We start from the raw sequence: 1,153,433 nt of genomic DNA on the forward strand, positions 1-1,153,433 counted from the left end.
CTACAAAGCCTCGTGAAGATTTTTTTTTTCGGACTGGAGAGACGGTCTTGTGTTTTAGTCATATAATGTCCCTAATTAGTTGACCACGACTGTATATCATCAATACCGGCTTGATATATATCGGATATATATCCGATATATATCTTGATATATATCCCTTGATATATATCCTCGAACCCTGAAATAGTATTGACTAAGTTTCTTTGTAAAAAGTGTTTTTTTTTTTGCAATTTCTTTTAGTTAAAAAAAGTAGAAAAATAATTACTAATTTCCTACCTATTAGGACGAATTAATATTTATGTAGGTATACCATGATTGATACTTCTGGAGTCGGTGCCAAGATTATGAAACATGTAAAGTTTGCCTGCACCGACTCCAAAAGTATCAATCATGGTATACCTACATAAATATTAATTCGTCCTAATAGGTAGGAAATTAGTAATTATTTTTCTACTTTTTAGTGTAGGTTTTTTGGAGTCGGTTTTTTTTTTTTATAAAATTTTACTTATTTCTTGCTTTTTAGTTAACTAATTATTACCTTGATGTTACCACTGAAGGTAGGCAGTATATTGACACAATATTCTTCATGTCTAGTGTAAATAATATTCCATACAAAATACAGGTTACCATATAGGAAACCTAAAAGACCTTAAACCGTCAGCCCACCTTAAAAACATTAAAGAATACAACTGTTGGTCTATTTGTACTTATAATATTTAAATAATTATCCTCCAACTCCTAAGCATTAAGGAGTTGTACCTACCATGACCAATTCATCATGATGAGATGATGAATATCTGATGTAAACACTTGAATAACTTTAGAAACTATACTTATCTATAAAATTAAAATAATTATCCTCCAACTCCTAAGCATTAAGGAGTTTTACCTTCTATCATCAGCTCATCAATATGAGATGATGATTTCCAGGAGCAAATACTTGAATNATTAATTATCATTGTTTAATTAAGTGAATTATTTAGTTTTGTTTTGTCTTTTGATTATGGTGGAAAGGTATATTGTGTATTTGGTTGACATTGACAGTTTCTAATATTGTATCTAATTGTGGGTATACAAATAATAAATCAGTTATGCTTTGACTTGAGTTGATGTTGTATCTTTTAGTAATAAATTTTAAAAGTTGATATACAGTCGTGGTCAACTAATTAGGGACAGACAGAATACTAAGCAATACTAAGTGTTCATATCCTATTATTGTGAGCTTCATTCGATATTACTGACTGTTACTTTGTAAAAATATTGACTATCAAGTACTCTATTTAACAGAATACAATAACAACAAAAAAAACTTACTAAATTAATAAAAAAATTTGATCAAATCACATGAATCGGTAATTATGGTACGGACGGTCTGGCCACCTAATTAGGGACGCTTAAGTTTTTCCTTCTAAATTAAAAAAAATAAAAAGTAATAACTTACTAAAACTAACTTTATTCTGTTCATTTGTAATTTCGGCATCAATTTGAAAAGCGATATTCTTATCTTCCGAGTTAAAAACTCATCAAATTATTAAAGGTAATGGGCTGAAAGAAAAGCAACAATGCGCTAAGTTATAATCAATCTTTATCAGTGTGGATGGCCATACCGGTAAATTGCAGATCATCTGAAATGTTCCAAAAACATGAATCTACGATGCAGTGGCTTATTTCAAAATCATGAAACCACAGAAAGTATGCTTAAAAGGAAGAGGCCAATAAAAACAACCATACAAGATGATCGCAGAATGGTCACTCTCGCAAAGAGAGACCCCTTTAAGGGTTCCGTTCTGATCAAGAGCGAGATTTTTGGACCAGAACCGACTGTTGGAGTATCTGCGAGGACCGTCAGAAGGCGACTGGTGGAGGCAAAGCTTGTAAGAAGAGTTCCTCGAAAAGTTCCACTACTGAAGATGGAACACAAAGAAGCAAGATTGGCGTTTGCAAGAAAGTATGGACATTAGGCTTTTGCTCAATGGATTAATGTGCTGTTTTCTGATGAGATCAAGATAAATCTTATTTCATCCGATGACNTACTTAAGAAAAAGATTGAAAAACGATATACGTGCCTATAAAATTTGAGGTTTGCCCTCGATTTCCCTAGGATCCCATCATCAGATCCTGACTTGGTGACAATGGGACCACCTCAGAAGTGTACCCTATCGAACAAAAAAAGAATTTTGAAAATCGGTCCACAATTGACGAAGTAATCGGTGAACATACATAGAAAAAAAAAATACATACAGTCGAACATATAACCTCCTCCTTTTTTGAAGTCGGTTAAAAAGAATGAAAATTTTGTTTTTGTGATTGTAATTTTTTTCTGATAAGTATAATTAAGAATGTTTTTTTGTTAATCAGGACCTCTTTACACAAGATGGGGTGCTGCTCAAATCAGCCTCAAACCGGCTGAGCCCAGACTTGAATTCGCCCGGAATGCTCTGTATTGTCCAGAACGGAGATGGCACAAAATGTATTGAGTGGCGACCAAACGACTTGATCACTATCGACTCCGACACACAAGACCAGGAATGGGCAGTGGTTAACACTATTGGTGAGCAATACTTAGTAAATATTCCCATTTTCAATTAATTTTATGAATAATAGTCAAAATAATTAAATAATTTTTCTGCATAACCCAAAGGTAAACTGGATGAGAATGCCTTATGGCATTAAGTTCGCCTAATGTTAATATTTTTGGCATTGAAGTATAAATAAATAAATAAATAAAATGTTCTTGAAACAAATGTTGTAGATTTTCTTTATTAAATGAAAAAATAAAATCCTGGACTTACTTAACAGAGCCAAATTCCATTCAAGCCCTGGTAGCTATGTAGAAGCAGTAAATATGACCCAAACCTTAGGCAAAACAGAGAAAGTATTAGTCTTCAGAACATTTATTTTGCAATCAGGCCGTCGTCAACGCACACTCAGCGGGAACATGACGTCAGACTACGCCACAGCTCGCGCCCGCATCATCAAGATCCCTCTTCAGGACCTAAAAACGTTCCGGATAACCCGCAACAGCCAGCAGATGCAGTTCTCCACGAAACCTGGCGTTTGGCAGACCACATTCTACTTCCAACACGGGAACGCGGAAATATTCGTCGCCTATCTAAAGAACCACGTCAAAACGGCGAAGACGAGGCACGATAGAAACACATACGTCGTCGTTGAACCTAACATTGAATCGCAAGTTCTTAACAGGTCCTTCGCAGAGTTGGATATTTTTACGGAGAATACAACAGATGTGGTGTGGAATTTGGTGTCGAATTTCAAGCAGAGGCCCTATGAGACTACTATGGAAGCCTTTTCCAAGCTCACTGATATTGGTAAGTGTGCATTATAGGCTGTTTGAAATTTATATAAAAACTTCTATTATTTTTAGAGCTCACAAGCATAATAATATTTTTTGCATTTCTTGAAATATTTGAAATGGCGGGTTTGTGATAATTCGTGATTGTATATTAAACTAGCGGCTGCCCGCGACTTAGTTCGCGTGGATCCCATTTAACCCCCATAGGGATTGAATTTTGCAAATCCCGTCTTATTGAGCACCTACGTTCTAAAAGGAACCCCCATGCAAAATTTGAGACTCCTAGCACTTGTAGTTTCTGAGATTTCGGGATGAGCGAGTCCAGTCAATCAGTGACCTTTCGCTTTTATAGATATAGATTTTTTATAGCTATCTAATCAACCTAATCCAATTTTAGTTTATTACGGCAACGAAGGTATGAACGGCAAGAGGGACGTCTCTGAAGAAGTGGCCGAGTTGCTGACCAAGAGTATGAGCGCGCTGGAAGACGCCACCACCGTCACGCGAGCCGAGGAGTACGAGGTCGTCAGCGTCAAGCCCACGCTGCCGCCGCGGCCCTCTATACCTAGGTAACACTTTAGCAGAGGTTCCCTCTATACCTAGGTAACACTCCAGCAAGGTTCCTAAGTTAGCTGCCACACTGGCGGTTTGCAAGCGTTTTCAAAGAGAAGCGACGACGCCGCGTTTCCGCGGCGAACACGCCACGGCTGTGCGAACACGTCGCGGATTCTTAATGTCTCCGCCTCGAGTTTACGCCCCGTGTCCGCGACGTTTCCGCGGCGAACACGCCGCGACATTATTGCAAGCATTTTGGCGACCGCGGCGGAAGGGCCTTGCCACACTGGCGGATTGTAAGCGGAGCGGCGGCGCCCACCCAGTAAACGCTTGCAATCCGCTAGTGTGGTGTGGCAGGGCCCTTCCGCCGCGGTCGCCAAAATGCTTGCAAAAATGCGAGACGGAGTCGTCCTAAGGCCTCAGCCTCGAACTTAGCGGGGAGCGGCGGCGGCGCTGGAGCGGGGCGGGCAACGCAGACCCGTTCTCGAAACAAGCGGGCAGCTCGCGCGGCGCTTTAGCGGCGAAGTGTTGTGTTCGGGGTTGTGTTGTCGAGATATTTGTTTTTATTCGCAAACGAAATGTCTGAACAACGGCGACAATTTTATTTCGATTCAAATTTATTCCTAACGCTCGATTAATTGTGGGCAAAAGAAGGAGTGCGCTGCCCGCTCGTTGCCCGCTCCCTCGCCGCTGCCCGCTCGTTGCCCGCGCCGCTGTTTTCGAGAACCGGTCTATTTGATTTTACGCATAAGATCCTGCCGCTCCCGCGCCGCCGCCGCCGCCGCCCCGCTGCCCGCTAAGTTCGAGGCTGAGGCCTAAGAGCTGCTGGTAGCTCACAAGAGTATGAACGCCCTATAGAACGCCACTATTGTCACGATACAGATTTTCCCATCTTCAACAGTGCTTACAGAATAAGAAAACTACCACACTCAAATTTATTTGTAAAAGAAATATCCCATCTTCTAACTCATTATCTCACTAAATTATCATTCTTGTTAATCAAAAATTAAAAACTCTACGGGGTGTCAAGAGTTCAACAAATCTCGTCCCCGTTAATCCGGGAGGGTTAAACTTTTCTTTCTTAAAAAAAAATGGGGGTTTATATTGTGGTGTTCGTTTGCAGAGGCGCTCCACTGTCGACTGAGAAGTGGGAGGGACTCCAGGACACAGAGGGCCGCGTCACGGAGGTGGAGGGCGTCAAACAGTTGATATTCCGAGGCGTGAGTGTTTATATTTCTTTATTTATTTTATTTATTTATTAAAGACGCAAAACAAATTGTATAGCACGTAAGCTTATGGATTAAATTGTAACCTAACAACATGCATCCTATAAAGTATAAGTTAATGATGAATGTTACAACAAAACTTCAAAAAATCAGTTTATATTTTACGATACTTCCTTTTAAAGTTTCCAATAACTAATGACTTGTTATCGTATTTCCTAGATATTATTCGAAGTCCTATTATCTTCTGATTGAATTCGCTGCTGGCTCTAAGACAGTTAGATATCCCCCAGGATTAATCAACCTTCATTGGTTGGGTTGAAAGCCGGGTATAGCCTACCCGGTAGATCCCTGGTATACAAGAATTGCAGTGACGGGATAAGTCCCGTTTAAAAGTTGTAACACTGAATACTAAAATCTCTTGAGGTATGGGAGCGGCACAGGAGGATGATTTTGTGACGGTCAAACGTCAGCGAGACTTCAAATTTGTATGCCCTGTTAAATTATAATGTCAATGTCACCCCTCCCGTGCCGCTTCCATACCTCAGGAACTGAGTTAAGGGCTGGATCAGCATCAGTTATTTATTTATTTTATTTTATTTTATTTTATTTGTTTAACAACTGTCTACCCGCAGGGCGTCGCGCACACAATCAGACAATCAGTTTGGAAATACCTCCTCGATTACTACCCCTGGAGAATGACACACTCTGAACTCCGCTCTCTACAGAAGAAGAAGACAGAAGAATACTTCTCCATGAAGCTGCAATGGCGATCCATGACCGAAGGGCAGGAGGCCCGGTTTTCAGAATACAGGGACAGAAAAAGTCTGGTGGAAAAGGATGTTAACAGAACAGACAGAACCCACCCGTTCTTTGCGGGAGATAATAACCCAAACTTGGTGGTCCTCCAGGATATACTCATGACGTATGTTATGTACAACTTTGACCTGGGCTATGTGCAAGGAATGAGTGACATATTGGCACCATTGTTGTTGTTGATGGGCAATGAAGTGGACAGCTTTTGGTGTTTCGTCGGGTTCATGGACAAAATTGTAAGTAGATCCCAGATGATAACTTTATCGTAGTAGGTACACACGGCCACACTGTTAACTATCCATTTCCGTTTTTGCTTTCGCTCTAATCAAATGGCGATTCTTTGCGATAGAACGAGATGACATGACTGGCAATGGGCAGTTAACACTGTTTATTTATTTATTTATTTATTTATTTATTGCACATAATGGATACACTGTATATTGTTAGGTACTAGGTACTAACATACAAATGCACACCCGGTTGGGCACAGCAATACAAAATAACAGTTATTAAATATTATTAACAATAATTAAATTTATAAATCTTATACGTCTACCTACTTATAACTTTTATAGGTAATATATAATACAATTTGCAAGTACCTAACTTAAAATATTATAATGTTAGACATTACAGTTAAAACAATATTTACTTATTTATCAACTTAACATAAAATACTATGTTTTTCTTCTTCGTTATTATGTTTTTCTTTCTTCTATGTTGCCGATGGTACATTAATTTTACAATTTCTGTATTCATGTTGTTATTAGGTGAGTTTAACTTAATTTTAGCTAGATTTACAGTAAGTATGACTAATCAAGCGCCTCATATTAATAGGCAGTAGCCCAAAGTTTTTAATCAAATGTGATTTACAGTAAGTATGACACGAATCAATTGCCTCATATTAATGGGCAGTAGCCCAAAGTTTTTAATCAAATGTGTAGCCTGTGTCATAAAATGAATCGATGGGAAAATCACGTTTTGGTAGATCAAAAAGTATGTCCAAAGCTGGGTCCACACCGGAATTGCGCGCCGTCCACGTAGGATCTTACGCCTAGTTTCTTGCGTACGATAGGAGCTCGGCGACTGGTGGTGTCAAATATCCTGTACCCTATAGTCAGGGTAAAATCACAAAATACATAGTAACAGAAGACCTGTATGTACTTTATTTTGAATACCCAGACGCGTCTCTATTCTATAGTAAAATGTGCAAAGGGTATCTATCAATCTAAAGTTCCCGTATCCTCAGGAGTCGAACTTCGACATGGACCAGGCCGCCATGAAGTAGCAACGGGCTCGCGAAAGTAAGGCTGCAGCAACTTCTTAACTGCTGCAGCCTTACTTTCGCGAGCCCGTCGCTGTCGGATCTGTGTGCCTACCATGAGTTTACGTTAGGTGAGCTCGCTAGCGAATACGTCAAAAAATTATATGAAGATTTTATTTCTTGAAAGTAGCCGCTAGGGGCGCTGAACAATATGTCATACATTTAAATGTCATTTTTTTACGCAGTCGCTAGCGAGCACACCTAACGTAAACTCATGGTAGGCACACAGATCCGACACCGCCACTATCGAACTGTTGTCGCTTCCATAGAGATCTAGAGAGATGCCAACTAATGCGCTGAGTTTCAGTGTCGCATTAGAAGTTCACACACACAAAGTAATCAAAATATGTGTTCATTATCCACTGCGGTATCAGTACTCAATGTTCGAATAATCTTTAGTACTACGTAAGCAATGTAAGCTGTTTACATTATGACGTCGCTGCTGTCATCATTGTTTTCACGAGCAATGTGTTCTGTTTTTGGGCATATTGCTGCGACATCGGCCACGCCCCCTTGTCACATCTCCCTTTAGTTTCTGTGATCTGTGGTCGCTTCATTTGATTTTGAACCGTATATTAACCTCCCCAGGAGTCGAACTTCGACATGGACCAGGCCGGCATGAAGCAGCAGCTGCAGCAGCTGCAAGCGCTGCTGTCGTTCGCGAGCCCGGCGCTGGCCCAGCACCTCGCGCAGAAAGACTCCGCTAACATGTACTTCTGCTTCCGCTGGCTGCTCGTCTGGTTCAAGCGGGAGTTCTCGCATGGAGACATTATGAGGTGAGATGGAGTTATAGTGTTCAGTTTCCCATTTACAGGCAGGCATCAAGCTGCAGCTGCAAGCGCTGCTGTTGTTCTTGTACTACAGAAAGACTCCGCCAACATGTAATTCTGCTTCCGCTGGCTGCTCGTCTGGTTCAAGCGGAAGTTCTCGCACGGAGACATCATGAGGTGAGCACATTGACGCGAAGCAAGCTAAAAGACGAATGGAAACGCTCAGCATGGACGAGGAACGTGCGTGCTAAAGGTTCGGCCAAACGGCCAAACAAACATAACGTGTACTAGCTGTACAGCTCTGCATTTAGTAGAGAAATGAGCGCGAACGATTCAACCCACCCGCCGCCGTCTACTCAAATGATTCGTCACGTGCTGAAGACCTAGCTCCGCCATCTAGCTACGATCCGTACTCCGTTTTCCCGTTCCACTTGCGCGCTTCACATTTATAGCCTGACCAGGAACATAAAAACCCTCGCCATGTTGCGGAAAACTAATGGTACTAATTTCTTTTAATGGCAACAGTAACTGAAAACTTCATTGACATGTCACCTTGCATGTCAGTCTATTGTTGTCAAAGTGTAAACAAACTTTATTTTAAATGTGTGCAATTGATTTTGTGAATTAAATTGCTAAAATATTTTTATAGTCGTGAAAGAAAAGTGGTTCACAATGTGTTAATGTATTTGTCGAAGAGAAATACTAAGGGTTCGGACAATATTTTCATTGAATAATGTTTCCGACAAAGGTTGTCAAATTGACTGACATGTTTATCGTATAGTACAGTCCACCATGAAAATTAGCTGTAGTCTGTTTCAACTACCTATTTTAAAGTTTTTTGTCACTTTCTAAGTTTTGAATTTTATGGAATTGGGAAAGAAGTACCGAGTTTGAAGCGTTCATGAGCAGACATTGCAGTTGAATATTCAAGTTCTGAATTTGATTATTGATGAATAATAAAAAAATCCTACTAGCTCGATTGATGGTTTCGTTTAATTTATTTAAACCAGGTTACCTATAATAATATTTTTTCGTTAATTTATGAAAAAATCAAATTAGCCCGTAATCCTGAATCCTGATAAATAAAGTTAGCCTATTAATTTAACACAGGTACGACTGTACTCAGTGTTGCACTATCAAATGCAATTGACGCGCCTCTATGCCAGGGTTTTTATGTTCCTGGTCAGGCTATAAAAGTATAATTTTTTAAGCAACTTTGCAAAACCCTGGTCTTTGCAGTGGAGCGGAGATTTTAAGCTCTCCTATTAGGCAATATAGCTAGCGACCAATCCTATTCTCTCCGCTCCACTGGTCAGGCAGTTCGTTTTTCGTTTCATACACAACTGCCATTTCTTGTAAATATTAATTGGATGGGTGTTTTTTTCTAATCCTGTGTAGGCCATTTTCAGGATACTCATACAGATTTTTTTATTTTTTCCAGGCTATGGGAGGTGCTTTGGACCGGGTTGCCATGTAGCAATTTCCATTTACTAGTTTGTGTTGCCATACTCGACGCCGAAAAGGACATTATCATGGGCAAAGACTACGGTTTTACGGAAATTTTGAAGGTAAGTTTATTTTTTATGAATATATTTCTTTCCTATATGTAAAAAAGTAGCATGAATAAATGGGTTTTCACAAAATCTATCCACGAATTAAACAGCTATAGTCTGGTCTGTGAGCACATAGAATATGTAAAAAAGTAGCATGAATAAATCGGTTTTCACAAAATCTATCCACGAATTAAACAGCTATAGTCTGGTCTGTGAGCACGTAGAAATTGTCCAATGACCCCAAGCTACCCATCCTTATCGCTCGCGCGTAATTATATTGCTGTCGCGACTGTGCGACGGGCGCCCACAGTGAGTGTGCGATTAGTCAATATTGCTGTAATATTTGAATATGTACTTGAATTCTTACTTTCTTTTTCCAGCACGTCAACGACCTATCAATGTGTCTCGACGTAGACAGAATACTGAGCACAGCAGAAGGCATATACCACCAAGTGGTGTCCGCGCCACACCTCACCGACCAAATCCGAGTCATCATCGGCCTAGCCCCCCTCAAGCTTGCCGCTTCCACCAGCTCGGAAGAAGCGACCACATCGAAATCGGCCCAGCAAGCCAACGGTACGGGTGACTGCACCGCGGAGAGAGATATGGAGGAAGTTATGTATCAAATAGGCTTAGATATGAATTTCTGAGGCACGGTGATTATTGTTGACTTGATAATGTAGTTTGTGCTAACAGCTATACCAGATAAATTATGTGGCATGTAATGCATATGGGTAAATACAGGGTGTTAGGTAAATGGGTATATGAGCCGACACTAGCCCATGTTAACATGGGCATATAAATGGTATGGTGAAGTCAGAAAATTTATTTTCATTTTAATTATTTTAATTTTCATACAAATCGGATTTTATAAAAATTTATTTGGTATGAAAATGAAAAAGAATAAAATGATGATATCAAATTTCTGACTTCACCATACCATTTATATGCCTATGTTAACATGGGCTAGTGTCGGCTTATATACCCATTTACCTAACACCCTGTATAATTGTGTGCCATAGCGCATGTTAAGTGTGAATCTTGATTAAATGACGCATCATATTAATCACACATTTTGAAATTATTTCTAGTAATTATAGCCCGACCAGGAACATAAAAACCCTCGCCATGTTGCGGAAAACTAATGGTACTAATTTCTTTTAATGGCAACAGTAACTGAAAACTTCATTGACATGTCACCTTGCATGTCAGTCTATTGCTGTCAAAGTGTAAACAAACTTTATTTTAAATATGCGCAATTGATTTTGTGAATTATATTGCTAAAATCTTTTTATAGTCGTGAAAGAAAAGTGGTTCACAATGTGTTAAAGTATTTGTCGAAGAGAAATACTAAAGGTTCGGACAGTATTTTCATTGAATAATGTTTTCGACAAAGGTTGTCAGTTTACTGACATGTTTATCGTATAGTACAGTCCACTATGAAAATTAGCTGTGGTTTGTTTCAACTACCTATTTGAAAGTTTTTGTTTTCTAAGTGTTGAATTATAATGAATTGGGAAAGAAGTACCGAGTTTGAAGCGTTCATGAGCAGACATTGCAGTTGAATATTCAAGTTCTGAATTTGATTATTAATGAATAATAAAATACATCCTACTAGCTCGATTGATGGTTTCATTTAATTTATTTAAACCAGGTTACCTATAATAATATTTTTTCGTTAATTTATGAAAATATCAAATTAGCCCGTAATCCTGAATCCTGATACATAAAGTTAGCCTATTAATTTAACAAAGGTACGACTGTACTCAGTGTTGCACTATCAAATGCAATTGACGCGCCTCTATGCCAGGGTTTTTATGTTCCTGGTCAGGCTATAGTTTAAATATCCTGGCAACACTTTCTTTTTTCGACGGTCCGTAGTTCACGTTGCAGACACCTGAGGTCGCTGATTCGATACCCGCACAACAAACATTTGTTAGCATTATTTTATGTTAACATTTAAAAAGTAGCATTAGTTAGTACATTTTGTATTTCCTACCATGGTATGAACTAATATTTATTTTTGAGTGTTCCACGTATCATGTAGATTAAGAAAAAGTAAGTAAGTTTGTTTATTCATTATCTGTTCACCATAGTACAAAGTTTGCTTAGATGTTAATAAGTTTGAACTGCATAATTTGGGCATTGTTATGGTTAGAAAGCATTATCTATGTGTTAAAGTAATTTAAAGACATTTTTGCCTATTGAGTTACATATCACATAATTTAAAAGCCTCTATTAGAGTAGAAAGCACATATCTGCATGCCTATAATGCATCTTCATCGAACATACTGTAGGATTGTATAAATTCGTGATTATTTGAGATTTTTCTCTCATTTTATTTATACAAAAATTTGGAAAGGGCGACAAGTTTCAACCGTGTATCCATAAGGCAACATGTAGCAAGACATTTTGCTTATCATATAGGACATTACAGGATATGGATGAACTTTCAACAACCTCGTGTACTGACTAAAGCACTGCGGTACTTTATTCACTTGTAACAGATGCTATTTTGCAGCAAATATGTTTAGAGTGGCGCACACAGTTGATTTTTCGTCGGCCGATAGTTTAGTCGAGCAGTTGATCAGTATGGGCATGTCTGGGAGTGCGCACACTACGCCGATTCGATTTGGCCGATTCTTCATACAATTTAAAATCGGGCACAACTATCGGCCAACTAAAAATCAACGGTGTGCGCCTACTCTTAGTGTGATGTACTGTGCCTGTACAGTCAACGTCAGATATTTCGTGACAGTCAAAGTAGCCAATAAGTTCGCAACACGTCTTTGTTACAATTGGAATAAGGTTGTGCTGACAACTTTTTGGCCACTTTGGGTGTCACAGGCTATTTGACGCTGTAAAAAAAACTGCCAACAGTCATATCAAATCATACAGCTTTGCCAAATAGGATCACGTGGTCGCGTCAGTTGCCTAGTGGATACACATTTACCTTCTAGCTAGTGTAAAAACTAGTTAATTTGCTTCTCACATGCACAACATACTAACAATTATATCGCTCCATCCAGTATCACACGTATCCAGTTATTCTTCGCACTTCAAATCCCATCATTAATTTTCTTTATTTAGCCCCTATTCTGCTAATTTTATTTGATCGAATTCATCAAGATAATTCAAGTGTAGTTGCATAAAAACTCGCGGAAATGGAAATGGCATTTTTGAATGAAAAGCTAAGCATTTTGAAAGTAAGCATTTAAATATTAAGACCTTGTTAATATTTTTGACTTGACGACTTCAAGAAGTAAAATGCCGTAGGTATCTAATGTATTATTTGAGTTCAAAAGCACAAGTGTACAAAAGGCGGACTTGCCAAATGAGAAGAAAATGAGGCATTGCTTGCCAGTCGACAATTATAAATAGGTGATTTGTTGATATTTTAAAGCTTTTTGTATGGCTTTCTTCTTATTTATATGATAGCACGAAACATTAATATGTAGGGTAGTTGTAATAGTAATAAGCATTACATAAAATAATGAAAGTAAGCCTTGTTGCATAATAATGAGAACTATTTTTCTTACTTAAATACATAGTCTACTTATCAAAAGCAATTATTTTATATAAATTAACTCATAAATAAACAATTTATTCATTCTCACATTGTAAATAAAATATCAAACGTAGGTGTAATATTTTATCGTTATTAAAAAAACTTTTTTCTATTTCAGGATACACTCGAATATGACGGATTACAAATTAATATTGTTACGAAAACTGTGTGGGCATTGCTCGCTTAGTCGACGAATACAAAGTAGCTACTTACAGCCCGACAAGGATCTGGATGAGCGTGGCGGGAATCGGAACTACAAAAGTTATTCTAATTTTTGACAGATTAGTTTGGAAGTGGCGCCGCCGCGCTGCGTTTGCCAGGATCGTGGTCGGACTGTAAAATGGAAGTTATATTTTTATACTTTTATAATATCCGCTGTATGAACATGCTTGCCTCCTATTTGATACATTCATCATATTATGGTACCTAACCATTTTCGAAACTAATATAAAATACACTACCCACCGATTCATTCATTGCCTGTGCCTTAATTTTGCCGCGAATTTTTTCTAATTCTCTTTTAAATATTTTTATATCCACATTTGGTTTATTTCTCTATAGGTTTTATAATATACAAACATACATTTCAATAAATCATTGTCAATTCATAATGTACCAAGGTGCTAACTACACAGTTTACAATCTCAAATAGGAGAATCAATATTAATACTAAAACCTTTGTTAGATCGACATAATTCACATAACAATTCCAATATTATATTACCCGTGTCTCTATTAGTATTTTATGTGCAATTTAAAATGCGTTATAACATAGTTTTCATAATTTTAGAAGTTTCAAATTGATATTAATGTGATTTTAGTAGGTATTATTCACAATTTCGATTTTCCAGTAATTATTGACACAACTGCAACTGTAATAGAAGTGGCCAAATATTATTATTTATTGTATCCTGTAACAATTTATGCATAAAATAATAAGTTTCAATAGTTATGCCAGCTTATCAATCTATGAAGAAATTCTCAATTGATTTTGAGTAATAAGGTAGGCCGCCACCAACCGGCCATTCTGGAAATCATTGGGGAAGGCCTATGTTCAGCAGTGGACGTCCTATGGCAAAAATGATGAATAAGCTAATGATATAAAAATAGCAAAATCTATTGCAGAAATTCGTCTCTTGAAAGTTGGCCTGCTGTTGTCGGTAATGAGATGATACAGTTTGTAATATCATTCAAAATATAGGTTCGTTTATTTGATTGACCTTTATGGTTTTTTAAGCCATCCCAAAAATTGGTTGTATAATGTTTTATTGATAAAATTGGAAAAGACTTCTTGTGATACACTTGGCTTTAGCATTGGAGGTGGATTTTGTAAGAAAAATTGAAATTTGTTTAGTTAAAAGAACCAGGAAAATTTAGTTTAATTTAATTTAAATTATAAATAATGTTTAATAATAACAGTTTCGCTTTCGTTTCGAAAAAGCTGTGCAATTCGATATGTTCGAAAAAAATAATTAATATAAAAGGTGTGAAGTTCTCGGCTGACAAGCTTGAGGTGCAGGGTCCAAATAAGAAGGCCAGGGTGTAGCAAAAAGTGTAATTTTACTTCGCAGTACCAGCGTATTATACAAAAATAGGTGCGTGCGTGCTCCGTCCGTCAACCAATTCCAATCAGGACGTTGGAGACAGACGCGGAGTCGTGGGGCAAATATTCGTAATGCGCCTTCGGAAGTCCCAATCTGCGATTCCCCTAAAGAACGTCACAGTCAGATGCAACCTCAGGTTATTACTTTACTTGCTACTTTCTTCTTACTTACAATATTCAACATAATCGTCGGAAGGTCTTTAAGGGAAAAAAAATCTGGACACCGCGGTGTAGAAATCGACTCTCAATGTGCTAGTGTCATCCAGCGGCGAGTGGCGTAAACACTTCCTAAACTGGATACATCTTGCAATAAGCACGGTGATCCGCGGAGGCTTGGTAATGCAGGCGAACACCACGAGATGGCGCTAGTAGTATTGATTGATAAATGCGATATTGTTACATTAATCAAATTTTTGCACAGCTAAATTAATCATAGGCCATAACAATTTGAATTGCACATTTATTATCACTTGTGATCATTGATTTCCTAAGTAGCTGTTATGTTTGTAAGATTTAACTACTTTAATTAAACTAGTGTCTATTCATTAAATGTATGTTTTCGTTTATTAAATTGTATTAAAGTTTCGTACCTGGTTTATTTGTGTTTTAATGGTGTAAGTTGGTGTCCTTCAATATTACTTTTTGTAAATGAAGAGAAATTTTGTTATGTTGTAAAATATTTACTTGATTCTCACTCATATTTTTCATAACAAATTAAACAATGTTAAACAATTTATTAATTAAAATACAAATACAAATTATTAATGTTTAACAATGTTGGTAGACCTAATAAATAAATAAATAAACTGAGAATTATTATGTATACGAAATGCGAATGAGCCCCTGTACTATAACTACGAAGGAGGCAAATGAAACAGAATAGGTGCCATTGACCACTGGGGAAAAGGGGACAGATGGGAATAAAGGAACAATTAAAATTGGATATTTTATGTTACACCACTCTCTACAGATTGGTTAATATTGAAACAAAGTAATGTTTGATAATATTGTATACTTATTTATTTGGTAAAATCAAATAAACAGGATGTTAGGTAAATGGGTATATGAGCCGACACTAGCCCATGTTAACATGGTCATATAAATGGTATGGTGAAGTCAGAAATTTAATATCATTTTAATTTTTTAAATTTTCATACAAAATAAATTTTATAAAATCCGATTTGTATGAAAATTAAAATAATTAAAATGAAGATATCAATTTTCTGACTTCACCATACCATTTATATGACCATGTTAACATGGGCTAGTGTCGGCTCATATACCCATTTACCTAACACCCTGTATTATGATACATTATTGCTTTGTTACATAACACTGGCCTACAGCCATTTTGGTGCCGGGGATTTAAGACCTGATTTTAAGTATGTCTTACATGGCGATATCGAAAATGTAATCAGTTTTTCTCTATCAGCTCTAGTTCCCGAGATAAGTGAAAAACAATTTTCACAATAAATATTTATTTTTATTAGCATTAAACATCAAGAAATTGTCTTTTGAGTGATTTTTTCGAATGAAACTTACTTGGGCAATCTCGCATGATTCCCCAACAGTAGTCGACCATCATTTAAGTGTCCCATCTTCCTTGGTATCTACTCTCCATTGTTTTTATATCTTGGTGAAAACGTTTTCCTTGTTCTTCGCTTAGTTCTCCTAAATTTTGTTGGAGTGGATCTGGGTTACTGTTGAGATAGTTTAATTTTATACCCATATAACAGCTTAAATCTTTGAATTGAACTAGCACATCCTATACTACTCTACATAGTTTTCAGCCTTATGCTTTCCGAGGAAATTTTGTAGAACTGGTACAAAAGATATCCACGCAAGCCGTTCCACATAATTCATAGAAATCTCAAATTTAGTGGTGTCTTTTATTAATAGACTTATTTGAAGTCCATCAAAACTACCTTCTTTTAGTTTTTCAGTACTTAAACCACGAAAATTCTGTGAAATTAACTGCAAAAATTGACTATTTTTGCCATATCATACGCACTCCAAGCTTCAAAAACTTACGTGTGCCTTTCTCCCATCGTCGCAGATGTTCAACGCATATTTTACATACAATATGAAGCAGCTACACTTAATTTTTGTGCCGAATTTCGATACCAAAGTGAGCAAAATACAAACGATTTTCCGTGTTTTTAATGGTTTGACGCTGATCTTTCAATAGTATTCACCACAAACTTATCAAAATTAATCAGGATCGTTAACACAACATCTGGACGTACTAGCCATATTAAAATAGTAACATAAAGTTTATCGATATTAATGTAATAATGACTATTTGCTAACAAGGCGGGAAAAAAATTAAAATGAGGGTAGTCGACAAACTAGAGCTGATGAGTTTAAATGAAGTATGTGAATATATTGTCCATTACCCATTTCATCGACCGCATAAACAAAAAGAGCTGCACCAAAAAAAAATTTTTTTTTTGCAGGCCTGTGTAATTTATTGCATTGCACTTATACATATAATACATACAAACAAAAACTTCAAATGAGATCATTAAATAAATTTTGTACTATCCAATAGTTATTGCCAACAACATTATCAACAAAATTTTTGATAATGTTACAAATTCATGACATTCATGGACATCTGTGAATGGGATTTAAGGTGTACATTTAAACCGTAACGTGTCTGGTATGACTTGTCACATAAATGGCAATGGAAGTTTTTGACCCCAGTGTGTGTTAAAGAGTGACGTTGCAATTCTGATTTTGAGAAGAACCGTTTGCCACAACTGTCACAACCATACTTCTTTTCTTTCAAGTGATTCTTACGTATATGAGAGCTTCGTGAGCTAGACGATATAAATGTTGCATTACACACTTCACATTTATGATTTCTTGTTCTCTTGTGATTCCAAAGTATGTGAGAATGAAGGCCTCCAGGCACTTTGAACCTCTTTGGGCAGTATTTACAGCTGTATGGACGATCATTGCTATGTGTAAGCATGTGTATTCTTATGTATCCTGGAGGATATGACTTGCCACATTGATCACATTGACGCAATATTCTCTCAGATCTATTCTTATCTTTATTGTCAACATTTGGCTGGCAAGAGTGGCAGTTTAGATCATTAACATCATAGAAGCCTTCCCAGCAGTTTTCACATAAATAAGGTTTTAAATGCAGCTTTCTGTGTCGAGCTAAAGACCGAAAGTCTTCAAACTTTTCATTGCAGTATTCACAGTCTCTTCCAACATCGGACTTTACAGGATGATTACTAGTGCAGTGTTCAGTAAGGGCCTTAATTGACGTAAATTCAGTTTTACATTCTACACAGAAAACAACGATCATTTCATTCTCAACAGGTGGTGGGGGAGGCAATTTTTTGTGTTTCTTCTTCTTTTCTTTGTAGCTTCTTGATTTCAGGTCCTGTTTGAGTTCGTCAGATTCATAGTTATATTCGCAATCATTGTCGCTGGTTGCTTCCAGCTGTTGTGAAGCATCGGCTAATGTTTTAGCACTGGCTTCAATAAGTGCTTTGAACGAGTATGTTATTGTAAGCTGGTGAACACAGTTGATGCAGATATTTTCTGGATAAGGGTCTTCAGATGATATCTGAAATGTTGAAGATAAAGTATGAGTTATTGCAATATCTGGTACAAAAAAGTCAAGGATCAATTTTATTCTTTCAGATAATAAAAGATGGTAACATTGATAGATGGAATAATCACTGCCAATAAATGAATAAGAATTAACATTATAAATAAAGTTACTAAATAAAGTATAGTAACCACTAACCACAAAGTGCAAACACTATGTTGTTGTACTGATACAAGTTGCTATAAATAACTGTGAAACCGTGGATTAGTTGTTCTGATTAAATATAATTGTTTTTTTGTAAGGAAATAATAAAACATACTTACCTTATAGTTGTAAAAGTTCTCTAAAATATCGGACAGTCTTACTTCGTCCCCGGTTATATTTACAAAGGCGTGTACATGTCTCATTTCCTTCTCCCTGCCCAAACATGTTCTGCATTGGTTTTTGAAACTCATTTCTATATAATTCACTACTTAATTATAGTTTTTATTTACAAATAGCAAAAATAAGCCCACCCAAATCGATAGCAGACCAAACGTCAACAAACAAATTGATTGGTGTCAAAAGTGTCAAAACTGGTCAAAACTGTCAAAAAAGTGAGTGATGTGTGAAAAAAAAATTCAAGAACGGTGTCACCAGTCAGACAGAAAATAACAGGTATAAATACTACATTATTTTCAAGATGTTAATGAATGTTTTGTTAATCATTGATCCAAAAACCAGTCAATAATATTATTTCGATAAAACTTGTAATTTTAAACTGAAAGTTCAATCACAGAGTCAAAATAGCAATTAACAATAATAACTAGACATCTGTGTATTGTAATCGTAGCTTTTATATCAGGTGGAATACCTCTTGCCTACCTATTTTCGTCTTCTGAGTCATTAACCGACACACACCTAAATTTCGGGTGAGTTGGCTAAGTATTTCTAAGCATTCTAAGGCTGAGTTGCACCACCTAACTTTGACAGTAACTACAACGATAACCGGTGTATTTTGTATGGTTTCACAGATTTTTGACGTTTGTCAAAGTTAAAGTAAGATGGTGCTGCTGCAACCCAGCATAAGGGTTTTTGTTAGTTTGAGTCTGTGGTTTGAGTAATGTAACATTTATTTGTTTTATTTTTTATCTAAGTTATTGAAATTATTTATCAGTAAGTACTAGTAAGCAGGCCCTTTTCAGGGCGTTATTATTATAGTCACCACGTCAACTCACGTCCCAAATATAGGTTCGCCTGCTACCACTAGATACTAGACTATTACATTACATAACTTCTACAACATCACTAGTTGTAGTCGCACACTGTCACATTGGGGGCGTTTGGCCAAAAATAGCGCTTGTTAGAAATTGTTTGCAAAATGGCGATCGCCATGGCAACCACCGAAAACATTAGCATTTTTTCGACAAGGACACGTTTGTTAACATCAAAAGTAATGTTTTTTTCCATAGATTTTTTTAGCAATGATAGCAACTTACCGCTAAAAGGACGCCGTTTTTCTTACTAGTGCTAGCTAGCTATTTTCGGTCAAACGCCCCCATTTTTGGACCGCAGTCGCTGGACTTGTCAGTTTGACATTTATCAAGAAAAATGTTTTGTCCACCAGCTGAAGAGGAATCTCAAAATCAAAATAATCACAGAGCTTCTCACAAAAGTAATCGAAAACGAAAAAAGAAGCCTGCCCGCAAAAATCTGCAGCAAGGATTTGGCAGGATCAAGAAAAAGCATTCCAAGCTAGCGCTAACCATGTCATCGTGGGCTGAGAATTTTACGTTTGCTGCGACTTGGCAGCTGAAGCACCAATTGGCTTATTGGAAAGCGCGTGCGAAGGCTTTGGAGTACGAGAATGGCGTTCTTCATGATATAATTCGTAAGAAAAACTACGTGGGTCCTTCCACAGCGTCGAATACTGTAACGGAATCTGATAGTATGCATGTGGAAACAGAGTCTGGAGACGACGAAGAATACGAAGAGAGCGGCGATGAAAATTTAGAAGTCAGTGAAGAGTTTATAGAGTTTCTGCAAGCGAATGCCAAGTTCAAAGAAGATGCTAGACTTGAAAGAGAGAGATTAAGAGAACAAAGCCAAAAAGAGGAACAACAACAAATTGCTCAATTGGAGGCAGGGCCTCCAGAAGCTCAAGAAAATAGAGAGGAGGTGCTTAAAGAATTGTACGGTGACGATTGGGAGAGAATAGCTGCTTTAGAAATGAGTTTACAGACTCAGTTTATCGAAGAAAGTGATAATAGTAAGCCGGATTACTGGCCTAATATACCATTTAACTTTAATTTTGGTTAAAACAATGAAATGCTTGGTAGTTTTTAATTAATTTTATTAAATAAGTGTCTAATGTATAAAGCCTACAACAAACAATGTTTTTGGTCTCCTAAATATGTGAGGTTTCCCATAGTTTGCTATTTGAAGAATTAATTAAATGGGACTTTTTACTATAATTTCTACAATGAATTTCTATTTTTGTAACAACTTCATATAAAGTACAAATAAACATCAACTTTTTATTGAAACATTGTGTTTTTTTGGATTCCGTTGAAAAGTTTTTTGTAATCGTCGGTCAGTCTGATGGCTGTAAGGAGTTGATAAATATTTACATTATTTACTCAATAATATAAAACTAGTTATTCAAGTCATAAATACTAATATGAAAATTAAAATCTTCATCAACTGTATCATTCAAGCAATGAATGTCCCATCAAATTGTGCTCACCACCAGTAGGCTCCCCTGATGAGTGATAGGACCTTAATATCAACAGTGGAGTTCACTGCTAAAAGGAAATTTCATTGTATTGTATTTTACATTAGTGTTAGTCCATTGTTTTATTAGAATTATTACTTTTATCAATGAAAAAAACATTTTTTTTGAATCAAGGAAATAAACTTTTTGTAATCTTTAAAACAATGTTTCTATTTTAATGAATTTTAATAGTAAGATAGAGTGTTCTATGTTGAAAATATTTTTTTAAATATACCTAATTAACTAGCTTCGCACAGGTACAATGTATTATATTTTTAAAAATATTCCTCTTGAATCACTATGTATTAAAAAAAACCACATGGAAATCCGTTGCGTACCTAGTTTTAAAGATCTAAGCATACACAAGGACGGACAGACAATAAAGCTTTATTTTTATGTAGTGATTTTATACCAACAATAGCAGAACTTTTCGAGAAAAAAACGTAAAAAAGTATTGTCTATGGCATAGATTTGATTTGATTGAAGTCAATAAAAAATTGTTGACAGCTGTTTAGTCTCGGATTTCTTAGATTTTGTCTCAATTCATTCTTTGAACATGAACTAGAATTTAAAAATGTTAATGGGACAACCACGACATATTATTTAAACATTGCAACAACAAACATCACTATAAAAAAAATTAGCACTAACAATATAAAAGTGACAACTGACAATTTGAGGGTAGTCGAAGATTTTCAAGCCCGCCCGAAAGATGACCGCGAACCATCAGCACAAAATAAGTTAGTATACATACAGCCATCAGTGTGTACGTGACCACGGCTGGTGACGGCTGTATTAATACGCCGAAACGTCAAGCTTTAAGTAATTTATTTTAGGACCATTTAGGACATAATAAATGCCGCGTTTGAAGTTTGAATCTCGGTGTTCTGTGTTGAATTACATAATGGAAAAGAAAAATTACTTCAGAAGAAAAAAAGAAAGAAGAAAACTATTGTGAGCGAGGTTTTTTCCACATCGAGAATATTCTAAGGTACGTACCTTCCTATACTTGATAAATATTTTATTCAGTTTTGACCAATATTTAGGCATGTGCTATGCTTAAAGCCGGGGGTCTCCAACGTGTTTTGTCCTACACAATCATCAAAAATACGTCAACATTCAAAATTTTTTGTAGGCAATTTTGTTGAATGTTGGCATGTTTTTGTTGATTGCACAATCAAAATCGATCACAATCAATCGACACACAACTTTAATCGATTGCGAGCAAGTTATAGAATCAGAAGTGTCGTCGACAAACGAACTTCGTTTTATGATAACGCGCACGTTCGCGATTTAAACAATTTTCACTCTTACGGCTTTAACATGCAAGTCTCTGATTTAAGTCTAATACCTAACTCAATATTTACCTACGTATCTTGTATTTTCAAATTCAATTTGTTGAAAACAAGCATCGATTATATCAAATCTAATAAATAAATAACTTCTGTAACTATCATTAACGCTAAAATAAGGAGAAAAGTGAAATAAGTTTAAAACAAGGCACATTAAAATCAGAACTTACGAACATATTTTGCATAAATCAACTAAATCTAGTCAATTGCTAATGTAATCCGAATTAAACCTACATTGTGAATGAGTATAACACTTACTTTAACATAAGCTTTCTTTGTAGCTTGTAAATAAATTACCCATACGCGTAAAAGCAAGAAGCTCAGTAAAAAGCTCGAAGAAGGTTCGACGCAGCGGCGTCCGCGCATAATTAAAGTTATCAGTCGTCATTTATTTACATATTTTATGTAACATTTTGAGCCGCTAAGTGCGCAGTGACACTTCGCTGTGAGATTTTAAATCCTACACTACTGTATAAATGAATACTTGATGTTCAGAGTTACGTAAAAGTTCGTAGATTCACATTCCAGTTACATATGGAATGGTACGTTTGATTCTGGCATTGTAAAGACATATCAATTCTGTAAAGTGCATGTCGAGAAGATAGCAGCTTAAAAGACAGATGCTAGACAAAATATGCAGATTCAAAATACGAGTAGGTTATTTATAATATTTGTTCTAAATATTTATTTATTTAGACACACACACACACATTTACTATTTTCACAGGTAGAACGGATGTTACAAAAACACCGGCTAAGTTTGAATCTGTTAATCCCTTAGTGACGAAATAGGTTTTAATTTTATTTGAAGAGGGTTGCAATAAATCTAAGAAAATCATTTCAATCTATCAAATGAAATTTTAAATACATATGATACGAATAAGAGGAGATGTACTGATCTTATGATTTCCTTTTAACTATACATACGAATGAAGTGATTTTTTTTGAAGAATTAGTACCTACCTAATATACAAATTAAAAAAAAACAAGTGAATTGAGAACCTCCTACTTTTATTGAAGTCGGTTAATTACTGTAGTCCCGTTAATCCCTCGTGGTAAGCTAAATATACCTGTATTACGAGTTAGACTAAGAGCTAGTGAACGCCAGACCTACGTCATTTTATAAAAGCTGAAAGTTTGTCAGCGTATGCTCCCAGTATAGGATATAATGTTGGTGAATTATGAAGTTTGGGTCATCGTGGCTTTGGGAGCTACCCTAAAAAAACTGTCTGCAAGAAGTTGGAACTGTCAATACTGTCTGGCTGTTGGGGAAAATACTTCTAAATATTGTCCAAATATTATACTTAAAAATCAGATTTAATGGTATAACGTTTGTAGAATTACAGTCTATTGAATATACAGAAAAAACCACCGTAAAAGTTAGTCTTACGTTATACCATAATATTTGATTTTTTATGTATAATATTTGGGCAATAATTAGTAGTATTTTCCCCAACAGCCAGAGTTTTGACATCCAGACATCATGACATCCAAACATCCAAACTTTCGCATTTATAATATTAGTAGGATATTGGGAACATACTCTGACAAACTTTCAGCTTTTATAAAATGACGTAGGTCTGGCGTTCACTAGCTCTTAGTCTAAGTGGGTTCACCTCAATAGTGCAGTGCTGGCGGAGTTCAAACCCATATTCCTCGGATCTCGATTCGGCAAGTCCGACACCGGGCTATTATAGCTTTTCTTTAATAAGGGGTTGTATCGGTTATGTTTGCGATTTTCATTTATTGATTTATTTATTAAAAATAGGTACACAAACAGATCACTGTACACAACATGTATAAAGCTACTTAAATAATATTAGATGAAATTCTGAAAAATAATACATTGGATAGGGTCGAGGACGTTTATTTATTTTTTAAAGATTTCTGTTACTAATTTCTAGTTTTAGTCTAACTCTAAAAAAAATAAAACCCGCCAGTGATTGACACTTCTGCAGCCTCAATAGCTAGAAAACAAGCTATTCATTGTAAAAAGCTGGACTTACAACAATAATGATTCTCGGCTATCTAGCGGTGATATCGGGACATAGTCTGAGATTACCCTCGTTGCAACATTGTTGGGATCGTAGAATTGTAAGGTCTATCTTGCGAAAGGGTCTGTTTTAACATAAGTGAAGTGAAACTAGCTGCTGTAAGGGAAATTTATAACTCGCTGCCACTCTTTACTTAAGTAAGCTGTTGTACTTTTAGTTCTTATAGCTGTATTAGTGACAAGATGCTTTGGTCCAGTTGTAGGATGTTTGTAAGCTGCTTTAGAATGGGAAAAATAACGTTGTTGTACTTTTAGTTTTTATAGCTGCATAACGTCAGTGATTAACGGATTAGCAAGCTGAAGTGGCAATGGACAGGGCACATAGTATGCAGAACTGACGGCCGATGGGGCAGCATGGTTCTGGAATGGAGGTCGCGTACCGGAAAACGCAGCGTGAGACCTGGTGAGACGTCCACCTACAAGGTGGACCGACGACATCGTAAAGGTAGCAGGGAAGCGCTGGACGCAGGTCGCTACCAAACTATCAATGATGAACGTTAGTGAAAATATTCTTGTCCAGTTGTAAGACATTTTCAAAGTATTAGATTCGAAGTGGATATAACTTGTGTGTGACCAGTGGATAGTGGTGTCAGACTTCAAGCCGCTATGGTGCCTGACAGACGGCTCAAAAGCTTTCTTGAACCACGAAATTGAACTGTCACAAGCCTACAATGTACCTACAAAACTGGGAACATAACCCAAAGTGATTGACATTTAGTCTGACTCAGAGCAGGCGCACACCGTTGATTTTTCGTCGGCCGATAGTTTAGTCGGGCAGTTGATCAGTATGGGCATGTATGGGAGTGCGCACGCTACGCCGATTCGATTTGGCCGATTCTTCATACAATTTAACATCGGGCACAACTATCGGCCAACTAAAAATCAACGGTGTGCGCCTACTCTAACAATCGAACCCAGAACTTTTGGACCAAAGAGTGCAACACTTTAAGCACTGGACCATGTCGTTTTCAGTGTGCCTACCATGAGTTTACGTTAGGTGTGCTCGCTAGCGACTGCGTAAAAAAATGACATTTAAATGTATGACATATTGTGCAGCGCCCCTAGCGGCTACTTTCAAGAAATAAAATCTTCATAGAATTTTTTGACGTATTCGCTAGCGAGCTCACCTAACGTAAACTCATGGTAGGCACACAGTTAAGAAGCGTGCAAGTAATTACGTATTATGACACATGTGAGGGTAAAGCAATTAGAAATGACAGTTTATTGTCAAACACAAAGCAAGTGTCGTGCGCGCGCCGTTCGTTGCGCTGATGTCTATTTAGGGAAGTGACGACGCTAACGATTTGTGAATATTTCCTCGGTATTCATTTAACGTGATTTTAGTATTTTAATGCACTTAATTAGCGACGTGTTTATGTAAAAAAAAAGATATTACCAGTTATGTGATATTATCTTTTATTTAAAAAGGTATCTTACATCTTTTTATTCACTTCGGAATTTTGGGTTGAATGAATTGTTTATTTCCATATGCCACCCCTGCTGTCTATGAGTCCTATGACACAAATTTGTCTTGGTACACGGCTTAGTACTCATAAATACTTAACACTCAAAAAAAAGAAAAATGTAATAAATCGTCAGTTAAGTTCTTACAGTGCGTAAGTCAAAATGTGCATTTTACAGGAGATTTCCGAAATAAGTACTTGGTCTTTCTTCATCCAATGCCATCAAAATGTTAAAAACCGACAAAAATGACGTATGCAATATCAGAAATTCACTGACAAAATACCATTATGGATCACATTTAATTTATCCATTACTTTTTCGATTTAGGGCTGATTTTTCAATCGTCGGATAACTTTTAACTAAAGAATAAGTTTGGCACTCTGATAGTTTTATTATGGGAAATATGTCAAAATGACAAGGTTATTCTTCAGTTAAAAGATATCTGATGATTGAAAAATCAGCCCTTAGGTATCTTTCATAAAATGTAATATTAAAAAAAATATTCACTATAAGTGGTCATAAATCACAAATCACTATACAAATATTATGAAATAAAAATAAAGAAAATGACAGATATAACTTTTAATACATTTCCCCGCGCTGACGCGTTGATGTCTTTTCAAGGGTGCCTTCCGGTCAGGCAATAATACGACGGTAGCACATTAACTTGAACACAGTAGCTTTAATACAGGGTGGAATTGTAATGCCATCTGAAGGGAAAGTACTCTTAATACTGTAGATAGAAAATTTTACTCAAAAATAATATTCTTTTATTTTTGAAAAGAAAGAGAACTGCATTTAAAGATTTTCGAAAATGACACCCTGTATTTTTATTGCATCGATCGTCAGGGTTAAATATAAGGATGAAATCTCTCAAACAAACTTGACAAGTCAAATGAAAGGAAAACCATGAAATCATAAATTATTGTAATTTATTTACAGAAAAATTTATGGTATGGTGGTGTTTTCGAAAAAAATTTCGAAAATCTTTGAATGCAGTTTTGTTTATATTCAAAAATAAAGGAATGTTTTCTTTGAGTAAAATTTTCTATCTACAGTATTAAGGGTACTTCCCTCCAGGTGGGATTACAAAATTCCACCCTGTATAGTTGTAATAGGGCCTATTTTGCAACAAATATGAGTAGTTTAATATGCAGTTAACACAGTACAAGAAAGTGTGAAAAGCACTATTGCTATGGAGCTTTATCACAACATACTAAACTTTGTAAGCTTTGCCCGTATCAAAATCAAAATCAAAATCAAAATCATTGCTTTATTAGTGTCATCATAATATTGATAGGAGTTTTCTTTGTAATCTCGGAGCTTAAAGCTGAAGCTTTGAGAAGCTCGGTAAGTTTATTTATCACTACCATCATAAACCGTGTAATGTACCAGCGTTTCCCGCAGTTTTACCCGAGTTTTTAGTGAATTTGATCACTTTTTCAATCTTAATTATTTTTCATTACTCCTTATAATATCAGGTGCATGACAGTGAAAGTTTCGTAGATAAGTCCAAACAGACGAAAATCAATTTTTTTTTGTTGTGGTTAAACTATTATTTTATTTATTTTATTTTATTTTGTTTATTCAGAAAACAAACAGCTTACAAATACATAAATTGCATAGATTATTGTAACATTATAAATAGAAAATAATAAGCTTGATGTAAATGTTTTATTGAAAGAACTACGACAAGGCGTTTTGGTTCGCGCCAACAACCCAAAGCATTACCTCAATGTTTACTTAGCTAAAGGACAATGACCAAAAGTGGTCCAAATGTCCACCACTAATGAGACCTATATTGGCTTATATTCCATTAAATAGAGATTAACTTTCAGTATGGGACGAAAAAAAAATAAGCTGTCAGTAAAAAGTTATGACCGTATGAAAAATTTAGTAGTTTACGCGCTAATCTCAGGAACTACTGGTCCGATTTGAAAAATTATTTTTGTTATAGATAGCCCATTTATCAAGGATGGTTTTAGGTTATATAACATCACCCTACAACCAATAGGGGCGGAGCAGCGACCACCCGACCATAATTCCAATATTGATGTCTTTCTTCTGAGCTTATTTTTTTTTCTTTTAGCGAGAATCTAACATGGCACACTAAGCGACATGACATAACATGCATAGATTAATCCAAAATGTGCGATAAATAGAATGATATCAAGAAAATTTTTCGGATGAAAAGGTAAAAAACATGACTTTTCATTCAGTCATAACTTTTTACTGACAGCTTATTTTTTTTTCGTCCCATACTGAAAGTTAATCTCTATTTAATGGACTATAAGCCAATATAGGTCTCATTAGTGGTGGACATTTGGACCACACTCCATACATTTTTGGTCATTGTCCTTTATCTTCCAAATAACGGTCGCCTGTAGCGTGGTGGTCAGCGAGCGCCAATGGTCGACGTTAATACGCTGACAAAGAATCTGTTATCACTGCGTTATCCGCGGATCAGTCTCCGGAGCATCCCCGTCCACACGGCCAAGAAATTGCTGTCCAACGGTATGCGGCCGCAACCTGTTCTGAGGGGCGCCCTCCCCCCACCCGCCCGGCAGCCTCCGCGCCAGTACCTCCGGACACTCGGCCGTGCACGCAGGCACGCGCGCGCGACGCACGCCAAAAAAACAACGCCAAATTTCAACCCCCCAGTGCTATGTGATAATCCCCATTTCGGATTGCAGTGTTGTGTGTAACATTAGTGTTTTTATATCCCTATAAAGAAACACGAATTGATTATGTTTGTGAAAGAAATTGTGTTGTGTTGAGGATTTTGGAGGTTGGTACCCATTTTGGATCGCTTTACGTGCTGAAAAAAGGGATAGCTCAGGATTACGGCGCGGGCGCAGCAGTTGTTTATGTTCGGTTACGATATTTGTGCGACGAGTCGTAGATACTGTTCTAGCGGCAACGTGGACAGGGCCCGTATTCAGTCCCTTTGCGAACGCAAATGTGTCCCCTTTTCAAAGGGAAATGTAGATAGAATACCGCTCGATGTATAAAAGCACTTGTAAGTTGGAGTGTGAGCGTGAAAGCGCGACTCTAGCTTTCAAAGTAAAGTTTCTATGAGATTTGTTTTATTAAAACCGCGTTAATGTTTAAAGCATCATAATCGTCAAAATATGAAATAACGTAAAAATCTTAAAGACACCTGTATTCTTACTGTAACTTTATTGCAAGTCCAAGCTGCGCCGACGCCGAGCGGCGAAACAAGAATTTAAAGTAGTGTTAAAATTTTATAGCTTACAAACTATAGTCTACACTCACGTTGAAAGACGAAGCACTCTTGAAATCTATACTTAATCCTTTCGTATGAATTAATAATATTCTTCGAACAATAGGAAATAAAATATTGAAACCACAGGTTCCTTGTATGATTATAATGAAACTCGTCTTTTAAGGCTGCTATAAAACGCGAGTTGCTCTCACTAAAAATATAATATTCCTATTGTCTTGCTCTATTAATGTTACTGTAATTTAATATTTTAAGTAGTAAGACGACCCGAGAAGCTAGAATTTAAGCTACAAATGGTGATAATCCAACCTCACTAAACATGTTTTAGTCTATAATATAGATCTAATACCTATAATAGAGTAGGCCCTTGATCCTTTTAAAGTAAACGCGAAGTTAATTACGTTTAGTTGCAATTCAAACACAGTGATAAATTAGAATAACATAGCCGGCACCAAATACACTGTGCTATGTCGAATATTATCACTAGCCTCCGGCAAAACCCACAACTGCCTGTCGGCAACACTGTTGTCGAAATCGACATTAATTTAATAAATGAATTAAACTTAAATTAATTGTTACGAAATGCAAAGCTGTATTTGATTTGTTGAGTTTTGAGGTTATAAATTCTTGTTGCAAGTCTCGAATATATGACGCTGAATTATTCGTTATTATAAAATAATTTATTAGGATTTGTGTTCGTTAGAACATTTGCTATTATGTTTTCATTAATTACAGTAAATTATGTATGTTGCTAGGACGCGCAAAAAATGGTGATTTATCAAAATAATAATCTAGAGAACAGGTCTTATTTTAAAATATATCGTAAGCTTTAAATTATGTATGTATTTGGGTTAAAAAGACAATAAATAAAATCAGATTACTTTTCATTCAAGAGGTTAACAAAAAAAAATTAAACTCAAATTCTGGTATGCGTTTCAGTGAATTTTAACTACCTACGTCAGAAAGTGACTGTTTCTTTAAATAAATAATAAAAACGATGATGTGTTTTAGTCGGTTTAAATCCAAGATGGCTCTTGCTTTTATGATCTTTCTTCAAGCAATAAGCTTGTATGATAAACGTTTTAAAATTTCGTGAAGCTATATTTTTATTTTTTATTGGACAAGTTCTAATTACGGAGAGCTTTTAAATTGCTGTGTTTAAATTTTACTTCAGATAAAGTTTTATAAGACCGTAGCTATAGCTTTATAACATCACGCAAACTTATATTTATTTCAAGCTTTATAACGATAATTAATAACCATCTCTTAAAATGCGATAATTTACTTTGAAACCTAGATATTTTCAAATTAAATCACTAACATTTCTTCATACAGAAGTATCACGTGTGTTACACATTGGTTAACTGTCGTGTCGTTTTAGTGAAGTTTACAAATAAAATATCTTTTGAAATTAATTGTTTACAGTGTGTTTACAATTTATTGATTCGGTAACAATTTCTTGACTTCTATTAATAACAAATTAATTTGTATGAAATAAAAATAAACGACAAATAAAGTATAAAAACAACGTTACTAATATCAAGCCATAATTTTGACAACAAATTAATAATAAATAGTGACTGAGTTTCTTGCGCTCTGCTTCTTTTCAGCACTGGCCCATTTATTGTCCCGAAGCAGTGGGAGGGTTAATATTAGGACGTGTAAAAGTGCTTTTTAAAAGCCTATTTGCTAATAAATGAGTTTTTAGTTTTAAATATCCTTGGACATTTTACACTACACTTCTAGTCCCAAACTAAGCAAAGCTTGTACTATAGGTACTAGACAACGGATATAAACAGCAAGCCTTTTCACTTCCACACAACTTGGACTTAACACTCAAATCATTACCATCCCTAAAACAATATCAATCAGTCATCGCCTCTTATCTGGGATCTCCCCCATCAAGCAGGGCAGGGCTCAATTGTGGCTCTGAATGGCCGCCATGGCTGCTATGGCCGCCATGCCATGGCGTGTTGATACAAAGCCCTGGCCGATTACTATCGCATTCAATGCAAAGCAGCTCTGGGATGGGATGTGGAATAGATACTGTATAACATATAAAGATAGGTCTTGTCCTTCAGGGATTAATGCTATTGTTCGCTAGGAACTGTTAGGATTGCCTTTAGAAGAGTAATATTAAATTTAACTCATCGTACGTTATCTATACTAATATTATAAAGAGGTAAAGTTTGTGTGTTTGTATATTTGTTAAATTGTACGGGGTAATCTCGAGATCTACTAAACCGATTTTAAAAATTCGTTCACCAATAGAAAGCCACATTATTGCTGAGTGTCATAGGTTATATAAAAAACCGAAAAATTCCGCGTGGGCGAAGCCGCGGGCGGAAAGCTAGTAGATAGATAATGATAGATATTATTTATAGGAAAACTGATAAAAAAATTCTGAAAGAAATATAAAATTTAAAATATAGGCGGTTAGTTCGAATTTAATTGGCTTTAGACCTGCATTTCAACTGATGTTATAATTAATTTATCTGTACTACTTGGTTTATAATAATATCTATAATAATAACCGTTATAAATCAAGGTACCAATGTTGTGCATTTGATACAAATGCAGCAACACGTTTCTTATTAATAATTCTTTAATTTATTTGTATCACTAATAATGCAATAACTTGTAATAAATTTAAGCGGTTATTATGTAGCCTACCTACTTTGTAATTTTCCAAAATTAATTACATTATTTATTGTCGGCTTATAATTGAATAAAAAAAACTGTACAACATGAATTTAGAACTATTTCATATTATATTAATACTTTTTATTGCATACCGTAAATAACTGAATATCAATACCTATTGGAACGGCAGAATTTACCTGTAGTATTGTGTCAAAATATGTAGAGTTGTTATTATACCAGGGGCTGGCTATTAAACCTTTTAAAATATGCCAAAGTACCTAGGTAATTGAAAGTCACAAAAGGTTTTTCTTTATTTGGCATACACAATAAAATAACAAGGTGATGATTGGCAGTGAGTGTGCCGTCCAAACAAATGCAAAGTGTGAAAAAGCATAGTGACAAAAAGGGACAAAAGCTTAATTAGTGATTCAAGGTAGGCACAGCCAGCTCGAAAAAAGTGAGGTATAATTTAAATTTCGCCATTTGACTGTAGACTCGCCGTCGTGGTAGAGTCGCCACGAGTTGTAGAATCGCAGGACATCATATAATATTAATTTCATTTCTTCTATTGTAGGTAGTTTTTAGTAGAAATAAATAAAGCTTTGTTAGAAGTTAAAAGTCTTGAGAAAATGTTGAGACAACTACTACAACAACGATTACAACGTTTTTTGTGAAGAATGATCATTATGGTCTTAAATGGTATGAGAAATATTTTCGGACCTCCAATGATAGGAATTGAAAAGTTATGTAAGAAAATGCGCACCCATACAACTATTCAATATAGGTATCAATATTGTAAAATTCATTTTTGTGGCACTATAAAGAGTACCTATCTATAACCACTTGTAGCAAAAAGTACATTTATAAGCTTTACTACAAGGTAGATATGTACTTACAAATTTCAAACAACTGATTTGCACCAATAAGGCATCTTTTGCCAACTCTCTAACTAATTTTCAACAATCACCCCTAAACCATTTGTTAAAAACGATGGAGTGGACTGTATTAGATGGATAGGCCTGCCGGTGGTGATATTAATATGCAAGAAGCAAGGAAACTCCAAAAAAGGGCCAAAACAGTAGGTATATTGCTCAAAACATTAACAGAACACAAGAGCAGAAAAGCAACTTCAAAAACTCTAAAAAACAATATTAAAAAAAGTAAAAAAACCATGAACAATTATCAAAAGAGGATTGCTGGCCAAACTGCCAGCAACACCATTACTATTGTCCACTTTCTTTCTCAACTTGCTATCCCCCAAAATGCCGGGCGGCTGGCCACGGCTCGCAATATAACTCATGCGCCCGCGCATAGCTCGGCTGACGTCCAAATTTTGGAATTTTTCATCGCGGCCGCCGCGCGCGAATGCCCAGCATTTTTCCCACTAATTCGTTAGAAGTCCCCCCCTTTTTCTCGCGTCCTCACACTCTTAGTACTGAAATTTACGCGTATCGTTTGTGAATTTTTTATTTATTTATAAGTGTTATTATAATTTGTCCTCGGGATTGCTTGAGCTTTAATAACCAAATGGAATTAAGTCTTTTAAAAGTTGAAGACCGTTTTGATTTGATTGAAGTGGGATTAGTGGAAGTGATTTGGCTTGTAAACAATATTTGGTTAAAAGTATCATTATATTGATAGTCAAAGTCAATAAATAAAAAAATAATGAAATTTTTAATACGCCCAAAATTTTGTTGTAATTATAGCTAAGAAAATAATAATATACCTAGTTACCTACATTAATTATGTTTAATTAAGTTAAAGGTGGCTCGTAAAAATATACTAATTAACCTTTGCACATGTCTTGATAAGCAAAAATACTTCAAAAGGAATAATGGGGCTTATAAAGCTTAAAAATACATGACATTCACAGTTATTTAACACTTGACGGCCCAGACCCGAACGAAACCAAATTTAATCTTCAAAAAGGATTCCCAATAAATTGTACACTTAAGAATTGACAGAGTATTTAATTCAATCAAAAATAAACATAACACCATGCGCGCATTCTTACATCCACGATTTCGTGAATTATCTTTAGTAAGACGGTATCTTTTCCTTAACCGGTTTAAGGAGTATTTACGAATCCTAATCTAGATTTAAAGTCGTGTCTTTGGACTAATAAAATGTTGTCTTTACGAGCGCGGGCGCAGCCGCGGGAACGCAGTTGTGACGCCGAATCTAGATGTCACGATAATTCAGGAATTATAATAATATTTATGTTACTTTAAGTTGAATATAAATCGTTATCAAAATGTTTCAAAATAGAACTCTAAATAGGACAACTTCTGATCGATCATAACTTAAAATGAGACATTCCCTTTTAAAAAAAATCCTGGAAGAATATAACTATAAGATACTTTACGAGTATACACAATACTATATTTATTGCAAAACGTTATCTGCCTATGTTAAAAAAAATTTAATCATAAATATGTAATACAAAATAAGTGAATTTGTATTTTATTAATTTATCAATTCATTCAAACATAATAAATAATGTTACTTATTGAATAGCCGATCCTGTTTCAATAAAACCCTCTATTAAGTTACTTCAAATCCAAGTCGAAGGTTAACAATAAAAAGACTTATGTGCAAAAACTAATAACTTTAATGCCAGAGTATTTTACTCATATTCAAATCTTACGTGAATGAACGCTGTTAATTGCCTTAAATAAATACAAGTGTATATTTCACATCCGTGCTACTCCCTAAACAGCTGATAACAGATAAGCTGAACATACAAAGTTCATCACAGAGTGCCTTTGTTCCATTCTCACGAGAAAAGAAAGTCCTCCTAAAAGATCCTTCTCATTCCACCCACAGGTTTGTTTTTTTAAAGATAAATTTTTACCTGCTCGGGTTTTGGGGTGCCCACAAAAGGTGCATTTGCCTAATGCCAAAACTATTGACAGTAAAAATGTTTATGTTGCCGCCAGAGGGCTCTATTTATTCGGTAGATTCAAAATCGTTGTCAAATGAAGAATTTTCTTCGAATAATATTTGTGGACACTTATATTTTGGGCAGGGACTATCAGGTTTCTGATGGATCGTTTTGCTCTCTATTTTTATATGACTTTATTGGCATATAGGTGCTACATATTAAATATTTATTGAGCTAAAGGTAAAAATTTCATGGAATAATAATGTAAGTCACCTAAAAAAACGTTATTTTCTGATTCAAAATTCAACGGGATTTTTTAAGTTTGCTTAAAATTTAAAATAAAACATGTGGTCAAGACAACGACACAAAATTTTGTCGTGGACATATCGATCCATGAAGGGTTCTCATGCCTAAAATAGTCAAGTTAGTAGGATAGTCACGGCTCTACAAATGTTAAAGTCAGTTTTGCAAAATTATCAATTGCCTCTACCATTATTATCAACTAGCGACCCGCCTCTGCTTCGCACAGGTACAATGTATTATACTTAACCCATATCTTCCTAGTGATCGATTAGTTGATCGGTTCACTTTTTATTTTTTTCTGAGTAAAACGGAACGTATTGATTTTTATTTTATATATGATAGTAAACTTGATGCCAATAGCTGTCAAAATATATTTTTGACGTTTAACAATTGGCGCCAATTTCAGTGTAGTTCGAGTGTAATTGCGGCAATTTTTAACCAAAAAAATGTCTCGTCGTAAAATGTAAGTATTTTTATCACATTATTTTATTATTCATGTATTGTTATTATTTCATACTTATTATAGTGTGTGTATCAATGTTATAATATGTCACAATGAATTTAAATTGAATATGGGTAGATATGCGGATGTTTTATGAAGTGATCGATTTTTCGATCAGTAGGATAATATGCCCGTGTACGGTTATGCTTTACGATTTTGCTTTTATTTAGATATTTTTATTTATTTTGTTACNTTTGTTTTAAAATTAATAAAAATATAAATAAAAACCGCTTCTAATTTCTCAATCACCTAACCTACACAATAGAACATTACATGCATATATATTCCTACTGATCGATTAGTCAATCGGTTTCAAAACTTCAAAAGTAATTAAAAAATTTTTTTTTTTTATTATTGATTTATGTTCACATACATAATAAGGTGCTATGATAAAATTTTCGTTAAAATTGATAAAGTCTATGTATGCTTGGGATGATATGGGTTAATCAAAAGTTCAAAAGTAATTAAAAAAAATTTTTTTTTAGTATTGATTTATGTTCACATACATAATAAGGTGCTATGATAAAATTTTCGTTAAAATCGATAAAGTCTATGTATACTTGGGATGATATGGGTTAAATTTCACCTACCAGATTGAGGTCAGAGCTTGCATGTTATAAAACAAGAACGGTCATGAATAACTACCCGCATTTTATAATATTCGTGTTTATCTTCAATGACTTTCAGTTTTCAAACAATTTATAACTGCCCGGAATTAAACAGTACTTGAGCGTATTAAGCGTGGCCACCGTTTAACCCTCCGACCGCAATGTGGGGTCTTAAAGACCCCGCGCTTAATATTCTATTGCAAATCTACTAAGCCTTTGATATGAGGAAATCTTCTTAAAATGGCAAATCTGTTAGGCTTTTTGATGTGTTTACAAAGTAGGTTTATGAAAATAAAACACTCGTGAAGTCTATGTATTTTATTTAAGGACGGGGCCATAATTTTTCTTCGTCACATTTTCATCATAATATTTGGAAAATAGGAAAAGCATAGTAAGATTTTTTCAAGAAATCTAATGTTTTTTTTTTAAATAACGGATGTCTAGAAACTAAAATATTATGATTGGACTGAACGGAACCTTAATTACTACAGCAATGTTATACTCTACTTATTCCGCGGAACTACTATATTATTATTTAGTAGCTATATTTGGGATGTGTATTAGTGCCATAGAAAGGGCATATGTACTGGATAAACTATGTATTTCATTTCATTCTAATTCATTTAATTTCACTTGTAAGTGGTCGCATGAGACCGCGTTAAAAATGATTTCTCTTGTCTCGATCCGTTGGTACTTGAAGGGCTACGACCGACTGTTTCCTAAACGAGTAGATGATGGCACTTCAAGGTAAACGCTGTTGCATCTTATGTAGCTATTGTTGAGAGGGGCTATGTGTGGTCAATTAAAGGCTGACTCCAAATTGCTGGCAGTNAAAAACCTTCCTCTTGAATCACTATATCTGTTAAAAAACCGTATCAAAATCCGTTGCATAGTTTTTAAGATCTAAGCATACATAGGGACAGACAGGACAGCTATTTTGTTTTATACTATGTAGTGATACCAAATATTGTAATCTCCACCTTTATGGTAATAATTTAGGTGAAAATACTAAAGCCACCGATGCTATAGTTAGAGCAAATCGGGATTACGCCGAGCACCGTTAAGGTCTCTTAAGTAGTCACTTATGTATGCGTATGCCAGACCAGTCCGCCGACCGATCCGGCGATCGCTCCGTAGATTAGCGATGACTGAACTTTGGATAGGAAAAAGTTGTTTGGCGTTATGTCAGCTCGGAATACTTTCGTTCAAGTCTGAAATTATTCATGACAGGGTTATGCGCTCAGTCTCACTTGAGTGTGATTTGCATTTGATATAATTTATTTTGATCTTCTTCTTTTTATTTCTGTCGTGTCAAGCGAATTTCATAACATATTATTTGTAGGCAAAGAACTCCTTCACTCGAATATAGTGGGTCCACATGTTTAATTTCTCTTAGTTACTTAATTAAAATATAGTTTTACGGCAAAAGTGGGATACCTACATATACAGATAACTTAGTAAAATACGAATAACATCTTTAACACACCATTTACTTATTTTTATTAATTTTAATTGATACAGAATGACATTAATCAATAGGCACCTTGTGTTTATACACTACCGATGAAATATTTAATAAACTTGACCAGTTTCAACACAGCCTTTAATAAATACAGAAACAAAGAGCACGTTCGCAAAAAGACTGTACGTTTCATTTTCAATATCATAGTGGGCACTGGATATAATTAAAAAAACTTGGACAATCGCTCGCCTAGCCCGCAAAACCTGCGGCAGGTTTATCAATATTAATGCTGCCTAGTTATGGAGGTCCAATGTACTCCAGTGTAGGTACAGAATGCTACAACTTAATTAACCACCAAAAACACAGGTTTCAGTATATTAAGCACACTTTTTGAGCTTTTAAAAGCTGCTTCCATATTCATCATGTGCGATTCTAGGATGCAGTCGTAATTTATTACTTAAATGCTGGGACATTAATCGTATTATTTTCGATGGTAGTCAGTCTACAACACAATTTGAAACCTGCCTATTTTATTAAGTTGTGGAGTCCAAAATTGTTTATTGGTTTTCGTCTTAAATACTTAATTCCTGATATTGATATTAGGTCCTAGATATTCGTTAAAAAGCCCTTTTAGACTTAGTTTGATCTGACAAATTGCTATTCTTACTAATTATCGTGATGCACCAAGATCTAATCTACTATATAAAAATAAGTCGGGTTTTCCTCCCTGACGCTAAAACTCCAGAACGCACGAACCGATTTCCACGGTTTTGCATTCGTTGGAAAGGTATCGGGCTCCGTGAGGTTTATAGCAAAGAAAATTCGGGAAAAGGGGGTAAAACAGGATCCACGCGTACGAAGTCGCGGGCGGCCGCTAGTCTACTATATAAAAATAAGTCGGGTTTTCCTCCCTGACGCTATACCTCCAGAACGCACGAACCGATTTCCACGGTTTTGCATTCGTTGGAAAGGTCTCGGGCTCCGTGAGGTTTATAGCAAAGAAAATTCGGGAAAAGGGGGTAAAACAGGATCCACGCGTACGAAGTCGCGGGCGGCCGCTAGTTTACTATACAGTTAGATGTCTTTCACCTGTGCCTTGCCCACGGCAAAAACAGTAGATACCTAGCTATAAGTTATTCAGATCTAAGATTCTGGTATTTCTTTAAAGGTGTATGTTACTATCTTACCTTACTTTACCTACTGTACCGTTTATAAAGTTTTGCTCCATTTTTTTATTTAAACATGGCTTGTATTCTAAATTGCGAATGGCCACAAATGGTCATGATCATCAGGACACTTGACAACAGGTGACCTGTTTCCTTGTTTGTCCACTTCTGTACACATATTTAAAGGTGTACTGGCATTTATTTTATCTGTATCTATCTTTAAAATCTTTATTTGTAGAAATATTTGTAAGGCAGAAACATTTCTGAGACGATAATCCTCATAGTTAATTATTATGTACGCATATTTGTAGCAGTTCTTACTTCTTATGTGGTCTTCCATACAAAAGTAACTGAAGAGATTTTAATAAAACTTTCCGCTAATTATTATTAAGTATATTAAAATTATTATTAACATGGAAAGCATTGGGGGAGGCCTATGTTCAGCAGTGGACGTCCTATGGATGAGATGATGATGATGATGATTGATTATATTATTAAGTTTAAAACGGACTATTTTTAACACAAACTTCCTAAGTTTCACACCACATTCTTCTACCATCTACAAGACTATTGAATGAGATGATTGCAACCAATTTTTTATTAATTTTTAATTCTTCATACATCAGTTAATTATGTTCTTAAAGTAATCTGTACTAGGGCAAGGACAAAAAGCTGCGCCCGCGTCGCGTACAAAAACTAGTTTCACAATGACAGTGATCCGAACGTTGCAGAATTTTTTACCTCTAGAACCATTTGTTTATTGTAAATTATACTTTTCAGTTGCTCCGTTCGTATTTATTATTTTATAATCGTAGCAAAGTCGTTTATGGTGCACTTAATTAAAGCGATGCGATTTCTTTTAATCCCTGAATCACTTTGCTAGAGTTGGATGTGAGCAATATGTGTAAATAATGGTATTAGCAATAGTTACACTGTCATCGCATTAAGTATTATTTATGGTTTATATTTCTTTTGCTATAGCCATGCCTTTATTGTAGAGTTCCAAGAGAAATGCTCCGTTGATCCTCTTTTATACAGTCTGTAACTTGAGATAATCCAAAACTGACGAAGGTGAATATGATATGTCCTTTCTCGGGACTTAAACTATCTCTATGCCAAATTTCATGAAAATCGGTTCAGTGGTTTTGGCGTGAAAGCAAGACAGACAGACAGAGTTACTTTCGCATTTATAAATTAGTATAGATTTTTATCCTGTAGATTTCATTTATACAGTAATAGGAATCTATGTCATTACTTGTTCAGATAAGTACTCATGTCATCGAAGCCAGTAGGTGCATTTTATGTACAGATTTCATAAAGAAGTGACCAGTTATTATTACTATAGATTCCTTATGGAACCTATGTCTATGTCTACCAACTCAAACTCCATTCCATTCCAGGTGCGAGTGACAATGTGCGTCCGGTGAAGTTGCCGCGATGTTCCGCGTGGTGGCGCTGCTCCTGGTGGCGGCCGCGCCCGCCGCCGAGCACGTGCGCGAGTTCGCCGTTCGCGAGGGCGCCGCCGCCGGCACGCTGGTCGGCCACCTGGGCGACGAGCTGCCCGACGCCGCGCCTCCTTACACCATCGTGCCCGTGCCCGGCAGCGCCGTCAACGACGACCTCCGCATCGACCCACACACCGGGGAAATACGCACCAAGGTCAAACTCGACCGCGAAACACGCGACCACTACGCCCTCGTAGCCATCCCCGCCAGCGGCGACAACGTCCGCGTCGTCGTCAAAGTGCTCGACGAAAACGACAACGCACCCACCTTCCCTACGCCCGTCATGAACGTTGAGTTCTCAGAAAACACGCCCAGAGACGTTAAGAGGAAACTCAACCCCGCTAAAGATAGAGACCTAGGTCTGTACAACACACAGAGGTATAATATCGTGTCGGGCAACACGGACAACGCCTTCAGGCTGTCCTCTCACAGGGAACGCGACGGAGTCCTGTACCTGGACCTCCAGATTAACGGGTTCCTCGATAGGGAGACGACGGACCATTACGAGTTAGTGATAGAAGCGCTGGACGGAGGAAACCCGCCCTTGAGAGGGACGATGACTGTAAATATCACGATATTAGACGTTAACGACAACCCACCGGTTTTCGCGGAGAGCGCCTACTCGGCAATGATCCCCGAAAATGCAACAGTCGGAACGACGGTATTGAAGGTTTCAGCCACTGATGCCGATGCGGGCGAAAACGGCCAGATAGAGTACTCGATAAACAGACGTCAGAGCGACAAAGAGAACATGTTCAAGATAGACCCCGAGACGGGAGAGATCACAGTGAACAAGGTTCTCGACTTTGAGACGAAGGAGCTGCACGAGTTGGTCGTGGTGGCGAGAGACAAGGGCGCTCAGCCACTGGAGACCACAGCCTTCGTATCCATCCGCGTGACCGACGTAAATGATAACCAACCCACCATAGACGTAATTTTCCTAAGTGACGATGCGACCCCGAAGATATCCGAGTCAGCTCAGCTAGACGAGTTCGTGGCTCGGATATCGGTTCACGACCCGGATTCCAAGACGGAGTATTCGAATGTGAACGTAACTTTGAGCGGTGGTGACGGACACTTCGATTTGCGGACGCACGACAACATAATATACTTGGTGGTGGTAGCGTTGCCATTGGACAGGGAATCTCAGTCTTCGTACACGTTGAACGTAGTAGCGACGGACAAGGGTTCTCCTCCTTTGCACGCGTCTCGCGAGATCAGTCTTCGAGTGACGGATGTGAATGACAACGCTCCGGTGTTCGTAGAGAGTGAATATAGGGCGAGCGTGCCTGAGGCGGCGGCTCCAGGCACGCCTGTAGTTCAGGTGTCAGCGACAGACGCTGACGAGGGTGAAAATTCCGAGATTCGGTATTCGTTGCTGCCGACTCCGCAGTCGGATTGGTTCGCGATTGACGAGCGTTCGGGGTTAGTGACGACGCGCGCGCGAGTGGATTGTGAGACGAACCCGATGCCGGTGCTGACGGTGGTGGCGCGCGACCGCGGCAGCCCGCCGCTGTCGTCCACGGCCACGCTGCTGGTCACCGTGCTGGACGTCAACGACAACGAGCCCATCTTCGACCAGTCCTTCTACAACGTCACCGTGCCCGAGAGCGAGGCCGTCGGCAACTGCATTCTAAAGGTAAGCATCTATTTCACTACATAGTTATACACTAGGTTCAGAGTTAGGCACGCTACATTCTTAGGCATCAATGTAATTTATTCCCCTCATGTAATCTATTGTATTTCCACACGTTCGCGCAAAGATTCAAAAACCAGTCCTGACTATTGAAGGCTAATCAAGTTCGTTTCGGAATTCGTGTACGATTACGATGCACGCTTTACAATAACCAGCAAATTATGATTACTTACCTACTGGCATACTTTAGACGACGTTTCCCACGGCTGGGTGCCACTGCGTTCCCTCGCGAATGGCGTTATTAACACCTAAATGTGTGTAATTTGATAAAACGTTTCCTGTCACGCCAAAATACTCGCAAATCATTTCACAAAAGCGTTATTGGCGGTGAAAGTGGGCGCGTGACTTCTGGTAATTCGCGCTATTTGATCGAACGCGCCGGCGCCCAACGCGCGGAAATGTCAGCTGACTGGCACAACAACACATTGTAACACTGATAATTCTATCCTATTACTCGCTATTGCAACTGTGTTGGCACGAATCAGTGGAAGAGTTTCTAAGTGGGCGCATAAAAACGTCGAACCTCGCCGATAACGGTGCTCCCGCGCCGCAGAAAATTAATCGGGCACCTTGTTACTGCGATGAAAAACCTAGGCAGTAACGTAAATATTCCCGGCTCTATCAAACGTAAGTAACGACCCGCCTCTGGAATGATCATGTTGCGCCAATTGCAAAAAGGGAGCCCGCCCCATAAATAGCGAGCAGTGACAATGTTTAATACATGCCGCGTTAGTACGGATAAATGCGTTCCGTCTCGCCCGCCGACCGAAGTGTTGTCTCCCATAAAATACGTAAAGATAATTTTATTTAATCACGTCAAAACAAGCGTAATATCGCGAAAACTCGGCACAGCAATTAGTTACGCGGACAGATCAATTCCGCTTATCTCCGCGCTCGCGGCCTCTTGACGAATTTGTTAAAAAAAGCCCAATTTTCATTAACTGTTATCGCGCGGATCCGGCGCGGGATCGTAAGTTACGCGAGTTAATTTCTTTTAATATATTCCAGCGGTATTGAGGTATAGTTATAAGTTGAGGGCATAAATCTATCGGGTGGAGTGATGCGAGTTTGGGCGTGTGGTGAGGCACATCGCAAATTGGGATCTAAATTGAAAATTAAACAGTGTTCGGGGAGCGTCGCGCCGGCGGCGGCGCGGCCAACGTGCGCCTATTTCAAAATGAGCGCGGCTGATACATAATACATCGAGGCGGAATTAAATGATTTAAGCCTTATCAGAGAGCTTTTTTATCTCTTAAACGCAGCTAAAGAGCTGTTAGTGAGGTCTGAACGTATAAATCACTAACGAAGTAGGTTACCTCCGATTGATAGACAATCATTCATAACTGATTTAAGTAGGTGCCCCTTCGATTGGCCAATTAAAACTTTAGAGTATTCCATAAATAAAACGGTGTGTGCAGTTGTATTAAAACAACAATTTGTAGTCTGGAGATCCGAAGCGATATAGATACGGATCAATCAGTCAATAGAGAGATCCATATCGTTGTTATAGCATCGGTTTGATAAGTGCGGCGGGCTGCGCGGAATGCTTGGTAGAAATCTTTGCGTCGGTGTAACAATTCAATCGTATAGTTTTCGTTGGAATGATTGTGTCACGACTGCACGACCCTGCCACAGGGCGGGGAGAACGGCAATCCGGGCGAAATGTCAAACATGGCATGTACAGTTAGGAAACATTTTAGCTATATATATGAGTATGGATAGAGTTTATCACTTGATACTGGAGGTTCGTACCTCCATTTAACCATTTATAGTCCTATGCAATCGTTTGCATAGGACTATAAATGGTTAAACAGTAAGAAATCGAAGCTTTTCTCTAATGTAAGATGGCTGAAAAATGTTTCTAACCAAACCAACCCGTTTTCCTTTGAAACTTACACTGTGGATTCATTATCGCCATTTTTATAACCCGATTAAAAAACTCTACTTCTAACCGATTGATGCTAGGACATAAAAATCAGAATTGTAAAAAGGTGGAAACAAAAGAATACAGTCATCAATTTTTGCACAATCGCTCCTTCTCTGTATAGAATGGGCTGCCTGATTACCCCAGGCTGTGTTACAGCTAGCGATTGGCTGCAAACGCCACAGATCCCAGATAATGGTACTCATACGCCATATTTACACCTTATATGCCACGGGATTCTTTGCGAAATCGAAATCTAATGTTGAGTTATTTCACTTTCACGGAAAGCTGTTTCTAAATTACTGGGCTGTGAAGCGATTTGTCGGGATTATGATTTTTCTGGGTAAAAGTAAAACGGAATTGAATTTTTTAGTAATGTTGGTATGTGTCTAATATATGTAGCAGTAAAAGTGTGGTCTATGGGCTCTGTATTATTGGGTCTATGGGAATTATTCATATTAATAGCATGCAAATGCCAGTCTTTTGACGTACTTTTTATGAGTTATCAAGAGCTAGACTCTTTATGTAGCAGTTGAAACTTGCATTGTCATTTGTTAGTCAATTCAGTTGATTTACTATTTATTTACTTTAAAGCAACTAAAAAACTAATATTATATTATTATGTATTTAATGTAGGTAATTAAGCTATTGCAAGCTTTACTTTGATTGTTAGAGTTAAAAAGTAATTACCGAAGTTAATAATTGTTTTTCTTAAATGTTCTGCTAGGAAATTAATTGTTCCCTTAACTACTCTATCGTTAAATTGAAATAGACATTTATAGTTATAGCATAATTTAATTATCGTAATACAATGTATAGTTTGGGATAATTAAGGTGACAGTTGAGATAAATTATTAAGATTATAGTAAATATTAAATACTTATTTAGCAATGCAATAGGCTTTTGTAACATTATTGCGATAAAAGTTCTTAACTAATCAAATACCGTGAGCGATTTGTCTTTGGCTTGAATGGTCACAAATAAAACTGCATTAGCACATTTTGCATTCTACTTTAGGCTTTAGCCAGACTCACTTTATATGCGACTTAATGGGGTTTATAGCTGATTTTGCCGAATTAATGGATGCTGGAAATACGTAAATTGCGGCTTTTGAATTTGTAGAATAAGAGCTGTCCGTGTGGGTAGTCGACTACTGATTGATTGCGTCATGAGTCAGCTTTGAATTGATTTTAATAATGAATTGATTGGATTATAATTAATTGCTGGTACAGATGCTTTTGTTTCTAAAAAGCTAATGTTTAATTTTGATATTTGACTAAGAAGTGTCTCATGCAAGTGAGACACATAATGTATATGCAATTTCAATTTATTGTTCCTTAATTGTGTGTAGGCTATCGAATCGAGTCAGATCAGATGCCTAAAGCTGCAAAATAAATTTAATAGGGGCTCTACCATATTTGGCAAAACAATTAATGTAACCTCGGGCTTCTAATATAGTGCCTGTTAAAAAATAAGTAATCAAAACCATATTATGTCACTTTTTAGCGAAATACCTAATCATTTAGAGCTTTGAAGACCTTTTCGCATCATTTACGACGTCAATAAAGCTCAATATCGGATAACAGCCTCATTATAGCTAACCAAATTACAGTTTTGAATTAGTGCAGTGATTGGACCGATTCGCTTCCGCCGTGTAGGTTTCACGGCTTTATCATCGATATGCATTGCGTAATCTACCTTATTGTCTTGGGATTAAGTTTGTATTGGGTTGTCGACGATGACATGTGATTGTAGGTCAATAAGACGTCGAGTAGGTGTTTGTCATTATGTGCATACAATGGCTGAGCCCCGCGGCTGTGATTATTACTATTAGTTACTTGTTTGGCATCGTAAATACGGAGTTTAGTTGTTACTTTTTGCTTTATGTTTAACCTAGAATCTGATTCAGAGTTTATGTTAAAGACCTCTTTATAACATTGCAGCTATAGATTACTCTTTAACTTTATTGTATAGGATTACTAAACTGTGAATCACAGAAAATGCATATCAGAGTAGATGGAAAGCTGGTTTTATGTTAGATATTTTATGGTAAAGTCTCAAAGCGAATCTTCATAATCATAAAAAAATATTAAGAGAATAATTAATAAGCAACGCTAAACAAAATTCAGTTAACTTTAGTATTTTTATTTTAATAAACCAAGTCAATCAAGAAATATAGACACAGTGCATACAAATAGACAAAAAACACATCCAAGTCGGCATCTCATATCCCATCCAAACTGGTTGAAATTAAAAAAGCGAGCTGTCATAAAAAGAAACAGATAATCTACTCGCCGTTTCTAATATGCCCATGCGCATAATCCAGGCCCGCGTTACCGCTTGTTCGGTAGCGGGACTCGCGACCATCTTCATAACCTGATAAGATACCGCCATCTTGGATTCCGCGCGTTGCCATGGTTACGGCTTCATCGCGTGCGTAGGCGCATCAAATTTTCGTTTTAGCGCTAAAACATAATGACAATACATAAATAGTAATTGAAGCTGAAGTGGATATATGAAGGCCATTTGTAATAATTTGTGTGGTTTTAGTCATATGTGTGGTAACGTCAGTGTGATTAATGTAAAGCATGTTAATTGCCCTATAAAATTATATTGTATATTATTATATTAGAAGCTTTGCTAGATATTGCTCAATATCCGATAATCTTAACACGTGATATCAGACACCGGGTATCGTTATACTAAACTTATCCAGCCACTGTCCAATAAATTGGACCAGGAAAACTTAAATAGTGGCTAAATACTTGAGGACAAGTTCTCTTATAGGTGGCAGTCACGCGATTCTAATGATGTAACGCGGTGGATTTATTGGCCAGTATGTGCGCGAATCCGACCGCTTTGCATGGCGAAAAAATTATGACCATGGCCATAGTTTTATTTTAAAAAAAGTAGACTTGTTGGCGGGAAAATAAAGCGTCACGTTAGACAGTTCTGTTTTGTTTCCTAAATTAGTTTGTAGTCAAATATTAATGTAAATTATTAGTAGGTACCATTATTTAAATTTAATATTGTGTTAACTTGAAATATGATGACCGTCAAGTAAATAACTTGACACTGGCTAAATGTGCAAACCGCACGTAGCGTATTGAAAAAAAAAACTTTGGCAGGTTGATTTTTTAAAATAAGGTACGCAAGGGCGCGCTTGATTACCGATTACGGATAAGGGCAAATAGGTAGTGTTTAAAAGCACTGGTTTTTGTAAATAAATAGCAGTATCGCGAACTTTATAATTCATTACAAACAACTCAATTAAAGTGCAATTTATTCATCAATTATTGACAGTCGCAGTAAATGCCTCGCATACTTCTTACTTTTTACTCCAAATATTATTTAATTATAACTAAGTATGTTACGAGTTTAGAAACTGTTTTCTTAGTATTCGGGTACATAATATGTAATTGAATGAACGTTAATTGTGCGTTCATGTTGCGTTTCAATTTCGTTTTCAATTATTTTCTCTTTCAAGATCACTATTAAGTAATGCTTAAGAAAAACGCAACACGCATGTCTATCTCGCATATTAATGCCATATCGTCCGTATAAAGCAAATAACTCATTAATTAACTTTTACCGCTTTTTATATGTGGTACTGCGTTTGTTTATAGCTTCTTTAGATGTTCACAACTGTGTAATGTGACGAGAATTTTAAGTAGACGATTGTTTTTAAAACATATCAGCTGTTTTTCTGCAAATTCTACATTCTTCTGTCAGATCTTGTAGGAAACTCAAGCACTAGAAATCATTAAGTGGGTATTATATGTAATATTGAAAAGATATAACTTATGTCCTTTAATGAATTAGCATACTGGCCACAAAAGTTGAAAATACTAACTTATAAGTAAGTTTATGTGAAGTTATGTAGTTTTTTATAAACAAAAAATGAGTATTGATTGGAAGTTGAACCACAGAATAATAATAAGTACTACGTACAGAAGTTTTACTTCGCGAAGGTATTTAAAAAAATGTATGCTCAATGTCATTAATAATATGGTGTAATTTAGCCTGTCTCAAGAGTCAAGCACCATTTTGTTGACAAACGTCAGTGATCGGCACTGCGCCGAAGCTATAGGGCTGACTTCGGTAAAATGATGTGACGTGAGGTGCCAAACTGCTGATAATGGCGGAGGAAATACATGATTTAGCATGAATTATCATGAATAATATTAACTACTTATTTACCTCTCAGTGTCTTGAGGCAACTTAAAAAAGTACATTCTGTGTTTTTATTATTATTTAGGCAGTTAAATACTGCACAGTATTTAGTACACCATTTTCTTCATTTTCTTCCATCATACACAAGAATACGCGTGCGTGAGTCAATGTTCGCTCGTATGTGAGGCCTTGTCGAATAGTATCCTGAAGGTGGGCCATCGTGCGTGTTTTGTTTTCGATGTAAACTTGCGGAGATGAACAGGCCTGGTTGAACTATAAAGTAGGTCATTGCGTGTGGCCGTTAAATATTTTTATTAGCAAGTTAAATATGGCGGTTAAGATTTTATTGGGCGTTTATGGTAGAGAATTAAATTAAAATACATTTTTATCTATGGCGCAGAGGAAGTCCAGCGGTGCAATTATACTTCTTTCGCGAAAGTCGACATAAAAGTGAGTGTTATTTTTATGATTATTTATTATGGCTATATAAATTTGTCATAATAAGTAGAGAGTTGTTAATTTTGATAGCTGTCAACAGTTAAAATTGTAATATAATATTTTATTTCAATAGGCTTTAAGTTTTTTTTAAACGAGACTAGTATGGTCCCTGAATATTGTAATTAACCCCAACACAAGGGAAGCTTGATTCTATTCTTGAGTTTGAATCAAGTTTCAAACGTCGTATCATCCTTATAAAGTTTAATGTTGATGAATTACTAATCTACTGTTATTTATATTTATTAAGATAGTATACTTAATAACCAAGTCAGCAATGACCAACTGAAATAATTTTCTCATTCCCACCCGTTATGAAGTTTTTAAATCGTAGCTGCAACTTTTTCGTTTCCCGCCAAAATTCCATCTCCGTAGACAATCCGCATAACTTTTTTTCACCTTATCGATGAGAGCAATCGAACTCATTGTTTCAAATCGAGTCTGACGGAGGCTACATAGATACTGGCTGCTATTTACAGATGTTTATCTCTGCGAGCGAATTTAAACTTTATCCTCGTAGTTATAAAGAATATAAATTGTAAAGGAACTAGATGCAACTTTTTTATCGGCCGAGTCACAATAATTAAGAGAATCTATGAATATTCGATTGTGTATTAAGCCTGCTAAAGGGACATGCTGTATTATGCGTGGTATGCGCCTCTATTTTTGTATGCAGTTGCCAAATAAAAGCCATTTTTTGTCGTTAAACTACGATCATTAAAAAAGGTTCGTTGCAGACGGTAGCCTCTTTCATAATTCATATTTTCGTCAAAGAACGTGACTGTTTTAATTCCTGCATTTATCTTGTGATGTTATTTATATTATTAATAAAAAGTAACATTCATTTACAGGAGATCTTTGCTAATAAGCAAAGAACTAAAATATTGCCCACCTGTTTGGTGCACAGACAATTTTAAGAAGGTATCTGGTAGAGACTGGATCGTTCTTTGTAGGACTTTACGTCGCATAGAGACTGAAACTTGATTTTGATTAATATGCCACAGTTTTTCAACATTATTTTTATCTAAATATGGCTGAATTATTTAATATAACTATTATAATAACACTATGTTATACTGTGTCGCATCCAATTAAGCTTGCCACACCGCCTGTGTGTGCAAAAAGCTCGACAATTATTATATGTTTGCATACTTCGGGCGTGCGTGTGCGTCGAGTAAAAAGTTGCTAATTTGAATTTCAAAATCTTGCAATGGACCTATCGGAGACATGTTTAAGGCTACCTGCACACGAACGGCTTGTCCTATCATTGTAACTATTTAGTTAAGCTGAAAATCTCTGAGTTCCTTTAACAAAATATTTTTTTTCAAATAGAGAGTTTAGTCTCGTAGTTCAAATACGAGTGTGTACTTTAATACTAGGTACTTATTTAAAATACTAAAGTTTTTGACAAGTAACTAAACTTGAAACTTAAATCAATTGTGAGCCTGTCATTTAAAGTAGAAATATTTCTGTTTTTTCTTAAATCATAACGTTTAGTTTACTAAAAGAGAGTTCAACATAGCTTTTAATAAAAGAAATATCATATGACGTGCTTCATAGTTTTTGAATCGAAAAGAAACGACCACATCGATTTTTTACCACATTGTAAAAATGTGCGTGTAATTTAGTATGATCATAGAGCCTCATTAAACTGCTAGTATCATTATATCCTTTGTTCAGCCGTGGACGTCTTTCGGCTGAAACGAACGAACGAACAAACGATCATTATATCATAAGACAACCGCCCGTGTGCGTCGGTCCTTACGTTTAAAGAAGGCGCGTGTTCAAGCGACGCACTGCGCGGATAGGGCTGCGCTAGTATATGACGCTTGCAGCTTAATTGCTTTGTGTTTTATGCATTACGAAAGGTAATCGAGCTTGTTCCGAGCCACGTACATATTGATGATGTCGCCCTAAACGCTGTGAGGTTGTCAAATCGCAATTTTAACAGAAGACATCATAGACCTACCTCCAGAGTAAATTATGTAACCATGGCAAAAGCATTTTGACAATAAAAAAGGTGTAGGTATGCAGCGGAAAAACGTATTGGCTATTGAAAAAAAAAACAGCAATGTGATATTTTAACAGGTATTTTCTTGTAGAACTACGAAGAATTTACCGTTCAATGAGTATTGTGACGTACTTTTACTACCTCTCTTGCTTCCCGTCATTTTAGTTACACTTCAAATTGATGCTTTGTAAGTTCATTAATAACTAAAAGCATTGTAAGCCATTCACCTTTAAGCGTTGGCCTTCCCCATGGTGGGCCACGGCATATGCTGAGTGGAGTCCCATTGCGATGGGCATCGCTGTTGCGACAGGGTAGCACTGCTCAGTACGGCTAGCACGAAAAACTTTCGAGTTCGAATCGTTTGCGTATTCGAATCGCCATCAAAAGATTTAGTACGAAAACTACAACAGCGCCTTTGTGCACGTGTCGTAAAGTGAACTTAGTATGAGAAATGGTTGCACGAAATTTATTTTGAGAATCAAAATTGTCACGTTGTCGTTTAATTCGAAAGTTGAGTATCGAATTTTGTCGAATACGCAAACGATTCCAAGACAAAAGTGGTTCATGCTCTTTATACCTTTATTATTTTTCTATTCTGTATACCTTCTCGGTCCTTAACTAGGTGATGTTCATCGTAATAAATGTTTCTTTCTAATTGCTGCATCTTATTGTCTACTAGCCAGCCCTTGTCAGAGGCGGGTAATACAGCAAAAAGATTACCCGATACATTCCCACAGTTGATTCGTGTTTTTGCTCTCAGGGCTGTGAGACTCGCTAGCTCACTAGTTAGTAAACTTAACTCACTTTTCTAGGAATGCCGCCATGAGGCGATTAATACAAATTCTTGAGGATGTTGACGTAATGTCTTCATTACTTTGATTAACTTGTCAAGTTGGTTGGCCAATTTTAGGGTTAGGTTCCACTAAAATTACGGTATTTGATTGAAGCTTGTATTCGCAAACAATGCTTGCTTAAGTGAAACAAATCGAACGCACAGCGTTGAATGGAGCTCTGTGATTGGTTCGTGTGTCACCCCATGCGTCCACGCACACTGTGACACCTAATAGTAATGTTAGTGAATAGGGGCGTTAAGGCGCGAGATTAAATATCATCGATGATAAATTAATAGTTTATGAAAAAACAGTAACGTTATTGGATACATTTAAATAGATTTAATTCGCGATCTAATTCTGAAACTTCACGAGAACTGAACCTTAAACTGTGAAGATTCGAGAGAGAGTAATTATAATAGAGTCGTTTGAGAAATGAAATGATTCCAAAGTCCGTTCAAAGTTGCATAGTCCACTCTACATATTTTGGTTGCAAAATAGCTCTTGATACAACTAAATAAGATTCCACAATATTAAACTAGATGAGCCGTCGCACGTATTCACATGTCACCATAAAGTCCTTATTTGAACGTGTAATGTTAAAAGTAAAACTTCACTTCAAGTTAGGTAATTATCCTCGGACTAGCTCGTGGCGGGAAAGCCGCCATCTTGAAAAAGTCGTTCCGTTTCACGTTAACTGTCCTCGGTCCGCGCATTTTCAATTAATTTGAGAAACTTTCTCCCGCTAAAGCTGTGCTTAGAGATAGATTGCAAATGTCTATCACGATTTAACTTTAATTTCTATAGAAACTTAATGTTAATGCACTCTATCATGCTACTTTAGTTTAGTATAGTGATATAGTTTACCCTAATTTTATTCTGTTTAAAAATTAAGGAATCATTGTCACCCATAAATGGTACTGGTAGGTATCTTTCCCCTTAAGTTAGTTTACAAAAAAGTTTACTGTGCTGTTTTGGGCTTAGTACTTTATACCTACAGAAAATTATTTGTAATACTAATATCCATCCAATTCCCTTTACAAATGCTCACTTTCTCAATGCACACTCAGTTGTCCCTAATGGGTTTCGAACCAAAACTACAACAGATGGCCGTTTAATTTATGTTGCTCAGTTTTTATTAAGATTTCAATCAAGCTCGATATCTCCATTAAAACGAGTCCCAAAACCAGTTAAATATGACAGTATTTAATGAAGAGTTTACTTCACTTTCAAATTTTTATTTGCATTCGGCTGACATATTGAAATTTTATTGAGATAGAGATCTTACATCGCGATAAGTAGACGCTCGTGAAAAGTGGGTTAATTTTATTGTTTCGGTTTATTGACGTATTTTCACATTTTATATTTCAACTTTGGGCAGAACCGATGGGAAAAATTAGTGAAATTCATGACCGTTTAAGAAAAACTTGTCTAAAGAAAAACTTGTCTAAAAAGATATCAAATTGGATAAACCAATTTGATATCTGTTAAGATATAAATAACTCTCTAGTTGTTTGATACAATGCCTCTACTTTTTATGAACTCATAACGTCAACTCTGTCAACTATTCTATTAGTTATCGAAGTATCTCTTTCTAAAATAGGAAATATTTCTGGGTGTTTTATTTATTTATTTATTTACACTTTTGCACATACAATTGTACAGTGGCGGACTTAATGCCAGGTGGCATTATCTGCCAGTCAACCACAGGTCGAGTAGAGAGACTAAGGCGGTGCAATAAATATGACGTTTAATTAATATACTTACATAGCATTAGATAAAATAAATAACATAAGAATACATATTAATATAATAGACATACACCTAGATACATAAACATAATAATAATATTGGCGTACACAAAACACATGTCAGAGATAAGAAAAAAGTTTTAGTCTTTAAAATAATTGCGCAGAGCCTTTTTAAATGTAAATTTGGAGGTTGCTTTTCGCAAATTCGCCGGAAGGCCGTTCCAGAGCCGTACTGCTGAGACTGAGAAGGAGTCAGACATGAAGCCGGAGGTGTGGCGAGGGGTGACAAGCTGAAGAGTCTGACTAGAGCGAAGATTTCTGTTGTGAGTAGAATTTTATATACACTTTGTGCGTGCAATTTAGTATCAGTATTTGTATCATGTTGTGACTAAAGTTCAAAGAAACAAAGACAAACACTTTATTTGTAAGTACACAAAAAACATCTCTTACAAGGGCATTATCTTGCCTTTCACATTACGTAGGACCATATTATGATTCGGTTATCCTTTAGATCGCCTCGTAATGTCAATGCATTTGCACAGAAGCTTACAAGTATGATTTCGTGAGTATTGGAATATAACATTTATTGTCCTATATCAGTTTTGAGGCAAAATGGCAATATCATTCGCAACTCGATATTTACTCGATATTTAGCAAATGCCAACTATGAATAAATTACAATCGATAAAAAGTGCTCATTGCATGCGAATAGTACTGAATTAATTCTGCATTGATTTTACAATTGTTGTTTGATCTTGATTATAATTATCCATAAAGTTCGTGAATAACTTATCTGAAATTGTTATAGTCACATTACTGTTATTTATTTACTGCATAAGTTATTTTCATGGTTTGTGAATGGTATAGCATTATGCAGTGATATTATTATTTAATGGGTGAATATCAACAAACTCGTTTTTTGCCTAATTCCGGTGGCGAATTTTAATTTCCACTTTCCAAAACTTTTTTGTGGCAGAAATATTAGTAAATAGCTTGTATTATTCAATGATATGGTAGAGATCAAAATATTATTAATAGTTCTCGAGATATGTCAATTTGAAATTATCAAGAGCCACCGAAATTGTATTTGAGCCACCGGAATTAAGAACCAATCCACCGAAATTTATTTATACAGCGGACTTCGGAATGTTACGGATGATTGTCTCAAATTACTTATTTATTTGTAATCAATTAAGTATTATTATCCAGTAAAGATGTTTATAATTAAAAACAATATTCAGGCCTGTGTTGTGACCCTAAAAAAGCATCAAATCTTCCCACGTGAGTCGTAATAGCCGACTAAGGAATCAAAATACTGGAGGGTGGGCTGCAGCATCTTTCCGGGTATTATACTACCATACTGGAACTACCAACCAGCCTGCTAAGCATGGTGATAACGGCAAAATCCCTCCATAGAGAACAAATCCAAAACTTTCTGGCTCTAGCCGCCAACAGCCCCGTTATTCTAGAGTCATCACAAAGACATCATACATGACCCTCAAACCCAGAAACCAACTCTAGTCCCGGGAGGGCGACCAACTGCCCCAGGTTGGTGTTAGGTTTATCTTCCATAAGTAAAAATATTGGTCCAGGCTAGCCAAGTTTTCATGATGGTATCATACCTATCCTATACTCAGAATTACGCAACTAATTATTCGCTAAAGACCATGCGAACTGGAGATTAAGTATGAAGATATTTCTAGATCTATACCAGCTACTGAACTAACACATTACATATTTGTGACAGGGTAATTTAACGGAAAACTATGCAAACCTAGCGACAATGAGCTAGATGAAAGTAGTACAATTAAGAAACGGAGGACTAAATCCAGCCAGCCTCATAGAGAGAGAAGGCCTAGCAAAAGATGCCAGAACTGTAAAAGCGTACTGAGCTGCACCCTAATAGTACTGCAAAAATCAAAATGTAGTAATCATTTTTAGACGAACAGGCAATTTAATCACATTTGCATTCTCCGATCACCACACAGCTTATGACCGCAGTCTATGAAGGAACACTATCTGCGGTTGCGATCCTCATCAGTGAGGGACCGAGGAAGAAGAAGAAGTCATCACCGAAATAGAAGAATGCCGAATAAAAGATGCTCAAAAGCTGTCGACTGATGAAGCCTAAGCCACGACCAGTGCCAATCCAGCTCCAAAGCCCCACGAATTTTCATCTCGAGTGGCAGAATAGATTGCAACCTACGAGACTAGGGAAATTTTAGCTGTTTCAGGACTATTCTCATCTGTTTTTAAGATTCTGCTTAGTATCGATGTATAAATAGCTATCCAAGTCCTCACGCTGATACAAAGTGTATTATAGAGACGATTTTTTTGTAATAAATCGAAAGTATGTATTTGCGAGGACCAAATTGAATATACCAACATGAATAACGAGGATAGCAGAACCATTTTGGTAAATGCCTAAGCTGCTAGGAGAGATTAAGAAGCACTACTAGTAATTCAAATTCAAATTCAAAATTTATTTATTGGAAACAAGAAAATTTGTACATGAAAAAGCGTGTACGATAATAGGCTGAAGCGATCGAGATTATTCCGACACTTTAGCGAAGATATCCTAGACTTTAGCTTGAGTGAGATTAGAATGCCCTATTAAAAACAACAAGGTATGTACCAGGAGATAATGAAATCACAACTGAGCTTATGAAATCAGATGGAATGCTAGTACTAAAGTTCTCTTAAATACCACCATGTTTATTGGTCGATAAACCAAAAAATAAGACATGGTGGTGGTGCTAGAGACTGGAATGGAATGGACGTTGGCGATGGTCCAGAGTCAGGTGAGGCAGCTTTTTCCTGAAACATCCAGTCTCCCAGACAACCTCATTTTCGAAAAGACGTTTGTAATACTACGTACATATTTAATGCTGCGTCAAATTATGCAGAAGACTGAGGACTATAATCAGTCATTATTATTGGCCTTTTTGTACCTTCTTCGATTCGGTCAAGACCTGGGCTGTGCTACAGTCTCTTTAATGGCGTCAAATTGACTGTCGATACATGCAACTTCTGAAGTATTTGTATGAAAACTTCATCATATCAGCCCTCCCCCAAGATCAGAACTCGAAACTTATCTGATTGCTGCGAGGGTTCAGAGTTGGAGACACCATAATCTCTTAAAGTCTTCACTACCTCCCACTTAGAGGTTTTCAAGCTTCTGAGCTAGACCGAGCTCAGTATCAAGATACGGCGAGTACATCACACAACTTCGATTCACTGACGATATTGTAGTTATGACTGAGACCTTAGTAGACCTAGGTACAATGCTCCAGAGCCAATAAGACCAATTCCGGCAATAGATTCGCCACCGGAGCCACCGAAATTGCGCCACCGGAATTGAAAAACTGTTACAAAATTCAAATTATAAAGAAAACTATAATTCTGATCAATAATTTCTGTATGCAGATACAACAAAACACCAAACTTTAATCATGTTAAAGAATCGTTTAGCATCTAAGTAAGTAGCTTTCACTCATACACTTGCCAGCGAAATTGAAAAATTTTGTATTCCTGTGCCGCTGATACAAATATTTACGGGTCTGCTGGAAAAACAATACCACAAGTCGCAAGTCTTTATAGCCCGATCAGGAGGACACAGTTGAGTGATGCAGGGAAGAAGAACTCTACGTCTCTCAAAGCTTCTTTGGAGAAGTAAGAGAGTGTCGAAATTGAGCCACTGTAATTGCTTTTTTTCGTGGGACAGTTTTGAAAGGCTATTTAAAACACTTAAAATATGAAATATCACATTTCTTTCATATCATTTGGAAGTCTTATTTAATGTATTTTATGGCTATACTATTTTTAAATTACTAGAATCCCCGAGAAAGAAGGAATAACACAATTTATGAGTAGAAATAGAGTTAGGACGCGCCACCGCTATTAGATTTTGGGTCTTTGAAAATTTTTTTAGTACATAAAATAACTACCTATTGTCCTGAAGACTTTGCTATCGTGTAAAACGCTGTATAAACTATATACAGAAAAAAAATCATCGCTCTAGTTACATTTCTCCCATCGATTCTCAGCTCCGCCGCGTAAAAAAACGTGTTTGGGATATTCACCCTAATAAGACCTTTAAGTATACTTACGATAACAAACTGGCTGTCAGACAAAAAAGAAAGATATACTAGGTAGAAAAATAATTGGGAAAAGTATTCTTTGAGTCTCTAGGGTTTCTTTTTTATTCCCTTAGGGGTGAAATGACCTCTAACGTAGATGAATTCGCAGGATCACATAAGTCTACGGATTCTATGGTCTATAGTGCATAAATTATACATTTAAATAAATACAATTCTGTGTGTTTATTGAACCAGCACTTCAGCTCTCGATTTCATCCGACTATTTCGAAATTATCACACGTCTATTGCTCGTTAGACTCGTGAATCGATGCAATCTCTACATCGATCTCTCGCATTGTGACGCATATCGATTATGCATTGTGAACGAACGAGTTCTCGATTTGCAACCATCGGGCTCTCCTCAATGTACAGTCGCGAACAAGTATAACAGGTTGAAGTGTACAATTGAATGGTAAGGGATACTGGTTATTGTTCGGCACTGTACATTGAACATGAAAATGTCTATTTTGCTCTTCATACTTCATATTGTATGTTTGCTGGTTGAATATAAAAGATACAATTATGTTCAGAGAGCTTTTCTGAGCTTGATACCATATAATTGAAGGCATTTAAAATAAAGTATAACCGGACTGAAAACAAAACAAATACTTTAAAATCTTAGATTTTCTGTTTCAATACAAATTGCGATGAAAGCACAACCGATCAATTTCTGACAAGTATCCTATCAATGACGACAACTTTAATTCCAACTATTATTATAATAACAGAGAAAAAACTACAGTCATGTATCCTTTTTGAATTTAACACTGATTAAATAAAACGAATACGAGTGCGTATCAGGTACGGCTGTCAACCGCATTGCAAAATCGCTTCTACGGCAAAGCCCGACCTCACCATATTAAAGCTTGGTCTATAAAAATATCGCTAGCATATCCCTGCTAAAGGATAGTCCACTTTAAATCAAAAGGATACGTCACGTTTCACTTTGATGCGGTTTAATGAATTGCGATGCACTAAAGCGGGGCGAGTAACCACCCAATCATATTACTGAAGATAGCGTTAATTTAAGTTAAGAACGTGCTTAATTCACCAGCGGATTTCGATGCGTTTACGAGCGGCTGAAACGAATACGCAAATTATTTTAATGCATTAAAACTCTGGCGATTATAAGATCCGTTATTAACTAAAGATGGCTCCGATAGGGTTGTCAAGTCACTAAATAGCCGGACAGACTAGCAGTTTGGCCGGACATTTGGGTAAACGCTCTATATTGTTGAGAATTTTGTGTGACAGTATTATTAGGTTTTAAAATCAAGCTTTTTTGATTATTACTTTAATTTTTTCTCGACGCTCGCTCATCTGTGTAAAAATCCGGAAAAGCGAGACAAAGTCTTGGCCGGACACGCAATCAAAAAGCCTATGTCCGGCTTTATCCGGACGTCTGGCAACCCTGGCTTGGAGAAGGAATGGTTTCGACGGACATTAAAATCGGACGGGTTATGGCGCAGTGTCGCGCGGGGCGGAAGACGAAGCTACTTTTTGATTGCTAATTTTGGACATTCATTTATGCATTCCTAAGTTATATCGACCAATCAGTATGCGTTTAAACTTAAAAGCATGTTGAGCAAAAACAACACACGTAAATAAATATAAATGGGAGCTTTATTAAAGCTAAAAGTTCAAAGCTTTCTTTGAATTTATCATTTGTGATTTTTTAGTGTGAATCTGTCAAATATGACATTGATTGTAGGCATATAAATTAATTTGGAAGTTTTATTAATGGTATAAAATAATAATAAAAAGCATAGTTTGTGTTTCCCTACTCTACCAATAATAATACATATTTACATAATTTATGCGTAAATCTTAATTAAAGATGTTATTACTAATATCCTGCTACGTTATTAAAAATGATACCTCTCGCCGATCGCATCACTATGCCATCATGACGTCACAAGCGAGTCGCTTAGCAGTAAGTAATCGAGTAATGGAGGCGTCCCGCGTCGAGCGGATAATCGATTCCTCCAACATCGATTATACAACTTGATGACAGGCGAGATGGACAATATGGGTGTTCGGAAGTACGAAAGGCAGGCACTGGCAAGACGGAAAAAAAAATGGTTGTCCGAAAAAAAAATAGCGTATTTGAATAACGAATTTTGGAACTCATTATATTTTGAAAAACAAAAGAGCACAAATTATTGACTTTAAATTAGTAAGTTACGTAATAAATGTCAGCATGTTTATGAAAGATATGATTTGTCTCATATGAGTAAAGGTGGAATTAAAGCGCTTAAAATTAATAGTATGTAGAGCGTTATGACAGAATTAAGAGTTTAATAGAATCTTTAAAAACGCACATCACACTTAAACACTGGTATAATTTGTTAAAAAATATGATTAATAGATCAAAAACATAACTTATCTCTATGTAATCCTACTAATATATCACTATTAAGCTCTAAATCATGTACGTACTGATGTCCAGGGATAGATCTCGGCGCGGTCTGATGAGATGTGGCGATACGAGATCGATACGGTGCCGATACGCAAACGATACGCAGCCGATACGGCGCGCTGCGTAAATATTGCGGGATATTGGCTATGGATGTCGTCAATTTATCACAGAAATGAATGGTCGCTAAGGGGGTTTACTATACTCTTACATGATGATGTTGTGTGATGGCATGGGATTTTATGAAACTTTCGACTTTAGATAGAAATACACTAAACTGTAACTTAACTGTAAGTACATATTATGTAAAAAAAACATGATGCTAATAATCGAACGCCCTATATGCCCCACGTTATAGAGACGAGTTTTATCTCCTTGAACAATTTGAACATACTCTTTCTCTAATCTGTGGTTTTACAACGCAAAAAATAATTTTTGAATTTCGGTTTGGAACGTTTCAGAATTTTTTTTTCTCTGACGGATATTTTTGGCCAGTTCCAGCCAGCTTCTACAAGTTCATTTTAATCTGTGGTTTTACAACGCAAAATTGGTTTTAGCACGTTTCAAAAAAAAATGTTTTCTCTATGATGGGCGTTTTTGACCAGTCCCAGCCAGCTTCTACAAGTTCAACGATCTGTTTCCCAACTATTGGATATCGTGGCCGATAGCAAACTTCCGTCCATTCATTTATGTCCAACAACACACGACAGCAGAGCAAATATGTTGATGAGCCTTGCAGTTTGAGGAAGCGGCACGTGGTTTGTAGTTTGTCTAGAATTACTATTTGCCTGATACTTTGTCAGGTTCTTTTTCGAAATACATACTTTTGTTATGCAGAACAAAGCAGGTATTTGACTTTATAAAAATTACTTTAAAGGTGGAGAATTTACAAGTATTTTGATTCTTAGGAACAAGTTCTAGCTAAAATGTGAAAAATTCATAGATAATTTTTAGTAATTTACACTTTGCGCTTTTTCGCACTATCCTTTGTCTTCGTTAGAGCCAATTAGATAGATGAAAATCCGTATACAAAATAAGCTTCTTCTTTTAATTTCAATCTTGTCTTACTTATTTTTGATTCAGTCAATTCTCAGATTTCTGCGACATACCACACAATACATGTCTGCTAGTAATTTAGAAATACAGACTTCACTGTCAAGGTGTTAATGTCAATCAAAGATGTCACATCTGATGCTGACCACTAGGCCACATCCCTTATGTATCCTACATTAAAACAAAAAATAATTTTAAACTTCAGTGTTGCATAATTTAATTAATTTAAGCAGGTTTAACGCGATACGCCATACTGAAACTGAAATGATACCTGTATTTGTAACGGGTTGTAGTTGACCGGATTAAAAAATTATCCGGCCAATCAAAATGGACACCGTTCCGAATTATGTTTAAAATTCATCACCTCATAACCCCTTTAGCCCAAACCAAACCGCTTATGAGTTTCAAATAATAACAATGTCTCCCATGTTTATCATTACAACCGTTTAAAGCCAAACTCCGCTAATACAAAATGCAGGCAGTTTTAAGAAACTCATTTGGTTCGGATCTGGTAGGGTTGCTAGAAACTTATCGAATCCGGGACAATTCTACTAGGACAAGTCGGGTTCTGGCCTTAGTTCTTGTTTTAATTTTCAAAAGATTATATTTTTATTTGAAAAGGAAAATCCTATTTATTTTCATAGATTATACGTATACGTACTTAGGACTTACGGGTAGGCCAGCCGTGTCATTATAGAATCTAACTAACTTTACTTATTAATTGTTACCTTATTTTGTCGCAAAACTAGTAGGAGTTCTTCAATCGGGAATTTGGGACAATAGGATCGAATTACCGTACACGGAACAAGACACAAAAATCCGGGACAATCCCAAATTCCCCGGTCATTTGCCAACCCTATCTGGACGTCTTCTTTTAATAAAGGCGGGCGTGAGAGGGGCGCGCGGGGGGCAAATTATAGGGGTGCGCGCGCGCCGCGTAATGATGGATGGAACGGGCTCGCTGTAATGAGATTGCCAACCCTGGCTTTTTAATTTCGCTATTTTGTGGCCAGTATTTTCAAGGATTAGATAATAGAGAAATCTAATAATACGTTTGAGTATGTAACTTTTTTTCATAGTCCTTGCATTTGTTTTTAATGTAGGTACGAAACGTACATTTATGTGTAAGAATATAAATAATGATGTGATATTTTTCAGCTAGGTATAGAATGATGTGTTAAATAATAGAGACTAATTTTAGTTTTATTAAGGTAGCAATTATTGACTTTGTAGGTAATAATTAAAATCAACTGTCATTTATTCGCTTCAACTTTACAGAACATTACTTTTAGTTGTTTTTCAAACCAAAATGGAATGCCATCGGAAGCGTTTAACGTTCAACACAAGCGCAGGTTCAATGACTCCTGGAACTAAAAACTGTTTAATAGCCTGTGCATAAACAACATAGTTTTGAGACAAAGCGGATTGCGCGTTTGTCATAGAGCTGCGTGCGCGCACGTTAATATTTTCGCCAGTTTACGGCCGCGCGCGCGGCAGGACCCGTCACTGCGTCCTTTTACAAGCCCCCAGATAATATAATACGCTTAAATATTGCGAAGTGACTAATATTGCTGACAATGCTACCCGGTTCTGCGTTAGACAATTTAATCCGGGTGTTTTAAGGGTTATTTGTACACCGGTTTAAAGGGAATATTGACTATTGTATTTTAAAGGACTTAAGAGCTGGTTGACTAGAAAAAATAAAAACAAGCTACAAAGCATCCAAATCCTAGATTAAGTCAGATAAGATATTCTCTACAGTGTTGCTAGAAGACTCTACTCGTAATATCATTTCAATAATTACATATCTAAATTGTAATCAAAGTAAGTAACAACGGTTGCAGTTCCATTTTATATATAAAATATAATACCCCGAAAAATACAGAGAAGGTAAGAGAGTTCACAAAATATTAATGGTAGAGTCCACAGTTCTATTCTCACGTTTATTCCGAGATTTTCCAGTTCCTGTTAAGCCATGAATATAGATTTTTCCAATTTGACACGTGAGAATCCGATCAGCTCAAAATTTCCGAGAAAATCTAACCATTTGTGATCGGATAAATTCTGTGTCGTAAACGGACCTATACCTCCACACTAGGAAACACTAAAATATATTGATTCAGGATATTGTCGTATCTCATGCAGATTTATAGTGAGTTTAACGTCTCATTCCATCTAGCAAACGTTTTATGACACTTTTTAGAATCGAGTTTGGATTATATTCGTAGTTCAACTCGATTATTTATCGAATAGCTTCGAGGAAGGTTCGAATAGATAGAATTGACGAGGTATATTGATTTGTTCGATTCTGGTAATCGTTATGTTTTGAATTTTGTAGTTCCTGTTAAGATTGAGAGTTTTCTAGTCTAACAAAACCAATTTATTTTACGTAATCATAAGTCTTATCTACTATATAATAATAATATGACAACTTTTTAATAGAAACAAAATATGAAAAAGATAATACCGGTATTTTCATACTTAGTCCAATCAACGAGGCGTTTGTAACCCGAATAATTCGTCCGTCAATGAAACTTGGCACATGGTGAAAGTAGGTAATATAGATCATAGATATGCAAAAATCCAACAACATTTTTTTTGGGAAGTTATGTTTTTTGACCTAAACATGATAATCGTTAATAACTCTCTATGTAAAAATTCTCAGCCTGAAATTCTTTCTGTATACGTACCTATGTACTACTTAGAATATGTATGTAAAAGAATCCAACACTTTTTCGATTTCAGAGATACCTGAAATTTAACTTTTAACATTTTGCACTATAACTTCTACTGAAAAATTGCTCTGCTGATTTTTATTTTTTAATACGCTTTTATATGTTCAAATACATAGCTTTTCACAGTAATCCAATAGATTTTCCTTTACTATGTTATAGTTCTTATTTTTACGTAATTACGTCGTGTGAATAATTGCTCCGTCCATTTTTATACATCTATTGGCCATTTGATAATATATTAAAACAGATTTATCAATAATCCAACAAATTTTCGAACGTTAACTATACTTTTAATGATATAATGCACGCGGGCAATGTAGTTCGCGGGCTAAAGTCAGCGATACGCTCTTATTACTACTCCCGTAAGGTTGACATTTCAAGTAACAGAAGGTAGACGCGTATCCATAGCGAGTTTTTCACCATACGCCAAATTTTGTTGGATTTTTGCATATCTCTGATCTATATTACCTACTTTCACCATGTGCCAAGTTTCATTGACGGACGAATTATTCGGATGTCTCCATACAACGAATCTCCTCGTTGATTGGACTAACTTCAGTGACAAATGTCATGACCATCCTTTGTCAGATTTCATGGGCTGTCACATGATGATATCACACAGATGGATGAAAAAAATACTGTAAAGTTTTATCTAGATCTGTTCAGTTGTTTTTGCACAAAAGAGTAACAAGTCGAACAAACATTCTTGCTTCAATTAATATTAGTAATTGAAGCGCGAGCTAAAGTCACTTACTCAATAAGTTGGGTTGTATAAAGTTTGATATTGCACGTCTCCATAAAAATTTTCATTGTTCATTAACTCTATTATTATTCAACATAAACCTCACCATGGCATCCTCGGGACAATAATATGGGCTTCTAAAAAGAAGCAGCGCAAGAGACTCGGTACTGATAAATATCATACCTACGTTCACAATAAAGATTTACTAGGGAATACATAAACCCTTATAGCCTTTCGTTTATGACGGCCTTAATATGAAAGTGTATTTATATTCATGGGCCAGTAATATGAAACGACGTTCATGTATGAATCTACACTCAAGAGGAGATTTAAGCCTGAGACCGACCTCAAAAAGTTTTAGCTATGACATTGCTGATGTAGCTTTAATATGAATACGAGTACTAATTCAGCTATTATTTGGATGATCTTTGTTTGCTTTCAAGAATTTACGTTCAATTATATTTTTTTAAGAATCCTCAAAAATAAGTTCCTCCTAAATGGCGTCCATTTTCGTGATAAAATAGGACCAATCTTTACATGTGGCAATTTTCAAAATATTCCACTACGTAACCTATAACGTTATTATCTCCATATACACATAAAATTTTATCAAGCTACTACTACTAATATCAATATTATATATGTCAAAATTTAAATTCGTTGTTAAGTAATTACACAAAGTTTAAAAAATCTATACAAGTTGTGAACTTTTCTGTTTCTAGCAACAAAATAAATCTATAAACCTGCACACAGATAGTTCATACACACGATAAGACGAAGATTTGATTCGTGGCGGGTAAAAACGCGGGGTTCACTCGCAATAAATTTATCGAGTCCAGCGCAGCCGTAACTCTCGATATTCGGTATCGACTCGATACTATTCGCTTTATCATTCCACTAGTGAGGGGCTAGTGCCGTAAACGCGTTTAGTTTTACGACTATTAACTAACCAATCTCGATTAAAATTGATAGAGTAAGGACTCTACTCAGCCAATCGATTTGAAATATCGATAACTTCATCTCTCTCACTCTAAAGGCATCAAATGGTGAATGTTCTGATAAGTTTAAGACTACATTTTAATTGCGATTTGATTGCATCGATAAAGCTATTTAAGTGTTCGGCTAATTAGTCATTTTCTCGATTGATCATAGAATAAAGGCAATTAAACAGTGCCTAATTACTTGATAAAAATATCATTGTTGTAACATATTGATATGTATGAGTTTATTATTTCACCCCGTTATTTATGAAAGTCACAAACATTAGAATCGTAGTTTAAAGTGACATTTTCACAATAAACGTCACTTAGGTTTCAACTCGCGTGTAACTTTTGTTTGTAGGATGTTAGAAGTTTCGTGATCAAAAGCCCCTAGCGCTTTGATAGCTGTAGATAAATAGGGTGAGTCTAGTTTAGTGTATAATGTGAAACATGTTTCATATTCTATGACGCCCAAAACAGCTAGCCCACCTTGCATAGCATCCCGCATTTTTTCTCATTACATGCTTGTTTGACACGGCCCAGTCTCAGGTCTTTACAGCCTCAAGCGTGCCAAATCGGGGTCTCTTCATGTCTCGCTAGACGCACCTGTGTTTAGAAACCTTTTGTGACGCTGCATTGTGTTGTTTAATTGAACAATCGAACGCCAGGGAATGTTGGTGGCTTCTTTTGTTGAGGTGTGATGCAAATAAGTAGTTCATGATGGCTCTTTTTCATGACACGCTTTAAATCATCTTTGAAAAGTTTGTACATTGAAAACACTTTGTACTACTATCAAATGGGCAAATTAGATGATTCTCATTTAAAGAACTGACCAAAAAGAAACCACGAAATGATTAAAATTTAATAGTAAGATCACGAATCGAGTTTATTTGGAATCAAATAAATCAATATTCGAGCATCATCGTTGTGATCACGACACTCAAATAAGACTAGATCTTGATGGTGCTTCGTTTTACTTTCAATTTCATTTTACTCTAAGGCTGGGTTGCACCTTTCTTACTTTAACTTTAACAAACGTCTGTGAAACTCCATACAAAAAACACCAATAAGGTGGTGCAATTCAGCCTAAGGCGTTATTTATGCTATGCTTACTAAAATTTTGCGATTTTAAATATTTTTTTTATAAGAATTGGTGCATTATTTTCGACTTCGTCCCCTCCCTACTACGTTCGCGAGCTATCGCCTTGATACGCGGTGTCCGTGCGTTATTCACTAGGCACGGGCTAATGCAGCGATAGTTTTTGAATTTTCCCGAGTTTATTGGTCGGGGCTTGAATCCTGATTAGCGATTGGTCGATACCCGGTCGTGCCACCCCTATCACCTCAACTGTGATTTACTATGAACTTGTAATGGTGTGAAAATGTTGAATGAAAATTGAAAATCAGTTAGAATTGGCATAAAACACTTTCTGTAGAGTTCTGTGTACACAAAGATAAAAAAAATGTTTCTATTCCTTTACCAAATAAAAAAAAGTGAATAAGGGCTAGGTTTTCAGCTTGAGCGTGCCCATATTCTACTTCTTCTTCTTCTTGTCGTGTCGACAACAAACCTACACAGCATCAGCCCAAACCTCCACCACAAGAGTGGCGTTGTCAGTAGCCTTCATTAAATCTTTCTGCGTGCAGTTGTATGGACACGCAGGGCACGACATCTTCTACTGAAGGATGATTATGAAAAGTTGATATCAGGCCAGGAAAAACAGGGCCTTAATAATTACAACATAGGCTTCGATATCCTTTTCTAATTTGAAATGTATTGAAAAGAAGTAGAGCCAAAAAGGATATGAAATTCAGTAACTCATTGTGACCACACAAAAAGGTGTTAACGTATCGAGTGCGGGAACAGAAAGCGCGACCGTCCGATTTGAAGCTCCAACGCCTCAACCACTAATCCAATTATGAGCCATCGTTCCCACGGGTCTTCTCATTTCGTCTATTGCACAGAATGTAGACTCAACACACGACGGGTTTGGCTACACGCCTGACTAGTGTTACCGAACATACGGCAATGTCAAAGGTGCGTCGACCCCAAAATGAGCACCCGGCAATTAAATCATAAATTCACATCGATCCGGCAACCAACAATCACACAACAGATAATGAAACAAAACGAATCGGCCAAAAATAAAAATCGAGTACTCGCCATCAATGTTGCATGCAATCGATTTCTTCGCTCTTACTCCGCTCGGAAATTAGCGGGATCTCTTTCTTTTTTTTTCGTCGATTACGTCCGAACGCATTGCCAGTTATAACTTATAACGGAGGCGTTTAAATAATACACCACAAATAAAACTGGACGCGAATTGATTTATATTTTAAACTATAAATTAAGAGCGTTATTTAATTAAAACAAAACGTTACTAATCGACATCGTAAAACCTTTTTAGAGTTAAATTAAGAATTGAATCGTTTTTATTCCACAAGTTTGAAAATGAAAAGTTTGTGGGTGTTTTTGAATGTAAATTAACGAACAATTCTTGCATTCTTCTTGTTGCACCGATTATAATCTATCAGGTCGATATCCTTTAACGTTTCATCGGCAAATATTTCACAAAATCGTTGCCCTACCCTCTTAGATTATGGCTTTGATAATATGCAAATGAAGGAGCCGATGATTTAAAAATAAAAGGATTAGCGGGATCGTTGCCCTGTTAAGTGACCCAAATAAGATAACTCTGAGCGACACACTGGAGGCCGCGGCTGTCAATAAGAATTAGGGATAATGTTGCTAGTTTGAAAAATACATTTGTGGTCGGCCATGTTTATTTTTGATGCGGATTTGGCGCTATTGTTGAAGAGTTTGTTTGTTTAGCACCTATATTGAAATCCGTTTTAAATGGCATTTAAGATTTTTGGGTAAAAACGTTTTTTGTAGGAAATTGGGTTTTAAAATTCATATATTAACTGACGACAGAACTTTAAGCTATTATGCATCCTATGTAGTTACTTTGCAATACGTGCTATTTTGTGACAAAAATGTACCGATAGTCTACTGTAACTTGTACTGTTGACTCTACAACTTGTACTACCACTTGTACTGGTAAACAAGAGTGACAATATGATAATTAAAGGTCATGGACCTGTCAATATTGCCAACCATGAACTAACGCAAACAATCAAAGAACACAACTCAATAATATTTTAAGTGGCAAGACTGATATAGTTATCAATTAGTGGCCAGACTAAACTCAAATTAATAACGTTATTTAAGTGCTAATATAAACAAAGTCATTAAGAGCGAGCTTTATCCCATCAATATACAGGCTGCAAATGGTCGCCAGCCTATAAAAACTGTTGTGAACTGACAGCTGCGTCACAATGTACATAGCAGTAGAAGGCTCACTTAATTTAATTCTTCATTATGCGCGTACGCATTTAATAGAACATTTAACTCAGTGCTTTAACCGCAAAGATGTTAAGCAAGTGAAATAAGCATCAATGCATGGAGACTTAAGTATAGAAAAGTTACGAAAATATGCTAAACTGCAAGTCGCCTTCAACCTTCATGCTATAAACAATAAAGCGTGATGTCGATTGATAGATTGCATGTGTGATCAAAGACATCTAAAATCGATGTTATTCTGCCCATGTGTCTCATCCACTCATCATAAAATAAGTGATAGGACTGACAAGGATAGAAGTAAAGATATTTCTACTTGAAAAAATCAGACCTACTGCGACTAGTCCTATTATGGCGTATCATCCTTCATCAAACTAGTTTCTCCAGGTCTATCTTTGTGCTATCTTAGATATTAATAGTTACTAATAATCTCGTACATTCCTTGAATTTTGCTAAGTGATCCTCGCGTTGTTCGGTTTTTGCTAACAATTAAACATAGGGTTGAGAAAGATTTAAAATATGACGACATGCATTGATATTCGTATAATGAGAAACGGCTTTATTAAACATACTTTATTCCAAGTACATTTATCACATTGCAAAGTTCAATCGATTTGATTGTATCGAACAAAGTGAATGATTCCGAGCTTCGGAGAATCGAGTATGTAAAGCTTTTTCCGACAAAGGCACGTCAGGCGCTTTTGGAAGCTTTTTGAAGTTTGACACTAAGGTTTTTTTAAAATTCCATGACCTCACGGTACGAGGAGTTTTGGCCGCCTACATAGACTTTAAGGATTCATAATTATTTAATAATTTATAAGCGATATGCAGATTTTCCTTTGACGTGGCTAAAGGAATAATTTAGAGTGATATATGCCTGGAGCTACTTGTAAGGTGGCTTCTGAGCGTGAATATGCTTTTGATAAGGCACGATAAGATCTGACAGTAAGGTACTGTCCCGTAGAGATTGAAGGTGCTTCAGCCATGAAATACAGGTCAAGTTTACAATAAAACATCACTAGTTTCTAGCCCAAAGTCATCTTACAGTGTGTCCTTTTTTCTGTGATGCGGATTTTGGCATGCGTGCAAATCAAAATCAAAAATATTTTATTCAATTTTGACCACTAGTGGCACTTATGAACGTCAAAATACATTAAAAAAAAAGTAGGCCCTTAAGGGACACTTTACATGTCTCCTTAATCTGGTCCGCATGCGTGTAGTCCGCGCAATAGGAAAAATATATAAGAAATAATGAAATGCCCGCATGCGGATTAAATCCGCACTAAAAAGGCACTTAAGAGTGAATAATTTTCTATAGAGTGGGCTTAAAAATAAGACTACATAATTCCTTCAAATCCACTAATAGCTAGTGCACTAATAATATTTTACTTTATCATCACAGTGAAACATATGTTACGAAACTACATACTACGTAGGCGGCCATATGTAGGCATGTGTTTATTATTGTTCATAAATTAAGTGCTGGTTTTTATCTGTTCTTTGATTTACGATGGCACAGGTCATTGGAACCGCATTAAAATGTAACTTTAGGGTTATGCGGCTTAAGTATTCAATATTTGGATTAGAATAGTTATTTGAATTTAAAAAATACGCTTGTAGAATAAAAAAACAAAGTGATTTTACGAGATTTGTGGCTGAAATTGTAAAGTGTAAAAGTCCTTTTCATATCAACACTTAAAAAACCATTCATTTATCAAATCAATATTTTGGCTGAAATTTTACTAACTCTATTATGAAAGTACAGTGTTGTAGTAAAACGATTGTGTTAATAATTTAGCTTGTTCTTAATATTTTATTTTAAAGCTGGCATCCAAATATTCTACTCTCTAAAAGCACTTGACATTGCTCATACACACCACTGCCTTACCAGTCTTGAGACATTATCTACTACAGCTATTACTGCTGAATAAATACAGACAAAGCCGCGGTCCCCAACTAGTGCACTAATAGCTACTAAACACCGCATTATGTCTGGCTACGTCATGGCTAACGAGCAACGGTAACCCGAATCTGGTTTGATGGCCACCGTATCATTAGTATGCAAAAATTCACTCAAAACTCATTCGTTATTCGATAAAAACAACCACACTTTTACCCCGCTTATTACCAAAGTAACAAGGTCGAAAATAAAACAAAAAAGTGGTAATTTGAAAGCTGCAAATATGGTTACTTTTGCCTAAAACCGCTTAAAGTTCACTTCGTTAGGGATCTTTAGTGGAATACAGAGTCCTCTAGCAAGCAGTGTTTTGTTTTTGATTTAAAACGTCAAACGGACGAAAAGTAAAACGAACCTTTCTTTTGTTTTTTAAAACATTTAGGGCTTATTTTTCAATCGTCGGATAACGTTTAAGAATAAACTTGTCATTTTGACATATTTTCCATACTGAAGCTGTCAATGTACCAAACTTATTCTTCAGTTAAAAGTTATCCAACGATTGAAAAATCGGCCCTTACTACAATAACCAGTGGAACAGGTTATTCTAATTCACTAAAATCGTAGTTACATTTATAATTTAGAAAAAGTAAAAGTACCTAATAGTAATAAATCTCAGCCAATTATACCATCTTTCTGCTCCTAATTTCTTTTTACTAAATTCAACCACGACAGCTTATCTAGCTTGACAAATGCGTTAAAGTAAATAGACTACTTCATTTGTTTCGCCTACTTAACACCGACCGACAGCGCGACTTTTAGTTTTTTCGGTCAATTTATTACTTTGACCTGAATTGGTCGCAATTTGTTAAGATTAGCTTTTTCCAAAATTTAGAGATAAGATTTGAGCTAGTTTGATAACAGTCATTAAATAAAGAAAGTCCACAAATACTCAATAAATTATTGCTTTCAAATATTTAGAGCAAAAAGCATTGCGAATTATCAAGCACTTTGTAAATGCACAGTTAACATTACTATTAGTATAACCTATATAGCTCATTGATTATGTGGTGTTATTATATTTATTGCATGTTATTTTAAAAATACAATGACATTTAATGTTTATGGAAATGTACTTTTGATACAAGCTCGTTTTTCGCACCTTTGTAGCCCAGCATATTAATAATACTCACGGACTTAATGTGGTGGTGAAGGGAAATTATGGTGAGAGATGTTTTTAAATTCGTGATGTACGGAATTTTTATATAAATGATCTCTAGCACCATCATCCAGCCCGTGTGAAGCTCCTTTTGGGCAGTGATACGCATAATTTTTTTTTGTGTTGGTAAAAAATACGATCAGACCTACAAAGGTGCATCCATATGTCCATGATATCTTATAGTATTTCGTTCGTTCGTTTCAGCCAAATGACGTCCACTGCTGGACAAAGGCCTCCCCCAAGGTTTTCCACAATGAACGGTCCTGCGCTGTCCGCATCCAGGCTCTTCCCGCGACCTTTACCAGATCGTCGGTCCACCTAGTAGGAGGCCTGCCCACGCTACGTCTTCCAGCCCGTAGTATTTGTTCCACCTGAATATTCATGGATTGCGTATCCTTATATGTGTTTGTAACAATGGTTTCTAGTACCCTAGACTACGAAGAGTTTTCTGTCTCTACTCAGTCTTATGACTTGATTTTAAGATACTGTCCAATCTTTCTGTATGGTTATGGGTCTAATACCACCTCGTAGTATCCTCTGCAAAACTATTATAGCCGGGATCTTGATCTTAGGACTTGAAACACAACCAATAAAGGTTTAGTTAATACTTTTAGGTAATTGTTGATAAACTTTAGGTTTTGAATGATATTCGTACTTATATCAAGCAAGATATTGTGTTGTTGTAATAAGACCGAACTCACCACAAAAATATGCAGTCTGATGTGCTGTTGACTGTCATAAATTGTAAAATATAAACGTTAATTTTAATAGCCCTACTAGTAGGAAGAAAACTGTTCTCGAGGTGTTAACATTAAGATATAACATAATGAAGTTGTTTTATAAGTAACGCCATACTTTTCCTACTTTCACCAGGCAAAAGTACACTGATATATTTTATATGTTTGTTATTGAGACGTTAATCTGCGGATGTTTTAGCTATATTTGGGCTATTAATTAATTATTTCCTACAGCCACTGGGTTAATAGCAGGAACAAGATATTTGCATACGTCAAATTGATAGAAAATCGTAAAAATTTGTCAGATTAAGAGTAAGATGACCATAAAGTGTGTAACGAATGAATATGAAAGTGCTAATTGGCGATTTGCTATGCAATTTGACCTGGGTTTGTCAAGTAAAAGGTATTAGAAGTGAAACATAAATTTATAGGCTTTCGCTCGGTTTTTCTTTCGCATTAAATTAATTTTTCATAGCTTGTTGTAATTGCCTTAGACGGCAAGCTGCCGTGTCGGGTGTTTGGATCGAGTCATAAATAAAGATAAAAATAATAATTTATAAAAACATGCTAGGCTACTTTTTGTAAACAAGATTCATCAGCCGCTGTTTATACATAGAAAAGGTCCGATATTTTGCTGTATTTTCCAATATATTTTTACTGTAGTTTGCCTTTTAATTAATCTTCATCTTGCAGTATTTAACATTTTTGTATGTAACGATAATATTGACAGGCTGAATTCTATTGTTCGTTCGTTTCAGCCGAAAGACGTCCACTGCTGGACAAAGGCCTCCCCCAAGGATTTCCACAAAGACCGGTCCTGCGCCGCTTGCATCCAGGTACTTCCCGCGACCTTCACCAATTATTTATTCTATTGTATATTTATATTTTATCAGTATTAATTAATAATCTTCCAAATCGATTTCCCTTATATGTTTACCTTGACAGAACAAGTAATATTTACACGCATCTTATTAAATTCGCATTAAGCTTCAATCTAAAATAGAATATTAGATAGAAAGCTCACGTGTTCTACTAAACTTGAACTTACTTATGTAAAACACAGTTTATTTGCACAGAGAAAGCCTCTAATGATAGCTAGTTATACTATGCGATGCGACATTATACGATTATCATAGTATAAGTATGATTATTATTTGTTATACAAGGCTAGTTGACCCAAGAGAAAACTAAGCCTGTAGTAAAAGCTTGCCAAACGATTTTCATCTTCATTCTATTGGGATAAGGACACGCGTGCAGAATTTAAATTAGTCGATTTAAATGCAAAATGTACATCAAGATCTTTCTTAACACCAGTTAAGAGGTAAATGATCAATGTGTGTGAATTATTAGTGGCATGGAATCTCAATAGACTTGGGTTATTTTTAGCAGATAATTTTCATGATCTTAGTATAAATACATACTGTATTATTGATGGATGGAAGCATTACGATGCACTTTTGCGTGTTTTTGTTAGTCTGCAATCTATTGTTCATTCGATTTTTTGCATCGATTCTAAAGTTTCTGTTTATCATTTGGAAATGAGTCTCATTTTGACCGCAATCTTGCCTGGTAGCAGTTGATGGAATAAGGTGGAAGATTCCTCAGTAAATACATATTTATTTATTTAATGCGAGTATTCTGGTGATAGAAGTATAAATATATTCAGTTAAATTTCTGCCCGGCCGTGAATCAAATCCGGGACCTCTCGGTATAGTAGTCCGTTTCCGAACCCCTACACCAAACGGTCTACAGTCTTATGGAGAGGAAATATTGCACAAACACCTGTTGGCTGCATGCAGCACCAAATCCGAAAGGTCGCAGGCTCGAAAGTGTAGCAAATCTGGTCTGGCGTTCTGTTCCAAGGATTATTTGTGTTTTGTTCCTAGTATCTGTTGAGCAAAGGTGAAAGGCTAAGTTATAGAAGGCGTTGAAAACCAATAACTTAGTTTTGTGCAACAAATTACAAATGTATTTACCTTGTAGACACGATTGATTTGTTGATTGCAACAAATAGAACTGTTTCCCCGAATCGGTAAATGCTACAATAATATCAATATTAATGGTATTATGAATTACTTAAGGTTATTCAAGTTATTATGCAAAACTGAATGATAGTTTTTTGAGTATATGGGCATGAAATTAATTGTTAAAGTTTTGTATAGTAGAGTCTTTAAAAGCAAGTAGGTAGTCCTAGTAACGATAGTAACGAGTTTTTAATAATTTCGAAACTTTCGTTTGCGCAATTCTTTTTACAATAGTGTTCTACAAAAATCAACCTACATCTAATATCGTGATGAGTCTTTTGTTTTTATGATAAAGTTATAAATGGTGACCATAAAAACAGCTACAATAGCTCATTACTGAAGACACAAGGTGCTCTACTCTGCCGCAGAACTAATACCTTCACACGTTCCGAATCCAAGTCGAAAATATTGTGACGTATTATTTCCAAAAAACACAACCTTAGCTCGATCTCCACGAACCGTCTCACACGCAGCGCATTCCGTTCGTCAGATCATTTTTTTAGAAAGCTTATTACCAACTTCTACACCTCCCACACGAAACACAACCTTATAAACTCACAAACACATCTCAAACTCCACTAGGATTGATGTATCTAGTTTGTAATTAAGGCCGTGTAGACATGATATTGTTTTTTATAGCTGAATAGTGGAGCTGGAGATTACTGCACTGTTGTAGATGTAGTTATGCCCTTAATTCGTGTTGTGGTGATGCGGTATGGAAATTTATTTAAATGCAAAGCGGTCGGCGTTGCCTGGATTCAATTTTGTGATGTTCTATACGTGTTAGGGCCCATACATTATTCAGTGCAGTTGGCAGTCACCGCCAATCAAGAGCGCCGAAACCATTCGAAGAATGATAGACTTTTTTTCAGCTGTGAAATATTTTTTTGGCAATTTACGGAAGAAGTACAGTTCCAAGATACGGAATTATTTTCGCCTTGCACGTGGAGTTTTGCAGTCAATATATTTTTCTGATGCGATCGGTTAAAGAATGTTAACTCCATACTTGTTATAAATGCCTTCCTGTATCATATCTATCTATGCTGAAGATCAAAAGTGTTAAGAAGTTATCTAAATTATAGAAAACCGCATCGAATTCCGTTAAGTAGTTGATAAGATGCTTACAGTTATGTGACTTAAAATAATGTATCTTTTAAGATATAAAAAGGAAAAATTCTCATAACAAGTAGGTAAAGCATATTTCATAATATATTTTTTATTACTGTCTTCTATTCAGTATGAATTGAATTATTATAAAATAATGAGAATACCAGTTGCATTCTCAGTATTTTCCAAAATATGTATCAAAAATTGATGAAAAAAGATTCAATGGAAATTAAACACTTTATTTGTTACTTCCTCGATACTTTACTTTCTAAGTTCAATGTAGAATCATCCATTCATCTGTATTCAAAGTACAAGTTTGATATATCTATATCAATTATTTAGAATGGACCGATAAAGTAGAGGTCTAACCTCGAGCTTAAATTACTCCAGTTTTGTCACTATGGAAAAGCTTTTCGGGCCCAGGAAGTTATTACTTAGGTTGATGGTGGCCCTTAACCCATTATAGACTGAGTTTTCTTAAAGTGTTAGATTTTTGTTTTTTTGAAATATGTTCTTATTTATGGTCTACATAATGCTATACAAGCATTAAAAAATTGATCCGACCTGTAACCTAGGAAAAAAATGCTGGTACCATATGGTACCGCTAGCCTCTTACCGTGTCAGTCGGTTAAAACATAACTTTATCATGGACTTTATAAAAATAGGGTAAATTATATATTTTATTATTATTATTATATGTATTAATATACAAGTAAATAACAGAAGTGATATTAAATGTAAAAAAAACTGTATATTGGGTAAGGAATATTAATTTTTATCTTTGAATATTCAAAAATTTGGAATCGAGCTTGGCATTGCACGCTGCACTTAGCCCTACGTAACATTTTCTATACTCTAATATTGTTCGAGAGTTGCAATTATCTCGAGTTCGTTCTATAAATATCTGCTTCGTCTTGGGACCTTCATCGTCCTCCAAAACTGACAATGTTTCGTGTAAGTTACATCTAAAATAAATAAAAACCCATGGTTTTGTAAAGTATATGAAACTATTTTACTTTATCTTTCTGTATACCTTATATACCACTGAATATATCACATGCTTCCCAATAAATACAGTAAAAACTAAAAATCATAAAATAATTAAAAATACACGGTAAGCGGCTAGCGGTACCGTACGGTACCAGTAATTTTGACATACAATATTTCCCATTATTATTATCTATCGACGTAATTTTACACCATTTCACAATAAGAGCACTTATGGAGAATACAAGATTGTAACAAAATCAGTATTTGACTATCACACAAAAAAAATATGATCACTTACTTGAATGGCGCGTCAATTTTTAAGAGAAAATTTTGATGCGCTCACTTCAATCATCAATTACACACAATTGAAAATAATAACTGTTTATTTTTATTCCTAGAAGCATAGACCATATCTATTGGCTACGACTTGCATCAATCAGAGCACTGCATCTTTTCACGTGTTAATGTATAGAGCCAAATTATAGCACACAAAAAAGTGGTACCATATGGGACCGCTAGTCTATAATGGGTTAATTATTTCGTTAATAAATAAGGCTGTTCTACTCTGTTATATAGTGACGTACTAGTATATGTATATCAAAGGAGGCAGGCAGTAGGTAAAGGCTATACTCGTAACATGTTAACATCAACCTAACCACATAAATAGGGTGGCATCTGTATCTGGAGTTGTATTTTTTTATCCATAACGAGGAAGCTCTTGGTCTGTATCTCACCTGATGGTAAGTGACGATCAGTCCGAAGGTGGAAGCGAACTTCACCCGGAATTCTCAATATGGGTACAATTTTGGTGCCAAATTAGTTAGATAATAAAAAACCATAACAGAAAAATGTCTCCTAATCTCGTAAAAAAAGCCTCGTATGCAATGACATCCCTTTTTTTATTAATATCCAAAAATTTACTAAGGAAACAACTTAGTTTCTCTTCCAACACATACCCACATGAACGGAAAATACGAGTAAGAATACTGTTTTAAACTTAGTAGTGTCATTAATTAAAAGTTTCCCCCGAATGCCTTAAATGTTCCCTACGTTTTAGTACTCCACACCGTAATACATCAAGCTGGCTGGTATTTTATGGGAATCCACTGGGATTGACACCGAAAATTAAACGAATATGAACCTTAATACGTTAGACGCTGAACTGTTAATTATGGTAATTTCATTAGGAAGGTATTTAGCTATTGGGGAAGTTAAACGGTAGAGTGCTTAAAGTTAAGAATTTTAGTTGGTGAGTTTTAGAACTAAACGTATAGCATATAACATATTAAAATAATATAGGATATTTTACACTACGTCATCTAATCCCAAAGGTACGACGGATATAAATATACTCGTACTTGAATACTTACTTATCTAAATATACATACAATAACTCAAAGGTGACTGACATAGTGATCTATCAATGCACAGCCCAAACCACTGGACGGATCGGGCTGAAATTTGACATGCAGGTAGGTGTTATGACGTAGGCATCCGCTAAGAAAGTATTTTACGAAACTCCACTCCTAAGGGGGTAAAACGGAATCCAAGCGTACGAAATCGCGGGCGGCCGCTAGTTATACATAAAAACACTCACAGATTATGACGATCATACACACAACGTTTGTGTTGTGCGGGAATCGAACCTGCGATTGCCAATAAATGCTTGGCTTTATAAGACCCAGCAATGAAAAACGAATGTCATATGTTCAATAAACTTGAATGAAAAATACCCAAGTCGTCTCCATTAAGCCGCTCTACCGCAAACCATAGAGTCAGGTGGCAGATCCATAGAGTAAAATTAATTATTGCATAGATAAGGCCAGCCTCCCGCCGATAGATGGCTATCGGGCGGCATCTGACCCGTGGCTCTGCTAGCAGCGGTTGCCAACATTCGGCAATATTAGATTATAATTAATTTTGACTTATTGTTCAATCACAATAACCCTTGTAAACCTGATTGCTGATAGCCAGGGCCAGTGGTCAAGCGTTTATTAAAAATAATTTTGAACATTCGTTGAATTATGTTTACGTAATGCAAACATGATCGCTATCTAGTCCTCACCTCTTGACTTGAAAACTGTAAACACATGCCCCGTAATTTGAAAGCAACCTTTGCAATAGTAGATTTAATGAATTAATTGGTTTTGGAATGGAAATTGTTAATATTCTTAGCCTCAGTCGATTGTCTGTTGATGAACAATTAACCGGGCAACAACTATTGTAGAAATATCGTGCAGTACGAAAGTGTAAATCCTTTTTTATGTAAATAAATATTTTACACTGCCTCATCTAATTCCAAACTAAGCTAAGATAGATATTCTCTCGCTACTCAGCAAAGTTACGAAAAATAGTGGCATTTAGACAAAAATAAATCTTAATAACATTCAACAATTTATTTCAAACTATCTGACCCGGCGAACTCTGTTCCGCCTTAAAGGAAATAAATAAGCCATCGCAATTTTTCCTTATTTGCTCACCGTTTAGACCTACCCTGGACTACGACAAACATTTTAAAACCAAAATCAGCTCAATCGGCCCAGCCGTTCTCGAGTTTTAATCAGATTAACGAACAGCAATTCATTTTTATTTATATAGATTTTAGACCGAAAGATTCTCAACCCCTGCCCATCGAATTGGGGTCAGCGATAGTGAGATTTGTATATCAGATCGCGATGGATTCGTGACTTCAAATATTCAGAGCTCACTTTGCGAAAGTGGACGACTTCCGTCTGTCCAAACAGTTGATAGATCGCTCGTCGGTGTGATAGTAAAGTTTATTTTAATTACAGTTACTTGATTGAGCTATCGGCTTTATGTAACTGGTCCGGGCAGGTATGTAGTTCGGTTCGTGACTATGAAACCTTGGCATATGAATTGCTTAAAAGTATTCATTTCCTACAGTGAAAATCTATTTGACATGGATAGACTTGACTTATGGTCCTGTGTCCCCTAGATGGGGCAGAGGGCGTCCACAACAGTCCTCCATCTCGTTCGGTCTTGAGCTTCTCGCTTGATCTCGCTCCAGGTTTTGCCGATCTTCTTCGCCTCGTCCGCTACAATGCGCCGCCAAGTTTGCCTGGGTCGACCACGTTTGCGTTTTCCTTGGGGATTCCAATCCAGAGCCTGCTTAGGGATGTGATCGGGGTCCCTTCGGAGAGTGTGGCCAATCCAGTTCCACTTGCGGCGCTTGATCTGCTGGTCGATCGGGATTTCGTGGCAGCGTTCCAATAGCTCGACGTTGGAGATTTTCTCGGGCCAGTATATGCCGAGAATTCGGCGAAGGCAGCGGTTGATGAAGACCTGCAGCTGGTGCGAGATAACCTGACATGGATAGACAGATAGAAAAATAGGATTATTGTACCCCAAACCCCAAGATTTTAGAGCATGCAATTATCTATTAAAGTTGTCTATACACTTTCTCCTAAGAGTCAGCGTTTCTGAGGTACAATGATCCAAATAGTTAAAAAAAGTGTTTCTCCATAACGATCTGACACATAAATACAATGTGATATCGCCTCGTGCTGCGACTCAGCATTGTATCATGATGCGTTGTCGACGTCGAATACCTCAATATCGTCTGTCATTTTTCTTTTTCAAATAAAGCCCTGCAGAAATTAAATAAAAATTATCAGAGATTACTCTTCTCATATACATAAACTTCTTAAAATATTAGTATACATTTACCTTGATGAACAGTGTACCTACCATGAGTTTACGTTAGGTGTGCTCGCTAGCGAAATCTCTATGAAGATTTTGTTTCTTAAAAGTAGCCGCTAGGGGCGCTGCACAATATGTCATACAATTAAATGTCATTTTTTTACGCAGTCGCTAGCGAGCACACCTAACGTAAACTCATGGTAAGCACACAGATTAGAATACTACTCAAGCTTAGCTGATGACAAGTCAACTTGCCAACATCAATACAGAGGCGTTGCTCATTTCCGACACTTGTCAATTGATTATAATATCATCGCCATCATCGGTCAGTCAAACGGTGGTCTTAATAACTATCGTAATAAATTAACGCAATGTAGGTCAGTCAGTCACTTCGATAAATTAATTAAGTGGAAGATGGTAGCCAATCGTCTTTTTATTTTGACACAAATACTATGTCACAATTTTTTTTGGCGAGTCAACTGAGCTTTAATTAGGCCCAGTAGTTTAAGTTAATTAAATTATATTGCTACCGATATGTATCAGAATCTTCAACACGAAGTACTTATCAACTTTAATTAAAGAAAAAATCTATACTTCTATACTGATATTATAAATGCGAAAGTAACTCTGTCTTGCTTTCACGTCTAAATTACTGAACCAATTTTGAATAAATTTGGCTTAGAGATACTTTGAGTCCTGGGAAAGGACATAGGATAGTTTTTATCCCGGTTTTTGAATCAGAGACGCGCGCAATAAAGTTTTTCTGTGACAGACAAAATTCCACGCGGGCGAAGCCGCCGGCGGAAAGCTAGTATTAAATGAATGAAGTTCTAACGCGTTGAAGTCTAAAGTATGAACTACTATTGGACACTGGACTTCCACTAGGTAAAGTTAATCTTTTATTAACCTTTTTAAAGTGTTTTTATCTGTGGTGAATAAAACACATAATTCTTCTGATGTTGCCATAATTATTTCATAAAAATTACGACGTAAAGTAACAATTAAATAATAAGTGTATATTTTAAAAAAAATTCCCAGCCCTACCCAATTCGCTTTATCTTTATTGCATTAGAAGGTTATTTCTCACGTTTTTAATAATTTACAGCTGTATTATAATATCATAGGTCGCACCAAATTGTACGGTAATAAGCTGAAACCCGCACGAGTTACAATGGCATTCCTTCGTCCCTGCCGTTGGATGCATCGTATATTTTGAACTTTATGTCTCAGATAATAAAGGCTGTTCTTAGCCGTCAACGCATTTGAATCAGGCCCGATCCTTGCCAAATAACTTTGCACCTTATTCGGTCGAAATAAGGACGATTGAAACCAGCTTTTGTGCGTAAGGACAGGAATGGTTAATCGCCACTAAATTCCGTTTAATCTCGGCGATTTCAATAAAGCGATTGTTCACGAGCAAATCGATAGTTATTCGATTACGGCGGTGTTCGGCGCGTTTATCGATATTTCGATTGACTTCTCGTTTTGCATACGACTTCTAAGTTGGGGATTATGAAGGCTTGCTTTCGTCATTTTTCATGAGTTGAAGCTTTGAATAAAGAATGTTGTGCCCGCCCTTCCTCTTAATAAGTTCGAATTAAGTTTGCTTTTTATCTCTTACTTGTTGTTTGGTACCGAATAAACGAGTTTTCTTTCTTTCTTTTTTTTGTAATACCATTTAGGTAGTTAAGTTTTGTGTAATAATTTTAAGCCATACTTGAATTTTCTTAAAATTTTCGTATTTTTTGTTACAGGTACTGTTTTTGCGTTTGTTAAACGAGTGTACTGGTCGTGAAATAGTACATTATGTAAGTTACATGCACACTTATCTGCTTTATTAAAAATATTATTTCAGTAGGTATTTTATTTATTTTTTACAGATACATAATGTATTTGAAACTTTTAGACAGTAGGTATATATAACCTAAAGTATTTCGGAAAGGACACTACACTGCACCCTTATTCCGGATAAATTTAAAATATTATACATTGTACAATTAATGAATGTCCTATCGTATCGCATATTCTTAGGCTGGGTTGCACCATCTTACTTTAACAACAAACGGCAAAATTCTGTCAAACTCCGTACAAAAACACCGGTTATCGTTATAAGTAGTTACGGTCAAAGTTAGGTGGTGCAACTCAGGAGGTTTCACTAGGACCGCGGTCCCAATAGCCGGATCCGTAAAAAGTAAATAATTTTCTTCCGGCGACTGGGACCAATCATAAATTTTATTTTAGTACTGTCCGATTTTGGCTTGAATAATATATTTTTTAAGTTATCTATGAGTGGTCCTAGTCGCTGGAAGAAAAATATTTTTTTATGGATCCAGCGATTGGGACCGCGGTCCCAGTTAATTGCGGTCCCAGTAGCCGGAAACCTCCAACTCAACTCAGTCTAAGACTTTACTTATACTTCTCATTAACTCAACCGTTGCAAAATGTTTAACAATAAATTGGAGTTGTCAATACTGTGGGTGCCGCAGTCTGGCAGGCCAAGGTCCTCAGAATAAATTACTTGTCAATTCTGCTATCGAAAGCAGGGATGTTATGGATATCCGTAACCGTAACCGAATCTTTCGGATATCCGAAATAAAAAAATATCCTAAACCGTAACCGATTCAAAAGTTTCGGATGTAGGCAGTTTAAATTGTTTTTTGTTTAGCATTATTTGTAAAGGCATAACGGCCTGATTTGCCTTTATAATGCCATCTAGTATCAATTTTTGTTTTTTTATTACTTTTTATTCGATGTAAAAAGTGTGTGGCCATAAATGAACCGTGTTGAACCACTATTGCAAATTGCATTCTAAAGCACAGATATCCGTAACCGTAACCGAAACTTTCTGATATCCGAAATAAAAAAATATCCGTAACCGAAACCGGTATAATATTAATCCTATATCCGTAACCGTATCCATAACCGAAACTACATACCCACAACATCCCTAGTCGAAAGCATATCAGATTATACATCAGTGTCACAAAATAGCTTCTATCACAACTGGTTAAGACCCCACAGTGTTTAGCTTGACGAGCCTCCATCTGTACAGGTGACAGCAAATCAGGCTGTAGATTTGTGTCAGAAAATAGCTCTTAATACAAAGGAATAAGATTCTGTAGTGGTAAGCTTGACGTCTGTACACAACCCTTGTAGTTCAGTGTACAAATTGCGTTTTGTTTGCACTATGCGTGTTGCTTCGCACACGTCTAGACCCACTGATGATATTAACTTGGCTTGATCTGAACTAAAAATCTTTAAGCATAAAGAAGGCTATACTGTATTTGCTTAATTAGAGTATTTAACCCAAAATGCCATAGTTAAATTGATACAAGTCTATAAACCTTAACTCACCAATCGTGCAAGCATTACACCGTAAACGGAAGATTATTTGGTGCGCTGCGTCTCGATGCTATTTACAATCGATTGTTTAACCATAATACAACCAATCGATGGAATTGAATCGATACTATTCGGATTAGTCGGTAATTGGGCACATATAATACGATGGTAATTGCTTTCTCATATGGGAAGTTCTGAATGCACTTGACGTTGCTTTAAAAGGGGTATTTATTTTGTTAATTAAGTAGAGCAATGAGTACCTTATGCTCTTTCTCTTACGATCAGGCAAGGAAAAGCTATCTTTATTTCAAAGGAGTAAAGTTTAAAGTCGTGTGAATGTTTAAATGAAGATTGTTAGCCCGCACTTCTTTTCCCATATCTCGTTTATTGGTCTTAGTATGTATACGAAGGCATGAAAAGCTCAATACTGCTGTATCCTATGCAGTTGTGTTAGGTGCGATTTTGCAACGACAATTGTATGGTATGATGTGCTGTAAAACTGGGCTAGTAATGTAAATACCTTTCCTAATATAATACGTCATTTTTTTTTTCAATAATAATGTTAAGTTTTAATTATGTTATTGATTACTTTTATCTTCCTAAAAACAACATACCTCCGGAAACTAAGCCGGAGTAATTGAAAGCCAATACTCAATAACTTTATTGCTTCCATAATAGTAATATATGTCCTGAATATCATGCGCAAGATTGCGCTCGAATTGTACTTTTCATTGTTGATAAAAAAATAGCAATTATCTCCTAAAACGTCGACGCACAAAATAATCAGACAATTGATAAACGCCAAGCCAAGCCGAGAAAAGACATAACAAAAACAAATGAGCATCAAAATTTACAAGCCTGTTCATAATGCGTGTTGACGCATTTATTCCAAAGTATGTAAGTTAGCACGAATCTTGCGCAGGCGCAGCGCAATGAAATAGCGAGATAAAGGAACCTTAAATCATTGTGTCTGCACTATAATACTCGGGAACTATAAAAAAGTATTTAGTAGTAACTTACAAGTTTAGCCATGCAAGTGATTTTATACTGTGTCTCTATTTAAATAAGGTTGTTTTTTGAGTGTGGTGGGCAGAGTATATTTGCCCGCCCAGATATGCCTACGCTAGATATGTAAATATGCGCAAGTAGGGTTGCCAGGTGTCCGACTTTAGCCGGACATGTTTGGCTTTTTACGGTGTTGTCCGGCCAAATATTGGCTTGTCCGGCTTTTGTTAGGCTTTTTATAAATGTGGCTGCCACGCCAGGCGAAAGTCGAGCTACAGAATAATATCAAGCCGCATGTTAGGCAACCGATGACGATATCCCCCCCGTGACATGTCCGGCTTTTAGGGTAAAATGTCCGGCCAAATGAAGCACTGAGTCCAGCTTTTGTGTTTTTGGACCTGGCAACCCTATGCGCAAGAGAGCGAAGATTTTTTGCAAACACAAATGAAATGGAAAGGTATGCTAATGTTGCCGATAGTTTAAGCTTTGTTCTGAAGCTCCTTTTGATAATTGTGATCGATGTTATGTAATGTACTGTGTCCATTGACATAATATTATTAAGCTGAGATAGTTTTTTAAAGGTTGAAATTTGAATACTTGACATTGATTTATTGATTTGCAATTACAATATGTATTTAAGATAAAGCTCCTCGTTTATAAAAACTAAAACTCTTACAACACAGTGTTAACAAATTACTGTTTTGTTTCTTTCTTCAAATTGAAATTAGCATACCAATCTACTTATGAAAGTGAAAAAGCATTAATTAGATACGGCAAAGACCTTGAAAATAATTTGGAAATTGGGGGTTGTTTAGTTGTACTTTTAATATATCGAGTTGGTTAAGTTATAAGAGAATTTATTTTAGGAGTATATATTTTATTCAAATGCAAATTCTTTTTTTGCTTATAAATAGGGTAAATACATAAGTGGTGATTTAAGATGTTTTGTGAAAGCTCATCAAGTTCACATAATACTCGTACTTTTATTGAAAATTTTATATCCAACTAATATTTGAAGAGACACCATCGTTTGATGTGAAAACCATTAGTCCTATTCATCCATCCTCAAAAACTTTCGGGTTCTTTTCTACAAACGATATAATAACCCATCGATGGAACACTGTACCACCTCCGCACTTAGTACACATAGGCTATACCGTGTATATTCTCGTATAAAACTACACATAGACCATGGTGTGTATTCTTGAATCCATAACACATCGAATGCGATGACCCGCCCGCAGCGCGCGCGATGACAGCCGGCGATAGTGTGAAATCATAAACTGCGCGCGCAGCTTTGTCTTTGGACTTTTTGTTTCGCGCGCAAATTGGTTTGTTAGCCCATGAACGTTTGTTCCGCTTAAAATAACTTGATCTAGGTTTGTACGTGAGGGTTTTGTTGAGTAGTGTGGCTGTGGGGGTTCCTTTTGGATAGTTATTAATGGCTACAGATTCGATTTGTATGGGATTTGCCATGTCGAGTCCAAATAACAAGTTTTACACAATAAGATTTAAGATCGATTCAGAACCCCGTTTAGAATGAGATGATTTTTTAAACTTTAGTTTGCGTTATTATAGAGTTTTTCATAACTTGTATTTTAAAGAAAAAAAGAGTTGAACTTTACTATTCTTTCATTTTTTGGTCGCTTTTATAATTTTTGTAATTATGTCCTTCTACGACTATTATTTCACTGACATAAAACTGTTCACGCCCGTATTCACAAACGATCGATGCTTGCTTATGTGAATCAGCAAACCGAACGCACAGCGTTGAATGGAGCTCTGTGATTGTTTCGTGTGTCACCCTGTGCGTCCACGAGCACTTGTGACCTCATGACCTCATAGTGATAGTATTGTTTGTGAATACGGGCGTCAGTCAACATTGTAGCATCCCTATATTTCTATTTTTCAAAAGAACATAACTCCCATGAGTCATAAAGGGCTTACATCCTCCTTGAACTGACCGATGCGCACGCGCCATAAGTCCACATTTGGCGCGTGTCATGGGCGGCCTGATCAGCTGATTTGTATTGTCTCTCGCACAGATTATGTAAAGGTAATTTATGGGAAAGAAGACGCGGCTTTGCAGTATTACAATTTATGGTGGACTTTGGCGTTTGCGAAAGGAAACCATGATTAGATATTTTTATCATAGAGCTGAAAGTTTATTTGAATAGAAAAGTCTGCAGTATTTGGCAATATACTGACTTGACTGTTTACTTATTTATTCTTAACTAGCTGATCCGGCGAACTCTGTTCCGCCTTAAAGGCAATAAATAAGCCATCGCAATTTTTCCTTATTTGCTCACCGTTTAGACCTACCCTGGACTACGACAAACATTTTAAAACCAAAATCAGCTCAATCGGCCCAGCCGTTCTCGAGTTTTAATCAGACTAACGAACAGCAATTCATTTTTATTTATATAGAACATGTCATTTTAATAAGTATACATAAGGTTAACTTAATGCCATAAGGCATTCTCTACCCGTTAACCATAACATAATTGTAGGCATCAGGCATCAAGCAATCATTCTCCAAGAATCAATTTGCAGTATAACCCCTTTTTTATATTTAATTTAAATAAATAACACGTATTGAAATTCACATCAAGTCAATGAATTACTTGCCTTGTTTAAAGTTGAAATAAACATCAATCTTTATTAGTTTTTATTCTACACGCCGAGTATTTATAGATTTTAGTGCACAATAAATTCAGAGATCTATATAACACGCAGCAAAAATAAAATACTGACACACACAGACATCAATCTGCGCTCGGATATAAATCTGAGGCCGGAATACCAAAGGCAGTAAGTGCAGATGCACTAGATTAGAACTGGAACTCTATCAGTGCCACAGACTACTGTTTCTGTAGACTACATAGAAGAATAAATAAATGAATTCACTAACACAATTACCTAAATTATTATTTTTTGTGTATTTTAAGTCAAGACTAAGCGACGCTTTTCATTTGGCAGATGTTTTTTTGTAAGTGGAGCTTCCAACTTGACTACATCCATGACAGATTGTCCGCAACATCCTCCGATTCGATATGCATACATATTAATAATTGACGATTTTTATATGTGGTTTCGCGGTCTTGCTTTTTTCGTTAAACTTTCTAACACAAGAAGTGATAGCTTACATTTCTTTTGCTCGCATAATTATTAGATATTCTTAGTATAAACTTTCTTGTCTAGTCTCCATCGTTTTTTATTATTCACTAGCTTTCTGCCCGCGGCTTCGCCCGCGTGGATTTTTGTCTGTCACAGAAAAACTTTATCGCGCGCGTCCCGGTTTCAAAAACCGGGATAAAAACTATCCTATGTTCTTTCCCGGGACTCAAACTATCTCTATGCCAAATTTCATCAAAATCGGTTGCGAGGTTTAAGCGGGAAAGCGTAACAGACAGACAGACAGACAGAGTTACTTTCGCATTTATAATATTAGTTGGGATTTTTTTAAATGTCAGTTATATCTCGCATATCAATGAAGTTTAAAAGTGGATTTATTTTCTTTTTTACTCATAGTAGGTACTTACTATCGAGACTATGCTCAGATCTGTGCTTGAATTTAAATATACTCTTTAGGGCGTAATAATAGCTAAACGGGACTATTCCCACCTGTCTTTCCCACCGCTGCAACTCCTGTGTAGCCAGGATCTACAGCTTGACCGCCATAAAAACCCAACTAGTGAAGGTCAAGTTTGTCCCGGGGGAAAGTTTAACTGTCATTGGACATTTCTCAGTTTAATATATTTTGTTATTTTTTTTAAACTTGTGCGTTCCATTTACACTAAATTAGAGAAACACGGGTCTTAATATGAGTTAACTTAACACAGTTTTTAATATGAGTTACATGTATTCACGGCTTGACTGCGAGACTTGAGAGTCTGCTTGTGACCACGGTTGTAGTACAGCCGAAACGTCAAGCCGTGAGTCCATCATGTAACTCATAAAAATGTCTGATGAGGTGTTTCTCTATTTTAGTAAAATCAAAACTGTAGTATTTTCTCTAAAGTTTCTTCTACACTCTGTGGTGCAGTGGTCCGGCGGGTCTCAGGTTTGTTGTTTTTGCTCAAGCCCCTCAATCAGGGCGCCCACATCTGTTAATTAAAATAAACTACTGCCGCTGATGACGCAGGCTGATCCGAGCTGAGTTGAGCGAATTTCGAAACAGATAGGTTTGCAGGCTTCGATTGGCTGATCTAGATGCTGGTTGTATACTTAGTGGTTATCCAAAATGTGACGCTACAAATAGTTAGTTATAATTTGTATTTTATTCGCAAGTATGTAGGTATAAAAAGACATTTTTCTTTTTAATTATTTGGCATCTTGTGAAGATCAAAAATTTTGAAATAAAATTGTTTATGTATTTTTGTGCAAGCTGTATTATCGGTATATGCCTATCTTTTAGTCAGATAGAAAAATGGCATGTTGATTAAAGAAAGAAGGGGAGGCCTTTGTCCAGCAGTGGACATCATTTGGCTGAAACGAAAGAAGGGTAACTGATCTTGATCTTGGCACTTGGCAGTAAAATGTCAACTGTCAAGATGATACTGAGTGGGTGACCTCTTTGGCAACATTTTTTTTTCGCCTCATTGTTTTTGTATTTTTTAGTTGTCAAATAAATAATTTTTCTTTCTTTCTTTCTTTCTATCTTTTGATGATCTAGTCTATCTAGTTGAAAGTGTGATAAAAAGAGGCTCTACATTTCAGCTCTCCTTAATACTCATACAACTCATACTAAGTTACTCTAGCTGAGTAGGGAAACAATTTGATTGATCGTATTCAAACAATTATGCAATTAACAATCATAAAACAATTGCGGAGCGTGGCCTAAGGCGTCACATGGTCTACATTGAACCGGATTGCAAACACTATAGCCACAAAGCGATTAAATACTTATCTCAGAACAAACTACTTGTATAATGTCGCCTATTGACATCATAATTTAGATTATCATATTTCACTTAAACTATGACAAATGACAAGTATACGCTATGGCAATGGAATAGGTGTCAGTTTTGAATGACAAAAGGATCGGAATTGGATTTAGTAAAACTAAGGTGCTAGTGTTTGGGCGGATAGGGTGACGTTGAATTTTTAGTTTTGTGAAACATTTCCATGAAGTTAAAGAAGGAATATAAAATTGCTTTTCTAGATATTTGGACTTTTGTTAATCATAATAGAAGTCAAAAGAAGACATATGATATTGGGATAAAGACTAAAGAAGAAGCTATTGTGTGAGAATTAGATGGAAAATTGGAGTTAGAGTAAGGCTGAGTTGCACCACCTAACTTTGACCGTAACTATCATGTTAACCGGTGTTTTTTGTATGGAGTTTGACAGATTTTTGACGTTTGACAAAGTTAAATTAAGATGGTGCAACCCAGATTTAGATTGACGGAAATAATTGACAATCATTTGATAACGTTCCTAGATCATCCAACAAAGAGAAGGCATTGTGTGTCAGTGACAAATATGAATACACTTTTCACAGACATTCGACTTCATCACCAGCAAATAAGATTCAAAATTCAATCGGAATATATTTGCAGGATAAACATATTAGAACCGAAACCATGGTCACCCCAGCTCGTATAAACAGTAGCACTGGGTACGGGAACAGTAACTCACCGGATCGCGATAAGCTCGGTAAACACAACGAACAAACATACTCGTACTGCTCGTATTAGCTGCCTGGTGGATGCAAGCGTTTATAATGTCTCCGCTCCTTCCGTGTGGATGTCTTGTCGTCTTTAAACATAAATTATATCATTGTATAAAAAACCTTTGTGGTTCAAAATATGAACGTTAACGTAGACTCGTATTTGAAAATAACATTTGAGTACGAACATTTGAGTTTTCAAGGCGAGAGTGAATAGGCACTTACAGGGCAGATATGTACCATCCTAGACTGCATCCCACTTAACATCAGGTGCGATTGTGGTCAAATACCTGCCTTGTTATGCATAAAAAAAAAGAATTTATACTCAAAAATACGGCTAAGATTATGACTAGTCTCAAAATTTGGAGTTGAATCAATCACATTTTGTAGGTTATTTCTTCTTTGCATGGTCTCCAAAACACAGAATCTCCCATGTGGTTGAAGATTCTGACGAACGCAAACGTAAATTTCCAAATCGCTTCGTTAAATTAGTTCCATAGCGGTTAACACCAAAGTTGAGTCTTTTTAAATAGCAGTAAAACTTATGTTAAGTATATTTGTGGCAAAACTTTAGACAAAGCAAGGGTCAAAGTTAGTTTAACTAGCAAAGGACGTGGTCGCCCCTGTCATTCAGACAGTAGCGGTGGGCGTTGAACCCGCGGATTTAGATAAGCCAAGTACCGACAGCAAAAAAGCTAATTTTAATTTAATTTCTACGAACACTGATTTCCAAAAAAATACTGTATGATAAGTAAGATAAGATACTGCATGCGTGTAAAGACTAAAGACAGTAACCTGAAATGGATTTTTCTTGGCTGAAGATGAATAAGGATAACTGAAAAGCTTTCAGCTTCCATCCATTTATTTAGACGTACTTATTCTCTTCTTCTTCTTTTCCCTAGCCCTTTTCCTATTATTTGAGGTCTGTTTTCCTTGTTCTGAGGCCCTTAAATAGCGCTGAGGTTTATTCAAACGTACAATTATGAAAAACTAGCGGCTGCCCGCGACTTCTTACGCGTACATCCTGCTTTACCCCCTTTGAGGTGGAGTTTTGCAAAATCTTAGTGAGCACCTACGTTCTAAAAGGAACCCTCATGCAAAATTTGAGACTCCTAGTAGTTTCTGATATTTTGTGATGAGTGAGTGAGTCAGTCAGTCAATTAGTCAGTGACCTTTCGCTTTTATAGATATAGATGTTATCTTTTGTAGGTACATTTTATTACTTAGCAATTATGTCACATAATAACAGCTATCGCTTCTCTCGATTTTACTCTAAACAACTCTAGCGATATCTGATTGTCCTTTTTTCCTATCCGTACGGGTATTTTCACGCTTGTTATAGCGGATTTGCCAGTACTACCCGAATGCCTACAATAGGTGGGCCTGCCAATGGACTGCCGTGGGTGAGACGATTCGACGTGGCTCGTAGGGCTTTGTTAAACGTTAACTAATATTTTGGTTCAGTTTTAACCTGTAGCAAAGTTTTTACAACGGACGATTCTTGCAACCGTTGTAGTCAACGGAAAAGTGTTTTTTCTGCTTGATAGAAATAAAGGAAGCTCTCACTTATCTTTAACTAGCTTTCCGCACTTTATCGCGCGCGTCCCTGTTTCATTAACCGGGATAAAAACTATCCTATGTCCTTTCCCGGAATTCAAACTATCTCTATGCTAAATTTAATTAAAATCGGTTCAGTAGTTTAGGCGTGAAAGCAAGACAGACAATTACTTTCGCATTTATAATATTAGTATAGATAAATATAACAATATTGTATGTATATCAGTTACACAGACAAAACCTGACAATAGTCGTATACTATACTTACAAATATGCAGCACCTAAGTATTTGACATCCAGCTTTCTATTGGTAAAAGTCACAGTATTTGTAGTTACACCAGTAAGGTCTGGAAACATAATATCATAATAAATACCTCTTTAAAATCTGAGCATAATTTAGTATATTATTTAAGAGCACCGTTAGTAGGTAATCCGCTAAGGGTTACCCATCTTTTACTCATTTTATTATACAGTTTGGTGTAAACGTCTGATACTAGAATGTAAGGAAGGGACACAACAGCTTGTAAATTATTGATATTTATTACATTACGTTTATCGAAAGTTTTCCAGTACTAATTGAAAATATACTCACTCAGCAGCTGAATAGGCACGTAGCGGCTTCGAACCTATGACCCTCAGATTATTATTTGATATATTGATATCATAGTTTGTATGAGCACGTATGATTTTAAATGTAGGTATTTACCTCTTTGTGCCAAAGAGTCAATTAGCAAGTAAGACTGTTTGCATACATAGATTTAACCAAGAAATAAGTTACACATCAACACTTATTTATAAGAAAATGAAGTATCGACGCGAGTGAAGCAAATGGTAGTAACACAATAAAATTGACTGAGTGTACCAGGAATGCATAAAATTGCACATGTGGCCACATTAGCCGCTCGATTAGCTTCTGTAGAACTTAGTTTAGGGCTGAGACATCCTACGTGTCGATACTTCAATTTTCTAATTCGGGCATTAGGCTAAGGCTTTTCACTGCGATTTTGCCTGATACTAAGTTTAGATGCTGTATGTATAGAATGGTGGTAGCCATTAATTAAAGTAAATTATAATAAACTGGGCTAGGATGCAATTTCTTTTCGGTCTCTCACCATGTATGTCACAGATAAATATAAAAGAAGTTCTTTAAAAAGACCTCAGGGTATGCATTATGAATTGCCATTAGCAATAAAAAAAACTTACATTCGGCTCTCGATGTTTTTGTTATTGGTAAGAGTAAAAATATTTACCACACTTAACAAAAGCTTATCTATCGACACTGCCCCATCACTATAATTACGAAATCAGCTGTCTTGGAGGTCACGTGATAGGCAGGCCAATAAAGCTGTAATATGACTGGATTGACAGACAATCGAGGCCGATTTACTACCAGCGTTGGATTCCTCAAGACCGGTGGGTCGTGGTGACAGTCGTAGAGTGTGAACTGGCATGGGAAAGGGCGTTGAAAGATGTGGTTTTGTAAGTTACTTAAAACTTGTATAAGTAGACAAATTACTTCCATAAAGTTCATATTCCTTTGAATATTTAGTTTAGAAAATGAGTATAGTAGTCCGATCAACGAGGAGATTCGTTGTATGTAGACTTCCTTTATTGGATACTTGATAGGTCGTACACATTCTACCACTGAATGTGCCGTTGGTACACTTTTATGAACATTCTGTGTTTCAACAGTTAAGAGAATAAAGCCTGCTTATTTGACGAAGGGCAGGTTAAATTGTGCTGTCGTCGTGCGACAACATGACGAAAAATATAATCGCATGTCCTAGTCGTCATTCGTCGACGATATTTACTACATAATTATGTATCTCTTATATCACACCTCAATGTAACATCGCATTATCAAATAACATCCTCAATCGGAGTTCTTAATATAGAAATAACAACACAACCGTCGGTCAAATTAAAATACACTCAAAAATTCAGACCAGTTTTTCTCACTGGCTTATGTGCATTTAATATCTAAGGAATTTTAACACAAACAGACACCAGCGCTAAGCTTAAAATAATGGCGTAGTTTTGGAACGAACTTAATCATTAATCACTGCTGCTTATAGAGCACAATGGTGGCCAAATTATATGTTATTTATTGACCCAAGTGGAGGGTTCCGGCGGGTTTGTAAGTTTATCCTACTAATATTATTTAGGAGGTTGTGAGGATGAATGTTTATTACTCTTTCATGCTTACACCACTGAACCGATTTAGACGAAAGGTAAGTAAATAATGTTTTGAGATTTAAGGAAGAACATAGGATAGTGTTTATCTCAGTTTTTGGAACTTTCTATTTGAAAGAAAGAAAGAAAGAAAGACACATTTATTACGATGAGAATCACTTAGTTAAGTTCAGAGGACATATACGGAAAAAAAGACAAAAAAAGTACAATATTTCTGATGGAAATTCACGAGAAAAGGCACAGAATTTATGAAACAACGTTAAACTTAAATAGTTGTGCTATCATACCATTTGGGTTGGACTTATTTTCCTGACGCAAAAGACTTCGAAACGCTTGGTTGAGACATTAAATACACAACTTACGTATGAACTCTATAAACTTGACTTACTTGACTTATGCTCCTATGTCCCCTAGATGGGGCAGAGGGCGTCCACAACAGTCCTCCATCTCGTTCGGTCTTGAGCTTCTCGCTTGATCTCGCTCCAGGTCTTGCCGATCTTCTTCGCCTCGTCCGCTACAGTGCGCTGCCAAGTTTGCCTGGGTCCACCACGTTTGCGCAACTCTATAAACGCAGAATGTTATATAAAATTCTGGAAACATCCAGATGTTCTGGAAATTCCAGAATGAAGCTCTCAAACCGAGTATAGTTAGGGGCACAATTTGCTCCCTGATCACGTTTATTCTTTCTAGAAGCTCACATTATACTATACTAAAGTTTCCAACAACTACAAAAAGCTGCCATAAAAGCATTCTCTGTCTTTTGACTACTAATAGAGCCTGTTAAACAAATTGAATAGTTTCGGTATGGAAACCCATTACACGTAATTGCATGAATTATCATGGAACTGGAAATTCGCTACGTTAAGTACTACTTAAATAGTCGTAAATATATCCTCTAAGTTTAAAGGTGTGGGTAAAGTATGCATTTTTAATGTAAAGACGACAGAATGTGAAGCTATTTTTGCGGTTTTTTATCCAATTGTAATAGGTGTTATTGACTGTTCTATATTTAGCAATACTTCAACAAGTTGCTAATCCATATATTTTGAATTTGTGTAATCTTAATTTCCTGATTAGCAGACTAACTTTACAGATTGTTCTAACTAAATTAAACTGAATAATACTGTTAAGATTCGTTCAGTAGTGATTGTGTGAAAGAGTAACAAACATCCATCCATCCTCAAAAACTATGTTTTTGTCCAGTACATGTACTTTCATAAATCCAGCTTTACTGAAAAATATGTTTAGCTACTGCTTACACAAAAAAGTTTTGTTCCTCATAACCAAAGTCTACTACTTTAGTCTTAGTAGTAACCTCCCGTTCGCAAGTCACTTTTTGTGTAAGCAGTAACAAAACCATTTTCTTCAGTGTTGGATACCAAAACGCTACCAGCTTATAGCTTGCATCATGCCCACGATAGAGTCCAGATTGTACTGACAAATTATTCATCATTTTCTGTTATTTCCCAACTCTATGAGTAATAACACCACTTTTTGTTCACAGGTACGTTCGGGTCCCTTTTACCGGCGTTCTGGACTTGGCCAGATTAATATGTGAGTGTTGTTATGTAAGAAAGTTTTGTGTGTTATAGGATTGATGTTTGAGCATTGTATGATGAAAACAAACTCTACGAATCAACAGCTATCCTTTTATTAGATTTTTTTTCTATATTAAGATCAACCAATAATGTTTCCGTAGACTGTTTATAGAGCAGAGTAACATCGGCCTATATGTGATGGTAAATGATATTAATTTTGGTAGCTCCAGAAGAGTTATCAGGAAAGACCCTATTGTAAGATAAGACTATAATGCAACCAATATGTATATTTGCATAGTTTACATATTAATGTAAAGTGAGGTGATGATATTTGTGTGAGACGTAGAGAGGCCAGTGGCCTAATTTACGTGAAACAGTCAAAATTTCGTTGACGTTTAGAAGTCGTCCTATTGAAAAACAGTCCTAAATCCCTATTCACGTGTCATTTCGATAGAACGATTACTCATTAGGATCGCAACTCAGCGATTTGTCACTCGACGTTTAATCACTGGCACCAAACTTCAAAATATGTAATAGGTGAAGAATGCACAATGCCGCGGAGGCACGATCGAATACGGATAAAAACGAAAAAATCGCTTGCATGTCGTTGAAGTTTTGATACGTGAATGAGGCCACAGGACAATACCGAACATGCATCAAATGACCAATATAGCCATGAGAATATACCCCAAGACCACAGTCTAATCTTCACTCATTCCCTTCTCTATCGCTCTGCGTGAAGATGATTTGTGTTCATCTGTATTATTATTAGGAAGGTCTGAGTGCCAGTGTCAAATCATGTCTACCTGACGATAATAATAGCAATTATTTTGGGTACAGTTTTGTTCACGGCACACTCGATTGTAGTCAGGCAGGGACAGCGGTTCTCAACATTTTGAATTTCGAGTAAATTTTTACACCAATTTTTTTGAGTTTAATTTCTTGCAAATGTCAATTTATATAAATAACTATAAACCAGACTAAATTAAGTGTGGTGTGCATGAAATAATCTATCTATTAAGAATACTAAGCTTCGTATAAGTTATTGCAAATAATTTTTCAAGTAGGTAGGGTAAATATCACAGGGCAGATTTATCTAAATAAAACGCATCCATCCGCATGATTCTGAATAACTACACAACATTTATCTTAAGTAACGTAAGCCATTCGCAAAAAAGCTAAGATATCTTAATGTCTTGTTGTTTGTCGCTCACAATAAATCAAACATGCAGTGTTTTTGTGGAGATTATAAATCGTGCTCATTTATAACATTCTTATTAATAAATTACTTATTAAGTAGTGTTAAACACTTATTTTTGATCGGCGTGAATGTGTCAGATAGTGGATAAAATATTGACGTTCGAGTTATTTTATAAACGGACAGGGAATATCTAGTATATTTCAAAGATGGTTTATCAGCCGCTAATATCCTAGAGCTAGACATAAAATTAGACGACTTGAATAATTTGCAACTGTCTTTTATTCCTTATCAGCCATCATTGCCCGAAACATCTCGGATAATTTATGTGCCTACATATAAATGGGTCCATTGTGGGCCATTAAGCGAATATATTAAAGTTTTATTGTACCTAACAGAAGCATTTGACACTAGTACATTATGATATCAGAAACGTGGTATAATGATTAAATATTCAATTTATAACGTTTGAAATACCTAACCTTATTAAATTGATATGACCAGGTAGCTTTTAATTCAGTGGTAAATAATAAAAGCTATAAAAGTGTCGTCGGGTTTTTGCTAGTAAAATATTAGCGGTCTTTTTATTGGTGACCATTACAGCGGCGAGTGCGTTTTAAAATAACCTCCTACGGATAAATCGTAAAGATGGTAGCGATTGTGGGATAATCTTGTATCCCGTTGGACGGTAAATAATCGCTAGGATTCTGCACTCTGATATTCTACGGCCAGAATTCTGCTTCTGTTGTGAGGATAGGACTTCTACTGGCTATTTTTACTGTTTTAGAACTGTCTTCATTACTGCTTTACTCGAAGAAAATGACAGCATTAAAAGGCCTAAGCCTTTATTTGTTCTTTACTTAAACCCTTGTTTGTTATCTGTCATCCGTTGCACTGGAGGAAAGTCGAACTTTTAATGCCTTCTAATATTATGTTTTTCTGATTAATTTCTTTATATTTCCCCCGGGATAAACTTGACCTTCATTGATGGGGTTTCCTGGCCACACAGGAGTTGCAGCGGTGGGAACGAGAGGTGGTAATAGTCCCGTTATTTCATTTTAATTTTTTCAAATGTACCTCTCAAACCCGTCTACCCAGCGTTTACAATGCGAATAGAATTTTTAAACTTTGAGAACCTATACCATTGACAGGTAAATTGTATGACGACACCAAGGCGCCGTCTGCCATTTTTTCACAGTATCATTGGACAAACTATTGTAAGGTGGACGATACACCTGAATAGGATCAGGGGTAAAAGATACTTGGCCAATTATGCGACGTCCCATCGTCCTTTGTGAGCAAACACATAATTTTGATTAAACTGCACAACGAATAAAACCTTTTTCAAAGCGCGACATATTTTGAGTCGTAACTATGATATGGGTACGTTCACTATCGATACTATCTATACTATCCCAACTAATATTATAAATGCGAAAGTAACTCTGTCTGTCTGTCTGTCTGTCTGTCTGTTACGCTTTCCCGCTTAAACCTCGCAACCGATTTTGATGACATTTGGCATAGAGATAGTTTGAGTCCCGGGAAAGAATATAGGATAGTTTTTATCCCGGTTTTTGAAACAGGGACGCGCGCGATAAAGTTTTTCTGTGACAGACAAAATTCCACGCGGGCGAAGCCGCGGGCGGAAAGCTAGTAATATTATAAATGCGAAAGTAACTCTGTCTGTCTTGCTTTCACGCCTAAACCACTAAACCGATTTTGATGAAAGGACATTGGGAACTTTAATATGAGAAAATGCCCCACGTCGGACAAAGATGAAACGTATTTTATTTCAAAGCTTTATACTTGTAGGTATATTCACTTAAAGCGCTATGTTGTGAGATATGGGAATTCTGAGATATGACGAGTCTAAGTTGAAAATATATTTGTCTAAAATGATTTGATATTTTTACATGTTATGTTGTTTGGCATTACAGAGTAACCAATAAAAGTAAATCATCAACAGCCCTTTACAGTCCACTGCTGGACTATGAGCCTCCTCCACTATAGTGGAGGGTTTTGCCATTATCTCCACGCTTGGCAGGCGGGTTGGAGATCGCAGTTTAAAAGATTGATGTTTTTCAGAGAGCGCTGCTGCCCATTCTCTGTTTGATGTGTAGTCCCTAAGTCGCCTCTTACGACACCCGCGGGAAGAGTAGGGGTTGGTGACAAATGTATTTTAAGCCGTGTGGTGACGGCAGAGTAGAATACAAAAGTAAATAAAATAATATAAATAAATAAAAAATATAAATAAATAAAATATTATAAATACTTAAATTAATATTAGACAACATCTCATATATTACTCCAACCCAAAATAAGTAGCTAAGGCATTTGTGTTATGGAAATCGGGAACGACGAACCACAAGACACCCAAACTAGAGACAATATGAAAAGATCGTTTTCTATATTGTCCCGGCCGGGAATCGAACCCAGGACCTCAGGATTGGCCCGGCACATCTTGAAAACCGGTGTGTGCGCCTCTCCGCCACGGAAGTCGTCAAAAATGTTACCTAAATGTAAAATAAAATAAAATATTAAAACTTCATTTTCTCAATATTCCCACATAAGAGAGAAAAAAAAAATGCACGGAAATTCATTGGATATTAGTAAGTATCATCTGTGATAGGTTTCGTTTGTGTCCGCTACTTTTCGAAAAGTGGGGCAAAAAGTTCCCAATGTCATTTGGCATAGAGATAGTTTAAGTCCCGGGAAAGGACATAGGATAGTTTTTATCCCGGTTTTTGAAACAGGGACGCGGGCGATAAAGTTTTTCTGTGACAGACAAAATTCCACGCGGGTGAAACCACGGGCGGAAAGCTAGTTTATAATATAGCTAGCGGCCGCCGGTGACTTCGTACGCATACATCCTGTTTTATAGAAGTTGAATTTTGCAAAATTCTGTCTTAATGAGCTCCTACGTTCTAAAAGGAACCCCTATGCAAAATTTGAGACTCCTAGCACTTGTAGTTTCTGAGATTTCGTGATGAGTGAGTCAGTCAATCAGTGACCTTTCGCTTCTTATCACTTCGCTTTTATAGATATATGTAGATAAAAATAGTTTATTTACTTTTCTGCCTGTCCTATTAATCTGACACAAAAAATGTGCCATGAAAACATGCCAAACCTCATGCAAAAAAAAACTAATGGAGTAACTCTCGCATAGTATTAGTATAGATCCTTCATAAGTAAACCATTCTCTTACAATTCCAATCCAAACTTTGGGTGGTATACGACCAGAATAAAGTCGCAAGGACCAGCAAACGACAATGTTGTCCAATTTACACAAGGCAATAAAGCGACCCCTATTGTAGAAAACCAACATCTTAAATTATGCGAACAACCACTTGGTCGCTGAAACGACTTACTTTGTAATAGGTTTATTAGTGTTAATGATGGTAGAGCCTTAAGGCACTGTATATTAACCATTGTAAAGCCATAAAGTGTTTATACATCGATTGTTGTAATGTAGCAAAAATTACAGGCAAATATTTATAATGTTTATTTAGACAGCGTAATGACTAGGGATGTGTTGACTATATTTTAAAAGGTCCAACGTTTTTGGAATCCAATTCAATCTATACTTAATATTATAAATGCGAAAGTAACTCTGTCTGTCTTGCTTTCACGTCTTAACCACTAAACCGATTTTGATGAAATTTGGCATAGAGATAGTTTGAGTCCCGGGACCTTTCCCGAGATTTTGAAACAGGGACGTGCGCGATAATGTTTTTCTGTGACAGACAAAATTCGACGCGGGCGAAGCCGCGGGCAGAAAGCTAGCTATTTAATATGGGCTACGCTTTTATAGAAGTCAATCAAGTATTTTGGTAAGAAATTAACTGTGTATGTAAATTAATGGGGACGAACTTTGGTATGCCGAGATTTATTAAGGCGATAGGTGAGGCAAAACTGCAAAATAGACCTCTCTTTGAATCCCTACTCCTCCTAAATGGATGGTCCAAACAAGAAAAAAAAATATGTGTGAGATGTAAAATATCTTAAACTAAAAAATTGTTGTTCGTTTTTTTTGTTACAACTATTAGTTTTGACAGAAAAAAATCTTAACTTTCTTCTAATTTCACCAAAGAAATTTCCTACTACTCCTAAACGGCTGAAGCGATTTTAATGATTCTTTCACCAAATGATAGAAAATTTAATTATCTAAAAAATTGTTGTTCATTTTTTTTCAAAAACAATGTATTACGTGTCATACATTCAAAATACCCTGTAATTTCCACACGCGGGCCGCGCGAATGCGGGAGCTCAGTCTTTCACTAGCGTTCGCACGGGGAGGCTGTGTCGCACATCGGCACGCTCCGCTTTTTTGTTTTTCTATAAAGAATTTATAGCGCAGATGGTACACTCTGTACTCATAGTAGTTCGGCGGCTGAATGAAAGTGATCTAAGTACTTACTACGTCATTTTAAATATGTATAGGTATTATAAAATGTTTAAGATAATTTAAATACATAGGTATACAAGATGCTGATTATATATTTTTTCTAGATTTATTTGTCTGATTATTTATTCTAGATTTATTATTATACTTCGAGATATACATAGGTATTTTTTTATTATGTATTAGTAGGTAATAATAATAAATCAACGCACTTAGGTATAGGAAATCACAAGACAACAAAAAATACCTACAAAGGATTATTTAAATTCTGTAATTAACAAAACCGTATTTTATTAATTTCTTGGAAACTATCACATCACTTTTGTGCATTTTGCGTTTCGATTGGTAATTAATCTACAGGGTACCCCGTTTGGTATATTGGTTTTGGTTGGTATGAGTTTTTTTTTATCTCATTGGTCTCCACAAAAACCCAGGGAATTTTCGATTCATCTAGCTCAATCATCTCGTCGCGAATAAGGTCAGGTAAATTGATAGGTACCACCTATTTTGATCCCTGATAATAATATATAAAATATACCTACAGGTGTTTGGTAGAACGTTAGACAAACTTCGTATATAAGGTTATTTTGAATAAAGGTTCGCCCATTTGACCCTAAGTAAGCTACTTTTTTTTATTGATATTTTTATAAAAAAAAAATTCCGAAATTTGACCTAAAACTGCTTCTTTTTTTGTCGCGTTTTCAACCGATTTTTTTTATTTGGTATGAAGATCCAATATGTCTTTACTCTAATAAAAACATTTTATATCCAGATAATGATTGGATAGCTAATTACGAGCAGCCAAAGTTTAACAAAAGTATAAAACACGATAAAAAACATAACTTGAAATTGATTAAAAAAATGAAAATATATGTGTTAGTAGATTGTTTATAAGATAATTAAAAACATCTAATTATCTCTTCTTTCCAACGATAATAACTAAATATCACTTGTAGTAATTAGATATTGGATTTCGACAAAAATTCAAAGTTTAGTGATGAAAATGTGAAAATAATACAAAAAATTATCCATCAAAAGTTTCTTTAAACATCTCCATCTTTTCTGATATACTGTTTTTCATAGCTTTTTTATATGATTTATTTCAAAATCAAATCAAAAATAATAACCGCATAGAAAAAGAAGTCTGTTTTTGTATGTGGCTTGATTTACCCTCATATTGTCATAATGTTACATTGTAGTGGCGTTACCTCGACACACAGTATTCGTATTCGTACTTGACATGTAACTCATATAAAAATGTCGCTCAATCCGTGTTTATCTATTTTAGTTGAAATGGAACGCAAAAATCTAAAATCTTATTTTTATCTCGATTTTACCAAAAAATAATAACGGTTCATGTTTCAATGTTGACCGATATTTGACCAATATTTTGAATACCTGCACAGACAGACATTTACATTTAGGTAGGTACTCGTACACACACTTTAGAAGCTCACTTAGACACACGAATATCGTCAGCCTAACTTTCAAACTGCTTAGGTATGTTCCTTTTTGCAAACTTTACAGGAGGAAATAACTGTTTATTTTTCATAGTTATGGTACTAATTAAAGTATAATGATGTCTAATTGAAATATAATCATTTATTTCAATTTTGTTTCAGTTTGAAAATATGCTGACGATAATTATTATTATTCTGAATAATGATTTATTTTCTTTTTTTAAATTCTGTTTTGAAACACAAAATAAGCATCGCCATTTTTTTCGATCTGCGTAAATTAAAATCGAGTTAACATTCCCGTAGGCAGTTATGTTAGTATTGGCAGCGCTTCGCATCTGTATTCTGAGCGTACTTTGGTATCGGGCAAGAAGCGCGGGCGCGCGGCGGGTGGCTCGTTGTCTCGCTCTAATGCTCAAGGTCGTTCGGCCATGTAATCGCCTTAAGGCGACAACAGCCTAAGCCAAGAAGTAGTTCGATCCTGTCGCCCTCTGAACTACTAGTATTGTTGCAAACCGAATACTGCATAATATTTAACCTATCTGTTCAAGTTAACGGGAATGTTTATTAACCTGGGAATTACATTACTAAGGCTGAGTTGTACCATCTTACTTAAACTTTGACAAACGTCAAAAATCTGTCAAATTATGGAGTTTGTTGTATGTTGTTTGTATAGTCACGGTCAAAGTTAGGTGATGCAACCCAGCCTAAAACTCTTAAAAAATCAATTTATTCGTATAACAAGCTGAATCTTCGGCATCAATATCTCAAATTCCATTTCTAAATATCCATGAAAGATTTCAAAAACATCTGATATTCTCACATAACCGTCGCAACTCCAAAAAACTCGCCACAAATTGGTATCGCGTCACGAATGAATACCACGAAACAATCTGTGCGCACGCACACCCAGCCTTATTCTCTATTAGGACGCGTTTCCATTGTAGAGCGGAGAATAGGGTGGTGGTGTTTGAGCGGAGCGGAGCGGAGAGCAGATAGCGGAATTGATTTTGATGCATTGTAATGTAATTTTTATATATGAAAATCAATTTGGTACAACCACAACTTTGCGTTGTGTTCGTGACTTTTTTGAAGGATATCGATTGTTAAATTGGCCATTGGCCCTCTAGGGCCCTTAATCAAAGATGACTCTATCAACAAAACTCGATGTGACACTAATGGCCGTTTTCACCATCAATCCCTAAGTTTAGTGACCCATTATGGTAACACTTAATAGGAATTTTGGTTTCAAAGGGTCAATTAAAAATTAGGGATTAATGGTGAAAACGGGCATAAGACTGACTGACTAAAGTAGTACAAGTACAACAACCAAAAGAAAGGATTATACGTTTAACAAATTAATTCACCCGCCTGAAAAATCAGGAAGTCAAGCGGGCACTAGATACATATTTCAAAGGCATGTTGCATATTTATATTTAATAGGTTAAATTTATTTATTTAATTTTATTATGCATAACAAGGCAATTATTTGACCACAATCGCACCTGATGTTAAGTGGGATGCAGTCTAGGATGGTACATATCTGCCCTGTAAGTGCCAATTCACTCTCGCCTTGAAAATTTGGCCTATTTATTGCATCCTGACGCAGCCCTGCTCACCAATGGAGACGCACCTTTAAAAAACTCCACCGCTCTATAAAAGTAATTAACTCGGACTGAAGATAATTGATGAAGCCTCGAGATTACTACCTTGGTCTCTGACCACACGGCCCATTCAAGAACTAACTCTCTCCCGTAAAACTTAAGGTCAAAACTCGATCGCTGGGGCGGGCATAGACGTAATAAACGTAGAGATGGGCGTAGGGACCAACGAATTGTAGTTTTTTTAGTAGTTACAGCGAAGCTTCCTCGGTGTTATTATAAAATCGTCAAGTCGGGGTCTGTTTTGGTCGTAGGGTTGGGGAATGTTGATATTAAATCATTTTATGAAATACACAACGCATTTATCTATACGAATCTCTAGGAACTTGTACTGTTTTCAATCTTTTAGATCAATCTTGCTGATATTTAGTTCGTAAATCTAAAAATGTATGTCGCAATCTATGTAATGCGATTGAAAAGGGACGAAAACTCCACCAATTAATTGATATACTTTTTTATGAGCTTCCAAAATGTCATATTTTAATGAGATGCTGAATTTAGTTTTCAGGAAGTTAAAAGAAGATTGATCTGAAATTAAAATTATGCTAGCCAATTATTTAGCACGGGTAACGTAAACTTTTTTTTAAACTTCATGTAGGTATCTATTATTTTTCTGATTTTATTGTATCTACATCCAAAGGCTGACTGACTTTCAGTTTGATAACTCACAGGTGTCGACTACCTAATAGTGAAAGTTTTGTAGTAAAACAAGTTAGCATTTCTATCTTAGGGCTAGTGGAATCTTGATTCCTTTAGGACTAAAATTTATAGGTATTTTTTGTGTCAGCCCTAACGTGTGTGACGGATGGCATTTTGATGTGTGTGTGCGGCCTAATTCGGCCTCCGCTCCGGGGCCTGCCCTAATGGCCCTGTTCTATGTATTAAGGGCTCGAGGTTTCCTGTCCACTGCCTTTGGTTTAGGGTGATTTGTTTAGAGTCTTGTGCCACGTAAGCTCTTATAAATGACTCTCAAAATTTGTGAGTTACGCCAAATGAGTCATGCTCAAAACAGCAACTGTTTATTACTTATCAGAAATATTTATTGCACATCAGCTCAGTGTTTAACTGTCATCGGTTCTAACGTAGCCAGTGCTGTACTGCGAACGTAATGAGAATACATAAATATTCATCTATGAGCTTTTTAATTATTTTTAAAGCTCTCCACATTAACTTATGTAGAATTGTCTGTCCGTTGTGTCCGTTGTTGTCAATCTCCAAAACACTGAACCAATTTTGATAAGACTTTAACTGTTAGACACAGGTTAGTGAGGTTAGCTTTTAGGGGAATCTTAGGTTGGGTTGAACCATCTTACTTTAGCTTTGACAAACGTCAAAAATCTGTCAAACTCCATACAAAAAACACCGGTTATCGTTATAGTTACGGTCAAAGTTTGGTGGTGCAACTCAGCCTTAGTGTCTACAACTCCAAGAATGCGGCAATATCTTTAAAACAAGCCAAAATGTTAGGACGGAGCCGCGGGCAATACATACATGCCCACCACTCGTTCCCACCACCGTGGTCGCAGGATCTAAGCGCGTCAAAGAAGCGACAACCGCTGTAGCATAATAAAAAATAAAAGTCCACGCAATCTATATTAAAATATGCGCCTAGACGACACCATCCGTTACAAACTACTCTCACCATTAAGAAATTATAATAATTTCCTCGCATTTTCATGAACAGAAAATCCCCCGTTTCATCGTATTATGATATGGTCATTAATCTCGGGTGTCGAATCTTTTTACATACTGGGGGATTTTAATGCACATCCTAATGAATTATTTTTCAATGAAATGATTAATTTTTGTATTGAACAAAAGTGGTTGTGTTCAGATGTTAATGTTCTGGGGTTAAACTCAAATTCATATACTTTTGTTAGTGAAGCTAATGGGAGTGAAAGGTGGTTAGACCATTGTTTAGTCACGGAATCTGCCAGTAAAACGATAAAAAAGGTATATATAAAGTATGATGTGTATTGGTCGGACCACTTTCCACTTGTACTTGAATGTGATTTATTTGAGGTAAAACCTAAAATTGTGTTGCCTGTGTGTAGTCACAAAGTTTTAAAAAGAGTAGTGTGGGGAGAAAGGCATAATTCCCAAATACAAAAATATAATGAGATCTGTCATTCTAAACTTAGGGATATTGACTTTCCGAAAGAACTGAGCCAATGTTGTGATGGATATTGTAATAATCTCAAACACAGAGCGATAATTGATAAAATGTATGAAGATGTAATACACGTATTATCTGACGCTGCGTCGTTGACGTATCGTGACAAATGCCCTAGGAGGAATGGTTATGTAGCGGGGTGGAATAGGTATGTCGCAGACTCACATAGGGAAGCGCGACTTAAATTTCAAATATGGGTAGAATGTGGAAAACCGTTTACAGGTACTATTTATGAAGAAATGTTAGAAAGTAGAAAATGTTTTAAAAATAAACTAAAGTGGTGTCAAAACAGACAAGATCAGATAAGAATGGATGCTCTAGCCTCGGACCTATCGGGAAAACATTTTGGAAAATTTTGGAAAAACACAAATAAATTAAACGTGAAACCAAGTGTCCCGGTGAGCGTAGAGAGTGAACATGATCTCAAGGCTATTGCAAACATCTTTAAAGATCATTTTACCGTGAAGTCACCGTTGGAATCTGCGCGGGGCTGTGGTGGGGGCGCTGAGGGCGTCGTGTCTCGGAGATCGGTTAAGTTTTCGGCGAGAGACATAGCCAAAGTTATTGCAAAAATGACAAAAGGGAAGTCTCCCGGACACGATGGCCTCAGTATAGAACATTTTAAATATGCTGGGGTACACCTACCACGTATACTCGCAATGATTTTTGGTTTTAGTCTGGGACATGCCTATTTGCCGGAAGCATTAATGCGTACAATTGTAGTACCCATAGTTAAAAATAAGACGGGGGACGCATCTGACAAGTGTAATTACCGGCCCATATCGCTTGCTACCACTGCTGCAAAGATACTTGACGGTTTGCTTAACGGCTGTCTCGCAAAGTATGTGGAACTTCGCGATGCGCAATTTGGTTTTAAACCAGGTGTGTCCACAGAAAGCGCCATTTTCAGCCTTAAGCACACTGTCAAGTACTATACAAAGAGGAAAACGCCGGTGTATGCGTGCTTCCTAGACTTATCTAAAGCCTTCGACCTGGTAGACTATGGCCTACTATGGGAGAAACTGGGGAGAGCTGGTATGCCGGCAGACTGTACTAAATTATTTAGATTTTGGTATAAACATCAAAAAAACCAGGTGAGGTGGGCTGGTGCACTCTCAGATGAGTATACCCTTCAATGCGGAGTGAGGCAGGGTGGGTTAAGCTCGCCTACCCTTTTTAACCTCTACATTGACCAGCTGATTGGGGAGCTCAGTGGCATCCATATTGGCTGTTACATAGACGGACAGTGTGTAAATAACCTAAGCTACGCTGATGACATGGTGCTGCTGAGCCCTTCTATTGGTGGGTTAAGAAAATTGGTTTCTATCTGTGAGACGTATGCGGCGGCCCATGGCTTGGTGTACAACGCCAAAAAAAGTGAAATCCTTGTATTTAAAGCGGGAAAGCGTGCGCCAGGTTATGTGCCGCCAATAACTCTGAATGGTTCGATATTGAAAAATGTTGAAAAATTTAAATATCTTGGGCATATAGTCACTGCAAATTTAAGTGATGATGAGGACATTGAGAGAGAGCGTAGGGCGCTGGCGGTAAGAAGCAATATGCTTGCACGCAGGTTCGCTCGATGTACGGGGGAGGTCAAGATTACCCTTTTCAAGGCTTTTTGTCAGTCCTTTTACTCGAGTGGTCTGTGGGTGAGTTATACGCGTCGAGCCTACAGCGCGCTACGCGTGCAGTACAACAACGCCTTCAGAATGCTGTTGAGGCTGCCGCGGTTCTGCAGCGCCTCGGGAATGTTCGCGGACGCACGGACAGACGGGTTCCATGCGATAATGCGTAAAAAAGCCTCGTCGCTGCTACGCCGCATAAGGGTCAGCAACAACAGCATTCTGAGGACAATTATTGCACGTCCTGACTGTCCTATCCAAACACATTGGATACAATTATCTATGGGCCAAATAAAATGAAAAGTAAAAGTAATGTGCACTAACTCAACTAACATAATATAAGGAAAAATTGTTACTAATCCCTACTAACAAACTATGGATGAAAGTCTGAAATAAATTATTTATTATTATTATTATTATTATTATTAATGTATTAATATATGAATTAAACATAGAGCTATTACCTAAGCAGCACAATTACATTTAAACTTGTTGAAGAGCGAAGCATATTTTAATGCGGGCGGGGCGCCGCGGGCGTGCGCTATATTAGCTAGGAATTAACATAATAATAATTGTGGCCAATAGGCGTTTTTTAGCATAAGCTCGCATTAGTTGGAGTTAGATAACTTTTTGCTATTTTTGAACTATCCACCACAGTTTTACTCTATAACTTGTTGTTGCTGTGACTGCTATTATGAAATTATAAGAAAATTTAAATTATATCTTTAGGATATCGCATCGTGTAATAAAACGTGTATCGCTTTTTTAATGAAAGAGTTATTATAATCTGTTGAATAATCATTTTAAAAGACACCCATATAATATTTATAGCAATAACTTACTCAATGCTGAGAACATTATCTTAGCTTATTGCAAAGCTTCAAGTGCTTTCTAATGACTTAAGAATCTATTACCAAGTTTGGTGAAAATCTCGAGCACTGTTATCAAGCAAGTGACGAATTTGTCATGTGCGTAAGACATCTACTGAATTCTGGCATACATTATCCCCGGGCATTGGAATGGACAATTTTGTTGGCCATACTTGTTTGTCCTCCGAATTACTTAATCATACCGAGTGTTCAAATCTGCAAAGTTAACCAGAGAGGTGCAACTTATGTGATTTGTTTTATATCCTCCTATGTATGTTCCTTCTGAGAACCGAATCCTGGACCTCAACAGAGTCAATTTCTCCGCCACTACACCACGGACGCGTCACGGAGTTTTGACAGCACTTTACTTGGATGGAATCTAATCCAAAAAGCAATATTCATGGTCCCACAATTTCGCGCGTATCCCACTTTTTACCTTTAGACACGGATCGGTCACGGGCTATAGAAGTCTTTTGTGCATGCGCAAGAGTGATTTTTTGTACCGAAACACAATAGTCGAGTGTGCGCGCTACGTAAGATTGTCAATTTTGATCAACGGCATTATAGTTTTTTGGTATTAATAACAATATTTTGAGGCATAAATCTAAAAATTTCTTTTTTTTCTATCTTATTACTATTAAAGTTGGGTTGCTGCATTAAGCCGTGTGGTGACGGCAGAGTAGAATACATTTGTCACCAACCCCTACTCTTCCCGCGGGTGTCATAAGAGGCGACTTAGGGACTACATATCAAACAGAGAACGGGCAGCAGCGCTCTCTGAAAAACATCAATCTTTTTAACTGCGATCTCCAACCCGCCTGCCAAGCGTGGGGATTATGGCAAAACCCTCCACTATAGTGGAGGAGGCACTTTGTCCAGCTGTGGACTGTAAAGGGCTGTTTATGATGATGATGAGATGGGTTGCTTAACTAGAGATGCTGTCGATGTCGACTCTACAATTTAGTAGTATTTCTGATGCAGGTGATATCGAAGCTTTCGAATATTAAGTTTTTTCGTATATTATGTTTATAAATTGGTAAAGGCTACATATTTGTTTATTATAGTGGAATTTCAAAACAGAAACTATTTGAAAATCAAGTCATGATTTTGGTATGTAGAAACATAAAAATCCAGCCCCTAAGGTCTTCCAATTCTAAGCCTTTATAGCTGAGCAAAAACTAAAATAATAGTAAGGGATGTGTTAATATGACGTATACAGGGTAGCATTGTGTTGGACCGATTATACATCGATTCAATTTCGACCTTATTCATTTTCTCTTAAGGTTTTTTAATGATTGTTCTTGGTTTGGTTCGCTTTATGCATTTATGACGGCTGACCGAAAAACCGACATAACCCATTATCAGCCTGTTTTTTTTAGATTTCTGTGTAATAGTGGTAGCCAGGTAGATGTATCATTGTCTTTGGACGCAAAGATTATTAGGGATTGAATAAAAAATAAATATTAACTCTGTCTAGACTGTTTTATCAGAAATTAGATCGTTATTACCTGTCAGTGGTCTATAATTTTGATTACAATTTTTAATTTAGTGATTTTCCAGATATTTATGCCACGTTAGTTCTTGTTTGTATTTTAACATTCATTTATGTTAATAAAAACAATATCTTCTTATATCGAGCGTAAATATACAAAGTTACGTCTTTTTGTAAGCCTAGAAGTCGATCCTACAACTTTTGAATTGAAGAGTCTACAAGTTCACGTACTCGTTTGTCTCAAGTAGGTATTCGTAACATACATATTTGTACATTGTTTATGTATAGATAAGGAATTATAAAAGGTCTTATATCTGTTTTGACGAATCAAAATTATTTATGCGTCTCACACAGCCAAACGTTTTGCGTGAGCAAAGTGCTGCCTTCCGACGAGTTACGCAAGTTCCAAATTATAACGTTGTAAGCGCTAATTTATCTTTTTTACTTGTCTTTTATTCGAAATTGATTGAAGACTAGCTGAAGTGAATATTAAGGCCAAATGAAAAAATAATAGCCGTTTTATAACAAGCTCTTATAAGCCTTGGAAATAATTAAGATTTAAAAAAGTTAGCTAAAGTAACCTTTATGTAAAAACAGTGTGTACTTGTAGATTTAAAAGAAAGAAGAAAAATATATTTTATTCAAAATTAATTAAAGAGTAATTAAGGTATTAAGTACTCCGATTATTAAATGCTCGTCTTTCAAAATAATGTATGCTCTCAGTGAGTACTGAACCCATGACTGATGGTCATTGTACGAGTAGTCCGATACCCGAACCACTAGGCCATTAGTTTTATTCGGTTGTGTACATCAATGTGGTATCGTAATGTATATGGTTTCTAAGTTTACGTAAACAACACGTTTCTTTCAAGTATTTATTTACAAAACTCGTTCCTTCACTGCACTCGCTAAAGAGCCTTACTATCAGTTTATTTTGCTTTACATCATTGGCCAATAGTCAAACAGGTTAATTGACTTTCACATGTCGAGAGAAAATTCTTAAGAAAACCCTTTAAAGGAGCTAAAGCAGCCGCTTGACACGTAAAGTGACAGCCACAGAGCAAGAAAAACCGCGGGTTTTCTTAGAGCTTTAGGCTCAGACCACACTATAGGATCTACTCATAGTTCACAGACATCAAATCAAGCAATCTTAAGCAGCTGTAACAAGTGCTAACTCAAATGAAATCAAATCAAAAGTATTTTATTCAATTTATACCAACTGGTGGCATTTATTAATGTAAAATACAGTAAAAAAAGGTGGGGCACAGTACATCTCTCCTTATCTTTTGGGCCCTTCCAGTTTACTGTTTATTCAGAGTTCGTTAGTTCAGAAAAGAGCAAACTATTTCTGTGACCTTAGGATAGCAGTTATCAGTGCACTGGGCGGGCAGCACGATAAGGGAATTGCAATAGCTCTTATTTCTATGGGGTAAGGGTAAGTTTCACTCAAGTTACGTCTGATATAAGAGTCATTTCTCTCTTCTCATCTCTTTTGCACTCTGAATTAGATTATCTTATTACCAGCGGCCGCCCGCGACGTGGTACGCGTGGATCCCGTTTTACTCCCTGTTGAATGTTGCAAAATCCCATCTTAGTGAGAACCTTCGTTCTAAAAGGAACCCCCATGCGAAAATTTGAGACTCCTAGCACTTGTAGTTTTTGAGATTTCGTGATGAGTGAGTGAGTCAGTGACCTTTTGCTTTTATAGATATACAAATGTATAGATAAAAAATATTTTTCAAAACGTATCTCATTTCTCAATGTACTGAAGTGTGGTTTTACCTTAAGTCAATAGATTATAAATGATTGTCAATATTATCTGTTTTTGCACTAAATGGCTTAGTTTTTGCAGCAAGGATATGAATTGAAGGGTGACTGAAAATTACGATGTTTAAAGTTTTTTCTCATTATCCTAATATGGAGCATGTTTGCTATTGTTTTGGCGGAATGATTCTGAGAAGTAGAAATATAGCTTAAAAACAAAATAGCTCCATATATAATTTGACTGTTTTCCTAAATACACAATCTTTTGTTTATCGCAATATCATGAACCTGGATGTTCTAAAAGACTGCATTCATATAAAATGTTTTCATCACAGGAAAGCTTTACGGTCTAACTTGGATTTATTTTCTTCTAGCGATGGTTATTGTTATGCATTCACTGTTGAAAGATAACTTAATTTTTCCCAATTTGGTTACATACAATATTAAGTTATATCAATCAAGTTGTCTAATTTATATGTTAGACACCAGTAGTAACTCAAGTCAAAGACCAGAGTGATTTCTTTCCTTGTAACTCACTATTTATAAGTTCACAAGATATACTCGTATCAAAATCTTCGTAAAACCAAGAGATCGTAATTAAATCTTCTCTTCCATAATAGGATTATAGATATTAAACTTTTCTTCATATAATGTCGACAAACGATTATCTCCCCCGTTATAGATCTACGTTTACCAATACAAATAACCTTACATAAAAGGTGAATTTCCAGCTCTCTCAATCGTACTGATAACTGGGTCGCATCGTAAGAAACTGCACATTAGAGTAGTGCCATATTAATTGCGCTAGTATGCGAGCTATGTGACGAAAGAAGCGACTTTCATAGTAAGTAGCATAGTTAGAAACGCTCGTAGCTGTGTAAGCTACATTGAAGTAGGTAGGCATTAAGAAATGGATCAGAATGTGTCTTCATACAAAATTAGATGAAAATAGAAAAGTTTTGTTGTTATTGAACAACTTCTTGTGTTCCAAGCCTTTTCTTCTGGCCAACTTCTTTTGTTCTGGCCAATTACTCAAGTGCCAACAGATAACTAAGAACATCGAAGCTTTAACATTTTTTTTCTACAAAGCAGTAAATTATATTCAACTTACACTGATGAAAACAATATTTTTACAATTAAAATGGATCAAATATGCATATTTCTAAAAACATTTACCTACACTATAAAAAGTTATAAAAATCTACCGCTTTTTGATAAATGTAAAGAGAGAAGATAGCGGAGAAACTGTCCATTTCACCTGATGGAAAATTATATTTATTTAGTATATGATTTAATTTTGATTGCAAAGTAGGTAGGTCTATTTCAAATACGACTCCACAGTGTTTACCAGGGTTTTTCTGTTCCATAATTGGCTCTTCTACAGTTAATACCTCCTTGACTAGTCAGCAGTGACATTAAGTTTCTCCACAATTAAGTGGAAGCCACTTGGTCTAAGCTTTGAAGTGCCACCGACTTTTTGCGGGTGGAGAAACTGGATTGAACACGTTTGGAAGATTTCCGCGTTGAAGGGAAGAGGGTAATTTGATTTGCGTCGTATTGAATGACGTTGAACATGACGGTATTTATTGAGAGGTGTTTAGTACGGCAAGACTCGTCAGTAAATAGCAACTTGGGTGTCTAATTTTATTTAAAATAAGGTACAATTTTGCAACAAAAATATACTCCAATGTGTTGTAAAAATTATCATCAGATAAAATATCATCGCAAACGTAGCGTGGGACGTCCACCTACAAGGTGGACCGACGACATCGTAAAGGTAGCAGGTAAGCGCTGGACGCAGGCCGCTACCAATCGATCAACATGGAAAGCATTGGGGGAGGCCTATGTTCAGCAGTGGACGTCCTATGGCTGAATTGATGATGATGATGATGATGATTAAAAATACTCACAGAATTGTTCATAGAGCTTTGTTAACTTTAACTTTTTCGTGTGTATGTCAAAGTAATTTTGGTCAGACTCTACCTTAGTTTTAATTTTAAACATTGGCATTATATGTAAGTAGGTATGTTATAGTCAAAAAGTTATATAGTCAAAAATATGCTAGTAAACGGAAGGTATTTTTTTATTACAGGCAAGAGACATTTCTCAGAACACATACCTACCTGCTAGAGAGCGAGAAAAAATGACAATTGTTATGGTTGTGCTCTATAGAGAAATTGCCCTAGTCCTCATAGTTGTCTTGTGTACTACAAGATATAACGCCACAGTTAATATTAATAACAGTAACGTTTGCTCACAATTATACTAAAAACTACCTGTAGCCTCCAAATCACAGTCAGCAATGTTCTGTACAGTGTGAGGTTGTATAATAAAATAAGTGAAACGTTTAGTTGCAGAAAGCATTATTAAGTAAAGGAACTATGGACCGATTCGACCAGACTTTTATCCGAGAATAACTCCTGGTATAACTTGCACATTGACAGTTTCAGCATGGGAAATATGTCAAAACTGACGATTTATTCGGAGATTAATATTTACTCTTGTTTGCTCGAATTCACCCTAAGGGAGCTTTTCCTTATAATAAGAGTAAGTATTAACGTATTTTGAGTACATTTCACACTATGATAACGATTACTTTTTGTATGAATCTTCTCTGATGTAATTAAGCTAATAAGTAAAAAGATTTGGGAAAGAGAAGAGGGAATATAAATGATGTGAAAATATACATTCTCTGTGTGATATCACAAACATTACAGACTGGTTATACTGCCCTGACCTTTATATCTACTGTGGCCCTACGCTACTGCCACAAGTATAAATCATGCGCAGGCGTCGATCGCTCTATCATAGTTTTTGCGATGAAAACTCGCCTTTACAACGTCATTACAGCTCGTGTGTATTCGGCCGTTTTTGCTAACGTCATTATTTATCGAAGTTCGAAAAAGTTAATGGACTGCCCTATTTTAGTTGACTGTGCAATTTTTTATAATTTTATTGGTTATTGCTTGTATGCCAAAGTCGGGCATAATACAATACTAGCAAGAAATATAATAGAAAGAAAGGTCAAAAGGCGAGTAGTCTGTTCACTGTCTACTTGGTACATTGAGTTATAATGTACTACGTACTAGAGAAGACATGTCAACTAGACTGTTTCTGGCACGTAAACAGGTCCATGGACCGAAATTCAATTAGTATGTGCTCAGCGGTTGCTGTGACAACACGCTTGAGTGCAGTTTTGTTTTTTGAAATATGCCATCCTATAGACGAAAATACTGTTCAAATAACTCCAGATACATATTAAGTAAAAATCAAGGAATGACTTTTTACCATTAAGTTGTACATTTATGCACTTTAAAACACTAATTTAATTTTAATTTGTTAATTACAAGGCTTCACCGCGGCGGCAGCCATTTTACGAAAATTTCAAAGAATAAAAATCGCAGACTTGACTCTGACGCATAAATTAGTATACGAAAGGAAGGTTAAATACAGCAATAAAAAGATTTTTTTAAAGATTATAAACACTTTGTATTGCACAAATTACTAATAGTCCCGTCCAGCCCCTTGTGTTAAGCTAAATAAGCTTGGGTTACGGGTGGGCTCACACAATAGTCGTGCGGCATCATGGATCAAACTTGTTTGAATCTCACTGCTGTTGTTCGTATGCGACTGGTTAGTTAGTAAATCACCCTAATTATTGACACCTAGCTCACGAGATAGGCTAAAATTATAATAATTGTACAGTGTGTCTGGTCACCAGTGTCCGACCCGTTAGGGCGCAGTAATATGATCAATTTAATCGACAAATCCAGTATTAAAAAATTACAGCTATTTTAATTTTTTTAGTTTCTGAGTCCGGATGGATTCATTTATTTACCAAATCTACCGATGTACAGGACCTATGAGTATAAAAGTGATTCGTTCGACAGCTGAAAAAGTAAGCAATACGTTGTCATCAAAAGCTTCCATTTAAATTTCTTAGAAACACTTGGTAAAAAAAATGATGCTTCTTTTTAGATTTTTCAATGTTACAAAAAACTAGAAAGTTTTACATTTTTAGATGCACTAAGTCATTACCTAAAAACTGATATACCTTGGCTTTAAATCAACTAGTCTAGGTGCTAGCTACACAGGAGATGCAGCGGTGAAAAGGAGAGGTGGGAATAGTCCCGTAACTTCTACCTCACAGCTATTATACGTGTACTCAACCACTGAGATAGTTAACAATAGAGACAATAAAATAACTGAAAGTTTCTGACTTTCAGTTATTTTATTGGTTCTGGAGTGAAGGCGTGGGTCATCCCTAGCTTTGTTCCTACCGTGACGAGTGGGAATTTTTCTAAAATCTCAAGATGGACTGACTGAAGATAGCAGGAAGACGCTGGGTGCAGGCCACTATCAACTGGGCGATGTGGAAATCATTAGAGGAGGCCTTTGTTCAGCAGTGGACGTCCAGTAGCTAAAATGATGATGACGATGTTTCCTTACAGTATCCAATTCAATAGGCAGAAACTAAACGTAAACGAAGTGTCGCCTCTGTAATGGTATCATTATCTATAACTCATAATATTTCGTGCGCTGTTGGATGACAGTTTTAAACTAGAGATGGGTAATTTTTTTATCGAATTAGAAAATACCAGTTAACGATTCTCAAGGCGATTATCGATTACATTAGATTTTAATCGGGAAGAAAAATAATTAATGGCTTAAGCATCAGTATGAAGCCCATACGCACTTGTAGCACAAGTAACACGATTAGCCTCAGTCCCCTCAGTTGTGAATTCGGAATCGCCAGTTGTAATTTTAAAATCGCATCACAGAGTGAAGTAACTAACACCAAAAAACGGCAGAGCGAAGTGATTTCGAATGTTTCAACTGCTACGTTTTGTCACTTGTCTAGGAGGGCTAATTTTAGTCTAAGGGAGGGGAGCTTAGATTACATCACAGGAAACGCACAATATAATAAAAGAAAATAATGTAAGTAGCTGAACCTTTTTGCTATTGAGCACCATGAAAATTTAACACAAAATTTAGCCGATTTGTTTATTTTCACAATCGTTTCACAATGTCTATGATGAGGCGACCGCAGGAACGTCACTATTCGTGCAATCCTATCAATGAAGTACGACATTTTCTGGTGCAGATTTTATCGCCATAAATTATGAAACTTGATAGTCATGGATTTGACTGACAGCTGTCCGTCAAATTCCCGCCCCGCACCCCGCACTGTACATATTTTGTTCGCGATGTCTGTTCTATACGTAGTAATATTACTTCAATGACTTGGTACACTTGGCATACCTATCAATCAAAATGTTTTGCTTAACAAAACACTAAGGCTGAGTTGCACCACTAAACTTTGACCGTAACTATAACGATAACCGGTGATTTTTGTATGGAGTTTGACAGATTTTTGACGTCTGTTACAGTCAAAGTGAGATGGTGCAACCCAGCCTTAGTATTGACTAGGGAAATGTGTGAAGCGATGATTTTCGGCGCACTCTTTTGAAATAATCCAAAACACTTTTATTTTGTTAGGAGTAGTTTAATAAGTACTGACGAATCGTCAATTAATCTTGCTCTTGTGGAGTCTTTAAATGACTCATTTAAAGGTACCATCGTTTTTCTGAATAACTTTGAACTTTGAAAACAGAAAAAAACTATTAATACAATATTTTTTAACTCTACGGTCATCCATAAACGCGATGTAATTGCGAAGTAATTACACTAAAAAAGGTTATTGACAAAAATTACCCGTAAATCTTAGAAACAATAGGCGATGTTCAGAAAAAGTCGAAAGCAATAATGACTTGACCAAAATGAACTTTACGCGATTGTGTTAAGAGTTATAAATTTCCAGACGTGACAACTCACTTTCAGGTTGCGAAGGGCATGGGAGATTGAGTGACTATTGTAACAACGCGACTTGTGCAGTTTTAATTAAAGTATGCAAGAAACGAAGAAAAAAGTAAGGGCACAGACACCAGTACCTATATACGGGTATTTTTGTTGAAAAATGTCACTTAATACAACTACATAGAATGCAACTGCGTTAAACTTGATGTAACGTAATTTGTAAACTTATATGAAACATTTGACATTTCTATTATTGACTGGGGTTCAATGCTAACCGAGCTTAAAATGTAGCAAAAGATTGAGTTATTATAAGCAACGTAGTAAGTGCAACAGAGCTAAATTACAGTGGCATGTCAACCTTCCACAATGTTTTCTCAATCGATTTTAAACCTTGCCTACACTATAAAGACTATGAAATCAATAAATATCTAGTCAATTGAGGATTGGAAAAGCGACTAGATGTCTTTGCATTCAAAATCTTTGTCAGAATCTTTTAAGCACAGCTCATTGGGATGAACTTTTGGAGAAAATCTTTTAACTATGTCCTGCAATTAATTAAAATGGGTTTCATAAACTTTCTTGAAACCCAGTTTCTATGCTAACATTGCGAACTATAATCAGTTTACGAACTGTAATTATAGCTCTAAGTAGAGAACCGGGGATGGGGCGGCTCGCATTAATTACTTTCGAAAATTGATTGTATGCTTATTAAGCCAATATTGTATGAAAGTGAGAGATCACTTGCTATCTATGCCTGAGTTATGAACGAAATTCAGCAGGTATGTAAGTACTCGTAGTTTATTTGTAGTAGAATCTGCACCATAGAAAAAAAGTAAAAAAGCTGTTTCAAAAGTAGAGAGACCTTACTACAACTTATAGGCTTGTTAGACTTATAAATAGAAATAACACGGCACATGTCATATGTTATACAAACTTTGAACTCAATTCACTCCTGAAATCAGAAAGTTATTTTCTAACGCTATTTATTTCAATTGCATATGTTAGTCTGAGGTCTCGTAATCCTCAAATGATTGAAATCAGCCAAAAAAGCTGAAATTTTCATCTTTCATTCAATAAGTGTTGTCCAAACTTCACGTCTGTATGTCCAGCCCAGATTGTAGCTCAGCCTGCGCCTGCGCCACGCGATGCGAGCCCAATAGCAGATAATTTACCAGTTTTCATTACCCAGCCCATTATAAGCTTATCTAGCAACTATCAGATAGCCTAGTTAATAGTTTTTTCCGTATAAACTGGTCACCATAAATCATTTTCTGCAATTAATTTTTAAAATTGCCTGCGTTTATGAACGTATTTGCATATTTTATTGCTGATTGTGTTTGATGGTTTTTAGGTTGCGTTCGTTTTGACTTTCTAATAAGGTAGAATTATAATGCTTTTCTCATGGATCGATCACAAATATTTTAATTATTTCAAAAAGGACTTTTATTATTTGCGTATAAAGACAGGGGTCTCTAGGGAACAAATGTTGAACAAAGAGTGTAAGTTATATCTGAACCCAGGGCTATTTACATACATGCATAGTATATTATAAAGGCAGATTATGAATGGTATCATAAATATCTATTTAAGAATCATAACCCTTACCTGTAATGAGCCAGTGATCATAGTAGGTACGGATGACAGGAAATCAAGTTATATTTTGTGGCATCATAAGTTACCGTAGTAGAAAGTGCTCTTCACTGTACAAGCTTTTCTTAGGCTGGGTTGCACCATCTTACTTTGACTTCAACAAACGTCAAAAAAACCGGTTATCGTTATAGTTTCGGTCAAAGTTAGGTGGTGCAATTCAGCCTTAGATTTTTTTAGTTTACCTTGTAGTTTTAGTTGGTGAAAGAGGTGAAATGTTCATGATTTGTGGCCAATAAGACTGCTATTGCAAATTAAATATGTATTTCAAATACAAAATAGACATCTCTTTTATAATTGGTAAACTAAACCACTTAATTTTGCGTTTAACGTACAAATTCATGTCAAGCGTGTTTCCCATGCTTTTGCATTGCTATAATGAAGAATGGACTATTAATAGTCTCTCACACCCGCGGTCCCGGGTTCGCTACCGGCTTAATGAAAGTGTAATATATTATGAACCATCGGAACACTTTGCTTCTAATCTTCCTATAAACGTACACAGATCACAATCGCTTTGTACCCATTCAAGTATGAGAATCATAATAGAAAACGCAATTACATTTTTAATTTTGCATTCATTTTAATTAGTTTTGTGTTTTTAAATTATACAACTAAATATGTTAAAGGTGAAAGTTTTAAATGTAATGTTTTGTTTAGTAGGAAACAAGATTTAATCGGTAGGACTTTCACAGACGATTTATTAAGTAATTAAGGAATTTATATTTAAGATTATGAATGGATAATTTTTAAATAGTTACACAAGACTATTCCCGCGGTCCTCACTATGAAAGTCATCGCATGTCTCACGTTTACAAAACGTTCTCTGAAATAGGTATCCTTTTCAATAAAATAAGGTTTTGTGGCTGTCATCATAGATTTGGATATCACAAGCACTAAAAGTCTACCTTTATGATAGTACTAAAACATACTTCTTACATGTTATTTAGGACTATTAGCAACAATGACAAACCTGACCCGAAAATTATCACTCGAACCTTCAAACGACATCGCCATCAAATATATTTATCTCCAAACGACAAGATGGCGGCATGCCTACGAACGCAATCTTCAGCCATCAGTTTACAATGTTGTTAAGCTCATTATGCTTTCAGCCATTGGGTTTACGACGGAGATATTTGTCTAGAGTGTCCAGGGTTTCCCAAATTTTTTATTGCTGTAAAGGTGACTATAGATTGGAGCATTTACTTGTAACTACACAACGAGCCGCTCTATATGTCTAGTGTATCACTCTGTCGTGAATTAAAGGTCATACGTTTTACCTATTATGTGTAACATTTTCAAGAACGATAGGGATACAACATAGAAATGCTCTCGTCTTTACTCACCTTAAGTTTACCCTTGGGAACTTGTCATCTTTTTGATTATATTTAAAAGAGATATTTATTTTACTTTGTTGATTGGCCTCTAACTCAACACTCAATCATTTATTGTATCCATAAATGTTACAGAGGTGGTATGGTAATGAGAATGATGCAAGGATGTACTTTTCTGAGCTGACCTTTTTAAAACGGGGGTCAAGTTTGACAATTGCCACTCTCATCTCTTTCTCTACTTTATTTTCGATCGCTCGTCACCCTTGGGATAGTGCCGTGACGCCCCTGGGTATCGCGACGCAGTTTGGGAACCCCTGGTCTAGACTATTAGGATGAAATGGGAAGCAATATTACGCAGCGCCTCGGGTGAAGAAAGTAGCTCTTAGTTGGCCACGATCAATGTTTATACAGTTATACTTAACCTCCTTATTTACAAAATCTAAATGGTAAAGCTAAGTTCCTTTGCGCTTCTATTCTTGCAAACGAAATCAGTTTTATTGCACCGTTATTACCGTCTATTTTCGAGTGTGTTAAAATAGTCGAGTGATAAGCTGAATTAGAGCTCCAGCTCAATTTGTTTATGAACTTGAACAGGTATTAATTTCATCGGTATGAAGTATCTTAAGCTCATAAACTTCAAGCTATGCTTCTTTCCAGACCATTTTAAAACCATAGTGACATTATTGTCGTCTCTATGTAATATCGCTTATAGAGTTAAACAAGAACTGGAAAAAAATGTTTTTTATTTTTATTGATTAAGAGCTGGGATAATTAATGAGTTCATTTCTTGTTTTTGTTCCCTTACTTGAATTTCTCCAGTTTCTACTTTGTGCTGTAATAATTCAGGTTGTTCTGTCGTCCTGCCTTTCGTTTTCAATTACATTTAATTGTACAGTTTATCAAATTAAAACTTAGTTCCATTGGCGGGTGGAGCGCAAATGAAACGTCATTGCGATCCGCCTCGGGCGTGGAAAGTGACTTTTCCCGCTCAAGTTATGGCCGCGGTACTGTCATGATTCTATTGAATCGCAGTAACTTACTGAAGTTCAAGTATATTTAGACGTGTACAGATTTGCTTTCAGTTCATAAAATGGAAAGAAAGAAAAAATAAATATAGTAGACCCTAATCTTTAAAACTCGCCTCTAATTTTAGCTGAAAATTGTTTTGAAGATCCTAATGTTGCGTATTGATTAAACAAAGAATTTGAATTTGAACTTTTACTCCATTAGATTTCATGAGGTTGAAGGTCAATGAAGACTCAGTTACATAAAAAAAACTTGAATTCCAGATTAGGTATTTCTTTTAAAAGAAATTTATACAAAAGCATTGAACTATTTGTAGGTATTGAAGAATACTTGATTCTTTATTTTATAAACACATTGACACAAATCTTCTTCATCTTGCAAGCCGACCTCACTACTTACGTAGTAAATTGATCGGTACTCCAGTTAGATACTAACAGGATTACTAATGTTTGGCCAAAAAACGTTTCCCAAATTATCACATCGCAAACAACGTTTCGCAAATTTTCATTTGGCAAATTCTCATTTGGCAAAACAACTTATAGCAAACTTTTAATTCGCAAATGCCGTTTTTGGCATATTATTGTTTAGCAAATTAATGTTTGGCAAAGTATGTTTTGGCAAATGTTTCATTTGGCAAAAATATTTCACGATACACTATTTACAAAATAATTTGATTGGTGCATAGAATGGAGTACAAATTAACAAGTGGTTATTATTTTGTTTAGTGGGTAGTTAAATTAAATTTGTTCTATATTAATTTTTCATATTTCATTCTTTTTATCGAAATTTCCAAATGATTCATTAACAATGGAGGTGATTCTAGCGCTCGGCGGCCGCTGCCGCGGCACGCTTCGCTCGCCTTCGCGCGTTAAGGGTCACTGTTCTAACCTAACCTAACCTACTATTTTCTGCAATACCTACTTTCTGCAACCATACTATTTTCTGCAATCTCTTTGTTTTACATAACATTCTTGTGAAAACCATGATCATCTGCCTCTGCCTTATGGTTTGATTTGTGGATAAGTATGTGAAGTGTCGATTTGACTAAACAAATTATTTGGGATATAATATTTGGCAAAATAAAACATTTGCTATATAAACATTTGCCAAGTAAAATTTGGCCAAATGATAATTTGTCCAAATGAATTAGTTGCGAAAAATACAATTGCTAAAAGTTCATTTGGGAAATGAAACTTTGGCGATAAGTTGTTTGCGAAGTGAAATTTGGCGAAAAGTAATTTGGCCAAACGGAAGGATACCATACTAACATAATCTGGCCTACACTTTACGTCTAAAATAAGCCTTTAAACCACCGTGTACTATCGACTCCTCGAGTTTAGTGCCCGCTCAGACAATGTGCCCCGATATTTAGTGCCCCATTGAGCCCTTTTTAATTATTTCCCCTGCCCAACGTCCCCTAGATAAATTAGATAGATAGTATTATGGGATTTTTGAAGGGAAGATTGCAGATTAGACTTTGTGCGTGTATGCGTCATGCTAGAACAGAGGTCAATTATGAAAAGGCGAGTAAATACTGCTGTAACAGAGCAGACATTGTTACAGTTATGGTTGTTCTAAAGATAGACAGGGTAACACATTGTTACAGATTAAATTTTTTTAGTTACAGTGGTAAGTGGAGGCGGTTAAAAATGTCAAGAACTTTCTTTCTCAAAATTAAGGCAAATGTTACTTGTTTTGTCTAAATTAAATGTCAAAATTTAGACACTTGGATTTCATTCAATGGAATCGCAAACTGAAATTCAACAGAGCTGCATAAGAAGATTTATAGGTACTAATGAATTTTAAAAGTATTTGGTCTATACGACATAAAAGTTATTTTAAGGTATATTCCCAAATAGTCCGGCATAGTCCAGGGTGCGCAGGCGCCTGCGCGAACGGCTCAAAGATGCGCGGCATGTGCCGATACTCATCCGGTGTGTTCCCGCATACCTTCATTTTGTTTTGGGAAAGTTACACTTTAATGGCTTTTTTTAACAATGAAAATTCTCTACAAGTCCAAAGTTTCAGGTGTTACTGTCAATCTGAAACGTGGATTAATATTGTGGATTTGAGCGAATACATTGTATATTCGCTACTATAAATTACTTTTATTTCTCGATAATTTATTCCATAAACTACAGTTTTGTAATAATACTAAAACATTATTAAAACACGTTTTTTAAGTGTAAGATAAATGCGAAATATTACCAATAAGTAATGTGTATCTTTTGTGAAAGTCATGAATACTTAAACTGTATAGCTGCTATTTGAATGATCCATGTGCAATGTGAATGATCTAAATAATGAAGATCGATCACGAACGATGACAATGTAAAATACGAGAGCACAATCACGAAATCGCACTTATTATTAGAAAGTGATAGACTGTTATCGAGATTCGTGTTACTTTTTTTCGTTTCAGTTGTAATTTGCGTTGTTAGATGTCGATTTCATTCTTGAAACGATATTAACATTGCTCATTAGTAGCAATTGTCATTTTTAATTAATTGACATGATTGTTTAACACTTTCCGCGACAGTGCAGCAGTCATAACAATTAAATTTCTATTGTGTCTGGGTTACTGTCCGGGAAAGTGTTAAGATACTTTGGTCTGGGCAGTTATGCATCACCTTAGTTTGCATCTAGTAAAAAAAAAACCAGTTTTGGTATCCAAGGTTCATAGTAGCTTAGATATTTTCCCAAATGAAATCATGCTGAACGGGAGCAGACCTAAGTACAGTTACGCGCGTCGTTAAGAGCGTTTACGTCTAGCGTGGCATGTCAAGTTTAGGTAATTTCGATGCTATTTTTATTCACACTAAAATAATTATGACTGTGTGCGTGTTCTCACGCTCTATAGTCAAACCAAAATACTTTGATCCACCATCGTAAAAGTGTGCCAGGCTGTCAAGTGACAGCCCAAAGAAACTATAAAATCTTCAAATCTTGCAACACCGACTCTATAATTATAAATAATGGTATACATTAGTCCTAATCAATAATAAATACGTAAATTCTTTATCAAATAGTAAATTATCAAAGGTTTTTTTTAATATTTTGAGAATATTTTATACAGCCTATGTTCAGCAGAAAAAAAAATGAATTTTAATGGTGAGAGATTTTTTCAAATCGGTTCTATTCAAAACAAACTTTTCCTGTTTACTATTCTTTTTTATCCGGAAAATGCATAACATTTCATACCCACCAGCTGCGGGGGCAGCTAGTGGGTTATGTGGGGTTCTTCCTACCAGAAGGTGGGTAGCCCCTACACCCACTAAAAACCTGACTGATTCTGCCATGATCCATATGAGTGATATGAGGGAACGCGGGACATAAAATCAGTGTTCGCGCGCAAAAGCTAAAAATCAGTGTTCTGCCCTTTTGAGGGTAGTGTTTATACTGAGCTCTTTGCTTTTTGCATCGCTGCGGCACACATCACTCTGACGCAGGGAACTATTTGAAACGCTAGTCATCTTTATCTTATGTTATTTTGTCACTTTTGTTATGTTGCAACTGTTGAAATTATTAATAACCTGTGTAACAAAATACCAGTGGTGTCACCTAGTGTGTTTCTTGACTAACTTTATTTCGATATTGAATTGAATTTCAATAGCAACTATACATAATGTGTGTGTTAAAAGCATTAAAAAAAGTGTGTTACAACAAATAAACAGTTTATCTATCTATCTCACGCCTCTTCCCGATTGGTAGGGAGAGGTCATTTCCAACCGCCGCTCGTTCGCTTAGGCTGGGCACTGTTGGAGCGTGTCAGTCTGCTGCGGTGACTCACGTGCCAAGACTGTAGTGTTAACTGACAACCATCTACAGGCTCTCGGCCTATACGGTGGAGGAATGGCCTGAAGCACCCATGACCCGGTAGAACCTGGGTCGCCCTTTGTGTGAGGCGATCATGCCGTCGCACCCACTCCTCTAATACAGGCAGAACTGCCTCTATGGTGCGACGTAAAATTTGGCTGACGGCCAGGCGTACCCTTCAGCACTCTGGGACCTAGATCCTCAAGCCTCTACCTTTTGGTTTCCACCTCTCGTGGTGCACGTACACGTACATTTCCCCTTGGGACCTATGGTCATCTCGCAACTGGCGTCTATTCTCGATTGTCGACACTAGCTTTGTCGCCACTGAGGATAAATGGCATAAATAATATCGATTGTCACCAGTGGTGACACATACTTTCCCAGTTGTAGCTACAGGCTTTCTCACAACTTAGGTATGACAAATTAGAATAATACATCCCAATTATGCCTAGTGGGGACGTACACAAATATTAACGCAAATGTCATCGTGCATGACATACGTAAAGTAAAAGTCAAGTGAGACCAGATGAATACAAATATTATTAATTTTATTTTGAACTAGCTTTTCGCCAGCGGCTTCGCCCGCGTGCACTCCGAAAACCCCAAATATTTTACGAAACCCTATTTTTTCCAAAATAAAATATAGCCTATGTTACTCGTGGATAATTTAGCTTTCGAATGGTGAAATAATTTTTAAAATCGGTCCAGTAGTTTTTGTGCCTATTCATTACAACCAAACAAACAAACAAAGTTTTCCTCTTTATAATATTAGTGTAGATAGTGTAGACTAGCGGCCGCCCGCGACTTCGTACGCGTGGACCTCGTTTTACTCCTTAGTTCGTAAAATCTGTTGTTTGATATCATGTTGATATATGGCGTTTCACGGCTTCNCTTAACGCTAGGGCTGGTTTGTAAAAATTACGATCCGTCTAACAGATGCCCTATCTCCGTGGCACTTTGTGTGCTATCTTCAATCTTGGATTATGTGTGAGGGCGAGTGTACTTTATGGGCCAGCTGGGCCTTTGTATTTTGTGGAGGGAATTATGTAGTCCATTTTAATAATTTTAACTTAGGCAGCCTATGGGTTTACTGGAACGTCACTTAAGCTGGATTTATTTTATATCAGATCATTCTTACCATAATCTAGTAGGTAGTTCAAAAACTCCATCAGGTAGCTGATAGATGCATTTTCCCATACATCTACGAGTATCTAAACACATAACTCAAAGGTGACTGACATAGTGATCTCTCAACGCACAGCCCAAACCACTGGACGGATCGGTCTGAAATTTGGCATGCAGGTAGATGTTATGACGTAGACATGCGCTAAGAAAGGATTTTACGAAACTCCACCCTTAAGGGGGTAAAACGGGTTCCACGCGAACGAAGTCGCGGGCGACCGCTAGTAGGTAAATTAAAAGTATTATAAGTAAACTCATCGCTTGAACTTAAAATGCCAACAAAATCTATCAAAAACTTCAACAGCTGTGGTCCTTACCACTTTGTGTTGATTAAACCACTTTCAGTCAAGCTCTAGTCCTTTACAAAGACGGCCTATGTGTAGCACTAAATTATATTATAACAAAGCTAGTCCCAGGATGTTGATTACAAAAGAATTCCTCGGTCTAAGCTCTAAGCTGCGCACGAGTGGCAGCAATGCGCCAGATCCCAGATACGCGTTTACAGTTAGTCTTGTATGTAGTACCTCGGGTTTGGTCCGACACTAGTACGTAGTTGGATATAAAACGTACCTTGTATAGCACAAGGAAACGGAGCAGTAGTGAAATAGCTTAATTAGACTGATACTGAAACTTTAATGGGATAGAAAACGAAGAAAGATAAAGATTATATCTTATTTTTAGTATTAAATTATGAGTTAAGTTTATGTTTTATGTACGGTAGCCGGTGTAAAGTGTATAATATGACGTAGTGATTTATGTAAACACGTGTAATTATAATTAATTGCAATATGAAGTAGTAAAGAATACTGAGTCAGTTAATCTCTGATTGAGTCCATTTATATTATAAGACATCGACATCGTAAAGGTAGCAGGGAAGTGCTGGACGCAGGCCGCTACCAATCTGATCAACGTGGAAAGCATTGGGGGAGGCCTATGTTCAGCAGTGGACGTCCTATGGCTGAAATGATGATGATGATGATGATATTTTAAGATATTAGCAAAATTGGCAGTAGACTTTTTTTTCTTTTTTTTTAATTTGGGCATTTTTTAATTTCAGAGAGAGCGCGGCGCTATCGGTTTACGCGTTGCTCTCTCTTACGTGATTTAGAATTTTAATTGTTGAAAGATTTTAGGTTGCTAACTATGTTTTCAATGTGGGTGGGTAACACTGGCAATTTTGGCATTGACTTAGATACTACAAATGTTATTGTTATGTATTGTAATTCGACGCCTATGTCAGTTTTTTTGTTGCAATCAGACCTAATGGCTAATGATGCGTGTGCGCCCTAAACTGCGCTCAGATTAAGGATTTGACACTTTTAGAAGTCTGTGTCTATGTCAGTGCACTGCGGGACAAAGTATTGTACAGATTTTTGGTTAGTTTGCCTAAATAAAAAAAGTTTGATCAGTTTTGATTGAAGCGAAGTTATTTTATAAAAACACATTTATTTTTAATTTTGATTTGGAGTAGGTTGTATGAGAGTAGAATTTTTTTTCAATCGATTTTTTTGATGCGGTTTCCATCAATAGATATAATGATTCAAGAGGAAGGTTTAAATATTACTTCGCTGCTTGCTACATACTTATCTCTGTGTTGTTTTATTTCAAAAAAGTTTGCTCTAAATCTGTCAATCTTATCAACCCATATTCATTAACTGAGACGTTTCTCAGTCTTGTGGTTTATGCAGTTTCTAACACACGACAGTGACCCAATTCCGTGGCCGCGAGTGTAGAAACGCAATACTATTCAAAAGTCGGCAGTAACCGAGACTTTGGGGTCCGTATTAATTTATCGCGCGCGTTGTTTCGAGAATTCACACTCGAGTGACTCCAAGATAGTATGGGTTCGGCGTGGCCACGCTTTTATTATGGAATTTTGGGGGTTTTTTTGCTACGAGCACCCGTGAAATTTGGCCGCTGGTTTATTTTTAAAGGTGGTTTGGGGTGGTATTCTGGAGTTGATTTTTGTGTAGTTTTTTTTAGTTTTATTCGGAGGAATAAAGTCTTTATGAGCTAGTTACAAAGTAGCAATACTCGTAGTTGTACTTTATACTTCCTACTAAAATTATAAATGCGAAAGTTTGTGTGCATGTTTGTTACTCTTTCACTACTGAACGGACTTTGATGTAACTTTACAGTATTATTGTTTATAACCCAGAATAACATATAGGCTATAGTTTATGATGATTTGTGACAAACTAAATTTCACGCAGGTGAAGCCGCGGGCAAAAGCTAGTTGATTATACAAGTCTCGAGATTCCGCTATCCCTTATTCTAAAGCTGCAATGATTTAAAAAATGTGTCATCCGATGGTTATTTAAGATCTACTTACAAGCGAAGAGATACGAGTAATAGTATTTTTGCTTTTTGGGGCTGCACTTTTACTTGTGAATTTGTAAAAGTGCTGTCAATATAAAATTACTAATATTCAATGTTATGCTAATGGTAGTTCACACCTAATGATATTTAGTAAGACAATTTAAATCAAAAATATCCTAGCTATGAAACTAAAGGAGTGGCAAAGCCTGACGTCGTCGAGAATTCAGATGTCAGATGTTGTTTAATGTCTGACATAAAAAAACAGATTGATTGGTTGGCGTTGAGAAATACTTTACCGTGGGAAACGTATCCTGTGTGCCTACCATGAGTTTACGTTAGGTGAGCTCACTAGCGAATACGTCAAAAAATACTATGAAGATTTTATTTCTTGAAAGTAGCCGCTAGGGGCACTGCACAATATGTCATACATTTAAATGTAATTTTTTTACGCAGTCGCTAGCGAGCACACCTAACGTAAACTCATGGTAGGCACACTGATATACATTTGCTATATTTTATGCTCATTTAAAGTCTTATCGTGTACAGTACTTAATTTAATAACGTTAATAAAACCAGGTTAGTACTAAATCAAAAGTGGATAGGTACTTAGATTTATAAGGCCTTTGTACCGACAATCTAATTGAAATCTTGAATGTGATTTCGTTCGTTGTATCTAAATGATTTATTCAGTATTATAAGTGAAGTGGTTGGGACTTATGTTATAAATTGAAGGAATGTTGGCAGGTTGAAGGGCTAGTCATTATATTGATACTTATTAGGTATTATGTAACGACGAAAGCACCTCATGCTCTACATTTCTGTTAGAAAATCTTCCAAACTGCTTCTACATATGATGCCACAGCGTAAAGCATGACGAGCCTGTATGTCAAGCCATCTCTAATTTGTTGTTCAAAATATTTCTCAAATCAATACTAATATTATAAAGCTGAATAGTTTGTTTGATTGAACGCGCTAATGTCAGGAACTACTGGTCCGTTTTGAAAAAATATTTTTGTATTGTCCATTTATCAAGGATGGTTTTAGGCTATAAAATATCATCCTACAGCCAATAGGGGCGGAGCAGTAAAGAAAAATGTTTCAAAAACAGGAAATATTATTTAAACTACATATTTTCACGCGTACGAAGTCGCGGGCACAGCTAATATATTGGTTTTGTTAATATCTTCCATCCGTTTTACCAATAACGTTTAATCCGAATAGTACCAAGTAACAGTTGAAGCAATTTATTTATTTATTTAGATTTAGGTATGTATTCTCTGCAGTGTCGTGATAGAATTGGAATTATTATTGGTTATTGCACTAGGCCACTTAAAATTATCTTTTAGTATCAACTGGGCGGGTACAGTTGGGTGTAAAGTAAGTAATATAAATTATAAGGTACACAGTGCAGACTTCATTTATTTGCTTTGTTGCTTTTTGTCTCTGTACCTTTTTAAATTCTTGGGCTATCCTTAAATTGTATAGAATCTTGTTGCGCTTTGTCAATCTTCATCAATATAAGATGTCCTCATCATCAAGCCATTTCGTCACCACTGTAGGAATAAGATCCTCTATAACGTCATCATCATTTCAGGCATAGGACGTCCACTGATGAACATAGGCCTCCCCCATAATAACCGGTTGGTAGCGGCCTGCATCAAGCGCCTTCCTGCTACCTTTTGGACCTTAATGTACCAGAGGAAACTTATATCCTATCTTATCTCTTGTCAATGACTCTCCAATAAACCTATAAAATGTTAAACATGTTGCAATCTACATTATAGATTTATATAGGTGTCTGCTAACTCCTTTTAGCGATATACAAGTTACAAGCATCGCTAAGCCCGGAAATCTTACAACGAATACTTCAATACAATTGTCAAGTTACGCCTGACTTAGAGCCCAGATAGCCCAGAAAACTGCACGCGTAGGCGGCGCGGTAAAATCAACCTGAATGACTGTTTATTTATTGTAAGTGCAGCTTAAATTATGTTATGCGAGCAATTGTGGGGAATGATGTCGGGCGATTAATTTGGCCAGAAGTGTAAAGTTACGGTTAGATTTTTTTTATTCATAACAAGGCAGATATTTGACCACAATCGCACCTGATGTTAAGTGGGAGGCAGTCTAGGATGGTACATATCTGCCCTGTAAGTGCCTATTCACTCTCGCCTTGAAAAGGCCCGGATTATAGTCTCCGGGAAAGACAGCAGCAGGCAACGAATTCCAGTCCCTAGGCTGTTCGCACATTGTAGCATTCTTCAAAAGAATCGAATCTGTAGTATGTCCTTATTAGTGACTGAGTTTCTTGCGCTGCTTCTTCTTAGCACTGGCCCATTTAATGTCCTGAAGCTGTGGCAGGGTTGAAGTAATACTGGGACATGTAAAAGAGCTTTTTAAAAGCCTACGTGCAAATTAAACTTAGATAAAAATATTAAACAAACTAAAATACAGATGATGCAACTGCTCAGATAAGTACATTCTAGCCACCTGTATTTTGTGAAATAGTTTAGCTAATCTGGTTTGTTATTAACTTGAAATAGCTGTAATTACGACTGGTAGATTATTGTCAATCTTGCTTACTTTAAATAACACGTGTTTTGGACATAATTACTATTAATAAATATTGAACTTAAAACATGTAAATACTAAACGAGTTTAACTAGTTGGTAAAGGTTTTTCTAGCTCAAATCTTAATAACAACTTATCTGTCTCTACCAATTACAACAACATTTCTAGTCAGCGAAAGAAGCAAATACAGTCAAATCTAACAGAACCGTATTTTATAGAAATTATTTAGGCTGGGTTGCACCATCTTACTTTAAGTTTGCCAAATGTCAAAAATCTGTCAAACTCCATAAAAACCACCGGTTATCGTTATAGTTACGGTCAAAGTTAGGTGGTGCAACTCAGCCTTAACATTTTACTTATAGCATAAGTTATTAAATACCCTTCCTCCTCACTTCTACAGTCGCCAATAAAATCGATCCGCTTTCTGCAAATCGCGAATTTACTTAATCGATAAATCGTCGATTACATATTCGAATGTAACCTACACTACGGCATTCCGGTGGTTTACATCGATAAATAGTAACGGGACGAGTGACTAATGTCCGTTGAGCTTAAGCTAGTTTTTGAAAGGTTGGTGCACATGGAGGAAGTGGCAACGAAAGAACGGGAAAGTTGAGTTGGAAGCTGAGATATTTCTTTATAATTGCCGTCTTATACTTGACGTAGAGTGCCTTAGATGGGCCGATGACAAAACAAAAATAATAATCTAAAAGTCGTTAATAATCAAGTAGGCTCTTTTTATCTAAAAAAAAACTCATTAAAAAAAACTCGTTAAAACTCATTTATTTCTGTAAATAGGCTTAAAAAAAGCACACGTCCACAAGTTACACGTCCCAGTATTAACCCTACCACTGCTTCAGGACAATAAATGGGCCAGTGCTGAGAAGAAGCAGCGCAAGAAACTCAATCACTATTGTCAGCCTCTTTTTCAAAGGTTTACATGCTTTAAAATGTACAAAGTTATAAATATTTATGCGAGCTAGGCAGTAACGTATCCCAAACATTTTTATCTTTTAAATCCCTCCTCTTGCCTTCTTTCTTGCCCTCCCATGAATGCTGCTGACAACGCCACACGATAAGAAGAAGAATCCTGCCCTAGCCTGGAGCCCCTTTAGCACTGGATCATTGACACAACTCATACAGCGGTATCTGTAACAAGGTGAACATGGAAAGTAACGATGAAACCAAAGGTGGACTCTTGCCTCCAACTTTCAAAATAAAAATTTAAGTCTACATTGTATTGTGATAATTTTAATATTAAATTCAATCGTTACATTTAGTCTGAACTAAGCTTTACCAGGAGTTCAATTGGTGATGCTTTTTGTACATTGAAGATAGAGGTGTATTTTAACTACTTCAGAATAAGGAAAACATTCTAATACAGACAGAAGATGGTATGTACATCAAGCTCTGACAGTGTGTTGGCAGTCTATTATGAACATAAAAACCTAAAATAAATAAGAACTATGCTATTTTTCTTTCGTAAATTTTTGTAGTTTAACTGGCCGAAGATAATGAATAACCCGTATTATTATAATGCAACTGAAGCTTCCATCCGTTGCCTATTTACCTGTAGCCCCGTTATATCTCATTGAAAGTGGTTAATTTACCAAACCCTGCACTGTTTAATATTGTCAAATTAAAAGATTACCACTAAGCTCGACTGAGTGTACAGCCGACGGCAAGTCAAGATAAGCACAGTGGCATCTTATGTACTAAGTAATACAGGCGATTTTGCAACAAACATGTATAGTATGATGCGCTGTCAACTGTACAGCATTATCAGCCAGACGGATGGTGTAATGAGTTTGCAGCGTGAGCATCTAGGAAGTGGAAAATAATTAAATAGGGTAGATATTTAGCGAGAATGTTTAGATCAGTTAGAACGTTCATATGAAGTACAAGTAATCAAAATCTGAGAAAGAAAATTATTATAATAATTAAGGCTGAGTGAGTTACACCAACTTATTTTAACCGTAACTGTAACAATGACCGGTTCTTTTTGGATAGAATTTGATAGATTTTTGACGTTTGTTAAAGTTAAAATAAGATGGTGTAAGCTCAGCCTAAGTATGGTACACTTTATTGTTTTTGACTTGTAACATACTGCACGAAATTAGGATTGTTATTTGCCAAATCCTTTACTTGTTACGTAGATGTTCCAACTCTCGACTTTCCTCACTTATTCAAGCATCTTGTGACCGACTTAGGTAGGCCGGAAACTGAATAGCGTGTAACTTAACCCAGGTGTGTGTGGGGTAAAGGCTTTAGCGCCTCGCCGTAACCCAACCCGTAACCAACACGCAGTAGGTTAATAGGGGAATCTGGGTGATTAGTAACCATGGGAAACGGAGAAAACGTGTGTGATAGAGTTTATTAAACCCTAGTCTATATCTATAAAATCGAAAGGTCACTGATTGACTGACTCACTCATCACGAAATCTCAGAAACTACAAGTGCTAGGAGTCTCAAATTTTGCATGGGGATTCCTTTTAGAACGTAGGTGCTCACTAAGACGGGATTTTGCAAAATTCAACCCCTAAGGGGGTAAAACGGGATCCACGCGTGATGTCTTGTTGACTGTACATATGACTTCTAAAGAAAAAAAGTTTGTCTGGATTGCTAATGTCCATGTCAGTGCGACGTTTTGGGATGACTGTAAGTAAACCTATTCCGTTTTCTTTAAAAATAAAAACTATTAGAATACTTGCTCGATGTGGAAAGTGAGTAAGATAGGCGACACAATATGTACTCGTAAATTCATAATGTATGCTCCTTTTACAAGTATTTCAACCCATTTAGTTCCAAAGAGTCTTTTATCCACGCCCTGCCTTCACAACAATTTGCTGGGAAAGCTCGTTTTCATTTCATTGATTAACATCATGTACCTACTCAAAACAAAGCCTGAATAATCCGTTACAGATCCAGTCCTAAAAGTTAAGCTAGAGCTAAGTTATGCATACGTTCCTATGAGGTATTGCAGCTCATTTATTTTGTCCGCCCTACGGTTTGTCTAAGTTCTGTTAGGCTACGTTCATTCATGCATACAGAACTTGCGGAGCTTAAAGCAAAACTAATACTTGTTTTACGAATATTTTGAGCTCATGCAGAAGCGTATGCGGAGCTGAGAGAATCGTTGCAAAGCCTGTATTAAATAATAGTTAGAGGGGTTTAGACTAATGTGTCAAGGAAAGCAAAAGTTTTGAAGGGATTGTATAATAAATTTTACCAACGAAAGACCTGACATACGTGTCGAAGTGTCTAATTGAATATTGGTCAAGTGTGATTGGAATAATCACAATTAACTGTCGCTTTGCTCTGATAAAATCAACGTAAAACACCGTTATTCATAAAAATATGCTTTTAAGCTTTTAATTTGTCTACCTACGACACCTACTGCCTTATCCAAAAAGCTTTGTATGACTGTCGCTCTACATAACACACTTTATACGTTTTATTATTTTATCTATCTGTGATACTACTACATCCAAAATAAGCTTCCTATCTTCTCTCTAGTTCTCAACTTCTTTTGTACTTAGCTCCGCAGCTCCGCTTACGTCCTACTAACCATCTAACGCTAAGCTCCGCTTGTGAACATCGCCTAACCCTCACTTAGCGCTCAGCATAGCACCTAACTCGGTGTAAGCAGTATACGCGTCGATATATCACTGCTACTGTATCTCGGGTTATTTTCTATACTATCTCTTAATGGAGCATATTCTTCTGTCGCGTTCCTATTTTCTGTATTTACGACCGGAATTTGAAGGGATTGCGGTGTTTGTGTGGTAATAGAGTATGTTGAAGGTACTACTTGGTAGTTCGTTCGTTCGTTTCAGCCAAAGTAGTGCTACAACATAATTAACTATCGTCTCACAAACATTACTATGAGGTCTCACAGTGCGCGTGGTCGCATAGGGTGACATACGAACCAATCGCAGAGCTCTATTCAACGCTATGCGTTCAATTTGCTGCTTCACTTAAGCAAGCGTCGTTTGTGAATACGAGCGTAAAGTTGTTTGTTAAGATCAATTGTATTACCATTGTAATCTATTAGATGCCCTTTGGTCTTAACTTTTTATAGCCTGGTTTTCATAAATTGATTTCAAATTTATTTATTTGAGAAGGTAGTCTCATCAACAGTCGATACTAGTGTTACCTAAATCGTCGAAGTTACTGTTATTGACATTTTGTGATAGCATAGCAAACCTGTCTTAATGAATTCTTAATTATTTTGATACTACATAAAAAAACTATTGAATTACACAAGATATAGGCCACTAAATCTCAAGGACGTTCGAACGAATCGAAAATTGAACCACGTTTCCGGTCAAAACAGAATCTAAGTCAAGAGTCTTCCACCAGGGCGCGCGCTAACCTGCCCGCGCAACCTTTTTTGACTTTTTACACCTGTCTATCAAAATCCGACTCTATCTCTAAAAGATAGGGTGCAAATTCCAAAGGGAGAAACGGCAAAACGTTCATCGAGCTCACTCTTATTTAAATAAGGTAGTCGGTGAGTGAAAGAGAGGTAGTGTTGGGCAAGTGAGAGGGGTAGATGGCGATGTTGCCGCGCTTTTGACTAGTGATATGGTTTGGTATGTCGATGTTTTGGTATTTTGTTACATAGTAATTGGTTTAGCTATGAAATTGGGGTGTTGAATGGAGATTCTAAAGAAAACTTAATTTTCACCATTTTTTTTTATTTTTGAACACAAAGCTAACAGACTGACGAGTAGTTTGATTGGGTTGGGTCAGCTATAAAACATAATGAATCTTATCATGGACGTGGGAATAAGAGGAACTATGTAGCAATAATAAAAGGAATGTGATGTTATAATCAAAACTAAACCAAATAAAAAATTTAGATTATGATTTCCAGTCTCGTTTTACAAAATATGTGAGCTACTTGCTATCAAGAAGATTATCGGTATAAAGGGCTTATACCGATGTAATTATATGCGGTCCACACAGCTTATGACCGCAGTCTGTGGAGGAACACTATCTGTGGTCGCGATTCTCTTTAGTGAGGGACCGAGGAAGAAGAAGAATAAAGGGATTGATTAGTTGAAAACTAAAGAGTAGGCTCTTAGAAATGATACATATTATTCTAATAGTATTTCCATTCAGGTACGCTAATTAGTTCAGCATTCATGCTTGTAATATTAATCAACTATAGCTAAATAAATAAATATCGATAATCCCACAAACCGTCGACACACCCCATCCCTAATTACCAGATGGCGTCGACAGCGCAGGCGCAGCCGACAAGGCGGATTGGGCCGTCCGGAATTCCACGCGTCGCCTCGCCTCGCGTGACGCATGCTCACCATGCGCGGGATTCGGACCCGGGACCCGGGATTTCGCGGGATTTGGGATGATTATCACTAGGTTTCAGACCTAGTGACTCACTGATGAGTATTTTAATTGGCATTTTATAAATAGTAGTTTCATGCAGCTTAACAGACAGATAAATGAAGAGTACCTGCTTTAAAATGTCGAGGAAATGAATTGAAAATGTTGTCAAATATTAATACTGCGTTAATATCTTTCTATGCATTGCTTAGGTACCACTATTAGTAACTGAAGATTGTTTATTCAATGAAGCGTAATTAACGGAATGTAAATAGATATTAGGTATTTTTAATATGGGGGCATTTACGTAGAGTAATCTTCTGAGAAAGAAATTAATTAGAATATTGGAGAACTCTACTTGAATATCCGAATAAATGTAAATTATTACACACCCAAACAAGAGTGAATGTTTCAAAACGTATCTCCAAATTAAAGCTCTGTCTCTAAACTTTCAAAAGCTCCAAACTAAACCACGTGTTAATTGCCTGCGCCGGCGCACTCTCGCGGCAGATTGCGGAACTAATTTGGGAGTTTAGAACCCTCTGGATAACGCAGCAGATTACAGTCTGTGGTAATTAAAAGAAAGGGTTACTTTTGATTGGCGGCTGCTTTGATGTTTGAGAGGATGTGAGGAGGGATAGGATATAGGAGTGTAGGTGTAACTTTTAGACTAGCATTTAGCTCTCAGCTTTATTCGTTTCAAAATATTTAGTTTTTAGTCAAAAGTTTTTATGCGGGAGGCCTTTGTCCAGCAGTGGACATCATTTGGCTAAAACAAATTAGTGAACGAAACTTTATCGCTATTTCAATAACTTAGTTACAAAATCTAACACATATTACATTAGGTCCGATTGCGGTCAAATACCTTGCCTTGTCTTGTCATGCATAAAAAAACTTTATTTTTCATTGGCATACGAGTAACCCACCAAAAATATATGTATAGGTATAGAATAAGAATAAGATATGTTCCTTATTCACCACACAAAACAGATAATCAGAAGAAACACAAATTCACCATAACTTATTTTACCTTACAATAACCACAGTGATAGTGATTCATTCTCAAAAACTCCACAATGGCTTTGTTGCTGTTGATACAATAAACTGTAAACCCCGTATCATACTTCACCCTTCATCGCGACTTCAAAAAGCCCGAGGTTTCGGTCAGCCGAATGTCGTATAAAACATAAAACGAATAAACAGTGGAAAAAAGATTCCAGAGCGCGGTCACACAATTTTTTTGGTCGGGAATCGAACGCGGGACGGCACGGTAGCGTGTTTGCGTTGCTATTAACACCGCAGGCTCAAACCGCCCATTGAGATATGGTAATAAAAAGTGTTTTAAAGACACTAAATCGTGAGTATTGTTTTGAAATGTTCAGTTACTCAGTTACTCTACATATAAACGAAAGAGTACTTCTATTCTTTATTTTAGTTTCTTCTATCTGCATATGCATATTAGGATTTATATCAGGTAGAGTTATGTTTCTACAGCGTAGTTTTGAAGCAGTAGAATTGCTTAAAATACTGTACTAGTACATGGCCTGGTTTCTGACTTGAGATTTTTGGCTTGAACGTGCTAATCGTTTCTTTTAATTTATCCTTGATCATAGAAGATTGGCACGCTTTAAGCTGAAAATCTCAAGTCAGAAACCGGGCCTAAGAGGCTACGAATTAGTAAGCGTCTAATATGACTAGAACTAAGTCTTGTATTTTAAAATTTGTTCTAAAAGTCTGCTTTTTTAATCGAATCTAGAAAAATAGTAATGTTTGCCTATCTTCCCCAGAAGATTGTTTCCCACGAGTTTAAATTTAAAGTATTAGAAGTAACATTAAATTAAACGTCTTTTTATTGTCATCATTACCGAATGAATTTAAATACAGTCCAGTGAATTCTTATGTAAAATCTTAAAAAGCATAGTTTTGGAGAAATCAAAAAATCGTCCCACGTATGTTTTTAGGTAAACACGTAGACGAGTTACGACCCTCGGCCGCATCTCGCTTCGTGTTGTGGCACTAAAATATTTTTATTATTAAAACAAAGGTTTGGCAGCCTCAAGACATAAGCGCGAGCGGGTTATCATTTGTCATTCTTATTTAATTCATTCCATTTATTTCATTCCATACTCTTAATTTCACTAAACTTATTTCTTTATCTCCATAGAAAAATTGCAAAACATATTCTTTAAGAGTTATTGTGATCTAAAAAATAATAAATTCTTTCGATTCTTTCTTACTTACTTCACATATTATCACATTGTTATATTAGATCGTTTAAAATACAACCAATTCTACTTTTTAAATACCTGCAATGCAATGCATTTCCCAAGGAGATCTATGTCAAAACCTTGCTCGTATTTGAGTAATGGAACCTTCACCCATTTGAAGTCTATCTACAATTTCCACATATAGGAAGTTACAGGATTTAGTCCAACTGGCATTGGGGGAGGCCTATGTTCATCAGTTTTAGGGTGAAATGATGATGATAATGATCTACAATCACTCAAACCATACATGTATAATGTAAAGACTGTAAACCCTTGAAAAACAGAGGAGCAGGAGGAAGAGGCTGACAATAGTGACTGAGTTTCTTACGCTGCTTCTCAGCACTGGCCCATTTTTGTCCTGAAACAATGGTAGGGTTAATATTGGGACGTGTAAAAGTGCTTTTTGTGAGCCTACTTAAAATAAAATGATTTTTCTAAGTTTTTTTTACCATTTCAAATCCCCGCTTCCTCTTTTCCCTTGTGTCCCTCGAAACAGTTCTCAGTACTCGGTATCAGGACAGCTATCAACACGTCCATCGCTCCGTGCGCATGCGTCCAGCTATGAGTATGGGAGGATCTACCGAGTCGGAATAAGTACTAGTCGAGAGCTGATTGTGTTCCGCATTGTCTTCAGCAAAATATAATGGGAGGATTAAAAGATGTAGAGGATATCTACTTATGTAGTAGGGTTAAGTATTTTACTGTATTTGATTCTTCTTCTTATTTGTTACGCTCTTGGCAGAGCGGTCGTGGTAACGTTGAGGCGTTGTTCACATCGGTTGTAGAGGCGGATAAAACTCTCCGCACGATCTCCCGCCATCTCTCTCTATTGGCAGACTGTCTGGTGCAGTCACATACGCCGTCTCCCGCTGGACTAGACTAGGACTAGGCTAGAGCGATTTGATAGTGACAGGCAATTGTTTTGGAGGTAGGTAGGTACCTACTTCCAAATGATCTTCATGAATTCAATCGTTTGCCAGGAAGGTCCATATGAATTATTCGCCCCTGCCAATGATATTGCAAAGCTAGAAGCTGACCTAAAATGAATTACTAATAAATGACCTACTTATAAATGTTTCTTTCCTGTGATTTCCATAATAATTTACTTGGTTTTGAAAGCAAACATCTCTCATACACCTATGTAAGCTGTTATTTTTTCTGAATATAATTAAATAAACTAAAATCTTTTGTAGCTATTTTTGGATTTTTTTATTTTAGTTGAGGTGAGTCTCTAACTTTGGCGATGCATATTAAGTCTGAGTTACACCATCTTACTTCAACTTTGACAATCGTTAAAAATCTGTCAAACTCCATACAAAAAGCACCGGTTATTGTTATTATTACGGTTAAAATAAGGTGGTACAACTCAGCGTAAGTTGCCCATTAGCATAGGTTCATCTGCTAGTGTATCAAAAATAAAGGCTTACAATAAAAAGTTTTTTCGTACAAACTTTGAACAGCCTCCCGAGAATGCCTAAACCTTTTTCCGAAACGGAACTGTTCTATTGTTATGAAATAAATTATACTAACGCGAAACTAATAAAACCTTTGTTCTTTTCCAGGTACGTGATAGCATCTTCCTGCGTGAGGTAAAATTTACGACATTTTTCTATTATCATATTTTTATAATGGCGGCTGGAGGTAGGTAAAAAGCTGTTATTAATGCAACGCACGCATCACGGTCAATAAACTGTGAGAAACTTTGACAGACAATACGTTATGACGGGGGTCAAAAACGCACTATAAATTCGGGAAAAGGTAGGTGATGATAACAGGTTAATGCGCACACATGACAGTACAGACAATAAGGCTGTTTTCACCATCTATCTTTAACTTTGACAAACGTTAAAAATCTGTCAAACTCCATACAAAAAACACCGGTTATCGTTATACTTAGTTAGGGTCAAAGTTAAGTGGTGCAACTCAGCCTAAATTAAGAGCATCTTATCTAGTTACTAATTTTGGAACAGAAATGTATATTATGTATGATGGTTATTCTGTACATTAAAACGATATCCAAATAAAGGTCTGAAAGCTTAGATATAATTTCTCAACTTCTGTAAAGTTTTAGGTAATAGAGTCTTAAAAAATAATGAACAGGTGCTACTCCTTGGTATTTCACCTTTCTTAGTAATTTACTTAAAACGAGACAAAACAGGCTGACAAACATCCGTTTGTGTTATAAAACGCGTACATTGTAGCAGTATAATCCTAGAATATATCCCCGTAATCCAAAACATTGCCTTCGAAGAGCGTTCAAACCTACACAATTACAGTTTAATTAACCCATATGATTGCAAAGCCTCTGCGTTATGCATGCAAACCTGAATCGGTAAAAACGAACTTTAGCCATAAGAGCCAAAGCGCACGACACTTTGCGGCGTCGCACCGCAAAAATTTCAAATTTCGAGTCTTGCAGCGACTTGGCCCACTTGGTCCGCGGGCCATTCCGCTGGATTGAATCTTTAAATACTTTTCTTCCAGCAACTAATGTTTTTAGAGTAGACTTTTGTTGATTTGATTTTTCATTTATTGTTATGCACATTGAAGGTGGGCCCAGTAGTGGGGAAAAAAAATATTAAAATTAAATTCAGTGACTTGTCCAGTGGACCAAGCTATAAGAGGGCTAAGTCTCTGGAAGACTCATAATTCGCCGTATCACGCGGCGCGGAGTCGCACCGAATGTGTGCCCGCTACAGATATTTTTAATGACGACGCAGCGACACCACTTCGGCGTCACACCATCGCCGCAACGCATCGTGTGCTTTGGCTCTCACTTGTAAAGGTGCAAACAATATTCAATCTAGAAGTATATTTTTGTTATCTTTATTATATTAGTAAAGACAAAATGGATATTCACATTGGTTCTCACGACTGTGACTGCTGCGCATCAAAGATTAGCCGCCAATAAAACGTGGAAGCAAGATAAAACTCTTATTTTACAAAAACCAGGTTGAAATGTTCGCTTAAAAATGTTGAAATATTTTTGAAGGCTTGTAGTGAAAAAGCCCTAAGAATAAAATATATTACTTAGGTTACTTTTATTTTTATGGTTTACAGTCTATTTCAATTTGTTTTTTTAAAAACGTATGATAATAATTGATTTGCCAACAGTCGTCAATTTGAGACATCCTAGAAGTTATTCTAGGTAGTTTTATGAGTCGGTGAATGCACTTTTAGTTCTACCTTTTATCAGGGAGCCTATTACAATAAATGGATGGCAGCCATCTTGATGTTTCCCCTTAATTCGAGCTTTGATAATCCCGCCGCTAATTTGCAAAGGATACGCATTAAAACCACACAGACGACAGTACTAAAGGGGCCAGTTTATTAAACTTATACGACTCGGTAAGTGATAGTCATTTTTATTTTTTTACGATGCTGAAATTAGTACGAGTACATATCCAACTGCGTACGTCCACTTTATGGCTTCCTAAGTAATAAACTGATCGACGAATTTTTAATTATACCGTCTCGGTGTAAACGTCAAAAATGAATTAGTAATTTCTGAAATTCAAATTTACGACACCTTAAAACCGTTGTAAGCTTTCCAACTAAATACTCTCGCCAATCAATCACTGCGACTTTTAAAAATTTATGGGCCCGCTTTCGCGAGCACACTACACGCTCATCGATTTGATTGCGAGATGCGAGCAGATAGAAAGATAAATCTAATTTACAAATCGACAAAGGATTTATTGCGAATACCAATATCGATAATCGATATCTAGCGAGCGTGACACCATTATGATGGATTCGATAGCAGTGGCCGCGGGCGGCGCGGCTGCTACTGGCACTGCGACGGCGCGTAGGCGAAGAGAAGTGGGGGCAGTAGACTCTGTGTGAAGGAAAAAGATTAAGCAAGAGTCAACGCTAGGATAAGTCCAAACTGAAGCCCTAATTTAGTCATCTATTAGGGCATATGTATAGGCAGAGCAATGGTTGAAACATTTCTTCTTTTTTCAATTGTCACACTGTTGGACGTAGACTTTATGATCAACCATAGGCTCCTAACATTCCTGCTTGGAAACTGCCTGCTAACTTTCGTCAATAGAACACCTTTCTGACACACAGCATGGCTTCTTCCCTAACTTTTCTACTTACGTGTAGTTTAACAATTTACCATTTCATAGTGATTTAAGTTTTTTAGCATTTAGGCTGAGTTGCACCACCTAAATTTAACGGTAACTATGTCGATGACCGGTCTTTTTGTATGAAGTCTGACAGATTTTTGACGTTTGTCAAAGTTAAAGCAGATGGTGCAACCCAGCCTAAGAGTTGCATCTCAAATTAAATTTGTCGTTTTCGCGTGGGTTCAATTCCCACCGTTAACATTTTTCTTAATTATTAAAAATTTTTCGTTTCATTCAATTGCTGCATGATCTTCATCTTTACATCTAGCCGCTGCCAAAAAATCTGAAGATTGTGAGTTCTGAAGATTGTGAGCTTACTACAGCCAACTGCGCTGTGGCTTTGTCTTCTTGCATCTTAACGACGCTTCTCTCCAGTCGCCAGTAATTAAAGGCTACAACCTACCGGATAACTGAAAGTTCTTTACGACAGTTTTAATAGATATGCGGAATCCAATGCCCTTAACATAAAACATCTATGGGTATAAAATTTTTGTAGCGCTATAAAGGTTTGCGGTTACTTATCATCGTCATTATGGGCAGGATCATATCGTTGACTTTAATTAATATTCCTAACCTATCTAAAAATGTTCTCAGGCTGAATTTATTAATTTAAAAGTTTATTGCACATAAAGGCAGTCTCTTCATACAGAAATTGGAGAAAAATAATTTTATCAATCATAAACTAACAACAGGGTAAGAAATTCTGAACTGATGAATATCATAATAATATTTAATACATAAATAAAAACAAAATGGATTTTGCTCGAACTTGAGTATTATACCGACTACTCAAAGCAGATTCAAAAGTCAATACCTTATAGGACACAAGCTTTCCGCCCGCGACTTCGCCCGCGTGGAATTTTGTCTGTCACAGAAAAACTTTATCGCGCGCGTCCCTGTTTCAAAAACCGGGATAAAAACTATTCTATGTCCTTTCCCGGGACTCAAACTATCTCTATGCCAAATTTCATCAAAATCGGTTCAGTGGTTTATGCGTGAAAGAGAGAGAGACAGACAGACAGAGTTACTTTCGCATTTATAATATGTATTAGTATCATAGATTCATGAAAACATATCCAAAATCTTGAGTTACATTCCGAAAGTAATTGTTTGCCCTCTTTTTATATTAGGCATAACATTGTCTGGGGCGTTGAGTCGGTGTTTGCTCAAAGTTTCCTATCCTATAGAACGGGAACCACTTGAGTACACAATCATTTTATTAGCTTTTAGTTGACACTTCTCTTCAATACACCGACCAGTATAAAAAGACCTCAACCGTCTTGTTGCTGCTTGAAATTCGTCATATCTCTAAAGAATTTACGTAACGCGTTAGAGACCTTTGAAATATGGTTAAGACTTTTCGGTCAGCGTCGCTTTAAATGAAACAAAAAAATAACTTTGTCTCAGTTTTTGAGAAGTTTACGCGATAGGAATAACAATTTATGTTTGTCTGTTTGTTTGCATCGTCAAGGTGTTAATGCGGAGTCTTAGCACGCATTAGAAATATGAATTATTGAATAGATAAATGTATTATGACACATACGGAATGTATATTGATGTCGAGGATTCGGCGCCGTTTCATAGAAACTCAAATAGAGCATGACTTGGTTTTCTATTAAATGTTAAAAGATAGGAGTGGTTTTTCTATTATATTTTAAAGATATTGTAGTTATAACATGTAAGAAAAACGTTTTTTTTTTTAAATTTATCTCCTAAAGATGATATAACACATACAGTTTCAGTATAAAAGAAGACATCGTGTATCGAGAGACTTGAAAAATCATTATGAGTTTACATATGTACATATGTATATCCTCCTAACTAGCCTGTCGAGATGGATTATGTCATAGATGTGTTTTACATATCAAGCTCTATTGTGTCACAACTAAAAATGATAGTCTATACAGGGTGTATGGAAAACTTTTTCCCTGCAAATAAAAGTCTAGGTAATTGTACGATTTAGGCATTAGAGACATACTGTTTCAGAGAGTGTCTGAGTGCTTAATAAAGTTATTTGTTTAAGTAATTTAAATAAATAAACATTCAGTATATTTTCACAAACAATATGATACTTTATAAAAAAGCTTCGAAGCTTATCCTCATTGAATGCTTAACTTTTTTTAATTTATTTATTAGGTACACCAACGATAGTCGGTTGGTGTAGCCTTGAATTTGGGTAGGGACATGAAATGCACGTCCAGGGGACCACTACATTTATTGTAGACCTTACCGATCCGACATTTAACTTTAGCAAAACACCCTGTATTTATCTACAGACTCTAACCCACATCGCGATATCTAGATCCGAGACAAATTCGGCGTGGGCGTCACATATTACTAACCTAATATCTACGAAATCTAGACTCATCGATCAAAATCCGTCCAGATATCACGTTTCAAAATATCAATGAATATTTATCGCTCTATTATGATCTTGCTACACGTTTTTGTAAACTGTTGACAGAGTATAACGAAGTGTTGTGATGGATATAAATAAATGTGCCTCCATGAATATTATATTGGACAATATTTATGTTTTAAGCGATGGACTGCATAACGTTGTTCTAGATTAATGTTTCTATTTTTGGGCTTGTAGTTTCGTATGAATATCTGGTTTTTATTATTACGATAGCATAGAGATGTCGTAGGAACGGTCGTCAAGACATGACTCTAAATTTTTGTTGAAAATTAATACTTATTACGACTGCACAAGGTGTCAGTCTCAGGTCATAGAAATAAAACATGTAGCACACAAGCATTTATGCTGGGCAACACTAAGACTGGGTTGCACCATCTTACTTTAACTTTAACAAACATCAAAAATCTGTCAAACTCCATACAAAAAGCACAGGTTATTGTTAAAGTTACGGGAAAAGTATGTTGGTGCAACTCAGCCTAAATAATGTTTGGACTAAACAAAAATGTTCTGATTAGTCAAACACATCAATATCAAGCGCATGTAATAAAATATCACAACAAAATTAACATAACCATAAAAGGACATCTATAACGGTTCTCATACCGGTACAGCAAATACCGATAAAAAAACCGATTCGGTATTACGCCGATGCCATTGTCTGGTCGGTTACATGGGTGATCCGCCCAAGATATTTGGGCTGGTTGACTGACAGTCAACGCCTTTTGTTGTGTTGCTCAACTTGCCCTAAATAGTTTTCATCGTTCATATTTCTGATCGTTGGTTACTTACCTTCAAGTACAGTCAGCGTCAAATATTTCGTGACACCCAAAGTAGCCAAAAACGCATGTGTTCGCAACACGTCTTTGTTACAATTGGAATAAGGTAGTGTTGTCAACTTTTTGGCCACATTGGTTGTCACAAACTATTTGACGGTGACTGTACGTTCTCAAAAGATGCTTAAAATAATTCCATCTCAAGCCAAAGCCCATAAAATCTTATTTGTACAAAACAATAGAGATGCTAATGAGTGGTTGAATTTCAATATTTAGAGCAATAACTGGACAAAGAATCTTGTTCACATAACAACCATATTTTATTATTTTTGAGCTTTTAATACTAAAGTGTGCTCCAATTACTTTTGATGTTATGTATTTCCAGTACTAAACTGCTTTCTAGCTTCCCTATGACTATTAAACCTTCAATGATTTCATTGATTAAAATTCAAATCTTTGTGCCAATCAAGCCCCATGCTATTTACTATCGTAATTATAACTGAATGTAGCCATTTTTTCTCCCAATTATTCAGCAGAGCCTACTTCGTGACTCTGTCATCAACAATCAGGCTCAAATTGAATAGTGCAATTAAAAAATCGCTCGCATCGGGCTGCTCGGTTTAATTAATACATTATAATTATGATGGCCCATAAAACTATCTTTTGGTATGATAATTACGAATTATTACAAGTTATTTTACGGGGGCCACTGTCAAGGCTGGCGTTAGTCAGCCAGTTTATTTCGTAGTTTGTTGGTGGTCTTGTTTAGAATATTTATTTATTTAAATCTTTATTGAACGTAAAACAGGGTATGAAAGGCGATCCTAAGTAATATATTATGGAATTCTTTGGTTAGCGTAATAAAGTTTAAATAGTAATTTATAAGATTTTTTGTATAATACATTTACGAATTACCCGTTACTACACAATTTGATCTGTTTCATGATGTTTTGTTTTGAGAGAAAATTACTCAAATGCTATAAAGGACTTTTTGGGATCTTAGAACTTTTTGGGATCAAATCAAAGAAACTTTTGGAATTTATTTTTGAGAAAAAATACTCAAAGTATAGGACTTTTTGGGACCTTAGAATTTTTGTTTGATATGGACTGGCTTTTCTAGGTGAACTATAGGTACCTTTTCTGGTTAGGATTCAGAGCGTGTGCAATAATTTTTATCTTAACGGATCTAGCATAATAATTCCTAGACAGAAAAAACGCGACAATGGGAGGCTTAATGCGGTCCTGCGTTAATAAACTTATTACTTTACACAGTCGGCTAGGACATGAAGAACAGGGTATATTCGATTGCTATCGGTTTGATGATATCGTGGTAATTAGCGGTTTCTTTTATAAAGATCAGAATTAAATTGCTAATAATCTGATAAGGGCGTTTACTGCAAAATTCTCAAGTTTAGGGATATTTTTAAGGGGATCTTTCCCTTTTCAATATCTTCTATAATAAGATCGCTATTTTAGTCAATTAATAGAGATAGTAATCTGTTTTAAACTATTAAAGGTGAAAATAATACACATAAAATATTTTTAAAAGATGCGTTATCTATGACGCATCACAGTAAAGATCTGACGTTAAGACTGGTCACTGACTGATTTGTACCCTAACCAACTGGCAATATGTCTTCAAATGATATGGTTCAGGCTTCAAAGGACTCTAATCCATCAATCTGATTGAATCTTGTCAGATGTCTATGGCATTTCATCAACTACCGACCCATACCATAGAAGAAGAACGTAGTGTGGCCCACAGTCCACCAGGCCTGATGGGGGACTGGAGTAAGACGTTTCACATTGAAATTAAGAACCTAATCAGGTTTATTTATCTTTTATTGTATTAACAGTTACATTTAATTTTACCCAGAAGTAAGACTACTATCGAACTTGCCATAATCATAAAGATACCAAATTATTACGAATAACTCACGTATAAAAGCCGCAAATACGTCGTAACCGCCATAGCTGCCCGTATTAAAACTCGGTAAACTAATCGACGTGATCTCCTACAGTTATTCGTATAAAATATCGAGTACAGTCGCCGGCAAAAGTGCAATTAACATCTTAACACGTCGATTGCCGGGTGCAGATACAGTGGCAAGCAAAATTTAACGTCATTTAGTTTATTCAATTGCATGAAGCTTAGGTAGCCATTTTTTGCATGATTTTGGTACGGAGTTAAAGTTTAAAGTATTTTTAAATTATTTGAGCGCAATATGCTTCAGCATTAGTAGAAACGCTAAAATTACATCGAATTTTGTAGAATTAAGAAAAAATCATAAATGTTCGGCTCAGGCTACAGGTGGGTGAAAATTAGCAATGAAAATATAATTATACACAAGAAAGGTAGACGTTTATAAATCAGTATCTACAAAAAACCTCACTGTACTGTTGATATCACTTTATTGCATCGTCATTATTGAAACAAGTACTTAGAGTGCTACAGTATTTACTTTGATATGCCGATATCTGTACTTCATAAATGCAACATTGTTAAAAGAAAAATAAAGGTATTTCTGTACGACTGTACAAAGGCCACTGCGCATTAAGAGAAATACAGGTCGGTGTCGTAAAAAGAGAATAATTATTGCAAAATGGCGGCTGTATGATATCCATTCGCGGTAATTATGACTCCGTATCATCTCGGCTTATTCTCGGAGGTATTCGTTTATAGATCCACTAGGTAATGCCCGTGGTTTTGCCTGCATGTATTTCGGTATAATAATATCAAAGACAGTCGTCTTGCAATCAATTCGTCTTTAATTCTCTATTTTTATTTTCAATGGCAGACTACTGCTGAACATTATGCCTACTCTACACATGTATTTATAAAAATTAAAAAACTTTTATTCAATTTAGACCAAGATTTTGCATTTTTGAACTAGCCCCTAAGTATGATTTAGCTTTCACAATGATTTAGTTTCTGCCATCGACTTTTCATGAGACATCACTATTAGTTGTAGGGCTTCCTATTATTTATAATTGTCGAGTTTATTGTCACTCTATATTTCTTACCCAAAGTAGCAGTACTATCAACTAAATTACAACTGTTAAATTAAATTGGTGGAAGAATTAGCGTCTGTCACACAGTTTAAATGTAACTAGTATAGACGTTAATGATCCCTATCTTAATACAGCTCCTATTATTAAATGTAATTTTTTCGTGAAGATACCATGAGCATTGTTAAAGACACAATAAAGTTATTTATTATTATTATTTATTATAAAGTGTAGATGTGAATGTTTAAATATGTATCACAACTAACGACTTCGTGTATTCTCATTGCTGCAAGCTCTATTTTCTTTGGGTCGTTTAATGGGAAGCTGGCATGTCCAGACATTGTAAATAAATGAAGCGACCTCTTAAGATAATATTTCGTAAAACATTTTTGTTTCAAACCCAAAACTGCTTCAGATTTTTTGGTTTACAAGATCCAAAGCGACTAATATCAAATTCCTTTTGCGGAGTAGACCCCCAGGAAAGGTTGGGTCTTGTGTTAGCATAAAAAACTGGTCGGATTACGATAATCGGAATGGATGGATTTATTGTAGAACTCCTTGCAGTGTTTTTTAATTTACTTTTGATCTTAAATGCAGGGTTGCCAGCAAAAGTCGTTTGTTAACACGAGTGGCGTTTTCTTAATGAATAAATAGTAAATGGAGTTATGTAAAGAGAAAGACCATCATTAATTTAGGTTAAGATGCTCAGATGTATTTTTTCACATGCGAAACATTTTGGTAAAGACTAGTATTTTGTTTTAAGATGGAGAGAGATGTATTTTTTCAGATGTGTTATGGTTATTGGCTGAAACGTATTGTATTATATTAGCTGAAAAATTAGATTTTTAAATGACTACTTTATAGGTTCAATAAACATCACCTTCGATTTAGGCTCTACGAAAGAGAAAAGATTTATTTCCCTAACGTTTCGCTCATCACAAATCCCCAACCATGCAACTTAACGCATTAAAACAAGCACAAATATTTAAATTGATTAATCAGCATTGCATGACAAACCTTTTGACGTCATTAAATTAATTCGAAAATTGATAAAAGCATTCAGAACTGCGGTGCCCCCAACCAACACACCCTTGACTATTTTTTTGCCGAAGACAGGTAACCTGACACTGCTGGAGGTCGCTAAAAAGGGAAACCCAGTAATGCTTTCACGGCAGTCGGCTCGCATTTGCCTCAATAATACCGGTATATTTTTTACCGGTATATCATCAGCACAACACTAGTAAGACTTTTAATTGGCGTTAGTCACTCGATGGTTTATCGTTATGGAGCAAGACCGAGCTACAATGATATCTAATGTCCCTTAAATAGTGAAGCGTAATTGGTAGGTATCGTTCTAATATACTTTTTATTACTCTCACATCTTTTTTACCAGGATATTTCAATGCGTTGAATGTTGAACTCAAACTGAAGTTGAAATGAAAATTGGTTTGTTGATAGGACATCGTTATTTCACTGCCCAAAGCCAATTTAGGGTTGTGCACAATAACTTGGGAAGCAAACATGCTTTTCAAATGTTTAAAATTCTCTATGTTATATATTTTTAAATTAAAGTTTGTGAGACTATCTTGAAAATGGCATTATAGGGACAATAATATTCACCTTTATAACTTATGACCTAAAACAATCTTGAAGTTTGATTTTAAGGCGCATGTATATCAAAAGCATGATTCAAGTTTGCGTAAATCAGGAAAAATCATCAATCGAGCTTTTATAACCCATAAAAATAGCCAATTTTATTGAATAATGATTACCAAATTCTAAATGACCTTACATAGCCATCCTTGGCACGTTACTCTTACATTGTAGTGACGTGATTTTTCACATCACTCGGGCCTAATATCGATGAATTGCAATCGATTCCGAAAGCAACAATGTTTCGGCGGGGAAACAATTTCGGCGGCATTAGCGGCGGGCGCATTATGCCGAATGATCGTTGCGATATCGGCCCTTATAGGATGCGGTTTGGATGTTTGGTACGAGTTATAGGGATTAGCGTTTTTGGGGTGCTCTTTGAGTTGAGTTTTTTTTAGTAATTTGTACCTATTGCACAAATTACTAATACCTAGTCCCGTTAACCCCTAGTACTAAGCTAGTTGAAACGCATTTTTTTTTCTGAACATCTTCTTACAACCGCCAAGCAAGAGTCGTATAGGTATCTCCCGAAACGTATCATTGACTGTATGAACGTTTCAGATAGCTTCTTCTTCTTCTTAGTCGGGCACTCTTGGCAGAGTGGTCGTGGTTGCGCTGATGAGGTACATGGTGGGGTGATGTCATCTCCGAGGGTAGCTCTCCTGGCGATGTGCTTCCATTTCTGATGGTTAGAGGCGTCGCGAGTACACTGGACTCAGTGACCTTGTGTGATTTTCAGATAGCTAGTTATGAGAAAAATGCTATGTAACAAGTAGTTGATGGACTTTAGTACCACGGTTATTCTTATTGGTGGTTAAAAACCATTGGTAGTTTATCAATAAAATCATAAATAACATATTCTGAATAAGCACTTTTGGTTACACTGTCTTAGTTTTTAAATTGTACCACACACGAACAATCATCGCATCCAGCGGTGCTCTCAAATGAAGGCTGCGATTCCTAAGCCGACGCATTTTAACGTGTACAATATCCGAAATATTACGCGTGGTTAATAATTTGATCACATCAGTTAGTTTTAATGCACATTTGCTCATAATCTTTATGAGAAATAGTGCTGTGAACTAAAATGACACCTAAACAGGCTATCGCGGAAATTGTCTTAAACATAAAATGTCACTTTACCATCATCGCATCCCATCTTTAAATATAAAGAAGACACTCGTTTACAGTCACACATAACATCGTAGTGGTTTACTACTTAGGTACTAATTCAACTAAATCATTATTGGGTTGGGAATGATAGTAGAATAGAATATTTAAGAATGTTACCATTAAGAAAGAATAATAACTCAAAGTCATAGCAGTTGTCTTACCAAGAGGAAAGTTACACTCAAATCCTCCCTGAGATAGTTAATTTTTATAGAGTGAGAAATCATGTTTCAAAAGATAGAGTAATAATAACTTCCGTACATTTATAACATATTGTAGAAGCTTCTTCTCGATGAGGAAACTCATTTAGTCCGTTAAAATTAACAATAGCACCTTCCTCTTTAATTTCTTTATCTCAAGTTCAATACAAAGAACACTCAACAACATTACGTTTTCACAAACCCCATACAAACGTCTCCAGCCAGAGCCCGTGCAAGGAAAGAGCGTAACTCAAATCCTTTATTTTTCAAGGTAGTAGCTTATTACTTTTTACGACTCTCTCCGCACTGGACCGTGAAAATTTGTGTCGTAACGTTATTTATGTGTACACTAGAATAGTTGTAATCTCCTTAAAATATCAGGAACTCCACTGAGCCAATGTGCAACAAATTTGCTTAACCACATATAATTAAGTTTGGTGAACCACAAATTAAGTCTTTAATATCACCCTTCAGCTCTAACTGCCTTTTGTTTTCGCGATTCTAAGAATAGCCCCAGTGGGAAGTTTTACAATGATTCTGTTAATTATTCATAATGATGACTTGCGGTGTGCTATCAGTGAGAGATGTCTGTCAAAACCGTTTTTCGTAAAAAGAGGTTTGGTGGGTTTTGCTATTGGGCATATTCGGTGTCGAATTAATGATAGGCTCGAGTCGTGGAACTGTGTTTTTTCATATGAGAAAAGATTTACTAAGAAAAACTCTTGAATTATTGTATCATTTTAGAGAAGTCATAATTTCATGAATGATCATGATGAAATAGGTGTACAGTCCTCAGCATATTAGAATAATTTTTTTCGTTGCAAAATTTCACCTACTGAATCTACCTACCTAGGTACTTACTGCAGTTTTCATCTCGTCCTTACATTTAAGCTTTTGAAACCAAAGCCCAAAAGTAAACCTCACAAAGTCCTAATGTGAACATGTCAGGTAATTCTCAAATACCAAACTTCCATGTCATTTTATTGTGTTTAAATGGCAAACTGCTTCAATATATGCCAATTACAAGCATTGCGCCGATTCCGATGCTATCCAGCAATCGGCCTTAAGCCCGTTTTCCACCGCTAGCGAAGAAAGTCCATGACTCCGTTTACCTCGCAATATAAAAATGCATATATTTCCACCAACAAAGAGTTGAGCGAAAATGACAAAGAGGGTAAAAAGGGAGAAAATATATCATTAAATCAATACGTACGATGGAAAAGCAATCTTATTCATGTACAGTCAGCGTCACATAGTTTGGGACACCCAAAGTTGTAGTAGAGAAAAAGATCGCAACACGTCTTTGTTACAATTAAAATAATGTTGTGTTATCCACTTTTTGGTCACTTTGGGTTTGTGCTTTGGGTGTCACAAACTATTTGACGCTGAATAGACATCCCTAGTTCATCCTTCTTTGGCGGTGGAAAACGGGCTTTACAACAAACCTAATAAAGGTGTAAGATTTAAGGTTAAGCTCTCCGAAGACGTATCTTCAAACCAATCTCGATATTCCTCTCTCCAAACAAAACTAAACCATATTCCAAAGACATAAACACCACAAAGATATCGCTTCCCGTAGAAGCAAATTGGTTGTTAGAATGGGTTTTGACTGAAATTTACCATGTTGGGCACAAGGATAAAGAGGATTTAAGAATTCTGTCTTACTGGATTGTAATTATAGAGTAGTGCAGTAATTGCTGCTTAAAGTCGTAGTTGATGGGCTACTATAGTCTTCACTTATAAGAACTAATATAGCTTAGCTGCTTGGATGACCTTTCGGAGAGTTAAACTGACTTTGTAGTCCAAATCACTATGGTTTTTTGATTATCTTTGCATCTCTATAGCTTTTTGTTAGTTTGAAATGTCATTACCATCATCAGGTCATTACCAAATTATGATGACTACTCCATTTTTTTTTATCCACAACGAGGAAGCTCTTGGCCTGTATCTCACCTGAAGCATGACCTGTACCATTGCAAAAGAACGACCTTCTTTAACGTGGCACTTCCAGAGGCAGTTTTCCATGATTTGGCTTAAATCCCCACCTGGCCAGACCAGTATGGAAGGCTTGATGTTCTCATTTTCATCTCTTTAATGGACGCCTCTTACGACATTCACACCCGTATTCACAAACAATACTTGCTTAAGTGAAGCAGAAAATCGAACGCACAGAATTAAATAGAGCTCTGTGATTGGTTCGGTGTGTCACCCTGTGCGTCAACGCGCGCTGTGAGACCTCATAGTAATGTTTGTGAATACGGGCGTCAGAGCAAGAGTGATCCTATTCTGCTATGCCGGAACCATAATTTTGAAATGTAATTCATCATCATCATCATCATTTCAGCCATAGGACGTCCACTGCTGAACATAGGTCTCCCCCAATGCTTTCCATGTTGATCGATTGGTAGCAGCCTGCGTCCAGCGCTTCCCTGCTACGTTTATGATGTCATCGGTCCACCTTGTAGGTGGACGTCTCACGCTGCGTTTTCCGATACGCGGCCTCCATTCCAGAACCTTGCTGCCCCATCGGCCGTCAGTTCTGCGTACTATGTGCCCTGCTCATTGCCACTTCAGCTTGCTAATCCGTCGGGCTATGTCAGCGACGTTAGTTCGTTTGTAGAAATGTAATTAGTTCCTAGTTATTATTTCTCTCCTTTAAAATAGTACTTTCGGCACGTACCTACCAATACTGGTGCGGTTGCGCTCGCGTCCCGTACGAGCGGGAGCGACGGTCGGCGCGCACGCACCAATTAGCGCTGCTCGTCGCGATGCAACGTCATAAATCGAATGGACCGTTAGTGTGGGGCCACGGAGGCAGCGGGAAGCGAGGAAAACGGAACCTCTTCGGATTAACTCGGGTTTGAAAAGATTCCTTTTTCAAAATTTTATCTTTTTGATGGAACAAAAAAAAAAATAGATATTTGAAATATTTCTAGCTCAAGATATGCAGTAGCTGTAATTGATTAATGAAGTTGCAATTCTTAAGCTTCAAAGTGTTACTTTAGTTTCTACTAGCTGACCCGGCGAACTTTGTTCCGCGCTAATGGCAATAAATAAGCAGACTTTTTTTTATTTCGAACGGGATAAAAAGTATCCTATGTCCTTCTCCTGGCTCTAAACTACCTCTCTGACAATTTTCAGCTAAATCGGTTCAGCCGTTCTTGAGTTATAAGTGGTGTAACTAACACGACTTTTTTTATATATATAAGACTAGCTGACCCGGCGAACTTTGTTCCGCCTTAATGGCAATAAATAACGGGATAAAAAGTATCCTATGTCCTTCTCCTGGCTCTAAACTACCTCCCTGACAATTTTCAGCTAAATCGGTTCAGCCGTTCTTGAGTTATAAGTGGAGTAACTAACACGACTTTCTTTTATATAATAGATTAAGTATCATTATCTAGCAACCTATAGCAATCCACGGATATACGCGCGATTTTACCCTGTCTTCGGCTTGTCACATTCAGATGTTGATTGTCAGAATAGATGTTAATGTTTAAAATTACAAGCCTTTAATATCACATGATCTGGATCGAGTCAACAAAAGAATGTAAACAAGGAAAGCGATAAGACAAAACAATTCGCATCGCGGTTCATCCCGCGTCAGTTATGTACAGTGCGCAGTTAGTCTGACATGGATTTAATGTTATTGTTACTGTGTGATGGGACGGACGCTCTCATGTTACAGAGAATCAACACTTATTTAATTACGAACGAATGGGATTACCTTTAAGGCTAGTGATTGCGTAATTGCGTATTGATAAAATGGTGCGAATGGGTTTTTGCTTTACAAATATAAGCTAATCGTTTTAGATCTTACGGGCTGAGTACAGTAAATATAAAGAAACTGAAAGAAATAGTATAAATCTGTTTAGTTATTTTATTCATGTTAGTAATTTAAAGTAGGATTTTCTCTTAAGAGTTTTCAGTAGGCATTAAATCAAACGTTTACATATAAAACCCAACTACGACAAAAAAACGACGCTAAAAAAGTATAAAACAAGATTTTCAGAATACTGAACTGAACAAAGTTGCTAATGTAGTTGCATAGTAATTTTCATGTTTCATGTGTTTGGAAAACCGCAGTCACACGTTGTCAAAGTGCTACGGTAGGTAGGCATATGTAACGTGTGACTACGCCTTTCCAAACATGAAAATTACTATGCAACTACATTAGCAACTTTGTTCAGTTCAGTATTCTGAAAATCTTGTTTTATACTTTTTTAGCGTCGTTTTTTGTCGTAGTTGGGTTTTAGTTTTTTTACTTTTTATTTATTATTTGTACCATTTTGGTGTTAAAGTGTATTTGTGGCGCATAATATTAACAAAAGTTAAATTGATGATGATAGTAAAGAAGCAATGAAAGAAAAGATGTGAATTATATGCAATCAGCCCATGAATACAGGTAAAGTCACAAGCAAATGCTAGTAATATATATATATTCAAAATGTACAAGTAAAGCCCTTTCAAATGATACCAAACACGGCATATTTATCTTAACTTTATTTTTTTACTCTGTATGTTATGTCCGCTAGAGGGCGCCACATTAGATTTTGTGAAACCCCATATAGCCTATAACCAGCGGACAATTAAGACGCTTCTAATGATATGTCATTTGTCAAATTCTGATAAGTAGTATAGAAGTTACGAGGGAACAGATGAACATACATACATACATACATAGCCTGTCAAAATCATAACCCTCCTTTGGCTTTGCCGTAGTCGGGTAAAAATTGGCACAATAGCATATAATTTCACGTCTTTAAACAAAAAAAAAAATTCAAGTTGTAATCGAGCCGCAGTATTTTATTTCTTTTACGCGAATAAATTACACTCAAAAATATGAAGTATCACATTTGCAACACAACCTAATCATTCACGTTTACCGCTATCATTACATGCGTTTCGTGGCCCCGCACTGAGGACCCCTGCTGCTACGGAATCTTCGTCGAGGATCTTCGCATCGAGAATTTGCTGTCAACCCTAGCTTTAAATACTGACTGATTTGAAATTCGAACGTTGTCTATGTTTGTTTACTTTTTTCATAGTGACATTTGGCTGCCAGTGTTTGTGACGTTTACGCAAATTAAAAAATAAGATTTTATGACTGGCCTAATCTATTCTATAAAAGCTAAAAGTCACTGATTGACTGACTCACTCATGATGAAATCTCAGAAATTACAAGGGTCTCAAATTTTGCATGGGGGTTCCTTTTAGAACTTAAGACGGGATTTACAAAATACAACCCGTAAGCTGGTAAAACAGGATCCACGCGTACAAAGTCGCGGGCGGCCGCTAGTAAATAGTATTTTTATAATTGAAAACACAATCCTAAGATTGCGGTATTGGGCAACATTTAATTATGCTTTGCTTTATCAAATAAAACGTACAAATCTTCAAAAATATCGCCCAATAACTTATATTCAGTTCACAGTTTGTCGTATTAAATAAATAAAATAAGTATGTGAGATGCGCATGCACACCCGACCGCGGCTTGTCACTTTAATGCAACGTTACGACCAAAAATTATATCTGTCCCTTTCCTCAGTATTGGAAAAGTACCTGACTCCCTCTTGCTCAATTTTACACTATGTCATTTGTATTTTAAAAATTTATGGAATTTCGTTATTTATAACATTATTACGATTTATTGCACTACGAAAATCGGAATGCAAAATTGCATTATGCCGAGTCAGTTTTAACTTGTAAAAAATCACGTTATTTTTAATAACAGCTCATCAATACTATGAAGTCATGTTATTATTTTCCTAGAGAAACATTGTATTGCTTGTAGCAATTTAGGTAACAATCGTCACAACTTTTTAAGCCATAGGTATCTGATATGGCTGACATCTTACAATATAACTGACTTACCGTGCCCTCTAAAGTAGGGAACAATTTAACATTTAGATTGATTCCAGCCAGCCACGACCTAGCTAATTTGAGAACACTATACAAATTGGTTTTTCAATTTTAGTTTTCCTACCTGGGAATTGAACCCAAGAAAACTTAATAATGCTTAATGACCTTAATAACACAATTTAATCTCCAGTAAAATTATGACTGTCTTATGAGACTTTGAAGGTGTATTATTAAAAAAAACTTTTAAAAGCTTCTGGAAATCAAGTTATTATAATGTAAATAAGCTTTAACAAGTAACATTGTAAGAATCAACATGAGCACTGGTTATGAATGGGTAGTGAAATGTAATTTCACAAATGAATCCAATTAATATTTATGTATGCAACGCGCACAAAATACAAGAAAAAATATTTCATAATAAAAAACTTTCTGGTTTTAATTTAGACAGCGGTCGGCTGGACAATTTATTGTGTGGGCCAAGACAAGAGCTGACTTAATGAAATATTGTTTTCTTTGTGTGCAATGTAATGCTTGGAAATTGTGCAGAGGACAGCAGATCGAGCTTAACACACTGGCATCCTATGGGAGTTGTAATAGTTGCTAGTTTGTAATAAAAACTTACTACTGATCCATATCAAGAAAGAGATATCTCTCTGTTTTCTTTTTCTCTTACTCTTTTGTTATTATTTAGTTAATCAGTTGAGTTTAGTTACAATTTTTGATGAAGCTTTCAAATTGCAATCACAAGCCAAAAATGCAAATCTCGTAACGGTGTTAGTGCTGCTGACGCGTTGATGTCTTTTCTAAGAACTCGCCAAATCAGTCAAATTATACACATAATAAAGACTTTTTAATATTAATGATAAACTTAAAATCTTGAAAAAATATAATATGGATGTTTGAAAATTACTAAAAAGAAAATTACAGATTTTGTGAAATTTCCGTCGCGGAAAATAAACTTCTGTCATCATTTCTTGTTTAAAAGATATTGCAAATTCTACCTCTTGGTCTACTGTCTACCTACCGATTGATTGTCCAAAAGAAAAGTAGACTATGATTCAGACAACGTTTTTAGCTCCTTCATGGTGCCCAAATGTATGGACAAAAGAAGGTTATGAAAATTATTTTATTGAAGATCCTTTAGTAACTCAAGTTTATTTTTGTACATTTCTTTGCCTAATCTAGTTATAAATCCACCATCTCGATTTTTTCATCTCTCTTTTATTTTGACATTCATAAGTGCCACCAGTGGTCTAAATTGAATATTTTTTTTTTATTTTGATTTTTTGTACAGAAACCGCTTTACACAGTTCTTCGTACCACACCCCCTGCAACAAAATTGGGTCCACGTGTCTTTTATGTTGACTTTTTAGAGTGGATCACGGAATGCCGGGACATGCCCAAAAACAACCTGCTTTGGGAAACTCAAATAATTCGCCTTCAGGATTCAATTTGTGACGTCACAATTTGGGAATTATTTGTGAAGTAATTGGTGACGCTTGTAAATGATAGAAATGCCGGGACATGCTCAAAAACAAACTGCTTCGGGAAACTCAAATAATTCGCCTTTGGCATTCAGTTTGTGACGTCACAATTTGGGAATTATTTGTGTTGTTATTGGTAATGCTTGTAAATGATAGTGTAAAATAAGTAATGGTTAGGAAATGCTTGTAAATGAAAGAACATGTAGATTTACCCAAGTTATGGAGGAAAAAGTTTTATGACTTTAACGGATTGAAAGTGATAACGAAGTATTTCTGAAGCTTCTATAAGACTCTGCAATATTAAAAGTAAAATTAGATAAGTATTTGAGTAAGCCGAACTTACAATTATATGTGTAGTCTGCACACCTATTGAGAAGTCTGAATGAACTTGATTCACGTTCTTAGTTCATCAGTCATTGATATCAGATTGTCAGCACAAAAATTGATATCTAAAACGAATCTATTTCTCATATTGTGACGTACTTTTCCGGCGTAATAAATCCGCTTTTACACTTTTGTCCTGCGCAATGACGAATAAACAAAACAAAAAAGCGTTTCTTATCCATTGCTCCCACAACTCACAACTCGTTCTCTCAGCGAATCTAAAAATAAATACGATCACTGCTTAATTAATTACAAAATTATTTACCGCGGACGTTTATTATTTACATTTAATAGTCACTAATAATATAGCATCATAAAAATTCTCATTTTTCATAAAACATCCGTCAAAGGAGCAGTAAAATGACTGGCATTGATGTTTTTATTGCGCTCATGTAAATATCGTTTATGGGAATCTTTTGTCAAAACTGTCATTTTGGGAGGGAACAGTGTTTGACTAAGTTTTTATAACCGCAGATCATACTTAAAGCCCTTCGGACACGGTACATGCCAACTTAAGGTATATTACATCTGTACTGATGAGAGAAAGTCTACTCTCATAGGAAATATTTATGACCATATTGTGTTGAAATTGAACTGGAAAACTAGAAAAGTACTTTTTGTTTAGGTGGACCGACGATCTGGTAAAGGTCGCGGGAAGAGCCTGGATGCGGGCAGCGCAGGACCGTGCATTGTGGAAAACCTTGGAGGAGGCCTTTGTCCAGCAGTGGACGTCATTTGGGTGAAACGAACGAACGAACTTTTTGTTACATTCATGAAAGAATACATATTAAGTACTCAACGGGACCATTTGCGTGTAATGTAGGTAACGTTACAGATTCGTGCATTACTCCCGTAAAGGTGGAGCCGATTTTATGGTGGATGAAAACCGAATAGAATGTGGTGTAATGTAATGCTCAAAATTTAATTTATAAGGTTACATTACAGTGAATACTCCCGGTGAGCACCTTCAATTATTATTTTACCTGACTGCGCCAGAAGGAGGGTTATGTTTTTTATTTGTCCAAATGAAAGAAAATCAATCCTTACCGTATGCGTTAACCTTTAAATTTGTCCCCAATAATTCCAGGCCCCAGTAAATCAATCTGAAAAATAATTAAAGCGTACTGTTAGCTCTGAACTTTAAATTGCGTTTAAGCCAACAAAGCCCTGATCCGTTTGGCGTGAGGTTTTACTGTATATTGGTGTTACATGATGATTTTAATGCCAAAATACGAATGTGTAGTTTGTCGTGCTTTATGGCTTGTACGATTTATGTAATGACATTAACGGTGGTGAAGGTAGTTGGACTCGTCTTTCAGAGGTGCTAAGTTTGAAGGGAGGGGAGATCCACCCACAAGGTCGACCGATGACATCATAAAGGTAGCAGGAAAGCGCTGGACGCAGGCCGCTACCAACCGGGTAACATGGAAAGCATTGGGGGAGGCCTATGTTCAGCAGTGGACGTCCTATGGCTGAGATGATGATGAAGTTCGATACCCTAACTAATGGATATCTTACACTTAATACAAGACAACGCTCAAAACTTGATTCAAAATCAGGCCTCAATAGAGTCTGTTACCAATTCAGCAATGTGAAAAGCTCAGTTTATAGTCCTGCTGTTTTTACCTATGCAAGAGAAGAAAAACAAATGTTAGATTGTTACCTTTTCACTCAAAAACTAATCTTACGGATTCTAATGAAACTTTGCTATGTAAGCTTAAAAGCTTAGCGCCGAAGATGACATTAGTTTAATTAACAAAATATTTGTGGATGAATCTGCATTCTCAATTTAGTAATCAATAACGATATTTGCTCAAAATAGCAAAGAAGTTAGAATCTCTAGTCTCGGCCGCGTGCAAAATCACAAAATTTATTCTAAAGCACGTCTAGTTCCTTATTAACCTTCAGGCTTTCACGCCGTAAAGTTTAATATATTTGCCAGCTCATCGTCATTTCTGACCTTTCAACTTCTCACTTAAATTTCTGACCGATACAGTTACGACCCAAAGTCGGTACATCATGTAGGAAGTAAGTTTTACGACCTAATTTGCTCGGCGCATTACTTGTCCGTGTGTTTACATGTTATAGGGACCTCCCGTAAAGGTGGAGCCGATTTTATGCCCGTACTAATTGGCAATACCAAATAAACGTGGAAATATGAAAGCATAAAACCTGGTGAGAAGTACAGTCGGCTTCGGAGATGGGTGTACATTCGGCCTTGGTCACTTGAAGCTTAGAGCCCAGTTTTGGTCTTGATTAGTAATTTTAGAAAGGTCTGGAAAGTCTTAAAAACTAGCATTTGTCTACTGAAAGCACCTTTATGACAATACAATACAATGGTTAAAATAAAACGAAAAAGACAAATGAATGTTAATAGGGCGCCCGCTCAGTTTTAGTTGGGACACCTTGTAGGATGTCCCAACACTGATTTTCAGCAGGAAGCCCTATAAGCTACTGCGCATCCCTACCGGCGAACCTGGTGTTAGAAGAAGAAGTAGAAAAATAAATTAATGTATTAATTTATATTTTAAAATTAGAACAGCACAGAAGGGATACGCAGCAACTATTAGTCGCGGGGTACGTGGACACGAATATAAACTACCAATAACCAATACATTAAAACACAGACGCAATACACACGAGACAGTTACAAGGAAGAAATTATTTAAAACATTTAACATAAATTTTTAGAATAAAACCCCACTTCTATTTAAGTACATAACAACTTAAATAAACTTTAAAGCACCTTATATACGAGAAATAATAATCTCATACCCACTGACTTCATTATCACCATCATGCCCATGAAATTGATTGTTTAAATCAATTGGGATGCTTACAATCGTACAGTGATTCGCTGAAAATTATTCAAAAGGTAGTCAACAAAAAATGATTCTAAGTCTTCATTTTACACATAATAACAACTGACTTGAAAGGTCATATTTTTAGGTTCGACTGTACATAGTCTTGAGCGAATCATAATGGATTTCGCGACATCAAGTTGTAAATGTTAAGGTTTCTCATTCGACCATTGATGATGATTGGGACCTACAAACAGTACGAGTACAGAGTACCTACTGCAAAACTGTTCATAAAGATAGCAGGAAGGCGCTGGATGCAGGCCGCCAACCGGTCATTATGAAAATCATTGGGGGAGGCCTATGTTCAAAAGTGGACGTAATATGGCTGAAATGATGAATGATGTTAATGACTGCAAAACTAAGCGAACTTATCGACTTCAATTTCATACAGTCCATTCGGTAACACAATGCACCACTACAATTCTCAATTTTTTACTGTGACACGTAATATTTTTTACTGCGACAGCCCTATCAACAAAATCGCCGTGTTCTGCGCCTACGCACAAGCGACCGTAAACTGTTCTTAGCGGAATTACATGTAGTCATTATTTTACGGATTGCGTATTAAATTAACTTTTGTTTAATATGTTACCGCATTTATTTTTTTAGTGTTTTTATTTTATTTTAATAACTTTGACGCACAATTTTTTTAAATAATGATGTAAGACAAAAAGACTCTGCAATATTTTTTTTCTTAAAAAACTTGCATTTTTATAGGGATAGGATATTTTAGAGTCTAAGGCTGGGTTGCACCATCTTACTTTAATTTTGACAAACGTCAAAAATCTGTCAAACTCCATACAAAAAACACCGATTATCGTTATAATGACGGTCAAAGTTAGGTGGTGCAACTCAGCCTAAACAATTTAAGAAATAGCTCTAAAAAGCTTCAAAATTATTTATGAAGCAGAAACTAAAAGCTCTTTCACTGAAGCTTTTATTCTAAAAGGTCATAACTTCTTATCTAAGCTCACATAGAATGTTGCCGGGAACTATGATAATAAGCCAACGAAATTACTTCGAAGGAAAAGTAAATTAACGGTTATCCGAGGTTTTAACGGTTTTAAGTCTTGTACGAGTAAGTTCATAGATTATTACATACACTACACAACAGTAGTAATGATTTGAATGTGCGGTTTTGTAGCACATGGAGTTATAGTGACAACATACGAGGTTATTAAAGATTCTAGTGTTTATAAAGTTTTCACAGTGACAGTAACAGTTGTTTAATTTGTTAACGTAACGTAGTTTTCTAAACATTTTAACAAAGGCGCTTTTCCATAGGCATAGAGTCATTTAAGAGTCATTTAATCTATGAGCTTTGTAATATTTTTTGTGACGAATGAACAAATGATAGCATTACCTGTAATTCTCAAATTAATATTTTTAAGTAACAATTTAACTAATGGCCACTTTCAATTGCAATTTGCATTATAAGAATATTACGAGTATAACTGTATCTCTACTTTTATCTCACCACAAAACCAAAACGTAAGTCAGCAACGGTGGAAGCGTAGACAATATTTTCGTTTCGCTTCAAACAATTCACCACTTGTTTGTCGCTGCTAAGTTCTAACAATGCCTTGTAAGTTAAATTTAACTATACCTACAGGGCATTAAAGTTAAACGATGTAGGAAAAGTACTTGCTATTTACGGGACGACTCGTAAGCTTCTAGGAAATGGAAAATTGTGGTGAAAGTTTTCTGGATTGAAGCCTGTGTTCACTTGGAATCGGCGGAAGGCGTTTGCTTTATTTTGTGGTAGGCAGTTGGTGCTTAAAAACTACAAGCTACTGTTTTTAGGACTCTTTATAGAAAAGTATTTCATTTATGTAAAAGTTAGAATTATACAGTTTTTGTCAAAAAGGTCAGTGTTATTATTCAGAAGTTTCTTTTCAGTGGGTTTTCATCTCTGGAACTAGCGATTGCGTGATTGAATGGCATTTACAACATAATTAATTTTAAAACATGTTAAAGGAAATATGAAAAAAGTTTTCGTGCCTCAATGGTCACAAAGACACAGATTTTCAGTGACTTTTAGGAAATTGCGTGCAACTAACAAGGTTAGAAATAAATAAATTTAAAATAGTTTACTTTTAATAATCTTACACATTATACAATATGTTACAGGAAATGTATGAATTCTAGGAATTGTATACAATTCCGAAGCTATTTAGGAAATGTATAAAATATTGCTTCAGAGAATTTTTAATACTCACATATCCTAGGACATGTATACTTTTCCTAGAAATTTTATAGAATTCCAATATTGTATTAGGAAATGTATAAAACTAAGCGGCACACGCGCGGTCGTGTGATCGGGTGCCCCTCAGTACGCCTAAAATTTCATTTAGCCAAACCACATTGGCCGATAGGTACTTTTAACTCACAACTATTATTGTTTAGCCTGAAAGTGGTTTTCGCACTATTATACTTTGGCTGAAAAAAATATTTGCCTATTGGCATACCTTTCTTTCGGTATTACGCTGAAGTATTGGAAAACCCTAATTTTAACATCTCTTTTATTAAACTATTATTGGCATGAAGGTTTTAGTACTCCCGTAGCTCGATAACAAAGTCTCGGTTAGGTTAGGTTAGACTTGCGACCTTACAAATAAACAGCGGCCGCGGCGCGGCAGCGCCATTTAAGTTTCGGAGAAAAAAGGAATCTTAATTACATTTCCGATTGATGTTTAGGAAATGTGTAAATTTCCTAGGAAATGTGTCTAATATAATTTACATCACACATTTCCGGGTGATTTTAGGACTTGTACACAAATCCTAGGAATTGTATACAATGACGGATTTCATACATTTCCTGTAACATATATAATACTTTAATGAATGCACAAGCCATGCGATTCCCACTCTCACGGTTCGTGATTTATTTCACGACATTTTCTCAAGAGTTACATCAAAAATATAACACAAAAACGCTCTAAATTAAAATGCGGCTTGTATTTCAATCGATTAGTTATTAATAACTTCGCTTATTATCGCATTAATAATCGCCTAAGGCATTAGTATACTTTTTTAATTCATTCCTTTTAAAGTATGTACTCTGTACTTTTAAATGTGAGAAATAATTGGCACGTTCGTCGGTAACAGTACCGTGTTGAGAATTGAAAAATGAGTCTTGCATCGTTTTGTCAGGATTTTTTATGCATTATCACTTTTTTGTTCACTGCACGTATTAGGGGTCTTACTAATTAGCGGTAATAAGAGGATAATGATTAGTAATAAGCGCGTAATTAAAAAGGGATAGTCAGTCAGAGTTCTGACATTGTACAGCTATAAGTAATGGTCATGCATTACTCATTTTTTCAGCGCGATTGGTAAAAAGTTTCTCGGTAAGATCCTTCGCGGTTGGGGTTGAATAGCTCGTTCCTTGTTTTGATCATAAGTCATAGCAAACTTAAAGAACATGAAATTCTTTAAAGGTCTTATGAAATTACGGAATTGTGGGTTTTCTCTTTTTATTTGTCGGTCATATCGGTATATGACCGTATCTATATTTTTTGGAAACTTTTTTTAAAAAGTAGTTTTTTAAATATACATTTTCATAATTTTACAAAGCCACCAGTGTGCCCGCCCCCTTATACGTTTGGATCGATAAATCGTTGTGATCGCGGATCGATGCGCGCTAATCACGCGCAGCTTCTGCAAGTTAATGTCTTTGTTACGATGCCGCTGTAGTGTTGTTTAATAATCGATTGTAGCTATCGATAGTGTTTAGAGAACTTTTTAATGCTTCTATTGTGCTGTCTACAGTTAAGTCTCCAATGGCGATTGAATATTTTACAATTACAGTAGACCAATTAATGTTATTATTCATTTGTCGTTACAGTAAAGTAGGTAGTTTGGTGTATATCATCATCTGAGCGAGGTCATATTTGCGTATTTTGAAATAAATCCTAACAATAATTTACCCTAGTTAGATCTTTATATTACTTTTATAAATATTAGGGACAAGTTACGATTTAAGCATGTGCAATTACTATATTAACTGACAGTCTTTATTTGATTTTCGACACCAAACGTTACTCGTAACATGTTACCGACAGCACTATAGACTCCGGCCAAGTCTATCGTTAAAATCGCAATTAATGTTTTATGAGACTCAATAGACCTTTTTGTAATGCAAGTATCGTGTATAAAGTTTTTATTTCCTGATAACAGATGGCGCCGATTGCGAATTTCAGGCATGTACAAAACTTTAATTAATCAAATCATAATTATCGCTACACTACCACGTCTGACGGACGTAACTATAACCAATGTTGATTTTAGGACACACCCAGAGCGCTTTCTCCTCAATCCCAAATCAACTTTAACACTTCGTATTACGGTTGGATTTGGATCTGTGTGAGCAACCGTCGCAGGCGCAGCTTGTTAGTTCACTGGAGCTGAGAATAATTCAAAACCGCCTAGTTACAGAGCCGGTGACAGATTTATTCGGGGAGAGAATGGGACGCATGTATAATGCGCGCCTCTACCGCCTTGTCTAGGGCAGCATAGATAAAGCATGCGTAGAAGCACCGCTGAAATTCGCCAATTCTAGGAAACGATCGGAAATAAACTCTTGTTACGCCAAAATCGTGTTTGATGCTGGCTTCGTGATCGTTATAGGTTCTCTTACTTGGGAATGCTTGTCTATCTGCTTGCATCATGGAGAGAATATCATTTATCGTAGAGCTGAGGATGGTGGTCCACCAAATACAGTTTGGGTTTCTAGGCTTAGAGATTCACGATTCTAATTCTTTCTATCATAGTGGAGTAGAGTGAGCGTCAAATAGTTCGTGACTGTGACAGTGGCCAAAATAGTTGATAACACGACCCTAATCCAAATGCTACAAAGACGTGTTGCGGACTTATTGGCCACTTTGGGTATAACGAACAATTTGACGTACGTAGTAAGTAGGTTTTCAGTAAAAACTTTTTGTCAGTAATTTGAGCTGCTTATAATTATGTATCATTGAAAGCCCTAGACTGAAACAAAAATCTAAGGCTCCGTTGCACCATCTTACTTTAACTTTGACAAAGGTCAAAAATCTGTGAAACTATACAAAAAACACTGGTTATTGTCATAGTTACGGTTAAAGTAAGCCTAATAGTTTTTGGGAGTACCAGAAAGATATTTGCAAATGAAGCTGTTTAGCAGAGATGCTCTAGTTATTGATTGTTACCTATCAAACCTTATTGCTGTTATAATGCACAATTCTAGCAATTTTTCACACAATTTGTGTGCCTAACATTCCGTGCGATGTCGCACGTTAGAACAAATGCATCGTTAATGCGGCCTGTACACGTATCCAGGCTTGTTGTCGGGCACATCCCTACGGACGGTGTATGGGACACACGGGAGTGGAGGTTGACGAGCGAGAGCATAGCTCTTAGCTCATGAGCTAGCTCACTATTCTCCTTTATTGAAAAAGTTGATGATATTTAAACTTCTAAGCCATCTCGTTTTTCCGGCTTTTCCTTGTATTCAAGCCGCTTCTTTTCGATTTCTCTACTTTGTACTGATGTAATTTTAAAATTAAACATATTCTATATTATATAAATATATTGATCCTGATGACTTTTGAAACTTATTTTCATGTAAGAACTAGTCTTTAATATTGTAACTGTGTTAGTAGGAACTGATACTGATGACATTTTTTTTAGCTTCGTTATTCTTGAGTATCGTTAACTTTCTGTGATAGACCAAAAGTCACGTGAATCAGCCACTAAAAACTAGTATTATAAAATCGAATCAACTAACGATAAGATAATGAAGACCTATCGTACAATGTAGCCCGTTATTCAACCCTGTAATTGAATATTTAAATACGACCCTGCGATAATGTATCGCCAGTTTATACGGCTGTGTGTCCGTTCCCGGCGTTCCCAGATAATCCCGAGATGCAGAAACAGTCAGATCCCATCGGATACCACGATATAGTTACAATGGTTGTCGTTTAAAGGACAAACCCTTGTTATTTGGACGCCTACGGCCACATTTTACACTGTACCAGGTCTCTGGATGGTTAAGTAGACCTGTTAATGGCTAGACATGGCAATTTTGATGCAGTTTGTGTGTTTTTAGCAATGAAATTGTTTTTGTTTTAATGTAAAATTGTGTATGTGTCTAAATAAATTTATCTAGATAGCTATAAATACAGCCTAATCAAAAAGAACTATTCAATGTCATAAAAATTTAATTCTTGTTAGAGCTTTAAGTTCACCTATTTTAATTTTACTCTCATGTATAAAATAATGAAATGCGATTAATGCTAAATTGCGACAACCAGAAAATTTGAAACGAAAAAACCAAGTTTTCCCAGGAAAAGAAAGTTGAGCATAAATAAGGCACAGCTCTATAAGCCGTTCATATTTTACCTCATTTAAAATTTTGATCAGCTGATTTAATCTCGTACAACTTGATCTAGTTTTTTCCTACAATAAATATTAAATGCTTTATTTTTCCAAGTCCTAGCGGGCCTTTTAAATGACATATTTAAACTGGGATTGGCGCCATATTTGGCTAGCTATGGCTCTATAGTTTGTCTGTGTCTGGCCTTTCTTGGCTCTACGTATATTTGATTAGTGTTCTTTAGCATTTTTATTACGCACTTTTGTAGATTGACTGATCTCTCCGCTTATGTGCGTTTGACTTATGTCTTTATTTAATTATCTTACTGATTTTTATGTTCTAAGTTGATCTTAAAGTTCTTGAGCGTAAAATGCAGACGTTTTGATTTGACAAACGTTGTCAAAACTTTGTTAAACTGACACATTTTATTTCTATTTATTAACAAAAATACGTGCGATTGGTAAACTTTTGTAACTCGGAATAAAGTTAACTTTACCAAAGTAGTGAAGTGTAATTAATGTCAGAAGCTGGAACTTTTGATTTACGTTACTGGCAAGATTTTCATCGCATTCCATGTTCAAATAAAAAACAATACAGTTATGAAATTGTCTCGTTAAAGTTCAGTGGAGCAGACAGTGGTGACTGAGTTTGTTGCGGCGCTTCTACTCAGCACTTGCCAAATGTTGGTCTCGAAGCGCTGGTAGGGCAAAAAGATTATGAGACATGTAGAGGCTCCATAAGAGCAAAATGACGATTTGTAAGAACTATTTATTAGTCTAAACAAATAAAGAAGTTTTGACTTTGACTTTGACTTTGAGCAAAGGCATAATCCTCAAATGCCGGCTCTAAATCTTCGCTCGGCTGAACGTTCGGCGTGTGTTCGCGGCTCGCCGCCGCACTATTTCACACTTATCAGCGCGTCCGCGCATAACTCAGCCGGGGTTGCCATGACTAACGGGAGAAGGTGCGCTAATAAGTGGTGTATTACTTAGTTAGCGATTGGGACTATTTACTTGTGGATATTGATGAAGTGTTTTTAAAAGAATAAAACGGAATTCATGTTTTTTTGTTTGACATGTTTGTTGTATTATTGGCAACACTATTACGTCATCTCCTAATTATTTGAAAACTCTCACATCTCAACATCTATCTAGGTTTAAGTACTTATCGACAGTCTTCATTTGTTTTCCAAAATATTAATCTCAGTTTGGATATGACATATTTAAGAATCGAATCGACTTTAAAAAGATGAAGACCGTATGTATTGGAACCTTCAGTTTACATAAAACAATACATAAATGTTTGATAAATACAGTCTCTTTATAAACTGAGAATAAATATGAGATTATACATTCGATGTATAAGATGAAGTGTCTATACTTTTCTATAACCCATAGAAATAATTCAACCAATAATTGCGAACGTGTAGCTTCAAATTTACAGCAAGCAACATTCGTTAATTCTTAAGCACTGTTTGATATAAAACAGCGGGAAACAAAGCATGTACGTATTGTACGTCTCTCTGCTATTGCGCCATTTGCAATCTTTATTAGCCTAATATGACCTTTATGCTCTTAGTAATAAAGAAGGCACGTTTAGAAAGTTGGGAAGAGGATTATGCCCGGGGAGGTGTAGAATCACTTCCTTTAGTTGTGGTGTATTTTCAGTTTAAAATCGCCATAATAAGAGGGGAGAATTATCTAATGTATTGTAACTCTTTTCGTTTGCCATTTGATTTTATGTTACGAGTTGTATGTGAATATTGTACATGGGAAACGTCATTTCTTGTGACGAAGTGTGGCTTCTTGTCAGCTGTGACACCTATCATTCGTTTTGTTTTCTGTACTTACTGTTATCAATGTCACTGTATAAATAAAGTTTAATAATAATAAACAACATTATAATAATTTTGGGGCTGTTATGCAGTTTCTCACTATGTTATATTTAGGAAACACTTTACGCTATTGAGTATCTTAGCACAGTTGCCTTAACGGTCAATATATGTAATACAAAATCCACGTAAATTGATAATTAATTAAATTAGAAGTAGCGTCGGCAGGCCTCCTACTAGGTGGACCGGCGATCTGGTAATGGTCGCGGGAAGAGCCTGGATGCGGGCAGCGCAGGACCGTTCATTGTGGAAAACCTTGGGGGAGGCCATGCCTTTGTCCAGCAGTGGACGTCATTTGGCTGAATCGAACGAACGAATTAAATTAGACAAAAACATTGTAGTAGAAGTACGAGTGTAGTATCGTATCAAATACAGATTATAATAATGACTTAGGAAAGTCATTATTATAATCTGTACTTGATACTACATTGAGTCAATGATTATTCTGATTGGACAAAAACCCCAAATCATAGTCACGGTTGAGTAAAAACTAAAAGCTTTTTCGTATTCCAAGAGATGTCACAATACGCTATGTCCTACGGCACCCATCCTGAGGGAACCCTTGGGGTCAGCTGCGGCTCGGCGCCTATTCAAATGAGTAACATGAATTTTGGAACAGGAAGCGATTAGGGAGAGAGCGGGAGCGATTTATGTAGCGTTTTGGGATATTTTAGGGAGCTTTCATGTTGGTATTACAGCTTTATTTGTATTGCCAATGTCATGGCATTGGGCATTCTTACATAGTTCTGCCTTTGTTTCAAACGCAAGTACAAAAATCTTTATGGTGAAGTATAGCCAAAATGGTAACATTTACAGTGGAATCACTATGTTCCGCTCAAAGAGCATTCTAATGTTTTTTGATATCGGATCTGGTTGCTTTTTATCAGCCTTCCTTTTAAATCTTCTTGTAGGGAGAAGTTGCTGCTGAAATGCTAAGACTTAGCCAAATAATACAAATGTAGCCGCATTTATTTGATTACCATGCCTTAGATTTAAGAAAACTTTTAACTATGTATTTCAATTTCAGTAACATGATACAGTTTCAATGAAAATCTGTGCCACTTAAAATTTGCTCTCCGTTTCTCTGCAATGATACATTTTTCCGCTCAACGCTGCTTCCCTGACTAAGCCCACACCCAACTCATCCCTTTTGTAACATATTATGCAAATATGACACCCGGGTATAAGCGTTTTCGGTTGCTAATGATGTTTTTACCCGCACGCTTCTCCCACAATCGCGCTGAACGCGGCCAAAAAAGGAACTACAGAAAACAGTAGCGTTTTGACAGATCAGTTTGGAAGTGGCGCCCTCTCAATGATCGTGGGCGTTTAGACGCTGCATCCGAAGGCGCATTCAGATTCGAGACAAGTAGTGTTGACATCATGGAACATGTTAAAATCTGGCGACGAGCATATCCTAAAAGTCCATTGTTGAAAAAGGATGAGCCTGTTCAAGTAAATGGAGGAAGTATGTAGCGAACAAGAATGTGCTTGAATGGTGTGAAGTTAATTATAAGTTTGCTTAATATTCATTGAGTAAAATGTACTTTCTTAGTTAATATGGAAGTTCATTTGAATTCTGTTCAAAAACAATATTAACAGGTTTAATAAGCCAAGAATAAGGTGCCAAGATTTGGTAGTAATTTCGTTCCTAATGAAAATTATTTTAATGAACTTTCTCTTGACAATCAGGAATCCTATAATTAATATTAATACAATATGACCATCAACCATCTTTTGTTTAATCTATCATACAATATGAAACCCCGAACCGGTCAACAAATACAAAAATAGCGAACTACGTAGCGCATACTAAATTATACAGGACGATGTAATACGAGATCTGATCTACAAACTATAATGGACAAGTTAAAACAAAACCATTTGACGAAAAACCTGTTGTCAAAAGCACAGATTATAAATAGTGGCATTTGATTCCGCCATTCAATAAGTAGCGGGTCAACGACATTGACCGGGGCGGGCAACATTTTTGTTTTAATTTCTGATTAATTTATTCCTTCGCTCACTAACGACACACTTAGTTATTTTTTATAAACAAACTTAGATTTATTTCATAATTTGAAGGCTGATTTAGGTAATGTTCTGGTGGATTTTGAATCGATTTTTGAATCATTGAAATGTTTAGCATGCCTGGTTAGAGTTCATTATACAACAGGTCGTCTTAATGAGTTGATTATGCAATTCGGTTCAAGGGCAAACATAGAGGCCATCGTTTAGAGAACTGGTTGCGAAAAATAGTGTATTAGAATCTTTTACCTCATGAAGAATTTGTAACAGATCATAAGATCTAACAGAGTTACGTACCGCTTAAATATCAGTCTACCTATTTTTTTAATGGTATGTAGAGAATGTTGGGGAGGTCATTGGGGGAGGCCTATGTTCAGCAGTGGACGTCCTATGGCTGAAATGATGAGTATGATGTAGAAAATATAACCAAAACAGCAATATAGGGTGCAAATGCTACATGGACTGAAAATTGCTTTCGTATCCTCTTTCTTTGAAAATAAGAACTGCGACCGGATAACGTGTCCTTCTTTCGAGAACGAGACTTGGCTTTACGATATTATATTTTTGTTTTTCTTTAATCTGTGTTTTCTAAAGCAAATTGAAAATAACTTATCGAATCAATATCGGGACTTTCGGCTTCAAGGTGCACTAGGTATACAGTTTCTTCTTCTTCTTCCTTCTTTTCAACCGACTTCAAAAAAAGGAGGAGGTTCTCAATTCGACCCATATGTTTTTTTTCTTTGATGAATTGCTATATCGTATAATTGTTCAGTTCCACTATACACTTTTGAGCTGTCACAGCAACCAAGCAAAAACGTTAAACTTTTTCAAATTCAATTTTCGGTACGCGAAAAAGGCTGCGAATCGATTTAATTGAAAAAGGTAGGTTCCGAACGCGCCAGGCATTCTTACCAGGGTCTATTGACTTGCCACTTCGGTTGCCAAGGCAATTACAACCGTATTGTGAATGGCATAAGAGTGTTTTATTTGTGGTCGGGATGCTGTTGACAGCCATTTGAGATCGTTTTTTCTGAAGCGGATTCAGAGAAATGTAAGGACTTTTGTGAGGTACGATTCGATTGCGATTCGACTTTCAAAAGAATTGTTTGTATTTGCTCTCACAGAGACATCCCGTTTTTTGCAGGATCCCGTTTAGTAGAATCCGTGTTTTTATACACGAACATCCCGTTTAAAGTGTGGGACACAAAAATCAATTCGTTCGAATTTGTAAACGCAAATATGTGTGTTCATACGACAGTCCAGTTTTGCGGGACCCTGAATAACTGAATCCCGCAAAAATGGATTGCCGTGGGAACGAGCCTTTAGTCGGAAGCAGTAACCAAGCTTCACGATATTACGCACCTAAATACTATGCGTTTTCTTCTTTTGTTAGGAAAAACTTTCTTATCAAGCCGAAACCTCACATTCTGCTGTTGAAAAATGAATTTTTACCTTCTAAACATTGTGTAAATATTGCTTTTTTCATGATTTAAATTCAATGCATTCACCTGACACTATAAGTAATAATATGTCGGCTTCCATATGTGTACCTATAGTTTTTGCTTCAAATCGTTATAGTAGGCATGTATCGATTACAAATAGCATCTTCTCGATAAGTCAGTACTAAGTCTTATAGTTGTGCAAAAACTACTACGAGGGAGATAAAAAATGTAGAGAGAAGTACATTCTGTACATTTCATTTGAGATTCCAACAACAACAATTTGTAAGAATAAATGCTGTGCTATGCTATTGCAGTTTGAATTTTATTTGTAAGGCAGTAAATAGTTGATTTTATGAATCTTTCTATTGTAGATTTTTTTTCAATTATACAATTTAAGGTCTTTTTTGTAGTATTTTCTGATTATTTTACTTAATTTAGGCATGTTTGATTTATTTGTCATTAATTTTTTGCGTTTATAACATGTACATTTTTGGATTATATTTTATGGAAGTCCATTTACCAATTCCAACATTATAGGTTGACTAGCGGCCGCCCGCGACTTCGTACGCGTGAATCCCGTTGTACCTCCTTCATCTATCTTACGCGGTTTAGATTTTTTCATACAAATGTTTTTTTCCGCTAACTCCCGTTCCCGTGGGAATTTTGCAATATCCTGTTGTAACTAAGCTTTAAGTTTACTAAGGTACCTGCATGCCGAATTTCAAGCGTCTAACTTAAGCGGTTCAGATTTTTCATACAAAACGATTTTCCCGCTAATTCCCATTCCCGTGGGAATTCCTAAGTATCCTATAACCTGCCCAGGAGTATGAAGAATAATTGTGCCAAGTTTCGTTAAAATCCGTCGAGTAGTTTTTGTTTCTATAAGGAACATACAGACAGACAGACAGACAGACAGACAGACAGACAGACAGACAGACAGACAGACAAAAATTTTACTGATTGCATTTTTGGCATCAGTATCGATCACTAATCACCCCCTGATAGTTATTTTGAAAATATATTTAATGTACAGAATTGACCTCTCTACAGATTTATTATAAGTATAGATTAATGATTGGACCAAAGTAAGCAGAATGAAATATTTCATCGCAAAATTTCTAAGCTACCGAATCTGAATTCTATGCAGATCATTCTAGAATCGTGTGTTTAAAAACCAGTAAAACCTATGTTTAGCTTTGAGAGCATATTGCATCAATAAATTGGTATTCCATTACTACTGTTTATTTTTATGGTCTTGATAACATCTTCTATTAAGCGTCGCTTCTGTCCAGACTATAAGGTATTTATTGGAATATTATTTAAATGTTGCTTCCTATCTGACGTTGACATTAGAAGATATCTACAATGTCCGCTTGCGACGATTGTTGCCGACTTTTAGTATCGAAACGCTGAGTTTTAAAATCTGTGGGTTGGTTTTCCACCTCTTAAAGCTAAGACTAAACATGTTTATTAGAAAATGGCACTTATTATTACTCCGAAAGATGCCAATCTGTAGAGCTTGATGTGTCGTCTTGTATTATATTAGATAGCTCGTCCAAGGTGACATAAAACGATGGTAGAGATTTCAAATGACATAAAAGTTATAGTCGTAGTCATTAGAAAATTCTCTTGCTTATTTATTTTTACATCCCTAGAAAACTTGGCAAGTACCAAAAGGAAATTGAAATGTTTAAAATAGTTTGGTACTTTGTAATGTTTATTTTTTTAAATAGACTTCTACAAGTCGTTGCGAACTTTAACGATTAGTCTATTTTCAGTTTCTGGATTATATTTAATAGCACAGATTAACTAATAAGTTACTATGTAACTAATACTGTTTAAGATATATACACATGGCTTGTTAATTGCCAGGTTAGTATATTTATCTGGCTAAGTTTGGGGCAATAAGACTAATAACCATAATGCGTGGCCATCAAGCTTGGTCATCATAAAATTGATGGACATTTTTAAGTAACTTCTCGTAATAAAACCTGATTTCATGTCTGTGATTTTTTTAATTAGCTTACGCTGGTATACTTAAAGTTAGATGAAGTAGGTCTGCTTCGGTTGTATGCGAAGTTAGTGGGCAATATAACCTGTAACACCATGAAAATATTTATTTACATACTAATGACTCCAATAAACTACCTTTTTGTCAATTTTACTCCAATTTTGGCTGAAATGAACGAACGAACTTTCTTTTGTAGAGACTAGGTGTATGTAGGTATTATGCCTACTGTTTTAAATTAGTCTCGATATTTTTTTATTGATCCTAGGATATTTGTGACTATTGACTGTCATTGGTAACCCATTTTATGTAGCAAATGACCGTATTCGGCACCGATTCGCCATAATTTTAGCCTAGACAGCCTAAAAATGCATGGCATAATAGAAACATGTGCTTGGTGGGCTTTCTGTGCTCTTCTCTACTGTGCCAAACGTAAGCCGACTGATTTAGCCCGAATGATAATAATGTTATGTTGTAAATTCGAGCTGTAACTCCGAGTGCAGTAGTTAAACGGAGACGGAATCGCTAAAAGACTACCCAATGACTCATGAACTATAATAAAAATGTGTTCGTATGTTCAAATCGATTTTTATGTAGTGCAGAACAGAATATATTGAGCTACGCTTGCGTGAATCGCAATGGTCCAATTTAAATTTATTATTGTCCTATTTATAGTCTACTCCAATAGACACTGTCATTTTTGCTACCAGCAAAGCTGAACAACATTGATACAGAGTTTTCTATGTACCTACATATATTTAATTACAAGTGATGTTAATTAGAATCAAAAAGTTCAATCTCTCTTTGAGTCGAATTTCTAATTATAATGTATTTACTAAATTGTCAGTCTCTGTTGGCGCAGACTATAAATGCATTAAAGCAACATTTTATTAATGTCAAAAGTTCATTGCCACTGGATTTCTTTATCGACGTATAATTTAGTAAACTTAAAGCTTATTATAAGATCATCAACTTCATTGACGTTTGCCTTACTCGTCTTAATGCACTTTTCTAAAATGACGACCTAAAAATAGAAACTGCCATCATAGATATTTATACCATGAACTGTTCCCCCATTAAAAGCACATCTTGTTAGATTACGACGAATCCCGACTCCACTCGTGTCTAACTACATTTTTAGTTGACAAATTGATTTTTTTTCCGAAGCGATATTTCTTCGCAGCGTTGGTTTTTTTATATTTATTTTTTTACGCGTAAGTACGCCAATTATCTTAATGAGTTTCTCACGAGTGACTCGTTTGGGTGAGATAAGAAAGCACAAAATGAACATGTTACTATATATCAAAGAAGTGACGTCCTATATCAGCGATTTGAAAGGCCCAAAGTGAATTTGTGGACGTTAGAATGACTAATTAAGACCTAATGGACAGGATTGGCCATACTTGATCGCTTCATTGGCTAATAGCCTTTCTTGGGACTTGTTTGCCGCCTGACTTGGTGGCTCTGCTGGATTATAATGTCTGATTCAGTTGCGAGTCCAAATTTTGCTTCAACACAATGTATATTTATCATTATAGCAACTATACCCCTTTACTTTAGTTACATGTATGTCATAAACCGAAACTAATTTATGTTTGTATTTTTACAGGTAATTTTGACAATCAAGCCAAACATCGCAGACATCTTCAGAGTTTATTGGTAAGAAATATAATTAAAATACTCTGTCTTTAGAAACTCTAAACACTCTACTAGACGTTAGAACACTATTTTTAGTTTTAATACTTTTTCTTAGCAATGAGGCTTTCGTCGCGCGTGAAAATACCTTTTTTGGGCTAAATCTTCATACTTTTGGTAAGAAAAGGAATAACAATATTTCTACTTTTATAAACTCTATCAGTCATTGTTGTTAGGGGAAGTATTCTTGGAGGTGGCACTTTTTGCAATTAGTGTCATTTTATCGAAAGCGTCAACTTTTTCAAGGTTTCGCCTCACGTAAAAAACTTTTTTGTACTAAAACTTACTTTTATTAATTGCTATAATCATTAAGTTTAACTTTCGTCAACACATGAGCATAATAACTTCGAGTATCACTTCGATCTTCAGGATATTAGGACACTTTATGTGATGTACCCTGCACTAATTGGAATTCTCATTTAAGGGCAGAGCGAAAGAGACGGCTGTCACGTAGTATAAGATGGAAAGAGAGGGAAGGTCCCAAGTTGCACAAGAACGTGTTGAAACATGGCACACGGATTAAAACTCGAATGTCTGATGGAGGGATAGCATGTGAAGGAGATCACTTTTTAATTATATACAGGTTACTTACTTTGTTGTCTTATCGCGATCTGTGAGTATGTGTTTATTTACAAAGCTGTAGTTTGGATGGATATGAATAACTCAGTGTAAAAACCACTATCCTTAGTAACGGTCACGATTGCAGAAAATACATAAGTCATGTTGTTTTTACATGTTTTAAAAATGGACTTGGTTTTATACCAAGCAAAGTCAATGAAGAGATGCCTAGGACAAGTGACACAGTTAAATTAATTAAACCATTAAAACAATATTCATCCAAAAGTAAAGATGATGAAGGACATTATCGCGGGTTGGTCTCTGCGTTGGTAGTAGATTAATTTAATGAAGAATGTAGATATTAATGAGAATTAATTTCAAGTAATCCCTACTAATATTATAAATGCGAAAGTAACTCTGTCTGCCTGTCACCCTTTTACGCTTAAACCACTGAACCGATTTTGATGAAAGGCATAGAGATATTTTGAGTCCTTTACATAGGATAGTTTTTATCTCGGTTTTTGCGCGTGCGATAAAGTTTTTCTGTGACAGACACGCGGGCGAAGCCGCTGGCGAAAGCTAGTTATGAATAAAAAGGACCATGTTAAGCTAATAACTTTGAAAGAAGCTATTCCCAATTATTTTTTCTAAAAGTGTAAGAGCACTTAATTTGCCTACCCTACATACTCTCATAGCTAAACTGTCACAATAGCTTGTATTTAACATCGGCTATCAGCGGCTCGGATAACGCCCGATAACTATGATGATCGATGACAGGCCCGCCTGACATGACAGAGGTGTTAAGAAAAAATGCTGAAGGTGACGTCATTTGAGGACCAATTGAAGTTTCGAATTGCTTGAAACTTACGACTATCAAAGACTGTAGTATCGAAATCTATTCTACTAAATAATAAGATACAATAAGACTGAAGACATTATGCAAATGTAATAATACAAAATGCTGCTTGAGATTTGTTCATTTGAGCAGGCATAGTTGGGATGAAGTATATCGACCTATGTGATGTTATTTTGGTTTTTACGATAAGGCTGCATTGGACAATGCACATAAATACAGTATGAAATGTTTTCAGAGGCGCTTTTATTAATTTCCTGATGATTGGTGATATATAGCGTTATGTTCTTTCACAAATTGCGTTGCATTAGATTTATGAATTCTACGGAAATAAGCTTCCTGTGTTATACGACATTTAATAATTTTCCTCTGCCTTATAGATCAATCACAATCAATAACGTGTATTTTGAGAAGGCAAGCGATATCCGTCCCATTAAAAAAGGCTTTACAATCCAACCTTTTTTCTTTCATTTCACTTAAATTCATTCACGGCACCAGACGTTTTAAAACGACCAAAAAGCGCAAAGGAATCGCTCCAAACATCCTATTCAAATCTCCAAAGCTGTGGCCCTATTCCGACTCGCTTCCCGTGCATTTGATCGAGCCCCTTAGAACAAAAGCGAGAAAAAATAAAAGGCGCCGCTAGCGACACCTCGCGGAGTGAGAACGAAACTCGATACTCTGGAAACCACCGCCGAGCCACAACCGATTTTAACTTTGAACACATAAATCTTAATTTTGCATAACTCGTTCCAACTCACCTTTCTTGTACACCACACGCCATTTTATATTCTATTTAGTTCCAATAAAGTCGCTTTCCGTGTAAACGTTGCGAATAGTATTAAAATTCAGTACGTACGTGATAAGGCCAGCCTTTCGCCGTGTAGTTTTGTATAGGAATAATTTTATAGTTATTACACATTATTAGAACACTATCGATGACTTGTTTAGGAAATAAAGCTTACACAAATATGGCGGTAAAGCTAACAATAAATTTACTTTTAAATGGAAATCTTTGATTATAATCTAATAAATAATAAGACATTCTGCTTATTGGTTTAATAATCCACAATGGATTTCTCGAGGCATTTATATTAAAATGTTTATTATATTACCAGTTGATAAAATAAATAGAGCCGGCATTGAAGTACACGAGCTTCATGAATTTTAATGCGATTTCTAAATATAGGAAAAAGGTGTTTCGTTTTGTAAACGCTGACAGCAGTCAAGTGTATTGTAAAATTTTAATGAACTTAATCAACCTGAGATCTATTCAGACTTTGTTTTAGATTCAATAACAAAGTGATAGCTTGGTGATGCGGATACTGGTAGTCCGTAAGCAGTGATTGTGGGTCTGAATCCAATTGGGGTCAAATATTACTGATGAGTATTTAGTACTAATTATACTACGTCGTTGCATCCTCGAGATTTATATAATTCACTATGTAGTCCGCTCTTCAATGTACCGGGCACCAAGCACAACTTTAGAGATATAAAATAAAATAAAGGATTCGTATTGACTAGTACCATTTTCTGCCGCTGCACGCGCTGGTGGCGCGCGCGCGCCGCTAGAACCGTCATTCGCTTGTTTTGTGCGGGCATCATAGCATCAAATCCATTAAAATATTTTCATTTCTTAGTATTTGTTGCTGTTTATTACCGAAAGTGAAAGTGATAGTGTCATGGGTAAACGTAAACGTAAGGATTCTCAAGATTACATTAGGAAGAAGATCCGTAAATTGGAGAAACGCCTGCGTCGTCGTTATAATTCAGATANTGATAGTGTCATGGGTAAACGTAAACGTAAGGATTCTCAAGATTACATTAGGAAGAAGATTCGTAAATTGGAGAAACGCCTGCGTCGTCGTTATAATTCAGATAGCAGTACGGATGATGACCGTAAGTTATTTATTTCAAGTTTTGTTCTCGAATATTCGTATATTAGATCATAAAGTGATAATTATCTAAACGTGATAACGTTCTATTTTCAATATTTCGACCAGATCGATAATTTCACAACTACCTTATTTTGATATTTTTTTCTTTGAAATAAGTGAAGAGTTGTTATTTTATTTACATCACACTTTGAATATTATTTTACGTTTATATGTATCTACGTATCAATAACCACTGCATTACCAATATGACTGTGACCGTACCTGGGTATGATTGCCGATTTAAAGTAAGATTTTTTTTGTGAACTTTTGCAACAATTGTGTCTTGTACTATGATGCGATCATAGTCGTACACATTTTAGTACTGCGATGCGATCGTAGTCATGTTGAGTCATTTAGTACCGTGATGCGATCACGGTCTGACTTAAATATTCTATGAAGCAATTTGGTGTTATGATGCGATCATGACCTTTGCTTGTTACACAGGCCGCAGCCAGAGTAACTGGTGCTCTGAGGACTCTCATCATGAGGAAGACAGTCCAAATTTGGTTGACATAGATTCTGATGAATTTAACTCTCAAACCCCTGTTAGATCATCTGTTCATAGGGTGGATGTGCACAATGAAGCCCCACCAACGGGACTTACATTACCAGAAACTACATCGATAACTGGGGGTGCCACTGTTACGCCGGGAGCNTATGAAGCAATTTGGTGTTATGATGCGATCATGACCTTTGCTTGTTACACAGGCCGCAGCCAGAGTAACTGGTGCTCTGAGGACTCTCATCATGAGGAAGACAGTCCAAATTTGGTTGACATAGATTCTGATGAATCTAATTCTCAAACCCCTGTTAGATCAACTGTTCATATGGTGGATGTGCACAATGAAGCCCCACCAACGGGACTTACATTACCAGAAACTACATCGATAGCGGCGGGTGCCACTGTTACACCGGGAGCTAGTAATACTGTTCCATCAGAAGGTATTAGTGATCCGAATCCATGTTTACCAGTTGATATATTGGAAGCACTGGGTAATCCCAAAGGAAAACAAGAGGTTTTCGGTCCGAAAATTCAAGAGGAAGTCTCTAAACGTTGGGGACGTATCATATGTGAAGGCCTGAATAAAGACCAAAAGAAAGAGCTCACGGAGAAGATTTTAGTGCCTGAAAACTTTCAGCTGGTCAAAGCGCCGAAGTTGAACCCTGAAATTGCGTCGGTATTGCCAGAATCGACCAGAAACCGTGACAAACGTCTAGAGAAAGCCCAAAACTACCTCGGACTTGGCATTTCCGCCTTGACTACTTTGACGTCATGCCTGATCGAGAAAGATATGGAGAAATTGGAAATCATTAGGAGATTATCGGAAACAAATCAGATTTTACTGGATTTACATTTCGAAAATACCCTCAATAGAAGGAAACTTATTACATACACTTTGGACAAGAAATTCCTCGATATCATCCATGACGTACAAAGAGATTCACTTCTTTTTGGAGAAAATCTTGCGGATAAAATAAAAGCATCTAAATCTGCCGAAAAATCTGGACTCCAGATAAAGAAGACTCCTACACCTGACACAGGAACAACTAAGAAGCCTACCGGTCAACAGGGAAACTGGAGAGGCCCACCTCGTCAGGCCCAACGTGGAAACCGACGGGGTGGGGCCAGGAGCCAACCAGCTTACCGATCGACGAAGAAATCTGTTCCAGCGACAGATCGCTACCAGGAGTCGTCGAAGTCCCGGTCGAGACCGCCGCCCAAAACCCAATAGAGGTATTACCTCACTCAGGTAGATTGAAATACTTCGTACCTAATTGGAAGTCTATAACAAATGATCCATTTATTTTAAATGTTATATCTGGGTATAAAATACCCTTAAACAAACCTGTTTTACAAACGGTTATACCAAGTAATTCGAATTTCTCGGATCTGGAAAAACAAAATTTACGTAAAGAAATAGAAAAATTATGCGAAATCGGCGCAGTGAAGCCATGCGATAATGAGCCAAATCAATTTTTGTCTAAAATATTTCTCATAAATAAATCAGATGGAAAATATAGATTTATCCTTAACCTTAAAAGCTTCAATAAATTTGTAGATACTCACCATTTTAAGATGGAAGATTATCGCACGGCCACTAAGCTGATGTCGCAAAACTGTTTTATGGCTAGTGTAGACCTCAAGGATGCATACTTTCTTATAAATATGCACGATTCGTCCAAAAAATATTTGAGGTTTAAATTTGACCAAAAAACGTTCGAGTTTCAGTGTCTACCGTTTGGACTCTCGTCAGCTCCATACATTTTTACTAAATTACTCAAACCAGTCGTTAGTTATCTCAGAAATAAAGGTTTCCTTATTGTAAACTATTTGGACGATTTTCTTTGCCTCGGAAATTCGTATACGGATTGCTTAAATTGCGTTACCGAAACAGTTAATTTATTGATCAATCTGGGATTCGTTATCAATCATGAAAAAAGTCGATTAGTCCCGAGTCAATGCCGACAGTTCCTAGGTTTTGATCTTGATTCTGTTAATATGACCATAGGTATTCCTATTGAAAAACGAAATAAAATATTAAATTTCACTTTGGACATTGTCAAGAAGGAGATTATCATCATTAGAGATTTTGCCAAATTTCTAGGGGTACTTACCGCTGCGTGTCCTGCTATAGCATATGGATGGATGTATACTAAAGTTCTTGAAAGAGAAAAGTATTTAGCATTAAAAAAATGTAATGACAATTACGATTGCAAAATGAAACTTCGAAACGTTGTAACTAGCGATCTTATTTGGTGGGAACAACACATAATGATGGCTACAAATTCAATTCGCAGCGGTAAATACTCACTAGAAATTTACTCTGATGCATCCTTAACCGGATGGGGTGTGATGTGCAATGGCGAAAGGTCAAACGGTTTCTGGGATTCAACCGAGTCCAAATACCATATTAACCTGTTGGAGTTAAAGGCAGCCTTCATAGGCCTGCAGTGTTTTGCAAATGATATGCGTGATTGCGAAATTTTATTAAGAATTGATAATACAGTTGCCATCTCTTATATTAACAGGATGGGTGGGATTCAATACACCCATTTAAATGAAATTTCACGTCGTATTTGGAAATGGTGTGAGGAGAGGCAATTGTATATCTTTGCGTCATATATTAAATCCAAAGATAATGTCGAGGCTGACGAAGAGTCCAGACGGACGAATATTGATACGGAATGGAGTTTATCATCTACAGCATTTCATAGTATTGTTGAGAAGTATGGAGAACCTGATATAGATCTTTTTGCAACTCGTTTAAATTCTAAATGCAAAAGATATATATCATGGAAAAGAGATCCATTAGCTTTTAATGTAGACGCTTTTACTGTTGACTGGAGCCCATATTTCTTTTACTCTTTTCCTCCCTTCTCTCTCATACTGAAATGCCTTCGAAAGATAATTAACGAAAGAGCGACTGGAATCATGGTAGTGCCTTACTGGATAAGTCAACCATGGTATCCCTTATTCCAATCCTTGATGTGTAGAGATCCGATATACCTTCATCCTGATCGTAATTTATTACTATCTCCTTACAGAGAACCTCACCCACGATGGAGAACTCTTACCCTGGTATCATGTCTGTTATCAGGTCAGCATTTTCACGACATTCACTGCACCCAGGAACAATAGACATCATGATCGGGTCTTTATCGAAAAACTCTCTTAAGCAATATAATGTTGCCTTAAAGAAATGGTGGCTTTATTGCCTATCTAGAAACGGTAATCCACTTCTTAATAATATACCAATGGTAATGGAGTTCCTAACAAACGAATATAATAACGGTGCCAGCTACTCTAGCTTAAATTCCTATCGTTCAGCGTTAGCTTTAATATTTGGAAATAATTTTGGTGAGAATGAAATAGTTACTCGATTTTTAAAGGGAGTTTTTCGATCCAGACCTAGTTTTCCTAAATATCAAACTACATGGGATCCAAATATAATATTAGATTTTGTCTCAAATCAGTTTCCGAATGAAGATTTGTTATTAGGTCAGATTACTAAAAAGCTGGCAGTGTTGCTCGCATTGTCATCAGGACAACGAGTTCAGACACTGTCACTCATTAGAGTTTCAAATATAAGAACGTATGACTCATACATCGAAATTGTTATCGATGATTTCATAAAAACATCAAAACCTGGACGCCCTATGCCTAGACTGATTGTTCCATTTTTTCCAAATAAGATACAAATCTGTCCGGCAAAGACGCTCTCTTCGTATTTGGAAGCTACGCGTAATTTACGTTCATCATTAAATTCAGACAGACTATTTTTGACAACCCGAAAACCTTTTCAAAACGCAAGTTCATCCACTATTAGCAGGTGGATTAAAGAAATCATGAATGAAAGTGGGGTCAATATAGAAGTGTTTTCAGCACACAGCACGCGACATGCGTCGACCTCGGCAGCTCATCGCCATGGAGTATCGATAGATCTCATTAAAAGATGTGCAGGTTGGTCTGGAAATAGTCTAGTCTTTGCCAAATTCTATAATCAGCCTTTAAATTCGCCCAATGAGAGCGGCTTTGCAGAAGCAGTATATGATTGTATGTAATGATTGTTAGCAAAACTAATTAGCCTATGTAAGCTTAGATTACTTTGTTAATTAATGTAGTCGTCCCTTGTGTTTTGCAATAAAATAGAAGGACTTTATTGTAGACATTTTATTTACAATTTAAATTTTGCAAGAGCTCTAAACATCCTACATAGTGAATTATATAAATCTCGAGGATGCAACGACGTAGTATAATTGATGGTTAAACAAACTTACCTTGTGATGTTTGACCATAATTATACGAGGCGTTGCATCCGAAGAGATTTATAACCCACCCTTGTTGAAGTACAGATACTAACCCAGTTTTTCGTTAGCGCAAAACACCCATGACGCATCATTGCAAAATTTGTCTCTAAAGTAATGACGGTTCTAGCGGCGCGCGCGCGCCACCAGCGCGTGCAGCGGCAGAAAATGGTACTAGTCAATACGAATCCTTTATTTTATTTTATATCTCTAAAGTTGTGCTTGGTGCCCGGTACATTGAAGAGCGGACTACATAGTGAATTATATAAATCTCTTCGGATGCAACGCCTCGTATAATTATGGTCAAACATCACAAGGTAAGTTTGTTTAACCATCAATTATTAACAACCAAATTGTATTTAAAATTGAACTCGAATTAAAAAAGCCTAAGGCTGAGTTGCACCATCACACTAACTTATACAAACGTCAAAAATCTATCAAATTCCGTACAAAATACACCGGTTATTGTTATAGTTACGGTTAAAGTAAGTTGATGCAACTCAGACTGAGTTTTGCAAAGTGATCAAAAATCAGCAGTAAACTTTCAGATACAGTTCAAAACTTCTGACCCAATCAGGAACCGATCCTCTATCCTATCGTAAAAAAAAAGACCATAATGACCCCGTAAATAGTAAGTTTAATCGGTTGTGAGCGCATATTAACATACTGTCAATAAATATCGGATATATTGACGTAATCGGCACCCGCGGTATTTGAAGAACAGCAATATCAGCTGGCTGATAAAATGCGGTTATGAACCTCAGCCGGCTGTAGGGCTGCCAGCTGCCACACAAAAAATAAAAAATATAACTCATCATCATTTTAAGTTCCCTACTGGACGCCACATAGCAAGATTCCGTCTATTTTCATCCAGCGTTCCAGCCTCTACCAGTTGTCTTTTTGTAGCCATCAGTCCATCGAGCACTGAGCATCCACACTACGTTTGAGACCAGAATATGACAGGTTCACTGCTAGTTCAGTCATCATCAACTTAATTTACAAGAGGCAAATGGAGGGTTGGCCTACTAGACTCCCCCTGATGGATTTGGGCTATCGTAATCGTATCGTCGGGTAACGTTATAGTACCTATCCAAATTTAAAAAAATATATCAACCGCTTGTTTCCGCATCAACGTCTGCAAACAAAATAAATACGAGTTCTCCCTATTAAGAACTCATTGCTACGATTATCGTGCACCAGGAAAATATATTTGCCAGCCCTCAGCCCGCAAGCGTTGACCCAAACCGGCTAGTACATTAATTCCTAATAAATGTTGCCCCGTATGATCTTAATTACTATTTTCGAGGAACACTAAAACAATTTCGTGTCGCCACACCGGCCATCGGCTTTGAATTCGGACATTTTGGTGAATCAGCCATTTTTTCGATGCCCAAATGATGATTGGTTCGCGGAATGCGTTCGCTTTTTTAGCTTAATTTGTTTGTGATTTGGTTGCAAAAGCTCACTGGGCTTTGAAAGTTCCGTGTGGGGTTTTATTTTGATACATATAAATTGGCATATTTATTATTGTTTTGTGGAGTGATTTGCTTTGTTTAAATTACAGGTTTGTTGTGTATATTTTGTTTTGTTTGGGGGGTTTAATTTGTAATTAAATTTCCGTGCGCTGGTGCTGTGATTTGCTATTCTGGAACAAGCAATAAATAGGAGAAACTGAAATTAGCAGTGTGTCATAATTTGGCGAGCATCTTAAAAGCAACAATGAAAAGGCTTACTGGACGGATATGTATGTGTCAATATTACGAGTACACTGGCCTGCAAAACTGAGTAGCATACTTTTAAAATTGCAATACATTACAATATAGGGTGCAAAACGATAGTGTCAATAAGTAAGTAAGTCTTTGAATAGGGAACAAGGGCTTAGGGTAACTAGAAAAATACATCGTGTGAGTCAAGTATACGGAATTCTACTTTTTATAACTCGCACTCAGTCTTTTTTTAATTCATATACTAACAGGTACCTGCCTATTACACTAATGTTTCATAAAGCATTTTAATATGTCCGTGTTTAATTTAATAGGTATGAATTTAATATAACACCGATATCAGGTTGATACCAGTTTTACACCACTCTTAGAAATGGGCATATAATTCCGTTGGCGTAAAAATTATTAAGCCGATACAAGTAATAAATCATTGTATCTTATTATTATTACCTGAGTCAAAAGTCTTTAAAACAATCTTACAGTATAAAAAAATATTTTAAACTGAATATCAGCTTCTGTATATGATGAAATACACTCGGCATCAAATAAATCGCACCTCCCGCGACAAGCACTTATCAAACGTATGCATCCCCACTTCCCACCAACATGGGTACCATTTGAAAGCCTAGTTCTAAACTTCATTTCATTAAAGGAAAGGTTTTTACCCCAAAAATGTGTCTTTACAAGGATCCAGAGTCACTTCTTTAAAAAATAGGTAGTTACGCTATAGCCATTTTTTATGACTATAAAACTGTTAAGTTGGGATTAATCGCTACCCATCTGTTAAAGAGGACACGTGAGATCCTTATTTGGTTTTATAACCATAAAAATTGGTCTAATTGATCCCAGAGGTGAGCCCAAAGTGAGGTCTATTTTCAAGTCACATTTATGGTATATGTTAATCATTTATTTAGAAATGAAATGTATTTTTCTTTAAGGATATTTATTGGGCTTTCAAATAACACCAATATTGTTGGGGTACCATAATTGTGTCAGAAGAAAGTCTTTAAAGTTCGCGTCGCGGAAGGTGCGGTTTATTTGATGTTGAGTGTATTATTAAAGGAATTTCTTTGATAGAATGATATGCCGTAATCTGTATTATGCTATAACAATATCAAATAGGCACTCGCTCTGCTATTTTGACTAAATTGTATTGTTATCCTTTGATTTTGATTTTTGATTTTAAAAGGATTAAAAGAATAGCCTAACCCCCTTACTAATAAATAGTTACACAGTTGTTGATCACTGTTTTAAAATGACATTTCCATACTAAACGTCACTTTAAAACACTGATCACCGAGCGTGTAAGTTTTATTAGTAAGGGGGTAAGTTTCTAGCGCTGCTTCTCTGTCTTAATCTCAACAATATCCTTCGTTATTGTCCTGAAACGATGGTAGGATAAAAACATACGAGGACGTTTTATCCCATACTTATCACAATACAATAAACAATTGAAATAAATACTAAAATAACCATTATCATCATACATTTCGGTTGAATTTTGAACTTAATTCACACACGGAACCGACTCCTGCGCAGCGCGTTCATCTCTAATCTGTAATTAGACGGTTTCCGTCGAAAGGATAATAAAAATACCAATTTCCTTTTGCTTAATTGATTACCGCTAATGGTAGTTTAGGAACGATTGTCAGCTCGGTTTGAATTTTAAGAATCTTTGGTATAAGTTGCTAATATAAAATTACTGGTTCTAGTTACTTGCCTATTGGTAGAAGTTAAATGTAGCATGTTTTAGATACTAAAATTTGAAATGTTCTAAAACTAATGTTTTGTGCATAGAAAAAGAGAAGTCGTAATTACTGCTAGTATATGAATTACTAGTTGACCCGGCGAACTTCGTACCGCCTATAATTCATTATAATGGAAGATTTCAATTGTGAACGAATTTTCTTAAATCGGTTCCGTAGTTTCGAAGGCTTATTCAATACAAGCAAAAATCATTTTTTTCCTCGTTTTCATACTGGGAGATATTTTATAAGAATTAATGTCCCTCTCTCTCTCTCTTTATCTAACAGTCGATGATCTTATCCTGTTAATCACAAAACGTCGACTCAGATCCAAACAAATCTTAAGGCTTATTCAACCACGAACTAAAACAAGAGCAAGCTCAAGAAATACCAAGATAATGGTTCTAGAATAACATTAAGCTAGAAAGTCAATTTGAATGAAACCTTACCTCCACCGCAGTTCAAAATGGCGTCAATTAAACCCAGCACAATTAACGTGGGGAATGTCCCGATGCGATGCTATCTTGTGACCCCGGGCTATCGGGTAGCAGGTTCGACTCCCAGCTACCGGTGAATGTTAGCATTCGTGATTTATCGAGCCCGTTGCTGGTCGTTTGGTTAATTGAAAAGTTCTTTTGAATGTCATGTGAGCTTTACGTTTCACTTTTAGTACGACGTTAGCAGCATTAAGTTTACGAAATAAGTAGTTAGATTTTCTCTTGATACGTAGAGAACTGAAAAGAATTTGATTTTCAGTTAAAAGGTTAGGAAATTTACAAATGACAGCATAATATCAAGCTAAACACTGGGACGTCGATTGTAAAAGGTTAAATGTATTTAAAAAGAAGTCGCCCAGTTGATTTTTAATTTTGTCCTTAGTTTAAAAATAAAATAAGATTTGCAATTTTGTCACAGGTATTAAGTTGATGAGCTGACCACACACTTACAATATTTCTAATATAGTCAAAATGACAAGTCTACATCGAAACAAATGAACGTTAACGAACTCTGATTAATTTATAAAGCACTTAATGGGAATAGTAATAAAACCCTAAATGCGAGTCTGAAGTCTAAACCCAGTTTTAAGTCTTAAATTATTAATTTATACAGCAACTACTTTCGGCGGTCAATAAATAGGCTCCAGACAGCCGAAAGTCTTTCAAGACATAAACTTAAGCTACCACTGAAAACCCGACTCTACCCTCCCCAATTAAGGTTGAAAGTTCAGTAATTTATATATAAACTTTTATCCAGAGTAAATACAATGCCGTATCGTTTTTGGAGAGTAAGGTGACAGTCCGTTGCCGGTTTTCGGCGTTTAATGGTGAAATTGCCGGATTTTCGACACCACAATGGATGCGCAGCGTTTGACGTTGACACTGACGGATGCGAGCGACTTCTAGACGTAACGCTTTTTGCCCGACCGGGGTCTTTGTGCGCGACATGTAAATTTAGGATTAGGAATGCGATTGTATGGGCTGTGTGCCTGGATCTGGGGGCACGGTAGAGTCCGCACCAAGGTGGTATATTTAGGCTAGGTTATACCATCTTACTTCAATTTTGACAAACGTAAAAATCTGTCAAACTCCATACAAAAAACACTGGTTATAGTTATAGTTACTGTTAAAGTAAGATGGTGCGACTCAGCCTTAGAAACTGTTTCAGATCTTGCTAACTGACAGCCAGTTAGATTTTAAGCTTTGGCAGAAAAGAAGAGAAAAGAAAATGTATCAGCTTTAGGTCTCAACGCTCAAAACTCTACATTCTGTTTTAATTTCTACTTTTTATTGCTATGTTGTCTATTCTCCGCTAACTGTTATTTCGGGAGAATTGCAATCATCACTGACAAATACCATTTTAAAATACAAAATTCCTGTAATTCTATTTACATAATTTTTATTATTTTACAATTTCCACAAATTTTGTCCCATATTACCTTTCCGCCTACGTCGAATATTTTAAACCTAATTCACTGTTATACTTTAATACAATAGACACAAGAGCTATTATAGCGGGTTGAACTCATCAAATCGTTTATTGTAATGATATGACAGGAATAGTATCAGTGAGCTCGGTACAAAATAACTAATAAAAACGATGCAACTTAATTGGTTAGTAATATGGAAATGCATCGGTTTTTGAACTAATAAATTAACTTACTTGATTTAAGAATAGTGTATTATTGCAGTCATTATACGCTTCTTATTCCTTTTTACTTTAAAAAATAACAAATGTATAAAACTAGCGGCCGCCCGCGACTCCGTTTTAACCCCTTAGGGGTGGAGTTTCATAAAATCCTTTCTTAGCGGGTGCCTATTTCATAATAACATGCATGCCGTATTTCAGAACGATCCGTCCAGTGGTTTGGGCTGTGCGTTGATAGATCACTATGTCAGTCAGTCAGTCAGTCACCATATTTAGATAGTGTTTAGATTCATATGCCATCGTTTATAGCACAGAAAGTAACGTTAGAGCCTACTGCATCCAATTCCACAGTAGTAAAATGGAATTCTGTTGATATTTTTACGACCAAAAGTTGTCACAGCGAACATAAATTATATTTCTTTTCCAAAATATTCTAGTGACCGGTTTTGGTGGGTCCAAGCAATATATTTGGCATTTCTTTGGTTATGAACTTGGATTTTGTAAGATAGAGCCATATTTCGAATGCAGAGGCTTGCAGGAGCAAATTGAGTTTTAATTCTTGTAATTTATTAATGTAATTGATTTATTTTTAGAGCCAATCAACATGGTGCTATCTTCATCATCTTTTTAGTCCTTTGAATGATTTAACTTTAAAATCAGCACTTAACTTTTCATAGAACTTAGTCGTATTTATGGTCTTTTGTCTTGATAAAAATTTTCAGTATGTTATTTTAAACAATACAAAGCTTTTTATGAAGTACCATTAATACTGAAGACATAAAAGCTGGATATAGAGAGTTATAGCTAACATTCCTTTACATTAAGTATGTTTCGGTTTCAATATTAATCCCTCATAGACCTATGCAACATACGCGAGCATTTACTGGTATGTTTTTTAAAGTCAAAGTCAAAGTCAAAATTTCTTTATTTGTTTGGACTAATAAATAGTTCTTACAATTCGTCATTTTGCTCTTAAGGAGCCTCTACATGTCTCATAATCTTTTTACCCTACCAGCGCTTCGAGACCAACATTTGGCAAGTGCTGAGAAGAAGCGCCGCAACAAACTCAGTCACCTCTGTCTGCCGGTTAATATAAATAAATAGAAATAGTAGTAGTAGGTACATTCGATTCAGGAGCAGTTCACTGAATTTACCATGCATTCTTGTATGGTGTATCTTATAAGAATGGGTATACAAGATTGCGTGGTATATTAAACAAGGTAGTGACGTGCTAATATCTAGACTTACATATTAAGATACTAGTAGAAATGACTCGCATACATAAATTTGAATAACTTGGATTGACCAGTCCCCGAAAGCAGCGCCTGTTCACAGACATGACGAGTGAACCAGCCATCGCTTCACTCGACCATATTAGAGGGAATGTAACGACCCGCCTCACTACGCCACCACCCCAGAGACATTTTAGTGAGAATGACAATTCCAAGTTATCTCTTTAAAATAAAAAACTAATAATAAAGCTAAGTAACAGTCCAGATTGAGAAGCATGACACTATAACATTTGAGAAATTATTATGAGTTTATACATTACTTTTCATTTTAATTCTTTTTAGTGCGAGCATGAGAGGACCATAATCCTACTCCCAGGATGACTTATCATTAAGAAAATCTCGAGTTGTATAATAGGCTTTTTTAAGCATGTGATCTTTAAACTATATCTTTAAATTTATTATACGGTAGCTCTTTATATTTATCAGGGACTTTGTTATAAAAATGGATACCTTGTCCCATAAAAGAGGCAAACACTTTATTAAGTCTAAAAGCGGGTATAGCCAATTTATTTTTATTTCTAGTGTTAATTTGGTGAATATCACTTTTCTTTTTGAATTCAGTAATATTTTTTTGAATAAATAGAATACAGTTTAAGATGTATTGTGAAGCGGCCGTGAGAATGCCAATTTCTTTAAACAATTTTAAATCATTAGCATTCTTTTTTTTAAATTATCAGATAACTTTATTGATATATTTGCTGTAAAGGTCACATTATTTTAATTCTTCACTCGAACAACTTCATAAGCTCCACAAATGATCGCAGGCGCATAATATCGGCCCAGTTTCATATATTAAGCCCTCACAATAATTGGCTGGACAGTGATAACTATAACTCGCTGAAATCGCATTGTACAGTCAACATTTTTGTTGAAAAATAACACCTATTACCACTACATAGAAGCCACTGAGTTTACCTTGATGTGACTGCACAGAGAAAGCTTCCGTGCCACGCCACGCGAGGGCAGCACAGCACGCGGATTGATAACAAGGAAAAGAACTTTCGAGAACTGTATTTAAATTGAGTGTTAAGTTCTTGGATTAAAAACTTTTTTACGCAGTTGCATGTTAATTTGACACATACATCAATCATCATCCATCTCATTTAAGCTCTATTGCATAAAATAAAATAAAATAAAAAGTATTTATTTCGAACAAATTACAGTTCATATTATGGTTAGTAAAACAAAATACCTTAAATGCTAATGTTAGTAAGTGATTATGCGTAAGAAAATTATCTCTAATTTACCAAAAATAAATGGAGGATTTGCTCTACACTCCATACGCTAGCCAATAGCTAGGACCCAGTGCTAGCACAAATTGTGTCCCTTAGATAGTTCTTGTGACACCTACAGGAACAATGGAAGGTCCACTCTCTGTCGAAAACACATGGCTACTTAACCTTGGTTGCAATTGAGAATGTTACTAGGTATGCAAAATCACTTGAAACCTATGTTACAGTTAGGCTTTTACATTTACAAATACATTAGTTTTTATTTCATTCAAAAATACCCAGTAGTTATGATTTTATAGGCATTCAAAGTTCGCTTAAATATTGAGTGCCGCCGACGGTCACGTGACCCCGCGTGACGTACATTCACAGTATCCGCTCACTAGAAAACGGTTATAAACATACTTAAATACATTTTTTATAGTCACTTTTAAAGGTAGGTGGTGCAACTCAACCTTAGTTATTAAAATTTCTGGCGTTAAGAGTTACCTCTCGATCTTCGCTTCGACGAGTTCATCCAGTGTCGAAGTAGCTCAGATTGAAGAGCAGTCGCCCGGCAAGCGAAAGGTCGTGGGTTCGATTCCCGCCTTAGGCAGTTCAATTTTTTCCAGTTATTTTAAAAACATGGTTAGTTATTAAAAGCCAGTATAATCCGTTAAAAGAACAGAAACCGTTTTACCCCTTTTCCGTTTGTCTGTACCGTTGCAGCCAACGGGAGCTATCAGATCGAACCGGCGAATATTGGGCTGAATGATGTTATTGCTGGGCTTGGAAAAGATCCACTTAAAAATGTTAAATGTAATAATAAAATACTTTGTGACGAAGCTTTGACGTTGTAAATAATAGTTGGTAAAATATTTAATATTTTAAAAATAAAGCTCGGAACTAATTAAGCAGTTTTACAGAATGAGTTTAGTCAGTTGCTATATTTTATATGGTAATGAAAAAGCTAGGATTTTTTTATGTAAAATATCCACTTGTCGTAAAATAATAAACTGTTGCCTAAAACTTAAATATGTGTGACTTAAGTACCTATGTGTGAATTGACTTGTGATGTATCACAACAAATTTTATACAGATACTGATCTTTACTGATTTATTACAGTCTCATCCATTGTCTAACGGACCAAAAAAGGAACAGAATCTTTGTAAAATTATACGATATTCCAAAACTACTGCCATTTAATCCAATACACTGAAAAAAGTTCGCCAAATGGTTCCAGACCAAAGTACCGTCAGCAAAGCCCTTATCGTATATCGAAAAACGGTGCGCGCGCGCAAAAAACGCGCAAAACGAAAGAAAGCCGACAAGAAGTTATGATACTACCAAATACGCGCACAAAAAGCAGCCCCACACTGTTCTCGGCCAATTACGTCGGCTGCGCGGTTACATTCGTCTACTTGTGGTGCTGACTGTACTTGTATTTATAGCTTACGATTCGGGGGTTTAGCTCAGGTTAATGATGAGGACTTAAGTTTATTCAACGTTTTTATTTAAGAAATACTTCAGTATTTTAAAAACGCTGCCCATTTAAAACAACAAAAAAACATTTAAACCTACGTATTTTCTGCGAAATACCAGAGACTGGAATTTCGATCATTGAACTTCTACCATCGATATTTAATATCATGTACATTTCAAGACAGTAGCATTAGCATTTAGCATGTGCAATTAATGATCAATTTCGAACTGAACGTAAGTGCGGTAAATGTTAACAAAACCTACGCGGTAGAAGGTCTAAATTAAAAACCATGAAAGTTCAAAACGTTCACTTTAGCCCTGTAACTGTAAAACTATGTTAATGAACTTTAACCATATAATTCTATATTAGTATAACTACTACCTACTTCTTATTTACCTTTCTAAACACGAGTAAAACTCGCGAAATTGTGGATGAAATGTCACAGGTCGTAACTCTAACCCTTGCATGGGTTAACAAGCACATACTGCTAACTGGTTGATTAGCCAATGAATTATGTGTGTGTTTATTGTTCCAATTAAAACGAATAAACAAGGAATTATTGAATTCACTCAATTGTTATTAAATGCGAACGCTTTGAGGAATTCACCGATGGAAATCATTTTATTAAAAGTTCATTGTTTTTCCTTTGTATTAATCAAATGGTCAATTAAACTCTATAAAGGTCTGTATAAAAGCAAAAGATTTGCTTGCAGTAAAGTAAATAAAAGAACATGGAATCATTATTACGAATGCTTCATTCAAAATACGGCCAATAAGATTCCGCTGACACTGAAATCTGACAGAATGCCGTGAATTATTCGATTTCGAATAACTGAAATGTTGGATCATTTGTATCCAACTTAGCAAAACTAAGCTACTGTTTGTCAACATCGTCATTAGAAAGGCAAGCAATTCATTAGTTGTGACATTTGGCGGAATCGTCTAGCGCATCAGGCGCTTAATAAAGCTTCATTAGCAACATCTAGATATGCGCGCGCGCAGACGCGTTCTTTCTCAAGGCTAATTACTCTAATGAGATGCTTTGTTCATGTGTTTGATTGAAAGTGAGAATTTCTGTGATAGAATGAATGTTTATTCGGAGCTTTTAATAAAATTAAATATCCTTGGACTTTACTGCGCGAACGCGATCTGGTCTCAAACTAGGCAAAGCTTATACTACGGGTACCAAACAACGGATAGAATTATACTTAAATACGTATTGAAGTGAGATTTGAAGACAGCAGATGATAGTTAATTTATTTTTTAAATAAAATTATCCTTCACAGCAAGAAACACCTAGAGGTGAATATGCTTTCATAATTTCAAAATATATTTGAAAAATATCACCCTTCAATTTTCAACAAAATTATGACTCTACTATTACATAGACATGACAAAATTGGTTTGAAAAATTGAGATGTCGTTGCTGAGATTGTTTTGATGTACAGACACTGCATAATGCACATTATACCCAAACACTATGGCATCTTAAATAATTGCAATAAGTGCGATTTTGCACTAAAAATGATAGTCATGCTGCGTATATCCGTTCTTTCTTATACAACACAAGCTCAGTTCAGTTCGAAATTAATTATAATTATCCGAACATGACATATTTACAGTTAATAGCTCGTGTTTGTGAGGTGTTAGATTCTATGAAATGCGCCGTGAGGGGCGAGAAAACATCTTCCTCCTCGAGTCTAACATAAGAACATACGTGCTATCACGTATAGGGCCCAATAGATAGCTAACGGCTAAATCCAGGAGTCAATGGGTTTCACATAAAACCAAGATTTATTGCAGCACTAACCTGAGGTCTCCGCTGGAAGCTTAGGGCAGTAAACATCTGCTGTGGTTTATGATGATGCTACTTTATTTTTTAACATTTATTCGGACTGACAAATACCTGGTGTACCTATTTTGAATAGCTGCTTGTGCGATAAAAAGATTTGTCAAGTCAATCTAAGTGATTTTTGTTTTTCCAAAAAATATTGGCACTTGTGATAGCTGTGACATTTTGAAAGTTAAAAAATGCGCTTATTTTTAAATTTTGAGTTAGGTAGGTGTAGCATTTTAAAACACTTTTTTTTATATGATCAAACGAACTTACCAAGTGAAGTTCGATCTGAATTATCCTGTTTTCGCCGAAGAGATTTATTTTACCGTGTAGTAGAAAGAAAGAAAGAAAGAAAGAAAGAAAGAAAGAAACATTTATTGCCATGGACATCACAGAAGACAAAAGATGTAAATAATAGAAAAAAAAAGTAAATAAGACATAGGTGACATAAAATAAAACATACAATGAAAGTGAAAGTAAAACTGAGCAGTGCCACCCTGTCGCACAGCGATGTCCATCGCAATGGGACCCCACTCAGCATATGCCATGGCCCCCGGTGAGGGAGGCCACGACGCTGGTTTTCAGTGTGCCCCATGCCGAGTGGGAGTCACGGACACTAACCTATACTGCATAAAATATACATACATAAATAATAATAATAGTGCGCGTATAAATTTTAAGTGTAAGTACAGTATAATATTATTATAAAGAAAAGATGTAATAAGATATTATAAATAAAACGATAATATTTGAAAAACAAAACTGTGTGGGTGTACATAATAAATAAATTGTAATGTAATAAAGTGTTTGTGTATACAGTGATTGTGTGTGTCTCGACGACCACAAAACCGTCACGTGCGATCGAACCATTTTGCGTGGTTGTGTCTATTCATAGCGTCAGGTAGGTGAATCAGATTGGCCCATAATCCTGAGCGCGTTAGTCGCATCGCCTACCCAAAGTTACTTAACTCGTAAAAGTGAATAATATTACAATACCTGGTTATCTCGGTGATTAATATCTCGTTTTAACTCGCAAGAGCAAAAACGGCTACTGGTTAAAAAATAACCGAACATAAAGTGGCTGCTGGTTAATTACTTAATGACCCGCAAAAATGACCGATTAAAAAAGTGGTTGCTGGTTAATATCTCGTATTAACTCGCTAGAGCAAAAAATGGCTACTGGGTAACATCTCGCATTACCTCGGAGCAAAAGAATGGCTACTGGGTAACATCTCGCATTACCTCGGAGCAAAAAAATGGCTACTGGTTAACATCGCGTGTTAACTCGGAGCTAAAATGGGTCAAAGTCACGCGTCGTGTCACAACGCTTATAATAAAAATGTACGAGCACTTGCACAAAATCGTTGTTACAACCAACCTTGTGTTGGGTCTAATTCTCGTCACTTCACTGTACAACTTAAAATAATTACGTTTTTTGTCGGTAAAAACGTCCTGGTGACGTCACTTAAGTATTTTTCTTATACTGCGTGCGGTCGTTGCGCGTGCGCACAAAGGAATGAGACCGCTCGGACACCGAGCCCACAGCGTGGTAGGGGTGGGGTTGCCCGCTCTTTTGTTTTTTACTACTACTACGCTGAATATTGTGTGCGGATTGGCTTGCCGTACAGGGGTACTACTACACGGTAAAATAAATCTCGGAGGCGAAAACAGGATAATCTCTATTTTGTGAAGCTGGCAGCAAAGAAAAAACAAAGAAAAAAATCATTGACATTAGATTGAAAATCGAGTAAGGCCGCGCTTCGGAAAAGTCGCATTTCATTTGTTTTTTTATTTAACTCAAAAGAGTTATGACAACGTATTTAAATTGTGAGTAATTGCATCTGCCTTTATTTAGAAGTCTCATACCAGGACACATTAAAACCTAAACTTTAAAATGCATCTTTACGACTTCCTTTCATAAAAGAGTTTTTGTCAAACCCATCAATTTTATTTCTCTCTAATTGAAATATCGAACAGCATAAAGTAACTTTGCAAATGCTTTTACAAAGTGACTCTTTTTCATCGTAATGCACTTTTAATTATACAAGTTTGCCCATAAAATTTTACTATGCCGCTCGGTTTTATTGCAGATTTCAAATTTATAACGGAGACATTTTTAATGGGCATAAGTATTCAGGCCAAGTGTGAAAAGCTTTAATATTGTTTAATTGGGCTTTAAAATCTAGATAATTAGACAGAAAGATTAACTCTATCTGTCTAGTAAGGAATAGACCAAAGCTAAGTCTACAATCTTCATAGATTTTATTTATTTTAACTGATAGTAAAAATTTTAACCATTCATCAATGAATAGGTGATTTGCACAATATCGAAAAATCGAATTATTAATCAGAAGTCTTTAAAATGACAGCATTACGTAATTAACATTGTTAAAATAAAATTACACTCAAAATGTTAGATTTCTTCTTTTGTTTATTGTAAATCAAACCCTGTTTAAAGAAGTTTTATGTCAGGCTTCAAAAGGTTGGCCTATGCGCATGCATAAAATACTTCAGTGATTTAGTTTTTTAATTGGCATGGGGAATCCTAAATATTTACTACAAGAATTAAAACCGCCGCATCCTTTAGCATGAGTGTGTCAACGTTTTACAGTGTTGTAAAAAATAATATGACATTCGGTTGAGTTTTTATAGCACTAATTGATCTTTTTTCAACGATGTCCTTTCTGATCGTGGCCTTTTTAGTATTATAACAGGTAACTGTGAGTTTGATTTATACGTTTTCAGTTATACACTTAAAATTGACAAGACAACAAGATTTTAAATCAAATAAAGTTCAATCTTACTGTAAAATCAATTAATTATAGTAGGTATATTGGAATTTTAATGAGTTAGGTATAAAATAAAAAAATGGCGAAAATATAATCAGCCTAATCACTGCCCCAAGAATGGTTCCCAAAAAGCAATCTTACTTAACTAAATCCTTTGAAAAATTCCAAAGAATCCACTCTTTAATTAGCACGACTAATTACAAATCCGAGTGAACAATCCGAACAAATATTCTACAATTACAAAATTAGCGTTCTCAAACAAACACTACGGCCATAATTACCGTGGCCGCCGTAATGGTTTCAATGGGCCCCTGTGCCCCTGCTCGGCAGGTTGTAAATAATAAACACGATTCCTTACAATAGAAAAACATAAACGGAAAAATGTCAACAATACCCTGAGCGATCACATTTTAGCTAGCCAGCCCATTCACATCTCAACACCTTATATAAACTCTAATAAAGCTTACATTTCTGTGATTTGACAGCAAAACGCGTGGCGATCGGACTCGTAAAGCTTAGTGGTGCGGGCAAGGTGTATTGTTCACTTTAAAATATTTTCTCAAACGCAATTTGTTCGCGTCGAGAAATAGCGCATGGTCAAACATGTATTTAATCTCTCTTGTGACTTCTATTCTCCAATTACTAGTAAGGAATACAGAGAAAATGTTTTTCGCTCAAGCAACAGGTAAGGTGAGCGCCTATCAGACACCTGCTATGTAACATCAACTTAACTACCCTTATAGACTAGGTGGACAGACTTCACTTAGTAATGGATACCAGGTATTTGTAATAGGAATATTTTTGCATTATTAGACCTTAATTTGAATTGCCTATAGCTGAGTGACGTGTTAATGTCACTTAGGTCCGATTCGACCAAACTTTTATCCGAGAATAACTCCTGGTATAACTGGCACATTTACAGTTTCAGTATGGGAAATATGTCAAAACTGACGATTTATTCTGAGATTAATATTTACTCTTGTTTGGTCGACCCTTAATTAGATTTTTTCTTTTTGTTTGAATAAAATAAATAAAGTGCTTGTCAAACTCTATCGCTGACAATTAAGTTATTTCAACTATGGTAGGTCCACTTTTTCTAAATGGTAACATTTTTTTACTGCCACTGAATCTTTAAGAGAAAATGAAAAACGTTTCAAGCGCTCCTTAAAAGTATTTTCGTTGCTTTTTATTGGGTTCTTTCTATAAGTTGCGGGGTAACTGGCGGATCGATCGTTTTTTTGCGACCATAGCGGGCCATAAACAAGCTCTAATTAATACGGACCCTCTGCGACCGGTACAAAGTCGCCGATCCCTCAGTGTAGGGCATAGGCTCTCAACCTTGCTTTATCCACTTATAACGTGGGCTAAAAAACGTCTAGAACGCATGTCAACATTATTTGCTTAGTACCTTAGATTAATAAAAGCTTTATTTATCGATGCTTAGTACTTTAATTTTGTAAAACAAATATAACAGCTAGGTCGTAATATTAAGAAATATCAAAGTTATGTTTAATTCATTTATATTTCATAATCTAAAAAGTAGAGCTTAGAGTTTTGGAAGTCTAAATCTGCGTGGCAGTTTTTTTCTTCAATATTTATATCTATCTAATTTAATTTAGATTACATTCAAAACATGAAATTGTCTCTCAGAAAACATAGCTTCGTTCACTGTAGACTAAAGCCATGTATTCATTAGGCAACATTTGTTGATAAACACTGTTTATAAACTGTTCATAAACAATGTTTCATAATGTTTCATCATCTCTGTAAACAGTTTATAAACAGTCCATAAACATAGGTGATGAAACATTGTTTATGATACATGTTGCCGTGCTCCCCGCTATGAGTGGAGAGCAAGTGTGGACGGCCAAGTTTCAGAAACCTGTGTTTATGGTAAACTTGTTTCACACTAGTCATAAACAGATTATCAACAAATGTTGCCTAATGAAAACATGGCTTTATTTTCAAGTTAGAAACTTAACTATAGCTTACTAGATGGGGTCTGTCTCTCAATAATAGTAACATGTCTTTTAGGTTGTAATATAGGTACTCCATTGAACACCTTGCGATCTTCTCAATAGTAACATGCCTTTTAGGTTATATTATAGGTACTCCATGCAACATTTTGGGAGACACTGACCTATATGTCGGACGTTAGGCCTGCATTGGTAGGCGGAACGTGTAGATATTGTACCTGCTTTATAAAGCAGTATGGATCTGTGCAGGGCAACTTTTGAACACACGCACAATCTAGACCACTTTTGGTTTGAGAAAAAAAAATCTTAAACTTTTTAAATAAGATGATTTCGCTTATTTGTATTTCTCAGAACAAGCTATACCTACTCATAAAACTAAAACAGTAATTAAAACATTTTTCAACTCATAGAAATAGAGCTTTTGTCAGAGTGATTATATTTCTTCTTATTTCCTAAAATAATTTTAGTAGAAAATTCATATTCGAAAATAATTATTAGAAAAAAAAGAAAACTTAAATCTTACTTGTTTTATTTTTGGTATTAATCGATCGAATCGATATCTCATATTAATGTTATTTATTTGTATAAATGTATTAATAAAAAAAAATAGTCAGCTAGTTTTTGTACTCAATAAACACTTCAAAATAAGTGCAAACTCCCTAAGCGACAATTAATGTATCCAGCCACGAGTCCCTATATGGCGTGGTGGAGTCACGCCCTCGTCCCGAGGAGTGCGGCGTCAATAACACGTTCCCGGGCAGGCCACACGACCCGGTGCATTGTTCAAAACTTTATAGGGCACTGGCTAAGATATTATAAACTAGCTGTGCACGCGACTTCGTACGAGAGAAAAAGTTTGAATAATATTTCAAAAAACGATGTGGAATGTAGTATCAAAGACTTTTTAAGACATTTTATGAATTGCATCTATGTAAAGCTACGGGACTATTCCCACCTCTCGTTCCCACCGCTGCAACTCGTGTAGCCAGGATCTACAGCTTGACCGCCAATAAAAACCCAACCAGTGAACTTCAAGTTTGTCCTGGAGGAAAATTAAACTGTCATTGGACCCGCAACGAAATTAATCAGAAGAACATAGAAGGAGTTCGAAGTTAAGGTTCGACTTCTATCTATGTAAAGCTAGTACTTAAGCAGTACATACTGAGGTACTTAATCACTACCTACTACATGTCAATAACTCAACACTTAACCCTAAGGCTGGGTTGCACCATCTTATTTTAACTTTGACAAACGTCAAAATTTGACAAACGTCAAAATTTGACAAACGTCAAAAATCTGTCAAACCCATTCAAAAAGTACCGGTTATCGTCATAGTTACCGTTAAAGTTACGCGGTGCAACTCAGCCTAAGTATAACTTATAGCAATACTAGTTAGAATTTTAAAGGACTTTTTAAGACTACATCGTGCTATTAATGTGCTATTAAAAGCCTATTCAAAGCTTACGCATATAGCAAGCTTTTCCTGTTAAAAAAGCTCACATAAAGCCTTAAATTTATCGCATCGTGACCGTCCGAGCTACCTAAAAGCTAGCCATTGCCTTTTGAGTGCTCTACAAAGAACAATAAAAACCAACGAAAGTGTAACAAAAGCAAGCGATTATACTAAAATAGCTTTTTCTATTGGTCTGTCTAGATTACCCAGAAATACTTCGTGCATACTAGAAAAAATCATATGAGCTGGGTTACCCGGGGTAAAATATACCATAGCTGGTGGGAGCTATGCAGGTTTCTAAATATTTAGAATTAATACGAGTAGCTAATACATGCAGGGATCACCTTTCTCATAATAATATAATGAATTATGTATTATACTCGTACTAGTATCCACATGGAAAATATTTTTGCATGAATAATCCTTAATATTACCTGTATGTCACAAATTTTAAACTAAATAGTTTAAAGTTCTTAAAATAGATTTATGATCAATATTAAATTCTAAATAACAAAATCACTGAACTATATTTAATTCCAACTTTTAAAATGGCGAGTTTTATACATAAAACTAGGTACATGAATTCAATACAAATGTTATTAGGTATTACTTATATATTACTACATAATATTTACTTCTAATTTGCAAACAAATGCCAAATGCACACTTATAAGTTTCCAACCCCATATAAGTCCAGCCGATAACGATCCACGAATGCTTCATATCACAGTCGCCATCTCAGATAACCTCATTATAGCAGGCGAAAAACAAACGCGGAAATGCGCTTCCTATTTCCATTTCATAGGTTCGGGTCGCACGCATGCGCCCGGCCTAATCGCGGGCATAGAGTATGAAGATTATAGATAAAACTACTAATAGCAAATATATTTTGAGTATTTGATTATTTTCGGTAATTTAAACCAAAAACCAGCAAACAAATTGAGGACGAGGAGGTCTTTTTTTAATCATCAATAAAAGTCTTTGGAACTTGGCTCTAGTAACGTATAAAGCTATGGGAGTAGGAGAGATAGACTTTCAGCCCATAATGGTCTTATAAAAATTAAATATTATTATGTTAGATGGAGGTTGAATCGTTGGTGTGTTTTGTATTGTATGACTATTTTGATATGAAATATGGAAAATTATTTTCAAAATGATCTAAAATTTATTTTTTTCTCACATAAATATTAATTTTACAATACTGTAATTTATGTTTGAAGCTTGACAAAAAGAAATGTTCCTAATAGTTTCCAAAAATTGCTAAAATCTACATGAAAATATTTTCAAAAAACTCTAGCTAAACTTTTGTCTATGCCCAACGTAATTCTCTATCCACATAGCTCTATGGTCTATGGTCTAGCTATGGCGCGGGCGTACAATAGCCGGGGCCTAATATGGGGGTAATTGGGGACGGTGCGGCAAGCAGCCGTGTACTACCCGCCTAATGTGACAATTACAGCACAGCCTTAAAGCCGTATCACGATGGAATTTGAATAATTCGCACGGTGGTATAAAATTAAGATCGTTTCAATTATACTAGGTTCACTAAGGGCTGATTTTTCAATCATCGAATAACTTTGCTTTAAAGAATAAAATTGGCAGATTGACAGTTTTAATAAGGGAAATAATATGTCAAAATGTAAATTTTGTCTAAATATACATATGTATAACTCAAAGTTGACTAACTGACTGACTAACATAGTGATCTATCAATGCACAGCCCAAATCACTGGATGGATCGGGCTGAAATTTGGCATGCAGGTAGATGTTATGACGTAGGCATCCGCTAAGAAAGGAATCAGAATCAGAATCATCATTTATTTGCTTTAAGTGTGGTACAGAAGATTTTATGAAACTGGGTTGAGTTTCGTAAAAGGGGTAAGGGGGTAAAACGGGATCCACGCGTACGAAGTCGCGGGCGGCCGCTAGTTTTTCATATAAAAGTTAACTGACGATTAAAATCAGCCCTAAAAGGTTAAACGTTTGTAAAAGTTATAGAGGACTAGGGTAAAAGTTTTTTTTAATCTACAACGAGGAAGTTCTTGGCCTGCATTTTACCTGATGGAAAGAGTGATGTTCGTTCAAGCCGAAGACGGAAGCGAGATTCACCCGAAAACCACAGAGGAACTGCCTATCTTACCTCTAACTGCCGGAACACAGCAATGCTGTCAATAATGTTGTTATGGCGACAGACTTAGGTAAGATGGTGGATAGTTTAGTAGGTTGTTTGGAAGAAATTAAGTCGAAATTAAGTACAGATGATGGCACATCAAGCACACAGTGGCTTCATAATTATGAAAATGAAAATGATGAAAAATATGCTTCACGCTTTAGAATACGAAATATACTCGAACCAACATTTTAGTCTGATTACTAAATTAATTCAATTTCTCATTTGCAAAAAGACTATTTATGTAGAGTTATTTTATTCTGGAGCAAGCTCACTCACAAGCTTGCTATGCCTGCCTTATGCAGTTACCACACTGAAGTAGCCGTTAAAGTACGTGTATACTGGTATGTATATTTTTTATGTACCACGATGTGGTGCGACCATATCACGTGTATAATTGTTACATGGTACAGAAATTCTTCGCGTTCGTACTATCTCATTTTAAATTCATAGCACCGAACGGGATGGAAAAGTACTAGTAATTGGTAATGAGGGTTTTTGCAATTTAAGAATTGAGTTTCTACTAGTCACTATGTGATTAATCGAAAATTGTGAACAGTATGAATTTTTTGTTGATTTTAGACTGTTTTTAGCTTAAGCATATACTACTATTTAATATCTAAAGAAATGGGAATAAATAGCTTTTATAGACTTTAAAACCTTATTTATACGATGACAGTAAAAACAGTTTAGCAAAGTAAGACCCATCTTTATGTCCTGATAACATTTCTATACTTGATTGCGCAGTTAAAACGACTGTAACAATTTAATATAATAAAAATATTAATAAAAACGCATGCAGTTCTTAAACAAACTGTTAGGTTTAATTAATAAAAATTAATTTAAAGGGCAACCATAATAACGTCTGGGTTTATAGCTACTTTTATGATGGAGTTTATTGCTTGCATGTCAGCGCAGTGCTAAATACTTTTATAAATAACTATTGTACCCTAAAGTGTCAATGTAAATATTGGATAATATTTTAGAGAGATCAAACTTTTGAGGGCTAAAGTATGAGTTTATCAGACACAACAACTGAAGGAACTTTGTGTCGATTTTCCAATATTGTCTCTTCATTTTCACAGTACAATTTAAGTCGTTCACCAACAAAATATTAGTAATAAATATTTAAATGTGTTTCTATAACCTGACATATTCGTTGCAGAAACCTTAAAGGTTTGGCCAAACCAACGCATGCAGCTTGCGTGCGCGGTGGCGATAGCGATGGTGATCCTTCTGATTTCTACTGATCGACACACACAGGCTCCACTGGTTTGGCCGAACCTTAAGTGACGCCTACTGAAGACATTTCATCATGATTATTTCAGTCTATGGCAGTAGAGGTCCACTGTTTCACTAGGCTCGCTGTATTCGAGCTCCCGCTTCTGACATTTAAGCTCGCTACCTTTTTGGACTATGTTCAATGTTCGTTACTGGCTGGGCTGCACCATCTTACTTTAACTTTAACAAAGGTCCAAAATCTGTCAAACTCCATACAAAAAGCACCGGTCATCGTCATAGTTACGGTTAAAGTTAGAGCAACTCATCTCACGTCGTGATGAGCGTAAACAAAATATAAACTTTGTCAACATACCACTCAGTGTGTTAACATGTTTACGGCAGCCCTGTCTCATGCGCCCGCGCACAATGGACAACCAATTTGCATCCACGTATTATTTATAATCGTAAAACCACCGCAAATTAACATTAATAAACATTTTATTGCGAATAATTCTGCTTTTCTCCCGACTGACCGAGATACTACCACGGCCATTAAAAATTGTATTAATTTTAAATAATTACTTATGTTTTATCTGAATTGTGAATGGCCGTGTGGTCGCTTGATTAAGACCCTCTAGTTAATATACTATATCATAGAATAAAGGTCTTAAGTATGAAATGTGCCGCAAATAATATTAATGCATCCTGCAGATAGCTATTTGCATTTTTTACTTGATATTAATTGTATTTATTAAGGTTTTTATACTTAATTAAGAAAATAGCATTATTATTCTGTATTACTCCCATATTATTGTGAGATTGATAGGGATAATCTTGTGAAGAAGAGAAGAACCTAAATTGCCTAAATAAAATAAAACTCAAGTCATCCAGTAGCAACTCGAAGTTTTGAATTAATTTAGCAAGATATGTTAGTGTTTCTATCCAGTCATTATAAAAAATTAGTAACGGAAAACCACAGTAGACAAATGAGTTCATAAAAAACCACTAATAATATGTCCAACGAACCCGAACAAAGATACATATTCATCCGATCGTAAAAGGCTCTATGTATTAAACCAAACTCTAACTTCGCCGGCATATTTCAAACGGAAAAAACACACACTTATCCTTAATATTATGTTAAGTGCAACTTACCATAATTAAGTCTGACCGCTTTGAAATGGCTACTCAGAGCTACATGGCTACTTGAAATAGATCTTGTGTTACTTATATCAACTCTATATCGCATTTGATAAGTGATTTTTTCCATAAAAAGCAAAGCTATGATGTAAAAGTACGAGAAAAGCAAACTGATCGACCGGCTATTTAGATTCAGCACAGATAAATTTAATAAGCTCCGGAGATAATGTATTAATTTATCATACATTTATATTTTATTCATAACACAAAAGCATCTTTGGAATAGTAGGCTAATTTCTACAAGTGTTTATTTTGATAAGATTGATTTTGTTTCATTACGGATTTTCGACATTCGTTCGTTTTATTTTGTGTATTTATAAATGTCATTTTGTTTCGAGGCAGCTTTAGCTACTTATAATAAAAGTGAATCATTGAAACATATTTCAAAGTCTGTTCTAAATTAAATGCAGAATTTGCATCTATTAAACATTTATCGACTGTCATTCGATCGTGAATTCGTTGAAGCTGTATTTAATAAAGTTTCTCAATGAAGTAAAAAAATACTGTTTCGTAGGTATGTCGCCTATTGTGTGGCTGGCGGGCTATACTTTTTCTATTTCACTTCCAAATGTTGACCCATTAAAAAGCTCACCAAAAGCCCCAATTAAAGCTCCAAAACATTACGCTACAGGAAACAGTGGATGAATAAACACATACATACGATAAAACTCATCAAGTTGATGCCGAACTCGACGCAGGCGCAGCACAAACCGTGTATTAGCGGCCGTAAAATTTTTACTCCCTTTCTGCAACCCTAATAAAAACACCGTCTCTGCGAATTTTTATTACTGTCTCTCTATTCAACATAATGCGCAGTATACACATTATAAAAGTAATGACGACAATATTGAACCTCTAGAAAATGACGGACTGAAAGATCTTTACTGTTGTCAGTATAAATTCCATTAAGCTAATGATAAAGTCTGAGCCATACGTTTGGATTCGCAAGTTAAATTGCAGTTGCATTTCTGTGATCTATTATTAGCGGATGATAATCTCGCGTTAACTACTCAAGTATTCAATACCGAGCTTAAATGATGGAACTCAAAACCAGCTTATAGGACGAATTAACTGTCTGAAAGAAGTAATTGAAAATTACTTATAGCAATGAATTTTTATCAGTGTAAAGCGGTTGCATTATTATTACTGTTATGGCAGGATTTGTCTGTGTGAACGGCGTTTATGTCACTTTAATGTGTGGTTATGTTTTAACCACTTCCACTATGGCCTTTGTTTCCTGTGTTTGTGTTTTCTTTGTATGGAAATAGTTATTATCTTAATGAAGTTTTGGTCGTACATTTGAAGAGCAGTCTCCTGTCCACACATCAGCTTGTGCTATTCACATAAGAAATCAGAGTCGATCCGCTGCTTCATAAAACAGTTGCGTCATTGCCCCTTGATGATTCAAGCTTCCCATGATTCGTGGATTCACACCCATCAATCAAATGTAAATCCAAATATGACTGTTTAAAGTTGAATTTCAGTTGTAGCTCACCAAACGTCTGTGATTGGTTGTGACGCGGGATATGACTTTTTTCGTTCGCCCATGCCTTTTTATAAGTCTGGTATAGTAGTTAATGGTTTGGGCCATAATTTGGGGGGTCAGGGAGGGGGGTAATTACAGGCCTGGCTGTGTCATTGTCGGTATCTTGCGAGTAATCCTAACTTTAGTAACGAAATTGAATATTTTTTTCATAATACTTTCTTGGAAGTTCTTTGTTTGTTTGCAGTTTGCGGTTAGCCTAGAATCTGGAAGTGCAATTGAGGAAATTGTATCAAAATTGCTTTCCGTGATCAGTTCAGAGTGACTCACCTTTAAACAAATCCCAAAATCTAAATTTTATAGCTACAGTTACAGAACCAATTAGTTTTAGATCGACGGTTCTTTTAACGTTCTTAAATGACTTCACACTTAAATTCTTTATCGTGTTGCATTAAAATGAATGCCCAACATTAACTCAGGCCGTATTTATAGAAAAGATTCCCCTAACGAGTTAGTGTGGTGATATATCAACTGGTACCAACTACCTATTTTTAAATAACGCTCAGAGCCTAATTTCTCTCTTTTTTCGTGTCTCGGGCAATAAAAGTTTGAGTGATGATGAATAGTGGAGGTCAGATAAACATGATAGATGGGATGCCAGCGTCCGATACAGTTGGCTATCGTGCCCACGGAGATACAAACTATATTTGAAAGTTCAATTTAACCATCACAACACCTTTAAATGAAGATAACATTGTCGACGATGAACATTCTTCGAATACTACAAAAACTGAACAAATCATCGTCGAAAAATTAGAAGATAAGGTTAATGACATTGCTAATACAAAAGCAATTGCAGATGGAATCAATCAAATGGAATAAACCGTGACAAATCGATTTGTCAACTTGACTAAACATGATTAATCTTCACCGAATTTGGACCGTTAGATTTGTTTGTATTATAGTCGCAATTTACAAATCAGAACCCATCCAAAAGAAGATGGTAATTACAAAGTTCATAAATAAAAAGGTTGCTATAAATGTAACAAAGAACGAAAGTGGCTGTTCTTACACTTCCAAGCCCAAAATTACAATACTAATCGTGAATCCGAACGGGTTCCGTGATGTGTAACCTCTAAGCTTACAGTGTTCATTATTTCCGAAAACCCAAATGATACACGAATAACTCCGCTAGGTATGTTAATAGGGGTCCAAAACCCGGGGCCTTGTAATTTGGTTTCATATCATTACGGCCGAAACGCTGGATTTTCGTCGGATAATGACTACACAGAAAAAAACTCACAATAATGACGGATAAAAATACGTGCCCGCATTCGTCTAGTTGCTTGAGCTGATGGTTCTGTAGCTAAGTTTTAGTATAGTGAGTGATGTTTAAAGGTTAAGTTTATTTAAAATTTTCTCCTTCTTCGGGTGTTGGTTACCTATAATATACCTATTTTAATAAGGAACAGCTCTTTAATTTCTCTTCTATGCTGATAACTCATTTCTAGTTAACTAGCTTCAGCCTGTAAATTATTTTCCAGGGATATCTGTTCGGGATGGTCATTGAGTCTAGATTGCTCTTTTGGTTTTTTATGAATGTTTCTTGAAAACCAATTAATTTCAATATTGCCCACAGAATTTTAGTTCCATCGTCGATTATTCGTTCTGTTTTTATTGCGCCAGGGGATATGTTTTTCTGGTACTTTATTTAAGCTACCAGTATAATATTTAGTATGCAAATAATACACTGAAAATGTTAGAGATAAAAAATTTGAATTCGTTTTGAAGTTAATAAGAAAATATGTATGTAGTTCCCATGACCAGAATTCGCGCATGTCCGATGGAAGATAACGTGTAAAGTTCAACCGTCAATTTAAATAGACAATCGGAGCATGATTCCTACAATAATTGAGTAACAGTAACGTAACGAATAAGGAAGTTCGATAACTGTAAAATTTACGGCTGGACAAACACACAGATGCAATGTCTTGAACTTGATTTTATTTTATTAATCAACTTATCAACCACCTGTGTGGTCTAGTAGTACCACTAGTATCAAACTCAGAGGTACCGGGCTTGATTTTCAAAAAGGGTAAAATTTCTGCTCAGGTTGGCAGGCTCTATCTCTAAGGGCTTATCCTATGCCTGCTTGAAAAGGTACCACCATCGTGTCTTCTTCTGTGGTTGAGGTTGACCTTCGGTCTGATCTGATCTTTACTTTCTATCAGGATAGATGCCAAGCCGAGAGCTTTTCTGTTGTGGGTAAAAAAACTAACCTTTTTTGAACTCCAAGATAGGTAATAATGATCTAACTTGGAGTTCAAAGAAGTTTAGTTTTTTCCAAAAATTTTAATATAAGAACCATTTTTGTATTCCAGTCTACATTCAAAACCTCTTTGTCTTTTATCAAGATCTTTATGAGTGAGCTTGTCCAAATACCATATCCATTTTATTACCAGCCATTGTTTCTAAAATAATAAAGCCACCAGATGACCCAAACAAACCTACAAAAGCGAATAATCTCTCACATCTAATCACACCCACACGGCCGCGATATCGATGGAGGATCAAGGTTTTTTTGTGAAACATACAAAAAATACCGGCCCAACGTCTTTGAGGAACATAATGCTACAATAATAAGTTACTAATTTGTGCCTAATGACACCACTGAGGTCTCAAAATGTAATTTTTGGGATCGTAGTCTTTGTTTTAGGAGTGATGCGTTGTTTGGAATGTTGAAATGCTTTGGTCTAAGGCAAAATAGGTTCGCCAAGGAACTGTAGCACAAAAAATGGATAATACCTATTTGGTTCTATCCTGATCCACTTATACAGTTAGAAATTCCTAACTGCTTTACATGGAGATGAATAAATCTCTTATAACACTCGTTGATCTTACAGTCTCCGTGGTTGAGGATTCCGGGTGAAGCTTGCTTCCACCTCGGCCTGATCGTCACTTACCATTAGAGATACAGACCAAGAGCTTCCTCGTTGTGGATAACAAAAAAATCTTCTTTAATTATTCCAAAATTTCTCACTGATAAAATAACATCATCAATTAACCACGTTATTTGATCAACAAAATTAATTACTCCATTAAGTGTGTTAGTACATATTAATACCTTTGCCCTGAGGTGGTTCCACGCGAGAACTAATTGAAAAAAGTTAGCTCATGTTTGCAAACGATTTGTATTGTTATTAAACAAACTCAATTCGCCTACAGCTGATTTGATGCATTTTGCATCATCTGTTTTATCTTTAATATTCTATTTGACAGCTGCATTTCTTGGTCACTATTTATTATAATTATGTTTACAGCATCAATTAGTTGTGTTTGACTTATTATTTCGTCTGCATCTGGACAATTTGGTGTTTGCGCCACTACGCGTTACTTTCTTCGGTCTTGGTAATTTTGAATTTCAGAATTTTGAGTGTCGAGTTGGTGAATAACTCAACTGTACCATTTATTATAGTTTTCTTTCGTAAATGTTTATTAACAAATTGTTTTGTTCAATTGTTAAAACAATCTAAGTATTTAAGTAACTTTGTATCCATTGTCTAGTACCCATAGTACAAGCTTTGCTTAGTTTGGGACTGGAGGCGCAGTGTAAAAATGTCCAAGGAAAAAAATATCAAATGTTTTATTTTCAAAGGAATTCTTATCTCTCTTTCTTGTTCCCATATTTGTTACATATCTTATGTTTCTTTATACTTACGCATATTCTCAAGTTATCCAAGAACTTATCTAAAATACTAACTAGTCTTTTACTAACGGTAATGTTTGTTTGTTTCAGGTACTAATTGGTAGATAACATTCAGGCTGTACGCGCTACGCATGCGCTGTAAAAGTAGTTTATGACGATGCTGATGGTATCGGCACACTCGATTAGCTGACTACACGAAGGGTAATGTAATGTTTATGAAGCCAGGAAATGGGGTGATGTTTTTAAAGTTGTTTAAGTAGTATAAATGGTGGTGTTTGACTTAGATTGTATTGTATTCTTAGATTAGAAGAAGAATTACCTAACTATCATTATGTAGAAAACTAAAAGAACTTTAAAAAAAACTAAGCAAAAAATAAAAAACCCTTGCTGTAAGTAACACAGACAGTGCTCAAAATGAATCAACCAAAAACTACTAAAGAAGCTATCTTAGAAAAACCCACTAATATAATACCACATCTTATATTTGCCAATTTAATTTAATTTGCTATTTCAATCAATGTCATGACAAAGTAAAGTGGATGTTGTAATGGGATACACAATCAATTAATACATCATTCATTAATACTTTTCCGCGCCATTTTAAGATCTACCATATTTCAAGTGTCAGGAGCATAATGGCGTCATTTTCTGTCTAGACTGTTTTAGTGTCTAGATAAAAATACAATTACAATTTGCAAATGAATTATTTAAAATAGGCAAGTTTAAGTGTAATTTTTCTAAATAACGTACATTGTATTTCTCTACTTTTCTTTTCTCTATAGTAGAATCGCATTTTGACAAGTTATCAAACATTTCTGATTTAAATATTATTATTTCTATCACATTGTCTGTTTTCTCCTTATTTACAATGATTTTTCACTATCTACCTATTTTGATTTCCAAAAAAGTTACTTTTTTAGATGAAAATTTATCAGGTGATTGAAAAATTGGCCATTAGTACATTGAATAAAGATACCAGTGATACATGATACCAGTTCACCACCTGGGCAACCCATCCGCTGACCGCGGCTCGCTGAGTTACGATATTTGATATACAAATTGATTGTACACGTTATCGTTAATTCGTTAGCGCTAGGCTGGCCGAAACTAATAAATAATATGGAAAAATTATTAAAAGTACAATTAGTGAGATTGCCATGAAATTCTTGAGTACGGTCGACAAAAGTATATAATAAAGGGTGTAAAACTATGTATAGGGTGTCCAATAATTATGGAATATTGGTAGGATCGAGCAAACATGTTCTATCTATGCACAAGCTTTAGATACTCTGAAATTGAGAAAAAGCGAAAGCGAAAAAATTTAATCCTTCAGTTGTAACTTCGGGACTATTCCCACCTCTCGTTCCCACCACTGCAACTCCTGTGTAGCCAGGATCTACAGTTGTAACTTGTGATCCTTTTTTCTTGAACCAGTTTTTTCAAGCCTTACCCTTACTCATATCCATTTTTTAATCTATACTTATAATAAATCTGTAGAGAGGTCAATTCTGTACATGAAATATATTTTCAAAATAACTATCAGGGGGTGATTAGTGATCGATACTGATGCCAAAAATGCAATCAGTAAAATTTTTGTCTGTCTGTCTGTCTGTCTGTCTGTCTGTCTGTCTGTCTGTCTGTCTGTGGGAGTTAGCGGGAAAAAACATTTGTATGAAAAAATCTAAACCGCGTAAGTTAGACGCTTAAAATTTGGCATGCAGGTACCTTAGTAAACTTAAAGCTTAGTTACAACAGGATATTGCAAAATTCCCACGGGAACTGGAATTAGCGGGAAATTCCTTTTGTATGACTGACTCACTGACATACCCACGCACAGCCTAAACGGCTAAACGTAGGCACTTGAAATTTATAAGGGACGTAGCTTAGGTACCGTAGAGGTGCACTAAGAAAGGAATTCCCGAAATTCCCACACGAACAGGAATTACCGGGAAAATCCTTTTGTATGAAAAATCTAAACCGCTTAAGTTAGACGCTTGAAATTTGGCATGCAGGTCCCTTGGTAAACTTAAATCTTAGTTACAACAGGATATAGCGAAATTCCAACGGGAACGGGAGTTAGCGGGAAAAAACATTTGTATGAAAAAATCTAAACCGCGTAAGATATATGAAGGGGGTAAAACGGGATCCACGCGTACGAAGTCGCGGGCGGCCGCTAGTCGTTTTTAATCCCATATACATAACAGCGAATTCGATGTTATGACAATATTGTACACCCTGTATAATAAAATTCGGATGTATTTAGTAAGAATTACAAATAGAAATTACCGATTTGGTCACGGCACTTTGGTAAATATTTCTATGTTCGTATTCATGGGAACCCAAATTAGGCTGTTACACGAATTGTTGATTATGTATAGTCTATGGCGGCACATCAAACCGGTAACGGGAATGCGTCGATTGATTTCTTTACAACTAAATCGTTTTTGGTGTTTTTTCATGTCCGGTTAAGGCGAAGTTGTATGAAAGAAAGTTGTTCAATTGAAAATGTGGGATGAATAGTAAAAAGACGTTTTCTATTTAAATCTGACTTATTAAATCTTTATGGGCTTACAAGAGATAAAGAAAGACCCGTTAGAATGTCTGTTTCCCAGTAAAAAAATATTAATAATTTTTGTCAAAAAATATTATGAGCATTGTTAAGCAATAAGTCACTCTACTGACAACACACCTTAAGATTTTTTTTCCTATTCCTCTCAATGTTTTTACTTTCCTGCTCTTATTTTATTTGCAAGATAATTTAACTAGAACTTAAAACCGTTTCCAATGGATACTTTTAAGTATTTATGACAAACAAGTACGTATGATAATGGCATTATCCGTGTAAAAAATCTGTAACCTAACAGGAAATAGGTATTATAGACTTGTTCTATTTGATTTAAATAGTATTTTGCTAAAAAAAACTCCACAGCCACTTTTGAATGACAGTTGGTTAAGTAAGAACTCACCCTTAACCCCCGCGGTCAGTTCAAAACCCGTGGCCATTATTAGCAATTCGTTATCCCCATGCTCACGTATCAATAGTTAGTGTGCCGAATGTCTTAGCTATCATTTAATTGGTACAAATTGACTGTAATAGCCGTGAGTGAACCCACATGACCCCAAATTTTTGAGGGATCAAGTAAAAATCTTGGAAAATACAGAAAAAGCGCGTGTAACCTAGAGCTAGTGAAGTATGCAGAAAATACCTCTAATAGAGAGTGATGGAGGTGAGAACACTTGGAGTAAGTCTAAGGCCCAGTTTCTATATTGAGACTACCAGCTTTAGCATGCTCATCTTAAGGAGGAATTTAATATGAAAAGTTCATACTTACTTGATGAGAAGATAAGTACGCTTTAGTCAAAAATCTCCATTCAGAAACTGGGCTTAACGTTACTAACGACTGCATAAAAATGTGTCTTGAATAGATACTTGGGCAAAATACATAGACACAAGTAATACTATCTAAGGTTAACAAAGTTTCTATAAAATAAGTCTCAAATAGAGACTTACTGAGGCAAAACCACACGTATAACGCTGGGCTTTTAAAAAATGACATATAAGTTTGAAATGTTGAACTAGGTATTTTAGATGTCAATATAATAATGAAGACCAATTGTGGGTCTTGAGCAGATATATTTGATCGTATTGACTGTCTTGCTGTCAAAAATGCATTCAGTCAGCGATTCTTTACCTCTTGTTCTTGTAAACAACGAAAGTTGTAAATATTGGTTATTATGGACATTTAAACAGCTTAACATTAAAGCAATACTCTTATACTTAATGGAAATGTCTTCTTTAGATGTTGAATTTATTTTAGCTTTGCAACACACAATCATTTGTTGAAATACAACAACAAAAGTCTCAGACATAATATGGAGAGTCCGATTAGGCACAATATCAGCGACATATAAAACTACGTTTATGGCCGCTTTTACGAGCTGTATAAAGAAAATTGTAAATGCATAGCAAACGAGAGGGCTTAATACCGAGCCTGCTATTAGGTATTAATGATCGACGTCATAGTAATGTTTTATAATTGCTATTGGTGATATAAATAAATAAATCTTTGGACAATTTCACACAGCGCCAGCTAGCCCCAAAGTAAGCAACTTAATGCTTGTGTTATGGGTGCTAGCTTAACGGATATACTACTTATATACTTTTTTTTTTAAATACATACATATTAAAAAATAAATAAATAATAGGCAAGTGCGTGAAACATCGTTATTTGAGGTTCCGTGAAAACAAAAACTAAAAAATAGAGACGTCTGTTCCACTAAAAGTAAGAAACTTAAAATTTTCATTTATTTCATTAAATAAAAAATGCATCAATTAACTTTTTAAGTTGCTTTATTAGCAAACTTCGGTTTGTTATAGAAACCTAACCTTTGTTAAAACCTCCTTCGAGAATCACTCTATCTATTGGTGAAAACTGTACAAAAATCCGTTCAGTAGATAGTTTTTATGTTAGCTTTATGTTAGCTAGCTAGGTTTTGTTCTATAATAATATTACTTACACAAAAGTAACATTTCATCAAAGACAACTGTTAACCGCCTCTGTGGTCTAGTGGTTTTCTGTTCGATTTGGTTGGTGGTAGGGCATGTTCCAAGTCCGCCTGGCTAGCTACCACCATCTTACCTAAGTCTGTCGCCATAACAACAATGTTAACAGCATTATTGTGTTCCGGCAGTTAGAGGTAAGATAGCCAGTTCCTCCGTGGTTGAGGATTCCGGGTGAAGCTCGCTTCCACCTTCGGCCTGATCGTCCCTTACCATCAGGTGAGATACAGGCTAAGAGCTTCCTCGTTGTGGAAAAAAAAACTGTGTTTATTTGGAATCAAATCACAATTGTTAATTTTAGGTTTTAATATGACGTACAATCGTCTTAAAGTTGTAGATTCATGATTGCATCAATTATTCTTTCGCCGCAGTCATTAAGGGCATTCGTTTGTATACTTTTCTTTCACATACATTCTCGTATTAAGTTCCCATCATATTTTAACGAGTCTCTTTTACGATCTTTTGCAAAAACTCAATTGAACTATAACACAGACTACTTAGAATTACAATAACCCCGTATAAGTTTATTTAAAAGATTGTATTTAAAATAAAACATAATATTCAGTGTACGGAACCAAATATTCAAATGCGTCAATTTACACAAAGATTTGTCATTAGACATTTCGTTACATCGATTAGGAGGTTTTTATAGTTTTATATTATTAACTAATGATATAATTTAAGCATTGACATTTAATATTTGTGGAAGATTATCAGCTCATAAAAGTTATAAAAACTTGGAAGATCAAATCACGCTATCAAATGAAAAAGTCTTCGACAACGCATAGGCACGCAATACTAATATTATGCCCTGACATTTCTGCAAACTAAATTCTTCTGTCAACAGCACGAATTTTGTTACGAAATAGTACTTAATTACAACTACATAGATGCCACAGCTAAAGCTTACTGAGGTTTAAACTAACGTTTTGTCTAAATGGCTTTGTTAGGGTAGAAATTACCTTAATAATGTCAACTCTAGCTATTCGAAGTGTCTGAAATCATAACTTTTATATAACTAACCGAACAAAATCAATTGACTCTAATCCGATGCACAATTGATAATAATATTAGTTAACCCATTCGCATTTATAATCGTCAACCAAATTTATGTCATTTTTAATTCGCTCAAAAATATGCGCCACCTACTCATTAAAAACAATAAAACTAGATATTCCCAGTAAATCACGTACATTAATGCCGATGTTCTTTAAAGATAACAACCGAATACCTATGTATCTATTTGGTGCTCGTAAAAAATGTTTAAATATTTTTTTATTGCTTTTTTATAGCGCACAATTGGCCCGTGAGGCAATCTCTGGATACGTAGTAGGGAAAAAAGTCGCATGACCAGAGAGTCCATGTTTGTAATTATGATTTTAATCGATAATTTGTGGCTTTAATTGGCATACGTTGGAAGTTTATAACTCCTAGAGAATTTGTGGTCAATTTGAAAAAACTAAATTTCGTCATCGTGTCGCCTGGCTAGGTAATGGTAATTATTTTATTGATACCAGCTATTTTTGAATGTGTTATAATATAATGATTGGGCAAAAAAATAGTTAATAGATGATTCGAGATTTGCGTAGCGATTGTCGCGTATTTCAAACTGTCGTAAGAGTTAAAAAAGTGTACGAGTATAAGGCGTCGAAAGCTCAGTGTTCTTTAATTTCCAAACATTTGCCAGCCAGTTGGACATATTTTTATTTAAACTACTACCTTCCAGTTTCTATTTTTAATTACCGACTGATCTTCTTCTTGTCGTGTTGACGACAAACCTATACAATGTCCAAAACTCCTCTACAAGAGTGGCGTTGTCAGTAGCATTCATTAAATCTTCCTGCGTGCAGTTGTTTGGGCACGCAGGGCACGACATCATGTGCATCGACTGGGGAACAAAACCGCACCTTTATTATGTGTGAGCCATCCAAGAATCCCCACCATAAAAAAATGTCCTAACTACGGCTATAAATCAAATTATTATACCTTCTTTAATTACGAGAATCTATTAGTTTACATCTGCAATTAGAAAGGTTCGCGCATACTTAGGTTGCGTTACGATAGCCACTTAACGCAGGAGAGGTAAAGGTAACGTGGTAAATTCATTAATATACAGCAGTCAGCGGTGACTGACAGACCAATAAATGGAGCCTGTTGTTCAGTACAGTCAGCTCTATAAATTCTAAGAGAAAAGTTTAATTCATATGTACTAGATACGAGTAATATAGTTTACGCCCTGTGTGTTATCATCCTACTCGTATACTGCTGTAACAAACTTTGAAAACTTTTTTGAGCTATGAGATTTTTTGCTTAGCGTGGGACTAGATAATGCTGGTTCAAATGCCAAAAGATTTGTTTAGGATTATTGATTTAGCAATGGCAATCGATGCCAGATTTTCATCTACAGAATGAGTCTGGGCATCAATAAAGTTTCTCCATGGGTAATAAGCCAACATAATTATCCTAACAGTAAGCAATTAAAAAACATACCAACTGTATTGAGAACCTTCTCCTTTTCTTCAAGTCGGTTAAAAATAAAAAGTCTATCTTTTGTTTTTATGACAAACTTAATTAAACGAACATAAATCGGCGTTCAAAAAAGTAAATGACTTTCTAGTTTTTAGCGGTATCCTGTCTTTTATAATTCAAAGTTACTTTAGCCTACAAGAGATAGCAAACCTGGGAAAAAGGGGCCATTGTATTCGTTAAGTCGTAAATCAAATTGCGTGCGACTGTACCTAAGCGATTTAAGATTAATTGAGAGTGATCTAACTGTTATTATTAGCTGTCGACAGAGAGTTAGTAAGAGCGTAATTTTTGTGTTAAAATACCTTTTTCTGTTTACATTAGTATTAAACTATTGCATCTTTTATCATCTCAGCCATAGGATGTCCAATGCTGAACATTGGCCTCCCCCAATGCTTTCCATGTTGCCCGGTTGGTAGCGGCCTGCGTCCAGCGCCTTCCTGCTACCTTTATGATGTCGTCGGTCCACCTTGTGGGTGGACATCTGCCTGCTGTCTGGACCATGCCTTTTTACTTAGCCTTTATATTAGTGTGTAGAATATAAGCGGCTGACGTGCCTCAAACCATTAAACCTTCATAACATGCTTACAAGAAGTACAAAACCGTATTTTTAGGCGTTTATATAAACAAGCTGGAAGCATTTATACTCGTAATTATACAGTTATTCTTTGATTGGAATCCGTCTGTCTGGAAGGATTTTAAGTAAAAATCTAAACGATTGCAATTGATGTCACGAACTCAACCTATGCCGGTGGCATATCAATCGCAATCAGGAATTTTCAATGTCAAATAATCATGATTAAATATTTTGTCAAAAATCTTTTCTGTTTCATCATCATCATCATTTCAGCCATAGGACGTCCACTGCTGAACATAGGCCTCCCCCAATGCTTTCCATGTTGATCGATTGGTAGCGGCCTGCGTCCAGCGCTTCCCTGCTACCTTTACGATGTCGTTTTCTTTTCTGTTTGCCTCTGGTAAATTATACGAACGCGATGGAGGACTGTTGTGGATGCGCTCTGCCCCATCTAGGGGACATAGGACCTTAAGTCAAGTAAGTCAAGTCTGGTAAATTATAGAGAATCGTGATCCTACAGTAGAGACTGACGCCCGTATTCACAAACATTATTATACGGTCTCACAGTGCGCGTGGACGCACAGGGTTCGTTCGTTCGTTCGTTCGTTTCAGCCGAAAGACGTCCACTGCTGGATTACGGCACAGGACCGGTCTTTGTGGACACCCAAGGATTTCCACAAAGACCGGTCCGGTGCCGCTTGCATCCAGGTACCTCCCGCGACCTTCACCAGATCGTCGGTCCACCTAGTGGGAGGCCTGCCCACACGCACAGGGTGGTACCAACCAATCACAGAGCTTTGTTCAACGCTGTGCGTTCGATTTGCTGCTGCACTTAAGCAAGCATCGTTTGTGAATACGGGCGTTAAAGACCTAATAATGATAGTGATGATGAAGAAGCATAATACGCGACAAGTAACTATAGTCCAGTCAATGAATGCTTTAACGACGGTGTAGAGAGAAATCCGTGGAACACAATTTCTGACCTCGGGACTTTATTTAGACTAGTTAGGAGGTGAACATAGCAAAAGTCCCAAACATAGCCAAAGATAACAATAAAATTTTCAATATTACAGACCTTCTAGAGCGGATGCCGCGAAAACTATACAAGATATAGAAAAACTTGACTATCTCACCTGTAGCAAATTGAATAAGCTTTTTTTGGTTCATAGTAGTCATGTCACTAGAACACATAGTTTCCGAGGATTAAGCAAAAAACTGAAAAGTGGTACCTTTAAACCCCCCTCACCCCGCCGGCTCAAGGGCTAAGGGCGGGGACTTTTGCTATGTTCACCTCCTAACTAGTCTAAATAAAGTCCTGAAGTCAGAAATTGTGTTCCATGGATTTCCATCTATAATGCTTTATTGCCTGGACTACTATCTTAAATACTTAAATACAAATAACATTAAATGGCTTCATGACCTTAAAGGTCTAGGATACCCATTAAATAGAATAAAAGGCTATTTAAGTATCTAGTTACAGCTACTGTAGTAAACGCAGATATTTACAACATTACTACAGTCGTCGATACGTTGAAAAAAGGCGGGATTGTGTCCTGGCCGGCCGCCATCTTGCCGCGGGCACTGACTTCGCACGTTGCGCGCGTGCGACGCCAACTCCTGCGCATAATTGAGGCGGTAGGGTTGCCACCACTGAGTTATGTGAAAATTTTAATTTTTGCCAAATTTTCCAGTTCATTTGGTGACCTTTGTCTAACTATTGGTAAAGCAATTAAAAGGAGTGCATAGCTTTACAATAAAATGTAGTAATCAATAGATAAGTAGGTAGAATAAAATAGAAGTTATTTGTTGAAGATATGAATTTACCATAATTTGTGAAAATCACGCTACAACGTCCAAGACCTCTTTTTTTAAGCCGACNAAAGCCGAGTTATGAAATAAATAAAATGACACAGAATCCCATAAATCGAAGTACAGTCGACGACAATCACACACGATGCCAACGATTTTAGCTGATTCGTCGTTGTCTGTACACTATGAGACACATGGTTCTTACCATTACGAGATACCAAGACCAAAAAGTAACATAACGTATTCAACGGGACAATTATTGAATATTTCGCACAACATTCACTACAGACCTAAGAACCGCCGGCGGGTCATTGGGGCGCTAATTATATTCAGTAAGCATAACCAAATTTTACTTAGCACTGTGTTAAAGAGATTGATAAAAGTAAAAATGAATTTTTGGCGTTTAAAATATTGAAATGATGTCTCCAGCGCGCCGCTCGGGGCGTTTTCAACAGCGACACCGCGCACGTGCGTTCGCAACTCCTGCGTATAATTGAGATTTGTAGGGCTGCCACAAAGCAGCTTTGACTAAAATTGGGAGACTATGACTGGGTTGTACCATCTACTTTAAGTTTATACTGAAAAAAATGTTTGGTTACTGCTTACACAACAAAAGTGAGCACTGATCTAAGTGTTAACTATAACCAAACTAAGTCTAGCTCACTACAGAATTATTTGTTGAATTTACACAACATTTTGTTAGACAACATTAACTTACACAACATTAACTTCGTTTTTTTGCAGCTGATCTAAGCGTGTTATTAAAGCGCACATTTAGTTCATAAACAATTAATTGATTACAATTTTATTCACCATTAATTATAAAATTAAGCTAGTTGTGTGCATTAGAGTTATAATGAAGTAAGTGACTTTAATAAACTTGTCACCGTTCTTTACATTTATATCTGTCAACGTGAAATTGTGAACTCTGTCAGTTTATAATATAACGCGTTAGATTGTAAACTAACAGTGGGTTAGGTTAGGTTAGATTGTAATTTAACTACGTTAGATTATAATCTGACGGAATTCACAATTTTACGGTGACATATCCAGAGAAAGTGGGTGCAGAAATATAAGTTACTGTAATTTATTAAATCGTTTTACATATGTGCAATAAAAATTGAGTATTAAAATTTAATGTTACAAAAGAAGATTGCAAGGAAATTAAATAAACATAGTGATAAAAGTAGTCCTTACTCTCGATACATCATGAAGATAATAATATTCTCACGTCATCATTGAATAATGTTTGTGGTCTTTGTTTGAATAAACAAAGACCACAAACATTTGCATAGTCTACAACTTCTAAATTGACCCTACGAGCAACGACGAATTCGAAGCGTTCGATTGTGCACATTAAGCGAACGATTCCGCAGTTCGACGTCGAAGATGACGTCGAAATTGCATAGTCACGTGATTTATGACGCAGTCGCAGCCCTGCGCCGGCGCATTGTTCGCGTCGCAGTGATTTGTAGTAACGCGTTTGAATTTTTTTAACGCGTTCGCGATTGGTGCTCTGGTTATGTTTTAGAACAATAATTGTAATATTACGAGATAATGTCTCATAATGAACTGTCTAATAATAGAGCATTTTTTGAGAGACGAGTAGCTGAATTCGGTAGATATTCTAATATGTTTTTCTGAATTGAAAGTCCTACATCCAAAGGACTACTAAAATCTATACTAATATTATAAATGCGAAAGTAACTCTGTCTGTCTGTCTGTCTCTCTTTCACGCCTAAACCACTGAACCGATTTTGATGAAATTTGGCATAGAGATAGTTTGAGTCCCGGGAAAGGATATAGGATAGTTTTTATCCCGGTTTTTGAAACAGGAACGCGCGTGATAAAGTTTTTCTGTGACAGACAAATTTCCACGCGGGCGAAGCCGCGGGCGGAAAGCTAGTGTTGTATATTTTCTATTAGTTATTTTTGAGAAAAATATTTATGTAACATAAACGCACGTTATAACTTTGAAACCACGAGTAAGTACCTAGTAGTAGTTTTTCACTTTAGCCTATTGCAGTCCACAGACGAGTGTTTCAAGAGCTATGTACTACAAAGCACTATCTGCTTTTTTCACTGCCAGCTATCTTCTTGAAGTCGTCGATCTATCGAACAGAGAGACGTCCTACACTACGACTGTAAAGACGTAGTCTTTCAACAACCCATTTAGTTACTACATATTTCATCTGTTCTAAGACGCACATCGTAGTTTGTATTTGCGTCTTAATAATAAAAGGCTTGACTAAATATAAAACCACAGCAGTTGCAGTTATCCATAAATAACTCCTGACACCTTTCATTGTCGTTCATTTCACCGGTAAATCAGACAAACTCGGGCGGATCGCTAATATTAATCGTGCCCACATTGGGTGGCTCTGCCATAATTCCATTGCAACTTTATACAAATTAAGCGTGTGTCAGTAGGGATGTTCGGTGAAAGCATCGATATTTTATAAGTTCACCGTTACCATAATTGATAAGGCGTGATTGTGTGTGATAACACATAAGGACTTGAATGTGTCAGTTATATCAAACATAGCCTGTGTCTTTTATTCAGCTAAGGACATCTTATGTTATTAATTTGTAACAACACTATGCCTTACCAGATAAACATAATATGCGACTAAATTTTTTACAAGTATTTTTTTAAACATTTCGTATTAAATACCTGTTTCAAATACAGACTGATTAATCCGACAGCAAATCTTAGATCTCAACTCATTTGTCTTTTTATTGTGTCTTATCCTTTTACAACATTAATTCGACGTAATGACGATTAAGTATCGACATATCGATATGTTATCGAGCAACACTATGCTGCCGAAAATTATTTATCAGGCAAGAGATGATAATTCATGGGCATGACAAATGGAGGAGAGCCGGGTTGTATATTTTACGGATTTGTGATTTGCCATACATAAAGTATTGCGATGCATATTGTTCGAGATTTTTGAGGGCATTCGGTGTTGAAAAATTACGGCCAAGTTGAGTCACTGAGTGTAACCAATATACAGTAAATTATTATGACCCTGGGTTCGAGTCTCAGATGGGACAAAATAATATAAAAATCATTTTGTGTTGATTGTGCCGAAATTATTTGAAAAAAAAAATGGTCAAAATTTCTTGAGAATCTCAAGGCTCCCTTTATTTCAATTAAGTCTGGTCAAAGGAATAATTTATGATAAGTCATTAATGCCTAATTGTTACAAGCTCCATGATAAAGAATATGTAAAATACACTTTTATTATCTAAGACAAAAACATCCAATAACCTTAAGTCCCATCAAAATCAAAAGCTCCGTCATAAAACTAAAGCTAATTTAATTTCTTACATGTACGCTTACTGGCATTTCCTTCTACATATCAATATTCATGATTCTCTATTTTTACCCGCGAAAAAAAGCCCGACATATCTCAAACGTGAAAAAATATATCCTTTTTTATCGCATTCCATATCCTTGATGTGATTAAAGCTGAGCTTTTAACACCTCTCTAAAAACAATCGTAATTAGATTCAAATGAATTAATTAGTGCGTGACACTTCAGATGTTTGATTAAAATTACTGAGGATCAAAAAAGAGGATGCTATTTTATTCATTTTTCAATTTCAAATTATCATTAATGAAACTTACTGTAAAAATACATTAAGCATGTTTATTAAACTACTTCACTGACTTACGATCTACAATCACAGTACGACCGCAACATATCCTCACTGACTGTAGACCTACAATGATGCACAGGCCTAGATATAAAACATCATCATCATCATTTCAGCCATAGGACGTCCACTGCTGAACATAGGCCTCCCCCCAATGATTTCCACAATGGCCGGTTGGTGGCGGCCTGCATATATCGCCCTCAAAAGACACTGTACTATCTATGCAGGGCTGGGTGGCAAATTATAACATAGCGGCGATCACAATAGATTGAAACCGGTCGCAGTGATACTAGGGCTCCATTTAACTAGAACAATCAAAACTGCCTAGTTGAGGGATTAGGCTATCTACTCATTTACTATGTCGAAGATATGAGCTAATTATGTGTCTAAAAGATTCTCCATTGCGAGAATTCCTTTAGATCGTTGAACCCAGACCTCGGGCAGGCTAGAGCTGGCCTATTAATAACTGTTTTATTTAATTAAGAGATCTTAGATTACACTTGCAATAATTAATAGAAGATGTGTGTGTTGATTAGTTTTGTTAATGTTTTCATTGCTATTTTACTTTTTGCCATAATTGATTTTGATAATAGTGTAAATTAACGAGAGACGATCCGTTTGGGATGATCAACATCCTGCTGGAAATATTTAAAGTGATACTTTATATTTACGGATAATGAATATTATTATACTACTTTTAATAAACCTCTACAAATTACCAGAGGTGTACGAGCACGATCCTACAAATGGTGCTTACTCCCCACACTGGTTCGAGATGCCTAATGTTAGCTGACGGCCGATGTGGCAGCAAGGTTCTGGAATGGAGGCCGCGTACCGGAAATCGCAGCGTGGGACGTCCACCTACAAGGTGGACCGACGACATCGTAAAGGTAGCAGGGAAGCGCTGGATGCAGGCCGCTACCAATTGATCAACGTGGAAAGCATTAGGGGAGGCCTATGTTCAGCAGTGGACGTCCTATGGCTAAAATGATGATGATGATGATGATGATGAATGTTAGCTAGCATATTTTTCCCTTAGCTGCCAGAACCAACGACTCAATATTTTAATAATATATTTTTTCTCTAATAAGATTTTTAGAGTAAATTAAAAAAAGGTTGTGCACTCTACAACTATGTAAGTCTTCACACCGTCAGATGATGTATTGTATCACGTTGTGCCGCAGATGTGCTGTGTTCTAGCCGCTTGCTGTACAGTCGACGGCACATTTTTGTTGCAATATCGCCTTTATTGCAAGTACATAAGAAGTTATGACACTAAAATGAAACACAGTCGTCAGTCAAGCTTGATGCACAATCACTTTATAAATCGTCAACGAAATAAAATACCGTATTTAAGTTCCGAACGTAGAACTTTTCAAACTTTTCTGGTAGAAAAATCTTGGCATAAAATAAAACTTAATTGATTTTAAAATTAAAAATCCCATAAACTAGACACCCAGGATATTTTCTACCCGATTATGATTTTCTACTTTTAAAAAATCAAAATATTTTCTTCCTCTAAGCCTAGTAAAAAATAATTTTAAATTTTAAAAGATTTCAACAGCACGCCAGTTTGAGCTTATGCAAAAGAGGAACCGGTTTTAAAAAGTGATTTGCGTACGTAATAGCGCGCTCGTAAATTGCGCGCGCGCAGTTATGTCACCGAACTTGACCAAATCAGAATGTGACCTAGACCTAGGCTTAGAACCTGTGCTTAAAAACACGTGGTAAAGCCGTGTTATGAAATGACAATCGAGTGAGTCAAGATCAGTCCTCAAAAAAAGAGATCCATGATCCTTTGATTTTTTTTTGCAGAATTGCTCCTACTTAAACTAATAATAGTGACTGAGATTCTTGCGCTGCTTCTTCTCAGCACTGGCTCATTTATTGTCCCGAAGCAGTGGTAGGGTTAGTACTGAGACGAGTAAAAGGGCTTTTAAAAAGCCTATTTGCAAAAATAAATGAGTTTCATGAGTTTACCTATTTAGCTAGACGTAGGCGTGCTGTTGTCCTTACACCAAAGCTTTTTCAGTCGAAGTCTAATGTTTCAATTCAATTACAGGGTTGGCTAAGTCTGAATCGAGTATTGAGCGTTAAATACTAAATTGAATATTTCATATTAGGTACCTACACTATGTAGTAAAATATGGGATGTCAATCAACGGATTTCTACCATGAGCAATATAAACTATATTTAATATAGGCTTTATTACCAAACCAAAGCTCCGTGGGCGTAGCAATAATAAAAAACAGGATTCTCCAACGTCTTTTAGCAAACTAAAAAATAAAGCCTACGTTATTTCTGTCAGCCATTTCTTAAAGTTAGCTAAATAGACAGAGGCGACGCCTGAATTTGTCTCTTAAAATATATTTTGAACGTTTTTTTGCTCCATGATGGGTGTCAAAAGCGAAAAACATTTTATCTTTGGATTATTTTTTGTTACAGCTTATTACTGTCATTTGAGACGTGGTTTTTGCGCATTAAATTCTAATCTGGGGCTAGACTTTAATCTTAGACTTGAAAGAGGTTATAAAAAAAGTTACACCTAAACACTGAGGTTCTTCGATGGATGTTAAGTCGAGCGAAAAAAGAAAATGTCACCTCATAGCATTTTGTAGATACCTACTTATCTCGGTGTTAAAGTCTTCTTACGTAAGTAAGAAGTTTACAACTGAGTGTGTATAAATTTTGGGTATTTTTATCTGGTTCACAATACTGTATCTAATATTTTAAGTTTGAATTTTGTACAACATTTATAGGAGCAAACACATCATGCATTAAGTGTACTAATCAAACATTTCATGCTTTATTATCCTCCCAAAACGATCTTAATCTTCAAATTCAATTTGCACTCACTTAAATATGGTTTCATTTTGATCTGTAACTATAAATATTTATATTGCCTCTCGATCCGATCATAATTTTACAACGTTGCCAATAAAAGAGTTCGGGCATCGTAAACCTCGATACACACTTCGCCACAGTTTTGGACTGTAATAAATCACCAAATTAAACGTTTGATCTTTTGACGTCTCTATTGGCATAGCTTAGAAGCTACTGTGCCACAATAAAGACAAGACAGTAAGTCAACTTAAAAAAATAACCTCTAGTTAGCTTACTTTTTGCTGGATTGAAATAACGGGATTATTGTGCTTTGTGGTGTTCCTTGGGAAAGACTTACTTCTAGGAGTAGAGAGTCAAGTGGACTCCATAGGCTGAATAATGAATCTTTAGCTTGATTACATAAGAAAAATAATTTAAAGGTCTTTTAACTTTCAATTTAATTCAAATTTCAATTCATATTTAAAAACATCTAATCTTTAGAATACTATGAAACCTAAATTCTTCTTCTTATATTGTGTAGGCTGTAATAGTTAAATGATTTAATCCAGGTGTCATACTAATTAGGTGCTGTAAGCTGTTATGTTTCGTTAACGTCAGGCAGGCTCTCAGCAAGTCCACCTTTAAATTCCATGTGCGCAAACATTATCTCGCTGGTGTTTCATCTTCATAATTTCTGTTCAACCTCCTTTTTTTTCCCATTTTTTTTCCTTCTCTCTTTTTTTTTTGTCTCCTTTTGTCATCCATCCTATTATTATATATGTATGTGTCTATGTATGTATTCATATGTTATTTATGTAATTATATTTTTTCTAAATTCGTAATTATTCTATACCGCCTACTTTATTCTTAGTTTGGCCCTAAGGTTGACTGGCAGAAAATGCCGAAAGGCATTAAGTCCGCCTTATGTACACCGTTCTATGTGCATATAAGTTTTAAATAAATAAATAAATGTTTCCTGAACTGATACACGCGTAAATAACATTTATTTTCCGATAGCCAGTTTACAAGTTCAGAAAACTTATAGAAAAACTTGTAAATTATTGCGAAATCACAAATTGTATAACCAGTAGTATTACTAAACATCATTTACACTGTGACCAGCATGGTTAGTTGTCTAGCAATAAATCATTGGATGCGTCAAACGTCATATCTTATGTGGAAGGCCGTATGTATATGTTATCATTCCAACGGTATTTGCAATTGAAATATGTACAGTCGACGGCATATTAGNGGTTCTTCGATCGATGTTAAATCGAGCGAAAAAGAGAAATAAACCTTATAGCATTTTGTAGATACCTACTTACCTCGGTGTTAAAGTCTTCTTACGTACCTAAGTAAGAAGTTTACACCTAAGTGTATAAATTTTGGGTATTTTTATCTGGTTCACAATACTGTATCTAATATTTTAAGTTTGAATTTTGTACAACACTTATAGAAGCAAACACATCACGCATTAAATGTACTAATCAAACATTTCATGCTTTAATACAAAAACGATCGTAATCTTCAAATTCGATTTGCACTCACTTAAATATGGTTTCATTTTGATTTGTAACTATAAATATTTATATTGCCTCTCGATCCGATCATAATTTTACAACGTTGCCAATAAAAGAGTTCGGGCATCGTAAACCACGATACACACTTCGCCACAGTTTTGGACTGTAATAAATCACCAAATTAAACGTTTGATCTTTTGACGTCTCTATTGGCATAGCTTAGAAGCTACTGTGCCACAATAAAGACAAGACAGTAAGTCAACTTAAAAAATAACCTCTAGTTATCTTACTTTTTGCTGGATTGAAATAACGGGATTATTGTGCTTTGTGGTGTTCCTTGGGAAAGACTTACTTCTAGGAGTAGAGAGTCAAGTGGACTCCATAGGCTGAATAATGAATCTTTAGCTTGATTACATAAGAAAAATAAATTAAAGGTCTTTTCACTTTCAATTCAATTCAAATTTCAATTCATATTTAAATCATGTTTAGAATACTATGAAACCTAAATTCTTCTTCTTATATCATGTAGGCTGTAACAGTGAAAGGCCTTAATCCAGGTGTCATACTAATTAGGTGCTGTTATGTTTTCTAAAATGATACACTCGTAAATAACATTTATTTTCCGATAGATAGTTTATAAGTACAGAAAACTTACAGACAAACTTGTAAATTATTGCGAAATCACAAATTGTATAACCAGTAGCATTACTAAACATCATTTACACTGTAACCAGCATGTTAGTTGTCTAGCTATAAATCATTGGATGCGTCAAACGTCATATCTTATGTGGAAGGCCGTATGTATATGTTATCATTCCAACGGTATTTGCAATTGAAATATGTACAGTCGACGGCATATTAGATTAAGTACAAATTACTACAAAATCGCACCTATTACAAAACTTAAGAAGCCACAGAGTTGTGTTTGATGTGTTATGGTTTATAGCTAGCTTAACATTATAATTGGAATTATTATTACAGACATACCACAATACCTATAGTACATTTTGATATTGAAAATATTATTACTTGAGACAAACAATTAAGCAATACTATTTTCGATTAATTACAAAATGGTCTTATTGCTTACATATTATGGTTTAGAGAATATTTTTTTTATGAAAGACAAGGCATGTATTTGACCGCACTCGCACCTCGTGTTAAGTGAGGAGGTATAAAGTTAACTAAATATTAGTTAAATATTTAGTTAATTTCATCCATAATATTTAGTTAATAATCCATGCGTTCCTGAAATAAATATTTATAGACTACGGATATACAAACCTTAAGACCAATCACATAATTTACTAATACACATAATGAACAACTTGACTTTTAAAATATCACTGTAAATAAAAACTGGTTCCTATTGCAAGCCGTGCCCTTAGCGACCTATCTGCGTCCCAATTGATTTGTATGCGAATTTGTTATATGTAAATTGTCAGTAAAATTATGGCCACGCATTTAAACCTTATGTCCTTTATGCTCGGCGATTGTATGGTAAACGGTCCGGGGTTCAGTGCTCGTGACGATACCCATCAAGCTTGGCTCATTGTTTTGTGTTAGTCATATCTATACGCCCTTTATCTATGGGAATATGTTTTGAAAATGCATTGTTATTGAGTAGTGGTTTAAGATCTGCTTGATAATTAAGGGATGGCAGCAGGAACGATTACGTAAAGTAGGTAGTCAAAGTCAAAGTTAAAATAAAAATAAGAATTAAAGTAGTACCTTTATAAAAGGGCAAAAGATTTCTGATAGTAATAGATCACAATTACTCGTAGAGTAGTGTCTTAAGAAAACGCGCATAAAAATATAGGAAAAAATGTTACTACGGTTAATGGTAATTTGTTTGCGACATATTTATCCCTGTTAACCCTTTCAACTAAACTAAATAATTCATAATTATAATGTATTTGTCTTAAGAGTGAGTTCAACACAATAGTCTAACGGTCGACGGTGATCAAACTAACTTTCTTGAATCTCGATTTGACAGCCCGATGCTGACACCGTTGCACAGTGTGTTATGGGACTGTATAAACGGACATTCTCATTGATTTGATGAAACGTATAGAGCTCAGTTATACAAACATGATAGTAAAACTCCCGTTTGAAAATTTCACGTAGTTTTCGCGGTGTCAAAATTCAAAGTTACCTATTTTTTTACTTCAAAATTATGCAAAAATATTCTCACTCGTTAACTAATAACATTTAATTCAGAATTGTTATAATACTTCATAGAACTCTTAAAACTACACGTAATAAGCGTATTAAGTGCTTCGTAAACGCATTCAGTTAATTAGGAAAAATGATTTTAGTGATTTTTGTTTTTATTTTTTTTCTCAATTATACCTTAATATATGCAAACATTTTTAATTGCAAGATATAGTCTGATATTTAATCTAATTGTATTAATAAAATCAGCTTTAAACTCCGTGATATTTATTTATTTATTTATTTATTTATTGATAAAGATCTACCAACAACACAACTTTACATAAACAAGTAATGCATGCAATGATGACAAGACCAAAAGATGTGTCTTTATAGGTAAATACAGCTTACACACAAAATAAAAACTTGACGACCGAAAGTACAATACTAAACATTATGTTTAAATTAGATTAATGGTTAAATTACATTCCACTTATCCAAACATTTCTTCTTAAATGAGTGCACGCAATCATGAAAGATGTCGATATCGCTATCCTTTAAATCGTTGTATGTTTGCATACACCGATGTAGGGGAGCATACTTCCCCAGGTTAGTCTTACAATGAGGTAAGTTGAAGTTACTAGTCAAGGGATGTCTAGGGATGTGATATGGAACAGTCAGGTTAATTTGTTGAAGTAGGTTGGGACNGCCCTTTACAGTCCACTGCTGGACTATGAGCCTCCTCCACTATAGTGGAGGGTTTTGCCATAATCTCCACGCTAGGCAGGCGGGTTGGAGATCGCAGTTTAAAAGATTGATGTTTTTCAGAGAGAGCTGCTGCCCATTCTCTGTTTGATGTGTAGTCCCTAAGTCGCCTCTTACGACACCCGCGGGAAGAGTAGGGGTTGGTGACAAATGTATTCTACTCTGCCGTCACCACACGGCTTCGTAAACCTCGACACACACTTCGCCACAGTTTTGGACTGTAATAAATCACCAAATTAAACGTTTGATCTTTTGACGTCTCTATTGGCATAGCTTAGAAGCTACTGTGCCACAATAAAGACAAGACAGTAAGACGACTGTGAAAGTAACCTCTATCCTATTCTTTTGTTGCCTACAGCCCCTGGATTGAAATACCGGGAATATTGTGCGTTATGGAGTTCCTTGGGAGAGACTTATCTACTTCTAGACCCCATAGGCTGAATGATGACGTTAAGTATAACTTGATTGATTCCTTAAGTAAAATAAATGTTATGTCTTTTCACTCTAATTTAATTGATATTTAAACACATAATATAATCTTTAGAGTACTACGAAATCTAAATTCTTCTTCTTATATCGTGTATGCTGTAACAGTTTAAAAGCCTTAATCCAGTTGTCATACTTATTAGGTGCTGTTATGTTTTCTGAACTGATACACGCGTAAATAACATTTATTTTCCAATAGCCAGTTTACAAGTTCAGAAAACTTATAGAAAAACTTGTAAATTATTGCGAAATCACAAACTGTATAACCAGTAGCATTACTAAACATCATTTACACTGTGACCAGCATGTTAGTTGTCTAGCAATAAATCATTGGATGCGTCAAACGTCATATCTTATGTGGAAGGCCGTATGTATATGTTATCATACCAACGGTATTTGCAATTGAAATATGTACAGTCGACGGCATATTAGATTAAGTACAAATTTTTACTACAAAATCGCACCTATTACAAATAATTATGAAGCCATAGAGTTTAGTTTGAGCTGCTGCTGCTTAAAATTATAATTGGAATTATTATTAGAGACAGACCACAATATCTACAGTAAATTTTGATATTGAAAATATTATTACTTGAGACATACAATTAAGCAATTCTATGTTCGATTAATTAGGAGATGGTCTTATTGGTTACATAATATTCTGGTTCAAAGTATACTTACTAAGTTGAATTTATTTTGTCAACTTTATACTTCCATGCGTCCCTGAAATAAATAGTTTCAGACTACGGATATAATTAAACCTTAAGACCAACTATTCACATAACTTGGCAGCCTGTAATTAAGATTGTACCTAGTCCTAAGATAAAATATGTATGTAAACCCCATTTTTTGTACTTGTGTCTGTTGGTTGTCCTGAATAAATAAAATAAAATAAAAATAATTTACTAATGTCTATAAACTTTATTTACAAAAAACAGAATTTTTTTTTTAAAACTAAGGCAAACTTAACTCTAAACAAAATAAAAATATAAACTTATTTTACTCAAAAATAAAAGTGTGTCCGTGAGGCAAAGAGGCGAGAATGCTGGCTGCATTTCCTCGCTGAATGGCAATACTAAGCCTTTGTGCAAGGAAAGAGCCAGCATTTAGATTTTCCGAAATTTTAATTAATTTAGGGGAAATGGTCCGAAACAGACAAACATTTACTAATACACACAATTGTAAACAAGTTGACTTCAAAAATATCACTGTAAATAAAAACTGGTTCCTATCGCAAGCCGTGCCCTTAGCGACATATCTGCGTCCCAATTGATTTGTATGCGAATTTGTTATATGTAAATTGTCAGTAAAATTATGGCCACGCATTTAAACCTTATGTCCTTTATGCTCGGCGATTGTATGGTAAACGGTCCGGGGTTCAGTGCTCGTGACGATACCCATCAAGCTTAGCTCATTGTTTTGTGTTAGTCATATCTATACGCCCTTTATCTATAGGAATATTATGCTTTGAAAATGCATTGTTATTGAGTAGTGGTTTAAGATCAGCGTGATAATTAAAAGATGGCAGTAGGAATGTTTACGTGATGTGTAGAGAAAGATCATAAAATTATAGTAGTGTTTTTAAGCGTACAAAAATAAAGCAAAGAAGGTAATTTGTTTGCGACATGTTACTATTGTTATTTTTAATTTTTAGCGTTAAAAGCTATAAGATCTGAACCTAATTTGAAATTTTTAAATAACTTATTGTTTATTATTTATTATTATTTGCCTTAGGCAGTTCGATTTTTTCAAGTTATTTATAATGTTACTATTGTCCCTGTTAACCCTTTCAAGAAAACTAAATCATAAAATACACATTAGCAGGGTTCAACACAATAGCCCAGCGGTCTATGGTGATTGAACTAACTTTCTTGAATCTCGATTTGACAGCCCGATGCTGACACCGTTGTGTTGTTATCCTTATTCAATTTATATTATAGGTATGTGGTTTTTATGATTTAGCTCAAGGAAGTATTAGTAATATTGTCTACTCCTTTATTGGATTTTAGTTCCTTATTTATGTTCTCTTAAACAAACTTCAGCAAGAACACTCGAGGTTCATTTAAATCTTCCAATTTAAATTAATCTCTGACGCACTGGTATGTTCCATGTTCTGCACATTAACTATCAACATAAAACCTTAACGGCGTACGAAAGGCACATCAAACTAAACACTAGACTCTTATGTACTTCTAATAGAGGCCATTTTGCAACAAAAATGTAAACTTATATTCCGGTCCCTGTACATTGCTTAGATTAATTAATTTTTAGTCCTATAATTTATGCCGCATAAAAACGATTGACCCAACGGAATGTGTAGTTTCCTATTTCTGTTTATATGTTTTTGCGTTGTAAAATATACGTGAGAAATTACAGATGGCCTGTTGAAGGGTTAATGGACACAGTATAAACATAAGCAGTACCTTTGCTTGCTAATTTAATTAGACGCATATTCAGATTATTCTTGCTAATGAAGATAATATTGTCTCTTGTCAGGCAAATACTATGGGCTGGTATTGTTGTAATAGGTTCTAAGAGTATTACTCGTATGTTCTTTCGTTTCAGTCAAAATGTCGTCCCTTGCTGAACAAAGCCCTCCCCCAAGGATTTCCATAATGACTAGTCCTGCGCTGCCTGCGCCCGCATCCAGGTACTTCCCGAGACCTTCACCAAATCGTCGGTCCATCTGGGGGTTCTTCCGGCCTGTGTTATGTAATAAAAGTGTAAAGGTAATAGTCTGATTTGTTCACAACTATACATGCCAAATAGACTTAGCATATCCATATCAGTAAATTAAAAACAAAATGACACCGATTTAAAATAATAGTAGCGGGGTGCCGAAGATCACACCTGGATTAGCACAATACTCAATTACCGAACTTAGGCTATATTTAGTCTGGATTCTAGATCATCTAGTCATGAAAGTTGCATGCTATAGACGGGATTTAGCTCGGGTATTGAACCTGCGTGCCGGATCGCACTGTCATCGATCAACATCATCTACATGCGACCTTGTCGGAACAAAACGTGGCAAAAAATCGTGTAAAAACGCCTCTACTACACAATGGGATAGCGATGCGAGGTGTTAAGGGTTATACTTCTTATATGAGGACTTGAATGTGTAGAGGTGCTTTTAATGTATTTTTTTGGCGTATTTGAAAGATTTTTTGTTACAAAAGTAAGCCTATTAACAAACCAGTTTAAGAACATAATGTGTAATCAACTCATGAATTTATTAATTGAATGTAGAGAATATTCGTAGTTGTAGGTTCTTATTGGGTGAACTGATATTACTTGTGTCCATATAAAAATAAGGGCAACCTACATTTTTATTTAATCAATTATATTACACCCATTTCATAAACATTACTATAAGGTCTTACAGTGCGCATGCATGCACATGGTCCCAAAAACCTATTCATAGAAAAACTTGAGTGGCGGAGTGACAACTGACAATACGAACCAATCACAGCAGAGCTTTATTCAACGCTGTGCGTTCGACTTCACATAGCGTTGCTGCTTCACTTAAGCAAGCATCGTTTGTGATTACGGGTGTTAGGACTGTTTTAATATAGCTACATAAATTATTATTTGCAACCGAAATATAAGTCAAAGTAAGTTGCCTTAACACGCCAGCTGGTCGAAGCAAATCGCCGATTGCCCGATAAAAACACCATTAAATTAATATTACAGATTTTTCTCAGCGTAATTGGTTATTGGGGCTCTGACGTCACAGCTCCGGGCTATTGTTGTGGCGTATGATTATCATGACATTTTGTTCTGCAAATAAACTTATTTGATTTGATTTGATTTGATTTATGACTTTGTAGTAATCAAAGACAAGTATCAAGTTGCTTGACCTGTATTTTGCTACTATTGTAAAAAATGTATGGCTAAATATTAGGGCCGGTTTCCACCGAGGTGGAAGGGAGCGGAGACGAGATGTTTTGAATAACCGATCAGATTTCGTTGTTTCCACATCTCCCTCCGCTAGTCGGTGAAAACCGAGCCTTATGAGATGTATATCTACAACGGAGAAGCTCTTGGCTTTCATCTCAGCTGATTGTGATAGAAAGTGATGATCAGGCCGAAGGTGGAAGCGAGCTACACCCGGAATCCTCAATCACAGAGGAACTAGTTATCTTACTTCTAATTGCCTGAATATAACAATGCTGTTAACATTTTTGCTATGGCGACAGACTAAGTTAAGTGGTAGCTAGGTTAGGCCCGATTATATTTTTCCTCTATAAAACAGTTTTATGCAAAATTAAGTGAAATAAAATAATAAAGACATAACTCAAAAAACACATAACATTTTAACCCTACCAATAAAATAGTGTCACAACTATTTTATTTCATTTTTACGATCAGATACAAATCATGTGATCTTTTGAAATTAATCATCAAAAGTTTTTTGAAGCTATAACATCGCACTATTATTCTTAAAGAAGCTTGATTGTAGTAATTTGAAATTTTATTTGTATGATATCATGGATTTATGTTAGATGGCATGTGATGTGACAAAATAGCAACTATGTGGCATATTATTTACATTTCGGTCTTTCTTTATAGTCTGTGAGGCTCTTTATACACATACTTTCATCGTTCCTTCTATATTTACTGTTTGACTCTGACAAAATATGTAATCTGTGTACAAACTTTTATTTAATTCATAAATAATAAACATTTTAAGAGTAACGTTAATTTTAAATTAGTTTATGTACGAACGACAGCACTTCAAGCTGAACACAGTGGTGTCTTACGTTGTTGCAATAAAGGCTATTATGCAACAAAAATGTACAGTCTGATATGCTGTACTATCGTGTTTAGAGCTAGGTCGATTAAAGGAGACTGTCGTAAAATGTCCGAAGACCATCAAATCTATCAAGTGCCAATCTATTTTTAACTCTAAAAGCTTGATCTTAAAGTTGTTTATTGAGGGAGATTCGTTCTATCTACGTAACATAAATTAGTACTAAAGTATTTAGACATAGATTACCTTCCGCGTTGTTAATTGGTTAGTGCTAATTAGTTAGATTAATATAACGATTCTGATTTAGATTAAAGTTAAACGCATAGTTAAGTACAAAATGTAGATAAAGTCAGCGTCAAATAGTTTGTGACACCCAAATTAGCCAAAAAGTTCGCAACACGTCTTTGTTACAATAGGAATAATGTTGTATTTATACAATTTTTGGTCACTTTGAGTGTTTCAAACTATTTGTCTGAAACCTATCTTATAATGCCTCTACGAAAGCGATAAGTCTTTGAAAAAAAAAAGAACTAAGTAGTGTTTTCTGTTTTTCGTATTTTTCTTGTGATATTTTGTCTTACCATCAGTTTTCTGATCTATAGATGGCGTAATACTGGTGTTATGTAATTGGCCTGAATTATGAAATAACTAATGCCTAAGTTTAAATTGAGTTGAGAATAATTTCACAGTACGTGCATAAACTTTCATGATAAAATCGAAAATTGCTACTTAACAGATGCTATTTTCTTGCTTTTGGGCATTTTATTTCTTTACATGAAGGCACTAACATAATTAGAACATTCCATCTTTTGATTTAACTTATAACACCAGAAAGAAATAACCTGAACTTGAGCATCTAACTTTGAACTTTGTACTTTCATTGCTACGAAATAGGATCAAGATTCCAGTATCAAGGCTCTAGAATACAATATATAATGAAGTTACTTTTTGTTTCTGCCAGGGCACGTCAGTGGTGTGTAATCATCTTAATTCATGTAATCATAGTGTGGAGGGTTGCTATTGCTACCATGGCGTCTCGGATGGAGCCTTCCTATGTTTCTGCGCCTAATTCAATGCGGGTTGTTTGAACTCGTTCATTTATAAAATATATTTTATATAATTTGTCTTAAAAATACCCAAATTTGAGTTGTACCTTTTTTGTTTTTGGTGGTGTGCAAACTAAACTTGGATAAACAAAGAAGTATCATATTAGAAATTATTTCCTAATTTCGTTAAATATGAGAAATCCCTATAGTATAATATACTTTAGAGCTCCTTTCCACGGTGATCTAGTTGTGCGTGATCCTGCATTACTGGGTCCAGCAAAACTGGACTGTTGTGTGAACACATATTAAGTGTGTTTGAAATTCAAATTACAAATTCGAACGAACCGGTATTTTGCGGAACACTACAAGCGGGATGTTCGTGTGTTACTGTTAAAACACATACTACTTAACACTTTCCTGGACAGTGAACTGATATAGCCGTCATAACAATTAGTCTTCTATTGTGTCTGGGTTACTGTCCGGAAAAGTGTTATCAAGATCCTGCAAAAAACGGGATGAGGGACAAACCCTTATTATTTGTGTAATTAATAGGTAGTTTTAAGGGTAAAAATATTTTGAGACATGTAGAGGCTCCTTAAGAGCAAAATATTTGACGATTTGTAAGTACTATTTAAATAGTTTATACAAATAAAGATGACTTTGACTTAATTGCGCTTAAATGCTTCGAAACCTTATAAAATCAGCATTTAATATCTATCATATAACTCTACATATTTATTTGTACACGTTAACTCCAATACGGCTTCCTTTCCATTACACTTAATGTCTGCATTACATTTTACTAGGTACCGACACAATGGGCTGACTTAATTCCGATGGCATTTTCTACCAGCAATGCGTAAGTTATGCGGGGAACGGCAGAAATCCTATCTCGAACTATGGGGCATAAACAAAATATGTTACATGCATACAGGGTGTGCAACTTTAGAGTAGTAAAACTTAGTTTTAGCTTAGGGTTTGTAGAATTGTGACATATTGGAAATTATTTTATGAGAACTTCTTCGGGATATTTTAGTAGTACCTAGTTTATGATAAGTTATTGGATGTTTTTATAGTATTTTCTAGGACATTTAATGTAGTAATAATCAGTATTTTACGTTAAATTGATCAAATAATCAAATCATGAAAAGAAAATATCTCACGGCATAGAAAAAATAATTTTCCTGTCTAGTTTTTACAGATTTTTAAAAATTTGTGTTATGTCACTATTGTTCTTGAAGTGCGATATTATAGTCTTGATATTAAATATTAAACTAAAGTTTTGAATGAAGAAAATATCATTATTAAAGGCTTAAAAGCTCGTAACCAGGCTATATCCCTTTCCGTTACTTTATAAATAACTTAGAACTATCGTTGCATTTAATACGGTTTTCTACTATCTCTGGCCGTTTGTATGCAATTTTCTGACGTCCCATGTCTTGACGTAAGGAGAGCGGTGGATGTTTCATTAATAACCAAGTGCATAAAACTTTAGTAAATCAAACAAACTTGAACCTTATCACACAGCAGTAAGGTCTAATTTGCAACTGCATATGAAATAGATAGTCGGTAATGTAGGCTTAGAAATTAATTAGCTACGCTCTACCCGGTACAGTCGGCGATACAATGATTAGTTTTAATTCATATTGAGGTACGTGTGCTAGGAATGCAGTTTGAACTATTTGTATCACTGTACCTGGGTACAGGTAATTGCAGAAGTGGTTAGAAACATTGTTATTATTGTTGAATTGAAATGAGTTTGTGCATTCTACAAAAGTTTCTTTGATTGAAAGTTGCATTGCATCCATCACAAGTCAAAAAACTTACATTCTTACATACTTTAAAAGCTATACACTGCAGGCCACGTCAACCGGCCAGCGTATTTAATAAAAGTGCCCGTTAAGAAGCTGAAATTCTTACACGGGTTCGTCGTTTACGGAAATTGCGATCGCAGGCGCAGCCGACACGAAAACTTCATCAGCGCGTGCGTGCACTAACGCTGGTACAATGGCGGCCAAGATTATTGTCGCATTATTAAAAAAAAAAGTACTCTTTAGTTATGATGCTTGCGTTTATGGTGTGAGATTGTGTTTACATAAAATGATTCGATAAATTGAAAAAACATGTCACAGGAAGTTAATTTTTACACAGTTTCATTTATAACAATGTTTTTTTTGTTTACAGGTATGTCTTCAGGAGTTTTAAGAATTCTGGTAAGGTGAGCGTTTCATTCTGACAAAGAAATTAATAAAAGCCTGAGGTAGGTATGGAAGCAGCATCATAATGCATTCTTTTTGAATTATTTTTAACCGACTTCATCTATGACAATTTACGATAAATCTTATCAAATTACTCCTCATTGAAACCTACTTTGCAGCACCATGTATCTTATTATTAACCTTTGGTGTTAAATACTATTAGCCGTAAACTGTTCATGTAACAATGTATTGAAGATCACAGATATTTATCTCACGCTGTATATCACAACGATGTCCCGTTTAGCGCCCAAGATTCAAAGAAAGGGGGTCAAATGAAGTCTTTACGATGCATTATAGATAATAAATACGTGTAATCATAGTTTACGGGTGTTCTATGGCCGATAATAGTGTGAACTTGCCCTTATAGGGCCGTGGCGAAATTTACGTCAAGTAAGTGACGGTTCAGTGTGGTAAATTGTAAATTTATACACGCTACTTACTTAAATTAAGTTGATATTTTAGTTAAATGTAGGAAGACTTAAATTATAATATTAAAATGACAATACACTAAGTCTTTGTCCAGCAGTGGACGTCATGTGGCTGAAACGATGACGACGAACGACACTTTGGAAATACTCGTATTTTATCATAAAAGGCGCAATGATCTTACTTTTTGCTTTTCCCTTTTTTTCTTTTCTACTTTCTCGAACCTAAAGCTGGGTTGCACCATCTTACTTTAACTTTGATAAACGTTAAAAACCTGTCAAACTCCATACAAAAAGCACCGGTTACCGTTATAGTTAGGTGGTGCAACTCAGCCTTAGTCATGCATAATACCAATACTGCCTCTCTCACATTATTTTTCCTTTAAATCGCGCTCTATTATATTTTATAACGTCATTTGCATACAAACGTCCCTTATGGCTTCCACTTCGATCGAGTTCACATATCCCACATGATCCCAAACGGACTCCAATAGGAGCAATGCCTGTATAAACGCTTTATACTAGTTATGTAGTTATACTACTGACGAAAGCTCTCATCTATAATAAAAGATTAGCATTACAGGCCTTACATATCTCGGGCTGCCCACAGTTGCATATTTGTGAATAATAGCTCCCCAGGATAATCTCGGGAACGCGGTGACAGTTTAATAGGGACATTCAGCTTTGTAAGATTTCGCTTCCTAGTAAGCTGGGATTCGATATTTTAGGTTCTAAGGAACGGCCGTGTACAGTTGTTTAAAATTTACATACATTTTGCTGTCTTAAGTTTCCGGATAAAATATTTGCGCCTCGTTCCTTGTACAGGTTAAATATTTCCAGGAATTTCTAAGGACTATTGCAGGGAATATTTTTCAAATGGTTTTTATATCTAGTATTTAACTACATTCAGTAGATATTCAATGCGTACCAGACCACTTTATCTTTGTTTTCCATGTTTAATAAATAAGTAGTTCACAACAAAACCACCCACATTCCCATTATTGACTCCATATCACATCATCTTGCACTTTCTCGGTTACAGTCCATATCAAGTGAACGTCAATCCTAAAAAAAGTCGAACAAATGTACTGCATAAACCTCTTTTATCTCCACCTTTTGTCTCATCACTCGTCAAACGCCAAGTCCGCAGAATATGCAAACTGGCAGCTTATCAGCGCCCCCCGCTTGGGCCGGTTTATGACAGACACAAGTACGACCACAGTCGTAAATAGGCGCAGAAGGTACACTGTTGTGCAGCCAGCAGGGCTGCTTGAAGGTGGGTGTTGACTTTATTCACGAACTGCTCTGAAATTGAAATAGAACACAAAATGGAGCTTTTTAGCGTCTCCATAAGAGCAGAACAAGGTGAACCGAAGACATCATAAAGGCGCTGGGCGCAGCCTGCTACCAATATTTATTGGGTACTAGCTGACCCGGCGAACTTTGTTCCGCCTTAATGTCAATAAATAAGCCGACTTTTTTATTTCGAACGGGATAAAAAGTATCCTATGTCCTTCTCCTGGCTCTAAACTACCTCCCTGACAATTTTCAGCTAAATCGGTTCAGCCGTTCTTCAGTTATAAGTGGTGTAACCAACACGACTTTCTTTTATATATATAGATTGGGGGAGGCCTGTGTTCAGCAGTGGACGTTCTATGGCTGAGATGATGATGATGATAATAAGAGCAGCAACAGGTGCAGAGCACAAAAGAGAGAGAATTTAATGAAGTCACCTTAATATTGCAACTGTAATCTATGTTCAACAANTCCACCTGAATTCAGCGATAGAAGTGACCAACTTCTTATTGTCATTAACAAACTAAGACTTTTATCCCGGTTGTTAAAAATGACATCTTCTACGTAATGGAATGAGAGCTTAAATCGTAGAAGTGACTCCAAATACAAAACCAGCTAAATCTATATTAATGCCATCTATCTATTAGTTCTTGAAACGTATAAGACAAAAGATAAGAAGAATCTCTACATCTTTACACATTTACACAATTCCACCTCAGAGGTGGAATTGTGTAAAGCAATCGTAATCATTTGACAGTTCATAACGTACGATAAAGTCAGTTAAACAAAGCGTTTGACAGAATAATCGTACGTTATGAACTGTCAAATGATTACGATTGCTTTATGAATTACACAATTCCACCTCTGGTTCCTTGTATCCTGCTAAACGACTGTGATTCAACTGGTTTTTCGGATGTCTCTATGCTTCCAAGTAAGAGCAAGCCTACTGATCATCTCCATTTCACTTCTAACCCAAAGTGGTCCTTCTGCGCTTCATATTCTATGTTTACGACGTACGCGACTGCGCATGAGTCACCCGCGAGTTACGATACTGTGGGCCGGGCTAGCGTGCGACATGGCTACGATTTGCATTGAGCACTTGTCCTTTTTGTCCAGGGTGTGTTTATGGGTGGTGGTTTAACCCTGGGAGAAGTGGAATATATCTGATAGAAGCAGTTTTTGGTGCTGGCATGGAAAACTTTAGGGTTTTGTAGCAACGGTCGCAACCCTGGTGGTGGATTCAAGTGTCATCAGTGTTTGAAATAGCTCTATTAAAACGGCTAAATAACCGAATTTAGTTCGCTATTGATTCCAGCAATTCAGTATCATTCCTAGCCAATATGCGGCTTCACCTGTGTGGAATTTTGTCTGTCACAGAAAAACTTTATCGCGCACGTCCCTGTTTCAAAAACCGGGATAAAATCTATCCTATGTCCTTTCCCGGGACCCAAACTATCTATAGGTTCAGTGGTTTAGGCGTCAAAGCAAGACAGACAGACAGATAGACAGAGTTAGGCTCAGTTGCACCACTTAATTTTGACAGTAACTATGACGATAACCGGTGCTTTTTGTATGGGATTTGACAGATTTTTGACGTTTGTCAAAGTTAAAGTAAGATGGTGCAACCCAGCCTTATTTTCGCATTTAAACTATTTATATAGATTTACAAAACGATGTAATTAAATGCGGTCCAGTTCTTTTTTTAATTGATCTTCGATCAACGATATTATTATACAAAAGTTCAACAAGAAATAAACTCCTTCTTGAGCTTTTGTACAAGGTAACAACATGGTTGAACTAAAATATACGTACATAATAATATATTTGTTTGCGGATACCTCAGTCATTGTTCATCTCACAGACGTCTCTACAAATGGCCTGTAAAAACATAGAGCATTACAATGTCCATGGATCATAGTGAACAAATGATGGTGCACTATCATTAACAATTCACCATTAAATACAAACACGACGACAAATAACATCATATCACTTCCTGCATAACGTACACGATAGTGACGTGCAGATGTCGATAGTTTAGTGTGTCGTTAATTTGAGTATAAAAAATCAGGTCAACTACATCCTAACATCAATCACCTCTTCATGTAAAAGTATGATTTCCTTGTCAATTTCAGCCGCCTTGTCAAACCGCGCTTTTTAAATTAGCAAAACGTAAAATACAATCTATACTTTAATTGTTTGATTGACAATCTCCAAAAACTACTAGACTGATTTGAAAAATCTTTCACCATTAGAATCCTACATTTCTGATGAGCATAGGAGGTACAGAATTCGCTGGGTCAGCTAGTAATTGTCATTTTCGCAAACTAACTTTATTTCCAAAGTCAAAGTCACTGTCCTTCACAGTGACTTTGACAGTTAGAAAGAAACATATCGATTGTTCATTTCAATTGTCGATAAAAATGTCTTCTCTCTCATCACTAGCGTACATACGGCTTACATGCCGCGATGGTCATTTGTTAAACACAATAAAAGCTATTATGCTCGAGAGTTTCTGCTCTACGTCCAAAGAAGCATAATTTGTTCTAAGCTGTATAGAGTTTGTTGCGGCTGTAAAATTATTAACTGTTAGGAAGGTTGTGAAATTAAAAGGCATATAAAATTAACTAAGGAAAATCTTAGGCTGGGTTACACCATCTTACTTTGACTTTAACAAACGTCAGAAATCTGTCAAACTTCATACAAAAATCACCGGTTATCGTTATAGGTAGTTACGGTCCAAGTTAGGTGGTGCAACTCGGCCTTACTGTTAAGTTATTCTTAACTAAGATAATTACATGAGACATCTAATAAGATGTCACAAGTTCTCTATGCATATACAATTATTTGTTATCCACTAACGATAAAAGTCATCAAATCAAAAAAATACTCTTTTTGTCTTCAAAATTGATACACCAATCACATTAATTTATCATGGACTGAACAACTAGTTCTTTCTTATTGCACATCACCGAGGTTAGAAATACTTACCGCTTACATTCGCGCTCTCTCATTTCATAATTCAAATCTTTTGCATACGGTAACATACTCGTACTAGCAAAAGGCCAAACATATCCCATTACTGACGCTTAAAACTTTATTATAGACTTTAAAACGGGCAAACAAAGTCAACATTACGTTGTGGCGTATTGAAAAATGATACGAGAATCTCGATGACGTGTGTTGCCCGTTCGGGAGCGAGCACTCAGATTATCGCTCACAATTTGTCTTGGATAGGTTATGTCTCACTAGGACGCCATGGATACGTAGCCAAAGTTGTCGCCAAATGGTCAAAGAGCTCATATTCCTTAATTTTTCATAAGTTGGTCTCGAACCACTGCACTGGTAGAGCAAAGGTATCTACTTAAGTCTTTTACTTTTCTACAAAACTCAATTTATAAATTACGAGAAAAACTAGATTTAAAATGTTTTTGGCTATGTGTTAGCCACTAAACTATAGTATAATGAATTGATATTTAAATCTTGACAACGAAATTAAAGTACAGATTTGAGCCTGTGATAGTTTGAATTTGAATTAGTAGGCCAATCATGCTTGGGTTTATTCTTGAGATGTAGGTACACCGTGCTTGAGTTTCGATCCATAAATTTAGACCATGGATTGCGTTCACCACTATTATGGCGTCCTAGTGAGACACAACTATATGAAACACCGCGACGCCCCGCGCAGTGTTAACAGTTCAAAATTACTTTTTACACTATTGTAGGCACAAGATAATGTTACACAAAAGATCGCATCATGATTATCGAGGATCGCAATTAATTTAGTTGTAACATTATATCAGGAAGGTGGGTCATTAATTTTGGCCTGACGTGTAGAGTCGATAGCGGATCTACAATTGTATGTGTTGCCATACGCAAATATATTAAATATTTTAGCATGTGGTCTTTTTTACTATAACCAAATACCTATTTGCCCACCGCATTGTAGTTCATTTTGGGGGTTACATAATATTGTGAATTCCAATTCAAATTTCGCTGAGGAGGAATGTTCGTGTGATGAGCTAAAAATAGTTTTAAAGAAATCATTATCACCAGGTCATTTCGTCCCTCGCATGACTAACTATCCTATCTCAGTTTTGCCACTTTCTCAAACCCACAGGTTTTCAGTTAGGTCATTTCAAATTTAGTTTCTGTTTATACTTTACGGACCTCGTGGGAGGAAAAATAGGTACATACAGTTACGTGAGTTAGACAAAATCGTAGACAATGGCAGCAGGAAAAAATTTGCAGTCCGTTAGGACTTGAGTTATCAAATCGCCAAAAGACTGAGGATAGTTAGTCATGCGAGGGACGATTTGGTATCCACCTCTAATTTAACACAGGCAAATGGAGGATCCATCCCATCCCATCCCAATCCGTCGTCCCGGTCGGCGTGGGGAGTGTAGGCTAAATCCATTTCCTGTAGACCTAAGATGCGCGCCGTGATAACTTTTATCGACGTCAAAATGTATGGGGAAAATCGATAAAATGGCGTGATAAACGCTTATCGCGGCGCGCATCTTAGGCCTATTGGTAAATTAGAGAGGGTCGTGCAGTGGAGACTAAATGACATGATGATGTAAATTGAGGATTTGGCAGCCATTCTCCAAGCAAAATGATGTGTAAATCCAAAGTAATTTGTGAAATTCTTGTATTCAATTAGCAGTCCCAAGGAAGCTGTAAACACAACTGTAGTAACACTAAAATCCTGCTCCAACCAAGTTGCTTCGTTCTAACCATAAACTTGGCGTATATTATAGTAAGCATACTCAGACATGTCATAACGAGTGACGGTTTATAGCTGTCAAACATTTTAAACCGCGTCTTTAGGTATGTTTTATATGACAGATATGTCTTGACGCTTCCGACTTTGGTTTCAGTGAGGTTCGCTGAATAACTGTGTGTTTGTGACAGAAATATACAGCAACTCAAGCTTAATACCGTAGTATCTTATCCCGTTGTAATAGGTACTATTTTGAATGTAAAATGAATAGTCTGATGTGCTGTGGTCTATACCTTGAGATTATCTTGATAAACTGAAATAGAGCTACAGAATATTTAACTGCTGCTGTCTTTCGCGAGCATTATAATCCGGGACTCTTCGAGGCTAGAGTGAATAGGCACAGGGCAAGAATGTACCATCCTAGACTGCATCTCACTACTTAACCTCAGGTGTCTTCATCATCATCATTTCAGCCACAGCTGAACATAGGCCTCCCCCAATGATTTTCACAATGGCCAGTTGATGGCGGCTTGCATCCAATTGAACCTCAGGTGTGATTACAGTCAAATACCTGATATGTGCTGCATAAAAAATGTGAAAAATTCTAAGACTAAAGAAATGGTCGTTAGCCTTAATGGCTTCTTAATAAATGCCGTACCATAATGACGTCACTGCCTGTGGAAAATGGACTTAGAATATAGATCGATTGGTTGCTATACCTTGCAACTATGTTTTTATCGTTGTTTAGTAGATAGTGCGATAGTCTGCGATGAAGCATGAATATGATGGAATATGTTAATGATCTTAACTCTGAAAGGACATAGCTCTGATGAATTAAAACAGGTTTTAATATGAGAGGAGATTTAATAATAATTGTGTTTGAAAAGTGGCTGGTGAAGATAGAGCTTCTAATCAAGATGTGGTATTAAAACAATTAGATGAAACCAATTCGATTAATTTTACGATTTCTCTGTTTTAAGTTCAATTTAAATAACATTCACATTGCAACAGATCATTTATTATTTTCTTTGCTGATGTTTTTTTTATCGTTATTTCTTTTTAAGTTTTTTTGACAGATATTTTTCCGCCACTTCTTTTCAGCACCAGTTGATATCCCGAAGTCTTACTTATAGTCAAAGCACAACATGTATCGCACACCCGTCTTTGCGGCGCATGTGCTTTGGCTCTTGGTGAATACCTTTTTAAGTCCTATATTATGAGGATGCTATATAAAAGGCTTAATTAAATCTATAACTTGTTCCCGCGATTGAACTGTCTAGAAATAATTATGAAGGCGTAGATTCCGGAACCTGTTCGTCATTACGAGAGGTGTTCTGACATAAATTACTGAGCAAGGACCTATTGACGTTATCAAGTGTTAGATTATTAGCTTGAGATGGCCTAGGGAATACGCTTCCAGTTCAGGCGTAAGGGACTCTATCAATTTTTGTTCTAAAAGCGCTTTAACATTAAATTTAGGGCGCGGGCGTTAGTAGCGTGACTGCAGTGCGGCAGCGGCGTTTTGAAGGCATGCATCCGCTGTCACATAGTATGAAATTTTCGGCAGCGCGTCTGTTGCGCGTTTGTCACGCTGCTAAATCGTCTAAATGTTGAAGCGCTCTAAGTCCCCCTGGCTGACATCATCTCACCTAAGTATGTCGCTGGCAGTTGGAGGTATAAGATAGCCAGTTCATCTATTTGGGTTGAGGATTCCAGGTGAGATTCAGGCCAAGAGTTTCCTCGCTGTAGATTTTTTAAATCTTTTTTTTTTATCCACAACGAGGAAGCTTTTAGCCTGTATCTCACTGGCCACTGGGTTAAATTTCCACATAATTGATAGAAACCTATTGAAACTAATCAAAACTTTGTTAAGTTTGTCAAAACTATTCGTCATGTTAGATTTAAGCCGGCTAGTTGTTACATACCATAAACTATACATTATATTGTAAAAAGTACCTAGTTATTACAAGGACATAAAATGCCTCAATATTTAGCTTGATAAGCCGTACAATTCGAAAAACAGAATTCCCACTTCTCATTCCCACCAACGCAACTCCGTATCCGTTCACGCTAGCGTTCAACTACCAGCAAACGTCTGTCGGCTTTATAAAAGTTATAAAATGGGTATATTCAAGTATGATGTGCGCAAGAATGCACATGAATGTACTATCAAGGTATTGATAACTAATGACTCGATGAGCCGAGCGAGTCGGCATCCTGCAGATAAAATGTGTTAGTTAGAAATTGCAGATGCGATCAAATACGCCGGTCAGGTGATACCGGCCTTCTAGGCGCGGTTTACACTGGCCGATTTGGGTTTGGTTTTAAGAGCATTTCCATGGTTCTATTATTGACATGAAAAGAATATGACGAAAGAGAGGAGAAACATGGGAAGGGCGATTTGGGTTACTAACTGATCAGAGAAATGAAGAAGTCGTATTCTCGAAGAGAAGGTTAAGAATAATATAATTTCATCTTAATAAAAATCTGCCGAGTTCACAATAAATACTTAATCAACTAAATGAAGTCGAAAAACATTTTAGAAGAATGCATTTTTGTATAATATTGGTTGACCATTCGATGAAATGATTCATCCAGAAAACGATGTTAATAATTAAAAGATACTTAAGTAAAAAAGTTATTTGACAAATACATCAGAACAAGTACTACATACTACAAAAAAAAAACTGAGCAAGACAAAATACGCGCCAAAAGGGGGCTCTAATTGGAACATTAAAATGTGGTGGTGCACCTTTAGGTTGTGATCTGAAAGGCGGCGGAATCCCACATTTATTCCTCTCACATTAGCAAATCCATGTAAAGTTATTTACAGCTCCATAAAAAGTCCTTTACACGGCCCATTTCTATGAAGCCTAGCACTGAAGTCGTCCCATATAAACCCCGCTAGTTTTATCGTGATATAACAGGTTCGGAGCCTGACTCGCTTCCTGATGAGCATGGGAATGTGAAAGGAAATGATTAGAAATAAACTGTATTAATTAAGACCATTCTAATTCGTTTGTGATCGCCATTAAGTAGATTGATGTTTGTATACGCGGCTGTGGGAGGTGCCCGTATTGATAGGCTGGGCCTATTATTTGGATTACGTCCTTGTATAATTGTCTTGGTTTTGGACATTACAAGCTGATAAACCAATCCTGACTTTAAATAAGTAGGTCAACTATTTAATTTCTTTTTACAAAAAAAAAAGTAAGACAATAGCACTTTTCTGACTAATAAAGGTACAGATGATAGCACATCAGAATCAGTCTACAGGTTAAGATATAATAACTTGAAAAATCGAACTGCCTAAGGCGGGAATTGAACCCACGATTAATTAGTTTGAGATGTAACTCTTAACGCTAAAAATTAAATAACTACACAGACGAAGATTCTGTTCGTCACAGATGAAGATACTGTTCGTCTTTTTGTGTGATTGTATTTTTTTTTGGAAATATCATAATTATATTCATATGAAAGGCACGGTGGTCTGCCATTTTTTTCTTATTATCTTAACTTATCCCTTGGAATGTCAACCCAACATTATCATACATCAATCGGTCATTGACATTTTTTCACAAATATAATTGATCTGAGTGTTGATGTGTCACAAACATGACGCTAATTAAGTATATAATGGATTCGATGGGACAAGCTTTTTGTTGAGCTCAAAATCACCGATTTTTCCGTCTCTATCACTCAAACTTTAAGGTCACAAATCCTTTGGCAATGACTACACAATTTTCAACATTTAAATGACGGAACTTAAATTTCGTGAGCTGTATCGAGTTGCAGTAGAGTTGAGATTGGCTTGTGATTGCGGGTCGATGTTGTCACATCAACATTGTGTTGACAATGGCTATCGATTGAGCGATTCGATCCAAGGAGATCGATAAGAATCGAGCGCTCATTATAAACGATTGGGCCGGGATGTTTTTAGATTTCATTTAGATTGTGGACGGAAGTTCGCGTTTGCATATAGTAAGTAATTTGTGACGACTTGCTTTATAGTTATGTTAGGAATTGATCGAGGAGTATTATTAGACTCGTCAATTGATAATAGCTCTTAGTGAAAGATTCTGCAGTGAGACACGGTGAAATGTAGTGATTATCTTAGGAAATAATATGTAGATATTTACTATAGAGTCGAGAGTCTTTTTATGCATCATCAAAGCCTTAATCATTTTCTATTTAATTTCCAAACGTGTTATGTAAAGTAAAATTATTTTAAGTATCAGTGTTCAAGTTTCTGGCACTGTTTTTTTTTCTTGTAAGAGGGTAAATGTTATCATAGTATGTTTTCTTTTAATTTTTTTATTATTGACACATAAAATAAGTGCAATAAACTATATCTTGTAAGAAATCAACACTGTCACCGTAGATTCGCGTCAAGAAAGCCAGGTTCAACACATGAGGACCACGTTACTTCAACAGTCACTTTACGCGTTTTCAAAGGAGTTTAGACTTTATTTGTTAGTTGGTAAGAAGTATAAATAAGTTTCCGAGGTGCAAAGTAACGTTGTTATCCACAAACCACTGAAATCTGACGCGTGAGGTAAGGGTAGAAGGTACATTTCAATGTCAAGAAATGATAGGATATTACCAACATGATTATTTTGTATCTTATGGGAAAAATTACAACAATTTAGTTTTTTTAATGAATATTTAACTTAAATTGTATTTACTCGTAGTGCATTTACAACAATTGGTCATAAGTACGCACATTTTATCGTAGGAAAGTCTATCAAAAACAGGCTCTATGTAAGATAGGGCAAATAAAGAAGTCCTTCTGAAACTCTCTTTTGATCTCTTCTTATAAATTAAAATGTATGTAATTGAAGTATGTAGTTATTACATACTTATCAACCAACAAAGTCCCAACCAACAGGTGTAAACTGGAAACTCGTCCAAACACTACAATTTAATCTCGACACAATCACAGACAATTATTACGAGTGAAGATTGGTATGCTGTATTCCTGCAATTGCCCAAACCCCACCCACTGCCCAATTTCCCACTGATTCGAATGCCATCAATCCCCGAAAATGACGTCTGAAAATGGCGCAACCGCCATGTTTGTACAAAAAGTTGTGCCTGCGCAGCGCTAATCGGGCGGGCCGCGCCGCCATTGGACGGGGGGCGGCGCGTAATTATTATAATAACCCCACCCCTTTTTAATTAAGGCCAAGTACGCATGGGGTGCGTTGTTTTTGAGGTTTTCAGGTGGTACTCTAGATTGGGTTTGAATGTTTTCATGAGTTTTCTTACTACTAATATCATGCTTGAGATAAAACGATTGGAACAAACTTCATCATCTCACTCAAAACAATAGCAATTAAATTTTAATGAAAAGGAAAAATCAATGTCAAAGCCTACCCTATGACGAATATTTATTTATTTATCATAATATCTAATTTTGAATTTAAAGTAGCTGATGTTATCAATAAGTCAACGAATATTATGTACATTAGTCATCGGTTATCGCTTCTGTATACCTTTCAGAAGCATGTTATTAACCTAAACTAGTGCTTTTACTGAACAATCTATTCAGCAAGTATGTCCTCAGCCTTATGCGATTGCAATGTGCGTACGCGCAGCTGTAAATGAAACAATTATGATAACCTTGCATGGGGTTGGCCAGTTATGAATCAAATGCTATTAAAATACTTATTTCATTTGGAGACTGGTACAAAAATCATCATGCTTGATTGATTGACTGCAAAAATTGATTATTTTGTGACGTACAAAAAATGGTTTTGGAAGTTATTGGCCTATAATAGCCTAACTTTAAGTACAAAATCTGGTAGGAATAAAATAGACAAAAAGGCCTATGGTCTTATTTTGAACTCCTCTGATGGGAGACAGGAGAATTGTCAATACTTTGTGCTAACAACGAATGTGTGAAACCCTGAGATAACATTAACCAGTAAGTCAGTTGCTAACTGACTTAGGTTAAAAATAAATAGGTAAATAAAATTTATTTGTCATTGGTAATTAATTACTCCATAGCTGATTTCTTAGTCATTAAAATCAATATGTTTCTTATTCACGAATTTAAACGGATTTCCCATAATCAAAGGACACACAGTAATAATAATATCAAAAAACTACTTGAAAATCTCAATCACGTTTCAAAGGTATGTGAGTTTGGGAGGTAGAAGTAAAGTCAACAGCACATGAGATTATACATTTTCATTGAAAAATAGTCTTTATTACAACCTAATAAGAACCCAGACTGTTAAGGTTGATGTGCTGTCGCCCATATTCATAATGCATGGTGGGTTTTCCAACCATTATGTTTTACAATTACCTTTTTGACCTCAAATGTCCTCTGTGCATGTCATACTTAACAGGGTTCTATAAATAAATATCAGTCGATTGTATTAATTCTTAACTGGTACAAAGATAACTACTGAGTGTATATTGCTACTAACAACTTTAAATAATCTAAACTATTTGATAGTATGAACGTCTTCGAGGCTCAGTATGGACTCTATCAACCCCAAAGTACTGGTTTTGTGATTCCCATGATAATTGAAAATGTATATTATGACTTTTTACACTTTTTTTGAAAATTCATGTTGTGTACCATCGTTCTTGGCTTAGAATATATTCTGAAACTTAAGGATCGATTTTGTGCCAACTGAAATATAGGTAGAGTCAAGAAATTGAATGTACCTTTCATATTGCAAGTTAACGCTTTGAGAATTTTTTTTAGTTATCTGANTTATCTGAAATGAATATTAATACTGTGCACATGTGTTAGCTAATCTTACTCTAGTTGTAGGCGTATTAAGATACATTTATATTTGTGTGTGCAGCATTTATTATGCATGCATACCGGTCCGTCAAACAAAACAAATATCGCGTCGCACGCCCGCGCATAGATATGTGAATGTAAGGTAGGTTTGCCCTTTATAGACTCTGATAAAAAAGACAAAACAAGAATCTTTATCTAAACTATTAAAACGTATTCCAACCATTAAGGTCGAGTCACAAGTAGCGTTCACCGCAGCATTACAGTAAAGGGAATTAAATAAAATTATTTCGTTGCAATCTTTATCTGGAATTGCGCCCTAACCGCGCGTAAGCAATCTACAAAAAAACAAAGGTGCCCAAACGCATCTCCGCGGTGTAATGGACATCACGTAGCACGGATCTCGGATTACACGTCTCTCTTTAATTTACCAAGGTTGCCCGAGTGGGAGAGAGACGGCGTTATAATGGCATAACCGCAAAGCGTACTATCATTACTCGGTATTCCATTTAGAAACGCATTTTGACGCACCGCGCCGTGTTATTCCTTATTCCTCATGAGACAAGACTGCAGGCCGCAGTGTTTTGTTTTTTGAGCGACTCAGGTGGCGGAAACCATGGCGACTGCGGCAACAATCAACGGCCAACAATCGTAAGAAATAAATGAATTTTCGTGCCCTTTTTGCGTCGGCGCACACAAATTGGTTTTTATATGTTTTCCGAAGGCCCTTTGTTATTATGCGTAATTTTAACGCAGTGTAAAGCGTGATATCGTTGGACATGGATAGGAAATGAATGTACAACGTTTAGTGGCAATTCTTGGCTGCGTTTTGTCAAGGAGAGCTTAAATTATAGGCTACCATACGCAGAGTGCGGGCGACGGCACACCAAGGCTTATTACATCGTAAGTTGATGTAATAAGTACTATTTTACAGAAAAATATGTTGTCACATGTGTTGTCGACTGTACTTACCATTTTGAGAGTAATATTGGAACCATAATTACTGAGATAAAAATAATTCATTTTATTTGTATTGCAATTTTAGTGAGGAATTTATTTTTATAAGACCACTAATGTGATTGCATTTATTTATGAAATTATATGAAAAATGAGTTTATATCGATAAACTAAATGACAAGAATAAAGCATTAAGTACCTTGGAAGAAAGAATTAAAAGTAAATGACACGCCATATTGATCAGTCAGATCAGATTATACACGGTCTTTTGTCGGTGTTTTAAGTAGCACAGTTTTCTAAATAAACGTAAAGTGTACGAGAAATATTAAGCTTTAGCTATCAGCTTAGCATAAACTAATGAGTGCCTTGTACTCGCATAAACTACCCTTCATTCTCATGTTTCATTAATAAAATATCACACAAAACTGACACGTATTCTAAAACGATTAGAGCTCAAATCCTTTCAAATTTCCATTCGCTAGCTTGTCATAAACGGCAGGAAATTCCGTAATAAATCTATAAGCAACAAAAAAGGTTCGTACGCCTATCAAATAGCACTCATTTACAAATAGCTCACAATCGGTAGCACAATGGTCATTTTGCTTGTCACTTTGCGCGTTGTAAGTTACGGTTTGCATCAGTCATTGGGAGCTTTAAGCTCTACGCACACGAAGGATCGGTCTACTCTGTATGACAGTCCACATTTATCTTTATTTCTTAGTTTGTGATCTTCTTATTCTAGATTGGAGTCAGACTTAGGATCTTGAGTGTCCTTCAAAAGAGTAAATCCTACAGACAATTAGTTTATTCCAGAATTTCCTAACCGAACTAAGGAGAATAACTCCTTTTATTTTGATTAGAGAGAGATAGCCTTTTGTTTTGAGGCGTAACTCATAAAGTAACTAGACCTCGTAAACCTTTAGGTACCATCTTACTTTATCTAAGTCTTCTTAAGTCAAAAGTGTGTCAAATTCTATACAAAAAAACACCGGTTACGGTTATGGTAAAAGTTACGGTTAAAGTAAGGTGGTAAAACTCACAAGTGACCAGTCCCTTCGTTTCGATCATGCCATTTACTCCGTTTTGCCAAATCATTCCAGTCTCTATTGCCTTAACAACAAAGGCTTAGATTTCGAAAGGCAAATAATTGGTTGGTGTTAAATCATCTTTAGAGGGGCTGTCAAATAATCTATTGGTTGACTTACGCAAGATTCGAACGTGTGGTCGTATTCAGCTTCGTACGTGCAAAGTTGAATTTACAAGACTATGTATTATATTGTACTAGCTTTCCGCCCGCGGCTTCGCCCGCGTGGAATTTTGTCTGTCACAGAAAACTTTATCGCGCGCGTCCCTGTTTCAAAAACCGGGATAAAAACTATCCTATGTTCTTTCCCGGGACTCAAACTATCTCTATATCAAATTTCATCAAAATCGGTTGCGAGGTTTAAGCGGGAAAGCGTAACAGACAGACAGACAGACAGACAGACAGACAGAGTTACTTTCGCATTTATAATATTATAGTTGGGATTTGATTGTGATGTACTGGAATCGTGGTTAGTTTTGTGAGAATTAGTTTACGTTAACATTAAAGCAGGTATTTGTTTGTATCTTCAATGTTCTAGTTTCTTTTTCTTTTCTTGTCTTATGTGATGTAATCCATTTTTTAAGCTTCCGTCGCGTGTGCAGCCTTAAGGCCTAAACGGCTAAACGTAGGCACTTGAAAAGACAATGCCGGAAATTGGCGTCTTTTTTTTTTCGCGCGGCCATCGAGCATACCTTGAATAAACCAAACTTACTATGACATGTATACCCCTAAACTCAGTCTGAACTGAGTTACGAGCATTAGAAGTTTGATGATTTTACATACTAGATTTTCTTTTTGCCCGCAAGTTTTGTAAGAAATTGCAACAAAATAGTGACATTGTATGTGAAAACAAACAATACCACCCATTAAAGGCTCCAGACATCAGTATGCAGCAGAATCAGCGCAATAAAAAATAGCGCAAAATTTTGTTGCAATTTCTTACAAAACTTGCGCGGAAAAAGCAAATCTAGTATGAAAATCATCAAACTTGTAATGCTCGTAACTCAGTTCAGACTGAGTTTAGAGGTATACATGCCATAGTAAGTTTGGTTTATTACACTATTTTGCAATCAAAAAACAAAGTTTGGTCGATGGCCGCGCGAAAAAAAAAGACGCCACCTTCCATACAAAATCTGGCATTGCCATTTGGAAGGGACGTAGCTTAGGTACCGGTCGCGGGCGGCCGCTAGTGTACAATAAAGTGTGTTCTATCTATCTAGACTTTCCCTTCATTCAAGGTTCTTTGAGGTTTTGAGGCTCCTTCGTACGCTATACAGCTTTGAAATAAAGGTTGTCACAATTATAATTCTGATAATTGCTTGGATCTCGATTTAGAAAGTAACTAAGTGTCATGTTTCATTTGCGTATTTAACCCGAAGATAGTTCTCTGCAAACTATCATAGGTCTAAGATTAACCAGCTAGTCTTAAACAATGTAGAATCATTGATAGACACGATACACCCTCGTACCACCATATCTGAAAACGTTATCGTTCAAACCAAGTTTAGTATGGAGTCGGTTGAAAAACTGTATCGTTAAGACTATTGTGGTACAGGCGCTGACATGCGCAAGCGATCTTGCAAGCTGAAGAGTAATTAGCAGGTATTATTAAACCGTCAACTGGTCGGTTCGTGATGGAAGGAATGCTGGGATATGTTATACTAGCCTGGATGTGCGGAATTGCTTGTTTAGAACATTGTTTTTGATCGAGAGGTTCGAAAGATAGATATTATATTACTGGGTCTTCGAGTAAGCCTATATGTTTATCATGCAACTAGAAGTTTTAACGGTTGACAGAATTACCATGCTACCTACACCTAGTACGCTAGTAAATATACGTTGGCTGAAACGACGACTCAATAAATGAGCTTGTATGTACAAGTATTGTAGTATTTTCATTAATAACTCAAGCGATGACATACTCATATTACAAAAAATAATGTAAATTCCAGCAATATTAAGGCTAGCAACTAGCAATAGATTATGCTTGAAACAAACAGACAAACATAAAAACGATATTGAATCATCATCTGAATCCTTGTCGTGATTGGGATGAGCGTGAGATCTGTGTCCTAACAATGACGACCTTCTTGTTATTCAGAAAATTTCATATTAGTAACTTAATAACTATAGCTTTTGCCCACGACTTCGTCCACGTATATTTCTATCTACTTGAAGAAATAGATAGGTACATTAGTTATTATGTTGTATTCTGGAACTATCACAGAAGCCCCTATTGCTCACTTTGCTCAAGACTTAAGACTAACCCACCAGTTACTAAGTAACCAACAGTACAGTGCAACAATAAATTAACACTAACTTATTATAACGTTGTAGCCGAAGTGAAACATTTGAGACCACATTACTTGCCTAAAATATGAGATCTTCGCGGCCATAAAGTAAAATCAGCTAAATAGAATGCCAATACATTACGGCCTTTCACCTGCGTTTCCTTGGCCAGACCAGATCCCTGTTATTATAATACTACATCCGTACTTTATAGTCTAATACCATAGATAACTTAGATACATAGAATACGACGTCACGTAGAGTTTTACGCGATTTTATGTTGACTTTTCAATTGATATTGGAACATGTGACTGACATAAGTGTACTGAAAACACTTTTTATGCACATTTTTAATAGTACCACCAACAGCACATCAGTATTTACATTTTTGTTTTACAATAACAAAATGACACACATTTTTGATGTAATAAAATCGTCTGTACCTTCCAAGTAGTGTTGATTGGAATTCGTCCATACCGTCAAGTTGTGATTAGACTGATAGCGTAATGTCAAAATATTGAGCCATCGAGACGTGAATTTTTACCCGACTACCGTAGGGAGGATTTTGTTTTTGAGTGTATGTAGGTATGTCTATTACTTTGGCACGCGACTCAAAGATTATATTAAAAAGTCTCTCAATGCGTCGTCTACAAGTATAGTCGTCTACGTCCAATACCGACATAGTTATGAATGTCACTCGATATCGTACTAGGTACAGTCACTAAGTCACTATATTTTTAAATGTACCGCGGCACGAGTGTACAAGTTTGCCGGCGGTATATCTTGGGGTTTCTCTCTAAACACACGCTTTGAAAGGCACAGTTCCATCTGGGGCACAGTCTGTTATTATTAAATGATTTTCCATCCGTATGCTCAAATGCTCTCTCTCTATCTCATTAGTCGTTAGACACTAAGTAATGCTTCTTGATAGATCATTACAGCAATATAGAGGAATTTTCTAGAAAATACAGTTTGTTTTGCACTGCTTAGATGTTTGGAATTCTTTAGTCGATGTAGGTTTGTAGAGACGTAGGTAAACTTTGTTATTGATTTTATTTATACATACAAATTTATTTATTTATTTATTTAACGAGCAACATAATAAGCTTACAGAAAACCCAAAGCGCTTACATGTTTAGTCACATTGACTTGAAATAGATATAATGGATCAGTTTGGAGTTATCATTTATATTATGATGTTATTTTCCACTTTGGAATGAATTTGGTGAAACTTTGCTACATTTAATTATAAGTATGATCATAGTGTTCTCCGATATTAGACACTCAATAATATTCTCACGTTTATCGCCAATATAAATCCCATAATATCTAATACTTATTCCAATCAGCTTGCCCTCGGCAAATTATCATATCAAAAGAATTACAGGTCTACTACATCAATAGTTGGAAGCTAAATACAGGGTGACAGGCAATGAGAGTTGAGAAAAAATAGCCATTGGGATCAGTAATTCAGATAGTTATGGCTGATACGCGAAAAAATTAAGTATTGATAACGAAATCTGGGATGTTTCTGAGTTACAGTTTATAGGATTCAATGATCCCGTAAACCTTTTTTTACTTGTGGAAATAAAAACAAATTAACAACCACAGGTTGATTGGAATTTGGAACTCTCTCCATCAGAAGAGCGGGGCCAAAACCATAACCACATTTCATAGCCTTGGATTTCAGCATCTAATCGACACAATCAATCAATAGCAGGCTGGCTACAGCCTGAAATGTTACGATCCTGCTTCTGCGTTACAGGAAGTTGTCTAAAAACAATAACACCCTGTATTTTATACCATGTCCGTCACTGGTCACGAATCCCACTGTTTTCCCATAGCCGGGGAAGGTACGGGCACCGTTGGCACGTACGGGGATTTACATTCGTGGGTACATTTTAGGGGGAGGGCTCAATAGCCGCTTCAAAATATTTAACTAGGAGCTAGTTTTAAAGCAGTAAATATATGAAACTACTAAAGATTCATCATCATCATCATATTTTCAGACATAAGACATCCACTGATGAACATAGACTTCCCACAATGATTTGTGTATTTACCGGTTGGTAGCGGCCTGCGTCCAGCGCCTTCTTTCTACCTTTTGAATTTTTACTTAGTTCTATTTTTTTTATGATGTCCACCTTGTCGGAGACCACTAAAGCTTATGGAACTATAGGGAAAAAGCTTTATTGAATTTTTTCTTAGTTCTTTTGCAAGTGTATTTTGGAAGTTTTTGCTACTTTCGACTATAATTAAGTAACATGATTGAATATTCCAATACACTGAAAGAGTTTAACAAATGTTTTTCAATATAGGTAGTCAGCATAACCATCTACCCAAAAGCATGAAGTTTATTAACTAAAAATCCTATAACCGTTTGAACCCTATTGTAAAACCCTTCACAAGTTGCCAGCCTTAAATAGCATTATGAGCATGCCCCGATGACTCATTGGCAAGCTTATTAGCATGCGTGATAATGAAAACGCACATGTAAATCGCATGCAGACATTGTATTCTTTTTGTAGGACGTTAATAGAATGAAAGTGGAATATTTCGATACTCTTTAAAATGGCATGAGGTTACATTTTAATAAATCTATTTTTAATGCTGATTCTGGTAAAGTAAGAGAGTCGCCTCCATTCTTTCTGATTACGTAAGAGGCGACTAAGGGTAAAATGCGTGCGTCAGGCCATCCCCAACCTCTCTGGCGAAAGATAAGGCTTAATCCTCCACTTGCTTTGGGTAAATAAGAGAGGTTTGTTATCCTGGGGAAGATACTAAATCATCTCATGATCATGAGTATGATGATTATTGACGTCTTTTTTAAACCTGAATCTTAACTGATATTTGAATGAAAATTCAACAATATCCTTACATTGTTACTGATATACAATTCATGTCACGTGTAGACTAAGCCTTATACGGCAGGACTCACGTTTGCAAGGTCAAAGCTATGGACGAGGCCTTTATTGGAACAAACTTTATTATAGAAATATAAGTCACAGTATTCATATTATTTGCGCTTTATTTTGGTATGGTTCAATAGAACCTTCTGTATTTTAAAGTGAACTAACTATCGTTGGATCTGCAATGAAGTTTATAAGAAAAGAACCTCCTCCTTTTGAAGTCGGTTAAAAATAAGAAGAATTCGAATTAAATGAGTCGACTTCTCACCAGTGTCTTGATAGCTCACAAATATGTAAATAGCACTTTTAAATCAAAATGCTGTTATAATGATCTTACCAAAAGAACACAGTCAATTGTATCTCATGTTTTGCCTCCAAAAACGCTGTATACTCCCACAAGACTTTGTTTTAACGATTTTATAATGGCCCAGCAATCGCGGCAGAAACATGGAGTTTCAATAATTCGCTTTTTACATACCATCCGGTACTCCTGCGGACTGCGGTTGGTGGTTTTTTCTCGAGTAATTTCGTGAGACAAAAACTTTTGGAAATGATACCTCAATTGCCCTGGTCTAGCGGTTAGTACCGGTTCTAAATTGGGCCCGGGTACGATACCCGGATGGTGGAAGATTTATTGTGCACGACTATAACGCTGTATTAAGGCCATATGGCTTAAAATTGGTTTAAAAGCAAAGTAAAATAAGAAGTCAATAAATTGTAGCGAAAATTACAGTTAAAGCTACAAGAGTGACAGGAAAATTAGAAAAATGAAATTCGGTCGTTGTTGAAATCTATAGAGGATGGGCTTTGTGTTGTCCTAGCTTTTGGAAGAAACTAAATTGTATAAAAACTGAATAAAGTTGTGTAATTGCCAAACTGCTAGAGGCAGCTGATATTTCAGAGTTCAAAGGTCCATGGGAGACACAGGACCATCTAATAATGGAAAGTGGCGCAAACATCGCAACAATACGTGTGGGTAGTACAGTTGATAACCTAGGGGTGTCACTGCACTGAAAAAATCCTGGCGATTGCGCGATTTCAATCTCTTTTCAGAGCTCTATAGTCAACAAGGAACCTTTCAGCATCCATCTGTCAGTCTGTACCTTATCTCAGAGAAAAGGATTTTCTTGTTTTTAGTAATTTTACAAGGACACATATTCAACCTCTTTGACCATTTTTTTTTCTTTTTTCTCTGGTGTATTTGTTTTGTATTAGTTGTCAAATAAATATTTTTTCTTTCTTTCTTCTTTCTTTATTACGTTTACGGTTACCTAACTCACTCACAAAAATATATTCTAGACATAATTAATAATTATTTTTATTTAAAAAAATCCTCATTTTTTTCTATCTTGGCTCTCTTTTTTCTTCTACTTTCAAACAGTTCACTGGCATCCTTGCATCAAGTAATAAGGCGGGTCGAATCGCACGCGCACGTGACGTAAGCAATACGTCGGATTGCAACCACGTGTTATCTGCGAGGCTTCGTAATAATCTGTTTAATACTCATAGCAAGATGCCTCTGTTCTACATGCCATTCTATTAAGTATAGACAACGCCACATCAAGCTGAACAATATGGCATCTTTAAGAGGAGCTATTTTAAATATAAAATATACAGTTTGGTGTGCTATTAACTGTACTTTGTTTGGTAGAGCCAGGCCCCCAAGACTCCAACTCAATGCAATCTGGCTTTATGCCTACTTAAGTCATCAAATATAACGTTTATGTTGTACTGTTGGTAAGAACTTAAGCAAAACGCTCAACTCAGAGATGCTAGGTTTGATTCTCAGGTGCTACATAGTACATAGCTCATAGTCTGACAAAGGTTATTAGAATCCACACAATAGAAGATACTAAAATATTAAAAACCTATTGCCTGTTTAATCCCTAACTCATTTCCAATATTTGTCATGAAATGATAAGAAATTTTAAAAAATTGACAGATTAATGTGTGCTCTAATTCAAGTCAGCGTGTTGCTTTAAATAACTTTGCATAATAAAAGGATTTCCAAAAAGCTTGCACCTCCGCCATCTTGTGCAGAAAACAAAATGGCGGCCGTTTTGGTTACAGGAAACGCGTATCTGTCAACGCGGCTGCATCGCAAGTGGGCATTGTATGATAATCGCACGGCACTGGCAAAGCCTGGCGGTGGGGCCACGAGGCGAGCGAGCTTTACGCGAGGCTTTTTAAATAAAATAATTGAAAGAAAAAAAAATTAAGAGGCATAATAAGGATGTTGAACGATACGTAGATACATCACGTTTGAGGTATACTTTCATCAAGTAATTTATTCAATTTTGAAAAAGATAAATTACTGATGGCGGTGATATGGCAAACATTGAAACTATCATGGGAACTATTGTACGTGTACTGATAAGCAAAATTACTAATTCTACTGAAGTAGGTACTCCTACTTTGTATTATTATTATTATAGCATAATTAATTAGCGAATACGCTTTGTAAGTGATTTAGGTAATTAACCTATTTAGTTAGAGAGACTTACGTGATGCCTACGTAAAAAGGCTGCTTAGGATAATGTACCTGCTTACTTACGAGTACATTCCACGGATCAACCCGCACATTTCATGGCCCCATCCTAATTCTCTCTCAGCTTGCATTATTCCCTTATTCGATACAAAATATGGATATTATTGTTATTAGAGTTAGTTCGTGACGCGTTGTGATTATTAGATAGGAGTACTAACGATGTGCGTGAATACTTGCCATGGTATGCCTTTTTATATTGGCTATTGTTGCCACCTTATGTGGAGGGGTTACGAGCTAGTTTAGAGTGACAGGGTGTAATTTGTAAGATGAAAACTATGGTGCTGGAGGAATGAATGGTTGCGCTGCTTGTTTGATCTTTGAAGGCTGGTTTGGAATTGCACTGATCGGTGGTGTTCGAATTTGAAGTCTGATGCGAAATTCTATTGTTTTGCTTTTGTTTTTTAAGAAGTAAGCTAACTTTTACATAATTTTCACAATCAAAATATTATGTATATCAATGGTCGAACCGAATGCAGTTAAATCGAATATTATGAGGATCGGTTATTAAGAAGTTTTGAACACCTAGAACATCATAATTATGATTGTTTTCTCCTGATTCACGTGAAATTGTAAGTGTAATCAGAGTTGGTACTTACTCGTAGTAGTTCATTGGCAATAGGATGTTCACTTTTACGTTTGCTTTCTTTTCGCCCAGTACTTAATAATTTAGACATAATAATCGTCTGTCTCCAAGTAATTAACATGGCGCAGTAAAAAGGCTAATGTTGACATCCGGCGGCGCGCCCCTTCGCTGCGTGGACGGATTTCATTTGCAGATTCAAGGGGGTGGTTTAAGATACAGGCGATAGCAAGTCAAGCTTAACATTAGAGTATCCTACGTCATTGTCATGGGTTCTATTTTACACAAAAAAGTGTAGTATTTTGAGTTGTAGCTGTTTAGTTTAGGATAGCTTTATTAATGGCTAGAACGATTTGGCTCTATAATTTTAAATAACATAAAATTGGTTGTCAGACTTCTACTATTAAGTAACTTTTCTGTTTTTTTCGTATTGTTGTTATTTTATAGGTGTGATTTTATGAGTCACTATTGATGCATGCTTAGGCTCTACAAACAAAAAGTTTGTAGGAAATTTAGGTAGATATTTTGATTGTCGACTAGCTCTCCGAAAATTAACTTGCCGGACCAACATCACACTAAAGCTAGAACTCAATGAAATGGCGATCAACTGTACTCTCTAGCTATTTATGTTTGTGTGCTGATTTTGCAAATCACAGCGATTGCACATTTGTACCACCCCCCAAATTGCCTGAAACGCGACAAGGAACAAAGCCTGCGCGCACGCCCCTCGGTGATTAATTAGTATTGTCTTATGAATAGTACACAGGCCTCCTTACTTCAACATACTCTGTATATACTCGTTTATGTAGACCTCCAAGAGACAATTTTGCGACCTTAAAATTTATAAGAATAGTGTAAGCTTACACTATCTTATTCGTCTTTGTATACTTTTACTTTCTGAGAATATGTGACATTAAAGGCATAATTATTGTTTATAATCTACTTCACAATTGAAGGATGTTAGAATAAAACTGAAAGTGGCTCTTTACTTCAAAATAGTAATTCAATTAGTTTAATCTGCACTTTTGTTTTCTAAAATTTATTTTTTTCGTCCATGTCGCTGATTTTTTGAATTTATTGTTTTTATAATTCATTTATTTTTAAACTGATGTACGTATTTTCTTGTTTCAGGTAATATAAACGCTTCAGATTATTGGATATACCAAAGTATGTATACCTATATTTAAACGTACCTAATACGTTAGTTCGTTATTCGCGGTGTCGCACGTTTTTACGCACGCACACAGACATACATATTCAGCGGTCGTGGTGTTGCATAATTCGCCGTTTTGTTGGTCACAATAGATGCGCGAGCGCATAGTACGAGGCGTATGAGTGGATTAAATGCAAACTGAGGGCGGGAAAATGTTATTTTGTTCTTTCTTTACTTATTTAATTCGCCTTTTATTCTTCGTCATCATCATTTCAGCCATAGGATGTCCACTGCTGAACATAGGCCTCCTCCAATGATTTCCACAATGGCCGGTTGGTGGCGGCCTGCATTCAGCGCCTTCACGCTACCTTTATGAGGTCGTCGGTCCACCTTGTGGGTGGACGTCCTACGCTGCGCTTTCCGCTACATGGCTTCCACTCCAGAACCTTATTTATTTTTCTTAATTTTGTTGTAAAGGTTTCACTGGGTCAAATATTAAAACATCAAATGATGATGACATCCTCATCATTTTAGTCACAGGGCGTTCGCTGCCATACACCTCCCCCAATGATATCCAGATCGGCCGGTTGGTAGCGGTTTGTATCCTGCGCCTTCCTACTGAAATCTACTAATATTATGTAATTTTATAGAGCTAATTCCAAAGCTCTTGAATACTCTAGCGAAATCTCATATGTAGAAGCATTCATGTGTATTTTAAGCTTTAAACTTAGACCAAAAGCAACACAGACAAAAAAGTGTCGATGCAAATTTATACATCGATTCACAGCCATTTGAAAATACTTCACGGAAACAAAGAGTTATATTATTACTGTGACATACCAATGCAAATTCTAAAATACAGTCATATTTAATAGTTGTTTAATGTAAAATAAAACAACTAAAATACCTATAGCACACACTAAAGGAGGAATAAATTGGATAGCGTCAAATGGAGACCACATCTTGGTAACTGCTCGATGGACTGATGACCTCAAGAATACTGTGGACTGTAGGTGAATGAAAAAGGCGGTATTTACTTTGTAGTTTACGCCCAGCTGTGGACTACCATTGTCTGAAATCACGATGATGAAATCTCAAGCCTCTTAGGAAATTATAGAATGATTTACAGTAAAGTTACAATAAAGTGTTACATAAGCACATTGTAAAGGTGATTCTTACGTAATCATAACCTCAAATATCATAATAATAGTGAGTACATCATTATGGTTTCCTTATAGACACCTACTTATCACCTTTACAGAATTACTGGCAGGAATCATCGATAAGTCCCCGTTAGTCAAAACGTAAAGAGCGAAAGCCTATGGAGATGTTACATCGGGCTTTCTAAGCTGAGCTTTCGCGGGAGCGTGATAGCAATAAATCAGGCAGCTCTCCTAAAAGTTCACAAAGCTTTGGGCGTAGTATAAATAAAACAGACTAAGCTTTAGAATGAAGATGTATTTTAAGAACCAATTTGAGCTATGTCAGCTATGTGTGACAAATAGAGCAAAAGTCACCGAATCTAAATTAATATTTAAGCTTTGGGCATTGTAAAAACAGAAACCGAACAGACTGGACTTAAGAGAATGGGGATATTATTAAAAGGATTCTATAAAGCTGGTATGCTAAATTAAAGAGCAAAGTCACTGATGAGTCTAGGTTAATATTTTTATTGTTTTTCATACAATTTATTTATCTTCGCTCAACTTTTCTTCTATAACGTTTTCAGTAGCAGCAGTTATTCTCAGATTTTCAGATAAGCTAACCAAAATTATTCACGTATGTATGGGTAAATGTTACAAAACGTTATTTCCCAATATGGCTGGCTTTCCTTGCTTTCCTTTAGCTACAGGTGAAGCAACGGAGTTTATTGAAAAAGTCGTGATTTCGCAAACAATTACAATCGCTTGTATCGATAAATCCTTAGTGAGAATTTGCAATGTCTCAAATAACCCTCAATATTCGAGGAGCAGGCGAATTATAGAGGCTAAAAGTTGCTTAATGTGTGCTGAATTATAGTTAAACGTTTTATCTGTAGCTTCATTTACGGAAAATTGAGTTTTCTTTAAAGTACTCAATGTTGAAGTTTAAATATTACCTTATTTTAAACCAATCTCGGTTTACCTCTAGATAAGCTAAGATGTTTTGAAAAACGTTCTTCAGTGTGCTTGATAGTGGTACAATATTAGTAATATTAGGTAGTAACTCGATGAAAAATGTTGGCAAAGACTCATACAAAAGACATGGAAATAACATGATGCAATACGTATGGATAATTTAATATTAATTTAAATAGATACTGCTACTTTTTGGTAAATAACACATATTCGTATCTATATTGAATGTTACAAAGTCATCCATGTTTCTACGCTGTTCATACGTTGAGCTTCAATTTACATTCAAGAGAATATTTCACCGAAGATGAACCATTTTAATAGGTCTTAAAGATTGTTTTATAGGCCGTCCGATAGCGGAACAGCGATTCTGAGCAGGAAACGTTGTTTATTAGCATTCCATCGAATTACTGTTGAAAAACTAGTTTGTGTATTAACACCAGATAAAATTATGTTAAGCTTGTCGCTTAAAATTCAATTAGAACCTAAATTCAATTTAACTACGATAAAATTAAGCAGATAACATTATTTTTACGTTCGATCAGCCAATAAGAGCGCCCGGACCTTTAGTGGGGCAAAACAGTTTCGACACCTTTTCGGTACTAACTTTTACCGGGATTCAAGATTTTAGACTCTATTCGGTGTCAGGTAAGATCCTTATCTCCTTATCTAGAGATGGACATGAAAAACAGACGCACAAACACATTCTATGGAGGTGGTCGACGGCCGTAAAGAGAAAAGCATCGTGTGGGTTTGATGGAACACAAAAAGTTTTATCTAATTAGCAAATTAATATTTTGTTATCAGATTTGTAACGGTCACAGTTTTAAATAGTTTAGATCTGTATTTTAAAATGACGATCGGTTATAAAGCTGTCGGTCTAAATAAAATTTATATTAACTCATCTATGTTAGTTGTGAGTCACTTCTGAATAATTGGAAGTATACTGGACACAATATAAGTAAATTATACATTGGCATAATTAATGAATTTACAACTTACTATACCTACCTCATACCAAAAGAGGCCTCATTGGACTTGATCCAATAACTATTCCGAGAGTTATTTTGAGCAAGATACACACAAAATCTAGTCAGCATTTAGTATTTATCGTATTAATTTTACGTTCGTTTACAGATCTCTTCATTTCTGATTCGATCTCGTAAAGAAACATCGAGGATAGGCCTTTCTATAGCACGATATACAACTACGAGTAAGAGCTTCTTTAGGCCTATAGTGAGAGGCATCATAAACGTTGCAAGAAGGCACTAGATGCAGGCCGCTACCAACCGGGCGATGTGGAAATAATTGGGGGAGGCCTATTTTCAGCAGTGGACGTCCTGCGGGTGAAATGAAATATTGTACGCCCAATCGGCAAGTTACAGTGGACTTATGTAAACATTTAAAATCTGTTACTGTTTTACCTACCTATAACTGACACAATAAATGCTTTATTGATTGATTGACGATGATTACTATTTGTGAAAATTATTGTCTTATTATGTTTCTTGAAACTATCATTTATCTATTTGTAAATAATAATTTATCGCTCACGATTTTCTCAAAATGTCGGTCACAATTAAAGAAACAGAAGTCATAATATTTAATGCTAATAAACTAAACGCGGCAGTTGCTACCATTATAATTATAATTTATAGCGCGTTAGAGATCGAAACGCAATGCGGTTATGTTTGCTGCGAACGTCATTCGTAGTAACCGAACAGAAGTAACCCTAGCACGAAAAATTTTCGACTTCGAATCACCATCGAGAGATTTAGTATGAAAATTTAAACAGCGCCACTATGGTCGTAACGAGAATTAAAAAACAAAAGCATGAACATAGGTAATTATGACATGTTTTCGATTTGAGATCGAATAGTGAACGTGAGAAATGTTAGCATGAAACTAATTTTGACAGTTGAGATCATAAAGTTATTGTTGACTTCAAAGACTGGGTATTGAATTTTGTTTCACCGTCAATATTGTAATGAGAAGGTTGAATTATGCAAACGATTCCGAAGACTAAAGTTTCCGTGCTAGAGGTGCAGTTAATTTATAAGTTCTTAACCTAATTCCACCGACATTGAGCATAACTGTTCGTCAACTTCTGCTATTTATTGCATGGATTAGCTTGTTCATTGCTTTAACTGTATCAGCAGACAAGATAAATAAATAGAGGCTCTACCGGTACAAACTTTAGTCTAGTTTTTACCCGACTGCCCCAGAAGGAGGGTTATGTTTTTAAGAAGTACAGTTCAGTTTTTCATTCAAGAAAGTATACCGATTTAAATGAATGACAAGAGTGCATGGATTTGATTTTCTTAGCTTGCATTTATTACATAACTAGCTGACCCGGCGAACTTTGTTCCGCTTAATGGCAATAAANTGGCTCTAAACTACCTCCCTGACAATTTTCAGCTAAATCGGTTCAGCCGTTCTTGAGTTATAAGTGGAGTAACTAACACGACTTTCTTTTATATATATAGATTCTTGTAAATTATTCTTCCTGTAATAAATAAAGGCTGACAAAAGTGATTGCGTTTATTCCACATCTTCTTCTCAGTTCCAGCTAATAGGTATGTTCTTGGTGGTAGGGCAAGTTTTAATGGGACGTGTCGTGCATAAGTGTTTTGAATTAAATTTGGTGTGGACAGGCTTTTGTAAAAATGCTGATTCAAATAAAAATCAGATAATGTTGTAGGTATGTAAATAAAACTCCTAAATAAAAGATTATGGAAATAAACACATACTCTGGTAGCATCTACCTACAGGATGCCAGATAATTATATTTTGCCACCTACCCGCAACTAGTTAGTTACGTCAATCGTGTTTTTATAAAATTACATCTTATAATATTCTTATACCATGTAAGTAACATTTACAAAAGTAATCAATGTGAGATTGATGAGTTTGATATAGCGGAATTAAACCAAGAACTTGAAACTTGACATTGGGTTACGGAATATAATATTAAGATAATGCGGCGTCTATCAAAAGAACTAGTCTGAGACAAACACTTACCCTAGAAAATCTACTTTATTTTTGACCTTAAGCACAAGCAATAAGGGTCAAAATGTACTTAGTTATAACCAATGCCTGTATGAAAGCTAATCGCAAGATCTTATTAAGAGTGCGGCTCTTAAAGAGAAGGAAATTAACTCGTATATTATAATACTATTTGATTTTTAAAGTGGGTTTTAAGACAATTTCGTTCTGCAAATGTTATTAAAATAGACTTATAAAAAGCTGGTAGCAATTATGAAAGAATAAAATGTTATAAATGTGCAAAGATGAAAAAAAAAACCAAGTAATTCAAAATGCAGGTCGTGGTATACCTAAATTCCACTTAAAATAAGTCAACTTTAGTCTGTTTTAATTAAAATTATTCCTGTGACAATTTTTGAAGACTGACTTGACTGAGGCTGCTGTCAAGCTGTGAATACGTACATATTATGTTACTCATATATTATTATGTTATATTGAGACCTGTGTTTCTCTATTTTAAATCGAACTCAAGATCTAAATAAAGCTCTCCACCTGCTAGAATTAGGATTAAACTCAAGTCACTTAGCAAAAGCTCGTTGACTTTCATTACGTAAACCCATTCAAGCGCAGGTAAACTGTGACGTCACTCAACAAGTACCAAAGACTTCTATAAAGTCTAGATAGGCTATATTATATTGTGGGTAAACATGTTATTTAGTACTCCGAATGACTGAGAGAAGCAGATGCGCTAATCCGTGAACTTCATAGTTTTAAAGTACTCGTTACTCTATAAAGGTAATTTATAAAAATGTCATATTGATTAGTGATTCTAATGAATCATTTCATTCATTATTTGACCATTTTGATTAAATTAAGTTAGTTATTTTATAGGGTAAACCAGAGAGTGATTACCCACTGGTAGTGATTGCCCGCTTTAAGAATAATATTGTCAGGTGCTGACTTTGAATCACTCTAGTTAGATTTGAATTTACTAAGTAGATGGCTCCGAGATCAATGTACAGTAGATTTAAAATTTACAATAGGAAATACTAAAAAAAAAACAGTCATGGCGGATATTGTCAAGACGGGTGAAAATGTTACTCAAACAGGTAAAGACTTTAACAATTTTACTAAGGAATTACTTGCTTAGAGGTTAAATTTTTTTTGCAAGTTATTTAATATTCAACTAATGGTGTATAGTCATGATGAAATTATAAGTGTTTTCTCCATTATCAATGAAAATAACTGATAAAATTTGATTTCTAACGGTCATTTTTACGGTGGGTAATCACTGCACGTAAATCTGTATACTTTTAGTTATTGCCCACCATCATTTCAGTTATTGCCATATGTTAATGTATAGTNATTAAAAAACAAAAGCATGAACGTAGGTAGGTAACTATGACTTTTCGATTCGAGATCGAATAGTGAACGTGAGAAATGTTAGCATGAAACTAATTTTGACAGTTGAGATCATAAAGTTATTGTTGACTTCAAAGACTGGGTATTGAATTTTTTTTCACCGTCAATATTGTAATGAGAAGGTTGAATTACGCAAGCGATTCGAAGACTAAAGTTTCCGTGCTAGAGGTGCAGTTAATTTATAAGTTCTTAACCTAATTCCACCGACATTGAGCATAACTGTTCGTCAACTTCTGCTATTTATTGCATGGATTAGCTTGTTCATTGCTCTAACTGTATCAGCAGACAAGATAAATAAATAGAGGCCTCTACCTGTACAAACTTTAGTCTAGTTTTTAGCCGAGTGCGAGTTTTTCATTCAAGAAAGTATACTTATTTATATGAATGTTATGAGTGCATGGATTTTATTTTTTAGCTCACATTTATTACATAATATCTTGTAAATTATTCTTCCTGTAATAGGTAAATAAATACGGACAAAGGTTTTTATTTGAATAATTATAAATTGTGTATAATAATATTATAAATTGACAAAGGTGGCTGAGTTTATTCCGCATCTTCTTCTCAGCTCCAAATGATACGTTCTTGGTGGGAGGGAAAGTTATATAGGGACGTGTATAAGTGCTTTAAATTAAATTTAGTGTTGACAGGCTTTTGTATATGGCTTAAAAATGCTGATTCAAATGAAATTCAAATAATGTTGTTGGTATGCCTTATAAGTAAATAAATAAATAAAACTCCTAAATAAAAGATTATGGAAATAAACACATACTCTGGTAGCATCTACTCACAGGATGTCAGATAATTATAATTTGCCACCTACCCGCAACTAGCCAGTTACGTCAATCGTGTTTTTATAAAATTACATCTTCTTATAATATTCTTATACCATGTAAAAACATTTACAAAAGTAATCAATGTGAGATTGATGAGTTTGATATAGCGGAATTGAACCAAGAACTTGAAACTTGACATTGGGTTACGGAATATAATATTAAGATAATGCGGCGTCTATCAAAAGAACTAGTCTGAGACAAACACTTACCCTAGAAAATCTACTTTATTTTTTACCTTAAGCACAAGCAATAAGGGTCAAAATAAACTTAGTTACAACCAGTGCCTGTATAAAAGCTAATCGCAAGATCTTATTAAGAGTGCGGCTCCTGAAGAGAAGGAAATTAACTCGTATATTATAATACTATTTGATATTTAAAGTGGTTTTAAGACAATTTTCGTTTGCAAATGTTATTAAAATAGACTTATAAAAAGCGGGTAGCAATTATAAAAGAATAAAATGTTATAAATGCACAAAGATGAAATAAAACCAAGTAAATTAAGACGCAGGTCGTGGAATACCGAAATTCCACTTAAAATAAGTCAACTTTAGTCTGTTTTAATTAAAATTATTCCTGTGACAATTTTTGAAGACTGACTTGACTGAGGCTGCTGTCAAGCTGTGAATACGTACATATTATGTTACTCATATATTATTATGTTATATTGAGACCTGTGTTTCTCTATTTTAAATCGAACTCAAGATCTAAATAAAGCTCTTCACCTGCTAGAATTAGGATTAAACTCAAGTCACTTAGCAAAAGCTCGTTGACTTTCATTACGTAAACCCATTCAAGCGCAGGTAAACTGTGACGTCACTCAACAAGTACCAAAGACTTCTATAAAGTCTAGATAGGCTATATTAAATTGTGGGTAAACATGTTATTTAGTACTCCGAATGACTGAGAGAAGCAGATGCGCTAATCCGTGAACTTAGTTTTAAAGTACTCGTAACTCTATAAAGGTAAAGGTACTTTACAAAAATGGCATATTGGTTAGTGATAGCAATGAATCATTTCGTTAAGGTATTATTTGACCATTTTGTTTAAATTATTTTAGTAAAGGAGAGTCTCAAAATAGGACGAGCCCCACACATCTCTCTCGCCTGTGAAATGGAGCGCAAAATGCATTCCAACCATATTGAAAAAAGTACGTATGAGCGTTGACACAATTTTAATTCCAAACTTGTCTAGTACTTTACTCGTACTAAATAGTCTTACCGACAAGCAATAAATATCTCGGAATCACCAGGATATCGGTATAATTATGCAACAAACTCCGAACGCACCGTGAAAGCGAATTGTATCAGCATTCCCACATTGCCCGGTGAAAGCCGGGGTCAGGTAGGAAATGTGCGTTATAAGATGCAAGCCGGCTAATTCGCGCAAATGACTGTAAATCATTTGTAGAAAGCAAGTGGGTTTATTGGTTTGGCTTTGTATTGATGGGGTGCTGTATGGTTATTGCATGTTACGTCAACGCCATGCAGCTGATTAATTGCAAAGGTGGTGTTACATAAGCTTTTAAAAGGATACAAAACGAATGTGTAAGTTTTAAATATAAGTATGTAGATACTGCCTTCAAAACTAAGTAGCACATTTTTAAAATTTTATCACTTTTCTTTGAAACTATAGTCACGAAATTAAACTCTATTTTCAAGTCCTTTTTATTTCGAAAGTATATTATGTTTGTGTACTTCTAAGTTATTGCTATTTTAAAAGTGTGATACATATTCGCATACTGCATGTAGGCCAGTGGATTTATAAGTTTGATCTAGAATTAAGTCTAGAGTATCTACTTCTGAAACTTCTGTAAAGGTAAAAAAGGTCTTACATTTTTAGGTTTTCCTTCTAGGTATAGGATATTGCCTTGATACTAAGAACACAAAATAGTCCTACACAATAGCCTTAATATAAAGAATTGAATAATCCATAGAAATATGACCGAGAAAGTCAGAAAAAATCCGCAATTTTTCCGATCTGGCTCGTGCTGTTGTCAAGGTATTAAAACCCAAGCGCAGCCATGAGAAGTGGCATAGTAAGAAATGAATATGCATTACATTATCTTCAGCATTCAGCTCTCACAAGCGTCGCAAAAACTTCTCATCGTATACAGGGTGTAAATGATACGTCGGTAAAGAATTAAATACAGAATACCAGCGTTCTAAAATTAACACATTTTATTTTTTCTTTTTCCAAATAAAAGACAATAGTTATTAATAATTTCTTTTTTCACTGCCTTATGTTAAAGATTCTATTAAGCCAGTTTCTTTTTTACGATTGTTATACGAGGACCTAAAAAAGAAAAGAAGTACGAGCGACAGAAGTACAGTACAGTTCTATTGTTTTTAAAAACAAGTAAAACTCTCAGTTAAAGATTTTTTATGTACTAAACCTCACACCCTGTAATTACATCATTCCACGCATTTTTTTCACGCCAACGTTTTTGTAGCATTTAGTAGAACTGCTAGATATGATATCGCAGTTATTTTAACGATGTATGTATATGTGACAAAACCATTCAGAGATGGAGATATGCTATGAAGTTTCCATTTGAAGATTAGCTGGAAAAACTAATAGGTAATTAGACGTTTATAGGTGTATGTATAGTTCATTTATTCAATAAGACTGATTCTACCATAACCAACTGTAATTATTAAAGGTACCAATTTCTTTGCCAAACTTTTGACAAAGATACAAGAATGTTTGCAAAATATGAAACTTTATTTTAATTTAGCAACACTAATGCTGAGTTGCATGTTTTTTGTATGGATTTTGACAGATTTGTGACGTTTGTTATAGTTAAAGAAGATAGTCAGCCTAAGCTTTCTTAGCTGTAAATTTTCAAGCTCTATTATTCCTTTGACCGCGTATATTATTTTTTCTCATTAATAATGTAATTATGAGCAAATCGTGTTTGCTCTGGCAACCCTAAGGTTAGCGTTATAAAACGCTTCGTTTCTTGACTTAACCACCAGTTAGGGCTAACTCAATCGCCGTCTCATCTCAATTAAGTTTAATTAAAAATATTAAATCCATCACGAGTGCGGTGTGAACGATTCCCAAGGTATAAAGGCGGGTTTCCAGTGAACGCTAGGTTATAGGATATTGCTGGAGTCATTCTGATTATCGATAGGAAACGTGATTTTGCACTTCGGAAATCACTTCATGTCGGATAAGTCAGTTGTGTCTATCTAATTATGTTCATAGAGTTTGTCCTGAACAAATGTTCGGTTATCAGCGACATCAAAATGAATGATTATATACGAGTTTAATATGCGGGTTATAACTTGATATATGTTCCAAGCCTTCCATTTATAATCAAGTTTCCTTAATTTACACTTTCATTTGCTGCTCTGCCTCAATGTTTCTTTCACCAAAAAATAATTTTAATTTTAAACGGAGCTTATCACCGAGTTAAAAAGAAACATATATCTATGGCAATGATAAAGGCCAGTATTTGTGAAGTTCGAATTTAGTAAGCATAAAGAAGTCTAAAACACCGAAAATTTTTGAGTTTCAGTTCTAAGTATGGGGATTGGGGAACCCCAAAATTTATTTTTCTATTTTTGTTTGATAATCGAAATGCGGTTCACAAAATACATCTACTTACCAAGTTTCAACAATATAGCTCTTTTAGTTTCGGAAAAAAGTGGCTGTGACATACGGACGGAGAGACAGACAGACAGACATGACGAATAATTATAAGGGTTCCGTTTTTTGCCATTTGGCTACGGAACCCTAAAAATGGAAGCATCTGAACCGTTATAAAGCGGTTACAAAGCTACAGTATAAGTGGATGACGAGCCCATGCGTTGTGGGAGAGCCAGCTCTATTCACAAATACCTAGGCAATTTAGATTTCTATCTAGGTATTTCACGAAAGGCGGTCACATGCAATTAGAGGTAGGTGTGTGAGGACTGGCCGTTTATTATTGTGCTATAAGAGTGCTTCTGATGGTAAGAGGACTTGAGTTCTGGGGAGGACAGAGAGAAAAGCCAGCTCGTTTTGTCTGAGCATGAATTTGAATTTTCAAAATTGTTATGTGATTTGTTCTCTGTCGTTTCAACTAAATGACGTCCAAAGGTGTGCTGGATAAAGGCCTCTCCTAAGATTTTCACGATGAAAAGTTACAATAAAAATTGAAACTTTAGCCTTCTTTCTTAAAATAGTAAGAAACGGGACTTAACGCGTCGTTTTTTAACCTTCTTTATTTGTTACAGAAATGAAGATGAGTACAATGTCTTACAACTTTACTATTTAGCATGTACATTTTCGCTGTAGAGGAATATGAGAATGTTTAAATAATGAGCTTTGAAATGAAATCAACCATGATTCTATCTACACCACACAACATTTCTCACACAATAAAATAGACATTTTAGTTTAATTTGGCTGTTTCACACGAGCTACGACACAGTCTTTGGTATTACAAGACCAAAATGGTGGTCATATCGTGGATTGGTCATTTATTCGCTCGTTAGATACGACGTTCGGATAAAGACTCCAAATTCTATATGGCTATGACGCATTTCAGATACGCTATGACGCCATATAAATGATATATGTGCGTTTATAGAACTTTTAATTAATAGCTGGGTTTATCATTAAGGAGTTATTTTAATGAAATGTGGGTGAAATGATACGAACCATAACACAAGCATAATATTAGTTGCTTACTTTGGGGCTAGATGGTGCTGTGTAAAATTTTCCAAAGATATTAAAAATATTTTTTTTTTCATTAATAACTACTTATTTAGAGAAGCTTTGTTTAGAGAAGCAGCTTAGTGGATGGCGAATGCCTTTTCGGCGTTAAGTTCGCCTTAAGTACCAATTATATGGCATTAAAGCCTAAATAAATAGATAGTCTTGAATCAAGTGCCGTGTGATCAATTTCTGGTGTGGACAGAAAAGAAATCAAACAGCCAAAGATTTTTACCATATCTTTTAACTAATTGGAATCAATTAGCTTAATTTGTTAGATATACTTGATATATATTAATGCAAAATAAAAACAAATCATTTAACAGACGTCAACCTACTCTAAATTTAAGACCGCATCTACTAATCTCTATCCATTAATATTTGAAACAATATCACTTTACAACTTTCTCCCGTTCTAAGTGAACTAATACCTCCAGATAGTTTATCTGAAGAATTTCAATAAACTAGTTCGGTTGATTAATGTGTAAATAGCGCTAGTCCGGTTAAGTTTTGCACTTATTTAGCTTAGGAACAAAGCTATCCCACCAAAAACATTCTGTAAAAAACTAGCCAAGTCTCGATGGAGCTGCTTGTTTATCTCTAAAAAGTAATGAAATCTAGACAAAGTCGTGCCAAGTCTATGGTTCCTTACTGCGATTTCTTTATTATTATAGTTAATGTTGTGTGACTTGGCCGTTGTTTATTTTGAAATTTTGAAGACTGTACTACTAGAATTTAAGTTTAATGTTTTGTTTTGTTTATTTAAAGCCTATTTTGTCATTTTAAAATTGATTATTTTGTTTTAAGATACTGGGCAATTACTGTGCTTTGATGTGGGCAATTAGTGTAAGTAATGGGCAATGACTGTACTTTTTGGAGGATTTTAAATTTATTTCAATATTTTCTAAGTTATGCAAGTTTTAACTAAAAACTGTTAATATTCTGTTTAACAGTTTATTGAGTTATAAGAAAAAAGTCATAAATGGTCGATAATTAAAATACTTTCTTTAATTTTTCATCTCAATGTGTTTGAAATCTTTAAGTGGGCAATAGCTATACGGTTTACCCTATTATTTTATTTTTCTTTATTCAGAAAACCACAGCTCTTTATAATAATAGTACAAACAGGTTATATTTGTTCTTACAGCCAATAATGGATTCTATATATTATTACAATCTCGTAAAAAAACAGTCAAGTTTTTTTAGTAAAGGAGGGTCTCAAAATAGGACGAGCCCCACACATCTTTCTCGCCTGTGAAATGGAGCGCAAAATGCATTCCAACCATAGTAAGAAAACTACGCCCGAGCGTTGACACAATTTTTATTCCGAACTTATCTAGTAGAATACTCGTACTAAATAGTCTTACCGACAAGCAATAAATATCTCGGAATCACCAGGATATCGGTATAATTATGCAACAAACTCCGAACGCACCGTGAAAGCGAATTGTATCAGCATTCCCACATTGCCCGGTGAAAGCCGGGGTCAGGTAGGAAATGTGCGTTATAAGATGCAAGCCGGCTAATTCGCGCAAATGACTGTAAATCATTTGTAGAAAGCAAGTGGGTTTATTGGTTTGGCTTTGTATTGATGGGGTGCTGTATGGTTATTGCATGTTACGTCAACGCCATGCAGCTGATTAATAGGAAAGGAGGTGTTACATAACCTTTTAAAAGGATAGAAAATGAATGTACCTATAAGTATGTTGGTACTGGCTTGCAAAACTAAATAGTTTTTAAAATTTTATCACTTTTCTTTGAAACTATAGTAACGAAATTAAACTCTATTTTCAAGTCCTTTTTATTACGAAAGTATATTTTGTGTACTTCTAAGTTGTTGCAATTTTAAAAGTGTGATACATATTTGCATACTACATGCAGGCCTGTGTATTAAGTTTGATCCAGAGTATCTAGATCTGAAATATCCGTAAAGGCAAAAAATAGGTCTTATACTTTTAGGATTTCTTTCTAAGTTGGATATTGCCTTGACACTAAGAACACACATTAGTCCCACACAATAGTCTTACAAACATAATTGGAGAATTGAATAATCCATAAAAATATGACCGAGAAAGTCGGAAAAATTCCGCAATTTTTCCGATCTGGCTCGTGCTGTTGTCAAGTTATTAAAACCCAAGCGCGGCCATGTGAAGTGGCATAGTAAGAAATGAATATGCATTACATTATCTTAAGCATTCAGCTCTCACAAGCGTCGCAAAAACTTCTCATCATGTACAGGATGTAAATGATACGTCGGTAAAGAATTAAATACAGAATACCAGCGTTCTAGAATTGAAACTTTGTATTTTGTTCTTTTCCCAATTAATAAAAGACTATCGTTATTATTAACTTCTTTTTTCACTGCCTAATGTAAAAGATTCTAGTATGCCAGTTTCTTTTCTACGATTGTTACACGAGTAAAATAGAAAAATAAATACGAGAGACAGAAAAGTATTGTTGTTTTTTTGACAAGAGGTTCTTTTGTTTTTAATACTAAACAACGAAAACTCTGTTATAGGTTTTTTATGAACTAGACCTCACACCCTGTAATCATTACATCATTCCACGCATTTTTTTCGCGCCAATGTTTTTGTAGCATTTAGTAGAACTGCTAGATATGATATCGCAGTCATTTTAACGATGTATGTATATGTGACAAAACCATTCAGAGATGAAGATATGCTGTGAAGTTTCCATTTGAAGATTATCTGGAAAAACTAATAGGTAATTAGAAGCTTAAAGGTGTATGTATAGTTCATTAATTCAATAAGACTGATTCCACCATAACTGTTTATTTGTCTAGTTTTCCGCTTGCATTTGTTAGGTTTTTTTCAATCTATTTTTGTCTCCGTCAACTTCAAACATTTGACAAAAAAACGAAAATGTTTGCAAAAAGATACTTTTTTCTTTGACCGTAACTATGTATAGAGTTTGACAGATTTTAATTTTGCTAAAGTAAGATGGTCCAACCCAGTAAATTTTCAAGCTCTTTTAACCCTTTGACCGTGTATATAATTTTTTCTTATTAATAATGTAATTATGAGCAAATCGTGTTTGCTCTGGCAACCCTAAGGTTAGCGTTATAAAACGCTTCGTTTCTTGACTTAACCACCAGTTAGGGCTAACTCAATCGCCGTCTCATCTCAATTAAGTTTAATTAAAAATATTAAACCCATCACGAGTGCGGTGTGAACGATTCCCAAGGTATAAAGGCGGGTTTCCAGTGAACGCTAGGTTATATGATATTGCTGGAGTCATTCTGGTTGTCGATAGGAAACGTGATTTTGCACTTCGGAAATCACTTCATGTCGGATCAGTCAGTTGTGTCTATCTGATTATGTTCATAGAGTTTGTCCTAAACAAATGTTCGGTTGTAAGCGACATCAAAATGAATTTTAAACGAGTACTAGTGGCCGCCCGCGACTTCGTACTTGTAGATTCCCTTTTACCCCCTTAGGGGTTGAATTTTGCAAATTCCCGTCTTAGTGAGCACCTACGTTCTAAAAGTAATCCCCATGCAAAATTTGAGACTCCTAGAGCTTGTGGTTTCTGAAATTTCGTGATGAGTGAGTGAGTCAGTCAGTCAGTGACTTTTCGCTTTTATAAGTATAAAGATAATATTATGCAGGTTATCTCATTCTTAATCAAGTTTCCTTAATTTACACTTTCATAGCTGCCTCATTGTCTGTCTCAGCAAAAAATGTTGTTATTCTTTTTAAACGAAACCTATCTATCATCGAAATAAAAAGAAATGCGTGCCAGTATTTGTGAAGTTTGACTTAAGCAAGCATAAAGAAGCCCCTAAAATCTAAAAATGGAAGCATCTGACTGAACCGTTATAAAGCCGTTACAAAGCTACAGTATAAGTGGATGACGAGCCCATGCGTTGTGGGAGAGCTAGCTCTATTCACAAATACCTAGGCAATTTAGATTTCTATCTAGGTATTTCACGAAAGGCGGTCACATGCAATTAGAGGTAGGTGTGTGAGGACTGGCCGTTTATTATTGTGCTATAAGAGTGCTTCTGATGTTAAGAGGACTTGAGTTCTAGGGAGGACAGAGAGAAAAGCCAGCTCGTTTTGTCTGGGCATGAATTTGAATTTTCAAAATTGTTATGTGATTTGTTCTCTGTCGTTTCAACTAAATGACGTCCAAAGGTGTGCTGGATAAAGGCCTCTCCTAAGATTTTCACGATGAAAAGTTACAATAAAAATTGAAACTTTAGCCTTCTTTCTTAAAATAGTAAGAAACGGGACTTAACGCGTCGTTTTTTAACCTTCTTTATTTATTACAGAAATGAAGATGAGTACAATGTCTTACAACTTTACTATTTAGCATGTACATTTTTGCTGTAGAGGAATATGAGAATGTTTAAATAAAGAGCTTTGAAATGAAATCAACCATGATTCTATCTACACCACACAACATTTCTCACACAATAAAATAGACATTTTAGTTTAATTTGGCTGTTTCACACGAGCTACGACACAGTCTTTGGTATTACAAGACCAAAATGGTGGTCATATCGTGGATTGGTCATTTATTCGCTCGTTAGATACGACGTTCGGATAAAGACTCCAAATTCTATATGGCTATGACGCATTTCAGATACGCTATGACGCCATATAAATGATATATGTGCGTTTATAGAACTTTTAATTAATAGCTGGGTTTATCATTAAGGAGTTATTTTAATGGAATGTGGGTAAAATGATACGAACCATAACACAAGCATAATATTAGTTGCTTACTTTGGGGCTAGATGGTGCTGTGTAAAATTTTCCAAAGATATTAAAAATATTTTTTTTTCATTAATAACTACTTATTTAGAGAAGCTTTGTTTAGAGAAGCAGCTTAGTGGATGGCGAATGCCTTTTCGGCGCCAAGTTTGCCTTATGTACCAATTATATGGCATTAAAACTTAAATAAACTGATGGTCTTGAATCAAGTGCCGTGAGATTAATTTCTGGTGTGTCCAGAAAAGAAATTAAACAGCCGAAGATTTTTTACCATAATTATCTTTTAACTAAGAACTAATTGATGTCAATTAGCGTAAGTTTTTACTTAGACTTGATATCTATTAATGCAAAATGAAAACAAATCATTTAACAAACGTCAACCTACTCTAAATTTAAGATCGCATCTACTAATCTCTATCCATTAATATTTGAAACAATATCACTTTACAACTTTCTCCCGTTCTAAGTGAACTAATACCTCCAGATAGTTTATCTGAAGAATTTCAATAAACTAGTTCGGCTGATTAATGTGTAAATAGCGCTAGTCCGGTTAAGTTTTGCACTTATTTAGCTTAGGAACAAAGCTATTGGGTTAGTAGTTCATGTTGAATATGCTGTTAAGACCAGACTAGAGCTATGTACCAAGATGGTGCGAAGATAAGGTGTTGTCGCCAGTTTACGTTCATCTACATATTTGCGCCCTAATGACGGACTCAAAAACTGAAGAACAAAGCTTTTAGGTTACTAAGTTTATGTATAATATGTTGTCAAGAGTAAGCCTAGAGCTATGGTGCAAAGATAGTGCCCTTGTCACCTGTTCGCGTTCAAACGATGGATCGGACTTATAAATAGTGAAAAATTATTATGAGTTTCACCTGTAATTCATTGCGGAACTCATATAGAAGGCTTTGGTCTTATTATTTCTTCGGTAGGTATAGTTAGTTTAGACTGCTTTTAAATGACCCTTCATTAGGATACAAATAGGGTAAAGGGTGAGAAGAAATTAAAAAGAATAAAATGCATAACAAAAAAAATCTCTACACTTATAGACTAGATATCAATCAAGCAAGGCGAAGGCAAGCTATATTTCAGACGTTTATAAACGCCCTGAAAAGGGACTAAGTACTGAATAAATGATTTGATCAGAATATTATTGACACATACGAAGGTAGATGTTATAAAATGCAAAGTATACACTCATTTCCTCTATTGGTCAACATGCAATCTGAGTGCATGGAGTAATTATAATTAAATTATTATTTCTATATCTTTGCACTAATGTATTTACACTGTGACCTACATGAGTACATTTACATGTATTATTGCTAACAAGTAATACTAAGTAGAGAAAACATGGATTAAATTGGCAATTTCGAGGTAAAAACATGCATACACTTATGTATTCAAATCATGTAGTCGAACAACTTCTGTGTGTTTATAATCATCTAGTATATTATGATTATTTATACATATTATTGTAAAAAAGATGTTGATGATAATATCTTTGTGTTTTATAATATTTTACTATTTACAAACTTGAATTGAATTAGCAATAAGCTTCTGAAATAGAAAAGGAAACATACCTACGCTAAGAAGCCTATTCTTACCTAAATAAACACAAATACCCAAAAAAAGGTAAAAAGATGTGCGACTTTCTAAAAGTATGTAGGGTGATCGCTATAGTAGGTAATTAGCCAATACATAGTTATTGACCACTTGCCTAAAATAAAAAGAAACAAGCCTAATGGAAGTTATTAAGAGACAAATGTTTTTTCTGAACAATACGCAGTCCAATGTAGTAAATATTTTTGTCTCTTACTTAGTAACAATCCAATATACCAATAACTAGGTTTGTATAGGCTAATTACTATAGCAATCACCCTACCTAAATATATGTCAACGTGAAATTGTGAACTCTGTCAGTTTATAATATAACGCGTTAGATTGTAATTTAACTACGTCAGATTATAATCTGACGGAATTCACAATTTTACGGTGATATATACATGTATTATATAGAATAATAAGATGTAGAACGAAGAGAAGATGTTTAACAATAATAGTCTGTTTTATTACCTACTCTTTAAAATAATGATGTTAACCTTATTCCAGAGACCTACAAAAGTTTCTTGTACATGTGACATTATTCAGAAATACAATTTCCTCAATACTTTCTCTTACTGAATTGATCATATTTTACGCAAACTGTCAATTTTGCATTTTCCATTCGCATTATCACTTCAACATCCTTCATTTCCAGTTAGTGTCACTTTTTACAGCAGCTCTAACATAAATGTATGTCAATTTATAAATTAACCGTGTGTGTATTTACACCTTTATTGACAGAGCAAGAAATGAAATGATAACAGACTGCTAATCTCTATAGACACAGAGTAATGTAGGTACAGAGGTAACAAATATCCATTGAATAAACTTTAGACACGTTACATTTCACAGATTAATTTTTTTCGTTGTCGCTTCACTTTATCGAATCAAATCGTTTATAGGCATTTGGGTAAAACATTTTAATCATAATCATAGGTTTTTTTTATCCACAACTAGCTTTCCGCCCGCGGCTTCGCCCGCGTGGAATTTTGTCTGTCACAGAAAAATTTTATCGCGCGCGTCCCTGTTTCAAAAACCGGGATAAAAACTATCCTATGTTCTTTCCCGGGACTCAAACTATCTCTATGCCAAATTTCATCAAAATCGGTTGCGAGGTTTAAGCGGGAAAGCGTAACAGACAGACAGNCGGGGGCACTGCCGCGTGCCGTGCCCCCAGATTGGGTTAGTAGTTCATGTAAAATATGCTGTTAAGAGCAGCCTGGAGCCATGTACCAAGATGGTGCGAAGATAGGGTGTTGTCGCCAGTTTACGTTCATCTACATATTTGCGCCCTAATGACGGACTCAAAAACTGAAGAACAAAGCTTTTAGGTTACTAAGTTCATGTATAATATGTTGTCAAGAGTAAGCCTAGAGCTATGGTGCAAAGATAGTGCCCTTGTCACCTGTTCGCGTTTAAACGATGGATCGGACTTATAAATAGTGAAAAATTATTAGGAGTTTCACCTGTAATTCATTGCGGAACTCATATAGAAGGCTTTGGTCTTATTATTTCTTCGGTAGGTATAGTTACTTTAGACTGCTTTTAAATGGCCCTTGATTTGGATACAAATAGGGTAAAGGGTGAGAAGAAATTAAAAAGAATAAAATGCTTCAAAAAAAATCTCTTAGACTATAAGTCTAGATATCAAGCAAGCAAGGCAAAGGCAAGCTATATTTGAGACTTGTAAAAGCACCCTGGAAAGGGATCAAGTACTGAATAAATGATTTGATCAGAATATTATAGACACATACGAAGGTAGAAGTTATAATATGCAAAGTATACACTCATTTCCTCTATTGGTCAACATGCAATCTGAGTGCATGGAGTAATTATAATTAAATTATTATTTCTTTAACTTTGATACATTTTCACTAATGTATTTACACTGTGACCTACATGAGTACATTTACATGTATTATTACTAACAAGTAATACTAAGTAGAGAAAACATGGATTAAATTGGCAATTTCGAGGTAAAAACATGCATACACTTATGTATTCAAATCACGTAGTCGAACAACTTCTGTGTGTTTATAATCATCTAGAATATTATGTTTATTTATACATATTATTGTAAAAAAGATGCTAATATCTTTGTGTTTTATAATATTTTACTATTTACAAACTTGAATTGAATTAGCAATAAGCTTCTGAAATAGAAAAGGAAACATACCTACGCTAAGAAGCCTATTCTTACCTAAATAAACACTAATACCCTAAAAAAGATGTGCGACTTTCTAAAAGTATGTACCTGGATATGTATTATATAGAATAATAAGATGTAGAACGAAGATAAGATGTTTAACAATAACAGTCTGTTTTATTACTCTCTAAAATAATTATGTTAACCTTATTCCAGAGACCTACAAAAGTTTCTTGTACATGTGACATTATTCAGAAATACAATTTCCTCAATACTTTCTCTCACTGAATTGATCATATTTTACGCAAACTGTCAATTTTGCATTTTCCATTCGCATTATCACTTCAACATCCTTCATTTCCAGTTAGTGTCACTTTTTACAGCAGCTCTAACATAAATGTATGTCAATTTATAAATTAACCGTGTGTGTATTTACACCTTTATTGACAGAGCAAGAAATGAAATGATAACAGACTGCTAATCTCTATAGACACAGAGTAATGTAGGCCTGTGCCTACATTACTCTGTAGGTAACAAGGTGATACCTCAGTAAACTTTAGAGTCGTTACATTTGACAGATCTATTATACACATCGATTTCTTTGTAGCTTTGCGTCATATAAAATATACTAGGAAGGTACAAACACTTTGTAAAATCAAATCGTTATCGAATGTGATTGCCTACAGGCATTTGGGTTAAACATTTTAATTAAAATAATACAAATTGATTCATCATCATCATTTCAGCCACAGGACGTCCACTTCTGAACATAGGCTTCCTCCAATGACTTCCACATCGCACGGTTGGTAGTGGCTTGCATCCAGCGCCTTCCTGCTACCTTAAATTGATTAGGAACGATTAATTAAGTTTATAGGGAACGATTTTTGTTTATTTTTGACTTATAGGTGATTATTTTTACTATTAAACTCAAAACAGCTTGATAAACATTTACAGTATTTTAGCATCAGCTAGTTAATCTACTTTTAATCGAAATCCACGAGGTTGAAGTCGCAAGCAAGAGCTAGTACGTAATAACATGACGGATGCAGCTGTCATCTCCGAGGAATCTAATAAACTGAGCTGTCTGCAGTACATTTGCACCTTTATTGGCAGCACTGAACAAAAACTGGGACAGTGGTGTACTGTAAATCACTGTACTAGGTCAGATATCAAGTGATTGTCACAGTCACAGCTTTCACGATGATTTCTGAGTCACTCATTAATATACACATTATTGTAGGAGCTGTATTTTATGTAGTAAAAGTTCTGGATAAGGAAGGAAAGGTGCTTTAGAAATGAGAGAAAACTTCTTAAGCTTAATCTTGCCTCTTTAAAGCAGTAATTAAGCTAAGCGGGACATGGGACTTTATTCTATGTTCTTTCAATGCCGGAGCATATTCAATCTCATAATCAATGACAAGCGACATTTATAATTACTCAGCTATACTGCTGTCAGCATACATATTGTGGGAATCCGTAAACTTTTATGCATTCCCAAGAATTCTAGGTCAATATTAATACAGCTCTCATCTCAGTAGCACACTAGATTTTGTTGCCAAGATACCTAGGAACGTGTATTACCCGTACATGGTGAAAACGAAACACATAAAGGCCATGGTGTCAGTCGGTCTGTCATTTGAGTGACATGTAGTTAGCGGCTGAATTCGTTATAGAATTAAAAGAGGATGATAACTGTGAAAATGGACAACTCAAGGCGTTAAACCTTATTTGGGCGATGAGTAGTGAAATAGAGTGAATGAATGAAGCAAAGAGCCCAATTTAAGGCAAAAGCTTCAACTGAATTTGGAGTGAGCTGAATGATTCTTATTTATCGGATTATAATATGGTTAGTTATGCTTAAGTTCAGCAGTGGACGTCCTGTTGGAATGATGATGATGAACATTATTGGTGAAATATCGTATCTTTTAGGCTGGGTTACACCATCTTAAACTTTGACAAACGTAAAAATCTGTCAAACTCCATACAAAAAGCACCGGTTATCGTTATAGTAACGGTCAAAATTAGGTGGTGCAACTCAGCCTTAATCAAAACTCTATGTGATTCGAATGATAAACAATACACAATATAGATAGATGAATAGAAATGTTAGTGAAAGATGAAATATAGTATGTAAATAGTAAGTTAATAACTAACTTTTGAAGTCAATAAACACAAAACGATTTCCTCAGTAAATACATGTTGTTACTCAATCTTTTTCAAAATGGCAGCTAGCTGGACGTTCGTCAACCATTTCCGATTTACGATAAACAGTATTTACCTACTTATATGTTAGATCGTTTTATATTATAGCCAGGGCCGTCTTTAACCTTCTAGGGGCCCTAGGCACTTAAGGATCAAGGGGGGCCCATATCATCTGGAGAAAGATCTTTTGAGTAGACAGGGGCCCCCTCAGTCGCGGGGCCCTGGGCACGTGCCCAAAGTGCCCAGTGGGAAAGAGGGGCCTGATTATAGATGCTATAGTTTAGCATGTTGACGCTGTGAAAGCCGGCATCCAGGTCACTAGGGAAGTGTACTAAGTAATCTGTTTCAGTCCATGGGATAGCTAATGGGAACATAAGATGCTATTACCTGATCGTCCTCTTTAGATTGTTGAAACGTAGCAAACCTTTATTGCTTCAAATCATCATTATCAGGTCATTTAAAGTAAAATAGTAAGACACGGGTCTTAACGCGACGTTTCTTAGGCTGGGTTGCACCATATTACTTTAACTTTGACAAACGTCAAAAATCTGTCAAACTCCATAGAAAAAGCACCGGTTATTGTTATAGTTACTGTCAAAGTTATAATAAAAAACAAATCCTTTATTGTCCTAATTGTGGTGGTGTGGTTAGGTGGTGCAACTCGGCCTTAATGAGTTGCATTATGTACTCACGGCTTGACGTTTCGGATACTATGCTGCAGTCGTGGTCACAAGCAGACTTTAGGTCATTTAAACTCCACTTTAGAAACACGACCTTTTCGAAAACAGAGGCAAATGGAGGATTTTCAAATAATCATCCTACTTCTAATAACATGCTTAATTGCTGCGTATTTTCAAAACATCGATGTGTATGATACCTGCCTATATCATTTGCTGATCTTAATTGGATTTATACAAAGTAATTTAGTGTTTATAGATGTTTTAAGATTGCAAAACCACGACTCAGTTATGAGTGTAACCGTTATTATTAATCATAATTAAATTAGTAACGATGATTGCTTTAGAGGGCATTTGAATGAGAAAGTTTCATAAAGTAATAAAGCTCCTGCTTTATCAAACTACGGTTGAATTGCACCACCTAACTTTAACCGTAAATACAGCAATAACCGGCGCTTTTTGTATGGAGTATGTCAGATTTTTGACATTTGTTAAAGTTAAAGTAAGATGGTGCAACTCAGCCTTAAAATGAGTTGCCGAAACATTAAAGAACAAAAAAGTAATAATTGTGATAAAACAAATAAGAATTTAAACCCTTTTTACTTAGTTGAGCTTTCAACACGCACCTTTCTAAGCTTTACAAGACAACAAACTCAATACAAGTCTGAAGTAATAAATCTACCTCATTGCTAAACCGTTGTTTTTGCGGAGTCAAAGTAAAATACGTTTTTCTGTAAGCACATAAATTTATTGGGCCTTATGCTTAGGTATAAAGCACCACAATGTCGCAAGCAAACTCTAATTAAATGCCGAATGAGGCAATTTATGTTAAATATGTTTAAATGTAGATTTAACTGCTCAGATCTGCCTTTGAGATAAGTTTTGTATGTTGAGTTTTACATGCGGGTGAGGCTGACACTATTGAAATGGTTTATGTCAAGTCATATGCATGTTGAGGGCTTGCCTCTTACTACATTTGCAATCTTACATCGACAGTAATCTTTTGTAGATGTAGTTCTTAAAAATGTGTTACTACTTTGCTTGTTTTTATCACTCAAAGTAATTATTGCACTAGCTTTCCGCCCGCGGCTTCGCCCGGGCTTTTCCCGGAAATTATTAAATTTTTTCTCGCCGTAAAACCATCCTTAGACTTCAACGTTTATTAAAAAAAAGAATTGGAAAAATTGGTCGAGACGAACACATTTTGCGATTCATTTTTTTAATATAGATATTGTAATTTTATATTGACTCGACAACAAAAGGGACTTAACAACTACAGACTCTGCTCACTCCTCATAAATTTCACAAATCTGGCTGATTCGTAGTTTAATTTAGAAATTGATTCTGAAATCAAAATCGACATTCAACAACTTAATGAACTTGTTTTATCAAAACACCAGTCACCTGTAAGTTACGTTTCCAGTACTAAAATCAACTAAAAGGTTATTGAAAAACAGATTGTTTCTAAATGCAGCTGGGAATAGCTAGATTCAATTAAGTCTTGTAGTATAAATTACGCGGTTAAATTGCTTTAATTGCTGTTAGTTCCAGGAACTTAGAGCTTATTCGTGCAAGATGATTTGATTTTACAATTTTGTGATCGTACTCGTATGCAAGCGGATTGTGGAACTGAGCTGGAACTTGTCTAGGTGGAATCTAATTTCACACATGCCTTGTATATCTATACAAACATTTTACAAGCAATTTATTCTTGTTTTTTACATAGACTATCATAAGTGATCAATGTTGCGGGTGATTCCACCACACTTCGATACACGATATGCTCTGATCGACTAAACATGGATTTTCGTATGAAGACCACGTCTTAGAAAAATGTCGAGTAAGACGTACTCTTGCTAGCTGGACCGATGATCTTAGAACATAGCTGAGGCACATTCCTTTACACCTCGTAGAGTATAGAGTATTCGCTAATTTAATTTAATACCTTGTGTGCGAAATGATTTAGTTAGTGAACATTATTAAAACGTTTAAAAATTACGCAATTACAAAGTAGAGTGTTCTTTCTTTTCACTAGTCAAAAACTAGTGCAGTTTCGTCACATACAGAGAAATTCTTGTAACTAGTTTAACTTAATCCACGAACGTATTGTCCATTTATCATTGACATACACTAATGAATGATAAACTCGATTCTAATTCTCTTTGACATTTCTAACATCTGTATATCATGACTAAATCCCTATATTTTGTTGCCTTATAGCCTTTAAAATAGAGTCCGAAATTGCGTTAAATTCTGAAAACTCGACTTTTAGTTTTCTAGACATTTTCGTAGGCTTTATATGTTTTAGAATAAAGTCCAAGTTTCTGTGGAAATTCAGTAATATATACTGGTTATTGAGTGATTGATTTACTTGTCGTGTATCAAAGCATTGCTTGGATTTCTGGGGCATTCGGTTTTTGCCGTAAACGAGTTTGCGTTTAGAAATGTGAATCGGGAATAATGTTGTTTGTATAACTATTTGTCGATTATTCTTTGTTATGTAAGTTTTGAAATAAATAAAGACATAAATAACCCTTATAACTAAGGCCAATAAAGACATAAATTAAATTAAGTTATCATAATGTAACTTGTAAAGTATTAAAAAAAATTAAGAGTGAATGTGAAATTAACTTTTACTTCTGTGTGCTTACCATGAGTTTACGTTAGGTGTGCTCGCTAGCGACTGCGTAAAAAAATGACATTTAAATGTATGACATGTTGTGCAGCGCCCCTAGCGGCTACTTTCAAGAAATAAAATCTTCATAGAATTTTTTGACGTATTCGCTAGCGAGCTCACCTAACGTAAACTCATAGTAAGCACACTGATTTTCATTGAACTTTTAAATGGACTTCATTTCTTGAATACCTCGCAAAATATCGTTTACGCTAACGTTTTGTTACCTAATAGCCAATAGCGAAAGACCAAAGCTACAAAGCAATTCATCCAATTAAGAAAGTAGACAGAAACAATTGACAATTCGACAACCACAGCAATGTTGAGACAGCATAAATATGTACAGTAATATTCGATAATCGTAAATTGTTCACGCGTTACGCAACTATTGAAAACTACTAGTCCGGACTCGCTTACTAGTCGCATCTATCTACTTACTAGTGATGGCCGACAGATAGCAGCACTGTTACGTAAAGCACCTTAATAAATTGACAAGCTAGTGCAAGGGTTAACAGATAAGTTGGAAGCATTGTAAGGGGTATTATCAATTCAAGTACTTCGATTTGATACGCAACACAAGTTGGTATCGTTCGAAAGTAGGAAATGATAATGATTTGCTAGAAATTACGACACGTTTAACTTATTGACAAGTATACTTGCTTACAGTCAGGAAAATTTAAGCATTAATCGATTCTAAAACCAGTACAATGTTCCAATGATATAATAATAAAAAAAACAACTATAAATTCAAAATTGCAATTAATTAATTGAACATGATAAATTTACTAACCAGTGTTTCTCAATTTAAATGAAAGTATTTTATGTATTACAGAAATAAATGTCTTAAACCGTAATATTTTACCACATTAAAATATTGAATTGTAACGGAAAGTGAAAGATTAAATCTTTTATGAGTTTTATGGTAGGCATTTTGACATTGATAATAATTCGTTTTGTTTTTTCCAAACTGAATAATTTTTAATTTATTTTTTATTTGTATATATTTACAAACATTTTCTGCCAGCCACATAACATTGCTAGCTATTTAAACGCTACAAAAGCTGTACCAGTCCATGCCTTTGCTTGTTACCCAAGAAGAGATATAGCCGTCCGAGCGACGGTGTGAAGTGTCGTAACGCCAATTACTGCAATTCTAAATATCACTGGCATAATAACTAATTCATTTGACAGTTAAAAAGGAGTAAAATTGGTTGGTAGTTGACAGCACTTACCTATAATTGCAAGATTGCAAGACACAAATACACACTGAAAATTCGAAAAATCTAAGTCAGTTTGCTAATGTCTTAAGAACGTTCTATGTTCTAGTTTAATAGAAAATAAAATTGTGTTTTGATATCTCATGAAAAGTATAATTTATAGGTAATTAAAGATCAGAATACAGCATTAGGTATTTACATAAGTAATACGTGATTTTGTTCGTCAGCTAAAAATATAATCGGAAAAATAAATCCATGAAACTTTACTTACACTACTTAACATACTTTTGTATATTAACGACACCATGATTTATTTCAACACAGATAACTGGCACATTACAACATCCTGCAACTTAAATTAAAATTTAATACAGTTATTTACTCATCGAATACCTCGAACACGCATCTTGATAGGTGTTCGTATCGATAACTTGCAATCAAGTCGGACTTATCGATACATCGGACCAGCTCGATTAGAATCGTGTCTATCCGAGCGTGTAAGATTAGTGCTGTTCACGATACGCTCGAAAAAGTTGCTGATAAGCTGAAGAATGTGTTGCCTTTGCCTGCTCCGGGCATGTTCGGAGGAAATGTTACAGTGCGCAAGTGAAATTATTTGTGGCACTGGCTGAATGGCGTATGCCTTTGCCTTTTCTTTCAAAAGAAAAGAATCAAACAATAAAATTAAAAAAAAGTTTGTGGCATTTATTATCTAAATTAAATAGAGTTTGTGGAGGCACGATGTGAGTAGGTATGTTTTCTGAAGCTGAAACTAGTTTTCATAAATTTGAGGATCATTAGCTTTATCTTTTCAGCCTATAGATGTCCACTGCTGAACTAATTCACTTAATGACCACGTTTGGTTTACGATTAGATAAGCAATTTTAATTTAAAGCTGTCAATATTTCTTTTGTATTTCCTAACTGGAAATTGAACTCTAGATAGAGAGAGAGAGAGTCGAATTCACAAACCCATGAACATTTTACTCGTATATCCAAGCAATAAATTAATTGTGTTAACTATTTAATAATTGAAGGCATTCGCAAGACCAAAGGAAAAGCAAGCTTAGAATGAAACCTGTTACAAACAAAATATATGATTTAACAATTACTTTTACTTCCTAATTGGCCTCATAAAATAACTTCTATTATAGAGAAAATAAACCACGACAAAAGGTCACTTCTGTCGAATGAAATCTATTACAAAGTGTTGCTCATATAATTTTGCAATAATTATCTCATTTAGCTAACAGGTGGTTTGAAGGCATAAATAATAGCTCTTGTACTTACCTTTTCAAAAGTAATGTAGGCAGATATAGAAGGCTCACTGTTCATACAGTCAAATCGAAAAGTTTAGCAGATGACACCATACTGGATGTACTGAGTTTGTTCCGGCGTTTCTTCTCAGCACTTGCCATATGTTTGTCTCGAAGCGCTGGTAGGGCCCAAAAGATAAGGAGACATGTAAAGTGCCCCATAAGGGCTACCTTTTCTTTTTTATTATTTACATTTTGACGTTCATAAGTGCCACTTGTGGTCTAAACTGAATAAATATTTTTGATTTTGATTTCGATGGCATTCACACAGTTTCTCTAACAGAACACTAATTACTAGCCCTAAAAACCGAATTAGGAATCAACTGTAAACTAAAGCTTTAGGAGCTTTGACATGAATTAATTGTGACAAATATGTAACATCGTAAATTATCTTAGGGCTGATTTTTCAAAGAAACTGTCAATATATCAATTTCATTCTAAAGTTGTTCGATGATTGAAAAATCAGCCTTTAACCACACAAAGTCTATAGGAGAACTATAAAATGACTGATGATGTCAACCTATTTTAATGTTAATTACTGACCTACCTGTAGATTATAATAATTCTGGTATCTTGTTTTTCAAATAAATCTTTCTAAGCCGATGATTTACAGCCTGACCTGCATTTCACAACTTTACATGACTCGAGCCTTGCGTGACTTGCTTTAAATACCCTGTTTTGAGTGGGCCTTTTGTATTTACCTCCATTATGAACCAAGTGAGTTATATTCAGATTATCCTATCAAGCCAATAAATAGCGAGTTATGTAAGTCGCACTTATGTAAAGGCACTACGTTGTGAATAAGGAAACGCGTCTTGGACGCGCAATCCTAAATATTGTAAATGAGCGTCTGTATTAAATTGTATTCCTGTACTGTGTTGGTTAATGTATGAAAATTAACGATTTATAATAATAAAGTTCATGATATAAAAATAACAAAGATTTATTATCTTACTAGTCATTTACTACATTGTACAATACATCAATAAGCAATGAAAATCCATAAAATATGAAGCAGGACGTTAAGTTTCAAGTTCAATTGTGGAATTTGATTAGACAGAAAAATTATACTGTAAATTAAAATGTAAAGCTACAACATTTCATACTTTGAAAACAAAGTGTTGTAAACACCAACACTATCCTCAAAACTAACTATTAGGTAAAAACAAAAAAAATATTGCGTTAATTCACATACATTTCTCCCCGAACATTTTAGCTCATCTCTCAACGTACGCCGTTCCCTCGATGCGGCCGAGTGATACCACGTAATGGAATACAATTAGGAGTCCGCAGATACGGTGACCCAATAAACGAACATGCCAACGGCCCGCTAATTAGGACCATGTATTTACAGGCCGAAGCTACACTTAGGGTTATGAGAATAGAGCCAATGGAAGACAGAAAAACAAATGAAAGTTTGGGAAAAAAATGACGCGCGAATCTATTTTGGCGCCAAAAGTATTTGTGGCCAGTGATTTTTTGATCTATGCTGCTTTTTCTAAAACAAGTTCCTGGCCACTTGTTACACANGTTACACAAGTCATAAAAAAAAACTTTTGCCAATTTTTTAATACTCACGGAGGTTTTAGGCAAAGGAATCAATCTATACAGTCTAACCTTTAAAGAGTATCGTCGACACCTCAGTCCCACAGTTCGAAAACGAGTGAACACTGTCCGTTTTACAGCCATTAGCATACAAAGTCTAAATCGTGACGACGAACAAATACGCCTGCGCGGGAGTCGACAAAAAAACAATATTACGTTAGATAACTCAAGTTTGGCGCCAAATGTATGCAAGATCCACTATCTAGCCGAGTGCAACGTGGAAATGGAGATTTAACTTTTGTAGTCGTGATGATATAAATGATATTTGTTATTCTATTCGAATAAACTTGATTCCTTTGCTTGTGAGAAACTATTGGAAATAATTTGTTTCAAAATTAAAACTTGAAGTAACATGATGAATTAACGGTATGTGTCAATAATATTGACTGGTAACATAATGACAAATGTAGAGATTTACCAAGCGTTCACAGTTCATACAAAGTTGCTTCTTTTTTGTCCCTCCAAGATCGTTGTTTAAAATTAGCGTGTACAAATAAAGCGCGCGCAGAACGCATTTTTGAATTTCGTATACCGTTTTTAATTAAGTATCGCCAGCCGGGTGCGCGCATACGCGTCAAAAAGTATTAACTTCTAGAGGGCGGGAGTAAATTGCTGTTGCTTCCTCAACTGAATCATTCTCGGAAAACGAACTAAAATACATCCTTCTTAATATTAACTTTAGATTACAACCGAGATATGAATTGATTGAAAACATCTTTCATCCTACAATTTAAGATGAAACTTCGAATTTTCTTTTACAAAGTTGCTGGCCAATGTGAAAAAAAAGTTAAAATAAAAAGAACAACTAAAATTATATTCGGCCAGTGGGAAAAGCATGTGCACTGCAATGTAAAATATTACCTGTATTTAGCGTCGAATGTCTGCAAGTTGGTAAAAAAGGTGATACAATTTCTTTTTTCAAAATGGCCGACGGGTGATGGGCTAAACGGCTTCCCTCGTTGTGGAACATTGACGAACATATTAAAATGTAAAAGTGAGCCGGACAGCCAGTTACCTTTTGACATGCAATTTTCGGACATTAATTTATCAAGCGGGCTAGTACCGCGCCGTCANGGCCATCACACCTTTATCGATACTTTACAGATTTTTTCTTTACTTCGTATTTGAATGAAAATAAAAATTCATCTTTGGGCTTTTATAGCATTTACGTATTTGAAATATAAAATAATATATTTTATAAAATAATTTAGTCATAAAAAATTGCAGCATCATATTTTAATTTAAAAAAATACATCGACAAAGTAGTTAAATCTCAACCGCACCGCATCACCAATTACACGCGCTTGTCACATCCAATTGATAAAATAATGACGTGAGCGCCGAGTTATCGATATCGATGTACAACCGACCGCCCGGTCGACGCGACTGGCCCGGGTGGGATCGAAACAATTAATCTTGGCTTACCAGACCCTCAACTTAGCCTTTTGGGAGCTCGCTAAGTTAATCAATTTGCCAACGAATGACCGCGAGTTGAGAGTTTGGAAAGATGTTTGTAAGATTATGATGATACGATGCAACAAAGTAAATGGTAAAAATAAATAAATGTAGAGTTCATTTACTAAGACAGCGTGAATATGTTTAGGATCTTAACAGCACTAATCTTCAGGCGAAGATAAAATCCATGTAAAAAAGGCATTTATCGTAATGTGACTGTTTAAAAATCAGGAAATAAATTGTATTACTTTACTAAATTATTATATTTATCCTTATATTCTTACACTTGCATGTGACAAAATTAAAACGTATTATAGTGTTTTGTTCGGTATTTGTGGATGCCAAAACTTGCTGGCACTATTGCATTACAAACACTTTGGTGTCCTGCCAACAATGCGCCCTTTACGCCATCGGCCTTCCTAAGTATGTTAAAACAGGTTCGTTTCGCTTTAATTGATTATTTAAATATAATTCACAGGCAAAATATTGCATTTACAAATTAAATTCAACATTTCAAATTGCGAAATAGTATTTATTTATAACATTCGTGAGTTTTTGTGATGAAGATAATAATACGGATTCATTTAGTTATGTCTCATTGCGATTTTAATGTTCTCGGAGTCCATTGACTCCACTCAGTCAGATGCTAATCAAAGAAACTCACAAAATATTAACGCAGCATTCGCTCACTGGCCAAATTTAGTTTCGCGCCATTTTTTTGTCTCATCAGTCCTCCATAATGCGATTCGCCATCAATTTTTTTCGATCGGCATCATTTTGGAAACAATTTTCTATCCCATGTGATTATGGGTCATTTCGGTTATGTATAAAACTATTATTAATGTATTACGACACATAACCCTGCAGTCATTATGTTTAAGTTAAAACGCCGGCGTTTCTTTGGTGTATCGGTTTAAATGCGTTTTGGATTTTGTTGTGTTATTATTTTGACATTTGTGATCTTAATCCAATGGGAATTTAAGTCTGGCCATTTCGAAAAGCGACAATATCATCGCGAATTTGTTTAGTGTCTTTTGTTTTTTAAATCGTAATTTGGTTTTGTGATACGAGCATAATTTCCATTCAAATGGCAGCCGAAAAATGTTTTTGGTGGCTCCAAGCGATGCAAGCCTAAAAAGTGGTCCAGTAAAAAACAATGAGTGGTGAGATAATTGAAAAGTTCTCAAGATAATGCCTCACCTCTGGCTCGAATGCTTCTTTTGTTACCGTTATTATTTGACTTTCACCGACAAAACATGACATTAAGAACGTCTTCGTCATGCTTTTTACTAAAGACAACCTATTGGGTGCTGGAAATGAATAGGGCGTCACTTGTGTGTTGTAAAAGTTGTCGACGAATTGTATAAAATTGAATCCATAATTCAGTTAAGAAAAATGAAAGCATGAATGTCTTGTTTTTTAAAGTTTAATTAGATTTTGAAGACTACGACCATTATCGTCTTCATTGTTCTCCTCTTCTTCTAAAAAGGTAAAAAAATACCTATTCGCCTTTATTATGCTCTTAAAAATAAGTAAGGATTGATACCTAATCAATAAATAAAATGGCATCAATGAAATCGGGGTCAAACGCAACTCGATCCCAAGCAAAAAAGCGGTAAAAAATCTCCATTTAATATTCGGCACATCACTATCGGTATCAAGCTGCGCCGGCGACGCGTCTTAGGAAGTGGCGAGCAGATTTGATTGTCTTGTCGACCACTGCTGCAATAATTGAAATTCATTCGCGGATGAAACGCGATGTAAAAACAAGGTTTGACGTTGGTAATAAAAAATCTTAAACAAAGAATCAAGTAAATTCAAGTTTGATTCCATTTTGATCTTCATTCAATTGTTTTTATGAAACAAAAGGCAAACGATTTTCGCTCGTTCTTTTCAAATGATGCCCACTGCTTGACAAAGGCGTCCCCCAAGGATTTCCACAAAGATACTGTGCTGCTAGTATCCAGATACTTCCCGCAATCCTCAATACATAGGTAAAATCGGTCCTCCTTGCATAATAAATGAAGTTCAAATGATTTGCTTATTTGAACAATCATCATTTTTATCATTGAACCAATTTTTTCTTATCTAAAAAGCATTCTTCGGTAGCCTCAAAACATTCCAAAAATGTACACTGACCCGAATACTCTCACAGTTGTGAAGATGATACAGATCTTTACAAATTCTATTACAAGGCGGAGAAATGACGTGAACTGTACCGAGACATTCTAGCCCATTGAGGTCATTACCACAGACCTTACACGATAGTGTTGTTCAAGATATATCGATGAGTTTTATCGACATCTGTTTTTATTCATAGTTTACGTGTCCTTTTTGTTAGGGGTTTCTAATTTAATTTATTTTGAAGAAACATTTAAACAATTATTCTTATTATAATAGTAAAATGCTTATGTAGTTAGTTAAGTCAATTCTACTTTCTTAATAATCGTGGTCTGAAATGAATAAGATCACAGGATCTTGTTTTTATATGATCTAAATCTTTAAGTTTTCTTGGAACTTAAACTTAACTATGTAACATAGACTCTCCGCGAATGACTTTTGCAAAATGATACTAATTTTATAAACTCCAAGTAAGTGCTTTTCTGAATGAAGCAATGACCACCCACGATATTATGCGACATCGCATTGTTCTTTTATCGACATTCTTTTCACATCACCACGCAAGCTATCCCGCCGTGTCAATATAAAGCCAGCCAATTGTGTATGACTCGGCAACAATTCACGGCTATTCAATAAGCTCTTCGCTCACCGCAGATTTGTATCGAATGTATATTCCGACAACCTCTACATCGACAGCAAAACAAGCGAAAAAGAACCTTAGTTACACAGCACTAGAACTGACACCAAAGCAAAAAAGTTATATAATTTCTTTAGTCTACCATTCAAACGATTAGTTTGAGTATAAAGCAAGCGTGTGGTGATAGTGATTTGGTATGCACGAATGCCTACGACAAAATACATTATCTGTGAGAAAATAAAACGTTAGAAAAATACACAGTAAAATATTGAAATAAAAAAATCACATTGCTTTGATCGACAGCCCAAACAATTATTGAAAAGAGAACGCGTATTTTGCAAATAAACTTCTTTACAATCCTGGCGGTAAAACAAACGACATTTTACTTTTTGAATCGTGGAACAAACACGTTTTTTAATTTCAGAACCGCATTCCATTTTCGAAAAGAACGCGCTTCGTAGTGTTGTGCGTATATCGATAATCTCACTTTCAGCAAGTGCGGTGCCCCGTCCGACCCCTTCTAACGGTGCGTACTGTCAATCTTCCATCAGCCATGTTACTTTTACTGCTGGTCTAGCCGATTATCTATTTATTATGTTCATAAGCCTGAGTGGGAAGGTTGAGAATATTCTGGCATCGTTTCGGCCGGGGAATTATTGAAGTGCCTGATATTATGACTGTACAGGCCCAGGCCTACGATCGATCATATGCTTCGGTTGAACCCTGTTAACGACGTCACACAATCCAGCTCCATTCCCGGAAATTGCAAGGCAAAACGTCGTTTAGAAAGTCATTTATCCCTTGTGATACACCGCCGGCTAATTCCGTTGGTTAAGTAGCAAGTTAATGGTATCGATTGGCGGATGTTAAGCTCTGTTTTATATCAATTGGTGCCCGAATTAGTGCAATTATTTTAATGAAGTACGCTAATGGAAACAGTGACTAAGTTGCCGTAATTTTCGGGTTGCTTTGCATTTTTATTAGAATCTGAAATTTTATTAAGTATATCACTTTTTCACTGTTCATTCTAATAATGTTGTGGGTAGTGAAGAAAGTGGTAGAGACCAATGGGTTTGGCATGAGATCTATCGTATGCGGAATGCGGTAGTACTGTTACCTAACTAATTATGCTAATGTCGATATCGATAATTATTACCAACTAGCTGACCCGGCGAACTCTGTTCCGCCTTAAAGGCAATAAATAAGCAAATCTTTCCTTATTTGCTCACCGTTTAGACCTACCCCGGACTACGACAAACATTTTAACACCAAAATCAGCTCAATCGGCCCAGCCGTTCTAGAGTTTTAATCAGACTAACGAACATCAATTCATTTTTATTTATATAGATTAAGTAGGTCAACCTTATGTACTTATTCCATATTTTTTGCAATTTATAAGTAAGTATAAGTATAAGTAAATAAGTAAGTAAGGCCCCGATGGACATGAACTCGCGCTCCTACTGTATGGGAGCGGCAAGGGAGGGGTAACATTGACATTATGATATGTCAGAGCACTCAGAGCGTACAAATCTGAAGATTTGTTGACGTTTGACGTCACAAAAACACCTCGTGCCGGTTCAATACCTCAGGCACTGACTGAGTTTAAGTGCTAGACCACAGAATAGTAATAAGTACTACGTACAGAAGTTTCACTTCGCGAAGGTATTTAAACAAATGTATGCTCAATGTCATTAACAATATGGTGTAATTTAACCTGTCTCAAGAGTCAAGCACCATTTTGTTGACAAACGTCAGTGATCGGCACTGCGCCGAAGCTATAGGGCTGACTTCGGTAAAATGATGTGACGTGAGGTGCCAAACTGCGGAAAATGGCGGAGGAAATACATGATTTAGCATGAATTATCATGAATAATATTAACTACTTATTTACCTCTCAGTGTCCTGAGGCAACTTAAAAAAGTACATTCTGTGTTTTTATTATTGTTTAGGCAGTTAAATACTGCACAGTATTTAGTACACCATTTTCTTTATTTTCTTCAATCATACACAAGAATTCGCGTGCGTCAGTCAATGTTCGCTCGTATGTGAGGCCTTGTCGAATAGTGTCCTGTAGGTGGGCCATCGTGCGTGTTTTGTTTTCAATGTAAACTCGCGGAGATGAACAGGCCTGGCTAGACCTCGTACAATACAAACATCATACTCGTACTAACTCGATATTTGCGAGAACATAACTCACGGCGTTGTCCGCAGTAGGATTACAGATTAAGAGTATAACCAACGGTACACCGGCCCACACGGAGACGAAGCGCAGCCAGAACAGAACAGCATGTTCAGAGGTCTTAGTGTGTTTACATCAAACATACTTACTAGTGAGCGCGTAAAAAAAATACATGAAAATTTGAAGACCACATGGGAAAAAAAATGAATGTCACCTTTTTGTGAAACTTACTTTTTAATGCCATCTGTTAGCTTTTTAGGAAAACATTCTATTTCAAAAATGAGAATTGGGTAAAATCGTCGTGGTCAACTGTAATAGTTCAATTTGTGTTTGTTTGTCCATGGCAAGAAACGGTTATATTATGGACCATAACTTAAAACTTATTTAAACAAATCGAGATTTAGAAGTACAGGCAAAGCATATGTTAACACAGTAATAAGTTTCTTCAATATCTCACATAAAAGAGTCTAAAATGAAAGAAATATAGATTTTCAAACTACCTTTAAAAACTGTTTTTCTCTTAATTGTAGTTTTTTGACATTCTTTGTTATTCCCGTGTGGTCTTCATTTTAGGTCTTGAAAGTTCCGCTAGGGGCGCTGTTCGTTCGTTCGTTCGTTTCAGCCGAAAGACGTCCACTGCTGAACAAAGGCCTCCCCCAAGGATTTCCACGAAGACCGATCCTGCGCCGCTCGCATCCAGGCACCTCCCGCGACCTTCAGCAGATCGTCGGTCCACCTAGTGGGAGGCCTGCCCACGCTACGTCTTCAGATTCAGATTTTATTCAGTAGAAGCTTTCCATTACAAATAATATAGAGTAGGTATAACGATTCTCAATTGCGACATTTGTAGTAAAACTGTCAGCTCGTATGTAATGATATAAAATTTTATGTCTCCATTTGAGACCTGTTTTGAATTTAATCTTATTTGATTTAGTAGGTATAGCAGCTAGGCTTCTCAATACGTTTGTTGGAGTTTTAAAATAGGATAGATTGTTTTAACTTTGATTTAAATTATTTAGCAATGGTTCTCTTAACCAAAAACTAATGTTTTTAAAGTTACAGTGCTGTTGTTTTACTTAGCCTACTGTTCTTCTTGGCATATAAGTTAGGCTTGTAGGAAGTTCACTCTTTAGTGAATTATGCGAAACAATGTATTGCTGGTTTCTGGCTCGATTGACCGACTAGTAATTTGAAGATTTATCTAAAATAACCATTCACAATATTATTGTAGAGCCAATCCTTTCATAATTTTATAGCTTGTTTACCGTTCTTCGCGTAGATAATAAATTTATGTTACTGTGTATTTGAAGTCACTACAAGTAGTGTGCCTGTTTCCAGCAAGATTAAGAGACCCGTTTTTTTGCAGGGTCATGTTTAGTAAAAGGTAAACATGTTTTAAAATTAACACGAACATCCCGTTCCTCCTCGTTCAGCTTTATAATATTCTTTTCTTCTTATCGTGTCGACAACAAACCTATACAGTGTCAGCCCAAAACTCCGCTACAAGAGTGGCGTTGTCAGCAGCATTCATTAAATACTCCTGCGTGCAGTTGCTCGCAGTTTATAATATTAGTAAGTATACATTTATTTTTATTAGGTCTGCAAAACTGGTTTTACAAAGTTTCATACATAAAATAAACTTGACTTAGCATTCATAATGTAAAACCTCCTAGATGCAAACACCGCATGTAATAATATTGTGTAACAGAAAATGTTAGCAAAAAGAAGTTATTAGCCTATGTACTTAAAGTTTCATTTATCATTAGAGCAACAATAAAACTTACTTAGGTTGTTTTTGATAGAGGCGATAAAACCGTGGAAAATATCAACTTCAAGATTTCTAAATATGGTTCCCATACATCAATATAAGATCCGATTCCCAACAACTAACAATCNTGCTCAATTCCCGGAAATTGCAAGGCGAAACGTCGTTTAGAAAGTCATTTATTCTTTGTGATACACCGCCGGCTAATTCCGTTGGTTAAGTAGCAAGTTAATGGTATCAATTGGCGAATATTAAGCTCTGTTTTATATCAATTGGTGCCCGAATTAGTGCAATTATTTTAATGAAGTACGCTAATGGAAACAGTGACTAAGTTGCCGTAATTTACGGGTTGCTTTGCATTTTTATTAGAATCTGAAATTTTATTAAGAATATCACCTTTTCACTGTTCATTTGAATAATGTTGTGGGTCTACCCACAGTGAAGAAAGTGGTAGGGACCAATGGGTTTGGCATGAGATCTATCGTATCGTAGGTCTCGCTCTTAACTCAGTCAGCATGTGAGGTAGAGGCTTCCGGCGACTGGGACCGCAATTAAATAGGACCGCGGTCCCAGTCGCCGGATCCATAAAAAAATAATAATTTTCTTCCGGCGACTGGGACCACTCATAGATAACTTTAAAGAAAATATTATTCAATCCAAAATCGGTACAGTACTAAAATCCATGAGTGGTCCCAGTCGCCGGAAGAAAATTATTTAATTTTTACGCATCCGCTGACTGGGACCGCGGTCCCAGTTAATTGCGGTCCCAGTTGACGGAATCCTCGTGAGGTATGGGAGCGGCACGGGAGGGGTAACATTGACATTATGATATGTCAGAGCACTCAGAGCGTACAAATCTGAAGATTTGTTGACGTTAGACGTCACAAAAACACCCCGTGCCGGTTCAATACCTCAGGCACTGACTGAGTTTAAGTGCTAGAACTCGTACAATACAAACATCATACTCGTACTAACTCGATATTTGCGAGAACATAACTCACGGCGTTGTCCGCAGTAGGATTACAGATTAAGAGTATAACCAACGGTACAGCGGCCCACACGGAGACGATGCGCAGCCGGGATGGAACAAGCAGTTTAGTTTCATTTTAGGTGAATGATGAAGTAAGCAAACTAAAGTTTTCGCGTTCCTTTACAACTAAGATTGAAGTTTTAGACGCGACATTTTTAATAGTATAGTTAAACTATACTGTGGACGCAGTTTAGCAATAAGGATCCAAACCAGACCATGCTACATTTGACACTTTTTGCTACATGGTAAATGGTAATATAGATCGTAATGACCACTTTGGTATACTTCACTCATTTTCGACGACTTTGTGGGTTGGATCCTTTTTGCTAAACTACGTCCGTTTGATAGTGTAAAGCTGTAAGTACTCATATAAGTATAAATGTATAACTAACGGTCACCCCGGCCTCGCCCGTGGTACATAATTTATCTTATAGCGCAAGGGATAACGTACATAATATTCAAAGGTGAAAGAATTTTGAAATCGGTCCTGTACTTAGTTCCTGAGATTAGCGCGTTCAAATAAACAAACTTTTCTTTCTTAAAGCTTTGCAGTATTAGTATAGATAAATGTTTCAATTTGAGATCTTCACTTAATCAATAATATTTGATTCAGTATATTTTTTAAACATTAATGTAGCAGGGCTTCTCACTACAACTTTGACTTATTTTTCAATGATAATGTTGACCAAAAATGTCACGGTCTTGTTGTTTTACTTAACCTACTGTTCTTTTTGGCATATAAGTTAGGCTTGTAGGAAGTCCACACTTTAGTGAATTATGCGAAACAATGTATTGCTGGTTTCTAGCTCGATTGACCGACTAGTAATTTGAAGATTTATCTAAAATAACCATTCACAATATTATTGTAGAGCCAATCCTTTCATAATTTTATTGCTTTTTTACCGTTCCCCGCGTAGATAATAATTTAATGTTAGTGTGTATTTGAAGACAGTTAAAGTAGTATGCCTGTTTCCAGCAAGATTAAGAGATCCGTTTTTTGCAGGATCATGTTTAGTAGTAGGTATACGTGTTGTAAAATTTACACGTCCCGTTCTTCCTCATTCAGCTTTATAATATTCTTCTCTTCTTATCGTGTCGACAACAAACCTACACGGTGTCACAAGAGTGGCGTTGTCAGCAGCATTCATTAAATACTCCTGCGTGCAGTTGCTCGCAGTTTATAATATTAGTAAGTATAGATTTATTTTTATTAGGTCTGCAAAACTGGTTTTACAAAGTTTCATACATAAAATAAACTTGACTTAGTTGGAATTCATAATGTAAAACCTCCTAGATGCAAACACCGCATGCATATAATAATATTGTTAACAGATAAAATTAGCAAAAAGAAGTTATTAGCCTATGTATGTACTTAAAGTTTTATTTATCATTAGAGCAACAATAAAACTTACTTAAGTTGTTTTTGATAGAGGCGATAGAACCGTGGAAAATATCAACTTCAAGATTTCAAAATATGGTTCCCATTCATCAATATAAGATCCGATTCCCAACAAGTAACAATCGAATCGACCTTTATAAATAGGTAAATCTCAGGTCATAGCTTGTATGATAAGCTTACATTTAGGCTAAGCATGTATGCCATTATTGTACACGTCACCCTGTTACTTCGCATAATATTCTCTGCTTTTGTGTTGCCATTATAATAATATAAATCTTCGGTGAAATATTGCAGATGTTCAAAAGTTGATACACCTCTTTAGTAATTTCACAACCGTTGCAATGGTAGTTTGGAGCTTTCAAATCACGTTTTTGATTGGTGGTTGGTTTCAACTATTGTGAGAACAAATGTGGGTAAATGAAGTCTCGCGTGATAAAATAAGGCTTCCAAGCCACGCCATGCCTGTGTCACCGTTAAATTGTGAATTCCGTCAGATTATAATTTGATGTAGTTTGATTACAATTTAATCTAACTAACCTAACCCACTGTTAGTTTCAATCTCACGTGTTACATTATAAACTGACGGAGTTAAGAATTTCACGTTGACATTTTATGTGCAATGTGCATGTCTGTATCTGTGCTATCTTTTTCATTCTTCATAAATGTAACTTTTCAATTGAGCGGGTCATTATGAACTAGATTTCATCTATTCTCAATACTAATGAGCATTGGTGGTGACAGTGCATCCTTTTTGTAAATTTCTCTACAATAGTGAACGCTTCTATAAACGCACAGCTATTACTGTTAATCATTGAAAATTTTAGTGTTCCCATTATCCATTAAATTGCAACTGTAAAATTAATACCACCCAGGTTCTGGGCGGTGGTTTCAGTACCGTGAAATTTCGCTACATAGGGACGCACCTGTGCTAGCAATTATCGATACATCATACGGTACAGCCCTTTCCTTGTCCCGGCTCTACGTTCAGCTTTAACATTAATTTAAATATCTGATCATCAATAGATTTATCGATATATCAATTTTTGTTCGTCACAACCTTATCAGATGGTTTGTACGTCAAGGTGGTTTCCGGCATGTTAGTACTTTTCTGAATGTATCTATCCTTTAGTATATTATTACGTGGACACGCGATTATCGCATTTAATTAAGGAGATATCATCTGGTCCTGTACAGATGGCATATCAAGTTTCATATCGGCATCTTATATGTAGTTCTCATAGGTGCTATTTTGCAACAAAAATGTAAAGTCTGATCTGATGTTCAGAATCAGCATCAACAGCCCTTTACAGTCCACTACTGGACTATGAGCCTCCTCCACTACAGTGGCGGGTTTTGCCATAATCCCCACGCTTGGCAGGCGGGTTGGAGATCGCAGTATAAAAGATTGATGTTTGTCAGAGAGCGCTGCTGCCCGTTCTCTGTTTGATGTGTAGTCCCTAAGTCGCCTCTTACGACACCCGTGGGAAGAGTAGGGGTTGGTGACAAATGTATTCTACTCTGCCGTCACCACACGGCACGATCTGATGTTACTGTACATTAAAGATGAGCATGTATGTACAGTGGGAACTGCAGCAGAAATATTTTTAATTNTGATGTTTAGAGATCAGAGAAGGCTATGTCCTTAGATGCCAGGATTACGAAAAAGTTCTCATTTTCATTACAATGTAGTAGCGATTACATTAAGTTGCTAAATACAACGCAGCTACAATTAGTCACAGCCAATGTTCCAAGTGATCCTGAATCACGAATTCATCTTAGCTAAGAATTGCAACCAACGATTTTATTCTGACTGTTTATAATGAGGACTCTGTTTAAAGCCCCTCTATACATATATAGACTCGCTTCTTCTTCTTCTATGATGTGGTTAGTACGACTAAAAACTGATCTCACACCCTGGTGTCTGACTTAATGAGCCACCATAGGTGTCAAACATGGTTTAATCATATCGATGGACTAACTTTACCTATGATAAGATATTTTTTCTTTTGACAATGAGATTGATTCAAGTAGTCGAAGTTCTAATTAAAGTGGAAAAGGATATTACATACACAGGTCATTTATACCTGTACCTGAACCTTTTAAGCTAAGTTGAGTCCTTTAAGGCTGAGTTACACCACATAACTTTGACCGTAACTATAACAATAACCGGCGTATTTTGTATGGAGTTTGATAGATTTTTGACGTTTTTCAAAGTTAAAGTAAATTGGTGCAACCCAGCCTAAGACTCCTAACTACTGGACCATTGATAGGTTAGACTTTTAACATGACCCGATCGCACCGACTTCACGTGCCTTCCTAAACCTATCTCTCACACATCCACAGAAATCTATCTTTTCAAATGATAAGGTCACAAGCCCGCAATACTGTAAACCAATTGTATAGCGGGTATACAACAGTCGAATCTGTCGAATAACAGCTAAACAGCATCGCAGTAAATAATATTAACACATCGATATTGCGGCGGCATTTACAGGGACCACGACGCCGGTGTTTCGGCCTTTCTATGTGTGGTGTCACTTGCAGCGGATTTAAAATAAAATTGCTGTTTATAATGAACGCCAATATAACACCAAAGTGTAACCATGGAAGCGAAACTATTTACAATACACATTTCTGGGCTCTCTTTGAACAAGTAAACGTAGAACTGATTGTTCACTGCTGTCTATAAAAAATGGGTCTATATTTGCGAAGATGTTTTTTTTATATTCGATGATCTTACTTATTTTAAAGCTGGACGAATATAATTTTCTAAAGAGCAAGGATTTCTACTGCAATAAAGAAGTCCTTGTTTATGATCAAGCCAACCTTTTTAGCCAAATCCTTTTATTTTTTAAAATCGCTGATGCTGGCAACTCGCCTCACTACCTTGTTTCTGTTTGATAATGGGCGAAAGAGGTTTGCCCTTTGCAGCGTTTCACCGCCAGTGTTCATACGTCTGATACGAAACACCCTTTAGCAACACCTACAATACTGCTTTTAGTGTTGGAGCAATAAATAAATATAAATATGATTGTCTAGGATATTGCTAATAAATAATCTAATGTCTGAACTAATAATGCAAAATGCTAAAGTAAAGTAACCAATTTGGATTGATTGCAGCATAGAAATAGTAGAGTAAGGGAAAAACTTTTCGCTATAATTACCTATGGAACTAACGATATCCTTTTTGAAAGGTGTTAAACAACTAACTTTACAGGGATGGCTTTAAGAATCCAACTCGGAAATATTTATGATCGATTTCTTCATTAATCCATCTTTTTACAACTTTAACTTTACCCGCAGAACTAGAGATCGGTGTAGTAAAGAGCCCTTTCAAAGCCTACACGCCTTCTCTCTCCAAAATATGGCAGCGCCCTTTAGAAAACAGCGGTATGTTGACTAAAACAGAGCTTTCCATCCTATTCTCTAATCCAAAAAACCACATTCAAACAAATCTTAATCTAAATTCGATCATGTAACGAAGAAATAGAAATATGCGAGTTTATTATAGCAATTTAATAAACAGCAGTGTTTACTCTGTGGTCATATTGGCGTGAAATGCGCTACGGACTGGTGGTCTGGGGGTTGATTAAGGAAGCAATAGAAAACTTTCTACTACTTAGAATTCAAATCAAAATCAAAATCAAAAAACATTTATTCAGTTTAGACCACAAGTGGCACTTATGAACGTCAATAGAAAATAATAAAATAAGAAAAAGGTAGCCCTTATGGGGCACTTTACATGTCTCCTTATCTTTTGGGCCCTACCAGCGCTTCGAGACAAACATATGGCAAGTGCTGAGAAGAAACGCCGGAACAAACGATACGATTTTAAATTAAACAAGGTTAATGAATACTCGTGATTACTCAGATATTAAAGTTGATATTATACGATATTTAAATAGCTAAATTATTATTGCGAAGTAAAATTGCTGTCAAATGGAGTAAGTAGAAGTAGTAGTCAGTTCTCCGGAGTTAAATACGTATAAGTGGTAGTAACTTTGAATCGAAGTCAGTTTTATGTACTCATGAATTGAAAACTTTTACGTAATGTAAATACTGTCGTATACCTTTATTTAAAACATAAAAGAGGTACTAATTCTAGCACCAATTATACCAAACAGCAAAAAAAAAATGAAAATGTAGTTATAGAGTAGTCCCAATGTACAACTATTTTGAGTGAATTTCATCAGTGTGCTTACCATGAGTTTACGTTAGGTTTGCTTGCTAGCGACTGCGTAAAAAAATGACATTTTAATGTATGATGTATTGTGCAGCGCCCCTAGCGGCTATTTTCAAGAAATAAAATCTTCGATGTACTAGCTAGCGAGTACACTTAATAAACTCATGGTAAGCACACAGATTGCATCTCCTTCATCAAAACGGGTACAAAGTTTTAAAATAGTACAAGTATTTCGAGCGCTTCGCGAATAGTCCTCCAACGCACTTTACAATAGTGGCCGAGTTAAGTGCACGCTTCAACTCTGACCCCGTGACGTGAGAGAATGACTGATCGCCTTCGTGTACCAAACTACGGCGAACTTAATAGAATACAGCGGGTGTTACGATAAATAGAACATGTTATAATTTATTGTAGAGACATTTTCTGTAGCTTAATAAAATGTTGCGTATTTTAATTTTAGTAGATTTATAATTTAGTAGGAAATAGTATACATATGTATGAAGACTGAGACTTTATTTTGATTCAGATTTTAACAAACAATAAATTGCCTCGTAATTAATTATCTAGTAGGGTTTCTGATTTCTCGACCTATTTTTTTTCTCGAGTTTCGAGAATTCTCGAGGGCAAAGTCTCGAGTTTTCTCGGGTCTCGAGTCTTTTAATGAAAACTGCTGAAATTGGTTGAAATTTAAACAAAACAGGTTTATTAATCTAATAAATAATAAATAATACCTACTTTTATGCACAACAATCAATATTAGAATTCAGTAACCACTTATTTTGGTAAGGAAAGAAACAAAAAATAAAAACTTCTTTCATAATTAATATTGACTAATAATCATAACAAAAGTCATAAAGTCGCGTGTACTTTAAGGATAAATAACAATAAAAATCTGGAGCTACAATTAAATCACTTGTTTTCTAAAGAACACCAAGTCTAATAGCAAAATTACGATAAGTAGTTTTTTTTATGAACAATATTACAAATTTTTAAACTTACAGATAACGATAAACTTTACGAGGAGGCACGAGTACCTAACCTAAAGTCTGTTAGGTCTGTTTAGTTAATTCAGTCTTTAAATCAGTCAGAGTTAAACACACATAATAAATATAGCATACTCGTTGGTGAACATTATTACTTAGTTTCGATTGATATCATTACTTGCAAATCAAATTAAAAAAGAAAAGACTAGGCCAGTCTAAAAGCAACGTTGACCTATTAAATAATTAAAAACTTACTTTTGTCTAAGAAAATAGGCTTTCAAGAATATTAAAGCTTCAAAATCGAAACTCGAGAATTCTCGAGCTCCGGTAATTTTTTTCTCGTCTCGAATGAAGCCAAATTTCTCGAGTTTTCTCGAGTTCGAGAAAGCTCGAGCAGAAACCCTATTATCTAGCCACATGTTATTTGTCTTTTAGGCCTGATTTTTCTGACTGAAGAATAAGTTTGCCACTTTGACAGATTTAGTATGGGAAATATGCCAAAATGACAAACTTATTCTTCAGTTAAAAGTTATCCAACGATTGAAAATCAGCCCTTAGTCAATTAAAAGTTAAGTAGATTCACTTACAGCTTAATTGCTCATATTAAGCGGGGTAGGTACGCTCTTGTAACCACAGCCTACAACCCAAGTCTGGTCAAAATACTGATCAACCTTTGTCAAAGTCCTGCCTCTGTCATTATAGAGGAAAATGAAGATGTCGCGTCACTTCAGGTACTTTAAGTATCACTTAAGAACAATTAAGTATGCGTGTCGTTCTGCTTTTGATACGCCGCGCGTGCGCTTATCTCAAACGTGCCTTAAATAAATTGGCCGGTACATTTGTGCTGGATGCGTGGGAACCCTTGGAATGTTGGTTTTTGGAGGAAGTTTTATGCGAATATCGTTTGCGTCAACCCTGACGTGTGTTACCTCATGACGTGGTCTTAGAGACCAGTATAGGACCGCTTGCTTAAAAGGTTCTAGCAATATATTTTCCTACACGTTATTATTTCAAATGGTAACTAGAGCGGTTGTTGTTAACATAATGTTGGAACTTGTAAAAGAGAGCTTTTTACATAAAACTTTATAAAGAACTATAAGGTAATTAATCTTAATTTTTTACCATTATTTTAGTTAAACACTGTTATTGTGAGAAAATGTTTACACAGGCAAACAATTTTGATTAGTTTAGGTATTAATAATTTTTCCTTCGCACACTAACCTTAATTTAAGTAAGTGAATCCAAATGTATCTAGGCTAAGTTTTATTATGTAATTTGTCTTATTATCTATTTATGTAATAGTATCATTCATCCAAATTCTTCAAGACACTGATGCTGTATTAAGTGACCAGTATAATCCAAACGTCGTCGAAATTAAAAATCATAAAATGATATTACTTAAGTTTCTTGTATTTTTAAAGACCTACCTAATTATACTAAATGCATCAAACTACTCACATTCTTCAAACAAATAGTAAAACATTTTTCCAAGAAAACATATACCGTTTGTTACTGAGAAAAATCGTGACACGCGGAGCGTATATCTTACGTTAGATTTTAGCAGACTTGTTGCGCGTGGGCAGTACAATCAAGTGGAAAAATTAACGTCAAAATTTATGTTTTTCCTTAAACAGAACAAACGGGTCAACTGTTAACTGTTTATGATTGATTCTGTAGAATCTTTGCCAAGAATTTTGCTATTAATAATACAATGCCCAAAATGTTTTCCGATTAGTTCCAAGTATATGAATTTTGCAAATGAACTTGCGAATTACAAAGGTCATTGTTCCTTTTACCTTTATAAACTAATTCACTAAATCACTAAGATTAAAATTGTAATCTTTTTATATTTTTCTTATCCAGTTGTTTGTCAACGTCGTTTAGTTGTTTTGACATTTTAAAGCTCGTTACCTACACACACACATAACATTTGCAGCCGACTGTACCATCATACAGTACTCAGAACGTCTTATCCCGAGATCATCGGCCATAAAACACACGAATCCGAATATTTTACTTTAAAATGATAATTCTGAATCTAAAGTACTGATTAAGGCATCGAACCCCGGTCTTTGATCCTAAAGCGCACACGAAACTGTAACGATGTCGTTGCCGTAATTTGCGACGTAATACCCGGTTTATGGGCCCAAAATCATTTTTGGATATCATTATTTTCATTGTAAAATGCTTTTGGAGTAAGCGCAGTCATTTTGGCTCCCGTTGCAACGTTTTATTAAAATATTATGTATTTTTATTTCCAGAATGTAAATTCGAATAAAAGCTTCATACCGTTGTTTTTATTTTTTTACTTACATGTTTTTTGTTTGTTCACAGGTAAATAAAGGAGGATATAAATGGCAGTAAAGGGAGAATGGCAATCGTATGTAATTTTTATTTCTAACTTAGTTTAGTACTAAAAATGGAAACCCAGTGTTAAATGCTACACAAGATTAATGTCGACAAGATACAAATTAATACTTAAACCACGATTCAGATTTACATAATTTTTACGAATCTTTGCTGTTCATTGCAAATATTTTTGAACTTTTTAATATTTCAGTTTCTTTATGTAGCGCCTAAGTAACTTTTGCAATTTAATTTTTGTCAAAAGCACAACATTAAGCTATCTTTTTAAAAGATTCATCTTATATTTTAAATATTTTATCTTTATTTTCGACGTGCTCCCACATAGCATGCCAAAGTACACTCGAATTCAAAAGTTATCTATTTCAAATTTGACAGCTCTGATAAATACGCTCTGGCGGCGCGTTTGATGTTATCAAGACAACACTCGGTTATTTATAAAGCAACTTAATTAGCTAAATTTATTTATTAGGTGTTAATGGCCGATATGGTTTTTTGGTGAAGTTTTTTGCACTCTTTCATATTTATTTAGTGGGATCATTTGTAAAGAATATCTAGATCAAGATGTATTTTGAAATATTTTTTAATTTCAAATCAAAGTCTAGTAAAGTCACATAATGCTCAAACGAACTGCGTGTATGAGCTCTATATGACTTTAAGGCTGAGTTGCACCATTTTACTTTAACTTTGACAAACGTCAAAAATCTGTCAAACTCCATACATAAAGCACCGGTTATTGTCATTCTTACGGTTAAAATAAGGTGGTGCAACTCAGCCTTCAGATTTGTTTAACAGTGACAATTATTTTGAGATATCTAGTGCTTTAGATTTTAGAGGGTGGTAATGTACTTGGAATTTCATTTTTAAACATTTTACAGAATTTCAAATTTCCATATGCTTCCATCTTTCCAATACCCTCACAGAAGAAATTCTTCAACATTTTAAAATGTCAAGTAAAATTCGCCAAGCATTTCAGCGCGCATTTCTATTTCGTCAACAAACCTACAACTGACTGCACATGGGTCTACAATTTACTGCAAAATAGCTCGTATTAGAACTACTTAAGATGGTAGTGTTTAGCTTGACATGCTGTCGTCTGTACAAGCACTGGTACAAAAAGGTCCACTCCAACGACATTAACATAATGCATTCGAGTGTCCAGGATGGGTTCAGGGGTACCACCATAAAAACCTTCACTAACATTTGAAGTAATATAGTTTTGTGGAACTATCGAAATCAATTTATTTATGCTTGTCATTAAACAGACAGAATCACCTTTTTCAAGCATTTTTCAGCCTTTTTCAGTTACATCGTGGAAAAATACAAACTCTTAAATTGTTCACTTCTCCTCATAAAAACTTTCATCAGAATTCCGAGAATATTGGAAAAATAATTAAAGGTGCTTTATAAAACATTCTGCGAAATACCTTTTTGGGCCGATTTTTATGTTAGCAAACCCCTAATCCCTCCAGAATCCGTCTCATTAAAGTAATTTATGACAAACTATCATTCATCATCATTAAATGCATTTGACTACAAATTAGAAAAATAATCTTAAACCATTACTAATGGTAACTGTAAGTAGAAACCGTATTATTTGTACTATTTAAAGGCTTTTGATGTTACATTCCTGCAAATAGGTTGGTAGCCCTGCTTCTGTCAGACAAGGTTGCGCGGTCATGGTTGAACCCCGCAAAAAAAGGACTTCCTAAGGCAGACGGGGAAAGTTTACACCGGACGTTTCAGTTTGGCGTCTTTCTACTGTCCTTGCAGATGGGACTGTGCAGAAAGTGCGTTTACACTTTACGAGTTTTTGAACTCTACATAATATTGAAATTAAGTTTTTTTAATGGTCACGCTGAGAATAAGTAGGTACATAATATTGCCAGCTTTCAAGTTATTATTAAGGAAAATTAATACAGACATGTTTAAAATGTAAGTGACAATGTATAAAATGAAAATTAGTTATTGGTAAGGTGTTTTTATCATTAAATAAATTAAAAGCATTAATAATTAGGTAGGGATTGTTATTGAAATATTGTACGCTTTGTTGACACGTATTAGTAAACTCTTTTTTAGTTCTAGCTTACAATTATTTAGGTACTAGCTTTCCGCCCGCGGCTTCGCCCGCGTGGAATTTTGTCTGTCACAGAAAAACTTTATCGCGCGCGTCCCTGTTTCAAAAACCGGGATAAAAACTATCCTATGTTCTTTCCCGGGACTCAAACTATCTCTATGCCAAATTTCATCAAAATCGGTTGCGAGCGGGAAAGCGTAACAGACAGACAGACAGACAGACAGACAGAGTTACTTTCGCATTTATAATATTAGTTGGGATTTCTTCTTGATCAATTTTATTGGGATTAGTATTATAAAAATACTTTAATTTCTATAATTTCACTAAATACAGCTAATTATTTCATAATCGTCATCAAATCGTGTCGTGCCACCTAAACGGATCCAAGCAGAATATGCTAATTGAGTACTTTGTGTAGCCGGCTCCCTCAGAGTGCCTTTTTGCATTCCCGGGTCGGGCAAGTTGAGCTAACCAACAAGTAATAGAGACACGCTAATTGGATGGTTTGGAATACGCTAGTTTCCTTATAACCTGTCATATTGGGCCGCCATTTTTAATTTATTGCCGCGTAGTGGTATTTGGGTGTAAATCCCGCTAGGGGTATAATAGAGTGAGCGCATTTGATATCGGAGTCGTTAACGTTTCTAGTGTGAAATCGATTAAAAAAAAATCCCTAAGAACACTAAAGAGTAAAAAATAAAGAGAAATATTGATTTAATTCAAAGGTTTTGTCTACTGACCCGTATGAATTTTGTAAATCTGTTCACTAATTGACAGGGAAATAGAGCTCGTGACTGTACGTATACAGAAAAAAAAACAAATAGTGAAACATAGAACCTGCTTGTTTAGTCGGTATTTTTTTAACTACAGGTTTAAGAACGTATACATTTTTAACCGTAGGTATGGTAGAAGTAAATACCCAAGGATAAATAAATAAATGTAATAATATAAATAAGCATAGCGCAGTAGAGGTGGCGTACAGTTTCAGCTCGAATAAAGCCTTCAAACGCCGGGCGATGTCAATGCCGCCATTTTGAGGAACGGTCCCTGTGATGAGCTGAAGCGATTTCATTTATCTCAAAATATATCGTCGCTAACGTTACATAAAAGCGTCCCCGCAAACTACAGATTTTTTATCGGCCGATATTTTTTCGGCTTATAATTTTTATGAGGTATTGACCGGAAAACGCAGCGTCAATCCACAAGGTGGACCGACGACATCGTAAAGGTAGCACGGAAGTGCTGGACGCAGGCCGTTACCAATCGATCAACATGGAAAGCATTGGGGGAGGCCTATGTTCAACAGTGGACGTCCTATGGCTGAAATGATGATGATGATGATGATTGGTCGATACCAAACTAGTGTTAATGTGCGCACTTCCATAAATGTTCCTATTGATTAGCAGCCCGACTAAACTATAGGCCGTGTAAGTCCGTAGTTAATAGGTTATATTAGAAAATTATTTTGAGCTATTTACATAAATGTGACTAAACGCTAACTCCTATCACAAACTGCTACCTAATCTCAATAGTGGAGCAAAGGTGCTCGTAAAAAGCCCATTTACAACGTAAATATAGAATTGTGGATGGCACATTCTTTATTTTTCCTCCCATTCTCACGTGCTGTAAAATATTACATTTTAAAAGTACCTTCGATTTGCGAGGTACAGTCGTCAACATACTCAGCACATAGAAATTCATTTTTGTTAACCGACGTCAAAAAGAGGAGGTTTCAATTCGGTTGGTATGTTTTTTTTTACTAAATGACTCTTATTACAACTAACTTAGGTACCTTTAATTACTTGAGGGCTTTNGGGGCTTTGAAATAACTGATATTTACAGACTAACTACTCACAAACAGAACATATTCATACACAAAATTGATTTTACAGTGTAGACGTTGAAAACGTGATCTCAAATATAAGAAGCTTCTTCTCAGCACTTGCCAAATGTTGGTCTCGAAGCGCTGGTAGGGTAAAAAGATTATGAGACATGTAGAGGCTCCTTAAGAGCATATGACGATTTGTAAGAACTATTTATTAGTCTAAACAAATAAAGAAATTTTCACTTTGACTTTGAAGCACGTTATACCACTAGCTCAGGCATCCCTCAAAGGAATAAATAGATACTTCTAATACTAATATTCAAACATTCCCAAGTTAACTATTTACCAAATATCACATCTACATTTACAATAAATCAATACTTCCACGACACCATGTTACCACTATTGTTCGAAGTTACGAGTTATTAGTGCACACGGACAAACCCTACATTGTAACTGGAGAACGCGCGTGAGCGAACAATATGAAATGTTACACGGCTAAAATATTGAGAATACTGGAAACATGCTAATATAAACAATACTATATTTTAATATTTTGTTACGATGGAAAATAGACGGATTGGTAGCTCGGTTCGTATTTTTATTGAACTTAAAATACATGTTAAGTGTAATATTGCATGCCACTCTGCTTGTGGATATCGTAAAAGGTGACTAAACAAATATTTTACCACCTTATATTTACCATGTGACAAATAAATAAATGTGAACATGAGGCCTCCCCAATCAAACCCTCAATTTGATTCTTATAATTCTAAGGGTCGTGCTCCTGAAAGGGAGACTAACTAAATGAACTGATGATGATGATAATGATCGGATGCCTTATTAGAACAGATTTGATATCAGATTACTTTCATATGAAATAAAAAGTTCATTTTGTCTCGATTGGCATCAATTTATAATAATAAAATATTCGAAATATAACTTGCATAAGCCAAAAATTACATAGAAATCTCGTGTGACTCATCTAGGAATCGAACCCAGAAGCTATTGATAACATCATTTAACCCCTTAGTGATTATAAGGTTGAATTACTACGAAAGCGTTAAAATACTCGAGTAACTTAAACACTTACATTGAACTTTAACTGCAACTCATACTAAGTAATATTTGTTACAATTCAAGCGATAGTAAACTAAGATCTAAACGTTGCATCGCTAAAGGTTATACAAATAAATAGCCCAGTAAAAGGTTACATCTCTATTGTGAGAGTTGGCTCGGATGTTCGATGCATACGTTGCGGATCGAGTGGGAATCTGGGCAAATTGTGAAATGACTGGATAGATAAAGGTTTTTTTAATTCGTGTTTAAGAAGCTTATTCACTATTAAACTATGTCTTGTCTAGTTATGTATAATATATGCATTAAAGTTATGAAATTAAAGATTAATTAGATTCCACTAAACACATTATCTTGTAAAATATTGCGAATGCATAAATACTCGTCTTTTCAAAATTCGACCAATATGGCTCGCACTGTCAAAAAGTTATCAGATCTTATTTAGAGTTTCTAACTTTAAAAACTCTACACTTTAATCAAAATTGCGGCTTGACCGTTTCACCTCCATAATTAACGCAGGCTAAAAATGGAGGTTTTAGTTAATTAGTACCTAGAAAATACATGTTAATTTAATTGTAGACATAATTACTATTGCCCAATTTCCCATTACTAACCGTGGCACATCGATTCAGCGCGTCAAACGGAACTGCAGGGCTATACAATAAGCCCGTTACATGCACGCATTTAGCCTTAATACTAAGAACATAGTGGTTAATAGTTAGCGATATTATATACAGGGCGTTTATAGAAATTGTTTCGGCACTCATCACACAGGGTGGTGTCCTCATACAAAACTAGCTCAGCTTGAGTGTTAGTTAGTTTCTGAGGGGTTAGCATTAGTTTTCTAGACGAGAGACACAAAGGTCAAAATTGTCTCGTAATTGTGTCCCCATTTTTTTAATCTAATAGTTTCTTTTTAATCTTTATTCACTAGTGTTATGTCACCCTCATAGAGAATCACAATACGATCTAATAGTTAAAAAAAGGTGGAAGCACTGAAAAAATAGTTTTCAGAGCTATAGAATCAAATTCACCAATTCACTGCAAATTAATACGTATAATGAAAATAAAATGCTAGATAAATTCGAGATTAAACCATGTTGTATTTTTTAATCTTTCCATAAATACAAGTTCCTTGCACGTATGCACATGATTGTCAATTTAAATAAAACCCTCCACACAAAACAAAAGCCTCAACCTGTTTACCTATTTTAGGTTTATAACGGCACTAAAATGTCCCCGTGATTTATTCACCATAAAATATACGCGGCTGTGTTCCCAAGCTGCAGATTAATTCTGTTGTAGAGACCGCAGGGAATATGATAAGAATATTTTTTGAGACAAAGGGTTATAAAATTATGTTCTAGAGTGATTCAAATACCTGTGATAATATAACAATGTTTTTTGAGATAATGACCTGTATTATAAAGTGAATCAAAAACTGTACTAAGTAAATAAATCAATCAATCTCACATGATGATAAAAAATGAGGTTTGACTTTATAGAACGATAATTATATTCCTATTTTTAGCAACTAATTATTTAAGTGAGTCGAATGATGATGAGGATTCAAAGGCTAGCAGAGTTAGTGACTAGCAAAAACCGTAAAGTGCGTTATCAATTTAAATCTATACTAANAGGGCTTTAAAATAACTGATATTTACAGACTAACTACTCACAAACAGAACATATTCATACACAAAATTGATTTTACAGTGTAGACGTTGAAAACGTGATCTCAAATATAAGAAGCACGTTATACCACTAGCTCAGGCATCCCTCAAAGGAATAAATAGATACTTCTAATACTAATATTCAAACATTCCCAAGTTAACTATTTACCGAATATCACATCTACATTTACAATAAATCAATACTTCCACGACACCATGTTACCACTATTGTTCGAAGTTACAAGTTATTAGTGCACACGGACAAACCCTACATTGTAACTGGAGAACGCGCGTGAGCAAACAATGTGAAATGTTACACGGCTAAAATATTGAGAATACTGGAAACATGCTAATATAAACAATACTATATTTTAATATTTTGTTACGATGGAAAATAGACGGATTGGTAGCTCGGTTCGTATTTTTATTGAACTTCAAATACATGTTTAGTGTAATATTGCATGCCACTCTGCTTGTGGATATCGTAAAAGGTGACTAAACAAATATTTTACCACCTTATATTTACCATGTGACAAATAAATAAATGTGAACATGAGGCCTCCCCAATCAAACCCTCAATTTGATTCTTATAATTCTAAGGGTCGTGCTCCTGCAAGGGAGACTAACTAAATGAACTGATGATGATGATAATGATTGCATGCCTTATTAGAACAGCTTTGATTTCTTAATTACTTTCATATGAAATAAAAAGTTCATTTTGTCTCGATTGGCATCAATTTATTTCGAAATATAACTTGCATAAGCCAAAAATTACATATAAAACTCGTGTGACTCATCTAGGAATCGAACCCAGAAGCTATTGGCAACATAATTTAACCCCTTAGTTAGTGATTAAAAGGTTGAATTACTACGAAAGCGTTAAAATTACTCGAGTAACTTAAACACTTCAATTGAACTGCAACTCATACTAAGTAATATTTGTTACATTTCAAGCGATAGTAAACTAAGATCTAAACGTTGAATCACTAAAGGTTATACAAATAAATAGCCCAGTAAAAGGTAACATCTCTATTGTGAGAGTCGGCTCGGATGTTCGATGCATACGTTGCGGATCGAGTGGGAATCTGGGCAAAGTTTGAACTGGCTGGATAGATTAAGGAGTTTTTTAATTCGTGTTTGAGAAGCTTATTCCCAATTGATTAATAAACAATGTTGCTAAATGATTAATACACTAAAATCATGACATTACAGATTCCACCAGACATTCTCTTGTAAAATATTGCAAAGATGTGCTCGCATAATTAAAAAGTTTTCAGATTTCACATGGAGCCCGGTTCCTTATCCCTAATTTTAAGTGACCCCTATGAAAACAAAATTCCTGTTATGTGTTACCATAGAAATGGTGATGGTGAAAACTGGCATTAAATTCAAGAACTCTACGCATTAATAAAAACCTGGCTTTGCCCTTTCACCCCCTTTAAACGAATTGCTATATAAATGAAAGGTTTTAGTTAATTAGTGCCTAGAATTTAATTGTAGACCTAATTCATATTCGCTAAATTCCCATTACTAACCGTGGCACATCGATTCAGCGTCAAACGGAACTGCAGGGCTATACAATAAGCCCGTTACATGCACGCATTTAGCCTTAATACTAAGAACATAGTGGTTAATAGTTAGCGATATACAGGGTGTTAATAGAAATTGTTTCAGCATTAGCAGCAGCATACAGGGTGGTGTCATCATACAAAACTAGCCCAGTTTTAGTGTTAGTTAATTTCTAAGGGGTCAGGATTAGTTTCATAGACGAGAAAAACAAAGATCAAAATTGTCTAGTAATTGTGTCCTGATTTTTTTAATCTAATAGTTTCTTTTTAATCTTTATTCACTCACTTAGTGAATACTCGTATGTCACCCTCATAGAGACTTACAATACGATCTAATAGTTAAAAAAAGCTGGAAGCACTGAAAAAATAGTTTTCAGAGCTATAGAATTAAATTCACTAATTCACTGCAAATTAATAAAATGCTAGATAAATTCGAGATTAAACCATGTTTTACCAGTATTTTTTAATCATTCCATAAATACAAGTTTCTTGCACGTATGCACATGATTGTCAATTTAAATAAAACCCTCTCCACACAAAACAAAAGCTTCAACCTGTTTACCTATTTTAGGTTTATAACGGCACTAAAATGTCTCCGTGATTTATTCACCATAAAATATACGCGGCTGTGTTCCCAAGCTGCAGATAATTCTGCTGTAGACACCGCAGGGAATATGATAAGAATGTTTTTTGAGACAAAGGGTTATAAAATTATATTCTAGAGTGATTCAAATACCTATTTGTTGCGGCGCTCAACCTCTTTGCACTAATCAAAAGTCGAAAGGCATTAAGTCCGCCTTATGTACACCGTTCTATGTGCATATAAGTTTTAAATAAATAAATAATCTGTGCGCGGCGCGGCATTTTATTTTTAATTATTATAGGACTTCTTTTGTTTTCACTCTTGCTTTTTTTATTGTATTGAACTGTCATGATTGCAATATATTCGTAAAACCGTAAAAAGTGTTATCATTTAATAGCACCATTATGTTCTACGAAACACTATGATAAAATGATTTTATAAAGGCCCGAATTGAAAAGTTAATCAAAAAGTAAAAACCTCGATTCAAAGTCAAATAAATTGGATTTGACTCGAGCATAGATTCAAGGTTGTGTCTGATGAATTCGCCTAGTTTTACATTACTTAAAGTGCATTTATGTAACTAAATTAATCAATCTGACATGATGATAAATAAGATTTAATATAAATACATAATTATTCCTATTTTCAACAACTAATTTATTTAGGCAAGTCGAATGATGATGAGTTCATAAGCATCTTATGGCTAACAAAAACCATAGAGTTGCATTTAATCTCTTAGGCTGAGTTGCACAACTTAACTTTGACCGTAACTACGTAACTATGACGATAACCGGTGCTTTTTGTATGGAATTTGACAGATTTTTGACGTTTGTCAAAGTTAAAGTAAGATTGTGCAACCCAGCCTTAGAGTGTAATAAAGAGTTGTAATACCTTCGGACTCTATTCGGCTACAGTGTCTATCTATTATCATGATGGGTATTTAAAAAAAAAAACATTGTTTATGGTTGTCTTTTGGATAAGTTGGCATTGTCTCTCTCAACAGTGTTTAAAACAAAATATCCTTCTTTAGGTAATTGTACCTACTACATAGTTACGATATGATACGATATCATTATATCAAACAAGTGACAACTTGAACAACAATCTTAATAGGCTAGTTTCCTAAAAAAATTTTTTTAGTCCGTCAATTTTAATGTAAAAAATATAGGACACATAATTATATTTTTAATTGTCAATCAAACAAATAATTACAAAGTTATTGTGCGTTGAAATTCCGCACGACGTCATAAAGTGCTGCATTTTTACGCACTCACTGACGTCACGGGCCTTTTCTTTAGAACTTTGGCACGCTTTGTCTCTTTACATTTTCATTAGTTTTAAAAAGTGAAAAATACGTGTCGAGTAGTTTTTGATAAGCTAGCTGACGGACTAATTAAAATTCTTGCTTTTTTACCCAGGTAACATCCCTATTTACATGATTATCTGTCATACTTCTGAGATACGAATGAGTAAGATTATTACCACCAAGTATTTTTGGATACTCTATCCTTAGCTTAAATTGAGGTGCTCGCATAGGTAACTGTGAGAGAATACCCAAGACGAAAACAGTGTCAGGCCCAGTCTTCATACGCACATTCGTTGATTAATATCAGCAGGGAACACAGTCGGAAGTGCACACCCGACCTTATTACAACAATGGCAGTAGTACTAAGCTTTGGTACTAAGTATGCGAGCATAAACATTTCAGCATATAGCCTTTCAATGGGGGCTGTGCTGCATTCTCATCGGCTTGGAACAGCTATTTATGATGGACTCGGGATTCCAATAACGGTACTGTATCTAGGACGGGATGTTTGTAAAGTATGATTTTTGCACGCAACTTTGTTGATGTATTTCGCTTGATGTTATGTATTTTGAAAGAAAATACATCAGACATCTTAACTTAGGGTCTTTGTATATTACTTTTTGTAGAAGAGGGACATAAGCATATACCTACCAAAAACATGAGCACGACAAGATGCATAATATACACATAATATTAAAATATGAGGATAAGGTAAATATTAATTTTGATGTTGAGTAGGTATCACAAATTGATTGTGGCATCTTATTTAGTCTCAATGAGAGCAATTTTGACCACGAGCCGGAAGACGAAGCATGGGCAGGCCTCCCACTAGGAGGACCGACGATCTGGTGAAGGTCGCGGGAGGTGCCTGGATGCGAGCGGCGCAGGACCGGTCTTTGTGGAAACTTTGTCCAGCAGTGGACGTCTTTCGGCTGAAACGAACGAACGAGAGAAATTTTGCAACAAACATGATATAAATAATCAGTAAATTATTTAAATGTGACATTGAAACAATGCTTAAGTTATTATTAATAACTTTTTTGCCTTCTTAAATAACGATATTTACCTACTTACTAATGATATTTTGGATATGAATGGTGTTAATCGAGACCAACCGATTAATAATCGTATTCACTCCATCGACAGTGCCGTAATTAATTCGAGAATGACATAGCTGCCTAATGAATCGAGTAGGAGCGATAAATAACGATTGCAGTTTCAATACTAATGCACGTCCATTGAGAAGTATTGCTGCAACGGTTGAATTAAAGCTTGAGGTACAATTTGGGCGTCTATTTCGGCTGGTTTCGGCCAAAGTTGAGTATCGTATGGCCGAACTAAGTATTTGCTTTAAATTGAATCTGTAGTGTGTTAAAAAAAATACACTAATGCAACAAACTTAGCTAAATATCTGTCATCAGTAGAGGTCGCAGAAAGGAAATATTCAGAACAGAAGAGTCTCTGTTGAATGAATACTTCATTAAAGAAAATAAATAAATAATATACGTCGTTGTATAGGCAAGCTACACAAACTCAGATATTTTTAACCATGAAGAGGATGCTCTTGACCTATATCACCTGATGTAATATAATAATCAGGCCGAGTGTGGAAGCGACCAGAAGTCCTCAGCCAACAAAGGAATTTTTCAGCATGGCCGAAAATTTATGAGTCCATAATCTTGCACACGTGTGGTCGAAAATCGATCTTCACTATTCCCTACAGTAAATTCAACATTCTATCGATTTAATTGATTGAACACCTATAAATGTATCTACACAGAATAAGGCTTGGAAGCGTTATGCTGATTTATATTAAATAATTTATTGGCAATGTACAGACGGTAGCACATCAATCTATGCACTGAAGTCTCTTATGTAGTGGTGAATAAGGGTGAATTCGCGACAAAATCTTACAATCCGATGTGCTGTTATTTGTACCATGGAAATGTGTTGATTCGTCTGCTCAGTTGGGCTAAATCTAAATATACATATAACTCAAAGGTGACTGACTGACTGACATAGTGATCTATCAACGCACAGCCCAAACCACTGGACGGATCAGGCTGAAATTTGGAATGCAGGTAGATGTTATGACGTAAGCATCCGCTAAGAAACGATTTTACGAAGAAACTCCAACCCTAAGCGTAAGGTAAGGTAAAACGGGAACTAGAATAAGCTTTGCTTGATTATGACAACTTTGCATTTAACTTTGAGTTGCTTGGTATTTGTAATTGGCTGTAACATTTGATCAAACGGTTAAAGGCATAAATGAAATGCACAATGTTATCAAGTATTGAATAGTATTTAAATGCCACGGAGTGAGAGTTTACACTACAATTTATGTGTTAAAAGGCGTGCTGTGCAAAGCTAGGTATATCCTAGTTGTAGTTCCTACAATAACCCTTTCTGGCGCAGTCGGGTAAAAAGTCACTTTACAGTCAAATGACGTTTTGAATTAGTAAACCTACATTGAGACTTTTTTACAGGCAACTTGAAAGCTTTAAAGAAATGTATCAATAATATTATACTTACAGGGAAGATATTATGTAGCATTCTAGACTGTATCTCACTTAACACCAGGTGCAATTCATCATCATCATCATCATCATCAACAGCCCTTTACAGTCCACTGCTGGACTATGAGCCTCCTCCACTATAGTGGAGGGATTTGCCATAATCTCCACGCTTGGCAGGCGGGTTGGAGATCGCAGTTTAAAAGATTGATGTTTTTCAGAGAGCGCTGCTGCCCGTTCTCTGTTTGATGTGTAGTCCCTAAGTCGCCTCTTACGACACCCGCGGGAAGAGTATGGGTTGGTGACAAATGTATTCTACTCTGCCGTCACCACACGGCCAGGTGCAATTGCGGTCAGGTATTTGACTAACCTAATTTTAGAGTGCTCTATAAGTTCCTACAAAATATGTACTAATAAGTCCTCAGTAGAGTCATCAACTCCTAAGTGAGATTTAGTTAACACATCAGCAGCCGTAGAAAACAGCTCCAGGCTACAGCTGTACTTAAACCTAATCACCGTGATAAACACAGTAACACACTTCTGGTTAGTAAGCTAAAACCATTACCCTCTTTTGCGCTGTCCAGTCGCATATAAAATCCGCAATGACAATATTTTATGCCGTCATAAGCTCTAAACACATAACCCCACTTTGCGTGTACACACTTGATAAATGCAAGGAATGTAAATGAGTCCAATATTTTTCAAAGAACGCCAAGCTAAAGTAGGCCCTATTTGAATAAGGTTGCTGGCAGCTTAGGATGTGTTCATTAGAAATCTAGATTAGTTTGCTAAAGAAAACATTTATGCTGTTTGTTTGAAATAATTCTTTCGCCATTCTTTTTTTAAATTCTCTTGTTTGAAACTCCATTTAGACACTCCGTAGACTACAGACTACCTAATATTTTGAATTTTCTAAAAACATGGATTCGAATTTAGAACATTTTTATTATTATTATGGCCTGTGTCTTAATTTAGACGTATTAGTATTAATTTCTACGCCACGCACTAAACACTGGCCGTCACCAAAGAGGTGTGAAAAAAAACTATCACGGGAAATCTTGATAACGGCTCCGTGGGGCGGTGACATCAGCGAGTAAATAAAAAAAAGTGTAAAAATGAGAGAAAAAAAAAAGGGCAAGGTGTCGGCCGGCCGTGTCGGGTTATCTGTGGGACGGACGATCAATCAAATTGGTTCGAAAATTAAATGTTGAACAATGACCGTTGACTTGCCTCGGAATATTATAAAGAGTTTTTTGGCCATGATTGTTTAGGGAAGAGGTTTTCTTTTTTTNGTCTTTTTTTTGTTTATAATATCCGTTGGCTTGGTAGTTCACGTACTGGACTTTAACGCCAAATAAGTTGTTGTTTAGAATCTCACTTGAAACTTAATATTCATTAGGAGTTTCTGTTTAGTATTTTTGTTTCTTATTAGCTGTTTAAACAACCAGAATAATTATGACATATAAAAAAAACAATTTACATAGACAATCTAAGAAACATCACATTCCCAAACTAACACGAGAACAATAAAAAGCATCTTTCCCATAACAGTGGAATACTCAGCATAGTTTTCGTAATAAAGCGTTAAATTTTAATTAAAAATTACTCGCTCCGACGCCGGCGAGCAAAAACGGGCGGCGACGAAAATGTAAGGATTAGGGCTACTGCTTCGAGTTTTCGTATCAAACAGGCTTTTATGTTACCAAATACGTTAAAAAAATATTAAAAGTTAGCATAATATTTTTTGAAGTAAAGATTAATTAACATAATTTTTGTGTATGCTTATGTCGATTGTGTGAGTTCACTAAGTATTTTTGTTACAAGTATGATTATTTATTTAATTTAATATAAATGAAAATATACTGGTATACAAGTGTATCTATACAATATTGCCTAGAAACTATAATATCTTCACATAGAGCCAACACATTTTTAATAATATTTGAGCTCTACATAAAATTAATGCGTGCTCTAAACTAAACTTTACTTATTTGGATTACCTAATGACCTTAATAAGGTCAACAAACTGAAATCCTAATTCAGAAAATGTAACTCTCATTAATACGATTCATTTCAAGGATCAATCAGTGCCAGCCCTGCCCCAAACGTCGTTCCCCGCATCACTCGCCGATTACGCATAATTACTCAATCGTCGAAATGGCCGCGCGACGCGACGGATTTTACCCGCCGAAATGTTACCAAATATTTACGCGGCATTTTTTTTGCGAGCAATTTTTTTGCATTCTTTTTTCGAATTTCGAACGCGGCTGTCAACTGTGTATTGATACTTTTGCACCCATTGGTGATTGTAGATTTGGATTAGATTATTTGATTTTGTGCCAAAATACTTTGGCCAGTGAAGACTCTTTAGCGAGTAAAATATCTTTCTTTTTCGTCTCAATCATAGGAAGTCTACTACTGGAAAAGGCCGCCCCAAAGGACTTCCACCAAGGCTCGGTCCTGCACCGCCCGCATCTAGGTGGTTTCGACTGTGACCTACACCAAATCACAGGTCCACCAAGTAGAGCTTTTCTACCCTACGACTTTGAAGACGTCTGTGGTTACACTATCAAAAACTTTATCTACCCCAACAGCCACCAGTTCTACGAGCTATGTGCCCCGTCCATTGTCACTTAACTTTGCCAATTTTGCGTTCGTCGGTTGATTAATTCTGTGTGTTTCGGTTTCATACGGTTAATTACAGTTTCTGGTATAATTATTTCTAAGGTTAAGATTCTGTCTAAATGTTCAAATCGTGCGAATCGCCTATTGCCCAAGTAAACACTTAACTCAAAATCTCGCCACACCAGCAAATACCAAAAGAATAATTCGTCACAACACCATAATACCCTTTAATTAATACCACAATGATTTCCCACTGGCCATTACTGGAGCCAATCTAGCCTAACCTAGTCATTTTGTAATTACCTCTATGCATAAATTTACATATCTAGATCGTATCCGAATAGAACTGACTTGTCATCGCTTACACTTACTATAATATTGCTTGTTAAATTCATAATAATAAGTGTAAACGATATCTCCTTAAGGCTTGGTATTTCTTCTAAAGTAGGTATTTCGCGCTGTCAAAATCTGCGCGCGCAATTCTTNCCATAATACCCTTTAATTAATACCACAATGATTTCCCACTGGCCATTACTGGAGCCAATCTAGCCTAACCTAGTCATTTTGTAATTACCTCTATGCATACATTTACATATCTAGATCGTATCCGAATAGAACTGACTTGTCATCGCTTACACTTACTATAATATTGCTTGTTAAATTCATGATAATAAGTGTAAACGATATCTCCTTAAATGTATTTTTAAATGATATTATCATAATTCGTGCGCAAGGACGATTTTTATTTGTACACGATTATATCGGTTGGATTCTGTGTGAAATGGTTCTGTAGATATCTAAGTAGGTTATTTTAACTTACTAAACTTATAGTCTCCTAAAAAGGTTCGATTTTTAATAAAACCAATTAAAAAAAAATAATTAAATAATTATTGACAAATTTTAAACAACATTGACAACATTTTAAATAAGCAAAAGTGAGTTGTTAAAGGTTTTTAACAATTGAACCTTATTTATCTCACCATCTTTTCCCATCATTCTAAGCATGATAACTTATGTAGGAATATTCATTTTACCATCGTCTAATGTCACCAGAATCACTCCAATGCTGAAAAAAAGAATTGCAAAAACTCAAGTCTCTCTTCCCAGCTAAGTCGGTATTTTAATTGATACCTATTTAGGTTTTTGCTTAAGTGTGAGTCAGCAATAACCTTTCTTACTGATATCTCAATAGGTGTTATCCGGCTATTATGTTTAAACGTCGGTTCTCTTTCATTTTGCAAGATGATGGTCATGTTAGGAATACATTTTCCTTTAGTGAGCTGTATTATTCGCACTCTACATAAAACTGTGTGACTTTGGTTGCGTCGTAGAGTCAGCTACTAAATAAAATTACATAACTTTTATGTGGCTTTTAAGCCTGGTTTCCACTAAAGCGGAGAGAAGAGATGTGCTTCTGAAGCTAAGCGGAGAGGTTTTGTAGAAATAACGAAATCTGATTTGTTATTCAAGCAATAAATTATTTGAATTTGAAGATTTCCTATCTACGTTTTGGTGGAAACCAAGCCTTATGGGGTGTGCATTTTATCCAAGCATTTAGTCTGTGCATAGAAAGTCCCATTAATTACATAATTTTATACAACACCTGGAGATTGAACCTACGACCTTGTGGTTAAGTTCAAATCTGTAATCGTTAAACTTCAGATAAGTAATAGAAAGTTTTAGGCCACCTGTAGTATACACTGGGAAGTATGGCTGTCTGTATTAAATAGCATAGTTTTATGCTACTTAAACTAAGTTGGATTCAGTATTTCAGTTCAAATTCCCCGTTCCGATTATTACACCTCAACAGATAAGTATAGAAAAAAATACCACCTGTAACACTCGGAAGTAAGAACGCCTATTAAATAGCAACAAAAGTTACATAAATTATGTTACTTTAAATATTTCATAATAAAACTTATTCCGTTACAATTCTTACACCTCTCAACGACCCCCAATAAATTAAAGGACAAAAATTACAATAATTAATATTTATTCATTGGTTACCAAAAGAGAAAAGTTCACGGCTTCCAAATATGGCGAGAAGAATATAGGTCGTAGCAATACCAGGCCTGGCTCATGTCTCATTATTCTCTCATGATTGGAATTTAATTTTAATGGTGGTAAAACGTTCCTTTAAATTATAATTGCTGTTTGTTTAATTAATGGATAGGCTTTGTCCGCGGATGCATTCACAGAAATTGTATTAGATGACGATTGTTTTAAATATCGCACATTCCTTAGGAAAATCAATTAATTGTATATCTTAAGGAAAAAGTAGCACATAACTCGGAAATGCTTTAAAAAATAGCTAATTGATATTCTTTAAAAAAGGCCTTTTTAGGGCACTTTCTTAATAAGTATGTAGGTATAGGTCACCCCAGAATCCGTAAAGTAAAATACACGTCTTTAATGAAATTACTTGAGTTTTATTAGAGATCCATCAGTCATCAAGGGCAACGTAATATATTAATAATATTTTATTTCTATAAACTTAAAGGATTTTTAAACATATCGTATCATATTTAACTATACCTAAGATTTAACAGCTACCTTAGGCTGAGTTGCACCACCTAACTTTGACCGTAACTATAACGATAACTGGCGTTTTTTGTATGGTGTTTGACAGATTTTTGACGTTTGTCAAAGTTAAAGTAAGATGATGCAACCCAGCCTTAAAGTCACAAAAAGCACAACACAACATTTGCCCACTAACAACTGACGTTAAAAAATACGTTTATAACTCGAACTAATTCCGATCTTCGTCTACTACATTGAAAAGTGCAACAAATCATTTCTCAACGGGACTGTTCCTTCATAATAACATAGAGCAGCCACCTACCGTATTTCACCCCAGCTTTTAAGCGTGGTTAGAGTCAGAACTGTGCTTTTGATAAATACTAATAAGCGGTGTGGATAGGGATTCAATTTGTCACATTGGACCCGGTGCATCTGCAGAATGACCGGGGAAATCGAGAAGTATTGGGGTAATTTGTTCAATATTCTGGTTTGGACTGTGAATAGTCTTACAGTTATGGTTGTATTATTATGAATAGAGTATAAATTGATGCACTTTGTAAGTCAAAGTTTACGAAGTACGTGTTTGAATAGTATAGAAATAACAGCACAAATTGTAAACTTCTGCGTATAGGACAAAAATCTTTCAAGTAAGTTAATTTTTCAGTAAGTGGTCTGATTTACTGAAATACATTTTTGAAGATTGTCGATTGTTACGTTATACTAAGGCATCATTACAACAGACTAGACAAACTTAATACAGTTGCTCTGCAATTAACTACCTATCCGCCATGTTGGATGGCTAGCGGAAGCCCTAAAGAATAAACAATCATACATTTTGAAGAGTCATCTAACAGGCCATATAATTTAGTGCCTAACCACCCCTTTCCTCCGAGAGTTAATTGAAACAGCCTGGTTTGCCTCCATAACTCCGTTTCAGTGGACTAGCTGTCATCGTTGTTATTATGGTATTAACCTGCACCAGATAGAAACACCATCCTTCTCAACCCACACGTCAAAACCAACCTTAACCTTCAAGCGAAACGACTCAAAACACTTTGCAATTCATAACAGTACCGAGGCAGACTACAAAGGGGTGGGTACACCGATGGTATGTAAAAGATACCATTATTTATGAATATAAGGTGTTGATTTAAATGCACTTGCAATTAACCATGTTAATATCGATTCAATGCTGATTATGAGATTGCTTCTTTATCATAATTACAGATTTAAATAGGCAATTTTGTTCAGTAAAAATATTTCACAATTTATTTTTCAGACAGCGATAACTCGCTATAAACGGAATCCTTGGGATGTATTCGTTAAATTTTAATTTTTAAAATAATTAATTAACGGGCTTGTCTATAGAATATGAATGGTTGGGTTGACCTATATCCTGCAGTAAAAGTGGATATTGCTATTCATACATTCACGAATTAACGGGTACTTGGCACGTGTGGAGAATCAGAAAAAAATTTCAACATGCCACGAAATATTATTTTAGCATAAATGTTTCATTTAATAAAATTAAGGCAATGTTATTAAGTAGCCTCGTCTTCTACTACTGAACCGAAAGCTGAACCTTCCATAAGCTTTGTTTCTAGTAAGTTTACTCGTGAAATTGAGGCTAAGGTCCTGATTTTTAATGACATTGAAATGGATAAAAAAATGTTGAGCAAACAATACAATAACGTCTTTGGCTTGTATTCCATACAAAAATATGGTTAGATTGAGTCGCGTTTTGGCAAAACTTACAATCGTTAGTATTATTTATTTATTATTCCTGCCGCGCTATCTATGAGTGATCTAGCCTAACCGCTGTTATACGCGTTTATCTTTGCTGCATATGCTTAACAAATGGAAGAAATGGTAGAGTCGCATTTAGGCAAAAACAAAATCGATTTCTAAGTACTATTTCATAGTGCCACTAAACAAAAAAATATACTTTGGAAAAGGTACCTTATTCCACCACGTGTACACGTCTTTACTGCATAAGTCATAGTGTAGACTGGCTAGGGCGTGCCGCGCTATCTGTGAGTGATCTTGCCTAACCGCTACTCTGCGCGTTTATCTTTGCCGCTTGATTTAAACTGCGCCGGCGCATTAATAGGGAATTTGTAAAATAATAAACTTAGCAAAAGTGGGCATTGGTGTTGCATTGCAAATTGTAATAGTGACATCTTTCAAAATCAAAAATCAAAATCAAATAATCAAAAATATTTATTCAGTTTAGACCACAAGTGGCACTTATGAACGTCAATAGAAAAATAAAAGGAAAAGGTAGCCCTTAATGGGGCACTTTACATGTCTCCTTATCTTTTGGGCCCTACCAGCGCTTCGAGACAAACATATTGCAAGTGCTGAGAAGAAACGCCGGAACAAACTAACACTGAGCAAGTTATTATTTTATTAATAAATAGTTCTATTACACCCTTAAACTGATTCTAGCGTATCGATACAGTCAGCGTCAAATAGTTCGTGACACCCAAAGTGGCCAAAAAGTTCGCAACACGTCTATTACAATTGGAATAAGGATGCGTTGACAACATTTTGGTCACTTTGGTGTCACAAAATTTTTGACGCTGTCTGTACATACTAGCGGCGTTATTGAACTACTTAACACCATAAAGTAAAGAAATCAAGCATATCTAGAGATGTGCCGCNAACAGTTATTAAGTAGCCTCGTCTTCTACTACTGAACCGAAAGCTGAACCTTCCATAAGCTTTGTTTCTAGTAAGTTCACTCGTGAAATTGAGGCTAAGGTCCTGATTTTTAGTGGCATTGAAATGGATAAAAAAATGAACAAACAATACAGTGACGTCTTTGGCTTGTAATTCATCCAAAAATATGGTTAGATAGAGTCGCGTTTTGGCAAAACTTACAATCGTTAGTATTATTTTATTAGTTTGTACACAAATAAAGATTTTTTTGACTTTGGCTTTGACTTTGGAATACCTCATTCTACCACGTGTACACGTCCTTAAGTTACCCCATAAGTCATAGTGTAGACTGGCTAGGGCGTGCCGCGCTATCTGTGAGTGATCTAGCCTAACGCTGTTCTACGCGTTTATCTTTGCTGCATAGGATTAACAAATGGAAGAAATGGTAGAGTCGCATTTAGGCAAAAACAAAATCGATTTCTAAGTACTATTTCATAGTGTCACTAAACAAAAAAATATACTTTGGAAAAGGTACCTTATTCCACCACGTGTACACGTCTTTACTGCATAAGTCATAGTGTAGACTGGCTAGGGCGTGCCGCGCTATCTGTGAGTGATCTTGCCTAACCGCTACTCTGCGCGTTTATCTTTGCCGCATATGATTTAAACTGCGCCGGCGCATTAATAGGGAATTTGTAAAATAATAAACTTAAGCGAAAGTTGACATTGGTGTTCCATTGCAAATTGTAATCGTGACATCTTTTACTAAGCAAGTTATTATTTTTTAATAAAAATTTGTCACATCGATTACTTTATCCTTAAACTGATTCTAGCATTTCGGTATAGTCAGCGTCAAATAGTTCGTGACTCCCAAAGTGGCCAAAAAGTTCTCAACACGTCTGTCACAATTGGAATAAGGTGGCTAGTTCAGTGATTCGTCCCACAACACGTTCGTCCCACTGGGACGAAACACACGTTGTCAGCTTTTTGGCCACTTTGGTGTCACAAAATTTTTGACGCTGGCTGTACATGGCGGCATTATTGAACTACGTAGTCATGCCGAGTAAAGAAATCAAGCTAATCACACTGCATATCTAAATATACATATAAAAGGAGAAACTGACTGACTTAGTGACATATCAACGCACAACCTAAACGGCTAAACGTAGGCACTTGAAATTTAGAGGGGACGTAGCTTAGGTACCGTTAGAGGTGCACTAAGAAAGAAATTCCCGAAATTCCAACGGGAACGGGAATTAGCGGGAAAATCCTTTTGTATGAAAAATCTAAACCACTTAAGTTAGACGCTTGAAATTTGGCATGCAGGTACCTTAGTAAACTCAAAGCTTAGTTACAACAGGATATTGCAAAATTCCCACGGGCACGGGAGTTAGCGGGAAAAAACATTTGTATGAAAAAGTCTAAACCGCGTAAGATATTATATGAAGGGGGTAAAAGGCATCCACGCGTACAAAGTCGCGGGTGGCCGCAAGTTATTTATTATATCTGTCATAGTCATCAGAATATCCTAATATATAAATCTTTACTTTAATATGATATTTAATACCTATAAATATATTACTTACATTAATTTACAGTGACCTTAAGTCGTCTTTCATCTTATCATCTTTAGTATTTTCACAGCGATTGTTCGACTAGTATTATGATTTCATACTCATGCTCCTATAAATTGAACCTTCAGCTACAAAACTTAAGAACTCAAATCCTTTACACTTCCAAAGAACCATGAATGACTACTGTTTTTCAAATCCATGTCATTCAAAACCACCGCTCAGTTTTTCAACACCTGTCATTGCGAGCAATGTAAGTGTAATTTGTTTTAGAGTCGGCGATAAACTACTAATTGCTTGTTCCAGCTATTGTTCGCGCTAATTAGTCTGAAGTTCCACTTCAGAGGTACCGACGCCATGTTGAAAATGGTGGGAATCGGTTTTTATTGGCAGACCGGGCGGCGTTTGCACAGCACGAGTTTTGGTCGCTTAGGCTGAGTTGCTCAACCTAACTTTGACCGTAACTTTGACGATAACCGGTCTTTTTTATGGAGTTTGACAGATTTTTGACGTTTGTCAAAGTTAAAGTAAGATGGTACAACTCAGCCTTAGTCGCTTCTGATTGACGAGGAAGTATGTAGTTTGAATTGTAATTGGAATAACTGTAACTTAGTGTAGGTATTTATTACTTAACCTCTTTATTATAATAAAAAACCGCTGTTACTGCTTCGTCCCTTTTCAAATCAACATTTGTTATAATGTGACGGTAGATTTATATTTACGATGCAGAGTGATACCACACGGGCGTTGACGTTGCAGTGCGTCGCCGCTACGGTACCGCTGCGACGCCGCTACGGGAACGCACCGCAATTTCAAATGTTAAATGCCCGTCCGTGTGGCATCTCTCTAAAACGTTATGAGTTACCACTTTTTAAAATTTTTATCTATCACAGTCGGAATATGTTGGTAATTAGGTATTTTAATCATATTATAAGAATTTATAAACGTAAAATCATTTATAAAAAATTCTGGTTCAAGTGTGAAATAAATAAAGAACTTGGCAAACTCTTGCTCGTGTAAATTCTTCGCGAGTCGATAATTTCGTGTGGATAATTGATGTTTTAATATAAAATTATCTAGATGACCTTATACCCGATGGTAATCGGCGAGTGTGGTGCTTATCTTAACACTACATGCAAGGTGATTGTTTTATTGCCATTTTTTTTAAGGAAACCCGCTTTAAAAGGGACCCAGGATGTAATAGAGTAGCGTCAAATAGTTCGTGACACCCAAAGTTCACACAGCACTTCCATCCCCATCACTTAGATGGTTGGCAGTCCACAACAGTACGTTTCTCTAGAAACTTACTGCCCCGTACAACCAAACTGTGGAATGCTGTCGCCGGCTGTGTTTCCAGACGGATACGACAAGCTTTCAAGAAGAGAGCGTATCACCTTAAAGGCCGGCAACGCACCTGTAACGCCCCTGAGGGTGTCTATGGGCGACGGTAATCACTTACCATCAGGTGATCCGTCTTCTCGTTTGCCTCCTGTCACATAAAAAAAAAGTGGCCAGTAAGTTGTTGATTAAAGGTTTCCAATCGTAACAAAGACGCGTTGCGAACTTTTTGGCTAGTTTGAGTGTCACCAACTATTTGACGCTGAATATACTAAGACGTAGTATGGGCAGGCCTCCTACTAAGTACATCGACGATCTGGTGAAGGTCACGGAAGCACCTGGATGCGGGCAGCGCAGGACCGGTTATTGTGGAAATCCTTGAGAAGGTCTTTGCCTAGCAGTGACTGTCTTTGGGCAGCAAGGTTCTGGAGTGGAGGCCGCGTACCGGAAAACGCAGCGTGGGACGTCCACCCACAAGGAGGATCGATGACATCATAAAGGAAGCAGGAGGCCCCTAGACGCAGGCCGCTACCAACCGGGTAACATGGAAAGCATTGGGGGAGGCCTATGTTCAGCAGTGGACGTCCTATGGCTGAGATGATGATGATGATGATGATGACTGTCTTTGACTGAATGAAGGAAACCAAGTCGTCTCGTGTAAATCCCACTTCAGAATTCAGTGAGTCGCTACAGTTACTCATTATGTAGACGATAATATTTTACTTCTAAGTTTTACTGAGGAAGGCGGCATAATATTATTCTATAGACTCACGGGTATTAATTTAAATCCATATTTTACACATTACAATTAAGTGTGTTCTCAAATAAAACTAAAGATTTGTTTTGTATAATTTCATATTTCATATCATGTAGTATTTCTTCATCTTGCTACCGTAATTGTTAATTAACTTAATCGGAATCTAAATTTGACTTTTCAGTATCAGTTTAATACGGCCCTTAAAGGTTTACTTTATTTTTAACTTGATATACTTTTTATCCATAATTATAGGGTAAGCTTGTTCCTATAAATGTTGCTAGAAATAAGCAATTTAAAGCTACATTGTCAGTCCGTTAAATACTTACTTAACGTCACGTATAAGGCAAAACGAATTAGCCCTTTACTTCTCAGCAAGGATCAACATTGTTTAAGTAAAAGTGTTCGTTTAAACCTGCTTTTATTTCTTTAAACATCGGATGCAAATGGTCCCTCAATAGTTTCTAGCTGTCGTTCTAAATTGAACTCTAAGTACATAAATAAAGAGACCATAGGTTTGAAGTTTTACTGAGGAAGGCGGCATAATATTATTCTATAGACTCACGGGTATTAATTTAAATCCATATTTTACACATTACAATTAAGTGTGTTCTCAAATAAAACTAAAGATTTGTTTTGTATAATTTCATATTTCATATCATGTAGTATTTCTTCATCTTGCTACCGTAATTGTTAATTAACTTAATCGGAATCTAAATTTGACTTTTCAGTATCAGTTTAATACGGCCCTTAAAGGTTTACTTTATTTTTAACTTGATATACTTTTTATCCATAATTATAGGGTAAGCTTGTTCCTATAAATGTTGCTAGAAATAAGCAATTTAAAGCTACATTGTCAGTCCGTTAAATACTTACTTAACGTCACGTATAAGGCAAAACGAATTAGCCCTTTACTTCTCAGCAAGGATCAACATTGTTTAAGTAAAAGTGTTCGTTTAAACCTGCTTTTATTTCTTTAAACATCGGATGCAAATGGTCCCTCAATAGTTTCTAGCTGTCGTTCTAAATTGAACTCTAAGTACATAAATAAAGAGACCATAGGTTTGAAGTTGAAAGTGTTTGACGAACATGGAGTAAGAATGCGACTGGTTAGAGAAAACGATCCTTTTCTGGTTTTGATACGAATTATCAGCACGAAAAAGGGAATAAGAGTCTAAGGGAAAGTGTTGGAGGATCGATAAAAACTATGTTGTTATTTCTACAAGTTTTATTTTATTTTCTTGTTTAAGTATGCTTGAGGATTGCGACGTTAGCACGTGTATATTTGCCAGAGTTAGGTTATAAAGAGATATGTACCAATTAACTAGGATATTTTATTTTCTTTAATATCACGTAGTATTTCTTAATACGAGACCTCAAGACAATTTTTGCTGTGTAAGATATAATTATTTTCTATGTATCCCGTTCACTTTTTTATGGGACAGGAGGCAATCGAGTAGACGGATCACCTGATGGTAACTTAAAGGGTCTTAGGCTCAGTTGTACCATCTTACTTTAACTTTGACAAACGTCAAAAATCTGTCAAACTCCATACAAAAAACACCGGTTATCGTTATAGTTACGGTCAAAGTAAGGTGGTGCTCAGCCTAAGACTGAGTTGCACCACCTCAATTCAAGTCAAAGTTAAAGTAAGATGGTGCAACCCAGCCTTATAGTCTACAGTAGACTGTTTGTACTTTACTTTGGAAATTCACCAGCACACTGGTCTCTACATTTTAATGCAAATTAATAGCATCCAATACAACTATGTAAAATGCTACAGTTTAGCTTGATGTCTTCGAAACAAGGTTAATGTCATAATCTAGGAACATACAAGGGAAACGGCGGCCTTATTATTTGCATGTGTTAGCTACTGGTTTCTAATGGCCATAAGAGCATAAGTTTGTTATTATGTATTTATGAACGGTAGCGTTTAAGTGATTTTATTATAGAACGACGAAGTTAAACGGCACTTAAATAAAGAAATTTGAATTGAATTAAATACAAAAAGAGAAAGCGGTTTCACTAAACTTTTAGCACGCTTAAAAAAATGACGAGGTTCTCAATCAATCTCTACCAACCAAGGTAATATTTTCCAATAACGAGGGGAAATGGCCTTTTTATTGTTAAATGTTTCACATTTTGAAAGATAGATTATTTTATGTTGTATCACCACACAGAAAAATCCGTGAAAAGCCGCTAATAGCAGTCAAGTGACAGATCTTAAAGTACAAAAAAAATACCTATGCGTTCTAGCGTTATGTAATCAAAATCAATCAAATTGAACTCAAAAATTCTCCACCAGAATTGCAAAAATTAAGTCTTTTCCCCCATATACTGCTCAAAACTCGACTACATACGACGTTAATAATATTCGATAGACAGAACCGACACATCGATATTGTTTCACGAAACAGACCCGACTCAACTAAATCATAGCGACCAACCAACGCCGTGTGAATTGCCCTCCGCCCTCACATCTATTACACCACTGCATCATGACCCGACTCTACGTTATAATTACTTCTGTGCCCGGGTCAACCTTAACCAGTCGTCTACGAAACCAGTCCAAATTAGATCAGCTCTTATGTCTCTCATTATAAGGGCGGTGTTACCGGCTGTACAATATTAATTGCTACTTATTATACTGGCGTAGAAAGCAGGTCGGTAGCCACCCTCGCAAGTAGGGTCGCAATGATTTGTAATCATTAGTGGAAGGTCTATGGCAAGTGATCACTGTAATGATACATACTAAAGCTCGGTCCGTGAGCACGTAGAATTTTGTCCAATGACCCCTAGCTAGAGCTACCCATCCTTATCGCTCGCGCGTAATTATATTGTTGTCGCGACCGTGCGACTGGCACCCGCAGTGAGTGTGCGAGCGCGATAGCAACATAATTACGAGCGAGCGATAAGGATGGGTAGCTTGGGGTCATTGGACAAAATTCTACGTGCTCACGGACCAGACTATAGATATAGAGTATGAAGCTGATAGCTATAACGTAAGCAAAGTTGTTTTAATGTATATTATACCTATTAAACAAGGCTGTTTAAATTGAGCAAGTATTAGTGGCTAGTTTAAATTGATTATGTTGGTTTACTGGAGATTAATTTTTGTGAAAGATATTTTATGACATTCATTGTAGTTAGAAAACAATCCGAGACAATTTGAACTAACTAAATGGTAAATTCTCTCACTGAATACTTTTTGTTAGCATGCAGAGATTTTAAAATTATATTTAATTAGCCATCGAGTAAGTTCGTAGTCTTTTGGTTGTTTACCACCGACAAAACCGCCTTTCTTTTTAAAATTTTAATGTTTTTCATTTTCCTGTTTAATCCCACAATCTTCCAACTCTTGGTCACCCTACTAACGCACATAGCGCCTAACTCTTTAGTCCTGTAGGGACGTACTTGTCGCCGCTAATGGTCACCATTCATCCGCTTTCGCCGGCCCCACGTGATTGCATTGTGCTTTTGTAGCTCAGTTAAGCTCGATTAGCTCAGTTCATTTGTATGGTTGTAAACTGTTACTTTGTAGTCAAAAGATAATTACCTGATTATTGCCCTACTTTGATAATATCATATAGATGTTTTGTCAAAGATGGTTTTGTTTGTTTAGTTTCTGTTTATGATAATTCTAAAACGGTAATGTAATTCACACGGGCAGGCCTCCTACTAGGTGGACCGACGATCGCGGGAAGAGCCTGGATGAGGGGACCGTTCATTGTGGAAAACCTTGGGGGAGGCCTTTGACCAGCAGTGGACGTCATTTGGCTGAAACGAACGAAATACCGTTGTATAACTATTTTATTTGATACAAAGATACAGTACAGAGTTAACGTTTTTCTTAAAATAAAAAAAAACCGGGAAAATTGCATCAGTTTTGTCCCGATAATTCGTCCCACAAAAATGTCCGTTCGTCTTTCGAATCGGTCAAAATTGCGTTGCAATTATTTACTTTCGTATCAAGTGACATTTTATTTTATTTACGCTTCACATGAAAATGGGATTGAAATACTACTACAGAGTTCCTGTGAGAGACGTTTTCCGTATTTTCAGCTGTCTCTCTCGCTTGGGACAACATCACAGAATAATCGAAAGAGACAGAGAAATTTGGGAATCGATACAAAAAGGGAACCGACAAGTTTAATTTTAATCGGTTTTTTCGCAACGATAAATAAATCGGCAATTTAACAGTCATCGTATCGTTTTCGTGTCGCTGCGTACTCGCACGGCCATATTTGTATGAAAATGTGGTCCAACATTTTTGCGTCGGTTTGCATCTAATATTTCACTAGGCCAGCGCATCTTGTCAGTCCTGAATAAGACGTATCTGTCCGTCTTCCTCAGCCCTAATGACGTGGACTAAAGGACTGGGCCCTTTTTTGTCGTGTCTAACTAAATAAAGAGGACGTGAGCTGCATGTGATCTTGTAGTATGTACCCGGTTTTAGAGTTGCCATTTTATTGGCCTGCTTTTAGAAGCATTGCGATATTCTTTTGGGTCCTGTATTTTATTGTTCTAATATCATTTTCAATGCAGATTAAAATCTTTGGGTAAATACCACTATCTTCTGCCGCGGCTTTGCTTGCGTGTTATTTCGATCTGCCACTTAGAAATCACAAATTCATTCTTATTAGCTCAGTGGGTGTGGGTCTAGACAAAGTGCACATTTTAATCTCAAACCAGTCGAAAAATTGTTGAAAAGCCTTTTTTTTGTATCAAGTTTTGACGGATTCGATTTTCGATTCGATCGAAAAGTGCAACTTGTCTAGGAGGGTTCTCGAGATCCATGGCATGTGAGATAGAATTCGCTATTTCAAAAAACCGTTTATGAGACGACAGACGGTAATCACGAGCGTCTTATACATACAAATAGTTGTAATTATTGCGATTTTAACACGAAAATGTATCTGATGTACCAAACATAAACTCTAGATGCCGCGGGCAAAGTTTAGTGTGTCATACCTACCATGGCATGCTGTTAAAATTATCTCACACGAAGTCTTGCCCTATCAATTTAATCGCAACAATCACAGCTACACCTCTATCATCTATTCACCTTTGATAATTGAATAACAGCCGCAAATGCAATTAATATAACGTTTTGAATCAATTGGCACTTCCATTAATAACGTTTGAATGCGAGTAACGGAGCTTTGGTAGGTATAAGTAGTGATGTCTTGAAGTAATCTAACGATGTCGATAACATATCGATAAAGGTTTTTTTACTAGCTTAGTACATATTTGAGTTTCATTTTTAGACAGTTAAGTAAGTTCCGCAAACTTTGCATCAATTATCAGGGAAGTTTTTCAGTAGGTGAAACAGTCTGCGAAAATATGAAATTAGAGTAAACTTTCAGTCAATGACAACATCTCAGACATAGTACATCCATTACAGAACATACCAAGCCCCTTGAATTACATTATGATTCATGAATTAAGTCAGAAAGCTTAATCTTAAATTTTCGTCTGCCTATCATTATGGATTGATTTTGCATCCCGCAAGGTTAACTTGCACGAGAACATGAATGTTTTGTAAAGTGTAATTCATGTAAATTATGGTAAAAACTTGTTAATTGTTAAGTCCATTTTGGCATCGACTGTGAATACAAAATATCGATAATTAAACCGTTCAACACTATTACAAGACGCTATGATCGTATTTGGAAGGGGCAAGTGTGAATGTTATTGATTGAACTGGGCCTATTTAGATCGAACTTTTGGAGCTTTCAATTTGCTGGAACAGACGAAAGCTACATCTACTAATTTAAATCTTATGTAGTGGTAATAGAAGCGAATTTGCCACAAAATTGTATAGTGTGATGAGTCGTCGTATGCAAGTCTGCTAGGTGAGATACTTTTATAATATTCAGGTAATTGAAAATGAAGTAACTACTTGTCTATCCTATTAGCAATTAAAATAGCTTTTACACTTACTTTAAAATTCTCTATTAGTTTTTCCTTTATCAGTCTATCCAGATATTATGAGACTTTAAAAACCATATTGGCTTTATAAAAAAGCTTCACTAAGGCTAAGTTGCACCACCAAACTTTGACCGTAACGATAACGATAACCGATATTTTTGTATGGAGTTTGACAGATTTTTGACATTAGTCAAAGCTAAAGTTAGATGGCCCAAACTAGCCAAAGAAAATCTTTAATCGTTTTCCTGGTGGGAATCAAACCTAGGGCCCAATATCTAGTTGTTTCTCTCCCTCAGCCTACAATGTCATAAACACGCCTGCGGCTGTGCGCGGGCGCACCATTATCACCACGACCCAGTATTGAAGAAATTGCTGTTATTAGGAAACTAATTGGTGATAGTTAAGACTCCGTGTAACAGTGTAAAATTAAATATTTAAATGATAAATTGTTGAAGTACTTTGGTGAACTTCCTGTGGTGTATAAACGTCAAGATAAAAACTTTGGCATATAGAGATAAAACGTTTACTGGATTTACTGGATTTTTCACGAGCCTTCGACTGCCTTAACCCAAACCTGCTTCTATCCAAAATGGCACACTACGGAATATCCAGAGAATCTTGTGAATGGTTCCAATCGTTCCTCACAGGTAGAAGCCAATACGTAGAGGTGCAAACGGACGATGGATCACTTATAAAGTCAGATGTGACAGTGATCAGCAGGGGCACGCCCCAAGGCTCGATACTAAGCCCGTTGCTGTTCATTCTCTACACTGCAGACCTTGTGGGGAACTTGAGGCACTGCGAGACTCACTTATACGCCGATGATACGCAGTTGTATTACTCCTTCTCACCCCAAGAACTGAGCTCCTCTATAGAACGCATAAACGGTGATCTGAAAATCGTGTCCGAATGGTCTAATAACAACAACCTGATTCTGAACCCATCAAAATCGCAATTCATCGTAATGGGTAGTAAGTGGCAGTGTCAGAAAATAATTGAACAGGATCCAAAAGTCCTCATAGGAAGCGAGCCAATAACACGGGTGCAGCACGCTAAGAACCTTGGAATGATTGTAGATGGAGAGATGCGTTATGTGGAATTAGAGGTGGGCGCCGATATAAAATTGGCCGGCGGCGGCGCGCCGACTTTTTGACCTCGGCGGCGGCGGCGTCGGCGGCGTGACCTTGTTTGACCTTTGTTCATTAGGTTTTTTTTTTAAATCTGCTTTTTTAGTATCTGTCGTCAAGACTAATCAGGTGATTTGCAGTTGGTTGTGGTTTGAGGCACTAGAGTGGTTTACCCTAGTAAATTAGCTCTCTTGATCATAGATACTTTGGTATTTGGATAGCGGGTTTGCCTGAGATCAGGTTCTCATGTGCCGATAAAAGTACCCTTAACATGTATTTTTGAGCTCTTTGGAGGCACATAGTTAATGTTGGATTAGCTGACTGTCGGTGAAACATTATATTCAATTCTGTTTTATTTATATTTATGGTCTTTCCATGTCATCCTACGGTCCAGGATTTTAATGCAGGTTGATTGCAGCAATTTGTCGAGGTCTAGATTGGCCGGAGGATAAGTTTCACGTCTTAAATGATAATATGGTGAGACTTTGGGGCTTAATTACATGCGCCACTTGGTCAGCCAAGCAGCTGACTTTGCAGTCTAGTCACTTTAAGATTACAGTTACATTTGAGGAATGCCGCAGCTTTCTGGTGTCTGGGCTACTTTACTAGTAGATGTTTTAGAGTATCAGGACGTACAGGATTTTTTCTTTTCCAAACATTGTACTGATTATGGTTGGTATGGTTTCTGCCAAAATTTATGGTCGGGTATACTATATTACATGGGTCATACTTAGGAAAGGGAATAAACGAGCAAGAATGATCCTTTTCCATAATTTTAACAATACAAATGTCAGATTAATTGAGCGATAAGAGAATTCATTAGGCGACTTGCCAGCCTTATGAATCATTTTCAAAGTTAAGAGGCGAGGCGACTTGCGAGGTTCTTCTCACTCAGTGTGGTCATTGTCAAGATCATGGACTTCATGGTGATCAGATCAAATGCAAGTGCTTTACGAGGGTCCATTTTGGCTATTCCTTTAGCTTAGCCATCTCTCTTAGCGTTAGTTCTTTCGTTTCAGCCGAAAGACGTCCTGCGCCGCTCGCATCCAGGCACTTCCTGCGACCTTCCCCAAATCGTCGGTCCACCTAGTGGGAAGCCTGCCCACGCTACGTCTTCCGGCTCGTGGTTGCCACTCAAAAACTTTTCTGCCCCAGCGGCCATCAGCTCTACGAGATATGGGCCCCACCCACTGCCACTTGATTTTAGCGATTCTGTAGGCTATGTCACTTTGTCCTCCTGCGTCTTTCGTTTCGCAATTATTAGCGTAGTAGGAATCAATCTTCTACTTTGAACTTGAGGAGGGTAAGCGGAAATATGGCGGTCAACTCCTCAGATAGTCAAGTACAAAGATGTCCAGAAGCAGCATACGAAAAGATGCAAAATGAGCCCTCTCAAATTACAATGGGAAGGTTTGGCATCACAGCACCTAGAATAGCGGGAGATTGTGTTGTGTAGAGGCGAGTCCGCGAATTCAACGAGCAGCGCACAACTGAACTCAACGCAAAACGCGATGATGTAAATGCCGTCCATCTGCCGCCATTCACTATAATTATGTTGGCGGCGGGTAATTGTGGCTCTCAATGTGCGAGGAGTTTAGGTACCGCGAAGATCGGCTATGTAAGCCATTTTCGGGCGCACCAGCGCCGCTAAGACAGCTAAGTCGAAGTGGTCACCAATAGTCACCATGACCGAAATCGGTCGGATGAATCATCATCATCAGTAGGAATCAAAGGCAGGCATAGCTGCAAGTCTCGGATCAAGTCCAATGTTTGATCTTATTTTGTTGATTGAATTGTAGATTTTTTGGATTATCCGTATCAATGGGTTTAAATAAACCGGCTTGTCATGTAGCAAAGATCTGAGATTTTTCTTGTCAGTTCGCACTCATGTAGTCCGGTAACCGGACCTAATAAGCGGAGAACACTTTGAGGGAGGTATTTTGTTGCCTTCCAGAGGTTGTGATTCCCATTTGCATTCCGAGACATATTTGCCAATCTCTGTGTGAGTGATTCGCTCCAGACACGCCAGGATTAACTCATTGTAAAGCTCTTATAAAAGCCTATGACCGAAAATGCTCTAAGCAGATCATATGACTGAGTAGGATCAAAATGCGCATCTTAGTTCGAGCCTTCACTGGACACTGCAGCTTAAACAAGCACTTGTCCACTATGGGACTGTCCGAATCAAGAACGTGCAGGATGTGCCAAGAGGCAGATGAAACGCCACTACACATTCTCACGGACTGCGGACCTTTGATGCGCAAGCGGAGCTTACACCTGGGCAAACACAACCTATAAGCCCACAAGATGTAAAAAATATCGCCCCCCAAAAGATACTGCAATTCCTAATGGATGCAGGACTCGGAGGCAAACTGTAAGGAAAAAAGCGGCGATCACAATAGATCGGTACCGGTCGCAGTGATACTAGGACTTTATTGAACTAGAATAGCTCAACTCAATAAAAATATAGTTTTTCTGCGTTTGAAACACAAATTAGTACAGTATAGGAGAGGAATAAATTGCAAATAGTTTGTACAGTATCAGTATCGGCGCGCCGACAGCTGGTCGTCGGCGGCGGCGGCGTGAAAAAATTCGCGGCGGCGGCGGCGCGCCGGCGTGGCGCCCACCTCTATGTGGAATACATTAACACCAAGATCAGAAATGCCTTCTATCGTCTTAAATCACTGTACAGGTTAAGAAAGCACTTATCTGAGAACACCAGAGAGATTCTTACAGANACATTAAACTAAAGATTTGTTTTGTATAATTTCATATTTCGTATGTAGTATTTCTTCATCTTGCTACCGTAATTATTAATTAATCGGAATCTAAGGCTGGGTTGCACCATCTTACTTTAACTTTGACAAACGTTTAAAATCTGTCCAATTCCATACAAAAATCACCGGTTATCATCAAAGTTACGGTCAAAATTAGGTGGTGCAACTCAGCCTAAGAGTTGAATTTATTGTCTTTTTTTAGTATCAATTTAATTCGGCCCTTAAAGGATTACTTTATGTTTAACTTGATATACTTTTTATCCATAATTATAGGGTAAGCTTGTTCCTATAAATGTTGCTAGAAATAAGCAATTTACGCTACATTGTCAGTCCGTTAAATACTTACTTAACGTCACGTATAAGGCAAAACGAATTAACCTTCTCATTTTCTCAGCAAGGATCAACATTGTTTAAGTAAAAGTGTTCGTTAAACCTGCTTTTATTCCTTTAAACATCGGATGCAAATGGTCCCTCAATAGTTTCTAGCTGTCGTTCTAAATTGAACTCTAAGCACATAAATAAAGAGACCATAGGTTTGAAGTTGAAAGTGTTTGACGGACATGGAGTAGGAATGCGACTGGTTAGAGAAAACGATCCTTTTCTGGTTTTGATACGAATTATCAGCACGAAAAAGGACATAAGAGTCTAAGGGAAAGTGTTGGAGGATCGATAAAAACTTTGTTGTTATTTCTACAAGTTTTATTTTATTTTCTTGTTTAAGTATGCTTGAGGATTGCGACGTTAGCACGTGTATATTTGCCAGAGTTAGGTTATAAAGAGATATGTACCAATTAACTAGGATATTTTATTTTCTTTAATATCACGTAGTATTTCTTAATACGAGACCTCAAGACAATTTTTGCTGTGTAGGATACAATTATTTTCTATGTATCCCGTTCGCTTATTTTATTTTTTATGGGACAGGATTCAAACGAGAAGACGGATCACCTGATGGTAACTTAAAGGGTCTTAGGCTGAGTTGCACCATCTTACTTTAACTTTGACAAACGTCAAAAATCTGTCAAACTCCATACAAAAAACACCGGTTATCGTTATAGTTACGGTCAAAGTAAGGTGGTGCTCAGCCTAAGGCTGAGTTGCACCACCTCAATTCAAGTCAAAGTTAAAGTAAGATGGTGCAACCCAGCCTTATAGTCTACAGTAGACTGTTTGTACTATACTTTGGAAATTCACTAGTACACTGGACTCTACATTTTAATGTAAAATAGCACCCATTATAACTATATAAAATGCTACAGTTTAGCTTGATGTCTTCGAAACAAGGTTAATGTCATAATCTAGGAACATACAAGGGAAACGGCGGCCTTATTATTTGCATGTGTTAGCTACTGGTTTCTAATGGACATAAGAGTTAAGTTGGTTATTATGTATTTATGAACGGTAGCGTTAAAGTGATTTTATTCTAGAACGACTAATACGAGTATAAACGGCACATTAATAAAGAAATTTGAATTGAATTGAATATTAGAAAGAGATAGAGAGCGGATTCCGCAATTTTTAACCGACTTCAACAAAAAGGAGGAGGTTCTCAATTCGGTTGGTACTTTTTCCTATAACGAGGGAAAATATTTATTTTTATTATTATTGAAAGGAAAAGCCATAGACAGACGCTAGCAGTCAATTGATAGATCTAAAAGTACAATAAAGCTGATACCTACACGTTCTATTATCACGTAATCAAAATCAAAACCATCTTAATGAACTCTGAAACTCTCCTCCAGAATCCGAAAATGACTCTTTTCCCCACATACTGTTTAAAACTCGACTACAAACTACGTTAATAATATTCGATAGATTAAACCGACATATCGATATTGTTTCACGAAACAGACCCGACTCTACTAAATCATAGCGACCAACGGCGTGTGAATTGCCCTCCGCCCTTACATCTATTACACCACTGCATCATGACCCGACTCTACGTTATAATTACTTCTGTGCCCGGGTCAACCTTAACCAGTCGTCTACGAAACCAGTTCAAATTAGATCAGCTCTTATGACTCTCATTATAAGGGCGGTGTTACCGGCTGTACAATATTAATTGCTAGTTATTATACTGGCGTAGAAAGCAGGTCGGTAGCCGCCCTCGCAAGTAGGGTCGCAATGATTTGTAATCATTAGTGGAAGGTCTATGGGAAGTGATCAATGTAATGATACAAGTTCTGGAGTATGAAGCTGATAGCTATAGCGTAAGCAAAGTTGTTTTAATTATTTATACCTATTAAACAAGGCTGTTCAAATTGAGTATTAAGTATTAGTGGGTAGATTTAATTGAGTAATGTTGGTTTATTGGAGATTTATTTTCTGCCATAGGTATGTGTGATTTCATTGTAGTTGGAAAAGAAACCAAGATAGTATATCCCAATTTTAAATGCTTCAATTAAATATAAATATTAAGTATAAACAATAAAGAATAGCCTTAGAGTCACTCTCTCACTGAATAATATTCTTTATGTTGGCCACTTCCTGTTTTCACCATCAATCCCTAATTTAAGTGAACCCTATGGTAACAAATAACAGGAATTTTGTTTATATAGGGGTCACATAAAAATTAGGGATTGATGGTGAAAAAGGGCAATTGTCAATCAATTAAAAGAGAGACCTAAAACATAAAGAGGTTTGCTGTCACCAATAAGACCACGTAATTGCGCTTTCAATCCTTATTTATCTGCCAAAGACATTTTTTGTTTAATCCCACAAACTCCCAACTCTTGGTCACCCTACTAACGCACATAGCGCCTTACTCTTTAGTCCTGTAGGGACGTACTTGTCGCCGCTAATGGTCACCATTCATCCGCTTTCGCCGGCCCCACGTGATTGCATTGTGCTTTTGTAGCTCAGTTAAGCTCGATTAGCTCAGTTCATTTGTATGGTTGTAAACTGTTACTTTGTAGTCAAAAGATAATTACCTGATTACTGCCCTACTTTGATAATATATCATAATTATAGATGTTTTGTCAAAGAAGGTTTTATGTTTGTTTAGTTCGTCGAATAACTATATACAGGATGGAATTTTGTAATGCCACCTGGAGGGAAAGTACTCTTAATATTGTAGATAGAAAAAAAAATCTCAAAGAAAACATTCCTTTATTTTTGAAAAGAAATAGAATTGCATTCAAATATTTCCAAAAATTTGCTTGCCACACCCGGTAATTGAACCAACTAAAATCTGTTAAAAATTACACCCTGTATTTTTATTGCATCCATCGTTAGGGTTAAGTATAAGGATGAAATCTCTCTAACAAACTTGATAAATCAAATGAAAGGAAAACCATGAAATCTTAAAATATTTAAATTATGTTATAGAATAATAAAATCTTTGAATGCAATTCTCTTTCTTTTCAAAAATAAAGGAATGTTTTCTTTCAGTAAAATATTCTATCTACAGTATTAAGAGTACTTTCCCTCCAGGTGGCATTACAAAATTCCTCTCTGTATAATAGACTTTATTTCAGTAGCCTTTACGGTTACTTTTTTAACTATTTTAGACCGTACATAAGAGTACGATAACATGATATAAGGTATGGTGGGTACAAAGATATAGTATAGTTAACTTTTTTCATAAAAATAAAAAACCGGCAAAATTGCTTCGATTTTGTCCCGATAATTCGACCCACAAAAATGTCCGTTCGTCTTTCGAATCGGTAAAAATTGCGTTCCAATTATTTACTTTCGTATCAAGTGACATTTTATTTTATTTACGCTTCACATGAAAATGGGATTGAAGTACTACTACAGAGTTCCTGTGAGAGACGTTTCCCGTATTTTCAGCTGTCTCTCTTGCTTGTAAGAACGTCACAGAATAATCGAAAGAGACAGAGAAATTTTGGAATCGATACAAAAAGGGAACCGACAAGTTTAATTTTAATCGGTTTTTTCGCGGCGATAAATAAATCGGCAATTTAACAGTCTTCGTATCGTTTTCGTGTCGCCGCGTACTCGCACGGCCATATTTGTATGAAAATGTGGTCCAACATTTTTGCGTCGGTTTGCATCTAATATTTCACTAGGCCAGCGCATCTTGTCAGTCCTGAATAAGACGTATCTGTCCGTCTTCCTCAGCCCTAATGACGTGGACTAAAGGACTGGGCCCTTTTTTGTCGTGTCTAACTAAATAAAGAGGACGTGAGCTGCATGTGATCTTGTAGTATGTACCCGGGTTTAGAGTTGCCATTTTATTGGCCTGCTTTTAGAAGCATTGCGATATTCTTTTGGGTCCTGTATTTTATTGTTCTAATATCATTTTCAATGCAGATTCAAATCTTTGGGTAAATACCACTATCTTCTGCTGCGGCTTTGCTTGCGTGTTATTTCGATCTGCCACTTAGAAATCACAAATTCATTCTTATTAGCTCAGTGGGTGTGGGTCTAGACAAAGTGCACATTTTAATCGCAAACCAGTCGAAAAATAGTTGAAAAGCCTTTTTTTTGTATGAAGTTTTGACGGATTCGATTTTCGATTCGATCGAAAAGTGCAACTTGTCTAGGAGGGTTCTCGAGATCCATGGCATGTGAGATAGAATTCGCTATTTCAAAAAACCGTTTATGAGACGACAGACGGTAATCACGAGCGTCTTATACATACAAATAGTTGTAATTATTACGATTTTAACACGAAAATGTATCTGATGTACCAAACATAAACTCTAGATGCCGCGGGCAAAGTTTAGTGTGTCATACCTACCATGGCATGCTGTTAAAATTATCTCACACGAAGTCTTGCCCTATCAATTTGATCGCAACAATCACAGTTACACCTCTATCATCTATTCACCTTTGATAATTGAATAACAGCCGCAAATGCAATTAATATAACGTTTTGAATCAATTGGCACTTCCATTAATAACGTTTGAATGTAAGTAACGGAGCTTTGGTAGGTATAAGTAGTGATGTCTTGAAGTAATCTAACGATGTCGATAACATATCGATAAAGGTTTTTTTACTAGCTTAGTACATATTTGAGTTTCATTTTTAGACAGTTAAGTAAGTTCCGCAAACTTTGCATCAATTATCAGGGAAGTTTTTCAGTAGGTGAAACAGTCTGCGAAAATATGAAATTAGAGTAAACTTTCAATTAATGACAACATCAAAGACAGAGTACATCCATTACTGGACATACCAAACCCCTTGAATTATATTATGATTCACGAATAAAGTCAGAAGTACAGTAAGCTTAATCTTAAATTTTCGTCTGCCTATCATTATGGATTGATTTTGCATCCTGCAAGGTTAACTTGCACGAGAACATGAATGTTTTGTAAAGTGTAATTCATGTAAATTATGGTAATAACCTGTTAATTGTAGAGTCCATTTTGGCATCGACTGTGAATACAAAATATCGATGGTTACAATCGGGCAACACTATTACAAGACGCTATGATCGTATTTGGTAGGGGCAAGTGTGAATGTTATTGATTGAACTGGGCCTATTTAGATCGAACTTTTGGAGCTTTCAATTTGCTGGAACAGACGAAAGCTACATCTACTAATTTAAATCTTATGTAGCGGTAATAGGTACGATTTTGAAACAATTTTGTATAGTGTTGTAGTTAGAGTCGTCGTGTGCAAGTCTGCTAGGTGAGATACTTTTATAATATTCAGGTAATTGAAAATGAAGTAACTACTTGTCTATCCTATTAGCAATTAAAATAGCTTTTACACTTACTTTAAAATTCTCTATTAGTTTTTCCTTTATCAGTCTATCCAGATATTATGAGACTTTAAAAACCATATTGGCTTTATAAAAAAGCTTCACTAAGGCTAAGTTGCACCACCAAACTTTGACCATAACGATAACCGATATTTTTGTATGGAGTTTGACAGATTTTTGACGTTTGTCAAAGCTAAAGTTAGATGGCCCAACCCAGCCTAAGAAAATCTTTAATCGTATCCCATGTGGGAATCGAACCTAGGACCCAATATCCAGTTGTGTCGCTCCCTCGGCCTACAATGTCATAAACACGCCTGCGGCTGTGCGCGGGCGCACTATTATCACCACGACCCAGTATTGAAGAAATTGCTGTTATTAGGAAGTTAATTGGTGATAGCTATGACTCCGTGTAACAGTGTAAAATTGAATATTTAGATAATAAATTGTTGAAGTGCTTTGGTGAACTTCCTGTGGTGTATAAACGTCAAGCTAAAAACTTTGGCATATAGAGATAAAACGTTTATTGGTATTTTATGTTAGTTTTTGTTGACTGTGCTTTGGTGGTGTTTGACATAGACTAAAGTGATCGCTTACTACAATATTTAACAAATGACTTGCCATTTTGGTTTATGACGCCCGTATTCACAAATATTCATATGAGGTCTCACAGTGCGCATCGACGCACAGGGTCACACACGATCCAATCACAGAGCTCTATTCAACGTTGTGCGTTCGACTTGCTGGTTCACTTAAGCAAGCATCGTTTGTGAATACGGGCGTTAGTAAAGATTTAAAGTATTGTTTTTGCCATATTTTGAAAATGGTATTTGTAAGGGCCATTCATCCAGAGTTTCCATCTTATATGCCTAGAAAACAAACCTAGAACTAGAAATACCAGCCTGTATTTAGAAAAGTAGTCATTAGTAGTAAGTTTTATTAGCTAAACATAAATTTTATTTCTTATAATCAGCATGCTTTGATGTTATACCTAATACCTTTGTATTGTATTGCCATCATAAACAATAATATTTATGTTAATTGCAACATTTCCCCTACTTTCTGTTTAAAGGAACATTCTAGGCTGTAATTATTTGGCCTAGATACGACAAAGATTATTATCATCTGATAAGTAGGATAGCAGAGACATTTTGACGTTTGCCTAGTTTTTGAATCGGACTAAATTCCAATTGAGTTCTATAAAGCTTATTTTCATAGAAATTATTCTGCATTTTGATACGGAGCTCTATTTTTCTTCTATCAAACTATACTTATTGGTATTGTGGTATTTTATTTATTTATCTTTATTATAGAAACATACTGCCTTATTTTTGCCTATTGTGCCTACGGATGTTACTATTTGTTCTTATATTAGAGGTAGCTATGTTGCAAATACAAAAAAGTTTTACTAGTTTAAAATCTATTCTGATACACGCTCAATCAATTTCAAGCGAAATCAATCCTCAATTACGCTCTACTAACCGTTTCCTCCAATCAAACCTTTTAATCACTACCATATTATCTTTATATTAATGAATATCGTATCTTACATGGGAATCGAATCCTGAACTGACATAGTACATTTCCTGACCATGGAGGAAAAAATATTTATTAATACTGGAACTAGACCTACATCTTTGAAGTAACATACCTCAACATGTCATGGTGGTCATGCTCACATACATCGGCAACTTACTATAGCCCTAAACAGGCCTAGACTTGTAACATTAAACTAATGTTCAGGCAATCATAGTTAGTACTTAACGGTAAATATGCAAATGAAAAATCCCTCATCCAATGCTGAGGAAGCTTAAGCGGTATCGGTAAAGGACCGATTAAGGTTAAAGATAAATCTAGACTTCTAAACTTTCACAGGTTACTAAGTTAGGTTGCTTGTCCAGTGGGTAGCGAATCGATACTATTACTAAAGCTGTCTGTCTACTCAATTGGAACGATGAAGGTAGAAACAAAGTTGTGATTTGGAGCAGTACAAAAGCTAGGCTAACAAATTCTTCTTTATGTCTGTTTTTCTATCAGATTTTAGTATGTGATACTTTAAAATTTACTTGTATAGTTACTTAATGTCAAAGTTTACGGAAAACTATGCTTTTTACTATTAATGAGTTTTAGAAAAACATCGTTATGAGAGAGCGTAAAAAGTAACCGTAGCGTAGTTAACACACTAGTCAATTGACACACCAGTTTACGACGTTCCCAGTTTTTACTAATACCTATTAGGCAATTCTCGAGTGGCGACCACGGGCAGGCCCCCCACTAGGTGGACCGATGATCTGGTGAAGGTCGCGGGAAGTGCCTTGCTGCGAGCGGCGCAGGACTGGTCGTTGTTGAAATCCTTAGGGGAGGCATTTGACCAGCTGAGGACGTCAATTGGCTGACAATTAGTCAGATTATCCTTTTGTATAGCTAGCTCTATTTACTGGATAACAAGCCTAAACCCTAGATAGTTTAGTGCCTGGCCTACATGCAGACAGGAGCGGCTTCCAACATTTTGATTTAGGATAAGTGAATTTCTAACCGTCCATTCTGATAAAATACCCGCAAGGACAGGTCGATCATAAATCAGTGATTTAAAACCGAGTTTAGACAAGTATCATGAGATAAGTTGCTTGTGTACAGAATAATAGCTGGGTTTATGTATTGACGACCGATTTGGCGTAGTGGTTGCGATATAGTACTACGTTAGAGGTTGCAGGTTCTCAGACCTATGTTTTGATCAATATTCTATAAAAATGTGTGCGTAATTTTAAATCAATACACTCATACATAAACCCAAGATTAGGTAAATTCAATATACAAGAGTGTTTATAGCCTTTTTCTTCTTATAAAATATGACCCTAAAACTTAACTACACTTCTATAATACAGACAATTAAATGTTTTTACAAGATCAATGTTTGTTTCAGCAATTTCCTATTCTCTTGATCTGCTAAATGTGAATAACTTTAATTCATTCGTTTATATTATTCCCTCCATTTTTAAAATTATCATAATATAATATCTTGATAAATGTGTGTTGATAAAGTTATTCTTATATCTGTCTTTTTCCAGGGGCTGTAGGAATTATTATAAATAACAACCTGTACTTTTACAAACATATTGTTAAATTGTGTACCTGTTGGCGGATAATGTCTTAATCTCTATGCTTTATCGTGCTCTATGGTTATTGACGTTAAGGCTCGTAAATAAGCACTTTCGCTTTCGCAAGAACTGGATTTAACCCTTAAAGCGTTATTACACGTGCTTATGGACAGAATAATCGTTAATAATATGTAAAATATTGTCGGCAATGGGAAAGTAAATGAAAGTTATTTAGAGAATCTTTCTTGGTTTAAGTTTGCATTTAATGTTCTACGTTTAACTGATATTTTGTTGGACTTATCCATTATACGAACAAGGATTTTTGAGCATTTGCCCAGGATAGTGTACTACCAACCAATAGACGCTGTGAGTTATTAGACCAAAAACCCATTGTACGTCCAAAATGAAAGTCCTAACATTTATCTCTATCAGTTGGAATTTCTTAGTTATCGAAATATGAATGCTATTTCAATAACTGTAAAACTGTAAAAATAAGTCGACTACATAGCCCTTATGTTTCATGTTTCCAATGACTGGAAACTTATACTCTATTTATCTAAGAGATTTTGATGGAAAAAATCTACTTAATCTACTAGGTATTTGTCAGATAAAAAGGTGCTTTTCGATAGTCAACTTTTTCTCTATACCAAATTCCATTAATAATGTTTAATGGTAAATATTTTTATTTCATTACATAGTTCAACTGTAAGCGCAGGCACGTAATCTTAATACACAGACATCTCTGCCTACTTACACGTTAATACTGTTCCAAGTAGTCACTTCCTACTCCTTTACTACGCAGTATATTCTTTGATTCCACCTCCTTGGTGCTAGGATATTGCATGTAACTTAACTTTCACTACCTCAATTACGAGCTTAAGTAATTTCAATAAATGTGAGACATTTTCACACTTCGCAATGCTGTTATAGCTGAAGAAAGCACAGTAGAGCTACTCTGAAGCATATTGCATGAAAACTACCATTTTACTTGTAGTGTTATGGAGATCAAGTCATAGTAATAGGTATTTATTGTCACCATCCAATCCTTTGCTTAATTGCCGTGTCTTTATGGGATTTTGAACGTATTAATATTAATAGCGTTAACTCAAAAACATTTTTAGCCTTTTCGGAAATTTGTAGTACGAAAGTTTCGTCTTCATAAGCCTGCTAATCATTTGCTGTCACATGGACATAAAATGTTTAAAGAATAGAAACTAACCATTCTGAAGACCTGTCATAGGTATGAGCAACTTGATACACAGAAATTTTAATAAATCTCGTGAGCCACCACATTTTGTGCTCTTATTCATAATCCAGGCCTACTTCTAACCGAGTATCTTACACCTTGACTCAAGTTATGTTCGCAGAGCAATTAACGTCTTGCCTTTGCAAGAAAGCGCTAACTGTAATGGTTAAAGTATCTCGCGATTTAACTCAACTGTCGCAGTAATGGTTCATTTGCTCGCGGAATTTATTGGGTGAGGGCTCGTGTTATCAATTTCAGATCGCATAAAATGAAATGGATACCCAACGTTTTACACCTGTTTTCATCATAACCTAATTGACACTGTTTTTATTATAATATAAGGTCACCTCCAAAAGACTGACGAAATTTTAATAGGGCATCTAATTATATTAGAAATTTGGACCCTAGCATTAAAACCAAAAAAATAGGCTAGTTTCTGTTTTTACGTTTCCTCACAAACTAAATGTAATATTTTTAAGAGCATTCTGTTTATAGGCCCTCTCTGTCATTTTTACATTATTTACATAAGCTGCTGGACGTGACGTCTTTGTACACGGATGCACTGTCTGGCACGATCGATGCCATGCCTCCGGACCGCACTGAGCACTTCGGGTTCACTCGACATAACATCAAAAAATCTCTAAAACTAGCATTCTTAAAATATGGTTGTATTATCTAAAAGGAATTAATTTAGGATGTTTTATTTGTCCCTTAAATCTCGCTGTCTTTTGGAGGTGACCTTTATATGTATAGCAACACTTTAACACTATCTTTTTTTTCTTCATTGGCTTAGCCGCTATGCCCGCGTGGATTCTTCCTGACATGGAAAGACTTTATTTACCGCATCCGTGTTTCCTTTTCAAAAACCGGGATATTAACTATTCTATGTCCTTTCACAGGACTCAATATTTACTAGTGATACTGCGGTCTAAGCTTAAAGATGTAACAGGCAGACACAATTTCGTACTTACTCGTATGTACAGTCGCGGAATGAAAAGGTTCGTCACCTTAGTGTCGGTTTTCGCTTGCACTAGGTACTGTAAGAGTCAAACCTGCCAACATAACAGTACCAGAAACAGTGCTGCTAACATTTAAATAAATATGACGTTTGCTAACGAATAAGGTTTTGCTTGTTTAATTTTCTATCCCATGCAATGTTACAAAATGTAGTTTTTTTTTATTTCATAGAAATAATAATGGCAGGTTGAACCAACAAGAAGGTTTTAGTTTATCAATCAAAATATTCTTGACAAAATAAATCGTCAAACAACTTTGATTTGAATAATTTTGAACTTTACTGACGAACAGTTAAAGATAATTTTCTCTAACTCGAGATTATTCTGTAACATAGTTTCAAAAGGTAATATGTGCTCGCGATTCGTTGAAGGAATCAATTTGAAAACTGACGAACCTTTTCATTCCGTGACTGTACTTATTTAGCATGGATCACTATCCTTCGGACTTCCATGGATATAGAACAAATTACTATCCGTAACTTTTTAGTCCTTACTAATATAAGGCAAAATGACTTCTGAGAGCAATGCACCAATAAATGCCTTATTTACTAGCAATTCTAATACTGTAATTTCATCCGTACAAGATCTTAATTACTATAGCATTGATCTAGTCCAGAATCAATACTCTCATTACAATCAATCATAGCGATCGGAGATAGCAACCGTCCATTCATCAGGTACAGAAGCCAATTAATGGCTTTCATTGCTTTTCTATGACTTACTTTCGCGGAGTTTGTTGAACTGATTCGCTATGATTTGCGAGGAAATGTGCATTTGTTTTGCTATAATAAAGTCACTCAAAGCTTTAGATGGACTAGAAATGTGACTTGGACATTTAAAGGTTTATGATTTACTTACAAAGTTTCTAGGTCAGTAACTCCGTAGTCAGTAGTCATCCAGCATCTGAAGTATTGTTGTAGGTAACGCTGGCCGTAACAGCGTATTACACTTGAAAATTTCGACGGGTTCATCCAGTGTCTAAGTAGCTCAGTTGGAAGAGCAGTCGCCCGGCAAGCGGAAGGTCGTGAGTTCAATTCCCGCTTTAGGCGGTTCGATTTTCAAGTTATTTATAATTTTCAAATTGTTGTAGGTGTCGATATTTTTAGCTGCTAGCCTCAAATACCTGTAAAACCTCAGTGCTAGACAACCTAACATTCGATTTCGAGATCCCTCTGCTAAGCCCTAAGCTTCCACTTCTTCGAAAACTGATTATTTTACATCCAGTGGGAGCCAGCTTCGAGATCGGATTTTTTTACACATTGAAGCCAGATACGAAATCTGGCTACGAATGCGAAGGTCCGAAGGAATCTTTTCCCTTTTACAAAACACAGTTACAGTCACAAGTTCAACTAGATCAACTCGCAACCAACAAATAACAATGAATAAAGAGGTACATATATACATATTAAGCTTGAATGAAAAACTAGTATGATTTCCTATACTGAATGCATACACAATGTCCCTGTGGAGGTGGTATAGTGATGATATTGTAAAAATACCACTTCGTTCGTTCGTTCGTTCGTTTCAGCCAAATGACGTCCACTGCTGGACAAAAACCTCCTCCAAGGTTTTCCACAATGCACGGTCCTGCGCTGCCCGCATCCAGGCTCTTCCCACGACCTTTATCAGATCGTCGGTCCACCTAGTAGGAGGCCTACACACGCTACGTCTTCCAGCCCGTGGTCGCCACTCGAGAACTTTTCTGCCCCAAAAAATACCACTTACGAGTAATCGTTTTCAATATTCAATATGATACAGTTGGTATATTAATTAAGTCTCCAATCACACTTTATTTGTTGGGTTAATCATCCACTTGATCGTTGACACTATCGATGCAGCATCGCGACTTCATGCGTTTGAACACTGTATCGAAATCGCGCGTTTCAGCGACTGCTGTCGCTGCGTTAAGCTTTCGAAAAGCGACTCAATCGCCGCGTTTGGCGTTATGTGTGCGCTGTGGAATGTGTGGTCTCTGCATTCAGCTTCTAAAAAGTGGCTAAATCGCCGCTCATTGATGCTAAAAGTAGCATGGGTGCTGTGTTTTTAATAAAGAACAGATTTTTTTAATGCACAATAAGGCAGTTATTTGACCACAATCGCATATGATTTTAAATGTGATGCAGTCTAGGATGGTACATATCTGCCCTGTAAGGCCCAGAACAAACGGTGAAACGCAACTGCAACTGCTAGTTACTTTTGAGTTGCATCTAAGTTTCTGCCATAGCGTCCGTTGAGAGATCACACGTGACGCGACCAGTTTGAAACTTTCAGTTTTATTCATCAGAATCATCACAAAGTTGTAGTTTCGTTGCAGTTGCGTTTCACCGTCTGTTCTGGGCCTTAGTGTCTACCTATTCGCTCTCGCCTTGAAAAGACCCGGATTATAGTCTTCGGGAAAGACAGCAGGGAAATAATTGTTTATACATTTGCCACCCTGTAGCATGCCATATCCTAGTTCCCATTTTCGTTCTTTACTCCCGGCGCCGCACCGCTCAGCTCAGTTCAGTCTAATTAAGCGCGCGCGCAGATTTATAAGATATGGAAGCATTAGCGCGATTTATACCTAGCGCGGAATAATGAGATAACGCTAATGGTTGCCTCTGTATTCGGATTCCTGCGAGTGCGATATCTGTACTAGATGACTAATAAGAAGTAGTGATAGAGGGTTTTTTGTTGGGACGCGGTGAGAGATGGTTGCTATAGTTAGCAAAAAGTACTGGATTTTTTTGGCAAATACTGGTACTATTTATTAGATGTTTAAGCATTTACGCGGTGCATCTAATGAAGGTTTTCGCGATTGAAAAATCCGCCAGATGGCAATACGTAGACGCGAGGTCCAAATGCTGCATGATTGGTGGATTTTGAGTTTGGTTTGGATTGGTTACTAATGATTTCTGTAATGCGAGAAGAAGTAAAAACTTATTCGGGATTTGAGATTTGAGAGAATTAAATCAGAGCTCTTTGTTGGCTTAATATCAATATTTTATCAATTCCAGGCTTTCTATGCTTAAGATTGATTAGGTTTGGAGAGAGAGTGAGAGAGAGTCTGTATCCTTTAAGGAATCCCATATAATTTCAAAACTCCAATTAAATAACTTAACCCATTATCAGCTGAGATATTTTTTTTTATAAAAATGCAGTAAAACATAATTAGAAGAAGTAACTTTCTTTTCAATGACTCATTCTCTTTTGTTTTACTGAGAAACAAAAAACCAGAATGTTTGCCAGTCCATATTTTGAACCCACACTAATTTGATCTACATTATTTAAGTACCTAAGGTGGCGAAATATAAAATATTTACATTGCATTATCTACTACACAATATACAATGCGTTACACAACCCATTCATACTATTATGTCAATGTTTGTCCAGTATTTGCATATTATAAATAAATAATTAGATTAGTATACAATAGAGTACTTATGTATTGCAAACAGTATGCATGAGTAACTAATAGAAATTCAGATAGCTATTATAATTTCACTCTTTTTGTCACTAAAATAATATTTAATACATACGAGGGGAGGCTGAAAAGTTTTGAGCCTAGGGTATTAAAAATGCCGATAGAAAAGTGTAAAAAATATATTTTTCTATTTAATCTCCCTCTACTACAACGGACTTCTTACATTTGTGTAAAAGAGCTTTTAACCCACTGAAAAAAAATTCGCAATCTTTGCCTTCGAAATGAGCCTTTAACGCCGCCTTCCTTTCTTTGTCACTCAAAAATCTTCTTTCCTGGAGGTCTTTTTTCCAATTTGAGAATTAGACAAAATAGCTAGAGAATTGGACTAAACTGTGTGGTGGGTGATTAATTTCTTAAAATCCAGTTTTACCCGGGGTAAGCCATGCAACATGCACGGTGTGCGCGGTTGAATTGTCTTGCAGTAACAGATTTCCTTTCGCCAGTTTGCCTCTTAATATTTCAACAACCACTTGACGCACTCCTATCATCAGTACAGCATAATAATCCCCGTTTATTGTAGTTTTTTTAAGTAGGTAGTCAATGAATAAAATTCCTCAACAATCCCAAAAATAGTGGCTATGAGCTTAGGTGTCGATCGCTCCACTTTGAATTTCCGCGGCGGCGTTTTCCCTTTTGAATCCGTTGCAGTGACTCTTATTTTGACTCTAGATCGTACTGCCGGATCTATTATTTATCAATAGTGATAATGTAAGAAAAAAAATTGTTAGGATTATGGTCAAAGATGTCTTAAAACTCCTGCGAAGTTGTGACTCGACGCTGGTTGTCGAGCGGCGAGAGCATTTTTGGCACCCATCGCGCGCACCCCTATTTCATGTGCAAATGAGTATGAAAAATATCGCCGTTACGTTCTTTGTTAATGCCTATGGTTTCAGCTATCTGTCACAACTTAATACGCTGATCTCTAAAGCAAGATTTTTTAAGTTTTCATTATTTTATTAGTTAATGGCGAAATCTGGCCGCCCTGACTTGCGGTCATCTTTTAGAGACTCCCTGGCATGCTTGAACTATTGGATCCAATATTTCATGATGGCAAATGAAGGCCCAGACTCCCCATAAACTGTAGACATTTCTTCAAATGTTACCGTTAGCGTTTTGTTCCTCTTTTTGAGGAGTTTTATGACAACTGTGTACTTCGATTTCGTACATTGCGCGGATAACTGAGACATGATGATGTTTACTGATTAATTACTAAAAGCGTGATGCGGCTAATGAAATGAAACTTTGTACATATACTAAGGAGGTTATTGGCTAATTAAATAAATTGAAAGCGAGTCAATAATAGCACTTGAAGATACTTAGGCTCAAAACTTTTCAGCCGCCCCTCGTATACGCTACTTGGAAGGCTAATGAATGAAGCTTTCTTAGGTTGAGTTGCATCATCTTACTTTAACTTTAACAAACGTCAAAACTCCATAGAAAAAACACCGGTTATTGTTAAAGTTACTGTTAAAGTAAGATGGTTCAATCCTGCCTTATTTGACTGTGTAAAGTGCACATTTTTTGAACATGATTGTCCCTAGCCCCTTTAATTTTTGCAAAATATACTCGCAGAGTTTCCAAAATCAATGATATTAGTCCAATTTTCGCTTCTATGCCAATAAAAAGCTATACTCAATACTCAACATTTTATTGCATCCATTATGTACTTAAAATTAGACTATTATGGGCCCTGTAGGGCCGGCAATTACGAGAGAGGAGGACCACCCTAGATCAACCGAAAAATGTATTAGAAGCACCTAATATCAAAATTCTTTAAACACTCATACCTATGTGTTCAAGGCTGAACATGTGTACTTATACCTACTGATCGGGACTATTCCCACCTCTCGTTCCCACCACTGCAACTCCTGTGTAGCCAGGATCTACAGCTTGACCGCCACAAAAACCCAACCAACGAAGGTCAAGTTTGTCCCGGGGGAAGTTAAACTGTCATTACTTATACTTACTAAGTAGTTACTTATACTGATCACCAGATCTTTGCTTATCAATCAACAAAACCCGTCCCACGTAGGCGGGGGGACAATGTCCCTGTAACACCGCCTAATCGTACCAAATCCACACAACAGTTAATACGGTTTATATGATTAACAAATAATCAGAACTGCATTAGTGTCTTGTTTATCATTGGAGATTACCACTTGCGCAAGAGTTGGCTGGCTTGGGATGTGCTTGAGATCCAGTAGGAGATATGCTAAGCTATCTAAATTGTGTATAACTGAAAGGTGACTGACTGACAGTGATCTATCAACGCACAGCCCAAATCACTGGACGGATCGGGCTGAAAATTGGCATGAAGGTAGATGTTATGACGTAGACATCCGCTAAGAAAGGATTTTACGAAACTCTACCCCTAAAGGGTAAAACGGGATCCACGCGTACAAAGTCGCGGGCGGCCGTTAGTCTATGTATATTCCTTAGTAAAGGATTCAAACAGCGACTGTTCATGCGCTGCCCGCGTCCAAACAGGCACGTTGTATTTGACTTTAATGAGCTAACAAACGAACGATTTTTATTCCCTAAAATTCATGAGGTCATAGTGATTTCTAGGATGCGATTTCATATGTAGAAAATTAAATGAATGTCATTATTTATGGTGATTTTTTGTATTGGCCGCTGCGATCAAGCCATTGATATAGTAATGTTTTCACAAGATAACGTTACATTGTCTTGACCAATGTTAAATTCTTGTGATAAAAATAAATGTTTCAAAACTTTACAAATATAAAGCTTATTTTACTCATTGCTTTTATTATTTTTTATTGTCTACAGCCGCATCTTTTCCAAGTAAGAGCTGAGTATCTCACTGCTTTCACTGGTTTGCAGCCCCATCACACGCATAATTCGACGATATAAAAAACTATTTTTCTTCCGCTGACACATTCTCCACGGGTGGTAATAGACTTCCCAAATGACAATGAGTCTGAATTTAATTTAGAATGACCCTTTACAATGTGGACAAGAAAATAAAAAAGCAACTGTCACTCTTGACAAACTTTACTTACGCCCGTATTTACAAACATCACTATGAGGTCCCACAGTGCGCGTGGACGCACAGGGTGACATATGAACCAATCACAGAACTCTATTCAACGCTGTGCGTTCGAAAGCTTCGTTTATGAAAACGGGCGTCTATTTAGTTTTTAACCGACTACAAAAAGAAGCAGGTTCTATGTTCGACTGTATGTATTTTTATGTGGAATTTCCAGACTAAGGCAATAGTAAATCTTGTCTGAACATGGCTTCTATAGGTTCATTAGGTGTTAGCAATTTAAAAACGTCGTATTTTATGTGACTAATTGAAAGAAATGTCCTAATAAAGCAATACATAATTAATGCAAATCGAATAGTTGGTTGCAGGTTAGTTTTCTGTCGGACACGTCATTATTATAAAAAGTGTCGTCAAGAACGAACCAAATTTTAAGTAGAGTATCTAATAGATACCAAGTTCTTGAAGCAAGTTGTGTTTCTTCCGCCACTACTACTTCTCAGCTCCAGCCCATATGTTGTCCCGAAGTGGTGGTAGGGCAAGCTATATTTGGGACGTGTATAAGTGCCCTGGTTAGGGCCTATGTACTGAATAAAATATTTAAATCTGAATGTTTTGTACGTACATAATTTTGAAATTACTGCCCAATAAGGCCAATCTTATAAAGTGCTACCAAAACTTGATTCAATGTCACTGAACAATGATTTTGATCTGCTATGCTGCTGTTTAGGTATCGATTGTGATTTTGATTAATTACACCGGTCAACAAAAAAAAATTTTTTTTTTGCGCATGGATTTTACTTATTATGAGCTGCACACCAACTATGAGACAATTGTAGAGGAACGGAATAGGCTACAATTAATCATTGACGGGTTTGGTGAGTGCAATGAAGAGTATGTACACAACCTCAGACGTATGACCATCATGAACATCAATAAGCATATCACACTGCATATTATTATTTATATCTGTCATAGTCATCAGAATATCCTAATGTAAATTAACATATCTCGAGAAGTATTTATAATATTTTGATCTCTACCATATCATTGAATAACACAAGTCATTTACTATTATTTCTGCCACAAAAAAGTTTTAGAAAGTGGAAATAAAAATTCGCCACCGGAATTAGGCTAAAAACGAGTTTGTTGATATTCACCCATCTTTAATTTAATATGATATTTAATACCTATAATATATTACTTACATTAATTTACAGTGACCTTAAATCGTATTTCATCTTATCATCTTTAGTATTTTCACAGCGATTGTTCGACTAGTATTATGATTACATACTCATGCTCCTATAAATTGGACCTTCAGCTACAATACTTAAGAACTCAAATCTTTTACACTTCCAACGAACCATGAATGACTACTGTTTTTCAAATCCATGTCATTCAAAACCACCGCTCAGTTTTTCAACACCTGTCATTGCGAGCAATGTTAGTGTAATTTGTTTTAGAGTCGGCGATAAACTACTAATTGCTTGTTCCAGCTATTGTTCGCGCTAATTAGTCTGAAGTTCCACTTCAGAGGTACCGACGCCATGTTGAAAATGGTGGGAATCGGTTTTTATTGGCCGACCGGGCGGCGTTTGCACAACACGAGTTTTGGTCGCTTAGTCGCTTCCGATTGACGAGGAAGTAGATCGAATTGTAATTGGATTAACTGTAACTTAGTATAGGTATTTAGGGTGATCGCTATAGTAATTAGCCAATACATAGTTATTGGCCAACTTGCCTAAAATGAAAAGAAACAAGCCTAATGGAAGTTATTAAGAGAGGAAAAGAGACAAATGTTTTTTCTGAGCAATACGGAGTCCAATGTAGTAAATATTTTTGTCTCTTACTTATTAACGATACAAATCACCCTATTACCTACTTAACCTCTTTATTATAAAAATTAAAACCACTGTTACTGCTTCGTCCCTTTTCAAATCAACATTTGACATAATGTGACAGAGGGTAGCGCATTTTCTTACATAACTTTTCAATTCCTATCATTGGAGGTCCGAAAATATTTCTCATACAATTTGATACCATAATGATCATTCTTCATAAAAAAATTAAAACCTACATATTTAAAAACATAATCATTGATATNAAAAAAATTTTCATTTTCATTTTCATTTTCATTTCATTTATTGGTATTTTATGTTAGTTTTTGTTGACTGTGCTTTGGTGGTGTTTGACATAGACTAAAGTGATCGCTTACTACAATATTTAACAAATGACTTGCCATTTTGGTGTATGACGCCCGTATTCACAAATATTCATATGAGGTCTCACAGTGCGCATCGACGCACAGGGTCACACACGATCCAATCACAGAGCTCTATTCAACGCTGACTTGCTGCTTCACTTAAGCAAGCATCGTTTGTGAATACGGGCGTCAGTAAAGATTTAAAGTATTGTTTTTGCCAGTTTTTGAAAAGTTGCATGGGCCATTCAACCTTCGAGTTTCCATCTATGCCACATAGAAAACAAACCTAGAACTAGAATTACCAGGTTTTATTTAGAAAAGTAGTCATCAGTAGTAAGTTTTATTAGCTAAACATAAATTTTATTTCTTATAATCAGCATGCTTTGATGTTATACCTAATACTTTTGTATTATATTGCCATCATAAACAATAATATTTATGTTAATTGCAACATTTCCCCTACTTTCTGTGTAAAGGAACATTCTAGGCTGTAATTATTTGGCCTAGATACGACAAAGATTATTATCATCTGATAAGTAGGATAGCTGAGACATTTTGACGTTTGCCTAGTTTTTGAATCAGACTAAATTCCAGTTGAGTCCTACTAAGCTTATTTTCATAGAAACTATTCTGCATTGTGATACGGAGCTCTATTTTCCTTCTATCAAACTATACTTATTGGTATTGAGGCATTTTTATCTATTTATCTTTATTATGGAAACATACAGCCTTATTTATGTATGTCTATAGTGCCTACGGATGTTATAAATATTTGATCTTATATTAGAGGTAGCTATGTTGCAAATACAAAAAAGTTTTACAGCTAACTCAATTCCATAGGCACAAGTCTATTCTGATACACGCTCAATCAATTTCAAGCGAAATCAATCCTCAATTACGCTCTACTAACCGTTTCCTCCAATCAAACCTTTTAATCACTACCATATTATCTTTATATTAATGAATATCGTATCTTACATGGGAATCGAATCCTGAACTGACATAGTACATTTCCTGACCATGGAGGAAAAAATATTTATTAATACTGGAACTAGACCTACATCTTTGAAGTAATATACCTCAACATGTCATGGTGGTCATGCTCACATACATCGGCAACTTACTATAGCCCTAAACAGGCCTAGACTTGTAACATTAAACTAATGTTCAGGCAATCATAGTTAGTACTTAACGGTAAATATGCAAATGAAAAATCCCTCATCCAATGCTGAGGAAGCTTAAGCGGTATCGGTAAAGGACCGATTAAGGTTAAAGATAAATCTAGACTTCTAAACTTTCACAGGTTACTAAGTTAGGTTGCTTGTCCAGTGGGTAGCGAATCGATACTATTGCTAAAGCTATGTGTCTATGAAGGTAGAAACAAAGAAGTGATTTAGAGCAGTATAGAAGCTAGGCTAATAATTTCTTTTTTATGTCTGTTTTTCTATCAGATTTTAGTATGTGATACTTTAAATTTTACTTGTATAGTTACTTAATGTCAAAGTTTACGGAAAACTATGCTTTTTACTATTAAAAGTTTTAGAAAAATATCGTTTTGAGAGAGGGCATAAAGTAACCGTAGGGTGGTGCGTCAATTGACTAGTGCGCTAACTATAGCGCACTAGTCAATTGACGCACCAGTTTATGACGTTCCCAGTTTTTACTGATATCTATTAGGCAATTCTCGAGGGGCGACCACGGGCTGGAAGACGTAGTGTGGGCAGGCCCCCCACTAGGTGGACCGACGATCTGGTGAAGGTCACGGGAGGTGCCTGGATGCGAGCGGTGCAGAATTCTTAGGGGAGGCTTTTGTCCAGCAGTGGACGTTAATTGACTGAAACGATTAGTCAGATTATCCTATTGTATAGCTAGCTCTATTTACTGGATAACAAGCCTAAACCCTAGATAGTTTAGTGCCTGGCCTACATGCAGACAGGAGCGGCTTCCAACATTTTGATTTAGGATAAGTGAATTTCTAACCGTCCATTCTGATAAAATACCCGCAAGGACAGGTCGATCATAAATCAGTGATTTAAAACCGAGTTTAGACAAGTATCATGAGATAAGTTGCTTGTGTACAGAATAATAGTTGGGTTTATGTATTGACGACCGATTTGGCGTAGTGGTTGCGATATAGAACTACGTTAGAGGTTGCAGGTTCTCAGACCTATGTTTTGATCAATATTCTATAAAAGTGTGTGCGTAATTTTGAGGCAATCAGACGTAAACCCAAGATGAAGTCAATTCACTAAACAAAAGTGTTTATCGCCTTCTTCTTCTTTTAAAATATTTATGACCTAAAACTCAACTACACTCTATAGTACAGTAACGTAGATCAGCCTTTGTTTCATCATCATCATCATCATTTTAGCCATAGGACGTCCACTGCTGAACACAGGCCTCCTCCAAGGCTTTTCATGTTGATAAACATGTAAAGCCTTTGTTTTAGTTTAGGGAAATAAATTCAGCAATTTCCTATTCTCTTGAAGTGCTAAATGAGAATAACTTTCATTCATTTATCATCAACAGCCCTTTACAGTCCACTGCTGGACTATGAGCCTCCTCCACTATGGTGGAGGGATTTGCCATAATCTCCACGCTTGGCAGGCGGGTTGGAGATCGCAGTTTAAAAGATTGATGTTTTTCAGAGAGCGCTGCTGCCCATTCTCTGTTTGTTGTGTAGTCCCTAAGTCGCCTCTTACGACACCCGCGGGAAGAGTAGGGGTTGGTGACAAATGTATTCTACTCTGCCGTCACCACACGGCGACATTCATTTATATTCACTAATATTCCCTTCCCACTATCCATGTCTTTAAAATTATCATCCTGTCTTTTTCCAGAGGCTGTAGGTATTCTTATAAATAGCAACCTGTACTTTTACAACATATTGTTGAATTGTGTACCTGTTGGCGGATAATGTCTTAATCTCTATGCTTTATCGTGCTCTATGGTTATTGACGTTAAGGCCCGTAAATAAGCACTTTCGCTTTCGCAAGAACTGGATTTAACCCTTAAAGCGTTATTACACGTGCTTATGGACAGAATAATCGTTAATAATATGTAAATTGTCGGCAAATTTAATATTAATATTGTCGGCAATGGGAAAGTAAATGAAAGTTATTTAGAGAAGCTTTCTTGGTTTAAGTTTGCATTTAATGTTCTACGTTTAACTGATGTTTTGTTGGACTTATTCATTATAGGCACGAACAAGGATTTTTGAGTATATGCCTAGGATAGTGTACTACCAACCAATGGACGCTATGAGTTATTGGACAAAACACCCATTGTGCGTCCCAAATGAAAGTCCTAACATTTATCTCTATCAGTTGGAATTTCTTAGTTATTGAAATATGAATGCTATTTCAATAACTATAAAACTGTAAAATAAGTCGATGGCCCTTCTGTTTCCAATGACTGGAAGCTTACTCAATTTATCTAAGAGATTTTGATGGAAAATCTACTTATGCCTGTTTTCACCATCAATCCCTAATTTTTAAGTGACCCCTATGGTAACAAATAACAGGAATTTTGTTTTCAAAGGGGTCACTTAAAAATTAGTGATTGATGGTGAAATCGGGTATTAATCTGCTATTTGTCATTGATAAAAAGGTGTCTTTGCTTTTCGATAGTCAACTTTTTCTCTATACGAAATTCGATTAATAATGGTCAATAGTCATAATCTTTATTGCATTCCATAGTAGGTAAGGCGTAAAAACTCAACTCACAGATACCTACCTACTGTATTACAAGTTAATACTGTTTCAAGTAGTCACTTCCTACTCCTTTACTACGCAGTATATTCTTTGATTCCACCTCCTTGGTGCTAGGATATTGCATGTAACTTAACTTTCACTACCTCAATTACGAGCTTAAGTAATTTCAATAAATGTGAGACATTTTCACACTTCGCAATGCTGTTACAGCTAAAGAAAGCACAGTAGAGCTACTCATAGTTTTTTGTATGAAAAACTAGTTGTTCTGCTTTAGATGATGGTAAAGGTACTGTTTCTGGAGATAAATAAATATTCACATCGTCACCATCCAATTTCCGTCAAGCATTGTTGATGTCCCTTATTGGAGGTGTATTTTGGACGAATTAGAATATTATTGTAATATGAATTTGCACACACTGGATTGTAATTCTATTTTTTTTAAACTTATCGGAACTTTGTAAAACGAAAGATTCGTCTTCATAAGCCTGCTGTCACATGGTGGTCATACAATAAATGGAACACATGGAAATAATAATATATTATTATCAACTCATGAATAAAAAATCGATAGAATAGAAATTGGACCTGGTCTGGACAGGTCATGTCATAAAATGCATGAGCATCTTGATACACCGAAATTTTAATACATCTTGTGACCCATTTTGTGCTCTTATTCCTAATCCAGGCCTACTTCTAACCGAGTATCTTACACCTTGACTCAAGTTATGTTCGCAGAGCAATTAACGTCTCGCCTTTGCAAGAAAGCGCTAACTGTAATGGTTAAAGTATCTCGCGATTTAACTCAACTGTCGCAGTAATGGTTCATTTGCTCGCGGAATTTATTGGGTGAGGGCTCGTGTTATCAATTTTAGATCGCATAAAATGAAATGGATACCCAACGTTTTACACCTGTTTTCATCATAACCTAATCGACAATGTTTTTATTATAATGTAGCAAAACTTTTTATACTATCTTTTTTATCTTCATATTGGCTTAGCCGCTATGCCCGCGTGGATTCTTCCTGACATGGAAAGACTTTACCGCATCCGTGTTTCCTTTTCCAAAAACCGAGATATTAACTATTCTATGTCCTCTCGCAGGACTCCAATATTTACTACTAGTGGTACTGTGGTCTAAGCTTAAAAATGTAACAGGCAGATACAATTTCGTACTTACTCGTATGTACTTATTTAGCATGGATCACTATCCTTCGGACTTCCATGGATATAGAACAAATTACTATCCGTAACTTTTTAGTCCTTACTAATATAAGGCAAAACGACTTCTGAGAGCAATAAATAAGCCGGCACCAATAAATGCCTTATTTACTAGCAATTCTAATACTGTAATTTCATCCGTACAAGATCTTAATTACTATAGCTTTGATCTAGTCCAGAATCAATACTCTCATTACAATCAATCATAGCGATCGGAGATAGCAACCGTCCATTCATCAGGTACAGAAGCCAATTAATGGCTTTCATTGCTTTTCTATGACTTACTTTCGCGGAGTTTGTTGAACTGATTCGCTATGATTTGCGAGGAAATGTGCATTTGTTTTGCTATAATAAAGTCACTCAAAGCTTTAGATGGACTAGAAATGTGACTTGGACATTTATAGGTTTATGATTTACTTACAAAGTTTCTAGGTCAGTAACTCCGTAGTCAGTAGTCATCCAGCATCTGAAGTATTGTTGTAGGTAACGCTGGCCGTAACAGCGTATTACACTTGAAAATTTCGACGGGTTCATCCAGTGTCTAAGTAGCTCAGTTGGAAGAGCAGTCGCACGACAAGCGGAAGGTCGTGAGTTCGATTCCCGCCTTAGGCAGTTCGATTTTTCAAGTTATTTTTAATTTTCAAATTGTTGTAGGTGTCGATCTTTTTAGCTGCTAGCCTCAAATATCTGTGAAACCTCAGTGCTAGACAACCTAACATTCGATTTCGAGATCCCTCCGCTAAGCCCTAAGCTTCCACTTCTTCGAAATGGGAACTCTACCACCAGTTTCGAAATCGGATTTTTTACGCATTGAAGCCAACTACGAAATCTGGCAAATTCGAAGGTCTGAAGGAACTTTCCCCTTTACAAAACAAAGCTTTACAATCACAAGTTCAACTCGCAACCAACAAATAACAATGAATAAAGAGTTAATACATATTAAGCTTGTATGAAAAACTAGTATGATTCCCTATACTGAATGCATACACAATGTCCCTGTGTGTTGGCGGACGCGCCGTTTCTCATCGCGCGGCGTAATGTTTCATGCGCCTGCGACGATCGATGGAGGTGGTATAGTGATGATATTGCAAAAATACCACTTCGTTCGTTCGTTTCAGCCAAATGACGTCCACTGCTGAACAAAGACCTCCATGGTATTCCACAATACACGGTCCTGCGCTGCCCGCATCCAGGCTCTTCCCGCGACCTTTACCAGATCGTCGGTCCACCTAGTAGGAGGCCTGCCCACGCTACGTCTTCCAGCCCGTGGTCGCCACTCGAGAACTTTTCTGCACCAAAAAATACCACTTACGAGTACATGTATCGTTTTCAATATTCAAATGATGCAAATTGGTATATTATATGTCTCCAATCACACTTTATTTGTTGGGTTAATCATCCATTTGATCATTGATACTAAATCGATGTAGCATTGCGACTTCATGCGTTTGGACACTGTATCGAAATCGCGCGTTTCGGCGACTGCTGTCGCTGCGTTAAGCTTTCGAAAAGCGACTCAATCGCCGCGTTTGGCGTTGTGTGTGCGCTGTGGAATGTGTGGTCTCTGCATTCACCTTCTAAAAAGTGGCTAAATCTCCGCTCATTGATGCTAAAAGTAGCATGAGTGCTTTGTATAATAAAGAACAGATTTTTTTAATGCATAACACTGCCTTATTATTTGACCGCAATCGCATCTGATGTTAAGTGAGATGCAGTCTAGGATGGTACATATCTGCCCTGTAAGGCCCAGAACAAACGGTGAAACGCAACTGCAACGAAACTGCAACTGCTAGTTACTTTTGAGTTGCATCTAAGTTTCTGCCATAGCGTCCGTTGAGAGACCACACGTGACGCGACCAGTTTGAAACTTTCAGTTTCATTCATCAGAATCATCACAAAGTTTCACCGTCTGTTCTGGGCCTTAGTGTCTATTCGCTCTCGCCTTGAAAAGACCTGGATCATAGTCTTCGGGAAAGACAGCAGGGAAATAATTGTGTATACATTTGCCACCCTGTAGCATGCCATATCCTAGTTCCCATTCTCGTTCTTTACTCCCGGCGCCGCACCGCTCAGCTCAGTCTAATTAAGCGCGCGCGCAGATTTATAAGATATGGAAGCATTAGCGCGAATTATACCTAGCGCGGAATAATGAGATAACGCTAATGGTTGCCTCTGTATTCGGATTCCTGCGAGTGCGATATCTGTACTAGATGACTAATAAGAAGAAGTTATAGAGCGATTTTTGTTGGGACGCGGTGAGAGATGGTTGCCTTTGTTAGCAAAAAGTACTGGATTTTTTTGGCAAATACTGGTACTATTTATTAGATGTTTAAGAATTTACGCGGCACATACACTAATGATTTCTGTAATGCAAGAAGAAGTAAACACTTATTTTGGTTTTGAGATTTGAGAGAATTAAATCAGAGCTCTTTGTTGGCTTAATATCAATATTATATCAATCCCAGGCTTTCTATGCTTGAGATTGATTGGGTTTTGAGAATATGTACCTGTATCCTTTAAGGAATCCCATATAATTTAAAAACTCCTATTATCTTAACCCATTATCAGCCGAGATAGAAAATTTATAAAAATGCAGTTAAACATCATTAGAATACGATACATAATTAGAAGAAGTAACTTTCTTTTCAACGACTCATTCTCTTTTGTTTTATTGAGAAACAAAAACCAGAAAGTTTGTCAGTCCATATTTTGAACCCACACCAATTTGATCTACATACATTATTTAAGTACCTAAGGTGGCGAAATATAATATATTTACATTGCATTATCTACTACACAATATACAATGCGTTACACAACCCATTCATACTATTATGTCAATGTTTGTTCAGTATTTGCATATTATAAATACATAATTAGATTAATATACAATAGAGTACTTATGTATTGCAAACAGTATGCATGAGTAACTAATAGAAATTCAGATAGCTATTATAATTTCACTCTTTTTGTCACTAAAATAATAGTTAATACATATACGCTACTTGGAAGGCTAATGAATGAAGCTTTCTTAGGTTGAGTTGCATCATGTTACTTTAACTTTAACAAACGTCAAAAATCCATAGAAAAAACACCGGTTATTGTTAAAGTTACTGTTAAAGTAAGATGGTTCAATCCAGCCTTATTTGACTGTGTAAAGTGCACATTTTCTGATCATGATCATCGTTAGCCCCGTTCATTTTGCAGAATATAGAGCTTCCAAAATCAATGATATTAGTCCAATTTTCGCTTCTATGCCAATAAAAAGCTATACTCAATACTCAACATTTTATTGCATCCATTATGTACTTAAAATTAGAATATTATGGGCCCTGTAGGGCCGGCAATTAGTAGAGCGGAGGACCACCCTAGATCAACCGAAAAATTTATTAGAAGCACCTAATATCAAAATTCTTTTAACACTCATACCTATGTGTTCAAGGCTGAACATGTGTACTTATACTGATCGGGACTATTCCCACCTCTCGTTCCCACCACTGCAACTCCTGTGTAGCCAGGATCTACAGCTTGACCGCCACAAAAACCCAACCAATGAAGGTCAAGTTTGTCCCGGGGGAAGTTAAACTGTCATTACTTATACTTACTAAGTAGTTACTTATACTGATCACCAGATCTTTGCTTATCAATCAACAAAACCCGTCCCACGTAGGCGGGGGGACAATGTCTCTGTAACACCGCCTAATCGTACCAAATCCACACAACAGTTAATACGGTTTATATGATTAACAAATAATCAGAACTGCATTAGTGTCTTGTTTCTCATTGGAGATTACCACTTGAGCAAGAGTTGGCTGGCTTGGGATGTGCTTGAGATCCAGTAGGAGATATGCTAAGCTATTTATGTTTATTCCTGGGCAAAGGCCTTGTCCAAGGATTCAAACAGCGACTGTTCTTGCGCTGCCCGCATCCAGACAGGCATGTTTAATGGACAAACAAACGAAAGATTTTTATTTCCTGAAATTCATGAGGTCATGATTTCTAGAGTGCGATTTCATAGGTGTATGTAAAAAAAAATCATAAGATAACGTAACATTGTCTTGACCAATGTTAAATTCTTGTAAGAATAGGCACAGACGAACCACTTTTAGTAGGTCGATAATTGGGCCCGATTTTAATTTGTATGAAGAATCGGTCGATAGCAAATCGGTATAATGTGCGCACTTTCATACATCTCCATACTGATTAACAGGCCGACCTATCTATCGGCCAGCTAAAAATCGCTGGTTTGCGTGTAGGCAATATAAAAACAAATGTTTCAAAACTTTACTAAAATAATGTTTGCTTTACTTATAACTTTTACTGGTCTATAGCCGCATCTTTTCCAAATAAGAGCTGAGTATCTCACTGCTTTCACTGGTTTACGAACATTATCACACGCATAATTCGACAATATAAAAAACTATTTTTCTTCCGCTGACACATTCTCCACGGGTGGTAATAGACTTCCCAAATGACAATGAGTCTGAATTTAATTTAGAATGACCCTTTACAATGTAGACAAGAAAATAAAAAAGAAACTGTCACTCGTGACAAACTATACTTACGCCCGTATACACAAACATCACTATGAGGTCTCACAGTGCGCGTGGACGCACAGGGTGACATATGAACCAATCACAGAACTCTATTCAACGCTGTGCGTTCGAAAGCTTCGTTTGTGAAAACGGGCGTCTATTTAGTTTTTAACCGACTACAAAAAGAAGCAGGTTCTATGTTCGACTGTATGTATTTTTATGTGGAATATACAAAGGCAATAGTAAATCTTGTCTGAACATGGCTTCTAGGTTCATTAGGTGTTAGCAATTTAAAAACGTCGTATTTTATGAGACTAATTGAATGAAATGTCCTAATAAAGCAATACATAATTAATGCAAATCGAATAGTTGGTTGCAGGTTAGTTTTCTGTCGGACATTATAAAAAGTGTCGTCAAGAACGAACCAAATTTTATGTAGAGTATCTAATAGATGCCAAGTTCTTGAAGCAAGTTGTCTTTCTTCCGCCACTTCTTCTTAGCACCAGCCCATATTATGTTGTCCCGAAGTGGTGGTAGGGCAAGCTATATTTGGGACGTGTATAAGTGCCTGGTTAGGCTTAGGGCCTATGTACTGAATAAAATAATTTGAATCTGAATGTTTTGTAAGTACATAATTTTGATATTACTGCCCAAAAAGGCCAATCTTATAAAGTGCTACCAAAACTTGATTCACTGTCACTGAACAATGATTTTGATCTGCATTTAGGTATCAATAATTGTTATTTTGATTAATTATTGCACATCGTATATTGAACTCTAAAACCATACATCCGTGATTAATCCAAAGTATGTAAAAGAAAACATAGATAAATCAGTCCAGATAGTCATTTGCATAAGACCGTGTTGATTTTTATAATCTTCTTAATCAATTTGGCATCCTTAATTAGTGAGGTCAACGATCCTATGAAACTAGACTGCGCCCCGGCCCCGCCTACGTCTGACGTAATAGAGTTGTAAAAGCTTTTGTTGTGTTTTAATTTTTGTGTTCTAATAAGTATGAGTTGGTAAAATTAATTAAATACATAACCCTAATGCTAATTTACAATATTATTTATTTAATTTTCTGTATTAAAGCAACACCAAAAGGAGCAAAGATTTTAATATTCAATGGAAACAAGCTAACGATGTTGTACGTAGTTATTTTTTTTGTAAATTCAAACATAAGGTAAAATAATGTTTATGCTAATTTGTGCGAGAATCGTACCTGTGACTTCTAGCTCTCAACCATTTCGCCAACTGTGTGGTCATTAAGTATACAATATCATTAGTCATTTCTATAATTTTTTACTCTTACATTTGCATAGTCACTTACACATAGGCTTGGTTGTAAAATCGGCATAAATTTAATCTTCGTCATCTATGAGTTTTAAGTACACTCGACATCAAATAAATCGACCCTCTCGCGCAAGCACTTTCAAACGTATGCATCTCCACTTCCCACCAATATTGTCACCATTTAAAAGTCTAGTTCTAAACTTCATTTCATTAAAGGAAAGGTTTTATATGTTAATCATTAATTAAGAAATGAAATGTGTTTTTCTTTAAGGATTGGGCTTTCAAATAACACCAATATTGTTGGGGTACCATGATTGTGTCAGATGAAAATCTTTAAAGTTCGCGTCGCGGGAGAGTCGATTTATTTGATGTCGAGTGTATTTAATTAATAGCCAAGCATTAAAATATTATTTAGATAGAAGAGCAAAAACCGACTTTTACTACCAAAAATAAAGTGAAGTTATTTACGGTTTTATNGCACTTACCATATGTTTGTCTCGAAGCGCTGGTAGGGCCCAAAAGATAAGGAGACATGTAAAGTGCCCCATAAGGGCTACCTTTTTCTTTTTTTATTATTTTCTATTGACGTTCATAAGTGCCACTTGTGGTCTAAACTGAATAAATATTTTTGATTTTGATTTTGATTTTGATTTTTATGGGACGCGTCAAGAACACGTAAAACCTAGTTTATGTCGAACATGTTATGGGTAATTTTAAAATAATTTTGTATAGAAATAAGTTTCAGAATAACTACAAGGTGGTGATTCTCAGATGGTTTAAACTTGGAGTGCAAGTGTGGTTGTTTTCCCCAGTCGATGAAGCACATGATGTCGTGCCCTGCGTGCTCCAACAACAGCACGCAGGAAGATTTGATGAATGCTACTGACAACGCCACTCTTGTAGCGGAGTTTTGGGCTGACACTCTGTTTGTTGTCGACACTACAAGAGCAAACACATGCTTCCGATTTTGTAGGATTTTTATACCTGCGGTTCTGTTCGATTCCCAGTTTAGGTTCAGTGTTGTAGAATGGATTATGAGGTTTTTTCCAATGAACCACACTGTTTCTGATTACAGTGTGACTTATTGGGAATAAACAATTAGCCTGAGAAGTGGTATAAACAAAAGTCATACTTTTATTCTGTGTTCAAACCATTGACAATAAAGCTTTTGCCAAATAAGCTTTTATAATAATATGCACAACAGTAGCTTAATCAATAAATTACTCATATAGCACGTTTCGTGAGCAGATTACTACAAAGCTCGCTTCAATAAGCTTTCAGGGATTTGGGTGACAAAAATATATTAAGCTTAGTAGACAAGTACCTAATATACAAGTACATACAATTATTAATTTTTAAGCTTGTAACTCTTTTTCTTTTTTAACTCTTTATGTGTTCCGCTCTAAACCTATGACAAGTTTTCCAAAATGACATCGACCGTATATCAGTTGAATAAAGAATGTCGAGTATAAACAAAACATTTGTGACCATTAGAGCCTATAAAAGTCAGGGAAGAGGCATTGCATTCTTTTACATAATAATACAGTTATGTGACGTCATTGCGGTTAACTTTAACATTCGTTTGAAGGTCGAAGACATTGGAATAGGGCTGTCGTTAATTGCTTGTAAAAAGTAGCGACTGGTAATTAAACTTTTTCTTTGAGTCTCTCATTTTTTTTGTTTTCATCATCATCATGGATGATAATGTTAACATGCCGATGCAGTTATGCCGTACACTGCTAAGGGAAGGTCTCTCCCAGTGATTTCTAGTCGGACTAGGACTTGGACGATATGATTTTGTTGTGTACAATTTATAATTTTTCATGGCGGCTATCTTCCTAGCAGATTAGCTTGATAGAGCCGATCTGCATCTATCGGCTACCTGTAACCCTTATAAGGCCCATTTTCTCCTCATCTCCTCTCTTCTCCGCTTTGACACTGACTCCTACTATGACAGACTAGCGGCCGCCCGCAACTTCGAACGCGTGGATCCCGTTTTACCCCCTTGGGATAGGAATGGAGTTTCGTAAAATCCTTTCTTAGCGGATGCCTACGTCATAACATCTACCTGCATGCCAAATTGCAGCCTGATCCGTCCAGTGGTTTGGGCTGGGCGTTGATAGATCACTATGTCAGTCAGTCAGTCACCTTTGAGTTACATATGTCAACGTGAAATTGTGAACTCCGTCAGTTTATAATATAACGCATGAGATTGTAAACTAACAGTGGGTTAGGTTAGGTTAGATTGTTATCTAACTACGTCAGATTATAATCTGACGGAATTCACAATATTACTGTGACATATATATTTAGATTGACAGCCCTATCCATAAAGCAATGCGCCGGCGCATCAAAACCGAGATTTCACCGCGCTACTCTTATCGCCGAACGTCCGACTAAAGGTCACACTAAATTTCAATTTGATAGTTACACAACTATCATAAACGCGTACGCCGGCTCCCACAGAACTGGTATAAACCGTAACGTCTGGTGCAGGTGATAAGGGGAAGCGGGAGCGATTTTGAACCCTGATAAAACCCTGATAAGAATACAGTAGAGTTGATAGTACAAAAATGCTATCAAGCTAAAACTGTGGCATCTTATAGCTGTGCTATTGAAACAAAAAATATAATGATATGCTATCGACTCTACATAAATAAATAGGTAATTTAATTTCCACATTTATAATTTAATGAGCTGTCCTCTCCTTGTGTTGTCTGGAAGAGATCACCTCTTAGCAATAAGAACGCCTAAATCGTGCTGTTCCGAAATTTTATATTTTGTTTGTCAGTTCAGTGTGGTGTGTATAATAAGGAGTACCATCTGTCTACTCGTCTCTATCTTTCTACTTTTGAAGGTTGATCCTAGTACCATAATGAATAAGAAAATTTGACACTACACACTTCCATCACTATACATACGTGTGTTTGTATAAATTGTTACGATCTAAAAAGTTGATTTTTCCAATCCATTAAATTCATCGCAGTGATTTTCAAAATAATGACATCTTGTGTATTTTATGTCAGCTCGCTTTTAACTTAGACCATACCACAGGTCTGTAATTTTAGAAATGAAGCCTCCAGTGTCAATTAGTAGTTGGTATGTGGGGTCCCATCAGTTTTTGGCTCATTATATGGGCAATTTTAGGGGGCGCTGCGGTCGGGCCCGTTAGAGCACTTGTCTTGAGTCAGACTACGGTACTGGTGCCGGTGTTACGCGAACTATTATTTCTTGTAAGATCTATTGATAAACTATAATTTTGAGTTAATTTATTAAAGTTTTTGCAATTCACGAAGGCGGTGAGCTTTACATGTGTAGTGGCTCGCTACTGTTCGTTTTTCAAAAGTTTCAATGGACATTACGCTGGTGGTGCAAGTAAAGCTCACTCGCCTTCGTGAGTAGCAAGAACTATACGTGTTGTTCATTTTGATTTTACTTTTTGAACTTTTATCACAGAATAATAATAAGCACTACGTACAGAAGTTTTACTTCGCGAAGGTATTTAAAAAATGTATGCTCAATGTCATTTAACTATATGGTGTAATTTAGCCTGTCTCAAGAGTCAAGCACCATTTTGTTGACAAACGTCAGTGATCGGCACTGCGCCGAAGCTATTGGGCTGACTTCGGTAAAATGATGTGACGTGAGGTGCCAAACTGCGGAAAATGGCGGAGGAAATACATGATTTATCATGAATAATATTAACTACTTATTTACCTCTCAGTGTCTTGAGGCAACTTAAAAAAGTACATTCTGTGTTTTTATTATATATTATTATTTAGGCAGTTAAATACTGCACAGTATTTAGTACACCATTTTCGTTATTTTCTTCCATCATACACAAGAATACGCGTGCGTGGGTCAATGTTCGCTCGTATGTGAGGCCTTGTGGAATAGTATCCTGTAGGTGGGCCATCGTGCGTGTTTTGTTTTCGATGTAAACTCACGGAGATGAACAGGCCTGCTTTTATCTATTTATTAATAAGACAGCTATCCTCTTCGTGGGTCGTCTAGAAGAGATCGCATTTAGCGTTCGAATTCCAACCATTTGAACATTTTTGTATATTATTTTTTCTGTAATGATGGGACATATAAAATTTAATTTATATGGTAGGACAGTCAATGCGCAACTTTGTATTAAAATGACATGAAAATGACCTACCATATTATAACATCACATCTCTTCAATAACTAACACCATAAAAATACTTTCCCCTTTTCCCCTGTAGTTTTGACTATAAAACAATATAAAAAAATACTACAACTGAAAAGTATTTTGCGTCAAGTTAAAGCGTTAAAAAAATCATATTCACACAATCGGCCATCTTGCTCTCCGATTCGCATAAAGCTAGCTAACAGTATCACCGCGGGTTGTCTCGCGGAGATGGCGGATGAAAATAATTATCTTTCATTCCGACTGTCTAAAGAGTAATTGATAGAAAAAAGGTTACAAAACGGTGATCAGCGAATCAATAGGCGAGTAGATCTCGCTTTTAGTACAGTTGATTAGAATATTTTTGAATGGTAATATTATGTAATTGACATGGTGTCAATTTTTATTATGAGCTGTCTAAAAATCGCAAGTTTTCCATATATTTTGTACACCAAAATGTAACGTATGATTCTTGTTAACTTAATTAAATAATTTATGAACGTATCAAACAACTAAAAACAATATTTTATAGTTATAGTCTCATCTTGAACTTAAAATGTTACAGTTAACTGGAAACTAAAGTATGTACTTTTAGGAAAATTACTCTTCTAATGAAGCTTAACTTGATGTCAAATTAGCAAGTTGTAGTCTATCGTACTTAATGTCAGTTTATCGAATTCAAAAACTGTAGGTAGCTTTCAAACTGTAATTCTTGCGCAATGGCTTTGTTCAAACATAACTTTATGAAGAGATCGTAATTTTGAAAGACACGCCACACCTACTCAGTTTTAATTTTGTTAACACGTCGACGCCTCCCAAACGCCCGGAACCCGATACCCGGTTTTGGGCTTAGCGATAATCGGGTTAAAGAACGGGTATCGACAGTTTTATGGTGATGCAAGAATCCGCATTGTAGGTTAAGATAGGCTAAAACATAATCCTACTTCTGTGAAGTAGGGTAAAAATTAAAAACTTCTCACAAACAATGATAGCTGCATATATTGTTCAAATGAACTTAAATATTAAGTTTTTATATTTTTTTTATTTACTAATAATACAGGTAGAAATATAACTGTTTCATCGCAATCTTATACGTAGGTATACCTAGCTATGTAATCTAAAATACCTCTTCTTTAAAAGGAAACAATAAAAATTTATGAATTTATGAAGTGGTGCTTAGAATTCGATAGTTCGATAAAAACTAGATTCAGTTGGCGTAAGTACATAATAAAAATTTACGACTAGATATGTTGAAATTTTCTAGCGGCTAAACCACTTAGTTTAATTTAATTTTTTCTTCCATATTGATCCTATCATCAAAATCGTTTAGCTATTATTATTATGAGTAACTGATCTTCAAAATCGATTAAAGCAATAATTTACCTACTCTAAAAGTCTCAAAGTTACCTTGAAATATTCAAGTCCTATTTATGTCTTCCTTAGACCAATGAAAAATAAAAGTGCACAAAAGTGTACTTAATACCATCCGCGGTGTGTAATTTAATAGTATTAGTTAATCTATTAATTACATACCATGCTAGAACTATGAAAAAACTCAGGTAATTCAATTTTAATGAAAGCTCAGTCAATGGTTACCCTTATAGTCTAAAACCACAAGAAAACAGAATACAATTTTCAACTTTATCCCGCTGATGTAAGTTGCATTTTTGTAATTGTATTTTCCAGTGCCCATCACGACCACAGAGTATCATGTATCCTTCCGCAAATGCGTACAGTCTGCAAAATAAATTGATGACGTTTAAGACCATAAGTTTAAAGTTGAGAATTGAATAGCTGTTAAGGATGAGTGTACAAGGACAGAATGCAAGTGTAGGCTCGCTGACATCTATCCACACTTCACACGAAGGAATTTACGCCTATACAGCCCATACAACTCGGGAGCACAATGTATGGGCATTGAAGGCCTTGGATTCTTGTGGTAAATAACGACCTGAAATACTGATCAACATACGATTTTACTTGTTTTTTGGTTTGGTGAATAGAATGTAGATACTGGCAATAGAGAAAAACGTGTCCTCATATTTTTCTTCTTGAGTTTCAAACTCATGGTTTAGATCGCGTGAATTTTAGATGTTACAGATGTAAATACTTTTAAATTCAAGTTGCTATACAACTATTGACTATTTATTTATTTATTTACAATGGAAGTTCTTTAATTTTTTTTTCAATTTATCACTTTTAAACAGCGCAAAATAAAAGGTGACTTTTTGCATCATTTCTTATTGCAAAAAGTGCAAGTTGAAATAAACTCTATTGTTATAAGTTTCGCTCATGTAAACACTTAATTTTGCAACAAAGTTTCATTTATATTTATGAAGCCTTAATTAAATAAGTACTGTCTGCCACAAAATCTCCATCCGATAAGGCTCGAATAAATAGCCCAAATGAAGTTCGAAATTTAAATTATAAATACCATTTTAATTCTCTCAACTGCGAGTGCTAAATAAATCGGCTGCAATGACAACTTTAATGAACAAAGGGAACCAAAGGTCAGCCTCGCTCGCGCACAATTAAAGAAATACGATGAGACAAGCTACCTCGTACAGTCGGACTTATTTCCCAGTGGATTGTGTTACGGTAAGAGGTCAAAACTCGATAAGGATCGAGATTTTTATCACGAGTTCATTTGCGAAAAGGGCGTTTAAAAATTACTGATGAATGTAAATAAATAAGAATAGTGCAATAAATCCTTTTAATTTTTTGCAAAAATATTACCTGCCCACCAAAAGCTGCAAAAAGTTATACAAAAATAATGTTTGTTCTTGAAATAAGTTCAAACTCACATTTTTTATTTTCATGACATTTTAATAAGAAGATTCATAGTAAGTATATTATCAATGTATTTATTTACATGAACACATGAATTCTGAAAAAAAAAAAACAATAACACAAAAGTTGCAGTTTTGTTACAAATGCAGTAAGAAAGTATAAAAGGTGAAATAAAAATACTCCCTAACTTCACTTGCAAACGGGATGCACATTACTCACGCGGACTGTACTTCAATATAGTTTATTTTTTAAGAACCTATTCACACGATATACGCGTTTTGTTTTTGTTTCCACACCGCAGTAAAGCACCGGGATACAGGCAATATATTTAAGACAAATAAGTGAGGTGGGCAAATAGTTTAAGTGGGGTTGAAAATTACGCTAATACGAGAATAGACAGATGTATTTATTTAAAACGTATTTAACTTTCTTTTATGCTTATTTTTTCATATTCTTCTGTGTACTTATTTTGTTTTTGACCACGCTAAATATGTTCTTTGTTAAGTCAACAGTATTTATTTTGAGCATAAAATCAATCCGCAAATATTTGTGTGTATTGTGTTATATTATACAAAACCAAAACTTCCCCAGCCAGGCTAGGATGCGCGCCGTGATAAAATCATATCGTGGGATTTAGACGAAAAATGTATGGGTTTATCGAGTAAAATCGATAAAATGCCTCGATAAACGTTTATCTTGGCGCGCATCCTAGGCCTACAGGATCATACTTAACTGAAACGGTAGACCTTTTAAACTAATTCGTCGTAGAGCTATTTTACTTAAGAAACCAATTCTACGCCAATATTTCCCTGCAATAGTCTAAAAACGCAATTATTTACTGTTCAAAAAACATAATGTGTCGCGGTCGAACAACTAATGGCGCAACAGCCCGTATTGTCCCCTCTGCGCGATATTTATTCCGTGCCCCGTCCTCTGTCCTCCACCTTTTTCCTTTTAGCGCGAACAATTTTTAAATGGCTTATGTTTGATACCATTATTGTGTGCCAATCAGCTTGAATTACAATGTCCCTACCAACCGAGGAACTGAGTAAGAATCCTTTAGTTACAAATCATTTATTTATTTCTTTTTGCTCAGTAAACAAGGCAGCTGTTTGGTTTATTTAGATGAGGCCGAGTTGAATGCGTTTCTTGAATTTAAATAACTTTGGACCGACATCGGTTATGTTTGGACTAGTGTGCGCTTGGGCTGACTCGGCGACCGTCTTTGGAATGACATCAGAAAGAATGTCGTCAAAAGGCACAAAATCGGCTTTTTGCTTTCCTTGCCTTCATCAACGATATTAGGCATAAAACAGTGCAAGTAATAAGATGTTTCGATAAAAACATAGATTCGAATATCGCTTGAATATCTACCGCTTAAAAGTCGCTAATTGAGATGTGCAAGACAGTTTAAAGTAACACATTTATAAATTCTTTTTAAGTACGGCTGTGTAAGCGAAAGTGTGCAATAAATCTTATTGTGAGCGGCGTTATCGCCTAACGCCGCGGTAGCAGATATACCTTGTGTCAACCCGCTTGAAATTTAAATATAAAACAACTTAAGTATATCAGTGTATCGAGTGATCCACCCGCCTGGTATTATCGCGGGCCTTCATTGCGAAATGGATGAATTATTGTGTTGTTACTTACAAGTCGAGTCACCTTAATTCGGCTTTTATTACACTTAAAACTAAACATCACGGATCGTGATAAAAACCAAATTAAAATTTTCTATCATCAAACTTCTACTCGCATCGTGTGTGGCAACAAAACGAAACCTAAGCGCTTATCAAAAATCTCTTCATTAAAACCAAAAGCGGGGTCGTTGATTTTGTGGACTTCTTTTCGCTTAATAAGGACCCAAGAGGAGCAGGTTCCCCCGGGTTTGCATGCAACTTAGTTACGACGGGGCATCAATCAAGGGGACCCAATCGGACCAATAATAATAAACCAGGCCGCGATCTGCTACTTTCATTGTTCCGATGTTTCTCGGAATCCAATTGCGTGACTACTGTCAATGATGGAACATCAATTTTCGAAAATTCAAACTCAGTCACATTATTTACCGGTTCGAATGTTTTCATGGAAAGTTTTATTGCCCACAATCGTGGAATCACATTTAACAGCTCCGGTTATCGAAGGATAATTTGATATGTGAGCCTTAAAATCATCAACGATGTGTTGAAAGTTGTTTGAACAATACAAAGGCTTTCCAAAGGGCTCGCTTGTGACGGGCGCGCGGTCCATTCATATCACTCATTGTCAAACCTTAAAAATGAAGACACGAATAAAATTACAAGCGAAATTACTAAAACTAACACTGTTTAATGCCATCGCCGTACACAGGAATCCGAGTCGTATGTAAAGTGTCTAAGTTGCAAATTGTTTACGGCCGTTATCATTGCTTGGAGGTCCACCATTTATCTTTGGTTTGGACACCGATGCAATTAATCAAGGGCCGTTGTCACGTACGTAATATACGAGAGATAAAGAGAAAAAGATGATTTCAAGCTAATTATCGGTCTTGTTTGATTCTTCTTTTTTGGACCACTTAACACCTACCCAACCAATTTGTCGTTTATGCCCTTTTGGAAATGGCCTTTCGGAAGCACTCATCGGTATTTGGGGACGACTGCGTATTTTGGGTTCTTTAATTGATACTTGGCTATAGCTCGCGTTGCAGATTCGTTCGTTTATTGCTACTTTGCATTCATTATCTTCTTGGTAGGCATTTATTTATCACGTAGTAGTTTCTTTAATTTACTTGAATCGTTAAAAAATGTCCCCTTGATTGTATGGATGAATATTGGAACTGGCCATTTACTCCTTTCCTTTTCACTAGGGATATAATTTTCGTTCCATTGGTGTAGATACTTAATTTCAAGGAATTTCCATTAATTTTATTTGAAATAGCTACAAATTGGCAACAACTTTTTAGTGAAACCCACGAGGGCAAAGCTGCGAGCAAAAGCTAGTTTAAGTATAATATCTCTACAAAACAAATGAAACAAGTGGCCGTTCTGTACACTTGCGTATTCTTTGATGCATATTATTAGCCACCGCGGCGTTCCGTATGTTCATAAGGTACCATCAATATTCCCATGCTATGGCCGGAGCTATGATAGTAATCGTACCGGTATTTGTATACTGTAGGCTTTCCTGTGACAGTTTTGCATTATTCTTAAAAGTATCGGACGATGGACTTGTCATTATTATTTTAGGTGCTATTTTTCAATAAAACAGATGACGGAGTTACCTTTCCTGTTATAATACGAGTTTAAAAAAAATATTTACTCTATCAAGCTGTCAATTGATTTATAATTTTAATATTGTTTTAGAAAATTAGACTGCTTCATGATAAAATTCTAACTTGTCTGGATATGAGTAATTCAAGTTCGAAATATACATACGTAGTTTATAATATACGTAGTTTAAGTTAGGTTAGTTTATTTCTTTAACAACTACTTACTCCCTATAAACGTACCATTGTATCAATCAGCTGATCATGTAGGTATTTATTAATAGCTTGCAGTATAGGACAGGTATTCTTACCGGTAAAACCGATGATGCATTTTACCGGTAACCCAGCCCTATTCATAAGCGGACCCCACAGTGGGCTTATCAATTCACGTTGAATTAAATAACGCTAATTAATTACGATCCTATCGCACAGACAATTAGTTAAGTATTTGCTTGGCCTTAGGACTTGGCAGATCTTTTGTTGGTTAATTGATGGTTGAACCTTTCCGGTTTTGTGGAAATGCTGTAATTCGTCTTTGAAATGCATTTTTAGTATAAACATACATATGTATCTGTTCGCAGAATAAGTGGAAATAGTATTAATGATTTATTAATCTCGAGTTAAAAGAAGATACATATGACAATGTACCTAATGTAATAATTGGACTAGAACTTGAAAATTTCCTACCATATGAAATTGTAAAGCAGATGATAGTGGTATAATTTTGCTCTTTTTAACATCATTTTCTCGATAAATTTGATTATTTATTCGCAAACACGCGGTGCAGTTCAGCACATGATAGGTACCATACAAAATGAAGGGAAGCTGAATTTGCAACAAATATATTTTTATACTACTTGTATTATAATATAAGCTGTATGTTTTCTTATAAAGAAAATAAATAATCTCATGTGCTATTGTCTCTACATTAGGCCTGGAATGCACTAAGGTTCCAATGACACTACGTCGAATGAAACATCCCTATTATGTCCACACGGTTTTCCGTCTACATTTCCAGCTTACTAACCCCATTTCTCTTGTTCCAGATGTCAGCCATCGACCCCGACTGCGGTGTCAACGCGATCGTCAACTACACCCTGGGAGAGACCGCGGGTAGACCGCAGTTCTCCGTCAAGCCTGATACAGGGGAGCTTTGCGTCTCCTCTCCGCTTGACCATGAGACCAACAGCGACTTCGAGTTCCCTGTCATCGCTACTGATAGAGGTAACTAAGTTTAAATAGGCATATTGTTTTAAACTTTCATGGTCACTAACATAATTATTATTAACGGGATTGCTACCATGTTACCTTAATTTTAAGTGATATGCCCATAACATCTCACCCGCAAGTTTCCTCAGTTACTCCGTGAATATGGCGCTTGCAACAGTGCCGAAATATCGGAAACTCAAAATTAAGGTACTTGAAATAAGTACTCCTATAAACCCTTTAACATTGCATACTCGTAGATAGAACTGAATTCATGAGCGGGAATCAGCACTTCTTCTAGAGTTGCTAATACGAAAACTCGTATTAGCAATTGTAGAAGAAGTTTCGAAGTTTCTTTTTTTTATTGGGAAGTTTGTTTTTTTTCCTTTTCAAGAATGCGGTACGCTTTCATAGTGCTCCAAATTGATTTATTCGTTGTCAGCGTTTACTTATAGGAAAAAGAAGTGATCACATCGTAAAATTATTGTCTATTAGAGTATGGTTATCTCATTTTCTAAAAGTACACCCAAACAAACACTCCATCAACAAATATGTCTTCTTTACGGGAAAAAAATATAGGAAGTTTAAAAGCGGAACTTCTTGTTGCTAAATTAGTTTTTCTTCGTTATAGATTCAGTCTATTTCAATGAATTAGATGCTTTTTATCCTTCCACACTGAAGTCACAACCATTAAAATTCCTTAATTTCGCCACCACTTTTCGATCGCTTACAATTTCACACAAACGAATTCGCCCGGAATACACGCCGAGGTTCGAAGTAAATTCCGAAAATGTTCCCGACTCGTTGATTTATGTGAGCGAGTGGGTACTATTACTCTCTCTTTTTTACTTGGGCAATGGTAATATCACCATCCCTTTTTACTGTGACTTTGTTTCGCCGACGGTTCGGCCAGCTTTTTGCGGGTTGTATAGTAGACATCATGTTGCTGCTCCTTGATTTGGCGAGAGGGAATTCGAAATCGGCTATGCTTTTTTGTTTTTAGTTAAAATCTATCAACATTTTTTCAGTCTCTATCTAATAGAGTATTTAACATTGACGACTGTACATTCTAAGTACTTTTTAAGACTCGTCAAAGCGCCTATTCTCCCATAAATTTTTGTACGGCAACGCAATCTGATGATGTCGTCACTAATTTTCCTACTCAAATGTAAATCTATCAATTTCACAATAATCTATTGCCATAACGAACTCTCGTTGTTCCATGGGAAGGTACATCTCTCCATCGTATGATGTATTAAAATATTTATAAAAGTACGGTAATTTATGGCAAAAGTACTAAATTATCAACGAGTTATGTTCCACAGCACATTCCCAAACTAATTGATTAATTAATACGGTTTCAACATTTAAAGGTTTTTGTAATGATCAATTCGTATCTAGTTTGCTACTACAAAGGAAGGAAGCTATTAATTTAATAAAATTTTAATAAGCAACATTAATCTTCCAATATTGTAAAACTGGAAGCTTACATGGGAATTTTATATACCAAGAACTCCGTACTTACTGTGGTAGAATAATTTTGGCAGGTTACTTTTAAAAATAGTATATGACTATTTGTCAATGCCAGACTAAGTCTAGACCTGTAGTCAGACCAGCCACTATTTTGATCTAATCTTCAACACTCAGCTTGCAAACATTGTCCTGTCTCTGTATAAAACTGCTATAATTTCGTATAAAATCAATAAAAATCCAATGATATAATACCCATTGTTTATCGGATAGGTAAACAGATAACATACAATCGTATTTTTATCCGAATAAAAAAGAAGGTACAGAATACATTGAACATTTTTATCTACGAAAAGTTTCTGTTCTAGTCAGGTGAATAGATGAAAATAAAGCTCAATTCCATAGTTACTTGAAAACTTGATAAAATCAATAAGTACAGTACAGTTAAAACAATACATACAATAAATAAAAACAGGTGTTCATAACACTGTAATTTTACTAATCTTTGCTGTTCCATAATAGGTTTAATACACAAGAAATCAGCAAAGTTGTTAGCAAAGTAGCTCTCGATAACTATTCCTGCATAAATTGTAGAACCGCTATGATAGCTTGAAGTTGATCGAGATACTATATAATTGCCTAACATTAATACCCTGGATCTATTCGTGATTAATCGACTGTGCTTTTAGAAATTGAATAGCAACAGCTTGTTTTGAGATGATAAGGGTTAATGGGGTTGCAATAATTATTTGAATTTTTCTTACTTAGAATTTTCTTTCGGAGATCTTTAGAACAAAAAGTGTATTGCAGAATTGAGTCTTCATGTTTTAATTTTTTTATAATTTCTCGAACTTAATACATTCACAAATTAACCCTTAAAGCCTCTATGATAAAACCTAACAAACAAAACCCGCAAGGAAAACAAAATGCAAAACGTAACAATTATTTTATTATCACGATCCTCGTCGAGTAAACCGTTGACATCGGAATAAATCAACGTGCTGTCAATTAGACATGGCATTACAACAATACACAAACAATCACGAGACCAATTATTTATTCGCAGGGGGCCTGTTCACGACCGCCATGGTGAAGATCCAACTGCTTGATATAAACGACAACGCTCCAACCTTCACTGTTAAGGACTACAAGGTCTCTTTGAAAGAGGGGAGGATCTCGTCTACGGAACCCATAGTTTCCGTGTCGGCAACTGATGCAGACTCTGGTAGATTCGGTACAATAACATACAGGATCATCAGTGGCAATGACAATGATATATTCAGGATTGACAGAAGCACGGGAGAGATTCTGGTTACCAAACCTTCCCTGGTGCAAGCAAATTCGAAATTCGACTTGGAGATTTCGGCTACTGATGGAGGTGGACTGACGGCTTCCCAAGGAGCTACGGTCCATGTCAACGTGGTTCCAGCAGGAGTGGGATCAGCTCTATTTGACAAACCCAGATACAATTTTCGGGTCAGAGAAGACGTGCGGGCTGGAACTGTCGTCGGGAATTTGAAGGCTACCGTTGGTGATCGGGGTAAGTTATTAATTTATTACACTAGTCTTTTAATTTTGAATACTTGCGAAACTACGCCTTTCTATTTATTTAGCAGAAAAATTTCATTAATCAATAAGAATTTAAGACGTGAGATAATTACCAAACACTTGAAGACACCTCTAAAATTTCCGAAATTCCGTGAAGCTAGTTAGCAAACAACCGATGATTGTACGTTTGTCAATAATACTATGTAATAGGAAAATAATCAACTCCTAATACATTCCTCGAAATGAAAGCCGATCACACAAGCGTTTAGGGTTACCGTACAACAAAAATTACTTAACAATGGGCAAATATTAATGTGTAGGCATCGGGAACTACCGTTGTGTCGGGTTGCCTTATAGCTTCATTTTGCTTTAACAAATTTATTGAAATCGTGCCATTGATAGCGCGGTTTTAAGTTGGGAGATTTAGCGAAATAAGCCATTGTTGGAGGAAGTGTAAGATAAAAATTAATTTTGTGTAGTTATTTGCGTATAGACTCAATTAAAAGAAAACATTTCATTAGGTTTCTAGTGAGTTTAAGTCTCACCGTCGTTTCTAGGACGACGAGTAGGGTCGGAAAACTTTTTTTTAATTGATTTGTAGTTTTAATGTTTCTTATTTAATATTAACTGCCTCTTGAAATAGGTATGCAATTTATTATTTTCCAGTAAAACATAAATTATAAATTGGTAACTTACGAGTATATCTAAGAAGCAGTGGTGGGTTAATACTGGGACGTTTAAAAGTGCTTTTTAAAAGTCTCTTTGCAAAAAAAAAGTAATGTGGTTTATTCGAATGAAATAGAACAACATAATAATACTCGTATAATATCATCCACATAAACTTCCATTACTTCTACTTAGACTCAAATTACCTTTTCAAATCCCAATGGAATCGTTAGGCTGTGAAGAATGCGAACACTTCTAACTTTGCACCACACTGCCCAGTGCTAGAATGCGCTGGCGCACGTAACCGGGCATTGTCTAAGAGCCAAAGCACACGATGCGGTGCGACGCCGGAGCAGTGTCACTGTGCGTCATAAGGCTTGTGCCCGCAAAGGCTTCCCGTTTTTTGCAGGATCCCGTTTAGTAATAAATACGTGAAACACGTTCTTCTTCTTTAGATTTCGTAAATAAACGATCCGTTCTAATTTGTCATTCGAATTTTAACGCCCGTATACACAAACGCTGGCATAAGTGAAGCAGCAAATCGAACGCACAGGGTTGAATAGAGCTCTGTGATTGGTTTGTATGTCACCCTGTGCGTTCACGCGTACTGTAAGACCTCATAGTAATGTTTGTGAATACGGGCGTAAGTGCGTTCACACGACAGTCCAGTTAAGCGGGATCCTGCATTACTGAATACCATAAAACTGGATTGCCATGGGACTGAGCCCCATAGAATATGTAGTATGCAAGCGGTGCGGTTCCGAAATAGTACTCGGCAGTAAAGTAAAATTTTGTTCTCTCAATGATTGAGACTGATATCGAATTAGCAATATCACATAAAACAAACTGGTTTTCATGACACCGTAAACAATTAGTAAATATGTAAAAATATTAGTTAATATGTAAAAATATTAGTAAATATGTATATATAATGTCAAATTTTGTAAATATATAACTCGTTCTAAATAAATAATTCTTTGCGGTGCGGCGCCGCAACGCATCGTGTGCTTTGGCTCTAATAGTGCATTGTCTAAGAGTGCAATCACGACCGGGTGATGTGCTATAGTTCGGCTGCTTCTTCATGATTACACCATTCGCATTGTTGCTGTGGATTTACACGGAAATTTTTCGAAAGTTACGACGGGATTCAATGGAGTTGGATTTCATTTCTTCGTTATGAAGGACTCAGAGAGGGAATTGATTTTATAACTCCGATTGCAAGAGTTGTACTATTAGCACTTACTCGTAGCATATTATTCTTATACCGGTTTTCGCCATCAATCCCTAATATTTAAGTGACCCCTTTAAAAAAACCTGTTACGTGTTACCATAAGGGTCACTAAAAATTAAGGATTGATGGTTAAAACGGGCTTTAGTGTTGCTATTTTATCAAAAAGATAAGCCATTACATTGGTTGATTGCTATGGCNATGCATTGGTTGATTGCTATGGCCTTTTAGGAATAAGAGATAACAGTTTCAAATCTTGTTTCATGAGTAAAAATTAATTTCAAAAGTAGGTATATTATGCGTGCGTTTGCGATGAATCAAATTTGAAATTTTGCAAAACTGGAATCACTTCATTGTACTCTACAATAATATGACCAGTTTAAAATGTAATTCAAACAGTTCACATCCTTTGTGAACGTTACTGAAACGTCGAAATATTTAGATACCCGTATTATGTTAACGTCGGAGCTTTCTCAGAATCCAACTATGAAACTTGTACCGACTGTCGAGATGAGGATACGCGATGCGTACAGGCTCTTAGTAGATGAATCATAATTTAGTGCGGCAGACATTAATCCCTAAACAATGTTGAACTCTTCGTATAACCAGGGCCCGTAGTTGTAAACGATGCCCAGTTTTGAAAATACTTCTCAATACTAAATTACTATGATGAGTCAAGCAAAATTAAATGATTCATTGACAGTTAATATTTTAGGCTCTAATATAAAAGTTTAAGTCGTATTTGGTTTCGTAATCATCATTTTCATCTTCTTCGTTGCCTGGCTCATTCCCATTTTATTTGGGGTCGGCCCTAATCATGCGTCTGCCGCCTGCAGACTCGGTCCTGGGTCATCTCGATGTTCACTTGGGCCTCTTTAAGGTCCTTATTATCAAGTATGGACATTGGACATCCATGTGATTTGTTAACCACCATTTTCATAGCAAAACAAAATAAATATTAGAATTTTTGGTAAAACCAGCCGCAATTATCTATGGTCCTGTAANTCCTGTAATGCGGTTAAAAAGTTAGATGAACAACTTAGAAAAAAATTCCAGTATCGCAAATCCTGTGAAGAATTTTAGCAACACGTCTTTATCAACTATTGTGGAGTGGTAAACATAAAGTACTCCCGTCCCTATTCAAGATTAGGGTACCGTTTGTTAATAAGGGCCCAAGTTTTGCGTATTTCTAATTCAGGAACGCTGTGAACATCCTTGATAAATCGCTTGCCAATAAAGCACGGCTATCTCCCTCGCACGCGGTGCGTTTCACTAATATTTATACTACAAGACTCCGTAATGGCCGCATTTACACTGACCTGTAACAATGCTAGCGCAGTTACAATGTTCGGCGAACGTGGAATCTTTAGCATTTTTTGAGGGATTTCAATGTATGCTTCGATCCTAGAACATTGGACAGTGGACTTTTATCTTCATTATCATCATTTCAGCTACAGGACATCTATTGCTAAACATAAGCCTCCTTCAATGATTTCCACATCGCCTGGTTGGTAGCGGCCTCCATCCAGCGCTCCCTTTTCTGTCCCTTTTAGCAATATTCGATTTTAAATTAAGTTCAAAGCCAAAATCAAATACTAAGTAATATTTGATGTACCTCTGATCGTTAGAGGTAAAACCGGTACTAACGGCTTAATATGCTCTGAGAATGGTTGTTTGAAGTCTGTAATCCTAACTAGAAACTATTTCAAGATTTTCATTGCTAACTCGTATTTTTCACCTGGGAATCGAAACTAGGGCTGAATCCTTAATCATAATAATTATATCCTAAAGGATTTCCATAACAACCGGTCCTGCGCAGCCCGCATCTAGGTTCTTCTCGCGACCTTCACCAGATCATCGGTCCACCTAGTAGAGCTCAATACTGACTCCATATCCAAGATACAAGACAATGTAAAATTCGTTTAACCCATTGTTGTGTGAATGTATTTTTAGCCTTGTGAGAAATTTTCACCGCTAAGTCTAGACTTTTAAAAGCCTAAAATCTAAGGCTAAAGGTTCTAGCCTGATTGTAAAATAAGTTCCTGAAACTATTTACATTAACTTAACGGTACGGTGTTACAGTTTCGTAAAATATACAGCCATGGTCTACATTTAATCCGTTGTGTGTGCCCTGTAATTCACTGAACCTCAGACTCTCCGTTACGTGGCACTGCGCCTACGGGTACTAGTTTGAACCATTGAATAGAATAGAAAAATCTTTGTTGGCACAGTCAGAAGTTACTTAATAAACAACACCAACATAACTAAAATAGCCACTGCGCCAATAGGCTCAGCATTTAATTATATTTAAAAAGCTGGTTTTCCGCGAATTTCATTCCATTGTTGACAGTAAGAATCAGAGCTGATACTACAATGTGGAAACACAGGTAGGAATATTACTAGAAAAAATCTAGTAATATTTTGGTAGCTATCGACAGACAGCTTAACTTTCCTTCAGCATTAACTTTCATGGTGATCTGATAGTGATCTTGTAGTAGATTCAGGCTACAGAAAAGGAATAAAGATATGTTTATAGAGAACCATGTCTGTTTCCTAAACAATTTATTAATCCAAAAAATTATGTCATCTTACATCGTCAAAAATAAAAATACCCAAGGAAGGTTCTTAACTATTCGCTACATCCACAAACCAGTTCTTTTGTAACATGAAAAATTACACAAAAAGCTATTACATTATACAATATAACACTATAACATTATGCCTAGAAATACGTTAAATGTTATAAATCAACCGCGCAACGGAACGTGGTCCCAACAAAGAATGTTGTTTTGACTTATAATCTCATTAGATTTTATGACATTACCATTTTTATCATTATAATATCAATTTTGATAGACCAAATCTGTGAAGAAGCCATTAAATAAATTTCCCAGTAATTACTTTGCAATAGCAGTATCCAACGAACGCCATTGCAAATCAAATCTTTAGATTAAGAAGATATCTAAAAATGATCTCACATTGTGGAGGTTTTGTGTGGGACAAGCTATAAACGCACAGCGATTTGAATAATTCCAATTCTCTACAATATTTTTATCAATTTGTGATTTAAGTAAATAAAGCTATTTGAATGGAACAATAAATACCTACCCACAATACAAAGCTTAGCTTAGTTTGGGGCTAACGGCACAGTGTAAAATGTCCAAGGATATTTATTTATTACATATTGAAATAAATATAATATTTATGTGGCTTCATTATAGAAGCTTACCTACATGTTGGAATCATAAACTTTAACACGTACAGCACTACAACCTGATCAAGTTACTGCGCACCTGGCAGCTGTGACGTCACATGGACGCTCTGGTACAGACGGGACGAACGCGGGGAGGTGTGAGGACAAGTGGGAGGGAGAGTCGCATTCCAGCGAGGTGCGCAGCTAGTGAAAATCAGTGTCTTGGCAGTCACACTGTCAAGATATTACTGAGTGGGTGATCTTTTTTGGCAACTTAGTTTTTTTTGTGTATGTCTTTGTTGCCTGAATCTGTTGTTGCCAAAATAAAGTTATTTTCTTTCTTTCTTTCTTTGTTTCTTTCTTTCTAGTTTTAAATCACATCTCCCATGCCTTGCGCCTCCCGCGCCAGCCTTGAGTTTAATTAGAAAGAGCTCCATAACATTTACGTTCAATGCTCAAACGCACGCCCCCACCAGATTTATTACTAGCTCGCCCCGAGATAAATATCCACTAATTAAAAAAAAGAGCGGCAAGAGCGAGACGGGTTGAGAAGGAGAATCCCGCGAAACATTTTGGCAAATACGAAACAAGTGTACTTCGTTTTTCGTAACCACCAAAATAGTTGTAGAAAATTTTACCCATATCTATCATTGTACTGGTATCAGGTATAATTATTGGTATTCTTAAAACTGGGTAAAACTGTTTTAGCTGCCCTTTTGGTATAGCTAAGAGACTTCTCTCCCTCCAACTTCTGTGTGGCTAGAATTTAAAGATTGACCACCATTAATAAAGCAAGAAAAAGACTTCACATACCAAAATTGTCTCCGTGGCCTGGAGTATTCACAAATAGGTACTGTAGAAAATTCGCTAATTTTGTATCATACTCGAATCAGAGATAATTTTTGTACATATTAAAAAAATGTCCAAGCTTTGAATTTAAATTATTCTAGTTTTCAACAGTTAAATCCTTACGAAAGCTTTTCTAAAGCTTTCTATTTATTTCAATCTCTGCACTGAACCCTAATACATACATTGGGCCTCGGACGAACAAACCGATGGACGCATTTAAATTGTATTAATAGCTTCTCTGTGCCAATATTGCACTTGTATTGTTTTTAGTGGATAGCACAAATGGGAACTGAAATTGAATCTCGAATCTAGTGCGGTTGGCTATGGGAATCATAATAATGTATTCTTAACTGGAAAGCAAATAGTTTTGTACATTACAAATATGTACAAATATGTAAATTAATAATATTTGAGAATGCTTAGGGATGATTTCTAAAATGTCTGTCTAAAATCTTTTAAGGGATCATAAAAAGCTTTTAATTGAGCTTTTTACTAAAAAAACAAATGAAGCGTAAGATTTACTTATTTCATGAAAACGAAATTGTATTATAAAAATTAATCACACAAAAATATTTATAAAAGAACTACATGCATTTAATCAAACCCCTGAAATAAAGCTCTTTGATAGCCCTAAATATCCCCCAAGTTATAATTTTCAAAAATATTTGCTATAATTGAATAAACAGCAAGTCATATCCTATGTAATTACACGTCTATTCGTGCCTAATCAAATATCGATTTAACATATTAGCTGACACCAGCAGCCGTGGGACCACACAGGTTTATATTTATCATTGCCGACGCGACTTAGCCAAGCAACACTAATAAAATAATGCATTAGTTGGACACTGACTGAGCTGGTAGCTGATCGCGAGGCAATTTCAATGGTGAAGCCAATGAATTAATTTTAAAATAAACTTATATTCATAATAGTAACTATTTTTACATGAAATCTACTGAGGTTTGAAAACTTTCCGGCACTAGCCGATTGCTCTGATCGCAGAACTATATTTGTAAGAGCTATAAACTTTCCAAATGTTTAAGAAACATTAATGACGGATGACTAAGAGTAGGCGCACACCGTTGATTTTTAGTTGGACGATAGTTGTGGCCGATTTTAATTTGTATGAAGAATCGGCCAAATCGAATCGGCGTAGTGTGCGCACTCCCATACATGCCCATATTGATCAACTGCCCGACTAAACTATCGGCCGACGAAAAATCAACGGTGTGCACCTACCGAAAATGTTAAAAATAACAATTGATAAGTTATTGAAGTAGATAGTATTAACTTGATTGCCAGTTCAATTTATTTTATTGCCTAGAATTGCCTTTTATGAGGTAGCTTTAGAGAGAATTTAATAATAATTATATTTATTTTAGGACTTTATCAACATCAAATAATTACGGATGAGCCTGAATGTACACCGTTGCTTATTAAATTCATTAAGATGTTTAGAGTCGTAGCAATAATAATGAATAATTTAGCCACTAATTGCATGTAATTACATTAATTTATTGTTAATTAAACTAAAGGAATATTAGGACAGGCTATAAACAAAATTTACTGGTCGTAAATTAATTTCGTGTAATTGAAAATTTTAGCTTGTCAAAGCCTAGATCGTTCGCCTCGTGCCTACTAATTTTAAGTATTATTATTTATTACTCAGTATAGTTATTGGATATTCTCGGATGGTCTGACGTATCCTAGTAATAACGTAAAGGCCTAGATTAATGTTATGTTAGCCATTAATTTAAAGGAATCTCGATTCGATACGCCAATCAGTTAAAGAAGTTAATTATGCAAAGCGGTATTAATACCATGTGAACTTCTTTATGTTTTTTCTAAATCTCCGATAAGCCTGATTACTTTCATTCTAGTTTCCCAACAGTGGGACGTCCGAATAAGGCAGTCCAAAACCAGTATATCGAGCTAGCCGTATTGCGCATTTTTATAACAATTCTCTTGCGTCGTATAGAGCTGAAAATTTGAAATTCGAATCCCGAGAAATCCAAGGATGCGGTTCGTTTGGTAGGGTTGCCAGTACTCCTTTCAATTAAACTATTTATAGATTTAAAAAACAAAAAAATTACTGCAAAATTGTCATAAAATTAAAAATAGAATTCAAGTCAAGAAAATTTCTGGATTTAGAACCTTAAATATCTATGTCTATAACTGTGTAACTTCGTTTAACTAGTAATAATGCGACAACAAAACTGGCTTCGCTTCCTCCATCCAGTCATTGATTTTGATTGTTATACCAGGCCAGAGGCCACACTCATTATACTTGCCAATTTTCACTCGGACTCAGTAGCTTAACCGTCCCGACCTCTTTACAGTTAATAACTGATAGTTCTCGGAATTATTCATATTTCAAACATGGAATAATAAGGTAACACCTTTACTGGTTAATATTTTTAAATTGAGAATACGCTGTTAAGAATCGAGGTCCTATTCCACTTTGTCACAGTTCAAACTGCTATAACACTCGTATATGTAATCTTCGCCTTTTCCAAGTGACTGAAAAATTTGGCATCACTGGGTGGATTTTTATTAGTGGTCAAACTAATACCCTGGCTACACAGGAGTTGCAGCAGTGGGAAAAAAATGGGATAGTTCTGTATAAGTAATTATTGATAGAGTCCTGCTTTTGGATTAAATGTGCGAAGGTTGACTATTCAGGACTAATCCCACCTCTATTTCCCATGCATAATTGCAACTTCTGTATAACCAGGATCTATAGCTTGGTATCTAACGAAACCCAACCAGTAAAGGTTGAATGATGCGGAAGGTAATAATAATAATAAATACTCTTTATTGCACACCAAAGAACAGAACGGAAAGAAAAAGAAACACACAAGGTACAACTAGGCGGTCTTAGCGCTATAAAGCGATCTCTTCCAGACAACCTATGAAGAGGACAGTTACTTAAAACAAATATGAAGGTACTAACAAAAATGTTTCTCTCACATTTATAACGACTCATTTAAAGGNAATTTACTCCCTTCAATGAAGAATGTTCACTAATTTTGTTTTTTAGCTTTCTGTATTCTCTGTTAAAAATAAAAAATACACGTGAAAGAATTATTTCGATACGTCAATTAGTTTCCAAGATATTGAACTGGCTCATATTTGTATGGGTGGAATCCTGCAAGCTGAATTAAGACCCACTTCTAGGCAACCGATTAAGCTGAAATTTCGCAAACACATGTGATTTGGATGACCATGCAATATTATGATGACATGGAGCTGATCTGATGATGAAGCTGGAAGGTGGCCATAGGAACTCTATAATAAAACGACTTAAATGCATCGAGTTTAAAGGGTTTGCCAAAATGTTCACCAACCCTGCGTCGGATCCAGCGCCCGCGCAGCGAAACCGAATAAATCCTGCGCGGTCATCGACCCAGGGCGACAGTTTTTGTCGCGAGTTTTAGACCTCCTTTTTTAAAGCAACCGCCACAATTATTTTGAACTTTTTACACCGCGTTATTTCGATGGGACTGTGGGCACGATTGATGTGTTAAAATGTTAAATGTGCAAGCGTCTTCGGCTTGGGGTGGGGATGGTTAGAAATTATCTTGTCTTAAGACTCATTTCGAGCATGTAGAGATTAAGCATTTTTTTTCTAAGATACTGGTATCTTTTTTTCTACAACTTTCACTAACAACATAGGGTCACAACCCTGATGACAGACTTTATTTAACGTCTGACACAGCTCTCTAATGTAGACAAGAGAACTAGTATTTTTCAGTTTTTTAATAATTTGCATGTTATACCAGCGTGTTAACTGTACCATACGCATTTTATAATAATCTAGTCAATTTCCTCATGCCTTGCATTGATCATTTTAATTTTCATCTTTAAAAAGAAATTAAAAAGAAAAATCTTAGCCTGCATTTTCTAACTGCAGAATACCTTCTGCTATCAAGCAAAAACAACTTACAGTATGAACTTATACTTTCGCCTTACAATAACCTATTTCTTCAAGATATTTTTTTGCATTTACTTTTAGCATTAACCAACGTTTAGTTATCTTATAACCCACTTTACTACCGGCGTTTTAGTGATCTAATCGTTTACTAATTGTCAGCGAAGCCGTTGCTAATGGTTTAGTGTACAGGTGATACTTTATCTTTTGTCTATCCATTATCAAGTTATCAGTCAGGTTAATTAAGCGAAATAAACCACTTTTGGTTAGCGGCTAAAGCAAAATTTAAATTTGCTGTATTCTAATTGCCACGATGTAGCTTGTATCAAGTGACGTAGGGTTTCTTATGATCCTCTCTTGTACTATTGAGAATAAGTATTTATATTTGATTTCATCATGAAAACAATATATCAGAAACGGATGCAGATCAAAATTTAAATGCTTTTTTTGCACAGCAACTTTCAATTTAACCACTTTTTCACATACATCCATTCTACTATTTATTTTCATGGGTATTATTGACTATTTTTAAAGTGTTAATAAAGCCTCATTCCTGCAAGTCTGCCATTAATTGGCATCCATTGTTGTCTCTTGTCTTATTCATCAATTAATTTTATTAACGAAGTTTTTCAACCGATGCAAACCAAACGTCCTTCGATACCGCACACAATCTCCTAGCTCCTTAATTATTCAATCTAAAATCTGTACAATTCACACGAAGAAATCTGGACAACACTTAATTGTACTGGGCCCTGTTTTCGTGAGAGAGATAATCGCAGCCTTAATGATTCCGATTTAGAAGCAGTGTAGTGGATAGTGGGATATCGATAACATTAAAAATCATTAACATCGATCGAGTTGGAGATACAGCCGATTAGGGTGATGGGGAACTACACTGGTTTTGAACTCTACTTAGTTTTAAGCCAGGAAACTTTGATCACCAAATGTTTGTTTTAAAAGTTGATTAAGCAATGCGATCTTACTTGAGGAAGCAGATGCACTATTACTAAAAGAACGAAATAATGCACACATCAAATATTAAATAATAATGATATTTATGTAGAATTAAGATTATTGAAAGTCTTGGCTAATGATTATGCCATTTGTCTTGGAAGTGCTTTCTTACTTTTACAAAATATACCTACATCTTTGGCATTACTAGGCATTATTTTTAACCGACCTGTATTATGAATTATCATCTAAGAATTGAATCATGTCGTAGATCAATATTCCTTTTTATTTTCAACATAAGTGCAGCGGCATTTCTCATGTAGAATAGATACACCAGACATTATTTAATTGTGATATTGATAGTGAAACCATCGATATGTCCACAACACTATTTAGAAGCGGGATGCAAATTCACTTGGCAAAGCGACAGTCGGTAATGCACACGCTATGCGACGGCTAACGAACCTTGTTGTCAAAAACGTAGCAAAACTTTCGATAACAATATCAAGATATTCAGTCAATGAATAATTGGCAATGATAAAAATACAAAAAATGACTACATTACTAAGTTATACATGGATAGAACTAAGTGAGTTATCATTACAGATCATAACTTACTTAAAACGCAACTTTTGAACACTGAAAAGTGGATTGCGATAAAATAAAAAAGTAAAACCAGATTACTCCAAAAAGTCATTTTGCTTTTCGGATGTCTTGACCTACATAAGATAGTATAATAGGTACCAGTAGTAAGTTAATAAAGTTTTTAATACTTTATGAAAATTAAGAGCTTCAAATAAGGTACGAATTTAAGTCTAAGGCCCAGAACAGACGGTGAAACGCAACTGCAACGAAACTGCAACTTTCTGATGATTCTGATGAATGGAACTGAAACTGAAAGTTTCAAACTGCTCGCGTCATGTGTGGTCTCTCAACAGACGTTATGGCAGAAACTTAGATGCAACTCAAAAGTAACTAGTAGTTGCAATTTCGTTGCAGTTGCGTTTCACCGTCTGTTCTGGGCCTTAGGCCGACAGAGGTCTGGGTCTAAATCAAATCCTTAAAGGTTTAGGGGCGTAAATTAAAGATTTTAATTATGATTAGGGTTATTGCCTCTATATTTTACCGTCAGTATTTAAAATGATTAATTAGGCTTTTAACAAAATGACAGGATCGAATCTTTATTTACTACTTAAATGCAAATGCTGTCATTTTAATAATATATCGTAGACTTGATGTTGAAATGCGCTTCCGATTCAAAGTAGCTTGATTGTGACGAGTTACTAGCATATCAATAGATTCTGTATTTTTGTATTTGAGTATTTCTCAAAAAAAATGTACATTTTGAAAAAAAAAAGTGTGCTTTGAAACAGTTCAAAAGTTTCATATTTATAAATCATCACACAAAAAAAACACACACACAATTTTGAAGGATGAATATTAATCTTTAAAATAACGAAGAATTATAGCTATAATCCTACTTATTACCAAATATTTAGATATTTTAAAAATAGTCCTTTTTTACCTTTCATACAAAAACCTGTTTGCCACCCTAGCTTTTTCATGTATTTTTGTTTCATAAAATGCGATACGTAACTAAATTATAGTAAATTTCTTTGTATTATCGTTCTACAGTAATCGCAGTTTCTGTATCAAATTGATTTTCTATGGGGTGTCATAATGAATTGGCAATTTAAAGCAAAAAAACAAAATGAGTCGCTCGCATTTACTATTTCGTTATTTACTCTTTAGTTACGATTATTTCTACTTTCCCATGGTTTCTGAACAATTCCGTATTTATTTTACACGGACAATAATAGCTGCACACTGAATGGCTGTTGGCCTGACGTCTCCGCCACACTATGGAGCGAAATTGAGATTTATGGACATAGCGATTTTTTTTACAATTTCTATTTGAAAAAAATACCTATCGATAGGTTACGTTATTCTGATGAATNTGATTGATTTTGATTTTGATTACTTGGCATTATTTTTAACCGACCTGTATTATGAATTATCATCTAAGAAATTAATCATGTCGTAGATCAATATTCTCTTTTATTTTCAGCATAGCTACAGTGGCATTTCTCATAAAGAACATAGATACACTAGACATTAATTAATTGTGAAATCGATAGTGAAACCATCGATATGTCCACAACACTATTTACAAACGGGATGCATATTCACTTGGCAAAGCGACAGTCGGTAATGCACACGCTACTCGGCTAACGAACCTTGTAATCAAAAACGTAGCAAAACTTTCGATAACAATATCAAGTTATTCAGTCAATGAATTGGCAATATAACACAAAAACTCCACTATTAAATATAGATAGAAGTACTTGTAAGTTATGATCTGTAATGACTTAAGCTTACATATAATGCAACTTCAAAACACTCAAAAAGGAAAGTGGAATGCGAAAAAACATAAAAAAAACATCTAAAATCAGACTAAAAAGTATTTTTTCTTTGCGGATGTTTGACCTGACCTTAATATTAGTATATTATAGGTAGCAGTTCTAAGTTAATAAAGCTTTTAATACTTTATGAAAATTAAGAGCTTCAAATAAGGTACCTACGAATTTAAGTCTAAGGCCCAGAACAGACGGTGAAACGCAACTGCAACGAAACTGCAACTTTCTGACGATTCTGATGAATGGAACTGAAACTGAAAGTTTCAAACTGCTCGCGTCATGTGTGGCCTCTCAACGGACGCTATGGCAGAAACTTAGATGCAACTCAAAAGTAGCTAGCAGTTGCAGTTTCGTTGCAGTTGCGTTCCGTCTGCTCTGGGCCTTAGGCCGACAGAGGTCTGGGTCTAAATCAAATCCTTAAAGGTTTAGGGGCGTAAATTAAAGATTTTAATTATGATTAGGGTTATTGCCTCTATATTTTACCGTCAATATTTAAAAGGATTAATTAGGCCTTTAACAAAATGACAGGAACGAATCTTTATTGACTACTTAAATGCAAATACTGTCATTTTAATAATATATCGTAGACTTGATGTTGAAATGCGCTTCCGATTCAAAGTAACTTGATTGTAACGAGTTACTGGCATATCAACAGAGGCTGTATTTTTATATTTAATACCACTTTGGTATATCAACTAATGAGACCCTAATTCATAAAATACAGAAAGATAATATTGATTGATAACACTTAACATAAAATAGGCAACATTCATCGATAAAATTATCGAGCTCATTGCAATCTAAATAAACATCCGTACATTTCTGCTTCACCTTTCAATTCAGCATTACCTTCACGGTCCAAAATAAAACATTCGCGTTAAACCCTAAAATTGGGGAAACGGACCGCAAAAGCTGCCGAATCGAGGCGAATATCTCGAAAATAAGACGAGTCGCATCACTGTATAAGTAACAAAGGGGACCGAAGGGGACAGGAACAAAGAGCAAGCTCCCCCCTCTTCCCCCCTTTGTCTTGTCCTCCAAAGCGACTGTATATCAATCTCCACACGTCAACAGGCCTGCCCAAAACGACCGACGAAAAAATCCAACGCAAAAAAGACTCGACGGAAAAAAAATTCTACAATGAACGCTTTAAATTGTTGAGAGAACTGCCAATTAAAAATTGATAGATATAACAGTGGGTTTGCGAAAAAATTGGGTTAGTTTTGGAAATTTTGGGTGATTAAGATTATTTACCTAATTGGACAGGAAGTGTGTTTTGGTTTCATTTTGTCGTTGAGAAAATTACTGATATCGATGTGCCTTCAAGTGTTTTAAATGTGAATCTTGAATATTTAAAAATAGAAGTCTTATATGCGCAAGCGCAAGGGGTTAAGTGATTATGTATGAAAATAGTAGTTCAGGTAGCTACGAATGAAAATAGAAGAAAAATGTGTTTATATGACACTGACTAATTCGAATTCCGTACCAAACGGGTAAAAACGGGACCCTATTGTTTTTCTCCATTTTTATATACTTAAGACATAAAATTATCGACAAATAGCATCAATCCTTACTACAGTTAGCTCTTGAATACAAAATGTATCGATGATTATTGTAACACTAGGTACGGTTAGCGATAAATTGGATCTCATTACTATGTATAGTTTGACATATTGACAATATTAAAGTATTTGTAACTTTATTATTAAGTTTTAAAAAGGCATCGGTGTGAAAAATAATGGTTGATTTTACACCTGGCGTGCTATCAATAAATAAATATCTAGACAATACCTACAGCCAGGCCTGTTGTACAGCCTACTTCAGTTGACGAGCTGTAATTATCGGTTGATAACTCGAATGGTGTCAATATCATGAACATCCTAGGCACATAATAATATTATAACGATCTTAATTTACAGAGTGCTATAGTTGCTTTACTTAAAGTGTACTTTAATTTTATTACCCATCACGACTTAGCAAAGAGGTTTTATTTTTAAGTACCTATTCAGGTTCTATTTTGAAACTTTTGTACTAAATAATTTTGAAATGCTGCAGCATTAGATCTTTGCCTTATCAAAAATTTACTTTATGAACTACTTTGACATTAAAATTGATTGTTAGACTAGGCGCAGTCCACCGATTTTTAGTTGGCCGATAGTTGGGCCCGAATTTAATTTGTATGAAGAATCAGCCAAATCAAATCGATGTAATGTGCGCACTTCCATACATGCCCATTACTGATCAACTGTCCAACTAAACTATCGGCCGACGAAAAATCGATGGTCTGCGCCTAGGCTTATAAAGATTTTTGTAATGACGTGACAAGGAAATAATAGGTAATTGACATGAAAGACTCCTCAAGAGCAATATTAGTACAGTTTTATCAGTAATTTTGACAACTCCAACATTATACTATGGGTTTGATGAGTTACTAAAGACCACAGCTTAAGAAGTTGTAACAACTTAGTTGCAACTTGTAACATCGCATTTATTATAAGAGCTTTACCTGTTGTCTGGACAATACTACAAAAATATCGATTCAAATGTTTACTAACCCAAAACTGGTGTACTATTTAGGTAATACAGGTTTTCTTGCCTAAAATAGTAAATTAGATTCTATTGATAAATTAGTTTATAGATGTTAATCAAAATTTACCTGAGCGTATAATTTGGTGTATGATTATCTAATTAATCGGAACAAACCGACAAATTTTGAGTTTCATAAGCAACAGGACGCTTATGAAATGGGTCTAAAATGATAGATTATAAATTCTAGCCTCGCTATCTTGAGATATCTGGTCTAAATCATTATTTATGATACTTTCTCGAGTCGAAAGCTTAATAAAGGGTGTGATGTAGTTAGTTCATGTTCATTTGATTTCAGTTTAATGATTATAATAATGTTACTGTAGTTAATTCGTTGTTATAATTACTATTCTAATAGTACTCTTTACTTGCCTCAGGTAAACAACCAGTCCGCTACAGCATCGTATCTGGTGACGTGGACCATCGGTTCACCATCGACGCTGCGACCGGCACCATCAGGACCACGGGCCAGCTGGATAGGGAGATGACGTCATCGTATCTGCTTAACGTGAAGGCTACCAATGGGAACTCGGCCAGTTATGATCAGACCCAAGTAAGTAGTAGTAACTAACTAAACTGACTATTCCAATCCAAGCTTTAACAAGCAAGAAAAAGAAGAAATAGAAAATGTTTTAGAGTGAAGTCTAACCCAGAAACTATATCTAAGCATCTGCTGTGAGAACCACTTTTCTATGTTTTCAAAATCTGAATACATCAAGTAACTTCAATTTTCATAACAGCACGAAAAGTCACTAAATTCAGCATCGGCAGTTTCTTTCTTTGAAACTGAAATCCCAACTAATATTATAAATGCGAAAGTAACTCTGTCTGTCTGTCTGTCTGTCTGTCTGTCTGTNTCGATGTGCCTTCAAGTGTTTTAAATGTGAATCTTGAATGTTTTAAAAATAGAAGTCTTATATGCGCGAGCGCAAGGGGTTAAGTGATTATGTATGAAAATAGTAGTTCAGGTAGCTACAAATGAAAATAGAAGAAAAAATGTGTTTAAATGACACTGACTAATTAGGATTCCGTACCAAAAGGGCAAAAACGGGATCCTATTAGTTTTCTCTATTTTTACATACTAGACATTAAATTATCGACAAATAGGATCAATCCTTACTACAGTTAGCTCTTGAATACAAAATGTATCGATGATTATTGCAACACTAGGTACGGTTAGCAATAAATTGGATCTCATTACTATGTATAGTTTGACATATTGTCAATATTAAAGTATATGTAACTTTATTATTAAGTTTTAAAAAGGCATCGGTGTGAAAAATAATGGTTGATTTTACACCTGGCGTGCTAGCAATAAATAAATATCTAAACAATACCTACAGCCAGGCCTAAAACCTGTTGTACAGCCTACTTCAGTTGACGAGCTGTAATTATCGGTTGATAACTCGAATGGTGTCAATATCATGAACATCCTAGGCACATAATATAACGATCTTAATTTACAGAGTGCTATAGTTGCTTTACGTAAAGTGTACTTTAAATTTATTACTTACCCGACCACGGCTTAGCAAAGGGGTTTTATTTTTAAGTATTCAGGTTTTATTTTGAAACTTTTTACCGTAGCATTTTAAACTGCGAAATTAGAACTTAGCCTTTATCAATGTTTGACACGAAAATTAAATACTACTTCTGAATCGCTTATAATATGACGTGACAGGGGAAAACATTGACATACAAGCTCCTGAAGACGCAATTAAATATTAATCCTTTATCGGTAATTGTTTTGACAACTAACATTGAACTAAGAGTTTGATGAGTAAATGCAGACGACATCATTTTAAATTCTAACTTTGTTGCAACGTGCAACATCGCATTTATTGTAAGAGCTTTACCTGCTGTCTGGACAATACTACAAAAATATTGATTCAAATGTTAGTTTACTAACCCAAAACTAGTGTACTAATATATTTAGGTGATACAAGTTTTCCTGCCTAGGTGATTGGTGCTAATAGTAAATTAGATTATATTGATTGATTGATAGATGTTAATCAAATTTACCTGAGCGTATAATTTGGTGTATGATTATGTAATTAATCGGAACAAACCGACAAATTTTGAGTTTCATAAGCAACAGGACGCTTATGAAATGGGTCTAAAATGATAGATTATAAATTCTAGCCTAGCTGTCTTGAGATATCTGGTCTAAATCATTATTTATGGTACTTTCTCGAGTCGAAAGCTTAATAAAGGGTGTGATGTAGTTAGTTCATGTTCATTTGATTTCAGTTTAATGATTATAATAATGTTACTGTAGTTAATTCGTTGTTAATATTAAACAAGAATTTGTATCATACATCATGAAGATGAGAGAGAGCAGATTAATGAGAAATAGACGATGTTGGTATAATTTATTCAATGGTTTCCATATTTTCGAATCTAATCTAACCTATCTCTCAATTCTCGCTCAAATCAAGAAGCTGGCATGAGTGATAGAGATAGATAGAAATATGAAATTGGCACTAAAAACCCTGTAGAAACCTAAGCAGATTTACATTGGTTGAATCGTTTGATCCTCTAAAATTACACACTGACTTTTTACCTGACTGCACCAGAAGGAGGGTTATGTTATTCAGTACAGGGCTTTTTCCTAAATAAAAAAGTTGTAATAAGATAATTAATTATATTTTCTCTCTAAGGTCATCAAACCTTGAACCGTATTGTATGAAATATTCTCAGTTAAAACTAAATGGGAGGGACCATTTGATTTAATACAGCATTAACCTTAATAGGCAGCAATAAAAGCTGATAAGAGATGTTAGTCTGCTAGTTTTTGAGTTTAATCAACTTTAAGGACTCCTAAATAGGAAATCAACAATCTCAAATCATTTACCAAAATATTTTTTTATTGGACTTGTTATTATTTTAATAGAATACGTGTAAGAATAATATCCGTCTATACTAAGTGAAATACTGATCTTATTGATTGCTTCCAAATTATATTTTCTGTAAAGTGACGGCCATCTGTCCAGATAGGTACTTACTTAAGAAAGCTATTCAAGATCTTCATAGAGATTTTATCTTAATCTGTCTTTATTATTAATCCAATTTAATTTTGATGACAATATACATAAAAATAGGTATCTTACGTAGCTTTACCTTCACAAAATGATACTTTTTGTTGTAATTATTATACTAACAGTACTCTTAACTTACCTCAGGTAAACAACCAGTCCGCTACAGCATCGTATCTGGTGACGTGGACCATCGGTTCACCATCGACGCTGCGACCGGCACCATCAGGACCACGGGCCAGCTGGATAGGGAGATGACGTCATCGTACCTGCTGAACGTGAAGGCTGCCAATGGGAACTCGGCCAGTTATGATCAGACCCAAGTAAGTGGTAGTAATTAATAAGTTTTTTCAAGCAAGAAAAAATAGAAAATGTTTTAGAGTGAAGTTAAAAAACTTAAAGCGTTTTGAGAACTTTCCACTTTTCCACACCTTCAAAATCTGAATACATCAAGCAACGTTTTTTATAACAGCACGAAAAGTCACTAAATTCAGCATCGGCAGTTTCTTCCTTTAAAACTGAAACAATGAATAAACTTGACTTTTGTCTATCAGATCTGTATTCATCTTGAATCAAATGAGAGACAGAGTAGACAGACCCTGCTATTTCCTGTTACTTTTATACCTACTTTCTGTAATATTTTAAAGATATCTTACATGCTTCATAACACGATCCGTTATCTCCAGGTCCAAATCACGCTCGAAGATGTGAACGACAACGCACCAGAATTTGGCACTTCATCAGTAAAGGTGTCAGTTGCGGAGTCAGCCAGCATTGGTTCCGTGGTCTACGCAGCCAGGGCCACTGATGAGGATGAAGGCAAGAACGGAGTGGTGACGTACAGTCTGGTATCTGCTACTGGACCACCGAACACGTTTGCTGTGAACCCACAGCACGGGCTGGTCACTTTATTGAGGTAAGGCTTTTGAGATAGTTTATGTTTCATCTACTTTAATACTCGCAGAAAGATTTAATTAAGGCTACTGACAACGCCACTCTTGTGGCGGAGTTTGGGCTGACACTGTGTAGGTTTGTTGTCGACACGAGAAGAAGAAGAATATTCACAAGATAAACTTAGGGAGTTCTTTCTTTGTAGGATTTTGGGTTTATGTACTAGACTAGTAGTTTATTTTTTATTTTAGTAATATTACATCAACCTCATGGCCGGAACAGAAATAATATTTCTTATTTTAAATTATAATTATCAAGTTGAATTTGACGGAAGGCTTAAGTAATACCGGCTATTACAGTCTTAAATTAGCTTCTATTACAAATGATTAAATGATAAAATAAGACCTGAATAAATACAAAATTAAGCTTTAAAGTGGCAAACACATTTTCTCGTCGCGCACTGTACTAAGCGACCGACTTAATTTGAATGATTTATATGCAAGCGATAAGAATCGCGTCGAATGTACGATTCCAATACAGGAACAGAGTCAGTGCATAAGTTTATAAACGTTAAAAGCTTTGACCCCTTCGAACATGGCATTTGTTTACGGAATTTCTCTAGTACAGTTAAAACTAATCCATGAGCTGATCTTATTTCAACTTAAGAGAAATGGGAATACAGAAAAAAAATACACTGTTGATCTTAAAAAAATCTTAATTCCACAGGCCTTTGGACTACGAGAACCAAGTCAAGCACACTCTGATAATATCAGCAAGGGACGGTGGCTCTCCACCTCTAAGCGCCAACCTGACCCTGGTGGTAGACGTACAGGATGTCAACGATAATCCTCCAATCTTCGAACATGATGCTTACAGCGCTAGCGTTCTGGAATCCGAAGCTGTTAACACTAAGGTTAGTACCTTCGTGATACACAAACGTTTTGTATTACCTGTCTTAAAAAAATCATGATGATGATAGAGAACTTTGTAGGGTGGAGTTGCTCAAATTGTACCGGTTCGTAAATTGTACCACTTAAAAATCTACCAAACCGTAATGTATAGTTTTAAATTGACAACACTAAAATCTAAGGCTACCAATATGACGCAATCGGTGCTATTTTGGATTCGATGTCACAACAGAGTGAAGTGTAGTAAATAAAAATATTTTTTACGGCGACCTGATCTTATTTTATGGTTGTTTACCTAAGGATTTCTTGTGGCAACGATAAGTACACTGCAACTGTTATATATGTTTTTGGAAAGTACGCATATTAGTGTACTTTTCAGAGAATATAGTTTTGTTATTTAGCATTTTGAAGATATGGCACCTGCTCAGATAAAAATAAAACTTAGGGTTGCCTAATTTGTACCAGGTAGGATACGCCTAATATGTACCGGTACAATTTAGGTGTATGGTGGTTCTTTAACTCGATTGTTAACTATATTGAAATGTTTTCAGATGTCTGGAAGGGATAAAAAATATTATAAATGGACGCAAGATGACTTAGAAAAAGCCTTAGATTGTTTGGAAAAGAAATCCATGGGAATTAACGACTCTTCACGTATTTTCAACGTACCTAAACCCACCTTAAAGAGACATTTATAGAATTCAAACAAATATGCAAAAAACCTAACCATTTCCAAGGGCAGGCCAACTGTTAAGATTTTATTAAGACTGATTAAGATTCAAGTAGAATAAGAGAACCCTTTAATAGTTTTATATAAAAGTTCTATTACATTGTGTTTTGTTGTTGATTAGATTATTTTAATTAGTTACATTATTAATATTCAACCCGTTAAAAATAATATTTTTATAAAGATATATTAGTAAGACTGATTTCAGTGTATAAAGGGCACTTGAACATCATTTCGGTCATGAAGTACAATTTAGGATACCTATGGTACAATTAAGGAAACCGGTTTCCTAAATTGTACTTTTTCAGACTTTTTTAAAAACTTTAATTATAGTTTTTAATATTACATTTTCTCATTTTCTTGTAATAAAAAATGAACACCAATAGAACAACCTTTTGATTTCTAGTAATATAATGCTCTTAAGTTACATAGTTTTTGTGACAGCTTGTAAAGTTCGTTAACTGGTACAATATAGGCAACTTTACCCTATGAGAGTTCTGATAAAATAAGCCTAATTTTAATACTTGAGTATATCACATTCTCATAGGTTTTGGTTTACCTTTATCTAGTCACAATTTTAAATGTTTGCGTTATAACTGCGCATTTACATAAAAAATTTACTAACAAAAATAACCTTGCTTTTTTGCAGATCTTAGAAATCCAGGCCGTAGATAAAGATACGGGGAACAACGCGCGTATAACCTACCGCATAGTATCAGATGGAAATGCGACCAATGAAGATTATTTCAAAGTACAGCCGGCTACGGGCTGGGTGTACCTCGCCAAACCACTCGATAGAGAAACAACGGCCAGACACAAAATGACCATAACAGCCACTGATAATGGTCTACCCCCGCTCTCAGCATCAGCTAGCCTCGTTGTAAACGTACTAGATGCGAACGATAACGACCCACTTTTCTCCAAGCCCGCATATGAATTTCATGTCGAAGAAAACCAGAAAGCCGGCGCTTTCGTTGGGAAAATATCGGCAACAGACGCGGATTTAGGAGAAAACGCCATCGTGAGATACAGCCTCTTCCCATCCAACACGAGCTTCAATGTAAACCCTGTATCTGGTAAGTGATGCTACTTGATTTAATTCCATTTTAGTAATCTCATTACTGGTTTGAAAGTTGTATCTGGTACCCGTCCATTACGATGCAAATTATAATGCTTGAACATAGTATAAAGATTCTAATAGATGGCAAGCGGTGATTAATTGAATAATCTTAGTCGTTTTATTGGATAACACTGCAATTTTACCGTAATCCACGGAGGAGCGAGTCGTCTCCACTGTTTGATCAGGCGAGGAATTATTCCGGCGAGCGGCCACTCGAAGCTTTGTTTATCGAGCCGGCACTTTGAAAGCTAAAACCCAAAGTATGTTGTGCCTAAGACTCATCGACTGTCCAAACAATTCGGACAAACATTACATTAATACCTGCACAATTTAAGGGAATAGGGAGCAGAGACGGTTAATATTTGCCCATGTCCTTCCATGTGATTTTATATTTTTGTTTACTTACGGGATTTGACAAGGACCAGTGCCTATATGGGAGCATCATGGCTTCGCAATCAACGCAAAGTGGCTGATAACATCGACTCTTATCATTGAAATCGTGTGAGTTTTAAAATTCTCGATATGGGCGTCAGCAAAAAAGGGGGTTGGCACTTCGTTATCGTGGTTTAACTGACTGATGAATGGTGGATCATTCCGTCTCAATTCGGCTTATCTTCGATCAACACCCCGCGAGCTAGTTAGCGAATCTTTAGACCTTACCCTTTACTGTCTCACCGAAATGCGTAAATCATTCGCAATGACGGCTGTATATGGCGCGATTTCGAGATAGAGCATTCAGATCCGAACAGGTGCTCTTGTAACGTATTTGGATGGCAAAATTGCTAAACAGTTTAATCTTTTCCCCCTCAATCATTACTTATAACGTAATAAGCACCTTCTAAATTAACAATAAATTGGAAACGATGTAATGATCCCTCCAATCGATAGCCAATGAAGAGTCAATTGGAAACTTCATCAAAGATCACGAGATTGTATCTAGAAAGGTGTCTCATTAAAATTACCTTGATTAATAATAATCAATCCTTTATGGCGATTTTTAACCCAAAGGTCACACTACTAGTCCGACCAGATACCCACTACGGGAGGCAGCCCCCTATGAATTTATGCGCGTCAATTGCGAATTATAAACGTCGTCGCGCGCGCATGCGTCGTGACCCGCCATTAACTATTATTAAAATATTGCTATGTAGGAGCCTGGCTATTCTCTTCCATGTTTTATTACAGCCTTACCACGGCCAGATACTGTCGTCGCGTATTTAAATCTCATACGTTACAAATGTACGTGTAGGACGTTGCACGGACCTACAACTCGTTCTGTTGACGGATACCTTTTATTTTCATCTGTTCTCAAATGAATTATAGGTGTAAAATGTAGCTGGAATCTGACTTGGCACCGTGTGACTATAAATCGTAATAATGATACACATTAATGCATCGTTGCAATGAGAAAAAAACTTGCAATCAATATCACTAGTTAATCAGCCTTAAAATGTGACGCAATCTCGACTTTAAATTTGATTTCACCGTGAAAATTCACGGTTCGTACGCTTTTAACTCAACAATATTATTCTCAAAACAAAACCCGCTCTGGGTTCCAATATTTGTGAGAGGAGAAAATAACGATGAACATTTTTTTTCTAGAGCCCGCTTCACATCGCTCATTACGGCGGTCCCTGCCACATCTTATTATCTTCCGACAAGTTCCTCGAATGCTTCACCAAAATCGATTTTATGTGTATTGATTGAAGGATCGTTATCGTTTGTTGCGATTTTATAAAATCACGTTTATCGTCCTTCCCCGTTTCTGTCATCACGATTTTTAGGTTCCCAATACGGAGTGGACCTTCGGATAATCATAGGTATTCTGCCGCGGGCGATCTGTTTTATGAATGCCTAATTTCGGGGTTGAACTCCATGATAATCGTTTTGAAATTGACAAAATTCTTACGCGACGTATTGGCGGTCTTATCAGTGGGAAATTTGCTTAGGACGTGCGCGGTGTTCATTACAGGGTCCGAAATTGAGTCTAGATTTATACTGGAAATTATGGCCAAATATCGATTAGGTTTTAATCTGGTAAATACCTATGCTATACACATGTTTCTAAAGATTATTGAGGTTGTTCATTTTTAAAATTGCTTTTCTTGTTACAGGCGTCATTACAACGAAGGAAGTTTTGGACCGTGAATTTAAATCTTCGTATTCTTTATTCGCTGAGGCGCGGGACCAGGGTGGGCTGCCTAGGTCCAGCCGCGTGCCTGTTCTGATACAAGTGACTGATGTGAACGACAACTCGCCAGAAATAATAGATCCTCGTGAAGATGTGGTCAGTGTGAGAGAGGAGCAGCAACCTGGAGCAGAGGTGGCAAGAGTCAAGGCCATTGATAGAGATAACGGAATAAATGCATCGGTCACTTATTCCATTTTGAATGAGAGAGACATAGACGGGTTCGGAGTTTTTGTTATTGACGCCAACACAGGTGTTATCAAAACTAGCACAGGTAATAAATTATACTACCTTCATTAGCCTTAAGGTTATCGTTGCATTTATTATGGTTGAATGTTTTTAATAAATACAATTTCTTTTTTAGTCCTAGATCACGAAGAACGATCTATCTACCGTCTGACAGTAGCTGCCACTGATGGAGGGAAACCACCAAGACAAACCGTCAGACAGCTGAAAGTGGAGGTTTTAGACTTGAACGATAATAGACCAACATTCACTAGCTCCAGCTTGTCTTTCAAAGTAAGTAATCACAACAACAATAAGTGATGAGATAGTACTTTTTTTAAAATATACATACTACATTTATAATGAATATTTCATTTTTAGGTCAAGGAAAACGCTGAAATCGGCCACGTAGTCGGTACAGTCGCATGCTGTGATAGCGATGTTCAAGACAATCTGATAAACGGGGACGAAGAAAAACAAATATCTTATCTTTTGATGCCATTGACCACAGACCACCAGCATGGCACTTTCGAGATAGACAGACGCACTGGCTCTTTAGTTGTAGCGAGACAATTAGACAGGGAAATGCAAGATGAATATAGGTTAGAAGTGAGAGCATTGGACACTTCGGCTACGAACAATCCCCAAAGCAGCGCTGTCACTGTAAGGATAGAAATCGTCGATGTGAATGATAACGCGCCGCAATGGCCTCAAGATCCAATCAACATTGAAATATCAGAAATCACCCCTATTGGAATGACTGTTTACAATTTCACCGCTAAAGATGCGGACTCGGGCCCAAATGGAGAGTTGAACTTTCACGTCGTCTCGTCTCTGCCGTCAACCAAAAATGTTTTCAACTTGGATCCTTTGACTGGCTCACTTACGCTGACATCGCCTCTTGATTATGAAACGTTGAAAGAGTATTGGCTAATAATTGAAGCTACTGATCTGGCTACGAATACATCAGAGCGAATGGCCACATCAGCTACAGTTCATATTTCTGTCCTAGACGCAAATGATAATGTTCCTACTTTTGTATCAGCATCGAAAGTAACAGTCTCATTGAGCACTTTATCAGGTACGCTATATCAAGCATTAGCGGTCGATGAAGATTCTGGAGATAATGGAAAAATATCGTACTACATATCGGGTGGAAATGAGCACGGCTACTTTTCTATGGAGTACGAGGTTGGCAAATTGACTTTATCAAAGAAATACTCGTCGGATATAGCGAGAGTTCGACCTGGGCAATACAAATTGAACCTTACAGCCTCAGATCATGGGGTTCCTTTTCCAAGACAGAGCCACATGCTATTATTCCTGAATCTGCAGGAGTCGACTAATGTGCCACCTAGATTTACCGATTCTTTTTACCGGGCAAACATAAGTGAAGATATTCGTCCTGGTAGTTTTGTTACCAGGTTAACTGCGAAGTCTTCGAGAGGGAATACTGGTATGTATTGAATATGTTATCTGTATTTTAAAACAATTAATATTCATTGATTAGAATGATGTGCTAATTTTTCTTTGTATTTCAGGTAATTTAACTTACGTAATCCCACAAGGAGTAGCTGACGACAAATTCATCATTGACCCTCGCCTAGGAACAATTACAGTAAAAACTAAAATCGACAGAGAAGAAAGAGACTACTACGTGTTCCCTGTTTATGTCACCGACTCTAGTACATTTCAGTCTACAACCAACTTCGATGTCGCGACTGTGTCAATCAGCGTCATGGATGTCAACGATAACCCACCGAGCTTCAAGCCAGGATCTTGTTACCCATTGTCCGTTCCAGAAAATAATGACCCAGAGGTTATTCATACTGTCGCAGCAATGGATAAAGATATCGGTGCAAACGGAGTTATCACATACAGCATTACATCTGGCAATAATGGGAACAAGTTTTCAATAGATTCTACAACTGGAAAACTGACAGCTAAGACGTTAGATCGCGAAACTCAGTCCAAATATCATCTAACAATTACGGCGTTTGACCATGGATCGCCCGTGGCTTTGCAAGGGTCCTGCAATATCACCGTTATGGTGGAAGACCAAAATGACAACGACCCCGTATTTGACACTGGACATTATTCAGCTGCCATACCAGAAGACGCCCCAATCGACACCTCTGTTATAAAAGTAAGAGCCACTGACGCCGATTTGGGATTCAACAAACGTATCGTTTATTCATTGGCAAACGAAAGCCAGGGATTGTTTCGAATTGATAATAAAACTGGTATCGTTTTTACCACTGGGTAAGTGTCCATTTATCATACATAAACAACACTAATGCGCATCTTATTTTAACGATTACATATTTTAAAATAATATTTAATGTACAATTTTTGTTTCTTTGCAGATACTTTGATAGAGAAAAAATAAGCGCATACCATTTTGAAGCAGTGGCGACTGATGAGGGGCGTTATATTGCTCGATCTCAAAGGGTTTCTGTAGAAATCACCATAAAAGACGTGAATGACAACAAACCTATATTTACAAAATACCCATTCAGAGAGCAAATTGCTACTTTGACTCCTCCCGGACAAAGTTTATTGTGTGTCTCGGCCACTGATAATGACATAGGAACTAATGCAGAAATACTTTACGAGCTTATGGATTCTTCGAATCATAAATTTCGCATAAATCCAACCACAGGACTTTTAACAGCGACACAAAGCTTGGCCAGTGAAAATGGAAAACTTATTCATCTAAAAGTTATTGCCAAAGATAAAGGAAATCCTCCGCAAAGTTCAGTCGGACTGATTGAAATTCGGGTTGGCGATTTCTCCGATCAGACCCCTACTTTGAATTTCCAGAATGCTACGTATAATGTTACTATTGAGGAAAACATGCCCAACGGCAAGGACGTCCTCCAAGTTACAGCTGTAAGGAGCGACGGGCGCCGCCAAAAAATATTTTACGAAATCGGCAATGGAAACGATCAATACGCTTTCGAGATAGACCCTAACTCAGGCGTTATAAGGGTGAATAATTCGGCAAATTTGGATTACGAATCTTACCCGGGACCGAAGAGGCAGCTCGTTGTGGTCGCCCGAACGGAGGGCTCGCCAGTCTTATACGGCTATTGCGACGTAACAATAAATCTGTTAGACCAAAACGACCACGCTCCTAGATTTACGCAGCAGCAATACATAGCGAACGTTTTGGAAGGCAACACTAAGGGCGAGTTTGTCGTGCAGCTCGCGGCCAAGGATGGCGACCGGGGAGTGAACGCGCGCATCCTATACCACATAGTAGACGGGAACCACGATAACGCCTTTATTATAGAACCGGCGTTCTCCGGATCGGTCAAGACGAACATAGTGTTGGATCGCGAGATACGCGAGACTTATAAATTGACAGTTATTGCAACAGACGAGGGAGACCCGCAAATGACCGGCACTGCTACCCTCCGGATCAATGTCGTCGACGTAAACGACAATCAACCGACATTCCCACCACCGAATCTCATCTCCGTATCGGAAGGTACGTTTCCAAGTTTTTTACTCGTTTACGTATTCGGTTTTAAATTGCTGTAGGGCGTCCTATCGATTTTTCGAAATAAATTGGTAGAACAAAAAGCGATTCACAAAGAGGGAGGCATTTTACATAATTTGTATTCTTGACTCCGCGACTGGCTTACATTGCGACTTTTTGATTCCAGCGCCGAGATTAAATAAAAGGGACTCCTTTAGGATCAATATTTATTGGATGGTATTACATTTTTTTCGAGTGCATGTTTTAGCGGTGCCTCCCCAACGGTCCGCGTTCATTGTCTCTCGCTTTTTTGTTTGTTTTTATATCATTGTACGTCGACAGTGGTTTTGTTTTAGAGGATTTTATTTGCGAATCGTTAAAACGGCAGTCGTATGAGGGAGTCCCGTCAGTGTTTCAACGTTTCTTATTTATTTTTACAGGAGCGGAAGTTGGCACAGTGCTCACATCTGTTACGGCGAATGACGTGGACACATATCCGCCTCTCAAATACGCCATACTGCAGGAAGATAACAGATTCTCTATAGACAGATACAGTGGCAAGGTAGTCCTGAATAAACCGTTGGATTACGAAACGCAGATCATGTACGAAATAAACATAACCGCCTCTGACAGTGAACATATCGCCAGAACTACGCTTACTATAAAAGTGATGGATGTAAACGACAACGCTCCCATATTTGATGACATCTCTTACAATAGAATTTTGCCTGGTAGGTCTCATAAATCTTTTATAACTGTAATTAGAGAAACTAATCTAAATAAAGCAAATAACATAGACACGTCTAAGTCCATTCCTGTAAGAATATTACTAACAATAAAAATTTGCATTATAGGTTTTAGAGTTTTACGTACTAATATTTTATCTTTATGTTATTACAGAAGGCAGTGGTACATTGGAGATTGGTTCAGTGAACGCAAAAGATAAGGACAGTGGAGACAATGGCAGAATATCTTATTCGATTCTCCGTGCGACCAAGGGGTATTACATTGACGCTGTGACTGGGGCAATATTCGTGAACTACAGTGCATTGCCGGCAAACGAACGAGATACGCAGTTGGCTGTTGTAGCGACTGATCATGGGAAGCCAAATAAGAGTGCAGTGGCATCCGTCAGGATAAGCACCGGGGCATCTTCAGAGATCAAACCTTTCATAGGACAAGACACATACAGGTTAGTTTTTGAACATCACTATGAAATTTCATAACTGTTTACATTACTTAATAAAGTACTAGCAAAACAACTGTGTTGTGGTATAAAAGCGTGTGTAATAAACTGGTTTTATTTTTTAATTACAGGATCACAGTCAACGAGGACACGGAAAAGGGGTCCACGCTGCTTCAAATCGGCGGTATCAACGATGTTTTGAAGAAGTACAATCTGGATTTTCACATCATATCTGGGAATGAAGGGGACTCCTTTGATGTCAACGGCGAAGGAGCTCTAATACTAATTGCCAGACTGGATCGAGAAACACAGGATACATACGTTTTAGGTCTAGCTGCTGTTGAAGAAGGAAAAATACTCTCGTACAACCAAAACAAGACATCCATCACTATTTTTGTAACAGTTGCTGATTCCAACGACAATGCACCAATATTTGCAACAAATGAATTCGAATTGACCGTAAGTGAAGATGTGAAAATCGGCTATACAATCACACAACTTTCAGCAACTGATGCTGATCTGTATGGAACTCCTAACGCGGCTATCAGGTACAACATCACGTCAGGAGACGACGAAAAACTGTTCTTTATTCATCCAACCACTGGAATATTGAGCGTTAACAAATCTCTGGATTATGATACTGGCAATACAGATTACAAACTTATCATAGTTGCCTGTGATCAGGGAGAGCCTTCTTTGTGTAATGCAGCGTATATCAAAATTGGTATCATTGATGAGAACGATAATACTCCAACGTTCCCAGTGAATGAGTACTTTGAAACTATCGGTGAAAATGAAAGAGTTGGAACGTCTGTCTTTACGGCAAGAGCCACGGATCTTGACAGAGGACGATATGGAAAACTCAACTATTCTATTGTGCCTGCCTCGACGAATTACAACAGAAACGATGATTCGTGGAAAATGTTCCTAATTGATGCTACATCGGGACTAGTCAACACAAACGCTGTTTTTGATTATGAACAAAAGAACAAGTATGAATTCTCTATCAAGGCTTCGGATCTTGGCGGGAAAAGTTCTACTGTCAAGGTCCGGATCGATATAGAGAGTCGAGACGAATTTTATCCGCAATTCACTCAAAAGACGTATAACTTCGGCATTCCTAAGTCAGGACCTCTTCCTGCAGGATATGTGATTGGTCAAGCCACAGCCACCGACAGAGATAAGGGCATTGACGGAAGAATAGTATACCAGCTCTCTACATCGCATTCATACTTCAAAATAAATCGAACAACTGGTGTAATTATCTTGAAGAAGAAAGTGGAATCTGTATCTAATCTTTTTGGTTCTGATAAATCAATAAGTCTAGTAGTCACTGCGAGTTCCGGACGACAAGGTTCACTTACTAACAAAACAGCTGTAGAGATATTACTGGACCATGAAACAGTAGTCTTAGATTCAAATATCATAAACGACGCATCCGCTGCTCCCAGCGGTGGACTCTCCGATTGGGCATTAGGTCTACTGATCGCATTTATATTTATTATAATCATATTCGCAGCGGCATTCCTATTTCTTCACATGAAAAATAAGAGGCACAAAAAAGTCAACAAGCCTGGATTAAACTCTGAAGGGGTAGGTGCAACAAATAGTTACGTTGACCCAAGTGCGTTTGACACTATCTCTATTAGAAATACCGGAGCAGTTAGCTCCGGGAATCAATTTGCTCCACCCAAGTATGACGAAATCCCACCATACGGACCACATACGGCTAGCTCCAACTCAGGAGCAGCAACAACCTCAGAACTATCTGGTTCAGATCAGTCTGGTTCCAGTGGTAGAGGATCTGCAGAGGACGGCGAAGACGGTGAAGATGAAGAGATAAGAATGATCAATGAGGGTCCACTCCAGAGGGAAGGTATTCACAGACAAGCGAATGGAGTAGATGATGATAATTTATCAGACGTCTCGGTTCATAATACTCAAGAATATTTAGCGAGACTTGGAATAGTAGATACTGGCACTGGTGGTGGAGCATCTACGTCTTCCAGGAGATGTTCTGAAAATGTTGGTAATAAAGACACCATGTTACATCATGGCCCTATTGACTCTATGCACATGTTTGATGAAGATGGTGGACACGAAAACGATATAACAAATCTTATCTACGCTAAACTCAATGAAGTGACAGGCAGTGAAAGAGCGAGCAGCGCTGATGAAGCCAGTGCAGCAGTCGATAGAGCAATGGCTTTAGGCGCCTTCTCAAGTGCGCCTGGAGATAATAATGCTGTACCAACTGCAGGCCCATCAATGACGGGCAGTCTCAGCTCAATAGTTCATTCAGAAGAAGAACTCACCGGCAGTTACAACTGGGATTACTTACTCGACTGGGGACCACAGTATCAACCTCTAGCACACGTGTTTTCAGAAATTGCTCGGTTGAAAGACGACGCAGTGTCCCTTCAAAGTGGTAATAGTGGTGCGTCTAGTGCTAAGAGCAAAGGGACATCAATATCTGGCGGCAAGAGTGTTCCGCCGCCATTATTGACGACTGTAGCACCAAGGAGTTGTCCCGCTCCGTCGTTGTCTTGTAGACAACCTCAACATTTATTACCTAGGTCCCCCATAAGTCATGATGTGCCTGGAGGTTTCTCAGCCGCAGCTGCTATGTCGCCATCATTCTCGCCATCTCTCTCGCCTTTAGCGACGAGATCCCCTTCCATGTCACCTTTAGTAGGTCCTGGTCTACCTCCAGCCCCCGGCAGTAGGAAACCTCCACACTCTACTATGAGAATATGAAATTTGTATTATTTTCTAGGTTATTGTACATATTGTGTGTAACGACTGTTCAAATTAAGTATTGGTAGTAATATTTATTGATTACCGATGTGATCGGATTAGTTTTTCTAATATCATTTTGTGCATTCACAAATGGACTGCCTGAACTATGCTCAAAGTGATGTACTAAGCGCTTATACCGATTTTACGGTAGTGTAAATAGTCTTCATTCGGGTTGTATTATTAACTGTAAATATTAGTCTGTATATTTTAGTGCCTTGTAAAATATTTAAATGAAGACTGCCATGTTATTTTATGTTATTATAAAACAAACGAATCAGCTTTACGTTAAGCTATAAGTATACTTTTAGATATTGCAATTTTTGATAAGCTTTATTGAAACATGTATTTTACTAAATGCAGTCACAAATTTGTTGTACGTCAACTATTAGATCGTTAACTGTAAGTGGAACTATTGTGCCTTTTGTGATTTCTGGAAAATCATCAACATATTTAGTATCATTTATAATACTGTGATTTTCGTCTAAGTATCGAAAACGCCTGTAATCTGTTCACGATTGACACTTGCCAACTTTATTCATTATATTTTTTTATAAAGTGATATTTCTCCGTGTCAATTATTTGAACAGTAGTTAAATATTGTAAATAATCCCTGTCCATATTTAGATTTAAGTTCGACTGTCCGTGGAGAATGTAAGCGAAAATAAATAAAATATGTAAAATTTTATCACTGGTTTTTATTTTTATCAAATAATACCCAGTAATTGAAAAGAAAAACAACAAATATCATATCACAGCTGGATCTAAATCTATAAATGACAATGACCATAAGGTATCTTAAAAGTAAAAAGTAGGAATCTAAAACATTTGCACAAATACCAATTCAAAAGGACATCAAAACCTTAATTTTAGTAAAGCTGCCTGTATAGGTGTTATTATTAAATTTGATAACAATCATTACAACTGCCCATGTTATATCATAGAGGATAGTAAGGCAAAAACTACATCTAACGGGACCTTTGTCGTAACTTAAAGCCTAGAAATGCCTTAATACTAAGCAATGAATACATACATTATGAAAACGGAATTTCATTTTTCCTATACTTGCAAATAAATGCCTACATTGCATATTAGACCCATCTTCCGATATGTCAGCGATCTATTATAGTCTATAGGGTCATTTTGTGATGAAACCAACCTAAACTGGCTCGTCAATGATTTTCTAATTTATAAAAATGTAAAAATGGCATTTTAAAATCACGAATTGGCCTTTGGCACTTAAATATAATTAGGTACCTTGAATACTTTAGCATCGTATCATTCAAAATATATCAAAACGTTGCTGCTATGATCAACACTAGGTGATATTACATATTAATAAGTGTTAAATACTTGATTGCTTATTTAAGAATAGTCAATTGCGTTTGATAATTATTCACTTGCTTCTTATTATTATTACTATCGTATTTGCCATTGTCAATTGACTGGACGTACCAGCTAGTAAACGCTAAAATGGTTAGCGCACATACATGCCTATTCAAATTGCAAGATATTTTCGTACAAAATCTATGATTACGAATTTTAGAGTCATACTGACTAATTACTAAAAAGTCTACTTACGGCGTTCTAGATAAATATTATGAAAGGCACGCGTTAAACTAGATCCTCTTTACGGAGTGGTTGCCGGTTAAATGCATGTCGATGATGACGTCATCCGACGCCAATGACTTTCTGCTGGGAGTCACGAGACCTAGATCCACCTCTGTGTTGATGGTGGTGAGACCATTGGTTACAGGTTCCTGAAATAAGATTTATTGGATTACTAATTTTTGAGAACATACCTATCATTTAATCTGAAATTTCTAAATATCCGATTATGTGAAACAGGTAATTTGAAATTCCCTATCTTTATTTAGCTGCAAGGTCCTCAATTGGAATTTTGAAATTTATTAAAAAATATATTACAAATGTGCAGTTATATCGTACTGCAGTTGCCATCAACGCAAATCAATAATGGTAGTTAGACTGAGATGTCACCAAAGCAAAAAATCGTGTAGGCTCTGAAAGAAGGCAGCTATTTCTTTATGTTTTTTGGATTTTAAGCACCGAGAGTTAACCTATCAAAGGTATCCGGTATGGAAAAAAATACTTAACTACAAATAAGGTATAATCAAGGTGTCCCACAGAGCACAATACTAATACCTGCTCGTAACAAACATAAATTATTACTAATAAAGTTTAATCGAGGTGTCCCATTAATGACCAGTATTTTAAAACCTGTGGTACTCGTAACTCTCACAGGCCATGAGCTTATTCTTGGACAGCTGGTGTTCTACAACTTAGTTTAAATTAAGGTGTCATACAGGACACAATACTAAGACCAGTGTTATAAAACCTATTAAAGTACTTGTAACAAACTTACACTCACAGTGGAGAGTGCATCACAGGCCATCAGCTCATTCTCGGACAGATTTTCTACAACTAAGTTTTAATTAAGGTATCTTACAGGGCACAATACTAAGACCACTGTTATAAAACCAATAGTACTCGTAACAAACTTACACTCACAGTGGAGAGAGCATCACAGGCCATGAGCTCATCTTTGGATAGGTGTTTTACAACTAAGGTATAAAGGTGTCTCACAGGGCACATTACTAAGACCACTGTTATAAAACCTATAGTACTCGTAACAAACTTACACTCACAGTGGAGAGTGCATCACAGGCCATGAGCTCATTCTTGGACAGGTGCTCTACGACGGCAGCCGCGTAGCAGTCGCCCAGCATGTTGTTTGTTGTGCGTATGCGGTCACTGCAGAGAAGAGTAAGTTCAATTATGAGAAAAATACGGGTGATTTGTCAATGGTGAGCAAATGTAGAGAAAGTATTTTTTGTACATTTTAATTATTTTCATTATGGATAATATTTTAATCAGATTAATATTTCCTAATATTCACTTTCTTAATACAAATACTCGTAATGAACCTATAGACTAAATATTTACAAATAAAATAAATAAGACTTTATGCTTTACGGTGACTCCTTGTCAATCCTTAAAGCAAAGTCTTTGTTGAGATACATGGATGGGGTGTTATTATTGTAAAATAGCTAATTATCTAATAGCAGTTGTATTTCTAAAAGAAGACCGTAGGAGTACCTATGTATCAATGTTTTGTTTGTGATAACGACCTACGACGCCTCGACTTAGGCAACTTCACCTACCTACCTGCCCTCCCTGTATAATGCGCCGGAATAATTAAATCGGAGTAGGCCTATTCAATTAGGTTAGGGTTTATTCAATTCTTGAATTAGAGTTTTAATGTATTTGGCTTACATTATGTAAGCAGAAACAATTTAAGTGAACTGCCGATAGGGCAGCAAGTTATGGAGTGGAGACCACGTACCGGAAAGCCCAGCGTAGGACGTCCACCCATAAGGTGGACCGACGATCTCACAAAGGAAGGCGCTGAAAGCAGGCCGTTGTTAACCGGTCAACATGGAAGTCATTGGGGGAGGCCTATGTTCAGCAGTGGACGTTCTATGGCTGAAATTATGATGATGAATTGAAGTAACTTACACAAGCCAATCAACAGCAAATAGCAGCGACACGTCATGAGTTGGAGCGTCCACTGCAGCGAGCACCACGAGTAGCAACACCATCGCTGCTGACGGCACTGACGCGGACGACACTGAAGCTGCTGTTGATGTTAGGCTGGAAAAGAGAAAACAGTTTGTTAATGATAAGGGTCAAAAAGGATAGAAATTAAAACATACTATCACTCTTGAAGGTACGAGTACACTAAGTAAGATATCTTGCCAGATTCCGGGTGTAGCTTGCTTCCACCTTCGGCCTGACCATCAGGTGAGATACACGCCAAGAGCTTCCTCGTTGTGGATAAAAAAACTTAAGTCAAAATAAATTAACATAATATAAAAATGAATCGCAAAATGTGTTGGTAAGCGCATAACTCAACAACGCCTGGACCAATTTTACCAATTCTTTTTTTTAAATGTTTGTTGAAGTCCAAGGATGGTTTTTACGGCGATAAAAGTTCGAATAATTACCGGGAAACCTCTAAAAAATCTCAAAACTTCACCCCTAAGGGGGTAAAACGGGGTTCACGCGAACGAAGTCGCGGGCGGCCTTTAGTACTAGAATATAATGCAATAATTCCCAGTCATGACCAAGTTTTTAAGCTATGGAAAAATAATTTAAAACATATTTGAACACTATATCGTAAGTAATGAAGCCAATGATAGCCCAATCGATGATTATTAAAATTTACAGTGTGCGATATCAGTTCGGTCATAAATTTATGTAGGTTACGTTACCCCGCGGCGGTAACAGCGGTGGTGATTCGTAAGATCGAACAATTAGATCGATTCAAGGACCAATAACTTAGAACCACATCACAGTATCTTTCTTCGCTATTTTATAACCTACCCAGTACCTAATCGATTTAGCTTTGGATAAAAAGGGTAACACTCTGTACTAAATAGATTTATATAGGCAGATGGCAGATAAAGACGCTAGACTTGAAGAGCACCGTGTCATTGTCAATATTTCAAAAGTCACAAACTATAACACAAAAACCTTACAGAATGGTAGCCAGTAAAATCGTTCGCAGTAAAGTTTTTCGATGTAACGTTACATCGCAGTAACAAGGCATCGATATAACAAGGCGTCGCAGTATAGTAACTTCGCAGAAAGGTTTTCGAAGAAACAAAATTCGATGTAACGTTTGTCGCACTCACGTAGGTAACCCGCCAAGACAAGAAGAGTGCCGTCCATGTTGATGTTACAACTAACACACAATATCTAACAATAACTGCTTACAAAATAGTAGCCAGTTGGGCAAAACCCAAGGGCAGGTTGTTCATCTGACAGATGAAGACGTTGGCCACAGACAAGAAAAGTGCCGTCCATGTTGATGTTACAACTAACACAAAAAATATCTATCACTAACTGCATCACAAAAGTACTTACAAAATAGTAGCCAGCTGTGCGAATCCCAAGGGCAAGTTGTTCATCTGACAGATGAAGACGCTGGCCACAGATAAGAAGAGTGCCGTTCCATCCATATTGATGTTGCAACCGATGGGTAGAACGAACCGGGTGACCCGAGGATCGACTCGAAGGGGACCCTCCATAGCTCGAAAGGTCACTGGGAGGGCTGCGGCACTGAATAGAAAAAAAATGCTGGATTTTGTTGTGGTTGTACAGGGGATTTGAACTTTATGATGAAGGTAAGTAGGTACCTACCAATTATTTTCTTAAAGTGTTTGATAACAATTTAAGGAAATAAAGGGCCCTTTGCCCAATCAAGAAAATCTAAAATGAGGAGATCCTACCTTTTTACAACAAATAATCACAAATAATATACCTAGTATAGTTAAAAAAAAAAGCACACGAATGCGAAGTTTTAACTGAAGAAGACGGAAAGCGAGTAAAAGTACTATCTTGGGGGTAGATCAATATTTGCCTGACATACATAGAAAAACGATGCGTTCCGTTATTCGTAATTACATTGTTGCAGCAAGAAATCTAATTACATTATATTCACGATGTACCTAAGTAATTAACGGCCAATCACCGAAACATTCGATATTTGCGTTCGATCAATTAAACGCTCGATTTAAAAAGCACTCGATTCGTGAAATCATGGTACGATGAACGTACGATCATTCGGTATTTTGTTTGCGATCGAATTACGATGTTTTAACATTTCATGGCAGTATGATTTCGACTGAATGCAAACTGGAGGTTTAAATATTTTTTAATACTAATTAAAGTTTTGTTTCATTGCGTTAGTTACAAGCATACAGCCGAGTTTCCTCTATTTTTTAAAGGACTCAAAATTTTATATTTTCTGTACTTTAACCGGTTTACTATATTGTCTTAAATACTCACGTAGAAGCAGTGGCTGATGCAGTAAGCATGGCGTGAGACAGTCCCCAGTAGAATTTGTATGGATTCTTCCTTAGGAACAAGAAGTATATGAGTTGCATCACCAATAGCTGGTAGAAAAACACGCCGATCGCCACTGTTGTTATGAACCAGGCCAGTTGGGACATCACTTGAGCTGGAATTAGAGAAAATGTTACATTTTAATATCGTTCGTTCGTTCGTTTCAGCCAAATGACGTCCACTGCCCGCATCCAGGCTCTTCCCGCGACCTTTACCAGATCGTCGGTCCACCTAGTAGGAGGCCTGCCTACGCTACGTCTTCCAGCCCGTGGTCGCCACTCGAGAACTTTTCTGCCCCAACGATACATTTTAATATATGTGCACAAAGCAGCAAGGAAAAATATGGAATGTTTAGGAATACTTTATACTTTTGGACATTGGAGAGTAAGTACACCGAAATAATATTGCAGTACAGACCCATTCTAAAACCCAAAGAATTGGTAATCATAATGTTTCAACATCACGATTATGTCATAAGTACATAACAAACGCCCGTATTCACAAACGATGCTTCCAAATCGAACGCACATCGTTGAATAGAGCTCTGTGATTGGTTCGTGTGTTACCTGTGCATCTACTCGCACTGTGAGACCTCATAGTAATGTTTGTGAATACGGGCGAAAAAGTTTACTACTATCGAGTACATGAAATCATTTTGTATTCTGTAGAGGAACCTTTACTGTAAAAAAGTATAGTTCTTACCAACATTACTGACTCCAAGAATCTTCCCCGCAATCACACTGCTGACGCCGACCGGAGTCATCCACATGACTCCCGTCACCATCTTCATGATGACCTCGAAGATCGCTTGGAAGAAGTCGATCACCACCTGTCCCTTAGGCCCCAAGGTGCCCAGCAGACTGCCAAACACTAGGCAGAAGAAAACTAGCCCTAGAGTATTGGTACCAGCTCTGAAAATGTAAACCAAGCTCTTAGGGTGTATTCGATCAAACAAGAGTAAATATTAATCTATATTTCTATACTAATATTATAAAGCTGAANTTTAGGTGTTATTATTAAATTTGATAACAATTATTACAACTGCCCATGTTATATCATAGAGGATAGTAAGGCAAAAACTACATCTAACGGGACCTTTGTCGTAACTTAAAGCCTAGAAATGCCTTAATACTAAGCAATGAATACATACATACATTATGAAAACGGAATTCCATTTTTACTATACTTGCAAATAAATGCATACATTGCATATTAGACCCATCTTCCGATATGTCAGCGATCTATTATAGTCTATAGAGTCATTTTGTGATGAAACCAACCGAAACTGGCTCGTCAATCATTTTCTAATTTATAAAAATGTAAAAATGGCATTTTAAAATTACGAATTGGCCTTTGGCACTTAAATATAATTAGGTACCTTGAATACTTTAGCATCATATCATTCAAAATATATCAAAACGTTGCTGCTATGATCAACACTAGGTGATATTACATATTAATAAGTGTTAAATACTTGATTGCTTATTTAGGAATAGTCAATTGCGTTTGATAATTATTCACTTGCTTCTTATCATTATGAGCTATCGCATTTGCCATTGTCAATTGACTGGACGTACCAGCTAGTAACGCTAAAATGGTTAGCGCACATACATACCTATTCAAATTGCAAGATATTTTCGTACAAAATCTAATGATTACGAATTTTAGAGTCATACTGACTAATATCTAAAAAGTCTACTTACGGCGTTCTAGATAAATATTATGAAAGGCACGCGTTAAACTAGATCCTCTTTACGGAGTGGTTGCCGGTGAAATGCATGTCGATGATGACGTCATCTGACGCCAATGACTTTCTGCTGGGAGTCACGAGACCGAGGTCCACCTCTGTGTTGATGGTGGTGAGACCATTGGTTACAGGTTCCTGAAATAAGATGTATTGGCTTACTACTTTTTGAGAAGTGTTAGGAAATCTATCATTTAATCTGAAATTTCTAATATCCGATTATGTGAGACAGGTAATTTGAAACTCCCTATCTTTATTTAGCTGAAAGGTTGTTAATTGGAGATTTTTTTTAAATATATTAAAAATGTGCAATCGTATCGTACTGCAGTTGCCATCAACGCAAATCATTAATGGTATTTAGATTGAGATTGTCATCAAACCAAAAAATCGTGTAGGCTCTGAAAGAAGGCAGCTATTTCTTTATGTTTTTTTGGGTTTAAAGCACCGAGAGTAAAAATAAATCCTATTAAAGGTATCCGGTATAGAAAAAATACTTACCTACAAAAAAATAGGGTTTAATCAAGGTGTCCCACAGGGCACAATACTAAGACCAGTGTTATAAAACCTGGTGTGCCTACTCGTAACATGCATACAAGTAAGGTTTAATCAAGGTGTCCCAAAGGGTACAATGCTAAGACCAATGTTATAAAACCATAGTACTCGTAACAAACTTACACTCACAGTAGAGAGTGCATCACAGGCCATGAGCTTATTCTTGGACAGGTGTTCTACAACTTAGTTTAAATTAAGGTGTCATACAGGGCACAATAATAAGACCAGTGTTATAAAACCTATAGTACTCGTAACAAACTTACACTCACAGTAGAGAGTGCATCACAGGCCATGACCTCATTCTTGGACAGATTTTATACAACAAAGTTTAAATTAAGGTGTCATACAGGGCACAATACTAAGACCAGTGTTATGAAACTTAAAGTACTCGTAGCAAACTTACACTCACAGTGGAGAGTGCATCACAAGCCATGAGCTCATTCTTAGACAGGTGCTCCACGACGGCAGCCGCGTAGCAGTCGCCCAGCATGTTGTTTGTTGTGCGTATGCGGTCACTGAAGAGAAAACTAAGTTTAATTGTAAGAACACTACGGGTGATTATGGAATGATGAGCTAATGAAGTGAAAGGGATAAAGTTGACACTACCAATTTAACTAAGTTCAAACGTATTATTGATCGTCATAAAATTAAATAAGATTAATCATAAAGTATCAATTAATAGTACGTGTACATTGACGCCTTATCGATTCATATAGCAAAGTCTTCATTGTGCTACATGGGTCAAAATATTTTTTTGTCGATAGCACCTCTAACTACCCTCGACATTGCAAGTTCACCACTAAAAGTGCGTCTCGTTTTGACACGACTTGAAATCGCACTAGAGGTCGATTGAGCGTCGTTACATTCCTAACCCAGAGGTTTGAGCCTTATGCCCGTTTTCACCATCAATACCTAATTTTTATGTGACCCCTATGGTAACAAATAACAGGAATTTAGTTTAATAAGGGGTCCACTTAAAAATTAGGGATTGATGGTGAAAACGGGCATTAGTCTATTTGGCATGCAGAAGCAAGTAACTCACACAAGCCAATCGACAGCGAACAGCAGCGACACGTCATGTGTAGGAGCGTCCACTGCAGCGAGCACCACGAGTAGCAGCACCATCGCTGCTGACGGCACTGACGCGGATGACACAGAAGCTGCTGTTGATGTTAGGCTGGAATAGAGAACAGTTCGTTAATGATAAGGGTCAAAAAGGCTAGAAATCAAAACATATCTTGAAGGTAGGAGTACACTAAGTAAGATAATATCTTGCCAGATTCCGGGTGAAGCTTACTTCCACCTTAGGCCTGACCATCAGCTGATATACCCGCCAAGAGCTTCCTCATTGTGGATAAAAAAAAAACTTAAGTCAAAATAAATTCACATTATGACAATGCTGTAAAAAATATTAGAATATAATGCAATAATTCCCAGTCACGACCAAGTTTTTAAGCTATGGAAAAATAATTTAAAACATATTTGAACACTATATCGTAAGTAATGAAGCCAATGATAGCCCAATCGATGATTATTAAAATTTACAGTGTGCGATATCAGTTCGGTCATAAATTGATGTAGGTTACGTTACCCCGCGGCGGTTACAGCGGTGGTGATTCGTAAGATCGAACAATTAGATCGATTCAAGAACCAATAACTTAGAACCACATCACAGTATCTTTCTTCGCTATTTTATAACCTACCCAGTACCTAATCGATTTAGAGGCTTAGGATAAAAAGGGTAACACTCTGTACTAAATAGATTTACCTATATAGGCAGATGGCAGATAAAGACGCTAGACTTGAAGAGCACCGTGTCATTGTCAATATTTCAAAAGTCACAAACTATAACACAAAAACCTTACAGAATGGTAGCCAGCTAGGCAAATATAAAAATTGGTCTGACATAATTATGAAGATATTGGCCATCATGGTGATATTACAACCGATCCTTATCACTAAATGCTTCACAAAAATACTTACAACAAGCTGTGCAAATCTCAAAGGTAGTTGTTCATCTGACAGATTAATGGCCGTTTTTACCATCAATCCCTTATTTTTAAGTGAACCCTATGACAGCAAAATTTTTGTTATTTGTTACCGTAGAGGTCACTTAAAAATTAGGGATTGATGGTGAAAATGGCATAAGTCACTGGCCACAGTAAGAAAATAGTTGTGCCGTCCATGTTGATGTTACAACTAACACAAAATATCTATCACTAACTGCATCACAAAAATACTTACAAAATAGTAGCCAGCTGGGCAAATCCCAAGGGCAGGTTGTTCATCTGACAGATGAAGACGCTGGCCACAGACAAGAAGAGTGCCGTCCATGTTGATGTTACAACTAACACACAATATCTAACAATAACTGCTTACAAAATAGTAGCCAGTTGGGCAAAACCCAAGGGCAGGTTGTTCATCTGACAGATGAAGACGCTGGCCGCAGACAAGAAAAGTGCCGTCCATGTTGATGTTACAACTAACAAAAAATATCTATCACTAACTGCATCACAAAAATACTTACAAAATAGTAGCTAGGTAGCTAGGCAAATCTCAAAGGTAGATTGTTCATCTGACAGATGAAGACGCTGGCCACAGACAAGAAAAGTGCCGTGCCGTCCATATTGATGTTACAAAACATAAAATATCTATCACAAACTGCATCACAAAAATACTTACAAAATAGTAGCCAGCTGAGCAAATCCCAAGGGCAAGTTGTTCATCTGACAGATGAAGACGCTGGCCACAGACAAGAAAAGTGCCGTGCCGTCCATATTGATGTTGCAGCCGATGGGTAGAACGAATCGGGTGACGCGAGGATCGACTCGGAGAGGACCCTCCATAGCTCGAAAGGTCACTGGGAGGGCTGCGGCACTGTGAGTAAAAAAAAAATGCTGGATTTTGTTGTGGTTGTACAAGGGACTTGAACTTTATGATGAGAGTGTTTGATAATATAAGGAAATAAAAGGCCTTTTGCCCAATCAAGAAAATCTAAAGTGAGGAGATCCTACCTTTTTACAACAAAATAATAATGTAGTTCAAAAAATAATCACACGAATGCGAAGTTTTAACGGAAGAAGACGGAAAGCGAGTAAAAGTACTATCTTGGGGGTAGATCAATATTTACCTGACATACATAGAAAAACGATGCGTTCCGGTCTTCGTAATTACATTGTTGCAGAAGAAATCTAATTACATTATATTCACGATATACATAAAATATAATTAATGGTCAATCTCCGTAACATTCGATATTTGCGTCCGATCAATTAAACGCTCGATTTAAAAAGCACTCGATTCGCGAAATCGTGGTGCGAAGAACGTTCGATCATTCGGTATTTTGTTTGCGATCGAATTAAATCGATGTTTTAACATTTCATGGCAGTATGATTTCGACTGAATGCAAACTGGAGGTTAAAATATTTTTTAATACTAATTAAAGTTTTTTTTTTATTACGTTAGTTACAAGCATACAGCCGAGTTTCCTCTATTTTTTAAAGGACTCAAAATTTTATATTTTCTGTACTTTAACCGGTTTACTATATTGTCTTAAATACTCACGTAGAAGCAGTGGCTGATGCGGTAAGCATGGCGTGAGACAGTCCCCAGTAGAATTTGTATGGATTCTTCCTTAGGAACAAGAAGTATATGAGTTGCATCACCAATAGCTGGTAGAAAAACACGCCGATCGCCACTGTTGTTATGAACCAGGCCAGTTGGGACATCACTTGAGCTGGAATTAGAGAAAATGTTACACTTAATTATAAATAAATACCTACTAACCCCCTTACTAATAAAAAGTTATACAGTTGTTGATCACTGTTTTAAAATGACATTTCCATACTAAACGTCACTTTAAAACACTATTCAACGAGCGTGTAACTTTTATTAGTAAGAGGGTAATAATTTACCATAGTAACTAGAAATAAATTAATGTTATAAACGTATTATAGTAACAATAATAGTGTTAGGCTGAGTAACTTTAACCATAACTACAAACAATAAACGGTATTTTTTATACGGAGTTCGACAGAAGTTTGACGTTTGTTAAAGTTAAAGGAAGATGGTGCAACTCGGTCTGAGATACTGGACGAAATAGAGTAGGCGCACACCGTTGATTTTTAGTTGGCCGATAGTTTTGCCCGATTTTAAATAAATTGTATGAAGAATCGGCCAAATCGAATCGGCGTAGTGTGCGCACTCCCATACATGCCCATACTGATCAACTGCCCGACTAAACTATCGGCCGACGAAAAATCGACGGTGTGCGCCTACTCTTAATATTGCTAAACCTAGTACCTATTATTTCTAAGTTCTGTGTGTGTGTATCAATGGCCAGTATCAGTATCCATTCTAGAACATTTCATAACATTACGAGTATGCCATGAGGCCGTAACAAAAAGTCATCTCCTACTACCGAGTAGATGAAATGACTTTGTATTCCATGATCCATTTTAACATTACATAGAGGAACCTTTACTGTAAAAAAGTATAGTTCTTACCAACATTACTGACTCCGAGAATCTTCCCCGCAATCACACTGCTGACGCCGACCGGAGTCATCCACATGACTCCCGTCACCATCTTCATGATGACCTCGAAGATCGCTTGGAAGAAGTCGATCACCACCTGTCCCTTAGGCCCCAAGGTGCCCAGCAGACTGCCAAACACTAGGCAGAAGAAAACTAGCCCTAGAGTATTGGTACCAGCTCTGAAAATTTAAACCAAGTTCTTAGGGTGGATTCGATCAAACAAGAGTAAATATTAATCTATATTTCTATACTAATATTATGAAGCTGAAGAGTTTGTTTGTTTGTTTACTTGAACGCGCTAATCTCAGGAACTACTGGTCCGATTTGAAAAATTCTTTCAGTGTTAGATAGCCNTACGGAACCCTAAAAATGTTGCGAAAACGGGTTTTCACGCGTACGAAGTCGCGGGCCCAGCTAGTCTCAGAATAAATCGTCAGTTTTGACATGTATTTCCCATACTGAAACTGTCAATGTGCCAGTTATACCAGGAGTTACTCTCGGATAAAAGTTTGGTCAAATCGGGCCTTAACCACGGATTTTGGTGATTAAAAAACTTAGATTTTAGAAAGAAACGATAAAACATAATCATCATCATAAATAAAGATGTGTTAACCATGTTAAAACGTATGTACTACGTGACTTTGTTGATGTACCTATTAATTAAAATAAATTAAAAATAAATTGATAAGCACGACTAAACGATAAGAAGAACGAATTTTCTTTAATAACGATTTTGAAATAAAACGGCAGAAACAACACATGAAAAATGGCATGAAAACCTTGTCTCAGTTTTAATAATCACAGTTATTTAAAATGACCCAGTATTTTGGTATAATCTTACCTATACGATACAACTCGGACCATAGCCGGAAACGTATCGTTATCAGAAGCATTCCTGCCGAACAAAGTCGTCGGCTGCACATATACCGTATGGGCCTGCTGGAAGGCAGCCTGCACTATGTTGTCAGGAAATACGTTTCTGAAAAGATTAAATTTTGCATTATCATTACTCATGATCCACTATCTCAGTATCTACGAGTAAAACCTTGTCTCTCAAAATTTCAAATTGAAACAAATATAAACAGATCTCACTGTCTGCAGTTTAAGGAAAGGGTAAAAGGTCTTCCAATTTAATTTCATGATTGTCCGAATAAAATTAGAGAGTTGCAGATTTTTTGGCACCAAAAAGGTAAACATTACTGATCCGATGCCGTTTGACATTATTTAAAAATACGCGTATTTTATTTTGATCATACTTTCTATGTCCCTTTCTTAAAATACTTAAGTTTACTCACCTTCCTATATCTAAAAGACTATCCAGAATACTGTGGTCCCTTCTCCCTGTATTAACACTGACAAAATCTTCTTTCAGTTCTGGTTTCCCTGGATGTATCATCATTGCCATCAAAATACCCAGAAAGGCGTTGAACATGGATGTTAAGATGAAGTATAATAGAGTTCTCACTGCGATCTTCCCACTCATCTTCGCGTTTAAGCTTGCTGAACCGGCTATCAGGCTGGCAATGATAAGGGGTAGAATCATGAGCTTGAGTAGCCTCATGAACAGTTCTCCAGGGTATGATATAATCACCAGTGCGTCAGGTCCAAGGTTACAAGGGCGCAAACCAAATCCTGAAATTGATATTCGTACATTACATAAAGCTTGCGCATCGAACTTTACATTTCGTTAAAAATCATCTATTTCCAACTCAAAAAATGCTATTGTGTTTAATTAATATACTTATTGTATGTATTTTCTGCATAGGTAAAGTTTCGAAACATTTTTTAAATAACCAAAACGTGATGGGTAGTTCGGCTGAAACGACGATGGGTAGTAATGCTCAAATAAAAGGTGGAGGGAGATGAAGCCAGAATCTTCAACCACAAAGAAACTTGAAGAATCCATTCGAACTATTATTATTATAAATACGTAACAATTTTTCGTCTTTCTGTCTGGTTTTCTTTACTTAGATGAAATTAGGTAGAGATATCTATTTTGAGACCCAGCGAAAAACAAAAATAGTTTAATTTACTTTTTGGATGGGGAGCGAAAAACTAATGCTTTTCAAAGAAAATGAAAATCTCAAACTCACCCACGCCAATTCCCGTGATGACACCGAGCAGCGTGACCACCAGCATCGTGTTGTCAATGAACCACTTCTTCGCGCCGGTCGGTTCCACCGGAGCAGTCCGGTCCTCCGTGGTCTGCGGGCCTCTGTCTCCTGGGCCCATCTTCGCGAACAGGTACTCTGAAAACCGTTCACCTTTCTCCATTACAGGCGAATGGACTCTACCGTCCAGATCCTACGATCTGGTTTCTTTTGTTCTTGTCTCTCGTCTGCTGCAAGTGTTGTCTGAACCGGCTTTTCAATACGTGACGATAAGAGGTTTGGGGATGAGTTTTGCTGTTTACGCTGGCATTTTTGTTTTGGATAAGTTGTTATGAATTACAAGGATAGTCCGATTTAAAATATTGACATTTTTAGTTAGAAAAACCTATGTTTTTCACATTCTTTGTTGAAGAGTTCAGTTTCATTTCAGTGCTGTCGGCACGAATCACGCTACGTGACTACGTATAGTCGGCAGGATTACTACTGTCTCGCCTGTTGCAATGGTGTCACCGTTTTTATTAGCACAAACATTGGGTTGCGCTCTGTATATCGCTTGTTTTCCTTTACCGATATGCGAAGAAAGCGTTCGAAGTGAGCAATGGATTGACAAACTGGCTTTAACGCTATCGATCGCGACGCGTCTGGGTGAAAGAAGGAAGCCATGCTTGGTATGCGCGCGCATACATCGATTCGTGTCCATTCACTTAGTTGTATTAAACTCTATAAATAGTTTATTAAATTGTGGGCATTATGTCTGCAAGGGGATTGAAAACGCTTAAGGGCGATGCAGTTGTGTCACTGGGGTATAAACTGAATCGACGACATGCTACGGCTTTTAGTACATAAGTCTTCTTTGAAGAATACGTGTTTAGAACGAGCACGTTGTACATGACATGGATAGGTACTGAATTTAGATCTTATTACAGTTTTTCTCTTTCTATGCTGGTGGAGTCTGATTCTGAAATAACTCTAATAACCTAGTACCTACCAAACAATTCGAACTGTGGTGAACCTTTATATTTACTTACCTAACTATGCTTGGTTAAGGATATTGATGTAAATCTACGTCAAAGACGGTATCATGTTCATATTTGGCTCTATGAAGAAATTAAACATCTCAAATAGTTAAAATAATGAAATAATCTTAGCCAAATATTAGTTTAGAAATCGCGTCAAAGCATTTTAAGTTCAATTTTGATTAATTGAAACTCCACTAGACCGCCTAAATATGATTTATTAAAACATGAAACGCGGCATACTGGAGATGGGCCAAGACTCTGATTTGGCTTCACTTCCTATTAGAGACAAGTATTATACAACCAAATGACTAAAATACCATATATTCCTCATACTACTAACGCCTAGCCAATATCGATGTTATATTTATTTGTTTTGTGACAAGAAGGATTGATTGCGGAAAAACATTTGTTTTAATTCTAATAAATTGCTTGATTGCATCATTTAGTCATTTGGCCTCCACAGCAGGAGAAAACTCTCTCTAATTCACCAGAGGCAAAAACTTTAGTGTGAAACTACGAGCTATACTCGTAGTTTCACACTAAAGTTTTTGCCTCTAAAACCATTCCTCAACGCGTTTGGAGTGTGTAGGGTACTATGTATTCCAAATCTTTGTTAAATATTCCCTGGACCAATGTTCAAATATTATGTTTATTTTATGCATAACATGGCAGGTATTTGACCGCAATCGCAACTGGTGTTAAGTGAGATGCAGTCTAGGATAGGTTTTTACTGGAAGAAAGTTTCTTTGTTCTCGGTTATATCTAATTCACCCTGTCTAGAAAACAAAAGTATGCTGACTCTACATGATACTGTCGGACATTTTTTATCATCAAACGATGCTAACGAGTCAAGATAAGACCATAATATGGCTCACACTATCTTCAAGTTACTCAAGATCCCATATTGAGCCAAACTTCTAACTCTACATGCTCCTCACTTCACAAACTCTATACATCGAAGAGCTGTGCAATTGAAACTTAGTCTGATTTTTTTTTAAAGAATCACCAAAAAGATAAAACTGAAAATTTTCTTAATCTGCTTCCTATTCGATTTCCGTGCCAAATTGTACTATTATCCAAAAAATTAAACACATAAATTGTTTTAAAAATCATACCAAGCTCTGAAAACCGATTAGTTTTATTAAATTTCAATTAAAGTTGTTTTGAAATTAGTAGTAGTAGTGAGAAGGTAATTAGCCAATTGAGTTCGCAAACTAGTAAGATCATGTTTCTTTTTTGCCATGCAAAATCTATGGGGAAATTAATAAAATTACATATGGCTAATGACCTACTAGTGTATACAGTCTCAACTATCCCTTGCAATAAAAAAACGATTGAAATTTTTAACAGAGTAGTTGCCCTAACCGCGTTATGTCCTACCCTTGCAGAGGCACAAAATATGTTATTCGATTAAAGTTAAGTTTTTGACTTTTCTCTTTCATTTACGAAAGATTGTCATTGTTACTTTGATAGCTGAAGCTGAAGTCTAGAGGATCTAGGCATGCCTTCAAAATGCATTTGCACTGGAGGGAATTCGATCCTCAACTTCGAACTCATCCTATGTTCTCCTGATTAATTTCGTTGCGAGTCCAATGACAGCTCAACTTTCAACATTATTTGGGTTTGTATTGACGGTCAAGCTATAGATTTTGGCTACACAGGAGTTGCAGCGGTGGGAACTAGAGGTGGGAATAGTCCCTGAATATAATTCTGATGATGATGATTATTAATATTTCTAAAATCAACTCAGGTCGATCATTGCACCAGTATAAATGCTAGTTTTATGTTTCTTTTGCCGAAGACACACTCGTGATTAAGATCAACTATAAATACTGAATCCACGTGCCGAACTATAAATACATGCCAATAGTATAGGGAGACGTCGGTGAACAAAGACATGTGTTGATATTCTTTTACTCTTTGGAAAACTGTTTCTTTTGGAATAAAAAGCAGTATTAGAGACGAGAGAGTATTATTAGAGACAGTGGAATCGTTTCTTGAAAAGGAGCATCAGCAAAAGGAGAATCAGAGGTTTTCAGCCTAAAATACACTCGACAGCAAATAAATCGCACCACCCGCGACAAGCATTTTCAAACGTATGCATCCATACTTCCCACCAATATTGGCACCATTTAAAAAGCCTAGTTCTAAACTTCATTTTATTAAAGGAAAGGTTTTTACCCCAAAAATGTGTCTTTACAAGGATCCAGAGTCACTTCTTCAAAAAATAGGTAGTTTCGCTATAGCCATTTTTTATGACTATAAAACTGTTAAGTTGGGATTAATCGCTATCCATCTGTTAAAGAGGACACGTGTGATCATTATTTGGTTTTATAACCATAAAATTTGGTCTAATTGATCCCAGAGGTGAGCCAAAAGTGAGGTCTTTTTTAAAGTCACATTTATGGTATATGTTAATCATTTATTAAGAAATTAAATGTGTTTTTCTTTAACGATATTTATTAGGCTTTCAAATAACACCAATATTGCTGGGGCACCATTATTGTGTCAAAAGAAAATCTTTAAAGTTCGCGTCGCGGGTGGTGCGATTTATTTGCTGTCGAGTGTACATTTGTAAAACCTGCATAACCACATTTTTTCTATTTGAATAAGCAATTATACCTATTGTGAAATACTAATAATACCACACTGAAAAATGGATAGCAGTTTCAATACCTCAACTTTGGCTAGGCGACTATTTTTCAAAATTAAACCTACTAGAAAAACATAATCTTAAATTGCTATGTTAATCTCAATTATTTATTTTATGTAATTACAAAATTAACAAATATTTTAGTGCTGGTTGCGCTTTAAATTAGGTATAATTTTCAGGTAATAGGTACCGAGACTCAAGTGATCTAGATTTTAGCTGTCGCTAAATTAGAAATAATTAGGCGCCATGCATTTAATTTAAAACACTTGTGTAAACAAACAAAACGTCGCATACAAATTGGTTGAAAAATAAATTATTAAAATATGTACAATTTTCAACGTTTAATTTCGAATGTTTTACATACGATTAGATATAAAATAGGTACTAATTAGTTATCAGTTATTGTAACATGAAAATGGCATCTCAAAACAAAAACTAATACCTAGTAGTATAGGCTAAATAAAATAAGTCCACTCGTTTTATTGGTACTCACTTTTTAGTTGTTTAATTTTGGCGGCTTTTCTGTATCACAGTTGAAAAAATCAAACACTTTTTCACAGACAACTAAACTTTTTGACTACAGCTCTGCCACTGGCGACTAAGACTATTTTTTATTAATAAAAAATAAAACAGCCGCGGTGTCAAAAAAGCGCGCGAAATTTTACATTTCTTTTTAATCGCGCACAGATGCAGCCAGTGCCAATTGTAATAAAAATAGTTTTAATGCATTTTTAACCCGCGCGCAGCAGAGGAGATGTCTGGCCGCATCATGTTGGCTCACTGCATCTTTCACCAAGGTTATTTTAATCATCAGCCTATAGGTACTTATTGAACTTTAATCATGACACTGCGAGGGAGGGACAATTGCTTCGCTTAAGGGTTAAGTAAGAATCATGTGACAGTTCATTACTTATTTTTATTAGCTGGTGCCGTGATTTGAACTCATTTTTTATGAATGTTTATTATGAAGAAACATTAATTGAATCGTTATCACTGTAGGTATATTTTTTTACAAACATTTATAAAAACATTGTTAACAGACCAAAATGTTGCCTACGGCTACGTTACATACGAGACCGTTTTTGTTAAATATGGGCCTTCTAATGGGTAAGTTACTGACTTAATTTATTTAATTTAAAGCTCATTAATTATGTATAATTTAGTTTTACAGTCACTTAAAAAAGAAAGGGATATTTCTATTGCCGCATTAAAACCTAATTTAATAAATGCTATGCTAATATTGTGAAAATTCGAATCAATTTCAATTTAAGTTTTAAAGTTTTGACTCCAAGTTGCTTTGAAATCGATAAACGATTTGGTGATGCTAATTTATTTGAGGAACGATAAAACGTTGTAGTTGATCACCTACATACTTGTATGAATTTTAATTGTCACGTAGTTTGAAGGGGTTATTGTAAATTTGCCACTAAATTCTTCACATTTTGTAAGTTTCGTACATTGAAAGTTACTTAATTGGTCATAAACATGCATAGTCGTAAACTTAGGTACGCGCCAATTGTATAATTTACACAAATCATGTTTTTTCCTATGAAGAGCGACTCTGGCAAATCGATATACTTACATGCCCCTTTTGAAAGAAAGAAAGATTTATTCATCTTGAAGGGAAACTAGAGTAAGAAATATTTATTTGGTACAAAACCTGGATACTTTGCAATAATTTGGAAGTTAGTGGACCAATTTTTATTCTTAACGGCTTGTCTAGTTACACGTCTCTGATGTGATTCCAGTAATCTTATTAACTCAAGTTAAACTCACCTCAGCATGCAATATCACCTAAAAAACTAAACTAATATACAACGTGCTACCACTGAGTCGCTTCGGGGGGCTATGACAAATCCCTCGTATTAAACAAACATTGCCACGAGTTAAGAGCTGTCAGTGAACTAATCTGTGTTGTTGATGCAAGCATCACTTCCAAACAAAATGCAACGTGGGTAATTCTGTACTAAAATTCGCAAGGCTTTTAGTTAGTAGCCTTTGCTCTGATTCTGATTGCGATTTAATTTTTTAGTTTGAACGTACTTATTTTGTAAATGTAAATCAGCAAAAAACTTGACCTACTGAAGCTGGAAATCTGAATTTAGAAACCGAGTCTTTACCTGTGACGTCACGTGAAATTTCGATCGATAGATAGTTAACTAATTTTAAACAGTATGCTATTTTAATAAAATTTCAAAAGTTCATCAATGTCATCATCAGTTTTGTAGATTTTGAGTTAAGGAGTACTATCAAATTTTACTCATTAATGTAAGAAAAAGAATGGTATTAAATTATTGGCATTAACATGTTATTTAATTTTATAATCTCTTTAATATACAGAATGACCCACAATCATACAATACTAATATGAATGTAACTATGTCTGTATTCATGCAACAAGCATGAGCTGATACTTACTATTTCAATAGCTAGGTAAGTGTTATGGATAATTTATTCCAGTAATTCTTGTACATACTAGATTAAAACATATAATATGTCTTATTTAACCTCTTTTGTAGATAGGCTCATTTTACCAAACTCATTTTACTCATTTACTCATTTTACCGCGCAGGACCGTGCATTGTGGAAAACCTTGGTGGAGGCCTTTGTCCAGCAGTGGACGTCATTTGGCTGAAACGAACGAACTCATTTTACCAAAGTATCTCGGCATGACCGAACAAGATCAGTTCAAGAAGATAAAAAGTAAGGGAATTTAGTTATTAATTGTTTACAAAATGTTGTAATAAAATAAAATCACACAAGCTGGACCGACGACATCATGAAGGTGCAGGCCGCTACCAAACGGTCGTTAATTATGGAAATCATTAGGGGAGGCTTATGTTCAGTTACGTCCTATGGCTGAATAAATGATGATGATGATGTACAAAAGCATCACATTTTTACTCCCTGAACAATTAGTTCGTTCGTTCGTTTTAGCCCTAATGACGTCCACTGCTGGACAAAGCCTCCCACAAGGTTTTCCACAGTGAACGGTCCTGCGCTGCCCGCATCCAGGCTCTTCCCGCGATCTTTACCATTCAAGTGGCAGTAGGCGGGGCATATAACTCGTAGAGACGATGGCCATTGGGGCAGAAAAGTTCTCGAGTGGCGACCACGGGCTGGAAGTCGTAGCGTGGGCAGGCCTCCTAACTATGTGGAACTATTAGTAAAACAATATATTTTTATTTTAATATTCCAGACAAACCCTGGAGCATAGAGTTGTCCAGCCAAGTCCCCCTGTTGTTTGATGCGCTCGCGCCGGAACCAATCTCATTTGTAAGTGATAGCTCATTTCCTCTCGGTCTTGTCACCTACAAACAAATCTGCGTCGAATCGGACCAGTAGGTACGTAGCCAGAGATTATTTGCTACTAGAATAAAAATAAGTATGATAATACTAATGTAAGTAGGTAATAAATAAGGAAATAATAAATAAGTATGTAATGTAACTTGTGACAAAAGATTGTCTACATGACAGGCTTAGCCTAGCGTAGAAATCTCAGTTACTTTATGAACTGAAGCGTATGTCGGTACAACCTTAGCATTAAACGGGTCTTTAAGGAAATGTATGTACAACAATGCAATGTAAGCAATGTAAAAAATGTTAAAGTTGTTAAATAAACTTTTATTATTATTTATTATTATTATTAATAAAATATAATCGTGTCTACTACGTCTCTATTAATTACCTACATGATTATGTATTTTATAATAACCACAAGTATTAATTAAAAAAGAAATCATAATATTTAGTTCAGAATTTGGTAAATGAAATCTAATTTAATGCAATAATTGAAAAAGAATAAAAAATAATTATGTGACTGACTCTACATAAAGTTTTGTTATTTAACGCCATCTTTAGAAAATGCCAGTACTAATCTCGTTCGCCTAAATCATGAACCGTACTCGTACTGAAAGTAGTTATGAACTGCTCATCCAGTAGTCCGGTAGATGGCGCTGGTTGCATAAAACAAGCGAACCATCCAGTGCCAGAAACAAAACAATTTTAATTTCGCTCGACTGTAAAACGGAGGATTGTTGTTTGCTGGAGTACCTTAATTACTTAACAGATTTAAGATTAAGATTACTGTGGCTTTAAATTGTAGAGACAATGAAAATTTTTCATGTTGCAACGTCTTCTTAGCTCATAAAAAATATTTAAATTGTCGATTCATACATTTTAAAATTTAAAGCAATCCCAATGGAACCCTAGAGAGATTCCAACCGTAAACGTTGGGTAGGTTTAAATCAAACGTCTTGATCCGCGTTTCACACGAAAACCCCCGAAATTGTGAATTGCCAGCGTGCCACACCGCGTAAATGCATTTTATCCTGCAAAACGGAGGGACACACAGTAAATACTAACCGCGAACTTATACTTTATTTGTATTAAATACAAATTACAAATTGAATAGACGTCAAAGGTTAAAATTACTTAAAATAATCTTAAGCGTTGCCCATACTTAAGGAGCCTTTTACGTGTCTCGGGTATTTCAAAGTAAATTTTAAAATAACTTCAAAAAATCGAATTGTCTTATACTTATATGGGATATGAACCCATGACCACTCCATGACCTTTCGTTTGCCCGGAAATTTGATTTTTCTAAGTTTTTTTATTTTATTTAGTAGTTGTCCTCCTCCAAGAAATAATGCTGCGATAACCTCTAGGTAAGGTAGTTGGAATGTCAGTTTTAGCATCGCATTGTGAAACAATCGCGGAACTAAATCTGCCTACCTATCACCTTGTCTATTAAGTATAGGCACTAAGTGACAGGTTTTCCGTTTATAAGAGCAGTGTGTCACGTTTGTAATCGCTTTTGGGTTCTAGCGATTTCAGCCGGTTCTAGGTATGATTTTTGCTGTGTCGGCGGAATGCAGGCCCCTTTGATGCCTGGCAGGTAACTCGTATGATTTACTTATCCGCTTTCTGTTTGTAGGTACAATCGCCAGTTGAGTTTGCAGCATTTCTCTTTTAAAATCGCATCTATTACGAGCGCAGAAGATGCAGCTTTTACCTTGTAGTATTTTTATAGTTGCCGATCTATATTTTATGCTTTGGAATTGCATGTACAATAGAAAGACTTTTTTACAACTAATAGAGATGACACAGTCAGACACAGTGATAAACTTGAGTATTGCTGTCTGTATTAAAATAAAATCATTGAAATATCCAAGTATAATGGCAGAATGTTTCATTAAGAACTTATTGCTCTTTAAATAATGTAGGTAGGCGCTTTATATGAATAAAGTTGCAGTGTGTTTCATTAACAACTTATTGATCTTTAGATAATGTAGGCGCTATTAGAAATAATATCTTGATCCAATCAATTTAAATCATCACAAAATTAAATAACAGGTAATTGCAATGATTTAAATTGACTTTAAGTAGGCTGTTATTTTTATAAATTCAGTATCTTAAAAATTAAAATATTAAAAAAACCTTAAAAATGAATTCAAATGACTGATGTCTTAGTTTACATTTAATTTCCTCATAACAAATACATAAACCTGTATGTGAATCATTTCATAAATAGTGTTAAGCCTATTACTTATTCTGTGGTTTAGCGGCATGCGACGCGACTATACTAACAATTTAAAGTTTTTTTAGTTGAGTAAATCAATGAATGCAAACGGGTGACATAACCCTCTGATAGTCATTATAAAATAAATAAAAACCTGTTAACGTGAAGTTGAGTCACTGTGTGTAAGACATGAATGGACTCGTGAGTAATTTTTGCAGAATCAGATGAGGTGCGTTGAATACCTGAACAGTCAAGAACATACAATTAAATGGATATTTACTGCACCGTGCATGATTTTGTATGACTAACAGTTGCGTACAAATGCGTAAGTAGGTATGTACTTACTTAGTGGGTAGTAAGTAGATACAACTTCTTAGCAGGAATTTTATTACGTTTCGCTTTAATACAACTGAATTTCAGTATCCATTAATACTTAACTGTCGTAAATTATTTTATCAAAAGTACCTAGTGATTATTACTTTTTTCAATTAGTTTTAAGTGATTGAAATCGTTTACTAGCACTAAGCAAAGTTAAGGCACAATATTATTTACTAATCACCTTAGTCATTTGGTCAAACTTAATCACTTCCGATTTACCTGTTACGGTAACATTTTCCCATTAACTAGTAATTCTTATCTTAACAATAAAGTGAATAATTATCTATTAAGTCATAGATAAGATTAACCAAAATTTTGACAATGACTTTATTTCCTTATAAATAGGCCTAGATTCATTGTTCATTATGACGATGACGTGTCCTTTTCAGCAGGGATGTTATATATATCCGTAACCGTAACCGAAACTTTCGGATATCCGAAATAAAAGAAAATCCGAAACGGTAACCGTAACCGATTCAAAAGTTTCGGATGTAGGCAGTTTAAATTGTTTTTTGTATAATTATGTAAAGGTATAACAGCCTGATTTACCTTTATAATGCCATTTAATATCAGTTTTAATTTTTTTATTACTTTTTATTCGAAGTAAAGTGTGCGGCCATGAATGAATCGTGTTGGAAAACTATTGCAAATTGCATTCTAAAGCATAAATATCCGTAACCGTAACTGAAACTTTCGGATATCCGAAATAAAAAAGTATCCGTAACCGTAACCGAAACCGGTATAATATTATTCCTATATCCGTAACCGTATCCATAACCGAAACTACATATCCATAACATCCCTACTTTTCAGTATGTTTTTCTAGATAAAAGCTAATTAATTTGGATTTAGTACGTAATGAATGTAATAGTTAACGCAGATTGGTTAAATCGTAAACAAAAGTTTTTGGTGCACTTTAAAAGTATACAAATCTTGACCTTATGTTAGAGCCGTAAGAATCATTTTTACTTGGTCGCTTGTGAGAGATCCAGTTATCAGTGTGAAAGTTTTGAACAGGAAGAACAAAATGATAACAGAATCAAACAGAGCGCAATTAGCAGAAATCAGTTCGGTCATTAGCATTAATAGCTAGCCTTCGACCGCGAGTCTGCTTGAGAGGTACCGAAAAATGTATCTACTCATCATCATCATCATTATCATAATCATCATCATTTCAGCCATTGGACGTCCACTGCTGAACATACGCCTCCCCCAATCATTTCCACAATGGCCGGTTGGTGGCGGCCTGCATCCAGCGCCTACCCGCTACCTTAGACATCCCTTGCAAACATTTATGATGTCACAAAGTGCGCGTGGACGCACAGGGTCACACACGAACCAATTGCAGAGCTCTATTCAACGCTGTGCGTTCGATTTGCTTCACTTAAGCAAGCATCGTTTGTGAATACGGGCGTTAATTTCAATTTTGAAAGACATAAATTGCAATTAAAATAACACTGAACTTTAAATGTGTCATTAATTGATAGGCACAACGCTTAAATACAACGTGCTTTATCGAATAATTTACTACTAAATACTTTAGTGAGTACTGAGTATCATATCGTGGGATTTTTAAATGACGGTGTCAACTTACGAAATAGGCGATAGGTACTGAGGTATTGTGCGACGTATTCTTATCACATAGCAAGAAAGGAAAAATAGACCTAATTATGTACCTACTAAGAATTGATGAATCAACAACCCCAAGAACATCATATTATTTGTACCACAGAAAAATAATATACTTCTGTACCCAGAGCACGAATAATTATTATCGTTGTGGTATGATGATAATAGTTTCTTTTTGGCTTGAAAACAAAACCGCGATGTAATATTGGTTGTATGGTTAAACATTATTCGTGCTCAGGTGTTCATTACGTACAGAAATACGTGATTCTTAAATAAAATAATGTGGAAAACTTCAATCAAACACTCCAAGAAGATGCAATAAATGAATATTATTATGAACATGGAACTTCCATGAATATGAATCTCTAGCACGAGTATAAGTGAATAAAATTGAACAACAAACTATAATCAACTAGCTTTCCGCCCGCGGCTTCGCGCGCGTGGACTACATTTCTTTGCTATAAACCTCACGGAGCCCGAGACCTTTCCAACGAATGCAAAACCGTGGAAATCGGTTCGTGCGTTTTGGAGTTATAGCGTCAGGGAGGAAAACCCGACTTATTTTTATATAGTAGATAAACTGCATAATAACCCAGATATAAGTCTACCCGCAACAAAAAAAATAATTTGATGATCTCACAAATTAATGTTGTCAAGTAACCTGACATGGTCAGCTTTAAATAAGTAATGACACGATTGCAAGTTTGGTGATTCATTCCATAGTCGTGGAATGCTATAATCATACTTAGTGCTTCGCTATGTTATCATGAATGAACATTTAGTTTGTGTTGTGACTCTGAGCAGTGCGAATCGATCCACAAACAGGGTCATTATTATGTAAACATGTTAGTTTCACTACTTCTTTGTGGATTTAACGTGATAGTGAGTGCTAGTGATGTGTTTCATGTGAACAGTAAAATAACTTTTTATCCGGACGATGTGTCGGAGTATTTTGGGTATTCTGTGCTTTTGAGCGATTTGGGGTGAGTTGTTTTAATTATTATTTTCAGATGCAAAGAAATTAGTTAATTACTTACCTTATGATCGGTCAAAACTCTTTTAGAACCCATTTTAACACAAACTATGTACTTTATGTAGGTATCAAACGAAATTCAAAATTAAGATTCATCTAAATCAATCTTAGTTTGAACTTCGAATAAATATTTTGAATTAATTAAATTAATGAAGTTTGAATTTCCTTTATGAAATCCATAATGTTAATAAGTACACAAATTTACATTAATTATAATTATTTAACGTTGATATTCGTATCATACAAAATATATATAAACCATGCTTATCGCGCCGTCCATTTGTGATGGGACATAAACAGGATTTTAACAATAAAAGTTTTTGTCGCACAATCATACAAAATTAATGACAGAGTTACTATTTTGTCATGCAAAAATTCTGTCCATTTCAAAAATATCTATTACCTACAATTTGATCACATGTATTTGATCATCACCCTGGTGATCACTTTGGTGTCTTTTGATCACCTATGGATAAAAAGTTCACTTTGATCGCCTAGGTGATCTTATCCATGGGTGATCAAAGGACACCAAAGTGTCGCCTGGAGTCCATTTTGATCACCTGGGTGATCAAATCTAGGTGATTGAAGTGGACTTATGTCCTGACCAGGTGGAATAGACCTTTAAAAAGGACCTCTAAAACAGAAACATATTGTATATCACCGAAATCGTATTCTAAAAAATAATCGCTAACCCATATTAAAATATTGAAAAATCCTAAAAAAGGAACCCTTACCTCCATCTTTCTGTTATACTATGCAACGTAAGATCGACTTTCGATATTTTAATAATTCGATATTTTGATCGTTCGATATTCTGAACGTTCGATATTTTGAGCATTCGATATTTTGATCGTTCGATATTCTGATCGTTCGAAGAAACGTGTTCTATATTTAGATTTTCGATCATTTGTAATTCGATATGGTGTAGGTAACCCAGTAGACCTATGGTGTAGAAGTAATAAACTATAATACTCATAATATCAAACAATTTTAGCCTCAATGTCGGTGCTCCCAAGGCGCAGAGTAGAGTGTCAAGGAAGTCGCATCCTGGACTAGTATTCACATGTCCGTTGAGAGATCTGGACAGAGATAATGTCACCTGCAGGCCACTAGGTAAGAATGAGCTCAAGAGGATTTTTAACTCATTTCCTTACACCCGTATTCACAAACATTACTATGAGGTCTCACAGTGCGCGTGGACGTCAGGGACAGGGTCCCAAAAACCTATTCATAGACAATACTTGAGTGGCGGAAACACACACGAACCAATCATAGAGCTCCATTCAACGCTGTGTGTTCGACTTCGCATAGCGTTGCTGCTTCTCTTAAGCAAGCATCGTTTGTGAATACGGGTGTTTGACAACGTAGACTTGCTATGAATAATTATAAAATAAAATAAATAACAATTAGTTTACTTGCTTTTAATATTTCACTCCGCAAGTAAAAGGACAAGGATTTGAGTAAATTAACCATGTTTCAGCGAAAAGTCTGAGAATTTCCTTGGCTGATGACTTCTATAAGGATGACATGTGGTATGGGGCAACTATGGCAGCGATTCCTAATGGAAGACTATTGGTGAGTTTTTTTAATTTTTATGGGGATTCTCATGTATCTTGATATTATTAAAGAAAGACGAACACCTGACTGGTTTGCGTACTGAATCTGAATAAATATCATAGCAGACTTATCAACTCGGAAAGGGATCAACACCGTATCGCCTTTTGCTTACTATTTTATTTATTTTACCAATGGTCCGTGACCCTCACTCGGCATGGGGCACACTGAAAACCAGCGCCGTGGCCTTCGTCACCGTGGGCCACGGCATATGCTGAGTGGGGTCCCGTTGCAGTGGGCATCTTGTTGGTGAATGGGTGGCACTGCTCAGTTTACTCTTGTTTTTATTTTTTTCTTCTTTTATTATTATGTGCCACTGTCATGTCTATTGCCTGTATTTGTGTGATGTCCATTGTAATAAATGTATCTTTCTTTCTTTCTTTCGTGCGCTGTCAACCGCGAGGCGAAGCGTTTTCATTGCAGTCCGGATAAATGTGCGTTGCAGTATGAAGTTTCATTCAAAGAATACTAAACGCCTCGTGTTGATACGGTTACGATCCCTTTCCGGGTTTATAGATGTGCTACGTCCTTCACTATGCTAGAGGTTGTGGGTTCGATTCCCGTAGAATGCAAACAATTTTGTATGCACCAACATAACTGTATAATATTAGCTGGGTATTTTCAATGTAACATTTTACATAATAATAAGTAGGGATATCCAATAAAAAATATCCAAGGATGTATTTGTCTAATACCATGTACTCATAATAGTATTTTGCTTAGTTTATAAAATCCCACAGGTGTGTTCGCCGCGAATCACTAAGCCATACCAGTCGAAGCACTTGCTGGCCAACGGAGCTTGCTCTGTGCACGGTCATGACCATGAAGTAAGACTGCTGCCCCTCGAAGATCCAGGTACCTCCACACTTAGCTTATTGAGAACTAAGGGCTTGTTCCGCCTTAATGGCAATAAATAAGCAGACTTTCTTTTTATTTCGAACGGGATAAAAAGTATCCTATGTCCTTCTCCTGGCTCTAAACTACCTCCCTGACAATTTTAAGCTAAATCGGTTCAGCCGTTCTTGAGTTATAAGTGGTGTAACTAACACGACTTTCTTTTATCTATATCTAGCTGACCCGGCGAACTTTGTTCCGCCTTAATGGCAATAAATAAGCAGACTTTTTTTTTTAATTTCGAACGGGATAAAAAGTATCCTATGTCCTTCTCCTGGCTCTAAACTACCTCCCTGACAATTTTCAGCTAAATCGGTTCAGCCGTTCTTGAGTTATAAGTGGAGAAACTAACACGACTTTCTTCTATCTATATACAGTGTGAGTCACGTTAAAGTGCACATATGAAAATAGATGAAACTAGACCTATTTTTATCGACAAAAAAGAGGTCAAAAATTTTTGAGATTTTTTTTTAAATTTTTTATATAATTTTTTTTCTTCCAATTACTTATTGTAAAGAAAACGTGATAACTTTTAAACTATGCGGTATATTCTGATAAAATAAAAACAGTAATAATGCTAAATAACAGGCGATACTAAAAAATACATAAAATACACAAAAAAGGCCAAAAAATAATAAAAAATGATACTTTATGAAAAAAAATTGCTTTTAAATTCATGTTTTTTTGGTTATTTCATAAATTTCTCTAAAAAATGCCCCTATAACCGGTGGTTTTTATTACTTTGTATTATTCTCTATCGTATTACCTTCGTAAAACCAAAAATCGCATGTCTCTATCCCTATCACAACGTTTGCAATGATCGTTTGAACTAAGCCTCTCCGGGCGCACCATTCAACGCTTCGTTAACAACGAAACTGAAAATGGCTCTAGATTTGTAATTTTGATAAAGACAAGTTAGATTTCAAATAAAAACAAAAGATTTCGNGAATCGTATTATTTCGCTTTCGGGTAGTAATATGTCAAAATTGTTGGTTCTTTAGGCGAACAATGTATGGAGAACGAACATTGTCCTTTATCGTTATTATTATTGCCCTGACAAAGAAAGTGTGGTAACTCAGCTTTTATTGCTTTATACGCTTTGTAAAAGCTCATCGTTCGTTGAAATGATTTGTTGAGGGGACACGGAGAGCGGGTATTCTCCTTTTTCAATCGCAAGCGATGTGGAATTGAATAAATCGGAATAAGTAAGTTTTGAGTAGTTTTCGAGAAGCCAATTCGGTTAAATTCGGAATTCTTGTTGAAATATGCACTTTCGGGATAACGTTTGCCAATTTCAATTTAAAAATATATGCGGATGAGTAAGATCAGCTCTTGAGAATATACTGCCAACTAAAATAAGTCTTTGTATAAATCTATATCTCTAAAAGCTAAAGGTCACTGACTGATTGACTGAATGACTCACTCACACATCACGAAATATCAGAAACTACAAGTGCTAGGAGTCTCTTGCATGGGGGTTCCTTTTAGAACGTTGGCGCTGACTAAAACGGAATTTTGCAAAATTCATCCCCTATGGGGGTAAAATGGGGTCCACGCGTACATAGTCGCGGGCGGCCGCTAGTTAGATTTAAATGTTTAACGTAATCATCGTTTCCATTTGATTGTAAAATATGAGCGGTGATAAACTTAATGACCTCACAAATAGAGAAAAATATTTTGTTAAAAAAACAATGTTTTAATTTTAAACTATTTTAAATTAGGTATTTAGATCTGGTAGCACGTGATAAGGACTTTCCATACTAGCAGGTGAAAGCTGCATCGCTTGAAATTTGAATTCAGTGTAACGAATGTAGGTACCTAGGTACCTACATTTACCATCTAAATCAATTTTCCGTCAAGCATTGTCCGATAGCAATGATTAATGATGCATCGTAAATATCATTTAATTTTCATCTGCGCGGTGTATGTTGAAGCGATTGATTAAAAATCACTTGATTAATGACCTTTGGTAGACCGTAGCTTGTCATGGTGTAAAGGTAGGTTCTTACTGTCGGTGTAAGTAAGGTGAGAGTATTTTTTATCACACCAATTTATCTGCATTGCAAAATAACGACTAATCTACTGCCCTGGCCAGCTAATTGAAAAATATACTTAGATAAATAATTACATAAACTTCAACTACTAAATGTTACCTGTGTCTACAAAAGTATAAAGAAAAGATACATGAAGCCTGGAAAACATCTGTAGATCCACCAAATTACTTGATGGGAATAAAACGTACCTTAATTTTTAAAACACATTATTTATAATGTAAGTATATCGTGTGTGTAGTGTAAATATAGTTTTAAAATATGAGTAGATACTAATAGATTAAACAGTACAGCAGTGTGTAAATACCCTAATTGTGTGTGGTAGACAGTCTGTAGGCGGTGTTAATAAATTAACTCAGCTTTGTTAGGTTACCCAATAATGAACTAAGTTTTTACAGGGTCACTTTGGATATTTTTCATTAATAAGCTTTTTATTTTTTACTATTTTAGTTTACTTATTTAAAAACTTTATGCCGTATGGTATTCTATACTAGTAAACCTTTGGCACCAAAGAATAACATAAATCACCAATTACATTCTTCCGGTACCGGAAAACGCAGCGTGGTAGGTACGTCCACCCACAAGGTGGCCCGACGACATCATAAATGTAGCAGGGAAGCGCTGGACGCAGGCCGCTACCAATCGGTCAACATGGAAAGCATTGGGGGAGGCCTATGTTCAGCAGTGGACGTCCTATGGCTGAAATGATGATGATGAACAATCTTACCTTTCCAACAAATCTTATTCCTCTTGAACTGAAGCTTGACGTCCTTATAAGCTCTATCTGGTGATGAGATGTTGAGTTGCATGGTCACCAAGATTTCTGCACTCCTGGTTCCAGTACATGGCAACCGGACCCTGTGCAAATAGAACATTACTTTATACAACGCCTTAAGATAATTTAAAAAGGATAGAGTCATTTAAAAAGTAACACCCAGAGCAGTCGGCGGGGCACATAGCTCGTAGAGCTGATGGCCGTTGGGACAGGAAAGTTCTCGAGTGGCGACCACTAGGTGGACCGACGATCTGGTGAAGGTCGCGGGAGGTGCCTGGATGCGAGCGACGCAGGACCGGTCTTTGTGAAAATCCTTGAGGGAGGCCTTTGTCCAGCAGTGGACGTCTTTCGGCTGAAACGAACGAACGAACGAACCCAGAGCAATACAAATAGGTCAGTTTTTTTTTTTTTGTTTAAGCGCACAATACCCGTTTCTTTTTTTTATTATGCGGGCATCGAACTCAGTACCTCAGTAGAACGCAATAATGGCTAGACTATGGTTTCATTAATTTAGCTACTTGTATACAGTATTTCATTTTTTAAGAATATTCGTAATTTTGCAATACAAATTAACCACTACAATGCAGTTTTACATTAGTAATCAACTTAATGTAAAACTGTGTCTAAGACTGTTATGTGAGTAAGGTATGAATCGAATACTATCGAATATTCGATTAATGTTTCATTGTTATGTATCGACATAACAACATTAGTTAAACTTTATCTATTTGCACAGATTGTTAATTTCTATTGGAAAACATAAGTAACAGATCTAGGATAAGTTTCACCTAAGATATCTTACTGTTATAAACTCGTAGCTTACTCCAACGTGTAAGTTAAGTTTGCTGCATTGCTACGATACTACGAACTTTACGATCAGGTTGCAGAATTGCTACGAGCACTAATAATGCTACGGTACTACGAACTACGAAAGTATGAGCAGCAGAAGAATAAAAGATGATTATGGTACATTTATACCCTCTAAATTGAGGATATTTAGTGTTTAAATACCTATAACTAAACAAAGTAAGAATTATTTATTTACACTGGTACAAATGCGCACAAAACACGATAACATTTTGTCGCAAACATTTAACCCTTAAAATGTTTCAACTAGCTTACAACAAGAGAGAAGGATCGAAGAACCTGGATGCGGGCAGCGCAAGTTCGGTCGTTATGGAAATCCTTGGAGAAAGCCTTTGTCCAGCAGTGGACTTCATTTGGCTGAAACGAATGAACGAAAACGAGAGATAGCAACGCGTAAACCGATAGAGCCGCGCAATCTCTAAAAAAACAGTTTACATTAAAATGGACTTAGTTTTAACCCTCAAACATACAATGTATAGTGACTATATTAAAAACTATTACCTAAAAGTCTGCAGCGTAGTCGGGACCAGTCCCCGCTCGGATATATTGACCTGGGGCGGCAGCATGGCGCCCCTACCGTCGTACTCGATACCGATCACGTACGGCAGCTGAAAGGAATAGACAATAAGACAATGATATCATAGCGTAACGCACAGTTATTTATGGGGACAGTGGTATGTTTGGGCTAGTTGGGAAGCGCGTGGGAATTTGGGACTCTGACGGGCTTTGTAATCAAACGTATCATCCGTGAATCGAAAGTTATTCAATTAAAAACTGTATCAACTCTGTGCCTATTTTTCCTACGTTCTCACACATTTGGTGATATGAGTGATTCTCTTCTATTCTGGACTATTGTGCTCCACCTCTCAACTCATTCATATCATAAGCGAATATTTAGCTTAGCTGGAGCTGCAGACGATAGCACAACAAGCTAAATAAGGACCGCCGTGGCTTCTTATGTAGTCGTAGTAAGTGATTTTTTTCAGTTTGCATTTTTGTTTTGACTGTACCCGTGTAAAGGACAAACTTGACCTTCAATAGTTGGGTTATTATTGGCGATCAAGCTGCAGATTCTTGCTAACAGAGGAGTTGCAGCGGTGGAAATGAGAGGTGGGAATAGACTTTGTAAGGATGTCTTATTAAAATATTTACCGGTCGTCTCCCTAGAGCTTGCCACATGAACTCCAGGTCGGCGATATGCGCTGGAACCGGCACTATGAAGCCGGTGGCGTAGTTGTTCACCACACCGTCCCGTACATAGTACAGCTCCGCGTCTAAGCCTGTAACAAGGAAATAAATTGATAAGTATTTTGTAACTAGTGACTAAGTAATTGTAAAATACGGAGCATAAAGGTGACGAGCTGATGGACCTATTATATTTTAGATACAAGCTATACACCGAAGTATCTTATAACAGGCGTCATTTTGTAACAATTTACATTTGATTTGTATTCTGCTTTTAACATATAACCTACATACAATTTATCTGTATAAAATCAAAAAAAATGTAGTATTTTCAAATCGGGGGAACATACCAGTAAATTACTTCAATCATTCAAAACCTAAAATCAGTCACACTGTCGTTTTACTAAACATTAAACTTGAATCATAAAATGACATTACTATGTAATAGACTTTACAGTAGGTACACTACACAAAACGAAGAAAAAAAATCTAAAAAAATTGCACAAAGATATAATATATTATCATTGTAAAATAACATCACATACCTACATCCTACATTGAAAACGCATTGTGCTCATCAAAATTTCAAAAGCGTCTGCCCAAAAAAATCTTATTATTCTAATTCAGAAGGCATTACGAGCGATTGCACAGTGCACTCCGGATGCGCTCCCCAGATGCGCGGTTCGAGTCCCAGGGGGGGCGCAAATTATCCAACTAACTCTATTTGCTTAGCCGAAAAGAAGAGTTCGGTTATACTACGATGAAACTATCTTGATCATTATTTTATCCTGCTAATTCCTACTAAGTAATATTATAAATGCGAAAGTTTGTATGGATGTCTGGATGTTAACATGTTTGTTACTCTTTCACGCAAAAACTACTGAACGGATTTTGTTGAAACTTTACAATATTATTGTTTATAACCCAGAATAACACAAAGGCAATAATTTATGACGATCTGTGACTAACTAATTTTCAAGCAGGTGAAACCGCGAGCAAAAGCCAGTTTGTCTATAAGCGTAGATCAAATGTCAATTTCAATAATAATCCTTGAATTTATCATAAGGACGTTTTGTTTTCTTAATTTTAAAATTATAAGAGTAATTTGCATAATTTACTGATTAATGATCATTATTGCAGTCCAGAAGCTTGAAGACATCTTCCAGGGCGGTGGTAAACAGTTTTGGAGATATGACGTCTCCCTGTCTTACCCCTCGCTGCAACTGGATAGGTTTCGAGTCCCGATCCTGGAGGCGGACCGACATTGTGGCGTTTTTGTACAAACCCCTCAACACTTCGATATATCGATAGTCAATTTGGCACCTTTGGAGAGACTGTAGCACTGCCCAGGTCTCGACCGAATCGAAGGCTTTTTCATAATCCACGAACGCCAGGCAAAGTGGTTGATTATACTCCTCGGTCTTCTGTATAATCTGCCTTAGCGTATGTATGTGGTCTATGGTACTAAAGCCTTTTCGGAAACCGGCTTGTTCGGGAGGCTGGAAGTCGTCGAGCCTGCGAGCGAGACGATTCGTAATGACTCTGTTTCGCTCAATGGCCTCGGACTCAACGGATTTGGCATAAATATCAACGGCGAGTACATCACCCACCTTCGATTCGCGGACGATATCGTAGTCATGGCTGAGACCTTGGAGGATCTAGGCACAATGCTCGATGGCCTCAGTAGAGCCTCTCAACAAGTGGGCCTCAGAATGAACATGGACAAGACAAAAATCATGTCTAATGTCCGTGTTGCACCCACTCCTCTGAAGGTTGGAGACTCTACACTCGAAGTTGTCGACAATTATGTATACCTGGGACAAACAGTCCAGTTAGGTAGGTCCAACTTCGAGAAAGAGGTCAATCGTCGAATCCAACTCGGATGGGCAGCGTTCGGGAAGCTTCGCCATATACTCATGTCCGAAATACCGCAGTGTCTCAAGACGAAAGTCTTCGAGCAGTGTGTGTTGCCAGTGTTGACATATGGATCCGAAACGTGGTCGCTTACTATGGGCCTCATAAGAAGGCTCAAGGTCACCCAAAGGGCGTTACTATGGGCCTCATAAGAAGGCTCAAGGTCACCCAAAGGGCGATGGAGCGGGCTATGCTCGGAGTTTCCCTGCGTGATCGAATCAGAAATGAGGAGATCCGCAGGAGAACCAAAGTAACCGACATAGCTCGCAGAATTGCTAAAATCAAGTGGCAGTGGGCGGGGCACATAGCTCGTAGAGACGATGGCCGTTGGGGCAGGAAAGTTCTCGAGTGGCGACCACGGGCTGAAAGACGTAGCGTGGGCAGGCCTCCTACTAGGTGGACCGACGATCTGGTAAAGGTCGCGGGAAGAGCCTGGATGCGGGCAGCGCAGGACCGTTCATTGTGGAAAACCTTGGGGGAGGCCTTTGTCCAGCAGTGGACGTCATTTGGCTGAAAAGAAGAAGAAGAAGATCATTATTGAGCATTAATACTTCTTTTTTTTTCACACACAAAACTTAGCGATTAACATTCAACTTTTATATTATGCAAAAATCCTATCACCAATTTATTCCATTTTAAACTATCAAAAAGACAAAATACGTGTTTAAAGTTGAAAAGGAAAAACTCGAGCCAGCATGAACCCGTTTGACTAACTGAAACGCGCCGCAAAAGCTTTTTCCAGCGTCAATAAAATCCAATCAAAAGGCCGACACGTTTTCCGTTCCTTTATTTTTCTCACACAAAAAGCTTCATCAGTGGTTCAAGTATCAAGATCGTTCAATCAGCGTATATTTGGAAGCTAAGCGACAGGGAGGACTGAATATGAAGTGGCACTTTGCACAATTGATGAATCACTACCCTTGGCAGTAGGTGTTGTGGACTCATAGGTACTGGCAGCTGTTTATTATCACCCCTACTGTCCTTTAAATAAGGTCTAAGTCATACTTAGGTCGACTGTACATTTCTAATGTTTTACCCTGCGACAGACAGACACCCTAATCCGCCTGAAGCTACGTTGAAATAGAAAAACCATTTTCATTCATCAATGTGTGTATTATTAGGAAAAAATGTGTGTCCAAACTAGGTAATGAAAAAATTATTCAACCACCCGTTTCTATAAATATTCAAGCCTTTTTATTAAATACAGTCCTTTTAATGTCAGTTATTGGCATATTGTTTTCATTCGAAATATTTCAAAGCTAGATAAATTTAAAATTGTCCAATAAATATCGGTACTTCTTTACTATTGACAGGGGAATACCCCATAATAATAGTGCTTTCCACACTGCAGACGGTAATTTGTCACGTATCCTTTGAGAAATAGAGACACCTCGATTATGATAACTAAAACCAATGACAGAATATAACCCCGCGGCGCTTTGGTGTTAATGACACAAAGGAAGTTGGAGCTATAGTTATCTCAAGGCGTTAAGTTCATGTCATAATACTGACATGTTATTAAAAATTATACGTAATTTGGAGATCAGTTCCGTAGACTAAACACAAAAACTAATTATTACCTATTATTGAATCCGACACTTATTATTCTACAGTTTAATAAGTAATCTTACACTCATATTTTACTTATTATGTAAGTAATCTGTAAAGTAAGAGATTGTTTCTTTTCAATCCAATTCCAACAATCATTAATCTCTAAGACTTTACTCCGTCAAGCACTGCATAAAATGCAAATTAAACATTCTTGCGTCAGCCTAAATATCGTTTAGCCTGTATACTAATGAATAACTAAGGAAAATGCAGTATAAAAAGAAAATAGTTTTCAACTGAACGAACACTAAGGCTGAGTTGCACCACCTAACTTTGACGGTAACTATGACAATAACCGGTGCTTTTTGTATTGAGTTTGACAGATTTTCGACGTTTCTTACAGTCAAAGAAAGATGGTGCAACTCAGCCTAAGACTTTATCACTGGAAAATATGTTCAAAAATTACTCGCAAATCGATACAAGAAAATCATAACCAGCCCCTCGAGACAAGTGGCAAAAAGTGACAGTTGTAATGTCGAAAGTGCCACTTGTCTAGACCTACAGACCACAAGTCTACAATTACTAAGCAATTCCGACAGCAGAAATAAAATTGCATTTTTTTCCCACAAAACATTTATGGCAACAAAAAGACAAAACATAATTTCACGCCTCGCGCTTCCTTTGAGACAGTCTCGTTTATAATTATTAAAACACTAATGATAGAACGCGGCCCTGCGGCCGTCCTTTGTATTAATGACTCAAAGACCCTAATGCGCCTCTGTAATGAGGAGGTATTCTCCTTGCCTCAAACACGCCGAATGAGGTGTTGGGAATATCATACTTAATTTGATACATAATAATAATATTAATATAGCTACTGAAGTATGTCGGTAAATGTATCCTTGTAGGAAAATAAAAGACCCATGAAAATAAATTAAAATGTTTTATCTAGGCAATTTCCGTTGACAATTGTAAATGATCATGTAGTCATAAATGAGACCTATTAAGTCATTTTAAGGACTAAAAACCACTCTATTAAATTAAAAATACAATTTCTTTGTTCTACGACCATTATAATCATTTCAGCCATAGGACGTCCACTGCTGAACATAGGCCTCCCCCAATGATTTTCCCACTATGTTTTACGATACTCATTGATAATTAAAACTATGTAAAAAAAGTATTAGCTAAGTAATCTAAATTATTTTATCCTGGTAGAAGTGGGTTTTATATAGCAATAGTTCACTAAAAAACTTTTAATTATTCTAATCCAGCTCTTATCAATATCAATTAGACCACCCATTCACCACTCCAATTCTGTTTTAACTCCACTTCCCCGCATAATCAAGACCATAAACACGTTTTTATTACGCTTTAAGCATCGAATCGAATTTCGCGACATTAGCGTTAGCTTGAATGTCCAGCATTATCACGTTGGCGACCGAAAAAGCAAAATTAAGATCCCTTAGGAGCCATTTCGTTCGGCAGTTTCAAGGAAATGGTTCATTAAGCGGACTGTACTCGGTGTTCAGTTGGTCGGAGTTTACAGCGCGTGTTACCTGATATCTGATGGTACTAAATGGTGGCTGAGGGAATGGACTGATTGAAATTAGCGAGAAACAAGCCGTGTGCTCGATTTGGATTCTATATTTATTAACATAGAGCTGTATTTCAATTGCAGTGCATGCGAAGAGCGATCCTCCTTCATCCTTCCAATAGCTGCTTAAGGGAACCCGCAAAGGTTCTAGTGGGTATACTTGGTCACCATTAGACAAAGAGTACAGTTTTTTCGACCACTTCTCAGCATCAGACGATGTAGGTAAGTAGCGGTACTTACTATAAGTGATAGTAGGGCAACGATATTTAAATATCCCAATTGGGACGTAAAGTATCCTGAAAAGGTCCTACATAAAAGATAAGTAAATAAATAAATGGATATTTTACACTACGCCTCTAGCCTCTAGATAGAATTGAAACATACTATAATTTTTATAAAAAAAAAACCGATTCCAAAAAACATACACTTCCTAATAAATAAGTAATTAGTGATTATTTTTCTACTTTTTAGTGTATGTTTTTTGGAGTCGGTTTTTTTTTTATAAAAATTAACTTATTTCTTGCTTTTTAGTTAACTAATTATTACCTTGGTGTTACCACTGAAGGTAGGCAGTATATTCTTAATGTCAAGTGTAAAATAATATTCCCTACAAAATACAGGTTACCATATCGGCCACCTAAAAAGACCTTAAACCGTCAGCCCACCTTGAAACATGAAAGAATACAACTGTTAGGCTATTTGTACCTATAATATTTAAAGAATTATCCTCCAACTCCTAAGCGTTAAGGAGTTGTACCTACCATGACCAGTTCATCGTGATGAGATGATGGCTATCTGATGCAAACACTTGAATAACTTTAAAAACTATACTTATCTATAAAATTTAAAGAATTATCCTCCAACTCCTAAGCATTAAGGAGTTTTACTTTCTATCATCATCTCATGAATTTGAGATGATGATTTCCATGAGCAAATACTTGAATAACTTAAGAAAATATTTGAAAAACGATATACGTGCCTATAAAATTTGAGGGTTGCAGTCGATTTCCCTAGGATCCCATCATCAGATCCTGACTTGGTGACAATGGGACCACCTCAGAAGTGTACCCTATCGAACAAAAAAAGAATTTTGAAAATCGGTCCACAATTGACGGAGTAATCGGTGAACATACATAGAAAAAAAAAACATACATACAGTCGAACATGTAACCTCCTCCTTTTTTGAAGTCGGTTAAAAAGCAAGCAAAATTTAGTCTACTTTGTAAAAGTTAGGTAGGCATGCTTTGGCGTGAATTTTAGGATATAGTGAGGTCGTGCATCAACTGACTTAGCAATAAAATTTATTGTTAATCGAGATCTAGCCTATGTAAATCACCTAGCTTTATTGGCAAAGATCGCAAATAAATATCATTCCCGTGACTAGCGAAAATGAATTCTTATTTTATTGGTGGGTATTCATTTTATTCGTGGATAGACTCATTGGTGACTCATGGGCAGACTGAATAAACAAGTGTATATGTCACAACGACAGTAGAGGTGAACACAATATATTTATTTTATTTTTATTTTTTATTTATTTATTTAGGAAAACCAGGGTTTTACAGTTAGACTCACTTATATTCACACTTATGTAATAATGTATTAATCAAAATGATTGTAGCTAAATAAAAAATAGTAAAAATTAAAATATGTAATAATTTAATATAGAACTTGTGACAGAACACTCAAATCAGTCATAATACGTAAGACATCAGCGCGACAAGTGTATACAGAGAGCTTAGTGTGAGTTTACATTAAACGTTCTCACTAGTGAGCGCATTAAAAATATATGCATGAAAATTTTAGTTCTTGAAAGTGTCCGCTAGGGGCGCTATACAATCCGTCATACATTTAATGTTAATTTTTTACGCGCTCACTTGTGGCGACATTTAATGTAACCTCACACTACGCCCCCAGATTACAGATACAAATCTTTGCTTGTATTGTTCGGATCAACTCTTGCTGCGCGAGCTATAAGAAAAGCTCACGTTCTAACCAAGTACATAACTCTCAATCATCCAGTACATAAAAAACATTACCCAATTTATCTCCAAAGTTTTCAAATAATGCTAATGGTGACTAACAGCGCATGCATACGTAAACGGTTATGCGTATTCATAAACCTTCCTGTCTTTTGTCGGGCAGGATTCTAACCTTTATTACCGTATTACCGTCTTGTTTATTCTAAGAAAGTTCCTTGCACATTTATTAAAATGGCGATAAAGGTTTATTTATTGTCTTTGCGTTCGGGTAACACGCGAGTCGAATTCTGTTGGGTTTCTTTTTGTTGAGTTCGCGATAAGCTGAGTTACGCTATCGGGGTATCTGGAGGTGCTTGAGGACAAAATGAAGACTACATTAAATGAGCATTAGCCTATCGGGTAGGCAATGCTTGATAGTGGGCTCTTGAAGTCTATTTTTACACGCTGTCGTGACACGCTGTGTGTTTTAGACTGAGGTAAGGTAAAAATATACTTCACTTAGAAAAAATATCGTATCAGGCGGGACTCAAAATATCCTTGTTTTTCATGCGAGTATTCTTACAAATCCTGCACTGAAATATTTGGAAATCTTCAATAATTATTTTTACGCTATGAGCCAGCATGTACCTATGGTACCTATGGTAAAATTATACCACTTTAAACTCACTTGTAAACATCTTCAACATCCGTCAGGATGTATTACCTAATTATATTTTTATAGATATTTGTTGATACTTAGAGTTATAAATTAATAATAGATGGATAATATGAAATCTCGTATGTCCATAAAATGCGCGAGTATAAACGCATACACCAGCTCTCGTAAGGTTTGTGCGTTTATAAAACTAGCTAACTACTATCGTAATGAAATAAATAGATTTGACCCGATAAGTAAGTAGTCAAAGAAAACAAAGAAAATAAAACTTCACTGTGAAAATTACTTTCCACAAACTAGAACCGAGCCAAATAACTGACAAACAGTTTGCCAAAACCATAAAAAAATAAGAAGTTTTTACGGTAATTTATTTTATGCTCTTTTTATTTTGAAAAAATAAGAACTCCCATCCAATCCATTTGCTACACTAGTGCCATCTACAGAAAGTTATACGCTTTTTATATGCTCATTTTACATGTGCTCTCAAATTTCTGAATAGTGATAGGGAAAGTACAGTCGGCAGAAAATTTATGCCGCCTCTACCGAGTTGCGTTATCGTAGCCATAAATTTCAGTTTGTCCGCAAGAGTTCGCGGGAATTCTCGCGAATTCGCGAGTGCTCGCGTGAGAGTATTTACACGGAGCGATTTCGAGTGGTTACGTAATCGCGCCTTCTATTTACGATAAGTGTTGAACGTTTGGTATGGGACTGTTAAATTGACAGTAGTCGTCAATTGTTTCTGGTGTGCATGCTGCTACATAGTACGGGTTTCGCTTGGTTGCTATATTTTACATATTGTAGATTTAGTAGTACCGGTCTAAAGGATTACTGAGTACAGTGCTTGAGATATGGCAGAGGTTTTGTGTCGTCAAACGTCAGCGAGACCAGATGTGCTTCAGACTTGTTTGCTCTTTTACGTCTTTATGTCACTCCTACAGTGCCGCTCTCATTACCTCAAGCACTAACTCTATCTTTACTCTTAGTATAACGTACACTTAATAATACTTACATTTGCATATAATATGGAGTTTTTGTGTTTATCAATATGAAAAATGAATTTAATTGGAGGTGGCTCAGCTAATGCTGCCTGAGCTAATTTAAATATCATTATTTTACAATTCACATTTTTATGAAACATTGTGAATTCTTTCTGTGTAAATTCTTTTCTAGCCACAACTTCGTTTTAGATAATAATTGAAAGTGATTCGCACAATACCTCGAGTTTCATACTTTCAACAGTAATATCCATAAACACAAAGTTCATTTTAAATTATTAGTGTTGTTTGTTGAATCTCTTTTGTCTCAACTGCTGTAAAATACAATTTCAATTGATATCAAACCTCTGTCGCAATGCAGCAAAATATAAAACAGACAACTACACATCAAGCTATCGGGACTATTCCCACCTCTCGTTCCCACTACTGCAACTCCTGTGTAGCCAGGATCTACAGCTTGACCGCCACAAAAACCCAACCAATGAAGGTCAAGTTTGTCCCGGGGGAAAGTTAAACTGTCATTGGACCAGCAACGAAATTAATCAAGCTAAACGTGCATCTTATGTAGTTCTGATAAGGGTAATTTTACAATAGAAATATTTAGTCTGATGTGTTGTTGTCTGTACATAACACTGGCTGTGTTGCACCATCTTACTTTAATTTTGACAAATGTCAAAAATCTGTCAAACTCCATACAAAAAGCACCGGTTATCGTTATAGTTTCCGTTAAAGATAAGTGGTGTAACTCAGCCTTAATATTTTGTTTTATAATCTCATTTTACGGCACAAGCTAAAACCGCTTTTGTTTTTTGTTTTCAAAAAGATAAATAAATAATAAATATTTGCTAGCCAGCAACAAAGCGTTTTATCGAACATTAAAAAAGGAATATAGAACGAAAACAAAAAAAATAAGCCAGATTCAAATTGTGAATGGTTCATTTAGAACAAAATTTCGTATTAAACAAATATTTTCCGGAATTCGCAGGGTTGACTTTTCATGAAATGAGATAGCCCTTCCACTCTGACACCTCATCAGGCACAATCTGCTTCGTTAAAATTTGCGTTTTTAATTATGATTTTTTGTCGGAAATTCTTACATCATTATCGCGTTAGGTTACGGTGGAATGGCGTCGTATTGAATTTTGCGGACTGTTTTTTTACAAGGTTTATGAATAAGGTTTCATTTAGGTATGTTGTGAATTTATTGTTGCATTTTTAGACAACGACTTTTGCACTTTATTTATTTTCCTATTGTGACGCTTAAATTAAGCTCTTCTTCAAGCATTTGTTTACTATATTTAAATGATTAAAATTATCTAAATGAAAATATTTTTCTTAGGGCTCTATGTATATAATTAATCCAGTTACAATTAGACAATAACACATTACATTTTTGAAGTATTTTTGTATTTTTTATTGTACAAATAACTAACAGTCGCGTCAACCCCTCGTGGTATTATAACATTATTTTGTCATTTTTAAAAGTGATCTGGTCAGTAAAAATATTTATAAACTCTGTGTCATAATTATTAGCATCATAATAAGGGTGACTTTAATTATAATATTGTAAATCTTTTCCCAATAATCCCAGGCTTAAGTTCCTGTGTGACCGTTAATTTGTAAGAAACCCGTCAAAAGTGTCGGATTGAAGCCCGCGGTAATATTTCGAGGGTGTGCCCTGGAGGAATGACTGAGTCATACTTTTGGATTAATGTTTTGTATGAAAGGAGTATTTGATTGCGATCTAAATTGTGTCGGAACAATAGAATATTGCAAAGTAAAGCAATAAATAGAAGCGTTGGAATTAATTATAATATACAGCGACGAAACGTCATGGTAAAATAATGCTTCTCTAGTTGTAATAAGAGCTGATTTGCAACAACTATCTATACTATATTAAATGCTATATAATATTATAAATGCAAAAGTAACTCTGTCTGTCTGTCTGTCTTGACTAATATTATAAATGCGAAAGTAACTCTGTCTGTCTGTCTTGCTTTCACGCCTAAACCACTGAACCGATTTTGATGAAATTTGGCATAGAGATATTTTGAGTCCTGGGGAAGGACAAAGGATAGTTTTTATCCCGGTTTTTGAAACAGGGACGCACGCGATAAAGTTTTTCTGTGACAGACAAAATTACACGCGGGCGAAGCCGCGGGCGGAAAGCTAGTAGTTAATATGTTTGTTTTACGATGAAATATTGAAGAAAAATCTAATAAAGTTGAGCTGGAGCAAAGTAAACAAAAATCTAATTTATGAGACCATTGAAAACTAGTTAATTGAATATTCAGAGCAAAATGAATTGTTACGAACGAAACCTTGTATTTTGGTAAAATGTGTCAACTACAAAATTGATTGTACAATTTCTAGCGTATTTAAACAAAACCGCTCTTTAAATGTAAAGTTACGACCACCAAAGAACATTTCTAAGAATCCAAACTGGAATTCCTTCATAACTTTGCATGACAAACAAAAAAAAACAGCTACTCGTACACTTGGCAAATAGCAATCCAACATTAATGGAATACCACTGTGTCGTTTTTGCCAGGGATGTTATATGGATATCCGTAACCGTAACCGAAACTATCGGATATACGAAATAAAAAAATATCCGTAACCGTAACCGATTCAAAAGTTTCGGATAGTTTCGGATGTAGGCAGTTTAAAATAAAAATAGTTTTATGCATAGCATTTTATACTATTTAAAGGCATAACAGTCTGATTTACCTTTATGATGCAATCCAGTATATTTTTTTATTACTTTTTATTCGATTTAAAGTGTGCGGCCATGAATGAACCGTGTTGGACAATTATTGCAAATTGCATTCTAAAGCACAGATATCCGTAACCGTAACCGAAACTTTCGGATATTCGAAATAAAAAAATATCCGTAACCGTATCCATAACCGAAACTAAATATCCATAAATAACATCCCTAGTTTTTGCCAAGATTTGACTAATGGGCAGAGTGTCGGACGCACCCGCGCCTTCCCACGGGCTGGGATAAGCTGGAGTAATAATGTCGTGTGTATATGACTTTTGTTTTTGTGGGTAATGCAGCCATGTTGTGTTTCAACGTGGTTTCAGTAACTGAAACACCATTTTGCCTGTTTGAAACGTGAGGCCTTGAACGGTTTTTCTTTTTGAATCTGGAGCAGACCATAATTAATTAATTATAATACAACTACCTGTGTTACCCACGGTAACACGTAGCCTATGTGTTAATCCAGTGTCTCAGCTAACTCCTTACAAAATTTTATTGAAACCGCTCCAGCCGTTTAGACGTGAAGAAGTAACAAACATACACTACAAAATCTATCGCCTTTATAATAATAGTGTGATCAGCCTTGTTGCACTATATTACCGTCCATTCATTCATTCCACTACCACACTGTCAGTAGTAATACTTAATTATTACTGATCTGGAGGTCTTTAGAGTCCTGTAAAATATTATTTTGTCTCATTATAATCTGTATTATGTAGTGACAGAATAAGGTGCACAAGGTGTAGGTATAGATCACCTTATGAAGGTTCCAAGAAGTAGCTGGACGCAGGCCGCTACCAACCGGTCGTTTTGGAAATTGTTGGGGAGACCTACCTATGTATGTTCAGCAGTGGACGACATCCTGTATAGTTCTTACAACTCACGAAAACGAGTGAGTGAGCTTTACTTGTGTGTGTTGTGTACGCATACATGCACATAACGATACTGTAATGTCTGTCAAAACTTTTGTAAAATGATCAGTAGCGAGCAACCAGGCGACACATGTAAAGCTCACTCGCCTTCGTAAATTGCAACAACCATAGCTAAAACGATGATGATTATGTATTGCAAAGACTTCTATGTTCTCACTCAGAAAACGATGAAAGTTGCACGATAAAACGAATAAAAGATAACGTTCAATATCCCTTTGTATCACGTATCCTAATTTCGTTACGAGGTTCGTAACATCCCGCCTTTGGGAGAGACAATGACATTAGTTCTCGGGCACGCAGTTCAGAAATTGCAACAAGTGGCCGAAAATATTTAGAAGTTTATTTAGCTTGATTGTTTGGTATTCGGCAACTGTTAGTGGACAATGGATTTTGATGGTTGAACTGGGACTGGTGGAAGGTTTAATGGAGGGTAGATTCCATGTAATTATCCTCTATTTCACTGAACGGTAACACTATCCTAAGGCCGTACCTATACAGAAAGAAAAGCACTTACCAGCGCTTGTCCACGCTGGTCCGTTCGTTCACAAAGGAAGCAAGTTGAATGGCATTTTATATGGCAGCGTCCAGCGCTGACCAGCGCGTGTTAAAACTTGTCGGCGCCGTTCAGTGCTTATCGGCACACGTTCAATATTTTCCTGCGCGGGTTACCAGCGCTGTCAAGCGCCAGATATAGAAATGAATTTGAATCTTTCTTTTTGTATACGGCCTAACACCGTTTTTGGTTGGTAGCCGTTTTTGGTATGCATGGTTATATTTGGTTCTATTTCTCTAAAGGTAACTTTCCCCCGGGACAAACTTGACCTTCACTGGTTGGGTTTTTATTGGCGGTCAAACTATATATCCTGGCTACACAGGAGTTGCAGTGGTGGGAACAAGAGTTGGGAACACTACACACTTACTTGCTTCTTGTGTTTCCTCTTGTTAGTTAGCTATCTAATGTATTTATGTACCAAAGAACGCGATGTTAAAGAATGTAGAGCTGCATTTCGGTGATCAAATATATTTTTTCCTAGGATCTTGTTCTCACTAAGTAGGTACGTAATGCAATAAATGATTGAGTATTGAGTATTTTAATTTTCTATCACTACCCAAACGTGTCCTAAACACATCATCAGTTCCCGAAAAGTGCAAACGCAAGCGTTCGTAAGCAAGCAATAATTCTATCACGCACGAGCACTCCCGGCCAAAAGAAGGGAACACTTTCACGCTGTACACTTGAGAGCACGTAAAGTAAACATCGCTCGGTTCGTTTACTTTCGGAACTAAGTGTCCGAGGTTTGAGGGTTGCCCTTAATTTGGCCGAAAGTGGATACGCGCAAACATTATTATGAAGTTGGTTGATCATGCTTGACTCATACGCTTGTTTTTGTTAACTTTTGCCCGCATTTTGTTTAGAGAAATGTAAATATTGGGTAGCTTTTTTGTGCTCCAAAAATAAATGTATCCTTATTAAAAAAAGTTGATGGGAGAAGCAACTAAGTAATTTTAATTCGAGTAACCTTTGTAGTTACGTAAGTGACCACGAGCCGGAAGACGTAGCGTGGGCAGACCTCCCACTAGGTGGACCGACGATCTGGTGAAGGTCGCGGGAGGTGCTTGGATGCGAGCGGCGCAGGACCGGTCTTTGTGGAAATCCTAGGGGGAGACCTTTGTCCAGCAGTGGACGTCTTTCGGTTGAAACGAACGAACGAACTTTTGTAGTGGATGAGCTTATACCAAAGAGAAAAAGTAATAGTTTACAAGCACTAAAACCGTAAAGACGAAAAAATACGGTGGAGAGGGTTTAGCTGGCCCCTCTCTACGACCCGTTTCCTTTGTAGCAATGGGACTTTTTACCTAAATCTCGCAAAATCACAACCCATGTACCCATTAACTACCCAAAATGGCGTAAAAAGCAGCTAACAAACCGTAAATCGTTACAGCAGCCATGATAACCGTCCGATCAAATTGCGCCCGGTGGGCCGAGACGCGTGAATTGCGGCCAAAAATGATAAACTCAAAAAATATTTGCATCCGCACAATGGTTCGTTAGGCTGTTAATTGCGCTTTGATATTCAAAGTATCGGTGTACCGGTTTGAATCTACGGGACGGTGATGGGTGTGTAGAAAAGTATAAATTCGGTTAACACAGAATTAATGCAGCTCCTACATGGTGCTGTATTAGTTTTAGGCAGCCAGACGACACTTAATTTTACTTTTTTACGCTAAACTGGACCAACCCAACCCTGGCGTGGGGAGTATAGGCCAAATCCTTCATTTTGTCTCTGGTTAATTGAAGAGAGTCGAGATCTTGCTTTGACGAGAAAATGACCTGATGAGTCTATACCAGGCGTCAGTCATTAAACAAACGTAAAAACTTTTTTTAATTCTAACAATTACTCTACTACAATAAGAACTTTCCTGTTTAGAAAACGCTCAACAATCTTCTAAACAAAAGAAACAAACACAAAACTACACAAATCCAAGCAATTAACTCCTCACCAACTAAATTCCGAACATGTTCGCTCAAAACAAAAGATAAGCGGCAATTCCCGACCAATCAAACTATCCCCAGTGGGCCGTGCAGTTGAATTGTGGACAAAAATTATCGCGGTTGAAATATTCGTTTTGTGTAAAGTGGGTTCGGGATTATCAGGCCTCTGGGGCTGTTATCAGATGGTGGGTGAATGCTGATGGCCCCATGGGAGACGTTATCAGATGTTAGCTTGATTGCACTCGAGTGCTGTGATGTAGGTGTCTGAATTAACCTTTTGGGTGCTCGACGTTAATCTTTTGTGTGCGTAAACTTGACACGTTGCTACGTCATAAAATGTACTCATTTCTGACGGACAGGAAATTGAAATCAGATATAGGTACTTATTTATTTTGCTAATTTAAAAAAAGTCAAGCATGAAAAAATTAGAGTCAAACTCTTTTTTGCCAAAAATAAGCCTCTTTTTTGCCATTACAGTTACTTTGTTTTGTATAAAATGTTGTTCACAACATTTGTTTTCTGATTATGATGTACAAATTATTACTTAAATTTATAAGTGGTTAAGACAGAAACATCGAGTGTCCTAAAATACATATAAATATTCTAAAAAAAATCTAACAAATTAATATTAGTTTCAAAAATGGAATGACACATAATTTTATGTAAATTTAAAAAATAATCAACTAATGATAGAGTTTTATCAATTGTTCCAAAATCATCCTTATTGCTATGGCAATAGAAACCCACAGTTTCTAGCAACCCCCTATCTGCATCTTATCCAAACACCATACATCAAGTCTCGAATTCCGATGATGTACGACCCAACACGCGATCTCTTGACACGTTAATTTACAAACTCTGAAACAATTTGTATGGAGCAGAGTTTCGTCTTAATGAACTTCCATCTGTATTCATTTCTAAACAAATATAAGGCTAATTTTTTATTTCCGTGTCTATTTTTAACTAGTCTTTGCCCACAGTTTCTTCCGCGTGATTTGCTGTTTGTCACAGTCACAGCGCAGTCACCCAGCATGCTAAAACCTATTACTTATAGGTTAAATTCCCAGCTTAGACAATCATTAATCGTCCTACTAATATTATAAATGCGAAACTTTGTGTGGATGTTTGTTACTCTTTCACACAAAAACTACGGAACGGATTTTGATGAACCTTTACAGTATAATTATTTATAACCCAGAATAACATATAGGCTATAATTTATGACGATATGTGACAAACTAAATTTCACGCGGGTGAAGCCGCGGGCAAAAGCTAGTTAAAAAAAATATGCCGAAGTCTTTATGCGAATTTATTTCAGTAGTAATAACAATATGCGAATGGAAGGGGATCTCCAATTTTACATGTATATTTTTTTGTGATGCGTGCAATATTTTTCATCAATTTTATCATGCAAAATTCCTAATAATCATATCCTTCAAGTTAAAATAAATATATTCCCCATGAAACTTTCATCAGATCAAATATTTTGCCTCCAGTTACCTTAACTTTTTACCACCAACGGTCCAGCCATTAAAATAACTAACTGCTATCTATGACAGCTCGTATCAGTCAACCCTTCTAAACCCTTCAGCGTCCGAATAACTAATAGCACGTCACTAGTATTACGTTACCTTTTAATTGGTTAGCATGTGACATTTTTCTCGTGACAGTGAGCTGTGACGATACATCATTTTAAGCATGACAGTTAAGAGTACATGCAGGATAGTTGGATGGTAGATTTAACTGGATATTTATTTCATTATTTTTGGNCACTTAACCCTTGGCTACTACTCAAAATATTTTTTACACGGTCACTACTCAAGGGTCATTTTGACCCTGCTATAAAACTTTGTATATCTTCAAAACTATTGCGGATTATGGAGTAAAACACATTATTTAATAAAAAAGGGTTTACAATGCAATGAAATAACAACTTGAATTGTTAACTAAACAGTTTGGACAAACATTAATTGAGCATGTGTTGCAAATGGGTATTTTACACGAAGAAAAAACACTGTTGGGTTTGCGATCTTTTTTATAGGGACAAATGCCGCAAAGCTTCCTTTTAGATACCACATTAGAGACAACTGGAACAGATCTTTCAGGCATAGGCAGTTTGTATATCCCTGAAGCTATCAGACGCAATTCTCGGGGAATCTTTTCATTGCAAATTCGCTGCTGAGCGTAAGGTAGGCATAACTTCATATCAAGCCCTCGTAGAAAGTTTGGTCGATTTACTGATGCTTTGTAAAGAAACAAAGGTGGAGGGACCTTGTATCGTGGAAGTATCCACCTCATTAAAATCACCATCATCAAGCAACAAAACATTGACAATTTCTTCATCCGTGAGCGCATTTCTACCACCCATACCTATGACAAACCAAACCAAAATTAAGAAAAAGACGACGACAAAAAGCTACACAATCATTGCAAAGCAAACCCTCAAACAAATAGTATTTTACACATTAACCCTACAGCGCATAGTGGGACACATATGGTACATACCAAATTATTGCCTATATTTCGTAACACGATGCTATTTAATGCCATCTATTAGAAAGTACCTTAACTACACACTATATCACATAACAAAATAGCTCACATTTGTCGCCACGGAAGCGCTGCACTCAGCAAACTGTTTTGCAGTCGAAAAAGTCGGTCAGTTCGTGAAAAAGTTTATTAGTAAAGTTTTACTCTTGGGGAAAAAAGTAAAAAATACAATGTTTTCTTTCGAAAAAATATAAAAGGGGTAAGTTATTGTTTCTAGTTTATTGTTAAATAAATATTTTTTGATATCAGTTACTATCAACGCATATTTTGGATGTTATTTGTATGTGCCTGATATGAGTCACTGTGCAATAAGGGTAATTATATTACTTGATTGATTTCAAATGATGACCCGCAAAAAGAGTTACAGAAACTGAAATTGAGCATATTTCGAATCAGAAATGAAGAGATCAATAAATGAACTAAAACTGCTGACATAGCCTGACGGATTAGCGAGCTGAAGTGGCAATGGGCAGAGCACATAGTACACAGAACTGACAGCCGATGGGTCAGGGACGGGATGGGAGTACTGGAGTGGAGGCCATGTAAACGTAACGTGGGACGTCTACCCACAAGGTGGACCGACGACCTCATAAAGGTAGCAGGAATAAAGCGCTGGATGCAGACCGCTACCAACCGGGCGATGTGGATTTCAATGGGGGAGGCTTATGTTCAATAGTGGACGTCCTGTGGCTAAAATGATGATGATGATGATGATGATTGTCATTCGTTTCTGATATGCTGAAGTAAAGGATGAAAAAAAGCCAAAAGCTATCGTGCCACCCAAAGACGCCAGCAGGACTGACGGCATCGACAATTCCCCGTTATGGTTAACTACGAGAACACATTGTACGTTTCCAGGTTGTAAGGGGAAGTCTTTCATCGTTTCAGTCCATGGTCTGGAAGATGGTGTGGGCAGGACCCTCACTAGGTGGACCGATGATCTTGTGCAGGTCACGTCAGTACCTGGATGCGTGCAGCACGGGATCAGTCGTTAAGGAATTTCTCGGAAGAGGCTTTTGTCTAGTACTGGACGTCATTTGGCTGAAATGTTTTAAAGTTTGTGAAAAATGTAAGGTGACAGTGTGCCTAAATAAAAGTAAAAATTGTCTTATGTCATTTCATAATGTAAATTTTATAATTAAATAGTTTTTAAACCGTAAAATTTCATTCAAGAGGAAAAAGACTGCATCATGGTTACTGATCTCATTAAATTCCTATTTTCTATTATATTATGGTGTCGTTACTTACTATATTATACATAAAACATTTTATTATAATATTGATTTCATTTTTAATTGAATTATATCATAATAAATCTTGCTGTTTTATTTCATTGTCACCGACAGTACTATGTCAGACCATACATAAAACTTTAGGCACCCTTAATGCATTTTGGGACACATCTGGTACATACTGAAAAACTCAAAATATTTCCGAAAATATTGAAAATAGATTTTTTTTATTATTTTTCCCGAAACATAGATAGCATTTAAAAGTAATATAATTTTTTTTGTTCCATTTGGAAAAATCGTGCACTGTAGGGTTAAAAAAATGTAAAAAAAATATCACAAAATATTTTTTTATCGCCTGTCCCTGCTACTCAAGGGTCACCGTGACCCTGTCTTTGCCATTTTGGCGCGAAAAATGCACTGAGCCACTGGAAACACCCACCATACGAAGCAGCGAGCGCCGTACTGAAAATACACGGGCAGGGGACTCGCAGTCGTTAGGGGCTATTGCCAGTAAACGTAGGTTTTAAAGTTGGCAGGGTCTCACTGACCCATGAGTAGTGACCAAGGGTTAAGGTAAGTTTGTTTAACCATAAATTATAATATACAGCGACGAAACATCATGGTAAAATGAAGCTTCTCTAGTTGTAATAAGAGCTAATTTGCAACAACTATCTATAAAAGCGAAAGTAACTCTGTCTGTCTGTCTGTCTTGCTTTCACGCCTAAACCACTAAACCGATTTTGATGAAATTTGGCATAGAGATATTTTGAGTCCTGGGAAAGGACATAGGATAGTTTTTATCCCGGTTTTTGAAACAGGGACGCACGCGATAAAGTTTTTCTGTGACAGACAAAATTCCACGCGGGCGAAGCCGCGGGCGGAAAGCTAGTAATATTATAAATGCGAAAGTAACTCTGTCTGTCTGTCTATCTTGACTAATATTATAAATTCGAAAGTAACTCTGTCTGTCTTGCTTTCACGCCTAAACCACTGAACCGATTTTGATGAAATTTGGCATAGAGATAGTTTGAGTTCTGGGAAAGGACGTAAGATAGTTTTCATCCCGGTTTTTAAAACGCGATAAAGTTTTTCTGTGACAGACCAAATTCCACGCGGGCGAAGCCGCGGGCGGAAAGCTAGTAGTTAATATGTTTGTTTTACGATGAAATATTGAAGAAAAATCTAATAACGTTGAGCTGGAGCAAAGTAAACAAAAATCTAATTTATGAGTCCATTGAAAAGTAGTAATTGGATATTCAGAGCAAAATGAAATATTACGAAACCTTGTATTTTGGTAAAATGTGTCAACTACAAAATTGATTGTACAATTTCTAGTGTATTTAAACAAAACCGCTCTTTAAATGTAAAGTTACGACCACTAAAGAGCAATTCTAAGAATCCAAACTGGAATTCCTTCATAACTTTGCATGACAAACAAAAAAAACAGCTACTCGTACACTTGGCAAATAGCAATTCAACATTAATGGAATACCACTGTGTCGTTTTTGCTAGGGATGTTATGGATATCCGTAACCGTAACCAAAACTCACGGATATACGAAATAAAAAAATATCCGAAACCGTAAGCGTAACCGATTTCAAAGTTTCGGATAGTTTCGGATGTAGGCAGTTTAAAATAAAAATAGTTTTATGCATAGCATTTTATACTATGTAAAGGCATAACAGCCTGATTTACCTTTATAATGCGATCCAGTATACATTTTTATTTTTTTTATTACTTTTTATTCGATTTAAAGTGTGCGGCCAATAATGAACCGTGTTGGACAACTATTGCAAATTGCATTCTAAAGCACAGATATCCGTAACCGTAACCGAAATTTTCGGATATCCGAAATAAAAAAAATATCCGTAACCGTATCCATAACCGAAACTAAATATCCATAAATAACATCCCTAGTTTTTGCCAAGATTTGACTAATGGGCAGAGTGTCGGACGCACCCGCGCCTTCCCACGGGCTGGGATAAGCTGGAGTAATAATGTCGTGTGTATATGACTTTTGTTTTTGTGGGTAATGCAGCCATGTTGTGTTTCAGTTACTGAAACATTTTGGCTGTTTGAAACGTAAGGCCTTGAACGGTTTTTTTAACTAGAGCAGACCAGAAAAAATTATATTTGAAGAAGAAGGCGCTGGACGCAGGCCGCTACCAACCGGTCATTTTGGAAATCGTTGGGGGAGACCTATGACATCCTGTAGCTAAAATTATGATGATTGTGTATTGCAAACACTATTCTGTGTTCTCACTCAGAAAACGATGAAAGTTGCACGATAAAACGCATAAAGGATAACGTTCAATATCCCTTTGTATCACCTATCCTAATTTCGTTACGAGGTCGGTAACATCCCGCCTTTGGGAGAGACAATGACATTAAGTAGTTCTCGGGCACGCAGTTCAGTAATTTGCAACAAGTGGCCGAAAATATTTAGAAGTTCATTTAGCTTGATTGTTTGGTATTCGGAAACTGTTAGTGGACAATGGATTTTGATGGTTGAACTGGGACTGGTTGGAGGTTTAATGGAGGGTAGATTCCATGTAATTATCCTAGCTCTATTTCAATTTAACAGTAACTCTATTACCTACACTCAGCCTTACACTTACTTGCTTCTTGTGTTTTCTCTTGTTAGTTAGCTATCTAATCGTTAAAAGCCAAATGACATCCACTGCTGGACAAAGGCCTCCCCCAAGGTTTTCCACAATGAACGGTCCTGCGCTGCCCGTATCCAGGCTCTTCCAGCGACCTTTACCAGATCGTCGGTCCACCTAGTAGGAGGCCTGCCCACGCTACGTCTTCCAGCCCGTGGTCGCCACTCGAGAACTTTCCTGCCCCAACGGCCATCGTCTCTACGAGCTATGTGCCCCGCCCACTGCCACTTGATGTTAACAAATCTGCGAGCTATGTCGGTTACTTTGGTTCTCCTGCGGATCTCTAATAAGTAATGGTTTTATGTGCCAAAGAAATTATGGATTTTTACTATAACGCGATGTTAAAGAGTGTAGAGTACCTACTATTGTAAATAATTGAGAATCGAGTATTGTTGAGTACTTATTTCAATTTTTCATCACTGACCAAACGTGTCCTAACTCCTAAACGTCTCATCAGTTTCCGAAAAGTGCAAACGCAAGCGTTCGTAAGCAAGCAATAATTCTATCACGCACGACCACTCCCAGCCAAAAGAAGGGAACACTTTCACGCTGTACACTTGAGAGCACGTAAAGTAAACATCGCTCGGTTCGTTTACTTTCGGAACTAAGTGTCCGAGGTTTGAGGGTTGCCCTTAATTTGGCCGAAAGTGGATACGAGCAAACATTATTATGAAGTTGGTTGATCATGCTTGACTCATACGCTTGTTTTTGTTAACTTTTGCCCGCATTTTGTTTAGGGAAATGTAAATATTGGGTAGCTTTTTTGTGCTCCAAAAATAAATTTATCCTTATTAGATAAAGAGTCGATTGGGGAAGCAACGAGTTTCGAGCTTAGGATCTAAGGAACTGAAAACGTAATACCTTTGTAGTAGATTAGCTTACAGGTACCAAAGAGAAAAAGTAATAATAGTTTACAAGCACTGCAAGGGTAAAGACGAAAGATTCAGATTGAGAGGGTTTAGCTGGCCCCTCTCTACGACCCGTTTCCTTTGTAGCAATGGGACTTTTTACCTAAAACTCGCAAAATCACAACCCTACATGGGTTGTGATTTAACTACACAAAATGGCGTAAAAAGCAGCTAACAAACCGTAAATCGTAACAGCAGCCGTGATAACCGTCCGATCAAATTGCGCCCGGTGGGCCGAGACGCGTGAGTTGCGGCCAAAAATGATAAACTCAAAAAATATTTGCATCCGCACAATGGTTCGTTAGGCTGTTAATTGCGCTTTGATATTCAAAGTATCGGTGTACCGGTTTGAATCTATGGGACGGTGATGGGTGTGTAGAAAAGTATAAATTCGATTTACACAGAATTAATGTAGCTCCTACATGGTGCTGTATTAGTTTTAGGCAGCCAGACGACACTTAATTTTACTTTTTTACGCTAAACTGGACCAACCCAACCCTGGCGTGGGGAGTATAGGCCAAATCCTTTATTTTGTCTCTGGTTAATTGAAGAGAGTCGAGTTCTTGCTTTGACGAGAAAATGACCTAATGACTCTAGACCAGGCGTCAGTCATTAAAACTTTTTTAATTGTAACAATTACTCTACTACAATAAGAACTTTACTTTTTAGATAACGCTCAACAATCTTCTAAACAAAAGAAACAAACACAAAACTACACAATTCCAAGCAATTAACTCCTCACCAACTAAATTCCGAACATGTTCGCTCAAAACAAAAGATAAGCGGCAATTCCCGACCAATCAAACTATCCCCAGTGGGCCGTGCAGTTGAATTGTGGACAAAAATTATCGCGGTTGAAATATTCGTTTTGTGTAAAGTGGGTTCGGGATTATCAGGCCTCTGGGGCTGTTATCAGATGGTGGGTGAACGCTGATGGCCCCATGGGAGACGTTATCAGATGTTAGCTTGATTGCACTCGAGTGCTGTGATGTAGGTGTCTGAATTAACCTTTTGGGTGCTCGACGTTAATCTTTTGTGTGCGTAAACTTGACACATTGCTAAGTCATAAAATGTACTTCATTTCTGGCGGACAGGAAATTGAAATCAGATATAGGTACTTATTTATTTTGCTAATTTAAAAAAAGTCAAGCATGAAAAAATTAGAGTCAAACTCTTTTTTGCCAAAAATAAGCCTCTTTATTGCCATTACAGTTACTTTGTTTTGTATAAAATGTTGTTCACAACATTTGTTTTCTAATTATGATGTACAAATTTTATTACTTAAGTTCATTATTGGTTAAGACAGAAACATCGAGTGTCCTAAAATACAAATCTTCTATAAAAAGTTTAACTAATTTACTTTAAGTTAAAATAAAATGGCATGACTCAAAATAATTTTATGTAAATTTAAAAAATAATCAACTAATGATAGAGTTTTATTATTTTGTTCCAAAACCATCCTTATTGCTATGGCAATAGAAACCCACAGTTTCTAGCGACCCCCTATCTGCATCTTAGCCAAACACCATACATCAAGTCTCGAATTCCGATGATGTACGACCCAACACGCGATCTCTTGACACGTTAATTTACAAACTCTGAAACAATTTGTATGGAGCAGAGTTTCGTCTTAATGAACTTCCATCTGTATTCATTTCTAAACAAATATAAAGCTAATTTTTAATTTCCGTTTCTATTTATAACATAACATTCCATTGCTTTTTAAAGAAATGACAAATTATTTTTTTATGTCTAGCTCAGTGATTATCTAGAAGTGAATGCCGGAATTAAGAGTGTAATGTACCAATTAAATTGCATTAAAGATAAATAAATAACAAGTCTTTGCCTGTAGCTTCTCAGACAATACAGTTTTACAAGTTAGAATCAATGGTTTGAGATGTATTTATAATAGGTATCACGCAAAAATCCTAATAATTATAAATAAACAAATTCCCCATAGAAACTTTTATCAGATCAAAAATATTCTATCTCCAGTTACCTTTACTTTAGACCACCAACGTTATAGCCATCAAAATAACTAACTGCTATCTATGACAGCTCATATCAGTCAACCCTTCTAAACCCTTCAGCGTCCGAATAACTAATACCACGTCACTAGTATTACGTTACCTTTTAATTGGTTAGCATGTGACATTTTTCTCGTGACAGTGAGCTGTGACGATACATCATTGGAAGCATAACAGTGTGTGTTATTATGAGTATGTAGGTACAGGATAGTTGAATAGTAGATTTAACTGGATATTTATTTCATTATTTTTGGTAACAACAAAAATTACTAGAGTACGAACTAATTAACTGATTGGAGATTCGTCTATAGTTTAAAATATCTACACTAAAATTATAAAGAGGAAATATTTGTTTGTTTGTATAGAATAGACTCCGAAACTACTGGACCGATTTGAACAACTATCACACAGTTAGAACACTAATTCTCCCCGATAACATTGGCTAAGAATTTTATAATATAGACGGTACAAAGTTCGCCGCGTCAGCTAGTACGTAATAAGATACTACCAGTGTGAACTACCTAAAAACGAGGACAAACATGATGTCCCCTAACGATGTGGCGTCATGCATTACCAAGACGGGGGCCATCACACTGCGACCCCCCGTGAGCAAAACATAGTGTGAGAGCAACAGGGGTCTCATTACTGCTTCAACAAGTGGGCCATTTGTAGCAAATGACCTGTTTGGGACAGACCTGTCCTGTAAACAGGTTCCTTAGTTAAGGTAACCCTTAGTGTGACATTTGTGCTAAAATTGGGACTCCTAGGAACAAAATATCATGAAAGTCCGACAGAATGTCTGAAATAACTAGGTTCGTATGAATATACCTATTTATTTATTGATAAACGAATATTTGATACGAAAGCAGCTGTTATACGAAACTATAGGAAATAAGATATTCACTTATTGGTTTTAATATATTCTATCGTTTATTAATCTCTGAAACTCCTTTGNTGAATTACATGGATGTCTGTAATCAATAACGACCTCAAAGAAGCCCAAGTTAACAGTAAGACAACCCAGGACCGAGCCGCCTGGAGACGCATGACGCGGAGGGCCGACCCCAAATAAAATGGGAATGGGCCAGGCAAAGTAGTAGTTTATTAATCTCTGAAACTCCTTTGTTTTAAGAAATCTAAAGCAGAAAAGTACCTAGTACAAGCTGAACATTGTTATTAACAATATAAATAATTTTCATGTTGCAAATATAGTCATAAGATTATAGTTTGTATTTTTTTACTCTTAAAGAAACTAGAATTATTTTTTTCTGCAAATATTTTTGTAGCAATTTCGCACTTATTTCAACTAAATATGCCATAATGTTGCCATCGCCCGCACATTATTCGAGTAATATAACATCTATTAAGTTATTGTGTTCTGGGAATTCCAAATGTGATTTTCCTGAACCGTCCGAGGGATACATCGTGTCCTTGAGCAAGGACATTCCACTGTGAATTTGGGAGAAAATCGAATCTACTAATATAAGATACTCTGTAGAATGTATTAATATAGAATTAGTCCGTTTGTTTGTTACTAAGCCGCTGAATTAATTTATACTGGACTTAGGTCAAAAATTTCAGCGTTTTGTTCGTTCGTTTCATTCAAAACTGACGTCCAATGGACAAAGGCCTTCGAAATTAACGATTAACGAAAGATTTCTTTACAAAGGTTGATCTTGGAAACATATGTTACAGGTCATAGTTTAGTTCTAAAAAATAAAATGTAAATATTTAAAGTACCTATTTTAAAATAACTTAGATTTTAATACCATATTTTGCGCCGTGAAATACTTTCTTGATAGGCCAAAACCCAAACGAGTAAAATCGTGGGCGAAAGCTAGTCCAAAAAGGCAGTTCGACCAACTGAGAGGCAAATCGTTGACCTGTACCCGTAGTTAATATAATTTTGCTACTAACGCCACCGCCACTATCTCTACGGGTATTATCGTAATGTCATATTGTCACGTTTGCCTACAATGGTAGCGTGAATATACGTAACAAATTATTATCGTAAAGTATAAATTTAGTTAGGACCAAAAGCACTGATCGTTTTATAAAGTTCTCAGGTCTTTAGCCGAAAGGACCATTAGGCGAAAAGCTTTTAAAACACAAAGAACGCGAAAGTTTAAAATCACGCAAATTATAATGTTAGCTACTAGTTTAGTTAACTTTACTGATCGATTTTACAGCGGTCTATTGAGATGAAACAAAAGTAAAAAGACAAAAGACAGTCGATGCTGTTTAAATGAAGAAGACATTTAAGAAAAATAATAGACTGCCACTACTACACTACTAAACATTATCAGATTAAGTTAATACCTTCTTTACATACTGACGACAGCTAATCAAGGTATACACTGGTTAATCTTATTGTAGTTCTCATAAGGGCGATTTTGCCACAAAAATGTATAACCCGATGTGCTGACGTCTTACATAGTTCATGGATATTATTTCTATAGATTATGGTGTGTAGAAGGTGTGCTCTGTAGACATAGTCATGGGTGTGTTTGTATTCGTTACTTTGGCCTCGGGACTTTCTTCCAAAATATTTACTTTGTCAGTTTGTGTGTGTTTTATGTGTTATTGTAAGGTATATGTTGTTTATCCTATTAACCTATTAAATCTAAATATATAAAAGGAGATACTGACTGACTGACTGACAGATCAACGCACAGCCTAAACGGCTAAACGTAGGCACTTGAAATTTGGAAGGGACGTAGCTTAGGTACCGTAGAGGTGCACTAAGAAAGGAATTCCCGAAATTCCCACGGGAACGTGAATTAGCGGGAAAAACGGGATTCACGCGTACGAAGTCGCGGGCGGCCGCTAGTATGTTATATTTGTATTGATACTGATAATCACAATAAATGCTCGTGTAATATCTGAACAAAGATCTTTTTTTATACAGTAACATTGGGGTCTCTATAATAGTTCTGTCAAAGACTCGCTGCCGATGGGGCAATAAAACAATTAGGTATAACAATTTTTAACCACCGTTAGAGAATGAGGGGTGTATATGTGTAGCACTACTTTGGTATATTCGTGTTTTTTTTGGCAGGATTTTTGAAAACCGGTGGATAGATAATATATTTATTATCTAGTTCTTTTTAAACTAAGTGATTATGTAATGTAAACTAATGTAGTATCAATAAACAACATTAATTTGGTTTTCTCGTATTCACAAAAAAGTTTTGACTTGACAGAACCATGTGATATTTTTATTGTCGTTCGTTTCAGTAAATTGACATCCACTGCTGGACAAAGGATTTCCATTCGAAGCAGAACTTTTTATTATATTAAAGTAGTGTATAGGACCGTAAACAAACCGCATCGGAGTATTTATAACGTAGTTATAAAAGAACTCAATTATCACACCCGCCGAATGGCGGTGGGGTGTAGAACCGCCCATGTGGTGGTATTTTACACCACACGATTCCTTAATACAATTACTTTAATTTAAAATATTTATGTAGACTTTTTTAAGCTGCTTATGCTTTTTAAATATAAAATACTGGAATGAAACTGAAGCATTTAAAAAAATGTAGAGTCAATGTCTGTTAAAAATGTGAATCCTTTTCATTAACATTATCATCATATTATGGATTAAAATGAAAATTTATGATCATACTAGCGACAATATTTTTTATTAAGTCTCAGAAATAATCTTAGACGTTATAATCTTACAAAAAAAACTCTTTTACCCATTAGGGCAATAGTCGTACGTGACCCACCGAACACAAGCTAATCGTGCCTTATAAACCGTCCCTAAGTAACCCCACGCTGCCGGGAGCCGATAAGGCCCGTCTAAATTGATGTTTGAACTGTCATTAATTCGCCCCGACCGACAGATGTCACTTTTCTCTATTACTTTCGACACATACGACTGTCATTTGTCATTAGTGATGTTTAATCGAGTGACGGATGGAGTTTGTTGATTCTAAGGCGAAGTAAACCTAAACGATATTTAATGTTGTTTCTGAATTCGGTCAACATTTTTGTATTTTTAAAAGTTTTTCAAGAAAATTCTAATTCTTTATGTAGTGCAGCGTCAATTAGTTCTTGACACCCAAAGTAGCCAAAAAGTTCGCAAGACATCTTTGTTACAATATTAATTTCAACTTTTTGACTTTGGGTGTCATGAACTATTTGACGCTAACACACGATTTAGCCATAAACAATTTCTGTTGGTAGATCTTTATGAATAAAATAATTAAATGAAAATCCTGCCAGTTACTTTTATGTTAAAAAACTTTTTGTGGAAGGTTTACTACCATATTTTGAGACACAGGCTGCAAAAAAGTGGGCCATTAAAAAACCGATACTTACGAGTAACGTCCTTGTCTAAGATTGATCGAAAAACATTGTAACTTTGTAAGTAATTACTCGTCCAAATTGGAAGTCAAGTAGTCACAATAAGTAAATTGTTCTTTGCGTTACATCCTTGAAGATTAATAATAGCACAACGTAAATATGTTTAAGTGGGCGCGCTTTGTTTTCTTTACTTCAAGGTGAGAGTGAATAGGCACAAGGCTGATAAAATATGTACCATCCTAGACTGCATCTCACTTAACCTCAGGATCGACTGCAGTCAAAGACTATACAAATGCAATAGTCAGCTTTGTGCTGCTTAAAAAAACCTTGCCTTTCTCGTTTATGTCGATATTTTTTACGAAACAAACTGAATGAAATTGAATAATATTCTTCTTTTTTTGGGTTTGCAACTACTGCAGTTGCTGCTGAAGTAACTTCAGTGGACTTACCAAGAGGCGTAGAAATGAATCGTTCTAGTCTCTAAGATGATTATATCGGTAATTGAATCCAAATTAAATCTTTTACGTAGCTCTACACACACATATAGACAAAAATAATACCTACTCATGTGAATTGAAAGTTACTACATAAGTTCATGTGTTTTAACAAAATGAAATATTTCGCTTCTTCCATTTTTATACCAACAGTATTTTCGTGATCTCAATGATTTAAAAGAAACAATGTGGGTTTAAGTCTACGTTTTACATCATTTTTGTCATGTCCTCATTACGGCGGCCATTAAAAAAGTACTTGGAGATATTTCCTCTCTTTCCTTCTCTTATTGATTCTCAAGGGGTTAATTACATAGTGAGTCTACTGTCACAATAACCTCTTGTAATAATATTATTTTATCGAAGTTAGAAAACGCTATGTATCTTGTTCCGTGAGGCGTGTACGTTGAAATTGTTAATTAAGAAACTTCTGTATTGAATTCCGACTTCAAAGTTTGTTGAATAACTAGTATTGTTTGAAATTTATAATGAAGTTGCCCTCATTGAGATCTGTTTCTAATGAATGTTTGAATGAAATGAAAAATCCAGACGGTTCTATCAAGTCAAAAGACAGTAATACTATAGGTAGAGTATCTAAAACTATACTTTAAAATGTGACTAGGTAAATAAAGGTTAGTTTTTAATGTACCATTTATTGTTTATTTTAGTTTGTTCAAGTTTTGAATTGAGCTAAAAATATGCAATGGATTTAGACACAAGGATGAATAGTAGAGGCATTATTATATGCTTTCGTTTTAACCAGTCAAATAAAAAATAAATCAAAATTAAAAACGTCTTTACTTGTCTGGACTAACTATGTTAGGAGGTAGGCTTACAATCCCGCCTTTTCGTCTCATTATTTTTTTTCTTTTGTGTGTTTTGAGTTACGATAAAAGTACGGTAGAGCACTAAATTCCTATCTCCACATTGCACATCTATAAAATCCACAATACAGGGTGGCCATACATTACTCATGATGTTTATTCCCTTACTCCCCATTTATCGCGACAGCTTGGTTTACTGCTCAATCCAATGTCAGACATTCCGTATGCATTGAACGATGTCAAGTTTCTTTTATCTCTAATAAGATTCCAATTCGTATATTTCTGACGGACGCTCCCTAAAGTAATAAACTAGTAGTAGTTGTTAGGTTGCGTTTCCATTGTGGTAGAGTGCATCGCGAAATGGGAGAGGTTTTTACTTCTTTTTAGAACACTTCTAAAAAAGTAAAAAAGAAGTAATTGAGATACATTAGTCTGTGGGAAATGAAAACATGGATATCTGACTGAGCAAAGACCGAATATAAGCCTGATTAACTAATATTTAAAGTCAATGAAATAATAAGGTAGGTTATAAAATGTAAATAATAAAATATTACATTAAACAACGAAATGAAACACATAATGCTTAATAATTAAAAATAATTGCGAGAATATAAAAATTTATTTCATTTAAAAACTTGATAATAATGAGTTAGCTGCTCGTCAGATAAAATAAACGTAAACGTATTAATTGACTATGTTTAGATATCCGTGATGGTAATTAAATTTATCACATAACACAAAAAAGTGGGTTTGATTCCCACCTTAGGCAATTCTATTAAGTATTTGGAGTTATTTAAAAAAAAAGAAAACCTTTTCTATTTTAAAAATTAATTAATTTGAGATTTTTTTCATATCAATCATGACATGCCTAAGAAATCGTATCGTCACTTACAACGGAGACAGGTTCAATTGCGTATACGGAATCCGTCGAATTTGTAGAACAAATATAAATGGTTGAGGGTAGATCAGGGGAGATAATTACATTTTTTGATCTCCCGGCAGGGGATGTCGGGGGTCTTTGTATTAGGCCTGATAGTGTCACTGATAGGAAACGGGGGAAATATACTCGTAAGTATAAGAGGTGTTTGGAGTAAACAATCGGAAAGTATAGTAGCAAGGCTGAGTTGCACCACCTAAAGACCGTAACTATAACCATAACACCAGGTTGAAGGCAAGAGAGCACGCGGTCGGTCGCCAACCCGCTGGATAGACGCCATCACAAAGGCCACTGAGTCCACCATGGTCCAGCGTACTCGCGACCCTCTAACTGTCAGATATGAAAGCACATCGCTAGAAGAGCTACCCTCGGAGATGAAATTACCCCACCATGTATCTCGTCAGCGCAACCACGACCACTCTGACAAGAGTGCCCGACTAAGAAGAAGAATAACTATAACCAGTGTTTTTGTATGGAGTTTGACAGATTTTTGACGTTTGTCAAAGTTAAAGTAAGATAGTGCAATCTAAGCCTAAGTTTAGCGCAGAGTAACTCTACATTAATGATATGGATGGTGTAATTATTTTAATACTAGTTGCCCCGGCGAACTCCGTACCGCCTATGTTCATCAGAAATAATGTAGGATTTTAATGGTAAAGAAATTTTCAAATCGGTCCAGCAGTTTCGGAGCCCATTCACTACAAAAACAAATATCTCCTCTTTTAGTGTAGATATCGAAACCCGATACATTTTATATGAAATAGAAAAGCTATTATGTATTATCAAAATTCACTTCAAACAAGAGCAAACACATTAAATCTGAAACTGTAAAGCTTTTTATGGTGAGCTCGACTTGTTAAATAAATATCTGATACCGTTTTAGATAATGTCACGTTTTTCTTGAAAACAGTAACCAAAAGTTTAGTTACCAATAAACAATAAACAAATAGAGCTCTATGATTGTTCGTGTGCCACCCTGTGCATCCACGTGCACTGTGAGACCTCATAGTAATGTTTGTGAATATGGGCGTTAGTGTATTTAGCTTCGACTTAAAACGCCAAGTCCTATTAAAAAGATCTATGCTGTAGTTGGGTACTTCTCATTTACACTCTTTGATGGTCACACAATAATAGTTCATAAACGGTATAAATTAGAACAATACCTTTGAAATCAGGTGATAAAATATCTACATATTTAGCTACATACAAAATAAATTTTATCGTAATAGAAGCAAAAATAATACGAAAAAATCACATGAAACGATAAAAAACGGGGTCATTTTTCGCGTTCTCATCGTGTCACACCTTCAGTTGCAATGAAACATTTGGTTACTGCATTCACAATTTTCATTCAATTTGTGTGTAGCATAAACTAAAATCATCGTAATTAAATATACTTTCCACACAATAGTCAAAAAAATATCTTCTTATAATTATTTTGAATTGAGAAAGCGAAATACGTTGGTCACACGATTTTAGGTACCTAAAATTTTGAGTAATAATACAAGATTGCCGTTAAACCGAACACCAGGAACCAATCACAGTGTTCTATTCGGTTAACGTCAGTAACGCTTCGACCATTGGGGAGNAGACATAAAATTCGCCACGAAGGTGACGATGAGAACCGTGGCGATGAGAAATAGCCACTTAATTAATTAGCAAGCCAAAGTCTTCTTCCCATCTTTTAATTCTCAATTGAACAATATATTTTACACGGGAAGCATCCAATCTTCCATATGGTGCTTGAAAATAAGTAATCAACATTTATTGGATATGAAGCATCACAAAGTCTTCTTTTTGGCTTCACAACCTTATTCAGGCCTAAGGCGAATCAATTTTGAGAAATTGTGGGCTAATGAGGTAAGATCGCTTGCTTATGATGTATAACAGAAACACATACAATGTATACTAAAACATATTGGCTAATATTTAGAAGGTCATTTATTATCATTTATGAGGCGTTTTCAAAGGTTATGTAAGTTTCTTAATAACTTTTAGGCACCGTTTACTCCAATTTCTGCGATGTTCTATGGTATTAATTCCGCCAATGTATTGTTTTTGTGCAGTTTTAATTGTATTTGCAAAATTGAGTCTACGTTTAGCTTTACTCTTGTAGTTCTTCTGTCCATTAGCGGAAATTATATCTCCCGGTGTTTATATTAGGGAGCAAAAATATTTGGGCAGGATATTGATATTAATTGTAACATTTAAAGTGAAAACGTTTTAGAACAATAACAAGAACTTAATTACTAGGTTGTAGTCGTCAATTAAAAATCCTATTACTTTTGTGAAATAGATCTCCATGGTTAACTAGCTATCTGAGTTATAATTTGTTTTTTTTTGTGACAAAATTTTTGTTTAAACAGATTATTATGGTTTTTGTAAGCTTCAGTATTTTATTTTTCATCCCTTAAATTAAATTTGTGTCTTCATGCATCTCTAAAAAGTTAGTAACAATTTACAATAGAGATATCCTTTAAAATTGCCGGCGGCAAATTGTNTTTTTTTAAAAATTAATTATTTGTCACGTTATCTCATGTTTACCTATATTACGGCGGCCATTAAAAAAGTACTTGAAGATTATTTTCTCTCTTTCCTTCTCTTATTGATTCTCAAGGGGTTAATTACGTAGTGAGTCTACTGTCACATAAATCTCTTGTAATAATATTATTTTATCGAAGTTATAAAACGCTATGTATCTTGTTCCGTGAGGCGTGTACGTTGAAATTGTTAATTAAGAAACTTCTGTATTGAATTCCGACTTCAAAGTTTGTTGAATAACTAGTATTGTTTGAAATTTATAATGAAGTTGCCCTCATTGAGATCTGTTTCTAATGAATGTTTGACTGAAATGAAAAATCCAGACGGTTCTATCAAGTCAAAAGACAGTAATACTGTAGGTAGAGTATCTAAAACTATACTTTAAAATTAGACAGTAAATAAAGGTTAGTTTTTAATTTACCATTTATTGTTTATTTTAGTTTGTTCAAGTTTTGAATTGAGCTAAAATATGCATAGGATTTTGGCACAAGGATAAATTAAAGAGGAATTTTTTAGACCTTCGTTTTAATCAGTTAAATAAAAGATGAATCAAAATTAAAAACGTCTTTACTTGTGTGGACTAATTAATTTAGGAGATAGGGTTACTCCTGCCTTTACGTGTCATTATTTTTTTCTTTTGTGTGTTTTGAGTTACGACAAAAGTACGGTAGAGCACTAAATTCCTATCTCCACATTGCACATCTATAAAATCCACAATACAGGGTGGCCATACATTACTCATGATGTTTATTCCCTTACTACCCATTCATCGCGACAGCTTGGTTTACTGCTCAATCCAATGTCAGACATTCCGTATGCATTGAACGATGTCAAGTTTCTTTTATCTCTAATAAGATTCCAATTCGTATATTTCTGACGGACGCACCCTAAAGTAATAAACTAGTAGTAGTTGCTAGGTTGCGTTTCCATTGTAGTAGAGAATGCATCGCGAAATGGGATTTTACTTTTATTTTTATTAGATCATGTAGGATCAAAGAAATTATAGTTATTTAGCTAAAGAAAAGCCGGATTTACTTAAGCCTTATAAACAACGAGAAAAATCTTAAAACGTCGGATGGAAATAAAGCTAAAATTAATTCGATTAATTATAAAATTATGACTGAAACTTTATTATATTTTCAATAACTTGATAATGTTGCATGTAATATAATAACATCATTAATGCTCGTCAGATAAAAAAATGTTGAGTGTAATGCTTTGTTAAAGTATCTACCCATAATGATAATAATGTGTAACAGTACGAAAAAACTAGAAAATTTTCATACTTATCCTAATTTATATTTTAAAATTAATTAATTAATCTAAGTTTTTTTTTCAATAATTTCTTATTCAAATCAATAATGTCTTAAAGCCTAAGGCTGAGTTACACCACCTAACTTTGACTATAACCGGTGCTTTTGTTTGGATTTTGACAGATTTTTGACGTTTATCATAGTTAAAGTAAGATGGTGCAACCCAGCCTAAGAAATCGTATCGTCACTTACAACGGAGACAGGTTCAATTGCGTATACGGAATCCGTCGAATTTGTAGAACAAATATAAATGGTTGAGGGTAGATCAGGGGAGATAATTACATTTTTTGATCTCCCGGCAGGGGATGTCGGGGGTCTTTGTATTAGGCCTGATAGTGTCACTGATAGGAAACGGGGGAAATATACTCTTAAGTATAAGAGGTGTTTGGGGTAAACAATCGGAAAGTATGGTAGCAAGTTTCGTTTAGTTTAGCGCAGAATTGGTAACTCTACATTGATGACATGGATGACGTAATTGTTTTTATTACTAGCTGCCCCGGCGAACGTTGTACCGCCTATCATCATCATCATCATCTCAACCATAGGACGTCCACTGCTGAACATAAGCCTCCCCCAATGCTTTCCATGTTACCCGGTTGGTGGCGGCCTGCGTCCAGCGACTTCCTGCTACTTTTGCAGCAAGCTAGGTTCTGGAGTGGAGGCCGCGTACCGGAAAACGCAGAGTGAGACAGCCCACAAGGTGGGCCGACGACATCATAAAAGTACCGCCTATGCTCATCAGAAATAATGTAGGATTTGAATGGTAAAATAATTTTTCAAATCGGTGCAGCAGTGTCGGGTCTTATTCAATATAAACGAACAAATCTCTCCTCTTTATAATATTAGTGTAGATATCGAAATCCGCTTTGGATTATACCAAATACATTTTAAATGAAAAAGAAAAGCTAAATATCAAAATTCACTTTAAACAAGAGCAAACACATTTATATGAAACAGCAAAGCTACATATTTATAGTGAGCTCTACTTGTTAAATAAATATCTGATACCATTTTAGATAATGTCACGTTTTTCGTGAAAACTGTAACCAAAAGTTTAGTTAGCGATAAAAAATAAACAAATAGAGATCTTTGAATGGTTCATGTGTCACCCTGTGCGTCCACGAGCACTGTGACACCTCATAGTAATGTTTGTTAATATGGGCGTTAGTGTATTTAGCTTCGACTCGAATTAAAGTACCAAGTCCTATTAAAAAGTTGTATGCTGTAGTTAATTAATTAGCAAGCCAATGTCTTCTTCCCATCTTTTGCTTCTCAATTGAACAATATATTTTGTACGGGAAGCATCCAATTTTCCATACGGTGCTTGAAAATAAGTAATCAACATTTATTGGATATGAAGCATCACAAAGTCTTCTATAAACCAAAGGGTTGGCTTCACAACCTTATTCAGGCCTAAGGCGAAACAATTTCATATAACGAGAAGTTGTGAGCTGATGAGGTAAGATCGCTTGCTTATGATGTATAACAGAAACACACAATGTATACTAAAACATATTGGCTAATATTTAAAAGGTTATTATCATTTATGAGGTCCACCGTGTGGGTGGACGTCTCACGCTGCGTTTTCAAAGGTTATGTAAGTTTCTTAATAACTTTTATGCACCGTTTACTCCAGTGTAAGCAATGTTCTATGGTATTAAGTCCGCCAATGTATTGTTTTTGAGCAGTTTTCATTGTATTTGCAAAAATGGTCTAGCTTTAATCTTGTAGTTCTTCCGACTATTAGCAGAAATTCATATCGCCCGGTGTTTATATTAATGGACAAAAATATGTGGACAGGACATTAAAAAATAAATAAGAGTTAATATTTATAGTAAACGTTTTAGAACAATAACAAGAACATAAGATTTCCATGTTGTATGTAGTTAATCAACTTTATCAATCCAATTTTTTTTTGTATAATAGTATCCCCATGACTAGCTATGAGGTATGATCTGGTATTTTTTGTTATAAAGATTTGTTTAAACAAATAACCTATTACAATTTTTGTAAGCTTCAACGTACAGTATTTTATTGTTCATTCCTAAAATTAAATTTGTGTCTTCTTGTATCTCTACAAAGTTAGTACCTAACAATTTACAATAGAGATATCCTTTAAAATTGTCGGCGGCAAATTGTCGCCTCCGAGTTCGTTCCACTTGCATCAAATCGAAAGCAATTAAATCTTACCCAGCAGCTTCATAACTTCTGCCTTGCTGATCAGCACGTTCAGATGGCTGGTCGCCAGCGGCAACACAAGCCATACTGCCCAGGCGATGATCAGTCTTTTGGTAGCCATCTCACTCACTTTCAAGTCATTTCAGTTTCACTTTACAGTTCATTTCACTTGTTTTAAAAACAAAAGAAAACTACGTCCCATCCATGGCCGGTTAGAATTCGAATTCGAAACTCAAATTTTGAAAATTCAAAAACAACTGACAGTTTATACTTTTTCTGCTACGTAAGATCGTAGCGAGTTCGGTGCGTGGACGATACGCGTCGCGTCCGCGATCCCGCGCCGCACTGCCGACTCAGTGGATGGTAAACCAACAAGTTACTTTGGGGCATGCGCAGTTCAGTAAAGGTATACTTACCGGTTATTTTTGTTTTTGTACTTTTGATAGGGATGAAAGTTGTGATAGTGAATGANCACACTGATTTTCAAACTCATTCACGAGTTTGAAAATCAGTGTGAGGGCATCACATTATTACGTCCTATTTCGAACTTTCGACATTTTCAATTCTTCAGTTTAGTTGAAATTTTATTTATGTACTTTTCAAGTATGTACTTTTTCTGTATGTCAATGAAGTGAGTCTATTTTTGATATGCTACTTAAACTTTGTATTCGGCAATAAAATACAGTGTAAAATGTTTTCAGGCGTTTATAAGACAATACCTACAAAGAATATATTTCCGAACACTATAATCAGGGCCTTTTCAAAGCGAGAGTGAATAGACACTTACAGGGCAGATATTATGTACCATCCTAGACTGCATATCCCTTAACACCAGGGGCGATTACGGCCAAATACCTACCTGTCTTGTTATGCATAAAAAATTCTGGGGTGCATAAAAAAATAACTGAAACAGGTACAGTCGCTAAGTTTCGTTCTCTTTTCACTTATGTTTTATGCCAGTAACAAATTTTTAAACCTGGAATAGGAATAAAAATATTCAAAATTGTTGCGCCTCCCGCTCAAAAGGGTTTTGAAAGTAACAAAGTTACGTTATCGAAAAGTTCTTTCAGACAGAGTCAAAATGTGTTTAAATTTTAAAAGGCTTCCATTGAGAGAGACTGTTTTAAAGGGAATTAATTGAATTTGTCTCAGGGGGCGGCGTTTCCGTTTTGCATTAGGCCCGTAGTCGTAGCTAAATGAAAACAGCTGGGTTAAACTTAGTAATACGTTCACTATGGATTGATTGTTAAACGATTTTGCTAAACTTGAACTAAGAATAGGGTCTGTAACAGATAATGTGTAACAAAAAACTTTGAATAAAAGTTAAATCCATTTGTAAGTTAAGCTTTATAAAAATTGGTCAGTCACCAAATTCATATTTTTACTGCTATGTAACCTATGTCTTGAACAATAAATATACGAAAAATCCAAATCATAATATGAAACAAATGTTTTGTTTAGTCAACGAAAATTAATGTAGTGTAATAAATTATTTTCATGAAATAATAAAGCATGCGTAGCGTAGATACACCCGACAACAGCTGTATCAAGNATATTTACAAGTCAACTGAACTGGCTCATCTATCCATACTACCCTGTAGTTGTAATGAAATTACACTCTCTTTCATAGATGGAGCGCGTTTTGCTATGCAGTCAATATTAATGATGTTAGAGCAAAGCTTAGTGAGGAAATAGGGTTATCCTGCGCTGTAGAACTTCGTTTGGCCGTGCAGGCTGCTAGCTGCTAATGTCTTTAAAAGGTTTCCGATAGGTGTAGGCTAATAGAATTACTGTGTGATTTATCTAATCGGGACACTTATTTAAGTAAGAGTTTTAATTAGTCCGTTAGTTAACTTATCAAAAAAACTCGACCCGTATTTTTCACTAATGAAAATTTAAAGAGATAAGCGTGTCAAAGTTGAAAAGAAGAGGTCCGTGACGTCAATGAGTGCTTAAAAGTGTAGCACTTTGTGACGTCGCGCGCGCGGAACTTCAACGCACCATAACTTTGTAGTTATTTGTTTGATTGACAGTTAAAAATGTATGCGGGTCTTATATTTTTTATACTAAAATTGACAGACTCAAAATTTTTTTAGGGAACTAGCCTGTTGCCCGCTAAGTGTGCGCTTTTTAGTAGCTGCCTCTACACTTGTTTTCAACTAATGCTGAAAAGCTGAACGCCATCATTGCATGAGGAGCCTTTTGAGGAGGAATGTCTTACCATCAGGTGTCGCTAGGCGGCAATTTGCTCACCGTGCACCCACTCATGTAAGTCAATATTAATGATGTTAGAGCAAAGCTTAGTGAGGAAATAGGGTTATCCTGCGCTGTAGAACTTCGTTTGGCCGTGCAGGCTGCTAGCTGTTAGCTGCTAATGTCCTCAAAAGGTTTCCGATAGGTGTAGGCTAATAGAATTGCTGTGTTATTTATCTAATCGGGATCCCTATGATCTATTTCTCAGCATTTAATGATATAATGTTGTTTATAAGTACAATAATAATGTTAGTTTTTCTGTAGAGTTCAGGAAAAATGTGAAAATTAGTCTTCTTCTTTACCTTCAATATTATAACTTCTCTGCCTCGCCTAATCCCGTTACCTGAACATTGCCGACCATTTAATTTTGATCCTATCATAAACGTCTAGTTTAAGATAGGATCAAAAGTCTTAGGTTAGTTGATTAACCCTNGTATCAAGTCAACTGAACTGTCTCATCTATCCATACTTCCCCGTAGTTGTAATAAAATTACACTCTCTTTCATAGATGGAGCGCGTTTTGCTATGCAGTCAATATTAATGATGTTAGAGCAAAGCTTAGTGAGGAAATAGGGTTATCCTGCGCTGTAGAACTTCGTTTGGCCGCGCAGGCTGCTGGCTGTTAGCTGCTAATGTCCTTAAAAGGTTTCCGATAGGTGTAGGCTAATAAAATTGCTGTGTGATTTATCTAATCGGGTTCCCTATGATGTTATGTTTCAAACTCGTTCGTTCGTTCGTTTCAACCGAAAGACGTCCACAGCTAGACAAAGGCCTCCCCCAAGGATTTCCACAAAGACCGGTCCTGCGCCGCTTGCATCCAGGTACCTCCCGCGACCTTCACCAGATCGTCGGTCCACCTAGTGGGAGGCCAGCCCACGCTACGTCTTCCAGCTCGTGGTTGCCACTCAAGAACTTTCCTGCGCCAGCGGCCATCAGCTCTTGAGCTATGTGCCCCGCCCACTGCCACTTGATTTTCAAAATAATATGTTATAAAGGTGTTCTTTCTGGGAAATGATATTTGTTGTTTCTGTCAGCAATTCAGTGTAAGTAGAGTTCAGGAATGGTCGGGAGTTTAGAAAACATAAGAAAATGAGTCGTCTTCTATACACTACTATAATATGAGGAATAAGGATACTTATAGCCTGACCAGGAACATAAAAACCCTCGCCATGTTGCGGAAAACTAATGGTACTAATTTCTTTTAACCCATTCCTCCCCACTGTCCTATTTATAGGCCACCATATTCAAAATTTTTTTTTTACAAGTTAATAAACTTATTTTTCTTGTTTTTGACAAAATTCGTATTCTTGCACTGTTATTCTAATAAAATAATTTTTTTCGGCTGCAAAAAGTGTATCCGTTATTTTAATGTAATTTTTTCAAATTAACACTTTTGTTGCCTCAAAAAGGAGCATCATATTTTGATTTTATATACCATAATATAAAAAAACTGGCCAACTCCAATTTACATAAAACTGATTCTTAGACATCTACTAATATATAAAAAAATTAAACATAAACGAAACATAATTTAAAAACTTGTGGTAATGTTTTAAAATAAGCCGTACTATAAATATGACACTGGGAACATGTCTATACAATTTTCCGCGAAAGCATTTTCGGATCTGCAACGATAAGCACTAGTTCAAACGTGTCAATTGTTTATAGCCTGACCAGGAACATAAAAACCCTCGCCATGTTGCGGAAAACTAATGGTACTAATTTCTTTTAATGGCAACAGTAACTGAAAACTTCATTGACATGTCACCTTGCATGTCAGTCTATTGTTGTCAAAGTGTAAACAAACTTTATTTTAAATGTGTGCAATTGATTTTGTGAATTAAATTGCTAAAATATTTTTATAGTCGTGAAAGAAAAGTGGTTCACGATGTGTTAATGTATTTGTCGAAGAGAAATACTAAGGGTTCGGACAATATTTTCATTGAATAATGTTTCCGACAAAGGTTGTCAAATTGACTGACATGTTTATCGTATAGTACAGTCCACTATGAAAATTAGCTGTAGTCTGTTTCAACTACCTATTTTAAAGTTTTTTGTCACTTTCTAAGTTTTGAATTTTATGGAATTGGGAAAGAAGTACCGAGTTTGAAGCGTTCATGAGCAGACATTGCAGTTGAATATTCAAGTTCTGAATTTGATTATTGATGAATAATAAAATAAATCGTACTAGCTCGATTGATGGTTTCATTTAATTTATTTAAACCAGGTTAACTTTAATAATATTTTTCGTTCATTTATGAAAATATCTAATTAGCCCGTAATCCTGAATCCTGATACATAAATTTAACACATGTACGACTGTACTCAGTGTTGCACTATCAAATGCAATTAAAGCGCCTCTATGCCAGGGTTTTTATGTTCCTGGTCAGGCTATACCAGGGATACCTAGACAATACGTGAAATAGCTGATATTCTCATTTCTCGGCGACATTACATACGTAATATTATAGGTTACTTGGTAAGATTATTTGTAAACCTCAAAAATTCACAAATTCCTTCGATTACTGACATGTCTTTTTCACCTCCTGTTTTCGCCTCCGAGATTTATAAGTATAGGTAGTTTATCATCTATAGCAACTAGAAATATTTCCGTATTCCAACATTTTTCCTTAGTTTCTTTACTTAATATTCCAACATAAGCGGGTCTAATTAGTGAATCAGCTGCTTAGCACCCCACCTCGGATCCATCCATCAGCCGTCCGATCGCTTATGCATTCCCCCGCTAAACACACGGCGTTCTTACTTTACCTACTTGTTTGTTGTTTTCCACTCCATTTATAGGAATAAGTAATTATACCTACATTTTTTCAGTATCACACATCATCATTGTTTCAGTCACAAAGACGACGAAAACACTCTGATAAGTCATTTATTATGCAAGTAGGCTTTTAAAAAGCACTTTTACACGTCCCAGTATTAACCCTAACACTGTTCAGGACAATAAATGGGCCAGTGCTGAGAAGAAGCAGCGCAAGAAACTCAGTGATTAAGACGAGTGATACTTATTGATTTTTTGATTGAGTTTTAAAAGATTTATTAGAAAATGGGCTTTAAAAGATAGAAAGATACCGCAAAATTAAGGCGGTCTTATTGCAAAGAAGCGATCTCTACAGTATCTTCTTCTTTTTAAACTTTTTCAAGTTTCTTCAGGTTCCCACTAAGTAATAATGAAAAATACACACTTATCAAAATTGTTTTGCGCAGTAGACCCATCCTACTATCCTACTTCCTACTAATATTATAAATGCGAAAGTTTGGATGTTTGGATGTCGGGAAGTCTGGATGTTTGTTATTCTTTCACGCAAAAACTGCTGAACGGATATTGATGAAACTTTACAGTATTATTGTTTATAACTCAGAATAACATATAGGCTATAATTTATGACAATCTGTGACAAATAAATTTCATGCGGGTGAAGCCGCGGGCAAAAGCCAGTTGACTATAAATACTCGTAGGTATAGTACAAAACACAAAGTCGTTAAGTACACGCGCTATCTGGGGGCACGGCAGTGCCCCCACCAAGTCGAGCAAAAAAGCNTATTAGTAAGTCTCATAAAATTTTCACAAAATAACCTTCGATTCTGATACTTAGGCTGAGTTGCACCACCTAACTTTGACCGTAACTATGACGATAACCGGTGCTTTTTGTATGGAGTTTGACAGATTTTTGACGTTTGTTACAGTCAAAGTAAGATGGTGCAACCCAGCCTTACATTTTTTTTCAGTACTTTTGTTTTGTTCTACCGTTATTTTAGTCAAATAGCAACAAGAAACATTTCCGTATTCCAACTTTTTTCCTTAGTTTCTTTATCTTAATATTCCAACATAAGCGAGTCTAATTAGTGAATCAGCTGCTTAGCACCCCACCTCGGATCCATCCATCAGCCGTCCGATCGCTTATGCATTCCCCCGCTAAACACACGGCGTTCTTACTTCACCTACTTGTTTGTTTTTTTCCACTCCATTTATAGGAATAAGTATTACTTAATACATTTTTTCAATATCACACATCATCATTGTTTCAGTAACAAAGACGACGAAGATAAAATAAAAAATAATAATAAAAAAACACTCATAAAAGCAATTTATTTATGCAAGTAGGCTTTTAAAAAGCACTTTTACACATCCCAGTATTAACCCTACCACTGCTTCAGGACAATAAATGGGCCAGAGCTGAAAAGAAGCAGCTAAAGAAACTTAGTGATTGAGTGATACTGGCTGATTTTTAGAATTTTTTTAAGCCCTTATTAGAAAATGGGCTTTAAAAGATAGTCAGATAGATACGGCAAAATTATCGGACTTATCGCAAAGAAGCGATCTCGTCAGTCTCTTTTTCTTTTTAAACTTTTTCAAGTCTCTTTTAATTTAGAGTCCCAGAGTACTAAGTCAAGTAATACACACTCATGAAAATTGCTATGCGCATCCCATTGACTATAAATACTCGTAGGTGTAGTGTAAAACACAAAGTCGTTAACTACACGCGCTATTCATATGTATTTTCCAATTAACATCTTTCGACAGAACAAATTGTGCATATTGAACGGAACCGCAGACCTAAGCAATTTGCTCTTGCAAACGATTCCCGAACAATAATGGTTTTTTACCTATTTCAGAGTCCAGCAGTTATTTGGGAAACCTAAGACAAAATTGCATGCAGTTTCATTTCAGTGCCCGTTCAAACCAGTGAAGAGCAAAGTAAGTGACGCAGAAAAATTGCATCAAGCAAAAAAACTGCGAATGCAATTGTTATGGTGCATTTTCATCGTTCCTTAGTGGAAATTAATTTCTGTGCGCAGTTTAAGGAATCAACCTTAAATGAGATTAAACTGTGTACAAACGGTATACGGTCCTTATTTGCTAGTTACTTGAGCACAGATGTGTTGTGTTACTTGTACCTTAGAAGATACAAGCATAATACTCGTACTTGCTCATTTGCCATTATACAGAAAAATCTTTTGTGAAATCTTTGAATTGCTACCTCTTAACATTACTATGAGGTCTCACACTGCGCGCACAGGGTGATACATGAACCAATCACAGAGTTCTATTCAACGCCGTGCGTTTGATTTGCTGCTTCACTTAAGCAAGCATCGTTTGAAAAAAAGGCGTAAGTGTCTCGTTTTCTTCCTGGTATTATCCAATTTTAAACCTTCCACATTCTGCGAACCCTGATATTTAATATGCATCACACTTGACCGACTTCACTTAGCGTGATGTATCTATGGTGATACATGCAACAGTTTTGAATATTCAACTCAAACTTTGCCTCGAATTTTATTTTTCACTGGAAAATTTGTGCGGATGACGTATTTTTGCGAGCAACCTTTTTTGAAGCTAAACAAGCGGCGAACAATTTTTAAAAATCCGTTTCAAAGCTGCGACAGGTTTGAAACGACTATTGTGTTGGCAATTTCAATCTTTTATGCCATTTTTCTAATGAATTTAGCGTCAGAGATACTTTTATGTAAGGTATTTTAAATGAAGTTCTTCAAAATTGGCAAAAGTTGATCGTCCAAAATCTCTTTTATAATGCGAATAGCAAAGGACTGTACCTCTAGCATGAACAACTTTCATCTTCGATTTCGTTTGCGTTTCGATGCTTAACCTTCGAATTAATCGATAACGTGACAATTTTGATTCTCAAAATAAGTTTCATGCAACCATTTCTCACACTTTACGACACGTTTACTAACGCGCTGTCGTAGTTTTCGTACTAAATCTTTTGATGGCGATTCGAATACGCAAACGATTCGAACTCGAAAGTTTTTCGTGCTAGCCGTACAGGAGTCAAGGCAAGAGTGAATAGGGCAGTTGTATGTACTGCCCTACGGTAGTTTTCCATAGTAGTCAGTCTCTAGAGATTGCATCTTACTTACTGACATAAAATAAAAAATGATATTTTTTCCAAGTTAATTAGTTCTTTCAAAAATTATAAAAAAACCAGCCAACAATAAATATTGTAAAAGCTCAACCACTCGAATTGCTTCAATAACCAACCGATAAAAATATCGTCAACTAGCTGACCCGGCGAACTTCGTACCGCCTTAGCGTAGAGATTTTCTTAATATTTTTTTCCGTAAGAACCATCCTTGGACTTCCACAAACATTAAAAAAAAAGAATTATCGAAATCGGTTCAGCCGTTCACACGTGATGCCGTGACAACGCGAAACGGGTTTCATTTTTATATATATAGATTAATTCAAATGGCAACACCATTATCGATTCCTTGGATTCATCTCACGAATTGTTTGCTCTGACCCGGTTACCGGAGTACCGGATAAGATATCCGGATCCGGATAGATTTAAGGCTTCAACGTCCAATGTTTACAGCGGGCTTCACTCAAAATATGAGATAATGTGTTTGGATTGCAATTTCGGCGTTTTGTGGATGATATTTACGCTCGTCGGCCATTTTGTAGAGCATATTGGGGTTTCCATATCGAAAAACCGCGAATTTTAGCAAATATTCTTGGCAGATTTTCGGATATTTAACAAAATTTTCATATGAGCCCGGAAAATCAGGTTTATTTCTGTGAATTTTGATTGTTTATTGTATTACGATCGTCATTTTATAGGAATTTTGGCAAAGATATTAAAATATTTCGTAATTTAATTTTACATGAAAATGAAACGAAATGTAAATTAAAATTCTTTATTGAATTTCGACCAATTTGGCACTTATGAATTACATTTTTAGATAGGCTTTATATCAGCTTTTCAATTATAATTTTCATGAAAACTTCCAAAGTACACTTGCTATTTTAAAAACCACCATGATAATGTAATCGCTGTTGAAATCATTCATAATGATGCTAGAAGTGCCATTTCTTAAGATGTAAAGTAGTAAACTGACACTACAATACTATTCTTACCTATATCCCTCTAAAACCTCTGTTCCTATAAACGCAATATGTAGAGTTTACGTAGTNTTTGTACCCTATAAACGCAATATGTAGAGTTTACGTAGTTTATAGAGTTTCTGCAATTACAGGCGCGCGGGGAAGCCGTCAGCAACAGTTCCTAATTCTGATTGCATTTTATTAGCTTAATGTCAGCATTATTTTAACAAAACTAAGATTTTAATACTTTGCTTTTGAAATAAGTAAAAACTTACTATTTTTAAAGGACAATGTTCGTTCTCCATACATTNTGGAGAAGATTTACTTACTATTTTTAAAATCTGGTCTTCAATGTAGCTTTATAACATATCTACCACCAAAAAACCACTCTGTTTGTATGTTACTCTATAAACGCAATATGTAAACTCTACAGTTTACGTAGTTTATAGAGTTCCTGCAATTACAGGCGCGCAGGAAGCCGTCAGCAACAGTTCCTAATTCTGATTGCATTTTATTGGCTTTTTCTCACCATTCTTAAAACAAAACAAACATAAGAAACCAAAATATTTATAGGTACTTTGGTTTTTAAATAAGTAAGATTTACTTACTACCTATTTTTAAAATATGGTCTTTAATATAGCTTTATAACAAACCATTTTACCCCCTTAGGAGTGGAGTTTCGTAAAATCCTTTCTTAGCAGATGCTTACGTCATAACATCTACCTGCATGCCCAGCCCGATCCGTCCAGTGGTTTGGGCTGTGCGTTGATAGATCACTATGTCAGTCAGTCACACCAAAACAAACACAATAAAGATTTTACTTTGGTTTTGAAATAAGTAAGATTTACTTACAATTTTTAAAATCTGGTCTTCAATAAGTAGCTTTATTACATAATTATCTACCACCAAAAAACCTGTTCGTATGTTACTCTATAAACGCAATATGTAAACTCTACAGTTTACGTAGTTTATAGAGTTCCTGCAATTACAGGCGCGCGGGAAGCCGTCAGCAACAGTTCCGAATTCTGATTGCATTTTATTGGCTTTTTCTCACCATTCTTATAACAAAACAAACATAAGAAACCAAAATATTTATAGGTACTTTGGTTTTAAATAAGTAAGATTTACTTCATCATCATCATCATCATCATCATCATCATTTCAGCCATAGGACGTCCACTGCTGAACATAGGCCTCCCCCAATGCTTTCCATGTTGATCGATTGGTAGCGGCCTGCGTCCAGCGCTTCCCTGCTACCTTTACGATGTCGTCGGTCCACCTTGTAGGTGGACCTTGTAGTCTCACGCTGCGTTTTCCGGTACGCGGCCTCTGGAATGGAGAAGATTTACTTACTAGTTTTAAAATCTGGTCTTCAATATGAAGCTTTATAACATATCTACCACCAAAAACCACTCTGTTTGTATGTACTCTATAAACGCAATATGTAAACTCTACAGTTTACGTAGTTTATAGAATTCCTGCAATTACAGGCGCGCGGGAAGCCGTCAGCAACAGTTCCTAATTCTGATTGCATTTTGCGGCGGCGCAACTCCTAAACGGAATGCGCGATGAGTTTTATAAGTGGAATTGAACGCTGTAACTGTTCGGACGTGTAATCGGTGTAAATGAAAGAGGGGTTTTGATCAGTATAAAAGAGGGGTATTGATCAGTAGACTTTATAAAGATTGCATACATAATATATTGATTGATTGAAGATTGATATACATGAGATTATGTTTTGCATTATTCATTCAATTGGTAAACAGATAAGGGTACTTTACACCACACAAAAATTGACAAACTTGCTTTAAAAGTTGGAACGGCGCCGTTTCAACGTTCTTGTAGTTAGGAAGGGGTCTCTTCGTTAAAAACCGAGGATAGAACGGTGGTTTTAAAAAAAGAAGTCTAAAATACATAGCAAATTATGCAAATAAGTAGACGGATGGAAATGCAAAACACTCCAAAATAAGCCAAGAAGTGATGTTCACACAATTTTCATAAGTCAACAAGCTATGTTCCGAATTCTTATTTCCATACATCTCAAGATTTACGGTTTTAATCAAATCGTCAGTTCGCTCGTTATGATAATAATAACATAACTCTAGTTGAATTGATTAAACCGCAACTTGGATGTAACATCCGGCTGTCTGGATTATCATAAAACAAGACTGCAAACACCCTCCGATATTGTAAGAGAGGCTAAATGTTTGTGTAGACTCTACAAACATTCTCTTTTCCTGAATCAACTTGTCGGGATAGCGCCGAGTGTATCAGTTGGAATAGTTTTTGTTATTATATTTATCGATATTATCAAGGAAAATGTAGGCAACATAGACCAGTTTCATTTTTACGTTTTACATTATTTAAATAAAAACGCAATGAAACGCAATGAAACGCTTGCTCTAAGCACCTAGTATACTAAGGCTGAGTTGCACCACCCAACTTTGACCGTAACTATGACGATAACCGGTGTTTTTTGTATGGAGTTTAACAGATTTTTGACGTTTGTCATAGTTAATGTAAGATGGTGCAACCCAGCCTAAGTTAAATAATTCATGTAACACTTTTGTTGTATATATAAGCTGGAAACGGTTATAAGCTGTTTGATAACGATGAAATCGTCTGCCAAGTTAACATTTTAAACAATTTATTAGTACAAATTAATAGCAACTCCTGTCAATCCAGTCCCAGCTCTAGACCTAGAGTTACGAGTATAACTCGCAGTTGGCTAACTCTAAGATTTTAATAGCTCGCCCCCGCTTAAGCGGGGCAAGTTCGATACAAGTCTCAACATCAGAGAACAGGATTAGGGAAGTTCGGTAAACTTCAGGTCGCTTCAGCAGCCGTGGGTAGAAGCAAAACAATGCAGCGCTGTGCATGCTAATGATGGAAGGTCGGTAGAAAATACGGAATTTATTTACAAAAATAATATTTATTCTCAGTTTCAGTAAATATTAAAACGAATGTAGAATGACCTTTTTTTTTTTTAATAACGTAAATGTCGCGGGAAGAGCCTGGATGCGGGCAGCGCAGGACCGTGCATTGTGGAAAACCTTGGAGGAGGCCTTTGTCTAGCAGTGGACGGCGAAAGACGTAAATATGTGTATGTTGTTTAGTTACAACAAAAATGAATAATTGCGTGCTTTTTGTCCATTCAATACGAGTCTATTGAAGTAGATAATTAGGACACCACTATTTTCTCTATTAAAAATAATTAGGTATTATTATAAGTCAAGGAACTTTCTTAACGATCCCACGAGTTCTTATTTCTTCTACCACGCGTTACAAACATATTTCTCTATTACTCCTAATCGTATTACTGAAAACATACCCCATTAAAGTTTTACTTACACACACGATGACGTGTACATTAACCCTAAGGTTCTGTTTAAACTTTAAAACCTTTTTCTACTGAATATTTCTAAAAAGTTAACTAAAAAAGTGACATGGGAATGCTTGTGGCATTCAATTTCCAACGGGTGTGTTTTGAAAATGGAAAATTTAGGGTAAGCTAAGGTGACTGTAGAGATTATATGGAAGCCATGAATTAACTTTTCAGTTTCTTTGGGTACTTATCCAATTCATAATTCGAGAGTTTTCTTTGATTGTGGTGAACCCTTTCCAAACCTAAGAGCATTTCCAACTGACGATCTGTAGGCCGATGCGCGCCGCGATAAGCGGTTATCACGCCATTTTATCGATTTTGCCCATACATTTTGACGTTGATAAAGTATATCATGACGCGCATCCTAGCCCGACTCCTGAAAGTCGTGAGAAGCACCAGGATGAGGGCAGCTTGTGGATATTCTTGGGTGAGGTCTTTGTCCAGGGGCCTTTGGCTAAAATGACGAACGGGTCATCAAATTAAAAGTAGTTTTTTTAAGCAAATACTTTTAAAGGATAGTGTGAACTGGACTTTACCGGCGATTACTCACGTAGGGCTGTCACACGTTCCGGTGTTTAGCGCGTCGTTATAAAGTCGTAAACCTAGAAACCCGGACTCCTTTGAGCATTGAGTGGTGGAAGGTACAAGCTTTGTTATTTAGGAAGAAAATTAGCGTAGGTACTTAGAATTTGTATTTAGGTAATCCTCGAGACAAGAAAATGCTTTTTGTGGTTTCCAGATTGACAACAAGTTAGGCTGCTTATGCCCATTTTCACCATAAATCCCTAATTCTTAAGTGATCCCTATGAAAACAAAATTCCTGTTATGTGTTACGATAGGGGTCACTTAAAAATTAGGGATTGATGGTGAAAACGGGCATTAGTCAAATAAAAAATAAGAATCTACATCTAAATATCAACGTAATATCAAAAGCTACGATATCACAGAAAAACGCAAAAATACTCTACACGCTCGACTTTTTTGGGTAGAGGCACAGATTACCTAATAAGTAACTGTAGAGGGCTAAAAAGTCCGTCTGACTCGTCTTCAGCGATCATGAACTCTGATATCATGTTTGTCACAACGACTGATTTGTTGCAACAAGAGCTCATCATCATTATTTCAGCCATAAGACGTCCACTGCTGAACATAGGCCTCCCCCAATGGTTTCCATGTTGATCGATTGGTACTTAGCGGCCTGGGTCCAGCGCTTCCCTGCTACCTTTATGATGTCATCGGTCCACCTTGAGGGTGGACGTCCCACGCTGCGTTTTCCAGTAGTCCATTCCAGAACCTTGCTGTCCCATCGGCCGTCAGTTCTGCGTACTATGTGCCTTGCCCACTGCCACTTCAGCTTGCTAACCCGTCCTCATTTCTGATTCGATCTCGTAAAGATACACACAACAAGAGCTGTTGGTTTTAGATATTTTTTTCATAGTCCTGGATTGGCTTTCATAGTAGCTCTTATCCGNGGGCTATGTCAGCGACTTTAGTTCGTTTACGGATCTCCTCATTTCTGATTCGATCTCGTAAAGAAACACCGTAAAGATACACACAACAAGAGCTGTTGGTGTTAAATATTTTTTTCATAGTCCTGGATTGGCTTTCATAATGGCTCTTATCCGTAATCGTTTATCACTTGCGCCACAAAACTAGGCATTGAATCAAACGGCGGACGGTCATGCGAGGGCCGTGGCATGTTGTCTAAACATAACCCTGCAGGTCACCATTGTACAGTTATCGGGATTTTTAGCTTTATAGGTCGTGTTGACTTGTATAGTCCACAGCACGTTAGAAAAGGGGAGACCGAGGACAGTTGTAACAGAGGAGAGTTGTGACATTGACGATTTGTGGTAACCTAACTAAGCCATGTAAGGAATCGCAAAATCTTCCCTTGTGTAAGACTCGTCTCGGTCAACACTGTCCTATACCGCATTTGTAACCTTTATAACTCAATACGGTTTGATTTTGACATTTTTAATGGTTCTTTGGCCTCAGCTAGACGACGACGTGTTCGTGAGGTTTATCAATCAAAATAACGAGAAGTTTTTGATTGTTATAGAATTTTTTAAAAATCACGTGATATTAGTAGTAGCGTTGTAGTACTTTAAGGAGCTTAGGAACGTATTGTCTGCAATATGCATGCTATACTTGTCACAACTCTCCTCTGTTACAACTCACCTCGGTCTCCTCTACAGTTATCGGGACTTTTTAGCTTAATAGGTCGTGTTTACTTGTATAGTACACAGCACGTCAGAAAACATACATTTTTGCTGTAAAATAACACCTATGACTGGTTCATAAGGTGCTACAGTGATTACGTAGGTACCTACTTCATGTGCTGTGCGTGATATAGGAAGAATAGTGTTGAAATAGCGAGGCCTGTTTTGAAATTTTATTTTTTATATTAACCAGAAAACTAGTTATTTAATCCCTTGATAATATTCTCGGAATTCGAACTGACCAACGCAAGTAACGTTATAGACAGAAACAAATAAAAGGGGGTAAAAAACTAACAGTCTAAGGGCCCTCACCCACGGCGACTTTTTGTAGCGATGCAGTCGCGCTGCTGTTGCGCGTTAGTAGCGCGTTGGCATCACTTCTGTAGTACGTTGCAAATGCGACTAACGCGTGTTTACAAAACGCGCGACAAAGATCACCATGGGCGAGGGCCCTAAAATGTTCATGACCTAAAATCACTCTTGTATAGGACGCCAGAAACTTCAGTTCCAGGTATACTCGTACATACGTGTAGCAGTTTCATATTTTTAATACCATATTATTGTCCTCGCCGTGAATCCGTTGGCAGCGGTTCAAACCAATATGACATTATTATTGAGTTGGAATGCAGTATTTTCCTGCTGCAAACTTGTGAAGTATAGTTTTTAGTGGGCTTATTAAAAGGTTCATTCGTTCGTTCGTTTCAGTCGAAAGACGTCCACTGCTGGACAAAGGCCTCCCCCAAGGATTTCCACAAAAAGGTTTCTTCATTAATTTGTTACTTAGTTACTGATTGAGAAATTCTAGTTCATCATAATTTCGATCTGCAGCATAATTTACTTATTTTCAAGTAATGTTTCACTTACATTGTGAAGTTCATGAAATTCAAGAATTCATGAACAGAATCATGAATTCTTCGAAAAACTTAATCTCTAAATCCTACTATGATTAAGTAACTTCAAATATAAATCGTCGGCGTCGTCGAACAACGTCGTATGATCGCAACCGTCAAAATCTGTTTTTTTGCATTAAACTACTCTAAAATAGCCCCTTTATAAATTAATTTTTTATTTTTTCAAAATTCGTAATAATATCGAAGATACAGAATCGAACACCGACGGATGTGATTATTCTAACGCAGTACAGAGACGTGTTTGTGCAAGCGTCATTGTACTTCGGAAGACTGCACATCGTTTGTTGGAATAGCTTATACATTTGTATTCGTATTGATATTGAATGTATCTAGAATTTCGTCTTTATATCTATAAGTTTGGACATTTTATCGTTTTGATGACTGAAAGTCACAACCATCTCTTTACTAGGGAAGTCAGAGAAAAAAAAACTGTGACGTACGTACATACCCGTCGTTGTACTAGGAAGTTCGNTCATTTCTGATTCGATCTCGTAAAGATACACACAACAAGAGCTGTTGGTTTTAGATATTTTTTTCATAGTCCTGGATTGGCTTTCATAGTAGCTCTTATCCGTAATCGTTTATCACTTGCGCCACAAAACTAGGCATTGAATCAAACGGCGGACGGTCATGCGAGGGTCGTGGCATGTTGTCTAAACATAACCCTGCAGGTCACCATTGTACAGTTATCGGGATTTTTAGCTTTATAGGTCGTGTTGACTTCTATAGTCCGCAGCACGTTAGAAAAGGGGAGACCAAGGAGAGTTGTAACAGAGGAGAGTTGTGACATTGACGATTTGTGGTAACCTAACTAAGCCATGTAAGGGATCGCAAAATATTCCCTTGTGTAAGACATGTCTCGGTCAACACTGTCCTATACAGCTTTTGTAACCTTTATAACTCAATACGGTTTGATTTTGTCATTTTAATGGTTCTTTGGCCTCAGCTAGACGCTGTGTGTTCGTAAGGTTTATCAATCAAAATAACGAGAAATTTTTGATTGTTTAAAGTCTTTAAAGTTTTTTTTTAATCACGTGATATTAGTAGTAGCGTTGTAGTACTTTAAGCAGCTTAGGAACGTGTTGTCTGCAATAAGCATGCTATACTTGTCACAACTCTCCTCTGTTACAACTCACCTCGGTCTCCCCTACAGTTATCGGGACTTTTTAGCTTAATAGGTCGTGTTAACTTGTATAGTACACAGCACGTTAGAAAACATACATTTTGCTGTAAAATAACACCTATGACTGGTTCATAAGGTGCTACATTGATTACGTAGGTAACTACTTCATGTGCTGTGCGTGATATAGGAAGAATAGTGTAGAATAACATGGTCTAGTTTGAAATTATTATATGTTTTATTTATATTAACCAGATAACTAATTATTACTAATCCCTTGATAATATTCTCGGAATTCAAACTGGCCAACGTAAGTAATGTTGTAGACAAAAACAAATGAAAGGCACAAGGGACAAAGACAAAAAACTAACAATCTAAGCCTAGGCGCAGATCACCAACTTTTAGTTGGCAGATAGTGGGGTCGGGCTGTTAATCAGTCATGACATGCCTATGAAAGTGCGCACATTACACCGATTTGGTATCGGCCAATACTTCATACAAATAAAAATCTTGCCCAACTATCGGCCAGCTAAAAGTCGGTGGTCTGCGCCTAGGCTAAAATGCTCATGACCTATAATCACTCTTATATACACTAATATATGTAGGACGCCAGAAACTTTAGTTCCAGGTATTCTCGTACGTGTAGCTGTTTCATATTTTTCAATACCATATTGTCCTCGCCGTGAATCCGTTGGCAGCGGTTCAAACCAATATGACATTATTATTGAGTTGGAATGCAGTATTTCTTTACCTGCTTCAAACTTGTGAAGTATAGTTTGTAGCGGGCTTATTAAAAGATGTGACTTCGTTTACTTTTTACTTAGAACTGATTGAGATGCCCTAGATCATTCAGTAATACGAGTATGTATATGCCAATGATAGGGGAGCGTATAAATGTAGGTGCTAACCGGCACGAGTACTTATTTTCAAGCAGGTTTCTCTTGCATTTTGTGTATAAGTTCCATGAATGTCAAAAATAAAACATAATGATAAAATTGAATCTTTAAGTCCTTACTATGATTAGTCAGCTCCAAATATAAGCCAATTTTCCGGCTGCATATTAGCACAGAATAACAAGTCTATATCTCAAGATAACACTTAAAAAGTATCTCCTTTTTTCCAGCAAATACATTCTACCCAAGATCCTCCAGACAGTCTATGAAAAGAGCGTTTAAAGTTCTTGCACGATAATTTTATCGCACGCTTCTCGCAAGTCTCACCTTCAATATTAGAGTCAAAGTTTCCCAATCCGAGGAGTTTTCCACTCGGGCGAGTCAAAACTAAAATAATTGCCGGTGCTCGGACGCATCGCTGCACTTTCATTGCTTTTGTTCTGACGGTCACACCGATAAATGTGATTAAAGGTTTTGTTCGGATATTTTAACGATCAAATTAATGTAGCCGATTGTGTCAAAAAAAAACATGAAAGTTACTAGGTGCCATGGAATTTTCCAGGACTGTTTCTCATTTTCTCTGCCTGATAATAATTGACTGCTAGAGAACAAGTATTGTAATTAAGCGTCCAGTATACGCCATTCGTGCTATTAAAGTTCAGCGACGGGCTAGTTTCATCTACTTAACCATATTTTTTATTATTTCTTAGTTTAAGAACGAATACACAGACATTCAGATTAAACGGATTAACCTAGTTTTCTTTACAGCGGGATTTACAAAGCCATAAACTACATAATATATACCGTATAGACTCATGAAAGTGCAACGTGAATTCGTAAATTCCAGACTAGAATATAGCGAAAGGCTTAGCATCGCCTGTACGTGAAAGCTTAACCCCTTCGCCAAGCGTGGCATATTTTGTAAACATAAATGTTTTCCTACACGCTGTCTGCTCACTAGCGTTGTAGCGTTACGCTTCGGTGTTATTACGGAAAGCTAGTTGGAATTTTAAAATGTGACAAAGAGAAAGGGGTCTAAGTGGCCGGAATAGAGAGCAACTACCCTTTTGTTATGTGCAAAGTGGTACGGATGCTCCCCCCTTTCCTCTAATTGGAAAGTGCGAGGATGGCCCGTAAGGGAAGACATTGGCTCTTTGAAGTGATGTATTAAATTTCTTTGCTAGATGGGGTTGTATGGAACGCTAAAGATGCAAATGGATGGAAATAGGGATGGAAGTAGCACGTGAAATGCAGGAGATTTGGTTCCTGCGCATTTACCTGAAATGTTTCTGTGTTTCTTTTTTTCGGTTTCCATATTTCACGTTGACATAATTATACAAGAAGGGTTTGTAGTATGTACAGAAATATTTCTGAATGTAGTTTTATTTATTCTTACGTCANATCTACTCGGCTAAACCATTTCAAAATATCTACTCTATCCTTCCTTATTACTTCTATCGGCAAATGAAGATGAGAGAAAGGGATGGATTAATTCGATATTTGAAAATGTTAGTGCTTAGTAAAGCCCCATACTGTAATGTCCAGCTTTGTGACACGGGTGTATTTCTTTTGGCAAATATGGAAAGTTGACGGTCGGGAAATCGTGAGCGTATTTCGAAACGTTCCTTGGTAGCTTGTTTTTGTTTGGAGAAGTTGATCTAGCTTGGAAAATAGAGGATGAAGTACGAATATACTTCTGGGCAGTCATGAATAAATCGTTCATACCTTGTCGACCTAAATCCATAGTAATTTGAATTACAATGTGCAGTCACCAGCACAACATACTACCAATTATTTTTGCAAAATAGCACTTATCACAACTAAATAAGACGTGATGATATTTATATGCTGTCGACCATACGATAACTTTAGTTCTAGCGTTTAACTCAGTCAGTGCCTGAGGTAGGATTTTGTGAAATAATGTCAGTGAGACTTCAAAGTACCTATGCCCTGTCACGTCATAATATTATGTCAATATTACCCCTCCCGTGCCACTGAAACATCAATCCTCCATCTTCCCTCTGCTAGCGGTCTTTCTTCAGACAAATAAAAATAAAACTTAATAAAAAGAGTTTTACCAAAGGCATGACAACATCCTAAGAGTTTATAACAATCAGCAAAGAGTTTAACTGCTTGAGCGGACTTAAAACCCCTTTAAGCAAAGTTTCATGTTTGAAAATGTTGAAGGAAATTTTAATAATTTCATGTCAGAAATAAAAACAAAACAAACACGATAAAGCCGATTGAAGCAAGCACTACTTCATGGTCCAATAAATTGCACAACAAAGAAATCACAGAGACAGCTTTTAAAGATTTTATTTGCATTCATTTAATTTTATCCAAGCTTCATTGCACTTCACAGTTGAGAACGTTCTGGGAGCTAAGATACAAACTTTCGCTGAACAAAAAACACAACTTTTCCTCGTGAAGATACAAATTTTAAAATTCAAACTGTCGTCTCGCGGAGCGATTTCTACATTTTAAGTTTCCCGTATATATTCAGTGCGTTCAGTTCATCGGCGCAGAAAAGTGAAACTATTTTGGTACCATTCAAGGTTCTAGGGTATTTTAGAGGACAAATTGCAGACTTCAGCGTTTAGGTTTTAAGGTCCCGTAATAATTACTTTGGTAATCAGTTTATCAGTTGTCTTTATTTTATAAACAACTTTAATTAAATCGTGTCTAACGTATTTGAGAGATAATTTAAACTCAGATTCATAAATTATCTTAATTAAATGCAAAACAACACATTTAGGCTTGATATTTGACGTTTTGTCAAGTTTTGGTATAAAAATATCATCAAAATAATATTAAATTCGTCTTATTATAGACGTGCTATTATTACACTCGGCATAAGCACACAAGAACGTATCAAATGTCCAACGCCCATGACATGCCCCAGAGCCGTATCAACGAACGTCTAAAGTTCGAGCAAATATTCCATCGGATACGTTGTTTGATCGCCATGTTTACCGACAATATAAGGCGGGAAACGTTTTTGTGAGAGGGGATCTACTCGGCTAAACCATTTCAAAATATCTACTCTATCCTTCCTTATTACTTCTATCGGCAAATGAAGATGAGAGAAAGGGATGGATTAATTCGATATTTGAAAATGTTAGTGCTTAGTAAAGCCCCATACTGTAATGTCCAGCTTTGTGACACGGGTGTATTTCTTTTGGCAAATATGGAAAGTTGACGGTCGGGAAATCGTGAGCGTATTTCGAAACGTTCCTTGGTAGCTTGTTTTTGTTTGGAGAAGTTGATCTAGCTTGGAAAATAGAGGATGAAGTACGAATATACTTCTGGGCAGTCATGAATAAATCGTTCATACCTTGTCGACCTAAATCCATAGTAATTTGAATTACAATGTGCAGTCACCAGCACAACATACTACCAATTATTTTTNTTCTACTCCGCTAAACCATTTCAAAATATCGACTCTATCCTTCTTTATCACTTCTATCGGCATATCATGGTTAGAGAAAGAGATGGATTAATTCGATATTTGAAAATGTTAGTGCTTAGTAAAGCCCCATACTGTAATGTCCAGCCAGTCCAGCTTTGTGACACGGGTGTATTTCTTTTGGCAAATATGGAAAGTTGACGGTCGGGAAATCGTGAGCGTATTTCGAAACGTTCCTTGGTAGCTTGTTTTTGTTTGGAGAAGTTGACAGTCTAGCTTCGAAAATAGAGGATGAAGTACGAATATACTTCTGGGGAGTCATGAATAAATCGTTCATACCTTGTCGACCTAAATGCATAGTAATTCGAATTACAATGTGCAGTCACCAGCACAACATACTACCAATTAATTTTGCAAAATAGCACTTACTTCAACTAAATAAGACATAATGATATTTACATGCTGTATCGATCATACAATAACTATAGATCTTGTGCCTAATTCAGTCATTGCCTGAGGTAAGATTTTGTGACTGTCAAACGTCAGCGAGACTTCAAATTTGTATGCCTTGTCACGTCATAATAATAATAATATGTCAATGTCACTCCTTCCTTTTCACTCTCATATCTCAGGCACTGACTGCCTAGAATGCTAGACCTGTAGTAAAATAATTACAAGTCACTAAAAAGGTACCTATTAAAAAAGCGATTAGTAGTTGCAATTTTAACACCACCAGAAATCCTAAAAATGCCCATGAATTTCACAAAATATCAAAACAAAAAACATTATTTTCACTCCATTTGCAGCAACATCCTCCCGATTAATTCCGAAAATCGATCAAACCCGTGCATCGCCAAAAAACATGGCTCCGCAAAAACTTTCTCTTGTGCCACAAAAGGCCCAAAAGCCGCAGCCTCTTGGCCCACATACGGCTGCGACTGCGCTGGCACCGGCTCAAATTGTCCCCGGCAAGAAACCGACATTGTTTTATGCCTTTTTTAATCAGACTTTTCAGATCGAGTTTGGAATTGAACTGCCTGATGGGTTTTTTGCTGTGGAAATTGGGACGGCGTTACTGCAGTCAGTAACTCCCTAGGTAGAGGTAAATATATCGTCAAAACTGCTGCATTATTATAATTAAATAGATTTCAACCAAGTACTAGTTCACGCGCCATTTGATGCAGTTCAGAACTAAATGAAAACATCATTAGATGCTTTATGATAGTTACTGCAGATATTACAGCGTTAATCGATTTTTTCATTAAAAATCACCGACATCCTCGTTTATAGTACCGCTTTGGCTTATGAAAACTACATTTAGCTTATCTTTGGTAAAGACTCCTTTAATAGTTTACCGATAATGTGTTTATGTCATCATTTTTACGACTTTTGGCTTGTTTGCTTCTGTTTTCCTTCCACTGAAACGATAATCTTAAGAATTCGTTCGATGGTCTAAGTATTTATGTTTCAATTCTTTTGTAACCTACTACAGTTATTTTAAGACTAGATGGAGTAATGCAATGGTTAGAATATAATGAAAAGCAAAAATGGGGCGTGTATTCCCACTAGATTTTTTCATATACTTCTGTAATCCAAAGCCGCAAATTTGATACTTAATAAAACAATATCGCATAGTTTCCAGTAAAGAATTTCATAGGCTCATACCGCCAACTCCGACATTCTCTAATATCTTCAAGTTGAGACTCAATTTAGTAGGTACGGACGACAGCAGATCAAGCTTTACATTTCCGTTGCAAAATAGCCCGTATCATAACTACATAAGATGCCATAGTTTTAGCTTGAAGTGCTGTCGGCTGTACCATGGTCGGAACTTAATATTCGGCCGATGTGAGAAAATTACACGATGTAGATAGCCAATCCTGAAACTTTTTGACCCGGCTCGGAAGACTGCCAACTTCGAAAGGAGGGCAGTGTTGTTGGGTTATCGATAGCTTAGATTTATCGATGTACTAGCGGTAGCGGCCACCCGCGACTTCGCGCGTTCGCGGCGTTTTACCCCATTAGGGTTTGAATTTTGCAAAATCCCGTCTTAGAGAGCACCTACGTTCTAAAAGGAACTCCCATGCAAAATTTGAGAAACTCCTAGCACTTGTAGTTTCTGAGATTTTGTAATAAGTGAAGTGAGTTAGTCTGTCAATCAGTCAGTGACCTTTCGCTATTACCTAAGTACATACGAAATTCTACACATTTCGTTCTGGTATGTTTGCCATACCTTAAACCAGGTGTAAAAAATATGGTGCAATTTGAAAGGAAGCAACATCAAAATCTCAAAAATAAACTTACTCTTTTTCTTAAATTGTAAAAGTTGATGGTTGATTTTTCGTTCTAGTTTTTAAGTTAGCTAAAACAAGATAGATATCACTTCAAAATTAACACCTTGACATTCACTAAGATTTCAAAAAAACTATATTGTTTATAAAACGTAAAATATCCATTGCATCACTATACTACTACCACTACTAGGTAACCTTTTTATACTAACAAACTAAGCACCTAGGTTTTTAGGACATGATCGTCAATTTTCTTTCCCAATAACAACACTAGCCAAGAGTTTTTGCCAAGTTGGTCGGGTCACTCCTTTGCGGGCTGTGCTAACAAGCAGTCGACCCAACAAATTGCTGGCTGAACGAATGTTCTCAGCCCATTCGAGTTATTTAAGAAATGAAACTTTGCAGGGCTTATAAAGTTGATATAGCTTGCGATTGTTAACTTTTACTCGATTGACTGTTAGGTACTTAAATTTTTTGGGCGTTTTGCATGCTAATCTTTTTTGTTCTTGTTCTCTACAGTCGACAGGATATCAGAGTATAAAACAATTTTAGTTGAAAATAGCATTAGTTAATGCAACTTTATATGACACCGCGGTGTTTAGGATGATGTGCACATTCATTGTCTGTACTATAGTAACTACTGAAAATCCAGCTGCAGTTGCAGATTCAAATATTGTTGGCTTAAGATGCGCGCCGCCATAAGTGCTTATCACGCCATTTTATCGATTTTTCCCATACATTTTGATGTCGATAAAAGTATATCACAGCGCGCATCCTAGCCCGGCTGGTAAAAAACAAAATTAAATTAATATTTATGATCATATTCACAGTAACGATATAATCAGTATCAGTATACTCCATCAATCACTTTGATGCACTGCTATAAATTTTTTTACTCAGCACTGTTAACAGACCAACAGCTTTTCTTATTTTAGCGACCGAATGAAAAATTTCAAAAAACTTCCAACCTTCCAATATTCCAATAATCTAAATCAGGTATCAAAAAATCATCCAAAAACCCAATCACCCCTTCAGTGAAGCGTAGGGCTGCATCCCCTGAGGCACGGTGCAATTTGGACCCATCGATAATGCCTAATGGAACTATGGCTTGCATCGCAATTACAGTAATGTGATTAGAAAACTTTTCGTGGGTAAAATTCAAGTTGGAAAATTATAAAATAAACACGGGACAAAGTGTGGCTAGCTTATTATGATTGATCAATCGCAATTTAATTGAGTTATACCTAACTGTAAATCTGTGGTCCATGTTTTTAACTGCTTTATGCCTTTATTGGAAAATGCACACCGTAAAAATCAAAACATATTTAAATCAAATATTATAGATTAAAAAAAGTTTTTTTTTAACCTCTACTTAATTTATTTAATCAGAAGTCAAAAGCGTGTTAAAATATAAATAAATAAAATACACAGGGATATGAAGCAGATCCAGCAAACGAATCACGAAATCAGAAAACCAGGCATTCTGATGGACAAACGAAACGAAACATCTTTAACGCGTACTTTGGAGTAACAAGGATGCCAAGTAAATCTTAAGAAGGGACGTCAGGCGACCAGATACATCCCTTCGTGGGGCCAAGTTAGCCCGCAGGCGCTACTGTGCCCGCCCCTGTATGTACATGACAGTGTTTACCACTCTACTACTCTTGTTTGTCACACACACTATCGTTCACAATGATATAGGAATAACAGTAATCAAAATTGAGAACTTCTCTCAATTAATTAAGATCACGTAATATTTCTACAAAAAAGTGTACTACTTACACTGAACTTTGTAATAAGTGTCCTTCAAAAAATTCTCACAAAACAGAAAGCCTTTAGCGCGCGCTGATCTCTTCAAATAACCGAGATTAAAATCGGGACTATTCCCACCTCTCTGTTACAGTTGACCGCCACAAAAACCCAACCAATGAAGGTCAAGTTTGTCCCGGGGGAAAGTTAAACTGTCATTGGAACTTTGTAATAAGTGCCCTTCAAAAAATTCTCACAAAACAGAAAGCCTTTAGCGCGCGCTGATCTCTTCAAATAACCGAGATTAAAATCGGGACTCACCTCTCTACAGTTGACCGCCACAAATACCCAACCAATGAAGGTCAAGTTTGTCCCGGGGGAAAGTTAAACTGTCATTGGACCCGCATCAGAAGAACATAAGAGGAGTGCGAAATTAAGGTTCGACTTCCCTCCATTGCAAAGCGGATGACAGGTGACAAACAAAAGTTTAAAACCTTTAAGAAAAGATTATGCACCACGCACAATAAATATCAATTAAGGGGGCCTATCTTATGAGCAATTAGCAACTTACCTGCCAATAATATAACCGAGATTAAGACTATCCATTGCTTTTCTCTGGGTTTCAAAGATCTTAAGAAGTAACTCTATGTTCGTCAAAATGTTAACTTGTTCGTCTCACTACCAGTCCGTGTGTCGCATCCATATCCCGATACGTCCCGGTTGCAATTTCAATGTCACGTGGCACCACTTTCGCAAATGGAAAAGTTATAGTTCAAAAGTTATCCCGGAACATCCTCCATCCCGGAATAAGGATTGATGGGATTTAAATTGGATCAGTGTGCGATTAGGGGTGTAATTATGACTGAGCGTCGGTTTTTTAGTGGTTAAAAGAAAATTAGGTATTTTTATTACAATCTCCGGAGTGGATTTTGCTGTATCAATTTCTGGATGCAAGATTTTTTTATTGTGTGAGTGAGTAGTGTTTGATAACGGAGTGTTATTTAATCTGTGGTGATAACAGTGACCGGGCCATTAACTTATGTAGCATAAGTATCCGTGGAAAGTCAAAAAAACCGTTTGACTCAAGGCTTTTGATATGTGTATGAATTTAAATGTTATAGGGCCTAAGAGTTGAATTCGACTTGTTTCACATGTTTCATAAACAACCTTAATTAAGTATTATGTAGGTAAGATAAAATCAGTGAGATCACAATCTTTTACGAATAAAATTAAATAATTATTGGAAAAACAATAATCGTGTTCTTTCTTTTGTACGGTTTTAGTTCGAGAAGCGTTTCAAGGAAAAACAACATTTTTCCCTATCAAATACCTTGGTAAACAAGTAAATTGTTTCTTGGAAAATCAATGGATTCCGTACGAAGAAACGAATTTTGAAGCCATAAGAATTATATTCGTATACGAAATACAAGTTTATAAATTCTGATAAAAATGTGTGATTTCGAATACGAATTTGAATTTCTTGCTCATGGTTCTCAATAGAGTTTGTTCGATAATTGACAACTAAGGCTGAGCTACCAACCGTGCGATGTGGAAGTCATTGGGGGAGGCCTATGTTCAGCAGTGGACGTCCTGTGGCTGAAATGATGATGATGATGAAGGCTGAGTTACACCATCTTACTTGAACTTTGCCAACCTTTAAAATCTGTCAAACTCTATACAAAAAGCATCGGTTAATGTTACGGTTAAAGTAAGATAGTGCAACTTAACCTTATGCCCGTTGCCCGTTTTCACCATCAATCCCTAATTTTTAAGTGACCCCTATGAAAACAAAATTCCTGTTATGTGTTACCATAGGGGTCACTTAAAAATTAAGGATTGATGGTGAAAACGGGCACTAGTGTCAGACTTGATAAGTCACCATAAGCTTCTGACAAAGCTCAATCCGACGAACGACTTAACAATTCCTTTACATATTATAGAATGAAACAATTAATTTTATTTACGGACAATCAGTTTTATTCAAGTCTACAACTAGATTTTATTTTGGTATCATAATATACCTCTACATCTACTTTATATAATATTTGCCTACATTTTGATGACAAAGGTGTTAAATGAATAGACCCCCCATCTCTTGATACCACGGCAACTGGGTTTTCTGTTACTTAGTAACTCATTATTATTTTGGGCTTAATCTAAATTCCGAGATACGCTTTAAGATGTTTCCAATTTCAATTACTCCAACTTCAAAGTGCGAGATAAAATCAATCAGTTTGTGCCTACTTTATTGTTCTACCCCCGATTCCATTCAACCCTGGATTTCGCTTACACGTTACGTTCAACAACCAACCTGTTTCAATATCTTAAAGTTTGAATAGACGGTCCAATTTTAATCACCAAACACTACAATAACGAAACGCTTATAATAATTAACTGTGGAGCCGAAACGTTATGCTGGCGTCTGAGTCTACAGGATTAAGGATGGGCTTAGGGATTATCGACGTATCGATGTTAAGAGTCAAACGCCTGCGTGATTGAGCTGTTAATGATTTACACTATGGAGTTTCTGAGTCAGAAATCACTTTGAACACTACAACTAAATCGTTACAGGCTTGACTTACCTTGGCTCACGCATGACACTGTGCTTGTCACCGTGTCTCGTATTTTTAATCTTTGATTTTCTTTTGATGAGAAAATATAAAATAATGCTTTGAATTAGAATATAAAAGTAACTGAACGTAAATTACATAATGGAATTTGCAATTTCAAAACTATGGCTGTTGCTTACACAATCTTGGTCATAACACCACTTAATTTTCATGACCACACTCCATTATTTATTAACACTCACGTAGACAGTAAGTTAACATCTCTATAAAACATCGATAAACACCCCTCCCTAGTTAACAATAAGATATTAAATTGCAACCCGCCCCAGCGCAAACAGAAATCAATCATCACTCCATCAGAGGGTTAACTCTATTCAAATAACTCGCAATCGGGAAATATTCCCCCAGAAATTATGATGGGACGTTTTGTCCCGGCTTTTGTTCTTAACCCGGGGCAAGGTTGGTATTGCTTCGGTGTTTTCTTGTACGATGATGATGTTAACCTTCAACGTTACGGGCAATTTCTGGCAGATCCATTGTAAATTTTTTAGCTGTATTATTTTATTGGCCACCTTTATTGCTATTGTATTAAGTTGAATGATGTCGTTTAAAATACCAGTGTGCTTAGTGCCTTTGGAATATTTTAGTCTCTGGAAGGAGTGGGTTTCAGTCCTTCACCTATGTTTAACATTAATTTTAATTATAATTATTTAGGTAATTTACTTTGATAATTAGATTTACACTTAAATTGGAGGATGTATAATTAATTTGCATTGAAAAAATAACATCTAAAATAATTGACGTCTATATCGTCTTTAAAACTCTACATAAAATTAGTAGGTACTTATAAATTGGGACTTGATATTGATGTTTTTTTTTTAAATACCTACTTAAATATTTAAAACTGTTTTTGAACTTAAATATACGAGTACAAGTACCCTTAATACTTCCTCATTCAGCTCGCAAACTCATCTCTAGCCGTATTTAAATCCCATACAAACTGTGTAAAGTTGTGACGCTACACTTGATGGGCGTCTCGTTCCTAACAAGGGTGACCATAAGAGTGAAATTTTTAGGATAAATTTATCGGAATAAGAACTTCTATCTCATAGTCTCTAACTCTAGAACAAATGAAAATACTCCTAAGCGTGATCTTTGCGCACTTACGACTTACGTACGTTACGTCCTGTTCGCAGTAAACCAGAAAGATCATAACGGTAAGTAGGTAAAGAAAAGGGAAGCATGGCTTGAAACTAAATCCTAGAATATTACTGTGAATCAAATAGCGTACATAGTTGTATAATAATAAAAAATAATCGTGATAGGTGAATTTGAAGACACGACGTTTAACAAATTACTTTTATTTGACGTGGAATTGAGGATGAATACGAGATATGAATTAAAATATTGCTATTTTTTTTGAATGAATATTATTATCTCTATAAATAAAAATGAATTGTTGTTCGTTAGTTTGATTAAAACTCAAGAACGGCTGAGCCGATTGAGCTGATTTTGGTTTTAAAATGTTTTTCGTAGTCCAGGGTAGGTCTAAACGGTGAGCAAATAAGGAAAATTGCGATGTTCGCCGGGTCAGCTAGTCGTTAATATAATTTCTGTAGACAAACTTAATTGGGAGAGTTACGAGTATGTAAAATGTCTCAAAAATTCATGTCAATCTTGTCACCCTGTTCCTAACTCGGTAATTTCTCGCAGAAGAACTTGGCGCCCAAGTTTGAGTTCAGATACTTAGGGACTATTACTGCTCACGTGTAGTTACCAATTTAAAGTGGATAGTGATTAATATGGGGTTACGTGAGATGGGCGTAATATCCTTACGAAATATCGTACATTTTGATAACTATATGGAGTTAAGTAATTTTATCTTTTTAATATCAAACACATCCCGTTGCAAGCTAACAAATACATCCCGTTGCGAGCTCGCTAATAATTAATAGGTTGCCAAAAATCGACAATGTCACAAGTTTCATATGTCACAACTCTCCTTAGTTTCCCCTACATAAATCCTTTAGCAAGATTCTTCTTTTCATTTGAGTTCACACGTCGTTATCCAAGCAAAAATGACCGTCACGGTTTATTGTGGAATTACATCGGTTGTAGACCGGCCAATTTATTTGATGTCTAGAATCGATACAGCAAATCGTACGATATTTTTTATCGTATCGATTTAGATGAAAGTGCTGGAGTTAACTTTATGTTCGTCTCAATTTTCACCATTTACAATCGAATCTTTTGTGATTGGATCGACACACGGCTAGTCTTTTTGCGTAAATGCTTATCTATTAAACTCTATTAACCTATTAATCATTACCTAATAGGTTAACCGCAGACGCTCTGCGCCTAACAGGTCAACGGTGTGTCGAGGCCGCAGACCCATGTACGCAAATTAATTTGAAATACGCAATAGATGCTTATTTTTTTTTAAAGATTATTAGCAATTTGTATTGCACAAATTACTAATAGTCTCGTTAGCCCCTCGTGATAAGCTAAATAAGCTTGTGTTACGAGTGGGCTCACCACAATAGTCAAGCGGAGGTGGGATTCTAACCCGTGTTCCTCGGATCTCGAGTCGGCCAGTCCGACTACTTCACCGTTGGGCTATCGTGGCTATTTTTTTTTTTTGGTCAACAAAAACAGTAATCCTGACTGAATGAAGATTTTTTTACGCGGTCGTTTATAATGTCAACTAACTTTACTATCACTATAAACCTCTTTGATATAACCCACTTAAGTAGCATAGTAAGTAGCATAGTAATTTGGATTCCAAGCGGCCATATTGTGGGAGACCACACATCGTCCGTAATGTCGAGCACACGCGTGCGGCTTGCAGGTGTCTCTCTCAACATGCAAAATATAGCTGCGGTGAACCCGTGGGAGTGACGTAAACAACAACCACATGAATTAATGAACCAATTTTTACAAATCTATTATTCTTAACGCACTCATTGAACGTGTATCACAATTTTTCTCAGAAAATTTTGATTCGACGTGATTTCTCACCAAGAGTATTTTTTAATTTAAGGAGATTAGATTGAAAAACAAAACTTTTATTTTGTACTTTAATTCTTTGTCGATAATTTCCAACGCTACAACACCAGACGATTATGGACAAAAGCAATAATTATTATGATGCCAATTAGGTCCAAATTCCCATAACGTTTATCCCACAAAACTGGCATGGTAATTCACATTTTAATTTCGTTCTTGCAAACAAACGGTACAAATAAAATCCGTCGGGTGATGAGGCGGCGCTAAGCGCTTAACCGATTTGAGCCAAAGGATTTCACGGTCCACGGATTTCAGCCGTCCACACTGGACACTGACTGAGGGAGGTGTTACGTGTTAAAGGTGATAGCCAGTGGCTATCAATTGATAGCGACTACATGAAAACCGTACCGGAAAGCGCAGCGTAGGACGTGGTGGATGCAGGCCGCTACCAACCGGTCATTATCAAAATCATTGAGGCCTATGTTCAGCAGTGGGCGTCATTTGGCTGAAATAATAATGTTGAACTCTTTTGAGTTAAGCGACTGTTCTAATACATCGGCATAGATCGTTTCATCCACGAAGACGCGCCCCACCTATGGCCCCACCATTCTCCCGCGAATGTTTGAGTGTTATCGGTACACGCTAAATTATCAATGAATGCACACGCACACTATAATAATGACGCTCGGATTGCTCGGGCCAAACTCCCCGCACCCCGCGCTGCCCTCGACCAAAAATTGGTGGGGCTCGTCTTCGTGGATGAAACGATCACATGCGCTGTGTAATAGTTTTCAAAGAGACCCATTTATTATTAACTACATTACTATTTAAATTTATTTAAACTACCGGTGTCCATAATAGGCGCCTGTCGTCGCCTGCGGACAGCGCGGACTGTTCGGCCGAAATTGCAAAACCGCGTGCGGTGGGCCGCCCACGCGTTCCGCTGGGTGCCAATATTGCAGTCGTAGATATAAAATTTGGAGAAATGTCTAAAGATAATAATAAAGCAGGTATCGTTTTAATCTAGTCGTCGTTTCAGCCAAATAACGTCCACTGCTGGACAAAGGCCTCCCCCAAGGTTTTCCACAATAAACGGTCCTGCGCTGCCCGCATCCAGGCACGCACAACGCATTTAATCTAGTACTACCATCCATTTCTGGACTAAAACCTCCCGTAAGGCTTCTGCGACAACCTTCACCAGGTCATTTCAGGCGAAATTTTCGGCCCCAACGGCTATCAGTTAGTGTCTAATATGTGCTTAATACTTAGGCATCTCTTGCTAACTAGTTACCGCTTCGTGATCTACTGGTTACATCATCTGTCGCAAACCTTAGAGGTCCTGAGTTCGATTCATAATGGATATACATTTTTCTACTTGATTTGATTAGAGGTAGGTCCAAGTAGTGTTCCACGTCCGCATAGCTGGGCGGAAGTGCTAGGAACTACATTCCACCATCTTACTTAAGTCTGTCGAAATAACAACAATGTTAATAGCATTGTTGTATTTCAGCAGTAACAGATGAGGTAGACAGTCCCTCTCTATGAAATAACACTTTCCATTCGATGAGACAAAAGCCAATAGCTTCCCCGTTGTGCTTTAAAAATAGACAACAACGCTAATAATCTTGTTTTTAATGTCGTTAAACACATTAACTCCTTGCTATCAGTAAGCCATTTCCAGAGTTAACTTTTAACTTTAGCTCCCCAGCCAGCCCTGCGAGACACAAATAAGATATTTTGCACAAGGGCTCGGTGACATCCTTTGAGAGGACACCCACTGCTTCTATTAGTTTGTTTCACGGACATTCAACTGTTTCGACGCCATTATGAATCGTATCACATCTTGACAGATACAGCGAAAATGCATCTATGTGTTATGTAGATTTATCAAATTCAAGCGATACGACTCGGGTATGAATGTGACGCTAAATACAAACATGTAGATAAAATAATGCCAGGTTTAGGACTGTACGCCTGATAAAGTTTTATGTGGTTATTATAACATTCATAAGTCTATAAATAAAGGTTTGATTACCGAAAACTCTTTTCTATTCAAGGCTTGTGATGAATCAATGAGGGAAAATCCCTCCCATCTTGTGATGAAACAGATCCTTTAAATACCCAATTTATAACAGGTCTAAGTATTAGAAGTACAAAACTATGAATATAAATCGTAAAAATCATAGTAGAAACATGAGTTTATTATTTTCTTTACGTAATGACACTATCTTGTACAGTTCCCAGATTTGAATTTGAATGCACGAATGAAGAGATACTCTCATTGGTTTTTCATAAAAACCAAACCATATAAAACTATAAGCTGAAACCACAGACCATAAAAATTCAACCAATTCATTTGAAAAGCCACAATTCAAAAGCGCACCTTGACGGGTGTGAGGGTGTAAAAATTCACCCCGAGTACAACCCTCCGCGATGCCGCGTTTATACTGTGTAAAGCGAGCTAAGTGAATCAAACTGTCATTCTAGCCGCATTACATAGAAAATAGCGGAAGAATTGCGTGGATGCGACGGTTGGGACATTTTTTTGTTGTAAAATAGTGCGTACGAGTATTAGAGTAAAGGTTAGGATGCGTTTTGAGCTGTGTTTGGCTGGATATACCATCGTGGAATATTCATCCACCTGTTTTAGCAATAAATATGAATAGGTTTAAAAAAAGGATCTTTTTATACCTCATTCATAAATAATTGTATGGAAGACTCTGTGGAGGCAGACTCCCCTCTCAACGGACCGACGATCTGGGGGTGAAAGTGGCGGATTGCATCTGGATCCTGCAGCAGCGCAAGACCTGCCTGTTCCTTTCTTTGTAGAAATATTTGAGGAAAGATTTGGTCCAATTTTGTCAAGCAATTGCCATCTTCTTATTGAAAACAAACGAAATAACAAACAAAATAACAAACGAATAAAAAAAATGTAAAAAATAGTTAAATATTTTAATGATATAAAGTTTTTAAACAGCTTTAAGCTTGTCTTATCCACCTTATCTTTTCGCAAGCCGTGCTCACTTTTTGCTCAACATCATCCCTTGAACAAGGGTGCAGCGAGCCCTCGCGCCCTCTTTGCACAAGCGAAATCACTTCCACTGTGAAAACATACCTTTAATTTTAATTTTTTTCTGCCGACTAGGGAAGACATCCTTTTGTTGCTGAAAATGTAACGCATTTTTTAGGGCTGATTTTTCAATCGTCAGATAACTTTTATCTGAAGAATAAACTTGTCATTTTGACATATTTCCCATACTAAAACTGTCAATGTGCCAAACTTATTCTTCAGTTAAAAGTTATCCGACGATTGAAAAATCAGCCCTTAATGAAGTTTGTCTCAAATTCTGTGGTAAATGACTATTTTAGTAGATGCAATATTGTGAAAATAGCAGCGAACCATATCTATAGGTGTCGACGTTTTTCAGGAGATGACGTTGTAGATTTTTTGGTGGAGGCTTTTACAATAATAAAAGTAATAAAAACTTTTAGCTTAATGTTTTGCCGTTCTCTAAACATAAGGAACTAGTTTAAGAATACAGTAATATCACCCTTTGGGACTGTGATTTTCAGTAAATTATTTTTACATAGAACTAAATAGTACCTTACCGGTAGCTGTATGAAAAATGTACTATACATATTATGGTCGCATAATATAGTACATTTTTCATAAGGAGTCGTCCATGAGGTAGGTTTTTAACTATCTATGGACTACCATAGACTGAAATGATAGTAAAAATTTTATTCGCCCATTTTATGTATATTTAGCATGTGGAAATAAATAAATAAATAAATTAATGGGTAACCTTTTCACACAAAAACCTCCTCATATTTTGCGAAACAATAATACCTACCTAAGTCTTTCTTAATCCTTACTCTTCTCTCTTATCTATTATCTTAAGTATCTTCACCACTAGGATTATTTATTACATTTCCAATAAGCTAATGCAATGCCGGACGGCTGCGGGCGAGGTCGCTGGACACTGCATCAGTCTTCCGGCATCATCAATCACTGGCTACGTACGAGGTTAACGTAGGATGTTTATGCTCATGTACGTAAGTGAATGGTTAAGGTCTGATCTAAGGTTTATCTGATTGATTTTGTAAAAGTAATGGCTGTTAAATACTAGTTACAACCCTTTCGTATTGTCTATTAACTATATTTTTCATAAATAAATGCCAAATTTTTAATTTAATTTCATTTACAAAAAACAGATTTTTTTTTTAAAACTAAGGCAAACTTAACTCTAAACAAAATAAAATTTAATTTCATAAAATCCCGTATAGTTAAGTACTTACTCGTATATTTTACGTTGATTTCATGAAAATTACAGGATTAGTATAGTTTCTTAGTAGGTACGGTACTAATACCCATTTGGTCACAATACCTTCGTAAGCCTAGATTTTTGCCTGGGTTTTTAAACAAGTATTTAGGTCAATCATATTATACGAAACTGCAATTAACTTTTGGATGCATTAGAGAGTGAACTAACTCTTTGATGTCGAATTTATTATAGATGACAGACTAAAAATTAAAAATAATACTTAATTAGTTATTTGATTATTTCATGAAATTATATACTTGACAATAAGTACTTAATTCGTACTTTTCATCATCACCATCATTTCAGCCATAGGACGTCCACTGCTGAACATAGGCCTCCCCTAATGCTTTCCACGTTGATCGATTGGTAGCGGCCTGCATCCAGCGCTTCCCTGCTACTTCGTACTTCGTACGTACGTTCGTACTTTTTCGATCGAAAAATTATGTACCTACCTAAGTAATACTTCCCAAGCATTATCAAACTCGATTTAGTTACCCGGGCTTGCGGTTCGCATCAAGCGATTACCTATTCATAAAACGGAAAGTTAGAGCCCGGGGGATCCAGTTAGCGACCGACTCAGCGAAGGAGATTTATGCATTTTAAATTACTGCTGAAACGCTCGGGAAGATTACAATCGACGACACGATTTCGTGCGGTTTCTTCTAAAGCTTCTACATTTTACTTGCTCGTATTTTAAAGTAACTTGTGATAACACAATGCACAGCCTAAACCGCTGATCGTAAAGACCTGTAACTTGGAGGGTGTGTTCATTATATGACGTAAGCATCTACTGTGTCTGTTATCATGCCTAATGTAAACCGCTGAGTGAATTTTGACCAATCTTACTATAGGTATAGATCGATGGAATTTATTAAAAAGAAACGAATTATTCTGAGTTCTGTAAAATATACATTTTTTTTTTTTTATATCCTTGGACATTTTACACTGCGCTTCTAGTCCCAAACTAAGAAAAGTTTGTGCTGTGGGTACTAGACAACGGATATAAACATACTTAAATACATTTTTTTGTAAATACATACTTATTATACATAGAAAATACTCAGTCCAATACAAACAACATGTTCATGCACACAAATGTTTGAACTGTGAGGGAATCGAACCCGCTACCTCCGGAATAGTAGTCCGTTTCGAACCACTACACCAAACGGCCGACATTAAAAAAGGTGTTACTTTGTCATGACTTCAGTTAATTTCAGTACAATGCTAGACGTAAGTCTATCTCAAGGATTGCCACAAAATACGATGTCTTCATCGACTCATCAAGCAGGTGAACAATTTATTGTACCCACAAGTTAAATTAAAACATAGAATAATAGTATGTAGTGGCTAAAACAAACACTTCATAAAATATTGTTTTAATAACACAATGTTGACCGAAAATCCAATCTATTTCTGTTCAAATTGAGTAGGTAATACAAATAAATACAAATAAACTAAGATCGTCTGTATTAAAAGCCTTCTCGTTCAGCGGTCAAAGGTCCAATATTAATAGGATGACGATTAACCGGGACTCGTCTGGACTTGTCTCTGGGACCCATATTAAAGTACCAATTAGGTACTTATCCCTGGGTTCCTGCGGGCTGATCATGGGAATTGGATTTGAGGATGGGAACTTTGATATTGAGGTTTAGGGACAGCAGAATGAGACAAGCACGTGCATTTTATGTAGTGATAATAGGAGCGAGTTTGCCACAAAAATGGATAAGTTGATGTGCTGTAGCTCTACATTTACAGTTAGTTACACAGACTGTAAACACTTAAGAATTAATTAATGAAATTTTGAGATGTGATGTGATATTGCCGGTAAACGTAAATGCTATGGGCACAGTAAAACTTTTTTCTATTTTTTTCCTTGTGTAGTTTTAGCTTAATAAATCTATTTTAAGCACGTTTTTAAGGAATTTCTAAGGAAAACCTTGGGGGAGGCCTTTGTCCAGCAGTGGACGTCATTTGGCTGAAACGAACGAACGAACGAAGTACATTTTTACACAACAAGTACTCCTTTTATGTAAATGTGTTCTGTTAACAATCAATCACAATTTAGTAATTACACACAGTAAAATTTAGTTACGTTCCTTTCAAATGTAAGCACCTAAACATTTACTCCGGGATCATTCTATTAAACTGTAAATCACAGCCCCACTCGAATCCAAGATGGCTGCAAATAAACAAATGGGAAAACTGTAAAAAGAAATCGACTGGCACCTATCCGACCCCCATTCGTCACACCGTCAACAATCGTGTGTATCAGCCCCTATTTTACATTTAATTGCATTTCTTTGTCGATCTGCCCGTTAATCTGGATGCACCCTTATCCCAAACAAAGACCAGAAAACTTGAGCTCCCCGTCCCCTCTTTCTCTATGGAAATTTAACTAACACAAGGGTAGTTTATGGAGGAGACATGGGTCTCTATAGAATGGACGTGTCTAGACCTGTTTGATGTCGAAGAAAAGTACGCGTTAAAGGCAATATTTGCAGACGCACTCCTCTAGATGATGTGTACGCTAGTTCGTTAGAGCTGAAATTACATTTCGGGACGGGATTTTTCTTTGAATTGGTTGAAGATCAATCAAATAATCTGAATTTTACTGATTGAAAATCATCAATAAAGCTATACTTATGTTTTTTTAATGTTCCTATTCAAAAATGACTTACAGACTTAAACGCAGCTTTTTAAATCTATTATGGCCGCAATAGATAGTATAGGAAATAGGTATAGGATCATGGGATCCTATACCAATTTAGGCGTTTTCTTCTTCGTCGTCGCAATTCTCTCGGCTGAATGGTCGTGGTCTCCGAACCTGGTTTGGCGGCAAGCTTTACAATCCATCGCCATTCCTCTCGCATTGCTTCAGCTTTTCTTGTACACTCGTGGAGTGGACCATTGAGTACAGTCATGACCTGATCAGTCCAACGCTTAGGCGACCTGCCGCGCAGTCTTGTGCCTTCAACCTTCCCCTGAACGACAAGTCGTTCAACAGAGTGCGATATGGCCAAAGAAAGTTTTATTATTTTTCTATTTCTAGCACCTTTGATGCTAGACTAACACACCCATATACAGCCATTTCAAATTGTTATTCACCAGCTATCTGTCTACAGCCAGTCCCAAATTTTCATTTAACCGGCAACCGTTTCAAACGCATTGAAAACATTGTCGGCTGGGCGCTCCACAAAGGGCGGGCGCGAACGCCGCCCAATTTAGATTGCAGCTAGAGGTTAACGTAAACTCCTATTGTGCACTTTAAATCGTTTCAGTAAAGCATAAAGCCTGTATTATGAATCGATACTATTCAAATGTTTGACTGGTCCAAATATAGAATTTGCTTGAATTTTTCAGCGTCTCTTCAGAATACCGCTCATATATAATCAATTTGTTAATGTTATTATAAAATCCTTCTGTTCGCTTCTGGCAGTGAACTTTTTCTCAAAATATGTTTTTAAGTTTGTTATTTCTTAGATAAAAGTGAATTTAATTAATTAAATTAGTATCAATTTTCAGTTCCCGTGAAATGTTATTCAACAATTTTAGACATCTACTATACGACGAAGGCATATAAACCAAATACTGTATGTGTATAAATAAATAAATAAATAAATATCTTTGGACATTTTACACTGCGGTTCTAGTCCCAAACTAAGCAGAGCTTGTACTATGGGTATAAACATACTTAAATACTTTTTTTGTAAATACATATCTATTATACATAGAAAACACCCAGACCAATACAAACAAATATTTTCATGCACACAAATGTTTGTACTTTGCGGGAATCGAACCCGCTACCTCCGGAATAGTAGCCCGTTTTGAAACAGTACACCAAACGGCCGACGAATATGCAGTCAAATTTTTTTAAAATAAAATGTATCTGTAGCTGCACAACGGGGGCGTCTCTATCGCCATTTCACATTGATGCACCGGCCACAATGGACGATGATCGAATAAAACTGCAGACTAAAGATAAAATGGAATCATTGTTCAATAACTCTCTGAAAATCATTGAAGCTTATGTAACTGTCGGTAATTGGTGTTTAAAAAGCCGACTAGATTTCCAAGCTTGGCAGTCGTTGTCCATGAGATAATTTTTAAATGTATAATTCTGTAACTTTCAGTTACATTAAATTTTGATATCACTGAGAAGAAACGAGACAAAACAGTGGCTTAGTTAAAACCCGTTTTAATTTTTAAGAACAAAGAGAAACTCATTACCTAAAAGTCTGCCTTATTTCTAGCTAAACAATTGTGCGGTGCCTGAAGTAAATACAAAGCGAACTTTAAACAAACAAACATAATGGTTACTAGTTAATACGCCATTCAACGTAGACAGCGGTTATTAAAACTGTTGATGAGCACCTTCATGCTGTATAACGTAGAGCTGGCTAGCTGGAACCGCTATGATAGAACTGTCATTTATATTCAAATGTGATGTTGTCTTTAGCTGTGTAATGGCTGTGCCGAACTTTCTATTGTAAATATTCTACGTGTGCTTTNCAAATGTGATGTTGTCTTTAGCTGTGTAATGGCTGTGCCGAACTCTCTATTGTAAATATTCTACGTGTGCTTTGATACCAATATATTTATTATGTTACTACCAACCACTGTGTTTATTGCTCTGTAGCGGACTTAATATATCCCTAACAAAAACGTTAGAAATAGCTTCCACTTAACTTGTTCCAAGACGTTAGGCTAGAATCTAACTCGAGACGACGTTTTGACATTAAATATTCACGCTAAACACACAGCTCTGACATAAGTTGACAGAGAAACATCGTTGTGTAATGGCCACTGTTCTGTCAGACCAGCCACTTCACTCAAAAGCGAGGCAATTTGGCTGGGTTGCACCATCTTACTTTATTTGGAACAAACGTCAAAAATCTGTCAAACTCCATACAAAAAGCACCGGTTATCGTTATAGTTACCGTTAAAGTTAGATGGTCCAACTTAAGAATTCGTAAGTACAACAATTATTTTTATTTTTCTATTGACATCAAAAGTTTTCTCTTCTCTCCTAATTTTCCACACTTAAATCCAGCATTTGGGTGAATACTTTGCCTTAACAGTAGTCTGCCTGTTAATAGTCTCTATTACATGTAGTACTGTAATAGGTCAACAGCTATTACAGAATATCTTGGCAATATCAAAAAATAAGTCATACAAGAAATGATATTTTCAATTATTATATTGACAAAATTTTAACGCCATTGCTACGTAAAATTAATGTATTGTCTAACTTTAACACTGACGTTTACTTATACGTTGTGTTTGTGTCAATTGCGTCCTGTCCAGGCAAAGTGAAGTGTTTGTTCTTGACTAACTGTGACAAGGCTTACTACATCCAGTAATTTAGTTAATTGCGCACAAAATTACACATTTCATAAGGATGTCAGGTCGATATGTCTTTGCCTACCCGCTGTTTGCATCGGGAATATTAATGCCTTCGCCGTAAGAGCCTTTCCGATTTTATGCGGAAATTTTCTATAAAGGTGTGGTACCTACTATTGGTAATTTAAAAGCACTGAAAGTGTGTGATCTAATAAATAAGCAAATTAGGCTTTTGATGTAGACAATTTAAGATTTCCTTCAGAATGCGGCTTTTTTACTTTCCATTTCTTGCGATTGAAAAAAGTGGTCACTATGTATGACAAAAATCTAGGGTAGGTATACGATGCTTCGTAAATAGCCTATGTGCCCCATTTTAGCCTGAGCTCTAGAATCTTGTGATATTTCAGCATACATTTTATAATTTCAAAAACAAATATGATATCATTAAGATAAAAGCGTATTTAAGTTAGTCACCAGCACATTAACCTACTCCAAAAATTAAAATTTTTCTCTTATTAAATTCGACCTTAAAGTAAAGACACAATACTCAAACTAAATTGTGGAAATCTACATTTGATAGTAGCTTAGGGGCCGCACATGTAATTCGTTTAATTTACCGAAGACCCGTTCAATTCAAACTAATAGTACCTTTTAAAGCAAGTCACCGCCATTTCACGAAGCTTATAATTTATGTAAATGTAGGTCAGCGTGTATGCGAGCGAGTCATTATTGTAATTACGATCATTTTAATCCAAAGTAATGATTTAATTGCTTAATTACTTTGAAATTGCCGCGGTATAATTAATTAATGCACGATTTTATAGGTAGCGCTTTGTGGTGTGTAACGTGTGGCTCTGAAAGGAAAAAACAATCTTCTTTAGTAATAGCAGCTGAGTTGCCGATTTATTATTTTTGAGCAGGTAATAGAGTCACGAGCAGTTGGAATGCAAGTCAAAGAATCGATACAAATTTTTAACTACAAGTTAAGATTTTCCCTATCATAGAGTTTAACAATAGTAAAGAGCATGTAACTTATTCACATTTACAAACATCTCGAGAAATAAATTTTGAAATAATGATTTCCTTCAACCTCTGGACTAATGGTCACTTTTAACAAAAGTATTTAAATAGCTTCATCATCATTTCAGTAAGCGGACGTCCACTACTGAACATAGGCCTCCCCCAATGATTTCCATATCGCGTGGTTGGTAGTGGCCGGCCTACATCCAGCGCCTTTAAATAACTTACCTGAAAGTTAATAAAATTGTAAGTATTAAATAAATTACTTAATTTTAGTACATGTAGGTATTTTATTAACCTCTTACCTACGGGAGGCACCTATAGTTGCCAAGTCAAAAGTCACTTCTCAATACGGGTGGCATCTATTGTTATTTTAGCAAAGTCAATACTAAATCACGGTTTACGACAAAAAAACAATAAAATTGCAAATGATGTGTAAAATGCGCTTGTAATTATGAAACTACATTAGTTGCAAAATATAATTTTCCAAATTTCAATACCGTAAGTCACATACTTTTTAAAATATCTTGATGTAAAATGGAGCAAACAATTTTATAGGTTAAAATACCCCGTATTGAGAGGCGACTTTGGTTTCCAAGGGCCCCGTAGGTAAAGGGTTAAAGAAAGGCATTTCAAATTCCAAGCGTAAGCTTCAGGCAGATGCTTTATCAAATCAAGCTACGGCTACACGACCGTAAAGACAATATTTAACTCCATAACAAAAACATCGACCCCTAAAACGCATGTCACACGACCCAGTAATAATAATAAACACGTTGTGCCGGGTGGAACTACACTTTCAGCCAAGAAATAGGACCAGGCTTAGTGTGAGTATACATCAAACGACGTCACTAGTGAGCGCGTAAAAAATGACATTAAGTGTATGACGGATTGTAGAGCGCCCCTAGCGGAATCTTTGCAGAACTAAAATTTTCATGTATCTTTTAAATGCGCTCACTAGTGAGGACGTTAACTCACACTCAGCCCTCAGAGTGTGCTTACCATAAGTTTACGTTAGGTGTGCTCTCTAGCGACTGCCCGTAAAAAAATGTATGACAGATAAGACAGAAAAACTAAAATCTTAATATAATTTTTTGACGCACTTGCTAGCGAGCACACTTAACGTAATCTAAGCTAAGCTAAGCATACAGATTACGTGTTATGATAAAACATTTTAGATTAGTAAAAAATTGCTCGTTCCTTTTCAATAGATTTAAGTGTGCTTGTTTGAAATTAATGGAAATAAAAATTACCTAATCCTAAACTTGAGTATTTTATTTTTTACCAAAACCCACCGTGAAGCTCCGTCAAAAACAGATTGTATCAAAGCAAACGAGTCACAGAGCTAATATGGAATGGAACTGAAAAAAAATTATTGTATGCCTTTTTGTGTAAAAAAAAATAAAACAACGCTTTTGTGTTGCCAAATTTTAGGTTTTATCAAAGTCAACATTTTAGTCAGAAGTTATCAAAATACCATTCATTTTACTAAGGCCCAATTCCTTTCTCGGAAGTGTATGGGAACGCGTCCGTCTAAACTATTATCCAAATAACTCGACCGGCCTGTCAATTGGTATGAAAAGCGAAATATTGATCAGGTCGGGTCAATGTCCGATGATTGCTTCCATCCAAGAGGTGTTGGACGAAGACCAGGTATACTTACCCTACAGGTATAGGGTAGGGATGCGTGAGGGTTGATTGGCAGGTGAATGTGTTCAGTCGGTGTAAGCAATGTTGGTGACTGTACGCTCGTTTCGGGTGAATAACATATGAGGTTGATGATACTTCCTGAATATTATATTCGGAGATAATAATAATTCGATAGTCAATCAATAATATTTAGAAACAAGAATGATAGCTACATAAGTACCAAGATTTAAGCGTGGTTTTTGGTTGATTGGGTTGTTATAGTGTATTTCGCCTTTATGTTAATATCTCATAGTAGCAAAAGTTTTGCAACTACACTGTTTAACTTTCAATGCCCAAACGCGCCCATACCTAATAACCACAATTTTCAATGTACCATGGTTCGTTAACCACAGACACAGCATTCAAAATTCATTCATTCACAAGGTTAAAATCTATCAGTGACTTCGTTCATTGTGATTGATTTATAACATTATTTTCTGGGATTTTTCTGACTAACCCGCTGGTTTAACCTTCAACTTTAACCGGCTATAAATTTCCGATTAACTATTCGATTCCTAATAATGTAAGCAAAGAAATAAAACATGTCGAGTTGTGACGGTCAAATACAACGCGGGCCCAAGGGCCTTTGTCGCGGAAATTGCATTCTGTTCGCCCCTCGAACGGGCCCGCGAGGAACTGAATTTGTACAATGATGGATGCCACTGAGACTGTGAAATTAAGGCCAGATTCTGCTCTGTGATTGGTCTAAATATCAAAGTTTTCCCAATCAAAAGTTAGAAACGAATTTCGAGCTTTGTTCTATACTACGCTCTTCAGGCAATTCGACATCTCGTTTATAAAGTTGACTCCGGTAAGACATCTGATAGTTTTATAGAAAAAATATCATAAAAAGATTATTCCTAATTATTCTGTTTAGAATGTTTCATCGTAATTGATTGATTTCATCTTGATATAACTTTTTGAGCTAAAAAAATATTAAGGTGACGTACTCGTACAGCAATGCCGTTTTCTCAGATTATCGAATTTGATATTTCTATGAGTCGAAAATTATGGAACAGACAGAAAGTCCACCCACTTGATATTTTCCATATTGTTTCCAAGTTCATAGTTTTCGTAGTCAATATTCCTTCGAACCTTTCTCAGCTCTATCTACATACAATTTGATCCCTAAATAATCGAAGGTCCGATTTACCGCACCGCAGGCACTCGTAGGGCCTAAGTACCTCCTTGTCAAATATTAAATACACTCGCAACCTCACTTCAGTATGTTTATTCAAATATTTTTTGTAGCCAAAAAAATATCAAGGAAATTCTAATTCAATTACTTATTTACCTAAATACCTACATTTATTACAACCAAGCTTTTTTTCTCTAAAAATATTCAGGATGTATTCTTTTCTGCATTTTTTTCTAGAAAACATGATTGCCTACAATGATAAATTACTTAGCATGTCTACAACATTCTCGTACTAATTAATGACACATGAGACTAATGTTCAAACAACGAAATCTGTTCAAAAGAGTAACTGTATCAATCTTGAACGTTATTTGACTTTAACGATATTTCATTTCGGTTTGATATTTCATCCCAATATCCATTTTTCCGCATAAAGGCATAATTCACTCCCGCAAAATATATGCAAAAGGAGGAAATATGGTAGGATTTGTGAATACAATTTTCTACACAGTGAGCGCAGGAGCAGCGATCAACCGCTCTATAGGGATTTAGTTTGACAGGAACATTTCAAATCGAAATAAGGCTGTGGTCACACCATGCGTGCGAAGTAAATCAATCGAAGTATGATCTACAAGCACCCACAAGGTGGACCGACGACAACGTAAAGGTAGCAGGGAAGCGCGGATGCAGGCCGCTACCAATCGATCAATATGGAAAGCATTGGGGGAGGCCTATGTTCAGCAGTGGACGTACTATGGCTGAAATGATGATGATTATGTTCTACAAAACAATAAAATATCTTTATTCAATGACAAGCAATATGGCACTTATGAACGTCGAAATAGGTAGCCTTTCTTATTTATTTAGTCTTCTTATTATTTAAACCCTACATAGAAACATGGTAATACTTACTTAAGATATACTATACGTTTTGATTAACAATAACTATAACTTGTTTTGGTATTGATACCCATTTCAGCCTGAATGAAACCTATTCTAGGTCTGAAAACCCAATTACGAGTAGCTCATTAAATCAATCACCCTTTCCATGAAAAATAAATATAAATAAATAAATTATTTTAGTTAATTTACAACAATGATCGCGCATCAGCCTCGTCTCGTAGCTAAACAGCAAGTCGCTTCGTTTGTCAAAGGCCTAAATCCTTATTTGGTGGAAAACTGTGACAAAGACCCGGTTTTGAATAATATGACTGCTGGGATAAAGGATTAGAAAAATAGCAAGTTTATTCATAAGAAGTTACTTTTAAGGTCGAAGAACATTTGCCTCAACTGGAACTTTAATACTTCTGAATACAATAATAATCTTACAAGATATTTTTTTCTTAACAAAATTATTAACTTAGTTTTCAATTAAAAAAACACAGGCAAAACACCAAAATCAAGATTAAATTTTGTACACCATAATCTCATTATGCCAAACCTTTTCTACAATATACTACCCAACAATGTCTTGTCGTAGTTTCAGATGATTAAAAACTTTATAAATTTATTCATAAAATTCAATTTCCCGTTGAAGTTAGCACATAATATTAAAGCTATGCAGAAGTTAGCGACTCCAGGTGACGATATTCCCACACTACTGAGAACAACTAGGACGTTGATTGGGGAATGTTTGGGATATGATAAATTATTATAATTTTATTAATCTTCTTATAACTTATCTCTTCTAAATAATATTAAATAACAGATCATTCGTTACTTGTAGGCGGTTAGAAATTCGACGAAACAGCTAATTGGTAAGTCTCTAATATACATTTTGAGAGAGAAAGTAAAACGGAGGATCAGATGGAATTATCTATATTTCCTCAATTTTCATAAATATCAGTAGGCACCTTTAATTTAAGGTTAAGAAAATCTTTTTTGTACAGTAATTGCGATGTAGAGACGAAGAAACAGTAAATGCGAATATCTTATCTACCGTAAAACTGTCCTGTATCTCCATTATAAGTATTTTACAACTACTTACGGCAAAATATTACCTTACACTTCTATGGTTTTCTAAATAAATAAAAATTAAAACATACATGCTCAATAGTATTGAGAGTGAATTGAATCTATCTCTACGCCAAATCTAACTTCATAATATGTAGTTACATACTTCATAAAATAGTTATATAACTATATGTTAGACTATTTTATGAAGTCGTTATAAAAACCTCTAAATGCCACATCCACGTATATCTTGACCCATTTCACTTCTACGTCCTGCATAATATTCTCGATGGACGAGTTTAGTGCGTTATAAATTAATTAAGTTAGTTTATTAGATGTCTCCTCTCCATATCACGTTTTAGCGCTCTACTCAACTATGTCTGCAGTAAACAATGGCTAACAGATTCTCAGTGCATAGATGCTGGATAGTTTAAAAGTATTCAATAATTAATCTATGAAGCATTATTAATTTCAGATATGAAAAACTATTAACTATGCAAAGGCGAAGAGAACAGAATCTATAAAACATGCTCATCTTGACTTATCAGCTTTTGCACGTGCCAACATTCGCGTGAATAAAAAAAAGACTTACTAATTATTATGATTAACACTTATAGTAAGCGACCACGTCTCAGAGCCATACACCATCACTGGCAACACACACTGGTCAAATACTTTTGACTTGAGACACTGCGGTATTTCGGACGTGAGAATTTCGCGAAGCTTCCCGAACGCTGCCCAGCCGAGTTGGATTCGACGATTAACCTCTTTCTCGAAGTTGGACCTACCTAACTGGACTGTTTGTCCCAGGTATACATAATTGTCAACAACTTCGAGTGTAGTGTCTCCAACCTTCAGAGGAGTGGGTACAACACGGGCATTTGACATAATTTTTGTCTTGTCCATGTTCATTTTAAGACCCACTTGTTGAGAGGCTCTACTGAGGCCATCGAGCATTGTGTTTAGGTCCTCCACGGTCTCAGCCATGACTACGATATCGTCCGCGAAACGAAGGTGGGTGATATACTCGCCGTTGATATTTATGCCGAATCCGCTCCAGTCCAGAAGCTTGAAAACATCTTCCAGGGCGGTGGTGAACAGTTTCGGAGATATGACATCTCCCTGTCTCACCCCTCGCTGCAACTGGATAGGTTTCGAGTTCTGATCCTGGAGGCGGACCGACATTGTGGCGTTTTCGTACAAGCCCTTCAGCGCTTCGATGTATCTATAGTCAATTTGGCACCGTTGGAGAGACTGTAGCACTGCCCAGGTCTCGATCGAGTCGAAGGCTTTTTCATAGTCCACAAACGCCAGACAAAGTGGCTGATTATACTCCTCGGTCTTCTGTATAATCTGCCGTAGCGTATGTATGTGGTCTATGGTACTAAAGCCTTTTCGGAAACCGGCTTGTTCGGGAGGCTGGAAGTCGTCGAGCCTGCGAGCGAGACGATTCGTAATGACTCTCGAAAAGAGCTTGTAGACATGGCTCAGAAGTGAGATGGGTCTATAATTTTTCAACAAGGCTCTGAGACGTGGTCGCTTACTATGGGCCTCATAAGAAGGCTCAAGGTCACCCAAAGAGCGATGGAGCGTGCTATGCTCGGAGTTTCCCTGCGTGATCGAATCAGAAATGAGGAGATCCGTAGGAGAACCAGAGTGACTGACATAGCCCACAGAATCGCTAAAATCAAGTGGCAGTGGGCGGGGCACATAGCTCGAAGAGATGATGGCCGCTGGGGCAGAAAAGTTCTTGAGTGGCGACCACGAGCTGGAAGACGTAGCGTGGGCAGGCCTCCCACTAGGTGGACCGACGATCTGGTGAAGGTCGCGGGAAGTACCTGGATGCAAGCGGCGCAGGACCGGTCTTTGTGGAAATCCTTGGGGGAGGCCTTTGTCCAGCAGTGGACGTCTTTCGGCTGAAACGACAACGACGACGACGATGATTAACACTATGTGCTATTTTGATGATATATCTAAGCTAATGTAATATTGCAAAGTTTATTTTAAATCCAACTAGTATTTTTGGCATCAAGAAGTAGGTACGCCAACATCATACGTCCGCACATTTTTTTTTCGTATTAGATATTATTATATTCTGCACAAGTCACAATTTACTTGTTTATTCTGATTGAGATACACAACCCGTCGAAGGCGGAAGAAAGAGTCTTGTTAGGTGCCACTGATATCCTTGTTCTCAGCAAAAAATTGGTATTCGATATCACTTAGCGGGGCCACGCCATCTTAATGAGACCCCAGCAAAGGTTCCCTTACTTTGCCACAGACCTTTGGCAGCCAAAATAGAACAGTTTATTTTTACGTTTCATCAACCAAAAGACGTTCACAACTGGACAAAGGATCAGAGATTGCGATCGGTCCTGCGCTTTATTGAAAAGTTTTATAAACGCCTCGGTTACGAATAATGACTCGCTTTTCGTTTAGTCGCTCATGCCAGTTTAGTCATTGTATAGTATACATTCAGAGTATAAAAGAATTATGTATGCAGGCCGCTACCAACCGTGTGATGTGAGGGAGACCTATGTTCAGCAGTGGACGAAATGATGATGATGTAGCTACCATTGTATACCTTCTGCCCAGTAATCGGTGGCATAAAACGGCTGCAAAAAGTCTTCTGCTACCATTCCGAGCCGTTTGTTAGTCAAAAAAACATTTAGCAGAAGCAGAATTCTTCTACTTTCTGAATTGTGTCTTCTTCATGACACGTTATCGATGTGTGTTTGCTGATTAATTTACCTTGTGCCTCTGTCATCGAACGGCGTATCTACAAACACTGGTCGGTGATCATCCACAGAGGTTTCACTCGAAAAATATGAAGATGAAACTTGGGTGTTTCGTTTTTGCCGGCTCGAAGGGATTGTTAGGCGTGTGACCTGCGAAAGAGTGCAAGATTTAAATATGCCATGGGTTGACGGGGCTTTGTATTGGCCTATTTGGAGAGGCGAAATGACGCAATTGTGTTTTATGCCATATTTTAATAATAATTTTAGTAGGGAGTAGTTTCAACTCCAATATTCTTATGGTTCATTTCGTTAAGAAACCAATGACAGTTTACCTTTCCCCCGTGACAACCTTGGTCTTCATAAGTTAGGATTTTATTGGTGGTCAAGCTGTAGATCCTAGCTACACAGGAGTTGCAATGATAGGAGGAAGAGGTAAGAATAGTCCCGTAGAGAGTAGCCCCTGGTTTGTAGGAGTCAACACTTAAGGTGTACTCTTATCCATTGGGATCTTTTAGATCTGCTTTTTCAGTCTCATCTTATTGGTTTCCAAAGAAACCCTCTACCAAACTCTAGCGCTTAGGTGAATGTAAGTTTATCCGTTCACCCCTGCAGCTTTTGTACAGCTAGAATCTTTTGCTATGAAAGCCAACCAGTAAATTATTTATTTAAAATGTACCTACTCTAAAAATATTTTTGCTGCATAAACCAAACAATACAAACATTAAATCCGTTCAAAAATTTAATATCCTATCGTTTATTTGTAAATACCACTCACAGCCCCAAGCTGGAGGCAGTCTTAGCGCCCTATCGGTAGGCGCTCAAGGGCCCTTCAGAGCTGTCGCCGCCCCTGTAGGGCGCTTAGCTGATTTTTGGATTCTTTATTTACGTTCGATTGCACTGATTTGGCAGATGCTAGAGCTTAGCCAGCGAGATACTGTGATAAAATTGTTTTAACGCATCGTGATGCAAACTATACAATGCATAAGTAAGTAGGTATTTTGAAGCGTAATTTTTCACGCAGTACAAAGTATGCAAATAACTAATTTTGTATAAAAAAAATGCTTCTACAAACAGCCTATGTGACATTTATTTTATTAGGTTTTTAAGTTTATGCTGATACGTACTTCATTACTTTTTGGAACCTTAAAAATGTAAAGACAAAAGAAAATAATTTCGTCTGATTTCATGGAAAATTCAATTGTAGTAACTTGATCAATAAAACGGAAACCAATCAAAATAGGTTCATAGGAACGATAATAAATTCGTATATTGTTCGATATATTTCATTTTGTACGTAATGGTCAATTATAATGTTCCTATGTTACTACAGAATTGACCACCACAATATTTCGTATTTCAGTTAACATTTATTAGTTTAGCCAACCACCGAAATATCGAAATTACCCTCAATTCCCGGTTGATACATTTTACGTTTTAATCAAGGAAAACTGAGCTCTATGCACACGTAATAAGTAAAAGTTGTGGAAAGCCAGTTGCAGAGTTTGTAAGCGAAAATATAAATTCAGCATGCGAATGATTTCACCGCATATTTGACCGCTAATTTGGTACATTTTGAATGGGAATGGGCTGGCTGTTACACAGAAAAGAGCATTCTTTTTTACATTACCTATAAAACTATTAGATAATTTGTTTAAAAGCCTGAAATGTAAAAAGAAAACTAGGCCAGTAGAATTAAACACAAAAATTTATTAAATCGGAAATAATTTCTACAAAAGATTTTTTTGCTTTAATGGCTTCATTGGTTGCCCATTAAGACTCTCCTAAGTTTTCGACTTCGACGGAGTTGTGCTTAAGTGGTGGGGGCCCCCGAAAGGGGCGTTTTTTCGGTTTTCCGGTTATACCGCGTAAAGGACTTACCCTATCGAAAAGTGGTCTTCATGACGGTTAAAGGGCACTTAATCCTGCATTGAATAAGATCAAATTCATATGTTTTGGACAAACCGTTCTCGCGCTAAAGTTCGGCAAAGTAGAAAATATACGTATAATTAATGACCCTCTCCACGTCCAATGGCTTGTTACCCACATGCTTCCAAGCCTTGTAAAGGGTCGCCTTAACCAGTGTAACCCTAACAAGGCTCACGAGTTTGATTCGCTTATCCTTGTTCGTCCCAGCCGTTCCTTAACTGCGGTTGCTGCACCTCTTCCTGGCACTCTTCTGAACGACTCTGTGTTACCTAATGTGGCTGCCCCTCTTCCTTGTACCCTCCTGTACGATTTCATTGCTTAGCCATATGCCTGGTCCAAGGTTCGACGCCACAAAATCAACTTCGTACGAGTGAAAATAGTTTAAATACTATTTCCCGTGCTTGCAACATTTTTCTTTACTGCTTCGCCTCTATTAGTCGTAGAGTGATTGTATATATCCTATAGCCTTCCTCAATGTATGAGCTATTCAACACAAAAATAATGATTTCAATCAAACTAGTAATTCTTAAGATTAGCGCGTTCAAACAAACAAACAAAAAACTCTTCAGCGTTTTAATATGAACTTGTTGTTGTTGATTTTTGGCGTCGAACCTTAGACCAGGCATACGGCTAGGCAACGTAGTCATGCAGGAGGATACAAGGAAGAGGGGCAGCCACAGTAGGTAACACAGAGTCGTTCAGGTGAGTGCCAGGAAGAGGTGCAGCAACCGCAGTTAAGGAACGGCTGGGACGAACAAGGATAGGCGCATCAAGCTCGTAAGCCTTGATAGGGTTACACTGGTTGAGGTGGCCCTTTTCAAGACTTGGAAGCCTGTGGGTAACAAACCATTGGACGTGGAGAGGGTCATTAATTATACGTATATTTTCTACTTTTCCGAACTTTAGCGCGAGAACGGTTTGTCCAAAACATATGAATTTGGTCTTATTCAATGCAGGATTAAGTGCCCTTCAACCGTCATGAAGACCACTTTTTGATAGGGTAAGTCCTTTACGCGGTATAACCGGAAAACCGAAAAAATGCCCCTTTCGGGGGCCCCCACCACTTAAGCACAACTCCGTCGAAGTCGAAAACTTAGGAGAGTCTTAATGGGCAACCAATGAAGCCATTAAAATAATAAAATCTTTTGTAGGAATTATTTCCGATTTAAAAGCTAATTCTACTGGACTAAACTGAGAACAATGTGTGATTTACAAGTCGAGAAAATTTATTTATCTCTATCTGAAAATACAAGTAAATAACACGGGGAGTGTTACACTCTGGTTTCACTTCTTTACTGGCCTACCTGGCCAATGCCATCCCTTACGATCGCCATAAAGGCCAAATCCTTTATTTTGACATTGCCATTTTTTTTTAGAAATTGGTAAGAGATGTGTTTCTGCTGACGATTGTCATAAAGGATTGTTTACTCTGAAGTAAATGTAAAAACAATCAATACCGTTGTTTATTATTACAAGTAAATATTTACCATAATTTTATAGTAAAAAAATGCAACATAAGTTTAAAATATTAAAAAGTAAATATTTATTTAACGAATCGAGAACCTCCTCTTTTTGTTGAAGTCGGTTAAAAAGAACAAAAATATAACCACCTTGGTGTAACAGTCAGCCGCCCACCGCTACGTCGAGAGCAGCAAAGGAAATTGTCGAGTTTCCCGCGCCCTGTTTTGTGCCGTTTAATTTCATAGCCGAGGACCGTCTTATGATTTATTACCCACGTTTGTTTTGCTTAACAATTAGTCGGGAAGTGGGGTTTCAGGGAAATATGAAAAAAAGTTTTTTAACAAAGAATTTCCAGAGGAGTGTTTTTTGCTTGAAGTGGATTTCTGTGTCGCTTTTCTGGGAATATGAAACTTTTCAGTTGGATTAAAACATTCAATTTCGACTTGTTCGTGACATAAATACAGCAATGTAATGTGGCATTTTATATATTGGTAATAAGCTTAATTTTCCAACAGAAACATGTATTCTCATGTGCAAGATTAACTATTAGATTAACGGCTGTAAATTGACTACAAACTTTTTAAGTTCTGCCGAAGTGTCTTGTGCCTTATCAAATAATACCAATAATGTCTTATCATCATTTTTCGATCACTATGTCTCGTTATTGTACGACATTGAATACGTATTATAACAAATCCTTACTCTAATAACAATCCAATCTCTATAAATCAAAATTATAACTATACTGGAAAAAAGCGTGGATATTCCGAAACCATATTACCCTACACGTGTATAAGAAACTTCCCAAGTGTCGCCGGCGTTGATGTATGAAGCGGACGATAAATTATACCCAACTGAAACATATTATTAGTTCACAGACCACATCTCGTCCAATAGTTCGTGATCGAGTTTGTCGTGTTCGAGATAGTTCAGGGACAACTTGGAATAAGTACTTCACCTACTTATTTATTTTCTGAGAGCATACACGAGGCTAAAATCTTTGTCTAATCTAGTCTCAGTTTTTCAGTTTTATCTGTCTGTCACGAAAAGCTCACAGGTAACGCTTGAGCCTTTGAATCCATTTTGATGATTTTATTCAGGAAAAATAAAGAAGGGAACAGCTAAGTACTTTTTGTTACAAAAATATTTTAAGGGTGGGTTGCACCGTCTTACTTCTTCTTTTCTTACTACATCTTACTTTGACAGTAACTATGACGATAACCGGTGCTTTTTGTATGAAGTTTGACAGATTTTTGACGTTTGTCAAAGTTAAAGATGGTGCAACCAAGCCTAAAAGATAAAAGGAGGCGTTAGTTCGTATGGAGAAGACGTCATATTTTCTCATGGTAGTGTTGCGGAAAATCGACTATGTAATTATGTCACTTTGAAGAAGTGTGTATCAATCTGTAATAAACCAAAATCCACAAGATCTGTATTATATATCTACAAAAGAGAAAACCGACTTATTCCTGCAAATTTCCGACTTATTCCTGAACAACGTAGTCAGCAGGTTTCAACAACATTTTTGCTGCGACATTCCTCAAAAAGTTCTGTTCAGTCAGCAAAAGTAATATTTCCCAATAAAACAAGAAATGTTCATGTCAACACAATAAAAAGCCCTGTCCATTACACTTTATGCTATGAAAGTCGTCAATAGCATTTACGACGTCGCTTAACGGACAGTAAAATTTGCACGTCAGCACATTTAATTAAGGATGAGCTATTACGATACACCATACTTTTACGGTTTTGTAGACCAATGTGGGTTTTTATATAGTTGTAATTGGTAATATAATGCAAAAAAGTGCATTTAACAGCTCATCAGACTATAGACACTGTGGTGGACAGTAGCCGCTCGGGCGGGCAAAAATAACGAAATACCTTAAAATTATAATAGGTTTATTTTCACCAAAAATGCCCAGATCAAAACATACACTTCAAAACTCAAAAACAAAAGGTATCCAATAGAATAAAAAAAGAATAAAAACTTAGACAAAATATCAAAAAGAGGTTGGTCCACCTATCGGTTCCCAACAGACACTATAGATATTCGTAAGAGGTCAACCATTTTTAGTTATTTCACGCAATAAAAAAACTTTATTTCGCCAATACAAAATGACAACTCATACTGCTTTAACACATGAGCTGGATCGAGATCAGACAAAATAATTTTGTTTCAAAATCGTTTCTATTAGCCTAGGCGCAGACCACCAATTTTTTGTTGGGCGATAGTTGGGCCCGATTCCAATTTGTATGAAGAATCGGCCCTTTCATTATCAGCCCGAACCAACTATGGGCCAATTAAAAGATGGTGGTCTGCGCTTAGGCTTACAAAGATATTAGATGTTAGTGTTTAGCTAGCTGCATAGTTTCATTCTATAAAAGAAAATGGAACAGAACATCATTATTTGTAATACCTATCATTTTCCTCTAAATTTAAAACAGTAACCAGAAGTCACAGAGCACCACAATTATCACTGAACTCGTTTCATTTGGCCTAACGTTTGTTACTCTAATATGGCCGCACTCATATCTTCCGACATAATTATACAAAGGTCTCTTTCACCCATTACATTCGCAATTGCAATTTTCGAGCGAGAACTCATGAGTCCCTTACTAGTGTAAGTACTCGTACCATTTTACAAGATATCGTTCCAGAAGTTCCTTGATGTACCAAACAAGGTGACTTAAGTAAAGTATTATTAGTTTAAACCTTTAGAGAAAAAGTTCATATACATGTAGGTAATACTTGTATTAAACACTTATGAAGGGAAATGCTTTTCATAAAAACCATTTTGTTGGTTTTGATGAAAAGTAGGTACAACATGTTACAACTAAACCTTTGTTTGTCACCTATCATCCTCTTTGCATTCCTTAACTTCGAACTCCCGCTATGTTAAGATAAAATCTTCTTCTTCTATCTTCAGATAAAATTCAATGACAGTTTAATTTTCCCAGTGACAAACTTGACCTTCGTTGGTCGGGATTTTATTGGCTGTCAGCTGTCCTGATCCAGGAGTTGTAGCGGTGAAAACGACTGCTTGAAAATCAAGCTTTTTGAGTCGCCATTGGCATACAACATGACTCTATCATACAATATGTCTATGAATGCTACTGACAACGCCGCTCTTCTAGCGGAGTTTTGGACACTGTGTAAGTTTGTTTTCGACACGACAAGAAGAAGAAGATGGCTCTATCAGATAGTGTAACGCTCCAAAGTTCAAATCATATATCTCACGAAACATCGCGAATTTAGGTAAGTATTACGAATTCTATTGTATATTATCTACAGATGGTATTCCAACTCTTGGTAGGGGTTCTGGAATGGAATCGTGTCACCGACTGCGCCCGAACAATAACTCCGCAACTCAGCTCGCAACTCCAGGCTCCACTTTCAAACACCGCTTCCTTTTATTACAACTCTTTCAGTTTATTTGTTTGGAACATACGAGTATGGATCTGGGTGTGTAAATTGAGAGATAAATTCAGTTTTTAAGACTTAATTTATTTTATATTAGTAAAAAATGGCACGACATATCAACGGCTTGTTGTAAGTTAGCAACATTGTACCTACTCATCATCTTGGTTTACCAGTACAAGAAACTATACCTACAACTACAACCGTCACACTATTGAAACAAAAGCAATTTTACTTACAACTAAGAAGCTCTTAGCCTGCATCTCACATCATGAAAAGTGATGATTAGAATGAAGGTGGATCCAAGCATCACCTGGAATCCCCAATCACCGATAAACCGGATGAATTTTATAGTAAAAATTATCTTTTTTAACACGATCACTTACATTAATTAAACAATAGTACAGGCAATTCGCAGCGTGCTTTATACTAGAAAAAATACACAATTTAAAATCGTTTATATTTCGAAGTTTAACGTAGCATAATAATATAAGTACTAAACGATAGACGCCTCGTTATTCTCGACGTTCTAAAATTCTAAAATATAGCATCATCACAAAATTGTGCCGGCAACTAGAACTTCAAAGACGTAAGTCGTATACGGTACTTTCACGTGATATTACTCCCAGCTCTCCACTTTGGCACTCTTTGCTTTTAAGTGTATGTGTCATTTTTACGCTCTGTGAGCAGTATTTCACTAAAGCTTTGGTTTAGATTACATTTTGCCTTAGTAATATACAATTAAATTGAATCCTTAGATACATTTTATGGTCATATACAAAGAGAGCGAAAGGGACAATAAAATTGAGGTTTAAATTTAAATCGAGCTGCTACTTTCGTCATTTGACTTGCCACGACTCCAATACTATGTCTATTACGTCGTAGCTCGAGCTACGAATAAAACATTAGAGACTACGAGTTCCTTTTGATAGCTTTATATTAAATCTAACCATGCTGTCTATTATGAGATGACAGTTCGGTCATTCTCCGGATCTGGATTATTTTGTTGATTACCCCGACCTTTTTTATTTTTTAATTTAGAGTAAGTTTAGGTAAAACATTTCAAAATAGACATTATTACGAGCATATTTTTTATATTGGCCCATCTGTAGCAAGCAGGAATAAAAAGTTATGCGACATCAAAATTTTCATGGTCGGGGTAATCAAAGTTGGGGGTCAGAGTAATCAAAAATAAAACAAAATATTTTATTTTCTAAGGTTTTTTTTAAGTTATGGTAAAATAAATGTTATTATAACTAGCCATTTGTTATTTTGATGTATTCGACAATATTGTAAAGTTTCAACAAAATCTGTTAAGTAGTTGTTGCGTAAAAGAGTAAAAAACATACATATACATTATACATATAATATTAGTGACTCAATGTCCTATGTCTCCTATATGGGACAGAAGGCGTCCACAACAGTCCTCCATCGCATTCGGTCTTGAGCTTCGTGTTTGATCTCGCTCCAAGTCTTAACAGTGCGCCGCTATGTTTTTTTGGCGCGACCACGTTTGCATTTTCCCTGGGGGTTCCAATCTAGAGCCTGCTTGGGGATGTGATCGGGGTCCCTTCGGAGAGTGTGGACGATCCAGTTCCACTTGCAGCGTTTATTCTGCTGAAAGATCGGTATTTCGTGGCAGCGTTCCAAAAGTTCGTCGTTTGAAGATTTTGCAGAATTCGGTGAAGACAGCGGCTGAAGAAGATCTGCAGCTGGTGCGAGATAACCTTAGTGACCTTCCACGTTTCACGCCCATAGAGCAGAACTGGTTTGACGTTGGACCCGAATATTTTGATCTTGCTTGGGTCAATTTCCGTGACTGCCATACGGCTCGAAGTTGTGCGAAGGTAGCTCTGGCCTTGGCAATGCGCGAAGTGATGTCCTCTTCGGTACCTCCAGGCTCTGAAACGATGCTCCCGAGGTAAGTGAAATTGTGGACTCGTTGGACATCCTCTGCACCAACGGTGTGCAATTCCTCACTCCAGATCGCATCTCTTGGGTCTTCCGGTACTGATACCCTTGCTTTACCCTTTTTTCGGCACAATAATTAGAAGCCCCTTATGCCAGTCGTCTGGGAGTTCCTCTTCCATCCAGATGTTTTCGAAGACAGGTGTCAGGACGTTAACGGCGGAGTTTACATCGGCTTACAGCATTTCAGCGGTGATAAGGTCGAGTCCAGGGGTCTTGCCAATTTTGAGGGATAATATTATGTATTAATAGGAGATAGGATTTCATTTTAGTAAAGGGTAATTTTGCTTATTAAACGTTATTTAGTTAATCATTCATTAGTAAAATTACAGTATTATTGATTACTCGGTGACAAAAGTCGGGGTAATCAAGGTCGGGGTAGTCAAAAAATTAAGGTTTATCCTGAGCCCTGCCCAATCTGTAAGTTGAATCCCATATGTTTTAATACACAAAAATGCGGTTACATGGACCATTATTCCTGTACATTCTCAAGAACTTTCCATGTAAAGAAACCTAAAAAAACAGGATAGAGTAAATCAATCGTGCACTGAACCAAGGTCGGGGTAATCATATTCTTATCTCGATAACTCCGAAATCCTGCGACGAGTTGCATTACCGATCACCTCGGCACGCAGGCCACCACTAAAGGTTCACGGGGGAGGATAGAGCTCGTTTCTAAATTGCGTAGCTAGAGACGTAGGCGCAATGTTTATTTAATCAGTAATCGATTACATAAGCATTGAAAGCGGTAATAATAGCGGATTAATTTATACGAGCGAATTTGTTCTGAAATCGGGAGCGCGGACACGTCGTGGTAATCAATTTTTGACGACTTACGATTTTTTTTAAATTACTTAATTAACTATTATTAACTATCTCTGTGGTTTAACAACAAGAACCAAAGTTATACTATTAGATAAAAATATTTGTTACTAAAATATTATGATATTCGGGTACTTTTTAGCCCCGGACACGTGATTTTCTTGGCCGGTGGAATGACCCAGTTATGTATGAATAAAGTAAACAATGGAGTCGGTTAAAAAAGGTTCAAGTCAAAGTCAAAGTTTCTGTTATTAAAAAAAATGATCACGAGCTGGCTCTACGCTTGACTTTGAATCGATTTTTAACCGACATCAAAAAGGAGAAAGTTCCCAATTCGGTATGTATTTTTTAGTTGTACCTTACAGGCATTGGTTACAGCGGTTCTTCATCAATCAGTGCTAATTTACGGCAATTTATTATACTCTTTTATAATCCCTAACACGCGTTAGGTCTAATGTTACCCCAGCAACTAAGTTTAGCTCCTGAATAATTTATAATTGAATAATAAATATTAATTAGGCTAATATGCCGGTGTACGACCTGTTTGCTGTATAATTTGATACAGCACGCGTTTTGTACATAAATATGAAATGGTGGGCTATTTAGACATTAAGTAAGAATTTTAGGCGAATTAATTGAGAAATTAGGCGAATGTCAGTATGATAGGTTACCTGGAGTCATACTATGTTTATTTAGTTATTTAAATATAGTATCATTAATGTGAAATAATTTTTCTGTCCATTTACTTTCACCCCTCTTAAAAATTGTTGATCAGTTATTTCTCATGATGGCGAAATGAAAATTCATAATTAGTATGTTTTTCTCAATAATAAAGATTTTTTCTAGACGGGGAACACACGCGCGGACTTTCATTCGGCACAGGGCCAAAGCTACGGGCAAAATTTGTATTTTGTAACCTATTATGTATGTAATCAGTAATTATTATTATTATCAACGTGATCAAGACCGCTCTGCTAAGAAGAAGTACCTAAGTGTCATATCAATATAATAATTACCAAAGCCGTATACCATTAATTATAATTAAAACAGTAAACATGATTTGTATACGGTATAATGTATAATCGTACTTGGGTAAACATATCGAAACTCCGCAGACAGAAAGCGCCACGCAAATAATGAAAGTTTGTCGCCGTCACCACCGTTCGACACCCTCGATGTTAAGGCCAAGCTATTGAACCGAATCAGAGATTAAATTTCTTCTTCTCAGTCAGTCAACTTTAGACTCGGTTTCCACTGCAATATCGGATATCTCTGAGGTACGAGTACAAGTGTCTCCACACCACCAAAGCAGGGAAGAGATAAGATGTGCTTGAATAACTAATCAGATATAAGAACCGACGCTGAGCGGAGAAACGATGTGGTAATACCGAAATCTGATAGGTTATTCAAACACATATCTTCTCCTCTCCGCTTCAGTGAAAAGCAGGTCTTTTTGGAGTGCTTGTGAGTGAAGCATCTTTGTCGTACCACAGATTAATAAAAGTTATGGTCGTACGCTCCTGGTGATCGTGGTCAGAACTTCTGACAGGTTGGTTGCTGATACAACAGTTTCTCTATTTCTCAAACAGAGTCTTTTTATGTCTATTTAATTTCTTTATCTTAATAACTTCTAAACTAGACATCGTTTAAAAAAACATCAAGAAACAATCTTAATTTTCCCTTAGCTTCTTTCCTCTTCTTGTCAAAGCATGATAGTCTATGCTCATAATAAATCTACAAGTTTGTTTAATAGCTATGCCCCATGCACCAAACGAATACACTCCATATCAAGTGATACCCCTTAACACAGTCGGGGTGTTCCTGCCGCCGACTGGCTAATTAAACTTTGTAACACACGGCACCACACTCCCGCGACTTGATTGTCAACTGGTAAACAATGGTGGCCTTGTTGACGTGACTGAGGATAGAGGACACCAATTACAAGTGTCGAAGGTTAGGATTATTAGATTATTTTCAACAAAAATTATGCTTGATAACTTTAGTTTTAAAAGGCATACCCGGAAAATGTACAGTCGCGGAATGAAAAGGTTCGTCACCTTAGTGTCGGTTTTCGCTTGCACTAGGTACTGTAAGAGTCAAACCTGCCAACATAACAGTGCCAGAAACAGTGCTGTTAACATTTAAATAAATATGACGTTTGATAACGAATAAGGTTTTGCTTGTTTATTTCTCTATCCCATCAGTGCAATGCAATGATGACATTGACCAATTGACAATATTTTTTTTTATTTCATAGAAATAATAATGGCAGGTTGAACAAACAAGAAGGTTTTAGTTTATCAATCATAATAATCTTATTTACAAGATAAATCGTCAAACAACTTTGATCTGAATAAATTTGAACTTTACTGACGAACAGTTAAAGATTATTTTCTCTAACTCGAGATTATTCTGTAACATAGTTTCAAAAGGTAATATTATGTGCTCGCGATTCTTTGAAGGAATCAATTTGAAAACTGACGAACCTTTTCATTCTGTGACTGTACCTACATTCCAATATTATTTTGGTTGACAGTCTCTCCGTCTCCATATAACTAAATATATTATGCAAAGACAGTCCATCACCATTTCAGTCTACAGCAGTTCCGTGCAAGATGTAATTTTTAATCCAGCTAAGGAAGCAGAAAAAGCACGTCATGCATTAGGTTCACCAAGAGGTTCAATTCGCCTACCATCGTTTCTGTGAAGGATTAAACGTAAGATGTAAGTTACAATATGAAGCAACTTTCATGATTTCAATGTCTTCTCTAGAAAAAGAAATGTTACCCCTATGTAAGGGACATTATTATCAAGGGCTTTCCCATTTTAAAGTTAGGGGTAGATTCAGTTGACTGTGAACAGTCGGAACACTACCATTTTTGGTGACATAAAACACACATGCGAGGTCACATACTTAACCTGGTGTACAATAAATGTCACGTTATTTATTTTCCAATTGTTACAAGCGTTAGATAGCGCCATACATCAGGAGTGGCCACCATTACTCTCTCGACCGCATGACCACAAACGATCTATGCCACGGGCCCTATTCTGCAAAACTGTTTTGTATACCTGCATTATCTGGCTTACTTGTTAATATCTCAAGCAGAGTAATAGAGAGTGAGATCCTTTTAGATAATTTTGAGAATACGATAATGCTTTACTTAATTTTTCTTTCTTTCTTCAACTAGAGGGAGATACTTCAATACGGAAGAAAGACAATATTATTTTACCAAACGTATATCTCATCTACCTAGATCTCTAGAAACAATAAAATCAGGACTTAGTGTTTCTGTTTCGATTCGTCGTCGTCCTTTATTCGTCAGCATTCTTCGACGAATGAACGGGACAGATTAATCTGAATGTATCAGGATTTTGTGGAAAAAATTGGGGGACGCCTATCTATGTTCAGCAGTGGACGTCCTATGGCTGAAATGATGAAGATGATCAGGTTTTTATAAATAGTTAAAGTAACATGTTCATAATGCTCTATTTTGTGAATTTTCCCCCAAATAAGTATGAGTATCGAACATGTCGAAATGGTTTTGCACATTATCCCCCCATAGACAGTAATCATTTGGTGATTTTTCACCATGCGACCGCTGACATCAGAACAATCCAATTATGAGCCGGCCGAATAATTAATAAGGCAATCAAGGCATTTTGTTTACTATATTTCGCGGGTTGAACTGCCCGCAATCAATCCAAGTAATGTAGCAGTATTTTTTGTACATTATAGTTTATTTATTTACATTAACTAGATGCCTTATATTTAATTAGATCTGTCCGTACTTTTATCATCAAAAAGAATGGGACTATTCCCACCTCTCATTCCCACTACTGCAACTCCTGTGATGCTTGACCGCCATTAAAAACCGAACCAGTGAAGGTCAAGTCTATCTCGGAGGAAAATTAAACGGTCAATAAAATTAATAAGAGGACATAGGAGGAGGTTAAAGTTAAGTTCGACTTCCCCCAGTGTAGTGTACTTTTATCATCAGTGACTTATTAAAATGTATACCTATTATGAAATCTGGAATTTAATTAGCAAATAAATAAGGCCAGTTCAAATATTTTGTGTTCAAGCATAAACGACGTCACACCAACCTTAACTCTATGTCATCTCATCTTATCCAGCTGTATTTAGGGCTGAGTTGTACCACCTTACTTTAACGGTAACTATGACGATAAACCTTACTTTTTTTTGCAAAATAACTCTTAAGCTGAGTTGCACCATCTTACTTTAACTTTGACAAACGTCAAAAATCTGTCTGTCCAACTCCATACAAAATGTACCGGTTATCGTTATAGTTACGGTCAAAGTTAGGTGGTGCAACTCAGCCTTAGTCTGTACTTACCTTGCATGTGAAAATCAAAAATCCCCCGGCCGGTTGTCAAACACACTCCCTAATAAGGGTGGACGTATTCTGCGCCGACGCCTCGAAACTTACAAATCCTCTTAAACTCCGGCACTGGAGAAGGGTAAATTTTGAAATAATCACGTTATCGGGACCGGATTATTATTACGGTGCAAAAGCATACTGATATTGAGCGAATTTTAGAGGATTAAAGATTGACAGGAGGGTGTAGTTGGGTATATGAATACGGGACCCAAATAAGTATATTTTGGACTTTTTTAAGCTCAGTTAATAAAGTAAAGTATTTATTTTTTTACAAGTCAAAAAGTTACAGACAGATCTCACTTTTCATGAAATTGTAAAAATAAAAAATAAAAACACCATTAACTGGACAAGACAATAAAGACTAAAATGAAGCTCAAAAAGAAAATTAACTTCAAAGAAGATAAAGATAGAAATAAAAACCAATTTGTCAATCCCCACAATATTCCCGGAGCTATCGTAATTTATTCAGCTGCAACAAGCGCGTGGGAACATCAATTTATAACCCATCAATTACACTGATGGAGGAACTTACGATGCATTCGTGACACGAATTAACACAGCGAAGGCTTATCTTGCTTTGAAGGTAATTAATTACGGGACGAAAATGAATTCATGCGTTGGAGTTGAAGTTCAGAGGATTAGTCAAATGGAGCATGTATCGATGATCTTAAATTGAAACCCAGCTCATTATGAATTGGCAGGTATATCACGTGTATGTAGACGCTATATAAAATGTCATATTATGTCTCACGACTTACAGATTGTGGAATTAATTTACAACATAAAAATTAGGAGTAGGTACATGGAAATGAAAATCAAAACCAAAACGTTTTCTGAAGTGACTTTAAACGGCGCAACCCAAAGAAAAATCTAATTTTAAAAGAAACAGAAATAATGCCGGGGAATCGTGTGTTCTTTGAAATTCGGTCCAAAATCAAAAAGATAGCGATCGTACGTTGGTGGTTGGTGCAAGAACAAACCATATTCATCTGCAAAAAAGCATCAGACACAGCATCAAAAGGACTTGGAATACCAAAAGCTTGTGATTTTCACAATGTGTCAGTGACCAGTGTCCATGAATGAAATGTACTTACACTAATACTTGCTCCTTAAATAGGCATCTTATTTAAGCCCGGTTTGATATTTAGTCTCTGCCTAAAGACTCGATTTCTATCATTATCATCTTAACTCATCATAATCATTATCCCAAACTAATCCTTTCATGAACTATACAACCTGCAGCAGTTCATGTTTATTTTTTTATGCATAACAAGGCAGGTATTTGACCACAATCGCACCTGATGTTAAGTGGGAATGCAATGGTTTTAAACGAAGCCTTTCTTTGTCACATTCCTTTGTTCCTTTATTTCGGGCAAATAAGTCCACTGCTGGATCTTGTCCCCAGGTCTCCCCTGGATTTCCAGAACAACTGATATTGCGCTTCCCACAGTTCATCGGTCTACATTCGTATTGTCTTTGTCACATTGCTTACCCTCTAGCATTTCTTGACTTGCACCACTAATCCCTCTTGGTCGCCCTTTTTCCCGGATCAACCACGATTCGGGACCGTAACTAGATCATATTGTAACATGATTACTGAGGTCCCACTCCATGGGAAGCTTTTATCTATAATGGTGCGTAATACTGTGTACACTCAAGCACTTGTCCACGTTGAGAAATTTTATTTGCATTGGTTTGAGTGGTGGATAAGGATGGAAAATAAAAAAGAGTACTTTTTGGGAATGGACTTGCACAAAGTGCTTTTTTTGCTTTGATTTTTGTGGTTGTAATGTGATTCTTTTCGGCGCTGGTTCATTGATAAGTTTCCCTGCCACAAACTTGGAGTTTAAAGCGGTCAATTTGCAAATCCTGGCTAAACAGAAATCATCGCAGTTAGAACGATAAGAAGAATTAGTTCATTATTGAAAACAATCCAACAAATGTGTGATTGCAGTTGAACCTGCTTTGTTATGCCTAAAAAAACTCTTTGTACACTTTCATTACTGTAAGTGACCTCCACCACTTTGCGTACAAAATTACTAACTATTTATACTGGAAAATCTAAAACTGAAACGGTACATTTAAACAAATACTGAAACAATGAAGGCGGATGCATACGCCCACTAAAAAGATAAAAAAATACCAAAAGGAAATCAAAAACAACGAATGTTTAGTGAATTGTGCCAAATTTTTCACTGAAAGGAAAACATAAATAACAGCTACTTGTAACATTTCAAACTAAAAACCGTTATTTGGAAAGTGGAGGAAGTTGGGACCGGAAGCAGCAGTCTGCTGTAGGGGGCGCTGCGAGTCGCGTCGAGATATTCAGCACTTCCGGTGTGCGAGGGAGATGGGAGGAAATGAATACGTCTGCCGAATGAAGTGCTATTGAACAATCTTTGGAAATAGTGCAGTTTGGTTCGATTTTTTGTCGAACTTGAAACGCGATTGAACTTTGTCGTTTGACGGAATGGCTGCATGGATTTGCAACAGTCTGTTATTTAAAAATACTGGACCTGGGAAATCTAATGTGATTTCACGTGTGATTTTATAACTTTTATTACATCTTTAAAATATCACCCGACATAGGACACATACCTACCATTCTTCAAAGAGTCTCGTAATATGTAGACAATTTTTATCTTTTTCTATTTTTAATAATCCTAAACTAAAACACACCAAAGAGATATTATTAACATACAAATTTAAAAGTAATAGGTATCTGGTTCTGTATTCAGACCGCGATTATTATCTAGTTATTCATAAAACTAGCATTTTCCTGCGGCTTTTCCCGCATTAGAGTTAAAGTCTGTACATTTCTTAATGTTCAGTGACTTATGTTGAGAAGGTTCCCAATAACCTATCACCACCTGTCTACCTTCCTTTTCTCTTATCTTTCTTCTCCTTAAGATCTCGTCTTTCCTTGTACTATCTAATATTCAGTATTTTATTCTAGAAAAAACAGACAGACAGTGTTACATACAAGGATTTCGATTAAACCCCCTCAGGAATATTGGACGCTCCCCAGTACAACGCATCACGTCGCACACCGTCTGAGCTGGACACTGAAAGCAATATCACGTCTGGCTCGCTATAATAAACTGTCGCTGGCATGATACTTTGTATATTTACTTATAAAAGCTAAAGTGGGAGAGGGCTTAAAATGAAAAGAAAGGGAAAAGTAGAAGTTTTCATAGCGGTAATGTTCATCAAAAAATTTATTTCAATCGCCTTTCTGCCATCTTTTGAGTTCGCTATTTACCTACCTTAATTATAAAAAGCTATTTAATTAAATTACGTATTTCCATAACTAGCTACTGCTCGAGGGTATGCCTTTAGCCTAGGATCTGACTCTAGATTTCAGTCCATTACAGTCTCTATTGTGCAAATGATTAGAGACATTTCATTTATTCATCATCATCATCATCATTTCAGCCATAGGACGTCCACATGACTCCCCCAATGCTTTCCATGTTGATCGATTGTTGATTGATCGTTTCATTTATTACCAAAGACAAATCTTAAATGAAAGCCTCCTTCACCTTCTCCAAAATTTGATTTAATATTATAGGAGTAACAGAGGAGGACTGGTCCCATATATCAACTACTATTCGCAGTTAAAATGTAAAAAACAGATAATCTTTATTCATACGAACGGATAGTTTTTTTTAGTCTGAAAGAGATTTTTTTCAAAATATTCCTAGGGACACTAAATAAATTTTATAAAATCCGATTTGTATGAAAATTAAAATGAAGATATCAATTTTCTGACTTCACCATACCATTTATATGCCCATGTTGACATGGGCTAGTGGCGGCTCATATACCCATTTACCTAACACCCTGTATAAAGCCACAGATCTTCACCTGCGCATGTCATATCTCTATCCATGTACTTATAAGGGATCAAGTATAAAAGTCAACTAATCATCCGTAGGGTACCCTCGTTACGGGCTGTCACTACCGGCCGAACTGAAAGATCAACTTTGAACAATTTATGAAGGTTTGTTAGCTAACCAATATTGGATCCTGATTAATACTTCAATAAACCAGTGTTTGCATAATCGGACGGTTAGTTAGTTTTTCCAAAGTACACAATACCGCGGCTTCACCCACGTGAAATTTCGTTTGTTACAGATCGTCATAAATTATAGCTTATATGTTATTCTGGGTTATAAACAATAATATTGTAAAGTTTCATCAAAATCCGTTCAGTAGTTTTTGCGTGAAAGAGTAACAAACATCCAGACATCCAAACTTTCGCATTTATTAAGTAGGAAGGATTTATACAGTGATAAAGATAATGTGTGGGTGCAATTACATAAAACTAGTTCGATATACACTACTATTCCGACCTATCGTTCCCACCGCTGCAACTCCTGTGTAGCCAGGATCTACAGCTTGACCGCCAATAAAATCCAACAAGTGAAGATCAAGTTTGTAGTTCGATATCGATGATCGCCCCGGGTGCCAACCCATGCTACGCCGCCAGTTATATAGTTCCTAGTGGTCATTTACTTTCGATTGTGTTGTTATTTGCACATACAGCGGTCTCAAGGTCGCACCTCGCATGTGAAAGTAAACAGAAATAAAATAACGTCAGCGATAAAAAAAACGCGGTGCGTAAATCGAACTAAGACGTTCAAGTTTCCGTGGTGTAGCGGTTATCACATCTGCCTAACACGCAGAAGGCCCCCGGTTCGATCCCGGGCGGAAACATATTTTTGTCATTTCGGTATCTACTTTATTTACATACCTTGTAGAGACATTTTTCTTACATGTAAAAAAAACTTTATTCGATCCGAAATTTAATGATTTTGGAGCTCATCAAAATTTTCATAGCACCAAAATGGTAATGTCACCCTTTTTCATCGTCATCATCACCATCGTTTGCTGATATGCGTTGGGCTATGTCAGCGACTTTAGTTCGTTTACGGATCTCCTCATTTCTGATTCGATCTCGTAGAGATCGGTTTATCACATGCTGTACAAGCTGGTGTTGATCACGCTAACAGGACATAGTACGTTCCTCCTGTATCCTATAATTTCTTACTCTGTCTCTTATAAAATATAAGATTACGCAATGACCGTGTAAATTAATACTGATAAAGTGGGATCCACTAAATAATCGTCCGCTAACAAGCTCCCGTGGTACACCCTCGTCAAACCAGGCTGTCATGGCGGAAAATGTGAGGGTAGGGGCTTGAGCTGAGCGGTGAGCGGAGCGAGCGAAAGGACTTGAACAAAAGGTATTAAAAATCTACAACCGCCTCTAGTCCCTAGATCAAAGGGCGGACCCACCTTTGTCCATAGCTGCTCGGTTTGATCGGTGTCTAGCTGGCTACCTACCATCATGTATGATTTACCTACCTTAACAACAATGTTAATAGGTTTGCTGAGTTTCGGTGTTAGGAGGTAAGATAACCTTCTGTTGATGAAAATTCCGTGTGAAGCTTGTTTTCACCTTCAGCCTGATCATCACTTTCCATCAGGTCAAGTAGAAAAAAGTGGATAAAAAAGTTTCTAGAAATTCATGATTTTGCTGTCTAAGTTCGTTCACTCACAATATATTTTTAAGACTGATTTTATGTCCTCTCTAATTCTCAATAAACTTTAGTTTGATTTCCTACTTCTTACACATGTGTAAGAACACCCTGATATTACTGTGTCAATTTATGTCATTATACTCATAGCTGGTAAACATCATCTACCTAGTGGCATGCGTAGCGGCTGAATATCTCCTTATCAAACAAAAGCCACCATAATTGTGTAAGGAACCTTATCACCACCGCTTTTCAATGTGACCAATAAAATGTTTACATTATTGTTATTGCACAAAATATATCCCATCCCATCCCGCCCGCAAATCTTCATAACCTCAATAAAAGGAAAAACCCGAACTAAAACCGTTTCAGCGGAACAAACTGTTTATTATCTTTAATCCGAGCGAACAATACAATTTATATCCGTATTGCACAGTGGTGAGTTCCTGAGGCTTTTGTTGCGCAAAAAGGGGCGAAGGCTTATATCGCAGTTGCCCGTCATTCAATATCCACTGATATCTCATTTTGCCACGCGAATAGAAGCGAACAGAATGGATAGCGATTCGGTGGCCCGAGGGTTTTGGCGCAAAATGTGGAAAAACGCGATCATAGTTTTTTGTTTCAAACATCAACCACTATGCAAGCATTACTTTAACATTTTAATGCAAGTAATGACTATGTGTATGTACTCAGATAAATACTTGTGTATTTAAAGTTATTCAAAGACGTACCTACTTCCACACTAACATTATACGGAGGAAAGATTTGATTGTTCAAGTATTGACTAAGCTACGAAACCACCAGTCATCATCATCATCATCATCATTTCAGCCACAGGACGTCCACTGCTGAACATAGGCCTCCCCCAGTGACTTCCACATCGCACGGTTGGTAGCGGCCTGCATCCAGCGCCTTCCTGCTACCTTTATCAGGTCGTCGGTCCACCTTGTGGGTGGACGTCCCACGCTGCGTTTTCCGGTACGTGGCCTCCATTCCAGAACCTTGCTGCCCCATCGGCCGTCAGTTCTACCACCAGTAGAAACAAACCACCAGTGGTCCAGACCAATTAGACAAATTTTTGCACCATAAGATTTCTAAATTACTTCTGATGGACATAGGCGATATGAAGTTTGCAAGGTAAGCTAATAATTGTTTAAAATGAAAATACGCGGCCTACAGTTTTTTTTATTTAGAACCACTATGCAATCAGTGCCCTAACATTTTAATGCAATTAATGGTTTTTGTCATATAGAGGTTAAAGCTATTCAGGCAAGCACGTACGTACTTTTTTTATACATATAAAGTGTTAAGTTAGTTGCATGACATTCTCGAGACTTGAGAGGGTTATAAAATGTAACTTTAGTGCTATCAAAACTTAGCTTATATCCGGGAAATGCTAGCTATAAAGTCTGTGCTTACATGAGATGACATTTAAGTAACTCATGTTTACTTCGAAACACATACTTTTAAAACATTCTTTATTTGTGTTGCCCTCCGATCGAATTAAAAAAAATCTAGATATGACCTGTATAAAACATCTTAAAAGTGTTGACATTTAGCATCTAAACTGTTTTAAAAATGTATTTTGTAGACTTCATCATTTCAGCCATGGGACGTCGACGTCCACTGTAGCGGCCTGCGTCCAGCGTCTTCCATTATAAACTTACTGAAGCACAAAATAAATGCAAAAATTTTCACGGTTTTTTAACCATTGACAAGTTTAACCTACAAACAAGATAAAACAAAAGAGCTCCAATATCAACAACGTGCTTTTTAAAGCACTGCCGAACTGCCAATGCGCTTGTTTGTTTCGCACGTGCCCAATCACAATCCCAGACCAATCGAATCCCCAAATCTGCGACGAACCTCCAATTTCCCCTGGCTTGAGTCCAAGATCATCTTCCAAGAAACAATGGCCTCGCGCGTGAACATTGAATCTCGTGTAGCGACACATTTTTGTGTAAAATGTCATTTTGAGGACGCGTTAAGGTCAGCTTTCCACCAAGGCGGAGCGGTGCGGGGCGGGCGAGAGATGTGCGGCGAAACTGGCAGGCTATTTCTACCAAAGCGGAGCGGAGAAGAGCGAATCGTTGCGGAGACAGGAGGAGATGTGTGAGCTGTGCGTAGCTGTCAGCTGTCAGTCTATTGCTACACTCTTCTCCGCTCTTCTCCGCACAGCGCCGTGCCGCCGCCGCTGTCAAATTCTATAGAAAAACAAGTGCTCCCGATACTTAGGCTGAGTTGCACCACCTAACTTTAACGGTAACTATGATTTTGAAGTTAGATGGTGCAACTCAGCCTTAGGCTTTTACTTTAACTTTGACATATGTCAAAAGTCTGTCAAACTCCATACAAAATACACCGGTTACCGTCAAAGTTACGGTCAAAGTTAGGTGGTGCCAACTCACCCTTAGTCTTCTCCGCTCAATCCATTCCCACCGAAGCGGAACAGAGTGTAGATGTGCAAATAATGGAATCTGATTGGTTATTCAAAAAAAAACTTATCTGCTCCGCTCCGCATCGCTCCGCATCGCTCCGCATTGGTGGGAACCAGGCTTAAGCGCTCCGGGCCCGTATTATGATGTTACTAGAATATTGTTACACTGTTTTAGGGAGAAATGAGACGTGTTACGTCTTTACGTCGATCAGGATTTTTTTTCATCAAAGACTCAAGGTAACTCGAGTGCTCAGGCTCGAAAATTGCTTTCGTCAAAAATACGTGTTTTTCTAGAATCCTTTACATGAATTTTCTTGACTTACGTCCTCATGAAGATGAAAGAACGTATAAATTACAATAAGATCATAATTGAAAAACTTTGCATAAAACATTGTAAACGGAAAAAAATACGAAATAATATTAATACCTACCTAAAGTTAGTAACTAATTTTCATTTTATCGTCGATTGATTGCGACAGCACAAAACTTTAAATTACATACATTTCCCTGCGCCTTTTTGTATAACCCTACCAATAAACGAATGATGAATCTAATTCCAAACCAATGAATGACACTACAGACGCCCTTTTAATTACTATTACAGTCAACGATATTCAGAATGTATGAAACGTTACAATCAAGGTCCACAACAAAATGCCTTTGAAGCTAGATAGAAAAACAGGACAAGTGTGACTCTCTTACATTTCATGGTTCCGCAGTTATATTTTATTTTGTCGAGTTTACACAGTGTTTCAAGGGGTCCACTCTACCGCCGGTTCTATTCCATTTCAACTCCTAGTCGGATTGGAGAGCATCAGAAGTCTTGAGGATGGCCATTGGCCAATGTACCCGACTTTTGGAGTCAACTCCTATACATACGAGTACAACAAAGTTACGTTAAGGTTATTATAACACCCTTGAATGGCTCACTCGCGTAAAGTGCATATACCTTATGTCATAGATACCACGCTGCCAAACTCTCTTGTTAAGATAGCTCAATGCAGCTTTCACGACCACTTAGCTACCAAGTAAAGTTGGATTACACAAGACATAGTAAACTTGGTATGTACAGTAGAAACTCATCTTCAAGTCTAAATATTTATAACTTAAAGGTGACTGACTGACTGACATAGTGACCTATCAACGCACAGCCCAAATCACTGGACGGATCGGGCTGAAATATGACATGCAGGTAGATGTTATGACGTAGGCATCCGCTAAGAAAGGAAGAAACGGGATCCACGCGTACGATGTCGCGGGCGGCCGCTAGTCTTCTATAAAATAAACTCCAATTACCATTCATCGTTAAGGTTATACACGATCAAAAAATGAAAACCTTTGACTTTCAACTGCGGAACCTTGAAAAAATAAATGTAAAGCCCGTTCTACACTGTCACCTCCAATCCACTTTCAATTAACGTGTCCAGAGAAGCGTTAACGCCCGACCTACACGCCTGGGGTTAGACCCGGTGCACACAGGCGAGCAAATAGCCCGACAAAATTGGAAATGGAATTTAAGGTGCCAATTTTGGGATAGGAAAAAATGCAAGGGCTTTTTTGGACATTGGAAAAATACTAGGAAATATAAAAATGAAGTCAGGTTGTGTCTTGTGAGCTGTAACGTCCTTGGTATTGATAGACTGCTATTAACCATTATGGTTCTTTTAAAATCTATTACAAAAAAGAGTAAATTCTTATTTTATGGTAGACGTGCTCTCTAATCTGTGGACAGGGGACAAACGAGCATCTGATCACCTGATGGTAAATTATTACAGAGTAACTATCAATTTTTAAATGTGAGTATTCTTATTTGTTGTAGGTACTGATAGTTCCTGTATTGATTAAGTACTTTTTGTAGAACGTAGAAGTCTAAGAATTGTGTTTTTGCGCCAAAACCCACCTTGCTCTACGTGTTCTTACAGAATCCTCTTTCAGTGTTACTCAGCAAGCAAGTTCCACCCTAGTCTCCTCCCAAACAAAACCTCCTCGTTCCTCTCACGTCATGCGTCAAATCCGTCCATTGAACTCTTGACTTTACAATATACCCTCTACTCAAACACTCCGGAGGGTAGATGCTAATTAGGGACCTGACTACTGACAACATCATTATCAAGTGCGGGTAGGAATACAATTCTATTGCCGGTTTTAGGAGGCTGTAGACTGGAAGGCTTGTTTGAAACTATTTTGTTAGAAGGATGTTGCTAAGCTTGGTTTCTAAACAAAGAAGATGGAGACAGTAAATACATTTGTACAGTCAAATAATCTATACTTCTATACTACACTCAACATCAATTAAACCGCACCTTCCGCGACGCGAACTTTAAAGATTTTCTTCTGACACAATCATGGTACCCCAACAATATTGGTGTTATTTGAAAGTCCAATAAATATCCTTAAAGAAAAATACATTTCATTTCTAAATAAATGATTAACATTTACCATAAATGTGACTTGAAAATAGACCTCACTTTGGGCTCACCTCTGGGATCAATTAGACCAATTTTCATGGTTATAAAACCAAATAAAGATCTCACGTGTCCTCTTTAACAGATGGATAGCGATTAATCTCAACTTAACAGTTTTATAGACATAAAAAATGGCTATAGCGTAACTACCTATTTTTTGAATAAGTGACTCTGGATCCTTGTAAAGACACATTTTTGGGGTAAAAACCTTTCCTTTAATGAAATGAAGTTTAGAACTAGGCTTTCAAATGGTACCAACGTTGGTGGGAAGTGGGGATGCATACGTTTGACAAGTGCTTGTCGCGGGAGGTGCGATTTATTTGATGCCGAGTGTATGTATCTACTATACTAATATTATAAATGCGAAAGTAACTCTATCTGTCTGTCTGTCTGTCTCACTTTCACGCCTAAACCACTGAACCGATTTTGATGAAATTTGGCATAGAGAGATAGTTTGAGTACCGGAAAAGGACATAGGATAGTTTTTATCCCGGTTTTTGAAACAGGGACGCGCGCTATAATGGTTTTCTGTGACAGATAAAATTCCACGCGGGCGAAGCCGCGGGCGGTAAGCTAGTACGTCATACTTCTATTTCGCCAACTTATTGTAAGATAGGGAGAGTTCAATACTCAATACTTTATTGCTTATCATATGTGTAGTTATAAAGGTGCTACATAAGTTTGACAGATAACATAATAATATGAACCCTGTCTAAAGGGCATAGCAATGTCGGTAAATAAATAAACAGAACAATCGGAATAATTAAATAAAACAAATAATTAACAATTTGAGATTCGAAGCTTTCCATACATACCTACAATGTAATCAAGTCAATAATTACTTTTTTTCACGAGCTCTCTCCTGAAATTACGTTACGTGGCAAGATAAAAACCTCAAGCTGTAATTCAATTCTTTTGATTTTAGTATTGAAAATAAATGTTATTATGATAAAGGACCTAGAAACTGAGTTTTAGACGTTCCTTGATTAAACAAAATTAAATTAATAAACGCGCTTTACCTATACTATTAATGAATCCTAACAGTTTAACAGACAGAGCTTATTTCGTTGGGTCTCGTTCAAAAGTTCTGTGTACCCTACACAGACAACTAATTCAAAACTATTTACTAATAAAATTTTGCCTAATTGATTGACGTCTCTCGTAATTTTAAAGCAAATGTACTAAACTGAAAGCCTACGAAACATACGTCAAAAGCTCGTTAATAGGCACTCCCCCTTAGGAGGGCCGGCAGTTGGCTTCTCCCAAACATGTCTGGAGGGATGCTAATTGTGAGGCTTTGGATACAGCCTAGTGGCTGTCAATAGTAGGGCATTTCTAACTTTAGAGGGGAATACAAGATTACAGATAGAAAGTAGGTACGTAGTTTACAAATTAAGGATATCTATAGCTAACATTTTCAGTGCTAAAGTTTGTGAAAATACAACTGCAGATGTCATACAAACAAAAACTACTGGATGTATGTTGATAAAACGTAAATGTGGTAGGGCTACTTTTTATAGACATCTATGAGAATAAAAATGCAGGCGAAAGCTGGTTATTAAAATGGTAAATAATTGTTTATTTATTTATTTAGGACAACCAACAAGACAGACACAAGTACTTACATTTTTTTTTGTTTTACAAAACTGAGCTGTAATTAGCTCGTAGAATCCTAAGTGGTATCATGAGACCATGGTGACCAAGTTTTCCATTGTGTCTCGATTTGCTGGTACTTGACGGGCTAAATAGTCATCAAAATAGTAAAACATTTTTATTACGGATTTTTAAACTGACTTTCACCAGACATTATGGTTCGCGTGAGACTTGTGGATTTGAATCCCAACGTGGACCAATGTTAGTGTAAGTAAAGTTACGAATATTCCAAAAGAAACTCAGCAACCCTAACTCAAAAAACTTTCAAAGTATCAGCACATCCTATCACCGCCTACCCTCACACACTGAAACACCCTTTCAGGAGGAAGGTATCAACGCAAATTCAATTGGACGGGGCAAAATTGACGCTCCCTTAAATTTAAGCCTTTCATAAATCGCTTCAAAAATCAAACTTGCTTTAAACAACGGCAGGTTGGGCGGAGTACACATCAATTTGGTTGGCACTAATAAATGATCGTTAATGTAGAGACGAGTTTTAAAAAGCCCTGAAATCCCCAAAAAATTCTGTTACATGACAGTGATATTCAATTTCCAGTACCAAAAAGTAGTCGAGTCAGCAAAAGAGATGTTACTTATTCCTATGGCTATAAAAATCTATGTGGAATTGAAATAGCGTTTTGACAGAACCTACTCAGAAAAAAAAACAATTGAGCCTCAACATAACCGCAACAGTAATTACACAGATATATACCAATTAAAATTAGGTGGTAGGTATTCCAAGATTTTGGCTAAAGCACTTACGGCCGAATACTGAAACGCCATTTAAATATTTGACGGCTTCTCAAATAGTTAAGCAGCTCCTAAACTTACATTTCGCATACTCAAAACAATATCTGAGGAGTTCTCAATTTTTAAGCACCTCTCAAATTAAGTTGCACTCAAACGCCACTTAAATGAATTTTCGCATACTGAAACGCCATTCAACGCTAAGCACTACTCAAACAACTGTCAAATCGTCTCAAGCAGCTGTTAAATTTGAGAGTGCTTGCACGGTATCTTAAATCCTATTCTTATACCTAAATCGACCTAAATAGTGGTAAATAATGTGTGTCATCGTTATCATTTCTTTCGAGCCTCGAGGAAATACCTAGATCTAATCGCAGGAACGCAATAAGGCTGAACGCTATTGAAGGAGTAGTAATAAGAGTGTATCGCTGACTTTAGTCCGCGAACTACATTGCCCGCGTGCATTATATCATTAAAAGTATAGTTAACGTTCGAAAATTTGTTGGATTATTGATAAATCTGTTTTAATATATTATCAAATGGCCAATAGATGTATTAAAATTGACGGAGCAATTATTCACACGACGTAATTACGTAAAAATAAGAACTATAATATAGTAAAGGAAAATCTATTGGATTACTGTGAAAAGCTATGTATTTGAACATATAAAAGCGTATTAAAAAATAAAAATAGGCAGAGCAATTTTTCAGTAGAAGTTATAGTGCAAAATGTTAAAAGTTAAATTTCAGGTATCTCTGAAATCGAAAAAGTGTTGGATTCTTTTACATACATATTCTAAGTAGTACATAGGTACGTATACAGAAAGAATTTCAGGCTGAGAATTTTTACACAGAGAGTTATTAACGATTTTCATGTTTAGGTCAAAAAACATAACTTCCCAAAAAAAATTTTGTTGGATTTTTGCATATCTCTGATCTATATTACCTACTTTCACCATGTGCCAAGTTTCATTGACGGACGAATTATTCGGATGTCTCCATACAACGAATCTCCTCGTTGATTGGACTAATATTCATAAATGGCTATAAAAAATCTATGCGGAATGGAACAATTGATTATTAGGAAGACATCACAGATAAATATTACCAATTAAAATTAGGTGGTAGGTATTCCAAGATTTTGGCTATAGCACTTAATTACACAAATACTAAAAACTCTATTAATCCTTTTGAGTTTTCATGGTTTCGATATTCAGTCCCTCATGAAAAGATGATATTATTATGAAAACCATTACTAATAAATGTATAAATAATGAAGTGTGCACAGCCCGCTAGATGATCCGACGATATTATAATATAATTACCCGGGCCGGCGCGGCTAAAAGCCGTGTAACAGCATTACTTTCGTTTTTGAAACGCGGCTAAACCAATTATGAGTGGGTCCGCTTAGTTCCTGGATCCGATCGGATTTCAAAGGCTTTCTCGGCAGAGATGAGTTTTAGTTGATATTATGCGGACATTTTATATTATTTTGATTTTATGCTTTTAAAATCAATAATGAATAGAAATATTTTACCTATTGAACCAAACGCTTTGCACCACGTTATCATAATTATCACCAGTAGCCCTAGGATGCGCGCCGCAATAAGCGTTCATACGTCATTTGTCGTCTAAAATCATCGATAAGATTTTATCACGGCGCGCATCCTACCCCGGCTGGTCATTTAGTCTCCATTGCGGGATCACGGTCTCCTCTAATTGATGGAAAATTTAGTATATTAGTCCTACACTCCCAAAGCAGACAAAGACGGCGTAGTTTCCGACAGAGTAGAATAGGCCCCTTCCCACTCTTTCCATAGATATAGTATATCAACTAAGAGACTAATATGCGAACATCAGACCTCGTCTTTAACCCATTTAGCTAGCAAGGTGTAGTATAGGCCAATCCTCAATTTGCCTCTGATATAATAACAAGGGATGTGCTTCTGCAGTGAAGATTAAAAAACCCACAGACCATAGAAACTAAAGAAAGATGTGACAAGGGGGCGGAGCCGGTGTCGCAGAAAATATGCCCAAAAACAGAACACATTGCTCGTGAAAGCAATGATGACAGCAGCGACGTCATAATGTAAGCAGTGTACGTTGCTTGCGTAGTACTAAAGATTATTCGAACGTTGAATACTGATACCGCAGTGGATAATGAGCACATATTTTGATTTCTTTGTGTGTGTGAATTTATCTCTATATCTCTATGAAATATAGACAATGGCAGGATATAATCTTAAGCTTAAATCTAGTTTCGTAATAAGGGCCCAAGGATAGAGACATAGTCGTAAACCCACTGTACGCTAAAGTAATTTACGCTAACGTTGTTTCGGTGAAATGAAGTCCGAAAGTTTTTCTCTGTTCCGCCATTAACTTTATAGTCGCCTATAAATCCTTGACACAACATTCTTTTGTCTTTTTGCACGTTTTCCTTTTTACTGTTGTTTTTTGGGGATGTATGGGGCAGTGTGGAAGTAGGTCGTTTATATTCGATTCTACGTGACAGTAGTAATTGTAGAAGGTCGGATTGAGTCATGTTTGACACTACATTGATTTTGATTGACACAGTTATCATTATTTTCAGGTCATAATTATTTAGTCTTTACTGTAGAAAGAATACACCCTCTCTAATTTACTAAAGGCAAATAGAGGACTTGGCCAATACACCCCACGCTAGCTAGACGAGTGGGTAGTAGAGATGAGACGTATTTACTAGAACAGATCCACACACTAGGTATTTTACAGTACTAGGCGGCACCTATTCCAATTTTTAAAATACTTGATCCACCTAGTATTTTATAAATTACACGATTTCCGACCCTATCATCAAAGTAATAGAGGTTATTATTGCGTAATCCGTAGTCGTGTATTACGCGCACCGAGTATTTCTCGCTAAGCTTATGTGCGAACGTAGAGATTCACTCCGTCTCTGTCTGACCAAACAAATTTGAGCGCGACGAAGCAAACGCACACAAACATAGTCCATTTATATTTTTATGAAATTGATATTTTTGAAATACGCTAACTAAGCCTGTTGAAGTATGAAGGGAGGATATCAATCAATCAACAGCCAGCAAAAACATTATTATTCAATTTCAAATTGCATTATTCATACTACGGTTGTATCTTTTCAAAGAAATTTGTATTTTAAAGTCATACTTGACGCGACTTAATAATATTACGTGGATTAGTCCGCACTAGTCGCGTCAAGTATGCTAAATTACCACGTACTAGATGGAATAGGTATTTGGATCGAGTATTAATAAATACTAGGAATAGGTGCACCTAGTATCAAATTTACCTAGTATAACCCATCTCTAGTGGGTAGTATACGTATACGTTTAAGATGACGTACATGTTCTGACACAGCCCCTTCATTGTCGAGGAAATTAAATAAGTCCATAAAATCGGTACCTAGTCCTACCTACTATGCTATTCTGTCTCTTTAGTTAGGTCTAATAGCTTTAATCTTATTTCTTTGACTTAGTTGTCTTTGGACTTGCTAACCTCATTCCATTTTTCAGTACCAGGCATACCATAACTATTTTGCAAAAAAGCAAAAGTATGTTTCCGCCCGGGATCGAACCGGGGGCCTTCTGCGTGTTAGGCAGATGTGATAACCGCTACACCACGGAAACTTGCTTAAAAGATATAGATTTACGAACGGCTAGCGTGGAGTTGTAATATCTTGCGTTTCACTTTCACTTCAAAATCTCGTAAGACCTTGACCACACTCGTATGATAAAATGTAGAGCAATTATGCTGTATCCATACTGCCGTGTTATGCTAATATCCTTGTGTCCCAAGGTGGACCGACGACCTGAAAAAGGTAGCAGGAAGGCGCTGGATGCAGGCCGCTACCAACCGTGCGATGTGGAAGTCATTGGGGGAGGCCTATGTTCAGCAGTGGATGTCCTATGGCTGAAATGATGATGATGATGATGGTGGCCGTAATTGGTAATACACCTAATTGTAGCCGTGAGTTGTGGCCATAATTTTACTATGTCAAACAAATCGAAGTCAAACAAGTCGTAGGTGGTCACAGCTAGTGATAATATTTCAATAAAACAAATATTCACGCATTCACATATCTGCTTTGTTTATAAAATGTGTAATTTTGATCACAACATGAAATTGGAAGATTACAGATAAAATTGTTAGCTCGTAAATTGTATGGCTTACCTAATTTATTGGTGCTGATAATAAATGTAACGTGCCGATATAAAATTGTATTGAGCTAATTGGCTCCAGAATTTGGATTTTATAGGTAAGTATTGTGTGGGACTCAAATCCTTACTTCTGGCTATGCTACTGAAGTATGGGAACCTGCAAGCCAGGTAGAAGTTTGTGTGTGTTCAATAGGTAAATTATCTTCATATTCTTCATTATTTACTTACATAATATGAGTTAGATAAGTGTTAATCTGTCATTTCTTAACCAAACTGCATCTGCTTTATAACTGCTCTACATTTATCAATGAGTGTGGTCAAGGTCTCACGAGATTTTGAAGTGAAAGTGAAACGTGGAACATTATTGTCACTGCTAGCCGTTCGTAAATCTATATCTTGTAAGCAAGTTTCCGTGGTGTAGCGGTTATCACATCTGCCTAACACGCAGAAGGCCCCCGGTTCGATCCCGGGCGGAAACATTTTTTATGTAAGTAGGTACAAGTATACAGTGTGGGTTTAGCACGATCTTTCAGCCTCGCGTCCTAAAAAGATAATTTATTCTAAACTAATACCTAATATCAATCCACAAAGTTATTCTTTGTATGAACATCCATTGTTGGCAACGGAAATCAAACCAACCGGATCTCTTTGTTGGCCAGTAGATACGCGGAATACTAGACAAGGTGACCAATTTTAAAAAAGTTGATCGTATTGTGTGACGTAAGTTTTATTTATAATGCACTTTATTAATGGAAACAAAAACATGTTGCGTCAATGTTAACTAATAAGCAATAAACAAAAACTACCACTCAAGAAATCTTGTTCTGAAATTCAATATTCCATTGTTGTGCCACACTCCGTTCACCCAACAATAACCGACGGCAAAAAGAATATTTAACAGACGTTAATTTAATCTCTTGAGCAATGCAAATTATTTTCCACGCAAATATTTGGGTTTCTACAATTAAATAAAGTAAAAAAATAAACAACTCAGTACTCAAAGGCTGTAGGTTTGCATGGAGAACGGTCCCTTCCGCTCCGATAGATTTTCCATATTCTGCTCAAGCTTGTGTAGCGCAAATAGAACAAACAGAACACAATACTATTTTCCAGATTAGGAAGTAAGTAGGAATTGCCGCAAGCCTGCAGTTTGACCTTATAAAAAAAAGTTTGACTTCAACAAAAACTAACGCCCGTATACTCAAACGATGCTTGCAAACAGCGTTGAATACGGCTTTGTGATTCGTGTGTCACCCTGTCCACGTCCACTGTGAGACCTCATAGTAATGTTTGTGAATACGGCTGAAAACCTTTGACATTAATCGAGTATGTCTGGCATTGCAATTGTAGAGCACATTCGTTCGTTCGTTCGTTTCAGCCGAAAGACGTCCACTGCTGGACAAAGGCCTCCCCCAAGGATTTCCACAAAGAGCGGTCCTGCGCCGCTTGCATCCAGGTACTTCCCGCGCACATTCCAGAGCACATTGTCAGGAGACAATCTAGAGAATGTTAATTTTATGCAAAGCTAAGTTTGTTTCAGTTTGCTTGAATCAACATTACACGGTTAATTTATAGACTTGCCGAAATTATCGTTACATTTATATAGATTTTCTAACCGCTCAATATGGCAAATTTGGGAGGCCTGTTTATTCAGCCGTGGACCTCCTGTTGCTAAAATGAAGATGATTACTTATTGAAAAAAAAATACTTTTGTTTCAAAAACTAGATTGGCTGTTCTCGCTGTGCTTTGTCTGTAGTCCGGTCCTAATTTCAGATTTGTTTGCTTTACCGCCCGATTGGCTTGTTTTGATAGAAGTTTCTGTTGTGATGTTTATTGTTGGATGAACTGCCGCTATTGATCCCTACTTAATGTACTGTGCCAATTGAAAGAGACCCGTACCAGAGGGTTCGGTGTTGCTGTTTATTTTTGACAATGTCCAATGAAGCAGTCATTTGTCGACATTGTTTTTGAGGAAACACTGGATAATAAGCACGGTTTTAATTTAATATTTATATGTTTCATTAAAGAAAGCATTAAAATAAGTAATTAAATATTTATCCGCAATGTCATATTATATTATCATCTCATTACAAAACCTGACTTACTTGACTTATGGTCCTATGTCCCCTAGATGGGGCAGAGGCCGGGCGTCCACAACAGTCCTCCATCTCGTTCGGTCTTGAGCTTCTCGCTTGATCTCGCTCCAGGTCTTGCCGATCATTACAAAACCTACCACGTCATTATCATCGTCATCATTTAATTTAGATTGCACTGAAAGAACACTACTCTCTCAAATTTACTAGAGGCAATCGGAGGACTTGGCCTGTACTCCTCACAATGGAGAGACAGGTTGCAGAAGCCTGGTTTTAGCATAAGTAGGTATATTTTCTCATAGAAGTCACTTCATCATCATCATCTCAGTCATAGGACGTCCACTGCTAAACATAGGCCTCCCCCAATGCTTTCCATGTTACCCGGTTGGTAGCGGCCTGCGTCCAACGCCTTCCTAAGCTGCTACCTTTACGATCTCGTGAAGCTAATATTTTGGTGGTCATCGGTTTGCTTCCAAGGTCTCTTTGAGGAACCTAATTTAGTCTGACACGAAGCTGTGAATTCATCCACGCGATAGAAAAATATGGTAATGTTGTAATTAATTTTTGGCAGTTTCTTCTTACTGCTATGTTAAATAGCAGACGACTCCGTAACTCCTATAAGTAATAGAAACGAGGCCCAAAGGAGCACTTCAAACATAAATTCCAACAGTTCCAGATGATAAATAACAGCAATAAAAATATTATGACCGTTTACCACGACACCTTATCATTGCGATAAGCAGAAAACAATTAATGCTTGAAACTGAAGTGCGTGGGCCAAATTAAATTTTCATTTTCACGACTTACTCGTTTATCTCGCCGGCCAGTGACGTCCAAATTTGTCAAATGTCCTCCACTAGAGCTGTTAACCTGCTGACCTATTTGTTTGCCAGTTAACCCACGATGACATATGTTTTCGCAGCTAAAATGACCCCATAACACGCGAGCTGGGTCACTATAAATTTTGTCCAGCGCGCATTGAAGCAAACCCGCGACACATGCCATAAAAATGCCCAATAAAAACCAACACAAGTGCCAGAAATAAAGAAAAATTAACAGAAAGGTTTTTAGTCTGTGACTCTTAAGTCAACTGTGACCTTGCGTGATGGAATCCAGTTACTAAAATGTCAAAGTGTACAATTACTTCCCCTTTCCCAGTGTCATTGATACTACTATTTATTATTCTCAAGTTTAATAGGTAATAATGACGAGTCTCTACAAATAGATACGAGTAGCCCGAGTAGGTAGGTACTCGTAGTTTATTTTTATTGTTACAGTTATTAGCACATTAGGATTAATAATGACCACAGTGTCACTACTGTGTTTAATTTCATACGATTACCCACTACCTATCTAGATTACCTAACTTTTAAAACAAAAACTTGCTTAATTGTTTTTTTAACTTGCCTTAAATTAAAAATCTTTTGAGCCTGTTTTTTCATAGCCAGCCAGTAGAAACGAAGATCATATAATTTTCCTTTGATTTTCATATTTTAGATACTATCATTTAAAAAAATCGAGATCATTTCGTCCCTCGCATGACTAACTAACCTATCTCAGTTTTGCCACTTTCTCAAAACCTGTTTATACTTTACGGACGTCGTGGGAGGAAAAATAGGTACATACAGATACGTGAGTTAGAGAAAATCGTAGACAATGGAAGCAGGAAAAAATTTGTAGTCCGTTAGGACTTGATTATCAAATCGCCAAAAGACTGAGATAGGTTAGTCATGCGAGAGACGATTTGCTGGAGAATATACATACTCAAAGATATTTTGGTCCCTCACATCATCAACTTTAAGTTCCTACCTACCCATCTACACTTAGAACGCTGCCCAACAAGACTGCATCGCTCTCATACCTACCTCACTTGTAACATGTTTCCGCATCAGTCCACCCGCCCAACATTCCTGGCGATCTATTGATAAAAAGCGGTCCGTACCTATCGCGGGGATGCAGCACGATTGCACCCCACTGATACATTGTATTGGTATTTTGATTTTTTCGCGTGACTTCAGAGGGTGGGGTTGGTATGTGTTCTAAGTTATGGAATGTAGAGGGCAAGATAGGAAAGTGCAGTTGCTAGAATATAGTAAAAAAGTAAACTGCATCAAAGTAAGATGGCGAGTTAACATTAAAATACTACCTAGTACCTACTTATGTATTCTATATGTGTGAAAACTTTTAATTTTTTGTTGGCCGTTAATTTAGTAGGGGGCTGTTTGTTTGTTGTTAGCACATTTACACCGAATTGCTATCGACGATTCCCAATACAAATTAGAAGCCAAATAAACTAAACTATTGGAGTCTGTAATTTGGCGGGGAATCTTACAAAAAAGGTATTCAGAATGAAATCCATCAAAAAAACATAAATGACATTTTCATACACATCTTTGATCACAACATAAATTACATTGCATTATTTTATTGTGTTCTCCAATCGCTTTTTTCTTTAACTCACGACTCACCAAATATTAGGGGTCTTATATCCCAGGGGAAACAGCGGAAATTTTATGTTCCATTCCATTCAACTGCCAATAAATTGCTCCTTCGGTTTCTGTATCTGGATTTACACCAATAAATACTCCGAACGAAGATGTTTCACGGTGATTCGGGCTCTGACAATCGGTAAACAAGGTTAGGGACAATTTGAAAACGAAAACAAGTGACAAACGTTTTTGAAGATGCATCGAATTACAATATTTTGTTTTACAATAACGAGTTTACACAAATTTATCGTTTTTTGTTTTTTATCGATTTGTTTTTTTTAATTAACTTTACAAGTCCTCTCCTCTCATTATGAAATAAGGTTTTCTACTGTTAAAAATTAATGAATAAAAAACCCATTTCAGCAAACATTCGAGTTATTTGAACCTAGAGATAAAAACTCTAAGGCTGGGTTGCACTTGCTCCTTCGGTTTCTGTATCTGGATTTACACCAATAAATACTCCGAACGAAGATGTTTCACGGTGATTCAGGCTCTGACAATCGGTAAACAAGGTTACGGACAAATTTGAAAACGAAAACAAGTGACAATCGTTTTTGAAGCTGCATCGAATTACAATATTTTGTTTTACAATAACGAGTTTACGCAAATTGATCGTTTTTTGTTTTTTATCGATTTGTTTTTTTAATTAACTTTACAAGTCCTCTCCTCTCATTATGAAATAAGGTTTTCTACTGTTAAAAATAAATGAATAAAAAACCCATTTCAGCAAACATTCGTTATTTGAACCTAGAGATAAAAACTCTGCTTGCACCATCTTACTTTAACTTTGACAAACGTCAAAAATCTGTCAAACTCCATACAAAAATCACCGGTTTTCGTTAAAGTTACGGTCAAAGTTAGGTGGTGCAACCCACCCTAAATATTTAGGTATTTTAACGAACAGTATGACCAATAGAAACGCTACTTTTGATAGGAAATTACATTTTCTATTATGTACAAAAATTATGGCCAAAAGGGTACAAACTTCTAAAACCTGATGATGACGGTAACATAATAATAGAATAACAATACCATCTAACTTTACTCTAGACAGAAATACCTACTTAACTAAAAATAATGCTGAAAAAGTTGAAATATCTGAAGTGAGCCTGTAGGTAGGCGTTACGAGACCTTTTATTAAGCTTTTTCTACGGTGGCCCGATACTTTTGCCTCTGGAACAACGCAAAGGTTTCCGTAACTACCTTGCCCTTACTCACCGAATATCCTGGGCAGGGTTGCCTGCTTCTTATTGTGAAATTTTCATTTTCTTAGACACCAAAATCGTCACTCCACTCCATGTTAACTCCTACGCCATAACTTAGGTACCTAAGTGTAGGTACATTACACTGCCCTTCGAACGAAATCTAAATTTCAAATCGTGCTTTATTAACTTACTCTGGTAATTATCTAAAAACATAGTGATGTGAGTGATGATTTATAATTCAGTCATTTTAGGAACTGTCTGTGCCTGCCACTTATATTTATTTTACGAGTAGACAGCCAAAAACCTAGTTACTACGAGTATGCATATGAGCTATGATTGACCCCATTGATTCCCAATAACTTTCTTCTTATTAGGTATCAATAGACGTATTAAAGCAGTGACCACTAATCTATTTCTCCTAGCCTTTCCTGATGATGTGCAGACCTGCCAGCCCTAGCCGTAACCAGTTCCAAGGTCGCACGTGAATGTATCAGGAAGTGATGTACGGCCCGATACACGCGCGTGATTTGTGTGCAAACGGCCTACGGACATAGAGTAGGGAAGATACAGAAATAATGTTTGTAGTTTGTGCCTACTGTTGTAACAGGAATCAGGGACCACCTCGGAGGTGGAGCCTCTTAGTCCCAATAAGTTCTTATTAATTAGTTAAATACGTACTCGCTGCGTTTAAACGTTGAATGAAAAAATATGCAGGTCTGACCTACCTTTTCTTCAGCTCTCAGAAGTGCTATAATTATTTTTAACTTATAATTATGCTGTCTACAATAAATTCACGCGATGCATACTTACCTTTTAATGAATTATGGAAACACATTTATAAATAAATAAATAAATAAATAGTNACAAATTTATCGTTTTTTGTTTTTTATCGATTTGTTTTTTTTAATTAACTTTACAAGTCCTCTCCTCTCATTATGAAATAAGGTTTTCTACTGTTAAAAATTAATGAATAAAAAACCCATTTCAGCAAACATTCGAGTTATTTGAACCTAGAGATAAAAACTCTAAGGCTGGGTTGCACCATCTTACTTTAACTTTGACAAACGTCAAAAATCTGTCAAACTCCATACAAAAATCACCGGTTTTCGTTAAAGTTACGGTCAAAGTTAGGTGGTGCAACCCACCCTAAATTATAGGTATTTTAAAACGAACAGTATGACCAATAGAAACGCTACTTTTGATAGGAAATTACATTTTCTATACAAAAATTATGGCCAAAAGGGTACAAACTTCTAAAACCTTGATGATGACGGTAACATAATAATATAATAACAATACCTTCTTAACTTTACTCTAGACAGAAATACTTAACTAAAAATAATGCTGAAAAAGTTGAAATAATATCTGAAGTGAGCCTGTAGGTAGGCGTTACGAGACCTTTTATTAAGCTTTTTCTACGGTGGCCCGATACTTTTGCGACTGGAACAACGCAAAGGTTTCCGTAACTACCTTGCCCTTACTCACTGAACATTCTGGGCAGGGTTGACAGCTTCTGATTGGGAAATTTTCATTTTCTTAGACACCAAAATCGTCACTCTACTCCATTTTAACTCCTACACAAAACTTAGGCAAACTTATCTACATTATGTATACCTACTGCCATTACAGCGACATTAAGTTTATCGTGTTTTATCTCTCATGTGATGAACTATTATTATAAAGATGTGATGCATGCATCTAAAAAGTTTTATAAAACTTTTCTGAACCATTTGCTACAGTTTTCAGTTATTCAGTCACTTCAAGAACTGCTATTAATATTTTATTCATTGAAAGCGAAAGTCCTGATTCAATACCTATTATGAAGGTCCAGACCTTCATTCATCACAAGAGCTTCCAATTTCAGAGCTTTCAACATCAGAAGTTAAATATAACCTTACTTACTCGTAGGTTTTTCTATGCTGTTTCATTATCAATAGACGTATTAAAGCTAATTTTGTGCCACTAATCTCATTTCCCCAGCCTTTCCTGATGATGTGCAGACCTGCCAGCCCTAGCCGTAACCAGTTCCAAGGTCGCACGTGAATGTATCAGGACGTGATGTACGGCCCGATACACGCGCGTGATTTGTGTGCAAACGGCCTACGGACATAGAGTAGGGAAGATAAAGAAAGATTTTTTGTAGTTTGTGCCTACTGTTGTAACTAACAGGAATCAGGAACCACCTCGGAGGTGGAGCCTCCCAGTCCCAATAAGTTCTCATTAATAGATAGTTAAATACGTACTCGCTGCGTTTAAACGTTGAATGAAAAAATATGCAGGTCTGAGCTACCTTTTCTTCAGCTCTCAGAAGTGCTATAATTATTTTTAACTTAATATGCTGTCTACAATAATTTCGCGCGATGCATTCTTTACCTTTTTATAAATTAAGGAAACATCTTTATTTGTTAAAGTAAAAAACGAAAGCTGAAACTGATGTCTGAACCTCTGTACTTTTCATATTATTTGACCGCAAAGGGTATTCTTATTGCAACTGGACGTAAAATAATGTCATTCCATATTTCTTCCCATGTGCCAGAGGTAAAATTGTTTTTGGCGTGGGTTTTCTTGGAGTAATCATTAATTTTGTTGGCTTCACTTAGAAAGGTGGTAGATAGTAAGTAGGATAGCAGCATGTTTCTTTTATTAAAATTAGAAATAGAGAACAACCTAGGTGCCTATTAATGCATTTCGTTATTGGTGCTTCTGTATAGTTGGGTAATAAACTCAGATCATAGATAAGGTAATAAATTAATTAATGGAACCTTACCGTTTGTATAGGTCTTTTCAGAAGTAGCTATCGCTACAAGATGAAATGGTGCGTTGTTACTTCAATCAGAATCGCAAAAAGATAGATTTTTTTCCAGACAAGCAAAAAATCGGTAAGTTACGGCTTGTTCTATGTACTTAATACAACAAGCTTATGTGAGCACATGTCGGCCGTTTGGTGTAGTGGTTCAGAACGGACTACTATGCCGAGAGGTCCCGGGTTCGATTCCCGGCCGGGCAGAAATTGAAATGATGAATTTTAATTTCTGTGACGGGTCTGGGTGTGACTATGTATAATATTTATGTATTTAAAAAAAAAAGTATATAAGTAGTAGATATACCCGTTAAGCTAGCACCCATAACACAAGCATTAAGTTGCTTACTTTGGGGCTAGCTGGCGCTGTGTGAAATTGTCCAAAGATTTATTTATTTATTATTATGTCATTTAATTTTGTCCCTAACGGGAATTGAACCTCAGCTAAGGTACTCATAAAAACTCATAAAACTCATTAATTATGCAAGTAGGCTTTTAAAAAGCACTTTTACACGTCTCAGTATTAACCCACTTGTTACGGAGTTCACTTTTTCTATCACTTACCTTAAATCAGTCATGATAAATTTATCTCAAAAAAATCGCTCCAAAACTTTATAGTTATTTACGTCAGTGTACTTATAAGACTTGGACCGTACTGTGACCGTACTGCGACACACCTCATCTTTCAAATGTTGCACATAAAAATTGTATACACTACCCACATTAGTAAAAATATTTAACCCTACCACTGCTTCAGGACAAGAAATGGGCCAGTGCTGAGAAGAAGCAGCGCAAGCAACTCAGTCACTATAATATTGTCAGCCTCTTATTCAAGGGTTTACAGTACATGTGAACTACCAGACAGCTTAATGACTACATGTGTTCCACTATAACTTAGAGATGGTTTAACGACCCAATATCCGGCCTAATACAAATCAATCAGACGTAGGCAAATGTCTGTACTGAGGGCATAATTAATGCGCAGATTACTCTGATCACATACCTATTCAATTGGATGAATATTATTTAGGGATACAAGTTTAACGTGACCATTTATTTTCTGTGCCAGAGCGGGACAACTGAAAATAGTTAAAAAAAACAAAGTTTTGGGAGTTTTACAAGTTTATAGAAGATTGAATTGAATAACACAAATCAAAGCACTAGACACAAAACAGTTAAGGCGATNAAGATTTATTTGTTAAAGTAAGTAAGAAAGCTGAAATTGATGTGTGAACCTCTGTACTTTTCATATTATTTGACCGCAAAGGGTATTCTTATTGCAACTGGACGTAAAATAATGTCATTCCATATTTCTTCCCATGTGCCAGAGGTAAAATTGTTTTTGGCGTGGGTTTTCTTGGAGTAATCATTAATTTTGTTGGCTTCACTCAGAAAGGTGGTAGATAGAATGTACGATAGCAGCATGTTTCTTTTAATAAAATTAGAAATAGAGAACAACCTAGGTGCCTTTTAATGCATTTCGTTGTTGGTGCTTCTGTATAGTTGGGTAATATACTCAGATCATAGATGAGGTAAATTAATGGAACCTTACCCTTTGTTTAGGTCTTTTCAGAAGTAGCTATCGCTACAAGATGAAATGGTGCGTTGTTGCTTCAATCAGAATCGCAAAAAGATAGATTTTTTCCAGACACGCAAAAAATCGGTTAAGTAACGACTTGTTCTATGTACTTAATACAACAAGCTTATGTGAGCACATTAATTTTGTCCCCAACGGGAATTGAACCTCAGCTAAGGTACTCATAAAAACTCATTAATTATGCAAGTAGGCTTTTAAAAAGCACTTTTACACGTCTCAGTATTAACCCTACCACTGCTTCAGGACAATAAATGGGCCAGTGCTGAGAAGAAGCAGCGCAAGAAACTCAGTCACTATAATATTGTCAGCCTCTTTTTCAAGGGTTTACAGTACATGTGAACTACCAGACAGCTTAATGACTACATGTGATCCACTATAACATAATTAGAGACGGTTTAACGAGACCCAATATCCGACCTAATACAAATCAATCAGACGTAGGCAAATGTCTGTACTGAGGGCATAATTAATGCGCAGATTACTCTGATCACATACCTATTCAATTGGATGAATATTATTTAGGGATACAAATTTAACGTGACCATTTATTTTCTGTGCCAGAGCGGGACAACTGAAAATAGTTAAAAAAACCTGCGGAATTATAAAATAAAACAAAGTTTTGGGAGTTTTACAAGTTTATAGAAGATTGAATAACACAAATCAAAGCACTAGACACAAAACAGTTAAGTAGTGGGGTGACTTCTAAGTCGTATTTTTGTATTTGTCGGCGGAATAAAATTTGTTTTAGAATATCGTATCTTGTTTTTAGTTATCGATGGAACTCATGATTTATTTACATTTATTTTCATAATCAACATAGCTTTCATTAATGCTACATTTAGTTGGGTTTTATCACTCGTCCACATTTTGTTCATTTGAGAAAAAACTCTTTCGACTGGTGCGTTACTTCCTGGCAGACACATAACGTACTCGATAAGTAAGGAAAAGTTTATTACATCAAGAGTGTTGGTACGAATGTGGGAATAATTCGAGCCAACGGTTTTTAAAAACGATAGATCCATTCTTAAAGCTAAAGCGGGACGTTTTTGCTCTTGCGGGGGACAGCGGGACAGACAGTCTGAAAGCGGGACAGTCCCGCCCAAAGCGGGACGTATGGTCACGTTATACAAGTTACAACCATGATTGTAATCCACTATGTTAGTATAATACTGTATCTAATCTATTAGTTATCCATGTACAGACAGACAAGTTTTAAGAGTGAATTTGCAACAAAAATGTGGAGAATATTAAATAAAATGTAAAACCTACCTACCTATTGTTTAATTTTGAATTTTTTGCTGATCGTTATATTAGCCAGATATCTAAGGTCAGTCAAACCAAAGAAAATATTAAAATATCTGATAGTTAAATTCATAGGCTTTGCGCATTTTTATCGTTATGATTGTTTTCCGCAGAATGACGTCTCACCAAATTATGGTTTCTTTTTTTTGGACTATCCCGCGCATTTATTGCCGCAGATGGTTTTTTCTTTTTTTGTCATAAGAATACCTACGATTCATTCACTTATTGAGAAACTTACATTTTATACATTATTACATTTTTATGAGCGATATATTTTGAAGATAATAATCTAATTTATTTGCAAAAAAGAAATTCCGGATTACAACAAATTCTTTTCAATGTTCCCTCCATTTTCTCAAAGTCTTAAATAACGCCATCTATTGAGGAGTACTTGAACTACTTACCCCATTACTTACCATTATAATGACGGAGAATACCAACCTTACGTTGACATTGACGTTTATGGCTCTAAAAACTTTTTGGTCATTTCTGAACGAAAAAGAGAGTTACCAGGTAAAGCGGCAAAATTACCTTTATCTACATTTTTATCGGGGCTTGCTTGTTTATGTTGCGTTTAGGTCGCGCTGCAGTTGGACTGTTGTTTAAATTGATATTTAGTATGGAAATGTAATTTTAAACTCATTTTTAACGACTGTGGGTGTAACAAAGTGCACATTACTATCGCAAACCAGTCGAAAAGTGGTCTAAAGGTCTTTTTAGGGTTCCATAGCCAAATGGCAAAAAACGGAACCCTTATATGTAGATTCGTCATGTCTGTCTGTCCGTCCGTATGTCACAGCCATTTTTTCCGAAACTATAAGAGCTATACTGTTGAAACTTGGTAAGTAGATATATTCTGTGAACCGCATTAAGATTTTGATGCAAAAATAAATAAAAAAATACAAATAAATATTGGGGGCTCCCCATACTTAGTTAGGACTGAAACTCAAAAATTTTTTTTTCATCAAACACATACTTGTGGGGTATCTGTGGATAGGTCTTCAAAAATGATATCGAGGTTTTTAAAATATTTTTTTTCTAAACCGAATAGTTTGCGTGACAGACGCTTCCAAAGTGGAAAAAAGTTGCCCCTCCCCCTTTAACTTCTAAAATAAGAAAATGAAAAATCTAAAAAAAATATAATATGATGTACATTACTATAAAAACTACCAACGAACATTTTGTTTTGAACGAGATCTAGTAAGTAGTTTTTTTTAATACCTCGTAAATCGTAATTACCGCTGATTACCGCGTAATCTTTCATACAAATAACTTAAATAAAAAAAAATCTTAGATCAATGGTACGGAACCCTTTGTGCGTGAGTCCGACACGCACTTGTTTCGTATGGAGTTTTGACGAATTCGATTTTCCATTCGATCAAAAAGTGCAACTTGTGTAAAGGGGCTGTCTGTTTATGTTTTTTTTAATACATCATTTTTTTAAACTAGTGTGCAGTGAGTAATAGGTGCGCAGAATCGTGAAAATATGTATTATGACTAATTGTACATTGCTGAAAAGTGATAAAATATTATCTTTTATATTGGATAAATTTTCTACATATAGCCTGACCAGGAACATAAAAACCCTGGCATAGAGGCGCGTCAATTGCATTTGATAGTGCAACACTGAGTACAGTCGTACGTGTGTTAAATTAATAGGCTAACTTTATGTATCAGGATTCAGGATTACGGGCTAATTTTGTATTTTCATGAAATAACGAAAAAATATTATCATAGGTAACCTGGTTTAAATAAATAAAATGAAAACGTCAATCGAGCTAGTAGGATTTATTTTATTATTCGTCAATAGTAAAATTCAGAACTTGAATATTCAACTGCAATGTCTGCTCATGAACCCTTCAAACTCGGTACTTCTTTCCCAATTTCATAAAATTCAACACTTAGAAAGTGACAAAAAACTTTAAAATAGGTAGTTGAAACAAACCACAGCTAATTTTCATAGTGGACTGTACTATACGATAAACATGTCAGTCAATTTGACACCCTTGTCGGAAAAATTATTCAATGAAAATATTGTCCGAACCCTTAGTATTCTCTTCGACAAATACTTTAACACATTGTGAACCACTTTTCTTTCACGACTATAAAAAGATTTTAGCAATGTAATTCAAAAATCAATAAATTGCGCACATTTAAAATAAAGTTTGTTTACACTTTGACAGCAATAGACTGACATGCAAGGTGACATGTCAATGAAGTTTTCAGTTACTGTTGCCATTAAAAGAAATTAGTACCATTAGTTTTCCGCAACATGGCGAGGGTTTTTATGTTCCTGGTCAGGCTATAAAATAAAATACAAACAACTTTAAAAATTTTAAATCAATTTGTCCTTTATTTTAAGGTTCAATGGAATTAAAGATAGGTAACTCCTACTTTTTGAGGAGATTTTTTTGACGTTGACAACACCCGAATGACGTAAATCACAACGATCGATCGCTCGATGGTTGGTTTTTCAGTGCGATAAAAATACGTAAACACACACATCTCAACGTAAATCGAACTTCGAAGTAGATAAGCTACGCGCAAGTTTTCATTTTATTTTACCGCTAAATATAATTAACACATACGCGCTGACCATTCGTCGCGGTGGGAAGTACCGCAAAACGCGAGTGTAACTAATAAAATTTTAACTTAGAAAATGAATTTCTTGGGTTTACCCATCCTTGTGTGTGCATATTTTAGTTATGTGTACGCCTACGAAGTCGATACATACGATTTTCTCATGCCAGATGTTTGGCCTCACAGAGTAAGTTAAAATTCAAATTATCTTAATATTTTTTGTTCCATAAGTTTTCAAGTAATATTCAGAGTAAATGATAAAATAAAGGTTGTGCTGTGCTAGCTTAGAGGACATTTAAAATAAACTGCTTAAATTTTAACTGTACTGTAATACTGTAATTGAACTTCTTCATCTAATTTTCTCTGCAAATAAAAAGAGTCCATATTCATAAATCAAATTCTAACTGGTGAACTTATCAGGCTATGTAATAGTATGCCAAAATGTGAACTTGTAGTTACAATTTTACGGCATTTAAAGAAACACAGTCATAATGCATAACTACTACATACATTTAATTTTTACTTAACTAAGAGACTGAGAATTTATGTACAATTAACTTTTGCCCACGAGGCCGGTCCATTGCACTGCGGACGGGTTGACCCCTGCGATTATCCCTAATGCGGATAACTCGGACGCGTAATTTTTGGTAAACTACACCTGCGTGAACATTAAGTAGGTAGATCTCGGAAAGACTTTTCCGTGTGTCCCTCTTTAAACCTCAACACTGGGATATAATCTATCCTGTGTTTTCCCTGGATTCCAAAGTATCTCTATACCAAAAGTAATCTAAATAGGTTAATTCATTTAAACGTTGAAAGGTACAGACAGACTTCATGTTTAAAAATATTACTTTGCATCATGGAACCACAGAGTATTACTAAACATTTCATTAATTAAACTTGAGTGGTTACTGGGAAACTAATCAGTAATTATAATTAAGATTCTGAGTGTTTCATCAAATATTCCCCCTTATCATAATGGTCATCCAGATAAGCAGTGTGGGAGTAAGAGCCTTATTATATTGCCGTTGACGTTGATATATCTTCTATCAACCTTGAATTAAAAGTCACTACAAAACAGCACAGTTAAAAATAATCTATTTTTATTTATACAGAGGTTTGTTTTGTAACACACATTTGAATAAACCTAGCCTAGCAACAAACTATGAATAAGATTTTTTACGTACCTATCTAATTTAATACACAACATTAGGATTAAGAATCCTCTTCTTAGAAACATGTTCTAACTACATTTTGGGTAGGCACACATTTTTAGGACATGAGACTGCTCACAAGCTTCTAGGCTACGTTGCACCACCTTAACTTTGACTATAACCGGTGTTTTTGTATGGAGTTTGAAAGACAGACTTAGACATTTTTGTTATAGTTTAAGCACAGATAAATAATACTGTTTAAGTAAGTGCAAGGGTTAGAAGACTCATGAACTTCATTTTTTTTAGGATGAGCTCTACCTCTGCACGCCAATCAGGATCTCTCCTCGCAACAACTATTACATAGGTAAGAAATCTACTAGATTTATCTTTTAAAATTACCGTTTCTAATATCACAATATTCTTTGAATTGTAATGCATGGTAACGTACAGGGCTCTGTTTAACCTCTTAGCCCCCAAGCGGTAGCCGGCTGTCACGTAACAATTTATTATCTATTGTGTCTAGATTCACGGAGCTTGAAGGATTAAAACCATATTTAATTTTCAGTGGGATTCGAACCTAATGCTACAATGCACACTGCTCACCACATGCTGTTGTATGGTTGCTCGGAGCCAGGAACTGACGATCCTGTTTGGTGAGTTTTTTTTACTTTTATTCTCTTTCAAATCTGTGGTGACGCTTGTCATTATTCTTTTAGCGATGAGACCCCTGGGGAACTCCTCATTCACTGATGTGTTATTGTATTATTATTTACTTATTTGAATGCTTAGTTTTCCTCAATATTTTAATCTTGTTCGAATTCTGAACTGTTAAATTACATGAAACACCTTCAGCAAGGAAGCGTGCTAAAATTGGAAACAGCGTTTAATTGTCTCATTCATGCACATAATGCATTGATAGAAAATAGATTGTTTGAGGATAGTGTGAGTGTGTGTGTGTGTTATTAGCTTGATTGACGAAAGACTTCAAATTGATAAAAACAAAAAAACTTGTTTGCATGACATAAATTGCATCGAGCAGACTCCATGAAGCAGGTAAAACTTTCTCAAACAACAGGTTTTTTTGTTTGTGAAAATTTCGTAAAATACGTAATTTTAGGTACTTGCAACTTTAGGCAGGTACTATTTAATGCCAATTCAGAGGTTTAATGCCTTTTGAAAATTTCAGTTAATTTATTTGTTTAATTAAATTACTTTTTTAATCATATTATTATTGTTTACTACAGATTGAAAAGTGGTTTATGCAATAAAATACAACGAAGCTAAATCGATTTTGTTATCAATTTAAAGTGAAGCCCGTATCGTGGGCGTTCGTTTATTTGAACTGCATACTAGGTACCTACTTACCGATACTTTCATTTGATTGTATTCTCCGATACATTCAATAAAAAAAAAACAAAGGCTTTTAGGATAATTGAATGAGGCAAATGGAATAAAAACATCTGTGCGAAAAAACAAGTTCATAAATTCTTCTAACAAAAAATTAAATTATTATGTATTGTAACTTTCTTTTTAACCTTGAGGCTTATTAATGTTGAAAAAATAATTTTGCACAATGCGGGCATCGAACCCGCTACCTCTATCGACTTTAGATTATATCCACTGTATTCTCCTGTAGGCCTATGCGCGCCGCGATAAGCGGTTATCACGTCATTTTATCGATTTTCCCCATACATTTTGACGTCGATAAAAGTTATCACGGCGCGCATCTTAGGCCTACTGATCTAATGAAAACTGCGTGAAGGGCTAAGTAAGTGCTATTTGATTAAGTAGTTCTAGTACTTGACACTATTTGGTTAGAGTCAACCTACTTTTAACTACTAACTTGTCTAACAACTTCGACTTTGTCTCGAGTAGTTAGGCTGTATTATCAGTTATCTACTTATCAGCTACTAGCTTTTGCCCGCGGCTTCACCCGTGTGAAATTTCGTTTGTCAACGATCGTCATAAATTATAGCCTATATTCTGGATTATAAACAATATTACCTACTGTAAAGTTTCATCAAAATCCGTTCAGTAGTTTTTGCGTGAAAGAGTAACAAACATCCAGACATCAAAACTTTCGCATTTATAATATTATTAGTGAGATAGTCGAAAAATAATCAGGATAATTTTACTATGGTTACTTGCTTTGCATTTAAAGCCTTAATGAGGGCCCATGCAAGCCACGTACCTATTTCACAGCTAAGCGACGAGCGTTAACTACTCTGTTAAACAAACAACACAGATCTAACTTGCGATTGATTTGCTTGCTGCGTTACTATGATATCGCGTACACATCTTGCCCGATGGTCAACGCCTACGCGCCTGAAGTAAAAACAGCTCTCAAGGCGCCTGACGCTTAAAGTAAAACACCATGTATATGTGCCTTAATTTAAAACAGACAATAAGAATATTTCATTTTCAGGAGCTGTGGAGAAATGCAGAGTAACGACATTGACGACCAGTACAACACGGCCAGCCCCTGCCGGGAGGGATCTCAGGTAAATATCATTTCATTTACACCTACATATTCGTTCGTTTTAGCCAAATGACGTGCCATATCGAATACCATTTGATCGAAGGTCTATGAAACCATAGTCTTCTTCTTGTCGTGTCGACAAAAAACCTATACGGTGTCAGCCCAAAACTCCGCCACAAGAGTGGCTTTGTCAATAGCCTTCATTAAATCTTCCTGCGTGCAGTTATTTGGGCACGCAGGGCACGACATCATGTGCTTCGTCGACTGGTTAACCATAGTTATAATATTAAGTATCTGACAGTTAAATTCGTAAGCTTTGCTTCGTGTATACCTTCGTTTCAGCCAAATGACGTCCACTGCTGGACAAAGAAGGGCTCCCCCAAGGATTTCCGCAACCATTTTTGCCTCCCACGACCTTCACCAGAGAGTCTACACCTACATTTAACTACCTACGTTAAAATGTAAGGAACTATGGACGACGGACATAGCTCGTAACGGATCAATCGATATGGCCGATTGTTACTTTTTGTTGTATGACTGGGCTTTTTTAACCACAATGAGGCGACGACAAACTTAATAAGACGGTGGTTTGCTAAACCATGCGGACATAAAACAAGCCCTATAAAGCAAACCGAAAAGGTCGTTTTTCCCCCGCTGGATATCGAACATATTTATTATTGGGACATCAAAACTTGTCCATACCACAGAGGCGGCTCGAATAAAAGAATAAACATTTTTGGACAAAGCAAATAATTCAACCTGGCGAAGTGTGGGTGGGCCGCTATAGAACATGCCTATTATTCTGTGTTTTCTATGTAAGTAGGTATATGAATGTATTTACAAAAAAGTATTTAAGTATGTTTAGGTCCATTGTCTAGTACCCATAGTACTAGCTTTGCTTAGTTTGGGACTAGAGGCGCAGTGTAAAATGTCCAAGGATATTTATTTATTAATTTATTCAACAGAAAATATGTATTTTAATAAATATTATGCAGCGATTGCAATGGCTATTTCAAGGTGATCGAACGAATTTGAATTCTAAATATCAAATTTTATACAATACCAGCATCTGCCCAAATCTTGTGTAATCAAGATGTTATGGCCTTGACATAAAGAATGCTAGGTTATTACGAACTCAGTCTAAAAAGCATTACTGGGGTCTCCTATGTGCATACTCGGTTTTGATTATATTAATACAACAACACCTAAAGATTTGCTTGTTATATCGATGTTTGATTTATCATTTGATGTATTATTAGTAAGTGCGGTAAGTGTAGGTATTGTTGAAATAAATATCTATCGGTAAGTGCGTTTTCGGTGAATTTTCTTACTAATATCCGTCAATTTAAACTTCGGCGTAATAAAGCATCATTCTATGGAACAATCAAGCAATGATGTGATGTTCTGTGAAATGAAATCATTTGACATTTAAATTCGCGTAGACACTCTTTTCAGGGTGCGTGTGTATCGTCTAGCATCCCAAATATAGCTGTCCCTATTGGGAAAAAATATTGGCTGAGAGGAATTAATAAATTGGTGCTGAGAAGAAACTAACAATTTACTGCCCTGTCCAGAAAACTCCTTACTGACTCTACCTGTCCTTACTGACTCTACGGTGCCCTATAAAACAGAACTAATACTTTATAGCTATCTATAGGTACCTCTAGACCTAGAATCTAGGTCCTAGATAAATCTGTTTGCGCCCTCGACCTAGATAAAGTAGGACATCGATCCAAACAGATACTGCACTATCTACCTGCAGATCTGGGAGGAACATGGTGGTAATTACAATATGTAGAAACATAAGAATCGATAAAAGTCGAAACTATTCGCGATGACATCACCATTGAACTAGAACAGCCGCTCAATACAAACAAAAATAATAATGTATGTAAAACCAGTACACTTAATAGTACATCAAGTTCAATATTTGCACTGCAAACATCGCGCTTATTTCGTATGAAATAAGGGTCTCAGGATCAACATTTACGTCTAATGACTCTGATGTACAGTCAGCGTCAAATACACTCAACATCAAATAAATCGCACCTTCCGCGACGCGAACTTTAAAGATTTTCTTCTGACACAATCATGGTGCCCCAACAATATTGGTGTTATTTGAAAGCCCAATAGATATCCTTAAAGAAAAACACATTTAATTTCTAAATAAATGATTAACATTATACCATAAATGTGACTTGAAAACAGACCTCACTTTGGGCTCACCTCTGGGATCAATTAGACCAATTTTTATGGTTATAAAACCAAATAATGATCTCATGTGTCCTCTTTAACAGATGGGTAACGATTTATCCCAACTTAACAGTTTATAGCCATAAAAGTTGGCTCTAGCGTAACTACCTATTTTTTTAAGAAATGACTTTGGATCCTTTTACAGACACATTTTTGGGGTAAAAACCCTTCCTTTAATGAAATGAAGTTTAGAACTAGGCTTTTAAATAGTGCCAATATTGTTGGGAAGTGGGGATGCATACGTTTGAAGCTTGTCGCGGGAGGTGCGATTTATTCGATGTAGAGTGTAGTTAGTTACACCTAAAGTGGAAAAAGTTTACAACACAACTTTATTCCGACGTAACATCCCTGTTGCGAACTTTTTGGCTACTTTGGGTGTCACGAACTATTTGATGCTGACTGTACCTACATTCGTATTACGGGAACACCTAGTTTCTTTATTACGCCTATGTACTTTGAATAATATACTTTATACCAATATGGTAAAACAGCGCCGCCAAGGTCATCCTACATTGTGTGATGTTACCACCACAATTTTTCATGGATATTTAACCGTTATGATTATGTTATTTTATTAAATCGTTTGTTGACATCGGACTAATGAAAGTTACACACTGAAAATACAATACTCGAACATAAAACAAAACATTCAAGCAGGCTTTAACATGGGTGCACATTTTGACATTAACGTGTTCGTTCATGAAAATACGAACTCCTGAATATACAATGTATAAGTACTATATGTCAAATCTTCTGTTCGTTTTCATGTATTCTTCTTACTGAGATAATTCGAACTCATTTCCTTAAACATATCTTTTTTCATCATCATCATCATCTTTTCAGCCACAGGACGTCTACTGCTGAACGTAGGCCTCCCCCAATGATTTCCACATCGCCCGGTTGGTAGCGGCTTGCATCAAGCGCCTTCCAGCAACCTTTATGAGTTCGGTCCACCTTGCCAGTTCTTTTTATGCATAACAAGGCAGGTATTTGACCACAATCGCACCTGATGTTAAGTAAGATGCAGTCTGATCTTTTTAAGAGTGGATCTTTTTTATTTCATATACTTTTTTAAATTGAAAATTTATTTAAACCTTCAGATCGTGTACGCTTGGGCCCGCGACGCGCCGAGCCTGCAGCTGCCCAAAGACGTCGGCTTCCTGATCGGCAAGGACTCGCAGATCAAATACCTGGTGCTGCAGATACATTACATGCACAAATTCCCAGGTGCGCATCTATACTTCTATCGTTCGTTTCAGCCAAATGACGTCCACTGCTGGACAAAGGCATCCCTTAAGGATTTCCACAATGACCGGTCCTGCGCTACCCGCATCCAGGTACTTCCCGCGGCCTTAGGCAGGGTACTCACCTGCCATGTAGCACGTAACGTAGCATGTAACGTAACCAACCTTCAAGTGAGTACGGCTCGTCCACGGTCATCGTATCGGCTGCGAGCTCCTGAATCCTACTGCGAGCCGCCTTTGTGCTCGCAGTGATACCGCCACTCGGCGGGTCGCTGCGATCTCCCTGCGAACCATCCGCGAGCACGCTCGTGTCTATGTACTCACTTGATACAGTATCTGATACATAACATGCTACACGGCTAGATGAATACCCTGCTTTAACCACTATACTTACTAATATTATTTCTTATGAACATAGGTGGTACAAAGTTCGCTGGGGCAGCTAATACTATACTCGATGCAAAGACTTGTGGCAGGCGGGGCCATCATAAGTAATTTTTGAAACAGAGATGCACACTCGCCAATATTTTATTAAATATTACGTATTATTAACAACGCTATTGCCTGCCTTTGTGTGACGTCACCCATAACCGGTGTGAGTGCGAGAAAAGACATGATAAGCACTGTTTTTACACCGCATGCCACGAGTCTTTGCGCCGAGTATAAAACTCAAAACTCGATTCAATCTCAAGTCTAGATTGAGGCTTCTCATTGGTTGTATTTCAATATTTAGACCAATCACAAGACAGAATCTTTGGTCGAGATGGTCGCCCGTATTCACAAACGATACTTGCTTAAGTGAAGCAGCAAATCGAACGCACAGCGTTGAATAGAGCTCTGTTCATGTGTCACCCTGTGCGTCCACGCGCACTGTGATACCTCATAGTAGTGTTTGTGAATACGGGCGTGTTTAGTTTTATTGGGCCTTCTTTTGCATTGCATGATAGAAAATAACCGATAAAACTATTTACACATTCCATTGTATGTTTACTGTTGCTAACTTATTGTGCAGTTTGTTTACAATCGCTACAGATAATCTTATTGTCATTTGTAAACAAACTACATGTTATTCGTATTGTTAATATTTCTGTGCTATGACGTATCAGCGACTGTTTTTAAATTACACATGGGCAAAAATATAAACACAAAGCACAAAAAAAACGAACTTTTTAACGATTTTTGTAATACTTAGCCTTGGCGCAGACTACCGTCTTTTAGTTGGCCGATAGTTGGTCCCGATTCTAATTTGTATGAAGAATCGGCTGATACCAAATCGGTGTAATGTGCGCACTTCCGTACATCTTGACTTACTTGACTTACTTGACTTAAGGTCCTATGTCCCCTAGATGGGGCAGAGGGCGTCCACAACAGTCCTCCATCGCGTTCGGTCTTGAGCTTCGCGTTTGATCTCGCTCTAAGTCTTGCCGATCTTCTTCGCCTCGTCAGCCACAGTGCGCCGCCAAGTTTGCTTGGGACGACCACGTTTGCGTTTTCCTTGGGGGTTCCAATCCAGAGCCTGCTTGGGGATGTGATCGGGATCCCTTCGGAGAGTGTGGCCAATCCAGTTCCTTCCATACATCTCCATACTGATTAACAGCCCGACCCAACTATCGGACAACTAAAAGTTGGTGGTCTGCGCCTAGGTTAAAACTTAGCTAATATCCTTCTCGTCTCAATATCGTTTTATTCAGACCGCTTGAAGTCATAATATCTGCAATCATTGTAAAGTTCTGTATTATTGACGCTGAATTCACATTATGTACTTGGAATATGTTATAACAGATGTGTGTTNAAATCGATTTTGTTATCAATTTAAAGTGAAGCCCGTATCGTGGGCGTTCGTTTATTGGTACTGCATACTAGGTACCTACTTACCGATACTTTCATTTGATTGTATTCTCCGATACATTCAATAAAAAAACAAAGGCTTTTAGGATAATTGAACGAGGCAAATGGAATAAAAACATCTGTGCGAAAACTAAGTTCATAAATTCTTATAACAAAAAATAAAATTATTATGTATTGTAACTGTCTTTTAACCTTGAGGCTTATTAATCTTGTAAAAAAAAATTGTACAATGCGGGCATCGAACCTTTATCGACTTTAGATGATATCCACTGTATTCTCTGGTCCCTTCGAATGTAATGAAAACTGCGTGAAGGGCTAAGTGCTCTTTGATTAAGTAGTTCTAGTACTTGACAATATTTGGTTAGAGTCAACCTACTTTTAACTACTAACTTGTCTAAGAACCTCGACTTTGTCTCGAGTAGTTAGGCTGTATTATCAGTTATCTACTTAACAGTTATAAAACGGCATTGGCGGTGTAATAGCACTAGATTTCGTTCTTAATCGTCTTCTCATAAGGTCGAAAAATAATCATGGTTAGGTAGGTACTTGCTTTGCATTTATAGCCTTAATGAGGGCCCATGCAAGCCACGTACCTATTTCACAGCGCAGCGACGCGCGTTAACTACTCTGTTAAACAAAAAACACAGATCTAACTTGCGACTGCTTTGCTTGCTGCGTTACTATGATATATACAGGGTGACTGGAACTGAACCCGCCATAGCTAATACGCGTATAGAAGAGGACATTTGCTAATTATTGAACCTTACTTTCTATAACTAAAGTTTTATAGTTTAGGAGATATGTCAATTTTTATACTTTTTTCAGATTTTTCCGAAATTTGACCTAAAAACTGCTTTAATTTTTTTTTCTCGCGTGATTTCAACAGTTTTTTTATTTGATATTAATATCGAATATGTCTATATTCAAACAAAATAAACTGATCCAAATAATGATTGAATAGCTAGTTACGAGCCGCCAAAGTCTAACAAAAGTACAAACCACTATAAAAAATTCTACTTCGAATTCGATTGAAACAAAAATTAATGATGATAATGGATTGCCAATGATCTTAAAAATATCTCTAGCTTCTCTTCTTTCCAATGATATATCACACGTAGTAATTAGATATTGAAATTGATTAAAAATGCAAAGTTTATGGAAGAAAATGGAGTAATAATACAAAAATTATCCATACAAAGTTTACTTTGAATTTTTTAAACTCTTTTAATCATAATTTGATTATTGTTTTTAAATTCATTTTTCAAAAAACACAAAAATAGTTATGAAAAGGAGTATAGCAGAAAATATGAGATGTTTGAAGAAACTTTGTATGGATAATTTTCGTATTATTACTCCATTTCTTCCATAAACTTTGAATTTTTAATCAATTTCAATATCTAATTACTACGTGTGATATATCATTGGAAAGAAGAGAAGCTAGAGATATTTTTAAGATCATTGGCAATCCATTATCACCATTAGTTTTTTTTTAAATCGAATTCGAAATTGAATTTTTTATCGTGGTTTGTACTTTGTTGAACTTTGAAGGCTCGTAACTACACTTGCGAGCAAAACTATGGAATCACTTACATGAAGTTGTTTCCACGCGAACTTGTGTACTAACGAATTTGTTAGTAACAAAAAAAGTGGCACCATTTTAAAGATTAAACTTTTATCTTTAAATTGATACCAAATTCATTTAAATCACACCAGTATTTAAAAAGATATCCCGGCTGATGTGAAGAAGTAACGAAAAAGACATGTATGAACTGTTTGAGACGTCGCGAGTTGCGGCCTATTTATCCCCTATAAAAGCACGCGTTTTTAGATTTTTGCTTTCACACGTCGATTCATACACATCTCCGCTTCTTTTGACACTTTACCTGGGATTCTACACCTTCAGAAGCAGCACAAATCGTTGCACTATTGCAAGAAAGGCTCAGCCAGCGGGCTGTCGCACGTCAGCGCCACATAAGCCAGTCCTGGGTTTCGAAATTTTCAAGACGCTTTCGGGAGACTAGTGGCTTTATCCCGAGACCAAGTTCTGAACAGCGCCGGTGCACATCGCANTAACAGATGTGTGTTAATTGGTTTCAGTTCAAGTAGTTATCATCATAATGTGAATCCAGCCAGAGCTCTTGCTTTCTTTAGTGTCTAAGAAAATAAACAGGGTAACTTGGATGCATAATCTTGTAAGGAGTTAAAGTACAGATCATTTGCAACATTTTTTGTATATGGATGGACACTTATATGCAAAAGTGAACCATTATTGAAAAATTGACCTTTAAAATGACACAATGAAGAAAAAGAATCAGTATCTTTTGAGTTTTTTCCTTATTCCTTTAGTTTTTAAGTTACCGTACCACCTAGGATTTTCCCAAAAAAACACTAAAATTTTACAATAATGGTTCACTTTTGCATATGAGTGTCCATATACAAAAATGTGCCAGTTATTATTACCACCTTACAAGAGTATGTTTTAATTCCAAATCACCCAGTGTAAATAAATAGTTCTGCCCGAAGTTTTGTCAGTCAAAAATACTTACCAAATGGATTATATTTTTGTTTGAGCCTCCGATAAAATTTTTGATAAAAAGTAATAATATGTTTTTCTCCAACTTTGTTGTTTTCTTTCATTTCAGAGAGCAAAAGGGACAATTCCGGAGTGTTCATCAAATACACCAAAGAACCGTGAGTAATGTTTGTTTAGTTTACTAATTCACAAGTTTCCTTGTATGGTTGTCCTTCTTTAAGACTTGACTTATATTATTTTTGTTTCTTTAAATTTTATGCAGATTTAGTTTTGTTGCAAATGTTGATAAATTTATTAAAGGTAGGTATAATAATAACGAATCACTTATCGATCGCGTTGAAAGTCTTTAAAAAGAATTTAAACTTCAGTGAAGTATAAATAAAACACATAACCAAATAAGCGTGATGACATCATCAATCTGTCAACACAATGCTCTTCCATTGAATTAGAGACCCACGGCTATGTGACGTCACATCGTTTATTATTTTATCTTTAGTAACATTATCTAGGAATCGAATTTTAACACAAATAACATATAAGCTTTTCCAAGTACTATAGCTTGAAACTAAACTTATTCAATTATATTTTCTTAAGCCGTGGTTATTTGTCTGTTATTGTTTCACTGTATGTTTTCCGAAAAAAAAATATTTTTCTTGTTTTAGCATGCATCGCCAAGCGGGCGTGATTCTTCTAGGCACTGGCGGCGTTATACCAGCTAATAGGGTGGAACATATGGAGACGGCTTGCACCATCCGTGAGAACAAGGTCATTCACCCCTTCGCGTTCCGCACGCACACTCATGCGCTTGGTAAGTACATATAATATACAGCAACACGCACAAAATGCATGCATAAAACAAACAATGTATGAACCTACTTGGTACGGGGGAGTTATAGCAGCCAATAGGGTGGAACATATGGAGACGGCTTGCACCATCCGCGAGAACAAGGTCATTCACCCATTCGCGCTCTGTACTCACACTCATCCGCTTGGTAAGTACATTACATACACAAAAAAGTAAAAAACTCGGTCAGACCAAAAAAAGGGAGGGGATAATCGAAAAAAATATAAATCTACATTCCACTAATAACCGCAATCGTACAATTTATTTATGTGGCACTATTGAATATTAATGCCTACCTACACTGCGTCTTCCGACTCGTGCGACCACCAACTCCACGAGCTACGAGGGGCGGCTGAAAAGTTTTGAGCCTAAGTATCTTCAAGTGTTATTATTGACTCGCGCTAAATTTAATTAATTTGCCAATAACCTCCTTAGTGTATGTACAAAGTTTCATTTCATTAGCGTCATCACGCTTTTAGTAATTAATCCGTAAACATCATCATGTCTCAGTCATCCGCGCAATGTACGAAATTGAAGTACACAGTTGTCATAAAATTCCTCAAAAAGAGGAACAAAACGCTGACGGTAACATTTGAAGAGATGTCTACAGTTTATGGGGAGTCTGGACCTTCATTTGCCATCATGAAAGATTGGGTCCGATAGTTCAAGCATGGCAGGGAGTCGCTAAAAGATGACCACAAGTCTGGGCGGCCAGATTTCGCCTTTAACGAATAAAATAATGAAAATTTAAAGAATCTTGCTTTAGAGATCAGCAAATTAAGCTGTGACAGATAGCTGAAGCCATAGGCATTAGCAAGGAACGTATCGGCGATATTTTTCATACTCATTTGCACATGAAATAGGGATGCGCGCGATGGGTGCCAAAAATGCTCACGCCGCTCGACAACCAGCGTCGAGTCACAACTTTGCAGGAGTTTTAGGACATCTTTGGCCATAATCCTAACAATTTTTTTTATCACATTATCACTATTGATAAATAATAGATCCGGCAGTACGATCTAGAGTCAAAATAAGAGTCAATGCAATGGATTCAAAATGGAAAACGCCGCCGCGGATATTCAAAGTGGAGCGATCGACACTCAAGCTCATAGCCACTATTTTTGGGATTGTGGAGGAATTTTATTCATTGACTACTTACTTAAAAAAACTACAATAAACGGGGATTATTATGCTGTACTCTTGATAAGAGTGCGTCAAGTGGTTGTTGAAATATTAAGAGGCAAACTGGCGAAAGGAAATCTGTCATTGCAAGACAATTCACCCGCGCACACCGCGCATGTTGCATGGCTTGCCCCGGGTAAAACTGGATTTCAAGAAATTAATCACCTACCACATAGTTTAGTCCGAATCTCTAGCTATTTTGTCTAATTATCAAATTGGAAAAAAGGCCCCTAGGAACGAAGATTTTTGAGTGACAAAGAAATGAAGGCGGCGTTAAAGGCTCATTTCGAAGGCAAAGATTACGAATTTTTTTTCAGTGGGTTAAAAGCTCTTTTACACAAATGTAACAAGTCCGTTGTAGTAGAGGGAGATTAAATCTAAAGATACAGTCCTATCAACTTAAGCTGAGAATTGCATTTGTGTGAGTGATCGCCAAAAGTACCGTTAGTAAAACACATACAAATAAAATTAATGTTTTATTAAAAGGAAGTCTATAAAACACTTGCTAGCAATTGGGCCGATGTAACGACACTTGACACATCCTTTTAAATAAATAAATAAATAAAAACAGGTCCTCGCTCAGCATATGCCAAGACACGAAGTACCTCGACGCTGATATTCTGCGAGCACCGTTTATAGAGAGGGCGTCCAGCCAGCCTTACAAAATACAACAAAAAGACAAACTTTATAAAATTACAAAATAAAAACAGACTAAAAACTTTTCGTTCACACCTTTAAAATNGGTTAAATGGAGGCCCCTAGAGTATGATAGTCTTTAACATGACATGATTGTAAAAAAATGCACTAATGAGTAATTAATATCAACTTTGAAGCAAATCACCACTAAAATAACTTTCTACCCCTTTTTAACATAGTTAGGGGGTGCATTTCACTAAAATACGAAACACATCTTCCATTAATTCTGTTATAGAATGCTTATGCGAAATTTGAAGTAGATTGAACGAAGGAATCTCGTAATCCCATACAAACCAATTCCTGATATACTGAAGCGTTCTATAGTTAAACCTATATACAAAAAAGGTGATAAAGCCGATATCGGAAATTATCGTCCTATAACGCTGATACCTATTTTATCCAAAATATTTGAAAAGGCCATGCAAGTTAGATTGATGAAATTTTGTGTAAAATTTAATATAATAAAGCCAGAACAATACGGTTTCCAAAAAGGGAAATCAACTACGCTTNAGTCCTCCTTGGTTTATGGTGCACCAGATGGTCAGGTTATTTAACCGCCGCCTGTTGTTCGGCGTTGTCGCTCATTTGGCACCACCCAGGGGGCACGTGTAGGGTAAGCCTCGGAAAAGGTGGTGTTTCCTACGGACGCGAGCAACTTCTACCCCCCCCATCGTCTACACTTACATTAACTACCTACTTTGGCTACTTTGAAACGTAAGGAACTATAGACGACGGACATAGCTCGTAACGGATCAATCGATATGGCTGATTGTTACTTTTTGTTGTATGACTGGGATTTTTTTTACCACAATGAGGTGACGACAGACTTAAATAAGACGGTGGAGCAGTCCAAGGACTTAAAACAAGCCCTACCATAAAACGAAACCGAAAATAATAATATTTTCCCCCCGCACATATCTTGTCCTTACCACAGAGGCAGTTCGAATGAAAGAATAAACATTTTTGGACATTTATTTATTTAAAACAAGTTACATAGAATTTCCAAATATTAATAATCACCATTGACGATGTCACAAATAATTCAACCTATCGAAGTGTGGGCGGGCCGTTAACATATAACCTGACTATTATTCTATGTTTTCTATGTGACATATACTATGTATGTATGTATTTACAAAAAAGTATTTAAGTAGGTATGTTTATATCCGTATTACCTATAGTACAAGCTTTGCTTAGTTTAGGACTAGAGGCGCAGTGTAAAATGTCCAAGGATATTTATTTTATTCAACAGAAAACATGTATTTTAATAAATATTATGCAGCGATTGCAATGGCTATTTCAAGGTGATCGAACGGATTTGAATTCTAAATATCAAATTTTATACAATACCAGCATCTGCCCAAATCTTGTGTAATCAAGATGATGGCCTTGACATAAAGAATGCTAGGTTATTATGAACTCAGTCTAAAAGCATTACTGGGGTCTCCTATGTGCATAGTCGGTTTTGATTATATTAATACAATAATACCTAAAGACTTGCTTGTTATATCGATGTTTGATTTATCATTTGATGTATCATTAGTAAGTGCGGTATGTGTAGGTATTGTTGAAATAAATATCTATCGGTAAGTGCGTTTTCGGTGAATTTTGATACTAATATCAGTCAATTTAAACTTTGGCGTAATAAAGCATCATTCTATGGAGCAATCAATCAATGATGTTCTGTGAAATGAGAACCGATCATTTGACTTTCGAATTCGCTTAGGACACTCTTTTTAGGAAGCGTGTGTATTGTTTGGTCCCAAATATAGCTTGCCCTAGCTCCACTTCGTTAAAACATATCGAATGGCGCTACGAAGAAATAACTAACTAATTACTGGTTGTTCTTCTGATTAATTTCGTTGCGGGTTCAATGATAGTTTATATTTCCCCCAGAACAAACTTGGCCTTCACTGGTTGGGTTTTTATTGGCGGTCAATCTGTAGATCCTGGCTACACAGGAGTTGCAGCGATGGGAAAGAGAGGTGGGAATAGTCCCGATTCCTTACTGACTCATAATAACGCAGAAATATTACTTTCTATCCATACCTCTAGACCTAGAATCTAGATCCTAGACTCCTAGATAAATCTGTTTGCGCCCTCGACCTAGATAAAGTAGGACATCGATCGACAGAGACTGCACTATCCACCTGCAGATCTGGGAGGTGAATTGTAACAGGGTAACATGGCGGCGGTCACAACAGAATCGGTAGAATCGATAAACGTTGACACTACCTATTCGCGATGACACCACTATTGAACTAGAACAGCCGCTCAATACAAACAAAAATAATAATGTATGTAAAACCAGTACACTTAATAGCACATCAAGTTCAATATTTGCACTGCAAACATCGCGCTTATTTCGTATGAAATAAGGGTCTCAGCGTCAACATTTACGTCTAATGACTCTAATGTACAGTCAGCGTCGAATACACTCAACATCAAATAAATCGCACCTTCCGCGACGCGAACTTTAAAGATTTTCTTCTGACACAATCATGGTGCCCCAACAATATTGGTGTTATTTGAAAGCCCAATAAATATCCTTAAAGAAAAACACATTTAATTTCTAAATAAATGATTAACATTATACCATAAATGTGACTTGAAAATAGACCTCACTTTGGGCTCACCTCTGGGATCAATTAGACCATTTTTTATGGTTATAAAACCAAATAATGATCTCATGTGTCCTCTTTAACAGATGGATAACGATTAATCCCAATTTAACAGTTTTATAGCCATAAAAGTTGGCTCTAGCGTAACTACCTATTTTTTTAAGAAGTGACTCTGAATCCTTTTACAGACACATTTTTGGGGTAAAAACCCTTCCTTTAATGAAATGAAGTTTAGAACTAGGCTTTTAAATAGTGCCAATATTGTTGGGAAGTGGGGATGCATACGTTTGAAGCTTGTCGCGGGAGGTGCGATTTATTTGATGTAGAGTGTAGTTCGTTACACCTAAAGTGGAAAAAGTTGAAAACACAACCTTATTCCAGTCGTAACAGAGACGTATTGTGAACTTTTTGGCTACTTTGGGTGTCACGAACTATTTGATGCTGACTGTGCATTCGTATTGAGGGAACACCTAGTTTCTTTATTACTCCTATGTTCGTTCGTTCGTTCGTTTCAGCCGAAAGACGTCCACTGCTGGACAAAGGCCTCCCCCAAGGATTTCCATAAAGACCGGTCCTGCGCCGCTTGCATCCAGGTACTTCCCGCGACCTTCACCAGATCGTCGGTCCACCTAGTGGGAGGCCTGCCCACGCTACGTCTTCCAGCTCGTGGTCGCCACTCAAGAACTTTCCTGCCCCAGCGGCCGTCAGCTCTTCGAGCTATGTGCCCCGCCCACTGCCACTTGATTTTAGCGATTCTGCGGGCTATGTCAGTCACTCTGGTTCTCCTACGGATCTCCTCATTTCTGATTCGATCACGCAGGGAAACNTTACGATTAAATTCGATATAACTACCTACATATTAGAGTGTGAGAAAAAGGGAAAGAGTTTGTGTGTGTGTGTGCGTGTGTGTGTGTGAGAGAGAGAGAGAGAGAGAGAGAGAGAGAGAGAGATAAAGAAAGAGAGAGAGAGAGAGAGAGAGAGATAAAGAAAGAGAGAGAGAGAGAGAGAGAGCAAAAATGGGTGTAATGATTTAATTTAAAGTAAATGTTCATAATGTCCGCCGTTGACCTGAATGCACATTCGACAACGACGCAAAAAATCTTCGTAAAACCTTCTTCATCATTTTAATTTGGTTTTGTGTTTCAGTCAGCTTTGTCCGCAGTTCATCAATATTTTCATATTCCCTGTTGTATACCAGATGAAGGGCAAGAGCTTCCTCGTTGTGGACAAACCAATGTTCTGTTCAGTTATTGTCTCTAAATGTGTTCTACATAACGTAAACTTAAGGGATTGCAAACATTACTTAGCCCTAAGAAAGTCAAAAACATGTAACGGAATCTCCGACTTACCACTTTAGTGGAGCGATTACAAAAAATAATGGCCTATTAAGTACATGTTTTTTTGTGTCAAAATGAAAGTTCAGAAAACTGCGCAGTTTTTTAAATTATTTTGGACCTATGGAATTTCTTTTTTTTTTTTTTAACTTTTAAGTTGAAAATTTTAGAATGTTCCGCTAATAGCATATTTTTTATGTTTCTAGCAAAAATTTTGTATCTTGCATCAAAGATAGGAAGTTGATTATTTTTTTCAAAAATCTGCAATTAATAGGAAATCTGTCAAAAAAAAGAAATCTGAAAAAAATGGACCCAAAAAAAAGAAAAAAAATTTTAAAGCCTACTAGGTCATACAATTTGAAAAAATCACAAAATTAACGATAACTTCTAAACTATGAAAAATCGTAAAACATACATAGGGGTGAAATCGATAGGTCTAGTCCTCACCTATCACCTGCCTTCGGCTTGACACCTTACAAGAAACACCCTGTATATTCTAACACTTGCATAAAAGTGCCGCACGTTGTGACGTCGTGCGGAACTTCAACGCACCATAACTATGTAATTATTTGTTAGATTGACAAATAAAAATATATGTGTTCAATATTTTTTGATATTAAACATGACGGACTAAAAAAATTTTTTTAGGAAACTAGCCTATTGTGCATCGTTTTATCATCGGTCGTTGAAAGAACAGGTATGTTTTCATGTCAATAATTTAAATTGGGGAGGCTAAATCGCGACGCCGTTTTTTAAGCCGTCGTGAGCTAGCCTTCCCAATTTATTTACTACTGCGAGATGTTACCCAGTAGCCATTTTTTTCTCCGAGGTAATGCGAGATGTTACCCAGTAGTCATTTTCTGCTCTAGCGAGTTAATACGAGATATTAACCAGCAACCCCTTTATATTCGGTCATTTTTGCGGGTCATTTTTTAACCAGTAGCGTTAATACGAGATATTAACCAGCAGCCACTTTATGTTCGGTTATTTTTTAACCAGTAGCCGTTTTTTGCTCTANCTAAGTACTTACTACGTCATTTCAAATATGAATAGGTATTATAAAATGTTTAAGACAATTTAAATACATAGTTATACAAGATGCTGATTATCTATTTTGTCTAGATTTATTTGTCTGATTATCTATTTATTCTAGATTTATTATATACTTCGAGATATACATAGGTATTTTTTTATTATGTATTAGTAGGTAATAATAATAAAACAACGCACTTAGGTATAGGAAATCACAAGACAACATAAAATACCTACAAAGGATTATTTAAATTCTGTAATTAACAAAACCGTATTTTATTAATTTCTTGGAAACTATCACATCACTTTTGTGCATTTTGCGTTTCGATTGGTAATTAATCTACAGGGTACCCCGTTTGGTATATTGGTTTTGGTTGGTATGAGTTTTTTTTTATCTCATTGGTCTCCACAAAAAATCGGAATTTTTCCCAGGGAATTTTCGATTCATCCAGCTCAATCATCTCGTNAACAGACAGATCCCTAGCGAACACTTTAGAGCCTTTGTTACGCTCAATCGCCTCTTTAATACGATCTGTATTAGTACTTTGAACTCCTATGTACTTTGAATAATATACTTTATACCAATATGCTAAAACGGCAGGCCGCCAAGGTCACCCTACATTGTGTGATGTTACTAAGGACTATCCACCACAATTTTTCATGGATATTTAACCTTAATGATTGTTATTTTATGAAATTCCTTTGTTGACATTAAACTAATGACAGTTGCACACTGAAAATACATTACTCGTACATAAGACATTCAAGCGGGTTGTATTTGGATTTGGTGCACATTTTGACATTGACGTGTTCATGAAAATACGAACTAAAACTAAATATCTACATTATATCATCACCAAACTAATTCCTTTTTAAACATACCCTTTTTCATCATCATCATCATCTTTTCAGCCACAGGATGTCTACTGCTGAACGTAGGCCTCCCCCAATGATTTCCACATCGCCCGGTTGGTAGTGGCTTGCATCAAGCGCCTTCCACCTTTATGAGTTCGGTCCACCTTGCCAGTTCTTTTTATGCATAAAAAGGCAGGTATTTGACCACAATCGCACCTGATGTTAAGTAAGATGCAGTCTGATCTTTTTAAGAGTGGATCTTTTTTATTTCATATACTTTTTTAAATTGAAAATTTATTTAAACCTTCAGATCGTGTACGCTTGGGCCCGCGACGCTCCGAGCCTGCAGCTGCCCAAAGACGTCGGCTTCCTGATCGGCAAGGACTCGCAGATCAAATATCTGGTGCTGCAGATACATTACATGCACAAATTCCCAGGTGCGCTTTCTATACTTCTATCATTCGTTTCAGCCAAATGACGTCCACTGCTGGACAAAGGCATCCCTTAAGGATTTCCACAATGACCGGTCCTGCGCTACCCGCATCCAGGTACTTCCCGCGGCCTTAGGCAGGGTACTCACCTGCCATGTAGCACGTAACGTAGCATGTAACGTAACCAACCTTCAAGTGAGTACGGCTCGTCCACGCTCATCGCGTATCTGGCTGCGAGCTCCTGAATCCTACTGCGAGCCGCCTTTGTGCTCGCAGTGATACCGCCACTCAGCGGGTCGCTGCGTGTCTATGTACTTACTTGATACAGTATCTGATACATTACATGCTACACGGCTAGATGAATTCCCAGCTTTAACCACTATACTTACTAATATTCTTTCTTATGAACATAGGTGGTACAAAGCTCGCTGGGGCAGCTAATACTATACTCGATGCAAAGACTTGTGGCAGGCGGGGCCATCATAAGTAATTTTTGAAACAGAGATGCACACTCGCCAATATTTTATTAAATATTACGTATTATTAACAACGCTATTGCCTGCCTTTGTGTGACGTCACCCATAACCGGTGTGAGTGCGAGAAAAGGCATGATAAGCACTGTTTTTACACCGCCTGCCACGTGTCTTTGCGCCGAGTAATATAAAGCTGTCAGATACTCAGATCCTTATTAAAAAACAACGCTCAAAATTCGATTCAATCTCGAGCATAGATTGAGGCTTCTCATTGGTTGTATTTCAATATTTATACCAATCACAAGACAGAATCTTTACTCGAGATTGTATTAAGTTTTATGGGCCTTCTTTTGCATTGCACAATAAAAAATAACCGATAAAACTATTTACACATTCCATTGTATGTTTACTGTTGCTAACTTATTGTGCAGTTTGTTTACAATCGATACAGATAATCTTATTGACATTTGTAAACAAACTACATGTTATTCGTATTGTTAATATTGTGCTATACTGTGACGTATCAGCGACTGTTTTTAAATTACACATTGGCAAAAATATAAACACAAAGCACAAAAAAATTACGAATTTTTTAACGATTTTTGCAATGTTAACAGCCTAGGCGCAGACTAACGACTTTTAGTTGGCCGATAGTTGGGCCCGATTATAATTTGTATGAAGTATCGGCTGATACCAAATCGGTGTAATGTGCGCACTTCCGTACTACTTGACTTAAGGTCCGATGTCCCCTAGATGGGGCAGAGGGCGTCCACAACAGTCCTCCCATCGCGTTCGGTCTAGAGCTTCGCGTTTGATCTCGCTCCAAGTCTTGCCGATCTTTTTCGCCTCGTCTGCCACAGTGCACCGCCAAGTTTACTTGGGACGACCACGTTTCCTTGGGATTTCCAATCCAGAGCCTGCTTGGGGATGTGATCGGGATCCCTTCGGAGAGTGTGGCCAATCCAGTTCCTTCCATACATCTCCATACTGATTAACAGCCCGACCCAACTATCGGTCAACTAAAAGTTGGTGGTCTGCACCTAGGCTAAAACTTAGCTAATATCCTTCTCGTCTCAATATCGTTTTATTCAGACCGCTTGAAGTCATAATATCTGCACTCAATGTAAAGTTCTGTATTATTGACGCTGAATTCACATTATGTACTTGGAATATGTTATAACAGGTGTGTGTTNGTACAGAGCCCTCAGGATGTACCATAGGCAGAGCCCTCAGGATGCCTAATGCATGGGTGTACCAGACAACAGTGGAATAACAGAGCCCTCAGGTTATTACTCAACACTCGCACAGAGCCCTCGGGATGCGCGCCATGCACTTCTCAANAAACTGTGATACAAAACGTTTACCTATGTGTTGCGAAAACTAAAGCGAAAAACCTACGCTTCGCCGTGCTAGACTGTGCCTTCATCAGAACGGAGGACACTTTGAACACTTGCTTCGCAGTACGTAAACTTTGTAAGTAGGAACTTATGAATAAATAATTAATTGTGAATAAGGTGATTTCATTTCATACTTAATTTATTAATTTGTAAAAATAGGGTACAATGTTGTAAATTAATTGAAACCCTATTAATTATTACGTATTTTTGACGGTCCTGAGCCCGTAAAGTAGAAAGGAAAATCTGAAATCAACTGAAGAGTATTTTAAAATAGTTATTATGACTGGATAAAAAGGCTGGTGCCCAAAGCCATAAAATTAAGAACTAGGCCACGCCCACTAGGTTTATTCCACTTGCACCTGTAGAACGTGCGAGACAAAATTGGTTTATTCCAATTTGTACTGAAAAACCAAATTTACTAAAATCTTAGTGTACTTTCTTTATGGGAGTCTCTTGTTTATCTTAAATAATATGTATTGTTACCTACTTTTATCTCTGTGAATATGGCAAGAATGCAAAGTAACACGGTGTATAATGTTATGCAAAAACAGATTTAGTTTTGTTGCACGTGTTGATAAATTAACTAAAGGTAGGTATAATAACGAATCGCTTATCGATCGCGTTGAGTCTTTAAAAATAATTTAAACTTTAGTGTAGTATAAATAAAACACAAAACCAAATAAGCCTGATGACATCATCAATCTGTCAACACGATGCTCTTCCAATGAATTAGAGACCCACTGCTAAGTGACGTCACATCGCTTATTATTTTATCTTTAGTGACATTATCTAGAAATCGAATTTTAACTCGACTTTTCAGTCGAGTCGAGTCGGGAATTATTGTAATATTTATATTTTGCGTCAAAACCATGCTGTAAAAATATGTTCTAATGTGGACGGGGACTTGGAAGCGTTATCATCATCATCATCATTTCAGCCATAGGACGTCCACTGCTGAACATAGGCCTCCCCCAATGTTTCCCTGTTGATCGATTGGTAGCGGCCTGCGTCCATCGCTTCCCTGCTACCTTTATGATGTCGTCTTGGAAGCATACTTACAAATAACATATAAGCTTTTCCAAGTACTATAGCTTGAAACTAAACTTATTCAATTATATTTTCTTAAGCTGTGGTTATTTGTCTGTTATTTTTTCACTGAATGTTTTCCGAACAAAATAAAATAAAATTAGCGTTTTAGACAGCTATTATTTAAAAAAAAACTAACTTCCAACAATCAAAAATGTTTAATTTACAACAAAGGAAAAATAACTTAAAAGAATAATTAATAAATCGACACAATTAAATAGCAAGGGTGTGAACGTCCGTCCGATCCGAGAGCAGCAGCAAAAGTGAGCTCCGCCAGCCCGTTCGCTCCCAGCGGCGTGCGCGCCCCTCCGAACAGGTCATGATCACGCCATGTGACGTCACAGCCAAACCCCGCCTCCTCAGACGCATTCCTCAGCTAACACGGCCGTTCCTGACAGCGGGTCGTCCTCGACCGCAGCATCATCAGGGTCTGGTGGCGTTGGCTGGGTGGACGTGTGGCGTGATCTTGGTGGCTGAGCATGGACCTCCGCTTCGACTTCTTGGAGACCTCCCGTTGTCCCGCCTTCGGTGTCAGAGGCACTGTCATGTGCCTCCTCATTGTTACCTATGAACGATATTGTTTGCATTAGAGTACATTCAACACTATAAAACAACATTCAATTATAAGACATCACGTCTTATAAAACAACAAATTGTGTTCATTTTTATGTAAGACATTGCCCGGGATGCCAAACACAAAAATATCCACCTAACTAGCAGAGCCCTCAGGATACTAGTCACCGTACAGAGCCCTCAGGGTGTACGAACGGCAGAGCCCTCAGGTTACCGCAACAACACAATATACAGAGCCCTCAGGATGTATACAATTGGCAGAGCCCTCAGGGTGCCACAACAGTCAACAACACATGTACAGAGCCCTCAGGATGTACCATAGGCAGAGCCCTCAGGATGCCTAATGCATGGGTGTACCAGACAACAGTGGAATAACAGAGCCCTCAGGTTATTACTCAACACTCGCACAGAGCCCTCGGGATGCGCGCCATGCACTTCTCAAACACATACTCACAGTCGAAGAATGCTGTACACACATCGGGGGTCCATTCTCCTTGCCACAAAACCATGTATTCGGCCGCGGCTTGTGTGGTTTTGCCATACGATCCAGTGACCAATCGGAGCTCGTATCTGCCGTGTGGCAGAATTCTTGTCACGGCGTAGGGGCCGCGCATGCCAGAGTCTAACTTGCCCGTGGACTGGCTTGTCTTGCGCACGAAAACCAAGTCGTTGAGTTGAAACGACCGGGGTGCTCTGCGACGCTCATTCACACGAGCATCCTGGCGCACTCGGTTCTCGTCCAACAGCTCACTAGCGCGCTGTCGCGCCAGTTCACGCAAGGACTCTCGGTTGGGGCTGGCTGCATCCATCGCGATGTCGCGAACCACGGATCGTATGACAGGCGTCACACCATTGCTGCCAATTAACAAATTTAAAGGTGAACACCGAGTAGATCTTTGCACTGTGATGTTCAGGTTGAGCTGTAGTTTCCAAATAATTTTAGACCAACTTTCTTGACGGAAGTTTGTTTCTACGCGAATCATATTCATAACAGTGCGACAATACCGCTCAACCTGACCATTACTTTGGTGCATTTCTGCAGTAATAAAGTGAATTTCACATCCTAAATCCTTAATCCAATTTGTAAACAAAGAGCTCTCATAAATTCGTCCTCGATCAGCTACAATTAAGCGAGGCGTACCAAATAGCGAAATAGCACTCTCAAAAACGCGATTTAACTCACTCGTGTCTTGTCTAAATATCGGAGTAAGTAAGCAATATTTTGTAAAAGCGTCTACAATTAAGACAACAAACTTATAACCGTTCGAGTCGGGAAGGGGCCCTAAAACATCTGTGTGCACGGTATCAAAAGGCGTGCCCGGCTTGTCCCACGACTGGATCGGTTGTAAGGGTTGACGCGGTACTTTCTTGTGAGCTAAGCAAACAATACAGTGTTGAATATACTTTCTAACAAACTGTCTAAGTCCGGGAAACCAAAAATATCTGAGAATTAAGTCGGTGGTTTTCTCAACACCAATATGTTGATGTTCGTCGTGGAAAATTCGCAGTAAACTAAGGCGGTGGCCTTTTGGGATGTAACATAATAAACGAGCCTGTCCTCCGGTCACATTGAGTTTGTAATACAAAGTGTCATTACGTTTTATATAGCGTTCCGAGTCAAGCTCACCATCATTGAGTTTCTGCAAGAGCTTTTGAGTCTCCTCGTCAGCGGCCTGCGCTATCTGAGCCCAGTTTTGTGGTTTTGAAATTTGGCACATATTTATCGCGTTACGACTCAAATAATCCGCATGAGATAGCGCAGTCCCCTTACGATACTCAAGCTCAAAGTCATAGTCTTGTAAATACATCCACCACCGAGCTATTCTCGGTAGCAAATCCTTTTTGCGTTGGGTGAGCTTCAAAGCGTTGCAATCTGTTACAACTTTAAACTTATTACCGATCAAATAATGTCTGAACTGTTGCAGCGCTTTGAGCACAGCCAACGTTTCTAACTCATAAGAGTTGTAACGAGATTCCGCGCCCTGAGTGACTTTACTAAAGTAGGCAACAGGTCGTTTGTGGCCTTCAGTGTCCGTCTGAAGCAAGACAGCCCCATATCCCCGCGAAGACGCATCGGTGTGCACTTCCGTGGGTAGCGAAGGATCGTAAATAGCCAACACCGGTTCGTTAGTCAACTGATCGATAATATCTCTACGTACCTGTTCGTGTTCATCGCTCCACTGAAACTGCACACCTTTGCGAAGCAAATTAGCGATGCAGGCCGTTTTAAGTGAATAGCCGGGAATGTATCGCCGAAAATATCCGGCGAGGCCAAGGAACTGCCTTACCTCCTTGACGTTGGTAGGTGTTCGAGCTCTGACCAATGCTTCTATTTTGTGTTTGCTCGGCTTCACCTGACCGTGACTGATCGTTCGTCCTAAATATTCTACTTCTTGAGCCAAAAATGTACACTTCTTTAAGTTAATAGAAAAGCCAGCAGTGGTCAGAGTCCGTAGTACCTCGCGGAGCGTCTGGAGACCCTCATCAATAGTTTCGCTCGGTATAAGCACATCGTCTATATAGACGAGAGCCTTACCTGACTCGATAAAGGGGCGCAATGTGTCAGATATGATGCGCTGGTAAACGACAGGAGAATTTGCGAGTCCGTACGGCATTTTGAGGTACTCATAGTGACCTTCGGGCGTCACAAAACCGGTATAGTGAATAGAATCGTTATCCATTGGAATTTGGTGAAAGCCGGTAGCCATGTCTAAGCTGCTGAAGAATTTGGCTTTACCAAGGCGATCGATATGGTCCTCAATAAGCGGCAATGGATAACGATCCTTCACGGTATTCGCATTTAACGCTCGGAAGTCGACGCACATCCTGTCGCTGCCGTCCTTTTTCTTAACTAACAGAATTGGACTCGAGAACTCGGATTCAGACTCTCTAATTATTCCCTTATCGAGCAGATCCCTAATAATGTCCCGAACTTTTATCTTTTCGTGATACGACATTTTGTATGGTCTATACACGATAGGCGTCTCATTATGAAGTCGAATATGCATCGACCCAGTATTAACAGTCGTAGTAGCAGTACCGGTTACGAAAAAGTCAGCAAACTCACCGATAACGGACAACAAACGTTTTTTATTATCACCATCGACCGTAGTGTTAATTTGTGCATTAACGTTTGACTCGGCGGCGTTAACTAGCTTTGATCGCGTAAGGTGTTGCTTGCCTCGGGTTCGCGTATAGACCACACCATCCCTATTAAGTACATCTGTACCTAGTATGACGGGCGTATTTAAATATCGATCAGGGACTACATGAAAGTCGACTTCAAGGGAAATCTCGGGGAACTCAACGGTCAAAGTGGTAGAAAAGCTAGACTCGACCTCTTGACTGCCTATACCGCGTAACGTACAAAAAGATGGCGTTTGAGTGCACTGAAAATGCTTTGCTACCGATTCAGCAATTAAAGAAATTTGCGAGCCACTATCTATTAAAATATCTACTGGCACCCCTTGAATAACCGCGGCGGCTATGTCATTCTGCCTATATTCATTTGATGTTTCACGGAAAAAGTTAACGTTCGACTTCCCACGTGACTCACTGCGCTGTTTTGCAAAACAGTCCTCAATTTTATGCCCGGTTTTCTTACAAAAACTACATGGATCGGATTGATGCGGGGCGTTATTTGAAACAGGCCGGTTAGAAGTCGAGGCTAGGTTTTTGTCGAAAGAATCATTTGATTTTACACGTTTAGGACAATGATACTGTTTGTGGCCGAAATTATCACACCTAAAGCATTTGGGTTTCGTATTAGGATATTCTCTCTTACGTAAATTATGGTAGGAGTCGTTATTGGGAGCATCACGTGGCCGTGTACGAACTGGTGGAACATTGCGAGTGGGTTTGATATAAATTGATAAGAAACCAACTAAATCACCGGGTAGTAAATTGGCATTAGTCGCAGCCGCGCGAATCTGCGGGTCAGTTATTCCCCGAATAATAATTGCAGTTATTAATTCTTCACTCAACCCACTGACAATGCGCAACCGCAACAACGAACGCCTAGCGTATTCTGCGTATGTAGTATAGCGATCCGAGTTAGTTTGCATCACATCAAANCCACATACTCACAGTCGAAGAATGCCATACACACGTCGGGGGTCCATTCTTCTCGCCACAAAACCATGCGGCCACGGCTTGTGTAGTTTTGCCATACGACCCAATGAACAATCGGAGCCAGACTTGCCCCGTGGACTGGCTTGTCTTGCGCACGATAACCAAGTCGTTGAGTTGAAACGACCGGGGTGCTCGGTGACGCTCATTCACACGAGCATCCTGGCGCACTCGGTTCTCGTCCAACAGCTCACTAGCGCGCTGTCGCGCTAGTTCGCGCAAGGACTCTCGGTTGAGGCTGGCTGCTTCCATCGCGATTTCGCGATGTCGCGAACCACGGATCGTATGACAGGCGTCACACCATTGCTGCCAATTAACAAATTCAAAGGTGAACATCGAGTAGATCTTTGCACTGTGATGTTCAGGTTGAGCTGTAGTTTCCAAATAATTTTAGACCAACTTTTATGGTAGAAGCTTGTTTCTACGCGAATCATAATCATAACAGTGCGACAATACCGCTCAACCTGACCATTACTTTGGTGAATTTCTGCAGTAATAAGTGATAAAGTGAATTTCACATCCCAAGTCCTTAATCCAATTTGTAAACAAAGAGCTCTCATACATTCGTCCGCGATCAGCTACGATAAAGCGAGGCTAGGCGTACCAAATAGCGAAATAGCGTTCTCAAAAATGCGTTTTTAACTTAATAGTGTCTTGTCTAAAAATCGGAGCTAGCAAACAATATTTAGTGAAAGCGTTTACAATTAAAAAACAACATTACTAGCGTTACAACATAACAGTAAAGGCGTTTATGATTAAAGCGTTTACAATAAAACTACTTAAAACCGTTCGACCAACAATAATTCTATTTTGTGTTTGCTCGGCTTTACCTGACCGTGACTGATCATTATAATTCTACTTCTAGTGCCAGAAATGTACCTATATTTCATAAGTGAATAGGAAAACCAGCAGTGTTCTGAGTCCATCATAGCACCTCTATTGAGTACCTACATCTGTACCTAGTATGACGGGTGTATTTAAATATCGACAATCGACTTCGAGAGAAATCTCGGGGAACTCAGGAGTTTCAACTCGAACTTTTGACTACCTATGCCACATAAATCCGCGTAATGTACAAAAAGACGGCGTTAAGGGTAAACTGAAAATGCTTTACGACCAATTCAGCAATTAAAGAAAATATTTTGCGAGCCACTATTTATCAGAATATCTACGGGTAGGTACCCCTTGAATAACCGTTGCGGCCATGTCATTCTGTCTATTAATTTGATGTTTCACGGCAAAAGTTAGCATTCGACTTCCCGCGTGACTCACTGCGCTGTTTTGCGAAGCAGTCCTCAATTCTATGCCCCGTTTTCTTACAAAAACTACATGGATCAGATTTATGCAGGGCGGTATTTGAAACAGGCGAGTTTGAAGTCAAGGCTACGTTCTTGTCGCAAGAATCATTCGATTTTACGCGTTTGGGACAGTGATACTGTTTGTGGCCAAAACTATTACACCTAAAGCATGTGGGTTTCGTACCAGGGTATTCCCTGTTACTTAAATTATTATCGTAGAAGTCATTATTGGGAGCATCACGTGGCCGTGTACGAACTGGTGGAACATTGCGAGTGGGTTTGATATAAATTGATGAGAAACCAACTAAATCACCGGGTAGTAAATTGGCATTAGTCGCAGCCGCGCGAATCTGCGGGTCAGTTATTCCGCGAATAATAATTGCAGAAATTAATTCTTCACTCAACCCACTGACAATGCGCAACCGCAACAACGAACGCCTAGCGTATTCTGCGTACGTAGTATAGCGATCTGAGTTAGTTTGCATCACATCAAATAAAATATTTGCGATATCTACCCTACGTGGGCATAAAGCTTGAAAATCACGCTTAACCCTTTTCTTGGCATCGTAACACGGGTGATACATCATAATTTAAAAAATCCTGAGGACAGCAAAAGCATTAGAAATAATTTATTTCATACATAACACGTTCCTGATATATCATAGAATGAGATAAAAAAAACTATTCACACAAAAATACATTTGGCTGTCAGTTATTGTCAAAATTGGATAACCTAAGCATGTTGGCTTCAAACGCGTGGTAAGTTTATTTGTTTATTGGTGATATCACAAAATATTTGTGTTATTTTCTGTATGTAATTTACAGAAGAAGGATTGCTGTGAGTTTTTCGTTTGGTTTGGATGGTGTGTATTGCTACTTGCCGATTTTATAACCGTCCATGTGCCTGTGTATCATATATGTTACATTGCCAAGTGCTTCGTGATGTATTTTTAAATCATAATTTAAGAAAAAATGCCTATTTTTAAAAGATATTAGTGTTACATTAGTAGGAAATACAGTAATTAGAGTGGACAAGCTTGTGGAGTGCAATTAGTTCATAAAAATCTATTAAACTCCATCCACCCTACCTTCTGATGCCGTCAAGTATGACAATGTTGGCCTATTTTCGCTTCTTGTGGAAAATATAAAACCAGAAAAATAGGCAGATTAAATATAAAATGCACAAAATATAATCAACTTTTATGTGTGATAAAAAGTTATTCGATTTTATGACTTTTATCATTATTAGTAGGTATTAAAAGCAAGAGTCTGAGTAATTATTATTTGCTATAATTGGATTTGGCATATTCTTTTCACTCTGAGTTTCTGTTTTGATAAGGAAGTTTAAAAATTACCTTTTTAAATTATTTATGTATGTTTTTGTTCATTCAAAATATTTTTTTTAATATTTTAGCTTTTTAATTTTCTATACCCTAATCTTGGCAGTGTATCATATATGATACACCTGGTTTCTGAAAAACTGAAAACAATATATTTTTTTAAACATTTTTATTGGCCTATTAAGATCATACTTAACTCATAAATATCAAAAAATTTCAAATCGTAGTGAATTTTTGGTCATGCCAAGATAAGGGTTAAAATTGGACCATGAACGATCTTTAGTTGTCCACTCATTGAGCCACACGCGGGCATCGCCTCTCAAACAATTACCTATTCGTGCTAAACATTCGCGGTCGTCCCATCCGTGAATATTACGTAAATGATCAACTTCATCACACCACACAATAAAATCATTAAACGACGGGTCGAAACACGAAATATAAATATTATGGTTGGATCTTACCGGGTTTATGGCATTGATGGCGGTGACAAGCTTGTCTGCTACCTCACTCATGATGGTTTCAGCGCTCGAAGCCGGAGCACTCGACGGCAGCGATGCAGCTACGCTAGCCATCCCCGAAGCCACGCTGGGCACCGGCGCGTCCGCACACGCCCCGACACGTTCCTCGCCACGCGCATCACCGCGAGCGGCCACCAAAGTGGTCGACTCATTCGATAAATCGAGCAGGGGCGGCGGCGGTGGTGGCGTGTGTGAACGCGTGGGTGAACCAACGCACGCGTTGGCCTCACTCAAGGGCCTCCTGGAAGTATCTTCCAAAGCGGTCAAACGAGAAATAATCGTTTGAAGCTGCTCGTCGATATTTGGAGCGGAAGAACGTCCACGTTTCCGATATTTACTACCCTCTTTAGACATCGCGCACCGTGGTCATTTAAAAACGTTCATATTATAAAAATACCGTTAAACTGCACTACTAACAGTCTAGAAAACCAACACAGACGTGGTTACTATCCCACTTCTGAAATTAGCGTTTTAGACGGCTATTATTTAAAAAAAAAAACTTCTAACGATCAAAATATTTAATCCCAACTAATATTATAAATGCGAAAGTAACTCTGTCTGTCTGTCTGTCTGTTACGCTTTCCCGCTTAAACCTCGCAACCGATTTTGATGAAATTTGGCATAGAGATAGTTTGAGTCCCGGGAAAGAACATAGGATAGTTTTTATCCCGGTTTTTGAAACAGGGACGCGCGCGATAAAGTTTTTCTGTGACAGACAAAATTCAACGCGGGCGAAGCCGCGGGCGGAAAGCTAGTTTATAACAAAAGGACAATCTATATATATAAAAATGAAACCCGTTTCGCGTTGTCACGGCATCACGTGTGAACGGCTGAACCGATTTCGATAATTCTTTTTTTGTGGAAGTCCAAGGATGGTTCTTACGGAAAAAAATATTAAGAAAATCTCTACGCTAAGGCGGTACGAAGTTCGCCGGGTCAGCTAGTAACTTATAAAAATAATTAATATTTCCGACACAATTAAACAGCAAGAGTGTGAACGTCCGTCCGATCCGAGAGCAGCAGCAAAAGTGAGCTCCGTAGTGATGNCCATGATCACGCCATGTGACGTCACAGCCAAACCCCGCCTCCTCAGACGCATTCCTCAGCTAACAATATATATAAATATATATATATAGTATAGATAATTTAAGCTTTAGCCGTTCGCATAACTGTGTGAATCGAGGCATTATACAGAGGCCGTACCGACAAGCTACGCCCTGCTGTATGGTATGATGGGCTAAGTCCTATCACCCGCCCGCGGCACAACCACGCCGCCTTCCACAAGCGCAGGCGCCGTTATTTACGCCGCAGCGCCGCGCCGCCGCCGCCGCATGCCCAGCGCTGCCAGCGCAACGCGGGAAGCGCCATTAAAGACCGACCAGAACACCAAGGTAACCCGCGTCCCTAGACGACGCGCCATCTATGTACAGGTATGTGCTGGCCGCTTAAAATATTTTTATTTTAAATGTCCGGTTACAGAATTTATTGTACCGAGATACCTATTCGATTCCCGATTCGAACCCAGATTATTTTTTTCATAATCATCATAACCATGCGAGTAAACATAAATAATTAATTATATTTCGTCGCTTCATTCTTTGATATAATTATTTACTAAGTAGTCCCTTTATCCTACAGGCAACATCGCACGACTTTAGAGAGTATCTCAATTGACTTAAAAAACATCATTCGTTCGGTTCACTCGTTCGGCCGTTAGCGCCTAGGTTCTGTCACGGTTAGTGTCTTTAGGGCCAAGTGACATAATGGAATTTAGGTTAATAGTTAGAGAAATAAAAGATAGTTTAGGTTAACAAGTAGTTTATTTAGATTAAATCATTAAAGTAGTGAGAATGAGAACTCTTAGGGAGTGGGTTGTCGAGCAAACTATCATATCGCACGAGATTCGTCACCGGTGGTAGTGTATATCAAACCACTGTCCTCGCTAGCATTGATGATGATGTGGGTTGGTTCTTCGCTGGTGGTAATCCCGCAGAGTCGTCGACACGCCAGACGGTAAGGGCCGTACGCACTGTGGTGTAGGGCCACTTTTAGAGTGTGCGCACGGGCCGTCCGACACGGCAGGCAGCTCTGCCGGGTTGAGGAGCCAAGTGGTAGTTCAGCTGTAGTGCGCTGGCCATGCATGGCAGGTAGTTGTAGTGAAGGTGAAGATGAAGGTGAACGTGAACGTGAAGATGAACCCTGCAATTCAAAGCGGACACTAAAGCAGTTGCTAGCTTTTGTCCGTTTGACTGCGACATCAAAATACTAGCGAAGCAGATGGAATGATTTTTGGTAATAAATGGTGATGTAATTATGTAGCAGTCAAACAGAATCACAGTAGTGAAAGGTGAAGTGAAGTAGACAAAATATTAAATTATGTAGGTAGAAAATTATTTAGAATATCATCTAAATCGTTATATTATCATCGTTGTGGATAAAAAAAAAAAAAAATAAATAGCCACGATAGCCGAACGGTGAAGGGGTCGGACTGGGCGACTCGTGATCCGGGGAACGCGGGTTCGGTCCCCGCCGCCGCTCGACTATTGTGGTGAGCTCACTCGTGACACAAGCATATTTAGCTTAGTACGAGGGGCTAGCGGGAGTATTAGTAATTTGTGTAATAACAAATTACTAATAATCTTTTTACTCAAAAAAAAACCAAAAAAAATAAATATAGGCAATTAATTTTAGAACAATATAAGTAGGTAATAATTTAGGATAATTAGAACAAGTAGAATAAGATTATAATAGTTAAATTTAGCAAATTAAATAGAATTTAGAATGAGTGTCGTTACAGTACGAACAAGGTCATTTAAAGGTCATGACGTGTCGATGTCATTTCACAAAATATTTAGTTTATTATGTAGTAGGATGTAAAACATTACGAGTAACAATTTGTAGCAACAGTTAAAATTACGACATGACATCGTCCAGACACACTGAGCACATGGATTGCACATTTCAAAAACAAAATGGCGGCTAGGTACTTACATTTAGGACAAGTATAAAATCTAGGCATTAAAGATTACTTTTGCAACACTCACCCGGTAGCGGGGTTCACCAATTCGCGATTACATATTTAGTTTTTAAGATATTATATACATCGCGGGTCNATATCATATACAGAAACACTAAAGCTGAATTACACCATCTTACTTTAACTGTAACAAACGTCAGCAATCTGTCAAATTCCATACAAAAATCACCGGTTATTGTTATTTACGGTTAAAGTAAGTTGGTGTAAATCAGCCTTAAAAGATGCATGCACCAAGCGGGTATGATTCTACTCGGTACGGGCGGCGTTATACCATACCAGCAGGGTGGGACATTGTACTATTCACGAGAACAAGGTCATTCACGCATTCACGCTCTGTACTCACACTCATGCGCTTGGTAAGTACATTACATACACAAAAAAGTAAAAAACTCGGTCAAACCAAAAAAAGGGAGGGGATAATCGAAAAAAATAAATCTCCATTCCACTAATAACCGCAATCGTACAATTTATTTATGTGGCACTAGTGAATATTAATGCCTACCTACACTGCGTCTTTCGGCTCGTGGTCGCCACCCCAACTTTTCTGCCCCAGCGACCATCAACTCCACGAGCTATGTACCCCGCCTTCCACTAGTTGGACCGACGATCTGGATATTGTGTGGAAATCCTTGGAGGAAGTCTTTGTCCAGCAGTAGACGTCATTTAGTTGAAACGATCAACTTCATTTGGCTGTTATGGTTCTATACAAAAATTACAAATTAGTAGAATGAAAAGAATTTCATTTTAATATAATCTTGTATCATTCCAGGCACAGCAGTATCAGGATACGCCGTCCGCAGAGAGGCGACAGGGGACATTTGGCAACTAATCGGCAAGAAGAACCCCCAACTGCCCCAGATGTTTTACCCCGTGGCCGACAATACCCCCATAAAGCAAGGCGACGTGCTAGCCGCTAGGTGCACCATGAACAATACGCACTCCTTCCCTGTTAAGATTGGGTAAGTGTTTTTGCTATGCTCGGAGTTTCCCTGCGTGATCGAATCAGAAATGAGGAGATCCGCTGGAGAACCAAAGTAACCGACATAGCTCGCAGAATTGCTAAAATCAAGTGGCAGTGGGCGGGGCACATAGCTCGTAGAGACGATGGCCGTTGGGGCAGGAAAGTTCTCGAGTGGCGACCACGGGCTGGAAGACGTAGCTTGGGCAGGCCTCCTACTAGGTGGACCGACGATCTGGTAAAGGTCGCGGGAAGAGCCTGGATGCGGGCAGCGCAGGACCGTTCATTGTGGAAAACCTTGGGGGAGGCCTTTGTCCAGCAGTGGACGTCATTTGGCTGAAAAAGAAGAAGAAAGAAGTGTTTTTGACTGTCTAAATCAGTGAACCCCCTAGCATGAAAAAAATTTTTGCGACCCCCCGACCGTTCGGTTTTTTTCATGCCTTTTACAAAGATATTGTAGGGAACAAATTCTTCAATCTATACAACATTTATGCATTTGCATAATTAGATTTCGGATCAATATAGCTTTTAAACTTCTCTGGTTTTTTTACTGAGGTAGTTTTTACGACCTCTCGCGACCCCCCTATAGATGATTCGCGACTCACAGGTTGAAAAACACTGGTCTAAATTATGTCCCTTTTGTCTAATGACTTCAAACACACCACATTAGCCACTGCGCTCATCTTGAACTTTTCCCGGTTAAGTTTAGGAAAGTGTTTTAACCCCCAACTGCCTCAGAAGTTTTACGCTGTAGCCGATATGATGACCAACGCTATATGCACTATCAACATCAAGCACACCTTCAATTTACATAAAAAATACCAAGGATATCATGCCATTAATTAGTGTCTTATTTTACTGCTAACTAAGCCATGTAGTTCTGGCAGATTAAAATAGGACCACTCCCACTTATCCCGTGGATCTTAAAAGTCGACTAAGGGACAAATATGCCAACCTTACCAAACCATCTGGACATCGTGTGGAGTGTAGGCCAAGTCCTCCATTTGCCTCTGGTAAATTGCTCCTGCACTAGAAACTAAGCGACAGCGCACATTGGGCGACAAAACGCGGCGACAGACGCGGCCACAAAACGCATGCGCGCGTCATTTCATATATTAGCTGTCATTGCGACTCCGCAACATGTCGCGAAGCTGTGCGCCCAATGTGCGCTGTCGCTAAATGATCAAATGAAGATGTCTTTATAGTATTCAGGAGTTCTATAATTTGAGTAGGATGCGATGATGAAAATTATGTATGAATAAGTATGGAGCAACATTATTGTATTTTAATTGTAATGTAAAATTGTGTAAACTAATTAATTTTATAATTTATCAATATTAATTATTACTAACTATTGTAGNGATGCACTATCGACATCAAGCACACCTTCAATTTACATAAAAAATACCAAGGATTTCATGCCATTATTTATTGTTTTATTTTACTGTTAACTATGCCATGTAATTCTGGCAGATTAAAATAGGACCACTCCCACTTATCCCGTGGATCTTAAAAGTCGACTAAGGGACAAGTCCTTCATTTGCCTCTGGTAAATTGCTCCTTCACTAGAAACTAAGCGACAGCGCACATTGGGCGACAAAACGCAGCGACAGACGCGGCTACAAAACGCATGCGCGCGTTATTTCATATATTAGCTGTTGCGACTCCGCAACATGTCGCGACGACAAGCTGTGCGCCCAATGTGCGCTGTCGCTAAATGATCAAATGAAGACGATTATGAAAAAAATAAAAATTCTCTATTTTCACTAATGAATGTGTATTTTTCCTTCTAGCGCAACAAACAAAGACGAGATGTGCAACTTCTACCTGATGTACTGGGTGGAGAACACCTACCCTCTCGACCAGAAGTACTGTTTCAGCGCCGGGCCCCCCTACTATTACTGGGTGCGCGCGCCGCAAAACTTCAACCGCGTGCCGGACCTCGAAGCCAGCTCCTTGTAAAGGACTGAGGTAAATGGGTGATCGGAAATGGTGACGTTTGTGTTGTGTAAGATATGGTGACATAATAAAAAAGCCTAGGTTTCGATGTCGGATTACCGCTTAGATTAGAGCAGCGTTTCTTTACATTTTTGTCCACGGAACTCTAAAGAAATCCAGCATAATTTTAAGGAGCAGCAATTTTCGTTTGTGACACTTTTGGAGGCAATCGTAAGTAAATACTTACGATTGTTAAATGGTCCGTAGATAAGGCTGCGGACCCCTTGGTAGTTCGATCTCTGTCGACTACTAGACTATTGTGGTCACACTCCTAAACTATCACAAGCATAGTTATGTAGCTGAAAAAATATGCCTATAATATCCTCAATTTGTGTCTGGTAAACAAAAGAGTCGTGTATTATTATTATTATTAAATGACCTGATGATGTTATCAGAAAGTTATATCAGCATATTTTTAAAAAGAAATTTATTGATGTAGTATAAGTGGAGAAATAAATTAGCCTCAGATTTAATATTTTTGTTGGAATATCGCACTTATTACATACAACTGTATTAGTTGCCACATTTTTAGCCTTGATGAACGATGACTCAAAGAGAGATCTGTAGGTCAGACCTTTATCGTTATTTGTCTCTCATTCGTACAGTACACTGAGGAAAGAGAGGTAAATATAAATGTTGCCATTTCCGATCATGATTTATCTGCGTTAGTTAAACAATAGTAATATGTACTAATACATACTATGACAGAAAACCGAAAAAAAAAATGTTTGTCACATAAGTAACGTTGGTGTCACTTATAGTTTTCGCAATATTTTCTATAAACGTATCAGAGATAATAATTGTCGATCGGTCTATTGCTGTATTTAAAGAAAAGGCCATGTCGCCTAATAACTTGTTCTTCGTAGTCAACTGAAGCTGCGTGCTATAAGCTCCCTGTCTATAATTTTCCATAGACTCATAATCTTCAAAGACAAAAATATTTTTGAAATTTTATGAATCGACATGATCTGACCCCTTTTTGTAAGCTAGACTGGGTTGCCTGTGTTAAAAACACTAAGTACTAATCACAAATACTTATAAATGTATGATTATAATGTATTTATACTTCTAGTCAAAAAACTCAGTGAAATAAAAAGACTTTGTAAAATTGTAAGTATTTGAAAGACATCACAAGAGATTTTTAGTAATTGTACAAACCACAGTTTATGTTTAAATACCAAAAGACTTTAGATCTGATTCAAGCGAATTTATATTATTATTTTTATTGTTTAGTTAGTTACAAGAAAAACATTGAATCTTAGACTTTTACTTTTATGTCAAAACTATTTAATATGTCAAATTCTTAAAAATAAATATTTATTTAAGTAATAAAATGTGCTTTTCAAAGATGACTTGTTTCGTTTGTGAGAGAGAGACAATGCTAGTATACTGCGTTCTCTTTCTTACGTCTGTACTATTATGACATGTAGATGTAAGAATATATTTTATTGTATCGACCATAATTTTAATATGACTACTTTGGCGTGAATCTTGGACTCTGATGTGTGTATAATGACGTTAAAAGTATAAAATATATAAATGCATGTATTATAGCAAACAAATTATACGAAATACTTCATACGGGGGTAGATTTGACATTGATCTTATTATTTGTACTATTTCGTTTGCCCCGAAACTTGATGTATATTATTACGTAGAAATGTGTAGCTCAAATGTTATTTCAATCCATTCCACTATAATTTTACGATAAGTATTTAATTTATGAATAGTTAAAAAGCATAATATTATTTTATAGTTCATGATAATGATGTAAAGTAACGCAGCTGATGGAAAAGTGCATTCACTTTAATTAGTAAATTGATGATGAAAAAAATCATGTTGCTTGCATTGGTTGGATGACGTTTGATACGTCATGCAATTGACATGATTAATGATTATCATTTTCCTATAATCATATCTTATTTTAATAAAAGATAAAACTATATTTATACAATTATTATATAACTTATTCAGACACTTTGGACGTTTCAATCGAAAGTTTCTGAATGACAAATTATTTTTAAACATTTTTAATTCTATTTTAATTAAACTTCAGTATTTTTATTCGGTTGTTTAACGACTTTCAGTGAAAATGATCTTTGTTTATAATAATTGATTTATTAGCACAAAAAAGCAAAATAATATGATAAAATCATCTATATATTGATATAATTGTAGAAATAAATACTTTAATTATGATCTGTTTTTGCAAGTTGCAAGAAAGTAAATCGATTACAATGTTATTATATTATATTTAAAATATTTTTGATTTTTGTTTCATTAAACTGCATTTCGTTCTGGTGTAGCCTATTTTTTGTTGACAGTAAGTTATTGACAACTTATAGTACCTATAATCTTGTAACTTGCAATCCTATTTATTTATGTCGCTGTTGTTATTAAAATATTTGCTGTATAATTACAGCTTGCACGAGTAAGTTCCAAGATTTCCTATTGTTATACAATCTATGGGCCATTTTGGCTATCTTTTAGAATTTTCTAGACCTTCAAAGGTCTATTCTGGCTTTAATATGTATCTATCTAAACCATACGTCAGTGTGATCTTTAAAAGAGAACCTGTATGCCAATTTGCACTGTGTACAAGAATTTATGTATTGTTGCCTGCGACCAAACTTGTGATTTTACATAAGTTGTTGAATTCATGGGTTGCCGACAATTCCATGAAAATAAATTCAAATGGTTTTTTCTATAACGTAGGTCGTAAAAGCTATTTTCTTGATGGCCTCCTTTAGCTAAATCATAGGTACTTAGCATGCTTTCAAAGCAAGAAATTGTTTATTCTAAGACATCTGGGAATTAAACTTAAACCTCTGAATCAAGCGAGTCAAATTTTAACTATTAAACGATAGTTTGTGTTTATTGAGCTGAATGTTCACTTTTAATATTTTTCAAATAAATGTTGAGAATAAAATAATTTGCAACTTTGGTCGCAGCATTATTTATAGAATAGTGTAACATATTACTGGGTGTTCAACACTGAAACAGGCATTTTAATCAGAAATCTATTTAATTATATCAAATGTTATTACACACTTCTAGGATATTGGATGTATCAAATCATATCGATGTATTTAGCTCTGATGAATGTTATAATATAAATAATATATGGAAAATGATCTAATTAAAAAAATACGAGTACAATCACGTGCAAAAATCTTGTTTGATAATTTTGTACATGATTGTACTTTGACCCCGCAATATGTCAATGTTTTGACTTATTGAAATAGACTTATTTGACATTCCATGTGTATGTAAAATACAAATTAACCAACCTGGTATGTAGTAAAGGCAAAAAATAATCTGAAANTTTACTATATCCTATGTGTCATATTTTAAAAAAATCTTAATTTGACAATAAAAATTATAATCGAAATTTCTATGAGAAGGCAAAATAGATTTTATCTTTAATGCATAGAAATTTAATTATGCAAGTACTCTTTTATGGCAGCAAAATAACCACATTTTTGTGAAAAAATACCACTTGGTCAAAGATTTGAGAATGATTTTCAAATGTAACATACATTTTACTTTTTAGTTTTTAAATAAAAAAATCAAAACACCGTTTGTTTGGAGCTCAAACACTGGGCTCATTTTTATTAAACTTCAAATTAAATAAATAAATTGTTGTGCGGGTATCTTACGTTCGTTCGTTTCAGCCGAAAGACGTCCACTAATGGACAAAGGCCTGAAAGGCCTCCCCCAAGGATATCGGGTATCTTTAATTTACCGTAATTGACCGGAAGGTAGATTTTTGTTATTGTAAAGTGTCAAATCGTCAGTGTTCGGTTCGGTGTCAGGCACATCGCGTCGTATGCCGTACTTATTTATTTATTCGGGATTTCATATCAATTGAGGTCTTTTTAAGTGTGTGTTAAAGTGTGAAAAAATAGTGCTAAGTGCCTTGATGAGGAGTATCTACATACAGACAGCTGGTGCCGGGATTTTAAGTGATCGTGAGGTAAGTACTTAATGCCTATTTTTTTAATTAAGTTTTCTATTGAATACCAAAATATTTTATTAAATCATATACATATTTTGCCCATCGATTGTAGCTTGGTGGTATGCAATTGCTTTATTAGATCCCAGTGTATCAGTCTCTGTCGAAGCTGTGTGCATTTTTACTTGAAGTAGTTTTGCACTCAATGTTATCTAGCTCAAACTATGTTGTCTCGAGTCCCCCGATCGACTCATTCATGACAATGATGCATTACCTACTTAGACCTAAATCAAAAGTGTTAAGTCCCGTTAAAGTCGTACGGTGAACAAAATAACGAAACCCGAGGCGACTTAAATAATTAAGTAGTTTATTTTAATTATTACTTATTGGTGGAATTACAACAAAACACTCATTACAAACCGTAGGAGAAAAGCTAACCTGAAAAATGTAACCCTAAAACAAATGACTGCAGTTAAAAAATACGTCCATCGTCAAATAAATAACAAAAGAGGATCGTCAAAAAATTAACACAAGACTGCCGCAAACGTGTCTACTTACTTAATTATTTGAATGGCTGATGGATTTTTCGCGCTGTCCACGAGCGTTTATAATTCAGACGGCATATCGCCGGACACGGGATCGCTCTCACGGCTTAATTTGATTAATCGAGCTGGAGATGCAGGGATGGACTAGTGCATTTTGGGTTTTAATTTTAATAAAATAGGGATTCAAATATCAAAGTCAGGTACCTAGGTACTTACTAGCTACTACTTCTGCAGATTTTGTGCCATGACAAAAGTGGTTTAAGTTAAAATTGCGTGAGAATATCGCATTCTGCCCTTCCAACTTACACAAGGCATTCGTTGATCGTACTTAGTATATTTCCAGTACCTCTAGCACGAAAAACTTTTGAATTGGAATCGTTTGCGTATTCCAATCGCCATCAAAAGATTTAGTACGAAAACTAAAACAACCCTTGTGAACGTGTCGTAAAGTGAACTTGTATGAGAAATAGTTGCACGAAACTTATTTTGAAAATCAAAATTAACACGTTATCGTTTAATTCAAAGATTAGTATCGAATTCGATGACGAAAGTTCTTCATGTTAGAGGTACAGTGGGATTTTTTAAGGAAGAATCCTTCGTAACCCACAGTCCCCCACAGTGGGTAGGTAATTTTATGCATTTCATGATGAAAATATAAGAGTTCCATGTCAGGACTACGGAACCCTAAAAAGGCCTAAAAATTTTCAGTCTTAATTCATCACCACATATTATTTTTGTTCCATTAGTCTTTCTTCAAGGAATTCGATTCCCGCCTAAGGCAGTTCTATTTTTTCAGAGCTAATATTGAAGCTTTCATTTCACGTAAAATCTCGAACGCGCATGACGTTTTACCGATTGACCAATATTTTCCAGTAGAAATCAACTTTTATTTACCTTTTAATGAATATCTAAAAATAGAAGGCGAGTGCTTTACGCCCACAAACTTAATGGAAGCCTTCCCAAGTTGCCATTTTAATTTATTATTATTTATTTTCCTCAATCGCAACTCTTCCCAATACTTTTGATAATGATCTAAATCTTTTCAATAATTACCTATTGTGACAGTAAAACAGTAGATTATTAAAACGATTAAAATACCTCCCTGTCTCTGACAAGTTTCCCTAACTCTATTATTGCGTGCCATGTTCCTATTTCATGGAAACTAGATAGAGCTTATGGCACTAATAGGCTAGTTGCCTAAAAAAATTTTTTTAGTCCGTAATGTTTAATATCAAAAAATATTGGACACATATATTTTTATTTGTCAATCTAACAAATAATTACATAGTTATGGTGCGTTGAAGTTGCGCACGACGTCACAACGTGCGGCATTTTTAAGCAAGCGTTGACGTCACGGGAGCGAAAGAATCTAGAGTTTCACTGACAATAAAACCTAGAAATAGCTAGTTTGTCCCGGGGGTTAGTAAACTGTTTTTGCACCCGCAATGAAATTAATGAGGAGAAAATTGATGAGCTGATCAATCTACTCCAGTGCAAAGCGGGTAACATTTCTAAATATTACAACACGTAAGCTGCAAGGTACTTAGTATTTTTCTTTGCAATTTGTTTTAAGATAAGACACGTATTTGGACTAGGTGGATCGACGACTTCGTAAAGGTAGCAGGGAGGCGTTGGATGCAGGCCGCTACCAACTGGTCATTATGGAGATCATTGGGGGAGACCTATGTTCAACAGTGGACAACCTGTGGCTGCAATGATAATGATGACACCTACCATGATATTTTTTATTTTAATCGTTCATTTTCTGTTACTTAAACTATAGACGATCGACTTAAAATCCACTTGCCTTTGTAATCTGACTGCTTTGACAAGCAATATCTCTGCTTCCGTTTGAAGTCCACCAGTGAAAACCCATCAATCGGACAAAGCGATCCTTGATTTTCACGACCATGTCTCTTCCATTATACCTACCATCTGTTGATGCACATCGACCTTCACATTTTTGTTGCAAATTCGATCTTATCACAACGGCATAAGATGCTACAGTGTTAACTTGATGTGACGTCACAATACCAAACAAGGGGGTGAGGGGCGGGGGTGTTGTCGCACGTTCTGCCCCCCGCTGCGCTTGTCTGTGGGCCGTGCGTGGGACTTTATAAGCTAAAAAGTATGGATACGGACCCAAATATTATTATTAATCTTATTGAGTATTTTTAATATCTGAGAGCTCTATCAACTTACCCAAATCCTATTAAACTATTTCTAACTAGCGTAAACACAAAGATGGAAAAAAGAACTATTAAAGAAAAGCTATTTGTCGACTATTTTCATATGGTTTAAGATCTTTATTAATTCTCACAAGAATTATAATTCACTTACGTGAGAGAATTAAATACAATATTTTTTACATTATTTTTCATCGCATTGGAATCATCATTTAACAGAAAATGGCAATATAATAATAATTTTTTTTTTCATTATCCTTTTATTAGTCCTACCAGAGAATTATAATAAGTACTGCCCTACTAAAAGGATACGAAGGAATTGAAGTCCTAATAACCAAAGTAGGAAATACATAACATATTAATATTTTTTTTATTTAGTACAAATGTACCATTTGGAATAAGTAGATAGAATCCAAAACTCGTCGAGAATCATCTAAGTGCAAGTTAAAGATCAAACAAAATCCGGTTAGAGCCCTCCAATATTAGAGTAAAAGGTAGGTACATAGCTGAATCATTTAATAGATGTTACTTATAAAAGCCTTTTCCACACCTACACGTCCCTTTCATGGGTTTTGTAGACTGAAAGCACTATAATTACGTATGTCCGAACAGGAGCTTTTCATTTGTATGTGTTTGCGTTAATACGACATATCTACTTCAACCTAGGGTTGGTACAAAAATGTTTTCCATACTAAAAGCTGGTTTTATACGAATTTTACAATAAATAATGTTTTAACAATGAAATCATTGTATTTTATCTATCTTTGAAGATGAAATTGGTTAAACTTTTTGAACCTAAAAAGGAATAAATTAGAATTCAGTTCTTTATTTTCAATCAGACAAGGATGATAAAACATTAAATAAATAACATTTTACATTGTGAGTTACTTTAAGAAAAAAACAAATTAGAGATAATAATTTCCTTGTGTTTTGCATCCCTACCAAAATTTCACACAGCCCCGTAGGTACATAATGATTATTTGGAATAGTTTGATTTCTATTGAATTTCCCTGTGAGTACTCAGCAATTTGGAATCTGAAGCTGTTTGTGATTTCACTCCATAAACTCTAAAGTTGAGTTATTTATGCATATGGCATCTGCCATATGCCATAGCCTGTATGCGGGCAGCGCAGGACCGTTCATTGTGGAAAACCTTGGGGGAAACCTTTGTCCAGCAGTGGACGTCATTTGGCTGAAAAGAAGAAGAAGAAGATGGCATCTTACTGTGATGAATCATAATAACTGGGCAAATTATGCCTCAAGATAGAGTGGCGATAGCTAGATAAGAAATGTTCAGTATCGTGTAAAGTTGCCGACGATTAAGCCAGTGATATAACTACAGGGTAATTTCAGCCTTACTCAAATTCAATATCAAACATTCCTGTATTTGCATGGACTATTAAAAATAGTGCTTACAAGTCGTCAAATATTGAAATAAAAAATAAAAAACTAATAAAAAAACGAAAATTTTTCTCTTATAGAGCCTTCATATGTCTCATAATGTTTTTGCCCTACCAGCGCTTCGTGACCAACATTTGGCAAGTGCAGAAAAGAAGCGCCGCAACAAAATCAGTCACCACTGTCTGCCGGTTAAAGTAAATAGAAATAACGATAGTAGCCTAGGTACATATTGATTCAGGAGCAGTTCTCAGTACTGAAAAGTCATCGTGACGAAATTTTCATCAAAAATCACTGTGTGTGTAACTATGTAGGCACTGCCATATTTCCTACACACCTGTATTGAAAACCAGAAGTTTAATTGAATATTATACAAACTACACAGTATAGTACACACGCTGCTCATTACCCTAATCCCGTCAAATTACCGGTCAAAGGTTACCATACAATCGCGTTGCGTCAGTCAGTTAGCAAATCGCTCTAACACAACACTTTCGCGCATAATCCGCGCGAAGCCAATAACGGGGCACGCGCGGCGCCACGCGACCTACTACCCGCACGCGATGTCTTGCGGGACATGAGTTTAGTGCAGGATCTACGAAAGGGAGGATGCCCTATGCCACTATGCCCTGTGCAATATAATGACATCATGCCTTTTTGTCTCCACTGCAGGAGCACGACCAATACCACTACTCCCGCCACGGCGCCAAGTACAGTCCTCTAAGAGCTTGGGGAAAATAGAGACTTTTCCATCTCACGTTACCACCTTTGGTAAAGATCATCCACATCTTGAAATTGCAGCTAGAAAAAATAGAAAGGGGAATGAGTTTAGTGTAAAACGAGAGTCCTCCCCAACCTGTCTGACTACTCAGTGTGGGGGTTGTAGATCTAATCCTTCATGAATAGCTGGTAAATGGGAAAGAGTCGTGCTGGCACGAGTTGACGATGATAATGATGACGAAGTCGCATAAAAATGCGCACGAAATTATTGAGTTTTTATCGATGCATATTTTTTAACTATATGTACCTACATAAATCAGTGCTTTCATATCGATGCAACCTACGCGCCTTCATTTGATTGCAGACAATAACACTTAAAACCTACTTAAGTAAGCAATATGTCTTTTCAGCACAGACCGTCTATAAATACTTTCAAAAACAAGTTCTTGTATGTCCTTAGGCAATCTGTGTTCTATTTGCGTCTCTGTGTCATTAAAGTGCCGCTTCGTCTGTCCAGCGTGTCCACAATGGCCTGAACTTTGATCCTACTCATTAGTACAAGTTAGGATCTATCTGTTAAACTTCGGCCTAACTAACGCGAGAACGCAGGGCGATGGCGATCACTGCGCGTGCAAAGATCGCCGCCACCAATGACAGGACGCGTTGATGTGAACTCATCGCTACAAATTCATACACGACGACGATGGGGCTTTCAGCCAAACCAACGCGAGCAGCCGGCGTGCAGCGATGGCGATCAATGCTTTTAAGTCTGATCGCCATCGCTGCACGTCGGCCGGCTGATTGCGTTGTATTGGCTGAATCTTAAGTGTGAGTTTATATCAAACGTCCTCACTAGTGAGTGCGTTAAAAAATATATGAAAATTTTAGTTCTTCAAAGTTTCCGCCAGGGGCGCTGTACAATCCGTCATACATATAATGTCATTTTTTTACGCGCTCACTACCTAGTGAGAGTGACGACGTTTGATGTAAACTCACACTAATGCCCGTTTCCACCATCAATCCCTAATGTTTAAGTGACCCCTATGGTAACACTTAACAGGAATTTTGTTTCCATAGGGGTCACTTAAAAATTAAAGATTGCTGGTGAAAACGGGCATAAGCCTCTGATCGCCATCGCGCACGCAGCCTGCACACAGGCCTTGGTTGGCCGAACACATTCTGAATCTTTAGTTTTCGAGAGTTCGTCGAACTTACGTTGCATCTAAGGTCACCAGCGGTCAACGACGTTTTAAAACTGCTAGAAAGTAACATGACAGTGTGTGTATCATCTGACCCAGACGTTGTGGTCTACTTGCGTTGTCTGATGTTGCTATGTTAACTTTTACCAGGTGGATTCCTAGACCCGCCTACAAATGGAAGAAAAAATCACTTTCCCATGTTAATTATTATTGATAGGTGGTAACTGGTTATTTAGTTGGACTATTAGTTTTTTTAAAGATGATTACTTTTATCAGTTTTGTGTCTACCATTTACGTAGAGTCTACCTAAAAATTATTTTTACAATGAAAAATAAGCTCCATAAATAAGGGTAGGTATGTACCTGTGCACTTCCTTGACAGAAGCTTACGATTAACAGTACCCAATTCTATTAGACCATTTAATTATGCAAGATATTCTTTCAATTAAAGGTCTTTCTCCTCAATTTTGATATTTTTTGTACCATTGACTGATCTTGCGCCTTCAAGCCCTAAGATTCCATGTCTAGCCCTCAACAGCGTATTTTATTAATATTCTATTTTATTAACCTGTTTAACATAACTGACACCAATAATCCCAAGACACAATTAAAATCTTCTCAAAAAATTCTAGCTCGGAAAATCTGCCTGAAAATCTGTACTTTTTAAACTACCCTACTGAAACACGTCAGAATTCAAAGCGTTCTAGCTAACCCTTCTTAGCTCCACGTCAGGCTTGTTACATAGACATAACACAAGAAATAGGCTTATTCATACATACTTCTCATAACGTCTATTTATGGGCTTCCGCGGGCGTGTCTCCACTTGGCCACTATTGTTCGCCTATATTTACCTAATCTTACTATTTTTAATCCCGGTTATGTAAAACGTTAGCTAAGAAAAGAAGACTTATTTTAAGTCAAATGCATGTAACTGGTTATGTGGCATGCTTATTGCATTTATTTTTAAGTCTACGCGTTATGTGTTATAATACAATGCCTTGTAATACACATGAATAGAATTATAAGCGAATACGCGCATTATTTAAACATATCCTTCCACCATAAGGTGGACTGACGACCTCATAAAGGAAGGTGCTGGATACAGGCCGCTACCAACCGGGCGATGTGTAAATCATTGGGGGAAGCCATGTCCAGCAGTGGACGTTATTTGGCTGAAACGATCGACTTAATGCATTTTCTTTAGTAGTTTTACCATCGAGTAGGTGTGAAACCCTTAAATCTTTTTTTGCACATGTGATGCGACATTGCTTTATCCCTAGGTGGCATAATGTAGTATTATGTAGTATAGAGTCAGTAATTACTTATGTAATCAAACAAATTCGCTCCCGATTAGATTTTTAAACTACAGTTTTCAGCTTCAGCAATAGAATGAGTGATTCAAGAGGAAACTTTATATTTATACTTCATAGCTAGCATTAGAGCGAAGCCAAGTCGCTATTTATACTATCTAATAATTTCTAGAAGGCATAGCTATACAGGAGCTTCCTCGTTGTGGTTAAAAAAAATCTAGCCAGCTCAAATACAGATCTTTTATTAAGGCAACTAAATAACAATTGCATTAATTGTGTCCTTAATAAACATAGTACCTGATAATTAATATTAAAGCCGTTGACAATGTAAATTAATTTATTAATCTAAAGGGTTTCTCTTGATAATCAGAGAGACTTGACAATACTTCTTCTTCCCACGCGTAAATTCCTAGAACAATAAGACTTCGAAGTCAAATTTCAGGCTTATTTTAAAATGTAGTATGTCCTTTGTCTGTATTTACTTAGCTCATTAAATTATGTCTTAGTCAAATGGCTTTGAGATAATGAATATTAACGACAAAGCTCGAAGATTACAGAACGTACCTAATTGTATCTATATATATAAAAGAAAGTCGTGTTAGTTACTTCGCTTATAACTCAAGAACGGCTGAACCGATTTAGCTGAAAATTGTCAGGGAGGTAGTTTAGAGCCAGGAGAAGGACATAGGATACTTTTTATCCCGTTCGAAATTAAAAAAAGTCTGCTTATTTATTGCCATTAAGGCGGAACAAAGTTCGCCGGGTCAGCTAGTTAGTAATATTTCCAAGAACAAGGTTTGGTATTAAACTAATAGTATAGTTAAATTATCAAACACTTACATTTGCCTGTGATTACACCCACGAAGATTTCAGTCTCAAATCCCAGATTTTACCTTTACATTACTATGATTAAAAAAATACAATGTTTTCAACCGCTGTTTTCCAATTCCAAGGTACCTTACCTAGTTCTCCTAAATGTAATCTTCAGACCTACAAAATACCTTATCCTTCATCAAAACTGAATCTGATTCAAACGTCGATTTATATCATGAATCGTTACAAACAAACAGTTGTAAGTTTTAGAAAGTTAGGGTTGAAAATTATTCAATGAATTCTTGGCCTTCCTTTCATTCAAGTTTCATGTTTCCTGTTATAACAAATTTACCTTATACGGATATTAATAAATCCATTGTGACTCTAGTCAACTTATGTCAGTCTCTTTTAATTTTCTCAATTCTGACTTTACGAAATTGCCCCATTTCTTTTTGTATGTTTCAGTAACTCGCTCACGTGTCGACCGCGTGAATGAAATCAACCCTTCTTACAAAACAAATGAAGTTCTTTGCAATAGCACCTTAAATTAGAATGCTCGTAACACAGATTTTGCAAGGGAAGCGAAAATAGCCCTACCGTAAAAACTTGACCCTACTTTACTGGGTTTCCCCAACTTGGTTGGAGTTGGACGACCGTTATGAAGAAATCGTCTACGCAACTCGGAGTCATTCACTCTTGCGACAAAAATCGATGGTAACGTAACTTTGGAGTTAAGTGGCGATAAAAATAAGTTTTAGGGAGTAATGTGAGAAAGTTTATCTTTCTTTATCCACCAAAGAGTTCGATGTGCTGTTCATACACAATAGTATCTAAATAATAAGTAATAGGTAAAAAATATCTAAAACTGCAGGCATTGTCTGGAGAAACAAATCATCTTGGGACAAATGGAAGGCAGACGTGCTCGGGGCAGTGCACCGACGAGATGGTCAGACGCGGTGAGGAAGACGGTGGGCGGGTTTGCATCGTGCGGTCCACACAGCTTATGACCGCAGTCTGTGGAGTGACACTATCTGTGGTCGCGATCCTCATCAGTGAGGGACTGGGAGAGAAGAAGAAATGTGAAGGATCTGCACAAGATTTTACACTGACTTACTATTTTAGCTTCTTATGTATGTAGTCTGCTGTGTACAGCTAAAGGATTATCCCACTAATTGAACTTCGGCAATTAGTATCGCGTAAAAAAAGATTAAAACATTTTAAAGACACCTTTTCTTCCAAGAAATTGTGATACTTAGCGTTGAATAAATTATTTTTCTTTCCCTATCTAAGACTTGATGAGACAGTAATGGAGATAAAACATTGCCTTTAAATGTGAAAGCTATAAGCCTCAGAAATCCCGAGATTAGCCCCAGATAAGACGCGAGTTACCGACGGGGAAAATATTATATTTTATTTAAACAATCATTTTCTTTTAGAAGGTAGAAGAACCCTCTTAAAAAATAAACTAGCAGAAACAAAGGATTGGTGAAAACGCAACACTAGATACGGTTTTTAGAACATGATTCCTCAGGGCCATCATTGTAAACCTCTTCAATAGGACTTCTCTTCAAAGGAGCTCCATTGCTGAATCTAAGCATCTACCATAATATTTTAATGTCCAAAAAGTTTGCGTCCAGTGGCTTCCTGAAATTCATCAACTCACCAGTCGTGGAAGGCTTACCGATTCATGTTTATTGAAAAGTAGCTCCAGATTGATTGTCCTATCTTTTGAGTCCAAAGATTTGTCATGAAAATAGCAAACCTAACCCGTATATCGACATCAAACTGTTTACCATCCTAATTATCAGGGAATCCATGACAAACAAAGTAAATACTGATCCTAACACGTTTTAATGCGTGGGAGTAGAGTCTATTGTCCACACGAAAGTAATTAAAGAATTTCGTCAAATCCTTTAAACACCGTAACCTTTTTGGAGCCATGCCCGCATTGGTTGGGAGGATCTCTTTGTTAATTGTCTATTTGTTGAGACAATTAATTTTGTGTTATTCATCTCGATGAATGCGTGATGATGTTTTAAAACCGCGCATCTGTAACCAAGTGCCTCAAACCCTCAAAAATTTGAGCCATGGATACATTAGGGGGCCGATGTCCCTTGCAACTCAGATTCTATGTATTGCATAACGGTTCCAAACTGCCCCGAACTCAGTTTTAGGCCTGGTTTCCACCAAAGCGGAGCGGAGCGGAGAAGTACACTGATCATCACAAAAGTCGACCAGTGGAAACCGTTTTTGCCCGCAGTGTCACACCACACTACGGGCAAAAACACGAGAGCACCACGTACCTACTTATTATAGTTGGTGAGGGACAATGTATTCTGCAACTGTTGCTCCATTTGTCCCATTGTCGTTCAATTTTATTATGACATTAAAAAGTTTTATCATGACCTAAAAGAGGACTACAACCTAGAGGTTGCCAATTTGAGCTTGCCCTAACGGTAATTGTTTTTCAAAATTAAGATTTGCGAGTGACGGGGTGGCGCGTGTCCGTTCGCATGCCGCGTGACGTCACTCCGTCTCCCCCTTAAATCGAGAGGGCTAAAGATGTAAATGTAAAAAGTTGTCTGGTGCTTATTTATAGTAAGCTCCCCGGAGTCGAATCGTATACAGGGCATTCGATATGCTTGTCACAGATGAAAGCGTTATTTCTTGCGAGAAATATTTTAGGAAAATGTGCTTTCTCAAAATTGTTTCGTCGCTTTTTTATTTTGAAAATTTATTGTTTTTTTTTATTTATTTTTTCTTTTTTAGCTTATGCACCTATATTATTATGTATTTATTGAAGCGCTGAATAGGTTTAAAATGCTATTCTAAAACGAAGAAGCTACAAAAATTTCAGCAACATTATAGAATATTTTAATAGTTCCTTATGAGAGGAATAAAAAAAATTAGTCTTATTTTTACAAAAATTTCAGCAACATTAGAGAATATTTTAATAGTTCTTTATGAGATGAATAAAAAAAATCGTCTTGTTTTGTACCACCCTATATACGAACTTATTTTTCATCACAGCCTTACCAAATGGGGTTACAACATAACATAACCACGTAAAAAATCACGTGTATCCTTTATTTGGTTTCACGTTGAGTAGCGTTTTCGCAAACTGGTTTTCAGCTATATCTGAGTTATGAAATTCTAAGTACCTATGAGGAAATTCCTTTAAAAATTCGAGGCTCTTCATTTCCTTCCAACCAAAAAGTTTGTGTCGAAATTACTTGGTGACGCAAAAGGAAAAAAAGAACTAACAAGGTTCATTGATTTTTTGTCATTTAGTCAAGAAATCATTCATTTATTTCAGTCAGTCATTTTAATCAATATTGAGAACAATATTATTTCAATCGTTTTGAGCTTATAATAAATAAAGAAATACTTTAAAAACACATTTTTGATTAGACTCCTGAATAGACTGGAAATCCCCTGAAAATTAGTTTCAGTAATTTAGTAACAATGGTAAAATTACATATTATTAATTACCAGTAATATAATGAACCATTATGGATATCGAATAACTGTACCAAAGAGCCTAATTAAACATCAAATAGCAAGGAAAAAAGTCAATATTGAAATTCTGTGAAACTGAAAAATAAATATTTGGAATACAGGTACGAAATTTTCCATTAAATCTCTTTTCTCCGTCTCGACTTAGTAAAATTCATTGGAACAGAATGTCTGAAAAAACTGAAATTACCGAACAAATTGCTCTTAAGGGGAGGTACAAAAGGTCAACAATATACCTTGTTAAGTTCATAAAAATGTACATTCCTAACCTAACGCAATAAAGGACGAAAACGTAGGTAGGTAACGTTAAATTTGTGTCGTATTCGGAATAGAGATCAATAGGCCTAAAATTAATTTCGAAATGAGGATCATTGACATTTAATTTAATGGTAACGAGTTGTTTTATTTCATTTACAGCCATTGACACAAATTCGTTTTAACCGCGATGAGATTATTAATTGACTTTTGTGATGAGAAATTGTGATTCACAATTATCACATCTATTTCCCATAGTTTGTCGTTTAGACATAAAAATAATGCCAATTTACATTAATTACTTCATAAGGTCTCCTCCGTGTTAAAAGTAAATTTCAGTCCCCAACATGTTTAAACTTTATTGTATCGGTCTCATGAGTCATTTGACTTCACTGTTGTTAATCGCGACGAAACTATGTTGCGACATGTCCATTTTGTCCATGCTGAACTTGTTTGCAATTTTGTATCTTGTTGTTACCACTTTTTAAGATTTTTTTTTATTTACTTTGTCTTAAATGTTGCCAAAAGGCACTTTTTCCTTAATTCCTCCTGAATTTCAGCTTCACGTGTATGGCAGTCCCCCGGAAAACGTCAAGCGCGATGCTTTCAGTACCGGCAAGGTAGCGTCGCTCAGGTCAAGGCTTCCCAGGTCAATGCTGGCCCGGGGGGCAGGGGGGGGGTCGCGTGGGCGTTGCCATAGCAACCGGCCCACGCCTCCCACGCGCCAGGTACTCAATCAATTACCCAGCCGGCGAGAATACATTATTTGTACCACAAAATACGATCGGAAAGAAAACTCTGTGCGTGTTACGCAGGTTAGGTTAGTTGATAGTGTAGAGATGTACGCTTTAAACTTTGTGTACAGTCAGCAGGAATTCAGACTGCTTATTTTGTTGCAAAATATCACTAATGTTCAGCGAAGGCAGAGAGGAAGTAGCTGGCTTCTGGATGCTAAAACCTAACAACAGTTGATCGTGCTTTGTTGCATTCTTTTGGGGGAAGGGTTACGTCTAGCAGTGGACTGCCATTAGGTAAAGTAATAGATGCAACAGTGATGTGTTGTGACGACATTATGTGTCTTTGGGTTCAATTTAGTCCGTCTTACTGCTTATTATTAAACGCAGTATAGGAAATAATGAAGGTATAATTTAGGCGGTTTCATTGCTAGGGCGACTCTATGTTATGCATCATTCATTAGGTACAAGATAAAAGTTAAAATAAATATTATGGTACTAGCGGCCGCCCGCGACTTCGTACGCGTGGATCCAGTTTTACCCCCTTCATCTATCTTACGCGGTTTAGATTTTTTCATACAAATGTTTTTTCCCGCTAACTCCCGTTCCCGTGGGAATTTTGCAATATCCTGTTGTAACTAAGCTTTAAGTTTACTAAGGTGACCTGCATGCCAAATTTCAAGCGTCTAACTTAAGCGGCTTAGATTTTACATACACAAGGATTTTCTCGCTGATTCTCGTTCCCGTGGGAATTTGGGGAATTCCTTGTTGTAACTAAGCTTTAAGTTTATTAAGGTACCTACATGCCAAATTTCAAGCGTCTAACTTAAGCGGTTTAGATTTTTCATACAAAAGGATTTTCCCACTAATTCCTGTTCCCGTGGGAATTCCTAAGTATACTATAACCTGCCCAGGAGTATGAAGAATAATTGTAGCAAGTTTCGTTAAAATCCGTCGAGTAGTTTTTGTTTCTATAAGGAACATACAGACGGACAGACAGACAGACAGACAGACAGACAGACAGACAAAAATTTTACTGATTGCATTTTTGGCATCAGTATCGATCACTAATCACCCCCTGATAGTTATTTTGAAAATATATTTCATGTACAGAATTGACCTCTCTACAAATTTATTATAAGTATAGATATAGATTAAAATTTGAATACTTCCATCCACAGTAGGATTTGTTACTGCAGTATCCTTTCTTCATAAAGATTATCTTAAATTTTTATAGGACTATTAACAGGTAGTTGTAATGAATTTTTTGGGAAAACTAATGCACGCAGTCTTCTTACGTTGTGCGTATTATTTTCTCATTATCAACAGCTCTACTGGTATCTTTCGATTGTGTGCCCACCACGTTACGTTTCACATAAAATATTGCCGTCTCAATTGTAAGGTGTAATCTTCTTTTGCTCTTGTGGAAAAGTTCCTCGTAATTTGGACGTAATGAGTGTTGATTCGATTTACAGAAAATTGTTCGGAAAACATAAGGTGACGTGATACACGTTTAAGATAAATAACTCTTTATTGTAGTAAGTAAATAAGACAGAAGGAAATGTTAATTAGAAATCTCATGTCCTTCACGACATTCAGGTAATTTAATTAATTCATTTGTTATTTAGTACTACCTAACAATTTCTGTTTTCTTCTTTATATTGAAAAAATCGATGACTCAAACAGTAAAACCATGTTTTTCAGGATATAGTATGTCATATTATTTTATTTCATGAAATGGTAATTGGTAGGTACCCCTTTATTACAGTCTAGAATAAAAACCTATAAAATAATAGCATTGCTAATATAAAGTGCCTGGAAAGAGATCGAAGTCGTTTAAAATAAAAAATACAAAGCTATTCTACTTGCGTACCTAAAATAATACCTACCAAATAATGTAAAATATAATACCCATCTTTAGTTTTACTTTCTATCTTTTGACTTGGACATAGGTAGGTACATCTTAATCGCGTCACGCAGCCTCACGCACTGAACCGCGTTTTGCGTCCGAAAAATACACGTTGCTGACGTCATAGCATAAGTAGTGGCCGCGTGGGCGAAGAGTGGTTTTCATTCAAAGTTTTACCACGTATTTTGTATTTAATGATTTTTCAGTAGCATGTCGGTTGTTGTACTTGTAGTTATGTCAAACAGAGTCTAGAGTTCTAGAGTATTTAACGCGATTCGCGCGGCGCTGCTCCGCAAGAGTTAGAGCCAAAGCACACGATGCGTTGAGGCAGCTGTGCGACTCCAGAATGCATCGTGTGTTTTGGCTCTAACGTTTTCATTTTCATGGTTTTATAAAAACGTTTCAAGGATAAACTTAACAGAAAAACTAGCTTTGCTGATCAAACGCACGTTAAGCACGTAACCTCGCTTCTCGGCGTGCATAGAACGTTAGTAAAGATTTTAGTAAGGTTCTGTCACTTGTTGTCCCTAACTTGTGAGCGCAAACACGGTAGCCTTAATTATTGGCCAATAGCCAATGGTGTCAAAAAACATTTCAAAGAAAAACAAGAGAAAAACAAGCTTTGCTGGCCTAACGCTATTCGACATTAGTAAAGTTAGAAAATATTTTAGTAAGGTTCTGAAACTAGTTGGTGCTAACTAGCGAGCGCAAGTCTGGCTAACGTTGACACTTTCGCTGTTTTAAAGAAAAACATGCTCCTCCGCATAAGTTTTGCTGACCGAACGCGTCCTATAGCATTTAATTACCCACTGTGGCCCGATCACACGCGCGTTAAGCATGTAGCCTCACGCGCTGACCCGTGCACCGCTCGCTTCACGGCGAGCTATTTTTAGCTTACGTGATTGCAGCGGGACATTTTTTCACGTGGGTGGAAAGACAACAGTTTCAATTTAATTGAAACTTTCTCATACCATTTTGCTTGTTTGATAAATAACAATCATTATCTGATTGTTAAGCTTTTCACTGAGGGAAAACTACAGATATAAAAATTTATTTGAAGACCTTTTTATAACTAGGAAATTTAAAAATAGGCGGACTTTCCATTAATTTCATAGAACTTCTTCCTATAAATCTATAGGTAGGTAGAGCATTTGTAGAGTCAAGCGGTGTTCCATATTTTTGATTTTTTACCTACGTTATTATTAATTACATACTACCTTAATTACTGCGGTAACACGATCGTTCCCCCTTCATCCAGGTAGCTCAGAAAAAACCTGTTACAAAAGTTTCAAGTTCGACACACATTTTTCACATTTTTTAACCTGCCCACGTAAACCAATTATCCCGTATCACGTAGCATCACAGCGTTAGCTCGTTGATTAAGTAAAATACGGTGGCCTTGGAAAATTTATCGAGACTTTATGGAAAATTTTATCCGTTATTTTAATGCGTGAACATGTACGCCTTTTTGGTATTTTACCCGATCTCCGATCAAGGTTACAGAGCTTAAAACGGTAATTAAGTATTTCAACTTTTGAATAAATTTGGTATTTCTTAATAATCTGATTTTTTTCCATCGAACATATCACACTTTAGTTGAGAATTGGATAATAAAATTGACTTAAAGTACATGTGTTTGCTTAAGAATAAACAAGGGGATCCGACGACCTCATAAGGGCAGCAGGAAGGCGCTGGATGCAGGCCGCATCAACTGAGCGGAAATCATTGGGAGGCCTAAGTTCAGCAGTGGACGTCCTGTGGCTGAGATGCATGATGATGAATCAATATAATATACTCGTACGTAATCCAAGTAACTTCATAAAAGCCCGTATTCATCAGACGAATATTTACCTGGATTTACATCTACAATCGGAAGTAGCGAAGTAATCAACCATCGAAGAAAACATATGTAGGTAATTATTACAGCTACAGGAACATAAAAGCTCAAAATAAGAAAGATCAAAACATTCATAGTATTAAATAGCTGAATATTTGCTCTATCTGTATAAAAAGAAGCCACCGGCTTTACTAAAAAATGCAAAATGTAACTTAACACAAAATTGACTCGATAAATAATTCTGAATATTTCATCACTTGAACCTCCTCCTGACAAGGTGAGTCTATCGGAAATCGTACAACTTAGGTGTGTAATAAAAGGTAGTGCAGTAGTTTTTCTTCTAACGATATATTATTTCATCACAAACAGAATTTATTTACTCTGATGTTCGTTCATTTCAATCAGAGTAAGACCCTTTTCACACGTCCCGGTTGCCGGCTAACCGGCGCCGGGTATCCGGTGGTGAAGTGTATGGGCATGGTACGTAGCTTTCACATGTTCCGGCGTAATTAATCCGGCATGCCCATACACTTCACCACCGGGTACCCGGCGCCGGCAACCGGGACGTGTGAAAAGGGCCTAAGACCACTGCTGGACAAAGGCCTCTCCTAAAGATTTCCACAACGACCCGCATCCAGGTGCTTTCCGCAACCTTCATTAAGTCGACGAAACTGTACCACGATATGAAGTTCGCATGTGAAGTTTTCAAGCTGGAGTTCTCAAATTCTTAGGTGTTAAATAAGTAATAGACTTTCTTAGGGCTATATTTTTGGGTTAGGAAGAGTAACTTTATAGATGGCCGTGCTGACATAAACGGTTTTTTCAAAGACAAAGACATTTATTTGCAAAAAATAGGTTGATACAGATAGTGTTGTAAAATACATGAACATGCAAATTTTTTGTCCAGAAATTCCTGAACCCTGTAAAAGCAGGAAGTGGTCAGCTGTTCCCTTAGCTTTCTGGTCATTACTTTTACAGGACCTATTTTAAATCTTTCAGGAATTTTGTTTTGAAACTTAATGCACATAGAATAGCAATTTTAATGACAAAGTGCGATTTTTGGGCATAAGTCAAACACTAGTCTATTTGCTGACCTTGTGTTTCTCTTTCAATTAATCAAGAATTACAATATCTATAGTTTCCATGTCCTATAAATATTTTAGAAGACAAACTTGTCCAATAGCTACCTGTAAAAGTGGCCTTACTATTTGTACTGTCATTAGTACAACCGTGTGGGCGTTCGATTGATCAAATACTTTTCACAATTATTGGATCTTTCTAAGGGGAATAGCGGATGGAGTCCTTACAGACGAGAAACTTATTCAGTTTAGTTTTCTTTGAGTTTGTAAGTTAAGGCTTTTGAATTAAATTATGCAAATTATAAAAGGAATCACTTTATAAAGGTCCTTTTTCTAATAACAATTTGACTTTGTAAGAGGACTGAAAGAACTTTAGTAGTCAATTATTGTCTAGTTGATTATTAAAATATACATTAAATTCATAATGTTTTTTTTAAATAAAAATTCGGTGTATTGATTTCTTTTTTATTCTTTTGTGGCAATGGTAGCTTGTACTTTTTCTAGGACACAGGTTCCTCAAGCGCAACCTTTCAAATATTTTTATTCGTCACGCTTATTTATTCATAGTGTAAGAATTTGAGTAATAAATTAAGTAGGTACTATTTAATAGCCCAAACAAAACAATTTACTTTTGTCCATTCCCATAGAAAGCACAGGAAACCAATAGCCCAGTCACTCAATGGGCACTCTCAAGTGCGCGTCAAGAGGGTCAGGTGCGCTGGCGCAGCGGCGCGTTTGTACCCTGAGTGCTGATTTGGAAACGTTTTATGAGCGTTTCAGGAATTGAGATAAAGATAAGTTTGAAAGTATAGGGAACAAAGGGTGCGAACACTCAGGCCTAATATGGCTGGCAAGCGTGGATAGTGCCAAATCCTCAATTTTCTGGTAAATCAGAGAAAGTCGTGCTCCTACATTACTTGACGATGATTCAAACACGACGATGACGATATGACACTGATATAAAACCAACCTTTTGACTATAAAGAAAAATGTAAAATATTTAATCGTCCCTATTTAGTAACTTCACTAAATTAAATAGTGAATTTTAGTTTTATCATTGCTGGAGTTTAAAAAGTAAATGGCTTAACTATTTTATTCTGATGTCTTCTTAGCTTAACAATAATGATATACTCGTAACATTCTAAGCTTTCAATAAAATAGGTACGTCCAGTACTATTTGTTTGAAGGAGCAACAAATTGGAATAAGAGAAATACTTATTTTCAATATCAATATCTTATAGCCCTTACTGCAAACAACTTCAGCAGTAAAGCTGCCTAAGTGATCCTCCATAAAAGTTTTTATTGTACAGCAATTACGAATAATTTAATTTTTTCATGAAAAAGCTTGTTTGTTCCATGCTAAAGCTCTCAATTACTGAATAATGCGTATCATTAGGCAGTTGAGAGAGAAAGCACTTGATTGCGTGTGGGCGATACTGAGAGCTTTGGACGGGGCTTGACTGAAAGCTTGGAACCGAATGTGCCGAAAGTTCATTAAATCCTAGATGAATAGTTTTGAGAAAAATGAAGTCAATAACTTGATATAACATTTTCTATAGACTTTATAAACGAATAATATTTTATTTCAAAAATATTTTTTAAGTTTTACTAAATGTGAACAATTTTAAAATTTAGTATTCTTTGCTTTTAGTTGATAAGGTTTTTTTGCAGACTAGAATCTTATTGACTGGCACAAATGGCTCAACTGGCGTCCTATCGTTAATAGAGAATACTGTACTATATTATATGTATTATTATGTTATCTACTCACATGTATTGGTTATACTCGTACGTTACACAATTTAATTTCAATTTAAAACTGTGTATTACCGCCAGTAGTGAGACAGTGACTTAATTAACATCAAATGAAGTATTATGTTACTAATATCAATTCAAAAGCTTCTGCTACCGTACAAGGCACTGAGGTGGTCAATTAAACCCACTTGTATAGGATATTATAGTTAATTATATGATAAGTAATATTTTATGTTCCAATTAGGTACTTCCAATGCACCTTTTAATTATACAATACTAGCTCTCCGCCCGCGGCTTAGCCCGCGTGGAATTTTGTCTGTCACAGAAAAACTTAATCGCGCGCGTCCCTGTTTCAAAAACCGGGATAAAAACTATTATGTCCTTTCCCAGGATTCAAACTATATCTATGCCAAATTTCATCAAAATTGGTTCAGTGGTTTAGGCGTGAAAGAGAGACAGACAGACAGAGTTACTTTCGCATTTTTAATATTAGAATAGATTATTATATACCTACCTGCACTGCATAATTACTTAGACTAATACCATTATCATTAATGTAAGCTTTGTGACTATTAATATTTTGTTTTATATCTTTCTTAAGTAATAAATTGCCTGACTTGTGTGTTTTCAGACCCTAAAGTAAAAACCTTCTTGTAAAAACTAAAAAGCTACTGCGACACAAGCTATGCTTAGTGCAGAAGCCGCTAGTCATAAGAATACTCTGTAGGTACATTGATTTAATGACAATAAACATTTTATTTTTATTTATTTATTACCTTGTTAAAATATAGAGCTAGGGCACATTTTTATTGTGTAGGTAATCACATATGTATATAATTATAGTTCAAGCGCTCAACTCACAATCAGTGACCGAGGTAGGTATCTACCTATGGGAGTTTTTTCTTACGTTGAATGACAGCGAGAATACAGATTTGTATGCTCTTTCACGTCTTAGGCTGGGTTGCACCATCTTACTTTAACTTTAACAAACGTCAAAAATCTGTCAAACTACATACAAAAAGCATCGGTTATCGTTATAGTAACTGTGGTGGTGCAACTCAGCCTTAATATGTCAAAATCACCCCTCTCGTGCCACTTCCATACCTCAGGCACTGACTGACTTAAGCTATACTATACTTACTTAAGTTACTTAAGAACTATTACTTACTTAAGTTACTTAACTTAAGGTTACATAAACTTAAAGAGAGGAATCTCCAACAAAAAATCTATGTGTTATCAACAAAATATTTTCTATTTCTAATAAGAAGCCTAATGTTTAGCAGACTATCTTCTCGGGCATATTGTAAGTAAATATTATGATCAAGGGGAAAAAAACAATAACATTGTAGTATTATGAAAATGAGAAAACAATTTCTGTTTACCAAATAACAAAATCATATTCTATTACAAACATTGTACTTACGGATAGTACATCAAGCTAATCACAGGGGTATCTTATCTCCTTGTAATAGAGTAAATTTTGCAACCAAAATATGTACATAGTATTACGTGTACAATCAGCTTCAAATATGTAGTTCGTGTCACCCAAAGTGGCCAAAAAGTTGACAATACAAACTTATTTATACTTCAACCATACAAACGCGTGCAGATCGCCGTCGCCGGCGCGATCATAGCGAAATGACAGGTCGCTTGAACCACAAAATATAACAGAAGGTAAACTCATGACGTATGTACCTCGCATTGCATACCTCTCTCGCTCGCACGCTCGGCCGTCGCGCTAGGGTTGTCTTGTGTTGCGTTTATTTCGTTATGATAGAAAAATGTTACTCTTAATACTATGCAAGAAAGACAATAACAGATATCCACGTATACTTATTTATATTTAGTACGTTATTATAGTAATAGTTTGCAAACAAATACACGAGAAGGAAGTAGTATTTAGTTGAGTGGTTGACACTATTATCCAACTAATATTATAAATGCGAAAGTTTGGATGTCTGGATGTTTGTTGCTCTTTCACGCAAAAACTACTGAACGGATTTTGATGTAACTTTACAGTATTATTGTTTATAACCCAGAATAACATATAGGCTATAATTTATGACGATCTGTGACAAACTGAATTTCACGCGGGCAAAAGCTAGTTATCCAATAATTCATAAAACCTCTCTAAAACAATTCGATATTCCTAATAATTGAGTTGGCTTTCAATTTCAATTGAAATTCAAATAACTAACTTACTTACCTCCCCGAATCAACTGGTAATTTAAAAATGAAAATTCGGTATTTAATGATGAGTTTAAGCAACCAAATACCGAACAATTATAATACGACTTTTTCTGTTCACTCATTTTCGTCAATTTCGCAAAACAAAATAATATCACAGGCAGTTGAGACTCAAGCGAACCACAGCGAACGTGTGGCGAACGTGTTGTCGCGCTCGCGCCACGTCGCGCTCGCATTCGTCCAAGACAGTCTTGCTAGAGCGGTGTCTATGTGTGCGTGGCTCGAGCGCGTTTAGTATGGAGTTTGTCTTCTGTTATATTTTGTGCTTGAACTGTCATGAGTCGTGCGACCTGTCATTGGCCTTTGATCGCGCCGGCGATGGCGATCTGCACGCGTTGGTGTGGTTGAAGTATACAGGTAACAAAGACGTGTTGCGAACTTTTTGGTTACTAAGCCACGAACTATTGACGCTGTCTGTACCATCGCGTTATTTGTGATAATTGGCGTCAAATACGATCAGTAATTTTCACAGATCCGTGCACTTATTGTTGATTAGATTAATTATCGCGTCCACCGTCCCAGAAGTCCCTCCGCTGTAATGTCATAGGTGGTGGAAATGCCAACAGGACGGTCACAGAGTACAGTCAGGATCATAAATATCTACACATTTTTATGAAGATACAGATGAAAGTAAAACAAGCTAAACATTATAAGACTTGACGTTTTGTGTTAGGTGCAACAAAATTTAGTCTGACATGTTAATATTTTATGCTGTAAACTGTACATTTAAATCGAACTGAAATTTAAATTTTCTTGGGCATGGATACTAGTGACTTAGTCAGCATTTCGATAAATTGGTCTTAAGTGTGACTTATGTAGGTAAGTTCTGTTCTGTTGTGCACCTTAGTTCTAATATTGTAATGTAATTTTTCATTAAAATCTGTGAATTATTTTTTGAGTATTGGAGTAAAAAATTCATTAATCCATGATCCTAATATGTGATGTGCCGAAACATCATAGCCTCTATAAAAAAAAGTAATAAAACATAGTACACATAATTTATTACCTACCTAACAATCACATAATCTATCTTCTATCTTCTATATAAATAAAAATGAATTGATGTTCGTTAGTCTGATTAAAACTCGAGAACGGCTGGGCCGATTGAGCTGATTTTGGTTTTAAAATTTTTGTCGTAGTCCAGGATAGGTCTAAACGGTGAGCAAATACGCGCGCGATATTGTTTTTCTGTGACAGACAAAATTCCACGCGGGCGAAGCCGCGGGCGGAAAGCTAGTAAACAATATAATCATGACAATATGTATGCTACGTCTATTTAATACAGTACAAATTAATACAGTCTGGTATTATTGTACATGACTGTATGTAGGACAAAGTGTGCTCAAGTGAAATCAAATGCGTGGGAGGCCTTTCCTTTGAGGACAGGGGCGGAGTAGGTCATGCAGGATACGTTAGGAAAAATGCGAGAGAAATAAGGTAAAATAATATGAGGTAGAGCTTTCATTGTGGTTTGAATAAGGTATAACAAAACGTGGTACTCTCATTTCTTCATTCCTAAAAACAAAATTTCTGAATAGAGAAAAAATGGATAAGGCCTGAAAAAAAAGTTGTAGTTGTAGAAAAATAAGGAAATACAGAAAAGTTTTTTGTTTTTAATTCAAATTCAAATATTATTTTATTCAGTACATAGGCACGGTAATAATATCATATAGTATTACCGTGACATAGGCCCTTTTCAGAGCACTTATACACGTCCCAAATATAGGTTGCCCTACCACCACTTCGGGACAACATATGGGCTGGTGCTGAGAAGAAGTTTAAGTAGCAACAACAATACTTATTTACAGCTGTAAATATGAATACCCTAGCACAAGGGTGTGTTTCGATAACAAATAATTATTAATCCCAACTTCCCAACTATCCCAACTATAATATTATAAATGCGAAAGTAACTCTGTCTGTCTGTCTGTCTGTCTGTCTGTCTGTGCTTTAGAAACGTAATTAAATAAAAAAAAATACAATTTCCAAATCCGTCCCTGCCAATGAACTATTGGAATTATCTGGAAACAAGAGCAAAGTCACGTTATTGACTCCAGTGTTAATTATTTAGACTGCGGATGACGATGCCTTAACAAAAGTTATGTATTTAATATCTTAATATTGCTTTGAAACTTTGGAATACCTACTCAATATTATCCAAATGGATTTAGTAATAGTTTGTAAAGGATATTTTGCGCGCCCCCTCACATAGTTGAGCTTGGATTCGAGAGCTTTTAAACTTTATGATAGTAAATTCACAGTAATATATTTTATTAAACGACAGCGCTTTGTGGTCCAGAGATGGCCGATTTCATTTAAAAGAGAAAATAAAGGGGTTATAGAGTGGGGATCACGTTTTGGCTAAAGTAGTATTATAGGAGTATCTACTACTACTTGCTACTACTCGCTGGACTGACGACCTTAAGAACTCTGTTGAGCTCCCCGTTGCAGCCTTACGTCAAACAGTGGACTGCCATTGGACTGATAATTTTAGTCATTTGGAAATGAAAAGGCTTTAACTAGTTGTATCTTAATCTATCCGGGCCTATTCAAGGCGAGGGCGAATAGGCACGTACAGGGCAGATATTATGTACCATTATGTACTCACTTAACATCAGGTGTTATTCCGGTCAAATACATGCCTTGTTCTGCATAAAAAATACGGGTATCAAAAGGTTTCGGCTTTTATTAGTAAAGCACAAGCTGACAAATAGGCTTACGTAATTATAATTTAGGTCATAAATCTCTAAAATCACGTTCCTAAAATAGATTTTCCACAGAAAGTAGACAAAGAGACTTATTATTGAAATATTAAACGACATACGATACGATAAATGCACAAAATGACACGTCATTTCCTTTCTATATAATGACTGTGTTCCAATCGTTCCCTTTGAATGAAAAGGCATTATTTATTTGCCCTCAATTACGTTGATTCAGGAGGCGGATAATTAGAAGGTGCACAACGGTATTATTTGAAGACCAAATGGCAGTTAGGTACTTTTGAAATATAAATGATTAAATTAAAATACTTTCTTTCACTTTTCCACCGATAGACGTTCCGTGCTGAAAATCTGTAACCCGTTCTACGCTGCCTGCAACTTGGCGCTTTCCGCGACAGTTTCATATTTTAAATTATATTACTTTCAATTTACTAAAACAATAAACGGTGTTTTTGTATGGAGTTTGACAGAATTTTGACATTTAAACGGTGTAATAATTTTGATTTCAATACTTTTCTTCCGCCACTTCTTCTTAGCACCAGCTCATTTATGTTGTCCCGAAGTGGTGGTAGGGCAAGCTATATTTGGAAGTAAAGGCCTATGTACTGAATAAACTATTTGAATTTGAATAAATTATTTTACCACCACTGAACGCCTCGCGGAAAAGTAAACCCAATGTTGTCAATTTAAGACTCCGTTTTCCCACCTCAGATTCCCAATCAGTAGAGCGAGAACTGTCCATTCGATCTAGCATGACCTTAATCCGACGTGAAATATTGAACAAAGCAAGGTCAGTGTTTGTTGACGCTATATCGATTGCTCTTTTACCCTTAGATAAGGTGAGTTTTAAAGTGGAAGCTAGGCGTACTAAATGAACGCACGACACGGTTTTTGTACTGGACAAGATGTGTGTAGAATAGTTACATTCTGTTGGGAACTATGCAGGGTGGAAACGATAAGTAATCTCACTCGATTATTTCTAAACTATACAAGATATCGAAAAACTGATTATTTACTGATCCTCTAAGTGCTTTACGAGCTCTTTCAAACGATATCTTTCAATTAATAGGACAGAATAAACTGGATCTATCTGAAAATTCAATGTTTCCAGCTAACAAAGCACTTAACTAGGTTTTCGATAGCTTGTATAGTTTAGAAATATTCAAGTGAGATCACTTATCATTTCCACCCTGTATGGAGTGGTTTAAAAGTACCTATGTTTACTGCAAAGGACTTTAGGTATTTACAGGGTAGGACAAGAAGATATGGACTGGGAATTAGATCTTAAAAACTGATATTTCTTCTGAGAAATGTGGAGTCGAGATGTGGATACTGAAATAGTGAAACGCGCCCTAGAATACCTATTTACATGAAGAATAATGATTTGCTAATGCTCTTTTGCAAGGATACAGCGATGTGACTATTTAACAAAAATAACCAATTTTATGCTTCATTTTACGCAGAAAATACCAAGCATTTAAAACGACCATAATCCAAACGGTAGTATTACTGGTAATAGCTGAGGCATTTAAAAAAATGGCTGTGATAAAAAATTCTTCAAAGAAAGGAATGATAAATATTAAAACAAAGGGGGAAGAAATTAGTGTCACTCAAAAGACGAGGCAGTATATGCATAATGTGGTAGTTAAATTAAGGCACTCTCCCCCTATGGTTTAGTCACTTAACGTATAGCGAACCATTTTAATGTAAGTAGGTAGGTACACATAAGATGCCATAAGTGTTTAGCTTATTCGTCCAAGCCGGAAAATTCTGTGAAAATCTTGAGGTAGGAAATATTTTTAGAGAAAATGTTTCGTTTCTAAGAAACATCATTAAACTATGTTGGGTGCTTTTAAAAGTATGAGCCCGAGAGAGTTGTACTTCTAGTTGACGTTCAGCCTAAAACCTAAACCTCAACCTAGAAAACTCATATTTTTCGCATAAGTTTTTAACGGGAAAAATTCTACAAGATCGTGAAAAGTATTTATTTAACTAAATACTTTAGTTTACAACAATATATAATATTTTTTTCTTTCTCACATTTCAGTAGCCTTGGCATTATCAAATCAATCAGTGCTTTTCTTTAACAAAAATTTCAAAAGATAACTAAGATATAGATCTCTATCTCATGACGTAATTGGTCATGTTAGAACGATACCTACGCAGAGTCCCATACAGGTTACTATGGGCGGGTGACATTTGACGTCACGATCAGCTATTTCCATACAAAGTTTAAACACCTGTAACTTATTTGTTTCCAGTCCGATTTCAACACTAGTTTTTCAGAAATTCTATGATTTAACTAAAGTGTGTACTTAATTTATTAACTTTTAAAATGGATGCATAATTCCCTATTTGTGAGTCTTATTACTATGTAAACTTGAGTTGAACATGGCGTCACAGCCACAATGTGTGCAGAGTAAATAACTACAGCAAAGAAATCGTTACGGCGTAAGCGGAACTTAATATTTTATGACTCGATGTCACGTCACTAAAAGCCTTTTTATACGAAAGAAAAGTTTTCTCAATTAGAATTTTCGAGAAAGCTGGGGAAGACTGAAGTTAGAGATAAAAAATCTACTGAAGTTTTGTCTCAAAACAAGACCTATTCAAGCGTGTATACAGAGATCTTACGTAGGTATTTATTTTATTGGTTTTCATCACAAATGTAACAATCTAAGTTTTTTTATATGGTTACTAGAATTTTCATAGTAGGTACAAAAATAAGAATGTGAATATTATTTATGTGGTCACGAGTTGTTTTCGAAGTAAGTACTTAAAGCTTTTTTTAAGGAGACTAGTATAATGACAGATAAATAATTATTAATAATTACTATGTAACACGGTAACGTGGCACAGCAAGTGAAGCCTAATGGCACCATTTAGCAAAAAAAATTATACCTACTTAAGTCTAAGGCGAAAAATACTACATTTTATGGAGTAGGTAGTCCTCCCTCGCTAAACTGCGGACGGTCGTAATAGATGGCGCCGTATGTATTTAATACTTTGTCACAAAAGATTTGAAATGAGATTGATTTAAAAGCCAATTTTTAAGTAAAGACCTGTTAGTTTGGCGTAGACCCTGTCAGAACCAACAATGCCTGTCAAAACCTCAAGAATTTTATAAGTATATGGACATTATCACACTACAATGTTTCAAGTGGACACCCAACGAGTAAAGGTCAGATAAAATAAAAATATTCCTACATAAAAAATATAAAACCGACTCCAAAAAACCTACACTAAAACGTAGAAAAATAATTACTAATTACCTACTTATTTATTAGGACGAATTATAAATATTTATGTAGGTATACCATGATTGATACTTCTGGAGTCGGTGCCAAGATTATGAAACATGTAAAGTTTGCCTATACGCCGAAAAAATATTTGTTCAAATCGGTTCATAATTGGCGGAGTTATCGCGTAACAAACATAGAAAAAAAAAACATACGGTTCGAATTGAGAACCTCCTCCTTTTTTGAAGTCGGTTGAAAACGATTCGCCCCCACTTCACGCTTGAGAATTCAAAACAAATACAAGTATCCATTCCCCCTCCGTTTTCGCGCTAATTTTCTGAGCTTCGATCAACAAGTGGTGTTGTTGTCCCGGACGGAGCTCCCGGAGGAAGGTGGGTGGGGTAAAAGGGGGGAATGGGGGAAAAGGGGGTGCATCCACGCGCCACGCACTAAGCTGTGAACCGGCATTGACCGGTTCGAACCAGCTGATGTCTAGTAATATCGAGTTTTACTTGCAGATTCAGTGGATTAGAGTAAAATACTTCAGAATTGAGTCTGAAAGTTTATTGCTAATTTTTTTCAGTAACTACGAGTAGCAACGCTAATTGGACTTTTTGATAAATATTTAAGTCTGATTTTTTAAGCTCATTCTGATTTAGATCCTCCAATTAGTCTAAGTTATTTCCAAGACAAGAATGACGAATATTTATCAACTTTAGTACTTATGAAAGTGAATATTTACGGCATGTGTCTCTAAACTCAACTTCTTTTAACATTTGGCTAGTAACTACCAACCTACTCATTATTTGAATCAGTGTACCGAAATTAATAAAGGATATTGTGTCGTCTTAAACAATTTGTATGTTAATAGGATCTACTTTGCTGTAGGTTTGCTTTTGAGTATATAAAGTTTAAATGATAATTATAATTCAAATAAATCCAGGACAACTACTTACTCAATAGTCATGATGCGGTTTTATTGCGATGCCACTTTTCTTCAGAGTATATTAACAGACTTTTAAAATAAAACCAAATTTTTAGATTCATACGTAACCGTCCAAGACTTAAGGCAGGCAGGGGTAGGAAAGTGTGCGCCGCGGCGCTCTGATGCTTCGTAGAAAGGACAATGACCAAAAATGTATGGAGTGTGGTCCAAATGTCCACCACTAACGAGACCTATGTAGTAAAATAGTCTACTAAATACTGATTCATTATAACCAAACCGCAATCAAAAATATGCTGTCAGTAAAAAGTTATGACTGAATGAAAAGTCTGTTTTTTACCTTTTCATACGAAAAATGTTCTTGATATCATTGCACATTTTGGACTAATCTACGCATGTTATTTCATGTCGCATGTGGCGCGGGGTTATAGATGAACTTTATTAAATATTTACTAGCTGTGTCTACGACTTCGTGACACGACGCGTGAGAATTGTTATAATAATGTTTCCCATTTTTACAACATTTGTCTTTACTGCTCCGCCCCTCTTGGTTGTTGGGTGATGTTATTTATTTATCTTAAAACCATCCTTGATAAATGGGCTATCCATAACAAAAAGAATTTTTCAAATCGGACCAGTAGTTCCTGAGATTAGCGCGTAAACTACTACATTTTTTCAAACAGTCATAACTTTTTACTGACAGCTTTTTTTTTTTTCGTCCCATACTGAAAGTTAATCTCTATTTAATGGACTATAAGCCAATATAGGTCTCATTTGTGGTGGACATTTGGACAACTTTTGGTCATTGTCCTTTCATATCGTAGATCTATAGGTGTTTTAATTTTTGATCCTATATACCTAATAACCTAAAACTATCATATAGGTGCCTATTGCTTTCGATTGTACTTATCTTTTTCAAAGAGTGCGTCGTGACAAAATAATTTTGTAACTGCGCCGCGGGATGAAAAAGGTTGGGAACCCCTGACTTAAGGTATTGATAAATTGTACTCCTCCTCATCCCCCTAAAATCTTACATTAGTGAGATCGCCCCGCAACAGGTGTTATAGTCCACCAGTCTGACGTCATATCTTAAACAACTAGGTACCTAATTCTCGTAGTAATGAAGATGAATTTGCTGATCAACAATCATTTAGGCTGGGTTGAACCGGTTATCGTTTAGTTACGGTTAAGGTTAGCATGCACCTCGCATGTAAGCCCTATAAGACAGTTGATAAATGGCATTCTCATAAGTAATCATAATGATCACTAACATAATAATTATTATCGTCGGGATTGCTACCATGATCATGGCGCTTGCAACAGTGGGTACGGTAGCAATCGCGTCAGTAAAATAATCCTAATGAATCATTATCCATACCTATCGTATAAGTACTCGTATATGAAACGGAGTCTCAAGCTACATTCCAATAACAATTTGCGCAATATAGTTGGGCGGGAAATCCCTCTGCTGCGATTGGTCGGGCGCGCATTATCGCCGTAAATGGAATGCTATCAGGTTTCGAGGCGCACGCGCACGCTCTAGTTACTGGATAGGGCTGGCACATACGAATATTCTTTTTTTCGTGGAAATAAATGAACTTTAAAACTTTTTAAAAACAAACTTCCTATGGCCACCTATCATCAGGTAGAGCTGTATGACATTATAATATTGCATTGCCATCCGAATTACAGTGTAGATAGTTATGTGAAATTTTAGCTTGTCAGGATGTAGGTCTCATTCAGCTTGCGAGATTTGAGCCAAATATACCTACATACGTACATTACAAATTAAATACAAATGAAAGTTCGAAAAAGATTTTTACGTTGAAATCTTCAGCATCTTTCAGCCTAATGTCAGTGCACTGATGGACGTAAAATTGATAAAATTGATTGATTGTAAGAATGAGAGAAATTACCTATAAGGTCTACGCTAGCAAAACATCTGCAACTAGATAATATAAGTAGGTCGATATACCCTGATGCTTTCTAGTAAATAAATACCTTATTTGTCTGACCTGACCTGTTTCATGCTTTGTATTGAAAATGATATTATCCTTAAAGTGATCTAATAACATACATAGGGAAAAAACAACAAAATATGTGAATTGTTACGGAAAGAGCTAATATACAGACAGCACATCAAACTGAACACTGTGGCATCTTAATTAAGTGCTGTTTTCCACAAAAAAGTTGGAAAATCTGGGGTGTTGTCGACTGTGCAAAATATATATCTTCTATATCAAACTAGCGCCCCGGCTTCGCACGGGTAGATATAAAGGTATTTAACAACATTTTAAAAAATACAAATTAAATAAAAATACTTTAATCAGAAAAAAAATATTTAAATGGTGAAATAATTTTTAAAATCGGTCCAGTAGGTAGTTTCGAAGCCTATTCAAACAAACATACAAATCATTCCTCTTTACAAAATTACATAGTATAGATTGAACCAAATAGTCTAAGTCAATAGGTCAAACGAGGGCGCCACCGAATAATGAGTTTCGCGGAAACCAAACGCAAACGTAAACATCACGCAGCAACGGAAACAGAAGCCATTATCGGTGCGTTAACGATAAATAGGCACGTAAAGTCAAGTTTACGTTAGTTTCAATTCAAAATCACTCACGGGTGGGTCGGTCATATTGAAGGCNCTGAAGGCAACGTGTTCTTAAACAAAATGCTTTAGAATAGAATAGAAAATCTTTATTTGACACAAAATAAATAACAGAAGCTATACAAATAAAATAATCATGTCGGTATTTGTGCCAAAAAGGCGCCCGCTCAGCGTTAGTCGAGACACGCGTGCATACTGCATACGCGCGCCTCGACGCTGGTTTTCTGCGTTTTCTACCTACTTAGTAAAATTTTCTTATAACAGGAGCAAGGAAAATCTTTGACGGATTATTCAGAAATCTAGCTCTACATGAGAATTAACATCGTATTACGAATACAATGCCTATTTACCTAAGTCTTTGGAGGTATTAAGATTTGAAACAGTAATGAACGCAGGCCGCTACCAACCGAGCAGCATGGAAAGCATTGGGGGAGGACTATGTTCAGCAGTGTACGTCCTATAACTGAGATGATGATAATGATGATGACAGGAATGTTGTTTGATCAAAAATGAGACTGTTTGGGTATACTTATTTACATTCCATGTATAAAATACCAAACACAATCAATTAAAATCTATGAATATTTAATTAAAGCCGTAAGATAAGCAGCAGATTCATACATCTGTAGTACGTACGATAGCATTTCAGACTACCCATTTTTGTTGCAAATTCGCATTTATTACGACAGCATAAGACCCCACAGTGTTTACCTTGACGTGCCGTCGTTTGTACGTACGGTGGCTTGGCCAAGTCACTGCGGACTGTGTTGAGAAAAAACAAATGCACCCCGGCCGCCGAGTAAACAAACTCTCACGCATTGATAGGAATAAGTATCTACACAGAATGGTCTTTAGGCAAAGAAAGTAGTTTCTTAGCCCATAACACGACGGCTTTTACTATTGTAGCGTGAGACAAATTAAGTCACCGTACTACACAGACCGCAGGACCGTTCATTGTGGAAAACCTTGGGGGAGGCCTTTGTCCAGCAGTGGACGTCATTTGGCTGAAACGAACGAACGAACTACACAGGTACACTTAACTACGTCAACACGTATGGATCCAATTTGTTTTCCGGTGTTTTAAATTATTAAATTATATTATATAATTATACTTCGGTACAATTGGGTTATTTGGGTCGCTGCACAAAAAACCTTTAGTTTTTTAACATCATTCTTTCATTAACCATTTCCACAAATGGCTGTGGTAGTAAAGATGGAAAAGTATGACGCAGCTCTACTATCCAGCCAAACTACACTCTACTGAGACTTTACACTGTGTCTCTACCTAACTTCATAGCATTGGTTATATTATTATATGAACCAAGACATAGACGTTACGTAGAAGAGTTTTCTTACTAAGATTAATAAATAGGCAGAAAAGTAAAGCGCAACAATCGGTAGTAACCGTTTTATCTATGACGAAACGTGAGCCAAACATCGTACACGGCGGGCCAAGGGGAGCGCCGCGCCCCCTATATGGTCAGCACTGGCTCATTTAATATACACTTAGGCGCGAATTTCTTTCATATTGGGTATTATTTGAATTAGAAATAAGATTTCTATACCAGTGAACTCTATCGAGCAAAATTGGGCTTTATGGCGTACCTAGTAAAGAACGCAAAGTAACTTAAATGTTATTAACCTTGAAATATTGACTGTGTCTAGTTGTTTAATGAAGAAAAATACTTATATCAAATCATAAAAGTAAAGCCGACAAAATTGTTTTTGGTTAGAGTAACGCCATAAACCTCGTACATTTTAACCACTTCCATCCTAAAAGTCACTTTAAAGAACAAAATCCATTAATTTAAACATCCATACGTTACAATTACCGCTGAGTGTACCGGCGCCTGTCTGCGCAAACGCTGACGCCCCGCCCACTCGTCTATGTGTGCGTGTAACAGGGCAGACACACAACGCTTGACAGTTTCAGGAAAACAGTGACATGGCACTGAAAAGTCAAACGACAGCCGGCGCTTTTTAGTGATGTATTGAATTTCGTGGGTTTTTCAGTGAACTGTTAATGAGTATAGAGGACCTGCTATATGGACGCTTCATTTTTACATTTAAGTTCATAGGGAATATTATCTGTGAATGAAGTAAAAAGTTAGTTGTCCTACCTACAGTACTGACTAATAGCTGAAACTGAGTTACTAAGGTTAATTATTACAGGGCTAAAGGTAGACGCAAACCGCGTTTCAATATTTAAAATGAAGTTATGAATAACGTTTAAAAGTAAAGTAAAAACCATTTTGATGCATACGCATAGGTACTTAATGATGATTATATGGGCTGTTGTTTTTGAAGATTTAATTATAGGTACTTTCAGATGAAAGCCTGGGCACAAAGAGATAAGTACTTTTTAACATCTGCCTCCATAAGCCAAACGCTAGCTTTTATTTTGACATTCAATTTATTCTTCAGAAAAAGTTGCAAGTTTTTTCATTTCTTCCTTTACGCTAAAAACTCGAGTCTTCCCGATTCTGGTTCTACCTTTTCATCAGAACGAACTCTGGAACCAACTTCGCCTTATAAAGTTGTATTGTAACCTATTTGTTGCTCCGTGGTAGTCGGAAGACTTGCAGTATATAGGTCGAGTAGCTGGACGTTTGCCAGCGTTAGTCACCCGGAGTGTGGCCAACGGATGACTCTAAAGGTTACGTCTGAATGTGAGCGAGAACGAATGGACGACTCAATTTGTAGGAGCTGGTATTCGAAGCGGGTGTGGACTGGTTATGATGTGAGGGGCCTAATGATTTGTGCCTTCTGCCTGTATTCACAAGTGCTTGCTTAAGTGAAGCAGCAAATCGAACGCACAGCGTTGAATAGTACTCTGTCGCTCGTATTCACAAACATTACTATGAAGTCTCACAGTGCGCGTGGACGCNTTGAAGGCAACGTGTACTTAAACAAAATGCCTTAGAATAGAATAGAATAGAAAATCTTTATTTGACACAGAATAAATAACAGAAGCTATACAAATAAAATAATCATGTCGGTATTTGTGCCAAAAAGGCGCCCGCTCAGCGTTAGTCGAGACAAGCGTGCATACTGCATACGCGCGCCTCGACGCTGGTTTTCTGCGTTTTTTACCTACTTAGTAAAATCTTTGACGGATTATTCAGAAATCTATTCTACATGAGAATTAACATCGTATTACGAATACAATGCCTATTTACCTAAGTCTTATGAGATATTAAGATTTGAAACGGGAATGAACGCAGGCCGCTACCTACCAACCGAGCAACATGGAAAGCAATAGGGGAGGCCTATGTTCAGCAGTGGACGTCCTATGACTGTGATGATGATGATGGCAGGAATGTTGTTTGATCAAAAATGAGACTGTTTGGGTATATGCACTTATTTACATTCCATGTATAAAATACCAAACACAATCAATTAAACTCTATCAATATTTAATTAAAGCCGTAAGATAAGCAGCAGATTCATACATCTGTAGACGACAGCATTTATCAGACTACCCATTTTTGTTGCAAATTCGCATCTATTACGACAGCATAAGACCCCCCAGTGCTTACCTTGACGTGCCATCGTTTGTACTTACGGTGGCTTGGCCAAGTCATTGCGGAGTGTGTTGAGAAAAAACAAATGCACCCCGGCCGCCGAGTAAACAAACACTCACGCATTAATAGGAATAAGTATCTACACAGAATGGTCTTTAGGCAAAGAAAGTAGTTTCTTAGCCCATAATACGACGGCATTTACTATTGTAGCGTGAGACAAATTAAGTCACCGTACTACACACGTGTGAAGACACTTAATACTACGTCTACACGTATGTATGGATCCAATTTTTTTCGGTATTTTCAATAATACATAGTGATGCTTCGGTAAAATGTAAAAGAATGGGTTATTTGGGTCGCTACACATATAACGTTTAGTTTTTTAACACCATTCTTTCATTAACCATTTCCACAAATGGCTATGACAGTAGAGATGGAAAAGTATGACGCAGCTCTACTATCCATCCAAATTACACTCTTCTGAGACTTTACACTCTGTCTCTACCTAATTTCATAGCGTTGGTCAAAAGTGATCCAGGACTTTGACGTTACGTAGAAGAGTTTACTTTCTAAGATTAATAATAGGCAGAAAAGTAAAGCGCAGCAATCGGTAGTGATCGTATAATCTATGACGAAACGTGAGCCAAACATCATCTACGGCGGGCCAAGGGGATCGCCGCGCCCCCTATATGGTCAGCACTGGCCCATTTAATATACACTTAGGCGCGAATTTCTTTCATATTGGGTAATATTTAAATTACAAATAATATTTCTTTACGTATTATGAGCGAACTCTATCGAAAAACATTGGTATCACCTAGTAAAGAACGAAAAGTAACTTAAATCTTATGAACTTCGAAATAATAATATTGACTATACCTATACATAAATCGACTCATAAAAGTAAAGCCGACAAAATTATTTTTGGTTAGAGTAACGCCATAAACCTCTTACATCTTAACCACTTCCATCCTAAAAGTCACTTTAAAGAACAAAATCCATTAATTTAAACATCCATACGTTACAATTACCGCTGAGTGTACCGGCGCCTGTCTGCGCAAACGCTGACGCCCCGCCCACTCGTCTATGTGTGCGTGTAACAGGGCAGACACACAACGCTTGACAGTTTCAGGAAAACAGTGACATGGCACTGAAAAGTCAAACGACAGCCGGCGCTTTTTAGTGATGTATTGAATTTCGTGGGTTTTTCAGTGAACTGTTAATGAGTATAGAGGACCTGCTATAGGGACGCTTCATTTTTACATTTAAGTTCAAAGGGAATAATATCTGTGAATGGAGTAAAAAGTTACTTCTCCTACCTTCAGTACTGACTAATAGCTGAAACTGAGTGACTAAGGTTAATTATTAGAGGGCTAAAGGTAGACGCAAACCGCGTTTCAATATTTAAAATGAAGTTAGGAATAACGTTTAAAAGTAAAGTACTAAAAACCATTTTGATGCATACGCATACTTAATTATGACTAAATGGGTTGTAGTTTTTGAAGATTTTATTATACTTTCAGATGAAAGCCTGGGCACAAACAGATAAGTACTTTTTAACATCTGCCTCCATATGCTATCTTTTAAAAGAGTAGCTTATCCAAACGCTAGCTTTTATTTTGACATTCAATTAATTCTTCAGAAAAAGTTACAAAGTTTTTAATTTTTTCCCATTACCCTACAAATCTCCAGTCTACCCGATTCTAGTTCTACCTTTTCATCAGAACGAACTCTGGAACCAACTTCGCCTTATAAAGTTGTATTGTAACCTATTTGTTGCGCGATGGTAGTCGGAAGACTTGCAGTATATAGGTCGAGTCGCTGGACGTTTGCCAGCGTTAGTCACCCGGAGTGTGGCCAACGGATGACTCTAAAGGTTACGTCTGTATGTGAGCGAGAAGGAATGGACGACTCAATTTGTAGGAGGTATTCGAAGCGGGTGTGGACTGGTTATGATGTGATAGCCTAATGATTTGTGCCTTCTGCCTGTATTCACAAGTGCTTGCTTAAGTGAAGCAGCAAATCGAACGCACAGCGTTGAATAGTACTCTGTCGCTCGTATTCACAAAAATTACTATGAAGTCTCACAGTGCGCGTGGACGCATAGGGTGACACACGAACCAATCATACAGCTCTAAACTTTGCACTTAAGCAAGCATCGTTTGTTAATACGGGTGTGTGATTGGTTCGTATGTCACCGTGTGCGTCCACGCGCACTGTGAGGCCTAATAGTAATGTTAGTTAGGCGTTAATATCGTCAGAGGGAGCTGATATTAAACAAATGCTGCTATGTGCTGCTAACAACCAACTTTCTAATTGCTTCTATCAGGCATAATATTAATATTTGATTTCATTTAACTTCTTCATTGACAAACTAAAAAAAATACAGGGACGTGTAAAAGTGCTTTTTAAAAGCCTATTTGCAAAAAAAAATAATGAGTCTGATTTTGAATACTAAAAACTTCATGAACAAAGAAAATTATACGTCAATACTTCAAGACCGGCTCTTTGTGGAATTCCTTGGGGGAGACCTTTGTCCAGCAGTGGACGTCATTCGGCTGAAAACAATACTTATCATATTTTTTAATGCTTTTCGTTCTATTGCTTTTCCTATTGAAGCCTGTTTCTTTAATTAAATTTTCAAGGCGCATTAAAGAGGGTCCAAAGACACGAAAAGTACCTACTTGTACTTATACAGGGTGACTGGAACTGAACCCGCCATAGCTAATACGCGTATAGAGGAGGTTATTTGCTAATAAAATTATTGAACCTTACTTTTTATAGTTTAGGAGATAATGTCAATTTTTAAACTTTTTTCAGATTTTTCCGAAATTTTACCTAAAAACTGCTAAATTTTTTTTCTCGCATGATTTTAACCGATTTTTTTATTTGATAATAATATCGAGTAAACTTTTAGTTAAATAAAATAAATTTCAGATCCAGATAATGATTGAATAACTAGCCACGAGCCGCCAAAGTTCAACAAAAGTACAAACCACGATAAAAAATTAAAGTTCGAATTCTATTTTAAAAAAAGCTAATGGTTATAATGGATTGCCAATGATCTTCGGAAAAATCTAAAAAAAGTATAAAAATTGACATATCTATTAAACTATAAAACTTTAGCCATAGGAAGTAGGGTTCAATAATTACCAAATGACCTCCTCTATACGCGTATTAGCTATGGCGGGTTCAGTTCCAGTCACCCTGTATACATAAATATGTTATCATAAATCGTTCAAACATCCGTTTGCCCTTGCTGAAAAAGCCGCTCACGGCTATCAGCATACATTAGAATTCCTAAAAACAGTTCTTGTCTTTACCTCTATAGTCATCTTCAGCTGATAATTCATATCCAGAAATCGGGCAACAAAACAAGGCCACCGGGATCGGGGTCGCTTGCGCCTGCGCCTCGTCCGTCAGGGAAACGCTCGGCAAATATTTACGCGGCCCGATCATGTCGGTACATAGAATTTTATGGATATTGTTGTGTGTTTACATTCTCTGCCTCAAGACATACGAGTATGAGTCGTCGACTTTTGACATTTTGTCAAAAGTCATAGAAATAGAAGTAGGTTTATGTCGTCTCGTCGACATGATTATTTTTATTTTTTATTTAGAGACTTTATTGCACACACAACAATGTTCAGTACAAAAAGGCGAGCTTAATGCCATAAGTCATTCTCTACCAGCTGACCTTGAGCAAAACAGAGATATTGAGTAGGCGGTGCTAAAAAGCTTTAAAAATGTACACAATATAATACATAAAATATTATAATACATATACATAGATACATACATATAATTTATATAAAATGGATGACGAGAGGTAAGAGAGGATAGGAGAGGAGAATTTTGAAATAAAGCTGCCGACATCTAGTCGCCGGGCTGTCAGCGGGCTTGGTGTGTGATTGGTGGCGGGCTTGGTGAGAATACGCTGTTTCATCCCGGTAGAGAAGGATAGGACCACCACTAATCTTCCCATGGATGTTGTAAAAGCTGACTTAAGGTTAAAAGGGAAGGTATCCTCCCTTTTCCTCTGGTAGGTGTTATTATATTAGGAGAGGGTCGTCCTCCTGCATTTATTTTTTCATTGGAGACTAAAATATGAACTGATGATGATGACCGTAACCGTGATTGATATTATGGTAGTTTTGTGTGCATGCTACAGTAGTTCTCAGTTCTCAACCATCAGTCACCATAAGTTATATGGCACCCGAAAGTCATACGAAGAAAGGAATCATCTTATCCGATTTTTTTTTATTTAAATCTGCTTAATACCTACAAAAGTATGTTACCTTAATGAATCAGGAGATTTCTTCCCATACTCTTTCAATTCATGACACCACAACAGCGTCGCTTCTAAAAATAGAGGCGGCAAATTGTGTTCACCTTGGGTTGACACCGACTCCATGTTTTCACAGCATCGATAGGGTTCCGTATAAAAGATGTTTGGTAGGAAATGATTTTTGGCACGTTGCCCTAAAAGTCCTGAAACAATAATTAATACCATGCGCTTTAATTGCTGTTTCTGCCAAGCGTAAATAATGTGAAATCATTCGCAGAATATATGATAAGATAATAGGTAATTCCGAGAGCAGGTTGTATTGCCTTCTATCATATGAAAATAGGATTAAAAGGCGTTAAATTAGTCAAATAGATGGCTGACTTTTTTTCACCATTCCTTCTCAACACCAGTCGATATTATTTTGTCCCGAAGTGGTGGTAGGACAAGCTATATTTGGGATGTGTATAGTGCCCTCAAAAGGGCCTATATCTAAGAAAATGTATAACTAAATGTTCGCGTACTTACAGTGTTACACGTGCGGTATATTGAATAGTTTTAATACATACGAGTGTGTCGACGGAGTATTTACCATCAATTTTCTTTCCTACTTGTCGTGGTATACATCTACCATCCGGGTGTAGAGTGACCAATTTATAGATTCAAAAGATAAAGGATAATTAAACAATGAGGTTTTATCACGACAAATTAACCGCTTTTCGATGTGCTTCTATTTTGTAACGACTTTACGGTGAATTTTGGTATTGCTAGTATAAATTTTCACAAGAATGTTTGAAAAAAATACTTCATTTAACTCTACGTACCTACTCGTAGAAGTTTTCTTTTGCTTTTGGACTAAGCTGCAATGTAAAAGTAACTAAATTCATACTTCAAGCAATACACGCTTATAGCAATTCATTTCAGGACAAAGTATAATACAATTCTAGTTAAATGCTAGACCCATTTTTTTACGGGGAAAAAATGAGTTGAATCGCATACCTACCCTGCGGGTAAGTCAGAACGACGAGGCATACCCACTAAAAAGACCCCGGTGCTCCGTCACTCGCCATAAGTGGGAGGAAACTGTGGGTTTCCGGACAAAGCCTTCTCTACCACAACCCATGCTACAGCTTTGCACTAGAGTGTCGTCACGAAGACCCTATAGAACTTGAAACCTCAAAAAAACTGATTAGAGTAACCAAAGTGCCTATTGTCATATTACATAGTATTTATCAAACCGTTCCTACAGCTGCAATCTACATTCAGTAATGCCTTAGTTTACGACAGCGATTAACCAAGGTGCGAGAATGTCCATTAAAAACGAAACTAATGGGCACACTAACGCCGCCTACGCAATCGCAGCTTGGCGGAGGAAACATAAATATTGCTGAAACACTCATAGGTGTGTCAGATTATTGTCGTTTATGAGAAAATCTTGGCTCATTTTTTTAATGGATAGACATCGAAAAACATGGGAGCATTTGTTTTTATTCTATTAATATAAAAGTGCCTACAAGAGCGCATAATACGGTTGCAGATACGTAAAGTAGATCAAGTGAGAAAATCCTCTGTAAAATACACATCCTGAAATTGTGTTTTTATCTACAATGATTATAAAGTTGATTTATATTAGCCAGCTGCGACGCCCGCTAGGTGTTTTTATAAATTAATTGCAATACTTTCTCGTTCATTAAATAGTTGAAATGAATAATTTATTCAATAAATAGCAAGTGAGGATTGAGCCATCTAAAATCATTACAATTTTTGGAAGATTTTTACAAACCTTACACTCCTTATGTATTACCTAATGCAAGGAAGCTTAAATAGATGTTTGAAAAAACATTCATGGTGTTCTGTAGGTATTTACCGCAATAGGCGTCTGACATTGTAAAATTTTGGATCAATCTAAACAGTATCCCTTTAAACTAAACCACAACAAAACCTTATAACTAACTTTGTCATTACATACCTATATACTTATTGATATACTAATATGCCACCTAACTGCCAAATCTAACTCAGAACCTCTAAGCTGAAATGCAAATCTCTTTCTCTTCCTTTCTCTACAAACCACAGAGGCGTTGTCTTCCCAAACCCAAAGAGAACCCACGGGTAAAGGTTAGTATAATACATAACCCTGTTTATCTGTTCGCAGTTGGACCCGAGATCGGCATGCCGACATTTGGCTAGACGGCACGGAGGTCATCGTCTCTTAACGCTGTACAATCGCCGAGAAAATGGCTCTCAAAAAAGCGAGAAAATGTCTCAAATTCAAACAGACACAATATGAATGCACAAATATTGGCAGTAACTTAATCCTTTTGTGTTTTGGACTGTTGTGACTAACACCACTCAGTCGTTGATGTTAGCTTTTATTTTTCTGAAGAACTTATTGTATGAAAATGCGCCGTTCTTTTTAGTAGTGGCGACTGAAAAAACCTCTGAAATTTTAAAATTATTCCATTTAAATACTGTTGTTTAAGTTTATATTGAAAACCTTACATTATAATATAACGTTATTGCGTAGGTCAGAACGATTTTAACCTCTGAGGGCGTAGTGTGAGTGTACATCAAACGTGAGCGCGTAAAAAAAAGTATGACGGATTGTACAGCGCCCCTAGCGGAAACGTTCAAGAACTAAAATTTTCATACATTTTTTTAACGCGCTAGCTAGTGAGGACGTTTGATGCAAACTCACACTTGGCCCACTGTTAAAAATGATGTCCTAGGTAGGACATCATTTGAGCGTGACACTTTTCAGACACTTTAGCCTTTTCAACCGACTTCAAAAAAGGAGGAGGTTCTCAATTCGACCCGTATGTTTTTTTTTTTTTTCTATGTTTGTTACGCGATAACTCCGCCAATATTATGAACCGATTTGAACAAATCTTTTTTCGGCGTATAGGTAATACCTCAAGGGTGGTCCCATTTAAATTTAATAATAGAAAAAACAACCCCCAAGGGTGGAAAATTGGGGATGAACTTTTTTATACGCAATATCTCCGCCGATTATAAATCAATTTGAACGATTATTTTTTTGTTGAATAGGTATTATCAAAAGGGTGGTTTCTGAAAGAATCCTACCAGAATGACATGTTGTACCAAGAAAGAGATGAAGATGAATTATTATTTGTAGTACCGGAGAAGACGCAGAACGAAATTATAAGAGAGAATCACGAGGGAGGGAAAGAAGGACTGTTTAACCGGATTAATAAAGGAGATGATGAACTTGTTAAGATGATAGAAGAGGAAAACGTAGAAAGAATGAACGAGACAAGACCAGAGTTAAGAGAAAAGGCAAGAGAATGTGTGGAGACAATTCAAGATGGAAGTGTTAGAGTTTATAACAAGAAAAGAAAGAAAGCTAGAACATACGAGAAAGATGATTATAAGAATTGTATTAAACAAGATTACTTATAAGACGCTTTAATGTAAAGTTTTGAAATGAAACAGTCCGAGGGCGGACTGTACGCAGGATGGCCGAGTGTGGGAGTGTGAAACGGAACGCAAGGGAGTGATTGAGACGGAATGAATGAGTGAGGAAGTAAGAACGAGGGGATTTAAACAGAAGACGATTAGTATTAAGACGGTTCTAAGACGTTCCTATTTTTTGTGGTTTATCCTGGAGTAAATACAAATAAAGCTGAAGAAATACAACCTGGGTTTCAATTCCTACATTTATATGTACAGAGGAGTATTTGTTTTAGTTTATATTGAAACCTTAGACGCTTATGCCCTATCTTCCCTTTTTGTTTTATTCTAAGATTGGAAAGATTTAGTTCTACTATAGGTTCAGTTAGGGTCTTCTTGCCGGAAATCTGAAGCGTCATGTTAGCGGTTTTGTTTTATTTCCTCAAATTCGTGTTTAGTCGACTATTAATGTGTAATAATGGTGGGTTATTAACCATTGAGTGTTCGTGAACGTGCATGAGTGTGGGCGAGTGAAGCAAAACAGTGCATCGTGATTCTTCGGGTTCTCTCAAGTAGTCCATAGGAGGTCTCAGTAAAGCACCACAATTTTACTGAGACTCAAAGGGTGGGAAGGGGTATCATCTATCTTCCTTCATTATATCATTACTTGATCTCATTTTGTCACTCGTATCACATAAATACTTGAAAATGGCACAAATCAAGTCGACCTCGACGTGTATTGCCAAAATCATCAAAAAAGAAGAAGAAGAAGGTTCAGTTAGTGCCTGAGGTATGGGAGAGGCACGGGAGGGTGTTTTTGAGACATCAAACGTCAGTGAGACTTCAGATTAAGCTTCAGATTTGTGTGCTCTCTGTGACGACATAATGTTTGTCAATATCAGACCTTCCGTGACGCTCCCATGCCTCAGGATTGACTGAGTTAGGCGCTAGAACTATAAAGTATGAGAAATAATACAAAAAAATAAGCAACTAAAGAGGTAACACACGTCATTAATATACGATCACAGTTCTTTACCTCCGTTGGATAATCAAATTCATGCGTCAGGCCTAAATGACTCAGAATTTAGTAGCTTCATAAATGACTCAACGTTCAGTAAGGTGGTATAGTTCCAAGGTTGAGGGTGGCAGGTGGAGTATTAACTTTCCGGGAATCACAAATACCGTGTTTTATGAATCTTATTAGTTTTGAGAAAACTGGCTAAAAGCTGAGTATACATTTGTAGATAACGTAGTTCCATATTGTTTACGTTACGTAGTACATAATATGGTTTTCCGCTTTAAATAAATTAGAACTTATTGTGATTCTTAAATATTTCTGGATCAAACAAATACCTACTGTTTACATAATATTATGTGATACATTATAATTTTAAGATATTTTTACTTACTATTATTCCTTTAATTTCGTTAAATGTGGAACACGCTGGATCCACATTTTGAAATAAATGACTTACTTAATTTTAGTAATTACTGCCTGTATAATAAATGCAACTTGTTTTGTGAGCTTAAATAAATTTCAATAATTCTGTTAAAATGTCTCTACTACTTAACTCTTAACACATAAATAAGATATTAATTAAGGAAGAGCACAAAAATCTTTCTTCATTACTCGTAAATTAAATTAAAAAACACTTTTGTGAATGACGATACGTTTCCATAGTATATGCACGCAGATAAATTTTCACCACAGCTTTCAAATCTGGCGGCTTGCCAGGTCTCCAGTACTTAGTGATGCGTTTCATAAAATTCGAATCATTATGTTTTTTTATATTTCCATTGAGGAAGATAAGATAACACCTTCATCATCAGCTTGTTTGGCTAAAATGAAGACTCACGCAAGGTTCTGTGTTAGGTCAAGTTGTATTTTTTAGTGGAAATCTTGGCATACTTGCCTTGATAAATGGCCAATTACCAAAACTCATTTGTTATGGTAGTGATTAAGCAAAATGTGATGTTTATGACGGAAATTAATTAAACTTGTTTGGGTTTGAAAAATTAGAAGACTGAATAAGCATGGTAATATTTATTTATTAGTCAGATTTTTCCATCATTTGCATTGTTATTAGCGATGTTTTAGGAAACAGATGCAATAATACCTCTGAAATTGAAGTTATTGATAAACCTGTTGATTCACCCTAGTCCTACTCAATCACCAATATGAAACATAGGTACTTTATAGCTCTTTGCATAGACATCAAATAAAATCCACGATCTTTTGTCTGGATATTATGTTTATACCTACTGCTACCGTAAATGCAGTAGACCCATTCCCTAGAAATGTTCATACCGATTTACGTCAGTTAATCATATTAAAAAAAATAAACACATTATCAGTAAAAATACTAATTTATTTATTCCAATCATAGATCTTATGATAGCTTACATACACAAAAATTTAATTTTCTTGTTTTAACATTTCCCAACGTGCTAAGTACGTATTGATATCACATCGCTTGTTTTTTAACTGAACCACTATTAAGTCCACAAATTAGTCCCATTAACCCCTCGTGATAAGCTAAATAATTATACCCGTCTTACAAGTGGGCTCTTCACCACAATAATGCAGCGGCAGCGATGTTCAAACTCTCGTTCCTAAGATCTCGAATCAGTCAGTCCTACATCGATACGATTGGGCTATTGGTTGCTTAAATTGAGTGAGTCTACTGGCTTATACTTTCCACTATGGCATACCCACGTGAGCAAGCCTGTTGCTCCTGGCTAACTGCCAGGTTTGAGCCACAAGCCACAGATTACCTAAGCTGAACCGTGAGCCACAACACTGCCAGAATGGCCCCTCAGTCGCTCGACGCCTTTGGGATAATAATCCAAACGAGCCGAGTCAATATTTCATTTAGACAGTAAAATTTGTTATGCACTAAAGTTTTCCTGAAAGGCGAGAGTGGATAATGACAGGCATGATTTTTAGTTTCATCCTGTTATTTACTTTCATCCTGAAATTTATATTTTACAATAAATTATCCCAAATCTACATACTTAACTCGTTAGAAAAACTACCAGTAAACTATTTACGTTGAACATTTAGTCAGTTATTTTTTTTTTAATACAAATCAAGCCTTAAAAGTTTTAGGCTAAGTTGCACCACCTAACTTTGACCGTAACTACAACGATATCCGGTGTTTTTTGTATGGATTTTGACAGATTTCTGACGTTTGTCAAAGTTAAAGTAAGATGGTGTAACCCAGCTTTAGTGTTATTGACCACTTATATCAAGGATTAGGTAGGTATTATATTCAACATTGATGAGTATTGACGATTATTATTAACAGTAAGCCATATACTCGTACCAATAACCTTAACTACTTATTACTTCATAATTTGTAATGAAAATGTAAGATGTGCTTCATAATAAATATTTGTATTTGTATGTCGGCCGTTTGGTGTAGTGGTTCGAATTGGACTATTATTCCGGGGGTTGCGGGTTCGATTCCCGCACAGTACAAACATTTGTGTGCATGAACATATTTGTTTCTATTAGACTGGGTGTTTTCTATGTATAATATGTATGTATTTACAAAAAAAAGTATTTAAGTATGTTTATATCCGTTGTCTAGCATCCATAGTACAAGCTTTGCTTAGTTTGGGGCTAGCGGCGCAGTATAAAATGTCCAAGGATATTTATTATTTATTTATTATTGTATAATGTTAGCTACCCACGTTTTCCCTTAATCTGAAGGCAATAAAAATCCTGAAACTAAAATACTTTAATCTGAAATTAAGATGGCTTTATTGCCACGACGACTTTTCTTATCTCAAAGTTTGATTTGAACAGTTTGAATCTGGATAGAAACTCTTAAAGGTCATCGGTCTTTTAGTCAATAATTACACCTAATTAACTTTTAAATAAAAGGTCAAATCTAGTCCTTCTAATTAAGAAAACTTATTGTAGGCACACTTTGTCAATTAATGTTAGCTAATCAGAAATAAAAAAAACACAATAGACGTCTGCGTAAATGGTTGCTATGTTTAAAATAATTATAATTAAGAATCTATGCCAATTCAAAATCAATAAGAAATGGATGTAAATTTAGTTAAGTCAGTAATGTGTATAGGTCATGTATCTACTGCAAACATTGTCATGATTAACTGCTTATTTATTGGTATTTGCGAAACTTGGAATGTGACGTATTTAATATTTCATTTTGGTTTTCCATTAGGTCATTCATCAGTATTATATTATTTAAGTAGTTAAAACAATAGTAGTTAAACTGTGTGTAATATAAACTAGGACTGAGCTGTCCACCTAACTTTGACCATAACTGTAATCAGTATTTTTTGTATGAAGTTTGACAGACTTTTGAAGTTTGTTATAGTTAAAGTAAAGATGGTGCAATCCAGCCTAAGTGTAGCCACACAGTCTTGTAGTCTCAAAGACTTCCATTATTAGAAATCCAATAAAGCCACGACATAGCAAATCCCAACAAATTCCAGGTGTGGCCACACAGTCGCCTGAAGCCGAACGCAAGCGCCGACTCTGACGCATATCAAAGATGCGCGACGGCCATTTTTTTCACTGTACGCCGCTTGGCACGCAGCCAGTGACGCCGCCTGGCATGGTGCCAAACACACAACACCCCCTTGAGCTTACAGGGCATAGTCTCGATATCGATGGAGATTGATGGAAATATTTGGATTCACAAAACAATACTGAGCAAATGCAAGAAGAAAATAGAAGATTAAGCATAATGATGGGCAAGAGAGGCCTTTTGTCTGGCAAATTATTAGTTAATGCTAGAATTGATTCGAGGATTGATGCATTGGTTGACTAAGACGATGTAAGACTCAATGACGATCTAAGGTCATCTTTACCGAGAAATTTTATCGATATCAAAGAGTTTCTATATACCTACTTTCACGACAGTGTGGATTCTGTTTTTCTAACATCTCTATTCCTCTCACTCACAGCAAGATGTAGCTATGAGCAAAAGAGATAGACCTGAAAATCGTTAAGAAGTAGCCCCATAGACTCGATCAACAAGCTAAGGGTTTTGAAACGTTCCTAGCTAACACAGTTTTATGACTGCGCCAGAGTTGTTTCAACAGGCTGCAGTTATCATAACAGATTTATTGCTCGTCTGGGCATCTTGCAATCGATTGTGCTCATGCATTCGAGTGGAATCGATTCTAATATCGATTTTAATAACACTCGAAATTTTCTTCAGTAACAACTTTCAAAACAGGAGGAAGAAAATGTATTAGGTAATTGTTAAAACCAAAATCCTCATAACTTTAGTACTCGCATAGATTGTTTGCTACGATAAACCAATTACGCTCATAAAGGAATAATTATTAATTATTGTTCGTTTATAATTAAATCATTATTATGAGTAGGTAACTGCTTCTGAAACTAACAAGATATTAAGGAAAGCCATTATAATAACATAACAATAGCATGTACAATTAATTTGTATGGATTTGAGAAGCAAACCCGCCTGCCAAGCGTGGGGATTATGGCAAAACCCTCCACTATAGTGGAGGAGGCTCATAGTCCAGCAGTGGACTGTAAAGGGCTGTTGATGATGATGATGATGAGAAGCAAATGTTGTAATCTACAAACTCAGTTTATTTATATCGTGATCTAACACGCTCACGGTAAATAATAATAATAATATTTCACTTGGATAGTTTATAAAAGTCATAAATATACATCTATTTTTCAATAATTTTTCATACCTAGTACGAGTAGAGGGTTCTTTCTTTTTTTTTTCAATGTGTGGTTTGTTATGTTTCTATTCAAAAGCAAATATTTCCAATCAGAAAAGCTCGTTTCAGATGACTCACGTGTTTTTGTGAAGGTTTTGAGACGAGAAAATAACCAATAATGTCGTCTAGACTAAGGAAATTGACTGATTTACTGGGAATTACTACCTACAGCGACATAAAATAAAGAACAAACAAGTCTTTGTGCAAAATTATAAAAAATCCGTCATTTTATGCTTACAAGGTTTTGGGAGTTAGACTGTTTCATCCACTGATACAATGGGTAGAATACAGACTTTAAAAATAATGTATAGTTTGATTGGCCCAAAATAATATAGGTATGATATTTGTTTTTAATTAAGCCGGAAACGGATTGGTTGTGCCATGAAAGAACTATCCAGGGTTTTGGCTTAAATTTTTACGATTCACTCGATATATGAATAAAATAACTGCTTTGTAGTAGGTAAGGAGACGAAGGGAAGCGAGTGTAGTTTTATAAGAGTAAAAATAATCGTAATAAATAATTTCTAAATATAGAAATTATTTACCACCCAACACCCACATTTACATTGGGTGATACAATTTTCCTAGATTTTGGTTGTTATTTCAGAAACATATTAATTATTATTTATTAATTAAAGTTAATTCTGCTTAACGACGATAAATAACAGAGGCTTAAAAATGTCGCGAATAATTGTTATGTCATACCTACTTTATAAGCGGATTACCCAAATCGTCGGTGCGTGTGAAATGAAACGAAAACATAATTTCATTTATAATGGCTAAGCCGGATGATTCAGCGAGTGGATAGAAGAGCGCGATAAAAATGTTTGTTTTCTTATTTCTGATTCGAAAAGTCCTAAATACCGATAATATGAAATTTTCTACCGTAAATTGTTATAAATGTTATGTGCGTTGAGCTTCTTTGTAAAATTTCACAATGACATTTTATTATGAAAACCATGGACCTATAAAAAAAGGCGGACGGAACTCGCGCTACAACAAAACTGTGACGCAAAATTTTGGCGTTTGTCTATTGTGTGAGTGAATTTAGGGATGCCATGTTAGCTAAAACATTTTACCCATTTATTTTAAGAAAAACATAGATCGGCAGATGTTACTTGGGAATGTAGACATAATTATTCCGTGACATTTTAAAAGGATGAAAGGTGAATGCGTTGAGGTAGACGCGAAATTTTCAAAGTTCAAATTTTCTTACATTGTTTGCAAGTCAGTGTGTAAGGATATGTACATACATAATGTTGATCAAAAATGATTCACGCAGTTACAAATTACGAATCTTGTGTACATTATAATCATAATCTTATACATCATCAATAGGTATATTATTATTATCTCTGATAGATTTTTTTTAACATACAACCTGACACTGACTTGCAATCAATGTAAAAAAAATTGAATTTCGCAGTTCCACATTTTTGGGAAGGATCAAATTTGCCTATGAAAATATATCCCATTAAAACACAATNCTTTTTTATACGCAATATCTCCGCCGATTTTAAATCAATTTGAACGATTATTTTTTTGTTGAATAGGTATTATCAAAAGGGTGGTTTTATGCGAATTTGGAGAAAATATTTCACCCCCAAGGGTGGAAATTTGGGGATGAACTTTTTTATACGCAATATTTTTAATTTTTAGTTTTTTTTTTGTGTTCACGCATTTGAAGTCGGTTTTATTTTTAAAAAAAGTTAATTATTGTTTTAATCTAAGATTAACACTACAGGCTTTGCGCTTAACTCAGTCCGTGCCTGAGGTATGGGAGAGGCACGGGAGGGGTGTATTGACATATTATTGAGTTAGGCGCTAGAACTATAAAGTATGAGAAACTAGCGACCGCCCGCGACTTCGTACGCGTGGATCTCGTTTTACCCCCGTTAGATATCATGTTGATAGATGGCGTTTCACGGCTTCCCCCGCATGAATATTTACGAACGTCAAAAACAGTAGTTTGTCCAGCGCTGTAGATTTTAACCAATGACGATAGATGGCGCTTTTTAGACACGTCTAATTTATTTATTGAAATCAATTTGTCACATATCGTCATAAATTATAGCGTATATGTTAATCTGGGTTATAAAAAATAATTCTGTAAAGTTTCAAGAAAATCCATTCAGTAGTTTTTGCGTGAAAGAGTAACAAACATCCAGACATCTACTTTCGCCTTTCTAATATTAAGTAGGATAATACTACAAAATAACAAACTAAAGAGGTAACACACGTCATTAATATACGATCACAGTTCTTTACCTCCGTTGGATAATCAAATTCATGCGTCAGGCCTAAATGACTCAGAATTTCGTAGCTTCATAAATGACTCAACGTTCAGTAAGGTGGTATATTTTCAAGGTTGAGGGTGGCAGGTGGAGTACTAACTTTCCGGGAATCACAAATACCGTGTTTTATGAATCTTATTAGTTTTGAGAAAATCTGATAAAATAGCCAGTAAATATAGGTAATTTGAGATGACGTAGTCCCAATGGGTTTACGTAGGTACTTACATAATATGGTTGTTCGCTTTTTTAAATAAATTAATACTTATCGTGATTCTGAAATATTACTGTAAAAAACAATTGCCGTATGCATTAATATATTATGTAATACTTACATTATCATTTTAAGATATTTTTACTACACTCCTTTAATTTCGTTAAATGTGGAACACGCTAAATCCACATTTTGAAATAAATGGCTTACTTAATTTTAGTAATATTACTGCCTATACAGGGTGTTAGGTAAATGGGTATATGAGCCGACACTAGCTCATGTTAACATGGGCATATAAATGGTATGGTGAAGTCAGAAAATGTATATCATCATTTTAATTTTTTTAATCTTCATACAAAATAAATTTTGTAAAATCCGATTTGTATGAAAAATAAAATAATTAAAATAAAGATATCAATTTTCTGACTTCACCATACCATTTATATGCCTATGTTAACATGGGCTAGTGTCGGCTCATATACCCATTTACCTAACACCCTGTATAATAAATGCAACTTGTTTTGTGAGCTTAAATAAATTTCAATAATTCTGTTAAAATGTCTCTACTACTTAACTCTTAACACATAAATAAGATATTAATTAAGGAAGAGCCCAAAAATCTTTCTTCATTACTCGTAAATTAAATTAAAAAACACTTTTGTGAGTGACGATACGTTTCCATAGTATATGCACGCAGATAAATTTTCACCACAGCTTTCAAATCTGGCGGCTTGCCAGGTCTCCAGTACTTAGTGATGCGTTTCATAAAATTCGAATCATTATGTTTTTTTTTTATATTTCCATTGAGGAAGATAAGCAAACACCTTCATCATCAGCTTGTTTGGCTAAAATGAAGACTCACGCAAGGTTCTGTGTTAGGTCAAGTTGTATTTTTCAGTGGAAATCTTGGCATACTTGCCTTGATAAATGGCCAATTACCAAAACTCATTTGTTTTGGTAGTGATTAAGCAAAATGTGATGTTTATGACGGAAATTAATTAAACTTGTTTTGAAAAATTAGGAAGACTGAACATAAGAATGTTAATATTTAATAGCCAGATTTTTCCATCATTTGCATTGTTATTAGCGATGTTTTAGGAAACAGATGCAATACCTCTGAAATTGAAGTTATTGATAAACCTGTTGATTCATCCTAGTCCTACTCAATCACCAATATGAAACATAGGTACTTTATAGCTCTTTGCATAGATATCAAATAAAATCTACGATCTTTTGTCTGGATATTATGTTTATACCTACTGCAACGGTAGATGCAGTAGAACCACCCCATAATAGAAACATTATACCAATGAAACTTTATCAACCTTTTACATTCTTCATAATGTGCTTTCTTGATTTCACTTTAAACTAGAATCTTTGAAGAATAAAATTGTCACCACCACAACACTGTCGGTAGTACCTAATAATGACATATTGGGGATTCCGTGGAGGGTAGTTGAACGGGAAGCATGGTCGATCTGTTTTAATGGTTTCAATTTATTATTTAATAGACTTTAGTGTACAAATTTGGTGTTATTTTGTGTTCTACTCGTAAAGTGCAGTGAAGTGATAAATTATAAAAAACATTGAAATGCTTCGAATTTGAGCGCGCATCGAGTGTCGAGTGGGTTGTCGTATGAAGAACCCGCTTTGGACCCGGTGGCGTCTCGAAACCTGCTTACGGGCATACTTAACTCCACGGAATCCATGAAAAATCAATAGAACTGAAACACCCACGTTCTATCGATAACTATGTCAATTATTTTTCACTCGACATTGGCAGCTAAATAAACCTCCCAGAGAGGTTTGGTTGCCATTAAAAAAAAAGACATATTATTGAAGTAATGTCATTATTGTTATACGCATGTGTCGGCTATACAACGAATTGCTGCAGAATAGTAACCTCGATATATTTGTAGCGAATCATAACACCTTTCGACGAACCGTCAAACGTATCCTCGGCTGAGCTACTGTTCTCTCTTTGCTTGTTTGCTATTGTGAGTAGTAAGTATTGTGAATTCTAACGCAATATTATTTGTTTTTATTTTCCTTTACGAGTATTCCTTTATTATGTGGTATTATACCTGCCCGCCCACCTGTTCAATATTGTTACTATTGTTTTACTTTTATGATTTTATAGCGAACGGGTTGCGCCTGTGCATTACTTGTCTTTATGGGTAATTCATAGGCGCAGCTTACTTTTGTGTTACTTTTACCTCTATAACACAATGTTTACGTGATTGTTATTGCATGCTGTGTGCACACGTTTTTAGGTTGCAATCTAGATTTATAAGCATTATTTTGTAATAATTGCAATTATTTGTAACTACCGTTGTATCCCTTGATTGTTACCTGTTGTGTATGCCTTAATAAATTAATAAATAATTAAATAAATCTGGGGGCACGGCAGTGCCCCCACCAAGTCGAGCGAAAAAGCGGCACGGCCGTACCATCCTTTTCTCGAAGCAATTCAGGCCATTTTTGACCGCCTGTAACTTCGTTGTGGATAAAACTAGAAGGCTGAATTTTCATTAGCTATGCAGGCATTGTAAAGACACGGTATATTTAAAATTTCATTCAATTTGAACCAGTAGTTTAAGAATTATGACGGGTCAAAGTTACTTAATTTTGTCACTCACTGACTCATTGACTCACTGACTCACTGACTGACTCACCGATCATCAAAATTCTAAGGCACTTCTAGNATTATTACTGATTGTGTCTGGTTCGCTATAGGGTTGACCAGCCGGGCTACGATGCGCGCCGTGATAAAATCTTATAGATGATTTTAGGCGACAAACTTATGGGCTTATCGCACAAAATCGACAAAATAGTGCGATACACGGAGTCAGTGAGCCTACTGGCTCATACACTCCACTATGGCATACCCACGTGAGCAAGCCTGTTGCTCCTGGCTAACTGCCAGGTTTGAGCCACAAGCCACAGATTACCTAAGCTGAACCGTGAGCCACAACACTGCCAGAATGGCCCCTCAGTCGCTCGACGCCTTTGGGATATATAATCCAAACGAGCCGAGTCAATATTTCATTTGGACAGTAAAATTTGTTGTGCTCTAAAGTTTTCCTGAAAGGCGAGAGTGGATAATGACAGGCATGTTTTTTAATTTCATCCTGTTATTCACTTTAATGCTGAAAGTTATATTTCACAATAAGTTATCCTAAATCTACATACAACTTATTAGTAATTTTGTACAATACAAATTGCTAATAATCTTTATAAAAAACTTCAACTCAAAGTTTGTATTAGCATAATGTTCAGTTGTCTCATTCAACATCTCGTTAGAAAAACTATGAGTAAAAATATGTTCGTTGAAAATGTTGTCAGTTGAATTTTTTAATACAAATCAAGCCTCAAAAGTTTTAAATAGTTAAATAATAAATCCCTGGACATTTTACACTACGATTCTAGTCCCAAACTAAGCAAAGCTTGTACTATGGGTACTAAACAACGGATATAAACATACTTAAATAGTTTTTTTAGAGTTATTAACCACTCATATCAAGGATTATTATAGACAACATTGATGAGTGTTGACGATTGTTTACAGCTAGTCATATACCAAAAGGCCTAAACTATTACTTCATAATGTCAGCTGCCCGCGTCTTCCCTTAATCTGAAGGCAATAAAAATCATGAAACTAAAAGACTTTAATCTGAAATTAAGATGGCTCTATTGCCATAACGACTTTTCTTATCTCAAAGTTTGATTTGAACAGTTTGAATCTGGATAGAAACTCTTAAAGGTCATCGGTCTTTTAGTCAATAATTACACCTAATTAACTTTTAAATAAAAGGTCAAATCTAGTCTTTCTAATTAAGAAAAGTTATTGCAGACACACTGTCAATTAATGTTTGATTATATTAGCTAATCAGAAATATAAAAAAAACACAATAGATGTCTGCGTAAATGGTTGCTATGTTTAAAATTATAAATTATTATAATTAAGAATCTATGCCAATTCAAAATCAATAAGAAAAAGATGTAAATTTAGTTACGCCAGTGTATTTATAGTAGGTCATGTACCTTCTGCAAACATTGTCATGATTAACTGCTTATTTTATTAGTATGTGTGAAACATGGTATGTGACGTATTTAATATTTCATTTTGCTTTTTCTTTCGTCCATTCATCAGTATTATATTTAAATAGCTAAAACAATAGTTAAACTGTGTGTAACACAAACTCTAGGACTGAACTATACCACCTAACTTTAACCGTAACTCTAACGATAACCAGTATTTTTTGTATGAAGTTTGACAGACTTTTGAAGTTTGTTATATTTAAAGTAAGAGGGCGCAATCCAGCCTAAGTGCAGCCACACAGTCTTGTAGTCTCAAAGACTTCCATTATTAGAAATCCAATAAAGCCACGACATTAGCAAATCCCAACAAATTCCAGGTGTGGCCACACAGTCGCCTGAAGCCGAACGCAAGCGCCGACTCTGACGCATATCAAAGATGCGCGACGGCCATTTTTTTCACTGTACGCCGCTTGGCACGCCGCCAGTGACGCCGCCTGGCATGGTGCCAAACACACAACACCCCCTTGAGCTTACAGGGCACAGTCTCGATATCGATGGAGATTGATGGAAATATTTGGATTCACAAAACAATACTGAGCAAATGCAAGAAGAAAATAGAAGATTAAGCATAATGATGGGCAAGAGAGGCCTTTTGTCTGGCAATTTATTAGTTAATGCTAGTATTCATTCGAGGATTGATGCATTGGTTGACTAAGACGATGTAAGACTCAATGACGATCTAAGGTCATCTTTACCGAGAAATTTTATCGATATCAAAGAGTTTATATACCTACTTTCACGACAGTGGGGATTCTGTTTTTCTAACATCTCTATCCTCTCACTCACAGCAAGATGTAGCTATGAGCAAAAGAGATAGACCTGAAAATCGTTAAGAAGTAGCCCCATAGACTCGATCAACAAGCTAAGGGTTTTGAAACGTTCCTAGCTAACACAGTTTTATGACTGCGCCAGAGTTGTTTCAACAGGCTGCAGTTATCATAACAGATTTATTGCTCGTCTGGGCATCTTGCAATCGATTGTGCTCATGCATTCGAGTGGAATCGATTCTAATATCGATTTTAATAACACTCGAAATTTTCTTCAGTAACAACTTTCAAAACAGGAGGAAGAAAATGTATTAGGTAATTGTTAAAACCAAAATCCTCATAACTTTGGTACTCGCATAGATTGTTTGCTACGATAAACCAATTACGCTCATAAAGGAATAATTATTAATTGTTCGATTATAATTAAATCATTATTATGAGAACTGCTTCTGAAACTAACAAGATATTAAGGAAAGCCATTATAATAACATAACAATAGCATGTACAATTAAGTTGTATGGATTTGAGAAGCAAATGTTGTAATCTACAAACTCAGTTTATTTATATCGTGATCTAACACGCTCACGGTAAATAATAATAATAATATTTCACTTGGATAGTTTATAAAAGTCATAAATATACATCTATTTTTCAATAAATTTTCATACCTAGTACGAGTAGAGGGTTCTTTCTTTTTTTTTTCAACGTGTGGTCTGTTATGTTTCTATTCAAAAGCAAATATTTCCAATCAGAAAATCTCGTTTCAGGTGACTCACGTGTTTCTGTGAAGGTTTTGAGACGAGAAAATAACCAATAATGTCGTCTAGACTAAGGAAATTGACTGATTTACTGGGAATTACTACCTACAGAGACATACAATAAAGAACAAACAAGTCTTTGTGCAAAATTATAAAAATTCCGTCATTTTATGCTTACAAGGTTTTGGGAGTTAGACTGTTTCATCCACTGATACAATGGGTAGAATACAGACTTTAAAAATAATGTATAGTCTGATTGGCCCAAAATAATATGTAGGTATGTTATTTGTTTTTAATTAAGCCGGAAACGGATTGGTTGTGCCATGAAAGAACTATCCAGGGTTTTGGCTTAAATTATGATAGATATATGAATAAAATAACTGCTTTGTAAGTAGTAGGTAAGGAGACGAAGGGAAGCGAGTGTAGTTTTATAAGAGTAAAAATCATCGCAATAAATAATTTCTAAATATAGAAATTATTTACCACCCAACACCCACATTTACATTGGGTGATACAATTTTCCTAGATTTTGGTTGTTATTTCAGCAACATATTAATTATTATTTATTAAAGTTAATTCTGCTTAACGACGATAAATAACAGAGGCTTAAAAATGTCGCGAATAATTGTTATGTCATACCTACTTTATAAGCGGATTACCCAAATCGTCGGTGCGTGTGAAATGAAACGAAAACATAATTTCATTTATAATGGCTAAGCCGGATGATTCAGCGAGTGGATAGAAGAGCGCGATAAAAATGTTTGTTTTCTTATTTCTGATTCGAAAAGTCCTAAATACCGATAATATGAAATTTTCTACCGTAAATTGTTATAAATGTTATGTGCGTTGAGCTTCTTTGTAAAATTTCACAATGACATTTTATTGTGAAAACGAAAACGTGATTCAGAATTTTGTGCGCAACGCAATGTCGTTTCATAACACGGGCCTAAAACTCAGTGATAGCTACTTTCATAATACAATTTATAAAAAAAATCACAACAACAACGATAAATAATGTTTTTTGTTAGTAGAGATCAGAAATGCGTTGTAATATTATTTCTACACAGGCCAAAACCAGAATTTTTTTCCATCATCAGATCCTTTAACTGAAGATTAAACTTGTTATTTTGACATATTTCCCATACTGAAACTGTCAATGTTTAGACTGAGTTGCACCACGTTACTTTGAACGTAAATATTACGATAACCGGCGTTTTTTGTATGGAAATTGACACATTTTTGACGTTTGTCAAAGTTAAAGTAAGATAGTGCCAGCCTTATTCTTCAGTTAAAAGTTATCCAACGTTTGAAAAATTAACCCTAAATTACTATCAAATTATTTCATCATCAAAAGCACGTCTATGAAGCATTGCAGAACAAACTACACCAACTGAGTCACGCCGCGTCACAACCAAGACGCAGCTGCCAAAGGATCTCAGCTTACTGCGCGCGCGCACGTGTCGTTATTACCGTTTCTTTCCACAAAACAACTTAAACAACAAGGTTTTTCGAAGAAAATTTAGTCTTAAGACTTGAATAGTAAGGTTCAGATTGCTTTAAGACCATGAAGTTTTGGGTTTCCGATTTCTGGCAGGATCTGAAAGCACCGGTGGTGGACGTCTGCGTGCGATCGAGTTATAGGTATTGGTAGCTGTGTTTATATGTTTGCACAATCGAAATTGTATCTAGCTGCGCGGTTTGAATCCCGAAACGGGCAAAGTCAGAGTGATGAACATGCGTTACGTATTATACAAAAGATGTGTCAAATTGAAACTTTCAATAGGACCTATAAAGGGTCCTTTTCACTACACTAGTTCCTGAATTTCTTGATAAATTTTGAGATATTAAAGTACCTATCTGAAGTAATGGTGGAAGTTTCAGATATTTCAGTAACTGAATTACCGGTGCCTTTATCTGTCAGATGTCTCTATCCAAGACCTGTGACATCAACAGTTGTATTTTATCTGACAGGTTTCTAGATTTTACCAACAGAGGTGAAACAGGCCTTTATAATTTATTATTCACTTCCTAGAAGACTATTAATTTTATTTATTTCTCTTACAGAAACTGCGTCGCGTCATCTAAACAAGATACTCGTGAAATCAAAGGTAACTTCAAGCCATGTCCATGGGTTAATTAAAGACTCATTAGGTACTCCCCTCACTTGAAGTGATACTTATTTACGATCGGCGTGCGCCGACGCAGCTGGCAAGACATCCCGCGACAGCTGCTTTGTCTAAACAGTACGAGTAAAAAGCATAAGTGAGGGTACACGGCTCGTGAAATGGAGGAAAGATTAACTGAAGCATGGTTATGAAAGTATATTCTGGGTTAGATCAAGAATAATAATTGAGATTAGGTGAATGTATTCTCTATGATAGAGCAAACAGCGAAATGGGGAAAATATTAGTGAACATGGTTCATAATAAAAGAATACTTTATGTTCAGGTCGGTTCATCCTAAACTACTGAAAATATCATCTTCCCTGTTTAGTGAGCTTCAAGGTGTTAAGTGACGGGGATGGTAATTATTATGATACTTAACAAAATACGTATAATTAACATTAAAAATATTTATTCAAGATTTTTTTCTTTCAAAAGACTAATTAAATGATTCCCAATAAATGCTTTATAAAAAGTTATTTTACATAGCATAACGTTTTTATCTACTTCTTCTATAAATCAATCAATGTGGGGGCTAGTAACTGAAAACAAGCAGCGCAAAACAATCCTAAAACTCTTCAAGATTTTATTATTATGACTTCGTTATCTACGACTATCGGCTTCATAAAACTGCTCTGACCAATTTGGTTTAGTCATATCTACAATTCAAGAGCACCTTCTGTCTTACGTGAATGTTTACGATGCACATGTGTGCCGGACTAAATGTTTTTGGGTCAGACATGTTTAACATAAACATAATCGGGGAACGCTTTAGAATACGATAGGTGTTATACAAATTAGAGGCTGATGGAAAAATCCTGTAACTCAAACAATTACTTTATTCGGTGGGCTTTTACGTAAGTTTTTGGTTAATATTTTTTACATTTCTGATCGACGCCGTGGCGACGCCGTCATGTTTTCTTTGAGGAAAAATAAAAGTTTATGGACGTATCTAAAATTGATCCTAAATATGAAACTAACGGTTCAGTTAAAGGTCAGTCATTCATCGAAAGGTAAGAATGAATTATGTCATTTTAATTTAAGAGGACCGACGACATCATAAATGTAGCAGGAAGGCGCTGGACGCAGGCCGCTACCTACCGGGCAGCATGGAAAACATTGGGGGAGGCCTATGTTCAGCAGTGGACGTCCTATGGCTGAGATGATGATGATGATGATGAATTTAAGAGTACCCTCTACCTACAGACTTTTTGTCCGTCGATAGTTTAGTTCTTTAGTCTGACTGTTAATTAGTACCAAGATTTTTGCTTAGTTAATTAGTATGTAAAAACGCACATTGATTTGATATTGGCTGTTTCTTTATACTGATTAGAAACCAACTAAAGTATTAGGTTCAATCGCAGACCGAATTATCAGACTCAGGACCAAATTTTGCACTGCAGAAATTAAGAAGTGAAGTTCGTCTACTACCTACTTTCATTTAAGAAAATAGTACACTTATTATATTAAACTACCTACATAATACTACAGTGTTTTGAAATACTACAGCAGAATGATAGGTTACTTTCAGCTAGCAAAGCACACAGTAAAAACAGTGAAATTCTGCAGAAACCAAATCAAATTGTGCAATAGCACGCTTCGCGTTTCCATCCCTTCACGTTACCACGCAAAACAAAAAAAGTGTTACTGAAAGCAAAACAATGACGAAGAATCTTGGAAATCTCCAGGCAGCTCGACGGGAGGCGGCTATATTTAGCTGCGCGCGCGCCGAGGCGCGTGCTGGCACGGTGCGCTGGCGGCCGGAGTGCCAAACCAAATAAGTCACGTTTCACTTACATTTCACGTTTCATATAAGATTTTAAACTTTCGCGTTCCATTTCAACTAAAATAGTAAAGTAGTAACAGTCTGCTTGTGACCACGGCTCGCAGCCGAAACGTCAAGCCGTGAGTGCATAATGTAACTCTTTAATAAACGTCGCGTTAAGACCCGTGTCTTACTATTTTATTTCACGTTTCAGCTTTTGCATGGCGTCTTAGAGCCAAAGTCCTTTTATTGTGAGCTCGTTGTAATATTAGTATTTTTGAAGCTTAGTATTGTTATAAACCACTGAAAACATACGTTCAGAATTGGCGCAGATAATATTAGGATCATTTTCATTCTGAACTAGTATGATTTTCTATGAAAGAGTCTGTGAGGTATCTGTAATACAAATATGCTATAAGGAAAATAAAGATTACAATAGATCACACCAAAGTTTACATACGAAAGTTTTGGTTAAGGTTAAAAGGTTTACTGGAGGCTCATTACTTCTAGAGGCATGTTCTTCGTTCGTTTCAATCAAATGCTGGACAAAAAGTACTTTTATCCAGCAGATACTGCTCTTAATGCTTTCAAAATCAAAATTAAGTTTTTTTTTTACTTAGCACCTTTCCTTACCTGACCTCCTGCTGCGCGGGAGAGTGTGCGTAAGCTCCGCGCGAAGTATGCGCGCCTGGTACTCTTGCCACGGCGATGTACCTGGGAGCACTGAACTTGGTTTTGAAGAAAACCATAATTTAAATCTATCTGAAAAGTAGTTTCAGAAATTTAAGAACATTAAGTGGATAAATTTTGATTTTATGATAAAGGATGGTTTACTCTCTTACTACTACTTCTCTTACCTGCTTCATATCTCATAATATTGAAGACCACACGGGAAAAACAAAGAATGTCAAAAAAGTACAATTATGAGAAAAACAGTTTAACGCGCGGATATAACCGTTTCTTGCCATGGACAAACAAATACAAATTGAACTATTACAGTTGACTACGATGATTTTACCAAATTCTGATTTTTTGTATTACAAAAAAAGTTAAAAGTGAACAATAAGTCTAAAAACTATACAATAAGTAGATTAAAGCTATCAAAGGCGTCTGTTAAAATTTCGTTTATTTAATTACTAAGACAATTATTTAATTCAACACTGTAATTACTCACATAACTGAGAAAAATAGGAATTTTTCGAGGACCTCCAAATCCTAATCAATTTTACTCTAGTCATTAAGCATACCGATCACCTTTTTCTCTAAGTATTTATGACTAACCAAGTACCTAATGAAGATGGCAAAATGGTGGCTGCTAATTTTCGCAAGTCGAAGTATTCCAAAATGCCTATAACTGAACTGAAAACATTGACATTAGAAGGAACTTAAAAAAATCTAATCAATCAGCTTTTCCGACTAGTGATTGACTTCTTGGCATGCTTTGTCGAAGGAAACTGTTCGTCTAATGCCGTTCACTCTGTTGTTGTTTATGATAGACGATACAAACATTTCGTCATTACTGTACTGAGATATTGGACTAGTTTGGTTTTTGGAATTTACCGTATCCGTAAGTTAATGCGTAGATATGGCATAAATACTCGTAATATTACCATGATTTATGCTCATCCATGATAACTTGAGGATAAAATAACCTAGTGGGTAAATTAACAATGATTTACTAGTAAGTAGGTACTGGGTGTTCACCATACTGGTACTCTTTATATTGTATTTTTATTTTAAAATAACGTCTAAAAATTTGACAATAAAACTATTCTCCCAATCATAAAACATAAATGAAAATCCTTATATACCCATAACACAAGCTTAAAAGTTGCTTACTTTGGGGCTAGCTGGCGCCGCGCTGTGTGTTATTGTCCAAAGATTTATTTATTATTATTATAGTAGGTACTTATAAATTACCCAGACTTGCTTAATTAGTTACATGATATTTAAAATACGACTTGATATCATTACTGCTGTAATACGCCCCTACTTAAAAACGCTTCAGTTAAGTGGGCAACTAGAGACTAAATTCCGCTTAAAATATTGTGAGGAGTATCCACATGTTGAATTTTATTTCTATTTCCATTACGTGCAAATATAGATAGAATATCGTCTGCCCAAGTGTGTTAAGGCGGCTCCTGTCATCTTTTCCTATTGACTCACTGAAACCAACTTAAGAATACCATATGTATTACATCACACCATATCCGGATACCTACAGAATAATAATTTGATGATGAACTGACTCATGACTTTCAGCTTTTATTCTGAGTAAAGGTTTTTTAAGTTGGGAGTTCATTTGAAAAGGATGTGATGAGTAATATAAAAGCTTCTTAAGATAAATGTGTCTCAGTTGATTACGTGTCAAGTGATTGATTGGAACAATACGTTTCTTGATTGTTAGATTGACAATCATGATCTATATCAAAGAGGAAATTGTTTCGGCAAACACATTTTCTTATTTAATTTTCAACCGACTTCAAAAAAAGGAGGAGGTTCTCAATTCGACCCGTATGTTTTTTTTCTATGTTTGTTACGCGATAACTCCGCCAATTATGAACCGATTTGAACAAATCTTTTTTCAGCGTATAGGTAATACCTCAAGGGTGGTCCCATTTATTTTTCTACTTTTTAGTGTAGGTTTTTTGGAGTCGGTTTTATTTTTTTTATAAAATTTTTTAAAGTTATACCACCACGCAATTTAAAATAATACTATCAAAAAGCCACATGTACATTTAGGTAATTCTTAAATTTTTCACAATAAAATTTCATAATCGACCGCTTTACCGTTCACAATAAAATGTTAATATCACATTAAAAAAAAAATACGGTTTAAAAATTAATTGAAGAACAAAATATATTGATTTTCACATACAATATGTTCGTAAAAAGCCAACAGCCGCACGCGCATCTACTACCCATAATAAAACACAATATCAAACTCTACACCTATACATACAAGGTTGAAGCTACCGCAATACGTGACTGCAAGTCAAGTTGACCGCGCAATCGCCTGCATTACACACACACACGCCCGCGCGGCGGCCATCTTGGCTGCGCGTGGGCAGACGCGCACGTGCGGGCTATTTTAGGCGGCGCCCGCCCCGCTCGCAGGATTGTAGACAGAACGTATGGTGTGGATTTTACTTTGTGAAATATTAGCTCGCTCGCGTTATGTAATGTAATGTGCGTTTTTAAATAAAGTGTTATTTGCATTTTTGAATGTGTCATTTTACACGTTTACCTTGAATGTGATTTAAAGATTTTGAATTACGCAATCAAATGAAATTGAAATTAATTTGTTCAATAACTCAATTACACGTATCATTTAAAACGTCATCCTCTGCAGTTTTTATTTATAGGTTGGTTTTTAAAGCAGAAAGTAAAAGTTTTTTTTGACACAAAGACCTAATTTAGTAAAACATGTGCTTTAATTTAAGGTACAGTATTTTGCCAGATTTAGTGTATTGATCTAGAGCAAAAAGTGAAATTTATTTGAACTAAAACGCTATAAATTGTCATTTAAAATTTAAAACCTTTTTCCATTAGGTAGTTGGTCTGTGGCAGCTGCGCGAACGCATTTCCATCTTGATGGTTGTTTTAACGACCCGTTTACTATGACGCGAGATTAGGGGCGTCTATGTGTTGCCATATAAACAACTATAAAACAGTTTTTTCTATAATAAAATCCCGTTTTATTGTTGTTGTTCTGTTGTGACCGTCCGACGCGGAGCTGTGATGTGTTGTCACCCTATAAAATGTGTGGGTGCACTTGAATTCTTTCTATTAGTCATAAAAGTCTTCCTTAAAGATAAAAAGTTGGGATGTTGTTTTCCGTTTCTTTTTGCAACAAAAAAGTATAGTCCGACGTGCTGTACCTACGTAATGATGATGATGGTCATCATTATCATCCTTTCAGCAACCGGCCAATCTGGAAATCATTGGGGGAGGCATATGTTCAGAAGTGGACATAATGATCAAGATGGTTGAATAAAGTTTTTTTATTATTTATTGTGAATGATAGGTTACACAGGTACCTACACATTAATATGAAAAAAGATTTCATTAATAGCTTTATTATTTTTGTCTTTCTAGAAACCACACATATTAGAATCGTCACAGACAAAACCCTAATGCATTTACATCATTAAGTACCTACTCCTATACAAAAAGCAACGCTATCTTACATTCAAACCAGGTTCCCGTCTGCCAATTACCAAAAAGTTCTCAGTTGCACTTTGTTTCGAACTGCCACTCACAGGTTTATTCCTTATTCTTCGGCAAACATAGTTGTTCTACACTGCTTCAAGCAACGACAAGCCGACAGCGGAACTGACTGCACTCCGAAACCCATGAATAAACTATAAATGCTACCGAACTTGCCGCCTGTCACAGAGCCACAATCCTTAACGCAAGCGGCAATAGTGGATTTTCGTATTTGGGGGAGAATCATCCATTTTGAATTTCAGCCGGGATCGATTGCACGAAATCAGTGAATTTAGATATAATAAATATTTATTCTACTGTAGATCTTTCCAATTGTATGGCAATACAGCAAGATTAATTTCGTGAACACATAACAAAATGTAGTGTTTTATCTTTATCCTTTTTCAACCTTCTGTTTCAGTCTTGATTCCGCTTTTTTCCGATTTCTTGTTTTTTTGCATGACAACGTGACACGAGACATTTTTCCAATTTTCACATTCTAGGAGAGGTCGACGCACTGTTTAGTCTTCGAAATGCGTTGCCTATTATGGACTCTACTTTGATTAAATGTGAACTGCAAAAATGCATTATTCATTACGATAAATTGTTACAAATTGGACCTAAATTGCGTTTAATGACTTATCAATAAAATTGAAACTAAGGGGAAAGATGGGACGAGATTTTAAAGACGAATAATTTCATTTTATCTTAAAATGTTTTGTCCAGAAATTTTAGGTACGTCTAACAAACAATCTCATTTAATAAAAGAAACACCAGCAAAAAGTTTTTAAGCCTTCGTAGCTGAATGGCACTTGATTGAAATGTAACGAGTTTTTTACTCTTTTACCGTATAGTTTCATCGAAAAATCGATTGTATGTGTCCTGTTGTAAAGACTACAATCCAATAAACACGTATACTGTATGTACTTACTATATGTTTCAGTATCACGACAGAAATCAGTGATGACACTTTAATAGTGCGTAGTATAGTCATTGTCATTTTCTGGCGATCCTCCAAGAGCTTAGGGGTCATCAAGGTTGAAATGCTCACATGTCGGTTATCTGTACCGATAAAGAGGTAAATTATATGAAAAGGAAAATCCATCCATATTAGCGAGTCTCTTCGTTTAACGCTGTGCGCGGTTTTCATATGTTATACATATGATTGGTATCTAGGGGGGAGTGGACTGTTTTACTACAAAGGCTCTATGTTTGATTCGCAAATGGGACAAGTACATAATGGTCAAGATGTGAGCATCATTTCACATTTCATGATCATCGTAAGCTTCTTACAAAGAAAGCAATAAAGCGCGATCTCCAGCTATCTTCTTGAGATTATCGGTTCATCAAGCAAGTGGGGATCCCATATGCGGTCTACGCCCATAGCGGGCTTAAATAAATCTTAATGTCCGATTTTTTTCCAATAAGTACATACAAACTATGTACTAGTGTACAACATAGTACCTAAACATATTCATCATCATCATCATTTCAGCCATAGGACGTCCACTGCGGAACATAGGCATTACCCAATGATTTCTACAATGGCCGGTTGATGTAACGTGTTCCGCCCGCCGAAAACTAGCGGCCGCCCGCGACTTCGTACTCGTGGATCCCGTTTTACCCCCTTAGCCACCCCTAAGGTTTCTAAAATCCTTTCTTAGCGGATGCCTACGTCATAACATCTACCTGCATCCAGCCCGATCCATCCAGTGGTTTGGGCTGTGCGTTAATAGATCACTATGTCAGTCAGTCAGTCAGTCAGTCAGTCAGTCAGTCAGTCAGTCAATCAGGCAGTCACCTTTGAGTTATAACATTTAGACTAATTAATACTCTTTGTCGGCAAAGATTAAGACAAAAGCGTATTAGGTATAGTTACCGAGAAGTGGTATATAAAATGTTTGTTTTGTGCTCAAGCTGGCGAAAACACATGCCCATTCGTACGGATGGAGACGTATTTCAGTTTATTGGTTCGATAATGTTCGAATGAGCAAGTAGTTATTCTGTTGTATAAGATTGTGATTATGATCTTGACTATACCGAAGAATGTAATTTAGAATACGTAAGTAATTGTACTTACTAGCTAGTGTAACAAATTAANCATTAGGTATAGGTACCGAGAAGTGGGATATAATAATGTTTGTTTTGTGCTCAAGCTGGCGAAAACACATGCCCATTCGTACGGATGGAGACGTATTTCAGTTTATTGGTTCGATAATGTTCGAATGAGCAAGTAGTTATTCTGTTGTTTAAGATTGTGATTATGTTCCTGACTATACCGAAGAATGTAATTTAGAATACGTAAGTAATTGTACTTATTAGCTAGTGTAACAAATTAATAAAACCAGTTTTTGTTTCAAGGACTCATCGTCTTTCAATCTCTTAAAATTAATATACAAATCGAAACAAATTAGGTACCTACTTATAAAATGCCAGCTCAGTGAGTAACGGAACTAAGTATTCCCACCTCTCGTTTCCACCGCTACAACTTCTGTGTAGCCGATCCATAGCTTGACCACCAACAAAACTCAACCTTCTTACTAAATGTTACTCGTACCTTACTTGATTCCGGCACGTTATGCCGTCTGTCCGTTAAGTCATGTCAGACGCCTCTAAATGTTTATTATAGTCTGATACCAGGGCTATGACCTCAGTTATACACGAGAAAAGAAAAACTATACTACCAGTGGCGTAAGCGTGAAAATAATATTTTGAATATTTTTTTCCGTTTTCGCAAGTTTTTCATACATGCTCTGCTCCTATTGGTCGTAGCGTGATATTTAATACAAAAATATTTTTCAAATCGGATCAGTAGTTCCTGAGATTAGCGCGTCCAAACAAACAAACTTTTCAGCTTTATAATCCTACTTTCTACTAATATTATAATGTTTTCACACAAAATCCGATTTGTATGAAAATTAAAATAATTAAGATGAAGATATAAAATTTCTGACTTCACCATACCATTTATATGCCCATGTTAACATGGGCTAGTGTCGGCACATATACCCATTTACCTAACACTCTGTATGTATAGGCTATAATTTATGACGATCTGTGACAAACTAAATTTCACGCGGGTGAAGCCGCGGGCAAAAGCTAGTATTAGTATAATATTATGATATCAGTCGTTTATAAATCGTATCACGCGATGAAAAATACGTTACTACCTTGATTAAGGAAACTTTTTACTCACGTTTTTTTTGAAAGAAGTCGATTCTAAAAATAACAAAGTTCTTCTAAACTTAGATAGATCAAATCAAAACTTTTTATGTCATTAAATTATCTGAATTTGAAAATAAGTTTGGCAGTCTATAGAGGATGTTTCAGAAGTTAATTTCTCCTGAAAATGATCTAATCCGGGAACATAATATAAAAAATATTAGCAAGAAGTGACGAGAGGGACTTTTAATAGATTTAAACTCTAGATCTTATGAGATTCATAGAAATGTGCTGATTATGACATTGGCCGACTAGCCGATTAGTCCAGGTTTGAACTGGGTTCAACACAATAGTCCAGGTTTCACTGACTTTTACTGACTCGCGAATCAACAGTTCGACAGTGACACCGGGGCTACTGTACCTCGCCATCAGTTGTGTCATAAAGAACTGTCTTTAGTATTTTAACATCGGCCAGAAGAATNAAGGAAACTTTTTACTTACATTTTTTTTCAATGAAGTCGTATCTAAAAATAACAAAGTTATTCTAAACTTAGATAGATCAAATCAAAACTTTTTATGTCATTAAATTATCTCAATTTGAAAATAAGTTTGGCGGACTTTTTAGAGGCTGTTTCAGAAGTTAATTCCTCCTGAAAATGATCGAATCCGGGAACTTTTAAATAATATTGGCAAAAAGTGACGAGTGGGACATTCTTACTTCAACTCTAGATCTTATGGGATTCATAGACATGTTCTGATTATGATTTTAGTCGACTAGCTGATTAGTCTCTTACCTTAACTTTGAACCTCCTTTGTTTCGATTAATTTCGTTGCGGGTCCAATGACAGTTTAACTTTCCCCCAGGACAAACTTGACCTTCACTGGTTGGGTTTTTATTGGCGGTAAAGCTGTAAGATCCTGGCTACACAGTTGCAGCGGTGGGAACGAGAGGTGGGAATAGTCCTGATAGCCGATTAGTCGGTTGTAAAGAGGCCGACTAGTCAGCCAAGCCTATCATGGTATCATGGTTTCGACAATATCCGTGAAGTTATGTGGAATTTTCTTGACGAATATATTTTTTAAGAATATGGATTTTAAATATTGCATAAATTACAAATTAAATAGCACATTAAGCACAGCTAGATAATAATAATACTATGCTAGTGTTAGGAGTGCGTCCAGGTTTGAACAACTGTCTACTGATTGTCGATCAATCAGCAGTTCGACAGTGACACCGGGGCTACTGTCACCTCACCATCAGTTGTCATAAAAAACTGTTTCTAGTATCAAACATCGGCCCCAGAAGAAGAATAGAATAGAATAGACAGCAAATACATCTTATTTCACTTGACCAGATCATGAAGGGAACCATTCTATTGACTATAATATATTGCATCGTAGTTGGGTGAACCGCCGGCCTTTATATTTCCATTGCCTCGAGTTTAAATACCTACTCGTGTTTTGGCTCACGTGTCGTGATGTAGAAGGGACATTGTTGCATTAAGGTGGACACACACTACACGCTATCATACAGAAACCAACAAAAAGGGGCATAACTAAAAATGTTACTTAAAGTAATAATTTAATACTAACTGCTATAAACGGCTTATATGACTACAGCTGAGTTGCACTAACTAACTTTAACGGTAACTATGACAATAACCGGTGTTTTTTTGTATGGATTTTGATAGATTTTTGACGTTTGTTAAAGCTAAAATAAGATAGTGCAAATCAGCCTATGACTACCTACCGATAAAAGGCATAACTATATTTATTCAATAAGACCTTCGTTATTAGATCATTTAGTCTCCAGAAGGACCAAAACCTCTCTAATTTACCAGAGGTAAATAAAGTTACACTCTCCACGCTCTGACCAGACGGGTTACGGGTGTTAGCTGTCTGTGTTTTATACGATATCTACGGAAACTGAGTGGGGTTCACGAATTCCACGAAAATCAGTCACATTTTTATATGCAGACTGACAGAACTATGCAGCCTAAAATTATCTATCGCTTGTAGTGAGACTACAGCCTATGTTTAGTTTACTTGTTAACATTTGGCAGGGTTACTAGTACGCATTTCAAAGTCTACAAACAACGAGTGTGTTGTTGTAGTTGGCGTTATACCTACGTAATACATAAAGCTAAACACTATGTTGCATCTTATGTAGTTAATACGTACGACTTTGCAAATGATGTATTCTGATCCGTGCTGTATGTAGTTTAGCTGAATAAGTAAAAATTAAAACATTAAGGTATAAGCTTAGGTTTTGTACCAAAAATAAAATAAAACTAACATAAAAAAGAGGTAAAATATTGGAATCATTTTCATAAATCACTTCTTCTTTGGAGTTGTAGAACGCTCTACAAGAAACAAAAAGTTAATGTAATGGATACGTACGTGGGACACTATTTAAGTTGTGAGCCTAACTATGAAAACAAAGTAGTTTATTATTAAAATGGTATTGATTGCGTTTATTGGTATTGTCTTTCATGATTTATGTACTTTTTAATGTGTCCGAAACACTTATCATAGCATTTTTTCCACTCAGCTTGAAGCACCTCCAAAGCATGGTTTTTGACCGCACCGACAGTTGCTTCTGGCTACATAGATCGCTGTACACGCATTTAATTTTAATATATGGGTATCAAAAGAAGTGTTTAGATTCCAAGCAAGAATTTTGTAGCGTTGGACCTGTTTATTTCATATTTTGAGTGTTCAAATAGTCAATTGTTTGACGAGACGTGTAAAAGCTCACATTTTCGTCACGAGTGGCGATTCGACTATGCTGGTCAGTTTCCCTTATTAAACTGAAGACTTTTGGAAAAAAAGTGGCTGTTTACTATTAAGAATTAACCATTCTAAATTTCTCTAGTGACGTTTCTGTCATATAATCAGATATTTCGGAAAAATAGGCGACCGTAAGTTTCAAAGTGTTCCAAGCGCATGGGACTTTTGTTGGAATTGGTTTATCTTAAAACACCTCCATAGTCGATAGCTGTTTATTTTCAGGATCATTATGCATAGATCCTTAATTCGTCAACTGTCACAATTTTAAAAACGTATTTATCAAACATTTCCAAGGACTAAACGACACAAGCGTCCTATTGTGCGTTTGAAAAATTTTGTGACATCCAGCGAGAAAAAAACGTATTAACCATAATATGGTCATACAATATTTTATTAATGCTAGTGGAATTAATGCCTAGAATTATCTCAATCCTACGATATATCACATGACGAGGTTTCTCTTCCATTTTTCTGACAACATCAATGTTTTCCGCCACTATTAGTCATTTTGGACGACTTTCGCAAAGTTCACTGGTGAGCCAATGACATACAATATTATACTTCTTAAACTAGCGTTTTACAATGGTAAAGGACATATCTTTATCATCAAAAGTGAAATTTAGCTGACCGCTTCAGTTTTATATTGCTTAACCACGTCGAAAGTCATAATAAATCTTCGCGCGAAAATTTCCGCAAGTCAATTCCATGTTTTTGTCGTCAAGATAATTTTCAATTCAATGTTAATAATACAAAACGTGTTCAAATGATAAAAAGTTTTGAATAAGGTTGTAGTCAAAAATGTCAAACTTTTCATTAAAAGTATCAGATGTCGTCTAACAACACGTTATGTTGTCGAGGCTCACAACTTAAATAGTGCCCTAGTACTTACATTAACATCAAACACTAAGATACTACGTATGTGACATGAAATAAATTATATTATTATTAAAATGTAATCATGCTCAAAAATACAATGCTAGTCCTATAGTCAATGAAATTAAAGAAAACATAACCCTCCTTCTGGCGCAGTCGGGTAAACATTAAAATTCCAATGAATATCGTTATTAAAAATTCTAAGCGAATAGAGTCGCTTCTCAAACTAAATTTTTAAACAAACAACTTGAAAAAAATCGAACTGCCTAAGGCGGGACTTGATTTTTGCAAGTTGTATATTTAAAAATCCAATGAATATCTTGTAAAATGATATTTTATATCTACATTGTTTCACTTTGCCTCTCCATTGGCCTGAAGCCCATGCATTTTCCAGCTGCTTGTCCTTTCGCACTCTTTCCTCGGGCCCTTTGATTTGCCGCTCCAACTCATTTCGCCGGGTCAAAGCTAATATACCCAGAAAATTTAAGGGCCCGATACACATAATAAACAATTTGATTTTTTTTAGATATGCCAAGTTGACTGGACACGCCTTTTTCCGTGTGAGTGAGCGGGCTCGTAGTACCGTAGCAGTGTCGTAGCGTTTTGATTGGTTGCTGTATACAGCACTTGTGCTGCGTTTTTTACAGTAGAATATGCTGTCCAAATTGATTTTGATAGTGGATTGATGCTTAATCTTTTATTTTAAATCGTGATCATCATTATAATAATTTCGGTCAGTGATAGTTCACTGTGCAGGACTAAAGAAACGCCACAGAGCACGAACTCCCGCTTTCTTCGTCCACTACCAGCTATCCTCTTGAGGTCGTCAATTCATTTAGCAGGTAGGTACCGAAATAGACTACTTGTTGTTTGTAGGTATTATTCACTTAGCAAAGGATGTACAACCTGTTCCCAAAAGAAAATACAAAAGATAGAAAATGGTAAAATTATAAAGTCGTGATCTAGTCACAGTCGTAACGTGATAAGGCTGTGTAATCGGATAACGCTCTTGTTACAGCGCTGCGAGACAAAAGATCAGTGTTGAGCCAAAAACAGAGTGTTCATCCGTGCCTTTATGGGGATCTACCTTATCCCCAATCAGCTGCCAACACAGAAAAAACAATATCGCATCATCATGGCGTCTTGTCACCTGGCAACATGGCGGGCGGTTCGAAAATGGAATGTCATAAGTTTGGCAGTTACGTGGCCGCCGTAGCTGGCGTGAGCTGAGCGTGGCGTGAATGGACGCAGCGTGTCGTCATGAGGAGCCAGCAGACGCTGTCTCGAGAAACAGCACTAATTTTACCATCTGGCTGGCACGCTCCACTAAGTTTAGCCGCCCCAAGATAGCCCGGGTCCACGAACCATCGCGCATAAACTTTTCACAATTAGACTATTATTTTTGGTAGCAAAGTCAGTCGGTCGATTATTAATAGAGGCTTTTCCGAGTTTATATTCGTTACGTGTGTTGTGGTGTTAACTTTTAGTGAATTTATACATAGACGCTTATAAATAGGATGTGCTGAAGTTGCGTCTGACGGACGGGGGAATACCTTCCTGAAATATCGTACTACGGCTGGTGGTTTGCGTGTTTTCAGACGCATTGGTAAACGATTATTTATACATTGATCGCGAGGATCACCGGCCGCCGTGCGCTGCGCCTGCGCCTCGCCCGTCCGTGTCTTGTTCCACGGTAGAACGTACACCCGTTCATAGTCAACCACGCATCCTTAACTTTCCAAACGTAAGAAAAAAAATTGAAAATTACTTTATTATGCAGTTCATTGACGTTTACAAAGACCATAAAAATTACGGTAAATATTTTTACTGATTAGATGGAAAAACGAAGGATCTCCTGCTCTTGAGCACTTATCCCTTAGTGTGCAACTAGCCGATGATTAACCTACATTAAATTAATTTTCAGTAACTAGGACACATCTTCAGCGGTAATTTTATACCTCAGATTTAATCGCGTCCCCAAAATTTACTATGCAAAATATGAGAGCAGTTATCAAAAATTTACCACGTTCATGAATAGAAGTGCACTGTCAAAAAGCATTATGACAACAGACTGGATTCGCCGAACAGCGATGGGGAGATTGGGAGGTGGGGAAGTGGGGTTTTACCCCACGACGGGCAGACGGCAAGATATTTCTGTCTGGCCCGATGTGTCAATTTGAATTAGCAAGTGCAGCGAATGGTTAATGATTATGGTAAGTGAGATGTTCGTTTGGGGTAGGTCGGACGTGTGGGATATTTCGGTTTTGGAATTATTAGGTTAGTGTAATTTGCAACTTTTCCAATATCCACTGACAGAAAAATAAATTATTCACACTAACAACAATTATGACTTTTTTAACTTTTTTGCTAATAATTTGTAAACTGCTTTCATCAGAACGTAGATATAAACATGTAGGTACCAAGGTTTGGGAATATCATATCAGTATACTTATTAATGTGACCGATATTCATATTGTTAGTCAAAAGTTAAAATTAAATAATGTAGGGATTACATTATACATAAATAAATAATATCGTTGAACATTTTTACACTGCGCCTCTAATCCCAAACTAAGCAATACTTGTACTATGGGTACTAGACAACGGATATAAACATACTTAATAAAAGAAGAAAACTACGATCCAAGCCTTAATCCAAGCGATAAACTTGCACAGCGTACAATAAGAGCTATTCATAAAAACCTTTTCATTGTCTCCTGATAAAAAAATAAACAAAACAAGACAATTTGAGGTGTCTTTACACTTACCTCAAAGACAAAAACTTTCCAGATGTTTGATTTCTAGCGCCAGAGGTAATGGACGGAAGGGATCAACGACCAAATAATCACTTTAAAACAAGATGTCTGGAAGGAGATTAGTCACGAACTTTGCCATCGAAGGGAACGAATATTTGCGTAAGTGAAAATTAAAGGTTTGAACTCGCTGCAAGTGTTTTCGGTTTTTCAGGTTCTCTTTCGCTGCAATAAAGATAATTGGCATTGAAATTGTGAATAATAATATGTTTGTTTTTATTGCTATTAAAAATATTATTTAAATTTTAATTATAAATTGAATTATATATAATATTATATTATTATATAATATTATTTAAATTTTAATTATAGATATCACTCCCGTGCACCGTGGCGTCAAATGAGTAAAACTTCAAGCCTTTTTACTAACTACTGTAATTTCTGCTTTGTCTGAAGATAGGCTGGGAGAGAATACCCTGTGGAATAAAAATAATCTTCTGTACTAAGTTGTACAGTCAACTCCAGTGAAAAATTAAATTGAAAGAAAGAAAGAAAGAAAGAAAGAAAGAAAAAATGTTTATTCAGTATCATCGACAATACACTTGCAATACTTAACATTATTTAATGAGAAGGTAATTACAATGATACTGAAAAGGTATCCACTCAGCATGGTGTCGTAGCATCTCAGTAGATCTTAATACCACGACGCTGGTCTTCCGTGGACACCCAAACAGGGAGAGCACTAAATTAACATAAATGAAAGATTATTCTTTCACGTGTTCATCAAAGATTCTTGCAACATATTTTGTATCTTTTTCTTCTTCAAGTCTATCATGTTCATATTCAAAACTACTTAATTGTACAATTTATATAACGTTACGAACCGACAAAAACGTCCCTATAACGGTGTTACAAAAAAACGACAAATTGTGAGTTGTGACAGGAAACCGACCAGCCGGTGAGAGAAAAAATCGGCGGTCGATGACCTGTGTGCGCCCGCCTTAGCTTCCGCTGAAATGTTTAGACGAGCTTAGGTGTGGTGTTACCTTAATGTTGTAAAAGCTGGAACTATGTGAATACCTCATGATAGAGATAACGAGGGAATTCGTGTTTAGTTTATTTGTTATAAGATTTAATATTTTTAAACCAGCATTATGATTATATACATAGGTGGTGTATGTAGTAAGTATAAGTTTTGTTAGTAATGTTATATTTTTACTTGTTAAAAAAATTCAAACACACAACAATGTGTGTAATACTGCCGCGAAAATATTAGGACTAAACTTATAATTAATTACAATTAAAAAATAAACTGGCAATATGAAATTACTTTACTCTACATTGCAAGAGTTTTTTTTTTCAATTAGGTATATTATCATAAAAAACCAAGCCACCAACAATTTAAGTTTTTTACTTTGTGAAACATTATATGTATAAATATCAAATTACCAGTATGTAGGTATAAAAACATACTCCATTTCTACTAAAAAAACTGCTGATTAAACATACCGAATTTAAAAATCTCTCTCTTCTCTCATCAAGTCATCTACCATTACAAATGACGGTTTTAACCCATAAAATTACCCATAATCCGAGCTACATACATCACTTCCCACGAAATCAATCACACACATCGCCGCCCCTCGAAAGACAAATCGCGATCTAACGCACGTGAAATCAATTTTCAGAGTGCATTATCGCCCCAAGGAACTGCGCTAGCGCATCCAATAGGGGAAGTAGCAAGGGGTGACTTTATAGGGATGTTTTTTCCTTAATTAAGTCTCCATGGTCCAAGTGCACAGTGGTAAAAATAAAGATAAAGAAAACTTCAACATAATAATATAACTGTCAACGTGAAATTGTGAACTCTGTCAGTTTATAATATAACGCGTTAGATTGTAAACTAACAGTGGGGTAGGTTAGGTTAGATTGTAATTTAACTACGTCAGATTATAATCTGACGAAATTCACAATTTTACGGTGACATAACTAATGTACTAATTAGCTATTTTAAATACACAGTTTTACGTTTTATGATGAAAATATTATTATGTGACACATTTAGATGATATGGAAATAAGAGCCATGTCAGACACCTATGTAGGCTCTCTGACACTAGGTGTTTGACCTCAAATACAATTATCCACGTGATAAGAAGATGATATTGGTTTGGGGGATTGAATATCAACAAAATGACTCTCTTTATCTGAAATTGCAATCTAACACACGTGAAATCAATTTTCAGAGTGCATTATCGCCCCAAGGAACTGCGCTCGCGCATCCTATAGGGGAAGTAGTTTAAGGGGTGACTTGGTGACTATAGAAAGTAATGACAGGTATATTTTTTTCTTAATTAAGTCGTCTCCGTAGTGGATAATAATTAATAATTTATTCAACATTGTAACAAATGTATGTACCTACATAACAAATTAAAAAATACGTGGTATGCTGAAAAGGTTGAAAAATTGTATTCTCAGAAAAAATCGTGACATAACACAGTTGTCATATGATAACTAAAACCAAAAAAAGAGGTTTTTGGGTGCTATTGACAGTTAGCACTTATATTTTAGCTAAAATCACTGTGTATTTTTCTCAATTTTGTCAAGACACTTTAGGCCTAAATCAACCTTATTCGATCGATAAAAATAATTCTGTGCTACAGAGGGTTCAATAATTATGATGATGGTGAAATTAAGTCATTCAAACGCCAACGCCGCGCCGGCTCATTATGTCTGACTCTAGGTTTTGACCTCAACTACAATTATCCACGTGATAAGATTATGGGCACTTCTTCGAAATCGCATTCTTCGGCTGATTCATATGGACAAATTTCAAATTCAATTTTAGGTTTGTAAGATAGACTCATATGAAAATAGGTACACCCAATAACATATTTTTGGATAAGGGACTCGTTTTTGTAAAGTAGTTTTCAAGATATCGACGTTCAAATATGTTGTGCCCANGAAGAAGAAAGAAGATATAGTAGGTAAGTACTTCAGCGTCGTTTTGTTAGAAATCTATAACATATATTTAACTTTTTAACAAAATTACAACAAAAACTATTAATTACTCTACATTGCAAGATTTATTTTTAATCAAACAGATAATCCTATTATAATGCTAATATAAGTGTTATACTTTCTTAGCAATATCACAGATAATATAATACTAGTGCAATATCAAACTACCTGCATGTATAGCTAGGTTATAGCTAGGTAGGCTTCATCTCTGTTCAAAAAAATACTAATTGGCACGAAATTGTTATTTAAATCTCTCTCTGCTCTCATCAAGTCACCATTACAAATGACGGTTTTAACCCATAAAATTACCCATAATCCGACTTACATACATCACTCCCCACGAAATCAATCACACACATCGCCGCCCCTCGAAACACAAATCGCGATCTAACGCACGTGAAATCAATTTTCAGTGTGCATTATCGCCCCAAGGAACTGCGCTCGCGCATCTGATAGGGGAAGTAGTAAGAGGTGACTCTATAGGAATGTTTTTTCCTTAATTAAGTCTCCGTGGTCCAAGTGCTCAGTGGTAAAAAATAAAGATAAAGAAAACTTCAACATAATAATATACATGACACAGTACTACATAGCACAGTCTGTTGTCATATTATGACAACTAAAAAAAAAAGAGGTTTTTGGGTAATATAGTCAGTTAGCACTTAGTTTATATTTTAGCTAAAATCACTGTGTATTTTTCTCAATTTTGTCAAGACACTTTAGGCTTAAATCAACCTTATTCGATCGATAAAAATAATTCTGTGCTACAGAGAGTTCAATAATTATGATGATGGTGAAATTAAGTCATTCACCAACGCCGGCTCATTATGTCTGACTCTAGGTGTTTGACCTCAACTACAATTATCCACGTGATAAGATTATGATAATTTCAATGAAGAAGTGGAAGAACATTTTGTTGATATTTAGTCCCACTTTATCTGAAATTGCAATAACCCACGTAAGACCAATTTTCAGAGTGCATTATCACCCCAAGGAACTGTGCGTGGGGCGCATAGGGATGCGTTTGAGCATCCGATGGGGGACGTAGCAAGGGGTGCCTTTGAAGTTGTGCTACTTCCTGAATTGTTAGCTCATAATGACCAGGCCTGGCTCACTCCACGCGGTACATCCGATAATTACCTACAGCGAAGCGCCCCGCCGGCGGGTATTATATCAGTCGAGTGTCACGCGCGCGCCCGTCAGGACGCTGGCGTGCGTTGTAGTACCTAATTCTATGATCGAAGTATTATTTAAAAATAGACATAAAGAGAAAGAAATATTATTGTGCGGCGTTCGGGTGTTTAAATTCGAAAAGAAATCTACCGGATTTATCTTTTTTTTCGCTTCCCAAAGATGCTGAAAGGTATGTTGGCCATGTAGGTAATCAATAATTCTTAGGATAGTATAGGAACCTAACCTACCATGACTACTGCTCAGAATGCGTTCGTNCAATGAAGAAGTGGAAGAACATTTTGTTGATATTTAGTCCCACTTTATCTGAAATTGCAATATCCCACGTAAAACCAATTTTCAGAGTGCATTATCACCCCAAGGAACTGTGCGTGGGGCGCATAGGGATACGCTTGAGCATCCGATGGGGGACGTAGCAAGGGGTGCCTTTGAAGTTGTGCTACTTCCTGAATTGTTAGCTCATAATGACATCTATGCCTTAGTGATATGACTAAGAAAAACTTTATTTGATTTAAAAAATAAGTGGCTTACTAACAATCAGAAACTCATTTTTTTAAATTAGTGTTTATTTTATACACTTTTAATAAATTCATCAAAATATTATAGTGTTTCAAAAAACTGAATAAAGTAGGTATCTGAATATTAGTATCGTATGAATTATGTACGTCATAATTAACATACGGCCTTGGTAACAAACCGAAAAATACATACAATTGTATTTAACCAGGTGTATGCCTAAGGTGAAATAAGTAATGTTTTCACATTTACGTCTTCTTTTAAATAAATATAAATATTTAAATAAGTTTTTTCATATAATTTATTTTGTAATAATACTCTGATGATGATTATCTTAAATTCAGAATTCTACGTTATCGCAGAATTCACCTGCATTTTATAGTAAGGTGCATAAATCTAAAGATTTAATAACTATTCTTATGTTTTGAGTATTTTACCAATTAATTTATTGGTTTCTCTTCTTTATTTCTTTCAACCTTCATGTGTTTGAAATGTTATTACTTACTTATATGTATTTTGAAGATTTGATTATTTATTTGTTTGTTCTGAATCTCCTATACTACTGGACTGATTTTATAACTTATATTAGAATCCTACATTATTTCCCATATTCCGATAAACGTTACGAAGTTCTGCTATGTATTTAATATTTGTTTCTTCCCATGCTCAATGAAGCAAATTTTGTTTCCGCGACTTAATTTATAGAAGCGTCCTTCACAAATGGCTAATAATTTCCCACCATAAACACAAACCGAGGAAAATTTTCCACATTTCAAGCCTATTACGATGGCGATAGCCTAGAACTGCACCGTCGATAAGTGTCGTCTAATTGTAGGCCGCACTGAATCTATAAAGTGATAATTGCCACAAACCGGTATTTACTTAACGGTTGTTGTGCTGTATTAATAAAATTATTAGTTACCGAGTTGAAATATCAAAGAACAAATTCAATTATACAAAGCTTCGTTGAAATTAGAATAGGACAAAGAAGTATCTTCATAGACGAGATGAATTTACATACAGTCAGCGTCAAATTACTTCGTGATACCCAAAGTAGCCAAAAACAACACATCCTTATTCCAGTGTAACAAAGATGTGTTGCGAACTTTTTGGATACTTTGGGTGTCACGAACTATTTGATGCTGACTGTACCTGTCATGTCTGTATCTACAAAAGGCTTGAAATTATAGTGGAAAATTATTTTATTTCAAATGTTAATTTTAAACTCTAAACAATGAATTCTTTATAATGCATTGTAGAGCGAGTCTTTATTAGCTTTGAATAATTAATCGGTCTTTATAAATCTTTTGAAGTTACGACAAAGATAATATAATTAATTTATTAAAATGTTTAGTAATTTTTAAGAGACTGCGAAAACCTCGCTTTTGTCAAACGAAAAGTTTTCATACTAAATAATTAACTTAACTAAATAAATAATTCTGCGTAACAACGCAAAATCTTTGATTGCAATAAGTAACCTTAGTTATTTTTAAACAGGTTGACATTTTGATTATTATTTTCCCTTTGAAATCAGTTACCTACCTACACCATTGCTAATTAAAATAATGCATTAAATCAGAACACTTTTATTTAATAAATTGCGATATTTTTAAATGCATTATGCGATAAAGTGATGTGTAAATCACTGATTTTCCTCTTGAGTTGTTTAACAACATATTTACCGCTGTATTTACCTATTAATTAAAATAATTAAATTCAATNAATTCAATTTACATTTAAAAAAAATAAACAAAACTTTTGAAGTTGTTTCAATTATTATGTTACTAACACTATTTAAGTCAGCAAAAGACACTTCAAAATAGTATTTGTATCAATATTAGTAGCTTTTATAATCAAAGACTTCTTTTTTATATGGCAGAAGATTTCAATAATTTATTATCTTAGACAAGAATATCTCTTAGCTAGGCCCACGTTTGAAAATATTAATGACATTCAACTTAGGCCTATTTTCAAGTTTCTGAGACCTATCCAATCATTTATTCACGATTTGAATCTATACTTCAATGCAGATTCAGATGTCCATAATACGGAGCTTCATTTCAGCTCACAATATTTGTCATGTGACAGACTGCACCCTCTTTCAGACGTCCCCCCTCCCCCTTCCCTCCCTTCCCTCCTAACACATCCGGAACACCTGCGCGCACGCAACTTCCATCCGTCACGCATGCGCACTGAGTTATAGCGTTTTAATACTCTCCACCGCGGTTCATAATGGTCTTTTTCGTTTCAGTGTTGAACGCTTCATGAAAAATTGGGGTCATAGTCGTTTTGTAATTGTTCTGGCGGGTTGACTGATTTGACGCAAAGAAATGATCTTTAGTTGCTTTCAAATTTGAATAGTTTTATACAATAACTTTTGGAAAGAATGGTTATTTCAGTGACAGCTGTAACAATTTTTTTCTTATCTTTGAGATAAAATTGTTAATGTGAACATTATTTGGAGCTATGAAACAATAGCAGATAGCGTCGAGTAAAACAATGCTTACAAAAATTCTAAGATTTATATTTGTGATTTGTGATTTATTTTATAAAACTGTTACACATTTTCAGTAAAACATGCTTGTCACATAAGTGCGTGAATCCATTGTAAACTATAAACTTTTTTCTCTTAGGAGTTATAATTATAATTTTTGGTTATTTAGTGTACCTACACTTTAAATTATTTTATTCCTTAATATATCATATTTTATTATTCTGATTCCCTTTTCAATCCTTAGATTTTTTTTTTCATGAAAAGAAAAAAGACATTATACTTACTTACATAGCTGGGCACCGTTAATCAAATAGTTAACTTCGTTAATCGTTAAACCGTTAATAAAAAAATTAACTTCGTTAAACGTTAAACCGTTACATTTCGCAAGATTTAACGCAAGTTAACGTTAATCGTTAATCCGTTAACACATGATAATAAAACGAAAAAAGTAATTGAATGCAAGGTTCAAATAATTTCGAAAGCTTGTATCGCGCATGGAATTTATTCCTCTTTTAAATTTGCGCTACAAGCTTTCGAAATTATTTGAACCTTGCATAAGTAGGTACAATTATTTTTTTCGTTTTAGTACAACTGCATTTCAGAATAAAAGCTTGTTTTTGATACGTTTTTTAATTACATATTATAATTTTATTTTACACTTTTTAGTAGTATCTCATTCTCAGAGCCTTGGTTCAATTACAATACAATTTAGCACCAAAGTGCTCGAAAAGACAAATCCAGCAAACCCAAACTCGATAAGTTTCCACCCCTTCAGATTCAGAATGTCCAATTCTCAAAATGTCCAATTCCCGAAATGTCCAATTCCTGAAATGTCCAGTTCCCGAAACTACAATTCCCAAAATGATGGGTTTGTTAAATAAGTCCTCATAGGCTTTCTTAAAAATATTTAACAATTAACCATACTTAAATTTAAATACGAGGGCTGCACTAAAAGTATCGGGAATGGAATATTTCCACTGTTCCAGTCATATTAAAATTCAATTGCAAGAGTTGTCCCACACATACTAACAAGTGTCGTTAGTGATCTGGTTACAAAAACTGTTGTTTTGGGTTCTGGAAGTTCTGGAAGCCCAAACATACTTGTCAGAACGCGTTTTTCTAGCGTTTTTCAGCGTGCCTGCTGTATCTTTTTGGTAAATAGTAGGTACCGGATTAACGATTAACGGACTTAAGATAATTTAACGGAAGTTAACGAGTCCGTTAACATTTTTTAAAGTTAACTTAAAAGTTAATCCGTTAATAGAAATGTTAACTTCGTTAATTAACGATTAACGGATTAACGAGTTAATGCCCAGCTATGCTTACTTACAATTAAGGAATATCTATTTTTAGGAATTTATTCTTCTTTATAAAGACAGAGATGTCCAAACATCCAACAATTTTATTGGAAAATACACAACGTTGAAAGAAACTTACACAAAGGTATGCAGAATATAAAGCGCTAAGCCTTTCTTTGAAGCAAAAAGAATGAGTAAAAGGAGCACAAATTCTTTGAAATCCCAACTAATATTATAAATGCGAAAGTAACTCTGTCTGTCTGTCTGTCTGTCTGTCTGTCTGTCTGTCTGTCTGTCTGTCTGTCTGTTACGCTTTCCCGCTTAAACCTCGCAACCGATTTTGATGAAATTTGGCATAGAGATAGTTTGAGTCCCGGGAAAGAACATAGGATAGTTTTTATCCCGGTTTTTGAAACAGGGACGCGCGCGATAAAGTTTTTCTGTGACAGACAAAATTCCACGCGGGCGAAGCCGCGGGCGGAAAGCTAGTAAATTTATAAAAGAGGTAGATACAGTACTCGAATTACAAACGCTTAAATAGTTTTATTTTTCCAGGTGTAAGATGTTAATGATGAGCTTGATAAATTGCAATAATAAATATTGCTGAAACACAGAATAAGCTCATAGATCTGAAGCACGTGAAAAAATATGGCGGATGGATAAAATCGATGAAGACAAAATTAAGTTTATGAAGAGTAACAATGAAAGAAAGAATAAGTAGTAGAGTTTAATGCTATTGAACATAGCAAAAAAATATATACAAAAAAGATAAACAAAGGAATAAAATGTGAACACGTGAAATAATTTAATTATGTGCGTGCCTTGACTTGTATTTAATATTGTATCTTAAAATAACATTGATGTTAACCTTTAACCAGTGACATGACTATTTTATAACACTATAAGGGACATGACGTCTCACAGGCTACTACTTCGAACTCAAAAAATTGACAAAATTGCATGTGGATTACTTTAAAATTGTATTTGTATTTAACTATTGGTATGTCAATAAAACAAATGTAAATGAATTCAATCATTTTTTTTTATAATTACATAGAAAAAAACTATCATTACCAATTAGTGTTAATTTTCAGCCTCAATTGATATGAGGTCCTTTTTTAGCATTTTAATAGACTTTATATAAATTCTATGTCAAATTTAATACTTTTTACTAAAAATCTAATAATACAGAAACCGAAAAAACATAAAAGCCACTTCTGAAAACTAAAAATAAAAATTCTGACACCCGCTCAATTTGGCATAAAATCAATGGCAATTTTTGCACAAAAGGCGAGAACATTGCAAACATATGGGATTGCAACACCCCAACACAAGTGTACTGTGGCGGCGTAGCATGGCTTGGCACCCGGGGCGACCCCCCCCCCCTCCTCACCCCTCATAAGACCATAAGTTGGATGTTCATATTGCGGGGGGTAAGGCACCCCAGAATGGTCTGGTGTCCCCCAGAATTTTCGGGTTACCGATTTGAAGCCGAAAGATTTTAGTACTAAGTCATGAGCTATATTATCATGATGAGATGATACCAATCGCATGCACCAGGGGGTGATAAGAGTATCATGACATATCGGATGCGCGACGTCCTTGTCATGCAGATGCACCTGTGGGCACTAATCTTCGCGACTGAGTAGTCACTCCGTTGTCACCCCCTGATGCTTGGCACCCTGGGTGGACCCCCCCCCCCCCTTACGCCGCCACTGTCCGCTGTGTACACTGTCATTTTGTGTAGTTTAGGCAGACAAATACTGCATGCCCTTTGCTTGGCTTGACTTGTTTCAGGATGGAACAGACGGTCCACGTTTGAACCTTGACGAGGTTCAAAAGGTTCAAACGATTGACTGACCGTTCGTAATATTTTATTCTTTTATGAATTCGTGGGCTGGAGTNCTCCATTTTTGGTATATTACCCTACGACAAGTGAAGGGTTAAGAACGGACAATGTAGAACTTAATGAAACGTGATTGTTAACCCTTAAATTGTTTTTGTCCGTTTTAAAGGACATGTCAAATAATTGCTTACAGAATCTAAATTAAAACAATTTATCCACTTTCAAGGGATATTTTATAAAAAGCATGATATTTTATGTGAAACGCGGGGCTGTAGTTCAATAAAAAGCCGCGAATTTTAAAAATAAAGAGAGTTGAATAAATTCAATAGCAATGTCAAGTTTTCACTCTTGATAAATGTGGCAATACTGTAGGTATTACACTTGTTCTTGTGCTTTATTGATTGATTTTAGAATATTAACGAATAAAACTGACGGTTATTGCCAAAACTGTAAAAAAATATCGATTTATTTCCGAATGGAAATAGGTTCATTTCAAGGTTACAAATGTTATGTCACTTAAAACGGACAATGCCATGTATCAGTAATAAATACTCATGTAGATTTTTAGTCATTTTTACCCAATTTCCCCCTTATAGGGGCTGAATTCTGAAATAACCTGAAACACGTGTTTATTCATTTATCGATAGGAATATATCCTGTNTTAAATGACCTACATTTACAACATAATAATTTAGAACATATTAAAAAGCAAGTCTTGTCCATCAAGCTTGAAGATGGCCACGTGCAGAGAATTTTTCCTCTAAGCATTGTCGTCACACCTCGCCTAATTTTGAGGAGTTCACGAAAAACAATAGCTTTATTCCACATTTATCTTTACGTAAACAAACGTAAGTATTTTAATACTTACGCTTGTTTACGCAATTAAATTTTTAAGGAAGATGTCGAAAATATTTTATAGAAAAAAGTATTTGTTTTGCCCAAAGTTGGCACGATGTTAAACCCTAAAAAATTCACTGTTACAACACAAGTTAGTCTAACTTAAACTTGACTCGTACTTTCTTACAAAAGCTACTTTAGTTAGAGTTACGAGCAAAGCAAGCGATTGAAATGCTCTATAACTGTTGCATATATAATTCAGGCACGCTTAAGTGGCAGAGCCATCCGCCTCCACTGTGCATTTATTATTCAGTATCCCGACTTGACACGTCGACGCGTCCCCCCGGGGGGCACGGGGGCCACGGACGGGGGGTCATGTCACTTCCTCTCCCAATTATGCACACGGAACGTCAGGAGCACTTAATCCGCGATGACCCTCAGACCTATTGCCCTTTTATTTTTGGTGATCGCGGGTTAGGTCTTGTTAATTATGAAGCAGGTCGTTTAGACCGTGGAATTGGCGTGTANAGCGTGTAGACGTGTTTTTGTGGTTTCAGGGTTAATGGGGTTTTGTTCTATTTTCGATTTGGTCCTTTATTACTACGATTACTGATTACCCTGAAAGCTGTAAATACAGTGATTAATTTGATTAATTTTTAACCACTTTTTTTCGAAAGTAACTCCTATCAACATTTTTAATTGTTTTTATGTTGATTTTTAGTAGATGTTATGTAAGTAATTATGTTAACAAGAGTTAAAATTAATCAACTGTCTTGTTTCTGCGATTGAACGAGGTCATATTTATGTTATCCTTAAACCGCCTGAATTAAGTTCAGCAAAAAAGGTTTTAAGTACTTCATCAAAATGTAAACAAAAGCTTTTCAAAACAGATTTGAATTGAAATAAAAATTAATTTTCACAGCAACAAACCGTCCAANGGCGTGTAGACGTGTTTTTGTGGTCTCAGGGTTAATGGGGTTTTGTTCTATTTTCGATTTGGTCCTTTATTACCACGATTACTGATTACCCAGAAAGCTGTAAATACAGTGATTAATTTGATTAATTTTTAACAACTTTTTTTCGAAAGTAACTTCTATCAACATAAAAATGTTTTTATGATGGGTTTTAGTAGGTTTTATGTAAGTATTATGTTAAGAATTAAAATTACTCAAGTGTCGAGCTTATCATCTAAATATAAGTGAAAAACGTCTCCTTTCTGCGATTGAACGAGATCATGATTATCTATAAAGCGCCTGTATTAAGTTCAGCAGAAAAAGTTTTCATCATATAAACAAAGTGAAGTACCCAATCAAAATGTAAGCAAAAGCTTTTCAAAACAGTTTTTAAATAAAAATTAATTTTCACAGCAACAAGCCGTCCAACTTTTCCCACTAAATCCGTCCGAAATGCAGCCGATCGGCGAGCCTTTTAACTTTTAATCAAATGTGACATTTAGCCATTTACATTTTCACAATGCAGCTGAGCCCGCCCAGGTATTTTCGGACCATGGAACACTGAAAACCTCTTAACCTGTTAGATTATTAATGAAAATTGAGCGACGTCCATGCACCGGTTCGCTTGATTTAGACCCAACCTTAACTGGAATCTGGGACAAGATATTTTCGTTTGGACCTGCTACCGCACAATGCACTTGGGCGTTACATTTTGGACGTCGCTAACAGGTTACCTGATGAACTAGTTTTGATGGCAGCTCGATTAAATTAGTTGTCCATTTTTGGTATTTTACACACCCTACGACAAGTGAGGGGTTATTGTTAAGTAGCGTGGGAGTAGTAGCTGAAAAAGTACTAGGAAATACCTTTGAATATTATATGAGCAGAAGTGTAAAATATCGCTCTTCATCTATGTACAGTCACGGAATGAAAAGGTTCGTCAGTTTTCAAATTGATTCCTTCAACGAATCGCGAGCACATATTACCTTTTGAAACTATGTTACAGAATAATCTCGAGTTAGAGAAAATAATCTTTAACTGTTCGTAAGTAAAGTTCAAAATTATTCAGATCAAAGTTGTTTGACGATTTAACTTGTCAAGAAGATTATTATGATTGATAAACTACCTACAACCTTCTTGCTGGTTCAACCTGCCATTATCTATTAAATAAAAACAAAACTACATTTTGTAACATTGCCATTGCACTGATGGGATAGAAAAATAAACAAGCAAAACCTAGAGGTCTAGACAAAGTGCAAATTATAATCGCAAACCAGTCGAAAAGTGGTCGAAAAGCCCCTTTTTTGTATGGAGTTTTGACGGATTCGATTTTCGGTTCGATCAAAAAGTGCGTTTTGTCTAGGGGGGCTTATTCGTTGGCAAACGTCATAGTATTTATTTAAATGTTAGCAGCACTGTTTCTTGCCCGGTTGTATTGGCAGGTTTGACTCTTACAGTACCTAGTGTAGTGCAAGCGAAAACCGACACTAAGGTGACGAACCTTGGACGAATAATCGTCCAAGTGACGAACCTTTTCATTCCGCGACTGTACGTTAAATAAAGTGTCAAACTTCTCTATGTAGGTACTAAATAATACAAAATAATTGAGAATTCTTCAGCCTGATTATCACTTTCCATCAGGTGAGATGCAGACCAAGAGTGGTCTCGATGTAAATAAATACATATTTCACATTTATTTATTTATTTATTTATTTATTTATTTATTTATTATTCATTATTGAGCAATTACATATTTGATCCAAATAGCGTCCTAAATCCTTTTTAGGTTTGTCTAGACACTATTGTTCTCTATACAAATAAAAACAAACGTTTTAGTATAAGCATTCACAACACTTTCAGATATACAAAATATTATTTTAGCGAGTGCGCACTACGATGACGAAAGACATAGATCTCTAGCTAGATGCATTGAACTCCAGTCACCTAAGTCTTAGGGGACTTACCTAAAGTCCTAAGGTTAAAGCTACCTACCTAAGTAGATGCCATCTAAAGTGGTATATTTCTACTCAGTAAATCTATACTTCTATACTATCTATATCTATACTAATTTTTAAATGCGAAAGTAAGTCTGTCTTGCTTTCAAGCCTAAACCACTGAACCGATTTAGAGACAGTTTGAGTCCCGGGAAAGGACATAGGATAGTTTTGATCTCGGTTTTTGAAACAGAGACGCGCGCGATAAAGTTTTTCTGTGACAGAAAAAAATCCACGCGGGCGAAGCCGCCGGCAGCAAGTTGAATAAAATATTAATTTACTTAAACTTAGCTTAAAGCCCATTACCTGTTTACTTCCACAATCCTTCAGGCTTGTTAAATCCCACGTTAATGAAAACTACGGCATGTGACGGACCACTTTTGGACACGTGGACAAACAGCGCCGCCACACGTGACGCCCACGCTTTTCCCTACACTGGACTATATTATGTACATAGGCGTATGCCTCTGACGTGCCATATTCGTGTGACGTGGTGAAGAGTTAGGAGTTTTAATCGGCATGATGATACCATAAAATTAAATGCTTGTTAGATATTATTTATATTGAACAACAAGCTGAAGTAAAAAATGAAAGATACAGGCCAAGAGCTTCCTCGTAGTGGATAAAAAGAAAGTAGAAAATTATTATCCTGTGATTCCTTGCGATAAAGGCCTCTCCAAAAGCTTCACGTAGAGAACAGAAGATACAATAAAACGTCAATGTGTGCTTATGTATTGATCTGGTCCCATAACAATAATCCTTATTACCTAAATACCTAAGAGTATATTGTTAAGGCCGCATACAGCAACAATCAAACTGTACATTCCATAAGGCTGGCCACTAAAACCATTTTCTTTTTATTCCAAGAATATCGATTGTCTATTGTTTTCTTGACAGATTTTTCGCGTCAATTAGTTCACGAAATTAATCTGTGGGTCTAGACAAAGTGCAAATTATAATCGCAAACCAGTCGAAAAGTGGTCGAAAAGCCCCTTTTTTGTATGGAGTTTTGACGGATTCGATTTTCGATTCGATCAAAAAGTGCGTTTTGTCTAGGGGGGCTGCAATGCTTTGAGTGTTATTAAAAGAAAAACACAATCGCTAAATTATTTCTTTAAAGTAACGTTCACTTTTGAAATCGAAGCTTTTTTANTCTAAATCCTAAATTTGACCATTTTTGAAGCAAGGGTTCAATGAGTGCCAATTTAAGGGTTAAGTAGCGTGGGTGTCGCTGAAAAGCCTTTGAATATTATATGAGTAGAAGTGTAAATATCGCTTTTCATCTATGTAAGTTAAAATAAAGTGTCAAACTGCTCTTTGTACTACATAATACATATCAATAGTTGAGAATTCCAGGTGAAGATCGATCGTTACCACCATTAACCTGTTTATCACTTTCTATCAGGTGAGATGCAGACCAAGAGCGTCCTCGTTGTGGATAAATGCATATTCACATAGATCTTTAGCTAGATGCATTGAACCGCAGTCACGTAAGCCTTAAGGGACTTACCTAAGATCCTAAGGTTAAAGTTACCTACCTATGTAGATGCAATCTAAAGTGGTATATTTCTACCCAGTAAATCTATACTTCTATATTATCCATATTTATACTATGAATAATGAAATTTGGCATAGAGACAGTTTGAGTCCCGGGAAAGGACATAGGATAGTTTTCATCCCGGATTTTTGAAACAGGGACGCGAGCGATAAAGTTTTTCTGTGACAGAAAAAAATCCACGCGGGCGAAGCCGCGGGCAGTAAGTTGAATAAAATATTTCGTTCGTTTCAGCCAAATGACGTCCACTGCTGGACAAAGAATAAAATATTAATTTACTTAAATCTAACTTAAAGCACATTACCTGTTTACTCCCACAATCCTTCAGGCTTGTTAAATCCCACATTAATGAAAACTACGCCATGTGACGGACCACTTTTGGACACGTGGACAAACAGCGCCGCCACACGTGACGCCCACGCTTTTCCCTACACTGGACTATACTACATTTATTATGTACCTACATAGACGTATGCCTCTGACGTGCCATATTCGTGTGACGTAGTGAAGAGTTAGGAGTTTCAATCGGCATGATGATACCATTAAATTAAATGCTTGTTAGATATTATATTGAACAACAAGCTAAAATAAAAGATGAAAGTAGAAAATTATTAACCTGTAATTCCCTGCAATAAAGGCCTCTCCAAAAGCTTCACGTAGAGAAAAGAATATACATATATCCCATACAACGTCAGTCAATCATACTTTTTGAAACAACACGATGATAATATCTATTTTGAAGGCTGCATAATAGCGACAATCAAACCCTGCACTCCATAAGACTGGCCACTAAAACTATTTTCTTTTTATTCCACCAACATCGATTGTCTATTGTTTTCATGACTAATTTTTTCGCGTCACTTTGTTCACGAAATTAATCTATAAAATTTTGAATGTTATAAAAAACAAAATACAATCGCTAAATGATACTCTCTTGAAATCGAAACTTTTTTACAGGAAAATATGCATCTAAACTGTGGTTTTCTGCGATGTTGACGTCATCAAATGACGTATCCATTTCATTATTCAGATATTCAAAATAGTTATACAACAGTGTCTCTCGATCTTGCAGTTTGTTCGGTTCACGTGGACTGCCCACGGATCGGTTGTTTGCGTGTGGACAGGGATGGTAATGACGTAGTCACGTTATTATTCAGAAGTGGAGTGTTTGAAATATTTGCATCAGACGTGTAGTAGGATTCAGGACACGTGAGACAATTTGAGTATTGTTTTTGCTTTATTGGTTAAAAGAATAACGTTTTTTGTTTCAAAAGTTTAAAAACTGATAGGGCTCTTTCCAAAAGAGACCTCTCTTTTTTGGAGGAACTGTTTTTGCAGTATATATAAAATATGTGTTTTAATATTAAAATTCACATGAAAATCCCGTTTGCAGTGTCCCGCAAAAAACTGATCCGTTCGAATTTGGAGTTGGAATTTCAAACACACACTTGTGTGATCACATGAGAAAGAAAGAAAGAAACCATAATATTAAAAACTGTTTTCAGTGCGTTGTTTTTAATTTGTTAACCATTTAATTATGGAATTAATTTGAAAGAACACTTCCCAAATAAAGCTTGCTCTACTCTTTACTCCACCACTCCAGAATCACATAGCATGTTACAATAGTATCTGAATATTTCGTCAAAGAAATCTAATATTAAATCACTTCCAAGGCTTTTCAATCAATGCAACCTCAGGTTCATACCAAACACCCTTTTCACTATCAGAGCTTACATATTCATACGCCATATGCCAAAAGGCAAGAATTCACAAACAAATGTTGCTTCCCAGTTGAATATTATACCTATGCCAAATTGCACTAGTCAAGAACTTCCTAACGAGTGTTCGATCAAGTAGAATATTTCATGTGAAAGTTGTGAAAGCGATCGTGTAATCACGGTGTGACTTTAGGTACAGTCAGTGACAAATAGTAGACACCCAAAGTGGTCAAAAAGTTAACCGATTCGCTACCGCAGATATATCACTGATCACACACTGCACTCTTCAGTATACTCGACAGACCATTAAATGTATGGTTTGTAGGGCTATACATTTACCTAAGTAGAGTTGAAGTTAGTTGAAGTAGAGTTGAAGAGCACGTCGAGAAGAAAAGATCTCCAATGTGTAAAGTTTAATTTTGTAGTGAAATACTGACAGAGTTATCGTGGCAAATCTTTTCTTGAATAGTAGTGTTACGTGGAATGGTTGTTGACGTACTGAGTTATAATAATGAAAAATACTTGAAATAGTAACTAACGCGCGCCCAAAAAGTGGGACGCAAACGTAAGCGTAAAAGTAAGTGTCATGTACGATGGCTTGCCCGTACAATATCCTTATTCCAAGTAACAAAGACATGTTGCGATCCTTTTGGCAACTTTGGGTGTTACGAACTATTTGACGCTGACTGTACAAGGTGCATTGTGTTTAATGGTTGTTTATTAGTTTGAATATCGCAGTCCAATGAATTTGTTACGGCGCTTCTTTTCTGCACTTGCCTGGTAGAGCAAAAATTATGAGATTATAAAGGAATTATAAAGGATCGTTATGGGAAAAAGTAATTTTTAATTTTATGGTTTATAAGTATTATTTTAATATTTCGACCTAATAACGACCGAATAAACGATCTCGCTTATACACCTTACCTCGTATTCTTAGCTACACTTCTATAAGAGTGTAATAAGAGTAAATACATATGTCTGTATTGTTGACTCTTCTTTTACACTAGTTAAATCAATTTCTAAATCGATTCCGCGTCAGTTGTGACAAAAACACCAAATATTTTGTTATTGTATACGACATTAAGATCTGGAATAGGAACTAAGCAACTTTTCAACAACAGTCGGACAATCAGGCGCGATGGCCATTTTTCGAATAGCCTCACAGGCGGTTATTTATACATTATTGATCACAGATATTAATAGTCACATAAGGATATATCGGCGTCGATCCTTGACCGAGTGTCTGAAATATAACAAAATAGTCAATGAAATATTTATTAGACTAGGTTTAGGTATCATTTAAACGACATTTTAAGACTTTTATGTATGTTTTCTTAAACAAAATTATAAATAGAGCATTATGGAATGAAACTAAATATTATTATGAGAAAAAATAATTTACTATAATGGGCATTGAGAAGCAAGACGCTTCAATATCAGATTTCAAATATTTCGACTAGAGCTCTTGCGCATTAGTTAATGGAAAGCCTTTCACTGTCTGTCAAAAAGCACAATTTTTTCTTATAATCATTGGAACGAATATTGACGTGACTAAGCTAATGGTAAGTGGGCATTGTCGCTCATTATCTATCGCCTTGACAGATCAGCCTCCGCTAATACCCCTAATATTCGTATGTTGCTTACGTCTAACCATTATTGATCCCCTTTACTATTATTCCGTAGATTTACCTTACTATCACAAGATTAGCCAAAGCTATGTTACTAGTAATAGATAACTAATGTCAGGAAGGCTTAGAGCTTTTTGCCCTGCGGTTAAAGTCCTTGATATTAGAAACATGTTTGACATAATTCTGTCTTGATATACCTAGTATCTTTCAGTATCCATTATTTTTGTTAGATTACGATATGAGCTTGTCAGACAGATCAGAAACTAGCTCTAAGAGTAGGCGCACACCGTTGATTTTTAGTTGGCCGATAGTTGTGCCCGATTTTAATTTGTATGAAGAATCGGCCAAATCAAATCGGCGTAGTGTGCGCACTCCCATACATGCCCATACTGATCAACTGCCCGACTAAACTATCAGCCGACGAAAAATCAACGGTGTGCACCTACTCTTAAGATTCCGCTGTGAGAAAACTAAGGTTTTTGATTAATTTGGAATATATGCTAATTCGAATTATTCAGTAATGGTTGAATTATGTTTTTAGAAGGAACAGTAGATACTCTACATTTTTTATCATCCAATTCATCAAAGTCCACTAGACCATAAACCTATCCCAAAAAGGTTCAGCAGTTTGTTGTTATTATTCCATGAAAATCGCTGAAGTTCACGGACCAAACAAAGCTTGTATTAAATCAATAACAAAACCATCAAATCAAAACCCAAAAATCCGAAAACGATTTCACATTTTAGTTATTGATTGATCTATTTCACTTAAAACTTGTCACAGTAATGGCAACACTGGGTACTTTAGCATTGACGTTTCATTACTCGTGCGAAACTGGCAATCAATCATACGTACAGATAATAAATTGCCTGTTATTAATAGAAAGTTTATTTTTATGAAACTTAATTTTCCTCTTTTAGAGATTAATTTGTTGTACAAACGAACTTACCTTTAGTGGCTTAACTTTCCCTACAAATTATCGGTACGCCTTCTACTTTATTATTAATCGAAATAAATACTTAATTTTGCCTTCATGTTTTCCTTTCTTACTTCTTACTAATATGTAATTCTTGTTAGTGTACTATCGTTTTCCAATAGCGATCTACTTAAGGCAGAACTGACCCTTATTTTTGATAATAAATGTCTACTACGTATTGTGTTAAGATATCACTGGTACACGACAGTCAGCTACATAGCTCGTTTCATATAAAGACAAAATAACATTAAAATTAATAATTATGTTCCATAAATCTTATATTAATTTGTCACATTGTCTGTACACTGTACCTATCTGTAAATTACTAATTTTGGCTTTATCTTTTTCACGATCAATTCCAAAGTAAAATAATATGCTAATGATTCTCTCAAAATTGGTTAATTTCACGGAATTTCTCCGTTGCCTTTTTGTCAAAAATGATCCTCTAATTTCAAAGCTTAAGGTATTTTTTTAATATACAATAGCAAATGGTAGTAACTTATAAAGGAAAGTCGCACGACATTAAAATTGCCGTCAAATCTAACGTTACCTAGAAAATCGACTTACCTGATGTCTTGTCAGACGGAAAAATAGTATCAGAGAGAACTATCGGCTTCTGAATTATAAACTGGACGACCACTCGAGCGCGCTTTCAAGGAAATGAACGGTTTGTTGAACACTCCGCGACGGACGTGTAATATTGTGTCAACTCAAGAAAGGACTTTTATGAGGAGAATTAAATAAATGATGCGATAATGTTTATTTTTAAAGCTTTCTTAGAACGCTTCCATTTCTGATTGTAAGCTTGTTAGTGCAATTAAATATTATTTTGTTGAGCTCTTTGTAGGTCACAGATTCTTCTCATTATTCTTATTTTCATACAACAATCGTTGATTTTAATAATAATTAATGTTGGTAGAGTCATTGATGCAGATAGATAAATAAATAAAATAATAAAATAAAAAATAAAATAAAATAAATAATGATCTGCGTAAATAAATGCGTTAATACAAGTATGTTCTCTACATTGGAGTATCCCCAGCCTTAGTGGATTTAGATAAGATTCAACATTTGACAAGAACTAGATTAGCATGAGGAAACGAAAATCGAGATGAGTGGTGATAGATATCAGGTTCTAACGCTATAGCCGCCATACTTATCACTAACATCTAAAAATGATTTTTAAAACACTAATGCCGTTTTCACCATCAATCCCTAATTTTAAAGTGGCCCCTTGGAAAACAAAATTACTGTTATGTGTTACCATAGGGGTCACTTAAAAATTGGGGAATGATGGTGAAAACAGGCATAAGCCCCTTATTAGTAAAAGTTACACGCTCTTTAAATACTTGTTCAAAGTGACGTTTAGTAGGGAAATGACATTTACATAGAATTTTCCCTTTTTGAGTTGACCCTTTATTGCCCAACCATAAGTGGCTCTCGATTGTTAGTGTAGCTCCTGTGCTACGTTGAGTAATTGCTTCTAAATTCGTGCTTTGATATCTCGGCTTGACTCGTAAGTATCGGCTCGAGTATCGGTTGTGAAGTTTAAAAAGTGCAGTCCGATCTCGTTGGGGGTCTATCTGACAGTTAAACCGAACTATTGGTGATTCATGTGTTTGTAGAGACGATAGAGTTGCAGATGAAAGAACATTAAGTGGTTCAGTGATTGCTTACATTTTACTTAAAACTAAACTAAGTTTTAGTATCTTTACAGATTCACCAAAGTTGGATCAGATTTTTTTAAGATGTACCCACTAGTATCGAGCTTTACGTGTTGCGCGTTACCTATTACCTAATAACTTTTGCCCGCGGCTTCACCCGCGTGAAATTTAGTTTGTCACAGATCGACATAAATTATAGCCCATATGTTAATCTGGGTTATAAACAATAATACTGTAAAGTTTCATTAAAATCCGTTCAGTAGTTTTTGCGTGAAAGAGTAACAAACATCCAGACATCCAAACTTTCGCATTTATAATATTAAGTAGGATAGGATAGTAGGATATTAGTAGGATGGATGTCAGGGTTGTAAAGTGTATAATGACAAGTTAGACAACAGGAAAACCACTTAGGTTCCCACAGGTAGAAAACATTTGAAATAATGAGCAAACTACATAACTTAATGATAAATTTTGTAATGGAAAATCAGCATTGAACTACTTTATTTATTGTATTACTTACCAACAACTAGCAGACGTGATGTGTTTTATTCTAAAATAAAAACAAAACGATTACACAAATGAAAAAACACGAGAGATGTTATTTAATTGTAAACATATTTTCCACATATAAAGTCACTGGAGGCTGAAAACATAAAAATAATTTACAACACTGAAAGTTTTGAAGGCCATTGATATTGAGTTGTCAGTTACCGTCAAAGTCAAAGCACATTTACATTTAGATCAGAATATGGGTAAATCCTTAGAGACAAAAGTTACATACAGGCTGGGTTGCACCATCTTACTTTAACTTTGACAAACGTCAAAAATCTGTCAAACTCCATACAAAAAGCACCGGTTACCGTCATAGTTACGGTCAAAGTAGGTGGTGCAACTCAGCCTTAACGTTTAAAATAAATTATTAATAAGGCTTACGGCAAATTCAGCAGATAAAGAGGTACAATTGACGCGTAGGAGTTCGTGTGACGTTTTTTCGTTGGTATATTTTATCATTTGTTCCAATTTATCTCAAAGATAATCCAGTTACTCATTCCAGAGCAAAACGGATTACCAAATATAAGTAGATTTTTTTTTAAATCCACAACGTGGAAGCTCTTGGCCTGTATCTCACCTGATGGTAAGTGACAATCAGGCTGAAGGTGGAAGCGAGCTTCACCCGGAATCCTCAACCACGGAGGAACTGACTATCTTACCACTAGACCACAGAGGCGGGTAAAAATTAACCTTTATGAAAGTTATGTTAAATCAGAAACTGTGCGTTTTACTATTTTAAGAACTATGCTATTGTAAGAGGCGACTTAGAAGTGAAAATCAGACCTCCCCAACTTATCTGGCCAACATGAGGAGTAGGTCAAATTTTAAATAATTAATTGGAGAGGGTCATGATTCTACACTACAGTATATGATCTGATGATGATGATAATTGCTATTGGCTCTAATGACCATGACAAACCAAAATCAATATGGACAAAGTCACAGGCATAGTAATAAATTAAAAAATAGGATACATCAACCATCTATGAAGTAATTGTCCATTGTCCTTCCAAGTATAACTTAATTACTATGTGCCTAATGTAAAACTAAAATATACCTTTGATAAGTATATGAGCAGCATGCATCAATGTTAGATAACAATTAATGCACATACATTACATAGACATTACGGCCACACGTGCTAGCCACCTCGATTTTTAAAACCACCGTGTATTTGAACACAATAATAGTATGGACATGACCTAATCATTAATTAATTAATGGTATTTGTAAACATTCTATAAACCTAAATCTGTCCAGTTTCTAGAGACTAGTCTAAATCAGGGCTTAAAACGCAGGCGGGTAATATACATAATATTCTTTTTACATTGAAATCTACATCTGATTCCCTTATTGAATTAAAAATGTACTCCATCTCTCTTAATAATAAAAGTTACTAGTTAAACTCTGGCTTAAATTGTGGCCAATTGGAAATGACATTTTAATCCAGTGTTCATCCTAGGTGTAACTTTTTACTAAGGGAGCATAGTATGTCTATAAAGGGAATCCAGCTCCCAAAAAGTTCTAAGAACCTTATTGCCATTTAAAAATTTTATAAAATAATTCTAATTTCATAAAAAGAACGTTTTATTTTTCAAATAGTTTTGACACAACGATTTTCTTTTTTTTAAAGAATTATGTCATTAGTCAGTTTAAAAAGTTTCAACACAATTTTACCAGTCAGTCCACACAACGCCAACGTGCGCTTGCGCCCGTGCCGCAGCCGTCTCTTGCGGGCCATGTGGTCCCACATCCTGCCCCCTCCCCTCTTCAGGTTACAGACTTCAGGGGACTGCGCGCGAGTGGAAACAAATGACGGAGATTTATTTTACCTGGTGTTTTGAATTGTTTTGTTTTTTTAGTTTTTACGGAAATGTAGGTCTTATGAACGTAGGTGTAGCATAGATTCAAGCTAGTGTTGGGCCTAAGGAACAAAGTTCTAAATTTTATTCTTGTGGTTAAATTGAATACATACTTATCAATATTTAGACAAGCATATGACATAATCTGTTACTGTTATTGGGTCGAGTTTTCAGTATGTATTGTGATTTGTGACATACTTGAATATTGCAATTTAGTAATAAATGGCAGATTTGCATTTACACCTACTCATATTTAAATCAAGTTTAGGGATGAGCAGAATATTTGATCAATAGTTAATCAGATAGGAGTTCACAAAATAAAAATAGGTACATTTTTATTTTCCTTTAAAGTTTAGAAAGAAAACGTAAACGACGAGTTTTCAGACATTTTTTACATTCGAAGGACGCTCAATTCTCTGGTGTATTCAGTACTTACATTAAAATGAATTTTTAAGAGATGACAATCTTTGAAATGTAATTCTTCTCTTTGAAAATGTATTTTCTCCAAATTTAAAGACGTGGAGCGCAGGACCGTTCATTGTGGAAAACCTTGGGGGAGGCCTTTGTCCAGCAGTGGACGTCATTTGGCTGAAAAAAGAAAAAAGAAAGAAAAAGGCTTTTTTGTAAACAAGTAATTAGTAGTTACAATACAAAAGGTTACCACTATAATAATTCTAAATATGCAGAATGATTATTTAGGTAACTGAAAATACAAAAGTGACATAGATAGATTATTATAGAACACCACAGAAGGTAATAAAAGAAAGAAATATACTAAAGATACGGCACAACTTAAGCAGTCTTATCGCTTTGAAGTGTATTCTTCCAGACAACCTAGAGCCTCTAGGCTAGAGGATGGTTCATAGACATAATCGTTCACTTAAACATCAGAAAAACACTATAAATCATCAGTAATTCGTTTACGTAAGAAAATAACAACTTCACAAGCAAATTATTTTGTTAATTAATGGTTAATCTATTTTTGTTCACGTAATATTTCTTTACGATCTGCTAATGAGTCCAAAGCGATTTTACGAGTAGGAGTACCAATCTGTTTACGACAGAATAAAACTTTCATGTCCAAATAGTGATTTTTGGGGCGGGGGACATAAATCATGACTCAATTTTAAGGATGAGAAAGTTCGGTGATGTCAAATAGGGTATTTGACTCGATAAGTTGACATATTATTTGGCAATGTTGCTTTTGGATCCATTAGGTCAAGGAAAATGTCTCATTCGATTATGATCTTGTGTTAGATATGTCCCCTTTAGAAAAGCTATATTTTGTCCTATAAATCTCGACATAAGTACTAGTATCACAAGTAAGTCACTTTCATGAAAAGTAGGTAGGTACCTAATTCGCAAGCTCTACATTGGTCATTCATTTAGATACATTGCTAATCTATAGGATAGTAAATAAGTCATATTGCTGTTTTTCATGATAATAACTATGCTTAAATAAAATAGTAGTAGGTAACTCCCTGCGTTCTTTTATTTAATAAATTTTCGCTAATAAACAGAACGTAGTTTTGTTCATAAAGAAAAGTTCCTAGAAATCAAACCTTAGTAGGCAGAAGAAAATGTTTTATCAGGATTAATAAAAATATTGTTCCGACTTACTGCCAAGCAACGTGTATAATATAAAGTTTAAAAATAAAATATAATAGCCTTGCAATAAGTCATAAATGTTTGATTAAGTACAGAACACAGCTGCACTGCCACGACACATTAGCGCGGCTTGCAAATCTGCAGTTTTGCACTTTTTACGACTGCCCTAACGACTTTATGGTCACCGTGGATGTACTTTGCTTAAGAACATAAAACGGCCCATGTAGTTCTAAAATTAATTTATTGCACGTGTATTTGTTTATAACAATGTTGCCTTGCCGCGCTTTAAAGTGTTTCTTATTTTGATACAGTTTTAATATTCGACACAAAAAGATTAACCTACCTAACCAAATGACCCATAGATTTACTCGCAGTAGTACCACCAACTTTGACGGTAACTATAAAGTTAACCAATGACGTTTTTTATGGAGTTTGACAGATTTTTGTGTTTTTGTGACGTGCAACCCAGCCTATTCAATTAACATTTATCAATTTACAGTAACTGATGACGATGAGAAAAAATGTGATGCCTAAGAAAAGTGGTGATAGGGAATTATTGGTTAAATACACACACACTTCAGAATTCAGTACGAATAAAAAGTATAATATTTGAAGTGATACGAGTAAGTTACGAGTTTTCAGATATAAATTTCATCACACAGAGTGAAAAAAATTAACCATGACTTTACGTTGTAAATAAATGTTGACACGTATATCAGAAACCTTTTGCGTTACAGGCTTTTTACAAGCACGATGGTTGCGTGCAAGGTATAAGAATTCATGCATGTGGCCTATAAGTATGCACTATGCATGCATGCAGCTCCGGCTCGCCATACTCGAGCTTAGAAGGTCGCTTTTGCAATTCAAACATGTTCTGAAATGTCACCTTCCCTTATACCATTAACGTTTACAGCTCAAGTACAAATACTTTTTAGCCATAGTTTTAGGTATATAATGTAATCAAAATGTGAAGTGCGTTGAAATTCGCGTTTTCTTATAGCGAAAAGAAACGACGCGTTTCTTTACATATCCTAAAAANCCTAAAAATTAAAGCAGTAATATATTTTTATCAGTTTTGTGTGTTCTACAGAAAAGAACTCTATCTTCATATCTGTAGACTTCAAATGAGAGTGGATTGATCAAGGACATCACTCGTATGGTGTCAAAAAGATAGCGTCGCAATAATTTCTTCAAAATGATAAAATTTTGACACTCACTACTCAGATAAAGTTCAAGTGTTTTTCTGCCTGCCTGCATTAGCATTAAAAGGATTATTTTAAAAGTAAAACGCAAAATCTTACTTTATATCTATATTACATAAGAATTACTTATCTTTTAACAATGTTTCTAATTAAGGTACCTCAATTAGACATTAACTTTAAGACTCTTGTATTATTTGAGACAAACGCCTTGTACAAGATTTCAACAAGAAATCAGTACAAGTCTAGCATTACACACATTTATTGAAAAAATAAAAATAATTATACTCTACTTAGAATACTAATCTAAGAAATATTTTATGCNTGCCCTCTTCTAAATTATAAGAGTAATTGCGATGTATGGAATTTGTCTAACAAAGCGAATGCTGCAATTATCATAAATGTATATCCAACTACAGTGGAGGCCGAGTTATCGTCATCTTCTTCACTGTCTTCATCACCATCATCATCCTGACCACCCGGGGTCGTGGTACCTTCATCATCTTCTTCATCAGGTGCTGGTGTGCTAGCAGAATCTACGAGGTCATCATCATCATCTTCTTCTTTCATCTGTACATCCCAATTACTTTGCGCATCTAAAAAGTGTTCTTCGTAAATTTCATCCCAAAAAGCCCTTTGTTCAGCATAGGGGTTCTGCAAGTCTGATTCTAACGCGCTATCAGCTTCTTCATTCGCTCTGTCAAGAATGTGCAGATAATGCGGAGCATCATTTCTGAATGATTCCCATACAACTGGTGAGACATTGCTCGTTGGATTTCTGAAACAGATAAAATGGTATTAGAAAAAATCTACTTCATACTACTACATTGGGTATATTATCATTACATTACATACATTGGCTATCCCTTACCCAGTCTTAATAAAGTTAGTCCAGCGTTCAATCATCAAGTCTCCAATCATCAAATCCATTTCGGGAATTTCATTCGTCTCCGATATCAGTGGTAAGTCGTAAAATAAATAAGCTAATTCTTCACTGTGAGCAGCACTGCCAACTTCAATGGGACCAACAAAAGGTTCCCCTAGGGTTCCTTTGTATGAAAATTGATACAAATAAATTGGCGCAGTTGCTTTACTGGAACGCAGCCATGTCTCTCTTATAGCTGAAACTAAGATCATAGTATCTCCGTGATAATTTATAGCCATATTTTGAGTAATAGGCTGATCTTCGAAGTAATGCTGTTTAATTTTTTCAGCAACTTCGGTTCTTTCATTGTCATTTTCAAAAGTTAAATCAGCCTGTAAGAAAGCATCAAACGATTCATCCATTCTTTCCAACCAGTTTGAATTGGAAATTTCTCTAGCTCTGATTGTACCCTCTTTATCCACAAAACCAGTGATGAAAGGTATATCTAAAAACTCTCCTTCAGAGATAATTTCAAATGGTGTTTTTACCAAGAAAGGTTCATCAGGCAAATCTTCTCTTTCAACGCAGGGTGCAAATGCAAGAGAATTATCAGTTAAATCTAGTTTGTTTAACACTCCCATCAAGGCAGACACACTGACTCTAGTAAATATTTCGGACAAATCTATGTCAGCAGTAATGGTATGACCTAGTGCTTCTGCTACTTGCACAGCATATTCCATATTATCTCTACTGACTGCCCATGGAGCGAGGGCGTTGCCGCTTTGGGAAATTGCTTTATGAACCAAACCATCTGCCATAGGTGACAAGGTTATTAAATCGACAGCTGCAGCACCACTTCCGTGACCTAATAGGGTGACGTCATCAGGATCTCCACCAAATTGTTCAATATTGGCTTGAACCCATCTCAAGCCAGCAATAATGTCCTTAAGTCCAGCATTACCTGGGGCTGTCTCTGTTCCAAGGCAGAGATAGCCTAGGATTGACTCTCGGAAATTCAGTGATACTACAACTATGTCTCTCGTAACGAAATTTTTAAATGAAAGTTCTCTTTCGTCATCTCTGTCCAATTCTGTGCCTTTTATCCATACCATGACGGGAAGTTTACTCTCTGCGTCGAGGGTTGGGGTGTAAACGTCTACAACTAAACAATCTTCGGTTCCTTCAAATCCAACTCCTAGAGGTCGGACACATTTTATATTTTTTCTGTTAGCAACAAACGTTTCTGTAAATACAGGCGGTGGTGACGGGGCCTGAAATTTCATAAGATACCAACATTATATCATATATTACAAATGTCTAGTATTCTTGTTAGTCTCCAGTTAAGCTAAGTCACCACAGTAGTCATGAACACTACTAATAATCATTTATGAGCCGAACTAAGTTGGACTGCTGTCGACTGTGTTAATTTATTAATCATCCTACAACAAGCTTAACTGAAGGCTTCACTACAACTTTAATAAATGGCCATACCTTAAATCTGTGACTGCCAGCTGTGGAATCAGCGTACGGAATTCCATGGAATTCGAAGTACTCGCCGTCAGCCGCTGCTGATCCTGACACTGGTCCTTGGTTGGATAAAATAACCAGGGGGATATCCACGTCATCATTTCTACTATCTCCTTTTATAGGCAGGGATAAAGCACCACCAACTACAAACACAATCCCGAATAGAGACCACATCGTGCTTATTTGCGCATCAAATTCGTACTAAATTATCTAGAACATTATTATAATCGGAACAAACTGACGAATATTCATCTCGATAAGATAAAACCAATTCGGATGGGTGCTTTTTCATATTGAGATAAATGACATCGATATTTCAGATTAGATACGACTCTCTTCGGGGAATATTGTTCCTTTTGTTGCCACGCTTCGTGAGTAGCGTGACTCAAAGTGAGCATGGTAAATTAAGTACGACGCTTAAGTATTGAACACATATATCTGGTGTAAGTGAATCACATCATGCACTAATGCGGCTGTCAATTTGTATAGTTCCTGCCAATAGACATTTCATACCATTCAATATCCGACTGAAACTGAAGTATTCCAAGGATATCAACATTTTACTTATCAAGTACAAATCCCGCTATGTTTATAATATGTTTTTATGGTACGTGATTGTAATTACAACGTTTAATGTGTTAATATTTTCTTATTAGGTAGTTGTTGCAGCTTCAAGAAATGAATTTAGAGTGTATAATTCCATAAATTGACATACATATTATTTTCAGATGGGTTTCTGTAAAATACCTCCAAAACACAGCACTCACGAAACTTCAAAATCCACGATTACCGTTTTTAAGACCCTTTCATCGGGTCATTGACCTCATTAAGTAGTTTCGCAGAAAAAACTGTCCCTTCAGGACCGTTGCTGCTAAGGTACCTACAGTGCCCTTAGAATTGTTCATGCGACATTATACTTTAAGCCTTTGTAAATAAGAGTCTGTTTTTTTCATTGGTTCCCTTAGCGGGGGTGAGAGGGGTTTGAAATATGGTCCACATGTGACGGCGCCTGCGTCGCTTTGTCTTCATGAGAATTTCTGATTCATTGGCTCTCCCGTGTCTGTATTATTTTACTTATAAGTTGAATTTCAGTTAGATAATTTACTTCTGACTCATCTAAGAGGACGGCTCTTTTGAATCTCAATATCAAAGTGGATATTTGCTTGAAATATGGAAATAAAATAAGAGAGCAATAGGAATTTTTCTGCAAAAATTATAGCTAGATTTTCTGGTCGAGCTTTAAGAAGCTTAGAAGCACTACAAAATTGAATAAAATTAATAAGATTGTCTCTATACAAACCTAGAAGGGTAAACTTATTGAAGTAATAGCGATGCAATTCATCTCATACTCTTCTAAATTTTAACAAGTCTTATTTAGCTGATTTGTAAAATCACATAAAATATGCCCAAATCACAACTCATATTAATGGTTCCTTTCCATCACTCACTTCATATTCTTTTAAACTTTCATGATCACTAATTGACGGGATTGGAAATATCGGAAACTAAAAATTAAGGTACATGGTAGCAATCCTGTCAATAATAAAATTATAATCATTGTCACTTACTTCATTGAGTCATCGAATATTAAAATAGTTATTTAATTAGTTACATACGAGTAAGTACCCACGGCTTGACGTTTCAGCTGCTTTCTTTATTTTAGTTGAAAGAACGCGAAAGTTTAGAATCATCGAATATTAGTTTTCTAATGAGACAAAATAAGAATCTTAAAAGCTTGTAATTTTGTTATTTGTTTCAATATTTTGTTGGCGCCCTTAAAGGATATAAAATCACACAAATGTTGGTAAAACACACAATTTCATAGTTATCTGCTGTCTCCCAGGCCGAAGATCCGATGGTCCCAACATGTGGCACGCCACGTGGGGTTCCAGCAAAAAACATTCAGCATAAACGTCACAACATCCCATTTGTTTACAAACAAAAATCAACCCAAAACTGGTTTGGTAGAGTCGAATTTTACTAGCTAAAACAAATGAGATAAGTGATTATTTTTCCCGTACTTACCTTGTGGGAGATACCAGTGGGACAAGCAAAGGTTATGTGTGGCATATTGTACAATGTGCATAGTGATTTTTGTTACAAAAAAATGGAATATAGGCCACACGTAGTTTTCTTAGAGTACGTAGAGGTACGTAAGGGTTGCACAATGTATAATAATATTTTGTTCTACAAGGTGTTCTGTTTTAAAACTTCCTTTTCAATCAGAACTTGAAACGAAAGTAATTATTTATATGGTATTGAAATTTATTCCAAAGTGTACCTAATTTTTTTTATTACATTAGCAATCTTTTCATGGATAATAACTTAGCTACCAACCGCAGAACGTTCGTCTTGAAAAAAAGGTTTTTTCAAGACGAGGAGTTTCTAAGGAGAAAAAGCCGTTGTCCAGCAGTCCAAGTTCATTATTTAAAATGAACGAATTTATAGTTACTTCTATGGTTACAGTAATAAAATTCGGAAAAACGTTCAAATGTAATTATTATTGAAACCAATTCTACTAACTCCCTCCGTGATGTTGTTCCGATTGGCGGGTAGTTTTTATTATGGGCTGCAGAGGGCGCCACAGGCACGTATCCGTTAGTTTACAGCTTTGTTGCGTACGCGATTATTATACAGGGAATAGGGTTGGAACTTTGCAAGAAATAAGATTCTTAATAAGAAAAAATACGACAAGTAACACCTAAATAATTAAACGTTATAATTCATACTCTGTAATATTTTCAAAGCAAAAGAAGTTTAAGATAAATGCATAATGACTGCTTTCAGTAAATAAAATCACATAAACTGCATCATCAAACTGTAACAAAACCACAAAGGTCTCTCTACTAAGTACTTTCGTTTAACATAAACAATATTCTTTTGTAAAGTTGCATTAACATTTTCAAAAGTTAGAACTTGTGTGGTCTCGTTACAAATAACAACTGGTATCGATAACCTACATAAATGTTGTCGAAGTTGTTGCCTATGCTCAGCAGTAGACAGTGGTGGATGATGATGTATCAATGAATTACTAATTACAAATTTTTTCATGCAAAATGTTGTTTATTTAACCCACACCACCGGTGTTTTTTAAATGTATTCTGTATAAAACTAACTTATTTCAGCTCTATAATAACTTGAGTGCTGCCATAATTGTATTTTTTTTGCAATCTGTAAAAAGGCTCTTCAGTAAAAGCCCTACCGACTGCAGCGTGCCGAGCGGCGGAAATTGTTCATAAGCTCGCTCTGAAGTATGCGCGCTCACGCCACTAAAGACTGTAACCTTTAACAAACAAGAACGTAGATGAAAAGCCTTGAAAATTGCAATTACGATACGTTCGTTTTATCCAAAAGATGTATTCTGGACAAAGGCCTCCCCTAAGTAATATGCGTAGAATGAAAATAATGTCTTTTTGCGTTAGATTTGTGAGAAAAAAAGGGTAAATTAAATTAAAATAATCTTTTGCCACTGAACATAATATTAAGTATCGTCAAAATAAACCAAGTTGTATCCCTTAGCAACTGCTAGGCAAGCAAAAGGTGGCATGTTTCCAGGGAGTCAATTTATTTAGTGAAAAATAAAAATAAAGTAAAAAATATATATTATTCTAATTATAAAAACTTAATACTGGACATTTTGGAACTTAGGTACGATTTGTTTTTGGAGTCGTAACAAACTAGTTATAAAGCAGGTCATGGTTGATTGGGTGCCAATTTTCGATAATTATTTTGCCTTCGAAGCGTGGGTTAGTATTAGATAACTAGAACGCACAAACATTGTAATATTTACAGCAAAGGAATGAAATGTGTAAATTGTGGAATTTAACGTTCGTTCGTTCCTTTCAACCAAATTACTGCTGGACAAAGGCTCCTTCAAGGATTTCCACAACAACCGGCCCTGCGCTGCCCACATCCAGCTACATCCCGCGATCTTCACCAGATTGTCGGTCCACCTAGTGGGAGGCCTCCCCAGTGGAATTTATTAATATCCCATACTAATATCCCCTGAAAAACTATCTTCTCCTAAGTTTCCAAGGACCAGGTTAAAAGCGCACTCAATGGTCCACTCCACGTGTGCACAAGAAAGGCAGCAGTGCGGGAGGAATGGCGACGGATTGTGAGGCTTGCCACCGGACCTGGTGACGACCACGACCACTCTGACAAGAGTGTAGCGCTAGCGATGAAGAAGAAGAAGATTCCAAAGAAACTCGATTATTCTTTCAAGCTATGCTAGATTCTCTTTTGTTTGTTTTCGATTTTCTCCTTTTAGCGCGCACAATAAGTCCACAAGTGCATGTAGCGCGTTTTTCTTTTTCCCCATCTCCACGTTACTGGCACTAATTTCCAGTGCATCGATTTCAGTGCGTTAAACCCGTGCGCGTGCGCCGAGGGGAGCGCGCCCGAAATAGACGCGCGTTGCGCGCTCATTTATTTGGTGGCGGATTGTTAGGGCTTTTCCACGTTCGATACCAGATTTTCCCAATGAAAAGATATAAAACAACATTTTTTTAGTTATATAAACTAAATATTCAATGGGCTCAATTCTTATAACGAATCAGTAGATCTATTTTTATAAGTCCACTGCAAAGTTGCACTTATCAATGTTGTATAGATTCTTTGGTAAGATATTTATAATCTCCATTGAGTGTTAACCACAACCGATACCTATTGTATCTTAAAACAACAAGGAGTATTGAGAAAGATACCGACCCTTTCACGTGGTAGGTCTAAAATTGGCACTCATTCCTTTGCTGCATCTCTACCATATTCTGTGTTCCTGGATTTATACAAACTGAACCTGAAATACAAACAAGCATAATGATTATTATGCTTATAGTGAGTATTTCAATGGTAGGTAACCTCACTCTACCGTTTGTAGAACAGGGATAAAATTACCATTACTTTTAAACAATGTTAAAACGAATAGCGTCTCAGGTGTGATAATTTTATTGCAATCATTTTTAAAGGTACTAGCAATTTATAATAATAAAATGACCATCCTAAAATTCTCCACGTCCTTAATCTACTACAAAATGAATTAATATGCGAATTTTTTGGTATAAAGTTCAATTAAATGCATTGTTAAACATTTTTGTGACAGCTACACAACACTACGCGCGCTGCTACGAGAAACAAATAAGAAGCAATCGCGCATGGGCGACTAACGCTAGTATGACATCTGCCTAAGGCGCCCGCGCAGTGTGAAGTATTAGGACCGATCACAGTTTATGCATTTGTTTATTGACTAGTCGGGTGGAAAGACGGTGAAGTAAGATCGGTATGTCTGTAAGAAAACGCAGTTCATTATTTACAGTATGAAAAAGAAGGGAAAAGAGGCAAAAAAATCAATAAGAAACAAATGCACATCGCTTATTGATTTGNTTTGATTTGCAATAAGTTTCTACAAAATCTGAACAACGATGTTTTACTATAATATTCTAGTTACTGATATCTAGAACATCTTAGGTAATTCAAACTTTGTTTCAGATTACTACTGAAAGGAGTTAAGAATAGCTTTTGTAAAGGGATACCTTTCATTACCTTACCATTGATAATAATTGATAAAAACTTTGTACTATTTCTACCTCACAAATGCGCTGCCTACTTGGAAGGTTTAAGTCCAATAGGGATGATGACTGGGTTATGAAATCGAAATTCTATTTAGTCCGTCAGACAGATAATTAGAAAATATTAGACTCATATTTTTTATTTTTTTCCATAATCGAATAATTACAGTATTATATTGAATTGAAATTATGAAAGAAAATAAAAAATATGAGTCTAATATTTTTTAATTATCTGTCTGACGGACAAATAATTGAAATTTTGTCATCTAGCCTATTGTAGACGAGAGCTAATTATCTACGTTTCAGCGTCATCAGGTCATTTAGTCTCCACTACAGGAGCACGACTTTCTAGATATATAAAAAGACACAATTACTTAGCTTAAAATTTCCGCTTAGTGACTCCGGCACAAGTACCTACCAAACCAAACTACCCTCGCGCACTGACTGTGTTATAGTACAAGCAAAAAGCACCGCCTTCTAATTTACCAGCGGCAAATGTAGAACAGGGGATTTGGTCTACACTCCCCACGGTGGCCAGACGGGTTGCGGATGTCAGATGTCCGCATACCTAGTGTTCCTTATGACCGTTTTCACCATCAATCCTTAATTTTAAGTGACCCCTTTTATAAACAAAATTCCTGTTAAGTGTTACCATATGGGTCACTTAAAAATTAGGGATTGATGGTGAAAATTGGCTTTAGTCACCTTTATGACATTAGCACATACACGGAAAGAGTGGAGTTGCTCTAGTCTACTCTACCAGAACCTTACGGCTGATTATTTATTTTTACTTCAGCTTAATTGAAAAAAAAAGTGAAACATGGTATAGAATTTTCGACAGTACAAATTTAACTTACCCCTAATAAATTATTCATTATGTAATTTGGAATGAAATCAAACGCTGCTTTGTTTGGATTAAGGGAGGATAAGCTGAGAATCAGAAGGATTCCTCCATTTAAATAATTAATACAAATCTTAATTAAATTGCAGTTAATATTTAAAAAATACGCCAAAGTATTTGCGCTGCGGCCAGTTAATCAAAACAGTTTTCCTTTAATGTTACGAATAAGAGAAAAACGTTTTCCTGCTTAATGTTAAATGATTACCAATGAAGATAAAACAAGGTTTTTTCACTTTTGTAGGAATTTGGTAATATTCCATAATTTATGCGTAATATAAATATTAAAAACCTACCAACGTACAAAGAACTCTTACACCGTTTTGGTATTCTACTGCAACCTTAGGTTAAACGTTTAGTTAATTTAAGCTCTTGTTACGAACTTAAATTTTTAGAATAGTAAGATTTAGTGAGTTAGGACTTTAGGAGGATTCTTAACAAGGATTGGTGTTTAATGCGTATAGTATTCAGATTTTGAAGTGGCGTATACAGAGCGTGTGACGCGACTCTTGTAAAAATATTGTATGGTCCATAATGGATTGTACATCAAAATAATTTTTAATCCATTAAAGATTTTAGTACAAAACTTGAATGAACACAGCAAGTTTCAATCAAGTTACATTATTTCTTTGCAGCAAAATGTTAAGCCTTCNTTGATTTGCAATAAGCTTTTACAAAATCTGAACAACGATGTTTTACTATAATATTCTAGTTATTGATATTTACAATATCTTAGGTAATTCAAACTTTGTTTCAGATTACTACTGAAGGGAGTTAAGAATAGCTTTTGTAAAGGGATACCTTTCATTACCTTACCATTGATAATTGATAAAAACTTTGTACTATTTCTACCTCACAAATGCGCTGCCTACTTGGAAGGTTTAAGTCCAATAGGGATGATGACTGGGTTATGAAATCGAAATTCTATTTAGTCCGTCAGACAGATAATTAGAAAATATTAAACTCGTATTTTTTATTTTTTTCCGTAATCGAATAATTACAGTATTACATTGAGTTGAAATGTCGCGTGACGTCACTTTTGAGTAAAAATTCTACTCAAGCGTGACGTATCGCGCCATTTCAACTCGATGTAGCACTGTTATTATTTAATTATGAAAGAAAATAAAAAATATGAGTCTAATATTTTTTAATTATCTGTCTGACGGACAAATAATTGAAATTTTGTCATCTAGCCTATTGTAGACGAGAGGTAATTATCTACGTTTCAGCGTCATCAGGTCATTTAGTCTCCACTACAGGAGCAAGACCTTCTAGATATTAAAAAAATAAAATTACTTAGCTTAAAATTTCCGCTTAGTGACTCCGGCACAAGTACCAAACCACACTACCCTCGCGCACTGACTGTGTTATAGTACAAGCAAAAAGCACCGCCTTATAATTTACCAGCGGCAAATGTAGAACAGGCGATTTGGTCTACACTCCCCACGGTGGCCAGACGGGCTGCGGATGTCAGATGTCCGCATACCTAGTGTTCCTTATGACCGTTTTCACCATCAATCCTTAATTTTAAGTGACCCCTTTTATAAACAAAATTCCTGTTAAGTGTTACCATAGGGGTCACTTAAAAATTAAGGATTGATGGTGAAAATTGGCTTTAGTCACCTTTATGACATAGGTAAGAGTGGAGTTGCTCTAGTCTACTCTACCAGAACCTTACGGCTGATTATTTATTTTTAATTCAGCTTAATTGAAAAAAGTGAAACATTGTATAGAATTTTCGACAGTACAAATTTAACTTACCCCTAACAAATTATTCATTATGTAATTTGGAATGAAATCAAACGATGCTTTGTTTGGATTAAGGGAGGATAAGCTGAGAATCACAAGGATTCCTCCATTTTAATAATTAATACAAATCTTAATTGAATTGCAGTTAATATTTAAAAAATACGCCAAAGTATTTTCCCTGCGGCTAGTTAATCAAAACAGTTTTCCTTTAATGTTACGAATAAAAAAAAACATTTTCCTGTTTTAAATGATTACCAATGAAGGTAAAACAAGGTTTTTTCACTTTTGTAGAAATTTGGTAATATTCCATAATTTATCCGTAATACTAAATATCAAAAACCTACCAACGTAAAACTCTTCTACCGTTTTGGTATTCTACTGCAACCTAGTTAATTTAAGCTCTTGTTTCGAACTTAAATTTTTAGAATAGTAAGATTTAGTGAGTTACGACTTTAGGAGGATTCATTCTTAACAAGAATTAGTGTTTAATGCGTATATTATTCAGATTTCTAGGTGGCGTGTACTGGGCTTGTGACGCTTTTAAAAATATAGTATGGTCCATGGTTTGTACATCAAAATAATTTTTAATTACACAAACTTTAGTTTAAAAGTTAAGCAACATAATTCATTAAAGATTTTAGTGCAAACTTCCCCCAAATTCAACAACTTGAATGAACACAAGAAGTTTCAATCAAGTTACATATTTCTTTGCAGCAAAATGTTTAGCCTTCACAAAACAATGATAACACAAAAGCGATGCTGAAACTTGGAAAATACAATCCCATTTGTAACTTATTGAATGGAGATGTTATGATTGAATAATCATGGATCGTAAACAATACACAGCCTTATTGTGCTGTATCAATGGACATCCTACACTTTAGGGTATTTAATTTGTTACTCTCCATAAGTTTCCATGTTGGGTTTGTGTTTACGGTTATTGTTTTCCACACCATCTTAGTTTGTGGGAGAACATCACCCTTATTTAGCTGTGTGATTCTGGAAGAATGGAATAGGACCCTTCTCTTGCCGTGGATGAAGTAAGAGGCGGCTAGAGGAAGAAATATGCGAACATCAGCCTCAACACGTCTAGCTAGCGTGGGGTTGTAGGTCAAATCATTAATTTGCCGGGCAGTGGAAACTAAATCACCTGATGATGATAATGATGATAGTTTCTTTTAATTTCTTATAATTAGATTTTCAATAATTCTGACTGCATACAAAATATGTTTCTCAGTTTTGTTTCTCAGTTTGATAAGGACGTCACAGATTTGCATTCAGCCATTTTCCTGAAAAAAGTCATTCCGTTCTTCGTACGTTAAGCCTTAATTGTGATCGAGCCTTGACCTTTCATTTCATTCATTGAATACCTTCATCATTACAAAATAAATGGCGTTATTAAGTATCATACGAGCCTTGAAAATTGAAAATTCTAATGGCATAGTACGGTAAAGTAATTACTTTTAATACCACTTTCCATTCACATAGGTAACTATTGTTCGGACGCTGATGATTTATATTAAAAATTTAACTTGGACTAATAACACTTGGTTTTCTAATATCACTTTTGTTCATAGAGTCAATATAAAAGAAAAGCACAGCAGCCGAAACGCGAGTATTATGTAACTCATTTAAAAAAAATGTGTTTCTCTATTTTAGAAGCCTCAAGTTTGGTTTGAGCCTACTTTACCTCAAGTTTGGTTAGTTAGAAATATTAATTTACTATTTGACACGACAGTATTGCGAAATCCTCATAGAATTCCATGATGATCCCAAAGAATGCTGTATTTTTCTCATCTTTCTGATTTTTCCGAGATACAAGTCTTAAATTTTTTTCTTACCCAAGGTGAAATCACCGAATAAATAGTTAGATTTTCCGCTTTCGTATTTCGTGCTTAGCAAATTCATTTTAATAGCGATTCGATTTTGATAAAAGATATTTTAATAGAAAATATACACAAATGTGTGTGCTGATTCGAATTAAACTTGGTCTATTACTAGTTACAGAGATTAGTCTGTCCATATCTAGTAACTAACTCACTTCGATAAATAGTGTTAGAGGAAAGTAAAGTAATTAATACATTCCTAAGTGTAAATACGTACCATTTGACTCTTAGTGCGAAGGTCTTCGTCATTAAAACGGAGTTGTAAACAAAACCGGGCCCCGGGGACGACAGCTGCCCCCAAGCCTCAGTCCTCAACCATTAAACGCCCACGTTGGATTCAATAACAACATTTCCACCCCACTCGAAAAACATCCCTACCATCCAAAAAATTGAGTCCACTTTCAGAACATATCCTCCTGAAATCTGTTTGATATTCCACAAGAACCGAATTACAACTTTAAATTAAAGTTTCACGGTCGGTTTTGCCATGATTGTGGAAGGAGTTAGAGGAAATTGTATCTGTGATGTAAATAATAGAAAATGATTAGGACGTAGAGACTACTTGTTGATTGCGTTTTGTATTTTTCCCACAATAAATGGAATTTAGATAACGTTTCTTTTGGAATATTTATAATAATATTATTGTGTGAACTAAGGTTTAAATTTCTCCTTCCCATCTTTTTCCACTCAGAACTTTTCCAGCAAACTTCAAGCAACAGTAAACATTAAATAATTAGTCATATTTCATGAAAAATATGCATAATATCTCCATGAGCTATTCTTGATGATTTATGTTACTTAGGGTAGGTAAAGTAAGATTAACAATAACTATTTGAGTCAGTAAATTAAAGTGTTTGTAAATGATACGGAAATCTGTCAAGTTTTACCCTAAAAAATTGTCAGTTTTCATGATTCCATAAATTATGATTTAAATATTTTCTGCCGTTTTATTCTACCATCAAAACATAACCAAGTTGTAAATTGTTAATACATTATAAAGCAAACTGTGAAACTGTAATTGATTACAGAATAATGTTGTTTAGGTAATAAAAAAGGAATAATATAAGAGCAACGCTGTTTCCGGAAAAAATCTCCCTTTCAATTCGTCATAGTGAGACAAGTTTTTCCGAAACCATCTTCACCTTATTTAACTTGGTATGAGAATTTTCTGATTCTGAGAAGAAGCATCATTAAAAGGATACTTAGTGAATCTGAATTTTATTAACTGTATAAGAATCTCAATCTTACTTTCAGCGAAGAAGCCTTTTTCGGCTCTGAGCAATAATTTACCAAAAAATCAAAGATTTTCTTGGAATCCGAAAATGAGTATCACTTTCATTTGCGATGTATAGATTTTCCTTATATTTCTTGTATAAAATTACACAATTTATTGGTTTGGATGTGAAATTAATTTGTGCCTAACATGTATCTCAAAGTTAATCCAAAACTTTATGGGTGATCATAATATAAGAGAGAAATACAATATAATAACTACACTAAAAGTAGCAGTTTTAATACTTAAATGTAAAATTATTCATCATCATGAAATCTATCAAAATAAATTAAATTAATTAATAATGATTCGTTTAAAGAAACGCAAATTGTAGTCGAAAGTTAAAAAAAAATTGTTCTCTTATAAGTATACGAGCACGTATTCTTTTCTACGATTCACTCATGAATTTTTATGAAATATTTTATTACTATAGCTCTGATTCTGCGACTGTCCTTATTACGATGTGTGTTAACCTTTTTTGGCAAATGCCCAACACATTATGACGTGTAGTATAAAATTTCCGGAAAACATTTTCCTTTCAGACATGTGTCTGACTTTGATTTACAAACAAGCCCGGCTGGCTTAATTGAACATTATGCGGAGGATGATGCACTCTTTATTTTACAGTTCCTTGATTTTGGTTTGGCCGCCCGGCAAGCATACGCCCTAGAGCTGAAGAAAGCTCTGTAGGGCGGGCGACTTCCTCGACGCCAGCGCCTCTGGCGGCGCGACGAGCGCACTACGCGCCGCGCGCTGATTGGTCGCGCCGGGTGACGTCACGCTGCATCCGACCAATGGGGGGGAGCGCGATCGCGCCCGGCCGCAGTCCTAGTCGCCGCGCCTTCGTATGAGCCGTGTGTCGCTGCCGGTCTCCCCCCGCGCCCCGCGCCAGCTGAATCGCCCGCATTCTAGTTGTGGGTGTCGCTCTGTGCAGTCATCGCGTGTGCCGCCGAACTCAGTGCGCCGTTTGTGAGTGCTTTAGTTCCCGCTCGAGTGTCAGTGTGACGGAGAACCCGATACCCCGCCGCGGAGGATGTTAACAGCGCACGGTGAGTGATCATATCGAGTCGTCGGACGCTTATCTCGTGACGGCGCCACGTGAACGCGCTCTATTTATAAAATGTAAACATGCCGCTAATTTGATTGTAGACGTATTGCTTGTTAAAAGCGAGAGTACGCGTCCGGCCCGCGCTGTAGTCGCAATCGCAAATTAACAATAAGGACGCGGACGGCGCGCGGCGAGATTGCCGAGTTCCTGTAAGATTACGGACGTTGCTAGTGTCGCGGAGGTGACGATGTCGATGATTCTGGGCTCGGAGCTGACATTTGGGCAATGGATATCCAGCGGATAACCTTGGATTGGTTCAGGGCTGTCGATAGCGCGATAACGTGACCTTGAAGCGGAGACTCGCGAATGCCGGCCGGTGCTGGAGCGCGCGAGCTCACGGAAAATGTCCAGACAAACAACGATAATGGTGTCGCAAATAAAATGATAATGCAGCTAATGTGAGACACTAGATCGAGGGACTGGAAAATTTATTGCGCTCCGATACGCCTTATAAATATTTTATAAACCGTTCGAATTGGAATCTTACAAGACAATAGATCGTGAAGTCCGACTTATTCACTTAAGAAAGGAGATCAGCCTAGCACTTTTGGATGCGTTTCAATTAGCGAGACTGACTGTGTAATTGACTAATGAAACGATTCAATGAGTAATTCAAATGATCATAAACAGTAACGCTGGCAAATATTGAGGCGACACAAATATGAGGAAACAACAATTTACAGGAATGATTAATGACGAAGCATGATCCACTGGTCTACAAATTCCGAACAGGTACACTTGTTGAATTCCTGAGATGCAATTTCTTCACGACCATTTTCCAGATCATTGCAGCCTTTGATTTTTTATGGCAGACGTTTCAAGTCTGTCCGGTTGAGATACCTCGATACGGTCAGGTTCGAAGCGTTGGTCCCACGCCTCGTTCCACATACTCAGTTCTTGCTTGCAATCGGAACGGTCAGTGGGGCTGACACCGATATGCAATTTATTACAAACGAGTTCAAGAACCAAAGTTGCAAGTGGACTGATCATTATATCACTGATCGCACATTATTTCTTTTGGACTCGTTTCAATGTTTCTAATGTTCTGCTAGCAAAACCTTTATAACCGTTGCCTCCAAACTCAAGGTTGCATGTTTCCACAAAAACTAGTGTACGAGCGCAAAAACAAAATTAAAAAAATAATAAAATTTGGGATTCTCATTCGCACTTACGCACAGTTGAATGTTGAAAGAGCGGTCGCCATATGTATTCGCTCGCTCGCTCTTTCTCATGCTCATGTTTATTGTGCGTGCGAGTGGGACGAAGATAATTCGCAGCGAACTGAGCGAACCGGCCATGCGAGATGCTCAGTCGTATCATAAATATTAATCAGGCGCTGGTGTCAACAGCCACCGCGTAACGTGACACCGCCGCGATTCGCTGCTAGCCTGGTACTCGGAGTGGTAGCCAGACGAAGCTACATTGCAGACAAACATGACACTGAACTTTAGTTTTGCAATCCGTTAATATTTACGCAAATCATTGCAATGCCAATTTGTATGATGAATGAATTTTCATAATAACATGCAAATTGTACCAAAACGTTAACGTTACGATGGAAAATTTTACCAGTCTAGCTACATTCTTGTTTAAATACAAGAGATATGAACAAGATAATTATAATGAAACCTTAATTAAATTTCTCTTAAACTGCTCTCGCTGTTATAACAGGCTCTTATGATGATAATGTTATCGTTTGCACATCCGTTTATGCTTACGCATTCAGCCATGACCTGCCCTACAACTCTCCGTCTGTGATTGGAAAATGCACCACAGCTTTATTGTAATTTGCTCCATTCCACCTCACTTAAGCCTCTCAATATGAAACATGATTCAACATTAAAAGGCTCCTTTTCTTATTTTACCATAACTATATCTTTATTACTATTTTATTTTACAGCTGGATTTAAACATAATATTGCAACAGATATCAAAATACAAACAAACGCTGATGAGTTTATTAACGATGTTGTTGGATAATTATAAGCTGGTCTAACTATTCTATTAATAGTATAATTAAAATAGTTGTTACAAATTAAAAATAAATGAATCTCGATTGTTGTAATTATGTTTGTTTAACAAGACATTTGGATAATGGAAACAACGTTGAAGAATTAAACACGTAATATTTTTTAAAATTCTGTTACATTCGGGTCGGAAGTCATCGTTGTTAATGCTTCGCAAAATCGACCTTCGTATTGTGCAAATTTACAAAACAAGTTCCATTTACGGTGCAAAACTGAATATATTGAAGAAGTTTGATAAAAATTATGAACTTATATAGCAAAATTAAAGCTCGGGAGGATTTGAATGTTTGTCTAGATTCGCTTTCTTCTCAGTATAGACTTTAGCAGTGGAAGATTTTCACCAAACCATGTTTGGGAAGCTTAAATTTATTAACAATTCCAACATGGTAATGCTCGCAGCATTATGGCTGTAGACGTTCGACAGTATTTATGTAATGACTTCACATTAAAAGATAACCAGCGCGTTGAACATCGTCTCGGGAATGATATAAGTGCAAATGTACTTAAAACGTAATTAAAAACAAGTTACCATTGCGATGGTGCGGGTTAGGGATAATAAAGGTTTAATTACACGAGTTCTGGGCGAATAGAGTGGTATGGAGAAATTATTCAAAATTAAAGCGAGCTCGGAATTTTTACGTGAAAATTACGCGCCTGAATTTGAAATGGAAAACGCTGGAACAATGAATACCTTAAAACAAATTAACCGTGCTTTGAATATTACTCTAAGAAGCTGAATAACCGAAATGGTCGTTAATAATTCAAAAGGAAAACGAAAGTATAAAAACTGACATCGCAAGCCCACTAGAACTGGAACTAAAAGTAAAGGACCTCAAAAAGTTGGACAAGTTTTTTGTATAAGAATTGCGAAAAGAAAACGTTGAATTCAATTTAATAAACAGTCAACAAGTGATGATGCGCAATGCCACAGACTAAGATGAAGATGAGCCAAAGCCGGTCGCTTTTTGCCCGCGGCCGATGCGTGTGAGCCATCTGCGCGGTTTTTGCACTCGTATGGATATTTTTTGTTGATGTGTGTGTGCGCGGCTCCGAGATATGCGTGCGCGACTGTGTTCTTCATTAATATTGTAAGGTTTACTGCCGACCTCTGCTGCTAAGTCAACATTCGTTATGTGGATCGAAGATTTGACGCAGTTGATGCCCGTTTTCTTTGTTGTTTTGCTTTATAACTCTTTTGCGATGCATTTCAGGTTTGAAATTGATGAATACATTAAAATTTAACAAAGTAGTGTTTTTGTGGTTGATATGCAAATTGGACCATTCTTGACCTAACTTACTTCGATACTTTTATCTAGTTGTCAACTTATGGGTATTTTATAAAACATCGATAAGACAAACTAATAAGCAAATAGAGCAATAGATAGAGAGTTCTTATAAAATTAATTCTTTGATATCCAGAGTGATAACAATGTTTATCGCTTATATCAATGAAACAAACATTACTAGCAATAATATGTGACCAACCACCAATGTGTTAGGACAAGCGTGTTTGTATTCACTACTGTAAGGAAGCGATTATGAGGTGATGGAGGTAAATTTCAGACCTTATGTCAAGGATGACAAAGATCAAATTCGCCTGGCAAATTCTATAAATTTACGACGTTTTGTAGTCGAGACGCTAGTAATAAGAGTCACGAGTTGTTACGTAATTTGAACAATCTCGCCGACTTCACAGTTCACGTACTGTACAATGTATTTAGTTGTATTTTTATTGACACTTTTTCAAAGTGATGTATAGTTTTTAGGATAATCAAGTTAACAATCATTTAATTTCAATTCAATTGAAATCCAGTTATTGATATCAATAAATTGGAAGTCGTGCCTTAGTTAGAAAATATTAGTTCTCGTTCTCTTGTTTATATTACAACCATTTTTATTTGTGTCACAGTTAACACTTTTGATAGCAATAAAATTTTATCTATTATAACTTCAGAATATACCGATGTGTCTAGTGTAAGTGCCGTCTTCCGAACACTATGTACTATATTGCTGCATATTTAACGCATCTCTGGAGAAATGTGTCCGAAGCGTGCAACTTGCAGACTTGCAAATCCGCAACATGGAATTCGAACGGAATTCCAATCTTACGAATCGCATATGAATTCCTGACAAATATTATTTGTAAAGAGAGCGTTCCACGACGAGAGCTTCTACCTCTTCGAATTTATTAAATGATCAATTTTACTGTTATAAAAATACAATTATTGTAAATTGAATTAAAATTTAGAATTGTTGTAAATGCAAAATTAAATTATCCTTGACAAAAGATTACTTCAAAACATTCTTTCAGCAAGAAGTTTTTTCAACGGAATTCAGTACAAAGTTCATATTTCAATTAGGTTGAACCCGAGAAGATGCTGAAAGTGTACACGCCCCTAGAGCCTGTAATGTTCGTAATAGCGCCATCAAAATCCTGGATTAAGGGATGTTAAGGTACTAGTTTGGTAGTTTGGGATTTTCCTCTTGAATTGTGCGGTTTGTCGGCAAAATTTTGGAACATTTTAGGTAACTCTTCTTTAAGAATGTAGGTTACGTTTCATAAAATTGGTACTCATATTTTTTTTCAGTAACGATGTGTATTATTATATACTCAACATCAAATAAACCGCACCTTCCGCGACGCGAACTTTAACGATTTTCTTCTGACACAATCATGGTGCCCCAACAATATTGGTGTTATTTGAAAGCCCAATAAATATACTTAATGAAAAACACATTTAATTTCTTAATAAATGATTAACATTATACCATAAATGTGACTTGAAAAAATACCTCACTTTGGGCCCACCTATGGGATCAATTAGTCCAATTTTTATGGTTATAAAACCAAATAATGATCTCACGTGTCCTCTTTAACAGATGAATAGCGATTAATCCCAACTTAACAATTTTATAGCCATAAAAGTTGGCTCTAGCGTAACTACCTATTTTTTGAAGAAGTGACTCTGGATCCTTCTAAAGACACATTTTTGGGATAAAAACCTTTCCTTTAATGAAATGAAGGTTAGAACTAGGCTTTCAAATGGTGCCAATATTGGTGGGAAGTGGGGAAGCATTCGTTTGAAAATGCTTGTCGCGGGAGGTGCGATTTATTTGATGTCGAGTGTAGTACAACGAAGTGACTCTTTGGAGGATTGATACATTAACTAGGATGATTAAATTACTGCCTTTAGGTTATCAACTCTCAATTTATGAAATTTAAAAAATTCGCTAAAATGCGTTCATTGTTTTAGACTAGGAGGTTCGGAGGTTGCTTCAAAAAAGTTATTTTCCTTTGCCAGCATGCAGATTGTCAAAACCTAAGTGAATATTGACACCGGGTCGTGATAGATCACTGTGGAAACAAAAATCTTCCTCGGCGAAGTCCCACTGCTCGCTAGTGATGGATGGGCTCTTATCAGGACTGATAACCTTCGCCCCCCACCTCACCCTCCCGACATAGTACAAGTTTGTTCAATAGGCTCATGTTAGGTTCTTTTTCCTACTTTCTTTTGTCTTTTCTCTTTTTTTCTTTATACTTTTTTTTTTTCAAATTTGGAACAACAATGTTTTTTCTTTTTAAAATTTTCCGGTCATCAGAGTCACTCAATCAATACCTCTGGGAATTTATTATACTAGCGGTGAGCTTGCTTTATCGTTTTGTAGAGATACCGAGTCAGTATTTTCTCTTAATACATGACAAATAAAGTTATTAACTACTATAGTATTATACGAAAATACATCAAAAGACCTCACACCGGGAAGTACACCTACATTATTATCATCTATTAAGATGTAGTCTTCAGTGGCCTTCAGTGTTCTTTTTGGCCGAAAATTTGGCTATCCTTGTCCTTGTTCTATAAGATCCTCAGACATGAATGTTCATATCTCACCGCTTCTACATTAACAACAACAAAACAAAAAAAAAACATAAATACATTACAAAATACTCGGCCACAATCACAAACAAGTGTGTAGACTCTCACAGCTCTTCAAGCGTTAACTTCGGGATCTTATACTGTTGTATTAGGTGCCATTTTGCAACAAAAAATATAGTATGATGTGCCGTACCTACATTAGACCGCGTTCTAGATTGGCCATATAGGAAACGTATGTAAAAACGCACGGCGCAACTGCCCAAACCGGCGGGCGAGGTTATCGCAGCGATTAACCTTAGCGAGTTTACTTGGATACCATGCTTTGGTCCGTGCAAAGGAGCATGGAAAATTTTGGAACTGTTTATGAGAATATTATTATAATTAAGGTGACATTAGCCCAACGCTGTCAGTATTGGATTGCAGATTTGACGGTCGGTAGTTATGACTCAGTTGTCGCCTGAACTGTTGTGGTGAAAACACTTTAGACACATAATTAGCTTCTGAAAATACCTTCAAACTCTATCGGGACATAGAAAAAAAAGATATTTGATTTCATCTGCTCCGAAAATCTTTGCGATCTTTTTGCAGATTCAAAATATGCGCAGGAAAAAGTTGATTAAGTCCGTCTCTAACACTAAACAGATCGGTCACTCCAACAATCATCTCTGAATTAACTGATCGATATTTAATCAACTTTAAAAAGGACTTTCGAATGGCCTCGCAACGACCTTATCACAACATGATTATTTCACGATATGAGTGAGTGAGTGGACATTCACAAACCGACGAGCAATAAGATGTTTGGCCAATTAACGAGTTCAATTTCCAATTAGGAAATCGTTTGAATACTTAGTTAAGTATAAAAACATCAATAGATGACAGTAATAATATTATCTCTACTGATTATTTTTCATACAGTCATTTGTTTTTTTCTTTGACGTCTTACTTCTTATTATGTCTTAAAAATATCATTATCTAATTGAAAGATAAAAATATAAATAGGTATACAAACAGTTTTTGCACNAAACTTGTCTTAGTTGCGTTTCCGTTCCAGTTTCCGATAAATCGACAAAAAGAAATTCAAAATTCTTGTGAATGTTCTCTTATTAAAACACAGCACTTAATAAAAATAAGAATGTACTTTTCATGACTCTGGCCCATTTCTACTTGACCTCCCTTATCACTTGCTATCATCGCCCTTGGATAGCTTTCTGCTACTCGGGTATGCAATCTTGTAAAACAAATGTAAATTATGCATTCATTTTCTGTAGAAAAAATAATGTCATCAATATAATGCATCTGTTTAAACATGAACTATGTAAACCAGTTTTTTCTCTACTAAAGTTGGTGTATGAAATCTGCTAAACAAAGAGCGTTTATGCTTTAACAGAAATTATAGCGTTTTACCAAATTCTTCACTCCATTGTTTAGTTATACAAATTGCTACGCCACTTGCTTAAATTAGAGGCAAAATAGAGCCTTAATAACAATTGTTTGAGTTAGAGAAAAATAGGTGTGTACGATCTTAACTAACATAATAGACAAATATTTTTAGTGTCTAGCTAGAGGCATGTTAGTAATATCTTTTTGTGCCATAAATGTCCTAATTTTGTCAGTCAGAGTAATAAAAGTGCAAATTCCAAAACACTGGGCCCAGACACGCATATTTTGATTGCACGAGACCTGTGCTTGTTTCTTTGCCATTGACAGCGTTCCGCGGATGACGTAATGCGATAGTGAAACAGTCAATATTTGATATGCCGCCATTAGCCGCGACACACGATAACACCCAAGTTCACTAATGAATACGGGCCACAAAGATACTGTTTGAGCAAATACCTACACAGGCAAACAGTAGATCACGCTTACACGCGCGCGAGAACTGCAATTCGCACTATGATGCAATTAAACAAAAAATTTATAGCAAACAATCATGTTGCTGACTGAAAAATTTACATAGTATTTAAGATAAACAAACGTAATAAGGAAACTGCTTTTTAAAATTTTCCTTCACTTTCAGTTAATACAATCTTATCATGCAAAATTAAATGCAATGATTACTTTAACGAATTATTTTAATGACATTGATGTACGTATCAATTACTTACGTTGCGAACTAACTTATCTAAAATAAGGTAAATAATTTAATAAGATTACTTTATGGAATAGCAAAATTATACACTTTATTGTTCTTGTATACAGGTGTCCATGAAACTGTGACAGGTTTGCGTCATGAACAACCTTTTCTTTGGATTTCATTGAATGCCTCTTTAATAACCATAAAACATATTTTATTATAACGGAACATTGAAATATGGTTTACATGAAGCATTAACTTGTTGAAGCGTAAAAGAAACACCTATACATCTGAGAGAGAAGTCGATAATACATTGTTTATTTACCCCATCGCTTCGGGATGCAGAAAATACCTAAGGTCGCGAGCAAATATTTGCAACTAATGATAAGGTGACCCTGCATTGTATTCATTACCTTGTTATGAAATGCGTATCTTCTATTAATGATACAAAACAACAACTCTATCACAATGCTCATTTCTCGTACGGAAGTATGATTATTTTCAATAGCGCGAGTGGTTATTTATAATGAAGACTTATTGCATAAACTCGACGTCTTGAAAGTACGTAGGCAGATTGAAAAAAGAAGAACGATGGAAAAGATCCGTCTAATAAAGGGAAGCCCTACTATAGAGATGGGAAATTATAAAAAATATACGATGAAAATCAGCTTCGTACATCAATTTCCCCGAATCGTTTTCGCGTTTTCATAAAAAACACCCACGTTCTGAAAACGATAATTAAATTGCACCTTAGTCGCAATAATGAGACAAATCTCACATAATTAAAACTCGTGTCTGGTTTCCGTGAAATCAAAATCCTTGTGGGCGGGGGTCGAGATGAATGAAACGAGTCGGGCGTTTTCGGGGGCCATCGGGGGCCCTCGCCCCAAGGTCAGGGGGTGGCCCGACCCCGTTCTAGGGATCGATGGGAGCCCTAGTAACACCCGCAATTTCGGCTGTACAGCTGTGTTCATGCGGTTTCAATGTCAAGCGGTTCATGTCCGATAGGGAGCGGTACGTTTCCTTCCGTAATTCTACGTATCCGTATTTTCAGGCCGGTTTTTACTGCACATGAAATATTAATAAAGATCTTCTTCTAACAGTTCCAAGTAATCTCTAGTTTCAAGGCAGTATTGTTTTAACTTGTAATAAATAATTTAAAAAACTGATATTTTTGTTAACCGAACAGGTGATGATAAATCACAATCAGTAACATGAACATAATAACGCTGCATAAGTATTATGACATCACCCAAAAATCTGACCTTTGGGCTTTGAGCTTGTTAATTAGTGCAAAATATTCAAACCGCTAACCTCCAGATTGCATCAAAATAAAATGCACCGTTATTTTTTCGATACCGATACCGTTTTTGCAATTGTTTTTAGCGATACCGTTTTTCAATTGCGTTTGTATACTAAGCTTCGACCGCGCAGCGCATGATTACGTGTTTCGTGACTCTAAATGGTTAATGTGATGCCTAAACCACAGTCGGACCGACAAACAATATTGAGGAGTGTTCCCAGCACTTTAATGGGAAGGCTCGCTCGGACGCGACCAGTAAGAGCATTTTGGTTACAATTATTATTGTAGAGTGGGTTCTAGCATTTACCAAATATTTATTTGGTAGCGATTCATGTTTTATTTTGGGATAATTTGTTTGCGGAGCGCGAACAGTTTCTGAATGAGAAAGTTTGGAACGTAAATGAAAATTGAAACTTTTAAGGCCAAATCTCAAGCCTTTGAATGTCATCTTTACAAACTAAATTAATTATAATAAAGAGAATAATGACTTTTAAACAAAAATACAATTTTAAACTAATGAATAATTCCTAGAAGTAACTACGGCAAATTAACTCCATTTCCAAAGGTAAATAAGCCGAAGGTAAATAAGCCATCACGTGTAGAATCCCATATCATTTTCCACTTAAACTGCTTCCAGTTGAAAACTATTAGAAACTAGTTTTGAAATTGAAAACCTTTGCGTTCTCCCACGGAGGGTTGTGTTTATAGGAAATTACAAAACTATTTTATGCATTTACTCGTAAGTAAATTACCCTGATACCAATTAGTGGTGAGTGTAAAAAGTACCTATAGATTGATTACTTAGCATTAAGGTGAAGGGTTTGTTTACTCTGTATGCAAGAAAAATAGTTAATGAAGGATAATAAAAACCCTGACTTATCTGAGAATCTATTTTATTAGGAGAATTTGTTTTTTGATACGATTAAAGGTATTTTTTCTTTTTTTACATAAGTACAACTTTAATTGAGTCTATCAAATATTTAGGCAAGTATTCAGGTATTTTATTACAAATTTCTTTTTTTGTTCTAGTTGTATTAATCATTGGAATCCCGAGCTGAAAAGTAAATTAATTTTAGAGGTATTTTTATTTACTTATTTTGTTTTATTTAGTCGAAAAATAACAATTAGTTCGTTTATCGAAGTAAAGCATACAAAATACTTTTCTTTTAACATTTCACATTCAAGTCCAGTGTCATGTGGCAAATATTGCGTTACGTAACGTTATCTCTTATCAGCGAGGCCAATCGTTATCAGTACCGCGCGATTATCGGATATCCACCTCATTTCGTTTTCGGCGGTTTTTTCTGGATGTTTTCGCTTTTTATTTATTTACAAATGCTCATGTAAAAATATGTCTACTTTTTTTTTTGCATAAAAAAGTGTCTTCTCAGAATACCTCAAACAGAATAAAAGAATTTAATTGAATTGCTAAAAAAAAACCTCATTACACAGTTTTTTATACCTTCTGAAGTACCTATTTATTATGTACATACGAGTAGGTACTCCTGTAAAAGCTATGATTTATTTTAAAGTAATTAATGCCATCTTTAATTATTAAAATTCAATCTTTATTTGCAAATGGAGACAATAAGTCATTTGTCCAATACAATACAAAAAAAATACAAATACTGCATTCGATTTGCGCTTAATAGGCAGTCACCAAAACAAGCATACAATTTTCAGGAGGTAATTTCAGGTCTTACTAAGTACAGTTTATGAATGTCGCAGCTTATTGTCTTTAAATGAAGTTATCGTAGAATAACAGTCTATTTAATTTGTAATTCTTCACTTTGATCAACTAAGTGGTATTGACGCAGAAGTTGACGGTACGGGCTGATCCAAACTGATTAAATATTTATACTTTAATTTACAACTGTATTTTAATTTGAGTATGTGTTTTGTTATATCATAGTGTAAACAAGTGATTGTGTTTCGATATAGGAAAACTGGTTGTTTCCTAGTGCGGACGGTACATCAATATTGGTATCTTTTGTGAAAAAGATCAGTATTAAACCGTTCCAGTTTCAAGTGTGAAAAGTTTCAGGCTTGAATCAACTTGATGTCATGCTTCACAGAATCTTCAATTAAGATTGTCAGATGTCATATAAAGTGTAACAAAGAACTTCAGCTCTATGAAGAGCCCACACAATATCAAGAGGGTCAATAAGAAACCATCATCATAATCATCATCAGGTCATTTAGTCTCCATTGCAGGAGCACGACCCTCTCTCAATAGGGTATTTGACACCACCAATCAATTGACGTACTTTTTAAAACTGTCAAAACGAGACTCTCTCATAGATTTTGTATGGCAATACTAGCATGTGACGTCACAATTTTGTCAACTCAATGAAACTACTTTTATGAATTACAATGCAACCAACAATCTTAATTTACAGGTAATTAAAAATTAATCAAATTTTTAAGACCAGAAAGAAGTGTCTTTTTAAAAAAGTTGTGCTTTAGAGTTATTGGGGAATGGTGTCAAATACCCAATTTACCAAAGCCAAATGAAGGATTTGGCCTAAACTCCTCCTCTCTCCTCTCCTCACGGCACTCTACTGTACTGTACGTACAGAACCTACCTTACTTACTAATGTTGTTGAATTTGCTAAAATATCTGGTTTCTATAAAAACTAATACCAATTTTAGAAAAAAATACATTTAACGTAAAACGAGACCAATATTCTAATCGACAGAACGTTTATTGTTGACGTAACCAAACCTGTATCTTTTAAAAAAAATATGTTTTTTAAATTATAGTAAGTATGTGGTGGGCCAAGTGGTATTCAGCAAAGCCTTGAACTCTTGATGCGAATCAAAAGAGTCTAAAATCACTTATTATTAATTTTTAAATATTAGAACGGCTTGCTGTTAATTAAGTTCTAAGTGAGCTATTAACGCATACGTTTTGTGTTTCTTTAACGCAACATTATTTTATTCACATGCAACACGCATTTACTTTCTATCTCCAATTACGAAATAAAACTAAAAAGTTAAATTGCAATAAGTAATTCAAGAGGAATATAATAAAATTAAAACAGAGTTCCGCGAAAAAGAAAAACTACCTACTTTTGGAAAAATTAAATAATTTACGATTTTTCAGTAATTAATCTGTCGACTGACTTACATAAAGAATATATATTACATATAGTTGTATGTATTTGTAGAGCCAAACCTACGGCTTTATAATTAAAAATATTTAGAATTTTTCCTCGTATTTTTTATCAGACGGTTCTGGCATCTAATTGGTTAAACTGGTAGAGTCAGTTTTATGAGACTACACTTCTGACTAGGCTTAGCAACTAATATAAGCTTGATTAGCTACTTTAACGTATTCACAAATAATTACTATGAGGTCTCACAGTGCGCGTGGACGCACAGGGTGACACACGAACCAACCACAGAGCTCTATTCAACGCGTTCGATTTTCTGTTTCACTTAAGCAAGCATCGTTTATGAATACGGGCGTAAATGTGCCTTACAAAGCACAAAGTGTTTGTACAGGTATGATATAAATATGGGGGTAGGTCAAAATATACCTTCTTATCAGTGGCGGCGTAAGGCGTAGGCGACGTGGGCCACCGCCTACGGCCTCGCGGAACAAGAGGCCTCGCGCATCAAAAATTTTGAAATATTGACTATTAAATATAAATTATTGATAGCTAAACAATGTAGATATTTTTTTTTTTTCAAACAAATTCAGCCATTATCAGATTATCAGACACAAAATTAAGCAACAACACGGTTTTTAGTGACAAACATTATTCTTTGGCGCAAAATTCCTTTAAAAATAATCACTGAATCAAGAAATCAGAAACTGTCAATGAATAGACCATTGACTCGTTTTTTTTTATTATTTCATAAAATCCGTCTTCAGGTCGCCACAGAACAAGGCCTCGCGAAATCTGTCTTGCCCACATCAAATTTAGGTCTTGCCCCGCCACTGCTTCTTATTAGATAACTTACTTTAGTGATAGAGCACTACTACCTCTGAATTACAGGTACGAAACTCCAAGTAAAACTTCTTAAAATTTATTTTATTACTCAGTTACAGATCGTAAACGTAACAATTTTAATTGCACGCGTATTTTTTATGATTTACGATGCCTCAGACGGACGTGGTTCAAAACGGAAGTTGTAGAGCTTACGCAAGGAAAAAAGACTACATTAATACAACGTGCTCCTTTTGATTTCCGGAAATTTTAAGGTATTTTTTATGAATAAAAACTAATTAAAATGACTTAAGAACAGTATTCTTAGCATATTTTAGAAGATATATTTTTTTTTCAAGTTTTTCATCTAGCTAATATAGCTATTCTTTTTGCACATAATTTTCATTGACATTGTTTATTTTTTATTATGTAGGTAATTCTTGTTGGATGCAAAAAAATGAACTTGGCATAATTATGTCATCATAAATGTCATGTATTGTGTCTTAGTAAGTTTTTATATCTATTTACTTTAGAAAAACTAAAGCGTTTGAATCACACCAGCATTTTATTTCATGCTTGTTGTGTTTACCTGACAAAATTTTACAGTTAAGTAAACTAAGGCTAACTTTGACAAACGTTAAAGTAAGTTAGTGTAACTCAGCCTAAGCATTCTCAGTTATATTTTTCTATGTATCAATTGCTGGCAGACCAGATAAATGAAAGACAGGAGATCATATTAATGTGTAGAGACGACTAACTTTCAATGTAACACAGCGTCTTTATGTAACCGTTTAGAATTAGATAGTCTAACGCCATTGGCAAAACAGTAGCATTAAATAACAGAGATAGTCGAAAGTAATTATTTAGTTGTTGCCTTATTAACACACAATACACTTGTTGACGCGCCACGCCTTTGCGAGAATCGCAGGCGCACCCGATTACCTTTCATATGCTCACGCGCATGTAGCCGGTTGCATGCGCAGCTTATTTTGGAGACCTTAGTTCTTTGTGTTAAGGTTGTAAATGGTTAAATAAAGTTTGCAGTAGGAGTTTAGAGTCAGTTGATCGGGTACTTCCTACTTCAGCCGGGTTGCCGTTGCGAAATCGACTCACGCGCATTGTCTACTTCCTCAGACCCAACCTTGACTGTGACTTCGTCCGATGCAAACGCGTTCGCATCGTCCAGACAAAAAGCAGAAAGCTTAGTGTGAGTTTACATTAAACGTCCTCACTGTCATTTTTTTACGCGCTCACTAGTAACGACGTTTGACGTAAACTCACACTACGCCCCCAGAAAGCCACCATTCTGCGAACATCAAATTGCAATTAGCATTGTAGTCGAATCAAAATATTTCTGGTTTGGTCTTTCTTTGTGATTGGAGGGCAATGAACTTAAGACTAATGAAAAGTAATTCAGTTTTCAAATGTAGCTATTTTTACTCCGTGTAAACACTTTTTGTGAAACTAATGGTTAATAATAATAATATTTCGATGACTGTAAAATTATTCGTGCGGTCGACTTGAAGATCACATTGATTCAAAGCTGAATAATATTGAATTTAAAGTCCAGGAACATTCTAGAAAGACTGTGTGGTTGTTATAAATCAACATGATATGTTAATTTGGTTTCCTTCTTTCAAGGTAATAATATGCAGAAAACAGCAACAAGTACTTGGAAGATTATATAAATTCTAAGAATGCATTAAGTCAACCTAAAATTTCACAGTTGATAACACTTTGTGGTAAAAAATTAAACAAAAATTGTATTTGAACTTGTTATTATAATTTTCCAGTTTGCAAACGTTCAACAGGTCGTCCTAAGTGTTATTAAAGGACTGAAAACGAAGCAGAAATTACAGGAGGAAATAATGAAAGCCTTTGTTATAAATAATAATTTTACTGGCAAAGAAAAAAAAAGATATTTGGTCTGCTGTGGGACTTTAACTTTTCTTAAGAATAAATAGTTTTTTTTTTTGCTTTGTCATATACTTGTCTTTTTATACAACTACTTAGTTTTGTTGCTTTTAAGAATACAATTAAAATGGAAACAAAACCATGTGCCGAGCCGACATCGTTTGACGTTAAATAAATGATTTTCCTCAAAATACAGGAAGCAAAGAACCGTTTGACTTAACCACGTATTTGTTAAAGTGCCGTGTTGAATTTATATTCGACTAGCTTTCCGCCCGCGGCTTCGCCCGCGTGAAATTTTGTCTGTCACAGAAAAACTTTATCGCGCGCGTCCCTGTTTCAAAAACCGGGATAAAAACTATCCTATGTTCTTTCCCGGGACTCAAACTATCTCTATGCCAAATTTCATCAAAATCGGTTGCGAGGTTTAAGCGGGAAAGCGTAACAGACAGACAGACAGACAGACAGACAGACAGACAGACAGACAGACAGACAGACAGAGTTACTTTCGCATTTATAATATTAGTTGGGATGTAAAATAAATAAAACGTTTATTTCGTTTGTTGTTAGTTAGTTATTTTATTTATGTTATGAAAATAGAGCAAAAATATTTAATTGAAGTTTTAATCGACCTATTTTTATTGAAAAAAATAATAATACAGAAAGACCAAAATAGAGACCATAAATGGTAAAAAAAAAAATTTGAAAATGACAAAAATAAACTTGCTACATACAACTGCTATTGAGAACTACTTATTATGCGAAACAAGGACTTACCTTACAATGAAATAACAAAACTCATACAAATTAATGTATGATATTGTATAATTAAATGGGATTTTGCTGGTTGGCTGCCGTTTAGAAGGTCACAGCAGGTTAGTAGCCAAACCGTGGAAGATTTTGGTTTTAAATCTAGATTCAAAATTATTTACACACTTATAACAATACTGTTGTAGTTATGCCAGATATTACGAGAACAGTCCACAGTAGCTAAAACGTTTTTATTCACCAGGTGAATGAAATAGACTTACAACTTCTACATACCTTATATTAATTTACAAAAAAAGGCTACTTAAAAAGCTGGTAACGGAAACTCTACCAAAAAGTAAAATGTAAAATACTCTACCAAAAGTTTAATTACTACATTCCATTTCATTATGTCACGGGTTTTATTTTAACTAAACATTTTGCACGTAGGTACCTACTGTGTTTCAAAAACATGAGTGACAAAATAGATTAGTCAAAGTCATCGAAGAGTTTTCTTCCAATCGCGAATATTTTGCGCAAAACTGTCAGCTTAGTGTAAGATGGCTATCAAGCTTATGAACATAACTTCGCACAATGAATTCACTAACAAATTGTACAAGCATTTCTTGTTATGAGTAACACGAGCGGCGCCTGCGCCGGCTGCAAAGATTAACAGTTTTTATTAATTAAAAGTACTTAGCCGTCGTGTGAACAATTACACACTACTGTGCTTCTGGGTCGGCTATTTATATCTTCAATTTAAAATATTATTTTTAGCAACACTATTTTTAGATGATTCAATTAAATATGAACAAAGTCGTTAAGATTTTATAAAATCTTTGGAATGTTGTTAAGTGTTAGGTAATATTGAACAAGTGATAACAAATTCCATTATCAGTGCGTGCAGGTTAAACATTACCTAATTGATGGTAAAGTAATATTTCTATACCCAACTTTCCTGTGTTTTAATGCACAATATATTGTTTATCAAAAACTAATTATTATCCTTAAAGTTATGGAAAATACATTATTGTTGAGTCAATCTGTTTAGGTATACTCTCGAAACGTCCTACGTAACATGTACTCGTAGGTATGACAAAACAAGTCGTAGCATAGAATGTGACGACCGTGGTAGATCAAACGCTTTATTTCACTACAGCCAAAACATTAACAACAATGACGTCGTGCCAATAATTATGACGTCAATGATACAACTACGAGTACATTTACTTGTAAGGCCTAGAACAGACGGTGAAACGCAACTGCAACGAAACTGCACTTTCTGATGATTCTGATGGATGAAACTGAAACTGAAAGTTTCAAACTGGTCGCGTCATGTGTGGTCTCTCAAAGGACGCTATGGCAGAAACTTAGATGCAACTTAAAAGTAACTAGCAGTTGCCGTTTCGTTGCAGTTGCGTTTCACCGTCTGTTCTGGGCCTTAGGCTGAAACTCCTGAGCTCAATTACGAAGAAATGTTTTGCCTACTTAATTTGCTCGACAACACTGATCACTGATCAGTGAAAGAAACTATGTTTATGTTTCCCAAATTGGTACAGTCAGCGTCAAACAGTTTGTAACACCCAAAGTAGCCAAAAAGTTCGCAACACGTCTTTGTTATAATTAGAATAAGGTTTTGTTGTCATTTTTTTGGCCACTTTGGGTGTCACGAACTATTTGACGAATGACGCTGACTGGTCAATTGGTCATATATAAATAGATGATCTATGTATAATGGGTGTGTGTCTGACATCTCTAGAAGTATTTTAGTCTGAACAGTTCACTTTACAAGTCGTCTCGTGTCACGTGGCTCGTGTATATGTAAAGACCGAAACCCCGTCATAAACATGAACATTTTAGTATTATACAGCGATTCATATTTATTAGATTCAAAGATATACTTAATATTCTTGTTTGGAAGACAGCGATAGCCGACGCGATCTGTCTCTCAGTTATAATTTGTAAAAGTCTCTACTTCATTTTCTACATAAATAATTCTGAAACTATTCGTCTTCGGGTATTTTTTTGTAATATTTGTGATTCGTCTACAAATTATATACTATAATAGGTGGACCGACGATCTGGTAAAGGTCGCGGGAAGAGCCTGGATGCGGGCAGCGCAGGACCGTTCATTGTGGAAAACCTTGGGGGAGGCCTTTGTCCAGCAGTGGACGTCATTTGGCTGAAACGAACGAACGAACGAACTACAAATTAATTTCAACCATCTGTAAGCTGGAATCTCTTCTCAAGTTGAGATCGAGTTTTGAGAGCCGTTTCAGAGTACGAATCATGAACTCATGTCCACTTTCTGCTGACATGGGGTCAATCGTCCTCCTGATTGATTAATCATCAATTGTGAGCATGATGCTATACAAAATATGTCAATATATTTCAGAAGATACAGCTTACATTACAATGACCCCTAGGCATACAGAACTTCACATCAGCCTTTACATTTTCGTAGCAAAATAGCTCCTGTTACAAAAGCTACAAGTTCCATTAACGTTGCCAAACTATTGTAACGGCCATTAGGTAATTTAGGTAGCGGTACAGGTGGTTTCAAACAGATGCCTAGACCGACAAAATGAGTTAGTTTTATCTAGTCTAAAACCATACCAATTTTTGGCGAAGTTTACTTTGACGTATGAAAATCTAAAGTAGAGATGTGCTGTTTACACTTACAGAATTATTCTCTAGCTCTTCAATATACCCAGTAGTGATTTGTGATCTTCCCACACAGTGGAAACTTTCTTAGCTAATAATGCTACCGGAAATTCCCCGGCTAAGAGCAGACTGGAGCTTAATTTTTAAAATACGAACGCCATTTAATTTTTAAAAGTGTTAAAGGAAAGGAATTTCCTTTAAAAGTGTCGTCTTATTTCAGTCAAAGTCGTATCAATTACATCAAAAAAGATTACTGACGATGGGAATTTAATTCCTTAGTGATCTTCGAAACAAGGAGACAATTAATTTTTTGGGCATTGTTAATACTTCAATTTATTTAGTATCATTCTGACGTAATAATTTTATTACATTTTAAACTAAGGCAATTATTTTAACAGATACTGAAACTGTAATAGGTAATATCAATTACAAACAAAAAGTAGACTTTCATAATTTATAGCCTTCGCAAAATATTGTTTACTCATAAAACTTGTGATAATTTTATCTGATGTCTTGTCAAGCTCAAATGCTCAGTCTTTATCAGCAGCAACCGTCTGGTGTTGATATGATTGTTTTATAAACCAACTAGCGGCCGCCGGCGACTTTGTACATGTGGATCCCGTTTTACCCGCTTAGGGGTGGAGTTTCGTAAAATCCGTTCTTAGTAGTAGTAGTAATCCGTAATTTGAGACACCTAGTACTTGTAGTTTCTGAGATTTCGTGATGAGTGAGTCAGTCAATCAGTGACCTTTCGATAATTCATTTCCATTCTGCTATTTAGAAAAGGACAAAACAAATATGTAAGACTAACTAACGAAACAGCTGTCTAATATGTTTAGTGTTGTGGGGGACATTTAACACTGTCTTATGTCTTAAGTATTATGGAATTAGGTACAGTAGTTCAAATAGTTCGGATAGCCAAAGTAGTCAAAAAGTTTGCAAAAAGTCTTTGCTACAATAGAAATACGAGTAAGGTTGTGTTGTGAACTTTTTGGTTAACTTTGGTGTCATGAAAATATTTGACGCTGACTGTACTTTATATAACCTTGGGAGTACTGACATAGTTATATCTCTGTTTTAGCATATCTTTATCGTAATCTTATTTACTTATTTATCATCATATCTTTACAAGCCAGCCAAACTCCTAGGGGTGCTATACATAAAAGTAGGCGCTCGTTCGTTTTGGCAGTATTTTTCTAATGACATTCATAGTATTTTCACCAAAGTTTGTGGGTTGGTCAGTTATCGATAGCTCGATGTCTCGAGGCATAAACCTTCGCAGTCGCGCTTCAGTTTACGGAAACATAACATTTTTTAGCTACTAGCACCTTCACGGTCAATGTCGACAGGCCGACCTTGCCTACTCAGGCGGCTCAGACCGAATGCCGGTTACGTAACTCGATTAGTTTGCTAATGTATCACAACGTGAATTCAAATCGATTATAATCGTGATGCGATGACGAGTTGACTGCCGCTAGCAGCTTGTTTTGATTTGCTAATGTACGATTTTTCACAAAATGCTGGCAGTGAATTGATTTTGTACGAATGGCAACCTTCGATTCTTCAAGTTTATACCAGGCATAGCCGAATTCGTAGTCCAGTGGTTAGACTTATGCCGGTTTTCACCCCTATGTGACCCCTATAGTACACATAAAAGGAATTTTGATTTCAAAGGAGTCACTTAAATTAGGGATTAGGGATTGATGGTGAAAATGGCATTTGACTTTATACTGCTAGTCTAGAGGTTCTGGTTTCCTTTCCCATGTGGACTTACTTATTTTCAAAAGAAACGCGTGTAACGATTCAATAAGAAAATTACAAGCTTGGTATCAACGTCCTTGTCAGAAAGAAATAAAATTGTGTGTTTCGGAAGGCACATTGAGCCCTTGGCATACTAATACTATGTATGACATTAATTGTTACAACTTACATTACGGATAAAGTACGATTTTCTTTTGAATATTTATAAAAATATTAAGTTTTTGATAGAACTAATAAGAAAAAAGATATCTTTATCACAAATCTGTGACGTCTTCGTTCAGATTTTACGGAAATATTTGATTTATCATGTTTACCACTTAGCTTTATCTCTGACGATACATCTAAGCGATATCTGTATTGTACTTGGATACATACCTAAAATGTAAATAACCATTTGAATAATGGGCCTACCTCAAACATTAAAAAGCGGTTGACACACACATGGACAATATTTAATACTTATGTATCTAATTGAGTAAATAACTTCTTGTTACATGACGCACACAACTAGGTATTTGGATTAAATAAGAAGTGTGTAGTGAAACTAATATAAATAATGGCTTTTCTGGTAAATAATAGGCGCTACCAACCGTGCGATGTGGAAGTCATTGGGGGAGGCGTATGTTCAGCAGTGGACGTCCTGTGGCTGAAATGATGATGATGATGAAAGCAACACTTATTTTCGAGTTTATAAAAAGTATGTCACGCCACGCCACTAGAATTTTTTTCCATCCTTATTGTGTTGTACTTGTTTTCAGTTACGTTAATATTCCTTGTATTTTCCGGCAAATAAAACAGAATACAATCAAAAGTAACCTGCGTCAAGTGTTAAGAGGTTTACTACATGGCAAAGTAGGTAATTGTTCAAATTCACAACAAAAACCTAAACATCTGACAAGAAGTAGAGGTTAGGTTACGTAACCAGTTTGTGAATAATGTTTTATTTAATAGATTTCAGGTTTTGTCATAATACATAATAGTATGGTTGTTAAATCTGCACGAAGTTTTTCAGTCAAATAAATTGACGGGAATGAAGCGTGAAATTTGCGCGTTCTGCGTAAAGCTAATGAAGTATGTAATTTCTAATTTGACAAGCAAAAATTAATAATTACCTATAAGCAATACACGTTGCAGACCAATAGCTAACCTAAGTTACTTTAGTTTAAATCGCATAGTAGAAGCAGTTTTCCATCGTTCGTTCGTTTCAGCCAAATGACGTCCACTGCTGGACAAAGGTCTCCCCCAAGGATTTCCATTACGACCGGTCCTGTGCTGCTCGCATCAAGTCAGTCCGGGTCAGTTTTCCATAGTTGTGTGCGAACTGTAAAGAATGTTAACTATATTAACACTATGGGAAAGTGCGTCAGCTATGCTTGCGAAGCAAAACTACCTTATCTTAGCTCTTGATCTGCAACTCGCATTAAAGTTAGCTTATTCCCCTGAACTTTGGCCCTTAAGGGAACTGAGGTCGAAGCTATGACGTCGGCGGGGTAAGTGCCCTGTGAAAAGTGGAAACTCTCTTGATGCATTTCTAAAGAAACCCCAGATATGAAAAAGAAACATGGCTATTGTTTCTAAAGTAGTCGGAGTTTGGAACTTACATTAAAGAGAAAACGAAAGTTTATTTAGTTTAGATAAAATAACAAAACAGCCTCAAACTTTACACTTAGTTAAGAAAAAGAAATTCTGGTTTCTCAGTCATATTTTATTATGAAAACTGTTTTCGAATGAAATATCGCAACTAGGTACTCTTAAAGTAAAACCACATTTGTTCTATAGCAAGGCCACTCGAGCTATGCGAATATATAAGTAGTCGCAAATATACGCAAAATTAAAAAAAAACCGTTAAAATTCGCTTAGTAATAACTGATTTGACAGCTCCGAACAGCTGTGTAGCGTTTAAAATGTTCTTCTTCACGGACTTTGTTGATGATTCGCTTTATCATTCTTCTATACGTTGTATTATGTAAATCTATAATGTGATTTTGAAATACACCTTGATTTGTCAGTTTGTATTGTTAAGGCAGTTGATTCAAAACATTATTGTATTGTAACACATCCCCACCTTGTTCCATATGAACACCTACGTTTTTAAACAACTGATGTAAGTTTTCAACGATTTTACATTTCAAGAATGATCCTGAATACATCAAGTTGAATAAATTACGCAAAAGTGATCTCATAATATGCAGAAAAGGCTTATGAATGAAACCGAATCACAATAAATTTTATTTATAAGGTTATTTTACATTTACTTTGAATTTATTTTTACGCTGTCTTTTAATGTACTTCTAAAGTTAATATACTATTGAATTATTTATTTAAAATTAATAACTTATTTAAGATGACGACCGAAATTGTTGAAAAACACCTTTGATGTTTAATGAACCTACCACAATATTTTGAAAAGTACTTAAGTAGGTATTTTGAACCATCTTGTCTTTTGTTTTTCGGAAAAATTGACCTGAAGACAATGGCCTCGGCTTTTGAATTTTTATGTAGTGTGTTTTGCTTGTACATTACAAATTGTTGTACAAAATTAGTGCCTAAAATGACATTAGATGCCCCGTTTTAGATAGATAGCATCCTCGAGTTCTTTTTCTTCTTTGCTTAGTCCATTACTAGAGTCGTTTGGGGTCGGCTCTCCGCGTTCTCGTTTGTACAATCCTTGAGTAATAGCTTACAAATAATACTAATTATATTATCTACCGTTCCCAAAAACATTCTTGTCTTAACAAACCGCAAAAAAATGCAAAAGTAAGCGCTTTCTCGCATACCTTTCTAGTAAACAATATGATAACCCCGATCGGCAGTTCGCGCATGTCAACGACACTCGTAACATTACTATTATTTATCAAACACGTCATTGCTCGAACGCAGTATTTTTAGCCTAGGCCGCACTAAATATAGTGCGGTGGTTATTACAGAATTAATATTTCTAAAAACAGATCGTCTACGCTACGCTCACTGATAACGTAGCTACCGATAGCGTTGTGACGTGTAGCGTTTAAGTTTCGGCCATTAGGCCGCATTCACACTTTAACGTGTCATTACGTATCACAAAGTCACACTAGTGTTGCGTAGGTATCTGTCAATCAATAAACGAAAAGATATTTTCGGTGTTACTATAAGCGGCTGAAAATAACTCCGAATATTTTACAATGCATGTTTACGAATACGAATATTGTAATTGCTAGCGTAATTATCGTTCATGTATTTTTAATTTGTATGATTCACGTCCACATAACGGAAACTTTAGGAAATTGGCTACTGTTTAAAATACGGTTAAGTATACCTATTAGTAGTCCTATGTGCCTACCATGAGTTTACGTTAGGACTGCTCGCTAGCGACTGCGTAAAAAAATGACATTTAAATGTATGACATATTGTGCAGCGCCCCTAGTGGCTACTTTCAAGAAATAAAATCTTCATAGAATTTTTTGACGTATTCGCTAGCGAGCTCACCTAACGTAAACTCATGGTAGGCACACTGTATTCAGTTAGTTAAGATTCTCCGTAGTGAATAAATTATATCTACAGTTAATTGAATTTTAATGTGTAAAATTAACCTTAATTCAATATTAGATCTTGTTTAGTTGCCATTTTTTTTCAATCAATGTGAAAAAGTGAATGAATTTTAGAGAGAAAGAAAGAAAGAAAAAAATATTATTTGGTACCAAGTAATTTAGTATCGAATTAGCAACAAAATAGTAGGCAAACTCAACTTTATGTCGTAGGTTAGTTCATGTGTGTATACAACTTTATCTTGTATGTTAGTACATTAGTTGTAATAGATGACGCGGAAAGAAAACATAGTGTATTCATGTGAATCAAGTCGTGTCAAGGTTCTGTTGTAGTGTACCTATATGTTTCGGATTTTGAATTTTCGTTTGTTTTTTCTTAAATCTTCTGTAATAGGTAGTTATAAAAATTTCTTAGCATGTAGAGTCGTTTCTCAAACTAAATTATAAATTACTTCAAAAAAATCGAACTGCCTAAAGCGGGAGTCGAACCCACGACCTTTCGCTTGCCGGGTGAATGCTCTTCCATCTGAGCTACTTAGACAATGGATGAACCAGTCGAAAGGAGATGAAGATTTTAGTTATAAATTTGATTTAAAAAATATTCAAAAAGTAACATATCCATAACAAAAATATAAATAGTCATTATAATCTTCAAGCCATAATTTATTTTTTATCAAGATTTATAATATGATTAAGGCTCTCGCATACACAGTTAGAGATATAACAATAACTGTATGTTATTTAACTGTCTACGCATACATTTTGCAAATCTCATATTTTTTAAAGACTACTATCGCTATTTTTAGAATAATTAATGTAACGTTAAATTCGTCATGAATAGCTTAACTGCAGCTTTCTTCATTCAATAAATGTGTGCAGTAGTCTCACTCTGGACTTTTTGCAAAATGAAACTTTAAGCTTTCGATAGCTCTTTCATAATGCGAACAGCTAGGGCCTGGAATTCACTGCCTGCTGCTATCTTTCCTGAACACTATAATCCGGGTATTTTCATAGCGAGAGTGAATAGGCATTTACGGAGCAGATTATGTACCATTCATCCTACACTGCATCTTACTTAACACCAGGTGCTATTACGGTCAAATACCTACCTTGTTATGAATAGAAAAGACTTACTATCATTCGATAGTGAATACAAGGTAAATAGCTCTCTTAAAAATCTACTTAGACTTGTCATGTCATCGTCTCTATTATTTTGCAAACATGTGGTTTACGAATGACAGATGTTGCGAAACATACTACGAATAGTACGTAATATTGATTTTTAGATGTAGTGTACGTACACAAGCATGAAACGTTCACAATATGATATGGATTATCCTGCTTTCGCCTCCGAGATTTATTTTACCATGTAGTACCCCTGTACGACAACCCAATCCGCACACAATATTCAGCGTAGTAGTATTAAAAAACAAAAGAGCGGGCAACCCCACCCCTACCACGCTGTGGGCTCGGTGTCCGAGCGGTCTCATTCCTTTGTGCGCACGCGCAACGACCGCACGCAGTATAAGAAAAATGCTTAAGTGACGTCACCAGGACGTTTTTACCGACAAAAAACGTAATTATTTTAAGTTGTGCAGTGTAGTGACGAGAATTAGACCCAACAAAAGGTTGGTTGTAACAACTATTTTGTGCAAGTGCTCGTACATTTTTATTATAAGCGTTGTGACACGACGCGTAACTTTGACCCATTTTTAGCTCCAAGTTAACGCGCGATGTTAACCAGTAGCCATTTTTTTTTGAATGATCAAACGAACTTACCAAGTGAAGTTCGATCTAAATTATCCTGTTTTCGCCGAAGAGATTTAAGGTCCCTCCCAACCCGAAGATTTCTATATCTTCTTCCCTGGAGGTAAACGTCAATGTCATCTCTTCTCTAAATATAATGAGACCGCTCGGACACCGAGCCCACAGCGTGGTAGGGGTGGGGTTGCCCGCTCTTTTGTTTTTTAATACTACTACGCTGAATATTGTGTGCGGATTGGGTTGTCGTACAGGGGTACTACATGGTAAAATAAATCTCTTCGGCGAAAACAGGATAATTTAGATCGAACTTCACTTGGTAAGTTCGTTTGATCATCCAAGTTTGACAGATTTTTGACGTTTGTCAAAGTTAAAGTAAGATGGTGCAACGCAGCCTAAAAATGTTATCGTGTATAATATTTCTACTGCATTAAACTCAATTATAATGTCTATGATCCATCGAAACCGGTGAAAGGTGTATCTAAATTTTGTCTAGATGCGGTGAGTATGCTTCCGACCGCATCTAAAGTGTTATGAGAAAAAGCTATTTTTAGACCAAAGGAGGCTATGAAACACATTCTTTCTCTGAATAAAATGCTAACTGTTGTTGTGCATATTTTTAGACAAGCATTATTAATAAACCACTTTAACTAATAGTTTTTTATGTGTCATTAGTACACATCTGATTTATGTTCTTTTAATTTAATGTTTGTTTTGTATGTTTTTCTTCTGTAGACTTGAAATTTAATCCTTAAAATGCAACATAAAACAAATTTATTGCAATTTTTAAGATATTGTGAATACTAATGCGTTTCTTAATCTATTGTGTTTATTAAAACGTGTTCATTATCAATAAATCTATTTTATACATTAGCATAAATCACATATTTCCTTATTACAAATATAAGAGAATTTGGTAAATAGTGCCCATATAATATTCTGTGTAGTAAGTATGTATGTGTACATGGATTACTAGAGTCGTACTTTATTTATTTTTTTGATACAAGAAACTTCGTTATTTCAGTATTTTTTCCTGCAATCATAATAGTAAACTCTAGTACTCACCATTCTTTCTACTTAGTATTAACAATTCAATTGCCTAACGCCCGCATGGAACACTATAGTTCAACTATGCAGCCTCGTAGATCATAACCATCGAAGATCATTATTAGCCATTTTCCGTCATATTTGCATAAATTAAAGCAATTTACGAGTACGAGTGTACGCGTAAATTATGTGTTTGCGTCATGGGAGAATTTTACGGAAAATAAATTAGGGTTTCAAATGTTTATTATCTCAACTCATTATAACGTCATTTTTGACATTACATGCATTTTAATAATACGTAGGTAGTTTCCTAAGCATAACCTATTTTGAAGCAGTATATTGGGTTCATATAATTTATTGAATTAATTTCAAAACAAATTACAAAAACAACATTCGGAAAAGCGTAGAAATTATTATATTATAATATCAATTTAATTATGTAATGTCAATACGACCATAATGGCAATATCATTAAGTTCACCAAATATTTGTATAAGTAATGAAACAACACAAACTAATCTTGATTATCGATAAGTTTTCTTCAGAAGACATTATAGATTTCAATCGTGATAATCGATTTATTCTATTGACTGATTCGAATCCAAAAGTGTTTAGTAAGGGCGACGTCTTAATGTACAGACAACGATATATCAAGCTATATGCCATCGTATGTCGTTGTTATAGGTCTCATTTTGCAACAAAATGTATACAAATTACGCACGCGTTAGGTAAAAAGATGTACCCAAATCGGTTTCATGTACCCACGTCGAATCTTTCCGAGTAACCTGTTTACTGGGTCGCCTGGTTAGACCTTTGCGTACGCATGGACGTGGCGTGTCACTTCATTGTGCATAGTATGGGGAAAACAGACAGCACAAGCCCTTTACGGTCAGCTGAAAATCTTAAGTTTAATCATGACCTTACGGCGCAAAAGTGAAGGTTCAGGTTGGATCTTGGATATACCTAGGTAGGAATAGTCTGGAGTCAGTTGCTTAGAGATTTGCGTACGTTATCAGTGACAGCTTGCCATCGTGCCTATGAAACAAAAATATAAACAGCCTGGCTTATACTCTAGTCTCATATGACAATTCTGATCATCTGTATATTTTTTGCGAAAGTGACTTTCTCGTATAATTAATTATTGAAACTATTGGATTGTAGAGAAAATGAGCTAATTGTGATTTATGAGTTACAACATGAAAAACTAGTATTCATTCAATATTGGACAAAGGTTAAAAACAATTATTACATTTACTCAATGAACTGGCTCTTACTATCCAAGCTACGGCATAACAGATATAAACAACGAATTTATACAAAAGTTACCGTAACGTTTTATCAATTGGGCACAATTTGCAATGCGAACCGACATCAGGATGTTTACGGAAAATACTTTGTTGAGGTTCAGTAACTTCGAGTACTACTATTACGCCAGTACAGTCGAGAGCACATCAGACTGTGCATTTTTATTGCAAAATCGACTCTATAACTAAGGTTATAGAGCCAGCGTGTATAGCTTGACTTGCTCTCTGTATCAAGCAAATTAGGTGGTTATAATGACGATAATTTGCCCCGAAACTGACGTTTTAACGACATGCTTGCAACTTGTTTTCATTCACTAATTCCTGTGCTGCCACATTATTTTTTATAATGGAAGTAGTAATAATGTAATTAAATGTTACTTGTTTGTTTCAGGTACGTCAATACTTCATCATCGTTGCTGAAAGAATCTGCTGGTAAAACAAAAACTAGGTTTTTATAACATTATTAATGAAGCTACAATGTTACTATTTGGCAATTTGGACAAGTTTTTTCGATTGAATGAATATGATTGATATGATTAATTAAATTTCATTGATTTTCTTTTTAATTTTATTATATCATACAGAGAATAGGTATACCTAGTTGATTGTAAACATTTGACAAACAATTAGATAAATATCAAACGAACTTAACAACAAACAAAGACATAAACATAGCGTGTCAACTTGGAAACAACGAATTTCATACAGATGACGTCACTATAACTTTGCTTTAGCAAAAAAAAGAAAAACTAAGGTATAAACTTATTTTGATGCTTTTCTTACTTTTAACTTTGTTTTGGTTCAGAAATAAGACATAATGTTACATTTACTCGTAGTTTACTTAATCATTTCTCTATCTACATACAAATCAAATCAAATCATTTATTTCTAAAACATAGGTGACGGAATGCATGTGGTACATAATGAATAGAACTCTATCTTTGGCCTATGAGTGGCGTACATAAATTATTCTTACTTTCTCTCCTTATGAAAACTTTTGGGACAGGATTCTATCACTGTATCTATCTTCTCTACAATGAAATATCTAGATTATCGCCACATCCGTCGTATCTCTTGTGCGTCACGCCACGAAGCTTAAAAGCTTAGCGTTCCAATCTCTCGCAGTACACCAAAAGCTTTAAAGTCAAGGAAAATGTCCGAAACAACTTTTGCGACCAAAACAAGGCTCTGTTTTAGAGTCGGCTAAACATTAGATTTGTTCACTGCCAAAGGTTAAAGGTTATGAAAATGTAATTACAAGCATTCAAATATACGATTTAGTATAACATTTCAGGGAGCAACTTCCATTTACGCCATTCATTATTTAGAAATTAGTACTAATTTGTTTTCGAGCAGTATTTCATTAATTACTTTGGTAACTTATAACAACATTTTAAATTAGTAAAAATAGTAATTTTAAAATCTCTCAGCTTATTCCTTAATATCTACTACATAATTATCATATTAAATGAAAATTAGAATACAAACAAAAAATCATAGTTATCTTCAGAAGGGCTCGATTGTAGCAAATCATCTGCCAAATCGAAACAAAAAATAGTATGTTGTTGACATATAGCCCAGTGAGTATACGACATCGTATGAGATCAACTAGTGACATTCTGAAGGTTATGGAATATGATGATATCATTGCAAAGGTTTGACGAATAAACTACATCTACTTATCATTATTTAATTGTGAGACCGATGTTTTTTGTGAGTGGAATTGTAAATTGATATTTTTGTCGCTTGATGAAACGTTACATATTGTAAAGTTGATAGCACTTGAAAATTTTTATTTTACAGTATATTTTAATGAAAATTAACAAATTAACTTAAAATATTTTAAATATGTTTAGTATTCATTGAGGAATGAACAAAACTAAACAGTAATGATAACCTATTGTTTCTGGTACCTTAATCCAGGAAATTTAAATGCTGACGTCATGTTTTCACGGGATTGTAGACGAGGAAATCCCAGCTCGTGTTTGTAAAATATGGGAATAACAAAGAGCTTGGTGACGTCACCACCTACGTCATATGGCACAGAGTTCATTCGAGAAAGCGCAGTTACACCATTGATGGATGCTGTCCAGACATTCTGCATATTTCATAGTCATAAAACCGTCTGACTTTTATCAGATAGGTGTCAGATGTTGTTTCTATTTTTAAAATTTTCTCTTAAGTTATCTATTACAAATTAATTTGTCTAAATTTTTAAGTTATTCTCTAAAAATATCACCATGGAAAAAGAGAGTGAGAGTTTTGTGAACCTGTTTGTACCTATGTAGAGGGCAATAACCTTAGAAAAACTATACGTTATCAATGATAACTTGTCTTAAACAACATTTTTCTGTATAGGCAGTGTTATTGTCTAGCCATGCAAAGCCGAAATGGGCCACTACTAAAACAACAATCTAGAAAATAATTAAGTTACTCTTGATATCTTAATTATCTTTATGTTCAATCTTTAAACATCCGAAGAATATAAATTAGGTATTAATTTGAATTAAACTACAGGTTTGATCATCTAAAAATTCAATGCATAAAGGCAAGCAAATGAGTGTTACTTAGTTAAGAGCAGCTTGCGAGGCGCGTATCCCAGTGGCATAGCCGGATTTTTCTGACCACTCGACACCTGTATGGGTAGGGTTGACAGTTAATTTTGGGTTTGAATTAAAGTATAAAATTTTGATATTGTGCAAATTGTGCAATTTTATGATGAACTGCAACGAATACTTTGCATTGTGTAAAGTTAAGACGAGAACTGCTTTTAAAAAACTGCACGTGTGTAGTTTGGCAGATCTTTGTTTGCATTTTGGTTAAAATTAACTAATTAAAAAAAGTTAACTCTTTAGTTATTGTGTTATTGAATTAGCGTGATTTGCAATTAAGCATTCGAAATTGCATTTCATTAAAATAGTCCAACATTAGTCTGAACGTTTTCATTGAACCTAAAAAAATATATTGCGTCTACAAAAATATACCAACGTAACATGCGTCAAATTGTGCTATCGACTCCAATTTTAACGGCTGAAACAACAAAGCAGGCATTGTACGCCCAAAACCTTGACCCATCGAAGGACACGTTTCAGTACCATAAAATATTACAATCATCCACGGGCATTAGTCGACGAATTATAAATCGATCAATCACGAAAAATAAACTTTGACAGCATATTGACATTTCATTTGGAAAGACAAAAGTGTGTAATTATCGATTAAAATCATTAATGATCAGAGTTATAATTATAGATATTAAAACCGGTTTCTTTCTGTTCTAATAATAGCTAAATAGATTTTTTTTTAATTTAATTTTTTTTAAGTGTAGAGCGGTTCTTGGCAAACGTAGTGTACGGCGACGCTACTATGGTCGATTTAAAGCGACTTTAAGGAGATAAAACAAATAACATCTCTTTGGGGTGAACTGATGTTTGTCCCATCATCATCAGGTCATCCATTTAGTCTGCACTAAACCAGAAGCAAATAATAGATTTGATCTCATGATTGACACTCTTCATGCTAGAACCAAACCAAACGCGTTGAGAACGCCTGGTGTTCGCACATTAATTTGTCCCACGACGACTCTTTTAACATCTGCGTAAAGAGTGAAGGTGATTCTATTCTTTTATTCTAGGTACTGTGCTGGAACCACGTGACGTGGTTATCTAAAATCTAAATCTAAAATACGTAAATGCAATTTTTATGTGAGAGCCCTAACCACAGTAGACTAGGCCGGCAATCAGGCGCGGCACTAACGCATCGCCGCAGTTAGCAATTTAGAGTCGTTGCTACCGACTGAACCGGTCCTCGCAATTATGTGACACACTACTAGTATTAGTGCATTTTACTTGCAATTTACAACGCATGCGTTTTATACAGACAACTGGGATGTTAATTGATGGTTATTATTGAAATTTAGAAGAAAGCGCCCGCTGAAATGCGCCTATGGCAATACGATGACACTTCAAAAATGCACGTTGCATTTATTTTAAATTGTAGGTAAGCAATTTTTGTAATAAATTAAAACAGAAATAATCACATATTACGAATATTCTCGTAGTAAAATTAAATATGAAACATTTCATAAAAGATGCACGTTTTATTCACCAAAACTACTTACAAGTTTTTTCTATGTTCAACTAAAAATCTTTATTACGCACGAAGGTCTCTTTTAGAGTAAACAAACCAATTGTTTTTTTTTTCTTTAATCGTTTTGGCAAGTTTTTGTAATGAGTACCTACAATTCCTATAAGCTTCGAACATAATGTTAATGCAGGCAATAAAAACGTCAAATGCGTTTCAGAAAGACTAAATCTTTCTGAAATTTTCGTCATTTTTATTTAGTGGTTTCCTAAATGAAACAAAAATTCATTTTCATGGCTCCAAAAAAGAATTTCTGTTCCATAAAGATGAGTTAAACAAAAAACGGTCGCAGCTCTGTCACTGCTAACCCAACTTATCGGAATTTTAAAACCTAATTCCTACACCCGGTCTAGGGGTATCTAGTGACAGGTGCAGCCAGACCGTTTATGGCTTAGCCAAGTTTTTTACACCACATAAACACTCTTTCAAAAACGACCTTTATATCGGTACCATAGAGTTCACGTTCCGAGCAAAAAAGGTTGCAGCGAAGATGCGCTTGTCGGTTCCCAGGCGATCGTCGCGTACTGCACGCCTGTTTTTTGTTTCTTTTTAATTTTTTTCTGAAACGGGTCTACAATGAGAAGATTCTGGTTTTGCAAGGCAACTTGCAATGCCGATACTTGATAGCGTTTCGATTTTATCAGCTCTTCTTAAGTATTAAATACCTATCCGATAATATTGTTGAAATACTAAACGTCTACTTTTGACTTTGACGCTAATTCTTAATATATCCGGTACATATTTAAGTGTATTTAAAATACGAGCAAAATTTTTTATTATTTCACAATTCCACTTAGTGAGTTCTACATTAATGAACATTTTGTGACAATAAATAAAGCATTACTAAAAGCAATAGTGGTCCCAACCAAATAAGTATTGACAACGTGACTTCAGCGATGGAGGTCACACATAGTCTGGTTACTTTATGGTAGCGAGTTCTGAAATGGTTACAGGGCGAACGCGTGTACATTTCTCCGAACTTGGCCTAGTCTACTGCCGTGTCTCTATTCAGAGAATACCCACATCTTATTTCCTTGAACATTTTACATGCAATGATTGTATTAATTAACAAAAGTTTGTCGATCATTTAGAACTAAATATTGACTGAAATTGAGTTAATGTGCATCAATCTACAGTTTTCTTTTACTTATTTTAGGAATGTAAAGTAAATTAAGATATTTTCAAGCTAATTAAAAGAACGTCCTAGTATTGAACTAACTATTCAATGTCAATCGGTTCATTTGAAACACATCTTCATTTAAATTACTAATTGTCGACGTAACTAACTTACAACAGAAGATAACAATTTTTTGTGTAAATGCACCAAGTATCCGTATTGAATTAGCAATTCGTGTATTTTTTATGACTGCAGTTTTTTGGATATTGTTTGCGTACTGGATTGCACAACTGTCATGTTGATCTAGGACCAAAGGAAGCTTTATTTGTGAATTTTCCCAACATCCATAAAACTGATCACCGCACGACGTATAATTTTTATACCAACCCGCTCAGCAAGCCCCTGTTGTGGTGATAAAAAAATGTAAACGCCCTCCGTGACTAGGACAGCTTCTTGCGACCTTGGCGGCGGCCATTTGCTTTTTTTCGCGGGCTCAATGTTACCAGCATGACGGCGTGCGGTGCGTTTTACTTTTTTATTTTCGTAAAAGGCATCTCGTTATGCAACTTTTCTTGTTCTTTATTTTGAAATTGGAATAGTGGTAATTAGCGGCGAATGTGAGCTGCGCGAGGATGATATGGAATTAAAATCTCCATGCAGAAAGTGAATTAGTTTCGCAATTTTCGATGTGGCATGTTATCGGAAAGCAATTTTGAGTTCTTTTTCTTCGTGCAACTGATTCTATAGTAGATATATCTTGCGTGGGCCGCGTTCAATTTCATGATCTTTAATAAAGATACTCCTACGACATTAAAGTTCAAGTCCTGTCACTGATTGCAGTCGGCGACTCGTTACAGACCATAGACTACATCAAAGCGTCTATCGATGTTGGAAATATCCGATTTAATTATTAATTTTCTTCTAAGAAGCTGATGTTGTTTCTTAGTTTAAATTGAAGAGTAAAGGTCCGTCTTTACGTTTAAAAATCATTGAAGATGCTTATAAAAAATCAAAATTGTTATCCTTAAATGAATATCTCAGCCGGCATAGATAAAATTTTAGTGTTGCCATTTTATAACTAAAAGCATCTAGTATTTGGAAAATTGTCAACGAAAAACTGAGTGTATAATCTATCAATTTTCTTTGTCATATTCGCGCCGTGATAAAATACGTAAGTATCACTTCAGATAGCGTAATTTATCAACTTATCTCTACAGCGTGTTTGATATAATTCACAGATAGCGATATTGTAGTCGGCAACTAGTATGTAATTAATTAATTTGTTTTACAAAGGAGTCGAGTACTTTGAGCAGTCAAGTAATTTATTTTGATGATACATTAATTATTATTTTTGTACCTACATTACTTTGGTTGGCAACACTTTTTTTAATATACGAAATAGATGTTAAATAATAATATTATGCTGAAGTAAATTTCATCATTTTGAAAATCTCCCAGAAAATGTTTTTGCAAGGGCAACTTTTTATGTAGTGTCAACTTAAATAACAGGTATTTTATCTGGAATCTTGAAAAGGATAAGCAGAATTGCTACTTGCAAAATTAGATAAACTGATAATTTTATTATCAAAAGCCTACCTTCAGTCGCACGTCGAGTCACAACAAAATTAGCAATTCCTAATCGATTTTAAGTATTATCATAAAGATATTGAGTTCCTAATCTATTGAAGAAAGCCATACAATATTTAATGATAAAATTACTCAATTAACTGCATTAAATTGGAACGCAAAATCCACCCAAATGTGGTCGCACCTTTTTTAAGATAACATTATCTCGAGATTTCACTACATTTAGAAGAATACCGCAAAAATATACACATAAAAACATACAGGCCTAATGAAATTTACATTATTGGTATTAATTGAAGCGCACTAATAGTTTTTGTAAGAGCAATTATTGACTTGTAGAGAATTTTTGCATCTATTTCTTTTGTAATATTATGGAAGCAATAAACTATTGAGTATTGGACAAAGTTTCATTACATACGTAGGTCTGACTATACACATTTTTGTGTTCTAAAGTAGCACCTACCGAAACTAAAACAAGATATTACAGGGTTTTCTTGATACGCCGTCGTTCATACTTTTGTTTCGGTAATATCTCCAGCTAAAAATATTTAAAAAAGTTTCCTGTTTATCAATATTTTTGGTCTCTATCACTGCTTATTCGTGCACATCCTAAGTAGCATATCGATCGACATTTGGCAGTGCCGTGCTGTATCGGCATTACGGTTGACGAGGCGTAATCCGCCCCGTAGTAGAGATAACACGTATACGAGATTTAGCGACCGAATTTGCAGCTGGAGCGTTAACGATTAGACGAGCATTAGTAGAAGATATGCTAAATCTGTTATAATTTTATCAAAATATTAACGACCCGCCCCTGCTTCGCACAGGTACAGTGTATTATAGAATTACTTTTAAAAACTTCCTTTTGAATCACTCTATCTATTAAAAAAACCGCACCGTAGTTTTAAAGATCTAAGCATACATAGGGTAGGGACAGACAGACAACGAAGCAACTTTGTTTTGTAAATGTAGTGATTTTTATAAATAATTTGTATTTTCTACATAGCGTTAACAATAAAATTCATATGTAGAACATTCCAATTCCTAAATAAGTCTATTGATTCGATCATTCTATTCAATCAAGTCAATTTATTTTATGTAAGTAAATTAATCCGCACTTACGTAAAGAAGATAATATTTTATTACTATGTTCGTAACTAGACATAGTATAAAAAATTACTGAAACTAAACGCAAAAAAACTCACAATAATGTAAGAACTATTGTTATCTAACTCTATAATAATCCTTTGATTTACAATTTTGTAAAAAGTAGACAGTAAAATATATTATTTTTACAAGCTTTTATTTTGTCTATTTTAATACATTATTAACTGGCTAATAATGCTAAATACTTTTCTTTCACCAACCACTTTTCATAGAATGATATCAACTACAAACACTTAATTTGTCAAATTAAGTTACTTACGAACTTGGTTACTTAGTATTCGGTTCACTGTAATTTGCACTCAAGTAATTAACAACGAAAGTGCGTATTACAATGCTATCCGGGTCCGGTAATTGAAGTAGATTGCCCTTCTTATAAGAATCCAAACCAGAAATGCGCAGGTCAATTACAATATTATTACCTCCAATTATTAGTACAGTCAGCGTCAAAAAGTTCATGACACCCAAAGTGACCAATGAGTTGACTACACTACTTTATTCCAATTGTAACCAAGACGTGTTGCGAACTTTTTGGCTACTTTGGGTATCAGGAACTATTGACACTGACTGTACGTACAGACACCACATATGACTATACATTTCCATTGCAAAAAATAACCTTATTAAAACTATATTAAGATCCCACGGTGTTTGGCTTGATGTGCCATCTAGGTGTGACGTAATGAGGGCTATCGTTTTAGCGCTCACCAGTTAGCGCCACTGTAGAGTAAGGTCCTGTCACTTGCTAGTAGCGAAGACAGTGGCGCCAACTTGTGAGCGCTAAAGTGGTAGCAGGACTATCGCATTTGCACTCATCAAGATGGCGCCACTGTAGAGTAAGGTCCTGTCAATCGCCAGGGGTGCCAACTGTTAAGTATAAAAACGATAGCCCTCATTGCGATAATGTGTTTTAAAACAAATAAAGACAACATTAAGGCCCATAGTAATAGTGTTTTTAGGTTTTAGCTTTGAATATAAAAACAAAAGGGACCTTTTATAATTATGTGGTCCATCAATACAAACCCTTTTTCTCGGGAACTCATGAATATACAATAGGAGGCACTTTGAAATACATAATAGATAGGATAGGTTATTAAAACGTTGCTAGGGAAATATATTTTTTGTAACAACATAGGCAATTTTATTAGGTTTCACTACTAGCTGATCGGACGGACGACATACTTTTCTGGAGAATACCTATCCTCATAAAAAAAGGATGTTCAGTTTTACCAAATATTTTCGAGAAACAATTTTTCTCTTCATAGGAATCTTTCTGTGACTACAACAGATACTTGAAAAAATATTGGCCCGGTCGTTCTCGAGTTTTGTGCCTAGCAACTAGCGATTCATTTGGTTTATAGTGTAAAAGAAGACGAATCTAATGCTGTTAAATTAGTAAAAAAAAAACTATACCTAAAGTAAAATTTGTCAAGCGTATAGTTTGAATTGACAAAGCATGACGCTAACTGCTAAAAAAAAGGAAGCAGCGCATCTAAATTCTTTTGTCATTGCAAATGATAGTGATTTTGGGTGATCATAATATCACGTTATTACTCGTGGAAATCTCCTTCCTGCCAACGGGTTAAATACTTCTCAACAGACGCATAAAGCGTGTCAATACCCATGACCTATTATCCCATTCTGTTAATAGGTCACTCAGCCACTCAACTTCTAACATTTTTCCGAAACTTGCGACGTAAAAACAAAAAACGAGCGAAACAACTTAAAGAATTTTCCTCTTCGCAAGCCGGAGATAAGCCTCAAAACACGTTACTTCGAAACTTCTAACATTCTCGCTTGTGTGTGTTCGTTAGCGCCGATCCAAGGACGTACACCCGCAAGGGCGTAGCCGGGTTCCCCATGGAGCTAGTCCACCAATTCGAAACTTTATTCTTGCCAGTCTAGAAGCTACTTTCGCTTGGGGTGCCTCCAAGACTCTCAGTAGTCAGATTGAATAAACTGCTTGACACAGATTCGCGTTTCGGGTCAGACTGTGGCCGGTAAACAGAGCCCCAGCCTGTTACGACATCGCTATTGGAAACGAATGCGACGGTGCGTTACGAATCTTTTACACTCACGATAAATGATTTGGCCCAAATATCTTGTGGTTAGCAACGGGTTAACAGGCTTGTAAATTAGCAAAGCTGTTAACAAACATGGAAATTGATGCGAATGTAATTTTATGGCTTTTCGAGTCATTGTCATAAGCGTTTTGACATTTTCGTTGTAGTATTTTCTATGTTTTCTTGAAAACCTTAAAGGATAGATTTAGACCATAGTAATGAGAGTTGTGTACTCACTACTTGAATACCTTCAAGTAGTGAGTACACAACTCTCATTACTATGGTTCAATAACATTTTTAATGTCATGTACACACGCGTTTTTAGATCTGTAGAGCGATAAGTCGTAAAGGCGCCACATTTCTATGGCCATTAACATATGAAGGACCACATAGGGTCACATCTCGACATTGTAATCGCTACCAACAAAGGACTCACTTGACATCTCCTTATCTGCGGACATTGCAACATTATACGGCACAGAATAAAGAGCAAGTCTTATCACAACGACATAAGAGCCATATTGAGCTGAAAAATACTTTTTAGCTGTTCTTAACAGATACATCTGGGTGTTTAAAATATGTACGAGTATATTATGTTTACAATGTACAGGTTACCACCGAGTTCAAAGGATATAAAAACTGGAGAGGCGCTCTCGACTCTTACATTGTTAATTGCTTTTTTATAAGTATTTACTTATTCAATTTTGCGACGACTTCTCTTGTGTTTTCTAAATGGCAACCTTACCTGGTAACAGGCGGTTTATTCCCAATTTTCTCAGTACAATTTTCTTGAGCATCTTGATTTTCCGGAGATAAGTAACTTCTATCAATTTGATATGAAAAAGAGATTACGGTAAGCACCTACTTATTTGATATCCACCAAAACAAGTACTTATGAGTATATTTTTTTTTTTCAGTTTTCCAAAGGAGTCGGATAAATCTTTTTGTGACTTGTGTATTCATACTATGCTGTCAAGAAAATTGGCCAAATATTAATTTTACAGTCAACATCCAACATTTTTACAGCAGTTCTTTATAAATGACTGCCTTACATAATACATGGCGTTATTCAATTTGTTTGTGATACGCGACATTAATTGCCGTCGGATCTTGGCCACGATTATATTTTCAACACCCACACATAAAAATCTGCGTGTACTACACACGTGATAGCTACGCTCGTGTGTGCATACTCACACAAGCGTATCGTACACTTGTTCAACGATCATCACACGCTGCAGTGTTGGCGAGGTGACGTCAACGATTGTCAGAGAGTCACGGCTAACAAGCACTCGGCCGTATACCAGCTCTTATTTTGCGTACAGCTTAGCTAATAACCTCTTACCGTTAACAATGACATTACCTCTATTGGTACAGGTGTAAGTTGTAACTTGTAACACTCGTATAAAATCTGCATAGTTTGAAATTGAACGCTCTCCCTTTCGCTGAACTTGACATGGGTCAGATGACACTTCAAACAAAACAAACCATGGTGATGTCATGCGATTGTGCGCTCTAAGGTCAGCGAGAGTGTAGTGAATGGTAGCGGTTTTCGCGTGTTCGACGCCATGACTGCGTCGCACTTTTACCTTCTGCGCGAATGCCTCAAGGACAGCCCTTAATTCGAGTCTCAGGTCTCTTTTTCATTGGGAAGTGACACGGTCGTCGCTCGGCTGAGAGACCTTGCCTCCCCCGCCCTGCGCTCAGCTGACGTCAGCTCCGCCATCTTGTGACACTGACGCGTTGCTTGGCAACCAAACACACGCTACGCAGTTCCAATTTGTTTTGCACAAGATCAGAGATGTGATTAATTGAGATTTGGAGTTGTACTAAATCGTTTGAATGTTTATTACTTGTAAAGTCTATTTGAGAGGTTTATTTAAGTTTAAAACGTTGCATTTATGTTTTGTTTTGATCACGAAATAGGTGTAAATGTAATATTTATTACTAATTTATGTTAGCAACAGGAGTAGGTTTGCAGTTTATTAGCAGAGATAATTTTCTAAATCAACTTAACATCAAATAAGTGAAACACGATTGTCAATGTTAAGTAAAATGTAACATAGGCATACATTTAATCTTGGGAAGTTTCTGGGTTTTTTTTATTATTGCAGATAATAAAATCCATAGATTTCATATCTTACCATTGAAGGTATTTATAAAATGAATAGCAGTTAAGGTAAATGATAATGATTTTTGTTGTACTTAATAATAACAATAACTTGAGGAAAATGTAAACATTGATAAATAAACAAATATTAATTTTGCAATTGAAAAAACACCGATGATCGGTATTACGAGTAGCTAAAGGAATATTAAATGTATTTTATAAGTGAAATGCATTACTTGTAAATTAATTTTATTACACTTAAAGCAAAAATGAATGTAGAGTCAGTTGTCAAATTATTTTTAAAGTTACTAACAGAAATAAATAAGCTTGTCACATATATTATATTTATATTTATATATATATATTATATATATGTATATATATATATTTTGATGAGTAATACATCATATTTTAAGATAAATCAAGAATTGGCACTTCTGAATAACTCAAAATTAATTAGATAAATTAGTTACTGAGGAAAAAGTAATTATCTTTAAAAAGTTGAATATGTAAGGAGCCGATTAAAATCACTAAATATTTTTTTATTGATTTGACTTACGAGTTTTATTTTTCTATAAATATTGGGGTCTGTGAATTTCAAAAATATCTTCAACTAAGTAATGTAAATCAACTAAGAAATAGAGACAGATAAAATCAGACAGGTAATGATGTCCTTTTTCTACCTTTTGAAGTACGGAACTCTACAATCTATTAAAAAAGCTACTCTGAAAGGTCTCTACATATTGTATCCTTATCTTTTTACTTGCTAAACCTCTACCACAATAAGTGTGTCATTGAAGAAGTATAGCTTAGAGACTATATGATCATGCGGCTTAAAGTCTTTAGCCATGATAATATTAGTATTATCATCTGTAATATTTTGTATTTGTATCTAAAAGCGATAAAAACTTTACTTTGTGTATATTAATGCAGATTTACGTTGCGTATGATACAGATTAGGCTAATCGTCTGTAAACTAGCCCTCTATGCCAATCGCTTTATAAAATCATCGTTTAAGGGCTCTTTCCCACAGAGACATCTTTTTTTTGCAGGAACTGTTATTTGCAGGATCCTGTTTAGTAGTTAGTATACGTTTTTTATTAACATTCACAGCAGTGTCCCGCAAAAATACCGATCCGTTCCGTGGAAAAGTCTGAAATCTGAAATTCGTTCCTGCATTAGTGGAAAGTGCCCTAAAACATTTTACTTAAATACCTAATAATTATATTGTCAATTTCACTTTCCTACCGTCATTTTTGTAATTACACCCGGCGATACGGCGTGAACCCGCTTATCAATAATACATGATAGCAGAAAAACCACCAACATCGACGCTCGCTATCTACTACATTAATTGCCGTCTTCGGTGCAGTTTCAATGCATATTTTACTAGTTTAATACACTATCGGATCTTGTGGGAAGAGCGTTGGCACTTTGTTATCAAATGGTAAGACAACTTTTACTATTGCTTATATGGAGACGATTACTAATAATTTACTCTATGGTTAAGTTTGAGCGCATGGAGAATTTTGATTTTTGTATAGTCAGCGTCAAATAGTTCGTGACACCTAAAGTAGCCGAAAAGTTCGCAACGTTTTTGTCACGATTGGTATAAGATTGTGTTGTCAACTTTTTGGCCACTTTGGGTGTCACAAACTATTTGACGCTGACTGTACGAGTATTGGTTTAGTGAATGACTGGTTGACAATTTGGAGTTCAAAGTCACTTACGGTTACGGGTTCGAGTCCTGTGAGTGATAAGTACAAGCGTTTATAAATTGGTTCGGCTAGTTCGGCAAAACTTGAAAACAATAAATCTAGTTATTTTTAATAAGGAAAAAAGAAATTGAAATTAAAACTATGCATGTTAACAATAAATCTGACTGCATGGAACAACTTTACGTACCTACAATTGCATTGAAAATAATTTCAAATAATCTATAATATAAAAATGAATCGCAAAATGTGTTGGTAAGCGCATAACTCAACAACGCCTGGACCAATTTTACCAATTCTTTTTTTTAAATGTTTGTTGAAGTCCAAGGATGGTTTTTACAACGAGAAAAGTTTGAATAATTTCCGGGTAAACCCTAAAAAACTCGAAACTTCACCCCTAAGGGTAAAACGGGGTCCACGCGTACGAAGTCGCGGGCGGCCGCTAGTATTAAATACTAATAAAGGCCTATTTTGGTGTATTAACTGCTATTTTAAACAACTCGATTTCCCAGTAAAGTTTAATCCGTTTTATTCATCCACTCACAACACGACATTTACGGCAGAATAATTCGATTGGTAAAAGGTCGTAGGAGACAGTGTTCATTATGCCCTAATGAAGTTATTCGGATTTCCTCGCTTTCCACGCGTCGGCACTCCGCGTGGGAGGAATAGGGTAGTGTGGTCAATGATTTGATAAAGACCCTGTCCCTTCGACAACTACACAAACTTTAGTATTTAAAGTCGTTAGTTAAACTGAGTTAAATCTAAAGGACTATTTATACAGGGTGGAAACGATAAGTGATCTCACCCGATTATTTCTAAACTATACAAGATATCGAAAAACTGGTTACTGATCCTGAAAGTGCTTCACGAGCTCTTTCAAACGGTGCTAATAATAGGTTTCAGAATAAACTGGAACTATCCGAAAATTCAATGTTTCTAGTTTCCATACATTTGTTAAAGTTACATAATTTTAAAACTACACAAGATATCGTTAAACTGGTTACTGATCCTAAAAGTGCTTCACAAGCTCTATCCAACGGTATCAATATCAAGTTACAGAATAAACTGGATCTATCCTAAAATTCAATGTTTCAGTCTTCCATACATTTAGTACTATCACAGTCATGGCACTCATCTCTTGATAATTTTATAGCAAGTAAAGGCTAAAACTAATGTTTTTCACAAATAATTTTAAATAAGATGCAAGTTAGGAGTTAATTTAACCGACTTTTTAAGTTTATTAATTAACAAAAAATAAATTACACTTCTAATAATGTGTGGTTGGCATACATTTAGTATGGAAGCTGGAAACATTGAATTTTAGGATAGTTCCAGTTTATTCTGTACCCTATTGTTGGTACCGTTTGAAAGAGCTTGTGAAAGACTTTCAGGATCAGTAACTAGTTTTTCGATATCTTGTATAGTTTAGAAATAATCGAGCGAGATCACTTATCGTTTCCACCCTGTATAGTTCTAATTTTTCTTTTACCCACTACAGAAGAAGTACCGATCAAAACAACAAATTTAATTAACTTACAAGTGCTTACGTAATTTAGTAATTCCTCATATTTTTGATTTGTGTACTTTTGTGAAAAATTCTACAGACCCCATGTTAAATTCAAATTTTGAATTTCCAAATTCTAACTCAAACTTCATTCACTTGTTTCAATTGGTTTTCTGTCTGAAAACAATATTCTTTTCCTCACATTGTTCCTCTATAAAACTGTCAAACCTGTCAAATTCCGATTTCGTATTTCAAAAGTCGTTCATTTGTTTCAATCCTACAATCAATTTGTGCCAGCCAAAGAATACTTTTTTCCTCACATTGTTGCTGTAAATAGAAAACTCCACAGATCGCATGTGAAATTCCAATTTCAAAATTCAAATTCCGAACTCGTTCATTTGTTCCACTCCTGCCAACAAAACAAAATCCCGACAACAGCGCATCCCTGAAACGGTCCCACGTGTAGGCTACGCGTGCAGGGAAATAAGAGGTCCTTTTAATGTCATAAGTTCACAGGGAGACCGGTAGGTGGCGCTTCGCTCAGTGCAGGGGGTAGGCGGTTGCTGGTTGCAGCTTTATTAATACGCAGTAAATGTAATAACGAATGTCGACCAACCGTGCGTGCATTTGCTAGATGCAGCGGTTTATCGACCGTTTAAGATAATTTATGGAAGTGGATTAAGTTATAGGGCGATAATGATTTGAAATATAAGAATTATGGGTCTTATTACCATGATAGAACATTTTATAGACTTAATTAGGTATTACTAAGGTGTTACTCTTGTAGCGAGTTCAGATGATTTGTAGCGCGACGCTACGGCTTGTAGAATTCTTCATAGATATATGGAGAACGTGTTTTATAATGCATTTTTTTCAGTCCAGTTATCGACTGTGTTTGAGTTAAACAGAAATATTATGTTAGTGCATAGTGACTAACCTAAAAAAGACGTACGAATAATGACGTTAATGATACACGTGATATTATGTGAAAATAAACCTTATTAAAGCACTATGTAATCACGAAAGTAATTAATCCGAAACCACAACAAAGGTTGCTAAAATATCCACCATCAAATTCTACACAATCTGCCAATTTACATACACACACATCATGCTCAGGACCCGTACTATGATATTTTTAAATACGTATCTATTAATTTTCCAAAAGAAAATTACTAATCCATCTACATCAATTAAGAACTCAAAATTATAAAAAAAATAAACTCTTCTCATCAAATCACAGCTTTAATGTTTAAAAAATCATTTCATTCATTTTACCTTTCACAATTAGCATCCAAAAAAGAAAACTAAACACTACATTGTCCATCCATCTGCCCCACAATTAAATCGTAGAGGCAGTGAATAATTTTTACTACGAAAATTACCAGTGCTACGAAAAGTTTTACCTCGCTCGACTTTCTACGGCTACGAGCGCTCGTAGTAGGGGTCTGTTTGCACGCGTGGGTGCAGTTTGCACCCCGGGGGGTGCAAGGTCAACCCACCGGGGGTTGGGGGTTTCACTGGATTGTATTCAAGCTGAGAGCGAATTTCACTCGAACGCAGTGAAAGTGCTTGTCGCATATTGTTTGTGCTGATTGAGTTTGTTATTTTAGTACTAATGTTAGTGCTTTTGATATAACTAATTTGAAGCCACAGCTTCGGTTGCGTAGATTTTATTAATACCTGTTAAAGATTATAGTCTATGGCTGCGTTGCACCTCCAAACTTTGATCGGAGCTATAATCATAACCGGTGATTTTTGTATGGAATTTGACAGATTTTTTACGTTTGTTACAGTCTAAATAAAGTAGTGCTACCCAGCCTATAGTATTTTAAACTGATCTAGGTATAAAAATATCGTAGTTTCATCAACATTCATCCGTCCATCCTCACGAACTTTCACGATTTAATATGTAATTGCATTGTTTGCTTGATTTAGGTAAAATCAAAATTCAATTTAATTAACTTTAACAAAGATTTTATTACACTGTTTTTTGTTTCACAACTGGCTGTTAGTTACACTGAAATAAAAATAACGTTTTTGTGTTTTGATTCACTAATCACTAAGTGCCTATAAAAACTACACACAACAATTAAAATGTTACATACGCCTATAAATTGATTAACTCTATTTACTTTCACTTCACGATGTAATTTACAAATGAAAAAATAAATTAGTACCATTAAATAATAATAACTACAGGTAATATTTTTACTGTTTCATCGAAGTTCATTTTTGTTATTCTTACTCCATGCTGTTTTAAACAAGGCTTATTACTCTTTAGTCTATGGTTCATTGACGTGGTTATGTTAACGTTATTACAAAGAGTTTACTTTATTGTTATACTCTTATTAACAAAACCTGTGAGAAACAAAAAAAAATAAGTATTTAGANTGGTCAGGCTATATTTAGATAATTATTTAAACTCCGTGCTGCAACGCACACTTATCCGCACCGGGACGTAAACGAATCGCCTAACGGTTGACAGCGCGGGAAAAGCGATACAGTGTTGATCCCTTTCCAAATTGATAAGTCTGCTATGACCTTAAAATAGTATGAAAAAAGAACAATCTAGAAATCAATTCAAGTTAACATTGTAAAAAAACTCCTTGTTTAGTGAACAGCTCATTTATATGCAACCTCGTGCAGTGCCCCCATCTGATCATCCGATATTCGATATGTGCCGAAACATGTCACGAAATCTTTCTATCAGATTGTCTAGTGAAAACTGTTAAATGTTTTATAAAGGTTCAAAAGTAGTGAGAACTACAATTAAAGTGTAATTTATTAGACACGGCTTATCAAGTCTACGAAATAAAAGGAACACAGTACTTTCTTTGGAAACTCGGATTTTTAATCAAGGCCAGACTTTGACACTCTGATTTTAATCAAATTTAAGCAAATGCTTGCTTAAGTGAAGCAGCAAATCAAACGCACAGCGTTGAATAGAGTTTTGTGATTGGTTTGTGTGTGACCCTGTGCGTCCACGCGCACTGTGAGACCTCTTAGTAATGTTTGTGAATACGGGCGTCAGTTTTCTCTGTCAATCAATTGTAGAGACTGACATTTTCTACGATATAAACTTTGTAACCCTAATGCCCTACAGTGTTCTCAACCAATCAATTTTAACAATGTAGACACCTCCAGAACAACAATACATTACTTCCGTCAAAACATTGTGAAGAAAAATATACATAAAAGCCATTGATCTAAACACAATTACAACTAACTCCTTAATTAGTTACAACCACTTACGTTTTCTTCGTAATCGATTATCTTACTCAAACAATCGGATAAGTGAGAAGATTGCAATAAGTAGATTGTTTAGTTAACAACAATGTCTTCAATGACGAAGCTGATGACTTTATCGTAGTATTTGTGTAACAACGTATACATTTGGTGCGAAAACTCTATTTATGCAGATTATACAATTTAGATAAACTCTAAGGCTGAGTTTCACCACCTTATTTTAACCGTGTCAATAACAATTACCGGTGGTTTTTGTATGGAATTTAACAGATTTTTTACGTTTGTTAAAGATAAAGTAAGATGGTGCAACCCGGCCTTATATAAAGCTAGCTTTCAGTACAATGTATAATAATAAAAGCATCATGATTTATGTTGATTCAGCTACGTATGTAGATTAATAAGGTCAAGTATATTAAGGCTGAGTTGCACCACCTAACTTTAACGGTAACTATGACGATAACCGGTGCTTTTTGTATGGAGTTTGACAGATCTTTGAAGTTTGTCAAAGTTAAAGTAAGATAATGCAACCCAGCCTAATATTTTATTGCATTCTGACTTCTACTATTGTAGGTAAAAGGGAAATATAATATCTGCCATGGGCACTCGATTTTAAGAGCTGCAAAGATATTCAGAAGTTTATACCTAATTACTAATAGTTTGTCAATGATAATGTTTATGCCAATTATTTAGCACACAAACACTAGGTTAGTGTTCACGTCATGGGTATACATGTTTTTTCTTACATATTATCTTTTTCCTGGAAACATAATTTGCATTTTAAACACCGAATTAACATTTTTGTCTTTTCCGTTGACGTACTAAAGCGAAATTGAAATTGTCGTGTCATATAGCAACGTGATCAAAAATCATCATGTAAATTTTATTTCATGTAAATTCTACATCAGTCGTTTTACATTATTTCATGTAGATATATTCGGAAGTTTACGGTTCAGAAATGTATAACAATTAAGGACGTCGCACATTTATCAACCCGGAAAGGGATCGTAACCGTATCAACTCGAAGCGGTTAGTAGTCTTTGTATGAAACTCCATACTGCAATGCACTTATCCGCACCGTAACGTAAACGCCTCGCCTCGCGATTGACAGCGCGCGAAAGGCGATGACAGCTCGCGAAAGACAATACGATGTTGATCCCTTTCCGAGTAGTGATGTACAAAACTCGAGGCGTCGAGTCCTATTTTTGAAGCCTCGAGGCGGAATGGCAGCTCTCTGAGCCATGCCTCGAGACTTCAAAAGAGCTCGAGCCTTCTAAAGAGCTCGAACATTCGAAAAAAATAAAAAACCATCACCTACATTGATTTTTATTATAAGATTCTTAAAATTTACTTATATTTTATTTTTTTAGGAAAAGTTACAATTCTAATCGTATGTAGTCATTATTTGATTTGTGTCCTTTTGTGCAAAACGTATTTCAAATATGTGTTTTATTGTAGGTATCAGAATTTCTGCAGTTTTATTAAATAGAACGATCTTAACACAAAAGTTAACTGGGCTTTCAAAAAGGCTCGAGCTCTGCGAAAGACTCCAAGCTTCATACAAACTCGAGCCCCGAAAAAGGCTCGAACTCTAAAAAAGACTTCCGAGTCGTCGAGCTTCATACAAACGAGGCGAGCCCTGTAAACGACTCTGAGCTCTCGGCAAAAGGACTCGGAAGCCTCGAGCCTTGTACATCACTATTTCCGAGTTGATAAGTCGGTTTTAACCTTTAATTCTTCAAACAAAACCCACATTTAAAACCTAATAACACACTCCGTAAAGTTTTGATCATTTTCATGATTACAGTATTTGGAATGGGGAAATCTGAAAATGCCAATTAAGCCACCGACTGAAACGTGGAGTATTTAAAATGTGGCCTTACAACGAGCGGAGAGTCAAACACAAAACAATATAAACATAGTAATCGTAAATTACGTTGTTAGTCATATTAAATTTGTAGAGATGGTGTAATTTGTCAGTTTGAAATTGCGAATTCATTATGTAAAATAGTCGATGGTTTCTCATTTGTAAAATGAGCCATAAACATGACGTTCTTAACAAACTGTAATGCTCCGCCTTCACAATGGAAATGTTATTCCAAGATTTCATTACATTGATTACTACATTGGAAATGCCAATTTCCTCATTGAATGTTCTGTCTAATATTAACCACTTATTCCTTTTGGTCTGAAATCTAACGTCATTTTAAGAAGTAAATACGAGTATAATGTTCAACATAAAATAAACATAAGTAACGCAAAAAAAAGAAAGAATATGAGTTTTACTCGTTTCACAACGCAAGAGATGTTTGAGATTGAATCGAGTTTTAAGCGTCTCTATAAAACAGACCCTAGTTTTAGTTTCAGTGACGTCGATAGGAAATTTAATAAAGTTAACGTTAGTTAACCGTGAGCCCCGCTCGTAGTCAAGACTGAGTTTTCCTGTACACCGTGGGCGACAGACTAGCCCTCGCCTACGCACTGTATTCACAGTCGAGATGAGTCTCGAAACCACTCGTTCATTGAGCTTAGTTTAAAAGGAAAATACGTAATGACGTACATTTCAGCAAATAATGGCGGTTTTGTAATAAAGGACGATTTAGACGTCGAAAATACAATTTACAGGAATTCTGCTTTCTATCTACACTAATATCACAAAGAGGTAAGGTCTTTTATGTAAGCTTTTGTATTATTCAGTGACTCTGAGAAAAGCCAGTAAAGGTAAAAGGTAAATTAAGCTTCATGATTTGCCTATCGCTATAATACAGAAAACCGCTGATTGAGATAACCAACGTATACTCGTAGTATTTGGTTTTTCATGATTACTTTCAAAGTAGATCGGCTTCATCATCATCATTATCAACAGCCCTTTACAGTCCACTCCTCCACTATCGTCACAATATTGATCGGCTTAGTAACTAAAACAGAATACATTCTGAAATGTTACGAAATGTGTTTTATCAAGACTAGGAACTAAATTAAAATATAGATCGTTCTCATCGACACTTGCTACGACTGAACTAAACTCATACAGGCTTTTTCCGGTTATTTCATTATCCTACTTGATACTTGAACCAGCTCGATAGAAGCAGCACTATTAAATAAATTGTGCTCGGTGGAGTTGTTAGTAGTTACATTGGGCGCTAAAGGGGAAAGAACCACGTGACACGGGTCGGGTCTCGTTTGAGTTAATCTCATGGGACTTCGAGTTACCATGTGAGTTTTCGCAGACTGAGTACCTCTGAAAGTAAATGTATTTAAGAAGTTTACTATTGTGTTACCTAATTCTTTACATTTTATCTTATGCAAATAGAAATACACATAGAAATTAAATGCAAGAGAAAATAAATGTGAGTTGGGTAAAATTTGCATTGTTAACAGAATGATTAATTGAATTAACGTCAGTTAACGTATTTCATTAAATGCGGAAGAGACTTACGTAATTTATTTTGTTTTTGACTCCATTAATGACGTAGGACGTAGCACATTATCAACTAGGAAAATGATCGTAACTGTATCAACTCGATGCGGTCAGTATTCTTTGTATGAAACTCCATACTGCACACTTATTCGCATCGTAACGTGTATGCTTCACCTCACGGATAACAGAGGGCGAAAGGCGATGACAGCTCGCGAAAGACGATAGCGATATGGTGTTGATCCCTTTCCTAATAAGTCTGCTATGACCTTGATGCGTGAATTTTATTAGAATTTGTTTTAACTACATCGTCAAGTATCCAGATTATTTACCCGATAAACAACAGGGACAAATTTAATTATGCAGCGGGTCGATACGCCGCCAGTCGAGCCCCGGATGCGTGGGCGGGCGGGCCGCCCACGCCGCCTCCGCCTATGTCAGGTGTCTCCTAGCTGGAGATATGCTTTCAGGAAAGCCTTTGCCCATGATTGTGAAGGCTGTATGTGAGATACTTTGGTAAAGATCCTTGGGTTTTGGCACTAGTATACTATAAGTTACTTTGTTAAAAAACTCTTTAAGTTTTGCGACGACCTTTCCTGGGAAACTCGGTTTGCGCTCTACATTTCGGTGAGCAGTGGGCAATGGGCATAAAATATGTTTGTTATAAGATCGAATTTCACAATATTGTAGGGATGATAATAATTTATGTATGCTTATCCAGACGTAACGTAATTTAGACAAAAATTGCTGAAATTATGATGACGTTTAATTTCTTAACAAGACCTCAAGTATCAAGTCCCTTTTTCAAGTTCATAAAATGTGAGGATAGAGCATATCACATACAGTTTAACGTTATAAAGATAAGCATAGTATAATTTATTGCCCGTTTAATCGCTTACTTGAAAGCACAATTCCATAATAAAGCTCATAAGCTCGCGTGCGACCTGAAAGATTTTTTCTTCACACAGCTTCACGCTTACACGCTCGCATTAACATTTTAAGGAAAAAAAATAATGAGCTGTGAGTAAAGGGAATTGTTGAGAGAGCCTTAAACCCTTTTAATAAATTTTCAGTTCATTACCTTTTCTACTAGACCGTTTTCAGTCTCTGAAATTTGAAATCACTTGGCAATTCTATGATAAGCTTTTTTAACTGAAGCTCTTTTCAATAGTGTTTATTGTTTTTCAGAAAGAAAGAGTTGAGTAAAAGTTTTTTTTTGTTGTCTCTTCTAAAATCATAAACATGACTAAGTACTTAACGACAATGTTACTTACTTTCACTTATTAGAATTTTTAAAAGATCTAATTATTAGTAGCAAAAAGACCTTATTGTGCTGTATCTTTTTTACATTTCTTTCTTTTTCTTGTATTGTACGGTGTATAAAGTGTGTTCTATCTCTCTAGTCTATACACTTACCAAAAATACATGGTCAAATTACCTTTAAGTCAATGGGTTAAAAAAGTGCCAGAACATGACAAAATGTAAAAAATCCTTTAAAGCATTTTATCTGCGAGTGATAACGCTCCATTAGATGCAAGTGCGGCAGTCACCCACAAACACAGTGACCCGGCACTCCGCCCCACGCCAGAGGGAGCCTCACTCACACCGGCTTGTGTCACAGAGTAAATAGGCTGCAGTAAGATAACTGGTCTTTAAATCTTATGAAGAATGTAACTTGCAATGCAAATCTGAATCTATGTAAAGGCACATACTTTAGATAGAAAATGGGAGAAATTATGTTGAGCGTATTCCAAAAGTCTTCATCAAATTGAAGATATATTTTTCTTGAATACATCTTAGCAACAACAGAAAATCCTTAGTATATTTTCAAGCATCGCTGAATTAAGTACATGACTACTATGAGGTTATAAGATGTAGAAAATAAAATTTACTTACACAAAATCTTATCATATTTATGGATTCTACAATAAATCCATCATCGCAAACATGCACATAAAAGCACACAAAATCCTTGTAAAATCAGCAGCTCGTAACATTCAGCTCAAGAAAAATGTCATCGTTACAATGTTTTCCAGCGAACACGATCATCTGGAAGTGATAACGCTACGCAGACAGCTCACCTACAAACACGGTGACCCAACCCCCACCCTCACCCACACAGGCACACGCAAAAGTAAGGACATAGTGTAAATAGGATACGGTAGACCATCTTGATTTCCGGAGTTTGTGGAACCATTCTTTCAGGTCTTCAGGTTCAATCTTCAGTAAAAATGTCACAACTATTAGCTATTAAAATTTAAAAGTGTGAGACTTGACTGACGATGTTGAACTTGGAACTCATTTTTGCTGAAAAAGAAGCTGACAGAAAAAACTTTTTTACTCTTCTTCTCTGTGCCCATCTTTTGTATTGCCTCAAAACAGTGGATTTTACAGTACTTAGAATAGATTAGTTATACTTAATTTTACTGATTAACTTAATACATATTATAATATATTTTTATAAGAAACCATAAATCTAACAATCTTTCGATAAAAATAACTGCATTGGCTAACTTTATAGAAGTTGCTTCTTAATTGCAACTTCATCAAGTAAAGTAGTAAATTCGTTTCAGTTTTACTTTCTTTCAAACCGAGAGGAAAAGTTGGGAACCTACTTTTGCTCCCCAAGCAACGCACACAAAAGCAACTGTTTTCATTGCTCTACATCTGTTTACACACACAAGCACACCCGTAGCATGCACAACACTAAAACGCTAGAATTTACGGCTCTGAGTCCGTAATAAAATAGTTTTTTACTTGGCCACGGAATTAATGACGTCATCATTCTAAAGTTTTGCATTTATATCGCGAGTTAATAAATTATGGAAACATTATTAACTGTGCTTTTCCTGTGATAAGAGATTGAACTTTTTATTCATAATGTTATTCTCATATTATTCTAGAAACTTCATGCAATTTTAGGTTGCGTTCACTTAGAAATTACTTTGCCATGTAACAAAACAGTATGATTTTTTGATGCGAGGAGCTATTTAGTTGTTGTTAAGCCTTAGCTACTGCTATAGCTGTCAACAATTACGCCCCATAATGCCTGGAGCGAGGCTTAAGTCGCATTGATTTACATAATGACCCCGCTATCAACCTAAGCGACCCCATTTTTTCTTAGCTCGCCGTTTAGTTGGACAAACATTGGGTCCAACATTGTCGTGTTTAGCTAAACGACGTCACATGAATAAGTTACAATGACACCCGTTTGCGGCTTATTGTTACCCTTTTCTGTCTCTGATAATTCATTGCGTTCTTTGATATGTTACAACTATGACTATGATAAAAATTTGCTTTATCGAACCTAAGATGTAAACTTGTTCACACCAGAGGGAGCCTCACTCACACACATTTCTGTAACTTGCAAAGTGCATCATCTTTGTTATATCCGGCTCGAAGGATCAATGTATTTTGACTAAAGTAAAATATGCTTTGATATGTGATATTAAAGTCTGTTTTCTTTTGGTTTCAGGTAGCAGCTGTTGACGTCCGCAGTAGCCCATAGGCCACTTTCGTTCTAGCCCCAGCTCCTCTCACCCCCTCCAAGATTGCTGCCACTATGGGTCGGAAGAAAATACAAATATCCCGGATCACGGACGAGCGGAATCGGCAGGTTTGTACCTTTTTTTATCTCCAACGTTAAAACAAAAGTTGTAAAACGAACAAGAAACATAAACAAGATAAAAAGAGGAAGTTTATTTTGTAAAATAAGGTTGGAAGTACTTATAACTCGGTGAAAGTTTCCCTTTTTATGCAAAATCAAATCTGTCTACAATACAATGGTATCTTTGCGTCCTATGGTAAGTATTTAAAAAACACCAAATCAATATGCATAGACTACGTTTATTTGCTCATTAAACAACCAAATGTTCATACTGTTATCTTCAACAAATTAACAAAAGGCAAGGTTACTAAGAGAAATGACCTTACATTGGCCTAACAGATGCATCATATCAGCGTGCTCCCAGCAAAACATTATCGCAAAGGACAACGACCGCTCCTGTTGTAATTTATTAATTATACAATTATGCTGCATGCCCTGACCAGTTTAACTAGACCCTTTGAACTTCATAAAGTCCATCGCAGTTTATGTTAAAGAGGGGGACGTAACATTTCAGGGAATAATGGTCGAGCAATAGGAGACACAGACGTTGAAATGAAAGTAGCGAAGGTCAATTTACTTTGCAAAGGCTTTGCCTCTCAACATTATGACTTTTGAATCTTTTACTATTCCGTTTACGAATTTCAAAATTGACATCAACTGAAAGCTAATGCGTTAAAACGATTATTTATGTTCACAAAATAATTTTAGCTGTTATGCTTTCACTCGTTTAAATCTGCAATGTTGTGAAACAACCCGATGTAATACGAATTAATTTATTTGATCGTCCATCTTGATTACTTTCATTAGTTTTAAACAAACTATTAAAAATAATTATTGTATTTGTTTTTGAAAACTAATTGCCACTAGTAATTATCATTGTAATTATTGTTATTTATGACGTCGGATAATATTTTTTACAATCATAATTAAGGATGTTTCTTGTTTCAAATTAATAATTGTAACGTCACTCTGTGTAAAGTTTTAAATGAGGATAAAATGGGCCTATTATATGACAGCATCGGCACAATGACTCCAGTGGTGCGGAACATTAAATTTTATATCAAACTGACGGATGACACATTGTACTCGAATTGTGCTTGAATAATAATTAATATTGTAGAGAAATACCAATCACATGCAACTGAAACAACACGCTTTTACGAGTACTTAATTTACGAGGTAGGTTTTTAGAAATGAATGACATTTTAATTTAATTGATAAGAGTGACAAATCAATTTTCAACTAAAAGAACTCCTCTAAATTTTTTTCAATTTAGTTATACTGCATCAGCGGCTTGCTGTTTTTAAGATAAACGAAACATTAAAAGTCACTAGACATAATTTATATTATTATGACATGGCGTTTATTTTCAATGGGGTCCATCTGACCAACCTGTTGGTTGTCCATCTGGTTAGGTTACCTGTAGTTTAATTGATGAATAGACTTTAATATACTTCAACTGAATTATTTTTAATGCAAAATAGTGTTTAACGACGATGTCATAGATCTAAGTTGACGAGGCATTATTTGTCACGCAAAAAACGTTATTCATTTGTTATGATATCAATCAAACTGTCTAATTTAGCAGCAAAAATAAAATTTAACATTCTCTTGGCCTATCTGACAAGCGTGGCGGAGTAGACCAAACCCTCAAATTACAATACCCTAGCAGGGTTCATGTTATGGGTCTATGTCTATTATGTAAGAACCTTTGTATACTAACATTGAGCAATAAAGAATTTGAATTTGAAATTATCTTTCTCCTGCAGTGGATTCTAAATGACCTGATGATGAATGTTTGAATTTCTAATTTCCAGGTTACGTTCAACAAGCGTAAATTCGGAGTGATGAAGAAAGCTTATGAACTGAGCGTGCTCTGTGACTGTGAGATCGCCCTCATCATCTTCAGCTCCAACAACAAACTCTACCAATATGCCAGCACGGATATGGACAAGGTAAATGATAATTTGCTTGTGTATCTTGCTACTAGCAAGGCTATTGATTTTGATTATTCCGGTTTCAAAGTAGTGTTTTGTATTTTAGGGGTTTTTTTCTTTTTAACTGATATCATGTTCACTTAAGTGTTAACCATACCTTTGCTTTAAAATGTAACAGATATTATAAACAACCTTTTAGGAGTAAAATGTATTAACATAAAGGGTATAAAATCCTTATAAACCAAACTTGTTACTACTCTCAAGAGTATGCTATACTCGTAGCACAATCGTATGCAATCGCAATAACATGGTTCGTGATTTGCATATTTGTGGTTTCATTTAAATTGCTAACATTACCCTGAATAAACTTTTCTTGTCGACTTAACACAAAAATATATTATATAACCGTTTACTTATTTACATACATACATATTTAGTCAAATCATGAAATTTTATATGCCGTGATGTAGTAGGCATTTGTTAGATTTTGTTGTTAACCCAGGATGAATGTTTTATTTTTGAATGTCAAACTCATTGAACTTGACATACAATCTTAACAAATACTAGATTGAAAAACAAATAACTAAATAATAGATTGCTAACAGCTAAGTTATTAATAATGTATGTTATTTTATCGATGTGTATGCACAGAAAATCGCTAAGTCTCATAATTTTTCAGGTTCTTTTAAAATACACGGAGTACAACGAGCCGCACGAGTCGCTGACCAACCGCAACATCATCGAGGTACATTAAGTACGGCGTCATCTGTGTGCCCGTGATCGTAATGCAATGTCCAGCAAACTTGACTTATCCCATTAACCGAGTGCTTCCTACTCACAAACAAACCTAATGCATACATCTACTAAAACCCTCTCCTCAGTATTTCGATACATCGATGTTGTACTTCTATCTGATAATAACCTCTCGCTGTATCCAAGAAACATTTAAAATCTCGATAGGAAACCGTGTAAGGGGTATCGCACATTCTATATACACGAAATAGATAAACACAGACCTATAAAGTAGGTACCAGCATGTTTATTTCCCGTTAGAAAAAACAAAGTCGGAGCACCAGATACCCTGTTTTTATACTAACAGTTTATGACTAGGCACCCCCAGTGTTTATGTTATTTTTTCCTTGTACAGCATGGGTTTTGTAAATATTTTTGTGTTTATTTGAATTAACTGCGCCTACCTGCTCTGAGATGCGATACAAGGGTAAAGTCAGAGTTGCATCATTGCATTCGACGCTACACACAAATGTACGCTAAAAAGTTTCCCAAAAATGATTTAGAATACACTGTAGTATTGAAAGCACTTTTTATTTTGAGACCCTCCACTACATACTTTTAACCAATGTAGTAAAAGCCAAAATGTTGTTATACTGATAAGACTAATGGTGTGTAGAGAGGGTGCTTTTTAATATTTAACTCAAATCGAGTTTGCATGCGTATAAGGCTGTAGGGGTATCTAAATTTTGGCTTGTCAAGCCACCTGAGCTCGTTTCGCTGACACTTACAGGCCCTAACGAAGAAAGAGCATAAGAACGGAGTGATGTCACCGGACAGCCCCGAAGCGGAGCCGGAATACAACCTGACGCCGCGAACCGAGGCCAAGTACTCGAAGATCGATGAGGAGTTCCAAATGATGATGCAGAGAAACCAATTGAACGGCAGCCGAGTTGGAGTTGGAGTGACGGGCAGCAACTACAACCTGCCAGTTAGCGTCCCAGTCGGAAGTTATGATCAATCACTGTTACAAGCTAGTCCACAAATGCATACCTCTATCAGCCCACGACCTTCATCCTCGGAAACCGATTCAGGTGTGTATCTTTTAATATTAAGTCCTTTCAATCAAAGTTTTTCTAAATTAGAAATTTTTCCAACTAGGACTATTATATTGACTGATTTTCTTGTCTACGTTTCCAGTATACCCCGGCGGCGGAATGCTCGAGATGTCAAACGGATACCCAGGCTCAGGATCCCCGTTGGGGGCGGCTTGCACCCCGTCCCCGTCCCCGGGGCCCGCTCCGTCCCCCCACCGGCACCCCCACAAGTCACATGGACACGCACCGCCTCCCCATCACTCGCCACGCCACAACAACCTACGCGTCGTGCTGCCTAGCTCGATGCCGCCACCTCAGGACGATATATCTTACACTGGAGAAGTGAGTATCTTTCCTTCATCATCATTTCAGCCACAGGACGTCCACTGCTAAACTGCTGAGTCTCCTTTCAAAGTTATTGAATTAGTTAAACGCATCAATGTAAAGACTTCTATCTATCAATACATTTGTGTTGCAAATAGCACTAATTGCATCAACGGAACAATCATGAGCTGTAGTCTGTACCTAGACAAACTTTTCTGAATAAAAATATACTTAGAATGTGATTACCTACCATCACACACACATCACAACCTAATTTAGTTAATTGCCAGCGACTGAAAGGAGCAGATGTGCCATGAGGTCTGCGAATTCTGTTTACATGATTAGAAGTTATTCATAAAATCGCACAACTTAAATGTAATTTTATTCTAGATAGTGTTTTCCTTTAAGAAGTCTACGTTTTTCGATTTCAATATTATCAAACTACTTATACTGCCCGAAGGGTACCTACATGAAATTCGATGCTTGTCTTTGGGAGCACATTGCGCATTAGTAGATTGTTGACGATGGCCTCCTGACTCGAATTTAGGTTACTTACATCGACTATTCATCTGAACGTACGTGTGCTCATTTTGTGTGGTATGCTTCTTTTCTGGAAGGCGTCCAAATGCGTTCGAAAATCCGAGTGTCGTAGACGACATTAATGACTTGACACAAATGTCAACGTACCAGCGAGGCAGTTTGTCATCGGAAACTGAACGATTACGCTTTAATTATTATTTTGTTTTTCAATTGGCTTATACACGAAAAATTGCTAACTATATTGATAATAAACGTTTTATAAGCAGATAAATATTTAACGACTTGTAGCAAAATCATTATCTAAATACGAGTACAATAAAAATAAATGTTTTTACCAAATAAAACATAATACTTTTTACTACATGAATAGACATAAGTCTACAATACAGAAAACAGTAGACAAAACCACATTTAGTTACTTGAAAATATTATTATTTAAAAGATACTTAATCTAAACTATTATTCGTGACCATGAAAAATCGTATCTCCAAAACTTCACCTCTAACTGGCAAAAATACAGTTGATAACAGTTGATCAAAAAAAAACTATATTCAATATTGTCTATTAATCTATTCCAGACACCGCTAAGCTACTCAGGAATCGGCAACTTCGGACCACAGGACTTCAGCATGTCATCGGATATGGGCATCGGACTATCATGGGGCGCGCACCAGCTGCAGACGTTACAGCACAACAGGTACATGTCTGTGCCCAATTTTTATTCCTTCTTACTTAGATTTAGTTAGTTTTAACATTTATATTACGCGCCAATAAAATATACAATATTGAAACAGACTATATTGGCGATATTTGCAACAAATTTTTGTACTTTACAACTCTAACTTTAAAAAAAATGTATTGGCGCGGAATATACGAGTAGTATAGAACTGTGGCCGTAAGAAACAATATCGAATCTTTTAAAAATTTAACGATTTATATTGTTTTTTAAAGGTGACAAGAATATCAGTTTACGTACAAAAATACTCTAATTTATTATTCATGATCACAGTTCGGTCACAGTTCTATAACACGTTTGGTAACTAATTTCCTTACAAAATTAGAAACTAGCATAGAATTAGTGGTTATTTTTAATGTAGGTGTAGGTAGTGTATTTTTCTATCGATAGTAAAATAAAGGTGGTGGTAATATAGTTTAATTAGATAATATATCTATGCAGCTAGCTTGCTTTTATTACATTAAAATAGCGGTATTTATGAATACAATTTTTAAAACAAATAAAACAATGACCACAGATGTTGCATTAACAACATTGAACTATAATATGTATAGGTAGGTAAACAAACAAAAGTAAACAAAGAATATAAGCAGTAATCGAAAGGAATTTTGTCTGTTATTATATCTCACAATTCCCACTACAATGACGCCACAAAAGGCTAGATGACTCAAACTAATTTAGGTAAATATTGTAACAATATTCAGGACGCTACCGCGCTGTGGTAATTCCTACAATATTCGTCATTAATTTTAAGAATTTGTAGTGTTTAATTGAGAAATATTTAGATTTTCTAAGACAATGTCTATAGTAGAAGGAAATGGACAGTATCTTGGTTTTTTATACCCCTAAAATTTCAGACAATTTTAATTTATTTGCAATAAAAAAATCTATTTGCTTCTACTCGTACTGAAATGTTACAAATCCACTGCTTATAATTTTTCTTCGAATTTACAAAATACTATAGTAAATAAGTAGTTGTGGGGAAAAGAGCAAGAAATACAAGGTTCTCTCAGATCTTCCGGGGCAGCAGTGTGACCAATGGAAATGTAGTGTTCCGCACGAATGATCCCAAATTGAACTGTGTATGCAAAAACTATAAAGAACCCGCTTCGCTTGTAGACTTTTTGCGGGCAGTAATTAATCTGAAATGCATTAGGGAGATAAAAAACTTTGAATAGGTAATACAACCGTTAATTGTTCTAGAGCTGATGAAGAAAATAAATTAAGTATGATAATGAAACGAAATTCTGCTACCACTGTGTAAAAATGTTCAGATCTCTATCTTTGCGTATTTTTTATTTTAAAAATCACAACAAAATTTTAAAGAATATTTTTACAAATAAAAACAAAAACATAGCTCCGCCCGTGACAGTGTATGACACTGCCGTGACCAGGATTCGAACCTGGGTTACTACGGCCACAACGTAGGGTCCTAACCACTAGACGATCACGGCTACCGGAGCACTTGCGATGTCGTTTGAAATTAGCTACCGCTTGCTTGTAGTGTACTGATTTACTTTCACTTGCCGATTGTAACTGCCATCGATTTGTAATAACGAGTTTTGCGGGAAAAACAGAGATGGCGTTACTTTCGCTGGTAGTTTTTGATAAAAAATAATCATAGCTTGACTTAGTTGAAGAGTATTTTATTATCGGTTGATGCGAGTAGAATAGTTAATGTAGAAACAATGGTAATTTTTTTCATTATTAGTAAATTCGTAGAAGAATGCGTAGTATCCAGCAGTTTATTTTTATACAAATCTCGAAATGTCCAAAGACAAACATGAGATCTGTATCAATACGAAATCCAAGCTCATCTGGAAAGTTGCCAAAATCGCTACTTTGTGTTACGCCAACAGTTTTCGTGACTAACGCCATGAAACTCATGACGTCATGGGAGAGACAGCGAGNGAGACTGACACAGCTATATTATCTGGAACACGCTATAAAATAATTTGCATTTGATTTCAAATCAATCATACTAGCCTACTCTTTCAAAGATACGTTCAATTTTTAGTTCCATAAAATAGCTTACTTTGCTCTATCAAAACTTATAATCCAGAAGCCTTATTGATATGAGTATCGTTCGGTAATTTTCTTTGGAATTTGAATCCATAAAATGTATACATAATAGGATAGTCCTAGGTCTTATGCATAGTAAGAATAAACATTAAGCACAATAATTAATTTTCCCTACAATATTATTATACCTATTTAAGCACCTAAGTATTAAATTTCATTAACTTACTAATATTATAATAAATTATATTAAAAAGAAATTGAATAGCTGCCAATGACACAAACAGATATTAAACGCCTACATAAATTAACTATATCAGTGGTCGGGGCCTAATTAATGTTTTTTTCTGATAAAATGTCTTTTAATCACGTAAAGTTATCATCATTATGTTGTTTAAACAGATGATAAATAATGATTTTATTTGCATGTGGTCATAGTAACTTTTGCATTTAGGAAAATATAGGTATATTAAGGCCCAGAACAGACGGTGAAACGCAACTGCAATGAAACTGCAACTATCTGAAGATTCTGATGAATGAAACTGGTATATCAATATAGTCTGGTGGTCAACGGACGCTATGGCAGAAACTTAAATGCAACTCAAAAGTAACTAGCAGTTGCAGTTTCGTTGCAGTTGCTTTTCACCGTCTGTTCTGGGCCTAATAGTTCAGTTTTGAATACCGCTAGTGCTTTTTTGCTCGTACTTAGTTGAGTTGATATTTAAATAAGAAAGACTACATCATTATTAATCAATCCTGGCCACCATTTTTAGCGAATATTCACAAAAATGATATGATAAGAAGTACCAACTAATGACAGACTACTCATAGATTACGACATCAGTTTTTACAGCCCATAATTGTAGATAAATAAGTCCACTGATAGAGCTTTTAAGGAGAATCAATTAAAGATAGAAGAGCACGATATTTCGATTTTCTTCTTGAAGTCGCTGATACTTCGATGATGGTTTTTGATTGCAATCACATCTGATGACCTCACCAACGATCTGGTGAGGGTCGTGGGAGATGCCTGGATCGTTCGTTTTGGAAATCCTTGGGGGAGGCCTTTGTCCAGCAGTGGACGTCATTTGGCTGAAACGAATGAACGAACACCTTATGATAAGTGAGATGCAGTCTAGGATAGAACATATCCTCCCAGTAAATGCCTATAATACACTCTTCCCATGGGGGCCTATTTTTTGAACAGGAGAGTCTGACTTTGTACAAGCTCGCTCAGATTCTTACCAAACTAATTGTCTTTTGGATGTCTTGTCTTTTCTAATCTGAATGCAGGCCGCTACCAACCGTGCGATGTGGAAGTCATTGGGGGAGGCCTATATTCAGCAGTGGACGTCCTATGAAATGATGATGATGAATTGTCTTTTAGTACTTTATTGACAGTCCTCTCCTCTTGTTACAGTAGCAGCTTGCCAGTTCTCGGCGGAGGAGGCACCCCGCCGCCCGCGTCGTCGCCTAGCAACGTGAAGATCAAAGCGGAGCCGGTGTCGCCGCCGCGCGCGCCGGATCACATGCACCGCGCGCCGCCGCCCGCGCCCGCGCCGCAGCCCGCTCACCTATCGGGTGTCATTGACGGTATGTGCGGTATGTGGTTTTTTGGATACTAATATTAGACAATAAGCTGGGGACATACTCATAATCAGACATTTTCATCGCTTTTGAACTATGTATAAAAACTGTAACTTTTCAACTAATGTAACCAATTTTGCAAATGATTCGCTGCACGAATTAATTCATGATTCAATTCACCCATTGGATACTTCAGAAAAAGTCTAACCTATTACTATTCATAGTAACTACCATAAATTAAGGCTTTGACTAACGCAGTTCTTCAGTCAGAGGCACCAAGAGCATATTTACAGCCGCAAATGGCAACCTATCATTATTGTCTTTGATGTTATTTAAAAAAAAAATATCCACAACGAGGAGAAGCTCTTGGCCTGTATCTCACCTGATGGTAAGTGATGATCAGGCCGAAGGTGGAAGTGAGCTTCACACTGAGTCCTCAAACACAAAGGAACTGGCTATCTTACCTCTAACTGCCGGTACACAACAATACTGTTAACACGAGGAGGATATTTCATATCTTTAGATGAAATGGCGCTTGTCTGTGGCTGCATATTTTAATACATATTATGATGACGTAGACTAAACGAATAAAGCAGCTAGGTACTGAAAATTCTTCAGATATTTCAGGATAATTATACTCAAAAGCCTCATATTCTTCCAGGTTCAGTGACGTCAAGTAACATGGGCTCGCCGGCCGGGCAAGACATGCGGCACTCCAACGTCCCTCTCGACTACGAGCAGCCCCACACAAAGCGGCAACGGATCGAGGGTTGGGCCACATAGCTAGGCTACGAGGCCTTCGGTCCCTACCCGAGGCCCCTCCACCCGCACTGCTGAATCCGGCCAGAGCACATGACTATCGACCTCAATCCGAACGGTCTCGATGGTGCTCACTCGAACAACACGGTCTGAAAGGTGCATCAAACACGGTGCTCAAGGCACGGCACGTGTGAACTGTGACTAAACTTCACACACACGAACAAACTTGTGGAAAATCTATTCGTTGGTTACACTACCCTTCTATTATACGTAATTAACCATGTTATTGTATCTGCACATGTGAATACACTATTAAATGTTAAATTAAGATAGCTGCAACCCTTCTGACCTTTTGGAACCTCTGTATATAGATCATTGTATGTGCAATCCGTGCCATTGTCTGTTTAGCTTAAAGTTAGTCAATTTAAATTAGTGACTATGGACTTAGCAGAAGTATGCTCTACGGGATCAGTGAACTCCGGCCGGACGGAGAAGTGCGCGATGAACAAATTCTATGAAGTGTGAAGTGCGATATATGACTTAAAAAATAACTGTTGACTATGTGTTAGTGTTTTAAAAAGATTTTTTGTGCCATTTTAAAAATATTATAATAGTGTGACATCCGAACTTGAATCTTGTAAATTAGTAAGCGTAGTGTCATCACAGAAGATAATAAATCTATGTATTGTAAAATCTACTTTATCTATTGACATATTTATACATGAAAAGCATATGATATTTACATAATAATATGTATACACGTCCCGTTAAGAACGAATGTTATGTATGTAAGTAGGTAATGTTAGCTAGAGATGACTATATAAAGTACCACACGAAGCTTTAAAATTTCTTATGATAACACTCGCACTCTAAGCAGTCTTAAGTAAAGAAACACAGATAATGTATAAAAATTTAGAGATCATAAAAAATATTTTTCACTTAGTATCTTTTGATGGTATAACAGTGAAGAATACACATTATTTTCAATAGACACTTAGACATCACAATATGTCTTAGCTTGTTAAATCACTACGTAATTCTATATAGTTGTAATGTTCAGAAGGCACATCAATCAATAGTGGTACAATTTTGCATATCGTGTTTTACGTAGTTGAAATTTTGGAATGGTATGAAAACTGAAACTTGTCGTATACAAGTTTCACGTCTTCTTCATTCGCTGTTGATTGTAGTGCCCCTGAAAATAAAGAACGTATTTACAATTTTGTTTCTCATTAAAGTTTTATTCTCTCATTTGCAAACCAAATTGTCGAGTCAATTTAAAATATCATAACATGTATTGTATTTGTTAAGTCAGGTGTATCTAGTTGCTATAATGGATATAGGAAGATAATGCTTGTTGTTAGTACATTTTATTATTTTGTTAGTGTGATCTGAAGATTCTTGCATTTTATTTTCACTTAGAGTATACGTATGTATCTAGTTGTTAGTAACGATGAACAATATGTATTGTCTACATATGGAATAAAGTCAGCTTTAATGCACACTACAAAAATATATTTAAAGACGTACCTATTTTGGTATAGCACTATATCACAATCCGCCCTATTTTTAGATGATGTTGTCTAATGATTTTGGATTGTAGTGATTTTGTAGTCTGTCACTTTTGACCCCAGTTCATCCGTGTAGTCTGACCTGTCATCTATTTTGTATTGTTTTGCATTGTTAGTTTAGATTTTGCTAGTCCATAATAGTCTCACTCACCTCTACGTTTAGTTCCACTGTCCCTCATATCGTCTCACTGTAGATGCCTTACTCACAGTGCCTAAATGTACCATTTTATACCAATTTGATATGATAGCAGTTTTTGCTTTGGTATACTTTCACTTCCTGATAATTTTAAGTCGTAATAAAATGTTAAATTGTTATGACCGTAGAATCTTGATGTACTACCTACCTTATTAAATGTTTAATGTATTGACGATATTTACCCACACTATTGTAGACGAATCTACGGTCATACCGATTCTAGATTTGGCGCTATACCTATCACTTTTTGAGAACAGTATAACTGTTTTAAAAATAACTATGTGATTGTACTATATAAATCTAATAATAAGAATAAACAAAATTTGCAACATAGAAGTAAAATCCATTAGATTAATCCTTCAAATCACAGTAACAAAATGTTGATGTATGTTTGTTAAAATTTGTACAGGGAATTACCGTTTGAAGTTCAAAAGTCTGAACGAATAAGAAAATGTATTTTCGCATTGTAAAATAAGTACACGATTAGTTTGTAAATGAATTAATATTTTAATACCGGATCATAATGAATGTTGACCCATTTTAGGGACTATGAAATCATGTAAGTACACCTTAAATGTTAGCATTGCCGCGGCTCTACATTTGTAGGCTGCGGCGGTATATTGTTAATGTGATATAATTACATACACTGTTGAAAATCCTTGTATTTTGAAATTCTACTGTTGCGTTATTCGAAATAGTTTTCGGTCGTTCGTTCCTAAGCGTTCCTTTGGCGTCGTGTGCTTCGTTTTAGGACTTGCTCAATCGTGTCTATTTGACGTCGCTGAAATTGCCGCGATCTGTTATTTACTGCTTCTATTAAAATTTACTTCGAATGTTTACTAAATATCCGATTTTTTGAAATTTTATCAATATATTTTAAAGTTCAGCCTTTTATTTACAATGCATACTTACATTGTTGTTACCTATATACCTATCACGAATGCACTACTTGATAATCCGGTTATTATACGTACTATAATCTAAAATATTCGTAATGATTTGCACAAAATTGATCTATGATTGTGCATCTATGCGTACACAGCCTATAATGAAAAATAGATGGTACTTGAAGGAATATGTGGCATTATTTAAATAGAAGCATGATAAGTGTTATGCTTTATCTTCGTCACATGCACATTATTATATTGAATTACCTTGTATAAAATATATCAACCGTAAGCTGGTATTGGGAGCATTATTTCCGAGGTTGTGAGTATTGCTATCGGGAATGAGTTCTAATTAATAAACTATATTATTTAAACGCACAACCTTGTTGTGTGTGTTATTGTAAAAAGAGTTTGCTTGGTTTGTTTTAGATGTACCTACTTTTGTGTATGTTTTACCCGTATTTAATTGCTGTGTTCCAATAGCAAACGGTTAAGATTATTCAGTTAACTTATTACCTTTAGGACGAGTAATTCATTGCATTTAATGGAAGTTTATAGTCATAAGTAAAACGTTCGAAATCGGATGATTTCATCACCGTAGATATTATGTACCGCGACCTTCTCTTTGCTATTGATTCACAGCTTAAGAACAACCCAAATAGAATAGAAATATACATATCCTTATTGAATACTCAAGTCGATTTCATATTAATTTCTCGTAACATCTGTTGTGCAATACATAATAACAAAATGCTTAGGTAGGTATTAGGTATATTTTCGTTTGATTTTTACGAGTAATGCAAAATCTGTTGTATTTTATCGATATTTTTACTGATAATGCAAGAGGTGCCAATGTCAGGGTGCCTCTTGGGAATTAAGTCATAATGTATAATTATTTTTAAGATAAGGCCGGGCCAAATATTGCATTAACTTAGGTCTTACGGCGCCTGTGTTTCTGTGTCGGGCAGAGTTGATGCCCAGTGTATAATATTATGTACGATGGATGGAACATCTCAGTGGCTGAATGAAATATTAATGTTTATCGACAGTGTTAGAAAAATTGTTATAAATTATTTTGATGACTGTTCGAAGGATAATAAAGAGTTGGATGTCATTTCTGTGTTTAATTTTATTCATAGATCTTCCTATCTATGCCGCACAATTTATAAACGCAGTAAGTAACACGTGAACAGTGTACCTACCATGAGTTTACGTTAGGTGTGCTCGCTAGCGAGTACGTCAAAAATCTCTATGAAGATTTTGTTTCTTAAAAGTAGCCGCTAGGGGCGCTGCGCAATATGTCATACAATTAATGTCATTTTTTTACGCAGTCGCTAGCGAGCACATCTAACGTAAACTCATGGTAAGCACACAGTTTCGAGAAAAACGCGATCAAAGTTGAAATTTTATTTTGGGGTCTACATTTAGTTACGCAAATGTTTGTAAAAAAAAATATATGGGCTTATAGAGCTAAACTCAAAGTTTATTTTGATATGAGGTTTNAGCGGAATAGATAGGAAAATAAAATAATTATAGTATTTCATTGTAATTTGTGGTGGCTATAATATAGGCACAATAAACTATATTATTATAATTTGCATAAGTTGCATACTTGTAAATATCTAAAATTGTACTTGGTGTAATCTAATTAAGATGGTCTCCAAATGCTCCATTCGATGCCGTTGGCTCTCTCTTCACTTCAGCCGCTTCCTCTATGTCACCTGTCACAATTCTTCGTCTCCTCAGATCCTTTTCAAATATCTCCTGCACTTCTCTATCCAAATCCACCGAACTAGATCGTCTGGAATCCCATGCTGCATCCAAAGTCTCATGCACCACAATATTTTCTTCAGTCACGTTTATAACTTGACCTTCAAGTGTATCTCGTGAACAAGCACTTGAACATCTAGTATCAAAATTGAGTCTACTCTCAGTGCAATCTGAGATGACTTTAATTTCACTCTCTAAATCAGGAGTGGTTATTAGTTCTTCTTTAGAATTGGCGCTGGAAGGCTTTTTTCTTCCAATACGACATCGTCTCGTGATGCCTCCCATCCATTCAGAGACGAGTGCTGAAGCACCCATGAGGAATCCAGCAGCAAGCAGAAGAAACATGCCTTGGGTGTCCTCTAAAGTCAGACCTTTTTCTTCAGCGGAAGTTATTTTGAGCGATCCTAATCCAGCCTGTAATGAAAAATGTTTTCATGGTTCTAATACTATCAATCTTGTAATAATAGACCTTTACTAATTCGGTATAAAAACCAAGAAGTAATTTCAATGTCAGAGACAAACGATACTTTGAAGATTTTGGTAATTTAAGCATGCAGTAAAAATAAGTATTGCTTTACCCGAACAATGTGAATGTGTAGTGTAGTACATTCTTAGAATGTAACATTCTACGCAAAATCAGTTATTTTTTTTCCCTTCTATCTCTGGATATTGATTAGACCACAGAATAACTACTTACTGATAATAGCTTTCCCGTAGCACTGCGCTGCATTTCCCATCGAACCTCATCAACAATTTTGTCAACAATACCACTCTGAAACATCCTTCGTAAATCTCCACTCAGTTTTGCAGAATACAAGGAATTGGTGGGAAAGCCCATTGACACCCCGAATGGTACGAAGCATTCATTAGAAATGTGGAGCATGGCGCGTTTTGACCTGAATGAAATAAATACTTTTTTTTTCTTCTCATATTAATTTTATTATAGCTACACGGGTGGTTACAGGTAAAGACACAACTACCAATACTACTACCGTTCAGTTTTCTAATACTCACTTTGTTGCAGTAAAGTTTGACTGAACAATGTATTCTAATTCAGCCTGAGACCCCAAAAAGGCATACGGCCAAAAGAACGCCTTAGTCGTATTTCTGATTCCCGACTCTACATTCGGAACTAATTCCAATTTCTTGAAAAGTTTGTTGGTTTTTGCATCTGATGAGTTGAAGAACCATCTTTCCCAACCTCCTCGATCTTGAAAAAGAATTTGAAAAATGTAGGTATCTATTTGTATATTGTTATACATTACCATTAAATAATTATTATTTATCTCATACCTAATGTCCCGACGCGGTAAAACCCCGCAATCAACTGCTCAATAGTGTCCACAGTTTCAGGGAAAACGGGTAACGTGACAAATGCAATGATCGAACCAGTATAGCAACTGGTTATTATTATAGTGAATATCCAATACCAACCGATCAAAAGTCGAGTGGTAATCTTAGTAGTCTTGCTCCAAGAGTTCTTCCCAACAAACGTGAAACAATTGGTGAACGTTCCGAAGACGTACCAAAACATGTTTTCTATTTCACCACTGTTGTGTAAAAGATGTCGAAGAGTATGTTTGTCGGAGAATGCTAAAGGCAAAATGCCGATTAAATAGGTGAATGTAAGAGCAACCCAGACATGCCAATGGAATGGCCCTAAAATTGCCCGATATCTGTGAAATTAAGGTTTAATTAATATCGATCCTAACCAAAATATTTACAATATTATTGACTACTCACTCATATTATAATACTGTACCGGGGCAAAGCAGTAGACATGAGAGTAATAAACACGGCGCAATCTTGAGAATGGGAAAAAGACATATCCATGGATTTGGTTCGATCGACTGTCAGATACATTCCTGCTACTCCAATGTCAGCTCTACCCATAGCAATTTCTTTGCTGACTGCATCTCCGGACCTGGTAGCAAAAATATTTTTATTCAAACCTAATAACAAGGCAGTCTGTATCGCATCTTCAGTTAAATATCTGACACTTAAGGAAACTAGTTCAGAAATCTGACAGTTTAACTTCTCAAAATATTACCCCAGATGAGGTTCCTGAGGTTCCAAGATTTCAATCGAAAAGTTATTCCTTTCTGCTAGCAAGTGAAGTAACCTCATTTCGATTCCGTCCCAAATCACACGGGGATTCCCACCGTCGAGATCAGTTTTTATTCTGAAATAAGGGATACAGTTTTTGGAGTCATTAAAGCTACTACTGAAACTTTTATGTGAGTCATTTTAAACTTACTTCCGAAAAACAAAAGGTGGTTGATTAGAAGCGGCAACTATAAACCTGTGCCCTGCATATCCTTCTGTCATTTTCGGTGGAAATAAATTAACGTCTCTTGAATACTTTCCATGTGTCCAAGAGCTTAAAACTTTAGGCTGGCTAGCACCTAGTCCATCTGTATACAGTTTGTGTGTATACAGAATGTATGGTGCTTCCTAAGAGCAGAAGAACTGGATTTAGTATCACTTTCTAATTACCTATTGTATTATTTTGAGGCCAGGATATACTTACCAGTGAATTATCATCGTCGTCTTTAAAGCTTTGACCAATGACAAGTAAATTGATAAACACCCTAGAATAGGAACTTGCTAAAAATTCTTGTACTGCCCACTGCGACGACCGAGCCACAACAACAACTTTGCTTTCAGACTGTTTCCCTAAAACTTTTGCACTGCTTTTTACTTCAGTCAAAAATACTATGAAATGAAGACACTGCTTAACTGGTATTAGTAGTTCAGGTTCTTTTAATTTGTTATTGTCGTCAATGTATCCATGAACATAAGATACTGGAAAATCTTTAAGTAAATTTTGAAACAAGTAACTTTCTCGTGATTTTATTTGGCTATCGTAAAGAATTACAGGAATGCAATCGTTCAAGTATCTTAGCGTAATATTATGAATAAGTTTAATCAAGGAGGGTGTTTGATCAAATGCTGAACTTTTGTTTAAGAAACGCTCATTCCATAGCTCCTCTCTGGTTTTTGGATGACCATGAAATATTGGGTCCACCGCTCTTTTAGTTTTTACTTCTTGCGTTTCGTTTTTGTTTTCATTGAAATATCTCCACTTTATGTTATTTGCAACTTTTCCCTTCTCCAACTCAGGTTCATTTACAGATCTTTTGGCAATATTTGAATAACGGTTTAAGGCTGCCTGAGATGGATAGTATTCAACATCTTCACACAATACGAAGGAAACAAAAATAAAAGTGTTTGCGATCAAACATTTTAAACGTGTCATGTTGTGACACTATCGGTCCCTAATGTTCTGACTTGATGAAGATGAGCTTTTTATGTAAGCTTTTGCTAACCTTAGTGAACGAAATGCCAGAGCAGGTGTTATGATTGAAATTGAATTTTTGATGACAACTGCACACCAAACCTAGTCATGGTCGACGGTCAAGACTCACGTGAAGGTCTATTGCTGGGATTTGCTATTAATATTAAATTTCATTATCATCACCTTGAACTAGAACTAGCTACCAAAATTACTTTATTATTCCATTATGGGTAAATAAAAAATGACAAGTTCGTTTACAGCATTTTATTTATCAGCACTGGTCACAATTTTTCAACCATTGTACATAAATAGAGATTCCTTTAGAATTATACAAAAGTTCAGTTGAGACTCATCGCCGAAGGTCTTACCAATAGTCACGTCCGAGTAAAAATAAAATAAAAAATGTCTAATCACGAAACATTACAAAAGTGAAACTACCAATTTTAAATACTATTCTAATATTTACAATAATAGGACTTATAAATAGTGAATGTCTAGATTAATTTTAAATAGAGTTGTAGCAAGCGCTTCCAATAACTTTAGTAGCTATAGCGTACTAAAGATTTAAGCTAAAGAGTAATTAACTAAGTAGTAAATTCACTTGCTGAGTCATCAATAAGATTATCAAGAGAAAGTATTTATGACTCAAATAAAGGATTAAATTGCATTATTAAACTGTATACCAAAAAGTCACGTAGACATGTGCTACATCAACCTTGATGCTTCAACAGACGTCTACATAACTATACGAATATTTTAGCTTGGTATAGATTCAAAAATTATGTATTGAATTATTTGAAAAATCACATGAGATTACTTTATTGGTATCATTGTTTTTAAAGAACAATGTAAACTTTATCTAATATCTATAAACTAAAATTAACTAANTGAACTAATACATAATAATATTTACAAATTATAAAAAGGCAGTGTCAACCGCGAAGCTGGCAAGATTACAAGAAAATAATTTCTAAAATTCAATATGGCTCTTGTTTAAAACATTATCGATAATGGTAATCTGATTTAAGTACATGATTGTGTTAAATTTTAATACTATTGCAAGTGCTGAAAAATTAGACAATAAAGTATCACTTCACGATATTAAAAATTAAACTTATCTAAATGTGTATCAGATCAGAGTATTTCATAGGGATATAGTTAAATAGGTAGGTATAAACCAAACACAAAATAGGAAATACACATAAAACGCAAAAACATTGCACAAAATTCCTTAAAATAAAACCATGCATGTATAAAATTAAAAATATTGACACATTCTTCACTCAAGACGATTGAAAACACTTAATATCACAGTTTCCAATACAATCACGTGGCGGACGACTTAGCACGAGACAGAGTTATACCAATTTACAATGAGACTGTCAAGAATGTCAAAGCTTGCTTTGTGACCATCATTATCTAAATGGCACTCTTTAGTTGGTGACAAAACAATTCTACTGTGAATTAGTTTACGTTGATCCATTGAATTCTAATCAGTTTTAGGATCATCATTTGCACAATTTGTATTTGTTATTGTCTATGGGTAAGCTTATTCGCCGATGTCGTTGTCGATGCGTGAAGACCTGATGCCAGTCTTACCCGTCCATGGGTACACTTCGGGGCAGGGCTGACACGTTCTCATGTACCTTACCCCAGATTTGTGCCATAGATTGCACACTTTAGGGTTGTTACATTTCTTTGGCCGGTCCTGAAAACAAATAAAGGAATCTTTTTACAACTAATTTCATCACAAACTCATAGATGACTGTCGAAAAAACATTTACTTGTTTAATCAATTTTAAATCTACACACTCAATTGAAATAGAAGATCGAAATCATAGAGTTACCTGGTAATTACACTGGAACGGCTGGAAGTTGTTGATCCTGGAGATAGGTGTAGGATCTCTAACCCACTGCAGGGCTTGCCAGTTGGTGACAATCCAAACGTCCTGCATTCTATTGATGAAGTCCAAGAACATGATGAAGCCCTCTTTATGGTGTGGCTGGACGAACCACGCAGCGTGGTAGTACAAACCGAATGGGGCTCTGAAAAGGACAATGATTTCAAGATTAGGAAACATTTTCTATCGTCTTATTTTGTCACATTATATTAGTATGCTTTAAAATTCACATTACCTGTTGGTAGTGTAATGTCTGTCAAAGTTCTTCAGTATCATCTTGTATACGCCTTCAGCATCAGGTGGGTTAGCGCAAGCGTCGCCCATGGAACAACGACCTCCATTCAGATCTTGCCACATCACCATAGGCACTTCCCAAACTCCTGTAACACAATTAAGTGTGAGATGGCAACACATGAGAAATATCTTATTCATTCTTCTTCAAGTAATTTTCTTACCTGGATAAGACTTAGTCGGACATGGAGGAATCATACAATCATGGAAAAGTTTGTAGTCGAGCGTGTAAGGCCAGCTCGGGGGTCTATTCTCATAAACCGGCAGCGACGAGTCATAAGTGAAGTTCGAATCGTACAACATTTTGAACATCTTGTTGCCTCCGACTGAGAGGAAAGGTGCCCTCATACCTCTAACGTCCTCTAGTTTCACACCACCATATGCAGCGAGAATCTCTCTTTGACCACCCACTTCTCTGTTCCATTTCTTTTGGGAGAACTGTTCTCCAAAACTATGGCTGAAAATGTATTTCTTTCATCAGTATCTACCACCACAATAATTATAGAATTAGTATTAAAACTGTGTCGTTAGTAAGAAGTTTAAAAAATCAATAAGAAGAACGTATCAATAATGTTAATTTAACCCCAAAGCTTTTAGGAAATTAAGTAAAAAGTAGATTGAAAAAATAGTAAACTTATCTCTTTTACGCAAAGAGTACAAAGAAAAAAGAATATAAAGTCGTCAAATTGTCATAAATTCAGTCAAAACTCATATTTTGTGCATCGTTAAAACGTGTGTGCAGTAATGTTTTATCCCAGTGTTGAAACTTACGAAACTGTGTGTGAGGCCATCTCGTGTCCAGCGGAGTACAGATTCTGGACCTGACTGTAGTCAGTCCATTCGTGCGACACATAGAACGTCGCCGAGATGGGACAACCGTTAGGGTTCACGCGGCCTTTCTCAAAGAGATCCGCGTACAGGCCCTTGTTCAAGTCGTTTACCGAGTCATCGAATGTCAGAAGAACGATTTGCGGTACCGTCTCCACGGATAAGTCACCTGTTTTGTTGCGGGATGTTGATAGTGATTGTGCGTTTGGTTTTTGGGCGTGTTCAAGTCGTGCCAGGAAAAAGGAAGAAAGAGAAAAGGTAGGATATGAGAAGAAGCAAGGAAGAGAAAAGAGATAAAATAAAACATTAGTATTTTCTTGAAAGTACAGATCCATAGATTATACCTGTAAATTGGAAATAGATGGCCAAGAATGTTAAAGGCTACCAAATAAGGTCTACCGATAGAAATAGAGGTCGCAATCCAGAAAGCAAATGTTCTGGTTATTCTTCAACTTACGATACTGTGTGTGACGCGAATTCGTGGCCATCTGCATATAAGTTTTGGACTTGACTATAGTCTGTCCATTCGTGGGAAACGTAAAAAGTGCCGGCAATTGGACAGCCGTTGGGATTGATTCGTCCACGTTCGAAGAGCTCCTCGTAGTACATTTTATTTAAATCGTTGACAGCATCGTCGAACGTTATTAGTACCATTTGTGGAACGTCGCTGACGGGCAAATTTCCTACGTCACAAATACTTTTAGAACGAGAATATACAGCTTTATGAAATGACAATTTCACCAGAATTCAGATGTTTTTCGCCTGTTGTTTATCGAACTTACCGGGAATATCTTTTCCTCCGCAGTAACAGTCCGGTAATAAGCAAACGTCTTTTCTGCACTTCGCTGCTGTCTTGTCAGGTGTCGGCTGGGGATAGACCGGGGCTGGTCTACTCGGCGGGTGAGCGTAGATGTCCACAAACTCAGTGCTCTTGGATACTATAGCCGTGGATGGCTTTAAAGTAGGGCGGCTACGGCTGTTCAAAAGAAAGTTCAAATTATTTTAAATATTTTTCACCCTATGTTTTAAGTGTTGTCATGAATAATGAATGATAAAACTAAAAGCAAAATAATATCACAATATTATCTTGTGAGTTCAAATATCAGCAATGTAGTGAAGTGTCACTATCAGCAATGTAATGAAGTGAATATATAAGAGTGAATTCGAGTAATGGGTGTAATTTCTGATCAATTTCTAACGTTGGTGGAGTTCCTCTGTTGGGAATAGGCGCAGGCGCATCCGAAGCAGCTGAATAGTGTGCGTGGCCTCGTCCTCTTGTATTAGTCGGCCTGAAACATAGTTAAATAAAAATGAACCAGTTCATCAAAAACATTACAGTTAGTATGCGTGATTTTAGAGATCAAGCTGCTAGTCCTTTTTCATTTTATATTGCTTTTATGATTCTGAAAACGGCATTATTTTAATAAATGAATTATATTATACGTACATTAGTTGTATGAAGCACTTTTATAAAATTGAAAACTTACAATTGCTTGATTTTACAACATTACTATTACATAACAAATTTTACGAATATTATCAGTTTAAAACATGCTACATTACATTAGAAAGAAGAGTGTTGAATCAAATATTTTACTACAAATTATGCTGGTGAATACAGTGCACTTAAATGTAAATAATGGATTGCTATGTGGTGCAATAAATAAATAGTGTAATGGAAAGACTACATTGAGGAACTTTCAAATATCTAATCGACAGTGGCTAAATAATTCTACATGCTTATTCAAAATTTCAACTTAACTATAAAACATAATTATGTACAAACAGCCAATCGAGTGCAGGAAATGGAAATGGTCACGTCAGGAGTTAACAATTTTCAAACTCAACCGACAAGAAGTCCCCCAATGAGAGTAGAATGTTAAGCGACAGAGTTCAGCTGAAGGTGCCATTAAACGATTCGATGAGGATTCATGCTAGTTACTTCGCGAGGCAGAAAGTAAGGACTTGAGAAGCCTCCACCTTCCATAAATAAATTATGAGATCGATCAGGCTTAGACTACTGGCCGGCGAGCATTGTACCTCTGATATTTGATTTCGTTGCATTTTGGGTTCGCTTGCAGACTGTTGTCTGATGAACAATTGGACGGCGTTTGGTAACTCCTGCGTCCACCTCCAGGGTTTGTCGCGGCCAACTTTATGGCAGGATTGACTCGCGAGGCCCGAGTAGGGAAGGATAAGCTCTTAGTCGAAGATGTCGGTTCAACTCGAGCAGTCGAAGTCGCTTTCGTAGTGCTTGTAGTCGAAGCAATTTCGCTTACAAGTTTGTTAGTTGGTCGGTTCCAATCGATTTCAGGTGGAGATTTAGTACCTTTATTGAATACTTTGGTCGTTACGTCATCGGAACCAATAAAAGAGAAACTATCACGACTAGAAGGTTCAGTTGGAGATTCTTCTAAAAGTTTTTGGAATTTATACGACTTTGGTGGTTCGGGTTTGCTTGGAACAAAGCTGTCAAAAGCGGTCTCATAAAATCGACTACTAAGAACATTACGATATTCATTATTAGTTGAACTTTCGAGCATAGTTGGAGTAGTGGGTGGTTCTGTTATAATAATTGGGGCCGGAGAAGAGGTTGTGGTTGTGGTTGATGTCGATGTCGATGTAAAATCATTTCTAAACGCGGGTTCAGTATAACTATATTCATCATCATTTGAGGATTGGAATTTATTGATACTCGGCTCAGTAATGATTTGAATTCTCTTAACATTATTACGGGAAGGTTTTTCATTTACAAACTTCAACTTTTTCTTTTGGAAACCAATATTTACAGTTTTTTCTTCGGGTTGAGGGGTAGTTCTAGGTGTGGTAATAGAGAATTCATTTAACAATCGGGGTGTAGGTGTACTCACTATGTTATTAAAGAATGCTTTAAGAACATTTTTTACAGTGCTACCAAAAACTTCAGTTGTTTGATCAGGCACAACTTCGTCTAAAACGCGATAAGAATAATAAGATGGTTTTGATCGTGTTTTTTCTGTGCGTCGAGGAGGAATTGTTACACGAGTTGTAGAAGTGGTGGTAGATGTAGATTCCGGAATATAGTTATCTTCATTGTCATAGGTATTTCGTAAATTATTCAAAGCTCTGTAAGGCGATACTATTGGCTCGTCCCATGTTTCGTCAGTTCTGTCATTTTGACCCTCAAAATCTTTTTCAGTTAATGACGGTGTTGGTTGTATATTTTCTTGGTTGTTTGCTCGAGAATTTTCAAGAGCAATATCAATCAAGGCTTCAGTATTTATAGAGTTTTCTGTGGAATCGACATTTAATCCGTTGTTAGTAGTAAATGGGGATGGACGCCGTAAAACCGTTTTGAGGTAATATTTGGTTGTTGGTGCTGAAGTTGTAGTTGGCTCAGTAGTTCGCACATTTGGTTTAGCCGTTATGCGAACAGTTGGTCGTGTATATAAAGGTACCTCTTCGCTAATTATTTCGGGACTAGAATCTTTTCTAGTTGTGATTGCCTCTGAAGAACTGCGATATTCACTCAAATCTAAAGCGGCACTTGGTTCCTCGATATTTTTGTTGTTTTCGCTTTCATAATAGTATCTGCTAGCCTGTGAACCTCTATTTTTGATGTTTTCAGTAACTTTGGTTCTCCTTCTAGACTTACTGTATTCATCTATGGGTCGGGTTAAGACAGTCAACGTATAAGGATTGTTAGTATTATTTGAGTTTCGCCTAATAGAAAAACCAGTAGTTAATGACACAACTTTTTTATTTTCATTAGAAGAAGGTTTCACCGCATCCACTGATACTTTGTTGTTGTTAGTTACTCGAGTAGATTGTCTAGAAGTCGGAGTCTTTTCAGTCGAAAGTATGGTCTCGCTTAACCTGTGCGTATTGTCAGTCCTTTCAAAAGGTTTTGCAAGGGAAGAAAGGTTTATAACTGGCGTAGGAGTTGATTGGATTGACGAATTAGACCCGTCAGCAGGGCTTTGTGAGGGATTAGATTCTTGGGATTTGGGATTTTCATCTGTAGGTGATCTGTTGAATACAAAGCAAAAAAAAATTTCTAATTCAAGCTCTCTAAATATAAGCTACATACTATATAAATAACAGACGCGTAAGGAGATACAGAAATATAAAGAGATTTTGTTTTTTCAACTAAATTATTGAAGCAGAAGAACGAAAATTAAAATAGAAAACTTGTTTGTGTCTCAGTTCGGAAAATAAAGATACCACAAAAGCCGTCAATTTTATCTATTTTTAAGCGAATAGATATCGATGATAACTATTTACATGTTAATATTAACAACCTTCAAACCGACAGAAGTACGAATAGTATTAGTCATAGAAACATTAGAGGTTAAAATGTTAAGAAGTGTGTTTAAAGGTTGTTAATAGATGAGATTTTAATGTAAATAATGGTAGATGACACGTGATTGTTAATGAATTTTGATGCAATGATATAAGCTTTGATGATTCTGATGCGTTCAATTTTGGAGATCTTTTGTAGTACCTTGTTGTGGTATATCGAGACGGGGTCATTGCCTCAGTGTAGGGTGCGGTAGTAGAACGTTGCGTGGTAGTGCTTGTGCTAGTCGTAGTAGAAGGAGTGGTGCTTATAGAAGTTGCTTCGTATATAGTCGTCCGCACGCTGCTCGGTATGTGTTCATAGCCCAATTCATTACCATCGCCCCTGGTACGCAAGTTACAGGCTCGTTAGGAATCGCATCGCTATCACTAAGTGTTGTTGTGTTGTCATTTAAGAAATTTAATTAAAAACAAAATGAAAAGGAACTCACCTTGTAGAATGGCGTATGGGTGATTGGTACTGGTTTTGGTTGCTTATCTGTAAACATCGTACACAATTCATATTAGAACAAATCAAGTCTTTAATATACTTTAAAAATCATTATAATAATACTTTTATTAGCATCTGTTCTGAAGCTTATTCTCATCCAGATTTTTTTTTCATTAATGCAAAAATAAAAAAAAATATTCAGTTTACCGTTACCGTTTACAGACCACAAGTGCCACTTATGAACGTCAAAATGTAAATAATAAAAAAGAAAAGGTAGCCCTTATGGGCCTAACTTTACATGCCTCCTTATCTTTTGGACCCTACTAGTGCTTCGAGACAAACATATGGCAAGTTCCTGAATAGCAAACGCGTAAAGAAAAATAATTTTTTAAAAATAGAACATTTTCCAAAACAAATAATCCAATACCTGTCCCTGAATAAGAGCATCATCGTAGTCGTCAGCAACAGGCCTCGGCGAGTATGTCTCAACAGGGCGGCGGGCCGGAGGCGGAGTTCCGCGGTACGTCTGCTGGACTGCCGGACGGAGTGACGCCGAGTTATATTGCTGGACGTAGTCTGCCAACACCGGTTAGTGCGTTATGTGCTTACCACGAACCAAGGTTTGGAGAAGTTAGGTGCTAGTGGATGGCCCGAACTTTTTTTTTCAGATGTAAGTAGGTTGGAATAGAGAACCAGATCACCTAGATAATGGTGAAAGAGTAGGTTGCAGTAGTAGAATGGAAATATTAAGTATTTGTTTTCCTCCCGAGGTAATGACTAATTTAAACCACTTTCTTTACCGATTTTTAATAGCCATGATAAATTAACTTTGACCATAATGACGTATCCTTATTATTAAGGTAAGTATTGTGATTGTTTGAAAAAATAATCATGGTTACAGGGGTTTAAGTATAAACCAAACGTTAGTATCCATCCCTTAACAATCATGGTAAGATGTAAAGGTAAGATTGAGTTAAAGATTATTTTCACCCTGTCAAGTCTAGTTTGTGATATGAGTAGAATATGGTTCTTTCAGATTTAAGTAAGAAAATATATTACAATAGTCAACGAATTTTCAAAATTAATAATTACAACTTATTTATCATCATTGATGAAATAAAAACATGATTAAGATCAGAAATTATAAGTATCAATTTCAAGATTAAGTTGGTATTAGTTCTTACCTGCATCTTTGTATAGTTCACCATCCTCGTCGTACACAGCATAGAAGGGATCGTACTGATCAGGGCTGTAGCTTTGAGATCCGTTGTAAAGCATTTTCGGACGGGGGCTCGCTGAGTAAGAGACAGGAGCAACGCTCTCGGTCGGTTCCAAACTAAAATGTTAATATTTAGTATAAACATTTTAAACATCGTAATACTATTTTACAATGTACACAATGTAGAGTCGCTATTTACAAAGCAGTTTGCTCCAGTCTACTGTCCAGTCCTTAGAGTCCATTATCAGCTCCACATAAATCAGTAATAATAATATAGTGCGATAGAGAAATAGTGAAAAAGTTAATCTACAATGACAGAAGAATTTGATAAATATTAGTATCGTAGGTACAGCTACAAAGTGCTACTGTTAAAGTTATAAATTGAGTATTTGATAGAATTATGATTAAATTAGATTAGTAGATCCGTTGTATTTTTCTTCTACTTAAAAATTACCTGTTTGTAGTATCGTCATGTTTAGTCTTTGTATAACGAGTCTCTTGGTTATGGCTGTCTCGAGGAGTTGTATTTTTAATATGTGCTACTATGTTTTGGTGTCGGACTCTTCCTCTAGTCTGTTTGCTGTCGTCGTTCGTCGGGATCGGCTCATTGACAGTAGTCGGCTTAGCTAACCTATGCCTAACTGTATAAGGTCTTAACGTCGTCTGGTTTAGATATTTGGGGGGCTTTAGAGTATAAGGACCGCTTTCTAAATGCGCTGGTTTTCGGATGTGAATAGTACGGTTACGCGGCATGTGATGAATTATTTCGTAGTTGGAGACTTCGGGACGCGTCAAAACTGTAGGTGAAGGAGTTCCATAGTTTACGTAAACTGGAATAGGTATCTTTCCATAAACGTTTTTATTATAGTTCTTCATAGGACTTTTTGTCACAACGGAAACGTCATTGTAATTTTTAGTAACACTTTCTGAATTGTGGGAATATTTGACTGGTCTTCTTGGCGACTGCTGTGAGGGCCTGTTATACACTGGTCGCTTTTCTTGTTGGTCTTCATAACTATCATCGTATTCTTTATAATTTTGAGCCATCGGTGGTCTTTGAGGTTTAACTTCAGAACTGGGCATATATTTTGGTTTCACAAGAGGTTCATAATAATATTCTTCTTCGTCATCTTCATAATAGTAGTCATTCATTTCAGGAGATGGTTTAGGAATGGGCCTTCGTTTTGGAGGTTGCTTAGTAGTTGAAGCAACTGGATCTTTAGCTATATTTGCATAAAAGCTCTGACCCCTTGTGGGCGATACGGTAGGTCTACCAGTTTGTGAGAATAAACTTTCAAGTTTCGGGAGCTCAGACACTGCTTTCGGCCTTGTTGTTGATTTAATAGTGTAATATGATTCTGAAGATGGATTATTGTTCCAGTAGTGTTGCAATGCCGCAAGTTGTTCATTAGCAATAGTTGTCAGAGGTTTGGGAGTTGATTTAAATTTAAATGGTTTACCAGAAGAAACTAAATATGGCTTTCCAGTTGACGATACAATATAAGGTTGCGAAGAAATTAATTTTTCTGAGTTTATATAATACTGTTGTTTAGGTGTTGACAAAAGTAATGGAGTGCCCGTAGCCGTTACTACCACGTATGGTCTTTGTGTTACTGTAAATACTTGGTGATTCTCTCCTTTTTGCTTTGACGTATCATAATTAGGTCTAATTGTACTTTCTGCAGGTCTGTTAAAATTAAAATTAATTGGCAATTGTCGCTCATCTTTAAAATTAGGCGGTTTAAGTTTGGGTCTGAAAGCATCTAAAGGTATCCCTGCATTTTGTTGTGGTGCTCTGTAAGTATTCTGATTCAAAGACGATTGCTGTTCTTGTCCACCATGTTTAGAAGTTGGAATTGGAGTCCATTGTTCAAAGGTTTGTTTAGTCGATGATGGTGAATGCAGATTTTCATTTGGTCTCCCTGTGATGTCCCCGTCGATTGATCCGCTGAATGGCCGCGGAGTGCTCATACCTTTATAGTTAAGTGTCGAACTACGATGACCGGAGCTTGAACTGGCTGTTGTTATCTCGACAGGGTGGGCTATAGTTTTTATTGCAGCGTTTTGTGCCTTTATCGGTTTTTGAGTTGTTACTCTGTACTGGCCGCCACTTAGTTTTGATAAAAAAGCGTCAAAATCAAAATTAGGGTTCGCAAAAGGGTTTTCTATGTCCGCGAATTTATGACTTGGATGTGTAAATTCATAGGGAGGTTCTGGAAAGTCGTGTTTAAAATCGTCATTGTCGTCTTTCTCCGATGATGCGTTTTCATCTGATTCATCTTCTTCCGATTCACTTTCATCCTCATATTCCTCATCATTATTCGGACGTTTACTATTTTGATTAACATTCGCGTTTGAAATTGGTCGACCGCGTACTTGTGATTGCTCGTTATTTTCAATAGGTCTATATTTGGTTCGTGTTCCTTGTGTGGTAGACAAGAGAACTGGTTTACCAGTAATTACAGTACTTGGCAGTATTGATGAGTCGGGAAACACAACTTGTTGATTAGGTTTGCTTGAAATAGGTGTATACTGTGATACAAACTGATTGTTTCTCTGGTCATTANGATCGTTATTTTGTTTTGGAGCATTATTGAAAAATCCTCCCGCCAAGGACGCAAATAGATTTTCGTTATTTTTCAAGGAAGAAATCGGTGGACTTTTAGTTATTATCTGCGTGGCTACATTTCCAGAACTTTGTGCCAATTTTTGATTTGTAGGATCCGGCAAACTGGGTTTGAAAGCTATTTGTGACTGTGGATTACTATCAATTTGATAAATCTGATAGGAGTTAGGCGATGAACCGAAGTTGTTACTTGAAGAGTATTGATTTGGACTTGGGTCATGGGCATTGTTGAGTCCGTTATAGTTTGCTTGAAGTCGCGTATTTTGTGGACTATAATTTAATTGTCTTAAATCAACTAGTTTTATAGTTTTTGGCACACCCCAATTTTTTCCTGGACTCTTGTAACCATTTTTTAAATAATATCGAACTTGACGTTTTCCACGTTCACTATCATCTTGACCACGCTCATCACCATAACTGGGAACTGCCTCTGCATCATATTCGAAATATTCAATTTCTTCGTCTTTGCTACTTCTTTCCGAAATGTTATCTACGTTAGTGGAATTCTTGTCTCCTACACCTAAGTCTTGAGCCTCTGTGTCTCGTTTTCTACGCAAAATGGGTTTTTCAATTACATCTGATGCAATTTCATTAGTGATAATGTCTAGCTGTCTGTCATGAATAGGGTCAGTCATGTTGTCACTTTTTCCACTGAAATAACAATAAAGTCAATTAATCGTTTTGGAAATAGTCTTTTGGTCTACTGTATCAGTTTTTAACTTGAACCTTACCTATATGTTTGTGGTGCTTGAGTAATCGTAGCTGTTCTTCTTTCATCGACTTGTGTACCAAAGGAGAAAGAGCCAATTTTGCCGTTATTCTGAGGTATCGAAGCGGGGATGATGTTGTTGTTGAGATTTCTTCCACCAGAGTTGACTTGCGCGTAGCCGTCTCTGTCTTTTTGAACTTGTCCAATGGTTGAAGGTTGTCCTCTATATACACGCTGTTGTCTATCACTTTCGATTTCTTCGACCGGAGGTAGATCGTCTACTTCGGCATAGAGTTGCTGTTGCTGAAACATAGCACAAACAATCCATTTAATAAAAATATTAAGTATAGTAACCAAATACTTTGATTAATGATATCGTGGACATAGCTATTATTATAATGTTATAATATAATGTAAAGACAACCTTGTCCTATAAGCTTTTTTTTCAATTTCTTGCTAAAGCCTGGTCCGTGAGCACGTAATTAAGTTGCTGTCGCGACTGTGCGATGGGCGCCCGCAGTGAGTGTGCGAGTGCGACAGCAACATAATTACGCGCGAGCGACAAGGATGGGTAGCTTGGGGTTATTGGACAAAATTCTACGTGCTCACGGACCAGGCTTTAATCAAATTCAATTTGTACAGTAGTTATTATTATTATTTTTACCTTTTCATATTCATCGCGGTTGAATTTGGGTTGGCCTCGAGACGTGACGACGGGGTTGGGTTGCACACGTGGTGGTGGCGGCGGCGGGGTGCGGCGAGGTGGAGGTGGTGGTGGTGGCTCCCTTTCGCTAACGCGCTCCCTCTCGTTATAACGCTCCCTTTCGTTAACGCGCTCCCTTTCGTTAACGCGCGCCCTCTCGTTAATGCGCCCCCTTTCGTTAATGCGCTCCCTTTCGTTAATTCCTTCCCTCTCGCTAAGCCGCTCCAACTCATCGCCTCCTGCAGCGCTGGGGCCATCACATCCAACGTTTCTGGGCCAATCGCATGTTTGAAGTTCGTGGCTGAAATTAATTGAAGTTTCATATTATTATATTTTTTCCAAACTGCAATCAATATGTTAATTTGTGAACTTAAACGAGAAAATATCGAGCACAAGAATTTTCTCAGCGAATTACAAAGGACCAACAACATGAATTATATCTGCAAGGTACTAAGTTACTAATTATTATCTGTCGTCAATGTGATTGGCATCTGTCATCACACCCAGAACACAGTCAATGTACTCGAAGTTAATGTAATTTTACCAATAACTCAATTGGGAATTGGAACCCGACGCCCTTGTGCTGAAAGCTTGCGACCAGTGACCGCGGATCCATCAATCAATCACATGTCATAGTTAACATAAGCTTTGCTTAACAGCAATTTAGAGGTAGTTGAATTTCTCATTTAATAAATATTCTTGGACTATACTATACTAATGTTTATAAAATCGAAATGTTATACTATTGCTACTAAATTGACATAACGAGTACATTTAGAGGACTTGATCAAGATAAGAACTTATAGGTTCAGTCCGCTCAAAAGTTTGCTGCTTCTGACACAATAAATGAATCATTTGGAAATAAGTGCACGAACCACGTGTGTCTATAAGAACAAGCTTCCGATCATGTCTCATCTAATTAATTAGCGCTTATACCCCCAACACATGTACATGGGAATACCTGGCTGGTAATGAAAAAGCAGAAAAAGTAAATTCTAAACATTTACCTGTACATAAGGCCACCAGTACAAGACTCGAGCAGAGCACTCGCGAACACACACACGTAGTAGAGAGTGCAGTCAGTGGGGTGGGGGTAGTATCCAAAGTCCTCGGGGCAAATGAAGTCCACGTCCCGTTTGATGTCGGCTGCCACCGGCACGCTTCTGATGGGTCCGGATCGCTGCCGGGAGCGGTCTGACTGAGCGCCGAAACATTCTGCAAAGGAAAGGTGATCTTAAGTATTCGGCTAGAAGATCTAATTTGGTTTGCGATCAATTTGGAAATACTAGCTCCGAATCACGATGGCAATATTGACTTTATTGACATAATCAAAAGTGTTGCTCATAGAGGGATAATTTCATAAACAACTTTTGTTGGGATTTAATCCACAAAAGAATTAGATTCGTATATTAATATAGACCTTTAACCTGTGACCTTTGTTTTACAAAACTTGTGTGATATCACTAAAAGTTAATTGCAAAGACTGACTTTGAAGTAAATATCTATATTTTAACTGTTGCGTTCTACAATCAAATGGCGACACTAAACATTATACATTGCTATTACTTTTGATCAACATTTACGACACATTATAATAGCTGCAGACAATCACATGGCTGTGGTATTTCTTCAGCCACATTACGAGGCATGATTTAGAGGTTTAGATATGGTGCATTCTACTGCCGAGTTATTTATAAAGTTGTGCAGTTCCAATCTACATTATTGGAACCGCAGACATTGCCAAAGTATTGATCTGTGGTATGCACAATTGTTACTGTTGCAACACTTTCCGTCCTTGCATTTTAGATAAAGGACGCATAGAAATGTCTGTCTGTGCCTCCAGACTGTGTAACTTGATAAATTTCCACTCTATAAATTCCAATTACATCTACCTACTTTTTTTACCAAATGTCCCGAAAGTATCATAATTTATGTCCAATATCAAATGCCACAAACATTATCTACATTTACTGTGTAATGTACGCACATTTTTGCACTAGTGTGTCTTTCTTAATGTGTTTACTAATAAGGATGATTCATCAATTTGCTTTTCATGCCCTCAGGTCATGTAGGGTTAGCACATCATGCTTCTTTTTCCATAAAACTAAAATTTTATTTTAATCTATTATGCAACAGCTGTGCTATTTGTAATAGCCCTTGCGGTTTCTATTATATCGATATCATTATTTTGACATAGGATTTGGATAAAATGTAAGGCAGAGACAATACAGATGTCGATATTGTTTTGCAGTTTAAAAAAAGTGAAATGAACAAACTTATGTTTCAAAAGCGAATGTCTCTACATAATTTAATCAATTGCTAACAAGCGTGAAATTAGAACTCGGTGTTTTTTACTGTATTTTATTATAATTTCCAATCAGCGTTACAATAGTTGTTGTAAAATTTTAAAGAAATATAATTATCTGAGTTCGAAATGCAATTACGAGGCTTAGTTAATTTTCAGTCTCAAGACCAGTGGTGGGAATAGAAATCTCGAGGGCATTCAGCTTATCTTATTTTGGAACGGTTTTGTCACGTCTACATTGTGGTCACGAGTCTGTGTGGGATTCGGGCCAGCGATCGTTTAAACCGAGACCACATGAATAAAATTTGCATCGTGCTCTGTGGCTTTGGAAAAGAAATGGTAACATTTACCTGGTCAGCCTTCTAAACTTAGCTGAACTAAGTATACCCACCTACCTTGCCTAATGTCCTTAATGTTTTAATCACATTAGCATTAATTTGCTCATCTCTATCATCATGGAGTCGGTTTTATTATTGTTAAAATCGTATGTACTACGGGACTATTCCCACTTCTCGTTCCCACCACTGCAACTCCTGTTTAGCCAGAATCTACAGCTTGACCACCATAAAGAGGTCAAGTTTGTCGTATGTATATCATTTTGTTGCTGTTTTAAATTAAAGATTGATAGCATCTTGTACATTTAATTATTTTTTTCGTAAAACTTGACATCGTAAATTGTATACATTCTTTGCATAACCCCATGCATGTAAACCAAGCTTTACGCGGCAGTAATATTTGGCATCGCGAGAGTATTACTTAACGCAAACTTAAAACAATTGTCTGACGTGTGAGAGTTATAAATCTCAAAGAGCATAAATGTCTCATAAGTCTCATAAAATATTTTCTAGACTTAATAACATTCAGATGCCGCGGGTCTGAGAGCAGTTTAATGTAACGCAACACGATATTAATCAACTTGATTTAGAACATGAGATGATCGTGGTACCACCTTTTTTAATAAAGCTCATGGCTTAAGTTACTTTTAATGTTGTTGCTATTTAAAAAAGTTGACTTTATTTTTCGTGGAGGTAATTAAATTCATAAGCATACATTTTCCTTAACGATGAATAAGTACTGTAGAAATATTTTTCATATTTTAATTTCAAGTAACTAAAACAAGATGCATATAATTATTATTTTGTTTACAGGAATAGGAAGTTAATTCGTGTCTGTTTTCATTAAAAAAATATGATCTGTGCACAAAAATGCAATACCATTTGTAACGGACAAAATTAATTGAAATGATCATAACAAATGATTTAACCGTTCTTTATAGTGTTAATTAGCACAATAAGCCTTCACACACGCACACGTTGGCAGTTGCACAACACAACCTTGTATTTGAAACTCCATCAACAATGGCATTAACTTTAACATACCTACGAACAATAGTACAACAGAAACGTAGACTAGACGTTTCCCACAAATAGTTAATCCGTGCTAAACGCAACTGCATTGATTGTCAATACGACAACGATACTGTTGGGTATCAATCAAAAAGAGACTGTAATGTATTCGCTTTAAGAATTATAACCATAATCTGTGAGAATGTGTCGACATACGGCCGCCAAGATTCGGGGCGCGTGACCGACGCACGCGCATACTACGCGCCTCCGGCACAATAAACCGTAACTCGCGTGCAGAACATAATTTTAAATTATTAGATGCATTTGGCAAATTGATATTAATATTGGGCAGAACAATGGCTTATTTTGCAAAGCAAATTCACCTTGAGACGATTTGAGCGATCAAGATTATAATATTCAAGACAAGTCGCCTTTCATGTGTGCCTTCTACGGATGTACAACATTTGAACCAGTCCTTATAAAAACTATTGTGCATCAAAGCAACGATACGTTTTCTTTTGAACCTTAATACTAGACTCTTAAAAGTCTAGTTACATAAAGCGTAATTAAGATTACAGCACTGTAATCCTTTACGTATGATGTGATTACCGATTCGCAAATCCTCAATTAACCACGTATTGTATTTGACGTTAAAATCCGGCGGATACGCCACGCTCCGGGCAACCGATCAAGCCGCAATAAAAAGCAACAAACGTAGCATTATCGAACAACGAAATCGACCTGGTTATCGTAATGACCAGCATACCACGAGTACCTCATTAATCAGTCGACTGATTCCTTGATCGTGGTTGGGGTGTTGCAAGGGTCTTCCATACGCCCGCTATTATTCCTCACGGACGCATACAAACTCAAGATCCATAATAATGGTCCGTTGTGTGGGAAATGCTCGAGCATTCAGACGATTTACTATCTGCATATTGCAATATGACGTGATGAAATACTCGCGGCACATCGTATAAATTTCAAGTGTGTACTGTATCAAACGCTTTACTTAAGTCCGCCATTCGTTGAAACGTTGACCCCGACATTCTTAACCGTTTTCTTCCTTTAGTAAAGTTAATTCCGATTGAGTTTCCATGTATGTAAAATCCAAAAGGAACCTATGGCGCATTAGGCGATAACAGCAGGATACCAGTGGGCGGCCAGTTAACTATTGCAACACTTATTTGCATTCTACAACAATTTTAAGTGCATTTACTCCCACTGTGCATACGATTTCTAGAAAACCGATGCAAAAAGAAATAAAAAGATACGATTTGATTATTTACATATTTAATTGGATAGACATGTACGCAAAATAGTTTTAAACTCTATACTTATGATATTGGTATAAAGTTTTTTTACTGTAAACCCTTTTCCGATCCAATCTGTTTACAAAGAAACAGTAGGTAATTGAATAAGTTGTTGACTAATTTTAAGAACCAAAGATAAATCTGAAATAAGTTTACATTACAGTTAGTCTCAAGAACGTCATACAAAAAAATAATTCTCAGAAACAACGGAACCTCGAATTCAAGGAGGCTCCCAAGAAGCATTGAATAATGTGTATTCTCAAGAGCTAAGTTAGGAGCTTGAACATAACTCAAGAAAATGAATGCAGATGCCTTCTGACGTTAGTGGTAACTGGTAACGTACAGTTGTAGCAAGATTTACATGCTGTGGAGATGATTATCCTGGTACAAGACAGTAATACAAGTCGGAAGGATATTTAAGTGGGCGTTAGCTTAAAGACTGTCGTGTAGGTGAGCGAACCAGCATAATCATGAGTAGGCGATTCTCGGACGTATTGAGTGATTTATAATATCTTTAATCTCACAATGTTAATGTCACTGTAAATAACAAAAGATCAAAGGTCCGAGATGGACACAATTTAACAGCTAACAGGAATAGAAATTTTTGAATTTGTGATAACGATACTTTTATTGCAAGTAGTTTAGTTAAGTTAATTGTTAATGGCGATAGTTAACTGAGATTATAATTTCTGTTTAATTTTAGATTGCTTCAATAAAAAGGAATCATTAACGAGATGAATACAATAAATATAATGAAAATTCTTGTGTACCTAGTTAAAATATTTCAAAACCTACGTTTTACAGTTTTCATTTTCAGGACCTTGACTTTTCAGAAAATAGTTTTGACCCCTCACATTTTGCGTTTAATTGCATGACCATTGATTCTTTTGTTGACTAATAATTTGCTGTTGAACAATAGATAAAAGTTAATGTTGATTGTTAGTGCACGAGACTTGTTTTAGAGTCGTGCTTTGCGCGGGCGTGCCCTTTCGCAGTTGGCCTTTTGACTATCGGTGGTCTGTATCACTGCAAACTGCCCATGCGCATTTACCCTGCACAATATAGATAATGATACATCGAACTCGGCCTTGGACCTCTCACTCAGATTCATTAATAACAATAACAGACGTGGGCGAGCTTTTCAAACATAAGTCTAGTCGCACGCAATCCAATTAATTTTGAAGTTCGCCATTGTTCTCTTTTACCATTTTTATGTTACAGACTTAAAATTGTTAATGCTAATCATTACTACCTACTATTAATTTGGTTACTGTCAATTAGAAAAAGCTTAAATTTTAGCGGTTAATGAACCCAAATAATAAATCAGGTTTATTAATTAATAGCGGTAAAAGTGACCTTACTTTTATTACTATAAGTGTTAGAGCAATCAAAAGTGAAAATATTAGATAAGCGATGGCTATCGCGTAAATTATATTAATGGTAAAAAACAATTAAGAAGACGGAATAATTAAAAAGCTTTACGCGATATAACACTTTTACGTAATGTCAATAAAATTAGGCTCTATTTATAACTAGCAAGTGTTCAACAGGTCATCAGGTTTGTATCCGTTTAGTAGCAATTAAAATTGTTTCTTAAAAACACGTAAATAGCTCTTAAATTGCGACTGGATGAAGTTATTAGTTACGCATACGAAAACGATGAAATCACACCAATTACTCGTACAGTTCACACGTTTGAAACGTTTCTAATGTTGTGTGCTCTATTTCATGGATTTAAATTTCAATCAAATCTTCTTTAGCTTTAGGCGAATTTCCCATAAACGGAGTACCTACCTTTCTTACGTAACGAAATGAAGATTTATACGGAGGTGCAAGTGTAATTATTTTATACGATTTTATTGTTGCAACACTGGTTAATAGTTTCGGACATTAGCCGTGTAAGCGCCGCGGGTTATGCCAGCTCTGGCACGCCCTAGACGTAGATTTAATGTTATTGCTATTTAACGATAATGTATTGTTCGGGTCATCTTCGAAGAGAACTTTTACAACAATTTGAACGCAGGTTTGAATCCTACTGCCGCTCGACTTTGTGGTGAGCCCACTCGTAACACATGCACATTTAGCTTAGTACAAGGGCTAACGAGACTATTAGAAATACATGTAAGACAAATTATTAATTATATTCTGTAATATTTTTCCAATAACCGCAAATGAAAGATTGCAAACATGGGAGATTCTGAAGCAGAATCTAAAAATCTTCTACTAAGTTTTTCTTTATGATTCATGAACATATTTGTTTCTGACCTGCTTTGAACCTCATGTTCAAATAAAGCAGCAATTTTTCTAATAATGTAACTCGATAATGTCTGTCAATCATGCTATTTTTAAATTGCAGTTACAAAACGCTAAACACAAGCTATTATTACAGTTACAATACACAACCTTGGTTACAACAAGTAGGCTTTCCATTTTATCTTATGCAAACTAAGTGATCTAAAATATTCACGAGATTTGGATAATGCTGTAAATGACTCAAGGCTTGGCCTGAAGGTGAAGTTTGTCCGTTGTTGGTTCACTTTTACTGTCGCGACATGTCTGGATAAAACCAGAATTGACTGGCTTTTTATGAAGAGACCTTTTCCTTGATTATAAAAAAATGTAGAGGTAATATTACCTAATAAAATACCTGTCATTCAAAATTAACGTACGTGGTATCTCATGATATCAATTATAACCTCAATTAATAAGATATAGCTACTAATAAAACATAATAAATGATCTTTATATTCTAATCAACTAGATATTACACTAAACACGTTAATTATTGTTGACGACGTACAAATATAACGATTGTCGTTATTTTATGTAGATCACTTATAACTGGTACACCTTGGCATTTCAGATATTGATGACAGTTTTTAGTAAACAGAATAGAAGCAGTCAAATAAATAACTTTACTTCCTTTCGAATTACATTTTATTACGTTTTTGAAGCCTTGAAACCGGTAGACAAAGTACATTTTTATTGGATCATGTTTTTTTATTGATATTATAACGAAGGAATTCTTTTGTTACTCTCTGAGCTTTTTTACTTTAGATTACTTTTTGAAATTGTTAAATTACTGGCAGATGTTGACAAAGTTATTTAATTTTTAGCGTTAAGAGTCGCATCTCAAACTAATTTGAAAATTATATATAACTTGAAAATATCGAACTGCCTAAGGCGGGAATTGAACCCACGACCTTCCGCTTGCCGGGCGACTGCTCTTCCAACTGAGCTACTTAGACACTGGATGAACCCGTCGAAATTTTCAAGTGTAATATACGCTGTTACGGCCAGCGTTTGTTTCATCAATGTTAAAAGAAAAAGATGTTGGCAAGCCAAAGACAGACCTATTGGTTGAAGCACAACTGTTTGTTACAGGCTGATGATGATGATGAATGCATTAAACCAAAACTCAAATAATTGTACATTTTAGCATTTTATTTTTATGTCAAAGGTTTATACAAAAATAGCCCAAGAATGTTATTGCTGAAACATTTTTGCACGCAAATGATTATTGCCAAGCCATAAGATTTTAGTATCACGAGCACTAGTGAAGTTAGCTGCGCTACAATATCAATAATTTGAAATCCAACTGTAGTGAGGCAATTTGTATCGATGAATTTATAATATTTTATTAAAAAAAAAACAATTATTTTACAGAGCAACACATGCGTTTATTTTATCTCTAAGAAAGAGTACATTATATTAGTATTATTACTTAGCTGAAACTACAATCATACAATAGGGTATTTACTATTATTACTATCTCATTCCCTTTCAGTTATTCCTGAAAGCTGGAATGAGTAAAAATGATGGGTGGAGTCGCTATTATTTCCCTGACATTGTCAGAATGTACTACAGAAAAGAGCTTTAAATCTAAAAAACAATTCTTTTTCAGATATTCCTGCTATTCCATAAGTCGAACAGCAGGAATGGTATTAATGTCTTTTAAATTGAATAAGTTTTTGAACATCTACCTATATTCATTTATCGACGTTTCGACATCACTACCATGCCTTCTAGGATATTAGTGACTTGAACAGACTAGTCCCATGAGTGTTGTACAAGCCACACAAAACACATTAAATTCGCCGAGATATCGTTTGGCGACTACAAACTATAAAATAAAACTTTGTTGCGCATAAACTTATACGGAAACATGCGTTTTTACTTAGACTTCGAGCACATAAACATAAGAAACATAAGTTTTTAGTTTACAAAAAAATAAGCCAAAAAGAGCACAAATAATAACAGTCAATTCAAAACTGAGTACCTACTAGATTCCTACAAAATGTATGTTATTTGATTATAACATCGCATAAAGTAAAGCAACAGCATAAAATTTAATTGAAATGGGAATCTGAATGTTTATGATTATTTTTTCGGAAATAAACCCTAGATCTATCAAATTTCTACTCCAATAAATATAAAAAATCTAGGTAGGTCAGTATAGTCATCAAATTGTAACTATAGCTACTCGTATATCTCTATCATCCGTTATATCTTCACAAGCCCAAAGTAATCATCTGCCAAAACAATTAACATTTACTAATAACTTTGTTAAAATTAGTAGGTATTGATCGATCAATCGATTGCTTGTTGACCGACGTTCAAGAATATGGGAAAACGGTGACGTAAGGCTGACAGCCTTCGGACTAATTTTCATAACATTCCGCCACATTGTTAAACACACGCGTTGATAATGGACCTTAATTATGTTATAATGAAGGTTCATAAGGTAACTCTGCTCCCAAGTTTATTAGAAGACGACTGGTAGTATTAAATTTATTAAGGACCGATTTTTCAATCGTCAGATATCTTTTAACTGAAGAATAAACTTGTCATTTTGACATATTTTCCATACTGAAACTGTCAATGTGCCAAACTTATTCTTCAGTTAAAAGTTATCCGACGATTGAAAAATTAGCCCTAAAACAAAATAACTCACAATATAATTCTATTTAAAAACGCAGATGCGTAGGTATGTCTATGATAAATAAGAATTGATTGATTAACGCCCGAATTCACAAACATTACTATGAGGTCTCACAGTGCGCGTGGACGCACAGGGTCACACACGAACCAATCACAGAGCTCTATTCATCGCTGTGCGTTCGATTTGCTGCTTCACTTATGCAAGTATCGTTTGTGAATACGGGTGTAGATACATAATTTGCGACACCTAAGAATACACAACTCTTAGCACCACTCTATGTAAACTCACTGTAACTACGTTCACTGCGCAACTAATAATTAAGTAATTTCTTGTTTTAAGGTTGAAGATAAAGGCTATACTTGATTAATGAATAATGAACATTACTGTGGTCATTTTTATCGTAATAATTACTCTAATTAATTTATAAAAAATCTATATTGCAGTAACTAAACTAAACTAAACCAAACTACTATTTATTTATTTTATTTAAAATCTTTATTGCACAAATAAAAACAGTGGTACAACAGGCGAGCTTACTATCTAAACGAAACTCAGTAAACCTATTTCCAAATCCCTTCTAATGGTGGAACGGTATGCAGGAAGGACTCGCTGAACAAACTGGACCGATGTCGCAATAGAATGCCTGAAGTAAGCGCAACCTGTAGTCCGGTTCGGTTCCGGCAAGCGCCAGCACTTGTCAGGCTATTTTAATTGGGTACGTACTGCATAAATGGAACAACAGGTAATGTCACATTATAAGGGATTAGAATAAAAAACTATTGCTTGGTAGGTATACGTAACTTTTAATAATTCTACAGTTTATTGAATAACACTTATTGAGCTACTTTTTTCAGTAATGTTTTCGAACAAAAAGCTCTCAAAATACGAGTTTATTTGATGAAATATAAATGAAATATACTTAGGCTGAGTTGCACCATCTTATTTTAACTTTGACAAACGTCAAAAACCTGTCAAACTCCATAGAAAAAGCACCGGTTATTGTTATTGTCACGGTTAAAATAAGGTGGTGCAACTCAGTCTTACAGTATCCCAACTAATATTATAAATGCGAAAGTAACTCTGTCTGTCTGTCTGTCTGTCTGTCTGTCTGTCTGTTACGCTTTCCCGCTTAAACCTCGCAACCGATTTTGATGAAATTTGGCATAGAGATAGTTTGAGTCCCGGGAAAGAACATAGGATAGTTTTTATCCCGGTTTTTGAAACCGGGACGCGCGCGATAAAGTTTTTCTGTGACAGACAATATTCCACGCGGGCGAAGCCGCGGGCGGAAAGCTAGTACAGAATAAAACGAATTTCTTACATTAAAATAGTAAGATACGGGTCTTAACGCGACGTTTATTAACGAGTTACATTACTAACCAAGACATTTCTTACATGATTTTCTCTACATTTACATGTTTTGATAATGTTTACCTTCTGGCGAATTATTTAGACGTGATTCATAATTTGGTAAGACAATATCATAAATCTGTTTTTTGCTGAAAATTAAACGACCGGGTCTCACATAATTTAGATTTTGATCTCTCTCGCTGGATATATTACGCAAGATCAGCAAGATAATAATAGGTAAGGTTTCCCATTCCGCCTAAAATGCAAATTATAGCAAATAACCTAAAGGGACTGAATCAATGCCGCATTTTGAAAGTAAACTATTGTCTCTGGTGAGTGTCGCAATTGTTTAGGTGCAACCTGCCGAGTGCCGGTTCGGTTCCGGTAAGAACCAACGATCGTGACTTTCGGTAACTCGCCGTCAGGATTGGGATTAGGCAGTGGTCTATGAGGTAGGCGACTGAGAATCAGAAGAGTTAAAACTGATGGACGCTATCAAACATTAGTAAGAAATGACACAATTTTACTGATTTTATTTACTTAGCGATTTGGATCTAGCGGTCAATAGTCCAGACTAATTCTGTCTTAGGCTAACAACTAACTAAAGATGCAAGTGATGTACGATTGATGTATGTACATTAACCGAAATACCAGCTCTTTCGCTTATGGACCCTCTGCAGAGCCAAACGCTTTAGAGAATTTAAAAGCTGCTTAGAAGTCTTATGTAAAGTATAGTTAAATAATTATTACGTTAAATGTGAACCGAGTTCCGAATTAATGTTACGAATAAATTCCATGGTAATTTTACCATGCGTATTTACGCTAATGTAACATTACTTAGGCCAACAGAGAATAGTTTCAAGTCGAAGCCTTCCAAATGTAATAGCGTATTTGTTTAATCGCTAAGCAGCATTGTCTGCTAACAAATCCGCTCGTGATTCAGTTCCGAAACCTTTTACTGGCTGAAACGTGATTTCGAAAGATAGTTGTTTGGTTGATCTTTGAATACTAGTTTGAATGGCTAAGTTCGGACAATTAAAATGGAAAATTTTCATGAGAAATTAATTAGGCTTTCAATTTCACTTGTTGCAATCTAAAGTAAAGAAAGACAATTACACAATCTTATGCTATTGTTTAGAATTAGAATAGGTACAATAATTTTACCGGCATTTGTAAAACTAAAAGTTTCTAAATAAAATAAAAAACTCGCTAAAAGTTTTGATAATATTCAGAAAGAAAGAGACAGAATGATTATTTGATACCTACCAAATAACAGATTTACGCTGAGTTTCACCACCTGACTTTGACCGTAACTATGACGATAACCGGTGTTTGTATGGAGTTTGACAGATTTTTGACGTTTGTTAAAGTCAAAGTAAGATGGTGCAACCCAGCCTTAGTATTTATGAACCTACTTGGTTGTTGGTACTTTATGTATGCAAGACAAGGCAGGTATTTGACCGCAATCGCACCTGGTGTTAAGAGAGATGCAGTCTAGGATGGTACATATCTACCCTGTAAGTGCCTATTCACTCTCGCCTTGAAAACGCCCGGATTTATAGTGTTTTACTTATTACTTCATTTTTCAGATACTTTAACACTTTGATAGAATATTTTTTCATACCACTACAACAACATTCTTAATCCATGACATCAATCAATAAATATTTGCTACTAATTATCTCTACACTCGTTATAAAGCCACACCGACATATTAAGCTTCTAATTCCCATACCACATGCCTTATTTCCTCGTAATAACAATTAAGCCTATGTAACATCGGAATCAGAGCAGCGGCCAGCGTCACGATCTTGGAACGTGACCGGTGCGGATTGCATACGAAGAAATGTATCGCTTTCCATTATGTAAAACCGAGACGGAATTAATTGATAACTGAAAAAGTTCCGTAGTTTTAAGCTGGTCTTTTTCTTTATTAAAAGTCTTTAGACATGACCTAATAACTCTATGAATCATTTTAATTTTATATCGCAATGTAATTCACTATAAAAAATCAAATTAATCAAGATAGAAAAGACATCTATTAAAATAGGAACGCTTTTTAAAAGGACACTCTACACTCGGTGACTATAGGGATTGTGATGTTTAGATAGTAAGAAAGCTTGGACTTTTTATTCACTGTAGATTCATACTACAATATACCTAATTATGCAAAATATTTTTTGTGTTCATCCAATATTGATTATTATTATTATAAATAAATCTCTGTCAATTCAAAGTTTGGAAGCAGGTTTGGAATTAATATCATGCAATTTTTTAAAGTGCCTGATTTCTTTCTCTGCCATTATGTTACCGAACCTTAATTTTTAGCAGCCTACTTCCCACTGACATTATCACCGTAATAAGGATCAAAAGCTAACTAACTATAAGTACTTACGTAAGGTAATTGTAATGATCTTTAGCAAATTAAATATTGATTACATTTGCATTACATGATATAATCAGAAATTAAGCTTGACTGACAGCTGCGTTGTGACTTTAATACTATGAAAAAACTTTCGTAAAGCGCTTCAAGGATCGATCTTCATATTAAAAAGAAATATACACAGCCGGTGTAAGGATTCCATAAAAATCGACTTGACATAGAAGTTTACTTACATTTATTATTAAGATAGAGTCGTAAAATCTGTTTTCATGTAGTTATTTGAAATTATTATTATTTGAATATAATGAATCATTAGTTTAATATCCCAAATATTTTCGTTCTATTTATAGTGATGATTACACTGATGACTGTTTACGCGGGGTGAACCACAGATTAAAAATTATGCGCTTTTATATTTTTTTATTCCTGGCCAGTTAATGATGATTAACTTAAAAATTTTCCTTTTGCAACTTTTTTTATTTTTAGCCAGTAAGTAGCGTCATCAACTTGCAATTAATATTTCATAAAATGGCCAGTAGGCCTAAGATGCGCGCCGCGATAAACGGTTATCACGCCATTTTATCGATTTTGCCCATACATTTTGACGTCGATAAAAGTTATCACGGCGCGCATCTTAGGCCTACAGTACCTACTTTGAGTTATCATAGTGAAGATTTATTTTAAAACAAATCTAATTCTTATTTTAAAAGTAGCAGTAATCAGCTACTATTGTACTACTGTTACTAGTAAAAATCTCTGAACTATGAATTGATGTTATTACTATGACTTAAAGTTAAACCAATTTGGAAAACGATAACCGATATTCTTAAACAAAGTCCACCGTACTAATACGAACTACCTACGATTATTTGCTAATTTCTAAAGACAAACATCGTGCTTTCTACGGAATGTCAACATGACGCGTCTGACATTCAGAATACTGAACAGATGGCGATGCGGTTGCGCATGCCGTCAAAGATTATGTCACGTGTAAAACATGCCTCGACCTCTTGTGTGTTGACCGACTGATCTTATGATGCGTCATGCTTTGTAAAAACTGATTGCTGAGTAATATAAATAATACAGATTGTTGGATAGCGTTCTCACTGGTCAATAAAGTTATGCAAAAGGGTAATTTATGCTCAGCACATCAGAGTATTCATTTTGTTGTTGTAAAATAACACCTANGTACCTTATTACAATTAAATAAGATTCCACAGTGTAATAACTTGATTTGATGTCGTCGCTGTGTTATTTAGTATATTATTTTTGGCGGTCATTAATGCAGCTGTTTTTGATGTATTATTCTAATTGACAATCAACAAACACCCAACCAGGATCTGATGATGTCAGACGCTTTGTTTTTGTTTTAATGTGACTCTTTTCGGTCTTATTTTTAGGAAATTAAGTTCTTGGGTTATAAAACATTATTTTGGTAGGTCAATATTATTTCGATGTGAGTATTAGGGCAGTTATTCATACAAGCCTTTGCTTGGATTGCATTTGTTTTAACGACAAAGCGACTCTATTACATTTTGAGCAGGTCAATGACGGGGCACTTAGGCTGAGTTACGGTATCCNCACCACCTACTTTAACGGTAACAATGACGATAACCGGTGCTTTTTGTATGGAGTTTGCCAGATTTTTGACGTTTGTCAATGTTAAAGTAAGATGGTGCAACCCAGCTGTAAGTGTATAGCGCCCTTTACAAAAAGATAAAAATCTCAGTAAAATGGCATGACACATATAAACTCGGAAGTAAACCTTTGACCTGTTACCTGTATTACCTTACTAGCTCCAAATGCCGATGTCAATCATACCCGCACAAAATATTGGACCTTTTGTAAAACTTATGTAAGTAACTTTTTGAAAAGATTTGCCAATCGTTTTATCGGTTTTTGTAAACGTTTAATTTTATTTTTAAAAGTTATGAGGTTTATGTAAGTTGAGTAAACGAATTGGTGGACAAAATAACGTAAGAGTTCATTCAGTAGAAATTCTTCTCTCAGATGAGCTGTATACCATAGGTTATAGAAATTACAAGTTAGCATAATATGACATGATATACTTGGCTGTATATGGCATAATGCCTTTGCCTCCAAAGAAACAGTGGGAGTGCTCTTATTCCATTCAGCCGGAACCATCAAAATATTTGTAATACGGCTAAAAACACTTATCAGCATTCAGCACGTAATGTCACAGTTGTACTACAAAAACGCTCTTACTTCATATAGTTCAAGAGTAATATTTNCAATCTTTAATTAAAGCTTTAAGGCTTGAGCATTCTATTTTTTAAGAAAAAAAAATCTAATGACAGACTAGACTAGTCTAGTCTCAATATTATTCAAAAACAAGAATGAAACGTTTCTCTAATTCAACGCGCCAAGTGCATAAATCGCACTCTCGCGCAGGTCCGGCACATAATGGCGCATGCGTTGTACACATAACTCATAACCAGTTACCGCTGCATATATTTTCGACTTGTCTAGTAAATATACGATAAGTACGGTGAACGTTGTGTCATAATGTCTGAATTGAAAAGAATTATGTATTAATAGCCCTTGGATATTTTGTACATCACTATCTAGTTCGAAACTAAGTAAAGGTTATTTTATACCTCTGCAAATTACGAACGTGCAACTTCAGTCATAGTTATACAGCCACAGTCTATGTTATGTAGTCTGTGTATACGGCATACATACTACCATGAATGCATGCATGCATGAAGTCCTCCGAAATGCTTAAAAACACAAATATCCAACAATATTACTAAAAAGCTCAAAATTTTACCACCTGTATTTACCATGTGACAAGAAAATAAATAAATCAATTCCAAAATATTGAAAATTCTATTCATATTTATTAAAATTACGTGGAATTAATCTTGCAGTTAAAATACTCCGTCGACTAAGTTATATCATCAATCAATACATTTAATCGATATGTAATTGAACGGAATCGATCGTTTGCTATACAAGGGGTCGATTAACCTTAATCACAGGATGTAATGCTGATAATTGCCAACAGTATTCGAAACTACTGTAACTCTGAAAGTTTCACCTATTTTAGGCCTTACCTAGACATTAATATTAATGTACTAGCTTTTGTCCGCGGCTTCACCCGCGTGAAATTTTGTTTGCCACAGATCGTCATAAATTATAATAGCCTATATGTTATTCTGGGTTATAAATAACAATACTGTAAAGTTTCATCAAAATCCGTTCAGTAATTTTTGCGTGAAAAAGTAACAAACATCCAGACATCCAAACTTTCGCATTTATAATATTAGTAGGATAAGGCTCTATGATCCACATTTTAGAATCTAGTATAGTTAAAATTGGGATTTCTTGATTCATAAACAAATAGCATGTTGAACACAAACTTGTGAATGCGATTTTCAGAAAATTGGATTGGAGATTGACCATTAGCAAGTTAAAGGTTTACCTTTAGGCTAAATTGCACCACCTAACTTTGACCGTAACTATGTATAACGATAGGAGGTGTTTTTTGTATGGAGTTTAATAATTTTTTTACATATTTATATTTCAAGTAAGATGGCGCAACTCAGCCTAAGACGTCTCTACCATCGTTATGACGTCAGTTGTCATACACTGTGGAAAAGAATACAGGCTGCGTCGCTTTCAAGGGACGAAGATAGTTGTTTTAAAATCTACGTGATCAAATCTTACGGTCTTTGGCCAGAAATATTAGCATTCTGCCTAACGCCAACCGTTCCCAAATAATTCAGTAAAATGGGGTCTCTTTTTGTGGTTACCATACCAATATGGTGTACAACTCTATAAGGTAACCCGGACTGTTGCTCGCCAAAATAGTTTGCAAATGCTTAATTATGTTATGAATCTATTAACATTTTCTTGAACTGAACGTATTTATTTTTAGGCACACACTCATAATAGATAATGTCAGTGTTTTTACTATGAACTTGCCTAAATATCGCAAAGCAACCTGACTGTTATACGTTATTTCTATCTATACATATAGGTAAGTAAAGTTTTATTAGATAAAAGGAAATTAGATATTAAATACATTTCGACAAGTCTTTTCGTTTCGGAAGACAGTCAATTAGGTTACTAATTAGAGAAAAAACAAGATATAATCGTTAGGATAATCATCTATAGCTTAATGGTTTAAACACCAGTCAAGTTGCAGATTCGAATCGCCAAGGACGTTTTGTTATTGTGATAAGCAAAAGCATATAAACTAATGTCTAGTTTATGTATGTTTTAAAGTTGTTTTTGTTTGGGACTGGTAACTACTTGTACCAATATAATTTTTTTGTACCCACTAAAAATAAATTACAACAGTTGCGTGCTTGCAAGCAATTTTTTCAGGCAGTCGAAATTTCGTAAATTGAAACGTAAAGACTCAATGAGTAGTTCTACTTACTTTATAATAAGCTAACTGACCCAAGGTTAACATTCGTGCTTGCGGTTACACGTTCGTGTCAACTGTCAAATGAATAATTAACAAACCTATTTATTTAAACAAAGTACAGAAAATAGACTTCTTGGCAATTATAACAAGGTTTACAATTGCTTGTGACATAGTTAATTGCCATAATTTAAATACGAGTAAATGTATTGTTTGTAATGTTTAATGTTTTGGGATTTTTATCATTTAATATTGACTCCTAATATTTACTTATTTGATTGTAATGGCCGAACCCGTTTTTTATTTAGACAATTTCATAAAACACCTATTTCTTAAATGTATAATAAGACGAAATTAGTAAACGCTTAAAAGCTCTAGCAAATAGATAAATGACATTTTTAAGTGACTAATGAGTTATGAAGGTACATAAATATTATAATTTCACGATTAACTTTAAAATCACACTGGCTGTGTGTCAAATTTTTAATCTATACCTTCTCTACAAACTCAATTAATTAAGATCTTCATGGAGTGTGCCACTGCATCTGATTAAAGTTTTACCTGCAACAAAAAAAACAAAATCATTAACAAAAGACCAATAAAAACGATTTTTATGTTTCTATTATAAAGCTCATTGTGTTCGTTCGTTCGTTTCAGCCAAATGACGTCCACTGCTGGACAGAGGCCTCCCCCAAGGTTTTCCACAATGTACGGTCCTGCGCTGCCCGCATCCAGGCTCTTCCCGCGACCTTTACCAGATCGTCGGTCCACCTAGTAGAAGGCCTGCCCACGCTACGCAAAGCTTATGTTTAGTAATGGTTTAATTGTTCTATTATACACATTTATGACCCTTCTTATTTGAGACAGCTCACGCTCTTATTTACTGCTGGATGTAAGCTCTCCAATGAGTGTCAAAGACCACAATCTCTTGCTCTTTGCCACGTGACTGACAGATACATACATTATTCATAATTTTGTGCCCCACAAAAGTACCTAACGCCCGTATTCACAAACGATGCTTGCTTAAGTGAAGCAGCAAATCGAACGCACAGCGTTGAATAGAGCTCCGTGATTTGTTCGTGTGTCACCCTGTGCGTCCACTCGCACTTTGGGACCTCATAGTAATGTTTGTGAATACGGGCGTCATTCTCTCTAAACTAAAATCACTTCTTTTGTCAAAGCGCAACACTGCATTACCTTAATGCAGCAAATATCCAGGCCAACCGGCCTTAAAAGGAAACGGTTATGTATAATTTTAAATTATATCGGCTTATGTGCAACCAAATTGCCTGGTCACGATGTTGCCAGCTACGCGGACGTAGAATTAGTATAACGAATCACTTTATCATGTGTAGTTTGTGGTGTCAGCGGAATAGCCGTGGGCTGCCATATTCTAGGTTTCTTTACGTAACCAAGTATTTGGGTTTTAGGAACTTCAATGTTTCTAAAGACAATAAGCGAACAGTTGCATTCACACTCACATACATACACCAGGTAATTCTCCCTAAACGAGATCCAAATAATAATGATAAATAGCTTTATTTGCATAAAACATGGTAGAAAATAGTTATTACAAAATTCATAAGCAGTACACATGTTTAGTCGAAGAAAATAGACATGCAAAATTATATCGTCTCCGCAGAGCACCCATTCCGTATAAGTACTTATTTAATTAATACCTTTATTATCATCAAAAAATTCCTCAAAGTCATAAAACGTTTTAGTTAGTAACCACCTCAGCAAAGTCTCCCCCTCTTTATTATAAAAAGGTAATATGTTAAAAGCTTTGCAAAATGAATGCCACTACGAGTATCTAATCTCTTGAAACACGAACCAAAATTTCTACTTCTTGACATAAAGTTTTATACGAGCCATAAAAAGTATTTCATAATATTGTATTTTAAATAAACCAAGTAATTGAAAGTATAACTCCAATAATAGGCTCAAAGTCTGTTAGCAAGGTATGCTGTAAGGCTACGTAATAAGTAATGCTTTAACAAATCGTCACCTACTATTTTCAAATGAAGTATTGCAACTTTCTGCATGGACAGTAAACTAAAATTATAAGTAAATTGTTGAGTATTTTCACCTCATTCACTGCAGAGTCGTTGATTTAAACACCAGTTTCTCGCATCCAACGCCCTCTTGAAACCAATGTAAGAGCCTGAACACACCAATACTTTTTATCACGGACTTTTTGAATCTATTCTATTTTCAATTTTGAATTCGAAATTTTTAAATTGTGACAGATGTATTCTTTTTTCAATTTGGAATATCTCACACAATCGTTTCATGACGCCCAGTGCTACGGAAGTTAGTCGTAGCGTTCTTATTGCATTCTACAGTGACCTCCACAAAGTCGATATTGCATTTCATGTTCCGGTACCATTCTAACTAGATTCAATTTCATAACTTTATACGGGGAAAAAATATAATAACGAATTGAAATAAAAAGTAGTAAATAATATTGAAAACGTGTAGTCATGTCAACTTTACCTTAAAAAGTGCTCAAGAATGATTAGGTATGCAAATGAAACAATGTTTTTTCAAAGGGACATGAGACTCTATGCGTCGAGACCGTTGCGTCTAATGAATGGCAAAATGACTAAAAAAAATACAAAATAGTAATAGGGTGTGCTAGCTAGGTAGCTTTTCTCAAATGCCCTATAAGCTTTTTGTAAAATGACTTAAAACTTTTATTGCTTTTGCACTCTATTTCTTAAATTTTCGGATTCTCGAGTGTGCGAGCACCCTTAGTGACGCAACGATCAGCTGTTATCAGTTAATTAATTCAGGGTTTGCGTTAAATAGAACGGCGGAGCCCTAAGTTGTGCAATCCTAACAAAGTTACACAAGCGGTTACTAAACAGGGACATTTTAATGCATATAAAACGTTGGATAATTCATTGTAATAAACGAGTCAAAGACTTGCAGTGATTTTAGAAGAGAAATGCCTATCTGTAAGTGATGTTATAATATTTAAGTATTTGAAAGCTACGGAAAAGTAGCTAATCTTATAAATATAATAAGCTCAAGAAATGACCGGTCGTCTTTTTGTAACGTGAAGGAGCTCTATTATAGACAGATTTATATATATTCACACCTAGAAGAATAACTAACTTTGAAATATTGATTTTCCCGTAAGCTGTTGCATGTGAATTCATTAAAGTCAAATAGTTAAGTCATTATAATAATTTCCTGGCCATGTAACGTAACACTGATAAGTACTAATTAAAACACTAGGTTCTTGGTGTAATTTGTCTGTAACATGATAGCTATGATCGAGATTATTTGCTTAACTTAAACCAATCCGCTACCGTATAGCTGCTAAATCTCTATAATAAATAGAACCGTCAGTAAAATCAGAAATGGAAAGAAAGATAATATTTTATGTGCCTACATTAAAACACAACAAGTTGTAAAAAGAACATTTCTTATTTTATTAAAAAAGTAAAAACCACATAAAGACAAAATGAAGCCAAATAACAATTGCTAATCATTTTCTGGGCAATATCTATTTCAAATAAAATCTAACACAATTTAATAGAGTCAAAAAAAAAGAACTCAATACTAATTCTTTAATACATACCTACAGATAAAATCAAAGCCAAATAACAACAGATTATCATTTTCTGGGCAATATCTATTTCGAATAAAATCTAACACAATTTAATAATTTTTAATCTGAAACATAACCCTCCTTCTGGCGCAGTCGGGTAAAAAAGAACACGATACTATAACTACTTACAATCTTATTTACAAAAACGCGACGCTACACAAAAATTCCTTTGAAACAGCCGCTCATTCACTTCAGCACTTGACTGTACTAGAAATACTCTCGCGCACGTTACATTGAACCGTTCTTCTTCCGGATTCCGATATTATTTCATAATTTTGTAATACTTCATCCATTTTCCACATGATTTGTGGGGTAAATGATGCAATAATGATACGAACTTACGCACTATTTACATGAACAATGTAAAGCGTAAGAGGGAAGTGTAACGGTAATTAATAATAGAGGCCTATTATTAATTTAATTAGCATCATTTTTTGTTGGGAATGTGTAATTGTTTGGAGTTTTTAGTGACATAATGTCAACGAACTCAAGTTATGGAACAGATGAAAACAAAACTTTATGAGTCATGAGAATTTCGTGAATAGAGTTACTTTCTTAACCCTTCATTTGGCAAGACACAAATTGTTTGATTTTTTCAATAAAATCTATTTAGACCTAATTGTTACTATCAAATAAAGTTATGAAAAATAGTAAAAAAAATATTTGGTTGGTATTTTCGCGAAAAACGATTGTTGCTTATTTACCACATTGCCAAAGAGGGGTACTTAAATAAAACATTGAGATATATTATAGAATTAATTTTTTTATATGAAAATCTTAAAAAAATCAATCGTATTTCACATTTTATAAATTAAACTTTTTTTTGGCCATTTTCGCAAAGTCAACAATGACCTTTTTCTCCAACATTTGATAGATGACGTATGTCATCATACTTCACGATCAATATGCCGAGCCAAGGATGGCTTTTTATTTTCTCTTTAGCTTCTGAAACTGGTATGTTACCGTTATCTGCTATAAGTTGTTGACTTCAACGCAAGAAAAATGTGTTTATCATTTAAATCAGTTCAGCGGTATAAGTGTGAAGACAGACAACACAGAGACAGACAGCAAATTCTTCCTCTCTCCTAAAATGCTGTGCCCGACAGGGTCCATAATTGCATCAAAAGTAATTACTATACCATCTCTATAACATTATTCATGTAATACATGATTGATTTATTGTGTATTGACACTCTTTTGTATTAACAAAAAGCTAAACCTATTTTGTTAGCTGTTTGGCACTGTTGCTTCTAGGCAACATCAAGGTTCGGAAGCATGTCATGTATTAGAAAACACAATTTCTACGCCAAATATTGCTTTATATGATTAGTTTGATTTATTATGAATTAAATTTAGACAACACAAAAACAATTAGAGATGATAAAATAGTACAAAATCATAAAACTTCCGTCTTTGTTATTCTCATTGCGTGTCATCTTGGCGTCTGACAGAAATATGGATATGAAATCACTCAAAACTCAGTCAACGACCGATTTACTAGTGTTTCGCTGAACTAAGCTTTGTAACAAAATCGAATGATTTGCACAAAACTTATTATTTGGTGCTGTAGAAATATTCAAAGTGGTTGTTGCTTAAAAGCATCACTGCCAAATGAAGGGTTTGGAATAACTTACTATAATGACCTTCATTGCGTTTGTTTTGATAAAAAGAAAGATAATGTAAATCTGTAACTGTAAAACTAAGTAGTTACTGTAAATTGACATATTACTTACTTTTCCTTTTATAAAGATCTTATTTTTACTAGCGCCTGCCCGCGACTTCGTACGCGTGGATCCCGTTTTAAGAGGGCTTAGGGGTGGAGTTTCGTAAAATCCTTTCTTAGCGGATGCCTATGTCATAACATCTACCTGCATGCCAAATTTCATCCCGATCCGTCCAGTGCAATTGGTTTGGGCTGTGCGTTGATAGATCACTATGTCAGTCAGTCAGACACCTTGAGTTATATTTACATACATATTAGGACTTGAATTGAAGCTATACTGTACGCAAATAAGTTGTTGACTTTCCACGATATCGAAGTATAAGACTAAGTATGATTCAATTAATTTTGCATATAAATCTTGTGCATTTAACACATTCACCATGCAACTAATCATTTATATTCCTATCTCTGTTAAAGTACCGTAACGCCGTATTTAAATCTGACGTATCCGAGCTGCATTTACATTTAAATTATTATTGTGTAACATATAAGTACATGCCATTAAGTTACATAATAGGCTTGTATTCTAAGACAATGTGTTCTTTCAATGCGTCCAGTACACACTATAACTACTAGGGACAAATTTCAAAAACAAAATGTCACCAAAATACATCAATCAATTGACTTATTATAAATGTTTTTACATGTTGTTTGGTTTGAGTCTCGTTTAAAAAATTGTTCAATAGAGCCATACATAGCCATTGGCTAGACGTGACCTTTTAAGTAGTGATGTGTAATATTTTTTGTCAATAGGTAAATAAGTTGATTAAAGATAATTTAATCGTTAAATTAGAACTTATAACTTATTCACAATAATAATAATTGAAACTGACCATTTATTTAGAAATAGGATGTCTTACAGCCCTATGTAGGCCATATTTAAAACCCAGAAGCAGCATCAACAAATGTTAGCAAAACTTCGCAGTCCTTTGCGGTTAGCTGATGTGAACAGATAAATAAATAAACCTCTGCGTGTTGCGCACGCGTCTCTATGCTACAGTTTGGTACAAGTCTAGCCTTTACTGTAACAGTAATAATAACTTACTAAGATACCCGAAATGTTAAGATAAAATTTTAATAGCATAGAAAGATTGATAAGACAAAATTAAATAGCATAAATAATATGCTATTTACCTAACTGCGACAGAAGGAGGGTTATGATTTAATACTTTTTTAATACTGAGTAGTTTTGGTTTTCTTGTTGCGAATAGTCTCGTTTCGGATAATAAATAGATAGATACCAAACTGAAAATTAAAAGAAATACAGCTTCAAACATTCACAGTTTAGGCGGTCTCATTGCCAGACGGATACGCCTATGATTTTTCTTTAAAGAAAACTCAAGCATAGGAGTTTCCATGGTTCGCAGAGTAAAATATATTCAGTGAAACTGTATCTATAAGGTAATTTCTTTATAGCTTTTTAGTGACTGCCAGAATTACAGCCCAAAGCATACGATGCGCTGAGGCGGCAGTGCAACGGAGCGGTGTCGCTGCATTGTTTTCATCATCATCATTATCATCTCAGCCATAGGACGTCCACTGCTGAACATAGGCCTCCCCCAATGCTTTCCATGTGGCCCGGTTCGTAGCGGCCTGCTTCCAGCGCTTTTCTGCTACCTTTATGATGTCGTCGATCCACCTTGTTCTCCATTGTTTTACATAGAAATATAGCGGGCGAAATCTTTGCGGTTGGCTCTTATCCAGGCATTGTACTACATTGTACATTATACTACTACTACTATTCTAACTTCCGCCACCTCTTACGTATTAAGCCTATACTTTATAGCCATGTTAAAGGCACAGATAGTGCCGGCCATATTAACTAGATCAGTTACGTGCCTCTTGCGCAATGGATTTACTGCTCAGTTTAATTCAATTCCGTTATTTTGTGTAATTACGGTAGATTATTGTCTGGGCAAGCTCGAGTAAGCGGCCATTTGTATTTATGGGAGTTAATCTGATTAGCGAAATGTGTAAGTATGCGGTAATGGTGGTCCGTGCTCTACATATAAGTTAGCTATGGTGTTTATAATAATGTGGCATAATATGTAGTTGTTGATGATTTTTGTAACATACACGTGTTTATTGTTATGTTTTGTACGTGGTAGTATTTACGAGTATTCTGTGGCGTGGTTTACGTAGAATCGTGCGTAGAAATACGTTATGAAAGTTAACTAAAAAAAAGTAGGTATAGGGGGCTGACCCGTTTATGGATAAGATGATTTAGTTATTTCTAATGCCGGCACACAAGGAAAGATTACAAATTATATAAAACAACGTTCCTAATCTACATTTATTAGCTGTCTACTATACAAGAATTGTGCTCATTTATCGCAATAGACATTAATCCCAGACCCAATTCCCAAGACAAACATAATCAAATGTGGACAAATCCGCGCAAATACCTCACTAACATTAGCTGTCATTACTGTCAGGTCGAGCGGGCAAAATTGACGGATCACCGGCGCACGGGCAGGACGAATCGAGCGAACCATGTTGCTGAAATGTCATGTCAATCAGCCACACACCTTTAACGATGTCATTCGGTCATTGGCCCAGCAATATTGATTTGATCAGACGTTGGATTTGGTTCGTTTGACCTAAAGGAGTATTCGTTTTGATTAACGGCCTAACTTAATGAATGTCAATTACACAATTAATTGATACCATGGAAAATATCTATCCATTGTTTTTGTTATATCAATTTTTTCGGGAAAATAATTACTTCCTCCTGTAAACCTCTATAAGCTGAATTCAGTTCTTGACACCTAGTATTATTTATTCTGGCATGCTTGGGAATTAATACATAAATAATGAAATGTAGGTGATTAATTCACATAATACTTACTAAGTACAAAGTATCATATCAAAATTCTAAATAGCAATGTCGTATTTACCACACCCGCCCCCATAATTTCACATAAAGATACTGCGACAGATGTAGTTCAGAGATAGAGCCTGTATTTCACTCTTGCGCATGATCACGCTGGGCAATGTACAAACGACAACACAAGTAAAACACTGTAGCAGTTTATGTCATTGTAATAGATGCTATTTTCAAAAACAAATGTAAAGTTTGATGGGCTGTTGACTGTACGTCGTGTAATTCGTTCTAATAGATCGTGCTGAGCAGCGATAATTTTGGCTCCACGCATTCCGCCTGAGGTATCTTTTGTAATTAATGAATGTTACCTCGATTTTAGGCTTGGTATTGGCAACGTTTGACAAAAGGTATTGCGATGGTTAATTGATAAAATGTAGGTCATAGTTTTCTAGTGCCCAAATCTATTAAGTATCAATTTGAGCAATGCTTGCAAAATCTTATTGTGATTTCGTGCTTAAACATATTATTTTGTTCTTTGAATTAAAAACTGATATTTTAAACCGTTAGGAATATTGGGATCATAATAGATTCGCAGTTAGCATGGTCCAAAAGACGTAGTAGCAGCGTAGGCCTTCCACTCGATAGACCGATGACCATCTAAAAAGCACCTGGATGTGGGCAGTATAGGACTGGTCGTTTTAGAAATCCTTAGGGGAGGCCTTTGTCCAGCAGTAGCCGTCATTCGGTTGAAACTAAGTTAACACAACTGACCAACCAGTTTTGATCAGCATTATATCAGCGTCAGTACGCTACCTAAAGGTAGCCTTTCAAACTAAGCGTCACAGACGCAGCGTCTATAACTTTGGTCTTGTGCCACCAACGCCGCGTTACTAACTCGCTTCGAAAGGCTACCTTTTAGACCAAAGCTAAAGACGCTGCGTCTGTGACGCTTAGTTCGAAAGGCTACTTTAAGTCGTGATAAGATGAATCGTGACTACTAAACCACTTCAGCCTTATCAACGCCACTGCCAATCTGACAACCTGGACTCCTTTATCAATCATCGGTAACCCTAAAAGGCTCATTGTTACATAACCAGTTACCCGGCTACCTACAAGTTACCGCAGGTACGAAATGACTTAATAAACAAACTTGCATAACAAAGTGTAACAGCAAAACGTTTCCTGGAAGAGATCGCTGGGATAATAAGACAGCTGATTGGTGTATTGTGGAAACGTGCCCATATGTGTGCCGGAATTGTGAACACGGGTGCAAAAGTGTTCTGGGTTAAATCATTGAGAAAATTAAGCTATCAACGTATGGATTCTTGGAAACAAAGGATTGTTATTATGTAGATATTTTACTTCCAAGCAACAACTAGGGCTGTAATTATTATTATTATTTTTTACTTTCAAGAAACAACTAGGTTTGTGTTCAACGTCAGTCATATCTGACGGGGTGTGATGATGATGGAGTATGCTTAAGTACTTCATATTCACAAGTATCTTAAAGACACGAGGCTGTAAGACATGGGATAACGAAAGACTAGAGTTTCCTTGCAGTCTGGATAATGAACGAGGAAGCAAATTGCTTAGTTCCTACCAATGAGTTAACAAACATTTCATATTAGCCGAAAACCAGGCGTTATCAAAATCTAGATACTGGTTTAAGTAATTTTGAATTCACTGCGTACCTATTACAGTACTTATTCAAAATAACAGTTTAAAATCTTATAGACACCTTACATGTGTTTTGTTCACAAACTTCAAATTCTATAGCGCATACAGGGAAATAATATTCCGACGTAACTGATACATTTACATAGGTACATCGTTATAACATACACCATGTAACGTAATTATGCATAAAATTATGATGAAGCTAACAAGGCGAAGAAATAGAACCACCTCTTCTATCCACGCAAGCGAAACCAATATCTTCTATCTAAATATACATATATGTATAACTCAAAGGTGACTGACTGACTGACATAGTGATCTATCAACGCACAGCCCAAACCACTGGACGGATCGGGCTGAAATTTGGCGTGGAGGTAGATGTTATGACGTAGGCATCCGTTATGAAAGGATTTTACGAAACTCCACCCCTAAGGGCGTAAAACGGGATCTACGCGTACGAACTACGAAGTCGCGGGCGGCCGCTAGTCGTAAAAATATTTTTTGCGAATTTTACGACTAGTTTCCAAACTAGGCATTACATAGCAACACTGTCTTACTTAACCATTAATTGGTCCATTATAAGTCGACAGGCAATTATTTTAAACATTGACACACTTTGCCGACTGTACGCACTATTAAGTGTAAAAAAAGCTGTGCAAAATGGCTCAAAACAATAGGCTGCGATTTATGAAATATTTATATGAAAAAATCACGTTTGTGTCACAACTGTGGCAGGAATCAGTAGACCTTGAGGCCTAGATATTTAAGTGTATTTTTAAAATTGGGCTGATTTCTTTTAACCCTTTTTTGCCTATACATACCATACGTAATTGACGTAAGCCCTTATGCTCGTACAGCGTACTACAGTTACGACATATCGCACCTTCGGTAGAACAAGGGCACAATTGTCAAAAATCGCAAAAATGAGTTAAGTATGCAGAAATACTTTAAAAATGTGTAGCTAATAATTAATAGCTCTCCTGTAAAATTGCAAAAAGTGCAATTGTGCCCTTGTTCTACCGAAGGTGCGATATACATACATCACTAGTACAACCACGTAGAGAAAGCCGCGCTAAACGGAAGGACTGTCGAACTTGTACGTGCGTCGCAACTATTATCCTTGCAAAACTTTACAGCTTCAATTAAGGCGATCGATATACAGCCTTACGTCTTAGGTAACAAGAGCCACGGTGATTTGGAGTAATTGACAGGTGACACATCAAGTCCTGCTCGATATTCAACTTGTGTGGCTGATATTATACAAGAGAGCATATCCTATTCTGGTATCGCAATGAGTGTCTGGCTAACTGATTGTGTAGGAGTGACAACTTGTGTCAGATTTTATGACACCTAAGTAGAGGTCTGACATTAGTTATAACCAAATTCACATGCTCTATTTTCTAAAAAATAGGCTAATTCCAAACACTAATCTTACTTTCTAGAACTTAACTAAACTTTAACTTTGCTAGAAAGAAAAGTATAATCACAGACAATTTGTTAAGAATGAACTCATTTCAAACCTATTAAATAACGTTGCAAATAACGTGATCCTATCTTTACAAGAACACCTGTTCCATTTCTATTGTAATTGTAATTGAATAAACGCGTTTACACGCTGTCTGATGACCGATTGCATGAAAACGATAGTATTCACAAAACGATGCCATCTAATAATGCACCCATTGTGGCATTTATGGCTAATAATTGAAAATTTTTCGTATCTACCACGGTGATTCACCGAAGCACTGTCATTTCAATTTGAACTCTATGTTGTCGAAAATAGAGTAGGTGTGGTTTGCAAAGATTCGCTCCATTTGTTATTGGTTCTAATCACGTCGCTATCGGCGCCCCCAATCGTCCAGTTCAGGAATTAATCGACAATAGTGAAAGTGGTTCACTAATGCACAATGTCGTTCCGCTGATCCTGCGTTTGTCGGCGAGATACACGGGTGGGACAGTTACATTGAAAAAGGTTTTAGTACTCTCATCGTCAGTAATTATACTATTTAGGAAATGCCTAACATTAAACTTAGAAGAATGAGTATGACAGTCAGAGTCACAAAAAATGAGCCTTAAAAATCGACTCCAAAAGTCATAAATGTAAGCCAAAATAAGCTTTTAAGAAGCGCTCTTACTGAAAAAGTTAAAAGCAATCAAGTTTCAGAATCAGCATCATCATTTATTTGCTTTTAATGTAGTACAAAAGATGGACATTTCTTTCAACAACAGGTTTATTTTTTATTGCATGCATTAAAATTAAAATTATGAAATTTTTACAATAGTCACTCAGAATCTTAACAACACATTGCATACATCATGGTTGCACTAGTTTCGACTGGAACTACCGTATCTTTGTCAATTACGTTTTCGCACACGGGTGCCATTATGCAATATTACCGAACCTTTGGTTACAATCGACGCAATTTGCGATTGTATCGGTGGTACCTATGTTGTTGTGATCATTATCCGTAAATTTTAACGAGGTGTCGAAATGTTAACACATAAATAATCTCATTATTCCATGTACATGCCTACTACACATTATTTTGAATTATAGTGACTCAAAAAAGTACAACAAACACAATTAAAGTAGTTCCCTGTTCGTCAAACTTTCATTTGGTCATAATTGCAGATGTGCGTTCGTTGTAAACTCAAGTTGGACGTAATAAAAAGGAAAATCTACGGCAGCCACGGTACTATATGGCAAGTTCATTCACTCATCATGACTGGTTAATGTTTGAGTTAGGTAAAGTGGCTCGTCGTGAAACAGGTACGCCGCCACTGACCGTCAGCGAAAGCGAAAAATGTCGTTGCAAACTTAATCACCAGTTTTAGAATCTTGCGAGAAAGTATTACGTATCCTGATGTACATGACATAATATACTTTTATATTTTGTAAATGAGTAAGCACAATTACGAAAACATTTGCGATTTCATTTTAATTAAACGTTACAAAACATCATACGTTACAACAAGCTTATTAACTACCTACATTATCAATAAAAACTTTGGCACACTAAGGCGGACTGAGTTGCACCACCTTATTTTAACCGTTAATATACCTTATGAGGTTTTTTTGTATGGACTTTGACAGACTTTTGACGTTTGTAAAGTAAGATGGTGCAACCCAGCCTAAATTTTAGCTTATAAATTGATCTAGTTTTATAATTATTGAAAATATAAGACTAAAACATTAATGAAAGTAATAAATCTAGTGCCTATTCCAATACAGCTAAGGGTGTTTTTATGCACGAAAATTATAACCTACCACACATTATCTGAACTTCCAATCTTAACTATCAATAAATCATCCTAGCTTCTTTAAAGGATCGTATTAAAGCATTAAAGATGCGCAAACGGATCTTGCGTAATGGGAATTAACCCACTTAATATCACGCGAATAGAATCTGTATCGATCATTTAGATGTTATCGCATACGATATAATTACACTCATGTATTCGGTATACAAATTACCCCCTGAATTCGTTGCGTAACTTCAGATGGGTCTTGTGGATGTATCATTTACCTTCAGCGATATGCTTCTGAGCTTTCCATACTGTAACATTTTGCAGAACGATCATACATACACATCGACTCTTTCATTTTTTCTTCAATTTCTAGAGTTCATTGGACAATCGACAAAATGCCTGTATCTGATTTGTCTTTGTTAGTATCTAAGGTTAATCTAAAGCTCCGAAGTATGAGATTTCGTTATTTCCCTTCCTCCTGTTTCCTACTAGTAAAAATCTCCAGTATCATACTGACTGAATGTCAGAACTGAACTGAACTGAACTGTCAGATGTAAAAGTAGGCTAAGCATGTTCACCTCTGCAATTCCCTATCAACCGAGATCTACCATTCATAAAACACTTTATCATCTCCATTCCATTCATATCTCCAAGTTGTCGAGTTATTGAGAGCATCAGCGCAGTACCGTCACGTTTTGCCCTGCGCAAACGCAATTTTCGTAACCGTATTTGAGCTAAGTGGGTCATTGCACTCTTAGATCAGCTGAGCCACGTATCAACGATTTGATGACCGAGAACGATAAAAAACACATTACCACTCCTTTGCGCCGTGCAGTCGGGTAAAAAATACCATTGTCGATTTTATTGTCGCACTGAAAATGTTTTCGGCCTAGTTTTTTTTTTTCTTTTGGGTCAAGAGTAGATATTGTGTCGAGAATAATTGAGTCTTATTGAATTTCTGATTTGGTACAGCTGAAAATTATAAAAAGCTTCATAACGTAGGTTACCAATTCTCTAGTTAATGAAAAAAATAACCCAAAAAAGTATTTTTAACAAGATAGAATTAAGATTCCACATCATTATTAAGCTCTAATGTACAGCAGCTGACTCTATTATTTTTAATTACAATTCATTTATTACAAAATTTATTTTATAATGTCTCTATAATTTCATAATCGATTCATTCATTCTGTCTAAAGTCACTTCACTTTACATGTAATACGATTAAGGCACCCTATTCCGTAATCACTCTTTCGTCACTCGCGACTTCCACGCCAGTGAGCGCGCGACCTTGAGTAGTACACCCCCGGCGGTCAGACAAACTAGGCTGATAACACACAAAGCGGTTTTTAAACACATACATCATGTTCTTATTTCATTAAGCAATGTTGATTGACCCAGTGGCTCTAGGAGAGACCATAACAAATAAAAAAGCACGTTTAAAAGAACAGCTTTTAATAATAGTAATTTGAGCCAAGTTTGGGTAAGTAAGCATCGCCTACGATGTGCCACCCAAAAACATTAATTAAGTCTAGTTTATTCAAATTAGTACGAAACTTAAAGGTCAATAACGATTCGTCTAGAACTTCATAGTATTTTAATTGACAACCATGTTTTTCATAGCAACTTGCATGGTTTGTCCTGCTTCGGTTAATACATAGCCATTGTTCTACAGTTATTTTACTTCACTGTTTTAATTATTTATGTTTTTATGATTTACGTGTTAAAATATGCAAAGAAAATAAGTGGAAAAGGGGTTTTCAATTTAAAGTCCTATTAATACCTAAGTTCGTGAGGAAAGATAATTGTTAGTGACTCTTTCACGCAAAAACTTGGAAACAGATTTTGGGGTTAGTAGTTTCGCACGAAATTTTTTAGTAGGCGTTCCGCCAGGATGTATTAAAAGTATTAAAATCGCGTGCGAATTGACTCCTTCGAGAACTAGTAATCTCATTCTCGAAAGAGTCGATTTGGGTTTGATATAGGCTATAATTGATAACGATATTTAACAAAATTAATGCATGCGAACCGCCTCATCTTTGCGTTCCAACTCGAAAATTAAATAAAGGAGCAGTTAACCGCCTCGTGTTACTCCAGCCTAACCCGTCATGGCGGCCGCATTTTCACCTTCGTTGGCCGGTGGAAATGCGGGGCCACTGTCGCTTTCACGGCGCTGCAATAGTTTCATTTATGTATGCACTTTTTACTTCATTGTCCGTATGATGAAACGTTTATGCAAATGCCTGTAGACCTATTTGTATTGTTTGTTTATTGATACTTAGTTGAGTTATTAAGAGTTCAATAATTGAGAAAGCTGTTATAGTACGCCATGAATTTTCTAACCTGTCAATTTTGCCATTATTTATGCTCCCAGTTTGTTCCTAACGAAGGTATACAATGTTTAAGGTGGGTTGCGCCACATTACTTTAACTAAACAAACGTGAAAAGTCTGTCAAACTCCATACAAAAGACACCGGTTATGGTTAAAGTAAGATAATGCAACTCAGCTTTAATGTTATAAAGCAACTAGTAATTGGTAAGTATTACTAATTTAAGCATTTCTAATTTATATAAGAACAAAATTGTGTACACTTTGTAACATACATGAAGGTAGGTATCTTTATTGAATTAATAATTACATAGTAATAGGTAAATGGAATCTACTGATTGCACTGACTTGTAAAAAATAGACTCAATTAAAAAACTCGATGTTGTTATGAGGTCAAGTAAATTATAAATCAACGCTAATGAACTTACAAGCTCTAATTACTTAATTTAATCAGTAAAATATGCTCTGAAAATTATAAATTGAAACTAAATTAAACTCTAACTACTTCTAATCAGTTGCAATTCTGATGCAATAAGGTCAAGTTTCGCATATCTAGAGTATTAAGAGCCAACGCACACGGTGCGTTGCGGCGGCGGTGCGACGCCTGAGCGGTGTCGCTGCGTCATCTCACATAGAAATATCCGTGGCAGGATGCGGCGCCGCTCTGCGCGATACGAAGAAATCTTTACGATGCGGCGCCGCAACACATCGTGTGCGTGTGCTCTTACAAATGAAAAGGAAAAAAATATTGAAAACCTTTCAACAAGTTTGTAAGGGAAATACATTTCATAAGTGTATGGCAAATGATGTGTGTAAACCAAACGTTAACACTCCATTGCACTGACAGGAGTTTCGTAAGATTACCACAAAACTAAAGAGAACCAGTTTTTGCAGAAATTAGTAAGAACTATGGAATAAATCAAGTAAGTAGGTATTCAAGCTTGCAAGCAACAAAACGGAAAAAATACAAACCCCATGACTCGTATAATGTTGTAAGTGTCAGTTACAAAATTTTTAAGTAATAAAAGACAGATTAAATTAAAAAAATAGACAAAAAAAACTATTGCAAAATTCAAATAATATCCTCGTTGTAATTTATTTAACGAACCTAGTAATCTCATAGTAACCACTTCAAAAGTGGAACCAATAAATTAAAACAAACGAGTTCTATAATGTAGATCGAGTCTGGAATGTAGTGCTGTATGACTCGTTCTGTGACATGAATGAAATATGCAAGACGCGATAAGAACAAAGAAATATGTGTATATTGCTAAATATTCATCCAATGTCTTCAAATTTTAATACTACAAGACGTACAAAATCAACTGTGGGATTTTTATTTCATCTATTTTAAACAGTAAATTAGCGTGCTAATAGTAAACATTTTTAAGACATACTACCATAAATTACCTACAACTAACAAACTGACAAACACTTCTAAATACCAAAAAGTAGGTTATAATAAGAAGTTTTATCGTTTAACAACTAAGTACAATTGATACTGATTGACCAAAGTTATAATAGCCGATAATAGTCCTCAGTCCAATGGGAGAGTCATGGAATCATGGAATTCGGTAGTGGATACGTCAGTCCATGATGATAATGACATAGAATTTAAAACTATGTCTTCATGCTCACATTAGGCATGTAGAAACAAATGACTGTCCCCAATATTGGTCAAATGAATCCTCTCAGTCGGAAGTTGCTGAAATCGTCACGCAACAGTCGCAATTGTCGTTTGCCGATAATTGCACTAATTAACAATGTCGCGAAAACATTCTAAGTAGTACCTAATTAAGGCAATCACTAATAATGCGAAATGAAAACGGATACGTTGATTATTGGTGACAGTACTGACAGTGGTAAGTAGTTTAACTGCTAATTAGAGACTTGAAGACTAATATTTTTTAATATAGACACACTTAGCACGTTTAAAACATTCGCAATAAGTATTTGTAATGCCTACTTATCAAAAAGTCATTAAAGTCATTCATTTTCTGCAAATAGGCTTAGAAAAGCGCTATTACAGCTTTAAAAAATGATTTAGTCAGAAGAGCAGGCCATCTATAGTTGAAAAGGTGCATCTAACACTTTATTCGGATACGATTTAAACTCCAGGACAACCAAGAATTACCTATTTAAATTGTTTCAAACTTTTTTATCTACGTTTAATTTGGTGTTAGATGCGCCCTTTCAACTATCGTTGACAGCATGTGCCGTAAGACTCGAGGTTTACTTGACTTATGTTTAGGTTGCTTAAGGTTTACTTGGTTTACTTTCTTAATACGATGTTACGTCTCAAAAGATATCAACAAAACTAATTTTGTCATGGGCATCTCTAAGTACAACCAGATACAAGACCATATTTTAAGAAAGATCGCTTACAATTAGATCTAAATAGGAGATTCTGTCTACATTTTTGGAATAATTAGGTTTTTAAAAGCGCTTTTGCATGTCCAAATATTTTAACCCTAACAATATTTTGTAGTGTACAACAACTGAGCTACTAAATTGTTGTAACCAACAAATCGGTAGTACGTATTGACGACATACCATTTGGTAGTTGGCGTACATTATTCGTGTATTACAAATAACGCTATTAAGGCGGATTTTTCTCACATTCGCTTCCCACGGAAACAAAACTGTATATTTTACTTACGACATTACTCTCTGGTGTTAGCGCTAAGGGTTGCCTCATCTTGTATGGTGTAAGCTATGAGCGAAAAGCTATGTAATGTTTTGTTTTATTTTATTACACTTTCGTAAAATTATGTGGCCGTTAATACTGGTTTATTCTGTAGCTTATATTCAAATTATTAGAATCGAAATTTAAACCTTAAGGTCTAACTTTAAAAGTTGTAAATTCAACAGCTTAGTAAGTTATTTAAATAGGATAAATCAAAAAATCAAAATCAAAATAAATTTTTTTATTCAGTTTAGACCACAAGTGGCACTTATGAACGTCAATAGAAAATAATAAAAAAAGAAAAGGTAGCCCTTATGGGGCACTATACATGTCTCCTTATCTTTTGGGCCCTACCAGCGCTTTGAGACAAACATATGCAAGTGCTGAGAAGAAACGCCGGAACAAACTCAGTCACCACTTATTGAATGTTAATAGCTTTAAGTGTTGTTGTACAGACTGCTGTTTAAACTAAAATTATACATCAGACTAAACATTTGAATGTGTTTGATCGCGGTTCAAGTATTTAAGTTATGCCCCATCGACCGAACATATTAAACGAATATGATTAGAAAAAATATGTAGCTTCGTGTTCTTGAATTGGTTTACTTGGTTGATTTATCGAACAAGGGAATTTTTTTATTCTTTTATTTTATTACTTTTATTAAATAAATTACATTAATTATGTTATCTATACTTATAATAAATCTGTAGAGAGGTCAATTCTGTACATGAAATATATTTTCAAAATAACTATCAGGGGGTGATTAGTGATCGATACTGATGCCAAAAATGCAATCNGACCCAAACTTCATGTTTGGCCATGGTTCTTAGCTATGTTGGGAGCATGTTCTGACAAACTTTCAGCCTTTATAAAATAACGTAGGTCTGGCGTTCACTAGCTCTTAGTCTAAAGATAAAATAAGTGGAAAACGGGTTTTCAATTTGAAATCCTACTAATATGTCAAAAGTTAGTTACTCTTTCACGCAAAAAGTTGGAAACAGATTTTGATATGGGCTAATTGATAACGATATGTAACAATTTTTTTATGCATAACAAGGCAGTTATTTGACCATAATCAAATGAATTTTATGCATGCGAACCGACTCATCTTCGCGTTCTAACTCGAAAATTAAATAAAGGAGCGTTTAACCGCCTCGTGTTACTCTAGCCTAACCCGTCATGGCGGCCGCATTTTCACCTTCGTTGGCCGGTGGAAATGTGGGGCCACTGTCGCTTTCACGGCGCTGCAATAGTTTCATTTATGTATGCACTTTTTACTTCATTGTCCGTATGATGAAAGGTTTATGCAAATGCCTGTAGTAGGCCTATTTGTATTTTGTTTATTGATACTTAGTTGAGTTTGTGAGTTCAATAATTGAGAAAGCTGTTTTAGTACACCATGAATTTTCTAACCTGTCAATTTTGCTATTATTTATACTCCTAGTTTGTTTCTTACGAAGGTATAACAAACGTCAAAATTCTGTCAAACTCCATACAAAAGACACCGGTAATGGTTAAAATAAGGTAATGCAACTCAGCCTGAACGTTATAAAGCAATTAGTAATTGGTAAGTATTACTAATTTAAGCATTTCTAATGTATATCAGGACAAAATTGTGTACACTTTGTAACATACATCTTTATTGAATTAATAAATCGTCGGCCGTTTGGTGTAGTGGTTCAGAACGGACTACTATGCCGAGAGGTCCCGGGTTCGATTCCCGGGCGAGCAGAAATTGAAATGATGAATTTTAATTTCTGTGACGGGTCTGGGTGTTACTATGTATAATATGTATGTATTTAAAAAAAAAGTATATAAATAGTATATCCGTTAAGCTAGCAACCATAACACAAGCATATTAATTGCTTACTCTGGGGCTACATGGCGCTGTGTGAGATTGTCCAAAGATATTTATTTATTTATTTTATTTAATAATACTAATTTATTAAATAGTAATAGGTAAATGAAATCTACTGATTGCACTGACTTGTAAAAAATAGACTCTATTAAAAAACTTGATTCTTTTATGAGGTCAAGTAAATTATAAATCAACGCTAATGAACTTACAAGCTCTAATTACCTACTTAATTTAATCAGCAAAATATGCTCTGAAAATTATAAATTTTAACTAAATTAAACTCTAACTACTTCTAATCAGTTGCAATTCTGATGCAATAAGGTCAAGTTTCGCATTTCTAGACTACTAAGAGCCAAAGCACACGGTGTGTTGCGGCGGCGCTGCGACGCCGGAGCGGTACCGCTGCGTCGTCTCACATAGAAATATCCGTGGCGGGCTTACGAGCGGTGCGGCGCCGCTCTGTGGGATACGACGAAATCTTTACGATGCGGCGCCGCAACGCATCGTGTGCGTGTGCTTTTACAAATGAAAAGGAAAAAGATTGAAAACCTTTCAACAAGTTTGTAAGGGAAACACATTTCATAAGTGTATGGCAAATGATGTGTGTAAACCAAACGTTAACACTCCATTGCACTGACAGGAGTTTCGTAAGATTACCACAAAACTAAAGAGAACCAGTTTTTGCAGAAATTAGTAAGAACTATGGAATAAATCAAGTAAGTAGGTATTCAAGCTTGCAAGCAACTTCACAACACGAAAATAATATAAACCCCATGACTCGTATAATGTTGTAAGTGTCAGTTACAACATTTTTATTTAATAAAAGACAAATTAAATTAAAAAATACACAAAAATAACTATTGCAAAATTCAAATAATATCCTCGTTGTAATTTATTTAAAGAACCTGGTAATCTCATAGTAACCACTTCAAAAGTGGAGCCAATAAATTAAAACAAACGAGTTCTATAATGTAGATCGAGTCTGGAATGTAGTGCTGTATGACTCGTTCTGTGACATGAATGAAATATGCAAGAAGCGATAAGAACAAAGAAATATGTGTTTAAATTGCTAATATTTAACCAATGTCGTCAAAGTATAAAATAACAAGAGAGACAAAACTATACGCTATTGTAGTTGTACCATACGAGCATTATCAAACAATTCTATATACCAAAACTAGACCAATCCATGACCAATATCGTTCGGTGAAAATCTTTGATACGTGTAGATACTTATGTAAATTAAAATATTTTGGTTAAAATGTATTAAAAGTAGAGTTAAGTAAAGATGTTAATTATAATAATTATTCAGATTTTTTATGGCAGAAAATCGTCTTCCATGACATAAAGAGTCGTGGTATCATAGATTAACATCCAGTACCCCATCATGGAACCAGGAAGACACTGGTTGCAGGCCGCTACCAACCGGCCTTTTTGTAAATCATTGGGAAAGGCCTATGTTCAGCAGTGGACGTCCTATGACTGAAATGATGATGATGATAATGCCATTATGAAATGAAAACCATAGCATTTTAAATGCATGTCTTAATACTCACATTAAGCATGTAGAAACAAATGACTGTCCCCAATATTGGTTAAATTAATCCTCTCAGTCGGAAGTTGCTGAAATCGACACGCAACAGTCGCAATTGTCGTTTGCCGATAATTGCACTAATTAACAATGTCGCGAAAACATTCTAAGTACCTAGTAATTAAGGCAATCACAATAATGCGAAATGAAAACGGATACGTTGATTATTGGTGACAGTACTGACAGTGGTAAGTAATTTAACTGCTAATTATGGACTTGAAGACTAATATTTTTTAATATAGATAGACACACTTAACACTTAAAACATTCGCAATAAGTATTTGTAATGCCTACTATTAGAGGCCGGTAGATCTATTCTCATATAAAACACTGGATACTCATCTTTCACATTATATTGCCTTATTTTAGATACAATTCATCACTTAGCACAAAAGCGCGCGGAGTCATCTCCGCGCGTCCCTCTATTCTGACGTTTGATGCTAGCGTGACATTGACGTATTGTCAATGTCACTATGACAGCATCTCATTGGCCACAACGATAACGATACCGTTATTTTAACGTTTTAGATTTTTCATAATTAACACTACTTATCAAAAAGTCATTAAAGTCATTCATTTTCTGCAAATAGGCTTAGAAAAGCGCTATTACAGCTTTAAAAAATTATTTAGTCAAAAGAGCAGGCCATCTATATTTGAAAAGGTGCATCTAACACTTTTTTCGGATACGATTTAAACTCCAGGACAACCAAGAATTACCTATTTAAATTGTTTCAAACTTTTTATCTACGTTTAATTTGGTGTTAGATGCGCCATTTCAACTATCGGGGACAGAATGTGCCGTAAGACTCGAGGTTTACTTGACTAACTAATGTCAATTAATTTAATAATTCATTAATTTAAGTACATAAATAATTTATTTAATACGTGTATGTACGTACGAGGTAGTCGTCATTTGTTTAAGTAATTTGATGCTAACACGTCGCCACACATTACAATTTTGTTCAGAAAGCTAGTCTATTTACTCGTAGTTAGTAGATACTTAGTATACCTACCTACTTAGAAGTCTACATTCAAGTTATTACATTTAATCACGTGTACGTAATACAGGCCACGGTGACTGAGCGAGGCCTAGACCGAATTGGCGCGCGTTATCGTCGATCGTGCGAAAGATGATATCGTGCTTTAAGCTCGTACAGGCGGCGACAAAATCTCTGAAAATTTATGTAAGTTATACAGCAAGAGAAATGAGGTTTTATTTGTGTAAGATGACACATTTGTGATCTTACTCCAGCAGTCTCTACAGGTATTTCTTTATTAGGGATAAAAAATATAATTTTACTTTTTACTCGTTGAAATTTTATCCGACCTTGCGGCATCTTTTTAAAACAGATTGTTTAAATCTTGATTAGAGTAAGTATTCTTCACTTCACACCTTCATACTTAGATAAAAAAAAACTTTTTACACAGAACTTTACTCGAATATTTTCGTGGGTAAGGAAAGAAAGAAACTACAACTTCTTACCAAAAAAACAATAATTTATTTATCCTTTTTCTAAACATAAAATAGCTACATAACATACAAAATAAAATAAATACTATGCATTAACAACAATTGCAAGTTATCAACGTATGTTAATTACGTATTTAAGCTTCCTACTTTGATCTTCGGTTGATCTAAACCCCATTGTCTGCTGCAAGTCCAATCGCCCTTGAGTGCATAATGCCTATTTAGTGGCAAACTAATCTGTAGACGTACAGTTAGCAACAAAAGTGTACAGGAATACATTATTTATTGATTTTGACAGTATTCCGATAATAACATTAATAAGGCGAGAGGTGCCTAGGTGCGGGTGGCGCAGGACCGGTCGTTTTGGAAGAGTCCTTTGTCCAACAGTGAACGTAAGTTGGCTAAAACGAACGAACGAACGATAAGATTAATAAATAAAATTTTAATAAGACGTTACGTCTCAAAAGATATCAACAAAACTAATTTTGTCGTGGGCATCTCTAAGTACAACCAGATGCAAGACCATATTTTAAGAAAGATCGCTTACAATAAGATCTAAATAGGAGTTTCTGTCTACATTTTTGGAATAATTAGGTTTTTAAAAGCGCTTTTGCATGTCCAAATATTTTAACCCTAACAATATTTTGTAGTGTACAACAACTGAGCTACTAAATTGTTGTACCAATCGGTAGTACGTATTGACGACATACCATTTGGTAGTTGGCGTACATTATTCGTGTATTACAAATAACGCTATTAAGGCGGATTTTTCTCACATTCGCTTCCCACGGAAACAAAACTGTATACCTATTTTACTTACGACATTACTCTCTGGTGTTAGCGCTAAGGGTTGCCTCATCTTGTATGGTGTAAGCTATGAGCGAAAAGCTATGTAATGTTTTGTTTTATTTTATTACACTTTCGTAAAATTATGTGGCCGTTAATACTGGTTTATTCTGTGGCTTATATTCAAATTATTAGAATCGAAATTTAAACCTTAAGGTCTAACTTTAAAAGTTGTAAATTCAACAGCTTAGTAAATCATTTCAATATGGCAGCTTTAAGTGTTGTTGTACAGACTGCTGTTTAAACTAAAATTACACATCAGACTAAACATTTTAATGTGTTTGATCGCGGTTCAAGTATTTAATTTATATCGACCGAATATACGAATATGATTAGAAAAACAACAACGTCCTCGAAATGGTTTAGTTGTTTTATCGGACAAAAAAATTTATTCATTTTTATTAAATTAAGTTATGAAAAATATGTACAAAAAAATATTTCGCTGTTCCCTTGGGCCAAGCGCCAAAGGTCGGCGCACATCAGCCACTTGGATGCGTTTGATGCAACCCGACCGCAACTGGGGCCAACAACCCGCAACCTGACAGATCTTGATGCACTTCTGTCTCTACTACCTTCATTATGACAACCGCCGGTTTCCAAACTGTGACCAAGATTGTTTGAAAAAGTTCAACTGTTGCTCGAAATAAAAACTACTTAAAAATGGATTAATTAACAGTCTCTGATTGATTGCTTCAAGGCGAATTTATATTTGCCTGACGTGATGTGTCGTGACGCATCAGAACAGAACGGTATCATACATTAAGTATGCGACACGTCAGAAGTCAACACGCATCACTAGTTGAAACCTTACCACTCTAATTGTAACGTTCTGACGTTACCATACTAATTGTAACGTTCTGACGTTACCATACTAATTGTAACGTTCTGATGCTCCATGACACAACATTTCAATCGAATATAAATCCGTCTTTAAACTGCATCGAGATTTCAGTTTCTTTTCTGACGAACTTTCCCAAAACATCGTGTGAGGAACTTCAATATAGACAGAGACAATGAAATTGTTTTTATTGTGTCTGTGTCTCAAGTTATACTGAACTGCAATGATGTAAGTGCCTACGTAACTCTTCACATGAGAGTTAAATATCATCTTGGCACGAGTACGAGTACTTTATACAAAATTAGTCTCAAATGTCTTTACTTGACTTGTTTATAATAAGTAAATGATTAACTAGAACATAAACAAAAACTTGATAAATTGAAGACAAAAAGCGTAGATAAATCAGCGGTCGCTTTAAACCAAAGGCATTAACTTAGCTTAAGGTTGGGAACCCCTGGCATATGTGACGAAGATAGACTCTTCCATTAAACCACCTTTGTCTACGTGTCAAATTTTAACGTATCGGTTACTTCATAATTATTGTCGTTGCAACTTACGTAGGTATTTCGTAAGTCAGCGTCGGCTTACGGACCTTAAGCAATACTTATTTAAGTAACGTGTATTTATGACTCTCCCTTAGGGCATTGATAAAGCTTTAATGAGTAATATACCTACAAATAAAAGTAACTTAAAATTATTACTCCAATCTTCATGAGGTAGGTTTATTCTAATTTGGGGACCATTTAGGTTGTGTTTTATTTTTATTGATTTACGAAATCGCTTCGGTCCTTCTTTTTCAAAGCTCATTGACCCACCCTACTCTCAGAATTGACAAGTTACAATATCTTTTACTTATACTTTTGTTGTTTTTGAAATGTTCCCTCACACAATTTATGAAACTTAATCCATGGCTACAACCATGAAGAAGCGAATGACTGAAAAGAAAAAGAAAATCTGCAGCGGATATTTTATTTGATAGGTAGTTTTAATTTATTTCTATGACTTATTATAGCCAATAATTACTTATAATAACCGAGATGAAAATCAAGCCTAACAATCTGCAAAATCCGTAATAAGAATCATTAACATTATGATTTGAAACAGACGACAAATCACTCGATTACAAAAACAAACATCGAGACGAGCAAATGAAATGATCGTTAGTCGAAGCGATCCGTCAATGTCTACTAATCCATCACTTAAATCATCAGTTCATCGCTCTCTGACAAATGTGATTCTCTAGCATTGTCAAATTTTATAATTTTATCGATATCGATTGGAAGCAATTTTAAACCAATGTAAATTGGTGTAATGTATACCTATTTGGAACAGAAAGACAGGATTGTCATCTTAATTGAACTAAGCCTCTTCAATCAAACTGAGACTATCTTAAAGATATTCATCACATTTTATGCCCTAATATAGAAATAGCTTATCAATATTTTATACTTAAGCTCCGTCTCTAATCATAGAAACAAGGACATCCGGGTCCGATTTTACCATAAAAACTTGGAGGCCACTGACAGGATATCGATAATTTAGTCCACTATCTCTCCACAACACTAAACGCAATCATATAGCTTGTAAATGTTCAGAAGCATTTTAAAAGCCTATGTAGCAATACCAACATGATTGGATTCGATAAATATCGTATTGTATGTCTGTGCTTATCGATCTATGTAAAAAACAATCTATGCAACCCAATCATGCGGCATGATATGGAAATTTGGCAATATTCTTGCATCAACATATGGATATGATGCATATTGTGATAAAATGTAGGTCAATACCTTATTTCGTACAATCTAAATATACCCTTAACCTTATTGAGTTATTATCAAAGATCTGTATAGTTAATGGCAGCTGTAAACAATCAAGATTATTTGTGTTATTTATTTGGCACGGGCCAATAAAATTGATAGTTTAATATAGACATGACATGATAGGTCAGCAGCAGTACCTACTCTGTTAATAATTACATTAGAATGTAAAACCAATAATATATTAATCTCTTATTGGTAGCAAGAAGGCGCTGGATGCAGGCGGCTACCAATCGGTCAATAGTTAAGTCATTAGAGGAGGCCTATGTTCAGCAGTGGAAGTCTTATGGCTGAAATGATGATGATGATGAATCCTATAAAACTACCACATTACCTGCTCATATTAATTTACTTACTCATTTGATCGAATTAGTTAAAATTACATGTACGTGAAAATTTTACAAAATGTACCATTCATAAATGTCATAATTATCTTTCAAACTATCGCATCTCTCATCACACCCAATCGAAAGTTAAAGAAAAATGTCCACTTCAACTTCATGGGCAACTCGTTTCTATTTAAGGTCGTACAATCGAAGGTTACTTGAATCAATAGCTCTAACGAATCGAATGATCCGATGCTTTGCAAGTTCACTCACTCGATCTCCGATTTGATTTATGAGATTACCTTTTACCTTGCACTTGAGATACAAAAGGAATAAATTATGAAGGTCAACGTGTGCAATCATGCAACTACACGAGTTATTTTCCGCTGCTCTGCTCTGGTATTTAAATTGTGGAATCTGACAGACGTTTTAATTATAATAAAGACATTATAGATCACGAATGATTCATAGATAGAGACGAATGTTGCGACAGAACACGACCTTTGCGGTCAGGGTGAGGGTCATCAGACACAATTAGATTGAAAAGATGACCTCTAGTATCGGTTGGGCATTCCAGTTTCTATTAAAAAACGGACTTTGGTACAATACACCTTAACATAAGCTCAGTCAATCAAATCGACATTTAATGGAACTATCTAGTTTGTCATTCATATTTGAATAACATTGCAAATAAAAATACTCATGTGAGTCCTCGGGATTTCATTGAAGAACATCCTTATCAACATGTTTTTAATAAACACAGACATTTTAAAATTAACAAAGACGTAATGCACCACCTTATTTTAACCGAAACAATCAACAATAATCGGTGCTTTTTGTATGGAGTTTGACAGATTTTTGACGTTTGTCAAAGTTGAAGTAAGATGGTGCAACCCAGCCTTAGTCTTTCTCTTTTTACCATCACTTTCATTAGCTTTTTCATCTCAATTGCCCAAGGTAGAACAAATAGAATCCCACACAACAAAGGGCCTATATTAAAATAGCTACTGTCGTACTACGTCATCGTGACGTACGGAATAGCTAATCCAACTGCGCGGGAAATTACTGCCACAGACCATGCAGCTCGTGCGCAGGGTTGCCTAAAGGGAACAGGAAAGCCGCACTTTTAATTAAAGTGGTGATAGTTAGATAATACGCATAATTTAGCGCTAAAAGTGGGCTGTAATACTTTGACAAAAAGTGCACAGTTTAATGCATAGATTTGTAGAAAATAGTGCGCCTTTTAAAAATTAATTAATTAATTACCCAGGCTTGTGCACTTTAAGCTCTTAATCAGGAAGCTTTAAGCTCTTAGGTAGGGATCATGAGTTCATAATTATATTGAACACAAATTGATATGGAAATAAACGTGGTGATAGTTTGTTTATTTGGGAATTTGCCAATTTGAAGCTTTGAAGTTTGATAATATGCGTGATTTTTGTGCTCTCTAGGGTAGGCCTATGCCTGCAAATATGACACTACATTCAACAATTTTTTTACAGTAGAATCGATGCTCGTATTTAAACCTAATTTCGACTGTACTTTGAAAATGCGAGTATTTTTCTTGACAGTGGTCAGTTCAACTTGCATTTTCATTACTATTTAACCATTTAGGCAGCCCTATCCCCAGGTCATCTTGGCACGTTATCTCTACCACTCGGTTGAACGGTCTCGGTCGGCCGGCGTCCGATTGCGGCGCAGTCCGATGCATCGAGTGAAAGTACCGATTACGGCAATCGAATTATTAGGTAGCTTGATGTAATGGTTGCTGCACTATTGTCGATGGTCGATTGTTTGATAACGATATAATAACGTTGTTATAACGCTGCTGGATGTTCTACAAGTGCAGGCTTTGAAATGATGGTACAGACGAGCAGGAGAGAGATATACAGGGTTAATGTTTGGTATGTATCATGAGTAGAGTCTCATATTAAAAGGATGCCAATGATTTAAATTTCAGCCTGTATTGTGACACATTTAGGCTGGGTAGCCATTTTACTTTAACTGTAACAATCGTCAAAAATCTGTCAAACTCCATACAAAAATCACCGGCTATCGTTATACTTATGGTTAAAGTTACCTACACCTAACTTTAGCAGATTTCTACAGATTTTAGACGTTTGCTTATAGCTAAAGTAAGACAGATTCTGACAGTTTTTTGACGTTTGTCATACTTTATATATAAGATGGTGCAACCCAGCCTTAATGTCGCATAATATTATGTTGTTGTTGAAATACATATTTTTAGAATGATACTATTTTGTGGTCATTACTTAAACCACTCTTCCTGAGACAACCTCAACGGCAGTCACAACATAAATACCTATGTCCTAAAATTAAGTAATTTTTACATAATATTTCGTAAACTTTTAACAGTAACAAACAGAACTTAACTACAGCATGTAAGTGTATATTGATGACATAATAGTATCTTACCACACAATACCAGTGTTGTCATACCAAAATAAAACCAATATCCAACGTGTGTTTACCTGCAACAAAAGATTTGAAAACTTAATTACATGCATGTAATTTATAACGTATTATCTTATGAACTATTATGGCACGTAATAATGGTCAGGGACAATGCGGAAGTCATTAAATTATATTACAGTGTATGAACATACTCATATCAATATGGTAATCTAAATATGAATGATGCTGGAAAATTTTCATTACATTCTTTTTAAGTCAGCTATAGTGAGCTTGAGCGTATTAATATAGATAAATAAATATATAATATAGAAACTAGCTGCCGCCCGCGACTCCGTTCGCGTGGACCCCGTTTTACCCCCTTAGGAGATGAGTTTTGCAAAATCTCGTCTTAGTGAGCACCTGTAGTTTCTGAGATTTCGTGATGAGTAGGTAAGTGAGTCAGTGACCTTTCGCTTTTATATAGATAGATAGATGTACAAACACATTATTTAGCTAAAACAGTTTAACTAGATTTTAAAAGGGGACTTAGAAAAACTCGTACAATAATATTTGCCAGAATCCTAAAGAAACACTATGACTGTGTCACAAAGCTCCTTGATACAATGCAAGTGCAACAAGATTTCAACAAACAGATATTGAAGGTGACCTCTTACTCAATGATCGTGATTAGAATTTCAAAAACCAATTTTTGACTTAAGTGGATCCTTAAAATACGCGGAAAGGTTTTAAATCGAAACAGTTAACATTTTTTCTCGCGAACCTTAACGGTCCCCAAAAATGGTAAACAAAAATAAAAAAACCTACCCGAAAGTAGGTTAAAATACCTCGTTGAATAATTCAATATTTCTTGAAAACTTGCCAAAGGATTAAGATGTTACAGGATTAGTAACGGTTATAAAATTTAACATTGAACGAGGATACCTAACCACAAAAGCAAAACTTGATTTAATTATTGAAGGTTATGTAGAGGCATATTGACCTAAACACTGGGGGAACTTATGTAATTGTAATAGAAGCTATTTCGCAACAAAATGTATTGTTTGATGTGACCTGTACCCAAACCTTGCGTATGTAACAAATAAATTGCTAAGAAAATTAAACATGTACGAGTAATAGACAAATGTCTCATTTCAAAGAGCGACAACCGACAAATACACTATAGCAATTTCCAATATGTCAATAACTCAATTTGTGATGTATTTGCAATTGCACAATTCAAAATTGCATAAAGGATTATTAATTCACATACAAAATAAATCCTTTAAACAGCATTCAGGCTTCAGTCAATCAATGTACTACTGTGAATCTAAAGACGACATGGTAGATGGCCCGTCAGAATCTGATGTCATTGAGACTTGCGATTGTTACTCTCGTCTAACAATACGGTGATGGAGCCATTGTACTGTCCGATTGAAGAATGCCGGAGGAAGCTAGCATGCATCTGGACCTTGGACGGCTGAATACCAGCATGCTGCCCTGATCGATGCCTCTTTGCACACAATACTCCTGACATAAAACTAATTGGCATTGTAGCAATGTGGGGTTCGCGATATAAGCGGAACTTGAATAATTTCCGTTTTAAGACAATGCATCGTTAGTTGGTTGTATAACAGTGTTAAGAGCAGTGTACCTACCATGAGTTTACGTTAGGTGTGCTCGCTAGCGAAAACGTCAAAAATCTCTATGGAGATTTTGTTTCTTGAAAGTAGCCGCTAGGGACGCTGCACAATATGTCATACAATTAGGTGTCATTTTTTTACGCAGTCGCTAGCGAGCACAAGTAACGTAAACTCATGGTAAGCACACTGACCTGTTATGACTTCGCTGAAATAACCCTCTGTCATTATCACGCTTCAAAAGAACCAAAACAAAAGAAGACAGAGTCGTTGAGCAGTTAATTGGTTGATGATGAAAAAGTTTATTACAAAAGTATGAAAATACAAAATAAGAACAGACACAGCGTACTGTAGCACATTTTCTTATGTTATTCCCATTTTCTGTGCCGTATCACATTCCCATAAAAATACACTAATACTTAAAACATTTCTATTTAGATTTCTATGTCAAAGTAGTGTTTATTCTGTGGTAAAAGATAGTCTTTAATTAACTGTAACTGTACTATATTACAATTATCTTTATAATATTGCATCCTAATTAACCTCCAAAGGAAACGATACAATATTCTAAACACCTTAACCCTCGCTGTACGAGGTGGGGTGTGACACACCCCAGTACTTTAAAAATCGCCATAATTTTAAAAATTTGCAAGTGCTGAATTTGAAATTCTCAGTAGCTGGAATTATGGCGCTGCTGCTTCGATCAGCGTTGCAAAATCAGTCCAGCGGTGACTACCAACTGAGTTACATGCCTTTAAAGTGCGTGTGGGTGTCACACACCCCACCTGGTACGGGACGTTGTTAAAAAAGTTAAAAAATAATCTAACACTTTTGGTATAATTTATATATTTTTAGCTTTGTTAATAGAATAAAACTCAATACAAATAATATTCTTCGTGATTTTCACGGAATCTGAAATTTTCAAGCACTTTTAGTCAAATGAGATGACTTTTAGTGCGAATCTGGAAGTTTAGTACTGAGATCCGATGATGTATGTGAACATACACTTATGGGTTAAAATTTGTACTTGGTGATACAATTTATGGGCTACTGAAATGGAATAGCATATTTTATAAATAAATAAAATTGTTACGCTCCCATTTTATGCATTGAGCATACTCATTTTCTTTCATCAGAATTGTAGTAAATTGAAAACCGATAGTCAAAATAAATTTATACCCTTCCAGTTTTTAATTTACTTTTAAATTATAAGTAAATATCTTGTACTTTGTTAAATAAAACGGTTGTCATAATTAAAGGCACTAATTAAAAATTATACATAAGAAACTGATTCCTAAATTACAAGAACAACGGAAATTGTGTCTTTTTGTTATTTTATGATAAAAATGTTATAATACATATTTTCAGCTCAGAGTTTTTCTTACACCTAATTAGAATACGTAAATAATCAATATTAAATAACAAATTCCACCTAAAAAAATGTTCAATGAATATTTTATCACTTTGTATATTGGGGTATGTCATACCCCACCTGGTACGGGGCGTAACTTTTAGTCACCTCGTACACGGAGGGTTAAACTAAAATTATTAGATGCACTATAGGTACTATTACTGCAAATAATTTGCTACATTGTTAAAGGCGATCTTGATAGTAAAATCCAAGTCATAATGCATAAGCTGAACAATCAAAAGGTACTCTAAATAATGGACGTTTTCTTGATCCACATTGTGGAGCCATCACAATGAAGGTTCTGCATTAACAACCTTTCGATAAAGTCGTGTCAAGGATAAGTAACAAAGCGCTCGATAAAAGAGTCCTGATTGTGAGTAATGGTACCCAGATGCATTAGCCTTATTTAGTTTATATTAAAACATCCTGGGCAATGTTCTTTTATATTTTATAAGTTATCAAAAACATTTGTTTGAAATAAGTTTGAAATATGAAAAACACTTTCAAATGTTAAAAATAACTAAGACTATGAGTAGCAGGAGTAAAGGGAACGCACAAGTAAGACGTCTTCTAGCAAGGAGCTATACTATGCGAATTTTCTTCTTCTTCTAAGATGTCATGATGACCCTGACCTAGTTTTCCTTATGCAAATTTTCTGTAACATGACAAATGTTACAGACTAATTAAGATTTAAATACTACATAGTTTCTATGGTGTTCATTAGAAGTGTTATATTCAAGTGTTGTGATGGCCTTATTGGTAAAGCCTTTAAAGTTAATTGACTAGAAAAGCTTGAGTAGTATTGTTAAGAGCTAAAAGAAGAATCCAAAAATAAAAACAAATGACAAATAAAAGCGCTCTACCTAGTGTCAAAAAAGTATCTTCGCAACACTCAATCTTAAGTTGACAAAGTGCTATTATGACATACAGATGGGGTCACCATCATTAACCATTCAAGAGCATGTTGTGACTGACGGCCCACACGCGTGCAGACAAGGGCTGACACCTACACGTCTAATGAATAGCCGGCCTTATTCAGAGGTTTTTTGCTCCTGCTTAACGACAAGGTAGGTACTTGCCTTTTATGATAGTCTTACTGGCCGTTGTAAAAAAATGAGTATGAATTTTGACACACTTGTATTTTGCATGCTGTTCAGGAGACCAAACCTTGTCAATCAAGCAAGATGGATTTAGTAGAGTACAAACTAGCTTCTGTCCGTTTGTCAATCCTCTGTTCTAGTGAAAAGCTATAACATAATGTTTTACAAATCTATCCTGTAGACTTTTTGTGTAAAGAGACCTATCCTCTAACTTTCATGTTTAAGTTATTTAAGTGTAGTCCTCACAAATTTTGATCTTTAAAGTATAACAAAAACGAATAAGTAACTAATAGATCAATTCAAGACCAAGTATAACAACAAGATGCAAAAATCCATTGCGTAATTACTTGTAAGAATTTGATGTACCTACCGTTATTGGTGGCTTATAAAATTGTATATGGCACAATATTATCTAACGCTTTTTCAAGGCTTTTGTGAACTTGACATATGAACCATCTGTAAACTTGAAAAAGCTCAATGAAGAACTTATTTTAAGTAATTTTACCCCCTATAAACACTAGTTGTAAATTCCTGAATATTAAAAATCAATCTCCGATCTAGTTTTCCAAGCAAAGTCACGGTCGTCCGTCCGCGACGGTCGTCGTCTACCGGCACTTTCACCTTCGCGACACTGCCCAGCGGTTGTGCCAGCGGCATTGAACTTACGTTGCGTAAGCGAGTTCATCTTGTGGCGCTTGTTTGGACAAGGCAAATTAGATGGGAATATCTATCTTCTATAATATACAAGCGAAATATCACGATTGATTGATCACGAAATCTCAGAAACTATAATACTTAAAAACTTGAAATTTGGCAGGTAGGTTCCTTATAGGGTGTAGACATCCGCTAAAAACCACCTCTAAGAGGGTGAAACGGGATCCACGCGTACGAAGTCGCGGTTGGCCGATAGTTCCATATAAACTTTAGATCACTGTTTAGTACCTATTGAGGATATTTGACAGCTGACAGGCATTCCTTGCAGCAAATTAAGGTCTGCAGGTCTTGTACGACTCCTGTATGGCCACTGTGGCCACTATAACTCTTCTCATTAATTTCCGCCCCAATTCTTGATTAATGTTTAATTAGATATCTATTAATAATAACGGACCTTCTGCCATAAAACGGACCGGGCACCTACAATAAAGCATTACAAGCTCTTAATATTTGACTTTTCTTCACACACAATAATGAACGTGGAGATATTTACAATGCCGTGTTGAGTGAGTGTGTAGAGATTCCACAAATATCTAACGCAATTTATAAGAAATAGGAATACACCCTTAGGAGGTTTATTTGATGACTCCCAATTGCAGCAAAACAAAAAATATACACGCGTAATTTTCATCTTTCCTCGTCTCAAGAACAATTTGAAGAAAATGTATTTTCCCCTCCCTTACCACATCTAATTGTATTACGCTTCTAAATTACACACGCTACATTAAAGCATTCCTTTGTACACCTAATAAAACTACCCGACCATAGAGAATAGACATAACTCGCAGCCATAGACAACCGCTAACCGCTGCGGCTTCCGCGCTAGAATTAAGATAGGAATTCCGGGCTCTAATGATATGTAATCTGTATAAGGATACCGCATCTTTCTGCATAATAAAATAAGTGTGAGGCGAGAATGTACTAGTAAAAGGCATTATTTTTGCATTTCAGTAACGTGAGATGTGCAATTTTCATAGACAATGTTGCAGCACTATGAGATACTCTATGGTAAGTAGGATTTCATACCTGTAGCAGGATTTTGTTATCTGTGCCTGAGTATATTCCGCAGAAAATACAAAAAACAACTTCCATTTACTCGTATAGTCTTCCATATACACTTTATAAAAGCTATTTACAAAATGTGTGATACAGTTATAGTATGCTTAAAAATTCTTGATTAAACGTTGAAAATCGTCTACTTTTATGTATTAGTTTTATTCCGAGTTCTGATGTAACATCTCTACATTACTTAAAGAGGCAAATCACAGCAAAAATACTGAGATAGTCTCTCTACGAGTATGTATGTATGTATAACTGGACTTTATTCATCAAGGGGAAGGTCAACAACCAAACACAAAAGTGCAGTGTCAAGTGATCATAAAAGAAAGATTGATTTGTCTCTGCTCTAAACCGGTAAATCTTTACAATAATAAAAATGCGAAACTGCTTTGTCTATCTGTTTAAACCACTGAATAGATTTATATTAATTTTGCTAAACCCGAAAAAAACTACATGATTAGGTGTGTAAATTCCAGATTTCGCAAGGGGGACACGTGCGTGATTAGGCGTCCTGTGATAGGCTAAAATTTATGCGGGAAAATCAATATAAACCGTAATAAAAACAGAGTTATTTCTGAACAAATGTACAGTAAACAATACGTGTTCACTGCGCCCCACAATTGTCAAATCACTAAGGCCTTCGACTGGTAGTTTGCGTATTAGAAAGACGGCATTTCTTGTAATGCCCTGCCGCTGCAGCGGTCATTAAGGGCAATTGTCGTTGCTCAAAACTTGCGAAACAGCGTTTTGTTTTAAGTTCACACTGGCGTTTGTTCGGCACGCTTATGTGACGTTATGTTTGACATTAATACAGTTAACTATCCCTTTTTGTTTTAAAAATAGCCTATCTATACCTACCGTCGGCGCCGGGGGGCTGCAGGTTATATGAGGCTCGAACCCATAAAAAACCTGAGGATTCCCTCTGCCGCATAGTAGTCGGCGCCTTGGGTACTAGAGACGACCAAGATGCCCCCCCTTAACTATACCTAATTTTACAACATCTAACAATAATTCTAAAAAACTTTTCAATCTAGCCCAGAAAATTAAATCTAGTTTTTAAATAAAAAAAAACTGTTTTTAGTAGCTTTGAAATCAATAATATGTAGTCAATTTACTGTGGTGTCACTTTAGACTAGTTTCTGCATGCGGCGATGCAAGTTTTTACTGACAAATAAAAAAATAAAATACACTATCTTAATTGCACTATACCTACTTACCTGTTTTTAAGTATTTGTTTATACTAATCGATTAATGCAGTTCATTAAAGTATATAATTAATTAATTAACGAAGTATTAAAAAAAAGTTCACCAAAAAACGCTTAGGAAACGTAAAAAAAACGCTCCTCTGATTTCCTCGCTAAAATCATACGCAAGAGTAAACTAGTTGAAACAAGGTCGATGCATTTTATTAATTGGACATGTTAATCCATTTTAATCTACATAATTAACATTTTAAGTAATTTTAAAGTGTTTATAGAGTAGATTAGGTTAATTAAAATACTCTACTGAACATGAAAATGAAGTTCAGGATCGTTAAATTAAATTAAGTATAATTGTATGAGTGCATTTATTTGATTTGATCTACGAGTAGGTATACAATATCTTACGAACTTCACGAACAATATTACAATAGAGGAGGTTGTTGTCAATTGACAAGTTTCTTTTATTTAAGTTCTGACATGCATCAATGGTATTCATGGTATAAATTATACAGATTATGAATTTCCTGGTTTAACTGGACAACTACAGGTTTTACTCTGAACTTGCAATTATAACACGGTATTGGAATTCGAAGAATACATGTACTTGTCATATTATTCACACATACACATAAATCAACTAGGTGATAATGACATGAAGCACATAGTATTAATCAAGACAATAAGCATGAGTTATTGTTTGAAAGCGCTGGCAGGGCCCAAAAGATAAGGAGACATGTAAAATTCCCCTTTAGGATTACCTTTTTTTATTATTTTTGACGTTCATAAGTGCCAAAATACTGGTCAAAATTGAATAAATATTTTTGATTCTGATTACTACGAACTAAAATAAGATTTAAATGAGTAAGTCTCCATAGAGAGCTTTAAACTGAGCTTAATACATTTAACTTGATTTGATTCAAGCTTTAGATTTAAAATTCAACTAAAAAATTCCGTTTAAAATGCTTCGATCTACGAGTATGCTTTACTTCAAATTGTGTTTTGAGCGTTTCGTAAACTTAACAATAACTGCAAAACAAAAACAAATAAGAACTTACTAGAATACTGCACTCAATATCGTACAGTCTCAACTTTTCCAGCGAACTAGTTCTGTTGGTGAGCGGGCGGGCGACCTCGCCGCGCCCTTACCACGCGGAAACTCAAGCAAAATGTATAGCAAAAATGTACTAACAGGACCACATCTTGGTGTGGTGGGTGATGAAATTTTGCGGACTTTGCATTGTTGTTTTACACCTACATGTCTTTATTTGGCTCTTTTGTGGACTGGTGCTTCAGTTTTATTTAGAGAGAGACACGCCCGTATTCACAAACAGTGCGCGTGGACGCACAGGGTCATATACAAACCAATCACAGAGCATCGTTTGTGAATACGGGTGACTATACCTGATTTAAGAATTTCAAGCCACTGATTTTCAATTAATGCAACATTATCTACATAAAGTATTTTTAGTTTGTTGACTACTTAGTACATTCAGCGTCAAATAGTCTGTGACGCCGAAAGTGGCCAAAAAGACAACCTTATTCTAATTTTAACAAAGATGTATTGCGAACTTATTGACTGCTTTGGGTGTTACGAACTATTTGATGCTGACTGTACCTTTAGTGCTAGTTATATTTAATTTAGCAGTGTAAAATGTTCAAGGATTTTAAACGCCTTTAGCCCTATATTCCATTATTAACTTAATCGCATTTTATACCACTTAGCGTTTGTTTTCCAATACATAACGATTACATAATTAAACAATAACCTTTTAGAGCTATTACGACAAGGCTAATTCAAGAAAATGACATTTAATAACCGCACTGATATACATTTTAACCCACTTATTTTGCTACGCTAGATAAAAACTAGACCAAGTCTAAGTTGGGCTGACATTTGAAATAGTATCAGTCTAGATTTATATTAGTGCTACCTGACACCTTTATCGCGATGAATATGAATTTTTGTAGGTGCTTTGAAAAGTTGCAGCCATTAGGAACAAAATAAATATATGAATCATTACGCCCATGCGCACTTCGGCTTAAATTATAAAAGTAAAGCAAGCAATCCTACACATGTCCCTTTAAGCCCCGTTTTACACGCGGTATTAGCGCCCGCTTGGGGTTGGATGGCTTAATAGGGTACCAGGTGGTTTCATCATCATGATCCTTGCAGTCTGTCAAGGACAGAAAAAAGTAATTTAAAAGAAATGAATAAAACGTCACTTTTCCGTCAACCGAAGAAAAATATGGTTTCATTTGCTCTCTTCTAATACGAAATATTATGCAGAAAATCACAGTCATAGAATAAGTATCCACTGCAGAAAATGCATGATTTCAGATTCTGCCAACGAGTTTGGTTTAGTTTAACGTGATTCTTTACTCGCGTGTTTTTTACTCTTTAGGCTTGTGATAGAATCAGAATAGAATAGTAAGTATCACCCCACTGTTGTTGTACAAGAACCTTAAAAGACAAATATGTAACAATAGGCCTCCATAATCCTTCTGGAAAGCATGGAAATCGCAAGCCAAATCCTTTATTTGCCTCTGGTAATTTAGAGAGGGTCATGCTCCTGGGATAGGACATAATAATGATTATTCTTTCCCAAGGACAACATTTTAATGAATATCTCCCAACGTCAGCTATGTGTCATGTCAGTGCCTTACGCCCATATTCACAAACGTTACTATGAGGTCTCACAGTGCGCGTTAACGCACAGGGTGACACACGAACCAATTCATAGAGCTCTATTCAACGCTGTGCGTTCGATTTGCTGCTTCACTTAAGCAAGCATCGTTTGTTAATACGGGCGTTAATAGTCTTCCTGTCATAAAGATATTAGATAACAATGTCAAAAAATTAGCACATACCTAGTGACCGCTATAATAATAAAATAAGTGAACGTAACACTTGTGACTTGATTGTTACTCAGTACAATTAACTGGTGACAGGTGGACAGGTAACGAAAATACCTTGAGGTCTTTTATATGGAATGGAACGTTAATTGTTGGTAGATAGATGAATTTTATTCTATAGTAGGTGATCCAAACTTTTCCGAGATAACGAAAAGTTTAACAAACGTTAAAAATCTGTGAAACTCCATACAAAAGACACCGGTTATTGTTATAGCTACGGTTAAAGTAAGTTGGTGCAACTCAGCCTTTGAGTCTATTTCTGTCATCAAATGTAATAATTTACACGATTAATTACGACATTGCTTAAACATTTACTTAATTAGATCACCTTGTTGATATAACTAGTTGTATTGACATATAAGAGCGCATGTATCATAAATAATATGTACACTTTTAATTACACTTCAACCTCAGTCCATAATCTAGATTGACTTACAAAAAATCACGAAGTAATTTTGATTATTCCAAATCGGCCATTTAAATTAAAATTTAATTAAACTTGAAATGAAACGATCATTGTTCATCATTATCTGTTAAAGTTATGAGCCATTAATATTCTGTTTCCTGCATTTTTAATCTATTACAAATAACGATCTTACAAAATTAGATCACTAGATTAAATTTTATACAAAAGCAATGTAACTAAATTAGACTATTTTGTCACAAATTAAAAGAAAACCATTGAATATTCTGTTAAACATAATCCTCTTTCTGGTGCAGTCAGGTAAATATTAGAGAAATGAAAACGGAAAAACTATTGTATGGAAAAATCATAATAACTCAGAAGTTAACCATATAATGCACATTCATGGTATTTAATAATTGGTAAGAAATGGCAAAGAAAAATGTTAATTGCTGCGATATAGACTTATAGTGAAAGAAAGACTGAGATCCACGCAGTCCAAGACTCTAGCAGGTGCTAATAATTATACAGGACGAACACTTCAGGGACTATTCGATGTGTTAATAACCACGCTGAGCCAGTGTTCAGAAGCAGTGGTGAAAGGAAGGGGGTATTACCAAGACCTCTGAAGGTCGTTTTGAGGGCAGAAACCCCAATAATGCTTCCGTGTAACGTAACCTTGGCGGTTACGAACCGGAGCTCCACTTTCCTGAAGGTTGACTGGTAGAAATATTTAAACGCGACATTTTGATGCCCTTATTTTCCAAGACCGTTTAATTGCATAAATACATTTTATGAACGTGAATTGATGGGACAGACTGATGAAAACACATTCAATATTTTACATACGATTACTGTGAAGGATGGAGCAATTTTATGGAATGGACAATTTATTTAATCCAAGCCGAATTTATCCAAGTCGATTAAATACCACGCAATCCTTGGCACAGTCTTACACACTTTGCACATACAAATAGGTTTAAAATTAAAACAAATCAAATCATGCATTTTTTTTGTGATAAAAAAGAACTCTACATTTCTTTATAATCTACATCCACACTTCATATCAGCCTTTTTTCAATAAAACAGGGTGCTAGTACAAGATTTTGCTTTATTACAATGTACGACTGACAAGCCATAAATTGTGGAATGGTATCAATTTTATTGATGGTATTTCCTGCAAACTTTATCGTGTTATACCCACTTGATTTATTAACCGCCTGATGCTGCTATAATAAATCTCAGAGCCTTTTTAATCAGTATCACAGCATTCTCAAAGGTTCATTTTTACATGATAAATACTTACACAAGTTTCAATGTGTCGTTTAAGACTTACGAGATCCATTAGCTAATTTGCAAAGTGGTAATTACCTGCAACAAAAATGAATTAATATTTAGTATACGTGTGATGTTGACACAACGCAAGTAGGCCGCACTATGATATTCTGTGAGTGCGCCCTTGCGAAAGAAGGCCTTACGTGTGACGTTGTACTGGCGACTCTCATACAAAACAACGCCTTGATCCTTGTCACGAAGATATACCGGCTTTATACCAGAGGACCAAGATGCAGTAGACTCTTATGTTTACGTATGAACGCATCACTCCTACGTGCGCCAACTGATATCATCTAATCGCACTATGATATTCTGTGAGTGCGCCCTTGCGAAAGAAGGCCTCACGTGTGACGTGGTACCGGCGACTCTCATACAAAAGAACGCCTTGATCCTTGTCACGAAGATGTACAGGCTTTATACCAGAGGACCAAGATGCAGTAAACTCTTATAGTTACGGATCAACGCATTACTGAAAAGTGTGCCAACTGACAGTCTACTCGTATTTGAAGATTTTGTACAGTTGTTTACTTACTGCAACATGAAGGTGTAGTAAGAGTAGGCGCACACCGTTGATTTTTAGTTAGCCGATAGTTGTGCCCGATCTTAAATTGTATGAAGAATCGGTCAAATCGAATCGGCGTAGTGTGCGCACTCCTATACATGCCCATACTGATCAACTGCCCGACTAAACTATCGGCCGACGAAAAATCAACGGTGTGCGCGTACTCTTAAAGTTCTGTGATAGGTTTTATTACTAAATTAGTTGATACGATCATAATTCTTAGGCTGTTGCACCATCTCACTTTAACTTTGATAAACGCCAAAAATCTGTCAAACTCCATTAAAATCACCGGTTATCGTCAAAGTTACGGTCAAAGTTAGGTGGTGCAACTCAGCCTTATTGTATAGGAAAAAGAATTGGTTTATATTTTTTGGTAGTGCTCCGTGTGGGCTGCCAATAATAGAGACTATAATAATAACGAATGTATAGATGTAGGTAGGTTAGGTTAGGTTAAAAAATTGTTTAGCTGTGTAAAATTAATCGAATTTATCTCCATAAAAAATGGAATTGGTGCTTCTAGATAACAATGTGTCAATCAACTATGATACAAAAAGTAGAGTTTCGGATTATGTCGTTATTAAGCCACAAAACAAGTTTCAAGCCTACGTGAAGCAGGTTGTCAGTTTGTCACCGAACTACTCACACGCTCTTTAATTACGGTCGATCGAATTAGGTAAATTATTGCACAAAGTACTTAAAAATTCAGAGATTGATCTACTTTAATGTACACCGTAATGGACATTCAGATTATGGAGTACATACAAGCTTAAACGACTAATTGATTTCATAAATGATTTCTGGTATAAGTAGTTTAAGACACTACAGACGGCATATCATACTATACTTTATACGACAACTTTTGTTGGAAATTTACCCTTAATTCAATTAATTTTAGAATGCCACTTCACATTTACCTTGACGAGCCGTCGTCTAAGCAACACAGATCGGGAATATATTATTAATTTTAAAAAAGCATAATCCATTTGTGTACAAATTGAAACATAATTTAATTCAACTCAGCAATATGACAATGATGTATCGATGTCCTTCGCGCAGCAATCAATCTTTATTACTGCACTTTAATAAAAATGAATATCACTTTTAACTGCGTCATTCTTGAGCTAAATGTGCAGCAGACGCCTTTAAAATGTCAAGTCCAGTCTTAAATCTAGCTCAAGACTCCGATACCAATCTGCCAAAAGGTATCAAAATCAATCGCCATGTAATACAAAGAGTTTGCATAATGGTCCCATTTTGATTTCTAGACTACTTTTAGAACCGGTCGCTTTGTGACCTTGCTCGTTGGTCGTAATCTGTCATTCAGAGAGAGAAGTGAGCGCCAACGAAAAGTATTATAAACAAAGACGACAGTGCAAGGCCACAGCGTCCGCGCAGCTTCCGCCGGAACCGATTTGATGGTGCTTGGATCTTGATAGCTTCAATTGCCATATTGCACGGTCTGACCTCGTCTCGGGGGCTTTTTACGTACTAAGATTTATGCCTTACGGTTAGGTAATAAAGGTCGTTATTGCTCACGTGTAAGGTCAATTGGTCATCTACTTTCGAAGTTAAACCTTACGTTTAATTGTTACGCGTCGGCGCGTGCGCGTATTGTTTCACTTTGCCTCACTGTTTCGTAATCTATATATATAAAAGAAAGTCGTGTTAGGAGGTCTGCAACCTTGATCTAATGGATGAACCTGATACGTCTGTAATGTGCATTATTGATTGAAGTGTAACAGTTTTAGGCATTGTAAGTCAACATGTAGGTCAATATCCATTAGCTTTATACGCTTTTTTGGATCACATTAAACTTTTTGCCTTTTTGTTTGTTTTACGCTGAGTTAAACAAGTGGCCGTGATCTATTAAAACCATTTAAAGTAGGTAACAAGATATTTTAGGATTACTTACTTCAAGGTTATTTAGCAACTGTTACTATTACAACGATAATAGCGGTACAGCATTTTCCGAAAAAAAAAACCTAATCGAAAACAAAACTATAGATCAGTGTTGTCTTTTAAGACTATGATATCTACTATTAATTAACTAGTTCGATTATTATTTTTCAATTTTAAACAGGACCATACGAGTTGTAATAAGTTTAATCCTCAATGTCCTTATACCTCTAGTAACAAGATCCGGTTAGTTTTTGCTTCAGACAAGTGTCCACTCCAGTCTTTCCGCGTAATAATAATAATAATAAATACACTTTATTGCACACCAAACAAATAACATAACAGAAGAAAAGGAACACACAAGGTACAATTAGGCGGTCTTATCGCTATGAAGCGATCTCTTCCAGACAACCTATGGTGAGGACAGTTACTTGAAACAAATATGAAGGGGAAGGCGGTGTCGACACTAAAGAAATAAATTATAATAAAAGGCATACAATTTAAACCAAAATAATACATACAAATAATACACAAAATATATTAATATATATATATATATATATACATATATAAATTATAATATATACTTACATACACATACAATTCTAGATACGAACCAAAGATAGAACTAGATAGCCAGCAGAAAATAGATGGGAATTTTAAGAAGCTTAAAGGAATACAGATGTAGGGAAATTAAGGTAGTAGCGTGAGGAAGTAAGATTTGAGTCTTTTCTTAAAAATAGGAAGTGACTCAGATTGCCGAATAGACATCGGCAAGGCGTTCCATAGACGGATAGCTTGAACAATCGCGTAACGCAATCTAGTTAGAACGATACTTAAGAAACTGACAAAAAAATTCAATTAAATCTAAATGGATTACGTCTAAATCTATTTAGTATCTAAAACTAATAAAAATTGAACTTTTTCATTAGGTTAAATTTTCGAAAGACTAGTGACTCTACAAAAAAGATCCCCTTTTGTATTTTGGAATTCAAAATTAAAATATTTATAAGTACCTACTTAAACCCTTCTTAGGGCACTTATACGTCGCTAATGCTAATATATGTAGTTTGGCTACCACCACTTCAGGGCTGGTAATGCGAAAAAGTGGCGGAAGAAACTCAGTCGCCTTCATTAAAACATAATGTAACATACCTTACACAGCACACCGCTTTGAAATGAGTAAGTATGAGTAGGTGTCTCGTGAATAATTGTCCAATTAATTTAAATCGTCCTTCAATTAGCCAATCAGCTGAACAAGAAATTAATGCTGATTGCCCAAGATGCTGCTTGACGACACCTGCGAGTGTGAGTACATGTTTAAGTCATGTGTACTATGTATTAAGATAGTGTTGCTTAAGGAATCTAAACACCAAGCCCGCCGGCAGCCCGTCTTGGTGTCTTGACTAGCACGAATTTACTAGTTACGTACGAGTAAATTCGTGCTATTTACAGAATTTAATAAACCTACAAAATGCCCAAACTAAAAAAAACATGATGTTTGAAAAATATTTCGAGCTGCGATTAGTCATGTTAAGACGCAGCCGCCGGCTTGACCGCTGACTGGCCTATATGTATGCCTGTAAGTAATATAATGCCTGTAAGGTGTAATTTGATTTCCAAAATAAAAAAAATACTGTACTTATTCGAAACTAATTGGTTCCTTGCATGTCCTTTAACAACATTGAAAGTAATGTAAACATATTAAAATGTGACCGATTCTGCAACTTCTGATCGAACGGGTCTGGCGAGCGCTCGCTGTCCCGACGCGGCGTGTCGCAAGCGGCGTCTGAGCATGAAATAACAGCTTCTGAGCAAAAACCTCTCGTATCATATCTGTCACTCAACTTGGATGAGATTCATGGATTATTATAATCTAGATATATAAATTGGATGGGTTATAAAAGAATTTCTTAGCTATTTTATGCCTAGTTAAAACCCAATAAAATTGACATAAACCTATTTTTCTACCTGCGAGTACATAATTATAATGTATACGAATATAGGCAATGAATTAATTGTAATTAACATACAATAAATATAAAAGGAAATGCCTATAACGTAACGTAAAGTGAAGGTTAATAAAAGTTCATAAATCTTCCGTGGTATTTGATCTGGCAGTCGCCAAGGTCAACACACGGACATTCTAGCAATAGAAAACTTATGGACGTGAGTATTTTATAATAATAATATGCGATAATACGTATATTGACGTGGATTAAAATATAACCTTGCTTTGACAGCTCTTACAAACAATCTACCAATTGCCAATCACATTTCATTCTGCTTTGGAATACTCGTAGAGCTGTTACTTACCTTTACACGCTTTTAATAGGTATCATCATCCAATAGATTTCTATTGCAAAATCACAAGTATGTAGATATAATAACTACGTAAGATATTATTATCACACTTAAAAGATGGATTCACTGTCGTGCGCACTTAGTTATAAATTGAAATAAATAATACACTTATCCCGAATGATTTAGAGTATTCAACCGCCAAAAATCACATCCGAATGGCCCACACTGTTAAAAGTTTCTATAAATATGGTTTTCTTTTGAATTTTAAAAGTTGATGCAATTGGCAAACTTATAAAATTAATCCTTTCCATTTGTGCACTTTATCACACACTGCACGATTATATCGTTTTCATTTCACTCCAGTAATTTATTCATTGTATGTAATCTATCCGTTTTCCAACGCGGTAGAGTATCGTACACCGGAACGCAGTTTCGAGATCGCCACGGAAGACTGGTGTCGAGATACACACAGTGAAAACGCCCGAGTGAAAACCAAGGATCTGAGAAGAAAAATCCATAAGTGAGAAGTAGTCAAACGTGAACGTGAACGAAACGAGAAGTAGGCCTTATAAATAAGCTCAAAATTGCACAGCGTGCTATGGAGAGGGCTATGCTCGGTGTTTCTTTACGAGATCGAATCAGAAATGGGGAAATCCGTAAACGAACTGAAGTCGCTGACATAGCCCAACGGATTAGCAGGCTGAAGTGGCAATGGGCAGGGCACATAATACGCAGAACTGACGGCCGATGGGGCTCTGGAGTGGAGGGTTCTGGAGTGGAGACCTCGTACCGGAAAGTGCAGCGTACGCAGTCCACCCACAAGGTGGACTGACGACCTCATAAAGGTAGTGGGAAGGTGCAGCATGTAGGCCGCCACCAACCGGCCATTGTGGAAATCATTGGGGAGGCCTATGTACAGCAGTGGACGTCCTTTGGCTGAAAATGATGATGATGAGTCAAATGTAATGTAATGCGTTTTAAACACCCACAGTTACGTCCTAATCCTTCTGTAAAAACAAATGAAGACCGATTCTTTCGTTACTATTACGTCCTCCATTCCTTTTACGAAAAACAAATGAAGATAGTTTTTTTGTTACTGTTATTGGCATTAGTTTTTACAAATGTTTAATGAAACAAAATATATCAATATTAATCACTGTAATTAGACGTTTTGTAAATAAACTGTTCATTATTATAAAATTATTTCCACTAATTACGCTGTTTACTGAAACGCTTATTTTGTGAAATATTTCTTTTGGCTGAAGGTTGCGTTAAGAAATTGAATGAGAGTTTTGTTGCAAAAACTTTCAAGTTTATTGCAAAAGCAACGATATCAATATCGTTGTATAAAACACATTTTGACATTTGTAATAACTTCATTCACCTACTTTAATATTTTAAATGTTTTTATATTTATTACATTTATTTATTTATTTATTTATTGATAGGTACAGTTACAGTACATAGAATACTACTTATTTAGTAAAAAATACAGCTACAAATCACTTACAAATCTATGGACCAATACCTCAAGAAAATTAAAAGAAAATTCAAGGTTACCTGTTGTTGTTTTCCTCTTCTAGTGTTTAGTTACCAAAATCTACATTACAATGTATTATGCATTTTATAATATCGCTATGTAAATTACTACTCGTCTATTGTTTTTTTACAATTTATTGAATAGTTACCTCCCACTTCATTATATCATAGATACCTACATTGCCAAAACAAAAATGTTAGTGACCAATAGGCAAGTTTTACAGAGCTATCTATCACAAATCACTTTTTTCTCCATGAAATTCCTAACTTTCTTAGTTTCGCACCGCGCATGCGTCGGCCACGTGTTTTCTCTCAATTTTCCGTTTCTTCCTCCGCTCTTCCGCATCGCGCGCGCATGCGACCGTCTCCGTTTTAATCTCGAGATTTATATCAGCTGCATTTAGATAATAGGCACTTGTAATGAAAGAAAGAAGAAAGAAAGAAAATAACTTTATTTTGGCAACAACAAATTCAGGCAACATAGACATACACAAAAAAATAATAACTAAGTTGCCAAAAAAGGTCACCCACTCAGTAATATCTTGACAGTGTGACTGCCAAGACACTGATTTTCAGTGGGTGCCTTTGTAATGGCTAAAGATACTTAGTAATATGAGTTGTTCGTGAGGATTAAAATTATCTTTGAGTCAAAATATTATTCGTCTGTCGTGTAGTTACAGATTTTTTTTTATTCATCATTTGGGAAACATACTGCTTACATGTGCTTACTGATTTCCCTTCTAAATAAAATTTGTGTTGAAAACATAAAAAATAAATGAGGAAGAAAACAAAATGGCAAACTAACCAACATTTATTTCACGCTTAGGCTAAGTATCAATATTTTCCTTTTGACGATTTTTTCATGCAAAACGAGGCAAATAGGTATTTGACCTCAATCGCACCTGATGGTAGGTGATAAGGTGAGATGCAGTCTAGAGACTGTAAACACGGATGAAATTTTTGGAAGCTCTATAATACAATAACATAAGTATTTTATGTGAATATAAATCGAATACATCGTGATATAGAGCAAGCCCATTGAAAAAGCATTGGCCAACGCGTTACAAAATGCGCTCGAACAAAACAAACGAATCACAATAATGCAGAAAGCCAACAATATTGTGACAGTTGACTTCTAAATAAGATTAATCCAACCTGCGCCGGCGCAGGAAACGTTTCGACAGCGAACAGGTCTAGGATTTGTGCGCACGCGTTGCGAAAATTGTCACGCTAACACGCGTATCAGATTTAGTAATTGATATTTAATCTTATGGTAATGTGTAACATAAATAGTCTACCAGATAACTTTATCTATCAGATATTGGTGAATTAAGTCGGAATTTTGCTCGTGTTGAAATTGCAACGTGTGCAAATACATAGGGCTCGTTCCCACAGCATCCACTAAAATCGGAGTTTTGGCAGTTACACTGTCAAGATATTACTGAGTGGGTGACCTTTTTTGGCAACTTGTTTCATTTTTTTTTTGTGTATGTCTTTTGTTGCCTGAGTTTGTTGCCAAAATAAAATCATTTTCTTTCTTAATTCTTTTAATCCAGTTTTGCTGGATTCAGTAATGCAGGATCCCGCAATACTGGACTGTCATGTACACACGGATCGGGTTTTTTTGCGGGATACTACAAACGAGATGTTCGTGTGAACATTAATCAATTAAAACACGTTCTTACTAAACTGGATGCTGCAAAAACGGTTCCTGCAAAAAACGGGATGTCCCCGTGGGACCAAGCCCAAGGCGATATGTAACATAAATAGTTAAAACAGATAACTATTTTGTTGAATGAAGACGGAATTATTTCACTCGTGTTGAAATTAAACGTGTACAAATAGTAGGTTATCTTGGACGTGGATGATTCTCACGAGGGATCTGTCAACAACGATTTGTTGTTAATGTCATGTTAGAGGAAAGACATATCCAAGTACTTGATCCGTATTTTGTTTAATATTCGTATTTCAGTAAAGCAATTTTAATAAAGACAATTGAATGCTAGACTTGTTCCGCGTCATTTTTAGCTATTACAAAATTAATTAATGTATTTTTTTAAATTATAGTAGGTACACTATCAGGACTTTTAAAAACGTTGGACAACATTAATAAATATTTTAGTCTTGTTAATGTTTATCACAACAGGTAAGACATTTTAATTTAAGTTAATCCGCAATGTGTACGCTACACACAAAAAGAAGTACTTAAAATAATATTATTACCACTCATGACGCTTCTCAATAAAATGATGCACTTAATACTTATTGTTATCTTAGCAGGAAATGTCTCAATGCCAACATACCAAGCTGAAATTAAGATTGCATTGTTAACTGGCCATCCAGTTAACCTGCCGTTAACTTAAGAGATATAGTCGGTAATTCATTTGCGAAACGTTCCTGGGCCGGCGGCCTTTCCTGGTTTGTTACATTTAAATCCTTTCGCCGCTATATTGTTATTGTACTGTACAATGTAACGAGCTGAAGCGGTTTTATATTGTATTGTTATGTATTAAGTCTTACTGTGTATTATTTTTACAAATATCAATACGCTAACTCTTATGGATTTGTGATGAAAAAATGGATTACGTTGTGTGCGCAAATATGTGCAAATCGGCACTGATGTATTGTATTAGGTATACGTACATATACAGGGTGTTAGGTAAATGGGTATATGAGCCGACACTAGCCCATGTTTACATGGGCATATAAATGGTATGGTGAAGTCAGAAAATTGATATCTTCATTTTAATCATTTTAATTTTCATACAAATCAAACTTTATAAAATTTATTTTGTATGAAAACAAAAAAAAATAAAATGATGATATCAAATTTCTGACTTCACCATACCATTTATATGACCATGTTAACATGGGCTAGTGTCGGCTCATATACCCATTTACCTAACACCCTGTATAGCGAGGTAAATACTTTTTTGAAATACCTAATATTTCAAAAAAATCTTCTTCTTCTCTAATAACTAGCGACCCTTTCATTACATTTGAATCGTCTTTTGTTTATTTTTTTGACCATCCCGCGTATTTATCTTTTGTTTTTGTTGTCAAATGGAACGTTTAACATTCCATTATTTTATCCGTCTTTTGTTTTCCGGAACGTATCGTAAGAAGGTATCTCTAACCTTNTTAATCAATACCACAGCATCCTCAAAGGTCCATTTTCACATGATAAATACTTACACAAGTTTCGATGTGTCGTTTAAGACTTACGAGATCCATTAGCTAGTTTGCAAAGTGGTAATTACCTGCAACAAAAATGAATTAACATTTAGTATACGTGTGATGTTGACACAACGCAAGTAGGCCGCACTATGATATTCTGTGAGTGCGCCCTTGCGAAAGAAGGCCTTACGTGTGACGTTGTACTGGCGACTCTCATACAAAACAACGCCTTGATCCTTGTCACGAAGATATACCGGCCTTATACCAGAGGACCAAGATGCAGTAGACTCTTATTCTTACGTATGAACGCATCACTCCTAAGTGCGCCAACTGATATCATCTAATCGCACTATGATATTCTGTGAGTGCGCCCTTGCGATAGAAGGCCTTACGTGTGACGTGGTACCGGCGACTCTCATACAAAACAAAGCCTTGATCCTTGTCACGAAGACATACAGGCTTTGTACCAGGGGAAGAAGATGCAGTAAATTCTTACGTATCAACGCATTACTGAAAAGTGTGCCAACTGACAGTCTACTCTTATTTGAAAGCTTTTTTACAGTTGCTTACTTACTGCAACATGAAGGTATAGTAAATTTCTGTGATAGGTTTTATTACTGAATTAGTTGATACGATCAGAACTCTTAGGCTGAGTTGCACCAACTTACTAACCGTAACTATGACAATAACCCGATGTTTTTTGTATGGAGTTTGACAGATTTTTGACGTCGTCAAAAATCTATCAAAATCCATACGAAAAGCACCGGTCATCGTCAAAGTTACGGTCATAGTTAGGTGGTGCAACTCAGCCTTATTGTATAAAAAAAAGAATCGGTTTATAATTTTTGTTAGTGCTCCATGTGGGCTGCCAATAATGCCAATAATAGAGACTAATAACGAATCTATCTAGATGTAGGTATTCGTAGGTTATGGTAGGTTAAAAAATTGTTTAGCTGTGTAAAATTAATCGAATTTATCTCTATAAAAACCGGCCAAGTGCGAGTCGGGCTCGCGCACAAAGGGTTCCGTAGCAGCAAATATAATAAACTTATTATGTCAATTTATACACCTGGTGAATGGAGCCTAAACTCTCCCGATATTTTGCCTTGTACTTTTATGTATGAATATTAATTTTATATATGTATTTATAAATATTCCGAGCTAAAGAGGTGGCAAAAGCAATGGCAAACAAACCACAATCAATAGTATTCGGTTGTCGCTGAACACTTGGAAACTGAATACATGACTCCGATAGATACGGAAACAAGGCTTTTACATATATTTTTTGCGATTTTCCTAGAACACCAACAAGACTATCGTACACACGCAGTATTCCATTAATGTAATAAATACAACTCCAGTGCCCCACTAATCCCACGTCACCGTCATAAATTACTTGAAGGTGCGTCTCATTTTTAGGTACAGGTTCAATCAGTTCAGGGTGTTGAAATAATTCTAGCTCACGCGGTCTAAATGATGTGCACCGAAGTAACTTTTCATGAAATGCGCGAACCACATCATCTTCGATATAGTTATTATANATACAAACTTATTATACATATTAACACCCAGACCCATCACAGAAATTAAAATTGAACCAAACCCAAACTTGATGCGATTGTGTCGTTTTATTGCGAATTACCTTCCAGCTCCATCATTAGACCCCGATTACTATATAGAATTAAAATACTCATCAATACAAAACGAACGAGCCCAAAGTCGATGCATTTAAGTCGTTTTATTATAGAGTTCCTATGGCCACCTTCCAGCTCCATCATCAGATCAGCTCCATGTCATCATAATATTGCATGGTCATCCAAATCACATGTGTTTGCGAAATTTCAGCTTAATCGGTTGCCTGGAAGTGGGTCCTAATTCAGTTTGCAAGATTCCACCCATACAAATATGAGCCAGTCGTTGTAATATGACGTCACGCGCATAAAATGGCGGGCCGGCCGCCGCCCGCACTTTTAAAATTCAATATCTTGGAAACTAATTGACGTATCGAAATAATTCTTTCACGTGTATTTTTTATTTTTAACAGAGAATACAGAAAGCTAAAAAACAAAATTAGTGAACATTCTTCATTGCCATATTGCACGGTCTGACCTCGTCTCGGGGGCTTTTTACGTACTAAGATTTATACCTTACGGTTAAGTAATAAAGGTCGTTATTGCTCACGTGTGTAAGGTCAATTGGTCATCTACTTTCGAAGTAAACCTTAGGTTTAATTGTTACGAGTCGGCGCGTGCGCATATTGTTTCACTTTGCCTCTTTCGTAATGATTTATAAAAGGCATATACCTTTTGAGGTGTTCAACCTTGATCTAATGGATGAACCTGATACGTCTGTAATATGCAGTATTGATTGAAGTGTAACAGTTTTAGGCATTGTAAGTTAACATGTAGGTCAATATCCATTAGCTTTATACGCTTTTTGGATCACATTAAACTTTTTGCCTTTTTGTTTGTTTTACGCTGTGTTAAACAAGTGGCCGTGATCTATTAAAACCATTTAAAGTAGGTAACAAGATATTTTTAGGATTACTTACTTCAAGGTTATTTAGCAACTGTTACTATTACAAAGATAATAGCGGTACAGCATTTTCCGAAAAAAAAACTTAATCGAAAACAAAACTATAGATCAGTGTTGTCTTTTAAGACTATGATACCTACTATTAATTAACTAGTTCGATTATTATTCTTCAATTTTAAACAGGACCATACGAGTTGTAATAAGTTTAATCCTCAATGTCCTTATACCTCTAGTAACAAGATCCGGTTAGTTTTTGCTTCAGACAAGTGTCCACTCCAGTCTTTCCGCGTAACGCAATCTAGTTAGAACGATACTTAAGAAACTGACAAAAAAAATCAATTAAATCTAAATGGATTACGTCTAAATCTATTTAGTATCTAAAACTAATAAAAATTGAACGTTTTCATTAGGTTAAATTTTTGAAAGACAACTAGTGACTCTACAAAAAAGATCCCCTTTTGTATTTTGGAATTCAAAATTAAAATGTTTATAAGTACCTACCTACTTAAACCCTTCTTAGGGCACTTATACGTCGCTAATGCTAATATATGTAGTTTGGCTACCACCACTTCAGGGCTGGTTATGAGAAGAAGTGGCGGAAGAAACTCAGTCACCTTCATTAAAACATAATGTAACGTACCTTACACAGCACACCGCTTTGAAATGAGTAAGTACGAGTAGGTGTCTCGTGAATAATTGTCGAATTAATTTAAATCGTCCTTCAATTAGCCAATCAGCTGAACAAGAAATTAATGCTGATTGCCCAAGATGCTGCTTGACGACACCTGCGAGTGTGAGTACATGTTTAAGTCATGTGTACTATGTATTTAGATATGTTTTAGTGTAGCTTAAGGAATCTACACACCAAGCCCGCCGGCAGCCCGGTATCTTGGTGTCTTGACTAGCACGAATTTACTCGTGCGTACATTTACAAAATTTAATAAACCTACAAAAATAATGCCCAAATAAAAAAACGATGTTTGAAAAATATTTCGAGCTGCGATTAGTCATGTTAAGACGGAGCCGCCGGCTTAACTGCTGACTGGCCTATATGCTTGTAAGTAATATAATGCCTGTAAGGTGTAATTTGATTTCCAGCATCCAAAAAAAAAACACTGAACTTATTCGAAATTATTTGGTTCCTTGCATGTCCTTTAACAACATTGAAAGTAATGTAAACATATTAAAATGTGACCGATTCTGCAACGTCTGATCGAACGGGTCTGGCGAGCGCTCGCTGTCCCGACGCGGCGTGTCGCAAGCGGCGTCTGAGCATGAAATAGCAGTTTTTGAGCAAAAACCTCTCGTATCATGTCTGTCAGTCAACTTGGATGAGATTCATGGAATATTATAGCTCTAGAATCTAGATATATAAATCCGATGGGTTATAAAAGAATTTCTTAGCTGTTTTATGCCTAGTTAAAACCCAATAAAATTGACATAAACCTATTTTGTCTACTTGCGAGTACATAATTATAATGTATACGAATATGGGCAACTGAAATTCCTTAAATGGTAACATTAAAGCGTTACCCTTGATTGGTAAGAGAGGACTGATAACCGCAATTAATTAATTGTAATTAACATAAGATTAAATATAAAAGGATATGTATAGCGTAAAGTGAAGGTTAATAAAAGTTCATAAATCTTCCGTGATATTTGATCTGGCAGTCGCCTAAGGTCAACACACGGATATTCTAGCAATAGAAAACTTATGGACTGATTATTTTATAATAATAATATGCGATACTACGTATATTGACGTGGATTAAGATATTAACCTTGCTTTTGACAGCTCTTACAAACAATCTACCAATTGCCAATCACATTTAATTCTGCTTTGGAATACTCATAGAGCTGTTACTTACCTTTACACGCTTTTAATAGGTATCATCATCCAATAGATTTCTATTGCAAAATCACAAGTATGTAGGCATAATAACTACTATTTTTATCACACTTAAAAGCTGGATTCATTGTCGTGCGCACTTTGTTGTAAATTGAAACAAATAATACAATTATCCCGAATGATTTGGAGTATTCAACCGCCAAAAATCCAAAAAGCCAAAAATATGGTTTTTCTTTTGAATTTCAGAAGTTGATTCAATTGGTAAACTTGTAAAATTAATCCTTTCCATTCGTGCACTTTATCACACACTGCACGATTATATCGTTTTCATTTCACTCCAGTAATTTATTCATTGTATGTAATCTATCCGTTTTCCAACGCGGTAGAGTATCGTACACCGGAACGCAGTTTCGAGATCGCCACGGAAGACTGGTGTCGAGATACACACAGTGAAAACGCCCGAGTGAAAACCAAGGATCTGAGAAGAAAAATCCATAAGTAGGAAGTAGATAAACGTGATAAAACGCGTTTTAAACACGCACAGTATAGATCGTTTCATCCACGAGGACGCGCCCCACCATTCTTCCGCTATGTTTGAGTGTTATTGGTACCTACCTACGCGTACAGTCCTACAAATTCATGTGCATACGCACACTACAATAATGACGCTCGGATTGCTCGGATCAAACTCTCCGCACCCCGCACTTCACTCGGGCGCGTCTTCGTGGATGAAACGATCTATCTATAATGTCCAAATCCTTCTATAAAAACAAATGAAGACCGATTCTTTCGTTACTATTACGTTCTCCAATCCTTTTACGAAAAACAAATGAGGATAGTTTTTTTGTTACTGTTATTGGTATTAGTTTTTACAAATGTTTAATGATACAAAATATATCAATATTAATCACTATAATTAGACGTTTTGTAAATAAACTGTTCATTATTATAAAATTATTTCCACTAATTACGCTGTTTACTGAAACGCTTATTTTGTGAAATATTTCTTTTGGTTGAAGGTTGCGTTAGGAAATTGAATGAGATTTAAATTGTTTTGTTGCAAAAACTTTCAAGTTTATTGCAAAAGCAACGATATCAATATCGTTGTATTAAACACATTTTGACATTTGTAATAACTTCATTCACCTACTTTCATATTTTTATTGTTTTTATATTTATTATATACCTCAAGAAAATTAAAAGAAAATTCAAGGTTACCTGTTGTTGTTTTCCTCTTCTAGTGTTTAGTTACCAAAATCTACATTACAATGTATTATGTATTTTATAATAGGTACTTATTACTATGTAAATGATCTACTCATGTATTGTTTTTTACAATTTATTGAATAGTTACCTCCCACTTCATTATATCATAGATACCTACATTGCCAAAACAAAAATGTTAGTGACCAATAGGCGAGTTTTACAGAGCTATCTATCACAAATCACTTTTTTCTCCATGAAATTCCTAACTTTCTTAGTTTCGCACCGCGCATGCGTCGGCCACGTGTTTTCTCTCAATTTTCCGTTTCTTCCTTCGCTCTTCCGCATCGCGCGCGCATGCGAGCGTCTCCGTTTTAATCTCGAGATTTATATCAGCTGCATTTAGATAATAGGCACTTGTAATGGCTAAAGATACTTAGTATATGAGTTGTCCGTGAGGATTAAAATTACCTTTGAGTCAAAATATTATTCGTCTGTCGTGTAGAGTACTATTTTTTCATTCATCATAAATTTGGGAAACATACAATTTACATGTACTTTATTTAGTACCTACTACTCTCCTTACTAACTAAAATGTGAATTGAAACAAACAAAATGTGGAAGAAAACAAAATGGCACACTAACCAACATTTAATTTTAGCCTATAATTTTTACTATACCCAGAAAAGATATTTCGGTTTTGACGATTTTTTCATGCACAACGAGGCAAGTAACTATTTGAACGAAATCCTATCTGATGTTAGATGAAATGCAGTCTAGAATAGAGACTGTAATCACGGATTAGGTTTTTGGAGGCTCTATAATACAATAACAAGATATAAATCGAATACATCGGGATATAGAGCAAGCCCATTGAAAAAGCATTGGCCAACGCGTTACAAAATGCGCTCGAACAAAACAAACGAATCACAATAATGCAGAAAGCCAACAATATTGTGACAGTTGACTTCTAAATAAGATTAATCCAACCTGCGCCGGCGCAGGAAACGTTTCGACAGCGAACAGGTCTAGGATTTACGTGTGCCCACGCGTTGCGAAAATTGTCACGCTGACACGCGTATCAGATTTAGTAATTGATATTTAATCTTATGATGATGTGTAACATAAATAGTTCTATTAGATAACTATATCTATCAGATATTGCTGACTGAAATCGGAATTTCGCTCGTGTTGAAATTGCAACGTGTGCAAATACATAGGGCTCGTTCCCACAACATCTACTGTCAATCAGTGTTTTGGTAGTTACACTGTCAAGATATTACTGAGTGGGCGACCTTTTTTGGCAACTTTGTTATTTTTTTTTTGTGTATGTCTTTTGTTGCCAAAATAAAATTATTTTCTTTATTTCTTCTTTTAATCCAGTTTTGCTGGATTCAGTAATGCAGAGTCCCGCAAAACTGGACTGTCGTCTAAATACAGTTTTAATTTATGTATTTGAAATTGGAATAACAAATTCTAACGGATCGGTTTTTTGCGGGACACAGTAAACGAGATGTTCGTGTGCTTTGAACGATAATAATTAAAACACGTTCTTACTAAACTGGATCCTGCAAAAAACGGGATGTCTCCGTGAGGCCAAGCCCAAGGCGATATGTAACATGAATACATAAATAGTTAAAACAGATAACTATTTTGTTGAATGGAGACGGAATTATTTCACTCGTGTTGAAACGCAACGTGCACAAATAGTAGGTTATCTTGGACGTGGATGATTCTCACGAGGGATCTGTCAACAACGATTTGATGTTAAAGTAATGTTAGCGGAAAATATACTTGGCACATGTTTCATTTAACATTTCATTAAAGCAATTTTAGACAATTGAATGCTAGGCTTGTTCCGCCTCATTTTGAAAATGCAATTTTAGGAGACCTGTAACATTTTATTAATGAAGTTTGACTTATGAAAAAAAATTAAATTCGTTGAAACAACAAAATTATATTTTAATCTGGTTAATGTTTATCACAACAGGTAAGACATTTTAATTTCAGTTAATCCGCAATCCTCACACAAAAAGAAGTACCTACTTAAAAGAATATTATTACCACTCAAGACGCTTCTCAATAAAATGATGCACTTAATACTTATTGTTATCTTAGCAGGAAATGTCTCAATGCCAACATACCAAGCTGAAATTAAGATTGCATTGTTAACTGGCCATCCAGTTAACCTGCATTTAACTTATGAGATATAGTCGGTAATTCATTTGCGAAACGTTCCTGGGCCGGCGGCCTTTCCTGGTTTGTTACATTTAAATCCTTTCGCCGCTATATTGTTACTGTACTGTACAATGTAACGAGCTGAAGCGGTTTTATATTACTGCTATGTAAGTCTTACTGTGTTATAAAAATTTGTTTATAAATATCAATAATCTAACTCTTATGGATTTGTGATAAAATAAAAAATGGATTAGGTACGTTGTGCGCGCTATATTCTGTGTAAATAGGCAATTAATTAGGATCTGACGTTTTAGGTATATAGAGTGAGGTATATACTTTTTTGAAATACCTAATATTTTGAGATAATATTCTTCTCTAATAACTGAGCGGTATGAGAACACAATAATCGATCTAGCGACCCTTTAATTACATTTGAATCGTCTTTTGTTTATTTTTGGACCATCCCGCGTATTTGTCTTTTGTTTTTGTTGTCAAATGGAACGTTTGACATTCCATCATTTTATCCGTCTTTTGTTATCCGGAACGTATTGTAAGAAGGTATTTCTAACCTTCTTAAATATACTACATGTAGCAAACCAAATACCAACGACAAGCAGTATATTTGCCAAGTCCAGTGAATTGGTCTCAAAATCACAATCCACTCTAAATCATGTCCAATTGAGCAAGTGGTTTCAGGCTCCTACGGTCCGACAGCCAGGTATTATGTGTTGGGCAACTCAATAAGGTTTATGTAATAAACTGGAGCAGAATATTGTACAATGAAAACGTGTCGCAGGTTGGGAAAGGACAAATGTTGCGAGAATAAGGAAACGGTGCATAACTATCCTTGGGCATGTAGAGTGGGAGTCCATGAAAGATATGCATTTTATATTTACAAAATGGCTGGGTTGTACCAATTTAACTTAACCCTGTAACAAACGTTAAAAATCTGTCAAACTCCATACAAAAAACACCGGCTATCGTTATAGTTTAGGTACTGTTAAATTTAGGTGGTGCAATTTAGTCTTACCCCCTTATTAATAAAAATTACACCCTAATTGAATTCTGGCTTCTTCTGTCATTTAGTATGGAAATGTCATTTTAATCCAAGGGTTATACTAGGTGTAACTTTTTATTAATAAGGAGTTAGTGTTTAATTAATATTTCCTTGTGAAGTTCAATGGGTAAATAATCATGCACTTTTGATGTCATCTACATCATCATCATTTCGACTTAGTCATGCCACAAAGCACCATCACCATTTTTGTTAAACTACAACAAAACAGGATAAAAAGACAGAAGTGTGATGGTATATTTTTACTATAAAGTCTAAATTGAAAGGTTAAAACATTGTGTTATAATAAACAAACATGTTATTAATACAGAATGACTAATACAACGTTTCGAAAGGCACTAAATATTAGGCACCAAGCATAACGAAAGCATTAAGCAAAATAATTTGCAAAATATGTCATAATTCATCAATAGGTACATTGATTTAACAATACATCACTGTTAATAAAATAACAGTCTAGCGAACTATAAATCGCGCAATTGCGAAGTTAATTAAGTTTCGCAAATCACATACGGGCCGGTGACACCAACGACAATCTATATTTAATTCAGGTTTAATTTGGAGCAAGTGCACGTTGCGTAACCGTTGGTCAGTAGGGTGTNATTGGTCAGGTTGACGAGGCGCTAACCACGTGACCTACCGTGAACAAATCGATTTGATTTAACCAACACTTGCTGTCTCCTATTTAGGTCTCTTAATTACCAAACATTTAATTTTCTCGTTTACGTTGATTGGAATTGGCGACTGTTTCTGATTTACTGTCTCGACTAATGGAGCATAAAATAGTTTCGTCAAAATAACTCTTAACACTTTATTTTTGTACTCTATTTCCACTTTTAAATTGAGTTACGAGTTAAAAGTAATACAATCGTTGCTATGTAAGCTATATTGCGTTACAATAATTACGTAGTCTCAATCTAGACTTATAAAATACCAAATCAAGAGTTAAAATTATGTTTTGTAATCTGAAAACCTTTGTAACCGAATCAATCTGAAAGGACCATAGTTTACCCTAGTTGTCACACACTTGCATACTTAATTGTTCTCAAAATTATCTTAGTCGGTCGGTGTCACCCGCCCAAGCCTGCATTACTCGGCCTTGTAGTATTAAGTGTTTTGCCATAAAAGAATTAAGCTCATGAGTGGACTACTTTTAAAACACCTTACACAATAATTTATACTTCAATAGCTTGATTTGGCAATTACTCTAATTATTATTTTAAATTATAAATTGATCAACCGCGAGCTAAAGATTGCGGTTACGACCAAAATTAATAAACGTCAAAATAAATAAATACAAAACACGAACGACGAAACAATAAACTTTTTTGTTAAAGCGTTTTCACTAAACGATTTTCACTTGAAGAAAGTTATTTTTGATCGACATTTTTTATTATAATAATATGACTTGATTATGACAGTGTATTATTTTATTTAAATCCACTTGAACATCTTACCTTTGTATCGCTACACTGCTATGTACAGAAAAATATTTTAAAGGAGACCTATTATTATGAAGAAAAATTGTGTACTTTTAAATTCAAAAATGTTATTGTTTGTGTTTGAGTAATTCCATGTTTTGGGCACTTTAAAACTCAAAATCTTTTATTTTTGTGTCACTCACCGAATCTTAACCTCTTCTCGCGTCACATCAAAAGTTTTAACCATCAATTACTTTTTTCTCAATTGACATTTACCTGTAACAAAAATGTAAAACGTTAATCAATCAGTGACAGACAATAAAAACAAAAAACGCTTGATTGATGGAAAGATCCGTGACGGACTATCGCTCAATCCAAGGAAACTAGTTTAGTATTTATGGCAGGCCCACCATTTAAATTGGGGACTATATCAAACTGTCATTGGTTACAAAATTATTAGGTGATGTAGAGTTTTTGGACATGAGTCATCATTTGGTGAAGTTAGATGTGATTACATTTGTTGATCTCAGAATCGACTATTAAATAATGTATTTATAGGTGTAGCATGAAAACAAGATTTACTTAATAGAAAATTGACTACAAACAATAACTCAAACAAAGACAACAATCTTCTCCGATATCTGCCATTAATTTCTTTGCACCTATAAAAAATAAATTTCTAGGGTTTCGAATGATTTCTTTTGTGAGCATATTTTTTATGGCTTTATAAACTAGGGAAAAGAAAGCTGTAATAAATATCTAAGACAATAGCTATCAACATAGAACATCAACCTTCATTACCGATGACATGTGTTCATCAAAGAAAGGTACTAGGACCTACTGACACATATTGGTGACCTCATTATTAAAACGATTACGCAAAATTGCCGATTCGTTTCTCGATTTACTGAAAAAGTTTTCAAATCGATACAAGATCGAATAATCAGACTCGATTACATAATCAATCTATTTTGTTTTAACCGCTTTTCGGCTCGTAATGAATGAAGTGTAAAATTATTTTGCAAGGTCTTATTCAATCGATTGCTCTCATTACCGAGATACGAAGAAGATTATAAACTATAATACCGTAATATGACAGGTGTAATCGTTACATAGTTCGACGTACTTTAGATAACAGCAGGTTATTGTTTGATTAATTCGTTAATAATTATAGAGCCATAGTTAAGGTCTAGCAGTCCCGAGTGATATCTACAAATTGTATTGGAAATCACACAAACCTTTTGAGAATTCAAAGTATATCAAAAATAGCTTTGTTTTAATAAATATTTTCAAAAATATATCTAAGACATTCGAATTCCAGTTAAAACTTTAATTAAGTCTGCTAACAAACTGACTAATAAAATTCCATTCCATCATGAAATCTTGATAAATTGTAACCGTAGTTTTGGCGACAAAATAATTTTGATAAAGTTTTTTCAAAGTTTGTGAATATTCAATCTTATAGATCTGTGGAAATAAAGTTTTCCGTCTCAACGTTCCTTTAGTTTTACTATCTTGACATGCCAAGATCGCTTTTGCATAATTATGTACTTTATCAATGATGACATGAATGAAGTCTACGATATTGTTGTGACAAAAACCGTACTTTCTTCGGTTATTTGCGTACCGTATGACATAAAAAGAGGCCGGCACGAAAGTTATTGACGATTGAATAATGATTACCGGCGTCACACAACAGTGCAACATGCAACGTCATTATAGTGCCCGCTGGTGATGCCGCAGAGTAAATACAACAGACAATCCACTTGACTTACTTACTTACATTGATTGTTTTAAGTAGGCATTTATTAATAGCATTTGCTAGAAAACTTTTTATTTGCAAGAAAGGTATTCAAGCAGCCAAGACATAGATTCAAACAGAGAGAAATAAACAAGTGGACAATTAACTGCTTGTGCCCCTCTGGCAAAAAAGCACCCGCTCAGCGTACATCAAGACCGCCAGAGCTTGTCTTGAAAGTGATTTTCAGCGGGGGCTAGTCAAATGTTATAGCCGGAATTGTGTGATTCCGTCTCATTAATTTGCTTTATTGTGAGTGATTTGTTGTTCAATTAGGCCAGTAATATCGATCGACTTTTTTATAAGGTTGTTGGACAGCCTAGTCAACTTGTAAAAGTAGTCAAAGTATGTCAATACTGAGAGCTGTCAAAACAAGACTCATAGATTTTATTTGACAAAGTATGACTCAATTGACTGTCAATTTATTAATTTTAAAGCTACTGACATCTACTTTTACATCCATTTGAAAATTAACTCGGTTTTCACGTTTACAATGAAGTGTCTTTATAAAGAGGTTTACTGTTCTAATTTAGCTACAAAAACACGGAAGGCTCACCGCGAAATCCGCCTGGGTGTTAAACGGCCTGCGTGACTGGCCCGCGATTCGGTGTAATTGGAAACTCTGTCGTTAAGCTTAGGATTGGACAGGGTTTTATTAACAAAACTATTTTATTGTTAAACAAATAAAATAAAATAAAACACACTTTAAAGGCTCTAGCACACAGCCGGTGTGCGTATTTCGGCGTTGGCTACGTGAGGGTTCTGCAACTTGAGATCTTTTTTCTTTGAATGTGTTCAAGTGGATAGCGGTCAAATTAATATGGTTGAGTTTAAAAAACGCTGATGTCGCATCACTCTACAGTCACATCGAATGTTTTTCCATTTGTTGTAACCATATTTTGCCCTTTTTACAGTCGTAACTAAAAAAATCTGACTGAGACTTCAAAAAATTTAGTAGGTACCTACTCATCGTCCACTATTATTAGAATTACGTCAATACACTAATAAAATAGGAATAAGTATAAACTAGCTAAAAATAAATTGATTATCAGAAAATATAACATTTTGTCATTCAAATTATTTATTGACTAGCTTTCCGCCCGCGGCTTCGCCCGCGTGGAATTTTGTCTGTCACAGAAAAACTTTATCGCGCGCGTCCCTGTTTCAAAAACCGGGATAAAAACTATCCTATGTTCTTTCCCGGGACTCAAACTATCTCTATGCCAAATTTCATCAAAATCGGTTGCGAGGTTTAAGCGGGAAAGCGTAACAGACAGACAGACAGACAGACAGACAGACAGAGTTACTTTCGCATTTATAATATTAGTTGGGATGCGGTACCGTCAGACAGATAGTCGAATGCAACTCGCATCAAGAACTATTATCACCTAATTTTAAGTGAGAATCGAGTTTAGCACGTGACCAGGTCGGCTTATCGTCGCCCAAAATCCTCTTAGCACGTCATGCGAAGATCATAACCGCTTGCGCAACAGTTTTCTCCGCTTGACAACTGCAGTCGTCAAAATGGCGGCCATTGTCGCGCAAAGAATGGGTTTAATAAGCTAATTAATCAAGCTCTTGTTTGATTACATGAGCGGATGTGAATGCAAACGCAGCTGACGCTTTCTCGACAATGCATTACTTTGTAAAGTATCGACTGTCGATCTATTTACTAGTTACTACAATAATAATTCATCGGACTACATACGTGATGATTGAATTTTATCGGTTTCTGGTCTAATGATACAGCTTAGTTGAATTTAATTAAATCAGAGTGAAAATTATGACTAATATGAATCCCAATGCGAAAGTAACTCTGTCTGTCTGTCTGTCTATTACGCTTTCCCGCTTAAACCTCGCAACCGATTTTGATGAAATTTGGCATAGAGATAGTTTGAGTCCCGGGAAAGAACATAGGATAGTTTTTATCCCGGTTTTTGAAACAGGGACGCGCGCGATAAAGTTTTTCTGTGACAGACAAAATTCCACGCGGGCGAAGCCGCGGGCGGAAAGCTAGTATATTATAAATTTATTGATTGTGAAAACCCCAAGACATTATGTGGAGCGACTTAACCACAAAACACGAATGCCCGGTTTCACCATCAATCACTAATTTTTAAGTGACGCCTATGAAAACAAAATTCCGGGTATACTCGTATGTTACCATAGGGTCACTTAAAAATTGGGGATTTATGGTGAAAACAGGCATAAGTGTCTGTTTTGTGACCTACCTAATCGTGTAAAAAATCTAGATAGCACTTCGATACACAAAAATATTTTTACTGTCTGCAATGTCCTAACCAAAGTAATATTAACAACAAAGTTACTAAGTTATCAATAACTTTATTAAATTTAACAGTATGACGTCAGCGTAACCCACCGTGACGGACGAACCAATTTCGTCTTAACATTATTACAAAATAATTTATTTTTTATTACATTTACCAACGCGATTAATAAGTAATCACTGATTGCTGGAAATCGTGCGCATGTCAGGGTTGGATTAGACTTATTGATATAACACTAAATGCGTCTGAAGGTAAAAAAGTTTAGTTACAATGATGAGAAACTGCGCAGCCTTGTACGCATCCTGAGTTTTCACCGGCGTGAATTCTTCGAGAAGCAGTTTAAGTTAAACGCAGAAGCGTTAAAAACAAAAAGTGTTTAAAACAGTTTTTATAAAGCAGGATTTCTTAAATTTGAAATCCAAGTAACGAATTATTCTGAAATAACTTTTTTTTTATGTGACAGGAGGCAAACGAGCAGACGGATCACCTGAAGGTGTTTAAGTGATTACCGTCAGGACTTCTTTAAAGTTTACGAATGTGTACAAGAATTTTGAGGGCACCATTGTGATTGATCCATTCCATTGCATTGTATGATATTTGCTACGTAAGAACATTTGATAAATGAGAAATATGAAGGTTTACGTATTTTGAAAACCGTATAATAAAATAGTGATATAAAATGCTACCACACTACAAAGTACATTACCACAAGTTGTATTACGGAATTTGATAGGAAATTGCACATTACAAAAAGCCTATAAACATACAAATAAATTATCACTAAGCTATAAGTTATAACATAGATATAATTTACAACACTTTAACACGATTCCAGTTTATTGCTGGCGGATAATTTAAAGTCTATACGGAACAAAATACTTATTTTGTTTGCAATTGTATTCTTCCGCTTACAGCAAAGCGCGTTAAATATATACGTTTCCAATATGCAGTAATCACTAACTGGATACTTCTGATATCTATACTAATATTATAAATCTGAAGAGTTTGTTTATTTGCTTGACCGCGCTAATCTTAGGAAGTAGGTACTGACCCGATTTGAAAAAATATTTTTGTGTTGGATAGCCCATTTATAGAGGAAGACTTTAGGCTATACAGTGTGTCCGGGCANGACTTCAATGAACGAAAAGGATAAGAAACTGACTCAGACGTAACCCAAATCTAGGAGCTTTTGCTAAAAGCTCCTGAATTTGGTTTGGAAAAATTTTACGGCTTAAATTGCATTTCTTTGAAAGTCTTCTTTCAATTATATTGGTCTAGGTAGTTGGTAAGTATTACATCAAAAACCAAGTACTCATACAGCTAGCTGATTTCCAAGAGGTATGGATGACATACATATTGGTAGTCTTTATGGAAAGTAAAACTGTGTTAAGAACACCCACTTGTCCAAAACTCGGTCACACATTTAAATTACTTACCAATGGGCTGTTACACAAATCTGTTAATTAATCTTAAACTCAACGCAGTCGTTAATCAATTAACAACTAAAGCGGTAATAAATAATAAGTGATCTTCTTTAGACAAAGTTATATAACCAAACTTTAAACTGCTGTTAACCATTTGTTACATGTTGCTAAGCTTGTCGTGTTGTGATTTGACATTAATATGTATCTGTCAAGGTATTGGGATGTTACTTGTTGTTCATTATGGTGTCATTAATCTTTTAAAGAATTCTTTAACTAAAACACCGACGTTGTAAATGTAGTTGTAAACATAGGTGTTATTTTGCAACCAAAACGTATTAATCGAGTTTGACTGTAGGTCTTACTATAATAATTTTGCAATTCTTTTTCAATCATTAAAAGAAAGGTTCATCGACCTTTTTTAGGGTTCTGTAGTCCTTATTTTATTTTGTAGTTGTAGTTTTGCGAAATATAACTGAATATGTTTAAGATAAATCATAGAATATGTACCTACTTAATATAAATTTTTCATGATTTTCCACTAAGTACATACTTAAGGTTTGGAAAACAGATTTCCATCAGAAATGACAATGAAATACTCATTACAATGCTTATCGATGTTCTACAGTTCCGCTAAATGTCAATTTTGAACAGGAAGCTACACTTTTACTTGATGCAATCTAAACTAATTTACGGAGGCTATCAGTTTTGCAAGAAAACGTGACCCCACCGAGATGTGAAGGCGTGATAGTTTCCGATAAATACTGCGGTATTTATCCACTGAATAGCCTTTCACTGAGCAAAGAAAGAATGGTCAATAACAAAGGGTTCTCGGAGTAAGTATCAATTAAAAGCGGACTTTGCTTCGATAAAGAGTGTATTTGCTAAGAAATCACAGGATTTCTACTTTTTCTCAGAGTAAGTCATAATTTAAAGAACGACTCTACGGGGCTGCTTGCTGAGTCGCGCGTTGTCCAATTTTTATATTCTGTTATTTCAAATTTATTTAAAACTCTTTTGCTCAAGCTTGGGTTAGAATTAATAATCACAGTCAGTCCAGCATCTTGGTATGAAGATCTCTGAAGAAACGTCTTCAAAAATTCTATTGGGTTTTCTGTCGATACAAACATCGATTCACATGAACCAAAATAAAAGTAGGTAACTAATAAGAACAATAAGTATGGGATTTCCCACTAAAGTTAATGCGTTGCAGGCTGTATGGGGTTATTTTTATTTTCGACAAATAGGGTTGCCATTTCCAAACTTTGAATCTGTGTTTTTGATGTTTGAATCTTGAGTTCTTGACTTTCCATGACTTCATTTTTTCTCTGAACCGAATATATTAAAGGTTGTGTAATCGCAAATATTGACCCGCCTAAATCCGCGTATATTTTTTATTCGTCATAGTATTCCGCTTACAATCAACACGTCACAGTAACTACAGTGGCATTGAGTGTTTCAAAACCACTCGACTTATAGGACATTCGACTCTATTAATAATGATTTAAGAGACAGTATCCATTGGCGAATACGGCATGCATGTATGTATTTAAATGATGTGAACACATAACAATAAATATGTCTTTGGGGTCACGGTTAAGTCGCGATGACACGGGATCCAAATTTTACATTTTGATTAACTTGTTTTATGCGGTATTTCGCGATTTTCCTCTTATATCCTTCTCACCATACAATGAATAAATTATATGAAATACTTTTTATGTCTTTGTCTACTAAAGTTTTTAATACTCGAAATAAATACGCAAATAAAATTTAGTAGGTACCTACTTATCGTCTACTATTATTAGAATTACGTCTATACAGTAATAAAATAGGAATAAAGTATAAACTAGCTAAAAACAATTTGAATATTAGAAAATATAACATTTTGTCATTCAAATTATTTATGGATGCGGTACCGTCATATAGAAACTCGAACGCAACTCGCATCAAGAACTAATATCACCTAATTTCAAGTGAGAATCGAGTTTATCACGTGACCAGGTCGGCTTATCGTCGCCCAAAATCCTCTTAGCACGTCATGCGAAGATCATAACCGCTTGCGCAACAGTTTTCTCCGCTTGACAACTGCAGTCGTCAAAATGGCGGCCATTGTCGTGCTAAGAATGGGTTTAATAAGCTAATTAATCAAGCTCTTGTTTGATTACATGAGCGGATGTGAATGCAAACGCAGCTGACGCTTTCTCGACAATGCATTACTTTGTAAAGTATCGACTGTCGATCTATTTATTAGTTACCACAATAATAATATAATTCATCGGACTACATATGTGATGATTGAATTTTATCGTCTAATGATACAGCTTAGTTGAATTTAATTAAATCAGGTCAAAATTATGACAATATTTTATTTCTATTATTGATTGTGAAAACCCTGAAACTTTATGAGAAGCGACTTGGCCAAAAAATGCCTATTTGTTTTGTTCGTGTTAAAAATCTTGATGCACTTCGATACATGAAATCATTTTTACTGTCTGCAATGTCCTAACCAAAGTTACCAAGTTATCAATAACTTTAGTAAATTTAACTGTATGACGTTAGCGTAACCCACCGTGACGGACGAACCAATTTCGTCTTAACATTATTACAAAATAATTTATTTTTTATTACATTTACCAACGCGATTAATAAGTAATCACTGATTGGTGGAAATCGTGCGCATGTCAGGGTTGGATTAGACTTATTGATATAACACTAAATGCGTCTGAAGGTAAAAAAGTTTAGTTACAATGATGAAAAACTGCGCAGCCTTGTACGCATCCTGAGTTTTCACCGGCGTGAATTCTTCGAGAAGCAGTTTAAGTTAAACGCAGAAGCGTTAAAAACAAAAAGTGTTTAAAACAGATTTTATAAAGCAAGATTTCTTGTTACATGCAGAAGCGATTTACCAGTGTTAAAAACAGAGCTTATAAAGCAAGATTTATTAAATCCAAGTAACGAATAATTCTAAAATAACTTTTTCTATGTGACAGTGGCAAACGAGCCGTCGGAGATGGTAAGTGATTACCGTCAGGACAGGACAGGAATTATATATTTAAGACCTAATGTACACTGTGAAATGCAATAAAGATTTGAGTATTGAGTATTCTTTAAAGTTTACGAATGTGTACAAGAATTTTGAGGGTACTCCACTGTATATCTCTTAAGATTAGCAAGTAAATAAAACATCGAAATCGGTCCTACTCCATTGTATGAAATTTGCTACATAAGAACTTTTGATAAATGAGAAATATGAAGACTTACACATTTTTGAAAACCGTATAATAAAACAGTGATAAATAAATAAAATACTACCACACTTACAAAGTACATTACCACAAGTTGTATTACTGAATTTGATAGGAAATTGTACATTACAAAAAGCCTATAAACATACAAATAAATTATCACTAAGCTATAAGTTATAACATAGATATAATTTACAACACATTAACACGATTCTAGTTTATTACTGGCGGATAATTTAAAACCTATACGGAACAAAATACTTATTTTGTTTGTAATTATATTCTTCCGCTTACAGCAAACCGCGTTAAATATATACGTTTCCAATTTGCAGTAATAACCAACTGGATACTTCTGATATCTATACTAATATTATAAATCTGAAGAGTTTGTTTATTTGCTTGATCGCGCTAATCTTAGAAACTACCGATCCGATTTGAAAAAATATTTTTGTGTTGGATAACCCATTTATCACACTACAGTCAATAGGGGCGAAGTAAAGAAAAATATTGCACAAATTGGAATTATTCAAACTATTTTAACGTGCACGAAGTCGCGGGCACAGCTAGTCTTAGTTAATTGGTGTAATAATTCTGCCTGCGTTTGAGTGAAGGAAACTTTATGGCGTCTGGTTATGGTGACAGACAGGTAGAAGTGTGCAAGATTCATGCCACTTTTACTGGAATGCAATTTATTTAGATTTGAAACTTGATACGATTGAACAAGTTCTAAGAAACGAATGACAAGAGCTGTGGTAAGGCTTATCTCATAATAAACAAAGTTAATTGTCAATAATGGCTTTAAATGAAAAACAATGCTTTTAAACAACATTTAGGCTCTGATATAAAGGCTCTAAGATCATTAAGGGGATATGATATTTTATTATCACTTTACATCTCAAATCTTTAACCACTAAGGCTGAGTTGCACCAACTTACTTTAACCGTAACTATAACAATAACCAGTGCTATTTGTGTGGAGTTGGACAGATTTTTGACGTTTGTTAAATTTAAAGTAAGATGGTGCAACTCAACCTAAGTAATTGATTAGCACAATTATTTTGCTTTAAACCCAAGCAGCTTTTAATTTGTGAACTCTAGTAGTATTTTTATGTGTAAAAGTATCTTTATTTGTCAATGAAATCACTTAATCATTAAACTATTCAATGACAGCGAAATACCTACACATTAGCATGCATTATGAATGCACTGGTAGTCAATGAAATGTATGGTAATCGGATAAACATGCAATCTTACTGGGATACGCCTACGAGGCTGTAAATTATTTGCAACTTACTCATACAGTGAACATGATATTTGTGAGAAAGGCCGTGTTTTGCGATTATAATAAGGTTATTGCCAAACTAGGTGTTGTAGTTAGTTGTTCCTAAATTACAGGCTTAAATCATCCTGCTTTATTGTCCCAATTTTAATATAGGTACGAGGACACCGACGATTACGACCTATAGAACCACTCTATTTACCTCGATTGGTTCTTTACAAACACATCCCTTGCTACGTATCCTCGCATATTATATCTGGTGGAAACGCAGCCTTTATACTATGTCTGACAAAAAGAAAAGATACATAAAGTATTTGTTTGGCCAAAAGAAACGCGTGTAAGTAAAAAAAACAACACACAAAAATATAAAGGTCAATGGCACTATAATGAAACAAAAATTACTTTCGGTTTCACTAAAACACATAATACGTTCATTAGATCATCCCTAACGGGTGTCTGACACTGCGCACGTGTAACGGTGTTTTTAAATCACGTTACTATAGTCGTTATAAGTTCATCAACTTGTTTACGATTTAATAGTTTTTTGTAGATGTAAAGGTCATTCCACGAATCATCTTTGACTCTATTTTCATCGGCTTAAAGGTCAATAAAATTGTAATCGTTTACTAATTCCCGTCGTTTGGTTGCCAAACCACTCTTGGTTTCGTTTCCCCCGTTACTTCGTCTAGATTTTAGATTTGCATAATGGCCTACTGATAGCTCACATAAAATATTTTTGAAACGAATGAATTAATAATGCGTTTGCTTCGTAAATAAATCATGTTCTTAGCTAAATTATTTTCAGTCGATAAAGTTTAAAATCAGCAATACAAATATTCAAAAACGATAAATGAAATTCTTTTTACCGAATTACCGGACCGAGACCTAATGGAAATAAAAATAAATTTCTCAGGTAGAAGAATATTAAGTCTAATGAACTCTACATTTTAAGGTTTGGAGAAATCATTTATGGTCAGATATGGAAATCGCCCTCCGTGACTTAATCGTTTGTTGATCTAGAGGTCCTGGGGTCGATCACCATGGGACACAATTTCAAATTATGTTTGTGTTGTGACTTTAATCATTACAATACGGGACACAACAAAGGAAAAAAAGTATTAGTGAATTTAACATAATAATATTTTCCAAATCTGACAACATTTTTCAGAACATAATGCAGGAAAACTGATAATTTAATCATAATGGTATGCATTTATGCATCAATTCATTTAAGAATGATAGAGATATGGTTATTTTGGCCTTGTATGTGATTTATGAACATTTTAATGGAGTAGGTATATTTTGTCGAAACACAATGACGTGAATGACGTAGCGAAACTTGATCTTAAAATAATTCAAATTTTATTTAAAACACTAGCTGTGCCCGCGACTTGCTATGCGTGAAAATTATTTGAATAATTATTTCGCGTTTTTGCAACATTTTTCGTTAATTCTCCGCTCCAATTGGTCGTAGCGTGATGGCATATGGCATATAGCCTATAGTCTTTCTCGATAAATGGACTATGTAACACAAGATTATATTTTTTCAAATCGAAACCATTAGTCCCTAATATTAGCGCGTTCAACAAGCAAACAAACTCTACAGCGTTATAATATTTTAAAACATAAGCTCGTAAGATAAATCTCACCACAATTGAGTTTTAGTTCTAATACATATACCCAAACTTGAGTATCCAAGTTAGATAAGAATCAAAAGGTTCGGGTGTAAAACCCGTCATTTTCTTACATTTCAAGAATCTTTTTCACCTTATCTTGCATTCCAAGAAATTTACCTTTTATATTGAGGACAATTAATGACGTTTTTAGTCTTCAAAAGTTCAAGTGCCACAAATATCCTAAAGTCAATGACCTACCCTTGTCCCTGGTCAAATAAAAAGCCTATCTCATACATTTAAGGAAAACCACACACAGGGCATTCCATCATTTCTTTTTTAGCCTCTGAGATTAAATATGAGTATATGTAGTGCCTACATAAATTGTTTAAGTTCATTTTAAGAATAAAACCTCAGTTTCTTCATCATCATCATTCGTCGCCAGCAGCTGTCCACTGCTGGCCATTAGAAAGATATACCTTCAAGTTTCAAAAACACGACTAGTAAGTGCACAGGAAAACATCTATTAGTAAAAACTTAAGCTTTTAGGTTAACTTTAATTAAAGGCCTAAAAAGGACAGTAGGTAATTGACCAATTACCTTCTCTATTTAGATTTGGAGTAGGATAATAAAGCCTAATTTGTGGGGATGTTGCCTGGGTCAAAAAGCAAGAGTTTTAATTAGTCCGTCAGTTAACTTATCAAAAAATACTCTACACGTATTTTTCACTTTTTCAAACTAATGAAAATTTAAAGAGATAAAGCGCCNGTCCATTAATTAAAATTCGTCGGACGTGTTTACCAATTTTTCACTTTGACAGTTCATGTGACGTTTACGGGTAAGCCGTGCCGGCTCCCTAAAAACTGCCTCACCTTTCGTGCACTGACTATCTATCTAGGTTTTATTAATCTAAGGGTACAATAAATAATTCAGCAGTGAATATTATTTATTTATGACCCAGTTTAACACAAGACCCCTCAATACTACTGACAAAATGCACATTCTTACTTGCAGTTAAGATCTAACAGGTCAATATCCTTATTCTTCACGACCCCTTTCTGCAGGTACTCCAGGATGATCCCCGGGGGGTGGTACCTCAGGTGGAACTTCAACAGCTTCATGGTCAACTAACAAGCTTCAAAAATCATTATTATAAATATTTTTTACGTTTCAAAAATTGATTACAAAACGTCTGATGATTTTGTCAATACGCCCGTTGCTAGGCAACGGCATTTTATTTATTTTTCTTTTTTCAGCGATCACGTTGCTATAGGTTTGACTAAGTAGGTCAGTATGTTTTTTAAAGAAGTTTAAACTACTGTCAATGGTAAGGTCAATGACATGCAATAATGCAAAAAAAAAACTATTTTTAGCGCCATGATGATCAAGACGGTTGTTATCGAAATCTTTGTTGCGCTTCTACTTTCCTCTAGATTAGTATAAATATCTTGCAGATTAATCAGTAGATGCTCCTGTTCTGTCTAACTGCTGAAGCTAGAGCGTAATTTAAACTTATATTTTTGATACCGTGTTTGAAATAACTTAATCGACGTCTTACGTGGCAGGCAGCTATAGGAATCGAATCCAGGACCTCCTGTATAGAGATAATCGAGATAGTCTTACACCAACCACTAGGCAACGGATGTTAGTAAAAATCTACTTGCAAGATTAGTTTTCAGGTTTACGAGGCAGTTTTTATGCCGTCATCTGGATTCCGTGTGAGCATACGGGCCTCTGATTAGACGGGAACAAAGGCAGCGCACAGGTGCCCCAGTTTGTTCGCCAACTGGCTGGCTGGTAAGGGCGGGCGCATACGAACCTTACCAGATCGTGAAGTACGTAGGTAACAAACCCTAGGTTCAATTTTCAGGAACCAATAAAAAATAATTGTAACATAGGTAATTGGAATCTTGGAAACAGCTTAACTTTATAATTATGAAGATATTTGTTTTAGACTAAAACGTACGCGTATTATAACATTAAATTAGACTCAATATTTCATTGATTGATTTTTTAAATTAAATTGATCATTCATCATAACTAAGTATAGAAAAAAAAAATGAACGAACTCGTTGATGTCTTTTTTACAAGTGTCGATTTGTCGCAAAATTATTTATTTATAATTTATTCATTTATGTTTACTTGTACTTTTACGTTTAATGCTAATATTGAATTATCACCATTTCAGGATACGGCAGTCCACTGGATGAGAGGACCACAGACCACGACCTCCAGATTTTTTTATCCTGTGATACTGCCATCTTCCTGAGGTTGACCCTCGACCGAGATAATATTATTTGTCGTACAGGGGTACTACATGGTAAATTAAATCTCGGAGGCGAAAGCAGGATAATTTAACTAAATGTCAATCCAATGATCTGAATTTTTATTGTTTCTATTGAGCATCTGGTATTAAGAGCGTTTACGTCTAGCGTGGCATGTCAAGTTTAGGTAATTTCGATGCTATTTTTATTCACACTAAAATAATTATGACTGTGTGCGTGTTCTCACGCTCTATAGTCAAACCAAAATACTTTGATCCACCATCGTAAAAGTGTGCCAGGCTGTCAAGTGACAGCCCAAAGAAACTATAAAATCTTCAAATCTTCCAACACCGACTCTATAATTATAAATAATGGTATGCATTAGTCCTAATCAATAATAAATACGTAAATTCTTTATCAAATAGTAAATTATCAAAGATTTTTTACTATTTTGAGAATATTTTATACAGCCTATGTTCAGCAGAAAAAAATAAATGAATTTTAATGGTGAGAGATTTTTTCAAATCGGTTCTATTCAAAACAAACTTTTCCTGTTTACTATTCTTTTTTATCCGGAAAATGCATAACATTTCATACCCACCAGCTGCGGGGGCAGCTAGTGGGTTATGTGGGGTTCTTCCTACCAGAAGGTGGGTAGCCCCTACACCCACTAAAAACCTGACTGTTTCTGCCATGATCCATATGAGTGATATGAGGGAACGCGGGACATCGCCATTGGCTGTTGCCTGTAGCATTCGTCCTTAGCCGCCACCAGACACCTCCATGTCTAGCGACCGAGGCCTGTTAGGAAGGGAAAGTTGGAGACCATAAGCTGTCCTCTTGCGCCCAGGGTGTCGGCGGCGGATAACCGGAGTGTCGGCTGAGGCCTCTCGCTCCCCCTTTCCACTGCTTCTTTCTGTGAAAGNGGGGTTTGTACAAAAACGCCACAATGTCGGTCCGCCTCCAGGATCGGGACTCGAAACCTATCCAGTTGCAGCGAGGGGTAAGACAGGGAGACGTCATATCTCCAAAACTGTTTACCACCGCCCTGGAAGATGTCTTCAAGCTTCTGGACTGGAACGGATTTGGCATAAATATCAACGGCGAGTACATCACCCACCTTCGATTCGCGGACGATATCGTAGTCATGGCTGAGACCTTGGAGGATCTAGGCACAATGCTCGATGGCCTCAGTAGAGCGTCTCAACAAGTGGGCCTCAGAATGAACATGGACAAGACAAAAATCATGTCTAATGTCCGTGTTGCACCCACTCCTCTGAAGGTTGGAGACTCTACACTCGAAGTTGTTGACAATTATGTATACCTGGGACAAACAGTCCAGTTAGGTAGGTCCAACTTCGAGAAAGAGGTCAATCGTCGAATCCAACTCGGATGGGCAGCGTTCGGGAAGCTTCGCCATATACTCATGTCCGAAATACCGCAGTGTCTCAAGACAAAAGTATTCGAGCAGTGTGTGTTGCCAGTGTTGATATATGGATCCGAAACGTATATGTAGTGCCTACATAAATTGTTTAAGTTCATTTTAAGAATAAAACCTCAGTTTCTTCATCATCATCATTCGTCGCCAGCAGCTGTCCACTGCTGGCCATTAGAAAGATATACCTTCAAGTTTCAAAAACACGAGTAGTAAGTGCACAGGAAAACATCTATTAGTAAAAACTTAAGCTTTTAGATTAACTTTAATTAAAGGCCTAAAAAGGATAGTAGGTAATTGACCAATTACCTTCTCTATTTAGATTTGGAGTAGGATAATAAAGCCTAATTTGTAAACCGGTAGGTCTAGAATGGTTTCTAATTGAGGTTACTGAATATTGTGGGAAACTTTGGCTAGAAACGATTTTAGTGCTTAAGATAGTTTTGTTCCTTATTGCTAGATCTTAAAAACTATATTTTTATAAGGTTTTAATAATACATTTCCTTATTATCAGCTCATATCAGTCTACTGCTAGGCCGTCCCCAAAGTACGCTTTGGAGCAGGATTTTGACTTATCCATCATCAACTATTATTATCATTACCAACTGCCCCAGACTGGTTCGGTTTTAAGGTGAAGTGCCCATCTGACTGCCATTTTAGTTAGCTTCCTCATCAACGTCATCATTTCAGCCACAGGACGTCCACTGCTGAACATAGGCCTCCCCCAATGACTTCCACATCGCACGGTTGGTAGCGGCCTGCATCCAGCTCCTTCCTGCTACCTTTATCAGGTCGTCGGTCCTATCCTATTAATGTCTTTTAAACATCATTTCAGATATTTATCCATAAGAATTTGCGAGCATAAGTCTACATAGCTCGCGAGCATAGCTCCTGAGCTACTTTATATTCAATATTTTACAGATAGCATTGGCAAGTATTGCAATAATGCACTTAATTATCAAGAATTATGTAGGTATACGTCTTGCATTGCATTATAGGCATTATTATTAATATTATTTATAATGAAGTTAGAAAGCAGCCTGTCAATGAGTGACTGCCAACCTATTATAGTATAAAAACACAAAATTATATAAACGTGTCATTATAATATGGTAAAAAACCGTATTTTTAGGCTATTTAGTTCTTTTTATTGCATTAAAAGGATTGCAATTATATTAAAATCAGTCCAGTGGGTGGTGGCCTTAACTCTAAAGCCTACATGATAAATTTATACATAATAACTTCTTGGATTGCAACATCGATGTGTCCATGTATTCTTTTTGACCATCGCTCTGGCCTTGACTTTATGAAATTCATTCGCTTTTGGAAATTCACTATTCGTTCGTTTTCAGCCAAATGACGTCCACTGCTGGACAAAGGCCTCCCCTAAGGTTTTCCACAATGAACGGTCCTGCGCTGCCCGCATCCAGGCTCTTCCCGCGACCTTCACCAGATCGTCGGTCCACCTAGTAGGAGGCCTGCCCACGCTACGTCTTCCAGCCCGTGGTCGCCACTCGAGAACTTTCCTGCCCCAACGGCCATCGTCTCTACGAGTTATGTGCCCCGCCCACTGCCACTTGATTTTAGCAATTCTGCGAGCTATGTCGGTTACTTTGGTTCTCCTGCGGATCTCCTCATTTCTGATTCGATCACGCAGGGAAACTCCGAGCATAGCCCGCTCCATCGCCCTTTGGGTGACCTTGAGCCTTCTTATGAGGCCCATAGTAAGCGAAAAGTAAGTTTTGGAAATTCACTATTGTCAGCTCTTTTTCAATCAGCTCGCATGTAACTTCGTTTGAAAAAAAGTAAGGCCGCTACACAGACAAAATTCAACCGTGCCTAAATATACAACTGGATAAGCATATTCGCGTAGTTCACTCGTATCATAACTAACAAAAAAGTGACTTCTTCCACTTAGTTCCGCAGATTTTTACTATGGAAGTAGAGTCAATAACAAATAATCGCGAAAATAATGTCTAGTTCTTTTCATACACTCTATTTTAGTTCCGAAGTTCCGATTTGTTACTTTCTGTGCGAAACTAGTATTTTAACTCAGTGTAATAAGGACCATATTTGTGCTACAAAATTAAATGTTGTCAGAGGAATGTATGATGAATAAACATGAATATTTGATACCGTCACGCGTCACGCTACTATAGTATTTGGCGGATATACGTAGCTATTAGGCTATCGATCATAGTTTTTTAACTTCATGCTACATAAATAACTTCAAAAATACTAAGAACTCTTATACCTATATGATGCTACTTTGCATTCTTGTCATGTTCACAGAGATAAAAGTATGAAAATTATAACATCTTCGTGGTTAAGTCGTTAAAGCTCTTGGGATTGAATCCCTGGTGTCACTTTTCATGGAGGGCAAGTTTGATTTAGTCATCATGTCAAATGCCTTTACCAGCTCAACGACACCAAAGTTTATAATATATTTTAATAACAACTCACTCTTGCTACTATTAAGCTTATTATACATCCAATCCAAAATGTTACTATTACAGTCAGATACTGTAAAATTTGCGATTTCATTTATAACTAGCACCGAATCTTACGCTAAGCTGCTTTTGAGTTTATATTACGTAAAATCATTTTTATCGAAACTATCCATTGTTTAGTAGTGACTTTATTACACTAATGTAATAACAGCTACAACACCACTGTTGCGCGGATTTAATACTGTTTCAACAACACTGAGACAGTTTCTATCGTGATGTAACCCTCGGCCACAGAAATTTGTGTTAAACTATTGTAATAAATGAGTCGTGATGAATTCAAGACTCATTTGATATAGGCTCGAGTCACGGGCGGAAAGTGGAACGCTACAGTTTAAAAAGTAATTTGTATGAACTAAAAAATAGGGTTATGTCATCAGCTGTCTAACAGTCATCTAAAGTTAATTTTTAAGGCGAAAATTTGGATTAATTGATTAATTTTATTACATTCACTCTAATACAATAACAATACAGTCATATTGTAGCTTGCTTACAATAATACCTGTGGTAATACCAAAAGCATTTGTTTCCCAATTATTCACGTCTTTAATCCATCCAAATTATAAACATTTCTTGAGACTTAATACTCACAGACTAAGGCTGAGTTTCAACATCAAACTTTTACAGTAACTTTAACGATAATCGGTGTTTTTGCATACAAAAACGTCAAAAATCTGCTTCAGACATGATAACATCAAAAAACTGATTTTTGACGTTTGTTACATTTAAAGTAAGATGGTGCCACCCAGCCTAAGAGAACACGTTACAAAGTAAGGAACTACCTAACTTAATTCTAAGTTCATTCCAACCTTCCTCCTCACTCAGGAAACTTATCTCAGCAGGAGTGTACAAACAAACTAATTACCGTTTCTGTTGGCCATTGAGGCTGTTTCCTATGCAATTTGCCTACGGACAAAATTTACGTAACTGACACCGTATCCACATCCACTTTCGTGTAATTTACACCAGGTGGCATTCCTGGGACGGTAAACCGTAAGTTGCAGTAAGTGGCAGGCTCACTTCTTCAATACAAGAACGATGAATAAGTTATAGATTCACTTATTAAAGACCTATCATATTAATGAAAAGATAACTTAAAAATGATAAAAAAAAGTATATAAAAAAGTAAGGATGAAAGTCTGTAAGGATCACATATATTTCTAAAGTAATTACGTACCTAAGGTAATAAAAATTAACAGTTATTAATAATCGCGCAATAAAGACTCAAGACAAGTGGAAATCTAGCGGCTGAAACTAGCCCTTTATTCGATCAGTTTTTTTGTTTGTTCCCCTCGAATTACAGTCTGTAAAAAGACTAAATTACTTATAAGAATTCAACTCCAAAACAGTTTTGCCTGACCCTTCGCAAAACTTGTTTTTTAACGGAAGAAAGGCGCCTACTGATCACACCTCCACTTTAATCTCGCTCAAGGTATAATCTTACTCTAGGACATTGGTTCCTAAAGTTGGGCGCGGGCCATCTGTGTGCTTAAGTATAAAAAACCTGCGACCGCTGAGAGAATGCATTCCAGACTGCTTGATACGACAACTGGAGGAGGAGGGGCGCGGAATTTTTTGTATGGTTGAAAGGGGTCGCGTCTCAAATAAGTTTGGGAACCAATGCTCTAGGAAGCTGTCGCACAGGTTGGTTTTTCCAGCACAGCTGAGTCGGAAGGAAGACAATGCAACATTCCACCTGTGTGAAACGGGCCTCTTACGTATTCCATAATTAGGTTACGGAAATCATTTTAAGGTTTTTGCATACGCGAGATTAATTGTAGAGTTAGCATAAACTTGTATGTAAATTATGCAATGGCTAAGTGCATGGCATGGGAAATGCCTGCTTGAGATGAGAGTAATTTTTTCTAATTTTAGACCTCTACATAAGTAGAGTGTCTTATAATTTATCAATACGCTTTAACCTCTATAACTTTTTTTTTATCCACAACGAGGAAGCTCTTGGCTTGTATCTCACCTGATGGTAAGTGACGATCAGGCCGAAGGTGGAAGCGAGCTTCACCCGGAATCCTCAACCACGGAGGAACTGGTTATCTTACCTCTAACTGTCGGAACACAATAATGCTGTTAACATTGTTGTTATGGCGACAGACTTAGGTATGATGGTGGTAGCTGGCCAGGTGGACTTAGAACAAGCCCTACCACCAACCAAACTGAACAGAAAAATCTGCCCCCTCTGGGAATCGAACCCGGGACCTCTGCGTCTGAAGCAGGTGGTCTTACCACTAGACCACAGAGGCGGTTAGATTCGATAACTACCATAGACTAACTACGAGTAATTATCGGAATTGGGTGGCATTCTAAAACAAAACTAAAAAACACTTACTTCTGGACCTAAAAACTTAATTAGTTTTTAATTAACTATGAAATTAAATTGTTTTTTGATTTGAAATCAATAAAAAGTTTACCAATTGAGTTGACAAACAACAATTAACGCTATTGAAACCTAATATCATACAACTTACTGTCAAAAATTTAACTGGCTTTAGTCTTTAACATTAACAAATTAATTAATTGATCGTTACATCTCTTGTAAACAAACACTTACAATTATATTAAATAATACCTTAATTACAGTTATACTTTATTATGTACCTAATTCAAATTATCGCCCAATAAGTATATCATTAACCAATCAAGCTCACAATCCAAGAGGTCACTCCAATGGATAATCCGACCTTAATTGCACAATATACCTTGAGGGGACAAAACACGTTACAAAGGCTGTACTTGTTAACTATAGTTAACAAATAAACACTTTGCGCGCCATCATCGAGTGCAAATTGGCTCTAAGTGTACTACAAATAAGAGTTGATGTCATGTGTGAAATTTTAAAGTCTTTAAAAGGCTTTTGATTGGATGCAGAAAAAATATTGAAAACACTAATATCAGATTTATTATCTGATTAGATTAAAAAAAGGTGTGGTGTGTAGGCTACATATTACAAAAATATGGCAACATATTACAAAAAGTAGTCTAAATCAGGGCTTTGACCGCCATTGTTATAACCCAAATGAAAAGACTTTATAACTAACACTACTACACTTTTTTACGATTATCCCCTTTAGCGTTAACGATTAACCATTTAGACATGTTTAAAAATGTCCGATTTCACAGTCTACCTACACGCAACGTATCGATTGAACTTGGATAAAGTTTCGTAAACTGAACAGGTTCTAATTTTGTCAAAGGCTGCGCACGAGCATTGCGTAGTACATCATTCCAAACGGTACTGATTTATAGTCGAAATGACATAATTGGCGGTTTCGGAGTTTGACAAATTTTGTACTTTTGCAAGTTCACTTTAAAGTATCTGTGTGACATAATTCCCAGGTTATTAGGTAACGGACATGATAGGCCCCAACATCGTTTATTATGTGACATAAGTGACAAGTGTGTAAACAAAATAACGAGTACTAACTGTGGGGTTTAAATTGGATATTCATATTCATAAATCGACTACTAATTTTTAAACTTGACCTTTGGAACTGCACTAGTAACACATTGGGACACAGACAAATCAAGAAAGGAAAAGAGTGATATGTTTAATGTTTGTATTGAAATTATAAAAAAGAACAATGTATGTAATTCGTACTTCGACAAATAAGGAGAAGCTTTTGATGGACCGTCAAAACGTTAAGATCATCCTAGATGGAAGAAAATAAGGGATCAAAGTTTTCTCGTGAATTTTTTTTATGCAGAGCAAGGCAAAGTAAATACCTTTACCGCAATCGCTCCTGATGCTAAGTGAGATGCAGTCTATGATGGTCCATATCTGCCCTGTAAGTGCCTACGCACTATCGCCTTGAAAAGGCCCGGATAACTACAATCCGGGTTCGGGAAAGACATCAAACTTTATGGTGATTTTGACTAGATATTCTACTAAAAGTTTTTGGACCTTGACCATGACGGTATTAACCAAACAACTGGTTGTTTTGTTGTGTAAATGTGATGAGTTCAAAACCCGATCCGCGCTTGCAAATCGCCGTTGTAATCGTATGCTAATTTCGTGTTGAAAGAAACGCTATTGTTAAGCATTCATAGTAATGGTACATCAAGCTAGATTCTGGCATCTATGTAGTGGTAATAGATGCTACTTTCCAACAACAATAGTTGTCAACTGTTTATAAATATTATTTTTTATTTTCTATTGCAATGCTTATTTTCTCTCAACGTTATGAAGCACCATGACTCATTCGATATGATTATTTATATTTAGTTTGCTTTCAAATACTACAAAGTTCATGACGCTTAGAGCGGGAATCCTTGAAACGAAAATAGTTTAATAATGACAGTAATTGATGATTTGTTGCAAATTTGAAACGTAAATAAACGTTTTGCAACTAGTATATTTAGTAACCGTGAAATCTGCATCAGTTTCTTTTGATAAAATACAGTGGATTGAATACAAATGAAGGTTATAGAAAAGAACACGTAAATTCTTACTAGTTAGTGTCACCCTGGCAAAGAATGTGTTAAGTATGATATTAACGCTTTATTTGCGATGTGCATTAAGAACTTAGAGACTTGGTTATAACGTAAGAACACTTAGAAGTATCCTTGCGAGATATTAGTAGTGCAAGCAATCGTAGTTATTGGCAAATAGTTCTAAGAAACATAGAACATCAGTCTTTACTGCGATCTCTATCTCACAGTAACCGAAATTTAATAGTGTGCTTAGTGCCAGTGGTGCCAGTTTCACCAAACGTCATATCGCTGTGATAGATTGTACAGCATCCCTAGCGGATACTTTCAAGAACTAAAATCTTTATAGATTTTTTGACGCACTCGCTAGCGACGACGTTAAACGTAAACTCTCACTAAGCACACAGATGCTTTTTGCCATCAATCCCTAATTTTTAAGTGACCCCTATGGTAACACATAACAGGAATTTTGTTTTCAGAGGGGTCACTTAAAAATTAGGGTGAAAACGGGCATGAGCGAATGAGCATCTCAATCGTAAGAGCTCCAATCCCATGAATCCATATTCCTTCACGACAGCCTAAAAGCTAGCACTAGCACTTTATTTAGTTGTAGCGCGATTTAGCAATAAAATTGTGGTTTAATCTGCTGTTTTTAAATGACCGTTGATTTTCAATAACACTTCAGCCGCTCAAGATTTCAATTATTAATCATCTGATCTTGCAAGTACCTGACATTTCAATAATTCGTAATACATACTCAACTTTTTACGCAGATTAAATGAAGATATCAACCTTCATGCATTATGGCTGTAGTAAGAATAGCGATTACTTAATGATATATACGTTAATGAATAAGTTAAGGATACTCCGGTTCGTTGGTAAAGTAGTTACTATGTATTTGTTAAGTGATTGCTTGTATACATAATGTGCGAATCATGAATATAGCTATATCATTATGTACAGTAACGAGTGTTGATCCAATAGTAATGCACAACATTATATCTATCCTCATTAACTTCAGTGGTTATCTAGTTAATGCGGCGCTTAAGTGCGACTTATAGCCTATGAATATAATATCTGTTATTTTTGACTATGATATAATACTTCATATGCGATGTCCATTCAAGCATAAAAAACACTGAGTGAGCTACTCGTATTTCCACGAATAACTATGTTTATGCGTATGTATTACATAATTCCATAAATAAATTACTTCAGACTAAATATAGATGCATAAATATAATCTAAATAAACTGTTGCAGAACTTTCTTAACACAGAAGCACGTACGATGTAAATTACATACCAAATAAGATTCCATGGGAACGTACACGTAATAATACCTAATCCACAGTTTAATATTGCACACAGCCTTAACGGGGACGTTATTGCACGCAAGTGTACAAATATTAACCTAGTATTTCACATAATGTATAATTGTGATTTATCTTCACTTTGTGGTAGCGAGATGACAGTGTTTCTTAACTTTTGATTAGCCTTAATAACACCTTCATGTCATGTTTAGCCGCTAATCTGAGATTAATTAAACTATTAACCTTTCGCTGGGAAACCGACCCACAATAGTGACTTGTTACAAAACGTTGTCTTTTTAAACAGCTGTAATCAAACTGTCAATTGCGTGGGGTTTCTGTCAGTTCAATGGTTTGATGATTGAACCTGCGGCTCTGATCAGTCTCTTTCACTCATACTTAATAACTGACATGGCTAAGAGAGAAGGAATGAGTTAATGTCGAAATGGTTTTGCGATTAAGATACCTCTGTGATAGGTCACCGTGTCGATCTTCGTAGTTCAATTTATTTACCTGAAACGAAAAAATTCAAAAATTAGTTTATTGTATAAAAAATATCAAAATAATTTACACTTTATATCTGGTAGTTAAGACATAGTTTTGACACACACAGTTACTTTGTAGTAACTCAATTCTAGGCTCAAGATTACGCAAGCGCGCTACATTTCAGACTAATTCCACATAACTTTGTAAAATGATGGAGTAATTTGTTCGCCGCAGCACATTACATGGGAAATAGATGACTACACCTGTAACGTATGCGTAGGGCTATCATCTGTCTATAATTTTCCTAATTTTGTGTCAGTTTGAAGAGCGTTCGGAAGGTTGTTTGAAGTGTAAGGTTGAATGAAACTCGATAACTTTAGGGCAGATTTTCTAAACTCCGGTTATTGAATGAAAAACATGTGTATTAAAATAACAATTCAATTAAATGTAATTGTAATAAATGACAATGTTTTAAGGAATATGTACTAGTAGAAACTAAATTTCACCTAAATTTTAGAGTTTTTGTCCGGTATTAGTAGTCCAGATGATGGCAGCCCTAACGCTTGTCGTAATTAGGAGTAAAAGGTCACGGTACGACTCCTTTACATTGCAATTACTACAAACCTATAATAGTATTATTTTCCATTCAAAATAACTCAATTACGTTTTCATGGCTAAAGCAAAACCATATTTGATTTTAGGAATAAGAGTCCTTGAGCATAACTTTTGGGCTGAATGAATATTTTCAAAGTTTTACTTCGAAATAATAATTAACAAACAAATATGTTAATTAATTCCTTAGTCTCCTGACTCACATAACGTAACGCTCATTGCAGTGGTCGCCAACACTTTCTTGTGAGAAGCCATATTGGCAGGGATTCGCAACCATTGTGCGCGAAACAAAGCGGCTCGCATGCGCTGCAACGGCTAATTGATGACTCACTTTCGGCCTGTATTTCGACCTAGTTTTTCGCAATCTTCTTCATTTACCAACGTTTATTGGCTCATAGAGTATCTTCCAAAACCTTCGTGAGGTGTAATTGGGCACGGACAAGACCCGTTTGTTGCTTCACCAAATTGAAGACATGACGACAGGAAATTAATAGGGAACCCAGATTGCTGGACAGAAAATGGTGGGTCGTACGGTTACTGAATACATTTGCCATCAGAATAATACATCTCGTCATGATGACCCCATGGAAATTATGTTATACTTCGTATATTTCTTGTGGTTTCCAGTCCAGTCATTAACAACTTAGATCACCTTGGTGTCCGAATTGATGAAACTCTATATAATATAGTCACCTGACATGTCTCAACTTAAGAACCATGGAATCATTACTATCCCATCATATACCCAAGCGGTCGCATGAAGCTGCGATAACAATTTATTTCTATTGTGTCTCGATTCGCGAGTACTTGAAGGCCTATTCAGATATTCAAATTGGTTAAGACCTGCTCCTTCAAGTGTGACTTAAACCCAGATCCGGAAAGCGGAGTCCTACTCTAATCATTTCATTACAAATTCTACAAAACGAAGCTGCTTGAGACAATGTGTCAACAATGTCTAATGACTCTACATAATAAATTATTGTCATATTCATAAGCTAGCGGTTGCTAATAGAAAATCAATCAAGAAGATATCAGAACCCGTGTATTGACGACCGTCTTGGCCTTGTGTAGAGTCAGAGGTCACGGAATCATGGTATAAATATGTATTTATAATGTGAATTATAAAACCCGTATTTAATTTATACAGCATCACGGCGTGATGCGAGAGTGAGTAGGATCTTTACTGTTATCTACATATAACTAGAAAATGTTGTAAACTTCTCTTTCTATGGTTTATTTGTATAAGGTCACTGACTTTTGGTATGTGACGTGTTTTAACTTAATTAATCCATTCGATCTCAACAACCATAGTGTAGGATGGAACTCTAGTAGCTAGTTTTAGTGGAGGTTTAAGTAACCCTAAAAAAATTGTTTTATTTTCAACTAGGAAGCTCTTGGCCTGCATCTCACCTGATGGAAATGATGATCAGTTAATACAGTTGCTTGAATAAAGTGAAAGATTAAATTTGTCATAACTTATGATTGGTTGATTGATATCACAATTTCTTACTCTTATTTCACTTCTATTGTTAACTTTCAGTTCTGATGCAGACAATAATGAGTATAATTTTGGAATAATCAATCATAAATCAAATGAAATAATATGAAACTTTACTTTCCAACGAAATTTTAATATTGCCGAGTCACCGTAAAACGGAGTAAGGTCATAAGTTACGGTTTATTCGAAATTGAATCTTGTTCCATGCGCGATTAAATTGGTTTACAAATACATATGCAAAAAGAAAGCAATATATTTATAAAATCGGTAATGTTCGGTGAAAAACCGGATTGCAAATTGAAGCAGTGTTGCTTAACCAGATAGTTCAAATTATCTATTATTACGGTTCGCAGTATAACGTTATAGACTGGTTTTGAAATTATTAAAATTCCTTACATTTTTTATTGAACAGTTGTTTGTGAGTTTTGCAACCTATTCGCATATAGCTGCTTCTATGTATTGCTAGTGATGTGATGAATATTTGATCGGTTTCGCTGAATCAGTAACTAGTTTTCGGACGCAACTTCGAAATTACATAGTAATTATACAAAGCTATAACGTTACTTCTCGTTATCATCATAATCCGTTCAGTAGTTTCAACGTGAAGAAAAAGCAAACATCCATCCTTGTTCACAAAAGAAGTGGGAAGCTTAAATTGAAGTCAAAAACATCAATGTTATTGATATTTTTAAAGATATTTCAGAAAAACCGAGAATTAAGTTGAAATTAAAACAAAATTACTGGATTTTTGTCTACATAGTTGATTTATAAAATGAAATAAGCTAATTTTAACCCTTTTAAGAATTTACAGTTCAAAACACTAAATCTGCAATAAGCAGTCGACATAACTTCACTTCCAGCTGGCAAGTGAAACGATGCGCCGGCGCACCGACGCGCGCCGCGGCCGCCTCGATCAAGCCGTGTAATTATATGCCTTTGCGCAGCTCTCCAACTATTTAGATCTGACGAGTAGTTTCCTATCCATTGTTACAAGTTTAAACAATTTTTAAAGTGTACGGACGGCACATCAAGCTAAATACAGAGGCATCTTGTGTCGTTATAATACAGGCTAGTTTGCAACAAAATAAAATATAGTCTGAGATACTATCGACATGTGCCTTTTAAGCGTAAATAATTTACAGGTATTATTTCAGGAAGTTGTGGATCATCTGGTGTTTATAGATTTGAAGTTAAAACTAGGGGAGTTCGCTTAGGCTGGGCACTGTTGGAGCGTGTCAGTCTGCTGCGGTGACTCACGTGCCAAGACTGTAGTGTTAACTGACAACCATCTACAGGCTCTCGGCCTATACGGTGGAGGAATGGCCTGAAGCACCCATGACCCGGTAGAACCTGGGTCGCCCTTTGTGTGAGGCGATCATGCCGTCGCACCCACTCCTCTAATACAGGCAGAACTGCCTCTATGGTGCGACGTAAAATTTGGCTGACGGCCAGGCGTACCCTTCAGCACTTCACCTCTCGTGGTGCACGTACACGTACATTTCCCCTTGGGGCCTATGGTCATCACGCAACTGGCGTCTATTCTCGATTGTCGACACTAGCTTTGTCGCCACTGAGGATAAATGGCATAAATAATATCGATTGTCACCAGTGGTGACACATACTTTCCCAGTTGTAGCTACAGGCTTTCTCACAACTTNGACGCTAAAGTGGAAATTTACAAAACCTGTGTGGACTTATCTTGATATAATTCTTGAATACTCAACTAATCGCAATATTTTCTCAATTAACTATTTAGACGACGAAATTGCCTAACTATTTATGCCTATAACATATTTGTAGTATTACTGGTTAATGATTGTAACGAGTTGAAAAAGTACTGTTTTTGCGCCAAACGGCGTAAACGCTCTTAAGTAACCCTAAAAAAAATGTTTTATTTTCAACTAGGAAGCTCTTGGCCTACATCTCACCTGATGGAAATGATGATCAGTTAATACAGTTGCTTGAATAAAGTGAAAGATTAAATTTGTCATAACTTATGATTGGTTGATTGATATCACAATTTCTTACTCTTATTTCACTTCTATTGTTAACTTTCAGTTCTGATGCAGACAATAATGAGTATAATTTTGGAATAATCAATCATAAATCAAATGAAATAATATGAAACCTTACTTTCCAACGAAATTTCAATATTGTCGAGTCACCGTAAAACGCGGTAAGGTCATAAGTTACGGTTTATTCAAAATTGAATCTTGTTCCATGCGCGATTAAATTGGTTTATTGGTGATGACTGTGGCTCACAAATACATATGCAAAAAGAAAGCAATATATTTATAAAATCGGTAATGTTCGGTGAAAAACCGGATTGTAAATTGAAGCAGTGTTGCTTAACCAGATAGTTCAAATTATCTATTATTACGGTTCGCAGTATAACGTTATAGACTGGTTTTGAAATTATTAAAATTCCTTACATTTTTTATTGAACAGTTGTTTGTGAGTTTTGCAACCTATTCGCATATAGCTGCTTCTATGTATTGCTAGTGATGTGATGAATATAATTTGATCGGTTTCGCTGAATCAGTAACTAGTTTTCGGACGCAACTTCGAAATTACATAGTAATTATACAAAGCTATAACGTTACTTCTCGTTATCATCATAATCCGTTCAGTAATTTCAGCGAGATGTATAAGCAAACATTCATCCTTGTTTACAAAAGAAGCGGGATGCTTAAAATGAAGTCAAAAATTAATATCAATAATTTTGATATTTTTAAAGATATTTCATAAAAACCGAGAGTTAAGTTGAAATTAAAACACAATTACTGGATTTATTTCTACATAACTATGTATCAACTGATTCATAAATAAGCTAATTTTAACTCTTATTTAAGAACTTACAGTTCAAAACACTAAATCTGCAATTAGCAGTCGACGTCACTGCACTTCCAGTTGGCAAGTGAAACGATGCGCGGGCTCACCGACGCGCACCGCCTCGATCAAGCCGTGTAATTATATGCCTTTGCGCAGCTCTCCAACTATTTAGATCTGACGAGTAGTTTCCTATCCATTGTTACAAGTTTAAACAATTTTTAAAGTGTACGGACGGCACATCAAGCTATATACAGAGGCATCTTGTGTCGTTATAATGCAGGCTAGTTTGCAACAAAAAAATATAGTCTGAGATATTGTCGACTGTACTTACATTATTGTGCCTTTTAAGAATAAATCATTTTACATGTATTATTTGAGGAAGTTTTAGATCATCTGTAATTTATAGAATTGAAGTTAAAACTACACTAACTATTCTACAGTGGTCGCACCTCTTGGTAGACATACAATTGACTCTGACAAAGTTTATTTGCTATAATTTTCACCACTCTTCCATAAAATACTTGTGATAAAAACCTTTTGAAACGGATCTGTAAGTATTAACTATTTCAAAATATTCATTATGAATGATAGATTTATACACATCACTAGAGGCATAGAAGCGACATTAGTGGTAGAGTCTTATTTGTTTGCAAAATCACTCAAAATTAATTGGTGTGTACATAACATTTACTTTTTAGTCAAATGCAAAAAGTCTGCCATATTCAAAAGTATGTATTAATTAATTATATTTTTAACAATGGCACTTTTATGCAGCGGTGTTACTTATTCTCAAGATTACGTAATTCATTGAGACATTCTTCAAACAAAAAGAAACGTACGGAATTTCCCGACCCGCACTCTACGCATAGGTAATTACCCATTACCGTTATAATAAAGCATGACAACGTATTAAGATACTTTAGAAAAAACGGCAATTTCGACCATAAGCACCAGGTAAAGATTTATTAAGGCAGGGATGCACCATCTTACTTTAACAAACGTTAAAAGTCTGTCAAACTCCATACAAAAACACCGGTTAAAATTAAAGTGGTGCAACTGAGGGTTACGCCCGTATTCACAAACATTACTATGAGGTCTCGCAGTGCGCGTGGACGCACAGGGTGACACACGAACCAATCACAGAGCTGTATTCAACGCTGTGCGTTCGATTTTCAGTTAAATATTTCGTCTGAGATACTTAGTATTATAACTTTATTATTATTTAAACTGATTTAAAGTATTAATGAATAAACATCATATCCAAATTGAAATACATCCATAATCTTGATATAATTTCTGTGTTCGATACACAATACTCACTTACTTAATTCACTCTACATTGTAAAAAATAATAGTATGTTTAAGAATCAATAACAATAAAGGTAACATAGAAAAATGAGTCTTGATTAAGAGTGTTAAAATTAAGTTTTGGTTGAACATTGTGTTTTAGATAGGAGGTATTGGTCACCATATTGGTAAATATGAACTTTATATAAACTACCGTGTTTACATAAAGGTCAGCTTTATTTATTTGAAAGTCGACATTTGAACTATTACTGTTACACACTAAATTGTATTAACGGTTTATTTGACACAATATTATTATTTTATTATGATCGTAAAGTTGATACACTTCTATTAAAATAAGAAGATCGCCAATAACTACTTAATTTATGACATAATTATTCTGCTGGCGGCTTCGCCCACGTGGTATTCGATCTGTCAATATCTTTAACGCACGGTTTGATAATAAAAACTCGCGGCACGTTTCGTTTTAAAACTTATATTTAGTTATAAACTAGCGGCCGCCCGCGACTTCGTACGCGTGGATCCCATTTTACCCCCTTTTCCCGAATTTTCTTTGCTATAAACCTCACGGAGCCCGAGACCTTTCCAACGAATGCAAAACCGTGGAAATCGGTTCGTGCGTTCTGGAGTTATAGCGTCAGGGAGGAAAACCCGACTTATTTTTATATAGTAGATAATTATGATTTTTCACATCCCTTAAGAACTTTTAGAAAATTGAGAAAATATAGGTTTCCCATATAAACTTGCAACCGCTATTTTATCCTGTAGCTAGCGTGTAAGAGTAGCTTTTTCATTCAAGATATGATTATGAAGATTTAATAGAATCTCTGAACCCATACTCATCACATTTGTTCAGGTAAAACTTAACAAACAATAATGAAATAATTTCTATTTATACTTAACATCGACGATTATCTGATATCATAATTTTATTCTAAATCAATATAAATTTAAAATTTAATTAATTTTAATTTAATCTCTAACTTCTTCATTAATTATAGGTACTTTCTTCATCAATCTATCAGAAAGCAATGACCTTGGCTTGATGTTAACAATTACTTAAAACACTTAATCGTTTATAACAATAATAGATCGATTGTGTGACTTTCGTGAGTGATTTATTGGATTAGTGATTTTTAATGCAATTAATAGAACAATTAATTTGTTTTGTGAACTAAAGTAAATTTAATAGTAGTTTTGGTTTTAACATTTTTAAATTTACCTAGTCATGACATGGCAGCAGTAGAAGAAGTAAGTAGGTTACTTTTAATGATAAAACTAGAAGGGCGATGAAAATGTGTATGGAGGAACTCGTAATACATTTATGTAATTTAAAAATGCTGGACAAAGCCAGCCCAAGGGACTATTCCCACCTCTCGTTCCCACCACTGCAACTCCTGTGTAGCCAGGATCTACAGCTTGACCGCCACAAAAACCCAACCAATGAAGGTCAAGTTTGTCCCGGGGGAAAGTTAAACTGTCATTGGACCCGCAACGAAATTAATCAGAAGAACATAGGAGGAGTTCGAAATTAAGGTTCGACTTCCCTCCATTGCAAAGCGGATGACAGGTGACAAACAAAGGTTTAAAACCTTTAAGAAAAAAGATTATGCACCACGGACAATAAATTAAATTAAGGGGGCCTATCTTATGAGCAATTAGCAACTACCTGCCAATAATATTTTTCACAAAATCGCTTAAAAGCACGGAAATTTTTCCTTGTCGCGACAAGATCGGTGTAATAAATTGCGGAAACAGATGTATGTTGTATTGAATTAAGCATTATATCACGTTCATGTTTCCAAAGATCACACTCCCACAAGATATGATGGGCAGACTGCTCATGACTGACATCATCAGTGGAACACTCGCAAAAAGGAGACGGAACTAGTTTGAATTCGTGAAGTTTATGTTTAAAGTTGCCATGTGCTGCCACAAAGCCAGCCAGCGAGAGATGTCAGTAGCAAAACAAAGAGAAAAAAAGTGAATACGAAACGTTCTGTTTTCACATCACATAAATAATCATAATTATCCTTTGAAGTCTACATACATGTTTGTCTTGAGTTAATTGCAAAAATCAGTGGTCTTCCCCAGTTGCAAGTAATTAGATGGCCGGTATTATGCAACTCGAAATGCGAAAGTTGCGCTTTTCTCCGATACCCACTAAATGCTGTCGAGCGATTTCTCGCTGACTTGGCATGTGTGTGGTAAACGTTACGTTAACTTCACCGCCAGTGTTCTTGAATGAAGCGATGATGTGAAGTTATTAAAGATTAGATTGCTTAAAAAAGTATCAAGACGCTTAGTCTGGGATGCACCATCTTACTTTGACCGTAACTATAACGATAATCGGTGGTTTTTGTATGGAGTTTGACAGATTTTTGACGTTTGTCAAAGTTAAAGTCAGATGGTGCAACCCAGCCCTAAAATTTTATTTGATTTGTCATCATGACAGTTAAGCGATGATTAATGTCAAAAATATTTATTTATTTACTTTAATTAAAAAGACTGTAATTAATTACAATAATTTAAGTCATTAAACACAATACATCATTAGTATCTCATTAAAATTCAAACATTGAATCGAAACTAACAACGACAAATTAATGAGAAATAAAATAAAAATGGCATTTCTATGTTTTTACTAAAACACGAGCATTCAATCGCAAAAAATTAAAATAATTAATTAATATCGACACAAATTGCAATTGAATTTGGCAAAGTGAAATATTCCGTAGTAGTAGGTTAGGTAAGCCACTAGCCTATATTTCCGCGCAACATTTTGTACATAACTTTAATTTTATTTTTAACCGAGAAGAAATTAAGATGGAGTAATGACAGTCCCCAAAAGATCTTAAAATGATTACTTCTTCTTCTTAATGTCGTGTCGACAACAAACCTACTCAATGTCAGCCCAAAACTCTGCTACAAGAGTGGTTTTTACTTGAAGGCAACCACCTTTTTTATGACTCTAGCTTAAGTGACTCATTTTTGTCATCTTACTTTTAAATAACACATGTTAACTTTTAAAGAACACTTTTACTCTTTGACTTGTTTTAAGAGTAACCCTTCCAATTGCTCGTTAAAATCATTTTCTATAATCATCCGGAAAAGTTTAACCAATTTACTCAACTTGGAAAACTGTATAATAGGGTCATAAAAGTCCTTCCCGGATCAATAAGAATTCAAAGGAAAATTGCCGCACTGACAGGAAATTATAAAACTCACTTTGCATTTACGATTTACCTGACAGTAGAACACGTGGATGCTAATTTTACACCGGGGCATTGCATAAAAGATAATTCTGGCAGGTAAAAAACCTTTTTTACAGATAAAAAAATAAAGAGCATGGATGTTACAGAGCGAAGCTCTAAAGACGAGTCAATTTTATGGATACGAGGCTTTAGAATTTTAATATTTAGAACAACCCCAGTTATTACAGTTCCCACTAAGTTACTACTAAGGAAAACAACATTTAAAATCAGCAATGCCTTTAAAGAGCTTAAATTCCTAGCATATAGCATAGCATAGCATCGACGACAAAAGTCTGATCGGCACATTTTTGAATGGCAAAGACTTTTCTTTCATCTAATAAATTAATTATCACGTTATTATGATAACATGATAATGTTAATATAAACCATACAATCAAGAACATATTGTAACTGTTCTCAAGAACAGTGCTAAATAACTCATTTAGCACTTGTTACTTCATTTATGTTCGCAGTTATTTGCATATGTACGGAATCTCGAGGTGGAAACTTGTTAGCATATTATGCATATGCATTATGCATGTAAGAATTTACACCGATCGAAATGTATTTTATAATGAAGATAGTTATTTACATTTGGACATTGAAATAAAGCAGGATATTTCGCTAGAATTGTTTACTGAATACTTAACCATTATTGCATTATACAGTGTTTTTTTTTTTTGTAAGGTCTTACAAAAACGTATTGTTTTTGATCATCGTGAGCCATGTCGGGACGAAAAGCGACTTTTTAACTCAATAGTTTCTTAACTTTTGAGCCCTGTCCTGAATGATTGAAAGTTAATTGAACATGAATGTAATTGCAAAAAATCAGTTTTCGAAATGTTTTCAAAACCACAAAAAGGTTCAGCAACACCTCGGTATTGTAACACTAAACATAATAATATTTACTCGTGAACATTTCGCGTGTATAGGAGATAAAAAGATGTAAAAATGTTATATTTATCCTACCTACAAGCACCTACACGCCCAAAAAGTTTACACTGTTTCTACATCATACAAGCTTCCCAAACCCTCAAGTGCCATCATTATATCACCGCGATTAACTATAACAATTACGTTTACGTCACAATCTAACGAGCCCGGAACACCTGTCTGCGCCGGCGCGGCGCATCGAAAGCGGCCTGACCGTGAAAGCAGCGAAACAATATACCGATTCCGTGCGCGCGCACCGTTATGTAACGCATAATATTTAACTATACGTTTTAGAAAAATCACGCTTTGCGATTAATAGTCAAGTTTTAGGTTAATATTTTAATACATTTTTGGGTTGGTTTAATCACTGACGGCTCCAGAGCTGATTTTTTTGTGATGTTTGTTTACACTAGGTACGAGTAGGTATGTTTTTAAAACACAGACTTGTCAAATTAACGAAGACACAATGTTTATTTTTTTCTTCAATTCAGCATCTTTGAAATAAAAAGCCGGGCCAAATATTTAGGTATGAAATAAAACTTATGCAATACAAGGTAAATTACGTTTGAGATCGTTTACTCAAGAACATTCACTTGAGTGAAGAACCAATCCTTATACTACTACTACCTACTATAAAGTATCACCTTGAAATTGATCGCCTATGTTGTTACATAAGACCCAATAAATATTTGGCTACATTGACACACGTTGATAAATGTGCATAACATTGCTACAACTGTAGTTTTGCCGGATTTGTGAAATAGATTTTATCAAATAATTATTCACAGTATATTACCTTATTATTCTGACAATTCATGCAATAATTAAGAGATTTTTTTCCTTCAAAATTTCATCTCTGATATGGACTGGAAAGCTTCTGAATGCCAGAATGTCACAGATAACCGTAAAAACAAACAACATGCCAGAATGAGAACTCTCTCCATTACGCAAAAGTCCAAAAATGTCGTGAGAATTAAAATAATAAATCAAATTGCGATATTGATGGGTGGCAGTGAAAAACTTCTGGTCGCTGCACGTGCAGACCAACTAGCGGAATAGACGGCGTCCGAGAACTATTTGACAACACATCTGATTCATTATTTGTTGCAAAATAATGCCTATTAAAACAACATAAAGATACTACTATGAACTATCATCATCAACTTTTCAGCCATAAGATTTCCACTTCTGATAATAGGCCTACTCCAATGACCGATTGGTAGCGGCTTGCGTCCAGCGCCTTCGTGCTAACTTTTATGAGGACATTGGACTACGCGATTGTCATGTTTGAGAATTCCGTCCAGTATACCTAAATAAAATCATAGGCAGAAAATTTCTGTTACATTCTAAAATAACAGACTACATGCTGACTTCTTGACACAAATTGTGTTTTACATCATTGTCATTATCACTAGGTAATTTATTTAGTCACGATTGCAGGAGCATAACCCTCTCTAATTCAACAGAGGCAAATGGGTCTTCGCCTACTGGCCTGACCTGACAGATGTAAACCTTATGTAATATTGACCATATTTTTTTATAAGACCAGTGCAGCCTTTATGCCAGTGCAGTCATGGCATCTATAAATCTTAGTTATCTGCACACTTAGCAAATTACTTATCTAATAGGTCAAAGTTTGCTTCACTCGGTTAATTTGAATAAAAATTGCCGATCTGATGCGTGCAAGGTGAACAGGTGGAAAATTGCAAGATAACCTTTTGAGTATTGTTTACCAATAAATGATTTATTGTCTTACAACACACGTAACACAATGGGAACGCCATTGAGCTGATGCGTCAAAGGAACTTTATGCTCTAAACAATAGTGTTTTTGATAAAAATGATATTTTAGTCACGTGATTGTATTTAACGTGAAGTTTTTAAAGAAACTCTAAACAAGTTGGCTTTCATTTAATTTAATTCATAAAACACAATTATTAAATGACCATTTCACACGCATGATACCTAATTAAAAGATACATATTTTTATGGCGAGGTGTAACTTTACATAATATCTTCCAAGGATAATTTATAAAGAAAATTCAATAGAGAGAAAATGCCCAAAGAAAATCAATTCTATAGGAATTGATTTACTTTTTTCTTTTTTTTCTCAATCTTTCCATAATTTACAAACCGTAAGCTATTTTGGTAAAAAACTCTGCTATTCCAAAAATCGATATCAAGAAAAGTAAGTAGGTACTGCGAGATACGCAGCATTCCGTAGTTTATCTGGCGGCGCGCGCGCAATGCGCAGAAAGTCGCTATTTATCTTGCGCCGGTCTTCTCTTTCCGCGTTCTTATAAACAATTGCCAATGTATGGTTCGTTACTTTTTCATTTACTGTGTTTTGTGTATATTTTATGGTTACAAGCATAATGAATAATCTAGATTAGTTAATATTAGATGATATTTACCTGCAAAGCTTTTAAATTATAAATAAACTAGCTGACCCGGCGAACTTCGTACCGCCTTAGCGTAGAGATTTTCTTAATATTTTTTTCCGTAAGAACCATCCTTGGACTTCCACAAACATTAAAAAAAAAGAATTATCGAAATCGGTTCAGCCGTTCACACGTGATGCCGTGACAACGCGAAACGGGTTTCATTTTTATATATATAGATAGATAATAAATAAATATCCTTGGACATTTTACACTACGCTTCTAGTCCCAAACTAAGCAAAGCTTGTACTATGGGTACTAGACAACGGATATACCTAAACATACTTAAATACTTTTTTTTGTAAATATATACATATTATAAATAGTAACACCCAGACCCGTCACAGAAATTAAAATTCATAATTTCAATTTCTGCCCGGCCGGGAATCGAACCTGGGACCTCTCGGCATAGTAGTCCGTTTCCGAACCACTACAATTAGTATAGCCATTATTTCAAACGAACATAAAATACCAAATCAAGTTTTCAAATGCGTCTAAATGGAATTTTATAAATTATTTTGTCCATTCCATTCAATTTATAAGCTACACCTCAACACCCAATTCACAATGTAAATCAGGCAAATCTAATTTTGTAAAGTGGGTGTCGAACCAATAACATAATCACTACAAAGCAAAACATGTTTATAGCCATATTCGCCTCAGCAATCATTTTAAAAATGTTCTTGTCATCAGACATTAGGCTTCAGCCACATGATGAGTGGTTTTCTACTTTGTAAATACATAGACATTTGCACTAAATAGCACAGCTGTGAAATAGATGGATCGACGATCCCAAGATGTCAGAGACACGACATCCCCCTAATACATACAGCAGTGGATGTAACTGATCAACAATGAGGGAAATTACAAATTTCTATATCCTTTTCTATTCATCAAAATTCATTGAGCAGTTTTTTGAGTGAATTAGTAATAAATCAGATGACGGTGAAGTTCGCAGAAAGCACCTGTATTCGGGCAGAGCAGAGCCACTCGTTGTGGAAATCCATTATTAAGGACTTTGTCCAGCAGTCGACGACATTAGGTTTAAACGAACAAGTAACTAAACTAAGATCAAGGTAGCAGGAAGGTGCTGGATGCAGGCCGCTACCAACCGTGCGATGTGGAAGTCATTGGGCGAGGCCTATGTTCAGCTGTAGACGTCCTGTGGCTGAAATGATGATGATGATGATGAACAAGCAACTAATATCAATATTATCCATTCTCACAAATTTCGCGTTCACAATTAATTAAAGAAAAGTACATATTGTGAATTTCCTCCAACATAACAATATCGTAGCTACACTAGTTCTTCATCCTTGACCCGCTCGGAATGCTCGCGACAATCGCTCGTCTTGACTCAGACACACTCATCATTCTCAATCGTCTCTAGGATGTACCTAATTATTCACATATTTATTAGCAATAACAATATCGCCTAACTTCAGCATTTATTGTTGAGAAAACTTAATTTTATGAGCTGCATAAATAAGGCTTAAAATAGACTTAGGTCTTAAGTAACATTCAGATCTGACGGAGTTTGGTTCAAGAGACGTATTTTGATATAAGTAAGACGTACCTATTTGACGCATTAGATTTTTTATTTCGCATACGAATTGGTTCAAATTGAAAAGGAATCCGTAAAAGCGACGTACGCGATTTGGTATTTTATTGGAAACAAGTCTCTGAGATATTTCAATGAAGTTGTTTGTATTGTATATTTAATCTTTGAATAGATAGAATATTAAATGTGTTGAAAATATTTATCAAGTCTCTGTTTTGCCTAAGGTTAGCTGGTAGAGAATGCCACATGGCATTAAGTTCGCCTTTTGTATCGCTTTTTTGTGTGTGCAATAAGGATTTTAAATAAATACTCGTAAGTAATATTTAATTGAAATTACAACTCATAAATGGATTTGCAAAATCGAGATTGTCTTATGTGAATCAAAATCGTTGAAACATAGAAAAGTAATATTTATCACGAAACTAGACATTTAAAAATCAATAAACTGTAAAACTTTTGAAACCACCATACAACTATTACAAAACCGCGGGTCTGCCCCAAACCTACGCAGTTTCAAAATGCACCTTTCCACCAGATGTCTATCGGTCGATATTTTGAACGCATTCCGGGGGTTTCATCACACAACAGCATAAAAGCCTCAATTCGGGTCTTTTGTTCTACCGAATGCGACACACAGACGGACGTGGAATCTCTAATGTAGTTTGGAAATGAGCCTTGGCCGACATACTGCTAGTTGACGCGTCTGCGACGATTAGTATACATCAATACTTAGCTTAAAGTACCGTAAGCAAGGTGAAGCAAAGGGAGATTGATGCTTAGGACAAACTGCATTTTTTACACGTCACGATTTGCCGGTTTAGGTTGTACGGTTTAACTACTAAGCATCTGCTCATTTAATTACAGAAATTCTTTCAATAACGTAAGTTTTTATCATGAGACAGTGCCATAGATTGAAGGAAAGGAACCAACGGGACTTTTTTGAAAGGAAGGGACAAGGGATCATTGATATGGCCATAAGCCATAAAAAGCAACCAAGTTACAAATATCTTAAAAACATTTAAATGTATTTTTTTTACTTAATTATTTGAATGCCATGGCACATGACTCAAAAAATTTATTGACTTCCAAGTATCACGTTTCTTATTTTTCTTGGTAAGTAATTCAATTAATCAATACGTCCTATGTATCAAAATCTCATAATTTACAAAAACATCGCTCAAACTTACATAAGATCATTGTATGTTAATAAGTACGTCATTTATGTTTGGATCTTCTTCATATAATACACGTGGTTCCACTTCCGTAAGCAAAAGTCACTGGACCGCTGACGAATCGTCATTTTTTAACGTAAACCACTATTAATAGTTATGAAGACTTCATTTATTACATCATCTTACTTACATGAAAAAATAAAGAATTACTTTGCCCAGTTTTTTATCCGTAGTTAAATTAACCAATATTCAAGTGGTTGAGTTAACCATGGATCAAAAAACTGGCCCTTGACTAGCTCCTGATTGGACCACTGTACAGTAATTGTAAAAGACCCATTTTTAGCCCCTTTTTACACTCGAAGAATCAGAACACAGTAGGACCTATTTTTATAAACAGTTAATATGTTTGTGTTGCCAGATTCATATTGGACATATTATTATCTGTTTATTCCTTTAAAGTTCACCACTAGTTAGCGTCCAATGACCACAGTCGAAAGCAAAAGGGATCACGATCACGATCCGAGCCCAAACAAGCCTAAACATACTATTAGTATGTACTCTTATTTGCCAACAAAGGCTCAATCGATGAATGCGTATGGAGTAAAGCTTTTGTCGCTTTTTTTCGCGAAAACGCGTGTCTGAAGCTTATTGTAGTGGGATAGTGCTGTTCGTTGTTAAAAAAATAATCGATCGTGTCGATAAATTAGTAAAATCAGAAAATGTCATGTATTTTAAAGAGTATTATGAATACACGCTCAAAGGTTCAAACACGAGCGTAAATTCAAAACCGTTATTGATTGAACGACAGTTTTTAAACTAAAATAACACAGGATATAATCTATTCTTTATCGTAGATTTATAACTCATGTTCCTTTTTATAATGCCAAATAATATAAACTTGCACAAATAACAAACAATAGTAAAAAGAACATGAAAACAAGTCAACAAGAAAAACCAACAATAGTATAGTTTAACATTGTCGATAGAAAACTCAAAAGCTAATAAAACGTCACTAACGTGAGAAATACTACACAAGTATACACACGATATCTTTTGTCAAAGGATTAAAGAAATATTGCATGTCACACGCGTGTCCTTTCCAGTTAAACGCAGTTTTGACCCAATATTCATTGTATATTGTTCACAAATATCGCACACAATATTTCTTACTGTCAATATCGTGCACGACAATTTAAATACCAATTTCCACACTAGTTTGTGTATTATTGTCACGCAAATCTTTATTTGGTTATAATACGAAACGGCATACATTCCATTTCTTCTTTGTTATTATTTACACGTTTCTTTTGTCAAATGACTTTTCGTTGTAAGACTGTATAGGAATTCAATGAAATCCTTACATGAGGAAAAAACTTTTTACTTCTATTCATTGAAATGAAAACTGTTTCTCTAAAATTCTATTAGGTACTGTAATAATAGTAAAAGTCGTTAATAATCCTATTATCATTCAGATCACGTAATACTTATTAAATTTTGAAGGATTATTTATCGAAGCAGAACACATATTTGTTAATTTAATAACAGTTTCAAGGACACGAATAGCATTTATAAATAACAATAAAACTTATATCGTGTTAAAAATTTAAGAAAATAGGTACCTAGACCATTATGTTATTTTGTTTGTTTACCATGTTCGCTACACGGAGTACAGAGGACAGAACACTGGCTACACACTGGGGCATCTTATTTAGTGTTAAAAGTGTTATTTTAAAACAATCTTAAACAGCTGTTTCAATCTGATATGGAGGGTAACGGACTCATAAGAGGCACTCTCCGAGACCGATGGCAGATTGCTTGAGGAAACAGTATTGTTGTTTTCTTACTTGTAAATGTACTATGTATATCATCACGCAAAGAAATGACCGATAGGTTAATGCCAAAGATGCATAAAAATAAAATAAATACTAATTAAAAAAACAAACAGTGTCTTTCTAAATGGAGATTTTGTCAAGTGAGTGAGGTCCGGCAAGACAGTAGGTACTTGATTTTCGACTTTGTAAAGCTCAATGTGCACAATTAATTTTGAAAACATTTATGCAGAAACTGACTTATGCTTACGCTAGTCATATGTAATTTTTAAAGATCAATGATAGCAGGAAATAACTAGGTATGTACTGACATATTGACCAACTAAAGAAAACTAATTCGATAAAATCGGGCCCAAGACATATTTAGCGCTATTTTCATATCTTCAAAGACACCTAAAATAATTGAAAAATTAACCCTAAACACTATCAAAAGATGCATTTTCTGGAAAAAAATCAGTTTTTATGACGATAGTTGGTTTCCTTGACTCGTGATTTCACTAAAAATAACCGGCAATTTATGTAGCAACGTCCACAAAAAATGCAGGTATTAAGCAAAATACAACTTTAATTACAATACCCCAGTGTTTACTTGATATACTTAGTTTTATGATTTGTTTTAATAGGACATAAGACAATCGACATCAATCAGAGTATTGATTTTTGTTGCAAATTCGCCCCTATTTCAACTTTATAAGAAGAAGGTTAGCATGACATGCTGTCTGTACGTACATGCAAATATTGTATTGCGTACAACAAGTATGCACACGCCATATAATTTATGCCGGCTTCGCAAGGAAACATCTGGTACACTGAAATTTTACATGTTTTTAATGCTTTAAAAAACAGAAACGTTGTGAAACGGAACAGTGAGGATGTCTTTAAAATCATAATTTTCAATTTACTAAATACTAGTCCATTGCTGGACAAAGGCCTCCCCCAAGGTTTTTCAAAATGAACGGTCCAGCAGTGGACGTCATTTGGCTGAAACGAACGAACGAAATACTAGTCTTGTAAAGTACGATATCTCAAAAACCAACTGAATTATCTCAGTGAATCTAAAATTAATTTCACTTTTCAATTGTCTAAATCACTGAGATCATACATAATTCTTTGACAATTAATTTATTAGGCGTTTGTTTGCAAAACTAATTTCTACTGGCGCCGACGGTATACGTAAAATAGAAACAGATACGATATCTAGTTAAGAAAGTCAAGTGATAGCCAATATTTTTTATGAGAGCGAGAGAGCCAGTTTGAAGTTTTCAAGCAATTCCAGCAAATTTATTACCAAACTACCCACACAATAAAACGTAAAGAGCAGACACGACTCCGATTCGTCTAGAAATGTGTAACAATTATTTGAAGAAACCGAGAGTTTTTGCTGTTTATTCCCATGCCTCGATAAAAATTCAACAGTTTATAACTACACTAACTCTTAAAATTAAGTAATAGAGCTTAAAGTTGAGTAATGGTGTTTGTATCGTGCTCGTGTACAAACGGTTCTTCTGAACGAAAGTGACGGCAAGATAACATTAAGCCATGTGCTCTGGTTAACAATGGGATACTTAAATCAAATATGTAACCTTTGTGATTTGAGACAATTACTACGTAATACGAATCTCCTTGGAAACTTTTTCTTTAATTATATTAATAAACTGAAGAGTCAGGTCTGTTTAAGAATTCCCTCGCTATTTGTCCACTGAAAATACTCGTAATAAACTGGCAATTAATTGAAAACGTGTAATTGTAACTGCACACGAGTATAGCGCACGCACGTCTGCGGATATAAAGAAAACGAAGCTAAACTACTGATTTACAATGACATTTGTATCGGTTATGACGAATTCTTCAAAACATCTCAATAAACTTCCTTCAGATGTTGGAACTCATGCGAGACATTGAGGCTTAATATAAGTATGATATTATGTTTTGATTAAGTATTACTTATTGTTATGATGATCATTTATCTACTTTAATTTTAAGGTGTGGATTCTAAAAAAATATCTATGCTTATTTAAATCTTTAAGTACCTAAATGTTATGATGATAATTCAAGGTTTTTCAGAAAGAAAATATTATAAACGGCGAAAATCATTTTTTACAGATACCTCCAAAACAGTTGAATTTACACCTTACTTATACCACAAAATATAATGTTCATTAATGTGGGTAGTTGTACAAATTAAATTATAAAAATGTTATAGGTACCGCACTGAGAATTAACGAAAAAACCTGTAAAACATACATACATAAAGTCCTTGCAATCTTCCTGAAAGACTACTTATCATTTGAAACTAAATCTTTGCATACCTGTCGAATAGTTCCACTTTCATTAAAATGTATTGAAACAGTTATTACTGTTTCGAAAGCGCGCGCATTTACGCTCGCGCGCATGGTGCGGGTGTTGTAACGTTGCGCTTGTATCACTCGGCGCTGTAATAAGTAGTGTCCGACCGAATATGGATTTTCAGCCGAAAACGGAAACGAAAACGAAGCTTCGGCTGCAGTCTCATTTTCGGCCGAAAACGAAAACGAAAACGAAAATGACCTTCAACTGTCAAATTTCAATCTGTGATCAAATATCTTGTAAACAATATGAAACTTCCTATGTAAAAACTTTGAAAACCGTTAATGTTTTGACCAAAAACATAATGACGTTTGACAGTTGATTTTGATAAGGATTGATTAAAGAAAACCGGCATTAAAACACTAAAAATTTAAGACATTATTATGAATTCTTAGTAGAATATTATTTCCGGTGTATATTGGAATATTGGGAAGTGAAGAAGAAATAAAGGGTTTCAACTTCAAAAATGAACATAAATACATTTTATGAATGAAATGGAAACTGGAGTTAAGATTTAATTTTTTTATAGGCAATGTCGTTTAAATGATGCCCGTTTTACTCTAGCCACTCTCACTCTTACATTCGCAACTATACGAGAGCAAATCGCGCTAATAATTTTCTTGCAAATTCACGGCGGATATTTTCTTACAGAACCTGAATTATTTAAGGATTGTTTGCTGTAAACTTTTGACTTGAGATATCTCCACAAGAAAAAGTCGCATGGTGTGAGAAAAAAAAATAGTCCTCAATGTCTCCATCGAGGTCCTCTCCGTGTGTGGTGAGACACCTTCTTGCTGAAATAGAGTTCCGTAGTTGTCCGGGATGCAGTTGCAGTTGTGGTATCAGACATTCATCGATCATTCGACAATACAATTGACTTGTTGATTTATGCAAATTCCGCATAATTTCGTCTTGAACTTGGGCCACGTTCGGCGTCGCTGCTGATTTTGATGGGTTTGGAGGAATCCTGTGGACGACTTCTTTCTTGCTTAAACTTTTGCACTCACGATGAGGTAAGTTGTGTGCTTGGGCCATCATTCAATCGCTGAATATTGAAATGAGTACAAAAAGCGCGACGCACTCGATCTATGATTCGTCGCATTTCAAATACTTATTGCTCACTGCGAACGCTCTGTAGGCTTCCGACCAGTGACTCATGGCGCATTTCAAATCCGCATTAGAATCTATTTTGAAACAATTAAATTTAATGAAAACTCTTTGGTTTTATTTATATTAAATTTTGAACTTGGAAAATTCTCGCTGGACACTCTTTACAACGTAACCTCACTTCACAACTTCAAAAGAAAGAGTGTGACAATGACAATACCGCGTCCGTTCAAGTCTGATTGGAACCATGAGTGCACCAGATTCACTCCCGAAGATATCGGAACGATAAACGTCACCATCTTATTCACGTATTTCTGATATTCGGTTTGGCCGAAGCTTCGGCTGGTTTTTGGCCGAAAACGAAAATATGGCCGAATGTCCATTTTTTGGCCGAAAATGGCCGAAAACGAAAACGAAAACGAATATTCGGTCGGTCACTAGTAATAAGGCGATAGCAGGAAATTAACCTGCGCTGCCCTTGATCTATAAACGAAAGTGTAACTGCTTATTTAGAGCTAAAGTATTTATGTAACCTTTTTAACGGTGGCATTTTTGTTTCGGAACCTCAAGAGACTTAAATAAAGTTAAAAGACTTTTGGCAAATAAATGTTGAGGAAGAACAAAAAAAATTGTCATGTACCTGTCAATTTTAAAATTTGTCAAAGTCAATGAAACTCGAAACGAGGAAGTCTTGGAATGAATAGGCAATGCCTGTCAGGCATTTATTTATAAATTCTTGCATTTTTGTCTTTGTGATCAAGCAATGTAATCATCGCCAATGTTAATTGTTACATTTACAACACGTTTCCTCATGTGAAAAAAAGTGTTAATTGATTATTTCATCACGTCACTGTTTGTTAAATAACATAAGTGAATTGAAACTAATTGAATCAACAAACGAAATCGAACAGCAAATAAACAAGAATCGATCGAATCGATTTTTCTCAACGAATCCCTGCGCAACTTGTCAATCAGAGCGAGTAAAAGTTTCTCAGTGATCGATGTTGGATATTTATTTCAAACATTACATAAAACGCGAATGACTTCACAATTTGTGCATTGTTTGCAATATTTATTTAGCTAAGGGCTGATTTTTCAATCGTCGGATAACTTTTATCTGAAGAATAAACTTGTCATTTTGACATATTTTCCATACTGAAGCTGTCAATGTACCAAACTTATTCTTCAGTTAAAAGTTATCCAACGATTGAAAAATCGGCCCTAAGAAAACAATTCGCATTATTTGATAGTTGTCAATTATTATAATAATTGACAACGGTTGACCGTGACTTTAAAATATTCGTATTTTGCTGATACATATTTTATTGGCTGTCGTTTTTAATTGATTTTACCTTCAGTAATTCGCATCAAATAGCTCGCAAACCTTTTAATTTGCTTCAATAAAAACGTTACCAATTTGAAATAAAAAATTTGCAAACTACCGCCAAATTTGAAAATCACGAAATCTCCTTAAAATCGAAAGTATACTTCACTAGCATCATTCCAATCCAAAAAACCATCAAAACCCTCACCTGTAACAATCGCGAAAGCAACGAGCGCGGTCGCGCTAAAAGACTTCATCGTGTATTCGTGCATAACACCACTTCACAGCACTATCACCACCGCATGGCACATCGACGCGCTTAGCCGAGCGCGCGCACTGGAGTGAGCGCCGCTCTGCGCGCGCGCACCTCGCCGCCTTGGGGGGGCGAAGGCTGCGGCTTGATGCAATTTTGATACGATTGTCAGCCGATAAAGGAATTCTATGTAGGACATACCCTAGGTTATATGGGCTTATCTAATATTGTGTAAGTGCTATATTATGAGCTATTACACGAAGTAACTTATCTATTAACTCGATGTTTTGCACGCATAGATTTCGATGAAATTCCTATAGGTTGGCAGCTTTTTTGGATATTTTGAATTTGAAGCTCTTAATGTTATCAAATTACGAAACTGAAAGCTTTAAATTAAAATACAATGTAATGACTTTTATAAATAAAAATACTCGTATGTGTTTATTGCCTTTGTGCTATTTTGATAAGTCAAGTTTTTGAGTCAGTATTTGTCGTAGTAACATCAATTTACCTGCGGCTTGATGCAATTTTGATACGATTGTCAGCCGAAAAAGGAATTCTATGTAGGACATGCATACCCTAGGTTATATGGGCTTATCTAATATTGTGTAAGTGCTATATTATGGGCTATTACACGAAGTAACTTATTAATAACATGTGTTCGAGTTTTGGGGGGCGAAGGCTGCGGCTTGATGCAATTTTGATACGATTGTCAGCCGATAAAGGAATTCTATGTAGGACATGCATACCCTAGGTTATAGCGGCTTATCTAATATTGTGTAAGTGCTATATTATGGGCTTTTACACGAAGTAACTTATTAATGACATGTGTTCGAGTTTTGGGGGGTGAAGGCTGCGGCTTAATGCAATTTTGATACGATTGTCAGCCGATAAAGGAATTCTATGTAGGACATACCCTAGGTTATAGCGGCTTATCTAATATTGTGTAAGTGCTATATTATGGGCTTTTACACGAAGTAACTTATTAATAAGCTGTGCTATTACGCTCGAGTTTTGCCCGCTTAGATTTCGATGAAATTCTTGTAAGTTGGCAGCTTTTTTGGATATTTTGAATTTGATGCTTTTAATGTTATCAAATTATGAAACTTAAATTAAAGATTTCAGTTTAAAGTAATTTACCGACAAAGATACACTCTCGTATTTATTGCCTTTGTGCTATTTTTATAAGCTTAACTTTGCTAATTTTCCGTCAAAATAAGTCAAGTAGATTTGCGTGAGTTGATTAGTCTATCCTCACAAAGTTTCGCGTTTAGTTATAACTATTAAGTATATGATGTAAAGATAGAAATTATTATACAGATGAGATCAGCATGACCGCCAATCGAAATAGATGTAGGTTTTGAATAAGTACTTGCACTTCAGGACTAAAATATGACCTAGACTTTCAATTTCATCCTACAATGTCTTGACTCATATTACTTAGAACTTAATACATTTCTACCAAGATTAACTGCTTTAACCTTCACATGACAATGTTGGATTTTATTGTAGATCTCTTACGCTGGAAATATAATGTCAGTGGAAAGATCCAAGGACTGCACCTTTTGCTTTTCATCTTTTTTGGGTAAGCAGAAAAAACCTATCTATTTTTCTTTGTAGAACCTGAAAAGATATTAAAACGTTAAACGACTTTTCAAATCCTCCCTACTTTCTATCAAAACCCGTTCAGCTATTTTGTTGTACTCGAGAGACATTACAGTTCAGGGTTTCGGACGAGATTTGCATTTTAAAACAGTGTGAAGTTTAATTGCATATTATAAGGTGTTACTTAAACACTCGTATGATTAGTGTTACGACCGGATGAACGGGGTTTCACACTTGTCGCCGATATAAAATTATGAGTAAGAAAGCTTAACAAGGTGTTTGTTAATTATAATAAAAATGGCGTGAACATAGAAGTATGTATGTAGCTTGTACAGTCACGGAATGAAAAGGTTCGTCAGTTTTCAAATTGATTCCTTCAACGAATCGCGAGCACTTATTACCTTTTGAAACTATGTTACAGAATAATCTCGAGTTAGAGAAAATAATCTTTAACTGTTCGTCAGTAAAGTTCAAAATTATTCAGATCAAAGTTGTTTGACGATTTATCTTGTCAAGAAGATTATTATGATTGATAAAGTAAAACCTTCTTGTTGGTTCAACCTGCCATTATTATTCCTATTAAATAAAAAAACTTGTCAATTGGTCAATGTCATCATTGCATTGCACTGATGGGATAGAAAAATAAACAAGCAAAACCTTATTCGTTAGCAAACGTCATATTTATTTAAATGTTAGCAGCACTGTTTCTTGCACTGTTATGTTGGCAGGTTTGACTCTTACAGTACCTAGTGCAAGCGAAAACCGACACTAAGGTGACGAACCTTTTCATTCCGCGACTGTACAATCGACAGTACATTAAGCTGTTTACGATGTGATACTTTATAATGTTATTATGAGAGGGGCGGATATTATTTGCAATAAAAATATTGAAAAGATGTGCGATGAGCTGTATTTACGAGCATTTAATAGTATTTCATACATTTATGACACAAAACTGTGGAAAATAAGTAGTAAAAATAATAAAACTCCTTAAAATAATTCATTTTCGGCTTAGTTTTTGATAAAATTATAACATTTTACACCATCTTCAATAAAATGTTAATAAATCATTCATTAGAACATGATTTCCAAACACCGGACTTCAATTACACCAATCTACGTCCATAATAATAAATCATTAATACCCATAAATTATTCAATCACCCACGTCTTTAATTCAACCGTAATTTGAATCACTTTGCGGACCACATGGATGGTTTTGTTAGGCTTTGTCTTGAAAAATTTCATGTTAACATAACAATGGAATGCCAACCAGGTGTCCTTTCGCTCATGAACACCTCCTAAGGTTACGGAAGCAGTAGAAATGTCAGGGATCTGAGGCGGACACTGGCCACTAGAGTGACCAGGTGTCCGGCTGTCTTGGCAGGTTCCGTATTATATGGCCTAAGATAATTTTGATCCATAAACTCCTTATGGATACACATCCCAGACATTTAATTGTTGAACATTTGAATGAATTGAACACATGAGTTTATTTGTTGTTGTTCTTATTTATTCAACAACAACATTAATTTTTCTTAAATATTCCACGCATTTTGTAACGAAATACGAACAAATCAGAATTTTTTAGCATTTTGAAAATGCTTTTGACTTTTTTACATGAATAGGTGTTTATTTAATCGAATTTGAATAAGTAATCATCAATGTCTTTGTTTTAACTAACAAACAAACTGTTCTTGTCTATAATCGCAAATCTATAAAAGCAAACGAACATTCTGTCCTACTTTTTTTCAAAGCCTGGCCACACTACCGGGCACTCACCTCAAGGACGCCGATACTTATGATAATTACACTGCACCCTTCCGCGATGGTATCAGAACGATACTGGCAGGGTTACACCGGCCATTACAACGCTTTGTTCTACATTACTGTTGATAGCTTTGACGTATGCGTGTCAGATGTCAAGATCTCATTGTGTGTAATGAGATATGCAAAAAAATTGCAATGAATGAGTTGAGATATTTAAGGCGAGTTGAGAGTTCGTGATATAACAAGGACTGCACTTGAGGCGACAATTACAGAACAGAGTCGGCAGAATAGCAATGAAAAGGCGAGTTAAGATATATGTACTTTAATATAGTACGAGAAAATATAACAAGCTCGATGATCTTGAGGCAACAATCACAGAACAGAGTCGGTATTTCGGCCGCTGGACTATTATGTCAAACTCACTTCTAACACAAACGTACTTGAACGGGTTAAAGGGAATGTTATTTCAAATTCAAATTATTTATTAGAGAGCATGTACATAGGTAGGCTCGTTTTTTCCGGCGTTTCTTCTCAGCACTTGCCATATGTTTGTCTCGAAGCGCTGGTAGGGCCCAAAAGATAAGGAGACATGTAAAGTGCCCCATAAGGGCTACCTTTTTTTTTATTATTTTCTATTGACGTTCATAAGTGCCACTTGTGGTCTAAACTGAATAAATATTTTTGATTTTGAATTTTTGATTTTGGGGCTCTTTATACGCGTCCGGTACGAGACATTTGAGAACGGTCAGAAATGAGGAGATCCGCAGGAGAACCAAAGTGACCGACACAGCTCGCAGAATTGCTAAAATCAAGTGGCAGTGGGCGGGGCACATAGCTCGTAGAGACGATGGCCGTTGGGGCAGAAAAGTTCTCGAGTAGCGACCACGGGCTGGAAGACGTAGCGTGGGCAGGCCTCCTACGAGGTGGACCGACGATCTGGTGAAGATCGCGGGAAGAGCCTGGATGCGGGCAGCGCAGGACCGTTCATTGTGGAAAACCTTGGAGGAGGCCTTTGTCCAGCAGTGGACGTCATTTGGCTGAAACAAACGAACGAACGAGACAACAACCACAACAGGGCAGATATGTACCATCCTAGACTGCATCCCACTTAACATCAGGTGCGATTGTGGTCAAATACCTGCCTTGTTATGCATAAAAAAAAACATATCGATATTGGTATACCACAAATTACTAATAGTATTTGCAGAAATAAAAATAAATAGTACTTTGTTTTAAATAAGTAATATCTAAAAGTGGACAGCTAATTTAATCAAACAACTGTATTAATGCAAACTATTAACATAATTGGAATGGTACAAACGATCTTTGTAACTCTGCGTAAAGTATAATGTTAGCCTTCAGCGAATTGCCAATTGGTTCATAATAAATAATGTCGAAACTTGTCATCGGGTTAAAGTTCACTTAAAGACGAAATCGGAGATAAATGTGTTTATGAAAAACCAAAACAAACAGAGACAGATTAAATATAGCATCATATTGATGCAGCAGATTAGAAGTAATGTGACGTCACTGTATATCGGACTTTTTAGCGAATATTATACGAGTATATTCGTACATATCATGTCCTTTTCTTTCGTTCGTTTTAGCCAAATGACGTCCATGTCCATTGCCCACATCCTTTTACAGATTTGCACTCTTCGGGAAAGACAGGATATTAGATAGTGCCAGGGAATGCCAGACAAGTAACAATTAATATTAAGATTTAGACTCCGCAAAGGCGGAATAAAGATCCGAAACTATCCGAAACTTTTGAATCGGTTTCGGTTACGGATATTTTTTTATTTCGGATATCCGATGGTTACGGTTACGGATATCCATAACATACCTGTTTCAAAATACATAAATACTAAATATACATTTGAATCTCACTAAGTATAAACATATGCCTATGAAACAAAATTAATCTGCAAATGAAAGATTATGTAACAACGCACTCGTGTTATTACGATTTAAACATACGTATTGGTTCCGAGCCGCCTGACAGGTCAGCTGTCGGCCGCTTCATAATTGAACATATTTCATATTTCGACAGCTACATTGGGCGAACTTTTATTTTAATGTTGGCACCATTCATCGTCACGGTGAAAACTTGGTTGAAACTAAACGTATATTAATCAGAATGATGACAAATTACCCATTTGAAAAGATACTTCAAAAGGCATAGCTGTGAGATTGATGTTTGATTTTGTAAAGTAAAAGTACTCAAACATCTTGCTTTGATTAACTTATTAATTGGATATTATATTCGATCATATAATTACTTTCTTAAAGATTATCCTATTGCGTTGATGTCTTTTGAAGGAAAATGCGCGTGAGCAGCTTTTTGTACTATTATTCCATTTAGTATGTTTTATCAAACCTTAGTGACTTAAAGCAATAACGTCAAAATATCAGTCAACACTGAATTATGTACGTAATTGAAAGTTTGTGCGTAATATTCAGAAATAAGATAAATAATAAAAACTATTTTTTGTGCGTTGATGTCTTTTATATGAAGATGCGCCCGCGCCGTTTCCTTCGTAGCGTCGTAGCCTACGTAATGTTTTGTTACTTTTTGTATAACTCTGTATAGCATATTGATATTCCATGCAGTAAATGTTAACAAAGGCTGCAGGGCGTAGCGTAGTGAAAGGCGAATATAATGGAATTTGACTTGTATATATTAATAATGTATTTTTATTTTATTTTTTGTAATTTACATTGTAAAAAAATATTTAAAATTAAGAAAGAATTATAAATAAAGAAATAATAATAATAAAATCTATATCGATGAACGTTATAAAAATCTTAAGCAATACATATGAGTAAGTACCAATTACTTAATAATATGTATAAAAATTACAGAATCTTTTAGCTCGTAGAAACTACCTATACCTAGTCCCATTGAAGAAAGTTATTTGCCAGTTTTTTTTTTTAAATAATCTAGATTTAAATAACATTTTCTCTTGAGGAAGGGGGAGGTTAGAAACACAAGAATCCATAATTGGGTATTTATTATGAAATTAATGATACAACTGTACAAGCCATTTGGAAATCCACACGGCGAAGTGACGGGTAGAAACTAGTTTACAAAAGTATTATAAAATCAATTTACCTTTATTATCATTACTAGCTGTGCCCACGACTTCGTACGCGTGAAGACCCGTTTTTGCAACATTTTTCATTGTTGCTCTGCTCCTATTAATCGTAGCGTGATGTTGTATAGCCTAAAGCCTTCCTCAATAAATGGGCTATCTAACACTGAAAGGATTTTTCAAATCGGACCGTTAGTTCCTGAGATTCAAGTAAACAAACAAACAAACAAACTCTACAGCTTTATAATATTAGTATAGATTACGTCCAATTCAAATCACAAAACAAACCTAAAGCCGTTCACGTTGAGTAAGTAACTTATAAATTAACAACTAATTAACCGGTAGCCGAACTAGTTCACAAACTGCTTATTACTCTTCTTATTACGCCGGGTGCAATTGTAATAATGGCAAATAATGGTTTCTGCCCACTTATTCGAATATTTAGTTCCAACTGCGAATTCGTTGGGTAACAGAGAAGTTATGAAGACTTGTCCTTTTAGTAAGAAGGTCTGAATCTTGCTATTAAACTTATTAATCTTGACATCTTTATGGATAAGAATATTGGACGTTAATTGAAATTTTATTTAAAAGAAATTGATTGAGACTGTTTCAATACTAAGATTCTAGTTTCACTATTCAGGGTGGAGAAATATAGTACTAAATCACTTTGAATATTTTCCCAATTTGTTAAGGGCATGTTTGAAACTTTTTGAAGTAAAGTTTGTTTATTTTAGAACGTAATCTCTATAAAAAACTAGAGTTGATTTCTGGAAATGTTGGCTTTATTTTTTTTTTTAATTTGGGCATTTCGAATGGCTATATTTTATTGTGACAGACCTAAATTGCAGGCCCGCGGGCAAAATCTATAACTCATATGAAATAGGTATTCATTTAGCTATTACTTTATGTAAGAGTTTTGTTTGATTTACCTTCTTTAATGACTGTAAATATACTGTTATTGTGGCAGTTGAAGGCGATTATCGATATATTTACGATCATCAGCGAAACTAATACAAGATTGTATTAGAAATGAAAAGCAAATGCTTACACATGTCCAATTACATAAGAACAATGTATTAACTGTTTTAGAACATAATCAACTAATTGTTTACCGGTGAGCACTTACAGCGTTGTTTTTTTTAAAGATTATTAGTAATTTGTTATTGCACAACTTACTAATACTCTCGTTAGCCCCTCGTACTAAGCTAAATATGCTTGTATCGCGAGTGAGCTCACCACAATAGTCGAGCGTCGGCGGGACCGTATCCGCGTTTCCCGGACCACGAGTCGGCTAGTCCGACCCAGTGGCTTTAATACTTACGCGTTTTACAATCGGGGACATCTATACTTATAATAAATCTGTATCGAAGTCAATTCTGTACATGAAATATATTTTCAAAATAACTATCAGGGGGGATTAGTGATCGATAATGATGCCAAAAAATGCAATCAGTAAAATATTTGTCTGTCTGTATGTTCCTTATAGAAACAAAAACCACTCTACGGATTTTAACGAAACTTGGTACAATTATTCTTCATACTCCTAGGCAGGTTACAGTATACTTAGGAATTCCCACAGGAACGGGAATTAGCGGGAAAACCCTTTTGTATGAAAAATCTTAAAGCTTAGTTACAACAGGATATTGCAAAATTCCCATGGGAACGGGAGTTAGCAGGAAAAAACATTTGTATGAAAAAATCTAAACCGCATAAGATAGATGAAGGGGGTAAAACGGGATCCATGCGTACGAAGTCGCGGGCGGCCGCTAGTTATACATATAAGTCGGTCGTGTAACAACCATTTCACGAAAATAAAAATAATTTGACATCCCAATGATAAGGGATTTATTTGGTTAATGCTTTTCTATTCTATTGGTCAATGATGAAAGTGTCGCACTGGCTGAATCGAGATCCAAGGAACGTGAGTTCGAGTACTGCCGCTGCTGGACTATTGTGGTGAACCCACTTGTAACACAAACAGACGATTAGCTTACCACGAAGGTTTTTATCAGACTATTAAAATGCTAATGTTTTCTTTCGTTCGTTTCAGCCAAATGACGTCTACTACTAAACTAATGCCTTCCCCAAACTGCAGCCCGCATCCAGATACGTCCCGCGACCTTCACTAGACCGTCGATCCAGTAATGATGACTTTTTTTAAGCGACCATCGCCTAATAGTGACGGAACCCCGCCTCCTGTCGGAGGTTTCCGGCTACTGGGACCGAAATTAACTAGGACCGCGGTCCCAGTCGTTGGATCTATAAAAATTTAATGATTGAATGAAACCTCGCTGTCTGAACCATTGTGGTGAATTCTTAAAAAAAACACATGCGTATCGGAATTCGAATGTTTTAGCAATACGTATTGACAATAGTGACCCTTGCTGGACATTGATTGAAAGCGGCTGCTTGAAGCAATGCAGCGCTGCAGTAATGATGGCGTTGCGCAAGCGGCGAAATGCGCGAAGTGGGCCGCGAACGCTTTCGAGCGCCCGCGCCCGCCACCCGACGTAAGAGGGTGGCGAAAGATCTACATACCGAATTCGATGTGTTACACTTAAATAAACAGTATACAAAATAAGCCGATGGACTAGTGGTTAGCGTAGGCTACGCCAGCGGTCGCGGTTTGATTCCCTGTACAATACAAAAATTCGTGTGCATCTGTTTGTACTATAGTCTTGTTGTTTCTATGTAACTACAAGTATCTGATAAGTTCAACAAAAATACTTTTGAAGACCATTATAGTATGAATTTACACATAAAAGTAAGTATATAATTTATCTGGTCTGGGACTAAAAGGCACAATATAAAATGGCCACGGATATTTATTTAATTTATTAGACAATGCCAGATATTGCAAGACCCTTTTTCTTAAGTATTTCATCTCTCATTCAGTGTTTAAAAATAAATAGTGCTATAGCAATTATTAGATTACCCAATTTAATCACAACAATCGTATTTGAATGCATTATAATAATTCGCAAATGGTATTGCTTTAATTACATAAACACGTACGAAATAAAATTACGAAACGTGTGTAATAAGAAATCGATGCACTAAATGGTCATTATCTTTGTAATCAATCAGATTGAATTAAAACAAACAATCAGACAAACAAAACTTGGCACATAGACTGATTAATTTCATTTATTCATTATCATCAGCCGCAGGACGTCCGCTGAAAAAGCCTTCATCTATATATATGTCACCGTAAGATTATAAACATCGTTTGATTACAATCTATCTCGTGAGATTGTAAACTGTCGAAAAATTGTGAACCGTAACATATGATTGCAATTTAACGCATTATTTTTCGCTTTATTGTAATCTATCGATGGGAAGCGGTCAAATTGTGATCTCAGACGCTGATTGGTTGAACGTTATGTGCCCCCCGCCGCCCCGGCACTCGCCATATTTGTTTGTTATTTGGTTTGTTGTTAAATGTAAACTATGTGTTTTTGTGATTATAAATTAATTTCGTGTTAAAAATAACATACCTATCTAGAATTAGTTATGAAAAATTATTGTGGACGTAAAAAATTCTGTGATAAACCAACGAATAAGTGCTAGTTTCCGAACATAACGTAAATTACATAAATTTTTCGTGTTTTAATATTTGTATGCGTGTGAACTTAAGTGATCTCATTGAATACCTACTATTTGCCATGTCGGATATTGAGCCTGGTCAACAAAATACCTCTGAAAAAACAGGTATTGTTAATCCGAACGAATTTACTATAGAGTTACAAAAATGTTACAGTGGGCATAATGAAAATACACTCAGCGGCACGGAATTTGGCCCAAGCCTAAACATCCAGATATAAGGCCAAATAGGTGTTGTATACCTAAGTTTCGTGTGACATGTTAACAGAACATTTGTTTTTGTTAATTTAAGAGGCTAGATTAATAAAAAAATGCGTCTGTTTAACTTTTTTGACTCTAGAAACGCATTTCGTTGTTGGAGCGTAAAGAGTACGGGTAAGTTTAAATTCGATATTAAATATTGTAAGGNACTCGTAATACATTTATGTAATTTAAAAATGCTGGACAAAGCCAGCCAGCGAGAGATGTCAGTAGCAAAACAAAGAGAAAAAAAGTGAATACGAAACGTTCCGTTTTCACATCACATAAATAATCATAATTATCCTTTGAAGTCTACATACATGTTTGTCTTGAGTTAATTGCAAAAATCAGTGGTCTTCCCCAGTTGCAAGTAATTAGATGGCCGGTATTATGCAACTCGAAATGCGAAAGTTGCGCATTTCTCCGATACCCACTAAATGCTGTCGAGCGATTTCTCGCTGACTTGGCATGTGTGTGGTAAACGTTACGTTAACTTCACCGCCAGTGTTCTTGAATGAAGCGATGATGTGAAGTTATTGAAGATTAGATTGCTATAAGTATCAAGACGCTTAGTCTGAGTTGCACCATCTTACTTCGACCGTACCTATAACGATAATTAATCGGTGTTTTTTGTACAGAGTTTGACAGATTTTTGACGTTTGTCAAAGTTAAAGTAAAATGGTGCAACCCAGCCCTAATAATTTATTTGATTTGTCATCATGACAGAAAAGCGACGATTAATGTCAAAAATATTTATTTATTTACTTTAATTAAAAAGAGTGTAATTAATTACAATAATTTAAGTCATTAAACACAATACATCATTAGTATCTAATTAAAATTCAAACATTGAATCGAAACTAACAACGACAAATTAATAAGAAATAAAATAAAAATGGCATTTCTATGTTTTTACTAAAACACGAGCATTCAATCGCAAACAATTAAAATAATTAACTAATATCGACACCAATTGCAATTGGATTTGGCAAAGTGAAATATTCCGTAGTTGTAGGTAAGCCACTAGCCTATATTTCCGCGCAACATTTTGTACATAACTTTAATTTTATTTTTAACCGAGAAGAAATTAAGATGGAGTAATGACAGTCCCCAAAAGATAAAGAAAGAGATTTCATACTTTTTTACTTATTGTCACCATCAATATACACCCTTCCTCTATCCCTACAACGCTCCATGCGAATCTTCCATTGTTCGAAACAGTGTTGGAAGTCTTCTTCTGTCAGCTCCTTCAGGACGCGTGCCGCTTTCTTTTGCACAGCTTCAACAAACTCAAATCTTGTTCCTTTTAATGCAGATTACACTTAAGGAAACAGATAAAAGTCGCACGGCGCTAGATCCGGTGAATATGGCATTCAAAGTGTCAATACAAACATTTTTGCGAGCTTCTTGTTGTTCAAACGTGAGAATTTTAGGCACCATTTTGGCACTCATTTTTTGCATGTGTAAAATTGTTATGTAATATTTGCCGTACGGATTCTTTATCAATTTGGACAGTTTTAGCAATCGCACGAATACTTAACCGACGGTCAGATCGAATTAGATAACCGATTTTTTCGATATTTTCATCGGTTTTTGACGTGGAAGGGCGACCCGGGCGTAAATCATCTTGAACGTCTTCTCGGTCGTTTTGAAAACGCTTAAACCATTCAAAAACACGTAAACGCGATAGACATTCATTGCCATACACTTCTTTCAATAAATTATAAGTTTCAGGAGCGGTTTTTCCAAGTTTCATATGAAATTTCGCAAAAATTCGTTGCTCTACTGTACTACACTTAACATTTTTCCGGCAAAACAAAAAAACAACTCTAATGCGAACGAAGGCTACGGCTATACTGATTTGTTTACAGAAGGGAGAGGCACTTCATTCGAAAGAGAAGGCTTCAGGATAACAGCTGTTGGTTGCTGGCGTTTGGCGTATGCGCACTACTCCTGTAGCAGCGTCAGTCTCGTTATTTAATAGCCATACCTCGTATTTAGACCAACCCCAGTTATTACAGTTCCTACTAAGTTACTACTAAGGAAAACAACATTTAAAATCAGGAATGCCTTTAAAGAGCTTAAGTATAGCATAGAATCGACGACACAAAGTTTGATCGGCACATTTTTGAATGGCAAAGACTTTTCTTTCATCTAATAAATTAATTATCACGTTATTATGATAACATGATAATGTTAACATACAATCAAAAACATATTGTAACTGTTCTCAAGAACAGTGCTAAATAACTCATTTAGCACTTGTTACTTCATTTCTGTTCGTAGTTATTTGCATATGCACGGAATCTCGAGGTGGAAACTTGTTAGCATATTATGCATATGCATGTAAGAATTTACACCGATCGAATTGTATTTTATAATGAAGGTACTTATTTACATTTGGACATTGAAATAAAGCAGGATATTTCGCTAGAATTGTTTACTGAATACTTAATCATTGTTGCATTTCACAGTGTGTCTGTTTGTAAGGTCTTAGAAAAACATATTATTTTGATCACTGTGAACCTTGTCGGGTCGAAAAGCAACTTTTTTAACTCAATAGTTTCTTAAGTTTTGAGCCCTATTCTGAATGATTGAAAGTTAACTGAACATGAATGTGATTGCAAAAAATCAGTTTTCGAAATGTTTTCAAAACCACAAAAAGGTTTTCAGCTTGTACCTAATAAAATTGTGAACACCTCGGTATTGTAGTAATAGAATAGAATAGTTTTATTTGAAAGAAAGGTATACAAGCAGGCAAGACATAGGTACCTACACACGGCCACAGTGTTAACTACTACTACCTAAAACATAATTCATTTACTGGTGAGCACTTGGCGTGTTTATAAGATAAAAAGATTTAAAAGTGTTATATTTATACCTACCTACAAGCACCTACACGCCCGAAAAGTTTACACTGTTTCTACATCATACAAGATTCCCAAATCCTCAAGTGCCATCATTATATCACCGCGATTAACTATAACAATTACGTTTACGTCACAATCAACGAGCCCGGAACACCTGTCTGCGCCGGCGCATCGAAAGCGGCCTGACCGTGAAAGCAGCGAAACAATATACCGATTCCGTGCGCGTGCACCGTTATGTAACGCATAATATTTATACGTTTTAGAAAAATCACGCTTTGCGATTAATAGTCAAGTTTTAGGTTAATATTTTAATACATTTTAGGGTTGGTTTAATCACTGACGGCTCCAGAGCTGATTTTTTTGTGATGTTTGTTTACACTTGGTACGAGTAGGTATATTTTTAAAACACAGACTTGTCAAATTAACAAAGTTACAATGTTTATTTTTTTATTCAATTCAGCATCTTTGAAATAAAAAGCTGGATCAAATATTTAGGTATGAAACAAAACTTATGCAATACAAGGTAAATTACGTTTGAGATCGTTTACTCAAGAGCATTCACTTATACTACTACTACCTACTATAAAGTATCACCTTGAAATTGATCGCCTATGTTGTTACATAAGACCCAATAAATATTTGGCTACATTGACACACGTTGATAAATGTGCATAACATTGCTACAACTGTAGTTTTGCCGGATTTGTGAAATAGATTTTATCAAATAATTATTCACAGTATTCAACCTTATTATTCTGACAAGTCATGCAATAATTAAGAGATTTTTTTCCTTCAAAATTTCATCTCTGATATGGACTGGAAAGCTTCTGAATGCCAGAATGTCACAGATAACCGTAAAAACAAACAACATGCCAGAATGAGAACTCTCTCCATTACGCAAAAGTCCAAAAATGTCGTGAGAATTAAAATAATAAATCAAATTGCGATATTGATGTGTGGCAGTGAAAAACTTCTGGTCGCTGCACGTGCAGACCAACTAGCGGAATAGACAGCGTCCGAGAACTATTTGACAACACATCTGATTCATTATTTGTTGCAAAATAGTGCCTATTAAAACAACATAAAGATACCTACCACTTTGAACTATCATCATCAACATTTCAGCCATAAGATTTCCACTGCTGAACATAGGCCTACTCCAATGACCGATTGGTAGCGGCTTGCGTCCAGCGCCTTCGCGCTAACTTTTATTAGGACGTTGGACTACGCGATCGTCATTTTTGAGAATTCCTTCCAGTATACCTAAATAAAATCATAGGCAGAAAAGTTCTGTTCCATTCTAAAATAACAGACTACATGCTGACTTCTTGACACAAATTGTGTTTTACATCATTGTCATTATCACTAGGTAATTTATTTAGTCACGATTGCAGGAGCATAACCCTCTCTAATTCAACAGAGGCAAATGGGTCTTCGCCTACTGGCCTGACAGATGTAAGCCTTATGTAATATTGACCATATTTTTTCATAAGACCAGTGCAGCCTCTATGCCAGTGCAGTCATGGCATCTATAAATCTTAGTTATCTGCACACTTAGCAAATTACTTATCTAATAGGTCAAAGTTTGCTTCACTCGGTTAATTTGAATAAAAATTGCCGATCAGATGCGTGCAAGGTGAACAGGTGGAAAATTGCAAGATAACCTTTTGAGTATTGTTTACCAATAAATGATTTATTGTCTTACAACACACGTAACACAATGGGAACGCCATTGAACTGATGCGTCAAAGGAACTTAGTGGATAACAATGAACAGGATTTTTGACAAATATTAAGTGACGTGATTGCTTGTAGTGAGTATTTAACCAATTTAACGCAAGGTAAATGAACAAGTTCTATTAAATACTACCTTCGATCTAAATGACAATTTCATACACAGATAGTTAGAAGTTACATTTTTATGGGGTGGTGCAATGTTACAAAATAACTTCCAGTGAGAATTTATAACGAAAATACAAATCCAATACATTTAAAATGGCTTTAGATTTAAAAACTGATCATAAACATTATTCCTAATTTTCAAATTCCATAAAGTTTCTTGTATTTTCTTTCCCTAATAAAATTAAAATTCGTAAACTATTTTGATTAATACTTCTTTAAATCGATATCGGAAAAGTAAGTATCGATTTATCGAGGAGATACGCAGCATTCCATAGTTTATCTGGAGGCGCGCGCGCAATGCGCAGAAAGTTGCTATTTATCTTGCGCCGGTCTTCTCTTTCCGCGTTCTTATAAACAATTGCCAATGTATGGTTCGTTACTTTTTCCTTTTTGTTTATACTTATGTGTGTGTTTTGTATTTTATGATGTCTTACAAATTTTATAATGATTAATCTAGATTAGTTGTTAGATAATATTTACCAACAAAGCTTTTTAATGGAAACATACCGTTATCATCTTGTTAGATAATTAAAATAAACATATTTCATGTCCAATTGATTCTTTAACTTCTATAATTAATATCGATAGAAATTAAGATGCTAGTTAAAATAGTAAGCACTAAATAACAATAAATTAGTACAGCCATTATTTCAAACGAATATAAAATACCAAATCAAGATTTTAAATGATTAAATGCGTCTAAATGGAATAAATAAGGCATTACAATTTTATAACATTATTTTGTCCATTCCATTCAATTTATAAGTGACACCTCAACACCCAATTCACAATGTAAATTAGGCAAATCTAATTTTGTAAAGTGGGTGTCGAGCCAATAACATAATCACTACAAAGTAAAACATGTTTTAAACAATATATCGCCTTAGCAATCATTTTAACAATATATTCTTGTCATCAGACATTAGGCTTCAGCCACATGATGAGTGGTTTTCTACTTTGTAAATACATAGGACATTTGCACTAAATAGCACAGCTGTGTGTGTGCTGGATCGACGATCCCAAGAAGGTGTCAGAGGCGCGACATCCCCCTATTACAGGTGTGGCCAACCTGATGGTAAGTGATTACCGTCGCCCATGTAAGTGGTAGATCGCCCAGGATTTCGTTAGTAAACAGTAGATCTTATGTCTAATCTAATCAAGTTGGCCACCCCTGCGCTAATACACCAGTGGATGTAACCGATCAATAATGAGAGAAATGTCAATTTTCTATATCCTTTTCTATCCATCAAAATTTGTCGAGCAGTTTTTGCGTAAAGTTGTGATAAATCAGATGACGGGTGAAGTTCGTGGGAATCACTTGCATTCGGGCAGAGTAGGGACACTCGTTGTGGGAATCCATTATTAAGGACTTTGTCCAGCAGTGGACGACATTAAGTTCAAGGTAGCAGGAAGGCGCTGGATGCAGGCCGCTACCAACCGTGCGATGTGGAAGTCATTGGGCGAGGCCTATGTTCAGCTGTAGACGTCCTGTGGCTGAAATGATGATGATGATGATGAACAAGCAACTAATATCAATATTATCCATTCTCACAAATTTCGCGTTCACAATTAATTAAAGAAAAGTACATATTGTGAATTTCCTCCAACATAACAATATCGTAGCTACACTAGTTCTTCATCCTTGACCCGCTCGGAATGCTCGCGACAATCGCTCGTCTTGACTCAGACACACTCATCATTCTCAATCGTCTCTAGGATGTACCTAATTATTCACATATTTATTAGCAATAACAATATCGCCTGACTTCTGTATTTATTGTTGAGAAAACTTGATTTTATGCTGCATAATAAGGCTTAAAATATTTGACAGAGTTTGGTTCAAGAGACGTATTTTGATATAAGTAAGACGTACCAACTTAACGCATTAGATTTTTTATTTCGCATACGAATTGGTTTAAATTGTATAATCCGTAACAGCGACGTATGAGACTTGGAATTTTATTGGAAACAAGTCTCTAAGACATTATACATATTTTAATGAAGTGAAGTTGTTTGTTTTGTATGTTTTAATCTTTGAATAGATAAAACATTAAATGTGTTGTAAATATTTATGCAGGTCCATAAGTAATACTTAATTGAAATTGCAACTCATAAATTGATTTGCAAAATCGAGATTGTTTTATGTGAATCAAAATCGTTGAAACATAGAAAAGTAACATTTATCACGAAACTAGACATTTAAAAATCAATAAACTGTAAAACTTTTGAAACCACCATACAACTATTAAAAAACCGCGGGTCTGCCCCAAACCTACGCAGTTTCAAAATGCACCTTTCCACCAGATGTCTATCGGTCGATATTTTGAACGCATTCCGGGGGTTTCATCACAAAACAGCATAAAAGCCTCAATTCGGGTCTTTTGTTCTACCGAATGCGACACACAGACGGACGTGGAATCTCTAATGTAGTTTGGAAATGAGCCTTGGCCGACATACTGCTAGTTGACGCGTCTGCGACGATTAGTATACATCAATACTTAGCTTAAAGTACCGTAAGCAAGGTGAAGCAAAGGGAGATTGATGCTTAGGACAAACTGCATTTTTTACACGTCACGATTTGACGGTTTAGGTTGTACGGTTTTACTACTAAGCATCTGCTCATTTAATTACAGAAATTCTTTCAATAACGTAAGTTTTTATCATGAGACAGTGCCATAGATCGAAGGAAAGGAACCAACGGGACTTTTTTGAAAGGAAGGGACAAGGGATCATTGATATGGCCATAAGCCATAAAAATCATGCAAGCAACCAANTTAATCAGAATGATGACAAATTACCCATTTGAAAAGATACTTCAAAAGGCATAGCTGTGAGATTGATGTTTGATTTTGTAAAGTAAAAGTACTCAAACATCTTGCTTTGATTAACTTATTAATTGGATATTATATTCGATCATATAATTACTTTCTTAAAGATTTCCCTAATGCGTTGATGTCTTTTGAAGGAAAATGCGCGTGCGCAGCTTTTTGTACTATATTTCATTTAGTATGTTTTATCAAACTTTAGTGACTTTAAGCAATGACGTCAAAATATCACAGTCAACACTAATATGTACGTAATTGAAAGTTTGTGCGTAATATTCAGAAATAAGATAAATAATAAAAACTATTTTTTGTGCGTTGATGTCTTTTATATGAAGATGCGCCCGCGCCGTTTCCTTCGTAGCGTCGTAGCCTACGTAATGTTTTGTGTTACTTTTTGTATAACTCTGTATGCATGCATAGCACATTGATATTCCATGCATTAAATGTTAACAAAGGCTGTAGGGCGTAGAGCAGTGAAAGGCGAATATAATGGAATTTGACTTGTATATATAATAATAATAATGTATTTTTATTTTATTTTTTGTAATTTAGATTGTAAAAAAAATATTTCAAATTAAGAAAGAAATATAAATAAAGAAATAGTAATAATAAAATCTATATCGATGAACGTTATAAAAATCTTAAACAATACATATGAGTAAGTACCAATTACTTAATAATTTGTATAAAAATTACAGAATCTTTTAGCTCGTAGAAACTACCTATACCTAGTCCCATTGAAGAAAGTTATTTGCCAGTTTTTTTTTTTTTAAATAATCTAGATTTAAATAACATTTTCTCTTGAGGAAGGGGGAGGTTAGAAACACAAAGATCCATAATAAAAGCATTTATTATGAAATAAATGATATTCGTTCACTTGCACATGCCATTTGGAAATCCACACGGCGAAGTGACGGTTAGAAACTAGTTAACAAAAGTATTATAAAATCAATGTACCTTTATTATCATTAGGTACTAGCTGTGCCCGCGACTTCGTACGCGTGAAGACCCGTTTTTGCAACATTTTTCATTGTTGCTCTGCTCCTATTAATCGTAGCGTGATGTTGTATAGCCTAAAGCCTTCCTCAATAAATGGGCTATCTAACACTGAAAGGATTTTTCAAATCGGACCGTTAGTTCCTGAGATTCAAGTAAACAAACAAACAAACTCTACAGCTTTATAATATTAGTATAGATTACGTCCAATTCAAATCACAAAACTAATCTAAACCGTTCTCGTTGAGTAACTAACTTATAAATTAACAACTAATTAACCAGTAGCCGAACTAGTTCACAAACTGCTTATTACTCTTCTTATTACGCCGGGTGCAATTGTAATAATGGCAAATAATAGTTTCTGCCTACTTATTCGAATATTCAGTTCCAACTGCGAATTCGTTGGGTAACAGAGAAGTTATGAAGACTGGTCCTTTTAGTAGTTGGGTCTAAATCTTGCTATTAAACTCAATAATCTGGACATTTATTTATTTGTTTCTATTTTAATTACACAGGTTTTATACCTTATTACGTAATTGAATAGTTAATTAAATAACAATAAACACAATAACAACATCTTAAAAACTAATTAAAGCTAAAGAGAAAACTGCTCACAAAGGGATTGGCAAGTTGACAATATTTTGTGCCAAGGGTTCGCAAATATGTCGCATTGAGGGTAGTCACCCAGGAGTGCATCTATGGATAGGAATAAATTAATGTTTATTTAAATACTAAAAACGCTTTCATTGTCTTGTGGAAGAAAATGAGACCCTTTCAGTTCAAAGGTTCTGACTTCAATTCCCAGGTGGGAGAAATATAATACCTAAGCTAAGAAATCATTTTGAGTCTTTTTTCTCAATTTTTAAGGACATAATGTTTGAAAGTTTTTAAAGTAGTTTGTTTATTTTAGAACGTAATCAAAAACTAGAGTAGATTTCTGGAAATGGCTATATTTATTGTGACAGATCTAAATTGCAGGCCTGCGGGCAAAATCTATAAGTCATATTAATAATAGGTATTCATTTAGCTATTTTTTTTTTTTTTTTCCACAACGTCAACAAATTAACTTTATGTAAGAGTTTTGTTTGATTTACCTTCTTTAATGACTGTAAATATACTGTTATTGTGGCAGTTGAAGGCGATTATCGATATATTTACGATCATCAGCGAAACTAATACAAGATTGTATTAGAAATGGAAAGCAAATGCTTACACATGTCCAATTACATAAGAACAATGTATTAACTGTTTTAGAACATAACACCGGTCAACAAAAAAAAAATTTTTTTTTGCGCATGGATTTTACTTATTATATTCTGATTATATAAGCAAATATATATAAAAAAGTGCGATTACAAATCGAAAATATTTGCTTTTTAATAAGTTATAGCGATTTGAATTTTCCATCTTCATAGTAGAATGTCTCTAAAGTCAAAGTCAAAGTCAAAGTCAAAATTTCTTTATTTGTTTGGACTAATAAATAGTTCTTACAAATCGTCATTTTGCTCTTAAGGAGCCTCTACATGTCTCATAATCTTTTTACCCTACCAGCGCTTCGAGACCAACATTTGGCAAGTGCTGAGAAGAAGCGCCGCAACAACCTCAGTCACCACTGTCTGCCGGTTAATAAAAATAAATAGAAATAGTAGTAGTAGGTACATTCGATTCAGGAGCAGTTCACTGAATTTACCATGCATTCTTGTATGGTGTATCTTATAAGAATGGGTATACAAGATTGCGTGGTATATTAAACAAGGTAGTGACGTGCTAATATCTAGACTTACATATTAAGATACTAGTAGAAATGACTCGCATACATAAATTTGAATAACTTGGATTGACCAGTCCCCGAAAGCAGCGCCTGTTCACAGACATGACGAGTGAACCAGCCATCGCTTCACTCGACCATATTAGAGGGAATGTAACGACCCGCCTCACTACGCCACCACCCCAGAGACATTTTAGTGAGAATGACAATTCCAAGTTATGTCTTTAAAATAAAAAAAACTAATATTAAAGCTAAGTAACAGTCCAGATTGAGAAGCATGACACTATAACATTTGAGAAATTATTATGAGTTTATACATTACTTTTCATTTTAATTCTTTTTAGTAAAGATGCACGTCACATCCTCATTGGGATATATTTATAAATAATTATGGGGGCTTATTCGCAAGAACAAGGGGCACGCTTTCATCAAAATATAGTGGGATTTGAGAGACGACGTTACCAAGGCCAGTATACTGAAAGCTTGATAGAGTTAGATTTTTATGAAAAAAATCTTCTATGGAACATGACAGGAAATTAGAACTTTTCATTTTTAATAAATATTTGGACTCTATTTTAATTTTTCTCTTGTGAGAATGAATCTTAAATGGATGTTTGGTATGTTTTAATAATTAAGAAGAATGAAAGAAAGAAAGAAAAAAAATATTTGGCAACAAATTAAATCATCTCTATGTTCATGTTTCATACATTCATTGATATGATTTTTTCTATTTTTTACACATAAAAGCAAATTCAGAACAATTTTTTGTTGTTATTCTTGTTTCTAGGTTATAAAGCAATAAAAATAAGCTATGCATAACCCGTGCGCAAAAATACTGTAGACAGTTGTAATCAACTAATTGTTTACCGGTGAGCACTTATAGCGTTGTTTTTTTTAAAGATTATTAGTAATTTGTTATTGCACAACTTACTAATACTCTCGTTAGCCCCTCGTACTAAGCTAAATATGCTGTATCACGAGTGAGCTCACCACAATAGTCGAGCGTCGGCGGGGACCGTACCGGCGTTCCCCAGACCACGAGTCAGCCGTTCCGTTATCGTGGCTTCAATACTTACGCGTTTTACAATCGGGGACATCTATACTTATAATAAATCTGTAGAGAAGTCAATTCTGTACATGAAATATATTTTCAAAATAACTATCAGGGGGGATTAGTGATCGATAATGATGCCAAAAAATGCAATCAGTAAAATATTTGTCTGTCTGTATGTTCCTTATAGAAACAAAAACCACTCTACGGATTTTAACGAAACTTGGTACAATTATTCTTCATACTCCTAGGCAGGTTACAGTATACTTAGGAATTCCCACAGGAACGGGAATTAGCGGGAAAATCCTTTTGTATGAAAAATCTAAACCTTAGTAATCTTAAAGCTTAGTTACAACAGGATATTGCAAAATTCCCACGGGAACGGGAGTTAGCAGGAAAAAACATTTGTATGAAAAAATCTAAACCGCATAAGATAGATGAAGGGGGTAAACCGGGATCCATGCGTACGAAGTCGCGGGCGGCCGCTAGTTATACATATAAGTCGGTCGTGTAACAACCATTTCACGAAAATAAAAATAATTTGGCATCCCAATGATAAGGGATTTATTTGGTTAATGCTTTTCTATTCTATTGGTCAATGATGAAAGTGTCGCACTGGTTGAATCGAGATCCAAGGAACGTGAGTTCGAGTACTGCCGCTGCTGGACTATTGTGGTGAACCCAGTCGGAAAACAACCATATTTTATTATTTAGCTTATTCAGCAGGTTATTCCTGATTCCGACCTTCACCAAATCGTCGATCCACCTAATGGGGGCCTGCTCTATGTAACAAATTGCATTGTGCTTAGTAGTGCTCTCCCTGTTTAGGTGTCCACGGAAGACCAGTGTCGTGGCATTATCTACTGAGATGCTACGACACCATACTGAGTGGATACCTTTTCAGTATCATTACCTACTCATTAAATAATGTTAAGTATTGTAAGTGTATTGTCGATAATACTGAATAAACATTTTTTCTTTCTTTTCTTTCTTTCATTTTTTTAGCAATACGTATTTAGTGACCCTTGCTGGACATTGATTGAAAGCGACTGCTTGAAGCAATGCAGCGCTGCAGTAATGGTGGCATTGCGCAAGCGGCGAAATGCGCGAAGTGGGCCGCGAACGCTTTCGAGCGCCCGCCGCCCGACGTAAGAGGGTGGCGAAAGATCTACATACCGAATTCGATGTGTTACACTTAAATAAACAGTATACAAAATAAGCCGATGGAGTAGTGGTTAGCGTAGGCTACGCCAGCGGTCGCGGTTTGATTCCCTGTACAATACAAAAATTCGTGTGCATCTGTTTGTACTATAGTCTTGGTGTTTCTATGTAACTACGAGTATCTGATAAGTTCAAAAAAAGTACTCTTGAAGACCATTATAGTATGAATTTACACATAAAAGTAAGTATATAATTTATCTGGTCTGGGACTAAAAGGCACAATATAAAATGGCCACGGATATTTATTTAATTTATTAGACATTGCCAGATATTGCAAGACCCTTTTTGTTAAGTATTACATCTCTCATTCAGTGTTTAAAAATAAATAGTGCTATAGCAATTATTAGATTACCCAATTTAATCACAACAATCGTATTTGAATGCATTATAATAATTCGCAAATGGTATTGCTTTAATTACATAAACACGTACGAAATAAAATTACGAAACGTGTGTAATAAGAAATCGATGCACTAAATGGTCATTATCTTTGTAATCAATCAGATTGAATTAAAACAAACAATCAGACTAACAAAACTTGGCACATAGACTGATTAATTTCATTTATTCATTATCATCAGCCGCAGGACGTCCGCTGAAAAAGCCTTCATTAGGTATAAATATAGATTTGAATTAGACTTTAAGACCTTTGAGTTTTTTTATTACAGATATTTACTAATTGTATGTCATTAATCCTGCCTGCTAAGCTAAGTATGCATGCATAACCTTATGTTAGGAGTGTCTTCACTACAATAGTTCAGCAATTGACTTTATTTTTCGAATCGGCAGTTTGACACCGCAAACGTGTAACATGACTTAAGTTTCAGCAGTTACATGCATTTGCCCTTTCAGGTTGTCAGTTCAATATGCGTTTAATTACAAAGATTAAATAAATAAAACACATCAATAAAAAAATATCGATCAAACCTTACAAAAATTATCGATCAAACCTTTGATAACATAATCCTATCCATAAATGTGATATAGCAAAAAATATTAAACTAGATTGTTGATAGAGTTAATATAGCAAGCTAATTTGGCATCTGACGAAAGGAAACCGTAACTTAACTGAGCTATTGTTGTAATAATAATTAGGCAATTTGTTATCAGCTGTTCTCATCTCGGAGTGTATTGCACTATTTCTTCAGACCCCTCTTATCTGGCCAGCCCAAGGCGAATTAGCAACGTACAGGGGTCAGGCTATGCTGGTCATATAATTGTATGGTACATTCAAATTATTTTTAACAGATTGATGTTGTTATGATCAGAATTTAGGTAATAGCTTTTGTTTTGGAAAACATGCTCTGATTACATAATTTGTTGGAAATGTAAGAGAAGCTTCAATTACCATTTTTCTTCAAATAAATTGCGTAATGGTAGATACTTTACGTATTTAGTAGATAGTTATCACAGGAAAAATAACTGTGCCTTACTAATCTGTATTAATCTAGCTTGCCTAATTTTACTAGATTAAAGTCATCAGATTGTCTTACACTTATCACTACGTAACTCCTGTGTAGCCGATATACTGAAGTGGTAGAGAGTACATACGATAACACCTCAGATAAAACTTTTTTTGCTGGAAAATCACCCTAACTACAAACAAACATAAAAATGCCGACTGTGGCTAGCTTGCTTAGCTAAATTATAATTAAACCGTCACTTCTGATATTTTTTTGCAGAATCATTTACGGTAATTGTAAACTCTTCGTCAAGGCCAGACCGTACATTGTTAATTATTAGTTAACGATACCTACCTAGCGTTATAGAAACTCGATTGTCTACAGTTTTCATGATTTGCAAAATTTCTCCTTCAACCAAGAAGATGCAGGGTGGCGCATCTTTCACTTTTGCATTCATCGGGAATTCTGTAGAGTCACTTTGGGCTGTACTAGACTGCAAATTAAGCTAGGCTATAAAAAAGCTATCGTTTAGATAACAAGGATGTGCGGACGACTACAGCATTTTATATAGAGATAGGTATTTTGTGCATTTTTGCTACGATTAAAAAAAATAAGAATGTAGTCGGAAGTACTGACGCCCGTATTCACAAACGTGAAGTAGAAAATCGAACGCACAGCGTTGAATAGAGCTCTGTGATTGGTTCGTGTGTCACCCGTCACCCTGTGCGTCCACGCACTCTGTGAGACCTCATAGTAATGTTTGTGAATACGCGCGTGAATCTTTATAATTGGTACTTAGCATTTATTAAGTTAAACTGTCCAAGAAATCCAACACATTCTATTGATTTCATCTTCAATTTTAATAGCAACTTCAATGAGAAGTAGCTTAAATGCCAGGATTTGAACAGGTTTTACACGCACCTTTGTATTGCTAGCGGTTACACCTACCTTCCCTGTTACTTGCGTACATCAACGTCCTTGGACATTCCATAACACCATCACAAAATACTCCGTGACATATCACCGGTCACAGTTCATCAAGTATCGGAGCGACGCGCGGAATCCGATTGCGATCTGGTATCACGAACTCGATACGCGTCGGCGTGAATTTTGGCGGGCGAGCATTTCCGCATGCTCGGATATCGGGTGATCAAGTGACGGCAGGGAGCGGGTAATCTAACTAATCTTTATAACAGGTTGATGTTATGAAGATAACTGAAATACTTGAAGTGTCACTTTGTATACAATTTTAATGAAGGCTTAGATTTGGCGTAGATTTCGATGAGTTACAGCGTATAAGCTATTCTTAGTCTTTGTAAAGTTACATCAATACCCGTACAGTAGTTTTCTCGTGACGAAGTAGATAACTAAATTTAATCTATCCATATTCATATACCATTATGTGTTTATCAGTAACCGGATTACTACTTGTAGATTATCTACTACTTATATAAAAATAAGTTGGGTTTTCTTTCCTGACGCTATAACTCCAGAACGCACGAACCGATTTCCAAGGTTTTGCATTCGTTGGAAAGGTCTCGGGCTCCGTGAGGTTTATAGCAAAGAAACTTCAGGAAAATTTAACAAACGAAATTCCACGCGGGTGAAGCCGCGGGCGGAAAGCTAGTAGTTTCATAAAATTCCATTTATCAAATACACACACCTTTTTTTAAACAATGAATGCAGTTTAAAACGAGCAGTGTCATCTTTTGCAGAACTGCCCTATGTTATTGAGTAATTAAGTGAAAAAAGACGTTATTTCTGTGAGACTTTAGTGACATTACCTACTTTATAATCTTGGTTAATCCTAACTTGCAATTAGATTGACGAATTGATTGATATCAATCCTCTTCCTCTCTTCTATTAGCTCATAGAATAATTTATTCTTAAATGCCGTGGACATCGACTACGCAATATATCGTCCACAATGTTCGGTTAATTGATCTGACTGTCTCCCACGCTACTCCCGCGCTCGCTCACAGTCTTGTAACTTAGCGACTGCGCACACTGGGCGACAATCGCGACGACTAGACGCGGCGACAAGACGCCCGCTCCTGTCAACTTCATAGCTTGTCGTCGCTACAGAGTCGCGGAGTCGCAATTAACAAGCGTTCGCGTCTAGTCGCGATTTTCGCCCAGTGTCACAGAATAAGTAATAGTACAGGTACAGAAGGATTACTCCGCAAGACGATTTAAATAAATGCGAGTCTTGCTACGACGCGATAAAGTGGAATTCAGCTCGCACAGCACTACGTACCTACAATTTTATTCACCTACAAGTTTTGTCTCTTTCTATCGCGTGCCTCTGAACTCTTCTTACGCTGTTAGGGTTGCTGTCTAGTGAAAAAATAATTAATCTACTTATTTGTAATGAGGTACGTATGTAGGTAAGTATGCAGTCATTATGGAAAACCTTCATAGTAGGTTAGGTTCCTATACTATCCTAAGAATTATTGATTACCTACATGGCCAACATACCTTTCAGCATCTTTGGGAAGCGAAAAAAAAAGATAAATCCGGTAGATTACTTTTCGAATTTAAACACCCGAACGCCGCACAATATTTCTTTCTCTTTATGTCCATTTTTAAATAATACTTCGATCATAGAATTATAATAATCATACTACAACGCATGCCAGCGTCCTGACGAGCGCGCGCGTGACACTCGACTGATATAATACCCGCCGGCGGGGCGCTTCGCTGTAGGTAATTATCGGATGTACCGCGCGGAGTGAGCCAGGCCTGCCAGTGTGCGCTGTCGCTTAGTGCAGCAGCCTTGCAACGGCCTTTGCGTGACAACTGGAATACTTTTCATTTTACTATCACTTAGCAGTCATGTAAAGTTTGCATGAAGGATATTAATACTCTTCTAGTCTATTTTTAATGCATGTTATGGAATGCGTCGCAAATCTGCCGCTAATCGTAAGTCGCTTTTATTATGGAGAATTAACTACCTAGCTCTCATCAACATTTCGTCCGTTCGTCGTTCGTTCCTTTCAGCCAAATGACGTCCACTGCTGGACCCTCCCCCAAGGCTTTCCACAATGAACGGTCCTGCGCTGCCCGCATCCAGGCTCTTCCCGCGACTACGACTTATAAGCCTACTTGCAAAATAAATTATTTGATGGCTGAGGCCGCAATCTCATACACTAAAAAATACATACTTTTAAAAATAATTGATATGTTAAATTCATTGAACCCCATCAAATTTACTTTAAAAAGTTCTCTTCAGGTAGGTATTCAGCTCAAACAGATTTATACAAAGTGACAAAGTTAGATGACTATCAATAAAAAAAAGCCTCATGGAAAACCTCATAGAAGCCCGTAGACATATAATTTCACTTACTATGTGGTGCCTATGACTATCTATCTAAATATCTACGAACTCATTGTTTCTCGCACAGCTAACAACCTTGCCAACGGCCTTTGCGTCAACCGCTGCAGTTTTTTTGAGGCAGCCCTAATTTTACGTCAAGGCACAATCACTTTAACACCTTTTAACGAGTAGGTATATTTTTAGATTAATATCTTTGCTGATATTAAGATGTTATCTACTATATAAAAATAAGTCGGGTTTTCCTCCCTGACGCTATAACTCCAGAACGCACGAACCGATTTCCACGGTTTTGCATTCGTTGGAAAGGTCTCGGGCTCCGTGAGGTTTATAGCAAAGAAAATTCGGGAAAAGGGGGTAAAACAGGATCCACGCGTACGAAGTCGCGGGCGGCCGCTAGTTTAGTATGAAACCTAGCGTTGTGAGTGGACTTAACAATCTAGTCTCTTGCGTTAGATTTTATCCAGGGACTAGTCTATACTATCTATACTTCTATAATAATATTATAAATGCGAAAGTAACTCTGTCTGTCTGTCTTGCTTTCACGCCTACACCACTGAACCGATTTTGATGAAATTTAGCAAAGAACTATTTTGAGTCCCGGGAAAGGACATAGGATAGTTTTTATCCTAGTTTTTGAAACAGGGACGCGCGCGATAATGTTTTTCTGTGACAGACAAAATTACACGCGTGTGAAGCCGCGGGCAAAAAGCTAGTCTTTGATATACGAGTATGTACAGACGACTGCAAGTCAAACTAAGCACTGCGTTATGTCTTCGTTCGTTCGTTTCAGCCTAAAGACGTCCACTGCTGGACAAAGGCTTCCCCCAAGGATTTCCACAAAGACCGGTCCGGCGCCGCTCGCATCCAGGCACCTCCCGCGACTACACCAGATCGTCGGTCCACCTAGTGGGAGGCCTGCCCACGCTACGCTACAGTCAAAAATTCAAAATCAAATTCAAAATTCAAATAGTTTATTCAGTACATAGGCCCTTTTCAGGGCACTTATAGTACACGTCCCAAATATAGCTTGCCCTACCACCTGTCTTTGGTTTACAAACTGAAAACCGCGCGGACAGACATGTAAATAATACCTTTTAATTAAAAATGTCATTCAATAATATTTATGATTGTCATAACTCCATCAATTAAAACAGTTCCGTTCTAAAATTCTTTCTAGTTAGTCACATTCACTTACATAGAATGTTTTAATATGTATCCGTGTTTATAATATTAGGTATGTATTTAACGCGCCTTACAATGCCAAGGAATTTCGGATTATGCATTAATTAATGCTGATTAAATTTAGTTAAAACAACTTTTAAATATGTTTATAATTGTTTTCTAAATATGTCTAGACTAATTTGTACTCAACATAATTTGCAATTAAATAACAATATTAATACACTTTGAACAAGCGCATCACATTAAGCTCAACCGCCTAATTATAATTATCTTTAATTAGTTATTAATTTAGTGGAAACTAATACTAAGACGTAAAGTAATAATGTTAATCTCAAGCAATATTACCAATCGTGATAGTAATTAACTCTCTCTAAACTCTTTTCATTGGTTGATTTCATTTTAAAACTTGAAATAATACTATAATTATCTGCTTACACTATTATGAGGCTGGGTCAGAAACGTTCCACCACGGGCCGAAAGACGTTTTAAGGGCAGGCCCCTCACTAGGTGGACCGACGATCTGGTGAAGGTCGCGGGAAGTACCTGGATGCGGGCAGTGCAGGACCGGTCGTTATAGTAATCCTTTGTCCAGCAGTGGACGTCATTTGGATGAAACGAACGAACTATTATAAAAGGCAATATACAAAAAACTGTTACAATGTCTCCAACGTTACCAAATACGTACGAAATCTCTAGACATCGCCAAATTCACACACGCTGAATAGAAAGGCCCGTGTAACTGTCACGTCATAAAAACGGGCTTATTTGCACAAATAGACGTTTAAAATCTCGCGAAATTGTTTCTTTATACAGTTTTAGGCGATGCTCACAAGCTGTCACATTCTACATATTATGTTTGCTCGCAGAATTGCTAAAATCAAGTGGCAGTGGACGGGACACATAGCTTGTAGAGACGATGACCGTTGGGCCAGAAAAGTTCTCGAGTGGCGACCACGGGCTGGAAGACGTAGCGTGGGCAGGCCTCCTACTAGGTGGACCGACGATCTGGTAAAGGTCGCGGGAAGAACCTGGATGCGGGCAGCGCAGGACCGTTCATCGTGGAAAATTTTGGGGGAGGCCTTTGTCCAGCAGTGGACGTCATTTGACTGAAACGAACGAACGAATGTTCAGTTTTGCGCTTGACTCGAGTTGTTAGTTATGCAGATGGAACAAATAAGTAGGTACAGATGCCAGCGAATAAGGGTATATATCTTATTAAGTTTATAGGATTTTAGAAACTATTCAGTTACATGCTCATAGAACTGTTATGAAGCAGAACGAGTCCGGAAAAAATAGTTTATCGGTTATTATTTTTCCGTCAGCTGAAATATTACTGTGGTCAGTTAAAGCAAAATAACGATACTAGTTGCCGTTAATTTGCAAATGTCATAAACAATAATTTGCCAAGAACGAATATTTATATTATTATCCTCTTCCTTTACTCAATAAAAGTATATCAATGGTTAACAAACATAAGAACTTCAGTAGTTTGAGATTCTTGTTTTCGTATCAAGATTTAAAAATAAACGAAACCATCGTAGATATCTTACCGAAAACAGAGAACTTTATTGCATGAACTGTAACTCTCATTAGAAAAATAATTAACAAATCTTCTACGTTCTCGCCAGGCCTAATAATTCATCAGCTTTGCGTCTAGTAATTGCGGTGTCCATTTTAGTAGACTTCTAACAAAGGAAACGAGATCACGGCTCAAACAGCGAAACCGCAAGCCTTGTATGGAGGCCTTGGGAGTGCGAGCCATGGCCCTACTCCGCAAATTTACGAATTTCCATCTACGCATCTCTCTCACCCATGATCATGAGTGACTGAGATGGATAGATCCGAAAATGCGCCGATGCGTTTGCGCAGCAACGCAATTCTATGATTCACTTGTAATTGCTGGGAAATTAACATGAGAATTGAAGCGCTAGTGTAGGCATTACATACCTAAGATGGCAGGTTGTTTAGCAACTAAACTGTTCTGAAATACATGGGTAAGTAAGACATTATATTACTGTGGTAAGACTAAGTAATGTGTAAACTTTATGCTCTCATTCTTCGGCGGTTGACGCCGCAATTATGAAGATTCCAAGGAAGATTAATGAATGATACTATTATTGTTATAACGAAAATGTTACATTCATTCGTATTAAGACTTCGCATTTTCAACAACTAAATTAACTCACATGGACCTAGATTTTTAAAAAAATATTAAACCAATAGTTTCTAAACACGATTTCGACCTCAACGACAAAATCGATCTAGTAGACACAAAATCAAATAAAAAATGTGACATCCGCCCCTTAAAATAATACTTTTTACAAAATAAATCAGTCGGGTAATAGTTTGTTGCAAGACTACAGCGGAGCAATACTGGATGGGACTCGGATGTGCGCACGATTTGTGTAATATTTTTATAGTGACTTGTCGTTAAGCTACAGTGCCGAGTGTGGAAAACGCGCCCTCAGATTTTAAGTTAAATATCTATGATTATATTTTTTGTGACGTGTTGTCAATTTTTTTCATGATTATTCTCAACTCAAACTGAAAACAAAATAAATGTGCTATATCAATTTAATTTTGTATTTCTTTTGGCTAATCTCATCTCTCGTTAACCAGCAACTCCTGTACAGCTAGATTAGCTTAACGAGCAATAAAATCTAAGCAGTAAAAGCTGAGGGAATTCAAAGAGCGAAATAAGATATGTACTTGATCCTGTTATCAATTTCACTTACATCATAAAACATTGGATAATTTTCGAAAGTTTAGTAATAGCATCAATAACGAGCCAAGCTACAATGGCTGTCAATAACACGTATCTGGTGATTCGCAATGGTTGCACAATCCAATGAGGATCGTCTTCACACCAAGTATTGAAATGTTAACTTTTATTAACGAACGGGTATTAAGTTCCGAATACCACACAGCGAGTATAATTTATTTAATTAAGCTGTTGCGATAAAACTTGTAACGTGATATTGTTCAAATTATACCTTTGTAGCAGCATAATTTATTTAGATAGTACCTACTTACGATGAAAAAGAGACATTTTGTAAAACAATTAACTGAACCTACTTTTCATATTAAGTTATCTGCATTTTCATAAAGCTTGCTGATTTTCCTCAAATGTTGAACTTGGAAAAACCACACACGGAAAACTTTTTTCCTGCTTTGCTGTGCTTATTAGTTAACTGTACATGAATAAAGTACTATCATTTAAATTCCCAGTAGGATCCTTTTGAAAAGCAATGAATTCTTTTTGTACTCCTCAAAATGTCCATTTTAAAATACTTCAACTGAAGATGTCTCAAAATGAAATTAATTACCGTACATTAAACCTTACGTGCAAGCAACCTTTTATTTGGGCGAAGGTTCGACAATTGAGGATTCTCCGCGGTTGCCCAACGTGACAATGAGGGCTTGCGCCTGCGCAACTTGATAGCATTTCGGACAAGAGGGGCTACTCCGAAAAACGTTCGAATTTTCGAATGTTGCCATCCCTCTCACACAAAGCGAGATGCCAGCATGAGCGACGGTGACAGAAGACCCGAAACTACGTAAACAGCGTCTCGGAGTAGTAGCCCCCTGCCCATCGAAAAGTATTGAGCGTTTACTGCCCGGCAATTAAAATTAAAAGTCAAATTAATGTATGAAGTCGTGATAGACGAAATATCACATGTTTTGTAATACACCCTGAAAAACACCCTGCCAAGGGTAATATACAGGGTGGAATTTTGTGATGCCACCTGGAGAGAAAGTACTCTTAATACTGTAGATAGAAAATTTTACTCAAAGAAAACATTCCTTTATTTTTGAATAGAAAGAGAATTGCATTCAAAGTTTTCCAAAAAATTGCCCGGGAATCGAAAGCACTAAGCTAAAAATATTTCTAAAACAGCAGATGTCTCATTGTCAATTATAATTATACATTCTGTTTACATCCAAAAGAAAACCATAAACAAAATCTTTACACTTTCAAATGATCGTTATACTGCAGCTAAATATTATTATTTACATCCGTAATAAATATACCTAACATATGCACATAAACATGTAATTAGGAAACTAATCGCGAATATTTGCGATGTTGTTTACGATGCTAATAAAATACTTAAAGCGCTACACATACCTACTCAAATTGAAATATGCATCATGTAATATTTGACCTTACTGCTAAGTTAATATCAGTGATGTTATGGATATCCGTATATCCGAAATAAAAAAAGATCCGTAACCGTAACCATAACCGACTTAAAAGTTTCGGATAGTTTCGGATGTAGGCAGAGTCAAGCAAGTCCCTACGCTGATTTAATGATTGCAATTTGAAGTAACTACATGAGTTTTTTCCCATAAGATAAAAGCTTTTTTGTGAGACCAAAAGAAGGTGACAGATACCAAAGAAATCTCTTCTGTACCCATTATATTCGAAAGGCATGAACTGTGTTGGACAACTATTGCAATTTGCTTTCTATAGCACAGATATCCGTAATCGTAACCGAAACTTTCGGATATCCAATATAAAAAAAATCCGAAACCGGTATAATATTATTCCAATATCCGTAACCGTATCTATAAACGAAACTACATATCCATAGCATCCCTAGTTAATATAGATCATTTTTGTTCCAATGCTCTTGTATTATAATTTTTACTAGTGTTAGATCAAATTCGTAGACAGCAGTGCTATTTAGATTAATTTAATGGCCGTACGTAGCCATTTAATCTTACTTATAGGTCTAGAAACATTTCGCTTCCTATATCTATCTCTGTCGCACACTGGTAATGACCAATGGTGCTTATTACGAAGGTCGATTGTAATGAAAACAAAAAATAAGTGAAGACAATTTTGTCTCTCAGTGAAACAGGTTGGTTAAGGATGCCGATGACGATTGAGGATTTGACTTGGTCTTGATTGTAATTTGTAATTAATTACTGAATTAAGAAACTCATTCGCACCTCAGACGCAATTAATATTTGTCTATATTTCATTACATTTATGAACATACTAGCACAATTGCCACTTATAAAACTTTGAAAGTTAGTAAAGGGTTCCCATTAATTTATCTTTTATCGTTCTAAGGCTGGAGAGTTGGAGAGTTCGTTTCAGCCAAATGACGTTGACTGCTGGACAAAGGCCTCCCCCAAGGATTTCCACAACGAACGGTCCTGCACCGGATCATCTGGAGGGTAAGTATGCTCTTTAACAATCCATCACTAAAACAGCCATTAAGGATATTGTGCTCTACCGGTCTGTGAGTTAAATTGTTATAATTATTTGAATGCCAACTTATAGTGCTATTAGTTATTCAGACAACTTGTAGTGCAATCGGTTATGCAGTGACTCAGTCAGCATCAACCCACTTAAAATCACTTTTTACTTGACTACTAAATAAAGTCACTATCGCCTTGCCTTAAACTAGACTCAGGTTGATAAAATGTAAGTCTTTAAATATCATGATGAATATGCTGGTATACTTTACCTTCCATTCCATCGTGTAAAAGTGCTTTTTAAAAGTCTACTTGCAAAAATAAAATTAATTTTATGAATATTTATATTTTTTACTATGATCGATATTGTGGAAATGTCCCTAGCGGAAGACCAGTGTCTACTAGAGCTATAGTCCGTCACCACTAGCCCAAGTATCGGTCAATTTCCACCATGTAAAACACACGACTTTTTACAAAGCGACGTATTCCAAGTAAAAATTGTGGGAAAAAGTCTTCGACAACGTCTTGTGCTCCTTAATACAAAAATCCGAACCAGACAATCACATGAAACAATCATACAATGACTGGTAGACCTTCAGACTGGACGTGGGAATACAGATTAGCTATGCTGAAACACAATCATTTCGTTCTACTTCAAACTGACAAAAAATACAGGAAATAATTGACAAGACCATGATTGAAAATCATAAAGACATTTCATGGGTTGTATGAGATTAGAAGTTCAAGGTGAGACACATTTATATCAAAACATGGGTAGGTAATTATTTGCCAAAGCGTTGCATTATAAGTAGTACGTAATAAAAAGCGCAAGTGTTTATGGTCGCAAAAAGATTTATGCTAAAATTTAAAATACGTAGTGATTGCGTGTAAAATGGGCTATTTTTAGCTACAAAGTCCATTATTCTGAAAGAGTGCTAAAAAACTCAATTAACTTGTGATTGTCGCCTCATTTATTTTTAATCTATCATCGTACCAAACAGATTGATCTAGATCAAAAGCTGTAACTAAAATCAACATCTACTTCAATTACGTAATAAATACAGATAACAAAGGATTGCCTAGATTAAGAAACCAAATTCTCGGTCACAACAGTCATAATCTGATCTAAAAAGTATACCAACGTTTGTCAAGTGTTACACTTTTACCCGTGACCCATTGTACTCGTATGTAATCGAGAAGTCATTTCGCAGAGCCGATTAATATCGAGTTGCAAAAGATCGAAATGCAATAAAATTTCACATTTTTGATTTGCCAACTCGATTTCCATAGGGCTTAAGATTCGGCCAAACCAACGCGATCAACCGGCGTGCAGCGATGGCGAACAATGCATTTAGGTCTGGTCGCCATCGCTCTGCACGCCAGCTGATCGCGCTGTGATCGCGTTGGTTTGGCCGAACCCTTACAAGACAATTCGCGGCATATTGTTTGTGGGCAGTTTTGTAATCCCATTATAATAATCGATTGTCAGCGGGATCTTTCATGATCGATCAGTACTCGAGCCACGATCGATGCATACGAATCGAGATTATATTAATCATCGCTTCGAATGCAGATGCTTTTCTCTTGGAAATGGTTCCCACTATTTTGTCAGCGCTTATTGTCTATCAATTATGTATAACTACATTCTCGATGTTAAGTTTTTGCCATATCTATACATACACAGGTAACCAATACAATAATTTACACAAAAAATAAACAATGGGCTTATTATAAATACACTAGAATAAAATTTGTAACGTTTCATATTAAAGTAATTTAAACCAGAATATTTGTTAGGAAACAGAAAACTTCCTAAGTTTTCTGATATTTTTTTATATTGCAATAAACGGCAAATCTCAAAGGTTGGACACGTGTTACCAGTAATTCATTCAATTTCTCTAAAAACGCTTTCATAATTTATTTGTGTATTTTGCATTTACAGTGCCTATTATGTACGAGTATTAGGTGACTCTAAGGAAGAGTATTCACTTGTTTACCACTCAATGCAATCGCATATTTCTGGTGAAAAGTAGGTACTCGTAATTTATTTAATACTTTAATATCAGTGTTTAGTAATCGTGGAAAAGCAGGATTTGCTACAGTTAGAGTGGTTAGGGACAATTTATTTATTCTTATTAATATGAATGCAGAAGTAACTCCTGTCTGTCTGTAACTTTTTCACATAATAAACCATTTTTGATAAATTGGTTTTAAAGATAAAATAATAAAATCTTGGAAAAAAAATTGAAAAAAGGCCACTAATAAGCATTTCCACAACGACTGATCCTGCACTGCCCGCAACTATACGATTCCTTCTACCTACATCGTTGATCCACTAAGTGAAAGATTTTTTGCTGGAAAATCAGTGACTTACAAAAACTCATGCGAGCAAGGCCGAGGGCAGAGGCTAGTATTATAAATTATATTTTTTCTTAATGGAAAGCCCGCTGTTTCCTGATTGGAAGTCACGAATTAAACTATTGCAAGGCTTGCGTAATTTTCTAGTGTTATTTACAACCATTAATACGTCAAGGGAACTTTAAAGTGGACATTTTACGTAATTTTATTAATTTAACTCTGCCTTTACTGGTTATATTTGGTAGTTTATCACGTAGCTCGCCTTAACATTGACTAGGTCAATTAATACCACACAATCATGGAAGTCAGTCAATATCACTGATACTAGTACAATCATTTGTTTCTGTAAATTACCAAACAAAAATGCAGTATCGGAGAATAGATATTATGTCACAAGCGACAAGGATATATTTCCAATGCTCTCTTTTGTTCACATGTCTTTTGATCCTGAAAACCACTATAATAATATGTGAGTAGTTTCATACGTAGACGAGAAATCATAATGTTAAAACATAACAGTCATTTTAAGTGGTACTAAATTGCTTTAACATAATTTATGTGTTACTATCTTATTTCTTGGAGAATCATTTTCAATTTACTATCGTACTACAATTAAATTTAGAGCCATTAAACTATCTTTAGAATTTTGATTAACGATTTCCTACCGTAATCAATTCAATTTGCAAAGAGTTTAACTCTTTATTTAGGCATTTAGGTTGCATTTACTGATCGAGCCACTGAATGAACGACCTTTAGCTACAAATTAATTCTATTTGCGACTGTGGGAACTAAAGTGTAACTATTAACTATTATTAGACTACTATTAGTTGTATATTGTATCATATTTTGTAGTACGTAGTTAACACCATTTTATCTTGACCCGTTGATACATATTTATGCATAGAACATCTGAGGGTTAAATGGTCACGTAAAGTCCAAGTTAGAGTGGAAGGGGGGTAAGTCCAGTTTTAATGCGTAGTGGAATGTTTGTAACGCCTTGGCATTTGGAGAATAGGTTCAAAGTATGGAGCCGGACAATTGATAAATGTGTTGATTATGCTGATTATAATTTGATACATATACTTATTAGTAGAGCATTTGTCAGGCGCTTAACAATGCATTAGCAAATTGATTTTTGGTTTTGTGATTCAGAGGCTATTTACAATTATTATGCAAAGTTAAGCATTTGCCTCCAAAGTAATAAAACTAAAAAGTTTTGAAGTTCTGGTAGGTACAGACCGAGCGTGTAATCGTCACAAAAGATGTACGGATATAACTTAGTTTATACGTCATGTGTCTAGTATGATCAAGATACATAATTAGCATATTTGTAAACTCTAGGTATAATACCCTGAAAACAAGAGCATGAGAAGGGAAACCGGAGCTACAGAAATTAACATATTAAAAATATTTATCTTTCTAATCCTGCACACGTAGCATAAGCTTTACAATTTGCGCTACTTTACCACATTTTTCCGTCAAACTATTTTAAGGTCTTTGAACTTACTATCTAAGTCCAGCCCGCCTATTAGCTCAGGATTGACACCAAAAGCGTGATTTTGTCAACTGTCCATTTGAGCAGTAGACTGGGCGGCCGTAGTCCGGCCAAGGCCTCCCACTCACCGACTTGCCACGCGTATTTTGAAAACACGTTAGTGGTCTGAGAGAACACACGGAGGCTTTAATAGACAGATAGCTCGGTGACAGACGGTGGTCAGCCGTCCAATTTCCATCATCATCACCATCATTATTTCAGCCATAGGACGTCTACTGCTGAACATAGACCTCCCCCAATAATTTCCATGTTGACCGGTTGGTAGCGGCCTGCGTCCAGCGCCTTCCGCCGTCCAATTTAACTTGCTGCTCGTCTATATGTCAGGTTTGATCTAGATATACAAAAAAAAACAGTCAAATTGAGAACCTCCTCCTTTTTGAAGTCAGTTAGAACAGTAGTTGCTTAGATATGTATGAACTACCGTTTGATAAAAACATTCATAAATCAAATCTTCCACCATTCCCTGAAAAACCTTACTGACACATCTATCATTGGCTACTAGGTATTTATTTTTTTATTTTTTTGGTAAAACATGACAATCTACGTACCTAAGCGTCGTAAGTAATGTATGTGCCATGACCCCGTATTTTGTAAATGCGCAACTTCAGGTAAGTCGAGGAAAAATCGTAAACGGACTTAAAGTGCCGCAGCCGGCTGTGACGTTCTAATGCTAGACAACACCCAGCCGCACTTACGAGTAAATAGGTCAATTAACATTGCTCTCATTTGTTATTACTATTATTATACAAACAAGTACATAATATAACTTCATATGGTTACCGAACGCAATTGGCAATTCAAGTTATAAAGGCAGTTTTTACATTAACATAATACTTTTTTTTTATCAAGATGATGATGAACTACGTTAAAAAACAATAGTGCTCCCAGAAAAAACGGCTCCTTTGATCATAGAGCTATGGTTTAAATACGAAAGAAAAATTACGCCTATAAGAGATTAATAAAGTAATAGGTATATAAAATACATGCTCTTGTATATTGTTTCTGAAAAAAGTAGGTATTCCTGTAGAATTTGCTTTTATTTATAGCCAATTCACTACCGGGCAGCAACACACCCGGTAGTACCTAGTACCTACATTTTGATTTTTACCGACTTTAAAAAGGAGTTCTCAATTCGGTTGGTATATTTTTTTCACAATCAACATAATAGCCCCCAAGTACAGTCAGCAGCACATCAGACTATACATATTTGTTGCTAAATAATACCTTATTGCAAGCACATAAAATTCTAGTGCAGCTTGATTCGCCATCGTTCGTACAAAGAAGCATCTCTACATGTAGCTTTTATTAAAGTAATCAAAAGAAGTTAATCATAAGACAAGGCGCAAGTATATCCATATAATAAAGTATCGTTTACTTAACCAGTAGTTACCGATAAACACTGGTTTCAGGGGTTATTTAAATAGAGTACAAATCGAATGCAAATTGGTCTGCGTGAATGTTGGCCAGCATTTAGTCCTAATGATAATTATAATCATTTATCTTACAACAAATTAATAATTTATAACTTTCTACTAGATTAAATTGGATATTGTGCAAATCCTTGGCAAAGACCTCTGTCCAGCGGTGGACGTGGCTGAAACGACACGACGCGAGAAGAATATTTTTGCAACGTAGTCCTTTTGATGACAAGTGGTCTTCCTGTATAAACAACTGTCAAGATTGTCTTTAGACGACTGACTTGGCACAGTGGCTGAGGACCGACCATACCAAAGGTCGCAAGTTCTCCACAGTAGAAATATTTGTGTGCATCTGTACGTTAAATTATGAATGGTACAAAAAGTATTTATTATGTTCGTTTATTACTACTTTACTTAATTTGCTCGTGGCTTGGGGACACGCCTTATAAATTGTCCAATGATATTTATAATGTAGAGTTTATATTTAAGTTGTTATACAGATTTAATAAACGACACATGGCGACCATTACCTTCGTCATTTATCAGTTGGCATATCGTGTCTTTGTCCGAGTATTCGTAAAGCAGTCTAACTTGACATTTATACACCAATTAAATCGTGTTTATTATGAGCTGTAGTGATGAAATTGGACCCATAAATACAATCCACAGTAGGTAAGTGTGGCGATTTACTGTCCGTAATTTAAATAATAAGTTCTAGGTATTATAAAAGAAATACATATAAAAGGTGTGAGAAACAGGTTAAAAAGCTCAACTGACCAATGGATTTTATGCCTGGCTTAAAATAAAAATTTAGGAATTTGTTATTTTCATTTTCAAAAATCTGCCAGCAACTCTACTATAGCCAGGACTCCTGGTATACCATAAAATATGCACTTTCGGTGACATTCTCGTTGCAGTACCTACTCGGACTTCCGTTCTAAATACGGCTTTAACCACACATTATGTAACCATAGAACATACAAAAAACCGTTGTAGGTAATATATAAATCCTTTTCTAATCACATCAAAAATCCAATTCAAATTCTTCCGCAATTCAAATCAGCCATCGCCAACCATTTCATTTAGATGTAATTCAGTACGATAAACGCCTCTAAAATGTAAACGTTTAGACTTTTCCTTTTATTCGGAAGTAACGAGAGCAGACATTATCATTTGCCTAAATAAGCGGACGAGCGGAGCGGTAACTACCGGCTTGTCTTTAGAGATCCGCAGGCGAATAAAACTTCTACATTACGTATTAATTACGCCTATTTTTCTGTAAATCTTTCGTGGAGATTAAGCAAAAAGCCTCTATGATAAAATGGTTCGATCATACGTCTTTTAAATCCGATTTTTTATATATTTTCAACGCAGGGAGGATGTGACGTCCTCGTTCAATTCAAGATTTTTATGTCATTGTTTAAGTTTTCAGAAATTTTAGTACTTCAAAATCTTTCTTTAATGTAGACTGCATATGGTAGGATACACTGTGTAAGCAGTCTAACTTGACATTTATTTATACTCCAATTAAACCGTGTTTATTATGAGCTGTAGTGATGAAATTGAACCCATAAATACAATTCGCAGTAGGTAAGTATGGCGATTTACACCGACAGTAATTTAAATAAGTACACTGTGTAACAGTCCCTAAATTATGTAAAAAAAATGTTAAATCAAAGTTATCACTCACATAGGAGATACGGAACCCAACTATTTTGACAGAACCACTTGACCACAGAGTATTTTTCGACAGCTTCATTACAAAACATTCGCAGTCGGCGGCGGGCGCGGAATGAGAATCGCCGATCGTGCTCCACTTACGTAACCGATTGTTTGGATTATTGTCTTTATTTTCCGTCTGTGGTCATGATTTACCCGATTGTTTTTCTATTACTTAACAGATGTTTTGTGTGCGAAATAATAGGCGAATAATTGCGAACGGTGAAACCGTGGCGTCGTTATTTCGAACACTTTAGACATGGCTCTATTAGTTATAGAGAATTAAAGTTATGGTTATTGGTAGATAATCACTGTCATAAGTCATTTATTTTGTACAGTTTGGTCTATATTTAGTTCTTTTCCATGTTTCAATAAAACCCTAGCTAGCTACCACTACATCTTCAGATCAGTAAAAGCAGTGACATAAGTGCTCGTAGAGTAAGAAACAAAGGAAACTTAACTCCTTTTGCATGTTTTAATTCACTAAATAAAAGTAAATAGCGTTTATGAGAATGATAATATCTAACAATGAAGACTTTTCCAAAATATTCACATGGACAAAGACGCGAGCAGAAGCTAAGCTAGTTTAAATAAAGCAGTTAAGTATTTCTATACAAGCTGAAACAATGTTTGCATGCACGGAGTCTAATTACCTCACAAAATAAATGAATTGTTCCAACATCCACCGATTTCGTCAGCCAATCACTATTACAAACATTTGATAATACCCTATTCTTCATTATTACCTCACGGCTGCAGGAATATGGGAAACGTGGTACACAAAAACATATATATTGACACAGTAACAATGGAAACTGGCGACTTATGCTTTGGCAATGTTTGAAGCAAAACGTTTCCGTTGACGATGCGGCGACGACTATATCGTGCGTGGTTAACCCCCGGTTTCTGAATTGAAAGTTTAGCTTGAGCGTGCTCATTTTCTCTACTTAGATATGTAAGTTACGTACGTTCATTAAAATAGGCTTAAGTAAAAAATGAGCACGTAAACAAATTATGAATCTCAATTCAGAAACCAAGAGACAATTGTGTAGAGACAATTATCATAAAATGTGAACACCGGCATTTTGTATACTTGTGATAAATGCTATTTGGCAATAAATAAGTAATTTATAGTCTGATGAGCTCGTAAAGTTTTTAAACTATAGTTTGGATACGTTTGTTTCAGCCCAATGACGTCCACTGCTGGACAAAGGCCTCTCCTATGGTTTTTCTGCAGATCTCCTCATTTTTAATTCGATTTTGAAATACATAACTGATTAAAATTGAATACGTATTCGATTTCATTCTTTGGAAAGTCTATAAAGTACACTTTAAAAAACTTTATTACTTTTCGGTGTGACATTGATAGCAACTAACTTTTCCCGTCAGTATAAAAACGTTATTGTTTTGTGTAAGTTCTAGGTCATTCAGACCCAATATCAATGCAACGACAATGGAAACGCGCAAATGGCGAGCATTTTGTCTAATTACGCGCAGTCTCATCTCACGCTGTATGGACTATTGTCTCGCAAATAAATGGCTGCACTCATGTAATTGATAACAATGTGAATATCAAAATATAAGGGAGAGTCCGCTAATTTGGACCAGTTTTTTTCAATCCCATTTTACACATAGTTTTCTTTTGTTTTTGCTAATGTCCATGGTATATAATAAAAGATACATTATTCAACTTACTATTTCATAAGTATTAATTAACATGATTGTTGTATATTTAGCACAAATCAACAAAGTTCGAGTTCAGAGCTTCGGTCCAATTTAGCCAACCGGTTCGATAATTTGTACCACAGGGTTACTAAATTGGATTTCAATAAATTTCAAGCCTATAATAAAAATATGGCAAAATATTATACGATACATTATTAACAAATTAAGAAACGAAAAGGAACAGTAGTTAATAACATAGACAATCGATCAATCGATATTGTTTTACACGTTATCACGATTTTGAGTACAAGTTTTGTAATTCCAATTATCGTAACGCACACTTGTACCTAATCTACTTTGCCAGTCTTTTGCTTTCATTTATTGTTAGTCAAACATAACTACGCTATTACAACTTCAAAATATGATTAACAAAAAAAATTTTCAAAATCCTTTGGCAAAGTTCCATACAACTTGATGTGGTACAATTTAGCCGACTAGGTGATAGTGCTTTTAAAAAATCGGTAAAAAATATAGCTTATAAATACCGAAAAATGTTTCAAATAATTGTGATCCACATTAATTTACGCTTCTAAATAATATATTAGAAACACCCTGTGATTAAGTTTAACAAAATTACAAACTAAACATGTATTGTCAAAAGTTACTTGAAAACAATGAAAAAATACTTTTCAAAATAAAACACACGTGTTTGTTGTCACGGCAATAACCACATGGCCGATATTAATTGATTTTAGTTGTGTATCGCTGATTGTTGCAATTACAAACATTCAATAAATACTTTACGAAATATGAGGGTGGTACAATTTACCCGGCGGTACAATATACCGAACTCTCCCCTACATTTAAATATGACATTAAATTGTACAATCGTTTTTAGCTGCAGTCCAAAAATATGTAAAACTCCTAATCCTAGCTCTGAAAAAACAAGAATGGTAACAAAGACTTTTTTTAAATACCTACTAAGTTTTATGTTCGTCGTTTCAACCAAATGACGTCCAACGTTCAAAGGCCTTCTCCAAGAAGGACTAAGTATGGTAGTAACATGAAAGGATTAAATAATAAAGTAATTATCATTAAAATATAGAGTCTTTAAACAGATTGTTTGCATGATTATTATCACTATACTTCACACAATGACCCCTAACACAAACCAAAAACAAAACACGGGTGAAGGTGAAAACAATTGAACCTGTCTTGACTTTGTGCCCAGAGGTCAATTATCGGAACAGTGAAAACTACATCATACATCACCCGCGTAACAGCCAGTAATATGTGCTAACAGAATTATTTAACCCCATTTCACAACCCCTCATTGATCAGAAGGTTGATTTCGTCACCGTATAACATTTAACACTAAATTTGGCACCCGACGTCTAATTTTCATAACAAAATCGCCTGACCTTTGGTTGACAATGAGCATTTCGCAACCCAAGTTCAACCGAGCACTTAGAACATGCGACAGTTACAGTTGTTACAGATTATTTAAATTTTCGATCGCTCGATTGTTGTGATAGGTCATTTCTCCGTTACTTAAGAACAAGGGTCACGGTAATACCAAAGGGTCAACAAGTGACCTAAGAATTGGGGCTATAGTAGAGCGGTAGAGCACCCGCCCTGATCCGTCTTATTATTGACCTGGCCTGAGGGTTAACCAGATTGCAGTTTGCGGGGTCGAGTCCCGCATGGAGCAAATGTTAGCTTCATAAAGAATAGAATTTATATTAAACTAGCTTTCCGCCCGCGGCTTGGCCCGCGTGGAATTTTGTCTGTCACAGAAAAACAATATCGCGCGCGTATTTGCTCACCGTTTAGACCTACCCTGGACTACAACAAACATTTTAAAACCAAAATCGACCCAGCCGTTCTCGAGTTTTAATCAGACTAACGAACATCAAGTCATTTACATAGATTGTAAGTAGGTTACATGGAAATGTACTACTACCTGAGGCTGGGTTGCACCATCTTACTTTAGCTTTGACAAACATCAAAAATCTGTCAGACTCCATACCAAAATCACCGGTTATCGTTAAAGTTACGATCAAAGTCAGATGGTGCAACTAAGCAGTGTCACCCGTAGTTAATGGATTAATACTTGTTTTAAAGCTTATATTAGAAGAAAGCGAAAAACTTAAGTAGCTTGTAATGCTAATTTCCTATTTCCTAATTCGTTTTTAAGTAAGTAAACAAATCATGTCTAATTTCAAGACATTCCTTTTACAACAAAAAATAAATCCGCAATAAATCATGAGTTGATAACAATTTATTGCAAACATTATAACTGCCTAACAATGGCTGTTTATTTTTTTAATCGTTCTTGCCCAATGACAATGGTATCGAAAACTATTATTAAAAATGGAAACGTAAACCGACCTTTCAATCAGACACGCCCATAAAAACGTAGGTACTCGGTTCTAAAGATCTTGAACCTAAATTCGCCTAAATCCGGGCCGAAAGACAATGGCCAATGTCGTTTGCGTCACGACTCAAGTACCTATATCCGACATATTTGCTGTCTATTGGTAAGTATATCGATTATTATTGGCACGCTATGTGATCGGTGTTGCAAGCTGATCGAACGCGAATGTTACCAAAAAGGTTTGTGTACCTACCTTTTTGAAATAATTCTCTGAAGGAATGTAAATAGATAAGCAACTAATTTTTAAGGTTTAGAAATCAATATAGGACTTTTGAAAATCTGTCCAAATCTCATAAAAAATACAATCATAGTATACCTCCCTACGAGTTGATTGTACTATGTGATTTGGAGTTGGGCTGCAAGTCATGAAAGATGAAAATATATGCAAATCGGAACATCCTTTATCTTTCTTATATTATTTCATGTCTGGTAGAATTTTGGTAGAGTCGCAAGCACACCATAATTATTATTAGCCTATTTTGTAGAATTCAGTAAAGTATAACGCACTGATATGACAACACTGAGCAATACCTACTACACTCATGGCATGGGCACTACGCACGGCATTGTACTCGTAATTATCGACAAATGCAATTAAAACAATGGCTGCAATGGATACGATCATGGATTGTGCCATGCTCAGACAATGGACGTCACATATGGACATTTTTTATCGATCGATTCAAGGATTGGAGATTGAATGACATATTGACCTATGGATAGGACAAAGATAGTTGACTTTAATTGTTATTTTTATGTGTAAAGGTTTGATCCGAGTATTTTTTTTTAAAGATTATTAGCAATTAATATTGCACAAATTACTAATAGTCCTATTAGCCCCTCGTGTTAAGCTAAATAAGCTTGTGTTACGAGTGGGCTTACCACAATAGTCGAGCGGCGCGGCGGTGGGATTCGAACCCACGTTCCTCGGATCTCGACTCGGCCAGTCCGACCCATTCACCGTTCGGCTATCGTGGCTATAAATGCCACGATAATCACAACCTTAAGTAATAGCATAAATATCTAACCATTGATTTACATCCTATCAATCACATCGCATAATGGAGTGCCTATAACCAGCTCTATTCATGTTTATTAAACAACGACATTTATGAACTTTCCAATCGTTTTTCATACTTGGTGGAATAACTAGATTTCTTGCTCTGGGCTAACAGGACTACACTCGTTACTATTAATTTATTACCAAGTAGTTACAGGTAGTTCAAGAGCTCTAGGTACTCGCCGAAGTACATAATTTAAGTAGGTATATTATATCTTACATTACCTAAACCTGCAGAAAAGGAGAGATAGAGCATAGACCTAAAGATAGAAAATACATAACCCAAGGTCCTAGATTACTGCCAGCATTGAAAGGTCTTCTATAGCATGTATCACGGGGAGTGCTCCGAAGAATTGTCCGAACTTATTCCTGCCGCTACTTTTCGCCACCGATCTACCCGACAGCACTTCCATCCACATCACTTAGATGGTTGGCAGTCCACAACAGTACGTTTCTCTAGAAACTTCCTGCCCCGTACCACCAAACTGTGGAATGGACTGTCGTCTGCGGTGTTTCCGGACCGATACGACCTGCAAGCTTTTAAGAAGAAAGCGTATCTTCAACTTAAAGGCTGTCAACGCACCTGTAACGCCCCTGGGACTGCGGGTGTCTATGGGCGACGGTAATCACTTACCATCAGGTGATCCGTTTGCCTCCTGTCACCTAAAAAATGTGTGTTTCGTCGTTGTTAATCACATATTCATAATCCTATCCAAAGGTTGCCGATGAGATCTTCTTGTGTCATAAGCTGGATCTACTATACGATCGTAAACATCTTTAGGTCGCATTTTTGTGTCTCGTAATTTATAAGTTAGTTACAGCATTGTATCTAAATTCACGAAAGATAAGTTTGGGCCATACAACGACGTAGAAGGAATAAAAAACTTTACATGAAAAACGATCGTATGGTTTTAGCTCTAGGCCTATATCCTGAACCTAGTTTAAGAGAATTTACACGAGCATAGATTCCAGACTATGATTGGTCTACTTATTTAAAGCATTAAAATATCCCTCACAACCGATGTAATAATGATTCAGAAATACCTACACAACTTCAAAGAGAACCATTTTCAATAAATTGCTTATCTGTTTTTAGTGTTCTCATAGATACTGTTAATGATTTCAGAACTAGTTTAGGTGCTATTTCGTACTTATCGTGAAACGTAATGTGCGACTGGCCGTAGGCGTTCTCAAAAGTTATACTTTGAAAATCCTTCAACACGCAGGCACACAAGTATCTGCAATCTTAATGGGCCTAGTGTATTGTGTACTAGCTTTTGCCTGCGGCTCTGCATGTTATATCTGTCTAAGAAATACCGTTAGGGTTCGTTTGAAACTAAATTTACTGCCAAAAAGATTAACACATTTGGGCGCCAATAATAATGTAGCTTTTTTGTAATAGAACCTTATAAAAGTCCCAAGATAATTTTGTGATATTCTGTCTTACAAATATACATACCCGAAAACGATTATTATGCTATGTATTTATAATATTATTATTATTATAGATAATTACAAGTCAGTGAATAGGTATGCTGAAACCAACAAGGTAACCGTGTCAAAAAAATTACACCCTATCGCTGTAGTTGGTAAATTGTTTTGTCGCTCAGAGCCTCAAATGTGTCAAAACTGATTTTATCAATGCCGTAGTAACTTGCTTATTGTTTCATAGGAATTATCAAGATCTAGGTATTGTTTTGAATAACTTGTTGCGGTTGAAGTTTGCTCAACGTTCATGCATAAACATTTCTTTTAGCACTTGTTGCATTAAAACAAATGAGCATTGCCTTGAAAGCATGTCATTTGTTATCCTTTACCTTCTTTTAATGTAGGTAAAGAAAGCTCTAGTTTTAAAAAATACGTAAGTTAAGAGAATATGGCAAAAGCTGAACAACTTATTATCATCAAGCAAGAAGAAAAACTAACTATAAATCAAAAACAAATGCAAATAACAAAAACTTAACGACCAGGTGCAAACCGCCAATTTGCAAAGTACCTCAATGCAAATTTACTCCAAATTATCCTACTAAATCATAGGCTGCACTAATTAAGCGAAACCGGGCGCAAAGACTATGTATAACAAACCATTAGTCACTTTAATTGACGCGTACGCAGAGCGAGGTCAGGAAATCGGTCGCGTGACCTTTTCGCTAAGGTTATTATTTCACTAAGCCGGAGACAACTTAGCCTTGTAGATGCCGCTAAAAATGACATCCACGATCACAATTCACAACACTTTCAAGTTCATAGCATAGGCCTTGTTTCAAAACAAACCAACAAAAGCGTTGTGATCTCAATGAAGAAGAAAAGCTAGGGGGAGACGGGCATGCTGATATTATTATATATGTACATGAAACATTTACCTAATAGGTACTATCATAATTTTTGTTCATATTCTTCACATTTCGTATCTAAATATTCAGGGAAAGCAATAACCAACCCTTTCAACTCTATGATTCCCTGAAAATAGAAAATGAGGAAGATTTTTACTCACAATTCCTTTAAGTTAAAATTATATTATTACAAATTTGCTTATTACAGTGCTAACTGGCCATGGCCAATTAAAAAGATTAAAACGTGAAGTCTATCTCACTAAGGTGTCTATTCACTAATCTAATTATCTGTAATGGCCGTGCGATACAACGGTCGTGTGCCGAAACACGCGGAATGTTCGGCCGACATCAATCATGGCTAATTACTGACGATAATTATTTCATTAAAGCCACACACTTCGCACTTCGTGTGAGATAAATCTAAAATTGATACGGTAATCTCCTTTTCGTGCGCTCGAAACTCCAAATCGACCTCTGAACCGTTGTTTGGACGTATTCTATGTGTTTAGTGTTGCGTTTTTGTGGCCTCCTCAATGGCTTTGAGTAATCTATAAACTTAGACTGTATCTAAAACTACATGCCTACATTTTAACATCTGGTATTTCTTCCGCCACTTTTCAGCATCAGGTGACTTTTTTACTCGTTTCCAATACTAAGTATCGCCGTTCGGCTTAGTAGCCGCTTCATAATAATTTGAATTCGACTTACTTACTTAAATTGTCTTGTAGCTAGTGCTATCATCCAATTAGCTAAGCATACAAACAAGTAGCCCTAACCCTTTAAGGTACCCAAAATTAACCCTTATAGTTAGGCAGCTAACGACATCATTCCACATGGGTAGCTGCAGCCTTGACTGCGCCCGAAATCGCATGAGCCACTGCACTGCGTTGCAACACGGTGAAAGGCGGTTGTGCAAGTTGACAACCGTGCACTATTTTTACAGGCATTCGGCAGAATTAAACGGCGTGACATTGCAATTAAATGGGAGGAAGAATCTGTAATGTATATGATAATTAATGCATTTATGCAGTAAATTATATTATAGACTGCATCTCACTTAACACCAGGTGCGATTGCGGTCAAATACCTGCCTTGGCTAGCATAAAATAATAAAATAAAAAACATATTACTTTTATCATCATAGGCCTTAATGCTGTTTTGGGGTATAGGTATTATACTATTTACTAATTTTCCTAGCCTATAAGGGCTATGCAGCACGCCCATAAAATACCCTAACACCAAATAACATCTAATGTACAACACAAGCGACTAGGTACCTAAGATCCATATATCCCTACCTAACTGACAACGAAGCTGATTATATAATTTGTGTTATTTCTTTAATAACACTTATGGTCACTAACAAATAAAACCCGTAACTTATTACACGTCTTAACGTAACCAACAAAATCAAAATCAATATTTCTGGCCAAAGATCAACAAAATAAAGATCTATGAGCACGTCCACAAACGACCCGCAATGATCACAAATAGACAATGATCCAGCCAATGATCCAGCCAATAAACTAGCCTCAAATGGATCGTGAAGTGTTTCGCGACACAGGTTGACTAATCGATTCTCGATCGACGTTGTATAATATTTATTACAGAGATAATTACATGGATTTTGATGACATAATGAGAAACAACGGTAGTTTCAGATATCAGATTTCGATTACATTGCCTATTGCCATTTAATTATAAATGAGAAGCCTCTTCTGTCATTATCAAGGTTAAAGGGCTAAAGGTGCATGTGCAGTTTACAGCACATCATATCATACATTATTATTGTAATATAGCCCTTATTTCCCCTACATAAGACGTTACAGAGCTCAACATGATGTGCCGTTGTTTGTAAATTACGCAAATTGCAAAATATGTGCAATGAGGTCAGTAACCTTTCAAGTCAATATAAATTACCCACAGAATTCTAACGACTTCACTTACATTCGATATTAATGCTGAAATAGGTAATACATAATACATTAACTATTTGAATCGACTAAATTACTTAATTTCTGTGATGGATAGTTACTTCAACTAAATGAAGTTTATAGAGCAGCGCTTTTAAGAAAAGCGTTATTTATATGGACATAATAAAATAACTCTACTAAAGGAAAACAACAAGCTTTTTTGTAATCTTCCTGTAATTTTAAGTTTTAGTTAATGTTCTTCATGTCTGTATCTATTTATTCAATAAGATTTCAGCAAAAAATTGCAAAAAACCTTGAATTTGTTCAATAGGGATGTAGCAAATATTTATTTATAAACTAGAAGTTCCTAGATTCGAAATAAATCAAACAAGAACGACATCTCAATATATTAAGGTACTCATTACGATGCAATTGCCGCATATTAATTAAAACAGGAAATAGTTGTCAATAAACGTGTCATACGAGGAAACGTACAAGAATAAAGGCTCAACCATAAAAAACCTCGTAAATTAAAACCAACTACTGGTCATACAATTTTTAATTGTTAGCAGATGCCATTATGCTCAGAGATTTTTTATTCAAATTAAAGAATTCCGATCGTTGATGAGCTCAAAATTTGGATACCAAGAACCAAAACTGGTTACTGAAAAGGTGGACCAAACCAGCATGACAAAGGTAAACAGTAAAGCAATGGAATGAAATGTATAAATTGCGAAATCAGAAAGAAGACTGTATATTCATGTGTTCCTGAAATTATACAAAATCATAAATATTCCATTAAAATAAGTTAACGATTAGAAAATTGTGAGTTACAGTGAAAATTCTAATATTTTAGAATCTGCTGAAATAGTTATCAGCTGAAATCGATCTTGCTGAAAATGAGTAAATTTTCAATTCACTTGCAAAAATACAGCAGGTGTCTGATCTGTATTAACTCAGTCAACTTACTCATAAGAATGCATTATTTACAAACAAAATTAATAAAATAAAATTTGCCTGCACGAGCACATTCTGATTTAGGTGTCGAGGTGCGGCATTTTCAATTGTACATACGACGGCGCTTCAAGGTAAAAACAGTAGACTCTTATGTGGTTATAATAGGTACTATTATCAAACAATGTATAGTCTGATATGTCTACTGTCATACCTACTTAGCCTGGCCCTGATAAAATTATTACAATATTTTACACTCTCGAAAGCCTTGCGCTAAAATAAGTTTGGTTTATGTTTATTGCTCTGCACAATTGTCATATTTCCGATAAAAGAGGCTGGGTTAACAGATTTAAAGTTATTACTGAATAAATTGTATTGTAACTATGCAGATTTAAAGCCAAATTAACTGCTTTGCTTGAAGAACAAAAAATATTTAAATTAAATACATACACAAATAAAACAACCCCGGAATCACAGACGTGCTAATTGACATACATATTTATAATTAGTAATATTGCCAGTTATTTTTATATAGGTACAGGTAGATTTCACTGTAATAACCATACAAAAATTGTGAATTAAATAACAAATATAGGAACCACTCTATGGAAAATATTCTGACACAATAAATAAGTAGGTAGATATAATTCCTAAACCATTGAACAAAATCTAAATATTTATAACTTATTACATGATTTATAATAAGACCTAGCCGTCTCTTCAAACGGAACCCAAATTCCCAGCCGTCTGATTTGACACGTACCGCTTTCAATACCCAAATACACCAGGACCGGCGCTTGCGCAACCCGCCCACGCAAAAACAAAGCAAAACAATACCTAGACCAGTGGTTCCCAACCAGTGGTCCGCGAACCTAGTAGACTCTACTAAGTAGAGTATTGAAAAATTCAATGTGGACTATCGCGCATACATACAATGTGATCCGTGGACGATACTTGTACAAAAGAATGCAACCCCAAAACCTTCGACTTGGTCCCTGTCGTGAAAAAAAAGAATTCGAAGTGGCTTTGGTCCAGAAAAGGTTAATACAGCACAAAGCAGGTATTTGACTGCAATCGCACCTGATGTTAAGTGAGATGCAGTCTAGGATGGTACGCCTTGAACGGGAAAGATAGCAGCTGGCAGTAAATTCCAGTCTCTAGCTGTTCATATTATAAAAGAGTTGCTGGTGGAATTTAGACAATGAAGGCCTGCATCTGGTTCCCCAGTGATGAAAGGGGCTGATGAAATTAGATTATGTAATTCCTTCGCACATTCTCCGAAAACCTGTAGAAAACGAATGAGATGCTATACTATGGTTGGGAGCCACTGACCTAGACAGAACAAATGATTAATCATCGCAGACGCTAATGCCCATCAGTCGAATCGAACCCGCAAACGCTTTCTCGAACACGCACCGATCCGTCACGGTTCTTTTGCACTTCCGAGCGAGATGTATGCTAATCCTAAGTAATTATAGTTATGACAAAATGATTTTGTAATAGCTATGATTATTTATTATGCGTACTTCACTTGTCTACTACGCTGATACTTATTAATGTTTTTTATTTGTGAACAGGTCGCCTCAAAAACATTTCAAGAAGCTCTACTTATCAGATACTTAGGGGGGATCAAGTCAAGGCGTTACAGAAAAATTTCGGGATTCCACTTTTCTTCAGTGAAAATCGAATGGTAGGTAAATGGAACTTTTTTCTCTCTACGAAATCACTACAGAGACAATATTAATGATTAAAACCCTAGCAACTGAGTTATGCTTTGTCATTAAGGGTTATTGGAATTTTTAGATTATTCCGATGGTAGGTAGGTACTTTGATGAAATACCAAGAGGAAAAGGCATATCTTTAATGATAGGAACTATTAAATGTATTCAAAAACAAGTCCTCATGTTAACTTAGTAAACACTGATGTTGTGTCGCGATGAGACAATGAAATTACCGCCTTTTTAGTGTTATTTCGATATCCGGCTATAGACGTCTTCAAAATGTATCATGAATCAACAAACATTCACAACCTGTTATATTCGTTCAAAAGTCATGGTAAATTAGATGAGCTGAAAATTATTCGGCGTACTTCTGTTGTAACAAGCGCCTTAATGAAATTAAATTCCTCTTTTATTTTTATTCATCATCATCATCTCAGCCAAGGACGTCCACTGCTGAACATAGGCCTCTCCCAATGATTTCCATGTTGACGGGTTGGTAGCGGTGTGCGTCCAGCGCCTTCCTGCTACCCTTGATGTCGTCGGTCCACCTTGTAGTTCGCCTCCCTGAAATATGTTACCTAACACGTACCTAGGTCATTTAAAAAAATTAAAAAACATCATAAACATTTAGAATAAACTAGTTGGTTTCACGTTACTATCACCTATTTAGTTAGTGATAGTAGCTATGTGTAAGCAATCAAAGTAGGTCATCTTTCGTCTATCGAATCCGGATGATCAGCCGAATGTAACATCTCTTTTATACCTCCAATTATTAACACGTTACATTTAATTACACCTTTGTATGTGATTACGAAACAGATCATTGTATCGTAAACCTTTCTCTACAGAAAATTCTATACGGATACAAAAAGTAGCACTCTGCTTAGGTAAGTAAGGTACTACAGAAAAATAACAACAATCGATTTTAAAATCAATTTACTATCTTAAATTGAAATCGGTGATAGTTCAATCCTTTCTAAGTTATTTGTTACCATTCTTACTTGAATCAAAAAGCGGTGGATTGCAACTTCAAATGCAAAATATTAAACCTTTGTTCTACAAAATATTCATAACACGATCTCGAACATAGTGGCAAAGTAAGTTATTTTCTTCGAGTAGTTCTACCAATGGAGCGGCCATAAGATTGTTTACTCTGAAGTAACAGCAGGGTCAGCAAGTATACCTATGGGATATCCCACCCTATAAGATACTATAGATATAAGGCTTCGATGATGACAATGATAACTTTAATGCAGTCAAAGCTGAAAGCAGAAATCAGTATTAAACCCAAATTAGAAATTCTCGAGTCTTTTATTTAATCTAAGTCCTATTTCATTAAGATCAAAAATCAAATCAAAATCACTTTTTTTAATATTAAGTGATTTTAATTTCCGAATACAGTACAATAGAGTCACATGGGTCCGCATTTTGCACAGGCACAGAACAGAAGAAAGGGATTCCAAATTACTGGAATGTTATTACGGATACACGTTGTTTGTGTCTTAATACCACTAAATGAGACACATTCTTCATCTGTTTTTGTAAAAATATTTATTTATGCCATCTCCAATGGCAAACTCGAAGTTAATATCCAATCTAACAGTTAAAATGTCAACGAACTCGGCAGTATTCGCGCAAGCTGAACTTATACCGAGAGGTCAAAATAGCTGGTCATTACGGCCAGATGGGCATTACGTTAGTGCAGCTTATAGGTCAGCTAGTGAAACACTTATCTTGATAAGTACTTATCTGATAACTTGAATTGAATGCAAAAATGCGAGCGGATTTCAGATGAGTTTAAAGTCGGAACTGTGGTCGGAACCAGAGTAAAATGTCGGAACTAAGCAAGCAAACGCTTGTACTATTTTGAAGATTAAAGATAAAGACGATAGTAGAGTCTTCTGTATTTATGATATACAACTTATGAAAATATGAATGAAAGTACCTACTTTATACCTACCTAGGTATGAAAATTATTACTGCCTAATGATTTTACAATTACTTGTGGAATCATTTTCCACATCAAAAGTTATAATGATTTGCGAAATTTGTGTTTATAGCTCCTTATTGTGTGAATAGCACGTAGAACACCTAACAGGTAAAAATTATTTATCTTATGCAATGTAAAAACCTTTTCCCTATCGTTTTTCAATGTGGATTTCTTGAAATTAAAGACGAAAATAATTATTTGATCGTTTATTAATTATTACAAATTTTGTTCAAAATGTCCGCCTCGGCAACGTATACACTGAAGACAATGAAAATATAGGAAATGACCCATTCTATCCGCCAAATCATTTTGGCACACGATGCGCCAAACACCCTGTATTTTATTAAAATGCAAAAGACTCTTCTAATTGAAAATTTCTTTCTATAAGAAAATTTTTCATGAAAGTCTACATTTAACTAATTTAAGTTCTAATAAACTGTAGTACTCTACATAGGTAGTAGAGTTTACATTGTATAGAATACCCAACCTTGATTGACAAACGTGTTGCATAGTTCTCAGTTTAGAAACTCGATTACTAAAGTATCTAATATCTAACGATATTAAAATGACGAAAGTTTGGCAAATAAATTGAAAATATTAGCAACACTTAAAGGCGATAGTTCATTGCCCAGCGTCTCATTGCCCGTAATACCTAGGTATTACCTAAGTATACCTAGGTATACTTCGGTGAATGTAATGCCAGCCACCAAAGGTTACAACTTCCCTTCGCCCGGGTCACTGGTGTAGATAGCAATCTAAAATCTTGTTTAACTTACTTATATTCGTTTTATCTTTTTAAATAATAGCTAGGCAAAGACCTCCCACTATTTTCTCCCAGGATCCCATTCTAAGGTGCTCTAAGGTGCGTATATTATAGTAGATCGAAGCTCAAAACTCTATTTAAAAAGAAAGAAAGTAAGAAAGAAAATTATTTATTTCATAGGTACTAAATGATACACATTTCTTTTTAAAAGCTTAACAAATGAGTAACACGAGTTTTATTCAATTTAAAACAAAAAAAAGCTTTTCAAAACAGAATTTTCTTTTTCAGTTGAATTTTCAAGACAGAATTTATGGCCGTGTAATTTTTATTTTGTAATTTTATTTCATGTCATTTCAATTTATTTATATCACACAAAATTGTGCTCCACTTGTACTCTTACTTACTTAATGTATTCTGTGCTCCCCCAGTAACTAAGCGCAGTAATTACTTTTAATACCTTTTTATTCAAAACTTTAGTTCCGGTTGTTTGGTCATGCCTAAAAGGAAAACCAAATAGATGTATGAGGCCTATAGCTAAAACAAAAAATCCGTACACTGCTTATTGTAAATCAAACTACTTACTAACTACAAACTACATTTACTAACTATACCTATTCATTCACACCTAATAACCATGACATAACCGATACACCTTAACCGACCGACAAACGTATCAATTTCGTAAAGCCAGACAACACTTTCAATTTCAAAAGATGCCTCATTCATATAAATAAAGAATGGTGAAAAATAAAAGACTTCAACCCACGCACGTCGACGTGTGCGCATCTACTATTACTAGCTAACCTACTTGCCAATCTTTTATGATATTACACTACAGGAACTCTATGCGAACAATGCGAACTAAGTAATTGCCTCAAATATTTTTTTGCATTTGATCTCAATTTATCTGTTAGGTTTTATTCTGGGCATTCCGTTATGTTACAGTGTCAAATTAAGGAAAAAAAGATATTTGAAAACTGCGGTAACAGTTTTTCAGACTGTGGGAAATGATTCTACTCGACCCTTTCGACAAGTTGACTTTAAAATCTGCCACCATGTTGAATCTTACTTTATGTACTCTACATAACTCTTCATTAAATAAATCATAATTTTATCAATCCATGAATCTTTCATGAAAATCCTCTGCTGGACGCAATCCTCCACCAAAGATCGCCATAGCCCTTCCATCCACTTCCTACCTTCTCCTAATCGTCGCTTAATACTCTACATTTTTATCTTCTTTAATACAAAAATAATCGCAAAATGTGTTGGTAAGCGCATAACTCAATAACGCCTTTTACCAATTCTTTTTTTTAATGTTTGTTGAAGTTCTAGGATAGTTTTTACGGCAAGAAAAGTTCGAATAATTTCCGGGAAAATCCTAAAAAAACTCGTTTCATCCCTAAGGGGGTAAAACGGGGTCCACCACTCTACGCGTACGAAGTAGGGGGCGGCCGCTAGTTTTACTATAAATGTTACTTAGTTCAATGATTAAGTATGAAGTACAAGATCGCCGATCGTAGAGTTGACTCTAATAAGCTCTAACAGCATCTAAATCTTTAAATGAGCCTCGTCAACCGAAAACATTTTAGTCCTCAAGATCAGAAATGTAAATTAGACGGATGTTAGTGATTTTTCTTCCGCAGTGAAATAAATTCTACCAACCTTGGCCATACGTCTGTAAGCAAGTGATTATAAGTGGGTATCTACAACTAGCTAAATACTCCCATATCCGTGAACGTTGGCCTACAATCATGCCCATTGTCCGTGGCTGGCTTGGCCGATAATTAATTTAGTTAGTCTATAAACCATTTTATAGAGCAACTAATACGTTTATTGACAATAAACAGCATGTTCTTATTACGTGTAGAATACGGCTCAAGTTTGAGCTAAACAACTAACGTTTAATGTAGAGAAAATCGTAATGTCTGTGCGTTACCGACTTTTTATTAACTTAAAAAACTTAGATACTGTCTTGCAAAAAAAACTCTGTTCTAAATAAAAAAGCAAACTAGACTACCTAACTTGGCTCTACTTAAATATTTTATAATGTTATTACAATGATTTTCCTTCTTCAGACTCTTACGTTTGTAATAGAGTCGACTCGTCACAGGAAATGTAAATGGGGACAGCGAAAATTATGTTAATTCGTCACACATCATACTTAATAATAGTTCCTATGCCTCGTGAAAAATTGACGCGTACTTTGAAGACGAATTTACTGTCAATACTTATACCTCGTACAAAATACGAATATTACAAATGTGACGAATCTTGCAACCCATTGACAAAAACCCGCCCAAGTAGCCTTAAACGGTCAACCGTCGTTTATCAACTTAAATAAACGCAAACAGAGCCGCGGGCGACAACTAGTTAGCCGTTGTAGGAACTGGGCGTAGTACTTACATCTGTCGAAAGGACCTTGGGTTTTGAAAGTCTGCAAGCGGAACGCGCTCGTTGCCTTCTAGGAAAAATCCAGATCATTGCAATAATGTTACCGCAAAATTGTATGTTTATGGTACCTATTGAGAACAAAAAATCTGATGTTTTTCGTTTCCTCGCTTTAAAAACTGTGGAAAATTGCTATCTGATATGGAAGCATTAACGTANTAACTATGTGGTGTTATGTTATTGATATACGTTATTTATCTAGGGTAAGGTGGTTTATATTAATGATTGTCTTACTTATATAATTAGGACAACCAAACAACATCTGGTTTTAAAGAAACTTTCAATTTCAATTACTCTACTGAAGTTTTTTATACTTTGAACCGGGATTTTTGGCCTCGAACCTCGATTTATCTAACGTATTGCCCGAGACCCGAGTACCTACGAGATTAAAAAGCTATAGGTACATAAACGCTCGATAACAATAATATAATGTTACGCAACAATTAAAGTAACACGAGACATCAGCTAAGCCTACTTAACTTAGATATTTACAGGTGGTTACGGCAAAAATAAAAGCATTTATTTAATAAAACTGCAAAAGAAACGGGTCTGATTATATTGGTCAGGCTGTTACTAAGCACCCACTCCCGGCCGCTATCCCACTACTGCCCGATACGGAGACTTTTGGCTGCTGGGTTTCCCCCCTGGCCCGGTTCGCCTCTCCTTAATGAACCTGCACCTCCCAGACTCCTCCGGGAGGTCCATATTAATACCAGGCTTAGTGCGGACGTCCAGTCAACATGGGCCACTCAGCACCAGGACTCCCGACCTCAAACCATCCTCCGATTCCGACCTCCGAGTAGCCGGATTACAGGAGACGCCACGCTCCCAGTCGAAAGTAGTGGCGAAATTGTAGGTATCTTTCCGTATAAAAGAACCATATTTCAAATTTGTTAAAAAATAAGTTATTGGCATGCTCTCACAAATTTTTCGAAAATTATTATTTTAAATACTTTTGTTTTAATTATTATGCCTTTTGTGAAATAAAAATATTTTCTTGAAAATGAACGCCATCTATTTTAAATAGTTCTAACTAGGTCGTTTAGTGCTATTAATAGCATGGTAAATTAAAGATGGCTGCTTACAGTTTGTATTATTAAATGTTCAGAAAAATAGATGGCGCTATTCAGTAATTACAAATTATTGAAGTTTTTTTCTTTCTCCTTGAAGAAATTAAATTAATTTAATACGTACGTGAATTAAATGTACATAGTCTACGTTTGTTTCAGTTTATTTAATTAAAGTTTAGCTTCACATATTCAACATAAACATAAACCATGATTGGTCACAAAACATCACAAAAAGTTTTGACAGTTGACAACAGCTGTCCAAACGTTGAACTTTGTCTTTTGTTTGAAAATCTCGTACAACGGCGATTTTTACGAAATTTCGCTAATACAGGACGAAAATAAGAAACACAATCATGAATTTCATAAAATCCTCCAGTCCTGACCTAGGAGATGCCAAGGAAATCGGTGATTTCAACAGGTACGTAAAACTAACGAGTATTTGAACTTGCGCGCTGTAATGTATTGATTTTCCTTCCAAAAATAATCCGAAGGATGTAAATAAATCATAACGCTATGGCAAGTGAAATTTCGCGGTATTTGTACAGGTTTTGTTAAAGAACATGTTATAAATTTTAAATACAATTGTGTTGGTGCTTTCTTAGGTGTTCAATCGAAGATACGCCGGGTTGGACGCCTGTAAAGCCTAGATTGGGAAGATTTGTGGATGTTTACTCACCGGAACATCTTAATTTGACACCTAGAAATGTATGTATTTTTATCTGTTTCCCAGTACAGCATGTACCTATTGATTTTTTGTCTATTTTTAACTAGAGAAATATCATTACAGAAGCCTAAATTTGATATACATGAACTGAGGAATGAAAGCCCTTGCCAATATACACCTGAAAAATATCCAGAAATTGATTACAGGTGCAGGTAAGCTACTTTCTCTGAATTATCAAAATTTTACCCTTTAAAACTATATAAACCAGCCTTACAACATACACAAACACCAGTAATTAATTACTATAAGGCAACACTACATTTTATACACTTGCACACTGAAGTATTCTAACATTACCATTTGCACTTCACTAATTTATACCATCATAACAATTGACTAACATTCTTGACTACTAAATTAACTGTTTCATCAATAAAACAAATAACATACCATTGCATAAACATAACTGTTGTTTATAGGACGGTCAAACCACAGCCACGCTTGCGCGATGTATTTAGAAACAGCTCATTTGAAGGTAACCAAAGCTTCCCACGCTTGAACCGTAGAGTTCGGCCCATCAAGATGGAGCTAGAAACACCGACTAAAACCAAAACAGCCATTGACTTTGTCAGAGGTTTGTATAACATAGCACTTTGTCTTTTTAACATGCTTAACATCAAGGTGTTGGTTTTTGAAATGCACAGTAACTGTTGTTTGTGACGAACTGATCAAACATAAATAAATTATTTCATTTTTTTCTGTCCTTTTCATTGAATTTAGTTGTTGTCGTAAAAGTTAGTAATAATAGTGTTGTAGTAGTTAGCAATATTGTTGAATGTGGTATTAATGTTCAAATAACGTCCTTAGTTGACGGCCCAAATGGACTCCGATTCAACACATCACTGGCAACTGGTGAAGTTACTGGCNTGACTGGTTCCCCAGCACAGTCGCAAACTGACCGCATCCAGCAAGCCATCAACCCAAGCAAGGCTGTCTTCACTATTGAACCTAACTCTTCTAAAGTAAGACATTTTTTCATCATTATATGTTGGCACACTCACACACCACACCTAGATCATTCTGTTGAGTGCCTGAAAGCTTCCTATTACAATATTTTCCTAGAGAATGTGTTACTTTTGAAACATACAGATCTTTACTTTAATAGCTCTTTCAGGACCTTCAGACAGTTTTTATATTGAGGTGTGTGTGGAATGTGGATAGAACAGAAAAGTGTCATAAGGTTTATCATATTATAAGACTCAATTCTCAATATCTAATTCACCACTTACTTTTGATTTCAGATTCTAATTGTAAATAACAAAGCATGTTCCTTGCTGGGATATTCCTCCGGAGAGTTATGCGGTCTCAGGTTTTCTGATCTCCTTCACAAACGGAGCTGCAAGATCTTCAGTCTGCATGAGCCTGAAGATGGAGACGTATCTGAAGACCGGACTATTGTGTTGCTGAGTGGAAAGGTATTTGTTAAATATAATAGAAAATAAAAACTGAGCCAATTTAGAAACCCTATTTTCAGCCAGCAGCATCTAGTAATCAGGCGATATCTGGCATAGCTGTGATTCAAGAATGAAAAGCTTTGTATCTGGGCTCCTTCAAAAACTAATGATTTACGGGTAATAAATTCATATTTTTTTATTCACAGGTGGTAGAATTGCTATCAAAAGATGGCGGCACAGTGCAAGTCTCGCTGTGGATCCGACAGCTGGACAATGACGGCCCCTGCTTGGTGGTCGCCGAACCTGTCAGCTGTAAAAATGTACTGGTTAGTAAACATTTTAATTAGATAACATCTGTTTTTGTTAACTTGGTTTTAAGAATGGATTGTAGAATTAGCCTTCTACTCCTATTTGACGCTCAACTTTAATGGTGGAGATGTGTTACTACAGCTGGATTAAACCTCCCATCGTCTCCCTAGGCCAGAAGCTGAGTACGCCCTTGACAATGCCTATTTGCTCCAAGTCTATGTGCTTTTGGTCGGTTTCAAATTATAAAATCATATAGCAATTAGGTACTTTCAGTTTTTTGTTACTTATCTACACAATAAACTCGACAATTAAATCTATTTCTGAACAGTGAGATAATTTGGCCACTATTGACTTTTGTTATTAAACCATTCCAGACTCCTATGAATCGACTCATAAAATCTGACAAAGTTGACTTAAGTTGGGAATAAAGATGATGATGTTACCGTTGCCGGATCGATCACTCAGTACAATGAGGGCTATCGTTTTAGCGCTCACCAGTTGGCGCCACTGTAGAGTAAGGTCCTGTCAATCGCCAGGGGTGCCAACTGTTAAGTATAAAAACGATAGCCCTCATTAACATTCTTCTTTTCCAGTTCACGATAGATGCCGACACGGGCGTGATTCTGTCCTGTTCGAGCGAAGACGCCGCTCTGTTGTTCCAAGCGGATACCACAGACAAGTTGATTGGTCTTCCCATAGCGTCTCTGGTGCCGTCCATTCAGCTGCCTACGGCTGATGCACCGATGACCAGAAGTGTTTCTAAACAGAAGGCGACTGGTAATAACATAAACTTAGTTTTATATTTCTATAGTTTCAAACGAAGACAACTACAGAAGATGGCACAGATTTTTGATATTTCGTCATTTGTGCTATGACATTGACAACTAAATAGACAAACATTGTCGTCGCACACATGCTCGTTACATTAATGAAAAGTGTCTGTGAATGTATTCATTTTCAGGAAGAACATTAGACGGAGGCACTTTCCCGCTATGTCTTTGGATATCGAAAGCCGATATCGCCGAGAACTCTCCATGGACATCTATAAAGTCTTACAAGGATAGACCTATTCTCGAAGTTACTGTTAGGGTGAGTAAAAATAATTTTGAGACCATAGTTTGTGTTCAAATAGTTGTTTAACGTACCTTTTTACATCACATTAGCCAAAGGCCATTCACAACCAACCGTATTAGTATTCATAAAATCACAAAAATCTATTGTTAGACAAACGTTTGTATTTTGTGTCGCCTGGTCGTGTACTTTACCCTATTTGAATAACGGTTCACCGTATAATACTGACACACTTACTAAATTAAAATCTATGAACCCCTGTGTGATCCTTCGTTTGCATGCGAAAAAGCGACATGACCGTAGGGTCATTATCATTTCTATAAGCGGACACATATTAGTAAGCATAGAAGTATTTGTCGATTCTATTATTCTATCTATTCCAACAGGTCACATACAACGTCAGTGGCTTGCTAGTAGTCGACGAGAGCGGCATCATAACCGCTTGCAACCACCACTTCGCCATGCTGACATTCGGCAAACCACACGCAGAAGTGGTGGGCCACCACATCGATGACGTCATCCAACACTTCTGCCGCGAGGCTGACATGGTCAAAGTTCCAGATCGGGCGCGACAGATGACGTTATCGCCAGTCAACAATGATAACAATGGATCAGGTACTGAAACAAACGGAATTGCTTATTTTTGGATTTTTTTTTTATGTATTGTTTTTAATCTGAAGACAGCTATTTCCCATGTAGATTTGCTCTGTAACGTTTATTTTTCTTATCTGCTGTTTTTATGGAATCTTCTAATGGCGCAAATATGAAGAATGACCTATTTGCCAAACAATTTTATCACACGGATACATAGGATGTTTTAATCCATGTCATAAACATCGACTTTCTTTATTGTTAGTTTCATTTCCGAGAGATCCTTTATGACAGCCCAGAAAGTCATATTTTGTGTAGTTTGCCGCTTTTTTAAGCAAATGCAGGCTTGCATTAGATTGGAAACTGAACTAGGAATCGAGCCCGATAATATAAATAGAGCATTGTTTGCTAAACGGCATACAATATCTAACTACGGACACTTAGAGACTCCTCTGCTATTATCTCCTCAGCGTCAGACACAGATGAAGACTCCTGCGGAGCATTCAACGGCAGCCAGAAGTCAGCCTGCATGTCTCTCAACGTCCAGCCTTCTGTCCTCTCTACCACCAGAGAGAAGTCTTCCAGCGCCCTCTGTCTGGACAAGTCCTGTAGCTTGGTGACGCATACGCCCACGCCTACTCAGGATATGGTATCCAGTATCAGTACTACGGAACAGAGGAACGATATATCGGCGCTACCCGATGTTACTTCAGGTAAAATAAATATGATAGAACTTCGGCATTTACAGTCGTCTAGAAAACATATTTTAATAAATAATTTTAAAAAAAGATTCCAGACCAAAGTGTTTACTACTGCTTCTTTCTAATGCACTTGTTAACAGATATAAGGCGGCACAATACCAATGAGGGCTATCGTTTTTATACTTAACAGTTGCCACCCCTGGCGATTGACAGGACCTTACTCTACAGTGGCGCCATCTTGATGAGTGCAAATGCGATAGTCCTCCTGCCACTTTAGCGCTCACCAGTTGGTGCCAATGTCTTCGCTACTAGCAAGTGACAGGACCTTACTCTACAGTGGCGCTAACTGGTGAGCGCTAAAACGATAGCCCTCATTAAAATCTGTTGCCACAATGTTCAGTTGTATAGATGAAAGTACGTAAAGCTTAACAATCAGGTTTTTTATGAAGTTGCTAATTGCAGAAAAAGAGTATAATTATGTAGTCATTCTGTCATAATATGTCAGTACATGTGTTGTGTTGACTATACTTATTAATGTTGTTGTTTGTTAATTTTCAGGCATGTCAGGAATATCAATCGACGACGAGAACTACTGCCCCAGCAGCATCTCCAAATCGCGATCCGAAAACATACTAAGGTCTGAACACAGCAATCCAGCCATAAAGCTCGTTTCAAACAAACCTTCGGAGAAATCCGACTCTATCTACTACACGTCACAGCATTCCCAAGAAGTGACGCCCACAGGAAACGCGCCGCGAGTTAGACTGAACGACCCGTCTTTAAGGCTGTCTTTTGATTCCAGCAAGTATAGGTCGCTAAAGGCGAATTTGCCGGGGCAAGTGAGAGACGACAAGAGCAGTCTTTCGCTAGATTTCTGTGACTCTAACGAGACTAGTGCGGACTTTTTGACGCCAATAAACGAAATGCCACCGCCAGGGTGTGAGATTGAAGATCTCCCGAAACATAATGGCAACGAGAGTATTGATAGCTTGAGCAATGACAATGATTTGGAAACGCAGACCGAGTCAGCGCCGAGGAAGAAATATGATGGTAAGTGATTTATGATCTCTTGCCAATAAACTTCCATGACTTCGTTTATATCTTCATAAACATAGATACAAAGAGCTTGATATTATAATATTAATTTGTAAGATGTTTGTCAAAACAATTGTTTTCTTTATTACTTGTCACTTCTATATCACCTACATTAGATCGCCATCAAATTATTTACGTGAGACGTGCTGCCATTATCTTCCATCGATATAAGAACATTTCAAATCCCCCTTTGGTCTTATCAAAGAAAATACCATAGCTAGCTATCTTGTTCCCTACAGATGACGCGCCCGAAACGCCGTGCGTGGCGAAACGACTCCTGCGCAGTCACGTGACGACATCCACGCCGCAACACGTGCGCGCAAGTAAAACTGACCACTGCGACTGCACTACTGAATGCCAGCACCGAGACGGCACTTATAGAGGCGTTGTGCTGCATAAAGATGGGACTGAACTTAGTGAGTATAAAAACTTTTGCTTAACAATCCAGCTTTATGTGACTGCTTGTTAGAGACGAATACAGCTTCGCCCTAGGTAGAGAGAAAAGGTTGGAGACACTACACTCGAAGTTGACAATTATGTATACCTGGGACAAACAGTCCAGTTACGTAGGTCCAACTTCGAGAAAGAGGTCAATCTTCGAATCCAACTCGGCTGGGCAGCGTTCGGGAAGCTTCGCGATATTCTCACGTCCGAAATACCGCAGTGTCTCAAGACAAAAGTCTTTGACCAGTGTGTGTTGCCAGTGATGGTATACGGAGCTGAGACGTGGTCGCTTACTATGGGCCTCATAAGAAGGCCTAATAAATCCCTTATTGCTATGTAAAAGACACATGTTTCCTCTTCAGACGTGCTATACACGGTGTCGACAATGCAACTGGCCAACGGCAGCCGCGTGCGATGCGTGTGGCTGGGAGTGCAGTTGGAGGACGCGCCGCGCCACACCACGCTTGCTTCCAGCGTGGCCTCCACCGCCGACAACTCGCTGATACTGGTGAGTGCCCCCCGTGACCCCCGCCCCCCTTGCAAGGGCTTAGCTGGTGGCCGCGTGCGCTGCGTGTGGCTGGGAGTGCAGTTGAAGGACGCGCCACGCCACACCACGCTCGCTTCTAACGTGGCCTCCACTGCCGATAACTCGCTGATACTCGTGAGTGCCCGTAACCCCCTCCCAGCGTTGCAAGGCTTCAATTGGCCCTGGCAGCCGTATACGCTGCATATAGTTAGAGTAAATACAAACGAGTAGGTCATCTTCATAGAAACGCACCGAGCGAAGCGAGAGAATTCGGGGCAACTCACCGCTAATCCACGCTAAATTTTGTCAGTGTGTGCGTGCGCTCCGCATACGTATTGGCGCGCTCACATACAAACCGCGCTCGGGCGTTTCTATGAAGATGACCTACTCATTTGTATTTACTCTGATATAGTATTCCGAACACTGTTGAGTAGCTTATTTTTGATAGTTGCAAAGGTTTAACAGACGAGGCCCCCACCAACCGGCCATTGTGGAAATCATTGGGGGAGGCCTATGTTCAGCAGTGGACGTCCTATGGCTGAAATGATGATGATGAAACAGATGAGGCCTAAATGATAACTGATATTTCACCTTTAAAAAAAGTTGCATATCGCTCGAAATAAGGAAGCAATTTTATTTCCACAGTCTTATAAATGTTCAAGTGATGGCATAAGTCATTGATTTCACAAAAAAATTGTCAAACTGGCAATCGAATAAATAGACAGGATAGAAATCGTTTGATTATACGATTTGATATTCTAATATAACAATGTCTGTGACGCTAAGCTTTGCACAGCTGCACATTTTAAATTAGGTACTTGCCAAATAGAGTCAATTTTCTTAAATCTCGCTTCCTCGTAACTCCAGTCTTAAGTAAGTTGTACCAAATATACGTAATTTTCCGCAAACAATTATCTCGCAGATAAATACTGAATAAACTACTAACACTTTGGTTATTTATTGACCAAATTAACTGCTACTCACCATTTAGAGCAATATCATCAAACACGTCATGTTTGATCAAACAGTTCAAAATAAAACAGGCAAAGCTATTGTTCATTCAGTATTGACTATTTTTCAGTATCACTTCCAAAGACTATCTTGAACATTGGCTATTGAATAATACATAATGAGTGAACTTCAAGTGTGCATTCCGAATTTGTTTCCGCGGTTACGTCATCGCTTCCGATCTATTTGGGTTTGAACATTGTGCTAATTTACACCTTATTTGTGCTAATTTAAAGTATAATATCCACATACGTGAATTTTGAATGAACTTCAAAGATTTTATTGTATATATTTGTATGAGAAGTGACTGTTTCCGATCAGGAAAACAAATAAAATACATATTTTTGACAAAAATGTCCCAGTTTCAGCAGCTCTATCTTTTCTTACAAATAAAGATCCCTCGTTAACGGTAACTTTATCTGCTAAATATCTATATCCAACAAATGAAATTATAAGTTATTTTTAAGCTGACAGTGTTGACAGAATAAGATGCTAGAACTTTTTCAGCTATTTATTTATTTTATTTATTTTATTTTATTTATTATTCATTATTGAGCAATTACATATTTGATCCAAATAGCGTCCTAAATCCTCTTTAGGTTTGTCTAGACGCTATTGTTCTCTATACAAATAAAAACAGACATAGACATATTCTAATGCGACGCTATTCGTAGGTCTGACAGTTGACAGTTGCAAATCTAGAACTTTTGCAGCTATTCTAATCTGAAGTTCTAGATCCAATCTCGGGCTTATGCTCGAGTTTATACTCAAGCCTGCAATAGATACACGAGTCAAATGGTTGGTCCTACTAATTACAGGCTTGACTCTATGTTATCTGTTATTAGCTTCGTTTAAAATACAAGCCAAAGTGTTCACAAATCTCTATTGTTATATTCTTAACGCATTCACCAACAGGGCAACAAGTCGGCAAGCAGCCGGCCGGCGTCCATGTCTCTGATGTCGCAGTGTGGCGAAGAACAAGTGGCCGGCGAGTATTGCAAACACTACGTCACGCTCAAGCAGATTGGTGAGTTATTCTTAATTGCGTAAAGTTTAAATTAGGATGTACCCTTAAATGCATAATGTTGGCGAAAGTTTGCTATCGTAATTAGAACCTTGAGATAAAAGTTAAAAGCAATGAAAAGAAAAGATTAATTCATGCGTATGAATAAACTTACCACTATGGAATTGTGTAAAATCCTCGTAAAAAAAATGCTAACGCGTTCTTGCTGTTATTATTGCACTGGTAAATAGTTATTTATTCGATAAATGGAACACAAGGCGTGGTATTTATTACCAGTTGCTAATAAATACCACGCCTTATGTTCCATTTATCGAAGCTTGAATGGGTATGACCTATGGTTGGTGCTAAAACTAGTTATGAGCGTAGAATTTAGCGTTAGTCTTTCCAATTAATTTAATATGAGGTTGTATCGATCTGTAATCACATTGTATTATTGCCTTTTTAGGATTCCGTAGTCAAATGGCAAAAAACGAAACCCTTATAGATTCGTCATGTCTGTCTGTCTGTCCGTCTGTATGTCACAGCAATTTTTTTCCGAAACTATAAGAGCTAGTATACTGTTGAAACTTGGTAAGTAGATGTATTCTGTGAACCGCNTTACTGGCTCCCCAGCACAGTCGCAAACTGACCGCATCCAGCAAGCCATCAACCCAAGCAAGGCTGTCTTCACTATTGAACCGAACTCTTCTAAAGTAAGACACCTTTTCATCATTCTATGATAACATGTGGATAAGGTGTGGTTTGTACACCTATATCATGCTGCTCAGTGTTTACCTTTTTTTTTCAGAAAATGTGTTATTTTATACACACATCTCTAGTTTAATAGTGCTTTAAAGAACCTTCAGACAGTTTTTATATTCAGGTGTGTGTGGATAGTTCAAAAAAGTTTCATATGCTTTATCATATAAGACTAAATTGTCAATATCAAATTCATCACTTACTTTTGATTTCAGATTCTAATTGTAAATAACAAAGCATGTTCCTTGCTGGGATATTCCTCCGGAGAGTTATGCGGTCTCAGGTTTTCTGATCTCCTTCACAAACGGAGCTGCAAGATCTTCAGTCTGCATGAGCCTGAAGATGGAGACGTATCTGAAGACCGGACTATTGTATTGCTGAGTGGAAAGGTATTTGTTAAATATAATAGGAAATCGAAACTTAGCCAATTTACAAACCCTATTTTCAGCCAGCAGCATCTAGTAATCAGGCGATATCTGGCATAGCTGTGATTCAAGAATGTAATTCAAAAATTAATGATTTACGGGTAATAAATTCATATTTTCAACCGACTTCAAAAAAAGGAGGAGGTTCTCAATTCGACCCATATGTTTTTTTTTCTATGTTTGTTACGCGATAACTCCGTCAATTATGAACCGATTTGAACAAATCTTTTTTCGGCATATAGGTAATACCTCAAGGGTGGTCCCATTTAAATTTAATAATAAAAATGACAACCCCCAAGGGTGGAAAATTGGGGACGAACTTTTTTATAAGTACGCAATATCTCCGCCGATTATGAACCAATTTGAACGATTATTTTTTTGTTGAATAGGTATTATCAAAATTTTTTAATTTTTAGTTTCTTTTTTTGTCTTCACGCATTTGAAGTCGGTTATATTTTTTAAAAAAGTTAATTATTTTTTACACAGGTTGTGGAATTGCTGTCAAAAGATGGCGGAACAGTGCAAGTCTCGCTGTGGATCAGACAGCTGGACAACGACGGCCCCTGCTTGGTGGTCGCCGAGCCCGTCAGCTGTAAAAATGTACTGGTTAGTACACATTTTGATTAGATTACCTATAGTCCTACGTCTGCGTATTTGGTTAATGCATTAGTTCTAATGACGCATTAAACAGAAAGGCTCAGTTTCAAGTGTGACTACAACTTTCTCAAAGCGAAAATCAGTTTTTCTGGCAGAAAATAAAAGTTTAAACAGGCCAAGATAATAAATATTTTCGTAAGATGTCTATTTTCAAGGAATTGCCTATTTACAAGTACATACTATCGGCAACAGTGTTAACTGCCCATTGCCAGTCATGTCATCTCGTTCTATCAAAGAATCACCATTTGATGAGAGCGAGAGCAAAAACGGAAATGGATAGTTAACAGTGTGGCCGTGTGTACATAGGTGGGACACACAAATTGATTAGTTACTTTGCAATGAGGGCTATCGTTTTAGCGCTCACCAGTTAGCGTCACTGTAGAGTAAGGTCCTGTCACTTGCTAGTAACGAAGACAGTGGCACCAACTTGTGAGCGCTAAAGTGGTAGGAGGACTATCGCATTTGCACTCATCAAGATGGCGCCACTGTAGAGTAAGGTCCTGTCAATCGCCAGGGGTGCCAACTGTTAAGTATAAAAACGATAGCCCTCATTACTCTCAGTTTTGTTACTTGGTATCTTGAAAAGTCCTATTGAGCTATGCCAGAAACCTGTAGCAGGTCATAAAGTATTACAAGAAACCTCAGTTACAAAATTTAACACAATGTTACAGTATTTACCAAAATAGTTTTTTTAATATTCTAATTCTTTTGTTTTGTTCCAGTTCACGATAGACGCCGACACGGGCGTGATTCTGTCATGTTCGAGCGAAGACGCCGCTCTGTTGTTCCAAGCGGATACCACAGACAAGTTGATTGGTCTTCCCATAGCGTCTCTGGTGCCGTCCATTCAGCTGCCTACGGCTGATGCACCGATGACCAGGAGTGTATCAAAACAGAAGGCGACGGGTAATAATATAAACTTACTTTCATCTATCTTATATAATAATTCGTAGGTACTGCAGCTTATTTTTATCTAGGACCTAATACCAACATAAACGACAAGAAAAATAACGTGATCGACTTTACTGTGACACCAGGTATGCTCACCGTACTAATAGCCAGCCCCCATCAGTCTTTAGAACACCAATAACCACAGCCAGTATGGTAGTGTTGTTGTTTATCTGCAGATGTGTGTGAAAAACCAAACCGAAAATATGTACTGAAGTTTAGATCGTTTCATCCACGAGGTCGCGCCCCACCATTCTTCCACTAATGTTTGAGTGTTATCGGTACACGCTAAGTTTATCCATGAGTGCACACGCACACTACAATAATGACGCTCGGATCAAACTCCCTGCGCTTCACTCGACCAAAAATTGGTGTGGCGAGTCTTCGTGGATGAAACGATCTATAATTATGTAGCAAGTTATTAATTTAGGTTTTTGTATAAATGTTTACAGGAAGAACATTAGACGGAGGCACTTTCCCGCTATGTCTGTGGATATCGAAAGCCGATATTGCCGAGAACTCTCCGTGGTCATCAATAAAATCATACAAAGACAGACCTATTCTTGAAGTTACTGTTAGGGTGAGTAAAAATCATTTTGAGACCATTGTTGTGTTCAAATAGTTGATTAACGTGCCTTTTCACATCACATTAGCCAAAGGCCATTCACAGCCAACCGTATTAGTAGAGAGGCGTCGTTTACTGCGTTTCCCGAGACTACCTATTCATAAAATCACAAAAATCGATTGTTAGACAAACGTTTGTATTTTGTGTCGCCTGGTCATGTACTTTACCCTATTTGAATAACGGTTCACCGTATAATACTGACACACTTACTAAATTAAAATCTATGAACCCCTGTGTGATCCTTCGTTTCCACGCGAAAAAGCGACATGACTCTACTATAATTTCTATAAGCGGACACATATTAGTAAGCATAGAAGTATTTGTCGATTCTATTATTCTATCTATTCCATCAGGTCACATACAACGTCAGCGGCTTGCTAGTAGTCGACGAAAGCGGCATAATAACCGCTTGCAATCACCACTTCGCGATGCTCACCTTCGGCAAACCACACGCAGAAGTGGTGGGCCACCACATCGATGACGTCATCCAACACTTCTGCCGCGAGGCTGACATGGTCAAAGTTCCAGATCGGGCGCGACAGATGACGTTGTCGCCAGTCAACAATGACAACAATGGATCAGGTAATAACATTAAATACAATCGTGGAGAATTTCATGAAGATATTTAATGATTTATGTTTCGTCTGAAACAAGCTCTCTGCTATCTAATTTTACCCTGGTGGGAGGTTCAACATTAGCTTTATAAATAACTATGAAGAACTGTACAATTATAATGGAAATCATGATTCTGTATGTTATTATTTCATCGAATTTCATTGTAAACTCTAATCTAAACATTCGGAACACTGGCACTGGGTTGTTGTATGTATGTTACATTATTTTGACATTCTGGCAAAGAACTCTTTTTTTCTGCGTTCTTTTTCCACCACCTTATTTTAAGTGAAAATGGCTCAACAGTACATCACGTTTCAAAATTTGTTTATTAAATTTATTGAAAAAAAAGTATGTCACGTCTCAAAAACTCCCTCACATTATCTCCCCAGCGTCAGACACTGACGAGGATTCCTGCGGAGCATTCAACGGCAGCCAGAAGTCCGCCTGCATGTCTCTCAACGTCCAGCCTTCTGTCCTCTCTACAACCAGGGAGAAGTCTTCCAGCGCCCTCTGTCTGGACAAGTCCTGTAGCTTGGTCACGCATACGCCCACACCTACTCAGGATATGGTATCAAGTATTAGCACCACGGAACAGAGAAACGATATATCGGCGCTGCCGGATGTTACTTCAGGTAAGACGCAAACTTTAAGAGTAGGCGCACACCGTTGATTTTTAATTGGCCGATAGTTGTGCCCGATTTTAAATTGTATGAAGAATCGGCCAAATCGAATCGGCGTAGTGTGCGCACTCCCATACATGCCCATACTGATTAACTGCCCGACTAAACTATCGGCCGACGAAAAATCAACGGTGTGCGCCTACTCTAAGACGAAAAAAAACAGTTGAATCAATCAAATAAGGTTCGAGTGAATAACGAACTAAACGAATGCCACATTTGTCCAGTACCTTATGCAATGTTTTTTTATGTAGTTGCAATAAAAACTATTTTTCAAAAGAAAGTAATTATACTTATGTGACTGTACTTAATTTTCAGGCATGTCTGGAATATCAATCGACGACGAGAATTACTGCCCCAGCAGCATCTCAAAATCGCGGTCCGAAAACATACTAAGGTCTGAACACAGCAATCCAGCCATAAAACTGGTTTCAAACAAGCCTTCGGAGAAATCCGACTCTATCTACTACACGTCACAGCATTCCCAAGAAGTGACGCCCACAGGAAACGCGCCGCGAGTTAGACTGAACGACCCGTCTTTAAGGCTGTCTTTTGATTCCAGCAAGTATAGGTCGCTAAAGGCGAATTTGCCGGGGCAAGTGAGAGACGACAAGAGCAGTCTTTCGCTGGATTTCTGTGACTCTAACGAGACTAGTGCGGACTTTTTGACGCCAATAAACGAAATGCCACCGCCAGGGTGTGAGATTGAAGATTTGCCGAAACATAATGGCAACGAAAGCATCGATAGCTTAAGCAATGACAATGATTTGGAAACGCAGACCGAGTCAGCGCCGAGGAAGAAATATGATGGTAAGTGATTTATGATCTCTTGCCAATGAACTTCCATGACTTCGTTTATATCTTCATAAACATAAAAAAGAGCTGGATATTATAAGCTGGAGCGCTTTCTAGAATCTATAATATTAGTTTGTAAGATGTTTGTCAAAACAATTGTTTTCTTTATTACTTGTCACTTCTATAGCACCTACATTAGATCGCCATCAAATTATTTTAGTGAGACGTGATGCCATTATCTTCCATCGATATAAGAACATTTCAAATCCCCCTTTGGTCTTATCAAAGAAAATACAATAGCTAGCCATCTTATTCCCTACAGATGACGCGCCCGAAACGCCGTGCGTGGCGAAACGACTCCTGCGCAGTCACGTGACCACTTCGACGCCGCAACACGTGCGCGCGAGTAAAACTGACCACTGCGACTGCACTACTGAGTGCCAGCACCGGGATGGCACGTATAGAGGCGTGGTGCTGCATAAAGATGGGACTGAACTTAGTGAGTATCCAAACTTCAGCTGAACGATAACTTTAGACAAAGCTTTATGTCGTTATTTGTTAGAGACAAATTATACAGGGTGGAAACGATAAGTGATCTCACTCGATTATTTCTAAACTATACAAGATATCCAAAAACTGCTTACTGATCCTAAAAGTGCTTCATGAGCTCTATCCAATGGTACCAATAATAGGTTACGTAATAAATTGGATCTATCTGAAAATTCAATGTTTCCAGCCTCCATACATTTAGTAAAATCTCATAATATTAAAAACTATACAAGATATCCAAAAACTGGTAACTGATCCTGAAAGTGCTTCAAGAGCTCTATCCAATGGTACCAATAATAAGTTATAAAATAAACTGGATCTATTCGAAAATTCAATGTTTTCAGCTTCCATACATTTAATACTGCCACAACCATAGCACTCATGTCTTGATAATATTATAGCAAGTAAAGCCTAAAACCAATGTTTTCCGTGAAGAATTTTAAATAAGAATGCAATTCACGAATTAATTTTAAGTGTTTATTATTTAAAATAAAAAAATTAACACTTCTAATATTGTGTGGCTGGCATAGTGGCATACATTTAGTAAGGAGGCTGAAAACATTGAATTTTCGGATAGATCCAGTTAATTCTGTAACCTATTACTGATATCGTTTAAAAGAGCTCGTAAAGCACTTTCAGAATCAGTAATCAGTTTTTCGATATCTTGTATAGTTTAGAAATAATCGAGTGAGATCACTTAACGTTTCCACCCTGTATATACCCTCTCTGCCTTAGAAAGAACTGAATAGGACTGCACAATCTCTCTACTCAGCGACTATTCAGCTCAACGAGATTGTACCGCCGAGATAAAACGTCTACTGTGAGTCACGTGACCACATTGACTTCGAAAACTATCATACGCACTGACCACGATTTCATTATTACAATCGACAGACCATCAGAATGTTTGTTAATAGAATCACAACGGATTTGTTTGACCTTAGTAGGTGATCTCTTCAGATGCTTCTTAGTATCCTGATGCTAGCCAAGTACTTACCCTTGACCTAGAAAAGAATAAATGTATGTATACCTTATTGCTGTCTAAAAAGACCCATATTTGCTCTTCAGACGTGCTATATACGGTGTCGACGATGCAACTTGCCAACGGCAGCCGCGTGCGCTGCGTGTGGCTGGGAGTGCAGTTGGAAGACGCGCCGCGCCACACCACGCTTGCTTCCAGCGTGGCCTCCACCGCCGACAACTCGCTGATACTCGTGAGTACCCGCGTGACCGCCACCCAAGGCCCCTAGCGGCCACGTGCGCTACATGTGGCTGGCTGGTAGTATAAATAGAATAACATATCAAGCTCGCCTCCAGCATGGTCTCCACCGCCGACAACTCGCTGACACTCGTGATCAACAGGAGTCACCTGTGACCCTCGCCCTCTGTAGCAAAGGCTCTGCTTGCCTTGGCAGCCGCGTGCGCTTCGTACAGTACTTGGGATACTCATGCATGAGTAACTCATTATTTGATAGTTCAACGGTTTGACAGACTTGGCCTTGATTTATTTGTTATGATAAAAAAATAATATTCGATTGTCAAACTGATAATCGAATAAATAGTCAGAATATAAATCGTTTGATTATACGATTTAATATTCTAATACAACAAGCGTCTCACAGATATCCTGTCTGTGAGACGCTTAACTTTGCACAGCTGCACATTTTAGATTTCTTGCCAAATAGAGTCCATTTAAGTCACATCTTAAGTCTCGCTTCCTCTTAACTCCAGTCATAAGTAAGTTGTACCAAATATACGTAATTTTCCGCAAACAATTATCTCGCAGATAAATACTGAATAAACTACTAGCACTTTGGTTATTTATTGACCAAATTAACTGCTACTCACCATTTAGAGCAATACCATCAAACACGTCATGTTTGATCAAACAGTTCAAAATAACAGGCAAAGCTATTATTGTTCATTCACTGTTAGCTATTTTTCAGTATCACTTCCAAAGACTATCTTGAACATTGACTATTGAATAATACATAATGAGTGAACTTCAAGTGTGCATTCCGAATTTGTTTCCGCGGTTACGTCATCGCTTCCGATCTATTTGGGTTTGAACATTGTGCTAATTTACACCTTATTTGTGCTAATTTAAAGTATAATATCCACATACGTGCGTTCATTGAAAGATTTTATTGTATATATTTGTATGAGAATTAAGTGACTGTTTCCGATCGGGAAAACAAATAAAATACATATTTTTGACAAAAAAATTCTAGTATCAGCAGCTCTATCTTTTCTTACAAATAAAGATCCGTCGTTAACGGTAACTTCATCTGCTAAATATTATTATCTATATCCAACAAATGAAATTGTAAGTTATTTCAGCTGACAGTTGACAGAATAAGATGCTAAAACTTCTCAGCTATTCTAATGCGACGCTCGAGCTATTCGTAGGTCTGACAGTTGACAGTTGCAAATAACATACTAGAACTTTTGCTGCTATTCTAATCCGAAGGTCTAGATTCAATCTCGAGCATAGAATCAAACCTGCAATAGATACATGAGGCAAATGGTTGGTCCTACTAATTACAGGCTTGACTCTATGTTATCTGTTATTAGCTTCGTTTAAAATACAAGCCAAAGTGTTCACAAATCTCTATTGTTATATTCTTAACGCATTCACCAACAGGGCAACAAGTCGGCAAGCAGCCGGCCGGCGTCCATGTCTCTGATGTCGCAGTGTGGCGAAGAACAAGTGGCCGGCGAGTATTGCAAACACTACGTCACGCTCAAGCAGATTGGTGAGTTATTCTTAATTGCGTAAAGTTTAAATTAGATTGTACCCTTAAATACATAATGTTGGCGAAAGTTTGCCATCGTAATTATTAATAATAATAATACGTTTATTATCAGACCATTATGATCCATACATTGTGTTAGTAACAATATTATACTTAGTAACAATTTTATAGAACCTTGAGATAAAAGTTAAAAGCAATATAAAGAAAAGATTAATGCATTCGTAAGGATTAAACTTACCACTATGGAATTGTGTAAAATCCTCGTAAAAAAAATGCTAACGCGTTCTTGCTGTTATTATTGCACTGGTAAATAGTTATTATTCGATAAATGGAACACAAGGCGTGGTATTTATTACCAGTTGCTAATAAATACCACGCCTTGTGTTCCATTTATCGAATCTTGAATGGGTATGACCTATGGTTGGTGCTAAAACTAGTTATGAGCGTAGAATTTAGCGTTAGTCTTTCCAATTAATTTAATATGAGTTTGTATCGATCTGTAATCACATTGTATAATGGGGATGATGACTGGGTAATGATATCGAAATTCTATTTAGTCCATCAGACAAATAATAAAAAAATTTGGAGACATATTTTTTTTATTTTTTTCATAATCGAATAATTACAGTATTATATTGACCAGGGTGTCCACATTCTGGAAAGTCAGGGAAAGTCAGGGAAAAGTCAGGGAAGCTCATAGCAGTCAGGGAAAGTCAGTGAAATAGAGGGGTCACCTGGAAAGTCAGGGAAACATTGAGGTTTGTCTACCAAAACACTGTTTGTCTCCCGTAATTTCCCAGTGATTGTAAAATGAGGGATTTAATTAATTTATGCTCTAGAAAGACCTTTTATCTTGACTATCGAAGCATTCTTTTTTCAGGTTTGGAGTGATCTACATTATGACTTTGTTTTTAGTCATAATTGTATTACTCCTTTTTAGTTTTTTATCCAATGAAGTGGATTGATCTAAATTATGACACAATTTTGTTCATAATTAGATTACTTTCATATAGTTTTTTTTTTCAGTATTAGAGTGATAGATCACTCTGTTATGATTTTTTTTTGTCATAACTAGATTACTCCTTTTTGTTTTAATAGTTGTACTTTTTTGTTTCAGTAAAATGATATATTTTCTATTGTCGATGTGAAAGTGAAACTTATAACTTATGTTTATTTATATTTTTTTTATAATTATTTATTGATTTGATTATTGAGTGCAGACTAGTGAGCAGTTCACTGTGAGTGCTATTATTACAGGGTGGAAACGATAAGTGATCTCATTCGATTATTTCTAAACTACACAAGATATCGAAAAACTGCTTACTGATCTTGAAAGTGCTTCACGAGCTCTTTCAAAATATCAGTAATAGGTTACAGAATTAACTGGNTAAAATATTTTGATTAACTTTTGTGTAAAAACTGCAAGGATTCTGGGGGTTTTAAGAGTTGGGGTGAACAGCAGCACTACTTAAGTTGCCGATATAAACAGAAAACCAGGAATAATTGAAAAATTGTGGTCGTGGTAATGTAAAATATCACAAGGGGTGTCAATTTTAGTTGAATTTCATAATATATTGTGTAAGTTAAAAAATAATTGAGATAGATTTTTTTCCTTATTTTTCCTAAAGTAATCATGACTATGTCCATCCTGTGGGGTCGGCTTATCCTTGAATTTTGGGACACGTATACATAGTTGGTCAGGGAATTTTGAGAAAATTGTCAGGGAAAGTCAGGGAAAAGTCAGGGAATTTTTTCGAACATTTGCAGTGGACACCCTGTATGACTTGTAATGTCGCGTGACGTCACTTTTGAGTAAAAAAATATACTCAAGCGTGACGTAACGCGCCATTTCAACTCGATGTAGCACTGTTATTATTTAATGAGGGCTATCGTTTTTATACTTAACAGTTGGCACCCCTGGCGATTGACAGCACCTTACTCTACAGTGGCGCCATCTTGATGATTGCAAATGCGATAGTCCTCCTACCACTTTAGCGCTCACCAGTTGGTGCCACTGTCTTCGCTACTAGCAAGTGACAGGACCTTACTCTACAGTGGCGCTAACTGGTGAGCGCCAAAACGATAGCCCTCATTAGAAAAAAAAATATGAGTCTAATATTTTCTAATTTTATCTGTCTGAGGGGCAAATAATTGAAATTTTGTCATCTACCCTATTGCCTTTTTAGTAAAAAATCATTAATACAATTTATTGTTATAGGCAAAGGCGCATACGGCTGCGTCAAAATGGCGTACCGTCGATCCGACCGCCTACTCACGGTAGCCAAGTTTATCCTGAAAGAGAAGGTGGGCGCCCAATTCTGGGTCGACGGGCCGGATGGGAGACGCGTGCCTTTGGAGCTGAGCTTGCTGATGACTTTAAAGCATCCTAATATTGTAAGTGTATGTAGGTGCCATCTCCATTGATCATCATCATCATCGGCACGCATTTCATATTCAACCTCATTCCATTTCAACAGCCGCTGAAAAAGAAACCGCGCTGATATAACGTCAAGGAGACAGTCCGAATTTTCCTGTACATACCTAAGCTGTTGAATTTATAGTGCGTCTTTTATATTCCTTGCGTTGTAAATATTTTCTTTCTCCTTCTTTTCTACTTTTTGTATGGGTGCGTGCTCTGTAAATAAACTTTTGTAAATACTGTAAATGGTGCATTATTTAGGCGCGACACGCCATACAAGGCGGCTCCGCCCGGGCCGCCCTCCAAATGTATAATGGGACTAACCAACTACCCAAAGCACCTCTCGTTCCCAAAACTGCTACTTCCAGTAAGGATATATAACTTAACCGCTATTATAAACTCAACCAGTTAGTTAGACCAAAATGGCCAAATTAAAGAGTTTAAAGAAAGAGAGTGAACGCAACTGACCTTCAAATTTATTCGTCTATATTATTATGTAGGCCTTCTTCAGTGCACTTAAACTCGTCCCAAATAGTGCGTTCACACATTATTTATGCTGCTACGATAGTATAGCCTGACCAGGAACATAAAAACCCTGGCATAGAGGCGCGTCAATTGCATTTGATAGTGCAACACTGAGTACAGTCGTACCTGTGTTAAATTAATAGGCTAACTTTATGTATCAGTATTCAGGATTACGGGCTAATTTGATATTTTCATAAATTAACGAAAAAATATTATTATAGGTAACCTGGTTTAAATAAATTAAATTAAAACACCAATCGAGCTAGTAGGATTTATTTTATTATTCATCAATAATCAAATTCAGAACTTGAATATTCAACTGCAATGTCTGCTCATGAACGCTTAAAACTCGGTACTTCTTTCCCAATTCCATAAAATTCAACACTTAGAAAGTGACAAAAACCTTTAAAATAGGTAGTTGAAACAAACAACAGCTAATTTTCATAGTGGACTGTACTATACGATAAACATGTCAGTCAATTTGACACCCTTGTCGGAAAAAATATTCAATGAAAATATTGTCCGAACCCTTAGTATTTCTCTTCGACAAATACTTTAACACATTGTGAACCAGTTTTCTTTCACGACTATAAAAAGATTTTAGCAATTTAATTCACAAAATCAATTGCGCGCATTTAAAATAAAGTTTGTTTACACTTTGACAGATAGACTGACATGCAAGGTGACATGTCAATGAAGTTTTCAGTTACTGTTGCCATTAAAAGAAATTAGTACCATTAGTTTTCCGCAACATGGCGAGGGTTTTTATGTTCCTGGTCAGGCTATAACAGGCTTGCATTAGCTTCCCTTGGATTTGTATGGGGCCTTACTACGCTGCTGCGTTTTATGCCTCGCCGCGGTAAACAGCCTAAAGCTATAGCGCACAGACAAAGTTAATAATAATGATATTGTATCTTTGCAGGTGAGCGTGGTAGACGTATTCGAGAACGACAAGTACTACCAAATGGTGATGGAGAAACACGGCGCGGGTATGGACTTATTCGAGTTCATCGAGCGGCGCCCGCGCCTCGACGAGCCTCTGCTCAGCTACATCTTTAGACAGGTATAGTGAGATACTTTATTGCAAATTAGCATCTATTACAACGGCATAAGATTGCTTCTAGACCACTTGCAATCTCGAATCAAAAGTGTCGTCTACTCAATTGTGAGAAAAGGACAAGAGATTTCAGCAAGGGTTCATTAAAAAACTAACTACAACCAGGCCTGTTCATCTCCGCGAGTTTACATCGAAAACAAAACACGCACGATGGCCCACCTACAGGATACTATTCGACAAGGCCTCACATACGAGCGAACATTGACTCAAGCACGCACGCGTATTCTTGTGTATGATGGAAGAAAATAAAGAAAATGGTGTACTAAATACTGTGCAGTATTTAACTGCCTAAATAATAATAAAAACACAGAATGTACTTTTTTAAGTTGCCTCAAGACACTGAGAGGCAAATAAGTAGTTAATATTATTCATGATAATTCATGCTAAATCATGTATTTCCTCCGCCATTTTCTGCAGTTTGGCACCTCACGTCACATCATTTTACCGAAGTCAGCCCTATAGCTTCGGCGCAGTGCCGATCACTGACGTTTGTCAACAAAATGGTGCTTGACTCTTGAGACAGGCTAAATTACACCATATTGTTAATGACATTGAGCATACATTTTTTTAAATACCTTCGCGAAGTAAAACTTCTGTACGTTGTACATACTTATTATTATTCTGTGCTATAACCAACTTGTGATTAGCACTGACTAAAAAAATATTAAATCCTGGAATATTACCTAAAAGCTGGAACAGGGACACCCAATAGAGCTCAATTAAATAAGTTTCTCATAGAGCAATCAAACATAACCGTGTGTTATAAATGTTTCACTTACTTCAAATCATTATTATTTTTGCAGATAGTACAAGCAGTAGAGTACCTGCACTCCCTAAATATCCTCCACCGTGACATAAAGGACGAGAACATAATCATAGACAACAAATTCCACGTGAAGCTAATAGACTTCGGATCGGCGACGTTTATGAGCAAGGACACGCTGTTTTCTACTTTCTACGGCACCACAGAGTATTGCAGCCCTGAAGTACTGGCTGGTAACAAGTGAGTTTTAATATTGATACTAAACTTCTCGGTTCTGTTTTTAAATCAAAGAAACTCAATAAAACAATATTCGCTTTACTGTGTCTATCTTTTTCTTGATGAAGAAAGTTTAGTCTGGCCCTTTCGGTCCATTATGGAAGATAAATAAAGTATGTCCACGTGTGTCTGACTTGCTTAAGGATATTGTTAATTCAAATTCAAAATAATGTGAAAGAGACAACACCAAAAAAAAAGTTCTGCTGGCAATTTTTTTACTGTATTAATTTACTTTTTAACTTTCCAGATACGCCGGGCCGGAGCTTGAGATGTGGTCAATGGGGATAACGCTTTATGTGCTGACATTCTTCGTTAACCCGTTCTCCGACATTGAGGACACCATACAGGGTCCATTGGCGTTCCCGCAGGTCGTGTCAGATGGTGAGCGACATTTGATTTCGCCCGATCACACGCTTATTTCGCGCAAAGTTTAAACTCTTGTATCTCTTTTTTTTTTATTCCTATGGTGCATACAGATCGATAAGCTTGACCAAATTATTTAAGAGTTTGTCTAAGGTGCATACTGCTCGCGCTGTTTTATGACATTATGTTACCGTAACTCGGCGCTAAAGAACACGGGGATTTAAGGCCGATTTACACATATCAGTGAAGTCACAGTTCAGGCTCAGTACCGGCACAGTGCGAAATATTCTTTCATACAGTTTCTATGAACGCATCCCCACTTGTCAGTGTCAGTGACGACACAGTGCTCTCAGTGTCAGTGCCGACACCGGCAATCAGGGACGTATTCGTTGACGATGATATTTTTGTCGGATCCCGGACGCCGCCGCGGCATCAAAAACAAAATAACTTACTTCATAGTTTCTGAACAAGAATATTGAAACAGCTCTCTGACATTTTAAAATATTCAAAATATTTCACTGACGCAACACTGTAGCACTGATACTGAACTGAGCGGACACTGTGACGGAACTGTGGCTTCACTGATATGTGTGAATCGAGTTTTAGGGTTTTGACGCGTTGCAGTACATTTTTTTATTATTTTGAAGTGATCCTTATCCTGACCTCATATATCATCATAGTTCTACTTCATAACACTATGCATAATATTATCTTGCAGAGCTAGAACAGTTACTTCGCTGGATGCTGTGCAAAGAACCGGCGGCGCGCTGCACGGTGCAGCAGCTGATGGCGCACGCCTGGATTCGCCAGCCCGTCGCCATCGCCAACTACGTATTCCACGAGATTGTGGACTGCGGTAAGTGATAGCTGGCCAAAGCGCAGAACCCATGTAGGGGAAGCTCTTGGCGGGAATGTGAAACGTCATGATTGAAAGTTTTTTTTTTAATTTGGGCTTTGTGCAAAGGCATAAAGCCATAATGCCAAAAAGCTGCTGAGCGTTCCGGGCGCTGGAAGTTTTGTATTGTTCGAGTTGCTAAGAAAAGACACTGGCCGCTGTGATATTGCGCATAAAATAACTTTTCTTGCTATTACCAAACAGCTTACCGTCTCAGTGTGCTCTTAACATCGACGTGACGTAACGTCATTTGTTAAAAACTTCACGTTAGATGACAAGTAAGGTGATTGCTACAGTTATTGGCCCTTTAAGAGCGTTGTGTAAGTTAACTTGTGTAAAATGTAACAAAAACTCGACTTTTGTTTACTTTTTATAATTTATTATGAGAAAACAATATTGCTGCTATTTAAGCTAGTACCTATTTGGTGTTATACGATAAGAATTACAATAATAATTTTAAAAATATCAGAGATCACATTAAATTTAGCTATTGGCCCCAAAAACACAGTAATTGGCTCCTAGAAGTACAGTTATTAGCCACCGAAAAAAACCCATAAAAATCACTGAAACTTCACACTTTGTAATCCTAACTCATTTTGTCTTTCCTTAAGATTAGCTAAGAATTCGTCATCAGTATCACTCTTATCGATTTCTTTATCTATCTCATCATCGTCAGTACATTCAGTAACATTGTAACAATTGTGACAAAGATAACTGTCTCCTTCTTCTTCAGTAATATGCTGTTGCACAAGATTTATGAAAGACACGGTGACATTCAGAGCATACTAAAAGTCTATTTTTCAGTAAAATTACTATAACAAGCAAAAACAATTAAATTACGAACAATATTCATAAATATTTACCTTAAAATTTTGACAAGCATGCGGCTACTCGGACGACTCGTTGTCGAAAGAAAGCTTCTGCTGTTTAGAGTGCCATCTGTTCTTACTCTGACATACTACATTGGACAGCGTATTGCTCAGATAAAGTATTTGTGTCTCTTTTCCACTCTTAATAACGTACATATGCTTGTTTATTTTTATTTTAGCCAAGGTGGCCAATAGCTATGTACAGGCCAATTACTATAGCAATCACCCTAATACCACTGACCGTAAACCGTCTTTGCAGATCGCCATGAAGCAAACCCAGAAATGTATTACAGCGGCAGTCTAGGTTCACCGAGAAGTGGTTCTCCCGTCTCACTCGCCGACCCTCCGAAAGGTAAACGTTTCTACGACCCCACAAAAATATGTGCATGAATGTGTATTCTTTTACAACTCTAAAATTGATCCTCCTTATGATCAATTTATTCTATCAAGCCACTGCAAGTCGCAACATCTATTTACATTAATAATTTCTTCTAAACTTAATTTTGCGTTGCATATGTTCCGGGGCAGGTATGTCATCTTCTCCATTGGAAAATAATTTTGTCTATCTTCATTTAACTATTTTCTTCTTCCAGAACGTTCAAACCCGTCTGAGGTGGTAGTCAGATCAGACGGTAAGAACTTGTCCAGGGACGAGCCCAAACGAAACTCGATGGCGCTCCACGCGTTGTCCACTGCTGACAGAGACGCGCAGTCGGATAACTACAGTCTGAGGTCTTCTGCAGATGTGAGTGCTGTCTTATTAAGCCTAGTCGCAGACCACCGACTTTTAGTTGGCCGATAGTTACGCCCGATTTTATTTTGTATGAAGAAGCGGCCGATCCGATACCAAATCGGTGTAATGTGCGCACTTCCATACATGCCCATACTGATTAACTGTCCGACTAAACTATCGGCCAACTAAAAACCGGTTGTCTGCGCCTAGGCTAAATGTGTAGTGTATCTGTATTGGAATAAAGAAGTTTAAACAATGAAAGCGCGGTTTAAGATGTTTTCTGATAAGATGAAATGTAGGTAAATGTAATTTGCCTGAAAGAAATTAAATTATTTTTAGTTAAATAAACATTTTAAGTTATCATAAAAAAAATTTTTGATTCGAATTTAAAAGCATCACTTCCATAAACTATTTTGAATCAATCTACTATTTTGTTTTTTTTTTTTTGTCATCTAACACGATTTCAAACTAAACAAATGAAAATGTATATTACCTTCACAGATCTTGGACATATCCTCAAAGCCGGTGTCAGATGCCGCGTTGACAGACATCAGCTCAGACGCGACGGGACATGCAGCGTGTGACATCGACTATGACTGCGACCACTACGAGTGTGACAGCTGGGACGAGTGCGAGCAGGACAGCTTCTCGTGAGCGCTATAGCGAGACAGCAGGAGGTATGAAAGAGAATGCTGAAACAGGTGGCGCTGGGGTATAAGATAAGATTCTGTCTGTCATTTTTGCCAATGTGAAAAAGGTTTATTTTGGTTTGTGATTTCTCTTATGACAACAAAATATTAAATCTCAAAAAATTATATTTTTTAAGTTTTGGTTTTGAAACTTGTATACCAAAGAGTAAGTGAGACAGTTATTGTGTTTTCAATGTTTCACTCATTGCGTATCCGCCTATATGTTTCTGTTCATCATCTGTCTATTTTTCATTTCTATGAATAAAAAGAGTTATGCAATTATTTTAAAAAGCTGCTACATAAAACCTATAGACAATTCGGAAACGCTATCCCACGTTTCCGAATCAATGGAGTCGTATTTGTTTCCTACTTATTGTTGTAGATAACAGTATCAGATATTGATTAAATTCTCGAGTCTAGCATAAATTGGTTCTTATTCATCGCAAGCTTAAATCTAGTCTTGAGTTTGTGTCGAAGTTTAAGCGACTCTGAAAACGAGCTAAAATTAGTTTAAGCTATAGCGAAACTCTATAAATCTCAATGTTTGATAAGTACTGATCTAATATAGTTATTACAACGCTTTGTATGTATAAATTAAAGCTCGGTCTCCGAGCACGTAGAATTTCGTCCAATGAAATTATGTTGCTGTCGCGCTCGCACACTCACTGCGGCCGCCCGTCGCACAATCGCGACAGCAATATAATTACACGCGAGCGATAAGGATGGGTAGCTTGGGGTCATTGGACGAAATTCTACGTGCTCGGCGACCGGACTATATTCAATATCACTCTTATTTTTATTATACAAAAACATTTATGATGGTGTAGGTTAAATAAGCTTATTTTCATTTTGAAATTCAATATGGTATCTAGTTAAGGAAGCAAAATTCACATTTAAAGATAAAAATCACTTGCCAAATTGCACTTATAGACGTAGCTGAATGTTCCTTTAGAATTAAATAATAAGCTTATAGTTTATTTAATATTATGAAAAATAAGGGTACTTACATATTTTTTCGATTATTGGTAGCTGTTTTGGCTAAGTAACAGTATTATTTTTGTATAAAACCATTCCTTTTGAACTTAATTATTATTCATTATTAAATTAACATTCTTACATGTGTATTAAATAATTGACCAAAATTAGAAGAACTGCATAGAAGGTAAATTAACAAGTCTTTTGAACGCGTGAAGTAGTTTTTATATGTAGGTCTGTAGTGTTTATATGGGTGGCACACAATGTTAAGTCAGTATCAAAGTTTTTTAAATATAAATTATCGTATTTAAGTATTGCCATTTTATAATAGTTCCATAAGCATGTGTAGACATTTTAAATTATACGAATGGCATTAATTGAATTGATTACATAATTAATAAACACGTATTTTTATATTGCAATATTTACTTTGTCACGTGCTTTTATAAGATTTTGCACACCAATGTGATGTGAAGTGTCGTGTCTCGTTAGTATTAAGTATTTTCGTACTGCAATTTTCGCCTGAAACCACAAGTTAAAGTTTGTTTTAAGGCTAGTTACATTGTTTTAAACATACAAATAATTGTCTAAAGCTTGCTATTTTGTCTTAATATGTAGTACATTTAATGGCGTGTTGATTACATTCCGAGCCTGTACTGTTTGAGCGTATGAATCTTAAATCTCGTGGTATAAAATGTGTGTAACTTTGGATTTGAATTCATAAATACCTACTTATCCAAATCAACAAAGATTATTCAAAAATGAATAGACAACATATTAATGAGAGATACTCTTGGGAACAAGATGTGACTATGTAAAATATTGAAGTTTTCTCTGGCTATGCATTGTAATTTGCGTCAGCTTCTGTTTCTGTACGTACTGTACGTTTTGGACGTTGATCGAAACACAATTACACGGTCATACGTGTAATATTCGTTTACTTGGTTACTTTTTATGCTATTAATATAAGATGGATTAAAAAAAATTAACTAAAAAATTATTACAAATATTGATTGATCTTCGTTCAAAAAGTGCGGATTGTTCATCCAGTATATACAATATTTCCTAACTAAACAATTTTAATGTATAAAATGTGATAAATCTATTCTTATTAACTAATCTCAAAATACCTATAAGATAAATTCTAAAGGGAATGTAACGTGAAATTTTATATCGATTCGTTATCCTGTAATGAAAATATTATCGAAATAAAATTTTACTTTGTTATTCTTTTCTGACTCTTATGACTTAAATGCAGATAAATCAGTATTTATGACAATACATCAAAAAATCTCTTATGAATAATGCTAATACGTCATAATTTTTATAATAATCTAGCGATTCCTAAAAGAACCAAATTCTTATTTTTTTGTATAGTTTTAACCATTGTAAATATCATGAAGTAAATTCTTACATATCTATATTGGGTTCAATCAAATTATTAAAACTAATGAATATTATGATAATTACTTGAGTGAAAAGCAGTAGTAACATTATAATTTTAACCGACTTAAAAAAAGGAGAAGGTTATTGTAATTGAGCAATAGAGAGTGACGAATTTTTATTTCATACCCAAACAAATTTTGTTTCTGTTTTTCGAAAAACCAAGTATTCTTGAGCTATTATTATTAATTGAATCGACTGTATTTTGTTTATTGTTAACCTAATCTTAATTTTGCGTTTTTATAGTTTTGTTTTTATTTGACGTTGTGTCTTTGACGATCTTCAAATGTTTTATATCGGAGTAATGCCAAAATGTAATGTATTGACTGCTTTAAACTCGAGTAAAATACATACTTTGTTGGTAATCAGTATAGAAAATAGGATTCTATTTTTGTAGTGTTCTTAGAAGACCAAAATTAATGTCCTAACTATACCCTTTACCCTACTATAAATTCGTACTATTATTTTGTCATTTTATGATCTCTAGTTGGGCAATTCGTGGATAGATTTGATGTTAATTTTGTCCGAGAGTTTTCATTGATCGTCGTAGTTTTGAGTGCTAGTGCGTCCGTTTTTCGACTAGTGCCTTACGAACGGACGGCGGGTTTCGTTGCTCGTAGGACGCGCTCTGACCATTAATCGTAAATAAACGACACTTACCTATTCCGTTGTTTTATTTCTCGATCTCAATAAAATCCATCTATTGATTATGATAATTGTCAATCTCAAGGAGAGAGGAAACTGGAAGATCAGTCGAAACACGAATGCGGAAATTATACTTAGCAATCATGTTGCAAATTACAAACATCTTGCATTCATGTTTATTGCGCCGTTATTTATTTATTACATTATTATTTTTGGTTAAACAAAGTTTTTGAAGTTTTATAAAACCCTGTCAGGGCGCAAACCGACGCAAACAGACCACTCTCTAATCTGTGAAACAGACAATGAGACATGATGTTTTACTTTGCCGCCAAAAGGGTGATTATACTCTGTGGTTTCCATACTAAAAAAAATAAAAATCCTCCTAGTTTAAAAACACACTTTGCAGAAATCGGAACGTAACTGTAATACCATTCTACAAAATCAAAAATTAACCATCAAAAAGACAAATTGGTAAAAGTTACCTTTCAATGAAGTGTTTTAAAAGTTACAATAATTGTGAGTAATAATAAAAGTATGTAATACAAATAAATGCAATTGATAAATATCTATATTCTGTTTTTACACAATTGTTTTATTTTTACAATAATGCTTTTTGTAATCGGTTAAAAGTACTGTTATCATTTTTACTAGTCGATACGTATTGGATAATTAACCTGTATGTAAATTAAAATTAATGAATTTTGAAAAGTGAAAGTAGAGAATAAGTGGGCGTGTTATCTGCTAAAATTTACTCAAATAGTGACTTTATTTGGTACGTGGCAACACTTTTGAGAAATGTCAAATTACATGGCGGTGCGTCGCTTTTTTGCTAATCACTGCCGTATTGCAGCAAATTCGAATGTAAATACGATAAAGCATCGCAAATTATTTACCTACGTTAATCGTGCAGCTGGTTTTAATCAATTCAACAATTTTTTGGTAAGTTTTTATACAGTGTGGGTTATTTGGATGCAAAGTGCAATTTTGCACAGTTGCCCTGCTTATCAATATTTGAATCTTCAGAGAGCATTCGTGGTTGATTTATTGCACAGTTTTGTTTGCGAGTGTTCGCTATCTAAACGTTGAATTTAAACTCTCTGAATGTCTTCAAATCAGTTTCTTGATAACCTTCTGACAGATTGTTGTTACCCACTATTTATTGAATTAAAAGTCGTGTGAGCCTTGAACATCTATTAAAGTTGATTGATCATTGGTTCCAACAAGATTCTAATTTGAACTATTGTTTAAAAAATAGTTGAACAGTGTAATAGATAGTAGTAGCAGTTGAAAGTGTATGTAAGCTTAGATTAATAATCTAAGTATGTAAGTACTTATAAACAGGTTGGGTTACATAGCCTGCTTTCTATTTGTTAGCTAAGTATCCTTGTGCGTAAATGTACGTACGTACCACTACTAAGTACAACTTTGTCCTACAAAATTGTTGCCAGTGTAGTGCCTTAGAAAGTTCTTGCAACTCCTATAAAGCATAGTTCTTGTAGTAAGTGTTGATTCTAATAGCTGTTAAGCCTGACTGCAATATCAAACAGTTTGCAGGTAATCATTTATTGGCCTATTGTGCACAAAAGAACAATACATCATTGAGATTCAAGTGGCACCTTTTAAAAGTTAGCTGAGTACNCCGAGTACCATAACATCAGACACATTATCTGTTTACTTTACCCTTGTTTTGCCATTTGTGTCCATTGCCAGTGTGTTTAGTTATTCTTCTCCAATTTTATTAGAATTCTCACTGCTGAACATTAATTTATTCCAAGTAGGTAGGTAAATGTAATCCAAAACAAGCACCAGTGTCTAAAAATGATTGATTTTCTATAAATAAAATTTACGTTGTTCCTAAATAATACTGATTATGTAGAATAGTAGGTACAGTCAGCTCAGGTAACAGGTAATGACATTTTATAGTCAATAATAGCCACTTTACTTACACAGCTAACCACAATTTTGTCTCTGGTTAGGTAAAGTTAAGAAAAACAGTTGATTTATTTCATACAAAGGCAGATTATTATTAATTGTTTGATTTTTTTCTAATGACTTCAAAGGGCATAATAACTTTTAATAATGTGCAAAATCTATACTTTATAAGTAATAAGATAAAAGAACCTAAGTTGTTTAAAATAAAAATTAAACTTAAGAATGTTTTGATATTGTAATTTCAAAAAACAATAAACATTACAGAAAAAACATGATTTTATTCACCAAAAAAGTCCAATATGGCAATTTGCAATAGATAGTGAAAATGTATAGTAGAGAAAAAATAATTACATATTTAATTAGAAGCCCACATTGTATTATTGAAATATTGTTACATGAGTAGAAGCAATCATAATGAAGAATCCTTTTATGTATGTATGTGTAACAGTTATTATCTTTATGTATTGGTCTGTCAATGACACAGGTGTTATTGCATTTGTCATTAAGACATCTGCAATGCATCAAAAAATAGAGTTTAATGCATTTTGTTATGTGGTACCTACAATCTACATGTATCATAATTATCATAATGGAAATTTGCTTTAAAATCATTTGAAATTTTGAAAATAAATCTTCTAATTATCGCCTTTGTCTTTTATCATACTTGAAGGGCTCCAGTATGTGGCTAAAGTGTACAAGATCCTTATCTGTTTTCACTTGCAGTTTATTGTATAATTTATACTGTACAGCTTACCCATTCACGTGTTTATTTCTAGTGGTAGTCACTCGTAGTAGTCGTAGTTCTTCCCTTTTATCTGCTTTTTACCCGACTGTGCGACGCAAAGAAGTGGTGATGTGTTTAACAGCCTATGTATTTGCGAGATTCTACAATACTGCATACTTGAGAATGTCATAATCTGGTCCTTTGAACCCCTTCATCAGACTTCACACTAGCAACAGCATTTAGTGAATCTCTAGTTTCTAATGCAGACTGTACCTACATACTTTCAAAGCAAATTCTTCTTTTTGCAATCGAAAGTGACAATTCTGTCGTGAATAGACGCTGAAAAAAGATAAAAAGTTGTCACTGTCAGTGAATTCCGATGGTGCTGAAAGTGAAAAATAATGTCCGTTGATTCGGCATGCACCAGGTGGTGTGCTCAGCAGAAGGATTGTTCATGTCTCACCACGGTTGATATCGATATAAGCGGTTAAAGCGCGCGCGGCCGCCAGTTTGTTTCAGTGTGGTTGCGTGCGCGGTCGCCATGCGTGCGTACTATGCGTGTGTTACAATGTGTGCGTTGTTGCAGTGCGCCTGCGCATCGACGTCGTCCGCACCCAGGAATATGAGCTTCGTTTACCCAGAAGCGCGCAGAGATGAGACGGTCGTCGACGACTACCATGGAGTCAAGGTATACTTGCTACGCTACTGTAGAACTTATAACAAGGGACCATTAACGACTAATTGCGTTAATTAATTAGATCTCGCTAATCGCAAGATAGATCATACCCAGAAGCGTGCTGAGCTGAGACGGTCATCGACGACTATTACTATGGAGTCTAGTACCTCGCCACGAGACTTCAGCCAGATCTTATAACAAGTAGTAGGGACAAAATAGCGACGTTTAATTTCGTTAATTAATTAGATCTCGCTAATCGCAAGATAGATCATTATCTATCATCTTGTTGTTGAAAGGTCAATACGATTGATAAAATAATTTTCAGTGTATCATGATGATTGTTTAATTTTTACGTTGTTATTATTGTTGTTATAGCTAGTTTTTAAGAGACACGGCCCTTGTTCTACTGTTTTGTTTTATTTAAACATAAGCAGTGAATATGCATTTAGTGTTTTCCCATTAAAATATCGATCCAATTCACTAAAACACAACTCAAATAACTTGCATAAAACTTAAATCGAATGTTTTGTTCCGTGGTTTTCACATTTTCAATGAAATTATCAATATTGATCGCGTAGGTATACGCTTGCTCGTAAAGGTATGCGTGATTTCCATACTAATTTGCTAACTTACTTACGGTACTTGCATATTTAGGGTCATTGTATGTGTGATCTGCCAATGAATAGGCTATTATTTATTTTAACTGTAATCAAATTGTATTAATTTTACATACCACGTTAAATAACTTGTATGAAATTCTACATTCTCCCAAAACTTACGCGCTGAGTCATAAAAGGTTTAAAGCTGAACTCTGGATTACAGAACCATTTTATAATAAACAATAACTAATCGAGCGAGATGTAACAAAAAATGTTTTCTTCTCCTTTTTGGTTCCAAAGTTCAGTTACAAAATTTATAGCGTGTAATGTTTTGTCGCTCACCTTTATACTTCTTTGCATTATGTTGGGCTTTTTGTTTAAAGGATAATACTAACTTTTTCTGCTACTCTATCAACCTACCTAAAACAATGTTAATTATTATTAAACTAAATGAGTTGATAAACCACCGTTAAAATAATAACGAACCATGAATTGGTTAGTTAAGTACTACCTAGCTGCACGCGATTTAGTGACTGTAGACTACGATAATAAGTAGCTCAAGAAAAAAATATAGTCTACGTGTTATTTTTGTGTAAGTTTCATCAAAATCTGTCCTGTAGTTTTTGCGGAAAGGAGTAATAAGTTTCAATCCTCAAAAAATATCTCTTTTACAATAGTGCAGGGGTGGCAAACCGGTCGATCGCGATCGACTGGTCGATCTATGCTGTTCCATTTAAGATTTCAAGAAGTATGTAAGTGTTAGATCGCCCAGGGTCTCGTTAGTAAACAGTAGATCTTATGTCTAATCAAGTTGGCCACCCCTGCAATAGTGTATATCATTAGGAGTACCTACGTCATAAAGCGCGCAATCACTCAGTGTGCCTTCGTCATAAGATTCGGATATTGAAACCTTTACTTTACCCTCTTGCTGGTAAAATTACAAGCAGGTTAACAGTAGTTCAAAATAACATGTCCCTACAGAACTTTGGACTTTCGTCCAACGTGAGGATAATTTTGATTAGTATAGAAACCTGTTATTCTATTGTGTTAATATTCTAAACTAGTTATTATTTTGATAGCTCATTTATTATGCACATACCGGTCATTGACACAGGTTGATTGAACCTTGTACTCATTTGCATTAATTTTTTTATTATAAAAATACTGTTAAGTTGTCGTTTTGCGACATTGACCTCCTTTCCTCATTCTTGATTTCTTATTATGTAAGTTTATTGGTGCATTAAATTAAATAACATCGATGTCATACAAAAACTACTGCGATCGATTACAATGGTTGATAATGTAAAAACTATGTATAAATAATTCAATTATAGCAATTGTTGGATTTAGGTTTATTTATTGTATGTTTACAAAATTAGTTTCATACATGTCACGTTTCTTCTCGATTAATTATTGCACAGATTGAGGCTTTTGAGCTGAGCATCGTTTTGGAATACGCACGTATTCTAACTGCCAATTAATTAACCACATAAAATGTTTAAAGAGTGTCGTCTTGCTTTTTCTTCTTTTTTTTTCTATGTATTAAAGTGACATAAAACCCACAGATAAAAGACCCATACCGCTGGCTGGAAGACCCAGACTCCAACGAGACCAAAGAGTTTATAGACGCTGAGAACAAAATCACGCGGCCGTACCTAGACGCGTGTCCCGTCAAGGCGGACATCAACGAGAGGCTAACCGAACTGTGGAACTACCCCAAGTACTCGTGTCCCTTCCGCCGTGGTGACCGGTACTTCTTCTTCAAGAACACTGGACTTCAGAATCAGAAGTAAGTGGTATTACATTGCAGCATTCGTTACAGTCATATGACGTCTACTGCTGGAGAAAGGTCTCCCTCAAGGATTTCCATAACGACCGGTCCTTCGCTGCCCGCATCTAGGTACTTCCCGCGACCTTCATCAGATCGTCGGCACACCTAGTAGGAGATAAGGAGACCTGCCTATACTATGTCTTCCGGCCCGTTGTCGCCACTCGAGAACTATTCTGTCGCTTTCTTTCTGCTACTTTTCTAAGTGGCATTTACATTACAGAATATTGATTTTTAAATCTTCCCATCCGAAACTCAAGATCAACTCACAATAAAAAAACCGGCCAAGTGCGAGTCGGACTCGCGCACCGAGGGTTCCGTACAAACCTGCAAGGTTTACAAAGTCCTTTATGTGTGCTATAAAACGTTGCTTCATGCCAAATTTCAAGATTCTAGGTCGACTGGAAGTACCCTTTAGGTTTTGATTCCCTTGCGAGTACTTGCGAGTTTCAAAATATGCAGCTTAAATTGCTGTTTCTTTTGATTGCGTTGACATAGAAGTTTGATTTTGTTACAGCTTAAAGGTATTATAGACCTGAGTATTTGGTATGAATTTCAATTTAATACCTCTACGCGTTTATGAGGAAATGGGTAGTAAGTTTAAAATTATTTAAAAAAATATATATTATGTGATGTAACTAAAAATGTATGGTTTTCGTAATTTTTCCTTTATCTATGCTATAAGACGTTGCTTCGTACCAAATTTTAAGATTCTGAGTTCACGGGAAGCACCCTGTGTAGGTTTTGATTCCCTTGCAAGTGTCGAAAATTTGCGGCATAAACGGCTGTATCTTTTGATTGCGTTGGCTTAGAAGTTTGATTTTTTCACAGCTTCAAGGGACAGTAGACCTGAGTAATTGATATAAATTTCAGCTTCATACCTCCACGCGTTCCTGAGAAAAAGGGTCTTGACAGACGGACGGACAGACGGACAACAAAGTGATCCTATAAGGGTTCCGTTTTTTCCTTTTGAGGTACGGAACCCTAAAAAGAAGTAATCCTCACCAAAAGACTTTGACAATCTTGCAAAAGTTCCAAAACATAAAGTTATGGGCCGAAATACTGGAGTAACTTTTTAAAGACTTTAAAGTTATCTATAATATGTTTGAGAAAAATTAAAATATATTAAACGCCATACTGGGAATTCATTTAAGTTTTTCTAGTAAACACTATGGCGTTGTTCCAGCTAACAAACGTAGTATGCATAATCACGGAATAATGCAAAACCGGTACGGCCACACGTGCTAAACAGTGCATTTTGAACGTAATAAATGTTTATTGGACCCGTGCGGTTAATTAAAGTTGTATGTCACGTAACTATCAATTTGTATCAGTGTGCAGGCATTATCTACGTAATCGGTACTGGCTCCCGCAGCGCAAACTCGTGGCCAATGTTGGTCGAGATATTACGCTTTTAGTAACTGTAACGCCAACGTTTGATTCCAAAGCCAATGTTTGACTTTCACTTCGTTGCGTCCAATGATAGCCGGCTGGTACAGTACTTATTGGCCGGAGAGAGTATTTATTTATAGATGGCTGATAATAACAAAGCTTGTTGAGATGGAGTACACTTACGAGTACCCCTTACATACCACGTAGTTGTCGTGTGACGTGTTCCGTAACGTTTGCAAAACATATCTCCCTACTAATAAAAAGTTACACATGCGTTGAACAGTAGTTTAAAGTAACATTTCTTTCTATACTAAACTTCCCTTTAAACATTTGTTCAACGCGCGTGTATCCTTTATTAGTAAGGGGTATTAGCATGCCGGTATTCTCGTTACTCGAAGGCTAACTTGAAGAAGCGATAGCATTGCACCGACTGAAGCGTGAAGCTCTTGTTGGGATATAAATAGTATAGTTTTTCCCTTACATTCATCTAAATTACATTGTAATGTCCGGCTATCCGATTAATTATTATTGTGTGTAGCAACCCCAAAATTTAGACTAGGCATAGACCACAGACTTTTAGTCACCCGATAGTTGGGCCCGATTGAATCGGCAGATACCAAATCGGTGTAATGTACGCACTTTGATACATGTCCATTGTCCATACTGATTAACAGCCCGACCCAACTATCGGCCAACTAAAAGTCGATGATTTGCGCCTAGGCTTATCCACTAGTATGTCCAATTCTCTATTTCTACTCTTTTTGCAGTGTCCTGTACGTACAAGACAGCTTGGACGGCGAGCCGCGAGTGTTTCTCGATCCCAACACCTTATCCGAGGACGGCACGATAGCGCTCTCGGGTAGCCGGTTCACGGAAGATGGCGCCACTTTCGCTTACGGGCTCTCCGCCAGTGGCTCCGACTGGATCACTATACACCTTAAAGACGTTGCCACAGGTACGAATTCTCAATGTGCTGTAGAGTGTAGATTATAAGCAATGGAAATCTAATGGAAGACGGGGTGTTAGGGCTCAGGCAGCCGGTCCACAAATGGTGCTACTTTCGCTTATACAAGTTAAGCGCCAGTGGCTCCAATTGCACTATACACCTTAAAGATGTTGCCACAAGTAGGAGTTTTCAATAATAATAATCCAATTAAGACAGCTACCACCAGCACAAACGCAGCAACATAATAATTTAAATTAGGTAAAAATATTGAATCGGGATTGCACTTGGCTTAGGCCCGTGTTCTCCTCTGATACCAGCCATGAGCTGAGACACAAAAGTGTAAACCGAAAATAATAATAATAAATACACTTTATTGCACACCAAAGATAAGAACAGAAAGAAAAGGAACACACAAGGTACAACTAGGCGGTCTTATCGCTATGAAGAGATCTCTTCCAGACAACCTATGGTGAGGACAGTTACTTAAAAGAAAAATATGAAGGGGAAGGCGGTGTCGACACTAAAGAAATAAATGTAAACAAAAGGCATAAAATTTAAACCAAAATAATACATACAAATAATACACAAAAATATATTAATATATACATAATTATATAAAATATAATATATACCTACATACAATACAATTTTTGATACGAACCAAAGATAGAACTAGATAGCCAGCAGAAAATAGGTGGGAATTTTAAGAAGCTAAAAGGAATACAGATGATTTCAATGTGTTTAGCGACCATGTGAAAAGGTGTGATAGCGATTTTAGACGACTAGACTTTCTCCTAAGGGCTATTCAGTTATTCACCAATAGATTTGACTGCAGATAGCTAGATTTTCTTCAACACAGCCAGATGCTCAACCTCTTTTATAGTCTTTTTCACCTAAGATGATCCGTATGACGTTTCGAGTTTGAAAGATTTAGAGATGTCACATAACTAAACCATAGCGATTTATCTATCGATTTTTTTCGAAGAGTTAGTAAAACCTACTTTTAGAGAAATCCAATTAAGACAGCTACCACCAGCACAAACGCAGCAACATAATAATTTAAATTAGGTAAAAATATTGAATCGGGATTGCACTTGGCTTAGGCCCGTGTTCTCCTCTGATACCAGCCATGAGCTGAGACACAAAAGTGTAAACCGAAAATAATAATAATAAATACACTTTATTGCACACCAAAGATAAGAACAGAAAGAAAAGGAACACACAAGGTACAACTAGGCGGTCTTATCGCTATGAAGAGATCTCTTCCAGACAACCTATGGTGAGGACAGTTACTTAAAAAAAAAATATGAAGGGGAAGGCGGTGTCGACACTAAAGAAATAAATGTAAACAAAAGGCATAAAATTTAAACCAAAATAATACATACAAATAATACACAAAAATATATTAATATATACATAATTATATAAAATATAATATATACCTACATACAATACAATTTTTGATACGAACCAAAGATAGAACTAGATAGCCAGCAGAAAATAGGTGGGAATTTTAAGAAGCTAAAAGGAATACAGATGATTTCAATGTGTTTAGCGACCATGTGAAAAGGTGTGATAGCGATTTTAGACGACTAGACTTTCTCCTAAGGGCTATTCAGTTATTCACCAATAGATTTGACTGCAGATAGCTAGATTTTCTTCAACACAGCCAGATGCTCAACCTCTTTTATAGTCTTTTTCACCTAAGATGATCCGTATGACGTTTCGAGTTTGAAAGATTTAGAGATGTCACATAACTAAACCATAGCGATTTATCTATCGATTTTTTTCGAAGAGTTAGTAAAACCTACTTTTAGAGAAATTCCTAAAAAGTACTGGTTCTGTTTCTTTAAATTAAAAACTATTAGTTTATTTTCAATGCGTTTATTAAAGTCAATAATCGAAAAATATATTTGATTTTTGTGATGTTTTTAATAACTAAGTATTCACTGCAATCGATTAATGAACCGCGGAAATAATCGATTTTATTATACAAGAAATACCCCAGCACTAAATCTATTCCGTTTCACACATTGCGTACATTAAATAAAAAATATTTTTACATCGTATTTAATTAAAATATAATCAATAGACTCAGATTTTACTATATATATTTCAAGACAAGTAGTTATTTTTTTTATTATATTGCTAATAAAATACAAATATTTTTGAAAAAATATTCTGCATATGTAGTATGCGTAATATGGATAACCTTGAAGTGTCATACGGATCATCTTACGTGAAAAAGACTATAGTACATACAGATAAGTTTCTAAATTGAATCTATCTGTGAGTTCTGTGACCCACTACGTCATAGAATCCCTTGCAAATATGACCAACAATGTTGCGACTTGCAGCATTATGTTGACGATTCAAATCAACATCGTAACAAACAACAAAAACAATGCTGTCTTCGAATGACGCTGATGTAGTTCTCTACCGGAAAACACTACGTGTCCTGGATGTTTTCCTCGCTTGCGCACGTATTTTTATGTGTTGTTACTTGTTACGTATGTACGTGAAAGAATTTCACCTTGGATGACTCTGCAATGTCCTACGTGGACTAATGGACAAAGTTGGACGCTCTTGGTCCCAAGGTTCAATTCCCAGGCAGGAATAAAACAAATATTTGTAGGTAATGCTTCTATACGTAAAGTACGATTAGCAGTCCATGTCAGAAGCCAATGGCGAGTCATTATGTCTGGACACACCAGTAATATTATGCCACAATGAAAGATGAAGAAAATTAATCAAATTTTTATTGATTTCAGGTAAAGACTACCCAGAAGTTTTAGAGAAAGTAAAATTCGCTTCAATGTCATGGACGAAAGATAACAAAGGATTATTTTACTCTGTGAGTATACACCTTCAAGTACATAGTTTATTTATAGCAAATATACTCACTGTTTATCCTTTAATAGAAAATAACTATTCTGATAAATATGCAAACTGTGTTTACGGCACGACATCGACGTATTTTGACCCTAATTCACATGGTTTTAAGGGGCATTAGAAAGGACATCCAGTCAGTTATTTCCATATAACCTTAACATAAATATAATTGATCGTGCTTTGCGTTTAAATTATCTTCGTTTTGATAAATAAAATACAGTTAATACTAAGGTAACTAACATCTAAACCTTCATTTAATTTACCGTATGACATCGTAGTATCAGATCTTTATGAGCGACATCATTGACTGATGTATTGATTTTTTTACTAAATCTTAGGGTAAGGGTAAAGTTGAACTTTCAAAACTAACGATTTAGTTTTAATCCAAATCAATTCAGAATTTGTAGTAATGAGTTGTACCAAAAAATATATTGTCACATACCGGTAACTTTGCTTGGTTTGGAACTAAAGTGCGCTTTGTGAGATGTTCAAACTTCGAGGGTACTTATCTTTGAAATATTATATTTCAGCGATATCCAGAGCAAACCGGCAAAACGGACGGCTCTGAGACAGAAGTGAACCGCGACCAGAAACTGTGCTACCATCGGCTCAACACTCCTCAATCTGAAGATGTCATCACCGTAGAATTCCCTGAAGAACCCCTATGGAGAATGTGAGTTTGATATAATACAGATTTAACCAGTTATGAACCGGTTAGAAACCAGTTCTATCCAGTACATGCTAGTTTTAACTGGATTAGTGATCATTGGAAAACAGCATGTTTTTTTATTCTCCTAATTTACTTAAAAGGGTTAATTTTTCAACTGTTACATATCTTTTAACTGAAGAATAAACTTGTCATTTTTACATTATTTCCCATGAAACTGTCAATGTGCCAAACTTATTCCCCAGTCAAAAGTTATCCGACGATTAAAAATCAGCCCTCACTCATATGATTCAGTAGATTAGATAGTATTCTAGTTTATTTTTTCAGTATTAACTAACGTTATATTTTTCTCATTAACAGAGACATTCAAACTCACATCCAGGGCCAAGACAAACGCTCGTATGTCTTCTCTGGTTATGTACATTACTGTAGATACTTTTACTTGAGAAAACATGAGTTTGCTTTGATGTATTTACCTTTGTTCTCGTAAAATACAAATGTATTGTAAGATTATTTATGGGCAATGTACATTATTATTACAGCCGTGAGTAAATCATTTTCATATACTAGTATCTCATAGTATATTATGACATGAGTTAGACTACAAAGTTTAATGTAATTATAGTAGTATTGTAATAAGCATATTATTTCTTTGTACCATTAGTAACCATGTTTACCACCTTTTAAAATAACCCACACGTGTTATGCAAATAATTGATTTGAATTTTAATCTATGATAAATAGATTTCCATAATTTCTATTCAATTGAAAGATAAGTTTAAGTGTTGCTCCTTATGTCTCAGGGCCAATTTTCTCTAGTTCCTGATAAGTTTAAATTAGTTCTCTGACGATTATTTGACAGATAAATTACTAAGGCTGAGTTGCACCACCTAGCTTTGACCGTAACAATAACAATAACCGGTGCTTTTTATGGAGTTTGACAGATTTTTGACGTTTGCTAAAAAGTAAGATGGTCCAACTCAGCCTAAGAGTAGGCGCACACCGTTGATTTTTCGTCGGCCGATAGTTTAGTCGGGCAGTTGATCAGTATGGGCATGTATGGGAGTGCGCACACTATGCCGATTCGATTTGGCCGATTCTTCATACAAATTAAAATCGGGCAATACTATCGGCCAACTAAAAATCAACGGTGTGCGCCTACTCTAAGGCTATTCTGATTCTATTTTAATTAAATAAATAAAATAATAAATAATAAAAAATAATGATAGTAGTTTTGAAATCAATAAAGTCTCTAAACTTTGTTTAAACACATTTTACACCAAATTGAAAATAAGATTTTTAAGGCAAGATTTATGTGTATTTTTAAAGAAGCTGTATCTCATTTTGGTTATTATTTTAAACTAGCTCCTTATTCACAGCGGTGCGGAGGTTACAGACTGCGGTCGCTACCTGATCGTGTCTCCAGTGAAGGACTGTCGCGACAACCTGCTATTCTTCGCCGACTTGTCGCAACACGCTGACATATCGGGCCTGCTGCCGCTCACGCAGATCGTGCATAAGTTTGAGGCGGATTACGAGGTACTTTATGCTTGTATAGTTGTATTATACGTCGATTTTCCATTTGGTAAAGAAGATGAATTGGACTACATTGTCGTCGAACCCTCGACCTCTGCCATGAGAGGTTGATGGTTCGATCCTTGTACATAAAGAATGTAGAAAAGAAGTTAAAGTTAAAAAGGCGTGATTACAATTACTGAACTGTGAAACGTCACACAAGTATTAATTGAAAGTGGTATGCGATTGGTTTAAATATTTAAAATCACCCACAAGGTGGACCGACGACCTTCGATGCAGGAAAGTGCTGGACGCAGGCCGTGGCCAACCGGTCATGGAAATCATTGGGGGAAGCCTATGTTCAGCAGTGGCCATCCTATATGGCTGAAATGATGATGATGATTTAAAATTACAGATTGAACCCTAGCCCCCTGAGCCCTAGAGCGTAAAGTGATTGCAATTAAAAAAAAAATAATTTAACTCTACACGCGCTGGCATTGGTTTGTCGGCCGTTTGGTGTAGTGGTTCGAAACGGACTACTATTCCGGAGGTTGCGGGTTCGATTCCCACACAGTACAAACATTTGTGTGCATGAACATATTTGTTTGTATTGGACTGGGTGTTTTCTATGTATAATATGTACATGTATTTACAAAAAAAGTATTTAAGTATGTTTATATCCGTTGTCTAGTACCCATAGTACAAGCTTTGCTTAGTTTGGGACTAGGAGTGTAGTGTAAAATGTCCAAGGATATTTATTTATTATTTACTATTCATTCCAATCGGCTTGAGTGGCCAAAACTCAACATTCCAAAATCACGTACTCTGATTACGTTAAAACGTTGACATAACAAACACGTTTCGTTTCCAGTACGTGACCAACGAAGGCTCCGTGTGCATATTCCGCACCAACAAGAACGCGCCCAACTACCGGCTCATCAAGATTGACCTCAACAACCCTGCCGAGGAGCACTGGGAGACATTGATACCGGTAAGGTACTAAGGAGTTCTACAGTATTGTATTGTATTGTAATAATAACTTCTCAAATCTCAATTTCCCATTTTTATAGCCAACTAGCTTTCCGCCCGCGGCTTCGCCCGCGTGGAATTTTGTCTGTCACAGAAAAACTTTATCGCGCGCGTCCCTGTTTCAAAAACCGGGATAAAAACTATCCTATGTTCTTTCCCGGGACTCAAACTATCTCTATGCCAAATTTCATCAAAATCGGTTGCGAGGTTTAAGCGGGAAAGCGTAACAGACAGACAGACAGACAGACAGAGTTACTTTCGCATTTATTATATTAGTTGGGATTGGGATTCTTTCAACCTTCAATTTTATTTGTTTTACATTTTCTATTCACTAACATTTTACAAAATTACTAAAATAATAAAAACGAAGTTTTGTAAGTAACATGCAAAATTTAAAGTTCATTTCCATAACGGTGTTCATAATAAAATGGGTCTGTTATCTTTTTAAAGGAGCATCCGAGTGACGTATTGGACTGGGCCTCGGCCGTCGACAACGACAAACTCGTTATACATTACGTCAGAGATGTGAAGGTATGTATGTTCTAACTCAAAGTATTTTATAAACATTGGAGTCATTTCTAGATGAGAGACACATACTGATAATTCACGGTGTAAATAAGTGGCGTCCAACGCAGAGGACGCACTCGTCTTTTTATACAGGGTGTCAGGTAAATGGGTATATGAGCCGACACTAGCCCATGTTAACATGGGCATATAAATGGTATGGTGAAATCAAAAAATTGATATCTTCATTTTAATTATTTTAATTTTCATACTAATCGGAATTTATAAAATTTATTTTGTATGAAAATTAAAAAAAATAAAATGATGATATCGAATGGCAATGCCAGATTTTGTATGGAAGGTGGCGTCTTTTTTTTTTCGCGCGGCCATCGACCAAACTTTGTTTTTTGATTACAAAATATTGTAATAAACCAAACTTACTATGACATGTATACCTCTAAACTCAGTCTGAACTGAGTTACGAGCGTTAGAAGTTTGATAATTTACATACTAGATTTGCTTTTTGCGCGCAAGTTTTGTAAGAAATTGCAACAAAATATTCCGCTATTTTTTTATTGCGCTGATTCTACTCCACACTGATGTCTGGAGCCTTTAATGGATATGGTATTGTTTGTTTACACATACAATGTCACTATTTTGTTGCAATTTCATACAAAACTTGTGTGCAAAAAGCGAATACTAGGTATAAACTTCTAATGCTCGTAACTCAGTTCAGACTGAGTTTAGAGGTATACATGTCATAGTAAGTTTGGTTTATTACACTATTTTGTAATCAAAAAACAAGATTTGGTCGATGGCCGCACGAAAAAAAAAGACGCCAATTTCCGGCATTGTCTTTTCTGACTTCACCATACCATTTATATGCCCATGTTAACATGGGCTAGTGTCGGCTCATATACTCATTTACCTAACACCCTGTATATGTGGTATTTTTTATTCAATTTCAGAGTGTACTACAACTCCACGCGCTATCAACCGGCGCGCTCCTCCAAGAGTTCCCACTAGCGGTTGGTTCAGTCGTGGGCTTCAGCGGCAAGAAGGAGCAATCCGAGGTGTTCTACCACTTCATGTCCTTCCTCACGCCCGGCGTCATCTACCACGTCGACTTCAAGAAGACGCCCATTGAGCCTACGGTGGGTGAATGAGATTAACTGATATAGGACATTCGTTGAACTCTTCGTTTCAGCCAAATGACGTCCACTACTGGACAAAGGCCTCCCCCAAGGATTTCCACCACGACCGGTCCTGTACCGCCCGAATCGTGGCACCTCCCGCGACCCTCACCAGATCATCGATCCACCTAGCAGGGGGCCTGCCTACAATTTGTAGAACTCAAGTGTTTTTAGTAGAATAAATATTCCAACATATGTTTTAGAAACTACCCCTATAGCCTACTTGTCAGAAATAACTTGGCTTTCTGTGAGTAGGGTCTTGCCTCTTTGCTGTCTCAAACGTTCGAAAGTATGATACTGTAGTTACTTTTAGTATCCTAAAAAATATTCGTTTTGTTAACTAAATAAATATTTTAATTTCAGAAAATTGTGAAAAAAGCAAGTGGCAAGTCTCTGTAATACCTGGTCTGATTAGTTATTTTGATTAGCTAGTTAGGTACTATAAAAAGTATACCTTTCTTGTGTAGTTAGTGTATATCAAGTTGTTGCTATTGCAACAACTACGTATTTAAAAAATTAGGGCATGTAGTTAATTAACATATTTATTATTGAATACTAGTCACAATAATGAAATAGATATTTTCATTATTTTCCAGGTGTTCAGAGAAGTAAAAGTGAAAGGATTCGACGCATCGCAGTATGAGGCTAAACAAGTGTTCTATTCAAGTAAAGATGGCACCAAGGTGCCTATGTTTATCGTTTCCAAAAAGGTGAGTGATGAGAGTTATTATCTAGATTTCCTATATTTTACATAAAAAGATGAGGCTCTCAATAAATTGGTATTGTCAAAGTTAGAGTAGTGTATGGTATATGATTTTGGAAAAAATTGGCTTGTTTTTGATGTTAAGATTTAGTCCTTCAAGTCTTAAACCCACTGTCAAATATCAGAAAGAGGTTAATCTTAAATCATGGACAAATATCTAGGACTCTACTCTAGTAGGACAAATCTTTGAATTCTAAAGCTGAAAGTCTCACCTACTGCTGAAAAAGCCGCATGGCTGCAAGGTGAAGGGCAAACCTTGCCATGAGGCTGGTTTTCAGTGGATACCATTATTACAGACTAAAAGTTTCAGAAATTAGCATTTTCATTTAAAAAAATCCATCTCTCCCGATGGACGTCCTACACTAACTACGTCTGGTCAACTTGAGAACGTGTCCATCTGAAAAACAATAGAGGGACAATGAAACGGCAATTGTGTTGTTTCCAGGACTTACCCCGGGACGGGTCGAACCCAGCCTTAGTGTACGGCTACGGCGGCTTCAACATCAACATCCAGCCGAGCTTCAGCGTCACGCGCCTCGTGTTCATGCAGCACCTGCGCGGCCTCGTCGCCATCCCCAACATTCGCGGCGGCGGGTGAGTTCAATAGCATTAAGTGTTATTTTTCCTGTGATGCGGATTTGGGCACTCGTACGGATCTGATCCGCGTGCCGAAATAGGTATCACAGGAAAAACGCACTTACGTCATCTTTGTCACCACATCAACCTTGTAGCTTATAGCTTATTCGTCTTTATCTGCAATACGTCATAACCTTGTAACTTATGGCCCATTCGCCTTTACCTGCCATCAAGGTACCATGTAGCTTATGGCTATAGCCTCTATCTGCAAAACGTCATCCTTGTTAATTAAGGCTCGTTCTCATTAATCGATAACTGTGTCGATATATCGACCACTAAAATTCTTAGTCGACATAAAGCGTATAAGAGCTCACAGACAAAGCGAAGAATATTGTGACCGTTTTCAATGGGCTATTGAAATTTCTCCGTTTGCGGGTCCTGAAAAACTATGTAACCGCGTGAAGACTGCATAAATTGGTGGAACTTCGAAAGGATGGCCCTTTAGTTATAGAGTATTTGTTTTCATCGTGCGATGACCACGTTATTTTGAAGCTAGCGAATTCATCTCAAATAAAATTTCTTTACGCCTATTTCATCAGCAAAAACAGAGAAAGTAAGCTTTGACTAATAATAACCAATCTCTTCCAGCGAATACGGCGAACGGTGGCACAACGCGGGCCGTCTTCTCAACAAGCAGAACGTGTTCGACGACTTCCAAGCGGCCGCCGAGTATCTGGTCCGCGAGAAGTACTCGCGACCCGAGCTGTTAACTATACAGGGCGGCTCCAACGGCGGGCTCCTAGTCGCCGCCTGCATCAACCAGCGGCCCGACCTCTACGGCGCTGCTATTGTGCAAGTGGGGTCAGTGAACTAGCAATCTACTACACAGAACTTCTAGCATTAGAGTCGTTGTTAAAGGCCTCCGCTAAAACGCGCGCGGCTGCATGGAGTGGGCAGGCCACCTGCTCAATAAGAAGGAATGTGTTCGACGACTTCCAAGCGGGCGCCGAGTATCTAAAGTCCGGTCGCCGAGCAGATAGAATTTCGTCCAATGACCGCAAGCTACCCATCCTTATCGCTTGCGCGTAATTATATTGCTGTCGCGACTGTGCGACGGGCGGCCTCAGTGAGTGTCCGAGCGAAACAGAAATATAATTACGTGCGAGCGCTAAGGATATAGCTTGAGGTCATTGGAAGAAATTCTATGTGTTCGTTGACCGGACTTTAACCCTCGAGAAGTACTCGCGGCCCGAGTTGTTAACTATACAGGGCGGCTCTAACGGCGGGCTGCTAGTCGCCGCCTGCATCAACCAGCGGCCCGACCTCTACGGCACGGTAATAGTATCACACAGTATTGTAACTTCATATAAAAAGACGAAACGAGAGCTTTCCTTCGAAATTCAAATCTCGGTATGCGCTCGACATGCAAAAGTCGGGGGTGTCGCGAATGTGCCACGGTAATAAACGGACGATGTGTTGTTTTTGAAACAGTAAGCGCTCTTTTTTTATAAAAATAATTACAACTACCCATTTGTACAGGGTGTTAGGTAAATAGGTTTATAAGCTGACACTAGCCCATGTTAACATATTATGCATATAAATGGTATGGTGAAGTCAGTGATATAATTTTATTTTTTTAAATTTTCATACAAAATAAAATTTATAAAATCAGATTTGTATGAAAATTAAAATTATTAAAATGATGATATCAATTTTCTGACTTCACTAAGTATCGGCTAGTGTCGGCTTATAAACCCATTTACCTAACACCCTGTATAATAATCAAGAATTTTGTACGCCTTAGTCGAGGCGCATACATTTTACGGACGCAAATTTATAAGATTTATTACTAAATTTTAAAACAAATATAATTTTTAATTAAATATACTAATCACAAAACAACATGCATTTTATCCTATTTCATTCAGTATGTTATTTTTTTTTGTCAAAATAAAATAAAAAATTACAATCACAAAATACATTCACAAAACTAGATAAAAATTATAAGTAGACAGATGTAATTAGAATGGGTACTGTAGGTGAGTAGCCCTATCGCATGTTGTCATACGGTGACATACCGCGCTGCTGTTGTCATTTATTTTAAAAATATGGCCGAGTTGGAATACTGTATAGATAGTATTACCGTGTCTACGGCGCTGCCATCGTGCAAGTGGGGTCAGTGATTTTTGACTGCATATTCCATCCAGAAATTCAAAAATGGACCACTAAAGTTCTCAAAAGTACAAATAATTATGATTTAACAAGGACGATGCTATCACCACATCCTCTATAAAAGTCAACTTTGAGCGAGCGAGAGGAGCAGATATGCCGCTAGATCCGCAAAAGTTTTTTTTTTTCCTCTATAAATAAAGGTGCAAAAGATGAAAAGGGACAGATTTATTGTCACGGCGACAAAGATCCCTGCACGCCTAGTCTAATTATACAGTCGCAAGCATTAAAACGTATAACCTACGTAAATGATTACTCCGATTATGACAATTTTGGTTTGTTGCGGCTCCGGCTCTTAAATGGCTGAACTGATTTGGATGATGTGCATGTGGACTAAGGAATCGCACTGATGTTTTATTTTGATTAATATATAAAGATATTTTTATTTATCAGAACATGTGTGACAATACAGAAATATATTTTTGGTAGTAGGTTTTAAGAATAAGAATGTCTTTATTCAGCATAATTATCATTTAAGGTATACAAAGCAAGAGTACGCGTATTAATGGACACTTATTTATTATATCTATTCGCAGCGTGCTGGACATGCTGCGCTTCCAGAAGTTCACGATCGGGCACGCGTGGGTGTCGGACTACGGCAGCTCCGACAACGAGACGCATTTCCACAACCTGCTCAAGTACTCGCCGCTCCACAACATACACCCGCCCGATGACGGTAAGCGAAGTTATTACTCAATTGCTAAAAAAAGCTACAAAAATCATTAATTTAGTTGGCGCAGACCACCGACTTCTAGTTGGACGATAGTTGGGTCGGGCTATTCATCAGCATAGAGATTTGTATAGAGAACAATAGTGTCTGGACAAACCTCAAGAGGATTTAAGACATTATTTAAATTAAAAATGTAACGGCTAAATAATGTAATTATAAAAAAAAATGTATCAAAGTGCGCATATTATCTAGTATGGTAATCGCCCGATTCTTCATACAAATTAATGATAATGATTACACATAAGAAATGGCCTACAGTGGCGCCATTCTGGCGAGTGCAAATGCGATGGACTTCCTACCGCTTCAGCGCTCAGTTGGCGCCACTGTTTCGTAACTAGCAAGTGATTTATCTTAGTCTACAGTAGCGCCAATTGGTGAGCACTAAAACAATAGCCTCTTTCAAGTTATAAAAAAATTTTGCCTCTTTTGAATCGGCTAAGTTTTCGTTACACCTGGCTGGGTTGCTTATCTTACTTTGACAGTAACAAACATCAAAAATCTGTCAAACTCCATACTAAAATCACCGGTTATTGTTAAAGTTTCGTAGTGCAACTCGGCCTTGTTTGTAGCGAATACCTTTCTTTACACCTTTCTCTGTCCCCAGAGCACAGCGAGTACCCAGCGACGCTCGTACTAACAGCAGACCACGACGACCGCGTGGTGCCGCTTCACTCGCTGAAGTTCATCGCGGCGCTGCAGCACACCGCCGGCGCTTCGTCTCGTCAGGCGCGCCCTCTGCTGGCGCGAGTTGACACCAAGGCGGGACACGGTGGAGGGAAGCCCACCGCTAAGATTGTGAGTATATCATACTTTAAATATGGTGCTGTTTCAATGAGGGTTTTCGCGTATGAAAAATCCGTCAGATGGCAATACGTAGACGCGAGGTCCAAATGCTGCATGATTGGTTATTTTTGGCATGACATTGACAGATATGTCAAAATCCACCAATCACGCAGCAGTCAGACCCCACATCCACGTCCTGCCATCTAGCGGATCTTTCACACGCGAAAATCCACGGAATCGCTATCTACGGCTAGAAAGCATAAGGCAGCACTTCTGGCGGAGGTGGAACAAGGAGTATCTGTCAGAGCTACAACAGAGGACTAAATGGCGTAGCAATACAGCCCAGCTCAATATTGGAGATATGGTACTCCTTGCTGAAGACCACGCGCCGCCCTTGAACTGGCGCCTGGGACGCGTGTTGCGGCTCTTCCCGAGACCCGACGGCATCTCGAGAGTGGCGGATGTCAACACGACCCGTGGCTGCGTGCGGCGGCCCCTAACTCGCCTCTGTCCACTCCCTACGACTGAAGATCTTCAANGAGCCGACACTAGCCCATGTTAACATGGTCATATAAATGGTATGGTGAAGTCAGAAAATTGATATCTTCATTTTAATTATTTTAATTTTCATACAAATCGGATTTTATAAAATTTATTTTGTATGAAAATTAAAAAAAATAAAATGATATCAAATTTCTGACTTCACCATACCATTTATGTGACTATGTTAACATGGGCTAGTGTCGGCTCATATACCCATTTACCTAACAACCTGTATAGTGGCGCCAACTAGTAAGTATAAATCTACTAAAAACATTGTTATTACAAATGAGGGTTTCGCGAATGAAAGATCCGCTAGATAGCGGGACGTGGATGTGGGGTCTGACTGCTGCGTGATTGGTGGATTTTGACATATCTGTCAATGTCATGATATTGTGCTGAGTACTATCCTTAAATAAATAAATAGTAGCTTGTGTAAGCACTTGAATAACGAAATCGTTTTATTTTCAGATTGAAGAACACACAGACATCTTGTGCTTCATAACACAAGCACTAAAACTGAAATTCGTGAAGTAACCCAGCTGCCATATTATCGGATTTAGTATTACAATGAGATAAACAGAAATAGTATTATGTAAATAAACGCAACCACAGTCTGGATGATTACCTCTGGGTCTTAGATAAGACTGGTGATATTGTTACGCATTGCTACTATTTTTTATTAATAAAACCTTGTTTTTATTTTTGAACTTTGTCATTTTAATTGTGTTAGCAGACAGTAAATGAAACAATTGAGTAAATATTTAACTTTATTGTTGTATCCTTACAATTTATTGCTAAAAGCACAAAGTTCATTGGGACTTGCTTTGCCCTCCAATATAAAATATTAGTTGCTTAGAACAAAATAAATAAAACGCTTCTTAATGCCCTCGTGGCGTCTTTATAATTAATTTCTTTATGCTATGTTACTTGTGCAACTTTTAACATGAAGAAATTTTCGCGATGGCCTCGATTTAAAATCGTTTCAACAAATTAAAATAGAATTGAGTTCGTAGGTAAAATTGGTACCATCTTAAAATCAGCCCGCGAGTAAGCATAATTTTGCTTACTCGAAGACGATTACCTAATAGTAGTACATAGCAATAGGATACCTCCTAAGTAATAAAGTGTATAATCGGACCCAATACAATGAAATGTACAATCGGCAGTACACTTGTACGACCGACCGGGCCGCAACGCAAGTCGACAAACAACGGCCCCGGTCAATCGTGTTCACACTTATCATACTTTACACCTAGAGAAAAATTGCTTTACGATTAGTCAAACGCTATACTACTTCATTAGGGGTACATGCATTAGACGAAGGTTACATAGAGCCTAAAATTAACAAGCAACTTCCAACCTTAGCCTAAGTCGAAGGAGCGCAATCGCTAGTCGTCCAGTCCTGTCGAAGCTTACTTCTAGAATTACACATTTCATAGCTTAGGGTCGGGGGAAATTTGAACGCTCACCCACTAGTTGTTGGTTTAAAATCGAGGCCACAACGTTCGTCGCCTACCTACGCTAACACCATGGCCGCATGATGCACGCGTCGGGCCGCAACACGCGACACCATGTAACGCGAGGCTCGAGAAGACTATCAATATGGTATACAGCTTATTATACTGGATTATAAAAAACACATCACATGCGTACCAGTAAATTCTAACGATATGCCATGCATTTTATCGACTTCTCGGTCTTTTTATTGGCCGTTACATGATGCAGCTGTTGTTTCATCATTATTTCATGCATGACGAACGCTCTGCACTGCATGAATATAATGAGCTTTTATTATAATTTAATTACGTCACTAACGACGCACGAGGTCGCGACGGTCGCCGAATCCCAATGAAACTGTTTTGGTTTGGCCTCACAGCCTCAGTTTCGATATATTATTCGTTTCTCTACATAATTTTATTGATACATGTCCAATTACCTACCTAAGAAATCAGCTACGCTTTATCATATAAATATAACCAATTATTACATAATGTTGTGGATATAAGTATAATCTATTTGGAACTACTCTTAACAATAATCGAGATGAGCCAACCTCCTCTGCTCAATAGAACATAATCCGTTTGCAATAAAATGTATAAGTATCAATAAAAATAATATAAAAAATGTACACCTAGTTTGTGAGCGGAAATGTTTCAATGAAAAACAAACATCTTTCGAGAATAACTAAAACGGCTCCCCCACAGATCGCGCGTGTATAACAAAAAATATACATAATAATATGTCATTCTAACATAATAGGAAACGTTTCGAATTAAAAAATGAACTAAATATGTTGCAAGACCCGAGATCAAAATGTCGCGCTTGTGAATATGTCATAGCTGGAACGACAAGTCGCAGCATGCACGCGTCGCCCGAACGACTTCCGCGCTGTGAGATATTCACGCCAGTACCAGTAGCTGCCGCCTGCTCACTCGGCGATGCCATTCACCGTGCTCGGCTTCGGTCCGCCGCCCGTGGCAGGCACGCTTTGCATCCTGAAATAAAAATGTAAGTATTATTATGCATGCATTCGTGTGAAGAGTAAACATTTTACATTATTCCACGAGAGAAAGGCGGCACGATGGGCTAGTTGCATAGGAAACTGTCGGTGATAAACCACGAAAAGCAATAAATAAAAAATGTATTAATATCGGCCTATAGAGACAGTTTATGAGTTATTTTATCANTGTTCGTATGCTTATTAATCCGTGTTAAGTATGCTTTTTTAATAAAAAATAAATCTTTGAACATCAAGTGCCTTTAAATAGTTTCCATCCTTTGACTACAACTTAATAAAAATAAGTACCATAACATCATTATTTTGAAGATTATTTGATATAGACAAAAAATAATTTATATAAATCGAATTATTTAAAAAAGTATCACAATGTTGAATATTTGGTGCTCATTTCTTTTATTTTTGAGGACCAACAAGTAACGATCAGATATAATTTTTACATCTCAATAATTTTTTGCGTAGTTCAAAAGAGATTAAAATATCGATCGATTTCATTTATTTTATGTCTCAAAGAAAGAGGATCAATCATTAAAATAGATGAACATTTAGATTTTTTTAATTGCCGTTTTTGCTAATTTAAAAAGATCATTTAAATACATGCCTTTTATCATACAGAAACAAGGTTGTAATATGCGTAAAGAATAAGTAAGGGGCTGTTCTCAATTTATGACACTGGCATGTCCATCTCTTTAGATGACTCGATTAAGTGGAAATGGGTTTTACGCGAAGGGAAAGTCTAGATATATGTATGTAGATCGTTTCACCCACGAAGACGCGCCCTACCATTCTTCCGCTAATGTTTGAGTGTTTTCGGTAATTTAAATAGGTCCGTCAACTGTCAAATTTCAATTAGTTTTTGGTCAAAATATCTACGGTTTTCGATGTTTTTTACATTTTCATATTATTTATAACACTGTTTAAATAATATTAAAGTGTAAATGCATCAAAAATTGTGGACATTTAATCTAAAGCTGCATGTTTGACAGTTGAAATCTGGATTTGGACAAGGATTTTCAAATATGAGAAACGATCTATACGCCCGGCGCGGGCGAGGGCGCGTCGAGCCCCATGAGCGCGGCGCGGTGGACACTAAAGCCTGGTCCGTGAGCACGTAGAATTTTGTCCAATGACCCCAAGCTACCCATCCTTATCGCTCGCGCGTAATTATATTGCTGTCGCGACTGTGCGACGCGCGCCCGCAGTGAGTGTGCGAGCGCGACAGCAACATAATTACGTGCGAGCGACAAGGATGGGCAGCTTGTGGTCATCGGACGGGATTCTACGTGCTCACAGACCAGACTATATCTATCTTACCCCGGCGCGGGCGAGGGCGCGTCGAGCCCCATGAGCGCGGCGCGGTGGACACGCCCGCAGTGAGTGTGCGAGCGCGACAGCAACATAATTACGTGCGAGCGACAAGGATGGGCAGCTTGGGGTCATCGGACGGGATTCTACGTGCTCACGGACCAGGCTTTAGTGTCGACTTTGGGCTCGACGCGCCCTCGCCCGCGCCGGGGTGAGTACATCACTAGCACGTTGAGCGCCATACGGCCCACCGGTGAGCCTAGTCGACTTTTCCATTCGGGCCAAGCCACAATCACGTAATCGGTCATTTTTGACAACTCCTAATTTTCATTCCAGTGTTTATAAAATGCCATAATTCGCTCAGAAAATAAAAATTAGCGACTTCTACCGTGTAGTTTTAGCATGGTGATGTACTCACCCCGGCGCGGGCGAGGGCGCGTCGAGCCCCATGAGCGCGAGCGCGCGGAGGGCGGCGCGCGCGCACTGCTCGTGCGAGTGCGCGGTGGAGGGCCCGCCGCCGTGGCACATCACTGGCGGCTCCGTCGAGAGGGACACCAGCGATAGGTACTCGCCGTGGTTGCGCTGTAAAATACACGTCAACATTAAAATAAATAAATAATAATTTATTCATTAAAATAAGAGCATTATAAAAACTTATTATGCTAGAGTTCATTGTCTTTTGTAGCCTGAGCTAGGTTAAAAACCTGTTTCAGGCGAGAAAAGCCTCAAATTATACATTGATAAAAATATAAAGGTGACCGAGTTTCTTACGCCACTTCTCAGCCAGCCATATGTTGCATAGCCCAGCCCTAAAGTGGCAGGGCAAGCTATATTTGGCGTTTTAAAAGCTCATTTACAAAAAATTGAGTTTTTTTATGAGTTTTTTTATAGTCAGATAACTTCGTGCGCGACCGTTCTGCGATGGACAAACGCGGGGACGAGGTAACACGTAGCAGTAGTTGCAGTAGCATACGTATAGCCTTTCCCCGCTACCCGTTGACATTCTGATACCTCGTCCCCGGGACCGCTTGTTACTTCGCAGGACGTTTGCAAAAAAATAAGTTACCGTACTATTACCCCGCAAGACGGTCACGAATGAAGTACAAAGTACAAGAATCGACATCAGCAGTACACTTGATAATAGGTACCATAGTAAATACAAATGAGTAGGTCATCTTCATAGAAACGCACCGAGCACGGTTTGTATGTGAGCGCGCCAATACGTATGTACGTACTACTCATTTGTATTTACCGTCCACATAAAGGCCACGTACCTTGGGGAAGTCGGAGAACTGCACGGTGAAGCCCAACAGCTGCGCCAGGTACATGAGCTGGTCCTTGGCGCCGGGAGAGCTGCCGCCGCCCGTCGCGCTAGTTTCGCTGACGCCTGGAAACAGTATTTGTCAATATTTACTAGCTAACAACAAATCCTAAGAGTGTTTTTGCACTCCGTACGATCCGAATCCTAGGAGATACGGTCCAAAATATTAGAGCTATTTTGTATGGTAGTTCACATACAAAAATTAGATATCCTTCATTAGATATCTCTCTATTACTTTTCTAGATCCATATTTTGACGGATTCGGTTCGGAAGTAGTGTGAAAATGCTCTAACACACCCGATTTCACATTTCTCCATATTTTGACGGATTCGGTTCGGAAGTAGTGTGAAAATGCTCTAACACACCCGATTTCACATTTCTCCATATTTTGACGGATTTGGTTCGGAAGTAGTGTGAAAATGCTCTAACGGAAGTAGCGTGAAAGAACATTGGCAGAAACCTATGTAGTGTTGGTACCGTCTTTAGACGGAGTGTACAACAATGAAAATATTACCAATTTCTTTGTCTTGATTTATACAACAAAAAATGTAATCATACCATATTTCTACAACTTCAGAATAAAAAGATAAATTCAATGTTATGATAATACGGAACAAGGTTAACAAAACGCTTTGAAGGTTAACAGAACGCTTGAACATGGAGAACAAAACGTTTTAAATGTCAATTGTCATTTTTTGACATGTTTAATCTGACTGATACTGACAGAAAAAAATAATAATGTTTAAAACAACGAAGTGATCAAAATAATATTATCGTTTTATCTTTTATTCAGGATGATTTTAAAGGCAGTTACTTTCTGTTGGATTGATGCTCATTAGATAATACGCATCGCGGCGCGGGAGCGGCAGGATCTTATGCGTAAAATCAAATAGACCGGTTCTCGAAAACAGCGGCGCGGCAGCGGCGCCGGAGCGGGCAACGAGCGGGCAGCGGCGAGGGAGCGGGCAACGAGCGGGCAGCGCACTCCTTCTTTTGCCCACAATAAATCGAGCGTTAGGAATAAATTTGAATCGAAATAAAATTGTCGCCGTTGTTCAGACATTTCGTTCGCGAATAAAAACAAATATCTCGACAACACAACCCCGAACACAACACTTCGCCGCTAAAGCGCCGCGCGAGCTGCCCGCTTGTTTCGAGAACGGGTCTGCGTTGCCCGCCCCGCTCCCGCGCCGCCGCCGCCGCCGCCCCGCTGCCCGCTAAGTTCGAGGCTGAGGCCTAACCCGAATAAAATAATAGTAATTGTACTCACAATCCTTGATCTCTTTGATCGGCCATTCCTGCATGTTGTATCTGACGTCATCAAACTTCAGCCCGCCATAGTGCAACATATACCTGATGGGCTCGCTGTACCCAGTTATGTCAAAATAAACTAATTTCCGTGACATGTTTGCGATTATACAACCACCGCGACAATGATTATCTAATTTATTGAAGTTATCTTTTATGCCGACGATTAAGGTTCCCTAAATTTATTAAAATAAAACCCGTAATTGGTATAAAATTACATCGTAATGTTTGGAATCTACAAATTGCAGTAGCTAGCTGTAGTATTAGGCCTCCCGCGCACTAGGCAGCCTGGCAGCCACAGCCAGGCTGCGGTATAAGAACACTCTTGACTGCCTAGTGCGTGGGCAGCCATACACTGATACACCGTTTGTGCCGTCATGTTCGACTGGCCGCCACAGCCAAGCTGCCTTGTGCGCGGTGTCAAATTCAAATTCAAATTCATTTATTTGCACAGGAACATGGTACAATACAGATGTCAGATAAAAACAATCAGGTTCAACATGTTTCGTCTACAAGACATGCAAAAATTTCATAGTCAATTAATAGTTTTATCAAATCATGCATTTTACATAATATTATAAATAATTATTAAATAATTCATAGTCAATAATAATAATATATAAGAGAATAAATCCTCTTTAGTTGTTTTTTTAATTAGGCAGAGAGCAGAGCTACTTTTCTTTTTCATGTTGACATGTGACATGTGACATTTGACATGGTGTTATTAAAGTGAAAATTTTATTATTTTAGAAGATGAAAATGTATTACAATTTTAAAGGAATCGACAAGCTGATGAATTAACTTTAAATGTCGTTTCTCTGTTGTGATTCATAAACAATTTCTGTGTGAATAGATGATAGAATATTGTTGAAAATATCACTACTTTACAAGAGCAACACATTGTTTCATTTTGCCGATCCTAGATAATGAATGAATAGACTAATAGTCTTATAAAACGACATTTTTAGTCAAGAAAAATGGAAAAATTACGATTCACGTTCACGGTATTGGCGGCATCTGATGGTAAAACGAATGTGATATGTGTGAATTCTATCGAGACACCCGATGGACGCAGATTTGATATACCCGACGATCTGAAACCTGCAAGTAAACCATACAGGCATAACGAGTACTGACGTCTATACAAAAGTCAAAAATTCGCTAAAGAAAAGACATCAAACGCGGAAAATATGGATCCCGTTAACAATGGAATTAAGAAAAATATATCTAGATGAAGGTGAAAACGTACAATTTAGTGATCAATATCTAGATGAAATCACGAATGTGACCAAAATTTTGGATAATGATAACACGGAAACTGGAAATAAAAATCTAGGAAAAACAGCCNATGAGCGCGAGCGCGCGGAGGGCGGCGCGCGCGCACTGCTCGTGCGAGTGCGCGGTGGAGGGCCCGCCGCCGTGGCACATCACTGGCGGCTCCGTCGAGAGGGACACCAGCGATAGGTACTCGCCGTGGTTGCGCTGGAAAATACACGAACAAGGTTATAAGGTTTTATCAGATATGTAGATCATAATAAAGTAAAATAAAAGAACGTTGATAAAGCCCGGTCTGTGAGCACGTAGAATTTAATTACACGACAGCAATATAATTAATTACGCGCGAACGATAAGGATGGGTAGCTTGGGGTCATTGAACAAAATTCTACGTGCTCGCAGAACAGATTATAGAAAATATAAAGGTGACTAAGTTTCTTCGGCCAATTCTCAACACCAGCCCGTATGTTGTCCCGAAGTGGTGCAAGCTATGTTTGTGACGTGTAAAAGCGTCACTTTGCTGCAAAAAAATTGTTGTTTTACAGTCTGATAACTACGTGTGCGATCGTCCTGCGATGGACAGACGGAGATAGAGACAAAGCGTTGCCCTTCCCCGTTACACCACCCGCTACCCATTGGCAAGTTGATACCTCGTCCCAACCACCGTCTATTATCCCCCAAGACGGTCACTTATTAATAAGTTGCCGGACTATAACGCTACAAGGATAAATCAGCATCAACAGTAGACTTGATCCACATAAAGGCACTACACCAAACCCCACTGACCTTGGGGAAGTCGGAGAACTGCACAGTGAAGCCCAACAGCTGCGCCAGGTACATAAGCTGGTCCTTGGCGCCGGGCGAGCTGCCGCCGCCCGTCGCGCTGGTTTCGCTGACGCCTGGAAATTTTATTAATCGTGTTAGTTAGAAGCTAAATAAGCTAAGAATAAAGCCCTAGCACCCAGAATAAATGTTCTGGAATGGCGATCATGGGCAGGAAGACGTAGTGTAGCGTCAATCTATCTAGCTAGCATAGATCAGGTGAAAGTCGCAGAAAGTACCTGGATGCGGGCAGCGCTTGACCGGTTGTTATAGAAATTTCTTGGGCGAGGCCTTTGTCCACCATTGGACGTCATTTGGCTGAAACTAAAAGGCTCTAGCCCTAGACTTATCTATTTTAATGTTAAGTGTAATTAAAACGAGGTACGATTAAGTTTCAATTTAAATGTCAAATCCAAATTAAAGGCCGTAGCACATTTATCAACCCGGAAAGGGATCGTAACCGTATCAACTTGAGGCGGTCAGTATTCTTTGTATGAAACCCATACTTCAACGCACACTTATCCGCAACGTAACGTAAACAAACGCCTTGCCTCGCTACAACTTACTACGATTGATAGAGCGCGAAAGGCGATGACAGCTCAGCTCGCAAACGGTGATACGGTGTTGATCCCTTTCCGAGTCGATACGTCTACTATGACCTTAAATGGAAAGTAGAAACAAGGTACATACATAGACGTCCTGCAAGGGCATGCTAATTTATTGGGGAAATACGTGCCAATAACATTTGATCAAATAACAAATATTGTGTGCCACTGACCGTTGGGCTGCGGCGGCTGGCCGGAGCGCTGGTGGTAGTCCATGAGCAGCACGCCCGGCACCGGCTGCCGCACCTCGCCCGCCGCGCCGCCTGTTGTACCAGCGCCCGCGGGGGACATCGACCCCTCCTGTGGATACGTTAGAAGATTCTTGAGACAATGGACAATGGTGTAATTAGAGTATTCCACCACCTCAAACCAGCTAAGGAAGCAGTGCTATAAAATGAAAAATATGTATCGAAAATCTACACTAATATTATAAAGAGGAAAACTTTGTTTGCTTGTTTGGTTGTAATGAATAGGCTGAAAAACTACTGGACCGTTTTTAAAAATCATTTCACCATTTGAAAGCTACATTATCCACGAGTAACATAGGCTAAATTTTATTTTGGAAAAAAATTGGGTTCCGTAAAATATGTAGATAATGTAGTCCACGCGCGCGAAGTCGCGGGCGGAAAGCTAGTATAATATATATAAGAGAATAAATCCTCTTTAGTTGTTTTTTTAATTAGGCAGAGAGCAGAGCTACTTTTCTTTTTCATGTTGACATGTGACATGTGACATCTGACATGGTGTTATTAAAGTGAAAATTTTATTATAAGATGAAAATGTATAATAATTTTAAAGGAATCGACAAGCTGATGAATTAACTTTAAATGTCGTTTCTCTGTTGTGATTCGTAAACAATTTCTGTGTGAATAGATGATAGAGTATTGTTGAAAATATCACTACTTTACAAGAGCAACACATTGTTTCATTTTGCCGATCCTAGATAATGAATGAATAGACTAATAGTCTTATAAAACGACATTTTTAGTCAAGAAAAATGGAAAAATTACGATTCACGTTCACGGTATTGGCGGCATCTGATGGTAAAACGAATGTGATATGTGTGAATTCTATCGAGACACCCGATGGACGCATATTTGATATACCCGACGATCTGAAACCTGCAAGTAAAACATACAGGCATAACGAGTACTGACGTCTATACAAAAGTCAAAAATTCGCTAAAGAAAAGACATCAAACGCGGAAAATATGGATCCCGTTAACAATGGAATTAAGAAAAATATATCTAGATGAAGGTGAAAACGTACAATTTAGTGATCAATATCTAGATGAAATCACGAATGTGACCAAAATTTTGGATAATGATAACACGGAAACTGGAAATAAAAATCTAGGAAAAACAACCGAAAGATTTTTACTTGAGAAATTTTCGGGAAAAACCTCAAATGTTGACCAATGGATTAGTGAATTTGAGAATGAGTGCTCACGTTTTGACATACTGCAGGATGCGGAGAAAATTGAGATTTTAAAACATCTACTTGAAAAACAATGTTTAGATTGGTATATTAGTATGTTAATCAAATTTACAATAAACTCAGACAGACAAACAGACAGAGTTACTTTCGCATTTATAATATTAGTTGGGATTGGGATTAGGTAGTAAAGAACCTCATTCAAAAGTCTCCTTAAACTTTCGAGACGGCGCTTCCTATCGCCCGCACCACCCCCGCGTACCCCGTTACACCATCGAGCACATGCGGCCACCACCCCGAGTGAGCGGGGGGACGGGTTACCTACGTGAGTGCGACAAACGTTACATCGAATTTTGTTTATTCGAAAACCTTTCTGCGAAGTTACTATACTGCGACACCTTGTTATATCGATGCCTTGTTACTGCGATGTTACGTTACATCGAAAAACTTTACTGCGAACGATTTTATAGTCGTATTTTATAATTTATTTATATTTATGTTTCTATTCTTATGTTATTTAATCAAGGATGTAACTGTTAAATATATATAATCTATACTTATAATAAATCTGTAGAGAGGTAAATTCTGTACATGAAATATATTTTCAAAATAACTATCAGGGGGTGATTAGTGATCGATACTGATGCCAAAAATGCAATCAGTAAAATTTTTGTCTGTCTGTCTGTCTGTCTGTCTGTCTGTCTGTCTGTCTGTATGTTCCTTATAGAAACCAAAACTACTTGACGGATTTTAACGAAACTTGGTACAATTATTCTTCATACTACTGGGCAGGTTATAGGATACTTAGGAATTCCCACGGGAACGGGAATTAGCGGGATAATCCTTTTGTATGAAAAATCTAAACCGCTTAAGTTAGACGCTTGAAATTTGGCATGCAGGTACCTTAGTAAACTTAAAGCTTAGTTACAACAGGATATTGCAAAATTCTCACGAGAACGGGAGTTAGTGGGAAAAAACATTTGTATGACAAAATCTAAACCACGTAAGATAGACCCTTGAAATTTGGCATGCAGGTACCTTAGTAAACTTAAAGCTTAGTTACAACAGGATATTGTAAAATTCCTACGGGAACGGGAGTTAGCGGGAAAAAACATTTGTATGTAAAAATCTAAACCGCGTAAGATAGACTCTTGAAATTTGGCATGCAGGTATCTTAGTAAACTTAAAGCTTAGTTACAACAGGATATTGCAAAATTCCTACGGGAACGGGAGTTTTATTTTATTTTATTTATTTATTTATATTAGGGAAACAAACAATTTTGATATACAGACAAATAATCACACAAAAAAATAGGACAGAAATCAGCGAAGTTTCCACAGTTAAATTTAATACAGAGTGCAGACTAAAAATTAATTAAATAGTAATAAATTATACATTAATTTCTAAATGTCAAATAAATACAAGTTAGCTTAGTTACAACAGGATATTGCAAAATTCTCACGAGAACGGGAGTTAGCGGGAAAAAACATTTGTATGAAAAAATGTAAACCGCGTAAGATAGACTCTTGAAATTTGGCATGCAGGTATCTTAGTAAACTTAAAGCTTAGTTACAACAGGATATTGTAAAATTCCCACGGGAACGGGAGTTAGCGGGAAAAAACATTTGTATGAAAAAATCTAAACCGCGTAAGATAGACGCTTGAAATTTGGCATGCAGGTACCTTAGTAAACTTAAAGCTTAGTTACAACAGGATATTGCANGGAGTCAAATCTTTTCCATATCACAAAGCTCATTCCTATTGCTACACTGGACGATGATGTGAATTGTTTATCCCTAACGTGAATGTGTGGTTACTTAGTGAAAATTTTCATGGGAAAATTTTCCTACCTAGGGGGGGAGATATAAGAGAATAAATCCTCTTTAGTTGTTTTTTTAATTAGGCAGAGAGCAGAGCTACTTTTCTTTTTCATGTTGACATGTGACATGTGACATCTGACATGGTGTTATTAAAGTGAAAATTTTATTATTTTAGAAGATGAAAATCCCAACTAATATTATAAATGCGAAAGTAACTCTGTCTGTCTGTCTGTCTGTCTGTCTGTCTGTCTGTTACGCTTTCCCGCTTAAACCTCGCAACCGATTTTGATGAAATTTGGCATAGAGATAGTTTGAGTCCCGGGAAAGAACATAGGATAGTTTTTATCCCGGTTTTTGAAACAGGGACGCGCGCGATAAAGTTTTTCTGTGACAGACAAAATTCCACGCGGGCGAAGCCGCGGGCGGAAAGCTAGTGTATAATAATTTTAAAGGAATCGACAAGCTGATGAATTAACTTTAAATGTCGTTTCTCTGTTGTGATTCGTAAACAATTTCTGTGTGAATAGATGATAGAATATTGTTGAAAATATCACTACTTTACAAGAGCAACACATTGTTTCATTTTGCCGATCCTAGATAATGAATGAATAGACTAATAGTCTTATATATATAGATTTAGAACTGATAATAACTGAGTTTTTTAAAGTATAAAAAGAGTTTTCAGAAATAGTATCTTGCAATTTATTGGTAAATTGTGGCGCTGGATGCAGGCCGTTACCAACCAGTCAACTGGAAATCATTGGGGGAGACCTATGTTCAGCAGTGGACGTCCTGTGGCTGAAATGATAATGATGAGGACGTATGAACTATTTATTGACGTGGAGAGACACATTACGTCGCGCTGACTACTAACGCCCGCATTCACAAACGTTGCTTGCTTAAGTAAAGCAGCAAATCGAACGCACAGCACAGAGCTCTGTGATTGGTTCGTGTGTCACCATGTGCGTCCACGCGCACTGTGAGACCTCATAGTAATGTTTGTGAATACGGGCGTAAGTAAGTTATGACAGGCCTGTTCTTCATCTCCGCGAGTTTACATCGAAAACAAAACAAGCACGATGGCACCCAACAGGATTACTATTCGACAAGGCCTCACATACGAGCGAGCATTGACTCACGCACGCGTATTCTTGTGTATGATGGAAAAAAAAAGAGAAAATGGTGTACTAAATACTGTGCAGTATTTAACTGCCTAAATAATAATAAAAACACAGAATGTACTTTTTTAAGTTGCCTGAAGACACAGAGGTAAATAAAGCGGTTAATATTATTCATGATAATTATGCATTTAAATCATGTATTTCCTCCGCCATTTTCCGCAGTTTGGCACCTCACGTCACACATCATTTTACCGAAGTCAGCCAACTTCGGCGCAGTGCCGATCACTGACGTTTGTCAACAAAATGGAGATTGACTCTTGACAAGCTAAATTACACCATATTGTTAATGACATTGAGCATACATTTTTTTTAATACCTTCGCGAAGTAAACCTTCTGTACGTAGTACTTTTTATTATTCTGTGTGTTTAACCCTCCCATAGAGGAGGGTGGAATTCCCTCACCCTGCGCACTCTCTAGGCGCTATCACTCACTCCTACCTACCACTGACTGGGTACTACTAACTACTAGTGAATGAAACACTGTCTTGAGGTCAACTGAATTCAATGCTTTATTGCGTCCCGGTTATATTTAAAGGACGGGCAAAAAATCTGGACACCGCGGGCTAATATTTTGTACATAAAATACAAGTGTCATCTATTGGTAAAACTATGTAAACTTAAACACAAACATAGCATGTGGTGCCATCTAGTGATAGGACAATGAACGAACTTTACACTAACTCTAACACTGTGGTTATGATGACAACTACTCTATTAAATTCACCGATGAAACAGAAAATCAACGCACAACTCCTCAATAACGTAATCAATTCGTGTACCTATCAATTTACTGTTACATTCAATTTTGTGTATTGTACAGCGATCGGCTCCAAAACGACCGTAGTTTGGTTGGAATACTAATTAAATTTTGGAATTTGCCCAATTTTATATGGAATTTACGTCCGCACAGTTTCGGAGTTTCATGGATTTCCCAATTAATCTGTTAGATTCTGTTTAACAAATTATTACTAACTATATGTATATGTATTAAATGTTTTGTTACTGTTTATAGTTCTATAGTTTTGATACCGTATTATTTATTTAACAGTAGGTGTCCGATACTTATATTGAATGTATTCACAAACATTTACTAGTGTAAAATAAATAATCATAGCGAGTGGACGTATCGTTTCTTACATCCCTGCCTTCATACAAATTTGAACCATAACTCAATAGACATAATGGCCATTACGAGCCGGATTAGTTGAAGGCACGGGAGACGGCTCGGCTGCGCGAATACAATAGGGAGCCGCATTCCTTAGATAACGCCGGACCTTTTTTGCATTTATTGAATAGTTGTTTACGTATTCGTGAACTTATGTGAATAACATTATAACTGACGTGTTGCGGTGATAATTACATCAATTAATAGTGAAAAATGTCTCTTCCGACTCCGGAACAAAGTAAGATCTTATCTACATTGGAAGATTTGGCGAAAATGTTACAAAAAGCCCAAATAAACATCAAGAAATGTCCTAAACAAAGACTAACAGAAGGTTACATAAAATCAAGATTAAAGTCTATTGGAGATGACTGGATAGCATTCAAGCAAGCACATAGCAATCTTACAAGGTGTACACCGCGCGAACAACGGACAGATTTTCCATATTTTAAACTTGAAATTTAGTTTAACAATACCTTAATATAATTCATGAAAGACGTGTGGAACGGGTAGAAAGTAGTGATGGGCCGACTATGGTCTTTGCCGACTAACCGACTAGCCGACTAATCGGTTTTCAAATTGCCGATCATTCTAATACCTACTTGTCCGAAGAATAATATCTAGATTTTCTCAAAGAAATATGAATATCTAGATTTCTAAAGAGATAAATATAACTTCTTGAGAAGTGAGATAATTTCTTTAATATGAGAAAAAATAAAAAGCAACATTACAATCACCTAACAGTACCTAAGGTAGATGTCATAATTTTCGACGGCGGAGGTGTCAGAAGAGATGACAATATGATCGCCTCCTGCTGGGCTAGGATGCGCGCCGTGATATTATTCTTACTTACCTATCGACATCAAAATGTATGGGGAAAATGGCCCACTGATTCCTCTCCACCCTTCACGGTGATGATCAGCGAGCTGGGGGCGTGGGGGTACCCCGCCTGCATAGCACGGACTACCACCACCGTCGGATAGGCAGGGCTCGCCATACAGGTGGGCAATTGGCGGGACGGACTGTGATAGTTGATGGCTTTGTCCGGATTCCCATAGTTCTTCACACTATTCCTCATCCCTCCGATGAGAGGAGCCCCACTGTACTACTTTCCCACGGGATAGGTATGCAATTAAATGCATTTTTTCCCCAAAATAAGTGTCATAATAATTTTATATGGACATTGGACCGATTACATAAACTTTACACGTTTTTGATAATTTTCTGGTAATTTTAACTAATCTTAACTTTGTATGAATTTAGACTGATTACCAAAATTTTAAATCAGGTGAAACCACTTTTAAATGGTTTTTTGCAGTTAAAAGTGGTTTAAATAAACGCCCTTGGTCTACCTCATAATTATCTTGGTGATTATCAGTTTATTTCATTCACATATTTAATTTTGTAATGCGCCGATTATAATCGGCATATTTTGCCGAATAGTCGTCACTAGTCGGCCGACTACAAATGATGCCGAATAGTCGGCTTTCCCGACTAGTCGGCGACTAGTCGGCCCATCTCTAGTAGAAAGTAATTTTGGCAGTCATTTTCTTCGAAGTTGATATCAATACTACTTAGTACCTTTGATTTAATTACTTTTTATTTTTACAAGTATTTGAAAACTCCATTTCAGATTGTGTTCAATGTCAAGTGAAATCTCAAATTGAAATGTCTCAATCTCAATGTGGAGACTGTATTTATTCCTAGAATTCCCCAAACACCGTCAAATTACCCTTTCGAATTCAAGACAGTGCAGTTTCCCATCAGTCTGCTTCGTAATGACTATAAACAAAGCTCAAAGTCAAACTCTAGGGACCTCTGCTTAAACTCCCATGAGTGCACAGAGGTACGCAGGTAACCGCGTGTGATGCTTATAGCAATTTTCGATAGGTACAGAACCCCGTACATACGTCATACATATTATAGAAAGAAAACACCCAGACCAATACAAACAAATAATTTGTACAAAAAGAAGAAACTACTGACAAAAGAAGAAGAGAGATGTGAAGACATATACAAACAAACAACTAGAAGAGAAAACACTGGAAGATACATAGTACACTTACCTCTGAAACAAAGTATTGAAGAAACAGTAAGACTATGTGGAGATACAAAACAACAAGCAATAAATAGATTTAGAAGCTTAGAAAGAAAATTTGAAAACAACAAACAATTTAAGGAAGATTACAAGAAGGTAATTCAAGAATACAAAGAAATGGGTCACATGAAGAAGTCAAACAAGAAAGATGACAAACACGCAATTTATTTGCCTCATCATGCTATAGTACGTGAAGACAAAGAGACAAGTAAGGTACGAGTAGTATACGATGCGTCTGCGAAAGGTACAAATAATCACTCTTTAAATGATACCATGATGGTAGGACCCGTTTTACAACCTGATTTAAGAAGCCTTATTATCTCCTGGCGCACACACAAGATATGTGTTGTGGGAGACATTGAGAAAATGTACAGAATGATAAATATGACAGATGAACACACGAGCTTGCAACGCATTATTTGGCGAAATGAACCTGAAAAAGAACTTGAATGTTATGACCTAACAACAGTAACTTTTGGCACCGCAGCAGCTCCATACTTGGCTGTGAGAACCTTAAATCAACTTGCTGAAGATGAAGCACAGACATTTCCCGACACTGCACCTGTAATAANGCCTGGCGCACACACAAGATATGTGTTGTGGGAGACATTGAGAAAATGTACAGAATGATCAATATGACAGATGAACACACGAGATTGCAACGCATTATTTGGCGAAATGAACCTGAAAAAGAACTTGAATGTTATGACCTAACAACAGTAACTTTTGGCACCGCAGCAGCTCCATACTTGGCTGTGAGAACCTTAAATCAACTTGCTGAAGATGAAGCACAGACATTTCCCGACACTGCACCTGTAATAAAAAACTCGTTTTATATGGACGATCTCATGACCGGAAATGACAATATTGAAGCAACAATAAAAATGTGTGAAGAATTAAGAACTATACTTAAAGGAGGAGGATTTAACATGCAAAAGTGGTCAAGCAACTCTGAAGAAGTTTTGAAATATTTACAAGAAGGAGAAAGTTGTACAAAGGATAAAATAGAAATAAAACTTGACAAAATTATAAAAATTCTTGGTTTGACTTGGGATAGAAAAGATGATACATTCAAATTTACCGTAAACTTACCTAGGAATTGCTGGTTGCATTATCCAAAATCGGGCTGGGGTTAACATTGGGGCTCGGGTCGGAGTCCATACGTAAGCCGTGGTCGGCGTTTAGGCATTCGATGTCCGAAAGTGAGCCATTGGTCATTGGTTGAGTGAGATTCGAAGTTCGAGAGTATGCCAGAGTCATCGGGAAGGGAAGCATCGAGGACCATGGTCAAAAAAATAAAGTCGTCAAAAGGGAAACTTATACAACACTCTTCTGCTTTTATTTTGGCAAAGACTTGGTTTTGAGAACTAAACAACACTCACGATGAAAAATACAAAACAAAGCGAATGACAGATAACAGCTGTGACAATATTTTCAGTGTTGCCATGCTAATAATGTGGTGATGAATAAAAATAATCGATATAAAAATCGATTGTATTTTTTGATGACTCGAAATAAGGTGTACAATAAGGTATGTGTGAAATAAGGTTTCATTTAGCGATTTAAATATTTTTGGTAGTGTTATTGGAATATTAAAAAGGTTTTATAAATGTCATTTTAATGAATACGTATTTAAAAAAATACTAATTGTCATAGTCGAAAAACAATCGATATGAATCGATTCTTACCGATAAGATTCATTTTGGCAACACTGAATTGAGTGTTAAAGACAGGAAGTTGTAATTATCTCTTAAGTACTATTTAAATTGGATTTTTATAAAGGCAAATTGATACAAAGTTACACTAAACGAATATTTTAAAAATTAATTAAAAATTTTTGGCAAATTCATATTTTCATTAGCAGCTTGTCCACGCCAGGCCAGAAATGAACATTGTCCTTTCATTGAAAAACTGTTGTTTTTGGTGGGCGGTATGTCCGATACTTATATTGAATGTATTCACAAACATTTACTAGTGTAAAATAAATAATCATAGCGAGTGGACGTATCGTTTCTTACATCCCTGCCTTCATACAAATTTGAACCATAACTCAATAGACAGAATGTGTCATTTTCGTCAAAATAGCATAGAATTTGTGTAGAGTAGTGTATTATTACCAATAAAATAAACAACTTCGTTAAATATAATATTTAACGCTCTATGCAAATTTTCAGCTGAAACTTACTACGACATGTTCTGCACAGATTGTTTTCGAAGTTACTTTAACAAAAAAGAAGCTGTGAAGCCAAAAATATTTTCATTTTATTAGTCGACTCAGCAGTTTCAACATTTTTGGTGGTAAAACAAATATTGTAAAAAGACAATGGATGCGAAGGGCGCTCGTGACGTCACGGGAACGGCGGGCAACGCGCGGGGGAGTGAGTAGGTTCAAGGGCGTGCATTTAGGTCAGTGGGACACAAGCGGGTGCTACCGTGGTCTATGGACGGGACTCCAATGCTTGTTTATGCTTGTTTATTCTATTTGCCACCCCCAGTCGAGGCTAGCTAGTCAGGAAACGAAACAATGTTAGAGCAATCACGGTCGTGAAGTATTAAAATCCGAAAACTTCTGATGCTGTTGAGTAGATTAAAAGTTTTTGTCAAACTCGAGGCTTTTGACTAGCTCAAGAATCATTTTAGAACGAAATTTATCAAACTTAATAGGTACGATTGTAACGACAACATACTGAAATCTTGTCATTGTAATAGGCAATGTATGTACGAGTAGGTATGTCATTGTGCTGATTTGCACCAAAAATGTAGTCTGTGCTCTGTCGACAGAAATTATATACACCCGCATCAAACTTACTACAGATAAGTTTTAATAAGCTTGTAAGCCAAGCCCTTCTGATAATTATTTATTATGCGTTTTTATTTATTTTATTTTTTTTTCATTTTATAATATGCGACATTTGTTTCCCAATATTGTATAAAAAGTGAGCGTCCTATTACGTTACGTTTTCGTTCGAAAACGCCTCTTACCTATCCGATCGCCCAACAAAATTATTGCCTACTGCAAAATACCGACAATCCAATACAGGTTCCAGCTTACATCCTTCCATATCTCGAGATGAAAGTATCGCCGGCTATAAACATCGATCAAGCAGAAGTAATGAGCCTCGAGAGCGGTCTTCCAGCTCATCGCATTTCCTCGGCACATACCGATGGCTAGAAAACCCGGCACATCAAAGCTTTTAAAGAAACAACAATTCTCCTACAAAAGTATTTTCGTCGACCTTGTTACTCCAGTCAAGCTGAAAACCAAGACGAAAATAAAAGAACCCCTGCTTGAAGCCCCGTCATCTACATTTTTGTAGTTACCAGCGCTAGAGTTATTTTTCAGCACCCTTGCTCGTATAGTGGCTCGTTTTAGATCCGGGAAGCTTACTGTTACTTACTTAATGGGAGCTTTTTCTAGTTAGTGTTATAATGGGAATCGGCATCAAATCATAAGGCAATAGGTACTTATTATTATTCTGTGGCAATAGGGTCTTATAATATTTCGCAAACATTCTCAAGACTTTAAATATTAAATTATCGTAAACATTGATTTAAAAACGTAAAACTGTTGATATAATATTTTAAACTATTATGTTGCATTTTTTACTATAAAATTATCACTTCACGGGATTTATTGCAACAATATCTATTTTAACGTTTGCATTTATTGTTGCAATAAATCCCGTGAAGTGATAAACTGTTGATAGTTTATTTTTTTGTATTATATGTATAGTAATAGCCCAAAGCTTCGATCAAAACTGAAGCAATACCCCCAACGTTATCAAACGTGCTTGCAGCAAATTCTCGGGTCCAAAGCGAATGTAACATAATAGAGGCATGATCCCCGGTGGCGTGGCCGATTACCTCCGCACAAAACGCCTTACCTGAGCAGCCAAACGGTCAGGCGCATCGCCCCGTCTTGGTTATACTAGGCGAGCACCAAACTTGGCAGCCGAACAATAAACTTGGCCAATGAAACAATTTGCTTCTTCAGCAATAAACACGTTCAATCGTTTTTAAATCGTAATTGGTTTGCGCAAAGTTCTTTTTAGATTGGGCTTCTTTATATTTTCGTATTTTTTGACTAACTTTACAGTTTTCAATTAGGTATAATAGGTTGATACCCATGCCAGCCTCTAGGCTTTGTCATAATCGCATAAGTAACTAAACCATGTTTGTGCCAAGTTTGCTTTTAGTTTGACGTCACGAAAGTATCATCTTCAATATTATTGGCTATACTTACACCCAGTTAGGTGGATTTTTCCTGGAAGATATTATCTTTCATCTAAGTTATGGCTATTCTCCTATTTGTCCATCATTTATATCACGTTATTTATAGGCCAGGAATAGAGACCATTTTTCAAAGCGAGCCGAGCAAATCTTGTAAGGAATCGTTTTCAACCTTGGAAGGAGATCAGAAACCGTATACTTCTATTAAGCTTACTTACATTATGTTACATGACTGTTCTACATAACGTAAGAAGATATAGCTCCTCTGAGTAAGTTACCTAAGTATTCTACTGTCACGTGTAAAACCAAGGCTTTTTTAAACCATCAAGAAAAATATATTAAAGTAGAGATTTGGATTCTAAGCTCTAATTAATTAAAATTTGTTTCCAAAGTAATCAGATACCATACCAAAACAACGTAAGTAGATGGTACTTTTCTTTGTATGTATTTAAACATAACTTTGTTTACAGTAGCAATAAAAAGAGAACTTTACATCTTAAACTGAAAGTAGGTAAGTACGGCATTTTACGATGCTATTTGTCGTATTTGTTTTTATTGCTGCATCCGTGTCCGTATCATACCGTACCTTAGGTATTTATTTAAGATACGGACATTTCGCGAAAGTGCGTCTTTAAAATCGGTCACTCCATTCCAATATAAAATGTAATGTGAGATTCAACTGTTTTATATTCAAAGATATATTTTTAAAAAGTAAAGGACAAATATAAAATTAATTTTCCGTAGCATGAGCTTCGCCTATGGACGAGGACATTTGAGCACACACGAATCGGAAAGTCTGTTAGCATATAAATGGACTAATTTGTCCGAAACAACGAAATATTCCAAAATAGCGGACCATTTATATTTTCCCAACTGCCGCAACGTGCAAAGCGTTAAAAGAGATTTATTTATTAATTTATTTATTTATTAAGGCATACACAACAGGTAACAATCAAGGGATACAACGGTAGTTACAAATAATTGCAATTATTACAGAATAATGCTTATATAGATTAATCGAAATTAAGGCGTTTTAATGAATCAATCAGTGAGAAGTTTGCAGCTACTGCGAGTCTGAAAGCTCCTGAAAAGCCAGAAAACATTTAGGCAGGGTCAGGACAAATACAAGCAATTTTGCTCTAATTTAGAATTCAGCACGTACATACAAATCGCACCGAACCCCTGTGACCCAATTGTGCGACAGTTATTACTCCTTCAGAGATAGTCGGCGCAAGTAGACTTCTATTAACATTTCTCAACACCAAATTGTCTGAAAAACAATTCTATTTTTGATTCATAATTAGATTTTGTATGATCTATCCTCACACAAGTTTTTTATCCATATAAAATAATATAAAAGAGCAGGCATAACAATATGCATTCTTTAGTTGCAACGTTTAATTGAATGTTTTTACACACTATTAAATCATTTTATCATACTAATGCGAAGACGTAAGAACTAGTTCTTTGAGAGATACAAAATATAGAAATACTTATGTATCAGTTAAAAAACATAGCGCTTTTTTCTGCTGATCGATTTTAAGTAACTTATCTTGTTATGAACCAAGATGCGGTTTAGTTCGCAACAAAAATGACAATCGCCTATTGAACGCCAACTGGGGCGAAACCAAACTACATAGAAGTGACATACAATGAAAAAGTTTGTTCAAAAAAGACGACCGAGCGCAAATCATTGGAAATGCTTGTAGAACCTATTTCTCTGTGTAAACTTTTTATTTTTGTTTGCCCATATCCATCGTAAATTCATGATTTAAATGTAATACCTAAGTCATAATAAAATGAAAACTTGCGTTTACGTTCATTGATAATAATTACATGTAAGACTTGAAAATGTAACAATACTCGAACAGAATGTATTATTGATAGAATTTTTATTAAACGACAAGAGAGTTAGACATGGTCGATTGTGAGCCATTACAAGAGACCACAAGCAACCTGTTTTCAGTGATTTATGACTCTACAGCACCTCAGTGAAATGCCCATTATACATTCAATTAACATTCAGAGAACAACAAATTGAAAAGAAGAAAATAGGGTAATGTCAAATTGGTTTTAAAAGTAAATTACTAGAGCACATAATTTCTTGAAAAATAGGAAAAACCTTACGAGGTAGGTACACACGACAGCACATCAGGTTACCTATTTTTGTTGAAAATTCGCCGTATCGTCGTCCGTCCATACGTAAAGAAAGTAAAGTTTTTACTAGGGTAGGAATAGGAAATGTCATCACCATTTATTAAACAAAAAAATAATGTAAATTCAACAAATGTGTGTCACGGCACGAATTCATTACGTTGCATTTTTCATTGTCGTCACATTATTCATTGGTATTCGTTTGGCGCTGTATCTGCGCTGAATTCACTTACAGGCGGACTCCCTGCTGATGAATATTAAGCGGGGCTTGACACATACGTCTCTGTAAATAGCCTGTGTTGGCTATCCCGACTTTTTTCTGCCCCAGTTTAGTTGAGAGGCTCGCATATGATGGTGTATAAATTGCTGTGTCGACAAGCCATAATAGAACTAATAAAGGCATCGATATAAAAGGATATTATCTGTTCTCTATCATTATTTATCAATGTACCTAACTAAGTATATGACTCAGATATTACCTATTATGTCATTACGGCCATGCCTATTAAAAGTACGGTAACTTAAGTACTAATTACAAATAAGCTTTTAAAGCAGGTTTTAAGTTCTATTTTATGGATAAATTCATAAAAACAATGCATCTGCAATGCATTACCCCATAACACTGGTGAAATTACTTGAAGGCGAAACCATAAATCTTGATTAGGCAATCTCACTAAACATTTTGCAGGCCTTTCAAGATACGAAATGTTTATTAGAATTCACAAAACCCATGACTGCAAAACGTTATATTAAAATAATAAGCCCACTAAATTGGTGGCAAAGGTGAATACCAAACAGGCTCGCGTGCCAAAGGATCTTTAAATTGTTTCCGTTTAAAGTTATCGTTTTATTGCTACGCGAATAATAATGAAAATTTAGAACCGTATACCAAATGTAACATGGCGTAATATGACAGGACCTAATTTGACCGAGTTAGGATTGGCTTTAACATAAAGAGACGGAAATAGGATAATAGAGATATAAAAAGAAGAAAAGAAATATTACAAGAGCTGTAGAGGTAGTTTTGTTTCTGAATAGAGTAAGTTTAACAACGGGTGCACATCAGCCAAGGCCGTAAAGGCGTCTGCCAGTAATGGCTACTAACTTTTACAACTCGAACGCAGACTTATAAAGTCAAATAAGGTAGTCCGGTATACTTTATGGCCTAAGAAATTACACTAGAGACTAAGGCTGAGTTGCACCACCTAATTTTGACAGTAACTATGACGATAACCGGTGTTTTTTGTATGGAGTTTGACAGATTTTTGACGTTTGTTAAAGTCAAAGTAAGATGGTGCAACCCAGCCCTAATCTTTTCTTGGCTACGTAGCTACTCGTAATTGGTGAGAATCCAATTTAGGTTTTATTGCCATGTTGTACCTAATCAACCATACTAATTACGATGTTAATATAAATGGGAAGTTTATAGCTATTTAACTATGACTTCAAAAGAGCTTTCAATCGACCAACAAAGTCGTTGAGTTTTACGTTCAATACAAAAATCACTAAGGAAGATGTATGAGAAGTGGAGTAAAACACATTTTCAAGTATTTTCTACGTCATTTAATATCATCAATTTCTCTTTTATTTGAAACAAATATAAAGCCACGTACGCCGTATTTTTACGTAAAAGCGCGAGGTGACACCGCGAAGGATGACAAACATTTTGCTCGCGCCTGATAAATTAGATCCATTACATCGAATGTGACCCCTTCACAAATGAAAGTAAATGATGCGATAATATTTCTTCATCAGCCTACCAAATTGCAGAGTAGGTACTTTATCGTTATCAGGCTGTGAATGTAGAGTTCGATTCACAAGAACAAAATAATTTTGACATTCCCAGGCTGATTACATTATTTAAACCTAATTGATGCTATCCATTGAGGAAAACGTTTGTATTATTCTTCGGAGAAATCACGTGTGTATCCGACCAAGCTTTCAGGGAAATCTTCAGTTTTTTATCTCTACAGTGAAAAGTAAAGTAACAAGTGAATCTACACGATAGATGTTGAAAAAGAAACTGAAAATCTTTTTCATGATTTCAAATATTCATCAGTTCAACAATGCTATCCACTAATTACTGGCAGTTATTCTTTTACCCCATGGCTACCAGGATAGAAGGTCGGAATGCGGGTTGAGTTATTGCACGTATCGGGCTCGTTGCGTGCGCGCCGCGTCGCCAGCGTCACGCAACTACGTCACGACACGTCGGCCTTTACGTACGGAAATATATTTCAAGCAATGCTCAATAATTTCTCGTACAGGTACTGGCTGATTTGTACCTTTAAATCCTTTTGCGTGTAAATCGTTTTGAACTCGACTTTTATAAATAACTAAGGAGTTGACCCAGTTTCGCACAACTCAATCAAAAGGATGGCAATTATTTAAATTTCACCGTGTGTGTGTGTGTGAAACAAATAAAAAGTATTTTATTAATAACATTGTAAGAAAATAATTATAGCAACAATGAGGTGATTGTTATTGCTCTGATTGGCGACGAGGTTCATTAAAAGTAATAAAAATAAAAAAGTCCCTAAAACAGACAAAGATTTTTGTATTTAAAAAATACTGAAAAGACTGCCCTTATTGCCTGCTTTCAAATCTGCTGATAAGCGCGATTCAATTTGGTTACTTCAATTACGAAATTAGCTGCTACGAGCGATTCACCGTAGTTGCTACGAGACTACGAACGCGAGATTAAGCAGTCAGCGAAGCTTAAAATAACGGCGTTGGTCTAGTTGCGTACAAAGCCCAACATTTTTATATTAAAGGTATTATTATCCTGAACCTAGTAGTGGGTGTGCCATAATCAGATTGCGGCAGTCGTATAGCTTCACTGTGACTTTGGCCGCTCCCATCACACAAATTGCCTCAGTCCATATGAACTTTCACGGTCTATTTAATTAATCTCACTCCGAGTGAATTACCTCGGCTTTTAATTGAGGTTAAATACTTAGCGAGTGATTACGAAAACAACAACAAGCTTTTATAACGTGCTAATTGAATTAGCGCCATTCGATAAATGGTAATGATCTTTAAATAGAATTCCGAACTTGTTGTAAGAGAGACGAGGCTCTCAAGGTCGTATAAAAATAATCGCCATTCAAACTCACCTTATTATTTCATTTTGCGCGTAAGCCCGGCGCACCGCATGTCGCTGGCCGGCGCAACAGAGGCTACGTTTTTCACATATCTCGATGAGTCGGGCGGGGGGCACACGTGGCACGAGCACTGCACTTGCAACCGGCTCGATGCGAGCGTCTTGTCGAGCGGCCGTCGCGTGTTATTGTTGTGCTCGGCAGAGCGGCGAGGCGTGCGGCGCGGGCGAGCGCGGCGAGCATACGAGGCTCGGGCGGGCGGCGCGCGGCTGCGCAGGCTCCCGCGCGCTCGCTCGATACACTCGGCCATGAAAATTTCAGCCGAGCCACTGTCAACCGGTGGCGGCACGCAGGTGGCGCGCGCCACCGCTCTCTGCGCTCGCATACCTGTCGTAAAAACTCGACACTACACCGCGCGTACTGCCAAAATCACCATTCATATCCAGCTGTTCGTGTTCGTCGCTTGCCAATTTTCATTTAGCAATACAATTTGTTGCCATAGCTCACTATCGTTTGGAGCAACACTTGGTAAGGATTAGCAAGAACGCTTTAGCGCTTGTAGGCTGAAATTAACTCTTAAAACTAATGGTTATTTCTCTATTAGTATGTTTACTGATCGGGCTCAGCGATCAGCGATAATACTCTATTCTACATGTTCCAAAGTCAGTGTGTTCCAATCATTAACATGTGGTACCTGAACATTCATTTAATTTAATGTCCTGTAATTTACCCATACAATGATGGAGAAAAATAACTCGTATGGATTTCTGTGGGGGCGAAGATATCGGACGCGATATTAGCCGTCGTACATTATTATACATACATATAATGCATGTATTTTTCAAATGTGCGTGGCTTGATACCTACCTTTCATGACTCTATATTTCAACCTACATCCTAGTAGTGGTACCTATATCACAGTAATAAATATTACCTACATAAATTTTAACTCTAAAATAATTCTATCTTTTTAAGGATCAAACGCAAAGTTAATGGATTTTGACGTAGGTACCTACATATTACATAATATCTTTTCACCAAAATCGATATTGATAATTATTGGTAAAGGATATACGTTTCCAAAAAAAATAAGGGGAAATGTGGTCTGAATAATTTGAATCTACATGAGAATTATTTTTATTTTTTGGTAATAAAGTAGGTTACAGATTCTTCAGAAATGTCCAAAAAACTCACAGCAAGTTACTAAAGAGCATGATTTTATTAAACAGTGTATAAATTCCTTTTTTAGGAATTCGCTGCCTGCTGCTTTTCTTCCCAAGCACTATAATCCGAGCCTCTTCAAAGCGAGACTGAATAGGCTTACAGGCAGGTATCTATCCTCATCCTAGACTGGTATGACTGCAGTCAAATACCTTCGCCTTATCCTGCATAAATAATAACCATAACTTTAAAAACTAAACTCTCTAACCCCTCTATGCTCACAATTAGCAACCGTAGGCTGACACAGTGTTGGCAGGACCATAGTCTCTTTCTCTATGGCTGGTATTACGGTGCGCTACTTTCCTTACCCTTTGCAACCCGATTGTACGGTCTATTCTACTTTGATCACCTGGCTTTGTTTGTTCACCCAGGTGATCTTCCAGCGACAATTTAGTGTCCTTTGATCACCCACAGATAAGATGAGCTGGGTGATCAAAGCCAGGTGATCAAAGTGGAATAGACCGATTGTACGACGAACATAATTATCATATCAAGGCAAGTACAGGGCATCTTATACAGAAAGAAAGAAAGAAAGAAAGAAAATACATTTATTTGGCACACTAGAACAACAAATTACAGAAATATTAATACGATAAAAAAATTAATTTAAAAATTATGCCAAATAGGCTTCCACTCAGCATAATGCCGCAGTGCGTAGCACCACGACGCTGGTTTTCAGTGGTCGCCTGATTGTAGTGGTGGAGAGGCGCAGGTAAACATTAAAAAAACAATACGCAACTGAGCAACGGTGACACATACACATTTTGGCATAAGTTTAAGTAAGACAGAAACANCATTTCAGCCGAGCCACTGTCAACCGGTGGCGGCACGCAGGAGGCGCGCGCCACCGCTCTCTGCGCTCGCATACCTGTCGTAAAAACTCGACACTACACCGCGCGTACTGCCAAAATCACCATTCATATCCAGCTGTTCGTGTTCGTCGCTTGCCAATTTTCATTTAGCAATACAATTTGTTGCCTTAGCTCACTATCGTTTGGAGCAACACTTGGTAAGGATTAGCAAGAACGCTTTAGCGCTTGTGGGCTGAAATTAACTCGTAAAACTAATGGTTATTTCTCTATTAGTATGTTTACTGATCGGGCTCAGCGTATCTGATAATACTCTATTTTCTGTGGGGGCGAAGATATCGGACGCGATATTAGCCGTCGTACATTATAGGGTCTATATTACCTGCATTTTTAAGGATCAAACGCAAAGTTGATGGATGAATAGGCTTACAGGTACCTATCCTCATCCTAGACTGGTATGACTGCAGTCAAATACCTTTGCCTTATCCTGCATAAAAAATAACCATAACTTTAAAAACTAAACTCCCTAACTCTCCTATGCTCACAATTAGCAACCGTAGGCTGACACAGTATTGGCAGGACCATAGCTCTTTCTCTATGGCTGGTATTACGGTGCGCTACTATCCTTACCTACCCTTTGCATCCCGATTGTACGGTCTATTCTACTTTGATCACCTGGCTTTGTTCACCCAGGTGATCTTCCAGCGACAATTTAGTGTCCTTTGATCACCCACGGATAAGATGACCTGGGTGATCAAAGCCAGGTGATCAATGTGGAATAGACCGATTATAGGACGAACATAATTTATCATATCAAGGCAAGTACTAGGGCATCTTATACAGCTGTAACAGAAGCTATTTTATTGCAAAAATGTGTAACGTAGTCTGATGTGCTTTCTAACGGAGGTCTCGGTCACTGATAAGATTGCCTCGAAAGGCTCTCTCGTGGGGTTATATGGGGCTTGTGGAGGTGCGTGATTGTTCCTATGTATAAGCTGAATGGGAGAAACCGAGAAGACAGTCCTTTCTTCTTAAGGAGGATTGGCTTAAGCCAAGGGCCATTTGAAACGAGCTACGGACAGAACACTGGCTAATGATGCCCATAGCCTTTATAAAAAAATACTTTCTTCATAGCACCATGAACCATATTGGCACTATGAGGTTTCTAGTAGATAAGGCATTTATTACGGGTATTCGCTAGAGAATTCTCCACACGAAAAAAATTAAGTCCGCTCCTTAATAACGTCATATTACTTACTATCAAAAGTTTATTGGTTCACTCTTGTTATTATTACACTAAAGTAATAATTTATATTATAAAAATGAAATAATATAATATAAGGGGTATCATTAACGTTTATTACACAGTTATAAACATGTTACGGACGTAGGTGGAAAACTACAAAATTACAAATAATTAGGTACAAAGTATTTACAGACAATAGTTAATGAATGAGTCATGCATCGGGCAGGTAACATACAAATATACATACACAAACAAATAGGTGTACACATTTAAACAGTAAATCCGAAAAAATAAGAAATTTCTAATATGTATACTTAAATGATAATATGATAATAAATAAATGTTTAACTCAGCCTTAATGCAAAAAGTCCTGCTAATTAGATTAAAAAATATCCAAAATATAAAAAAAAAAACAAATAATATCTAATTATTTCCTTTGAGTAAGTTTTAAATATGATCGATTATTATATTTAATAATACTAAATTAATCAACTTTCTTGGAAAGTACACAATATAAAGTTCATAAATACAAAAATATTTAATAAATTGTTCTAGTACAATAAACTTTGCTATATTTTATTATGACAATTTTAATACAATACACATACAAATAGTCTCATTTCAACATTATTATACCTTTTGCCAATACACGATCCAATTAGAATGAAAAAAAAATAAATGCCTCGGAAAATTTCGCTGAATAAATTTAATATCAGTTATATAAATTGGCTACCTACTATTGCTTGCAACTAATGAAGATTGGTTTCTTTGCAACTTTCTACTAAACTGAAAAAATGGACGAAAATATTTATTTTCAGTATTTGTTAGGTTATTAATGTTATGATTATACATTAATGAAATTCGGTTTTCCAACATTTTACTAATTTAAAGCTACTATTATATTGTTGTATAAGAGAGACAGCACCTTACTACAAGACATAACAATCTGCCTTTGGCTCAGTATCGTTTTAGATTTATGAGATTCTTTATATACACAATTTTCTTATATACAAACATGTTGTCACATCTAAGAGTATACATAGGCGACTAAACAACAATGACGGTTTAATTCTATAAGGTGGCATGGTATTACTTTATTATTTACATCAGTTATCAATATAAACACTTCAAAATGCACTATACAAGTACACTATGAACACAGACATTGAACAGTTCTTGCGAATAGTCACAATGAGTATACAAATTCACACAAGGAGTATAATAAATACCAAAGGAACTCGAAAGATTTGTACAAGATCACAGGAATGCTACCCCGGATTGTATTGGGTTTGGCCCTTTTATGTAACTCCAGATATACAGTCGTATCTAACTCAACACTTTTCACACATTTACAATTACCATCAGTTTCTGAGCTCAGTGGCAAAAATTAACAGCTTAATACATCAACATGCATGCATACACAGGCAGAAAAGAAATTCTTCTTTGAAGGCGTTAGAGCTCAGCTGGTGTTGGTGACAGCCAGTCATAAAAATTAACTATGATGACGTGCTATGACTGACTAAACTTTGACAAGTTGTCACGACATCCACCGAACTCAGAAACTAGAGGTCCCGAATGTATCACGTAGCTACCAATACACACAACACCTTATTTTCGTTATATTCAGTCAGAGTATATGACTTCCAACCTGCCCATAAAAAGCTTCTGTGTAAAGGGACATTTGGGTTTGTGCGCCTGTGTCTAAAGGTAATCGAACATTTGTCAATATCACGTGTTGCACTTAGTTCGGTATAGTTCAAAAACACACAAAAAGACGCGCCTCGATTATCTGATATCCACTGGACGAAGCGATGAGTATAGCAGAAAAGTAGTCCACAAGGTCACTCGATATTATTTTTTATTGTATGTGGCCAGTCAACAGACAAGATCACTTGATGTTATTTTTTATTACATGTGGCCAGTGCATAGACAATATTACATTACTTGATGTTTTTCTTTTTTATTCTATGTGGCCAGCTCGATGTTCGAAAGCACTTCACGTGTGCGAAGAACGCCACAGAGGACGCAGTCACGGGCGCTTGCGCGCGCGGCCGTTGGCCACGGGCTCGGGCTGCGGCTTGCGCGGGCGCAGGATGAAGTTCAGGTTGTACGCGGTGTTCACTGCGTAGTACACGTTTGCGTTCGCCGGTAGCACCATTTCTGGAAAAGGTAGAAATTGGTAGTTTATAAATACAGTTGAATAGCTTAGTTACTGGAAATCCAGAACGGGTTCATGTTCAGTCTACTCTTCTAGTCTATTTTTCAGTTTCAGAGTGGATCTACAAATATCTTAGTTACTATTTAATTTCACTCATTTGCGCGCCATCTCGATTATAATGCTGTAGCAAAGACTATACTATTTTAATCAAAAATTTATTAACTATTTTTACTAACCTCTATCGGGCAAAACTTGTGCTAAAGTGTATCCATCTGGATCGCCGTCGAGATTAAGTTTCAGCATCGCGTTGCGGATGACCTGCGGCGTGCGCTCGTTGTTGCACAGCATGATGGACTTGTACAGCACCACGCCCTCGGTCTCCACGCAATCTGACTCGTATGTGACGCGGATGATGTAGAAGTCAGGCCCCGTGCGCGTAGCGTGCGCCGGGCTTGCGCCACCCGCTTTCCCGTTGGCCTTCTGCCCGCTGTTGGCGCTCGATAGTGACACATCCAGCGACGGCAGCGACGACGACGATGAGCCGTGCGACAGCCGCGTCGGCGACGTGCGCCGCTCCAAACTATCCCGCTTCCACGCGTTGCCCGCCCCGTCCGTCTCGCAGTAGAACTGAGACGAGTTACTCGAACTCGTGCTGGCTATCGAATCGTTCTTCCTGTGACCTTGATTGTTGTTGTCGTTCATCTTCTTCGGCCGCCTGTCCTTCGGCGGATTAGTCGGCGGCTCGATCTGACACGAGAGCTGGTACGCCTCCCGGTCGTCGAGCACTATCACCGAGTCGAACCATCTGTCGAACATCGGATCGGTCGGCAAATGATACGCGTTGGCGGCGCCCTGCAACAGTTTTATTTGCGCCAGCACCTCGAATTCTTTTCTTCGTTTGTCGAAATTGATCAGACCATCCGCCACTGTATCGGGTATGGCGGTGTCGATCATCGTGAGATCCGTTAAAAACGTCCCCAGATACGGAATCGTTCCGTGACTCACGCCGGGCGAGCCCCTCTCATGGAGTAACTTCTGAAGCTGTCTATCGTTCTCGCCCACCGTATCGGCAAACTTGGCGGTGCCCTCTCGCATCAACAACTCCCTCTGAGCCCAACGATTGTTGTCTTCGCTAAATATTCGCGCCAACTCATCGTACAGTTCGGCCTTCTCCTTCTGAAGGAGAGCCCACGTTTTCCTGAGTCGGTACACCGGGTTACTCTGTAATCCGGAGATGATCGCTTTGAGCGAGGAAAAGTTTTTGAGGACTCTCAGCTCGCGGGCTATATCGAGCCAGGCGGCTAAGATATCGGCGCGCTCGAGAGGCCTGAGGTTGGGCTCGACGAGGACGGTCGATATGACGCGAAAGGAGACCGCGTTGAACTGGTTGACGGTGGCCAGCACCGTGGCGGCGTCGTGGGAGCGGTCCTTGTCGCGGCGGGACCAGACGGCGCCGAGGCACTGGTGCGGCACGAGCTTCTTGAACAGCTCCATGTCCATGCGCGTGAGCTGCTCGGCGAAGTGTCGGTGGGGCACGTGCGGCAGGCGGTAGGCGCTGGTGTGGTGCGCCGCCAGCCGCATGCCGGGCGCCAGGCACACGCTGCCGCCCGCGCCGGACCCGTTGCGTTCTGCACTGAATACTGCTAACTTCTGTAACACCTACAAATAAAATCAAGTCAAAATTTTGTGAAATTGTTACTCGAAAGTATTAAATAAAAATAGGTTATTTTAATTTGGGCCATATTGGCCAAGACAAAATAAGAAAGAGTTAAATTAAACTATCATTATTTTTACTGACCTTCGAATGAAGCTCCGATCCTGGCAAATGAAGCTGGGTGAAGGCGAGTAGCTGTTGCAGTGCAGGGTGGTGCGGTGGTTGACGAAAGTCCTCCGGGTAGGTGTCCAGCCACACGTGGAGACATGCCACCAGAGTCCTGGAATGTATATTACTCTATGAAATCCCAGTTAGGTTTTAGAAATAACGTTAGATCTTTGTTCACAAATCAAAAAGATGACAAAATCGCTTTGTCATTATGGATAGATAGTAACATGAATAATAATGTATTGTTAGTCATGTTATCTCCACGTTCTTTTAACGATTAAATGATCAATAACTAAATACCGACCAATCAGATGTCGATGGTATTTGAACATCACTGCAGATTTAGACTACATAGTGACTCCTTGACAAACTTAGAACACGCGCTACACAACAGTTTGCTGTATCAACGATTAAATTCTATTTGCATTTCCATTGATTAAAAATAGTCTAGCATGCTATTCTTAAAAGAAGGCTGAATCAATATTTTCAAAAATACTTTCTTCAATACAGATATTTCAAAGGTAAGTTAGTAGGTAATATTTACTTTCTATGTTGTTGTGAGGTGTCGACCGCGGCGGGGACCACGTCCTCGGCAGCCAAGGCTTCATATCGTCGCAGCAAGAGATCCAGCACTCGACTGCATTCCGCAAATGAACTGCAATTGAATAGACCAGTCGTTAGATTAATTAAAGGGAATATTATTTATGTAGTGGTAAAACAATCAGGAGCGACCTCGCATTGACCAAAGGGTCAATTAGGAGTTAGAGGCCATCAATATGCGGAGTTGTGGGATCGAGTCAAGGGTAAGGTTGTGTATCTGCGAAGGTTATGTAGCATAACTGGGTGGTTAGCTATGATAAAGTTCGTCACTGTAATGACTGTACATGCTTTATTACAGATACAGATATAGGCAGATAAGTGCTCGCAATCAAACTCGATGTTAAGTTTAGTAATTACAGTTTAAGATGTATAGCACAGAGTAGGTACCTACTTTACCGCTAAGTGCTTATTCACTCTGATAGCCTTGTTAGATTAATGGAAAACCTACATCAGCATTCATTGACATACAATAAGCGCTCAATGAAGTACTTATTTCATTCCATATTAAAAATACACGATACTTCTACAAGGTTTAGGATCTTTGGTTATAAGGAAGGAAAATTGTATTTAGTAATTTTACTCATCGTTTTGTCGTAAATATGCCAGAATTAGTGGTTTGACCAATCCTAAAGTAGAGTACCTGAAAGTTAGTCCTCTAACGACAACCACGGGAAGTGTGGCGGAGGTCCTATCCTAATCTCTACGGTGCCCACCTTCACAAAGCGCTCGCGCTCCGTCTCCCACTCAAGGTGTATTTTGTATAGATGTATAATGTACCTGTATGTGGCGAGGAACACGTTGACGTAGGTGGACTCGAGCTCGCCGTCGTCGGTGGCGAGCGCCTCCACCAGCCGCTCTACGGTGCCCACCTTACGAAGCGCATGCGTACTCTCTCTCACTCAAGGTGCGATATACTTATAGTATAGTATAGTGTACCGGTATGTGGCGAGGAACACGTTGACGTAGGTGGACTCGAGCTCGCCGTCGTCGGTGGCGAGCGCCTCCACCAGCCGCTCTACGGTGCCCGCCTTCACGAAGCGCACGCGCACCGTCTCCCACTCGAGGTGCGATATTTCATCGTCTGATTCCTGTAACATAAGTTATATCATCATCATCAACAGGTCATTTAGTCTCTACTGCAGGAAAACACCCATGTCCAATTTACCAGGGGCAAGGAGGGATTTGATAAGTAGATTCTGTGTTATATTATACAAAAATATTATAAATCAATCACCCCATGGGTTGTACTCGTAAGTAAGTGATCACTTGCTTGCGATATAGTTGCCTAAATTGTGCCTTTTTTGTCTGTTTCGTGTGGTGTGTAATACAGACTAAGTACTAAGTATACCTATAAAGATAGAGACAAACTCGTAGCATCACGTTTCTCCGAACCCAAGAAAACTAATTAGCTCACACGTGCAACAAGTAATAATGACATATCAACTCACTAGTCGCCCTTTCTACCATACCATCCGGCTCAGGTAAATTGTTGAATTTATTTTGATGGTTTGATCGATATGTCTTTCGACAAATAGCTACCTACTCGTGCGTACGTAATACCTTAGTAATACATGCTGTTATTTTCAAAACACTACAATTTATTCATCTCGTAAGTCAAAGTATATTTAAAGTGTTCACCCTTAATAATGGCATAGAAGGATAAAGAGCACAATACAAAGATTCTAAATTCTACGGAATAAATAAATTATTCATAAGCTCAAATTTTGCCTTTCAAATAAAGGATTTAACCCCTATTATAGTCTACTAAACCTGCATATAATTTACATAAAAAGTGTTATAACGTTGTACTTCAGCAAGCATCAATAACTCAGTTGTTTTGTTGGCAAACCAATCCAAAGCCACATTTATTTATAGTTAGTTAATAATATACTTATTTAAATCATTACTTTGATTCTATCAGTAAGATACTAAAAGCTTTACGTACTTAAATTACAATATCTATATCAATTAAATGCGTTTGTTGTTTTTTACTTAATTTATTGAATGTCTACAATATTTTAATAGTCACTTACATTTTGTTGTTGTTGCATTGCAAAATAGAAAATTTTATTCCACAGAACATTAGTCATTATCCACACGAACGCATCGTACTCTCACATCTCATTACTCTTTTTGTAAACAATCTTGAACATTTTACATAATCGTATCTCTACTACGCCCAGTTGTAATTTAGTTTCACAAATGACCAGTGACCATGACGCACATGAAACAGTTTAACTATTGTATAAATTGTATTACTCATAAATGCGAAATGTTATCAGTACGAAAATAATACAACCGCCACCAGCATTCTGATTCTGGGAATTACTTAAACTTGCGCAAATAATATTATAAAAAAAACGATGAAGTTATTATAGTTGCTTTTAATATTCGATTACTCATTATAGAAAAATAATAAATAAAGAACTACATGTTTACTGTATAAAGTCAAATTAAAATTATTGCTAAACTGTTTAAGTTACATTGTGTGTTATTACGTTTTAATGGCGTAAGTAAATAAGATTTTTAAGATTCTTCAAACAATTATTCAAAAGGTTCAAGTCTATTCAAGAGATAATAACATAATGCTCCTTTTTACATGCGTACGTAATTACTAATTACGTACTTATGTATTTCGTACAAAAAATAACTTGGAAAATCACATCTAAAATGTAACAAAAATAACATTGGGGTAATTATTTTTATATTCTTGCTAATTGATTACTGATGATGACTGATTCCTCTAACAAGGTAGACGATCACAGTCATTTGCAACCAGTATATCGAAGTAGCATTACATGAAAAATATGTGTTATGCACGTAAAGAAAATAATTTAAGTTAGTGGCTTTATAGATGTATCGTGAAAAATGTTAGTCAACAAAAGTCTTACATTACAGTCAGGCGCATGACGACACGGTTCATAATAAACCTTTGTACAGCTCTGTTAGCGGTTTGTGTTATCATGACATGCAAATCAGACTATGTCGTACTTCACAGGCAATAAAGCAGGAAAAAATAGAAATATGTAGAGCGTACGAATTACGAAAGACCAGCAAAATTTGTAATGTATTTAACTATACAATATACTTAATGCTAAATTGAAAGTTTCATGATTTAGTTATTCTTTACTTGGCCTTTTACAATATATTTAACTTTATATATGGCACAACTTGAATATTTTATATTATTACTTAGGTACTGATTGTAAGCTAAACTCTATCCATTTTTTTGTCATACAAAATAAAAACATACATAGGTACGTACGTATTTATTCAAAATCAAAAAAATCAAAATCAAAAGTATTTATTCAGTTTAGACCACAAGTGGCACTTATGAACGTCAAAATTATTATAGAAAATAATAAAAAAGAAAAGTTAGCCCTTATGGGGCACTTTACATGTCTCCTTATCTTTTGGGCCCTACCAGTATTTACTATTTGTGTAGGTAACTCGTTTCTTAAATCCCATCCCAACTAATATTATAAATGCGAAAGTAACTCTGTCTGTCTGTCTGTCTGTCTGTCTGTCTGTTACGCTTTCCCGCTTAAACCTCGCAACCGATTTTGATGAAATTTGGCATAGAGATAGTTTGAGTCCCGGGAAAGAACATAGGATAGTTTTTATCCCGGTTTTTGAAACAGGGACGCGCGCGATAAAGTTTTTCTGTGACAGACAAAATTCCACGCGGGCGAAGCCGCGGGCGGAAAGCTAGTATTTTATATTATTACTTAGGTACTGATTGTAAGCTAAACTCTATCCATTTTTTTGTCATACAAAATAAAAACATACATAGGTACGTACGTATTTATACATACATAGGTAGCTCGTTTCTTAAATAACTTCATATTAATACTTAAAACCTCCCCAACCCGTCTGACCAGCGTGGGGAGTGTAGGCCAAATCCTTCATTTGCTGGTAAATTAGAGAGGGTCGTGCTCCTGCAGTGGAGACTAAATGACCGATGATGATGAATACTTAAAATCAATTGATGATATCACAATGTTGATCGTCGTTTCCCATTATAATGAAAAATCTAAATTGAAATATTATGAAGCTATTACTTTATAGTCCATTACAATCATTCCGTAGATGACTAATACCTATTTCATACATATTATTACGATCATAAAAGTGTTAATTACACATATGATATATTATATTTAATGAATTGTTGCTTAAAAAGTCGGTTAAAATAGTTACCTACTTATTGCTGATTGAAAAAAGTCAAGTATCGTATATTACTTAAAATAACTGTGCACATATGAAAATAGGTGAAACTAGACCTATATTTATCGACAAAAAAGGTCAAATAAAATCTGAGTTTTTTTTTTAATTTTTCATATATTTTTTTTATCTTTCAATTTCTTATTGTAAAGAAAACGTAATAACTTTTAAACTAAGAGGTATATCATGATAAAATAAAAACAGTAATAATGCTAAATAACAGGCAATACTAAAAAATACATAAAATGCCCAGAAAACTTTATCAAGACTCACACTGTATAATAAAACGATAAGTTGTACAGTATATAATACTCGACGCCTTTTCAATTACATTTACTATCACATAACAAAACTAACGAATCAAATCAGCTACCGGCAAAAAATCACTGTTTGAATAATGATTTATGTAACACAACAATGAAGTTCCTTACTGCGATACAATGACGATTTAATTGGTATGTTGTCACATATTTATCAAAACAAGTGCGCAAGTAAAATAAATAACATAATTGAGTAGTTAGATTTATTTAATTAGGTATTAACGTAATTCTGACGCAGGTAATGAAACAATGCATTTGTAGCATGGTGGTTATAAATCGGTATAATCAGGAACGTTAATAACACGCGACATGCAACGTCTCCATGGCTTGCAATAATTCCCTCAAGCACAGAATACGTTATTTAGTAGCTGCCGCAAACTAAATACGTAACATATTATACAATAATTCACAAAATGTAGAGACACTATTTATTGCATGACAAAATATTTTATAATAAAAACACGTTACCTATTGTAGTTTAATATATTTTGGCGTTAGATACATTCTATCGAACTCTTTTTGATTCCTGTAATGAATTAATGAGGACAGCTGAAAAATATATGTCCGTTAATATCTATTGCCTATAATACTGGCTTTCAGTTTCAGTAATATGTATATATATTTCACAAGCGTAGCGTCTAAAAAACCAAAACGATCCTATTATACAAGTCTTCGTAAGTCATATTGTAACAACAAATGCCCAGTTTAACTTGCTTTAAGACAAATTACGATTACATTACCTACTTGAACATGAAAAGTTTTCATAAAATTATATCTGAAAATGCATGAAATTGCAATATTAACCCCACTGGTCCGAAAGGGAAAATGATATAAGTGATGCTTTCTCTAGCAGAACTGCGGGACGTACCTACTCACTAAAATCTAATGGTGTCCTTCAAAGCATCTGAACTACGATTTAGTGTCCAAGACCTATTATTTCGCAGCATGCCTAGTTGAATGATTATTTATTTAGTAATTCGTCGGCCGTTTGATGTAGTGGTTCAAAAACGGACTACTATGCCGAGAGGTCCCGGGTTCGATTCCCGGCCGGGCAGAAATTGAAGTGATGAATTTTAATTTCTGCGACGGGTCTGGGTGTTATATGTTGTATGTATAATATGTTTATGTATGTATTTAAAAAAAAGTAGTATATCCGTTAAGGTAGCACCCATGACACAAGCATATTAACAAGCATATTAATACTCACACTAGATGCGCTCCTTGTAGGCCGGTGGTAGCGGACCTTCTTCAGGTAGACGGTGTAGACGGCTCCGTCCACGCGCTCCTCGCCCCACAACCGCCATGTCGGCTGCTGGAACACACCACCACCAGGTCAACACAACTGTCCAATAGTCAACAACACGTAGGTAGAGTCGGAAAAACATAAATTATAGTTCTTGCAACTCACGAAGGCCAGTGAGCTTTACTTGTGTGTGTACGTGTACAAGCACATAACGATAGTGGAATGTCTATCAAAACTTTTGAAAAACAAACAGGAGCCACCACACATGTAAAGCTCACTCGCCTTCGTGAATTGCAACAACTATAATATTGATTAATAATAGCGGTTGTATTAGGTATAGCACATCACACACAGTGAGGATATGCACATAACCAATAAATTAATAGATATGTGTATAATAGAGGTACACAAGTAAATATCAGATAGTTATTCCTCATATAGGTAGATAATTCATTTCTTAACTTTATTTATTTATTTAATGATAACACCGTTCATTTAATTAACCAATAAATATCAATTATACAAAATGTTTGATCGTTACCCTGAAAACGTAATTTATTATGATTGAATTGTTCTAGATGTGACGTCATAAGATCTTATCAATATCTCCTTTGAAACATCTAATAAAAATAATTACATTAATTAGTTGTGCCAAACCAATTAATTCTATTTTCAGCCCAAAGCGACGCAAGATTTGGCGAAGGGAACATAAATCTATATTTAATTATTCTTGAAAATCTACTTGTATATGTATATTTATTAATGTCTAAGTTATATAAGAAAAAATATATATTCATATTAATTTAATGCTAATTCGGGGGTGACATGATTTTCCACATCTAAATATTGTAGTAGAGACGCATGATCGATTAGGTGTAATGTCAATCTAAGAGTAGCATGTTACATTTTACTCGTAAACCTTAGGTATTTGTATCATAGGTATAGAGATAGATCGCCCAAGCCCAAGTATAATGTATGTAGAATTATATTAGACTACTTTTTGTCACAACAACCTTGAAGAACTTATAGGGGATGGATAGAGCTCCGCATTTCTCAAGTTACGGATAAGAAAATTCATATGCCTTTATGATAAAAATAAAAATGGTGTTCCAGCATTTTTAATATGATGTGAATACGAACTTTCTAAGAACATATTATACGTTTGTTTTTATTTACTTGCCTAGTCATAAGCCATTTTAAATTGAATTAAAAATCTATTAAACAAAATGATTAATGATATCAGCTACTATGAGTAATTAGTTTTGATTGAGTCATTAACCTGAATTTTATCAAGTGATTACTAAAATCAGCTGTTTTTGATAGAGCAGATACACTGAGGCCGGGTAACGGGTTACATCACTGTTACGATAACATTGTCTGCTGATAACGCTGACTCGCTTAGTTGTTGTTAGACACGTCGCGTCGCAGTCTCAATGCGAGCTGCACTTACGTAATCATCATCAACGTTATCGCCGAAGAGCACCGGCTCGGCCTTACTGACGCCGCAGATCCTCCACATGGCCCATGTCGACGTCACGAGCGACGTCAGCTCAGCTGAGCGGCATCATGCGCCCGCGCACTTTCACTGCCGGCCGCACCGCACCGCGCACACCAGAACATGCAAATCCAATGATTTTGTAATAGGCTATTTGACTTGATTCTAAAAACCACCCTAGATTACTCTGCTTCTCGTGTTTATTCTTCTCCCGCCAAGAGTTGTTTTTGATTAAGATATCCAATCGAAAATTCACTGTCTATATGGAGTCAAAACTCTATCTTGAGCAATATAGCCTCATGCTGGCATATGATGAAAAAAATGGCATTAGAACACAAATGTTAAAGCTTATGAAATTCTGGTAGCTTTAGCTAATTTAGAGCTTTTACAATAGGTAAATTTATCTAAAAGAGTGCACTAAATAAAACTGTTGTTTATTTTCATCAGTTTTCTTTTTATTTACATTAATGAAATGCCCTAAAAGAACTCATATTTTAGGTAAATGTCTGTTCTTACATTGTTTGTAAGTTGTCAAATAGCCTATTGAATCAATCAACGGCGAGAGGATTGCGAGTATGCGAGCCGGCCGGACGTGCGTGACGCGGAGAAATCGCGCGCTCGGACACTGGCACACTTGCGGTAGTATCCGGCTCGAACGACTCCTCCGACGATTAACCGACTCGCTGACAGACAGAAAAAGACATCGCGCCAAATCACTCCTATCTCACTACGATTCACTACTATTTGCAAACGATTAGCGATTTCTAGCATCAATTAACCGTGGTCAATTAACCTCCGCGCTATCGATAGTCACCTTTTCACTTGTTATGAAACTGAATTTTGCATACTACATGAATAAACTAACGATCAATTCACTATCACAACTTTCACAGCAACGCAAACGCCGTTACCGTTCACCTCCGAATGTTATTTTCTGATTGCTGTTTGTAATAGCATGGGAAAATGTTAGTGTTATTTAGATGCGCTGATGCAGCGGCGCGGACGCAGCTCGACTGCTCTCTCGCGGAGAGATCGCGTGAAAAACTCCGATAAAGCACGTCAATGACGGCTCGGTGTGCACGGCCATTGTGGAGCGCAGGTGTAACTTCATAACACCACACGTGCCTGTGTGCGTGGGCCGTGTAATGAGCTTATTTACAAGCAAATATTTATACACATAAATATAATCCGAAACAATAATTCACATTTCGTTAACTAATTCGTGAAATCACTAATCAGGAGACAGCAAAACAAACAACATCTCTGCTGCTGATGTGACCAGATACCATGAAAATAAAGCTTCGATCCGAATTTGAAGTAGTCATGGCTCACTTCAGCAGTTCTACATGCTCTAAATACGCCTGTAAATACTAAATTGTTACAAATGTTGTCGGCATGTGTTCCAATTCCAAATTACGGTCATTTGTTCCCGGAGGAGCCTAATATACATAATGAAATGCGTTTTCCGCTCCCACCACTCGGAGGAAATTAATACTTAGCTGGTGTTTACTGAATCGACTTCATGAAAATGATAATTTGAACTTGTCAAATTTCATCATTAAGGTGAAAATGCATTTTTTAACTAAATACAATATTTTATTACCTACACCTACATAAATATGTATTTAAGTATTGCATACCTAAAGCAAAGAAAGTAGAGCAATACTTGATAGGAAATAAAATAAAAATATATTATTGAAACGTACTATTGTTTTATTCTAGCTTACGGTGTGTTTGTAAGCGTATTAAGTAATTTTCCAGCAGTGTCTTTAAATATTTTAATGCAGAAGATGTAACAGAAGTATCAAGGTACAAATTAAAAGACGTACGGTGTAGCACATTAAGTAACATGCGCCCGCGCACGTAATGGAGCGATTAATGCAGCTGTCCACTTGACTACAACTGACAGCTGGAATGATTGAGGTGGCGAACTGAAACCCTTTAGTAACCCAATATTTTATAAAAACTTATAACTTCATAATATTATAAACACAAGTAAGGATGGATAAAATATATATTTTCATTGAGATGTCTACAATCAGATTAATTTTATAGCGTAGGTGTGTAATGATTAGAAAAAATCCTACTAGCATGGAAAGTGTAGACTAGACTAAATATTAAGTACCTACTACACTCTCAAGTGTAGCTTTCTAATCTGAAATTATTATCAGAAATTAAAAATCCTAACTCCTCGCCGTACAAAGCTTTAACTTTCTATGTAGTTTAAATAATTGAAATCGTGTAAAACCCAACTGTTTACTTTTTATCCAGATGAAATCGGGTTCGCGATTGCCGACCCGAGGGAAGCATAAATAATGCCAGCCTGGCTACATGCGTGAAATACAAGTCCAACAATCGTATTAACGTTGTAAAAAGGAAAATACTAGGGTACGAGTATTCTGAAATTAAACGTTTTGCACCGCGCGCGAGCTGAATTTGGAAACCCAGCTCAATTAAAGTGCTTTTTATAAAATGAAAAGAAGCTACTTAGAAGTGTGATACATCTATTTTACAGTTTACAGGTTTACTAAGCAGACGCTGGTTGCTGAAACGATTTTGCGTGTGTTGTAAAATTATGTATGATAGACTTCACTAAATATCGTACAATGTATTAAGAGCGCATATCCCAATATACTCGAAAATATCCTACTGACAAACTTAAACAAGAGATTTGTTGCGTTTGACAAAGAGAAATCTAAACTCCACAAATCTACCTACCCGTAATATCACAGTCCATCAACTGACAATACGGGTTACGTGCTATGCAATGGCAGTCATTCATTATTCATTAAACTGATTTGCTAAACTTTTACATAATGTATGAGTGTTACTCTATTATTTGATATCAAGTTATTTATGAAATTTCAATTTAAAGCGATGGCCACCATATACACAACCTGATATTTTCTATTGTATTAAATTGGTCATACATATTATGATAGGTACTTACGACCTATGTATTTGAATCTTTTAACTGTAAATAATTCCAAAATGATCGGTGAGGCCTATTAAAATTACGAAATACGTTAAACGAATGTGCAAACTAATAGCGTATTAGCGTTTATTTTGCAGTTAGCATCAACTTTAATAATTTAACGATTATTTGGTAAGTACAATCGGTTAAACTAAGTAAGTTACACAACATCTCTTCAATATTTAAACGACGCTACAATGGTAGAGTACGGTAGAAACTGCGACGAATGTTGGCTGACCAAACCAACCTACTAAAACAAAGCAAACCCAGCCACTCGGGAAATAAATGAAGTCAGCCAGTTCTTTGAACTCTATTCAATTCTGTACAACGACTTTTTAGGCGCCTCCTAGTCTACTTCAAACATTCATACAAAAGCTCCAGCCCCACTTAGGAAGCCATTGAGGTATTTTTACAGACAAAAGAGGTGGGTACATTACAATTATTAGGTATTCCTTTTATATTATTTCATACAGGGTATTAATAAAAACATAAACAGCTCTAACAACTAATACTGTTTTTTAAAATGCTATTTTGGGTCTTCATCACACATTGTATTGCATATTTTTCCATAGTGTGAAGCATTTTCTTTGTTATGTATCTTATCTACGACTATAGGTACTATACTTAGCACCAAAAATTGTATTAAATAAAAGTTTAACCTTCTATTTCATTTTATAACACGCATTGAATTCAGCAAGCAATACCTACGGACCCATCTCATCATTTATCAATCTTTAAATTACCTCCTAACTACGTCCTGTTACAACCAGACCGTTGTTTTGTTCTGAATTGTTGAACTGAGACCAATCAATGTGTCTATTACAAACAACGAGGAGCCTTTCCCTTGAACCTATTGAGAAGCACTTATCGAATCAATTCTTGATGGAACGTTCCAGAATCGATGGACAACAAACAACAGTAGTGCTCTACACAGTAGAGCTGCACGTCGTTAACAGTCACACAAACATTGTCATTCTGAATCGTAAACTATTATTATGTAGAATTATAGAGTTATTTGTTACAAAGTCTGTAATAATAATATGCGCTGATATTTTAATTAGACAAACAGTATTTCCCAACGCGCAATAACTTTAAAAATCTGTCCCAGTTCCCAGATAATGTGAACCTTACAAACGCACCCCTCCCAACGAAATCGTATTTTCTAAATGAAGGTTCAAAATACATTATCTTCCCTAATGAGATAGAATTGAGAAGCTATTTCGGTTTCCCGACTTTATACAAGAAAATTACCTAGTACCTACATAAGAAAATTATCTATTATACTTAGTATTTGAACTAATTTAAGCGGAGCTATGGAAAATTTGCTTACGGCAAGGTACAGTATCGATTGAGGCTTGCACCGGCGGCCTGGCGCTAAAAATAGCCACGTCAGTGCGGGCTGTCCCCGCTCCAGCGGCTCTCATACGTAATTGGATGGGATTTGACGAGTATAAAATTAAAATGTTGGTTGTTATCAAAATAGAATATTGTGTCATGAATTAATCTACCTGACTCTAGATAAGTTGTGAGACAGTAATGCATCAAATTGTAGGTATTATTGCAACATTATGAAGATAAGTAATCAAATTTTATTTAAAAAACGCGAAGTCGTTGTCGATCAATGTCGTGACATAAAAGTCAAGTAAAAAAAAATGCCTTTTGCATGACAATGGCAAATAATACTTACTCGTGGGTACCTACAATGAGAAAGTTGATTTGGTTCTTTACTATTTTCTCCTTGATACAATTTCTATAGGTAGTTAGTCTGACAAGACATTTACATACTAAAAAACCAAGTCGTTATTATACGAGTTTATTTTAAGACTTCATTTTGCTGGTNGTTTTGCTGGTGAAAAAATTGCTAAATCATACTAAATAATCATGTTCATATCTACACTATTGCCCTACACGTTCAACAGCTTTACATAGACCACACTACTCCCACAACCCCCTACCTACGAGTAAGTATCGGAAAGAGCACTTACAGTGATTTACATTCACATTCCCGAGAGCACCTTTATATTAAAAAGACCATGCCGCATCAACGTATAAGGGTACTTCTCATTTACACTCAAATNTAGCCATAACCTCCACTTTTCAGCACATTTTATTATTCTTTATCCAAGTAGAGTCAATATTTACCTACTATCTAACATCAATATTCTCATGATATACTTATTGCGATCTATATGGCATTACAATGGGTAATAAAAAATAATTACAAGTTTAACGGTTCTGCCGATAAAAGTAATTTGTGTCTTGAGTATTCGTTATTAATACGTTAGCAATAACTTTTATTTTTCAACTTGGGCAGCTGTCCCGAACTTAAGCGCTCGTCTAGACGCACTGAACGTAACAGTTGTTGCGCAATCGCACGCGGAATTGCGTTACAATTGTGAAAACAAGCGTCGCGTTGTCCAAAGCATTAGAAAACGTTCGACGAAGGTCTGAGGGCAACGCGCGAGCCACCGCCAGCCGTGACGGATGCGCTCCGCCGCCGGCGCGCCCTCCCCAAGCGATGATACCCGGAACCATCACCACTACCCATTGGGCAAGACGGCGCCGTGGTCACAAGCAACGGTAACACAGGTAGCATGAGGCCTACATAAAGTCGCAAGCCGCTAGAAGGTACACGGTGTAGATATACAGATAATCTTTTGCGTACCTTCAGTGGTCAAAACCTTTTACCTGCTGCCTGCAGATAAGACTTCATACTAACCGCAATTAATCCACATGCCCATCGAGAAGACACAGCAGATACACTCTAAACGCATTATAGATGCAAAAAACCCACCCTACTTGGAATTTGAACTAACAAACAAGAACCAAAAGTAGCTTAGGTGGAACGTCCCAGACAGGTTTCCAATGCCCAGAAACATGGCACATTAACCTTTGTTGAAGGAAATTACTTACACACGTATAAGTAATATAATATAATATGAAGAGGATACGCTCCTATATCTGTGCTTGTGTACAAATATTATTCGGGAATAATATCTGTTCACCACCACTAGTTAAATTATTCTGGAGTCAAATACGTTTCAATGTCGGCATTAATCTTGATAAGAGCTTCCCTTTGCAAGCCTTTGTGTTTCTTTGTAGGTAAGCGGGAACGCAAATGTGGCCACATCTCTCGCATGGTCATTCCATATGCAGCATGTGCTAGGATTTCACTAAGGCACGAGTAAAAAGGTGTAACTATGTATCCATTTCCTTTCCTTATTTGGAAAATCACACACAACACGCTTTTAACTTTCTTCGTTCGTGGCGTGTAACATAAACATTGCCTTGTCATGCTAAGGAAACACACCTTACATTACCGATTCCGTTAATATATTATAGGTGAGCAAACTGCTACTTTTTATAACATTTAAGATAATAACACCATAGTTTACTTTCTGACAAAATCTAGATAATATCTAGAACGCGACCTCTGCGTACAAAGAGTCTTATAAAGGTTTTTAAATTCGCTTCGTAGAAACAGTGACTCACGTTTCGTAAAATTGGATTACTTCAGTACCTCTAGTACGAAAAACTTTCGAGTTCGTTTCGTTGCGTATTCAAAGTGTCATCGAAAAATTTTGTATGAAAAATTAAACAGCGCCCCCTAGGGCGGCTATAATATAGGGGGCGCTGTTTAATTTTTCATACAAAATTTTTCGATGACACTTTGAATACGCAACGAAACGAACTCGAAAGTTTTTCGTACTAGAGGTACAGTACTCTGCCCCACGAGGACAATAACATCAGTTATTCACTTCGGAGTTTAGGTCAAATTTCTTTTCACATAATTAGACTTTTACTACTAACCTATTAGATGATAGACATTTGTGAGTACCTCCTAGTAAGGTGGTTCCAATTTACTGCTTTAGTTTATGATTACACAAATGGCAATAGTTCTCGGAATCACTATATGAGTCATAAAGGCTTCGTGCTTTATTCTTGCTGTAAATGTAAATCAGATATCTTCAGGTGGCGATGAATACATTTCATGCAGAGTTCGTCGGCCCGAACACCTCGACAATCGATACCCATCGACCTGTAATAGCCGCCACAGTCTCAGACACTCATTCATTGACCTGATTGAGCTTTTTCTAGGAGATTCAGTTTTTACCGAGTTCAATGTATTCTTTTTCCATTAACACGGATCTTCGCTCGTTACAAATACTCGTACCTAGGGTAAACTCTTCTTAAATCCAAATAATTTTTCATCGCATTAAATAAAGTATGCTGTAGTTGGCATCTCTACATTTGCAAAATTATTAAATTACCGTTTCTTTGGAAATTTGAAGCCTTGAAGGTTTCTAATGGCATCCAGAATCTAGAAACATAATACAGAACTATTTTTATCACACAGAGGTTCAAAATTTTAAAATATAAAAGAAAATAGGCTAATATTTCAATTTCGTTTTCTCTTTTGTAGCATTGCAAAATGTGTGATATTACTTCTACGAACTTGGCTACCGTGCAGCAGTATTATCCAGGTACCTACTCGTACATTATTTAGTGTTTATTACGTTGAATGATATGTAAATAATTTACTTTTTCATTTCACAATTATAATATTGTACTACCTCTTCGTTAACAATTGAAACTTCAAAACATTGAACTCTTTTTCTAAGACATTCATAAAATCTTATCACAAATTGTTTGGAGTAAAGTTGTTTACACAATACTAATATATTCATAAATCAGTGATCATTTTGCATTATTCAATAAACTCTACAACGAGCAATAAGCAAACCTACGTCCATAAAATTTGATCATCATAAATATTGACGCGTCATTAATGATTCACGCGAGTAAACACGATTTAACATCGCTATAAAGAGAATGTTACACATAACAATCGCATAATATTCATGTCGTGTACTTGCTACTAAATACGCTGAATTATTTAGTTAAATTAATTGATCACTTACGAGTATTTAGCTCGTATAATGAAATTAAAATGACGAGCGGTCGTAGCACTCGTAGCGACATATCCTTGAGATTCTCAAGTCGAATATATTTTCCCTAGCAACGTTATAAGTAGGAGTCACGTAATTTCAAAGTAATAAGTAGATACTTAGGTACTTACAATTTACATAATTTTGTGATAGACTAAGAGCTAGTGAACGCCAGACCTACGTTATTTTATAAAGGCTGAAAGTTTGTCAGCGCATGCTCCCAACATAGCTAAGAACCATGGCCAAACATGAAGTTTGGGTCATGGTGGCTTTGGCAGACAGACGATACTAAAGGTGTGTAAAATACCAACTTAATTACGTCAAAGTATAAAGGCTGATTTTTTGATATTTCCTTCAAAATGTTATTAGAAATGACGTCATTAATTGACAGACACCTACCTTGGTGGCAGCCCTTAGCCAGACACCTTAAAGTTCATGAAAATGTAGTCCTACTTACGTCATACTATAAAAGCTGATATTTACATAAAATATTTGAACTATCATNTTTTACACACCTTTAGTACCGTCTGTCTGCCTAAGCCACCATGACCCAAACTTCATGTTTGGCCATGGTTCTTAGCTATGTTAGGAGCATGCGCTGACAAACTTTCAGCCTTTATAAAATAACGTAGGTCTGGCGTTCAGTAGCTCTTAGTCTATGAGTGAAATTGTACTGGTCTAGATAAGAAATATTAGAAACCCCCTATCGTGCGATGTAATTTAAGTACTATTTATGTGCTAGTTAAGTAACTATGTGTTTTAGTAATTGTTCGTCCCCCGTTTATTATCTGCATTTGTAAAATACCGAAGTCTCATAAAATACGAAACTGTGACCATTCCAGAATGTAGGCAATTTTTATTACCTTTTCACAACAGTTCTCAAAAGGTGCGATAGTCCTTTCAGCAGACGAAAAACTACAACTACGAGCTGCGGCAAACACCTCGTGTAATGTAAAATGCTGGAGATTTGCCAGAATAATACATTGCGCCCGGTGGGGGTGGAAAGGGGAGGAAGGTCAACGAACTTACCCACAAAGCAAGCTGAAGTGGACGTTAACCCAAGACCTCAACTTATCCCGATCTGAAATTAGTTTTCTTTCCAAAACGGAAAACTAGGCATAACATATAACAAGGACCGTTTTAGATTTATATGATTTTCTACGATTTAATCCGATTAAGTATTTGCGCTGTTTGCTAAACCCTCTTCAAATAACAGTTAGTTTATACTAAAAGAGATTAATATAATTGTGTTGTATTTCAATTTCAAAAAGTGTTTCCATGCACTTTAAAAGGCTGAGAAACTAAGATATTCTTAACTTAGATTAAGTAGGATAATAAACTCTACGTGCGTGGGTAATTTGCAGTATCCACATGAGTTTAACGTAAACAACTGTTAGTGTAGTGAAGTAAGCCAGGTTAGTTCGTAGTAAACGGAGTCGGCATTCCAACCTTAGCGCGCTTGTTGATGGTACGCATCCTCAATGCACGCGGGCGGAGCGCACCCGCATTCCTCCGCCGAGTCCGCAGTCACATAACACAAGCCTTGACCTGCATTGCCAACCAAGCAGACGAATGAGCGATAAGCCACTTTACTACACGAGCGAAATAAAGAAAACAGTTAAAACGCTTCAAAAACAACCACTCACAGCACTTGCTTGGCTAACAATCGCATACACTTATCAAACAGAACATGTTTTCAACAAAACACAAAAAGCAATAAACGTAAATTTTAACACAGTACCGAACCCACCAAAGGAAATTATTAAGATGCTACGAAATAATTTGTTTGGCACAAAACCGTCAAAACATTCTAAAGTAATGACCTTGTGTTTTAATTGAATTAGAATGGCTAGGCATTTATTTAAATATCGTTAAAGTACCGCTAGGTTACACTACGAAGTAGGTACCTACTTTAAAAACAAATGAATTAGTAAGTAGGTATAATAGGTAGCAATATTCAATGCGCTAGTCACAACAGACGATAAACGGAAAACTGAACAAATAGGAATCTGGTTATTATTTGCTCAAAGCTAATTTGACGTGTAATCGTAAATTACTCATACAAAAACAACTAGAAAGAATGACTCGGTAAACAAATCAGAGATGACCGTAACCGTATTAGTCAGCTGAGCCTAAGTAGCCTTAGTAGCTATAGTAAATATGCGAAGAACCTCGTATTGCGCATGTATACCACTACCCCATCAAACGGGAAAGACTCTGTAGTCCCAGCTATTCCCATCGGCTCTATCATAAGTGGGGGCTTGTATGACCCGTCCGTGTAGGGCAGGATGACCGTGGAGGACGTTTTGGTCGTGTTTACTACATACGACGTCCTCTACTCAGCGGTAGTAGGAACACCCCAAGTTTCGATAGGTCGAGTCCCCCCTATTCTACTCGTCGTTTTTTCGGGTTTAAACAGAACTGTGGTAGAAATCCCAATGATTCTTTCTAATATCAATACTAGATATGTAATAATTATTACATACGTAAATAATTTTAACTGGAGTCTTCTCAGCGATTTCAGAAACACTTCAGTGACACAGCTGAATGAAAACAGAAAATAATAAAATTACTTATACACCTGTAGACAAGAATGCATCTACAAACTATTGACTGCGACACACACAAAAGCAGACACAATACAATCACCGCTCTCTGTTGATAAAGATGAGCGAGGGCATTCGTTGCGTAATGAAGGAATTTTAAATCAAAGTAGTTTAATATGGAAATACATTCGACTCTAAGTCATTGGGAAATGGATGCCAATAAGCAAAAAACCCATTATGTATTCTAACATATTTTATGTTTATTCGAAATATTCTGATGAACACACATCCTTCCTTAAAAATGAAACAATTAGACCACCGTGACTCATGCATCAGCATCGGTTCGAAAAACATACCTCCCAAGTAGCAATTGGTATTAATGGCAAAATCTTACTTGTCTTAACTTCATCTAAATTTACACTTAGGCTAAAACCAAATTAACTTAGAATAGAGATTTTTTTCTTTAAGACTTTATATTCTTCATCGAGCGCTACTTAAGCAAATTAAGAATACCCAAAACTAAGTTAAGTATTCTTTAGATAATTTGGTCTTAAGTTATTCTAAGCTTAAGTTAAAAAAATCTTATTTTACTAAATTCAGTTTTTTTGTATGCTCACTTAATACTAAATAGTATTAGTAAAGTATTATTTAAGTGTTGCAAAGTAAATAAAGTATTCGTAGATTTACTTAGGACTTTTTAAAGACCATTGTCTTAGAAATAGTTTTCTGAAGATGAAGTTAATTACTTTTTTACTAGAATTAGTACATTTTGAGAAAAAATACACTTAACGGGACGATTTCGATAAAACAGGATCACGCCTATTAATTCAAGGTAATGCAGGAGCACCTGCGTGCGTATTAATTACAACTGTTTACAGTATTTTTGCGCACGGGTTATGCATAGCTTATTTTTATTGCTTTATAACCTAGAAACAAGAATAACAACAAAAAATTGTTCTGAATTTGCTTTTATGTGTAAAAAAATAGAAAAATTAATATTAATGAATGTATGAAACATGAACATAGAGATGATTTAATTTGTTGCCAAATATATTTTTTTCTTTCTTTCTTTCATTCTTTCTAACTATTAAAACATAACAAACATCCATTTAAGATTCATTCTCACAAGAGAAAAATTAAAATAGAGTCCAAATATTTATTAAAAATGAAAAGTTCTAATTTCCTGTCATATTCCATAGAAGATTTTTTTCATAAAAATCTAACCCTATCATGCTTTCAGTATACTGGCCTTGGTAACGTCGTTTCTCAAATCCCACCATATTTTGATGAAAGCGTGCCCCTTGTTCTTGCGAATAAGCCCACATAATTATTTATAAATATATCCCAATGAGAATGTGACGTGCATCTTGTGAGACATTCTACTATGAAGATGGAAAATTCAAATCGCTATAACTTCTTAAAAAGCAAATATTTTCGATTTGTAATCTCACTTTTTTATAAACGTTTGCGCAAAAAAAAATTTTTTTTTGTTGACCGGTGTTATTGATACAATATGCGTGCGGTCGCCCGCAAACTAAATTATGCTATTATAAGTAAACTCAAAATATGATTTACTAATTAAGTATTGTCTAAAATATTTTCGAAATTGTATGGTAAAGTTGGGTAGGGTAATTACGCCGGTTTTCCGTCCAGCTCCTGTTTTCGTCCATTTGACCGACTTGCCACAAACAAATACGAAAAATTAGAATACAAACCTAGCTTTCCGTGCAAGTTTGGACTTGTTACAATCTACAATATCTACGTAACAGTTCTGCCTGCATGAAAATGTAATTTGACAAGTAATAACTCCAAAAAAATCTACGGAAGTTGCTGCTGCACACAGGTGTATGTAAAACGTCGTCAAGTTAGAAAAAAAACGTGCCGGTAGGGAACTTTCATGACATGTTTAATTACTGTTTTAGTTACTTTACGNCCTACCTTTACATCAATAATTACAGTTCGCCAAAGACAAAGAACTGTCAAGCAAAGGCTTGTGGAATCTGAGCTTTATTTCGTAGCATGGAGATTCATTCATTTACGGCAATTCAAGTCTCATTGCAGTTGATTGTGTGACTTACAACAGCAGGAAACCTTAGTCATAGTATTACTCGTACTCTATATTACATGACGCACTGAACAGGTGCTAATTGATCAGTTGCGTGCTAGGAGCCCAGCTTACCTTGACGTACCATCGGGTCTGCGACTTGCGGTGCCTAGGGCGGCGGCGTTCGGCTGAACGGTCGGCGCGCTCAGCGCGGGCGGGCGAGCGCAGTGCGTGGCAGCGTGCCGCCAGCGCCTTCGTGCGCTCCGCCAGCGAGTGCCGCAGCTCACCCCCCGCGCACCCCCGCACCAACATCACTCCTCAACCGACCTCCACTACCATCACTGGACAACCTTCCTCACCGATGCCGCACATGACTCGCCACCGTTCTTGTTTCCTATCAAAACACATTTGCGTACTCAATGCCAAGCACTAATGATACCACTTCATTATCTTGCTCATATAGTGGAACGGATAACTGAAATGCATATCAACAGTTCATCTATGAGCCTTAATGCCTTTTCTGTAAGTTCTGTAACATACATTAGAATTTGTACCCATACAATTACCTACCAAGCAACCTACTTGTATGATGTCATAGGTTTACCCAAATCACCACTATTCCGTCTCTTATACTCTCTTCTCTTACTGACACACTATCTTGTGTGTGACATAATTAAATTAGTTAGCTTGATACCAGACAGAGATTTGCGACTTTGTTAAGAAAGCGGTACGATGTTACGATGTCGGCAGTATTATTTGTCGGCTTAATCGATAAGATGAACACCAAGGTCTAGGTTAATAAAATCCTACGAAGAACGATACGTATTCACACACTGTGGGTTCTGTACCCTCATTTGGCTCTCACTATTGCTCTACTATTGTCAAATTTCAGGATAGTACCCACCTAGACTAGTCAACTGAAAACACTCAAAAGGTTTTTAATTTACTGGCGAGTGTAAATAGCCTTTCATGATAAGNGATGATAATGAGATTATTTCCAGTCTTACTTAAGTGTTTCTGAGAAAATGTGTCTGCGTCAACAGACACGAAAACGAAGTGATCCTAAGGGTTTTTTATTCGTTTTGCGGTGTGCCTGTGCAACCCTAAGTCACACTAAGCGAGCTATTTATACCCATGCGAGTAAATTGAGCGAACAACAATTCACGTTAATGACACATACAGAAATTGTCCATGACACGTACATAATGTCGAAAGGACGTTAGGGGTTATTCCCGTACCTCAGAACAGTAATACAGTACATTCATGGCAGCTCACTTATTGTTTTCACGTGAAAAATCAATAACATGAGTTTTCCATCACATGACTTGATTGAAGGTATCGATAAAAGGAGAAAAAGATCGTCATCTGTTTATTGATGACGGTCAGCACATTGTTAACATATCAATCGAGCACTTATCTTGATTGAGTCACTTATTTTTCTGATATGATATTGTCATTGAAAGAATTTGTATTTGTAGTTGTTTGATAAATATTCCGAATTCATTTATAAATAATTTCTCGTTAAATGCCGCCTTCTTCAGGATTTCTTGGAAATACTTCTATTATTAAGAATTATATTTCGGTGCCAATAACGGTGAAAGATTTCCATGAAATGAAATTAGATTATGTTTCACTCATCTTGACATTTACTCGTACCTACTTACTTCTATAGCTTTTTATTGATTTCTCAAAATTCAATTACGAATGACAGAAAAGCTCTGAGTGGGTGTACTTACAATTTCTACAAGTGTTTGACCTAATTAAATTATCATCTTATCCATAATCTATATATATAAAAATGAAACCCGTTTCGCGTTGTCACGGCATCACGTGTGAACGGCTGAACCGATTTCGATAATTCTTTTTTTTTAATGTTTGTGGAAGTCCAAGGATGGTTCTTATGGAAAAAAATATTAAGAAAATCTCTACGCTAAGGCGGTACGAAGTTCGCCGGGTCAGCTAGTTAGGTATAGAAATTTTGGGGGAATGACCAGTGAACACTCTCATTAATGAGATTTTAGATTATACTAGGTTTTCTAATGGCACCACACTCGCTAAGTAGGTCAGCCAACCAACATTTTATACCAGTAGATTTCGAAATAAAAGTTGAAACCATTCGTTACTCGTATTCGTATTTCATAGTTGCTAGATTGCGACTGAATGAATCGAGAGACTAGTGACTAGGTCGATATCTGAGAAGGAAATTGGATAATTGAGGAAGGGAGCGCATCGCGACTTGCAGAGCGAGTTAATATGTGGATTCCGTGTATCCCTCAGAATACAGATTCCGTATTCTGAGGTGTATCCCCAAGAACTAAGATTTAAACAAACATGTTGAGGTAAAAAAAAATCTTGCTAACTAGCTTTCCAATTAAGTATATGATAATAATGCAGTAATTAGCCATTCATTAGTCAGTAAACAGTTATAAACAATCAAAAGCGAGTTTACTTAATGTTCCTCGACAGATTCAAGATACTACATACCTACTTCACTTATTTTATAAGTATCTAGTTAGCCATCTTTGCGGTTATAACATTATAAAATCTTCCTGTTGTGGCGCAGGTAAGTTTACATGATCTAAAGTAATGAAGCTCGCACAAACTGGATTAAATCCACTGACCAAATTCGTGGCAGGTGTGCTACGCGCTTTTTATTTATCGAATTTCGCCTTTACTACATTGTAATTGGCACACAGTGCGGATTTGTATAGCGACAGGTGGCTACCGGCGCCCCGTCAGGTGCGCACAATGCGGCCAAAAGGTGGTCTCTACCAAATTCTACCTGGTTTTTGTTAACCGCTTTTGTGGTAGACTCTGTATATGCTCTCTATATTTTATAGCGCAAGCTTATACTAGATTATTCTTTAGTAATGTCTCTCATGAAGATAATTCAGCCTCATAAATTATATCACCATCTCCGCGCATGATGTTTACTTATACCTACTCCAGTTTTTATTATTATCGTCTTATGCATGATAAACTTTGCATTTGCTAAGAGTGGTTTTAAACTTGATTAATGTTCAAGGTAAGTGTATCATTAAAAAAAAAAAAAATTTTTAAATTTAATGTACTATAATGAGTGTCTGATAAAATAAACAATTATTATTATTATTTTTTTATTATCATTTACGATCGAGTTATCGCCTCAAGTTGTGGACAACTTTTGAAGCAGCTACACCACTCGAGATTACATTTGTAATCAAAATTGTTTAAACGCAGTACATAATTACAAATTGTGACAATAATACCGTTACGTTAGTACCTACCAACATTACACATTGAGGTGAACTACCTTGATAGTTACGAAAATTAGTGCGCTAATTAACACATTTTATAAATTAAGCATGACATTGAGTACGTAAATTTACCAAATAATTTGATCCTGTTTCACAAATTTTGTATAACTAAAATGTATGTTAGGTATGCACATGCAAATCACTCGCGACACAAGTACTTCTTCAACACTAACAAAACAATAATTAGTCTGACACTGGTTCGCTGTCGCGGTTGTCGGTGCACACTTCACTAACGCTCAACAAGTAAGTACTTCGGTTTCTCAAAACTTTCGACTGTACACTATCAAAACAGAACAAAAGTATTGTCACAAAAATTGTATACCGACGCGCTAAATTGTCTCGTGAACCGTTGACAAGCCCTTCCGCGCTCGACGCCCGGTGCGCGTCGTCTGAGCGCGCGACGAACTGTGTCTCACGGCTCCGAGGACTGACAAGACAAGGAAACCACGCATGTGCAGGATTTTCTTGGCTTTTCCTAACAGTGACGTCACACTGTTACGTCCTTTGACATGATTAAGCTCTCGTTTAAATCGTCATTGTTTAACATCATTATAGAGGTAGGTTCATTTCTAGTATTGATTACCTACCTATGTACATTTGATTTCTATTTGAAAGTTCAATTCAACTTACTTAATTTTAAAATAAAATATTTTCAAAATAATCTGTTTTGATAGAAACTCTATCACATAAAGGAACCTCGTAACCTGCTATACAATTCACACAGCTTTACCGTGGCTTTGCTGAGATCTTTTCAGCGCCACGGGTTTGTGAGGAACTGAACTTCTGGTTATTTATTTGGACTTTCATAATCATTAAGTAATAAATAAATAATAGCAGTGGTTTTCTTTGTATTGTAATTATTCATTTTCAATCAAGGAATGATTCCAATCGCAGTTTGATTACGAAATCTGGTACCGGCTCTGTTAGTGTTATTTGATATTGTTTCATTAAAGATATTACACGAAGTTAAAGAATTCAATATTGTCTTGTTTTGATTTCTAGTGCAATGTAATGATGTTCAATTCTTAAACGTTAACGTTATGAGACACACAGTAAGAAGTTGTTATTGAAAAATATTGATCTCAACTTTACGGTTTTGCCATTTCTTTGATATTATGCCATCAAAATGTGGAAAAACCTACCACACGTAAACAGAGGATACATTTTCTTAGTTCTTCTTTTATTCGATTTGGGTAGAAGTAATACAATAGGTAATTATTATTAATGGCACGTCCTCTAAGGAATATATTTTTTTTTTATTTTCTGATTACCTAGATATGGACTGATATTATTTATGAAACAAGAACTACTTACACTGAATTACTTATTAATTTCAATAAGTGTATCTTCATTGGAACATACAGTTTTACAGTTTACATATATGTAGTTGAGTAGGTATCCAATCCATAGACTATCACTATCTTTCACATAAGATTACAGTTTTGTAGGTACATAATAATATTATCTTAATATCAAGACTTTTATTTCCTTTGATCCTAAGCTAATGTATAGTAACAACGTTCAAAACCAGAATAACAGAGTATTTTATTTCCGACCCTCCCTTAACTTTCAGGAATTGGTTGCTGAAAATGGCTTGTTTAAATCTCAAGTAGGTAAAGTATTTGGAGATTAAAATACTTACTGTTAGTAACCATATTTATTTATTCATTTACTGCACAAAACAGAGTTACAACCATGATATAACAGTCAAAGAACAAAGTAATGCAATAAAGCTGAGTTGCACCAACTTACTTTAGCCATAACTATGACAATGACCGGTGATTTTTGTATGGAGTTAGACAGATTTTTGACGTTCGTGAAAGTTAAATAAAATGGTGCAACCCAGCCTAAGGCTGAGATGCAGCTCCAATGGCAAGTGCACACAACATACACATCGAGTTGATGTGCAAAAACAATGGGCAGAAAACAGAAAATGATTAACGTTTAATAAAATAATAAATATTATGAACGCAGTACCTACCTAATAACTTCACAATTACGAGTATAATCCAGTTGCAATCGTTCTTTGTATTGCGATTGCAACTTCGAGGGAATCAATCGATGATGCATTAACGATACTTTTTATTACAATTAAAAAATAATAATAAGCATAAGTATCAAACAATATTGCGTCTTTCCTTCCATTACATCGAAACAACAATGCAAACTAGCGCTGAAACAGCGCAGCTATGAATGTGTTATAAAGATTAAAATCTTCAGAGTAGCTGCAGATGTCATAAACGTACCTACCTAAACTATACATAATATGTATAATACGAGTACATATAATCAAGGTATGTAATTAAAATTTACAATATTTCATTTAATTCTTTAACCTTGAAAATATTATTGCCAATTTTAATTAGCGATATTGAAAAGACTTCAACGCGCTAATACCTACAACGTAATAAATTAACTTTAAAAATAATACCAACTTAAGTAGATTAGTCTTTAGAAAATTTTTATCGTCTCGAATATGAGCCAATGAAGTAGGTACTGATATTGTGCAAGTTAATAATAAGAAAAAAATTAGAATATGTTGAATCCTCTGGAAATTAAATATCTCTACATTATTCTTCAGAAAAATAGATATTGAGAATTTGAGAAATTTTCATTCGGATTCCATCACACTTTCGTTCTAATTTCGTCGTGATATTACGTCTTCTTACGAGATTGATTTTACAAATAATTACTTAGTTCCATGTAACGTAACGTAACGTGACGTGAAAGTATGATCGCCGAAGGTCCGGCTCGTTTCACTTTCTACGGAAAAATGCGACGGGTTGCCGAATTGCGCACCTGAGACTTATTTACTCTATGAGTGAGTGCGAATGTAGGTTCGTTATTTTCTAGAGCAATAAAATAAACAAAATAATAGTATAAAATGTGCGCTGGAAAAATTACAAATTGGCTTGATCTCGGTGCAAAAAACCGAGATAACCAGACAGGTTTTTTGAGGGTGTCTCCATGGAAAACAACTGCAGCTAATCTTAACATGGGCCACATAAGAAAACTTTTCCTGGAATAAATCTCCTACGTGTCAATCTCTATTCTAGCTCACGACCACCAACACGATACTAACTTTTCATCGTTTTTCATTTCATTGAATAACACCAAGAGAACTTCAATTCAAGACAGATAAACCGTATATCGAATGGCTTAAAAACAAGATACAGAGAGCTTTTATTACCAAACATAATGTGTGCCTTTATTAAAGCTTTCAAGGTCAACCTCCACGTGAGACTGGCTGCGATTGGTGTCAACGAGATATCTTTCCGATAAAAAGTAGTAGCTCACCCGGTTCACCCTGGATAACGGCTGGTAATATTTCCTCCATGATATTATTGTGAGCAATTGCTGAAGACGAAAGTCTACAACCAATGTGTGAAACCTACCTGTGATGACTTATGGCTCGGAAACGTGGCCTCTCACTATAGGCCTATACAGAAGCTCAAAGTTGCACAGCGTGCTATGAAGAGGGCTATGCTCGGTGTTTCTTTACGAGATCGAATCAGAAATGAGGAGATCCGTAAACGAACTAACGGATTAGCAAGCTGAAGTGGCAGTGGGCAGGGCACATAGTAAGAACTGACGGCCGGGGCAGCAAGGTTGCAAGGTAGCAAAACGCAGCGTGGGACGTCCACCTACAAGGTGAACCGACGACCTGATAAATGTAGCAGGAAGGCGCTGGATGCAGGCCGCTACCAACCGTGCGATGTGGAAGTCATTGGGGGAGGCCTATGTTCAGCAGTGGACGTCCTGTGGCTGAAATAATGATGATGATGATGAAATTGCTGAAAATTCAGTAAAGGGTTGTTTTAGATCTTTCACAACTAGCGAAGACGAAAGAAGGAACTGTACCTATACTATGGAAACAGTGGTCCTGCATTACTGCGACAAGATAAAACTTCATATACCTAAATTTTATACAAAACCACACCAAACTAAGTGACATTAAGGCACGTATCGAAATCGTAGCTGCTCAGTCTACGTTACGTGACGGCCAATCATTATTACCTACTCTTAGCAAGTGATTCGCAATTATATAAAAAAAAGGAAGAGATTCAGCTTTGTTTCACAAATTCTTTCGACAGTCGTTGTAGAAACAAAAAGATGAGCTTCAAGAAGATTTGTGGTAGGTATACATATGAATGAACATTAAACATTAGGTATATGAATTCTGCATTTGGTGATAACATCTCAGTACAATAGATTATCAATCAGAAGGAGGAGTGAACAGGGAATAAAGAAATCTAACATTAACAATGGTGCAGAAACTAGAACGACTGCGTGAGGTAAGACACTATCCCACGAGCGCTTTCGACATCGTGTGTTACCACTGGAATCAAAGAAGTTTTGTAATTACGTTCATAGTTTGGATACCATGGATTTTAAGTTTTTTAAAGAAGACTTATTAGAAAATATCCTGTAAATTAAGTCACGTACTTACAAGAAACGTCTTTGGTTTCGTAAATCTTCTCTAAGCTAAATAATAAAACGAACCATTTTAGATTTGTTTCTATGACGATCGAAATAATTAATTCAGTATTTGTGGTCAACAATCTTCAAGCTCTCGTTTGTGGGTGTGAAATGCCCACACACGTGAGTCACTAAACTCACCACATCAGTTCACCAAGTATTTTTGTCATCAAGATCTTAAGATTATATTTGATTAAAATATTTTGAATTTGGATAGTTTCAAAGTTTTTACCACAATTTAAATGGTTATCGTAGAGATGTTAACTATGGTTACGTTAAATTTCCATTTGGAAGATCCTTAAGGACAAACTAAAAGCTAGTCGTAAAAGTCGTTAGGTTTTTAGGTAACATGTACTTTGTGAACTCAGGAGCTTTAAGTATTTCATCTTAAATGTTGTTGAAAAATGGATAAAGAAATTCACCACGTCTATAGCTGAATAAAATCGAAACATATAGCCTTGAACGTCATCGTTTGTACACGTTATTGTGAGGCAAGCAACGTTTACATTCTATATCATCATTATAAATAGATGATACTGAATTCGACTCAGTGCAAAAATCATGTTCGTTGAGGTCGTAGTGTAACTTGTCCCTGCTGACTAATCCTTTTGGATATAATTTCCTTCAACTGTGTGTGTGATACTATGGTTTAGTGAATCGTGATATTAAGTGTACGAGTAAATAAGTAGTGCAAATATAGAATTGATATTACCAAGCTCTCAGCATCCTGGTTCATCTTTTTCTACGCATTTTTCCCGTGGAAGACCCGCTCCCAGGCGGCGCTGCAGCTAAGGTAAACCTAGGCACTGCACCATCGCACGTCACCACAACAACACGCCACATTCCATCACTGCATCCGCGTCCAACATATGATCGCCCGCCGGTCCTATGACGTCACACACTTTCTCGCACAAGGTGGTAAAGCACTGAGCAGGTTTCCCGGTAATCCCGTACACGCGTCCACTGAAATTTTCAACCACTGTATGTGTGAAATTCACAAATGTATTTGTTGATCCAATCGCACAGGGATCGGTGTTCGCGTGTGAAGGAAATGCGATCATATGACGCAGGTAACGACTTTCGCGCACGAACTGAGTGAAGCACGTCCGCGTCGTGGCAAAGCCGCCGTCGCGCGCGCAGCACGTAACGGCACCGAGACCCCCGCGCCCTCCCTAGCCCCTACTCTACCAGCCTGCGCCTGCCCTGCGGGCTGCCTGTCTCGCCGCCAGTCAGTACGAGCGACCGGCACCCGGCGCTCGCCACTCAAAGAGCCATACTTATCTTCAAATATTGTAGACATTAAGACGACCTTACCTACCTGTTTAGGGCGCAATCACAATGATCCCTTTTGTAACACCTGTATGCCAGAAAAACCGACAATGGTTTTTTTAATTAAGCCGTTCAGCAGAATTGTAAAGTTAACAAATATTTAAAAACCTCTAATCCGGCAAATCAAATTACAACGAAAGTATTATATTTATATTCTGTACTTACCTGTAATTTGTACAACTAATCAATGCTATGCGAAAAAATATTGTACCTATATTAGGTCAGATTTCAATAAAATGTTATTATTTTCCTCTGTACTTATTTAGTTTAAGCTCAGCTCATTTCCTCATTTTGTCACAATAACCAGCTAATAATTAATTATTATCTATAAGTAGGTAAGTAGTTACTTTAATAATGTTAAACTAAAAACCAATATTTCCAATGCCTGCTCAATAATCGACACAAAAATGTATCATTGTCCGAATGATGTAGTTGCACCGGACTAGTAGCACTAGGAGTTCCAAGTTGGAGTCATTCTAGATTTCTGGCATTGTACTCGTGATCCACCTTAATGAGCAGGAAGGATGGGATTAGGAGTATTTGATGGAATTGGGAGTATTTGAATTTGAATAATTTCAGCCATAGGACGTCCACTGCTGAACATAGGCCTCCCTCCCCCAATGACTTCCACATCGCACGGTTGGTAGCGGCCTGCATACAGCGCCTTTCTGCTACCTTTATCAGATAGCAGTAGGCTTGCCACTATGCTTAGCGTTCGTGGACTATGAGAAGGCCTTCGATTCAATTGAGACATGGGCAGTGGTGCAGTCTCTCCAGCGGTGCCGTATCGATTTGGTACATTGAGGTGCTAAAGTGCTTGTACAAAATCGCCGCCATGTCGGTCCGAGTACAGTATCTAAGCACGAAGGCGATTCCTCTACTGTGAGGCGTAAGATAGGGAGATGTTATATCTCCGAAACTGTCCACCGCGGCATTGGAAGACGCCTTCAAACTCCTGGAATGGAAAGGATACGGCATAAATGTCAACGGCGAGTACATCACGACATCACTCACCTTCTTCGGTTTGTCGACGATATTGTGGTCATCATGGCAGAATAGGTAGGAATTAAACTATGACTATCTTTTGACAAAGTTTTGTAAGGGGCGTAGCGTACAAAAGTAAGGGGCGTAGCGTACTAGACGTATCTATAATTTTCTAAATTCTTTTTCGCATGTCTTTCGCAGTGATTACTTTTATGTTCTGAAATAATGAAAATTGGCTATAAGGAGCGTTCCAAAACCGTGAACAATTTTAAAAAGAAATCGATCATTTGACAGCTGTCATTACTATGACTGTCAGTGTCAGTACTGTCAGTGTTCCAATGTTCGCTTTCGCATCTTTTCTTTTCATGAAAAGTGGCACGGTCACGACGTGTATAAAATTTAAGCAATTCTAATTGTATTACTAAAGGCTGACATTAAATTGGTTATGCTTAGATTATAAGTAAAAGTAAATAACATTACCATGGATAAATCTACAGATCTATCGGAGGCAACCTCTGTAAATAGTGAGAAGCGTACAGAAGACGCTGAAGAAAGCATTAAAAGAAAAGCTGATAATCAAGACGTTAATGAAGATGCTCCTACAAATAAGGTTAAAAAAAGTGAGGAACATGCGACAGTCGTAGCCGCTCACTATAATCACCTGGAAGAAAAAGGATTGAAAGAACGGTTCAATTCTCCTATATTTTATCTTAGAAATTTTAACAACTGGGTAAAAAGTGTCCTAATTCAAGAATATACCGATAAAATCAGAGAAAAAGATTACGGCAAAGCTTTAAGAGTTTTAGATATATGTTGTGGTAAAGGAGGTGATCTCAGCAAATGGCAGAAAGCTAGAGTAGAACGTGTCGTATTTGCTGATATCGCTCAGGTTTCTGTTCAGCAATGTGAAACCAGATACCAAGATCTTCGTAAAAGATGTGGTCACCTGTATTCTGCAGAATTCATAGCAGCAGATTGTACAAAAGACACACTTCGTGACAAATATACTGACCCATCTATCAGTTTTGACCTTGTTAGTTGCCAATTTGGCCTACATTACAGTTTTGAAAGTCTGTCTCAAGCTAGACGGATGCTGACTAATATATCAGAATGCTTGAGACCTGATGGATATTTTTTTGGGACCATTCCCAATGCATATGAGATTGTATCTCGTGCTCAGAAATCAAAAGATTTGACTTTTGGGAACAGAATCTTCAATATCAAATTACTTTTTGATCCTAAAGAAGGATACCCTTTATTTGGAGCAAAATACGATTTTAATTTAGAAGGTGTCGTAGATTGTCCAGAGTTCTTAGTAAATTTTGAGCTTTTTGTCAAATTGGCCGCTGAGTTTGGGCTTGAATTAATATATAAAGCGAAATTTTCTGACTTTTACAAAGATCATTCAGAGAAATATAAACAACTATTGCACAGAATAATATGCTTTGAAAGTTATCCAGCGCCACCAGGCAAAGAGCTCATTGGTGACGTTGCAGAATATGAACATGCCCGCAAGTACTGGGAAGAGCTTGAAGATAAGAAGGAACGGGACCGCATTGGCACAATGAGTGTTTGTGAATGGGAAGTTGCAAGTATGTATTATGAATATTAAGTTTCAGTTTACCAATATCACACTCAATCATTCTGTAATAGGTACTAATGTAACCAATTATTAATTTTCAGCTATTTACATGGCTTTTGCATTCAAGAAAAGAAAGCATGTGTGGGATGCTGATGGCAAGCCGTCTTACAATATCTCAACTGATAAAAGTGATTGTAGCAATAATAAATAATTATATTATTTTTGGAAATAAAATGTGTTCAATAAGACATTATTTCTTGCTGTTTATATTTATTTCTTTTAACTTTTAGCTACATGAAGATATTTATGCATATTATTCTTGATGTACGAAAATACTTCTCCAACCACACATTGTTTAAAAAGTATTGGTGTATGATTTTTCTTAAAATTTTATTAAGTGTAATTCAATTGATGACTCGATGGACTCAAGCAAGTTCAACTTTTTCATCAATAAGTTCAACACCATGAAGTTTTTGCAATTGCGATCATTGCTCTTTGCACAGCTCTGCAGAGCAATAGCACATACAAAAATATATAACTCTAATCGCTAGATGGCGCATTCTTCTCATGAGAAAATTTATAAAAAAGAATACAGATGGCACTATGAACGTAAAACAAACCAAACTCAATGTTCATGTTGATCGTGTTTTTCGTTATACAACGTTAAGTTGATTTTGTACAGTGGGAATTAAAATAATACTACTACGGTATAATAAATCTACAAACTTAAACAGAGAAACAGAAAAATAAATCATTTATTTATTTTTTTACGACGCTGTGTACAGCGCCATCTAGGGACAAGTAGTTGAAGTCTTTGAAAATCCCACTCACCTGAAGTTCGCTAGCTTCTGGGAGGTGGAATAGCGCATGCGCATTCGTCACTTCTCGGCACTTAGTAGAATTTTGCGTTCATTCGCTGCTCTTTCAAGCCTCATGTAATCGCGTACAACGTTGGTGATACGTAGGCAAAATGAGTGTCGAAAATCCTGCAAGTGATAATGATTGTGAATCAGTAAGTAGCCAGATTGATTTGTACGATTTTACGGCATCTAGAAATGATAATTTAGTAGCGTAAAATTGCTCGAGTGTTCAGATTTACTAGTGAACGTTACTCTCCACGAAGCGAAATTTTTCTAAGTCCCAATATGGCGTCTACTACAGCACAACGAGCTATACTAAAGCGTCTATCTTATTGAGAACAATGCGATATGATTTGCAATTTTTATCAACGTAATCATCTTATTCTATTCATTTTGTGATAAAAGAACTTTTTGGTTATAATTTACTTGTCACTTTATTCTTGCAGGGAAAGGTTAATGGCAATAAAAATGAACACGTGAATGGTATTCACAACGGATACAGCAGTTCCGAGAAGCATAAGTCCAGCCACAAGTCGTCAAGCAAAGACAAGCACCGCGACAAAGACCGCGACCACAAAAGCTCTTCCAAACATAGTAGCAGCAGTTCAAGCAGGTTAGTTTTCCAGAAAGTTCTGCAGCATGCTCTTCTTATGAATTAAAGTATAGTGACTAATATGTCTACATTATAGGGACAAAGATAAGGACAAGCATTCAAGCAGCAAAAGTCACAGCAGCTCTCACAAGTCTTCCAGCAAGGACAAAGAACGTAGTGATAAAGACAAAGATCGCAGTGAGAGGAGCAAAGAACGTAGTGACCACGATTCTAGCAGTAAGGACAGGGAGCGCAGTGATAAAGACAAACACCGCAGTGACAAGGACAAACACCGAGACAAGGATAAAAGTGATAAAGATCGCAGTGACCGTAGCAAAGATAAGAAGTCCAGTAGTAGTGATGAAAAGAAATCATCTTCAAAAGACAAGGATCGCGAACATAAAAGTTCATCATCTAAGGAACATAAATCAAAAGATAGAGACAAGGACCGTGAAAAGGATCGTCACAAGAGTGATAAACACCGAAGTGATAAAGACAAACATTCTAGTTCAAAAGACAAACACAGGTACAAAATAATTTGTAATGACAAAAAATGCCTACTCATTTTTTTACAGTAACCTTTTTTCACTATGTTTACATTAATGACATTTTGTTTGTCAAGTATAAATTTTTGTCATTTTCTAAATTATGTTTAAATTATTTTATGAAACAATCGATACAATAACACTGTAATTTTGTAGATATTATGATTTGCTATTATTTTCCATAAAATATTTTGAAGTACCCAATATTAAGTTTTATTATTTTACATGTCAACAGTTCAAGCAAATCTAAGGATAGAAGCAAAGATGAAAAAGATAAGGTCAAATCTGAGAGCCAGGAATGGTCTGGTAAAGAAGAGCCCATGCAGGTTTGTTATTTATAATTTAACAGTGCTGGTAATAATTATGTTACTATCATTGTTTTTTACATTATATGATATGCTCACAGGTAGACATCCCAGAAATAAAGCATGAAATCAAAGAGGAAAGTGAAGATGGTTTTGCTGGAGCAAATACTACTGTTTCATCATGTGATTATTCATTATCACAATTCAAAGATGATCCCCTGTCTGAACTGCCTCCAGAAGAAGAAAGTGCTGAAGAGGATAAACCACTGGTGAGGACATACTTTCTGCTACTTAAAATTTATTGCCATTCTCTGAATATAATTAGATAGTATCTTAGTTTTTCTTGTAACTAACTTTTTTATATTTATTGCAGTTGAATCGCATAGCTGCTAAAAAACGAGTAGCCAGTGAGAGTGAAGAGGATATTCCTCTCCTTAAACGGAAGAAGCAGAAGAAAAAGGTTAAGAAAGGTAATTATTTATCATTATATTAAATTGAAATTGGATTTTTTTCGAATTGCCAATTAATAAAACTATAGAATCAACTAATGTAGTTTCATAATTGCACATTTTACACTAATTTGCAATTTTATTGTTTTTTTGTTGTAAACCGTGATTTAGTATTGGCTTTGCCAAAACAACATTAGATGCCACCCGTATTGAGAAGTGACTTTTGACTTGGCAACAATAGTTGTCTCCTGTAGGAAGGTTAAAATTATTAATGATCACATCATCATCATAAACTTAAAACTTTTTTATTCTTCACAGAGACATATGATGATGAAGAGGAAGAAGAAGACGTGAAGCCTAAGAAAAAGAAAGTCAAGCCAGAGAAGACAGAAGCAACTAAAGTGAAAACTGAAACAGATGGAGTCCCCACAAAACGGAAAAAGAAACAAGAAGATGAGCAGGAAGTTTGGAAATGGTAATGTTAAAATTACTTATAAAAGTTATGAGGAAAACTAGTTTCTAGAAACGAGATTTCCATTTGGCTTCGATTTGAACTGAAATAAAAATAGTGCTATCAAACCACCAACGCCATCTATTGAAAGATTGCATCAAATTGAGATCAAAACCAACATAGATGGCGTGCGGAACGTTTCCTTAGCATCATTCGATGTCATTACAGACAGGTGATAAGTTTGAGGTTATGTAGTAGATATTACTCAACTGAGTATTATGTTTATACCTTTAGTAATAAAACTTGCAAGTTCTCGCCCCGTATTACGACAGAGATCTATTATTATATTAAGCATAAGACAACGTCGTGTAAAAAGATTTGTGTATGTTATAATTTTATTGTGAATTTGATGCTATAGATAGATAATTATGATTTTCTATCATTTAATCAAAATTTATTTGTTTAGGTGGGAGGAAGAAAAGAAGGATGATGGTACAAAGTGGACTTTCCTTGAACACAAAGGCCCCTTATTTGCACCACCCTATGAACCCCTTCCAGAAAATGTGAAATTCCGGTATGATGGTAAAGTGATGAGACTTTCTGAAGATGCTGAGGAAGTAGCTGGATTTTACGCTCGGATGTTGGACCACGACTACACCACCAAATCTACATTCAACAATAACTTCTTTGCTGACTGGAAAAAAGTAATGACACACGAAGAAACCAAAATAATCAAAGACCTTTCTAAATGTGATTTTAAAGAAATGCAACTTTATTTCCAAAGTGTTTCTGAAAAGAATAAAAATCGCTCAAAAGAAGAAAAGGCTGAACTTAAAGCCAAAAATGAAGAAATACAAAAAGAATATGGATTCTGTACTATAGATGGTCATAAAGAAAAAATTGGCAACTTTAGAATAGAACCTCCTGGACTTTTTAGAGGCCGTGGTGAACATCCAAAGATGGGAATGTTAAAACGGCGAGTTATGCCTGAAGATGTTTTGATCAATTGCTCCAAGGATAGTAAAGTGCCCAAACCCCCTGCAGGCCATAAGTGGAAAGAAGTCAGACATGATAATACTGTAACTTGGCTTGCCTCTTGGACAGAAAATGTACAAGGACAGGCTAAATACGTCATGTTGAATCCTAGTTCAAAGTTGAAAGGAGAAAAGGATTGGCAGAAATATGAGACAGCCAGAAAGCTTCATAAGTGCATTGATAAAATCAGAGAAAATTACCGCGCCGATTGGAAAGCAAAGGAAATGAGAGTTCGACAAAGAGCAGTAGCCTTGTATTTTATTGATCGCCTGGCGTTGAGAGCTGGTAATGAGAAAGATGATGACCAAGCAGATACGGTTGGTTGTTGTTCTTTAAGAGTAGAACACATTGAATTACATAAAGAAAAAGATGGAAAAGAATATGTAGTTGTATTTGATTTCCTTGGTAAAGATTCTATTAGATATTACAATGAAGTACCAGTAGAGAAAAGAGTATTCAAGAATCTCGAACTTTTCATGGAAAGCAAAAAAGGAAGTGATGATCTGTTTGACAGGCTGAATACACAAACATTGAATGAACATCTTAAAGATTTGATGCCAGGATTGACTGCAAAAGTTTTCCGTACTTATAACGCTTCTATTACTTTGCAAAGACAGTTGGACGAGTTGACGGATGGTGACGCTACTGTACCAGAAAAAATTCTAGCTTATAACAGAGCAAACCGTGCTGTAGCCATCCTCTGTAACCATCAGCGGGCAGTACCCAAAGGTAGGTAAATTTGTCATCCTAAAATGTTACGATTTTATAACTTACCGGTACATACAAATAACATGCAATGGATTGCAAGATAATTTAATAAATGTCATTATTACAGGTCATTCCAAGTCAATGGAAGCTCTGAAAGAGAAAATACAAGCTAAACGCGATCAAATCGATGAAGCCGAAGAAGATCTGCGACAGTCCTCTAAAGCGGCGAAGCGCGGGTCAGTCAAGGAAAAACTCGCGTGTGATAAGAAGAGCAAGGCTCTTGAACGTCTGAAGGATCAGCTGAGGAAACTAGAACTACAGGAAACCGACCGCGACGAGAACAAAACCATTGCACTTGGAACATCAAAGCTTAACTATCTCGACCCTCGTATTTCAGTTGCTTGGTAAGTTAACAGTAAACTAATCTACTAAAAAAGCATGTTAGCTTTTACTATACATATTTAATTATTTTTCAGTTTTACGTTACATAATTTTTTTACAGGTGCAAGAAACACGATGTCCCTATTGAGAAAATTTACAACAAAACTCAGCGCGACAAGTTTCGTTGGGCGATCGACATGGCCGGTCCCGAATATATCTTTTAAGGTAAATCGTAGCATTAGCTATACTTTTATTTTATATACTATACATACTTCAGTTTGCAAACGTTCCACTTTATATATTTTTTGTTTATATTCAACAAGTTTTTTTATGAATTCATGACCTGATTATTAGGAATTAGTATGATTATAGTATTTATCTAACAAATTTTTGGACCCCAAACAACTCATTGTTCCTCACCAATTAGGATCCAAATTAGAAGTCTGATTCTAATTTATTTTTATTTAGAACACACCTAGTTACAATTTTTTGCTTATAGTTTTATAGGTTAAGTTTTAGTGTTTAGAAAGTAACTAGTATAAGATTTTTTGTACAGATTTTCAATCTGTTTTTTCTCTAGATTTTACGTGTTATGAATCAATCGGAAAAAATAAATAATGACGCTTTTTCTAAAGAGTAATAAAGTAATAATAATGATAGTTTGGTGTTTTTGTACATAAATAGTAAGGACTCCATAATTTTCGATTTATCTTTTATAAATCGACATCTACTTAATTTGAGTCTTCATCAAACAAAATTAGTAGAATATTTTAAGATAGACAATTTCGATAAAATCTGGAGAAATCAAGTGTGTAGCTTGTAGTTGGAAATGATGTAAATTATTACGGTGTGTATGTGCACAATGTGCAGTAGTAAATGTTGTAAAGTAAGAAATAATGTTATTTTATTTTTATAAGGCTAGGATCTAAAATTGTGGCAATAGCCGTCAATGTTACAAAAGGTACAACATTAAAAGTAAATTTGTAATAATGTATTACAGTTTGTGTGTCTTGTAAATAGGAAATTTTTACCATGTCATACAATTATTGTCAAAATATGAGATTATCCCAAATAAATACAACATTGACACTAGTATTTTGGTTTTTTATTGTTTTGAACCATATTCAACACATCTGTAAATGAACATTTAGCACCATTAGAGTTTTTTTTATTATGTATTATTTTTAAAGAAATTAATATCTTCCAAACCACTCGGCATATAAGTAAGACCAGATTTATCCTTTTCTAATAAATTATAACCATCGCCATAACCTGCAAAGATAAAGAATAAAATAATATAACTAAAATAACATGCAGTCTGATTAAGAAAATTTAACTAATAGTTTCCTAAGGTCCAAAAGGTGACAAATTATCACCCTATATCGCCTATGTACTATCGGGGACTCGAACGCCTTGACACCTTAAGGGCCTAAGTTGTTTGCACACACACGATCGATAATGCTCCGCCCCCGTTCATTCATGTTTCGGGTCTAAGCAGCGTCGGCGCACCACTGTAGATGTTTGCCCTAGCAAACCAAGCTCTATGTAAAGCAATTAGGATTGAGTATTGCTTATTACCCGCATCCGTGGCGCTCGTTTGGCAACTCAATACTCAATACTTTTATTGCATAACCACATTAGCATTCACATTTATAGGTCTTACAATTTAGGCAGTTATACAATGTGCAACGTCGCATTTTAGTCAATTTGAAACCCAATAAAAAATCGCTACAAAATATTATATGAGTATTTCTCAAAAAAAGTGTACGTAACGAAACTGTAGTAACGAAATAGTAAGGCCATAAGGCTTGTTATACATTGGCGAAATATTGTGAATGCTCTTTATTTATTCAATTCGAAATATTTGTAAGTATGCACTCAAATACGGGGTAATATTAAGGGGTTAGAAATAAAATAAGGGAGTAATCATTCATACTATTTTAATAAAATTATTTTTTTTCCATCATGTTTATCCATTTTGAGTCGTTCTCTGTAAGCTTTTTGCCTTTCGGCATTGGTTTTTGGCGGCATTCCTAAAAAAACAAAAGAAGTAATCACATAAAAACGTAATCTAAATGATTTGATAATTTTTTGCTGGTGGCACTTCTGTAAAGCAGATAGTATCCAATCCTTTTGTTATTAACGCTCTATATTTTTTGAAATTAATTAAGTAGTGAATATTACTATGCTTAGTCAGGTAATAACAGTATACACTCAGCATTATGTTGTACTTTTTCGTAACGTAACGAAATTCGCAAAAAACGTAACGAAATATTAGACAAAATGAGATCAGAAACAAGTATTTTTTTGATAAAATTTGTTACAGCATAGTTACGGTCAAAGTTAGGTGGTGCAACTCAGCCTAAAACTAAGAAAGATTGAAGAAAAAGAAACATTTCGTTTTAAACCTTAACCGTATGATAATAAAGTGCACAATGGTATTTCGTATTGCAACCTAAGCCCTGATTGTCTCTTATTGGTCGTAGTAAAAATATAGTAAAATGCGTAACCAATTAGAGACGGGGTGAGCACGTGACCGGAGCGATGCGCTTACGCTAAAATTTCTACAAAGTGGTCAGGCGGAAGAGTCCCCGATAGTACAGTCGGCATCAAATAGTTCGTGACACCCAAAGTAGCCAATAAGTTCGCAACACGTCTTTGTTTCAATGAGGTTCATTTCGATTTTTAATTGTTAATGCAGATTTAAAGGGGTAAGAAATCCATAATATACTGTCCGAAAAAATGTTCTACGACAAAAATCGATGAAGTTATGGTTATGCTCAAATTACTAAAAAAGAGTGACATCACGCGGCCCTGCGTACGTTGACGTCAGCTCCACATAAGCCAGTCCTGGGTTTCGAAAGTTTTAAGACGCTTTCGGGAGACTGGTGGCTTATCCCGAGACCAAATTCTGAACAGCGCCAGTGCACATCGCAGAGGGATGACCGTTTTTTCATGTCAACCTCTCTATGAAATCGTCATTTGACTGGTATCGACGTCCAGCAAGAGCTCAGAAATGTTCGTAGGATAGCTGTTAGCGAGTGGACAGTTCGTCTAAGATAGCAATAGAATTTGACCCCAAAAAGGCCTGCCACAGGCTCGAAACTGACGGTAGGTCACCGACAAGCACGCTTTCCACCATTTCCGTGGTATAGGGGGTAAATAAATAGGCCGCAACTCGCGACGTATCAAACAGGTGTTACATGTCTTTTTCCTTACTTCTTCACATCAGGCGGGATATCTTTTTAAATGCTGGTGTGATTTATTAATTTATATCAATTATTTGGCATCAATTTAAAGTTAAAAAAGTTTAATCTTTAAAATGGTGCTACTTTTTTTGTTACTAACAAATTCGTTAGTACACAAGATTGCGTGGAAACAACTTCATGTAAGTGATTCCATACTTTTGCTCGCGAGTGTATTTGACGCTGACTGTACTGTACCTTTCATGAAGTATGTAGCCACACTGAAACGACGGAATGAAGGTAGATAGATCGGCAGAACAAGCTAGTTTCAGGCTCGGTTTCCACTAAGGCGGAGAATTGTCGGGGCGTCAAATATTTCTATAGAATTTTACAGCGGTGACGGCGCGGCGCGGAGCGGTGAGGAAATAATGAAAAATCTGATTGGTTATTCAAAACAGTTCTCCGCGCGGGCGCCTTCAAATTAGAGACGCGAGGAACCGCTGCAGTGCAGCCACTATGGCGCTGGCCACGCCGCTACTAGTTTTCTCATACAATTTTAGAAGCGCAGTCGCAGCGCCACTACCACTACTGTGACAAATGCAACATGCGCGCCATAGTGGCGCCACTGCGTTTTCATGAAAGGGTGATACCCTAGAGGCCTAGAACATTTCATAGAGCGACTCGTTGTTTTTTTTGTTACTAAATGCTTTAGTCTATACTCACGTAGCCCTTCAAGTACCAGCGAATCGAGACACACAATAGATTTTTTTTTGCAACCATACAATACATTACATACCTAACTGTTTCATAAGTTTCGTTGGTGCATTCCTCAAATGTAAAGGCACAGGAGGCAAAGGGCCTTTTGTTTCTTGTATGAATCTTTGACATTGCTTCATAGCGCAGTACACCTCGCGGCTCTTTTCTGCTCTTGCTAATCTAACTGCGCATTGCACCAGTAAGACGTCACACTCAGGCATTCCTATATTTTGACATCCTTGCAAACACGCAACAGCTTCTACTAACGCGTTTGGGTCAGCTAAACCTGGAAAAAAATCATGAATTTTAATGTATGGTAAAATTTTAGACATCACAGGTAAACGATAATGCAATGCATTACGTTTCGTTGCGATGAGACACGCACTTCGTGTAGTGCGATTAGGTCATAATTTTGTTTAAGGTTAACGAAGTAAAACTTCAGCATCAGCATGGCTCAACTTTCCTTTTTACAGGGGTCTTGGCACTATTTGACAGTTATTTCAGTGTGTTTACTGACCGAATTTATGATACTGCAATAATTACGTAGTTGAAGAGATTAGAGATCTCACATCACATAATCTTAGATTATTAATCTAAGCACATAATTATGTATGAATTTAGTGTTGCTTTCAGTTTCACATCTCTCCCTCTCTCTTTTTGTCTTTAATCTATAGATATAAAAGCGAAATACCACTCACTGGTTAATCACGAAATCTCAGAAACTATAACACATTGAAACTTGAAATTTGGCAGGTAGCTTGCAGGTAGGTTCCTTAGAGTGTAGGTAGACATCCACTAAGAACGGACTTTACGAAACTCCAGATCTAAGGGGATAAAACGGGGTCCACGCGTACGAATAAGCTGGCAGCCGATATATTATGCATAATCCCTACTGCCCTACTAATATTATAAATGCGAAAGTACTGAACCGATTTTGATGAAAGGCATAGAGATAGTTTGAGTCCCGGGAAAGGACATAGGATAGTTTTTTAATCCCGGTTTTTGAAACAGGGACGGACGCGCGCGATAGTATTTCTGTGACAAACAAAATTTCACGCGGGCGAAAAGCTAGTAGGTAGGTATGTAATTACTACTTAAATTATGAAATACTAACCGATATCTTCACATGCCATACGAATTAATCGTCGCGCTATGTACAGAGGATCTTCACCACCACTGAGAGCCCTAGTGATCCAATATAACGCCGCATTGTCGTCGCTAGCTCGTATTGACTTGTGTAAAGCTGATATTATATTGTAGTGTTCCTCTCCTTTTCTATCATAAAGCATATGCGTCCTCTGAAAAAAAGGCAAATAGATGATGAAGGTTAAAATCATTAAGTACTTATATTTAAACACATTCTTTAGTAGAAACCTTAATTCCTTGTTGAATGTCTTCTAGAGAAATAACTGCTGGGCCTTCTTTACAGACATCTTGTTGTGTATTCCTGGAAGCTATAGTAAGTTCGAGAGCCCCAAGGGCTATCCTCGCATCGCCATCACAAACTTCAGCTAACCATTGAAGAGACTCCTGAGTTATTATAACCCTGAAAAATAACAAGAGGTTATTTTGTTTCCATGAAACAGTATGAATTATTTGTGAAACAAAAGAAATTAGAATACATCATTGTAGAATTTGTAGGTAACTTAGAAAGCTCTAAAATAAATTAGATGCTTTAGTCTAGAATCAGACTAATTTGGTTTAAATATTTGAAACACCCTTAGTTTTACCTTGGAATGGCATCCTCTGAATGGTTTCCTTTAGAAATATCTTTTTCTGCTATAATAATTTCCTTATTGATTTGAATTGCCTTTTTTAAAATTAACAACACATCATCCACAGACAACTTCTGCATGACAATGACTCTACAACGGCTTAAAAGTGCATTGTTCAGACTAAATGATGGGTTTTCTGTAGTAGCACCAATAAGTGTGATAGTACCATTTTCAACATGAGGTAAAAATGTATCCTGCTGGAGTTTATTAAACCTGTAAATAAAGTTGCACACACTGCAGAACAGGCACAAACTCATTGAAATATACATACCAAATCTAAAATTAATTAAGTTTAATACCTGTGTATTTCATCCATAAAAAGTATAGTTTGTCGCTTGAATTGTGCTTCATTTTTGGCAACTTTTACAATTTCTTTCACATCATTTATGCCTGCCATAGTTGCTGATAATTTTACAAATCTCATGTTTTTGCTTTCTTTGCACATGTGACTTACAACATTAGCCAGGGAAGTCTGAAAAATATGAGATTAATGACATTTTAGTGTATGTAAAGCATCAACATCCTCTGTGTATTAATATAGTTATTGACAAAAAAAAGTTAGAATTTATTAACTTTAAATCATATGAAACATGATTAAAAAAATATCTCAAAGAATTTCTTCTATAATAATATGTAAGGTATACAATTAATTTACCTTTCCACAACCAGGCGGTCCCCATAAAATCATGTTAGGAACTTTTCTCTGCTCCAGCATTGAATATAACATAGTGCCGGGCCCAAAAGCCTCCTTGTGTCCAACAATATCATTCAAACTTACTGGTCTTAAAGTTTCAGCCAGAGGCACTGATTTAGTTTCAACTGAGTTCTGTAATTTATTTGCAGCTGCTATGGTAGGTGTATCCTATAGGTGAATAAAAATTATTCAAAATAGCTTTAGCCTTGCACTGTAAAACAACAACTTAAGATTTTGAATTCATTGTCCATAATAATGATATAGTAAATACTTTCCAAGGTTACATACAAAAAAATATAAGAAAGTAATAATACCTACCTTTTGTTGCTGTTGTGATGTACAAGAATCCAATTTAATGCGTTTCTCACTATGAGAACTGTTTTTTTTATGAAAGGGACTGTCTCTTTTACAACCACTTTGCTCTGGGGTGTTTAAAAATAAGCACTTATTAACATGTTCCTCAATTAATTCCTGTTGGAATTCTCGACTGCATACTGGACAAGAAATGCTATTTGTTTTCGTGGAATGTGACATATTATATAGTTTTCTATCCTACCAAGCAAATATAATTTAAAGTTTCACCCAGTAAATTCTTGCGTTAGCATCAAATTTAAGTTTAAAAATGTTTCAAACACAAGGATAAAAGCCATCGGTTGATTTGATTGAGAAATTTCGCTTCGCGGTTCAAGCACATCAGCTGTCAGCATGACATTGATGACATCTACCATGTGGCCATGACAGTCCGAACCACAGATATGATATGGTTAGGTCCGAACTCAACTAAGCTCTTTTTCGTATTTCAACTAAAAAAAGTGCGTAACTTTTTTCTGAGATTTTAGATTGCATAGTATCCAATGCATTTGTAGTACTCGCTACGCTAAGTTTTATTAACGAAAAGTCGACTAAAACACCCGGTTTAGACTCCTTTAACCTAATCCATATCAGAGCCCCGATTACGGTAATTTTTAACGTCACCAATCCAGACGCGTTTCATCGATTCTGCGATACGATTGGTCAAAACAGCTGACGTACGCTGTTTTGATCATTACGCTGACCAATCGTGTCGCAGAATCGATGAAGCGCGTCTGGATTGGAAACGTTAAAAATTACCGTAATCGGGGCTCTGAGCTCAGGGCTGACGTCAGCTGTTTTGACCAATCCGTATCGCAGAATCGAAGAAATCGAAGAAGCGCGTCTGTAATTCTGTATTGGACACGTTAAAAATTAGCGTAATCGGGGCACTGTGCCTTTAACCGGTCGCGGTGGTGATGGTGAACGAGTGAGCCTCGCGTGGAAAGGGGTGTAGAGATGGGTTTCCACCCGGGCAAAAACCCACATGAGGGTAAAAACCCAATAAAAACCCGTTTCATTCCACCCGTGGGTGTTTACACCAGGTGAAAACAAATAATTATATAATTATTTCAATTGGTATCTTTTCTTTATTTTTATTGAATTTTTCTCATTTAAGTTTATTGATTAATAAGTATTAAATCAAATTTAACACTAATATGCATTTATATCGTGGCCAAATCGTAAAATTGATCACGTTATGATGATGTGACCAATTATTTTATAAAATGGTGTTATTTCAAGAATCGTTGAACCGATTTAGAAGAAATTTAGTAGGAACACAATAATTTGTGATCATGGCAAGGACATGGAGGGGGCCCCCCTCCATGTCCTTGCCATGATCACAAATGATTGTGTTCCTACTAAATTTCTTCTAAATCGGTTCAACGATTCTTGAAATAACACCATTTTATAAAATAATTGGTCACATCATCATAACGTGATCAATTTTACGATTTGGCCACGATATAAATGCATATTAGTGTTAAATTTGATTTATTACTTATTAATCAATAAACTTAAATGAGAAAAATTCAATAAAAATAAAGAAAAGATACCAATTGAAATAATTATAAAATTATTTGGGTTTGGGTTTTTATTGGGTTTTTACCCTCATGTGGGTTTTTACCCGGGTGGAAACCCATCTCTACTTGGGTGGGATAAATTCGATGGGATTATCCATTATCCACAGATATTGATTATCCAACGATAAAAAAAATCTATTCGAGTGTATAATAAATTTCAAATTTCGGAACGTAAAGTGTCACTATTGTCAATGTCATTGCTATGACTGACTTGTTGTTAGCCAAATGTCAAATTCTTGTTTACGTATGACGTCCACAAACTACTTTGGCTGAGTAAAAAAGTTTTGAAACGACTTGTGTTGTGGAAAAATGATAACTCCATGAGAATTCTATTATTATAAAATAATACATTATTGCTAAAGTTATAAAATCCAAAATGAACGGAAATGATCTTAGTTTAACAAAACGTAAGGATAAGAAAAAACTAAAGGAGGTCATAGAATCACAGGAACCAATTTCAAATGAATTAACACTATTTAACACTGAAAGAGAAGTGGTAAGTACATAAAATAAATCAAAGGTATCCTCTATTGATCACAATATTAAGCAAACAAGTTTTGTATGCGTGTTTACTTAAATTCTGCACCAGTAATTATTTCCAGTTTGTATCAGAAAAATGATTCACAAAGTACGGCTATTTATCGGTATCTATCAAAACATATATCATAGTACAATCTACTTACTCTCATAGAGCCTTATAGACTATACTATTAAGCTGGTGCAGCTTGATAACTTTATATTATGCAGATTTATCCTGAAAAAAGTTTTTTGAACACTTATTTCCCTTAACATTATTTACCTGTATATTTTAGGATGATGGTGCACCTTCTGAGAGTGTAAATAAACTTCCTCAAGGAAACTGCTCAGTGGAAGAAATGAAAAGACCATCGAGCTTTTATATTCATCTGGATATTGATGTTGTGTGTTTCTTACTTTTGATGCTGGGCCTATCTACTAGACTTTATAATTTAGACCAACCCCGTTACATAGTGTGAGTATTGTAGCATATTTTCACATATCATTTACATTATATTGATCATAATAAATTATGCATTATCTATAAAGTGATAATACTTTTCAGGTTTGATGAGTTACATTATGGTCGATATGTGTCTCTTTACGCTAAAGGTGTTTTTTTCTTTGATGCTCACCCACCTCTTGGAAAACAACTACTGTATTTAGCTGGACGTGCTGCAGGATATGATGGGAATTTTACATTTGACCGAATAGGATCACCATATACTGAAAGTGTGCCAGTAAAAGCTCTTAGACTAATTCCAGCAGTTGCTGGAAGTATAATAGTCTCAATCACATATCAACTGATGCTAGAAGTATCTTGCTACCAATGGACAGCTATGCTAGCAGCTTTGTTAATTTTATTTGGTAAGAAAATTATAACTAAAGTAGTATATTATATTATCATTTCATATTCAAAACTAATATTGTTATGTTTATGTTGCAGAAAATTGTTTCCTAGCACAATCAAGGTTTATGCTATTGGAAAGCATTCAAATATTCTTTGGCTTATGTGGTCTCCTATGTGTTGTTAAAAGTACTCGTAGAAATGGGATAATTGGTGTGTTATGGTTATGCACAGGGGCTCTGTCTTTAGGATGCTGTTTTTCGTAAGTTACCTTATCTACAAATAATATTTTTGTTTATATTATTTTTTTTAAAACATGTCTTTCACATTTTAGGGTGAAATACTCTGGTATTTACACATACTTTTTGGCTCTACTCATAGTTGGACGTCAAGTGTGGCAACAAATTAGTCACACTAAATCAGGACTCCACCTTGCACTGTCTAGTTTATGGCGACTGCTGGTGTTAATTGTGTTGCCACTGTCAATCTACATTGGCGTGTTCTACGCACACCTGATGATGTTGCCGAAAGCTGGTCCTCACGATAGTGTGATGACTAGTGCCTTTCAAGCATCTCTTCAAGGTGGGCTTGCTAGCATAACGCGCGGGCAACCCTTACATGTGTCCCATGGATCTCAAATAACTCTGAGGTAATTGCACATGAAGCCACAATTTTTTTCTCATTATTTATGAGATACTATGAAAAAATCACTACATTGTTACACTGAAATACATGTCCAATATCTATTTTGCAAAAATATCATAAGGATATGTAACATAATCCTTGTCAATGGATGTCTTCTCCCTTCTTTGTCTGTCAATTGTGCTAATTTAGTTTTGTATTTCTTTTGGTGTGCAATAAACCTATTCCTCGATGTAACTCAGGCACACACATGGGCGCACGTGCTGGCTGCACTCGCACGCACACGTGTACCCCGTGCGCTACTCGGACGGGCGCGGCTCCTCGCACCAGCAGCAGGTCACGTGCTACAGCTTCAAGGACGTCAACAACTGGTGGATCGTCAAGCGGCCGGAACAGGCGTCGCTGGCCGTCGGACACCCGCCCGACTCTATTCGCCACGGAGATGTGATTCAGCTTCTGCATGGCATTACCAGCGGCGCGCTCAACTCTCACGACGTCGCAGCACCTGTTTCGCCGCAATCGCAGGTATGTTGTATACGTCAACAACTGGTGGATCGTCAAGCGGCCGGAACAGGCATCGCTGGCCGTCGGACACCCACCCGACGCCATTCGCCACGGAGATGTGATTCAGCTTCTGCATGGCATTACCAGTCGCACGCTCAACTCTCATGACGTCGCTGCACCTGTTGCACCGCAATCGCAGGTATTTTAAACACGTCAACAAGTGGTAGAACGTCAAGCGGCCGGAGCAGGCCTCGCTGGCCGTCGGACACCCGCCCGACGCCATTCGTCACGGAGATGTGATTCAGCTTCTGCATGGCATTACCAGTGGCGCGCTCAACTCTCATGACGTCGCTGCACCTGCTTCACCGCAATCGCAGGTATGTCAACAACTGGTGGATCTTGATATATTATATGGTACAAGTGTTGTATAAGTATGCTACTCCTGGGTTCTTATTTAAACTCGAATAGCAACACATATAAGAAGGAAACTTTTGTTGAGCCACAGAGCCGCTGCGCTGCATTCCCTTGCAGCTGCCATTAATGTTACGTTAATAAATTTTCATTCCATGTTCTATTCTCTATTCTAGGAAGTGTCTTGCTACATCGATTACAACGTTTCGATGCCAGCTCAGAACCTTTGGCGGGTGGACATAGTGAACCGGGACAGCGAGGACGCCACGTGGGACAGTATTCGGTCCCAGGTGCGCCTCATACATGTGGACTCGGGCTCCGCGCTGCGGTTCAGCGGCCGGCAGCTGCCTTCTTGGGGCTTCCATCAACACGAAGTAGTCGCCGACAAGGTCCTTTCTCATCAGGACACAGAGTGGAATGTGGAGGAACATCGATACACAAAAGGTCAGTTGCAAAAATAAGTTAAGTTACACTTTCTTCTTTTTGAAGCCTTTGGGTTTACTCCGAAGAGCTGTTAACGTAGTTCGGGTCTCTCTGTCACTATCGCTCATGATGGCTGCCTTTGCGTGAGAGGGATGGCAACATTCGAAACTTCGGATAACGTTTTTCGGTCAAATCAAATCAAATCAAAATTATCTTTATTTGTTTAGACTAATTAAATTAGTTCTTGCAAATCGTCAAATGCTCTTAAGGAGCCTATACATGTCTCATTCTTTTTTTGCCCTACCAGCGCTTCGAGACAAACATTTGGCAAGTGCTGAGAAGAAGCGCCACAACAAACTCAGTCACCAAAGGGTCCATTTTTTTACCCCGCTGGTCCATTTTTAGTCCGAGATTGACAACGAGAGATTGGATATTGCGTTTGAGTCCATTTGGGCTGAAAGACAACGAAAAATTAACGGGTTAATTAAAAAATCCTTGCAGCTGAAGATAGAAGAGAGAGAGAACGCGAGTTAACAACAGCGGAAATGATACCAACAGCCGTGACCCAGCTATCCTTCTGGGAGAAATTCATCGAGCTGCAGTACAAGATGATCACGCACGCGCCCGACGCGCCGCTCGGCCACATGTTCGCGAGTGAGCCGGCCGAGTGGCCGCTTTTGGTCCGCTCCATCGCGTACTGGTTGTCTCCTAATTCCAATGTAAGTATAGAAGCACTGTGCTTTTGATTTCAAATATCGTTAACCAAACTAACCCTTGCAGTCACCAATTTCCAACTTATTGGATCATCAGTTGGGACAGGATAAAAGTTATGTTGATTGTTGAGCCCAGAAATACCTACTATGAAATACCTTTTTTGTTCACAGGCACAAATACACTTGATAGGCAATTTGGTAACATGGTATGCTGGTACAATCTCGGTACTGGTATACAGCGTATTGCTCGCCGTGTACGCGATTCGTCAACGCCGCGCCTGTGTGGACCTGCCCTCTGCTGCAACGCAAAGGTTCTATGATGCTGGGTTTATCCTCTTTTTAGGATACTGGATACACTATCTTCCTTACTTTTTCATGGATAGA

The 1,153,433-nt window shown here is 36.2% G+C and overlaps 22 protein-coding genes and 4 non-coding genes across 52 annotated transcripts in view; 13 read left to right on the plus strand and 13 right to left on the minus strand.

Annotated features, from left to right (window-relative positions):
• Positions 1-2,332: 2,332 nt before the first annotated feature.
• On the plus strand, positions 2,333-14,580 carry Tbc1d15-17 (TBC1 domain family member 15/17). 4 transcript variants are annotated; one of them, XM_028319846.1, is made up of 9 exons: positions 2,333-2,551; positions 2,910-3,329; positions 3,729-3,882; positions 4,992-5,088; positions 5,727-6,143; positions 7,820-8,007; positions 9,443-9,569; positions 9,935-10,168; positions 13,241-14,580. In XM_028319846.1, the coding sequence occupies exons 1-9, from the start codon at positions 2,434-2,436 to the stop codon at positions 13,307-13,309; spliced, it is 1,824 nt and encodes a 607-aa protein (XP_028175647.1). In that variant the 5' UTR covers positions 2,333-2,433; the 3' UTR covers positions 13,310-14,580. The 4 variants fall into 4 exon arrangements, with proteins under 4 accessions (XP_028175647.1, XP_028175645.1, XP_028175649.1 ...); XM_028319844.1 differs by having other exon boundaries at positions 2,335-2,551; positions 3,711-3,882; XM_028319848.1 differs by having other exon boundaries at positions 2,335-2,551; positions 3,711-3,882; positions 9,935-10,130.
• Positions 14,581-15,963: 1,383 nt separating this feature from the next.
• Positions 15,964-18,837, minus strand: LOC114363940 (zinc finger protein 761). The gene is made up of 2 exons (XM_028319861.1): positions 18,620-18,837; positions 15,964-18,311 (listed from the first exon to the last, which is right to left on the minus strand). Exons 1-2 carry the CDS (start codon positions 18,749-18,751, stop codon positions 17,316-17,318), a joined length of 1,128 nt encoding a protein of 375 aa, XP_028175662.1. The 5' UTR covers positions 18,752-18,837; the 3' UTR covers positions 15,964-17,315.
• A 1,014-nt stretch (positions 18,838-19,851) lies between these two features.
• Positions 19,852-20,826, plus strand: LOC114363938 (gem-associated protein 8). The gene has a single exon (XM_028319859.1). It carries the CDS (start codon positions 19,887-19,889, stop codon positions 20,592-20,594), a length of 708 nt encoding a protein of 235 aa, XP_028175660.1. The 5' UTR covers positions 19,852-19,886; the 3' UTR covers positions 20,595-20,826.
• Positions 20,827-28,509: 7,683 nt separating this feature from the next.
• Positions 28,510-428,147, plus strand: ds (dachsous cadherin-related 1). The gene is made up of 16 exons (XM_028319851.1): positions 28,510-28,705; positions 40,130-41,873; positions 392,053-392,230; positions 394,749-395,222; positions 411,430-411,605; positions 414,771-415,000; positions 415,702-415,888; positions 417,260-417,686; positions 419,845-420,192; positions 420,283-420,437; positions 420,525-421,599; positions 421,685-422,405; positions 422,510-423,636; positions 424,068-424,358; positions 424,528-424,819; positions 424,945-428,147. Exons 2-16 carry the CDS (start codon positions 40,167-40,169, stop codon positions 427,568-427,570), a joined length of 10,014 nt encoding a protein of 3,337 aa, XP_028175652.1. The 5' UTR covers positions 28,510-28,705; positions 40,130-40,166; the 3' UTR covers positions 427,571-428,147.
• A 532-nt stretch (positions 428,148-428,679) lies between these two features.
• Positions 428,680-435,094, minus strand: LOC114363951 (excitatory amino acid transporter 3-like). Its single transcript, XM_028319888.1, has 7 exons — positions 435,063-435,094; positions 434,240-434,448; positions 433,481-433,652; positions 432,557-432,751; positions 431,147-431,281; positions 430,276-430,381; positions 428,680-429,369 (listed from the first exon to the last, which is right to left on the minus strand). Exons 1-7 carry the CDS (start codon positions 435,092-435,094, stop codon positions 429,229-429,231), a joined length of 990 nt encoding a protein of 329 aa, XP_028175689.1. The 3' UTR covers positions 428,680-429,228.
• LOC114363933 (excitatory amino acid transporter-like) lies at positions 434,795-442,642 on the minus strand. The gene is made up of 9 exons (XM_028319852.1): positions 442,462-442,642; positions 441,664-442,000; positions 441,210-441,347; positions 440,339-440,547; positions 439,398-439,569; positions 438,516-438,710; positions 436,876-437,010; positions 436,243-436,348; positions 434,795-435,419 (listed from the first exon to the last, which is right to left on the minus strand). The coding sequence occupies exons 1-9, from the start codon at positions 442,640-442,642 to the stop codon at positions 435,279-435,281; spliced, it is 1,614 nt and encodes a 537-aa protein (XP_028175653.1). The 3' UTR covers positions 434,795-435,278.
• Positions 442,643-454,322: 11,680 nt separating this feature from the next.
• Positions 454,323-458,722, plus strand: LOC114363930 (integrin alpha-PS5). Its single transcript, XM_028319849.1, has 5 exons — positions 454,323-454,662; positions 455,707-455,825; positions 456,193-456,287; positions 457,067-457,214; positions 458,709-458,722. Exons 1-5 carry the CDS (start codon positions 454,523-454,525, stop codon positions 458,720-458,722), a joined length of 516 nt encoding a protein of 171 aa, XP_028175650.1. The 5' UTR covers positions 454,323-454,522.
• A 640-nt stretch (positions 458,723-459,362) lies between these two features.
• Drl-2 (tyrosine-protein kinase derailed 2) lies at positions 459,363-499,078 on the minus strand. Its single transcript, XM_028319850.1, has 5 exons — positions 498,970-499,078; positions 462,066-462,193; positions 461,415-461,521; positions 459,999-460,129; positions 459,363-459,379 (listed from the first exon to the last, which is right to left on the minus strand). Exons 1-5 carry the CDS (start codon positions 499,076-499,078, stop codon positions 459,363-459,365), a joined length of 492 nt encoding a protein of 163 aa, XP_028175651.1.
• Positions 499,079-566,475: 67,397 nt separating this feature from the next.
• On the plus strand, positions 566,476-566,548 carry TRNAV-AAC (transfer RNA valine (anticodon AAC)). Its single transcript has one exon. It is a non-coding gene; the product is annotated as a tRNA-Val (tRNA).
• Positions 566,549-578,245: 11,697 nt separating this feature from the next.
• On the minus strand, positions 578,246-578,318 carry TRNAV-AAC (transfer RNA valine (anticodon AAC)). The gene has a single exon. It is a non-coding gene; the product is annotated as a tRNA-Val (tRNA).
• Positions 578,319-579,255: 937 nt separating this feature from the next.
• On the plus strand, positions 579,256-579,328 carry TRNAV-AAC (transfer RNA valine (anticodon AAC)). The gene has a single exon. It is a non-coding gene; the product is annotated as a tRNA-Val (tRNA).
• A 13,440-nt stretch (positions 579,329-592,768) lies between these two features.
• Phm (Peptidylglycine-alpha-hydroxylating monooxygenase) lies at positions 592,769-633,527 on the plus strand. Of its 2 annotated transcripts, XR_003656818.1 has the most exons (10): positions 592,769-593,103; positions 594,377-594,434; positions 594,636-594,723; positions 596,496-596,571; positions 599,903-600,029; positions 604,537-604,585; positions 605,090-605,235; positions 628,045-628,234; positions 630,027-630,247; positions 630,295-633,527. XR_003656818.1 is itself a non-coding variant. In XM_028319843.1 (9 exons), exons 1-9 carry the CDS (start codon positions 592,996-592,998, stop codon positions 630,193-630,195), a joined length of 1,011 nt encoding a protein of 336 aa, XP_028175644.1. In that variant the 5' UTR covers positions 592,769-592,995; the 3' UTR covers positions 630,196-633,527. The 2 variants fall into 2 exon arrangements, 1 of the variants encoding a protein (XP_028175644.1); XM_028319843.1 differs by having other exon boundaries at positions 630,027-633,527.
• LOC114363927 (uncharacterized) lies at positions 615,095-624,748 on the minus strand. Of its 6 annotated transcripts, XM_028319842.1 has the most exons (4): positions 621,346-622,921; positions 617,574-617,766; positions 617,406-617,515; positions 616,518-616,943 (listed from the first exon to the last, which is right to left on the minus strand). In XM_028319842.1, exons 1-4 carry the CDS (start codon positions 621,637-621,639, stop codon positions 616,755-616,757), a joined length of 786 nt encoding a protein of 261 aa, XP_028175643.1. In that variant the 5' UTR covers positions 621,640-622,921; the 3' UTR covers positions 616,518-616,754. The 6 variants fall into 6 exon arrangements, with proteins under 6 accessions (XP_028175642.1, XP_028175643.1, XP_028175641.1 ...); XM_028319841.1 differs by lacking the exons at positions 616,518-616,943; positions 617,406-617,515; positions 617,574-617,766 and adding exons at positions 615,095-615,235; positions 624,182-624,748 and having other exon boundaries at positions 621,026-621,385; XM_028319840.1 differs by lacking the exons at positions 617,406-617,515; positions 617,574-617,766 and adding an exon at positions 624,224-624,748 and having other exon boundaries at positions 621,038-621,385.
• Positions 633,528-735,019: 101,492 nt separating the features above from the next.
• Positions 735,020-737,596, minus strand: ae3 (alpha-esterase 3). Its single transcript, XM_028319858.1, has 3 exons — positions 737,280-737,596; positions 735,795-737,059; positions 735,020-735,701 (listed from the first exon to the last, which is right to left on the minus strand). Exons 1-3 carry the CDS (start codon positions 737,487-737,489, stop codon positions 735,263-735,265), a joined length of 1,914 nt encoding a protein of 637 aa, XP_028175659.1. The 5' UTR covers positions 737,490-737,596; the 3' UTR covers positions 735,020-735,262.
• An 11,903-nt stretch (positions 737,597-749,499) lies between these two features.
• Mef2 (myocyte enhancer factor 2) lies at positions 749,500-816,908 on the plus strand. 5 transcript variants are annotated; one of them, XM_028319816.1, is made up of 9 exons: positions 749,500-749,737; positions 803,281-803,421; positions 805,230-805,367; positions 806,029-806,094; positions 806,872-807,172; positions 807,279-807,517; positions 808,618-808,742; positions 812,215-812,396; positions 813,043-816,908. In XM_028319816.1, the coding sequence occupies exons 2-9, from the start codon at positions 803,368-803,370 to the stop codon at positions 813,162-813,164; spliced, it is 1,227 nt and encodes a 408-aa protein (XP_028175617.1). In that variant the 5' UTR covers positions 749,500-749,737; positions 803,281-803,367; the 3' UTR covers positions 813,165-816,908. The 5 variants fall into 5 exon arrangements, with proteins under 5 accessions (XP_028175617.1, XP_028175619.1, XP_028175618.1 ...); XM_028319818.1 differs by having other exon boundaries at positions 812,215-812,387; XM_028319817.1 differs by having other exon boundaries at positions 808,618-808,736.
• Positions 810,158-810,229, minus strand: TRNAH-GUG (transfer RNA histidin (anticodon GUG)). The gene has a single exon. It is a non-coding gene; the product is annotated as a tRNA-His (tRNA).
• A 424-nt stretch (positions 816,909-817,332) lies between the features above and the next one.
• Ir21a (Ionotropic receptor 21a) lies at positions 817,333-820,832 on the minus strand. Its single transcript, XM_028319860.1, has 8 exons — positions 820,095-820,832; positions 819,822-820,018; positions 819,615-819,746; positions 819,327-819,488; positions 818,858-819,240; positions 818,579-818,774; positions 818,262-818,460; positions 817,333-817,978 (listed from the first exon to the last, which is right to left on the minus strand). Exons 1-8 carry the CDS (start codon positions 820,821-820,823, stop codon positions 817,439-817,441), a joined length of 2,538 nt encoding a protein of 845 aa, XP_028175661.1. The 5' UTR covers positions 820,824-820,832; the 3' UTR covers positions 817,333-817,438.
• A 279-nt stretch (positions 820,833-821,111) lies between these two features.
• On the minus strand, positions 821,112-959,383 carry Cda5 (Chitin deacetylase-like 5). The gene is made up of 17 exons (XM_028319821.1): positions 959,236-959,383; positions 834,915-835,122; positions 833,869-834,208; positions 833,227-833,507; positions 830,324-833,146; positions 829,835-829,986; positions 829,078-829,226; positions 828,652-828,698; positions 828,366-828,545; positions 825,923-827,890; positions 825,082-825,171; positions 824,665-824,858; positions 823,826-824,051; positions 823,219-823,511; positions 822,999-823,143; positions 822,710-822,908; positions 821,112-822,570 (listed from the first exon to the last, which is right to left on the minus strand). Exons 1-17 carry the CDS (start codon positions 959,297-959,299, stop codon positions 822,412-822,414), a joined length of 7,518 nt encoding a protein of 2,505 aa, XP_028175622.1. The 5' UTR covers positions 959,300-959,383; the 3' UTR covers positions 821,112-822,411.
• Positions 959,384-1,018,991: 59,608 nt separating this feature from the next.
• Pask (PAS domain containing serine/threonine kinase) lies at positions 1,018,992-1,048,164 on the plus strand. Its single transcript, XM_028319854.1, has 24 exons — positions 1,018,992-1,019,180; positions 1,019,365-1,019,467; positions 1,019,550-1,019,638; positions 1,019,906-1,020,060; positions 1,020,294-1,020,352; positions 1,028,255-1,028,341; positions 1,028,603-1,028,776; positions 1,029,299-1,029,418; positions 1,030,192-1,030,375; positions 1,030,870-1,030,997; positions 1,031,396-1,031,624; positions 1,032,047-1,032,289; positions 1,032,653-1,033,144; positions 1,033,452-1,033,628; positions 1,034,747-1,034,892; positions 1,036,323-1,036,434; positions 1,038,653-1,038,828; positions 1,040,301-1,040,441; positions 1,041,299-1,041,498; positions 1,041,782-1,041,915; positions 1,042,616-1,042,753; positions 1,043,921-1,044,013; positions 1,044,255-1,044,406; positions 1,044,896-1,048,164. Exons 1-24 carry the CDS (start codon positions 1,019,116-1,019,118, stop codon positions 1,045,046-1,045,048), a joined length of 3,750 nt encoding a protein of 1,249 aa, XP_028175655.1. The 5' UTR covers positions 1,018,992-1,019,115; the 3' UTR covers positions 1,045,049-1,048,164.
• A 754-nt stretch (positions 1,048,165-1,048,918) lies between these two features.
• LOC114363918 (prolyl endopeptidase) lies at positions 1,048,919-1,070,374 on the plus strand. 4 transcript variants are annotated; one of them, XM_028319811.1, is made up of 16 exons: positions 1,048,919-1,049,085; positions 1,051,389-1,051,490; positions 1,053,643-1,053,866; positions 1,056,065-1,056,252; positions 1,059,015-1,059,097; positions 1,059,666-1,059,808; positions 1,061,182-1,061,341; positions 1,062,189-1,062,308; positions 1,062,797-1,062,877; positions 1,063,819-1,064,004; positions 1,064,640-1,064,753; positions 1,065,252-1,065,400; positions 1,066,031-1,066,243; positions 1,068,148-1,068,287; positions 1,068,946-1,069,136; positions 1,070,136-1,070,374. In XM_028319811.1, exons 1-16 carry the CDS (start codon positions 1,048,942-1,048,944, stop codon positions 1,070,199-1,070,201), a joined length of 2,304 nt encoding a protein of 767 aa, XP_028175612.1. In that variant the 5' UTR covers positions 1,048,919-1,048,941; the 3' UTR covers positions 1,070,202-1,070,374. The 4 variants fall into 4 exon arrangements, with proteins under 4 accessions (XP_028175612.1, XP_028175614.1, XP_028175615.1 ...); XM_028319813.1 differs by lacking the exon at positions 1,048,919-1,049,085 and adding an exon at positions 1,049,451-1,049,469; XM_028319814.1 differs by lacking the exon at positions 1,048,919-1,049,085 and adding an exon at positions 1,049,681-1,049,700.
• A 212-nt stretch (positions 1,070,375-1,070,586) lies between these two features.
• On the minus strand, positions 1,070,587-1,079,141 carry stau (double-stranded RNA-binding protein Staufen). The gene is made up of 4 exons (XM_028319815.1): positions 1,078,995-1,079,141; positions 1,074,765-1,074,877; positions 1,073,909-1,074,072; positions 1,070,587-1,072,162 (listed from the first exon to the last, which is right to left on the minus strand). Exons 1-4 carry the CDS (start codon positions 1,079,110-1,079,112, stop codon positions 1,072,096-1,072,098), a joined length of 462 nt encoding a protein of 153 aa, XP_028175616.1. The 5' UTR covers positions 1,079,113-1,079,141; the 3' UTR covers positions 1,070,587-1,072,095.
• Positions 1,079,142-1,099,370: 20,229 nt separating this feature from the next.
• On the minus strand, positions 1,099,371-1,132,584 carry Rgl (Ral guanine nucleotide dissociation stimulator-like). Of its 10 annotated transcripts, none has more exons than XM_028319826.1 (8): positions 1,132,141-1,132,155; positions 1,123,789-1,124,047; positions 1,109,610-1,109,714; positions 1,104,795-1,104,946; positions 1,103,803-1,103,913; positions 1,103,235-1,103,370; positions 1,101,673-1,103,095; positions 1,099,371-1,101,438 (listed from the first exon to the last, which is right to left on the minus strand). In XM_028319826.1, the coding sequence occupies exons 2-8, from the start codon at positions 1,123,963-1,123,965 to the stop codon at positions 1,101,308-1,101,310; spliced, it is 2,235 nt and encodes a 744-aa protein (XP_028175627.1). In that variant the 5' UTR covers positions 1,123,966-1,124,047; positions 1,132,141-1,132,155; the 3' UTR covers positions 1,099,371-1,101,307. The 10 variants fall into 10 exon arrangements, with proteins under 10 accessions (XP_028175627.1, XP_028175628.1, XP_028175624.1 ...); XM_028319827.1 differs by lacking the exon at positions 1,132,141-1,132,155 and adding an exon at positions 1,127,022-1,127,364 and having other exon boundaries at positions 1,109,610-1,109,711; XM_028319823.1 differs by lacking the exon at positions 1,132,141-1,132,155 and adding an exon at positions 1,127,022-1,127,364.
• A 1,488-nt stretch (positions 1,132,585-1,134,072) lies between these two features.
• Positions 1,134,073-1,135,576, plus strand: Rnmt (RNA guanine-7 methyltransferase). Its single transcript, XM_028319835.1, has 2 exons — positions 1,134,073-1,135,333; positions 1,135,425-1,135,576. Exons 1-2 carry the CDS (start codon positions 1,134,223-1,134,225, stop codon positions 1,135,532-1,135,534), a joined length of 1,221 nt encoding a protein of 406 aa, XP_028175636.1. The 5' UTR covers positions 1,134,073-1,134,222; the 3' UTR covers positions 1,135,535-1,135,576.
• Positions 1,135,577-1,136,196: 620 nt separating this feature from the next.
• Top1 (DNA topoisomerase 1) lies at positions 1,136,197-1,141,613 on the plus strand. Its single transcript, XM_028319822.1, has 10 exons — positions 1,136,197-1,136,335; positions 1,136,630-1,136,796; positions 1,136,873-1,137,301; positions 1,137,556-1,137,646; positions 1,137,727-1,137,894; positions 1,137,999-1,138,095; positions 1,138,393-1,138,549; positions 1,138,992-1,140,289; positions 1,140,396-1,140,672; positions 1,140,771-1,141,613. The coding sequence occupies exons 1-10, from the start codon at positions 1,136,294-1,136,296 to the stop codon at positions 1,140,871-1,140,873; spliced, it is 2,829 nt and encodes a 942-aa protein (XP_028175623.1). The 5' UTR covers positions 1,136,197-1,136,293; the 3' UTR covers positions 1,140,874-1,141,613.
• Positions 1,140,919-1,147,910, minus strand: LOC114363924 (ATPase WRNIP1). 2 transcript variants are annotated; one of them, XM_028319834.1, is made up of 8 exons: positions 1,147,378-1,147,910; positions 1,147,021-1,147,191; positions 1,146,665-1,146,837; positions 1,146,321-1,146,578; positions 1,145,965-1,146,136; positions 1,145,705-1,145,888; positions 1,144,631-1,144,876; positions 1,140,919-1,141,921 (listed from the first exon to the last, which is right to left on the minus strand). In XM_028319834.1, the coding sequence occupies exons 1-8, from the start codon at positions 1,147,591-1,147,593 to the stop codon at positions 1,141,821-1,141,823; spliced, it is 1,521 nt and encodes a 506-aa protein (XP_028175635.1). In that variant the 5' UTR covers positions 1,147,594-1,147,910; the 3' UTR covers positions 1,140,919-1,141,820. The 2 variants fall into 2 exon arrangements, with proteins under 2 accessions (XP_028175635.1, XP_028175634.1); XM_028319833.1 differs by having other exon boundaries at positions 1,141,157-1,141,921; positions 1,147,021-1,147,227; positions 1,147,378-1,147,908.
• A 1,292-nt stretch (positions 1,147,911-1,149,202) lies between these two features.
• rt (Protein O-mannosyltransferase rt) overlaps positions 1,149,203-1,153,433 on the plus strand; it is a 4,547-nt gene continuing 316 nt past the window's right edge. Inside the window, exons 1-9 of the mRNA XM_028319877.1 lie at positions 1,149,203-1,149,489; positions 1,149,806-1,149,984; positions 1,150,075-1,150,376; positions 1,150,456-1,150,618; positions 1,150,691-1,151,005; positions 1,151,241-1,151,523; positions 1,152,090-1,152,357; positions 1,152,838-1,153,055; positions 1,153,221-1,153,433. The exon at positions 1,153,221-1,153,433 is cut by the window's right edge and continues 316 nt beyond it. Of these exons, the coding sequence (XP_028175678.1) occupies positions 1,149,370-1,149,489; positions 1,149,806-1,149,984; positions 1,150,075-1,150,376; positions 1,150,456-1,150,618; positions 1,150,691-1,151,005; positions 1,151,241-1,151,523; positions 1,152,090-1,152,357; positions 1,152,838-1,153,055; positions 1,153,221-1,153,433 (2,061 nt within the window). The 5' untranslated portion in view covers positions 1,149,203-1,149,369. The remainder of the gene's footprint in view (positions 1,149,490-1,149,805; positions 1,149,985-1,150,074; positions 1,150,377-1,150,455; positions 1,150,619-1,150,690; positions 1,151,006-1,151,240; positions 1,151,524-1,152,089; positions 1,152,358-1,152,837; positions 1,153,056-1,153,220) is intronic.

Source organism: Ostrinia furnacalis, unplaced genomic scaffold (assembly GCF_004193835.3).
Source record: "Ostrinia furnacalis isolate ACB-3 unplaced genomic scaffold, ASM419383v2 OfSCF7336, whole genome shotgun sequence".
Classification (NCBI taxonomy): domain Eukaryota; kingdom Metazoa; phylum Arthropoda; class Insecta; order Lepidoptera; family Crambidae; genus Ostrinia; species Ostrinia furnacalis.

Excerpts from the sequence above, each read along its gene's own strand:
- LOC114363924 (XM_028319833.1), bottom strand. The coding sequence starts at position 1,147,593 with ATGTCACATTCCACGAAAACAAATAGCATTTCTTGTCCAGTATGCAGT. Across the intron at positions 1,144,877-1,145,704 it reads TATGGCATGTGAAGATATCG|GTTTAGCTGACCCAAACGCG; the intron begins GTTAGTATTTCA and ends ATTTTTTTCCAG. Across the intron at positions 1,141,922-1,144,630 it reads GAAACTTATGAAACAGTTAG|GTTATGGCGATGGTTATAAT; the intron begins GTATGTAATGTA and ends TTATCTTTGCAG.
- LOC114363938 (XM_028319859.1), top strand. The coding sequence starts at position 19,887 with ATGTTTTGTCCACCAGCTGAAGAGGAATCTCAAAATCAAAATAATCAC.
- LOC114363930 (XM_028319849.1), top strand. The coding sequence starts at position 454,523 with ATGTTAGTTTCACTACTTCTTTGTGGATTTAACGTGATAGTGAGTGCT. Across the intron at positions 455,826-456,192 it reads TGTCACCTGCAGGCCACTAG|CGAAAAGTCTGAGAATTTCC; the intron begins GTAAGAATGAGC and ends ACCATGTTTCAG. Across the intron at positions 456,288-457,066 it reads TTCCTAATGGAAGACTATTG|GTGTGTTCGCCGCGAATCAC; the intron begins GTGAGTTTTTTT and ends AAAATCCCACAG.
- Drl-2 (XM_028319850.1), bottom strand. The coding sequence starts at position 499,078 with ATGGCTACCAAAAGACTGATCATCGCCTGGGCAGTATGGCTTGTGTTG. Across the intron at positions 462,194-498,969 it reads AGAAGTTATGAAGCTGCTGG|GCTTAGACGCGGAGCTGTAC; the intron begins GTAAGATTTAAT and ends TCCTTGTTACAG. Across the intron at positions 461,522-462,065 it reads AAGCTCTAGGGAGACGACCG|CTGCCGTACGTGATCGGTAT; the intron begins GTAAATATTTTA and ends TATTCCTTTCAG.
- LOC114363918 (XM_028319811.1), top strand. The coding sequence starts at position 1,048,942 with ATGTCAAATTACATGGCGGTGCGTCGCTTTTTTGCTAATCACTGCCGT. Across the intron at positions 1,056,253-1,059,014 it reads CCTTAAAGACGTTGCCACAG|GTAAAGACTACCCAGAAGTT; the intron begins GTACGAATTCTC and ends TATTGATTTCAG. Across the intron at positions 1,062,309-1,062,796 it reads ACTGGGAGACATTGATACCG|GAGCATCCGAGTGACGTATT; the intron begins GTAAGGTACTAA and ends ATCTTTTTAAAG.
- stau (XM_028319815.1), bottom strand. The coding sequence starts at position 1,079,112 with ATGTCCCCCGCGGGCGCTGGTACAACAGGCGGCGCGGCGGGCGAGGTG. Across the intron at positions 1,074,878-1,078,994 it reads CCAGCCGCCGCAGCCCAACG|GCGTCAGCGAAACTAGCGCG; the intron begins GTCAGTGGCACA and ends TACTGTTTCCAG. Across the intron at positions 1,074,073-1,074,764 it reads AGTTCTCCGACTTCCCCAAG|CGCAACCACGGCGAGTACCT; the intron begins GTACGTGGCCTT and ends TGTATTTTACAG.
- Rnmt (XM_028319835.1), top strand. The coding sequence starts at position 1,134,223 with ATGGATAAATCTACAGATCTATCGGAGGCAACCTCTGTAAATAGTGAG. Across the intron at positions 1,135,334-1,135,424 it reads TTGTGAATGGGAAGTTGCAA|CTATTTACATGGCTTTTGCA; the intron begins GTATGTATTATG and ends ATTAATTTTCAG.
- LOC114363927 (XM_028319837.1), bottom strand. The coding sequence starts at position 624,592 with ATGTCTAAAGAGGGTAGTAAATATCGGAAACGTGGACGTTCTTCCGCT. Across the intron at positions 622,928-623,976 it reads AGATCGTTCATGGTCCAATT|TTAAGCGTGATTTTCAAGCT; the intron begins TTAACCCTTATC and ends CCAAGAAAAGGG.
- Top1 (XM_028319822.1), top strand. The coding sequence starts at position 1,136,294 with ATGAGTGTCGAAAATCCTGCAAGTGATAATGATTGTGAATCA. Across the intron at positions 1,137,647-1,137,726 it reads GTAAAGAAGAGCCCATGCAG|GTAGACATCCCAGAAATAAA; the intron begins GTTTGTTATTTA and ends ATATGCTCACAG. Across the intron at positions 1,138,096-1,138,392 it reads GAAGAAAAAGGTTAAGAAAG|AGACATATGATGATGAAGAG; the intron begins GTAATTATTTAT and ends TATTCTTCACAG.
- Tbc1d15-17 (XM_028319844.1), top strand. The coding sequence starts at position 2,434 with ATGCTCTGTATTGTCCAGAACGGAGATGGCACAAAATGTATTGAGTGG. Across the intron at positions 8,008-9,442 it reads TCGCATGGAGACATTATGAG|GCTATGGGAGGTGCTTTGGA; the intron begins GTGAGATGGAGT and ends TATTTTTTCCAG. Across the intron at positions 10,169-13,240 it reads CGGAGAGAGATATGGAGGAA|GATACACTCGAATATGACGG; the intron begins GTTATGTATCAA and ends TTTCTATTTCAG.
- Rgl (XM_028319826.1), bottom strand. The coding sequence starts at position 1,123,965 with ATGTTGGTGCGGGGGTGCGCGGGGGGTGAGCTGCGGCACTCGCTGGCG. Across the intron at positions 1,104,947-1,109,609 it reads CTACAAGGAGCGCATCTAGT|GAATCAGACGATGAAATATC; the intron begins GTGAGTATTAAT and ends CTTATGTTACAG. Across the intron at positions 1,103,914-1,104,794 it reads GTGTTCCTCGCCACATACCG|TTCATTTGCGGAATGCAGTC; the intron begins GTACACTATACT and ends ATTCAATTGCAG.
- LOC114363951 (XM_028319888.1), bottom strand. The coding sequence starts at position 435,094 with ATGGCAAATGCGATAGCTCATAATGATAAGAA. Across the intron at positions 431,282-432,556 it reads GCACAGCTGGCTACTATTTT|CCTAACATCAACAGCAGCTT; the intron begins GTAAGTACTTTT and ends TCTCTTTTCCAG. Across the intron at positions 430,382-431,146 it reads TTTGCTGTTGATTGGCTTGT|TGACCGCATACGCACAACAA; the intron begins GTAAGTTACTTC and ends TCTTCTCTGCAG.
- Mef2 (XM_028319816.1), top strand. The coding sequence starts at position 803,368 with ATGGGTCGGAAGAAAATACAAATATCCCGGATCACGGACGAGCGGAAT. Across the intron at positions 807,173-807,278 it reads ATCCTCGGAAACCGATTCAG|TATACCCCGGCGGCGGAATG; the intron begins GTGTGTATCTTT and ends CTACGTTTCCAG. Across the intron at positions 807,518-808,617 it reads ATATATCTTACACTGGAGAA|ACACCGCTAAGCTACTCAGG; the intron begins GTGAGTATCTTT and ends AATCTATTCCAG.
- LOC114363933 (XM_028319852.1), bottom strand. The coding sequence starts at position 442,642 with ATGGAGAAAGGTGAACGGTTTTCAGAGTACCTGTTCGCGAAGATGGGC. Across the intron at positions 440,548-441,209 it reads GTCCGAGTTGTATCGTATAG|AGCTGGTACCAATACTCTAG; the intron begins GTAAGATTATAC and ends TTAAATTTTCAG. Across the intron at positions 435,420-436,242 it reads CTTGTGATGCACTCTCCACT|GAACCTGTAACCAATGGTCT; the intron begins GTGAGTGTAAGT and ends ATCTTATTTCAG.
- Pask (XM_028319854.1), top strand. The coding sequence starts at position 1,019,116 with ATGAATTTCATAAAATCCTCCAGTCCTGACCTAGGAGATGCCAAGGAA. Across the intron at positions 1,029,419-1,030,191 it reads TCAGCTGTAAAAATGTACTG|TTCACGATAGACGCCGACAC; the intron begins GTTAGTACACAT and ends GTTTTGTTCCAG. Across the intron at positions 1,036,435-1,038,652 it reads CGTCACGCTCAAGCAGATTG|GCAAAGGCGCATACGGCTGC; the intron begins GTGAGTTATTCT and ends TTATTGTTATAG.
- LOC114363940 (XM_028319861.1), bottom strand. The coding sequence starts at position 18,751 with ATGAGTTTCAAAAACCAATGCAGAACATGTTTGGGCAGGGAGAAGGAA. Across the intron at positions 18,312-18,619 it reads AGAACTTTTACAACTATAAG|ATATCATCTGAAGACCCTTA; the intron begins GTAAGTATGTTT and ends TCAACATTTCAG.
- Phm (XM_028319843.1), top strand. The coding sequence starts at position 592,996 with ATGAATTTCTTGGGTTTACCCATCCTTGTGTGTGCATATTTTAGTTAT. Across the intron at positions 596,572-599,902 it reads CCTGCCGGGAGGGATCTCAG|ATCGTGTACGCTTGGGCCCG; the intron begins GTAAATATCATT and ends TTAAACCTTCAG. Across the intron at positions 628,235-630,026 it reads TCCTTCCCTGTTAAGATTGG|CGCAACAAACAAAGACGAGA; the intron begins GTAAGTGTTTTT and ends TTTTCCTTCTAG.
- ae3 (XM_028319858.1), bottom strand. The coding sequence starts at position 737,489 with ATGTGGTCTCTATTCGGGATTGTGTTTGTAGTTGGTGGTGCTTTATCC. Across the intron at positions 737,060-737,279 it reads CTGGCAGTCACAGATTTAAG|GCCCCGTCACCACCGCCTGT; the intron begins GTATGGCCATTT and ends ATGAAATTTCAG. Across the intron at positions 735,702-735,794 it reads ACTAACTTTATTAAGACTGG|AAATCCAACGAGCAATGTCT; the intron begins GTAAGGGATAGC and ends TATCTGTTTCAG.
- Ir21a (XM_028319860.1), bottom strand. The coding sequence starts at position 820,823 with ATGACACGTTTAAAATGTTTGATCGCAAACACTTTTATTTTTGTTTCC. Across the intron at positions 819,241-819,326 it reads ATGTCTACTGCTTTGCCCCG|ATATCGGGCAATTTTAGGGC; the intron begins GTACAGTATTAT and ends TTAATTTCACAG. Across the intron at positions 818,775-818,857 it reads TTACCGCGTCGGGACATTAG|ATCGAGGAGGTTGGGAAAGA; the intron begins GTATGAGATAAA and ends TTCTTTTTCAAG.
- ds (XM_028319851.1), top strand. The coding sequence starts at position 40,167 with ATGTTCCGCGTGGTGGCGCTGCTCCTGGTGGCGGCCGCGCCCGCCGCC. Across the intron at positions 420,438-420,524 it reads GCTCCAGCTTGTCTTTCAAA|GTCAAGGAAAACGCTGAAAT; the intron begins GTAAGTAATCAC and ends TTTCATTTTTAG. Across the intron at positions 422,406-422,509 it reads GGTATCGTTTTTACCACTGG|ATACTTTGATAGAGAAAAAA; the intron begins GTAAGTGTCCAT and ends GTTTCTTTGCAG.